This window comes from Bos indicus x Bos taurus, chromosome 10 (genome assembly GCF_003369695.1).
Source record: "Bos indicus x Bos taurus breed Angus x Brahman F1 hybrid chromosome 10, Bos_hybrid_MaternalHap_v2.0, whole genome shotgun sequence".
In the NCBI taxonomy this organism is placed as follows: Eukaryota; Metazoa; Chordata; class Mammalia; order Artiodactyla; family Bovidae; genus Bos; species Bos indicus x Bos taurus.
The window spans coordinates 13,247,287-14,400,719 of NC_040085.1; the positions used below are offsets into that span (position 1 = coordinate 13,247,287).

Here is a 1,153,433-nt window from a genome sequence, read left to right on the forward strand (position 1 = left end):
AATATTATCAGTTAAAAATCATTGATGCAAGCCTGAATCACTATAGACTGTGAAATTAACCTAACGACCTGTGAAAAGCTAAATGGATAATGTTAAAGCTCAGTGAAAAGAGACGTTTAATAAAAGTAGCAAGGTCATCAACAATGAGAAAACCATAGTCAGTTTGGGGTAATACTGATGAAATACTGAAAATGCTTCCCCCAAATTGTGAAATTCTAACCATCTGCAAATGTTCACACAGGGTAGGAATTTGACAACATTGCTAAAGATTTGCTGGCAGCCAGATTTCTTAGCAAAGGACACAATCAAAGTCTGGGGTCATTTTCATTGATGAATAGCACATTTAGTCACATTTCATGACTCATTCATTAGGTTGTGTGTGTATGGCGTAGTCGTTCAATAGTGTTCAACTCTGTGGCTCCATGGACTGTAATCTGCCAGGCTACTCTGTCCTTGGAAACTTCTAGGCGAGAATCTTGGAGTGGGTTGTCATTTCCTACTCCAGGGGATCTTTCTCAACCCAGGGACTGAACCCACATCTCATGACTGGCAGGAGAATTCTTCACCCCTGCGCCACCTGGGGAGCCAAGGGTTACTAGGAAGTAACCCTTAGTTGCCTCAAAATACGAGAGACTATAGAAGCGTGAGCCACTTAGCTCTCAGAATTGAAGAGAGAACTTGTACTTTTGGGTCGTGGGATCCATTTGGGAGCCTCTGGGGCCTGGGAGGGATCCTCAGGACACTCGAGGAAACTGCCTTCAACGAGTCGTTCTCACCTACTGGAGGCCTTTTCTTCTGCAAGTATCTCTTCTCAGTGTTATAAAAATTTTCTCTGTACTAGATTACTTTGCTTAGCACACAAATTGGCTGTAATGACTCCCATCTTAAAACTTGCTTCCAGCATTTATTGTTTGTAGATTTTTTATAATGGCCATTCTGACTGGTGGGAGATGATACTTCATTGTAGTCTTGATTTGCATTTCTCTAATAATAAGCAGTGATAAGTATCTTTTCATGTGCCTTTTGGCCCCTCTGTGTGTCTTCTTTGGAGAAACATCTATTTAGGTCTTCTGCTATTTGTTGATTGAGTTGCTTGCTTTTTTGATATTTAGCTGCATGAGCTGCTTACATATTTTGGAGATTAATCCTTTATCAGTTACTTTGGTTGCAAATATTTTTTCCCATTCTAAGGGTTGTCTTTTCATCTTGTTTATGGTTTCCTTTGCCGTACAGCAGCTTTTAAATTTAATTAGCTCCAATTTTGATACAACCACTATGGCAGTTTCTTAAAAACTAAAAATAAAGCTTCCATATGACCAGCAATCCCACTACTGGGCATATACCCTGAGAAAACCATAATTCAGAAAGACACGTGTACCAGAATGTTCATTTCAGCACTATTTACAGTAGCCAGGATATTGAAACAACCTAAATTTCCATTGACAGAGGAATGGATAAAGATAAAGAAGAAGATGTATATGATGGATTATTCAGTTCAGTTCAGTCGCTCAGTCGTGTCTGACTTTTTGCGACCCCATGAATCGCAGAACGCCAGGCCTCCCTGTCCATCACCAACTCCCGGAGTTCACTCAGACTCACGTCCATCAAGTTGGTGATGCCATCCAGCCATCTCATCCTCTGTTGTCCCCTTCTCCTCCTGCCCCCAATCCCTCCCAGCATCAGAGTCTTTTCCAATGAGTCAACTCTTCGCATGAGGTGGCCAAAGTACTGGATTTTCAGCTTTAGCATCATTCCTTCCAAAGAAATCCCAGGACTGATCTCCTTCAGAATGGACTAGTTGGATCTCCTTGCAGTCCAAGGGACTCTCAAGAGTCTTCTCCAACACCTCAGTTCAAAAGCATCAATTCTTCGGAGCTCAGCCTTCTTCACAGTCCAACCCTCACATCCATACATGACCACAGGAAAAATCATAGCCTTGACTAGACGGACCTTTGTTGGCAAAGTAATGTCTCTGCTTTTCAATATGCTATCTAGGTTGGTCATAACTTTCCTTCCAAGGAGTAAGCGTCTTTTAATTTCATGGCTGCAGTCACCATCTGCAGTGATTTTGGAGCCCCAAAAAATAAAGTCTGACACTGTTTCCACTGTTTTCCCATCTATTTCCCATGAAGTGATGGGGCCGGATGCCATGATCTTCGTTTTCTGAATGTTGAGCTTTAAGCCAACTTTTTCACTCTCTACTTTCACCTTCATCAAGAGGCTTTTTAGTTCCTCTTCACTTTCTGCCATAAGGGTGGTGTCATCTGCATATCTGAGGTTATTGATATTTCTCCCGGCAATGTTGATTCCAGCTTGTGTTTCTTCCAGTCCAGCGTTTTTCATGATGTACTCTGCATATAAGTTAAATAAGCAGGGTGACAATATACAACCTTGACATACTCCTTTTCCTATTTGGAACCAGTCTGTTGTTCCATGTCCAGTTCTAACTGTTGCTTCCTGACCTGCATACAGATTTCTCAAGAGGCAGGTCAGATGGTCTGGTATTCCCATCTCCTCCAGAATTTTCCACAGTTTATTGTGATCCACATAGTCAAAGGCTTTGTCATAGTCAAATGGAATATTACTCAGTCATAAAAAGGAACAAAGTTGGGTAATTTGTACTGATGTGGATGAACCTAAAGTTTATCATAAGAGTGAAGGAAGTCAGAAAGAGAAAAATAAATACCATATATTAATGCTTATATATGGAATCTAGAGAAATGGAACAGCTTTGCAGGGTAGGAATAGAGATGTAGATGTAAAGAATGAACATATGGATATGGCGGTGAGGGGGAAAGGAGAGTGTGGGACAAACCGAGAGAGCAACACTGACGTGTATACACGTGTAAAAGAGAAACCAGGGGGAAGCTGCTTTATGCACAAGGAGCTCAGCTCAGTGCCCTGTGATGCCATAGAGGGTGGGATGGGGGTGGACGGCAGGAAGGGGATATATGCATATGTAGAGCTGATTTACATTGCTGTACAGCAGAAACTAAGTAAAGCAACGTAGTAAAGCAATTATACTCCAATTAAAAAAAAAAAAAGCTTACTTCTTTGAGTTCATACCCCTTCTGGCTCTTCCCACCGTTCTCTCCTCCCTATAGCAACAAAACTCCTGAAGAGATGTAGTGTCCCCATTGTCCCACTAAGTCAACTTTAGACAAGGTTGCAACTGATTTCCACAATGGATGCACCTATTATTCTTGTTAGTGTCAACAGTAGGGTGACCAGCTCATTCCTATATGCCTGAGACTTTCTCAGTTTTTAAAATGGAATATCATGCATTCTAGGAACCACCTCAGTCCTGGGCAAATCCAGATAGTAAGTCATTCCTGATAGCCTCCATGTTACTGAATCCACTGATGAAATCCTTTTCTTACTTGACTTTTCAGCAAACGTTTCAAAAAACACCTTTGTAGAGCTATATCTTAATATGCAATAATTTCATGTACTTAAAGTGTATAAATTTGTAAGGTTTGATATATATGTACGCCCTTGAGACCACAGCAATCAAGATAATGAACACATCCATTCACCACCAAAAGTTTCTTCATGTCAGTTTGCAATCCCTCTTTCTGACACCTGCCCCTACTCCAGTCTACATGTGTGTTAGTTATCTATTGCTGTGTAAGGAATAACCCCTCAATGTGTCAGCTTAAAACAATAAACATTTATCATCTCTCATTTTCTGTGGGTCAGGAATCTGGGCACAACTTACCTGGGTGCTTCTGCCTCAAGGGCTCTCCCAAGGTTGTTATCAAGATATTGACCAGGGCTGTGACCTCCTCTCACAGCGTGACGAGGGGAAGAGCTGCATTTAAGCTCATTCATATGTATGTTGGCAGGATTCAATTTCTAACAAGCTCCATTTCCATTCCAGCTCCATTCCATTTCCCATCAGCCTGTCCTTATTGCAGCTTACAACATGGCAGCTGTTTTCATCAGAGAGAAAAAGAAAGAAATCGTCATCTCTTTATAACCTAATCTTAGAAGTGAAGTCTCATCATTTTTGCCATATTCTGTTCATCAGAGTAGATAGGTCCAGCCCACTCTCAAGAAAAAGGAATTACACAAGGGAAGTGGCAATTTTAAGAGTCATTTTAGAGACTGCTTATCGTATGAGACAATCACTGATTGATCATTGATAATATAGAACCAATCTATATTGTTAATATAGATTGGTTCCAAATTGGGAAAGGAGTACATCAAGGCTGTATATTGTCACCTTGCTTCTTTAACTTATAAGCAGAATACATCATGTGAAATGCCAGACTGGATGAATCACAAACTGGAATCAAGATTGCCAGGAGAAATATCAATAACCTCAGATATGCAGATGACACCACCCTTATGGCAGAAAGTGAAAAGGAACTGAAGAGCCTTTTGATGAAAGTGAAAGAGGAGAGTGAAAAAGCTGGCTTAAAACTCAACATTGAAAAAAATGAAGATCACGGCATCTGGTCTGATCACTTCATCGCAAATAGATGGGGAAACAATGGAAACAGTGACAGACTTTATTTTCTTGGGCTCCAAAATCACTGCAGAATGGTGATCATGACTGCAGCCATGAAACTAAGAGACACTTGCTACTTGGAAGAAAAGCTATGACCAACCTAGACAGCATACTAAAAAGTAGAGATATTACTTTTCCGACAAAGGTCCATCTAGTGAAAGCTAAGGTTTTTCCAGTAGTCATGTATAGATATGAGAGTTGGACCATAAAGAAAGCTGAGCACTGAAGAATTGACGCTTTTCAACTGTGGTATTGGAGAAGACTCTTGAGAGTCGGTTGGACTGCAAGGAGATCAAACCAGTCAATCCTAAAGGAAATCAGTCCTGAATATTCACTGGAAGGAATGATGCTGAAGCTGAAGCTCCAGTACTTTGGCCACCTGATGCAAAGAACTGACTCATTGGAAAAGACCCTGATGCTGGGAAAGATTGAGGGCAGGAGGAGAAGGGGACGACAGAGGGTGAAATTGTTGGATGGTACCACCAACTCGATGGACATGAGTTTGAGCAAGCTCCAGGAGTTGGTGATGGACAGGGAAGCCTGGTGTGCTGCAGTCCATGGGGTCTCAAAGAGCTGGACATGACTGAGCAATGGAACTGACTGAATATAGATTCGTTTGCGCGTTCTAGAGTTTTATGTAAATGGAATCATTCAGTATGGAGCCTTTTTCTGTCTATATTGTTTCCGTCAGTGCAATTATTTTGAGATTCACTTGTGTTGTTGCATCTATCAACATTTCATTCTTTTTATTGCTGAGTAGTGTTCCCTTGTATGGTTACACTACCATTTGTTTAATCTATTCATCTGTTGATGGACCTTTGAGTCATTTACAGTTTTTGCCTTTTACAAATATTCTTTGAACATTCATCTATGAGTTTTTGTTAGGATATGTGCTTATATTCTCTTGGGTAAATATTCAGAAGTGGAAAGGCTGAAACATGTGGCAAGTCTATATTTATCTTTTTAAAAAGCTGACAAACTATTTCCCAAAGTAGTTGCACAATTTGATAATCCCACTGGCAGTGTTCCAGTTTCTCTGCATCCTTGCCAATACTTGGTATGGTCAGTATTTTTAATTTTAGTCATTTTAATGTCTCATTGTGGTTTTAGTTTGCATTTCCCTAATGATTAATTGGGCTTCCCTAGTGGCTCAGCAGTAAAGAATCTGCGTGCCAATGCAGGAGATGTGGATTTGATCCCTGGCTCAGGAAGATCCTCTGGAGAAGGAAATTGCAACTCACTCCAGCATTCTTGCCTGGGAAATCTGATGGAGAGAGGAGCCTGGCAGGCTACAATCCATGGGGTTGCAAAAGAGCTGGACACGACTTAGCAACTAAAAACAACAAAAATAGCAAATGATTAATTATGTTGAAAATTTTCATGTGCTTATCTACTATCCATATGTATTCCTTTTTAAAAAATTTTTTTGCCCATTTTTAATTCGGTTGTTTGTTTTCTTATTTAGTTTTGTAAGTACTTTGTATATTCTGTGTGCATGTTCTTTAAAAGAATTGTTTTATAGATATTTTCTTCCAGTCTGTGATTTATCTTTTATTCTCTTAATAGTATTTTTATTGCAATGGTGAATGGGACTGTTTCTTAAATTTCTTTTTCTGGTTTTTCACTGTTAGTGTATAAGAATGCAAGCGATTTCTGTGTATTAACTTTGAATCCTGTGTGTGAGTGCCTGCATGCTCAGTCGCTCAGTCATGTCTGACTCTTTGTGACCCCGTGGACTGTAGCCTGCCAGGCTCCTTTGTCCATGGACTTTTTCAGGCAAGAATACTGGGGCAGTTTGCCATTTCCTTCTCCAGGGGATCTTCCCGACCCAGGGATTGAACCTGAGTCTCCTGTGTCTCCTGCGTTGGCAGGTAGATTCTTTACCAGCTAAACCACTGGGAAAACCCTGTGACCGTACACAAAATTCATTGATTAGCTCTAGTAATTTTCTGGTGGCATCTTTAGGGTTTTCTATGTATTATATCATGTCATCTGCCAACAGTGAGAGTTTTACTTTTTCTTTTCTAATCTGGATTCCTTTTCTTTCTTTTTCTTCTCTGATTGCTGTGGCTAGGACTTTCAAAACTGTATTGAATAGTAGTGGTGAGAGTGGGCACCCCTGTACTGTTCCTGATTTTAGAGGAAATGCTATCAGTTTTTCACTATTGACAACAATGCTTGTTGTGGGTTTGTTGTATATGGCCTTTATTATGTTGAGGCAGTTTCCTTTTATGCCCATTTTATGAAGAATTTTTATCAAAGATGGTTGTTGAATTTTGTTGAAAGCTTTCTCTTCATCTGTTGAAATGATCATATCTTTCAATTTGCTAATACGGTGCATCACATTGATTGATCTGTGTATACTGAAGAATCCTTGCATCCCTGGGATAAACCCCACTTGATTATGGTGTTTGATGCATTCTTATACACTAACAGTGAAAAATCAGAAAGAGAAATTAAGGAAAAAATTCCATTCACCATTGCAACAAAAAGTATAAAATACCCAGGAATAAATCTACCTTAGCTCCAACACTTTAGCCACCTGATGCAAAGAGCCAATTCATTGGAAAAGACCCTGATGCTGGGAAAGATTGAGGGGAGGAGGAGAATGGGGCAACAGAAGATGAGACGGTTGGATAGCATTACTGACTCAACGGACATGAGTTTGAGCAAGCTCCCAGAGACAATGAAGTTCAGAGAAGCCTGGCACACTGCAGTCCAGAGTCAGATATGACTTAGCGACTGAACAACAACAGAGAAACAAAAGACCTGTATGCAGAAAACAATAAGACACTGATGAAAGAAGTCAAGGAAGACACAAACAGATATACCATGCTTTGGGATCTGAAGTATCAATATTGTGACAATGACTACATTATCCGAGGCATTCTACAGATTCAATGCAATCCTTATCAAATTACCAATGGCATTTTTCATAGAACTAGAACAAAAAATTTTATAATTTGTATGGAAACACAAAAGACTCCGAATAACCAAAATAATCTTGAGAAAGGAAAGTGGAGCAGGAGGAATCAACCTTCCTGGCTTCAGGCTTCAAACTATCCTACAAAGCTACAGTAATCAGGACAGTTTAATAGTAGCAGAAAAATAGAAATATAGATCAATGGAACAAGATAGAAAGATAAATCTGTGCATCTATGGGCACCTTATATTTGACAAAAGAGGCAAGAACATATAATGGAGGAAAGACAGCCCCTTCAATAAGTGGTGCTGGGAAAACTGGACAGCTACATGCAAAATAATGAAATTCTCTAACACCGTACACAAAAATAAACTCAAAATGGATTAAAGACCTAAATGTAAGGCCAGAAACTATAAAGCTCTCAGAGGAAAACATAGGCAGAACACTGTTTGACATAAATTGCAGCAAGAACCCCTCTGACCCATCTCCTAGAATAATGGAAATAAAAACAAAAACAAACAAGTAGGAATTAATTAAATTTAAAAGCTTTTTCACAGCAAAGGAAAATGTAAACCAGATGAAAAGACAACACTCAGAATGGGAGAAAATAAAGCAAGTGACAAAGGATTAATCTCCAAAATATACGAATAGCTCATGCAGCTCAATATTAGACAACCCAATCAAAAAAATGGGCAGAAGACCTAAACACATTTCTCCAAAGAAGATATACAGATGGCCAAGAGACACATGAAAAGATGCTCAGTATTGCTCATTATTAAATAAATGCAAATCAAAACTATAATGAGGTACTACCCCCACCAGTCAGAATGGCCATCATAAAAAAATCTACAAACAATAAATGCTGGAGAGGATGTGGAGAAAAAGGATCCCTCTTGCATTGTTGGTGGGGATATAAATTGATACAGCCACTGTGGAAAACACTATGGAGATTACTTAGAAACTAGGAATAAAACTAACATGACCCAGCAATGCCACTGTTCGGCATATACCCTGAGAAAGTCATAATTCAAAAAGATGTGTGAGCCCCAATACTCACTGCAGCACTATTTACAATAGCCAGGACATGGAAGCAACCTAGATGTTCATCAACAGACAAATGGATAAAGACGTTGTGGTGCATATATACAATGGAATATTAGTCATAAAAAGGAATGCATGTGAATCAATTGTGAAGTGGATGAACCTAGGGCTTGCTATACAGAGTGAAATAAGTCAAAAGGAGAAAAACAAATATGGTATATTAATGCATATATATGGAATCTGGGCTTCCCTGGTGGCTCACACGGTAAAGCGTCTGCCTGCAGTGCAGGAGACCTCGGTTCGATCCCTGGGTTGGGAAGATCCCCTGGAGAAGGAAATGGCAACCTACTCCAGTACTCTTGCCTGGAAAATTCCATGGACTGAGGAACCTGGTAGGCTACAGTCCATGGGATTGCAAAGAGCTGGACACAACTGAGCGGCTTCCCTTTCAGTTTATGGAATCTAGAAAAATGGTACTAAGGAACCTATTTGCAGGGCAGGAATAGAGATGCAGATGGAGAGAAGGGACTTGTAGACACAGCAAGGGAAGGAGAGGGTGGGACAAGCTGAGAAAGTAGCATCGACATGTACACGACCATGTGTGAGATAAATAGTGGGAAGCTGCTATATAACACAGGGAGCACAGCCTGGCATTCGGTGATGACCCATAAGGGTGAGACTGAGGGGGCTGGGAGGGCGGCTGGAGAGGGAGGGATACACACACACACACACACACACACACATATACATACAGAGAGAGTTATCACTGTTTTGCACTGTTGTACGGTAGAAACCAACACATTGTAATCATCCTTCAATTAAAAGAATAAAATAATTAAAATAGTATTTTTAAAAGAGCAGAAAGTTTTAATCTTTAAAAAGTTTATCAATTTTTCTTTTATAGATTGTATTAAGAAATCTGTTTCACCTAAGATCATAAAGATTTTATCCTATGTTTTCTTCTAAAAGTTTTACAGTTTTACAGACGCACAGACACAGAGAACAAACTTGTGGTTGTCAAGGGAGAGGGAGGGCAGGGAAGAACTGGGAGTTTGGGATTTGTTGTTGCTGTTTAGTGGCTAAGTCATGTTTGACTCTTTTGTGAGCCCATGAACAACAACATATGGAGCTGAGTATTTAAGCCAGCTTGGAAAGAACTTCAATCCTTTTACTTGATGGTGTAGGTAAAACAGACAAATTTGATGGCCGGGGTGTGTGTGTGCTTAGTCATGTCCGACTCTGCAACCTAATGGACTGTAGCCTGTCAGGCTCCTCTGTCCGTAGGATTTCCCAGGTAAGAATACTGGAGTGGGTTGCAAATTCCTCCTCCAGGGGATCTTCCTGACCCCAGGGATCGAACCCCCATCTCCTGCACTGCAGGGGGATTCTTTGTCATTGAGCCACCAGGGAAGCCAGTTTGGGGATAGCAGATGTAAACAATTACCACAGGATGGATAAACAAAAAGGTCCTACTGTATAGCACTGGGAACTGTATATTCAGTATCCTGTGATGAACCATAACAGAAAAAGAATATGAAAAAGAATATATATATGTATAAGTGAACTGCTTTGCTGTGCAGCAGAAATTGACACAACATTGTAAATCAGCTCACTTCAATAAGATTGAAAAAATAAAAGTTTTATAGTTTTAGTGTTTACATTTGGATCCATGATTCATTTGAGTTAATATTTGTTAATACTGCAAGGTATGAATCAAAGTTCATTTTCTTGCATATAGAGAGCCAGTTGTTCCTGCATTGTTGAAAAGAATATCTTTTCTCCATTAAAGATATAACAGCCTTTGCACTGTTGCTGAAAATCAATTGTCCCCGTGTGGATCTATTTCTAGATTCTATTTTCTTTTTTTATTGATTTGCCTGTCTTTGCAGCAATACTTATCTTGATAACTGTAGCTTTAGAGTAAGTTTTTAAATTAGGCAGTTAGTCCTCCCACTTTTTCCTTCTTTTATAACTTTATTTTGTTTCCTTTAGGTCTTCAGTATTTCAGTATGAATTTCAGAACCAGCGTATCAATTTCTACAAAAAAGCCTGCTGGTATTTTGGTTAGGATTGCTTTAAATCTGTATATTAATTCGGGGAGAAATAACATCTTATTAAGTTTTCCTACCCTTGAACACAACATATTTCGCCATTTATTTAGTTTACTTTTTTTTGGCTGCCTTGGGTCTTAGGTATGGCACACAGAATCTTTTGTTGTAGATGGATTCTGCAGCTAGTAGATCTTAGTTCCCCAACCAGGGATCAAACCATGTCCCCTGAATTGAGTCTTAACCACTGGACCGCCAGGGAAGTCTCTCTCTATTTATCTAGGTCTTTAACTTTTCTCAGTAATGTTTCATAGTTTTCAGTGTTTGGACCTTTCACATCTTTTGTCAGATTTGTCCCTAAGTAGTATTTGTGTATGCTATTGTAATTGATATTTTTAAAATGTCAACTTATGACTGTTCATTGCTAAAAACTAGAAATATAATTGATTTTTGTATATTGATCTTGTATCCTGTAATAGTGCAACATTAATTCTAGCAGCTTTTGGGGGGTAAATTTCATTAGATTTGATATATAGGTGATTTAGTTCAGTTCAGTTCAGTTGCTCAGTTGTGTCCAACTCTTTGCAACCCCATGGACTGTAGCACACCAGGCCTCCCTGTCCATCACCAATTCCCGGAGTTTACCCAAACTCATGTCCATTGAGTTGGTGATGCCATTCAACCATCTCATCCTCTGTTGTCCCCTTCTTCTCCAGCCTTCAATCTTTCCCAACATCAGGGTCTTTTCAAATGAGTTGGCTCTTCGCATCAGGTGGCCAAAGTATTGGAGTTTCAGCTTCAGCATCAGTCCTTCCAGTGAACACCCAGGACTGATCTCCTTTAGGATGGACTGGTTGGATCTCCTTGCAGTCCAACGGACTCTCAAGAGTCTTCTCCAACACCACAGTTCAAAAGCATCAATTCTAGGGTGCTCAGCTTTCTTTATAGTCCAACTCTCACATTCATACATGACTACTAGCCTTGACTAGACGGACCTTTGTTGACAAAGTAATGTCTCTGCTTTTTAATATGCTGTCTAGGTTGGTCATAACTTTCCTTCCAAGGAGTAAACGTCTTTTAATTTCATGGCTGCAATCACCATCTGCAGTGATTTTGGAGCCCAGAAAAATGAAGTCAGCCACTGTTTCCCCATCTATTTGCCATGAAGTGATGGGACTGGATGCCATGATCTTCGTTTTCTGAATGTTGAGCTTTAAGCCCACTTTTTTACTCTCCTCTTTCATTTTCATCAAAAGGCTCTTTAGTTCTTCTTCACTTTCTACCATAAGGGTGGTGTCATCTGCATATCTGAGGTTATTGATATTTCTCCCGGCAATCTCGATTCCAGCTTGTGTTTCTTCCAGTCCAGCGTTTCTCATGATGTACTCTGCATATAAGTTAAATAAGCAGGGTGACAATATACAGCCTTGACGTACTCCTTTTCCTATTTGGAACCAGTCTGTTGTTCCATGTCCAGTTCTAACTGTTGCTTCCTGACCTGCATACAGGTCTCAAGATCACAATTACATGATATTAGTTGTAGGTTTCTCATAGATTTTCTTTATCAAGCTAAAGATCTCTCTTCTATTCCTATTTTGTTGAAACATCTGTTTTTTAAGTCATACAGGGATATTGGATTTTGTCAAATGCTTTTTATGCATCTATTGAGATGATCATATGGTTTTTCTTTTTTGTTAATATGACTCATATGGCCTTAGAAAACAGGACAGTATGAGAAATGGAAAGAATAGGTCTGTATCACATAGACTAAAAAGTAGAAATCCTCAGCAAAACGGTAGCAAACAGAATCCCACAATGGGTAAAAAAGGTAATGCATTATTATCAAATTGGGTTTATCCCAGGAAAGCAAGTTTGATGTAATATTTGAAATATTTTTAATGGGCAGAGATTCATTTTTGTTTTACTTGTTTCATCTTAATTTTAATTTTTAGAGGTTGATTTTAAAATAACATTTTCCTTATAATTATGGAATACATTTATATAAGTCCAAAGTCAAATCTACAAAACAAGGTGTATTTAAAGAAGTCCAGTTTCTATTATATCCTTGACTCCTGTACAAGCTTTCTCCCTCTTTTTTAGGTAATCATTTTTGATAAAAAAAAAATATGATTTATGTTTACATTAAAAATATAGTTTTCTCACTCTTTTAGATAAATGGTAGCATACTATACACTTTTTTTTTTTAAACCATCTTACCTTATTGAAATGTATCTTGAAAACCTCTCTTTACTAGTGCATAGAAATGATTTCTATTCTTTGTTATGGCTGCATACAATTCCATGATATAGATTTACGATGTTCTATTCCACAACTCCTATTGTTGGAAGAGTCAGGGGGCTTTTGTACTTGCAACTAGATCTGTAATGAATAGCCTTGCACACACATTATTGTCTTTTTACCATTTTATCTTTGGGATGTACTCCCAGTGGGATTGCTAGGTTGAAGAGTGAATGCCTAGATAATTTTGCCAAATTCCTTCCCACAGGGATTGTCTGACTTTGCATTCCCACCACCAAATTATGAACATGTCTATTTCCCAGAGCTTCACTGATGGAGTAGTTGTCAAAATTTTGAATTTGGGCCCTTCTAATAGATGAGGATGAAATCCCAGTTTACATTTTTCTTGTGATGAGCAAGGTTGAGCATCTTTTCTTACAGTGAAGAGCCATTCATCTGCATTTCTTTTCTGTTAATGGCCTGTTCATATCTCTTGCTTATTTTTCTAAATTGTTGCTCATTTCTCTATTTTAGAAACTCGATTAAATATTAGAGATGTTAACTCTTTGTAGAGGCTTCCCTGATGGTAAAGAATTTGCCTGCAATGCAGGAGAGGCAGGAGATACAGGTTCAAGTCGGGAAGATCCCCTGTAGGAGGAAATGGTAACCGACTCCAATATTTTTGCCTGGAAAATCCCATTGACAGAGAAGCCAGGTGGTTGCAAAAAGTCAGACATGACTGAGCGACTAAGCATGCATGCTCTTTGTAATATAAATTGACAATGTTTTCTCCCACTGTGTTGGTTCAGACAATTTTCCTAACAGAACAAGGAGCCCAAAGGTAGGTGGTTGTCATCGTTGGCTCAGTGGCCCAACAGCGTCAAAGCCAGCCTCTCTGAGATTCTCTAGGTGTTTCTCTTAGGGACACATTATGACTGTGTTAAAGCAGGTAGGACCAGGAAAGGATGGCTCCAGAGACATCTGTCCTTTTTATTAGGAAGGTGAAAGCTTTCTCAGAAGCCCTCAACCAATTTGCATTCATATTTAATTGGCCAGAACTAGGTTCAAAGAATCCACCTGCAATGCAGGAGACCCTGGTTCATTTCCTGGGTCAGCTGGTGGACAAGGGACAGGCTACCCACTCCAGTATTCTTGGGCTTCCCTGGTGGCTCAGCTGGTTAAGAATATTTCTGCAGTGCTGGAGACCTGGGTTCAATCCCTGGGTTAGGAAGATCCCCTGGAGAAGGAAACAGGTACCCACTCCAGTATTCTGGCCTGGAGAATTCCACAGACTGTATAGTCCATGGGGTTGCAAAAAGTCAGACATGACTGAGTGACTTTCAGGTTCAGAGAAAGCTGGGAGAGAAAGGACTTCATTTTTCCAGCCTCTAGAGTGGAGGTGGGCAAGGAGAAGGGAATGCATGTTGAATTACCCACCCATATACCATGTACAGGAATGGGGAAGTTCAGCTCAGTTGGAGGGCTCATCCTTTCTCCTGTTCTGTGACATGTCTGAGAACCCAAGGTGAACCAGTAGCTGGCCTCACAGCTCCAAAAGGGAATTCAGTCTTGGATCCATCAGTAGAGATTGAATGTCTGCAGCAAGGAAGATGGGATAACATTAGAGACCCACGTCTCACCCGAGGACTGAAGAAACACTGCTAAGTGGGAGCATGTCCAGAGGAGAGCAACTAGGTCAGGAGGGTGAGGGCCCCAGAAATCTTGCCCCATCAAGAATAAGTGGAAGAGGGACTTCCCTGGTGGTCCAGTGGCTAAGATTCCATGCTCCCACTGCAGGGGGCGTGGGTTCGATTGCTAGTCAGGGAACTAGATCCCACACACTGCAACTAAAAGATTCCATGTGCTGCAACTAAGGCCTGGTGCAGCCAAATAAATGGATATTTTAACAAAAGAATAAGTGGAAATGTTACATGTTACAGTAGAGAAGATATGGAAGGCAGCAAGATATATTTTGCTGAAAACCATAAGGACTGGCCTGTGGAAAAAATGAAATTTGGTCTATGTTAACAATTTGTGCATGTGTGAGGGAGGCAGTTTTCGATTAATTTTCCTGATGGGTTTGGGATCAAGAAAATTTGGGATGGGTTTCTTCATGAGTAGTGAACTTCCTCTCCACTGTGTAATCAGTCTTGCTGCTCTCATGGTTCCGTCCTTCGGTGCTCTTATGCTTTACCTCCACCACCACGTCAATGACTCTCCAACCTAGTCTCCAGCGATCTCCAACCTAGAGGTCTCTAGTCCCATCCTCTCCCCTCTGTCCCAAGGCTCCAGACTCCTGTCTTCGCTCCACAGTGAAGCTCTTGCTTAAAGTGTGGGATCAGTCAAGGTCTCACCAGGAAATAGAAACCACTGGGATATTGAAAATGAAAGACATCAATGAAAGAAATTTGTTGAACAACAGGTGATAGAAGGGCCAAGAAGTAAACAGAAGACAGTGAGACAACTCAAAGATCAACAGCAGCAGGAAGAAAAGAAAGGGGGGACGTGTCTATGTGTAGCTGATTCACTTTGCTGTACAGCAGAAAATAGCACAGCACTGCAAAGCAACTCTATTACAATAAAAATTAAAAACAAGACAAAAATAGTAGCAGCAAGAGCTCTCACCCGGGGCTGAAAGGTGCTCAGTAGACATTTAAACCAAATGGGCTTGTTTGTCATGTACTAGAGGACTGAAAAGACACAGCAATTGCTAGAGATGCAATTAAGGCAGACAGAGAAATAGCCCGGCTACCCCAACCCTGACTCTATTTCCTGCCAGTGCTCCCCACACCTTCAGAAGCCAGGGAACACATGAGCCTGGGAAGCGCAGTCCCCGAGAGCAGGAGGAAGGTGAAGCAAAATGGGCAGAGGACAGGTACACAAGTGAAGGAAAGGTATAATAAATAGTCTCTTACGTTTCTCTTCTTTCCTCCCTCTGTTCTCCAGGCCTGAGACTACAGGGGGAGCTGGGAAAGCTGGACAAAGTAAGTGTGTGGGCAGGAGTCCCCAGCTGGTGTCCAGTGTTTCAAAAAGCACAACATCTTCTGGGGATAATGGAAGATGCCTCCCAGGAAGGGCAGTACATGGGTTGGGTTTTGGAGGATGAATAGAAGCTCTTTAGGTGGATGAGGTGGGAAAATCCATTCCAAGAAAAGGTTAATTTAAGACTGTATACTAAAGCCCAGAAGTGGGGGAAAAACCATGGTGTGTCTTAGGAACTGAAATGACTCAGTGTGGCTGGAGCCCTGGGTGTGAAGATATCAGATTTATTAAATAAATAAATAAAATAACCCGTTAACAGATTTTACATGGGGTGAGGAAGATGGAGGGTCTGAGGATACTTTTAGGTTTCTGCTTAAGGCCTGGAGAGGGTTGGTTGTGTCATTAAGCTTAACAATGAGAGGGACTCCCTGAGTTGTGGTTCTGTGGTGGTTGTGAAGGTGGGGGTGGGGATAATTAATTACACTTTAGACATGTCAGGTTTGCGATTCCCATGGAATATCAAGGTTGAGATGTCTGGGAAGGGTATGAGCTGGAATCTTGGGGAACAGGTCTAGTCTGAAAATGTCAATTTGGAAATGTTTGGAGGTTTAATCCTTAGGAGTCTATGTGATCATCCAAGGGAACTGTGATGAGGAAGACAGCATTATGGCAGAAGGCAGATCCCTGGGAAAGGCCATCCTTTAAGGGGTGACAGGGGAAATAAAGGCAGGAAACATCCTGAGAAGGAATAGTCAGTGAAGTTGGAAGAGACTCAAGAGAATGGTATGTTACAGCTGGGACCACAACTAATACAAGGATTAAGTGAATCTACTGTGTTTGGCAATGAGAAATTCATAGGCTATGCTGGTGAGACCTGTGTCTGGGACAGGGTTGGTGTGGAAACCAGCCTATACTGGAGAAAAGAGATGGGGAAACAGGGCCAGGCAGAATAGTCTGGTTTTCAGAGAAGGCTGGCTGTGAAGGATGGAAAGTGTCAGGATAACTTGAGGAGACCTGGGTCCACGGATGACCAGAGATGCTGTGGTCCAGTGGTTAAGACGTTGCCTTTCAATGCAGAGGACATCAGGGTTCAGTCCCTTGTCAGTGAGCTAAGATCCTGTATACATTGTGGCCAAAAAAAAAAACACAAAATATAAAACAGAAGTAATATTGTAACAAATTCAATAAAGACTTTAAAAAAATAAATGAAATATGGAAGAGCCTTGAAGGAGACAGGAAAATGTGGTAATTGATTAAAGGAGGCCCTCAAGGGGATAGATTGGTGTGAGGGCAATGACAGATGTACATGTGTTTGGGGCAGAAGAAACAGTAGGCCTTCCTCTGACATTGAGAGCAGGAGAGTGCAAGCATCTGGAGCAACGTATATGAATTACGTGCACAGCTTGTCCTTAAGAAAGTCACAGTCTAATAGGGAGAGGGGACATGGTGTCTTTTGGCTTTAAGATACAGAAACTCACTCAGAAGTTGAAGGTTAGTGTGAAACCATAGGAAAAAAATATATGCTGGCTCCTGCCCCCAGTTCCTGGCACAGAGCTCCTAAAACCCTTGGAATGTGCTGGGTGGTAGGACAGTCTTTGTTCTAATGTGGCAATGCTTGGTGGGCTCCTGGGTGAGATCTGTTCACCAGAAAGAGCAAGTCATGATTAGAAGCTTGGAACTTTCAACTCTACCCTCGTCCTCCATGAAGGGGAAGGAGAAAGAGATTGGAGATTTTGTTAATGACTGATCATGTCTACTTTATGAAGCCTCCACAAAGATCCTCAGAATGTGGGTTGGAGGAGCTTCCAGCCGTGTGAACATATCAGTGTGTTAGGAGGGTGATGCACCCTGGAGTCATGGGGACAGATGCCCATGTGCTTGGGACTCTTCTGAATTTCACCCTATTAATCTCTTCATGTGGTTCTTCATCTATATCCTTTATCGTATCAGTTACAATAAATTGGTAAACATAAGTAGGGCTTCCCTAAGTTCTGTGAGCTTTTCTAGCAAATGACTGAACCCAAAGACAGATTATGGGAAGCCCTGGTTTATAGCTGGTTGGTCAGAAGCACAGATGACAACCTAGATTTGTAATTGGAGTTTGAGGTGGAGACAGGCGCAGTTTTGTGGAACTAAGCCCTCAATCTGTGGGGTCTGAGCTAACTCTGATTAGTGTCACACTGCACTGAATTGTAAGTCACCCAGCTGGTGTCACAAAGAATTGCTGCTTGGTGTGGAAAACTCCCACACGTCTGGTGTCATTCGTGTGGTGAGTGTGGTTGTGTGAAAACAGTAAAAGAGAAACACGGGAGGAGAAGGATCCAGTTTATCACAAAGATACAAAGGATGACCGAGTGGACCCAGCTATGAAGTTTTATTTTTAAATAGCTTTACTGAGATATATTTCCTATGTCATAAAATTTACCTATTTTAAGTTCAGTGGGTTTTAAAATATGTGTGTGTGTGTGTGTGTGTGTGTGTGTGTGTGTGTGTGTGTGTGTGTGCTGAGAATGTTCTAAAATTAAATTGCAGTGGTAGTTGCATTTTAGAGCATTCTCAACACCCTCAAAAGAATTCTGGATGTATTAGCAGTCATGCTTCATTCCACCTCCTTCCCCCACAACACCTCCAGACAACCACACATCTCCCCTCTGTCTCTGCCTATTCTGGGAATTTCACATAAATGCAGTGAAACACTATGTAATATTTTATGTCCAGCTTCTTTCACTGGGCATAGCACGTTCAAGTTTCATCCATGACAGAGCATGTAAATGCTTCATTCTATCACTGAATAATATTCCATTGTATAGATATACCACATTTAATTTATATACTCATCAGTTGACAGGCATTTGGGTTGTTTCCACTTTTTCCTTACTGTAATTCATGCTGCTGTGAACACTGGTGTACATGTTTTCATGTGGCTATGTTTCATTTCTCTTGGGTACATACCTAGGAGTGGAAATGCTGAATCATACAGAAGTTCTAGGTTTAACATTTTGGGAAACTGTCATAATGTTTTCCAAAGTGGCGCCGCCATTTACATTTCCACCAGCAATGTATAAAGGTTCTAGATCCTCTACATCCTCTATGATGTTGGTGACTGACTTTCAGACACCTACTAGCCATCCTAGTGGCTGTGACATGGTATCTTGTTGTGGTTTTGATTTGCATTTCTCTAATGATTAATGATGCTCAGAATTTTTCATGTGCTTATTGGCACACAAACTGTCTTCCCCCAAATCAATTTGTTGAAGTCTCAACCCCCAATGTGATGGTATTTGGAGATAGGATATCTAGGAGTTAGGTCATGAGGGTAGGGTCCTCAAGATGGGTTTCAGTTCAGTTCAGTCGCTCAGTCGTGTCCGACTCTTTGTGATCCCATGAATCGCAGCACGCCAGGCCTTCCTGTCCATCACCAACTCCCGGAGTTCACTCAGACTCATGTCCATCGAGTCAGTGATGCCATCCAGCCATCTCATCCTCTGTCGTCCCCTTCTCCTCCTGCCCCCAATCCCTCCCAGCATCAGAGTCTTTTCCAGTGAGTCAACTCTTTGCATGAGGTGGCCAAAGTACTGGAGTTTCAGCTTTAGCATCATTCCTTCCAAAGAAATCCCAGGGCTGATCTCCTTCAGAATGGACTGGTTGGATCTCCTTGCAGTCCAAGGGACTCTCAAGAGTCTTCTCCAACACCACAGTTCAAAAGCATCAATTCTTCGGCGCTCAGCCTTCTTCACAGTCCAACTCTCACATCCATACATGACCACAGGAAAAACCATAGCCTTGACTAGACGAACTTTTGTTGGCAAAGTAATGTCTCTGCTTTTGAATATGCTATCTAGGTTGGTCATAACTTTCCTTCCAAGGAGTAAGCGTCTTTTAATTTCATGGCTGCAGTCACCATCTGCAGTGATTTTGGAGCCCCAAAAAATAAAGTCTGACACTGTTCCACTGTTTCCCCATCTATTTGCCATGAAGTGATGGGACCAGATGCCATGATCTTCGTTTTCTGAATGTTGAGCTTGAAGCCAACTTTTTCACTCTCCACTTTCACTTTCATCAAGAGGCTTTTTAGTTCCTCTTCACTTTCTGCCATAAGGGTGGTATCATCTGCATATCTGAGGTTATTGATATTTCTCCCAGCAATCTTGATTCCAGCTTGTGTTTCTTCCAGTCCAGCATTTCTCATGATGTACTCTGCATATAAGTTAAATAAGCAGGGTGACAATATACAACCTTGACATACTCCTTTTCCTATTTGGAACCAGTCTGTTGTTCCATGTCCAGTTCTAACTGTTGCTTCCTGACCTGCATACAGATTTCTCAAGAGGCAGATCAGGTGGTCTGGTATTCCCATCTCTTTCAGAATTTTCCATAGTTTATTGTGATCCACACAGTCAAAGGCTTTGGCATAGTCAATAAAGCAGAAATAGATGTTTTTCTGAAACTCTCTTGCTTTTTCGATGATCCAGGGGATGTTGGCAATTTGATCTCTGGTTCCTCTTCCTTTTCTAAAACCAGCTTGAACATCAGGAAGTTCACGGTTCACATATTGCTGAAGCCTGGCTTAGAGAATTTTGAGCATTACTCTTCAAGATGGGTTTAGTGTTCCATATAAGAAGAGACTCCAGAGAATTTGCTCACTTAAAGAAATTAGCTATCTGCAAGCCAATAAGCAAGCTGTTGTGTGTGTGTGCTAAGTTGCTTCAATCGTGTCCTACTCTTTGTGATCTTATGGACTGTAGCCCACCAGGCTCCTCTGTCCATGGGATTCTCCAGGAAAGAATACTGGAGTGGGCTGCCATGCCCTCCTTCAGGACATCTTCTCGACCTAGGGATCAAACCTGTGTCTCTTATGTCCCCTGCATTGGCAAGTGGGGTTCTTTACCACTAGTGCCACCTAGGAAGCCCCAAGAAAGCTCTTACCAGGAACCGAGCTGTGAGAAGTAAGTCCATTGTTTAAACAGTCTATGATATTTTGTAGTAGCAGCCCAAGCAGACTATGTATTTAAGAAACCATTGTCTAACCTGAGGTTAAGAAAGACTCCCATTTTCTTCTAAGAGTTTTTATAGTTTTAGCTCGCACATGTAGCATGCTTATTCATTTTGAGAATTTAATTGCCTCTGCATGGATAAGGAATCCACCTGGTCTCATAATATGTGGCCAAGGAGGTTAAGTCCTACAGCACATGGAATTGCTTTTTGGGGGATATGGGCAGAGATGGGACACTAGGAAGAGGATTCTCTGAGAAGCAGCCTCTGAGGCAAGGATTTGAGGGCAAGGGATTTGCTAAGAAAGTGTTCCAAGGAGAAATCAGTAAGGGAGCGGAGGAAGCAGTATCAGAAAGGGAAGAATCAGTGAAAGAAAGAATTTCAGTTGAAGTCAAAACCTCTGCCTGACCCCTGGGGAGCTCTAGGATATACATTGCATCTGAGAGTTTGCATCAACTCAGGCAAGAAAGGTGGACTTTCTAACCCTGTACCAGCAAGTTATGGCTGGGAGGTGGGGAGGGGTGCGGAGTTAACTCCCAGGCACTCCCAGACCTGTAACTCTGAATATGTGGATATGTTTGCAGCAGCTCCAGGAGCTCAAGGGCAAGCCTCAGAAGAAGGTCACAGCTGCAAACAATTAGTATCAAAGTACACAGAAGCTTGCGGTGGGGGTAAGGGGGTTGGTGGTGGCGGGCAGTGAACACTGCAAAAGGGAATCTGAGGGGGATCTAGGCGAGCGGTTGAAGGTGTCCTCCAAAGGGCGCTCAGGAATGGCACTATATGGCACAAAATAGCAAGACTACATGACATCAGAGAGATACAGATAAAGTGCTGGAGGAGGTCTACGGGAAGAGAGGTTTTTTCTTCTTTGTTGTGTAATGAAAAATCAATCATGGTGACTGTCAGAGATGTAGAAGTGCCCTTAGGATGCTGCAAGAGTCTCACGGAGGTAGATAAAACCCTTCTGCTGAGACAGTACCAGAACTCTTTTTCTGATCACTAAGTGAGTTCTCATTCCCCTGGGGACTTCTTACCAGGCATTGTTATCGCCTGGCTCTGGGGCTGCACTCCCACACCAGGGAGACTGAGCCTGCTGCCTGCTGGGGATGTTGGGGATAGACCCCCGAGATTCCTGGTGTCTGACTCGGCCCAACCCCAGGTCTTCTGAGCAGCAATCCTTATCATCTTTTACCTTTCCAAATGGTATCCCCTCCTCACCATGCTTCAAAGAACAGGGGTCTCTATTCTATCTCTTTAAGAAGCTCATTTCTAAATATGATCTGGTATATTGTGAGTAGATGCAGTGATACAGTTAATGAGTCTCTAATGTGGACAATTATAACCCTGGCTTGGTTCTCGCCCACTCACGTGCACAGACTGATTTAGTAACACACACCCACTCACAATTATACTCTTGTCCCTGGGAAAATACCATACCCAGGCCTCACAGGAGCAGAGCAGAACTGGGCACATGGATGCACACACAGCAGACAAGTGCCCACAGGCCCTCACACCCTCTTAGAAAAGTCTACTGTGGTACATGTATTTGGGATGTCTTCTCCGATAGCACTCCTTCCTGGAAAGGACCTGCTGTCCTACCTGTTGAAGAGGTGGGCCAATGTAGCAAGTGGTCCTGCCCCCCTCCCACCGTGTGTGTGCCTGCTAAGTCGCTTCAGTTATGTCCAAATTTCCTGCCAAAGGCTGAGTGTCTGAAATGCTGCAGTGCCGTGCATGCCCAGTCATGTCTGACTCTTTGTAACCCCATGAACTGCAGACAGCCAGGCTCCTCTGTCCATGGGATTCTCCAGGCAAGAATACTGGAGTGGGTAGCCATTCCCTTCTCCAGGGGATCTTCCTGACCCAGGAATTGAACCCGGGCCTCTTGCATTGCAAGCAGATTCTTTACTGTCTGAGCCACCAGGGAAGCCCCTGCCTGCAACCAGCTATGGCTAATGGGGTCAGTCACTTACTCTTGGTTCCATAAGTAGAAATGCTTTTAGAAATTCTTTGGTAGCGAGAAACAGAAATCCACTTAGAATATTCTAGGAATCAAAGGAATCGACAAAACACAAGGACAGGAAAGACAAAAGGGCCTTATGAGGGACTGGAACTGAAAAACAAAGCCACTGTCAACCGAAGCAGCTGCTTTCTCGTCTATATTTTTCTCTCTGGGGCAATGAAGGTCTTTTCACTGCTCATCTGCTTCCCTTGCTGTCTTGCTGAAGTACCTGCATTCAAATCACGTGGAGCATTTGTTAAAAATTCAGAGCCCTGTATCCCTGGGGATGCAGCCAAGTAAACCACATTTTAAACAAACGTCCTGCGTGATCCTTCAGCATGCAAAGTTTGAGAATCCCTGTGCTCAGGTGCTATGTCATTCAGATACTGACACATGTCTTTGAGACATGTCTTCCTGGGTGTACCAACACCAAAGAACTAACTCACATGGTTCTTTAAAATATTTGGCTGCACTAGGTCTTAGTCATAGCATGCAGAATCTTCCATCTTTGTTGCAGCATGTGGGATCTCTAGTTGTGGCATGCAATCTCTTAGTTGTAGCATGTGGGATCTAGTTCCCTGACTGGGGATCAAACCCAGGCCTCCTGCTTTGGAAGCGCAGAGTCTTAGCCACTGGACCGCTAGGGAAGTCTTCTAACTCACACGTTTGTGTCCCAGTCCCAAATTTCTGGGAGCGATAAGCCAACTAATGTCTCATGGGTCAGAGGTCCTAGTCCAGTGGGCTGTGGCTGTCAGTGATGGGGTGGTCTCGTCCAATCAGAAGATGCAAACTCTGACAAGGTAGGGAAACTGACCAACGTCTCTGTTACAGTGAGATGTTTCCAGCTTTTTAGAATAAATTCCCTTTTACTTAAGTTGGGTTAGGTGGGATTTCTGTAGTAAATGACTCCTTAGCCACAAGTCTCAGAAACACATAGGCGTACATGCTCACTTGCACATGCACCCATCTGTACATATCAGCTCACGAGTACACACTCATCATCTGGGTGCTATGGGAGAAGTCTGTTCTGGTAATGATCTCTTTGCAGCCCCATAAGACTATAGAAAAGGTGGGGGTATCTTTATTAATTATATATGTTACATTCAACGTAGTATAGTATTTAATTTAAATAACTGCAGGATGTGGCTCTGATACTTTGATTCACTTGTCAGAACAAATGGCTTCTCTCCCTTCCTGGCCTGCTGCGTTGATCTATCATGATGAAAGCCCAGCCAGGTCTGCCCCTTTCATAGGATTTTTGTCCTAGAAAATGATGAAATGCTTCCCTGACTGAGATAAAACAGGCGTTACAGCCTCTGTGCCAGCTTTGAGAGGGATATGCCAGGGAAATAGATCTATTTTATCTTTTCAAAACAACAGGTTGGGGAGATGATGCTTAGAACAGGATGCTTCTGAGTCACAGCCTGAGAGGCTGATTGCAGGAGGCAGGTGTTCCGTGCAGAGGGCCCCACAAGCGTGGTAATGCTGGGCACTGCCAGTCTCCTCCCCCCAGGTCATCCATGTCTCCTGATCTTGGCCACACCTTCCTTTTTGCTGGGCACTGTCCATCTCTGTGGGTTCTCAGCAGTCAAAAGAGAAACCATTTTATCCTGCAAGTTCTTTGGAGGTGAAAGTTTGGTGCACTGCTGACAGTTCTAGACAACCCCTTAACTCCACAATACTACAAAACCCCCTACAAAACTAGAACCTGACAAAATGGTCTAGGAATTCCTACTTTGACAAACACTTCGCTGGTGGCTCAGATGGTAAAGTGTCTGCCTGCAATGCTGGAGACCCAGGTTTGATCCCTGGGTTGGGAAGATACCCTGGAGAAGGAAATGACAACCCTCTCCAGTACTCTTGCCTGGAAAATTCCATGGATGGAGGAGCCTAGTAGGCTGCAGTCCATGGGGGTCACAAAAGGTTGGACATGACTGACCGACTTCACTTTCACTTTCCAGAGTTCAGGTGGCCAGAGGACTCATGTGTGTGTGTGTTAGTTGCTCAGTTATAGCCAACTCTTTGCAACCCCATGGACTGTACTCTGCCAGGCTCCTCTGTCCATGGAATTCTCCAGGCAAGAATACTGGAGTGGGCTGCCATGCCCTCCTCCAGGGGATCTTCCTGACCCAGGGATCAAACCCTCATCTCCTGTGTCTAATGCATTGAAGACAGATTCTTTACCCGCTGAGTCAGCAGGGAAGCCCAGAGGGCTCATTAAAGTGAAAGTATTTAGTCTCTCAGTCGTGTCTGACTCTCTGTGATCCCATGGGCTATAGCCCGCCAGGCTCCTCTGTCCATGGAATTCTTTGGACAAGAATACTGGAGTGGGTTGCCATTTCCTTCTCCAGGGGATCTTCCTGACTCAGGGATTGAAACTGTGTCTCCTGCATTGCAGGCAGATTCTTTACCATCTGAGCCACCAGGGAAGGCCCAGAGGGCTCATGCCAGGGTCTAATTGGAACAAGGAATCTCAGGATCCTTCCTTTGCTAGGAGCTCCCAAAACAATGCATGTGTTCAAGTCCGGGCCAGCTGGCTGAGCACATCCCTGGAATTGCCTCTCTTCCCTTCCTGAAAGACAAGAGACTTGGCACTGAATGTAGGTCAAGTTTGTGTCCAAGATTCTTTTCTCTCTTTTCCCAAGACAAAGTCTAAGAAGTAGCTGGGCTGGGAGTGGTTTGGGGGAGGGAGGAGGGACTCTAACATTTGTTCAGTGTCTCCCATGTGTTAGGGACAGTGCCCGGTTCATCAATGCCATGGCATTTGGTCCTCACCAGTCTTGGGAACTAGGGGGCCTTAGCTCTATTTTATGGGTGAGGCAATTGAAACTCCAAGTGGTCACTTGCTAAGGTCACACAGAGGCAGAGCCAGGATTTTAAGTTCCTTTGTTTGGTTCCAGGGAACGTCCCTTTTCTACTGCACCTGCATAGGAGGCAAGGGACCCCCTTGTCTTATTCCCCCAAATCCCAAGGGTTCACAGTGGTAGAGGAAGGGCCCAGGCAGGGCTTCTGCCAGTGAGCTTCCACGGGGCCCAGCCCCTTGGTTGTTCTCTCTCCTGTTTCTTCATTCTCTTCTTTTGCCAACCAAATACCCCCCAAGCAATCGGATGTTAAAACAAACACACAACAATGGCCAACAGTGACACCTCTTTGACTTTCCTCCAGTTCTAGCCACCATTTTTTTATCCCTATAGACTGATGCAGTCCCCTTCTTAGCTGCACTTCTTTGAAAAATTATCCTCATATCACATTCCCATTTCCTCACTATCCTGTCTTCATCCTTCATCACATTCCGGTCTGTCTTCCTCCCTCTGTTCTTCACTGAAATTGTCCCACCACGGCTACTAATTACTTTCTTGTTGCTAAGCTCATTAGACCCTTCCCATTCTCAAGATACTGGACTTGGCAGCACCGATCTTTTGACCTCTTGGTCGGCCCACTTTTTCTTTTTTTCCATAACGACATAGTCTCTGGAATTTCCTCCAACCTCTTGACTACTGCTTCTTCATCTCCTTTCCAGCCTCTTTCTCCTCCATCCAAATTTCAAATATCTAAGTTTTTCAGGGCCTGACTTCAGCCCCTTCCCTTCTCAAGCTCTGATTTCATTGCCATCCATGGCTTAAATACCTCTGGATGCTGTATGTGCGTGCTAAGTTGCTTCAGTTCTGTTCGACTCTTTGCGACCCTATGGACTGTAGTCCGCCAGGATCCTCTTTCCATGAGATTCTCCAGGCAAACATACTGGAGTGGGTTGCCATACCCTCCTGCAAGGGATTTTCCCCACCCAGGTATCAAACCTGCATCTCTTATATCTTCTGCTTTGGCAGGCAGGTTCTTTACCACTAACACCACCCGGGAAGCCCCTCTGGATGCTAATGAGGCCTGTATTTATTTCATCAGTCTAGATGACCCTTCTGAGCTCCAGATCCATGGATCCAATCATCTGTGCAAGAGTTCAGCAAATATTTCTGTGTGTAACAGGCCAGGCAGTAACTATTTTAGGCTTTGTGGGCTAAATGGTGTCTGTTCCAACTACTCAACTCTGCCATTATACTGCAAACTCAACCATGGACAATGTGACAATGAATAGGCATGGTGGCTGTGTTCCAGTCAAATTTTGTTTATGGATCCTGAAATTAGAATTTTATATAATTCTCATGTGTTAGGAAATATTATTCTTCTTTCAATTTTTCTCAACCATTTAAAAATTAAAATTTAACATAATTTTCACATGTCAGGAAATAATTATTTTCTTTTGGATTTTTTTCCAGTTATTTTAAACTGTAAAAACCAGATGGCAAGACAGATGTGTTTCCCAGGCTGAGACTGGTCACATCCAGGGCTATGTGTTGGTTTCCTTAGATGACTTGTAGATGCCTTTATACCAGAATATCCACAGTGTAATTCTGGAGCTTCCAGATCTCAGTATCCCCGGCTCGGTAAAGGACACTTGGTAAGAAATCTGAGAGTCATCTCCGATGGATTCTTTTCACTCGCTCCTCTCTGCTTACAACATTCAGTCACCAATGGAAGCACTTCCTGTTCTTCCTTCTAAATATAGGCAGCAGGATAATATTGTGAAATATCTACCATGGTTCTCAATTTGGGGGTTTGCATTCATCCACTCTCTCATCTCCTTCAAGTCTTTCCTCAAATGACATCTTTTCCACATGGAAATGATGGATGATCTTTCTCCATTCCTGATACCTTTACCCTGACTTTTTCCTCCCTCTTAGCACGTTTCACTTGAGAATGTATTAATATTCTGAAATTTATTAGGTATTACTGGTTTTAACATTTTTATTGGGTTTTTAATAGATTATTTTGATGTGGACCATTTTACAGTATTTATTGAATTTATTACAATATTGTTTCTGTTTTTTTAATTTATTTTTAATCGAAGGATAATTGCTTTATAATATTGTTTGTTTCTGTAATACATCAACATAAATCAGCCATAGTTATACATATGTCCCCTCCCTCTTGAACCTCCTTTCTACCTCCCACCGCATCCCACCCCCTAGGTTGTCACAGAGCCCAGGTTTGAAGTCCATAAGTCATACAGCAAATTCCCACTGGCTATCTATTTTACATATGATAATGTATATGTTTCCATGTACTTTCTCCCACCCTCTCCAGCCCACTGTGTCCACAAGTCTCCTTCCCATTGAATTTCTGTTTTGTGTTTTGGTTTTTTGGCCACAAGGCATGTGGGATCTTAGTTCCCCATACCTCCTGTGTTAGAAGGCAAAGTCTTAACCACTGGACCATCAGGGAAATCCCCATATTATTGCTATTGTTTCTAGCCTGACTCTCCTGGTTAGAACATCCCCTCTCCAAGGGTAGGGATTTTTGTCTGTTTTTGTTCTCTGCTGCATCCCAAGCACTTAGAACAGTGCACATAGAAGGGGCCCAACTCACATGTGTTGAATCAATGAATGATGCTGAGCCTTAGGTTTCTTCATGGGGAGGACAGGATTAGTGGAGACAAAAGAAATCATTGCTATTCATAAATGGGACTCTTTAAAGCAGTGGTTCCTGACCCCGGCTGCACACTAAAGTCATCTGGGAGCTTTAAGAATCCTGTCGCCCAGGCTAAGCCCCAGACCAATTAAATCAGAAGTTCCCGGAATGGAAACTTTTCAGGTTCCTACAAAGTGCAGCCAAGGTTAAGAACCATTGCTTTAAAATGATGGAAATTATAACAGTCATAAAAGCAAGATTTTCATTTGTTAAAGTCAGACTTTGTGGTGAAGGGAAAAAAGCATTCGTGGGCTCTGAAGATCCTGAGCTCAGAGGACTGGACGTTTGAACAGGGAAGAAAGAAGAGTAATTCACAGAAGAAGATAAAAGTTCAGGCTGGGGCAAGAGATGAGGACCAGAAACACGGTGGGGCTGGTACATCAGTCCCCATCATGATTCAGGCCGCAGATGGGGTTGGGGATGTAAAGATGGAGGGGACTTTGTCTCATTTCTTCTAAGATATAAATGGCGGAACAATTTGTCAGAGTGAACCTGAATTAACCTCTCATTATACCCTACCCACGGAGAAGGCAATGACACCCCACTCAAGTACTCTTGCCTGGAAAATCCCATGGATGGAGGAGCCTGGTAGGCTGCAGTCCATGGGATCACTAAGAGTCGGACACGACTGAGCGAATTCACCTTCACCTTCACTTTTCACTTTCATGCATTGGAGAAGGAAATTGCAACCCGCTCCAGTGTTCTTGCCTGGAGAATCCCAGGGACGGGAGAGCCCAGTGGGCTGCCGTGTATGGGGTCACACAGAGTCGAACACGACTGAAGTGACTTAGCAGCAGCAGCAGCATACCCTACCTGGGGACTCTTTCACTTCCAGTGGTTCCATTTTCCAAGAAAATGTTCCTGGACCCTGGAGAGGGGCCAGGCAGATTGCTTTCTATGGGGAGCTCCCATGGCTGCCAGGGGCCTATTGTGTCATGGGGTAAGGGGAGCCCAGAGCAGAGGCAGTGGGAAGGCCAGCACAGTATAGAGATGGGTCAGTCTCAGGGAACCTACAGAGCCAGTGGGTCAGAAGAGTGCAGATCACTGTACTTTTAATCTTGGAAAATAGATCTCATGTCACACCATCAGTGGACCCTTGCAGCATTGTCATGGGGGCCGAGGCAAGGCTGACACCCAGACAGTCACCTCTGCAGGGTTTAGCAAGGACCGGAGGACAACGTGCATACGAGGAGCTCTTCCCCGACTCCATAATGCCTTCCAAACCATGCTAGCTCTCACTTGTGTTTTTCCTTCATGTCACTTTCACATTTGTCATCCCAAGGTTAGTGAACAATTGTTCGATGATCATTTGCTATTTGAATGAAAGAGCCTATGAAGGCAGGAACCACAGCTGTGTCCCCAGAAACTAACAGTGCCAGGCCCACAGGAGTGGATATTTACTGAATGAATGAAGACATGAATGAATGGGAGTCGCACCCTTAGTGCTGGGCTGAGGCCTTGGGGCAGGATTCCAGACACTGGGAAGGCTTGCATAGCCACCAAGGTGCTTCTGGGAAGAGGAAAGTCCTCGTGGGGTGCCTAGAGGACAGGGACCATGTAGGCTTTTGCTCAGTTCTGCCGATTTGCACGGGTCTGGGCTTGTCTCTGCGCGACCAGGCAGTGTGTGAGATTTGCAGCCTCAGACACAGGTGCGTAGAGTCGAGCCTCACGTCGCACCACATCCTGCCTCACTACCTCCTCCACACTTGGCTCCCTTGACACCCAAAAGGCTCTTGTCCTGACCAGGGCACTCCCAGTTTCCTTCCCACCACTGTTCTGTCCTTCCCACTGGCTGCCAAACTTCCCCCACCCCCCTCCTACCAGGCCCCCGCCTTCCTGTCTCTGGACCCATAAAAAGTCACTTTGGCCTCAATCAATAGACTATCTCTTTAACAAGGGAGATGCTGGTTTGCAGAATGGAGTCTCTCCGCTGGGCCGAGGGAGAGCTAGTTTCTGAAGACAGCTCTGCTTTGCAGGATAATGCATTAGGCCACATCAGCAGATTTTTGCTTTTTATGAGGACATATACGATTCCACAAAGAAATCTTTCAGAGAGGGTGTGGGGAGGGTGGAAGAGTGGGGAGAGAAGTGAGGAGGCATAATTCTGGAGGTTCAGAGAGAGTACTGCTCAGATTCTGTCCTTTGCCGCCTTCCTGTCCCTTCCTTAGGGTCTTTAAGTGTAAGGGCAGTGCTATTTCCTCCCGCCATCCACTTACACAGCGTAAACACTCAAATCCGTCTAGGAACAGAACACACACACTTGGCACAACATGCTCCTGGCTTACACTCAGCGCTGGTATACATAGATGATGCAGTTCCTTTACCTGCAAGGTCCCCCTCGCCATCCCCACCTCTTCTCATCACCCAGCTAACGCCTGGGCTTCTCACAGGCGAGCTCACTGTTCAATCCACCCTTCCTTGGGGAGCCCCCTGGCCTGGTCCCCTGGTGAAGCCTTCTCATGGCACCCTGTGAGGCCATCTCCCACTGCCCTCCACCTTTTGGGGTCATTTGCTGTGGTAGATTTTGACACCACTTTGTGTGTTTCTTTAGTTAATATGTGCCTCACCTTCCAGACTGTAATCTTCAAGTGACAGTCACCATTTTGTTCTATCCTCCCCACTCAGCAGCTCCTCATTAAATATAATAATTGCTGAATGAATCAGTGGATGTGGTAGGCAGCTTCCAGAACAGACCCCAGTGATCTCACTTCCAGGAGGTCGTGTCCCTGTGCAGTCCCCTCCCCTGAGTGTGGGCTGGACTGAGTGACACTCTAATGAGTAGAATATGGCAGGAGTGTTGGATGTCACTTCTGAGCTTAGGTTATACAAGATCACGAGTCCATCCCCCGCCTCTCTCTCTCTTCTGTTTTCACTCTTGCTGTCTCTCTCGTTGACTTACTTGCTCTGAAGACGTTAGCTGCCACATTGTGAGCTGCCCTATGGAGAGTTCTATGTGGCAAGGACTTGAGGGTGGCTTCTAGGTCACAACTAGTGACCTACCAACAGCCAGGAGAGCTGGGCTTTGAGGTGACTGCAGACCCGTCTGACACCCTGATTGCAGTTTTATGAGATGCTCAAACCAGCTGTGCCCCAATTCCTGACCTACAGAAACCATGAGATGATGAATGTTGTTCACTGAAGCCACTAAGTTTCAGAGTCATTTGTTACACAGCTGTGGATAATCAATACAAAAATAGATGATTGATAAACACCATAACCACTAGCCCATCCTATACTGAAGTATGCCCTCCTCATAGCCTCTTCTGCACACTCAAACATTCCACATCAGTCAGTTCAGTCACTCAGTCGTGTCCGACTCTTTGCAACCCCATGAACTGCAGCATGCCAAGCTTCCCTGTCCATCACCAACTCCCAGAGTTTACTCAAACTCATGTCCTTTGAGTCGGTGATGCCATCCAACCATCTCATCCTCTGTCGTCCCCTTCTCCTCGTGCCCTCAATCTTTCCCAGCATCAGGGTCTTTTCAAATGAATCAGCTCTTCACATCAGGTGGCCAAAGTACTGGGGTTTCAAGCTTCAGCATCAGTCCTTCCAATGAACACCCAGGACTAATCTCCTTTAGGATAGACTGGTTGGATCTCCTTGCAGTCCAAGGGACTCTCAAGAGTCTTCTCCAACACCACAGTTCAAAAGCATCAATTCTTTGGTGCTCAGCTTTCTTTATAGTCCAACTCTCACATCCATACATGACAACTGGAAAAACCATAGCCTTGACTAGACAGACCTTTGTTTACAAAGTAATGTCTTTGTTTTTTAATATGCTGTCTAGGTTGGTCATAACTTTCCTTCCAAAGAGTAAACATCTTTTAATTTCATGGCTGCAATCATCCTCTGCAGTGATTTTGGAGCCCAGAAAAATAAAGTCAGCCACTCTTTCCACTGTTTCCCCATCTATTTGCCATAAAGTGATGGGACCGGATGCCATGATCTTAGTTTTCTGAATGTTGAGCTTTAAACCAACTTTTTCACTCTCCTCTTTCACTTTCATCAAGAGGCTTTTGAGTTCCTCTTCAGTTTCTGCCATAAGGGTGGTGTCATCTGCATATCTGAGGTTATTGATATTTCTTCTGGCACTCTTGATTCCAGCTTGTGCTTCTTCCAGTCCAGAGTTTCTCATGATGTACTCTGCATATAAGTTAAATAAGCAGGGTGACCATATACAGCCTTGACGTACTCCTTTTCCTATTTGGAACCAGTCTGTTGTTCCATGTCCAGTTCTGACTGTTGCTTCCTGACCTGCATATAGGTTTCTCAAGAGGCAGGTCAGGTGGTCTGGTATTCCCATCTCTTCCAGAATTTTCCACAGTTTATCGTGATCCACACAGTCAAAGGCTTTGGCATAGTCAATAAAGCAGAAATAGATGTTTTTCTGGAACTCTGTTGCTTTTTCGATGATCCAGTAGAGGTTGACAATTTGATCTCTGATTCCTCTGCCTTTTCTAAAACCAGCTTGAACATCTGGAAGTTCACGGTTCACGTATTGCTGAAGCCTGGCTTGGAGAATTTTGAGCATTACTTTACTAGCGTGTGAGATGAGTGCAATTGTGTAGTAGTTCCACATGAGTCTGCCCTTTGCCATACAGCAGCAATGTTTTCACACACACACACACACCTGAGCCCTGAAAGGCACGCTCCCTTCTCTCTTTCCCTGCCTTCCAGCCCTACTCAGGTGGACATGCTCCACCAGCCCCACTGCATCAGGCCAGGGGGCCGGGCAGACATGGAAGCCACCCCATGGTCCTGCCACCGAGCCCCTCATTCCATGAACCTCCTGCCTAGCTCTGCATCACTGCTGAGGCCAGAGTCACCAATTACCCAGCAGTCTTGTGAGAGGGGTTTTGTGGGAGGTACAGGCCCGCTTCCACCAGGGCGCAGTAGCGAGGAATGAGCCTTCTCCCGCTGTCGCCTGCAGCCCTGGCCTGGCCAGCATTGTTGTTGTTCAGCCACTCAGTTGTGTCTGACTCTTTGTGACCCCAGGGACTGCAGCACGCTAGGCTTCCCTGTCCTTCACCATCTCCCGGAGTTTGCTCAAACTCATGTCCATTGAGTCGGTGATGTCATTCAACCATGTCATCCTCTGTCACCCTCTGTGAACCATTCTCAGCCTGGAGCCCTGTACTCAGACAGCTGTAGGCAGCCAACTGCACACACTCCCACCTGGGCTGGACAGACTGGGCAGAAGGAAAGGCAAGTCCCCTTTCTTCTTGCTTGCTCTGTCCTAGCTTCCCTGAGGCCCAGGAAGAGAGACTGTCCTAGCCCAGGACTCACAAGACCCTTCTCTGGAAGTCGCTTCTCTAAGTCAAATCACCATCTGAAATTGTCAGTGGCACAAGCTCAGGGGACTGACTTTTAGAGACCTCAAATCTATGCAGATTTGTTGGTAATAGTGTGAGTATTCTTGGTTGGTTGGCAAGAAGAGGTCCAGAAAACCTGCATTTCCTGCTCCTCTCTCCTTACCATCCTACCTTTGGCTCAGAGGCACCTGCCTTGCTCTGGGTCTAATGAGGTTACTCAGAGTCCAGTGCTGATGTCTCTGGGAAGGATAGTCAAGGAAAATCTGCAGGCATTTGCTTCTTACTATCTCAGACCATATTCTCCCCTTAGCCTTGCTTTCTTTGGGTAAAATATGGGGGCGATTGGAGCTCTTCCATCAGGAGAATGAGCAGCAGAGGCCGAATGAAGAACTGAATCATCTGGATGGACTGGCCGTCAGGGCCCTCAGGGACAGCTGGAGCCACTCTGCTTAGCTTAGTCCTCAGACTGTAGGCAAGGCCAGCTGGTACTCTTGGGTCGTGCTCCCTGTAGGCAGGGCCAGCGAGCAGCCGGCTCTGTGGAGCCTGAGGCTTCAGGCCCAGAGCAGGGGTTGTGGGGCAGGTTCCTGGTCTGGGAGGCTCTTACTGGCACCAGCAGTCCTCAGCCCTGACTGGAGAGGGAAGCTGATGTGGCTGGAGTCTTGGTTGAAAAGCATAGTAGAGATGCCTTTAGCGTTATTAGTGGTTAGTTCTCGCATTGGCCTCAGTCCATCTGCGCAGAGGCCTGCACTCTGCACCCTGTGCATGCCCGTGTCTGTGTGTGCTCTGCGATGGCCATCAAAATGGGAACCTTCACCTGGCAAGTCCTCATGGGTAAAGGAACTGGAAGTTTTCCCTGATGCAAACCTATCTATCTAATCGATGGCCAAGTAGCCCTGCATATCAAAGAACTCATAATCTAGTTAAGGGGACCAAAATCGCAAATGGATGGTGGGGGTGGGTGGTGGTCTCTGGTTCGTATCAGCAGGGCTGCATGAGTGTCTGCCCAAACACACCTTCCCCACCTTTGCTCCAGCCTCCGACTTCCAGGTCCCCGACCTGCCACTTTGAGCCTCTCTCTCAGCCTCTTCCTGTTTTCCCTTCCCTTCCCTCCTCATCCAGCTTTCCATGGGCTTCTCCTCTGCTGTCCCTCAGTCCTGTAAAACCCCAACCCTGTCTGGGCTTAACCACATGCCTTCTTCACGCCTGTGCTGACACTGCTTGAGAGCATCTCCGAAGCCTACCACAGCCACATGCCCCAGGGTCACGGCACACTCACAGTCCGCAGTCACCTGGGTCCTCTGCACGTAAGGTCATCTCTTCAGGTTTCTTCAGGGGCTTTGTTTCCTCTTCTCCACACGGGCCATTCCAGTCTTTCTCCTCAAACTTCCAACTCAATCATTCCCCAGCCTGTTACATCTCAGCCCCCTGCTACCATCAACAATAAACTTGCTGCTATTTCACCGATAAAATTACCCCAATTTTGCTGTCAAATCTCAAACCTGTCTGAACTTCACCTATATCCTCTCTTACCCTCCTGTTACCCAGGAGGATTATGCTCTAGATTCTAGAGCCTCTCACCTTCCCCATCCCTCACTTATAGCTGCAATCTTCACTTTCCTGTTGATCTCTTTTCATCAATATTTAAAAATGTTCACTTCTTTATCTTTAAAGCAATCTGCATGGACACCATCATGTCCTCTCCAGCTGTTATCCCATCTCTTTCCTCCCTTTCACAAGCAAATTTCTTGAATGTTTTCTACACCCATTGGGCTACTTTTTTCCTTGCTTACCTTACCCCTCAACACTTGGTCATCAAAATTCTGCCCCCTCTTGTCCACTGAGCCTGTTTTCATTGATGCTCAGCATCGTTAATTATTAGAGAAATGCAAATCAAAATAACAAAGAGATATCACCTCATACCAATCAGTATGACTATCATCAAAAAATCTACAAACAATAAATGCTAGATAGGGTGTGGAGAAAAGGGAACACTCCTACACTGTTGGTGGGAATGTAAATTGATAAAACCACTATGCAGAACAGTATGGAGGTTCCTTAAAGAACTAAAAATAGAACTACCATACGACCCAGCAATCCTACTACTGGGCATATATCCTGAGAAAACCATAATTCTAAAAGACAGGTGTACCCCTGAAGCACAGGGGAAAAGGCTGGACTGGAGGAATAAATTATAGTATCTGCTGTACAACCAAGTAAATCAGCTATTTGTATACATATATCCCCTCTCTCTCATACCCCATCCCATCCCTCTAGGTAGTCACAGAACACCAACCTGAGCTCCCTCCTATATAGCAGCTTATATAGTTCATCACAGCACTATTTACAATAGCCAGGACATGGAAGCAACATAAATATCCATCAACAGAGGAATGGATAAAGATGAAAATATGGTACATAAATACAATGGTATATTACTCAGCCATAAAAAGGAGTGAAATTGGGTCATTTGTAGTGATGTATATGAACCTGGAGTCTGTCATACAGAGTGAAGTGAGTCAGAAAGACAAAATTAAACATTGTATTCATTAACACATATTTGTGGGATCTAGAAAAATGATACTGATGAACCTATTTGCAGCACAGGAATAGAGACACAGACAAGGAGAACAGACCTGTGGACTCAGAGCGGGAAGGGGAAGGTGGGATGGACAGAGAGAAGAGCAGTGACATATATACACCACCATGTGTGAAACAGAGAGCTAGTGGGGCTGCGACACAGGAGCAACTTGGCACTTGGTGGTGACCTGGAGGGGTGGGATGGGGATGGGAGGGAGGGATGGATGTATACAAACAGCTGATTTACTTTGTTGTACAACAGATACTATAAGTTATTCCTCCGGTCCAGACTTTTCCCTTGTGCTTCATTTTTAACCACCTGATAGATATCTCTACTTGGATATCTCAAACTTTACAAATCTTTGCATAGACATCCTAGGAAATATATCCTGAATCAAAATGCATATGATATACAGATGACCAAGAGGCACATGGAAGGATGCTCAACATTGCTAATTATTAGAGAAGAACAAGTCAAAACTACAATGAGGTATCACGTCACACCAGTCAGAATGATGGTTTAGTCACCAAGTTGTGCCCCACTCTTGTGACTCCATGAACTGTAGCCTGCCAGGCTCCTCTGCCCATGGGATTTCCCAGGCAAGACTCCTGGTTGCCATTTCCTTCTCCAGGGGATCTTCCCAACCCAGGGATCAAATCCATGTCTCCAGTCAGAATGACCATCATCAAAAAGTCTACAAACAGTAAGTGCTGGAGAAGGTAAAGAAAAGGGAAACTCCTTGCACTGTTGGTTGGAATGTAAATTGATAGCCTCTGTGGAAAACAGTGTGGAGGTTCCTTAGAAAACTAAAAATAGAACCACCATCAGTTCAGTTCAGTTCAGTTGTGTTCGACTCTTTGCAACCCCATGAGCTGCAGCATGCCAGGCCTCCCTGTCTATCACCAACTCCCGGAGTCCACCCAAACCCATGTCCATTGAGTCGGTGATGCCATCCAACCATCTCATCCTCTGTCGTCCCCTTCTCCTCCTGCCCTCAATCTTTCCCAGCATCAGGGTCTTTTCAAATGAGTCAGCTCTTCGCATCAGGTGGCCAAAGTATTGGAGTTTCAGCTTCAGCATCAGTCTTTCCAATGAATACCCAGGACTGATCTCCTTTAAGGACTGGTTGGATCTACTTGCAGTCCAAGGGACTCTCAAGAGTCTTCTCCAACACAGTTCAAAAGCATCAATTCTTCGGCGCTCAGGTTTCTTTCTAGTCCAACTCTCACCTCCATACACGACCACTGGAAAAACCATAGCCTTGACTAGACAGACCTTATGATCTAGTAATCCCACTACTGGGAAACCTTGAGAAAACCATAATTCAAGAACACATATGTATCCCAGTGTTCACTGCAGCACTATTTGCAATAGCCAGGACAAAGAAACAATCTAAATGTCCAATGACAGATGAATGGATAAGAATATGTGGTATATACATGCAATGGAATATTACTCAGCCATATAGAGGAATGAAATTGGGCCATTTGCTGAGATGTAGATGGACCTTACTTTACTCTGCCCATACAGAGGAAAGGAAGTCAGAAAGAGAAAAACAAATATCATATATTAATGCATACATGGAATCTAGAAAAATGGTACTGATGAGCCCATTTCCAGGGCAGTAATAGAGAATGGGCATGTGGACACAGAGGGAGAAGGGGAGGGTGGGGTGAATTGGGAGATTGGGATTGACATATATACACTACCGTGTGTAAAATAGGTGGCTAGTAGGAACCTCAGAGAAGGCAATGGCACCCCACTCCAGTACTCTTGCCTGGAAAATCCCATGGACAGAGGAGCCTGGTAGGCTGCAATCCACGGGGTCTCGAAGAGTCGGATACGGCTGAGCGACTTCACTTTCACTTTTTACTTTCATGCATTGGAGAAGGAAATGGCAACCCACTCCAGTGTTCTTGCCTGGAGAATCCCAGGGATGGGGGAGCCTGGTGGGCTGCCGTCTATGGGGTTGCACAGAGTCGGACATGACTGAAGCGACTTAGCAGCAGCAGCAGGAACCTGCTGTAAGGCACAGGAAACACAACTCGGTGCGCTGTGATGGGTGGGATGGGGGCTGGGGTGGGAAGGAGGTTCAGGAGGGAAGGGCTATATGTACACATATAGCCGATTCACTTCATTGTACAGAAGAAACTCACAGAACTTTGTAAAGCAATTGTATTCCAATAATTTAAAAAATGTATACGCTAAGGCTTTATTGGAGGTGTGAGACCATGGTAGCACAGGGTGATAGAAAAAAGGTAAACGAGACAGGGAAGGAAGGAAGCAAATATAAGGTGGTGTGTTACCAACTGTTGTGAATCTGACTGTGTACCTCAGAAAGACATGCTGAAGTCCTAATCTGCAGTCCATGTGAATATGACCTTATTTGGAAACAATTACAGACATAACTAATTAAGAGGAAGTTTTATTGGATTAAGGTGGGCCTTAAATCCAATCTGGGGGTCCTTGTTAGAAAAGGAAAGAACGCACAGAGACACTGGCACGAAAGGGAGAAGGCCTGTGAAGACAGAGGCAGAGACTGGAGTGATGCTGCCACAAACCATGGAACCCTGGGGGCACTGCCTGCAGGAAGAGGCAAGGAAGCATTCTCACCTAGAGCCTTTGGAGGTAGCACAGCCCCGTCAAACATTGACTTCTGACTTCTGGCCTCCAGAATGGTGAGAGAATACATTTCCGTTGTTTTAAGCCACCCAGCTGTGCTGCTTTGTTATGGCAGCCCTGGAAACTAATACATAAAACTAGACACAGCTTCAAAAAATGTGGCTTGGGGCTTTCCTGGTGGCTCAGTGGCAAAGAATCTGCCTGCCAATCCAGAAGACACAGGTTCAACCCCTGACCTGGGAAGCTCCTACACATGCAGAGCGACTAAACCAGTGCCCCACAACTACTGAGCCAGCGGTCAGCCTGCGGCCACAACCACTGAACCCATGTGCTGTATCTACTGAAGCCTGCCTGCTGGAGCCCATGCTCTACAACGAGAGAAGACACCACAGTGAGAAGCCAGCGCACCGCAACTAGAGAGGAGCCTGTGCAGCAATGAAGATCCAGCACAGCCAAAAAAAAAAAATGTTGTTTGAACATAGGAAGAAACATCCTAAGTGCCAATCGACAGATGAATGGATAAAGAAGATGTGGTATAAACACACACATATATATGTATATACCACATGATATATATATGTATATACCACATCTCAACTGTAAGGGCACCATGATCACAGTTAAGCTGCTGCATCCGTCCTGGGTTTGGTCTAATCTCTGAAGGTGAGACTTAGAAGAAAGGACAGGAAACTTCGAAATCTTTCCAGCAACCAAACTGTTTCCATAACACTTTGTGACCAGACTATGCTATGCTGTGACCAGACTACTGAAACTCAAATTCTGAGAACGGACTCCATCTTTTGCTCTGTCAGCCTCTGCCTAAGCCAATAAAGGATGACTCAGTTCAGATGTGAAAGGAATCTGGGCTGAAGGAAGTATGAGGAGGAGGTAGAATTCATTGACTACTTCAAACCATTACCCTGAAACAAATGTTCATAAGTGAAGTCTGTGCCAAGCAAGATGAATATAAATATTCTTAATGGCAAAGCAATGATTCTGCTCCAGCTGGAGTAGAACATAAGGAAAAGTTAGAGGAAGGTCTCCAGAAAGGATGATGAGGGTGCTTTGAAGACTGGATTTATTTTCATGAGACAGGGTAGAGCCTTCTAGACAAATGTCTGGCTAAGAAAAGTCAGAGAGGCCTAAGTGTGCACAGCACGTTGGAGTAAGTGATTAAATGCAGCAGGGAGTAGCAAGAGAATGGCTGGGAGGGAGTTTGGGGACAGAGTGAGAAGGTTCTTGAATGTATAACTTTCAAAGAACTGAGAAAATGGTGACGCTTTGGGAAGATCCCCTGGAGAAGGGATAGGCTACCCACTCCTATATTGCTGGGCTTCCCTTGTGGCTCAACTGGTAAAGAATTCGACTGCCATGCAGGAGACCTGGGTTCAAACCCTGGGTCTGGAAGATCCCCTGGAGAAGGGAATGGCTACCCACTCCAGTATTCTGGCCTGGAGAATTCCATGGACTACGTGGGGTTGCAAAGAGTCGGACACGACTGAGTGACTTTCACTTTGGCTTCTTGCAGACATCTCCCCCTGGTCTCAGGTGTCTGTGCCACCTCTTCACCTGCTGGATAAGTGGGCATACAGTGCTGGCCACCCTGGGGGAGTCGTGGGAGCTTGGGAAGATCCCCTGGAGCTAGTCGTGAGCCAGCTTGGGGATCGTGTGTACTCCAGGCAGTGGGGTTGTCCCTTGGCTCAGGGGCTCCTAGGATCCTGAGAGCTTGACCAAGATCTTGGTATCTCTCTGGAAATCCCTTCCCCCTCAGGCCCTTAGGCACATACCTGAAGAGACAGAGACGTGCTGTTAGCAGACCAGGCTGCAGCAACCCCTGACCTCCACCAGCCTGTGGGTGGGGAGACCAAGCTCCCCTGGGGGCTCTGCAGTTACCCACTGTGGGCCCATGGTGTTCCTCTGCTGTCTTGGTGCTCAGCGCTCTGTGTGTCCAGCCCAGAGATGTAAAGTAGGCTCCATTCTACATTTAGCCCCAGGGTAGGGATTCCTTTCTCTGCCCACCCCACCACTCCCTTGGAAACAAGTGATTAGAAACTTTCCACATTTATGGGGGTGGATTGAACTGACTGAAAGACATGATCCTCCTATAGTTAGGAAGAATGCTGAGGCTGGGGAAGTCCTCTGGGGGTACATCCTTCTCCATGCCTCCTTGCTTTCATCAATGAATGGTGGATTCCAGTCCACTGTCCCAGCCATGGCTGCTTCCAGATAACTGAGAGAACCCTACGGGCATGGGATCATTGCAGGCTTCCGTGAGGCGCTTGAGCTAATCAGAAGAATAGAAAGACCACCTGACCATCCATGGGGTCAGGGAATATTTTTCTGAATCCCCTTTACTCTTTGGGGATAGAAAGTAAAGTTGGTGGTCTTCTTCTGATTCTACTCTCATCTTGCCCACACCCTCATCTTCTAGGGTCTAGGGAGCCAATCCCTTCATGGGTGTAGATCTTCACACAACCTACTCCAGTCAGCTACAAGACCATACAGCCCAGGCAGGCTCCTGCCCAGTTCCCTGCACCCACTGGAACAGGTCTATGGAGAGAGAGATATTAGTTCTCTATTGCTGCTGTAACAGATTGCCATAAATCTAGCAGCTAAAAAGACACCTGCTTATTATTTCACAGTTCTCTAAGGCAGAAGTCTAATGCCTGTCTTACTGGGTCAAAATCAAGATTACTGCAGGTTATATTCCCTTCTAGAGGCTTAGAGGGAAGAATCCATTTCTTTGCTCACTCAGGCTGTTGGCAGAATTCAGCTCTTTACATTTGTAGGACTGAAGTCCCTGCTTTTTTGTAGGCTATCACTGGAGGACCATTCTCAGCTTCTAGAAGCTGACAGCATTCCTTGGCTGTGGTCTGCTTCCTCCATCCTCCATCTTTAACCAGCAATGATAAGTCAAATCCACTCATTAAATCCACCTTAAATTTCTCCTGCCTTTTTCCATTGTATGTCAGCCTGGAAATGTTCTCAGCTTTTAAGGGTGATTAGGTTGGGGACACCCTGGTAATCCAGAATAATCTTCCTGTCTGAAGATCTATAGCCTTAATCACACATGCATAGACACTTTTGCCATGTAATATAATATATTCACAAGTCCTGGGGATTAGAGTGTAGACATCTTTAGGGGTCGCTATAGTCAGAAACAACCGAGCGACTAACACACATGCACACACACCCAGCCTACCACAGTGCGGCCTGAGAGCCTTGTCTCTACACCCTCTTTTCCATTCGTCCTCACAAACTTTGGTCCCCTAATCTCAGGGTGGAGGAGAAGCACTTTTTAAGGGAAGAGTTCAGGGTTCTTGATTTTCAGGTTAAGGCTTCTCTTCTCTGAAGTTGTCTACATGACTTCTCCAAGGGGAGGCTGGCCTGCCAACTGGAATCTCACTTACGATGTGACCTTATTTGGAGAGAAGAAAAGAATGTGGGAGAACTGGGACCCTACCAGCCGTCCCTGATCCCTTCTTCCTTGCCCTGCCTCAGACCTTGGCCATTGCTCATTTACTGACAACATGGAAACAAACGTCGATATTACTTAGCTTTCTCTCAGCGGCCTTTAACTTTCAGCAGACTCTAGACTTCTTCTCCTTGCCAGGGAGCTCAGGCCAGAGAAGTAGGCTCTAACAAAGTATTTACATTCGTTTATCAAAGTTTTTCATATGTTAAAAACATGACTTGGGGAAGTGTTTGGAAATAGGAAGTTTTTCCACAAAAGGCTAGCTGAGAGCCAGGGGACCCTGCAGAGACTGCTCCGGGAGCTGCTTCTGGGCACCCTCCCATTGTGTCTGCTCAGCATCCAGGTCCCCTGACCCTGCCCTCTGGAAAGGCCCATTGGTCTCACTGGACAGATGGCAAACCTGTAGGATACAGATCTGTGGATATTCTTAAAGACCAAATCTTTAGCCACAGACAGCATCTATCCCCAGGAGAACTGGCATCTCCCATAGGGCTGACTTCTACTCCAGCTGCTGGAAGGCTTGGGTGAGTCTGGCTACTGGGTTGGCTTCTGCTCCTGGCCCTTGGGCTCTGAGCTCTTGGGCTGTCCCATCACCTCTCAGATTCTCAGTGATGTAAATACACTTTGTAATCAAGAGAAAGGAGAAGTGTCAAGGTGATACCTTACTGGGTACAGGGCTAGGAGAATAAGAACCTCGCGTTATAACAGTACCCTCAACATCTTCTTCACCACAAAGGCACCTGGTGATTGAAAAGCACTAATCAGTACTTTCAGATTTGTTTATTTCAGGACCCTAACCTTCATCTTTTGACCTTCCCAGCATCCACTGCCTTCTTCATCTAATTTGTCTGGGTTCTCATCCTGTTTATAGCTTCAGTATAAAATACGCCCCTAACACTTCATGATAGGAGTGGGTAGCCATTTCCTTCTCCAGGGGATCTTCCCAACTCTGTGATTGAACCCAGGTCTCCTGCATTGTAAGCAAATTCTTTACCATGTGAGTCACCAGGGAAGCTTGACTGAAAAATCACTAGATACATTTTGCCACAGTAAAAATGTTACTATATTAGTGATCCTCAAACTTTGGTGTGCTTGGGAGTTGCTTAATAGCAACCTAGTGGTGTCCTGAGCCACATCCTCCAAATTCTGATCCAGGCCTAGGGTGGGTCTGAATATCTCTATCTTTAACATCTCAGTTTTTAACAATTCCCTGAGTAACTGATTCAGCTCACTGTCTATGACCTGGATGATCAATCAGTGCTACAGCCTGACTGCCTTTTCTTGGGGTGGGTATTTTTAAGTTCTTTGTTAATTTTATTTCAGTCTCTTTCCCTCATAAGTTAAAAGTATCTTAGACTTGGGCCAGCTCCAATGCAGTATTTGGTACAGATCTGAGTATACTGGTAATTTTCAATTAATACTACCAGAGTTATTTTTGTTTGAAACTACCAGACCACCTGACTTGCCTCTTGAGAAACCTGTATGCAGGTCAGGAAGCAACAGTTAGAACTGGACATGGAACAACAGACTGATTCCAAATAGGAAAAGGAGTACGTCAAGGCTGTATGTTGTCACCCTGCTTATTTAACTTCTATGCAGAGTACATCATGAGAAATGCTGGGCTGGATGAAGCACAAGCTGAAATCAAGATTGCCGGGAGAAATATCAATAAGTTCAGATATGCAGATAACACCACCCTTATGGCAGAAAGTGAAGAACTAAAGAGCCTCTTGATGAAAGTGAAAGAGGAGAGTGAAAAAGTTGGCTTAAAGCTCAACATTCAGAAAACTAAGATCATGGCATCTGGTCCCATCACTTCATAGGAAATAGATGGGGAAACAGTGGAAACAGGCTGATTTTATTTTGGGAGGCTTCAAAATCACTGCAGCCTCCGATGGTGACTGCAGCCATGAAATTAAAAGGCGCTTACTCCTTGGAAGGAAAGTTATGACCAACCTAGGCAGCATATTGATAAGCAGAGACATTACTTTGCCAACAAAGGTCCATCTAGTCAAGGCTATGGTTTTTCCAGTGGTCATGTATGGAGGTGAGAGTTGGACTATAAAGAAACCTGAGAGCTGAAGAATTAATGCTTTTGAACTGTGTTGGAGAAGACTCTTGAGAGTCCCCTGGACTGCAAGGAGATCCAACCAGTCCATCCTAAAGGAGATCAGTCCTGAGTGTTCATTGGAAGGACTGATGCTGAAGTTGAAACTCCAATACTTTGGCCACCTGACGCGAAGAGTTGACTCATTTGAAGAGACCCTGATGCTGGGAAAGATTGAGGGCAGGAGGAGAAGGGGACAGCAGAGGATGAGGTGGTTGGATGGCATCACCGACTCAACGGACATGAGTTTGAGTAAACTCTGGGAGTTGGTGATGGACAGGGAAGCCTGGCATATTGCAGTCCATGGGGTCACAAAGAGTCGGACACGACTGAGCGACTTAAATTGAACTGAGACTTTCAACTCTGAGTCAGGTTGCTATTAAATACTCATTCAGTTTGAAAGGATAGATATATTTTTAAATTTGTTTTTGCATACGTGGCAAAAGCAAAAGTACTCTTGGTGTGATCTCAGTAGATGATGGTCAAAGTTCATTCATTCATTGGTTAAGTAGGGACATAAAGATGAATAATGACCAAACACTTTTATAAGTAAGTCCTATGTGCTACAAATCCTGTATGCTCTGACCCTTACGTGGACCCCAGCCTCTAAGAAAGTTATTTATTTATTATTTGTTTTGGGCAGCACTGGGCCTTCATTGCTGCTCCGTGGGCTTTCTTCAGCTGTGGCGAGGCTGCTCTCTGGTTGTGGTGCACGGGTTTCTCATTGCGGTGGCCTCTCTTGTGGAGCTCGGGCTCGAGGGCACGGGGGCTTTAGCAGTTGCAGCACACGGGCGCAGTAGTTGTGGCGCATGGGCTTAGTTGCCCTGCAGTATGCGGAATTTTCCTCGACCAGGGATCTAACCCGTGTCCCTTGCATTGGCAGACAGATTCTTAACCACCATTCCTAACCTTGCATTGGCAGACAGATTCCTTAATCTGGAAAATCCCCCAGACTCATTTTAAAAGCATGGGAAGTTCCAGACCTGCAGCAGCCACATTTAACTTCTTCCAGGTCCTTAAACTAGCTAAGCTTACTCTCACCACTGGATCTTGGCTTATGTTATTCCCTTTGCCTGGAATACCCTTACCTCTTCTCTCTAGCTAAATGCTACTATATTCTTCAGCCGTCAGCTCAAAGGACACCATATTCTCAGAGAAATTCCACTGTTTTCCCAGATCTGGGTTAAGCTGTGTTTTCACATTATAAGATGTCTCTGTTTGTGTGCTTCCCCTTAGCTGCTCGTATGTGCCTAATGCATAGCAGGCTCTCAGTAAATATTTGTTGAATGAATGGAAGCATGTAGGTATGAAAATCTTTGAATCCTTACGTTGTTTACAGCCTAAGCGGGAGAAACAGATGTGTTAAGTGATCATTATAATAGGTGCTACAGTAAAAGAACATACCAGATTTGTTGGAGAAAGGGAAACACAAAGATGGCTTGATCAGTATCTCTTGTGGAGCTGGGCCAGGGAGGACCTTATAAAGAAGGAGATTCTTGAGATGAATTTTGAAGGACAACCTGGAGTTTTCCAGGCATATAAGAGAACATTCTTGGCTAGAAAAGATGTGTGCATTGGCAAAGGGTTGAAGTGCAGTGATGTCGTGGGTGGCCTTGGCTAGTTTGCTATACTGGAGGGATAGAGTTTGGGCTCAGTGCCAGAACTTTGCCCAATGCCATTTGGGGGCAAATTCTACTCTGCAGGGGGTTGAATTGTGGTCCTCCAAAGATGTCCAAGTCCTAAGTCATCATACTTGTGAATGTGACCTTATTTGAGAAAAGGGTCTTTGTAGATGTAACTTAAGAAAGAGTTCTGGATGAGTTAAGGATGTAGAGGTGAGATCATCCTGGATTAACTGGGTGGACCTTAAATTCATTAACAGGTGTCCTTATAAGAAAAGAAGACACATACAGAAGAGGAGAAACCCAGCGGGGAGGCCACGTGAAGATGGAAGTAGAGGCTGAAGTTACACAGCCACCAGCCAGAGAATGTCAAGGATTATAATGATAGCCATCAGAAGCTAGAAGAAAAGCAGGGAACAAAAAATTCCCTTCAGAGCCTCCAGAAAGAACTAGCCCCGCTCAGTTCAGTTCAGTCAGTCAGGTCCGACTCTGCGACCCCGTGGACTGCAGCACGCCAGGCTTCCCTGTCCATCACCAACTCCTGGAGCTTGCTCAAACTCATGTCCATCAAATCAGAGATGCCATCCAACCATCTGACACCTTGATTTTTAACTTCCAGCCTCCAGAACTGTGAAAAACTGCATTCCTGTTGTTTTAGGTTGGTGATGAATTGTTATGGCAGCCACAGTTTACTTATGCATACCAGCAGGTGCCCAACCTAGATCCAGCATGGTTTTAAGACTGGCAGTGTGTGTTATTGGAATCCAGAGAGGAGCTCTAATGAGTGCTTGACTCCATGTCTGTCCCTTAGTTGCTTAACACTGAGAAAAGTATGGCCATAATAGATGTGAACTTGTAAACAGGCAACAAACTAGCTGCCCAAAGGAGGCAACCTTTTCAGAAAGGACAGAGCTGGCTAGGAAGAATTTTCTAAAGTCCTTTTGTCAATACTAGCTCCTTATTCCAACTACAGGGTGAAATCCTGGGTGTTTGGCATCACTCCCTTCATGAATTTGGAGAATTGCAAGTACCTTTATAAAGATAAGCATTTACTTGAATGGCTTCCAAGATCTTTTTATCAGGGAGAGAGCAGTGGGGTGTCATTGGTGATTTTGTAATGCCACAAGTTAAAGCAACATTTCTTTTGTTCACCAACCTTCTTGCCCAAAGCAAATTGAAGAAGCTCCTATGATTTACCTTTGTCCTCTCCCTTCTTGGAAACATCACATTTGTTTAATCCTTGTAATTAACTAGACATATGAGCTTTTTGTGTATGGGGGAGGGAGTGATAGGCAGAATAATAACTCCCCAAAGATGTCTTTGCCCTAATTCCTGGAACCTATGAATATGTTAGGTGATATGGAGGAAGAGAATTAAGGTTGCAAATAGAATTAAAGTTGCTCATCAGTTGACCTTAACACAGATTACGCTGGATTATCCAGGTGAGCCCAGTGTAATCACAAGGCTTATTGTAAGAGAAGGAGCATGCAGAAGAATCAGAGTCAGAGTGATGCAGTATGAGAAAGATGTTTCATTCGGCAAAATGGTGTCTTTGAAGATGCAAGGGGCAGGAGCCAAGGAATGTGGGTGACCTCTCAAAGTTGGAAAAGGCAGAAAAGTGCATGTGCCCCCTAGAGCCTTGGAAAGGAAAGCAGCCTTGCCAACACCTTGATTTCAGCCCAATGAGAGCCATTTCAGACTTCTGACCTCAGACTGCAAGGTAATACATTCTGTTGTTGGGACTTTCTGACGGTCCAGTGGCTAAGACTCTGCACTCCCAATGCAGGGGGCTGGGTTCAATCCCTGGTCAGGGAACTGGATCCCACATACCTCAATGAAGGTTGAAGACCACATGCCACAACTAAGACCCGGCACAGCCAAATACATAATGAATTTAAATAAATAAATTTTTTTTTGTTGTAAGTTACTAGGTTTGTGTTCGTTTGTTATGGCAGCCATAGGAAAATAGCATGGTAGAGTAGGGGGAGATTGGAGAGGGATAGATTGGAAGGAATTCCCTTCCCTGTTCCTGATGCAGTTACCCTATGGGGAATTGTTGAGGAAATACAGATCTGGGCTACTGTCAGCGACACAAAGAGAAGGTGATGTAGTGTTACAAGCCCTGACACGTGTCAAAAAGCCTGACAGGACCCCCTCACCAGCTTTCCTGGAGCGTGACTGTTCAGGGAAACACTGGCTGGAACTGCCCGCCCTGGCCGGGCACCACGGGAACCATGTGCGTGAATTGTTTCAGGATAGGAGATCTTGGTAAGGAATATGGAACTACCAAGCCACCACCAACTGGAAGAACTGGTCAAAAAGAGAGAAAGGTTAAAAGGAGAGAGGAGATGCCAGTCCACATGTCCTACCAACCTCCCAGAATCCTCTTTGCTGGCATCCATCTTGGCTGAGTGATGTGGCGCCACCAGGAAGGACCCTGAGTCAGGGTGATCGGCCAGAGTCAGCCCAGAAACTAACCCCATCACCACAAAACCCGAGGCTGCGAGCCATGTGGCAGAGCAGTCCTGGGTTCCCTTAGCCTCCTTCTCTCCACCCGGTGCCCCTTTCCAACAGTCTCTTGTTCGGTCAGCACTTGTGTCTCCTCTGGCAATTCATTTCTGAGTGTCAGACAAGAGCCCTTTCTTGGGCCCTGGAAGGGGTCTCCATTCCTGCAGCATGACTGTCTCAGACTCTCTGATTGCAGGAGAATCTGCATGGTGCCAGGCTGGGAATGGCTGCATCCTGACCATCTGCAAAGTGTAGGGACACGTGGGATCCTCCTCTCACAAGTCCAGAGCCAGATCCGGAAGAGGCGTGGCCTTGCCAGCCACTCTGACCTAATGCAGCCTTTGGCCCTCTGTGGTGTCTGATTCCTCTGGCAACCCCCCGAGGCTTCACCGTGTCTGCGGCTCTCCCTTGTGGTCCTTCCAAGGCCCTCCCAGGCCTAATGAGACATCCTGGGGCACCTGTCATGACCGGCCTATGTGCCCCCTACCCCTCCCCCTGCCCTGGGAGGATTTGAAGAAGCGGCTGAACCTGCAGATATTCCAGGCATGCCTGCATGCGTCACTTTTCCCGACAGCTTTCGCCTTCATCTTCTCAAATGTCTCTCCGAGCACTGGCTCCCAGCCTTCTGGCTAGGAATTCATGAGATCAATGCTGCCAGAAGTGAAACTTGTCAGGGATGGCCTTGCCTGCCTGGCCTCAGAGCATCTAACCAGAAACAGGAGGCGAAGGGCTGGTGGGGCCAGGGAGCTCCGAGTCTGCATGGCCCAACAGAGCCAGGAGGGCTAGAACCACTGTGATTGGACTCGGGTTAGCACCTTCTCATTGTTGGTGGAAACCCAGGTCTTCCTGTGGGTCTGTTCTGGAAGTTCCCCATGATCTGGTGAAGTGTGTGGGCTCTGAATCCCAAGCCTTATTCTTCCACTCACTGGCTTTGTGAACTTGAACTTGCACAACTGTTAAGCTTTTCTGAGCTTCAGTTTCCCCATGTATGTAAATGCAAAAGAGCAAGCTAACAGGTGGTAATGAAGAGCAAGCACTAGTGGTAGTGAAGCTCCCTGGCAGCGCAAGAGATGTAAGAGACATGGGTTTGATCCCTGTGTAGGGAAGATCCTCTGGAGGAGGGCATGGTAACCCACTCCAGTCTTCTTGCCTGGAGAATCCCGTGGACAGAGGAGCCTGGGGGCTATGGTCCATAGGATCGCAAAGAGTCAGACACAGCTGAAGCGTCTTAGCACACTCACAAGTGGACAATAAGCATTAGCAGTAATCATAAAAACAATTGCTACTATTTCTGATACCATCAGTTGAATCCTTCATCTTCAAGAGTCATGAATCCCAAAGTATTCTCAAGTACCCTTCCTCAAACATCCTGGGCCCTCCATTCCTAGTTCTCTTTGTCTGTTTGACAATTTTATTGAAGTATAATTGACTTAAAGTGTATAATATGATATATTTTGACAAATGTGCGTATTCAGGAAACCATCACTACAATCAAGATGATGAAAATATTCACTGTGCCCTAAAGTTCTCCTTGGTAATTCTTCTCCACAATTACTGATTTGTTTTCTATCCCTATAGATTAGTTTGTATTTGTAGCATTTTATGTAAATAGAATCATACAGTATTTCCTTTTTTTTTTTTTGGGTGTGGCTTACTTCACTTTGTGACCCCATGCGTGATTCTTTCGAGATTCATCCATGTTGTTGTATATACCAAGGTTTATTGTTTTTTATGTTGCTGAGAACTGTCCTATTATTGCACAAGATATATTGTATTTGTTGGGCCATTCACCTGTTGATGGACATTTGGATTGTTTTCAGTTTTTGGATAGTTTGAATAAAGTTGCTAGGAATAACATTCATGTGTAAGTCTTTGTATGAACATATGCTTTTACTTATTTTGGTTAGATATATAGGAGTGAAATGGCTAGGTCACACGGTAGGTATAAATTTAATGTTTTGAGAAACTGCCAGACTTTTTTCCAAAGTGGTTGCGTGATTTACATTCCAACTAGCAGTGCACGAGACTTCCGATTGTTTTACTTCCTAACTCTTGGTTTGATCTAATTTTAGACATTCCAACGAGATATAGTGGTTTTAATTAGAATTTCCTAGATAATTAATGATTAATGATGTTAAGCATGTTTTCTTGCATCATTCGTATGTCTTCTTTAGCAAAATGTATCTTCAAATCTTTTGCCTATCTTAATAATTACACATACATTACAGAGTTTTGACAGTTCTTTGTATACTGTAGACATAAAGCCTTTCTGATATGCTTCTTTGAAAATATTGTCTCTGAGCCTGTGATTTTTTTCTCTCTCTTAACAATGTCTATCAAAGAACAGAAGTTCTTAGTTTTGATGTCCAGTTCATCAATTTCATCTTTTATGGATTATACTCTATTTTGAGTTCATTCTTTTAGATAGTGTGAGATTGGGATGAAGTGGATTTTGTTTTGTTTTGTCCTTTTACACATGGATATTCAATAGTTTGAGCATCATCCATTTAAAAGACTATCATTTCCACACTAAATTGCCTTTGCACCTTTCTTGAAAATCAATTGATCATATATAGGGGTATTTTGGACTCTATTTTACTTCACTGATCTATTTGTCTCTATACCAATACCATACTTTCTTTTTTTTTTTTTGATAACTGTAGATTTAGAAGTCTTGAAATCTGGTAGTGTAAGTTCTCCAACTTTGTTCTTTTTCAAAGTTTTTTAGCTATTCTAGGTCCTTTGACTCACATGGATTTTAAAATAAGCATAACAATTTCTACAAAAAATCCTTCTGGGATTCTGATTGAGACTGTGTTGAATCTATAGATCCACTTGGAGACAACTGATATCTTAGCAATATTAAGCTATCTAAGCTATGAATACAGTTACACATTTATTTAGGTTACATTTAAAAAATTTTTTACTTATTTTTTTAAAATTAATTTTTGTTAAAGTATAATTGCTTTACAATGTTGTGTTGGTTTCTGTCATACAGCAAAGTGATTCAGTTATATGTATATACATATATCTATTCTTTTTTAAGTACTTTGCCCATTTAGGTTATTACAGAGTATCGAGCAGAATTCCCTGTGCTATACAGTAGGTCCTTGTTGGTTGTTTATTTTAAATATAGCAGCGTGCACATGTCAATCCCAATCTCCCAATTCATCCATCCCTTTCCCCCTTGGTATCTATATGTCTGTTCTCTACATCTGTGTGTGTATTTATTTAGGTTAGCTTTAATTTATTTCATCAGAATTTTGTAACTTTAAATGCACAGAGTATACTTAAAAATCAGATGTATTTCACTTTACATTTTTTGATGTTATTAGGAATGGATGGAGAAGGAAATGGCAACCCACTCCAGTGTTCTTGCCTGGAGAATCCCAGGGACAGCGGGGCCTGGTGGGCTGCTGTCTATGGGGTTGCACAGAGTCGGACACGACTGAAGTGACTTAGCATAGCATAGCAGGAATGGTACATTTACATTTACATTTACAGACTTTTACATTTCAATTTCTGATTCTTCATTTCTATTAAAAATAAATACATTGAAGGCATCCAGATTGGAAAGGAAGAAGAAAAGCTGTCACTATTTGCAGATGACATGATATTATATATGGGAAACCCTATAGACTCCACTAAATAACTGTTGGAACTAGTAAATGAATTAAGTAATGTTACAGGGTACAGAATCAATATACAAAAATCTGTTGTATTTCATACACTAAAAGCAAACTATCAGAAAGAGAAATTAAGAAAACAATCCTGTTTACAATTCCATCAAGAAGAATAAAATAATTAGGAGTAAATTTAGCCAAGAAGGTGAAAAACCAGTATGCTAAAAACTATAAGATATTAATGAAAGTGAAGAAGACATGAATAAATGGAAAGATATTACCTGCTCATGGACTGGAAGAATTAATATTGTTAAAATGTCCATACTATCCAAAGCAATCCATAGGTTCAATGAAATCCATATCAAAATTCCAGTGGCATTTTTTTACAGAAATAAAATGAATAATCCTAAAACTTGTATGGAACCATGAAAGACCCTGAATAGCCAAAACAATCTGGAGAAATAAAAAAGAAGCTGGAAGCATCATGCTCCTTGATTTCAAACTGTATTACAAAGCTATAGTAATCAAAATAGTATGGTACTGGCATAAAAACAGATGTGTAGATAGTGCAACAGAAAAGAGAGTCCCCAGATAACCCTCTACATATATGGTCAGTTAATTTATGCAAAGGAATAAAAAATATACAATGAAGAAAGGACAGTCTTTTCAATAAATGGTGTTGGGAAAACTGGACAGTTCAGTTCAGTCACTCAGTCGTGTCCGACTCTTTGCAACCCCATGAATCACAGCACGCCAGCCCTCCCTGTCCATCACCAACTCCCGGAGTTCACTCAGACTCACGTCCATCGAGTCAGTGATACCATCCAGCCATCTCATCCTCTGTCGTCCCCTTCTCCTCCTGCCCCCAATCCGTCCCAGCATCAGAGTCTTTTCCAATGAGTCAACTCTTCACATGAGGTGGCTAAAGTACTGGAGTTTCAGCTTTAGCATCATTCCTTCCAAAGAAATCCCAGGGCTGATCTCCTTCAGAATGGACTGGTTGGATCTCCTTGAAGTCCAAGGGACTCTCAAGAGTCTTCTTCAACACCACAGTTCAAAAGCATCAATTCTTCGGCGCTCAGCCTTCTTCACAGTCCAACTCTCACATCCATACATGACCACAGGAAAAACCATAGCCTTGACTAGACGAACCTTTGTTGGCAAAGTAATGTCTCTGCCTTTGAATATGCTATCTAGGTTGGTCATAACTTTCCTTCCAAGGAGTAAGCGTCTTTTAATTTCATGGCTGCAGTCACCATCTGCAGTGATTTTGGAGCCCCCAAAAAATAAAGTCTGACACTGTTTCCACTGTTTCCCCATCTATTTCCCATGAAGTGATGGGACCAGATGCCATGATCTTCGTTTTCTGAATGTTGAGCTTTAAGCCAACTTTTTCACTCTCCTCTTTCACTTTCATCAAGAGGCTTTTGGACACCCACATGCAAAAGAATAACAATGAACCACTATCTTATGCCATAGACAAAAATGAACTCAAAATGGATTAAAGACTAGAATGTAACACCTGAAACTATAAAACTCTTAAAAGAAAACATAGGCAATAAGTTCCTTGTCGTAGATCTTGGCAGTGATTTTTTTAATCTGACACCAAAAACAACAACAACAAAAACACAAGTGGAACTATATAAAACTAAAAATCTTCTACATAGCAAAAGAAACCATCAATAGAATGCAAAGGCAATATACTGAGAAAATACTTGCAAATCATATGTCTGATAAAGGCCTACTACCTAAAATATATAAAAACCTAAACAACTCAATAGCAAACAAAACAAACAAAACAATCCAACTGAAACATGGGCAGAATATCTGAACAGACTGCTTGCAAAAGAAGACCCACAGATGGCCAACAGGTACATAAAAAGATGCTCATCATCAGGGGCACACAAATCAAAACACAATGAGCTATCACCTCACACTTTTCAGAATACTATTATTGAAAGGTAAGAAATGGCAAGTATTGGCAGGGATGTGAAGAAAACATAACTTTTGTGCACTGTAAGTGGAAATATAAATTGGTATAGCCATTATGGAAAACAGTATGGCGATTCCTTAAAAAATTAAAAATAGAACTACCATATGATCCAGCAATTCCACATCTGGTTATTTAGCTAAAGAAAATAAAAACACCAACTCAAAAAGATATGTGTACCCCCGTGTTCATTACAGTATTATTTATAATATCCAGATACAGAAACAACTTTAAGAATCCATCTTGATGAAAATGTGGTTTATATTCATAATGGAATATTATCCAACTATAAAAAAGATGGAGTATTACTTAGCCATTAAAAAGAATACATTTGAATCAGTTCTAATGAGATGGATGAAACTGGAACCTATTATACAGAGTGAAGTAAGCCAGAAAGAAAAACACCAATACAGTATACTAACGCATATATATGGAATTTAGAAAGATGGTAACAAAAACCCTGTGTACAAGACAGCAAAAGAGACACTGATGTATAGATCAGTTATGGACTCTGTGGGAGAGGGAGAGGGTGGGGAGATTTGGGAGAATGGCCTTGAAACATGTATAATATCATGTATGAAACAAGTTGCCAGTCCACTTTCAATGCACGATACTGGATGCCTGGGGCTGGTGCACTGGGACGACCCAGAGGGAGGGTATGGGGAGGGAGGAGGGAGGAGGGTTCAGGATGGGGAACACAGGTATACCTGTGGCGGATTCATTTCGATATTTGGCAAAACTAATACAATATTGTAAAGTTTAAAAATAAAATAAAATTAAAAAAAATAAATAAAAAAGAATGCCGTTTGTGACAACATGGAAGGACTTTGAGGACATTAGGCTCAGTAAAACAATTCAGACAAAGAAAGACGAATACTATATGATCTCACCTTTATCTGGAATCTAAAAAAAAAGGAAACATAGCACAGACTGGTGGTTGCCAGAGCAATGAGTGTGCAGTGGGTGAAGGGTATCAAAAAGTAGGAAGTTTTAGTTATAAAGTAAAGAAGCCATAGGGACGTAATGTATAGCATGGTGACTATAGTTAATAATGCTGTATTGCATATTTGAAAGTTGCTAAGAGATTAAGAGATTAGATCTTAAAGCTCATCACAAGAAAAAAAACGTTTTCAGTGTGCATGGTGACAGACATTAAGTAGGCTTATTGTGGTGATCATTTCTCAATGTGTATATAAACTTCAAATCATTATGCTGTACATCTGAACTAATGTTATATGTCAATTATACCTTAATAAAAAAGAGATTTTGTTTATTGATTTTTGTCCTATAACATTGTTAATTAATTTGTTTGTTCTAGTTACTTTGATAGTTTGCATTGAATTTTCTATATAGATGACTTGCAGATGTCTGTAGAGTTCTACATTTTTCTTTTCAATCTATTCTTTTCTTTCTTTTTATTGCCTTATTTCACTGGAGAGAATCTCCAGTAGAACTTTGAATACAAATGATAAGAACTGATATTTTAGCTTTTTCTGATTTTAGGAGGAAAGCATTCAGTCTTTCACCAATTAAATATGAGGTCACCTGAGGTTTTTATTGATAGTCCCTATTGAGAAACTGTTCTTCTATTCCCAGTTTTCTGAAAGTTTTTTTTTAAATTATTATCAGATATGGATATCAGGTTTTGCCAAATTTTTTTTATACATCTACAGAAATGACCATATTTCATTTCATGATTTTTAAATGTTCAGCTAATATTACATTATTGGAATAAAGCCCACTGCACTGTGATACACTTTTTGTATATTTTAATTACTATTTCCTATAATTTTGTCTTTTGTCAGTGATTATTAGGGATGTAGATTGGTAGTTCTCTTTTCTTCTGTCTTTTTCCGATTTGGATATCAGTGTAACTTCCTCATAGAATGAGTTAGAAAGTATTCCCTCCTTTTTAATATTCTGGAAGAGTTTGCATAGGATTGGTATAATTTCCTTTTGCTAAAGTTTGATACAATGCACCAGTGGAGCGATCTAGACCTAGAATTTGTTTTGTGTGTGTGGGGGGGATGTTTTTTAACTACAAATTGAATTTAATAGTTATTGGGCTACCCTGATTAATAGTCCCATATTCTTTTTAAAAATTATTTATTTTTTATTGAAGGATAATTGCTTTACAGATTTTTGCTGTTTTCTGTCAAATCTCAACATGGTTCAGCCATAGGTATACATATATCCCCTCCCTTTTGAACCTCCCTCCCGTCTCCCTCCCCATCCCACCCCTTTAGGTTGATACAGAGCCCCTGTTTGAGTTTCCTGAGCCATACAGCAAATTCCCATTGGCTATCTATTTTACATGTGGTAATGTAAGTTTCCATGTTACTCTTTCCATACATCTCACCCTCTCCTCCCCTTTCCTCATGTCCATATTCTCTCTGTCTGTTTCTCCACTGTTGCTCTGTAAATAAATTCTTCAATATCATTTTTCTACATTCCGTATATATGTGTTAGAATACGATATTTATCTTTCTCTTCCTGACTCACTTCACTCTGTATAATAGGTTCTAGGATCATCCACCTCATTAGAACTGACTCAAATGCGTTCCTTTTTATGGCTGAGTAATATTCCAGCATGTATATGTACCACAGCTTCTTTATTCATTCATCTGTGGAAGGACATCTAGGTTGCTTCCATGTTCTAGCTATTGTAAATAGTGCTGCAATGAACAATGGGATACATGTGTCTCTTTCAGTTTTGGTTTCCTCAAGGATATGCCTAGGAGTGGGATTGCTGTGTCATATGGTGGTTTTATTCTTAGGTTTTTAAGGAATCACCATACCGTTTTCCATAGTGGCTCTATAAATTTACACTCCCACCAACAGTGCAAGAGCATTCCCTTTTCTCCACACCCTCTCCAGCACATTTATTATTTGTAGACTTTTTGATGAGGGCCATTCTGACTGGTGTGAGGTGATATCTCATTGTAATTTTGATTTGCATTTCTCTAATTGCACTCATCTCACACGCTAGTAAAGTAATGCTCAAAATTCTCCAAGCCAGGCTTCAGCAATACGTGAACTGTGAACTTCCACATGTTCAAGCTGGTTTTAGAAAAGGCAGAGGAACCAGAGACCAAATTGCCAACATCCTCTGGATCATCAAAAAAGCAAGAGAGTTCCAGAAAAACATCTATTTCTGCTTTATGGACTATGCCAAAGCCTTTGACTGTGTGGATCACAATAAACTGTGGGAAATTCTTCAAGAGATGGGAATACCAGACCACCTGACCTGCCTCTTGAGAAATCTGTATGCAGGTCAGGAAGCAACAGTTAGAATGGGACATGGAACAACAGACTGATTCCAAATAGGAAAAGGAGTACGTCGAGGCTGTATATTGTCACCCTGCTTATTTAACTTATATGCAGAGTACATCATGAGAAACGCTGGGCTGGAAGAAGCACAAGCTGGAATCAAGATTGCCAGGAGAAATATCAATAACCTCAGATATGTAGATGACACCACCCTTATGGCAGAAAGTGAAGAGGAACTAAAAAGCCTCTTGATGAAGGTGAAAGAGGAGAGTGAAAAAGTTGGCTTAAAACTCAACATTCAGAAAATGAAGATCATAGCATCTGGTCCCATCACTTCATGGGAAATAGATGGGGAAACAGTGGAAACAGTGTCAGACTGTTTTTTTGGGCTCCAAAATCACTGCAGATGGTGACTGCAGCCATGAAATTAAAAGACGCTTGCTCCTTGGAAGGAAAGTTACGACCAACCTAGATAGCATATTCAAAAGCAGAGACATTACTTTGCCAACAAAGGTCCGTCTAGTCAAAGCTATGGTTTTTCCTGTGGTCATGTATGGATATGAGAGTTGGACTGTAAAGAAGGCTGAGCGCCGAAGAATTGATGCTTTTGAACTGTGGTGTTGGAGAAGACTCTTGAGAGTCCCTTGGACTGCAAAGAGATCCAGCCAGTCCGTTCTGAAGGAGATCAGTCCTGGGATTTCTTTGGAAGGAATGATGCTAAAGCTGAAACTCCAGTACTTTAGCCACCTCATGCGAAGAGTTGACTCATTGGAAAAGACTCTGATGCTGGGAGGGATTGGGGGCAGGAGGAGAAGGGGACGACAAGGATGAGATGGCTAGATGGCATCACTGACTCAATGGATGTGAGTCTGAGTGAACTCCGGGAGTTGGTGATGGACAGGGAGGGCTGGCGTGCTGTGATTCATGGGGTCGCAAAGAGTCGGACACGACTGAGCAACTGAACTGAACTGAATAATGAGTGATGTTAAGCATCTTTTCATGTGTTTGTTTGCCATCTGTATGTCTTCTTTGGAGAGATGTCTGTTTAGGTCTTTTCCCCACTTTTTGATTGGGTTGTTTGTTTTTCTGGTATTGAGTTGTATGAGCTGCTTGTATATTTTGGAAATTAATCCTTGTCAGTTGTTTCATTTGCTATTATTTTCTCCCATTCTGAGGGCTGTCTTTTCACCTTGCTTATAGTTTCCTTTTCTGTGCAAAAGCTGTAAAGTGTAATCAGGTCCCACTTGTTTATTTTTGTTTTTATTTCCATTACTCTAGGAGGTGGGTCATAGAGCATCTTGCTTCGATTTATATCATCGAGTGTTCTGCCTATGTTTTCCTCTAAGAGTTTTTTATAGTTTCTGGCCTTAAATTTAGGTCTTTGATCCATTTTGAGTTTATCTTTGTGTATGGTGTTAGGAAGTGTTCTAATTTCATTCTCTTACATGTAGCTGTCCAGTTTTCCCAGCACCATTTATTGAAGAGGCTGTCTTTGCCCCATTGTATATTCTTGCCTCTTTTGCCAAAAATAAGGTACCCATAGGTGCATGGGTTTATTTCTGGTCTTTCTATCTTGTTCCATTAGTCTATATTTCTGTTTTTGTGCCAGTACCATACTGTTTTGATGACTGTAGCTTTGCAATATAATCTGAAGTCAGGAATGTTGATTCCTCCAGCTCCATTCTTCTTTCTCAAGGCTGCTTTGGCTATTCGGGGTCTTTTGTGTTTCCATATGAATTGTGAAATTACTTTGTTCTAGTTCTGTGAAAAATGCCATTGCTATTGATAGGGATCACATTAAATCTGTAGATTGTGTTTGGTAGTGTAGTCATTTTCACAATGTTGAGTCTTCCTACCCAGAAACATGGAATATCTCTCTATCTGTTTATGTCATCTTTGATTTCTTTCATTAATGTCTTATAATTTTCTGTGTACAGTTCTTTTGTCTCCTTAGGTAGGTTTATCCCTAGATATTTAATTCTTTTTGTTGCAATGGTGAATGGGATTGATTCCTTAATTTATCTTTTTTTCATTGTTGGTATACAGAAATGCAAATGATTTCTGTGTATTGATTTTTTTATCCTGCAACTTTGCTAAATTCGTTAATTAGCTCTAGTAATTTTCTGATACTATCTGTAGGGTTTTCTATGTACAGTATCATGTTATCTGCAAACAATAAGAGCTTTACTTCTTTTATGATCTGTATTCCTTTTATTTCTTTTCCTTCTCTGATTGCTGTAGCTAGGACTTCCAGAACTACTTTGAATAATAGTGATGAAAGTGGACACCCTTGTCTTGTTTCTGATCTTAGGGGAAATGCTTTCAGTTTTTCACCATTGAGAATAATGTTTGTTGTAGGCTTATATATGGCCTTTACTATGTTGAGGTAGGTTCCTTCTACGCCCATTTTTTGAAGAGTTTTAATCATAAATGGCTGCTGAATTTTGTCAAAGGCTTTTTCTGCATCTATTGAGATGATCTTATGGTTTTTATCTTTCAATTTGTTAATATGGTGTATAACATTGATTGATTTGCATGTATTGAAGAATCCTTGCATCCCTGGAATAAACCCAACTTGATCAGGGTGTTTGAGCTTTTTGATATGTTGCTGAATTCTGTTAGCAAATATTTTGTTGAGGATTTTTGCATCTATGTTCATCAGTATATTAGCCTGTAGTTTTCTTTTTTGTGTGTTGTCTTCATCTGGTTTTGGTATCAGGGTGATGGTGACCTTGTAGAAAGTTTGGAAATGTTCCTTCCTTTGTAATATTTTGAAAGAGTTTTAGAAGGATAGGCATTAGCTCTTCTCTAAATGTTTGATAGAATTCTCCTGTGAAGCCATCTGGTCCTGTGCTTTTGCTTCTTTGGGAGATTTTTGATCACAGCTTCCATTTCAGGGCTTGTAATTGGGTTGTTCATAATTTCTATTTCTTCCTGGTTCAGTCTTGGAAGATTGAACTTTTCTGAGAATCTGTCCATTTCTTCCAGGTTATCTATTTTATTGGAGAAGGCAATGGCAACCCACTCCAGTACTCTTGCCTGGAAAATCCCACAGACAGAGAAGCCTGGTAGGCTGCAGTCCATGGAGTCGCTAAGAGTCGGGCATGACTGAAGCGACTTAGCAGCAGCAGCAGCATCTATTTTATTGCCATATAGTTGTTCACAATAGTCTCTTATAATCCTTTGTATTTCTGCATTGTCTGTTGTAACCTCTCCTTTTTCATTTCTAATTTTGTTGATTTGATTCTTCTCTCTTTTTTTCTTGATAAGTCTGGCTAAAGGTTTGTTAATTTTGTTTATCTTCTCAAAGAATCAGCTTTTAGTTTTGTTAATCTTTGCTACTGTTTCTTTCATTTCTTTTTCATTTATTTCTGCTTGGATCTTTATGATTTCTTTCCTTCTACTAATTTTGGGAGTTTTTTGTTCTACTTTTTCCAGTTGTTTTAGATGTAAAGTTAGGTTGTCTATTCAATGTTTTTCTTGTTTTTTGAGGTAGGATTGTACAGCTATAAACTTCCTTCTTAGAACTGCTTTTGCTGCATCCCATAGGTTTTGAGTTGTCATGTTTTCATTGTCATTTGTTTCTAGAAATTTTTTGATTTCCCTTTTGATTTCTTCAGTAACCTGTTGGTTATTTAGAAACGTGTTGTTTTATCTCCATGTGTTTGTGTTTCTTACCATTTTTTTCTTGTAATTGATATCTAGTCTCAGAGCATTGTAGTTGAAGAAGATGCTTGATACAGTTTCAATTTTCTTAAATTTACTGAGGTATGATTTGTGACCCAAGATGTGATCTATCCTGGAGAATGTTCCATGTGCACTTGAGAAGGTGTATTCTTCTATGTTTGAATGGAATGTCCTGAAGATGTCAATGAGATCCACTTCATCTAATGTATCATTTAAGACTTGTGTTTCCTTATTAATTTTCTGTTTTGATGATCTGTCCATTGGTGTGAGTGGGGTGTTAAAGTCTCCTACTATTATTGTGTTACTGTCAATTTCTCCTTTTATGTCTGTTAGTGTTTGTCTTATGTATTGAGGTGCTCCTATGTTGGGTGCATGCTGCTGCTGCTAAGTCACTTCAGTCGTGTCTGACTCTGTGCGACCCCATAGACAGCAGCCCACCAGGCTCCCCCGTCCCTGGGATTATCCAGGCAAGAACACTGGAGTGGGTTGCCATTTCCTTCTCCAATGCAGGAAAGTGAAAAGTGAAAGTGAAGTCGCTCAGTCGTGTCTGACTCTTAGTGACCCCATGGACTGCAGCCTTCCAGGCTCCTCCATCCATGGGATTTTCCAGGCAAGAGTACTGGAGTGGGGTGCCATTGCCTTCTCCATGCATAGATACTTACAATTGTTTTGTCTTCCTCTTGGATTGATTCCTTGATCATTATGTATTGTCCTTCTTTATCTCCTCTAATCTTCTTTATTTTAAGGTCTATTTTGTCTAATATGAGGATTGCTACTCCAGCTTTCTTTGATTCCCATTTGCTTGGAATATATTTTTCCATCTTCTCACTTTCAGTCTATATGTGTCTTAAGGTCTGAAGTGGATTTCTTGTAGACAGCATATATATGGGTCTTGTTTTTGTATCCATTCAACCAGTCTGTGTCTTTTGGTTGAAGCATTTAATCCATTTGCATTTAAAGTAATTATATATATATGCTACTGCTAAGTCACTTCAGTCGTGTCCAACTCTGTGCGACCCCATAGATGGCAGCCCACCAGGCTCCCCCGTCCCTGGGATTCTCCAGGCAAGAACACTGGAGTGGGTTGCCATTTCCTTCTCCAATGCAGGAAAGTGAAAAGTGAAAGTGAAGTCGCTCAGTCGTGTCTGACTCTTAGCGACCCCATGGACTGCAGCCTACCAGGCTCGTCCGCCCATGGGATTTTCCAGGCAAGAGTACTGGAGTGGGGTGCCATTGCCTTCTCCATATATATATATATATATATATATACATATATATACATATATATATATGTGTATATATGTATATGTATATATGTATATGTATATATGTATACATATATATGTTCCTATTACCATTTTCTTAATTGTTTGGGGTTGATTTTGTAGATCTTTTTTCTTCTATTGTATTTCTTGACTAAATAAGTCCCTTTAACATTTGTTGTAAAGCTGGTTTGGTGGTACTGAATTGTCTTAAGTTTTGTTTATCTGAAAAGCTTTTTATTTCTTCATCAATTTTGAAGGAGATCCTTGCTGGGTACAGTAATCTTGGTTGTAGATTTTTCCCTTTCAGTACTTTATATATATCCTGCCATTCCCTTCTGGCCTGCAGAGTTTCTGCTGAACGATCAGCTGTTAAGCAGATGGGATTTCCCTTGTATGTTACTTGTTGCTTCTCCCTTGCTGCTTTTAATATTCTTTCTTTGTGTTTAGTCTTTGTTAGTTTGATTAGTTTGTGTCTTGGTGTGTTTCTCCTTGAGTTTATCCTGTATGGGACTCTTTGTGCCTCTTGGACTTCATTGGCTATTTCCTTTTCCATGTTGGGGAAATTTTCAACTATAATCTCTTCAAAATTTTTCTCAAACAATTTCTTTTTCTCTTCTTCCGGGATCCCTATAATTTGAATGTTGGTGTATTTGATATGGTCCCAGAGGTCACTGAGACTGTCCTCAGCTCTTTTCATTCTTTTTACTTTATTCTTCTCTTCAGAAGTTATTCCCACCATTTTATCTTGCAGCTCACTGATTCATTCTTCTGCTTCAGATATTCTGCTATTGATTCCTTCTAGAGTATTTTTAACTTCAGTAATTGTGTTGTGTGTCTCTGTATGTTTGTTCTTTAATTCTTCTAGGTCTTTGTTAATTGATTCTTGCATTTTCTCCATTTTGTTTTCAAGGTTTTTGATCATCTTTACTATCATTATTCTGAATTCTTTTTCTGGTAGTTTACCTATTTCCTCTTCATTTATTTGGACTTCTGTGTTTCTAGTTTGTCCCTTCCTTTGTGCAGTATTTCTCTGCCTTGTCATTATTATTTTTTTAAATTATTGTGTTTGAGGTCTCCTTTCCCTGAAGAATTCAAGAAAGTTGAATTCTTTCCTTGAAGAGGTTGAATTCTTTCTTCCTTCTGGTTTCTGCCCTCCTAAGATTGGTCCAGTGGTTTATGTGAGCTTCACATAGGGTGAGATTTATGCTGAGTTTTTGTTTGTTTATTTTCCTGTAATGGGCAAGGCTGAGTGAGTTGGTAACCCTGTCTGCTGATGATTTGGTTTGTACTTTTGTTTTGTTTGTTGTTTATATGAAGCATCCTGCACAGGGTGCTCCTGGGGGTTGGGTGATGCCGGGTCATGTACTCAAGTGGTTTTGTTTGTGTGAGTTCTCACTGCTTGATACTCCCTATGGTTAGTTCTCTATTAGTCTAGAGTCTTGGAGTCAGTGCTCCTACTCCAAAGGCTCAGGGCCTGATCTCTGATCAGGAACAAAGATTCCACAAGTGGTTTGTTAAGGAATTAAGTAAGATTAAAACAAATACCCCAAAATGAGAAACCAAAGATGAACCCCAGACAAATGGCAGTTACAAAATCAGGCAAATAATAATTAAAATAATGGAATATACACATATACACCCATGAGCAAAGTAAAAACAGTCCAACAAACATAAAGAACAGTAGATTGACCTGGTGAACAAAGGAAATCAAAAATTATATTTACCAGTTAAGAACAAAACTAACTTAAGCAAAAACTGGAAAACAAAACTAAAGCAAGGTGCCAAGTGGGGAATAAAGCAATGAAAGCAAATCTAGCAAATATGTTGAGAGGAAAGGAAAGAAAGAAAAGAAAGAAAGAACATGCAAAGTTAAATAGAGGTAGATTAAGAAGATTTATGTACATTAAAGATTAACTTCAAGGGGAAAAGAACAATAGGAAAGGCAAACAAAGGAATAAATGTAGAAAAATACAATAGGTTTAAAAAAATTAAAAGTATAAAAAAGAAAAGAAAAAGACAGAAGAAGAAAGGAAAAAGGGGAAAAAAAGGGAAACTCACAGAACTGCAGAAGCCTAATATAGAGGCAGAGGTTTATAGCAACAATAGAAAGTGTGACTGAATACACACATATACATAGACACCTATAATCAAAATCAGAACAGACCAACAAACGTAAAGTACAATAGATTGATCCAGTGAGCAAAGGAAACCAAAAATTATATCTACCAGAACAAAACTAATTAAAGCACAAACTGGAAAACAAAACTAAAGCAAGGTGCCTACTGGGGAATAAAGCGATGAAAATAAAACTAACAAGTATCTTGAAAGAAGAGAAAGAAAAGAAAGGAAGAATAGACATGCAAAGTTAAATAGAGGTAGATAAATAAGATTTATGTACATTAAAGATTAACTGTAAGGGGAAAAGAACAGTAGGAAAAGCAAACAAAGGAATAAATGTAGAAAATATAATAATAGGTTTAAAAAATTAAAAATTAAAAAAAGAGAAAAGAAAAGGAAAAAAAAAAGAGGAAAACTTCACAGAACTGCAAAAGCCCAAAGTAGAGGCAGAGGTTTATGGCAACAATAAAAAAATGTGACTGAGGAAAAAAAAAAAAGCTCAAAAGCTTAATTGGATTTCTTAGTGCCAATGAAATTGACAACTGGAACAGAGAGGGGAAAACATGAAAAGGAAAAAGAAAAAAAATCCAATAGAATTTACAGAACAAGTAAAAAAAAATAAGAATAATAAATGTTTTTCTTGAGTCACTGCTATCACTGTCCTTTCCCGTGCCGGGAGTCACAGTCCACCTCACCTCCCTAGGATGCCCTCCAACACTGTGCTGGTCTCTGGACCTGCTGTGGAGGCAGCTCAGATTCTAAACTGGTCCTACTCCTGTGTGTTCTTGCCTCCAATGTCCGCAGCTATCAGAGCGAGTGCATTTTCTTTAGTGGGCACCCTCAATGGCCTTTTATATATTTCATCGACACAGAGTCTGCTTAGTTGATCAGGTGGATTTAATCTGCAGTTAGTATAGCTGATGGGAAGGTTTTGGGTCTTCTTTCTTAGCCACACTACCCCTGAGTTTCAATTGTGGTTTTATTTCCACCTCTGCATGTGGGTCGTCCACTGGGGTTTAGCTCCTGAGGCTTGGGTTTGCCCCTGTGAGGGCCAGGTGTGGAGGTGGTGCAGCTGCTTGGGTCGCAGGGTTTCTGGCAGCACCAGGTACTCAGGGTGGTTGGTGGCTAGGGCAGCAGGAAATATAGTGCCCTAGAAGGGTATGGCAGCCAGTGTTGACCAATACGCTCCCAGTGTTTTTGCGTGGAGAACCCCCTCTCTGACAGAGAAGGCTGGCAGACCACAGTACAGGGTCGCAAATAGTCAGACACGACCGAAGTGACCCTGTGTGCATAGACCCAACACTTTTTTATGCCTGTGGCAGCTCTGCCCCAGTGAGAGTTGAGAGCGAAGGTGGCGCAGCGGCTTGGCTTGCTGGGACCCTGGCAGCGCCAAGTGTGCAGGGGCATGGACTGCCTCTACCACAGGTGTTATGGCCCTATCAGAGTCTTTTTTTTTGAAGCTCTTGTAGCTGGCAATCAGAAGGCCTCTTTGGCCAGTCTTTTTCCTTAGCTCCACCTGTTCAGGCACTTAGAGGGTTCCCTTTCCTGGGTTCCTTCCCATATTCTTTTAATATCTTGAGAATCTGTAGTGATGTCTCTCTCGATAATGGCAATGTGTTTACTCTGTTTTCTTTTTATTAATCAGTCTGACTTGGGTGTTTTTAATTTTATTGATCTTTTCAATAAATACTGAGCTTTTGGTTTCACTAATTTTTCTGTATCGTTTTTTTCTGTTACCAATTTAATTGACTTCTGCATTTTTGGGGTTCATTGTGTGCTTCTTTTTCTAGTTACTTAAAGTGGAAGATCAGATCATTGAGTTGAGAACCTTTTTTATATAGGTGGTTAGTATTATAAATTTCCCTGTAAGTATTGCTTTTAATTGTGCCCCACAAAATCTGATATGTTGTGTTTTCATTTTCATTCAGTTAAAAGTTTTTCTAATTTCCTTTGATTTATTCTTTGACCTGGGGCCTATTTAGAAGTATGCTATTTAAAAATATTTGGAGATTTTCCCAGAGATGTTTCTGTTACTGATGTATAATTCAATTCCATTGCAATCAGGGAATATCTTTACATGAATTGACTTCTTTTAAAGTGACTGAAACTTGGTATATGGCCCAGAATATGGTCCATCTTGCTACATATCTTATGTGTACTTGAAAATAATGTCCATGCTGCTGTTGTTGTGTAGAATGGTCTATAAAAATCAATTATACCAATTTTTTGACAGTGTTTTAAGTTTTCTGTGTTTTAAGGTTACTTTTTTACTCATTCTGTCAATTATTGAGACAAAGGTGTTGAAATCTCTAATTATAATTGTGGACTTGTCTATCATTGTAATTCTATTATTTTTTGCTTCGTATATTTTGAAGTTCTGTTATTAGCTGCATAAACATTTAGAATTATTATGTCTTGAGTAATTGATCCCTTTATCAATACGATACTGTATTATTATCCTTGGATATATTTGTTGCTCTGAAATCTACTTTTTACCATAACTACCTGTTTTTTTTTAACTTTATTTTACATTGGAGTATAGCCAATTAATAATGTGTGATAGTTTCAGGTGGACAGCAAAGGTACTCAATCGTATGTATACATGTATCCATTCTCCCCTGAAATCCCCTCTCATCCAGGCTAACACATATCACTGAGCAGAGTTCCCTGTATTATATACAGTAGGATCTTGTTGGTTATCCATTTTAAATATAGCAGTGTGTACATGTTAATCTCAAACTCCCTAACTATCCCTTCCCCCTGTTTTTCCCCTCTGGCAACTGCAAGTTCATTCTCTGTCTGTGAGTCTGTTTCTGTTTTGTAAATAATTTCACCTGTATCATTTTTTTTTAGAGTCTGCATATAAGGGATATCATATGATATTTCTTCTTCTCTGACTTATTTTACTCAGAGTGACTATCTCTAGATCCATCCATGTTGCTGCAAATGGCATTATCTCATCTTTTTTAATGGTCAATATATACAATGGTCCATTGTATATATGTACTACAGCTTCTTGATCCACTCCTCTGTTGACAGACATTGTAGGTTGCTTCCTCATCTTGGCTATTGTAAACAGGGCTACAATGAATATTGGGGTGCATGTTTCCTTTCAAATCATGTTTTTCTCTGGGTATATGCCAAGAAGCAGGATTGCTGGATCATATGAAAGCTTTCGGAGAAGGCAATGGCACCCCACTCCAGTACTCTTGCCTGGAAAATCCCATGGACTGAGGAGCCTGGAAGGCTGCAGTCTATGGGGTCGCTGAGGGTCGGACACAACTGAGCGACTTAGCTTTCACTTTTATGCATTGGAGAAGGAAATGGCAACCCACTCCTGTGTTCTTGCCTGGAGAATCCCAGGGACGGGGAGCCTGGTGGCTGCTGTCTATGGGGTCACACAGAGTCAGACATGACTGAAGCGACTTAGCAGCATGGTAGCTTTATTTTTAGTTTTTTAAGGAACCTCCATACTGTTCTCCACACTGGCTATACCAATTTACATTTCTACCAAGTGTGTAGAAGGGTTCTCTTCTCTTCACAACCTCTCCAGCATTTATTGTTTGTGGATTTCTTGATGATGGCCATTTAGACTGGTATGAGGGAGATATCTCACCTGGGTTTTTTTGATGAGTGTTAGCATATGCAGTGGGTTGAATAGTGTCCCCCACCAAATTCATGTCTACTTGGAATCTCAAAATGTGGATCTTATTTGGAAATAGGCTCTTTGCAGCTGCAATTGAGGATCAAGATGTGATCATACTGGATTAGGGTGGGCCAGTGAGAATGTCCTTGTGAGATAGGAAAGGACACACAGAGACAAAGGGGAGGCCAGGTGAAGACGGAGGCAGATATTGGAGTGATGCTGCAATAAACCAAGGAACACTGAAGTCACCAGAAACTGGAAGAGACAAAGAATTCTTCACCAGAGCCTCCAGAGGGATCATGGCCCGGCCAACACCTTGATTTCATACTTCAGCTTCCAGAACTGTGAGAGATACACGTTTCTGTGGTTTTCAGTCACCAAGTTTGTGACAGTTTTTTACAGCAGCCCCAGGAATCTAATGCAATATGGTATATATTTTTACCATCCCTTGGCTTCAAAACTATCTGTGTTTTTTTGTTTAAAGTGGATTCCTTATTCCTATAGTTGGACTTTGCTTTATTTACCCAATCTTAAAATATTTTTTCTGGGGGAGTTTAGACCATATACCTTAATTCGATTTAAAGAATTGGGAGGGGGTTTGGGTTTAAATCTAAACTTTTTGCTATTTGCTTTCTGTATTCTTTTCCTGACTTTTTTAGAATTAATTGTTTAGTGCTCGCTTCGGCAGCACATATACTAAAATTGGAACATACAGAGAAGATTAGCATGGCCCCTGCACAAGGATGACACGCAAATTCGTGAAGCGTTCCATATTTTTAGATGGTCACTACCTAATGATCAAAGGATCAATCCAAGAAGAAGATATAACAATTATAAATATGTATGCACCCAACACGGGAGCACCGCAATATGTAAGACAAATGCTAACAAGTATGAAAGGAGAAATAAACAATAACACAATAATTGTGGGAGACTTTAATACCCCACTCACACCTATGGATAGATCAACTAAACAGAAAATTAACAAGGAAACAGAAATGTTAAACGATACAATAGACCAGTTAGACCTAATTGATATCTATAGGACATTTCATCCCAAAACAATGAATTACACCTTTTTCTCAAGTGCACATGGAACCTTCTCCAGGATAGATCACATCCTGGGCCATAAAGCTAGCCTTGGTAAATTCAAAAAAATAGAAATCATTCCAAGCATCTTTTCTGACCACAATGCAGTAAGATTAGATCTCAATTACAGGAGAAAAACTATTAAAAATTCCAACATATGGAGGCTGAACAACACCTTGCTGAATAACCAACAAATCACAGAAGAAATCAAAAAAGAAATCAAAATTTGCATAGAAACTAATGAAAATGAAAACACAACAACTCAAAACCTGTGGGACACTTTAAAAGCAGTCCTAAGGGGAAAGTTCATAGCAATACAGGCATACCTAAAGAAACAAGAAAAAAGTCAAATAAATAACCTAACCCTACACCTAAAGCAACCAGAAAAGGAAGAAATGAAGAACCCCAGGGTTAGTAGAAGGAAAGAAATCTTAAAGATTAGGGCAGAAATAAATGCAAAAGAAACAAAAGAGACCATAGCAAAAATCAACAAAGCCAAAAGCTGGTTCTTTGAAAGGATAAATAAAATTGACAAACCATTAGCCAGACTCATCAAGAAACAAAGGGAGAAAAATCAAATCAATAAAATTAGAAATGAAAATGGAGAGATCACAACAGACAACACAGAAATACAAAGGATCATAAGAGACTACTATCAACAATTATATGCCAATAAAATGGACAACGTGGAAGAAATGGACAAATTCTTAGAAAAGTACAACTTTCCAAAACTGGACCAGGAAGAAATAGAAAATCTTAACAGACCCATCACAAGCATGGAAATTGAAACTGTAATCAAAAATCTTCCAGCAAACAAAAGCCCAGGTCCAGACGGCTTCACAGCTGAATTCTACCAAAAATTTAGAGAAGAGCTAACACCTATCCTGCTCAAACTCTTCCAGAAAATTGCAGAGGAAGGTAAACTTCCAAACTCATTCTATGAGGCCACCATCACCCTAATACCAAAACCTGACAAAGATCCCACAAAAAAGAAAACTACAGGCCAATATCACTGATGAACATAGATGCAAAAATCCTTAACAAAATTCTAGCAATCAGAATCCAACAACACATTAAAAAGATCATACACCATGACCAAGTGGGCTTTATCCCAGGGATGCAAGGATTCTTCAATATCCGCAAATCAATCAATGTTATACACCACGTTAACAAATTGAAAAACAAAAATCATGATTATCTCAATAGATGCAGAGAAAGCCTTTGACAAAATTCAATATCCATTTATGATAAGAACTCTCCAGAAAGCAGGAATAGAAGGAACATACCTCAACATAATAAAAGCTATATATGACAAACCCACAGCAAACATTATCCTCAATGGTGAAAAATTGAAAGCATTTCCTCTAAAGTCAGGAACAAGACAAGGGTGCCCACTTTCACCATTACTATTCAACATAGTTTTGGAAGTTTTGGCCACAGCAATCAGAGCAGAAAAAGAAATAAAAGGAATCCAAATTGGAAAAGAAGAAGTAAAACTCTCACTGTTTGCAGATGACATGATCCTTTACATAGAAAACCCTAAAGACTCCACCAGAAAATTACTAGAACTAATCAATGATTATAGTAAAGTTGCAGGATATAAAATCAACACACAAAAATCCCTTGCATTCCTATACACTAATAATGAGAAAACTGAAAGAGAAATTAAGGAAACAATTCCATTCACCATTGCAACAGAAAGAATAAAATACTTAGGAATATATCTACCTAAAGAAACTAAAGACCTATATATAGAAAGCTATAAAACACTGGTGAAAGAAATCAAAGAGGACACTAATAGATGGAGAAATATACCATGTTCATGGATTGGAAGAATCAATATAGTGAAAATGAGTATACTACCCAAAGCAATTTATAGATTCAATGCAATCCCTATCAAGCTACCAATGGTATTCTTCACAGAGCTAGAACAAATAATTTCACAATTTGTATGGAAATACAAAAAACCTCGAATAGCCAAAGCTATCTTGAGAAAGAAGAATGGAACTGGAGGAATCAACCTACCTGACTTCAGGCTCTATTACAAAGCCACAGTTATCAAGACAGTATGGTACTGGCACAAAGGCAGAAATATTGATCAATGGAACAAAATAGAAAGCCCAGAGATAAATCCATGCACCTATGGACACCTTATCTTTGACAAAGGAGGCAAGAATATACAATGGATTAAAGACAATCTCTTTAACAAGTGGTGCTGGGAAAACTGGTCAACCACTTGTAAAAGAATGAAACTAGAACACTTTCTAACACCTTACACAAAAATAAACTCAAAATGGATTAAAGATCTAAACGTAAGACCAGAAACTATAAAACTCCTAGAGGAGAACATAGGCAAAACACTCTCCGACATACATCACAGCAAGATCCTCTATGACCCACCTCCCAGAATATTGGAAATAAAAGCAAAAATAAACAAATGGGACCTAATTAAACTTAAAAGCTTCTGCACAACAAAGGAAACTATTAGCAAGGTGAAAAGGCAGCCTTCAGAATGGGAGAAAATAATAGCAAATGAAGTAACGGACAAACAACTAATCTCAAAAATATACAAGCAACTCCTACAGCTCAACTCCAGAAAAATAAATGACCCAATCAAAAAATGGGCCAAAGAACTAAATAGACATTTCTCCAAAGAAGACATACAGATGGCTAACAAACACATGAAAAGATGCTCAACATCACTCATTATCAGAGAAATGCAAATCAAAACCACTATGAGGTACCATTTCACGCCAGTCAGAATGGCTGCCATCCGAAAGTCTACAAGCAATAAATGCTGGAGAGGGTGTGGAGAAAAGGGAACCCTCTTACACTGTTGGTGGGAATGCAAACTAGTACAGCCACTATGGAGAACAGTGTGGAGATTCCTTAAAAAACTGGAAATAAAACTGCTTTATGATCCAGCAATCCCACTGCTGGGCATACACACTGAGGAAACCAGAAGGGAAAGAGACACGTGTACCCCAGTGTTCATCGCAGCACTGTTTATAATAGCCAGGACATGGAAGCAACCTAGATGCCCATCAGCAGATGAATGGATAAGAAAGCAGTGGTACATATAAGCAATGGAGTATTACTCAGCCATTAAAAAGAATACATTTGAATCAGTTCTAATGAGATGGATGAAAGTGGAACCTATTATACAGAGTGAAGTAAGCCAGAAAGAAAAACACCAATACAGTATACTAACGCATATATACGGAATTTAGAAAGATGGTAACAATAACCCTGTGTACGAGACTGCAAAAGAGACACCGATGTATAGATCAGTCTTATGGACTCTGTGGGAGAGGGAGAGGGTGGGGAGATTTGGGAGAATAGCATTGAAACATGTATAATATCATGTATGAAACGAGTCACCAGTCCAGGTTCGATGCACGGTACTGGATGCTTGGGACTGGTGCACTGGGACGACCCAGAGGGAGGGTAGGGGAGGGAGGAGGGAGGAGGGTTCAGGATGGGGAACGCGGGTATACCTGTGGCGGATTCATTTCGATATTTGGCAAAACTAATACAATATTGTAAAGTTAAAAATAAAATAAAATTAAAAACAAACAAACAAATTTAGATGCTCCATTAAAGATAAGAAAAAAAAAGAATTAATTGTTTATTTTTATTATTTCATTTTATGTCCTTTGGAGGGTTACAATTGCTTTAAGCAATTGGTTGTGATAGTTCTTTCATTTGAAGTTCATTGAGGTTTTTGGATATGTGAATATGTAGTTTACCATCATCTGGAAAATTTACAACCATTGTCTCTTCAGCCTTTTTTTTTTTTAAACTTTCTCCTCCTTTGGGGATTTCAATTAAGCATGTATTTGGCTTATTGAAGTTGTCCTGCAGCTCACTGATGCTCTGTTTCTTTATTTTTTTCAGTCTTTCCCCCTCTATTCTGGATAGTTTTTGTTGCTGTGTCATCAAGTTCACTATTCTTTCCTCTGTGCTATCTAATTCCCTCCAGCTTATTTTCCATCTCAATATGACAACTTTTTTTTTATCTCTAGACATATGATTGGGATTGTTTTTTAAATATCTTTTATGTCTCTTCTAAATATGCTCAATCTTCCCCTCAGCCTCTTGAACATATGGAGTGCAGTTATAATAACTTTTAATATCCTTGTCTATTAATTCCATCGTCTGTGTCATTTCCGGGTCAGTTTCAATTGGTTGGTTTTCTCCTCACTACATGCCTTATTCGCCTACTATTTTTCAATCCTAATTTTTTATTAGACATCAAGCATTGTGAATTTTACCTTATTGGGTGCTGGATATTTTTTTTTTCTTCCTATATGATTCTTCAGCTTTATTCTGGGGTGCAGCTAAATTACTTAGAAACCATTTGATGTTTTTGTTTGTTTTTCAGATCTTGCTTTTAAGTCTTTTTCAACTGAACCAGACCAGAATTTTTTCTACGGTTAATTCTGCCTCACAAATTAGGCAAATCCCTTCCTGGTACTTTTCCCAATGTCCCATGAATTCTGAGGTTTTTCCAATCCAGCTGTTGAAAACAAGAACCATTTCTAGCCTTGTGTGAGGGCTAGGAATATTAGAATATTTGCTTCTAATCTTTCTTTCCATGATCTTGGATTGTTTCTTCATATATATGCACTGATGAGAACTTAGCTAGAGACTCAAGGAGGACTTTTTCTGCCGATCTCCAGGGCTCTCATCCCATTTGCAGCCCCCTCTTTCTCAGTTGTTGGCCTTTGAATTCTAGGCTCCTTGCCAACCCGCCGCCATCTCCTCAGCTCAGGAGACTTCTGGGTCCTTCCTGGGCTCCTCCTTCCCACAGTGTGGGCTGGATTCTCTCTAGGCAGTTAGCTGAGGTAATCACAGGACTCACCTCATTTATTTCTGACCTCCCAAGGATCACTGTCCTTTTCTTTCTCATATCTAGTGTCTTGAATACTGTTGTTTCATGTATTTTGTCTGGGTTTTTCTTAGTTGTTTTAGGCCAGAAAGTAGTTGGCAGCAGAATTTAAACCTTTGCCTCACTCTTCTTTTTTTTTTTCAAAAAGATTTATTTATTTATTGGCTGTGCCAGGTCTTGGTTGTGGTATATGGAATCTAGTTCCTTGACTAGGGTTTGAACCTGAGCCTCCTGGACTAGGAGCTCAGAATCTTAGCCACAAGACCACCAGAGAAGTGCCCCCTTGCCTCACTCTTTATCCATCCTCTGTTCCTTTGTATGTCCCTTCAAGTCCTGCTATTGCCAGAAACGTCATCTATGTAGACCCTTTAGATCAGCAGGAGGCAGTGTGGCAGCGATGAGGGACATGCGGTTGAAACCAGACATACTAGGCTCAGATCTCAGCTCTTCCAGTTCCCTGTGTAATGTTAACCAACTTATTTCACTCCTGTGAGCCTCACTTTCCTTATTTGAAAAAGTGGGGAAAAAGTGAGACCTAGTTGCAGAAGCATTGTGAGAATTAAGTAAGGTGATGCATAGAAAGTGACTAGCACCAGGTAATGGGCTCAGTAATATAATTCAATGACTGTATGACTGAATGAATACAAGTTTTTAAAAATTGCTCCAATTTCTTCATTGTCTGCTCTAGCTCTCTTCCTAGGGACAGTCCTACCGTTACTCTAGAGCTCCCAGAAAGGGTGACCAGCTCTAAATTTCTTCTACCAACAGAGGGGAGCACTCATGTGGAGAACTTCCAATAGCACATACTAGAAATCTCAGACATTTGGCTGCATGAAGCATTATAATGATCTTTTCTTTGCGGCAGATTGACTTTACTAATTAGGTTGGACTTGAGCCAATGTTAAATACAGTTTGCATGTACAGAACACAAACCAATTGGCAGAACTGGGGGGACTCAGAAACACTTTAGGTATCAGGACAAGCCGGCTATGATTAAAGCTTTGCTTCAGATAATTCTTTCTCTCTCCCCCAGCCTCCATTTTTCTGAGCTCTTCAAATATTAGGGCTATTAACCCTTTATCATAGCTGCTGCGAACACATCCTTCTCATTTGTTATTCAATCCTGTTTTTAAATTCAAATCTGATGTAACAGAATTTAACTTTTTTATGCATTTAAACTATGGATCTTTCCTTCTGTAGTGTCTTCTACCACTTTTAGGCCTTAGAAAATCCCCAACCAGAGGTCAGATATGCATTCATCTTTATTTTCTTACAGTTTTTAACATTTCTTATTCTATCTAGAATTTATCTTGATTTGGATGTGTGGCATAAGGTGCGAAGGCGTTGTATTTGAGATAATTAATGCTAGCTGCTACAACTGTTAAACTCTGAAATCTCAAAGCCTTAACACAACAAAGCCTTACTTTTCACTGACGTCAAGCCCAGTGATGGTCAGGTAGCACTCTCGAGCATGTGCCTCCAAGTGGTGACTCAGGAACCCAGGCTGCTTCAGCCTGCAATTCTACCATCTCAGTCTTTTGCTTCTAGTTCTCAGACCCCATAGAATTTCAGGTAAGAACTAAGCGCTGTTGCCTGAAGACCTAATTCATTTTTCAAATAGCCAACCAATTACCTGGTGGCATTTACTGATCATGTATGAACTTGTTATGTATACAGTGGTCTAAACTACTTATTTTGTTCTATTGGGCACTATACTAGATTTTTTTCCAAACTACCTTATGTTTTAGCATCCTCTCAAGTGAGTTCCTCCCTCGTTGTTTTCCATTTTCAAAGTTTTCTTGGCTGTTACCGGATAGATGATATTACAGGTTACATATTATCTCAGCTCTGTGAACATATCAGATGTATTAGTGCACATCAGAGACTGCACCTACCCACTGGGGTTCAATGAACAGCTCGGGTAGAGGATGTCTGCTATATTCTAAATGTTTGCGTCTCTCCTAGACCCTTATGTTGAAGTCCTAATGTGATGGTGTTTGGAAGTGGGGCTTTGTCATGAGAGAGGAACCCATGATGCGTTAGTGTCCATGTAAGAGGAGGAAGGGAGTTAGCCCTCTCTCTGCCATATAAGGATACAGAGAGAAAGTGGCTGTGCCTACAAGCCAGGAATTGGGCCCTCACCAGACACAGGATCTGCCTTGAGCTTGGATTTCCCAGCCTCCAGAACTGTGAGAAATAAATGCTTATTGTTTTAGCCACCCAATCTCGCATGTTTCTGTTACAGCAGCCCAAACGGACTAATACAATGTCCAAATCCTTGTCTCCATCTTTAAACCCTTCTCCAAACTCCAGACCTACATTTCTATGTTCCTGATATATACTTGGAAATACCTGGAAATTTGGCTAGCTCCTCAGGGAAGAGCTAGGTCATGCTGAAGCCGATGGCTGATTTTCTTTATTAGTCAGAGGTAGAGGTAAGTTGGGAAAAGGAAAAGAACTGATGCTTCAAAATATTCCCTCATCTTCACACAAAACCTGGAGGAATAATCCAAGGGTCTCTTTACTTGGGAGGGCCTGCTCCTCCTTGGGAAACCTTGAGAAAACCATTTCATGAGTCTACACTCTCCTCACTGTGGCTGAGGTTGAGAGTCAGGAGGAGAGGAAGTTCAGCAAGGGCTCAAGGGATGGTGTGGACGTTAGCCCTAGTTGCCAGCAAGAGGGCCTTCAGGATGAGTGGGGCCTTCAGGATGCTTTTTCACCATCCTCAATGAAGAATGGATGTCACTAAAACCGTAATAACAGCAATTGCTCTCAAGACTTCCCTGGTGGTCCAGTGCTTAAGAATGTGCCTTGCAATGCAAGGGACACAGGTTTGATCTCTGGTCGGGGAACTAAGATTCCACATGCCACAAAGTGAGCCCGTGTGCTGCAAAGAGAGAGTCTGTGCACCTGAAAGAAAGCTTGTGCATGATGCAGGAAGATCCTGTGTGCTGCAACTAAGACCTGATGCAGCCAAATAAAAAATAATAGTGATTGCTCTCAGTTTTTGAGCATCTGCTATGAACTGGGTATTTTGAGCAAACTCTGGGAGATAGTGGAGGACAGAGGAGCCTGGCAGGCTATAGTCCATAGGGTTGCAAAGGGTTGGACATGACATAGCAACTGAACAACAACAATGGATTTTTGACCATTAACTCATTTGACTTTCATATCTCCCTGACAAGCTAACCAGTGTGACCATGGTAAAGAGATGAGGAAAGTCAGGTTCAAAAATTCGAGTAGCTTACCCAAGGCCACAAAGATAATAACAAGCCGAGTTGGGAGTTATACTAAGTCAGTTGGCTCAGAAGGCAGTGTTCCATCTATTCAACTGTGCTGTATCTGCCATCTTTCAAAATAGTAGGGAGACCTGGAATATTTAAAAACTGGTAAGCAGAATTGAAAATTGTCTTGAAAATTTGGTATGGTTGTGTGAGAGGGGGGATGTTCCATCTTACTAGTGTGGTGGAGGGAGAACTTAATTCTTCATGCTGAAAAATAGAGATGTGTTTGGTGAAGAGGGAACCAATTGGCTAGAATAACGAAAATGGAGTTTCTGGATGTTAGACAATTGCTTATATTTGCCTTTTGCCTTGATGGATAGACCAGCTATTAAGGAAGAGGGCCAGTACCTCTAATATAAAATAGAGAGGAACTGGTTAATAAGTCTTAATGAGCCTTGAGCTGAACTTGGGCTAGGAGAGAGTTGGATTATGGATGACGGTAGAGACCAGCCAGGCTTCTATGTGACTGAAGGCCACAGAAGTGAAAATGTCTAATTCATGTTGAAGGAAATCTTCTGTGTTCTGAGGAGACCCCTCTCCTATGGCAATCAACCTTCAGAGTGCTAGGGTTTTAAATACAGAAAAGCAGTTGTCCTAACTGGCCTGTGATAACCCTGACACAGGATAACCACACTCTTTTAGCCTAAAGTTTCTGAGTCTGTGATGGGTTATTCCAACCAGTTTGGATCAGGAAGCAGAAAAAAACCCTTATACCTAGAGCAAATTGCAAGAGAAATGCTTGGGAGAGAGAGTAGAGTGGGTTTAGCTATGGCTATGCTTCCCTGGTGGCTCAGACGGTTAAGCATCTCTACAATATGGGAGACCTGGGTTCGATCCCTGGGTCAGGAAGATCCCCTGGAGAAGGAAATGGCAATCCACTCCAGTACTATTGCCTGGAAACATCCCATGGACAGAGGAGCCTGGTAGGCTACAGTCCATGGGGTCGCAAAGAGTCGGACACGACTGAGTGACTTCACCTTCACTTTCACTTTTCATGCTCCCTCTAATGCCCTGTGACAACCTAAGTCACCCACGTAGTTAAAAAGTGTCTCAGACAAATGGAAAACTCTAGCATGTTGGGATTTGCTGGGCATCATACTTTTCTGCAGTGTTTAGGGCACAAGAAACAATTATGCATTTTGCCTGGTGTGCCTCTTCCCTTAATGACTACATCCATGTGTATTTTAGAACTTCAGTCTTCTGTTTCTTATTCATTTACACTTTACACTTCAAAAGACTGTTTTGTAAGAGCTACTCAATGCACAAGAAGTCTCATGAGTTTTTCCTTCTAAATGAGCCAGCAACTTTCCAAGAATCAGGAAGCAGCAAGTTGCCAAGAATAAATAAATGATCTCCAGAAGGTTCAAGTTTGGTTTAAAACTCTGTAAGGTTTTAAGTAGGTTCTATATCTGGCTTAACTCCATGTCCTCATTCTAAGACATAAACCACAGGAAGGAAGGCTATTCCTGGCATGCAACTCTTCCCCAAGCATTGAATTTAATGATCATTCCCAATAATGACTAATTAGAAAATTCTAGCAAAACAGTCATAAGGCAATGATGTAAGGAGGAATGGGGGTATGGTGGAATAGCTCTTGTTTGGAAGTTATGTAGCCACAGGCTTGGTTCTGCTACAAAATTTGTTAGACAAAGTAAATCTTGTCTATCTGTGCCTCAGTTGCCTCATTTATTGAAATGAAGAAGCAACAGAGCTGGTCTTGAAGATTCTATGATGTAAATTCATAACGATCCTTTGTCCAGCCCATGGAAGCAAGTAGTTTGGGGTTTCAGTGGTTGATAAAGATTGGAATCAGGTGATTGTGTCCATGTCCAAGTATGAAGGTTTAAAAAAAGTGAAAGTGATAGACCTGTCAAAAGAAAATGTGTGTAGGGAGAGAACAAGTAATGGGGGATGTCTCAGTCAGTTAGGCTGCTATAGCAAGATACCAGGGACTGGATAGCTTTAACAACAAACATTTATTTCTCACAGTTCTGGAGGCTGGCAGCCCAAGATCCAGATGCCAGCATGGTCGGGTGCTGGTGAGGGCAGGGCCTGCTTGTTGCTTCATAGAGAGCTATGTTCTCGCTGTATCCTCACATGGTTAAGAGCGAGCTCAGATCTCTTCCTTCATTCCCTTTGAAGGGTACCGATGCCATCATGTAAAACAGAGGTGTGTGTGCTTAGTCGCTTCAGTGGCATCTGACTCTTTGAGACCCTAATCATAACCTGCCAAGCTCCTCTGTCCATGGGATTTCCCAGGCAAGAATACTGGAGTGGGTTGCCATTTGCTTCTCCAGGGGATCTTCCCTACACAGGGATCAAACTCTTGTCTCTTACGTCTCCTGCATTGGCAGGTGGGTTCTTTACCACTAGTGCCACCCACCCCTATCACCTCATTAAAACTCAGTTACCTCCCAAAGGGTCTATCTCCAAACACTACTGGGGATTAGGGGCTTAACATATGAATTTGCTGGGGAAGGGGAGCACACAAATATGCGGTCCGTAGGCAGGGGTGTAACAGATATTGGTATCTCCCCAGATCCCTTGTACCAGGCTGGCGCACCAACCTCTAGCTGCTGTGGGTGTTGACTGCTAACAGTTCATATCTGCACGCTTGCCTGGAGGTGTGCCCTTGGCTGCTAGAAAGCTGGAGAAATGGGAGGTTACAAGTCTCACCCCCTTAGGAAGCATCTTGGCCAATGACTGACTGGAACAGTCTAGAAGCCCAGCTCCCTTGCCTCTGGGCACTTGATGATCCAGGACTCTCCAGGGATCAGCTGTAGTTAGATTTCCCCTGACCTCATTATGAAGCTTCTTCTCCTGCTTCTCTCATTCATCTACAGGTTTCTCCTGAGAGTACTCCCTCAATGCCTCACTTGCCCAAGAATCCATCTCTCAGGCACTGCTTCTAGGGGCCTGACTGACAATGCAGGGAAGAAGGAAAATGAGCTGTGTAACTCATTAGTGTTCTAAGAATCATGGGCTTGCATGGGCCCGGGCCTGGCCTGGACCAGGTTGTGGTGGAGAGATCAGGGGTGCAGGGCACTAGAGAGCTCTGGAAAACAGAGTTCTGTGGTCAGGGTAGGAGTTTTATGCAGCCAACCAGCAGCCATTTGCAGAGAATTATTACTGTGATGACTCTGGGCTTGTCTGCAGCTTCACTCAGGTCAATTCAGTTCATGCTGTAACTCGACCAAGCCAGGCCTTGCATGTGCTGAGGGTTCAGCAGTAGGCTGAGAAAGGGAGGGAATGGGCATCATAGCAGGGAATGGTCAACATCTGTTCTGCCCAGGAGACACGTGAATTCAGGACTAGGAGATTTGACAAGGAGGAAAGATAACTCTCGGCTGAAGATCAGAGAAGACTTTCTGATGGAGATGGCATTTATTCCAGACCCTGAAGGATGCATCTGATTTAAAAATGTGGACATGTAGGGCAGAGCTTTCTAGGTGGAAAAAGAGTCTTATCTAAATGAACAAGCTCTTTTTCTCTATGAAACTATACCGAAGTAAAATTTCAACCTTGGGCATGATTCACAGGTCTGAGACTCCATATGGGGAATTGAAACTAAGGTCCCGTGAGACTGAGAGCCCCGGGATCTGTTTTCCTCCTGGAGAAAGCTATATGTCCCTTGTGAGCGTGCTCAAATACTTCCCAGGATGCACTCCCTTTCCTATGGTTCCATGTGATGGTGTATATCATGGTAGGGGACTTATCTGGGGAAGTCTACAGACTTCAGCTCCCTAGGGGAAGCCAGGGCGATGCTAAGTGGAGGGGAGAGATTGTGAAAGCTCACTAAAGATAAGGACCCAGACTGAGTGAGGGCAGGAGAGAATACTACATGCCCGAAGCAGGGAATTCTCAGGGGAGATGAGAAAGCTAAGACGAGACGGCAGCTGGTGGTAGGCATCAGCAGATGGTCTGCCTCGCTGCTGGAGATGGAACAGCAATCGCAGACAAAGACGCCGCCCCGGAGAGAGGAGGACCGCTGCACTGGCCCTTCTGCAGGAGTCCTTGGCCAAGCTGGGGAGAGAAGCCTCTCACCTTCTGCCAGAAAGTGGGATAAAGAAAGGATAAAGGCACTGTCTAGCTTTCATCTCTAGGAGGGTCAGGAAGCAAAGAGATGGATGGAGACTGCTGAGAACTGGAAATGCTTTATGTCAAGGTCAAGAAAGGAGCCTGGTGCACTACAACCCTTCTGGATTGTCTTCCCAGAGAGGTGGGAATGGAAATGAATAAACAGGGACCAGTCTGAGCCACCAAACAGAGGGGACTTGGGGGAGATTATGTCAAAAGGGCTGAACAGTCATGGAGCCTTATGTTAGCATTTTTATCAAAGTATGAAATCACATCCCTGGGACTTGAGATACTATTCTGACTTTATGATATTACAGAATTTTCACATAGCAAATCCTTTTCTTTGTGATTTCTCTTACAATTCAAACATTTATAAAATCACCCCATTCAAGAGGTTTGACTTCATAGTCTCCAAGTTTTGCACAGTTTGAAAAATTGATTCTTTAAAATCCCTGGAATTAATTTTAGTGCATAGAGCAAAGTGTGAGGACATCATTTTAAAAAAATCTGTAACTCTCTCACTGATGAAAAAAGAAAATTGGTGTCTTGTTATTATAGCAGTAATTAGGAAAATAGAGAAGGATTGAAATAAGGAAAAAAAACATATTTTTACCACCCAGAAGTACTCATTTCTGGTACATTCCCTTTAATTTTTTTGTTGTCTGTAGTTTTACTGATTGTAATCATATGATACATGCAAAATTATATAGGCTGATTTTTAAAACTGTAACTATTTTGATAAAATAAATGTAATGTATGCTTGCTCATTAGAGAAATTCTGGAAAATGCATAAGTTTATGAAGCAGAAAATGAAATTCAGTTTTGTGCATTTCCTTACAGTGTAATTTTTATAACATACTTTCATGTTTTTTAAATCATTGAGACCATACAATCCATACTGAACTTTAAGCATTGTGAGCACATATTTGCAGGCTCTAGAGAGAAGATACTTTGAAGAAGGGCATGGAAACATATCCACATACATATCTAATCTATGTCTTATCTGTATTTGTGTGTGGAACCTGTGACCCATTAGTCTTTCATCCCTACTCAGGTTGCTCAATGTAAATTTTTTCAACTGCATTAGTAATATTTTCTTTCTTGAGGCAGATAGTTTCTATTGTATTATTTTTTTAATTAAAATTCAGGGGACATCAAGATGTATTTAGTTCCTTTGTAACATTTTATTTGGCAATGATTTCAAATTTATAAAAATAGAAAAAGAAGCATTCATATACCCTGATTTACTTCTTGTTAACATTTTAAACCTATTTGCTTTATCATATGCCCTCTCTCCCCAAAATTTTTTCCTGTACCATCTGATGGTAAGCTATATACCTCACAGTCCTTTAACCCTAAATACTTTGGTGTTTCCTAAGAACAAAAATATTCTCTTAGGACTTCCCTGGTGGTACAGTGGATAGGAATCCGCCTGTCAATGAAGGGGACATGGGTTCGATCCCTGCTCCAGGAAGACCCCACGTGCCACAGAGCAACGAAAGCCAATGTGCCCCAACTACTGAGCTCACTCTCAAGAGCTCTCAAGCTGAGACTGCTACTGAGCCCGTGTGCTGCAATTACTGAAGTCCATGCACCTAGAGCCTGTGCTCCGCAGCAAGAGAAGCTGCCACAATGAGAAACCCATTCACTGCCGTGAAGAGCAGCCCCTGCTCACCGCAACAAGAGAAAGCCTGCATGCAGCAATGAAGACCCAGTGCAACCATAAACAAACAAATACATACAGACATACATACACACATAATTTAAAATATATTCTCTTACGTAATTACAGTAATCAACTTCATATACTTACAATTTGCATTGCTACAATACTTATCTAATCTATTGTCCAGAATCTAATTTTGTCAGTTGGTCTAATAATCTCTTTATTGCATTTTCTTCTCCAGCACAGAACCTACTCTAGGGCCAAGTACTGCTTTTTGTTGTCAAATCTCTTTAGCCTCTTTTAATCTAGAACATTTCCAGAGCCTCTTTGATTCTTAGGACATTGACATTTGTTAAGAACATAGTCCTGCCTATCTTTTTAACTAGAATATCCCTCATTTATACAAATGCTCATTTTGATTAAATTATGAGTATGGTTTCATGATCAGAATACTGTGTTGAAGATGTGGTATTCTTTCAGAGTATCATATTTAGAATTATACAGTGGTCGCCTGTCTCTCCTGTGCTTAGCTGCTCAGTCGTGTTCAACTCTTTTGTGACCCCATGGACTGTAGCCCACCAGGTTCCTCTGTCCATGGGATTTTTTTCGGCCAAGAATACTGGAGTGGATTGCCATTTCCTCTTCCAGGGGATCTTCCCAACCCAGGGATTGAACCCACATCTTCTGTGCCTCCTGTATTGCAGGTGGATTCTTAACTTGCTGAGCCATCAGGGAAGCCCCCTGTCCCTCCTAACTATTGTTAATTGTAATTACTCTACCAAGGTGTTGCCCTATTTACCCCATTATAGAATTAGTTCTTCCCCTCACACTTGCAACTTTTAAGAAGCCTGTAGATAGATACTTTAACATCAAAACTTCCCCTAGAATTAGCATCCACTGATGATTCTTTCCTGATTCAATCTTTAAAATGATGATTACAAAATGAAGATTTTTCTAACCCTAGAATCCCTGCACTTTCACCAGCTGGCTCTTGACATTCTTTAGGAGACCTCCTTGGCATTCAAGAGACTTCTCCCATCCCTATATATTTAATTATTATTTGTTCTTTATCAGTTTTCAGTATAGGCTCACAAACTCTTATTTTTTTTCCCTATGGTTTATAACACATTATTGCACTTACGTATTTTGGGCAGACTAAGATGTGGCTAGTGGAAACCCCTCCAAGGTGGCTTCTGTGTCCTTGTGATGTGTCCCAGCATCCTTCAAGTACTTCCTCACTTTCTGGAGTAACACGATGTTCTAGGCTCATCTTGTGCCCACCCTGTCCTAATCTTGGAATCAGCCATTTCTCCAAGGAGCTAGGTATTGTGCACTTAGTTTTAAGAGTTTTGCATGATTTATTACGAAAATTATAAACTCATCACTCCTTCCTTAATTTCTGGCTTCCCAGAGGCAAGTACCTTCAGCTCTTTAACTGATTCTATTTATCTTTGAATTGCTAAATAACGTGTCTGCTGTTCTAAATTTTTCACAAGCCTGGATATTTCCCATCTCCTTGTGCTCTCAATCCCCTTATGTCATAAATTTGGTTACCTCATATTCAAAGTTTATATTATTATGATGTAAGTACTATTCATGGGTGAACTATGAATGTCCAATGATTAAGATTACTTTTCCCTTCCTGCATAAGGTTTTGTTTTCCCTGGAATCAATTGTCTTTACTTTTTCCATTTGCTTAGTTTCTTTGTGCATCATTATTGCTGATTCAACCCTAAGTCCTCTGCCAGTTCTCTAAATCTGCTCATGAGAGCTCCAGATGCATCAGAAGTACATTCAGTTTCACTTTCTAGAAGTACCTGTCCCTGGAACCTTCTGACCTGCTCCAGTTAGGCCTTGTTGTGATACAGATGTGATCTTGGTTTCCTTTACCATTATCTTGGGAAGTTCCTCCATCCCTTTCTGGATCTCTTTGTCCCTGATTTCCATCTCTTTCTATATTTTTATTTAGTTTGAACGTGATGTACCTAGATTGAGTTTTTTATTCTCCAGCATTTATCTTGCTTATTGTTCTCTGAGCTTCTTGGATCTGTGGTTTACAGACATTAATTTGGAGAGATTCTCTGTTGTTACTTTCCAACATTTCTTCGGTTCCTTTCTCTCTTTCTTCTCCCTCTGGTATCCCTACTACATATATGTCATGCCTTTTGGAGTTATCCCATAGTCCTTGGATATTCTGTTCTGTTTTTTCCCCTTGTCTTTTTTCTCTTTGCTTTTCCATTTTGGAGCATTCCATTGATATATCTTCTAGCTCAGAAATTCTTTCCTCAGTTGTGGCCAATCTACTAATGAACCTGTCAAGGGCTAGAGTGGACTGGATTTGAGTATTTACAGTCTCCCACATGGGATGGGGGAGAAGGCAATGGCACCCCACTCCAGTACTCTTGCCTGGAAAATCCCATGGATGGAGGAGCCTGGTAGGCTGCAGTTCATGGGGTCACTAAGAGTTGGACACGACTGAGCGACTTCACTTTCACTTCTCACTTTCATGCGTTGGAGGAGGAAATGGCAACCCACTCCAGTGTTCTTGCCTGGAGAATCCCAGGGACGGGGGAGCCTGGTGAGCTGCCATCTATGGGGTCGCACAGAGTCGGACACGACTGAAGTGACTTAGCAGCAGCACATGGGATGGGAGGCTAGAGCTGACTGGAGGAGATTTCCCCTCCTGTAGATCACTTAGGCATTAGGGAAATCCCAGATGTAATTCTTATCTTTGCTCATCTGTACGTAAGATATTTTCCCCTCTCCTTTCCTGATCAAGGGAAAAGAGAAACCAGTACAGCTGTGACTGCAAGCCATTAGTTTTTATAAACATGTGTCTGCAGGGCCAGGGTCCTTCGTTCAACAAATGTTTCCTGTGTGCCGTCTCTGTGCCACACACGCTGACTGGCATTAGCTATCTCTGTTGATGCTTAGAGATGCTGTTTACAGCATCTTTGGGGACATGAGGCATTCCAGAGGGCAGTCTCTGAGGAAGTGGCTTGGCCTCTCTGAGCTCCCAGGAGTCTTTGGCATCCACTTTTAGGGGAGAGAACGGCTGGGAGGGGCACGCGAGGCTTTCTTGGAGACTAAGAAGCCACGAGGCTGCAACTCCACAGGAGCTGGGAGAATTGTACAAACTCAAATGAATTAGAAGTGTAAATGGAGCGGTTCGACTTGGCTTGCACAGTACAATAAAGATCTGCAAACACTCAGCTTCGTATTGAATTCGAAGCAGGGTGATTAATTCATTATTCACTTCCCAGCCTGCAAGGGAAACTGTGTATACCCGGGGGCCAGCGTGGATGAGCACAGTCATAAATCACGCCATTACAAGCCTTGCAATGAGAAAATCAGCTGGCTGGAGGGGAACGCTCTGCAGGCAGCAACAGTGGCCGGAGAACCAGGCTGTCGAGGCGGGTTGGCCAGCTCCCTGGAGACACACCAGTTGGCCAGTCATTCGGCCTTGCAGCCAAGATGGCCAGCCTCTCGGCCACCCGGCTTGGCGCTTCCTGACCAGACCACAAGCAAACAAACTCCACTCCACCCAAGAGTGCTTCTGTGACCTGAGGTAACCTCTTCTGAAACTGGGCAGAATACTAGGAATAGTGTTAGGATCTGTCCGAAAGCCTTCTATGGTCCATTTGGGATAAACCACCTCCTGCTCACCTCTCTGGGCTGTTCTGGGTCCCAGGTCCTTCTGGTTCAGCCAGAGGACCAAGCTGGTCAGCATCTCCCAGCTGGGAGCCCCGGATGCCCCCAGCTGCTAATCATGAGTCACAGCCTTTGCCCAACAATCTCTGCTGCCTTCAGGGCACAGCCCTTTGAGAGACCAGAGTTTCATCAAGAGTTGAAAGGTGCCACAGGCACAGAGCATCCCTGTCAGGTGGGTTTAGCCACTACTGAAATACAACACGGTCCATCAAGTAGACAATTTCTTGCAAGCAAGACACCCTTAGGTTCCTCAACTGTTTCTCGTACTTCAAGATTTCCAGACCCCGCATGTCCTGACATTTTGTCATAGACTATCTCCCTTTATTCCCCTTTATTTATTACTGTGCTGTGCTTAGTCGCTTCAGTTATGTCTGACTCTTTGCAACCCCATGGACAGTAGCCCACCAGGCTATTCTGTTCATGGGATTCTCCAGGCAAGAATACTGGAGTGAATTGCCATTTCCTTCTCCAGGAGATCTTCCTGGCCCAGGGATCAAACCCGCATCTCTTATATCTCCTGCATTGGCAGGTGGGTTCTTTACCACTAATGCCACTGGGAAGCTGTATTTATTATTATTTCACTTTAAATCTCCAAACCCCCAAGTGGGATGTAGCACCTCCCATGTGTTCTTATCATGAAAATAACAATAATTAAGACTCACTATGTTTTTTTTTTTTTGAAAAATATTGATTTATTTAGTACTTTTGGCTATGCTGGGTCTCTGTTGCTATGTGTGAGCTTTCTCTAGTTGCAGGGAGCAGGGCTACTCTTTGTAGTGGTACATGGGCTTCTCATTGCAGTGACTTCCCTTGCTGCGGAGCACAGGCTCTAGGGCATGTGGGCTTTAGTAGTTACAGTGCCCAGGCTTAGTTACCCAGCAGCACGTATGATCTTCCTGGACCAGGGATCAAACCTATGTCCCTTGTCTTGGCAGGTGGGCTCCCAACCCCTGGACTGCCAGGGAAGTCCAGTGTGTCTTTTTTTTTTTTTTTTAAATTATTTAGTTTGTTTTTAAATTTTTTGGCTGTGGCATTCAGCATGCAGAATCTTAGTTCCCCCATCAGGGATCAAACCTACACTCCCTGCAGTGGAAGCGCCCAGTCTTAACCACTGGACTGCTAGGGAAGTTCCAAGGCTTACTATGTCTTAATGCTTTATATGTATCATCTCACTTAACTCTCAGTGACCTGGTGGTGTAGTTATTGAATCTAGTTTACAGATAAGGCCTGTAAACTAGAGGTAAAATGGCAACTCTTGGTCAGTCTGACTCCAGAGATTGTGCTTCTAACCTTGCTGATGTGCCTGCTCACTCACCCGAGTCTGGTGAGTTTATTAGTTAAGACACTAGAGACATCTGTTTCAAGGCCTGCCAAATTTGGGGGCTTTCCTCCTCAGAGCCAAGTTGAGCTTTGAGAGCCTGGCCAAAATCCTTTCATTTCTACCAGAAGTACCATCAAAACACAAATAATAATAAAATAATGAATGTGTTATCCACACTGCTTTCTCCTTCTAGAAAAGGGAGAAGGGGTCCTTATTTCTCACATTCATCTCTCCAGGCCAGATATTATGGCTCAGGATGCAATCTGTTTACACCTTCCTTGTACCTTATCTCGTACACAAAAGAGCATGATTCTCCCTATCTGTTTATGGCACAAAAGAGCAAGTAAACAGGATTCCTTAACAAAAGGGTCTCTAACCAAGGGATTCCTGGATAATGCTCATTCTCCTCAGGACTCCCAGGCAGCTATCTTAACAAAAAAGAGCACCGGGACTCTGCCTGCCTTGCTTAAGAACACTAGGTATAATCTATTAATACCCTCCCTTCCCCTAAGAAGGGAAACAATGTTACATGGCTAGAACCAGGGACCCAGGCTCCAGTTGGGGATTTGACTAGCGTTGCCCATTGTGACACTGCCATGCATTAACAAAGCTTCCAGTGGATGTTTACTGAGGGATATTCTGATTATACTTACAAGTGGGCTGTATTTGATATTAGGGTTGATGGAGGGTTGGGCTGCTGCTTATATAAGGTTCTCTCATCCTAGGAGAAGTTGGGTGACCTGGAACGGGCATCCAGGTGGGGCCTACAGGGCCTGCTCTCCAACCACACCTAGCCAACCTGAGAGATGGTACAAGGAGTTCAACCCCTACATTACTCTGGCAACCTCAAGGCAGTTAGAATTGCTCAAAGCCTGCCCAGTGTGCTGGCCTTGCTCCAAACACACAGGAATATGGAAGCAAAACACCAGCTGGTGCCCGTCAACCATCCATTAGGATCAGCATGGGAGGTGGGTGGCTAAGAGCTGTCTATTTTGGGCAAGGGCATGAAGACTGAGGACAGTTTATAGAAAATTGTTTGTGGCTCAATCCCAGAAGCAAGGATCCACAATTACCTGAACTCAGGATGTTGTGTGCTGATGTGTGTGTTCAGATCCATTACCCAGCATGACTTTCCCAATTAGACGTTATGAAAACTAAGCTGTCATGTAGTTGAAAACGCTGAAAGATGGAGTGCACATCTACTATTCAAATGAAGCGAGCTCACTAAACAGGTGCCAACCTGAAGGTGTGCTTGTTTGCATTCAGAATTAAAATTGCACCCAAAAAAGCACGTAAAAACTTAACAAAACTTCAAACCAGAGGTAAAAATATTCAAACTCAGTGTGCGTTTGAGTGTAATCTTACATATCAAATATAAAGAAATGTAAGCAATAATTTAGTGAGGTGTTACTTTATACATAGTAAAATGCACAAGGATTAAGAGTAGACCTTGATGACTTTTTGTATGTGTGTGACCTTTTGCATATGTGGCCACTTCCCAGATCAAGGCATAGAGTTCTTTTTTACCCCCAGAAAATTCACTTATGCTCCTTCCCAGTCAATCCTACTCCCTGATAATAACCACACCAATTCTTCCACCATATTTTAACTTTGCCTCTTCTTGAACTTCATATGAATGGAATCATACCCATGCATTTCTGGCTTCTTGTGTTCAATATGTTTTTGAGATTAATCCATGTTGTTGCATGATCAGTGGTTAATTCTTTTTTTTCTTTGCTGAGTAGTAATTCATAGTATCTATGTAACTGGGTTTGTTTTTTCTTCTGTGAATGGATTCTTGTGTTATTTCCAATGTTTGGTTATTACAAATAAAACAGGAATGAACTTTTTTGCTTATATGTGTTGTACAGGTCTTTTCGTGTGAAAAGATGCTGGCTTCCTCTAGAGTCTATACCTAGGTGTAGAACACTAACAGAATCTGCCAAGTGATACATGATAAGTTTAAAGATAACTTATAGAAATGTGAAATAAAACTAGTAGAAGTTCTAGACTTCCTGGTGGTTCAGTGGTTAAGAATCCGCCTGCCAATGCAGGGAACATGATCCCTGGTACAGGAAGATGACATGCTGCAGAGCAACTCAACCTGCAAATACTGGAGCCTGCACCCCTGGAGCCCATGCTCCACAGTGAAGCCACTGCAATGAGAAGCCTCTGCACTGCAACAAGGGAGTAGCCCCAGCTCACTGCAACTAGAGAAAGCTCTCGTGGCAATGAAGACTCAGAGCAGCCAAAAATACACAATTTTTTTTTTAAGTAGAAATGCTTTAAGGTTTGCTTGCAAATTCATAATGTATTTAAACATAGTATAATAGCAGGAATCATCCAACATTTAAAATGCTTTATAGAGATAGAGTGACTTTATTCTTAGGAGCCACAAATGTGCTCTTAAGATACACATTTTCAATATCTGGAACTTGAAGCAAATCAACTTTAGGCAAATTGGTCTCAGGCAAATTGGCCCAAAGGCCCAATGGAGAGTCTTGTTAAGACAAGTCTTCCCCATTCTGTACTGGTGTAATTGAACTTATAAACAATGCAGAATTGACATTCATCCCTGTGAGATTTCACTCCAGCGGGAAGGACACATGTATTTATGAGCAGGGATATATGGGATTAGGATGTTGGAACAAGTAGACACTTGGTAGAAGGAGGGAAAGGAATTTCTTGCCCTGTTCACAGAGCTCTGGGGGACTTATAATGGGCCACAAGCTGGCAGGGTGCCCAGAGAGCTGAAACGTGGCTGAGCCAGGGCAGGGGCCTGAGCTGGGAAGGTCTTGATGGAGCTCAAGTGCAGCAGTGGGGTTTGCTTGGCAATGTCAGGACTCATTTGCGGGCAGGAACTGGGGTGTCATTAAGTTAATGAGGAGAATAAGGTAGAGGCTGACCCTGGGCACAGTGGCATAGAGAAGTAGGTAACCAACAGAGCCCCCAGCATGAGCAGGCTGTGCAAGTTAGAATTTGTCCAAGAAGGTGAAAAAACTGAGCTTAAATCAGCCCTCAGCAGGTTTTGCCCTGGTTGCTGCTATTTCAACCTTCATTTCCCAAATGTGTCAGCGGATATGACTGCAAATTTTAAAAATTTATAGTCTTTCATGTGTGTTCACTATCTCTTTTGCCTTAGTGTCTTCCACGCTTTTGATAAAATTGGCTTCTATGTCATCTTCCAAGTTATTAATAAAAATATTAACCTGGACAGAGCCAGAACAAAGCCCATTGGAATGCTGCCAGAGACCCCCCCCCTCCCCGCAGTCCAGGGTGACATGGATTCATTCATCAACACACTTGGAGAACAATTGTTCAACCGACTATAAATCTACCTCTCAGTCCCCGCTGACAGGTCTCCACTTTTGCACGAGAGAATCAGGAGGGATTCACTAAAAGTCCTCACAGAAATAAGACACTGAGCCTATTACACCCTCCCGACCCACTAATCTAATAATTCATATGAAAAGAGAAATGAGGTTAGGCTTGTTCTTAGTGACTCTGCACTAGTTCCTGGCAAACACTTGCTTTTGAAAGTGCTCTGGGAACCACCTGTTTAATAATCGCATCAAGATTTTTGTTGGTGCTGGTGGTACTCATCAACCAGGTTGTAAACTTCATCTATCACCCCATTTAAAAATCAGGACGTTTTCATTCTTTTGGCTATGCTCTCAATTTTCTAGGACATTGAAAAGATTTTACAGGTGACTATTGTGGCCATCTGGGAGCTCATTTGTCTGGACAGTTGACTTAAACTCACTTAAGCAAGCTGGGTAGTGTATTTGGCCTAAGTGAACTTCCAGGGTATAAGGGGAAAGCAACTTTATGTTGTCTCCATCTGTCCCTTAAAATTAATCCAGTGGGGGATATCCTTCTGCTGTTTGTGGTTGAAAATTCATCAGTTGCATGACTTTTCTGATTACCATGATAATGAAAGCTCAATAATCATTTTAAGTCACAAAGTACAGTCTCCATTTTGATGCAGAAATATAATCCTATGTAAGGAGCAGAACCTTGCCTGGAGAATCCCAGGGAAGGGGGAGCCTGGTGGGCTGCTGTCTATGGGGTTGCACAGAGTCGGACACAACTGAAGTGACTTAGCAGCAGCAGCAGCAAGGAGCAGAACTGTGAGCTTTGTCTCAAACTGAATCTTCCTCATAAGCCTGGGCCTGCTGCAGGCAGAAAGGTTACAGCTGGTCACACTATGTGTTAGGCATCTTCTTTTTTTTTAATAATTAAAAAAAAAGAATTTTTGGCTGTGCTGGGTCATCATTGCTTTGTGGGCTTACTCTAGTTGCAGCAAGATGGGGCTACTCTCTGTTGTGATGCACAGGCTTCTCATTGTGGTCGCTCTTCTTGTTGTGGAGCACAGGCTCTAGGAATGCAGGCTTCAGTAATTGTGTCTCAGGGGCTCTAGAGCGAGGACTCAGTAGCTGTGGTGCACAGGCTTAGTCGCTCTGAGAATCTTCCCAGACCAGGGATAGAACCTGTGTCCCCTGCATTGGCAGACTCCTATCCACTGTACCACCAGGGGAGTCCCAGGCATCTACTTTTTTTTTTTACCCTTTCCTCCTACCTGAGTGTGCAAACCTGGAATTCTGACTCCTCTGGGGTGGGGTGGTGCTGAGAAGTCTTGAGAGCAGGGAAGCTATTCTTTGGTACTTTTGTAAACTAGCTTTTCACTCCCTGTGCCTGGCAAGTGTTTCAAGCCTTCTCATTCTTTAGATTTTTCAGTCAGGAATCAGAGCTCCCATTTCCTGTGTCCCATCCTCAGCCTTGCTCTCTAACTGCTCTCCTTTGAAACCTTCCTCTCTCTCTTGCTTGATAAAGGGAAAGTACCCATAGCACACAAACCATTCTCTCCAAAGACCTCTTCCTCCCAAATCCTCTCCCATCTCCACCCCGCTGACCCTCAATGCTCTCAGTGTGGTTTTAAGGGGTTCAAGAGAAATTCAGCCAGTTCAAAGGCACTTATGCAGTATTTGAACAGTGGCCTCCCATGGAATGTAACTTTTCTCTTCCTGTTGCAGCCAAAGGGGAGGTGGAGTCCAATTTGTATATTTGGTTAGAGTGGTTTCCTGCTATCTGTGCTCTCATCTTGGCCTTCAGTTTCCTCCAGTCTGGTTTGATGGCATTTCTTCTTGATAGGGAGACAGATGAAAATACAAGTTAAGAACCTGTATGTTCTTTCTGAAATCTCCCCTTGTTATCTTCCTCAAGCACAGAGATTTTCTTCCTTTTTAAAACGTTTGCTTTTAAAAACCACAACTATCAAGTCATTCGATTAATTTATAATGAATAATAGAACAGAATATAGATCCAAATACATTCTTTTACTACTTCCTATTGGTCCAATTAAAACAGAAGAGGGGATTGGGGAGATCAGGGGAAAGAATTCACTTACTATGTGCTCATCACTTTATATTCACCTTATTAAATAATCAAAATGGCCATAGGAGGTAAATATTATTATCCCCATTATATAAATAAAGAAACTCAGGTATAGCAAAATGAAGTAACTTGTCTAAACTCTATAACCACCTGGGTATATGTGTTTCCTATTATATTTCTGAATTCCACATTACCGTCATAAGATAAACTACTGTGCTTGGTAAAATAACAAGTATATCCAATTATTTTTTTACCAAAAAATGACAAAAAAAAGCTGTCTCCCTGGTGAGGGATATGAAGAAGAAAATAATAATCACCAGCTATGAATATCTAAAGAGTTGATATATTTCTTTTTAATATTTTACTTAGGAATATGCATGTAGTCATTTTATAAAATTAAAATAATATGTTATACACAACTCTGAATCCTAATTCTTAAACTCATTATACTATGAACATTTTTCATTGCCATACAATTATTTGAAAATCATTTTTAATGGTTTCATGCTCATCCAATATATGGGTACACCAGTATTTAATCTTCCCTTTTTGTCAAACACCGAGGTTGTTTCCATTTTTTACCACTTTGGATAATACTGTAATGCACACCATTGTGCATAAATCTGTGTTTGAATTTCTGACAATTAGTAGAAGAGGAGTTGCTGGATCAAAGTGTACAGAATTCTTAAAGGCTCCTGATACAACTTGCAATATTGCTTTCTAGAAAGGTTTGTAACAGATGGGTTTATCTTAATGGACAATGTCACCATCAAACTCCATTAGTCTAAAAGACCCATTTCCACACTAGGGCCAGTCAACAAAACCAGGACACTTGTGCAGGCTGGTTAGATCATTCCCTTCTCTGGACAATATCAGGAACACAGAACACAAATGTTTTTGGCCACAGTAATTGGAAAAGACTGATGCTGGGAGGGATTGGGGGCAGGAGGAGAAGGGGACGACAGAGGATGAGATGGCTGGATGGCATCACTGACTCGATGGACGTGAGTCTGAGTGAACTCCGGGAGTTGGTGATGGACAGGGAGGCCTGGTGTGCTGCGATTCATGGGGTCGCAAAGAGTCGGACACGACTGAGCGACTGATCTGATCTGATCTGATCTGAATCACTGTCTACAAATCAGGAATCCATTTGGAGGGAGTGGGAGCAGAGAGTACATTTGCATATCTGCATATTTGTAGTCAGGGCTCTCCTTGGAAGGCTGTACATTCCTCTGATCCAGCCTGCATTAGGTTCATGGCCCTTATAGCACAGCCCTGCCTTAGCTGGGTGGACCAGAAAGCCACAGGCAGGGCAGTTCTGTTTGCTTCCAGTCACATTCTGGCCACACCTTCCTGCACATAATTCCAGGGCTCCTCTATGGAACCAGAGCCTTGCCCAAGAATCCCCAGCAACACATCTTGATAAACACATCTTAAGGTGGGTTTGTTTTGCATCTATCACAAGTTTAATTGTCCAGTTTCGCTTTCAAGTGATGACTTTCATCTAGAACTTATTCTAAACCCTGCCTGTTTCCTACCCCAGGACCACACTTTTTAAGACAGAAAAGCAACATGCAGCAGCAATACTAAAGATACATTTAAATGACAATATTTTAATAACTTTTTCCTCTAATTTCAAAAGCAGCACGTTTAAGCAGAAAATGTAGAAAATCCAGGAAACTAAGATGGAACAGATGCAGCGTGACCAGCGTGGACTGTGTTCTGCCCAGCAGATGGGGTGCACACAGGTCTCAGCAGACATCTGTGAGGGGTCAGCAGGGGTGATACGGAGCTCAGCAGATGTCAGTGGACATACAACAAAGACTTAGAATGGCTAAGAATTCTCCCACTTAATGCTGTATAAGCCCAGGAACTTACTACCAATGCCAGGAAAAAGGGGAGGGAGAAACGTCTGAAATGATGGGGGAGAAAATAGTAAGAGCAGGAGAATGGTGCCAAATACAGAATGAGGTTTGTTTGTAAGAAAACAAAAAAGCCCAGACTCTGACTTGTATTCTCGTTCTCACTCCCTGTGGCTTCTGATCTCTGACTTCAGCTGTACCAACCACCAGCCTCTGTTGGTACCTCAGCTGGGTTCTGTCCCAGTACCTGAGAGGGTTGGAGGGAAAGATGTAGCACGTTTTGGGCTCCCCATGGGAGTTAGCCTTGCAAGTCACCATGGAAACTGGAATACTGTGATCATGCTGCGCTTAGAGGGAATGTGTTCCAGTGAAGGCTAGAAAAGCCACTCTTAGAAAGGTTGTCAATGGTCCTCTGCCTCTGAGGATGTCTTTCCCTATTTCTTCTTCATTGGAACTGGGGGAGCTAAATCTCTGAAAGCAGCAGGTGGATATAAAAAAAGACAACAAAATAAAATAAACAGCTCTCAGTAGGGCCATGAACACACCAGGAGGAAAGGAATTTGGTTTCCCTGGGCCATGATGCTGGTCCTGCCTCTTTGTCCCACAAGGGCTCTCTCTCTGAGCCAACTGGCACAGTTGCCTTTCTCTTGGGGGGAGCTTATTTTTGCACTCTGCACCCTTGGCAACATTTCAGGGGAGGCCCAGGGTAGGGCAACATCCTGTCAAGATTATACAGCATCAGAGAGAACCACAGAGGCAGGCTTTGGAGTCCCTGGAGACCTCTGACAACAGGGCACATGTGCCAGGATTGTCACTGCAGTGATGTCTATAGTTACAAGTTGGAAACATCCAAAATGCTGATCCATAGGAAAGCACTTAAACAAATTAAGGTACATTCATACAAGGAACTCTATGCCATCATTAAACTGGAGTGGGTAGCCTTTCCCTTCTCCAGAGGATCATCTCAACCCAGGGATCAAAACCAGGTCTCTTGCATTGCAGGTGGATTCTTTACCAGCTGAGCCACAAGGGAAGCCCAAGAATACTGGAGTGGGTAGCCTATCCCTTCTCTAGCAGACCTTCCTGACCCAGGAATAGAACCAGGGTCTCCTGTATTGCAGGTGGGTTCTTTACCAACTGAGCTATCAGGGAAGCCTTAGAAAATATACAGACATATAAATTAAAAGGGAACATGAATATGTTTACATGTTCAGTGTAAAAAGGATAAAGACAGTATGTACAGTCAGTCAGTAAGTTCAGTCGTGTCTGATCTTTGCAACCCCATGGACTGCAGCACACCATGCTTCCCTGTCCATCACCAACTCCTGGAGCTTACTCAAACTCATGTCCATAGAGTCAGTGGTGCCATCCAAGCATCTCATCCTCTGTCATCCCCTTCTCCTCCTGCCTTCAATATTTCCCAGCATCAGGGTCTTTTCCAGTGAATCAATTATTCACATCAGGTGGCCAAAGAATTGGAGTTTCAGCTTCATCATCAATCCTTCCAATGAATATTCAGGAATGATTTCCTTTAGGATGGACTGATTGGATCTCCTTGAAGTTCAAGGGACTCTCAAGAGTCTTCTCCAACACCACATAGTTCAAAAGCATCAATTCTTCAGTGCTCAGCTTTCTTTATAGTCCAACTCTCACATCCATACATGACTACTGGAAAAACAATAGCCTTGACTAGATGGACCTTTGTTGGCAAAGTAATATGTCTGCTTTTTAATATGCTGTCTAGGTTGGTCATAGCTTCTCTTCCAAGCAGCAAGCATCTTTTAATTTCATGCCTGCAGTCACCATCTGCAGTCATTTTGGAGCCCAACAAAGTAAAGTCTCTCACTGTTTCCATTGTTTCCCCATCTATTTACCATGAAGTGATGGGACCAGATGCCATGATTTTAGTTTTCTGAATGTTGAGTTTTAAGCTTACTTTTTCACTCTCCTCTTTCACTATCATCAAGAGGCTCTTTCGTCCTTCTTCACTTTCTGCCATAAGGGTGGTGTCATCTGCATATCTGAGGTTATTGATACTTCTGGCAATCTTGATTCCAGCTTGTGCTTCATCCAGCCCAGCATTTCTCATGATGTACTCTGCATATAAGTTAAATAAGCAGGGAGACAATATACAACCTTGACGTACTCCTTTCCTGATTTGGAACCAGTCTGTTGTTCCATGTCCAGTTCTAACTGTTGCTTCTTAACCTGCATACAGATTTCTCAGGAGGCAGGTCAGATGGTCTGGTATTCCCATCTCTTGAAGAATTTTCCACAGTTGTTGTGATCCACACAGTCAAAGGCTGTGGCATAGTCAATAAAGCAGAAGTATATGTTTTTCTGGAAATCTCTTGCTTTTTTGATGATCCAGCAGATGTTGGCAATTTGATCTCTGGTTCCTCTGACTTTTCTAAATCCAGCTTGAACATCTGGAAGTTCACAGTTCATATACTATTGAAGTCTGGCTTGGAGAATTTTGAGCATTACTTTACTAGTGTGTGAGATGAGTGCAACTGTGCGGTAGTTTGAACATTTTTTGACATTGCCTTTCTTTGAGATTGGAATGAAAACTGACCTTTTCCAGTCCTGTGGCCACTGCTGAATTTTCCAAATTTGCTGGCATATTGAGTGCAGCACTTTCACAGCATCATCTTTCAGAATTTGAAATAGCTCAACTGAAATTCCATCAACTCCATTAGCTTTGTTTGTAGGGATGCTTCCTAAGGCCCACTTCTCATTCCAGAATATCTGGCTCTAGGTGAGTGATCACACCATCTTGATTATCTGGTTATGAAGATCTTTTTTGTATAGTTCTTCTGTGTATTCTTGCCACCTCTTTTTAATATCTTCTGCTTCTGTTAGGTTTGTACAATTTCTGCCCTTAATTGTGCCCATCTTTGCATGATATGTTCCCTTGGTATCTCTAATTTTCTTGAAGGGATCTCTAGTCTTTCCCATTCTATTGTTTTCCTCTATTTCTTTGCATTGATCACTGAGGAAGGCTTTCTTATCTCTCCTTGCTATTCTTTGGAACTCTGCATTCAAATGGGTATATTTTTACTTTTCTCCTTTGCCTTTTGCATCTTTTCTTTCCCTAGCTATTTGTAAGCCCTCCTCAGACAAACATATTGCCTTTTTGCATTTCTTTTTCTTGGGGATGTTCTTGATCACTGCCTCCTGTACAATGTCATGAACCTCCATCCATAGTTCTTCAGGCACTCTGTCTATCAAATCTAATCCCTTGAATCTATTTGTCACTTCCACTGTATAATTGTAAGGGATTTGATTTAGGTTATACCTGAATGGTCTAGTGGTTTTCCCTACTTTCTTCAATTTAAGCCTGAATTTTACAATAAGGAGTTCATGATCTGAGCAACAGTCAGCTACCAGTCTTGTTTTTGCTGACTGTATAGAGCTTCTCCATAGTCAGCTGCAAAGAATATAATCAACATGATTTCGGTATTGGCCATTGGTGATGTCCGTGTGTAGAGTCTTCTCTTGTGTTGCTGGAAGAGGGTATTTGCTATTACCAGTGTGTTCTTGCCTTGGGAACCTCAAGAACAGTATGAAAAGGCAAAAAGATAGGACACTTAAAGATGAACTCCCCAGGTCTGTAGGTGCCCAATATGCTACTAGAGATCAGTGGAGAAATAAGTCCAGAAAGAATGGAGAGATGGAACCAAAGCAAAAACAACACCCAGCTGTGGATGTGACAAGTGATGGAAGTAAAGTCCAATGCTGTAAAAAGCAATATTGCATAGGAACCTGGAATGTTAGGTTCATGAATCAAGGCAAATTGGAAGTAGTCAAGCAGGAGATGGCAAGAGTGAACATTGACATTTTAGGAACCAGCAAACCAAAATGGACTGGAATGGGTGAATTTAACTCAGATGACCATTTTAATTCAGACAGTATGTACAGCATGATCTTATTTGTATATGTTATACATAGAAAATCTCTAGAGGGATAGCAGCCATTTCCTTTCCTTTTTATATTTTTCTACATGTTTAAAATGATTATGATATATGTGCTTTGCATTAATTTAAAATAACATAACATTTGTTGATGCAAATGTTGCTAAAACCTGTTGTGATGGCCATGGAGGTATGCCACTTGGATCCCCTGTAAGAAAGAACTTGACATCCCTTTGAGGAGAGCAGTGAACTGACAGCCTCTGGCTCTGGGGCCTTGAGGAGCCACTGGAGCGTTTGCGCTAAGCTTTACGCGCAGTTCCGGGGCAGCCCTGGCAATGGCCTAGCATGGAGGGTGTGCTAATGCTCATGCTTGCTACCTCACATTGAAGTTCTGTTGTGTGCACTTGGTGCTGCTTATTGGGCTGACAGGTTTCTCAGCTGCCCCAAAGTCTGAGACTCTTCCACCCAGCCATCCCCTTTCCCTCTCCTTCCATGAGTATTAGACTTGCACGGCAATCGAAAGCCTTCCTTGCCTCCTCTTTCTCCCTCTTTACTCTTTTAAAGTTTTATTTCTTTATCTTTGGCTGCCCTGGGTCTTTTTGCTGCGTGCAGTCTTTCTCTAGCTGTGACAAGCAGGTCCTACTCTTCACTGAGATGTGCTGACTTCTCATTGTGGTGGTTTCTTTCGTTGCAGAGCAAGAGCTCTAGAGCATGGGCTCAGTAGTTACGGTACACAGGCTTAGTTGCTCAGTGGCACATGGGATCTTCCTGGACCAGGGATTGAACCTGTGTCCCCTGCATTGGCAGGCAGAGTCTTAACCACTAAACTGCCAGGGAAGTCTTCCCCCTTTATTCTTTACAGGTGTCACTCCAATCATCTCTTGCATGTCTACCTCTATTTGTGTCTGCTTCCTGGGACCATGTGTTCCTGAATATATAAGAAAGCTTGGTTTTACATGATTTACTTAGAAATACCATCTCCCCACTCACTGTAGGGAATCATTATCCCAGATGACCTCCAAGTGGTCTCACAAACAAAATGAAATGCCTTTTTTTAAAACCAGGATTTTCTTCTGATTGTTATTCCATGCAATTGACTCCCGTTAAGCCCACTTCTCAATCCCCCTGGTGCTGATTCAGAAAGGCTGGCAGTGGCCAAGTCAATGTCTGTGACCTATGTTACTTCTAGAATGAGAAAAACCAGCTAACAAAAATGAAGATCTGAAAACCACAGACCTTTGTGTGCCTCAAGGCAATACACAAAGTAACTACAGAAAAATGTAACCATGCCAATAGGCACATGAAAAGATACTCAGCATCTCTAATTACCAGAGAAATGCAAATCAAAACTACAATGAGATACCACTTCACACAGATCAGAATGACCATCATTAAATATTCTACAGCTAACAAATATTGGAGAGAATATGTAGAAAAGGGGATCCTCCTACACTGTTGGTGGGAATGTAAATTGATACAGCAGCTATGAAAAACAGTATGGAGGTTCCTCAGAAAACTGAAAGTAGAATTACCATATAATCCAGCAATTCTACTCCTGGGCATATACCCTGACAAAACTCTAATTCAAAAAGACACATGCACTGCCATATTCATAGCAGCACTGTTTACAATAGCCTAGACATGGAAACCAGAGAAGGCAATGGCACCCCACTCCAGTACTCTTGCCTGGAAAATCCCATGGGCAGAGGATCCTGGTGGGCTACAGTCCATGGGGGTCATGAAGAGTCAGACACGACTGAGCGACTTCACTTTCACTTTTCACTTTTATGCATTGGAGAAGGAAATGGCAACCCACTCCAGTGTTCTTACCTGGAGAATCCCAGGGACGGGGGAGCCTGGTGGACTGCCGTCTATGGGGTCGCAGAGTCGGACACGACTGAAGCGACTTAGCAGCAGCAGCAGCAGACATGGAAACAACCTAAATGCCCATCAACAGATGAATGGATAAAGCAGATGTGGTGTATATATACACACACACATATACACAGTGAATATTACCCGACTGTAACAAAGAATGAAATAATGCCATTTGCAGCAATATGGATACAACCAGACATTATCATACTAAGTAAGGTAAGTCAGAAAGAGAAAGACAAATACCATATGATGTCACTCATATGTGGAATCTAAAATATGACTCAAATGAACCCCTCTATGAAACAGAAACAGACTCACAGACATAAACAGACTTGTGGTTGCTAAGAGGGAGGGGAGGCTGGGAAAGGGATGGAGTCAGAGGTTGGGGTTAGCAAAGCTATTGTATATAGGGTGGATAAACAACAAGGTCCCACTGCATAGCACAGAGAGCTGTATTCATTATCCTAGGACAAACCATCATAGAAAAGAATATTTAAAAAGAACGTAGATATATATATATATATATATATATATATATAGTTATTCAGTTGCTCAGTCATGTCTGACTCTTTGCAACCCCATGGACTGCAGTACACCAGGCTTCTCTGTCCTTCACCATCTCCTGGAGTTTTCTCAAACTCATGTCCATTGAGTCGGTAATAACTGAGTCACTTTGCTGTACAGCAGAAGTTAACACAACATTCTAAATCAACTATACTTAAAAAAAAAAAAATCCAAAAAAACGTTGCCACAGCTGCTAAGACTTTGCACTTGCGCTTTGCCACCTTCCAGCCCGATCAGTTCTTCCCAGATAAGAGAGTTGCTGACATGGTGATCTGCTCCTCTCAGCACACAAGGCTCAAGTTCCCCTTGGCACCCCACAAAGCATGCCAGGCTCTTGGGAGCCCACACCAGACACACAGCACTTCTTGGGAGGTCATGCAGAGCTGGTAGAAGGCAGCCTTCTCACTTGTCCTCAGAACTCTGGCCTGAGGCTCAGAGAGTCAGCGCAACAGGAAAAACTGAGAAACAGAAGCAAAAACGAAACAGGGCAATCAGCATATTTGAAGGGGGTGAACAAGGGTGGAAACTCCAGACACAGTGGAAGTTGTAACCAAGTGTAACTGTGAGGTGAAGAGCACCCAGGATGCTCCTACGGTCCCAAGAGGCTGCCAATGCAGAGGGGACCTTCTGCTGGGGGGAGAGAAGTGTTTGCCTCCCCTGGGTCAGTGCTGGGTGCCCGGTGGCAAAAATGGTGTGGTCACAGGACCTGCTGGGTGCGTGACTTGGGGACATGGCCCTGGATGGACAGCCTTCAGACCATTTCTCCAGTCCTCACAGAGAGTCTGTGAACTTTCTAACAGATGGCTTAAATAAGCCAGAATTGGTTTCTGCAGCTTGCTGAGCACCCCGGCTGATGTGGATATGTGACACATAGTATTTTTGTATATGCTAAGTTAGCACGGAGAAAACCACATTAACAATGAAGGTGAATGACCTGGTTTGAACACAGGTTTCCCGAGACAGTGGAGAGGTGAAGATAGGAAGGAGAGGAAAGGAAGGAAGCAAGGAATACAGGACAAGGGAGAAAAAGTAAGGCTGCCGGAAGGAAAGGCTCAGCTTATATGCTGATGGGATCTCACATAGCATCCACATAGTCAGTATATTCACATACCAGCCCTACCCCAGATCCACCAAAAAGGAATTTCCCAGGATTACACCATACTTGAGTATTCTTCAGAGCTTCTCAGGAGATGCTAATGGGGAGACAGACTTGCTAAGTGTTTATTCAATCGTGTGATCCTGGACCACTTACATCAGAATCAGCCAGAAGTTTATTTAAAAATTCATGTTCCTGGACTGCACTGCCGACCTCCTGAGTCTGAGTCTCCAGTGGCAGGGGATATTTTCCACCCAAAGTAGGGAAGTCAGTAGCCTGTGGCCACAAGATCAAATCCCTGGATCCTAGAGCAAACACAGGACTCCATGGCAATAGGCCGGGTAGGCTACTGTGGGCCCCTTCTTCTCAAAGATCTGCTACAAAAGTCTTTAATGGGGCTTCCCTGCTGATCCAGTGGTTAAGAATCTGCCTGCCAATGCAGGGGACACAGGTTTGATCCCTGCTCTGGGAAGATCCCACATGCCTCTGGGTGACTAAGCCTGTTTTTCACAACTACTGAATCTATACTTTAGAGCCCATGAGCCACAACCGTTGAGCCTACATGCCACAACTCCTGAAGCCCATGAGCCTAGAGCCTGTATTCCATGACAAGAGAGTAACCCTTGCTTTCTGCAACTAGAGAAAAGCCCTCATGCAGCAAGGAAGAATTAGCACAGCCAACAAATAAATAAATAAATAATTTTTAAGATGAAATAAAATCTTTAATGACTATTTCACCCAGCAGCTCCACTTCTTGAAACCTATCCTAAGGAAATATTCACACAGCGTGGAAGGATATACGAGGAAGAAGGTTCATCACAACCCTTGTTTGGAAACAACCCAGATATGAAGTAACTGGAGAGTAGTTGAACAATTATGACACATTCATACAATGGAAGGCTATGTTGCTGTTAAAATTGTGAGACAGATCTCTATGTACAGAAATGGAAATCTGTCCATGATACGTTGTTTTAAGTGGGGAAAAACTCAGATGGCAAAAGAGCAGGAATATCTCACATGCAACAAATGGCATTCACAGGAGTGGCATAGCTGTATGTCATGCATAATCTTGGGGACACTTGTTTTTCACCCAAGGAAACAGATCTATTTTTCACCCACAAAAACAACGCTATTATGGAGAATCTACAATCCACTGTATTTCTTACACACACTTCAATCCATTCTATTTCTTATACATACTTCTGATGGCAAACGAAACCATCAGCAAGACAAATAGGCAACCTACAGAATGGGAGAAAATATTTGCATATCACATATTTGTTAATGCGTTAATGTCCAAAATCTATAAAATAACTTATTCAACTCCATAGCAAGAAACAATCTGATTTTAAAAATGGGCAGAGGAACAGATCTTACAAAAACAGGCAATGGGCCAGATTTGACTCACTGGCCAGAGTTTGCTGACCCCAGATCTGCTGCAGTAAGAAGGAAGGAACATAACTATAGACATCAATATAAATTAATTACACATAATTTTGAGTGAAAAGTCTAGACACAAAATAGTATATACTGGCTGATTCCATTTATGTAAAGCTAAAAAGTAGGCACAGTTAATCTATGATGTTCAAGTCAAGATCAAGACTATCGTTGGGGTAGTTGGTAGTGACTGCACAAGAGGGCTTCTGGGGAGCTAATAAAACATTCTGCTTCTTGGTCTGGATGTTGGTTACACAAGGATGTGCAGTTAGTGAAAATTCACAGATTATACTTTTGATCTGTGCACGTTTTAGTATATAAGCTCCTTGAATAAAAGCTTTATTTTAAAAAGTGGGCAGAGGAACTGAATAGATATTTTTGCCAAAGAAGACACACGAGTGGTCAACAAGTACATGAAAAAAGCACTCAACATCACTCATCATCAGAGTAATGCAAATCAAAACCACACTGATTTTCATTCTCTAATAATAGTGAAGTGGAGCATCTTTTCATGTATTTGTAGGCCATCTGTATGTCTTCTTTGGAGAAATGTCTGTTTAGGTCTTCTGCCCATTTTTTGATTGGGTTGTGGTTTTTGATATTGAGCTGCATGAGCTGTTTGTATATGTTAGAGATTAATCCCTTGTCTGCTAAGTTGCTTCAGTAGTGTCCGACTCTGTGTGACCCCAAAGATGGCAGCCCACTAGGCTCCTCTGTCCCTGGGATTCTCCAGGTAAGAACACTGGAGTGGGTTGCCATTTCCTTCTCCAATGCATGAAAGTGAAAAGTAAAAGTGAAGTCGCTAAGTCGTGCCCGACTCTTAGCGACCCTATGGACTGCAGCCCACCAAGCTCTTCCGTCCATGGGATTGTCAGTTGCTTCATTTGCAAATATTTTCTCCCATTCTGAGGGTAGTCTTTTTTGTCCTGTTTATGGTTTTCTTTGCTGTGCAAAAGCTTTTAAGTTTAATTAGGTCCCATTTGTTTATTTTTGTTTTCATTTTCATTACTCTAAGAGGTAGGTCAAAAAAGATCCTGCTGCAATTTATGTCAAAGTGTGTTCTATGTTTTCCTCTAAGAGTTTTTTAGTATCCAGCTTTATATTTAGGTCTTTAAATCCATTTTGAGTTCATTTTTGTGTATGTTGTTAGGGAGTATTCTAACTTCTTCCTTTTACATATAGCCATCCAGTTTTCCCAGCACCACTTATGAAAGAGACTGTCTTTTCTCCACTGTATATTCTTGCCTCCTTTGTCGTAGCTTAGGTGACTATAGATGCGTAGGTTTCTCTCTGGGCTTTCTAAACTTTTCCTTAAAAAACTAAAAATTGAGCTACCTGACCCAGCAGTTCTATTCCTGAGTGTATACCTGGAGAAAACCATAATTCAAAAAGATACTTGCACCCCAGTGTTCACCACAGCACTGGTTACAATAGCCAGGACATGGAACCAACATAAATGTCTATCAACAGAGGAATGAATAAGGAAGATATGGCACATATACACAATGGAATAGTACTCAGCCATAAAAAAGGACTGGAATGGTGTCACTTGCAGAGACGTGGATGGACCTAGAGACTGTTGTTTAGAGAGAAGTCAGAAAAAGAAAAACAAATACCATATAATATTGCTTATAATTAGAATCTAGAAAAATGCTACAGATGAACTTATTTGCAAAGGAGAAATAGAGACACAGATGTAGAGAACAAATAGGGAAGGAAGGGGTGGGATAAATTGGGAAATTGGGATTGACATATATACAATACTATGTATAAGGCCATGGCACCCCACTCCAGTACTCTTGCCTGGAAAAATCTCATGGACGGAGGAGCCTGGTGGGCTGCAGTCCACGGGGTCGCTAGGAGTCAGACATGACTGAGTGACTTCACTTTCACTTTTCACTTTTATTCACTGGAGAAGGAAATGGCAACCCACTCCAGTGTTCTTGCCTGGAGAGTCCCAGGGACAGGGGAGCCTGGTGGGCTGCTGTCTATGAGGTCGCCCAGAGTCGGACATGACTGAAGCAACTTAGCAGCAGCAGCATGTATAAAATAAATCACTGACAACCTACTGTATAGCACAGGGGACTCTACTCAGTGCTCTGTGGTGACCTAAACAGGAAGGGAATCCAAAGAAGAGAGGATATATGTATACATATAACTGATTCAGTTTTCAGTGTAATAGAAACTAATACAACATTGTAAAGCAATTACTAGAGATACCAAGGGAACATTTCATGCAAAGATGGGCTCGATAAAGGACAGAAATGGTATGGACCTACAGAAGCAGAAGATATTAAGAAGAGGTGGCAAGAATACACAGAAGAACTGTACAAAAAAGATTTTCACGACCCAGATAATCACGATGGTGTGATCACTCACCTAGAGCCAGACATCCTGGAATGTGAAGTCAAGTGGGCCTTAGAAAGCATCACTGTGAACAAAGCTAGTGGAGGTGATGGAATTCCAGTTGAGCTATTTCAAATCCTGAAAGATGATGCTGTGAAAGTGCTGCACTCAGTATGCCAGCACATTTGGAAAACTCAGCAGTGGGCACAGGACTGGAAAAGGTCAGTTTTCATTCCAATCCCAAACAAAGGCAATGCCAAAGAATGCTCAAACTACCACACAATTGCACTCATCTCACATGCTAGTAAAATAATGCTCAAAATTCTCCAAGCCAGGCTTCAGCAATACATGAACCATGAACTTTCAGATGTTCCAGCTGGTTTTAGAAAAGGCAGAGGAACCAGAGATCAAATTGCCAACATCCGCTGGATCATGGAAAAAGCAAGAGAGTTCCAGAAAAACATCTATTTCTGCTTGATTGACTATGCCAAAGCCTTTGACTATGTGGATCACAATAAACTCTGGAAAATTCTGAAAGAGATGGGAATACCAGATCACCTGACCTGCCTTTTGAGAAATTTGTATGGAGGTCAGGAAGCAACAGTCAGAACTGGACATGGAACAACAGACTGGTTCCAAGGTTGTATATTGTCACCCTGCTTATTTAACTTATATGCAGAGTACATCATGAGAAACGCTGGGCTGGAGGAAGCACAAGCTGGAATCAAGATTGCCAGGAGAAATATCAAGAACCTCAGATATGCAGATGATACGACCCTTATGGCAGAAAGCGAAGAACAAAAGAGCCTCTTGATGAAAGTGAAAGAGGAGAGTGAAAAAGTTGGCTTAAAGCTCAACGTTCAGAAAACTAAGATCATGGCATTCGGTCCCATCACTTCATGGCAAATAGATGGGGAAACAGTGGAAACAGTGGCTGACTTTGTTTTTCTGGGCTCCAAAATCACTGCAGATGGTGATCGCAGCCATGAAATTAAAAGACACTTGCTCCTTGGAAGGAAAGTTATAACCTAGACAGCATATTAAAAAGCAGAGACATTACTTTGTCCACAAAGGTCCGTCTAGTCAAGGCTATGGTTTTTCCAGTAGTCATGTATGGAAGCAAGAGTTGGACTCTAAAGAAACCTGAGCCACAAAGAATTGATGCTTTTGAACTGTGGTATTAGAGAAGACTCTTGAGAGTCCCTTGAACTGCAAGGAGATCCAACCAGTCCATCCTAAAGGAGATCAGTCCTGGGTGTTCATTGGAAAGACTGATTTTGAAGCTGCAACTCCAATACTTTGGCCACCTGATGCGAAGAGTTGACTCGTTTGAAAATACCCTGATGCTGGGAAAGATCGAGGGCAGGAGGAGAAGGGGACGACAGAGGATGAGATGGTTGGATGGCATCACCAACTCAATGGACATGGGTTTGGGTGGACTCTGGGAGTTGGTGATGGACAGGGAGGCCTGGCGTGCTACGGTTCATGGGGTCGCAAAGAGTTGGATGTGACTGAGTGACTGAACTGAAAGCAATTATGTGAGTGCTCAGTTACTCAGTCATGTCTGATTCTTTGCAGTCCCATGGACTATATATAGCCCACCAGGCTCCTCTGTCCATGGAATTTTCCAGGCAAGAATACTGGAGTGGATTGCCATTTCCTACTCCAGAGGATCTTCCCGACCCAGGAATCAAACCCATGTCTCTTGCCTCTCTTGCAGTGGCAGGCGGGTTTTTTTTTACCACTGGGAAAGCAACTATACTCCTATAAAATTTTAAAAAAACACACACTGAGGTATCACCTCACACCCAGTAACACCCAGGCCATGTCACTTGGCCTCAAAACTTTTGTGACATTGTTTTATACTTTGAGTATGTATGTCTTTTAGGAGTATATTTGTCTTTATGATATATTTTATTTGGTCTCTTTTGTATTGGTGGGGGATATATCTTTTGAATTTAAGCAAGTTTGCATTTTTGTTCTAATGGTTTTAGAATTACCTAATAGTAATTTTTAGAATTTTTAGAATAGATTAGACTATACTCTTAATCTCTTCTTTTGCAGGCTCTTGCCCATTGCTTCCCCTCCCCCAGGAACAATATTAAAATTACCCAGTAACTTCCTCTTTCTCCTCCACACCTCAAAATCTAATTCGAAGTGATATTCTTTTATTCTCAGTTAAAACCTGAGGCAGTTTGCAAGCTCATTGAACTTTGTATATGTTTCCTCTAGTCTCCTCCCATGTTTGATACTGTACATTCTTTACAGCATCAGAACGCAAAGCCATTCATACTACTGTCTATTCTTAAGAACCTTCCTTTAGTCTTAATTCTACAGGAAAATACATCATTAATGCTCACCACCAGTCTTTATGCTGGCACTTCTCTAGTCGTTTTGGGTTTTTTAAAACCCATTCTCTAGTAGATTCCTCAGGAAGGACTCATAGGACAATATCCTGAATTTTGTGCATGTTCATAAAAGTGCCTGTGCTTTTATATTTGAAGGTCATCTTCCTTGCTATAAAATTCTTATTTCACAGTTCCTTTCCTTAAGTAATTTCAATATGTGGCTTCATTGTCCTCTGGCATACAGCATTGGGTCCAAAGTCTGGTGGCAATTTGATTCTCTTTCCCTAAGTGACTTGGTCTTTTTTGCCTTAAAAAAAAAAAAATGAAAAGACAACCTACAGAATGGGAGAAAATATTTGCAAATGATGTGACTGACAAGGGATTTATCTCTAAAATATACCAACAGTTCATACATTTTAAGTTCAAACAAACAAATGCAATAAAAATGGGCAGAAGATCTAAATAGACATTTCTCCAAAGAAGATCTGTAGATGGCCAAAAGGCACGTGTAAAGATGCTCAACATTGCTAATTATTAGAGAAACACAGTGAGGTATCACCTCACACTGGTCAGAATGGCCATCATCAAAAGATCTACAAATAATAAACACTGGAGAGAGTATAGATAAAATGGAACTCTCCTACACTCTTGGTGGGAATGTAACTGGTACAGCCACTATGGAGTGGAGTATGGAGGGTCGTTAAAAAACTAAAAATAGGGCTACCGTAAGATTCAGCAATCCTCCTCCTGGGCGCATATCCAGAGAAAACCACAATTCAAAAAGATACATGCATCCTAATGTTCACATCAGCACAATTAATAAAGGCCAAGATGTGGAAACAACCTAAATATCCATCAACAGATGAACAGATCAAGAAGATGTGGTATACGACGGAATGTTAGCCATGAAAAAGAATGAAATAACGCCACTTACAGCAACATGCATGGACCTAGAGATTATAATACCGTGATGTAAGCCAAAGACAAACATCATTTGATACTGCTAATACATGGAATCTAAAAAAAATGACATAAATAAATTCATATACAAAACAGAAATAGGTCTACAGACATAAAAACAAACTTAAGGTTATTAAAGGGGATAAAGTAGGGAAGAGATAAATTAGGAATTTGGGAACTACGCTCAATATTTTATAATAACTTATAGCAGAAAAGAATTTTAATATATATATATATATAAACAGAATCACTTTGCTGTATACCTGAATCAATTATACTTCAATACATTATTTTTCTTTGAAGTTCACTAGAATGTTGGCTGTTGTAGGCTGATTTTCCCAGATGTAAGATGGACCTTTCATTACAAAGTTTTAATTCCACTTTATTTCAGAAAATTTTTTCTTAATTTAAATATCTTTGCATTTGTTTTGCTCTGCTGCTTTGGTTTTTCATCTTCAGGATTTCTATTCTACATGAATCAGATATTCATTTTACGAAATGTGTGTGTGCACACACCATTTTGTCTTGAATCGTTTTTCACTTTCTTCATTTCTTTTTCATTTAAAAACTTTTGCTCCTTTGCAACTAGTTTTCATTTATGTTTAGATTTTGTGCAAAACGTGGCCACAAAAAGGCACAAGAAAATATTCTAAGGTGAGGAAATTGTTCTATATCTTGACTGTATTGGTGGTTACAAGACTGTATATAATTACCCAAAGTCATCCAATGGTATGATTATAATGGATGAAGGTATGAAAATCATAAAGCTGGGGAAAATGGACAAAAATTCTTTGATACTCCTCCCAACAAGGGACAAAGTCTGTGTTCCCCCTTTTTAAATTTGTGTGGGTCTGTGACAGTCTTCATTGATAGAACACAGTGGAAAAGATGCTATGGGCCTCCAAGGCTAGGTCAGAAGAGGCCCAGCTTGTCTGCCTTGGTCTTCGGGACGCTTGCTCTTGGAAACCTGAGCTGCTATGTGTAAAGCCCAACTACCCCGAGAACTCGATGCAGAACAGGCCACCTGTCAGTACTCCGGTCGCCAGGCCTAGAGAACCCACCCTCCAGCCAGCCAAGCCCAAGTGTCAGAGGTGAAATTGAAGAAGCCGTTTTGGAAGCAGACCTTCAACTCCCTGCTGACTCAGCCCACAGCCATTCGAGTCAGCCCAGCGAAGGCCAACTCTATGTGCCCTATACAATGATTGTCTTCTCACACTACCTTTGGGGAATGTGTCCCTTCCATTTTAATCTTCATTTACGAAATCCTTTTGTATTTCTTATTCTTTTCTGAGTTCTGTCTCTTTTCAGATCTTTCTTTTCTCAATTACCTCCTCTCTGAGTGTTTCTCAGCTTATTAAAGTCTAATTGTATTTGGGCTATTCTTTCATAGCATCATTTTTCTTAATTTATTTTAGTTCATTTCATACATTAGTTTATAAGGTGTATCTGTTTCGTGCGGATGTCTTTCTCACATGTCTTCATCCTCTGCAGAGGTAGTAGTATGCTTCTTGTTTTCTTTTCTCTTAGGCTGACTCTATGTGGGATTTGCTCACCATCATTTTCTATTGCTCATTTTAATGAGAGAAATTTTAGGAGGGAAAGGTAGACCAGGATAACTTTCCTAGATTCATGACTCGAAGTTCTCCTTCATTGTTTTCACAACATGATTAAATCTCGTGAAAGTCAATCAATCAGTCTGTCTCTCCAAGGATTTTCTGAGCTGTGTCTCCACTGCTCTGTGCTCACCTTTATATGAATCCTCTCTCTCTCTTTTGTCCCCAGAATGTTCAATTTAAATTCTACTTCCAGCAGGTATCCTAGAAAAAAGTTTGGTTTACCAGTTAAAAATATTCAGAAAGCCAGGACTCTTCCGGCACCTTCCATGGGACCCTCTCGCACTCACATGGAAATTGGAGACTTTGAACTTTTCCCAGGTTTTGGCTGTTGTTCTCAGGGTGCGCCACCAAGGTTGCCAAGGCAATCTGTGGCTACTGAATCATTTCCTTGTCTCACCTTCCTCACACATAATTGCCAGAATCACACAGTCTGGAGCTTTAAGCAACTTGTACCCACCTACTTGTATTTTGGAATTTGTTATCTCGTCACCTAGTTCGGTTTTAGATCAGTGGTTCACAAACTCGAGAATCAGCATTCTCAGACACCTAGGGGGCTTACTGAAGCACAGATGCAGAAATCTAGTGTGGCCTCTGAGATCTGCATTTTTCTGACAGATTCTCAGGTGATACAGATACTTCTGGTTTGGAGGTCCCACTTTTAGAACCACTGTTACTGGTATTTGTGGACTTTTTTTATTTTTTTGCTATCTTTACTGTTTGGTCTCTTCTTATAGAAGAAACTGATGAGTTCAAAAATTTTGCTGTTGCCACTTTGGGAAACAATCTGACAGTTCTTCAAAATGTTAAACATAGGGGTACCATATAACCCAGCAGTTTTACTCCTGGGTATATGCCCAAGAGAAATGAAAACAGATGTCCACACAAAAACTTGTATGAATGTTTACAGCAACATTATTCACAATATCCAAAAGGTGGAAACAACCCAAATGCCCATCAGTAGGTGAGTAGAAAAAGAAAATGTACTATGTACATAGAATATTATTCAACTTAAAAAATAATTTCATTTATTTATTTATTTATGGCTGTTGTAGGTCTTCGTTGCTGTGCGCAGCCTTTTTCCTAGTTGCAGAGGTTGTGGTGTGCGGGCTTCTCGTTGCGATGTTTTCTCTTGTTGTGGAGCACAGACTATAGGCACATGGGCTTCAGGAGTTGCGGCATATGGGCTCAGTAGTTGAGGCTCCCAGGCTTAGCTGCTCCAGAACATGTGGGATCTTCCTGGACCAGAAATCAAACCCACATCTCCTGTATTGCAAGGTGGATACTTCACTACTGTGCCACCAAGGAAGCCCCTGTATAACTTTTAAAAGGAAGGAAATTCTGAACCATGTTACAATGTGAGTGAACTTTGGAGACATCATGCTAAGCCAAACACATATACTATGATATGTGAACTATATCTCAATAAAGCTGTTACTAAAAGAGCCAACTATGTTGCCACCTCTGCTATCTTCCCAGAATCCTCTTATCTTTAAAAAATATTTAATTATTCACAGATGTTGGTACTTCTATTCATTGTAACAAGTTTCACATAAAACTTGCAAACAAGCATGACACGGCCATCTATGGAGCCCACTGTTATTGAAACTGGTGGCTGAGGGCACCCCGGGAAGGCTTTGTGACCCCCGGAGTGTTGCTCCCTGGAGAAGCGGGAGCGACGGAACGTGAGGTTTGCCCTATGTCTGGCTGCAGAACAAAGCCTCTAGGCTCTGGGAACCCTGGCCCCTCCCTGCCTCTTTCATGAAAGGGAGCAGACACCTTCATCGCTGGCTATTCTCTTCTCCATGTGGACTCCTTCCCACCCCTTCCCTTGCTTCCAAGGGCTGTCAGGGTCATTCTCCCTCTCCCCAAACCCCCCACCCCCTACCCTGCCAAGACTCATTCTGTTTTCCATCTTGTCAGACAACAAAGACACTGGAGGAATTTATTTTTACCTCCAGCCAGCTAATGAGACAATTCAATAGAGAGCAGCTCCAGCTTGCTAGAGCCTCCTCAGCCCTTTGATTGCCTCTTCTGTGTTCCAATTCCCAGCATTTACTCTCCATATAAATTTTCCACGGTGAATAGACACCATTCTTCCTGGAAACCCATTTGTTCCCCTGGCTATTTCATTTCAATCTCTTGCTTTGCTTTTTATTATTATTGTTAAACTGTAATTAATTCTCCTATCAGCTTCTCTTTAGTGTACAATGTCTAATGGAGCATGAAGTGTCTTCACTCACCCCAGTTATACACCTATACTTGAGAAAAAGTAAGTCTCTGACATTTAAAAGACACGCAAGCTGCTAAATTCTTGTGTTTCTGAGCTGGGAGTCAGGGAGGGAGGGAGGTTTGTGCAGGCAGAGTAGAAATGGTTTTACAGGCAAGAGACCATGAGTTTCAATTTAGCTGAGATACTTCTGATCTGTAGCAGACAGACCCCTGAAGGGTTAAGAGTCATGGCGGAAGACGAAGAAAAAAACCAAGATGCTCTTTAAAGTGTGGCCCCTGTCTTGTTGCTCAAATTTGGAACCACTGTCCTCCTTCCATTTCCAGAGGAACTTTGCTGTGTTATGTACCCTCTGTTTCTTGCAGAACCCCCCCTGAGTCAGCTCTTTGAAAGGTTTACCACAATTGTGGACCATTCTGTGATGGTGTATGTAGTGACCTGAATAGTGGCCCCCGGATACACCTGCATCTGATCCCCAAAACTTGCAAATGTGGGGACTTCCCTGGTGGTCCAGTGGTTAAGAATCTGCCTACCAATGCAGGGGAGGTGGGTTCGATCCCTGGTCAAGGAACTAAGATCCCACATGCCATGGAGCAACTAAGCCTGAGTGTTGCAACTACTGAGCTCTTCGACTGGAGAGAGAAGTCCATGCACTGCCAAGAAAGATTCTGCATGCCGCAGCTAAGATCTGCCATGGTCAAAAATCAATAAATAAAAATAAAATATTTAAAAATTCTAACTCATTTGTTAAAAACAAAAACAACTTGCGAATGTGACCTTATTTGGAAAAAGCATCTTTTCAATGTTTTTAAGGATCTTGAGATGAGGAGATCCCCTGGATTATCTAGGTGAGCCCTAACTCCAATGACAAGTCTCCTTATAATTGACACCCAGAGGGGAGAGGCAGACAGAAGGGGCTGTGATGTGGAGACAGAGGAGGAGACTCGAGTGATGCGACTACAAGCTAAGGATGGCTGGGTAGCCACCCGAAGAAGCTAGGAGAGGCAAGGAGTGGATTTTCTTCCAGAGCTTCCAGAGGGAGTGTGGTCCTGATGACACCTTGATTTTGGACTTCTCACTTCCAGAATTGTGAGACAGTAAATTACTGTGGTTTTTAAGCCACCTAGTTTGTGGTAATTCATTACAGCAGCCCTGCTGCTGCTAAGTCGCTTCAGTCGTGTCCGACTCTGTGCGACCCCATGGACGGCAGCCCACCAGGCCTCCCGTCCCTGGGATTCTCCAGGCAAGAACACTGGAGTGGGTTGCCATTTCCTTCTCCTTTGCGTGAAAGTGAAAAGTGAAAGGGAAGTCGCTCACTCGTGTCTGACTCTAGCGACCCCATGGACTGCAGCCCACCAGGCTCCTCCGTCCATGGGAGTTTCCAGGCAAAAGTACTGGAGTGGGGTGCCATTGCCTTCTCCGTATAGCAGCCCTAGGAAATGAAAATCACATTCACAGTTTGCCAACTCACAATGAGTAGAAAACGCAGAAGAGAAAGGGCTTTCCAGGTTGCTCAGTGGTAAAGAATCCACCTGCCAATGCAGGAAATGCAAGAGACTCGAGTTTGATCCCTGGGTCAGGCAGATCCCCTGGAGGAGGAAATGGCAACCCACTCCAGTATCCTTGCCTGGAAAATCCCATGGACAGAGGAACCTGGTGGGCTACAGTCCATGGGGTTGCAAGGGGTCGAAAATGACTAAGCATGCATACAAATATATATGTATATGGCCTCGAAGCATGTGGGATCTTAGTGCCCTGACCAAGGATGGAAACTGTACCCCCTGCATTGGAAGGCAGAGTCTTAACCCCTGAACCACCAGGGAAATCCTTAAATTTCTTTTAGTGGCTGGAAAGAACACATTGATGAGTGGTTAGGGAAGCATCCTAGAATCACAGGTCTGCGTGGGATCTTTCTGAGAAATCACATAGTTTGCGAGCAGATGCCCTGCCTCTGTCTCAGAAAGGCACCTGTCCCAGCCGACGGGTCCCCCCCACCTTTCTTAAGATCTGGCTCTTATTTGTTTGTTCCTTTATTCAAAAATGCTTGCTTTTTCATATGTATAAATTCAATTGATGATACCTTACAGGCACTTGTTTTTCTTCTCACTCTATTGGTTCAGGCAACTTCTGGTCATTCTCCCTATAAGATTCTCCTTGGTTCATTTGCTTCCTACTGCCAACCTCTCATGTAATACCCCAGTCATTCACTTGTCCCGTCCCCAGGACTGAAGCGCAGATAATCGGGGCTCATATTTTCATCTCTTGGTAGAAACAGGGCAGCCATAGCATCTGGCATACAGTAGGTTCTTAAAATGATCTGTTACTAAAAAAGGCCAAGTTTCCAGATATTCTAGGCACCTAAAGTATCACTTTGTTACACTTTGATTTTTATCTTGTGGAAAAATGTTTGAAAATTTATATTGGATTTGCTCCTATTTCTATTACTTTAAAGAATCTTCTCTTGCATCTTACAGAGTAAGTTATTATTCTAAATGACTAGTTATGTGTCTGCTTGACTTGTAGTTGTGTGTGTGTTGCCTCTGTGTGTGTACATCTGTGTGTGCATACGTGTGTGTATGTTTACACACAAAATTCCTCTGGTAACAGAAAATGTGTTCTTCCTCTTCCCATAACTCAAAGTCCATTGAAAGAATTTAACTTAAATTAGCTCTCCTGACCCAAGTAAATAAATAAAATGTCAACAGGGTAAATTATGGCCTAAAAACATTATTTCTTATTTTCAAAAAGTGAAAAGGTGAGTGTAATTGAGTTTGCTGCTCGAATCACAGCCCTCACTCTTGGAAACACCCTAAAATAACACTTTCCATCTCAGTTCTGTAGCCCAAACACAGAGGCAGCCAGGTCCCTCTTCTCCACCGATGAAAGGTTTTCATTTCTGGCAGGACGCACCGTAAACCAAGGCCCACAGCAGTGAAACGAGAGGTGGTGTGGAATTTACAAAGCTCCGAGGAGCAATCTGCATCCATTTGTGGTGATTAATATCTCCTTCCTGTGGATTGAATGCCAGCCTTCAATTAGAAACAGAAACAGAACCCTGCCTTTTACAGAGCAGCCCCCATCCCCCAGGAGTCCCTGGAAGTGACTGCCCCTGGAAAGGAAGGCCTGGTAAAATGGGAAGCGAAGAAGAGCTGCCGGTGCCCCCCCATTAGCAGTGGGCACTAATGCCTGATCATCTCAGGCCGTCTCTATTGGGCACTGACAACATGGCAGCCTCACAAGTGACCTCAAGAAGGTGATGTCTTTTTTTTTAATATATTTGTTTGGCTAGGTTGGGTCTTGGTTACAGCACACAGGATCTTTGCTGCTTCATGTGCCATCTGTTGTTGAGGCGCACGAACTCTAGCTGTGGCCCATGGACTTAGTTGCTCCATGGCATACGCAATCTTAGTTCCCCCACCAGGGGTACAACCCACATCCCCTGCATTGCAAGGCAGAATCTTAACCACTGGACAACCAGGGAAGTCTGAAGAAGACGATGATTTAAGGAAGGAAAAAGACTCTGAATTTCTTTAGTTTTCTGTGACTATTTTTATTAAGGGGGGAAAAAAAAATCCCTGGAGTCTGTGAGAAACTTCCCCCAGCCTCCTCCCTTCACTGAATTCAGGAACTCATCAGTTGGGCCCATTTGGGGTTCTACTTTCAGTCAGGCTGAGGCTGACATTACCAACTTCAAGGCTAGTTAAGGGGAGAACAGGACCATTGTGAATGCCAGTTTTGAAAATTTTCGAGTGCTTGTTGTGGGTATGTGAATAATAACACAAGCTCTGATTCGTTATGACAGCCTTTCCTTGTTCCCCCAACTTTTCCTCACCTTTGGAGTTAATAAGTGTTCTTGGACCTCTAGAAAATGAGTCGATATGACTCTTAAAACAGGCCTGTATCCAACCAGAACTCAGTGGTGAGAGCTGGTTCCTGCACTTATGCATCAGGTAGACATAAATAAGTTGCCCCAGCCCCTCTATATTCATCCTCCACTTTCTTACCCACATAGTATGTGCCAGGCTCTGGGGTTACAAGAGGGAATAAGACAGGTAAATCTCTTGCTCCCATAGGGCTTGTCTGCTGGTTAGGGAGATATGCACTGAACACGTCCATTAATCAGTTCAGATGATTCTAAGTAACATGAAAAAGAATAAAACAGGCTAATGTAATATTGAATAGCTAGTAGGAAGTGAGGTGAGTGTTTTTTACGTTGATCAGGAGAGGCCTGAGAAAGTGATACTTGGGCTTGAGACCCCCAGGACAATGTGTATAGAACCTCCGCATAAGGCAGAGCTGGTCTGGGAGGTCATGGGTCAGGCATAAAACAAGAGAGTGGGTCTGTTGCCAGGAAGCCAAGCAGAAGAGGAAAGCAGAGAGGCAGCATTTTCCTCCTGCCTCCCCACCACCCCCAGGTCCCTCAGCCACAGACACCAGGATCACTGTCACCCTCAGGGCAGCCAGCATCCTGCTGTGGAGCCAGGCCTGCCCTGGGCATTCAGACCCCCAGCCCTGGCAGCCAGTGCGTCCACCGGCCACGCTTACAACTTTGGGCTTATAGGAAGGCCCTAAGGTCCTTGCAGGAAGAGCAGCTGCGCTGACCACACACAGCCTCGGCACTGAGCTGTTCTTTACACACCTGTCCCTGAACCCAGCGAGGGAGGAAGTTACAACCTGGCAAACTGTTCACACACAGACAATCACAATCCAGGGTGCTAAGTGTCGATGAAGTGAGGGCTTAGGAGGGAGGTGGCAGCCAGGGAAGGGGTGAAGGAGGCCCGCAGGGAAGCTGGATCCCTCCTGTTCATCTTTAGCCCATCCCAGCAATCACCTTGGCTCTGCTTGACTGCGACCCTGGGCCAGCACCAAGTGAGCTGGCTCTGGTGAGCGCACCACCAAATCTGACCTGCTCAGGAGGCCTGTTCCCTGCCCACCACCCCAGGGCTGCTCTCCATGAGGTGTTCTCACCCTGTGTTCCCCAAGCCCAAGAGAGAAAGCTGGGGAGTCCCCCTTGGGGCAGGAGCAAGTCTTGGGTCCTCCACACCTAAGAAATCCAGGCTTCCTAGCCTGCCCGGTCATGCCTTGATCTTCAGTTCCTATTTCCTGCCCAGTGTCCTGCTGGGATCTACATTCAGCAGTAAGCTCAGCCCCCAGGTTGGATCTCAATAACCCCTGAGAAAATGTCCCCTAGTCTTTGCAAGCTGGGCTGGGCAGAGGGAACCGGGATGCCTCAGCCCTGCAGGCCTCAGGATCACAACCTGTCCACTTGAACCACTGTGCTGACCACAGGGCCTGAACATGAAGAGAAACTTTGCAGTCAGGAGCAGGGCGAACCTCCTCCCCGCGAGTCATCATCCTGGAGGAAGTTGGGAACTGCTGACCTGGGACCCGAGTATTAGTCCATGCAGGGTGCCTTGGCCAGGCTCTGGGTCTCCAAGGTCAATAGCAGTGACACTCTTCAACCCAAAGAGCTCCTGGGCTTGTTTCCAGGGTTGTGGAGAAGGGAGAGATGGAGCGCCTGTCCCTCACTCCAGAGTCAAGCTAGAGGCGCCAGATCTGAGTTTGAGGAAGCTCACTGGGTCTCAGCATTAAAACCCCCACATGAGGGGCAGCAAGTTCTGACACTGCTGTTCTCTGCCTCCCTTCAGTTCGGACTACAGGTGTGGGACGTCTCCCTTCCTCACAGAAGTTCAAGGTGCCTACTGAGCGTAATTTACTGTCTTCTTATCAATGGGCACGTGGGTAGTTTCCTAACTAAATGTTGCTATTTCTGAATGCTGCTGGCACAAAAACGTCTCAAACATGCATAGATACCAATGGAAAAGCAACTTGGAAAGCAACTTATCAATTTACAAGTAAATTTCACACACAAATAAAAATTATGTATATTTCTCTGTGTATGTATGCACACAGAAGGGAGCCTGGCAGGTACCTCCTGGTACTAACAGTGGTCATCTCTGGTGTGGGGGAGAGGGGAGGTAGGATTGTAGGAGGAAATGGGAAGTGCTAAGGAAAAGTATGGCTTGAATTTCTTTTCTTTTTATATAGCAAAGAAGTGTTCAGGTTCTCCAATAAATTTTCAAAAACTGAAAGTTTGAAAACATCTCCCTGTTCTCTATGTTGCTGGGGGTGCCAGCCTAGGATTACAGGCTGGGGTGAACAGATCTATTGGTTAGACTAGCCCATAACAAGCTTGTTGATTACAAATGGAATAGTCTAAACGGACAAAAATGAAAACCAAACGGTTAGATTACTCTGAAGAGGTCACCAGTTTTGTCTCAGTGATCAGGCAGAGAGAAACTCCAAGGCCCTCGAATGGGAGAAAGATCTAGAAAGGAGACAGAAAGAAAGAAGGCCCAAGGAACGGCAGTTGCTGGGGCTCCAGGAAAAGGATGGCTGCTGAGACATTCCTGTGACATCCCTGTGGTGGGGATGGTCCAGGCCTGTAACATCCCATTGGTTGGGACTTCCCTGGTGGTCCAGTGGCTAAGACTTGGAGCTCCTAATGCAGGATGCCTGGGGTTCGATTGCCGGTCAGGGATCTAGGTCCCACATGCTGCAACAAAAAATCCCGCATGCCACAATGAAGACAGAAGATCCCACGTGCCACCACAAAGACCTGGCACAGCCAAATAAATAAATATTTTTTAAAAGATCCCATTGGTTTTAAATTCCACTGTTAGTTGTTCCCTGCTCTGTATGATCCCATAGCTATCATCAAACCTTTAGGAAAAAAGTCTGTCACAGGTAAAACCTTATGTCAGTAGAGCTTTAGAAAATCAAAGAGAACATAAAATAGTTACTCAAAGACAGGCAACAAGAAAAGATCAGGAATTCAGAGGGATCAGGAATTTGAATTGGAGTTGGTAGACCAAGAGAATGTGAAAGCTTTGGGGATTCCTTGGAAATCCTGGGAAGAGTGGTAGAATTTGCTGTGGCACATGGGATGGGGGCTTGAGCAAGTTTAATTGGCCACCGGAGTAATGGAGAGTCCAAACAAATGAAGATCTTGAGGCCATGTGAGTTCATATAAGTAAAAACATGACCATTGATTTTTAAAAATCAGAAACCTATAAAGAAGTCAAAATTGCCAGCATAGCATTTCCATCCATTTGGTGTAATACATTCACTCATTAAAAAGTAAACTCGTGCACTGCCCCCTCCGACTTTCCCCTCTGCGATTGCATCTGATGGTCCGGCTTTTAGAGTAACGCAGTACACGGAGTCAGAAGCCCAGAGATCCATAAACCATCCAGACATCTAATAGTGCTTTCAAAGGGGCCCTGAACACTGGAGGGCAAGTGGCCAGTAATGGCTGAGCAGGGTGGAGAGGGGGAGGAGAGAGGGCTCAGGGGCTTCAGGGGAAAGTGAAGTAACCAGTGAAAGGAGAATTTTACAGCGGCTATAAAAACAAGCCCCATGCTCACACAGCTAGATTCTGAGTTGGCCAAATAAACTCAGGCCTCTCACTGTTCGAGTTGCCAGCCTTGGCTTCAGTTCTGGCAGCTACTGTCTTAGAGACCCAGTACAGAGCGCTTTGAGAGAGAAAGAGGCACCAGCATCTCATTGTGGAGCCTGTGCAAGGATGGCTCTCAGAAGGGCTCCCTGTTACCAGGAGTTACAGGCAGCAGGCAGTCCTCCTGGTCAATAGGCTCCTGGCAGGTGATTATTACTATTCAGCACCAGCCTTGGGTTCCTGGGAACCAAACAATGGTTTAGGCTTCTGAGTGCAGGCTACGCTTTGCAGACTTGGAAGGGAATGTCTGTCTTCGCAAAATGCTATGATTTAGGGTTGCAGACCCCGCAGCCCATTCCCATAGGAACTCCAAATGGAAATGCTCACCCATCAGTACTCCTGAGACTCCCCCTCCACTACTCTCAACCTGTCGCTGGTGACAAATGGAAATTTCCTGCCTCGGCTTTGCACTGGAGAGGTCAGAGCACACTTGCCGGCTTCACTGAAACTCCCAGTTTACATGTCCTGGGAGAGGAAGGCCAGACCCAGGCTGATAAATGTTCAACCACCAGCTCTCTAGGGGACAAAAGGCCTGACTTGTAGCATTTGCTGATTTCCATGGAGTAAATACTCCCACCAGCTACCAAATCATTTCTCTGGACAGAGTCAGGAAGAGGAGTTCAGCAGCATCCCATGCTCTATAATGAAAATAACCCCTACAAAAAAGAGATTTGTAAAATGCAGTCAGAGGAGGAGGAAGTAATGTATTCTGAGTACTTATTATTTTGTCCTTGATATAATGTATTTAATTGTAACCAGATATCATTTAAGTTTTAATAATCACTGTGTTGAACAATTGGCTTGCAAAATTTCTGAAAACTTATTAATAGCAAGTGACTCTCACAAGCTGGTGTGTGAGCCTACTCTTAGCACACCACTGGCTGGGCCCTGGGGCATCCTTGCTGTGGATCAAATTTCCTTCTGTAAATTTCCTCTATGCTTCTATCTTTGTTCTTCTCTCCTCCTCCTTGCTCTGGGCCTCTTCCCCCCACTTTGCACTATTTCTCGAGCATGGAGCCCCTGTGCTAAACACATTACGTGTATGATCAGGGAGGCCCTCTGTGGGGGAGACTTTCATTTGTGCTCTCCCTTTGGCACCAGGAGAACGATACTGCTCTGCCTCCCAGAAGTTGGAGCCAAATGGCCAGGTCTGGCCACTCATTGGTTGTAAATGGAAGTGACACGTGTCACTTCTAGACCAAATCATTTAACTGATGGTAGGAGACTTCCATTTGCCTGGAGAATCCCAGGGATGGGAGAGCCTGGTGGGCTGCCATCTATGGGGTCGCACAGAGTTGGACATGACTGAAGCAACTTAGCAGCAGCAGCAGGAGACTTCCAAGACTCTCTTTCCTGCTGCAGCGGTATTGGAGAAGGCCTTGTGTTAAAATGGCAAGACCCAAACCTGGAAGGGGCTCAGGTGACTGAGTCACCACATGGAGGATGGGTGCCCTAAAAAAGCATGTGGACCCATGGTGGATTTGCAAGAAGAAGAAACAAACATTTGTGCATTAAGCCACAGAGCCTTTGGTGTTGCTTATTAACCTAGCATAGCCTGGGGCTTCTCTGATGGTCCAGGGCTTAAGACGATGTATTACCAGTACAGGAGGCCCAGGTTAGATCCCTGGTCAGGGAACTAGATCCCACATGCTTCACCTAAGACATAGCTCAGCCAAAAACAGAAAACAATAAAAAACACAAAAATAAAACTAGCAAAACCTAGTCTATCCTACCTAGTAACCCTCCTTATAGTTAATGGTCAGCAGTGTACCTCTTTCAAGATTTCTGTCCCTTAGCAAAATCTTTGTTTAGGAATTTGTGCTATTAAGTGTTGGGAGTCTGTTTTTCTTAGGGGATTGGACAGTCCAGTTAGTTTGAGCTTTATTTAGTTAGAATGTAAACAAACCAAAAAACATGGTGATTTAATAAGATAGAAGTTTCAGATGCTTATTTCTCTTACACATAAAAGTCTATACATCAGCAATATAGGTCGATGAGGTACCTCCTGAATATGGGGCTTCCTGTCTGGGTCCAAGGCACATAACCCATCTGTTACTCTTTCCCACCCAAAACAGAAGATAAGAGGGGCTGGAAAAGAGAAACCCAATCTTTTAAGCTAAGTGGCCCACATCAATTCTTGTCATAACTCATGGATATATCTAGCTGCAGGGAGGCTGGGAGAGAAAATCTCTAGCTGGGCAGCCACATGTCCTGCTAACACTTGGTGGGGCATTTCTGTTGCTAAAAGCGAGAAAGGGTACACGGAGAGAAACCCAGTCTCTGCCATGATCTGTTGTGTTGTCCTGGCAGGCAAGGAGCTCTCGCTATCATAGAGAAGCTGCTTCAGGCAGAGAAACCGTTCCCAAGCACAGTACAATAAGTTCCCTATATATGACCAAGTTCCATTTCAAGAGTGCATTCATAAATCCAGTTTGTTTTTAGATCCAACAAAGTTAGCCTATGTACCCAGCTAACACAATCAGCTATATAGTACCGTATTGTAATAGGTTTATAATACTTTTCACACAAATAATACACAAAAAAAACACCACAAAAAGAAAACATTTTAAATCTTGCAGTACAGTACCTTGAAAAGTACAATAGTAGAGTACAACAGCTGGCATACGGAGGCTGGCATCGAGTGAACAGGCAGGAAGAGTCACTGAGTAGAGGAGAGAGGTAGGAGATGGTAGAGGTGAAGCTTCGTCAGCAATAGGAAATGGAGGGCCAGCCACCATCTCACTCACACCTGATGCTGGTGGAATGTGTGTGTGCATCTTTGAAAGTTTGCAATTTGAAGGTTTGTATGTAAGGAACTTACTGTAACTGGTCCCCTCTGGCTTCTACCATCAAATAGGCCATTTGGGGTGTAGATGATCCCACTTCTCCAGTATAATGTCTCCAACCCCAAAATGGCCAAGGGTCTCAAAGCCATAGTGCCATCCATTCTTCCCCCAGCCTTGGCCAGGGTGAAAGTCTCCAGCGAGGCTGCCTGACATGAAGGTCATACCTAGGGGGTAAGAAGCACTTGACAGACTGTCTACAAGGAGATAGCCAAGGAGTGATGGGCTATGTGGGCTCTGGAGTCAGAATCCCTTGGGGAAAGTATTTCATCGTTACTATCCAGGCTTTGTCATCTGTAAACTGGGACTATCCTGGTACCAAGTTCATAGGGTTGTTGGGATTATTAAAGGAGATAATGATGCAAATGTGCTAAGCGTAGTGCTTTAACGCCCGTTAGCTGTGACTGCTGCCCCCACGGTAGGGAGTGACTGGTTCTTTCACACCGAGCTGCTTCTGCAAGCTGCAGGTCTCCATCAGAAGGGGGAGAAGCAGCAGGCTCCAGAATGCCCGGTATCCTAACCTTAGAATCACTCTCTCCCGTTTCTCATTTACGATTCACACCGAGCAGCCTGCTGGCCCATTTTTGCTCTCATGGTAGCTTTGTTTCAGGGTTCTTCTTGCTCTTTTCTGGCACCGGGCCTTGATCAGGGGACCAGCTTGGATCTCAGAGAGGAGTTGGCTATGAGTTCATTCCTCCCAGAAGGGTTTCTGAGTGCTTTATGCAAAATGATTCTTCTGTTTCCCAAACTTCTCCTGCTCAGGGCATCCTTGAGCTTTGCCACATCAAATTAAAGTCCTGTTACAACTTTTCTCCAGGGCTGGCCTGACAATTTGTATAACAAAGAGGAAGTGAGATGATCCCTGCTCCCACCCAGACTAAGATGCGGCTGGCAACTTTTCTGAAAAATAAACCAAAACATAACAACAAGCCATAACACTTTGGTAAGATACCTGGTTGGACCAGTCATTACGTAAGTTCAGTTCAGTTCAGTTCAGTCGCTCAGTCGTGTCCGACTCTTTGAGACCCCATGAATTGCAGCACACCAGGCCTCCCTATCCATCACCAACTCCTGGAGTTCACCCAAACTCATGTCCATTGAGTTTGGTGATGCTATGCAGCCATCTTATCCTCTGTCATCCCCTTCTCCTCCTGCCCCCAATCCCTCCCAGCATCAGAGTCTTTTCCAATGAGTCAACTCTTCGCATGAGGTAGCCAAAGTACTGGAGTTTCGGCTTCAGCATCATTCCCTCCAAAGAAATCCCAGGGCTGATCTCCTTCAGAATGGACTGGTTGGATCTCCTTGCAGTCCAAGGGACTCTCAAGAGTCTTCTCCAACACCACAGTTCAAAAGATCAATTCTTCGGTGCTCAGCTTTCTTCACAGTCCAACTCTCACATCCATACATGACTACTGGAAAAACCATAGCCTTGACTAGACGGACCTTTGTTGGCAAAGTAATGTCTCTGCTTTTCAATATGCTATCTAGGTTGGTCATAACTTTTCTTCCAAGGAATAAGCGTCTTTTAATTTCATGGCTGCAGTCACCATCTGCAGTGATTTGGGAGCCCAAAAAAATAAAGTCTGACACTGCTTTGCTAGAACTTACTAATTATTAATTAGCTTCCCTTGTGCCTCAGCTGGTAAAGAATCTGCCCGAAATGCAGGAGACCTGAGTTGGGAAGATACCCTGGAGAAGAGAAAGGCTACTCACTTCAGTATTCCAGCCTGGAGAATCCCATGGACTATATATATAGTCCATGGGGTCACAAAGAGCCGGACACGACTAAGCAACTTTCACTTTTATTAATTAGTGATGCTTGCTTCTAAAATTTGAAAAGATGGATGACTTCTTTCAAATCACATAAAATGCACAGTTACAGGGTATCGCTCTTTGATTGTTCTGTTAAACAGTTATTTAAATTGGAGTATAGTTGCTTTACAATGTTGTGTTAGCTTCTGCTGTAGAACAATGTGAATTAGCTGTAAGTATACACATGTCCCCTCCCTCTTGAGCCTCCCTCCTCACACACATCCCATCCCATCGCTCTAGGTTATCACAGAGCACCAAGCTGAGCTCTCTGTGCTATACAGAAGCTTCCCAGTAGCTATCTATTTCACACATGTGTGAAATGTTCAGTCGTGTCTGACTCTGCGACCCCATGACTGTAGTGTATATAAGTCAGTGCTACTCTCTCGGTTCGTCTCCTCTCTTTCCTTCCCTGTGTCTACAAGTCGGTTCTCTTACCTAAGTTTTATCTCATGTGACTCCTGATAGCAAACCTGTGAGGTTGGCATCCTAGAGCCAAATCTATTAAGTCCAAAATATCACCTTGTTCGGTCATTAACCTATTTAGGCAAAACTAATAGAAGGGAAAGAAGACAACTTTACATCCATCAGAGCTTATTTTTAAGATTTTTGAGAAACATTCTTGGATAGGATTCTTATAGATGCAACTGACAGACTCAAATCCAATTGGGTTAAACAAAATCTGCAGCTTCATGACTCAGTAATGGTGAAACCCAAGGGAATCTTCAGACAGAGCTGGATCCAGCTGCTTAGATGCTGTCAGTAGTGCTGTGCGTCCTTTCCTTTCTCTTTGGCTGTACTTCCTGGCTTGTGGGATCTTAGTTCCCCGACCAGGAATGGATCCAGGGCCCCCTGTAGCAGAAGCCTGGAGTCTTAACCACTTGGACTGCCAGGGAAGTCTCACCTTTTTTTTTTTTTTAACCTCTGTTCTCCCTGTGTTGGCCTCCTTTCCAGGCCCACCCTCTCTTCAGGCTACTGACTTCCAGCTCAGGAGAAAGAGAGTCTCTTTCCTGATAGCTTCAGAGAAAGTCCAAGGTCAGCAGCCCATTGGCTCGAGTCTTGATGAACCCATCTGGGCCTTGTACCCACCCCAGAAGCTGGAGGGGATTGGGAGAGAGTGGGCAGAAATAGGAAGGATGGTTCCCCAAAGGAAAGTTGCTATGCAATTACTAGAAGGTTATAGCAAAATCCACAGATAACCCTGTAGCACCTATAAAAGTTGGAATGAGAAGAGGTTATATTTTGACTCCCTGCAATAAAGTGAATTTCTCTCAATATCTCTAATTCAGAGATTCTCACTCCTGGTTGTACACTGGGCTTAAAAATCCTGATGCTTGGGACACACCCTAGATGAGAGAAATCAGAAGCTCTGGGGGTGGGATCCAGGCATCAATTTTTCAAACTTACCATGTGATTACACTATGCAGCCAGGATTGAAAGCTAGGGCTCCAATGTCCTGGTCTCATTATTAAAACCTATGCTTTATGAATACATTGATCACACCAAGTTCCAGCCAGCAGTTCTGAGTGCTGTGAGCTGTGTAATTGAGGGGGTTGCTGAGTTGTGAGCTGTGTAATTGAGGGGTGCATCTGAGCCTCTTCTCTCCCAAATGCTGAGCCAAAGGACAGGCTACCTGGGTCCCCAGAGAAGTCTTTGGACATTCACAATTCAACTCAGTGCCAAGAGTGCTTGGCTCAGGGAAGAAGCCAACACTCCAGAGGACCAGGGACCTGGTCATCACTCTCTCAGCACAGCTGTAGCCGTGATAGGGCAACCTTCCCTCTGAGGGCCCGAGGAGACCTAATGCTGCCCCCAGGGTAAAGTGCTGGCAGGACGCCAAGTGGAGGAAGCTACAGAGACCTCTGAGGGAGAGGGGAATACCCTGCTCAGAGCAATCTGGGATTTATTTGAGGAAGAGAATCCAGTTGCTTGCCCCACTGAGACAATGAGTCTCCAAGAGGGACTGAGCTGGCAAACACAGGCTCAGTCTTCCAGCATCCGTCCACGCTGGCAGACAAGTACTGGAAGGATAGCAGGGAGACTCACTGCGCCTGTCAGAGTCTCCCTGGGAGGGGTGGCAGGACTCATCTGCGAACTTGGCAAGTGCCCCTGTTCTCTGGACCGATTCCCCTGCTCTGCAACCAAGGGGCTAGATGATGTGAGAACATCCATGGGGTCCCTTCCCAGAAGCTGTTGCAGGGTTTACTTCGATGCTTGATAAATGGTTTCCTTTCCAGAGGCTGCATGTCTGTGCTCTGCTGGGACATTTGTCTAGAAGGGGAGAGTCTCAAGGGGCCCCTGGCCTGCCCTTTCCACTCCATTCCAAAGCCACTGCCCTGGTCTGACAGTCAGCTAGTCCCAGTTCCCTCCCTTGGCTGAGCCCCCCAGATGATCCAGGGAGCTGTCAGAGTAGGTCCACCTCAAGGACTCTGGGTTCTGAGCAGGGCAGGGATCACCTCTGCTACCAGCCCTAGGCTGGTCCCAACATGTGGGACCTCATGGCCTCTCTCCTGAGCTACAGATTTCTCTGGCCCCAAAGGACTGACCGAGGTGGAGGATGCATCTGGAGTGTCCTTGGCTCCTGCAAAGACTGATCGTCCTAAGCTCAGACCTCCTGCATAACCAGCCCACCTGACCAGTCCCTCCCTGAGTTTCCTATTCTTTACCCTAACCAGAAACCTTGTGTTCTTATCTGGAATCCTGGTCTTGTAGCTCCAGAACATGACCTCAGGGTCTTTCTCATCCCGACCGCTTGTACCTGAGTCACTGAAGCAGTCTCTTAACCTATTTCTTTGAGGCTCGCTCCCCTCTCACTCAGCACCATACTAGTAACAGGGTCTTCTTCCTGAAAGGGCCCTCACTGCTTGTGGCCAGCCGACCCTTCTGCTCAAGAACCTCTAATGGGTCATGAATACGTCTGCACTCAGTACAAATTCTCTGCCCACCTTTCAGGGCCTTGAACCACTCTGTGGAGGCAGCCTCTTTCTGGGCTGGCCCTGGGCACTACCCCCCAACTCCACCCACCACCCTCCCCACCACTCCCCACCCCACCACCTTCTGCTCAGCCCGGCTGCCTCCACCCAGGGCGTCTGTCCAGGCAGCAGTCTTTTCTCCTTGCATCATCACTTAGCCTCTGTGTGCTCCCCTAGCTCAGAATATCCTCCATTAAAAAAAAAAGAAGGCATTTGTTTTTAGGACATATTTAAGGTTAACCTTAAAAATGTATTCCAATATACATTAGGTATTAGAAAAATACAGTTTGATTCCACTTACACAAGGCACCTAGAGTAGTCAAATTCATAGACTCAAAAAGTGCACTGGTAGATGCCAGGGGCCAGGAGTTGGGAGTGTGGTGGAGAGGGGGAATGAGGACTTCGTGTTTAATGGGAACAGAGTTTCAGGTGAGCAAGGGGGAAAATTTACAAGACGGATGATGGTGAGAGTTGCATGACAATGTGAATGTACTTAGTGCCACTGAACTGTACAGTTAAATATGGTTAAGGTGGTACGTTTTATACTACATGTCTTTTCAATTCAGTTCAGTTATTCAGTCGTGTCCAACTCTTTGCAACCCGTGGACTGCAACACGCCAGGCTTCCCTGTCTGTCACCAACTCCTGGGGCTTGCTCAAACTCATGTCCAGTGAGTCGGTGATGCCATCCAACCATCTCATCCTCTGTTGTCCCCTTCTCCTCCTGCCTTCAATCTTTTCCAGTGTCAGGATCTTTTCCAATGAGTCAGTTCTTGCAACAGGTGGCCAAAGTATTGGAGTTTCAGCTTCAGCATCAATCCTTCCAATGAATGTTCAGGACTGATTTCCTTTAGGATTGACTGGTTTGATCTCCCTGCAGTCCAAGGGACTCTCAAGAGTTTTCTCCAACACCACAGCTCAAAAGCATCAATTTTTCAGTGCTCAGCTTTCTTTATAATTCAACTCTCACATCCATACATGACTGCTGGAAAAACCATAGCTTTGTCTAGGTGGACCTTTGTTGGCAAAGTAATGTCTCTGCTTTTTAATATGCTGTCTATATTGGTCATAGCTTTTCTTCCAAAGAGCAAGCATCTTTTAATTTCATGGCTGAAGTCACCATCTGCAGTGATTTTGGAGCCCAACAAAGTAAAGTCTCTCACTGTTTCCATTGTTTCCCCATCTATTTCCCATGAACCATGAAGTGATGGGACCAGATGCCATGATCTTAGTTTTCTGAATGTTGAATTTTAAGCCAACTTTTTCACTCTCCACTTTCACTTTCATCAAGAGGCTCTTCAGTTCCTCTTCACTTTCTGCCATAAGGGTGGTGTCATCTGCATATCTGAGGTTATTGATATTTCTCTCGGCAATCTTGATTCCAGCTTGTGCTTCTTCCAGCCCAGCGTTTCTCATGATGTACTCTGCATATAAGTTAAATAAGCAGGGTGACAACATACAGCCTTGACGTACTCCTTCCCCCATTTGGAACCAGTCTGTTGTTCCGTGTCCAGTTCTAACTGTTGCTTCTTGACCTGCATACAGGTTTCTCAGGAGGCAGGTAAGGTGGTCTGGCATTCCCATGTCTTGAAGAATTTTCCACAGTTGTTGTGATCTACACAGTCAAAGGCTTTGGCATAGTCGATTAAGCAGAAGTAGATGTTTTTCTGGAATTCTCTTGCTTTTTCTATGATCCAACAGATGTTGGCAACTTGATCTCTGGGTCCTCTGCTTTTTCTAAATCCAGCTTGAACATCTGGAAGTCCACATTTCACATACTGTTGAAGCCTGACTCACGTATGGTTGAGCATTACTTTGCTAGCGTGTGAGATGAGTGCAATTGTGTGGTAGTTTGAACATTTTTTGGCATTGCCCTTCTTTGGGATTGGAATGAAAACTGACCTTTTCCAGTCCCCTGGCCACTGCTGAATTTTCCAAATCTGCTGGCATACTGAGCGCAGCACTTTAACAGCATCACCTTAGGATTTGAAATAGCTAATCTGAAATTCTGTCTCCTCCACTAGCTTTGTTTGTAGTGATGCCTCCTAAGGCCCACTTGACTTCACACTCCAGGATGTCTGGCTCTCAGTGAATGACCACACCATCGTGGTTATCTGGGTCGTGAAGATCTTTTTTTGTACAGTTCTTCTGTGTATTCTTGCCACCTCTTCTTAATATCTTCTGCTTCTGTTAGGTCCCTACCATTTCTGTCCTTTATTGTGCCAATCTTTGCATGAAATGTCCCCTTGGTATCTCTAATTTTCTTGAAGAGATCTCTAGTCTTTCCCATTCTGTTGTTTTCCTCTATTTCCTCTGTGTGTCTTTTACTACAATAAAAAAAATCCCACCACCCACTTTAGGTTCCTGCTCTGTTCTCATTACTTCTTAAAGTCTGTTCCAACTATTCTAGCACATACTGGGCTCCTCATCCTTTCATTTCTTTTCTAAATCACAGTTAGCCATCATTTTGGTTGCACTTGGCTGATCCTGAGCTCTGTGGAAACCATGGCTTGTACTTGTTTGTGTCTCGCCGGGCTGTCTGGCACCAGGCCTTGTGCTTCGCACAGTGGGACACACTCACAGTTGCCCACCCAGCAGCAGCTTTCCTGCTGGCAGCCAGCTTGCCCACTGGACGCTGTCAAGAAGGGATCCCAGGGCCATGTCTTCTAGTTCGCAGGAAGGGAACTGAACCAGTCCTCACCACTGGAGCCAGAAGAGAATTCTGATGTGTGGGTGGGTTGGGGGTGTAATTTGGGGGAGGTGACTGGGAAAGATTCCTTCTTGTGTGAGGCAGGAAATTCTTTTCCTTCTCAATCCGTGGCAATCAGAGTGATACCAATAGATAGCCTCAATACCAGTCTTTCCCAGACTTGAGCCGGGATCACTGAACCAGAGCATCCCCCAGGGCCTTAAGTCAGTGAGACCTCAGGAACAAGCTCAGAAAGAAGCAGAGAAATCCACAGGGCTTTTGTTTGTTTCATTTCTGAGCAATTCGTCAAGTCACTGACCAGCAATTAATGCTTCAGAAGAAGGTAAAGGTCTCTGATAATGGGCCTACCCACTCGTGTAATCCTAGAAAATATGCCTTCCTGACCCCTTCAGGCAATCAGCTCATACCATGAAATATGAAATCCATGCATGCATAACTGTGAACGTTATTAAGGATCATAAAACCATCCAACTCCTTCAAAAATCTCAGCCTTATTTCTAACACAATTACCCCCTGCTGCAGACTGGTTATTCATGATGAAAAGATACATTTCCTTTCCTTTGTTAAAATATACCAGTCATTAACTCTACTGAACGATTCTATTATGGACAAGTTGAAGCTTTTCCAGGCAGGGAGATGTCCCTGCCCACCGAACCCTCCCTGACTAGATCTGGAGATATCCAGATGTTACCCTTTGATAACCTAGAAGAGTTCTCTCTGTTCATTCCATTAATACCCATCTATGTAAGTTGGGCTTCCCAGATGGCCCTAGTGGGAAAAAAAAAAAAAAGCAAACAAAAAACCCGCCTACCAGTACAGGAGATTTAAGAGATGCAGGCTTGATCCATGGGTCAGGAAGATCCCCTAGAGAAGGGCATGGCAACCCATTCCGATATTCTTGCCTGGAGAATCCCATGGACAGAGGAGCCTGGCGGGCTATAGTCCATGGGGTCGCAAAGAGTTGGACATGACTGAAGCAACTTAGCATTAGCATTATGAGTGTAATTATGAGCATAATGAGTGTATCTGGGCCGAGCAGGATCTGGGAGCTGTGTGCTCCTGGGGAGTAGAGTGAGGTAACACATAAACCCTCACCCCCAGCTCAGTACCTACCTGAGTGTACTGATCAACACATAGGGAACTGGTTTGGTGAACTATGGAATATCAGCATAGGGTGTCTGACAAACTCTGCGTGTCCCAGCACTGGGGGAGCTCCCTCTTCTTTACCCCTCACGTTCCTATTTCAAATTGGAACGGGCAAGTTCCCACAAAATGACCCTGGTCCCCTTCTCTGCTGCTGATTGGACCAAGGTCAGCACCTGATCAGAACTGGACTAAGCAAGGCTTCTTCACAAGTATTTGATACAAGAGCTGAGAGAGGATCAATTTCTCACTTGAATTTCTGGGCGTGAAAATTCAGGAGTCAATGGCCATGTCCCCTGCAAAAGCTGATGTACGAAAGCAGAGGAAACTGGAGAAGCAGAGGGGGAAATAGGCCAGTCAGAGGGAGGGGGCTTCCTGGCTTCCCTACTCTCTAGTCCAGGCTTGGTGAATAACCTAGTCCTGAGGTCTAGCTGCATCTCTGCCTTTAGTTCCAGGAAACATCCCTGATCCTCATAATAAATGTCTCTCATTAAAAAAATTTATACTTACTTGAGCAGGTTTCTGTGACTTTCAATCAAAAGACTTCTAACAGATGTTATCAGATGCTAACAGATTTATAACAAAATATAACATTGGATATTATGCAACCATTAAAAGTTTTCTTATAAATAATTTTCAGTGTCAATGGAGAATGCTTATGGTATAATGGTAGTAATTAAAAAAGCAGCCTGTGAAATTACATAAACAGTGTGATCCTAATAATGTAAAGCAATAGGGGAATAAAGATCATTAAAACATTACTTGTGACTACTTCGAAGTAGTGGGAATACAGGTGAGTTTTATTTTCTTCACTGTGTCTTTTTTCCTCTATGCATTTTACTTCTCATAAAAAATATTATTAATTTTGTCATAAAAGGTTTATTTGTTTAAGAGTAAAAAGACCTAAGGACCCTTACCTGCCGCCCCCTACTCTGCTGACAAAACCTGCCATGAGAAAACCAGCTTGAGGCCAATGTACTTACTAATAAAATATAAAAATATCTAGAGAACTTGTAATGTGTCTCTTGGCATGAGGGGTCAAAAAGCCTGCTAGGAGAGAACTCACTCAGCACAGAAGTCAAGGTGACCCATTCATGGAGCATTGGTTTTCAGGGATGAGAGAAAATCTCCCTGCCCCAGCCAGTCTCCTGTGGCTCAGGTCACAGCAAGAGAGTGTGAATAAAATGGAGAAAGGTGGCTTTTGCTGCACACTCAGAGAGACAGTGGAGAAGGCAATGGCACCCCACTCCAGTACTCTTGCCTGGAAAATCCCATGGACGGAGGAGCCTGGTGGGCTGCAGTCCATGGGGTTGCTAGGAGTCAGACACGACTGAGTGACTTCCCTTTCACTTTTCACTTTCATGCACTGGAGAAGGAAATGGCAACCCACTCCAGTGTTCTTGCCTGGAGAATCCCAGGGATGGGGGAGCCTGGTGGGCTGCCGTCCATGGGGTCGCACAGATTCGGACATGACTGAAGCGACTTAGCAGCAGCAGCAGCAAAGAGACAGAGGGGTATAAGTAGTCCTCTCTTGGAGATCCTCTGCATGTGACATATCGAGGGGTAGAAGCACTCTATCCCCGCTTCACCTAGGCCACTGTGCAACTTTGACACCTTGGGGCCTGGGGCGTTGGCAGTGGTGCCGATGATGGTGGCAGCAACAGATGCTGAGATGGCAGGAGCAGCAGCACACAGGCATGCACACCAGCTGCAGCAGTGCCGGCAGCAGCAGGGCCGCTTCCAGTTAGTGCAGCAGGGTCACGGAGCCCACTGTGTCCATAGTGACGACGACAAGGCCAGTAACGCCCAGTGGGTGTGGCGAGCCCAGTGACACAAGGATGGGAATGAATCAATCAAAACAGGAGTAAAGGTCAAAATGTTAGTAGCTGGATGGACAGTAAAATGGAAGTCTGAGAGAAGCAGACACAGAGAACAGACTTGCAGACATAGGTGGGAAAGGAGAGGGTGGGATGAACTGGGAGAACAGCATTCAAACATATCCATTACCATATGTAAAATTAGATAGCCAGTGAGAATTTGCTGTATGACGCAAGGAGCTCAAATCTTGTGCTCTGTGATAACCTAGAGGAGTGGGATGGGGTGGGAGGTGGGAAGGAGGTTCAAGAGTGAGGGGACATATGTATACCTATGGCTGATTCATGTCGATATATGGCAGAAACCAACACAATATTTAAAGCAATTATCCTCCAAGTAAAAATAAATAAATATAAATTTTTAAAAAAGGCAGTCCCAGAGGTAAGTTGGTGCAGTCATTGTGGAAAACAGCATGGAGATTCCCTAGAAAACTAAAAATAGAACTATCATATGATCCAGCAATCCCACTCCTGGGCATATGTCTGGACAAAACTCTAATTCAAAATGATACATGCACCTCTGTGCTCACAGCAGCAGTATTCGCAATAGTCAAGATGGAGAAACAACCTAGATGTCCATCACCAGATGAATGGATAAACAAGGTGTGGCACATGTATACAATGGAATACTACTCAGCCATAAAAAGAACAACGCCTCCTGCAGAAACATGGATGCAACTAGAGATTGTCATACTAAGTAAGGTAAGTCAGAAAGAGAAAGGCAAATACCACGTGATACCACTTACACATGACATCTACAATATGATGCAAATGAACCCACCTGTGAGACAGACAGACTCACGAACACAGAGAACAGGCTGTGGGTTGCCGAGGGGTAGGGGATTGGAGGGCAGATGGAGTAAGAGGTCGGGGTTAGCAGATGCAGGGTTTTAGATACGAAACGGATAAGCAGCAAAGTCCTATTTAGTACAGTACAGAGAACTATGCTCAATATCCCATGATGAACCATAATGGGAGAGAATATTAAAAAAGAATGTACGTATATATATGTATGTATGTATAACTGAGCTCTTTCAAATCTTGAAAGATGATGCTGTGAAAGTGCTGCCCTCAATATGCCAGCAAATTTGGAAAACTCAGCAGTGGCCACAGGACTGGAAAAGATCAGTTTTCATTCCAATCCCAAAGAAAGGCAATGCCAAAGAATACTCAAACTACCGCACAATTGCACTCATCTCACATGCTAGTAAAGTAATGCTCAAAATTCTCCAAGCCAGGCTTCAGCAATACGTGAACCGTGAACTTCCTGATATTCAAGCTGGTTTTAGAAAAGGCAGAGGAACCAGAGATCAAATTGCCAACATCCGCTGGATCATGGAAAAAGCAAGAGAGTTCCAGAAAAACATCTATTTCTGCTTTACTGACTCTGCCAAAGCCTTTGACTGTGTGGATCACAATAAACTGTGGGAAATTCTTCAAGAGATGGGAATACCAGACCACCTGATCTGCCTCTTGAGAAACCTATATGCAGGTCAGGAAGCAACAGTTAGAACTGGACATGGAACAACAGACTGGCTCCAAATAGGAAAAGGAGTACGTCAAGGCTGTATATTGTCACCCTGCTTATTTAACTTATATGCAGAGTACATCATGAGAAACTCTGGACTGGAAGAAACACAAGCTGGAATCAAGATTGCCGGGAGAAATATCAATAACATCAGATATGCAGATGACACCACCCTTATGGCAGAAAGTGAAGAGGAACTAAAAAGCCTCTTGATGAAAGTGAAAGAGGAGAGTGAAAAAGTTGGCTTAAAGCTCAGCATTCAGAAAATGAAGATCATGGCATCTATCCGGTCCCATCACTTCATGGGAAATAGATGGGAAAACAGTGGAAACAGTGTCAGACTTTATTTTGGGGGGCTCCAAAATCACTGCAGATGGTGACTGCAGCTATGAAATCAAAAGACGCTTACTCCTTGGAAGGAAAGTTATGACCAACTTAGATAGCATATTGAAAAGCAGAGACATCACTTTGCCAACAAAGGTTTGTCTAGTCAAGGCTATGGTTTTTCCAGTGGTCATGCATGGACGTGAGAGTTGGACTGTGAAAACGGCTGAGCACTGAAGAATTAATGCTTTTAAACTGTGGTGTTGGAGAAGACTCTTGAGAGTCCCTTGGACTGCAAGGAGATCCAACCAGTCCATTCTGAAGGAGATCAGCCCTGGGTGTTCTTTGGAAGGAATGATGCTAAAGCTGAAACTCCAGTACTTTGGCCACCTCATGCGAAGAGTTGACTCATTGGAAAAGACCCTGATGCTGGGAGGGATTGGGGGCAGGAGGAGAAGGGGACGACAGAGGATGAGATGGCTGGATGGCTTCACTGACTCGATGGACGTGAGTCTGAGTGAACTCCGGGAGTTGGTGATGGACAGGGAGGCCTGGCGTGCTGCGATTCATGGTGTCACAAAGAGTCAGACACGACTGAGAGACTGAACTGAACTGAACTGATAACTGAAACACTTTGCTGTATAGCTGTAATTAACACATTATAAATCAACTACACTCAATTAAAAAAATAAATAAAAGGGTCACAGAAAACCTCAGTATACTGCTAATGCCTTATTAACCAGAATTTTGCCACATGTTCACCCCTGCTAATAAGCATGTTGTAAAAACAAGTTCTCAGCTTTTTTGTTCTTAATCTAGAAGCAAGAAAGAAAGAGGAGAAATAGTGATGAGTATTGACTAAAACCTCAGTTTAAGTATTGATTAAAAGCAGTATCAAATTAAATATAGGCAGATATTATAGAGGGGAAAACCTGTAAGAATTCTGCATTTAGATTGTAGTTTTATAACACATAGCCTTATATCAAAAAACAGTGAATGGGTGTTCATTGATGTGTTTTAAATGGAAATAAAATGCTAAACATATGCCTATGTCATTCTTTGGGATTCCCCACAGTAACTGACATTTTCCAGGTTGCCAATCATAGGTGAGTTGACTCACCACATTTTTTTCTTCCTTTATTTTGAAAGTAGCTTTATTCTGTTAGAGTCATGCTTTTTATAAATGTTGAAGCAATACAGAAATACACAAAGAATAAAATAAAACTCAGCTTAAGGTAAGCACCCTTCCAGACTACTAGCGCAGTTATTAAAATATTTTACAAGTGGAACCATGCTGTTCTGTTATCCACGTTTTTGCATTCAATTACATGTGTCATAGGCAAATTTCTAGGTCATCAAATAAAGAGCTACATTGTCATTTTTATATTATCAAGATGGAAGTACTATAATTTCTTTAACCAATGATTTAACCCTATTGATAACTTAACTATCCTTTTTTTTTTTTAAAAAAACTATTGTTAAAAAAGAAACCAAGATGGACATTCTTGTCTGTAGATCATTGTAGGCTTTGGTAATTATTGTCTTGGGAAAAGTTACAAGAAGTGAGATTCCTGGGTCAAAGGTACACTCATTGAAAAGGTTGCTTCCTCCCATCCCGCTGTATTCTGGATAGGCTGGGCCAATTTATGTCACCACCAACAGAGCATGAAAGGAGTGAGCATCTGCCTCTCGCCAGTCCAAGGTTTTGTCATTCTTCTGTTCCTAGAGTAAAATTTCAGAAGAATCGCTTCATTCATCTTTTGTCTACTGTAGTCTTTTATTGTAGGTGCTTTTTTGCATAGGTTCCATGCTGAGTTTTTTTCTGCTTGCTTATCTTTAATTGACGGCAGTTCTATTAGGATTTGCTTAAAAAATAGTATGAGTGAAATCTCTTTGACTCCATTCCCTGGTGGTTTGGTTACTGTTCGCATCTTCTTTTTAGAATTTGAATTGAAAGGCAGGCTAGAATCTAATCGGGATTTTCCTCTCCTAATTATTAATTTGCCAGAAAGATTTGGTGAAAGGATGGAACCTTGATTTCCCTCCTGAATTGACACCACTCCTGTCACCTGGACAACTTGATCGAGTTGGGGCTGTTTGAGTTTCTAGAAAAACTGGCTACTTAGGTGAGAAGTTGGGAAAGTAATGCCCAGTGGTTCATCAGAAGTATCTTCTCCTCTTTAATAAGGAGAGCAGGACAGCTGAGACAAAGAATACAGGTAAAAACCCAGCTCACCAACATCCTCTGGCTAATTGGATACAATCTGAGAAAGGTCACCTTCTAGATCACCTCTGTCCAGGGGCCTCTCATGAAGGTTTAGCTTAGCCTTGGCTGATCCCATAGCTCAGAGCTCACATAAATTCTCTCTGATCTGGTCTCCAGGAGCACTCCAAGACTTCTCAGCTGATAGGGTCTAGAACCACACCCTTAAAGAGAAGACACTACTTTTGATCACTGCAATTCTCTCCTTTTAGGGCCCAGAGAATGCTGTCCCTGGCTGTACTAGACATTCCTATTCCCTGCCATTCTTTCTGCTTGGAAGGCCTCAGGGCAACTGTGGGGTCATCTATCATCAGGTGAATGGACCCAGGACTGCCATAGCAAGACACAGGTAGCAGCCATGACAACAGTGGATGAGAAAGAGGCAGAGTTCACTGCTCAGAACAGAGCCCCAAGAGGCTGGTACAGCATCCCAGTGAGAATCAGTTTGTGTTTTAGGAAACCTATCCATGAGCTCTTGAAGAAAGTACAGATGGCCGAGTGCACTTCAATACCAATGTCATGGACTGACTCTGTAGTATCTTCCAGTTTTGTATTGGTTTTCTATTGCTGCCATGACAAATTACCACAAATTCAGGGGCTTCAAACAATACCCATTCATAATCTCCCAGTTTCTAGGTTTGGAGCTTAATATGGGTTTCAATAGGCTAAAATCAAGGTTTCAGCAGGGCTGTGCTCTTTAAGAGGCTCTAGGGGAGGATCATTTTCAGGCCTGTGCAGGTTATTAGTAGAATCCAGTTGTGAGTGGTTGTAGGAATGAGAGCCATTGGCTAGAGGCCATTCTTAGTTTTTAGAAGCCACTGAGTACTCTTGCCTGGAAAATCCCATGGATGGAGGAGCCTGGAAGGCTGCAGTCCATGGGGTCGCTGAGGGTCAGACACGACTGAGCGACTTCACTTTCACTTTCCACTTTCATGCTTTGAAGAAAGGAATGGCAACCCACTCCAGTGTTCTTGCCTGGAGAATCCCAGGGACGGGGGAGCCTGGTGGGCTGCCGTCTATGGGGTCGCACAGAGTCAGACATGACTGAAGACTTAGCAGCATATCCCTTGGCTCATGGCCCCCTTCATTTTCAAAGCCAGTAACAGAAGTTCAAATCCTTCTCAAAAGCCTTATCTTTTCTACCATCTTTTTCTCTCTCTTCAGCTGGGAAAGATTCTATTTTAGGGGCTTATATGATTACATTGAGCCCACCTGGATAATTTAGGATAATCATCCCATTTTAAGATACATAACCTTAATCAAATCTTAATTAATTAAAAATGGTAGTAACCTTAATTACACAAAAAGTCCCTTTTGCCACATAGCATATTCACAGATTCCAGGGATAAGGTATAGAGGGGGCCATTGGCCTACTATGACTTTTTTGGCCAGGATTCATCCAGGAGTAAAAGGGGCCTCAGAGATTAGTCCAAGGAAGACTTGCATGACTCTTGCCCTTCCATCCTCCTCTGCATACATATCCACCTCCCTGGGACCAGTTGATCCAGGCTTCACAGCTGAACACCTTGCCAGACTCATGCCACAATGCATCATGCTCTAGGAGAAGCTGAACACCTGGCACAGCCTCCTGCCCCTGGAGAGTTGAGGGCAAGGCTGGTACTCTCACCCCAGGCCCCAAGCTGCCCAATCTGTCTGCTTACTGCTGTTTTTCTGAAGCTGGGCCAATATGCCTGGGAGGATCTCAAGGATTTTAGGCTTTGATCCAATGTGCCCATAAACAGAAGGCTCTATCTTACCTTCACCCTTAAAAGTTTGGGCTAAGGTTTCAGTGAAATTATAAATATTATAATGGTATTATAGACAGGGACCCAACAAAACTAAAATACCATACTGACAATCAACCTGCCTCTTTGGATCCCTTATAAGGAAGAATAGCAGGGTGAATGCTAGAAAGTGCCATTTAATTAGCCTTGTTGGTACTCCCCTGGTGGTCCGGTGGCTAAGACTCCATGCTCCCAATGTAGGGGGTCCAGGTTCACTCCTCGGTCAGGGAACTAGATTTCACATGTTGCAACAAAGATCAAAAATCTCACGTGCTGCAACTAAGACCCAGCACAGCCAAATAAATAAAAATAAAATATTTAAAAAATAATAATTAACCTTATTAGTGGCGGACACACAGATGAAGAAGCAGACATGAAGATGAAGGTGCAAGGATGTTTGTATGAGATGCCTGAGGTCTATGCAAGATCTCCTATTTCTCCTCTTCTTGAATTTAAATCTAGAGGGAGCAAATGCAGGTACACAGGCCAAAGAGTGAGGGAGCCCGATCTGATTTGCTCATTTACCTATTCAGGGAGAGAGAGCTGTGGCCAGGTTTATCCTGAGTCTGCCCACCACATAGGGAAGCACAGCACAATTGGCCCCAAAGACCAAGACTTTCCTAGGACCAAGGCAGGAAGAAAAAGAGAGAAAGTGGAACCCGGGTGGGTGCCTTTAAAGAACAGTGAACCTGCTGAAACACACACACACACACACACACACACACACACACACACAAAACCCTGCTCGGCAGTAAAATGCGGCCCAGCGAATATTCTGGACTCTGACCTGTCAGGGAGCAGCTGTTCCTGCTTTGGGCCAGGTGGGGAGCCAGGAAAGAGCTAGAAGCTGTGCTGGTGTGTGAGGAATGCACGGTGGGCCATTCATTCAGGCCCACCTTCATTTAATTCTGCTCTCAACCCAGTGGCTGCCCTCAGATTTCTGGGGATGGAGGGTATGGGTGCTTACCAACTCACATGTTTGTGAGCTCAATTTCTTTTGCCTTTTAATTTATTTTTGGCTGCACTGGATCTTTGTTGCTGTGTGAGGGCTTTCTCTAGTTGTGGTGAGCAGGGGCTGCTCTCTAGGTGCAGTGCTCAGGCTTCTCGCTGTGGTGGCTTCCCTTGTTGGGGAGTAAGGGTTCTAGGTGTGTGGGCTCTGCAATTGCTTGTGAGCCCAATTTCTTTGAAAATCAGGTGTCCAGCCACTGTGAGCTCAAGCTGGCCATGCTTACCAGTGGAGGGACATACCACCTAGAGCAAGCCACTCAGCCAGAGATCTGCAATGGTGCAGCCACTTTGAGACCTCCTGTCCTGTAACTGCTGGCATGAGCTCTCCCTGAAGTGTCAAGGACATCCTAAATTCCTAAAATTCAAAGACCAAATCTGGTGCCAAATTTTTGTGCTGAGAAATTTCTAGCTTGGGTTTGGGGAACACGGGTGGTTTCCTGGGTTCAACAAATAATCAAGATTCTCTCCAGGAAGTCATCACTGATACCCAGGTCAGAGGTAGGTGTCCTACCTGCTGCTTCTCTGCCTGCCTCATGCTGCACTGAAATCACCTTTTATTGATCTGACTTCCTGAATACACAGTTTCTTGATGCCAGAGATTGTGCTATTTCTCCCTTATTTCTCTAGACTGGTGTAGGATGCAGCACAGTAGGAACTCAGCTACAAGCCATTGGTGAGTACTAAATGACTGAAATACTCATCCTACCCCACGCATTAAAGAAACTAAGATCAGGGTATCTGGTCTCACCACTTCATGACAAATAGAAGGGGGAAAAGTGGAAGTAGTGACATATTTTATTTTCTTGGGCTCCAAAATCATTGTGGATGTGACAGCAGCCATGAAATTAAAAGATGCTTGCTCCCTGGAAGAAAAACTATTACAAAACTAAACAGCCTATTAAACGGCAGAGACATCACTTTGCCGACAAAGGTCCGAATAGTCAAAGCTATGGTTTTTCCAGTAGTAATGTACAGAAGTGAGAGAGTTGGATCATAAAGAAGGCTGAGCTCTGAAGAATTGATGCTTTGAAATTGTGCTGGGCAAGACTCTTGAGGGTTCCCTGGACTGCAAGGAGATCAAACCAGTCAATCCTAAAGGAAATCAACCCTGAATATTCATTGGAAGGACTGATACTGAAGCTCCAATATTTTGGCCACCTGATGCAAAGAGCCAACTCACTGGAAAAGACTGCGATGCTAGGAAAGATTGAAGGCAAAAGGAGAAGTGGGTACTAGAGGATGAGATGGCTAGATAGCATCACTGACTCAATGAACATGACTTGGAGCAAATTCCAAAAGATAGTGAAGGACAAGGGAGCCTGGTAATTTCCTTCCTAGCTTGGGTTTGGGAAACACAGGTGGCTTGTAACCCCTGGTCCATGGGGTCGAAAAGAATTGGATATGACTTAGTGACTGAACAACAATCCCACCCTGGGAAGGATGGCTCCCACCACCATCTGTATAGCTCTTGCTAACCTCAGGCTTTCCAAGGTTGTCATTTTTCAGGACAACCTTTGTCATGGCCTGTACAAAGTCTCCTGCAAGATCTTCCTGCCTCAGACAGTCTGACACAGTCATAATCAATATTGGGTGCTCCATATTGGAACTCCCTAGGACCTACTCAACCAAAGGAGGACCGCTTATTTTAATTTCTTAAAATTGTTGAAGATACCAGAACTATGGAACAGATGATTGATCTTAGAAGTTGGAATGCTTGAATCTGTGGGATATAGAAAAATGGTACAGATGAACCTGTTTGCAAGGCAGAAATAGAGACATAGACATCGAGAACAAATGGATGGACACCAAGGAGGGGGAGGTAGGATGAACTGAGAGATTGGGATTGACATATAGACCCTAATATGTATAAAACTGATAGCTAGTGAGATCCTGCTGTATCGCACAGGGAAATTTACTCAGTGCTCTGTGGTGACCTAAGTGGGAAAGAAATCCAAAAAAGAGGAGATATATGTGTAGGGGATTCACTTTGCTGTACGGCAGAAATGAACACAGCACTGTAGAGCAACTACACCCCAACTAACACACAAAAAAAGTTGGAATGCTTGACCAGCCTGCTGATCGGTTCTCCTCCTGGTAGTTTGCCGCCATCCCACTTCTTATCTTTTTTGCACTGCTCTGCTAATGCCAACCACTCAGTCCTTTTATCCAACAAAAATAAGGATGGGGTCAGGAGACGTAAGAGACACTGGTTTGATCCCTGGGTCAGGAAGCTCTCCTGAAGGAAGGCATGGCACCCCACTTCAGTACTCTTACCCAGAGAATCCCATGGACAGAGGAGCCTGGTGGGCTGCAGTCCACAGCATCGCACAGAGTCGGACATGACTGGATGCCAACGACTCGGTAACACGGAGTCGGACACGACTGAAGCGACTTAGCATGCACGCATGCACACAGGTACTTTTTTGAAGCTTCTACTTTAAAACAGAGAGGAAAGAGCATGTATAGATTCCCCGGAAAGGGCCCAGCCTGACATCTTAAGCAGTGGATCTCACCCACCTCACTGTTTCATAGCCTATGATTAACTCCCCCCTCATCCCCACCACCTCTCTGCTCCACCGCAGGCAAGTACCCTGTGCCTACACTCGCACCCTCTGCCCACACTTTCCTTGGCTTCAGACCTGTTGTATTTGCTCCTGATCTTGCTCTTGACTCTTTGCTATGCCCTTCTGGCACTGATCTTGTTCCAATGACTGGGCTAGACACTTGTGTGGACACTGCAGACCATTCCTATTCCCTAACCTTCAGCTACCATTCAAGACTGGTTCCACACTCTCCCCAGAACTGCTCTCCAGTCCCACCCTAAGCTGGTCATATAGATGGAAGAGCGAATGACTAGTGACTAGGAGGAATATGACCCAGGCAGGAGACAAATTCCCAGGAATATCGGAAACAATGCTGGGGTGAGTGGAGACTGACAGAAAATACAGAAGGCTTTCTACTTTTTAATATGCCTTCCTTACCCTCCAAACTGTGTATCATTTCATCATCTGCTCAAATCAGAAGCCTTACATCTTCCTTATTTGTTTTTTTTTCTTATTTTTTCCATACACTGACAAGACATTTGGAGTAAGGGAGAAGGAATAATAGGTTACTGGAGGCTTGTGAGCAAACCATGACATGATCAGAGCTGCTCTGTGCTAAGAAACCATCATGGCAGCAGAGAATGGAGGAAACTGGTGACCAGTCTGGAGGTATTGGTCTGGGCCATGTGAAGGATCCAGACTTGAAGTAGGTACAAAAATATGGTGATGGTAGTGCTGAAACAGCAGAGAAGGCAACGGCACCCCACTCCAGCACTCTTGCCCGGAAAATCCCATGGATGGAGGAGCCTGGTGGGCTGCAGTCCATGGGGTTGCTAAGAGTTGGACATGACTGAGCGACTTCACTTTCACTTCTCACTTTCATGCATTGGAGAAGGAAATGGCAACCCACTCCAGTGTTCTTGCCTGGAGAATCCCAGGGACGGGGGAGCCTGGTGGGCTGCCGTCTATGGGGTCGCACAGAGTTGGACATGACTGAGCGACTTAGCAGGAGCAGCAGCAGCAGCAGCAGTGCTGAAACAAAATACAGTTAACCTCTGAACAATGCAATGGTTGCTGCAGTTGAAAATCCACATATAGTTTATAGTTGACTCCCCATCTCCATATCCGTGGTTTCAACCAACCTAGGATTGTGTAGTACTATAGTATCTGTTATTGAAATAAATCCATGTATAAATGGGCCCGCACAGTTTAAGCTCATGTTGTTCAGGATCATCTGTATTATGGAAGTAGAATTACAGGATATAAGAAAGGATTATATCAGTCATGTCTGACTCTTTGTGACCTCATGAACTGTAGCCCTCCAGGCTCCTCTGTCCACGGGATTCTCCAGGCAAGAATACTGAGTGGGTTGCCATTTCCTTCTCCAGGGGATCTTCCTGACCCAGGGATGGAACCCGGGTCTTCTGCATTGCAGACAGTTTCTTTACTGTCTGAGCCACCATGGAAGCCCATGAAAGGATAGCTATCAAATTTGGGTTGAAGGGAAAAAAATCAATGAAAACACCAAAGTGAACAGTCTAGGTGACTGTAACCATGATGGTGCTTTAATAAAAATACTGAACACAGGAAAACCTGTTCCTAGGATATCATTTTGAGTTCCCTCTGTGATATGTTGAGTCGGTGGTTTGGTAGGATACTTAGATAGAGCTGTCCAGTAAGCAGTTGGTTCTATGGCACATCAGTTTGGGAGCAGTGAGGATTGGAGTTGCAGCTAGAAGTCATCTGCATAAAAAGGACAGTTGAAAACAAACAGAGAAAGCAAACCGAAAGGGAAAAATACCCAGACTGGGCCCTTTGCCTGGAATGCTCTTTCTCACACATCTGGTGCTACAGTTAGCTATTGTTAGGTAACATATGACCTCAAACTTAGTGGCTTAAAGCAACAATGGTCGCTTTATTGTTAACTTTTAGAGTTCTGTGGATTTAGTTCAGTCCTCGGTCAGGATGTCTCAAGTATCATTGACCCTGAACAATGTAGGTTTGAACTGCACGGGTGCACTTTCATGAGGATTTTTCTTTCAATAGTAAACTCTACATGATTCATGTTTGGTTGAACTGCAGATATGGAGAAACCTTAAATTTGGAGGAATAATTATAGGTTATAGGCAGATTTTTAACTCTATTCTCCTAACCCCCATGTTGTTCAAGGGTCAACTATAGCTGTCATCAGACCGTGGCTGGGGATGAACTGCTGCTGCTGCTGCTAAGTTGCTTCAGTAGTGTCCGACTCTGTGCGACCCCATAGACGGCAGCCCACCAGGTTCCCCCGTCCCTGGGATTCTCCAGGCAAGAACACTGGAGTGGGTTGCCATTTCCTTCTCCAGGGGATGAACTAGTCATCCCTAATAATGAAGGAGGCTCCTCTCCATGTGTCTAAAGCTCAGGCTGGGAAAAATCCCATAGGCAGGGATTGAAACAGTTGGGGATCCTCAGACATGTCTCTCTCCCCTTCTTCCCTCTCTGTCTTCTCTCCAGCATGGTAGCTTAGGTGTCCAGGGTAGCCAGACTTCTCACATGGTGGCTCCAGAAGGGTTGGTGTCTCAGGAGAGACAGAGCCAGGAGGAGGGCACATCATCTTTTATGACCTAATTTCAGAAGTCATGCAGCATTGCTTTTGCTAGTGTCTTTTCAAAAAATTTATTTATTTTTAATTGGAGGATAATTGCTTTAAGATATTGTGCTGGTTTCTGCCATATGTCAACATGAATCAGTCATAAGTATACATATGTCCCCTCTTTCTTGAACCCCCTTTCCATTTTTGCTAGATTCTGCTTCTCAAAGCAATCATAAAGGCCCATTCAGGTTTTCAGGGACTGGAAGTCCACCTCTTGATGAAAAGGTTCGACAAGAGCAGAATAGTTTTTTTCAGTCATTTCAGTCATTCAGTCTGCCTTCTCTTTCAAAATCCAGCATAAGAAGCCTCCCTGGATCCTCATGGGTGGTGTAACACACCCTCCAGTAGCCTTCCAGCATCTTATACCCCTAAAACAACATTTGGCATCATAGGCATTTTTAATCTAGTTTTATTTGTAGGCATATGTAAATTGTAAGACTCTATAAGCCCAGACCCATGTCCTGTCCTTTTTGGTGAAGCACAAAGTAGCAAGTAGATATGGCTTACTGACTTAAATTTCAAGACAAAAGGAGAGGACAGAACACAGATCTTTGGGGAAAAACCTGTATTTGAAACTTCAAAACAAGATCAATATCCCACCAACAACCAAACAGTTCAAAAACAAAACCTGTCTTTAAATATTGCCAACTGTCCCCTGGTGGGCAAAATTGCTCCTGCTTCAGAACCATCAGTTCAGTTCAATCGCTCAGTGTGTCCGACTTTTTGCGACCCCATGAATTGAAGCACCCCAGGCCTCCCTGTCCATCACCAACTCCCGGAGTTCACCCAGACTCACATCCATCGAGTCAGTGATGCCATCCAGCCATCTCATCCTCTGTCAGCCCCTTCTCCTCCTGCCCCCAATCCCTCCCAGCATCAGAGTCTTTTCCAATGAGTCAACTCTTCGCGTGAGGTGGCCAAAGTACTGGAGTTTCAGCTTTAGCATCATTCCTTCCAAAGAAATCCCAGGGCTGATCTCCTTCAGAATAGACTGGTTGGATCTCTTTGCAGTCCAAGGGACTCTCAAGAGTCTTCTCCAACACCACAGTTTAAAAGCATCAATTCTTCAGTGCTCAGCCTTCTTCACAGTCCAACTCTCACATCCATACATGACCACAGGAAAAACCATAGCCTTGACTAGATGAACCTTTGTTGGCAAAGTAATATCTCTGCTTTTCAATATGCTATCTAGGTTGGTCATAACTTTCCTTCCAAGGAGTAAGCATCTTTTAATTTCATGGCTGCAGTAACCATCTGCAGTGATTTTGGAGCCCCCCAAAATAAAGTCTGACACTGTTTCCACTGTTTCCCCATCTATTTCCCATGAAGTGATGGGACCGGATGCCATGATCTTTGTTTTCTGAATGTTGAGCTTTAAGCCAACTTTTTCACTCTCCTCTTTCACTTTCATCAAGAGGCTTTTTAGTTCCTCTTCACTTTCTGCCATAAGGGTGGTGTCATCTGCATATCTGAGGTTATTGATATTTCTCCCGGCAATCTCGATTCCAGCTTGTGTTTCTTCCAGTCCAGCGTTTCTCATGATGTACTCTGCATATAAGTTAAATAAGCAGGGTGACAATATACAGCCTTGACGTACTCCTTTTCCTATTTGGAACCAGTCTGTTGTTCCATGTCCAGTTCTAACTGTTGCTTCCTGACCTGCACACAAATTTCTCAAGAGGCAGATCAGGTGGTCTGGTATTCCCATCTCTTGAAGAATTTCCCACAGTTTATTGTGATCCACACAGTCGAAGGCTTTGGCATAGTCAATAAAGCAGAAATAGATGTTTTTCTGGAACTTTCTTGCTTTTTCCATGATCCAGCGGATGTTGGCAATTTGATCTCTGGTTTTCTGTCTTTTCTAAAACCAGCTTGAACATCAGGAAGTTCATGGTTCACATATTGCTGAAGCCTGGCTTGGAGAATTTTGAGCATTACTTTACTAGCATGTGAGATGAGTGCAATTGTGCGGTAGTTTGAGCATTCTTTGGCATTGCCTTTCTTTGGGATTGGAATGAAAACTGACCTTTTCCAGTCCTGTGGCCACTGCTGAGTCTTCAGAACCATAGATGTACACAATTAAGGATTTAAAAATAATCTCTCTTAAGTAGTTTGGTGACCCTACTCATAGGCTAATTGCATTTATTCATTTATCAAATAGTGATTTCTAAATTTATATATAGATAGATATGTAAATATTATATTTTGGTGCTTGCTGAGTGCTAATTTAGAGAATATTTCACAGTATGAACAAATCTGAAATATCTGTAGAATTATCAAAATTAATATACATGTGGTTTCCATATTTTAAAAATTAATGTTGAGAAAAAGGAAACAGTCACGGAAATGTGTATCAAATTATATACATAAAGTTCTATCAGTTCAGTTCAGTTCAGTTGCTCAGTCGTGTCCGACTCTTTGCAACCCCATGAATTGCAGCACGCCAGCATAGCAAGTTCTATATTTTTACATCATAATAGCAGAATGAGGATTAAATCTGTAAGAATATAACCACAAAAGATAGGCCTTTCCAGTCATGGTTTGCAATGTTAGAGCTATACATTTGTTTAGGGGTTTCATTTTTATGTACAATTTACCAATGAAAAAGTCTTTGAGGAAAGTGTTTTCCAAAGCAAACTGGAATAGTCTTTGCAAAAATATTGTGGGCATTTTCCCTATGTATGAAAACTGTTGCTGAATAAACCTAAACATGTCTATGATAATTAGCAGCCTTGGAAAATCCTCCACAATTAATACTTTGTAAGTAATAGTTCTGAATAGTTCCTTATTTTTATAACAGGGAACTTTGGAATAGTTAAACCTTGTAATAAATCATAACCATAAAATAGAACCAAAGCTTGAAAGGATTTTTTGTTCTGCCCAGAAACTTATTGTATTACAAGGCATAGCTTCACCCATGATCAAATCGTCTTAGAACAATACAGAGTTATCAAGTCTGTTAAACTGGGAGAGCATTAAAACAATATATTTGTAAAATTGCCTATGTGAGTGGATGCTAAGTTGCTTCAGTTGTGTCTGACTCTTTGGGATCCCATGAACTGTAGCCCTCCACGCTCCTCTGCCCATGGGATTCTCCAGGCAAGAATACTGGAGTGGATTGCCATTCCCTTCTCCAGGAGATCTTCCCAACCCAGGAATCAAACCTGGGTCTCTTACATCTCCTGCATTGACATGCAGCTTCTTCACTAGTAGCATCAACTGGGAAGCCCATAAAATGGCCTAGTAGCATCAAATGAAGAGTACGTTCCTGACAGAAAGGTAAGTTGGCTAAGCCTTCTGGAGGGTAAAGGACTTTTAAGAGAGCCTTCCTTTTGATGCAAAAATTTCACCCTAGAAATTCATTCTAAGGAAAAAATTCTTGTAGGGCAAAATCTATATTTGAGGATGTTCAACAAAATATATTTTATGTTAGTAAAATACTGGAAAGTACCTACAAGGTCAGAGGTTTGTTAAATAGATAATGACTAATTCACCTGGTAAAACATTATGTAGCCATTAAAAAATTAATGTTGTTTTAATGTTTTTGAAAGTTATTCACAAGCAAAAGAGCCTGCATATAATATGATGTTTTCCATAAATAAAACAGAATAAAATCTGCATAAATTATAGGCACTAGTATGATCTCAATTGGGTTTTAAAAAGTTATACGTGTATAGAGAAAAGGCTAAAAGCCAATTCCACAAAATGTTAACAGTAGTTATGTCTGAGTGATAGAATTACAGGTAGTTTAATTTTTTTCTCTATTCCCTTCGGCCTTTTATATTTTTACAATAAACATGTAATCACAGGAAGGAAATGTACTTAAAAAAAAACAACACAGCAGTTGCTTCTGTGACTAGCTAGGTGATTAACAAAATGGAGAAGGGAGAAAGGTTTTTCTGGACAAGAAATTAAATAATTTATGATGAAGGTCTTGGTATAGAATAACTCACAGTTTAAAAAAAAACTAACATGCAAGAAAGCAGCCTGGACACACACAGAAGTGCTATCTCTGAGGTGTGAAATTTCACACATGCCAAAGCTGTGCAGCCGCACTGAATATTTCCTTTAATGGCACATGGGAACTTGGAGTCCTCCGGCTGTAACTCAGACAAACTAACGGGTGGTCAGAGTGCTGAGCTGTGACTTTCTGGTTCTGCCTCGGACTTCCTGGGTAACAAGGAACAAGTCCATTCATCTCTGGAGCTCTTCAAGTCCCTCTTGGATATAGAAATCCAGTAAGATCAATAGAGCTCTTAAAGGCATATGTGGAAAAAACAAGCCACAGATAAGATGGCTTTAGACGGGGGATACTACACATCTGTCTCTTATTGAGCTGCCAAAGACTCCTTGGTGAGGGGGCGGGTGTTTTCCCCCACTGTCCCTTTTCATAGTCTTCATTGTAACATGGCTATCAGTACCCTGGGAATGGCTGCGGTTTTTGCCGGGAACCACCATACCTCCTCTGATAGCAGGAGCCTCTATTGTAGAAACTAGTTACCATAATCCCATACATTTGTCTGCCCCGGGCCATGCATCATGTGGGGGTGACAAACTCGTAAAACCTGACTTCCCTGTGGACACCGAGTGCTAGCCCTAAGGGCATATATGGTCAGCATTCAGGTCATTTCCAACTTGCAAATGAGCCAGGATCCTAAACCTTGTTTGTAAAGTGAGTGTTCCTCACTCCTGAGGAACCTGGAGTACCAGAGAAACCATGTTATAAATATAGCATAGTTCCTGGCACATAGTAGATACTGAATAAATATTTGATGACCAGTGACAGCCAAGTGAAGGTCAAGGTCCAGTTGTAGCTCTTAGAAGCATAACATAGCCAAAAGCCACGTATGTTTTGAATATAGGAAGCAGTTTTGCTTAATGCCAGCAATTAAAGTAACCAAAGACCATCCCAAGCATTAAATAATTGAATAATTAGTCTTAAATATATTTATCTTAATGTGTTTAGGAGAAAGCAGTCTCAACTAGAGGAAGGTGAAAATGTACAGTCCAGCAGAGACTAAGGAGGAATCAAGGTAGTTTCAAGAGTTGAGAGATGAGAAGCTTGGTCAGTCACTCAGTCATCTCTGACTTTTTGCAACTCCATGTACGCAGACTCCTCCGTCCAAGGGATTATCCCTGCAGGAATACTGAAGGGGGTTGCCACTTCCTCCTCCAGAGAGATGAAAAGCACTGCGTTTTTATTCTTTTACTTTCTGTATTCTTTCTATAAATGAAGCAGCAATTCTCTTTTGATTGACAGCCAAGATCAGGATCATTTTACAAGAATTACAAGAGAAAAGAGGCGGAAGTAGAGAAAGGGAGGCAGCGTTGATCCACACTCCAACATTACAAAGTCAGAGGGACTTCTGATACACACCTGGGAGAACAGCCAGGACCAGCACACGAATCTAAGACTTAGGATCTGGTTCAACCACTCACCGGCTCTGTGCCTGGGATTAGTGACATCCCTCTCTGAGCTTCAATTGCTGAAGCATGTTAGTCACGGCTGTGCCCGACTCTTCATGACCCCATGGACTGTAGCCCACCAGGCTCCTCTGTCCATGGAATTCTCCAGACAAGAATACTGGAGTGGGTAGCCATTCCCTTCTCTTCCCAACCCAGGGATTGAACCCGGGTCTCCTGCATTGCAGGAAAGTTCTTTAGCATCTGAGCCACTCACACAAAACACTATGAAGTTACTGAAGCATAAGTGTACCAATTCACAGGGCTATTGAGAGGATTATACGAGGCCCAGCACAGAAGCACTCTTCCACTGGCACATAACAAATGCTAAATAATGTACATTTTTATTATTATCATTATTGGGTATTCCTGACCTTTCCTCTGAACTTTAAGTTTCATGATAGTGAGACCCATTTGTCCATCTTGCAGCCATGAAATTTAAAGATGTTTACTCCTTGGAAGGAAACCTATGACAAACCTAGACAGCATATTAAAAAGCAGAGACAATACTTTGCTGACAAATGTCTGTATAGTCAAAGGTATGGTTTTTCCAATAGTCATGTACAAATGTGAGAGTAGGACCATAAAGAAGGCTGAACCCTGAAGAATTGATGCTTTGAAACTGTGGTGCTGGAGAAGATTTTTGAGTGTCCCTTGGACTGCAAGGAGATCAAATCAGCCAATCCTAAAGGAAATCAATCCTGAATATTCATTAGAAGGACTGGTGCTGAAGTTGAAGTTCCAATATTTTGGCCACCTGTTGCGAAAAGCCTACTCACTGGAAAAGACCCTGATTCTGGAAAAGAGCGAAGGCAAAAGGAGAAGGGGTTAGCAGAGGTTGAGATGGTTAGATAGCATCATGGACTCAAGGGACATGAATTTGAGCAAACTCCGAGAGATGGTGAAGGACAGGGAAGCCTGTTGTGCTGCAGTCCATGGGGTCACAAAGAGTCAGACACAACTTAGCAACTGAACAACAACACCCAACATGTAGCAAACCTGGCATATGGCAAGGTTTTGTTTTGTTTTTTTTTTTCTATTTTTTGGCTGCACCACTTGGCATGCAGGATCGCAGTTCCCGGGCCAGCGATCGAACCCATGCCTCTTGTATGGAAGGGTACTGCCTCAACCACTGGACTCCCAGTCCCAGCAAGGGTTTAACAAATATTTGCAGGGGAGAATTTGTTCTCACTGTTTCATATAGTCAGTGGCAAAATTATTTGATTTTGCTTATCTTTTTTCTCAAGTATTTTGTAATACATTGTAAAAGTCATAACACGTCATTCTTAATTATTATATATAGCATACTTCTCTGAAAAGGATATTTTTCTCCACAACCATGATATCATCATCATACCCGACAAAAATTAACAATGACTCCTAAAAATCACAGAATACCTAGTCTGTATTCATATTTCTTCCTTATTCATAAAAAGACCCTTTAAAACTGATCTGCTCACTCTAGGGCCAAACAGAGGATCAAAATTGCACACCCCGTTCCTTTTTTCTATGCCACTGACTTATTGAAGATGTTAGAATATCTGATCTTCTGGATTTGCTTCATTGAAGATGACACCTAACGTGTTCCTGCCTTCCCTGTTTTTCTCCTGAGAAGGAAGTTAAATCTAAAGTCCTGATGTGATTCAGGTTACAGATTTTTATCCAGAAAACCCCGTAGAAGATGATGTATACTTAGCACTGCATCCCACCAGGGGGCATATACAATTGACCCTTGAACAACATGTGTTTCAATTGTGTGCATCCATTTATATGCAAGCTTTTTTTTTTTCCAGTAAACATATCGGAAAAAATTTTTTGAGATCTATGACAGCTTGAAAAAACTCTCAGATGTACTATGTGGCCTAGAGATATTACAAAATAAAGAAAAAGATAGGTCATGAGTGCATGAAGTATAGATAGATATACATATAATGTACAAAATGTGTATTAATTGTTTCTGTTATTGGTACAAAAGACTGTAAGTTTTGGGGGAATCAAAAGCTATATGTGGATTGCTCACTCCACTGGGGGTTGGCACCCCTCAGGGTCAACTGGAATGTCTGGTTGACCGAATGTTAGTGATGCCGAGATCAGTCACTGGGCTAAGGTGGTGATGACTTGATTCCTTCATTGAAAAGTAAGGGATTTCCCCTCTTGGAACTAGCAAGTAAACATAAGGGTGATAACTGATAACTTATAGATATGTAATTCACTATCAAATTTTCTCTGGATGGTTTGAACACTCTCTGATGATCCTTGTCTGAATCCATTATCCCAATAGGGTTGCAAAATGGGAACTTTCAGAGTTTTCCTTCTCAACTGTGGCTATTTCGATATTCTGAAATACAGTTCCTAATGGAAGTTCAATTTCAGTTCAGTCACTTAGTCGTGCCCATCTCTTTGCGACTCCACAGGCTGCAGCACGCCAGGTTTCCCTGCCCATCACCAACTCCTGGAGATTCCTAATGGAAGAACAGGATATATATATATATATATATATATATATATATATATATATAAATAAAATGCTTTCCTTTAATAGCCAATTTTCAAAAAAAGAGTTGTTGGTAAATAATAAATTTTAAAATACTGAGAGTTAAGGCAAAGCACATCAGGGCTTATTATCTGGCCCCAGTCATTGTCTTATTATGAGCCTGGGAAGGGTTTGCGGGGCTGGGGAATGTGGTGGTTACCCAGACTCTTCTTGGGTGGAAATCTCATTTCTGACCTCCAGTCCTCAGGTTCTTTCTCCAGTTGGTTGATCGTATATTTGAGATTGTTGTTTTTTAGTCACTAAGTAGTGTTTGGCTCTTTTTTGACCTGATTCTTCTTCAACCGCATGGATTATAGCCCTCCAGACGTCTCTGTCCATGGGATTTCTCAGGCAAGAATACTGGTGTGTGTTGCCACTTCCTTTTCCAGGGGATATTCCCCACCCAGGGATCAAACCCAAGTCTTTTGCATTGATAGGCAGATTCTTTACCATGGAGCCACCACAGAAGCCCCATATCTAAGATAATACATGGCTGTTGTGTTCCAACTGGTCTTGGTTATATAATTTGTGAATTTGGTACTAATATCCCCTCTATAATTGGAAGTATCTAATAATGTTATTTTTCTAACACTTCCCTCAGAGGTGTATTCCATAAGCTGATAGAATTTGGAGATGTCCCTGATCTTACTGAAAACTTTATTTTATGCCTTCCAATGATAACTCTTAAATCTGAAATGTCAAATCAGAGTAAAGTAATTCTCGTTCCCTGCCTGCACATGTGACTGCATCCATTATTAGCATAAAACCTTGACTTGCCACCCAGCCAAGCAACACAAGCCACACTGAGCTCTTAAACATGGGCTCATAAATCTAGCTCTGCTCAGCGCTTCTCCATCCAGACCCTCTCGTTGCCCTCAGATTCCATGGCTCCAGATTCGCTCTCCTAGAACCGAGCTCAGCGCTGCCGTATTGGGGTGACGAGGTGCCCCTTCCTGAAATCAGATGCAGAACATTCTACCCTCCCTCTGACCCCTTTGCCACCACGCTGCAACATAAGCTCCCATCTAATTGCTGCTCTGCCTCTCTCAGCAGAACTTGACCTCTTTCTGAGCTCCTCTCTTAAAGCAACTGTCTGTGTTTTTCATTATGTTTGCCAAGATGTATTAGCTTGAACTTTTCCCGGATGAGGTTCGTTTTGCTACTTTTTCTTCAAACCTCTGAGGCAGCAGATTCAAGAATGCAGACTTCTGAGGGGAACTTGATCGTCTCAGAGCCTTCAGCCAAGACAGCTAGGTCCATCAGACTTTCCCACTGGTGCTGTGTGAGAACTGCTCCTTTAAGAAGTGGACAAATTTGGGTTCCAACTCCAAACCTCAGTTGGAAGTTCAAGCCACAATTGGAACACTCATGTCCTGCCCAGAAAGCTGCCCTAACCTTGAGCTGACGTTCTCCTACAAATCCATCCCACGCAAACACAAACATCTCCTTTTAAACATTGAAGTCTCAGAGCCTCCACCCTGAAAAGGAAGTGGAAAGCCAAGTTCTGGGCTCCCTCGGCTTCCCTAGTCTGACCAGTCAGCTGACCAGAAGCAGCGGCAGGGGACAGTGTGGGTTTGCCCAACACAATGCCAGTGAGAATTCCTTCATGATCACTGAGAAGACGTCATCTTTGTGTCTCAGCTAACCCTTCCCTTAAAAATAAAAGTGCTCCTGAGACTGAGAGAGGAGAGAGGAAATGCAGTGATAAGAATACTAATCAGCATAGAGTTTTCCAGAATTTGCTTTGCTAGCACATTAAAAAAAGAAAAGAAAAATTCATCCATATAAAAAGCGCTGGAAACCTTTTTCCGGCAGCCTGGGGGCTTTTGCCGGGGACAGATTTTTCTCCTTCATCTCAGTTTTTTCCAGGCCCTTTTCTTGTATGTTCTCCTTTTTTCTTACTTCCTTTCTTCTTTCGTCTTTTAACAGAGTCCTCTCTGTCTGGGAAGCAATCCGGGGGGGTGTTGGAGGGGCTTGCGCTGAGCCAACCCTGGAAGCAGATGTGGCTGGTTCCCTGCTGTTGGGGCATGAGACCATTTAGAGTTGCAGTAGGAAGACCCCATTTCTCAGCTAGTGGGGTCCTAGTAAGGTCCTACCCAGACATCCCTGCTGCTTTCCCTAGCACCTTCTTTGCTATTTCATTCCTATTTCCTTCTTCTACTGGGTTTCCCTCCAGTGCAACCTTTTCCTTCGGTGGCAAGATGACTGAAGGAATCAGCGGGTTAGAGGCTGCCTCCTCACACTCCCTTCCTACACATGATTTTGACAAGACTGATCTGTGCAGCTCAGCAAAGCCCAAGAATGGCCTTCTCCCTGACCCCACAGTCTGGATGCATGATCCCAATATCTTTGTAAATAATATAGTATAATCTCAAGAGGCTTGCTACTGTAGAGAGAGGAATAAATAAATCAATATGTAAATAAACACACAAGTCGGGGGGGTGGGGGATGATGTACTAGGACTTTGCAAAACTGTGATAAAGCATTTTAGAAGATGGATGTTGCTGCATTGCTGTTGAGCTGATTGAAGGGCTAGGATTCCAGCTGTGGGCTGTAGGAGAGAAAGTAAGCCGTGACTAAAATTCCCTCATTGATTGATTTGGTTTAAATATATTCCAGGAGCTACTCTAATTGCTGGTTCAGTCTCAGGCTTTGATTTTCCTCCTCTCAATTCCCTGCATTCCAAGTACTTTTTATCAAGGGGCCCTGGCTGCCCTCAGTCCTATCCAGAATTTTTCTGGATTCACAATCCACAGTTCTGAGGTCACAGTGCCTGAAATTCTGCTCTCTGCCAAAGGGACAACCATACAGTCCTTACTTGGGAGAAGCATGCTGGTAATTTCTAGAGGAAAAGGTAGTTAATTCTCAACTTGAAGTGGAAGTAAAGATGGCAGGCTCTTACCGTTCACAACAGACCCAGCGTCACTTTGCTACTGGGATGGAGAAGCCTGGCGGGCTGCAGTCCATGGGGTCACAAAGAGTCAGACACAACTGAACATGAACACACAAGCCAGTGGAAGGTGAGAGGAGAGCTTCCAATCGTGCGGGTCCTCTCACACCACCCAGCCAGCGCAGAAGGCTGCAGAGGTTGACCTCTGGAGTCTCACACCATGAGCCTCTTGCCAATTCAGAATCCCTGGCCGCACTTAGGCTGCCCTTCTCTTCTGCTTGACCCCCTGCATTACCTTTTTTTTTTAAATTTATTTGGTTGAACTGAGTCTTAGTTGTGGGATATTAGCTTCATGCCTGACCAGGGATGGATCTTAGTTCCCCAACCAGGGATTGAAACTGTGCCCCCTGTTGCAGGGCAGATTCTTAGTCACTGAGCCACCAGGGAAGCCCCTCTGCACTACTATCTAATTCTTCTTTCCTTCCTTCTCCCTCTCCTCCCTCCTTCCTCCTCCCCTTCTCTTTCTAGAAAATCTCAAATATATACATAATTAGAGAGAATAGTGAAATGATCCCCCAAATGCCATAAATCCACCACCCAGCTCCAACAGTTATCAACTCATGGCCAGTCTTGTTTCAGTTGTATGCCTGCTTACTCTTACTACCCACTCATTTTACTGGGATGATTTTTGAAGCAAATTTCAGAAATCATTTAATCTGTAAGTAGTTTAGCATATGTCTCCAATGAGAAAGGCCTTTCTGGATGTAATCTCATTATTACACAAAACAATAAAATTTCTAATGTCTCCAAATATCCAGTGTCAAAGTTTCCCCAATGTCTTATTTTTATATTTGTTCAAGTCAGAATCCAAATAAGATCCCTATATTGCAATTAGTTTATGTGGCTTAAAGGTCTGTTTTTCATATAGCTTCTCTTTTTCTTTCTTAAATTTTATTGACGAAATTCAACCATCTGAATTGTAGGCATTTCCACAGCCTGGATTTTGCTGATTGCATCCCTGTGGTACTGTTGACCATGTTCCTCTGTCCATTATATTTTCTTTAAATTGGTGAAGAGCTTCACTGAGTTCAGATTTGATTTAAAAAAAAAAAAAAACAACAAGAATACTTTATAAATCATGTTGTGTTCTCCCATATCAGGGAGCACATAATTCTGTTTGTATTTTTTGTGAGTGATATTAACAGCCATTAAGTGTCATTGTCTGATCTACTTTTCATCAATTTCATCACGGGCTGCAAAATGGTGACATTCTAATTCTATTATTCTGTTTTCATTTATTTGCTAAAATACTTCTACAAAGATAAATTCTTTTCATCAACCATCTGGTTGCCCTTAGCTCAACATTGCTTGGAAACTTTAGTCTACACAGCCAGAACGTGAAGGTTCTGTGGCCAGTATCCTCTAGACCTTGGGGCAGACACAACAGGAAGAAAATAATGTTTTTTCCATGGGTCATCTATGTCTATTTTTTCAAAGATATTTCACAATCCATTTCCAGGCAAGAGATTGGCCCTGCTTCAGTATCTGTAACTTCTGCATTTACCAATAGGAAAATATGGATTAGTTTCAATAATTCAGAAAAAAAATCTTCTCCACTCAGTTTTTCCAGCCTAAAGCTCATCCTCTCCAGAGTTCAGAGGTGGAGCCCACACAGGGTATAGTGTGGCCCATTGTAAATGATAGAACCATGAACTCACCCTTCCAGGGCTGTCCTGTTGGCTGCATGGTAAGGAAGATATATCCTCAGATTTGAACATACTCAGTATTAGCTCTGGTGGAGAATGAAATGGCAACCCACTCCAGTATTCTTGCCTGGAGAAACAGGGACAGAGGAGCCTGGTGGGCTGCCGTCTATGGGGCTGCACAGAGTCAGACACAACTGAAGCGACTTAGCAGCAGCAGCAGTATTAACTCTTAGGGGGAAGCAAGCATAAACTCCTCCATGTAGAGAGGCCTTCACCATCTGAGGACAAGGGTGAGGTCAAGGTCCAGATGTTTACCTGTGCCACCCATAAGTCTTGCCCCTGACCATGCTGGCTCCAATCTTGGAGCCCCTACTACTCTGTGCTCTGGGAAGACAGTATTTCCACCCAGGTTTCTTTGTAACTGTGGAGACTTGTAAGCTGCAACTAGGTCATTTTGCATCAGATCATACCAACAGAGTCTTGCCTGCACACACTTGCCTGTTGGGGGAACCTTGAGGTGGGTCTTCCTGCACAAGCGGTCAGCAGCACACTCAAGGGCTCTTAGATTCCCAAGAGAGCCACTCAAGCAGATACCGTTCAGGACCCAGGGCCCTCCATCAGGGCCAGGCCAGTTGGCTGCACCACTTGGACTATAGTCACTGGGTTGAAATGCTACTAGGTGCTGGGTACTTGTCATCCAGCTCTGGCTGGGACCAAGGTTGCCTCACCAGGGGTTTGAGGAGAGGTGGTGGCAGGAGTACAGAGGACTTTCTATTCTTAGTCCTAAGCAGTCAGCTGCAGAGAAAATTCAATGAGGAGGTAGAGCTGAACACTGCCTGCCCTGGCTAGCATAGTGAATCTTGGTGCTTGGGGACCCAGTTGGGTGGGCCCTGTGTCCATCTAGAAGAGACTGGAAAGAGAAATCAATCTCCTCTGCTTGAGTTTTTCCCCTACCACCTCAAGTTCCTCTCTGAGCCAGAGAATGTTTAGACTTTTCACCAAAATGCAAGGAGATTTTTAGATAAAATCCATCCATTCCAGGGGCTTCCCTAGTAGCTCCGTGGTAAAGACTCTGCCTGCCAATGCAAGAGACACAGTTTCAATTCCTAATCTGGGAAGATCCCACATGCCACAGAGCAACTAAGCCCTTGCACCCTAGAGCCAGTGCTCCACAAGAAGAGAAGCCATTGCGATGAGAAGCCACTAGAGAGTAGCCCCCTCTTGGCACAACTCAAGAATGCCTTTTCAGGAATGAAGACCGTGCACAGCAAAAAAATAAATACAATTAAAATAAAATAATTTTTAAAAAATCCATTCATTCCAAATTTGGGATCTGGACTCTGGTTTAAAAGGACCCATAAACCACCCAGTGCAAGCTGGTCCCAGTCCAGGTGGATGCATCTTCTGGTATCCACAATTGTGGTAGGGAGTGGGACAGAAGCCTCTCATGTATAAAATGCTTTGCGTATTACCTGTGGAGTTTGAGGTGAGTGATAGGGACACGGGATATGAAGGGGAGGGATACAGGAGAGGTCAATATTGTCACTCACCCCATGTTCATGTTTTTATTTCCTGCTAACAATGAGATGCAGCTGGAATCAATTCCCTCAGCCCTGCCAACTTCACTCCAGTGTCTTGGTATCAACAGACCATGTAAATATCCTCATAGACCACCTGGATAAGAACCACGCAAGCTTGCAACCTCTGAGCTGTATTGGGACAAACCTTGCCAAGTACAAGCATGGGTTTTCAAAGCCTCATATCCAGGTGTGTAGGAACTCAGAGGCACAGCAGATTTTTGCCACATCTTGGGGCTTTTTTTGCAGAGGGGAGCTCTGGATAAACCAGGCCTGTCAGGAGTGGACATGGTAATGATATGGGGCTGCTATTTGCTACTACTTAACACCAGCTTTTGGATCACCTCAGATCATTCCTAGGATTCACAAAGATGGCCTTGTGGGGAGCAAAGCCTCATTCATAGTCGCATTCATAACAGGAACCTACAGAAAACACTAAGTATAGCAGTCATGAGTGCTATTCAGCAAATACTCTTGGTTCTCTGCCTTCTGGACACATGGCATGGTTGCTCTTCCTGATATTGCATTTCAGTGTGACCATCTGACTAGCTTTGACCAGTGAATTGTGAGCTGAAGTGATGTGTCACTTCTAAGCCCAGGTATTTAATTGCTGGGCAAGATACTCCTTTCCCACTATGATCTCTTTCTGTGTCCTTCTACCTTGACAATTGGTGATGTTTGCAAAGGTGGCTGCCCTGTCCACTTGGGTGTCAGAGTAAGGAGCACAGAGCACAGTCCTGCTGGTCCACAATGGATGTATAGCATTACTTAGTAAACCTCGGTTGTCATAGGCTGTCAAGATTTGGAGATAATTTGTTATCATAACATAACCTAGACTACTCTGACTGATACTCAGATAAGATATGCTTATAGGCAAACTAGCTGTCTAAGGTGGCCTTGAGATAACCTCTTACAGCTTTCTTGAAGTTCTAGGGTCTGATGTAAGCTCCTACATGATATCTTGGCTGGGAGTGATTATCCATTTAATGACATAGCCATGGACTTCCTGGCCTGCCTTCTTCCAAATACCCAGAAGAGCGCCCTGAACTTCTGAGTGTAGGGCATCACGAAAGATACAAGGCCTCTCTGTAGGGCATGAGACAAATGATAAACCCAGGAAGCCCAAGGTATGGTAGGCAGAATAATGTCCCCCAAAAGATGTCCATATCCTGACCCCCAGGACCTGTTAATGTGTTACCTTACATGGCAAAAGGGACTTTACAGATACGAGGAAATAAGGATCTCAAGATGGGGAGAATATCCTGGATTATCTGAATGGACCCAATGTAACCACAAGTGTCCTTAAAAGTGAAAGACGCAGGCAAGAGTGTTAGAGTCAGAGAGAGATTTGAAGATGCTATGCTACTAGTTTTGAAGATGGAGAAAGGGGAGGATGTGCCAAGGAAGGCAGGTGGCTTCTAGATGCTGGAAAAAGCAAGGAAACAGATTCTCCCCGGAGCCTTCAGAAGGAAGAGAGTCCTGCCAACACTTTGATTTCAGCCCAGTGAGACCCATTTCAGACATCTGACCTTCAGAATTGTCAAAGAATATATTTGGGTAGTTTTAGGCAACTGAGTTTGTAGTCATTTGTTATAGCAGCAGTAAGACACTAATACGTAAGGGGAAATGCACTACTGCTCCTGAGCCTTCTCCAGAGCCATCACCCAAACCTGCCACAGCCACAGCACAACCTGAATTCGATGCAGAACCTAGAGCCCCGGCAACCATATAATGACTAAGTGCCTGTCAGCAGGCCTTAATTCCTATAGTGATTATGCTAGACATTCTCTGAGACCCTCCAAGTGTGAATCTTCTGCCCACTGCCCATCACTGGAACCAGTAAACTGCATCTTCCTTATTCACCGTGGTACGTCAAGCCCATGGAGTAGACACCGGTATATATTAGGTAAATGGAAAAATAAATAAGTGAATGAATGCCATGAAGAGTTATCTGATTATATGGGTAGTTCTTGATTATTTATTGAAAATCCCCAGCAAGAAACACATCAAGCTGAGTTACTCACAGTAAAAAATTCAAACAAAACAGCAAACGAATACAAAAAAGAATGTAATGCTTTGCCCACTCACAGCTTTGTCAGGTGCAAACACAATCTGCGTGATTCTCCTTAGTTGGCTGATTCCTTTCATTCCTTCTGCTGTGCGTGTTTTATCTGTGTGTGTGCTGGCAGAGGGGTTTTCTGACAGTGCAACAGATCCATCCTCCCCTGGACACCTGCTTCCTCCAGCTGATTAAAATTTCACTCATTTTTTTACAGAAGTAGCACGGTTTTGTAAGTAAGGATATTCAGTGGGACTAAAAAGAAGCAAACTATCGCATATTTTAGTGATCCGAATACAATTTCATCTGTTCTTATTTATTCTGACCCTGCTATTGAATAATAATTATGAAAGAATTAGAGTTTGTGCCGCCACCAAACAACGTTTTGCAGAGAGCTAGACAGGTACAATGCGATCCTAACAAAACAAGCATATCTCACTTAACATCAGTAATATATTCCTGAAAAAACAGAAGTTCTGTCCCCAAACACTGACCACTATTTTAAAGGGTGATAATCTGTTCTGTCCTGGTGACTCAGATGGTAAAGAATCTGCCTGTGATGTGGGAGACCTGGGTTCAATCCCTGGGTTGGGAAGATCCCCAGAAGAAGAAAATGGCAGCCAACCCCAGTACTCTTGCCTGGAGAATCCCAGGGACGGAGGAGCCTGGCAGGCTATATAGTCCATGAGGTCAAAAAGAGTCAGACATGACCGAGAGACTAACACTTTCACTTTCACAATCCATTCTGTAACAATCCAAAACTCTAAGATAATTTCCTAAAATATAATTGAAACACAGAAAAATGCCTACGTATGTACCAACTATCATCTTTGTTTGTTAAATGTTTAAGACACCATCCTTTGATCATCGAAATTACAAAGTCCAAATCAAAATGGATCTAACACAGAAATGAAAAATTTAAACCTATAAAACTGCCAAAAGAAAATATTTATGACTTTGAATTAGGTAAAGATTTCTCAAATGTGACACACAAAGAAGCACAGTCTGTAAAAGAGAAAAGACTGCTAAGCTGGGCATCATCAAAATTGAGAACTGCTCTTCCAAAGACATTGTTGAGAATGGAAAGACTAGCCACAGACAGGGAAAGAATATTTTCAAGTTACACATCGGATAAAGAACTTGACTCAGCAATCTGTAAAGAGCTTTCAGAACTCAATATTGGACAATATAAATAATCCTGCTTTAAATGGGCAAAAGATTTGGACAGAGACATCACTGGAAGGTATGTGGATAATAAGAAGAGCATATGCTAAGATACTTTATCCTCATTAGTCTTTAGAGAAATGCACTATACACCTATTAGAACAGCTAACATTAAAAAACAAAAAAAGCTGTCAGTACCAAGTGCTGATGAGGGATTCTCATTCACTGTTGGTGGAAATGTTTTTACATTTCCAAGGTAGCATAGTCACTTTGGAAGACAGTTCAGTGGTATCTTATAAAGAGAAACAAACAATAGTCACATACAGTAATAAACACATCGCATTCTCTCTTTTAGATATTTATCCAAAAGAAATGAAGGTGTATGGTTCATATAAAAACCCGTATGTGAATTTATAGCATTTGGTCATAAAAATCAAAATCTGGAAACAACTCAGTGTGCCTCAGTTGGAGAAGGGATAAATGGACTGGCCTATTCATGCAGTGGAAGGTTATTAGCCATAAGAAGGAACAAACTATGATACACTCATCAATACAAATGAATCTCAAATGCATTATGCTAAGTGAAAGATGCCAGACTCAAAAGGCCACCTACTGTATGATTCCATTTAGATGTCATTCTGAAAAGGCAAAGCGATAAGGTCAGAAAGAAGATCAGAGGTTGCCCAGAGTGGCAGGGGTGGGGGAGGAGCTGACCACAAAGGGGCACAGAGGGAAATTTGTGTAATGAGAGAAATATTCTGGATCTCAATGGTGGCGAGGTTTGTCAAACTGCAGAACTGTGCACTTTTTTTAAAGTGCATATTTTACTGTATATAAATTATACCTTAAGAAACAGCAGCAACAAAGCTAGCAAAGGTGGGTTGCTTTGTATACAGTAGCACATGTCATTCCCATGACCCTGTGGATGGACGTGATTCTGATAATCTACCATTTGCATTTGGAGAGGAAGTTAAGACTTCGCTGAATGTTGTTTCGTTAAAATACTGAATTGAGGTTTTGGTCTGTAAATACCTTTTTTGCCCCCTCTATAAGGATCAGCCAAAAATATATTGACAAATACATGTGTTCAATAAGATTTGGGTATTAAAAACCCAAGGGGTTTTACTGGGCAAACAAACTGAAGAGACATTCTGCAGAGTGTGCGAGTCTCAGGATACCGCTGAACTCTGTTTTTATATTCTGGCTGAAGGCCTATACCAGCACTGTTAAACCGACATATATACAACAAATCCTGTTGAATAAAAAATCCTCTGTATTTAGCATATCCTTTTCAGTTGCTGTCTGTTAAGCTGGCAAAATATAGAGAACTCCAAAGAAGCTGAATAATTGAAAGAACAAAGATAATCTAATACTGATTAATACTAATATTGATTTCTAGATCTAGTAACTAAAGAATACACAGTGTTTTCATGTCCATGGAATATTTACAAAACTTGATCTCTTGGTCTGTGAGGCATCCTAAAATGTATAAATAAAACATATTCTCTGATTACAATTCAGTGCCACTATAAATAGATAACGGGAGAATAACCAAAAACTTCTTGGAACCAAAATGCAAATACAGAATGTTTGGTAAATATTAATATTGTGAACCCGACATTTTGAAACTTTTAGGATGTAGCCAAAGCTGTACTTGGAAGGAAATGTATAGACTTAAACAACTCGCCGAATTAGAAAAAATGAAAATGAACCAAGTAATCGATTGAATATGTCTGGCACATATTAAGCAACAAATAAGCATTTAGTGAGTGAAGAAACACTCATTAAAAACGACAAAATAAACTTAGGGCAAATAGGATAAAAGAAACATGTTAAAACCTTAATTATTAGTTTGAAAAAAAATAAGTCAGATAGCCGGATGGGGCGGGAGAGGGCAACAAAATAGATTATCCATAAAGCAGTCAATCCAAGAAGAAAGAGAGATTTACTCGGTGGTCCAGTGGTTAAGAATCTGCCTTCCAGTGCAGGGGACGTGGGTTTGAACCATAGTCAAGAAACTGAGATCCCACATGCCGTGAACTAAACCACGTGCCGCAGCTAGAGAGCCCACGTGCCGCAGCTCAGGAAGCCCGTGCGCCGTTCACGCGTACTGAGCCCATACACTCTAGAAGCTGTGCTCCACAACTAGAGAAGACCCACACGCCCGCACACCACAACGAATATCCAACAAAGCCAAAAAAAAAAAAAATCATGAAGAAAGAGAGCACAAGCATAACCCTACACAATTTAGAATAAGGAAGGAGATAAAACCAAAAATACAGATGAAATTTTAAAGAATTTAAAGGATACTTTCTATACTATGCTATACATTTAATAATCTAAATGAAATGAGAGGTTTTCTAAGAAAATATAGGTTAGTAAAAGTATGCAAGAAGTATAGAACCAGGAGACATTATTAAGGCAAAGGTAAAAATAAAAAGCATGAAACTTGAAACCAGACACTCCTCATTCCAGATCTGCACTCTGCTCTATGGGAGCTGTGTAACCATATCAAATTACGTCACCTCTCTCATCCTCAGTTTCCCTATCTGTAAAATGATACAAGCAATAGAACTTACCCCATAGAAATATTTTGTGGGGATTTTAAAAGATGTATGTAAACAGCTTGCCTGATGCACTGCTGTGATTATTAAAATTTGAAAGCACCGTGGAAGACATTAAGAACTTTGGCAAAGAGCCAGCCCTCATCAGAACACTGCAAACAATTTCACTGCTTTAACTGCTAGTTAAGCTGTTTCAGAACTTAGCAAAAGTGGAAAGGCATCTCATTTCTTTTTAAGAGACTAGTACATCCTGACATCCAAACTTGACAAAGATAGTACATGAGAGCAAAGTACAGACCAACCCTCTTAGGAATACCAATATAAAATTTCCAAATAAAATCTTAGAACTTAGCCTCAGTGGTATTTATAGATAGCATGTGAGTCAAATTAATATTGCTACATTATGTTTTTGATCATAAAGTTTCCCATTGCTGCTGTAACAAATCACCACAAACTTGGTGACTTAAAAACACTCAAATTTATTCTCTTATAGTTTTGGAGGCAAGAAGTTTGGATTGGTTTCACTGGATCAAAACCAAGATATCTATAGGACTGTGCTTCTTTCAGAGACTCTGGGAGAAAATTCCTTTTCTTGCCTTCCCAACTTCTAGAGCTACATTCCTTGCCTTTCTGAGCTTCTCATTTCTGCCCATATTCCTTGGCTCATGACCCCTTTCTCCATCTTCAAAATCTGAAGTATTTATCTTCCAATCTCTCGCTCCATGCCAAAAGTCATCACACTGCCTTTTCTCTCTGTGTAAACATTCTCCCCTTCTGCCTTCTTCCTCGCATAAGAGCTATATTAAGGCCAACAGGAATAATCTAGGATAATCTTCCCATTTCAAGATTCTTAATCACATCTGCAAAGATTTTTTTCTACATAAATTAGGATGTGGATGTCTTTGAAGGGATCATTTTTTTTTCCCCAGCCTACCACAGTTTTCCCTTTGGCCCTAAAGATTCATGCCTGTGACATGAGAGAAATACAACCACCCCATCCCAACAGCCCCCAAATTTCAACCTACTAGAGCATCAGCTAGAGTTCAAAATCTCATTGGCTCATAAGTCTGAAATCTCTCCATCTATATCACATATAGGGGAGATTAAGTATCTATCATTCTACCTGGGGTAAAATTCTTCACTATTTGTGCACTTATGAAACTAAAAAAGAAGTTCTCTGTTCCCCAAATAAAATGGTGGTTCAGACATAGTATAATAGTTGTAGATATTCCCATTCCAAAGGGAGAAAAATGGAAAGAATAAAGGGTTACTGCTTCCGAGCAATTTCTAAAGCCAGCTGGGAAAATTCATTAGGTTTCAAGGCCTGGGAGCATCCCTCCCTGGTATAAGAGGCTGCCCTCTGAGCCTAGGGCTCTGGCTGCTATGTCTTGATTCTGGGCCCAAGGCCCAAGGAGTTATTCTTCCTTTTCCTTGTTTGCAGCTAAATAGTTTTCCTGCTTGTAGATTGTGAGAGTCTGATCATCTTCCTTTATTTCATCCTCTCCCTGTCCCTTTTAGCACGAGTCAGCAGTGTTTCTGCTGGCTTACCATGTTTGGTAAGTCCGCATGTATTTCACTGAGACTCATGGCATCTGATGGGATGGTCCTCTACAGATCAGCCCTGGCTCATCCCACATCGCTTCCTGGCTTCTGTTGACTGAGTGGCTCTGTGAAGTGGCTACCTTCAATGCTTCAGCACTAGCAAAAGATCATCTAGCCACAGCCTTGGCTTTCTCTCCAGAGCACAATTTCCTTACAGTGAATCTCTTAATATTAGCATTATTTGCAACCTGGTTAGGCTGTGAATTTCTCAGATCATTAAGTCCTGGTTCCCTTTTGCTTAACATTTCTTAATTTGTGTCTTTCCTCTCACATTTTACAGAAGCAATAAGAAGAAACCAGGTTGCATCTTTGACACTTTGCTTGGAAAGCTCTTCAGCTAACTATTCAAGTCTATTGCTTGCAAGTTCTGATTTCCACATCACTGGAGGACACAATTCAGCTAGGCTCCCTGCCACAGTATAAGAAGGATCTCCTTTCCAAGTTCCAATAACACATTCTTCATTTCCTTCTGAACTGTCACCAGCAGTGCCTTTAACATTCATATTTCTGCCAATATTCTATTTATGATAATATGTGTGTACTCAAAGATGATAACAGGCTTTCTCTACCATGCTCCTTACTTCCTCCTGAGCCCTTACTGGCAGAGGCTTTAACATCCATATTTCTACCAACAGTCTGTTCAAGGCAATCTTGGCTTTTCCTATCATGTGCCCCCAAATTCTACCAGTCTCTCCCCTTTTTCCCAATTCCAAAGTCACTTTCACATTTTTAGGAGCAGTTAACCTTTGAACAACATGGGTTTTAACTGCACAGATCCACTTATATACATTTTTTCACTAACTATATACTACGCTGCTGCTAAGTCGCTTCAGTCGTGTCCGACTCTGTGCGACCCCATAGACGGTAGCCTACCAGGCTCCCCCGTCCCTGGGATTCTCAAGGCAAGAACACTGGAGTGGGTTGCCATTTCCTTCTCCAATGCGTGAAAGTGAAGAGTGAAAGTTAAGTCGCTCAGTCATGTCCGACTCTTAGCGACCCCATGGACTGCAGCCTACCAGGCTCCTGCGTCCATGGGATTTTCCAGGCAAGAGTACTGGAGTGAGGTGCCATTGCCTTCTCCGAACTACATATTATAGTACTACATAATCTGAGGTAGTTTGAATCCATGATGCAAAACTATGGATATAAATTCCAGATACAGAGGCCTCAGTCATGTCCGACTCTTTGCGACTCCATGGACTGTAACCCGCCACACTCCTCTGTCCATGGGGAATCTCCAGGCAGGAATACTGGAGTGGGTTGCCATCCCCTCCTCCAGAGGATCTTCCCAACCCAGGGACTGAACCCAGGTCTCCTGCATTGCAGGCAGGTTCTTTACCATCTGAGCCACCAGGGAAGCCCAACTAAAAATTATGCCGAGGTTTTCGACTGCAGAGAGTTAGTGTCCCTAACCCCTCATTGTCAAGGGTCAACTATATTTGTTACAGCAGCTCTCTACTTCCAGGTATTAAAATCTGTATCAGTTGAGGATCTGCCAGAGAAAAAGAACCAGTTAAAAAATTATACAATATATATACATATATATACATGCACATAGATATAAAATATGTGTGAGTATATATGTAGGAGGTGGGTGGAGATGGAGAGGGGTCTCCCTGGGCAAGTCTGAAATCCACATGGTAGTCCATTAGGACAGGCAGGCTGGAACTCTCAGATATGAGCTGACACTGCAGGTCCCAGGTGGAATTTCTTCTTCAGAGAAGCCTCAGCACTGCTCTTCAAATTTTTTGACTGATTGAATCAGGCCCACCCATATGGAGGATAGTCTCCTTTACTTAAAAAAAACTGATTATAGAAATTAATCACACCTGTAAAACACTTTCACAGTAACGCCTATATTAGTGTTTGATTAACTGGGAGCTATAGCTTAGCCAAATCGGCACATAAAATTGACCATCACACATTAATTATAAAGAGACAATCCAAAATATTTGTTGTTGTTTAGTCACTAAGTCATGTCCAATTCTTTTGCAACACCATGGACTGTAGCCCACCAGGCTCCTCTGTCCATGGGCTTTTCCAGGCAAGAATCCTGGAGTGGGTTGCCATTTCCTTCTCCAGAGGATCTTCCTGACTCAGGGATCAAACCTGTGTCTCCTGCATTGGCAGGAAGATTCTTTACCACTGAACCAATGGGAAGCCCAATGCAAAATATTTAGACAACCCCCAAATATAAAATAATAAAACAAAAAAGCTACCAGGAGATCTACCAGCCAGAGATACCACTGCCAACCTCTCAGTGAATATCCTCCCAGACTTTATTCTTTGCAAATTCAAATACACACACACTTTAAAATAAATCATCATAAAAATTCTGTTAATTTTTACAAGAGAAAATAACTACATATTTACCTTTTATTTTAGAAGTAATACATATTTACTATGCAACATTAAGATGTAAAACAAAGTAAATATTACTGAGAGTCCCATCACTCAGAGATAAATCACCATGAACATTCAGGTATATTTAAACTTTTTTTCAGAGATATCTGGACAGATTATATATGTATATTGTTATGTACATTTAATTTTAATAGATATATGCATTTTATTCTAAAGATATACTAGAATGTATTCTTTTCCTGGTGTTTCTTGCATTATTCAGAACTCTCTCTCTTGCAGATGACCAAAGTCCAATTCAAACTAGCTTGTAAGAAGCAAAGAAAGTGGGACTTCCCTGGCCCAGTGGCTAAGATTCAGTGCTCCCAAGTAGGGGGCCTGGGTACAATCCCTGGTGAAGGAACTAGTTTCTACATGCTGCAACAAAGAATGAAGATCTTGTGAGCCATGACTAGAACCTGGAGAAGCCAAATAAACATGTAAAAATAAATACTAAAAAAAAGAAGCAAAGGAATGTATTGGTGTAGCTGAAAGGTTAAGGCACAGCTGGAACAAGCAGTCAAATGATGCCTGACTTCTGTCTCTCCAGCTCTTGGTAGGCTCTCTCCATATGCTGTGCACGATGACTACCAGCTGCTCTAGACTCGCTTTTTATAGGCTTAACAATCTGATGCAGAGACTGCTATTAGGTTACCTAGTATCCTAACAGAACCCTAATTTATTTGGGGACTCAATTTACTCAGGTGAAAACTACATTTCTGAAACTCCCTTGCAGGTAGGTTTCAGTTCTAACCAAAAAATAAAAGTCATAGGATGGGGCTACAGGCAAAGCTTTTTAAAGGGTGTTGATCCAGTTAACATGTATTATTCACAATAGACAAAAGATGGAAGAAACCCAAATGACCCTTAATGAATGGATGGATAAACAAAATGTGGTCTACACATCCAACAGAATATTATTCAGCCTTGTAAAGGAAGGAAATTCTGAAACATGCCATGATATAAATGAACTTTGAACATTATGCTAAATGATATAAGCCAGTCACAAAAGGACAAATACTGTATGATTCCACTTACACAAAGTGCTTAGGGTAATCAAATTCATAAAGATTTGAAGTAGAATGTTAATTTCCAGGGCCCGAGGGAAGGGGGGAAATGAAGAGTTAGTGTTTAATGGGTACAGAGTTTTAGTTTTGTAAGATGAAAAGAGTTCTGGAGACGGATGTTTTCTGTAACAGCTATACGATTTTACACTCCCAATAGCATTGCCATGAACATTTAGTTAGGTTGTCTTTAATTTCTTCCAAAAATGTTTTGCAATTATCCTTCAATTAAAAATAAAAGTTTTTAAATGTAAAAAAATGTTTTGCATGAAACATGTATAATATCATGTATGAAATGAGTTGCCAGTCCAGGTTCGATGCACGGTACTGGATGCTTGGGGCTGGTGCACTGGGACGACCCAGAGGGAGGGTAGGGGAGGGAGGAGGGAGGAGGGAGGAGGGTTCAGGATGGGGAATACGGGTATACTTGTGGCGGATTCATTTCGATATTTCGCAAAACTAATACAATATTGTAAAGTTTAAAAATAAAATCAAATTAAAAAAATGTTTTGCAGCTTTCAGAATATAAGTCTTGTACTTCTATTAAGCTTATTCTTATTATTTCATTCTTTTTGATGCTATTATAAATGGAGTTGCTTTTTAAATTTTATCTTAATATTTTCATTGTTAGTGTATAGAAATACAGTTGACTATTGTATATAGATCAGTGCAAAGAAATAGAGGGAAACAACAGAATGGGAAAGACTAGAGATCTCTTCAAGAAAATTAGAGATACCAAGGGAACATTTCATGCAAAGATGGGCTCGATAAAGGACAGAAATGGTATGGACCTAACAGAAGCAGAAGATATTAAGAAGAGGTGGCAAGAATACACAGAAGAACTGTACAAAAAAGATTTTCACGACCCAGATAATCACGATGGTGTGATCACTCACCTAGAGCCAGACATCCTGGAATGTGAAGTCAAGTGGGCCTTAGAAAGCATCACTACGAACAAAGCTAGTGGAGGTGATGGAATTCCAGTTGAGCTATTTCAAATCCTAAAAGACGATTCTGTGAAAGTGCTGCACTCAATATGCCAGCAAATTTGGAAAACTCAGCAGTGGGCACAGGACTGGAAAAGGTCAGTTTTCATTCCAATCCCAAACAAAGGCAATGCCAAAGAATGCTTAAACTACCACACAATTGCACTCATCTCACATACTAGTAAAGTAATGCTCAAAATTCTCCAAGCTAGGCTTCAGCAGTACATGAACCGTGAACTTCCTGATGTTCAAGCTGGTTTTAGAAAAGGCAGAGGAACCAGAGATCAAATTGCCAACATCCGCTGGATCATCAAAAAAGCAAGAGAGTTCCAGAAAAACATCTATTTCTGCTTTATTGACTATGCCAAAGCCTTTGACTGTGTGGATCACAATAAACTGTGGAAGATTCTGAAAGAGATGGGAATACCAGACCACCTGACCTGCCTCTTGAGAAATCTGTATGCAGGTCAGGAAGCAACAGTTAGAACTGGACATGGAACAACAGACTGGTTCCAAATAGGAAAAGGAGTACATCAAGGCTGTATATTGTCACCCTGCTTATTTAACTTATATGCAAAGTACATCATAAGAAACGCTGGACTGGAAGAAACACAAGCTGGAATTGAGATTGCCGGGAGAAATATCAATAACCTCAGATATGCAGATGATACCACCCTTATGGCAGAAAGTGAAGAGGAACTAAAAAGCCTCTTGATGAAAGTGAAAGTGGAGAGTGAAAAAGTTGGCTTAAAGCTCAACATTCAGAAAACGAAGATCATGGCATCTGGTCCCATCACTTCATGGGAAATAAATGGGGAAACAGTGGAAACAGTGTCAGACTTTATTTTGGGGGCTCCAAAATCACTGCAGATGGTGACTGCAGCCATGAAATTAAAAGACGCTTACTCCTTGGAAGGAAAGTTATGACCAACCTAGATAGCATATTGAAAAGCAGAGATATTACTTTGCCAACAAAGGTTCATCTAGTCAAGGCTATGGTTTTTCCTGTGGTCATGTATGGATGTGAGAGTTGGACTGGAAAAGGTCAGTTTTCATTCCAATCCCAAAGAAAGGCTATGCCAAAGAATGCTCAAACTAGCACACAATTGCACTCATCTCACATGCTAGTAAAATAATGCTCAAAATTCTTCAAGCCATGTATGGATGTGAGAGTTGTAAAGAAGGCTGAGCACTGAAGAATTGATGCTTTTCAACTGTGGTGTTGGAGAAGACTCTTGAGAGTCCCTTGGACTGCAAGGAGATCCAACCAGTCCATTCTGAAGGAGATCAGCCCTGGATTTCTTTGGAAGGAATGATGCTAAAGCTGAAACTCCAGTACTTTGGCCACCTCATGCAAAGAGTTGACTCACTGGAAAAGACTCTGATGCTGGGAGGGATTAGGGGCAGGAGGAGAAGGGGACGACAGAGGATGAGATGGCTGGATGGCATCACTGACTTGATGGACACGAGTCTGAGTGAACTCCGGGAGTTGGTGATGGACAGGGAGACCTGGCGTGCTGCAATTCATGGGGTCGCAAAGAGTCGGACACGACTGAACAACTGCACTGAACTGAACTGATTGTATATAGACACTATGTCCTGTAACTTTGCTCAACTTGTTTATTACTTCTAGCAGTTTTTAGTGGATTCCTTAGGATTTTCTAGTTATAAGAACATGTCATCTTAAAGACAATTATATTTCTTCCTTTTCAATACAGATATATTTTATTTCTTTTTATTACCTAACTGCCCTGGCTAGAATCTCCAGCACAATGTCTATAAGAGCAGACATCCTTATTTTATTCTTGATCTTGGGGGAAAACATTGTTTTTCACCATTAAATATGATTATTAGCTATGTTTTTTGTTTGTTTTGGAGATGTACTTAAAAGGCTGAAGAAGTTCACTTCTGTGGTAGGCAGAGTAGTGACTCCTCAAAGATGCCCACATCCCTGGAATTTGTTAATATGATAGGTTACATGGCAAAGGGGAATTACGTTAGCAGATGCAATTAATGTTTGTTACTAATCAGCTGGCTTTAAAATAGGGCCAGTCACTGGGATTATCCAGGTGGGCCCAATGTTATCACAAAGGAATGCAGGCAGTTTCTAGAAGTGGAAAATGGAAGGAACTGGATTCTTTCCTGGAGCCTCCAGATGGAACACAGCTCTGCTGACACCTTAAATTTTAATCTCAGAATCCCACAAGGCTTCCCAGGTGGCTCAGTGGTAAAGAATCTGCCTTCAATGTAGGAGACCCCGGTTCAATTCCTGGGTCAGGAAGATCCACTGGAGAAGGGAAAGGCTACCCACTCCAGTATTCTGGCCTGGAGAATTCCATGGCCTGTATAGTCCATAGCATCACAAAGAGTTGGAAACGACTGAGTGACTTTCACTTTCATCCCACAGGCTTCCCAGGTGGCTCAGTAGTAAAGAATCAGCCTGCCAAGCAGGAGACCCAGGTTCCATCCCTGGCTTGGGAAGATCCTCTGGAGAAGGAAATGGCAACCCACTCCAGTATTCTTGCCTGGAAAATCCCATGGACAGAAGAGCCTGGTGGACTACAGTCCTCGGGATTGTAGAAGAGTCGAACACGACTGAGCACAATCATGAGCATCCCACAAGTATCAGACTTCTGACTTCAGGACACTAAGACAATGAATGTCCATTGTTTAAGCCAGAAATTTGTGGCAATTTGTTGCAGCAGCAATACAAAAGGAAAACACCTTCTGTTTCTACTTTGAGTATTCTTGGTGGCTCAGATGGTTAAGAATCTGCCTGTAATGCGGGAGGCCTGGGCTTGATTCTCGGATCAAGAAGATCCCCTGGAGAAGGAAATGGCAACTCACTCCAGTATTCTTGCCTGGAGAATCCCATGGACAGAGGAGCCTGGCGGGCTACAGTCCATGGGGGTCACAAAGAGTCAGACACGACTGAGAGACTGACACTTTCACATCACAAAGAGTGGTTAGTTTTTTTAAAAGCCTCACACCTTAGGAATTCCAAGGAACAAAGAAAATCTTAAAATCATCCACTCAAAAAATAACACATTTGCTACCATGAGAACTGAACTAGATTGATGCTGGACTTTTCATCTGTGATACTAAATACTGAGAGATGACAAGGTTCACAGACTTCTGAGGGTGAAGGATTAGGTCTGAAGAATCTGTGGGAAACCACTGGCTGTTCATGTGTAAGGACAGAGGGAAACATGCTCAGACATGGAAAGGTTTGGGAAGGATGCCACTCTTGTATCCTTTCAAAATTTTTTCTCAAAGAAGAATTTCATCCAAATGGAAAATAGGAATAAAGGGATCAAAGGATGAAGGAGTAAGAGAAACTGGAAGAAGAGTGAAATCTAAATGCTGATACTCTCATAAATTACAATGCAAACTTAAAAAAAAAAAGTTTCTTTAAGAAGAACATGTAATGTCACAGTCAGTAGTACTCTGGAATTCTTAAACTTACAAAGTAGGAGGTGAGGAAAGAATTGATAGCTGCCAACAGTCATTTCTGACTGAGCAGGGAACTCTGAGAGAAACATAGGCTCAAACATTTTTATTACAAATTGTAAGGTAAAGGTAGCCACATTAAAAGGTAGCCGTCTTTTAATTTCATGGCTGCAATCACCATCTGCACTGATTTTGGAGCCCAAAAAAATAAAGTCTGACACTGTTTCCATTGTTTCCCCATCTATTTCCCATGAAGTGATGGGACCAGATGCCATGATCTTAGTTTTCTGAATGTTGATCCTTAAGCCAACTTTTTCACTCTCCACTTTCACTTTCATTAAGAGGCTTTTTAGTTCCTCTTCACTTTCTGCCATAAGGGTGGTGCCATCTGCTTATCTGAGGTTATTTCCCTATTAAAAGATAAAGATTGAGGTTGGGATCACTTTTAAAGGTGAAATGAGACTACATTCTAGAGCTCGGCCTAAAACAAAATGACATAACCAGTGTATGTATTCCAGGTTAAATATGTATTCCTGGACAAATGTATTCCAGGTCAAGATAAACAACAAAAATCTGGATCCCCAAAGTAAATTTAGACAAAGAAGAATTTGTGGCAAAAAGAACAAGGCATCGTGAGAGCGGATAGCATCGGTTAGATAACCTAACACCTACTGCCAACCCCTTCATCTTTTCCTCCCTTAAGGGAGGAAAGCTAAATATTCACTTCACCTTTCCAACACCCTCCATATATCTCTGGGTGACTATTTGAATAGGGTTGCCAGATTAAACAAATAAAAACACAGGATGCCGAGTTCAATTTGTATTTCAGATAAACCATGAATAATTTTTACTGTAAGTATGTCTGAGCCAATATCTGGGACATTCTTAAGATAAAAAATTATTTGCTGCTTATCTGAAATTCAGATTGAGCTGGGAATCCTGTATTTTATTTGGCAAACCTACATGTAACTGCTTCCCTTGTGGCTCAGCTGGTAAAGAATCCACTGCATGTGTGACACCTGAGTTCAATCCCCGGGTTGGGAAGATCCCCTGGAGAAGGGAAAGGCTACCCACTCCACTATTCTGGCCTGGAGAATTCCATGGACTGTATAGTCATGGGGTTGCAAAGAGGCGGACACAACTGATCAACTTTCACTTTCAGATGTAACTAGCCCTGGCCAATGAGACTTGAGTGGAAGTGGTTAAGTATAGTAATGCAACTCAAATTGATCTGCAGATTCAGTGGAATCCCTATCAAATCCCAACTGCCCCTTTTCCCCTGGAAATTGACAAACTGATTCTAAAGACTTTATGTAGAAAACTAAGAGACCCAGAATTACAAAATAATTTTGAAAAAGAAGAATAAAGTTGGAAGATTCACAATTACCAATTTCAAAACTTATTACAAAGCTATAGTAACCAAGAGGATGTGATACTGGTATGAGAGTTGGGGGATAGATATATAGATCAATAAAACACAGTTGAGAATCCAGAAATAAATTCTTACATTTATAGTCAGCTGATTCTCCAAAAGTGTTCCAAGCAGTTGAATGGGGGAAAGAATCATCTCTATAACAAATGGCAACAACTAGAGAACCATGTGTGAAATAATGAACTTGAACTCCTACTTCATACCATATACACAAATATCATGTCAAAATGAATAATAGACCTAAATAAAGAGCTGAAACTATAAAACTCATAGAAGAAAATAAAGGAGTATATTTTTGTGATCTTGGGTTAAACAACATCTTCTTAGGTATGATAAGAAAAGCACAAATGACCTAAATAAATAAATTGGACTTAAGCAAGCTTAAATTTTTGTGCTTCAAAGGACATTATTAAGAAGATTAAAAGACAACACACCGAATGGGAGAAGATATTTGCAAATTATATATCTGAGAAGGGTCTAGGACCTAGAATATATAAAGAACTCTTACAACTCAACAAGACAAACAACCCGATCTAAAAAATAGGCAAAAAATTTGAATAAACATTTCTCTAAGGAAAATACATAAGTGGCCAATAAGCACACGAAAATATACTGAAAATCATTAGCCAACAAGGAAATGCAAATCAAAACCACAATGAGATGCCATTTCATACCCACCAAGATGGTTAAAATCAAAAGACAGGCAATAACAAGTGTTCATGAGGATGTGGAGAAATTGAAATGCTCATCTATTGCTGATGGAATTGTGTCAGTAAAATTAAAAAGCAGTTTGGTGATTCTTCAAAATATTAAACACAGAGCTACCCTATGATGAAGAAATTTCACTCCCAAGTATATGCCCATGAGAAATGAAAACATATATCCACACACAAACTTGTACACAAATGTTCACAGCAGCATTATTCATAAAAGCCCCAAAGTGGAAACAATCCAGATTCTTAGGCATAGATTACTAAAATATGGTATGTCTATACAATGGAATATTACTCAGCCATAAAATGAAATGAAATACTGAAGCATGTGACATGGACGGACCTTGAAAACATGCTATGTGAAAGAAGCCAGGCACAGAAGACCAATGTTGTATGATTCCGTTTATGTAAGATGTCCAGAATAGGCATAATAGAAAGTAGATTAGTGGTTGTCTAAGGCTGGGGGGTGGGACAGTGTGAGGTGGAGAATGAGAAAAGACTTCTAACAAGTATGGGTTACCATTTGGAGGTTATGAAGATGTTCTGTAATTAATAGTTGCCTAACAGTATTCTTGCCTGGGAAATCCCATGGACAGAGGAGCCTGGTGGGATACAGTCCAGTTCAGTTCAGTTCAGTCACTCATTCGTGTCCGACTCTTTGCGACCCCATGGACTGCAGCACGCCAGGCCTCCCTGTCCATCACCAACTCCCAGAGTTTACTCAAACCCATGTCCATTGAGTCGGTGATACCATTCAACCACCTCATCCTCTGTCGTCCCCTTCTCCTTCATGGAGTCACAAAAGAGTCGGACACAACTTAGTGATTAAACAGCAGTGAATGTACTAAAAACCATTGAATTGTACTTTAAATGAGTGATTGTAAGCTGTTTTTTATACCACAGCAAAGCCCCCACAAAAATAGAGCCAGCCTCTTATTTGGTGCCTTTTTTCTGGCTGTGCCAGGCCGTGGCATGCAGGATCTTAGATTCCCCCATCAGGGATTGAACCTGCGCCCCCTACCGTGAAAGCAGGGAGTCTTAACCACTGGACCACCAGGGAAGTCCCTGATGTCCTTTTTGATCTGAAGGCGATCGTCTATTAAGTGTTTGATAATTTCATCTGCACTTGTTCATTTATCCACTTCTGGAGCTTCTGTTTCACATAGTATATGTTCAAGACCACAGCATGATCAACTCAGACGCCATCACTCACAGTGGTGAAAGGTGTACTAGCAGCTCACCTTCCATCCCACCCCACACCTGCACCCCACTGTCCCACTCCATTCCTGCCGCCCCAACAGAGTTTTGCAACATTATGGCCATTTCTGTGCCCCTTACTGTTTGAGGGTTCTCAAAATTTCCCTCTCAAGGTTCTGGGAGAATCCCTTAAGCCTGTCTTCTGACTGAGTGGTTCCAAAATCTGTTAGGGCATTAAAATGACCTCCAGAAGCTTCTTAAAGATATGGATTCCCAGCCCCCAGCTGATGATTCTGATTCTACAAGTCTAGGGCAAGGTCCAGAGACTTTTTTAAAATTAAAGTGCACTGGAAGATTGGTGACTTTAATTCAGCTAGCTGGACATTTAGAAACCACTTTTTATAACTAATTCCTCACTGTAATATCCACTCTGCCATTTTACTGCTCTACTGAGCATTTTATTTTAACAATGTTTTTCATCTTAAGAACTTTTCGTTGTTCTCAGATTGCTCCTTTTTAGTGAGAGTTTTTTTTTTTCTATTTTAGCACTGCAATGTCCTCTCAAGCCTCACTGAGAATACTAATTAGAGTGTCTTTTTTTTTAATTTTCTTTTTTCTGTATTAATTTCTGTGCATGCCCAGAGTACTCACATTTTAAGAGACTTTTCCTCTGCCTTGGTTGCTAGTGTCAGGACTGTGAACGCTCAGTGTGGCCGGCACCCTGTTTACAACTCAGCAGGAAGAAGACTCGAGTTAAAATGAAGATGATGTGATTCAATGTGTGCTCAGTCATGTCCAACTCTTCGCAACCCCATGGACTGTAGCTCACCAGACTTCTCTGTCCATGGAATTTTCCAGGCAAGAATACTGGAGTGGGTCGTCATTTCCTTCTCCAAGGGATCTTCCCCACCCAAGGAGCGAATCATCTTCTCTTGTGTCTCCTGCAATGGCAGGCAGATTCTTTACCACTGCACCACTTGGAAAGCCATGTCCCCAGCATTGCTGGAAATTTCCATCAACAATCACACAATAAATACTCATCCAGGGTCTTCTTCAGCAGTGGTCCTCCATCTTGACTGCATGTCAGAATCACCTGGAAGGGTTTGATAAATCCTGATACCTGGGCTGTACCCAGAGTAATGAAACAAACCAGAACTCTCCTAAGCTGGGTTTAATCTAAAAGCTGCCCAGGTGATTCTAATGTGTACTTAAGGTTGCAAACTGTTATTATAATTGAAATCAACATGTTTCAAAACTTCCTGGGATGTGAATCACATAGGGATCTTAGTAAAAGGTGAATCCTGATTCATGAAGTATGGCATGGTACTTCAGATTCTGCATTTCTAACAAGCTTTCAAGCTAATGCTACTGGTTTCTAGGAACCATATTCTGAATATTAAGGGTCTAAGGCAGTGAGTCACACAGTGTGATGTCTAGACCAGCAGCAGCAGGATCACTGGGAACCTGTTAGAAATTCAGGTTCTCTGTGAATTTCTCCTGAATCAGAAACTCCGGGGTGGGGGGAGGCAGGTACCCAGCATCTGTGTTTTAACAACCCCTCCTGGTGAATCTGATGTTTGCTCAAGTTTGAAAACCTATAGCAGTGATCCCCAACCTTTTTGGCACAGAGGACTTGTTCTGTGGAAGACAGTTTTCCACAGACAGGAGTTGGGGGGAGGGATGGTTTGGGAATGATTCAAGTGATTACATTTATTGTGTACTTTATTTCTATTATGCACTTTATTTCTACTGGGCTTCCCTGGTGGCTCAGATGGTAAAGAATCTGCCTGCAATGCAAGAGACCTGGGTTGGATCCCTGGGTCAGGAAGATCCCCTGGAGAAGGGACTGGCTACCCACTCCAGTATTCTTGTATGGAGAATTCCATGGACAGAGGAGCCTGGCGGGCTATAGTCCACGGGGGGTTGCAAAGAGTAGGACGTGACTGAGCGACTAATATTTTCACTTTGTTTCTATTATTATTATCAGCTCCACCTCAGATCATCAGGCATTAGATCCCAGAGACTGGGGATCCCTGACCTATAATATCCTTCATGCATGAACCTCTGACCACCTTAGTCAGAATCACCTGGCTTTGTAACATGGAGATTCGAGGACACCACCCCAGCCCACCTAATCAGGTTCTCAGAGGGTGAAGCCTCAATTCTGTGTTTCACAAGTTCCCAGGTGAGGCTAATGCATATTAACTTTAAGAACTACCATGCCTCATCCTTGCTAGGCTTCTGAAGATATTTCAATGTCCCAACACTGAAGCAGTTTGGGTTATTTTAATGCCCCAGGCTATTTCTACCCAGTTAATTACCTGTGTAGAAGCTTGACATGATTAATTCAGGTGGATACCATCTTGGAAGTCCCACGGAACCCTATAATTATGTGTGAAATACACATTTAATTTAAACACAGGGGCAAAGATTACGCTGATCATGCTCAGGGGCCTAAGGGTGTGAAGAGCAGATTTTGAACAGAGCATGGGAGCTATTCCTTCCTAAGCTTATGCCATACCATCTGGTGCTGGTAGAATTCTCAAGATTTGGGCTCCCCGATTCCCAAGTCAGTCTTTACAGAGTCCAATTAAGTCTTAATGCCACTAGTGGGCTTTAAACTCAGGAAAAAGACAGCCAAGTCCCGCAGATAACTAAATCTCTCCCAGCAGAGATCTAAATGTAATTATTTGGATAACTTGACCACAAAATATGTCAAATGTAATTTTATTTTCCCAAAATGTATTTTGGGGGCCTGAGTGGTCAATATCTTCTTGGTCTCTTGTTTTGGCTCTGGCATTAACTTGGTCACTGTTTGTTTTTGCAAAGAATACATTTTGGTGTGCTATCCTGTGATGTGTTAAACAAATGGAGAGATTTGGGTTCAGAATTCTTTTTTTCCTCTGTACCGGCCAAGCATTTCAAATGATTTGGCTTTGATTTCAATGTTCCTTAGGAGAGTTGATTTTTTTTTGGTAATGCCTTAGGCCAGAAAAGAAAAAAAAAAGAAAGAAGTCCAAAGTGCCAAAGGAACAGCCAAAGCAACTCCATAACTGCTACCCCACCCCTGGGCAGAAAAAGTAAAATCCAAATAACACAAAAGAGCTCAACAAGCCATCCCCTAACTGATAACAGCTCTCCAGGGAGAGTTTCCTACCACGGCTTTCTCTCCACCCCTGGGTCCTGGTTGAGGCTGGAAAGGGGCCAGCCCTCGGCACCTCCTTGCTTTTGATTGCTGTTTATCCCCCAAAACATGATTGTCTATAATTATGTATAATCTCTCCCTTGTTTACTCTTTTCCACCGAACCTTGAATGCAGTTCAATCTCTTTGCTCTGCCCGGGCCCAGCGAAGAAAGATTTCCTGTATTTTCAAACTTTTTTAAAAAAACAAATAAAGGCATTAGGTCTTCCTTTTCCTTTGTCCCCTTCATCTCCAAAACCTGACATTCTGGCCATATCTGAATTGATTCCTAAAACATCAGTCGAGTGCTAAGCGCCTTGAAGGAGTTAGAAGTGAAACCAATGTGGACCTGGCTCCCAAGGATTTATCAAGAATTGGTTTCTTTTGTATAAAGTGTGTGGTAACATAGAGCACATAATGAGAAAATAACGGGATGAAATACATTACTCATCTTTTCTTAACCAACAACATATCAACATGTCAATATTTTCCCCCTTTCGGTCACTTGCTGGTTTAATTCTTGACCCCAAATTAATCATGAATAGCCGAGTTTATCAGTGGAATGGGCCTGCTGCTGCTAAGTTGCTTCAGTCGTGTCCGACTCTGTGCGACCCCATAGACAGCAGCTCACCAGGCTCCCCCATCCCTGGGATTCTCCAGGCAAGAACACTGGAGTGGGTTGCCATTTCCTTCTCCAATGCATGAAAGTGAAAAGTGAAAGTGAAGTCGCTCAGTCGTATCCGCCTCTTAGCGACCCCATGGACTACAGCCCACCAGGCTCCTCCGTCCATGGGATTTTCCAGGCAAGAGTGCTGGAGTGGGGTGCCATTGCCTTCTCCGGAATGGGCCTAGGCATATCCTATTCGGCTTACTCCATTTCAGGCCTCCTGTACTGCCCTGTCATAAAGAAAGTGAAATAGTGTTCTCTACATACAAAGCAGATCCCTAAGACCAGCACAGGCGTGTGGATGCATGGCACATGAATATGAATCATACTTCTGTGTGGGCATATAGGACCCCATGCTCGGACAGATCTTTTGCTTGTTTTTTTTTGTGTGTGGGTTGTTTTTGCTTTTTTTAATTGTATTGGAGTATGGTTTCTTTACAATGTGGTGTTATTTTCCACTGTGAAGTGAATCAGCCATACGTAGACATACATCCCCTCTTTTTTGGATTTCTTTCCCATTTAGGCTGCCACAGAGCACTGAGTAGGGTTCCCTGTGGTATACAGTAGGCTCTCATTAGTTATCTATTTTACACATAGCAGCGAATATAATGCCCTGCTGTCACCTCTGTGACATTCTTAATACTTTGGGGCAGGAATTTTTATTTTTGCATTGTGTCCCACAAATGAGATATCTTTCCCTACAGCTACCCCAGAACTCATCTTCTAAGGCCTTCTCATCCAACTTTGAGAAAAACCGAATGGAAATTCATCCAGAATCTGATGGCACAGAGGGAGTGAGGAAAGAGGAAAGTTTGTGTGTGTTCATGTGCTAATGACTTCTGTGGCACCCTTCCAGCCCGTGTTTAGATTTCTTAAACATGCCTATTCATCTTGTCAAGTTTCAGCCTAGCTCTTCTGAAATAGAACTGCTCGCAGAAATATCCTGGCAATAGGCTGTTTGGGTCCTGCCACCTTTCCTGGGCTTCCTGCTCACAGAGGGTGCTGTTAAGGGGACATCTGTCTCCTATTGAAGGAAGCTGCTAATTCCCAGGATTGAGCTGGGAGGACAGACGGAGTGTAAATAACACTTCCAGGGGTGGGGGACACAGGAGTGGTGGAGGGTGTTTGATAAACCATGTCTAAAGGGAAAGGAGGCGGAGCCTATTGGCTAAATCACCAGAGAATTACATCAAGGGAAACCTGGGTCCACTCCCAAAAGCCCTAATGTATAGGTTCCAAAAGGAGAGAAGGGAAGGTTATTCCCCAAGCTGTGATGAGGTTCAGCCCCATCTCTTGAAAGGGCTGTGGGGGAGGAAGAGGCCCCCGGGGCTGTCTACAAGGCCCAGCGGTAAATGAGAAAAGTGCAGTTGTCTTATAAGGTTTGCTTTGTATTTGGAGAGGCAAATATTGGCAAAGGAATCTATTTCTTTAAAAAAAAAAAAAAAGAGCAAAATCTTGAAAGCCAAAACTTTAGAAAGATTGGAAGAAAATACGACAGAATGTGACAGCACTTGATTTTGGATGGTAGGATGATGATTGAGAGTCCCCCCCTCCCCCCGATTTCATTTACTTTTGGCTTTTTCAAAAATGATATAGAGACAACTTTATCATTTTCACATTATAAAAAAGTAAGTTTATTTAACAACTATTTAAAAATGAAAGGGTTGGAATTTTTAAACAGAGTGACATAGACCCACATTTAAGCAAGCCTGGTTCATCTGCTGAAGTGGAGAGCTTTTCTCCTGTCAGTTTCCAGCAAGAAGCCTTAATGAAGAAGGTAGAAAATCATTGACTTACGCATCTCACTTCAATATTTTTAAATCTTTGGGGATATTTGTATGCAAACGGGAACGTGAGCTCACGGCTGGCAGAATTCATTTGTTCCTCCTGAACATTCCCACCTGAATCTTCAAGTCATCCCTCTGCAGTTTCCAGAGCGGAGAGAATCCAAGTCGTACAAAGCTGGCTGGGGCCAGGGGCTGTTGAGGGGCACAGTTATCCTACAGAGAAACTGGGTGCTCGTTTGTCCACAGGTGAAAACGGCTTGAGGACTATTGCTGTGAATTGCCTGGCAAGTGTAAATATCGATGTTTGCAGGAAAGTCTTTCAACCTTTTTTTTTTTATTTTCCAAGAAGTTTTGGTGGCTCTTTCAAGTACCAATTATAAATTTCCAAACCCCAGACATTTGGGTGCCAGTCTGAAACAGGGACTGTTCATGCTAAGACTTGTAGTAAATTGCAACAGTTTGGAAAGTGGGCGGTTTGTTTCCCAGAGTTCAAGCAGGGACTGTAGCTGCCAGTGACATCTCTTCAGGATGCTTCTACCCAGCACTCTTAGCTATTTCAAGATGGGAAATAGTTTCCATAGGCTCCTGAAAGGGCTGGCTGGAGGAGTGACCGGCAGTAGACAGAACTCCCTGGCCTGCAGGCTCTAGGCTCATCAATAAAAAAGTAACTGCTTAATGCAGCTTCCAGCTATGAGAGGAATATAAATGAACACTGTGTTCTTCCAAAGGCTTCTAATCTGAGGCACCCGGGGATGATACATATGTATGCGTTAAATTTATCTATAAAGAGTCAGGACTTGTGGATATCCCTTTATGGCTTACAAGTCAAAATGTGTGCAGTAGTGGAAGTTAACTTCACAGAATATGGCCTTGTTTCAGGCAAAAGGTCACTGGGCTGTCACGGAGAAATTCAGTGAGAAAAAAAAGAAAAAAGGAGCACAACCCCTCGGGATGGCAGCATATTAACTTGGGTAAACACCAGCGTGTGGTGTGTCTTACACATGTATATACATGTATGTTTATACCTCAGCCAGATGAATAGCACCACAAAACTGCTATTTAAATGATTAAGTGTATTTGAGATTTTATTGATTCTAGAAGAGGTAGCACATGAAAGGAGGGCTGGGCAGGCAGAAAGCAGTCTGTAGGTTGCAGTATATGGGGTTGTGATACTTTTATAAGTGACTGGAAAGTCCTGGGCCTGGGGAGAAATGCCTGAATTAGCTGCCACCATCTGTGGACTCTGGAGAAGGAAATGGCCACCCACTCCAGTATTCTTGCCTGGAGAATTCCATGGACAGAGGAACCTGGCCGGCTATAGTCCATGGGGTCGCAAAGAGTCAGACACAACTGAACATCTGTGGACCAGATCCAGTATGGCGGTTGACTTATCTGAATGTAGAGACGTCAAAGGTCTAAAGGCAAATACGGCCATATACTCTGGAAACTCAAGCGTTGGCATCAAGACCCACAATCCTGTAAAGAGATGAAGTCAGAAATCTCTTCTACCTCAAAGGACTTCCCTGGTGATCTAGCGGTTAAGAATCCACCTGCCAATGCAGGGGACATGGGTTTGATCCCTGGTCCAGGAAGAGTCCATATGCCACAAGGTAACTAGGCCCCTGCGCCACAACTGCTGAAACCCATGCACCTAAGCTGGTGCTCCAGACACGAGAAACCACTGCAGTGAGAAGCCTGCACACTGAAACCAAGAGTAGCCCCCCTCCCTCCCTTGCTCGCCACAACTGGAGAGCACCTGTGCACAGCAACGAAGACCCAATACAGCCAAAAATTAAGTAAATAAATAAAAGTTTTTAAAAAGATCTTCTACCTCAAGATAAAGCCTCTAAATCGAAGAGAAGGCACAGGGTTTTCCTAACTCATCAGTGTTCCCTGAAGCAGCAAGCAAGTCAGAGAGAGGGGATGGAAGTGTCTCACCTGTAATGTTAAGCACCAAAGGGCGACTTGAATTTTGAAGTAAGGTGGTACCACTCGCACTGGGACTCGACAGAACCAGAGCAAGTTCCTCAAGAGAAAAAGCTCTAAAAACCAAAACCTTGAGAGAGTATGATCATCTTTTTGATAGGTATCTGTAAGAGCTGTAACACTGACTACGTGAGGCCTTGGTCAGGGCAGGGAGAGATCAAGGACCAGCAGTAAAAACTTCAAGAGAAGGTGGGACTCAGGGAGCTCTGGCAACTGAAAGGAGGCTTCAGAGCTTCCTCTCTTGGTGGAAGCTGGGGCTGAGGATACCAGGAGAAAGTAAAAGTGTTAGTCACTCAGCCATGTCTGACTCTTTGCAACCTCATGGACTGTAGCAGCCCTCCAGGCTCCTCTGTCCATGGAGTTCTTCAGGCAAGAATACTGGAATGGGTAACCATTCGCTTTTCCAGGGGATCTTCCTTAACCCAGGGATCAAACCCAGCTCTCCTGCCTTGCAGGTGGATTCTTTACCATCTGAGTCAGCAGAGGAGCCCCATACCAGGAAAAACAAGAGCTATTTGAAAACAAGTGACAATGACTTGAAGAGCTTGTTGCTAAATATGAACTTGAAAGTTATAGAACCAAAAGCGTGGATATTGGCATCGAAGATCCCTGACTTCATTCTTACTACCTTTGAGAGCTTGGTGTCATTAACCAGTTTGAAGGTAGGTATGTTGTGGCACTACTAATGAAGAACCCGCCTGCCAATGGGTGAGAGGTGAGAGGCATGTGTTCAATCTCTCGGCCAGGAAGATCCCCTGGAGGAGGACACGGCAACCTACTCCAGTATTCTTGCCTGGAGAATCCCATGGACAGAGAAGTCTGGTGGCTGTGGTCCCTATGGACAGACTGAGGCAGAGTCGGACCTGACTGAAGCGACTTAGCACAGTACACGTGCTCACCACTATACCACCAACGCTGCACTGGTTAGCCAGTTTGAGCCTCAGTTTCCTTGTCTTTAAAACGTGTGTTATAAAACCTATCTTACAGAGTTGTTGGGAGGACTTCATAACAAAATACTGGCAAGCAGTAGGCACTCAAACACTATTCCCTTCTCCTTCCTTCCCTCCTCTATTTAAACTTCTTGATTCAGGTCACTTATTCTTTTTGTAAAAATTGAAGTATAGTTGATTTACAATATTACGTTAGTATCAGGTGTACAACAGAGTGATTCACAATTTTTAAATATACCCCATTTATAGTTATTATATAAAATTCTGGCTATATTCCCTATGCTGTACAGTATGTCCTTGCAGCTTATTTATTTTATCCGTAGTAGCTTGTACCTCTAATCCCCTCCCCCTATATGGCCTCTTCCCTGTCCCCTCTCTCCACAGGTAACCACTAGTTTGTTCTCTTCATATGTGAATCTGCTTCTTTTTTTGTCTTATTTAGTGGTTTTCTTTTATTTTTTATATTCTACATGTGATGACATACAATATTTGTCTTTGTCTGACTTATTTTACTAAGCATGATACTCTCCAGGTCTATTCATGTTGTTGCAAATTCCAAAATTTTATTCTTTTTATGGCTGGATAATATTCCATTGTGTATATGTACCACATCTTCTTTATCCATTCATCTGTCAATAGACACTGTCTTCTTCCTGTTTGGGCTACTGCAAATAATGCTGCTATAAACATTGGGGTGCATGTATCTTTTTGAATTAGTGCTTTTTTCATACACCCAAGAGTGGAATTGCTAGAGCATATAGTAGTTCTATTTATAGTCTGAAGAAACTTCATACTGTTTTCCATAGAGGCTGCACCAATTCACATTCCTACCAACAGTACACTATGGTTCCATTTTCTCTCCATTCTTGCCAACATGTTATCTGTTAATTTTTTGATGATAGCCATTCTGACAGGTGTGAAGCAATATCTCATAGTGGTTTTGATTTGCATTTCATTTGGTGATTAGTGATTCCCAGGTGGTGCTAGTGATGAAGAACTCCACCTGCCAACGCCGGAGATTTAAGAGACGGGTTCGATCCCTGGGTTGGGAAAATCCCCTAGGGCATGGCAACCCACTCCAGTATTCTTGCCTGGAGAATCCTAAAGGCAGAGGAGCCTGGCGGACCACAGTCCGTAGGGTCACAAAGAGTCAGACATGACTGAAACGACTTAGCATGCACACTGTGATTAGTGATGTTGAGCGTCTTTTCATGTGCCTGTTGGCCATCTGTATGTCTTCTTTGGAAAATGTCTATTCAGCTTCTTCTGTCCACAGGTCACTTACCCTTCTCCTTCGGTTATTCCTTTTCTCAATTTCAACTTCCTTTATTGTTTTTCAAAGAATGATGGAGGCTGATGGTATATACCAACCTTCCTTGTCTCTGGCCATGTCTCCAGGTCTGAGACCTTCCCCCTTGTTGTCAGATAGGCTAGCCATGCAGAGAATTCCAAGATACAGAGCTGACAGTAGAGGCCCCCCCAGGTTGATATTGACCTGTGTCTTGATTCTAGAATAGTCTGGAGAACTGCATTTCTCTTGGAGTAGGCTACTTATAACTTTAAATTGGGTTCTTATCATTCTTTGCCCTAATAATACTCAGTTATAAGCCTCTTTCAAAATTCTTAAGAAATTGTCCTGCTCAGCTGCCACTGCCTGCGATCTTGGACCAAATACAACTGACCTTGTTCTAATTTGCACGGCTGATAACTTTGGGACCAGTTGACCGTTTTGCAGATAGACCAAAACTAGGTCAGCCTCTGTTTTCCAAGGCACAAATCAGCACACAGTGTTGAGGAAAACAGCCAACAAACATAAATATATAGACAAGTTTTTTTATACTTTTTATTAGATAATACATTCTCATGGTTAAAAATCAAAACAGTATAAAACGTTATGGGGTGAGTGTAAGGTTTTTCTCCCATTCCCCATAAGCCTGTTTGCCATTCCCCTGTCCCAAGAGACACTTTATATTTCACATTTCCCTCCATTTCTTTATACCAATGCAAATATATTTTTTTCTTTTTTTCCTTTCTTACATAAAAGATAACAAACTATATACCTTCTTTTGTGCCTTTTTTTTTTTTTGCAATGTGACCTGTTTATTTTGACAAAACAATATAGAAAGAGGTTCCTATGCATTTTTCCTTTCATTTTGCAAACACACAGCATTCTACTGTGTTGTTGGCCTGGTTTAATCAGATCCCATATGATTGACACTTGGGTTATTTCCAGTCTGCCAAGACAAACAATGCTGCCATGACTTAACTTAGGCATCTGTCGTTTTGCACATGTGCAGGTGGATCTGTAGGATGAGTTCCCAGAAAGAGACTTCTTGGGTTAGAAGGTCAGTGCATTTGTGTTTCAATAGATGTTGTCATATTGCCCTCCACAAGGTTGTAGCACTGTGTACATCCACCAAAGGTATACAGAGGAAAATGCTTGTTTTCCCAAATAACTTTGCCTACAGAGTATGTTGTCAAATGTTTGGATTTTTGCTAATTAGAGAAGTGAAAAATGGTATCTCAACATCATTTCAAATGGCATCTCGTTGTATTTCATTTGTTATATGTTAGGATGAGAATCTTTTTCATATGTTTAAAAATCATTTAAGCTTTTTTTTTCTGTCAACAGTCCATATCCTTTACCTAATTTTCTATTGAGTAATTAGTCTTGATCTTATCAGTTTTTAGACCTCTTTGTATAAACTAGCCCTTTTTCTGATATGTGTTAATTTTTTTCCATTTTTGTCTTTTGACTTTTTTATATAATTGACTTTATCATAGTTTTCATGTATGACTTTTGAATCACTGTAAGAAAGGTTTTTCCTACCCCAGTGTTATAGAAGAATTTTTCCATGTTTTCATCTAGTGTGCATATTATTTTATGTTTATACTGAAACATGTTTGATCAGTATGAAGTTTTTCCTAGTATACAGTGTGAGGTAGGGATCCAATTTTACCATTCTCCAGATGATTGCACACTTTCCGCAATACCATTTATTTATAAATCCATTTTTCTTATACTTTTTAAAGGTATTCCCTTTATCATCTATAAGATAAATGTATTTGGTTCTATTTCTGGATTTTCTATTGTGCTCCATACAACCCTGGAGATATGTCAAGGGATGATTAAGAGCAAGAGGTTTGGAATCAAACTGCCTGGATTAAAATCGAAAGGTATAGTTAGGGAGTTTGAGACAGACATGTGAACACTGCTGTATTTAAAATGGATAACCAACAAGGACCTACTGTATAGCACATGGAATTCTGCTCAATGTTATGTGGCAGCCTGGATGGGAAGGGAGTTTGGAGGAGAATGGATACATGTAAACGTATGGCTGAACCTTTTCGCTGTTCACCCGAAACTTACAACTTTGTTAGTTGGTTGTACCCCAATACAAAATATAAATTTTTTTAAAAACCAAGTACATCATGCTGTGTGAGTGACCTAGGACAATTTACTATCTCAAGCTGTAAACTGGCATTAAGTGTGCTTTGCACTGTGCCTGGCACATGGGCACACTCAATGCCAACAATAAGGATAAGAATGTTGGTATGGTTCCCACCCGTTGCAGCGGGTGATGGGTATTATCTGAGAAGCTGCTGGAGGGGATGCCTAATCCTTACCCTCTTTGCTGGGTCCTCTGTGAGAATGCTGCTGTTTGTACCTCAAGTCTTCTCCTTTTTTTCCTGAAGTTGCCAAAGAAGGCCCACACCAGAAGAGTTCCTTACTGCATGGCAGCTACCCAGTGATCTTTGGGTGTTCCAAGCCCCTGTGAAAATGGTTCCTTCTTCCAGTCCCTCTCTCCACAGACCTCAAGACTGAGACCCTGGGAGAGGAGCCAGGGAACAAGTTTCTAGCAGACATCAGCTCTCTCTTCATAAGCTCCAAGCTTTATGCTCCATATTAAACCTTCATATAAATCAGCTCCTTCTTCTGGATCTATTCTTTGGTTCATCAGACATTCCTGGGTAGGTCTGAATCCCACTGCAGGCTAAGGACAAGTCTTTCTCTCTTACACACACACACAGACCCCCTAATAAATACATATTAAACAGAGACCAGTAGAACTAAGAAGGTAAAGGAATGAGTCCTAAGGGATTGGGAGAGAGGCCACCTGTGATTCCCAAAAGCACTGAGATGGCAGAATGCAAATATGAGTCAGGAATCCACACTTCAGGCAACCAACTATCTACTGTTGTTCAAGATCTCTCACTGTACAGACCACAATTAGATTTTGTGGAGAACAAAAGAAAGTGAAATCCCATATTTTTATTTTTTTAATCTCAGAGGGGTCTCCAGATTAACATATGTGCAAGAACCACACAGACATCCAACAATCAAGAGACAAAAGTGTCTGATAGCACTATCCCAAGGTACACATGAGGTAACCTGAGGTCACAGTTCCTTCAGTAGTGGTTAGAAATCCATTTTGAGCAGGCAACATTACTTTTCAGTTGATAGTAATGGCAAAAGTATACTCTGAAAGTCCAAAAATATCAATGTCGTTAAAAAACAAACAGCTAAATTAACTTTATATATAGAAGTGCACAGTTAAGGTCTCCTGTGAATCACTGATCAATTTGGGCTGAGTCAATGAAAACAGAGCTATTTAACAGACCAAGCACATAAAATGCAGGTAAACATTTATTTTGTTTGTTAATCCCTTGGGCTCTGTCTCACGGACTCTCCCCAGATGTAGCCACTCAGCAACTTAAAGCACACAACCCAGTCGCTGAGAATTCAGAGTTCAAATGTCCATATTAAGTGTTTGAGAGCAGGATTTTCTTGAGTAAGTGATTTTCTTCTTGTCAGGAATCTCTCATGATACATGAGCTTTATTATATAATGTGGGTGAAAATACCAACCATTGTGGGCCTCCCAGGTAGGGCAGTGGTAAAAAACTCGCCTGTCAATGCAGGAGACACAAGAGACGCTGGTTTGATCCCTGAGTCATGAAGATTCCCCTGGAGGAGGAAATGCAACCCACTCTAGTAGTCTCGCCCGGAAAATTCCATGGACAGAGGAGTCTGTTGGGCTGCAGTCCATGGAGTCACAGAGAGACAGAACTGAACAACTGAGCATGCATGCACCAACCATTGTTAATAGCAGCATCTGGTATTAGTTGAGTCCTTGCTGCGGGCTAAGCATTGTGTTACCGTGCTGAATGTTTGACCTGGGTTTTTGTTTAACCCTAACAACAGCTCTGTGATGCAAGCATTATCCATTTCAATAATGAGGAAATTGAGGCCAAGACAGTTTAAGTGTCTTTCCCAGTCTCTTAGAGCTGCTCAGTGGCAGAGCTTGAACTCAGGTCTCCCAAAGTCCATACTGTTAACTTCTTCATTAATACATACAGAGCTAAATACAGAAGGTCAGAGTTAAATACATCTGACCTTCAAGTACAAGGACTAATTGAATAAGCATGCTAACAGCACCTGGAGGCATCAGTTACCCCGCAGGATCAGGGCAGGTGGTTGGACCCTATTCTGTTTCAGCTCACGTGGGTGATCTCATTGCCCAACATTCTCTTCACCTAAAAATATCAGGCAGTCCACACCCTGGAGCCCCACAGCTGCTCACAGCAGATGTCCTAGAACTAGAAAGTGCTTCATAAAGTATTCAAAAAGGTTTTTTGACCAGGGTGATGGTGATGGTAGTGAGAAGAAAGGGAAGGAAGTGAAAGCAAGAAAGGCCAAGAGACACATGGGGAAGGCCCTGTGAACAAGGCAGGGGACCCACAACATTTGCTCTCCTAACTGAAGTGGAGCCAAGCACCAAGGCCCCTCCTTCAGTGGTCAGTCCAGGCCAGCTCAGCCAACCACCTTTACCTCTCCTGGCCTTGATGGATCTTTCCTGAGTTCCAAGGGATAGCTCAGGGTAACTGGATAACTGACCAATCATTCAAACCACTCCACTAATCTATTATACTTCTACCATACACCAGGCATTGTTATAGATTCTGGGGCTAGTGCAACGAACAAATAACGCACCCCCCACCCCCCAAAAAAAATCCCTGAGTAGGTTTCATGGCTCATTCTAGAGGGGAAGGAGCTGAAGAAATCAGACTACTGCTGCTAAGTCGCTTCAGTCGTGTCTGACTCTGTGCGACCCCATAGACGGCAGCCCGCCAGGCTCCCCTGTCCCTGGGATTCTTCAGGCAAGAACACTGGAGTGGGTTGCCATTTCCTTCTCCAATGCATGCAAGTGAAAAGTGAAAGGGAAGTCGCTCAGTCGTGTCCGACTCTTAGCGACCCCATGGACTACAGCCTACCAGGCTCCTCCATCCATGGAATTTTCCAGGCAAGAGTACTGGAGTGGGGTGCCATTGCCTTCTCTGGAAGAAATCAGACAAACTATAATAAAAAGTATAGGACTTCCCTGGTGGTCCAGTGGTTAATAATCCGCCTGCCAATGAGACATGGGTATGATCTCTGCTGAATGCCGAAGAATTGACGCTTTTGAACTGTGGTGTTGGAGAAGTCTCTTGAGAGTCCCTTGGACTGGAAGAAGATCCAACCAGTCCATCCTAAAGGAAATCAGTCCTGAATACTCATTGGAAGGACTGAAGCTGAAGCTGAAAAGCCAATACTTTGGCCACCTGATGCAAAGAACTGACCCATTTGAAAAGACCCTGATGCTGGGAAAGATTGAAGGCTGGAGGAGAAGGGGATGACAGAGGATGAGATGGCTAGATGACATCACTGACTCAATGGACATGAGTTTGAGTAAGCTCCGGGAGTTGGTGATGGACAGGGAAGCCTGGCAAGCTGCAGTCCATGGGGTTGCAAAGAGTTGGACACAACTGAACTGAACTGAACTGGGAACTAAGATCCCACATGCTACAGAGCAACTGAGCACACACCCTAGAGCCTGTGCTCTGCAACAAGAGAAGCCACAGCAATGAGATGCCCGAGCACTGCAACTGGAGAGTAGCCCCCACTCTCCACAACAAGAGAAAGCCCAGCACAGTAACAAAGACCCAGCACGGTCAAAAATAAATAAATAAATTTTTTTAATTAAAAAATAAAAATATCATAGGTCAGCTGGTGATAAGGACTATATAGATATGGGACGTGCAGGGGAGGGGAAGGTGGGAATGAGGGAATTCCTATCTCACTGAGGGTGAGGCCATCAGGGAAAGCCTCCTTTGGTAGGTGACGGTGGCTATTGTTCAGTGGCTAAGTTGTGTCTGACTCTTTGTGACCCCATGGACTGCAACACACTAGGCTTCCCTGTCCTTCACTATCTCCCAGAGAGTTCAAACTCATGTTCGTTGAGTTAATGATGCTATCCAACCATCTCATCCTCTGTTGCCCCCTTCTCCTGCCCTCAAACTTTCCTAGCATCAAGTCTTTTTCCAAAGAATCAGCTCTTCACATCAAGTGGCCAAAGCATTGGAACTTCAGTTTCAGCATCAGTCCTTCCAATGACTATTCAGGGTTGATTTCTTTTAGGATCCTAGGGACTCTCTCAAGAATCTTCCTCATCACCACAATTCAAAAGCATCAATTCTTGGGCACTCAGCCTTCTTTATGGTCCTGCTGTCATATCCATACATGACTACTGGAAAAACCATAGCTTTGACAAGATGGACCTTTGTCAGCAAAGTGATGTCTTTGCTTTTTAACATGCTGTCTAGGTTTGTCATAGCTTTTCTTCCAAGGAGCAAGTGTCTTCTAATTTCATGGCTGCAGTCACCATCTGCAGTGATTTTGGAGCCCAAGAGAAAATTTGTCACTGCCTTTGGTAGGTAACTCCTGTGAACCATGCTCTTTTCAGGCAAGAGGGTTCCAGCCAGAGGGAACAGCTAGGGCAGAGCCCCAGAGGTAAGGACAGGTCTCACTTATTTTATGAGTGACAGGGAGGTCAGTGTGTTTGGAACACAGTGAGACAAGGGGGAAGGTGAAAGGAAATAAAGTAAGTGGGAGCCAGGTCACTTAGGGCCTTGTAGAACAGAGTAAAGACTTTGCCTTTTTTTGCTCTGAGTCAATAAAAGGCAATTAAAGAGCTTTGAGCAGGGGGGTTGACACCATTTGGGGTTTAAAAGAGACTCCTCTGGCTGTTCTCATGAGGGCATGGGAGACCAGCTTTGGGTATTGCAATAATTCAGATGAAAGGTGAGGATGGCCTGGACCAGGGTAGCAACTAGAGAGATGATGTAAAGTGATCAGGTTTGGGCTGTATTTTGGAGGTACAACAGAATTTGCTGAAGGAATGAATGTGAGCTATGTGAAAATGGAAGAGCGTCAAGAAAAACTCCAAGGTTTTTGGTTCAAACAATTGGAAGAATGGACTTCCTATTTACTGAGGTTAGAGAATGCCGGAAGAACATATCTGGAGATAAATAAAGAATTTGGTTTTTAAAACCTAAGTTTAAGATGCTTGTTAAATATCCAGTGAAGATGTTCGGTAGGTAACTTGGCATCAGTGAAGTCTCTGGGTCTTGTGAGAGTTACCTGGGCCCTTCTGTGTGCAGGTTTTCCAGAAAAACCCTTGTTTTCATTCATTCTCACTATCACAGTGTATTGATTAATTTTACTGCTATGTCAATGGTACAAAAAGATTCATTAGTGTTGTATTTCATTATGGTGACAATATTTTCTGTTTAACATTTTTTTTGCTTTGAATTCAACTTTATCTGATAATAATATCTTAATCTCTTCTGTTTCTGTTTGTTCACATTCTCATCTTTGTATTTTCCATTTTGCACTCAGTATGTTGTAAAAGTGTCTCAAATAACCCATATACTGTCATTTTAAAAATAAAACCCTAGGACTTCCCTGGCAATCCAGGGGTTAAGAATCCACCTTCCAAACACAGGGGACATGGGTTTGATCCCTGGTTCGAGAAAAAAAAACCTCATGTGCTGTGGGGTAACTAAAATCCCATATGCAGCTAGGCCCACGAGCCATCACTAGAGAAGCCTGGGCACCTCTCCAAAAAATCCCACATGCTGCAACTCGGACCTGATGCAGCCAAATAAATATTTGGAAAAAAAAAAAAAACAAGTTTATGAGTCTTTTACTTTTAATGGGTTATTTTATCTCGTCTATATTCATTGCTGTTGAATCAGAACAGAGTCTGACTAAGATTTCCACTGGTTTGTGATAACTTAACTTCAAAGTATTTAGTCTCATTCCAGAATATGGGTTTACTGATCCTCCCATTGTTTCAATTATGTCTGTTCAGGTATTGCAATACATACATTTCTGGTTAGGAGGCCACTTCTCTACCACAGTAAAGGTCCTGAGACCCAGAGCTGGCAAAACCTGGCAAGTAGCTTCTTGTTCAGAATGCTTAACTGAGCTCATTTTCATCTGGGTTCATAATACATTCCAGAAATCACCAATTAAATCTGATCGGAGGGAAGGGACACAAGAAGGTTTCTCAAAGCAGAGGGCATTTGAACTAAAGCATGAAAGATAAGGAAGATATACAAGTGAAAGTGTATTTCATAGAAAGAGAAAAACACAAATACAGGCATGCTCCTGGAATCTCTCTGACTAGGCCAAAGTGGCTGGAAAGTGGGGTGATTAGTAAAGGGATGTAAAGCTATCACAGAACTGAATGATGGAAAAGTAAAGCCAGACAGTGAAGTCCCTGAACACCATGCTAAGGAGACTAGACTCCTGTAAGTAAGAAATAAGGAGCCATGAAAGGTGTAAGAGGGGGAAAGTGAATATTCCTGACTATTTGCGGAAGATAATATTATGCAGGCAAGAGACTGAAGATGAGGAGATAGTGGGGAGGTTGTTAAAAACATCTGGGCCTGGGATGGTTCATGAATGATTGGCATACTGGCTCTCCTCCCACATCCACAGTAGATGTCACTCAACCATCGTGATTTTTTCCCCTGTGTATCTGGATGATGCCTCAGAATCCTTTTCAATACAGCACCCAGAAGCTTCTCTTGTGGTCCAGTGGTTAAGAATCCGCCTTGCAGTACAGGAGACCTGGGTTCAACCTCTGGTCATGGGACTAAGATCCCACATGCTGCAGAGCAACTAAGCCTCGGAACCCCAACTCCTGAGCCTGCGTGCTCCGGAGCTTGCGTAACACAACCAGAGAGCCTGAACACCACAGTGAGAGATCCGGCATGATGCAACAAAGACCCCACCTGCCACAACCAAGACCTGAGGCAGCCAAACAAAGAAAGAAATATTTTAAAAGCACAGCACCCCCGTCCGTATGAAATGGCACAGGAATTAAATATATCTCCTATCATTGGTTTAGACAAGAGGTGTTGAGAGTCTGAGCTTGGGCAGATCTGAGATACGATGTGTTAATAATATAAAAAATAATCAAAAGAGATGGATAAGGAAGAAAAAGGTGTTTAGGATGGGTGGCTCATCTTTAGCCTTGCAGAAATTCTCTTATAAAGTGTGTTATGAAAACATTTCCCCCAGAGGCTTTGTTTCTGTGTGTATCTGTTCACTCAGTCATGTCTTACCCTTTGCGACCCCATGCACTGTAGCCCGCCAGGCTCCTTTGGAGTCCGTGGAATTTACCAGGCAAGAATACTGGAGTGGGTTGCCTTTTCCTTCTTCAGGGGATCTTCCTGACTCAGGAAGTGAATCCGCATCTCTTGCATCTCCTGCATTGGCGGGCAGATTCTTTACCATTAGTGCCTCCTGAAATGCTTTTTTTTAATTCTATGCTGTGACTGTATTGGACTGTGCTGATGCAAAGAGGAGATTTGTGTTCAGTAGTAAATATGCAGATCAACAAACTAGCAACTTGTTTTGAAATTCATTGGTATGAAAATGCAATGTGAAAAAAAACATTAAATTATTTTTATATCTTTTCCAGTTGGTAATTGATTCTCTTATTGAGTGTTTTATGTTAAGTGCTTTATGACATGGAGTATTAAGGCTATTGCATAAAAATAAAATGGACTATACAAGGTAGACCTCATAGACATAACCCAAACTCAACTCCATTTGTCATTGTCTTAAATTATCTTTGGCTATTACAATTTTTTTTCTGTCTTTTGCAGCACTTCATTGATTTTTTTCTTCCATCTCCTCTCAGTGACCTTTATTACACAGTCCCTTCTCGTGCTAGTCCCTCCTACTCCATTTCATCTTTTCAATTTCTCCCTGATAAGATACCTTATCTTGCTGGTTCTGTTTCAGATGGAGACTGAATTATATAGATTCCCCAGAGAGCCTGCATCGAACCAAGGAAGTGACTGATATTTCTACAATAACACATCTGAGTTTGTAAAAACGTTTTTCCACCCTATTACTGAAAATTGGCTATTAATTAATTTATTAACTTAACAAATAATTATCTGGCACGTACTGTATTCTAGGGAGCATGCTAGGCACCAGAAATACAAATGTCAATCTGCAAGCTCAGTGTCACAATTTTTATGCTATTGACACTTATAATGGATTTAAAAATTTATTTGTGCTCCAACTTCGACTTGCAAAGAGCATGTTGTTCCTTCAGGCGTTCTATAACAGATCTTTGATGAGATCTCACCTCCTGGAAAGCCAGCAAAAACTCTTAAGTTTTAGTCCACTTTTATAACCTGGTATAGTGGTACAGTCATTTAAATGATTTTTTGTTCCCTTTTCTTTTTTTTTTTAATTTTATTTTTAAACTTTACAATATTGTATTAGTTTTGCCAAATATCAAAATGAATCCGCCACAGGTATACCCGCATTCCCCATCCTAAACCCTCCTCCCTCCTCCCTCCCCTACCCTCCCTCTGGGTCGTCCCAGTGCACCAGCCCCAAGCATCCAGTACCGTGCATCGAACCTGGACTGGCGGCTCGTTTCATACATGATATTATACATGTTTCAATGCTATTCTCCCAAATCTCCCCATCCTCTCCCTCTCCCACAGAATCCATAAGACTGATCTATACATCGGTGTCTCTTTTGCAGTCTCGTACACAGGGTTATTGTTACCATCTTTCTAAATTCCATATATATGCGTTAGTATACTGTATTGGTGTTTTTCTTTCTGGCTTACTTCACTCTGTATAATAGGTTCCAGTTTCATCCATCTCATTAGAACTGATTCAAATGTATTCTTTTTAATGGCTGAGTAATACTCCATTGTGTATATGTACCACTGCTTTCTTATCCATTCATCTGCTGATGGGCATCTAGGTTGCTTCCATGTCCTGGCTATTATAAACAGTGCTGCAATGAACATTGGGGTACACGTGTCTCTTTCCCTTCTCGTTTCCTCAGTGTGTATGCCCAGCAGTGGGATTGCTGGATCATAAGGCAGTTCTATTTCCAGTTTTTTAAGGAATCTCCACACTGTTCTCCATAGTGGCTGTACTAGTTTGCATTCCCACCAACAGTGTAAGAGGGTTCCCTTTTCTCCACACCCTCTCCAGCATTTATTGCTTGTAGACTTCTGGATGGCAGCCATTCTGACTGGCGTGAAATGGTACCTCATAGTGGTTTTGATTTGCATTTCTCTGATAATGAGTGATGTTGAGCATCTTTTCATATGTTTGTTAGCCATCTGTATGTCTTCTTTGGAGAAATGTCTATTTAGTTCTTTGGCCCATTTTTTGATTGGGTCATTTATTTTTCTGGAGTTGAGCTGTAGGAGTTGCTTGTATATTTTTGAGATTAGTTGTTTGTCAGTTGCTTCATTTGCTATTATTTTCTCCCATTCTAAAGGCTGCCTTTTCACCTTGCTAATAGTTTCCTTTGTTGTGCAGAAGCTTTTAAGTTTAATTAGGTCCCATTTGTTTATTTTTGCTTTTATTTCCAATATTCTGGGAGGTGGGTCATAGAGGATCCTGCTGTGATGTATGTCCGAGAGTGTTTTGCCTATGTTCTCCTCTAGGAGTTTTATAGTTTCTGGTCTTACGTTTAGATCTTTAATCCATTTTGAGTTTATTTTTGTGTAAGGTGTTAGAAAGTGTTCTAGTTTCATTCTTTTACAAGTGGTTGACCAGTTTTCCCAGCACCACTTGTTAAAGAGATTGTCTTTAATCCATTGTATATTCTTGCCTCCTTTGTCAAAGATAAGGTGTCCATAGGTGCATGGATTTATCTCTGGGCTTTCTATTTTGTTCCATTGATCAATATTTCTGTCTTTTTGCCAGTACCATACTGTCTTGATAACTGTGGCTTTGTAATAGAGCCTGAAGTCAGGTAGGTTGATTCCTCCAGTTCCATTCTTCTTTCTCAAGATAGCTTTGGCTATTCGAGGTTTTTTGTATTTCCATACAAATTGTGAAATTATTTGTTCTAGCTCTGTGAAGAATACCGTTGGTAGCTTGATAGGGATTGCATTGAATCTATAAATTGCTTTGGATAGTATACTCATTTTCACTATATTGATTCTTCCAATCCATGAACATGGTATATTTCTCCATCTATTAGTGTCCTCTTTGATTTCTTTCACCAGTGTTTTATAGTTTTCTATATATAGGTCTTTAGTTTCTTTAGGTAGATATATTCCTAAGTATTTTATTCTTTCTGTTGCAATGGTGAATGGAATTGTTTCCTTAATTTCTCTTTCAGTTTTCTCATTATTAGTGTATAGGAATGCAAGGGATTTTTGTGTGTTGATTTTATATCCTGCAACTTTACTATAATCATTGATTAGTTCTAGTAATTTTCTGGTGGAGTCTTTAGGGTTTTCTATGTAAAGGATCATGTCATCTGCAAACAGTGAGAATTTTACTTCTTCTTTTCCAATTTGGATTTCTTTTATTTCTTTTTCTGCTCTGATTGCTGTGGCCAAAACTTCCAAAACTATGTTGAATTGTAATGGTGAAAGTGGGCACCCTTGTCTTGTTCCTGACTTTAGAGGAAATGCTTTCAATTTTTCACCATTGAGGATAATGTTTGCTGTGGGTTTGTCATATATAGCTTTTATTATGTTGAGGTATGTTCCTTCTATTCCTGCTTTCTGGAGAGTTCTTATCATAAATGGATATTGAATTTTGTCAAAGGCTTTCTCTGCATCTATTGAGATAATCATATGGTTTTTGTTTTTCAATTTGTTAATGTGGTGTATAACATTGATTGATTTGTGGATATTGAAGAATCCTTGCATCCCTGGGATAAAGCCCACTTGGTCATGGTGTATGATCTTTTTAATGTGTTGTTGGATTCTGATTGCTAGAATTTTGTTAAGGATTTTTTCATCTATGTTCATCAGTGATATTGGCCTGTAGTTTTCTTTTTTTGTGGGATCTTTGTCAGGTTTTGGTATTAGGGTGATGGTGGCCTCATAGAATGAGTTTGGAAGTTTACCTTCCTCTGCAATTTTCTGGAAGAGTTTGAGCAGGATAGGTGTTAGCTCTTCTCTAAATTTTTGGTAGAATTCAGCTGTGAAGCCGTCTGGACCTGGGCTTTTGTTTGCTGGAAGATTTTTGATTACAGTTTCAATTTCTGTGCTTGTGATGGGTCTGTTAAGATTTTCTATTTCTTCCTGGTCCAGTTTTGGAAAGTTGTACTTTTCTAAAAATTTGTCCATTTCTTCCACGTTGTCCATTTTATTGGCATATAATTGTTGATAGTAGTCTCTTATGATCCTTTGTATTTCTGTGTTGTCTGTTGTGATCTCTCCATTTTCATTTCTAATTTTATTGATTTGATTTTTCTCCCTTTGTTTCTTGATGAGTCTGGCTAATGGTTTGTCAATTTTATTTATCCTTTCAAAGAACCAGCTTTTGGCTTTGTTGATTTTTGCTATGGTCTCTTTTGTTTCTTTTGCATTTATTTCTGCCCTAATTTTTAAGATTTCTTTCCTTCTACTAACCCTGGGGTTCTTCATTTCTTCCTTTTCTAGTTGCTTTAGGTGTAGGGTTAGGTTATTTATTTGACTTTTTTCTTGTTTCTTGAGGTATGCCTCTATTGCTATGAACTTTCCCCTTAGGACTGCTTTTAAAGTGTCCCACAGGTTTTGAGTTGTTGTGCAACTCATTAGTTTCTATGCAAATTTTGACGGTGGAGAACACTTAGGGAACTGATTACTGGCTGGATCTGTCTCCCTCCTTTTCATTCCCCCATTTATCCTCCTGGCCACCTATGCCACCTTCTTCCTTCTTCTCTTCTCTGTATAACTCTGTGAACAACTCTGAGTGGTCCAGTTGTGGAGTGCACATAAGGAAGAGATTACTGAATAGCCCACTCTCTCCTCTATTGACTCCACCTCATCTCATTCGGGTCACCTCTAACTCCCTCCTCACTCTTCTCTTCTCCATATAATGCTGTAAACCTCTCTGGGCGAAACAAGTTTCAGGGCAAGACATACCAAGCAAATTCTCCAGCAGCAAGGAACACAGCCCTGAGCTCCAAGATACAGGCAGCCCAAAGTCACCCCAAAACCATAGACATCCCATAACTCATTACTGGACATTTCATTGCACTCCAGAGAGAAGAAATACAGCTCCACTCACCAGAACACCGACACAAGCTTCCCTAACCAAGAAACCTTGACAAGCCACCTGTACAAACCCACACAGAGCGAGGAAACGCCACAATAAAGAGAACTCCACAAACTGCCAGAAGACACCCCAAACTCAGCAATTTAAACAAGATGAAGAGACAGAGGAATACCCAGCAGATAAAGGAACAGGAAAAAAGCCCACCAAACCAAACTAAAGAGGAAGAGATAGGGAATCTACCTGATAAAGAATTCCAAATAATGATAGTGAAATTGATCCAAAATCTTGAAATCAAAATGGAATCACAGATAAATAGCTTGGAGACTAAGATCGAGAAGATGCAAGAAAGGTTTAACAAGGACCTAGAAGAAATAAAAGAGAGTCAATATAAAATGAATAATGCAATAAATGAAATTAAAAACACTCTGGAGGCAACAAATAGTAGAATAACAGAGGCAGAAGATAGGATTAGTGGATTAGAAGATAGAATGGTAGAAATAAATGAATCAGAGAGGATAAAAGAAAAACGAATTAAAAGAAATGAGGACAATCTCAGAGACCTCCAGGACAATATTAAACGCTACAACATTCGAATCATAGGGGTCCCAGAAGAAGAAGACAAAAAGAAAGACCATGAGAAAATACTTGAGGAGATAATAGTTGAAAACTTCCCTAAAATGGGGAAGGAAATTATCACCCAAGTCCAAGAAACCCAGAGAGTCCCAAACAGGATAAACCCAAGGTGAAACACCCCAAGACACATATTAATCAAATTAACAAAGATCAAACACAAAGAACAAATATTAAAAGCAGCAAGGGAAAAACAACAAATAACACACAAGGGAATTCCCATTAGGATAACAGCTGATCTTTCAATAGAAACTCTTCAAGCCAGGAGGGAATGGCAAGACATACTTAAAGTGATGAAAGAAAATAACCTACAGCCCAGATTATTGTACCCAGCAAGGATCTCATTCAAATATGAAGGAGAAATCAAAAGCTTCTCAGACAAGCAAAAGTTGAGAGAATTCAGCACCACCAAACCAGCTCTCCAACAAATACTAAAGGATATTCTCTAGACAGGAAACACAAAAACAGTGTATAAACTCGAACCCAAAACAATAAAGTAAATGGCAACGGGATCATACTTATCAGTAATTACCTTAAACGTAAATGGGTTGAATGCCCCAACCAAAAGACAAAGACTGGCTGAATGGATACAAAAACAAGACCCCTACATATGTTGTCTACAAGAGACCCACCTCAAAACAGGGGACACATACAGACTGAAAGTGAAGGGCTGGAAAAAGATTTTCCATGCAAATAGGGACCAAAAGAAAGCAGGAGTAGCAATACTTATATCAGATAAAATAGACTTTAAAACAAAGGCTGTGAAAAGAGACAAAGATGGTCACTACCTAATGATCAAAGGATCAATCCAAGAAGAAGATATAACAATTATAAATATATATGCACCCAACACGGGAGCGCCACAATATGTAAGACAAATGCTAACAAGTATGAAAGGAGAAATTAACAATAACACAATAATAGTGGGAGACTTTAATACCCCACTCACACCTATGGATAGATCAACTAAACAGAAAATTAACAAGGAAACAGAAATGTTAAACGATACAATAGACCAGTTAGACCTAATTGATATCTATAGGACATTTCATCCCAAAACAATGAATTACACCTTTTTCTCAAGCGCACATGGAACCTTCTCCAGGATAGATCACATCCTGGGCCATAAATCTAGCCTTGGTAAATTCAAAAAAATAGAAATCATTCCAAGCATCTTTTCTGACCACAATGCAGTAAGATTAGATCTCAATTACAGGAGAAAAACTATTAAAAATTCCAACATATGGAGGCTGAACAACACCCTGCTGAATAACCAACAAATCACAGAAGAAATCAAAAAGAAATTAAATGATGTTTTTAAGAAAGTTCTCAATCCCTTTAGGTAAAAATGCTCTGCCTCTCAGATATCCAGCTGTTTTTGCTGCTCCTCTGAAAGATGGCGCCTAGGTGGGTGAGAAAGGGGTATGGCTCAGTGCCCTTGGCAGCAGGAAAGAAGGTCTTAGTTCTGGATTATGCTCCTATGTGGCTCACCATGTTCTCACTGGCCTCTGTGGCAATAGTGTCTCTTTCTGACTCACCTCTGTTTGCTCGGTGAGTCTCCTCTGCCGTTGCCTGTGGTTTGGTCTTTCAGCCTGACCAAGCCACAGTGAAGTTCCCTGGCCAATTGGCTCCTCAGCTCTTGTGAGCATCACAGACCCCTCTGAGGTTCTGCCTTGTCTTCTACCCAAACCCTGGACAGGTCTGACTCAGCTCCTCACTATCACAGACCCTCTTGCAGGCCCACCAGCCTTCGACTCAGCTGTGTCTCGGACATGCAGCCCCACTCAGGGGCATATGGAAACTTCTAGGTCTTACCCAAGTCACACCAAACCCAGCGGCCACTCAGAAAAACCAAACTCCTTCTGCAAATCATGCTGTCCCATCAAATCGTACTCCAAGGTGACCCACCCCCCACAAAACTGGGGCAGCGCAACCTTTGAGATGAGCTCCTTCCAGAGTGCCAAACCCAAAACAAAGAGCGGCCTCCCCCTAAGATTCTCCATAACCTGACTAACCCTCCTCCCTACTCTGCGCTGATGCTTTCATGAAGAGTTCTGGGCACGTTCTCATTCTCCTGCTTTTCTCCGCTTTCTTAGTTCAGTCTCCTAGGCCAGAGGAAGGGATGTTTCTCTTCCTTCCTCTTCCTGTTTGCCCAGGACTCCTTCTCAGTTACCTTGGCCAAAAGAGGTGGGCGCCCTCTTCCTCCCTACTTTTCCTCCTCCTCCTTGACTCAGCCTTATGGCTAATCCTTAATAGTCAGTGAGGAGGGCAGGAGAGAGAGAGGCTTAAAAATAATTTAACCTAAATCGAGAGGTATTTTGAAAATACTGTCATACATTGAAAAAGAACTAGGATTTTTTTAACTGTCTAAAGATTGGGTCATAAAAATTTAGCTCTGAAATTCTGGAACAAAGAAGGCTTTTTGTGATTTCCTTGTGTTTCAAATCCTTCTCCTGCATTTCTATTGCTGCATGGTCTGATGGTGTATAAAAGTATTATCTGAATTTAAATATTATAATGTTTCAATTATAATCCCAGGCTATAATAGGAAAGTGGAATAGAAATCTTGGAGTCAGAAGGAACATGGATCATCTAATTATTTGTTCCTCCAAGTAGGAATCCTGGCCTGTATCTTGAGCCTCTGACTTAACATAATAAAACTCTAAGTACTAAGGAAATGCAACGACTCGGCAGGTAGCCTCTCTCAGAGCTAAATAACGCCCACTGTGAGAAAATCCTGCCTCACATCGTCGAATCAAATTTGTCCCCTTGAGACTTCCAGGCATTATTCCTGGTTCTGCCTCCTGGAGCTACAGAGGCAAATGGTAACATCTTTTCTCCATAGTGCTACTTAAAATATTCTAATTCTAAAATATTCTGCCCCTTTCTCAATCTATTCTTCTACCATCCATGGTGCGGGGGTGTTTGTTTTCTTTCATTTTAATTTCTGCCACCTGGATACTCTTTCTCAGGCACATTGCACTCTCTCAGTTGTGTCTCTCTTGAAATGAGAGGCCTGGATGTGAACACGATGCCTCCATTGTGGTCCTGAGTTCAGAATGATCTGGGTCACAGGTTTCTTGTGCCAGAGCCTATTAACAGAGATTAATAAATGTTTACTTTCCACTCTCTATCCGTGAGACCCATGCTTCACTGAAAAATTCCAGCTACACCAGCTGTCATGTAACCTACCTCCTTTGCCCCATGGTTCCCTGCCTCGCTCTATAGTTTATAGAAAATCAGGTGCAGGACTTGCCCAGACTCATAAAGTTAATAGAGGCAGAGTTATAAGAGCAAATGTTAAAATAATAAAGTTAGGGCTGCTGCACTTCATAGCAAAGAAATAACAATTTGGGGGTGGAGAGGCTAAGAAAAAAATTAAAATTTTTATCTTCTCCTTTTTCTTTGTTGTCCCAAGAACTCATTTGCCCTCCTACCTGCCCTCAGCTCAAAAAAATCTCTTTTCACAATTGTTAGGCACTATGTGGAGAAGGCAATGGCACCCCACTCCAGTACTCTTGCCTGGGAAATCCCATGGACGGAGGAGCCTGGTAGGCTGCAGTCCAAGAAACGACTGAGCGAATTCACTTTCACTTTTCACTTTCATGCATTGGAGAAGGAAATGGCAACCCACTCCAGTGTTCTTGCCTGGAGAATCCCAGGGACGGGGGAGCCTGGTGGGCTTCCATCTATGGGGTCACACAGAGTCGGACACGACTGAAGCGACTTAGCAGCAGCAGCAGCAGGCACTATGCAGGACATCTTAGAAAATAAACTTACTAATGTCCCACTGGGAAAAACGTGTCAATGCAGTACTATACTTTCTTACAAGGAGACATCATTATGGTTAGTATGAATCATTTTGAAATGGATAGATTTATCAACCTGCCCCCATCAATACAATATTAAGATAGTCACCCTTAATATGCACATCTGTAAACAGTTAATTCAATACTAATGAAATATTAACCTGTGACTATTGCATTAATACATATAAAGTGGGAAGTATCTTGGATTACTACTCTGCATCTTAAGTGAAATATCCTAAGTGAATGCAAAGATGGTGATATAATATTCCCACAAGAACTGCAAATTTTGCATTTCCTGAATTGGGTAGGTTTTAAGTTACATCATTTACTGTGAAAAAAAGATATATAGATGGCTTCTGGGTTAGCATGGCAGCAGAGTGCTCTTCCTAATACAGTCGCCCCGCCTTCCCATTAGATGCCAGGAGGACAGACCACAGGAAAAAACTAGCGACAGCCCTGTAAACTGTAAATAAAGCAGGGTCACAGGCCTGCGGTGGGACAGACAAGAAGAAGGGTTAAGAAGCATATTATTTGATTTGCATCCTGCGTGCTCTACCCTCTGAAGGAGAAAGGGGCAGATGGCCCTAGAGAAAGAAGGAATTATTTAGTCTTACTTCATTATCTAAACATAATTCAGGTGCAGACCAGACAACCCAGAAAAACAAATTGCCATTTCCTAACCATGCTGGAGTCTGAAAGAGCTGGGCTCAGCCTCCTCTCATTCTACCAGCATTAGCATTGCTCTCCAGGTATTTGTAGGCTGTGACTCCCAGCAAGTTACAGGAAATAGTAGGAGGCAAGTGGAGAAGCCCTGCATCCTGGATAGAGTCACCTCCGCAGTGTGAGCAGGAGTGGAAACAGGAAGGCTGCCGGAGTTCCATGGCCCTCACTCTGACACTGGTTAGAGAAATGCTGCCAACCGCATCTGACTTCTTGTTTAGAATATTTACAGGTTGAAATAGAAGGCAGGTTGATTGGTGTATATTTCTGGGTTCGGCAGAAAGGTACCCATGAATGTCAACTGGGAGCTCTTTATCAACTCAGTCTATGGGTTTTGAAAAGAAGGGGTCAAGCAAATTTCTGATATCTTGTCAGTTGGAAAACCCTGAGTTTGAATCTATTTGCTTCATTCATTGATGACTAAACAGAAAAAAAATAATAATAACATGAGCTTTATGAAAAGATTTATGTTCTTGCCATTGACAAAGAAATAAAGATTTAAGGATTACTTTTCTAAGTCGAAAGGCATTAGCATAATGGTTTAAATAAAAATTGTGAATTATAAATTACCACAGATATTCAAGCAAATGGAACATTCCTTACAGGATGTGAAGAAAAGGCAATTTCTGGTTCAAAACTGGTACACTTTTAGGGGAATGACAAGATCAAACAGAAGCAGTGGGAGGAGATGTCTGGGGTGGTGTCAGAGAGAAGGCCTTTGGCAATGAAAAAGTCAGTGACTGGGAGACTGAGATTTTGGGTGGCTGTTCCTCTGGAGACCTTGGGTCACCCAACATGATTGAGTATGGTGGGATAGAAAGATAGCTTGTGAATCAAGGACAATGCCACCAGTGAACTAAGGGGAGATACTAAGAGGGCAGTCAATGTGGGCATCAAGGTGAGGAGAGGTGGTAGGGCTGAAAGTGGGCTTCTTAGTTTCAAAACAGAGTAGGAAGACAATGTTCTAGAATCAGCCTTTTGGAACAAGGGGGACAAGAAGTCGATTTCTGAGGCTGAAGAACATGAAGCATACAAAAACAAGCAGCCTCTTTTCAAGAGGAGAGCAAAGAAAGTGATGTCTCTGGGAGAAAGTCTGGTACTAATGAAGACCGAAAAGGAAGAAAATGTTTGATGAAAATACTGAAGATATAAAGGAATTTGGTGCTTAAGGAATGCGAGCATGATTCCTTAAACAGGAAAAGAGATGGGGTTTGGGAAGCAGGGAAAAACCAGAGTTTGAGTAAGGGAGAAGTGCTGAGCTGTGTAGAAATGAATGATCTGGTAGAAAACTTATCATAGGAGAGAGTAAGAAGAAAGTTTAGCCCAAGACCACAGCTTTGACTGATGGAGACAGTGAGTGATGGCTCAGTGTAGGGCTTCTCACCTGAGTTTATTTTCCACTGTGGCCTATCATGGCTTCAAATATGAAGAGGAGTAGGTATAAATAGTGAACAATGAGTGTCACGGTGTTGGTTAATGTACTTTGGTTTACAAGTCACCTTGATTTCCAAGGTGGCTCAGATGGTAAAGAATTCGCCTGCAATGCAGGAGACCTGGGTTCAGTCCCTGGGTTGGGAAGTTTCCCTGGAGAAGGGAATGGCAAACCACTCCAATAATCTTGTCTGGAGAATTCCATGGACAGAGGAGCCTGGTGGGATATAGTCCATGGGATCGCAAAGAGTAGGACATGACTGAGTGATAAACACAAGTACACAAGGACAAGTCACAGGACCCAAATTAAATTAACTTAAGCAATTTTTTAAAATGTGTTTATTTGGCTGCATCAGGTCTTAGTTGCAGCATGTGGGATCTTTGTTGGGTCATACAGGATCTTTCATTGTGGCTCATGGACTCTCTAGTTGTGGCACCCGGGCTCAATAGCTGTGGCGAGCGGGCTTAGTTGGTCCGAGGCGTGTGGGATCTTAGTTTCCCAACCGGGAATTGAACCCACATCACCTGCATTGCAAGGCAGATTCTTAACCACTGGGCCACCAGGGAAGTCCCAGCTTAAGCAAATTTGACTGATGTAACGAGATCACAAGAAGAGCAAAGGATCAGCTGGGCCTGACCTGAAATCCAGATCTCTGCTTTTCTCTGCTTGCTGTCTTTCTTGACTCAAACCAGTTCCAGAAACTTGTGTGTCTGGCCCACATTGTGTGCTGGGCCCACAGCGTGTGCTAGGTCACTCAGTTATGTCCGACTCTTTGCGACCCCATGGACTCTAGCCCGCCAAGTTCTCTGTCCATGGAATTTTCCAGGTAAGAATACTGAGTGGGCTGCCATTTCCTCCTCCAGGGGATCTTCCTGTGCCAGGGATGGAACCTGCATCTCCTGTATTGGCAGGCAGATTCTTTACCCCTGAGCCACCTGGGTCTCAGAACTTGTGCCAGCAACTCCCAAAGTTCACATTAGATTTACCACTTTAGAGGCTAGAGTGCTTCAAGTTCAAAAATACCAGGCAAGAGGCTTTATTGGCTCAGTTGTCACTCGTCCATTCCTATCTGGTAAGCAATAGTGTGAGCCAAAAAGGGAGATGCAGTAGTTATTCTCTCTAGTTTGCAATAGAACATGGGGGAAACCATGTACCAGCATCAGCCAGAGGAAGCAGCAGCAGTGCCTGGCTAAGTGGACTTTAGTGGACTTGAGTGGACTTGAGCTCTCTCAAGGGAAGGGGAGCAGACCAAAGGAGAAGACAAAAATAACAGAGCCTCATGCAATGGACCTACATACTCTTTAGGTGCATGAGAGATACTCCAGGTAAATCCAGAAATAGTTGCTAATTGGGAAGCAACTTTGTAGTTAGTTCCTGAGTTGCAGTTGGGACAAATTAGAAAAATACAGTTTATCATCATCAAAGTGACCTATATAAATCACAAACTGGAATGGCATCAGAGAACATATCTACAAAAGGAAAGAGTGAACAAATGAATGATTGTTGACATACACTTGTTTGATGTAAAAGACAATTTATAGGTAAGGAAAGAACACTTTCACTAAGCACCTCTCTCTTGTCATTTCCCAAACGTTTTTCAAATCTAAACCTTTCCTTTCATAGGTACAGAAGGGTGCCTGAAAATCAGCCAGTTTATTTAAGAGCAGAGTCTACCAAAGATATGAGCTGTGTATTCTGAATCCCTCAGCAGGTTATCTTTTTAAATAAGAAACACACTCCATGTTTCACTGAATCGAAAATACCATTGTTTGTAAGACTTGCCATTGTTTTATGCTCTGCCAAGAAATAATAAAGACTGCTGATTAAACTCTGATATCATGCTGTTTTATCACTTGAAATTTTTTGTGCTTGTTGAAAGAATTCTTTTAAACTTATTTAAACATAGGTTTTTCACCCTACATTACTCTTGTGTGTACATAAAAAGGAAAAATCTAAGCAAAATAAATTGGCCACAGTGTTCTTAAAACTTTGCACACGCAGAAGTTGGCTCTGGTAAGTTACTTCTTGAATTAGTGTTTTTTAAGAGTGTTCCTTTCTCCTTTCTCTCTCTCTCTCTCTCTCTCTCTCACACACACACAGAGTATCATCCTCACTGATGCAACATTTCTTTCAGAATTCTTCATTAGTATCTCTTAGATTTTCTTCCAAGCCCCTCACCTAATTTTGCTGTGCAGGGGCAGGCAATGACAGCCTCTTCACCAACTGCTTTCTGGAAGATAGAAATGTTTAAGACACATCCTGATTTCAGAGTTGTTAAAATGTGTAAGAGTGTTTTAGAACAACTGAAACATAGTATTTATAACGGGTTATTGCAGTAAGCCATGAGTTATAAGGGGAAGTGCCATGCTAATGTCAAGGGCAAAATTTCTGGTGACATTTAGATTCAAGACAAAGCAGTAGTAACATCATTTTAGTTGGTACAATATTTCCAATATCCTGCTGCCAAGTCTGTGACTTCTCTCCCATATTCTGATAAGACTAACCTTAGTGGTGATGTCAGGTCAATTATTTTTGAATAAAGCTCGTGTGATCTAAATCCTCAGAAAGGCAAGTCATGCTCTACATACCTTGCTTTGCTTCACATAATAATATGTTCTGCAGACCTTCTCATATAAGTGCTTATAATGAATTCATTCTTTGTAATATCTCCATAGCATCCCATTGTATGGATGAACCATAATTTATTTTACTAGTCACTGCCTGAGAACACCCGCTAACTTCTAGTCTTTTTATTGTGATAAATAATGCTGCAGTGGGCATCATTGAAAACATAAGAAATCATTAATAGAGATTGCGCCTTTTTTTTTTTTTTTAATTTTTGGCTCCACTGCTCAGCGTTCAGGATTTTAATTCCCTGATCAGGGATTGAAGGTGCACCTTCTGCACTGGAAGCTGGAATCTTAACCACTGGACCTCCAGGGAAGCACCCAAGGTTAAATTCTTTTAATTAATTTATTTTTAATTGATTGATGATTGCTTTACAATATTTGATTTCTGTCATGAGTTAGCCATAGGTGTACGTATGTCCCCTCCCTCTTGAACGTCCCTCCCACCTCCCACCCTTTGCCACCCCTCTAGGTTGTCACAGAGCTCCAGTCCAAGGTTGCCTTTTAAGAACAGGCCCATAGGTTTGGAATAAGAAGGAGATTTCTAAAAAAAAAAACAAAAAACAAACGAGATTTCTTTTTCATTGTATACACTTTTGATTATTTTATTTTCACAAGATGTTTTTTATTTTAAAATTTAAGAGTAAACATTAAAAAAAGGTTTCCCTGGTTTTGTTTTGCCAGGTGGTTGACATTCTTGCCTTGGTTTTAGAATAAATGTTGGGTTTAGGTCTCCTCACTGATGCTTCTTTGACCTGGGAAGCCTCTGGTTCTCTATTGCTTGGTTCTCTCTTGGCCTTGTTGGACTTTTCCAAAAGACAAATAGTTTCTGCAAATCCAGCTGAATGATCTCTCCCAACCCCAAGTTGGAAAAAGGCACTCTTTCTTCAAGAGACCCCCAGACTGTTTTTGCTACCAATATTGCCATTTTTTCTGCAATTCCAGACAGGAGAGGTGCAACCTCTGGCCTCCACTCCTCTGTCAGGCTTCTGCTGTCTGGTTTGTGAAGGATGTACCCTTCCTTTACTTCTCTTTTCAGTCTTGAAAATTAACATTCATATATCACAAATGACAATATCGTTTTTGCCCTGAAAGCTTTTCTCTATGGCCTCAATTTTTAGAAGTAATTGCCAGTCCTTTGCAAGGCCTGGAAATATTGTGGTTTGATACCTTTTCTAACAATGAGTGTGTATTAGGAAGTGGTTAAAGAATCTGTTCTTCTGTAGGTATGGTGTATTCTAAAGCATTTTTAAAAATAAAAGTTTCTATTAACAATTTCAAAATTCCATGATTTTGAAATGGGATCTAAACCTCCTATTTTTTATTTTCTTTTTGGTATTCCTGCCTTAGAGTACTTGACTTTGTTTCAGACCAAAAACACTGAACTTCCAGAGATTGTATTATGATTTTTTAAAAATATATATTTCATAAATAAGGGGGTAAGAGACAAATCTTCCAATATAATATACATAGAAACTCTCTCCTCTCATTCCCAACCATCCAGGATTAGCTGGATTTAGTGAATCACTTGCAAAGAATAAAGTATGAAAATGAAAAAACTTGGCAAACACCACCTTGTTTAAATGTTCAAGGTCGGCGTCATCAGTGATGTCATGCAGACATCAGGTACCCTCTGATATGGTGTGATGAGAAGGGCGAATGACCTCAGTGGTATTCTTTCCAAAAAAAGAGCCATAATTTCCGTCTGATCGTAACCTCAGTCTGATCATCATACATCAGAACAAACCCAAAATGAGGAACATTCTACAAAATACCTGACCAGTATTTTTCAAAAATATCAAGGGCACGAAAGACAGGGAAAGTCTAAGGAACTGTAACAGATTAAGAGACTAAGGAGACATGACAATTCAATGCAATGTGAAACCAAAAACTGGATTCCAGAGCAGAAAGAAGACATTAATGGAAAACCTGGTGAAATCTGGGTAGAGTTAGACTATAGTTAATAGTAATGTCCCAAAGTTAGTTTCTCAATTTGACAAATGTACCTTAGTAATATGAGATAATATTAGGGGACACTGAAAATAGCTGAGGGCTATACGGGGACTCTCTGTACTATCTTTGCAACTTTTCTATAAATCTGAAAGTATTCCAAAATGTAAAATTTATATTAAAATTTTATATTTGCTTTGTCTCTTTTCTATATTGTGAACCAGTGAAGTTAGGACTTTGTTTAGCCTGATTGCTTTTTATTCAGAGCCTTCTGTGATATGATGAAGAATCTGCTCTTGTGGCTACAACACAGAGTTCTTATTTTTCCTTTCAGGGTTGTAGGGTAAGGGAGTTAGAGAATTGGATTTGGAAAAAGAACAAGACTGGCACTTTATAGGAACAGATCACCTTTAATGAGGAGAGAAGGGGTAGCAGTCAGATTAGTGAGCTGCTGCACTAACCCAAGAAAAGAGTATGTATATATAGGAATATATGTAGAAATCTACTGTCTTAAGGGGGCCTGTTCTTTTCCAAGGTTGTTCAGAGTAGTTATCTCTTAAATGGCTGGGGCAAGGAATTCTGAAGATCAGCCAGAGGCTGGACTGGCTGGGAGCTGGGCAAATCAACCTTAATGTCTATTTTTTCCCTTCAGGTGAGAGAGTTCTTTGTTTTGCATAGAATGGCGGGGAGGACCCCGAGGGGAGTTTTAACTCCAGGCTATTTTGAGCTGTGTAACTTTCCTTCAAGTGTGATAATCAGAAACACTGGTGAAAAGATGACATCAACAGCCAGGGCAAGTGTGAAGGAGTGTGTGTTTCCTGGAAGACCACTGTATTTGGTCTTCCTGGCACCTAGGGTACCACCATCACTGCAGGTGCTGTTGAAGGGGTGACTCTGAGATCTCCAGCTGCTGTCATCTTTCCCAATGTAAGGGAGACAGCAGGAGCATCTTCCTCAATGGCATTCTTAGATTCCATCTTTAATAGCAGTGTCTTTTAGAACAATTATGCTAGTTGTTTGAACACCATTAAAATGACAAAGAAACTGTAACCACAGAGAATCAATAACTTCTTTCAAAGAGTTTCAATCCACATAAGAGTCAGGGAAACACAAATAAATATTATCACTGGGCCAAACTTCCTGACCCACAGGTTAAAGACTTGCCTACATCTCCACCTAAGGGAGATTTTGCCTGGTTTCTGAGTAGATGAGAAGACTCCTCTTCCCTCCACCCTGCAAAGAATGAAGGAGCTTGAATGAAGGAGTTGTTTTCTTCCTAAATTCATATGTTGAAACCCCAACCCCTCATGTGACTATACTGGAGATGGGGCCCTTCAAGAGATGATTTTTGTTAGAGATCATAAGGGTGCAGCCCTGATCTGATAGAACTAGTGTCCTTATAAGAACAGAAAGAGAACCAGAGCTCTCTCCACCATGTGACGACACAGTGAGAAGGCAGCTGTCTGTAAGCCAGGAAGAGAGGCCTCACCAGAACCCAACCCAGCCAGACCTTGATCTGGGACTTCCCAGCTCCACAACCATGAGCAATAAGTTTTGTTGGTCAAACCATCCAATCTGTGGTATTTTGTTATGGAAGCCTGAGAACACTGGTATAGAGCTTTTTCTCCATTATGCTTTTCCTCTTCTTCCCTGATAGCTCTGTTGGTAGAGAATCTGCCTGCAATGCAGGAGACCCCGGTTTCACTCTTGGTTGGGAGGATCCCTTGGAGAAGGGAAAGGCTTCCCACTCCAGTACTCCAGCCTGGAGAATTCCATGGACTGTATAGTCCATGGGGTCACAAAGAGTCAGACACAACTGAATGACTTTCATTTTCACTTTTCTTTTCACCAAAAGGGAAGAATATTGCAGGCAAAACTCAGAATAAGGTAGTTATAAACAAAGAGACTTCTAGCACTTTTATCCAACAGTGACTACTGAGGAAAGGACAAGAATGGTAGAGAATACATCACCTTTCCTGGGCTCAACTCAAACTCCTAGGCACAAGGCAAAGCTTAGCGGCAGGAACACTATTTTATTACTGCTGCTGCTGCCACTACTGCTATTACTTCTGCTACTATTGCTACTGCTACTACTGCTACTATTGCTGCTACTACTACTACTACTTCAGTTCAGTTCAGTTCAGTTCAGTTGCTCAGTCTTGTCTGACTCTTTGAGACCCCATGGACTGCAGCACACCAGGCTTCCCTGTCCATCATCAACTCCTGGAGTTTACTCAAACTCATGTCCATTGAGTCGGTGATGCCATCCAACCATCTCATCCTCTGTTGTCCCCTTCTCCTCCCACCTTCAATCCTTCCCAGCATCAGAGTCTGTTCAAATGAGTCAGCTCTTCACATCAGGTGGCCAAAGTATTAGAGTTTCAGTTCAGCATCAGGCCTTCCAGTGAATATCCAGGACTGATTTCCTTTAGGGTGGACTGGTTGGATCTCCTTGCAGTCCAAGGGACTCTCAAGAGTTTTCTGCAACACCTCAGTTCAAAAGCATCAATTCTTCGGCTCTCAGCTTTCTTTGTAGTCCAACTTTCACATCCATACATGACCACTGGAAAAACCATAGCTTTGGTTAGATGGACTTTTGTTGGCTACTACTACTGCAGCTGCTATTACTATTGCTACTACTGCTGCTGCTGCTACCACTACTATTACTCCTTCTACTATTTCTGATACTACTACTGCTGCTGCTCCTATTACTACTGCTACTATTGCTGCTACTACAGCTGCTGCTGCTACTGCTACTAGTAGTGTAGCACTACTACTACAACAACAATAATAATAATGAAGACTTGTCTCTGGAATTTTCCCCACTTTTTTTTAACCCTACTAATCTAATGACCTGGTGGGTCTTCTTGGGTCCTTTAAAAGCATCTAAAAGTGAACTATTACAGTTTCCCTCTGCTTTCTCCTCCTGTAGAGGTCTCTGAAAGCTCTTGGGGGGAACTGCATGAGGTAATGGATGCAAAAGTGCTTTGTAAAATACAAAGCATTCCCCCCGTGCAAGCTATTATTGGAAGAAGCAGAAGGATGAATTTAAATCGCAAGATCCCCTGAAATACTGTGAAAGGTGGCCCCGTTTAGATCGTCGTCCTCCTCGTGAATTTACAGACCATTTAGCAATTTCTCCAAGTGCTCACACCCGTTCCCTCGGTGACATCCTTGCCCTGTGCTGGGGAGAGCCGTCTCTCCCAAGTCTGGCCTGTTGGACAGCAGCAGCGCCTGCAGAGGAAGGGGCTCGGTTGCTAGGAGACCAGCAAAAGTGGGCAGCCAGCTCCCAAGCAGGTTAGAATTCGGCAAAGGATTTTAAAAGCCTATTTCTGTCTGCTTCTGCTAGAATTGAAATTCTTTTCAGGGTCCGGCCACCAGTGATACAATCTGCTTACACTACTGGTATTGAGAGGCCCTTGAAAGGAAATTATTTGGTCATATCTTGTGTCTCCCTCCCACAGTGCCTAGAAAGGCAGGCACTTTAAATAAAAGGGGGATGGAGGCTGGGGTTGGGGAGGGGGAGGCAAGAGTTGATGTAGTCCACAGCAAAAGCAGAGAAGTGACGGTAAGAATTAACCCAAGCACATCAGATCGTGACCCTTAGACCTGAAAGGAAATAATTGTGCTCGAGCTAAGTTAAATTACAGTGCACCTTCCATTGCTTCTAAGTACATGCAGGCCAGAGGCAAGATAGCACTGAAAGCGTTTTTCAAGTCCATGAGGGGCGTGTCAAGCAGGTCCTTTTTTATGGAGTTTATCTTCACAGAAACAGGCTGACATGTGCTTCAGGGCTAATTGGGAGAGGTTGACACTGTATTTAAGTTTTCCCTTTGAGAATTATGAAAAGACTGTGATTTTCAAATAAGAGTTGTTTGTTTGGTTTGATTTTCCCAAAGTGTCCAGCACACCCAAGAAATCAAGTGCTTTTTCGAACCCTGGGAGCCTTCAACAAGATATAGGGGTGCTTACAACTGTCTAGAACAGAGTATTGAACTCAGGAGGAATCAACTGGAAAAACAGTGGAATAATAAGTGCATTTAGAGTCACTTATGGGCTGAAGCTTCACCGTCTTTGTTGCTGGAGCATTGAGAGCAGAGTGGCAGTGCTGATTCATCAGCAAGAAAGAAGCTCCAGGTCATATGAAAATAAACCATCTCTGAAGAGGTTCCAGTGCCCTCCGCAGACATGCTTTATTCGGTTAAAGCGTAATGTCTAATGACAAAACACAAGAACAATTTCGGCATTTACTGGGACATGCTGGCTTCCAGCCTGCTTTTACAGGCAGTTGGGGTCGGGTAGAGGGACTCCAGCAGGGCACAGTAATTGGGCGAGAAAAGAAAGATTCAGGAAAATCGAGCACATGCATAGGACAGTGCCTGTTTAATGGAGGTGAAGATGAGGGCAGATCTGAAATCTGAGAACAGTGTGCATCAAAAAAGACTGCAAACCCCTTACTGGCTAATAGTAGGAGGTGTGAGAAACACAAGGGTCATCAGACGTGGACACTGCAGCAAGGTGGGGAGGTGAAATACCATGCTACTGTGCAATAAATGAGGAATAGCTGGACCTCGTGTATATTTCTACATCAAACTCACTGAATGAAAGGGCTAAGCACTAGACCAGTTCCCCCTAATGACACCATTGCAAAAAGTGAGTACTTTGTATATGGAGACTCTTTGGATGAGCAGGACGATCATGGGCTTTGAGGTCACACAGACCCAAGTTCATATCCGGTTCTGCCATCTACTACTGTGGAACCTTGGACGAGATATTTAATCTTTTTAAAATTAATTTTTATTGAGGTATAGCTTCTTTACAATGTTGTGTGATTTTCAACCATTCAGCAAAATGAATCAGCCATGCATACATATATCCCCTTGCTTTTGTACTTTCTACCCACTCAGGTCACCACAGCACATTATGTACAGTATGTTCTCATTAGTTATCTGTTTTGTATATAGTACTAATAGAGTGTATGTGTCAATCGAAGATATTTAATCTTCTCAGTTTTCCCATCTTTACCACAAGGGAGATGCTGCCTTCCTCCAGTGCAACAGTTTTTGGTGAAAGCCCAGTTGCCCCTGTCTTATGATTCTCTGTGTTCCCACTGCAGGTTCAAACACCTGGGAGAAAGGGTCCGACTAGGGATTGTGAGGGAAGGGGGAGGTCCCCTTCATCTGTAGCTTTCCTGGAATCACATGTTGGAAGGAGGGACATTTGTCCAAAAGGAAAGAGGCCTGGCAGACAAAAACATAGTCCAAACTTAAATAAGGTAAAAGGAATCTTTGAACACTTTAGTTCAAAGGCCAGGTGATAAGGTACTTCTTCAGAAGTTTATAATAAAGTGGTGTTAGCTTCATAACTACAAAGAAACATCACTCTGGGATTTGGATTGCTCTGACAGCATTGGCCACATCTAACAGGAGATCCAGGGATTTGTCAGTAGGCAGTTCTCCAGGTTTTCTCATAGATAGCCTGAAGACCTGAATACCTTCATCACCCCTAGGTCCCGAAGGGCAAGCTTAATGCATTATGCTGGGCAGTGGAATCCACAGAGTCAAGTGTTTCTGGGAGATGCTTTCTCCCGCTTCCTCCATGAATGAACATGATTCTGCACACCTGGTTGCTCCCCTCAAAGATTCAGCTTTGGGAACACTGGGTCCCCTCACCAGATGGATGAGTAAGAGCAGGTATCAGCGCTCAGCAAATGCTGCATTTAGGCCTGGTGAACAGGTGGAACTTCAGCTCACTGATTGTTGTTTTTTCCATTCAAATAGCACTAGAACTTAGCAGAAGCAGCTGAGTTTAGGCCAGAAGGGACCCTCGGGCTGGGTCTGCAGTAAGGCTCTAATTGAAAACCAAAGAAGGGGGCAGTCCCTCAACTTTCTGCTCCCTGGGGGGCAGTCTGTATGTCCTGAGTCATCCTGGCATGAGAAGAGGAGAAGGGTAAGATGGCCCCCAGGAGGAAGGCAGCTGCCTGCCCAGGTGTGGGTTACTATGGCAGAAGTCCAGGTCTTTTCTGGCTCAAGCGTCTCAATTTAGGCATGACCTAGCCACCTGGTCCATGGCTGGAGGTGCTTCTGGGAAGAGTCTCATTTGTTCCTCAATCTCCCCCCTCTCCAGCATGGGCCTGAATAGCTCTTGCCATGCCTAAGGGGGCAGACTGCCAAATAAACTATTTGTGCTTATGTGTCTAGCTGCTCATGAGGATGACTCACTTCTTACCCTCCCCGCAGCAGGTAAAAACCCAAAAAGCCCCCTGTGATGGTTAATTTTATATGTCAACTTGACTGGCCATGGAGTGCCCAGTGTTAATATTAATTCTGAGTGTGTCTGTGAGGGTGTTTCTGAATGGGATTAGCCTTTGAATCAATGAACTCGGTAATAACCCTCTCCAATGTGGGTGGGCATCATCCAATTCATTGAATGAAAAGCAGAGGAAGGAGGAATTTGTTCTCTCTTTTTCCTGCCTCACTGCTTGAGCTGAGACATCTCATCTCATCTTCTCCTGCCTATGCACTAGGATTTACATCATTGGCTCCCTTGGTTTGCAGGCCTTTTGACTTAGACTGTGTTACACCACTCACGTTCCCAGGTCTCCAGCTTGAAGATGACAGAGCATGGCACTTCTCAGCCTCTGTAATCTTATATGCCAATTTCTTATTTTAGATGTGAGTATATACGTTCTGTTCCTCCGGAGAACCCTGACTAATAGAGCCATTCTCTCAATTACCCTGAGAATTGCAAAGTATATAGGGTGATAAATCTTTCAGCCATGTCAGAAGCTTCAGCACTATGTTCCCCCAAAGCCAAAACCTTGACCCTGACCAACCAAGTCCATCACACCTTTGTGTCCAAGGTATTATGTGCAGGTCTGTGTCCACATCCTAAAAGGATCAGAAGGGGCTGCCTCAGGGGAGCAGACTGGTGGAGGAGTACTGGAGGCCAAGTCAAGTGTGACCCGGAAAGCAAGACCAGAGAGATTTGAAAGCAATAGTGAGGAAGTTGTACAAAGGTTAGAAGCCAAGAGAACTAAGTGATTTGTGGGAAGCGCTAGTGAAAGATGAATCTAGGGGTAGTAACCAAGAAACTAGAGAGAGAGGCATTTTTCCAGAGGAGGGGTGTGTGTGTTTGTGTAGAAGAGTCAAACCAGGTACAGAAACTGGCTTGAGGCTGGTGAGGGCCTAGGTGAGGTCGGGTGGGGAGGACACAATCCTGGGTTTCGGATCCCAGAGGCTGAGGCCTGGGCTGGTGGGGAGGGAGGAGGAAGCACCTGATGTGCTGCCAGCAGCTGGCAGCCTCATGGATTCTCAGCCTGTGCTACCGGAGTCTCAGAACACCTGCCACACCTGAAGTTACCTTTCAAGGCAAGTGGCCCAAACCGGTTCTTTCCTGTGGCAATTGCTATTGCTTATGCCATGTTTTGAGTGAAACCAATTCATTACCCTCACTGTAACTGGCTTCACCAGACACTAATGCCAAGCCAAAGGCACCCTCCCATGAGCTGGACATGGTAACTGCCTCCAATGTAGTGTGGCATAAAATCTGTCCAGAGAGAGCACTTTATATGGGAAGGTGCAAACCCACCTGTTAGAGGCTATGTTCCTCCCCCAAATCTGTATGTTGAAGCCTTAACCCCCAGGGCCTTAGAATGTGGCTGCACTTGGAGACAGATCCTTTAAAGAGGTGATTACATTAAAATGAGGCCCTGGGACTTCCCTGGTGGTCCAGTGGCTAATTTTCTGCACTCCCAGTGCAGGGACCTGAGTTCAATCCCTGGTCAGGGAACCAAATCCCACATGCCACAACTAAAAAAGATCCCATGTGCCGCAACTAAGACCCAGTGCAGCCAAATAAACTCTTTTTTTAAGTAATGAGGGAAGAAAATGAGGTCATTAGAGTGGGCCTTAATCCAATCTGACTCGTGTTCTTCTAAGGAGAGAAAATTAGGATACGCACAGACACCATGGGCGTGCACAGAGGATGAAAGAGCATGTGAGGACAGCAAAAGGCAGCTGTCTGCAAGCCAGGAAGGGAGGCTTCAGAAGAAACCAGGCCTGCGGACACCTCTATCTTCAACTGCCAGTCTCCAGAACGCTGTGGAAACACATTCCTGCTGTGAAAGCCATCCAGTCTGGGGTAATTTGTTATGGCAGCCCTGATAGGTTAATATAAATACCCAACTCACTTCTCCCTTTGGGAGAAACTAAGAGCAAGGTGTGGGCCAGTCACGGTGCAACTGAGAGCACTGGAGCAGAGACAATCCAGCCAAGAAGACACTTATGATCCCACATTCTGAACTTTGCTGGCAGTCAATCCTCACCCACAAGGATCTTTTGCTTGAAACATTATGGAGCCCAGTTAATGCACAGGAAGCTGTTGAAGGGCAGGACCAAGAATGCAGGTGATGGGCTTAGTGTGAGCACTGAGGCTGGGTGGAGCTTGGTGGTGCAGAGTTGGGCTGGGCCAGAAAGAAGCTCACAAAGTCCCAGGCCCTGACCTGGAACAGGAAGTACTCTAGAAAAGAAAATCAAGAGATGGTAAAAGACTGAAAATGTATGTTCATGTTTATAAGAAACAGTAGTTGTGAATGAGGCTCTAACTAGACTTACAGACTGCTGCTGCTGCTGCTCAGGCGCATCAGTTGCGTCCAACTCTGTGTGATCCTATGGGCTGCAGCCTGCCAGGCTCCTCTGTCCATGGGATTCTCTAGGAAAGATTTCCAGAGTGGATTGCCATGCCCTCCTCCAGGGGATCTTCCCGACCCAGGAATCAAATTCAGGTCTCCTGCGTTGCAGGCAGATACTTTACACTGAGCCACCAGGAAAGCCCAGACTTACAGACTGAGTAAGTAGTTGTATCCCAAATTAGCTCTGAGCCAGCGTCAGGGTCCAGAGAGAGTGGATGTTAGAATCTTGTGGCCCTGGGAGAGTTGCTGGGGGTGGAAATTGTATATCCAATGGAACTGGATCACTCCTGGTATGGACAGGATTTTCCCAGGTGTGGTTGTAGATTTTGATTCCTGAGGCTGAATGGGACCTATTTGCTTCCCCTGTCTTCTCACAGAAAAAAGTGAGATTTCTTGGACTTCCTTGGTGGTCCAGTGGTTAAAAATCCACCTGCCAATGTAGGGAACACAGGTTTGGTCCCTGGCCCAGGAAGATCCCACATGCTACGGGGCAACTAAGCCCGTGCGCCACGGCTACTGAGCTCTTGCTCACAACAAGAGAAGCCACTGCAGTGAGAAGCCTGAACACAGCAAGGAAGAGTAGCCCCTGCTCACTGCATCTAGAGAAAGCCCTCATGCAGCTGTGAAAATCCAAAAAAAAAAAAATTAATTAATTAAAAATTTTTAATTAGATTTCTTTTAATAATTGACTCATAATACAGTTAAGCCAGCTCTTGTGTATACTTTATTTTCCCCTCTTTCTTACAATATTGTTTATAAGCATATTTTAAAACTGTGTGGGGGCACAGCGTTATTTTGCTACTCCACAAAACTGGATTTTTCTGGAGAGATGGGAATCCAGGGAAAGGGAGATAAACTCCCTTAAAGTTGCCCTTTCAAATGAATTCTGGCAACTGTATAAAGAAGTTTAAGAGCGTGCTGAGCATGGTGGATGGTCAGGCAGGGTGCAGAAGAGGCTGCTGCGTCCTGCAGGAGCCTATGCGTGGTCTACGGTTGTGCTTTATCTGCTTTGCTTTGCTTGCTTTGCTCCATGGGAGGAGGGGCCAGTGGAGGAAAGGCAGAAGGTATGGGGAAGGGCTCGCTGGACTGGACACGTGGAATCAAGACCACCTGCACTGCTTGCCATGTAGTTTGTCCCTCCCCTTCTCTCATCCCTTGAGGGGCATGCTGGTGCTCAGGGGTGGGGAGCAGCAAAAGAGTGAAGCTGGTTTGGGGACTTCCCTGCTGGTTCTCTGGCTAAGACTCCACACTCCCAATGCCAGGGGCCCGGGGTTCCATCCCTGGTCAGTGAACTAGATCCCACGTGCTGCAACTAAGAGTTCACATGTCTAGATTACCATATGTAAAACAGATAGCCGGTGGGAAATTGCTGTATGAAGCAGGGAGCTCAAGCTGGTGCTCTGTGACAACCTAGAGAGGTGGGACAGGGTGGGAGGGAAAGGTTCAAGAGGGAGGAGACATATGTATACCTATGGCTGATTCATGTTATGTGTGGCAGAAAACAACACAATTTTGTAAAGCAATTATCCTCCAATTAAAAATAAGTTTAAAAGAAAGAGAGTCCACATGTCACAACTAAAGATCCCAAGTGCTGCAACTAAGACCCAGTGTAGATAAATACATGTTTTTAAAAAGTGAAGCTGGTTTGTAATGGACTACAAGAATCTTTAGTTTTATTGGGGCCCCAGAAGGGCACAGAACTCCAGCCAACAGCTAAATTTACTTTTGTTCAGCCCACCCAGCAATCCTATAGACCAGAGGCATCAAGTAGGCAATAGGCCTTACCCAAGTTGGGCGGTGGTGGGCCAGCACCGGAGGACCCTTCAGGGCATGGCGAGAGAGAACCTGGCGGGAACAGAGTCCTCCGCGGACTTGAGGGGTGTGTGACCTTGAATTTCTTGACAAATTTCCTAAGATCATCTCCGGAGGGCCTTCCCTGGGGAGGAACACAGATATGATCCTCCTGGTTTGCGGCAATTCCCAAAGGGTTGTTTGTAGGAAGAAAACAATTTTAGATATGGAATTAGGCTTCATAGCAGAATAGAAATATACAATAAGGAAGCATTAACTCTCAATTCGGATTAGTCTAGTCATTTCCTCTGCTTACAGATAGATAGGTAGGTCGACAGGATGATCTCCTGAGAATTCTCTCAGATCTCTGATACTGTATTTCCTCTGGGTTAGGTAATATTCCAGTTGTACTAGAATTTATGACAAAGGAAATGAGTGACAAGTACCTTTTTATTATGTCTTCTGCATAAACACCCACATTTTGTATGCAGGCTGTATCATAAATCTGCTTGCCTACACATTTATTTCACACTCCAATGCAACACTGTGACCATGCATTTTGAAAACTACCTAAATAAAGATAGTGTTTAAGGCTTGCATGTATTTCTGTGTAGCCATGGAAGCATGACCTCTTTGAAAACACCCATTCCTTTGGCAGCGATTCATTTAAGGGGCTCCCAATGGGCTGCACATGTGTCAGGGGTAGGTGGAAGGCTGAGCGTGGGGCTGTTTGAATCAGAGTTTGTTGGAGGAGTGTTGGGAAGCTGCAGTGCCCTGGGAGCAGTATCAAACTCCAGAAGGCAGCCGGGAACACATCACACGCGGGCACCAGAGCCAGGTGACTCAGAGCCCATCTGCCCAAATGCTGTCCCAGCTGCGCTGTCACCTGTAGGAGAAGCAGATTTTGTGTCTGAGGGACATGGCTGAAAGTACCCTGTCCATTTGTCCTGAACTTCCAAAGAGCATATAAAACACACAGGAAACTAGAAAGAGGCGACAGGCACAAAAATTGGCAAGCTTTCAAAAACAGCAAAACAGAAGGTCTTGTGTAAAGGAAGGGAGTGGAAGAAATCCACTACAAAGAAATCAGGAGTTAGGTAAGAAGAGTCAGGTGTAAGGACTTCCTTGGTGGTCCAGTGGCTGAGACTTTGTATTCCCAATGCAGGGGAACGGATTCAATCGCTGGTCAGGGATCTAGATCCCATATGCCACTACTAAAGATTCATATGCCTTAACGAAGATTGAAGATCCCATGTGATGCAACTAAGATCCAGTGCAGCTAAATAAATAAACTAAAAAAAAAAGAGAGAGAAAAGAGTCAGGTGTGTACAAATCCATAGGGCAGAGAAGAAAGACAAAGTGATTCCAGGCAGGATGATATAGAACCAAGGGCCCTATAATTGTAGCAAAAGGGCTTATCTTCTATTCATCAATTTTTGGCTCTTTCATCTTGGGAAAGTTGTTTGATCTCTTCTCCTCACCAGCTTTTTGGCTGTAAAAAGAAGAGAGGGAAGGGGAAAAAGCAACCAACCCTAAGCACTTGCCATGAGCAAACACTTTACATACACACCTCACTTAAGGTCAACCTCACGAGAGGCATATGATTATTCCCATTTTACAGATGAGGACTCGGAGCCTTAAAGGAAAAGGCAACTTTTCCAAGGAAGCTTATAGAGATTAAATGAACTCCCTGAGTTCCCATGGCTAGTATGATGCTCCTGAGAATTTGAACCCTGATTACCCAGCCGAGCTCTCACCCCTGTAAAACAACCCCCTCTCCCTATATCAAACAAAATGAGGGTTTAAAGAGCATGGTGTATGTGAAGGCTTTCTGACAATTGTGAAAAGCTCAGCAGATGTAAGGAATTCTTATTATTTAAAGTCAAATCTCTCCAGACAAGCCCACAGTGAGATAGTGGAAAAATGTGGTTCAAAGAAATTCTCTCACTTGCCAAGTCAATGACACTCCTTCCCAGATCACACCAACGGTAATAAAGTGAGTTAATGACTGAATCAAGCTTTTAATGGTGGGTTGGGCTAGATGACCTCTAAGGTCCTGCCAAGTCAGTATTTCTGAGAGTCAGGAATTTTATCAAAGCAATACGCATGGAGCTCTGTGCTGAATCTGACCTCCGAGAAAACTGAGAAGTCAGCAAAATGTTTCCCTTTTTGTCTCTATTTTCATTTCTTTGTTCTTTCCCCTCACTTTCAAGCCTCTTGCCAGGCAGTCATCACTCTCAAGGCTATCTGTAGGTTTTCTGTGCCACAGAGGAAAGGGATTTGATAAATGAATTCAGACGGAGGCAGGGAAAGGTCACATTTGACTCTTCGCTCCTGGACTGTGGGCTGTGTGATCTGGCAGTTTGTCATTTAACCTGTCTGGACCCCAGATTCCTCATCAGTAAGCTGAGAAAACCTACTCTTAGGGGTTGTCATAGGAATTAACCAATGTGACATGTGAAGTGCCTGGAACGCAGCTTGAACCCTTTCAGTGTTAGTTGCCTTCAGTCTTCCGGATGTGGTGACCTCCAAGAGGTATCTGCATATTTTAAAAAAATGATACCTAGAGAAGGCAATTCAGCACAGTCCCAAGTGGATTTCTCTTTTTTTCCTGCAGGGAGACATCTGGGTAGAAGAGATAAGTTGGGGTAGAGAGAGGGGAGTATGGGTGGATGGGACTTCCCTGGTTTCTTCCAATTGATTCCATAACACATGCCATTTTGCAGCATTGTACTTGTAATGCAAACCTACCTGCAACGATGTGAGAATAATTCCTTATTTGATTTGATTACATTTCAATGACCAAAACTACTTTTTCTTATACTGCTGCTGCTGCTACTGCTGCTAAGTCACTTCAGTCGGGTCCAACTCTGTGCGACCCTATAGACAGCAGCCCACCAGGCTCCCCCATCCCTGGGATTCTCCAGGCAAGAACACTGGAGTGGCTTGCCATTTCCTTCTCCAATGCAGGAAAGTGAAAAGTGAAAGTGAAGTTCACCCAGTCGTGTCCAACTCTTAGCGACCCCATGGACTGCAGCCTACCAGACTCCTCCATCCATGGGATTTTCCAGGCAAGAGTACTGGAGTGGGTTGCCATTGTCTTCTCCTTTTCTCACACGAGAGATGTTTAAAGAATGGTTGTTGCATGTGGACAATCAGGTAAACCTGAAAAAAAAAGTTGGTCATTTACATAAAAAAATTCTTCCATGGGGGACTTCCTTGGTGGCTCAGTGGTTAAGAATCCATTTTGCAATGCAGGGGACACAGGTTCGATCCCTGGTCAGAGAACTAAGATCCTACACGGCATGGGGCAGCAAAGCCTGCGAGCTGCAACGACTGAGCCCACACACCTCAAGTAGAGAGCCAACGTGCCACTGACTACAGACTACAGACCAAACTATTAATGCAAACTACAGAGCCCATGTGCTCTGGAGCCCGTGTGCAACTAAGACCTGATACAGCTAAAAATTAATAAATAAATATTAAAAAGAAATCCTTCTAGGGATGCAGAAGTTTTTGATCCAGGAATGGACCATCCATGGTTTAAACAAATTATCGAAGTGTTTAAAAACACTTAATCTGGGCAGAGGAGAAGTCTGGAGATGCATACTTCTCAGCCCTTCCTTCCAGGAGGGTACCAAGCAAAAAGAAATTTACAGTCTGACTGTGGCAGCCTGGATTTCTTTGGATTCGAGTCATCTTTTATGTCCTCTATTTACTTTTAGTGAGCTAGTGCTGTTAAAGAAACTGAGACTTTCTTCTCACAGCTGTAAAGTACAGGGATTCGCCTGTATTTTGTTTGCTGCTGTATTTCCGGTGTCTGTAACAGGGCCAGGCAATAAACATTTGTGAAACAAATGAATTGTGAAGGTGATACTTACAAGAAGCCATTCCTCAAATCCACAATAGAGTTGAATTTTAGCAGCCAGTTGGTTAACACGTTCTTAGGAATACAGTCAATGTGGCAGGATTTCTTTGTTTTTTCCCTAGGCTTAGGGATACTTCATTGTTATGGCTGAGAACTTATATCTGTGACACTGAGCCTTCTATTACAGCCTGGGCCTTTTTGCTAATATACAATAAATAATTTCTTGGAAGCATCTGCCCTTTATGGGTAATTGGAGAAATGTTTACTTTGGTGATAGAATGAGAAAGATGTGACCTTTTAACTTTTATTCAACTGGTACGTGAGGGGAAAAGGGGGAAAAATTATAAACTGGAGGAGATAACATTCTGGCAAGCTCTCAGAAAAATGAAAAACCAGTACAGTTTAATATAGTCCCAAAGCTTTGTAGGTTCCAATTCTTTTTGGCAAAATGCTCCTTAGCTCAAAGGAGAGGAAATTATTAAAAGAATTCATGAGGTTCTCTTAGATATCAAATAGCACTTTCAAAATATATCATTAAATGAAAAGGAATGAAAATCATGATTAAATATCCTTTGAAATCCATCTGTATTTTAAAGATTAGGAGACAGATTCCAGGGAGACCACATTCTGTATTCTGTTGAAAACCAAACATTTGATAACAATTCCACAGAAAATAATTCTAAATAGTTGATAGTTGATCGAACACATACTTTTGTTATCTGTATATCTTCCTAACATACATGGTTTGTTTTGGAAAATGACCGAGCAAGTTGCTGTACCTTTTTTTTTTTAGCAGTATATTTTAAATTAAAAAAAAGAGGTTTGCCATTCAACAATAATAATTTAGGCTTCTAGGTTTTTTTTCCTACAAAAGTGCCAAACCTGCATTTGGAATGGAACTTGGAGGGAAGAGGGAATGATGTAGAAGTTGATTTAAGTAATTTATTTGCCTATTTCAAATGTTTGTATTTATCCTTTGGTAGCATTATATATATATATATAATTATATATATTATATACATAACATTTTAGAAATGGTTCTTTTATCTCATAAGTATTCAGAAGTATGTGTTTTCTTTAAAAAAATTTTTTTTTGGTTTTAACTAGATAGGAAGTGAAAATACCAGATTGTCTGGTTCAGTACCAGACACCAGGCAAACCTACTATAACTTTGCAAGTTCATGTAGCTCTTTCCCTGGGAACTTTGCTGTGTTTCGTGCCACCTTCGTGACTAGAGTGGGTGGTGGGAGATGCCCACCAGGCAGGTCCCCAGGTAGGGGGTCTTCCCACACCTGTGGTGAGGCAGGGCCACCAAAGATAAAAGCGGGAGCCTCCAGGCAGTATCAAACCTGACAGTGACATGCAGAAAATAGTGAAAAGTGAAAGTCACTCAGTCATGTCCAACTCTTTGGGACCCCATGGACAGCAGCCTGCCAGGCTCCTCAGTCCATGGAATTCTTCAGGCAAGGATACTGGAGTGGGTTCCCTTCTCCAGGGGATCTTCCTAACCCAGGGATCAAACCCAGGACCTCCACATTGCAGGCAGATTTGCCACCAGGGAAGCCCTTGACATGCAGAGGCAAGGCTCTAATTTTGAGGGTAAGTGTTCCAAAGGCAGACCCAGGCCCAAATGGACGGCTGTCAAAACCAGCTAGGTGGTCATAAGCGTTAAATTCAACGAACAGTGGACAGAGCAGAGACCGGGAAGAATTCCAGAGCTGCACTCTGATCAGTCATCTCCAACTTATGGTCAGTCTCTGCGGCTACTAGTATCCTGATCCTCAGAGTGAAGGGTGTTAGTGGCAGATGAACACATTTGTAAATTATCTGTGTGCTATGTCGGGGTCTCATTTAAGGACAGGGATTTGGTATTACCTAGTTCACCTCCCTCAGCAAGTGGTCCAGGCAGGATGGAAGCAGTGGGGTGTCTTGTTCTAGGGAGATGGGTGGACCTGGTTGAAGAAGGATATACAAAACAGGTCAGCAAAGCAAGGAAGGGCTAAGATGAGTCTTGATTGCCAAGGGGCAGAGACCAAAGGAGGTCAAAGAGACAGAAGACGACAGTGGGGAGTAGTGGGTTAAATAAGCAAAGTGGCAAGTAGCCTCAGTAAAATTTGGAGACTGGGTTGGAGCTGGTACAAGGAGGTGAAAAAGATTATATATACAAGATTACTTCTTGGGAAGACTATTGGTGGTGTTCAATGTCTCCTGGAGTGAAGGTGAAACCTCCCAGGGGGTAAGTTTACATAATAATAAATGGTTACTAACTTGCCTTCTAAAGTGAGTGAGAGGTCCAATAACTGCAAAGCTTTTACTGAGAGAACTATGCAAATCTGGGGACAGAGCTGAATTTAGAGCTGAATGGATGAAGGAGTAGACAGAAACACAGTGCACCCACGGATGATGGTGTCTGGGGGGCATTTCTGGGTGGTATGAACATTAACTCTCTTGTCTATTCCTTCTCTCTCCCCAGTGAAATCTTCAGGAAAGTCTACATTAATTGCTGATTTTTCTTCTGCCAGTAGATGAAACACGGTGAGTGGTGGGGTGGGCAGGGGCATAAGAGTCTGCCTTAGCTGTATCAAAGCAGGTGTAGTAGAAACAGAACTTACACAGTGAGACAGCCGCCAAAGCAGCTAGCCCTTTAAACCCTTTTCCTTGGATGAGGTTGGAATAGAGTTTCTACCTACTTGTCTAGGAGAAGGTTCAAATGTTCTCTAGCATAAGGTGGAAAATGAGGTCTCACAACTTTTCTGGACTGTATTCATTCAGATAGATAAATAGATAGCTGAGGGTCATTGGAAACTTTGCAGCTTTTCCATGAGTGTGTTCAGGCTCCTTGTCTTGGTTCGCTGGAGACATTTTTGGGTGTTGGTGAGCTGAATGTAGAGTTGAAAATGAGGTGAACACAGCTGGAGAGGGACAACTAATACTGAAAAAGAAAGTGCATTGAGCGACTTCATTACTTCAAAAGGCTCACAGTAGGCTCCTTCAGTTATTGGCTTGGGGAGTCCAAATATGTTGGGTTTTGCTGTAATGAGAGCATAATCCTTTCTGGAGAAAGTGAAAAACATGGTGAAAATAACTTCCAGACTGAGGTGGAGTAAGTAAAACGCCAGTCCTTATTAAGATGTAGACGATCCAATGTTAGTGAAGTGGCTTTTTTGTGCCAATACGTTGTGTTTTAGCCATCAGGAAAAGAACACATGTATCCCTCCCCCCACCGCCTTCTCCTCAGTCCATGCAAAACAAATTGGAGTGAAACAACACCATCTGCTCATTTCACACTCTGAAGAAGCACGTCAACTCCTTCTCAAGGTTAGGAAGTCCAAACTCAAAAAGACACTCTCCAGTTATGCAGCAAAAAATGCTTCCTGAAAGCAGTAACTCCATAAACTTAGAAGAGTCGAGTATTTCCTGAAACTCGACATTGCAAGGGCCAACCTAATAAGGGCTTTCTTACAGGGACATCACAGAGGCTTTAACAGCAAAAAGTCCTGTTTCCCTAGCAAATTGCATTTCCATGATTCAGGGCCTCTGATTTAGATGAAAAGAATAACTATAGATACTGCTAATCTACATAATCCCCACAGTTCTTGAATCCCAGCACTGAGAGGAAGAGAATGAAATAAAAGGTTAATTCTCACTCCATCGAAGCGTCCTATTTTGTTTCAGATATTTTTCTTTGCTGTAGCAACCACCTTTAAAAAAAAAAAAATCACTTAAAAAAATCAAAATCCCTAATTCAACTTCATTATTCAATTCAGAGATGATGCTTTGAATTAGAGAGAAAACAGCCATTTGATTCTAGCTCTATTGACTTTAGTCAGCTAAGCTCTGTGCTCAGAAGTAAAGATAAGGGAGGATTCTTCCTGGTTCATAGGAACACCTCCAGAGATTAGAGAGAGGGCAGGCCTTTGGCTTTGGCAACAAATCTTAAGCCCCACACAGTTCTAACTGGTTGCCCATTAAATAATGCTGCTCCCAGGAGGATCCCTGGAACAACAGTGACTGGACTTGTCTTGGAGACAAGACACTTGCAATACACAATCTAGGAAGAATCAAGTCCCTTGCTACCGATAGTATACCTCACTGATATGTATGTTGGTAAGTTATGATCTCCTGGGAGAAACAGGAGATTAATGTAAGAGGATAAACTGTGTCATGCTAAGTACCAAATGAGTCTACATTACATAAAATTTTACTTCTTTTTATTCATAAAGCTGTTGTACCAGAGTTTTGAGATTTGGTGAACAAGGTCACATTAACTTGAATTCATTCATCCATTCAACCATCTGTCAGTATGTCCATCTGCCCAACAAACACTACCCCAGTGCCTACTGTGCCAGCTCTCAGAATTAATGAGACAAACAAGGTGTGGTCCCTGCCTGAGTGGGAGAGCCAGACCTGCAAGTTATAATATGGCAAATAGTGTAATCACAGAAGGGTGCTCGAGATGGTAACTAAAAAGAAGGGAGCCGATGACTGTGTGATGGCGGGATTGTAAGAATATGGGGTTTGGAGCAAGGAGAGCTTCCTTCATGAGTTAAAATATGAAAGAAGACTTGGAATTTACCAGGCATACACACTCTAACCAGAGGGCACAGCTTGAGCAAAGGCATGGAGGCATGAAAAATATGGGATAAGGACTTCCCTGTGGTCCAGTGGTTAAGAATCCCCCTGCCATTGCAGGGCACAGAGGTTCTATCCCTGGTCTGGAAAGATCCCACATGTTACAGGGCAACTAAGCCCAAGTACCACAACCACTGAGCCTGCATTCTAGGGCCCATCCTCTGCAACTAGAGAAGCCACCTTAATGAGAAGCCCCGGTACTGCAACTAGAGACAAGCCTGTGGACAGCAACGAAGACCCAGTGCAGCCAAAAATAAATAAATGGTAAATTTAAAAATAATAAAGCTACAGTCCTATTTCAGCCTTTGTATTTCTAGACCAAGAAATGTCAATATTAGCCAGCCCAGTGTTTTTAATATCTTGGATCTTATAGAAACTGATAACATGTTTACAGAAGCTGGGGTTGAACATACTGCTGAATCTGTTTGTGATCACTCAGCCAGGACTGAGGGAATTAGCAGTTCAACTTCACCTGTGACCTCGGCTGCACTCAGCGTCTACCTGTATTGGAACCAGATGGAGTAAAAGCAAACAAGTTCCACCAGAGCCAAGCAGGACGCTAAGTTTTGGCCTCCCGATTCCTGTTACACCTTCTTTCTCCTCTAATCCAGCCACACTACCTCCTGGAGCCTGTGCTTTAGGAGAATTACTCTGAAATGGGCAAATGGTTCACAATGGCCAATCAAGGAAGCTGCGGATATTCAGGGCTGACCCCCTGGAAGAAAATCATGTTTCCTCATGAAATATCTTTCAGTATCAAAATCAGAGGAAGAAAACTAAACCACGTGGTTTGTGGGTTATTATCTACGTTGATATGGTCCACATTATGGCTCATAGCTGTTGAAGTATCTCTGGAATCTGGTACATGTAGATAGAAGGAATTTGGGTAATCTATGAAAGTAAGCTAATGAGGGGTAAAGCGAGGCACACAAAAAGTCCAATTCTTTTGATTTATGGCTTTAATTATTCTACTTACCGTGTTTACCCTTTCTTTCTCTTAGAGCTGTGTGTGGGTGAAAAGGGATTGTGCAATAATGCTATTTTTAAAAAATTTTATTTTTATTTATTTGGCAGCACCGGTCTTAGTTACAGCACATGGGATCTTTAGTTGTGGCATGTGAACTCTAAGTTAAGGCATGTGGGATTTAGTTCCCTGATCAGGGATTGAACCCAGGCCCCCTGTACTGCAAGCATTGCGTCTTAGCCACTACACGAGGGAAGTCCAAATAATACTACTTTTAATTTGCTATTTGGTCTATGGATAATCCATTTAAAGTAAAATCTCAGGATCTTTGAGGTTATTATAGGGTTCTAAGCATTGACGACGATATCAGCACGTGGCAATCCTCAGAAAAATATCTTCCTTCCTTGTACCGTCACACACTTCTGGGGGGTTTCTTTTATCGCGTTATATTATATTACAGCATTTCCTTCTTGCTGTTAACTCTACAATCCAATTATTAAAGGAATCCTCTGATGTTTTTCCCTTAATGTTTGCTTCACTATGATTAAAAGAGCTAAACTGAACCTTTTGAAGATATCTGTCAAGCGGACAGAAATAGTAAAAGTTATTTGTCCTCACCCCATTTTTGTCTTCGGAGCACCATATCTAGAACTGAGAAAGGAATGTAAGCTGTTGGTAACCTAATACTTCTTATTTGTCTTGCTGAGACTGCCAACACAGTAGCCAAACTACTGTAATAATTTCTAGAAGGCATTTGTGCCATTGACACTTGGCTTATTATGAACTACACCAAACCCCTCAAATCATTTCATAGGAGTGAAAGCGGCTGTCGGGTGATAAGAGCTCTCAGTTGTTACTGACTTGGGCTAGGTTTGCATTCTACTCACAATTTTCCACCTTGTATTTCCACTTGTGTTTGAATCAGGGCAAAGTTACATTTGGACTGTTAAAATTCATTCTATATTTCTTTTAATAGATAGAAATCAAGGGCAGCCTTAGAAATGCCTAGTTGTCAATACATCCAGCTAAGTCAGAAGTAAATGTCATGTCTTCTGAAGGGTGCATTTTCTCAAGGAAGCACTATTCAGGCATATTTGTTACCTCAATTAGTCTGATTTAGTGGTTTAGTCGGTGAGCTACAGCCTCTGGCACTGAGTAAAGAAATTTGATTTCTAAGCTGCTAGTAAGGGACTAAGAACCGTCCAAAACGATGACTCCGTGTCCTGAAAGCAAGTACAGATCTTGACATCCTTGGTGGCGTAACTGTCAGGGAAACGTGGTAGGCTTTGATTACGTTTCATCTACTGATTCATTTCAGCGTCTCTCAGTGTCACATGCCTGAAGAGTCTGACTTTGACCATCAATTCCCTAAGAATGTTGGGAGGGCACAGGATGGATGTTCCTTTCAGAAAGCCAGTTCCCTGAAGTGATTCTTTTTCTTCTCTAACTACCTTTAGCTGGCAAAAGGTACAAGCTGACAGCCCTCAAGACAGCACCACAGGGCATGTTTTAGAAAGGGAACAGGTTATTCTCAAAGGCTATCAGTCTGGTCTCTTTTCCCCTTAGCTTCATTGAGAGGCCATGAAATTAATTGCTGCTCAGATATGGGCTCTGGAAAAGCACTCACATAATGACCAGACCACCCACGACCTTAATCCAGTGGAGAATTGATGGCATAAGAGATCGGGTGAAAGGGACTAAGATAACCTAAAGCAATGTATTGTATTCTTCCCTCTCTTAGGTTCCTGATGAACTGATCTGGCTAACAGAACATTAAAAATAATTATTAATCACCTTGAGAAATTAGAAAGCTATCTCACTTGCATTCCTTCCTGAACAGTAAATCTCAGTGGGTTACAAAGATATATATTATATTAGCTGGGAATCTTTTGATTGCAAGTGACAGAAAACCAAATTAGCCTGAGCAAAGAGGAGAACTTTTTGGACCAAGACCAAAGCGTTTCACAAAACCCAAAGTATGGTTGAACCAGTCTAGTGCAGAGATGCAGCTATAACTCAGAAACACCAGAAACTGAGGATTCAGACAACACTCAAGTGTCCTATTTATTGTTGCTGAAATCCTGTATGTCAGCTTAATTCTCCCTTGCCAGACACGAGTTTTCTCCACATGCTGAAAAACATGGCCTTAGTTTTTGTTTTAGAATTTTAGGCTTTAAATCACCAGAAACTGGACTCATTCTTTCAGGATTCAAATCAAAGAGTCCCTTTGATTTGGGACTCCAAGCTTCCCTGTTGGCTCAGAGGTTAAAGCGTCTGCCTGCAATGTGGGAGACCTGGGTTCGATCCCTGGGTCTGGAAGATCCCCTGGAGAAGGAAATGGCAACTCACTTGCCTGGAGAATCCCATGGGCAGAGGAGCCTGGTGGGCTACAGTCCACAGGGTCACATAGAGTCGGATGCGACTGAGCAACTTCACTTTCACTTTAAGTCAGATACACATACATAAACCAATCAATTATGGCTAGTGCGTTAGGGTACCATGACTGGACAGTTTCAGGTCAGGTGTCTATATCAAGCCCAATCAACTGTGGCCAGGAAATAGGATCACCCTGAACTAACATGGTAGCACCAAGTGCTTGGAAGAGAATGGGTGAGTGACAAGCACTCCCACAGGTGTCCACTACATAAAGCTAGAGCAAGAAGGAAAACATTTAAACATACTAGCAAAGCAAGGCAATCTTAGGCACAAATAAACATAAAGAAAGTAAAATTCAAAGCCAAAACCATTCAGTAAAGAGACTAATTTTATTTTGATAAGAGGTATATTTCAAAATAAAAACACAATAGGAATAAATCCTAAAATATCAAGTAATATCAAGAACACAGAGTAAAACCTATTAGAAATAAAAGGGAAAATAAATTGTATATGTATAAAACCAAAGAGATTCCATCAAAAAGCTATTTGAAATGTTAAAAAGAGTTCAATAAAATGGTAGGATTAGATAAATACACAAAAATCAATAGACAGCCTTGTAACAGCAATAATGTGTTAAAAATGTGATGAAAAAGGAAACATCATTTCTAATGGCATCAAAAATGCAAAAATGGTAGGGAGCAGACTGGGATGAATATTTGATCCTTAGAATAAAATTTATTTAGAAGAATAAATCATAGAAAATGACAAAGAATATATATTAATGGTAAGCATAATGAAGGAGAATTAGCCCTGCCAAATATTAGAATGCCTTAACTTGAATAATTAAAACACTGTGGTTTTAATACAAAATAGATAAGTGAACAAGATAAATAACCTTGAAACAGATCCTGATGTACTTAAAATATTAATACCATATATGATAAGTATAATTGCAGAAATCAATGTATGAGGACAATGTAGTCAGCAAAGAGCATTGGGACAAATGGTGGTTATGGAAAGAGAAAGCCGCACACTACTAAAACTGAGTCAATCAAGGACTTCCGTGGTGGTCCAGTGGTTAAGAATCTTTCTGCCAATGCAGGGGACACCAGTTCGATCCCTGGTCCAGGAAGATTTCACAGGCTGAGGGCCAACTAAACCACAGGCCACAACTACTGAGCCTGTATGTGCTTTACAACAAGAGAAGCTACCACAAGAAGAAGCCCAAACACTGCAACTAGAGAGCAGCCCTCACTCACCGCGACTGGAGAGAGCCCTTATGCAGCAACTATGACCCAATGCAGCCAAAAAGTAAGTGATTTTAAGAGTCAAACAAGAATTTGGAAATTTGCAGCAAATGTGGTAAAAATTAATTTTGTGCTCTTTAAAAACTCATTCAGATTAATAATAAATACAAATAAGTAAAGATTACAAAATAGTGTCAAAACACAATGATCCCACTGCAAAGCTGGAAGTACAGATTGCTATAACCTTTGGAATGTAATTAAGAGTACATATGTATCAAGAACATGAAAAATATTCACACTTCTTGACTCTGTAAATCTTTCACTGGTAAATTATCCTGACAAAATAATTTTAAAGAGTAGAAAGTCCTGTGAACCAATCTACTCACTGAAGCATTGGGGGCTTCCCTGGTAGCTCAGACGGTAAAGCATCTGTCTACAATGCAGGAGACCCAGGTTCAATCCCTGGGTCGGAAAGATCCCCTGGAGAAAGAAGTGACAACCCATTCCAGTACTCTTGCCTGGAAAATCCCATGGACCGATGAGCCTGGTAGGCTACAGTCCAAGGGGTTGCAAAGAGTCGGACACGACTGAGCAACTTCACTTTACTTCATACTCTATAAAATAGGAGTTCTGTCATCTTCCAGCCCCCTTTCCTTGTTTTATTTTTATGGCATTTATTATCATATGATGATTGTATATTGCCAGTCTTTCCCCACTGGAATGTAACCCCAGGAGAATTTGCCTACTTTGTTCCCTACTATATTTCTAGGCTCTAGAACCCTACCCAGCACATATATTAGGAAGTTGACAAATATTTGTAGAATGAAACAAATCCAAATGTCCAACAATAAGAAATGGTTTGCATAATCATGATTCACTTACTTAATATTGTGAAGCTATTCTATACATTTTTAAGAATAATAATTTATTACATGCGGAAGTATTTATGATGAAATAGAAAGTTTAAGAAATAATAAATTTATGATGAAATAATAAGGATAGGGGACTTCCCTGCTGATCCAGTGGTTACCAGTGGTTAACACTCTGCTTCCACTGCTGGGGGCATGGGTTTGATCCCTGGTTGGGGAACTAAGATCCTATATGCCTTATGGTGCAGCCAAAAAAATTAAAATTAAAAAAAAAAGAGAGAAAGCAGGATATTCAGTTCAGTCGCTTAGTCATGTCCAACTTTTTGTGACTCCCATGGACTGTAGCACACCAGACTTCCCTGTCCATCACCAACTCCCATAACCTGCTCAAACTCATGTCCATCGAGTTGATGATGCCATCCAACCATCACACCCTCTGTCGTCCCCTTCTCCTCCTGCCTTCAAATCTTTTCCAGCGTCAGGGTGTTTTCCAATGAGTCAGTTCTTCACATCAGGTGGTCAAAGTACTGGAGCTTCAGCTTCAGCATCAGTCCTTCCAATGAATATTCAGGACGGATTTCCCTTAGGATTGATGGGTTTGATCTCCTTGCTGTCCAAGGGACTCTCAAGAGTCTTTTCTAACACAATTAAAAAGCATCATCGGTGCTCAGCTTTCTTTATAGTCCAACTCTCACATCCATACGTGACTACTGGAAAAACCATAGCTTTGACTAGATGGACCTTTGTCGGTAATGTAACGTCTCTGCTTTTTAAAATGCTGTCTAGGTTGGTCATAGCTTTTCTTCCAAAGAGCAAGCATCTTTCAATTTCATGACTGCAGTCACCATCTGTAGTGATTTTAGAGCCCAAGAAAAGAAAGTCTGTCACTGTTTCCATTGTTTCCCCATCTATTTGCCATGAAGTGATGGGACCGGATGCCATGATCTTGGTGTTTTGAATGTTGAGTTTTAAGCCAGCTTTTTCACTCTCCTCTTTCACTTTCATTGAGAGACTCTTTAGTTCCTCTTCACTTTTTCTGCCAAAATGTGGTGTCATCTGCATAGCTGAAGTTGATAATTCTCCCTGCAATCTTTATTCCAGCTGTGTTTCATCCAGCCTGGTATTTCGCATGATGTACTCTGCTTATAAGTTAAATAAGCAGGGTGACAATATACAGCTTTGATGTACTCCTTTCCCGATTTGGAACCAGCCCATTGTTCCATGTCCGGTTCTAACTGTTGCTCAAGGAGACAGGTATATAGGTTTCCCAAGGAGACAGGTATGATGGTTTGGTATTCCCATGTCTTGAAGAATTTTCCATCTTCTTGTGATCCACACAATCAAAGGCTTTGGCGTAGTCAATAAAGCAGAAGTAGATGTTTTTCTGGAACTCTCTTGCTTTTTATATGATGCAAAGGATGTTGGCAATTTGATCTCTGATTCCTCTGTCATTTCTAAATCCAGCTTGAACATCTGGAAGTTCTTTGTTCACATACTGTTGAAGCCTGGCTTGGAGAATTTTGAGCATTACTTTGCTAGCATGTGAGATGAGTGCAATTGTGCAGTAGTTTGAGTATTCTTTGGCATTGCCTTTCTTTGGGATTGGAATGAAAACTGACCTTTTCCAGTCCTATGGCTACTGCTGAGTCTTCCAAGTTTGCTGGCATATTGAGTGCAGCACTTTCACAGCATCATCTTTTAGGATTTGAAGTAGTTTAGCTGCAATTCCATCACTTCCACTAGCTTTGGTGTGTGTGTGCATGTGTGTAATGATTATGAATTTTTCTACACTAGTTTCCTACAAAGTTAGTACACACAAAAATTTCAAAGTTCCCTTTTCTATATACATTATAATTACAAATATAGAGAAAGAAACTTGTGGAGAGAAATAAAAATGGAAGGAGGTACAGCTAAACACAGGTGATTTTCATCTTCAATTTACTTTGGGGCATTTTCCAGGTGTTCCAAAAATGCATTTCTTTAATATTGGAAAATCTGATAAATACAACACCAAATGGGACAGTTTTGTAAAAATCACCAATGATAAGAGGATATGATTTCAAATTAAAACAATGATAAGCAGGAAAAAGAGAGGAGAAAAAACAAAAGTGCTAAAACTAGGAAATTACAAGCAAATGCTTTGATTTGCTGCTGCTGCTGCTTAGTCACTTCAGTCATGTTCGACTCTGTGCAACCCTATGGACTGCAGCCTGCCAGGCTCCTCTGTCCATGGGATTCTCTAGGCAAGAGTACGAGAGTGGGTTGCCATGCCCTACTCCAGCAGATCTTCCTAACCCAGGAGTTGAACCCAGGTCTTCTGCATTGCAGGCAGATTCTTTACTGCTGAGCCACCAGGAAAGCCCATGATTTGATTTATTTTTGTATAATTATATAAGTTTAGGCTTAGCATATGAAAATCTATAAATCTGATTATTTTTTGAGTCACGACTTGCTTCTGTTATCTAATTTGATCACCACCCTTAAGTTCCTCCTCTGTAGAAATTCCGAAATCACTGAGTGACTTCTCAAAAATGCAAATTCCTGGGGCCCACCTGGGAGTCTCTAATTCAAGAGGATTGGCATGAGGTCTGGGAATCTGTGTTTTAATATTTATTTATTTATTAACTTGGTCTTAGTTGTGAGTGGGATCCTCAATCTTCATTGCAGAATGTGGATCTTTACCTGGGGCATGTGAGATCCAGTTCCCTGATCAGGGATGGAACCTGAGCCCCCTGCATTCAGAACACGGAGTCTTAGCCACTGGAAGTCCTCTGTGTATGTTTTAAACACAGTCCCTAGGTGCTCTGTGTTTGGAAATCTCTGGGTTAAGCGACAGGAAGACTTTCCCTCCTAGGAGGAGCACCCTGTGGCTCTGGGGTAGAGAAACCCCTCCTACATTCGCCCTTGGGTCACCACCATTCCTGCAGTGTTGCCCCTGCTGGTGCAGTTCTTGGCCGTCCAGCTGAGGGCATGTGTGAGGGATCTAGAACCCTCACTGGAGGAGCCAACAGACTGGCCCTCCTCTGGTCCTTGGACCTCTATGTACTGACCCAAACACCATAGGCTGTGCCAGGCTGGGCAGGGCTCCTTACCTTCCACAGATGTCAACGTGATATATGGGCTTAGTGTTCCCACTGAGTCAGAACCCCTCACCCAATGTCATTGTCCTGCCTGCCCATTTTAAAACATTCTGTACATCCTCCCCAATGATGCAAGCTCTCAATGCTGACCCCTCTTCCCAACCATTTCCTCTGTTCCCCTGGAAGTCCTACTGGACAGGAAACAAATGCCTCCATTTCCCAAGTCTCTGAACATGCACTCCCTCTATCTCCTGCTTTATTTGAAAGCTGGCTCTTTCCTGAGGCCACTTCTGTGGACCCTGTTTGTTCAGGGTGATCTCAAGTGACCAGGAGCAGGTATTAATATTCACCTGGGCCCCCACTGTCATTTCTCAATATTTTGCTTATATTTTGGGGCAAAAATGAAAAATCCCAAGCAAAACAAAAATTCTGTTCAATTTTGAGAAACATGGCATCCAGGCAACCTGTTCAGTGTCTTTTTTCGTTTCTTTGTTGATTATCTAATGTTGGACATCTGAGTCACTTCTCAGATATCTTAAGTCTAAAGTGGCTTGCACTACACTGCCTCTGCCTGCTCCCTTTCTTCTCCCTCTCCACCACCTTCAACACCTAGGAAGAGATTGCATGGCAATGCGCATGGTAGGAAAAGTCCAAAACAAAAATAGCATTCCTGTTGATTCTTTCTATAGCAAAACCTGGAAAGAGGCAAGTCTCTTTTTGTTTTCCATTAGTAGTGAGGTTGTGGGGGTAGCAGTTGTGGGGTGCCTTTTGTGTGGGAGTTTCTCAGCTCAGGATGGGCCAGGAAGGGCTGAGAAAAAGGGACCAAAACACAAGTGGCCCTTATAAAGGACATAAGCTAATGGAATAAATAAGCTTCTTGTGGTTTTAATGTTGTCTAGTCAGCTTCCTCGGAGAAGGCAATGGCACCCCTCTCCAGTACTCTTGCCTGGAAAATCCCATGGATGGAGGGGCCTGGTGGGCTGCAGTCCATGGGGTCGCTAAGAGTCAGACACGACTAAGCGACTTCACTTTCACTTTTCACTTTCCTGCATTGGAGAAGGAAATGGCAACCCACTCCAGTGTTCTTGCCTGGAGAATCCCAGGGACGGGGGAGCCCGATGGGCTGCCGTCTATGGGGTCGCACAGAGTTGGACACGACTGAAGCGACTTAGCAGCAGCAGCAACAGCAATCAGCTTCCTAGGGTTGGAGAACTGTCTGTATATGTGCTGGGGGAGGCGTTATAACTTGGAATAAGGAGCCTGATAATCTCTGCCTGAGTCACTGCTTACTTCTGTTATCTAATTACATCACCACCTCTGGTAATCTCTTTTATTTTTTGTCACTTCAAATCCTTTGTGCAAAGCAGCTTGGGGTGTGTGTGCGTGTGTCTGTGTGTGTGTGTGTGTGGGGGGGGGGTTATATGAGATATGAAAGCTCAGTGGTGGGAAACCAGATAGAGTTGAGTTCAGAGCAGTAAGAGGGGAACTCCCAACATTTCCAAAACACACAAGTAGTCCACACAAGGGAAAGCACTGAAGACTACTACCTAAAAGTTTTATGGTTTCCTTAACTCTACTGAAACAGTGAACTTCTAGTCTTGAATACATAGTCTTCTCTTTTGTGCTCCTGACCCCTTACTCACACATGGCACCTTTACTCCTTGGTTTTCCTGAGTGCTCCAATTCTTTGACACTATCGTTTTATCTTAGTCATTCTGTCCATTCTGGATTTATTTCCTTCCCTATATAGACTAAATGATTTATCACCTCAATAAATTAACTTTTCAGAATCCTCGAGTGCCTCAGTTCCTTGTCCTTTTACTTCTTCACCTACATCTAGAAACTCTAGGTCAGGGGAACTATCTACCATCTCTTTTCCTACCATGCATTGCCTGATGGAGAAGAATTACCAATGTATCATTACTAATTTCAGCTGAATCCATCTATAGCTCTTTCCCAAAGCCCTTCTGTGATGCAAACCTTTACTACCCTCCTTAAATACCCTACCACATCCCCTCTTTTCTTGTACTGATGGCCATGTTGCCTACATCATGCAGAATATCAAGATGCTCTAGGGTAGCATCTCACAATGTATCCTCTCACAATCCTATTTGCCTATACCCATCAGCCTTGGTGTTTCAGATGGTAAAGGATCTGCCTGCACTGCAGAAGACCCAGGTTCGATCCCTGGGTCGGGAAGATCCACTGGAGAAGGGCATGGCAACCCACTCCAGTATTCCTGCCTGTGAATTCCATGGACAGAGGAGCCTGGTGGGCTTCAGTCCATGGGGTCACAAAGAGTCAGATATGACTGATTAATACACACACACATCTTTGCCTCCTTTTCTGGCTCTTCCCATCCAGGCAAAACCCTTGACTTATATCTAAATTCCCTCCGATAATTTAAAAATCTTTGTATCCACATCAAATATGTATTCCTTAGACAAATGATTACTAAACACCAGGTACCAGGCCGGACAATTGAGATACAATAACAAACAGAACACAGCCGCAATGCCTATTGAATTGTTTGGCACCTCTTCTCTATGAATTGCACATTCCTCCTTTATTTATTTGGTTACAGTGGGAGCTGTCATATTATTCCCTGGATGGTTTGCAGTGGGCATCTAAATCAAGGCTGGCAATCAGTCCTTTCACTGGGAAATTTGCAACTGGGACTGACAGAATCACAAGGAAACAGAGTAACTAGGAAGCTGATAAGAGTGGGCATTTTCTGTGATATGGACCAAGACACGCAGAAAGCCATTCTGCAACAAGAGTGAAGCTGAGGCAGACTCAGAGAAACGTACAGAGACAAGACATTTTCCAAAAGAGGTTTTCTGAATTCTTTAAGGTGTTCTAGCCTCTGGTTCTATTCCTGAAGTCAGGTTTCATCTTTGTTCTAAGATTCCAGGGTTCTTCCATTAAAATTTCTTTCTGCTTATGATAGTATTTTGTTTAGGTTTTTGTTACTTGCAATCAAAAAGCAAGAGTCTATCATTCTTACTGAAAAGCTGGACTGCCTTGTTTCGTGAGTGCTGTCTGTTGGGACCCATTCATGTGTCTTTGAGGATAAAATTTTATAGGACTGCTGGGCAGCAAATGTCAGAATACTGCCTCTTACTTTCAGTCTTCATTAAGGTGTCACAAGAATGGAACATGCTCAAATACAGCTGAAAGCTGCCTGGAAACCACAAGGCCAGGGTGTAACTCTGTTCTGTCAAGTCCTTTTCGCCTGTTGCCAGTTGCCTGAGACGACTGAGGTCAGATAATCATGGGCTTTACTGAATTACAGCTGCCAAATTATCTACTACGCTGTTGCTACAGCTATCAATTATCCCCTTTCTCTCTTGAATCTTCAACACGTCCCTCTATATTTGCTTCTCTTATCAGCATTTAAGTCCACTCCCCTCTCAACAAAGTCCATTCGAGACTTCCCAACTCTTTCTTCCTTCTTCTTCCTTGAAAAAGCTGTTCAGACTCAGTGACAAGCCTTAGCCCTCAGGTGGCCTTACTCTCTGCTATAAATGCACTTACTAAGGTTGTAATGACTACCTTATCACCAGATTCAACGGATGTTTTTCAGGTCTTACCTTACCTGACCTTTCAGGAGAACAGGACAGTACTGATCACTCCTATAGTCCTGAAACACTTTCTTTCCTTGGCTTCTGTGGTACCATATGCCTCTAGTTTTCTTTCACAAGTCTGCTTGTTTCTTTGCAAGTTCCTCTTTCTGTTCTATGCTTTAAACATACTGGTGTTCCTTGGCTTTTCACCTAGTCCTCAACCTTCCTTTCAGTCCTCAACTTTCCTGGGACAATTGAAGTGCTTTCTTGTCATTACCATATATGCCTGAGTATAAGACAAACACCCTCCCTCTTTCAGCATACAATAATCTCTCAGAAAAGAGGGAGTCACTTTATATTCATTCTGACCCTTAAAATGTCCTTGAACAACAAAATGCTCTTTGGGGGAATACTCATTAGTACACAATGATCTCATTCAATGTTCATCTAGAAGCCACCTGACGCAATTGGTAAGAAAGGAAACAAGGAAATTTAACACAGATTTAGAAATTATTTCTAAAAAATTCCTTCATGTTTGCAAATATTGGATGTCCTTGTAAACAAGTCTTTGAAAGATGATATAGAAGAGGATATGCTAGTGAATATGATTACAGAACGAATGACATAATGTGATTAGATATAGTGGTCTTGAATAAAATCCCCAGTGACAGTATCATCTATAGGGTCAAAAACTTAGATGGAAGGGGAGATGAGTGTCTTTTAAAACTACGTCAGAGGGACCTCCCTGGTGGCACAGTGGATAAGAATCTGCCTGCCAATGCAGGGGACATGGGTTCCATCCCTGGTCCGGGAAGATTCCACATGCCACGAGCAACTAAGCTGATGCACCACAACTACTGAGCCTGTGCTCTAGAGCCTGGGAGCTGCGGCGACTGAGCCTGTGTGCTGCAACTACTGAAGCCCAGGCACCCTAGCACCCATGTCCTGCCAGAAGAAAAGTCCCCACAACGAGAAGCCCGTGCACTGCAACGAAGAGTAGCCCTCAATAGCTGCAACTAGAGAAAGCCCAAGCAAAGCAATGAAGTCCCAGCGCAGCCAAAAAAACTGAATGAATAAATAATTTAAAAAATCTGCCTGCACCTGAAAAAAAAGTACTTTTTTTTTTTTAAAGCGATATCAGAGATTCAAAATGTGACCTTGGTGATCATAAATCTGTATCAGGCATTTCAATAAAATTAATTTTAAAATTACATTTTATAGAAATAAAATGTTTTATTTTAAAAATTACATTTTACATTTTACTTTAATATGTAATTTAAAATAAGTATAATTCAATTAATACACTGAGCATTATAAGCAGATTCTTATTATTTCACCTATGTCTCTAAAAATTTATACATTCAAGTTGACCACAATTTTATTAAGTGGATGGATTTTAATTGGGAAAATGGGGCCTCACCTTGTATTCAGAAGCACTTTACACTTGGATATATATGGCCACCTCTCTGTGGCCCAGGTCTCCCTGTGAAACTCTAGAGGTAAATAACAAACAGTTCACTGTTTCTATCCAAATGTCACATAGACACTTTAAACTTGTCCAAAGTTAAACTCACACTGTCTCCCATTACTCCTCTTCCTTGATCCCTTCTCAGTGAATGTCACCACCTTCATTCAGTGGCCCAAGCTGAAATCTGTCATCCATGTCTCCTCTCCCCCACACACCCTTGTGGTTTCTGTCTCTTAAATCTCTCTCTTATCTGTTGCTTCTCTTAATTCCCTCTGCTTTACTCCAGGCCACTGGTATTTCCTTCCCAGACTACTGTTAACAAAAATCTGAACTGGTTTTCTTGGTCTTGTCTCTTTTTAACTTGCACTCCATGAAGCAGCCTGAGTTATCTTTCTAAAATGCAAATCTGATGTCAATTCCCACTGCACGGGGAGTCAAGTCCTACCCTCCTTCTTCTATATTCGCCTCAGTTTAGAGACTCCTGGTGCTCCTCTAATTCTTCATCCCTCCTCCCTTCTCCTCCCCCGCCCCCACACACAATTTAGTCAGATTAGATGCACTTACTATGTTTTCCCACACCTCTTATCTTTCCTTACCATAACACTCTTCACACTTCTTTGTTGTAATTGTTTATCTTTCCTGCTAGGCTGGGAACCTTGTCTATCTGGCTCACCGTTGCGTTCTCCTAACACCTGGAAGGACCTGAGACATAGGCATTGTAGACATTAAAATGAAAGGACCAATAATTTTATTATTCCAGCACATCTGGCAAATAAGAGGTCCTCAATAATAGTTGTTGAATTCATAGTCTGTCATTGAACTAAAGATATGTGATTAAAGAAATGTGTAAGAAGCAAAATTAATACTATGAAGCCTTTGTCCTTAAGGAGCACATATTCTTCTGAACTGGGTTTAATCAGAGACGGTTCCCTAGAACAGGTGGCTTTTGGAACAGAAAGGAAATAGAAATTCTTACCTAGTGGAGTGTAAAGTGCAAATGTAAAAATGTCAACATCTACGCAGAAGAAAAACCATGTTCTTAAGAGATGAGTAACTCCTAGTTAAAAAGTGCTGTGACTAGGAAATGTTCTATACTGGGACCTACTTGTCAGGGAGCTAGCTTTCTTTCCTACCTTGGATACTGGTTTTCAGCCAGGAAATCAGCTGCAGCACCTAATTACTGCCAACAATTAAACACTGAACTATATTGCCTCTCTAAAGTTGAAAAGTAATCCTATAGAGAATAAGATTCTAAGTTTTATATTCATAGGCTTTATTAATTTTTCATTTAATTTTTCTATCAACGTACACTTAAATTTCACAAGAATATTTTCTCTAATTATTTTTGGCCTGTACTTTGATAACTTATACTAACACAATGGCCAGTCTGTTTTCTTTGCTGTAAAAGTCTTTGTGCACTATTCCTTGAACATGGGCCTCACGTTCTAACTTTACTTAGATGAAAAAAAAAAGTGTTAATTTCATGAATGGTTTAATATCACTTCATAGGTTAATATAGTTTAGACTACATAAAATATGATGACTAGTCGTTTAAATGCGGATTGAGATATTAGTTGAAAATCTTGTTTGGAGAATGAAAATGATAAGATGCCTAAGAAAATCTTTTCTGAGATGCCTTACTAAAGAAAAGAGAGATTAATTACCCCAAGTGATGATTTTTAAAGGGAACCTCTACAAAGTCATTTACACTGAAACAAGGTGAAGGATCTGAATTCAAGTGTGTCTGGTTTACTTTACAATCTTACTCTTGAATAGTTACAAAATTTGTAACTTTTAATCTGGGGCTCCATTTATTAGTAATTAGAGTGGGTTTTGTTAAAACTGTGATTTAAGCACAAGCCAGCAATACACAATTCAGTCACCCTATTTTACACAAAGTGCTTTAAAGTTTTGATTTAACCCTGATACACACAGTGGACTGATCAATTAACTAGACAGTTCACAAAGGTCATACATGAAAATCAATCTGATTAGTCACAAATCATATATTTTTCGAACTTGGGAGATAAATGCAAATTTTGTTTTAGAACCCACATCACGCATTTTATACTTACAACGAAAATTTCCCAGACTTAGAAATAATGTCTGAATATTAACATTTGCCAGGCAATTTATAGTTTCCAAAGAGCTTTCTCATTAATTATCTCAGAAAACTGAATCATGATGTGATTATTAAAGGTTAATTAAGCAAATAGTTGGGAAGTAATTGGGAAGTAATGTATTTCTAATTTAACAGGTCAATCAGGAGTATTTAGGAAATATTTTTGCTGGTTAACAAGTCTAACCAAAACAAAAAGATATTTAGATTGTTTCCCTAGTGGAAAACAATAAGCCTGTGTTAGCTCTTTTAAGAGTCAATTGTTTCGAAGGGTTTCTGATTCCACTGTTTTGATGATTTGAGAGGTTTTACGAGGATTCTGAGCTTATCCCTCCCAATGTTACCACAAACCTTACACCGCTTTCTGTCACTTCAGAATAAAAGAACTGAAGAAAGTAATTACGAGATGGCACAGAGGGCTACGGAAGTCAGAGAACTAGCCATCTACTTGTGGAAAGCAACACATTTTGATTACTGAGTATACAGTATACAGAATAATTGTTAACTCATATTAACAATCAAACATGACTCTCCAAGTGCATAACCACACAACATGGTTTTTTCTCAAAATATTTTCCATGGGTGCAACCTGTACGATTTTCAGTATTCTCAGCAGCCGTGTAAGGATAAACTGCTTTCTCCTAAGTTTGGGTGGCCTGGTTCTACCTCACGATTACTAAGTGGTTTACAATCACAACCTCCAGCTCCCGGTTCACCAGCGAAGAGATGTGATTTCCTGGTACGAAAACGCGAGGTGGCCCGCAAACGCAGAGGTAAAAGGTCTCAGTTACAGCCCGCGGATCGGCCCAAAGCGGGTCATGGGGTTCCGCCCAGGCCCCCGCACCGGCTGGTGGAGCGGACACCGGCACCTTTGTTTGCGCTCCGCTTCCCTGGACCCCGGCCGAGAGCCGCGGGTGGGGGCGCGGGCCCCGCGGACCTGGCACTGTCCCGGGGAAGCTCGCGGCGAGGGCGGCCCGGCCGGGAAGCTGGAGGTCAGCGGCGGCGCGGTGGGCCCCCTCCCACGGGAGCCGCGCCAGGTCCCAGCAAGAGCCGGGCGGGATCGCTATTGTTTTTGGCTGGCACATAAATCCCCGCGCCGACCCTCTGCGCACCCAGGTTTCCTCCCGGAGGCCATTTGGTTTCCTCTGAGGCCCTATATAGAGGCCCCGGGCCCAGGCTGAAAGAGGTGCGCACCCGCTCCGGCCTCCCGGACAAGCCCGGGCTCGGAGCGCCTCTCATCCTCTGGTCTCCGCAGCCAGAGGCGTCTGGGGGAGGTGAGGCGGGCGGCGAGGAGAGAAGGGGTGTGTTTCTCCCGGGTGCGAGGAGGCCAAGAGGAGGCGGAGGAGGAGGATCCGCTTCTCCGGGGTTTCCCTGACGCCAGCAGCAGCTCTCGGCGCGCGCTCCCCGCGCCCGTCCGCGGCTCCGGGGAGAAGGGGGAGGGGAATGGGTCCGTCGCCGCGGCCGCGAGGCGGCAGCCGGGATTGCAGCGGGGGCGGGCCGCGCGCGGAGCCGAGAGGGTACGGGCGAGGGAGACGCGCGCTTGCGCGTGCGCGGGGGTGCGCGCCCGGGGTCCCCGCCCCCCACCCCCCACCCCTGCCGCCCGCGGTCTCCGCCCCCCTCGCGCTGGTGTGTGTGGAGCCGGAGTCGGCGGCGGGTGGCGGCGCCTGGAACCTAGAGACGGACCCAGCCCCCCCGCCCCCCAGCCCCGGAATGTACTGACTCCCCCCTCTCCGCTCTCCTCCCCTCTCCGCCTCCCTGCAGGAGGGAGGCGCCCCCGAGTCTCCCCTCCCGCGAGAGGGGCCGCGCGGGCCGGGCCGGGTCGGGCTGGAGCAGCGGCGGCGGCCGCCGCGGGAGCCAAGCCTGCAGCGAGGGACCGGCTGAGGCGCGCGGGAGGGAAGGAGGCGAGGGCTCCGCGGTGCTGCCGCCGCCGCTGCCGCTTGCCGGGAAGAGATGGCGGCGGAGCCGGGAGCCTGGCGACTCCTCAGCACTTCCTTCTGGCTCTGCTGCCTGCTGCTGCTCGGGCGCCGGGCGCCAGGCGTCGCGGCCGCCAGGAGCGGCTCCCCGCCGCAGTCCTCAGGTAAGCGGCGGCCGCGGGGCGCCGACCCGGGAGGCTCGGGGTGGGGGCGGGGGCGCGGTACCGGCACCGGCGGCGGCTGCGGTGTTTTTGTTTAGGATCCAGGAGGAAACGTGCAGGAACTTCTCTGTCTCGTCTCGGGTTGCGGAGGAGAAAGGGGATCGCGCAGGGTGGAGAGTGAAGTGGGCAGGCTGGGGCGCCGCCAGGAGAGAGGCGGCGGTGGGGGCGCATCGGGGGCTCCTGGGTCTAGTTGTGCGCTTTGTACCCGGAGGCAGGTTCACCCCTCGCCTCCCTCCCCTCCCCCAAGGCTCATCCCACTTGTAAGAGTGGGACATTCTTGTGCTCACACAAGCACCAGTAGAGGCCACTACACACCTCATTAAATAAACAATCGTATGGCCAATTCATTAATTTCAGGAAAGGGGGGGCCTGAACTCTGCATTCCCTGGCCAGGGATTTCCCAGCTGAAGTCCCAGGGAAGCGCTGGTTGATCTCCAGGGACTCCTCGTGCGGGATTTGTAGCCCCGAGGCAGCGGAAGAGCGAGGGTGTCCGAGGGACACGACTGACCCTCCGTAACTGGTGGTGTTGACTTAACGATGAGAGCGCCTTGGAGAACAGCTCCAAGTGATTATATCTGTTAGTGTTTCCGTTATGAAAATACCTCGTCTTTCCTGGGGATTACAGCAATATTTATAGCCTGTTATCGGGCTGTTAACCTAGGGAATTGTCTAAGTATCGGATGTTAAGTACTTGCACGTTGTTTTCAAGTGGCAATATTTAAATATATTTATCCACAAAAGCTATTTTCAGGCTTTGTAGATCATAGATTATTGAAATCACCTGCATTCCTATTTATTTAAGGGGACCAATGAACAAAACGCCAAACTGCCCCTAAGGACCTTACTGTATAATTGAGGAGCGGGACACACTCACCAGAAGGGCAAATTAGCATGCATGTAATCTGTTTCAATTGTTTGACCAAGGCGGTGTATCATAAAACGACAACTTTCACCTAGTTACATGAGATCTGAAATTTTTATATTTGAAAGTCATTTTATCAGGCACAGTGGCAGCTTCTATTCAACTAAACTATTATTTTTCCCTGGTTTATATTTAAAATCACACTGCAATGTAACTTGTCTGATAAAAGCTTTCTTTTTTGATTTCCTCAGAGTATATGTAGCACATAGGTTTCACCAGTGTTAAAAAGTTTTAAACCCAAAGTACTATCAAATCAGCTACAGAAACAATCGGTTTTTAGTATCAAGCTTACACTTGTACATTCAACCTGGAATACACATGTTGGTCCTGAAACGTAAGTACCTGATCCACCCCTTTCTATTCTTGTGGATAAGCAAGAAAAATATAGCTATCATAGAAGACTTATTTAATTTTACATGTAAAATTTTATATATAGTTCATCATGTTTGTGGTAGGTAATTGGTGGAGTTTCTGTTTAAAATTTTGTCAGTAATTTTGTAAGTAAAGTGCTAGTAATTTTAGATTAATAAAAACAAGAAGTCTCTTAGGAAGTCATGGCAACTATTTCACCATTAATTCATTTGATGGACTTTTATTTTGTGCTGTTAAGAGGTGAGAAGTATGACTGAAACGTGCACTTTGCCTTCATGGGGTTTGCAGTCCTGTGTAGGAAAGACAGCCATTTAAATACTAATTATATAGTAATTAAGTTGTTCTGATAAGCACTACTGAGAAGACTAGGTTTTGAGAAAGCTTAGACTGCAGGGACCTAACCTAGACTGGGTGTCAGCATGTCAGCAGTGAGATCTGAGTAGGAGCAGAGGTGGGGAGATGCACAGATAATTAGTGGGATAGTTGGGTCTAAAGCGTGAATCTTCTGATTCTCTGCAGAGTGCTTTCCACAATCCATCCAGCCTCACTGCAAAAGGAAAAGGAGTAACTGCAGCTAGGAAGGGTTGGTCAGTTCAGTCGCAGGCTGCAAAGACATTAAGGGAATTGAAAAGGGAGTCAGCAGTGACTGAACAAGCTGTTTCAGTAAATCATATGTCTTTTGTCAGTGGCTTAAATTTTTTATTTCCATTAAGGGGTAGACTTAGACACCTTTCTGTATGGGACTATAGCAAATAGGTGGTGGGATATGGAGATACTTGATAGTAAAAGAACAATAGAGTGTGGGGCTGCAGGATAAATGGGGTGTTTTTCCAACATTGGGTAGACAAGAGGTGGTAGAGGAAAGAGGGGAGGACTGGTGAGAGAAAATGGTCAGCAGTGGAAGAGGGTTGGAAGTGATTCGGTACACGGTCTTCGGGAAGGAAGGAGAAGCAGATTACTGAAAAGATGTGCAGGGACCAAGAGAAAGAGGACAGGACAGAGCTGCCTGTGCAGTGCGCGTCTTCTCTGATGAGAGTGATGAGGAATGGTGCACAGGTGGAATTAGGGTGCCAGGATGGAGACTGGTCGGAAAACAATGTGAGAGCTCATTTGAAATCTGAAGTTCCAGTTTCAAGAGACTCGATCAGCTGTCTGCACTTTCAGTGGCAACTTTTTGTATCCCAAGAGCAGAATTAGTGAGAAGTTTTAATCCAGTATTGATTACTTCTGAGTTACATGAAATGTAGAAATTGTTTTTTTTAAAGCTTTTATTAAAATAATCAAATATTCAATTTTCTGATCAAATTGCAGAAGAATATTTGATAAAATGTCATAATGATGCTGAGGCTAGCCTTGACCTAGACTTCAGAGGTGTACTATAGAGGCCATGTAGCTATACTTCTCATTTAAGGAAAGACTCCTCTTGTTAACGTCCTGCGTAGGTGACTGTCAGCCTGAGTCATTAATTTGGTGATGTGATTCATTACCTCACAAGGTAGTCTGTTGCTGTTTCAAATAATTTCTGTTAGTTATTTAAACTAACAGAGCATGAACTTTGTTTTATGCAGTACATTTAACTTTAATTTTCACCCTCCCCATCTTTCTTGAATTTTTTTCTCTTTTCTTGACTTTTTTTGGTGTCACCCTATCACTTGATTTATCTCGTACTCCTGTAATCAATTATTCATTTGTTTCAGGTTTTTCTTTCATCCTCTCATTAAATATTGGCGTCTAAGTTAAAGTTTGCTTTTTGCAGTACATTTAACTTTAATTTTCACCCTCCCCACCCTTCTTGAATTTTTTTCTCTTCTGTTGCCATTTTTTCGGTGTCACCCTATCTCTTGATTCATCTGGTACTCCTGTAATCAGTTCTTCGTTTGTTTTCAGGTTTTTCTTTCATCTTCTCATTACATATTGGTGTCTAAGTTCGATCTTATTCTGTACATTTTACTTGTCTTCAGTTGCTGATTTAAGCTAATGACTCTCCTGGTCCCCTCTTCATGTATCACTCTCTAGCTTCACTGAAGAGGTACCGTACGTTACACAAGACCAAACGTGAACTTATCTTTGCTCCTCTTCTCTCATCCCCTCTCCCCAGACAGTAACAACCCAATTTCTGGTCTGGGACTCTTACACTGATTGATTGATTACATGGACTTGTCTTCCTTTGTTACCTGCCTTGGACATCACTGTTCATTACTCAACGAAGTTGAGATTTAGAAGTCACCCTGGACTCTTGCTGCTCCCTCTTTCCCCTAGCCAGTCTGTGTGTGCGTTCTCAGTCGTATCTAACTCTTTGCCAGCCCATGGACTGTGGCCTGCCAGGCTCCTCTGTCTATGGAATTCTCCAGGCAAGATGGGTTGCTGGAATGGGTTGCCATTTCCTCCTACAGGGGATCTTCCCAACCCAGGGACTGAACACTAGTCTCCTGTGTCTCTTGCATTGGCAGGCGGATTCTTTACCACTGTGCCCCTGGGAAGCAACCCCAACTATAGCCAATAGTTCTTGATTTTTACCTCCTAAATATTTCTTGAATCATCACCACCTCACCGAGAGTAACAACAGTGGCTCTGTAATTAATCTCTTTATCTCCACAGTTAGCCTCTAGAAATCTGTCGTCCTGCCCAAATGAGCTTTCTTGTATGGTTTTCTGAGCATGCCACTCTGCTACTTATAGTCTCATAGTAGTGTTCCATAGCTTGCATGTTAAAGTATCAACTTCTCGGCATGGAAATGGTGAGGCATTTGTGACTTTTACCACAGGCTCCCGCACTCCCAGTTTAAAGCCTCATTTCTTCTAACGTGTACCTGGTGGTCCACCTCTCCAGGTTAACTTCAGGCCTCCAGGCCTTTGTTCATGCTGTTCTTTCTTCCTGGTAATGCCACTTCCCATCTTATCTACTTTTGAAACTCATACTCATTTGTTCAGTGAATTTTTCTCTACTCTCCTGTACCCCCAAAGAGACTTAGAGTCACTTTCTGTGTCCCCATAGCTCTTTGAGTCCTTTTCATGTAGTGTTACTTATTTCTTATCTTCTCTACTAGTCTGAACCTCTTGAGGGTTTGGATTTTCTTACCTGGTATAAAACAAGCATCTGGCACAGAATTGATTACCATTAATTGTTTATTTATTGAATACTGAATCTCTTTTATTTTTAACTCCTGGGCCTTATAGCACAAATCTGATTCCTTTCTATGATGGTCCTTCACATGTCTGATGACAAAAATTTTGTGTGTGGGTATGTGTTGCTTTCTCTTTCTTCTTTCTAAATTAATCATCCTAATTCCTTCAGCCACTCTTCATATTACTTAGTTTTTCACCTTTTGTGAGTTTGGTCATCTTTTTCTGGATATGCTGCAGTTTTAGTGTTTAGTAGTTTACTCATCTTTGGAAAGATCAGTGATCATACTAATTGATCTGTAAATAGAAGCTAATGCCCTGCTTTGCCTGCATAATAGAATGAAGGATAAGAGGGTTTGTAGATTTGCAGGGTGAGTGCTCAAAGGAGATTAGAAATGTGACTGCTTTTAGTAAACCATATGAAAATTAATATGTGAATGGTGAAAAAAGACTTACCATATAGAGGCTGAGAATTTGAACATGACTCATCTGTTGGGGGCTATAGGCAGGCAAGAATAATACCTTGCTTATCTGAGTTGTCAGAAGAATACGGTGTCTTGATAAAATTGCTGATAAACTGCTAAGTACAGTGTCTGTGTAGAAAGAATGGTTTTAATGCTTTCTATGAACTTAAAAGCGTAGTATAATTCTATTAAATTTTTTGAAAGTGTAGTTTTTTTTCCAGCATTGATAATTGTTGGTTTCTTTATTACTTCTTGCTAATATAAAATATAGGGATAATATTAATCTCATTATGTGGAAGCTCTGTTTATCTATTTAGTAGTCTTTCTTGCCAGACCCTTCATTTTTTTTTTTACTGACTTGTGTGTGATTGGGAGATGTTTACCAGGCAATTGGTGGTGTTTTGACTTCTGGGTAAAATTACATCAACAATAAGAAAGTAGTCAGGGGAAATGACTATAGTTAAGATCTTATCGATCAGAGAGCTAATGAGGTGAGAAAAAAATCTTATGTTTATGACTTTTTCAAAATTGACTTTTATCATGGGACACAAGCAGTGAAAGATGATATTAAAATATAGCCCCAATTTTGGGATTTGTTCAGAATCAAATGAGTTTTTTGACTGAAAATTTTTGGAAATAGAGACAAAACATTTCATATAGACCCCCTGGTATAATTTTGGTATTTTTCTTTCTAGTCACTGTCTATATGGCACATAATTTTTATGTTGTAATAGTGGTATATGTACAACCTTTTATGTACATTATGCCATTTTTCTTTGTTGCCACACTATCTTTAAATCAATTAAAAATTTTAAAAATGCTTAAATACATGTTTGTTTGAAGGAAAAGAAAAAGTACCTAAAGTAAATCTTCCACCAACAAATTCCTTTTTTTAACCCATAAATAACCACTTCTAATACTTTTCCTTCTGTATTTATATATGTGTATGGTTTTATTTTTTACACATAAGCAAGATCATGCTGCTGCTGCTGCTGCTAAGTCACTTCAGTCGTGTCCAACTCTGTGCGACCCTATAGACGGCAGCCCACCAAGCTCCCCCGTCCCTGGGATTCTCCAGGCAAGAACACTGGAGTGGGTTGCCATTTCCTTCTCCAATGCATGAAAGTGAAAAGTGAAAGTGAAGTCGCTCAGTCGTGTCCGACTCCTAGCGACCCCATGGACTGCAGCCCACCAGGCCCCTCTGTCCATGGGATTTTCCAGGCAAGAGTACTGGAGTGGGGTGCCATTGCCCACTCCAGTACATGCTACTTACTGTTTTTCAATTTGTTTTTGGTTAACAGTGTGTTGGCAATCTTTTCATGCCACTACCTACAGATTTTCCTATAATATTTAAAATGTCTGTATAATATTCCAGTGAATCAGTTCAATATTAATAGTGGCCAATAAAAGTACTATTTATTGAGTACTCACTGAGCTATAAGTGCTGTGCCGTGCTCTAATACATGTGTTAAATCCAGTATACAACCTGGTGAGGAAGATTGTAGTATCTCCCCATTCTATAGTTGAGGTAACTGAGTCTGAAATATTAAGTGAATTGTCATAGGACTCACAGCTGTCATGTGGAAAAGTTGGCATTCAGATCCAGTTCTTTACAGGTCCAAAGACTGATCAGTATACTGATCTTTAGTATACTGCATAGTGCTGCTAATGATTATTCTCCTTTTATGGATGTTGATGTTGTTTTCAATATTTTGCTCTAATAGAAAATGCTGTAATGAACATACAGTCTTTCTCTCTATATTTTGGATTCCCTCATATGGGATTATTGGTGAAAAGGTAATTTTTGTGTGTATGTGGGAATCAGGGTTCCATTACTTTTGAAAGAGTAATGAGATCATTAAGAATAATATCATTGACCTGTACTTTTATGATTCTTCAAGACATTTTCATCTTTAATTGTGAACTTAAGGCCAATATTTTAAAATGCAGGTCCCACAGCTTCTCTGTTTCGACTCAAAACTGAAGAGATTAATTAATTACTTAATTAATAAGTAATTTCAAAGGTCACTTCTATCTCCAAGTTTCTATAACTCTGAAGTCTATAAAACTAAGTGGTAGGTTTACCTCAGCTAAATGATTTCTATTCTGTTCATGTGTTTGAGCACTGATCAGTTCTGTTCTTTGATTCAAGAATTACCTTTTGTCATTCTTGAAAGCCCAAGTTACTGTACATCTTTTTTTCCCCCTAATGTGAAGTTGGATATGATTGGGAGAATCTTTTAAGTTGCCTGTTAATGCTCATATATGATTTTACTTCATGTGTGTAAAGATAACTTTAGGGCTGATTTCAAGAAATAAAGTTTCAATGTTAAGCAATTGTAACATGTTTTAAGTTGCAGTATTACTTGAAATATTAGATAATTTTAGGCTTATAAGGGATGTAAACTAAACTGGCAAGGTTACTGATGTAGCTGAAAGGATCAGATTTTGATTCTCCCTTTGACTTGCTTTTGTAAAGAAAGGGGAGAGAGAGAGATAGTGGTTTTTATGTCTTATTTCACTAAAATCAGTACTTGGGTTCTTTTTAAGGAGTTACCAGTTGGACAGTTGGAGATGCACATTGTGTCTTTGCTTTTCCTATTAAAAAGAATCATGAGAAACAACCTCTTTTTTTGAAAAAAACATTTTATTGAAGTATAGTTGATTTACAATGCTGTTATTAAAAAGTGATTCATTTATATATATATACTTTTTCATATTCTTTTCCATTATAGTTTATTATAGGATATTGAATACAAATCCCTGTGCTATAGAGTAGGACCTGTTCATCCATTTCATGTATGATATGATAAGTCACTTCAGTCGTGCCCGACTCTGTGTGACCCCATAGACGTCCCTGGGATTCTCGTCCCTGGGATTCTCTAGGCAAGAATACTGGAATCGGTTGCCATTTCCTTCTCCAGTGCATGCGTGCTAAGTCGCTTCAGTCATGTCCGACTCTGTGCGACCCTATGGACAGCAGCCCACCAGACTCCTCTGTCCACGGGATTCTCCAGGCAAGAATACTGGAGTGGGTTGCCATTTCCTATGTATAGTAGCTTGTTAATCCCCAACTCCTAGTTTATCCTTCCCCATCCCCTTACCCCTTTGATAACAACCATAGTTTGTTTTCTATGTCTGTCGGTCTGTTTCTGTTTTGTAAATAGTTTCATTTGTGTCATATTTAAATTCTGCATGTAAGTGACGTATATGCTATTTGTTTTTCTGATTGACTACACTTAGTATGATAATCTCTAGGTCCATTCATGTTGTTGCTGCTGCTAAGTCGCTTCAGTCGTACCGACTCTGTGCGAGCCCATAGACGTCAGCCCATCAGGCTCCGCCGTCCCTGGGGTTCTCCAGGCAAGAACACTGAAGTGGGCTGCCATTTCCTTCTCCAATGCATGAAAGTGAAAAGTGAAAGTGAAGTCGCTCAGTCATGTCTGACTCAGCGACCCCATGGACTGCAGCCTACCAGGCTCCTCCGTCCATGGGATTTTCCAGGCAAGAGTACTGGAGCGGGTTGCCATTGCCTTCTCCACCTGTTGTTGCAAATGACATTAAAAAATAACTTCCTTTAAACTCGTTTTATGGCAGGAATTTTTCAATTTAATTTTGTAGTCAGTTGGATAGTTGTTGTATAGCCAAAACTAAAAATCGAGGTAGTTTTGACTAGTTGCAAACATGTTATCTTGGAGGTATAATTATGCCAAAGCCATGCACTGTAGAGTTACTAAGATTCATTGGACATGTTTTCTATCCTTAGGAAACCTTGGTCTAATAGCAGAGATAATAACTTAATTTGGAGAGAGAAGGTATAATTACTGCTGTAGGTGGAAAAACAAATTCTGGAATTATTGTGTTTCTATTAATCAAAATAATACTACTGCTTTTCTCATAGTTTTGGTTCGGTGTGTTTAGAGTAGTCCCAACTTAGTTTTAACAAGTCAGTAGACTAGAACTCTCAAAGGGAGTTATTTTTCATGTCCTCTGGGTGAAATGATTACTGGAATGTTTGAATACATGAGAATGCTAATAACGGAACCATCTAGGGGTACAGCTACTTCCATGTCTTCGGGAAATCCGGAGATTGATCGTACAGGTTTTCAGGATTTATTTATTACTGGTCAGTAATAGCCAATAAAGCTTACAGAGGAGCCCTAAGCAGAGTGAATTTTTAAAATGATAACCGCATGGAAGCTGAATACAGAATATTTGTTTTTCAGCTGCAAAGTGAGTGAGTAAAAAAATTACCAAGATACATCTTTATGTTAAGGTCTAATTAAGATGATAACACTATCTTATACAAATTCAGGGAATACAATAACAAATTACAAGTTTTATTCATAATTTTTTATTCGTAGCATGACTTTTCATGTAAAAACTAAAATTTGAGGATCTTTTTGGTTAATTCTTGAAAGCTTTTGGTTTGAAGGATGTTGTTAGTTGTTTCAAAGTTACACAGTGTTGTATATCCAGGAGATTGTGTGTATTGTGGTGATTAGTGAAGTGAAAGTGAAAGTCGCTCAGTCGTGTCTGACTCTAGGCCAGAATACTGGAATGGGTAGCCTTTCCCTTCTCCAGGAGATCTTCCCAACCCAGGATTGAACCCAGGTCTCCCGTACTGCAGGTGGATTGTTTACCAGCTGAGCCTCAAGGGAAACCCCCTTTATTAATAACACCCCAACTACACAGAAGTCAACTGTCTTGAACCCTCACTTCCAAAACACAGCTGAAGACTAGAGGATAAAAGAAATAATCAAAATCTGTATATCAAAGTAAATAAGTTTCTCAGAGTCCCTGAAGTCTTTGTTTAGAGCCTGTTTATCTTTAATTCACATGTAGTTCTAACAAACTATGTTATCTGATTTCTGAGTCCATGGTTGATCAGAACTGGTTGGAAGACTTATTTTGGAAACGACCTTTAACAACAGCAATTGGTCACCTTTGTAACGAAGAAGATGTAAAATAAGTATAAGAACACAAAGATGTTCTCTTAAACAGAAGCGGTTGTCTCAGCCAGATTGAGGAGTTTCTTTTCCTTTCCATCACTGCTAATGGATATTTCCTGCCCTTGGCCATTTATTTCTTTTGCCCCTCGTTCTATAGATACAGTCACTGTCTGGGAAGAAATATCTTCCCTCAGAAATCTCTGGAGTCCCATCTCATTTCAGAGTATTAGCATGAGTCCAGGTCGGCTCTGGAGGTGGGAGAAAAGGAAATGTGAATAGAAAGGGAGGTGAGGTGACAGGGCAGGGTTCCTTCTCTGCTGGTCCCTGCCCCTCAAGCCGTAGAAGTTCTCTATTAGCAACATTTTAAACCCTGATGGCTCAAATATTCATATGAATTTAAATTTGGGGAGTGACATTAATTGTTGATTTGATTTTAAGAAAATAAAAAATATTTTAAAAATTTCAAACAATATGTAAAATACAGTGAGATCATACATTTCAACCCACTCCCCAGAGATAATCACTTTTAATAGTTATGGACTTTGTGTTTTATGTATACAATAAATCTTTAAAATATATAATATATACATATACAAGTGGGATTGTGCTGTGCGTTCTGTTTTCCAGCTTGTTTTGGGACATCTTTCCATTGTGAGTACATATAATTTATCACAGCTATTTTGATAGTCACATGGTATTTTATAGATATATCATAATTTATTTAACCAACTCCATTTAATGTTCTCAAATTATTTATTGCAGTCATATGCAGGGAACCCACTTTAACAAATGTCTTTGTGCACATGTCTGAATATACTATAGAACAAGTTTGTAAATGTTGGAATTGTAGGATAAAACTGCGTGTGTTAAAATTTTTGCTAGTTATTTCCAAGTTTTTCAAAATGCTGATTTTTCTCTATCAACAGCCTGTTTATCCACACACTTGCCAAAATAATATTTTCAGACCTCAGGCTGTGTCAGTCTGATAGATGAATAAAGTATATTTATTTAAATTTTATAGTTTAAAATGATTAATGGAGTTGAGCATCTTTCAGATTTTTATTAATGGTTTATATTATTTCTGAGAATTGTCTGACTTTTGTTCATATTCCTTTAGTTAGTTAGTTAAAGTCGCTCAGTTGTGTCCAACTCTTTGTGACCCCATGGACTGTAGCCCACCAGGCTCCTCCATCCATGGGATTCTCCAGGCAAGAATACTGGAGTGGGTTGCCATTTCCTTCTCCAGGGGATCTTCCCAACTCAGGGATTAAACCCAGGTCTCCCGCATTGCAGGCAGATGCTTTAACCTCTGAGCCACCTATCCTTTCTCAAATTGATGGTTCACTTATAAATATAAATTAGATAATATACTTAAGAATAGGAACAATTTAAAACTACTGTCAAAACTCCCATGGCTACTTGTGGTTTTTCACAAAATGAGAAGCATACAGAGTAGTTGAGTCAGTCTGCTTACCTGGCTTCTGCTAGCCACTGCTATTTGCTTGATGTGTATTCAAAACTTTCAAACAGTTCTATTTTGAAGGAAAAAAATCTTAATCATTGATTTGAGTGAAAAATAGGAGTTGAAAATGATATTACCTCTTTTAAGACAGGATGACTACTTTTAGTTTAGAATAAGTTCAATTAATCAAATATTTGAAGGCTGGTTTGTCTCAAGATACCAAGGTGGTTTAAAGTGGAAAATGGATTAAGGATGCAACAGGAAAGACAAGGGACAGGATCTGATTTCCATTTTTGAATACCCTGAGACGGAGATGCCAGCATAACGTCTCTGTAAAGGTATTACAGAATTGGGAGGTCTGGCTAGAAATGTAGGTTCAAGAATTGTCTAATAGAGGTGATACTTCAAGCCATGGTGGTGGTGGTTTAGTTGCTAAGTGGTGTCAAACTCTTGCGACCTCACGTACTGTAGCCTGCCAGGCTCCTCTGTCCATGGGATTCTCTAGGCAAGAATACTGGAGTGGGCTGCCATTTCCTTCTCCAGGGGATCTTCCTGACTCAGGGATCAAACCTGGGTCTCCTGCATTGCAGGCAGGTTCTTTACCCACTGAGCTACAGAAACTAAATCATTTCCTTGAGGAAGGAAGAAGAAAACCTAGGGCAAAGACGTCAAAGTATAGCCTTCATTGGGTGTCCAAAGGAAGGAAGTAGTGCTGTGTCTGCAGAACAAGGTAAGTACCTAGAATCAGAGCTATGCAAAATGATAAAATTCATTTAGCTCCTGGATGTCTTATTTAGAAACATTTGTGTGAATAAATGGGATAGTGATAAAGTCATCTTTGTTATTTTCCCTTACCTCTACGTGCATGTCGTGGCCCTAGGTTAGAGTGCTAGGCAGGGAGAGGGGAGGCTTACAAAGAATTCTGAGCAATTCTTTACTATAAATAACATGTAATAACTTACCACTCTACTGAACTGAGGTAGGCAGTAAATGAGTTGTGTGTTCATGCTTAGAACAGAACCTGGTTTATCTTAATTACTCATTAAACATAAACTCTTGTTTTTTATTATTTTTATAAACTGAATTGGAGAGGCTAGCTAAAGATACATATAATTTGGTTTATATTATCTGATGACTATGTATTACTAGATTGTTAAATGAGTGAATTTATGTAGGGAAGGATAAGAATTTGTTTCATTTGGAGTATCTGGTTAATAAGTTTCTTGGAGGAGGTAAGACTTGAGCTGGTTTTGAAGGCATGAGTAAGCTTTTTATATGGGCAGGCTCTTCTGGCAAGGAGAGTATAAGGAAGAGCAGTATGAGTTGAGGCAGAATGTTCTTGATCAGTAAACTGTTTCTTGAAAAAGCTCACTTCTGTTACTCTGAAGTTTATCATTTGTTATGAAACGGAGGGGTGATTATTAGATGATGAAATCATAGGCCAGATAATCTTTTAAAGATTCTGATGCTAGAAAGGAAGCTGGAGGTAGTGCTTGTTCCAGTTTTTAATGCCTGAAAATTGACCTTATCATGACATATTTGTTACCTAAAATCTGCTAGGCATTGTGAGTATCTTTTCTGAAACATTTGATTTCTCTGGATTTTATTCAAAACTCCAGAAATAAGCTTCAGGATGATGTGTATTGGGAAGTACTAAGGAATTAAATTTTTGCTACTTTATGAAGAGATCCTGTTGATGGGTGGGGTTGTGTTCCCTCCCTGCTATTTGACCTGAGGCCAAACTGTGGTGGAGTTAATGAACATAATGAGTTGGACCTCCTTCGAAAGGTCCAAGCATGGATTGCTGCGCTCAGTGCCCCCAGCCCTGCAGCAGGCCCTTGCCTCCACCAGAGACTCCTGGACACTCACGGGCAAGTCTGGATCAGTCTCTTGTGGGGTCACTGCTCCTTTATCCTGGGTCCTGGTGCACACAAAGTTTTGTTTGTGCCTCCAAGAGTCTGTTTCCCCAGTCCTGTGTAAGTTCTGGTGGCTCTGTGGTGGGGTTAATGGCAACCTCCTCCCAGAGGGCTTATGCCATACCTAGGTCTACTGCGCCCAGAGCTCTTGCCCTTGCAGCAGTCCCCTGCTGACCCGTACCCCACAGAAGACACTCAAACACAGCTCTGTCTCAGTCTCTGTGGGGTCTCTGGTGGACCCAAGGTTTGTTTGAGCCCTCTGAGCATCTCTGGCAGGTATGGGGTTTGATTCTAAATGTGATTTCACGATTTTGCCCCTCCTACCATTTTGCTGGGGCTTCTCCTTTGCCCTTCGACTTGGGGTATCTCCTCAAAGTCACTCCAGTGCTGTTATCTTCATTAACTCCACCATAGTTTGGCCTCAGGTCAAATAACAGGGTGGGAACACAGCCCCACCCATCAACAAAAAGTTGGATTAAAGATTTACTGATAGCCATGCCCATCAGAACAAGACCCAGTTCCCCCTCAGTCAGTCTTTCCCATAAGGAAGCTTTCATAAGCCTCTTATCCATCTCCATCAGAGGGCAGACAGAATGAAAATCACAATCACAGAAAACTAACCGGTCTGATCACATGGACCACAGCCTCGTCTCACTCAGTGAAACTATGAGCCAGGCAGTGTAGGGCCACCCAAGACGGATGGGTCATGGTAGAGAGTTCTGACAAAACATGGTCCACTGGAGAAGGGAATGGCAAACCACTTCAATATTCTTGCCTTGAGAACCCCATGAACAGTATGTAAAGGCAAAAAGATAGGACACTGAAAGAGAAACTCCCCAGGTCAGTAGGTGCCCAATATGCTACTGGAGATCAGTGGAGAAATAACTCCAGAAAGAATGAAGAGATGGAACCAAAGCAAAAACAACACCCAGTTATGGATGTGACTGGTGATGGAAGTAAAGTTTGATGTTGTAAAAGAGCAATATTGCATAGGTATCTGGAATGTTAGGTCCATGAATCAAGGCAAATGGGAAGTGGTCAAACAGGAGATGGCAAGAATGCACATTGACATTTTAGGAATCAGTGAACTAAAATGGACTGGTGTGGGTGAATTTAACTCAGATGACCATGATTAATCTACTACTGTGGGCAAGAATCCCTTAGAAGAGATGGAATAGCCATCATAGACAACAAAAGAGTCTGAAAGGCAGTCCTTAGATGCAATCTCAAAAACAACAGAATGATCTCTGTTTGTTTCCAAGGCAAACCATTCAATATCACAGTAATCCAAGTCTGTGTCCTGATCAGTAATGCTGAAGAAGCTGAAGTTGAATGGTTCTATGAAGACCTACAGGCCTTCTAGAACTAACTCCCAAAAAAGATGTCTTTTTATACATTGTAGGGGATTGGAGTGCAAAAGTAGGAAGTCAAGAAATACATGGAGTAATAGGCAAATTGGGCCTTGGAGTACAGAATGAAGCAGGGCAAAGGCTAATAGAGTTTTGTCAAGAGAACGCACTGGTCATAGCAAACACCCTCTTCCAACAACACAAGACAAGACTCTACACATGGACATCACCAGATGGTCAGTACTGAAATCAGATTGATTATATTCTTTGCAGCCAAAGATAGAGAAGCTCTATACAGTCCGCAAAAACAAGACCAGGAGCTGACTGGCTCAGATCATGGACTCCTTACTGCCAAATTAAGACTTAAATTGAAGAAAGAGGGAATACCAATAGACCATTCAGGTATGATGTAAATCAAATCTCTTATGATTATACAGTGGAAGTGACAAATAGATTCAAGGGATTAGATCTGATAGACAGAGTGCCTGAAGAACTATGAATAGAGGTTCATGACATTGTACAGGAGGCAGTGATCAAGAACATCCCCAAGAAAAAGAAATGCAAAAAGGCACATTGGTTGTCTGAGGAGGCCTTACAAATAGCTGTGAAAAGAAGAGAAGCGAAAGTCAAAGGAGAAAAGGAAAAATACACCCATTTGAATGCAGAGTTCCAAAGAATAGCAAGGAGAGATAAGAAAGCCTTCCTTAGTGATCAGTACAAAGAAATAGAGGAAAGCAATAGATTAGGAAAGACTAGAGATCTCTTGAAGAAAATTAGAAATAACAAGGGAGCATATTATGCAAAGATGGGCACAATAAAGGACCGAAGTGGAATGGACCTAACAGAAGCAGAAGATATTAAGAAGATGTGGCAAGAATAAACAGAAGAACTATACAAAAAAGATCTTCATGACCCAGATAATCACAATGGTGTGATCACTCATGTAGAGCCAGACATCCTGGAATGTGAAGTCAAGTGGGCCTTAGGAAGCATGACTGTGAACAAAGCTAGTGGAGGTGATGGAATTCCAGTTGAGCTGTTTCAAATTCTAAAAGATGATGCTGTGAAAGTGCTGCACTAAATATGCCAGCAAACTTGGAACACTCATCAGTGGCCACAGGACCAGAAAAGGTCAGTTTTCATTCCAATCCCAAAGAAAGGCAATGCCAAAGAATGCTCAAGCTACTGCACAATTGCACTCATCTCACACGCTAGCAAAGTAATGCTCAAAATTCTCCAAGCCAGGTTTCAACAGTACATGAACCATGAACTTCCAGATGTTCAAGCTGGATTTAGAAATGGCGGAGGAACCAGAGATCAAATTGTCAACATCTGTTGGATCATTGAAAAACCAAGAGAGTTCCAGAAAAACATCTACTTCTGCTTTATTCACTATGCCAAAGCTTTTCACTGTGTGGATCACAACAAACTGGAAAATTCTGAAAGAGATGGGTATACCAGACCACCTTATCTGCCTCCCAAGAAATCTGTATGCAGGTCAAGAAGCAACAGTTAGAACTAGACATGGAACAACGGTCTGGTTCCAAATCAGGAAAGGAGTACGTCAAGGCTGTATATTGTCACCCTGCTTATTTAACTTATATGCAGAATACATCATGAGAAGTGCTGGGCTGGATGAAGCACAAGCTGGAATCAAGATTGCCAGGAGAAATATTGATAACCTCAGATATGCAGATGACATCACCCTTATGGCAGAAAGTGAAGAACTAAAGAGCCTCTTGTGAAAGTGAAAGAGGAGAGTGGAAAAGTTGGCTTAAAACTCAATATTCAGAAAACGAAGATCATGGCATCTGGTCCCATCACTTCATGGCAAATAATTGGGGAGACAGTGGAAACAGTGACAGACTTTATTTTTTGAGCTCCAAAATGACTGCAGATGGTGACTGCCGGCATGAAATTAAAAGACTTTTGCTCCTTGGAAGAAAAGTTATGACTAACCTAGACAGCATATTAAAAAAAAAAACAAAAAAAAACGCATTAGTTTGCCAACAAAGTTCATCTAGTCAAAGTTATGGTTTTTCCAGTAGTCATGTATTGATGTGAGAGTTGGACTATAAAGAAAGCTGAGCATCAAAGATTTGATGCTTTTGAACTGTTGTGTTGAAGACTCTTGAGAGTTCCTTGCACTGCAAGGAGATCCAACCAGTCCATTCTAAAGGAAATCCGTCCTGAATATTCTTTGGCAGGACTTATGCTGAAGTGAAACTCTAATACTTTGGCTACCTGATGCAGAGAACTGACTCATTTGAAAAGACCCTGATGCTGGGAAGGATTGAAGGCTGGAGGAGAAGGGGATGACAGAGGATGAGATGGTTGGATGGCATCACCGACTTAATGGACATAAATTTGAGTAAACTCTGGGAGTTGGTGATGGAGAGGGAAGCCTGGTGTGCTGCAGTCCATGGGGTCGCAAAGAGTTGGACACGCCTGAGTGACTGAACTGAACTGAAGAGATCCTTATTTTTTAAAAAAATTGTGGAAGCTTTGTGGAATAGTGTACTTCAGAGTAGGTGTATTTATGTAAGAGATTTTGCAGTTTCAGAATCAGTCTTATCTATCAGCCATTAAAATTTGTGGGTACAAATATCAGATACTGCGGTAATGACTCGATACGTAGTTCCACTTTAAGAGTGTTTCAAATTTGCCTCTGCATATGCATAATATTTTTCCTTTGATATAAAGTTCTCATGTTACAGTCTTTTTCTTCAGAATTCACTGGACAGCCCCTTGGCCGCTCCAGTTCAATATTCTATATAATAGTAATGTCTACTAGGTACCTTCATACCCTCATCTTTTTTAAAAACCTCTGTATACTTGTAGAATTGTGTGTGTGTGTGAACTTTGAGATTTAGAAATTTCACCAGAATATGATTAGATGGAAGTTTATTCATTAATTTTTTTTCCTTTTTAGAAAGTAGTTACATGGAGTTGCATTTTGGTTAGGCATTAGATTTAAATTCAGCCGGTAATACGAAGACTGCATATTATTATTTTCCCATTTAACATTCCTTACGAAGCCCTACATTGTGCTTAGTCACTCAGTCGTGTCTGACTCTTGTGACGCCATAGATTGTAGCCTGGCAGGCTCCTCTGTCCATGGGATTCTTTAGGCAAGAATACTGGAGTGGGTTGCCATTTCCTTCTCCAGGGGAACCCTACTTTGGAGGCTGATATTTCATCTCTCAATAAGTTGGGCTTAGATAGCTTCTCTTCTTAGCATTGAAACAAAATTTTTTTGTTGTTGATCACTAAATAAAGAGGAAGATTTGCCTTGTTCGAAACCATTTTTTAAACTCTATAATTAAAAGTGTAATGAGATATTCATACTAAGAGTGGCACACTGGAGCTGTGCTCAAGTAGGAGAACAAGTTCGCATCTCATGTTGCGTGCTTATATGGAACGGCAGGTAGAAGGGCTTGTTCTGTTTAAAGTATTCCCTATTCTTTCATGTATGGTTGAACTCATTTAACTTAAAATGTGTGTAGTTTTTATTGTTGTTCTGAACATGTTTATCTTTTTCAAGGTAGGAAAATTTCTTCTGTTACTTTACTACCTATACTCTGTTAACTCTTTCTGGAATTCCAGATAGGTATATTTGCTCTTTCTCTTTTCTCTATGATGCTTTATTTCTCTTTGTTTGGTGTGTTAATTTTTGCTTTATGGTTTTGAGACTGTGTTATTATATACATACAGATTTAGATTGTTATCTTTCTGGTGATTAAAGTCTACTTTTTCTGATATTAATATAGTAGTATCAGCTGTCTTTTGATTAGTGTTGAAAAATTTTCACCCTTTTATTTTCAGCCTGTTTTGTAGTCTTATATTTATGTTTTATATGTAGTAAATTGTTAGGTTTTCTTTTTTATTTACACTGATAGTTTTTGCCTTTTTTCTAGGGCTCTTTGTCTATCTACATGTAATGTAATGGCTGATATACTTGGCTTTAAATCTCCCATTTTATTTATTTTTTCTTTACCTGTTCTGTGTTCTCTTTTCTCTTTTTTTTCCTTGCTTCTTTTTGGTTGCAGTTTTTTCTTTTAGTTTACCAGTTGCATATTCTTTTACTCTTCATCTTGTGCTTCTTAAATATACCCTTGACTCATTACTTTTACCATTTATTGGGTAATACAAGGCCTTTCGGAGAAGGCAATGGCACCCCACTCCAGTACTCTTGCCTGGAAAATCCCAGGGACGGGGGAGCCTGGTGGGCTGCTGTCTCTGGGGTCGCACAGAGTTGGACACGACTGCTGCAGCAGCAGCAGCGCAAGGCCTTTAGAACACCTATTTTTCCTTTTCTTTTAATTTTTATGTTGCCATTGTTACATATTTTAGTTATGTTTATATTTGATATCCACAAGACATTATTCTTTTATGTCATTACTGGTTTAGATTTACTCATGTTGTTTTTATTTATCAGTTACTCTTTCTTTCTACATCTCTGAGCTTCTATCTGGAATTATTTCCTTCTGCCTGAAGAATATTCTTTAGTGTTTAGGTCTGCTGGACATGAATTCATCCAGCTTTTGTCTGTTTGAAAACCTTTGTTTCATGTTCAGCTTTAATATTTTTTTGGTGGGGGATGGTGGATGTATAATTCTATGTGGACGGTTTTTTCTTTCAGCCCTTTAAGAATGTCATTTCACTGTGCACTGAACTCTATTTCTGATGAGAAATCAGCCGTAAGTCTTATTTTTCCTCTTGTGGAGAATGTGCTTCCCTCCTTCTTTGCCCCTTTGGCTGCCAGTTTTAAAATTTGCTTTCTATCTGTGACTTTCAGAAATCTGACTGCGATGAGCCTCATTGTCAGTTTCTTTGTATTTTTCATCCTTTCAGAGTTTCTTGTATCTGTGGAATGATTACTTTAATCACTTCTGTAAAGTTCTTGGCCATTATCTCTTCAAATATTTCTTCCCCACTGTAGTCTAGTCTAGTTTGGCTTTTTTGAGTCCTCATCATTCTGATGGGTTGAGAACAACTATGGTTTTTGTAGCTGGTCTGTCCTATTTTGGCTGTTGGGTAAGAGCAAGTCTCTTACGACTTTCTACATTCTAAACAGAGACAGCTCTCTATTTATTGATTTCTTAATTTCATTTATTGCATTTTTCAAATCTAGACTGTCTATTTTGTCTTATAGTTTCTAGGGCCCTGCTGAAATTCTCCATATTTTATTGTTATTCCTTTAATCCACCCTGTCACATGTGTTCCCATGAGGATTTGCTTTTGTATTTGTTATTTCTTCTGGTTTAGGGATTTTTGCGTGTTTTTATGTGCTTGTTTATTGTGATTGAGTGTCAGGGATTGTGTATGAAAAATCTGAATGCTACTATCTTCTCCCAGAAAGGATGTACCTTTGCTTCTCTTCTGGTATGTGGTTATATGAAGTCACTAACAATCTCAGATCACTGTAATCCACTCAGGGATTGAGATGATTTAAAATTGGGCTTCAGAATTTATGAGCTGAAATATTTTGGGTTTACCTTTATTTCTTGTATGTGGCCCTTTGAGGTCCTAATTGACAGTTTAAGGAGTTGACCCTCCTCCTCGGCAGTCCCTCACTCCAGTTTGTCCCCTCAGGGCTTACGTCTGTCAAAAGCTTCACTCATCCTCTCCGTCTCTTCAGCAGTGGTGGCCTTTAGAATCCACAGATACCTCTAGGTAAAAAAAATACAGCGTCAAATACCTCGTTTTCTGGATCTTGGTCCCATAATTCCTCATGACCTTGATTGCCCTCACACAGATCTTTTGTATTTTGTCTAGCTTTTTATTTCTTTTTAGTGGAAGAGTTGATACGAATCATCTACGTTGTCATTCCTGGAAGCTGGGGTATTGCAATACCCGTTTCATCATCATTCTTATTAGTGTTCTATGAGAAAATTTCACACTTGTCTCATTTTTCATCATGTGCAGTTTGCATTTATTGCCCCTGTTATATTTTGCTTCAGTTGATAGAACAATTACTCCTTTAGTTCCTAGGTCTCTTGACAAGTTGCTCAGTTGTGTCTGACTCTTTGCGACCCTCTGGACTGTAGCCCTGCCAGGCTCCTCTGTCTGTGGGATTTTCCAGGCAAGAGTACTGGAGTGGGTGTCTGTGTCTCCTCAGTATTGCTGGTTGATATGGACTTTTATACTTCTATGGGCTTATGTTCTAATGCTTCAGGTCTAGATGAAAGAAGAGAAAATTTCAGTAATTTTATGTTGCTAGATCATTGGTTTGGTGGTTTGCAGGGATTAAGGGCAAGGTATAGTTAGTCTGTTGTGAAATCGGGAGGTTTATTGCTACAGTGTTTGTTTTCAGTGCTGGAATTAAAAAATTTGCAATTTAAATGCTGGCAGTTGGTTGTGGAGATAGCAGTAGCAGCCTCTTCTCTTTCTACCCCTTGTCTCAAAACTTTGTTTAGCACATGATCTGCAGTGTGAGTGCTTTGCCAAATGCTTTGCCAGGCTTCTTTCTTGGAGGCAACCCTAGGCCCACATATGGTTGGCACTCTTCTGTGATTTTCACTGGGCTACAGATTTTTCTCCCAGGTGTTTTTAAAAAATGTAATCCTTTGATTATTTCAGTGTATATCGGTGGTGGAGTGTTGGGTAGGCATTGATTACATTTATGAGCCCAGTTTTGCCATCTTGAACTGATAATCTACACTGTGTATGTTTTCTCTTTTTCAGTTGGGTTTAGTTTGGTATCTGACGCAATTAAAAAAGAATAGTTCTTATTATTTTCTTTTTACTTTTACGTACATATAGATTATAATGAAATTTCTGAACGACTCTAATAGGCCAATTAACTCTTGCCTGATAGGAACTCTTATGCATGCATGCTAAGTTGCTTTAGTTGTATCTGACTCTGCGACCGTACGGACTCTTGCCTGCCAGGCTCCTTTGTCCGTGGGATTCTCTAGGCAAGAATACTGGAATCGGTTGCCCTGTCCTCCTCCAGGCGATCTTCCCGACTCAGGGATGGCACCTGTGCCTACTACATCTTCTTCTTTGGCAGGTGAGTTCTTTATCACCTAGCACCACTTGGGAAGCCCAGGAACTCTTATAGAATGGAGTATTTTTTATTCCACAGACATTTTTTGCAAATGTTGGGTATATTTCCAGGGCTGTGCCAGGTTTTGGGATTATAGATTTGAGCAAGTCTCTCGATCCTGTGTATCTGTTCTTGAGGTTGAAAGACTTTTCTTTGGGAGGATGAAAACAACAGTGTTCTTAAAATGTTGACTTTTTTTTTTTTTTACCTGTTGTTAATTATTCATGTGTATAAAGTATTGATAATAGTTCTTTATGTAGAAAATATTCCAGTTAAAGCCTTATTTATAATTTTGGTTGTGTTACTCATTTTCCCCCATATATAGTAAATTTCAGTTTGTCGTCGACCAGGTGACCATATCAAATGATAAGGGTTCATGTTTTACATATGATTGCATATGTATTATGAAAAGTAGGATGGCATGACTTCTTTTTTTAATAAGGAATTCAGAGTCCAGTAAGATGGGTAGGACATGAAACAGAAAAGTAGAAGTATTATATATTCATTATACAACCTTTTACTTACAGGAAGAAAAATTAGGAATCCACTTTAGCCTTAAATCTAGAGTTTGCCAGTCTGAGAATCATTCTTTGAAAATGTTTTGAATGATTAGGTATAGTAGCAGGAATTAGGAAAGTAGATAGCTGAGGCCACAGGGTGGATTGGAAAAGAACATGGCCCGCTTCATTATGCTGTTTCAGAAGAACAAGGTTTTATCTGTCACAGACATTAAATACACTGTAAGGAAAGTTGGCCATCTTCACTTTATATCCAGTAAGAATGGTACAATTTAGGAGATGCTGTTTAAATTGAGTCTTCCTGAGTAATGTTTTGTTATGATGTAAGTTGTTTTCCTCATATGTTGTTCTTAGGTTAAATACATTATTTTATGTATGTTATGTTATGGACTTGATACAACAAAGTATACTTGATGCCAGATCTTCTGTTTTTAATGCAGTGGCTTTCACACTTAAGTGTTACAACATCTGGAAGTAGTGGTGTGCTTTGTGAGATATTGAGAAGTATTAATACTTTTAATTACATGAAACAAATGAAGTATTATTCTACAAACTGTAAATATGACATGTAAGTGCAGTTCAGGAGTTCAGTGGAATAAATATTTTTTAAAATAAAATTTATGTTGTATATTTATTTACTTTTGGCTGTGCTGGGTCTTCGTTGCTGTGTGAGAGCTTTCTCCCGTTGCAGCAAGCCGGGGCTGCTCTCTAGCTGTGTGCAGGCTTCTCGGTGTGCTGGCCTCTCTCGGTGAGGAGCACAGGCTTTGGGGCTCATGGGCTTCTGTAGTCGCAGCACGTAGGTTCAGAAATCACTGCACACAGGCCTGCTCGCGGTGTGGCCTGTGAAATCTTCCTGGATTAGGTATTGAACCTTTCCCCTGCACTGACAGGTAGATTCTCAATCACTGGACCACCAGGGAAGCCTTGAGGAAATGTTTAATGAATATTTGTTGTGCACTGTAACACAAGATAATTTCATGATGAAAATGAGTTATGGAAGAGGTAGAAAAAAGCAGAAGTAAGATTCTTCCATGCCTCCCCAATGACATCAGTGGTTTACAGTATCTTTTAAGATTAGTTGAGGTCTTCATAGGGTCTGGTTGCTTTAGCCAAGGACAACATGCTTAAGTAATTTTTGAAGTATAGTCTCTATTTTTCAGAGCATTATTGTACACATACTAACATAGAATCTGTACTCCAGAGTCCTGGAAATTTGCATTTTGAGAAACAGCAAGATTTCTTATTCAGAAGCTTGAGAAATATTTTCTAAGTGTTGACTGAAAGTCTTATGTATATAAACTTGAAAAATTCTTTCTCCAAAACAGTGAATTTCAGACTGATTCATTCAGTAAACCTTTATTGAGTACATGCTGTATACTAAACTTTACGTTGGAAGTGTTGAGGATGATTCAGACTTACACCTTGCTTTAGTCAAGTTCACTTTAATGGGAATGAGATAGGAAAGGTGATCTGTGCATGGCCTAACTTTAAAGAATTTGAAATTCCACTAAAAGGTATTTAAATGACCATTATAATACATGCAACAAAAACGCCTGTAGTGTGTATCCGTGTGTGGTGGTGCTGGTGTTGCCTCACAGTTAGGCTGTGTGATAGTCTGCACAGTCTACACTGATTTCTTGGATTAGGATGATGGAAATGGAGAAGAGCTTATGGAGTAGGAAGACATTTAAGTGATAAAATAGATTTTGGTGGTAGGTTGGACTTTGTGATGAGAAATACGTCCAAGATGACTCCTACGGTTCTTTAGGATTTGTATAGTAGGATGGATGGTGTTACCTTTTGAGGGGAAAGAAGGAAGTTTAGGGGGAACAAGAAGAACCTGAGTTTAATTTTGGACATAATGAATTTTATATGCCTTAGAGTTGTCCAGGGGGGCAGTTTGTTACTGTCCAGAGTGCAGTGAAAGATGTGGACTGTAGGTTTGTGAACCATCTGTTTAGAGTATGGTCAAGTGAAGAGGGTGGGCTGTTAGAGGGCAGAGAAGTGAGTGGAGGAGTAGGAGGAAAACCAGGAGAGGCTTGTATCAGAGACATCAAGAAAGGAGCATCAGACTTGCTGACAGATTAAGTATGGTGAGACGCGAAGGATATCTTTTGCATTAGGCTACCCATGAGTCATTGGTGACGTTACCTAAGAGTTTTAAGTGGAATTTGAAAGCAGGTTGAGGGACAAGTGGGAAGGGAGAAAACGAAGACTGAGAAGTTCCAGAAATTTAGCTGTGATGACTGAATGTAGTGGTTGAGGTCTAATAAGAATGGTATGTGTGTTTAATGGGCGAGACTCTTGAGCATGTTTAAAAGGCATTAGAAGACTGTTTGAGAGGGGATAGTTGGAGAAGGCGATGGCACCCCTCTCCAGTACTCTTGCTTGGAAAATCCCATGGACCGAGGAGCCTGGTAGGCTGCAGTCCATGGGGTCGCGAAGAGTCGGACACGACTGAGTGACTTCACTTTCACTTTTCACTTTCATGCGTTGGAGAAGGAAATGGCGACCCACTCCAGTGTTCTTGCCTGGAGAATCCCAGGGATGGGGGAGCCTGATGGACTGCCGTCTATGGGGTCTCACAGAGTCGGACACGACTGAAGTGACTTAGCAGCAGCAGCAGTTTGAATATACAAGAAAAATGAAATAATCAATAATATATTTCCTGGGAAGGTTGGGAGAATATGGAGTTGGTTCTCAGCCCAAGTAGAAAGATTTACAGTAGGTCACAGAGAGAGGGGCTTCCCCAGTGGCTCAGCGGTAAAGAATATGCCTGCAATGCAGGAGATGCGGGTTTGATCCTTGGGTCAGGAAGATGCCCTGGAGGAGAAAATGGCAACCCACTGCAGTATTCTTCCCTGGGAAATCCCATGGACAGAGGATCCTGGCGCGCTGCAGTCCATAGCGTCACAAGAGTTGGACATGACTGAGTGACTAAACAGCAGCAACAGGGGAGGAGAGAGAAGGTACTCTTCAGCGGGAGGGAAGGAGTGCAGAACATGTGGTCATTCTTCATGTGGAAGTGAGGTCTTCTGCTGTGCCTGTAGAGTTGAAAAGCAAGAACCAGTTTTCAGGAGAGTTGGGGAATGAGTTGATCACAGAGTTACTATTATCAATACTTTTAAAAGGTACTAATACAAGAATATACCGTACTAGATAAACCATGAATTTGAATTCTGTGGGAATAGCGTGGTTTTCTGTGCCTTTTCCCCCTCACGGGCCAGAGGCCCATGAGGCGGCACCTTCGGGGTAGTAGGTTCTCGTAAATATTTACCCTAAACGAGGCTCTTTAAAAGAAAAATGCATCAACATCTTGACTGTCTTAAATTTTGTAGACTAATGATAGAATTAATAAGTGAAGGAGGCCTCTTCTCTGTGTTTAATTCACCATTTCATCAAATCTCTCCCTGCAGCCTACTAATAAGCTTTTCTCTTTAATTAACTATCTGATTTACAGCAGATTTTGCTCATTTGAGGACTCAATCCATGTCTAAACAGATAGAGGTAACAACAGCTCAGGCATAGTGAAGATACATTGTAAATAGATTTGAAATTTGACCTCAGGGCAATTCACTTGGACACATCCATCTCTAAAAACCTGTGGTGTGTAAAAATGGGGACTTTTGTAACCTGTTCCCCCCCGCCCCCACCCTGTTTAGAGGCTAATTATGTAGTTTATTTGTCTCAAGATTAGGCAGCCTCCTTGTTTCTCCCTTTCTAACCTATCCCTGGCTTTGGGCATTTTGTTCCTCATGGGTAAGGTAAGGAGAAGAAAAGCATAGAAAGGAGATAAATTAATGACTAAAATGAAACTCTTGCTGGCTAGTTTCTTGCTGCTGCTTTCTTATTTCTGTAGTACATTGGAATCTGTCAGATGTGTTATAATATTTAGTGTAATAAAATTGGTTTTCAGTGTGTGTTGTTTAGATGATAGAGATAATGAACAGTTCCAGGCAGATAGAATTATTTCCTTATGTTTCCATATAGGCATATGGCTTTTAATGGATGGGGAGTAGCCCTTTTCTCTGTGTCTGTCTTCACACCCCTCCCCACTGTAACTGTCATCTTAACCCATAGCCCCTGGCATGCCCAGCCTCCTCCTCCTCCCTGCTTCCATTGATTGCTGTGCAAGAGTATGAAATGGTGTCATTTCGTGACCTGAGCAGAGTGTGACCTAGGTCAGGCAGGGTGCAGAGGCCAAATGGAATTCTGATTATGATCCCTAGACCATGCCCCGTCTAAGTAGTGGCCTTAATTTTTATCTCTGTATCCTCAGGGCCTAATCCAGTATCTGGCATATATGATGTCTCCAGAAATGTTTTATTTTTGAATGAAAGACTGTTTCAGAATTAAAGTATAGGAGACATTATTTATCTTCCTGATTTTATAGATGAAAAACATGAGGCTTAGATTCAGTAGTAATTGTTTATATTCCTCTGATGGAGCTAATTATATTTTAAACCCTACAAAAAGGTAAGTGAATATAATATATAACCGCGCCCTTCCAGGAACCCCAAGTTAAGTAGGATGTCAGTAAGCCAGTTATCTAGCAGCTTTCCTCTGTGTGTGTGTGTGTTAGGTGGGATAGTGGGATAGTGTTTGATGGTAGTGGTTTTTGTTTTCATTTTTTTTTCTGGTGCCGGTATTTTTGGGATACTATGATACGGTGGGTGCAGAGTTGCAGAAGATATAGCTGTTGCCCTAAAGGAACTTGTCTAATGTATCATGAGACAACATAAGAATCAGTATGTCTTAAAGCGATATATGATTAAATGCCAGGTAAGTGGTATACCTTTATATAAGACAGCTTTATAAAATGAAAAGAATGCTAATGATCCGTCAGTAGGAGGACATGCATTTTCAGTTGCTTTTCTAGAAGTGAAAACAAATTTGAATTGGGAGAATTCTGTGTCTGGAAGTACATGTTGTTGATTCTTACCTCCTTGATGGAGATGATGGATGGGTGTTGCTCGATGTAAACTGTCCGTGTGGAGATTAGGCTGGTTGATGGAGTCTTTTGTGTCATATGATGCTTTGTCACCAGCTGAGGAATTCAAACCCACTCATTTCAGTTGAACAGTGCTGGCCTATTGTAAAATTGTTTTATCCGCATGTGTGTGCATGTGTGAAAAAACTCATGAATTTTTTTTTTCCCCGCTGAAAGAGGATCTTCAACTGCTTCACCCCTTCCTTTCTCTCTGGTCCACTTGATTAGCTGGAACATTACATGAGCTTTAACTGACACTATGACTCTTTCTCTTGTAAATTGTAGCTTATTTTTCCTCTGCTGAATTTCCTTTCTTGCTAAATTTAGCAAAATATTCTCCACATATAACATAACTTTCTCATATTTTCACTATTTAGGGAAGAGTTGAGTGTGGAAAGAGAGGGTAGAAATTTGGGAGGGAAATGGTGAAATGTTGACTTCAGTGAATTTATCAGAAGTACCTGGAACATAGGTGCAGTTCTGGTCTCGCTTCTGGCTTCTTTTGGTTTGTCATGGCATAACTTCACCTGCAGACAGTCATGATGAGTATTTTCCTTTTTATCAATAGCAATATGGGGATCCTGTGACATATAGAGATACAAGAAGCTATGAAGATAATGACATTTAGTGTATACTATTTACTCTCAAGTGTTTGTAATCTAGTTGAGATGTACTGCCTTCAAAAGGTTTGTGGTCTGGTTGAGGGGTAAAGGACCTGAAAAAGTTAAATCACTGTGGCATATATCTTGTCCTTTGTGCCAGATGAATGCTCATTACTGTTTCCGCAGGGTCTAGAAAAGTGCCAGGTAGTTGATTTTCAGTAAGCATTGATCGATTGGGATCTTCCCTGTAGCTCAGACGATAAAGAGTCTGCCTGCAATGCAAGAGACCTGGGTTTGATTCTTGGGTTGGGAAGATCCCCTGGAGAAGGAAATGGCAACCCACTCTGGCCTGGAGAATCCCATGGACAGAGGAACCTGGCTACAGTCCATGGGGTCGCAGAAGTGTCGGACATGATTGAGTGGCTAACACTACTATTGTTACTACTATTGATCGATGGATAAATAGAAGGTACTGATAGTAAACATGCGAGAGCCTCTGAAGGCCGTGGCAGGTGGAGAAGGCCCGAGATCTTGACCAGTGCAAAGGGTAAGTAACTTTTTTCTGTCTGATTTTGTGTTTCTGATTGTTCCTGACCTCAGCACTCCCACTCCTCCCACCTCTTGCTTCTTCCTTCTGATAACTGATGACTTCTTCTGAAGCAAACCTGATTCTCTCACTTTGGTTTTGCCATTGCTTTGTTTATCTCCTTAACTCTTCCTTTCTTCTTCTCTTCCAAAGTCTTGGCTGTTTATCTCTTTGGATTTACAGGGGTCATGTTTTGGTTTATAAGGTGACTGTGTTTCCTTAGGTCCTAGTTCCCTCTTCCCCTGAGGGGGAGGTGAGGCATTATCTGGGAAAGACCTGAGTTATCAGAGAAAGTTTCGAAACATCTATCATTAAGAGGAAAATCCTGTAGGATAGGTGACACATATAGCAGTTTTTGAGCCACATTTTCAGGCTGTTGTAACTACATTTTAATTGGCTGCATTTTTTTAAACACAAATTAAACTAGTTATGTTCTCCACCCTCCTCAGTTTTGGCAGTATAAAGGCCTGTTTCACAGAGAAGAACACGTAAACAAGTAAGTACAAGGAAGCTTGTGTGGATGAGGTTGTGCGCTATAGCTCAGTGACTCTCTGATTTAAGATGTAGCTCTTGGCACGTTCAGATAGTTTGTGTTCTCTGAGGGAGAAGTCCAGTCTATTTAACTCTGTTTAGTAAAGACTTAATTATGATTCTCCAATGGGAAACAGACTCTTAGACTCATTTATTCATTCAACAAACATTTGCATTGAGTAGCTAACACACGTGAGGCGCCGTGCTAGGTATTGGGAGATGGAAGAAATGTTATCAGTCTAATATAGGGCATGGCATGCATAAAAATAGTCATAATGCTGTGTAGAAAGTGATGGATGCTATAAAAAGGGTTCAGAGTGCTTTGGGAGTTCTAAAGATGGAGTGATTACTTCTAGAAGGTTACTCAGTTACCCTGAGTGACTCAGGGTACAGTTTATAGGGATGGTAGAATTTGAACTGGATGGGGAAGGGCTGTGTTGGAGCACAGGCTGTTGGCCTGTTGTTGAATAGAGGATGTGGAGATGGGAAGGGGGACAGGAAATACAATGAGCAAACATCTGTGAGTAGGAAAGCATTTGTGTATAGGCACTGCAGATGGTGACTGCAGCCATGAAATTAAAAGACGCTTACTCCTTGGAAGGAAAGTTATGACCAACCTAGATAGCATATTCAAAAGCAGAGACATTACTTTGCCAACAAAGGTCCATCTAGTCAAGGCTATGGTTTTTCCAGTGGTCATGTATGGATGTGAGAGTTGGACTGTGAAGAAGGCTGAGCGCTGAAGAATTGATGCTTTTGAACTGTGGTGTTGGAGAAGACTCTTGAGAATCCCTTGGACTGCAAGGAGATCCAACCAGTCCATTCTGAAGGAGATCAGCCCTGGGATTTCTTTGGAAGGAATGATGCTAAAGCTGAAACTCCAATACTTTGGCCACCTCATGTGAAGAGTTGACTCATTGGAAAAGACTCTGATGCTGGGAGGGATTGAGGGCAGGAGGAGAAGGGGACGACAGAGGATGAGATGGCTGGATGGCATCACCGACTTGATGGACGTGAGTCTGAGTGAACTCCGGGAGTTGGTGATGGACAGGGAGGCCTGACATGCTACGATTTGTGGGGTCGCAGAGAGTTGGACACCTCTGAGCGACTGAACTGAACTGAACTGACAGAAAATACTTTGCAACTTAGAGTGTTAATGTGAAGCAAAAGATAGGGATGGATGCTTGATCTGGCAATGGAGTGTGCTGTGAATTGAAGGAATAGGTTGTGAGTCTAGGCTGTTTAACAAAAATTGGTGTTTCTTGGACCATTGTTGCTCTAGTCAAGTTATTGGTTTTATTGTGGGGGAAAAGTATTCCCTACTAAAATAAGTTATAGAATTCCTTGGAAAAATTGATACTGATATGTTAGAATGACTTTTGTGATACACTGTATTCAGTTTTGTTTCTGTGTTAAAAATAGTGGCTGTTCCAGTGTTCTATAGATTTTATCATTTGAATTTGTTGCAGTTTTTCATGATGATGTCTTCAAGGATGATTGAAGAGCAGCAGTGTAGGTGATTGGGCTGACCTCACTCCCCTCTCCTCATTCCACAGAAGGTTCTGTGTAATTTAGATAATGGTAGTGCTTGCTACCTTCCTACTCTGTAAGAAGTCCAGTGCACAGTAAAACGTTCTTAGAAAGTTTTAGGGGCCCTGTGGAGTAGGGCATAGTGTAGGCAATCTTTGGCTACACAGCTATAGGAGGTGCCCTGTGCTTCTGCTGTGGAACATACAGTTGGTTATATTTTCCTTGTGTCTTTCTGCAGATCTCTTCTTATGCCTATTCACTAGCAGCGCTGGGTGTTTCTAAGGTTTGGGGAACTTTGGACAAGTTGGTTAACCTCTCTGTGCCTCAGTTTTCTTGTGAAAGGCTCTATATGGTGGAGACTTAAGAAGTATGTTCCACCTAACAAGTCATTTACTCTGTGGTTTTATTCCTAGTAAGTGACAAGCAGGAATTTGAATTTAGGCAAGACTGTTAACCAGCTGGCTATACTGCAAAATAATGAACAGTGTAGATTTCCCTCCTGCAATGCAGGCTTTTCCCCTGTTTGGCATGCACTCATTCCCATTCCCTTTGTTTAGTCGTACCTACTTCTGCTGAGAAAGGAAAGAAGTTCTTTTTAAATTGTTTGGGAATATATATGGTGCAGATAAGGCCCATTACAGTATTGGAGTCTTATTGTTACTGGTTATTTACTGACCCAAATCCTTTGCTCCAAAGAGCAGAGGTTTTGCTGTAAAAAGTTTGGTATGTATTGTATCATATGCTGTTATGATAGGGTCCCGAATTTGTGACCCTAGGAATACAAATTTTGTATTAAAAGTATCCTCATGTTAAGACATACACGGTAATTTTTAGAAATCATTTCCCCTGAAACCAGAGTTAGTAAAAAGTGCCAATAATTTTTCTTGTTGATGGGTGAAATTACCCAATCTTAGTCTTGACCTTTTTTTTTTAATTTTAATTTTTATTGAGGTATAATTGAAATGTAGATATAGTTGAAAGGTAGATGTAGATTTTAAGTGTACTATTCAGTTAGCTTGAATATATGTAGTTTTAATTTTTTTGCATTTTTTCAATTGGTTTGTGAAAATATATTCTGATTTAAATAGTCTCTCTTTGTTTTCTATGTATGTTACGAAATTCATATGTATTTTCAACTCATATCTTTTCTACGCAGGCATATGTCAAACAGTAATCTGGTAGTTGAGGTGATCTTTTGTATGAACTTTGATATACTTGAATAGTTTCCCTTCAAAAACAGACTGTTAGTGTTGGATCTACACAGAGTGAATAAATTTCCTGGGAGGAAACGATAATAAAATATTCAGGAAGTTATTAGGAAATGAGAACTTGTGTTCTTGTTCACTTAGATAAGCTGCTGAAACCTTTGTGTATATTAGAACAGTTTGTATTAGAGGAAGAAATGAGAGGTTTGGCAACTTTCTTCTTATAGCGTTAGGGGCTGTGGACTCTAGAATGATGGAGTGTATGGTGCAAGGTTGAAAGAAAACTTTCCCAAAGCAAAGTTGTTTGAGAATTGTTTTGTCTCTACTTGAGCGTTTCTGTCAAGGAAGAAAAGTGAGAGCTTTCTGAAGCTGGGTTCTGTAAACAAGAGCCCATGGTGGGAATTGTTCCCTATGCTCCCTTCCTCTATTCTAACAGTTTTTCTTCCTCTGCTTTGTTCTCTTGTCATCATTAGACTGTTTGGCTCTGTCCTTAATTGTAGCCATTTTGTTCCAAAGTAACTAAGAACACTCACTCTCTAAGCAGTATTTTTCCTTTTATTGACTGGAATTAATGTATCAGCTGTTGTATTTAGCGAACTGTATTTAGGGGCTTGTTTTTCCTTAGCATGTGTTCATGGCAGGGCGATTCACCCTTAAGTTTTATGAGTTCTGGATCCCCTCACTTTCAGGGACCCCTTTTAGGGTCTGGAGAGTCTCTGACAACGTGTTCAGTGCTTATATATATATTTTTGTAAAGTCTGCAAAATTGAGACTTTCTTCCCTATTCTTTTTCTTACAGAAGACCCCCATATTATATATTTTTCAAACCCTGCAAAGTTCAGATCAGCCCTAGTTCATCAGGCAGCTTGAGTATTGATTTCTAATTGTGGCTGAGGTAGATTTGAAGGAGGATACCAGGAAGGATAAATATTAGTGAGGAAGCTGAGCTATTTCCTGAAATTTGCAGTGGCCAGGGGTTTATTTCTGAGTGTCGGGAGCTATCTGCTTCTGCAAACATGGGTCAGGAGGAGGCAGGAGGAGTTGAATTCGGGCTGGAGGAGAGGTGGAAGGGACAGTGTGCCTGGGTGGTGACCAGGTGAGGATGTTCTCCTTAGAAAATAAGCATTTGCAAGAAGTGCTTCTAATAGCATCTTGTAACTGAGAATCCATTCCAAGATAACATACTTCATCTTGAAATCTAATGTATTTTTAGAATTTAAGAATCACTTTTTTGAAAAATTTTGAGAAGTCAATTTCTTAGTTAACTGATACACTTGAGATTAGTCTTTATTGATGCGAATGTTTCTGAAAACACTGAAATGTCACTGGTTTTTCTTTTTTTGGGTTGCTATAGATTGAGTTTTGATAGCTTCTTGGTTTTGGTAGGTGTTCTTCTCTTTGTCCTTTCTTCTTTACTCTTCATTTCTTTTTCCACAATTTCTTTTCATCTCTTGCTTTCCTTATGTTTGGATTCAAAGCTCTTTCTTACACTTCCGAGGATTTTGAATGACTGGACTGTGGGTAACCACATTTTAAAATTGTATTTTAGTATTCTGCTTTCTTTAAAGATAATTGTGTGCTCTGCATAGCCTGGAGACAAATTTACAGTTAAATAGAATGTAATGTTCTAAGGAGCAATTGTATCTAGCCTGTGGTTAACTGACTCAGGTTCAGATATGCTTAAAATTATTTCACTTTTCCGGGACTTCCCTGGCAGTTCATTGGTTAAGACTTTGCCTTCCAATGCAGGGAGCATGGGTTCAATCCTTGGTTGGGAAGCTAAGATCCCACATATGTCGCAGCAAAAAACCAAAGTGTAAAACGGAAGTAATTTTGTAATGAATTCAGTAAAGACTTTACAAATTGCCCACATTAAAAAAATCTTTTAAAAAAGTTATAAAAAAAATTTCACTGTTCCGAAAATTAATTGGACTAACTTTTCAGGACCGATAAGAGCATTTCTAGAAAGTTGTATGGATCTGCCACCTGGTGGTGAAGTATTACAGCAAGCCCTAAATATTTGATAAGCGTTAAGATTTAAAGTCTACTTAAGCTCTTTAGATATGACGTTTTCCTCTCCTAATTTTTTTGACTGAGAAAATGTTACTTAAACAGGACAGAATAGGGAAATTTCAATTAATGTATTTCTGTTGTCTACATTGTATAGAACTCTTCCTGGCTAATGAAATTTATATATTACTGAATTGAATAGTTACTCCAATCAATATGAGAATGTACTCCCCTTAAATTGAAAAAGATGAGCTTTTTGAGAAGTTTGTTAATTATTTTAAAATTTTAATATGAATAGTCATTGACTCAGAAAAAGAAATCATAGGACAATTTTTTGGAGAGAGAAATAAAGCATACTGTTTATTCACTTTGAAAAACAGCTGCAAGCATTTTAAAGCTTTTTTTTTTTTAGCAAATAGATTAGCAGTATTTTATGGCCCTCAATTAGATTATTAACACAAACATTTATTTATTATATACTGGGAACTGTGTTAAGTATAGAAGAAAAAGCAGTGAATAAAAACCCAAATGTTTTTTAACCCTGTGGAGTTTATAATCTAGCAAGGGAGACATACTTACAGCATACTTATAATTTAGTTTCATTCAGTGTGGCCTGATTGTTTTCCAGAATGTTTGTGCTAGTTTATACTCCCACCAGCAATACACGTGAATTGCCATCTCCTTTATCCTTGCCAGTATTTGATAGGACTTACCTTTCTAGCCTGTTGTTTTGTCACAGGTATAATGTTATTTCAGTGTCGGTTAAATTTGCATTTTTCTGATTACTGACGAGTTTTGCGATGATTGCAGCCTTGTAGCTGTCAGCTTCTGAAACTTTCTTATTTGCATCCCGTATTCATTTTTATGTCAGGTGTTTCGTCCGTCGTGTTGATCAGCAGTTCTTTGTACATTCCTGATACCTGATGAGTGTTTTGCAGTGATTGCAGCCTTTCAACTCTCTGCTTCTGTAACTTTCCTGTTTACATTCTGTATTCATTTTTGTGTCAGGTTATTAGTTTTTAGTGTTAATTTGCAGTTCTTTGTACATTCCTGATACCATTTTTGTTGATTCTAGACGTTACAAATCATTTTTTTCTGTCCTCTGTTTACTTTGCCTGTGGTGTCCTTTGAATAGAAATCATTAATTTTAATGTTAAATCTATTGATTTTTTTAAAAAAAGATCACTTTACTCTGTGCATTTTTGTGTTAGTGACTCTTGGTCTCCTACATTCTCTGCTTCTTTAATAGTATTAGATTCCATACTTAGATAACATATCTATTGAGTACCTGTGATATTCTAGACAATGAGTATAGAATTGTCAACTTGATATACTAAGTACTTAGCTGAAGCATGAAGCTTAAAGAAGTGCATCAGAGCAACCAGGTGGATGGTGGTATTATTTACTGATTTAGGAAACATAGGTGATGAGAAAGTTTGGGGCAAAAGCTAGGGGTTGAGTAAAGATAATTAGTTAAATTTTTAAATTAACATAAAATTAACTGTGCATGTACATGTAGTTATAGGAATTTTATCAGTATATGGTGGATTCTTTATTTACCTGATGAAGGGCAACCAGATTGTCTTCAGTTTGTAGGGTTTGTAATAAAACAGTTTGTAATAAAACTCTTATTAGCATCTATGTATGGGTTTTTGTGTCAACATGTTTTCATTTCTCTAGAGTAAATATCCCAGAGTGAGATTGCTGGGCCATGCAGTAGGTGTTTAACTTTATAAGAAGCTGCCAACTTCTTCTCCAAAGTGGTTGTACTTTTTTCTACTCCCTTCAACAGTATGTGAGAGTTCTCATTGGTATCCTTACCAGTATTTGTTATTGTCAGTTTTTGTTTTGTTTATTGCCATTCTAGGGGTATCTTGAAGTTTAAATTTGCATTTCTCTAATGACTAATGTTGCTGAGCTATCTACATGGCCCAGTGATTGGGATATTTACTCTAGAGAAATGAAAACATGTCGACACAAAAACCCATACATAAATGCTAATGACTGTTTTATTCATAAACCCTATAAACTGAAGACAATCTGGTTGGCCTTCATCAGTTGAATAAAGGACTCCCATGGACAGAGGAGTCTGGCAGGCTATAGTCTGTGGGGTCGCAAGAGTCAGACACGACTTAGTGACTGAACTACCACTACTAGTGTTGTTGAGCATCTTTTTCTGTGCTTACTTGCCATTATTGGTGAAATATTCATTTAAGCCTTTTGCCCAGATTAGGTTGTTTTCTGATGGTTGAGTATTCAGTTTTTAGTTCTTTATATAATATATACACAATTTCCTCTGTTACTGGTTGCAAACATTTTCTCCCAGCCTGTCTTTTCACACTCTCAATCTTTCACAGAGCAAAAAAGTTTTAAATTTTAATGATGTTTGAATTATTAGTTTTAAAAAATAAAATCCCTTTATCCTCTTTATTTACTTTTGGCTGTGCTGTGTCTTCGTGGCTGCATGTGGACTTTCTGTTGTTGCGGTGCATGGGCTTTTCATAGCGGTGGCTTCTCTCGTTGCTGAGCACAGGCCCTAGGGTGCTTGGGTTTCAGTAGTTCAGTGCATGGGCTCAGTAGTTGGGGTTCCCAGGCTCTAGAGCACAGGCTAAATAGTTGGTGGCGAATGGACTTAGTTGTTCCACAGCATGTGGGATCTTCCCAGAGCAGGGATCACACTCACGTCTCCTGCATTAGCAGCAGGATTCCTTACTACTGAGCCACCAAGCAAGCCCTATCAGTTTTTTTTTTTTTCCTTTGTGAATTATGATTTTAGTATTAGGTCTAAGAATTTGTCCAACTTAGGTTTATAAAAATTTTTCTCTTCTGATTTCTTTTAGGAATTTTATAGTTTACATTTAGTATTTAGATTTATAATTCATGTTGAGTTATTTTTCATGTAAAGTCACGGTTTTTGCTCCTTTTTTTTGGCATATGGATGTTAAGTTGTTCCAACTATATTTGCTAAAAAGATTGTCCATTCTCCATTGAATTGTATTTTCATCTGTTTTGGAAATCAGTTACCATAATTGTGTGAGTTATACTGGATTCTCTTTTGGGTTCTAGTGATCTGTATGACTGTCTTTCTGCTAATAGCACAATGTCTTTATTACTGTATCTTGGTCGTTGTTGTTCAGTCTCTAAGTTGTGTCCAACTCTTTGCAACCCCATGGACTGCTGCACGCCAGGCTTCCCTGCCCTTCACTATCTCCAGGAGTTTGCTCAGACTCATGTGCATTGAGTTGGTGAAACCATCCTCTGTTTCATCCTCTGTTTCATCCATTTCATCCTCTGTTGCCCCCTTCTCCTCTCGCCCTCAGTCTTTCCCAGCTTCCAATGAGTCAGCTGTTCGCATTAGGTGGCCAGAGTATTGGAGCTTCAGTGTCACTCCTTCCAGTGAATATTCAGGGTTGATGTCCTTAGCTTTGTAGTAAGTGTTATAGTGACTTGAATTCTCCAACTTTGTTTCTCATTTTTAAAATTCTTTACTTTGCTTGCTTTTCTACATACATTTGAGTCATCTTTTCTTTATCTACAAAAAAGCTAGTTGGAATTACGATTAGAATTGTGTTAAATCCATAGAACAATCTGAGGAAGAATTGACATCTTAACTGTGTGAGACTTTCAGTCCAGAAACAAAATGTCTTTTCATTTATTTAGGTTACCTTTGATTTCTTTCATCAGCATTTTGTAGTTCTCAGATACTTAAGTATTTCTTGTGTGGGGAACTATTGTGAATGGTTTTGTTTTCTAATTTTGATTTCTGATTGTTGATTACCAGTATATAGAAATATGATTGATTTTTTTGGTATGTTGACCTTTTATTAACTTTTCTTGCCTTGTTACACTTGGTAGGATTTCCAGTAAAGTGTGATATAGTAATGATTTAAGTGTAGACATCCTTAACTTGTTCCTGATCTTAGGAGGAAAGCAGTTCAGTTCTTCACCATTAGTGATGTTAGCTTTAGGACTTTTGTGGATGTCATTTATCAAGTTAAGTTTCTGTCCTAGTTTGCTGAGACTTCTTTTATCATGAGTAAGATTTGAATTTTGTCAAGGATTTTTCTGCACCTTGGTGAGATCATTCAGTTTTCCTTTTTGGTTTGGTAGATTACATTTAGTGTGGTGGATTACATTGTTTAATTTCTGATTATAAAAATATATGTTTAGTTGCTAGCACACAATTTCCATAATATTACTCTCTATTGATTTTATCATTGAGTTTATTTTACACAGTATACCTTTAATAAAATTGTTTTTGAAAACATGTTCTTTAAATTTTTTGTAGGAAATGCTTATGTCATTTGTGTCAAATAGATATTTTGATTTACACAGTTAGGGAAACATATTCCTTTGGTATAAAAATAGGTAAAACACCCAAAAATAGTAGTCAGGAACCTGTTTGTTGGTGTATTTTAGCAAGTGAAGTGAAGTCGCTCAGTCATGTCCCACTCTTTGCGACCCCATGGACTGTAGCCTACCAGGCTCCTCTGTCCATGGGATTTTCTGGGCAGTAGTACTGGAGTGGATTGCCATTTCCTTCTCCAGGGGATCTTCCCAACCCAGGGACTGAACCCGGTCTCCTGCATTGTAGACAGATGCTTTACCATCTGAGCTACCAGGGAAGTTTGGGCAACATTACATATAAACAGTTACCATAAGTCCTGGTTTGCTTGGGGAAGTTTTTACCTGTTGCTCCAGGTATAATTATTTTTGCCGTCCTCTCTTACTCTCAGAAATGTCCTGGTTTGGATAATACTGCTGCTACTGCTAAGTCGCTTCAGTCGTGTCCGACTCTGTGCGACCCCATAGACGGAAGCCCACCAGGCTCCCCTGTCGCTGGGATTCTCCAGGCAAGAACACTGGAGTGGGTTGCCATTTCCTTCTCCAATGCATGAAAGTGAAAAGTGAAAGGGAAGTCGCTCAGTCGTGTCCGACTCTTAGCGACCCCATGGACTACAGCCTACCAGGCTCCTCCATCCATGGGATTTTCCAGGCAAGAGTACTGGAGTGGGGTGCCATTGCCTTCTCCAATTTGGATAATAAATTTATATAAATCACTCTGTATTGGACCTTTTCAGAATATAAACTTACCAAAATCTCTGAACCAAGTTTAACCAACTAGGGAACTTTCAGATTGGTATTTAGGAAATTATGTGTGCTCAGGAAAAACAGCATTTTTTTACATCTGGTAATCCTTTGTCAAATATGGTTTTCCAGTGGCAGTTTTGAAAAGAACTGATTTTGTATTTGTGTACCAACATTTTAAAATTCACCATTTCAATGTATGTTCAGTTTTATTCAGTTCCCTTTAACAGAGTAACAGGACAACAATTATTGCTTCCTCCCACTGTAGACTACGTTTTCAGGTCTTTGAGATAGTGTGAAGAACAGAATTTTTTTTTTCCATGTCTTGGTATGTATAGATAGAAGCCTGAACTCAAAAAATAAACTTTATCCATGCTTAATTTGTGACGAGTGTTCTGCCAAGATTCACAAAATGAAAAATGAATTCAAATGCAAAGAATACTCTATTTCAGGGCAACTAGAGAAGAAATACAACCTGCAAAGCACGAAACTGTGGGAAGCAGAAAGTTTATTTTATGCATACTATGTTCTGGGTACTATTCTACATTCAGGGGATGAGCACTAAATAAGATAAACAGTTTGTGTCCTTATGGAGCATATAGTTTAGTGGGGAAGACAGAGTGTTTAAACATACATTTTACTAAAAATAGGCATTGGTTATCCTGAACTTGAAGGCTTCCCTGGCAGCTCAGTCAGTAAAGAATCTGCCTGCAATGTGGGAGACTCAGTTTTGATTCCTGGGTTGGAAAGATCCTCTGGAGAAGGGAATGGCAACCCATTCCAGTATTCTCACCTAGAGAATTCCATGGTTAGAGGAGCCTGGCAGGCTACAGTCCATAGGGTGGCAAAGGGTCAGATACGACTGAGCAACTAACACACATACACAGTTCTGAACTTTAAAACTGCAGTATCATGGTGCGATGTGTTAGGAATCCACTATTTCCTATATAAATTTACACAATTTACATAGAATCAGTTCAGTTCAGTCACTCAGTTGTGTCCGACTCTTTGCGACCCCATGAATCGTAGCACGCCAGGCCTCCCTGTCCATCACCAACTCCCAGAGTTCACTGAGATTCACGTCCATCGAGTCAGTGATGTCATTCAGCCATCTCATCCTCTGTCGTCCCCTTCTCCTCCTGCCCCTAATCCCTCCCAGCATCAGAGTCTTTTCCAATGAGTCAACTCTTCGCATGAGGTGGCCAAAGAACTGGAGTTTCAGCTTTAGCATCATTCCTTTCAAAGAAATCCCAGGGCTGATCTCCTTCAGAATGGACTGGTTGGATCTCCTTGCAGTCCAAGGGACTCTCAAGAGTCTTCTCCAACACCACAGTTCAAAAGCATCAATCCTTCGGCGCTCAGCCTTCTTCACAGTCCAACTCTCACATCCATACATGACCACTGGAAGAACCATAGCCTTCACTAGACGGACCTTTGTTGTCAAAGTAATGTCTCTGCTTTTCAGTATGCTATCTAGGTTGGTCATAACTTTCCTTCCAAGGAGTAAGCATCTTTTAATTTCACGGCTGCAGTCACCATCTGCAGTGATTTTGGAGCCCCCCAAAATAAAGTCTGACACTGTTTCCACTGTTAGCCCATCTATTTCCCATGAAGTGATGGGACCGGATACCATAATCTCAGTTTTCTGAATGTTGAGCTTTAAACCAACTTTTTCACTCTCCACTTTCACTTTCATCAAGAGGCTTTTTAGTTCCTTTTCAGTTTCTGCCATAAGGATGGTGTCATCTGCATATCTGAGGTTATTGATATTTCTCCCGGCAATCTTGATTCCAGCTTGTGCTTCTTCCAGCCCAGCGTTTCTCATGATGTACTCTGCATATAAGTTAAATAAGCAGGGTGACAATATACAGCCTTGACATACTCCTTTTCCTATTTGGAACCAGTCTGTTGTTCCATGTCCAGTTCTAACTGTTGCTTCCTGACCTGCATATAGGTTTCTCAAGAGGCAGGTCAGGTGGTCTGGTATTCCCATCTCTTGAAGAATTTCCCACAGTTTCTTATGATCCACACAGTCAAAGGCTTTGGCATAGTCAATAAAGCAGAAATAGATGTTTTTCTGGAACTCTCTTGCCTTTTCAGTGGTCCAGCGGATGTTGGCAATTTGGTCTCTGGTTCCTCTGCCTTTTCTAAAACCAGCTTGAACAACTGGAAGTTCATGGTTCACGAATTGCTGAAGCCTGTCTTGGAGAATTTTGAGCATTACTTTACTAGCATGTGAGATGAGTACAATTGTGCGGTAGTTTGAGCATTCTTTGACATTGCCTTTCTTTGGGATTGGAATAAAAACTGACCTTTTCCAGTCCTGTGCCCACTGCTGAGTTTTCCAAATTTGCTGGCATATTGAGTGCAGCACTTTCACAGCATCATCTTTCAGGATTTGAAAGAGCTCAACTGGAATTCCATCACCTCCACTAGCTTTGTTCATAGTGATGCTTTCTAAAGCCCACTTGACTTCACATTCCAGGATGTCTGGCTCTAGGTCAGTGATCACACCATTGTGATTATCTGGGTCGTGAAGATCTTTTTTGTACAGTTCTTCTGTGTATTCTTGCCACCTCTTCTAAATATCTTCTGCTTCTGTTAGGTCCATACCATTTCTGTCCTTTATCGAGCCCATCTTTGCATGAAATGTTCCCTTGGTATCTCTAATTTTCTTGAAGAGATCTCTAGTCTTTCCCATTCTGTTGTTTCCCTCTATTTCTTTGCATTGATCGCTGAGGAAGGCTTTCTTATCTCTCCTTGCTATTCTCTGGAACTCTGCATTCATATGCTTATATCTTTCCTTTTCTCCTTTGCTTTTTGCTTCTCTTCTTTTCACAGCTATTTGTAGGGCCTCCCCAGACAGCCATTTTGCTTTTTTGCATTTCTTTTCCATGGGGATGGTCTTGATCCCTGTCTCCTGTACAATGTCACGAACCTCCGTCCATAGTTCATCAGGCACTCTATCTATCAGATCTAGGCCCTTAAATCTATTTCTCACTTCTAGTGTATAATCATAAGGGATTTGACTTAGGTCATACCTGAATGGTCTAGTGGATTTCCCTACTTTCTTCAATTTAAGTCTGAATTTGGCAATAAGGAATTCATGATCTGAGCCACAGTCAGCTCCCGGTCTTATTTTTGCTGACTGTATAGAGCTTCTCCATTTTTGGCTGCAAAGAACATAATCAGTCTGATTTCAGTGTTGACCATCTGGTGATGTCCATGTGTAGAGTCTTGTCTTGTGTTGTTGGAAGAGGGTGTTTGCTATGACCAGTGCATTTTCTTGGCAAAACTCTATTAGTCTTTGCCCTGCTTCATTCCGTATTCCAAGGCCAGATTTGCCACATAGAATAGATGTGCCCAGATCTTGCTTGGAATTTAATCAAGCTAGGTGCATCTTTTCTGTTGTTCTTGTGTACACATTTTATGTGAGTTTTTATGCAGGCTTAAATTTAATCAAAATCTCAGTAAGATTTTATATATATATATAAAATATAGTAAGGACAATGATGTAGTAAGAACTTTTCTTATCAATGACAAATTTAGAAAATGTTCGGTTCTAAGTCTAGTTTAATATACACTTTATTCTGGGCCTGCACGAAAGTGAGTTAATCTGGATGCATAAGGCATCCAGTTTAGATTTATGTGAGGTCAAAGTTGTCTCAATATCATTTAAAAGCTTGAATTATGACTTTAAAGAAATTAGGAGAAGGGGGAAGGAGGGACAAGCAATAAGAGGGTAGTAAGAGTGTTATAGCCAAAGGGCATAAGCCCAGATCAGTCAAAATCAATGAGGAGATAGAAACCACGCCAGTAATTTCGGCAAGGAAATGTTAATAAAAATAATTGTTACTCAGGTCAAAGGCAGGAGTAACTGCCTTTGTAGTAATAACTCCTTTACTACTAACAGGAGTAAAAGAGAAGTATTTAAGGTGTATAGAGGTAGGTACATCTCTTTAGCACCCTTGTCTTGGCTGAGCCTGGTATTGGGTCACTGACAGAGGAAGCATGTTATCTGAAGAATCCAGTTCCAGTAGGTAAAAGTAGGGCAATGAAGGTGGATTTAAAGCTGAGAGGCAATAAGTTAATAACTGGCTCAAGCATCAGAGGAGAAGAGATTTTACACAAAACCTCTCATTATTATCATTTCTGAGAGGATACTGTAGTATTCTATCAAATTCCTCTTTTTGTAAACAACTCTTCAGTCTAGTCTGAAATTTTCGTAGTTCACCTGTCCTAACTGAAACCTGACTTCCCATGGACAGTCCTGGTCATTTCTCTATATCCCGAGGACCAAAGAACAGCAAGTGACTTCAGCACTGTCCTGACATCATTCTACCGATATTTCCAAAGCATTAATCCAAATTTCAGCTATCACGAAGCCAGAAAATTTGCATAAAGTTACCAAAGGACAAGAACATAGGAAAAGAAAAGAGGACTGATCTTTGTGAAATCCTTTCATTTAGAGAATCATAGAAGGTGGCAGGGAAGTCGAGATAAAAGAAAGAACTTTGAAAGTGCACTGTGACAGGAGAGAGCCCGAAGGATGAGGGGCTGACGTGGCCAACATGAAACTCCTGAAGGCTCTAGAAGCTAAAGGCCTTGATTTTTGATAAAACAGAGATTGTTGGTTCCTGGAAAGAATTTCAGTACAGCCAATGAGTGCATAAGCCAGGTTGTAAAATGTTAAGGAATGAAAAGTGAGGAAGATGAAGGCAGGAGTACAGACTGCTGTTTCAGGAAGTTTGACAGTGGAAGGGAAAGAGTGAGAGAAGAGAGTATCTCAGGGCCTTGATAAGCATAAGGGAAAGGTAAAGAAGACTTTTTTTTTTTTTTTCATCTGACAAACGGGGCATTTTTTGGGATCAAGGCAAAGATCTAGTAGAAAGAGATTGAACAGGAACAAGGGAGCAAGAGCGTTGTTCCAAATGATGCAATAAGATATAGATGAAAATGTGAGGGAAAAAAATGATACCAGGGAGAAAAATGGGAGCAAAGGAATTATGCCTCTTTTAGGGTTAAACTGGGATTCCTTGGTGGCTCAGACTGTAAAGAGTCTCCCTGCAATGTGGGAGAGCTGGATTCAATCCCTGGGTTGGGAAGATCCCCTGGAGAAGGAAATGGCAAACCCACTCCAGTACTCTTGCCTGGAAAATCCCATGGATGGAGGAGTCTGGCAGGCTACAGTCCATGGGGTCACAAAGAGTTGAACGTGACTGAGTGACTTCACTTTCACTTTAGTTAAACCATATGAGATTGCTGATACCTGACCAGTTTTTACCTAAAAAGTTTGTAATTTTGAATGGTTTCGCTTGATGTTAGTGACAGAATGTAAAAGATGGGAATAAAGAAATTCTGAAGTACAAAGATATGTCTAATTTATATAAAAGCGATTACATTTTCTCAAATAGGATGCAGAGTCACTTAATATAATGGGCTCAGTTCATGAAACAGGGAAAAGGGTTTGGATATATACTGTGTGGAATGGTAGGCTGGGGAGTCCAAGACATCGATAAATCAAGAGGCATGGTCTTAACAAAAAAGAGAGGCACTAGGAATGGAGAGGGTGGGCACACTGGAGAGAGATCATTCCCAGTTAATCCGGGATGGAATTGGGTGAGATACAAGAGTGAAAAAATGTTTCTTCCCAAGAAGATTTGGAAAGGAGGGAGAGGTGTTAGGTTTTACCTTGTTGGGCTTGAGTCGACATGAAGAAATTCAAATTTGTGTACTGTTGTTTCAACTGAAGGTTGAAATTTGGAAAATGAGTAAAATGAGAAAATAAATACAGAGAAAAGATCATTTTATTATTATTATTTTTTGGTTAATAATTCAACAGTGTTCTAGATTTTCAAACCACTTATCTTACTACATCTGTTTCTTTTTTTGAGATATAATTGACATAGCTTTGTATTAGTTTTAGGAGTATGACATATTTGATATATGTATGTATTATAAAATGATTACCAGAATAAGTTTACTTAATGTATACATACTTACATTTATTTTCATTGGATGAGAATTTTTAAGCTTTGCTGTCTTTGCAGCTTTCAAATATACAGCACTATATTGATAACTATAGTCATTGGGCTACACTGGTGGCTCAGTGGCAAAGAATCTGCCTGCCAGTACAAGAGATCCCTGGGTCAGGAAGATTCCCTGCAGAAGGAAATGGCTACTCACTGCAGTATTCTTGCCTGGGAAATCCCATGGACAGAGGAGCCTGGCGGACTATACAGTCCTTGGCATCACAAAGAATGAGACCATGTGTTAGCAACTAAACAGCAGCAGCAGCAATTACAGTCATTATGCTATTTGTTACCCATGACCTGTTTATCTAATAACTGGAAGTTTGTACCTTTTGACCACCTTCATCATTTCACCTCCTCTCCACCCTTGTTTCTGTTAACCAGCAGCCTGTTCTCTGATTCTATGAGTTCAGTTTTTTTTTCAAATTCCATGTATAGGTGAAATCCTACAGTATTTTTCTGTCTGACTAATTTCACTTAGCATAATGCCCTCAAGTCCATCCTTGCAAGTGGCAGGATTTCCTTCTTTTTCATGACCAAATACTGTTACGTTGTATGTCTATCCCACATTTTCTTTATCCATTTATCCATCATGGAACACTTGGATCGTTTCTGTGACTTGGCCTTTGTAAACAGTGCTGAAGTGAAAATGGGGATACAGATATCTTTTTGAGATAGTGCTTTCATTTCCTTCATTTCAGTCCAGAAGGAGAATTACTGGGGCATATGGTAGTTCCATTTTTAATTGTTTGAGGAAACTTTGTACTATTTCCCATAGTTTGTTGTACCAGTTTACATTTCCACTAGCAGTGCACAAAGGGTTTTTTCCCACAGCCTCTCTCCAACACTTGTTTGTCTTTTTGATAATCACCATTGTAACAAGTGTGAGCTGATCTCATGGTGGTTTTGATTTGCTTTTCCCTGTTGATTACTGATGTTGAGCACCTTTTCATGTACTTGTTGGTTATCTGTATGTCTTTTTTTGGAAAACTGTCTATTCAAATCCTCTGCCCATTTTTTAACTGGATTTGTTTTGTTTCTGTTGTTTGTTTGCTGTTGAATTGTATGAGTTATTTGTATATTTTATGTATTAATCCCTTACCAGATTTATGATTTGCAAATATTTTCTCCTATTCCATGGGTTGCCCTTTTATTCTGTTGTACAGAGCTTTTTAGTTTAATGTAGTCCCACTTCCATATTTTTGCCTTTGCTTTTGGTGTCATTATTTAATTTTCTCCATATGTATTAAAATATTTTTTATTCAAGGTATAGTTGATTTACAATGTTATATTAGTTCCATGTGTATAGCAGTGATTCAAAAGTTTTATAAATTATGCTCCATTTAAAATTAATATAAAATATTTATGTTCCCTGTACTATACTATATATCCTCATAGCTTATTTTATACATAGTAGTTTGTACTTCTTAATCCCCTACCCCTATCTTGCTCCTCCTCTCTTCCCTCTCCTCCCTGGTCACCACTAGTTCATTTATCTGTGAGTCTATTTCTGTTTTGTTATACTTTCTTTTATTTTTTATAGTCCACATAAAATTCTAACAGACAGTATTTGTTTTTCTCTCTCTGACTTGACTTTACTGAGTATAACACCCTCCAGGTCCATCCATGTTCTTGTGTCATTGTTTCTTGATTATAGTTATGAAACTAAATTTTGTTGCGTTACAAGCAAATTTCTTTTGTCCCTTCCTACCCTGTTAAGTAGGAAATTTTGCCTTTTTAAGACTGGGCATATTTATATGAAGTAAAAGAAGTGGGAGTACAGATTAGAATTAATTTGCTCAGTTCAGTTCAGCTGCTCAGTCATGTCTGACTCTTTGCAACCCCATGGACTGCAGCATGCCAGGCCTCCCTGTCCATCTCCAACTGCTGGGGTTTACCCAAACTCATGTCCATTGAGTCAGTGATGCCCTCCAACCATCTCATCCTCTGTCATCCCCTTCTCCTCCCACGTTCAGTCTTTCCCAGCATCAAGGTCTTTTCCATTGAGTCAGCTCTTTGCATCAGGTGGCCAAAGTATTGGAGTTTTAGCTTCAAATCAGTCCTTCCAATGAACACCCAGGACTGATCTTCTTCAGGATGGACTGTTCAGATCTCCTTGCTGTCCAAGGGACTCTCACGAGTCTTCTCCAACACCACAGTTCAAAAGCATCAATTCTTGGCACTTAGCTTTCTTTATAGTCCTGCTCTCACATTCATACATGGCTACTGGAAAAACCATAGCCTTGACTAGACAGACCTTTGTTGGCAAAGTTCTGCTTTTTAATATGCTGTCTAGGTTGGTCATAGTTTTTCTTCCAAGGAGCAAGCGTCTTTTAATTTCATGGCTGCAGTCACCATCTGCAGTGATTTTGGAACCCCCCAAAATAAAGTCTGTCACTGTTTCCCCATCTATTTGCCATAAAGTGATGGAACCAAATGCCATGATCTTTGTTTTCTGAATGTTGAGTTTTAAGCCAACTTTTTCACTTTCCTCTTTCACTTCCATCAAAATATGGTATAGTATCAACTAATGGACCAGTCACTTGACTTTTTAGACACCTATGTCACCATACAAAGAATGAGATCTTATATAGATGTTAATTATAAATTGATACATCATTTTTGTAGGTGATATTTATCAAATTTTAAGATAGATATTTTTGACTTAGTAATTCTGCTTCTAGAAATCTCTTCTACAGATATCTCTTACATGTGCAAAGAGTTGTAGGTACAAGGATGCTCATCAAGGCATTGTTCATAGCAGCAAAAAAATTCTCCTATGCTACTATTGCTACTAGCAAAAAATTGGAGATGGCTTAAATGCTAACCAGTAGGTATAACTCTCCTGTGAAAGGTGGCCCTATGTCCCAGTGAGCTTGGGATGAGTCTTATTTATACCTGCAGTACCAGCATAATTTTAAGAGTGCTCTCTTTCCCTCTCAATAGTATCCTAATTTGGAAGGTAATTTAGATGTTACACATGCACACTAGTAGCATGGATTACTATGCATCTGTTCAAGAATGAACTATATGCATTGACATGGAGCAATATTCAAGATATATTATAAATGAGTTGCAAAATAATATGTACTGTCACTTTGAGCTTTTAAAGTAAAATCCCTAAACTCTGTGTGTGTGTGTGTGTGTGTGTGAATGAAAGAGACTGAGAGGATTATTAAAAAGATGTGGAAGAAGTCACACTAATTTGTTAAAAAGTAACCTCTAGAGAGAGATGGTGACCCCATGAATGGGCGTATGTTGATTGATTTTTTTTTTAAATAAAAGCAACAAAACAGAAGGAACTGTTGATTGCCAGCAGATTCTATAATTTTTAACTAGAAATCATTAAGAAAGTATTAACATAAAAATTATAACTATTAGTTCAGTCGCTCAGTCGTGTCTGACTCTTTGCGACCCCATGAATTGCAGCACGCCAGGCCTCCCAGGGACAGAGGAGCCTAGTGGGCTGCCGTCTGTGGGGTCGCACAGAGTCGGACATGACTGAAGCGACTTAGCAGCAGCAGCAGCAGCAGCAGGCCTCGCTGTCCATCACCAACTCCCGGAGTTCACGCAAACTCATGTCCATCCAGTCAGTGATGCCATCCAACCATCTCATCCTTTGTCGTCCTCTTCTCCTCCTGCCCCCAATCCCTCCCAGCATCAGAGTCTTTTCAAATGAGTCAACTCTTCGCATGAGGTGGCCAAAATATTGGAGTTTCAGCTTCAGCATCAGTCCTTCCAGTGAACACCCAGGACTGATCTCTTTTAGGATGGACTGGTTGGATCTCCTTGCAGTCCAAGGGACTCTCAAGAGTCTTCTCCAACACCACACTTCAAAAGCATCAATTCTTCAGCGCTCAGCTTTCTTCACAGTCCAACTCTCTCATCCATACGTGACCACTGGGAAAACCATAGCCTTGACTAGATGGACCTTTGTTGGCAAAGTAATGTCTCTGCTTTTCAATATGTTATCTAGGTTGGTCATAACTTTCCTTCCAAGGAGTAAGCGTCTTTTAATTTCATGGCTGCAGTCACCATCTGCAGTGATTTTGGAGCCCCTAAAAATAAAGTCAGCCACTGTTTCCACTGTTTCCCCATCTATCTGCCATGAAGTGATGGGATCAGATGCCATGATCTTCATTTTCTGAATGTTGAGCTTTAAGCCAACTTTTTCACTCTCCTCTTTCACTTTCATCAAGAGGCTTTTTAGTTCCTCTTCACTTTCTGCCATAAGGGTGGTGTCATCGACATATCTGAGGTTACTGATATTTCTCCCTGCAATCTTGATTCCAGCTTGTGCTGCTTCTAGCCCAGCTTTTCTCATGATGTACTCTACATATAAGTGTCATATTTTAAAAATGTAGTGATGGAAATCATAAATTTATCACTATAATTCCACCTTTACAAATAAATAACGTTTTCATATTACTTCCTTCCTATTCCTTGTCTCTGTATATACATAGTTTTAGATAGTTGTTGTCAGAGCTCAGAGTTAATTTCATATTTTTTAAAGGCACACTCTGTAGTATGTTTTTTGTTACAGTCTAGTACTTGGCATTTGTGAATGCTTAGCTACATATTGTGCTAAATGTTCTCCATGTATTACATGATTTACCCCTCTCAACTGCATTATGAGGCTATGACCCCTTTATTTCCATTTTATAGATGAGTAAACAGAGACTAGATAATTTGCCTAAGGTCACATAATTAGCAAATGATAGAAATGGGATCTGAATTCATATAGCTTGACTCTTGAACACATACTGTTACCCACTACTCTTGTTCCCTCCCTTCATCATTTTTTTTTAGTAACTTTATAATATCAATGTGCTATAATTTATTTAGCCATTCTAGTTATATAGCTGGTTAATAGGCCTTAAAATTTGATCCTCAGAAGTTTTAAATTAAACAATCTGGTGCCTCCTCTTCGGAAACCTTTATGGGTATGGGTATGTATACATGCAGTTATGGTTTAGTATTATTTGACCTTTCCTTATTCATTACATTCCTGAAAAGATATGAGGTGAAAATTTGTTAATATAACTACTTTTTTTTTTTTTATTAGTTTCACTATTCTAAAGAATTAGTTCTCTGGAAAACAGTACTTTTTTCTCTCAAATAATAAAAGTATTTAATAAAAATCAGCAGTGAACTCAGCACTGTGTTTGGTGCCTTCACAGATTCTACTTTTGTGTTTTATTATATTCTTTCACATGACACCTGTAAGAAAAGTTATTAAGTAAACAACTTAAAATGATTTGTGGTTACTCAATAATAGCGTGTAAAGTTGAACTGTCTGTTCCCATGGAGAGATTATATGGTTAATTCTCACATCTTTTGTTTGCCTTTAGAATATACATTTATGCCTGTGTTGAAATAGGGTAAAATTACAGGATTCCTATAGAGAAGTCAGATTTATAATGTAGGAGGGGTTAGATAGCTTTCTGACTCTATTCCCTGGATCTAGGTTAGTTACTGCTCTTTTATCTTTGGGTGATAATAGAGCATCAATTTAGTAGAGAACTCCTTAAGTGCTAGCTAGGTAAGTGTCAGCTGCTGTCTTTGGTCTGAGGGAGATAATTAAGAGCTTTATTCTAAAGCTCACCTGTTGGAGTTCTAGATACTTGTTAACAATGTGCTTTGTTCTTATTTTATCTAACAAGTAATTTAGAGTCCTCTTTGTTGAATTATGTCATTTGTCAGTATTTTTGATGGCACTTCTGCTAATCTTTCTAAAAAATTTTGCATTCAATATAGCATTTATTTGATGACAGTTTCATTGGAAATGTTCATTAGTCCCTTGATCTTGAATGGTTACAGTATGTAGCTTGTGTACCTGTTCTTTTTAAGTTATCTTGTGTTTGTATTTTATGTTAGTCATAAAAATTTTCACACATGAAACAAAAAAGGTGAAAATAATAGTTATGTTATATAATACCCACTTAATTATATTTCCAGTTGTTTTGAGTGATATAATTATTACTTTTTAATAAACTTTATTTTTAAAATTAGTTTTAGATTTACAGGATTATTGCAGACATAGTACAGAGTTGTCATACTCCACACAGTTTCCCCGATTATGAACATCTTATATTAGAATGAAACATTTATTACAATTAGTGAGCCTATATTGATACATTATTGTTAAAGTCCGTACTTTATTCAGATTTCTTTAGTTTTTACCTAATGTCTTTTTTTTCTGTTCCAGAATCTTAGCAAGCATACTATACTACATTTAGTTGTCGTGTTTTCTTAGTCCCTCTTGACTGTGAGGATTTCTCAGACTTTTTTTTTTTTTATCACATTGGTACTTTTGCGATCAGGTACTGATCAGGTATTTTACAGTGTTCCTGATAGGATTTTCTGGTGTTTTTCTCATGAGTTGACTGGGTTTATGGTTTTTAATAGGAAGACCTTAGAGGTAAACTGCTAACTGTTGTCATCATATCACTTCCAGGGTATATAATACGACCTGGGTTTCCCTGGTGCCTCCGACAGTAAAGAATCTGCCTGCAGTGCAGGAGACCTGGGTTCCATTCCTGGGTTGGGAAGATCCCCTGGAGAAGGGAATGGCTACCCATTCCAATATTCTTGCCTGGAGAATTCTATGGACAGAGGAGCCTGGCAGGCTGCAGTTCATGGAGTGCCAAAGAGTCGGACAATACTGAGCGACTTTCACTTTCACTTTTTGTAATATAGCTTATCACTGTTGATGTCTACCTTGATCACCTGCCTAAGATAGTTAATGTTAAATTTCTCCACTGTAAAGTTAGCACCATCTCCTCATCCTCCACTTCCTGTTGCAATACCATACTCTTTTGGGAAGAAGATCTGTACACAGCCTATTGTTAAAGATAGGTGATTATGCTCCTCCTCCTTCAGAGTAGAGTATCTCTTTAAATTATTTGAAATTCTTGTACATGGGAGGTATTTCTTCTCTACTGTTACATGTATTCAACCATTTATTTGTATCAGTATGATTCATGGATATTTGTTTTATACTTTGGGTTGGCCTTGGAGTAAAAAATGAAGCGGAGCAAAGGCTAACAGAGTTTTGGCAAGAGAACACACTGGTCATAGCGAAGATCTTCTTCCAACAACACAAGAGATGACTCTACACGTGGACATCACCAGATGGTCAATACCAAAATTAGATTGATTATATTCTTTGCAGCTGATGATGGAGAAGCTCTATACAGTCAGCAAAAACAAAACTGGGAGTTGACTGTGGCTCAGATCATAAACTCCTTATTGCAAAATTCAGATGTCGATTGAAGAAAGTAGGGAAAAGCAGTAGACCATTCAGGTATGACCTAAAACAAATCCTTTATGATTATACAGTGGAAATGACAAAGAGATTCAAGGAATTGAATCTGATAGAGTGCCTGAAGAACTATGGACAAAGGTTCGTGACGTTGTACAGGAGGTGGTGATCAAAATTGTTCCACATAAAAGAAAGGCAACAAGGCAAAATGGTTGTCTGGGGAGGCCATACAAATAGCTGAGAAAAAGAAGCAAAAGGTAAATGAGAATAGGAAAGATATACACATCTGAATGCAGAGTTCTAAAGAATGGCAAGGAGAAATAAGAAAGCCTTTCTTATGCAAAGAAATAGAGGAAAACAACAGAACGGGAAAGACTAGAGATCTCATCAAGAAAATTAGAGATACCAAGGGAATATATCATGCAAAGATGGGTACAATAAAGGACAGAAATGGTATGAACCTAACAGAAGCAGAAGATATTAAGAAGAGGTGGCAAGAATACACAGAAGAGCTGTACAAAAAAGATCTTAACGACACGTATAACCACAATGGTGTGATCACTCACCTAAAGCAAGACGTCTTGGAGTGTGAAGTCAAGTGGGCCTTAGGAAGCATCACTACAAACAAAGGTAGTAGAGGGGATAGAATTCCAGCTGAGCTATTTCAAATCCTAAAAGATGATGCTGTGAAAGTGCTGTACTCAATATACCAGGAAATTTGGGAAACTCATAAGTGGCCAAAGGACTGGAAAAGTTCAGTTTTCATTCCAATCCCAAAGAAGCACAATGCCAGAGAATGTTCAAACTACTGCACAGTTGTACTCATCTCACATGCTAGCAAAGTAATGCCCAAAGTTCTCCAAGCTAGGCTTCATCAGTACATGAATTGAGAACTTCCAGATGTTTAAGCTGGATTTAGAAAAGGCAGAGGAACTAGAGATCACATTGCCAACATCCGTTGGATCATAGAGAAAGCTAGAAAATTCCAGAAAAACATGTACTTTTGCTTCATTGACTACATTAAAGCCTTTGACTGTGTAGATCACAACAAACTATAGAAAATTCTTTTAAAAAATGGGAATACCAGACCACCTCACCTGCCTCCTGAGAAACCTGAATGCAGGTCAAGAAGCAACAGTTAGAACTGGTCATGGAACAATGAACTGGTTCCAAATCAGGAAAGGAGTACATCAAGGCTGTATATGTCACCCTGCTTATTTAACTTATATGCAGAGTACATCATGCGAAATGCCAGACTGGATGAAGCCCAAGCTGGAATCAAGATTGCCGGGAGAAATACAGTAGCCTCAGATACACAGATGATACCACCCTTATAGCAGAAAGTTAAGAGGAACTAAAGAGCTTCTTGATGAAGGTGAAAGAGGAGAGTGAAAAAGCTGGCTTAATACTCAACATTCAAAAAACAAAGATCTTGGCATCTGCTCCCATCATTTCATGGCAAATAGATGGAGAAATATGGAAACAGTGACAGACTTTATTTTGGGGGGCTCCCAAATCACTGCAGATGGTGACTGTAGCCACGAAATTAAGAAAAGTTTGCTCCTTGGAAGAAAAGCTGTGACCAACCTAGACTCCATATTAAAAAGCAGAGACATCACTTTGCCAGCAAAGGTCCATATAGTCAAAGCTATGGTTTTTCTGGTAGCTATGTATGGATGTGAGAGTTGGACCATAAAGAAGGCTTAGCATTGAAGAATTGATACTTTTGTATTGTGGTGTTGGAGAAGACTCTTGAGAGTCCCTTGGACTACAAGGAGATCAAACCAGTCAATCCTAAAGGAAACGAGCCCTAAATATTCATTGGAAGGACTGATGCTGAAGACGAACCTCCAATACTTTGGCCACCTGATGCAAAGAGCAAGCTAATCGGAAAAGACCCTGATGTTGGGAAAAATTGAAGGCAGGAGGAGAAAGGGATGACACAGGGCAAGATGGTTGGATGGCTTCACCGACTCAATGGACATGAGTTTCAGCAAGCTCCGGAGGATGAAGAAGGACAGGGAAGCCTGGCGTCCTGCAGTCCTTGGGGTTGCAAAGAGTCAGACATGACTGAGTAACTGAACAACAACAAATAATACCACTGCATTTTGCTGCTCAAAGTGTTCTAGCTTTGGAAGACCTTTCATTTGTTCATTTGTCCCTTTGATATAGTGCCATATTGGCTTTGTTTTGCTTTTTTTTCCTTTTGTACTTTCCATCACTACAAGATGTTCCAGACTTTTCTGCCCTGTTCCTAGAATTAGCCATTTCTCCACTGAGCCCTGATTGCTTTCATAATATAATGTTTTAATAACAGTTTATTGAGATATAATTGGCATATCAATTACCTGTTTAAAATGTAAAGTTCAGTGACTTTTTCAGATATTCACAGAAATGTGTAGTTTTAACAATCAATTTTAGAGCATTTTATCCCTGCAAAATGAAGTAGGAAATGGCAACCCACTCCAGTATTCTTGCCTCAAAAATTCATGGACAGAGGAGCCTCAGTTCAGTTCAGTCGCTCAGTTGTGTCCAACTCTTTATGACACCATGAATCGCAGCACGCCAGGCCTCCCTGTCCATCACCAACTCCCGGAGTTCACTCAAACTCATGTCCATCGAGTCGGTGATTCCATCCAGCCATCTCATCCTCTGTTGTCCCCTTCTCCTCCTGCCCCCAATCCCTCCCAGCATCAGAGTCTTTTCCAGTGAGTCAGCTCTTCGCATGAGGTGGCCAAAGTATTGGAGTTTCAGCTTCAGCATTAGTCCTTCCAATGAATACCCAGGACTTATCTCCTTTAGGATGACTGGTCAGATCTCCTTGCAGTCCAAGGGACTCTCAAGAATCTTCTCCAACACCACAGTTCAAAAGCATCAATTCTTCAGCGCTCAGCTTTCTTCACAGTCCAACTCTCATATCCATATATGATCACTGGAAAAACCATAGCCTTGACTAGATGGACCTTTGTTGGCTGAGTAATATATCTGCTTTTCAGTATGCTATCTAGGTTGGTCATAACTTTCCTTCCAAGGAGTAAGCGTCTTTTAGTTTCATGGCTGCAATCACCATCTGCAGTGATTTTGGAGCCCCTAAAAATAAAGTCAGCCACTGTTTCCCCATCTATTTGCCATGAAGTGATGGGACCAGATGCCATGATCTTCGTTTTCTGAATGTTGAGCTTTAAGCCAACTCTTTCACTCTCCTCTTTCACTTTGATCAAGAGGCTTTTTAGTTCCTCTTCACTTTCTGCCATAAGGGTGGTGTCATCTGCATATCTGAAGTTATTGGTATTTCTCCTGGCAATCTTGATTCCAGCTTGTGCTTCTTCCAGCCCAGCGTTTCTCATGATGTACTGTGCATATAAGTTAAATAAGCAGGGTGACAATATACAGCCTTGACGTACTCCTTTTCCTATTTGGAACCAGTCTGTTGTTCCATGTCCAGTTCTAACTGTTGCTTCCTGACCTGCATATAGGTTTCTCAAGAGGCAGGTCAGGTAGTCTGGTATTCCCATTTCTTTCAGAATTTTCCACAGTTTCTTGTGATCCACACAGTCAATGGCTTTGGGATAGTCAATAAAGCAGAAATAGATGTTTTTTCTGGAACTCTGTTCCTTTTTCGACGATCCAGCGGATGTTGGCAATTTGGTCTCTGGTTCCTCTGCCTTTTCTAAAACCAGCTTGAACATCTGGAAGTTCACAGTTCACGTATTGCTGAAGCCTGTCTTGGAGAATTTTGAGCATTACTTTACTAGCGTGTGAGATGAGTGCAATTTTGTGGTAGTTCGAGCATTCTTTGGCATTGCCTTTCTTTGGGATTAGAATGAAAACTGACCTTTTCCAGTCCTGTGGCCACTGCTGAGTTTTCCAAATTTGCTGGCATATTGAGTGCAGCACTTTCACAGCATCATCTTTCAGGATTTGAAAGAGCTCAACTGGAATTCCATCACCTCCACTAGCTTTGTTCGTAGTGATGCTTTCTAAGGCCCACTTGACTTCACATTCCAGGATGTCCGGCTCTAGGTGAGTGATCACACCATCGTGATTATCTTGGTCGTGAAGATCTTTTTTGTACAGTTCTTCTGTGTATCCTTCCACTTCTTCTTAATACCTTCTGCTTCTGTTAGGTCCATACCATTTCTGTCCTTTATCTAGCCCATCTTTGCATGAAATGTTTCCTTGGTATCTAATTTTCTTGAAGAGATTTCTAGTCTTTCCCATTCTGTTGTTTTCCTCTATTTCTTTGCATTGATCGCTGAGGAAGGCTTTCTTATCTCTCCTTGGAACTTTTTGGAACTTTGCATTCAGATGCTTATATCTTTCCTTTTCCCCTTTGCTTTTTGCTTCTCTTCTTTTCACAGCTATTTGTAAGACCTCCCCAGACAGCCATTTTGCTTTTTTGCATTTCTTTTCCATGGGGATGGTCTTGATCCCTGTCTCCTCTACAGTGTCGCAAACCTCCATCCATAGTTCATCAGGCACTCTGCCTATCAGATCTAGGCCCTTAAATCTATTTCTCACTTCCACTATATAATCATAAGGGATTTCACTTAGGTCATACCTGAATGGTCTAGTGGTTTCCCCCACTTTCTTCAGTTTAAGTCTGAATTTGGCAATAAGGAATTCATGATCTGAGCCACAGTCAGCTCCTGGTCTTGTTTTTGCTGACTGTATAGAGCTTCTCCATCTTTGGCTGCAAAGAATATATATAATCAATCTGATTTCAGTATTGACCATCTGGTGATGTCCATGTGTAGAGTCTTGTCTTGTGTTGTTGGAAGAGGGTGTTTGCTATGACCAGTGCATTCTCTTGGCAAAGCTCTATTAGCCTTTGCCTTGCTTCCTTCCATACTCCAAGGCCAAATTTGCCTGTTACTCCATGTGTTTATTGATTTCCTACTTTGGCATTCCAGTCCCCTATAATGAAAAAGACATCTTTTTTGGGTGTTAGTTTTAAAAGATCTTGTAGGTCTTCATAGAACCATTCAACTTCAGCTTCTTGAGCATTACTGGTTGGGGCATAGGCTTGGATTACCGTGATATTGAATGATTTGCCTTGGAAACGAACAGAGATCATTCTGTCGTTTTTGAAATTGCATGCAAATGCTGCATTTCAGACTCTTTTGTTGACCATGATGGCTATTCCATTTCTTCTAAGGGATTCCTGCCCACAGTAGTAGATATAATGGTCATCTGAGTTAAATTCACCCATTCCAGTCCATTTTAGTTTGCTGATTCCTAGAATGTCAACATTCACTCTGCCATCTTCTGTTTGACCACTTCCAATTTGCCTTGATTCATGGACCTGATAGTCCAGGTTCCTATGTAATATTGCTGTTTACAGCATCGGACCTTGCTTCTATCACCAGTCACATCCACAGCTGGGTATTGTTTTTGCTTTGGCTCCATCCCTTCATTCTTTCTGGAGTTATTTCTCCACTGATCTCCAGTAGCATATTGGGCAGCTACTGACCTGGGGAGTTCCCCTTTCAGTGTCCTATCCTTTTGCCTTTTCATACTGTTCATGGGGTTCTCACGGCAAGAATGCTGAAGTGGCTTGCCATTCCCTTCTCCAGTGGACCACATTCTGTCAGACCTCTCCTCCATGACCCACCCATCTTGGGTGGCCCCAGAGGGCATGGCTTAGTTTCATTGAATTAGACAAGGCTGTGGTCCTAGTGTGATTAGATTGGCTAGTTTTCTGTGATTATGGTTTCAGTGTGTCTGCCCTCTGATGCCCTCTCGCAACACCTACGGTCTTACTTGGGTTTCTCTTACCTTGGACTCGGGTATCTCTTCACGGCTGCTCCCAGGTATTACAATAAAGATGCATAGTTCCGAGCGGACAGGGGGCTTAGAGGGAGGGCAGTGCGGCCCAGACAACCTGGCCTGGACACCTCAGCTCCTGTTTCCATGCAACCGAACCTGAGCTTGTGCCCCCACCTCTGAGGGCCTGGCAGAGTACAAAAGAATCAGACGTAACTAAGCACGCACGCACGCACGCACACACACACACACACACACACACACACACACACACACACGTACGTCCCCATGAAAAGAAACACTGTACCCTGTTAGCACTGGCAGAGTACAAAAGAATCAGACGTAACTAAGCACACACGCACACACACGCACGCACGCACGCACGCACACACACACACACACACACGTCCCCATGAAAAGAAACACTGTACCCTGTTAGCACTCACTTTGCATTTCCTGTTTCTCCCCCCAACTCCCCACCAGGATAACACTCTGTTTCTGGATTTATCTGTTGTGGACATTTCATGTAAATGACATTGTACAGTATGTAGCTTTTTGCACACTACTTTTACTTAGCATAATGTTTTCAAGGTTTATCTATGTTGTAGCTTCTATCAGTACTTCATTTACTTTTACTGTTGAATAATAATCAGTTATACTGATAGATCACATTGTGTTTATCCATTCATTGTTTGATGGATATTGGGTTGTTTTCATGTTTCTACTTTTTGGCTGTTATGAATAATGCTGTGTACATTTGTGTACAAAAATTTTTTGAAGTTTTTTTGTTTGGATCTGAATCAAGATCTACACTATTGGTTTGTATGCATTTTAAGTTTCCTTTAAGCTAAAAGTATCCCCCTATACCTTCCTTTATTCCTTGTAATTTATTTGTTGAAGTAACTGGGTCATTTGTCACCAAGAATTTTCTCTCAATGGGGATGATGTTGATTGCAACCCCATGGGGTCTATTACCACATTACCCTGTCCTTTTATTTTTTCTTAATTTGTCATTGGATCTAGAGCTTGATTCAGGGTTTTGCTGTTGTTTTGCTGAGACTACCACATAGGTGGTGGTGGTGTATGCTTTCATCAAGAGGCATATCGTGTGTGTTTCCCTGTTGCTGTCAGCCGCCAGAGTTCAACATACTGTGGCCATGAGTCACGTCTGGTTTGTGGCCTCTTTTTGTACGTCAGTTCAGTTCAGTCACTCAGTCGTGTCCTACTCTTTGCAACCCCATGAATCGCAGCACGCCAGGCCTCCTGGTGCATCGCCAACTCCCGGGGTTCACTCAGATTCACATCCATCGAGTCAGTGATGCCATCCAGCCATCTCATCCTCTGTCGTCCCCTTCTTCTCCTGCCCCCAATCCCTCCTAGCATCAGAGTCTTTTCCAGTGAGTCAGCTCTTCGAATGAGGTGGCCAAAGAACTGGAGTTTCAGCTTTAGCATCACTCCTTCCAAAGAACACCCAGGACTGATCTCCTTTAGGATGGACTGGTTGGATCTCCTTGCAGTCCAATGGACTCTCAAGAGTCTTCTCCAGCACCACAGTTCAAAAGCATCAACTCTTCGGCACTCAGCTTTCTTCACAGTCCAACTCTCACATCTCACATTCTCACTGGAAAAACCATAGCCTTGACTAGACAGACCTTTGTTGGCAAAGTAATGTCTCTGCTTTTGAATATGCTGTCTAGGTTGGTCATAACTTTCCTTCCAAGGAGTAAGCGTCTTTTAATTTCGTGGTTGCCATCACCATCTGCAGTGATTTTGGAGCCCCCAAAAATAAAGTCTGACACTGTTTCCACTGTTTCCCCATCTATTTCCCATGAAGTGATGGGACCGGATGCCATGGTCTTCGTTTTCTGAATGTTGAGCTTTAAGCCAGCCTTTTCACTCTCCTCTTTCACTTTGATCAAGAGGCTTTTTAGTTCTTCACTTTCTGCCATAAGGGTGGTGTCATCTGCATATCTAAGGTTATTTATATTTCTCCCGGCAATCTTGATTCCAGCTTGTGCTTCTTCCAGCCCAGCGTTTCTCATGATGTACTCTGCATATAAGTTAAATAAGCAGGGTGACAATATACAGCCTTGACGTACTCCTTTTCCTATCTGGAACCAGTCTGTTGTTCCATGTCCAGTTCTAACTGTTGCTTCCTGACCTGCATATAGGTTTCTCAAGAGGCAGGTCAGGTGGTCTGGTATTCCCATCTCTTGAAGAATTTCCCACAGTTTCTTATGATCCACACAGTCAAAGGCTTTGGCATAGTCAATAAAGCTGGAATAGATGTTTTTCTGGAACTCTCTTGCCTTTTTGATTATCCATCGGATGTTGGCAATTTGATCTCTGCTTCCTCTGCCTTTCCTAAAACCAGCTTGAACATCTGGAACATCTGGAAGTTTTTTTACATAGTATTAGCCAAAGTTGGGTTTTATATTTTTAAAGCATTAAAAAAATGAAGAACAAAGAAAGAATATGTGACCGAAACTGTATGTAGCCTGCAAATCCTAACGTACTGTCTCACCCTTTTCACAAAAAAGTTTGCTGACTCCCGGGTCAATGGTGTTTATTTCCCAGAGTGGTTAATTTATTAGGGTTTGCAAAATTGTGATATCATCTCATTATTTAATTATTAGGTGGACTGCCTCCATAAACAGAAACTTATTTGGTGAATTTGATTCCCATCAGAACAATTTGATCAGGAAAAACACTAAATTACATGCCACTTTTTAAAAATAATGGTTTGATTCTGTAATGTTCTCCAAAGTTGACCAATTAGTGCTTTTGTTTGTTGGTATTATAAAGTAATATGCTTAGTCCTTCAGTCATGTCCAACTCTGTGACCCCATGGACTGTTCCCCACCAGGCTTCTCAGTCCATGGGATTCTCCAGGCAAGAATACCGGAGTGGGTACCCATTTCCTTCTCCAAGGGATCTTCCCAACCCAGGGATTGAACCCAGGTCTCCTGGGTTGCAGGCAGATTCTTTACCATCTGAGCCATTGGTACCCAGCATATCTTAGTGTTTCAACTTTTTATGTAATTATAGTGACTGATGCTTAAGTGTCCCATGTTTGGCCAGTCTTGAGTCTTTGGGGATGATCAATCGCTTTTGTGTTTTCTGGTGTGACTAGATGTTGCAGATTCATCTCATGTGCCAGTTGCAAACCTGGAATTAACCAGTTTTTTTTTTTAAATGTTTTGTGTGAAAAAATGGAATTTAGAGGCCACATCTGTGTGTGGAAAGTATTTATTGCTACTGAGCTGAGCATTGTCACCAGTCCTTTTCATGTGAAGTGTTATTAGGAAATAACATATTTTTTAAATAAATAAAATACAAATTCATGTTGCACACAAAACAGAGGAGTACATGGCTTTTACTTAATCTTACTGATTTTACATCTGTATTGCTTCCACACTGAGATGAGAATCTTGTTTTTTGTAACTCAGTGAATTTACTCATTTGCTTTATTCCAACACACACACACACAGACACCACCCACCCCCCAACTCTCCAGCCCCGTTCCCAGTCTCAGTATCAATAGCAACTGCAATAAAATGGTTACTAAAACAGTTTAAATTGTGTCCTAAATTCTTGACTAGTTTCTTTTTGTGTGGTTAAAAGGATAACTGGATATTTAGGTTTGTTTCGTTTCTGATTTTAATTTTTAGAGACTTTGAAATTTTATTTTTTTGTTTTTTAACTGTGTAAAATATTTACATGGTCCTAATGTCAAATCTCGGAGAAGGCAATGGCACCCCACTCCAGTACTCTTGCCTGGAGAATCCCATGGGCAGAGGAGCCTGGTGGGCTGCAGTCCATGGGGTCGCTGAGGGTTGGACACGACTGAGCGACTTCACTTTCACTTTTCACTTTCATGCATTGGAGAAGGAAATGGCAACCCACTCCAGTGTTCTTGCCTGGAGAATCCCAGGGACGGGGAAGCCTGGTGGGCTGCTGTCTATGGGGTCACACACAGTCGGACACGACTGAAGTGACTTAGCAGCAGCAATGTCAAATCTATGAAGAAGATCTATTCAGTGACATCCAACTTCAGTTCCAGTCTCCTGTAATCATATTTTTTCCTTCTTAGCTGCATTAAAAACTATGTGGATATGTATTAGTATCTCACCTTTCTTAGATAAATATATCTACTTTCTTCAACCTTGCTTTTTCACTTAATTTATCCTAGAGATCACTCCATGGTAGAATATATTCTGTCATTTTACCTATTCACCACTGCATAGTATCCCACCGTGTCCGTGTACCACGGTTTGTTCAGTGTGTCCATTGCTGGTATCAGGATTGTTTCCATGCTGTTACTGCAGGTAGTGCTGCAGTGATGAGTCTTGCTTGTACCTGTTTTCGTATTTTGGCCGGTCTGTGGAAGGAGTAGATTCAGAGACAGGGGATTGCTGAATCAAAGGGTGCTAGATATTGCAAACCCCCTTCTCTAGTGGCCATGCCATTTTGCATTCCCATCAGCCTGTCTCATTGCCTATAGAGTATGTTGAAAACATTTGGGGTTTTGCCATTATGATAGGTGAGAAGTTGTATCTGAGTGTAGTTTTAATTTGCATCCTTATTATGAATGAGGTCAAGTATCTTTTAAAATGATAAAAGGACCATTTCAGTCTAATTCTACATCTGTGTGAAAACGGCATGTAATTATAGTAGTATAGAAAGTCATATTTTACTTCCACAAATGTATTTACAACTACTTGGTTATTATATACATGCATATATGTGGCTTCACTGTGTGTATTTTGGGGCTCATTCTTATCTTTCTGATACTTATCTTTCTGATACTGTTGGCATCTCTCTTAGATTTTAGAAGTCTTCTCTTTTTCCTCCCTTTGGTTATTTCAATCATAAATATGTCACCAAGAGATTAATAGACCAGTGAATGAAATATGAATTTGTCTATGACAACATTACAGCTTACTAATGCAGGCTTGAGTCAACAAGTCTAAACTCAGTTTATTTTTCATCAGTAAATAATACAGTTGAACAGAAAGATTCTAGAACCTCGTCTACAGACCTTGTAAGACTATCACATGAGTTTTCTGAAACATCTGCTTATTTTGCAACAAGAGCTTTACATGCATCAAGTTCTTTGCAGAAAATAGTTTTGATATTGTAAGACTCATTATTAAGGATTTGTAGTCTTAGGTTATTCTTTTTTGTATATATTTAAGTTGTTAGATTATCCTGTGGGATTTCATAAATATTGCTTTTGTTAGTAAAGCTGCTGACAGCAAAAGCTTTCAATAAATTATTCATAATCTGTTTGTTTTCTGTGTTCAAGAATTAATGCATCTTTATGCAGGAATTTTTTTAGCTGAACTTGATAACAATTTGTAGACATATGGTGTACAGTACACTTGAATACAAATTGTAATGCTTGTTTTCAGTACGAGAAAAGTAGTCTATTAGTGATCCTTAGAGCAACATCAACTCTCCAGAACATAGCTGATTACTGAAGAATAATAGAAAAAAGCTTTAAAAAATGTGAAGTAATTAAATGTCAGAGAAATTTCTGTTCTTTAAAGATGTGGGCCACTGGATTTTATCTGTTTTGTTTACTTCCACTTGTGTACTTACTATTCTCTTTGGTTCATTGAGAACTTTAGGCCTTGTTTTACCATCTTCCTCTCCATTCCAAGTTCTGGATAACTTGTGTGTCTACTTTGCTTATTATCTTTTTAATACCATCTTCAGTACTTTCAGTACTTTAACTTTCTCATCTCCAATGACTTCTCTTTTATGCCACTTCAAATATCAGCTTCCATAACTGCATCCTACCCTTGTCACCACTCAGCAGTGCTGAAATACTGAAATTATATAACAGTCTCAGTATAGTCTCCTGTCTGTCCAGGTTTCTCACATTAAACTGGCACCATTTTTGCCCATATCCGGTCACTCCTGTTTATTTCCTTTCCTATCTTTAGATTCCATTGACAACCAGTTGCTGACACCTTCAACTCTCCTATTTCATTGTCACTTTCTACTCATGTGCCTAGAAAGAAATCAGTTTTAAATGTCTAAACTTTTTCTTCCCTTTATTCTCCACAAAGTCATGTTCTTTTATTTGAACCTCTTTAAATACAGTTACCAACCTTAACTGGGCTCTCAGTGCAGCTGAGTAATCCAGTCTCCCCTCTCTTTGTGCCCTCTTCCTGACTGAAGCTACTTCAGGTGTTCACCACTACGTGCAGATGCCTTCTTCACATCTCCAGCCTACTCACACCATCAACAGTTGTTCTCTCCTTATGCTTAAGAGACTGTATGAGCAATTAACAATGACTCCTATAACTTTAAAGTCTTTCCTACCCAGAGTATCAGTTAAGGTGTTTTATTCCGAGCATTACAGATTTTAACTAACTTGAGCAAAGAAGAAAGTTTATTAGAATGATGTTGGACAGCTTAAAGGATCAATGGAAAAACTAAAGAACCAAAGTGTCTACTATATCATTTAGATAAAAAAGGTTATTTTTCTATAAATTATCATTCTTCTCAGTTATATAATTAATTCTGTTTGAATTTTCTTGAGACCTCATGCCTAAGGATATATATGTCGCATGTTGTACAGTGTCTGATATGCTGTAATTGCCTGGACAATCAACAATCCAGTGGACTGCTTTGCTCTCAATGTTTTAACATTGCAAAAGCATCTAGGAGTAAGGACTTTTTTTTTTTTGATAAGGACATTTTTGTATATAACAGTACCATTAATCACATCTAAGAGCACATGTATACCTGTGATGGATTCATTTTGATGTTTGGCAAAACTAATACAATTACGTAAAGTTTAAAAATAAAATAAAATTTAAAAAAAATTAAAATGAATATTATCTAATATACTAAAAAGTTTAATTCACTATTCCGTATATGCTATTTGTAAACCAGGACTCAGTAAAAGTTCACTCATTGTATTTTTGTCTCTTTAGTCATTTTTCATACCACCCTTAATACTGAATTTGATCCCTCAGTTAAGGTGGTGATCATTATGTTCGTTATGAAAGTACTTTTCGTTCCTTATAGTTAATGAGTAATTTGTGGATGACACTCTGAAATTGTGTGACTATCCTTTTTTCCAGAAACCTTCACCTAGTAGTTTGAGCAATAATCAATAATGAATTAATTATTACTACAATTTTAGATTAAGTTTCTAAAAAATTTTGTTTTTAAATAGGAGTTTCTGAGTAAGTGTTAAAGAGAAGATGTTGATAGTTTAAATTCCATAATTTTTACTATTTGGATATGGTAGACTGGTTGTTTGTATTTTACAGCCAGAAAGAGCTTTGCTTTGATTCCTCACATCTACTGTCACAATTCATAATCTTTTACTCTTTGCAGAAACAGTGCAACTTTTTTTTAAGAAAGAACTTTCTTGTTTGCTAAAAAGAATATTAATGAACAGTAGCATAGTCCATTGCAGTACTGACCAGTAGAAATGCAGTGTAAGCCATGTACATAATTAAAAATTTTAATGTGCCAATTTCCATGTACCATACCACATTAGAAAACCAAAAAGAAACAAGTGAAATTAATTTTAAGATATTTTATTTCAATATATCCAAAATATTTAAACATGTAATCAGTACAAAGTTATTTTGCGTTCTTTGTGTGTGTGTGTGCACAATAAGTCTTCTAATATTGGTGTGTATTTTATGTATTTAGAATGTCACATTTCACATTCCCAATAGCCGCATGTCACTAAGTGACTACTGGGCAGTGCCAATATCCAACTGGATATTAGTTTAGTGGTTATGATCTTGGCCACAGGAAAGCCAGACTAACTTGATTCAAATTTTGCTTTCTTCATAGGTAGCTTCTAAAAGTGTTAGTCGCTTGTTTCCAGGTGGCTCAGTGATAAAGAATCCACTTGCCAGTGCAGGAGACGGGTTCAATCCCTGGGTTGGGACGATCCCCTGGAGAAGGAAATGGCAACCCACCCCAGTATTCTTGCCTGAGAAACCCTTATGGACAGAGGAGCCCGGTGGGCCACAGTCCATGGGATCGCAAAAGAGTCGAACATGACTGAGCAACTAATTAACAAACAGAATAGGTAGCTTCATGACTTTGGACATTATTCATTCTCTTTGTGGCTCGGTTTTCTCTTTGTAAATGAGAATGATAATTACTAATACTCGTTTTGGAGAATTGAAAGAATACAAACAAAGCATTAGAGTAATGGCTGGTACATAGTAAATATTCAGTAAATGTTAACTATTATTATTGTACCTTTAGACTTGGTCCTGTAATTACCATTTTTTTCATAGAAGTATCATTATATTTTTTAGAAATAGGACTAGATCTTGGATCCCTTGACTTCACTTCTGTATCAGGATGTTTGTTGCCCCCAGTCTCCTTTACCTCCTGTGTGGTGACTTCAGTAAGATGAACTAGATTTTCCAGGACACTTCTGCTTTCTAGTGTTTACTCCTCTAGTTACTATAATTCATTGAAATGAGTGGGGAAATCCAACTCTGCAAATCGCAATGAGTTAATAAAAGACTTATTGTTGTGATTTTTAAAAAACCCACAAAAGATTGACAGCTATAGTAACACTGGGTTGATGTATTTCTCTTTGTAAAATCCTAAAATTCCCCTCTATTACAAAAGCCTGTGTAGTTGTAGCAATGAGATAAAATGTTAACATATGGAGTGGAGGTGATCTTGAATATTCATGATAGTTGTATCCAGTTCAGAGTTATTTAGAATGTGTTTTAGATTATCCATTTTTGCATTAGATCAGAGTAACTGTAGATGATTGCACGGGCAGTAGTTAATGAAATTTTACAAAGGACACATCATTTTTAAAAAATGTTGACAATGTACTGTGATAAAACATTTTGCAGTCAGAATACTAGTAAGTTTTTAAATACTAGTCATGGTAGAAAAGTGTGAAACATTTAACGAAGTAGTATAGAATTACAGTGTATTGATAAAACAGTGTCACCATTCACATCTTTGGGTTACACCTCAATGTTAATATTTGCATTATATTATTATCATTGAGCTTATATTTTCTTGTATAATATACAAAAATGGAACTAAAAAATTCTTGTTTCGGAAATTCAGAAGACCTTGCATCAGGTTTTGGGTGAGATATATTACTCTCAGGACAATCTTCTGGCCACAAATAACAAAAGTTGCTTATAAGATGTTTGGAGAAGGCAGTGGCACCCCACTCCAGTGCTCTTGCCTGGAAAATCCCATGGATGGAGGAGCCTGGTAGGGTGCAGTCCATGGGGTCGCCAAGAGTCGGACATGACTGAGCAACTTCACTGTCACTTTTCAGTTTCATTCATTGGAGAAGGAAATGACAACCCACTCCAGTGTTCTTGCCTGGAGAATCCCAGGGACGGGGGAGCCTGGTGGGCTGCCGTCTATGGGGTCTCACAGTCGGACACGACTGCAGCGACTTACCAGACTTAACAGCATAAGATGTTTAGATAACTATCTAAACATGAAGATTTATATAGTTAATAGAAGTTCTGCTGCTGCTGCTGCTGCTAAGTCGCTTCAGTCGTGTCCAACTCTGTGTGACCCCATAGATACCAGTCCGTCAGGCTCCCCCGTCCCCGGGATTCTCCAGGCAAAAATACTGAAGTGGGTATAGAAGTTCTACTTAGTGTAAAAATTTTTATATCTTTCTCATCTAGTAGAATGAAAAATTCAGATTTTCCCTTAATTTTCAGCTGAAATACAAGTATTGCTAATATTGTTGGCCTGTTAGCTATTATTAATGTACCTTTCCTAAGAATTAGAGGATTTTCAGGTAATTGTTCAAAGCATTGGTGATATTGTTTGCAGGTTATCAGATAGTCTTCTTGCTGATCACATAGAAAGTTATGAAATATTAATGTTCTTTATTTATGACACTTTGAAAAGTGATAATAAAACATTTTACAAAGGACAGATTTGAAATCATCTGAATATCAAATTTTCAAGAATGAAGCTGATCTTAAACAGTGGAAATCTGATGTTATGCAAAGCCACTAAGGATCACTAATACTTAATTTCATCTTGGCCCACCCACCCTTCAAACCTGTAGAATTCTGAAAAGTACACAAAACACGAAACAAACCAAGGTACAAAGGGCAAGAAGCATTGACAAACCAGAGGTCATTTTAATCCTCTTCTGTAGTCTAGCCTTCTAGACTAGTGGTTGTGTTGGCTATAAATAGTGTAAATATGGTAGAAGTTATGATGTAGATGACTAGGTTTAGTAATATTATAGTGGGTTGTATAGTAGGATTGCTGTTACTCAGCCTATGTGGGCAATTGATGAGTAGGCTATAATTTCTCATAGTTGGGTTTGGTTTAGTCTTCCTCAGCCTCCGATCATAATTGATAAAATTGATAGAATAAGGATTAGGTTTAGGTTGATGGATGGAGAAATTTGGTAGAGTACGGATATAGGTGCTAATTTTTGTCATGTAAGCAGGATTAGGCCAGATGACAGGGAGATGCCTTGTGTTACTTCTGGGACTTAGACGTGGAATGGGGCTATTCCTAGTTTTATGGTGAGAGCTATTGTTATAAGTATAGATGCTGTTGGGTTGAATAATTTTATTACGGTCCATTGGCCTGAGAACATTAAATTAATGATAACGGCTATTATTAGTAATATTGAAGCTGTAGATTGGGTTAGGAAATATTTGGTCGATGCCTTGGATAGGCCTTAAAAACAAAGTTAATTGCTGAGAAGAGCACATACAGGGCGGGGTAAAAGACTTTTTCAGAGAGAGTCGTCAGGGAAGGCCTCTGTAGAAGTGACAGTTGGGTTGAAACATGAAGAATGAGAAGGAGCTAGACCTGTGATATGAGTGGTTGTGGAGCAAGTGTTCAGGCAGAGGGAAGAGCAAGTGCAAAGACTTTAGTACGGGAAAGAAAATGGCTTGTTCAGGAAACTAAATTATGTGGCCAGAGTTTACTGAGTTAGAGTGTGATATAAGATTAGGTTGCAGAGAGGCAGGAAGCAGATCCTGTAGACTTTTTGAATGCCTTGGTAATGAATTTGGATTTTATATTAGCTGTAATAGGGAGCTGTTGAAAGATTAGGCAGAGAAGAAAGATGACCAAATTTGAGTTTTAAGATCTCTTCATGTTATTTTATACATAATTATCAAAATGTAATTAAAAATAAAAAATAAAGTCCATATTTTATGCATTACAATTTCTAAAATGCGACTGGTAAACACAGAGTTTGTAAATGTTAGCAGTTTGGGGGAAAATAGTGTAGGCTTTTGGACTATGAATAGTTACTGTTAATTGAGGACCTGTTACCTGCCAAGCAGAACGTCCCTCATAGCTCAGTTAGTTAAAGAATCCGCCTGCAATGCAGGAGACTCCAGTTCGATTCCTGAGGCAGGAAGATCTGCTGGAGAAGGGATAGGCTACCCACTCCAGTATTTTTGGGCTTCCCTTGTGGCTCAGCTGGTAAAGAATCCAGTAAAGAATCTGCCCGCAATGTGGGAGACCTGGGTTCAGTCCCTTGGTTGGGAAGATTCCCCGGAGAAGGGAAAGACTACCCACTCCGGTATTGTGGTCTGGAGAATTCCATAGACTGTATAGTCCATGGGGCCGCAAAGGGTCAGACATGACTGAGCGACTTTCACTTCACTTCACTTACCTGCCAAGCAGTGAGGTGGGTGCTTTTACACATCTTCACAGAAATCTCCTTAAAAGGAAGCCATTATTTTATAGGGGAGAAAATTGTTTTCTAGGGGAATCAGTCCTGAATAATCATTGGAAGGACTGATGCTGAAGCGCCAATACTTTGGCTACCAGATGTGAAGAACTGACTCATTGGAAAAGACCCTGATGCTGGGAAAGATTGTAGGCAGGAGGAGAAGGGGATGACAGAGGAGATGGTTGGATGGCATCACCAACTCGATGGACATGAGTTTGAGCAGGCTTCAGGAGTTGATGACGGACAGGGAATCCTGGTGCACTGCAGTCTATGGGGTTGCAAAGAGTCGGACACAACTGAGCAACTGACCTGGACTGAGGGGAGAAGCAATTATTTTATAAGGGAGAAAGTTTTGAATACAGAAAGAAATTAACTAGCCCCGTCAGAGCTAGGATTTGCTACCATGTCTACCTGACTGCATTTTACTGAAGTTTTTTCCCACTTGGCTGTTTTTGCTAGGGGAAGGAGAAAGGAAGAACATTGAAGACTGAAGAAAAGGAAAGTGCTCTTACTATAATAAATTTTTATTGAATAAATTCACATATTTTTCATTTTGAAGTGTGATTGGAAAGGTAGATGCTATAAATTAGAACCATCAAATTGAATTTCTGTATTAGGACATTATGAACTTGAAAAAGAATTTCTGATCCAGGTTTGATTATAAGTGGACATTTGTTTTTTTAAATGATATATCTGTGCCGTAAAAGTTTTTCAAAACATGTGTTTATGAGTTAAAATCATCCATGTAATATTAACAGCTAGCCACTTATCTAACTTGAAATTCCCAGGAAAGGAGTTCTGCATGCTTAATAGATTCAGTTTTTGGAGGAGTTAGCTGTACAGGGCAGAGAGGGGACATTGATTGTTGTATAGGAAAACAAGATAGAAAACATTTGTTAATGCTTGAGTGTTGCCTGTTCTTAATAGATAACATTGATGTATTTGGTTGAGCCCTTAGAATGTTGAATTACTTGAACTGACTTTTAAATGTTTTAATTATAAATTGAGAACCAGAAACAAGAGAACCTGAACTCTCAGGAACAAGAGTTCAGGTTCCTGAATGGTGATAGTGAACTCTGAGAGCTCAGTATGGATGAAATATGGGATTAAAGACTGACTAGATGGAATAGGATGATCAAAAGTAATGTTAAAGAGTAAAAGAAATATGAAGTCCATCGACATTAGTGTCTTAGCTTAGAGTGAAGAGATAATTTTCCTAGGATGAGTAACACTGTACAGAGCACTTATATTTGTAGGTGTATAAAAAAGTTTGCTTATCCTTCTGTTCCATATTCCTGCTGCTATCAATAACTTTGAACCTCTTTAGGCAGTAAGACAGCTAGATATCTTTTTATTTCTGCCAGTATTCGTATCCTATGTGTCTGTGTGTGTTTTTTTTTTACTCTGGGTCCAGTACAATTTAAAAATAATTATTGGCTGCATAATTAAAGTATGCAGTGAGTGTTATGATTTGTTGATATTTGGGGGTAGGGGCATTTCAGCTGAAATGAGTTTCTTGTGGATATTTTCCTTTCATAAGATGGAATTCCATCAAGAAGTGTGAAATATTCTATCAAAAAGTGAGGAATAGTCTATCAAGAAGTGAGAGCTATTCCATTAAGAAGTGAGAAATTTGCAGAGACTTGGGAGCATAGAAGAGATCAGATAGGATCATTAAACCTATTTCAGAATAATTTGTATGGTGACTCTGGTTATAGTAAACTAAAATTAAACAAACAAGTGGATAGGGAATCAGAACCCTGGTGAGAAGTATAGGACGGTTTTTATACAAAGTCAGCTGAGAAGTGGGTGTCTGATAACACTTCTACTGTGACAAAGGAAGAGTGGTTAAATACAGTGGTGATGGATCTTTTGAAAAATAATCCTCTGTCCTCAACAAAGGATTAATCACCACCAACAACAGAAAATTTATTATTAAAAGGATGACAAGGATGCGTAAGCAATTGTTCATATTTTTTAAAGTAAATAATACAGAAATCCATGAAGTTAAAACCCTTCTCCCTATATGCTCTCCATCAGCAGCTCAATCCCACTACTCTCCCCGAGAGAAAACTCTGTTGACTGTTTAGTGTTTATTCTTCCAGACTTGTTCCTCTATATTTACATTTAAATATATGCACATGCACATATATACTCCTGTGTAGAAGGCAATGGCACCCCACTCCAGTACTCTTGCCTGGAAAATCCCATGGATGGAGAAGCCTGGTAGGCTGCAGTCCATGGGGTCGCTGAGGGTCGGACACGACTGAGCGACTTCACTTTCACTTTTCACTTTCATGCACTGGAGAAGGAAATGGCAACCCACTCCAGCATTCTTGCCTAGAGAATCCCAGGGACGGGGGAGCCTGGTGGGCTGCCATCCCTGGGGTCGCACAGAGTTGGACACAACTGAAGTGACTTAGCAGTAGCAGCACATATATTTTAATATAAGTGGGATCATCCTGTACACATTTTAAAACTTAAATTTTTTTATTTAGCAAATATATGCATTTTGATAATCATTAAGTCTCAGTATATGAATATACCCTAGACTTTTCATATTGTTCCCTTCTGGGCACACTATATATAGAGAGATGAAAGTAGCTTTATTTCTGCTTAAAGAAATAACGAAACCACAAAAGTAGTAGCACAAAACAAACCTAAATTTTTAAAAATAATCTTAGGAGAAAGAAAACCTTTTAAAATATAACAGGTTTACTTTTAGGTAGTTAAAATGTATTAACTAAAAATCAAAGTAGAAAAAAGAACATTTACAAAACATGGTTATCTATGCCCAAAGATTGCTTTTAGTCACTAGGATGAATAATCCATTAGAAAAATGGACAGAGTGTCTGTATAGTGACTTTATGAAAGAAATACAGCCAGTTAACATAGAAGAAATACCTTATTACCAAAGAATCATCTCAATTTTCTCTTTTACATTCTGTAGAAAATTTCACTTTTTGAATACTAGAATTTTAAATATTTCTAAATCTCATTATAGGGTTTATAATAAAACTTCTACTAAATATTCATATCATCTAGCAAGGCTGGGTTATTTCCAGTAGCAGGGTCTTTTTTCCTAAATGGGTCAAATTTTTATTTCCTAATAAAAAATAGGTTTTATTTATTAGATATGAATATGAATTTATTGGATATTCATAGTAAAATGACTGTATTTTTGTATCATACCTAAAGGAGAAGCCACTTGAAAATAATTTTTGGACATGTTATATCTTCTTACAGAAATAAAGGAGAAAAGTTTTGTTTACCTTTGTTCTTTTTCTTTATTATTTCTATAGGATCCAGCATTCGGACATTCACTCCATTTTACTTTTTGGTGGAACCAGTGGATACACTCTCAGTTAGAGGCTCTTCTGTTATACTAAACTGTTCAGCATATTCTGAGCCATCTCCAAAAATTGAATGGAAAAAAGATGGAACTCTTTTAAACTTAGTGTCAGATGATCGACGCCAGCTTCTCCCAGATGGGTCTTTGTTTATCAGCAGTGTGGTGCATTCCAAACACAATAAACCTGATGAAGGTTATTATCAGTGTGTAGCCACTGTTGAGAGTCTTGGAACTATTGTCAGCAGAACGGCCAAGCTCACAGTAGCAGGTAAGTTTCGTTGAATAATTTATTTGTATTTTCAAGTTTTCATAAAGAGTGAATCTTGATAAAAGTGGTATTATCCTAGAGTTTTCATTAAACTGGTTACAGCAAATACACTCATTTAACAAGTATCAATTGAGCATATAATGTGTATAGGATTATGCTTGGATTTGCTCACTCTGTAGGGAGAAAACTGGAGCACTTTTTCACTTTCTAATGGTTTCAAGGTGTTATCAGAAGTACTGAACCAGCTCTTTTAATCTTTTTAACCTGGAAATGACAAAAGTTGTGTAGGAAAGTTGAGCCACTTTGATTACGAACTTTTATCCTACCCCGCATAACCATTTAGTGTGATTCTGTAAAGCTTGTAGTATAGCCAGAGACTTTGTTCTTTATGCCTTAACCAGGGAAATGATATTTAATTGGATTTTTAAAAATCTGTAGGATGTATATATGTGTGTTTGTGTGTGTATACATGTGTGTGTGTATACACATATATAAACACACATATATATACACACATATAAACGTGTGTGTGTGTGTATAGGATTCCCAGGTGACTCAGTGGTAAAGAATCCTCCTGCTAATGCAGGAGATGTAGGTTAGATTCCTGGGTCAGGAAGATCGCCTGGAGTAGGAAGTGGCAACCTACTGCAGTATTCTTGCCTGTAAAATTCCATGGGCAGAAGAACCTGGCATCTACAGTCCTGTAGTCCATGGGGTCGCAGAGAATTAGACATGACTATGGGTGTTCATTGGAAGGACTGATGTTGAAGCTGAAACTCCAATACTTTGGCCACCTGATGCGGAGAGCTGACTCATTTGAAAAGACCCTGATGCTGGGAAAGATTGAGGGCAGGAGGAGGAGGGGACGACAAAGGATGAGATGGCTGGATGGCATCACCAACACAATGGACATGGGTTTGGGTGGACTCTGGGAGTTGGTGATGGACAGGGAGGCCTGACGTGCTGTGGTTCATGGGGTCACAAAGAGTCGGACACGACTGAGCAACTGAACTGAAGCATGCACGCATGCACGCATGTATGCCTATATGTGTGTGTATGAATGAAGAGTAGAAAAGTTGTAAAGAGAAAAAGGTCACTCTCTTTTAGAGCATTCCTATTTGAAGAATGTTGGAAAGTGCAATAGCAATTAAAGATCTAGAAGAGTAAGCTATGTTTCCTAAAGAGTTGTAGTGGACAAACAATCAGATCATTGTTTCTACACTTGAGAATCGGATGAAGTAAGTTCTTGTAAAGGGTCACATTGTACAAAAATTGTTTTATCTTTGGCTTATATTCTCACCTTGGTGAAATGTGAACATGTGAAAAAAGAGTATGTCTGAGACAGTAGTTTCCTATCTTATTCCCATTCCAGAGTCCCCCATCCCCTGCTCACTCCAGGTTGTATTAATATTTGCTCATTCACTCAGTATATGATGGCTCTTTTCTTCTTTGGAGCCAAATACTCAAAGTTGAATTTGAGTGTGATGTATAGCCACTGTAGTTATTTCATAATCACAGATTGAGGATTGGGGGGAAAAAAAGAATCAGGCCTCTTGACAATTTGCCTTTTCCTTTTTTTCTTCTTTCTTTTAAAAATCTTTTTTTGCCAGGCTCTTTCCAGTTGTTGAAAAATAAGTTAGCATTATGACTGACTGACTCTATAACTCACGTTCTTGAACTGGGCTTTTAATCTTGACTCATTCCTCTCAGCTGTCCCCCACATCCAGTCACCAAATCCACTGAATTCTGCTTCCTAATTTCTCGGTATTTGATTCACAGGCTCCTTCCTGAGGCTACTCCTGGTCATCCCTCAGCACAGCCTAGTAACTACCTGACATCTTGTTTTTTCCCTTGTCTTACCCATCTCCACTCTGTGGTCAGAGGACTCTTTCTCACCCTTCAGTGACTCTAATGTAAACTGCATCAAGTTAATGGCTGGACTCTTTAACAGGCTTCTTGAGTCCTTTCATGAGCTGGCCTCCACTTCTCCAACTTGATTTCTTAGCACTCTGCCCCCACCATCACCACCCTCCCCTCGTTTAGGCTCTAGCATATTCACTTCCCTTTCATTCTCTGCCTCTGGCCTTTGCTTATGGCTTCCTCACTGCCTATTAATCCTATCCTCTACCTTTTCTTATCTTTCTTCTCCTCTGGTTCATTCTTCCTTTTAGCTTTCATATCCTTTCAGTTCAGTTCAGTTCAGTCACTCAGTTGTGTCCAACTCTTTGTGACCCCATGAATCACAGCACACCAGGCGTCCCTGTCTATCACCATCTCCCGGAGTTCACTTAAATTCATGTCCATCGAGTCGGTGATGCCATCCAGTCATCTCATCCTCTGTCGTCCCCTTTTCCTCCTGCCTCCAATCCCTCCCAGCATCAGAGTCTTTTCCAATGAGTCAACTCTTTGCATGAGATGGCCAAAGTATTGGAGTTTCAGCTTTAGCATCATTACTTCCAAAGAAATCCCGGGGTTGATCTCCTTCAGAATGGACTGATTGGATCTCCTTGCAGTCCAAGGGACTCTCAAGAGTCTTCTCCAACACCACAGTTCAAAAGCATCAATTCTTCGGCACTCAGCTTTCTTCACAGTCCAACTCTCACATCCATACATGACCACTGGAAAAACCATAGCCTTGACTAGACAGACCTTTGTTGTCGAAGTAATGTCTCTGCTTTCGAATATGCTATCTAGGTTGGTCATAACTTTCCTTCCAAGGAGTAAGAGTCTTTTAATTTCATGACTGCAGTCACCATCTGCAGTGATTTTGGAGCCCCCCAAAATAAAGTCTGACACTGTTTCCACTGTTTCCCCATCTATTTCCCATGAAGTGATGGGACCGGATGCCATGATCTTCATTTTCTGAATGTTGAGCTTGAAGCCAACTTGTTCACTCTCCACTTTCACTTTCATCAAGAGGCTTTTTAGTTCCTCTTCACTTCTGCCATAAGGGTGGTGTCATCTGCATATCTGAGGTTATTGATATTTCTCCTGGCAATCTTGATTCCAGCTTGTGCTGCTTCCAGCCCAGCATTTCTCATGATGTACTCTGCATATAAGTTAAATAAGTAGGGTGACAATATACAGCCTTGACGTACTCCTTTTCCTATTTGGAAACAGTCTGTTGTTCCATGTCCAGTTCTAACTGTTGATTCCTGACCTACATACACATTTCTCAAGAGGCAGGTCAGGTGGTCTGGTATTCCCATCTCTAGGAAGCATTTTTGACTCAATATTTAAGTAAACAGGTTATTTTAATACAAAACCAAAATTCTTTTGCTGCAAACAGGATTCTGTAGGAGAGTTTAATATGCTTTTGGTCTGGATATCAGGAGGAAATAATATCTAAGCTAAGAGATGAATAGAAGTTCTTTTTAATAGTTGCATAGTATCCCTTATGTTTGTATATATTGTGCTTTATCTAAACATTCCCTTTTTGTCGAATACTGTAACATAGTGAACAAATTTTGTTAGTCTTTATTTCTGTAGTATAGACTGTTAGAATTTGTAATTCTACTAATAGCTGGATCATAGGGTATACTTTGTGTGTATATGTCATTTAAAAAGATAGCACTGAACTGTTGGCAGTTTCTCAGAGTGTTAACCATAGAATTACCATATGACTGAGCAGTTCTACTCCTAGGCATTAAGAGACATGAAAAGATATGTCCACATAGTTTGTACATGAATATTCATAGCAGCATTTTTTGTAATAGCCAGAAAGTAGAAACAGCTTACATGTCTATCAAGTGATGAATGGATAACTACAATATAGTTTATTCATATATGGAATATTATTCAGCAATAATGAGGAATGAAGTGCTGAGATATATATATATATATATATGTTCAGTTGCTCAGTTGTGTCCGACTCTTTGCGACCCCATGAACCATAGCACGCCAGGCCTCCCTGTCTATCACCAACTTGCGGAGTTCACCCAAACCCATGTCCATTGAGTCAGTGATGCCATCTAACCATCTCATCCTCTGTCGTCCCCTTTTCCTCCTGCCTTCAATCTTTCCCAGCATCAGGGTCTTTTCAAATGAGTCAGCTCTTCACATCAGGTGGCCAAATATTGGAGTTTCAGCTTCAACATCCGTCCTTCCAATGAACACCCAGGATGGACTCTCCTTTAGGATGGACTGGTTGGATCTCCTTGCAGTCCAAGGGACTCTCAAGAGTCTTATCCAACACAACAGTTCAGAAGCATCAATTCTTTGGTGCTCAGCTTTCTTTATAGTCCAACTCTCATATCCATACATGACTACTGGAAAAACCATAGCCTTGACTACATGGACCTTTGTTGACAAAGTAATGTCTCTACTTTTTAATATGCTGTCCAGGTTGGTCCTAACTTTCCTTCCAAGGAGCAAGCATCTTTTAATTTCATGGCTGCAATCACCATCTGCAGTGATTTTGGAGCCCAAAAAAATAAAGTCAGTCACTGTATATAGTAACATGAATAAACCTTAAAAGCAGTGTGATAAGTGAAATAAGTCACTCACAGAAGACCACATATCATATGACTTTATATATATGAAATGTCCAGAATAGGCAAATATATAGAACCAAACAAAAGGTAGATTGGTGGTTTTCTAGGACTGGAGATGGGAGGAATAAGGGCATGGAGTGGGTGGGAAAGGGGTGAGTGTAAGAAATGGGAATGCCTGCAAGCGAATACAAAGTTTCTTCGGGGATGATGAAAGTGTTTGAAAATTAGATTATAGTGATAGTTGCAAAACTGGGCATATACTAAAAACAATTGAATTGTGTACTTTAAATGGTACCTTTTAAGGTATATAAATTGTAGCTCAATTAAACTTTTTTAAAATGTTGCCAAAAAAAAAAAAAAAGGATGCTGCTGCATTGCCATTTTGAAAGATTATTGATTAGAGTTCTTTGTTTGCAAGGAATAGAAACTGGCCAAGTCAAATAAAGAAGAGGAACTTTTGAAAACCTACTAAGTTGATAGCTCATAGAATTAAATGTGAGAGGTCATTTTCCCTGGGCTGTCTCATCTCTGCACACCAGAAATTTTTCTTTGACTGTCTGTGCAGTACTCTAGCTGTGGGTATTTTGTGCCCGAAGGTGGGATGACTGGGTAGTCTAAATACAGACACTGTTAATCCCATCGTGTCAACCTCATATCTCACTCCCACTCTCCTTCTGCAGTTCTCCAGAGGCAGTAGGACAAACTGGTCTCCCACTTGTGAGCACAGGAAGCCGCAGCATTTTCTGCTTCGATATGTCAGTTACGAGTTTCTCCATCTGCTTTCCCTATCCAGAAACTTTTTGAAATCTCTTGTCTGCCAACTCCACATATGTTGTTGTGGGTTTGTATTTTTAAAAATTACTCATTTTCATGAGAGCACAGGAGGGAGAATATTTTGACTTTTTAAAAATAGAACTGGTTCTTGGTTTTATTTGATTCCCTTTTCCTGTTTTATTAGTTTCTGTGTTTATCTTTGTTAATTCTTCAAATTTTCTAATTTCTGAAAAGTAGATATTTGGCTAATTATGTCTATTTTTTTCCTTCAAAAGTCCTCTTAAAATAAAAAGATAAAAAATTGTAGCAGGGTTAGACACTTTTAAGAGTATTATTTCCATATGGAGTAATTGACCATCATAGAACTGGAAAACCTGAAATTATGTTTCTGATAATTTAATTTGTTTCTTTAAGGAAATGTTTCTTTAAAGAAACATTTTGTTGCAGTCTGAGCATGTTAAAGTCACTTAATTTTTTTTTAATTTTTATACAATTTTTTTTCCCCTTGGCAAAAACAAGATTATTGAAGAAAGAATGGAAAGAACACCTTAAGGAAGAGGTGGACCAAGCCAAGAGAGGCTCTGGCCTCATTTTTATATAATTTTTAGAGGTTACTTTCCCTGATAGCTTAGTTGGTAAAGAACCCGCCTGCAGTGCAGGAGAACCCAGTTCAATTCCTGCATCAGGAAGATCTGCTGGAGAAGGGATAGGCTACCCATGCCTGTATTCTTGGGCTCCCCTTGTGGCTCAGCTGTTAAAGAATCCACCTACAATGCTGGAGACCTGGGTTCGATCCCTGGGTTGGGAAGATCCCCTGGGGAAGGGAAAGGCTACCCTCTCCAGTATTCTGGCCTGGAGAATTCTATGGGCTGTATAGTCCATGGAGTCGCAAAGAGTCAGATCAACTGAGTGACTTGCACTTTCACTTCCATTTACAGTCATTATAAAAATGATTGTCTGTATTCCCCGTGTGGTGCGGTACATCCTGGAGCCTGTCTTACACTCAGTAATTTGTACCTCCCCCTCCGTTGTATCACACCCCATATTTGCCTCCCATAACCACTAATTTGTTCTCTATATCTGTTCCTAACCGTTACATTCTGTGGCATCTGCAGAGTATTTATGACTATTTTTTTGGTTAATATTTTATTTTGAAATAATTACTAATTTGTGGAATTGTTGCAAGAACAAAACCAAGAAATCTCATATATTCTAAACTCTTATTACCCAATTGTTAACATGTTACCAAATTTGCCTTATCATCTAATATCTGCATACCCACATAAAATTTTTTCTGACTCATTCAGGGTGATTTGCAAATGTTACCCCAGCCTGAATTCTTTTGTTTATATTTCCTAAAAACAAGAACCTTAGTAAACATCCATTGATATTAGGAAATTAACCTTAATAAAAAATACTATCATTTAATTGATAGGTACAATTCAGATTTCACTGGTTATCTCAGTAATGTTCTTAATAGCAGAAAAAGCAAAAGCGAAAACTCTGCCCCAGCATCCCTCTTCCTTTCCAGTCCTGGATTACAAGTTTAGTACTTAGTCGTTCTCTCTTTAGATTTTGACAATCTCATATCATTATTCAGTTCATCCTTGTCTCTTTTGAATTTTCTAGTTTTCCTCCATGAATGGATTCAGGTTTTGCATTTTGGGGAGGAATGTCACAGAAGTGATGCTGTATTCTTAGTGCATCATATCAGAAAGCATGTGGTGTTTTGTTCCATTACTGGTAGTGTTAGCTTCTGTTACTTGGTTAAGATTGTCTGTACTATGTCTCTCTACTCAAAAGTTAATAAATATTTTGTACTTTTAAGTATTTGGAGAAGATATAATTTGATACTCTATCAACATCCCTATTCCTCTTCCAACTCTCACTTAGTAGTTTTAGCATCCATTCTTCATTCTTTGCTGCATTAATCATCATTATCCCAGAGTTAGCCAGAGGGAACTCCTTTTGTCTGACTTCTGTGTCCTTTGGCTATGTCCGTTTTAGTCTTTGGGTACTTCCTTACTTTCTGTCACAATGTGTTCCAGACTTATATTTCCATACTGTAGTCCTAGAATCAGCCATTTATCCAAGAAGCATTAGTTCCTTTAGGTGGAGAATAGTATTTTAGAAATCATGATCAGGTCACCATATATATTCATTGTTACTGGAGTAAGATTGATTCTGGGCTCTTTCTGGACAGAGCTAGGATGTGTGTGTGTGCGTACATATTTGTAATAACTATAGGTGAAATGTATATATATAGATATTTGTACCTTGTTTTTTCAACCATGAGGAATCTGACTCCAGTAATTCCTAGTACATTATTCACTTATCTGTATCCCTGTATGTAGCCAATTTCCTGACCCATGGACCTTCTTTTTAAACCTGGTTCCACTATACTTGTGGCCAAACAGGCTAACTTGCTCCTGGTTTCATGACTAAAGTAATATTTAACTACATTTTATTTTTTTTCCTTTTCTTCATTGTCCAGGTCTTCCAAGATTTGCCAGCCAACCAGAGCCTTCTTCAGTTTACGTTGGGAACAGTGCGGTTCTGAATTGTGAAGTTAATGCAGATTTGGTCCCATTTGTGAGATGGGAACAGAACAAACAGCCTCTTCTTCTGGATGATAGAGTTATCAAACTTCCAAGCGGAATGCTAGTTATCAGCAACGCAACTGAAGGAGATGGGGGACTCTATCGATGCATGGTTGAAAGTGGAGGGCCACCAAAGTATAGTGAGGAAGCTGAATTAAAAGTTCTTCCAGGTATTAATTCATTATCAGGATTGATGGTTTTATATTTGTTAATGGGTAAAAATTGTCCTGTTAGAATTTTTTTAAATAAACATGGTTACAGGTGTGGTATGACATATTAATGCCAGCGTAAAGAGTTTCAGTTTCTTGCAGGGAGAGAGAAGAAGAAAACATACCGGAAAGATCGTCTCTAGTGAATAGATTGGTCAGTAAATATTTACGAAGCAATAAAGTACAGTCAGTATCTTTGGCATTCTTCTTGGCTAAACAAACATTAGCTCTGTGTCTTTTGTCAAAGCTCTGTCTTTTTCTGTCTCCTCCAGTAATATACTTTTTACAGTTCTCATACCTCCTTGTGATAGTTAAGTCTTTTTAGTTATAAGAATCACAGACTTACTAAGGCTAGTTCATATAAGGGATGGGCAGAATAGTAACTGTTAATATAGCAGCTCTAGAGATACTGGTGAGTCAGAGGTCTTCATAATGCTCCCTCGTTTTATGTCAACTTAGCTCTTCTCTCTGTCTTTCCTTCTTTTTCTGGGATCTCATTCTTGCTGCCCTTACTGGCTTTCCTCATAATCTGTTTTGTGTGTCTTTTCTCAAATGTGTAACTTCTGCTTTCTCATGCCATCCTCTCATTTGTGGCTCATCATAGTCCCTGTAACTTCTTGGTGTTTCATGACCTTTTACCTTCTGTTCCAACTGCTGTATTTCATATTTCTTATATTTCAAATCTGAGTTTATGAATATAATTGGACCATTCCTACCTTGTTTGGACAGTTTATATATATATATATATACATATATATATATAAATATATAATGATTGTGTACAGTTTTTTTTAGCCCATGGATTGGCTTGCAAAGGGAGGCCAACATTATGAGCAACCACTCTTGAGAGTATTCCTGATGGCCCTTGAACCGATTTTTTATTTAATGCAGTTTCTTTCTTTGTCATCATCATTCTTGTCCTTATTGTTCCTCAGTGTATTTTCAGCTCAGCAGCCACAGTTCTCTTTTAAGATGTTTATTAGATCATGTCACATGTTTGCTCAAAGCCTCCTAATAGTTTCCCATCTCAGAGTAAATGTTAAAAGCCCTTGGACTGTAAGGTTTTGTATAATCCTAATGCCACTTCCCTCCCCATCTATCTTCTTACATCTCATACCCATCTCTCCCTCACTGTGTGACTGTTGGCATCTGACATTTTTAGAACACTGCAAACATGCTCTTGCTTTAGGGTCTTTCTGCTTATCGTTTTCTCTGCCTGGATCCTCTTCCCTCAGATAGCTCTGCTTGACTCACTGTCTTACCTCTCTGCTCAGATATCATTTATCAGTGAAGCCTTCCTTGACCACTGTTCAAGACAACAGTCTTCCATTTCTGCCCCAGTGCTTTCTCCCCCTGCATTTCACTTGAGAATATATCACCATCTGACACACTATATCTTTTATTTGTTGTCTCTCTCCCCTTATTAGTATGTAAGCTCAACTAGGGCAGAGAATTTTGTCTGCTACTGAGAATGGTAATTGGCACACAGAAGCCAATAAATATACAGATTTGTTTGTTTCAATAAAAACTTGAAAGTGAAAGTGAAGTCACTCAGTTGTGTCCGACTCTTTGCAACCCTATGGACTGTAGACTACCAGGCTCCTCCGTCCATGGGACTTTCCAGGCAAGAGTACTGGAGTGGGTTGCCATTTCCTTCTCTAGAGGATCTTCCTGACCCAGGGATTGAATCCCGGTCTCCCGCATTATAAGCAGATGCTTTACTGTCTGAGCCACCAGGGAAGTCCTAGTTCAAGGTAGGAAAAGAAAGAACTAGTGCTCTATAGCAATGTCTTCCAACCTACTTTCTGACTTGCTTTTATATAGAAGAGGTCTTATTTCATGGCAGACAGAGGTGATATTTTTTCTCTGAATCTGTGTTATCAATCACAAATCCTCCAAACCAGGTTGAGGTAAATAAGATTCTTGGTGTCAAAAGATGAACCACCATGAAATATCTGAAACAAAAAATACAGATTGTTTTGTTTACCTAAGGGAGAGCTATGTTTGTAAAGCATAGTCATCTTGAATAATGCAGACTGCTAATATCCTGTGAAATTTTTTGAAAAGCATTGTTCTTGGTTAGGAGACTGGGTCAGGAAGATCCTGTGGAGAAGGAAATGGCAACCAACTCCAATATTCTTGCCTGGAGGATCCCATAGGCAGAGGATCCTGGCAGGCTACAGTCCATGGGGCCACAAGAGTCAGACATGACTTAGCGACTAAACCAACAGTCTCCTATAAAATTTTTTGAAAGACATTGTTCTTAGTGTGTTGGTTAGGAGACTGGGATGGGTTGATGTCAGTAATAGAAACATGTTTTATCATTGGTTACAGAGATGAGAACAATGTCAGCCTTAGAAGCAAGGGATTCCACCACTGAATGGCTAATAACTTTTAGAGGCATTGGATAAACTCATTGGTTGGCTTTCAAAGCATGTTCACTGAAGAGTTGTGCTGAACTATTAGACAGTGTTTTGTTACCATGACTACAGAACTGTCATTGATTAGTTACACAAGTTTAAAGCCAGCTCTGGTGGTTGTCAAAATGGTTATAGAACATGTTTTCCTAAGAGTTTGGAGCAAAGAATCTCATCTCTGCCTGAGAACAGTCTTTCTTTTCAAGGTTCGATGCACGATACTGGATGCTTGGGGCTAGTGCACTGGGACGACCCAGAGGGATGGTATGGGGAGGGAGGAGGGAGGAGGGTTCAGGATGGGGAACACATGTATACCTGTGGCGGATTCATTTCGATATTTGGCAAAACTAATACAATTATGTAAAGTTTAAAAATAAAAAAAAAAAAAAAAAAACTTAACAGTAGAAAGATGGTACTGATGAACCTGTTTTCAGGGCAGCAGTGGAGACTCAGACATGGATAACAGACTTATGGACACAGTGGGGGAAGGAGAGGGTGGGATGAATTCAGACAGTAGCGTGAAAACATATTCATGCAGTTCAGTTCAGTCGCTCAGTTGTGTCCGAATCTTTGCGACCCCATGAATCGCAGCACGCCAGGCCTCCCTGTCCATCACCAACTCCCACATTACCATATGTAAAACAACCAGTGGGAAATTGCTTTCTGATGCTGGGCGCTTAGGCTGGTGCTCTGTGATACCTAGAAGGGTGGGAGTTGGGAGGAAGATTCAAGAGGCTGGGGACATGTGTATACCTATGGCTTATTCATGTTAATGTGTGGCAGAAACCAACACAATATTGTGAAAAATTATCTTCCAATTTAAAAAAAAACTAGAACTATCACCCCATCTAACAGATAACCCTATCTTCTACCCCAGGAGTATGATCTTTTCATATGCCTGTAAGAGGGTGACTCTCTAAAGTGTGAATACACATATAGTGGTAGCTTGATAGTTGCACCATTGTAGAAATTAAAGGAGTGACTGTCTCAGTGAGCAAGTTAAATAGATGAAGCTCAAAGATTTTTAGAGGTAGCATATAGGTATAGGGAAGGAAAAGAAAGGAAACCTCTTACAATATCTCTGTGAGTGATGAGGATACTAAGGTCCTGAGCTTGCTCAGTCTTTTTCATATTTGTACCACTTATGAAGTATTTTCCTTATGTTATCTTTTAAAATGAAGGGGGTTCAAGTCAGATTTCACTTAGGTAACTAGTAAGGACACTGAAAGCAGGAGCTATGACTTAAACATGTTTAAGCCTCCCAGAGAGCCTTGGACAAAGTTGTGTACACGGGAATTATTAAGAAATGCTTGCTAATTTAAATGGAATTTTCCTGTCATTTTTGCTTAAACTATTTCGTTGTATAAAGCCACACAGACTCTTAAACATTTTCTTTTGTTTTAATTTTGTTTTCAGATCCTGGTGCCACATCAAACTTGGTATTTTTGAAACAACCTTCTTCCTTAATCAGAGTCATTGGTCAGAGTGCAGTGTTGCCATGTGTTGCTTCAGGACTTCCTACTCCAAGCATTAGATGGGTGAAAAACCAGGAGACAGTTGACACAGAAAGGTAACATTGTCTGCCTAAAAGCCTTTTTCAGCCTTGGCTTGTGACTTGGTCTAATCTTATTTGAGACTATTGATTAATTTTAAAAAGGTTATCTCTTTTATTTTTATTTAAACACATCATGACGCTTATTTATCATTCTTGAAATATGTTTATATGCTATATATGATTAGGATGTTTAAAGAATGCTTTTAAGATATTAAGGGATAATTATTCCATTGGTTCTTCTTAGCTTAAGGCCCTAGGATTTCCTTCCTTAAATTGTTGCAAGAGTTTCTAATGCTGACTACCTGAGATGTCTAACTTACTCTCATATGCATTTCGTCGATGATAGTTTTTTCCTTTACTTAAACAGTAAAAGAAAATGTATTCCTCATTTTTTTGTTTTTGACTTTTAGGGTCATACCAGCTTCCTTCTGTGACCTCAGATTTTTCATCTTACACATAAGCCTTTTCTGTTGACATCGACCATCACCCTATTTTCCCTCCCAAACACTGTCATTACTTCCTTTTGTTGTTGTTCAGTTGCTAAGTCACGTCTGACTCTGCAACCCCATGAACTGCGGCATGCCAGGCTCCCTGTCCTTCACTGTCTCCTGGAGTTTGCTTAGATTGTGTCCATTGAGTTGGTGATGCTATCTAACCCTCTCATCCTCTCCTGCCCCCGTCTCCTTTTTTCTTCAATCTTTCCCAGCATCAGGGTTTTTTTTTCCCAGTAAGTCGGCTCTTCGTATCATGGGGCCAGAGTATTAGAGCTTCAGCATCAGTCCTTCCACTGAACATTCAGGGTTGATTTCCTTTAGCATTGAGTGTTTTGATCTCCTTGCTGTCCAAAGAACTCTCAAGAAGCTTCTCCAGCACCACAATTCAAAAGCATCAATTCTTCGACTCTCTGCCTTCTCTATGGTCCAACTCTCACATTTGTACATGATTACTGGAAAAACCATAGCTTTTGACTATATGGACCTTCATCAGCAAAGTGATGTCTCTGCTTTTTAATATGCTATCTAGAGTTGTCATGGATAAATGTCTTCCAGGAAGCAAGTGTCTTCTAATTTCATGGCTACAGTCACCATCAGCAGTGATTTTGGAGTCCAAGGAAATAAAATCTGTCACTACTGCTACTTTTTCCCCTTCTATTTGCCATGATCAGGCCAGCTTTTTCACTCTCCTCTTTCACCTTCTTCAAGACGCTCTTTAGTTCCTCTTCACTTTCTCCCATTAGGTGGTGTCCTCTGCATATCTGAGGTTGTTGATATTTCTCCTGGCAGTCTTGATGCCAGCTTGTGATTCATCCAGCCTGCCATTTCACATGATGTACTCTGCACAGAAGTTGCATAAGGAGGGTGACAATATGCAACCTTAACATACTCTTTTCCCAATTTTGAACCAGTTCATTGTTCCATGTCCAGTTCTAACTATTGCTTCTTGACCTGCATACAGGTTTATCTGAAGATAGGTATGGTGATATTCCCATCTCTTTAAGAATTTTTCACAGTTTCTTGTGGTCCACACAGTCATAGGCTTTAGCATAGTCAGTGAAGCAGAAGTAGATGTTTTTCTGGAATTCCCTTGCTTCCTCTATGATCCAACGAATGTTGGCAATTTGATCTCTGGTTCCTCTGCCTTTTCTAAATCCAGGTTGTATATCTGGAAGTTCTCAGTTCATATATTGCTGAAGCCTAGATTGAAGGATTTAGAGCATAACCTTGCTAGCACGTAAAATAAGCACAATTGTAGGGTAGTTTGAACATTCTTTGGCATTGCCTTTCTTTGGGATTGGAGTGAAAACTGACCTTTTCCAGTCCTGCGGCCACTGCTGAGTTTTCCAAATTTGCTGATCTATTGAGTGCAGTACTTTAGATTTTAGATAGCTCAGCTGGAATTCCATCACTTGCACTAACTGTGTTCATACTAATGCTTCCTAAGGCCCACTTGACTTCACATTCCAGGATGTCTGGCTCCGGGTGAGTCGCCACACCATCATGTTTATTCAAGTCGTTAAGATCTTTTTTGTACAGTTCTGTGTATTCTTGCCATTTCTTCTTAATCTCTTCTGCTTTTGTTAGATCCTTACCATTTCTGTCCTTTATTGTACACATCGTTGCATGAAATAGTCCCTTGATATCTCCACTTTTCTTGCAGAGATCTCTAGTCTTTCTCATTCTGTTGTTTTCCTCTATTTCTGTGCATAGTTCATTGAAGAAGGCCTTATCTCTACTTGCTATGCTCTGGAACTCTGCATTCAGTTGGATACATCTTTTCTTTTTTCCTTGCCTTTCGCTTCTTTTCTTTTCTCAGCTATTTGTAAAGTCTCCTCAGACAGCCACTTTGCCTTCTTGCATTTTTTTTTCCCCTTTGGGATAATTTTGGTCACCGCCTCCTGTACAGTGTTATGAACTTCCATCCATAGTTCTTCTGGCACTCTGTCTACTAGATCTAATCCCTCGAATCTATTCTTCACCTCTGCTGTATAATCATAAGGGATTTGATTTAGGTCATACCTGAATGGCCTAGTGGTCTTCCCAACCTTCTTCAATATAAGTCTGAATTTTGCAATAAGGAGCTCATGATTTGAGCCACAGTCAGTCCAGTCTTGTGTTTGCTGACTGTATAGAGCTTCTCCATCTTTGGCTACAAAGAATATAATCAATCTGAATTTTGGTACTATCTGGTGATACCAACGTGTAGAGTCGTCTGTTGTGTTGTTGGATGAGGGTGTTTGCCATGACCAGTGTGTACTCTTGACACAACTCTGTTAGCCTTTGCTCTGCTTCATTTTGTACTCCAGAACCAAACATGCCTGTTATTCCATGTATCTCTTGACTTTCTACTTCTGCATTCCAATCCCCTGTGATGAAAAGGACATCTTTTTTGGTGTTAGTTCTAGAAGGTCTTAGATCTAGTAGATCTTCACAGAACTGGCCAATTTCAGCTTCTTCAGCATTAGTGGTTGGGGCATAGGCTTTGGTTACTGTGATGTTGAATGATTTCCCTTGGAAATGAGCTGAAATCATTCTATCATTTTTGAGATTTCAAGCAAGTCCCAGGTGGTGCTAGTGGTAAAGAAACCATCTGCCAATGCAGGAGACATAAGAGACATAGGTTCTATCCCTGAGTCAGGAAGATCCCTTGGAGAAGGAAATGGCAAACCACTCTAGTATTCTTGCCTGGAGAATTCCATGGACAGAGGAGCCTGGTGGATTATGGTTCATAGTGTCACAAAGAGTTGGACACAACTGAAGTGAATTCCCATGCACGCACTGCATTTTGGACTGTTTTGTTGACTATGAGAGCCACTCCATTTCTTCTAAGGAACTCTTGCCTAGAGTAGTAGATATAATAGTCTTCTGAATTAAGTTTACCCATTCCTATCCATGTTAGTTCACTGATTTCTAAGATGTTGATGTTCACTCTTAACATGTCCTCCTTGATCATGTCCAGTTTACCTAGATTTATGGACCTAACATTCCAAATTCCTATGTAATATTGTTCCTTACAGCATCGTACTTTACTTTCACCACCAGACACATCCACAACTGAGTGTCGTTCCCACTTTGGCCCAGCTGCTTCATTCTTTCTGGAGCTATTAGTAATTGCCCTTTGCTCTTCCCCAGTAGCATAGTGGATACCTTCTGACCTAGGGGCTTGTCTTCTGGTGTCATGTCATGTTGCCTTTTCATACTGTTGATGGGGTTCCTTATCATCCTGTTCATGGGCTTCTTGTGGCAAGAATACTGGAGTGGTTTGTTATTCCCCTCTCCAGTGGACCATGTTTTGTCAGAACTCTTCAATATGATCTGTCCTTCTTGTGTGACTCTGCATGGCATGGCTCATAGCTTCATTGAGTTATGCAAGCCCCTTCACCCCAAGAATGCTGTGATCCATGAAGGGCCATTTACTTCCTTAGGTAATAGATTTTTTTTTTCAGTTGTATTCTGGTAAGAGAACTGGGTGGTGGTGATGGAGGTGGTGGTAGTTCCATATGATTTATTTCCATAACAAAGTCATCTTGTGCATTGTAGAATGTACAGTAACATCCCTGGCCTCTGCCCATGAGATGCAGTAGCACTCCCAAGTTGTGACAACCAAAAATGTTTCTAGATATTGCCAGATACCTCTCAGGAGACAAAATTATCCCCAGTTGAGGACCATTTTCCCGGAGCAGTGCTGTGCAATGGGAACATGATGAAAGCCACAAAAATAATTAAAAATTTTCTGGAACACATGGCACTACTAAATACAATAATTTATACAATGTACTGGTTAAAGTGAAATTTAGTTCTACCAAAACAATAAAGTTTGTGTTTAGTCCTGCTTCATATCCTACATTTACATTTCCTCAGTCGGTCTAGCCACATTTCAAGTGTCAGGAGCCACATGTGGCTGGTGGCTGTTGTTTGGATAGAGCAAGTTTAGAGCTTCCCAGTTGACTAATTTAGCGTAAGCAGGTAATCTTAATTTGTGTAGTTCAGTAAACAAGATACGGAAAGGAGTATCTGTCTAGTCAGCTTGGTGATCAACCTTTACTGATCAGTGGGGATGCTAGAATGCAATCAGATTGTTCCTCACATGTTCCATTAGCCAAACTGATAGCACCATCTTCAGTGTCACCTGATTTCTTACTGAACACCTGTCCAGTCACCAACTTCTGCCTATATTTTACTCCCTTTTCCCCCACTCTTTTTTCCAGCTAAATATTATACAAAGAATTCCTAAGACTTTAAGGGAATTTTTTTAAACCTACACTAACTGAAAACATGAGGAACCTTAAGATAGGGTATATACTGGCACAAAGACAGAAATATAGATCAATGGAACAAAATAGAAAGCCAAGAGATAAATCCATGCACCTATGGACACCTTATCTTTGACAAAGGAGGCAAGAATATGCAATGGATTAAAGACCATCTCTTTAACAAGTGGTGCTGGGAAAACTGGTCAACCACTTGTAAAAGAATGAAACTAGAACACTTTCTAACATCATACACAAAAATAAACTCAAAATGGATTAAAGATCTAAACTTAAACCAGAAACTATAAAACTCCTAGAGGAGAACATAGGCAAAACACTCGCCGACATAAATCACAGCAGGATCCTCTATGACCCACCTCCCAGAATATTGGAAATAAAAGCAAAAATAAACAAATGGGACCTAATTAAACTTAAAAGCTTCTGCACAACAAAGGAAAGTCTAAGCAAGATGAAAAGACAGCCTTCAGAATGGGAGAAAATAATAGCAAATGAAGCAACTGACAAACAACTAATCTCAAAAATATACAAGAAACTCCTACAGCTCAACTCCAGAAAAATAAATGACCCAGTCAAAAAATGGGCCAAAGAACTAAACAGACATTTCTCCAAAGAAGACATACAGGTGACTAACAAACACATGAAAAGATGCTCAACATCACTCATTATCAGAGAAATGCAAATCAAAACCACAATGAGGTACCATTTCACACCAGTCAGAATGGCTGCAATCCAAAAGTCTACAAGCAATAAATGCTGGAGAGGGTGTGGAGAAAAGGGAACTCTCTTACACTGTTGGTGGGAATGCAAACTAGTACAGCCACTATGGAGAACAGTGTGGAGATTCCTTAAAAAACTGGAAATAGAACTGCCTTATGACCCAGCAATCCCACTGCTGGGCATACACACTGAGGAAACCAGAATTGAAAGAGACACGTGTACCCCAATGTTCATCGCAGCACTGTTTATAATAGCCAGGACATGGTAGCAACCTAGATGTCCATCAGCAGATGAATGGATAAGAAAGCAGTGGTACATATACACAATGGAGTATTACTCAGCCATTAAAAAGAATACATTTGAATCAGTTCTACGGAGGTGGATGAAACTGGAGCCTATTATACAGAGTGAAGTAAGCCAGAAAGAAAAACACCAATACAGTATACTAACGCATATATATGGAATTTAGGAAGATGGTAACAATAACCCTGTATACAAGACAGCAGAAGAGACACTGATGTATAGAACAGTCTTTTGGACTCTGTGGGAGAGGGAGAGGGTGGGATGATTTGGGAGAATGGCATTGAAATATGTATATCATATATGAAACGAATCGCCAGTCCAAGTTCGATGCATGATACTGGTTGCTTGGGGCTGGTGCAATGGGACAACCCAGAGGGATGGTACGGGGAGGGAGGAGGGAGGGGGGGTTCGGGATGGGGAACACGTGTATACCCGTGGCGGATTCATGTTGATGTATGGCAAAACCAATACAGTATTGTAAAGTAATTAACCTCCAATTAAAATAAATTTATATTAAAAAAAAGGGTATGTAAATGTTAAGCTCTTAGAGTAGAAATTTTAATTGGCTACATGTTAGAACAAAGTATCAGGAATAGGACAGCTGAGATAGGTTATTTTTAAAGCTTTTATATTTTATCTTCGTAGAAGTACATTCTGAAGACAATAAGAGTTTGATTTCTTATATAAGAAATAAAAGTGAGAATTTCCATGATTCTCATTTGTTTATTCAATAATTATTCAACAAATATTTATTAAATGCTCTTTATGTTCGGCCCTATTCAAGGTACAGGAAATAGAGTAGTGAACCAAGTAGATTTTTGCTCTTAGTTCATATTCTAGTGGACAAGAGTCAGGCAATAATCATATGAACATAAAATTTCAGTTTATAATAAGTGCTGTGAAGAAAATTAAGACAAATTTAGTAATTTCCTAGTTACATTACTTTGAATTTTAAGGATAAATAGAAGATTGAGTAGACTTTCCCATCTTGAGTTCTGTAGGCTTCTCAATGCTTCAGTTATGTGGTAGAAAAGTCTGAGAAGCATTGCTTTGCCATACCACTGTCTCAGGAAGCTTCAGAAGAATATAAGAGCAAGACAGTGCTGGTGTTCTTCACACTGGTGTTTCCAGACCCAGGCACAGTACTTGGCATATAATTGGGTAGGAAGAGGGCGACCAATGTATTTTGGTTGAATTTCTGAATGTAGTATAGGAAAATGTAAGTAGGTGAATGGAACACCGTGCTTCAGGTTAGATGCAAGTGATTATTCAAAGTATCCTTGTTTCTGCCAGTCTTATGAGATATGTAGATGGATCTTAGTTAATAAATTATGTAGACCTCAAATTAGAAAGAAATTTAGAAATTGAAAGAAAAATGTGACTAGAAATCTAGATAGTAACCAGGCTGGCTCTAGTGAAAAGGAAAAACCAAACAAATTATTAGACATCCTTCTCAATTATTCATCTTAAGAACTAGTTAAGAATATTTCAAAACATGTCCATGACTTTTATAAGTGTGTTAAGAATTGATATATTTGGTTAATCTTTTGATCACATTTGTTTGGATCCAAACCAAACATAGCTATTGAAGTGGGGGTGGTGGTAGAAATGTATCCCATTCATTGAGTAGTTTTATTTGAAAGGGAGAGAATTCAGAAAATACAAATGCTGAAGTGCACGGTGACTGACAGCAAAATGTAATTTAGTAATTAAATAATGTTATGTTTTAGTGGAATGATAGATTAGAACTCAGCTGCAAAAGAAACAGGTTATAGTTATAAAATGCTTAATGTTAGATTACAATTGACAGTAGTAGAAAAATTAGATTGTTTAAAGGACAAGTGGAAGACTTCCATTTCTGGGAAGATTGAGTAGTATTTTCCACTGATCTTCCTGTTGCATACAACTGAAAACTCTGGACATTACAGGTAGAACACATGTAAGACTCTGAAAGGTGGAGAGAGGAAGGGACCTTAGACCTAAGAAACAACATGATGTTTTAAGTTCCATGGGTTTTGTTTTTACCTTGTATATCCCAGCTTGAGCTGAAGAAGCTGGTAACCTGCAAACACCACTAGGCACAAACAAAAATGCACCACCAAAGTGTGTTTTCTCCAGGCAAAGGACCAGAGAGGGGCAGCAAGATAAAAACTACTTCAACTACTCTAATCAGTCCTACTCCAGCCAAATACCACATAAAGAACTGTGACCCCGTCCTCTCCAATGCCAGCAAAGGCCTAGTGGGATGCCGAGACTTCTGCCTTCACCAGGTTGTGATGAACCATCCTCCTTGCTCTATGGTGTCAGAGGCTAAGTAGAGAGCCAGGACTTTCATCCCAACCAAGCAGTATTGAGGCCCCCACCCCTGCTGTGTCAGTGGAGGCGCCTGGGGAGCCTGGACTTTTATCCCACCTGGCAATAGAGACACTCTTTTCCAGCTTCCCTTCTCCACCAGGGTGGTATCGAAGGAGGCCTGTGGGGAGTCAGGACTTGCAGTACCTTGTAATGTCGAACCCTCTCTCTTCATGGTGTTACTGGACGCCACGTGGGGAACAGTAATGAGGCACTCTTACTGCACCCAGCCAGAGAGCAGGCTCAGTGGCAGCGTAATGAGGAGCCAGGACTCTCAGTCCTGCTAAGGCATGATGTGGAGTCCCCCTTCCCTCTCAGGTGTCAGTCAAGACTGAGAGTGGAACCTGGACTTCATGAGGTAGCACCTCCCCTTTCCACTGGGTGTCAGAAGCAGCCACCTGCAAGCAAAAGGTTTAGTAAGATCCAGAATCTTATAACATAATGCCTCAAATATCCAGATGTCAATGGAAAATTGCTCATCAAACCAAGAATGAGGAAAATCTCAAATGAGAAAAGACAATTTATGCTAAAACTGAGATTACAGGTCTTTGAATTATGTAAGAAAGATTTTTAAAGCAGTTATCATTAAAATGCTTCAACAAGGAATTATGAATACATTTGAAATAAACAAAAAACAGAATATCTCAAGAGATAAATAGTCTCTTCTAAGGAATAGAAGATTTAAAGAAGAACTAAACAGGAAATTTTGAACTAAGACAATAAAAACTACAACAAAAAAAACCCCAGCTCATTAGATGGGCTAACAAGAGACTGGATGGGATAAAGGAAAGAATTAGTAGACTGGAAAAAAAAGGAGACGACACAAGATGATCGATATTAGGACTGAGCCGGGGTTGCCACTACAGACCCAGCAAACATCGAAAGGATAATAGGAGAATACTATAAACAACTACTAGTCATGTAGTCCAGTAGTCATGTATGGATGTGAGATTGGACCACAAAGCAGGCAGAATGCCGAAGAGTTGATGCTTTTGATCTGTGATGCTGGAGAAGACTCTTGACAGTCTCTTGGACAACAAGGAGATTAAACCAGTCCATCCTAAAGGAAATCAACCCTGAATACTTATTGGAAGGACTGATGCTGAAGCTGCAATACTTTGGCCGCCTGATGCCAGGATCTTTTAGAAAAGATCCTGATGCTGGGAAAGATTGATGGCAGAAGGAGAAGAGGGTGACAGAGGATAAGACGGTTGTATGGCATCACTAATTTAATGGACATGAACTTGGGCAAATTTCAGGAGGTGGTGAAGGACATGGAGGCCTGGCGTGCTGCAGTCCATGGGGTCGCAAAGAGTCAGACACGGCTTGGTGACTGAACAACGACATAAACAATTGTACATCACATAAGTTTGATTGAGACAAACCATTTCCTCTAAAACGCAAACTACCATATCTAACTCAATATAAAATAAGTAGTCCTCTTAACTCTTAAGGAGATTAAATTTGTAATTTTTAAACTCTCCCCAAAAGTCTGCAAGTCCACATAGCTTCACTGGAGAATTCTATCAGTGTTTAAAGAGTTAGAACCAATTCTACACAGTCTTTCTGGAAAATGGAAAGAATTGGAGCTAATATTATCTAGTGAGAATTTTATTATGCCTCACATTTTGGGTGCATGTAAATTCTGTGTTATCTTACCTGGGAAACACTGAACAGAGGAACCTGGAGGGCTACAGTCCACGAGGTCACGAAAGAATGGGACATGACTTAGCAACTTAACAATAAAATTAAAAACTTTTGCTCTGTGAAAGACCATGTTAAGAGGATGAAAAGATAAAGCTACAGATTTTTTGTGGGGACAAAATATTTGCCAACCATGTATCAAACAAAGGAGGAGTATCTAAAATGTGTAAAGGTATCTCAAAAACAAAACAAAACAAAACAAAACTCAGTATTTAAAAAGTATATAATTCAGTTAGAATGTAGACAGAAGAGTTAGTTCAGTTCAGTCACTCAGTGGTGTCTGACTCTTTGCGACCCTGTGGACTGCAGCATGCCAGACTTTCCTGTCCATCACCAACTCCCGGAGCTTACTCAAACTCATGTCCTTTGAGTTGGTGATACCATCCAACCATCTCATCCTCTGTCATCTTAGATAGATGGTTCACCAAACAAGATGTACAGATGGTAGATAAGCACAGGAAAAATTGCTTAATATCATTAGCCATTAGGAAGTGCAAATTAAAACCACAACTTATCACTGCATACTTCAAGAGTGACAGTGCCAAATGTTGTCAGGTATGTGGAGAAACGAGATCACTCTGGCATTGCTGGTAGGAATGTGAAGTGGTGCAGCCACTCAGAAGAGCTGTTTGACAGTTTCTGAAGAAATTTGTTGCAACTGCCATATCACCTAACATTTACATTCTTGGGCATTTATCCCATCGAAACGAACTTACGTTCAGACAGAAACCTGCACGTGTATATTTATAGCAGCTTTATTCATAATACCCCCAAACTAGGAACAACTCAGCTGTCTTTCATTGAGTGAAGGATTAAATAAACAATGTCTATTCATACTCTGAAATTACTGTTCAGCAATAAAAGGAATAAACTTTTGACAATTGCAACAACCTGGATGAATCTCCAGAGAATTATGCTGAGTGAAAAAAGCCAATCCCCAGAGGTTGCATACCATGTGACTATCTATGTAACATTCTTCATGAAATGCAAAAATTATTGAAGTGGAGAACAGGTTAGTGGTTGCCAGGGGTTAATGAGGAGGTGGGCGAGGGAGGGAGGTGGATATGGCTATAAAAGAGCAGCAGGAGGGATCTTTGTGATGGTGGGAATATCAGTCTCCTAGTTACAGTTCCACAAGATCTTACTGTTGAGGAAAACTAAGTAAAGGGTCCGTGAGATCTCTCCGTATCATTCCTTGGACCTGCATGTGAATCTACAGGTATCTCTCAAAAGTTTAAAGAAAAAAAGCAAATGAGTGTGTATGTAAGATTAGCTTTCTCCTACCCTTCCTCAACTGCTGTTTTAGAGGAAGAGGTGTCTAAGAAGTTCTTTTGTGCTCTGGATATTATTTTCCATTCTCTCCAGTACTTTTGTAAATCCTCTTTTCAGATGTTTTCCTCTCCGATGGTTACCTGTCTTTTGTCTTTAAAAAAGCTCACCTCTCTCTCACTCAAATAACAACACAGAAAAACCTACATTAAACAAGTCATTTTCCTTCTGCATTCCCCATCACACTTCAGAGTCTTTTTTGACTTGTGTTTCTTCCTCAGCTTTTCTGTCCAGTCCGTCTGTCATTTTACCTCCTAAACATCTCTGAAATTCATGCCTGTTGCTAACACCTTATTCCAAGGTGCTGTTGACTGTCACATCATTTACTTCAGTAGCCTCCTTTTAACCCCACGTATACTCTGGCCTCATTCCAAATGCCCTTGCCATAGCAGTCTTTTCAAAGCCCAAGTCTTAACTACATCATTGTCAACTTCCCACCCACTTTTAAAGATGTTTAATGGACTTCCATTTTTTTCAAGTTAAGGATTCAGATTCTTTTTTTTTTTTTTTTTTTTAGTATTCAGATTCTTAAAATGGCTTTCAGAGCCTTGTGTGGTCTGGCTCCATCCTCATATTTTTGCTTTTTTAATTCTTATATCTGGCCACATTGGTGGTTTTTGGATCCCCACACTGTGATCCTTTCTTTCACAATCCTTTGCATGTGCTAGACTTTCTTTTTGAAATCTTTTCCTCCCCTTCATCATTAGTTAGTTCCTATTCATTCTTCAGATCTCAGCTCAAAGGTTATTTTTATCAGTGAAATTTCTTTCTGATTTTCTGACAGATTCTTCTGGTATACCATTGTGTCGTGAAAGTCGCTCAGTAGTGTCCAACTCTTTGTGACCCCATGGACTATAGCCCATCAGGCTCCTCTGTCCATGGAATTCTCCAGGCAGGAATACTGGAGTGGGTCACCATTTCCTTCTCCAGGGTAACTACCCGACCCAGGGATCAAACCCAGGTCTCCTGCATTACAGGCAGATCCTTTACTGTCTGAGCCACCAGGGAAGCCCATAACTCTACGTTGTGTAGAGTTACCATTTTTTATGTCCGTCTTTCCCTCTAAATTGCATGACAGCACTGATTTTGTTTTTGCTTGCTTCAGTATACCAGCTGTTACCTGACATACATAGGGACACCAGTAAATAATGAATGAATGAATGAATAAATCCCTTTCTTTAACTTCATCATCCAACTTTTCAAAAGAGTGGCCATTATTTCATGCCTTCTCTTTACCCCTGTTGTTACTGCCGTGATTCATCCTTTTCTCTTTAATTCCATTACAATGACTTTACAACTTCCACTTGTTCCTTCACTAAATCTGACCATGTTATTAATCTGCTCAAAAGCCTTTCCCTTTGGCCAAAGACATAGGTCTTAGCACACCATGTTCTCCTCAACTGGTTACTCAGAGACACATATGTAATACACTCCTTATGTCTAGCAGTGCTCAGTTTGGGTCCGTTGACCATGAATACTTCTCCACTTACTGTTTCTGTTGACTGCATCTTTGAATTTTGGAGCTTGATTTCCTTTGTACTGTAAGCCACCATATGTTACATGAACAACTTAAATCATTTCTGAGAAGCTGTTGGACATTCTTCCTCCCAGACTTCTTTTAAGGAAAGTAAAATCAGCTGCGTTAAGAAAGACTGACTTCCACTGTTCTTGTACTCATGGCAAATATGAGGCATAGCAAGTACCAGGAATGTTTCTTAGTATAATTATTAGATATAAATTACTATACCTCAGTTTCAAAAGTACTAACTAGTGTTTCAAATTATGTTCCACTCAGCTGGGTATCATATGTGTGTAGGGCTGATTTCCCCTTTATGAATATTGTTTTCCATTTGTGAAACATAGTAGTGAATTTGACCAGTAAAATATGCTATGCTATGCTAAGTCACTTCAGTCGTGTCTGACTCTGTGTGACCCCACAGACGGGAGCCTAGCAGGCTCCCCCGTCCCTGGAATTCTCCAGGCAAGAACACTGGAGTGGGTTGCCATTTCCTCCTCCAATGCATGAAAGTGAGAAGTGAAAGCGAAGTCGCCTAGTTGTGTCCAACTCTTAGCGACCCCATGGACTGCAGCCCACCAGGCTCCTCCGTCCATGGGATAGTCCAGGCAAGAGTACTGGAATGGGGTGCCATTGCCTTCTCCAAGTAAAATATAGGATATTAGTTTTTGTAAATTTGTCTTGTTTTGTGAGATACCCAAACCTTGTTTTATCTCTGTTTCTTTTATCCTAGTCACTCTTTCTTGCTTTCTTCCGTTATATGTTGTGTAGCTTCTCTATCACATGAAGTTGTAATTAGAGGGTGTAATTAATAGTTCACATTGGAAGGCCACTTGATAAATTTAGTCATAATCTTTCAGAGTATTTCTTAGAGAAGTCACCACATCTGATTCTGGTTTTCCCGTTGTGGTACAGAAACTTAATCTTGCCTGTTGGATTCAGGAAGACTAATTACTCAAATTCACAATGTACTAAAACTTAAGCCAGTACAGTGCTTTACTTACAATGAGAATTGTTTTAAGCATGGCCCAGACTGAATAGTGATTTCCTCTGATTTTTCTTCCCCATCAGGAATTCATATGAAAAGCCAAATTGTAATCAGAACTATTTTGTTGAGCATAAATACAGACAGGAACTATAACAGTATTAAGATCTATGAGAAAAATCTGCCTGTGAAAGCCAGTTAGTTACAAAACCTTAAAAGTAAAATTGTAACTCTCCAAAATCTTCAAATTTAACTAAACTTACTAACTTTATAAAATTTTCATCAGAATATTGATTTGTGATTTCTTCCTTGATGTTACAGAATGATTCAGCTTTCCTTTTAAATATTCTTTTTGAGAGAGAGAGAAAGGGAGGGAGGGAGTGGGACAGGAAATGAGATTTTCTTGTGGTAGCTATTTCACTTTCCAGGGATTACTTCAAATAATGTGTATATAACATACTACACTGTTACAGATAGAAAAATTCCTTTATAAAAATACTTTACCTGTACAAAAATTTAAAAAATATATATTCTCTTTAAATAGACTTAAGTCATGTAGAGTTGGGTCAGTAATGTTTAGCATCCTTGCTGATAATGATGTGATGGTGGCTAGTTTGTGCCCAGTTGCCACACCCAGGAAATTGCTGTCAACCATTCTTCTCTCTCCCTTCCCTTCCTCTTTTCCTTCCTTTCCTAGACAAGCTATCATTGGAAACTTTCAGTAGGCTCTGTGACCCCGTGACTTACTGTTTCTAATCTGACATGTTGCCCTCTCTGTTAGTCATTTGAGTGTGGCATCACTGTGCTGGTGTGACTCACAGTGTGAAACCAGACTTCAGAATGACACAATTTGGAAAAAAAAAAAACTAGGTGGAGTGGGTAAGCAGGGATGGATTGTGGGGAGTGGAATTGGTCACAACAGTGGTATCCCTTTGGGAATAATTAGTGTCAGAGATAATTTATTGTAACATTTTGATTTGTATTTATGATACTTATGCATGTAAAATATGAGCAAAGTAAATTGGACTAAATTAAATTCTGCTATTTTACATTGGTCTCAGTCCTTCTGTAGCTGTATAAATAATATAAGTGTTTTGTCTGTTTTATTTCGAGAGTTTTTCAGGTATCATATTTCTCGTTCTGAAACATATCAATATTTCTAATGCAGCTCTGGAAGGTTGGTATTGCTGGCAGGTGGTAGTCTGGAGATCGATGATGTCACCGAGGATGATGCTGGGACTTATTTTTGTATAGCTGATAATGGAAATGAGACCATTGAAGCTCAAGCAGAGCTTACAGTACAAGGTACGCAAATATTTCTTGTATAAATTTTAAAAATACTGTTGTACTTTATGGTTTTGCTAATTGTTAAACATTAATGTAGAAGAAGCAAATACAGCATAATAGTTAAAAGTCTAAGCTTTAAACCAGGCTGCTTGGGCTCAAATGCTGGGTCTTGTATTTCCTAGCTGTAGAACTATCGGAGATTTACTGCTCTATAATAAGAGTTGTTTTCAGGATCAGAAGAGTAACACTTATAAAACTCCCAGAATGGTGACTAGAACATGGTATAAGCTCAAAATTAGTTGTTGTTATCTGTAGTATAAGGAAGAGAAGGGTGCAGTCTGGGGCATCTAGAAGATTACTTTTCTTGTCTCAGAATGCTTTATCTTTCTCTGACCAAGAACCACATATCCTAAGCATTGGTGTTCCCACCTTTCAGGTGAATAGATCATCCAGTAAGGAGTCTGCTGTGGTTTTGAATGTAACACGTTTGATTTTATGATTTTTTTTTTCTTTTCAACTAATGCTGACCATCAGAGCATCTCCCTTATAGGTTCTGTGATTCGGAAGTCAAAGAAAATGACCATGGCATATACACATAACCTCACCATCTTCCTTGCTCTTCCTCCATCTGGAAATGTACTGTCAGAGGAACATTTGCTCTCCTATGATTTGTCTGCACATATTTTTTTCAAATAAAAATCTTGAAGACCTCTGTTACTATTAGGGAAATCCAACACTGCTTGGATTCATGGAAGTATACGTTAGCTCATGACATTCAAGTTGTCTCCAAGTGTATTATATTTGATAGAATGCTCCCTGCTGTGTGGTTTAGGGTAGTTTCATGGTTTATATAAAAGTCTTTCTCTTGGTACATTTTGTGGGTTTCAGAGTGGGAAGTAGTCACATTCCTACTCTGATTGATAGGAATTGAGGAGCACACTGGGGCTCTATGCTGGCAGAGGCATAGAATGTTTATATTCTCTACTGCCATCTGTGGGTGGACTTATAACCTCTGAAAACCAAAAGAGCAATTCTTAGAGTTCATGTAACTATTACCTCACTTGAGCTCAGCCGTTGCTCTGGCTAGATGGAAAGTAGGTTTAGACCAATCGTAGAATGACCACTTTATTTCTTTGCCTCTATATGGATGGTACTGGACAAATAAAATATTAGTGAACTCCATCTTATTTGGAACTCCATCTCATTTACTCTACAGACTATAAAGTTAGTAGAAGAAAGTATAGGAGGATAACTTTGTCACCCAGGAGCAGGAAAAGATTATTTTAAATAAAATTTTGGATGCAGAAATCATGAGGCAAGACATTGATGGCTTGGATCATGTCAGATAAAGCATATTTTAAACATTCAGATGATGAAGAAGAAATGAGGAGCAAAGGATGGGTTAAATATTTGGGTAAATCTAAGGGGATGTTGACTATGTAGAATGATAATGTTAAATGGGATTTAAAATAGAATACACACACATGTAAGTCGGGAGTAAGGATGTGGAGTTAGTCTTCTAAGATTCTTAAAATGTCCAGGAAGTGGTAAAAGTACTATGTTATATTAGAGGTTTGATATTTGGCAAAACTAATACAATTATGTAAAGTTTAAAAATAAAATAAAATTTAAAAAAAAAAGAAAAAAAAAAATAAGGCAGGGATGTGTCCTGCAATCTTTGTGGGAGGCTTTGAAAGAACAATAGAAAAATCTAACTATAACAAGATAATAGAAGAAGAAAGTAGAAATAAAAAGTTCTCCAAAAAAAGATAAGAAAGGAAAGGAAAAGGAACATAGAATAAGGTGGACTAAGAGAAAGCAAACAGTGAAATGGTAGACTTTTCATATTATTAAGAGTTAATATAGAAGGAAAATAAAACGATTCTAAATATGTATTGTTGTTGTTCAGTTGTTCCGTCATGTCTGACTCTTTGTGACCCCACGGACTGCAGCATGCCCAGCTTCTCTGTCCTTCACTATCTCCCAGAGTTTGTTAAAACTCGTGTTCATTGAGTCAATGATGCCATCCAACCATCTCATCCTTTGTCACCCCCTTCTCCTCCTGACCTCAATCTCACTGCATCAAGGTCTTTTTCCAGTGAGTTGGCTCTTTGCATTAGGTTGCCAAAATATTACAGCTTCAACTTCTGCATCAGTCCTTCCAATGAATATTCAGGGTTGATTTTCTTTAGGATGGACTGATTTGCTAGTCTTCTCTAGCACCACAGTTCAAAAGCATCAATTCTTTGGCACTCACCCTTTTTTATGATCCAACTCTGACATCCCATACACGACTACTGGAAAAACCATAGCTTTGACTAGACGGACCTTTGCTGGCAAAGTGATGTCTCTGCTTTTTAATATATGCTGTCCAGGTTTGTCACAGCTTTTCTTCCAAGCAGCAAGTGTCTTTTCATTTCATGGCTGCAGTCACCATCAGCATTATTTTGGAGCCCAAGAAAATAAAATCTGTCATTGTGTCCACTTTTTCCCCATCTATTTGCTATGAAGTGATGAGACCAGATGCCATGATCTTAATTTTTTAAATGTTGAGTCAGCTTTTTCACTGTCCTGTTTCACCTTCATCAAGAGGCTCTTTAGTTTCTCTTCACTTTCTGCCATTAGGGTCGTGTCCAGGCAAGAATACTGGAGTGGGTTGCCATTTCCTTCTCCATGGTATCTTCCCGACCCAGGGATTGAAACCAGGTCTCCTGCATTGCAGGCAACTCTTTACTGTTTGAGTCACCAGGGAAGCCCAAATATATATTACCTCATAACATAATCTCAAAATAGGAAAGGCAGAAACTAATAGAACTACAAGAAGTAGACTAAACAAACCCACAGTCCTAAGTGGTAGATTTTAATACACTTCAGTAGTAGATAGGATATGTAGAACAAAGCAAGTAAATACAAACAAAATAAAAACTTCAAACCGTCATAATACAAAACTGAACAACACAATTAACAAAGTTGACTTAATTGACATTTTTTAAATATTGCACCAAACAAATGAATAAACTATTTTTATAAGTGCCTATGAAACTGTTATTAAAATATGCCATATACTGATCATAGAACAAATCTTAACAAATTTAAGAAAATGGAAATTCTATGGATTTGACCTCCGTGGAATTAAGATTGAAATTAATTACAGAACTAGGGGCTTCCCTGGTGGCTCAGACAGTAAAGAATTTGCCTGCAATGCAGGAGACCTGGTTTTGAGCCCTAGGTCAATAAGATCCCCTGGAGGAGGGCATGGCAACCCACTCCAGTATTCTTGCCAGGAGAACCCCATGGACTGGCAGGCTACCAACCATAGGGTTGCAAAGTGTCGGACACAACTGAAGCGACTAAGTATGCAGCACGCAGGGGATGCTTAGAGGAAATGTACAGTCTTGTGTGTGTTCAGTTGTGTTCTGTTCTTTACGACCTCATGGACTGTAGTTGGCCAGGCTCTCTGTCCATGGAATTTTCCAGGCAAGAATACTAGAACAGGTTGCCATTTTCTACTCCAGGGGGTCTTCCAGACCCAGAGATCCAACCCGCGTCTCTTGTGTCTCCTGCTTTGGCAGGCAGATTCTTTTACTACTGAGCCACCTATGAAGCTCTTACTTAGTACATATATTAGAAGGGAAGAAAGGCTGAAAGTTTAGTAATTTAAATATTCATCTCAATGAATGGATAAAAAAGATATGATATGTATATGTATTAATATATATGTGTATATGTGTACACACTCAGCCATAAAAGTATGAAATAATACCATTTGCAGCAACACGGATGAACCTAGAGGTTATCGTACTAATGGTAAAATGGTGAAATCAATCAGTCAGAGAAAGACAAATATCATATATCACTTATATGTGGAAGCTAAAATGATAAAAATGAACTTACAAAAGACTCAACAGATATAGAAAACAAACTTATGGTTACAAAAGGAGAAAAGAGGGGTGAATGATAAATCAGGAGTTTGGGATTAGCAGATACAAATGTACTATACATAAAACAACAGGGTCCTATGGTATAACACAGGGAACTATATTCAATATCTTGTAATAAACCATAAGGGAAGAGAATATGAAAAGTGTATATATATATAACTGAATCACTTTGCTGTACACCAGAAACTAATACAACATTGTAAATCAGCTATATTTTAATAGAATGCATGCATAAATAAATATCTAACTCAAAAAAAGCTAAAAGAGAAAAGAATAGCAAATATAACCCAAAGAAAACAGAAAAAAGAAAGTAATCATAAGAACAAAAATTAATGCAATAGAAAGCAGACGTTCAAAATAAGGTGTTTCCACAAAGGCAAAAGTTGGTGCATGTAGAGAATAACAACTTTGATAAACTGTGAGAAGACTTATATATAAATTGACAAGATCTTTATTTAGACCAAGAGTCAGCAAACTACACGCTATGGACCAGATCTGCTAACTCCTTATTTTTTGCATAGCCTGTGAACTAAAAATAGTTTATATGGTTTTAATGGTTGAAAAATATCAGAAGAATAATATTTAATGATACCTAAAATTTTATGAAATTCAGATTATACTGTCCATAAATAAAATTTTATTGGCACAAAGTAACACTCATGTATTGACTATGGGTGCTTTCATGCTATAGCAGAGGATTTGAGTAGGCCCACGGAGCCAAAGATTCTCACTGGTCCTTTTCAGAAAAACCTTCGACTTCTGATAAACTCTATAAAGAACTATAGATTAATAGGTAAACAAAGACAGATAAACCAGTAGAAAATGGGCAAGACTTGAACCTCACAGATCTCCATGCCTTGCATGCTCAGTCACTCAGTCCTGTGGACTCTTTGTGACCCCATGTGCTGTAGCCCCTGGCTCCTCTGTCCACAGAATTTTCCAGGCAAGAATACTGGATTAGGTTTCCCACTCCAGGGGATCTTCCCACCAAGGTCTCTTGCATTAGCAGTTTAATTCTTTACCACTGAGCCACCTGGGAAGCCCTCACCAGGTGGCTACTAAACATTTGAAAAAGAGGTTGTTGGTTTTGGTTTTCAGAGGAATGCAAACAAAAATTAAAAGACGCTTACTCCTTGGAAGAAAAGTTATGACCAACCTAGGTAGCATATTGAAAAGCAGAGACATTACTTTGCCAACAAAGGTTCGTCTAGTCAAGGCTATGGTTTTTCCTGTGGTCATGTATGGATGTGAGAGTTGGACTGTGAAGAAGGCTGAGCGCTGAAGAATTGATGCTTTTGAACTGTGGTGTTGGAGAAGACTCTGAGAGTCCCTTGGACTGCAAGGAGATCCAACCAGTCCATTCTGAAGGAGATCAGCCCTGGGCGTTCTTTGGAAGGAATGATGCTAAAGCTGAAACTCCAGTACTTTGGCCACCTCATGCAAAGAGTTGACTCATTGGCAAAGACTCTGATGCTGGGAGGGATTGGGGAAAAGGGGATGACAGAGGATGAGATGGCTGGATGGCATCACTGACTCGATGGACGTGAGTTTGAGTGAACTCCGGGAGGCCTGGCGTGCTGTGCACACTTCATGGGGTCACAAAGAGTCGGACATGACTGAGTGACTGAACTGAACTGACTGAACAATACTGGGTATTGGCTAGGATGAGGAACAGTTGGGATGCTAATATACTGCTGTTAGGACAGTACCTTGATTTAATCACTTTAGCTCTAATGCTATTTGGCAGACTCTACTTAAAACTGCAGACAGACTTGTTTCAGGATACAGTGGTTGCATTCCTAGGAGTATACTCATCATAAGTATATAAATATATGCATCTAAAAACATGGACAGTGTTGTTCACATCAACTTTATTCACAGTGAATCAAAACCAGAAACAACACTAGAATAGGAAAATAGTGCTCTAATCATATGATGGCATGTTGCCAGCAATGAAAATTGGGAGTCTGGTGCTCAGCAGATGGATAAATCTACAAATATCATTGAAAGAAGAAAAAACCAGGCATGAAATAATGCATACTTTATGATTCCATTTTTATAAAGTTCGAAAATAGGTAGAACTTATCTGTCATTTTAGAAGTGAAAATAGTGATTATTTTTGGACAGGGGTAGGGTAGTGACTCTTGTACAGTGGAATTTCTAGTGTGTTAATATTCTGTTTTTTAATGTAGGTGGTAGTTACAGTAATTCAGGCTGTAATGTTAATGTATGTCACATGAGATCTTTTTTGTTGTTTACAGATAAAAAGTCACGTACAAAAATTTTTTGGAAAATTTAATTTTGAATCTTGTCCCATAGCTGAAAATATTTGTTTCTTTTTCTGATGGGAAAGCAATTATGCGAAATGGTTTTGGGTTATATATATATAAATATTTATTTATATAGTTAATTTTGTATTTATAGTCATACCTGTCTGATTTCTGTTGTTTTTTAAAAGGTTATAGCTACAGGAAATGCCATAGTGAGTGTTAATGCAGAAAGGGTTATAAGTTCAGTCTTCATCTGTTAAATATTTCAAATTTATTGTTTTATCGTTAACTCCTGGGATTTCTACACATGCTGTGACGTGAATTAGCCCACCGTGTATTTCCTGTCATCTTAGATTGTTGATAACACTTAAAATGGGTCATGAGTTTTTTTTTTTTTTAAACAGGAATTTTTCCTTTTCCCTTAAAACACTCTTTATAGTCTATGATACACATCTTCCCTCCCCACAAAAGAAGAAAATTTTCCATATGTATTTTTGTGAGGTAAATTGATATATTCTAAATTGATTAAAAAAATTTAGAATTCCACAGTCTTTCTCTGAAGTCATATGGTAACATCATCTACTTTTCCTGCCCTTCTACTCTCTGATCTCTGTCCACATTAAGACACTCATCGCCCCTCTTCTCCTAGTCATCTTCATGATCTCATTCCCCTTTACTTCATGATAATTTACAATAGTCTGCCCTCATTTATTAGAACTCTGGGTTCTCTTGGCTTAGGGTAAAAGCAAACTGCTTATGGCGTATGTACAGAACACAAGCCGACCCTTCATGTGTTAGCGGAGAGAGATCACAGAGAAGCAGTTAAGAGCAGTCTCTGGACCCAGCATACCTGGGTTCCAGTCTTACATCTATCACTTCTTAGCTATGTGAACTTGCGAAGTTATTTAACTTACCTGTGTCTTAGTTTCTTTTATCAGTTAAATGAGTTGTTATAAGGCTTAAAGAAACTTCTGGCACTCTTCCACCAGAACCTGGGGTGGAAATGGAACTCGTCTTTATCAAACTGTGTTTAGTGTCCTGGACATACTACGTGATTGGATGGGGCTCTATTCCCCTGTATCCTCTCATGACCATGTGCTCAGTCACTCAGTCATGTCCGACTCTTTGTGACCCCATGGACTGTAGCCTGCCAGGTTCATCTGTCCATGGAATTGTTTGGGCAAGAATACTGGAGTGGGTTGACATTTCCTTCTCCAAAGGATCTTCCTGGAACCCACATCTCCTGCATTGCAGGCAGATTGTTTACCACTGGAGCCACTTGGGAAGCCCCGTAGCCTCTCACCCTCAGCTAAAATTTCCAAATTTCCAGATAGTTCTTTTCCTGATTTTTCTTTGAAGCTTTTCATAATCATCTTCTCACCCTCAGGTAATTATTATATCTCTTAAAATAACTTTCTTTTTACCAGTAGTGTCTCTCACTGATTTGTTTATGTGCCTTTCCCCACTACTACTAGACTGAGGTTCTTATCAACAAGGACTGGTCATAATAATTTTTTGTCATTGTGCTAAGTCGCTTCAGTTGTGGCTGACTCTTTGCAACCCCATGGACTGTAGCCCTCCAGGCTCCTCTGTCCATGGGATTTTCCAGGTAAGAATTTTGGAATGGTTTGCCATTTCCTCCTCCAGGGGACTTCCCAACCCAGGGATTGAACCGAGTCTCTTAAGTCTCCTGCATTGGAAGCAGGTTCTTTACCACTAGCACCACCTGGGAAGCCATTGTCATTGCAGATTATCAGCAATTAATTATTGAATAAGTGAATAAAACTCTGTGTTGAAATTTTGAAATGTGACAGCTAGAATAATTTCATGTTTGTGGTTACTTTATTTTCATGTTTTCCTTTACAGCTTGCTTTTAATAGATTTCTGAGTGAGTGTGAGTGCTGGTCGCTCAATCATGTCTGACTCTTCGCAATCCCATAGACTATAGCCTGCCAGACACCTCTGTCCATGGAATTCTCCAGGCAAGAATACTGGAGTGGGTTGCCATTTGCTTCTCCAAATAGATTTTAGTTTTTTTTTTTTTAGCCTTGCCACACCGTATGTAGAATCTTAGTTCCCGAACTCGGGATCGAACTTGAGCCCCCTGCAGTGTCTTAACCACTGGACCACCAAGGAAGTCCCAACTTCTAATATTTTTAAAGCAAGTGGAATTATTTTCTTTAATTATTTTTTATTTTTTAATTGAAGTATGTTTGATTTACAATGTTGTGTTTCTGGGGTACAGCAAAGTGATTCAGTTATACATACGTAATCTATATATTCTTTTCCATAATAAGTTATATATTAAATATAATTCCCCATGCTGTACAGTAGGACTTGTTTATCTATTTTACATATATTGGTTTGTATTCGCTAATCCCATCTCCTAATTATCCTCCCCCCATCTTTTCCCTTTGGTAACCGTAAGTTTGTTTGCTGTGTGTGTAAGTCTGTTTTGTAAATGAGTTCATTTGTATCATATTTTAGCTTCCACATGTAAGTGGTATCATATGATATTTAGCTAATTTACTTCATTTAGGATCACAGTATCTGGGTCCATCCATGTTGCTGCAAATGGCATTATTTCATTCGTTTTTTGTGGCTGAGTAGTATTCCATTGTATGTATGTATAAATGCACACAAACGCACATCACATCTTCTTTATCCATTTGTCTGTTGATGGATAGTTAGGTTCCTTTCATGTCTTGGCTATTGTAAATAATACTGCTATGAACATTGGGGCATATATATCTCTTGGAATTATGATTTTGTCCAGATATATGCGCAAGAGGGAGATAGCTGGATCATATGGTAGTTCTAGTATTTGGAGGAATGTCCATGCTGTTTTCCTTAGTGGCTGCATCATCCCACCAACAGAATAAGAGAGTTCCCTTTTCTGCACACCCTTTCCAGCATTTATTGTTTGTAGACTTTAATGACAGCCATTCTGACCAGTGTGAGCTGATAGATACTTCATTGTAGTTTTAATTTACATTTCTCTAATAATTAGTGATGTTGAGCACCTTTTCATGTGCCTGTTAGCCATCTGTATGTCTTTGGAGAAATGTCTATTTAGGTCTTTTGCCCATTTATTTATTGGATTGTTTGCTTTTTGTTGTTGAGTGGTATGAGCTATTTGTTTATTTTGGAAAATAAATATTTTTCAGTCACATAACAGAGTATTTCTCCCATTCTGTAGGTTGTCTTTTCATTTTGTTTATGGTTTCCCTTGCTATGCAAAAACTTTTAAGTTTGCTTAGATCCCATTTGCTTATTTTTGCTTTTACTTCAGTTGCCTTTGGAGACTAACCTAAGAAAACACTGGTATGATCTATGTCAGTGAGCGTTTTGCCTGTGTTTTCTTCAAGGAGTTTTCTAGTGTCATGTCTTATATTTAAGTTGTTAAGCCATTCTGAGTTTATTTTTGTGTATGGCATGAGGGAATGAAAAGCAACTGGGATTTTAAAAAAACACTGAAAAGTTATTCTGGAAGGAGATGAATTATTGCCCTCATTTATATAATTGAAGTTATAATTACCATCTTCATAAACACATATGTTTATAAACAGTACTTTATCTTTTAAGTTCCCATTCTTGACCTTTTAAGGCCTTCAATAAGTCAACATAAAATAAAAACCATTAATAGAGGAACTTTCTTCCAAATGGCTGCTTAAAAATTCTCATAATCCATATTTTCATCTTGTTCAAGACTGTGTACATTGAATCCCTCCATTTTAATTACAACCTCATGAAATGCTCCACACCTTTGGCTTGATAACACTGTCTGTATCCTATTTCTCCTTTTATTTCTCTGTTTCTTCTCTTTTTCTTTCATGAGCATCATTTCTTTGTCTTGCTCATTAAAATATTAGTATTTTATTAGTTATTAATATTAGTTCCACAAAGTTTTAACTTCAGCTTATTACTCTTCATGCTCATGGTTTTAGATATAACTTACATAACAATAACTTCCAAATTCCTAGACCAGACCCTCTGCTGAGTTTCAGACTTTTATAATTAGGTGCCTACAGTTACCTCCAACTTCACATGTCCAAAATTGAACTTAACATTTTCCCCTAAATATCCCCTAAATATCTGCCCACCTATTCTCTTGTGGTAGAAACCTGGGAAGCATTCTTGATCATTCTGATCTTTTTTATTTATTCCCATATCCAGTTCTTTAGGGGTTTTTCTCCTTGCTTTTACTCCCAAGTTTAAGTTCAGTTAATCTGTTTCCTAGGTCCCCTGGAGAAGGGAATGGCAGCCCACTCCAGTATTCTTGCCTGGAGAATCCCTTGGACAGAGGAGCCTCGAGGGCTCCATGGGGTCGCAAAGAGTCCGACACTACTGAGCAGCTAACTACTACCACTACTACTACTTGATAACTGCAGTAGTATGGTAACTTGTCTCTCTTGTTCTAACCTGTTCCCTCTTCAATTCCATTCTTCACAGTGGCTAAAGTGATCAAAATCCTTTCATTAAAAATTTGGAAAAATAATTTCAGCAGATACAAGCAGCAGTTATAAATCTACAGGAACCAGGTGAATGTGCGTAATCATTCAGTCCTGTCTGACTCTTTGTGACCCCCATGTACTGTAGCCCACCAGGCTCCTCTGACCATGGAATTTTCCAGATAAGAATACTGGAGCAGGTTGCCATTTCCTACTCCAGGGGATCTTCCTGACCTAGGGATTGAACCCCCATCTCTTGTGTTTCCAGCATTGGCAGGAGGATTCTTTACCACTGTGCTACCTGGAAAAAGGGGATAGATAAAATAGTCTGTTTACAAAAATGGGTTGAAAATTATCCATTGACCTGAAAAGAGTTCACTCTTGATAGTAGAAGCATAAGTGCAGGTTAATGTAGCCCCTTTTTGGGCAAAATTACAGTGAAATGGGGATTCTCATACATTGCTGGTAAGTGTGAAAGTTTTTGAAAGTGTTAGTTGCCCAGTCGTCTCCGACTCTGCAACCCCATGGACTGTGGCCCTCCAGGCTCCTCTGTCCATGGAATTTTGGGAGATATTCCCGACCCAGGGATTGAACCCAGGTCTCCTGCATTGCAGGCAGATTCTTTACCATCAGAGTCAACAGGGAACCCCACATTGCTGGTAGTAGCAGTGCAAATTTAACCTTTTTTGGAGGGCAGTTTGATGATATAATCAAAACCCTTAAAACTTAGACCTACTTTGACAAGCAGTTTTTCCTCTAATAATTTGCTTTAATGAAATAATCCTTGATGTGTATAAAGATTTAGGCATAAAAGTTGTGATGATATATATTAGTTGGAATTAAAGAAAAATTCCAAACCACCTAAAGGGCCAGTACTACATGATTGATTAAATAAATAATGGTCTACTCACATATCGCTTCCCAGGTGACTCAGTGGTAAAGAAAAGGCCTGGAATGCAGGAGATGTGGGGTCGATCCCTGGGTTGGGAAGATCTCCTGGAGAAGGAAAGGACAACCCACTCCAGTATTCTTTCCTGGGAAATCCCATGGACAGAGGAGCCTGGCAGGCTGCAATTTATGGAGTTGCAAAAGAGTCGGACACAACTTAGCAACTAAACTAAATGTGTCAGAATACTGTGCATCCAGCAAAAATCATATTTTAGAAGAACTATTAAATGACAAGATGCTTTGACTATTAAAGAAAAATAAATTTCCAAAATAATATGTAAGAGATATGATTTATGTCATAAAATTATCATATTCTTTGACTTTCTTTAAAAAATTACTTCAAATGAATTAGCAAGAAACCTTAAGTTTCTTCCCCTAAGGTCTCGTCCCTGTAATTTTCAGAATGCTAGATATTTACATGTCTTAAAGGGAGTCATTTTTCTTATAAAAGCCCAGCTGAGCGAGAACTAGAGCTTAAGTCTGAGCAGTATTGTTATTGCTTCTCAAGGTATTTTAATTTCAAGGACAACAGCTAGCTGCTTAAACCCCATATGGTTGTTTTGTAGTACTGTCCCTTCTGTGTTGAATCTTTCTCTTTTCACACTCTTGCCTGGCTTTCTTCTGAAATCTCTTGATACTCTGGGCCCTGCTCACTCCCATCCTTCTTATCCATTCTCTTCCCACTACCTTCTGTTGGGTACTCTACGTTTCCACATATGCCTTATACATATCTTTCTTGCTTTACCTGTCACATTTAAATTTCTTTTCATTTTGTGTATCTTTCTCTCCTTCCAGACTTGAGTTCCTTGAGGACAGGACTAGGTTTTGTCAACTGTTAGATCCTTGGCACCTTACATAGTGCGTGATATTACATATTTGACAACTAATGGATAAGACGTTGGGACATTTTTACAGTTTGCTGTCTGTATCCAGACTGTTTCACTATTTCACTTTATAAACTTACATTTTTGATGTTATCTCTATAAATTAAGAATGCTTTACAGTTGTTTTATAATCCTACATTGGGAACTAAATCACTTTGAATTGATTTTCAGTTCTTATTTTTTTATCATATCAGTGGTCATGTTAACTTTCAGATAAAGCTCATATTTTACAAGCTTGAAATAATTTTCTACTAGTTATGTAAATTTATTCTGAACTATGGTAGCCTCATTTCCATGGTAACTAATCACCTTCAGGAGAGAACCTGAAGGTATTTTAGAAAAGACAAAGAATATCCAGTGAACTAAAATGAAATGTGATGTACGGTTAGAACCTAGATTTATGTGGAATACAGATGCACGATTTTTGACCATGGAAATGTTACAGAATAGAAGAGCCACCAATAAGCCTAAAGATTTTGTTTACTTGCTGTTCATGCATTAGTCAAAATACAGCATGAGAAGAACTCACCTCTTATGTGATTTTATGTTAACAAATGACCCTAATCAGGACGAAGCTTTGTAGAATTAATAAGCCAGAATTGCGGTATGGAAATGGATCCCTGGTTTCTATAAAACCACTAAGAGCACCTCATGGAAGGAATATGGTATGATGAAGAGAGAGAAGTTTTTGGAGGCATGTCCATGTGATCTTGGCAAATTAATCAGTTTACTTCATCTTCATTTTTCTAACTTATAAAATGAGAACAGACTTCTTTGTTGTGATGGTGTAAAGAAGATGCCTAATATAGCACCTGACTCATTACAGGCATTTAATAAATGTGCCTCAGCTAATGTCCTTGGGCCCTCTTCCCTTGATCCTACTTCCTTTGGTTCTTTTTTGCCTACTTACCTAGATCCTGCTTCTTCCTTGGGACATGGAGATTGACATCTCAGATGACTTTCTGTTTTAGTTTTGTCCCATGCCACCAACTGTCACATGACCTTGGCCCCATGTTTTGTGGTCTGTGAGCCAGGCCAGTCATACTCACTCTTGTGCCCAGTCTAGCTATGTGTGCTGGACTTTGCTTGTCTAGATGAGAAGATTGAACAAAATATTAGTAAGTATTCTTCAGTCTTTACTTAAAGAACATAAGAATTGCAATATTAGGGCAAATTCATGTGCCTTCCAGCATAGAAATAAGTGAAGAGGTTTGACTGTCATCTTTGGCCTTACTTCCTCTTAGGTTGGTGCATAAGTAACTGTGATTTTGCATTGTTGAACTTTGCCATTTGATATTGGACTGTATTCCTAAATAAATGTGGTTATGTTGTACATCATTTTAATGAGCATTTCTGTCTGTTTTTTTGATAGTGACTTGTTCAGTTCAGTTCAGTTGCTCAGTCGTGTCCAACTCTTTGTGACCCCATGATCCGCAGCATGCCAGGCCTCCCTGTCCATCACCATCTCCCAGAGTCCACCCATACCCGTGTCCATTGAGTCGGTGACACCATCCAACCACCTTATCCTCTGTCGTCCCCTTCTCCTCCTGCCCTCAATCTTTCCCAGCATCAGGGTCTTTTCAAATGAGTCAGTTCTTTGCATCAGGTGGCCAAAGTATTGGAGTTTCAGCTTCAACATCAGTCCTTCCAATGAACACTCAGGACTGATCTCCTTTAGGATGGACTGGTTGGATCTCCTTGCAGTCCAATGGACTCTCAAGAGTCTTCTCCAACACCACAGTTCAAAAGCATCAATTCTTCAGCACTCAGCTTTCTTCACAGTCCAACTCTCACATCCATACATGACTACTGGAAAAACCATAGCCTTGACTAGACGGACCTTTGTTGGCAAAGTAATGTCTCTGCTTTTGAATATGCTATCTAGGTTGGTCATAACTTTCCTTCCAAGGAGTAAGCGTCTTTTAATTTCATGGCTGCAGTCACCATCTGCAGTGATTTTGGAGCCCCAAAAAATAAAGTCTGACACTGTTTCCACTGTTTCCCCATCTGTTTCCCATGAAGTGATGGGACCGGATGCCATGATCTTTGTTTTCTGAATGTTGAGCTTTAAGCCAACCTTTTCACTCTCCACTTTCACTGTCATCAAGAGGCTTTTTAGTTCCTCTTCACTTTCTGCCATAAGGGTGGTGTCATCTGCATATCTGAGGTTATTGATATTTCTTCTGGCAATCTTGATTCCAGCTTGTGCTTCTTCCAGCCCAGCGTTTCTCATGATGTACTCTGCATATAAGTTAAATAAGCAGGGTGACCGTATACAGCCTTGACGTACTCCTTTTCCTGTTTGGAACCAGTCTGTTATTCTGTATCCAGTTCTAACTGTTGCTTCCTCACCTGCATACAGGTTTCTCAAGAGGCAGGTCAGGTTATCTGGTATTCCCATCTCTTTCAGAATTTTCCACAGTTTATTGTGACTTATTACTTGCTGTTTATTTTATATTTATTTTAGACTAGGGAAATGATGTTAAACAAAAAGCAAATTCAAGCGATTTTCTTATTTGAGTTCAAAATGGGTTGTAAAGCAATGAAGACAACTCGCAAGATCAACAACACATTTGGACTAACGAATGTACAATGCAGTGGTGGTTCAAAAAGTTTTGAAAAGAAGATGAGAGCCTTGAAGATGAGAAGTGGGGTGGCCGACCATCGGAAGTTGGCAATGACCAATTAAAAGCTTATCGAAGCTGATCCTCTTACAACTACACGAGAAGTTGCCGAAGAACTCAACGTTGACTATTCTACAGTCATTCAGCATTTGACGCGAATTGGAAAGGTGAAAAAGCTCCATAAGTGGGTGCCTCATGAGTTGACTGAAAATAAAAAACATTGTCATTTTGAATGTCAGCTTTTCTTTTTCTATGCAAAAACACAAACCGTTTCTCCATCACATTGTGATATACAACACAAAATGGATCTTATACGACAGCTGGTGATGACCAGCTCAGTGGCTGGACTGAGAAGAAGCTCCAAAACACTTCCCAAAGCCAAACTTGGACCAAAAAAAGGTCATGGTCCCTGTTTGGTGGCATGCTGCCCATCTGATTCACTCCAGCTTTCTGAATCCCGGCGAAACCATTACATCTGAGAAGTATGCTCAGCAGATAGATGAGACGCACTGAAAACTGCAACAGGATAAGCCCAATTCTTCTGCACGATAATACCTGACTGCACTTCGGACAACCAGCACTTCAAAAGTTGAACGAATTGGTCTATGAAGTTTTGCTTCATGCAGCATATTCACCTCATCTCTAGCCAACCACTTCTTCGAGCATCACGACAACGTTTTGCAGGGAAAATGCTTCCACAACCAGCAGCAGAAAATGCTTCCAAGAGTTCTTTGAACCATGAAGCACAGATTTTTATGCTACAATAATAAACCTATGTCTTATGGGCAAAAATGTGTTGATTGTAATGGTTCCTGTTTTGATTAAAAAGATGTGTTTGAGCCTAGTTATAATGATTTAAAATTCACCATCTGAAACCGCAATCATGTTTGCACCAACCTAATAAATTATATGTCTTGACCTCAGAATTTTAAGCTTAGCCCACTCTGGGTCTCTTATTCATTGATTTTAGCTATCTTGTCTTGAATCTGATATATATTCCATCTTTCTGAGGGAATGTGTTCTATATAGTATTTACTATCTTTTATTGAACAATATTTAACTTATATGCAGAGTACATCATGCAAAAACGCTGGGCTGGAAAAAGCACAAGCTGGAATCAAGATTGCTGGGAGAAATATCAATAACCTCAGATATGCAGATGACACCACCCTTATGGCAGAAAGTGAAGAGGAACTAAACAGCCTCTTGATGAAAGTGAAAGTGGAGAGTAAAAAAGTTGGCTTCAAGCTCAACATTCAGAAAACGAAGATCATGGCATCTGGTCCCATCACTTCATGGGAAATAGATGGGGAAACAGTGGAAACAGTGTCAGACTTTATTTTTTGGGGCTCCAAAATCACTGCAGATGGTGACTGCAGCCATGAAATTAAAAGATGCTTACTCCTTGGAAGAAAAGTTATGACCAACCTAGATAGCATATTCAAAAGCAGAGACATTACTTTGCCAACAAAGGTTCATCTAGTCAAGGCTATGGTTTTTCCAGTGGTGATATATGGATGTGAGAGTTGGACTGTGCAGAAGGCTGAGCGCCGAAGAATTGATGCTTTTGAACTGTGGTGTTGGAGAAGACTCTTGAGAGTCCGTTGGACTGCAAGGAGATCCAACCAGTCCATTCTGAAGATCAGCCCTGGGATTTCTTTGGAAGGAATGATGCTAAAGCTGAAACTCCAGTACTTTGGCCACCTCATGTGAAGAGTTGACTCATTGGAAAAGACTCTGATGCTGGGAGGGATTGGGGGCAGGAGGAGAAGGGAACGACAGAGGATGAGATGGCTAGATGGCATCACTGACTCGATGGACGTGAGTCTGAGTGAACTCCGGGAGTTGGTGATGACAGGGAGGCCCGGAGTGCTGCACTTCATGGGGTCGCAAAGAGTCGGACAGGACTGAGCGACTGAACTGATTGAACAATATTTCTTTCTTTTACTTTAAGGGGTGTCATCAAATTTACCAAATTTGTTGAAGAGATCCGTGCTAGGAATAGTGTTAGTAGTTTTAATCATATTGTCAGTTTCTCATATTAAATATATTACACATCTTAAACTTTCCATTCTCTTCTTTAATTTTAGTTATATTCCACTTTCTTCATAAAAGAAATGATAGCCAGAATTGGGAACAGCAGGAAAAGTTGAGCAGTTTTATCGTTATCTTACTAAAAATTGAACTAAGAAGCTCCATAATGGGAAGAAAAAAAAAATCTCCTAGTGAGAATATCTAGAAAATATTCAGTATTTCTTCTTCATTGCAGATTTCTTCCCCATTTACACGGTCCCACCCTCTACCATTAAGTGTTTATTGATGACACTTTCAGGTAAACCCAGTTTATACACAGGAATGAGATTTTGCCCCAACAGGAGCATCTTATCACAGTACAGTTACCCTCAACTTATCTGAACTATAACTGCTTTGAATAGTTATCTACATTTTAGGATAATTGCTGAAAAGCTAAATGAATCTAAATCTATTTTGCTTTTCCCCAATCTTCACTGTAATGATAATCAACATTTTACTGGTCCTTTTGGTCCAGAAAGATTTCTTAGACTGAGATCACATCAGAGATTTTCAAAATTCTTTGGAGGTTGGGGCAAGGAACTACAGTAAAATCTCACTTTGAAAGCCAGAAACTTAAAACAGGTAAACATGGAACTGCTCTGCCGTAGGGCTTCCCAGGTGGTGCTAGTGGTAAAGAATCCACCTGCCAATGCAAGTAGAGAGAGCCTCTGCAGGAGGGCATGGCCTCCCGCTTGAGTGTTCTTGCCTGAGAATCCCATGGACAGAGGAGTCTGGCAGGCTGCAGTCCATGGGGTTGCAAAGAGCTGTACATGAATAAAGTGACAGCAAGCATGCGCTCTACTGTAAGTTAGGCAGGGTGGGGGTGGAGTTTTCCTCGCCCCACCCCTCCACTGCTTTTTAGATTTTCTTTCTTGTCTGTGATTACAAATACAGAATTTCAGTAACTATATTAAAAGTAGTATCAAAGATATTTTTCAAGCAATATTTATTCAGAATCTACTGTAAATTAGGCAGTAGGCAGAATCCAATATCACTGGAGATAGAATCAAATAGGGTGAAGTCCTCTTCCTCAAGGATACAGTAGGCAACACCAGAGTAATTAAGCATTTCTCCTCTACAATGACAAAAGCTGCAATGTAATGTGTCAGATGTCTTTGAGATTCATTCTTATTCAGTTGATCTCAGTGATTCCTATTAAGAAAGTAGAAGGAAAAAAATGACATATTTTTAATAGATAAATTTCTTCCCCGAATTCTTGACATCATATTGTAAGTCAGAAAAGGATAATGAGTCCAGGCTCTTTTTTCAGTTGTTCTTTGCCATTTGCCATAACATGGGTGGACCTCAAGGACATTATACTAAATGAAATGTTCAGTTCTATTGCTCAGTCCTGTCTGACTCTTTGAGACCCCATGAATCACAGCATGCCACAGGCCTCCCTGTCCCATCACCAACACTCGGAGTTCACTCAAACTCAGGTCCATCGAGTCGGTGATGCCATCCAGCCATCTCATCCTCTGTCGTCCCTTTCTCCTCCTGCCCCCAGTCCCTTCCAGCATCAGAGTCTTTTCCAATGAGTCAACTCTTCGCATGAGGTGGCCAAAGTATTGGAGTTTCAGCTTTAGTATCCATCCTTCCAATGAACACCCAGGACTGATCTTTAGGATGGACTTGTTGGATCTCCTTGCAGTCCAAGGGACTCTCAAGAGTCTTATCCAACAACACAGTTCAAAAGCATCAATTCTTCGGTGCTCAGCTTTCTTCACAGTCCAACTCTCGCATCCAATCATGACCACTGGAAAAACATAGCCTTGACTAGATGAACCTTTGTTGGCAAAGTAATATCTCTGCTTTTCAATATGCTATCTAGGTTGGTCATAACTTTCCTTCCAAGGAGTAATCGTCTTTTAATTTCACGGCTGCAGTCACCATCTGCAGTGATTTTGGAGCCCCAAAAAATAAAGTCTGACACTGTTTCCCCATCTATTTCCCATGAAGTGATGGGACCAAATGCCATGATCTTCGTTTTCTGAATGTTGAGCTTTAAGCCAACCTTTTCACTCTCCACTTTCACTTTCATCAAGAGGCTTTTTAATTCCTCTTCACTTTCTGCCATAAGGGTGGTGTCATCTGCATATCTGAGATTATTGATATTTCTCCCGGCAATCTTGCTTCCAGCTTGTGCTTCTTCCAGCCCAGCATTTCTCATGATGTAGCCTGCATATAAGTTAAATAAGCAGCGTGATAATATACAGCCTTGACGTACTCCTTTCCTATCTGGAACCAGTCTGTTGTTCCATGTCCAGTTCTAACTGTTGCTTCCTGACCTGCATATAGGTTTCTCAAGAGGCAGGTCAGGTGATCTGGTATTCCCATCTCTTTCAGAATTTTCCACAGTTTATTGTGATCCACACAGTCAAAGGCTTTGGCATAGTCAATAAAGCAGAAATAAATGTTTTTCTGGAACTCTCTTGCTTTTTCCATGATCCAGCGGATGTTGGCAGTTTGATCTCTGGTTCCTCTGCCTTTTCTAAAACCAGCTTGAACATCTGGAAGTTCATGGTTCACGTATTGCTGAAGCCTGACTTGGAGAATTTTGAGCATTACTTTACTAGCGTGTGAGATGAGTGTAATTGTGCAGTAGTTTGAGCATTCTTTGGCATTGCCTTTCTTTGGGATTGGAATGAAAACTGACGTTTTCCAGTCCTGTGGCCACTGCTGAAATGTTAGAGAAAGACAAATACCATTTGATCTCACTGATAGATGGGATCTTAAAGACAAAGACAACAGAAAACATTGGTGATCATTGGCAGTGGAGGGTGGGTGAAATGGATGAAGGAGATCAGAAGGTACAACCTTCCTGTTATAAAATAAACAAGCCCTGGGAATATAGTATGTGTAACATGGTGACTGTAGTAAGCAGTACTGGGTTATATATTTGAAAGTTGCTCACAGAGTGAATCTTAACATTTCTCATAAGAAAGATATTTGTGTTGACATTTTTTTATGTTAACTAGACTTAATTGTGTTCTTTTTGCAGTATTAATATATTGAATCATTACATTGTACATCTGAAAGTAGTATAACGTTATATGTGAATTATTTCTCAGTAAAAGTTTAAGAAAGGAATATTTGTGTGAAAGATAAAATTCAGTAGTGATCACAGGACTAAATTATTTTCTTCTATAGTTTTGAAGAAACAAAATGGACAGAATTTGGCATGTGAACTTTGGAATACTGAGAAACGACTAGGGTCAGTTAGGTGTTCTGTGTCATTGTCAAAACCAGATCATTTGGGAAGATGCTGATCTTTACCATCCATTTCTGCTTCTGTCTTATATGGTAATATTCTTTTTTCTCAACTATTTTTCAAATGGTAGTACTTCCTTGATTTTAAACCCTTAATCATAGTAATTTTCTAGTAATAAGAATGATGGAGTGCTGAAGAGTTATTTTTTTCCTAAGGAAAAAAAAATCTTTTCTGTTTTTTTCCAACATTTCTCTGTGTTGGGAAAATCTCATAATAAAATGTTGAAAGATTTTACAGCAAACACCCACCACCTAAGAGTCTGCAATTGACATTTTATTGTAATTGCTCGTATCACATGTATATCGCTATATCTAGTCGTCTCAACTTTTTGATACATTTCAGAGTAAGTGGTAGACATCCATGAATACTTCAGTGTTCATATCATTAGCTAGACATAATATTTTGTTTGTGGGATTTTAATTCTTTTCCGGTAAAGATTTATATACAGTGAAATGCACAGATCTTAAGTGCGTTGTGAATGTGTTTGTTGGACTACACCATGCAGGTCTGTATGGTCTTGCCCAGCTTCAGGACTGAAAAAAGAGCCCAGAGTCAGCATTTCCCTGGTGATTAATAATGTTGAATACTTTACCATCTACTTATTGGTCATTCCTGTATCTTTTTGAGGTTATTTTCTAGATTTTCTAAACATAGATTTCCTTATAAAGAGAATGTTAGGCAATTATCTGTTTATTGGTTCCTGAAAGAAATGGGCAATAGAAAAATTAAAATATTAATATAATTTTAGGCCTTCCGTTGTCATGTCTTTAGGAATAATTGAATCTTAGTTCTCCATCACTTCTACTTTTATTATTTTGGGATTTGAAATTTTTCTCAGGATACCTATTTTAATTTCTCTTGAAGAAGCAAAGGAGTAATGTTAAATGTGCTATGAAATGTCAGTAATTTACAAATTGATCCCAAATATATTTGCCTCCATATATTGTTCTTTGATAATATCGGTACCTGTAATAAATTAGGCTTCATCTAATTGTGGTACAAGTATTTTTAAAATCTGATTATAAAATCTAGTCATTGCATTGACAGTGGTAAAACACGTTTTTGGCAAAACCCCTTTATTTTGGCATTTTATGCTTGTAGGTAAATTATTTATGATTCATTGGCCATGATGTCCAGTCAAAGAGAACTAGAGAATCTAGATCAAATCACTAGTGTGTTAAAATGAGAAAATAATATGTAAGCAAACTGTCACATTGGCCAGAGTTGTCATCCTCAGCCCTTTGTAGTGGGAGCATAATAATTGATTTTCAGTGATTGTGTAGCAGAATTATAGCTTACATATATATGCTTTACATTTTGAGACTTTAAAGAGATTTAATAGCTGACACTCCGTAGATTTTAGTTCCGTTTTCTCTTGTAAAACCCTTAAGAGATGTTGTTACTAATCTACTGATTGATAAAGCTTCTGAAAGCCCCCAAAGTATATTTCCACTTAAACCTTTTCCTTGGTATGCTGAAAATAGTTGGCCAATGCATTTTTAAAAATTGCAGTAGTGTGGACAGTGAAATTATGAGCCATTTTGATTTGCCAAGAAATTTTATTATAGTAGAATAGTCTCAGGTAACTTTTATTTTCTTCACAAAGTGTAATCTGTATACTTTATCACATTTATGTTACACGGATCTACCTGGAAAATTTTTTTTTTTATTTTATTTTGTTTTTAAACTTTACATAATTGTATTAGTTTTGCCAAATATCAAAATGAATCCACCACAGGTATACATGTGTTCCCCATCCTGAACCCTCCTCCCTCCTTCCTCCCCATACCATCCTTCTGGGTCGTCCCAATGCACTAGCCCCAAGCATCCAGTATCATGCATCGAACCTGGACTGGCATCTCGTTTCATACATGATATTTTACATGTTTCACTGCCATTCTCCCAAATCTTCCCACCCTCTCCCTCTCCCACAGAGTCCAAAAGACTGTTCTATACATCAGTGTCTCTTTTGCTGTCTCGTCCACAGGGTTATTGTTACCATCTTTCTAAATTCCATGTGTATGCGTTAGTATACTGTATTGGTGTTTTTCCTTCTGGCTTACTTCACTCTGTATAATAGGCTCCAGTTTCATCCACCTCATTAGAACTGATTCAAATGTATTCTTTTTAATGGCTGAGTACTGGAAAATTCTTTAAATTATCTTTTGAATTAACAAAGAAGCTATTTTCACATATATATTTCTTATATCCTTATAAGGAAAAATAATTCCCTAAGATCACAAAACACATTTGAAGGCAAAACTTAGAACTTCTGATTCCTAGACTAGTACTCCTGAATCAGTGTTTACCAGGTCATTAGAGTCTTTATTCTCTCTCAGTGGTTTTAAAACATTTTTAACTACTGTAAATAGTAAGAAATACATTTTAAGCTGTAGCCTAATATACATATATATGTCTGTCTCTGAAATAAGCTTTACAAAGCAATATATACCCATACTGTGTGAGATAAACATTGTTTTTTAATCCATGCCATCCTGTCTTTTCCTATTTCATGTTTTAAAAAATTGATTTCAAGAAACACTACAAGGGTGTGGGAGTAATCTGCCCTGATGGAGTATCTAATCACTGATATTGTTGAGAATTGCTGGTACATACTGATGTTTTTTTTCATCAGTGTGTAACTTATTTAGTTATCTTTTTATGGTAATTTCTAAGACTACTATTGCTAGAGTTAAAGATATTAATGTTTAAATTTTGAAGTTATTGTTTTTACCTTCTGTGGACAATGTACTTCATCAGTGCCTGCACCAGAATTGGCTGTGCCCACTGGGCTGCCCTTGGTATACCAGTGGGGGAACAGTTTGGAAAAGAAGTATTCTGCTTTGTACTGAACTGCTGGAGCATGTATTGAGCAGCACATTCGGAGACTTATTAAACTTCTACTCAGAGCTAACATGCTCATTTTCAGCTGTTGTGTGGAATTTTCAAACATACATACTGTAATTTGCATTTGGAAAAAGTATATAGAGATTTTTCTCTGCTAGGCCAATTTGGAGAATTTTCATGAGTGGTAAGGAGTGAAAAATAAATATGCCAGTAACAGTTTGATAAATAAAGAACATTTTTAAGAACAAGCTTTTCATCTTTGGAGATGCGGAATTAGTTCAGAAGAAGCTTAATGATTATTTAATCATTTTGATTGAATTATAGTTAAGGGAACTATATTCATTCAAGATTTTCATAATGAGATTACAAAATTATTTCTCCAGACTGTAGATTGATACTGCATAAATAATTTTATTGCTTTTTTACATTATAAGAATAAGTGATATTTTATATTCCCTCCACAAAAGCAAAAGGAATCTGGAAAGAAGAAAAATTAAAGTCACCTCTAATCTCATCACCCATAAATATCATTGCTGTTAACTTTTTAGTTTATATATTTCAAGCTATTTCATGAACAAATTCATGAGTTTTTCAAATGAAGTTATGCCATTTATTCTAGTTTTGTTTCTGTGGCTTCACTGGGTATCGTGCTCATATCTTGGTATCCCTCCTACCTGCCCGTCACACTCCTTATTTCCAAGTAGCCACAGATGTGCTTTCTGTCACTGTAGGTTAGTTTGAGTTTTCTGGAGTTTTATATACATGCAGTTACACAAGTGTTACATATGTTCTTTTTTTGTCTTCATTCAACCTATGTGAGGCTCAGCCACACTATTGCATGTAGTTCCTTTTTTTTTTTTTGCTGAGTAGTATTCTAGTGTATAAATGTTGTTCATTTATCTTTGATGGACGTTTTGGTTGTTTCCACATTTTGTCTACTTAAAGCTACTATAAACATTCTTGTAATTTATCATTTAATTTTAAGGTGTATTTTATCATACAGAAAATTTTCATTTCTATGTATCAACTATGTTGAGATTTCTCCTCTTGGAATTAGATCTTGCTTAGGCTGCAGATTTCCCCCTCTCCTCAACTGAAAATATTCTTTCCTGTGTTCTTCTAATACTTTTGTAGTTTATTTTTACTTTTTAATCTTTGGTTCATCTAGAGTTTTTTAAATATATAGTAACAAGTAGAGATCAGACATTTTCCCAAATGGATTGTTGACCAACACTATTCTTGCCCTACAGTTATTTGAAATATCATCACTGGGACTTCCCTGGTGGTTTAGTGGTTAAGACTCCATGCTTCCACTACAGGGGGCACAGCTTCAATCCCTGTTCAAGGAACTAAGATCTACATGCAGTGTGGTATGGCCAAAATAAATAAATAACAAATTTTAAAAAAAGAAATATCACCCCTATATAATCTCAATTTCTAAAATTATATGGTCTTATTTCTAGACTCCATTTTGTCAGTCAATTTGTCTGTTCCTACATCAATACTGTTTGAGTTAGTTTTGATATTTTTTTTAAGAATTCCTCATTGTTTTTAATTTAAAAATTTGGTCAGAAAATTTTTGAATTGAAATATAGTTGATTTATGTTAGTTTCAGGGTATACAACAAGGTGATTCAGTCATGTATACATTTTTTCAGATTATTTTCCATTGTAAGTTACAAGATATTGAATATAGTCCCCTGTGCTATCCAGTAAATCCTTGTTGTTTATCTTTTTTGCATGCAGTAGTTTCTGTCTGTTAATCCCAAACTTCTAATTTATCCCGCCCCCTCCCTTTCCCCTTTGGTAACTGTAAGTTTGTTTTCTATGTCTGTGAGTCTGTTTGTGTTTTATGTATAAAGCTTCCCACATTTTTAAAAAAAGACCAGGAGATCAGCATGTCAAGTTATCTTTCAAATTTTCTTGGAATAGTAAATGACATTTCATTGAATTTATAGACTAACTTCAAAATATTTTTACAAAATCAAATCTGGCCAGCCAGGTATATATATGTCTCTCCACTTTTATTATTTTTAGCTAAATGTTTTAAATAGGTGATATATGCACAAGATAAAATATATATATAATGAAATATAACTCTGTCCCAACCCCCTCCACAGAAGCAACCACTGCCATTAATTTCTTTTATATCTTTCTAGAGATATTCTGCTGTCCGTGGGGTCGCAAAGAGTCAGACACGACTGAGTGACTGAACTGACTGACTAAGAGAGATTCTTTGCCTAGTCAAGCAAAAATTTTATGTGTAAAAATCACGTTAAGTATAATCAGTGGTCAGAGATTATTGTCATTAAAGCAGATTCAGCTTTTGTGGGGCTTGGAGTGAAAATTATTTTGGAAGCCTTGTGTAAGAAAATGAATAGTCATTTACAATGAGAAGATTAAACAGAACAAATTATAGTTTAAAAAAAAAATAAATGCTGTAAACCGCACAAAATTCCAGAAAAATAGCACTACTTTTTGACTATTACACTTATGTCATATTTATTTTGGCTGCATTTTATTTGTCTCTTCTTAACAGTGATTTTTTTTTTAAGGTCATTTTCTATGAGAATAGAAAGTTAAGTAGGGTTTTTTTGCTCCAGTGTTTAGGATGTGTAACATGAATATGACTCTGAACCTTTGTGTCTTTGTTGGGTCATGTTAGTATACTGGGCAGAAGGAGTATTCTGGAATCCATTCTATACTGAGACGACTTATGTTTACATGGATGTTTTGGCAAATCACATAAATACATCATCCCACTAAGCCAGCCAAAGGTGTATGTAGTTCAGTTTCCTCTTGGCTTCCCTTGAGTTCAAAGGTGCTATCAGCCACTCCACCATTACCCAACATGTGTAGTTTTGTTCAGTTGCTCAGTCGTATTCAACTCTTTGCAACCCCGTGGACTGCAGCACACTAGGCTTCCCCGTCCTTCACTATCTCCCGGAGCTTGCTCAAACTCAGGTCCATTGAGTCGGGATGCCATCCAGCCATCTCATCCTCTGTCATCCCCTTCTCCTTCCGCTTTCAATCTTTCCCAGCATCAGGGTCTTTTCCAAGGAGTCAGCTCTTGACATCACGTGGCCAAAGTATTAGAGCTTCAGCATCAGCATCAGTCCTTCCAGTGAATATTCAGGGTTGATTTCTCCTAGAATTAGCTGGTTCGATCTCCTTGCTGTCCAAGGGACTCTCAAGAGTCTTCTCCAACACCACAGTTCAAAAGCATCAGTTCTTCAGCGCTCAGCCTTCTTTGTGGTCCAGCTCTCACATCCATATGTGACTACTGGAAAAACCATAGCCTTGATTAGATGGACCTTAGTTGGCGAAGTAATGTCTCTGCTTTTTAACATGCTGTCTAGGTTGGTCATAGCTTTTCTTCCAAGGAACAAGTGTCTTTTAATTTCATGGCTGCAGTCACCATCTGCAGTGATTTGGGAGCCCAAGAAAATAAAGTATCTTACTGTTTCTACTGTTTCCCCCATCTACTTGTCATGAAGTGATGGGACCAGATGCCATGATCTTAAGTTTTTTGAATGTTGAGTTTTAAGCCAGCTTTTTCACTCTCCTTTTTTACCTTCATCAAGAGGCTCTTTAGTTCCTCTTCATTTCTGCCATAAGGGTGGTGTCATCTGCATGTCTGAGGTTATTGGTATTTCTCCTGGCAATCTTGTTTCTAGCTTGTGCTACATACAGTCCAGCATTTTGCATGATGTACTCTGCATATAACTTAAATAAGCAAGGTGACAATATACAGCCTCGGTACTCCTTTCCCAATTTGGAACCAGTCTGTTTTTCCATGTCCAGTTCTAATTGTTGCTTCTTGACCTGCATACAGGTGTCTCAGGAGGTAGGTGAGGTGGTCTGGTATTCCCATCTCTTTAGAATTTTCCACAGTTTGCTGTGATCCATACAGTCAAAGGCTTTAACGTAGTCACAGATGAAGAAGTAGATGTTTTTCTGGAATTCTTTTGCTTTTTTGTGATCCATTGGATGTTGGCAATTTGATCTCTGGTTCTAAATCCAGCTTGAGCATCTCGAAGTTCTCAGTTCATGTACTGTTGAAGCCTGGCTTGGAGAATTTTGAGCGTTAGTTTGCTAGCATGTGAATGTCTGCATTTGTGCAGTAGTTTAAACATTCTTTGGCATTGCTGTTTTTTGGGACTGAACTGAAAACTGACCTTTTCCAGTCCTGTGGTAACTACTGAGTTTTCCAAATTTGCTGGCATATTAAATGCAGCACTTTCATAGCATCATCTTTTAGGATTTGAAATAGGTCAGCTTTAATTCCATCACCTCCACTAACTTTGTTCGTAGTGATGCTTCCTAAGGCCCACTTGACTTTCACTCCAAGATGTTTGACTCTAGGTGAGTGATCACACCATCGTGGTTATCTGGGTCATGAAGATCTTTTTTGTGTAGTTTTTCTCTGTATTCTTGCCACCTCTTTCTAGTATCTTCTGCTTCTATTAGGTCCATACCATTTCAGTAGCGTCTTAATGGTTTGTAGTTAAAATAGCTTACTAGTTAATGGTTCCAATCTTTTACTGCTAAAAACAGCAAGCAGAGAATACCCTCATGTCTATGTAAATATGTGAGTCTGTCTGTTAGATGTATCTCCCAAGGTGAAATGCTGGATTTTAAAGAGTATAAGCAGCTTATATTTTGCTTTACTATACTTTCTCTCTATGCTTTGTATCAGTTTGTATTAATTCCAAGATATATGAGAGAATGTCCATTTCTTCTACTCATATCAACCTAAGAGGTAAAAAAATAGTATCTTGACATTTTTATTTGCTTATTTTTATACAAATGAGGTTTAACATCTTTTCATATATTTAGAAATTGTGTATTTCTTTATTATACACTGTCCATTCATATCCTTTTCTCATTTTTTAACAAGACTGAGAGCGTTTTACTTTAATTTATTAGAACTTTTATATGTTAAAGAAATTAGACCTTTGTGTGCCCTCTCCCCCATCTTTTAATTTATGATAGTTACTAATGACGCACGATTTTATGTAGCACAGTATGTTTACCTTTTATGGTTTCTTGGTTTGTGTCACACTTAGTCCTTCTTCCAAGATTATTTTTAAAAATCTCATGTTTTCTTTCTAGTCTGTTTATGGGTCTGTTTGTTTTTAACCATTAAATCTTAGATATGGGCTTTATTTTGGTATAAGAAATAAGGCCTGAACCCAGCATTATTCTTTTCTGAATAGCTACATCATTTCTAGGGTTATTTACTGAGTTAGGCATCTTTTCCTCCTGATTTAATGCATCACTTTTATCATGAGAATTTCATATATGCCTGGGTCTTTATTGGTGGCTCCATTCGTTTGCACTTTCTTTTATGTCCTTTAGTAAAATTTTATAGTTATCTTCTTATAGGTTTTTTACTTTCCTCATTAGGTGCATACCTATTTAATTGTTTTTGTCATTATTGTGAATTATATTTTTAAATTTATACATATATCTTATTGTATATGAGTGACATAGAAAAGGATGTTAAGCATTTATACTGCTAGGTGAAAATTTTATATTAATTCTAATAGCTTTTCAGTTTACTGTTTTGGATTTAATTTTTCCCTTTTTAAATTTTCTAAGAAATACAGTACCACTGTTAAAGAGTCAAACCGTGTTAACAACATAAATCTTCATTGTCCCATCCTCATTCCCACCCTCTTCCTCAGAAATAACCTCCATCATCAGTTTAGTGTATATACCTCTCAACTGCCTTTAAAAAGCATTTGCAGATGTGTACATCTAGAAATATATAGTTTTTGTGAATAAATAGGACCATCCCATCCATATGTGTTGCTCTACAAACTGCTTTTTGACATTGCTTTTGACAGTCCTTAGATTATTCCATGTTTATACATGTCAGACTGCTCAGTGTTTAAATGCTCAAAGCAGTGCTTATTTATTAAACTTTTAACATACAGTTAAAATGTTAGAGATTTTGTAAGAATGCTGATAGAGAATCAGAGGGTTTAGGGTGGAGGACACAAATCCTGTGTTGCTAACAAGCTCCCAGATGATGCCAATGCTGTCGTTGGTCCTACATTTTGAATGGGAAGGCTATAACATATCCTTCAGCCAGGTGTACCGTAGTTTAGTTATTATCTGGTTGATTAAAACATTGAAGTTTCCCCTTGACCACAAATAGTATAACAGTACACACTGGAAGTTTTCCATGAAAGGTTACTTGAATATTCTAGTAGTCATTGCCATGGTGTACTTGTTTGGGGGAACAGATTTTTCCAACCTCCCCCCGCTTATCTATATTTTTCTTTTTTTAAATTGTACTAACTAGGCCTTCTAGTAGAATGTTAATTACTCTTACTGATAATGGTTCTTTGATGGGAACATAAAACTTGTATAGCCAGTGGTAATATTTATAAAATTTTTATATATGAAATCACCTTGACTAGCTATTCCTGCTAGGATTCTGTTCTCCTGAAGATCTTACACATGTGTACAAAGATCTGTATACAGAGATGTATATTATCTGTAATGACAGATACCACAAAAAAGACAAATAAGTGAGTCCACTTATATGAGGTACTTAGAGTAGTCAAATCATAGAGATGGAAATTAGAATGGTGGTTGCCAGGGACTTGTGGGAGGCCGCAGAGTGGGGTGTTACTGTTTAATAGGTATAGCGTTTTCAGTTTTACAAAATGAAGAGTTCTGGAGATGGATTGTGGTAATCGTTGCCTCAACTTATGAATGTGCTTAATACCACTGATTTGTGCACTTAAAAATGATTAGGATAGTAAATTTCATATTTTGCTTATTTTACCCTTTTTTTTTAAATTTGAGGGGGAAAGTATGTGGTAACAAGTCACTCTGCTTGTTTCCCAGTTATCCTCCTATGAGATAGCCACTAGACCAGTTTTCTGTGTATCCTTCTATGCATCACTGGTAGTTACATCTCTTCCCTTTGAATTCACATCTGTATAACACTTGGTCTTCTTCTCTTAAAATGTCATACCTTTTTCTTAACAGTTTGTTAAACACGTTTTTATTATCTCACTCACAGCATACAGTGAAATGTCTTTGTAGCTTAGTAGTTGCTCATTTAAATACCTGTTTAATAATTGAGCAAAGAAATGAATTTTATGGTCCTGGAAGGCACAAGAATTGGGGAGTTTCTGTGTATATAGAAAGGTGGTGATGTGTACAGTGTTCTCCTTTAGTGACCTCTCATGTGAGGTTCTCACACCTCAGCACGGTAGAGTAATCTGGGAAAACTTGTTAAGATGATGATTCTGTAGCTGTTTGGAATTCTCAAGCATGTGTGGTGAAACCCAACAACCAACACTTTTCTAAGATCTTTGCATTTCTCTGCACGTAGTCTATGATTTTCTCTTGGAGAAACATTGTCCTCAGTCATTTGTGCACTTCTACAGTGCTGAAAGGAGAGAGCTTACAGATTGAGTTTAGCTATTTTGGGAGCATGTCTAATGTATGTATAATACAAAGTGAAAATAATCAACCTTGAGGCCTCCATGCCTTCTCTGTGTAAACATGGCACAGTTAATGGTCCTCATGATAATAGAGGGGCATCATTCAAAAAATGCGGTTCAGTCTTGTCAGGGAAGAGGAACCTATATTTAATAAAGATTTTTGTGACTTCTTCACACATAAAAAATCATGTTTATAGGTGTTTGTCCAATTTAAGAGCTTTAAGAACCCTAAGACTCCAAGTTTGAGAAACATTGCACTAGGAATAAATTCTACAATCATATAAGCCAGTTTATAAACATAAATGTGAGCACTGAAGTTATATGATTATAAAGATTTTATATTATCATAAACATTTAAAAGCACATTTTAAAATGTATGCAGAAAATTCACAGCAAAGATAGATTTATTAATTTCTATTGGCGAAGCAGTGGTATAAAATATTAAATCCTTGAGAAACTTGAGAATGCTTGAAAAATTCTTGTTCTCAACATGTAATTTTCTGATAGTGCTGACTAGTAGGATTTTTACAATTCAGGTAACCATTGATGTCAACAACTATTGAACAACAGCACTGAACACCTGTTATGGTTTAGGCCACTGAGGTTTCAGTAGTAAATAGGGCAGTGATGGCCTAGGAATGAGAAAGAAAGGGCAGGGTGTGGGATGCTGTGGATTAGGAAAAGCTTCTTTAAGGGATTGGGGTTTTTTTTTTTTTTTTTTTATTTTATTTTTAAACTTTACAGTATTGTGTTTTGCCAAATATCGAAATGAATCCACCACAGGTATACATGTGTTCCCCATCCTGAATCCTCCTCCCTCCTCCCTCCCCATATCTGAAGGATGAGTACCTGTTAGCTAAGTTGAGAAGTAGGGTTAAGGAAATGCAATGCACTTGGGTGTGGAGGTGCAGGGAGAGGATAGAAATATAATTTCAAGGTCATGTGACAACTCTGTCTTTCTGTTGCTTCATAACTGGTTTCACCTGTTTCACCTGGAGATTAAGGGAAACATTTACCTTCCTTGGAACAAGAAGCTTTCTCAAGAAGTATTAAGGGTTCCAATGTATTTTTGTTCCATTAGTTGAGCCAGTACTTATAGCATATTTATGATTAGACTGTCAGACAACATCCATGAAGGAATTTCAGGTTGTTAAAAATGCTTGGGCTTTATTTTGTTGGGTTTTCTTTAAGGACTTACATGTAATCTTGTGAATTATTGAAAAGAAACTTAAAAACAGCAAGTGTGAAGCTTAACATAAAATGGGCAAAATTGCTTTGTTTCTCTATTTAAAGTACTTTTTTAAGAATTTCAGTGCTTAAATGTTTCAAATCAAACAATAGAAACTCCAACATTTCAGAGCTAATGTAAACGAAAACTGGTATATCTTCTAAATAGCAGCATAGTCAAGTAACCTTGAAACATTGGTGTTGGTGTATTGTTTTTGAATTGAGTGGCAATTTCCAGCATTGTATAACACTGATGTGATTCACTGATGTTCCCAGTAAGGGAATTTTGCAAGTATAATATGTTTTAGTATTAGGTTCTACTTGTGCATTTAGCAATTAAAATTATTTGTGTAATGATTATGGCATTAGAAGGGATAGGGAACTGTCAAAGAGAATTTGAAGGTTAATTATCTTGTTGGTAACGAAATGCATAATCTTCCATTGGGATGCTTATTTTCTTATGGTAATTGACTCATTTGCTCTCTGGTTATCAATTTAACTTCCCAGCCACAAACATCTGCTCTTACATTGTGTTTAATTGGGGTGAATTCTATCTACAGAGAAGTTAAGATCCAAAGAACATTTTAAAGGTATTATTTTATGATTCATGAAAGGGAAAAGTAAATGATGAATGGAACATTGTGATGATTTTTTTCTAATAGTCTTTGAAAGTCTGCTTACTAAAAATGCATACTAAAATTATAATTGGATTTTCTTTTGAAGAGAATGTTGCTATTTTTCAGAATTATGTACTCTGCCTTAAGGGGAGTCTCAGTCCTTTAGATGGAAAAGGCAATGGCACCCCACTCCAGTACTCTTGCCTGGAAAATCCCATGGATGGAGGAGCCTGGCGGGCTACAGTCCATGGTGTTGCTAAGAGTCAGACACGACTGAGCGACTTCACTTTTACTTTTCACTTTCATGCATTGGAGAAGGAAATGGCAACCCACTCCAGTGTTCTTGCCTGGAGAATCCCAGGGACGGGGGAGCCTGGTGGGCTGCCATCTATGCGGTCGCACAGAGTCGGACATGACTGAAGCGACTTAGCAGCAGTAGCAGCAGTCCTTTAGACTTAAGGAATATGTCAGTTCCTCAGAAACAAGGTACCATAGGGGTTAAAGACTGAAGGCTTCAAACGTGGGAAAGATCATTTCGTGTGTATTTATTTAATCCAATAAAGAGGGATGGGTACAAATTGTATGTGACTATTTGCTTACAATTTTTTAAGTGGAAGGGTAAATCATTTTTTAAAATGTTCATGGTTACCTATAGGTGAAGAGAGGGAAGAGCGTAGAGAAAATAGGGTAGAAGCAAGACCTCTTGGAATATACCTTTTTTTTTTTTTTCCTGTCATATCCAATCATCTTTTATTTTATTTTATTTTATTTTATTTTTTAATTTTATTTTATTTTTAAACTTTACGTAATTGTATTAGTTTTGCCAAATATCAAAATGAATCCATCACAGGTATACATGTGCTCCCCCTCCTGAACCCTCCTCCCTCCTCCCTCCCCATACCATCCCTCCAGGTCGTCCCAGTGCACCAGCCCCAAGCATCCAGTATCGTGCATTGAACCTGGACTAGCATCTCGTTTCGTACATGATATTCTACATGTTTCAATGCCATTCTCCCAAATCATCCCACCCTCTCCCTCTCCCACAGAGTCCATAAGACTGTTCCATACATCAGCGTCACTTTTGCTGTCTCGTCCACAGGGTTATTGTTACCATCTTTCTAAATTCCATGTGTATGCGTTAGTATACTGTATTGGTGTTTTTCCTTCTGGCTTACTTCACTCTGTATAATAGGCTCCAGTTTTATCCACCTCATTAGAACTGATTCAAATGTATTCTTTTTAATGGCTGAGTAATACTCCATTGTATATGTACCACAGCTTTCTTATCCATTCATCTGCTGATGGACATCTAGGTTGCTTCCATGTCCTGGCTATTATAAACAGTGCTGCGATGAACATTGGGGTACACGTGTCTCTTTCCCTTCTGGTTTCTTCAGTGTGTATGCCCAGCAGTGGGATTGCTGGATCATAAGGCAGTTCTATTTCCAGATTTTTAAGGAATCTCCACACTGTTCTCCATCGTGGCTGTACTAGTTTGCATTCCCACCAACAGTGTAAGAGGGTTCCCTTTTCTCCACACCCTCTCCAACATTTATTATTTGTAGACTTTTGGATCGCAGCCATTCTGACTGGTGTGAAATGGTACCTCATAGTGGTCTTGATTTGCATTTCTCTGATAATGAGTGATGTTGAGCATCTTTTCATGTGTTTGTTAGCCATCTGTATGTCTTCTTTGGAGAAATGTCTATTTAGTTCTTTGGCCCATTTTTTGATTGGGTCATTTATTTTTCTGGAGTTGAGCTGTAGGAGTTGCTTGTATATTTTTGAGATTAGTTGTTTGTCCGTTGCTTCATTTGCTATTATTTTCTCCCATTCTGAAGGCTGTCTTTTCACCTTGCTGATAGTTTCCTTTGATGTGCAGAAGCTTTTAAGGTTAATTAGGTCCCATTTGTTTATTTTTGCTTTTATTTCCGATATTCTGGGAGGTGGGTCATAGAAGATCCTGCTGTTATGTATGTCAGAGAGTGTTTTGCCTATGTTCTCCTCTAGCAGTTTTATAGTTTCTGGTCTTACGTTTAGATCTTTAATCCATTTTGAGTTTATTTTTGTGTATGGTGTTAGAAAGTGTTCTAGTTTCATTCTTTTACAAGTGGTTGACCAGTTTTCCCAGCACCACTTGTTAAAGAGATGGTCTTTAATCCATTGTATATTCTTGCCTCCTTTGTCAAAGATAAGGTGTCCATATGTGCGTGGATTTATCTCTGGGCTTTCTATTTTGTTCCATTGATCTATATTTCTGTCTTTGTGCCAGTACCATACTGTCTTGATAACTGTGGCTTTGTAGTAGAGCCTGAAGTCAGGTAGGTTGATTCCTCCAGTTCCATTCTTCTTTCTCAAGATTGCTTTGGCTATTCGAGGTTTTTTGTATTTCCATACAAATTGTGAAATTATTTGTTCTAGCTCTGTGAAGAATACTGTTGGTAGCTTGATAGGGATTGCATTGAATCTACAGATTGCTTTGGGTAGTATACTCATTTTCACTATATTGATTCTTCCAATCCATGAGCATGGTATATTTCTCCATCTATTAGTGTCCTCTTTGATTTCTTTCACCAGTGTTTTATAGTTTTCTATATATAGGTCTTTAGTTTCTTTAGGTAGATATATTCCTAAGTATTTTATTCTTTCCGTTGCAATGGTGAATGGAATTGTTTCCTTAATTTCTCTTTCTGTTTTCTCATTATTAGTGTATAGGAATGCAAGGGATTTCTGTGTGTTGATTTTATATCCTGCAACTTTACTATAGTCATTGATTAGTTCTAGTAATTTTCTGGTGGAGTCTTTAGGGTTTTCTATGTAGAGGATCATGTCATCTGCAAATAGTGAGAGTTTTACTTCTTCTTTTCCAATTTGGATTCCTTTTATTTCTTTTTCTGCTCTGATTGCTGTGGCCAAAACTTCCAAAACTATGTTGAATAGTAATGGTGAAAGTGGGCATAGCAAAAATCAACAAAACCAAAAGCTGGTTCTTTGAAAGGATAAATAAAATTGACAAACCATTAGCCAGACTCATCAAGAAACAAAGGGAGAAAAATCAAATCAATAAAATTAGAAATGAAAATGGAGAGATCACAACAGACAACACAGAAATACAAAGGACCATAAGAGACTACTATCAACAATTATATGCCAATAAAATGGACAACGTGGAAGAAATGGACAAATTCTTAGAAAAATACAACTTTCCAAAACTCAACCAGGAAGAAATAGAAAATCTTAACAGACCCATCACAAGCACGGAAATTGAAACTGTAATCAAAAATCTTCCAGCAAACAAAAGCCCAGGTCCAGATGGCTTCACAGCTGAATTCTACCAAAAATTTAGAGAAGAGCTAATACCTATCCTGCTCAAACTCTTCCAGAAAATTGCAGAGGAAGGTAAACTTCCAAACTCATTCTATGAGGCCACCATCACCCTAATACCAAAACCTGACAAAGATCCCACAAAAAAAGAAAACTACAGGCCAATATCACTGATGAACATAGATGCAAAAATCCTTAACAAAATTCTAGCAACCAGAATCCAACAACACATTAAAAAGATCATACACCATGACCAAGTGGGCTTTATCCCAGGGATGCAAGGATTCTTCAATATCCGCAAATCAATCAATGTAATACACCACATTAACAAATTGAAAAATAAAAACCATATGATTATCTCAATAGATGCAGAGAAAGCCTTTGACAAAATTCAACACCCATTTATGATAAAAACTCTCCAGAAAGCAGGAATAGAAGGAACATACCTCAACATAATAAAGCTATATATGACAAACCTACAGCAAACATTATCCTCAATGGTGAAAAATTGAAAGCATTTCCTCTAAAGTCAGGAACAAGACAAGGGTGCCCACTTTCACCATTACTATTCAACATAGTTTTGGAAGTTTTGGAATATACCTTTTTTTAAAAAATTTATTTAAAATTGCCAGAAAGGAGAAGCAAAATGAAACAAATGACTCTAAATGTGTAACTACTTGGTAGTATAGCCACACAGAGAGTTAAAATTCCAAGTGAAATTCCATTTCAAATAAATGTCACATAGTAATTGGACAATAAACACCTAGTAGAATATGCACAAGGCCGAACTCCCAAAATCCTCAACTTTTTTCTCTTGATGGAAATGTGGGTACTGTTATTCTGAGTCTACTAGGTGTAAGATAAAGCGTATAAGGAATTAAGTTGGCATCACTGAGAACAGAAATTTTTTGCTTGAGAGAAAGGAAATAGAGATGTAAAATGAATAGGTTCCAGTTAAAACCTATAGTCCCAAACTTAATTGGAGATACTAAAATGAAATCATAATTTTATATTTAAAAAGTACAGATTTCCTGGCTTTATCCACAGTAGGGCCTAAAATCAGTGACCAGAAGATACTAAAGACCACTTGGGTCATGTCAAAAAGGACTCAGGAAATTCCAGTGGATCTAGGCTTCTTTTGGTCAAAGATGGGATAGTATGAAAATGAAAAGAGGGTTAACTTTAGTGGATTGAAACAAACCAAATATATTTTAATCCACGAACTCATAATAATACTTTTAAAAAGCCTTCACTGATCACATTTGGGATGTGATATTAGAGAACCAAATCATTGTTTTGAAAATTGGTAAGCCCAAGAAAAGAATCAAGCATTATCCTGTTCTTTCTATAAGCGTTATACTTAAGGGTAACAAAATAGTTGATGAGGAGAATCATAGAAAGGAAGATTCCACATTGTACAGGGGTTGAGTTGCTGCAAATTCAGCCCAATTTCTTTGTAGAAGATAGAATGAGTAATACTGTTTTGCAACTCCTTTTGTGATTATCAAAGGCTTTTAACATCACGAGAGACGCAGTCACACATTATGAACCCTCCTGATGGAAGGACAGGGCACTGCCTGTGAAGTGGTCTCTTACAAAGAAGAATGGATTTGGAGCTGAAAGACCATGAATTGATAACTGGCATGATGTGAAAAGCTCTTATGAATAGATAAGAAAATTGTGAATACTCTAACTGAAAAAATAGCAGAGTACATGTGTAGATAATTCATAGAAGGATAAATATAGGTGACTAACCAATGTTTAGAGGTCAACCCTAAATATTCACTGAAAGGACTGATGCTGAAGCTGAATTTTGGTCATCTTATGCGAACACTTGGTCATCTGATGCGAGAAGTTGGCTTAAAACTCAACATTCAAAAAACTAAGATCATAGCATCCAGTCCCGTCACTTCATGGCCAATAGATGGGGAAACAATGAGAGACTTTAGTTTGGGGCTCCAAAATCATTGCAGATGGTGACTGCAGCCATGAAATTAAAAGACACTTGCTCCTTAGAAGAAAAGGTATGACCAACCTAGACAGCATGTTAAAAAGCAGAGACATTACTTTGCCAACAAAGGTCTGTCTAGTCAAAGCTGTGGTTTTTCCAGCAGTCATGTATGGATGTGAGAGTTGGACTATAAAGAAAGCTGAGTGCCAAAGAATTGATGCTTTTGAACTGTTGTGTTGGATAAGACTCTTGAGAGTCCCTTGGACTGCAAGGAGATCAAACCAGTCAATCGTAAAGGAAATCATTCCTGAAAATTCATTGGAAGGACTGATGCTGAAGCTGAAACTCCAATACTTTGGTCACCTGATGTGAAAAACTGACTCCTTGGAAAAGACCCTGATGCTGGTAAAGATTGAAGGCAGGAGGAGAAGAGGATGACAGAGGATGAGATGGTTGGATGGCATCACCGACTTGATGGACATGAGTTTGAGCAAGCTCCAGGAGTTGGTGATGGACAGGTAAGCCTGATGTGCTGCCGTCCATGGGGTTGTAAAGTGTCGGACATGACTGAGCAACTGAACTGAACTGATGCAAACAGACAACTGATTGGAAAAGTCCCTGATGCTGGGAGTTATTGAGGGCAGAAGGAGAAGAGGGTGTCAGAGGATGAGATGGCTGGACAGCATCACCAATGCAATAAAAATGAACTTGGGCAAATTCCGGGAGGTGTTGAGAGACTGGGAGGCCTGGTGTGCTGCAGTCCATGGGGTCACAAACAGTCAGACACAACTGGATTACTGAACAACAATAACCAATGTTTGAAAAGAGTTAAATTCACTATTAATAAGTTTCCCTGACTTCATCTAGTTGTGCAGACTTTATTTTCTTGATTGTGTTATTATGTTACTTCTTAATATTATATACATTCTTATCTTCCTTGGCTTCTACTGCTTACTTGGGATTCTGCCTGCTCTCTATACTCTTACTCTTCATTTACTCAAATTATAAAGTTAGTCTGGACTTCTTCCCAGGACCTGAACCCATCTAGTCAGTGCTATAGATTAAAAAAGTGAAAAAAGAGGAAAGAAGATCAGAAAGAAAGAAAGAAAGCTGTCTCTGCTGCCGCTAAGTCGCTTCAGTCGTGTCCAACTCTGTGTGATCCTGTAGACGGCAGCCCACCAGGCTCCCCCGTCCCTGGGATTCTCTAGGCAAGAACACTGGAGTGGGTTGCCATTTCCTTCTCCAATGCATGAAAGTGAAAAGTGAAAGTGAAGTCGCTCAGTCTTGCCTGACTCTTAGTGACCCCATGGACTGCAGCCTACCAGGCTCCTCCATCCATGGGATTTTCCAGGCAAGAGTACTGGAGTGGGGTGCCATTGCCTTCTCCGAAAACTGTCTCTAGTTCCAGGCAACATGGCCTATGTAGATAATCCCAGAATTATCTATAAAAAGTTGCTGAAACTAATGAATATGTTAGGCATAACCATGGGATAAAAGGTCAATATGCATAAATCAGTTTCATCTCTCAATACTAAGTGAACAATTAGAAACTAAAAAAAAAAAGTACATGCCACTTATAGTAACATCAAAGTTTTTGAAGTACTTAGGGGTACACGTAACAAAGTGTGAACAAAATTTGTATATTGAAATATATAAAGCATTGATGAGAGAAACCAAAGCTCTAAATAATAGAGTGAGAAACCATGTTCATAGAAGGAACACTCAGCGTTGTTAAGGTGTTAAATTGCTGCAGATTCAGCCCAATCACAATCAGAATTCCAGCAGGCTGAGCACATTTTAGCCCAGCTGTTTTTTTGTTTTTGTTTTTTTTTTAATGCCTCTCTTGTCATTATTTGATATAGGGAATTCCTTGTCATTTGGAACTTCAAACAGAAGTTTATAAGTTCCACTTGTCATGTATGTTGTAGGAATAGGAAATTACGGCATTATGTGGGAAGCTGGACTAGATGTACTTTTACCCTTTAAATTCAAAATCTTCTTGAATCTTGTTATTTTTAAGCCAATAATTTACAACTTTGGGTTAAGGGGAAAGGGAGATACTGGAATTGCCAAGCTTTTCCAGATATATCTAACTCGTCCCCAAAGATTCTGTCTCTACCTCCCATCCTTAAAAAGCATTTCATGTAATGAAGAGTGTTACTAATGGAAGTGTGTGTGTTGCAGTGAGTGAACTATTTAAGGCCTCTAATGTGACATTAGAGAAAAACATCTACTTCTGCTTTATTGACTATACCAAAGCCTTTGACTGTGTGGATCACAACAAACTGTGGAAAATTCTTAAAGAGATGGGAATACCAGACCACCTGACCTGCCTCCTGAGAAATCTGTATGCAGGTCAAGAAGCAACAGTTAGAACCAGACATGGAATAGCAGACTGGTTCCAAATTGGGAGATGAGTACATCAAGGCTGTATATTGTTACCCTGCTTATTTAACATATATGCAGAGTACATCCGGAGAAGGCAATGGCACCCCACTCCAGTACTCTTGCCTGGAGAATCCCATGGGCGGAGGAGCCTGGTGGGCTGCAGTCCATGGGGTCGCTAGGAGTCAGACACGACTGAGCGACTTCCCTTTCACTTTTCACTTTCATGCATTGGAGAAGGAAATGGCAACCCACTCCAGTGTTCCTGCCTGGAGAATCCCAGGGACGGGAGAGCCTGGTAGGCTGCCGTCTATGGAGTTGCACAGAGTCGGACACGACTGAAGTGACTTAGCAGCAGCAGCAGCAGCAGAGTACATCATGCGAGATGTCAGGCTGGATGAAGCACAAGCTGGAATCAAGATTGCTGGGAGAAATATCAATAACCTCGGATATGCAGATGACAGCAGTATGGCAGAAAGTGAAGAAGAACTAAGGAGCCTCTTGATGAAAGTGAAAGAGGAGAGTGTAAAATCTGGGTTAAAACTCAGCATTCAGAAACTAAGATCATAGAATCTGGTCCCATCACTTCATGGCAAATAGATGAGGAAACAATGGAAACAGTGAGAGACTTTATTTTGGGGACTCCAAAATCACTGCAGATGGTGACTGCAGCCATGAAATTAAAAGATACTTGCTTCTTGGAAGAAAAGTTTTGACCAACCAAGACAGCATATTAAAAAGCAGAGACATTACTTTGCCAACAAAGGTCTGTCAGTCAAAGCTGTGGTTTTTCCAGCAGTCATATATGGATGTGAGAGTTGGACTGTGAAGAAAGCTGAGTGCTGAAGAATTGATGCTTTTGAACTGTTGTGTTGGATAAGACTCTTGAGAGTCCCTTGGACTGCAAGGAGATCAAACCAGTCAATCGTAAAGGAAATCAGTCCTGAATATTCATTGGAATGACTGATGCTGAAGCTGAAACTCCAATACTTTGGCCACCTGATGTGAAGAACTGATTGCTTGGAAAAGACCCTGATTCTGGGAAAGATTGAAAGCAGGAGGATAAAGGAACAACAGAGGATGAGATGGTTGGGTGGCATCACCGACTCGATGGAAATGAGTTTGAGTAAGCTCTGGGAGCTGTTGATGGACAGGGAGGCCTGGCATACTGCAGTTCATGGGGTTGCAAAGAGTTGGACACGACTGAACAACTGAAGTGAACTGAATGTGACATTTGTATTTCTTTGGAGGGTGGGTTACTCATCAATCTTGACTGAAAAGGAAGATAATGTCGGTTTTATCAACTCTTTTTGAATTGTAATCGTGGCTCTTCCAAAATGGTTTAAATCTTAGGGAAATAGACTTTCATATTCATTTTTAAAGACAGCTTAGAACTTTCCAATTTTTCAGTACAGTCAACTTAGTAAATATTTCTCAACAGAGAAACTCAGAATTATCATTATAATTATTCTGCCAGTTAAGTAGACCAGAATATCAATTTTTAAACATATGTTCCTAACATATGTTTAAAAATATATGTTACGTTTTTCTAAAAAATGTGAAAGTCTCAAATAATTAAAAACTTTCTGAATTCTGTGACTTTTTAATTGTTTGAAATACAAATAGCTATTTTTACTTTTATTAATATCTTAATTTCCTTTCTATTTTAAAGCCCAACCTGAATTCCTGAAGCAGCCTACTAATATATATGCTCATGAATCTATGGATATTGTGTTTGAATGTGAAGTCACTGGAAAGCCAACTCCAACTGTGAAGTGGGTCAAGAATGGGGATATGGTTATCCCAAGTGATTACTTTAAGATTGTAGTAAGTATCTTTCAAAGAAACTTAGCTCTGAAACCTTTAAGTCCCTTTAAATGTAGTCACCAAGAGATCTGTTATCCATAGTACATGAACTGGTGTATTAGGATGAACATAGAAAAATTCACTTAGAATATAATCTTTTCATTGGCTGATGAGAAGGCTAGCCCAGAAATGTTTTGGTAGCTCATATACGATCACAGAGGAAACCAGTGTTCAAACTCAGCCTGAAATTCACGTTCCCTGATCAACAGTCTTGTCCTCCTACTCAGACATACTAGCATTTTTAAATACAGCCTGCACCACTTTCTGGGTAATGATTATCCTGTGTGTGTATTCGCATGCCCCCGTCGTCTTCATAGCTCTGTAGTCAAGGAGCAGAAATCTGTCCTTGTTATACTGATGCTCAAGCCCTTCAAAATAAGAATACCCAGTGTTGGGCAGTTGTTGTGAAAATAGACATAAAGATTCTTTTAAAAAGTAAAGCAAAAGTAATTAATTAGCCTTAATCTATTAAGAAGACTCAGCCATTTCTGCTTTTTACTTCATAGATATATAGTAAATGCTAGTAAAGAACACCTGCAATCCGGGAGACCTGGGTTCAATCCTTGGGTTGGGAAGATCCCCTGGAGAAGGGACCAGCTACCCAATCCAATATTCTGGCCTGGAGAATTCCATGGACTGTATAGTCCTGGGATCACAAAAAGTTGGACACAACTGAGCGACTCTCACTTTCACTTTAGTAAATGTTATCCACTGTTACTATTATTATCATCTAATATCCTTATAATAGCATTATCTAGGTTTTAAAAAAGTGATATATCTTAAGATGCATATATGACATTCATAGACATAATCAGAAGTAATTATAGTTGTTGAAGACTTAATGTCTAATTACAAATTTCTCACATAAGTAATTCATTCTTCATAGGAATACAGTTTTCTATTTTTAAAATGCATAATGTTATATGTTACAAAAAAGTAATTCACAAGTATTTAATCCTAATTAAAAAGCAGCATGTTACAGTTAACTTAGCATTTTACTCTCTATCATTATTTTCATCCTATTATAAAAAATCTTAAACTTATGTTGTATTATATCAATAGCAATAATGATAGTTGACATTCATATCGTACTTGATAGTTTAGGAAAAACTTTTATATAGGGGGGTTCTAATCTGCTATAACAATAGATATTAGAAATAATTTTAAGAAAGTGCCTTGAATTCACAAATTCAGACTTTCACTATGGTGACTTAGTATTTCATGCCAGATATTCCCACCAAGCAAAAGTATAAGTTTGCATGCATTGCAGACATGCCTTCCTATAAGGATTGAATTCTTAATTGTTGATGATAGTGCTTCCTTTGCTAGTTAAGTCAGTACCTTGTCATTAAAACTGAGTCAACATGTTCATAGGTAAATAATATTCATTATATGAATCATATAATTGTACTTGTTTTTTTTCTCTCCAGAAAGAGCATATCCTTGAGATTTGAACTAATGTTCATCAGTTGAATCATAAAATTTTGTTTTTTTCTTCCTCAGAAGGAACATAATCTTCAAGTTTTGGGTCTGGTGAAATCAGATGAAGGGTTCTATCAATGCATTGCTGAAAATGATGTTGGAAATGCACAAGCTGGAGCCCAGCTGATAATCCTTGAACATGGTAAGAGGGACTGAAATAGTAAGCTGAGAAAGACTGTGTGTGACGAGCTCATACCTATCAGAGGACCTATCACTCCAGGATACCTAGTGATTAATAAACTGTTTATAAAGGCTAATATATGGCATAACTAAGAGAGAAAAAATAGCCATCTAAATTATCTTTTTTTAAGTGACTGAGAAACACAGTTTTGGATACTGTTGCAGAGAAATTGGTATTAAGAAAGGAAAAACTGAACATTTATAGTCTTAGACAATAAATGGATACTCTTCCGATTTAATCTTATTTAATCTTACAAATATATTTCTAATCTGTTAAAGTAGAAAAACTTTAATGTTTATTTTGCAGTGAATTTTTCTTTAATTTTTCCAAAGTAAAAATTAACTTGCCTTTTCTGATTTTCACACACCCAAAAAATACTTACTAAAAATTCAGACAACATTGAGAAGTAAAAAGGGGAGAAAAAACTCATTTTTTATCAGTCAGGGTCAGTTCTAAGGAAACCGCAAAGTAATTTCACTTAAAACCAAATTAAAAAATTGAATATTGTTTGGTAAAAATCTATTAACTATAACAGGGGATTGAAGTACCAAGGAATTGGCTAGTAAGAAGTAAAAAGAATTCTAGTGAATATAAAAGAATGGCAGACATAGGAGCAGCCACAACCCATAGGTCTGAGAATGTTCAGGAAGAGGCCTCTCTCCGGACTGATCCAGACCATGTTGGAGAGGATGTGGCCATGGTTTAATGGGTGATGGAGAAGCAGCCATGCTCCCATCCCACAGAAGCTTGCTAAAAACCTGCTGTCTAGTGTGCTGAGGAAAAGTTGTTCACAAGGAGATGTCTCAGTGAAGGCATTCTGCCTTAAAAAAAAAAAGAATACACCAGCAGAGTTGGGGTACTGAAGGAAGCTACTCACCAGCACTCTGTACTGATAAGGTTTTAACACATGGCAGCTGGCAAAAGGAGAAATAATGTAAAGGGCTCAGCTTCATTTTTGCAGAGCAGGCAATGAAGTATGAATGTGGAGCTTAAATAGTAAATTGATTACAGGCACATGCTTTAATCCCTGCCATCTAGGAGTACTGGGTATAAGCATGCATAGATGTGTATATGGTTTTATAACCTGTTTTCTTGCAACAGCATGCTTTGGACATGTTTCCATATCATTGAATATACATCTGCATAAACATTTTTCATTGTTGAATAGTATGTATGCACTTTGTTTTATATAAGTGATTCCCTATTGGTTAATATTTAAATTGTTTCCTGTTTTTTATTATGATGAACAAGGCTATGCTGAACTTCCTTATATGATTATTTTCTCATACTAAATTATTAAAAGTTGAATTGTTGGATGACACTTTTATGTGAAATTGATAAGGGTAGCTGTTGGGTATACTATTTGTTTTAGCAGGAAAAGTGTTTTTCATTTTGTGCATTTCTCAAGAATGCATAAGGAAGAGCTGCTTTAGACATCTGATTTGATATCTGAGTCAAATTTAAGTTCAGGTTCCATTGTGGTCAGGAAAGCTCATTGGCAAAGATGGCATCCACTCTGGCTTTTCACTCAAATAGCATATAGGATTTTTATATACTGGTTTGAGATGGGGACAACAGAGGATGAGATGGTTGGATGGCATCACCAACTCAATAGACATGAGTTTGAGCAAGCTCCCGGAGTTGGTGATGAACAGGGAAGCCTGGCATGCTGCAGCCCATGGAGTCGCAAAAAGTCAGACATGATTGAGCAGCTGAACTGAACTGACCTGTGTTTTATCCTTTTTGAAACAAGCTTTCAAAAACAGACATTTTGTGAGCTACTGAAAATTTTTAGTGACCTTGTCAGGTATGCATTAAGGATGCATGGATTCCAAGAAGGAGAGTAAATGTCTTGTTATTATTTTTGGTATTTTAATTTGCGAGATAAATATTTCTGCAGAAAACTAAAAGAAATTATAACAATTTATAAAATCTTATCTCTGCCTTTCTGAAGTTTTTGATATTGTAAGGGATGTGAGAGATGTGCATGACTTGAATACCCAGTCCATAATAATTCAAATAAGGCAGCATACAGTTTAGGAGAGAGGAATTCTATGTGAACAGGGAAGTTTTTCATGCAATGTGTTCCCTTTGTAATAGACTTCAAATGATAGGACCAGATGTTAAAAAGAGGACCTGGCTCAGTATGGAAACAGAATAATTAGAGTATCTGTTCCTATGGAAAGGTGGCGTGTTGAGGCAGAACAGGATCAGATTAATCATGGCCTTAGTTACAAGCAATCAAAGCAATTCTGTAGTAAGGGAGTCTAATAACAAAGTCAGATTTAATTAGAAGACAGTGGCTGAAGAAATATTGTTATAAGACCATGAGGAAATAATAAGTACTTGTACTAGAGAAATAGAATCCTAAAAAGAGATGGTAGTATCTAATTCAGACTTTATCAACTGATTGGGTGTAAAACATTATTATAGAGGAATCAGATATACTTCTAAGGTTTTATTTGGATGATGGAAAAAATGATGATGCCTTTACAAAAATAGAAGAAGAAATTTAATTGAAGTGGAAGGAAACTTCTACTCAAGCTGTAAAGAATGTACATAGAACATACCTCCCTCACCTATGATCAAAAGCTGGATCATCTACAAAACCATAATTTCTGTGAGCCCATCAGAGAGCTGAGCTTGCAAAACAACCAAGTAACCTAAATGGCAAAGAATTAGACAACCCTCCTCTCCCCAAGAATGGGTCATGAATTGTTTGACCTTTGGTAGAACACGAGAGAAAGAGATGGCTGCCATAGAAATGCATAAGAAGAAATTAACTAAAATTTTAACAGAATTTTGAAGACTAAGTATGGCCTAGTTTGGAATCACTGGGGGCCTCAGATAAAAGGGGAGTTCACACTTGCTTGCAAATATATTTCCCTGGGGCTTCAGAGGATGTTCAGTGTTAAGACTGGGGACAAGGTAGAGACTCGAAAAAAGTCGTTTTGGTGGAGTAAAGGTGAAGGAGGTGCTCTGTGGATGCTGGGAGAGGTACGAAGCCCCTCCCGTTTACTCAGACTCCCTTCAGCCTCCAACAAGTAGGGGAGGGGCAGAAAAACTTACTTCATAAATCACTGGCAGGACATTAGAAGCAAAGCTACTCTGCTTCTTGGGGGAGGACCATCTGGTCTCTAGGACACAGGCAAAGACCCACTGCTGCTGTGGAAGGGTAGAAGAGAAAACTCTTTACCTCTGAAAGAAGTGCATAAAACTGCCATGGGCCCTGTGATCCTACACCAATAGCTAAGAGAGGTCTTTACTAGGAAGAATAGGGAACTACCACTAAAGACCAACACAAATACAAAGCAGATTCTGGCTGCCATGAAAGAAGAGGCACCAGTGCTATCTAATACTGAGGCTGTATTGTGTGCTCAGTTGCTGAGTTGTCTCTGACTCTCTGCAACCCCACGGACTCTCTCTAGCCCACCAGGCTCCTCTGTCCATGGGATTCTCCAGGCAAGAATACTGGAGTGGGTTGCCATGCCCTCCTCCAGGGAATCTTCCCAACCCAGGGATTGAACCCACGTCTTCTGCTTGTCAGGTGGATTCTTTACCATTTTGCCACCTGGGAAGCACCCATATTATACTTGATCTTAGCTAAAATTGTATTAGGACAACTGAAAATCCCACCTTCCCCAACCATGACCTTATCACCAAGTAACAAATATATACTGGTCAGGAGCTCATTCTTATTTCTGCCTTAAACCACCACTATTTTCTGTGTCTTATTTTATCTACTTAAAGATAGGATTTATCCCCTTACTGGTTTTTCCTTCTTACCAATTCCAGTTACTTAAGTTATTTCTAATAGAACCTGCATCTATCCTGCTGATTTTTAAAACACTTCTCTCTAATCTCAAGCTTATGTATATCATTTAAAAAATATGATAGTCTAACTAAAAGAATCTGGGAAAGGGAACTTATATAGAAAAAATAACACTTCACAATTCTTGAATGTATGAAAAAGTGAAATATGAAATCAGTGTAGGTTGAAAGGATCATACATTATATGGAATAAACAATTTGTTAGTGATTTGGAAAGAATTAAACTATATATTTACCTTATATCAATGAAGAGTTGATTTAAGAGTTAAAATTTAAATCCATAAAAATGTTGAAAGATGATAGAAGAGTCTCACCATTTACAGTACACCAGGATTTATTAATTCATTCACCATTTAATAAGCATTTAGATTATTTCCAATCTATCATAATTTAATTTATAAAAGAAATGAAGGAACACAGATGAAAAATTTGGTGTCTCAGGATATAAAAATGTAAATGCTTTATATGTAAAGTATGAGAAATACTTTAACTAACTAAAGAGGACAAGCTAGGGAAGAATATAAGAATTACAGAAATTTGTTTGGATGGTATCACCGACTCAATGGACATGGGTCTGGGTGACTCCGGGAGTTGGTGATGGACAGGGAGGCCTGGCGTGCTGCAGTTTATGGGGTCGCAAAGAGTTGGACATGACTGAGTGACTGAACTGAACTGAGTGTTGTGAATGTAACAGGAATGCACACAAATGGATAGGATAAAGTGACTGGCATAAGCATATAATTCACGATATGGCAAAGATAAAGATAGTTTCTAAACATGACAAATGTTTCACCTTACTTAAAGATATAAAATTAAATCACTTTTGGTGATATGCCATTTTTACCTAATAAAGATTTTATATGTTTTAATGAACATTCACTATAATGTTCATTTATTATGACTGGTTAGGGTGATTATGTTTATGTCTTTCACCCTCAGTGAAAATGTAAACTGTTACATCATTTATTAAATCCATTTGGACAATTATCTTAAACATTACTGACTCAACCCATTAATTGTTATTTTAGGATTTTTCCCTAAGGAAGGAATCAGAGATTAGGACAAAAACTATTAATATCATCACTGGTAATTAAAAGAGAAAAAAGGTAGGGATACAGAGAGAAGAGTTAGGAAATGACTTGCATATCCCCAAATAGAGGAAATAGTTAAAATAAGTATAGTACAAACTTATGATGGCAAAGTTATTTGGCCATTAAAAACCATGCCTTTGAACAGTCTTTACTGGTACCAGGGAAATCTTGGTCAAGTGGTAAAGTACAAAATAATATGTATCAAATAATCCAAATTTAGTTGAAAAGATTAATATGTTACACACTGAGACATTCCCACACCAAAATGTTAACGGGTTATCTTTGGGTAGTGATATTTTCTCAGTTTTCTAAAATAGCTCTATATTACTTTTATAATTAGTAAGTTTTTTTTAATTAATAAGCAAAGCCATCTTTTAGTCAGTGCTACAGTTTAGAAAAGATACCAAATACATAATTTTGAGAACTTTACCAAAAACATCATGGATAGCAGTTAAGAGTTACAAATAACACCCTTCACAAGAGAGCTGGGCTGTGTATCAGGAAGTAAACAGAGCAAATTCTGATAAACCTCATTGATATCCTTTGATTTAGTGGAACAAGGACCAGAGACTCAAGTAGCCTGCGGGAGAAGGGTAGAGTCTGACCCACTTGGAACTTTTTCCTTTGTGTTCATAGCATTGTAAATCTCCATGAGCATATATAGCATTTCCCAAATCTATTTGGCCATGGGTTTTTTTTTTTTAAGTAGACCCATGAATATCTTAAAAGGTGCAATTTGGGAATCGTCGATGTAGAGGTATTCAAAGGAGGATGGACAAGATTAAAGTTGGCAAATAGTGGCCCACGGGCCATATCCAGCCAGCCTCCTGGTTTTGTGTATAAAGTTTTATTGGACACAGCCACAGATGTTTGTTCACAGATTGTCTCTGTCCAGTCTGTAAAAAATTTTGACTCTATAATGACAGAAGTGAGTAGTTTAGTCTGAGACTATATGTCCCACAAGCCTAAAACATTAACTCTCTGGCTCTTTATAAAAAAAAATTTGCCAGGCACTCTACTCTGGTACATATCTTTTAGCCCTGATAGTTTGTGAGAGTCAGTGAAAGTCTGTGTCACTTACATTTTTTTTTAATTTAAAGAAGTTTGGGTAGGTGGGGAAAAGCAGAAGAGGGGCAGGAGGTTGAGGATAAAAGGACAAGAGAAAAAGTCAGACTTGGTATGTGGATAACTAGAAGAAGCACAATGGTGACTAACTCCAAGGAGGACCTGTGATGGAGATCTACGAACTACAGAGTCAGGTAGCACATCTTCATTGCTACCTCTGAGACACTTGAGCACTAGAAACACCACGGGGTAAATTATGGAAAGTGGAAAGAAACTTGTTGTGATGGTGCTTATCTTCCTATACCTTGTTTAAAAGTAACGTGAAAGTATTTGAGCATCTTTGACACAAAGTCTTATTTTTGTAAAAGGAATTTTCCGATTCTCCTTGGAAGTGTGTAGCTGTAAATCCTGACCATCAAGATGTTGGCTAGTGTTTGGATTCAGGAAGGTACTTTCAAGCACCCACAGTTGGGCTGTGATATAACTGATAGCATGATTTTTAAGTAAATTATCACCTATGAACATTAAATGAAATTTCATAATTATAGTTAAAATATATGAAACATCTGTGCAACAACACTAGGAAACGGTTTCTAATCAAATTGGGAAGTATTATTTGAGAATGAGTATGTCTCAGACATACTTCCTTTCCACCCCTGCAGCTTTATTGAGACATAATTAACATATAAAACATTGTGTAAGTTTAAGGTGAACACTGTGTGTACAATGTGATGGTTTGATGTATGTGTGTGTGTGTGTGTGTATAGATGTATATGTATGTATATTGCAAAATGTTTACCACAGTAAGGTTAGTTAACACATCCTTTTGTTGTTATGGTGCAAACATTAAAGTTCAATATTCATACTAACTTTCAAGTATCCACTACAGATTGTTAACTATAGCCAACATGTTGTACATTACATCCCTAGAACTTACAACTCTTAAACTAGTTTATACTCTTGGACTTCTCCCCATTTCCCCGTCTCCCAACATCTCCCCATTTCTTCCATCCCTCAACCCCTGGCAACCACCATACCATTCTCTTGTTTCTCTGAGTTTCATGTCAAACATACTTCCTTAATATTAAACATTTAAAATGTAATTTTTAATGTTTACACATGCATTTTTGGAACAGTAATTCTTGATTTTAGAAGATTATGGCTTTAAAGCTATTTAACACGGCAGTATTATTTGCTGCTAGTTCAAATTATTGCATTTTATGCTAATATACTTTGTTTTATAATCATGTTTGAATTTTTTTAAGTATTAGCATATAAATTATTGCAAGTATGAGTAGTAAGAAATAAGGTAAAATGTGTTTTTGTCTGTTAACTTTTTATTACCCTTTCTTCCTGTCAGTTGGAATTTAAAAATAGATTCTAAAACTATCATGTAAGGCTAAAATATAAAAACACAAATGTAATTTTTCTCTGTACATTCATTCATGTCAAGTCTGATAATTGGCAGGTTTTTCGTTCCAGTAAGGGAAAGAGGATTGATGAAAAGGGAGTAATGTGAACTTGTTTTTAGTAAAGGAAATTCATACTTTACCAACTCATTAAATGACTTCTAGGATATTATGGCCATGGGAGATAAGGATACATATACTGAATTTTACTTTTTTTTTTTAACAGAAGCATTTGTAAAAAATTCCATTTTGTATCTGAGGTAAATATTGAGTAGTAGAAGTTCTGGAATAAGTGACTAATGACCTGGCAGGATTAAAAGTTGGCTAGATAGCAGGAAATTGTTAGTCATTAGTGGAATATTTTAAATCTGATGCACTAGAATGTATAATAGTTGGTGTTGATTTTAATTAAAACATAAATTCCAGTTAGTTTTTTGCTTTTTTGTACTAGTAATTATGGGCTTCCCTAGTGGCTCAGTGGTTAAGATTCTGCCTGCCAATGCAGGAGACATGGGTTTGATCCACGGGTCAGGAAAATCCCCTGGAGAAGGAAATGGCAACCCACTCCAATATTAGTGGCCTGGGAAATCCCATGGACAGAGGAGCCTGGAGGGCTGCTGTCCATGGGATCACAAAAGAGTTGGACACAACTTAGTGACTAAACAACAGCAACAACTAGTAATTATAACTATAAGAAAAGTCTAAACTCAAGATAGTTGTGTTGAAATTTGACTTCTTAACATGAATTCCATGTCTAGGAGCTTTCAAATATTGAAAATGCATCTAATGTCAATCCCTGGGTTCTAGTTTTTATCTGGCATTAACTTGCTGAGTGATTGGATCAGGTACTGAAATTCTGTGATTTTTAAATTTTATATGTAATTAAGGAATTAAATGATCTGAGGTCCTGCATCACTCAAATAATCTATTAAATGTAGTTTTAGAAATAGATGCATTAAATATAAGGTGCTTTTCAAGATACCCTTTCTGTCTAGGTATTAAAATAGATAGATACATTATTTGTAGAAAGATTAAGGCATTCCCAGTTAATAATTTTATGTTACCTGCTACAGTGTGTATAATGAAACAAACCTGGAGCTCAAAATCTGAATGCTTCATGTCTTAGCCCTACTAAGGTGAGGTAATCTCTGAGTATCAGTTTTCTTATCTTTATAGATAAGAAATAATAATAATAGTATGAACAATAATCAATAGTATAAGCAATAACCTTTCCACAGTACACCTCTCAGGGGCAAATGGAACAATATATGTTAAGTATTTTGTACATTGTAAGTACTCTGCTGCTGCTAAGTCTTCAGTCGAGTCCGGCTCTGTGCGACCCCATAGACGGCAGCCCACCAGGCTGCCCCGTCCCTGGGATTCTCCAGGCAAGAACACTGGAGTGGGTTGCCATTTCCTTCTCCAGTGCATGAAAGTGAAAAGTGAAAGTGAAGTCGCTCAGTCGTGTCCTACCCTCGTCAGCCCCATGGACTGCAGCCTTCCAGGCTCCTCCGTCCATGGGATTTTCCAGGCAAGAGTACTGGAGTGGGGTGCCATTGCCTTCTCAGGTAAGTACTCTAAGGTAGTAGTAATTTGAAAGAGTATGCAAAGGCAAAACTACTGAATGTGAATTCAGTTGTTACTAAAGCAAATCAAAGTGCACATAAAAGGCTAACTTCATGAAGCAAATTTTGAGGATTTTTAAAGAGACAACAAAAATCCATTCAATATTCAGTTAAATCATTAAAATCTGTAAAATAGGAGAAAAGATCTGTGTGACCAGATTGCAAGGTATTTGAAATAAAACTAAGCTTGGCATGAAAGTAGATGAACATAATATATGTTCATGGTCAAAACTTAGAATGCATAATTGACTGAAATAAAAGTAAATGGACTTTTCTTTTCATCCTTCCCCAGGCTCACTTTCTAGAGATAGCCCTCGTTAACAGACATCGTATATGTGTTTATTCATTCAGTAAATATTTGTTGAACAGAATTCTGTGATATAAAATTCTGTATGCATTGCACTACATGGTGGGGATTAAATAATCAACAAGCAGATATGATTCTTTGCCCTCATAGTGCTTCTGTTGTATTAACGGAGACAGACCTTAAGCAAATAAATAAACAAAATTAATTCAGTCTTGTGTGTACTTAAGGAAAATAAAAAGAATGCTCTGATTAAGAGTTATTGAAGGTATATTGAGAGTTCCTTTAAATAGGATACACAGAGAGGCCTTTCTGATGGGCTGTGCAAGTTGGGACCTGAGCATTATAGTAATCTTCTCTCTCTCTATATATATGTATATATGTGTGTGTATGTATATGTATATAGATACACATTCATGTAAAAGCTTTATATCTATTTATTTGCAGATATGAAATCATGTTTTGTGATTTTACCAAATAGTATTTTATGTACATGTCAGTACTTAAAGGTTTACCTTTTTTGTTTTAACTTCTCTATTCTCATCAGACTTGAGTATGAGGAGGCTAGTGTTTTGCATTCTTGATGACAATATAAATTTTTTTGAAATGTAATTTAATAATAATTTAGAATTCACATACCCTTTCATCATATAATCCTCTTTATAATTTGTCTTGGGGAAATAGTTACTAAATATTTAAAGATATTTGTGTTAGACTAGCATAAATCTGGAAACAGTTCAATCATGCAGCCAATAAGGAGGCTGATTATTAACAAATACATGAATATAATGTAATACCAGATACCTGTTAATAATGTAGATCTATATAAGGTAAATGAGGTAGATATGGGGAAATACTCAAGTTATATTACCAATAAAGCAAGTTGCAGAAAAGATTTGTGGAAGTGATAGGAGAGAAGGCTTTGGATTTATGTATGCTTGTATGTGTGGTGGTAGTGGTTTAGTTGCTAAGTCATGTGTGACTCTTACAACCCTGTGGACAGTAGCCGGCCAGGCTCCTCTGTCCAGGAGATTTCCCAGGCAAGAATACTGCGTTGACATTTCCTTCTCCAGGGGATCATCCCTACCCAGGAATTGAACCCACATCTCCTGCATGCAGTGGGATTCTTTACCGCTGAGCCACCAGGGAAGCCCCAATAGATAGGTAATGGTGGTGGTGTAAGAAAGTTTTAAAAATCTACACAAGAATCTGTTAACTGTGATTATATATGAGGAGTAGGACTGGAAAAACCTAAACATGAGGCGAGAACAATGTACTGTTGTAAGTTTTTGAAAAGCCAAGTAAAAACTATTAGAAATTAAGCTTGGAGTATTGCAATCAGGTCTATACATAGTGATTTTGACTATTTTTAAGTAAAAAAAAAAGTGCTTAGTGTTCAGGGTAGTTTAAAACTTTCTGAGTTTTTATTTCTTGAAAGAAAATGCTGTGTGAGAAAAACGTAGGTTTTTAACAGTTATTTGGCAACTACCTCCAAGTAGCTTATCTTCTTATCTCCAAATATAACATCTTCTATTACAGCATTTTTCCCTTGGAAGGTGAATCATGTCATATAAATACTAAGACAGTCAGTGTAATTCATTAAAATATTGAAAGCAATTTTGTTTTGGTAAGCCAGGTATTTTATTGAATACACATACTGTGTAAATCAAAATTCATAGTTACTAATGCTACTATGTAGTCCATCAGAAAAAGAATGTACACTCATGGAGAGCTGAGCTGGGGTGGACCTTGGAGACCTGAGTATCCAGTCTAGCTGAGCTGGAGTTTCAGTTAAGTGACTCACCTTGTGTCACAGAGCTAGCTGGCATCAAAGTTAGGACTGATAACTAGGTTTTCAGTTTCAAATTCACTTTTATCTTTTAACAAAGCTTAATGTTTTAAGACACGGATCATTTACATTCTTTTAATTTCAAGTTTGTCTTTTAATTCTGCAGTCTATTGCGGTTACGGTTATCGACAGGGTTGGTCAGGTTTATCATTTTGCAAGGATGGCCATGAATCTAGTTTGCCAGAGACATTCTAGTTTATGTCTGTTATCCCAGCATAATCATCAAAAGTGCCTTTTGTTCACTCTCAAAGTTATCTGAGTATGGACGATATATTCTCTAATCATTCCAATATTTCTAGCGTATTGAATCTAAAAGGTTCTGAACAGTTACTAGGGTAGAGGCTTGTAATTCTGAATGGGAATAAGTGCCATCTGCTGGATTTGACAAACAAGGAAGGCTTCTTGGAGACTATGGCATTTAAACTTAGCATAGAAGGATGAATGGAATTTTAAATTGGTCACGTTACACAAAGTGGAAAAAAAGGATGACATTTCAGGTGTATAAGTAAGAAGGCTCAAACTGCATTTGAACAGTAGAAAGCAGCGTAGTTTAGCATTCTCAGAAATATAAGATTGTACATCGTAGAAGATGTGTACAAGCCAGATTATTTAATACCAAATTAAAAGGTTGGGATCTTTTGATTAGCTGTTATACCCTAGCAGTTTTCAAAAGTACATGATGAAACAATAGCACTTTAAGAGGATTTGGATATTAGAAATACGTTGAATGAGTTTAGAGAAGAAAATAATGGTATCTGTGATACCGATTAGGAGAATTTTCTACCAAATCAGATATCATGTTTGAGACCCTCAACTAGGTGCTGACAGTGGAAAAAGAAATTCTTCTTATCCCTCCGTGGCTCATATATGGGAAATGCTTATTAAATGGCAGGTAGATATTTCTACAAGGAAAATAGGACATGATTTGTGATTTTTTTTTTTTTTAATATTTAAGGGAGCTGAAAAGATTGAAGTTTTGCACTGAATACAGGTAGAGAGAGTCTCTGTATAAATCCAAGGTTATGAGCTTAGTTTACTTAGGAAGTTTGTCAGCATTTCTGTTGAGTTGTTCTAGACTCTTTGCTACCCTATGGACTGTAGCCCGCCAGGCTCCTCTGTCCATGGGATTCTCCAGGCAAGAATACTGGAGTCGATTGGATTGCCATGCCCTCCTTCAAGGGAGCTTCCTAAGCTAGGGATCCAGCCAGTATCTCCTGCTTCACCTGCATTGCAGATGGATTCTTTACCCACTGAGCCACCTGGGAAGCCCTTAGATAGCTCTGGGGGGATAGAAATAGAATTAAAGTATGATTAGTTTGTTTAACATTTAAACAAACATGACATTTCATCTGTGTCAAAAATCATGAATTTAAGACCAGGACTTGTGAGGTCCAGGTAATAACTTAGTGCCTTAATTATAATTTTTAGCATTTAACAGTTAAATAGAAGCTTTGCAGGTGACCTTCCTGGACACAGAAATGGATTTAGAGATTATCAGAGAGTAGATTTGAATTTCAATTGATGCTATTATTTTGTTATAAAGAAAGAATCCATTATGCAGTGCTAAAACACCAGAAGGAAGATAGTATGTTTGAATATCTTTTAATTGGTAGCTATATTTAAAAGATGCTAAATTATACAATAATGTCATAGTTGGCAGAATATCATTTGGGTCTAAAAGACATCACTGACAATCTGGCTGCTTGATTTCATATAATTTCAGTGATGGATCAGAGTATATTTCATTTCAGATTTTAGTGTTGTTGAGAATATCTCCCTGTTGATGCATCCTTAAGAGAGAATTAGACATAAAAAGTATAGTCTAATTTGATATGCATTTTGAGAAATGTTTTTCTATAATGTTAGCATTTTAAATGTTACTACTGCCTCATAACTACTATAATGTCCTAATATTTTAGCTGTATGCATATTAAAAAAAAAAAAAACTGTTCACCACCAGCATTACTCTCCGAAATTCCTCTTACAGTTATAGAAATAAAGAATGTGAAAGACATCTTAGCTGGCTTCTAGTTTGATGACAATTTTCTCCTAATATTTAGAGCTCCTCTTCAGTTTACACTCCTTTACAAATTTTAGTAGTTGTAGTTTCTTGACAGTTTCTTGCAGTTTCTTGTTAAAGATTCGGATTAGGTACTTCTTGCACTCTGTTAACATTTCATACAATCTGAGGAAATAAAAACTGTCAAGAGTTTGGACTTTTGAATTTTTAAAAATGCTATGCTGTCTTGGGAAATTGTGATTAGATGTTAATGTAAATCATTAAGCACACTGGAACGAAGTCAGTTTTCCCTTTTTGTTTAGTCTAAATTGGTAATGAACAGAAATACCTTACACGTTTTGTCTTCCCTTTCCTCTTGGGTTTTGGAATCTTATTTAGGAAACAGCGTTTTGATTTAGGATGAAAGGAGAGAAGGCTATCTTTTTTCTGGGCTCACTGCTGTGATTGGTGCGTCATTAGCGGCTGGCACACCTTTTTTAATGAGTGCTTTTGATGTCAGGAAAATGTCAGATGATTTCCTTAAAATTGAAAAATCTCTCCCACACACAAGAATGGGAGGAGTGTTTAGTGTTCATTTTGTTTTATAACTTCCTTCAATTGTTTATATAAGTCATTTGTTTAAACCAGCAGTTCACTGCCAGGGCTGCTTAACAGAACATACACCTACTAAAACTTCCAACAGAGTGCCTTCCTCTGGTATCAGGTTAGTTCTGCTCTGCCTTTGGGACTTAGTTCCTCAGAGGAGGAGCTTTGAAGTCAGTGGAAGCATTCACATGCAGCTCTATTCCCTTTCTTTGAAACTGAACACTCAAAATAAGTAGCCTTAGCCAACCATTTTTTTGAGTATATGTTCACATTTGCATTGTGCCCCGAACCAGTCTCTTAGCTATTCAGCAGCTGTGCCAGTGGACATTTCAGGTATTTGGGTAGTTTTTAATTATTTCCTTTTGGAGCGTGTTACTCTTCTCTCACAACCAGGAAGACAAGTACTGAATTAATACAACTTCATTTGGGCTTCAGACTGTTGGGAACTCCTTTTAGGGTTTTCTATTCTGTTCCCTTCACCTTCCCTGTATAGCAATTCTATTACATCTACTGTTCCCTTACTGTTAGCAGATGACTGCATTTCTCAATTCACTGGAATTTGAGATTTCTTTTCTGATATAATTCATGGTTGGTTTTTTGGTGACAGTTCTATGGGTGTTACGTTTACTGGATGTTATGGTTTATAAATATTAGATTAAATCTATTAAGTATGCTTGTAAAATTCTTTAGAGCCTCACCTAATTTTTGTCTACTAAATCTGCCAATTTCTAAGAAAAGTGTGATTATGGATTTGTTCAACTCTAGAGAAGGCAATGGCACCCCACTCCAGTACTCTTGCCTGGAAAATCCCATGGACGGAGAAGCCTGGTAGGCTGCAGTCCATGGGGTCTCGAAGAGTCGGATACGACTGAGCGACTTCACATTCACTTTTCACTTTCCTGCATTGGAGAAGGAAATGGCAACCCACTCCCGTGTTGTTGCCTGGAGAATCCCAGGGACGGGGGAGCCTGGTGGGCTTCTGTCTATGGGGTCGCACAGAGTCAGACATGACTGAAGCGACTTAGCAGCAGCAGCAGCAGTGTTTCTATTATTGCATTATATATTTAGGAACTATGTTGTTAATACATTAGGAATCATGGCTTCGCTTCCTGGTGGATTACTATGTTTCATGCAGTGTAAGACACCATGGGTTATAAGATGCATCCAGACTTCAGAGACATTAAAATGTAAAAAAAAAAAAAACTTAGAATTTAGAAAGCATCTTAGAATTTAAAAATTAGGGTATTTATTTTATCAGCAGGAAATGTTCATTTTGCCCTATTTCTTATTACCTTCAATTATGTTTTGTCCACTGTTGACTTTACTATGCCTGCTTTCTTCCTACGGAGAAGGCGATGGCACCCCACTCCAGTACTCTTGCCTGGAAAATCCCATGGACGGAGGAGCCTGATAGGCTGCAGTCCATGGGGTCGCGAAGAGTTGGACACGACTGAGCAACTTCACTTTCACTTTTCACTTTCATGCATTGGAGAAGGAAATGGCAACCCACTCCAGTGTTCTTGCCTGGAGAATCCCAGGGACCAGGGAGCCTAATGGGCTGCCGTCTATGGGGTTGCACAGAGTCGGACACAACTGAAGCGACTAAGCAGCAGCAGCTTTCTTCTTAACAGCATTGCCTGATAAGTATATTTTCTAGCTTTTCATTTTCATACTTTTGTTCTTATTTATCTTATAGTGAAGTGAAGTGAAATTTACTCAGTTGTATCCAACTCCCCCATGGAATTCTCTAGGTCAGAATACTGGAGTCTGTAGCCTTGCCCTTTCCCAGGGGATCTTCCCCACCCAGGGATCAAACCCACGTCTCCTGCATTGCAGGCGGATTCTTTACCAGCTGAGCCCCAAGGGAAGCCCCCCCCCTTTTTTTTAATTTTATGGTTACTGACTATAGACCTAGCTTTACACTTATTGTCTTTATGTCCTTATAAGTCCTGCCAATCCACCTTAACTTGTTTCTGTTTATCAAATAGTTATCCTTGAAATTTGACATACATATCCACCTGTATTTTCTCCCAGCAGCACTTAGGGTTAATCATGATCTCTTTCCCCTCACCAGATAATTACAAAACTTAACCATGCTTTCACTGCTTTCTTGGTCACATATTGTACCTTCCTCCCAAATACATTCTTTGGATTACAATTTCTGCTTTCTTGGAATTGTCATTTTTAATTTATTTTGCTATGCCATCATACATTTTTTAGAAAGGATGTGTGAAAAATAAATTTTCAAAACTACATATTTGAAAATACATTATTTGTTCTCTTTTAAGGTTTCATTGTCTTTTGGAATAGTGTTGAAAATCTTTTTCATCTTTAGATAATAGTCACTTGTTTTATTTTCTATAAGCTTCTGGAATTTTTATCTTTATCCTTTGAATTCTGCAATTGTAAGATGTGGATTTCTTCCTCCACTCCCAATTCATACTATCCAGTGTTGAGTGATCCCTTTAGAACAGACATCTGTTTAGGTTCAGAAAATTTTTATGACTTTATGTATTTGACATTTATTGCTTTTGCTGCTTATTCTGTTAAGTCCTCTTAAACTTTTGCTTTACATGCAGCTTCTTGTCCTTAAGCGGTTTTTTTTTTTTTTTTTTTTTTTTTTTCTGGAAAAATCCTTAGAATTATTTTCTAGCCCACTAATTTTATCTTTGAATCCAGTTTGGTTTTCTGCCTACATGTTAGTAAGCTTTTTATTTTAGATATTAGTTTTAGATTTATAGAAAAGTTATGAAGATACTGTAAGGAGTTGCCCTATATCCCATGCAATTTCCCCTATTGTTAATGTCTTACATTAGTAAGAGTCAGTTGTTGCAAGTAATTAAACAACACTGATACTTTGTCTTGTTAACTGAAGATGATACTTTATTCGTAGTTGCTTAATCTTTATCTAATGTCCTTTTTCTGTTCCGGTGTCTGTCCAGAATACCACATTACATTTAGTCAGCATATCTCATTAGACTTCTCTTGGCTGTGACAGTTCCTCAGCTTTTACTTGTTTTTGATAACAAGTTTTGAGGAGCAGTGGTCAAGTATTTTGTAGAATGTCCTTCAATTAGGATTTGTCTATTATTTTTCTTGTCCTTATACTGGGAATATGTGTTTTGGGGAGGAGGATCGAAGAAATACATTTGTGTTCTCATCGCATCATGTCAAGGTATATACTGTCAGCATGGCTGACCGCTGGGTGTGGACGCTGCTCACCTGCGGAGGTAGCGTTTGTCAGGTCTGTCACTGGGAAGTGACACCTTTTCCCCTTCTCCATACTGTACATTTAGGAAGGAAGCCCCAGTGCACAGCCTGCACTCACGGAGTAGTGAGCTGTGCTGCATCTCCTCATAGGCAGAGTACATAAGCTGCTTGCAGTTCTTCTGCACAGAAGATTTGTCTATTCTCCCCTACTTATTTAATTTGCTAATATTTTTTCAAGGATTTTTGCATCTGTGTTCATGAGGTATACTGGCCTAGAGTTTTCTGGCAGTATCTATGTGGTGTTGATATTAGGATAATGCTTACTCTATAGGATGCTTAGAAGTTTTCTGTTTTCTCAAAGAAACTGTAGAGAATTGGTATTGTTTATCCTTTGGCTGGTAGAATTCACCAGTGAAATCATCTGGGACTTGTGCTTTCTTTATAGAAGGTTTTTAAGTATTGACTTAGTTTCTTTAATAGATACGGGGCTTTTGAGGTTGTACGTTTCTTATTGTGTGTGTCTTCATAATTTATATTTTTCAAGAAATGTATTTCATTAAGTTATCAAATTATATGGGCATAGAGTTTGAAGTACAGACAACCTTTACGGTGGTACAGAAGCAATACACATTGAGTAGTAACTGTACTTCGAATTGTGAGTGTTGGCATGTCACACGATATCTTTATGGTACTGGGCAGCAGCAAGCCAGAGCTCCCAGTCAGTCATATAGTCTCAAGGGTAAACAACCAATAACGTTTACAAGCGTTCTGCTATCCATATAGCCGTTCTGGTTTTCAGTTTTGTTATTGTTGTCATTGTCATTGCTGTTCAGCTGCTAAGTCGTGTCTGACCCTTTATGACCCCATGATGCATGTAATTTCTTCCCTACTAAACTGAAAGGTCACTGCGAAAAGGATTTGTGCCTTCCATCATTTTTGTCATTTATCTTTATGATTCCCAGCATTGCCTAACATGTACCATTTTGGTAAGTATTATTAATAAATAATTTATATTTATTCTGCTTCATTTTGTCTTTAATTTAAAAGTGGATCCTTCTAAATCAACTCCTTCATCATGTTGACTTATAAATATTTGTGTGGATTTTATTTAAATATGAGTAGAGGTCTTGAGCACATCTGTTTTAATCCTGCTGTTGGGATTAATATTTATGAATATTTGGGAAATAACAAATAGTTTTAGAGTTGATTAGAGGCTCCTCATTATACTGGTATGGATAAAGGTATCTGAATTTGCATAAATATTCCAAGGAGATTCAAGATATTTGGAAGTTATTTGCATGTGAAATAAGCATTTTGATTTCTGCTTCTAGAAGTTAAATAACATGAATCATAATATGGAAGATGATTCATAGATCAAAAATAGGCATCAAATAAATCATTGTTCTGTCACAGTAAACCTACAAGGAGAATAGTATGTATCTGTCAAGTCTTAAAATCTATGTCACAATTTCACAAAGCAGTTTGATTATATAAAGTATCTTTTTAATAGTATGTTAACAGTCAGATTTGTGCCATTTCAAACAAGTGATACATTAAGCGTAGAATCCTTGAGATTTATTGGAAAGACCATTTTTTTCTGTTTCAGAAAATTATAGAATTTTAGAGTTACAAATTTTACCTGTACAATTATTGTCTTCACAGTCATCCACCCTTAGTATTTTCCAGTGATAGGACATTCTTTCTCACAAGACATCCATCCCATTCTACTGTTGAATGGAACTTTATGGTTTAAGAAATTATTACTTGCTTTAAACTAAAATCTGCTCCTATTTTCTAAAGCTTCTGTGTTCCCAATGTTGCCTATAACTTCTGGTATTGTGGCCAATGCAGAAGTTAAGCAGTTATAAAAATAACTTAAGTTTTTTTAACAGTAACTCCCATGTCGGGCATCCAGCAGAATGGGATAGGGCATAGGTAGTAGGGCTACAGCTGCTCTTTATACGAGTCTCCTGAAAGCAGATGTTTATAAATCAGACTGTGACATTGCTAAGCCTAAGCCATCACCATTGTGTAGCATTACTCCTCCGCTTTAGTTTTCTTTAATTCAGTATCATTCCATTTTAAATTTGGAAATAGTGATGAATCCTCTTAGTTTGAGAAAGCAAAAAGACATCTTTTTCTTACGCATCTCTCTAACGAGCTTCCATGAAATATGCCTACTCTGTTGAGAGATACCATTGGGAAAACAACCAGTGTACAGCCTTGAACTCATTGCAACTGCCACATGTTTTTCATTGGCTCCTTTATATGACAGATTACTCTCAAGAGCAAATAATTTGCAGCTCTTTTCACATTGTGTAAGTGTTTTTATTTTTAATGAAATGTTGTGATTAATAGCCTTAGTGTAACTGCTGTTTCCCCATTGAGTGTAAATGCCTCATATGAATGTCTTTAATCTGAAGGAACAGTTGTTTTATTGGACTCTTGTTGTTTTTCTGTGCTTCTCAAGATTTTTTGATTGCTTTGTTTGAGGTATCTACAGTGAGGGAAAATGAACCTCTCTATTTGAATTGTGAAGTAGGACCCAGTAGAGAAATTTTAAGGGTGAACCCTGAGATACTTGAACATTCATGTATACATTTTTATGGTAATTTCAGAATGGGACAAGTACTTATGGCAATTTTGATTGGCTTTCCAACAGCAGTTATAAAAATAACTTACCTCTTTGGCCCACTGGTTTTATGGTGACATTACCTTATAGATAGTATCTGAAATGCCAGGATAATTTCACTAAGTCTTTTATTTTATTTCTTTTGGCAAACCAGACTTAAAGTTTTTATTTATTCAATCACTGAACAAATATTTATTGAATGTGTAGTAGATATTAGTTCCTGCAAAGGAAACAAATGAATACAACAATTAATGTAAAAGTACATAAATGTTTCTTATAATGATAAGAGCTTAGAAATATTTTTAATACAATGCTTTTTATTATAGCAGTACTTCTTTGAAAGAGATATTTATTGTAAAAACTTAAAGTACTTGGAAGTTATACTTCTGGCCATGCCAGGGTAGCTAGTATTGGACTGGCTTTCCTCATGTAAGCAGCAAGAAAATTGGACTAATTATATGAAATAAATGTTTCTAGACATCTGAAAATATGCAGGACAATAATCTCTAAGAGATGACACCCAGCTTTCTTCCTGGAAGCACTTCCAGGCTGGAGTGCAGTCTCAGAGAGCTAAGGAGACAGAGATCAGAGTTTAGGGCTAGAATGATAGTGGACTTTGTGGGGCAGGCTGCTGGAGAGAAGAGAGATGTGCAAAGAAGCTCAGGAAAGCTGTACAGGGTCCCCATGAGTCTTCTACTAAACACTAAGCTGCACAAAACAGACCAAATTCTCCATGGTCCAGGCAAAGAACGCCTCTGAGGAAAAAATAGTGACTAGGAATAAAACTACCATATGACTCCAGCAATCCCACTACTGGGCACATACCCTGAGAAAACCGTAACTGAAAAAGATACGTGTACCCTGATGTTCATTGCAGCACTACTTATAGTAGCCAGGATGTGGAAACAAGCTAGATGTCCACTGACAGGTGAATGGATAAAGAAATTGTGGTACATATAAACAATGGAGTGTTACTCAGCCATAAAAAAGAACACATTTGAATCAGCTGTAGTGAGGTGGATGAACTAGAGCCTGTTATACAGAGTCAAGTAAGTAGGAAAGTGACAAATATCATATATTAATGTATATATCTGGAATCTAGAAAATGATACTGATGAATCTATTTGCAGGGCCAGGAGTAGAGACTCAGACATAGAGAACAGACTTTGGACACAGTGGGGGCAAGAGAGAGTGGGTTGAATTGAGAGAGTAGCACTGAAATATATACTTTACCATATGTAAAATAAATAGCTAATGGGAAGTTGCTTTATAACAGGGAGCTCAACCTGGTGCTCTGTGACAACCTAGAAGGGTGGGAAGGGGTAAGAGGTGAAAGGGAGGTTCAGGAGAGAGGGAACATATGTATACCTATGGCTGATTCATCTTGATATATGTCAGAAACTAACAAAAGTTTGTAAAGCAATTATCCTCCAATTAAAAATAATAATTTTTTTAAAAAAGAATAGCTACTGGAAAGCTGAAAAGTTACTAGAGTATACACAGAGGTGAGAAATGTTCACATTCTATTCAACCAGAGTAGAGAGAGACCTCATAAAACATTCCAGGCACTCAGCAGATACTATAAAAAGGCTGTATTTTGAGAATAAGGCAAATACAGCTCTAAATTCAAGGCCTCTGTAGAACCATACTAAAAGCTTAAAACACACCTTGATAGAACAAGTTGGGTTAACTGCCTGCCAGAACAAAATTCAACACTCTACTTAAAAAAATGACCAAATTTAAACAAGCAGCAGGTAGCGTACACAGTATCTGACATAGAATCAAAATTACTACACATGCCATAAAGAAAATGTGAACCACAATTTGGAGAAAAGTCAATTGGTAGAAAACAAACCCAGAAATGGAAAACATGGTGAAATTAGCAGACAAGGAATTTAAAGCAGCTATTATAAATGTATTCAGATATAAAGGAAAACAGGAACATCATGAGGGAACAAATGGTAGTTCAGTAAAGAAATGGAAATGTGTAAAAGAACTAAATGAAAATTCTGTGGAAAAATATGACATCTGCACTAACCCTTGGAGGAGCAGAAGTTTGCCAGAATTAAGGAAAACCAATGATGCTTACAAGTATAAATTTATCTTTTCGACTGTCTTGTTGAACTATGCCTAAAGGCTGACATAAGTTAATACCAATATAATCACTATTAACGTAAACTCTACACAGATTTCATCCTGCCAATTCAGGAGACACAGGTCTGACCCTGTTTTCCATTAAACTTTTTGTGCAAATATCCTGTTTCTCAGGATAAAAAAACGATAAAGTTTTTTGAGGGTAAAGTTTTTTAACTGCTGAGCTTTAGTATAGAATAATTAGGTAGCCATGTGTTCTGTAACTGTTGCTGAGAACTCACCAGGTAGCAGTATTTGTAAGTCTTCTCTGCTTCAGTTTATCCAGAGAATGATCTGGATAAATCTTCAGATCTTCACTTCACATCTTCACTTCAATCTCCTGCAGAGTGATAGTAAGCCTGCCTGGTTGCCAACCTACTGGAACTTGTTGAGCCAGGGAGATAGGCAGTTCCAAACTTTTTAGTATGTGGTCTTAATCCTTCTGATGGTCTCCTGTGAGCCCAGAGCCTCTTTGGTTTGGTTTCTCCTGAATGTAAAGCTCCATTTTTATGGGTGAGTTGGAGATTTTATAGCTCCTAAGGCCTCTGCCCCCTATATCACCACTGTCTTCTGAAGTGCTGCTAGTTCCTCAAAGTCAGTTGGTTTGAGTCTTATCAATCTGTCCCTCTGGAGGCACTTAGATTGACTTTGCTCCATTAATTAATTTACTTCTCTCTCCATTTTTGGTTTTGTTTTGTTTTTCGTATATTTTGGGTTCAGATTGCACATATCTCTGAGTTTTATCCAAAGTGGAGTTTGTGTGTGTATTTCTTGTCCTATTTGCTGCTGTTGTTTTTTAATAAAGTGGTAGACACAAAGATGTATTCAACTCTCTGTCCTTAAACTGAAGCCAAAATAACCATCTTCTGTCAACTTTCAAATTTACAAACCTTTGGCTCGGCATTTTCACTTATAGGAATTTATGTTACAGAAATGTTTATACATGTGCACAAAGATATGTGTATAGGAAAGTTTACAAAAACATTATCTATAGGAGCCTTAAATAATTAACCAACATAAATGCAAACAGTATAAAGAAATGAATAAAATTGTGATATATTTGTATCTTCCAATTTTATTTTATTTTTAAACTTTACATAATTGTATTAGTTTTGCCAAATATCAAAATGAATCTGAAAATGTGAAATAGATTATCTACTGAAGTAGTTGAACCATGACTGGAGGTTTTCAGACAGGGGCTCTTGTAAAGGCTCTCGCTGCTCAATAGTATCTCAGGTATCACTTGGGTTTCATTTAGTTCAGGATTGCCCAACCGAGATCTCTGTTTGTGGAAAAAGAGATTTCATGGTCGAATAAGAAATGCTAGGTTAACAAACTGAACATGTTTCTTTGCTACAAAATTGCTGAGTCTTTAACATGTGATAAGCATGACCAAATATGATTATTTTCTTTTTCTGTGGCATACTTGTTAACACTCCCCCAACTCTGGAACTGTACTTTCGTTCACATTGCTGTTATGTTTGGAGCAATAAGCACCATGTAAATCTGACTCAGTTCTGTTCAGTGTTCACTGAATTCTGAATAATGCTGCTATGAATGTTCCTGGGAAATACAAATTAAGTTATTCCTTTACATATGGAAATGCAGGGCTGGCAAAACAGACATTTTCCCCAATACGTTCTTAACTTTGGAAGGAGGTTCAGAAGATTTTTAAAGAAGTTCTAAACCTAATCTATTTTCAGAGAAAGATTATGCAAAAGGAACAAATTTTTAAAACAAATTTTTACAAAGTGGAATTTCCAAAGAAAACTTAAACGTGCCTGCTGCAGATAGTTCGCTTGGCTGGTATAAGTGGGTGTCAGATTAAAATAACTGCATCCACTTAACTGAGAGCAACATGCCCAGCACTGAATTTAATGATCTCTACCTAGAAACAGTTAAGTGCATAGACCTATAGGCAAAGCTCATAATTATAATCTACTAAAAGTGATACTTTGTCAAGGTCTAGTGTGTCATTAAACTGGAACCAATAACCATAGTGGAACTGGGTTTTCTTCCTCTTAATATGGTGTATTACATTCATTTCTGTATATTAAACTAGTCTTCAGTTCCTGTGATAAATTCTACTTGATTGTGACTTATAAACCTCTTACTTCAGTTCAGTTCAGTTTAGTCGCTCAGTCGTGTCCGACTCTTTGCAACCCCATGAATTGCAGCACGCCAGGCCTCCCTGTCCATCACCAACTCCCTGAGTTCACCCAAACTCACGTCCGTCGAGTCAGTGATGCCATCCAGCCATCTCATCCTCTGTTGTCCCCTTCTCCTCCTGCCTCCAATCCCTCCCAGCATCAGAGTCTTTTCCAATGAGTCAGCTCTTTGAATGAGGTGGCCAAAGTATTGGAGTTTCAGCTTTAGCATCAGTCCTTCCAGTGAACATGCAGGACTGGTCTCCTTTAGGATGGACTGGTTGGATCTCCTTGCAGTCCAAGGGACTCTCAGAGTCTTCTCCAACACCACAGCTCAAAAGCATCAATTCTTCGGCGCTCAGCTTTCTTCACAGTCCAACTCTCACATCCATACATGACCACTGGAAAAACCACACCCTTGACTAGACAGACCTTTGTTGGCAAAGTAATGTCTGTGCTTTTGAATATGCTATCTAGGTTGGTCATAGCTTTCCTTCCAAGGAATGAACGTCTTTCAATTTCATGGCTGCAATCACCATCTGCAGTGATTTTGGAGCCCAGAAAAAACCTCTTGCTATGTTCCCAAAAATGGGTTGCTAATATTTTGTATCTGTGACAATGGGGGATGTTGCTCTGTAGTTTTCTTTTCATGTGGTATCTTTGTCTGGCTTTTATATCAGAGTAATACTAACTTCACAGAATGAGTTGAAAGTGCTTCTATTTCTGAAAGAGTGGTGAAGGATTAGTACCAAGTCTTCTTTTAAATATTTGATAGCATTCACCAGCAAAATCATCTGGACTTGGGCTTTTCTCTGTGGGAAGATTATTATTTACTAACTAAGTTTATTACATAACTCTATCCAGATTTGTGTTTCCTCTTGAGTAGCTTTGATAATTACTGTCTTTCTGGAAACTTTTGTACTTTTGTACTTCCTTTAAGTTGTCTAATTTATTGACATAAATTTGTTCACAATCTCTCTCTCTAGTCCCTCAGTTGTGTCCGACTCTGTGACCCCATGGACTGTAGCCCACCAGGCACCTCTGCCTATAGAATTCTCCAGGCAAGAATACAGGAGTGGGGAGCCGTTCCCTTCTCCAGGGGATCTTCCCGACCCAGAAATTGAACCTGGGTCTCCTGCATTGCAGGCAGATTCTTTACTATCTGAGCCACCAGGGAAGCCACATATTCCCTTGTGATTTTTAGTACCTGTATGGTTGGTAGCCTTATTCCCTCTTTGATTTTTTATTTTGGTAACTTACATCACCGAAGAAAGCTGGGTCATGGTGAAGAATTCTGACACAACATGGTCCACTGGAGAAGAGAATGACAAACTGCTTCAGCATTCTTGTCTTGAGAACCTCATCAACAGTACAAAGGGGCAAAAAGATGCGACACTGAAAGATGAACCCCACCCAGGTTGGTAGGTGTCCAGTATGCTACTAGAGAAGAGCAGAGAAATAGCTCTCAGAAGGAATGAAGAGGCTGGGCATCCATGGCGCTGCCCAGTTGTGGATGTGTCTGGTGGTAAAATTAAAGTACAGTGCTGTAAAGAATAATATTACATAGGAACCTAGAACGTTAGGTCCATTAATCAGTGTAAATCAGAAGTGGTGAAACAGGAGATGGCAAGAGTGAAAATTGACATTTTAGGAATCAGTGAACAAGAATTAAGGGATTAGATCTGGTAGACAGAGTGCCTGAAGAACTATGGACAGAGGTTCATAACATTGTACAGGAGGCAGTGATCAAAATCATCCCCAAGAAAAAGAAATGCAATAAGGCAAAATGGTTGTCTGAAGAGGCCTTACAAATAGCTGAGAAAAGAAGAGACGCTAAAGGCAAAGGAGAAAAGGAAAGATATACCCATTTGAATGCACAGTTCCAAAGAGTAGCAAAGAGAGATAAAAAAGCCTTCCTCAGAGATCAATGCAAAGAAATAGAGGAAAATAATACAATGGGAAAGACTAGAGGTCTCTTCAAGAACATTAGAGATACCAAGGGTACATTTCATGTAAAGATGGGCACAATAAAGGACAGAAATGGCATGGACCTAACAGAAGCAGAAGATACTAAGAAGAGGTGGCAAGAATACACAGAAGAACTATGCAAACCCGGACAACCATGATGGTGTGGTCACTCACCTAGAGCCAAACATCCTGGAGTGTAAGGCAAGTGGGTCTTAAGAAGCATTACTACAAAGTTGGTGGAGATAATGGCATTTCAGCATCCTGGAGTGTAAGGCAAGTGGGTCTTAAGAAGTATTACTACAAAGTTAGTGGAGATGATGGCATTTCATCTGAGCTGTTTCAAATTCTAAAAGATTATGCTCTTAAAGTGATGCACTCAGAATGCCAACAAATTTGGAAAACTCAGAAGTGGCCACAGGACTGGAAAAGATCAGTCTTCATTCCAATCCCAAAGAAGCGCGATGCCAAAGAATGTTCAAACTATCGCACAGTTGCACTCATTTCACATGCTAGTAAGGCAGTGCTCAAAATCCTTCAAGCTAAGCTTCAACAGTACGTGAATTGAGAACTTCCAGATGTACAAGCTGGATTTAGAAAAGGCAGAGAAACCAGAGATCAAACCGCCAACATCCGTTGGATTATCATTTAAAAAGCAAGGAAATTACAGAAAAACATCTGCTTCATTAACTATGCCAAAGCCTTTGACTGTGTGGATCACAACAGACTGTGGAATTTTCTTTTTTTGGAATTTTCTTAGAGTTGGAAATACCAGACCACCTTACCTGCCTCCTGAGAAGCCTGTATGCAGGTCTGTAAGCAACAGTTAAAATCAGACATGGAATAACAAACTGATGCAAAATTGAGAAAGGAGTATATCAAGGCTATATATTATCACCCTACTTATTTAACTTATATGCAGAGTATATCATGCGAAATGCTGAGCTGGATGAATCACAAGCTGGTATCAAGATTACTGGGAGAAATATCAATAACCTCAGATATGCAGATGACACCACCCTTTGGCAGAAACTGAAGAGGAACTAAAGAGCCTCTTGATGAAGGTGAAAGAGGAGAGTGAAAAACATGGCTTAAAACTCAGCATTCAAAAAACTAAGATCATGGCATCTGGTCTTATCACTTCATGGCAGATAGATGGGGAAAAAATGGAAACAGTGACAGACTTATTTTCTTGGGCTCCAAAATCACTATGGACAGTGACTAGCAGCCATGAAATTAAAAGATGCTTGCTCTTGAAAGAAAAGCTGTGACAAACCTAGACAGTGTATTAAAAAGCAGAGGTATCACTTTGCCAACAAAAAGTCTGTATAGTCAAGTCAAAGCTATAGTTTTCCCAGTAGTCATGTACAGATGTGAAAGCTGGAGCATAAAGAAGGCTGAGCACTGAAGAATTGATGCTTTTGAACTGTGGTGTTGGAGAAGACTCTTGAGAGTCCCTTGGACAGCAGGGAGAACAGACCAGTCCATCCTAAAGGAAATCAGTCCTGAATATTCATTGGAAGGACTGATGCTGAAGCTGAAGCTCCAGTACTTTGGCCACCTGATAGGAAGAGCCAACTCATTGGAGAAGACCTTGGTGCCGGGAAAGATCTAAGGCAGGAGGAGAAGGGAGCGACAGAGGATGAGATGGCTGGATGGAATCACTGACTCGAGGGACATGAGTTTGAGCAAGCTCCGGGAGTTGGTGATGGATAGGGAAGCTTGGCATGCTGCAGTCTATGGGGTTGCAAAGAGTTGGACACAACTGAGCAACTGAACGACAACAACAACATCTTCCCTTAATTTATTAACCTTGTGTTTTTTTAAGAATGTGGATAAAATTAAATTTTTTCATTTGTGTTGAGGTATAATTGACAAATTGGCTCCCCTGAGAGCTCAGTTGGTAAAGAATCCGCCTGCAGTGAAGGAGACCTGATTTGATTCCTGAATTGAGAAGATCTGCTGGAGAAGGGATAGGCTACCCACTCCAGTATTCTGGCCTGGAGAATTCCATGAACAGTCAATGGGGTCGCTAAGAGTCGGACACGACTGAGTGACTTTCACTTCACTTCAGTTGACAAATAAATGATAATATATTTGAAGTGTGCAATATAATTATTTGATACATATACACTGTGAAAACATTCCAACAGTTAAATTAGTTAACACATCCTTTAACTCATATGGTTACCTTTTTGTATGTAAAAATGCTTAAGATCTATACTCTTCAGTAAGGTGAAAGCTTAGATAATTCACATAGACTTTTCTTCTGATAAAGACATCTTAATTTCCCTCTAAGCACTGCTTTAATTGCATGTCTCCATTTTTAATATGTTGTATTTTCATTTCATTCAGTTTAAAATTTTTTATTAATTTTTTATTATTTGTTAAATTTTTTATTTCTTGTGGTTTCTTCTTTGACTCATGGATTGCTTCATTTCCAAATATTTGAGATTTTCCCAGATTTCTTTGGATTCATATATTTGGGGGCTTTGTTGTTGTATATGCATTTGTAGTTGTTATTTTCAAAAAAAGAAATATGTAAATCAGTGATAATAGTGGGAGATTTCAATATCTTGCTCTCAAAAACTGATAACAATTAGAAAAAGTTAAAAAGAATATAGAGAACTTAAAGGATCCTCTCAGTCATCTTGGCCTAGCTAACATAGACTTTCCACCCAATGACTGCAGATACAGATTCTTTTTGAGCATATATGGGACAATTGTTAGGATAATCCACGTGTTGGGACACAAAACAAGTTTCAGTGTCTTTTTAAAGACTGAAGCCATAAAAGGCACAACAGAATTAAATTAGATATCCACAGCAGGTCTATTCTTTGTCTAGAGCTTGCTTTCCCTTGCTATAAAAGTGGTAAATCTCAGAAACTCAGTGATTTTTCTCTTATAACACCTAGTGCATATGCAGCCATTTGTCCTGGGCCTTTGTATTACCTTCATGGGATTTGCAGGCGGGGGGGGGGGAGGGGACTGACAAAAAGAAGCAGGAGCCCCTGACCACTGCCATTACCCTGAATGGCATGACCACAGCTAAAAACTCCTATTAAACCCAGAGGTCTCTTAAGCTAAAAACTATGGTTGGTTTTAACACTCCACTACTTCCTATTCCTAGGAAGGGTGATTTAGCCCTTTTAAATGTATTCTCCATATATAATACAGAGATACAGCAATAGTACCTATTTCATAGAGTTGTAAAGACTACATGAGTCCACATAAAGAATCCTGATAGCTTGGATGGTAAAGAATCCACCTGCAATGTAGGAGACCCGGATGCGATCTCTGGGTCAGGAATACCCTCTGGAGAAGGAAATGGCAACCCACTCCAGTATTCTTGCCTGGAGAATTCCATGGACAGAGGCGCTTGGAGGGATATAGTCCATGGGGTGACAAAGAGTCAGACACGACTGAGTGACTTTCATACAAAGAGCCAGAGTGCCATGTAGGAAGTGCTCAATAAATGGTAGCTGTAGGGAGACTTTACATTGGTCTTCCTCTGTCCCTTCCCTTGGAGTATTTATTCTCACCGGCATATTCATTTAGACTGCCTCAGTTTAAAAGATTCCCTCATTTTCAGGAGGTGGTTTTCCTACTATTTCATTGAAATGAGGTCCAGAATTTTCGTATTTTCCTGTCTGCCTCTCTTCTAACTTCCCCATTAAGGTTATGACACATTTCTAGTGAATTCCTTCATTTGAAAATTGTGAGATTAAAATTAAAATTGTGAGATTAAATGTGTACTGCAAGGTGAAGGATATTTTAGATGTATATTAGGAATGGGCTTCTAAAATCAGAAGTGTCCTGCAACAGAAGGGACATACAGACAAGCATTTGAACAGCAGAGCTCTGATTTGCCACTGCTTCATCTGTCCCATTGAGTCCCTGAAGTCTGCTAGCAGTTGTAATCTGTTACTTGGTAGTGAGGACTGTACCAAACAGATGGAACAATGTATTTTGTGTAAGCACAAAACAATACATATTGTGTTTGTGTGGCTTTGGGATTTGTGATTCATGATACTATACTGTTGTAATTAAATGAATTGATAAGATGGCAAATGAACTAACTGAGTGAATTGAGGAAGGTTATCAAACTTCCCTGGGTATTGCCAACCACAGAGAGCAGACTTTAATGTTAGATTTCACTTGAAGATGTGACTTTTGAACTCCTGCAGAGCTAGAGGCATACACAGCTCTGCAGTGAGGTCACGATAGTCTGGGGCCCAAGGTAAGTGTAACTAGGCTCAGCCATACTACACACATTGTTCAATATTTGATAAAGTGGGAAAAAATACTGAGGTTCTTATCACGTATAAGACTTACACATGCAAAATTTGACAGATGTTGCATGCTGCCTTCAGAACTAAAGAAAATGCCTTGGGCACTGATGTGCTTCTGTGAGATGTCCTGTCCTCAGCTGTCACCTCCCTTTCCCTCACCCACAGCCATCATAGTGACCAGAAAGCCTGCTTGCTCTGCGGTGGTGTGTCTTGACTAGTGCCCATTAGTTTTCAGTAGTTACCCTTGGCCTGCATGTTAGCCTTCAGTTTAATGGCCTTTTTTATGTTCATTCATTTTATTTTATTTCCCATCGTGGTTTTGTTTATTTCTTTTTTGTTTTTTGTTTTTTCTGTTCTCTTTTTTAAAACCGTCGTGGTTTGCCCTTCATATTCCCCAATATTTGCACATGACAAGATGTTGCCATCCCAACATTACCTCCCACTTCACTGACCAGTGCCACTACTGACCATCTAGCACCAGCCACAGCTGGACCACTGCCTTCAGCCCCACGGGATGTCGTGGCCTCCCTGGTCTCTACCCGCTTCATCAAACTGACGTGGCGGACACCTGCATCCGATCCTCATGGGGACAACCTTACCTACTCTGTCTTCTACACCAAGGAGGGGATTGCTAGGTAAGTGCCTGTATGTCTGGAGCCAGTTGGCTGCATTTTGTCCTCCCAAGACCATTTGTGCCCACCCTGACTCTCTGCTGTGCAGAATCTGTACCAGCTTTCAGTCCAGAAAATGTGGTCACAGAGATACGTTGTTTGTAGTCGTAGGTCATGAAAAGTAAATCCCTAAACAGAGAAGGTCCTGGTGTTCTTTCCTGCCTTTCTGGGATGACTGGGGAGAGGGTAAATAAAGGTATTTAAGTAGAAATATTAAAATGTAACCAAGAATACCCTTTTTAATATGATTCAGTCAAGTACAACCTATAGGCTATGTCTTACTTAGAACTTTCAGATTCTAGAAATTAAGGGTGTTACATCTGCCTGCACCCTTAAGCAGGTGTGGGCTGTTGAGCTCAAGGGGTCTGCTTGATGACATGAGGTTACTAAGTGACCCATTTTCCTAAAACAGTATTTTCATTACATTCCTCTCCATCCCCACTTCTTTCAGGAACTCACATTGCCTCTCCATTGCTTTTGGAGATTTTCCAGAATCACCAGGCTACTTCACTGCACAGTCTACCTGTATTTTATCTATCCAACCTTATTTTCCTTTAACCCTAGTTAACTCACTTTCTAATGAAACCAGTCTAATTCCTGTCACTCTGCAGCCTTTTTTCCCCCCATTTTCTCTTTGGTCACGTTCCCCCTTTCCCGTTTCTCAACTACCACTATAAAATTCAGTTAATCTTTCTTGGCTCAGATTAAGCCCAGTGGAGCCCTCATTAATCTCCCTGTACTTTTTCAGCACATGTAGCTTTTCTCTTCTATGTATATTTGTGCCACTGATATTGGCACTTAGTTATGATAACACATCTGATACTGCCATAGTTGTTACTCTTCTGTTATTTTATGTGTGTTTATGTTGTTTTCCCAGGCAGTCATAGGCTCTTTGGGAGGTCCCACGCCACATGCTGACTGTGTATTCTTAACATTGCTGAGTAGAACCCTTCATTGTGCTGTTACTTCACACCAAAATAAGAAAGCTGAAATACCTGTTTGGGTTAGGGCTCTGGTCCATGCAGTTAAGCTTGTATTTCTACTAGGGTGCTTACATTTGATATATATTGTATTTAATACCAAACTGGCAAGTTCAGAAGGTACAGGAACCTTAGTCAAGTCAGTGCCCCTTGGGTTAAGACTCTGGAGATGCCTAAGTGAGTGACATAATCTGAGTCAGAAGGATCGCGCTGCTCACAGGGTGATGGAGTGTTCATCTGAACACTGCGGTGGATGTTTTGCAGTTAACAGCGATAAGGAAACATCCTGCTGGTCACAGAAAGGCAAGGCATGACTGCCAAACAGCACCTGTCTTGAAATGTTTCCAGTAGACTTTCAAATCCCATTGCAAAGTCCGTGGGGTTTCACAGAAGGACAGAAGCTTTTAGTAATTCCTCAGAAGCAATCTTACATACATCACAGGGTCTTTGCTTCTAGTAGAAGGCCTTCTTGTTCCTTCTACCAGGATTGCATTTCCTTCGCAAACAACTGTCTGGCTTCTTGTCCACCATCCTCAGAAGGTCTCTTCTCGGGTCTTCCGTGACTACCCACCCAACACAGCTTCTTGGTCACTGTCACACACTGGGGCACTTGGTGGCTTGTTCCCAAGCCAGTTGTTAAGTTTTCAAGAAATTTTGCAAACCCAGTGATGACCTGGTAGCTCGAAGTTGGGCGTGGGGGAGTATTTACAGCGACAAGTGCTACAAAGCAGAGCCAGTTGTTAAACATGTTCCGGAACATCACTGTAACATACCACCATGTCTTGTTTTTTAGCTTTTGTGGGTGTTTTTTTTTTCCAGAACACTTAACACTCAGAAATGTTCTCTTTTTATTAACACATTCGTTGCATTTGTCTTGTTCAGTAGAGTATCACCATCAGCTAGAACAGAGCCTGGCTTATCAGTAGCACTTAATAAATATTTGTTGAGTGAGTAATTTCAGACAGTGGAGAAATAATAATTATTCAAAAAATAATGTTGATAGTTAACCCCCATTTAGTAGAAGGAATACAAGTTATATCTTTGTGTATAACAATGTTATAAATGTATCAAAACATATTTTTTAAGACTTGTTAAGTATATTAGAAAAAAGTATAGAAATCATTTTTATCAATTAGCCAGAGCAGGAGGACAAGGCAAGTAGCAATATACATAAAGGAAGAGGATCCAATTTGTGTGTATATTGTTGAAAAGATGGAAAAGTAAGAAAGCTCTGGCCTAGAGTTTTTGGTCAGAATTAGTAAGAGATTATAATAAAGTGTAAGGAAGTTTGGAGCCAAGTGTTAAAATGCAAGTAAGAATCTGGACATGATCAATTAAGAAGGGACCATTTCAGACTCCTGAGCAAGTGTGCACATGGTTTATTAAACAGCTTTTATTAGCAGTCCTTGGCAGGTTCTACACAAGATTAGAGAAGAAGAGTGGTGGAGTCAGGGAGACAAATCAGCAGTAGTTAGGTTGATCTAAACATGTGGGGCTTCCTCCGTGGTGGGAAGTCAGTAAAGAATCTGCCTACAATGCATGAAACCCAGATTCAATCCCTGGGTTGAGAAGATCCCCTGGAAAAGGGAATAGCAACCAACTCTAGTATTATTGCCTGGAGAATTCCACGGACAGAGGAGCCTGGTGGGTTACAGTCCATGGGGTCGTGAAGAATTAGACATAACTGAGCAACTAAACACACACACAAGCATATGGTAGGCCTGGATGGAGATGAGAGCAGTGATTTGCAACAGTAAATCTGGGGAATATTTCAATGGAAGATTCTTGGAGATTGTAGTAATAATTTTTGCTATTTCATTAAGATCATGATTTCTGAATAGAAGCAGTGAAGGAATAGAAATAACACCAAGTCAGAGACTAGATTCTATTAATTGTTTTATAAACAAAATTTATTTAATCTTTATAAGTTTACATTTTTTCATCTAAAAATTGAAGGTAATGTATTATTTTCATAGACAACCTTTCGATGTGAGGGTATATGCCACTGCCTGCATTTACAAATTCCCCTACTTCTTGCATCTGATAATTCAACCACCAGGGGGCACTGTGTGCCTTGGTAATGAGCTGTATGATTCTGTTGGGTACTCTGCTGCTAAGTCGCTTCAGTCGTGTCCGACTCTTAGCAACCCCATGGACTGCAGCCCACCAGGCTCCTCCGTCCATGGGATTTTCCAGGCAAGAGTACTGGAGTGGGTGTCATTGCCTTCTCCGATTGGGTACTCTAGCTTCCTGAAGTTTCAAAGGGCCCTTCCTCTGCCATTTTACCTGTGAAATATTCACTTTTGTTTTCAATGCCTTTAAACAGCAGTATTTTCTATTAGCCACTAAGCGGAAGTACAGAGTAAGTTATTTCAGAAATTAATAGCATTTAGAATTGGGCTTCCCTCATGACTTAGCTGGTAAAGAATCCGCCTGCAACACGGAAGACCTGGGTTGGATCCCTGGGTTGGGAAGATCCCCTGGAGAAAGGAAGGGCTACCCACTCCAGTATTCTGCCCTGGAGAATTCCATGGACTGTGTAGTCCTTGGGGTTGCAAAGAGTTGGACAAGATGGAGCAACTTTCACTTTCAGAATTGGATAAGGGCTTCCCAGGTGGTGCTAGTGGTAAGGCACTGGCCTGCCAGTGCAGGAGACGTAAGAGACGCAGGTTCAATCCCTGGGTCGGGAAGATCCCCTACAGGAGGGCACGGCAACCCACTCCAGTATTCTTGCCTAGAGAATTCCCACGGGCAGAGGAGCCTGGTAGGCCACAGTCCGTAGGGTGCATAGAGTCCGACATGACTGAATCAACTTAGCACACAGCCTTACAAATCTGTTAGTCTGCTCCAGGATCATCAAACTATGTAACATGGGCCAAATCAAACTTGTTTTTATGGCCCAAGACCTAAGAATAAGTTTTACATTTTTCAAGTGGTTACACTTTAATGGGTTATATAAATAACTACAGTTGACCCTTGAACAACATGGGTTTGAATTGTACTTGTTCACTTACATGTGGATTTTTCTCAGTAAATTTGTAGTATAGTACTACAGGATCCACAGTTGGTTGAATCCCCAGATACAGAACTGTGGATAGTGAGGGCCAGCTGTAAAGTTATACTTAGATTTTTAACTGTGGAGATGGTCAGTAATATTTTTCATTTTGTGTCTTGGCCTATAGATACTTACTATCAAGCCCTTTAAGAAAAAATTCACCACCCTGGGCTCATTCTTTCATTTAATACATGAAGAAACTGAAGCCCAGAAAGAATTAGTGACTTTGCAAGCCAGCAGTGTTGCCAGAACTAGAATTGGAGCTCCTAAGTTCTGACCCAGCACTGTCTTGGTACAAATGTACTTTTTTCTTTCTCTTTTGACTCTTAGCTAAGACATTCTAACCTAACTCCCATTGTAACCTCACACATTTATGAAAATTGTCCTTCATAACTCACCCCAAATCTTCCCTGAAGTCAGTTTTATTTCCAGACAGACTTGGTTCTGTGACCTCAGATCAGTCTACTGTTAGAAGTTTTTTTGAGTGTTAGATGTTTGATCTTAGGGAATCATATCAACTATTGATTTTTTCTTATCATAATGCTTCTGTAGAAATTTGTTCTAGGTTTTTTTCCCCTTTTACATTGTTGTTGGTTAGCTGCTAAGTCGTTCGTATTCGACGCTTTTGTGATCTCGTGGACTGTAGTCCGTCAGGCTCCTCTGTCCATGGAATTTCCCAGACAAGAATACTGGAGTGGGTTGGCATTTCCTTCTTCAGAAGATCTTCCCAACCCAGGGATCAAACCCTCATTTCCTGCATTGATAGGTGAATTCTTTACCACTGAGCCACCGGGGAAGCCCCCATTTTACATAGGAACAAACAAAAAGATAAAGATGATATCATTACTATATAAAATTTACACATTAGAAGGCAAATTTCCATTCATTCATTCCACATACATGTGATGCTGCTTTGGTGTATGAACCTTCTGCTAGTGCTTCTGGAGTATGTGAACGTGGATGAAACACTCTCACTTCAATTTAAAGTAAAATAGTGCCCCTTTCACTGTCTTTCTCGGAAAGGTCTTGTTTAAACTTTGATGCGCAGTGAGCAAAACAAACTAATCTGTGCTCTGGCACTGAGCTTTTAGTTTAGTGAAGTGTCACATACCATACTTTGTCTTAGACAGCAGTCATTTGTGATTGGATTGAATGCCAGAAACCTCACATCATAGGAAATCAATTGATACTCTCCTAAATCTTATGATTGAGAGGTTTAGCTGAAGAGAAAATATCAATAGATATCTCAAGAGTCTCTGAGCAGTAACTTTTGTTACCATGATATTTTCCAATGGACCTGACTGTAGACAAGCAGCCTCTATAAGTATGATGTGGGTGGGTACTGTTTGTTTTAATTAACATAAGGTAGTTTAAAGAACCATAGAAAACTATTGAAAAACACTTGAGTCTCTGAAATGCAGATATTCACGTACAATCAGACAAATTGGCATATGGTTGTGTAGAACTTAACAAATTTTAATCTGTTTGTTTAACCATTTATTTAAACAAATTTCAGGGAAAATTATCAATATTTTAAAGTAAGAATTTAATTCAATAGATTTTTAGGCAATTTCAAATAATTTCTCCCACAAAGTAGTTTTGGGCCCTTTTATTACTCTCTCAAGATAGACACAGATCTTTCCTCACATAATCAGTAATTCTTAAAAAAAAAAAAAAAAAGCTATTTGTCTAAAACAAGTATTTTCTTTCACAGTATCCATTGAAAGCAAATACAGTCTTTGTTATAGTAAGCATAGTACACTGAGCATAATTATTGTAGACACACAGACCCCAAAAATAGAGCCTGGAAGCCACCTGTTTTAAAGAACCTGATAACTACTTTTATGTTTTCATCTCATAACACCAGACCACTAGCCATTTGCACCATTTGTGATAAGATTTGCTAAATATTTTAGATCAGTTTGAAAATAATTTTTTAAAAAGTAAGAAATAGATTGTAAAAATCAGAGTAGTTATTAGCTTATCTTATAGATTAGATTCATTTAAATTTTTAATGTTTTGTTCCCAGTTTTAAGTGATAATCTCTAATTTTCCTTTTATTAAGAGTTTAGTATCCAAAAGATACGTAACATTCTTTGATATTTTCTGTGAAAATCGGATCATACCTATAATCACCTTCTGTTTGTCTCCCTAAACATAACCCCTTAAAACTCAGTGATTCTAGTGTACAAAATTTGTGACTAGTTACCCTATTTGAGATGGCACTGAGAAGACTCTTGAAGTTGTGATTATGACCAGCGATACCAGTGATGTTTAAGCAAGAACATCAGTGACTTCTCAGACATCTGTGACATTGGTCTTAACCAGTGTCCATATTCCATGCACCATTCCACCCCCAAAACTTTCCTTTTTTGAGAGTTAATTTGACTTAAATTTATTAAGATTTTGATGCAGTGTGGTGTCTATAGATATTGCAATGAAAATGAAACTGCACATTCTATAAATTTCCATAATCAATGTTATTTCTTTCCAAATCCCTGTTTATCCAAAGGGAACGTGTTGAGAATACCAGTCGCCCAGGAGAAATGCAGGTGACCATTCAAAACCTAATGCCAGCAACAGTGTACATCTTTAGAGTTATGGCTCAAAATAAGCATGGCCCTGGAGAGAGTTCAGCTCCACTGCGGGTAGAAACACAGCCTGAGGGTAAGTCTCCCACCTGTCTGTCAGCCCCACCTGAAGCAAGGCCTGTATGAAGGGCTATCTTATGTATAGCCTGGCGTACCATAGGTGTGCAGGAGATAACAGTACCTCACTTTTAGGGATCTTAGTGAATTAGTTACAGGAGATCAAGTTAACTGCATCACACAGCAGCACATAGTATACGACAGTATAATTCTGCTGGAAGACACCCAGATTTTACCGATTCTTTGGACCCAGTTCAGATGCCGTTCTAAAATCTTCCTCTGATCTTATCTAATATTGTTTTCTACAGTCCTGAGGTACATTATGTATTATTTAAGTTACAAGATGTATTATTGTACATCTTCCTTGAATTATGGTTATGAATATATTTCATTAATTTTATGGCAAAGACAGAGTATTTATTGCCCTTTCATTTCCCACCATGTCCAATGCAGTACCTCACACAGGAAGTAGGTGTTTAATAGTAATTGTCAGTGGAATTGCCCTGGTCTTTATACACACCATACTCTTCAAAATCTCTTCAAGGCTTTACCTTGGACCTGTTGTCTTTTGTGCCAAATAATGTTACTTCCAGTTACATTTCTTAAGATGTTTCCAACTGAAATTAGTGTCAAGGGGGTTTACTTTATAAATGTCTTCTATGTCTTAAGGTTTGGTTTTTCAAACTATAGGTCAGAAATTATGAGAAGCAGTCAAATTTAGAATTAATGCTTTTCTCATGAGGCTTTCTTCTACACTTGTACCTTCTTTTAACACAAGCCATTGTTTTTCTTGGGCGCCTTCTCCAGTTTTCTTTTCCTATTAACTGCACTAGTGTTTCTGTGTTAACAAATTTGCAGCAACAAAAATTCTACTGCAGCTGAGGGGCATGGGCGATAAATTTGAGGAAGCTGCTGACTAGGGTACTAAACAGATTAAATGTATTTACCACTGAAACTATGGAAATAATTCAAGGACTCTGCCTGATGGGTGGAATAAGTAAAGTCAAGAAGCTGTGGAATTTCGCTTTCTAATGCTGCAGTAAGTCGTTCACCCATCAAACAGTTACTGAGGACTTCCTCTACCAGGCCCTGCACAAGCTATCGGAGATGCAGGGGACAGGACAGGAATCCTCCCCTTAAAGAATGAGCAGTCAAGATAGGAGGCCATTCATCATCTCTGTAATAGAGCATTAAAGGTCAGGAATCAAACCCAGGCAACAAGGAGAGGACCCAAAGAGAGCTGGGTGGGGGGTGGGGTGTTGACTTAAGGAAAGAATGTGTTCTCGCTACAGGGAAAGGATGTTGAGTTTCACAATTACTGCGTTCGGATAAGAGCAGGGACAATCTGTTAGATTTCGGACTCAATTTTCCTTCATTAATTCTCACATACAGGCATCATTCATGAGAGATAATGAAATACAGAACAAGGAACGGTTACTGTAAAGTTAGGTAAATCAAATCTGGTTCCTAGGAAAACATGAAACCCCAGGCTGGCCTTAAAGCATTTGGCTTAGAGCAAACATTCTTGGGGAAGGAAACCGCTTGACCCAATCCCAAAACTAGGATTAGCAGTATACACGCAGGGTGAGTCATGATGAAAATGAAAGAGACCACTGAATTCGATTCAGTGCAAGGGTTCCATCCTGGGGCCGTACATGAAAATATTTGTGTGTCTGTACATATTCACGTTTGCTTTTGGAAAGAACCTGTGGTTTTCTTGATCACTTCAGAACCTAAAGTCAGACTACTGAGAATTACAGAACTAAAAAGGGGCACTGTCAAGTTAGAGATGAAAGAAGAGATTTATTGAGTGCCTGTCATGTGCCAGGCACTGTGCTAGGCAGCAAGATGTAAGGATGAGTAAGACTTCTGTTCATACAATAGTCTGGTACCAGACAAGGACTGGTAAATGGGCAGTATTGTGATCATTTATTCAAGGGAGTTTGATTAAAAGAAAGTAGCTAAGAGTATAGATATGAGAGTGGGACCATGAAGAAAGCTGAGAGCCGAAGAATTGATGCTTTTGAATTATGGTGTTGGAGAAGACTCTTGAGAGTCCCTTGAACTGCAAGGAGATCAAACCAGTCAGAAGTAAAGGAAATCAGTCCTGAATATTCATTGGAAGAACTGATGCTGAAGCTGAAGCTCCAATACTTTGGCCACCTGATGCAAAGAACTGACTCATTAGAAAAGACCCTAATGCTGAGAAAGATTGAAGGCAGGAGGAGAAGGGGACGACAGAGGATGAGATGGTAGGATGGCAGCACCAACTCAATGGACATGAGTTTGAGTAAGCTCTGGAAGTTGGTGATGGACAGGGAAGCCTAGCGTGCTGCAGTCTGTGGCGTCACAAAGAGTTTTACGTGACTGAACGACTGAACTGAAGAATATAGATGGAAGGAGCAACAGCTTCTGGGGAGACTGTTTTGGGGATGCAGAGTGACTATTAACATGTTTTGGCAAAAGAGGAGTCAGTGGAAAGAGATTTCATCTGGATGTGTTCAGGCGGGGGTGGGGAGAGCCAAAGTGTTAGAGTCAGCCCTTGGAAAATATTTTACATTTTTAGCTTTTCAAGCCAACTTAAATTTTTTCACATGTTTTAATGCCACTGTACAGACAAAAGAATTTATTAGTGCCTTTTTTAGGATCATATTTGCCTAACTTTAACCAGTGAATATACTGAAAGTGATTTCAAGGGAATTTGTTCTGCTTTCCTTCCCTTTTAAAAAGTTAGAGGAAAGTTTTCCATAGCAGCAGAAGTGTGACAAATCCCACCTGTCAGGCTGTGCAAAATATGCTCTTAACATTAAGTGAATAACATGATTCATGACTAAATAAAGCAAACAACTGTCAGAATAACCATATTCAGGTTTCTCTACTTTGGTAGCTAAACTAATCTTAAGCTGTCATGCTGTTATTTAAGAAAGCCAGTTTGTTTTACATTTTGTTAGTTTCCGCGCCCCCCCCCCCCCTTTCCTTAAGTCTAATGGATGTCTGTTACAAAAACGCTGGCACCAGAGAAATGATTTTCAGATGCAGAGTGTCCACCAGAGTGTAGACACAGGCAGCTGCCCAGGATTTGTATATAAATTGGGACTGGAACCTGACAGTCAGACGAAAAGAATATAGTAAAAAAGGATGTGAACTGGGCAGACGATCGGTCAGTCACTCACTCGTGGGGTCTTCTAGTCACATCTTCCTTCAGAAGGTCTTGTCATAATTCCCTACCTGATCTTCCTGAGTCCACATTTTAGAACCAGGAAGGGCTTGGTTCGCAGCTCCACCACTCACCAATTTTTCCATCATTTGAGAATGGTTCTTAACTTCTCAGCCTCATCCATAAGTAGGGATGATAATAGTATCTGTCTCATTTGGGTTTGTGTGAAGATTACGTAAATATAATTTAAATGTAAAACATTTAAATGTAAAGCACTTAATGCTGGACTGATAGCAAACATTCAATAAATGGTAGCTCTTTTTAAAATGAGTGTTTATCTAGTCTTATTCCCTTGCTGTTTTTCTTCTGTGCATGTGTTCATATGTTCATTCTAAAGGCAAATCTGGTCATGTCTTGTTATATTCCCGCTCGTAATTTTTCAGTAATTATCTAACACCTACAAGAAATAATCCAGACTCAGAGCAGGGCCTTATCTGGCTCTTGTTATCCTTTATAGCATTCTGTATCCTATATCTATTCCCTGTTTCAGCCTGAACCATGTAACACTGTCTTCTCACCTGTCACCCCCATTGACCAGAGTACTATCTCCCTTGATGTCTCAGAAAACTGTTAATTCTTTCTGCTCCCTAAAAGTCTACTTCAGTCCTTCCCTTTCCTAACGACCCTGCCCAGAGCAAAATTATGTACTATCTCCTTTCCATTTTCATTACAGTTGTTGCCTAATCTGCCAGCACTTTTATGATCTTCTTTGTAACTGTATGTCTGACTTCACTCTAAACTGGAGTTCTCTGTGGGCAGGGCCTCTGTCCACCATTCATTGTATCCCCATAGCCTGTCAAGAGAGGGCTCCTTTCTGTGATGTCTGCCTATATGTGCTGCAGTCCTGCTGCAAAATAGGATTTTATAAACCACAAGAATTCTTCAGTGTTCACTTTTTTCTTTGAATAAATTGGAGATATTTCACAGATAATTTTTGGTTTTGCAGTCATAAAGAGGGAAATCGTTTAATTATATATTATCCTGAAACCTCTTGAATCAAATCACTTGTTTTCTTAGTTTAACTGTTTTTATCGTTTTGAAAACATAGCCAGGGTGCCGTTATTGCTGAGAGTGGTCTTGAGGGGTACAATAAATTTTATTTATATCTTGCCATCTTGAAATCTTCCTTCTAGTTCAGCTCCCTGGCCCAGCACCTAACATCCGAGCCTGTGCAACTTCACCGACTTCTATCACTGTCACCTGGGAAACACCGTTGTCTGGAAATGGGGAAATTCAGAATTACAAACTGTACTACATGGAAAAGGGGACTGATAAAGAACAGGTATAATATGAAGCCCTTTTTTAATGCATTGATTGGAGTAGTAGATTTGAAGTATATTTCAAAAACTCAATACCTGCTTGTCTAGAAATCTGAGGAAAAAATATGCATAAGAAATGATGAGTTGATAAATTCTGTTTCTTAGTACCAAGGTTCATTCTGCAGTTTTTGCCATCAACGGTCACTAAACATTATTAAGAAGTATTTCTCAGCAAATTGCCAGTGTTTATGATAAATTTGCTTTGACTATTGAAATAACGTTCTATAAGAGGGACAAAAATCTGCATTATGTCAAATATAGAATTTGTATAGTTAATTATTTGCTTCATTTCTTTTGGCTTATATATATATATGCACATACATATATATGTTTTATTTTACTCAAGGATGTTGATGTTTCGAGTCACTCCCACACCATTAACGGATTGAAAAAATACACGGAGTATAGTTTCCGAGTGGTGGCCTACAATAAACATGGTCCTGGAGTCTCCACACAAGATGTTGCTGTTCGAACTTTTTCAGATGGTGAGTTTGCTTCCTCTGGAACAGAATACCGAGCTTGGGGGCCCTGGTGGCATAGTAACAAGATCAGGGCTTCAATATCAAGAAGATTTGGTTCACATACCAGTTCTGGTAGTGTGACTTCAGTCAAGTCACTTTACATGTCTGAGCATGGTTCCTTACATGTGAAATTTAGATAATACCAGCTTCATTGGGTGGCTATAAAAATCCATTGAGAGGTCATAGGACATGTAGTACCTGGTACTTGGATAGCTCCTTGGTATTTTATTTTTAGTAGATTTTTTTGTATAAGTGAGTATTATTGCTTGTTCATAGAACAGATCATCCAAGGCTATTGGAGGGCTGCCCTTACTCTACATAGCAATTATATTTCCATGCCAAATAGGTCTTTTAACTCCTCAATATTTTGTGACAGTTTATATCTCACTGTTATTTGCTTAGACCCATGACCTAAAGCAGTGGTTTTCAAAGTACAGCTTACCAGTGAAACTGAGTAGGTCAAGACCCACATTTTTTTAAAAGATATTTTTAGAGTAGAACAGAAAATAACAGTTCATTGCACTTAATGTATATATTGTATCCTGAAACTCAGCTAAATCCAAATATTTCAAAAATGTCTTTTTCTTAAAAATGTGTGTACGTGTTATAGCCTTTACACTGAATGTCTAAACAAGTTTTAAGAGCTGTAGTTTGACTCTTTTAAACAAGGGGTGAGACATCACATCACCATCAAAGGAGCAGACTGGCATCATGTAATGTGCTGCATCAAGAAAGACGTAGCTTCGTCTGTCTCACCTGTGCTGTGTCCCTGCCAAAAACGTTCTAAGTGTGATCGTGATGGAACAGCTAGACATACATCCAAATTGGTGGGCATTCTGCAAAAAAATAGACTAGCTTGAATTCTTAGAAAATATTAGTCTCATGAAAGAAACGAAAAAGGGGAGTCATTATAGGATTAAAGAAAAGTAAAGACATATAGAATAAAATAAAATATGTATAATCTTTGATTCCTGAATCTGGGAATAAAACCAGTATAAAGACACTCTTGGTACAATTACTTAATAATTAGGTGGGTATAGTATCAGTCAGTATTAAAACTTAGATACGTTTGTAGGTATATTAGATAGTAGTTTTGTGCTGATTAGATTTTAATGTGATCATTGTATTATAATTTTGTTGGAGAATGTTTTCTTAGGAGATACATACTGTAGTATTTAGGGGTGAAGTATCATAATGACTGTAACTGTCTCTCAGCTCTCCAGAAACAATATGTAGATAGATAAATATGTATAAATATAATGAGAGAAATAAAGCAGATGCAGCAGAATATTAACAAGTGGTAAATGCAGGAAAAGAGTGTATGGTGTTCATTGTATTCTTCTTGCCACTCTTTGCACTTGACATTTTTCAGGATAAAAAGTTAATGTGGACTGTATTTTGGTTAGCCTGTGTTTAACATAGGCTTTTAAATCTACCCATGAGCCACTTCTAAGTGCATCAAGTGGGTTGGCATGCTGACTGCAGTGCCTGTTGCAGGAACTGAATATGTCTCAGCGTGGTTGGTTAAGGGCAGCACTTCAGAGGAAGAGAAATCTTGGTTCTTACACCAGTTGAAACAAATACCTTGAGCAAGTTAACTCCCCTGAGCTGCAGCTGTAGTTTGTCATCTGTAAAGTGAGATAATAATAGAAACTCCTTTGTAGGATTGTTGTGAGGATTAAACTACCTGCCATGTAGGAGCATGAAGCAGATCTTAGCCGTGATGGTGGTGGTGATGATGAAAGAGAAGAAGACAGCAACAACAATTATGTTGGTGCCTCTGCAGCTGAGTCAGAGGTTCTTAAAAAGGAGATGACTGAAACCATCCACGGACTTTTTTCAGAACACAAATGGAGAAGTCCTTCTCCAGACCCTCTGAATCTCTGGGTTGAGAGATCTCTATCCTCTCTATCCTCCAGAAGACTACACCACAGTGGGCACTGAGTTATGTGTCTGGTCACCAGGTATCAGAATGGAAGGGAGAAATTTCCATGTATGGATTAGGAGAGAAAAGCTAAAGTCAGCATTTTGTGGTTGGAGAAGAAACTAATTAGGTTTGCTTAAATTTTTTTTCTTTCTATAGTTACTACAAAAGAAGACACTAGAGGGCATATGTACACTAAACTTTGAAATACCCTGTCTTATGTTCTAATATGTGAGAAACTAGTTATACAGCTGTTTTGTAACTAATAGTCCCAAACCTCTCACATCTGAATGAGTATTTCCTGCTATATAGTTGCCTTCAGAAGCCAAATGGTTACTTAACTGGACTTCCATTGTTTAACAACTCTTGGCTCTCCTCGAAACTGCCTTCAAAACCAGTTTAGGAACCCCACAAGAAAGCCAAGGTCGTTGATTTGTGTACATCACACTTTGGACTTGTAATGATACCCAGCCGATTCACTTCCCATAGTCATTAGGCTCATTTCCAGAAATTGTACCCCAAAATAAAGATAGCTATTCCCAGGAATATTCAGAAGAATACATTAAAGGTTCAGAATATAATTGGGCTCTAGAAAAGTTTAGAGTCATCATCATAATCCTTGAAATAAGGTATCTGACTTCCCAAAGGTATATCCTGACTTGGGTATGGATGTGTGTATATGTGAATGTGTCTCATTTTAAATGACTTATATATGGCCACACCTTATCCAAATACTGCTGTCAACATGAGGACACTGGCTCCTGGGTTAGCCTTTCAGGTTGCGTATCTGTGTTTGAGATGCTCATTTGTATAAGGTCTGGCCAAGAACAGTCACATGATGTAATTGAAATTAAAAATTTTTTTTTCATTTCCTTTCTGTTTTTTTTTTGGTCTGTGCAGTTCCCAGTGCTGCTCCTCAGAATCTGTCTTTAGAAGTAAGAAATTCAAAGGTAAAACTTTATCTTGCTGTTGTTCATTTTTACTGGTAGCCTGTTAGGCCTCAGGAGGGCTTATAAAGAGGGAGATTCTCTATCAAAACAATCATAATCAAGCAGAGAAAGAAAGTGACATAGATATTACACTTGCCAGTTTAAAGCTGGACTTAGACGCCAACTTTGGTTTATTATGTTTAATTTTACTGCCTTTCTCTAATGCCAAAATTACTTTAGCCTTTCTGCAAGTATACTGCTGTTACTATGTAAACCGTGGTGTTATAGACCTTCAACATCCAGAACCTTGGTGATGCAGTTTATGATACTGGAGCCATTTAGTCCTGTGAGGTGAACCCAGAGTGAGTCAAAGGCAGACATCTGTCCTATGGTTGCACTGCTGTAGCCAGCTCTCCTGGGCAAGTTCACTGTGCCCTGAAGACCACGTGTGCCTCTCAGATGCCCAGAGCCCCTCCTGGGCTGCATAGACAACTGAGACAGGCAGTCCTTTCAAAAAGTAATCTGGGACTCCTTTTCTTTTAAGAAACAATCAGCTGATAATTAACAGTCCCCTCTTTGAAAAGTTTTAGACAGAAACTATCTAATTTCACTCTTCTTACAGTAGAGGTAGAAGAGAACCTAACACTGATTTACTTCCTCATCCACATGCCTCTGGCCTCATGGTTTCCTTTGGAAACTTTCCTGAGACTTTTGCCCGGTATCTTCACTAGCAAAATAGATCAGGTGCCAGAGTGCACTCCCCACAAATACAGTCTCCCCATTCCATCTTTGAGGGTTTTAAAATTTTAAACTATCTTTGAGTGATTATCAAATAGCTTAGTAATAAAACTCTGAACACTCTGTTGCCTTTGTATTCCTTCTCTTACACAGTGAATTCAGGGTAGTAATACGTAAAACAGGACCAAGATTTGATATATTGTCTTTCCCTCTAATCTTGTGTTTCCTAGAGTATTGTGATTCACTGGCAGCCACCTCCTCCAGCCGCACAAAATGGAGAGATCACTGGCTACAAGGTTCGCTACCGAAAGGCTTCCCGAAAGAGTGATGTCACTGAGACCTTGGTGTCTGGGACACAGCTGTCACAGCTGATTGAAGGTAAGCTGCTTTGCATGTAGGCAAAAGCTCAAAGATAGTCTCTCTCTCAAACTTTGAATTAACGCTAGTCTAATGACTGCTCCAGGCTGTTGACTTACACAAATCAAAAATGGTTTAAAAGAATTTGTAATAGTTCAGTCAACTTCTGACCTGATAAAAATTGTAAAATATACTCTTACAGATTTTGCCTGTTCTGTGGTGAAATTATTTTAATGTATTATCCACGTAAACAAAGCTACATAAGCAAAGAATCTTACTCAGTCTAGGTGGTAGCAGAGGCCTACAAAATGATTTCTTCTAACACTGACACCACTTGGGTATCTGTGACCTGAAACAGTTGTGAATGGCCACAGCCATGCAAGGAGAACGTTTGTCCTCAAGGGTATCTTTCCATTTTCTTATTTCCTCACTTGAACCCCGCAGCTCTAAGCTGCAGGAGATAAATACGACTGCAGGAATGTTGCTGAGAAATCTCACCAAAGGAGCATTACTGCAGAACTGGTCATGGATGTTTTTAAAAGTCAGTCTGATTATACTCCAGACCCAGGTGAATAACATTTCCCAAAGATGAGGCTTTTATTTTGAATATTTAATAGTAGGTACTTATTATATACCAGTTGCGGTTCTTGTTTCTAATAAATAAAAATAGATACAGTCCTTGCCCCTGAGGAGACTATTCATTTTCTCAATGAAACATTTGATGTATAAGCAAAATACCACTTTCTTAATAAAAAGAGCCTTTTGTTTATCAAGAAAAGTCTTGCATTTTAAAATTATATTTAGATTCATTCATTTAATAGACTTTATTGAACTTTTATATAATGATGAGCAAAAGGTGTATGTGCACTTAGTCTCTCAGTCGTGTCTGATTCTTTGTGGCCCCGTGGACTGTAGCCTGTCAGGCTCCTTTGCCCATGGAGTTTTCCAGGGAAGAGTACTGGAGTAGGGTGCCATTTCCTACTCCAAGGGATCTTCCCAACCCAGATATCGAACCTGAGAAAGGAAGGTTGTTATTCTCTTGAGCATTAACTTGAAGCTGATAAGGGGAATAGTATGGGGTCCCAAGATCTTGTATTGAACAACAAATTACAGGATTTTAAGGTTTAGCCAGTAATTGTTGTTTCTTTTGTACTACTTACAGCATTTAACACATTCTGCTGTATCTTTATAATATGGATCGAGTGCCTTGGTTTTAACCTGCGAGCTTTGTAGGTCATCTTGAGGGAGAGGAGTTTAGCCTCTGTACTTACTCTCACTTTACCTACTCGTGTGCACTCTCTCCCACTTGCCCTCACTCTTACATTCCAATTCCTCAGAGGAGAGGGAATGATAACCTGATTGGTTGAATTCTTCTAGAACCTGTTTGTTAATAGTCCAGACTGTTATCTGTTAACAGTTACAGATGCCTGTGTGGCCCACTCTGGCACTTTCTGTTCAGTGTGTGCAGGAAGGAGAGAGGGGTAAACTGACTAGGGCCCAGCTATTCTGTTTCTCTTCCTGTCTTGCTGCTTGCTTGCTTGCTTGTGGACCAACACCAATCAGGATGGGCGTACAGAGAACAGGCCCACCTCTCCTCATACCATGTGACAGAATTAGCTGAGCCAGGGCTCGTCCTGCATCCTGGCCAACCTCTCTCTCAGTAGCTCTCCCTTAGGAATTTTTGTACTAGTTTCTGGCCAGTGATCCTGTTATTTGAATAATGGGAGGTGTAGGATAATTTTTCATAACCTTTATAAGACCTTTCACAATATCTGGTATCAAAATGTATGAATGTGAACTGTACACTCAAAAATGGCTTAGATGATAAATTTTATATTATATGTATTTTAACACAAAAAGAAAAAAGTTGACTGTTACTCCACTTTGTAGACTTTTACATGTATATCTTTGTTACCTTTGATACATTCTTATATCGTGTACTTCATTAGCTAATAGTAAATATGAAAGATTGCACTGTAAAAAGGCTTTATTCCTCTTTTACTTATTGTAATACTTATGAGCAAGTAGGTTGTTGAGAAATAGATTTCTAGGCCATATTTGATGCTTAAAATGTTTCTTTTGTGGTTATGGGGTGACCCAGAGAACAGAGGTAAAGTGGTAGGAGTTACACCTCTGCATTATTTTCTGGTCTTGGTTCTGAGACCAACTGACTTTGTTCCTTTGTTGTAACTCTCATTCCTTTGGGCTGTTTTTGGTCTTAGCCTCCTTAGTAACAAAATAAAGTGAAAAAGTGAAAGTATTAGTTGCTCAGTCGTGTGAGACTCTTTGTGACCCCATGGACTGTAGCCCGCCACCTCCTCTGTCCATGGAATTCTCTAGGCAAGAAGGGGATCTTCGCTACCCAGGGATTAAACCCAGGTCTCCTGGATTGCAGGCAGATTCTTTACCATCTGATCCACCAAGAAGCCCATTTTGCCACGCTCTCCTCCAGGGGATCTTCCCGACCTGGGGATGGAACACGCATCTCTTATGTCTCTGCATTGGCTGGCGGGTTGTTTACCGCTAGCACCTCCTGGAAAGCCCTCATTTCTAAGGTGCCTTCAAGCTCTTTTCAAAGGTCTAAAGTCTCCTGGGAGCTTGCTTTATTTTGTTTTGCTCTTGGATTCTTGGGCTTCCTATCTAGAGATAGGAGCTCCTCTGTGGTATATTTATGTATTGCTTGTTCTGTATTAACTTTAACTGAAATGTTACCAGGAAGAGGTGGTGGTGGTGGTGGTAGTTCAGTCACTAAGTCATGTCTGACTCTTGTGACCCCATGGACTGTAGCCAACAGGTTCCTCTGTCCCTGGGATTTTCCAAGAAAGAATACTGGAGTGGGTAGCCGTTCCCTTCTCCAGGGGGTCTTCCTGACCCAGGGATCGACCCTGGGTCTCCTGCATAGCAGGCAGGTTCTTTACCGACTAAGCCACCAGGGTAGTAGCTTTGTACTAAGATGGTAAGTGAGATACTGGCTTTAATGGGAGGTTTTAATCTTTTGTTTTTCCAAAACTCTTGTTTCATCTGTTTTTTTTAAATTGTTCGCATCGCAGGTCTTGATCGGGGAACTGAATATAATTTCCGAGTGGCTGCTCTAACAGTCAATGGTACAGGCCCAGCTACTGACTGGCTGTCAGCTGAAACTTTTGAAAGTGACTTAGATGGTAAGAGCAACAATCAGCAGGATTGGAACAGTCTGGGTACTAACTGAAGTCAAATGAGTCAAACTATAAAGGCATAGATTTTGGGGTGTATGTGGCTAAAACCTATGAATTTTTGTGGATTATACTGCTGTCGTTCCTGTAATATAGCAAGTCTCCTGAAATGTATTTTTTATAGTGGCCTTTTGAGAACTGTCCCTGTAAGTAGAACCAGAACAAGTAAAAATGTGCAGGTGCTTTAAGTCTGGCTTTTTTACCAAGGCCATTAAGTAGGCAGATGATCTAAAATTTAAGGCTGCACCCTGTAGACTGGCCTTTGTTTTAGTTACGTTTCCCTTTTCCCTTAGTCCTAGAAACCTCGCCGTTTTTCTCACCAGTTTATTCAGTGACTCCATATGAGTGTGTGTATGTTGCCTTTATCAGAGACAAGTGCTCCGCTTAAAAGGCAAAAGACCTGAGTACTTAATGTAATTCTTTGTTTACTGATTTTTAAATAGAGGTAGGAATTTATGCCTTGAGATAATGTGTGTGAACGATACTGCAAATTGCCACCTTTTAAAGCCTCTTAGTCTCCCACCATTTAAATCAGTTTATGGTTCTGAGTTTCGTATTTTCTGACTTACTGTATTAGTTTGGGGAGTAAATAACTGATATCATCACTGTCATGTGAAACGTGATCACCTGTTGACAGCAGGCTTCTATTTAGTGTGCTGTTCCTTTCTCATTCCACCTGATGGAGTGTGGTAATCAGCTGTGGGACCAAGAGGAGTGGGCAGCAGTGGAAAGACAGTTTATTTTTCTCCATTGGGAAGGCTCTTGGACCTCTTTGTCTTTCCTTCCAAATTATAATAATCCTGCAGTGTCTTGTGTTTCAGGTTGAGTTAGGCTGCAGTTAAACTGTGGCCGTACTTCACTATACATGCAGATTCTCTTTGAGAATTCTTGGCCATAATGGAAAAAAAAACTTAGCCCCAGATGATTTGGCAGAAGCCTAAACTTGCCCCAAGGACAATGAAATATTACAAAGGAAGGTGCATCTGAATCTCATCTTGCTCTCCTCTCCTTCGCAGAAACTCGTGTTCCAGAAGTGCCTAGTTCTCTTCACGTCCGCCCACTGGTCACTAGCATCGTAGTAAGCTGGACGCCTCCAGAGAATCAAAACATTGTGGTCAGAGGTTATGCCATTGGTTATGGCATTGGCAGCCCTCATGCCCAGACCATAAAGGTAGACTATAAACAACGCTATTACACCATCGAAAATCTGGGTATGTATGCTAAGTAAAGGAAGTAACTGCGGGTGTGATTTGTTTCTAACTTTTTATTGTATATTTTATTTTTATAGAAAGCTTTCAAAAATAGTACAATTTTTATTCTTCACCCAGGTTCCCCAGAGGTTAACGTTTTATCACACGTGCTTTATCTGCTGTGTACCCAATGTGTGTGCTCAGTCGTGTCTGAATCTTTGCAACCCCATGGACTGTAGCCCACTGTAGCTCCTCTGTCCATGGGGTTTTCCAGGAAAGAACACTTCGAGTGGGTTGCCATTTCCTTCTCCAGGGGATCTTCCTGACCCTGGAATTGAACCCGTGTCTCCTGCCTTGCAGGCATACTCTTACCACTGAGCCACTGGGGAAACGCGTTTTGTCTGCTATTTGTACCTGATTTTGTTTTATCTCTCTCAGAACCATTTGAGAGTAATGATGCCCCTCCACCCACTAATGCTTTAATGTCCCTTTCCTTAAAATGAGGGCATTTTCTAATATAATCACAGTGCAGTTATCAAAATCAGCAAATTAACTGTGAGACACTATCTATAGACTTCATTTATATTTTGCTAGTTGTCTCATCAGTGTCCTTTGTAATGAAAGAAAAACACTGTTTTCTGGTGCAGGATCTCATGTATCTACTTAGTGTGTTTCATTAGTTTTCTTTCATATGGAACAGTTCCTTTATTTTCTCTTTTATGACTATGACATTTTTGAAAAGTACATTTATGCCTTATAGAATGACCCTTAGACCTATGTACTATTTCATCATTATATTCAGCTTACACATTTTTGGAAGGAATAGCATAGATGTGTGTATTCTTGTCAGTACACCATATCAGGAGGCAGATGAGAGCCTAATGCTAGTGACATTAACTTTAACCACTTGGTTAAAATGATATCTTCAACATTTCTCTTCTATAATGTTATTTTTTTTTTCCTTCATAACTCAAAAGTACCTTGTAGGGAAATACCTTGAGTCTTTGTAAATATCTGGTTTCTTGTCAAACTTTTACTCAGTAGTTTTATCATCTTCAGTATCATTATTATGGTGTTTCTCAAGTGGTGATTTTCTAATTCCATTATTTCTTCTGCATTTATTAGCATTCTTTGATAAAGAAGAGCTTTGCTTCTCTTCCATATTGAAGGAATGGCCAATGGGAATCTCTCTATAACTAGTTTCTCTGTCCTTTTGACATCTCCTGTCTTTATTTGAGCACTTTCTTCCTTTTTGATTCAGTAAGATGTTTCAGGCTTATCTGGTATTTTCCTAGCTTTTGCCCTTGAATCAGCCATTGCTCCTTGTTTCTTTTATAGCAAATGATATTTGGAAACCAGTATTTGAGCACTATTCATGCTCATTGTTACTAGGGTAGAAAGCCTGAGAAATCTATTAAAAAATACTACTAAAACTATAACTGAGTTTAAAAGGGCACAAGGTATAAAGTCAATATGCAGAAAGAGTTGTATTTCTACATACTAACAGTAAGCTATTTATGTGTGTGTGTGTATGTGTATGTATAGGAAATCTGTACACTGAAGAGTGGAAAATGATTGCTGAGAAAAATTAAGACTTAAATAAATGGAGATACCATGTTTATGGATTAGAGGACAGTATATTATTATGACAGTCCTCTCTAATGCAATCTCAAGTAAAATCCCAGTAGACTTTTTTCCTGGACATTCATAAACTTATTCTAAAGTTTACATGAAAAAAGTGAAGGAGCAGACATTTTTTAAAAAAGAATAAAGTTTAGAAGACCCATACTATGTGATTTCAGGACATATTATAAAGCTGCAATAACTGAGACATTGTGGTAATGTTGGTGTAAAGGTTAGGTGTTACAGATCAATGGAACAGAATAGAGTTCAGAGATAGATACATGCTCAATTGATTTTTGACAAAAATACTGACATAATTCAGTGGAAAAGAAGATAGTCTTCTCAGCAAAAGGTGCGTGAGTAATTGGATAATTCTGTGAGAAGGAAAAGGAGCCTTCATTGACTCTTACAGCATACACAGAAACAGACCTAAACAAATAACTAAAACTTCTGGTTGTTGTTGTTCAGTCGCTTGGTTGTGTCTGACTCTTTGCGACCCCATGGACTGCAGCACACCAGGCTTCCCTGTCCTTCACCATCTCCCAGAGCTTACTCAAACTCATGTCCATTGAGTCGGGATACCGTCCAACCATCTTGTCATCTGTCATCCCCTTCTCCTCCTGCCCTCAATCTTTCCCAGCATTAGGGTCTTTTCCAGTGAGTCAGTTTTTCGCATCAGGTGGCCAGAGTATTGGAGCTTCAGCTTCAGCATCAGTCCTTCCAATAAATATTCAGGGTTGATTTCCTTTAGGATTGGCTGGTTTGATCTTCTTGTTGTCCAAGGGACTCAAGAGTCTTCTTCAACACCACAGTTTGAAAGCATCAGTTCTTCAGTGCTCTGCCTTCTTTGTGGTCCAACTCTCACATGCACACATGACAACTGGAAAACCCATAGCTTTGACTATACAGACCTTTGTCAGCAAAGTTATATCTCTGTTTTTTAATATGCTGTCTAGTAGAATACAGAAAAAAAATCTATGTGACTTTGGGGTACACAGGGATCTCTTAGGATACAAAGAAGTACAAATTAAAAAAATGAAAAATGAATAAATTGGGCTTCATCAAAATTTAAAACTTCTACTTGGAAAGAGACCTGTGAGATGAAAAGGTAAACCACAGACCAAGAGAAAACACTCATCATTCAAGTATCTGACAAAGAATTTGAGTCTGGAATATGTTCTAAAAATTTCTTTAAAAACTCAGAAGATAATAGTCCAATAAAAAGGTAGGAAAAAGATTTGGATGGACAGTATACCAAAGAAGATGATATATGAGTGGACAGTAAGCACATGAAAAGATTCTCAACTTCATTAATTATCAGAGAAATGCAGATAAAGCCACAATAAAATATCACTACACAACCTCTAAAACTGCCAAAATTTAATAGACTGATAATACCAGATATCAGCAAGGATGCAGAACTGGAACTCATACTTGCTGGTAGACACGTATGAAGGTACAACTGCTCTAGAAAACAGATTGGAGGTTTCTGAAAAAGTTGACTATACAATCCAACATTCCCACTCATAGTTACTTAACCAAGAGAAATAAAGATGCATATCTTCACAAAGATTTCTACACAGATGTTCATAATTGATTTATAATAATCTAAAGGGGGTAAACAAGTTAAGTGATGAATTGTACTATATCCATACAATGGAATACTGCTGCTGCTGCTGCTAAGTCGCTTCAGTCGTGTCCGACTCTGTGCGACTCCATAGACAGCAGCCCACTAGGCTCCCCTGTCCCTGGGATTCTCCAGGCAAGAACACTGGAGTGGGTTGCCATTTCCTCCTCCAATGCATGAAAGTGAAAAGTGAAAGTGAAGTCGCTCAGTCGTGTCTGACTCTTAGCAACCCCATGGACTGCAGCCTACCAGGCTCCTCCGTCCATGGGATTTTCCAGGCAAGAGTACTGGAGTGGGTTGCCATTGCCTTCTCTGACAACGGAATACTAGTCAGCAATTAAAAGAAATGGGTTACAGGTACACTCAACGACATAACAAATCTCACAAACATTATGCAGAGCAAAAGAAGCAAAACACAAGAGAGTACGTACTGTGTTAATACATTTTCATGAAATTGCAGCATGTGTGGCCCTTATAGTGACACAGCAAGATGAGTGGGTGACTAGAAAGCAAGGAGGTGGGATTGACTGCAGTTGACTGGCAATAGGAGGACTCTTCAGAGTGTTGGGAATACGTGGTCGTGATTTGTTTTTGTTGTTTAGTGCTAAGTAGTAGACTCTTAAACAAGTATATGTATTTGTCAAAGCCAAAAAGGTACATATAAATGGGTATATTGTGTTATATATAAATTATTACCTCAAAGGTGAGTTACAAAGCCAACATTTTGAGAAACAGTAATATTTTATAATAGAAAATGAACTGATTTAGATAGGCATATTTTTCCAAATTAGATATCATTATTGAGATCTTTCTTTGAAAGGCTTGCCTTTTAATTTAGAATCTTCCCTGACCAACCTTTTTTATTCAAATTTATTTGTAAATATCTTTCCTAAGGACAGTTTTAAGTGTCTGATAAATTACTTAGGGCTTCCCTTGTGACTTAGACAGTAAAGAATCCACTTGCAACGTGGGAGACCTGGGTTTGATCCCTGGGTTGGGATGATCCCCTGGAGAAGGAAGTAGCTAGCTACCCACTCCAGTATTCTTGCTGGGAGAATCCCCATGAACAGAGGAGTCTGGTGGGCTATAATCCATGGGGTCACAAAGAGTTGGACACAGCTGAGCGACTAGGCACAAGAACAAGCGATAAATTACTTAGGGTCATCTTTTCTGGTAGAAGATAAGCAGCAATTTAATGCTTTAGTCAAAAACAGAGTAGCCTTTTTCCTTTCAAGAAGAAACAGCACAGCTAACCTGGGAAGTGTTCCCCACATGAACAGTCTTATAAGGCAGTTGTAGGAGAGCAAAGGAATAGGCTAGGATAAAAATACTTCTGTGGTCATCCACTCCTACTGTTTCCTTTACAAAACTACTGAAATGAAAATCCTCTTTCAGTCTAACAGGAGAAGGAAAGTAAAACACAGGAAACAGAAGCGTTGAAGTGGAGTGTGTTCAGAGGAGGAGGAGGTGGTAAGGCACAGTGGAGCAGGCAGGGAAGAAGCCTGACTTGTACTTGAAAGACTGAGGGAGAATAGTGATTGGAAACAAGAGCTGAGAAGGAGCCCTGCCTGTGCTGAAGGCAGTAGACATACTTTAGTAGTAAAGAAGGTGCACACTGAGAAGCAGCAAAAAAAATTGATGTGGCATAAAGTAAAATAAACTTGCAGTATTTATCAGATAGATTTAAGATACATATAATGTTGAACAAAAGAAAAGTCAGTGGAGTGGAGAAATACACATAAGAATGCATTTATTAATCAAACTAGAGCTCTCTCTGAGCTTCAAATCTATATAAACATCTGCTTGCTGGGTATCTGTACTGGAATATGATAAATCATGATAGAATATCTTATAGTCTATCATAATTTAATCAAAATTAAAGTTAGTATCTTCTGCAGACTTTCACTCAATCAGCAAATACCCCAGACACTGTGCTAGAAATAGAGCACAATAGAAATAGAGAATCAAGCAGATGTGATTCCAATGATTAGAGATAATATAATTTTTAAATAATTTAAATTTTTAGAATGCTGAGGAGGAGAATTGAGATGCTACAGGCTATGTATTTAAAGAGGTCATCCAGTCTGGGATGGCCCCTTTCAGATGCACGGGCAGTGTCTGAGTAAATAAGAGTGTTGTATGTCTGCAGCATAGGGGACAGATTACACAGGTTACAATCTGCTGCACAGGTTACAACCCAGTCGTAGGAGAGCGTACACCACTCGGTGGACTCAGAGCTGGCCAATAAAGAGTGAGCACAGGGAATGAGGCAGGGTGGTGGGAGGCATGTAGGTAGCATCAGCAGGACTTGATCACTTATGTAAGGAAGGAGGGAGAGAGAGGTCTTAACGACTCCCATGTTTTTGGCTTGAACAACAGCATGCATAGTCATGCCATTTATGAACTCGAGGGAAAACTGGAGCAGATCTGAAGGGGCGGAGCAAGGGGAGAGAAAGAGAGATTTGAGACATCCAAGAGATGGAGATGCCCAATAGACAGTTGAACAGGTCTGGTGCTCAGAAGAAAAGTCAGGACTAATTTGCATTGGATCACACATGTATGCTAATCCAACCAAGGAAATGAATGGAAGCACATGGGCAGAGAGTGAAGAGTAGGACTAGAAGGGGGCCTAGAATCAAGTCTGGAAAATGTGTATTGTGATTCTTCTGTCCCCAGTCTCAATGAATGGCATCACCTTCTACCACGTTGTCCATATCAGCACCTTTTCCTGCCAGTCAAGTACTAACTCTTATTTATTCCATTTGTTGTCAGTTCTTTCTCACACTGGAAGACCAGGTACCTTTATATATTGCTCAATGGTATCTAGAAAATGGGCCAACAAGCAGCTTTTGAAGAAATGAAGGCCACTTGAGGTGTGGCCACCTTGAAAAACTGCCCAGCTTTACCAGAAGTGAGTGGTGTGGGTCAACTCCCCACCCTACAACGCTTCAGTGGAACCCCAGTCTTCATTTTGAGACTAGACTCTTGAAGTACCTGTACTAAACCTTGCCTGGATCAGGAATGTGATAAAGCGGAGTCTTCCAGATTTGCCTTAGCCAATAGGAGAATAAATGCTATTCCAACTATATAATATCCCTCTTTTTCACCAAATCTAACTAGCAGCATTTTACATGATCATCATCTTACCCAGTTGAAAGCCTGGGCCATGTCTTCTCCAACCAAGAAGTCTGCATGAAAGCTAGATGAGGTTGGCATCCCAGAGAGTTAAGGACCGTCAACGGTTAACTGGTTTAACAGTTTCTCTCCTACTTCTCTAGCTTGGCTGTTCCAATCGCTGCCTCCTTCTGAGAAGGAATGGGGTTTGTTTAAGTCCAAGCTGCACCTGTGGGATTCCAACACATGGAAATCCTACGTATTCTTTTTAATCCAGACTCTTCTCTATACAGTAACATCACTAAACCACTGATGACTTGAAGCCAAGAGAAGATTCAGGAACAGTCTCCCTTGCTTCTGGGACTACAGGAAGTTGATCCCAGCCAGTTTTTCTATAACCTGTATGCTCCCATTTCCATTCCTCCCCACCCCTCAGAATAATCCCACATAAAAAAATTTTAAAGTATGACCTGGTTTTTTTTTGAGACTTCCCTGGTGGCTCAGATGGTAAGAGCATCTGCCTACAATGCGGGATACCCAGGTTCAATCCCTGGGTCGGGAAGATCCTCTGGAGAAGGAAATGGCAACCCACTCCAGTATTCTTGCCTGGAAAATCCCATGGACAGAGGAGCCTGGTAGGCTACGGTCCATGGGGTCGCCAAGAGTCAGACACGACTGAGCGACTTCACTTGACTCGGCTTTTATTACAATTAAGATTATACACAGTCATCTGTGAATGTTTAAAATTCTGTAGTGAGAGTTTTTTACATGTCTCCACTTGTTTCTTTCCTTCAGATCCCAGCTCTCACTATGTGATTACCCTGAAAGCATTTAACAACGTAGGTGAAGGCATTCCCTTGTACGAGAGTGCTGTGACCAGACCTCACACAGGTAAGGTATCCTGTCCATCCCTGGTTGTCCGCGTATTTTCCTGCAGCTTAAGTAGAATGTTAGCATGAGGCCTGCCCCGTGGGTGTCAGTGGAAGGAAAAGGATATGGCAGTTTAGGGTGAGGCCTCATAGGAGGGTAAATGGGCTTTCAACACGGAAAGTTCTGTTAAATCCTGCTTTGCTTTTTAGAAAATATTAATCCTGTCATGTAAACACATCTATGTAATTGTATAGCACATGTTTTTAATATGTTGGGATCTAGAAAGCGTAGTCATGAGAGAGTTAAAAGTGATTTTTCATCTTTTAGTCATGTGAGTTATAACTAAAAGGAGAAAAAAGTTAAAGGATCTCCATATCTCTGAGAAAATATATAGGTTATTAATGGAATAAATGTATTAGATTGATAAATCCAACATTTTCTTTATTAGTACTTGAATTAGTTGGGAAAGTATTTTTCTATGTGCTTTTTATAAGATTTATTTATATAGACAGCATAAAGCTATATGTACCATCCATTTGATAAACTGTAAATTTATTACCAAAGAGACCAAATATTTATTACTTTTCTTTGTAATTTATCTATTAAAATATCTTTAAAAGAATGATGTAAAATTTCTGTAGATATGTAAAACATGATGTAGATCTAGATCTGAATGAGAAAATTTACTGAAGTGAATATATTAGAATTGTAAATTTTTCTAAATGGTACTGGAAATCAAAGAATGTATCGCTTTCAGTAATATTCTTTTGTTTCTCAAAACAAAATTGTGACTCTGTATTGCCTGCTGTGTATTCTGGATGCTTTGCATACAGTACGGATTTGGCATTATTCATTTTAAAAAGATAATCTCTGTCGCCTGTTTTTATGCTTTTACTTACCAAGATCAATACCATTACTGCATATTTGATAGTTCTGTCTTCTGCTCCTGCGTGCTTACAATTTATAAGTTCTTTTAAAAATAGCTTTGGTATGTCAGAAAAGAAAAAACATAAGATGAAAGAGAATATTTAAATAAAGGGTTTGCTACTTTCTTAAATCAGTCTGTAATAGGGAAAAAACAAATTTGGAATTATTTTCTCTTATGTGATTTAAAAATATAGCGTGGCTAGAAGTACACAAGAGGAAACGTTCATAAGTCATGTTACCTAGCTGTCTTTTCTAAGAGTTGTTACAATAAGAAAAAATCTCGCAGTCTTAGTGACTTTTGCACCTGAAGGTGCATTTTCTTTGGCTAATTGGTATGTGTCCTGATCTTTGAACAAAGCCCTTGATTATTATGTGTGCTGTTCTGTTATTTTCAGTGTTCATTGGGTAGGAAATACACAGATGGAGATTATTGCTTTAGCTTGGCAATTATTCATAAATAAGGCCCCTGCTGTCTCAGATTTTAGGTTATAGGAAGGACTAGTCACCATAGCTAAATGGGATACCCATTTTAAGACCTTCACTTAAAATAAATCAGTGTGTGTGTACTTAAGTACCTGACCGAGAGCTGGGAAAGCGCGTTGGATGCTTCCCTATTACCGCGCATCGTGGTGCCTTTGGGCTTGTTCCGGCCTTGTTTTGACGGTGCTGCTTAGAGAATATGTCTGTTGCATATGGTTCAGGACAGCACATGAGTATAGACTTTTCCTTCTATCAAAAAGTGCTCTGATTTCTTAAGTTCATAAAGCTGTGTCACTTAAATCCTTAATAGCTGGGGCATTTCCCCAAAACTGATTGGGATTAATCAGTGGGTTGTTTTCTGAGTCTACTGGGAAAAGTATAAAATACTCCCGCATGTTATCAGCTTACCTTTCCTTCATGAAGAGTAATGCCCTTGGATTCCCTTTGCTTTACTTGAATGTAAGCCATGTTGTGGTACTGCTTTTAGACCCTGGGCATCAGCAGATCTGAATTGGACCCTGTGTGGGTTTCAGATACACCCAGTTCCAAGACCAGGCTGAGTTTCCACTGGCTGATATTCAAATTCAGATTTTAGAGGAGAGGCCCTTACATGTCCAGTGTGATAAGCAACATCCCCAAAAATTCAACCACATTCACTGAAATACCAAAATAGATCATGAGCTTTGTGTTACTTATTTAGGAAAAATACCCTTGATTTTAGAAGCAGTTTTCTTCTTTTAGTGATCCTTTTTGGATCCAAGGTAGAATTTTCAAGTTATTTAAAGAAAAAATTTTAAGACAAAGAAAAGTCAAGTTTGAATGATGTGTGCTGTGCTTAGTCACTCGGTCGTGTCCGACTCTTTTCGACCCCGTGGACTGTAGCCCACTAGGCTCCTTTGTCAGTGGGAATTCTCCAGGCAAGCATACTGGAGTGGGTGTCATGCCCTCCTCCAGGGGATCCTGCCAACCCAGGGATCGAACCCAGGTCTCCCACATTGCAGGCAGATTCTTTACCGTCTGAGCCACTGGGGAACACTGGATTACCAAACTTTATTTACCTATTCAATATACACGCAGTTTACAGTAGTAGAAAATAGTTAAGTACTATTTCTCTAGGTGCTTTCCTGCAAGTGTTTCCTGAAAAAACACAAGTGGAAATATTATTTTAAATGAATGATGGTTATATATTAACTCTGGATTCTCTTTCTCTTTCTCCATTTCTCACCTTTCATTCCATTATATTACCTTGCATTTCCCTTTTGTTTTTGTTTATGTTAAAATGCCACTTCCATTTTTAATTACTTTTTACCCCAGACACTTCTGAAGTTGATTTGTTTGTTATTAATGCTCCATACACTCCAGTGCCAGATCCCACTCCCATGATGCCACCAGTGGGAGTTCAGGCTTCCATTCTGAGCCATGACACCATAAGGATCACCTGGGCGGACAACTCCCTGCCCAAACACCAGAAGATCACAGACTCCCGATACTACACAGTCCGATGGAAAACCAACATCCCAGCAAACACCAAGTACAAGGTACTGGCACATTCACTCTGGGTAAGAAGAGCTAATTATTCATACTTTCTGATTCTGAAGCTCTTGATTCATATGTTTCCAGAATGCCAATGCAACGACTTTGAGTTATTTGGTGACTGGTTTAAAACCAAATACACTCTATGAATTCTCTGTGATGGTGACCAAAGGTCGAAGATCAAGCACATGGAGCATGACAGCCCACGGGACTACTTTTGAATTAGGTATGTGTTGTCAGAACTTTGTCACATGGCATTTCTTCTCTTCACTAGATGTGAAAGCCAGGAAAGTCCGTGCTAATGTTGTACCACATCCGAAGTCATGAGGCGCCTCATCACCTCTCCTAACTACCCAAGGAAAGAACTAAGTGTGTGAATTGACATATTTACAGAACACAGTGAGAGCAACTACAGCTGGAGTTCAGTATTTGCTTTCCCAGCTGAAGAATTTTGGTTTTTTCATCATTGTTCAAGAACATTAGCAAATAGCAGAAAGAAATAATGCAGAATGTACTAGAGTTTAGGAATCATGAGACATGAGTTCAATTCCAAGGTCAGCCACCTACTGACTATATAAGCAAGTCATCCAGCCTCTCTGAAGCTGTTTCTTCCATCTATAAAAGAGGGGTAATTGCTGTCTTTTCTACTTGATAGGGTAAAACAAATTACCCAATAAATAAAGCAAATGGTAAGTAATAAAGCACTGTGTAGATGTAAGGAATTACGGTTTTTAACCTTGCCTTCTGGAAAATTGAGATGGAAAAGATGAAGTAGCCTGCCCTTTACCAATACCATGCTTGCTAGAGCCTCAGCACTTTACCAGAGCGCTCCTAAACTTCCCTGGAAGCTTTCTTGCAAACTGGTTAGTGTCTTATCAAGTCTCCTACTGGAGTATTCTTAGGGTTTTTGTCTGTAAGTAAACATGAAAGAAAAAATACAGCTAAGTAAATAAAGGGGAAAGCAAGCCATCTAATTTGAAAGTTTTGCTTGCTTTTTGCTCACTTGGAGGCCTGCCCTTCTGCCCCTTATACTTCCCTGGCATGGGGATATGTGTAACCATTGGGAGGCTCTGTCTATTCCACCTTCCTATTTCTTTCTCTCCTTTATGTGAATAATGAAAAAAACGGAGCTATAAAGTCTCTCCAGACTGGGTTTGGCCCTGATGTCTTATCTTTGGCACAGTTGGTTGAATTTCCTACAGAGAAAAAAAAAAGGGATAGATTCGGAGAGAAAGAAATGCAGTGCACAAAAATGTAAACAGAACTTGAGTTTGCTTTCTTTGCCAGTTTTAAAAATACCTTTGTGCTTTCATTCCAGCCCATTAGGTAATAAATGATATTCCATTAGGAGTTTACATTTCACTGGGCTTGGCTTCCTTCCATTTCATACCAGGAGATTTCTAGTATTTTAGGAAAAGAGTAAATGTAAGGATATACTTAATATGCTGATTTCCCAACTAGTATTAATACATTAAAAGTTTTCAGCCATAATATGGAAACATAAGAGGCTTCTGCAATGCAGGAAATGTGGGTTTGATCTCTGGGTCAGAAGATCCCCTGGAGGAAGAAATGGCTACCCACTTCAGTATTCTTGCCTGAGAATATCCCATGGACAGAGGAGCCTGGTGGGGCTACAGTCCATGGGGTCGCAAGGTCCAGACACGACCTAGAAACTTCACCACCACTACCATGGAAACCCAGACTCACTGTCGTTTTTGTTTAATTGGCTTTTCTGTTCCATAAACAGCTTTACATTTCAGAGCAATAACCTTTAATGGTTGACTATCTTTTCGGTGCAAATTTAACATAATAAAACATTAATTTGTAAATCATTTATTCTTTAGGGGAATGGTGGTTTTCAAATATCATATTTGGTTTGGAAAGCCAACTATATATAGGTATAGACAAAGTTACTTTACACTTAAAAATTTTCTAACAAAATAATCCAAATTAGGGGAGAAAACGTAGTCTTGGGCACATTACATGACTTTTCTCATTTTCTGTCTCCTGATCTACCAAGCAGGGACTGCAGGTGGCTTTTAATTTTACCTAACCATCCTGCCTGACCTCCCCGTCTGGGATGCCTGTCCTTTGTCCTCTCAATATGGTATTTCCTCTTTGGTACTTTGCATATTCTTCTTTTTCTTGGGGCTGTTTATAGACAGACAGTGAGTTCTTTGAAGCCAAGAGGCTGTACCCTTTATTGTGCCTTCTAAATGGAGACGGTTGAGGAAATGGTGAATTCAGTTGAAATGAACAGGAATTACTAAAAGTGTTATTCTTTTGTAGTTCCTACTTCTCCGCCCAAGGATGTGACAGTTGTGAGTAAAGAGGGGAAACCTAGGACCATAATTGTAAATTGGCAGCCTCCCTCTGAAGCCAATGGCAAGATTACAGGTAAGAGGCCAGAGATGCCTGTGAGTGTGTGGCTGTTCCCTGTTCCTGCATTCTAGGAGAATGCCTTGTTCTTGGGAGGAATGGGGGTCTCAAGACTTGACCTGACCATTTTTTGGGGTGCTATGTGACATGATGGTCCTGGAAATTGAAGCAAGGGGTGCTGTTTAGTGACATAAAAAGGAGTCACCAGCTGGTTGTTCTGACCCATATTTCATGAAACTCCAATGGTGTGGGTTGCACTAGACGGTCTTTGGTTATGGTAGAACATACAGACTTATTTATTGTCCTCAAGAGAGCTATTCTTCTCTGTCTTTGACTACATGACCAGGGTCTTGGGGTTGAAGACGCTGCCTAATTCTACAGGGTGATACCCAATAAATATAAATTCACCTCTTTTACCCCAAAGCTCAAAAATATCCGTTAGGCTTATAGTTTCTTTTTTCATCCAGAATTGCTGCTACTTCAGCTTCCTGTGCTCTTACAACTCAAGTTAAAAGTCTGAGTTGGCCTGGACCTCTGACAGGAACTTGAATTTTCCCTTGGACTTCCAGAGTAGAAGGCACTATGCCTTCCTCATCTTTATCAGGGAGAAAAACCTGCCTCTGATCCAGATAATGTATGCTGTGGAGCCAGAGTTCGCCTCCTGAAGTTCCTTTGTATGAAAAGGTGGCCTAAGGTGACTGCAGCCGTGAAATTAAAAGATGCTTGCTCCTTGGAAGAAAAGCTGTAATAAACCTAGACAGTACATTAAAAAGCAGAGTGACCTTTGTCATTTTGCTGACAAAGGTCCATATAGTCATAGCTGTGGTTTTTCCAGTAGTCATATATGGATGTTAAGAGTTGGACCATAAAGAAGGCTGAATGTCGAAGAATTCGTGCTTTTGAACAGTGGTGCTAGAGAAGACTCTTGAGAGTCCCTTGGATGCAACTAGATCAAACCATCCAGTCCTAAAGGAAATCAACCCTGAATATTCATTGGAAGGACAGATGCTGAAGCTGAAGCTCCAAAACTTTGGCCACCTGATGTGAAGAGCCGACTCACTGGAAAAGACCCTGATGCTGGGAAACATTGAGGACAGGAGGAGAAGGAGGTGACTGAGAATGAGATGGTTGGGTGGCATCACCAACTCAATAGACATGAGTTTGAGCAAACTGAGGGAGACAGTGAAGGACAGGGGAGCCTGGTGTGCTGTAGTTCATGGGGGTCGCAAAGAGTCGGACACAACTGAGCAACTGAACAACAAAGGAAACTGAGAAGCATCTCTTAGCATTGTCTGACAACAAGGGAGCGGCAGACCACTTCAGTATGCTTGCCTTGAGAACCCCATGGATAGTATGAGAAGGCAGAAAGATAGGACACTGAAGGATGAACTCCCCAGGTTGGTAGGTGCCCATGATGCTACTGGAGATCAGTGGAGAAATAACTCCAGAAAGAATGAAGGGATGGAGCCAAAGCAAAAACATCACCCAGTTGTGGATGTGACTGGTGATGGAAGTAAAGTCTGATGCTGTAAAGAGCAATATTGCATAGGAACCTGGAATGTTAGGTCCATGAATCAAGGCAAATGGGAAGTGGTCAAACAGGAGATGGAAAGAGTGAACGTCGACATTTTAGGAATCAGTGAACTGAAATGGACTGGTATGGGTGAATTTAACTCAGATGACCATCATATCTACTACTGTGGGCAAGAATCCCTTAGAAGAAATGGAGTAGCCGTCATAGTCAACAAAAGAGTCCAAAATGTAGTACTTGGATGCAATCTCAAAAACGACAGAATGATCTCTGTTCATTTCCAAGGCAAACCATTCAATATCACAGTAATCCAAGTCTATGCCCCAACCAGTAATGCTGAAGAAGCTGAATATTTCTATGAAGACCTACAAGACCTTCTAGAACTAACACCCAAAAAAGATGTCCTTTTCATCCTTTTCAGTATAGGGGACTGGAATGCAAAAGTAGGAAGTGAAGAAATACCTGGAGTAACAGGCAGATTTGGCCTTGGAGTACAGAATGAAGCAGGGCAAAGGCTAACAGAGTTTTGCCAAGAGAACGCACTAGCTATAGCAAACACCCTCTTCCAACAACACAAGAGAAGACTCTACACATGGACAACACCAGATGGTCAATACCAAAATCAGATTGATTATATTCTTTGCAGCCAAAGATGGAGACGCTCTATACAGTCAGCAAAAACAAGACCGGGAGCTGACTGTGGCTCAGATCATGAGTTCCTTATTGCCAAATTCAGACTTAAATTGAAGAAAGTAGGGAAAACCACTAGACCATTCAGGTATGACCTAAATCGAATCCCTTACAGTTATACAGTGGAAGTGAGAAATAGATTTAAGGGACTAGATCTGATAGACAGACTGCCTGAAGAACTATGGACAGAGGTTCGTGACATTGTACAGGAGAGATCAAGACCATCCCCAAGAAAAAGAAAGGCAAAATCATTGTCTGAGGGGGCCTTACAAATAGCTGAGAAAAGAAGAGAGGTGAAAAGCAAAGGAGAAAAGGAAAGATATTCCCATCTGAATGCAGAGTTCCAAAGAATAGCAAGAAGAGATAAGAAGGCCTTCTTCAGTGATCAATGCAAAGAAATAGAGGAAAACAACAGAATGGGAAAGACTAGAGATCTCTTCAAGAAAATCAGAGATACCAAGGGAACATTTCATGCAAAGATGGGCTCGATAAAGGACAGAAATGACATGGACCTAACAGAAGCAGAAGATATTAAGAAGAGGTGGCAAGAATACACAGAAGAACTATACAAAAAAGATCTTCACAACCCAGATAATCAAGATGACATGATCACTCACCTAGAGCCAGACATCCTGGAATGCAAAGTCAAGTGGGCCTTAGGAAGCATCACTATGAACAAAGCTAGTGGAGGTGATGGAATTCCAGTTGAGCTATTTCAAATCCTAAAAGACGATTCTGTGAAAGTGCTGCACTCAATATGCCAGCAAATTTGGAAAACTCAGCAGTGGCTACAGGACTGGAAAAGGTCAGTTTTCATTCCAATCTCAAAGAAAGGTAATGCCAAAGAATGTTCAAACAACTGCACAATTACACTCATCTCACACACTAGTAAAGTAATGCTCAAAATTCTCCAAGCCAGGCTTCAACAGCATGTGAACCGTGAACTTCCAGATATTCAAGCTGGTTTTAGAAAAGGCAGAGAAACCAGAGATCAAATTGCCAACATCTGTTGGATCATCAAAAAAGCAAGAGAGTTCCAGAAAAACATCTACTTCTGCTTTATTCACTATGCCAAAGCCCTTGACTGTTTGGATCACAACAAACTGTGGAAAATTCTTCAAGAGATGGGAACATCAGACCACCTGACCTGCCTCTTGAGAAATCTGTATGCAGGTCAGGAAGCAACAGTTAGAACTGGACATGGAACAACAGACTGGTTCCAAAGGAGTCAAGGCTGTGTATTGTCACCCTGCTTATTTAACTTCTATCCGAGTACATCATGAGAAACGCTGGGCTGGATGAAGCACAAGCTGGAATCATTGCCGGGAGAAATATCAATAACCTCAGATATGCAGATGACACTACCCTTGTGGCAGAAAGCAAAGAACTAAAGAGCCCCTTGATGAAAGTGAAAGAGGAGAGTGAAAAAGTTGGCTTAAAACTCAACATTCAGAAAATGAAGATCATGGCATCTGGTCCCATCACTTCATGGGAAATAGATGGGGAAACAGAGGAAACAGTGACAGACTTTATTTTGGGGGGCTCCAAAATCACTGCAGATGGTGACTGCAGCCATGAAATTAAAAGACGCTTACTCCTTGGAAGAAAAGTTATGACCACCCTAGACAACATATTAAAAAGCAGAGGCATTACTTTGCCAACAAAGGTCCATCTAGTCAAAGCTATGGTTTTTCCAGTAGTCATGTATGGATGTGAGAGTTGGACTATAAAGAAAGCTGAGCACTGAAGAATTGATGCTTTTGAACTGTGGTGTTGGAGAAGACTCTTGAGAGTCTGTTGGGCTTCAAGGAGATCCAACCAGTCCATCCTAAAGGAAATCAGTCCTGAATATTCATTAGAGGGACTGATGCTAAAGACGAAACTCCAATACTTTGGCCACCTGATGTGAAGAACTGACCTATTTGAAAAGACCCTGATGCTGGGAAAGATTGAAGGCAGTAGGAGAAGGGGACGACAGAGGATGAGGTGGCTGGATGGCATCACCGACTCTGTGGACATGAGTTTGAGTAAGCTCTGGGAGTTGGTGATGGACAGGGAGGCCCGGCGTGCTGCAGTCCATGGGGTCACAAAGGGTTTTACACAACGGAGCGACTGAACTGAACTGAGCATTCAGCTTTCTTTAGGAATCCCTTTCCTTAAATCCCCAGTCGTTATGTCATTTTTAATTTAGGTTTTATAATTTGCCTCTTCCTTAAAGGAATTAAGTGTGACTTGACATGGATTACATTACATTTTGTGTTTAAAAACCAGAAATGATGCTGTCAGTGCCTTTTTGTACTGTGTACGCTCGTGGGTGTAGTTCTTCCTTCCTCAACTGTGGATATAGAGCGCCCTCTGGTGGATGCGATCAGGTGATGTTTCACTGTGACTTCACCTACCTCACGTTTGGGAGAATCTAGCAAAGGTGGCTGCCCATCTCCTCGGAGTTTTTCTCCTGGGAGATCACATTGGTGACAGTTCAAATAGCACTGTCAGGCCATTACTGATGGTAATGGCCATTAAGTTTTTTCAAAACTGCATTAACTTAACTGAAGTAGACCGTTGAAGTACAGAATGTTGGAATGTTGATTAGTATGGTTTCCTTATATAATTTCCTAGCTTTTGAGAGTAGTTAACCCTATATTTTTACCTTAACTACTTTTATTACTTCAGCTGCTGATACAGATAATAATTTATAGTCTGGCACTGTTGAAATTGTGGTTTTCTCTGTATTATATTTAGTGTAGCATTTAAAATACTTGTTACTATTGTTAATCTGTAACTAGTTCTCTATTTGTGTATGCTGTGACATATATCTTTTATAGACTTACTGATCGCAAAAGAAAGAGCAGGAATAAGGTTTCTTTTTCCATTAATCCCTTTGGATAGGTTACATCATATATTACAGCACGGATGTGAATGCAGAGATACATGACTGGGTTATCGAGCCTGTTGTGGGAAACAGGCTGACTCACCAGATACAGGAATTAACACTTGACACACCATACTACTTCAAAATCCAAGCCCGGAACTCAAAGGGCATGGGGCCCATGTCTGAAGCTGTCCAGTTCAGAACACCCAAAGGTAAAGGCCCCCAAACAGAGTGTTCCATTGTGTGTCTCTTGAGTGGGATTATGCGTGTACATGTCACTTTAGCATGTAGAGACTGTGGATGATACAGAAAATCCTGATGATGTGCTTACAAGCTACCGTGTGGGCATTTATCTGAAAATGATCCTACCCCCTGACCACCAGATCAGTGCTCCCTAGGTTACTGACCTAAACCTATCATTGACAGGGGAACTTTGACTCCGGGCTGCTCGAGGCAGATGAACTGCAGTGATCTAAGCCAGTCAGATCAGATGGGATTCTCTTGGTTCCTAGATAGAGTAGTAGCATGTTATTGTGATGGATGATTCTCTTTCAACACATGCAGGCTCTTAACGGTGAAAGGCTTGTTCACTGACCTTTGTAGAGAGAAAGAGACAAAAGGGGCCCTTTAAAGAAAACTCTAGATAAGAAAGTGACAGTAAAATATTGAACCAGGTGAGCTTAGGAAATAACAGTAAGTTGGGGACTGAGTCTGTGGAAATATGGAAAACATACATGGATTTCTTTTCTGTTAGCACGAAAAAGAAGACTCAAGGTGCTTGGAAGTTTGCGGGGTTTTAATTTTTTTCCTTTAAAAATTCTGCCTGTCCCATCTTCAAAGCTTGTGATCCTTGCTCTTGTCTTTTTCTTCCCCTGTGCTTGGCCTGTTAGCGGACTCCTCTGATAAAATGGCTAATGATCAAGGTAAATGAGTAGCTGGCCTCTCTTTCCTTTCCTCTCTTTTGTGACCTATTATTAGCTTTTTGTTGTTTTTGTTTTTTCCTAAAAATCAGTACCAGTACTGTGTGTTAAAAATCACGTATTTATTGGCCAAAGTAGAGTTGAGTCCATGTTTGTGGCACCTGGGGTATCTGAAAAGCTGGAGAATCTACTTAGGAGCTAAACAGACTGGCAGGAAAAAAAAAAACTGGGTTGGACTTCTACAGATGTGAGGAGATAATCCTTAAATGTGGGTCAGATTATCCTTTGTGCTAAGATACTAAAATTCTGTGATACAGATAGGGATTTGGGCCATAATGAGAACAAGTACACCAATTTGTCATATTTGTAGCATCTAGAGTTTTATTGATGTCTCTAAATGAAAAGTTTAATCAAATTCAATTGAATACCCTTTTTTCCTCCCTCAACAGAGAATATACAAATGTATCCTACTGAATTGTATGATTATCTTTCACAAAATTACTGCTCTCCATTCTCTTGTTGCAAGCTTAATTCAGGGCTCTTTTTCCATTTCTTCTCTTAAATATATTTGCTTATTTTATAAGAGGATAGAGACAGTGTACAATGGAAGTTTAGGAAGTACGGGCCTCAGTGTCACCATTCTGGAATTATCTGTCAGCATAGTCTCCTCACTGCAGTTGCTGTGGTGAGAGAGAACTATACTTTGTGATTTTCATCTCTGGAAAGTCGGCTAAAGTTGGTTATCTGTTTTCTGTAGCAGGAGCAGTTAAAGTAAATTGGTTTCTTTTATTCTTTAAGAGTAGTTTTTAGAAATACAAAGTCTTTGGATCTTGGTTAATGGCAAGGAAGATTCAGAGTTTGAGGTTTCAAACTTTAGGGCTTTGGAAATGTGTTTGCATTCAATGAGTCTTTTGTTGTGTGTTGGGAAAACTGCAAACATGCCTGTGTGTGTGTGTGTGTGTGTGTGTGTGTGTGTGTGTGTGTGTGTGTGTGTGAGGTTTCAAGTTTCAGGGTTTGGGAAATGTGTTTGCATTCAATGAGTCTTTTGTTGTATGTTGGGAAAACTGCAAACATGCCCGTGTGTGTGTGTGTGTGTGTGTGTGTGTGTGTGTAAAGCACCCTGATCATGGTAGAACCTTAACCTTAAGCACGAGACTAGAACAGTAACAACACTGAATGTGTACAGAGTATATATGTGCTCATTTTCTTCCCTCACTTCACCCCATAAGCCAGGCTGCAGTTCTCAGCTACACCACCCCTTTGGTATTTAAAATTCTTTGCCCATATTTATTTTGGTATTTGGCTAATCCTTGGATTTCTTGTTCATAAGTTAAATATAAAAGGAAAACATTAAGAAATATAGGCGTTAAACCAATTGGTTTATTGGCAAAAGTGTTCATTGGTAACTATTTATATAACGTGTTACTCTGAGTAGTTTGACTTAAATATGGGCCACCTGACGAAGAAGTACCTCAACTATGAAGAGCCTTACACGGGCTGTGTCATCTCTGCCAGCTTATCATAGTGAAAAGAAAAATGGAATCGTGACATGTGGTGTGTGTCATTGGGGAGGAATGGTGACAGTAGAAGTGAAGTAAAGTCATAGGTGTGGACAGTGGAAAAGGTTTGAGGACTGTGAGTTTAAAATTCTGGAATATGCCCCATAGATACCCAGGAACTTCTGTTGCCTTTGGGGACACTGAGCTTCTGGAAACATAGAAAGTAGGTTTGTTTTTGTTTTCATTTCTAGATTCATTCTGTTAAATGAACTACGCATAGGAACCTTCAGACTTTAATTCCTTCCATTTCCTCCATGTCTGATAATTTAATAGAGGTACTTGATATTAGCTGTAATGTTTTACAGCAACACATCTTGTTTATGCATTTCTAGTCTAGCTTTATTTGTAGAAATAACTCTAATTTATAAGCATTTTCCGAAGCTTCATGCTCTCTGCGGAGTGTAAGATGAGATTCTTCCCTTAAGATTTATTTAGTAGTTAATATTTATAAAACATTTAGGTGTGTCAGGCAGGATTCAAAATATTTTATGGGATTAAATTTCTATTTAATCCTCACAACCCTTTCGTGCAGCAGGTGCCATTATCATCACTGCTTTACAATGAGGAAACCAAGGCCCCAGAATAGTAGCTAAATAACTGGCCAGAAGTCCAGTGGTTAGTGCCTGATGGTGCTGGTTTGCCAGCACAGGCAGTCTGTTGAGCTGGATGAGCCAAGGATCAGCCTTACCTTGCAGTTCCTGCAGACCTCTTCAAGAGAAGTCTGAGGCTGCCTTCCAGCCCCAGGGGTCTTCTGAGGCCTGCATATGAGTGAAGTTGCTCAGACGTGTCCAACTCTTTGTAACCCCGTGAACTGTAGCCTACCAGGTTCCTCCATCCGTGGGATTTTCCAGGCAAAAGTATTGGAGCAGGTTGCCATTTCCTTCTCCAGGAGATCTTCCCAAACCAGGGATTGAACCCAGGTCTCCCGCATTGTAGGCAGATGCTTTACCATCTGAGCCACCAGGGAAGTCCAGCATATGAGGTGGCCCCAAGCTCAAGGTCAGCAGCCTCACTTCTTATGTTCCATGATGATGGAGTAGGAGACAGTGTCTTTGTGAGCAACCAGAGGGGAGACTTTTATTTTTTATCTTTGGGTATTTAGGTTGACTGAGCAGAAACTGAGAACCTAATCTGAACCTCTGCTTGCCTTCCTGCTCCCACTTAAGGTAACTTTATATTTAGAAAGGCAGCTTCCTATTTGGAGAAAAGAATCCAAACACTACTGACACCTGCTCAGCCAGATCAAGCCAGTCCCTTGGAAGAACCCATTTCTTTAACGGTCCCCTTGGTTCCTTTTCCACCAGAAGCTGCTTTGGCCGTACGTGCTCTGAGCAGTTTTTCAGCAACTGTTTCTTGGCCTAGAGAAACCTTAACAGCAAGGGGCAGCCTTGTAACACCCTGGACACGGCCATGGAACAGGAGTGTCAGCCTTTCAGATGCCTCAGTGCATAGTTTGTTTTGCATAAATAGGCTGTATTTTCCCCTGTCGTGTGTACGTGCTACTTCTTTTCTTATGGACAGCGTAGACTGAAAATTTTTTTTTTTTTTTTTTTTAGAAAACACTCACTAGCTGTGAAGTAGACTTGTCACACCAATGGAGTGGGTTGTTACTGACATGATTTCTTCTTCTTCAGCCTCGGGGTCTGCAGGGAAAGGAAGCCGACTGCCAGACCTGGGATCCGACTACAAACCTCCAATGAGCGGTAAAGCCCTTCCTCTGGCTTTATTTGGCTTCCTGTGGGCACAATGCAGTTCTGCTTGAAATCTTGAAATGTTTCTTGTAGCTCCTGTCTTGTGAATTGTAGCCTATTACCTATTTCTTTTTATTCGACAGAGCTGGCTTTAGGCATTTTCTGACAAATATTTGCCGAATTACTGTAAACCCATTTATTATAGATTCACAAATAAAATTGTTTCAATTTGCGTATACAACTTAAAATGATTCTAAACAAACAGTCTTGTCATTGCCCACTGCCTCTTTTCAAAACAATTAGAACCTTACTTTCAAAAATAAACCCTCTGGTGGAATTAGCTATCATCTAAAATGAGCCTGAGAGGTGCTTTGGAATCATTCATTTCTCTCCACTCTGCTTACTGTGGTGTTCTTAGTTTGGGAATTCTGAAAAATTATTCCCTCTCTCCTAGCCATCCTAAGAGCTTAAATGGTGGCACCTGCTTCTCTGTACAGCGTCACCATATGTAAGTTACTTTTGCACGTGAAATCATATTTTATTGTCATAACATTGTGAGGGAGGGAGAACAGGTATCATTATTCCCAGGTTTTACATTAAGAGACTCGGGAGAAGTAATGTGCCCGGACCTACCCACTTATTATAGGAGCCCTAGAACCAAAACCCAGGGCTTCCGACTTCATATTGTGCCTTTTCTGCTGTCGCTCGCAGCCTTCTAGATCAGACGTGGGGATCCAGGATGGTAAAATGTCCACATGAACCTTACTGTTTCATGAGAAACACGTGGAAGAGAAGGGAAAAAGAGTTTCTAGTCCTCCAGAAACTCCTGGTCTAATTATAGAAATAAAATGGTCTCTTAATCTCCAGCTATCAATTTAAATAAAAAGTATTGCCCAGACTTGAGTGAAATCGGCCACTTCTTTGGAGAGCCAGACAGACTTTCTTGCTTCAAGAAATTTTTAGGCTGTGATTTCTAGGACTTTATGAGTTTCTCCTCCTGGAATGCATATGTTACATTTATGTGCTGTCCACAAGACTGTGAGAAAAGCAGTTACTTCTCTGTCTTTTCTTTTGCTTATGTATTCATTCATTTATTCACACGTATTTCTAAAGGTTCAGGTGCTGTAACAGACTGTAGAAGCAGGGGGAGTATGTAACAAGCTATTTGACAGAGAGAAGAGAAAGCTTTCTGGAAGAGATCTCTGACCCAGATTTTAAAAGGCACAGAGAAAATTATTGAATATCTAGGAGGGGGTCAAACATTTCTAGGATGCAGTGCAGTAAGAACATGTGTGAAGTGTGGCAATTTAAAACAGCCTGCTTGGGACTTCCTTGGCGGTCCAGTGGTTAAGACTGCACCTTCCAATTCAGGGATGCAGTTTTGATTCCTGGTCGGGGAACTAAGATCCCACATTCCTCACAACCAAAAAAAAAAAAAAACACAACAACAAAGCATGAAACAGAAGCAGTATTGTAACAAGTTCAATAAAGACTTTAAAAATGGTCCAAATTAAAAAAAAAAAAAAAAGTTTAAAACAGCCTGCTTTCTCCAGGAACCACACTGCTTAGAAACAGGATAGGCTCAGGTTAGAGAAGGTAGGTTAAAACCAACTTGTCAAAAGCTCAGGTGCTGATGCTAAGAAATGTGAGCTTCCTCATGTGAGTAACAAATGTAAGATGTCTGATACTACTGGTGAACTATGACGTCCCACTTATTGAGTATCTATTGTTACCCTGATGACAGTAGAGAACGAGTTGGGTGCCAAGAGTACAAAGTCAAAACAGAGTGGTTAGGAGACTGTCGCAATAGTCCAGTCCAGTCCAGTTCAGTTCACTTGCTCACTCATGTCCGACTCTTTGCGACCCCATGAATCGCAGCACGCCAGGCCTCCCTGTCCATCACCAACTCCCGGAGTTCACTCAGACTCACATCCATCCAGTCGGTGATGCCATCCAGCCATCTCGTCCTCTGTCAGCCCCTTCTCCTCCTGCCCCCAATCCTTCCCAGCATCAGAGTCTTTTCCAATGAGTCAATACTTCGCATCAGGTGGCCAAAATATTGGCGTTTCAGCTTCAGCATCAGTCCCTCCAATGAACACCCAGGACTGATCTCCTTTAGAATGGACTGGTTGGATCTCCTTGAAGCCCAACGGACTCTCAAGAGTCTTCTCCAACACCACAGTTCAAAAGCATCAATTCTTCAGTGCTCAGCTTTCTTCACAGTCCAACTCTCACATCCATACATGACCACTGGAAAAAGTGAGGCTTAATAAATATCCCTAGTAGGAGGGTCTAGGGTCCCATTTGCAGCTCACTCTTACTCTAGTTTAGAAGACAGCCTTTGGCCAACTCAGAAGGTAGAGGCCCTTTGCAGTTAAATGAGAATTTATCTCTGGGGAATGCAGGAAAGAACTGCTTCCCGAAGCCCAGATTCCCTGCCTTTGATTCACAGCGCCTGCTCTACCGCTTGCCCCACCCAATAGCTCAGTACTGCTGTTTATAATGGTTTTATGGAAAGCCCTCATTTGGTCTCATTGTACTGGCCCCCAGTTCCATAGTCTTTCCCAAATATAAAAATGTTATTTTATTGAAGGTCATTATATCCATTTTAAGTTGTCTGTCTGCTGATCTCCTTCTCCAAAATGGATAGAAGTGATTCAACCAAATGTAGAAGAATAAGCTCTTAAGCTTTCAAAATTAGCCCAGCTTTAGCACTGTGCTTGGATGTAGCCTATAAAATCATAGAATAAGAAGCAGAAGGTCAGCTAATCCACTGTTATGGGAGTCCCACAGTAAATGTAGTTTGAGTTAGATCATGAGTTTATAAACCAGGTTGTATATGAAAATCACTTTAGGAGCCTTCCTAAGAACATCAGTTCCCAGGCCACACCTTCCTGGTAGAAATTTCCACAGCATTCCAGACATGTAGGATGACTCTTCTTAAGTACTTCTAGTGACTGAACACTCATTACTTAGCAAATCTAAGCTCATCCCATTATGGTACAGCTTTGATTATTAGGGCAATAAGAGAGAGTAGCTGGAAGAAAAGATGGCAGACATCCATGGTGGTTAAATCTGTGTTGTAGGATTTTCCATATTTTATAATATGAACATGCATAACTTTTGTAACAAGGTGAGAAGCAAAGTACAGTGTTTCAGAAAATGGAAGAGCAAGACTGAGAATAGAGCAGGATTACAAATGGCCTCGTAAAAAAAAAAGCTGAACCACACCCAATGAGCACAGAGGAACGGTAATAGGAAGAAGATCTGTTTCCTCAGGGTCCTAAATGATCTCGCCTCTGCACATCTCTCCAGCCTCATATTCATCTTTTTTTTCTGCTCACGTCCTTCCCTCCAACTTTGCATATCTCTCTTTGTTTCAGCAACACTAGCTGCCTTTCTCTCCCTTGAACATGCAAGCTCATTCCTGTCTCAGGAGCCTTCCACTAGCTGTTCCCCCTTCTCTGAAAAGTTCTTCCTCTGGGTCTTTGTATGGTAGGATCATTCAAATCTCAGCCCAAATGCCATTTCCTCAGAGAAGCTTTTCCCAACCACTTAATCTACAGTCATTCTGTACCATATCCCCTTTTATATTTTCATGGCACTTAACTACAAACTAATGATTTGTGTATTGTCTGCCCCCATTCCTGTCCCAGCATTCACATCTTTGTTGCTCACTGTTGCATCCTTGGTTCCTAGAACATGCCTGGCACATGGTAACCACTCGGTAAATATTTGTCAAATTAGTGCATATGTACAGACCTTTGTTTTCCTGAAACTGAATAAGAAAATTAACTCTGCACAGAATGTGTATTTATAAAAATAGACTTTATGATTCAAGTTGACCGCATCCCAATGCTCTATGTTGGTGGGGGGGGGGAACTTTTGTTTTCTATGAGTATGCATATTTTAAAGGTTTTCAAAGTCAGAAAACTTAAGTGATTTACAAATGGTGCTTTATAAGATGAGCTTATATATAAGACACCAAGGGACAGACTCCCTTACTGGTCCAAGCTTAGAGTTCAGTACAATCTGAGAAACTTTTATGGATCACTGACTTTGTGCCAGGTACACCCAGGGCAGAAACTCAGCTCTCTAGATTTCATCATCTGGAGGAGATGGCCATATTCATAAGGCATTTTTATAGAATGCACAGTAATGACTACTTTCATACAGAAGCTCACAGAAGTTATCTATACTCACGTGAAGGTTCTGCAGCCTGATCGTATGCGTCTTTAGAATTCTGGAACACTCACAAGCGTACGGTCTTTCCCTTCCCAGGCAGTAACAGCCCTCATGGAAGCCCCACCTCTCCTCTGGACAGTAACATGCTGCTGGTCATCATCGTTTCCGTTGGTGTCATCACCATCGTGGTGGTCGTGATCATTGCTGTTTTCTGCACCCGGCGGACTACCTCTCACCAGAAAAAGTAAGGAGCCCCAGATGTAGCCCATACATTTTTTGTATGTATTCTTTTGCTTCTGTGTGACCTCTGTGTCTGGAGTTGTACACAGAGTTAAAATATAAAATACGTGAAAAGCAATGTTTTAAATATTTTTAAAGAAAATGCAGAATGATTCCTCTTGCTAAATATGTGTCCTTCTGGGTTCGGGAGGGGAAGAGGGGCACACTGAAGGTGGGTGAAGGGGGCTTTAGTGAAGGGACCATTTACAACGTCCAAGGTGAAGTTAGCATTAGGCAGCAGTGGTGACAGGCCCCTGTCATCCTTAGAAAGGTGAGAGCTTTTTCTGAAGAAAACAGAGCTGTTTCCAGAGCTCTGAAGCAGCAGGAGAGGACTTGCAACAGGAACCACGTATGGTGGTAGGAATGTAACGACTGCCACCCTCTAGCCCAGCAGGGATGGGGCAGAAGAGGAAATAACCTCCCGCCCTCCAGTCTCTTGTCTGTGCCTTCTACTGGCCACACTGAACTGGAAGCCAGGGCAGAGTTACCAAGCAGATATAGTTCATTTAACTCAGCCTCTGAAGTCACAAGAGCCAAGTGTACAGAATCAGTCTAGGAGAGGAAAGTAGATGATGTCCAGCCTTGTTGGGAGCCCCTTTGGAGGACTGACTGTCTCTGGGCACTCACCGAACCAGATACACAGGAGTCTGTGGAATTTCATGGCACAAATGCCAGCTGAGATGGAAGGACACCATAGACCTCTAGTTCTAAGTTTAAGAGTATTTTTAAAGAAGTGCTCCCAAAGGCTCAGCTGGTAAAGAATCCGCCTGCAGTACAGGAGACCTGGGTTTGATCCCTGGGTTAGGAAGATTCCCTGGAGAAGGGAAAGGCTACCCACTCTAGTATTCTGGCCTGGAGAATTCCATGGACTGTATAAGTCCATGGGGTCGCAAAGAGTCAGACATGACTGAGCGACTTTCACTCACCAAAAGTAGCAGTTGAGGTTGGGACCACAGGAGGCAGAGCTGGTTGGGGGTGTGATGGGGAGATGTATTGATTGAATGAATGAGAAAGGATTATTTATAATCACTGTATCATATTAGCAGAGAGGTAAGGTGGCTGCTAGCCCTGAACTCACCTGGGATTTTGAGGCTTGTGGCTAATTGTTTAGAGCAGATAGCAAGGTGATCACCATTATGTGGTGGTTGATAATAGCCTTCACTCCTGAAACTGAGGGAATCCTTGACCCTAGGTCACATTCTATTCATATCTCTGGCCAGCAAGACAGTGCCATTTAAAAAAAGAAGATTCTTGAGTTACCCCTAATAGCAAAAACACAATATGAGTAATAGAACAACTTTAGCTGCAGTATCCTAAAAGATCATAAGATGGAGGTATTGCTCCATAAAGAAAGAAATTCTTGTCTATGTGATTATCCTCAGAACTCTGCCCAAGGCAAGGATGCATGTATTTAATAACCATAAATCTGTTTGTTTTCAGTATAGAGGTCAAGTACAAGCTACATTCTAACTGCTGCTAGTAATGACTTTGTTATTGTTTATAGGTTATGTGATGGTTTTAATCTTTCTTTTGCCCAAGTAAAATAGCTTTCAGCAGCTTACATTGTATCACTGCCTCTTGATCACTGCCTCCTACGGCTTCCCCTGCCTTTGATTGTAGAAAACCGTTTCTCCCTAAAACCTCTAAAATCATATTTTTCTATGCTAGAACTTTTCTACAAGCTTCTTTTTCAGCATTTCCCATTTATCTATCTTTATGAACTTGATTTTACATCTAGTTTTAATCAAAGACCTTGAGATCTTTATTTAAAAGAATCTGAATAAACAAAATGACAGAATTCCTTCTTATTTGGGGGAATCTAAAATCCAAAGTAAATAAAAAATAAAGTCCTAAAATACTTAAGTCTTCAGATTAAGAGGCAGGAAAATGAGTTTGTCATAGGTTCTGGACTCTGTATTTGAATCTGCAGGTCCTACAGTTCGGGTCCCTTTGTTTAAAAGAGTTGCATCAAGTCTTTATGGAGTTTTCCCCTCCTCCTCCCCGAGTGACCTACTTTCCAAGTGTTCCATTGACTGTGGAAAAATGTGAGCTTTTCTTAGTACTTTTCGTCTTCTCTCACATCTGAGGCACCTCCCATTTCAATTGTAGCTGTGTATAGACTCTCACAGCCTCAAAGCCGACAGAGCGTTTAGAGTCTAGCCCCTCAGAGTTTCTTCGCAGGTCGCTCTAGAGCCCCCTCACTCAACAGACGAGAACTTCCTACCTCAGTGTACCACCGTTAGGTCTAAAGCCCTTCCATGTCGGCAGCAGTCATTTTCTCCCCCTCCTCCCATCTGAAACCTGCTCTCCACTTACCTGACATATCCCAGTGCCTCCTGCTTTCAAAGACCTTGTCCTTGTGGTTGTCCTTCTGTCAGTACAACTGACCTCTCACTCTCCGTTGGCTCCGTCCCTCTCACATTCAAGTGTGCTCAGACTTCTTCCATCCTAAGAAAGAATTATAGCCTTTCCTCTACTTGCTGCCCACTCATGCTTCAGTCCTTTCTAATCCGAATTCTGCTCCCACTGCTTCACCAAAATTGCTTTTGCTAAGGTTACTACTGACCTCTGTGTTGCGAAAGCCAAAGGGAATTTTTCAGTCCTCATCTTACTCTCTTAACACTTAACACAGTCAACTACTCCTTCCTTCTTAAAACACTCTCTTCTCGTATTGCATGATTGTGTGTTCTTTTTCACAGCTTCTCCAGTCTACTCTGCCATCAGATAGACGTTCCTCAGGGCCTGGTCCTGGAGTTACCTGCTCCTGTGGCTTCATTTACTTCTGAATTTCAACTACTACCATATTTCTATCTCTAGCCAAGACTTCTCTCTTCTGAATCTCAGGCTTGCTTCAGTCTCAGACCCAATTGCCTGTTTTATGTTTTATATTTAATGTCTCAGATGGACACTTAGTATGTTCAAAACAATTTATAATTCTTTCTGTCAAACCTACTTCTCCCCAGTGTTAGTAAATGGCTTAAGCCAGAGACCTTGGCAATATCCTTTATTCCTCTTGTGTCTTTATTTCTGTCTTCTCCCACATCCATTTTTTTCAGCAAGGCTTGTCATTTCTGGGTCCTTAATAACCATCAGACCTCCCTTTCCCCTCCATTCTCCCTGCCCCAGGCCACTGTCAACCAGGCTGCCATTGTTGCAGCTGCATCCTAACGGCCCCCTTGCTTTGTCCCCTACTCCTCAAATCCATTCTTCACATCCCAGTTGGTTTAAACTTTTAACTCAAAACTGATCTCCTTACTCTCCTGCTTAAAACCATTTAGGGATTTCTCTTTACTCACAGAGGCAAGTTCAGACTCTGGTCTTGGCTCTAAAATTCCTTAATGATCTGACCCCAGCCCATCTTGCCAGCATCATTTCACATCGTTCTCCTCAGGGTAAAACTTCTTGCCTGTTTTTCTTATTTGTTTGTAGTTTCTGATTTTGCCTGAAGCATCTCTCAGAAGGACTGTTTTAAACCTTAAAGCTTTTTTGACCAATAATATTCACAAGTTACTTTTTAAAATCCTCTTAATTTCGTACCTAGGAAACGAGCTGCTTGCAAATCAGTGAATGGCTCCCACAAGTATAAAGGGAACTCCAAAGATGTCAAACCCCCAGACCTCTGGATCCATCACGAGAGACTGGAGCTCAAACCCATTGATAAGTCTCCAGACCCAAACCCCATCATGACTGATACACCAATTCCTCGTAATTCTCAAGATATCACACCAGTTGACAATTCCATGGACAGCAACATCCATCAAAGGCGGAATTCATATAGAGGTACAGGTTTTTTTCATTTAAACCATTTTCCATTTTGTAAAGTTGCCTTAATTTGGTAATTTGTATGAGACGTTAGGTTTAGAGAAACGTGTGTTGCAGCAGCAACTTCTGATGCAGAATAGCTGGCCTATTGAGAGAGAGAGGTTCTGTACGCAGACGAAACAGCCTTCTAGCTCTCTCAGGTCTCTCATCACACTTCATCAGCTCAAGATTTGAGACAGCCTAGCACATGTCTGCGCATTTCCATCCCTTCACTTGGAGCCCAGCTCTCATTGTCGTGTCTGGCATATTCTTGGTCTCCCTGCTCTTCCTCACAGACCTGCACTGAAACATGATAGGCAGCATCGTGTCAACTTTATTGACTCAGCAGGGGTTCCTGTAATGTGATGATGCTCATTTTCCTCTTTATTTCACTTCCTGCGAAAACACCTTGTCCCTACTCTGTGTCTGTGAGTCCTGAATCTCCTTCACTTGAAATGTTTTACTGCTGAGGCTGCTCACTGGCCTAGATGCATGTTTGTAACCAACCTCCATATTTGATGTCTAGGGCATGAATCAGAGGACAGCATGTCTACACTGGCAGGAAGGCGGGGAATGAGACCAAAAATGATGATGCCCTTTGACTCCCAGCCACCCCAGCGTAAGTTAAAAGCGTCTCTTTTCCCAAGTGCTGCCAATTATCCAGTCATATTGGGGAACAGCTACAAATGATCTCTTTGACTTCACTTGATCCTAATGCAAAAATTGATCTACCAAAGCTTTGGCACCTTGAGAGAAGAAGAATCAAACGTTTGCCATATTTTGTGATTAGTGTTTATTCTTACTAGTAGCTTCTTTAATTTCAGTGTAAATAAACTGCAAGGCCAACTTCCACAAGTCTCCCAGGCATTAGGGAAGTAACCAGTCTCTTTAAAAGTAGGTCAAGTCTCTTCAGGAGAGATGGGGCGTCATCACTCTAGGCTGGGGCTAAGGATGGCCAGATGTCACAGTGTTCCTTAGGCTTTCTGATACATGATCAGTGTTGATAGGCATTGCAGAATATTTTTTAATCAATAGACTGTATATTTTAGAGGAGTTTGAGGTAGATAGCATGGAGTTTCTGTTTTTATAGCAATATTTTTCAACCTTGCTTGACCTGTGCCTCACTTTGATAAGCATAAAAGTTGCCCAGCCTCCTGCAGTATTTGAAACTCAAGTATATAATCATGATTAAAAACCAAAATGCAATGGGACAAACCAATTACGTTTTCCACTAGTGTTTCTTCTCCCTTGTTACTGTTTTCAAGATGAGGAAGCCTTTCAGATGAACTGGCACATTGGGGCTTCCAGCTGAGGGTCCTCTGAGCCATTCTAAAGAGATAAGCAGCCACCTGCCTACCAATACCAAATCCAAGTGTAAGAAACTATTTAATCTTGAAATTTGCTCTGGGCTGCACAGTAGGTCAGCAAACATTAATACTGTCAGTCATTGTGCTAGTTGCTCAGTCGTGTCCAACTCTTTGCAGCCGCACAGACTGTAGCCCGCCAAGCTTCTCTGTCCGTGGGATTCTCCAGGCAAGGATACTGGAGTGCATTGCCATTCCCTTCTCCAGAGGATCTTCCTGACCCAGGGATCGAACCCTGGTCTCCTGCATTGCAGGCAGATTCTTCACCATTTGAGTGTCAGACCTAGATTTAAATCCTGAAAAATCACTTTTCAGTTTAACCTAAATGAGCTTTGGGATTTTTTTATTCATTTCTTAAAAGATGTCCCATTTCAGGACTGTCGGCCATGTCTGTCCACAAGTGACAGAGATTTTAAATAATCACAGATATCCTACACACAGAAGATGGCGCTGTAAACTTGGAAACCAGTGGGATCCCTGAGAACGTCCTGTCTGCACACACGCTGTCGCTCGCGCAAGAGTCTAAAAATCAGCCTTGGAAGACTAAAGACTCATTTACTAATAGTTCATTTCTGCACAAAGTACCTTTTGCTTAGGGTCCATGATAAGAAGAGGGGCCTGTACTTGGATGTGTGCAAGGAAAACAGGTTTTCCTCTCCTCAGACATTCCCTGGACAAGGTCCCCAGGTTTAGCAATGTCCAAAAAGAGTGAGAGTGTTAGTCACTCAGTCGTGTGCGACTCTGCAACCCCATGGACTGGAGTCTCCCAGGCTTCTCTGTCCGTGGGATTTTCTAGGCAAGAATACTGGAGTGGGTTGCCATTTCTTTCTCCAGGGGATCTTCCCAACCCAGGAATTGAACCTGGGTCACCCACATTGAAGGCAGATTCTTCACCATCTGAGCCACCAGGGGAACCTCCAAAAAGAGTAGATTAGTTCATTCTAGTTACTTATGATTTATAAGAAGATGGTAGCTTAACTAGTTGTTTTATATAAGGCTTTAGTTCTTGCCTGAACTAGCTTATTTTTAAAACTTGTAAAATTTGACTACCCTATTCCTAGAGTTGTTACTTTTAAATATGTTACAGAGAAAAGATAAGCTGTACTAGTTGACAGCATTCCTGGTTTTTGTTTTTGTTTTTTTTTCCTTTTCTTTTTTTGGTGATGGGAAGGAGTACGTATAAATATACAGTGTTATTTCATTTGTGCCCCAGCAGCTGAGTGAGTGGATTCTTTAATTCAAGAATCTGATACCAAGTGCCCAGATATACTTGGGATCGGGCTTGAGATATGCTTTTCCCCACATGGCTTCAGTCCTTTTTTACAAGCCAGGATTCCCTGGAGGCTGCATCCCCCATCCACCTACCGTGGCTATAAATGTCTGAGCACTGCTGGGGATGGCTTAGTGGTGGTGGGATGAGGTTCCATCAAAGGCCTTGCACAGAAGCAGTGGATTCTGATTCAACTAATAGCTGATGCTTGCCAACTATATTCCGGACAGGCACTGTCACATTCTTTTATTTATTTTTTGGTTTACTAAATTTGGAAAAACTGACAAAGCCTTAACAAAAATCAGCTTTGTTTTACTTTTGTGAGAGTCTCTATACCTAAAACACTTTCAAGTTGCACTTCCTAGGTAAAACGTCAGGCGTCTTTCCCCCCACCCTGGCCTTAATTGTGAAAAACACTGATTCTGAAACACCCCACTTCTGAAAACTTACTGTCTTCCCATGGAGGAGATGCTGACTGCCCAGCTACCCTGAGACCTCTCCTCAGCCAGCTTTACCACATTGTATCTTATTCCAGGGGCCCGCCTTCACTTTCTGGTCCCTGAGAGCAAGGAAAGCCCCTGATTAGTTTCCCAGGCCTTGAGGAGGGGAGAGGGTGGCCCTGCTCCAGGGTCCCTGGCTGGCTGTGCCACCTGCTTGCTTGAACGTGGTGAGGAGAATGCTGCAGAACAAAGGCCCTTTATTGTATTGCCTGGGATTTTCCTCACCTAAGTAATGTTGAGTGCCCCCCCCCTGCTGCCAAAGATCAGGGAGACTCTTGGTGACCTGACATTTTAATAGAATCCAAGGGCTAACTGAGTTTTATCACAAAGTTTGTGAAGTCCTTGCTAAAGGGAAGGGGAGGGTGGGTGGGAAAGATCCCACTTGTTTCTGATCAACCCTACCTGTTTGCCTATTTCGAGAATCTAGAACTGGTTATCTTGATGGCGGGCTAGAGTTCATGGAGTTGCAAGAGTCAGACATGACTTAGCAATTACACCACCACCATCTTGATGTTAAACTTAGTGTTTCCACAGCTACTCTAAGGGAGTACCTAAGAAAAGTTTGTACCTCGGCTGTGCTTCTGATTTTGTTTTTCCATCTCTGGGATCGATAAGGAAGCTCATTAAAGAAGCACTTTGTATTCTTAGAAAGTTGTATGTGGAATATCTGTGTGAAAATGTGGATTCATTTGCTAAATGCAGCAAATTGAATTCCTTAGCCAGTGTGGGAAGGAAAGAGAGAATTTAGAAAAAAATCCATTTATATTTTAAAATGTGAGTAGATATGGCTAAGGTCGCAGACTGGAAGCAGGAAGAGATGGTGCCCTAGGCCTGTATTTCATGCTTCTACTACTAGATTGGACCTTAACAGTTCATTTCCATTTGCATTCCTTTTAAGATATGAAAACTGATTAAACAGCCACTTATTCATTCAGCCTAAATACCTATTTCATGCTTCACTCAGCAAGTAAGAAAAGACAGAATGAATTAGGAATATACTCTAAGGAAAAGGGACTTCTATCTTTATAAGCAGGAGAAAAAAAATTATAGATACCAAAACCATCATTTGTTGGCTTATGGGTTTATACTTTGTGACATATTCAAGTAGGTATTTTTAATAACTCATGTAATCCATGTTTACTGTAGAAGAATTGGAAAATAAAGATAAACCAAAAGAAATTAAAAAAAAAATCTTCACCACTCTTCCCTACAAGATAATGTGTTAACATTTTAGTAAAAATTATCAGGCTTTTTTCTTTCTGTGTATATATAGAGACATATGCATAAGAGTGTGTTGATTTTTTTTTAAAGACAAATGTAAAACCCACGGCTAATGGCCCAAACCCGTGGCTAATTGCCTAAGCTGCCACCGCAAAACCAGGGAATGGTGGTACTGCAGGGGCAGGGGGTGCGGGGTCACTGCTCTTGACTGTGACGTGTGTGTGTCCGTGCAAGCATGCTAAGCATTTCTCTGTCTTGTGTTCATTCACAGCTGTGATTAGTGCCCATCCCATCCATTCCCTCGATAACCCTCACCATCATTTCCACTCCAGCAGCCTCGCTTCTCCAGCTCGCAGTCATCTCTACCACCCGGGCAGCCCATGGCCCATTGGCACATCCATGTCCCTTTCAGACAGGGCCAATTCCACAGGTGAGAGATGAGGATGGAGCGCCAGGTTGAAAGCATTCTGAAAGAGTCGGCAAGCTGCAAGGGGGAGGACCTGCCCCACTTAGAAGGATTTGGAGTTTTTGTCAGTGTTATCTGTCTATCATAACATTTCTGTTACTGACTCAAGTTTTTTTGTATAAAATTCACTTCATGTTTCTCCCAGAGTTTTAAGTACTCAGGGCAAGGTGTTGTTTTAGTAAGAAACATAATTGTAATCACACAGCCATGTCTTGTTCCATCAACTTGCATCTTAATTCCATCCTATTTTCAGTTTGTTTAATCCTTCACTTTGAAAGGAAAATGTAATCTGGATGATTTTTAAACACTAGAGGTTGCCTTTGCCTAATGGTGGGAGAATTCTTAGGGCAACCGTAAGGTACTTCTAATGTGAGCTCTTAATTACATATATCTGCCGGGAATCAAAGTAAGAGCAACAACCTGGGGGCAGCAGGGCCAGCTGCCACGGTGGAGTTATGCAGATTGTAAACCTCATATTGCCTAGTGGAGTGAAATTAAAAAGGGCTCCCAAGCATAGATTATCTCTGAAAATAGATGGGACATTAGCCTAACAATCTGCAGTGTATGTAAAGATACACCGTTCTAGACCACCGTGTCTCAGTTTGAAAATCTTAAGAAACAGCTTTATCAGTTTTAAGGTGCTAAAAAAAACGTCTCATATATACAGTTTACTCTTTTTCCATCATTTGAAACTTGAAACTTGTCTTTTAATAGTTACAGATGTTAGTAGTAGAGCTGAGTTTTGGTAGTTCTAGAAAATAAGGGAGTTTCATGTGAATCCCATTTTTTAAAAGAACTTCAAAACTTCATGCTTAGAAGCTTGGGTTGACAGTAACATCCCTTCCTCCTTTAAGTTTTGGTCAGTTATAAACATACGCAAAACATCAGATGGAGATCCAAGCTTACTAAGACATGCCTGATAACTCCCAAAGTTACCTGCTCCCAAACTCTTACTTTGTTTGGAGAATGCTGCTTGAACTCATGTCTGAAATTGGCCTTTCCCTCCCTCCAGTCCAGGTGTGGGTTCCTGCCTTTAGGGAAAGACAGCCTGAGGGAGGCTGTATGGAGAACCAGACTCTGCCTCGCAGACATAATCTCAGAACAGACCAGAAACAGCCCTCCAGGCCTGCTCTTAGAAAGAGGTTTTTGTGCCCTGACTATATTTCTCCATTTTTAAGGCAGAAAAATCTCCCCCACTGGGATATGAGCATACCTAAGTGCATGGCAGGGTCTTCCCAGTCAGGTCAGCCCCCTGCCTCCTCCCTCCTGGACGAGAAGGAGGTTGAAGTTTGGGCAGGAAGCATAGAGCTCCCACCCACCCCTCACCCAAAGGGTCAGTGTTGATACAAGTTTGGTTCTGTATGTATTTAGGCAGAAAGCAAAAAGAGGAGAAAGTAATGATTTCCTCCACTAAACGGTTCCTTGTTTTAATAACCAGAGGGGTTAAAAGCAGGTAAAACTAACAGAGCCTCTGAAGATGGATTTGAAATGTAGAGCAGGTGTCTAGAGTGACCAGAGCTCTGCTACTATCATATTTCCCTGTGTCTCTAGACCCCAGTGTTGCAGAGCCCATCGTGGGTCAGGCCGTCCTTGCCTAGAGGGTGTTTTCTGTCTTTTCCTTGGACGTTTACTGTTGTCACTACCACCTGATGCAGAAAACACACTGTCCATGTGCCCAGGTACCCAGCCGCTGTGCACTTGGTGTCTTAGACAACTCGGAGAGATCAGTCAGGAGGTAGAAATTCTAGTTACAGCGTTGTTTCCCTTGTGAGCCGGGGGTGTTGCGCAATTTCAGGGCGCACCCTGCACAGAGAATACAGTGTACCATGCCCTCTGGGGTTGCACTGCACTCTGCTCCGCGTAAGCAGGCCTCTTCTCCTTTTTCACCTTTCCTGCCATCTCTGGCCCTCGGAAGCTTATACGTCTAAGTAAGGCAGTCGAGGCAGCTGTGGTAGAGCTGTCCTAACATATCTGCCAGTACATGGTCAGGGCTAGAGCCTCGTGCTTTCTCTCTCCTCATCCTTGTTACCCTCACTAATCAGCTTCTACCCAGCCCAGGATCACACAGAGCAGGACCAGCAGCTCCCCAGGTGAGGTGACAGCTGACCTGAGCAGGCAAGAGAAATGAGACCTTCAGCACAGCCCTGGAAAGGACAAGAAGTGACCTAGGCCTGGGAGGTTAAGATAGCCAGGCTTTCACCACTCGGGGAGGGTGTATGAGTCCCTTATTGCTGGAACCCAAGGCCAGATCTTTGAGTAGCACTCTTGACCACCATGGCCCATCTCCCGAGAGCCCAAGGGAACAGATTCATGGCTGCCTCAGCAACAAAGGCTGGGAGAGGTTGGATTTCAGCAGGTTGTTCATGGATTACTACTTAAAAGGGTTAATTTTCCTTGATAAGGTTGAGGACTCTAGGAGTCAAAGGAGGTCTTCCTTCAGGTTACCTGGTGTCCTCCAGGCCCCTCCTCAGGGTGCGGATGGTGGTCTGCACCAGCTCACACTGTGTGAAAAGCCTTCCTCATGTGGTCGCCCTGGGAACTGGTGCTGCTTCTGCCCGTGCAGCATCGGGGCCGTGTGGACTGGGCTTGGAAGAGCAGGTAGTGTTCAGTGGATGGAGCCTGGGCTTGGGACTCGGGCCAGGATTCGGAATTCCGCCCATCAGGTCTGTGTCCTTGGGCCATGCTTAGGCTCCCAGCGTCTGATGTGTTACTATGAGGATTGAATGAGCTAATGAATAATAAAGCACTTAGTGTGGTGCCTAGCTCAGAGTAAGCACCTGGTAATCTACAAAGAAAAAAGTCTTATCAGTCATTCAAGCCCCGTGTTCAGCACTTTTTATTCATCTTCTTAATTAATCCTCAGTAAATTATGTGTTATTGTTCCTATTTTTGTAGGTGAAGAAACAGATTTGGTTACCGCCAAGTTCACTCAGCTCATAGGAAGAGATTAGGATTCAGGTCTATCTGACTCCAGAGCCAGTGCTTTTTGTACCCCAGCATGCTGCCTTCCAGAACAGCTCTGACGCCTCTTCACTTATTTTGAGATTTTTGTCATGTTTTTCCCGAGCTGCCCCTTCTTCAGGCTATTGTGCCCCTGTTTTTTCCTCTGGACGCCCAAACACCTCGTGGCATTATCTTAAAGCCGTCGGCAGACCTTTGGACTTTTTGGCTGTCCAGGCCTCACCTGAGCTATGGGGCTCTGGCTCTGGGGAGGCTGCGCAGTTGCCAGCGCGCATGCGGGGCCTGTGGCACGGCCTCTCCTGCAGGGACCACCAGGCCTCGGGGCAGAGCTGCTCCTTGTCAGGCACCCAGGAGGCCTTGGTGATGTGTTGTCTGAGAAAGGCTAGTCTCAGAGGCTGTCAGTCAGTGAATAAAATTTTAAATTTTCTTGTTTACATCTTAACAGACAACATATCAGGAACCTTTATGTGTGTTCCATAGTGAGTACTGAGAAGAGCTTTAAATCTGTAAAATTGTGACCACTTAGCTGTATGGGTGAAAAAAGTCCAGCATCTGGTGGACAGATTCTGGGGGGACTCTGAAATTAGACCATTCTTACTTAGCCTTGGCAGTGGTGCCAATCTGTGTTCCCTTGAACTAGCATTGACCCGAAGTGCTTATTGAGCCAGTTTCAGGGGCCCTCAGAGGTAGGTAGCCAGAACCCCAGAATGTGCATACGTTCAGTGGTAAAATAAATGCTAACATTTAGACTTTCCTGCTGTAGAATCTGTTCGAAACACCCCCAGCACTGACACCATGCCAGCCTCCTCGTCTCAAACATGCTGTACCGATCATCAGGATCCTGAAGGTGCTACCAGCTCTTCTTACTTGGCCAGCTCCCAAGAGGAAGATTCGGGCCAGAGTCTCCCTACAGCCCACGTTCGCCCTTCCCACCCACTGAAGAGCTTTGCTGTGCCGGCAATCCCACCCACCGGGCCTCCCACCTACGATCCAGCGTTGCCAAGCACACCGTTACTCTCCCAGCAAGGTGAGCAAGGAGAGCAGCATCGGAGGGGCCCCGTGGCTCTGGCTCAAGACACCGGTCGCCACGTCTTTGCAGAATAACAAAGCTCATGTCCTCCAAGCCTGTCCTTATCCTCTCGGAGAGGATATGGGCTCCTCCTTTGGGAGCATACATAAACAAGAGAATAATTCAGCAGGAAGCAAAGGCTGACTTTCTGAAGTATGTTTTGTGTGCAGGACCCTTGGTGGTAGAATCCAGTGGCATGAGTATGAACAACCGATCTGGGCCTCCCAGAACTGCCTGCCTCCGTAGGATTCCTGCCAGCTAGAGAAGGATTAGGGAGTTCAAGACTTGGAAGCAAGGAAAAAACCAAGGTTGCAGGAATAACCCTGCAGAAGGCTTGTTAACTCTTTGAGTTCACACAGCTCAACAAAGGTCCTCTCGCCTCAAAGGCATGCTTTCTGCCTCCTACTCTTTGACACAAATTTCTCTCTTATGATGATTTGTTTCAGAATAAGTCGCTCGTTGTCAAGCTTTTGGTCTCAGGACCCTTTTTAACTCTTAAAAGCTACTGAAGCTGCAAAGGAACTTTTTCTTCACACGAGTTATACCTGTCATTATTCACTATGTTAGGAATCAAAACATTTTAAAACTATTGTATTCATATAAAAATAGCAATAAATCTGTCACGTTGAGGTAAATAACATATTTTCATGAGAAATAACTTTCAAAATAAAAATATAGTGAGAAGAGTAGCAGCCTTACATTTTTGCAGATCTCTTTAGTTTCTAGCTTCATAGAAGACAGCCGGATTGTCATCACCTGCTTCTGCATTTAAACCAAGCAGTGTGTGGTTTTGGTCAAAGAAAGTCTGGCCTCACAGACATGTAGCTGGAAAGGAAAGATTATTTATATAAACTTTTCAGACTGCTGTGGGTATTCTTCTTTGACACTACAGCAAAACTCAGCAAACTGTGATTTTTTTTATTGATTTCTTTGTCATGTGGAATCCAAAACCATATAATTATTTGTACTCTGTCCCCTAAATCCGTCTAGCCTGCACTTTGAATGCATGGTACTGAACACCACATGTCAGTCATTTGGAAAGTACTGATTCACTAAGTTATACAGACCCTCCACATCTTGATACATTTTGTTAAACAGTATCTAAAAGTCATTCATTAATATCATCAAGGTCTAAATATTGGGAAGCCCTCAAGATCATGGTAGCAGATACAAGTTTTTCAAAATTCTGATTTTTCACTTTAAACTTAAATTTTATCATTGGAAATAAATGCTGTCCATTGTCTTCCCTACGGACTTCTTTCACTTTCTAGAAAATGTCTGCCAAATGCTCAAGTCTAAATAACCTGTTTGTGCGTTGGTCTTTCTTTGAACTATTAATAACATTGGTGTTTCGTAATGAAAGCAACAGTTCAGCTCACAACTCAATTACCAGTGCCTTTATTGCAGACAGCCATCATGCTTTGGTGTGCAGTAGTATTTTACCCGTATTTCCATTTTAGAATATTTAAAAGATGGGTAATCAATTTCATAACATAACTTTTTCTGCGTTAATTACACTGGCTCTTTTTTAAACTTGTCACGTGTGTGTGTTCATGAATGACTTTACAACATGGTGCCAATACCTTCATTTGTGCTAAGGCTCCAGCAGTTTTTCCCACTATTGCTTTTGTACCATCAGTGGAAGGGCAAAATGTGTCTGGGTATCATTATGAAAGGAGTTTTGCCCTCCCAGACATTTTGCGAGGGGCCCTGGAACCTCTGCACTGTGAGAACCACTGGTCCAAGAGGTGAGTTTTTAAAGCCAAGCGGAACATCTTCTCTGGCTCTTGGATGCCCTGCTCTCTCCCTCCTTCCATCCTGTTTCAGTCCCTTTTCAGAGCAGGAGCTCTGTGCTGGGTGTGTGTGCATCCCTCACCCTGAGCAGCATCTGGACCTCAGATACCTTTGTGAGGACCAGGGGAGCAGGCTCAGACACACCCCTGATGGTGCCCTTTCCCCCTGCAGCTCTGAATCATCACATCCACGCCGTGAAGACGGCCTCCATCGGGACTTTAGGAAGGAGCCGGCCTCCTATGCCAGTGGTGGTTCCCAGTGCCCCTGAAGTGCAGGAGACCACAAGGATGCTGGAAGACTCCGAGAGTGTGAGTTCCCGTGTTGGCCCAGAGTGTGGGGCAGGCTCGCTCATTCCACAGGCGAGCACTCATCTGCTCCCCTGAGCCTGGGCTGTGCCGCAGGCTCGATCTGCTTGGATTAGCTTATCACACCTGCCTCCCTTTCAATTCTGGCCTGTCTCTCTGATCCTCTTGTCTTGGTTTGAACTGTCCACATGTTCTTTTACCCCCCAGCCCCTGTTTATGATCTTTCCTGAGCAGGATGCTATAGAGGAAGTTGCCTGAGTGGTTGCTCTCAAAACAACATCAACAGAGTCTCTCCTTGATCTTTCACTCCCGCATTCCAATAAATATGCCCTACCTCTGCATTTCCTGGTACAGGACTCTCTCAGGAGGAGAGCTTGGGGCGCAGAGATCAAGGGGTTGTACCAACTGTGTTGGCTCCAACAGAGACTAGAAGGGGCAAGCGGTGGGGCCTGTGAGGTCCTTGTGACCCTGGCAGCACAAGTTGGAGGAAAGGTATTTTGCGATGGAAAGAAATGCATGCTTGCAGGCTTGGGCGCATCCTGCAGCCTCTGACTCTGCCGGGCTGGTAGGGGCGTGGGCAGTCCAGGCTGTCCAGCAGTTTTCTCACTCATCCCTCGACACTGTGACCTCTTTCTGTGGGCCCTGCTTCTGGACGGCTATTTGGATCGTGCCCAGTAACACTGTTCTCTTTTCCGTAGAGCTATGAACCAGATGAGCTGACCAAAGAGATGGCCCACCTGGAAGGACTGATGAAGGACCTAAACGCCATCACGACAGCATGACCACCTTGACCGGGACGTGACTCCCGGCCCGAGTCCAGAAGTCTTGGGACTTAGCCTTGAAATCAAGGAGTTGTACAGAGCACCAGAGGACAGCACTTGAGAACACAGAGTCAGCAGGCCGCCCGGCCAGTGCCCCGGCGTGGGGCTGGCTCCAGGCCTGGCCACCTGCCTTCTCCCAGTCAGCCTGGAAGACGCCCGTGTTGAGGCAGCTTCCCTTTGCCTGCCGATACCCTGCAGGACTGGGCACCATGGGCCAGAATGTTGTGTCCAGGGAAGAGGCAAGAAGTGCAACCTATGTTTCACTTGGTGGACAGGCCGTGTCTTCATGCTGCGACAGCATCGCCTTTATGGAGTGTAGACATTGGCATTTCTGTACAATTTTATTTGTGTTCTATTTTATTTTACCTTCAAAAGAAAAACACTATCAAAACCAAGGAAGTCCGTGGTGTTCTCCACAAGTGGTTGACATTTGACTACTTGTTTGAATTATGTATGGAAAGTCATTGACAGTGTGGGTTCTTCCAGGGGTTGGTTTGGTTTTTTTTGTTGTTGTTTTTGTTTTTATTTTTGATTCTGAGTCATTGCATCCTCTACCAGCTGTTAATCCATCACTTTGAAGGGGGGAGGAAATACTGCATTGCTGTTTGTAAGCTTTTTTATTATTTTTTTATAATTATTAAAGGCCTGACTTTCTCCTCTCATCACTGTGAGATTACAGATCTATCTGAATGAAATGTAACATTGAAAAGACTTGTTTGTTGGTTTCTGTGCAGTTTCAGTATTGGGGTGGGGGCGGGCTGGGAGGGTTGGGAATTGGAAATGGAGGGGCTGCTGAGATCCTGTGAATGTTTCAGTCATTGTACTTTCTTCCAGAAGCCTGCAGAGAACGGAAGCATCTTCTTTATTGTCCTGGCATGTCCATCTCTATTGTCACTAAGTTGCAACTGGAGTTTCATTTGGATCTAGTAAAAAAAAAAGTTCTTCTGTGCAATAGGTGGGTTCAAGGATGTAGCTGCCCTGGTGTCTTGGTAATATCCTGATAATAACATCCACGCTGAGGAGTCAGACATCATATTACAGGAGTGATGGAGTTCAGGGCACAAGCCTGGCACATTCCTAGGAAATCAGAGAAGAGGATGGACCCCCTGTCCTGCTGTTAACCCTCTGATGTTGGGGAAGTCGGATGTTAAGGTGGGGATTTTGTTCCCACACAAGACTCCTTGCTTCTCCCTAGTTCCTGTCCTCGGTCAGTCCAGCCCTCGTTTCTACGTCTCAGAGCCCCTGTGGAGACGGCGTTAGCAAGAATGAAGCAGCACCAGTGAGGCTCGCAGTTCTTTCTGAACACTGTCCCATAAGTAGCAGGGGACCAGGAGAGCGCTCCCCCCCGCACCCTCCAAGCAGCTCAGCTAAGCCCCTGATTCCAAGAAGGCAGCAGGAGGTCTCTGAGGGGCTCTGGGAGGCCAGCCATACAAGAAACCTTTGGCTTTTACAGGTGGTTCTCGTGTGCTTCTTTAAAAGGAAAGAAGCTGAGTTTTTTTAATATATATTAAGAATATACTAAGAAAAAATACAGGACTGACCCTCAGGCATCTTCCCTGACTCCCCAGCAAATCCTAGAAGAGAGTGTGTAAGGCTGAGGGAGCTGTGTAAGGCAGATGGAGATGTAGCCAAGAACTAGCATCTTACTGGCTGGGACCAGCAGGGGGCGCTCAGCCTGCAGCAGGCAGGAGCCCCGCTTGCCTTTCTGTGCTGGTCATTTCCCCCATTTAGGTCTCATGGCACACTGGCTCTTCTAGGAGATAAACTCTCTGTTTCTTATTTGGGGGCAGTGAAAAGAGCAGTGCGGGACCTCCTGCTGCCCTGCTAGCTGGTCATGGAGGATAGTGCCAGGCAGGATTCTGGAAATGCAGTGCACTTCAGCTGATCCTGAGAAGAGCACTCTGGACACCAGGAGCTCGAGATTCCCCAGAAACTGTCTTACCTTTTGCCCAAAGACACATGCTCGGTATTCGGGGCATTCCCTCCCATGAACCCTGATACTTCTGTTACCTCAGGGCCTTGGTACCTGCATACTGCCACAGAACTGGGGCGGGGGGAGGGACCTATTTTTAAATAACTGTTCAAAGTTGGGGGACTTTTTTAAAAGTAAGAAATAGGAAAGCTATTCTGTATTGCACCTTTTCACAATTTAATACATTTTCTTACATTTTCCTGTGATTTTTGAAATTAAACCATTGTGTGTCTTGTCATGTCCTAGTTGAGCTGCTGGCCAGCAGCTTCCTTCAGGAAGATCTGGAACGAACGTGTCTGTTGCCTTGTTGCCTGCTGGAGGGGGGCCTGGAGGGCTGCTGGGAACTAGTTTCTGTACACTCTTGTTTGGCCTTTTCTGTAGTTGATGCTGTAAACTCTATGGCTTTTTGAAAAACAGTTTCATGTTTTTATTTAGTATTGGAAATCCAATACACTTTTTTTAATTCAATCAAACTGTGGTCTGGACAAAGAGTTATTTTCCTTTTTCCTTAGGGAAACAGAACTTGCGGGGGTGGGGAATCCCATTTCCCAGCCTCAAGCAGACACCATTGCCCTCGTCACCGTAAAGGCAGGAGTGCCAGAGGCACACAGGGTGGTGCAGCGGGGGAAGCAAGGTGGTGATCCAGGGGTCCACCAGCCCCGGAGATGAGTCCTGTTCCCACCCCCGATATTCCCCTGCAGGGACTGAGAGTCTGAGGGATTGAAGGCCACACCTGTCAGAAAGAGACAGGTGACCCCAGCAGGAAAACACAGCCGTTCCTAAATGGTGTGTAGGCCATGTCCCTGATGTGGCAATGTCTGGGGAAGCAGCTTGGTTTGTGTTGGTGCACAGACTGGACCCACACCCAGCCTGGGCCTTCCTGACCCCACCCACACCTCACACCAGTGTGTGATGGCTGAGCCCTAGAGCAGGTGTCTGCAAGGAGCCCTGCCTGTCCTGGATGCCTCACAAGCTGACTATGTTCACTGCATCTTAGCTTGGGCTGCTATTACAAAAATACCATAGACTTGGGAGGCTTACACACCAAACATTTATTTTCTCACAGTTCTGGAGGTTTGGAAGTTCAGTATCAAGGAATGGGCAGACGGGGTGTCTGGTGAGGACCCGCCTCCTGGTTCGCATCTTCTCACTGTGTCTCACCTGGCAGAAGGGAGAGAGAGCTCTCCGGGGTCTCTTTTATTACTATAAGGGCACTAATCCCATCCTGGGCACCCACCCTCACAGCCTTATCACCTTCACATGTTGGGGATTAGGATTTCAACATGTGAATTTGGGGAGACACACATTCAGTCTGTAGCACTGAAAGTTTTCTCACAGGGTGAGTGTCTGGGCTCAGGTGAGCACAGCAGCCACAGGCCCTGCCCTGCCTGGATGTGGAGGAGGGCGAGGGCTGGATATGGAGCCCAGCATCCCTATTCACTGCCCCTTTGGGTCTGGGACTCCATCTGCTCTGCAGCCGAGTGATCAGTAGGAAACCCGGATCCCATCACTCCCGTTAGCCGTGGAGTCAGAGCTCCCAGTGCCAGAGCCTGTGCCCGTCTGCCACAGCCCCCCAGTCCAGATAGCCTTGTGCACCCAGCATCCGGCTGAGAGGAAGGCAGCCTGGGACACGCTTCTCAGTGTTTTCACACGGAACACCACTACCGCTTTGTTCGAACAGCCAGAGAAGCCGTCCCGGCCGTCCTCTGCATCCCTAGATGGAGCTCTTGGCACATTTCATAGTGGTTTATCTGTCTTCAGTCTTTTCCCACTTGACTCAGTGGGGACAGAAGTTCTCACTCTTCTCCAAAGGCCTAACGCCAGAGGCAGATTCTAACATAGCAGATGCTTGTTGCCCAGGTGGATGGACAGACAGGCTCAGGAACCCAAGGCCTGGAGTGTGTGAGAAGGCTTCCCACATATGCACCCCCTCCCATTCCCTCAGAGGGACCCTTGTAGGTCCCTAGTGTTACTGTTACTGGCCCTTTGGTATCCGGCAGTGAACTTCAGTGGTAACAAAGACCTGTCTGCCTGGCACGGTCATAAGAAATGAAGCTGATGCCACAATGATGGACTGGGTGCTGGGAACTAGGAAAAGGATATCCTCCAACTGGTTCTAAGACGAACACTGAACAGTGCTCTATATGAAGAAGAAATGCCCTCCTTTCCCAGTCCATCAGCTCCTCCTGAATTTAGCCACTTGCCGGTCAGGGGTGTGGAGCCATCAGGAAAGACGGTAACCGTGCTGAAAGTGTTAAGTCACTCAGTCGTGTCCAAGTCTTTGCGATCCCATGAACCGTAGCCCACCAGGCTCCTCTGTCCATGGGATTCTCCAAGCAAGAATACTGGAGTGGCTTGCCATGCCCTCCTTCAAGGGATCTTCCGGAGCCACAGAGCACACCTGGATCTCCTGCATTGCAGGTGAATTCTTTACCATCTGAGCCCCAGGGAAGCCTCAGCCATCAAATTGATGGGGAGAGGACATGGGCAGGGATGGACAAGCCAGGCCAGCCCTACCCCATACAAAGGATCTCGGTGCCTGACTCTTCACCTTGGGTCTCCACAGGTGAGGATGGGAAGGGGGAGACGTGGGAGAGAATAGTTCAAGGAAATAGTCCTTTACATTTTTCATAATCTTGTAAAAGTGTGTAATGTTGAAAAATGATACAACTACAATTACCCTCCAAGCACAGTGGATGATGTTCATCTCAAGACACTCTCTTACTTGACTGTGGATTAGAGAAATGAAAACATGGGCCTAGACTAAGCTCAAGATAGGAGCTCTTGCTGTGCTGTAGTGAGAAGAATTTGGAATTGCCTGAAATAATCGGGAGAGGGGAAGCAGCAGGTATATCAACAAGAAGATGAGAGAATGAGGGCCAGCGGGAGGATGACTGCAGTGGGAAGGGGCTTCTCTTGAGGCACTCCAAAGAAGGTTTAGAAATGAGATCTGAGAGGGAATTCAATGTCGTGTGCTCACTGCACCTCCGTGACCTGAACCCCATCAACTCCCCTCGTCTTACATAACATCTTCCATGTGCACAGGCCTTGCACAAATTATTGACTTTCCCCCTTCCAAGGAAGGAGCATCTGAGTCACCACGGTGAGAGACCACGAGTGTGGCATGGTGAGTGAGGGTGACCAAACATGGGATTGGCATGAGCCAGAAGTGACCAAGAGAGTTTAAAACCCGAAAGTTCGTGGAAATCAGGGGACACAGGAGAAGGCACGAGGCCTTTCCCAGGTCAAGAAATGAGAATCCCAGCCAGCCTTATCCAGGTTTGAAGAGGCAGACTGACCTCAGGAGGTGTCTGGGTTGCCACCATTCTGCATTTCCACACCCTCCAACTCAGTGGCCTGGAGCAAAGCCCCATCACCCGTCCTGGTACACACAGGTGCCTGCCTCTCGTTACTGTCCCTGCCTTTTGAGAATTCTGGGAGCCTTTCTAAACTCTCCCCTCAACATGCTAGCACGTGACTCACCAACCCCTACAGCTATCATAATGTCCCCAAACAGCTTCTTTGTCATCCACTGTGCAAACGCCTCCTCGACCCATCCCCCCACCTCAGCCTCACTGGCAGTCCAGCCTCCACAAAAGGATTTGATTTTTCTAACATCTGGCCTCCCTCCCCTGCTCAACATCATGCGGTGGCTCCCCTGTCACCTGCCCTGCAAAATAGAATCCGGTGTGGCCCTGCTGCCTCTTGGCTTTTGTTTGCCCCTTAGTCTGCTTTTGACCCAAATTTGGCCCTAGCAATACCGAGCAATTTGCACTTACAGAATAAACCCTGGTATCTGACCTCTGTACTGTTCCCTTTGCTCAAACTGTCTCCCTAACCCCTACCTACCCTCACTGCTGGCTTTCTCTGCCTCATAAATTTCTATTTATTTTTAAACACCCAGCCTAACCATTCAGTCCCCTGATGGTTCTTGTTCCTGGTCTCTGTCTCTTCCAATACACTGTGAACTCCTTCAGGAAAACAGGCTTGCGTTTGTATCCTCCCTTCCATCGCCTAGCACATTAGAGGTGTTCACTTGATGAACTTGCCTCGTGAGGAAGATGGACTTGCAGTCACTGTGGGCCAGTGCTGGGGTAATTGGACAAAATCCTAATTATGCTGGAGAGGATATATTCAGAAAGGTTTTGGAGCAGAGGTAAGGCTGAGCTGAGTTTAGGAATTAATGAGGCTTTCTGTCTGGAGGGAGGAGGCGGCCAATGCAGAGCTGGGAATCTAACCTGCTCCACATGGCCATGAGATACCTTGAGGATCCAGCCATCCTGCACGGCACTGGGACTTCTAGGACCGTATGGGGCTCCTGGCACTAGATAAAGTGCTGGGAGCCCTGGATATGGTGAACACGCAGAGCTAGTGCTCTGCTCCCCAAAGCCCTGAACACTGCAAGGGTGATGCTGGCCTGGTTGAGCTGGGTTTGGTGGAGTCAATCCTAGTGAGTTAAGAATAAGGGGAGTTTCTTCCATAAACTCAAACCCCGGGGTCTAACAGAGAATTCTGGGCAGCTTCCTGTAAGAGGACATAAAGAGCTGGGATCTATTCTTGAAGGCAAAATGATGGATCACGCTCAAGAAAACCAGCTGATGAGCATTCCAGACCAACACACAGGAGGGAAACTGGAACTGAAACCAAAGAGATCTCAGTGTGGGTAGGTAGTATGAGAAAAGGAATTTCATGGGCCAGTCAGAAAAGCCCTCCTCCCTGGAGAAGCTGGGAATCGTTCCTGGTTTCACGAGTGTTTCCTAATGAAAGCACTACGTGGCTTTTTGCAGGGCTCTGAAGGGCTCCAGTCCTTGATGTCTCTCTCAGCACAGAAAGAATTCAGTGAGAGGCGAAGTGATAGATAAGAAGTGATTTATTAGAACAGGGTCCTTGAGAGGCTTACAAGTGGGTGGGCAAGCATTATGGGCTAGAGTTTTGTAATCAAAGGAAAAGTGGGGAGATGGAAAAGACCATCTTCTTCCTTATTCTTGAGTAGACGCCTTGCTTCCATCATCATCTCCTCCTCCAGGTGAGACAGGGGAGTTTTCTTGTTCCTAAATGGTCAAACAAGAACTGTCATGGCACTACGGGAAAATTATTTCAGGTCTTAGTACAAGGAGGGTCTTTCACTTTGAAATGTCCCTCTCCCATAAATTATTGTTTTTTATGTGTGCAGAGAGCATGTCCTAAGGGTCATTAACTTGCTGAGCTCTCTGGGCAGGATGTGGGTCTCAGCCACCATTGTTTTATTGAGTTGGGGCGTGTCTCAGGCTTCTGTGGTATGGTTTTGCTGCTTAGCAGGCCTGCTTGGTTTTGTGGTCAAGCAAACCTGTTTTCTTGAGTGATCATTAACTTACAGGGATCTCCCAAATCCCCCTAACGTTCCCTGTCTAGCCACACTCCTAATGGGATTTCTGAGCTATTTGGTTCCGACTCTGTCCCTATTACAGGGACCAACTACAGGTGAGGCAGTGAGGATGGAATGAGTACGACCATCTCTGCTGGTGTGTTCACAGTCTGGAGGAGGACTCAGACATGGAACGGACAGAAGCTACCGTCCAGGATGAATAGTCCTAAGAGGCCTGACCATGTGATCTGGCAAGGCCAGGAAGGAGCTTCCAACCCGGACTACAGCATCTGCCAGATACCGAGGAAGTACCACTGAGGACGGTGAGAATGCTGGGGGATGCACTGGAGAGAGGAAATGGTGTTTCTTCCAGCACTGCTCATACTAGATCTGGAAACTGGCTAAATAACAACAGTGCTAAGTTGCTTCAGTCGTGTCCAGCCCTTTGCGACCCCATGGACTGTAGCCCACCAGGCTCCTCTGTCCGTGGGGTTCTCCAGGCAAGAATACTGCAGTGGGTTACCATTCCCTTCTCCAGGGCATCTTCCCGACCCAGGGATCGAATCCACATCTCTTAAGTCTCCTGCATTGGCAATGGGGTTCTTTACCACTAGCGCCATCTGTGAAGTCCAAATAACAACAGAGAAACTTGTGAATTATTTGTTCAAAAGAAAGTAAGCGATTTCCCTAACAGAGGACCCGAAACCTGAACACAAGTGTCAAGCAGAAAGAGGAACTGGTGCTTCCCTAAGGAAAAGCCAAATAAACAGGAATGTGGAAGCAGGGAGAGGAGCACTGGGAGCTGGGAGCCAAAGCCTGTCAGGAAAGGAGACCAAGAAAGTCTGACTGGCACCACTGTATTTTTAAAAAATAGGTGAAATTTCTCATCTCCCTTAAGAATTTGTTGAAGATTATTGTGTCAATATTCATAAGGGATATCAGTCTGTAGTTTTCTTCTTTTGTAATTTTTTTTAATCTGGTTTTGGTATCCGTGTAATACTGGCTTCCTAGAGTAAGGAAGGAGAAGGCAATGGCACCCCACTCCAGTACTCTTGCCTGGAAAATCCCATGGATGGAGGAGCCTGGTAGGCTGCAGTCCATGGGATCGCGAAGAGTCGGAGACAACTGAGCGACTTCACTTTCCACTTTTCACTTTCATGCATTGGAGAAGGAAATGGCAACCCACTCCAGTGTTCTTACCTGGAGAATCCCAGGGACAGGGAAGCCTGGTGGGCTGCCGTCTATGGGGTCGCACAGAGTCGGACACGACTGAAGCGACTTAGCAGCAGAGTAAGGAAAGTGCTCCCTCCTCTCTACTTTTTGGGAGTTTGTGAAGGATTGGTGTCCATGGTTCTAAACGTTTGGTGGAATTCACCAGTGAGGCCATCTGATCCTGGGCTTTTCATTATGAGAAGTGTTATTCCTATTTGCATCTCTCCACTTACGATAGGTCTATTCAGATTCCCTATTTCTTCTTCATTCACTTTTGGTAGTTTGTGTGTTTCTAAGAATTTGTCCATTTTACCTAGGTTATCTGACTTTTCAGCATACTATTGTTCATAGGGTTCCCTTATGTCCCTTTTCATTTCTTAAAAGTTGGTGGTATCATCCCATCTTTCATTCCTGTTAGTATTGGATTGGCCAGAAAGTTCATTTGGGTTTTTCCGTAAGATGTAATGGAAAAATCTAAATGAACTTTTTGGACAACCCAATATATCTGTCTCCGCGTCTGTCTCTCTCTTTCTCCTTTCTTTTTTGGCAGTAAATCTCTCTCTCTCTTTAAACTTTCAAGCAGCAGGTTTATTTTATTAGATAAAGAATTAACAGAGTTGGGACTTCCCTGGTGGTCCAGTGGTTAGGACTCTGTGCTTCCAATGCAAGGGGTTCAAGTTCGATCCCTGGTTGGGGAATTAGGACCCCCTATGCCTTGGTGCAACCAAAAAAAAAAAAAAAAAAAAGAATTAACAGAGTTAATTTGATGCCCCTCAAATGAGGTAATGCTGCAACGTTTGCATACGAAAACTTTCCTTCAAACACTTATTCAGATTTGTTATGGCTTGTCAGATCAAAGAAACTTAAATTTCAAGTTTGTTCACATAAATAAAAAATTTGTTACTTTGGGAAGTAATTTGTTAATTTGGGAAGTTTCAAAATGGCAGTGAAACTGAGCAGGATGCTATGGGGCCCTTCCCAGGACAGACACCTCTCCCTCCCATAGTTTTAACTCCTCTCTGAAGTGCCTGATTATGGTATCTGATGTACAATTCCTGAGTTGTTTCATAGATGTCAAAACCCCCACCAAATGGAAGAAATTAACTACTTGATGACCAAATACTCCATGTGCACCTCCTGGCACTGAAGGACTGGTGATGTTCACCCCGTGACACTGCCCTGTTACGTTACCATCAACCAGGCAGAGAACTGTCATGAGGCTGGATGGCATTACCAACTCGATGGACGTGAGTTTGAGTGAACTCCAGGAGATGGTAATGGACAGGGACGCCTGGCGTGCTGCGATTCATGGGGTCGCCAAGAGTCGGACACGACTGAGCAACTGAACTGAACTGAACTGATCACATACCCTGGGACACCAAACGCTTTGCTCAAAGCCATCAGGGAGTTTGGGCTTTTTGAGCACTGATGTCCTGGACTCCCTGTAAGGCACCTTACAATAAATGCTACACTTTCCTTCACCACAACCTGGTGTCTGTAGATTGGCTTTACTGTGCCCTGTGAGCAAGGGGATCCAGGTTTTGGTTCAGTAACAGCAGTTCTATCCCAGAGTCATAATTACCAGGGGAAAAAATGTTCTCTAAGTAAGAGTTCTGACAGCTCTGTAATACCACGTCCATCCTTTTATACAAAAGAATGTGCATTTTGCAAAGAGAGTTCGTATTTCTATGACATCATTTTTGAAAAATGTTCTCAATTGCCTTACTGTCTCCAACAGGGTCAGTGATCAAATTGTTAAAATTTGTTAGTTTTGTTCATCTTGTCAAAGAACCAACTTTTGATTTTGCCAATTTTCTGATTGTCTATTCTCGATTGCATTTATTTCTTCTTTGATGTTTATGACTTCCTTCCTGCCACCTGCTTTGTTTAGTTTGCTCTTTTCCTTAGTTTCTTATGTTATTGATCTAAGATCTTTAGAGAGCTGCTGCTGCTGCTGCTGCTAAGTTGCTTCATTCGTGTCCGACTCTGTGCGACCCCATGGACTGCAGCCCACCAGGCTCCTCCATACATGGGATTTTCCAGGCAAGAGTCCTGGAGTGGGGTGCCATTGCCTTCTCCGTTAGATAGCAGTAAGCTCCTATAAATTTCTCTCAGAATACTGCTTTTGCTATACCCCATAAGTTTTGGTATGTTGTGTTTTTGTTTCTATTCATCTTAATTTACTTTCTAATGTTTTCTTGTGCTTTCTTCTTTGATCCACTGGTTCAGTAAAAATGCATTAATTTCCATATATTTGCAACCAAAATTCCTTCTGTTATTGATTTCTAAAACCATTGTATGATGGTCAAAGAACACATGTCATACGATTACAATCCTTTTAAATTTCTTGAGACTTGTTTTGTGACTTAACACAGAGTCTATCTTGGAGAATATTTCATGTGCACTTGAAAAGAATATGAATTTTGCTGTTGTTAAGTAGAGGGTTCTAGATGCCCTGATTATATTGCTCAAATTTTCCACTTCCTTGCTGATCTTCTATCCTGTTCATCTATCCATTATTGAAAATGGGCATGACGTCTATAGCTATTACTGTTGCACTGTCTATCCCTTCCTTCCATTATGTCAAGTTTGCTTCATGAATTTTGGGGTTCTGCTGTTAGGTGCATATATGTTTAAATAGTTAATTGTTCCTGACAGATTGCTCCTTTTATCATTTTTTGATCCTTTTATCACTTTAAAGTAGACTTCATCTTTAGCAACAATTTTGTCTCAAAAAGAAGCCCATAAAATATATAATGCCTGTGTGCATTCTAAGTCACCTCAGTCGTGTCCAGCTATCTGAGACCCCATGGACTGTAGCCCACCAGGCTTCTCTGTCCATGGGATTCTCCAGGCAAGAATACTGGAGAGGGTTGCTATGTCCACCTCCAGGGGATCTTCCTGACCCAGGGATGGAACCCACGTCTCTTCCATCTCCTGCACTGACAGGCAGGTTCTTTACCACTAGCGCCACCTGCTGTTAAGTCGCTTCAGTCATGTCCGACTCTCTGTGACCCCATAGACGGCAGCCCACCAGGCTCCCCCGTCCCTAGGATTCTCCAGGCAAGAACACTGGAGTGGGTTGCCATTTTCTTCTCCAGCGCATGAAAGTGAAAAGTGAAAGTGAAGTCGCTCAGTCGTGTCCAACTCTTAGCGACCCCATGGACGGCAGCCCACCAGGCTCCTCCATCCATGGGATTTTCCAGGCAAGAGTACTGGAGTGGGGTACCGTTGCCTTCTCCGGCGCCACCTAGGAAGCCCAAAATATACATGTTAAATAATATAATATCAACAAGTAGTATTCTTTATTATTAATATTATATTGATGGCTATTAGTAATATATAAATTATATATTTATATATTAAAGCTATGTAATATAATTTTGAGAGAGGTATATCTCAAAATGATATCGTTTTTTAAAATCCATCCTGCCAATTTCTTCCTTTCAAGTACTTGATCTATTTACATTTTATGTTAATTACTGATAAGGTAGTATTTACACTTGCAGTTTTGTTATTTGTTTTCTATGTCTTCAATTTTTTTTTTTAATTTTTTTTTAACTTTACAATATTGTATTGGTTTTGCCATATATCAAAATGAATCCGCCACAGGTATACATGTGTTCCCCATCCTGAACCCTCCTCCCTCCTCCCTCCCTGTACCATCCCTCTGGGTCGTCCCAGTGCACCAGCCCCATGCACCCAGTATCGTGCATCGAACCTGGACTGGCGACTCATTTCATATATGATATTATACATGTTTCAATGCCATTCTCCCAAATCATCCCACCCTCTCCCTCTCCCACAGCGTCCAAAAGACTGTTCTATACATCAGTGTCTCTTTTGCTGTCTCGTATACAGGGTTATTGTTACCATCTTTCTAAATTCCATATATATGCATTAGTATACTGTATTTGGTGTTTTTCTTTCTGGCTTACTTCACTCTGTATAATAGGCTCCAGTTTCATCCACCTCATTAGAACTGATTCAAATTTATTCTTTTTAATGGCTGAGTAATATTCCATTGTGTATATGTACCACAGCTTTCTTATCCATTCATCTGCTGATGGACATCTAGGTTGCTTCCATGTCCTGGCTATTGTAAACAGTGCTGCGATGAACATTGGGGTACACGTGTCTCTTTCAATTCTGGTTTCCTCGGTGTGTATGCCCAGCAGTGGGATTGCTGGGTTTTTGTCCCTCTGTTACTTTGTTACTGTCCTTTGTGTTGTGTCCATTTTTCCGTGTACCATTTTAATGCCCTTGTCAAAAGGCACAAATTATAAAAGAAAAATTTGATGAGTTGAACATCCTCAAAGTTAAAAATATTTACTCTTTGAAAGACATGGTTGAGGAAATGGCAAGGTAAACCATAAACTGAGAGAAAATATTTGCAAAATATACATCTTATAAAGGACTTGTCTCCTGAATATATTATTTATAATTTAATAATAAGAAACAAATGACTCAAACAAATGAATAAAGATTTGAACACTTTATCAAAGAACCCATATAGATAGCAAATAAACACTCAAAAAGATGCTCAGCATCTTTAGTCATTATGGCGATGGAAATTTAAACCAGGAGTTAATATAACGCACTGTCTTGAATGGTAGAAATAAAAGACACGATCAAATATTGCAAAGATCTGCGGTACCTGGAACTCTGATTCAGTTGCTGGTGGGAATACAAAGGAGTATTCCAACCTCAGAAAATAATCTAGTGGTGTCTGATCAAGTTAAATCTATACTCACCAAATGACTCAACAGTGCCACTCAGGAAAAATGAAAATCCAGGCTCACATGAAGACTTGATCATGAATGTTCATAGGAGCTTTATTCTTAGTAGCCCAACTGGAAACAGCCCAATTGCTCACCAGTGGGTGAAGGAATAACAAATCCTGGCATATTCAGCCAGGGACACTTGCTCCACAGAACATAGAACAAAATGGACAGGCCTTAAAGGCTTTTGACTAAAGGAAAGAAATTAGACACAAGGGCTGACACACTTCGTGGTTCCATTTATATGAAATTCTACCTATATTTTGCCAGAAAGGCAAAACTTTAGTGATAGAAAGCAGATTGCCAGGAGCCAGGAGCAGGAGGCTGACTTCAGAGAGGTGGAGGAGGATCTGCAGGCATGAGCGAAATGTTGATTATCCTCATTATCAAGGTGGTTCTAGGACTGGGAAAATGTGTCAAAACTCAGTGAACTGTGCACTGAAAATTGGTGAATTTTGTTATCTATAAATCATATCTCAATTTAAAAAATAGATACAATTAGCAATAGCAACAAAAATTAAAGGTATTAGGAATAAAACTAGCCAAATGCACAAACCTTCATGAAGAAAACTGGAAAGCCATGTGAAGACTTGGCAGAGACAGTTAATGCCCAGTAAATACTCCACTTGCCCGCCCACATTGAGCAGCCTCCTTTGCCGTTACTTTGGGGCCAGGATGAGAAGGAGTGAGGTGTGTCACTGCCGGAGACTGCCGGAGAAGAGTCGTTCAGAATCCGTGGTCTCTTCCAGGTCTCTCTTCTCCTTCCACGTGATCTTGGAGACCATGGGTTCCAGCTGCTGTCAGTAAGGAGAGTGGCTGCCTGGCCTGCTGGGGACTTAACCTGAGCTGGAATAAATCTTCACTGTGTTAAACCATTGAAAGATTGGGGTTTTTCTGTTGGGGTCATTAGTGCTAACTGTCCTAATACAAAAGAAACAGTAAAGAAGACCCAAATGTGGGTCTCATTTATCCATAGAAATACAAATTTTAATAATAATGTTCATGTAATTTCAAAGCAGAAGTCCACTGAGTTCTTCATGCATCTTAACAAACTGTACAAAGTATATGATATCACAGAGACTAGAGTAGCCAAGACATTGTTTAAGAAGGAGGTGAGAGCACAGGCTCTACTAAGATCTACACACTTTATAAAGGTACAGTAACTAAGATGGTTGGAACAGGATGGACGAGCTAATGTTACTGAATAGAGAGCTTTGACATAAACCCAGATGTGACATATAAGTGACATTTAAATTAGTAGGAACAATTGGTTGTCTGTATAAGACAAAAATGAAATCAAACTGTGTCCTGACATCATACCCAAAGTCTGGGTCAGTTAGGTTAAGTAAATGTGAAAAGCAACACTTCACAGTTTAAAAATTAACACAGAATATATTTATAACAACAGAGTAAAATAGGTTTCTTAAACCAACAAAGAAGGCACTAAGGAAGTACTAGACTTTTTGAAAAAATATTGCTAATATTGATCTCATTAAAATGTAAAATTTCTGTTCACCAAAGAACACTGAGAAAAGAAAGAAAGAAAATATAAGCCATATACTGGAAGAAGATATTTATAACACATACAATGAACAAATATATGTATGTATGTAAAACTCTTATGACTCAACAAAAGACAATAGGAAATCAGGAAAAATACATGAAAAAATATTGCTCAGAAGAGGAAACAAATGGCAAATGAATATTCAAAAAAATGCCAACCTTACGGGTAATTAGGGACTTGCACACTAAAACACAATTGGATGTCACTAGATTGGGAAAAATAAGAAAGTCTGATGATTGCAATCATTAGCAAGAATGTGGATTAAGAGTAACTCATACCCTGCAGGTGGGAGTGTACATTGTTAGAACTAGTTAAAACCGCTTGGCATTATCTCGTAAAGTGAAGGTTAAGTCCCCCTATGACTCAGTTCTTCCTCTCCCAGATGCAGAGCCTAGAGATGCTTTGACATATCTGTATCAGGAGCCACAAATAAGAACATTTGTAGCAACAGTGTTGGTAATAGAGAGAACTGGAAATGACTGAAATATCTGTCTCCAGAAGAACACATATGTCTATGGTGACATATTCAGATACTGGAACGCTATACAGTGGTGAAGGTGAGTGAACTATGCTCGGGGCATCAACAAGATCTCAAAATTACAATACTGAATGGAAAAAAAAAAGCAAATTACTAAAGAATACATACAGCAGGGTGCCACTTATATAAAGTTCAAAATTTTACAGATACATTCAGTGGTGTATGTAAGTGGAAGCGGTATGGTCCACTCCTGGTGCAGGCAATGAAAAGGTGAGATATTTGTAAAGAAATTTTAAGCAATAATAAAAACAGACTCAATCTGCTGCTGCTTATCCTTATGCATCAGCGATTCTGAACAATATTATTGATGAAACCCTCCTCCCCACAAAGACAACTACTTCCAGTCCCCACACTTCCGTCTTGGTACACAACTGAGCACACTGTTTAGAGACATTTTATTTTTGCAGTAAAAAAAGTATCATGAGTAGCAATGGGATGACTAAAGTTCATCTGAGTGGTTTATCTTGGAGAGCGAGACAAGGATACAGTTGGGGACCAGCAGATGCTTCCAAAGGTATGCCTTACATTCTATTTTTAAAACCAAATGATTGGTGTATGGCTACTTATCACATTTTTAATATTAAGTATTTGTTATGGTTATATCTTCTGCTCTGTGTTATGAAATATTCCACCCTCGAGAGAAAATTGAAAATGCCACATCAGGGGGAGGGCCGGGATTGGAGAAGACTCACTCTGGATGCACTGCTGCTGCGGCTGCTGCTGCTAAGTTGCTTCAGTCGTGTCCGACTCTGTGCGACCCCATAGACGGCAGCCCACCAGGCTCCCCCGTCCCTGGGATTCTCCAGGCAAGAACACTGGAGTAGGTTGCCATTTCCTTCTCCAATGCATGAAAGTGAAACGTGAAAGTGAAGTCGTGTCCGACTCTTCGAGACCCCATGGACTGCAGCCTACCAGGCTCCTCCGTCCAGGGGATTTTCCAGGCAAGAGTACTGGAGTGGGGTGCCATTGCCTTCTCCACTGGATGCACTGGAAACTGCGAACTCAAGAAAGAATAAAAGGACCACGGTTGACCAGAAAACGATGAGGAGCCATGTTGGGGGGGGGGGTTGAATTGAGGGGAAAGCCATGAGTACGGGTGAGGCTTCCAGGAAGCAGGTGGGCAGAGAGAAGACGGTGGGGTCATGGCCAAGGGCCCAAAGCACTGAGCCTCAGGAGAAAGAAGAGCTCTTTCTTTGAACAGAAAGAGCAGTGAGAGGAAAGCAGGTCCTAAAAGCTGGGGTGGGCTGGGCAGCAGGACAAAACCTGCGGAGATCCGCCTTAGGTTTACCAGGGGGCCAGGGAGGACCTCGTCCACCGCATTCTGTGCAGAAGCGGCAGCACCAGATCGCTGTGGAGGAGGAAGTGACTCAGAGGAAGGGAAATGAGGGTGGGGCATCCAGACAGCTCTCAAGAAGTTTGGCTGACAGATGAGGAGCGGCAGCTGGGAAGAGACTCGGAGTCAAGGAGGGATTTTATTCAATTTTTAAAATGTTTGTTTAAAAAAACTCCCAGTCTGGTTTAACCCCACTAGGGCAGAGAGTGTCTTTGGGCAACTGGCAGCTGTAAGCCCGGCAGGTGTCCGCTGGAGTCGAAGCAGGGGGTTCAGTGGCATTTCGAGGAGGGGCCGGCTGACTGCCCTGGTGGGGAGAAGTGTATCATTACTGACTGTTCAGAATTGCTGCTAGCTGGAGATGGTGAAAGGTAAGAGAAAGCAAACCACATTTAGTCATTTATATGCGGTTTTAAAAATTTTCTACAGACTGTGCACCCCTACCTTTCTACAGACTGCTCCTGGCACTCAGCCCTTGGTACGTGCCACCAATGGGAGTGATCAGGTTTGAGTCTCCAGACCCCAGGTGCACACCCTGGCTCCTTCACATTCCAGCCAACTGGTCTAGGCAGGTTCCCTCTTTGAGCCCCTGGGCTTACTGTATTGAGGCCCTCCCTTAGGGTATTTTTGAGGATGGAATGAGAGAACAGGAAAGCACCAAGTGCCCAGCACACAGTGGGTGCTTACTAAGTGTCCTTTTGTAGTCAGGGAACAGAGAAGATAGTGATTGGTATTGCTCCAGCCCTCAGTGGAGGAGCAAGGCCCAGTGCAAGCCTGTGGTGGATCCTTGAGGGGCTGAGTGGAGGCAAGTAGCCTGGATCTACCCCTTGCAAGTTGGCTGGGTGTGTAGCTAATTCGTCCCACCCCCCAGTGGCTGGCTGTCTGCAAAGGCCTCCCCATAGCCCCAGATGCCAGGCCTGCATTTTGCCCTGCCCTCCTGGTGGGTCCCTGAGGACCCGTGGCCTCCTGGGCCGCAGGGGGCAGTTGTCATGGGGATGCAGGGCCTGCTGCAGCTGCCTGCTTAGCAACGGGACTCCCAGGCCAGTTACCATGGCAACAACATCTACTAGGCGATCACTGATGGGGATGGGAACGGATTCCCTGCCCTTTTCTGAGGACTTTCCCCTCTGGAGTGCGGGCAACACGGCAATCCTCCGCCACCACCATGTGGCCCTGGGGAATTTGCTTTCCAGACTCAGATCGCTGCCTCTCTCCTACACCACAAGGTACAACTCTGAGGGCCCTTGGGACCCTCTTCAGCAAGGGGTGGAGGAAGCAGCCCTGAGGGTCTTCTCAGAGGGTCTGGAGTCAGGCACCCCCTCCAGCACCCACAGTCGGGAGTGCCATGTCACACCTCCTTACAGTGAGGCCTCTCTGGTTCCCCAACTCCCGCAAGAACCCAGCAGCTGTGTTGCCTCCTTGGCTACTCTAACATGCAACCTTCTGCCCTGGCCATGACACCCTCCTCCCAGCCTGGTAACATTTTGTGACCCATCTGATCAGGCTGAGATGGCATCTCCCTCTTCAGGATCTCACTGGAGTTCATGTGCACACTATCCTTCTCCAGGCAGCACCAAGGAGGCCCAGGACAGCCCCCACAGCTGGGGTGGGAAGGACCTCAGTCAGGGTCTCATGCCTACACTAGCCAAGGACACACGATTTCTCTCTCACCAGCCCACCAACAGTGCACACTTCTGTCCATAGCCAGACCTCACACTCTCTCACAGCTCTGCTCCCCGCCCCCTGATCTTGGGGGCACAGTCTTGTGCGTACAAGCACACCTTGCTCTAGGGACAGTGTCCCACTGCCCTCCACGGCCAGGCTCCTGAGGCTTCAGAATCCACGCTGCACCCCCCATCCCTTGCCCCTAGAAGAAGGCAGCATCTGCTGGAATTTTTTTATTTAAATAAAATATACAACTCGGTGCATTTACCGTTTTCTGTTTTAAAAGTGGAAGATTTGAAAATTGCTTGTGAGAGATGGGGGATGGAAGGGTCCACTGACCAGACCTGGCTTTCCCACTCTCTGGAGTGGCTGGGCTGAGTCAGAGCTTTCATAAACTGCGTGTGTATCTGTGTCTCTGTATGTGTGTGGAGGGTGGTGAGACCAAGTCCTGGTGGCTAGGAGGGTCCTCACTACTCATGGCCCTGCACCCCCACTATCCCTATCCCCTCCCCACCCCCTGCCACCTCCAGGTCTAGGCCGAGTTTGGATCCAGTCCTGCCCTCCTTGTGGGGCATAGGCAGGTGCCAAACTTCTATGAGCAGCACTCATAGAAGGTGCTGCTATGTGCAGCTCTGAAAACTCAGGGGGCCTTCTTCTGCCCAGTAGAGACCAAGGCTAGGTGGCTCTTCTGAAGACCCCAGGATCCTTCCCCCTTTTCTTTCCTGGATTATTGCCTCACACCCCGTGACCCATCTATAGAGAAATTTTGTCCACATCCCAGGACAAAGCCTGATCTCGCCAACATTCTGGCTTAAGAATGTGGAGGAGTGTTTCAGATGGACAAGGCAACATCAGCCCCTCTTATTATTCAGGCCTTGGCAGCCGAACCTCTTCTCCCGCTTTAGGCAGTGGAGGTACCGCTAACCGTGGCTCTGAGCTGTTTGCACAATGGCCTCCACTTTGGACCTGCTTCTGGCTCCTGGTTGCCTTCAGAATCCAAGTCAGTTCCCTTAGCCTATCACACAAGGCTTCCTTCTGACCACAGCTTCTAGATCTCTTCCCAAACCCCCTGACTCCACAACTCCACATCCACCTCAGTCATTTCCCCACTGTGCACACCATCTGACTCCTTGCCCCCTCCTTCCCTCCCTCTAACTTTCCCACACCTGGAGGCCTGACTCAAGCCCACCCCTGGCCACACACCTTCCTTAGACCCTTAGAAAATTCCAGCTACCTCCTGTGTCCTGAGATTGTAAGTCCTGGAGCAGCAGCCAAAGCTCCTCGGGATCTCACCATAGCTCACTGGGGCAAGGTGCTGGGCACATGAGGAGCAGAAGAAACATGATTTATTGAGCACCTCCTATGCTATGTGCCAGGTGCTGGGCTGGGCATGTCACGTGTGCTACAGTTCTCATCTGGTCCTCATAGGTCCTTGTGAGGTGTACCACGAGTACTCCCATTTTACAGACGGTTAACAGAAAGCTCAGATGAGCTAAGAAAGCTCAGAAAGCTAAGAAGTGGTAGGTCTGGGATTGAAATCCAGGTCTGATTACCTCCAAAATGTGGTTTCTTCCCTCTATACCCTGAATGGGTGTCAAATTCAGCTCCTGTCAACACAATTTTCTAATGAAAGGAACATCAGCTTTAGCCTAAGATAGGCCTAGATTACAATCTCAGATCAGTCCCAGCTCTGCCACTTGTAATTATCCGATTCTGGAACAATGATTAATACTCGGTTTCCTCGTCTGTGAAATGGGAAGAATCAAAGTAGCTACACCTCCTTCAATTTGTAAAATTGAAGCAGTTAATATGTGTAAAGTGCTAAACCAGTGCTTGGCACAGAGCAGACTCAATAAATAGAAGCTTCCCTCCCCTCCCATTCTACAGATGGGAAAACTGAGGGCCGCAGAGGTGATGGGATGTGCTTGAGGCCCTGCAGGGTAGGAGAGGCACGGCCTGGAATTTTCCGCTTCCATGAGGGGAGGTCGGGCTGGGGCTGAATTTGAGACCAGAGATGGGGAGAGAGGAGGCCTGCCGAGAGGCCCTGGGGTCTTCTTCCCTGAGGACTGGAGAAGATACTTCCCCCAGGCCCTGTGGTGCCCAGCCTGCGGGCCAAAGCAGGTTACTGGATGGAAGGTGACCTGGGTGTCCTGGCAACATGGGGTTAAACTAGATTGCACACACATGTGCACATGTGTGAGTGGCTATCTACATGGCTCTACAGAGCGCTACATAGCTATACATATACACATCTTACATACATATACATATACATCTTGCTAAATTTGCAGTAGAAAAAAATGCAAGACTCTCAGGACCCTGACCCATTTGTCCCCAGGACTCAGGCAACTGAGGCTCCCTAGGAACAAACTCATGGGCAGCCCTTCCTGGAGGAACGGAGATGACTCCCAGCAGAGTGGGGCTCCAGGTTCACAGCTAAGGGCCTAGTGGTGGCTACTGCCCTAAAATGAATACAATGACCGGTCTGCGCTAGGAACCCCAAACATGGGTCATCCCCACCCCTGCCAAGCCCCAGAGACCCCACCTGCCTTCCTCTGGCTTTTATACTTGGGCCCTGCCTGCTCCCCTCCCCCCTCCCTCCCTCTAGTGCTGAGTATTAAAATAGTCTATAAAAGCAAGTGACCAAAAATCTATAGCTCTAAGAATACCTGGTTATTTTCTGCTGTCTTTTGTTTTTCTGGTGTGGATTTTTTTAATGATAATTATTATTATTGGTATATCTCCTAATCACAGTTAAACCTGAAGGAAAAAAGAAGGGAGAAAAAGAAAAAATAGAGGAGAGGAGGAGGGAGGGGACGCAGCTCATAGGTTGGACGGCAGTTTGGAGCGCACCGGCTCAGACCTGGCCCCAGGTTCCCTCTGGGGAGCAGCAGTCAGAGGGGGCCCCCCAGAAGAAGTGGCTCTTGCCCCAAATAAAGAAAGAGGGGGTGGCAAAGAACCTGAGGATGTCTTCCGAGGCAGAGTGACGTGCTGGCCAGGGACGGCACCATAGGGCCTCCCGGGGAGACCGAGGCCCCCGCTGCCCCCGCTGCCGCCCCCGCCTCTGGGAAAGAGCGGGAAGGCTGCCACCGACTCCCCAGAGGAGTGCGGGGAGGCTCTGCGGAGAGTCTGCGCCCCGTCCTGGGGGAGGGCCGGCTGAGAGGCTGAGATGAGCTTGAGGTCCTGGGTCAGGCGACCAGGGGTGAGGGGCGGCGTGCCCCGGCGCTGGGGGACCTGGGGCGGCGGGGGGCTGGATGCAGGGGGCAGGAGCAGGGATCCGTGGGAGCCAGAGGCCCGGGGCGGGGCACTTGGGAAAGTTCTTGGAGGGCCCGGGCTGTGGCCAGGAGGGCTGGGCCCTCCTCGGGGGGTGAAGGCGACAGGAGAAGCCCCCCCTGAGGCCCCTGCCACCAAGGACAGCCGCTCAGGCTGCCGCGGGGGTGTCTCTGGCGTACTCGGCGGGCCGGCGGCCAGCCCGGGGGACAGCTCCCCGGGAGGCTGGCCCAGCTGCCCGGGGCTGGACGACGGGGACCTGGCCGACGGCGGGGGCGGCAGGAAGGGCTCCGCGAGTCCCAGGCCTCCCCGGGCCCCCGGCAGCGGGGGCGGCGGCTGGCTGGCCTGCGGGGAGCGGGCGCCCGGCTGCAGCGGGGTGAGCAGGGGCGAGTCGGACGAGGACAGGGAGCCCCCCAGCGCCTTGTGGAAGTGGCCGAACCCGGCGGTGGCGGCGGCGGCGGCGGTGGAAGGCGTGGGCGCTGGGGAGGAGCCGCCGACCCCTGGCGGCGGGGAGGAGCTGGACGAGGGGAGGAGCGGGCTCAGACCGGCCGGCGCGGAGAATCCAGCCAGTTGTTGGATGTGAAAGGAGGAGGAAGACGGCGTGTCCACCTGGGACGGGCTGCTGGCGGGCGAGGCGGAGCCCAGCGCCGATGGGATCAGAGACTGCAGCCGCTTCAGGTGCCGGGGCGTCTGCCCGGCCCCGAGGCCGCCGAGCCCGGACCCCGGGGGAGGCCGGAAGATGGCAGCCGGCAGGCGCGGGTGGTGAGTGAGGGCGATGGCCACGGAGGTGGTGGCGGCGGCGGCCTGCAGCGGCGCCTGGATCAGCGGGGTCCAGATGACCGGCGTGGGGGTCGGCGTGGCGGAGGCGGCGGCCTGGACGCGATGCGCGCAGTGCGCCATCTCCCTGTCGTGCTGCACGATCTGCTGGATGATCTCGTTTTCCTGGTAGTTGAAGACGCCTGAGTTGAGGTCGTGCTGGACTTTGTGGAGGAGGATGGAGTTTTTCTTGCCTGGACCACCGAACAAGATCAGGCACTTAGGCCGGGGTGGGAGCAGACAGAAGCCTGTACCCCGCCCCCGCCCCCGCCCCGCCGCCACCTCCCTCCCGGCAGGCAGCTCACCGATGCGGTCCAGGCGGTCCAGCGCCACCGTCTCGAAGGCCCGCCGCATCATGGGGTACTCCTCCAGCACCTCATTGAAGTTGTCCACGCTCAGCGAGTAGAGGCGGCAGTAGGTGTCAGCCCTCACGCTAGCTGTGCGTCGGCCCCGCGTCAGCAGGCAGATTTCTGCCAGGATATCAGGAGTCAGTGGCCTCCCAGCAGATTCCACAGAACCCCACCACCACCCCGTCCCACCCTGACCTGGGCCCTGCGGTCTGGGACAGAAGCTTGACAGGCTCACAAGGCCCCGTCCCCAGGCTGTGACCCCTTCGGATGCCAGCCTGCAACCAAATGGGTACCAGACTAACTCCCATCGCTGGAACCACCCCTGTATGAGGAAAGGGCAACCCACTCCAGTTTTCTTGCCTGGGAAATCCCATCATGGACAGAGGAGCCTGTCAGGCTACAGTCCATGGGTTGAAAAGAGTCAGATAGCATGCGCCAGCCTCACAGACACCCACTCCCAGGCAGTGGCGTGAGGGTCTGTGATGTCATTCTTGGTGACTCCCCAACCCATTCCCCTGTCCCCCCAGGACCCCTTAGCTGCTTCACCTCCAAAATAAGAGCCATCTGCCAGCTTGGTCTCCTTGTTGCCCTTGGTGAGCACGCTGACCACCCCGTGCTGAATGAAGTACATCTTCTTGCCAATGGTGCCTTCGCGGATGATGTAGTCCCCAGGCTGGAAGACCTCGAAGCGCAGCTTGGTCAGCATGGAGGTCACAAAGTTGGGATCCGCGTTGGCAAACAGTGGCATGGAGGCCACCAGCTTTCTGCAGTTAAAGTTGATGATCTCCTGCTCCCAAGATGGGGTGAATTGAGAAAGGGAGGCGGAGGTGAGGGGAACCGCCCAGCAGGAAGGCCTGGTTCCCCTCCCGAGCCACCAAGCTCACCTCCCGCAGTGGCTCGCTCAGCTCGCCCAGGATGCTCTCCTCGTCGAACATCTTGCCCTGGTAGCGGTGCTCGTAGTAGTCATGGATGCGCTGGCGGGTGTCGGGCGGGAGCTTGTGGAAGGACATGTACTGCTCCACCTGCTTGTACTGAGTGCCAGGAGAGAGAGCGTGTCACCTCCTAGCCAGCCAGTCTGACTGCCCCAGCTGGCACCACGCTGTCTTGGCTGCTGGTGACTAGAGCCAGCATGGCTCCCGTGGGCCTTTTTGGCTGACCTTTGAGAGTGAGGGCCTCAGCGTGGATGTGGCCCTGACTCCCAGCCACTTGGGGTAGAGGAGGGGCACTAGAGCACCCAGTCTTCACCATGTTCAATACAATGATTCCTCTAAAGGTCAGTCTCCTCTATGTCACACTGTGGACCAGCGCGGCCTCGCTCACAGACTCTAGAAGGAGCTGTTTCCCAGCAGTTGTAACAAACTGGCAGAGGCAGCGGAATGGGCTGCATTAGAGGTTTGGAGGGGTTGGAGACTGAAGGCAGGATGCCTGACGCATCAGGTGGGGCATGTGTCCAACCATGGGCTCCGGTGAGGCTGAGTCTTTGCTTAAAGAGCAACTCCAGCTAGGCCTACCAGCTGGAGGGAGGGACTGGGTAGAGAAGGGATGTTAAGTAAAGGTTTAGGGACAAAAGATTGTGAACCTAAGTGCCCAGGACTTAACCAACTAAGAAACGCTCCTGCCCCTGGCCCCTCGGGGTGATGGGTGGGTGCCGCTCCAGCCACCCCTGGATTGTGGGTGGAGAGTGGGGATCCTCAGGTGCATAGCTGGGATAGGAGGCACAATTAGGCAAGAAACAGATGTTCCCACAGGGGGATGTAAGGGAAGTCCCTGTACCCCAGGAACCATCAGAAATAGGATGTACTAGCGCTTCAAAGAGGTGGGGACACAGTGCTGTGACAGAGCAATGACAAGAAGGAGGTGATGTTCCCTAAGGTTCTTCCAAGTGCCGTGACCCAGGCGGGAGCCAGCTGGGATGAAGGAGAAGGAGCTGATGACAGGGCAGCCGCTACCAGGCACCAAAGATGGCTCCCGGATTCTGGCCTGGGCGTCTGCACTACTGTATCCACTAAGAAGACAGGCATGAGGGGAGGTTGGAGTGGAGAAGGCTGGAGAATGTTCTCATCTTGGACGTGATGAGGGTGAGGTCCAAAGAGGCATCAAGTAGTGTGGGGCTTAAGAAGGAGCTGGGGGCTGATTATACTATTTGGGTCCCACTGCAGTGAGATGGACACAGAACATGGGGTGGGGTGGGAAGACAGCAGCCCCTAAGAAAACTGGAGAGAGAGAAGCAGAGATTTGGGCCCACGCCACCAGGCGCCCAGCGTGGGATGACTGAGAAGATGAGCCAGCCAAGGAGAGTGGGGAAACGAGCAGAGAGCACGCGGTTGTGCAAACAAGTACGAAGCCCAGCAGGGAGTCATAACTGTCAGGGGCCAAGCAAGACAAGGACCCCACAGGACCCGCTGGCTTTAGCAACACAGAGGGCACAGATGACCTCAGACTCAGCAGGCTGAGAGAAGGGCAGATTCAGCATCCGCAAACAATGCAAGTTGGGTTGGTTGCATGGTGCATTGGTTGGTTTTAGGAATTTGTCCATGAGAAAGAGGCAGAGAGCAGAAAAGATAGCAGCCGAAGCCGAATGATGGTGGATGGACAGACATTTTTAAGAAGGGAGAGATGGGGCAAGTGTCAGTGCTGGTGTGAGGGCCCTGGAGAGGAGGAGGCCTGAGGGGACTGTGGACACAGCACAGGGGGCCAGGTGGGAAAGGGGTCCTCAGGCAAGAGACACAGGCCCCCATTACAGCAGGAGGAAAGGGGGTACAGATAAAAGACATTAGAGGTGTTTTAAGGCTGGGAGCTGAGCGTCCCCTAAGAGGAGTCCCCCACTCTGTCGCCCACCCAGGGAGCCCCCATCAGAACGGGCTGGACCCATGGAAGCCCCGTGCCTGTCAGCCTGTGCTCCCTGTGGGAAGGAGCGATGGGCAGGTTCTCCTAAGAGAGCCCAGGGTGGACCCCGGCGTTCCGCCCTACCTTCTCCTGGTACTGGCGCCGGGAGGAGTCCAGGGACTGGATGAGGGCGGTGGCATGGCCGATGAACATGGCGTAGCAGGTGGCACCCACAATCATGCTGAGCATGGTGAGCCAGACGTCCGACATGCCCACCGGGGCCTGCCGGCCATACCCGATGCACAGCATATGGCTCATGGCCTTGAAGAGGGCGTAGGAGTACTGCTTTCCCCAGGAGTTGTTCTGTGGACAGATGCACAGGTGGGCAGATGGGGAAGGGGTAGGCCAAGGAGAGGCAGGCCCTTCTCTCCAGCACCTAGAAAAGCCACACCCCTCCCCCAGCCTAACTCCCAGTAGCTGGGGCCCAGGCTCCCAACCTTGCTGTCAGCTGAAAACCTTGGTTGAGGAGCGAGGAGGCTCGGCAGCCCGGGGTGACCAAATGAATCCCTCACCTAGGCCATTCTCTGGCAAGGCAGGGAGGGCAGGGCTCAGACCGGGAGTCCCAGCAAAGGAATGGGCTCAGCCTAGCCCCTGGCTGACGTCTCAGCCCCTGGGGCAGCCTGGAGTCTCCCCAGTAGCCAGGGCTCCCGGCTGGGCCACCCCGCTGTCCTGCACTTGCTGAAGCAGCTCCATCCCTCCCACCAAGCTACTGCCAAGTGAAGCCCATTTCCCCACTGACCTCAATTATAAAACCAGATATGCTTCCCCTGGGGGGACAAGCTCAGGCAGACTGAGCCAAAAACGCTGTCCTCATTTTGGGTGAGCAAAGTTAAAGAGCTGCCGAGCTAAGGTGCCTCCTGTGTGAACCCAGCCTGCATCCAGCCAGGGCTGCGCCGCTTGTTACCCTCCCCTACCCCAAAGGTGGATGGTCGGAAACCCACACAATGCTGGGGGCGGGAGGACAGAGAAAGGGAGCGAGGCTCCTGGCTATTTTTGTCTGCAAAGCCAGTCCCTGTCTCAAGGAAGGCTCACTGTGGGAACACTGGGCTTGGAAGGGCCACCTCCTAAATTTAGTGCCTGTGTGGGCCTGTCACCCACACACAGAGCAGAGTTAAGTGCCCCAAATGAGGGGGCCACCAGGTGGTGACACCCCACCTCCCCAGTGCTCTCTGCCCACAAGGCGGGTGCATTAGCATTGATGTGGAAATCAACCCTCACGCATGACCCCCAGACTCTTGCCCAGAGCCCTAAGCACTACAGAGGTAACCAAGATTGTTTCCAGCACCTGGAGGGAGGCACAGGAGCTGCCAAGTTCAAGGTCACTTTGACCATCCTGGATAGAGCTGAGCTAGTCTTGGGGTTCTCAGTTCAGACAAGGGTGGGAGGTCTGCAGGGCTGATGATCTTCAGGGGTGGAGGGGCCCTGGGCTCCCGGCCTGGGGGACAGGGTTGGGGGGGGCAGCCCCCACTTGCCTCCAACCAGGGCTTCCGGCCTTACTGCTGAGCCTCTGGGGACCCGGAAATTCGATCCATTTGGCCAATTCATTTACACTTAACTCAACAAAATGCTGAAAGATGCCTCAGGGTCTCTTTCACCTCTTTCAAAGCCAGTTTTCCCACCCCTGGGGTCCCTAGAGACCAAACCAAACTAACGGATTGAGAGGAGGAGGCGAGGGTTCCCAGAGCCAGAGAAAGGCTCACAGGTCCAGGGGATCCTCCATCCTGCCTGGAGCTCACCCTGTCCCTGGGAGGCTGGGGGACCCTGCCCCATGGCTCTTCTCACCCACCCACAGGGTTGGAGGGGGAGGGAGATCAGGCTCCATCTAACCGGCCTTCTCTGCTCAGGACCCCCACGCGTGACCAGAGTGTGCGTCTATGGGGCAGGGAAAGGAGGGGGGTGAGAAGGGGCAAGGAGGCAGAAAGGCAGCCCTGGGCTGCTGCTGGAGCAGAAAGCGGCAGCCACATGAGATCTGGGGTCTGTGTGGGCTGCCCACAGCGCCCCTCCCCGGCTTCTCTTTCCTAGGCTGTTAAAGGTTGTTCTGCCCCTGGGAGCAGACGTGTAAGAGGGCAGGAGCCGCCAGCCCGGCCTTCTCGCACCTGGTATAATCTGAGGGAGATCAGGTCTTAGTCTCCCTGGTGCTGTTGGGGCCCTGGGGAAGCTTGGTGGAGGCTCTAAGGTGGCAGCAGCAGCAGCAGGGAGGCGGGGGCGCCGCCCTAACCAGCACTCGGTGGAAGGTCCTGCATGCCACGACTCAAGGGCCCCACACGGGGTCTGCTCTGGCCGGGGCACTGTCCTCAGTCCCCCCCACAGCCGGGCCGGTGCTCACCACCATATTGTTGATGGACACCCAGCAGTCGTCGGGGAAGTCCTGCAGCATGGGCACCAGGAACTGCAGACAGCCGTCCCAGTGGCAGAGCAGCAGCATCATGCCAATGAGGTTGACGATGCGCACCACAGCACTCGCCAGGTCGTAGGTCATGTGAAAGATCTGCGGGCAGAGGGGAGAGAGTGGCCCACTGGGCAGTGGGTGGGGGGGCTGGCCTGGTCCCAGACCTGGCAGATCCCGCAGCTGTTTGCAGCCCCCCGCTGCTCTGCACACATGGGGCGGTGCGCCCAGCTTGGTGCATGCCTCAGCCGTGACGAGGAGAGAAGGCATCAGGCCAGACACTGGGAGAAGCAGCCTGCAGGCAGTGGGGCCCCAGAGGGATGCCATCTGGGATCCGCATGGATGCCGAGTACCTCCCATGGGGCGTCCAGCCGCCCAGGCCAGACACATGAAGGGAGGGCCTGCGGGGTCCATGAGACCCAAAGTGGGCAGAGAAACTGCTTCCTCAGCTTGCATGGGCTGTGAGGCCAACACGCAGAAGAGCCAGCCCGCCAGAGGCTTCCCAGGGGACCACCGTGCGTGGTCAGGCCAGGCGAATGGTATTTCCCTAAATCCGTCACTGGTCTCTCGATAGACCCCAGGGAAAGCGGGCTCTGCCTAAGGCAGCCACGGAACTGAGGGGGAGCCATATCGACACACAGGCTCCAAGTTCCCACAGTCCTTGATCCCAGACCCCACTCCTGCCCGCTTCCTAGCTGTGTGACCTTGAGAAAGTCCCTGAACCTCTCTGATCCTTTTTGCCTCATCTGGAAAATGCAATATAACTTCTTAACTTTGAGTGGGTTGTCAAAAAGATTAAATTATACATATAAAGTGCTTAGTACTAGGTATGGAAGTATTCAATAAATTGCAAACCATTATTAATTGATAAGTTGTTAATAATTAATCCTTCTGATGAGTTAATATGTATGAGAAGTAATACTTTCCTGTACAGTTTAATAAAATACAGCAGCTTCAACCCCAGCCCACGTCAGCCTCAACGCCAGCCCACCTAGCCCCCAGAGGGGCCCCAGGCCATCCCCAGGTGGATGGCCACCCATCCATCTCTATTCCTGTGGCTCCAAAGTGAGGGGCTGAAGTGTGGCTGGGCAGGCCCGAGGGGCACATTCCAGCACCCCTGCCCCATCCCCTCCTCCCAGAGCTGCCTCTTGGCCCAGTTTCAGCAGGGGTCATCCTGGAGACAGGATGGTGAGGGGACAGAGGTGGAAGGAAGTCTAGAGGGAAGCTTCTGGAAGTTCTGACCTTGCCTCTGGCCTGGGAGACTTTGGGGGTGCCCCACCCAGAGTTCTGGTCCCTCCATGTGACTCCCAGGTAGACAGCCTTCCTGGAGAGGGGCTTTGGGCAAAAACTGGAGACTTGTCAAATGCCACAGAGAGCTAGTTCAAGTCCATTTCAGATGGGGGAAACTGAGACCTCAAGAAACAGACTCTAGATATTTCAACCCCTGGCTAGTGGTCTTTTAGTAACAGCCCCGTAGCTGGTGGTAGGATATTCTGATACTTGAGACCTTAGTTTTGCTTTCTTTTTTTAAAAAAATTATTATTCTTTTCGGCTGTGGTGGGTCTTTGTTGCTGTGTGGGCTTTTCTCTCCAGTTGTGATGAGCGGGGGCTCCTCTCCAGTTGTGGCACTCGGGCTTCTTGCTGCAGTGGCTTCTCTTGTTGCGGAGCGCAGGCTCCAGGTGCACGGGCTTCAGTAGCTACAGTGCACAGGCTCAGTGGTTGTGGCTCCCAGGCTCTAGAGCACAGGCTCATAGAGTTGCGGTGCATGGCCTTAGTGGCTCCACAGCATGTGGTATCTTTCCAGACCAGGGATCAAACCTGTGTCTACTGCATTGGCAGGTGGATTCTTTACCACTGAGCTACCAGGGAAGCCTCTTAGTTTCCCCTTCTGAAATGTGGGCTTAGCCTGGGTCTTGGTCTGGAAAAACCGAAGATGAATACGTCTTGTCCATCACCCCCTGGGTTGTGCCCACCTGTGGCCCCCTTAGTAGCATGACTCTGGATGTACCAGCTGAAAAGACGAAACAGACCTTGGACAGTTTCATGAACCATGGCAGCTCTAGCTTGTCCCATCACCCCTTACATCCCTGGGACAGAGGGACAGTAACACTGTACCTGCCGGGAGGCACCCAGTCCCTCATTCATCATCTCTTTCAAACTCACAACAACACTTTGCTGAAGATGTTAACCCATTTACACCCAGGCTCAGAGAAGTAAAGGGACTTGCCCTCAGTCATGGTGGCAACAGAAGAGGCAGATTGGAACCCAGGGCTACCTGAAAATTCTTAGACTGGTCCAGGGCAGAAAGGGTGGTTTTCAGTAACTCCATTTTGTAAATAAAGTGAAAATGTTAGTTGCTCAGTTGTGTATGACTCTTTGTGACCCCATGGACTGTAGCCCCCCAGACTCCTCTGTCCATGGGATTTCCCCGGCAAGAATACTGGAGTGGGTTGCCATTCCATTCTCCAGCGGATATTCCTGAGTCAGGGGATTGAACTCAGGTCTCCTGCATTGTAAGAAGATTCTTAACCATCTGAGCCACCAGGGAAGCCCTACAATTCAAACCCAAAGTGACCAAGTGATGTGGCCCGATCCACACTGCAAGCTGGACCTCAGGTGTTTCATCCTGGAAGCCTGGCACACAGTGTAATACCATAGACAGAGCTGTGTGCCCAGCAGCCTAGCCCCAGTGGGACCCATATCCCAGCCCCAGGGTTGTCAGCATGCCGTTGCCTGACTAAGCTGACATATCCCTGTGTAAGGAGAGGTGGGTACTAGAGACCAGGCAGGGCAGGCAGCTCCTGAGGACCAGCGCCCCAGATGCAGCTCCAAGGGAATATTCCACTTATGTCTCTTCAGTACCTGCTTAGGTAAACTCAGTAGCTCCATGACCTTGGACTCACTAACCTTTCACAGTCTTGGTTGATAAGGGTGACACCAGCTCCCCTACTCTGGGGGGAGGGGGAAGGGGAGTGACATGGAACCACCTAGTCTCAGAGATGGCTAGCATCTGTTCTCACCACCCACCACCCCTCAACTACAATAAAGCTATATATCTGCCCTCACTTCTCAGGGTTGTTCAAGAAATTAAACTGGCTAAGAAAGTGCTCTGGGCCATACAGAAATACATAGGAGGTGGAGTGGGGAGAGAATCATTATTATTAAGTTCCTTCATTTCCGACTCTTATGAACTGAATATTTGTCTCTCCAAAATCCATACACTGAAGCCCTAAACCTCAATGTGATGGTATTAGGAAGTGGAGCCTTTGGGAGAGGATTTGGTCATAAGGGTGGGATCCCCATGAATGGAGTTAGTGCCTTTTTAAGAAGAGACATATGAAACAATATATGGCCACCTGAGGACACAGAAAGAGCATGGTTATCTATAAACCAGGAAGTGGGCCCTTACCACAACTTGACTACAACAGCATTCTAATATCCTTCCAGCCTCCAGAACTGTGAAAAATAAATATTTGTTGTCTAAGCCCATCAGCCTGTGGTATCTTGTTCTAATAGCCTGAACCATATACTGCACTGAAGAAAGCCTTGGACCAATTTTAGAAAACATCCCAGACTCTACAGCCTATGATAATGGCTCCTTCCTATGTCTTACTTTGGGTCTTAAAGACCAGATCAAGGTTGGCACATTTTAATGCAATGTCTTTCCTTTTTCTATCATCCTTGTTTTTCTTTTCTTTGTAACTAATTTTCTTCCAAGATCAGGTCCCTGTCTAATCTTGCCTTTATCAGGATCTCAGCAACGAGTATGCAGGACAAGTGGCAGGGTCTCCGGAACTGAGACATGCTTAAGTGACAAAGGCAAAGGTGAGGAAGACAGTGATGGGGATGATAGGGGCCAGAGGTGCCATGAGGGTGCACGGTGGCATTTGAAAAAGGCCCCACTCTGGGCTTCTCTGGTGGCTCAGACAGTAAAGAATCTGCCTGCAATGCAGGAGACCCAGGTTTGATCCCTGGGTTGCGAAGATCCCCTGGAGAAGGAATGGCTACCCACTCCAGTATTCTTGCCTGGAGAATCCCATGGACAAAGGAACCTGGCGGGCTGCAGTCCATGGGGTCGCAAAGAGTCAGACATGACTGAGCAGCTGAGCATGCACACACTTGGCTTTGCAGGAAGGAAAAAGGTGCTTTTCCCTTCACGTGGCACAGACTCACGTATCCTCATACAAGAGTGTGGTGGTGGTGGTGGTGGTGGCAGTGTGCCTCGTATTGGCTGAAGGGTGCAGGTGCTAGGTGGTCCAGCAGGGGTGGGTAGTGAGAGTTTTGGTGGTGTGAGGGGTACCGTGGATGGCTCTCACACACTAAGCTAGGGGCACCAACATGCAAAGTCTGAGCTTTCTGCAAAGAGCTGGGGGGGCACTTCCATTCAGTCTAAGAGGAGACCCCAGATAGTGGACACTCACCCCTCCCCCAACACTCCACAGCACCCAGGTGTGGTTCCTGAGAGCAAGGCTGAACGTTGCTGGGAGAGGTTGCTAAACACTCGTGTGTCCCCACTGTGAGCTGGGGCCACAGGCCACCTGCAAGTCAGCTGCACTGTGCAAATATTTGTCTTGCTCTTTATACCTCATTAAAACCCCCTTTTATGATGTTAGTTCTGACTCCAGGGATTGAGTGTCTTCATTTTGAGGGCCCCACAAGGCTTGCTAGGCAGGTGGCCTGGGCAATTCCCTCTCCAAGCCTAGCATGGCACTCAAGGGATGCTCCTACTCCTGCTCCCTTCTGCATCTTCTGGACCACAGGGCAGCATGTGTCTCCCACTGCCTCCCACAGTGGGCAAGTGCCTTCTCTGCTCTGAGCCTCAGTTTCCTCATGCCAGCTCCCAGGGCTGTCCTGGGGATCAGCTGGCACACAGGAGGTACTCAGCACATGGTAGTTCCTTTCCTTCCATCTTTTTCCCAGCCCTCAAAACAAAGAGCTGATTTCCTCAGTCCTGGGGAGAGACCAGAAACTGGAGTTTCTGCCAAGGCCTCTTCTTGGTTGAGTTCCCTCCTGAGACTCATTTCCTCCTAGGGAAGAGGGAAAACCTTCTCCCTGTGTCTCTGGAACAAGTGACCACATTAAGGACAGCAGTCCAGGGCCGGAGAGAGTAGATGGTGTGTGTGTGTGTGTGTTTCCTGGGTACCAAATAGAGGTGGCTGAGCTGAGCATCATGCTAGGTCCCTTCCTGGGGCTTGTAGAGAAGACCCACTCCCACCGCCCAGGACCATGCCTCTGGGTCATCCTGAACTCCCAATTCTGAGAGAGGTAGAAAAATTGAGCCCCAAAAGGAGAAGATATTTATCAGGGTTTACACGCCCCGGCCTGACCTTCTGCCTCCAGCCCCTCCCACCACTCCAAGATGCTGCCGAGGGAAAGAAGAGGCTTCTGGGATGGGTCACTGGGGTGCTGGGCCCTGCAGGGGAACATCTGAAGGGGGGTAACCATGGTTTCTAACAATAGCCTCTGTGCCTATAACAAGCTCTCACCTCAGAGGGAGGGAAGAGGCTTGGCTGGAAGAGGTTTGGGAGGAAGATGCTGACCTAGATCACCCAGGATGGAGGCAGAGGCTGGCATCCTCGGAGATAATCGCCCACGCCTGCCAAGCCCCTCCACCTGCCCTGACTCCTAAGAGCCACCCAGGATGGAGGCAGAGGCTGGCATCCTCGGAGACAATCGCCCATGCCTGCCAAGCCCCTCCACCTGCCCTGACTCCTAAGAGCCACCCAGGATGGAGGCAGAGGCTGGCATCCTCAGAGACAATCGCCTGCACCTGCCAAGCCCCTCCACCTGCCCTGACTCCTAAGAGCAGCTATACTAACATTCAGGACCTCTGGACGGGAGGTTGGCCTGCGCTGGGCTGGGCTGGGCTCGGGGAGGGTCTGAAGGCTGAGGGTCGGGACCCCAGCCTCTCAGAAGCTTTTCCTTCCCCACAGGAGGCCAGCTCCCCAGCCCCCATCCAGGGCCATGACTGTGTCCTCAGGACGACCAGCTAACGTGATCCTCGCCCAGGGAGGTTGGAGGGGGCCTGAGGCCCAGCCTCCGGGAACATCGGAGCACGTGTGACAGGTAGGGAAACTGAAGTCCAAAGAAGGGAAGAGATGCGTGTGAGTCACAGTCAGTGGAGGAGACAGAGCCGAGTCTTCCCTGTGAAATACCTCCTTCCTCAGCTCAGCCTGAGATTGGAGGCCTCAGAGGGTCTCCCTGCTGCTTCCTCCCAGCCAAAGTGAAACTGGGAACAGCCCCAGGACTTGGGTAGGCTACTGAGAATCTGGAATCAGGGCTCCCGGGGCCAGCTGGGAAACCCCAATCCAATCCCAGGGGTTTAGTGGGAGCCCTTGGCTAGACAGTGTGCCTGGCAGCCACCAACTCAAAGTAATTTCCTTCCCAGCTGGTCGGCAAGATAAGGGTGTGTGTGTGGATGGGGGGGGGGGGGGGGGCAGGGAGTCTTCCATCTGGCCTCCCAGGATCTCCCTTCCTGCCCATGAGAGCAGGTAATGTTGTCCAGTTCCAGCCCCGACCTGGGGCCTTTGTTCAGGGTGAGAGCCTGCCTGGCCAGTTTTGGGTAGCCCAGAGGGGAAACAGGCCATGGGCCCACCCTGCCCAGCCACTGGCAACTCAGCCAGCTCTCCCCAGAATACATGGTCCCCAGGGCCCAGGCATAGGTGAGGAGCAAGGTTCGCCCCCAGGGGTCTGGGGCCTGGAGACATGCACTGATGTCAGAGAAGGGAAAGAGCGACGCCTCTGCTTTGTTTTCCCCCATATTCCACAACATGTGGAATCTTAGTTCCCTGACCAGAGTCGAACCACACCCCCTGCATCTCTGCACTGGGAGTGTAGAATTTTAACTACTGGGCCGCCGGGGAAGTCCTGACTCCTTTGCTTTTAATCCGCAGACTAGCAGTAATTTCAAGACACACAGAGCTTCTGGGGTTTCTTGGGGACTGAGGGGCCCCAAATGGTTCTGAATTTCCACCTGGGACAGAAACCAAGAGATAAGCCCATCAGGGCATTCCAGGAGGTTCACCTCCATCTTCCCTCGGCAGCCACTCAGAGCTGCCCTGGCCACCACTACCCTGAGCCCCCCCAGGCACTGTCCCCTCTTAGCCCTGAGTTCAGACCCAGATGCTAACCCCTCTCTGCACCAAGTCCCCCAGGTTCCTCAAACCCAAACTTCCCAAAGAACTCACCCCACGCTCCTCCCCTCCACTGCCTGCCTCCCCAGTCTGAGCGGGGAGTCTCTCCCAACAGAGGGAGTGGTAATAGACCCAGCCAGCCTCCTTTCAGGCTGCCTGAGAACGTGGGAAGGGCAGGAAACCGGAGTCGGGAGACCTGGGTCAAAATCCTGCCACTGGGCAGCTGACCCCCTCACTCTCGGTTTCCTCTGACAAATATGGATAATAAATCCCGCCCTGCTGAGCTCGTCAGCAAGGTGTGAGGAACCAAAGAAACCATGGACAGAAAGTCTTTAAGAAAAATAAAGACCCTATAGAAGCAGGGGGGTTACAAGAAAATTGAGTGGGGAGGGGCGTCTATTAAACAGTTCTCTGCACCGGGCTTCACACCAAGGGTTTTGCAAACGTTGTCTCTTTTAATCCTCGCAACAATCCACTGAGGAAGGGATGACTTACTCCCACTTTGCAGATAAGAGACTGAGGCTTGGGGGTAAGGCTGCCTCTTAGTCAATCAGCCAGGATTTTAATTCAGGTCTAATTAATCCTAACCCCAAAGCCCACATGCATTTCACCACGCTCTGCAGGGATGTGGACCACACTGCTGGGAGTCAAAAGCGCTAACTGGACCTGATCCGGCTCTGCTAGAGGTCTGCTGTGTGACCTTGGACAAGCCATTGCTTCTTCTATCAGCAGAAATCATGCAAACTTTTCAGCCCAAAGAGAATTCCTGTCATGAAGGGATTCTGCCAGGCTGGTGTAGGCACTTCTGCAGCACAGGTGTTCATGACACCTCTGACCTCAATCTGCCAGTGCCCTGACTATCAGCCATGGGCACTGCTGCCCACAGCCCAGGCTGCTGCAGGGAGTGGGCAGGGGGCGGGGCTTGCTGTCCTGGGCATGGCACTTACGTCCAATCACACAGAGGTTCCAAAGAACAGGAGCCTAACAGTGAGCCATGGCAAGACATGGCCCTCTGCAGAAGCTTCCCCAGGTGGGGGCCCACGCTGGACCCTGAGCCTGGTACCTCCAGGCTGGCCTGCCTGCTGCTGCCAGCCTATCGCCCTCTCTTGCTCCCATAGATGGCTGCATTCAGCCCACAGATGAGTTAGGTTTGTTCGGGATGGTTTTGGCCACTTCGCTCTTTTACAATTTTTATTTAGTCTCTATAGCCAGTGCTCTGCCCAGGGCCCCTAGCAGCCCTTTACAGCTTGTGCTCACACGTCTCCAGAAACGCACCAGGCCTGCATTCCCTACAGCCAGCACTCAAAGCTCTTTATCAGAGGTCTGGCTCCAGGAAACCACTTTGCCTGCTAGCGCTGAGGGCTGTCAGTGCCCTGAACCTGTGACTGACTGGTGAAGGGATATAAAACGCCCACCTCCTTTGCCCTGATTGAGACAAGTCCAGGCGAGCTGCTGCTGCTGTGGTTGTTCAGTCACTAAGTCACGTCTGATTCTGGGACCCCACGGACTGCAGCATGCCAGGCTTCCCTGTCCTTCGTCATGTCCCAAAGTTTGCTCAAATGCATGTCCATCGAGTCGATGATGCCATCCAACCCCCTCATCCTCTGCCACCGCTTCTGCTGCCTGCAAGTTGAGGTCTTGAGGTGTGCTGTGTCCTGTCAGAGAGTGTCCCCTGAGACTTAGCTTGGTGTCAGCCTTGTTTGGCTTCCTTCTTTCCTCTCTATTCCTTTCCTTCCTTCCCCTGTCCCTCTTCTCCAATCTCTTACCAGATTTTCCTACCAGACTTTCTCCCCCCACACACACACTCAAATCACCTTATACAAATCCTCACCTGAAGGTCTGCACCAGAAGAGCCCAATCTAAGATAGTTGTCAACAAAATTTGCACCAAAATCCCCATTTCTGCTTCTTATGATAGATCTATAGATCTAGAAACCTGGGCCCATACCATTTGGCTGCAGTGGCCAGAGATGAGCAGAAGTGCCTGATACAGATGGAAGATATGCTCTCCAGTTTTCCCCAGTCCACCACACTCCCTATCATCCTTCAAATGGCCATTTTCATATGTTCTGCCAGACTTATGAGTTTTCAGACCCCACAATAAAGTGCAGTGATTAACAGTACAAGCTATGGAGTCTAGATTTACCAATTAATAATTCTGTGACATTATATAAATCCCTTCATAAATCCCTTATCTAAATCCCTTCATCTTTCTATATTTCCTCATGTGAAAAATGAGTACTTACATGTACCTATTTGGTACCTTCCATGCTTGAAACTTAAATGGGATACTGCCTGTAAAGTGATTTGTGTAGTATCTAGCACATGGTAAGAAGTCAAGAAATTACTAATATTTGTCCTCTTGGAGGAGATGTGCCTACTACAATCCGACAGCCCATATCCAACTATTTGCTGACCCATCACTCCCCTCGGGGTGGGGAGGTACCTCTCCCCTGAAGAGGTTTGGATCTGAACACTCACCTCTTCCCACTGGTGAATATATCGAATGAGGCGGGAGAGACGCAAGAGGCGCAGGAGGCTGAGGATCTTGGTGAACCGGACAATGCGCAGAGCCCGGGCAGTCTTGTAGACCTCCGAGTCGATGCGTGTCTCCACAATGAGGAAGATGTAGTCCACAGGGATGGAGGAGATGAAATCCACCACGAACCAGCTCTTTAGGTACTTCATCTTAATCCGCTGCGGGTCAAGGATGATCTCTGTGTTGTCCTCCACCACGATCCCTGTGCGGAAGTTGAGGACCAAGTCGATGAGGAAGAATGTGTCCGACACCACGTTGAAGACAATCCATGGTGTGGTGTTCTCATCCTTGAAGAAGGTGATGCCCACAGGAATGATGATCAGGTTTCCTACCATCAGCAGCAGCATGGTCAGGTCCCAGTAAAATCTGCCCAGAGACACACCGGTCAGTCATAGGAGGAGAGAGGGAATGAATGACAGACCCCAAAAGAAAGCTCAAAGAGAGCAAGGGTGGAGAGAGAAGTCTTGAGAGCTTCCAAAGTCCTGCAGGAGATAGGCGCATGGGTACCGGGGCAAGATGTAGTGACTGGCATAGCGAGAGGCTCTTCCTTAGTCATCCTTAGGGATGCTTTCTGCCTGCCTCTCCATGAACTCCCCAATGACAAGCCTCCTACTCCAATCCCTATACCCCAGTGAGAGGCTGAGAAGCAAACTAAATAATGACATCCAGAGAGAGGTGAGAGGCTGTTTTAGCAGCAGAAGTAGTTCACCCCACACCACCCCCAGGCTCAGGCCAGGCTGCTCCATCCTCCCTGATGGTCAACTGTGGCTTGAGACAGGCTGGCAGTCAGACATGCCACAGACCGTGACCAGAGAACAGGGGAGGATCAGACGCACAGTGGGAGTCTGGGAGACTGTGGGCGTGGGATCCAGTCCCAGCTCTGTCACTAACATTGTGTGACATCAGGCCGGTGCCCTCCCCATCTGGGCCTGAGTTTCCCCACTGTGCAATGAGGTCCGCACACTCAGTCCTATAATTTGGATCTGGCCTTCTCCCACACTGGCTCTCAGGGTTGGTGCTGGGGGGCAGGTCTCCTGTTAGTCTATTCCCTACAGTCAGAAAACCTCTGACCATGTCTCTCCCCTAGAGGTTTGGTTCTAACACAGTGGTCAGGAAAGTCAGTGATATCTTCAAATGCAGGCAGGGTTGTTTTTTTTTTTTTCTAATATACTTCAACAATTTCATTTTTTCCAACAAATAATTTATACTTAGCAAAGTAGATATTTTTCATGTTCAAGTACACATTTAAATAAACACAGATTGCACAATCAATACATTAATCACAATAAACTATTAGAAATATTTTCTCATTTTTTTTCTTAAAAAGTTTCCTTTAAACATTATTTGGTAGAAGGTACATACACTGTTTCAGTTAACTGGAAGTTTTTGTGATAAAAAACTTTTTTAAACTTTTATGAGAGTTGATGTTGTGTTCCTTTCAGGTGTACAGCAAAGTGATAGGCAGTGTTAACAGGGGATTTCAAGCACTACTCAATGCGATGGAATGAGACCAGGGGGCTTCCAGCATCACTTCTCCCAAGGCCTCAAAGCAACTGCTAATACTTCCCGGGGGAGGTGGGGAGGGACCCTCAGGGTGAAGCCTCTGAAAGGTTAAGCAATATGAGGAGGTAAAAACTAACTCACAGGTCTCCTACCTGGCCCAAAAAGGGCCCCTAGAGAGTATGAAGTGGAGAAGGCAATGGCACCCCACTCCAGTACTCTTGCCTGGAAAATCCCATGGGTGGAGGAGCCTGGTAGGCTGCAGGCCATGGGGTCGAGAAGAGTCAGACACGACTGAGTGACTTGACTTTCACTTTTCACTTTCATGCATTGGAGAAGGAAATGGCAACCCACTCCAGTGTTCTTGCCTGGAGAATCCCAGGGACAAGGGAGCCTGGTTAGCTGCCGTCTATGGGGTCGCACAGAGGTGGACACGACTGAAGCGACTTCACAGCAGCAGCAGCAGGGAGTATGAAGACAGCATAGGAAAGCGTAGACCCTGTGTCTAGAGGCGTGATATGCCCAAGCACCGGCCACTCCAGAGCTGCCCTAAAACAAAAGACTTGCACTGCAGAGCTTTTCTCTCTGCTAGTAATTTAGACAGTTACACAATGACAGATAAAGGTATTATGTTGGGCAGACATAGCCTATCTTCTCCCAAGAGAAATAACAGTTCAGCCATCTTTAATTCTCTACCGCAGGGAAGCCAGGAGGAAGAGAGTGGAGACAGCAGGACAAAACCAAAGTGTCCCTGCCTAATGAGGTCAAAGTTTGAAAAAAAATTACTCCACAGCAACTTGTTTTCTTTGTCAGACTCAAAATGATGCTATGAGTCAAGAAGAGGGCAGGGCCTGCTTCAGGGAAGGAGGGCGAGGCGGCTGTCCCATGTCACACAGCCCAGGCAAGTGCGGCTTCCCAAAAGACAGCTTCTGGCCGCTCCTTTGAAAGCCATGTTCTTCAGGGGCTCAAGATGAGACTTCAAGTCAGAGCTTCACTGGGCTAAGGCTTTTCATTCTAAGTCTGGTGCCAAGAGGTCAACTTTGTCTCCTTCCCTGCCCCTTAGCCCACCACCCTTTCATCAGCCCCACTCCCTTATGCCACCTGGGAAAACCCACCCCAGCCTTCACACCCACTCCACAGCACACGGAGCATCCTGCTAATGACTCGTGGGCCCTGCAAGAGTGGTTTCAGCTTCTATGCTGCTTTCAAGCTGTGTACATGCTTCATTCAGCCTCGTGAACTCATTCAAAAACAGCTGCTGACAACTCATTAGTGCCATACACAGGTATCCCCTTTCACACAGGCAGTGTGCAAACACCCCTATATACACATGGTCATTGTTCCTTTTACTTAATCTCTTGGGAAAAACAAAACAAAAAATTGTGACATAGAGGCCATGGAGGGCCCTGTGGCCCTCTGTACATAAAGCTAATAATATACCCAGACTGGAAGAGTTTCTAAAATTAACAGAGCGGGTGCAAGGCGGCTGGGAATGCTGACTCGGGTAGGCCTGCCACTCCAGCAGTTTCTACACTCTCCAAGCTCTAGTTCTCTCAATTACAGCCCAAATTTGAGGCAGTAATTAACAGGAGAATGTTTGCATTTAGTGATCTTCATAAAACCAAATTACACGAGGCAAAAACACCCATTTCCTTGCATTCTGACTAATTGTTTCAATCATGAGTTTCCAGATGCTAAGGGATATTTCTGGTGCCTGATCTGGGCTGGGGTCAGAATACTAGAGCACTTCTTCCCACACACCACTGTTCTGGAGCATCAAAGAGAAACTCAAAGGGCAGCATAATGTGGTAAGAAGAAAGAAGTACAGGCTCTTAGGCCAACCAACTTGAACTTGATTCCTGGTTCCATCATTTACTAGTATGTCATTTAATCTCTCTAAGCCTCAGTTTCCTCATCTGCTGCATGAGGATAATATTAACGAACTAGTGGAACTTTTTAAAGAGTGAAATGAATTGATATTTGTAAAATGCTCTGACCTATGCCTAGCCCATATTTTTAAATGAGTAAATAAGTAATTCAAGTCAACAGGAAAGAGGTGAGGAAGGTAAGTGAAATCTTCCAGGGAAGAGTCAAAGCAAAGCATCTGCTGGGGTGGTGAAAGGGAACTTATAATGGTTCAAGTAGCCAGTGGTGGAAGTCAGGGCCCAAAATATTCCCTGGACAACTGGATGGCAGAATCTATTTAACTCAGCAGAGAGATGCCCTGATCTCAGGGAGCTCATGGTCCAATCAGAGGACAAGGTTTAGACAGAAGACATGTTGGGCAATGATGTAAGAAACCATCTCAGGCAGCCCAGGCATCTGAAAAGGTGGGCTCCTGGGGGCCTAGACGGATGAGGTCATAAAGTGCTCCTGGAAGAGGTAATCGGAGTTGGGCTTTGGGAGCTGACCTTGGCCGTGTACACTATGTTCCTTACTCTTTGCCAGACGATTGCACAGATTTCTGAAGGCTGGGCCGGGTAAGAGCAAAAAAAAAAAAAAAAATTTTTTTTTGATGTTCAGCACCACGGACAGCTCCCGGTGTGCCTGCCAGCCCAACCTCACTGGTCCAGCCAGGGGAAGTTGGCAACAGCCTCCACACCTCTCTGGCCCCTCTTCTCCTCCAGTCTTAGTGATCAGAAGCATCTCAAGTGATTCCTTAATGTCCCTGGGCATTTTCATTGGGGACTCCTTGGTGACTGACAACACTCTATTCAAAAAGACCCCAAAACTTGTATATCAAGCACTTGCTAATATTTGGTGCTTTCAATGCATTACTTAATTTATTCCTCACACCAGGACTAATGTGGCTGCTATTATCTGTATTTTATAGATGATGACACTGAGACTCAAGAGAGCAGTATCTCCCCAAGTCCACACAGTTAGGAAGGAGCAGACCCCAAATTCAGAGAGGTCAGTGGAACTCCTGAGTCAGACCTCTTGCGAGTTTAGGCACCTCAGCAGAATGTGGGGAGGTGGACAAACCTTTCTGGCATCTTTGCATCACACTGGGGAGGTAAGCCTGCCACAGCAGGTACAGCCCCCACCCCAGAGACAAGAAGGTTGCAAACAGGTTTCAAGGGGACTCATCCTCCTGACACCAGGACTCCTGAGGTACTTCCTGGATGAGCAAACCAACACAACTTTTGAGTATTAAAAGCACCCCAGTCATCAGCAGCCAGTAGGGCAAGTTGTACCCAACCTGTAAAAAGGAAAACTGAGGTTCACAAAGGAAGGAATAGTAACATTCCAAAGCCTCAAGCTTTATGCCCAATGCTCCCCTGCCCACTCCCACTGGGTGTAGAATCATTCATGAATAAATCTCACAATCCAGACTCTATACATCCATGGTGGCGGGTGGCAGGCCCTGGCAGGGAGGCAATGGATAGCCAGACTCAGGCATGCTGGAGTTGGCACAAACCTGAATTAGAAGACTTGGTCTCCCCAAAGCCAGACGACCTTCCCCATCCCAGTGTTCTCTAAGTTAAGAGGAAGTCGGAGCCAGCAAGGGAGGGAATGGCCTGTGGGTCGGCTTTGGTGGAGTGGAGTGGTGGTCGGGGGCACATGCAGAAGGAAGGGGGTGGCACAAAGCCCAACAGCCCACTCCATTAATACCTGGAACAGTTCACAGTCTGAGAGGAAGGTTATGGCCTCAGGGGAGCTGAGGGAAGAGAAGACAGGAGGCTCCTGACCCTGAACTCAGAAACTCAAGGGCCAGACCAAGGGCCCTCTTCTTCCCTGGAGGCTGAAGAGGATGCGAAGGGTGATAAAACAGAGGCAGAAGTGGAAGTCCCAGAGCAGGGATGACCTCCTTTAGTTTCTTCTTGTCCACACCTGCCCACGCTTGCCTCTGAGCACATATGTTTTCTCACACACACACAGACACAAAAACATTTTTGTACACACGCTCTCATCTTTGTACCACTGTTCATAGGGAACAATGGGATGGGGAGGGTCATCTGGCAATTCTGCCTTTGTACACATATCCATTTTCACACATATATATTCTTGCACATCCATTTGCATACATTTTGACACAAATGGTAGCCACTGGGAATCCTGTCGGCTGCAAGGAAGAGAATGTTGGGTTTTTGCCTGCTAAGATCTTTTCCATCTTCAACATTCATCTGAAATGCTACCACTTCTGAGCCTTCTCAGCCTCTCACTGAAGCCCAGCCCAAGGTCTGGCCCTGGATCTCCTAGAATGCTGTGGGTTTCTTGAGTGCAGGGGCCTTGTTGCAGACATGCTTGTGCCCCTGCAGGGCTGGCAGCAGCAGGGGGAGGTATTCCCGTGCTTTCTCTCAGATAAGCAGCACACCCACAGCTCCATCTTGTACCCCTCCCCCTGCCCCCCACGCAGTTGGCTCAGACACCACTCCTAGCACCAGACTGCATTCCCGCCTGCCACCTGGAGGGCCTGCTGGCTCCTCCACCCAACAAGTCCAAGGCTGAGCTCAGCATCTTCCTCCTCAAAGCTGAAGGGCACAGTCAGCATTTCAATCACCTGGGCTGGAAACCTCACAGCCACCCTCAGCTGCTTTCTCTGTCCTCCCACCTGCCCCTGCAGGTCCCCCTAGCAGCAATCAAGTCTTGTCTGGCCCCTTCAATGACAGCTTCTGAATCTGTCCCCAAAGCTCTGTCCTAGATCAGTTCCTCACTACTCCTCATGCAGACTTTGTCCCTGCCACCCACCTCGTCCCCTGCCTCCTCTTTCTTTCCCTCCATGTCACATGCTCTCTGGGTTATCTAGCCAAACCACATTATGATTATGTCACTCCATGCTTGAACTCCACTCTGGAGACCCCAGTGGCTATAGAGGAAGGTTCAAGCTCCTTGATCCGCACCCATGACTCCTCTTCCTTCTTCTCCCTTCCACTTCGTTCACAGGAGCCAACGGGACACCCAACTTGTGGCCTCATGTCCGTCCACTTTGTGGTTCCTCCTCCTTCTGAGAACTGCCCCTATCTCTTGAACCCCCGTCTTTTGAAGTCCCTTCTCTCATCCAAAAGGAGGCAGTTCAACTGCCTCCTCCTCCATGAACTTCACCTGACTGTGCAGTGTGTCTGCGATAGCAGTCGTCACATTCTGCCCGTTTCACCAGGTACTACCTAACTCTCCTTCCAGCCCCGAAACAAAGAAGCCAGGCATCTTCATGTCTGAGAACTAGATGGGAGCTAAGAGCTTCCCCCTCCATTCTAGGCCCAGCACAGATAACTGCACAAGCTGACCATGAAGCTCATGAGAATTCAGGACAGCCATCAACAACTTACTGTTTGCCAGGTACTCATCTGAGACCCTTATATAGACTATCTCATCTAATCCTATGAAGTAGATACTATGAATACGCCCATTTTACAGTTGAGATAACTGAGGCTCAAGAAGTTGGGAAATTTGCTGTATATGGTAGATCGGGATTTCACACCCAAATAGCTTGACTCCAGAGTCCCACTTCTTATTGCTCTATACAAATATAAACCCAGTCGATAGTATTTTCCCTTTCCTAAACTCTGTGCCTCCTCCTATTCCCTCTCTCCCTCCCAAACCTGTCCCCTGTGCTCTCTTCCACAGTACCTTCACTCTCAACTTCTTCATCCTCTAACCCACCTGCTTTTTCCCTTACCTGAACTTTAGTTGTGTCCTAAGGACGTCACTCTCCCAAACCCCACAGACCTCAAGGTTAGGGTGGAGTGAGCAGCTTTGTCCACGCTAATGCCTCTTCCTGCCTGTGGTAGGAATGTCTACAAGATCTCTTGAGCATCCTGTCATTTGCTGGCCTTCTTTACAGCATCCACTCGCCACTCTTGGGGACCGTGGTGAGGCTGGCACCTGGTTCACAATCTTCTATTCCATTGCGAATCCTGCCTTCATCCTGGGTGACTTCTACTCCCCCTCATCAACCAGCAATAACACCCAGCCTCCCACTGGCTTGAAGTCCTGCCTCTAAAGTCTTCGCTCCAGTCCCTTCCAACAGCACATCCTGGACTGGGTCACTGTCTGCAGTTGGTCCATCTTTAATCTCAGATAAGCAGTGCTCTCTCCCACCCTAACCTCCTTTTCTGCCAGTTCTCTTATCCAATCATGCTAAGTCTGTTCTTTGGTGTCCCAGGAGCTTGCAGTCACTGGCCCTCTAATTATCCTGTGAGAACCCTCCTGCCTCCTCCCATTCCCCCCACACATAGTGGTTCTGCTCATCAACCTCTCTTGCCCCGTCCTCTGGCCCCGACTTCACTAGATCATAACTGTAACTCAGAGCCATCATCAGCTCTTCCCCTGTTTCCATGGAAGGGGATGGGCTGTACAGAAAACCTCACAACCTCAGACCAGTCCTACTAAATACCAAGTGCCTTAGTTCCTTGTGTCTCTATTTCCTCATCAGTGTTTCTGTACTCAGCAGGGTCCTCACCTCTGCCAGCCTATCCTCCAGGAGACCCTAACAGCCTTTCCCACCCATTTCCCACAGCGGCCTTTCCAAATTATCTCCTCTCTCCTCAAAGCTCTGAAACCACCACTTTCCCCCTCCCTCCCAGCAGATAACAGCACTTCTTCACAGAGGAAACAGAAGCCTGCAAAATGCCCCCTTCTTTTCCTGCCATCTGACTACTCCCTTGCTTGTCTCTCTCCCTCCCCGCTTTCCCCCTCCACCCCCCAGTCACAAGGAATCAGTTGATGACTCTACTATCTGCTCTCTCAACACTGTTCCCTTTTTCCTCCCCAGGAACATTACAGGTTATCCCCTCTCTCGCCCATATCTTCAGGCCCTTCTGATCAGCTTTTAAGATCTCGCACTTAATAAAATCACTCCCGAACCCCCACTATCTTATCTTTTCTCCCCTCAGAACCAAGCTTCCTGAAAGACGTGTGGCCGTCCCCACTCTCTCACTTCCACGTCCATTTCCCCAGCATGCCTCTCAATCCTGCAGCAACACTGCCGAGGCACACATCCTGCTGCCAAATCCCACAATTTCCGGTCCATTCCATCTTGACCCTCTGTATCATCTGACACTGTGCACCATTTCCGCTGAGACACTCTGCTCCACTGGCTCTTCTCTGTTCTCTCTGGTTCTCCTTTCCCTCCCATTGCAGGAGCTCCTCTTTCCCTCCGTGACCTTTAAATGTTTTTGTTTCTTGGGGCCCCCACCTCCTCTCCCTCTTTACACTCTCCTGGGGTGACCTCACCAACTCCCAAGGTCTCAAAATTATTCGGCTGGCTTCCAAACCATACCTCTCTGTCCTGAGCCCACAGCCATGTGCTCTCTTGCTGACTACACACCTACACCTGGATGTCCAATGGGAACTTCATTCTTGACAGAGCCAGATATAACTTAGCAGCTCCCTGCACAAACCTGTGCTCCCAGCATGTGATACTACCATTCATCCAGACACTTAGCCTGGAAACCTGGGAATTATCCTCGACTCTCCCATCTTGCTTACCTTCCAACACTCAATCATGTGGGATCCAGCACGGCTCATCAACCCACCACCTGGCCCACTTCAGCATCTTCTTACCTGGGCTCCTGCCTTTCCCAGGACCCCACAGACCTCAGGGTCTGCATCCTCTCCATGCTTTGCCAAACCCAAAGTCCTTCCAGGCGCCCAGCTAAAATCTAAGCTCCTTGCTGTCATTTGGGGGCACTTCCTGATCTGACTCAGCCTCCTCTAGCCCTGTCCTGGGTGTTCTGCTCCAGACACACTCAGCAGCTTTCCGTGTCCCAGGCACCCAGGACTTTTCTTCTCCTCTAGGCTTTCCTACATATTGTCCTCTGCCTGGAGATACCCTCCCTAGCCTTGCCCACTCCAGGCCACTTGGTTCAGAGGAGCTGTCATTTTTCCTGGGAGGTCTTCTTTTTCTCCCAGGAAATCTGGCGAGGTACCCCTTGGAAAGATTGAAGGCAGGAGGAGAAGGGGATGACAGAGAATGAGATGGTTGGATGGCATCACCAACTTGATGAACATGAGTTTGAGCAAGCTCTGAGAGTTGGTGATGGACAGGGAAGCCTGGCGTGCTGCAGTCCATGGGGTCGCAGAGTTGGACACCACTGAAGGACTGAACTGAACTGAGCAGTTTATCACACTAGGATGTAATTGTAGTCACTTGACTCTCTGAACTTAGTGCAGTTCCTTTTATGAGGTAGGTCCAAAAAAAAGCCTGGGAATGGGTGGATGAGTGAATAAATGAATGACTGAATGAGTCCCTTGGGAGCCAGAGACTGAGTGGCAGGAGGCCCGGCAGAAGCTACACAAAATGGGCAGCCCTCTGAGACCCTGACTCCTTCCCACGAAGCCTTCACAGGCCTCCTCCAAGAGCAGGGAGAACTTATCCCATGCAAACCGCTGCCCCCCCGCGCCAAGACCCGAAAACTCCCAACAACATCCACTAGCAAATGGCTCCCACCTAGTGAAGATGATGGCAGAAAAGTAACGGAGGAGGAGTGGGAGCTGGGGTGGGGGAAGGTAGATGAATAAGAGACGGGCCAGGAGAATGTGGGGTCGGGGTTCTAACACAGGGATGACAGGGGCTGGTGGGGGGTGACTGAGGCTAGAGATGTCAACCAAGGCCACGACTGTGTTTCCATCCTGACCAGCACAAGCCTGGCAAGGCAGAACACACCAAGCCCCCTCCTTTCAGGCATGCCCCTTCATTACAGACACGCCCCCTCCTTTCAGGCACGCCCCCTTGGTGGGGACTTGGCAGATTCTCCCATCTACCTGATAGGCTTGCACAGAGATCCAGAAGGTGGGGTGTGGGGGGGGGGGCACGGAAGAGGCAACTCCATTTCTTCCCTTGAATTCCCCTACGTCGCCCCCGCTTTGAAGACCCAGGATTAGTCTCGTCTCCCCACACCTGCTGTGTGCTAACCAAGAGCAGAAATGACACCTCTTCCTTTTCCCAGATGTAGCCACAATAGCGGCACCCAGAAGGAGAAGGGTGGGGGGAGTGAGGTCTCAGTAAAATTGTCTTATTGTTCAATAAATGCGTGTATTAAAGACTATTGCGGTGGGGAGAGAGGGTGACTGTCAAAAATTTTAAAAATGAAGTCACATGGCTATTTCTAAGTAGTGGATTATGGGTGATTTTTGTTTTCTATATTATAGCTTTCTTTATTTTCTAAATTCCCCATAATGGGCAAATATTACCTTTTAATCAGAAAAATAATCCCCCCCAAAATTAATCACGGACCAGTGACCCATGCGGTGAAGAGTCCGCTGATGTAAGACACACGGGTCCGCGGGGAACTCCTAGGCGCTGAGACAAAGGTGTTGTCTTAACGCAACGGCAGGAGGAGCAGATTTTCTGGAGGCGGTTAAGGATGAGGAGACAGAGGGAGGCCGTTTGAAGGGCAGGTGTAACCGGCAAAGGAGACCACGTGCCTGCCCACAACTCACACATACACACACGTACGCACGCCCCGCGCGGGAACGCACACACGTGGGACACCTTCCCTGCCTTCCCTCTCCCACAACCAATAACAACTGTTGGGAAGCAGGGACCAGCCCCTCCCCATCACAGGCTCTCCGAGGCAGAGCTGCGGCCCAGCCCCCCTCACCACGCTCCACCCACCCGAAGGGGACGCGGCGCAGGAGTCGGGTATTTTTTTGCCTCCCCGCCCCTCTCACACTGGAAAGCTCTGCCTCCCATCGCCCTCAACTCCGGCCTCTGAGAGGAATAAACGCCTCCCCAACCCCCCTCCTCTGGTCCACCGTCCCCTGACCCAGCCTGGGGTCTTCCCCTACAGCAGATGAATTGCTGTCTTCCAACCCCGCCTGGCCACTAGGGCTCTATTTTTAACCCACCTCAAACTCTCTGACTCAGAATCACAGGGCTCCCAGGTAGCTGCTCCCTCGGCCGCCTGAGGCTGCCTCCCAACCAATGCGATTCAGACAAGGGCATCCAGCTAACGCTGGGCTTATGGTGGGTTATCCAGATTCTGGAGTGTTTTTGGGAACTCGCTTTCCTGTGAGGATGCGCTGTTACCTGAAGAACATAATTTGGCTTTGTTTCTGTTTTTTTGAAGACCCAGACAAAATGGCATTTTACCCCTGCCTCTTCCCTGGTAACTCTTCCCTGGTCCTTCTCAGTCTTGGGCTGAGTTCCTAGTCCCTCAGCAAACAATGAGGGCTAGTTGCAGCCATTCCCCAAGGAGAAGGTGAGCTGTGTGAGGGCTGAAACTGCTAGAACCTTCCCTTCCCCTTCTGTGATCTTTTAATCACACTGCACAGTGCCTAAATTACCTGGGGAATTCGGATTCACTGGGTGTGGGGTGAGGGCCGACACCTGTATTGCTTACAGGATCCCAGGCAATGTTGAGGCCACTGGTCCAGGGGCCACACGTGGAGCAGCTAGGTCACAGCAGACAGTGCAGCAGAGACGCTCTCTAGTGTCCGGATACCTGGCGGTGTGGCCTTGGACAAATCCCTCAACCTCTCTGAGTCTGTTTTCTTATGTACAAAATGAGACCTTTAATCCCATCTCACAGGATTCCAAGATGATTCAATGAGATAACATTAATAATGTACTACACAGTGCAAGTAATCAGCATATGCTGGCTGCTACCATCATCATTATTATTCTTACAACCACTTAGATGCAGGTCCTGGCCTCAGGACTAAGGGGATCCAGAGGTGTGTGGAAAGGGAACATTTCAAAGTGTAAGACCCTCACTGTACTGAGACCTGAGATAATTTTTCCATAGTGCCATGACAGTCCTGGCTTGACCATATAGGGACAAGAAAATTCCCCCACACAACAGAGAGGAGGAACTGATGATGGAAGTGTGATGTCTACTCAAGAATGAGGAATAAGGTGGTTTTAGTCTCCTTTGATTATAAAACTGTAGCCCACTAAGTTCTTGGCATGGTACCCTCTCACCCACCCACTTGTAAGCCTCACAAGCATCCTATTCTAATAAATCACTTCTTATCTATCACTTGCCTCTTGCTGAAATCTTTCTGAGCTGAGACATAAAGGACTGGAGCTCCTCAGGGCCCCCCAGAATGCCACCTAGCGGTTTCAGTCCCTCTTCGAGAAGCCCTCAGTCTAGGGGGGAGCAGCATGGCTTGTTGGGCACAAAAACCCCAAAATGGATGGGACCTGAGAGTGCCCACTGGTCAGGAAGGCTGGCCTTGTGGTTGCAAGAAGGAGGTGTGTGCTATCCAGCAGAAGGAAGCTAGACCAGGGGCCAAGAGTCTTGGGTTCCACCCATTTCAGTCTCTTACTTGCTGTGTGCCCTTGAAGGAGTCCCTGCCTCCCACGATCCCTGCCTCAGTGTCCACAGTGGTACAATGAGAGGATGGAGCCAGACACTCTCTAAAGACATGCTGATTCCATGGATCTCTGCAGTGCAGAGGCTAGCCAAGGGCAGCTGGCCAGGGGGAAAGCTTGCTGAGAGAAAAGCACCCATCTCAGAAATCCATGACACTCCCTCCCTGAACTCAATCCTGACCCAAAGAAAGGATGGGGGCATGCTGAATGTCAGACTGAGTAGTCAGGACTCTTCTGGGGACATGGGGAGCCATGAAGGTGCAGAGGAAAGAGTTCCTCGGGGAAAGAATTGTTATTGCACCTTCTCAACGGCACAGCCAAGCCCAGCCCTGGCCATGAGGAGCACCCAAGACATCAACCCGTTGCTTCTCTGAAGGCCCCAGCCCTGTACTGGAGACTCTAAATCTGTGCACTCATCAGACACACAGTAGCATAAAAGCATGCACGTGCACGCGTGCACACACACACACACACACACACCAAACTATACAGCAGGGGTCACCTACTCTACAATGGCCCTGAACTGCCAGGATGCTGTGTTCCTTAAGGCTAGTGGTCCAACCTCTCTGAGCGTCACTAAGACCATTTGGGGGAAATTGTAGAGGGGGCCAGCAATGGAGAACTTCTTCAGCTGGCTTACAAGAAACAAAAAAGGCCCCAGCACAGCTCTTCCCACTTAGGAGAATGAAGTAAAAATAGAATATTGCTGTGGAGTCGCACGTGAGCACAAGCTCAAGGGAGATCAGGTAGGAGGGCTCACCGGCTTCTGCAGGAAGGCACACCTCATCAAGGAGGAGATGGGATGCACTCAGAGCAGAACTTCCTGAGGCCAAGCAGGTGGCAGACACGGTGAATAAGGGCACCGGCGGGGATGGGGGGAGGGCCGTGGCTAAACGTTGACTCTCTCTACGGACCCCTCTTCTTGTTAGGATGGGGTTCTCCCGGGAGTGCCTGGGCTCTGGGGACATGAGCTGGATGGGACTCTGCCTTCCCTCCAGGAAAACACAGTTTGACAAGGACACAGAGCAAGGGCCATGTTCCCTGGGGTCCCAATAGGCCCAGAGTTTTATGATTCTCTTTGCTCCTGCCGTGAGGAAGGAAAGGGAATGACTCCCTGGGGAGTAGAAGGTCATGAATGGCTTGGAGGTATTCACTACCAGGTTCTGGGAAGCACTGGAGGGCTGTGGTGAACACACTGCAGTGGGAGACTGGCAGACGGTTAGCGCAGAAAGGGCACTCGGGGTGCCCAGCTCACTTGGGTGCTTCCCAAACTTCTACCTGCCCAGGCCTCATGCATGGAGACCCAGGCATCCATAATTGCAGAAAGCTCCCAGGTGACTCTACAACCACCAGTTTCCGATTGGGGGTCATGCTAAAACCCAACCCCTCTCCAGCTCCATTTTCAGATGAGGAGAGCAAAGCCAAGGTGGTAAGGGCATGGCTCAGCCCACCCAGCTACATGGGGCACAGCCTGGTCTCACCTGGCCTCTTCTTCCAGCTGGCCCCCTCAGTTCTGTCCACAGAAGCCCTGGAGCAACACGGCAGGAAGATGATTCCCCAGAGCCTCTGGGACAGGATGGACATTGTCGCATTTCCTTCCCCTGCCAATTCCAAAGCCAATGGTCCTACTGCTCTGCCCTGCAGGACTCTTCCAGCCTTAGCTGTCCATGTGACCTGGTCTCCGTGGATCCTCCTATCTGAACTGAGACCATGTTGAAAGTTCCAGGAGGAGACAGCAGCCCCGGCCCCAGAGAAGAGGTGACTGGGAGGAAGGGGTGGGTGGGGGCCTCTGCCCAGAGAAAAGCCTGATCTCCACCCCCACAGGGGCTGTGATCTAATGGCTGGGGGGGTGGAAGGCAACAGACACAGCATAACCGAACAATGTGCTAGGGAGCCCCGGCCCTGATCCCCAGGATAGGGGCTGGTGGAGACGCCACAGAAAGAGGAACCCCACACACACTCCGGGAGCACAGGGGCCATGTAAATCCAAGATCACGCCTGGATGGGCCTCTCAGAGTCTCAGGAAACAGGGCAGGAGATTCTCATCAGCTCTACTTGTCAGCAGCGCGGTCCCTGCTTTGCCGGCTCAATTTGCACTAATGGGGTCAGGATTACGGGTTCAATACCTATTTGGCCAATTAGCTCTGCTCCCTTCTCAGCCTCAGACTGAGCTATGACGCTGGACTCTGAGAGAGGAAAGGACTTTGCTGAGGTCACCCGGCAGAACAGGATGAGGGTCAGGAAGGCAAACCCAGCGTGAGAGGGTGGACAGTTACAAGCCGGGGAAGCTTGGGATGAGAGGCCCAGGGTTCCGGGCTGGGCTGGCCCTGATGTTACATGAGGACAGGCCACAGCTGCAGAGTCCCTCCTCCTGGACCATATTTCTTCAAAAAGCTGCCAGTGGCATTTAGGAGCCTTGTGGGCTTGAGGGGGAGGGTCTTTCCTGTCCGTGGGGAAGGGGATATCGCCTAGTATCCTCTGACAAATCGTAGGTAGGAGAAGCCCATGGCTGGCTTTGGCGTCAAGTGGCCGGGGACTCAGGTTAATCATTGACAGGGGCTGCTCCAGCCTGTGATGGGGAACCGCAGGGTAATTACTTCTGGGCTCCAGGCCACACACTCAGTGACATTATTACAGTGGTAACATCTGCCTTCCGGGTCTAGGATGGCAGAAGAAAGCAGTCTTCTCAGAGGCTGTGCAGCTGGGACTGAGGCCTGGGAGAGCTGGCCTGGGCTGCAAGGACCCAGGGTCAGAGGCCAGAGAGACACAGACAAACTTACCTGCAAATGCACACACACACATACTCAGGCAGCATTGGGGGGCAAGACCCGGGGTCATGGGGTCAGAGTCCTCAAGGACTAAGCTTCAGGAGTGGAGGTCCAAAAGGGCAGGTTTGGAGTAATCTGCCCCCTTGTCTGACAATACCCAGTCAGGCGTCTCAAGGTCCCAGGCACTCGCCTCCAAGAAAGTGTGCATAATGGGTCTCTCTCTCCTTCAGATCCAGCTCAGCTCTGCTTCCTCCAGGAAGCCTTCCCCGACCATCAGTCCAAATTGGTCTATCTCTTATCTGCCCTCCTGCAAAGCCGACCAGGGTTATTTCAGCTAAGAGGAGCTGAAATACTACCCTCCTATTTGCCAGACGGGTAGAGATCCCCATTCTCCATGATGGGTGAAAACAATCTTGGACTGGAGCATCTGATCTCCCAGTGGGCACAACCTCCCTTCACTCACCCCTTTCCAAGCCCAGAAGACAAGGTATTAGCCAGTCCTGTGTTATGTATTAATTTCTGAAAGCCTCGTTTGTGCAGACATAACATATCCACCCACACGGGTAAATGCTTAGACAGACACAAAATCATCATCAGCCAATTATCAGGCCCCCGCAGCTGCCGAGAGCAGACCTGGAGGTCCCACGGCTTGCTCGGCTATTTGTGGGAGCCAGAGGTGGGGATGCAGTGGGAAATAGGGAGTGCCTCTACCAAGCCAGCACATCTCTCTGCCCAGCCCGAGCACTACTCTGCAGGAGCCACTAGCTGGCTGCCTGGCTGGGAAGATAGATACAGTTCCAAACAATGAGAGACCACAGCATGGCAGGAGTGGGCACGTGTGAGGTTTGGTGGCTCTGGCTTTGGCAGCGGTAGAACCTTTGAGTATTTATAATTCGTACTTTACCTCCCTGAGAAGACCACAGGCAGCTGGCTCAGATGCTAAGAGGTGTAGGAGCTCTGGGAGCTTAAAAGAAGGGGGGATTTTGGGGGTGGGGTTGGCAGGGCAGAGAATGGAATGGACAACCTGCCCACCCTGTCCCCAGCCCCAGTGTTTCAGGGAGGCACTGAGGTTGGCTCCAAGACTCTGTTCAAGGACTCCAATTCCTCACTTCAGACCAAGGCCTTATCTTGGTCCCAGGCTGAGCCCTGATCCTGGTCGCACACTGAGCCTTAAGCCACAGACTGACTCCACTCTTCACAGACCCCGTGACCATATATTTCTCTGGTGGAGAAGACACAGACACCACTGGCTACTTGTCCCCTTCCCCTTTGAACCCCAAACACATCAGTGGCATCCAGATGTAGTTCCAAAATCCCAAAGGTCTCCATGTCAGGCTGTGCAGGGGGAGCAGGTGGGCAAGTGTCCCAGTCCAGATCCCCAGGGGCAGCAGCCCCAGGGTGGGGGATTAGGATAGGCATGAGCTTAAATTAAGATGGATCCTGAACATACTCAACAGTCCAAAATTCAGGCATGAGGCTGGGGAGACAAAAAAAGCGTCCCAGTGATGAGACCATTCAGAACTCTTCCCTGGACCCCTCTCTGGCTGGGGGTGGGGTAGGCTGTGGAGCCCTAAGACCTCTGAGCCAAAACCCTTCTTGGGTTATGGTTTCATCTCTGACTTGGACTTACTCTATGACCTTGGGCCAGTCACTGTCCATCTCTGGCCCTCTGCTCCCTACCTATAACATAAAGGCTTTAGGCCAGGAGCTTGCTAAGCCCTGTCCAGATCTGGTACTCTGAGGCCTGTTCAATTTCCCATGCCAGCTGAGCTCCTCCACACAGATAATGTGTGCTCAGTATTATCTGCCATGTTTTCATCCTTAGGAGAATGTTTTCTTGAACTACTTTTGTAATTTAGCTTTTAAAAGCTAACATACACACACACACAGAAAAGAAGGGAGAGAGAAAAGGGACAAGTACAAGTTTTGAGTCCTAGAGAACAGGTTCAAATTCTATTAAAAATTCTGGTGCTTCAGAGCTGTGTGATTTCAAGCAAATCTTTTTTTTTTTCCCCCCATCAGAGCCTTCATTCCCATATCTGTAAGCTGCGGACAATAGAACCTATTTTTCGGGCCACGGTGAAGAATAAGTGAAACATGAGAAATGGAGCTCCTAGCACAGTCTGGCACGTGGCTGTGGTTCGTAAGTGGTGGTTATTGGTCTGTGAGTCCACCTGCCTTCGGTCTCTATTGGTTGGAGTCCAGAGTTGTAAACTCAGAAGCCCGCGGGGTCAGGCAGCGCGCACAAGTGATATGGCTGGGTGCAGGCCAGAGACCGCAGGACCGGAGGGGACTGTGGGCACCTGGAGACCAAAAGCCAGGTTAAGGCCTCTGCTGAGCGCCAGTTCCCTGCCGTGGGGTGGGAACGTGGGGCCGGCATTGCCAGTTTCCAATTTTTCAAGAGAAGCTGGGAAGCCAAATCTTTGTCTGACATCCTTCTGTTTTAAACATTGTCTCAGACTTGTTATGACACGCTGTGCTGGCCAAACAGAACACATCTGGGCACTGTATTTGGTCCACAGGATGCTGCTTAGCAACCTCTGGTGTAAGTACTGCTGTCTCATTTTGAGCAGCCTCGGTGACAGGGAGCTCACTACCTCACTGGGCAGACTCTCGCCCCGGCTCTGGGTAAGTGATGATGATACAGAGTGTCTCTGAGTGGCCGCCTAGGCTCCAGGATCACAGATTTCCACGGCCCTGGCAATGCTTTCTTGGTAAAGCCTGGCTGGCAGAGAACATCCTCTCTGAAGCCAAGGCAGTGCCCCTGGCCTCCCTGTGGCCCGCTCTGGCTGGGAAATGTGGATTCTTCAACATCCCCTGGGCCCAAGCAGGACCGCCTGGCCGGCCTCAGTAGCCCTTCTATTAATTAGCAGCTGGCAGCAGCAGCTCTGTGAGAGCCCTTGAGCCAAGGGGTATGTGTGCTGGAGCCGGCTGCCTCCTCAGTTACATGACAAGTCCCCCGGGGGACTGGGGCCAGACCTTCTGCTGTGGGTGAATTCCCCCATGGTGGCCAGTGTTGTGACAGGCACAAGGGCCACTCAGGCTGCGATGACACTTGTCAGCCCTGTCATCTAGATGTAGATGGATGCTTACCAGGCTGGGCAGTGGCAGCGAGAAGTGACAGGCAAGTCCAGCCCAGTGGGGCCGCTAGGCATGGTCTGGGGTGGGGGAAGGGGCATTAAGCTTGAGACCCCCCCTCCGAAGGTGCCAAGGCCACTGCTGTCACTGAATGTGTCTGTCCTCCTCCCAGCCAGCCACCATCAGCTTCCCCTCACACCAGCTCGCCTGCCTGGCACCTCTGGACTCCCTCACTGACAACATCTGTTCCTTCCCAGAAATCTCATTACAACACAGCAGTCACCATACTCCCCGCCCCTTCTCTAGCCGGCCACCCCTCCGGCCCTTTGAAGGGGCAAGAAGCTGTGAAAACAGTGGGACAGGACGGATTAATGAGGGCCCTCGGGCCACCTGGCCTCCTCCTGCTCGCCCCATCCCAACAGCCACTATCCGGGGCCAGCAGTGTCCAGGCAGTGATGCAGGAAGGGAGGGAGGCCGTGGATCTGACATCCCCAAGCCTGTGCCGACCTCTGTGGCTGAGGGCCACTCAACTCAGTTCACAGAACTCACCCTGCTGTGTGTCCTCAAGGCCAAGAGGAGGAGAGTCTCTGGTCTCAAGAAACTCAGTCAGGGAGCCCAGGTTATGCGTGGAACACACGCTCTGAACCTCAGTACTCTCAGCATGGTTCTAGGCGGGGTACCAGCAGCCTCGGTTCACCTGCGCACTTATCAGGATGCAGAAGCTCAGACCCATCCCAGACCTAAAGAGTCAGAATTTGCATTTTAACAGGCCCTTGGTGAGTAGGATGCCAGGATGGCATGAGAAGCGCTGCACTGTGACCGACACAGAGCTCTATGCAAATGCCATGTGATGGGCAAGGAGGGGGAGATGGATGAGGGTGGCCACACTGGGCTGAGAAGGCATCCCAGGAGACCCCAGGGCCCTCAGCCTGGGAGAAGAGGGCACATGGAAGGCAGGGGGCCCAGCATTGTGTGAGACAGCCCACTTGACTGCCCCAAAGCCTGGCGCTCACAGCAGCCAAGGGAACAAATGGGGCGGGGCCGGGCAGGAGAAAGGCCCCCGGCCTCATCTTGCAGCAGCTGGACAGGGAATTGAAGCCTTGCAATGGGGAGAACCCAGAGGGTCCTGGTCCCCCGGCCCCATTGGGTTTCTGTGCACCCGACATCCCGGGAGCACCTTGGCCCTGCGCTGGATGCTGGCCTTTGCAGCACATCCTCCACCTGCCCGAGTCTTAGCAGGTGGAGCACGTCCTCGTCACTGGAGAATCCTGCTGCCCACTGAGCCAGCTGACAGCACCACCCAGGCAGCTCACCTTGGAATTCCCCTCTGCACCAACGCCCTTCCCCCTCCCCTAGCGCCACAGCAGCCTGCAGTGTCTTTCCTGGCTTTCCACACTGATAGCAGAAGCACAGTCCTGGACAAGACCCCCCAGGAAGGCCCCAGAACGCCCCAGGCCCAGCATCCTGCTTCTGCCTGCTTCCTCCTCACTACTGACCTGAACAACCCTTCCCATGGTGAAAGGGAGAGAGACAGGCAGAGCACTGAGGAGGCAGACAAATCACTCGTCCCCCAGCAGGGCACCTTTCCTCCTAAAGCATCTCGTCTGCCCCGTTTTCATTTGCATGCTGCAGGCCACGGGCAGCCCAAGCCTCAGGTTACAGAGGGCCCCAGTGAAGGCTCTGGGAGGCCAGCCTCTGCCCCTCCCAGGCCAAGACTCTCTTTGGGGCTGGCCCAGAGTGAGGCTCACAACCTAGATGGTTTTCAACTTAGGAGGGGTCCACAGACCCCAGAAATTCAGAGTGTGCATATCAAGTGCGTCTGGATACGTGTGTCTTTCTGGATAGAAACTCTATAGTTTCCAGCAGGTTCTCAGTTCTCTGATGCAGATCCAGAACCACTGGCCTGAACCAAGGACAGAGGCCCATCTGGTCTGCTCAGATCTAAGGGAAGGAAGCAGTGTGGCCAGGGTGGCGGGGGTCACTTCCACATTTCTGTTCTCTCACAGTTCACCTTACCTCCACCGGGTGACCACAGCTGGACAATGGGTGTCTGGCTTGGCAGACACCAATTTTCTGGATGGGAAAACTGAGCTGCGGGGAAGGCTCATATCCCAAGCAGGCGCCCCTAGCAGACAAGACTAGGAAGTGACATGAGGTGGGCGGTGGCAGTTCCTGGGCCATGGAGCAGCACAGAAAGTCAGTTTTAGGCCAACCCGGGGACCTACCAGCCATTGGCCCAGTTTATGTGATTTTGGACCCAGCTGTTTCTGCCCCTGGCAGAAGGACCCTCCAGAGCCTGCTCTTTCCTTCCTTTCTTTATAGCTTCAGAAAGCTTAGGCGAGGAGATGGAATGGGCAGGGGGATGAGAAGAGTCAAGCTTCTGCCTGTCTCCACTCTCAAGGCCAAGCTGGAGTCTGGGGCATAGGAGTAGCCCTAGAACTGACGTCCTACATAGGGACTTCCCTCCAGTCCCCAAGGCCACACGCACAGCCCCAAGATATCTGCTCAGACACCTAGAGGTCACATACTCAGGACAACCCCCTGAGACTGACACTTGAAAGCCTGACTAGTTTCTGGGAACAAAACCAGGTACATCTTCACTGGGGCAAGGGGGGCTGTCTCCCCACTCCTTTCCTCTCCTCTTGGGAAAACAAGATCACACAGATACTATTTTTTATTTGTTCCAGTTTCCCACCACCAAGCTCAGCTTCCAAGACATGGTTCACGTGGAAGGAAGGACCCACCCAGGACCCAAGGGCCAACCAGCCTTGGGCAGGAGCCTGGGGAGCAAAGTCCTGAGGGGCTGCATGTTCTGGTCTCTTCCCTTACCAAACCCTAAATATGGGTTCAAAAGGCAAATGCGGAGTAGAAGGGGAGAGGAAGTGAGACAAGCGTGTAGAGACTGGAGGAGTCATGCGGGTAGCCAGGACACGGTATGTGTGCGTGTAGTGGGTGATGTGCAGAAGCAGAGGCAACCAAGAAAAGCCTGTTATCTACAGGCCCCAAGTTATGTAGGCCCTTCAGAGCGTAGCCAAGTCCAGCCCCTGGAAAAGGCACCCAACTTTTCTCCCCCAGGAAGAGGAGATGCCGGAAGCAGACTGTGACAGCAAGCCCTGAACTCCAAACCACAAACTCAATCTATCGTGGTTTGCTGGAGATTCTTTATTAAACCAATTCTGTTGGATCAATGCTTCCTGCCCGTCAAAATGATCAATAAATCCTCAACGGGCCTGAACAATGCTCATAGAAGCTCTTGTGAAGCCTGAGCTGGACACTGGGGATTGGCTCCACATAGAGGCCCAAGGCCAGTGGCTGAAACTCAAGGGACTGAGGCTTAGGGTGCTGGGTTGGCTGGGGCGGGTGGGGCAGGGTGGTGAGTGAGGCTGGGTTGAGTTGGTGGGTGTTCTCAGCCTGGAAGACTTGGCCATAGTCCTTGTCTCTTTGACCTTGTGAAGATGAGACCAGTGCTTTGGTCTAGAGGCATGATCACAACCCTTCCACACACACACACAGATAGTTTTTCTTGGATTTCTTCTCTTGCGCCGCACCTAGCATCAGGCTGCACACAGAAGGTGTATGCTTGCTGCTCCCAATTCCTGTAGCTTGTTGCACAAACCCAAATTCAAAGCCCAGTCTGACCCTTCTTTGGTTGCCCATTTATCAATCCCATTGCAGCCACACCTCCCTATCCCTACCACCCTCTTCTCCGCCATGTCCCAGGTGGCCTGTGGTTAGTAGGAGATTCTGCAGCAAGGGGACTGCAGACAGACATGCCAAGATAGGCAGAGTTCGATCAGGAAGGCAGGGGAGGTTGGATAGATGCAGTCAGCCCGGCCCCACCCCTTCAGCATCCCGGGTAAGGGGCAACTGGGAGGGTAAAAGTCAGCTCCCAGAAGGTGCTCCATTAATGCCTGTTGTAAGCAGAAGCTAGGCATACCTGGGGTTGGTCCCTAGCAGTCTCCCATCCCAGGCAATGAGGCTGGTGGTGAGAACTCTGAACAGAGGCTTTCAGACAACAAAGCCAGCAGGGAGCCAAGCAAGGGAAGGGAGGTTGATATTGACATGGCCTACCTGCCAGCACCACCAGGGAGTTCAGAGACAGGAGGAGCCCAGGATACCACCCCCCAAGCCCCACCTTAAGGGGGAATGCAGGAGACAACAGCACCTTCCCACACCTCCCCTAGCTCAGGCTGGGATCCTCAGGCTCCAGTACTGACCTGAGGGGAGGCCACACTTTAGGAAACTGGTATAGGGAAGCAGCCACAGTTCCTCATGGGAGGGTCTCCCATCAGCTCACAAATCAGCTCATTGAGGACTGTAGCTGTTTGTTTAGTCTGTCCTCTGGATGCCCATGCCCTCTGGGAACAGGAATCTTGGATATTAGAGTTAGGTAGAGCGATCCCTCAAAATAGGAAAAGGTAGGGGCCCTCCATTCACCACCTATTTTAAGCCGTTGAGTGTTGCCTGACTGGTCATTCCTAGCATAAGAAATCTCTCTCATTGGATGGAAAACGGCTTTGCTCTCATTACAAACCTAGCTTCCCTGGAGTTTGCAAAGAGGGCTCTGCGTTGGCAAAATGTTCATTTATATTGGCAGACGAGCAGGGAAGGCAGGGAAGAGAGCTAAATAGGGGGCAGGGCCCCGAGAGAGAGAGAGAGAGAGAGAGAGAGAGAGGGAGAGAGGGAGGGAGAGAGGGAGAGAATGAATTAAACCCACCTCAAAAGAGTGAACGTTTTCGACACTCACTTCAATGCTGTGCATCAGGAAAGCCCAGGGAGGCCCCAACATCTTGATGAGGGTAGGGGCATCGCTGATTCTAACTTCAGAGAAAATCATCAATCTCTCTTTTTGCACAGTACCCCCTCAGGCCCAGAGTGGCATCTACTCTGGTGATGAGGAGGGGGCGGGGTTCCTCTCCCTGACTGGTAGTTAGACTGTTTGGGGAACCATAGCTGACCCATGAAAGACCTAGCAGATGCTGGTGCTTGGACCACTGGGGTGAGAATGGGGCACGGGGCAACTGCTCATCAGTCAGGGCACCAGGCATCTTCACTGACCACGACAAGCAAGGTCATGCTGCCCTGCTCATCTGGATGCCAGCTGCCCAGGGTGCCTGTTCCTGGCCCACTACTTGGCATGGGGGGCTGGGCTCAGGGCTAAGGTGGGTGCAGAAGGCTTTTACCCTGGACCTGAGGCCCCAGTGACCTCAGTCTCCCTGGAGCTCCTCCCCAGTTGCAGCTTCCCAGGACAACAGAAGGCAGATAATAATGCCTGGGGTCAGCGCCCAAGGAGCTGGCCCAGCTGCCAAAAGGTCAGTCTCTGTCTTCCGGGCCCTGCTCTGCAGGCTGAAAGACCTGGAGCAGCCTTGGGGATGTCCACCCCGACTCTGCAGCCCAGAAGAGGGAGGCGGGATGTGGGGCTTAAGGTGGCAGAGCCTCATCGTGGCTGCGGGCAGGGCTAGGCCAGGCTCAGAACACCTTTTCAGCTTGCCTCTAATGCGGCCGAGACCGGGAAAGGATGAGGTTGGGAGGCTGGAGCACAGAGGAAAGTTCTCAGCGCGGTGCAAGAGGAGGTCTGGGGGTGTCTCGGAGCCTCGAGGCGCCCCAAGCTCCCAGCGCGAGGAAGGAAAGTTAACTCCGGCTGAGAGGCAGGGCCGAGAAGACAAGCATGCCTGCGACCGCTCAGAGAACCCATCGGACCGTCGCCGGGGCCCCTTACCTGAAGTCGCTGTAGGGGTGGATAATCCAAAACCCGGCCGACTTAACCCTCTCCTGCTCGCGTTCTACCGCCTTCTGGCTGCCGAACATTCTCAGGGAGAATTTGTTGACCCCGGGCTGGAGCATGGCCCCGAACTGGCGCTGCATAAAGCCGGCCTGGCCCAGGCGCACCTCGGCCTCAGGGAGGATCTGGTCTCCAGCGGCCGCGCCTCCCTCCACTTTGATCGCGGTGTCCACCGAGGTCTGCTCGCAGGAGGCGGGGACCGGCTGCGGCGGCTGCTGGGGCGGCGGCGGCGGCGGCGAGGCTGCAGGTTGCGCCGAGGCGCCGGAGCGCTCGGGTTCGGCCGCCAGGCCTGGGGGCGTCCTGTCCTCACCGGGGGACGCGTCGCCCTCGGCGATGAGCCGCCGCTCCTCCGCGGAGTCATGCAGGTGCCCGTGACTGCTGCCGCCCCCCGCTCCCGCGCCGCCGCCGCCCCGGCTGCCGAGCGATGCCAGGCTCCCGCGGAAGCGCCTGCAGTCGCCGTTCGTGCTGGACTTGCCCGCGCCGCGGGCTGACCCCTCGCCGTCTGCCGCCCCGTGGGCCGCGCCCCGGGGCTCCGTGCCGCCCGCGGCAGCCGAGGGTGAAGGCGAAGGCAGCGGCCGCAGCCGGATGCTCCTGCGGCTGGGGTCCTGGCGGCCCCCAGCCCCCTCCTCCTCGGCGTCCTCTTCCTCGTCCATGATCCACGCCTTGGCCCCCACCTGCTGCGGAAGGCTGTAGAGTCGCTTGCGCATGGACGGCGGCAGCTTGTCCATGGCTCCAGGGGCCGGGGCGCGAACCGGGCCGGGGGCAGGGGCGCGGGTGCGGTGCCGCGGACCGGCTCCAGCTCCTCCCGCCGGTCAGTCCGCCCGCAGGGACGCGTCCTTCGTCGCCGGCGCCAGCCGCCTCAGGCGCCCATGCTAGGCAGGCTGTGAGCAGCGGGGAGGCTCCCTGTCCGGCTTCGGGTCCCGGGGCTCTCCGCGCTGCGCCTCCTCCCGGGACCCGCTGAGCGCGGGGACCCCGCTCTCCCTCCCTCCCTCCCTCACTCCCGCGGTCAGGGGCGCGGCGCGCGGCCGGGCTCCAGGCGCCCCGCCCCCGCGGGGAACAATGGGCGCGGGTTGAAACGGCGCTGCAGCCGCGGCGCTCGGAAAACCGCTCCGGAGCGCAGAGCGCACGGCCAGCGCTCCTCTGGGGCGTGTGTCCCGCGGGCAGGCGGGCTGTCTGTCTGTTCCGCCGCCCGGGCTTTGTGGCCAGCTGCTGCTCGCGAGCTCGCCTCGCTTCCTCTGGCCGAGCCCGGCCAGCACGTCCCGGGGCTCCCGCTGCAGCCAAGCGGAGCCCAGCGGCCCGCCGGGCTTACATCAGCGGCCGCCTCCCCCGGAGCGCCCTCCGGCAGCCCTCGGCTCCCGCGCCCCGGAATATTCATGAAGCCGCCGCAGCTCGCGGGTTGCCATAGGAGCGGCTCCCGCAGCCCGGCCTGCCTACCTGGGCTTCTTAAAGGGGCAGTGGCGCGCGGGCCAGGGGCCGGGAGGGGGGCGGAGGCGGGCCCGGCGGGGGGAGCAGGGTGGACCCTTGCCGGACCTTAGGGGCTGAGGTGAGAGACGACCTTAATCCTCAGCCCTCGAGTATCTTTCCTTGGCCTAAGGCTGGGAGCGCGCCCAAGCCCAGGGCTCGGGCTTGGGTTGCTAATTCCCCACCCCAAAATAGGGGGGTGGGGCCGGGTTTCCCGGTCTCTCCTTCTCTGAGCTCCGGGCTCGCCTCTCCCCCGCGGTTATGCTTTTCAGCTGGGTCTCCGACCCTCCTCCGGGGAGGCGGGCCGTCTGTTTGCGGAGTCCCGGGCCTTCCCGCAGCGCGCCTGGAGAGGGGGTTTCCGGGAAATGCACTGCGTCGGGGCTGCTCCCGGGGTTTTCCTGTGACACGGGCGGGGGCGAATCCCCCGCTGGTCTTTCCCCTGCGGAACCTCGCGGCGACCCGGCCAGGAGGGCGTGGGGGAAACTCCAGGAGGCACAGGGCGCGAGGGTGCGACCCAAACCCTTCGAGGTAAGACTTCGAGGAAATGCGCCTGCAGCAGTCACGGATGCGGGGTCGGATCACGCACTCCGGGGTGCTTCCGATGCGGGTTTCCGAGACTAGCTGGCTGCAGCGGGGAGCCAGCAAGCGGGCTCTCCTGGGCGACCTGGCATTCCGGGACTAGCTGTGGACCTCCTTCTCCCTGGGTTCTCCTGCAAATTGTGGCACCCCAACGCTAGGGGAGTTCCTTCTCCACCCAGGCCCCCTACCCCTGAGCAGCTGCACAGCCCCACTCCCTTTGAGTCCGCTCCCCACCCCCACCCCCAGGCCCGCCGGCGATCCAGCTGTGCAGTCTCTCCCTGCTTATCTCTCTCCGTGCAGTCTCCGGGCTTATGGACAAATCCCACTAGCTCTGCCAGAGATACAGCGGTACTCCTCTCCAGCACTCTAAGAGACACCCTGACCCCCATCCTCACAAGCCGGGCTGGCCAGACCCTCCCCCCGGGGTTGGGGGCTGCCGAGATGGCCCAGGGGTTACTTAGACCCTGTCAGGGCCAACGCGCCAGATTAGCTCAGAGATGAGATGGGAAGGGGTTGGCTGGAGAAGGCTGGAGTTCGTGTTAATGCTGAAGTGGATTCTCAGCACTGACAGGGGGAAGACAAAAAGGTCCCCCAGCCCTGCCACCTCTCTAAAGAATAACAGCAAGGTTTTCTTCAAAGAATTTTTAATTCTCATTCTTAGCCCACTTGTGACCATCTCTCGCACCCCATTCAGAGCAGAAATTTTCTGCAATCTTGCAGAAGCTTTTCTGCTCTCCACCCACTGGACTACAGGACTTCCCAGGGGGAGAGGGAATGACTAGGGTGATGACATCACTGCTTGCTGGCATTTCTACTTTTGAGCGGTTCTGAGCTGACAGTTCTCTGCACAGATGCTGGGAGGCCTAATCCCTGAATGTCCTTGGGTCTCCTTGAGGAGGAGTGTTTTTATCCAGTGGTGAGCCCTGCCTGCCCTGGTGTGCCATTTAACTCACTTCTTTGGGTATCTGTGTCAGCCAGGAGTTAGGCTGCCTTACCCCAGCTTTAGGAAGTCAACCCAAACCAGCTCCCCAGTGACCCATGGCAGGGACATCTCCTCATCTAGGAATCCCCTTCCTGACCTCCCAAATCTTGGCCATGTCCCTGCTTTGGGGTCCCATGGCCCAGGAGCTCCCATCAGCCTGACTATTGATTACACAATGCAGTCCGTGTCCCCTTCAGGACTGAGCTCCCTAGGGGGAGGACAGGTCAGACTCATCTCAGGGAACTCAGCACCAATTCAGAGTGGTGGTGGTGGTGGAGGGGGCAGAGAACAGATCCATAATATCAACTCAACACATGAGTGAGGGACCCTGGAAGTTAGTTAATGTCACTGAAGGGGCTCTGTGTAGTACATGGTGGATTCAATCAGGGTTCTGCTTCCTGGCACACTGGTGTCACAGGCTGGCCAGGAGTCAGGGCCCCTTAATTCCTCCCCATCTAGCACCTCCCCTCCCCTCAATTTAATTAATACCACCCATTCAGGACTATCTAGGACCACCCTATGGCACCCCACTCCAGTACTCTTGCCTGGAAAATCCCATGGATGGAGGAGCCTGGTAGGCTGCAGTTCATGGGGTCGCTAAGAGTCAGATACATGGTCCGACTTTTCACTTTCATGCATTGGAGAAGGAAATGGCAACCCACTCCAGTGTTCTTGCCTGGAGAATCCCAGGGACAGGGAAGCCTGGTGGGCTGCCGTCTATGGGGTTGCACAGAGTTGGACACGACTGAAGTGACTTAGCAGCAGGACCACCCTTGGGTGAAGAAATGACTGTTTATTAAAGCAGGTTCATGGAAAACCCTTGTGAAGCCTGGTCTCCTGTCTGTGAAAACTGTTATAGAGGATAGCTGTGGCATGCCAGCAATCTGAGGGAATTAGGAGGGGAGACCCAGGTCTTGCCCTTGATGGGCTCAATGTTGGGGAGAATCTACATTCATGTTCAAGAAAGAGGAGAAAACGCAAGACAGAAAAGAAGTGTGTGCTAAATCATGCCTTGACCAATGAGATTTGAGGAGGGGTACTTCACTGAGGCTTGGGGGTAGCTAGGGAGCACTTCCTGGAGGAGGTGTCAGATTTGGTGAGAGACTATGTATCCAGCGCTTTACAGCTTACACTTCATTTATTAAACCATATGAAATTTTTGTGGGCCAAATATGGTCAAAACTTTCCAGTTTCACAAAGCTCAGCCTAACATTCGTACTCCCATTTGCAACCCAGAAAACTAAAGCACAGAGACTTAAGTGACTTGCTAAACATCCCACAGCAAGAATATGATGGAACTGGAGCCCCACCTAGGGCTCTACAGGTCAGCCTCTTCTCTGCTGACCAGGTGACTCACACAGATGGGGTGGGGGCAGGCCCAGGTACAGGAGGGAGAGGCAGTTCTGAGTCTAGTGTGGCTAAAGCAGAGAGCAAGTGAAGAATGGAGCCCCCACGTCTGTAGTCTCCCCCCTGCTTCACTCAGGTCTCACACACTCTCCTTTCCAGCACTGCCTAGAAAGCCTGACATCTGCTCTGCACTGATCTGGTAACATAATACACAAGATCTGGGGACCCCAGCAAGGGGAAGGCCCTACTCTGGACTGAAATAAGGAGGAGATCTGTGACTCTCCGCTGCAGTGGAGAACTGAGTACCTCTGGGAAACAGATGTGTACCCTGCCAGGCTGCAGGGGGCCTGGGTATTCCCGGAATGCAAATCCAGAAAAGATGTGGGTCCAAGAAAGCATGGGCTGGGGAGAATAGACTTCCTTCCCTGGGGGGAATGCTGAATATCAGAAGACCTGCTGGTGATAGGGTGGGGATATAGCTGACTATTACATACCAATCTCAGATCACTGCCACAGCAGTGGCAATCTGCATGGGCAGAGGGGAATGGAAAATTCCGGAAGTTTATTTGCTCACGGTCTGAGGGCATTGCTCTTGCTTAAAGGGGCAAGTCTGGGATAGGGCAGTGGCTCCCACACTGTGTAATGCCAAGGTTTTGGCCAGTTCTGCTTGAAATTTAACCAGAAAAAGAGAGAACAATGTAGGATTTTTAGGGTAAGGTTGCCAACGTCCTTTCTTAGAAAGCTGTCTTTATCCTACTGTTATATCCTTGTTGCATCTTCTGTGTTAAAATGCCCTTTTATGAAATCATAGTGCTGAGAGAGGGTATTTTTCATGTCCTTGGCTAAATAAAAAGTTGGCATAGGATTTTGTGTTTGTTCCCCGGAATCATTTTTGAAATGTTATTCGTCTGTGGATTCCAAAAGTCTGGGAGCCCCTGCTATAAACAATAGAGCGTGAGACCGGAAAACAGAAGCTGTGGAATGAAAGACTGTCATTTACTGCCCTGTACTCCTCAGTCTTCCTTGTGTGTAAGATGGGTTTAATGATCTGTACCACCTGGGACTTCCCTGGTGGTTCAGTGGTTAAGACTCTGCACTTCCACGGCAGAGGGCACAGGTTCAGTGTCTGGTCAGGGAATTACGATCCTGCATGCTGCATGGCATGGCCAAAAAGGAGGGAAAAAAATGATGTGACTCTCCTAAATTATTTTGAAGACTACATAAGAAAACAAATGCAGTGGGCATGGCTTCTCAAGTGTGGTCTGTTCTTAATAAACACTGAGTGATGGAATGTTGAATGAAACCTGTGTTAGCCAACAGAGGGGGAGACACTTGGCCTTTGGAATTCAATTTAGGTCATCTTAAAAATTGCTATTGGGATGAAAGGGATGTCTTGCTATACAGATTGCTTTTTCCGAATTCTCCATCCTTGATATATCCTGGCCAGGTGTCCAGAAGGCAGGCTTCCTTCTCTCTGGGGTAGGCACTTTTTTAAGTGGGATCAGAGGGAACTGACTCAGAGGTCACACCCTTGAGCCAGTGCTCGAGACCATGCCCCCAATACATGTACAACTTCATCTTTCTGTTTATCATAGATACCATTCTGCCTGTGCCCCTTCTGCTCTCCTCTGAAGCAGGTCTGCACTGTGGGCTGGATCAGAGATGTATCCACTTCCTACTGAGAGTCCTGATCTGGGGACTAGGCCCCCAAGAACCCATATATTCCTTCAGGTTTCCTATCTTCAGGCTTCCTGATAAAGAAATGGGAAGGGGTTGGGCGGGGGGATAGGACACACAGGGAGCTGGCCAATAGGTTGTACATGTATGGAGAGAACAAGTCAATCACTCAGTCTTGACCAAGCCCTTGGGTGTCCACCCCTGACCACAGCCACAACATGGATGGAGGCCAAGAAGGCAGAAAGATTCTCTAGCTTAGGCAGTTCCTAGTCTGGTTGAAGCAGAGAAAGGCTATCACCCCCAGAGGTTTGCAATCAAGGATCAGAGTAAGTGGTTCAGAAGCTCAGAGCAATGGTGCTCCTGAGCATGTATGGTCCAGGTAGGCTTCCTGGAGGAGGTGGAAAGTAAACCAAGTTTTCTAGTAGGATTTTCTACTGGTGTATTTCCCCTAAGAAAGGGGGAAATAGTATGTGGAGCAGCCTGGTAGGGGTGAGGCCTCTCTCAGTGGGGTAAACGAGGCAGGGCTAAAGATCTAGTTTAAGGGGTCACTACCTGTTATCCTAAGCTTGTCTTAGAAGAAAGTCTGCTGTCCCCATAGAAAAAGGGTATTAGTCCTTCCAATCCCCTCTTCCCAACAACCTCCCCCAGGAGCCCCCATGCCCACCCTTTCTCAGTGATGTTAAGGCACTAGTGAAAGATAGCCTCCTGCCAAGTTCAACTTCATATTGGCCTTGCCAACTGCTTTCTTCTCTACTCTGCCTGCTTTCTGTAGGATCTGGGAGTGTGGACTATTCAATTGTCCTCTTCTCCACCCCCGCCTCTGTGCAGGACACCACCTGGGAGTGCCCGGTGCCCAGCTGAGCCCAGAGGCCTTTCATCTGCAGGCCAGCCCCAGCTCCTTATCCTGCACTCCCAGCTGTTCCCCCAGTACTCTGCCAGAGCCCTGGCCGGGACACCAGGCCCCTCTGCTCCCAGGGAGGCAGAAGAAAGATGTGCTGACAGCTCAGCCAGGCCTGGACTGTGTCTCTGTGTCCTGCTGGGGCTCCAGGGCGTCTGGGCCACCTGGACTCAGAGCCAGGCTGGAAAGTGAGGCATTTGGGGTGGGGGGAGGCCCCCGAGGTGCCGGCGGAGCCGAGCTGCCAAGAAGTAAGTACTAGAGACTCCTCTGCCCTATGTCTGGAATTCACAATCTATCAGGGCTGAAGTGAGTTTAGACAGGAGCCATGGGGGTGGTTTCAGCAGCCCGGGCAGGAGGTGTCAGGGAGGGAAGGAAGAGACAGGATGGCCTGGGAGAGGGGGAAGAGTATGGGCAAATGGGGAAAGATGGAAGGGGTAGTGAGGAGAGCTGGGAAGGTGGCGCTCACCCGGGAACATGAGGTGGCCCAGGGAGTGGGCCCATCGCCCCCCACAAGCACTGGGCTCCCCACTGCCAAGCTCTGCTCGTGCCGTCCTCCCTGACATGCCCTCTATCCCCTCCCCATGCCTCTGCATGTTCTCCTCCCAATTTCACGTCACTCCTTTCATTTGTTCGGTCACCCGCCGGTTTATTTATCTAGCCCAATGTAGAGAACTTCCTACGTGATGCTAGAAGGTCCAGCGCCTGAACTCCAGGCACCTCAGCTGTGGAAGGAATAAGACAGATACAGAAACTCCCACCTGGAAGCCAGGGACGGGGGTCATGTGATGTGGACAAGTGGCTGGAGAGCAGAGGAAGGAGGGGGAAGGGCATAGAGGAGGGGAACAGGGCAGGCAGTCAGGTTTGAATTGGTCTCTGAAGAAGGCATGTGTGGTTTGGAAGAGTGGAGGCAGAGTGGTGGGCGCACCAGGCACTGGACCCAGTGCACTGGGCTGGGTCTGGAAGACCTCAGCCCTGGCGTCGGGGAGCAGTGAGCAGCCACGGTGGGTTCATTCTGGAGGCAAACGGAAGCGACTGGAACCAGTTCAAGACAAGCCAGGACTTTGGGTGTGACCTTCAAGTTGTGCCTGGGAGCCCAGCCGTGTGCTCAGCTCTGCAGTGAGGGAATGAGAAAAGAATCAGACACAGTCTTTGCTCTTGGAAGCTCATAGTGGGATTGCAGAGACTGAAGGAAAACCACAAAACCATTTAGTCATCTTCCCAGAGACAGAGTCATGGACCCCCCTCCCACCCCTGGGTGCGGGGAATGTGCCACAGCCAGGGCCAGGAGGCTGGTGGGGAGATCTGCTCTCCAGCTTCCTGCAAAGCACATCTTTTGTATGAGCCCCACGGCCCAACCTCCCTCCCACAAACCCTGCACATCAGGATAACCTGCTATTACATGAGCCTTCTGCTGGACGCCTTCCAGGGAGAGACAGTTCCGCTGTGTAATGAAAGCTGTGCCCCACAGACTACCCTGCAGGGTCTAGAGCGGAGTCAGAGTCAGGGAGAGGGTGATGGAGACTGTGACAGAGACTGATGGGGGCTATCATAGACACTGTGAGAAGACTACGACAGAGACTATGACAGCGGCTGTGACTGGGGTTGTGACAGAGGCTGTAATAGAGACTATGACAGCGGCCGTGACAGAGACTATGACAAAAGGTGTAATAGAGACTATGACGGGCTGTGACAGGGGCTATGACATAAAGTGTAATAGAGACTGACAGAGGTATGACACAAGATGTAATAGAGACAATGACAGGGCTGTGACAGAGACTATGACACAAGGTGTAGTAGAGACAATGACAGGGCTGTGACAGAGGCTATGACACAAGGGGTAATAGAGACTATGACAGGGCTGTGACAGAGGCTACGACACAAGGTGTAGTAGAGACTATGACAGGGCTGTGACAGAGACTATGACACAAGGTGTAATAGAGACTATGACAGGGCTGTGACAGAGGCTATGACACAAGATGTAATAGAGACAATGACAGGGCTGTGACAGAGGCTATGACACAAGGTGTAGAAGGGACAATGACAGGGCTGTGACAGAGGCTATGACACAAGGTGTAGTAGGGACAATGACAGGGCTGTGACAGAGACTACGACACAAGGCGTAGTAGAGACTATGACAGGGCTGTGACAGAGACTATGACACAAAGTGTAATAGAGACAATGACAGGGCTGTGACAGAGGCTATGACACAAGGTGTAATAGAGACTATGACAGGGCTGTGACAGAGACTATGACACAAGGTGTAGTAGAGACTATGACAGGGCTGTGACAGAGACTACGACACAAGGTGTAATAGAGACAATGACAGAGGCTGTGACAGAGGCTATGACACAAGGTGTAATAGAGATTATGAAGGGACTGTGACAGGGGCTATGACAGAAGCTGTGACAGAGACTGATGGGGCTGTGACAGAAACTATGACAAAGGCTGTAATAGAGACTGTGGCAGGGCTGTGACAGGAGCTGTGACAGAGACTATGACCAAGTCTATGATAGGAGTTGTGCCAGGACCTGTGATAGAGACTTTGTGACAGGGACTTTGATGGGCTGTGCAAGGGCTGTCACAGAGGCTGTGACAGAAGTTGGACAGGGATTGTAATGGGCTGTGTCAGAGGCTGTGACAGAGGCAGTAACAGAGGCCCTGACAAGGGACTGTAACAGGAGCTATGAGAGAGGCTGTGATAGAGATTGCGTCGGGGCTGTGATAGACACTGTAACGGAAACTATGACGGAGGCTGTGAGGCTGACAGGAACTATGACAGATGCTGTGGTAGAGGCTGTGACAGGACTGTGATGGAGACTGTGTCAAAGGCTGTGACACCGTGACAGATGTTGTGACAGGGTCTGACACAGGAACTGTGACAGGGACTGGGCCGGGGCTGAGACGGAAGTGTGACTAAGTCTGGAGCCACAGTCAGAGTTGGGACAACAGTTCCTGGAGCCCAGGCCCACACTCCCACGGCCGACGGCGCAGTTGGCGGTGACAGCAGCAACACTGCAAACACACAGGCCCAGCCAGGCCCGGGCGTCTGTGGAGCCGCCGACAGGCTGAAGCTGCCACAGGAAGAGCGCGAGAGGGAGGTGAGCCAGGCCGATTTCCACCAACTCTTCTGAGCATTCCTGTTCGTCCTTCCAGGGGCAAGTTTCTGGGTTGCAGTTTCCTTACTACGCCTGCCTTGGGGAGAGTCAGATCACAGGGTGAGACAGGGGATAATGTGGACTGACCGCTGGGCCCTGCGAGACTTCGAGTTAGTGCAAGGGGTCCCTGAATCTCCATGGCCTCTCCAGGCACAGCCTGCTGACTGAATAAGAAATGTGCCTTCCATGGATATGAACAACCATTTCTCCCGTGTGTGGGTGCTAGTGTGATGAGTAAAACAGAAATGTGTTTTAAAGCATAACTGAATTCATAGTCATGATAACTAACATTTAAGGAGTGCCAGGCGCTGCGCCAAATACTTAGCATGGATTAGCTTGTGTAATCCTTGCTAGATCCCTGCCAGGTAAGGTGAATTATCCCCATTTTACAGATGATTAAACTGAGGCTGGAGAGGATGACTGAGTTGCCCACATTCCCATGGATGGAGGAAGAGCCAGGGTTTGCAGGCAGTTACGTCTGACCCAGTCTCTTACCCTCGCCTACCACTGCCAGTGTTCTCCATTGCAGCTGTTCCCGTGTCAGATATATTTTGAGGTTTCAAAGTCAGAATTTTTTTTCAGTGAAAAAGAGGCCCCTGTACTCCAACTGGACCTACTGGGAAGCATTCCTCCAGTCCATGGGCATTTCGGGGACTCATCTCCTCTCTGCCACTCCTTGTGACGGTGGTTTAGTCGCTAAGTCATGTCCAACAATTGTGACTCCATGCACTGCAGACCATCAGGCTCCTCTGTCCCTGAGATTTCTCAGGCAAGAATACTGGAGTGGCTTGCCATTTTCTTCTCTAGGGGATCTTCCTGAACCAGGAATTGAACCCAGGTCTGCAGCATTGCAGGGGATTGGTGATGAGCAGGACATGATTTTCTGCTCAAGGAGAGCACAGAATAACGCTTCCCAGGCTGTGGTGGTCATTGCAGCTCTTGGTCAGGCTCTCACTGACCAACGTGGGTCATACATTTCTAGACAAGGAGTCACTGTCCTGTCTTGCTGTGCTAACTCTGCAGTCTGTTCTGATGGCCCCTTGTCTCAACACCCTTCTGGAGTCATGTTCAGAAGGGAATTCTCGGCCAGGTCCCTTGAGAATACAGATCTTTTCACAGAGACCACCCTACTCTGCTGTCCTTGAGGGATGGATCACAGACCGCCCCCAGCCCGAGGTCAGGGGTGGTGACATGGCTAGTCCCTTTTGCTTCTCCCGGACCACTGCATCTCTACCATCCATAACACTCTACCCGCCTGCTCCTCTGAAGCTTGCAAGCCGCAAGCTCTCATGGCTGTCACCAGGGTCATTCCCACCTGGCTTCCTACCCACCTGGAGAGGGCTCCACATGAACCATGGCCCTGACTCTGGATGTTCAGAGCCCTTCTCAATTTCAGTCACCCACTCCATGCTATCACTTAGCACTGCTCCACCTTCTGCAATCTGAAGTTCAGGCTCCCCGGTCTGACCTCAGCCTCCGCTCCTTCCACCTTCTCTGGATCTTCCCTTTACACCTGCTCTTTGATGGTACAGTGAGCTCTGTCCACATCCCACGTGAAGGAAGCCTCATCCCTTCCTTCCCCAGCTTTGACTTCAAGACCCACCAACCACCTCAGCCTTCACCTCCAGTGCCCTCTGCTCTCTTGTTCCAGCCTCACAATCTTTTTTGATTGTCAAATTGGAAACACCAGCCCTGGGTCAGTGCAGCCACCCACCTTCTCTGAGGTTCTGGGCTACAGCAGCCCTGCCAAGATGGCCAGGGAAAAAGCCCCACAGCCACCCAACTTTGTTCTTGCTCAAGTTCATTGTCTAGTTGCCTCAGTTCGATGCGCCTGGCAACCCCATTGTGTTTTCCTATCTGCCTTGTCTTCATCCATCAGTTACTAGTTCCCCACAGTGTTCAACCTCTTCCTGCAGGATCCTTCCCACCCACATTTAAACCTAAGCACATCTTTTCTTTCCAAAAAAGGTCCTCCCTGAACTCCACTGTCACTTTCTGTCCTGTCCCTAATCTTCTTAAAGGGTGATCTTCACTTGCCTTCCTTTCTCAACTGCCACTCATGCCAGGCAAGTTTGGCCTTGGAGTACAAAATTAAGCAGGGCAAAGGCTAACAGAGTTTGGTCAAGAGAATGTGCATTGGTCATAGCAAACATTCTTTTCCAACAACATAAGAGATGACTCTACACATGGACATCACCAAATGGTCAATACTGAAATCAGATTGATTATATTCTTTGTAGCCAAAGATGGAGAAGCTCTATACAGCCAGCAAAACCAAGACTTGGATCTGGCAGTAGCTCAGATCATGAGCTCCATATTGCAAAATTCAGGCATAAATTGAAGAAAGTAGGAAAAACCACTAGGCTATTCAGGTAGACCTAAGCCAAATCCCTTACGTCTATATAGTGGAGGTGATGAATAGATTCAGGGGATTAGATCTGGTAGACAGAATGCCTGAAGAGCTATGGACGGAGATTCATAACATTGTACAGGAGGCAGTGACCAAAATTATTCCAAAGAGAAATAAATGCAAGAAGGCAAAGTGGTTGTCTGAGGAAGCTTTACAAATTGCTGAGGGAAGAAGAGAAGCAAAAGGGAAGGGAGAAAGGGAAAGATATACCCATCTGAATGCAGAGTTCCGGAGAATAGCAAGAGACTAGAGGTCTCTTCAATAAAATTGGAGATATCAAGGAAGAATTTCATGCAAGGATGTGCACAATAAAGAACAGAAGTGGTAAGGACCTAAGAGAAGCAGAAGAGATTAAGAAGAGGTGGCAAGAATGCACAAAAGAACTATACGAAAAAGATCTTAATGACCTGGATAACCACAATGGTGTGGTCACTTACCTAGAGCCAGACATCCTGGAATATGAAGTCAAATGAGGCTTAAGAAGTATCACTACGAACAAGCCTAGTGGAAGTGATAGAATTCTAGCTGAGGTATTTCCAATCCTAAAAAGTGCTGTTAGAGTGTTGCACTCAATATGCCAGAAAATTTGGAAACCTCAGCAGTGGCCACAGGGCTGGAAAAGGTCAGTTTTTATTCCAATCCCAAAGAAGAGCAATGCCAAAGAATGTTCGAACTACCATACAATTGTGCTCATTTCACATGCTAGCAAAGTAATGCTCAAAATCTTTCAAACTAGGCTTCAGCAGTTAACGAACCGAGAACTTCCACATGTACAAGCTGGGTTTCAAAGAGGCAGAGGAACCAGAGATCAAATTGCCAACATCCCCTGGATCATAGAGGAAGCAAAGGAATTTCAGATAAGCATCTACTTCTGCTTCATTGACTATACTAAAGCCTTTGACTGTGTGGATCATGAGAAACTGTGGAAAATTCTTAAAGAGATGGAAATACCAGACCACCTTACGTGTCTCCTGAAAAACCTGAATGCAGGCCAAAAAGTAACAGTTAGAACCTTACATGGAACAACTGACTGGTTCCAAACTGGGAAAGGAGTGTGTTGCTGCTGCTGCTAAGTCCCTTCAGTTGTGTCCGACTCTGTGCGACCCCATAGACGGCAGCCCACCAAGCTCCCCCATCCCTGGGATTCTCCAGACAAGAACACTGGAGTGGGTTGCCATTTCCTTCTCCAATGCATGAAAGTGAAAAGTGAAAGTGAAGTCGCTCAGTCAAGTCCGACCCTCAGCGACCCCATAGCCTGCAGCCTACCAGGCTCCTCCATCCATGGGATTTTCCAGGCAAGAGTCCTGGAGTGGGGTGCCATTGCCTTCTCCAAAGGAGTATGTTAAAGCTGTGTATTGTCACCCTGCTTATTTAACTTCTATGTGGACTGCATCATGAGAAATGCTGGGCTGGATGAAGCACAAGCTAGAATCAAGATTCCTGGGAGAAATATCAACAACCTCAGATAGACCGATGACACTACCCTAAAGGCAGAAAGTGAAGAGAAACTAAAGAGCCTCTTGATGAAGATGAAAGAGAAGAGTGAAAAAGCTGGCTTAAAACTCAACATTCAAAAACACTAAGATCATGGCATCTGGTCCCATCACTTCATGGCAAATAGAAGGGGAAAAAGTGGAAGCAGTGACAAATTTTATTTGCTTGTGCTCCAAAATCACTGCAACCTCGAAATTAAAAGGCGCTTGTTCCTTGGAAGGAAAGCTATGACAAACCTAGACGCATATGAAAAAGCAGAGACGTCTCTTGGCTGATAAAGGTCCATATAGTCAAAGCTATGGTTTTTCCAGCAGTCATGTACAGATGTGAGAGTTGGAGAACTGAAGAATTGATACTTTTGATTTGTGGTGCTGGAGAAGACTCTTGAGAGTCCCTTGGGCTGCAAGAAAATCAAACCAGTTAGTCCTAAAGGAAATCAACCCTGAGTATTCATTAGGAGGACTGATGCTGAAGCTCCAATATTTGGCCACCTGATATGAAGAGCTGACTCATTAGAAAAGACCCTGATGCTGGGAAAGATTGAGGGCAGGAGGAGAAGGGAGTGATAGAGGATGAGCTGGTTAGAAAACATCACCGACTCAATGGATGTGAAGTTTTGCAAACTCCAGGAGATAGTGAGGGACTGGGGAGCCTGACATGCTGCAGTCAACGGGGTCACAAAGAGTCAGAAAGGACTGAGCGACTCAACAACAGCAACTACTACTCTTTCCTTAGCCCACAGACTGGGCTTCACTACACATTGTGTCTTCAGCAAGGCCAAATCCACCTTTCATTCCTGTTCCTATGTGGCCCCTGAGCATCGTGTGATGCTGCTGACCACACGTCCTCCCCCATTCTCCTCTGTTGACTTCAGAAATACATATTCTTCTGATTTTCTTTCTATACCTCTGGCCAGTCCTTGATTTCCCTTGTGGGGGAAGAAGGCCTCTTTTTCTGGCTCTTCACCTGTTGGCGTTGTTCCTGAGTCTGTTGCCAGCCCTTTCTTCTCTTGTGTGATCTGTGTCCCTGGACCCTCACATCCAGGCCTTCCCATCCTTGCCTTCAGCCCAGGTTGCTCCCCTGGACTCCAGACCTGTTTGACCAATGGCCTCTTGGATGTCTCACAAGTACCCCTCCACCTGCTCTTCTCCAAAGACCCCCTGTTCTTCCCACTCAGTGAATGATGCCAACATCTTTCCAGGGGTAAAGCCAGAAACCTGGGCATCATTCCTAATGTCTTCCTCCACCTCCTACTTCCCACATCCAATCAATTCAAAAATCTTGCTATTTTTCTGTTAGAAGTATCTCTCAAATATATCTACTTCTTCCCATGCCCAATGACACAGCTTCAGATTATTTCTTTCCTAGGCTGTGGCAGCAGCCTCATAACTGTTCTCCCCGCATCCAGCCTTGTGTTATTAGAATCCATTATCCACAGTGCTGCCAGAGTGGTTTTCCAAAATGTAAAAATGGCCATGTTTACTGAAGACTCTTCAGTGACTTCCTCTGGAATTAGGATAAAACCCAAAGTCTCTAACTTGGTAAGCAAGCTGCTTTTTAGCCTGCTGCTGCTGCTGCTGCTGCTGCTAAGTCGCTTCAGTCGTGTCTGACTCTGTGCGACCCCATAGACGGCAGCCCACCAGGCTTCCCCGTCCCTGGGATTCTCCAGGCAAGAATACTGGAGTGGGTTGCCATTTCCTTCTCGAGTGCAGGAAAGTGAAAAGTGAAAGTGAAGTCTCTAAGTCGTGTCCAACCCTTAACGACCCCATGGACTGCAGCCCACCAGGCTCCTCCGTTCATGGGATTTTCCAGGCAAGAGTACCGGAGTGGGGTGCCAGCCTGGCTGACAGTAATTCCCCAGACTTCCCTCTCAGTAATGCCCTCCTTACCCTGGTACCCTCCACCCACGCACACTCATAGGCTTTCAGCTTGTGATGATGGGGACTCTGTTGTTAATGGCTGAGCTGGTGATTATGAAGATGTCAGTTGTTGATGATTATGGTGATAACTTTAAAACATTGCCCACCTCACTTTAAAGCAATTTTTGGAGGCAGACCCCATTCCATGTGCTCCCTTGCTCCTATCTCCTATTTGTTTATGGGTGCCTGTCTCAGGACCATCTCCCCTGGGGATTATTTTCAGAGTCTCTGGTCAGGACTGTTGTCCCATGTTGACTCTTAGATATCAGCCCTAACCTACATCCAATGTGCATCTCTTTCCAGCCTTGAGTTGGGCTCCGCATGTTGTTGAAGGAGCAGCAGTAACAATGATGGTAGAGGAGCAAGGTGGTAGATGTAAAGATGCGGCTGCTGTCAGGACTTGGTGGGGAGACAGACAAGACCTGCCAGGGGACTGCAGGAAAGGGCTCCAGCCAGCTGGTGCCCCAAGCCCTCTCTCTGCGGTGACTCTCTGTGATCAGCCTGCGGGGTGCTTTGTCCTCAGAGGCTTCACTCGGTAGCCCTGACTAGCTGACTACCCTCCATATACGTTCAGGACTGGTGGCCTAACCCACTTCACGGGGCACTTGGTTTGTCAGGCTAGGGATCTGATACTCCTGGTATTGACAACATTACCATTTCTTTGCATCTCTAAATATGCATGAAGGTGATTTTCCTAAAGTGGGGAAGGTGGTTGGGGTTAGGAAGAAAGGAGATGATGAAAAGGCATCTGCCCCTGTGATGGTCTGAATAACGGTCCCCAGAGATAATCACGTCCTAATCCCTGGAACCTTGTGAATGTTACCTTACATGATAAAACACATTTGGGAGATGTGATTAAGGATCTCGAATGTGGGGAGATTGTTTTTTATTTTCTGGGCAGGCCCTAAAAGCACCTCTTATAGTGTCCTTATATAAGAGAGAGGCAGAAGGGGATTGACGCAGAACAAAAAGACAACATGACCCCTGAAGTATGATCTATGCTGCTGGCTTTGACTGTGGAGGAAGGGCCCATGAACCAAGAAACACGGTGTGGCACTAGAAGTTGGAAAAGGCAAGGATTCTCCACTAGAGCCTCTGGAGGGAGTGTGGCCCTGCCAACGTCAGCCCAGGGAAACTGATTTCGGACTTCTGGCCTCCAGAGCTGTGGGAGACCAAAGACGTATTATTTCAAGCCAGCAGGTTTGTGGTCATTTGTTCCAGCGGTGATGGGAAACGAATGCAGTCCCTTTCACCCTCCCTCTCTGTCGCTGGACCCCTCCCCCACGTCTTCCTCTAAAGTTGGGCTAATCCCCTTGGTGTTAGCTGGGAGGCCAGATACTGGGTGGTAAAGGAAGCCCAGTGGACTCTGGCTCCAGGGAATGGTGGCTTTGGGAACTTGGGAAGGGAGATGCCTCCTCAGAGCGGTAATCACACACAGGTCACTGTCGGAATGGCTTTGCTGGCAGCAGGCACTGATCTAGGACAGGAGAGGAAGAATTCTGAAGAAGCCATATGGGGATTGTGGCTGCTGGGGTGATGCTTCAGCATATGTGGGCTCCCTTTTTGGAACTCCCAGAAATACTTGTGGCAGAGGAGGAAGAGGGCAGAGGTCCTGTAGGTGCCAGAAGAGAAACAGCAGGAACTCTGGGTGATGGATGTTAATGGAACTTTATTTATAGTCCCAGACGGGAGGGTTTGATAACATTTGTGTTCTGTCGCTCTTCCAACTGACTACACCCTCCCTGCCTTTATCCAAGGTAGCTGATTAAGCAAATAATGACTTGCAAACCCTTCTCATCCCTTTCCCCTTCTTTCTATTTAGTTTTCATCTTTTCTTTATAGAGTTGAAGAAATGCTTTCTATATTGGGGAGAATACTCCCTTTTTCTATCATTTATTGCTACAAATACTTATTCCCCCTCACCCTGTTTGTTATTTAACTTTTGTTATGGAGGGTTTGTCATGCAGAAATCTTCATTTTTATGAAGTGAAGCATATCAGACTTTGCTTTTATGATCTCTGACCTAGATAACATGCTTAAAGAGCTCCTCCCCACCTCAAGAAGTACTCACTTACATTTTCTTGTCTGTAAATGCATTTTCATATACACATATAATCCATCTTCCTCCATTAATTAGCAATGCCTCTTTTCTCATATACTGCATTTCTACACACATTTCTGGAGTCTATATATGCTCCATGATTTCCTTTCCTTGTGCTATTCCTATATCATTTCTTGCCCACCCCATTACTGTAATGTACTATTCTCTCTCTCTTTTTTTGTTTAAAAAAGGAATCTCTATCCCCTACTCCTCATCTCTTTTAGAATTCTCCTATTTCTTTTACCAGATTAACCATAAAATTATTTGATTATATTAAAAACCATGCTGGTACTTTGATTAGAACTGTGTTAAATTTATAAATTAATGTAGGAGGGATATATGTATATATATGTATCTTTATATCAAGGCAAGAGGAAGATCTGTCTCTATTTAAATCTTTTTTGTATCTGAGGAGCATCCTGCCATGGTTTCAGCCCTGGTGCAGCCCTTTCTCTCATTTTTGTTTCTTTTTGTTCATTTCTGTCAAGTTTGGGGAGGGTAGTTTTGTAAACCTGCATTTAAGCTACCATGATTCCAGAAGTCTTTAGATTTGCACTGAATTGAGGGCGAAGGCGGGGATGATGAGCTGAAGCTGTGGGTGTGGGTGAAATTCAGAAGGAGAGTAAATGTTAAATGAGAGCAACAGAAGCTTGCAAGGCTCCAGCATTTATGGGGAAAGTGAAAGCGGTGGATGTGAATGAGAGCAGGCATGTGGAAAGGAGAGGTGAGAAACCAGCAGAGAGGTGTCAAGTAAGTCAGAGGAAGGGAACATTTCAAGAATGGCACAGTCAGTAAAGGCCAGTGTTCTGGCAGATGGTGGAGAATGACTGCGGTGGAGCCGTGAGCTGTGTCGGTTGTAGTTGGTTACTGGTAAGGTAACCTTATCATTTAGTATTTAAACTGGAACACTTGGAGAAGACTCTTGAACAACAGGAATAAACCAGGATTATTCCTGGCAAACTGGAACACACGGTGACCCTGGTTGGTGGTGACCTCTGAGAAAGTGGTCTTAGTTGATGATAGCTAAGGTGCCCAGGTGCATGGGTTGAAGAGTCAAGACAGTAAGAGTAGATTCTCACTTCTTCTTTTCAGAGGTTTGGGTAATGACTTATACGCTATATGGAAAAGAATCTGAAAATGAATGAATACATGTATATGTATAACTGAGTCACTTTGCTGCACACCTGAAATTAACACAACATTGTAAATCAACTGTACTCCAATAAATTTTTTTTAAAGTTTGGCCAGAAAAGAGAGTTGGGTCATAGCTGCAAAGAAATTAAGATTGGAAGAGGGTTCATTTGCTTGTTGGTTTTGGAGTCTTGAGGAATTTGTCTGTCTGGGTAGGAAAAGAACTTAGTAAAGAGGGAGAGATTGAAGATGCAAGATATAGACATGATAAATAATAAAGAGAAGACATACAGGAGGGGATGGAAGGAATATTAACAGCCCATGCAAGACATGAGTTGGACTTGGAAGAGAAGACAGTTCTGTTATATGAGAGGCAAATAAAATAACGCATGACAAACCAGTGAAAAGTTGAGGTGCGGAGAGAGAATTTGAAGGAATTCATTTAACTTCTAAGAGTAGTGGCTGAGAAGGAGGCAAATTGATATCAGGCCAAAAGCCTCCAAGGTGGCACTATTAGTAAGAACCCGCCTGCCAGAGCAGGAGATGTAAGAGACTCGGGTTTGATCCCTGACTGGGGAAGATCCCCTAGAGAAGGGCATGACAACCCACTCCAGCATTCTTGCCTGGAGAGTCCCCATGGACAGAGGAACCTGGTGGGCTAGAGTCCATAGGGTTGCAAATAGCTGGACATGACTGAAGTGACTTAGCATGCGAGCATACATGCAAAAGCCTCCAAAAGGAAAGGACTGGAAACATCTAACTTCTTCCCTTTCGAGATCAACATGGTCAGACTCTCTCTACTAGATAAGGATTGTTCTGAATGAGGTCCACTGCTGGTGGGAATTGATAGGCTGTCCAAACTCAGAGCCAAGTGCTAAGTTGTCAGGGTTCTGGCTTGTGTGTGTATAGAGCTGGAAGCCCCTCCCTCCTAGGCGCTTTGGCACACAGAGTGCCTACCTCCATTGGAGAATTACCTTAGAGATCTCTTAGAAATCTGGACAGTGAGGATGTCACTGCATTGGTGGACAAAGATGCTGAGACTGTACAGGACCACGTTATACAGGGACAGGTTGGGAGTAGCAACAGAAGTCACGCAATCAGAGGCTCCAGTGCTCTTATCACCTGGCCTTGGATGTACCACCCTTTCAAGGAATTTGCTTGAGCAATTCAGGGTGGAGGATGAACTCAAGAGAGATACTGTATTTCTTTTTACTTCAGATGGGCTTAAGTGGTTAATGAAAAATGCTTATGAAATGTTCATCTAATTTATACCCCAACTTGATAAAGCAGGTTCATGTAATAGAATGGTATGCAGCCATTCAAAATGATATTAGGAAAAAAAATGTATTTGATAAAATGAAAAAATATTCAGGATGTGTTCATTGAGAAACTAGTATAAACACGACAATCTGATTTTTGAGAAGAATATGTAATAGGTCTAACTATGGACAGATGTAAGACTGTAGGAATATATACCAGGTAGCAGTGTGTATTTCTGGGTGTGGAATCAAGGGTGATTTTTCTTTGTATTTACCTTTATTTTCTAAATTTCCTATGATGTGCTTGTATTGCGGTTTTGTTTTTTTTTTTTGGTAAGTTAAATACCACGGTTATTTTGTGAAAAAATTGCCGAGCAGCAATAGGGCCCCACCTGAGCCTGAGGGAGGAATCTGTTGAGGGGCTGGTGGATGCTGTTGGATGCACTCTCTCCAGCTGCCCTCAGCAGCTCCTCTTTCCAAAGGGGAAACAACCTGGCTAAATTTAGCACTGTACCCAGCCCAGTGCTGCTGGGTGCCACCCATGGGACACGTCCTAGAGGAGCTGTCCCACATTGCCCATCTGGGGCTCCACAGACAGCCCACCATCCTTGAGCCAGCATCTTCAATCCAGATGCCATAAATGAAATTTTCTCCCTCCTCCCACCCCTGCAGATGACTATGCTTAGCCCAAGACCAAAGAGAGAGGAGGTTTTAGGAAGGCTGAAATATCCAAGGGATTGCTGGAAGGAATAGACTGCTGTTTGCTGTGGCTGTGACTCTGATTACGTGAATGCTGTGTTTGCCCCATTGTACGAAGCTATGGTTGTACTGACGGACTGGACAGAGGAGCAAGAACTCTGTTACAGTCAGATAGCTTCCACAGCTATGTGGGAAAGAGTCACATGGGCAGACCAGAACCCAGCACTCAGAGGAAACACCCTTTCAGTTCTAGCCAGAGTCCTTGGCGGGTCCTATTCAGCATCCATCCTTGAGTTGGATGGTGAGCATGCTTATTCTGCCTTGGGGTGTTGGCCATCCTCCACAGATCAATGACTGTGACTCAGGAAAAGCCTTTGGGCCCTTGCTGGGTTCAGAGGCTTTCTTCCAGGTCAGCCTCATTGGAGGCACTTCCTACCTCTATCTGGCTGGTGTGTGTCAGGGCATAGTTGATGGGTATGAGTGGGACTCTACTGGGCCATATGGAAAGGCCTGCGGGTTACCTGGCCCCCTGTTCTTTCCAGACTTCTGAGCTTTAGAACACAATCAGATGTCATCACATGTCCCTTAGGAAGCCTGTGAAGCAGCCACAGACCTCTGCTTGGTGCAACAGGGTTTGTCTCCCAGGAAAAGCACCTTTGCTGAATAATAGGAGGAGTGAAATGGGCAAGTGATGAGGGAGGGGCCTCCCCTGACCCACTCCGTGTGTGTGTGTGTGTGTGTGTGTGTGTGTGTGCACGCACGTGCTCATTCACGTCCAACTCTCTGCAATCCCATGGACTGTAGCCTACCGGTCTCCTCTGTCCATGGGATTTCCCAGGCAAGAATACTGGAATGGGGTGCCATTTCCTACTTCAGGGGGTCTTCCTGACCCAAGGATCGAACCCAAGTCTCTTGCATCTCCTGCGTTGGCAGGCAGATTCTTTAATCTGTGACACCTGGGAAGACCAAGCCACCTCCATGCCAATGTGAAATTCTTTGTCATCTTTGTTACCGCTAGCTCTCTCTGGTCTTCCCACAAAGGCAGCGAAGGAAATGGGCGATGCATCCCTGACTCACGACAAGCATTCCATAAATATTTGTTGAATAAATAAATGAGTATGGTAGTGAATTAATCAATTACCTAATTTTGTGGGCACAGAGGCCTTACGTGGATGGCCAAGGAGATGTATTCTTTTTAGGATGGGAACAGTATATAAAAATACCTATGCTTTTTGGCCAGAATTAAAAAGAGAGACTCAGATAAGGTTTGTGACTGTGATTCAAAACTTTCCTGTATTAGTCATTTGTATGTATTAATCATGGTACTTTAAATAATCTTTCCTTGGCAGTAGAACCACAGATTATCACATCCAATCACGTCTAAGTCTCAGATAAGAAAACTGAGGTCCAGAAAGAGAAGAGAATGTCCAAAGCCACCAGGCTGATGGAATGAAGTGTGATTCAGGCCTTTTGGCTCCCACCCTGCAGGGTTCTTCCCACCCTCAATGCCTGTGGGATTAGAGTCTTCTGCTCCGGGAAGGCAGTTTCTCTTATGAATAAATGTTGGTTGAACCCTTACCAGATGTTGCATACCTACTGTGTGTCAAGCAAGTCACTAGATGCTAGTGATGTGATATAACAGTAACTAGATAGTGCCTTGATAAGAGAAGAGACAGGCAGTTATGATAAGGAATTTGTACCCAGCAAGGGGAGCATAGACATGGGGTGATTGTTTGGGTTGGGGAGCTTGGGGTGGGGAGCAGACAGTCCTGTTAGATGGAGCCTGTTTAGGGCCACCTCCTTAGCAATCCAGCATCACTCTGTCTCCATCTTCTCTGAGAAGCCTGGCTCCACGAGCCCAGGCACCCTGATAAGAGTCACAGCTTGGAGTCTAAGGGGACAGATAAGTGGGGCAAGCTGCTCAGATGGCGGGTGCCTCAGGCAGGGGTGTCAGGCTCCTGAAAAGGAAAGGACCTGCTGTCCTGTTTGAGGGGGTGTGGCGGGGGAGGTGTGGACCCCACAGTGGAGGCCTGAGCTCCATGGCCCTCTCAGCAGCCTCTTCCCACAGGCAGTCAAACTGGGTTATGCTCTTCAACCTCTAGTTTGTTTTGTTTCGAAGCCAAAACTTCTCTGCTACTGCTGCTGCTAAGTCACTTCAGTCGTGTCCGACTCTGTGCGACCCCATAGACAGCAGCCCACCAGGCTCCCCCGTCCCTGGGATAAGCTTCTCTAGGAGGTCCTAGATGTCTCCTCATCTTTCTGCTCTCCTTTTTCACCTCCATCCTCCTATTTTCTGCCTCTCCCTCTCTCTTATCAACTTACCTGCTCCTGCCTTATCAGCTCATCCTGAGTTGTTCCCTCCAGCCTTCTCAGCCTTCTTCGTTTGGATCACTCCTGAAACTCATTCTCTTCTGGGGAGGTTTGGAGGCAGAGGCAGAGATGGAAAAAGAGGAACACCCATGATCCTCCTCCTCTTCCCAGCCCTAACAGGAGGGCTAACCAAGGCAGGGGCCTTTGTGTCAGCTGCGTCCCCACAGGACAAGGAAGACATATTCACACTAAGTCATGGTTTGTTGTTGTTGAGTCATTAAGTCGTGTCCGACTCTTTGCAACCCCAAGAACTGTAGCCCACCAGGCTCCTCCGTCCATGGGATTTCCCAGGCAAGAGTACTGGATTGGGTTGCCATTTCCTTCTCCAAGGGATCTTCCTGACCCCTCCTGTATTGGCAGGCGGATTCTTTACCACAGAGCCACCAGGGAAGGTCATGGATTAGAGGTTAATAAAGAACATTTATAGGGACTTCCCTGGTGGTCCAGTGGTTAAGACTGCACTTCCATTGCAGGAGGTGTGGGTTCAATCCCTGTCTTGGAGTGCAGTCAAATATGTATATATACATTTATATTTATAAAGGGAAACCAACAAGGGACATTGAGAAACAGCATGAAGCAGCTTCCGCCCCTGGCCGGAAGGGGCAAATGGAAGGAGCAGCTACTGAGCCTGGAGTGAGGATGTGTCCAAAGAGGGCCACTTGACAGGAGCTGTGGCCCCTCACAGAGCCCACCCACAGTGGCCTGGCAGGGAGGATGCCCTGGAACAAATGCCCTAACCTGCCCTCTGGTCTTCTGTGGTCCCCTCCAGTGAACAAATCCAACCAGAGGCCAGAGTGCAAGGAGATCCCCTGATGCAGTCCCACGAGGTCAGCTTCTCAGACATGCCACAGTAGGGTGGAAAAGTGCAGAGAGTGGGTCTGCAGGGACCAACTGAAGGTCTCCGGTTCATCTGACTATGTGCAGGGCGCACAGTGCCACGTGGGTCATCTCATTTAATGGCCATGACAGTGCTCTGAGCTATGCATTATCCCCATTTTAGAGAGAAGGAATCTGAAGGTCAGAGAAATTAAGGAACTTACCCTAATCCTCAGCTAGAATATAGATTTGAACCAAGGCAGCTTGGCACCTAGATTGTTGTTCTGTCTATGTCTGTGCTCAGAATCTGTTGAAACCAGACAGATAGAATTTTCTGCAGTGATGGGAATATTCTATAACCACACTACCCAATGTAGTAGCCAGTAGCCACATATGGCTCTTAAGCATGTGAAATGTGGCTATGTGACTAAGTGAGAACCTGAGTTTTAAATTTCATTTCACTTTAATTCATTTTTGTTTACATGGCCACGTGTGGCTACCATGTTGGACCAAACCTTACTCTGTGGACCTTTGGCTGTTGGATCCTGAAGGGAAGAATTGCTCCCCATGTCACTATGCAGCTCATAAAATTTGGGGGAGGGTGGATTGATTGTCAAAGTCATGGTGCTGCAGGTTGGGGTAGATGTGGACCAAGAAAAGATGAGGAGGCATTCAGCTGCCCTTCCCCATCTCAAGCTGAAGAAACTCATCAGATACATCCCTCCACCTTCACTTGGACCGGAACACTCTTGGAGACAAGACAACTGTGGGTCAGCAAGACACTGGGAGGCAGGGTACTAAGGAAAGGGGACAGAGACATCTGGTCACCTTCCTCAGGTAGACACGCTGGCTGTGGTCGGTCGCTATTCTGAGATTTTACTGCTACTGCCACTTGGCCTGAGGCAGGCCCCTGAGCCCTTTTCATGCTTCTTGATCAGGACTTCTTAACTAGGCTTCTAGGGTCTCACACATTGGGAGACTCACCAGGGGAGTCTCCTGAAATTGTGTTCAAAGATTCAGACTTGCACATGTATCTTTGTCTCTAGGAGAAGGCCCACAGGTTCATTGGATTCCCAAAGGCATCTGAGACACACAGATAGGTGTGGAGCCCCTCATCCAGATCTTTGCAGGGAGACGTGCCCCCTGCTGGCCGGCCACTTCCCTCGAGGCCCGCCCTCCCCTCTGTGTTTCTTCCACTCCTGTGGCTCCACTGGCAGCCTGTCCCCAGAGCCAGCTGGGGCCGTGTGCCTCTCTGCTCACCTGGACACAGTGCTGCGCCTCTATCGACTGCCCTATTTAGGAGCTGCTGAGCTGACTGCAGAAACCAGGTCTGCATCCGCCCCCTCCAGAGGTGGCCAGGCTTTGAGGTGGGGTGTGAGCAAAAGTCCTCTGAATCTCTGGGCTTATAGGAAGAAGCCTGAGTCCTAGAGTCAAAAAAAGAATTGCACTTCACCCTGGATCTGCGCCTCCTTGACTGACAAGTTGATGAACCTCCCCCAAAACTCTGTTTCCTCATCTATAAAATGGGGGGAATAATGCCTTCCTACAGGGGGCATTGTGAGAATTAGCTGAGGTAATGGTTCCATAGCGCCAGGCACTCGATAAATGTTAGCTGTTATCTGGCACAACTGGATCCAGAAATTTTCTCCACAGTATTCCTGGCAAGAGGCTGTCCAGCTCTGCCCAGGGAGCTGCCGAGTCCTGCGGCAGCCCAGGGCCCATTTGGACAGCTCTGACTGTGAGAAAGTCCTTACGTCAGTCAGGAACTCTTTGAGTTGAAGTGACAGAAATTCAACTCAAATGGCTCACCAAAAAAGGGAATTATTGTTTTAAGAAATTGGGAAGGATAGGAATGGAGGTGACCTCAAGGGCTCTAGAGAGCCGAATAATGTTGTCAGGACGTTCCTTCTCTCCCTTTGCAGCTCTTGACTCTGTTTTTCTGTGTAACTAGGGAGAAGGCAGTCAACAGCTCTCAGCATATATCATCACGTCTTTGTGAACCAGAAGACAGCTTCTTTCTCCCAGTGACCACACATCGACTCATAGGGAATGATTAACACAGACCAGCCTTGAGTCACATATCAACCTCCAATCACTGTGAGCAGTGTGTGTGCTGGTTGCTCAGTCATGGCCAACTCTTTGGGACCCCACGGACTGTAGCCCACCAGGTTTCTTTGTCCATGGAATTCTCCAGGCAAGAATACTGGAGTAGGTAGCCATTTCTTTCTCCAGGGGTTCTTCCAAACTCAAGGACTGAACCTGGGTCTCCTGTATAGCAGACAGATTCTTTACCATCTGAGCCACCAGGGAAGCCCCTGTGGGCAGGGCCATGGACAGTTATGATTGGACAGGCCCTATCATGTGACTGAAGGATGGGAGACAGTGTACTCTGTGTGGTAGCCATGTTGGAACCATGTGGAATGTGGGAGGAGAGGGTCCCCAAAGGGAGGAATGCTGTTTCTAGAAACCTGGGAAAATCAGTGGATGCTCACTACTCTTCCTTACATCAGGCTTGATCTGTGTCCTTCTGAGAGCCTTCTGTTCAGCACCAGCCTTAGCTCTGTCCTCTTGTCCTGCATAAGACAAGGCTGTTCACTCTGCAGAACCAGTTCCTCAGAGACATGAAGGGTCATTATGGCCTGCCCAATCTTCTTTTCTCCAAGCATAGTTGTTCTAGCTCCTCCATCTCTCTGAGTACAATGGGTTTCCAACCCCCTTCCTCCTCCACTCCTGGGCAGAAGGCAACAGTCTGGTAGAATGGGGGCCAGGCTTGAGAAGTAGCTTTTGGAATACTGGTGAAAATAATGAGGACTTTACTATCGCTTTGTGCAGGTCACTAGCATGATGTTTTCTTTAGCCGCACAAGGGGAGGAAGGACAATGAAGACAGAGAAAGTGAGTGAGCAGAGGGAGGAGGGTGAACAGGAGAAAAGAGAGGAGAGGAGAGAGGAAGGAAGACAGAGGAAGGAGAAGGAAAGGAGCGGGGCAGGGGTGTGGGGGGTGGTGATGGGGAGGAAGCTTCAGCACTCTAGCAGCTCTCAGGCTGGAAAGGACCATCAATTCCTGTCAAAGGCACCCAGCCTGTACGGCACAGACTGGACATGCAGAAGGCTGGGAGGCATTCCCCTGACAATTCAGAGGAGGCTTCCTGGAAGAGGGAGCCTTGAAGAAAGAAAAACTTCCAAGCCCGAGCCTGGCTCTGGGAACCACCTCTGATGGCCCAGCTAGAGAGAAGGGGGCAGGTGGCAGGAGGGGAAAGGGCTTCCTTCTCATTGCCCTCTCCCCGCCGCCTGTTGTTCTCCCATTCCCAATTGGGCTGCTCTGCAGAGGTCACCCCTAGGCTAATGAGAAATCTTCCTGAAGTTTAAAACCAATTAAGCAACAAACGTCTTCTGATTAGTTATTTCTCTTGATGTGAATTTTAATGAAGCATCTTCTTTCCCCTCCCTCCCTCCCAAGCACCCTGGGGGTTAACCAGCCTTTGGTCTGCCTTGAAGAGCCCTCAGCGGTGTCTGGAAAGGCTAAAGAGGAAGGAAGAGGGGCTAGGATGGGATCCAAACAGTTTTTCACAGCACAGCATGCTCCTCCGACAGTCAGCCCGCCATTCCCCTAACATCTCAGAGCTCCACTGTGTCCTAAGGCCGGGGCTGCTCTCAGAGGGGAAGGGGCAACGGGTGTGAGGGGGGCACCGAGAGACAGTGGAATAGAGAGATGGTAAGATACAGCCTTGAACGTCTGCAGCTCACTCTAGTCAGAGACTGAGCACAACATGTGAAAAGCTAGCCCAGGACAAAAGCTAGAAGCACCCTGTGAAAGGCGTGTGACAAGGTGGGGAGCACCAAGCTGTGGAGTGGCACAGAGGTGGGGCTGGGGCTGCAGGAGAGGGCAGAGTGGTGCAGTGGGCAGAACTCAGTTCCATGGGGACATGCTGAGCATCTCTGAACAAGGGAACCTCCCATTCTGGTTGCTTATCCTTCTGGAAATGTAGAGATGTGGAGATGCTGGCTATTGCTTGGCTTTCCCTTGGGGACTCCTGTGACCTTCCCATGAGAAAACCCAATGGAAAGTTTAGTGTAAGCCAAAAGGATACTGGGGTAGGGTAGTGAGGATGTGGGAGATGGCGGGGCATTTCTTCTTTTCTGCCCTGAACCCTTAGCAGGAGGACCCCCAGGACAGCATCTGTTGGACCCTATTCAGTTACACACAGGCAGCAAACTGAGGCCCAAATACGCAGTTCTGTCTTCAGTGCGCAGGAGAGCTGGCTGCAGAGTCTCAGGGTCTAGCTCTCTCCATCCAAAAATGGGTATCCTCTAGGACAGTCATCCCCAATCTTTTTGGCACCAGGGATCAGTTTTGTGGAAGACAATTTTTCCATGGACCAGGGAGAGGAGGATGGTTTCAGGATGAGTTAAGCACATTACACGTATTGTACACTTTCTTTCTATCATTATTACATCAGCTCCACCTCAGGTCATCAGGCATTAGATCCCAGAGGTTGGGGACCCCTGCTCTAGGATCCTCCCCTAGAACCTAAAGCCCCTGCGGGTAGCTGAGACCCAGAGGGGTGCTCAGGAGCCTTGCTGAGCCTACCTGTTCAGCCCCACACTCCTGACCACTCCTTCGAGCCGAGCAGAAAAGCTCTTTCTTAAAGGGTGAATTAAGTCCATGGTGTCTGCTGAAGGAAGGAAAGGGGGAAGAACCTCCTGGGAGCTGCTGACAAAAGAAATAAAGATGGATTTTTGTGCGGATTCCTCTTCCCTATCTCCCTTTTCCTCTCACTTCTCAGAGTACCTCTCTCTCCTCTTCCTTTCCTCTCTGCCTCTCTCTCTCCCATCCTTTCTTTGTTCCCCAGCCACGTTGGCTTTGAGGGACGACTGGATGAGGAGTTCTAAGGGATGTGAGCAGGCCCTGGACTCCCAGGGAAAGTCTAGTGAATCTCACAGCGATTCCCTGAAAGTCAGCCCTGCTGCCCAGGTCAGAGGAAAGGCATCATTTCTGGCTCAGGTATTGGAGTGATGACAAACTTAGAGTGGCCACCTTTAAGCCCAGCCCCTTTGGCTTCCATCTTGGGTACCAGGAGCCAGCCTAGCCCAGAAGTTTGGCTTCCGACCAGGGCTCTGCAGCCTGGAACTGGGGCCGGCTGTTCCAGGTCTGAGATTTCTCTGGACTTGGCCCTGTGTCACCACTGAGCACCTGAGCCTCTCTGGTTGGCTTCACTGCCCCAGCTTTCTGGAACATGCTGGCTCTGTCCTCCTCATGCAAGTAGTGATGGATGAGGGGATGGATTGGTCAGGTCTCTGGTGGCAAGGGAACCCAGGTCATACCGCCTTGGGCACAAAAGAGATTTTGCTGGTAGATGGGCTGGTCCCAGGTTGTCCCTCATGAAAAGCTGGCTGGAGTCATATATGGGATACTGGCAAAACATTCCAACCCGAAGAAGCATTGAACAGTCAACCTAGAGGGAGCAGGAATACCACTGGGCCTCAGGAACACTGAGCTCAAGTCTTGAATGCTGCCAGGAATCGGGGGCCTTACATCTGCATTCCTGTCTCTGCTCCGATCTGACTATAGATCAACTTCCTACACCTCCTGAGCTTCATCCCTAACAGCCTTACCTCCTTGAAAGAGATGAGGTCTTTATCTCAGTACCAGTTCAAAAAGTCCCAGAAAAGACATCAGACTGTCTCTGGAGCTCTCAGCTATGGCCAGTGGACCAAGTAACAAAATGGCAGCTCCCACGGGAACCCTATGGTGGAAAGGGAGAAGGAGCAATTTACTAGAAGAGGTGGGGCTCTGCCCAGACACTGAGAGGAGGAATGGAGAGTAGGTACCTACTTCACCTGCCCTGTCACTAGCGGGCCTTTGGAATATATTTGCAGTTCCTACTATAGAAGTTTTGTGAATATTACTGTCACCAGCTCTGGTTTGTTAGGGCCACAGACAAGCTGGATGTATTCCCTTCCCTCCTTTACAACTCCTAACTTGTCAACCTGCCTCATGGACTGCTCTCACCTGTCACCCCACATGTTGGCCCTGGTGCCCCACACCTGCCATCTTGCCCTGGCATCCTCTCGTCTTAGTCAGCTTTACTTGAAAGTGAAAGTCGTTGCTCAGTAGTTGCTTAGTTGCTTAGTTGTGTCTGACTCTTTGCGACCCCACGGACTTTGTGACCCCACGGACTTTGTGACCCCATGGTCCATGAAATTCTCCAGGCAGGAATACTGAAGTGAGCTGCCAGTCCCTTCTCCAGGGGATCTTCCCAACCAAGGGATAGAAACTGGGTCTTCTGCATTGTAGGCAGATTCTTTACCAACTGAGCCACCAGCAGTTGGGATAAAATTCGAAGATAAAAGCCTGGGATTTGAAGTTTGCTATACGTGAGTTTCAGAGATGGCAATGGCACCCCACTCCAGTACTCTTGCCTGGAAAATCCCATGGATGGAGGAGCCTGGTAGGTTGCAGTCCATGGGGTCGCTAAGAGTCGGACATGACTGAACGACTTCCCTTTCACTTTTAACTTTCATGCATTGGAGAAGGAAATGGCAACCCACTCCAGTGTTCTTGCCTGGAGAATCCCAGGGACGGGGGAGCCTGGTGGGCTTCTGTCTATGGGGTTGCACAGAGTCAGACACGACTGAAGCGACTTAGCAGCAGCAGCAGACCTGAGTTTGAATTAAGTGTCACCATTTACTACCTGTTGGATTTTTTTTTTTGGCAGTGCCGCATGGCTTGTGGGATCCTAGTTTTCTGACCAGGGAATGAACCTGGGTCCCTGTGGTAGAAAGGCAGAATACTAACCACTAGACCACCAGGGAATTCCCTACCTATTAGATCTTAATTTCCATGAGGTCCTGATTTCTCACCTTTAAAATGAAGAAGATAATAGTACCTAATCAACGGGGTTATGGTACAGGTTATAAGAGGTAGTGGATGTAGGCTCTGGGAACCAAGTAGGCACTTCATAAGTGGTAGCCTGAAGAAAAGCCATGCCAAGGTGTAGAGTCTTCTCAGCTCATTTTTTAAGCAGCAAGACCACTGTACCAGAGTAGGAGCAATTTGTGGCTGGTGGTAAGGCTGGCAGAATTATCTTCCAGTTCCAGGCTCCTGGAAGCAGGCTAGGGGAGGGAACTTCGATCCACTTCCCTAACTGAGTCCACACACATCCTTTCAGGCCAACCCTGGGGAGCCCCTTGTTTGCTGAGAGAAGGCCAAAGCCAAGCTGATAGCTCTCAGGCCTGCCAGCAGCCTCAGAGCTCTGAGGCCTGCCAGTGGCCTCACACCTCTGTCCAGAGTAAGCTTCAACTTCCAAATGTTTCAGGCCACAGTGGGTGAGCACGCCAAGTTGCTTCAGTCAGGTCCAACTCTTTGCAACCCTATGGACCGTAGCCTGCTACACTCCTCTGTCCATGGGATTCTCCAGGCAAGAATACTGGAGTGGGTTGCCATACCCTCCTCCAGAGGATCTTCCTGACCCGTGTCTCTTACATCTGCTTCAGGCCACAGAGAAAACCCTGAACACAGGGTCCCATGGGACCATGGTCTGCTTCTGTGTTCAAAGCAGCCTTGTCCATCAACACTGGCTGCCACTTCTGAGGAGCTGGCCCTGACCAGGTATGGGGTATTGGCAAAGCACATCACCCCCTCTTCTTTGGGGCAGCATCCTTGAGCTTCTGGATGGTAGGCATAGAAGTGACGGGTGGGTGGGGTACAGCTAGGAGGATCAAAGACATGAGCACACACAGGCACCCACACACTGCTGGCCCTGTGTGCAGAGGGAAACAGATGGCCAGGACCAGAGCCCTACCTGAAGCCTCCCAGATGCCTAATAATAGTAATTGAGCTGTATTTACAGGGCGCTCACCATGTACAAGGCTCTGGGATAACCTCTTCGCCTTCATGATTTCCGTGAATACTTTCCATGACCCCTAGAAGTGGGCATTAATATCTCTGTTTTACAGATGGAGGAATAGAGGCTCAAGGGTTGAGTAACTTGCCCAAGGTCATATGGAATGTGGCAGGGCCAGCTTTCAACCTCAGATCTTTCTGATTTCATAGCTCTGTTATCTTACTGCCCACTCTGTATTTCAACAGACACAGTTTTCCAAAGGAGAGATTCAGAGGGGTCAGAACATCCTTAGGTCAAATGCATGGTTCTTAGAGGGAGATCAATGGCACCCCACTCCAGTACTCTTGCCTGGAAAATCCCATGGATGGAGGAGCCTGGTAGGCTGCAGTCCATGGGGTCGGGAAGAGTCAGACACGACTGAATGACTTCACTTTCACTTTTCACTTTCATGCATTGGAGAAGGAAATGGCAACCCACTCCAGTGTTCTTGCCTGGAGAATCCCAGGGATGGGGGAGCCTGGTGGGCTGCCGTCTATGGGGTTGCAGAGAGTCGGACACGACTGATAGGACTTAGCAGCAGCAGCAGCAGCAGCTTCAAAATCCTTGGAGGAAGTTGCTGAAAATGCAAATTTTGGTGTCCCATCCCCTCCCTCCAGGCACCCACTTTCTCTGGGAATTGACTCAATGCAGTTGGGGGCCTGGGAATATGAATTTTAGCAAGCTGCCAACTCCCACAAAAATATCTTCCTGTCTCATTATAAAATAGTGATACTGCTCATTGTAAGATCTCTGAGTCCATGTGGGGCTCAGGACTCTGCGTTTGGAATACATGCTCCAGGAGAGACCTATGTTCACTAAAACTTTGAAAACACTTGTTCAGGGATTTGAACACGTGGCCTTTCTTACATCAGTCCCAGGGATCTCTACAGTTTGAAATTTGGGAGGAGGGTGCTCCTCAAGCTCCAGTAGACACGGTTGTTGCTGTTCTCCAGTCACTAAGTCGTGTCCGACTCTTTGTGACCCATGGACTATAGCCCACCAGGCTTCTCTGTCTTCCACTATCTCATGGAGTTTGCTCAGATTCATGTCTATTGAGTTGATGATGCTATCTCATCATCTCACCCTCCGCTGTCCCCTTCTCCTTTTGCCTTCAGTCTTGCCCAGCATCAGGGTCTTTTCCAATGAATAGGCACTGTAGACCCAGGAGTACAAGAGGAGCAGAGAGAGTAGTGAGCTCTGCTTAGAAAAGGCAGCCCAGCTGGGCTTCCCTGTCTATGAGGGGGAAGCAGTAGCAGCTTCTGCAGAAGCCCATCCTCCTCTGCTTCTCTTCCCAGGACCCTCTCCCTGGGAAGCCTGGGGCCATTCCGTGGATCCCTCCATACTGAGCTCCTCCCACACCATTCTGCTAGACTCACAAAGCAACTCTTCCAAGAATGTCCTCCCCTGGGTAATTGGACCCTCAGGCCATTGACATTTAAAGAAATGTTCTTGACCTTTTCAGCAGTTCCATAAAATCACAAAATAGAACTCTAAATATTACTGCAGACTCCTACTTGCCCAGACCCTGGCAAAGACTCATTTTCCAGGCCAACTAAAGAATAAGAGAAAATAGCAGAATTGCCTGGAAAAAAAAGGGGGGGCTCTTCTCAAAACATCTCCTATCTGGTAATCATCCCATTATGGACTGCTGTTATCTGCATCAGAAGCCTGTCCTCCCCTGCCACCAGCACCATCAACACGCTCCCCCCACCGTCAGCACGCATGAGCACCCTCAGTCTGTTCGCATCATCGCCGTAATTACAGCATTCCATAAAATACAGAGGACTGGTGCTCTTGAATCTCCACAGTGTGAAAAATCTGCTTGTCGTTTAGATATCTGATCCAGGACCTCTCCCCACTTCGCTTCTCCCCCCATTGATATGGAACCAGATGAAACAACAGATAGGGAAGGACCAACTATTGGCTTTAGAGGGAAACACAAGAGAGGACAGAACCTTGGGAGGAGAAAATGAATGTGTTAAAGACATTTTGAAAAAAATCAAGACGGTTTAAAAATAGATTAGATATTAGATCAGGAACATCACTTACATTTACACAGGTCAGACTAAGACCAGAAATATCAGTTATTTTTTTCATACGTTTCAAAAAAAAGTTTTGTCCTCTAAAAAGGAATCTGCAGTCTGCAGGTCAGATTCAGCTCTTGGCCTGCTTTTTTATGGCCCTTGGACTTCCCTGGTGGCTCAGCTGGTAAAGAATCCACCCGCAATTCCGGAGACCCAGGTTTGATCCCTGGGTTGGGAAGGTCCCCTGGAGAAGGGAAAGGCTACCCACTCCAGTATTCTGGCCTGGAGAATTCCCTGGACTGTATAGACCATGGGGTCACAAAGAGTTGGACACGACTGAGCCACTTTCACTTGAGTCCTTTTACATTTTTAAATAACAGCTCTGTTGAGATATAATTCACACACCATAAAGTTCACCTTCTTGGAGTGTACAGTTCAGTGGTTTTCAGTATAGTCACAGAAGTATACAATCATGACCACTATTTAATTACAGAATATTTTATCACCCCCAAAAGAAATCTGTATCTATTAACAGTCACTTCCCATCCCCCTATACCACCAGTCCCTGACAACCAGTTATCTACTTTCTGTCTCTATGAATTTACTTATTCTTGACATTTCATCTAAATGGAATCACACACTATGTGACCTGTTCTACCTGAATTCTTTTACTTAGCATAATGTTTTCAGCCCTGGGATTTCTTTGGAAGGAATGATGCTAAAGCTGAAACTCCAGTACTTTGGCCACCTCATGCGAAGAGTTGACTCATTGGAAAAGACTCTGATGCTGGGAGGGATTGGGGGCAGGAGGAGAAGGGGACAATAGAGGATGAGATGGCTGGATGGCATCACTGACTCAATGGACGTGAGTCTGAGTGAACTCCGGGAGTTGGTGATGGACAGGGAGGCCTGGCGTGCTGCAATCATGGGGTCGCAAAGAGTCGGACACGACTGAGCGACTGAACTGAAATGAACTGAATGTTTTTTTTTATTTGGAGGAAAATTGCTTTACAGTTTTGTGATGGTTTCTGCTGTATAACAAAGCAAATTAACTGTAATTATATATGTTTTATTATATACAGCTATATAATATATACATTAAATATAATATATAAACAGCTATATATATTAGCTGTAATTATATATACGTCACTTCCCTCTTGAGCCCCCCTCACCTCCCTGAGTGGGAGGAATGGAGAAAGTAGCATAGACTAGTATAGAAAGTAGCATACACTACCACGTGTAAAATAGATAACTGGTGAGAAGTTGCTGTATAACGTAGGGGGCCCAGCCTCGTCCTCTGTGATGATCTAGAATATAATGTCTTTAAGATTAATCCATGCTGTAGCATGTGCCATATAAGTAGTGCATATGAATAGTATTCCATTCTATGGATATAGATGTCATGTTTTCTGAAATCACTTCTGACACCGCATGTGTGGTTTTTTTCTCAGATACCAAATACATGTCACTTTCCCACACCAACAACAAACCATTCTTAGATACCAACTGCAGGTCCAAACTTCAATTCAGTTCTGATGCTAGCTATCTAGAGTTAGCACAGACCTCACAGTTTAAGGTCTCAGTCCCACAAGACCGCCCCCATGTTATACTACTTTATTTTTAAAGATTTGTTTATTTTTGGCTGCGCTGGTACTTCGTTGCTGCATTCGGGCTTTCTCTAGCTGCCGTGAGCAGGCCTCTCATTGTAGCGGCTTCTCTCGTTGTAGAGCACGGGCTCTAGGCGCTGCTGCTGGTGGACTTAGTTGCTCCTGAAGACTGCCTGCATTTTAGATGCCAACCACAAATGAAGTGCCCGGGTTACCAACACTTCTGACTACAAATTCAGGAGCTGACCTCCCTCAGGTTTGGCAAGTCACCAGAACAACTCATAGAAGTCAGGAAAATGCTTTACTTATAATGACTGGCTTATTATAAAGGCTGCAAATGAACAGCCAATTGGAAAAAATGCATAGAGCAAAGTATAGAGTATAGGCAGTGAGGCACAGAGCTTCCATGCCCTCTCTATGGGGCACCATCTTCCCAGCAGGTCATTGTATTCACCAACCCAGAAGCTCTCTGAATCTTCTGGCTCAACAATTTTTACACTGAGATCTCTAGCTTCTCTCCTCCCCAGCGGTCAGAGGATGGGGCTGAAAGTTTTCCCTCTCTAACCATGTGTTAGGACTCTTTGATGACTAACCCCATCTTGAAGCTATCTAGGGATTCCCACTTTGAGTCACCTCATTAGCATAAAATCATGCGTGGTCTGAAAGGTCTATAAAGAACAACAAACTTCTATCACTCAGGACATTCCAAGAGTTATAGGAGCTTGGTGCCAGGAACAGGGGACAAAGACCAAATGCATTTTTTATCATACCACAACATATCATGTTTTGATTATCCATTCATCAGCAGAGGGACTGCTTGGATTATTTCTGCCTTCTGACTATTATGAATAATGCTGCTGTAAATATTCACACACAAGTTTTTGTGGGAACATATGTTTTCCATTTTCTTAGGTACACATCAAGGAATAGAACTGCTGGGTCATGTTTCACTTTTTGAGGGACTGCCAGATTGTTTTCCAAAGAGTTTGTACCTTTTACATTCCAACCAGCAATGTGTGATGGTTCCAAATTCTCCACATCTGTGTCAACACGTATTATTGTCTTTCTTATTTTAGCTATCCCAGTGGCTATAAAGTGGTATCTCTTTGTGGTTGGCTTTTAAATTTTTAAAGGGTTGTAAAAGCTACAACCATAGTGGTTCAGTTGGTAAATAATCTGTCTACAATGTGGGAGAGCCGGGTTTGATCCCTGGGTCAGGAGGATCCCTTGGAGAAGGAAATGGCAACCCACTCCAGTATTCTTGCCTGGAGAATTCCATGGACAGAGGAACCCAGCCAGCTACAGTCCATGAGGTTGCAAAGAGTCAGACACAACTGATTGACTAACACTTTCACTTTCAAAAGCAAGCAACAAACAAAAGCAAAGACTATAGAACAGAAACTGTATGCTGTATTAGGCCATTTTTTATCTAGATTTTTACAGAAAAGGGTTCCACACCCTTCATATGAAATATTCTAAATTATCTATTGAATTTAAAAGGAAAAAGTAAAAATATCAGGAATTTAAATCTAAATTATTTAGCTAAACTTGAAATTTTATTTTAAATATTCTATCTTAAGTATTTTTATAAAATATTCATAATTTTATACAGCAGAAATTAAAAACAATATTGTACTATACTTTAATAAACATTTTTTTCAAAAAAATATTCATGAGAATTCCCTGGTGATCTAGTGCTTAGGACTCAGTGCTCTCACTGCTGGGGCCTGGGCTTGATCCCTGGTCCAGGGAACTAAGATCTCTCAAGCTGCAATGTACAGCCAAAAAAAAAAAAAAAAAATCACAATTTCAGCATTCCTTGTTTTTCTATTTGCTAAAGTTAAGAATCAGCATCATATTTCAGGGATATCACATCTAGACCTAACATAAAAATTTAAGAGTAATACAAATTATTTAATTTTGCAAAACGTTCCTCAGTCACCATGTACAATTATTGCAACTACTGTGCAAATTCATGAATGACTCCAGAACTGTGAACTAGAATATAAAGAGAAGCAAGAAAATGATCTCTTGGCACTACTAGGATGGATGTTCATTGTGTAAAATCTACCACATTCATGCTGTCTCAGAGGAAGGATTAATTAATTTGTCTTTACTTAAGTGCTTCTGCTGCTAAAATCCTGTGGGCTTTCAGCAGTGGACGCATCTCCAACCTTAAGAGCAGTAGAGTTTGGATGTCTACTGAGTATTCAAATGCGAACCTTTTACCTAGAGGTTCTAGGGCAAAAAGTGTGGATAAGTTATTCCCTGGGGCTTAAAATGTGTTAGTTATAAGCGTGGATGTTAGGGTTTTGGGTTACTTGTGCCAGACCACAGTGTCTACAGGGGTAGAGGTGCCCATGCATTCCTTAATGAATTTATGTTCTGTGTGTTTGAAATATGTGGAAACCTCTAAAGAATAGGGACTAGTTCAGATCTGAAAGTAATATTGTATTATTATATCAGAAGATATTGAGGTATTATTATTAATTTGGCTAGATGTGATAAGGATCTTATGGTAATTTTTAAAAGTCATCTGCTAACACAAGTATTTATGGATGAAATGAAATGATGTCTTGGATTTGCTGTATAATACTGCAGCAAAAAAAAAAATCAGGGAGATAGAGGAAATAAGATTGGCCAAGTATTAATATTAATCATTGTTGAAACTGGGTGATAATGTGAGGGTTCATTTTACCATTCACTCTACTTTTATATGTTTGAAATCTTTCCTGATACAAAGTTAAAATAAGGACAGGAGGATTGTGGGGGAGAGGGGAGGGTGCAGAGAGGTTCCTGCCTCCTGGGTCACACACTTCTCCCCAGAGTAGAGGAGGAAGGCAGCAAGGTCACCCAGGAAGGGGCCCAGATCCAAGTACCTTTCCTAACAACCAGCTTCATAAAAGCGGGATGATAGCACTTGAATCCAGTAAAGGACTGATTAATCCTTTCCAGTATTCCAGTGGTGCACGCCACCACCTGACTGATGGTATGGCGATTTTGATGTACGCTGTTCTAACCCTCCCTTCCACAACGAAGGTTCTATTTAGGATCAGGTTACACCAAGAAGGGGCTTCCCAGATGGCTCAGATGGTAAAGAACCTTCCTGCAATGCAGGAGACTTTGGTTTGATCCCTGAGTTGGGGAAGATCCCCTGGAGAAAGGAATGGCTACCTATTCCAGTTTTCTTGCCTGGAGAATTCCATGGACAGAGGATCCTGGCAGGCTATAGTCTATGGGGTCGCAGAGAGTCAGACATGACTGAGGGACTAGAACTTTCATTTTCTACACCAAGAAGACTGAGGATTAGGAGACCAAGCGTGCCTGGAGTGACAGATGACAGAAGAGTTCCTGAGAACTTAGGGATTGACCGCCTTGGTAGCTCTTTTCCATATAATTTTAAAAATTAGAGGACTCCTCTGGTGGTCCAGTGGTTGAGAATCCACTTTGCAATGTTGGGAACGCAGTTTTGATCCCTGGTCAGGAAACTAAGATGCTGTGCAGCAACTAAGCCTGAATACCACAACTAGAGAGTCTGCGCACTGCAACGAAAGATCCCACATGCCACAAGACCCGATGCAGCCAAAAAAAGAAAATAGGAGACAGTTCGGGAACCAAAGAAAGAACATAAAACAGTTTGAATTAACATCCATGCACCTACCACTCAGCGTGGCAAATCTTAACATTTTGCCTTCTTTACTTGATATCTTTTTAATAAATTGAAATAAAATATTAAGGATACAGCTGAAGCCATTATGAATTGTTTCCAATTCTCTTCTCTTCCCTTTCTCCTCCAAGGTAACCACTAGCTTGAATTTGGTGTCCATCATTCCTATGAACGTTTCACACCTAAACTATTTAGGTATGTATCTAGATGCAAATGATAATTAGCACTGGATTGCCTACTTTTAAATTTTATATAAATGGTATCACACTCAAATATCTTTTGGCAATTCGCTTTTTTTCCACTCACATTTTTACAAGATTTATCTGTGGATCCTGATTATATCACAATTTATTCAGTTATTCTTCTGTTGATGGGCATTTATGTCAACTCAAACATTTCTCTAACACAAACTATGCTAAAATGAAAGTTGTTGTACATGTTTTCTCATGTACCTGTATACAGCTGGAATTTTATATCGTTGGTAGTAAAAGAGTTGTTGATTTTTAGAGTGTACACATCTTATATTTAGTAACTTCTCTCCAAAGTAGATGTATGGGTCCATGTTGCATCAGACTTCTTAGTTTTTGCCCTTCTGTTGAGTTTGACATGGTATGCCATATTGTTTCAGTTTTGGGTCACTGATTATTTGCCTGGTTGTGCATCTTTCCCCATGTATTGGTAACTGAAACTTCCTATTCTGTGACTTCTCTGTTCAGTCAATTTTTCTCCATTGCATTATTCGTCCTTCATTGCATTGATTTGTAGAAGTTCTTCGTATATTCTATACATTGACCCTTGGTTGGTTTTATGTGTTGTGCAGATCTTCTCCCAGTCAATAACTTGACTTCTTAATCATCACAGCTCTTTTGTACAAAAGTTCCTATTTTACAATGTAGTTGAATTTATCTGATTTCCATTATTGTTAATGCTTTTTTCCCGCTCTAACTTCAGACACGCTTTTCTACTCCAAGGTCACATAGATACTCTTTTATATTTTCCTCTGAAAGTTTTGAGGTTTTGACTTTCAAAATTAGATCTTTAATCCATCTGGAATTTATTTTTGTGTGTGGTATGAGCTAGAGTTCTTTTATACGAATATGATCGATGTTTTCAACAGCACTCTCATTCAAAATTCTACTTCTATCATATATCAAACATCCATTTAGGCACAGACATGTTGATGGGCTCTCTATTATGTAGGGTTTTCAATTTGTTAATGTTTATTCCAATAATACACTCTCTTAACCACAATGTGTGCATGCCAAATCGCTATGGACTGTAGCCCACCAAGCTCCTCTCTCCATGGGATTCTCCAGACAAGAATACTGGAGTGGGTTGCCTGGCCCTGCTCCAGGGGATCCTCTTGAACCAGGGATCGAATTTGCATCTCCTGTGGCTCCTGCATTGCTGGCAGATTCTTTACCACTGAGTCATTGGGGAAGCCCCTTAACTACTATAGCTTTATACTGAATATTGATATATAGTTAGGGAGTTCTCCCCTTCAAATTTTTCTCGGCTTTTTTTTTTTATCCTTCAACATTCCATGTAAATGTTAGGATCAGATTGTTTAGTTTCACTAAAAACCTTATTGAAATTTTGCCTGAAAGTATATTGATTATAGATAGTAAATTTGAGATAACTGCCATCTTTATAATTTTTATTTTACCCAAATACAAATATATTAATAATAAATATTATTAATAAATTAATTAAACAAATATTATAATTATCCAAATATAAATATTATATATTTGTATATAAAAATATATACACACACTTATTTAGGTCTGTTTTAAAAATCTTTCCAATAATGTTTTATAATTTTCTCCATTAAAGGCCCTTAATGTTTTGATTAAGTTTATTCTTAATTACTAGTTTTTGTTTTGTTTTGCTCTTTTACTTATATTTTTAAACTATATTTTATAAATATTAATGCTACTGTATATGACTGGAATTGATACTTGAGTATTTTCATTTTCTTCTATTCTTAGTTCTAATAATTTAACTGCAGATTGTCTTAGATTTTTATATGAAAATGATTTTCAATGCAAATTTCTCTGCCAAATAATGATAGTTTTGCTTCTTTATTTTTAACACATTTTGACAGCTCTGTTAAAGGTATTTTTTTTTTCTTTCCAAGATTTTTTTTCTTTTGCACTGGCTAGAACCTCACAGTACCTTATTGAAAAGAAGTTGCATTGGTGGCCCTGCTTGTCTTATTCCTAACTTTAAAAGGAATGCTTTTTGTGCATTTGCTCTAGTTTTTTGATTAATATCCTTTATCAGGTTGATGATGCTCCCTCCTAGACTTATTGTGCTAAGAGGGTTTTGGTTTTGTTTCTGTTTTTTTTTTTTTTTTTTTTTTGTAAATCATGAATGAGTGTTGAATCAACTGCTTTTTCTGCATCTCTTAAGAGAGTCATATGAATTTTCTCCCCTAATGTGTTGATGGTTCTGAGTTTCAGAATTTTAGCATGGGCTTGTACGCATGCTAGATTCATCTGGCAAGGATGCAGGAGGATGGTGACCGCCGCTATTAGAACAGGGTACATTTCCTCTTTCTCCAGTTCCAGTTAGAATTCATGATAATATAGATCAGGCCTCACTGACTCAGGCAGTGTCCTCAGGCTTCACAGATGCCTCTCTGAAGAACCGTTTTTCCTCTCACTTAGATAATGGGAGAATTTCTCTGAGAAACACTCACATAAGCAGAAAACCCTTTTCCAGGGGTCCTTCTACAAGTGGAAGGCCCCACTCTGTCATGGGAGACATGCACCTTCAGAGCAGTAGGGCAGACTGAGTTGGAGGAAGGGCACAGGCGTGGTGGTCAGTAGGTAGATGGCTATAATGAGTGAGCCAATATTCCATAAAGACCAAAAGTGTAGGAGATTGTTGTTGTTCAGTGTCTAAGTCATGTCCGACTCTCCGCAACCCCGTGGACTGTAGCATACCGGGTTTCCCTGGGGAGGAGATGGGGAACAGAAAAATATGCAAGAGGAACCATGTTAACCACATGGGGCTAAAGACTGGACTCCAGATAAACCTTGGAATCCAAATATGGCCCAGTAGTGAGGGAGAAGGAGGCAAAGCATTGGGGCAACATGGTGAGCACGTTTTATATGTTAAAGGGTTGAGGTGCTTCAGAGGTTGCTTTGTTTTGGCCTGTGAAAATAAATATATGTGCAAATTCCTGCATCTGAAGGTCATGACTTTCAATTATATCTGTCATAAGGTCAGATAGTTGTGTTTCCTTTGATCATCTAGACCAGAACCTACTCCACGAAAGGCATTCTACCTTTCTAATATTTGTTAAATGGATGTTCATTGCCAGTTGAGTGAGACCTGTACACAAAGCGGTCGGCACAAGGCCTGGCACACAGTGATGTAGAAACCATCATGGCAACTCTGGGTGCTGGTTGGAGAGCTGCTAGGTGAGTAGAGACCCTGAATGACTTTCTAGCCAAGTCTCAGACCGAGAGTGTCTCCCTGACCAAGCGCAGGATGAGCGAGCGCAGGGAAAGGGCAGCTCCAGCCTCTCTCCCCTCCCCTCCCTGTGCACGCCCTCTGAAGTGCAGTGGAGCCAGACAAAAGGAAAGTGACAGGAGCCCAGCAATTCACAGAGGCTGCTCTCCTCGGTCTGGCTTCCCCCACCTCATCCTTATTTATTTCTGTTTCACTAAGAAAATGAGACGCATACGAGCATGTGGGCTGCTTTCTCCTTTCCCAGGAGCTGTCAGCTTGCCTGTCAGAACTTATTCTTGCAAAACCATCAGTGATTAGAAAATACCGTGGCTGATCCCCTTTCCTTGGTGCCTCCAACAGAACCGCAAGAAAACCTGGATCACAATTTTCCCTCCCTCCCCTCCTGTTACCCATCTCCTCTCCATGTCCCTGCTGGGGAAGATTGGCCTCTTAACTTCATTCTACCTTCTAGTTAGATTGATGAGAAAACTAAAAGCTGTGTTTCTTAGACTCCTTTGCAGCTAAGCTCCTGGATTCAAAGTAGCTATCACCAATAAATGCTCTCAAATTACATTTGGAAATAAGAAGTGACGGGGGCGGGGGGCTGGGGGGGACTTCTTTCTGCTATGGCAGCAGCCAGACTCTGGCTTCTTGTGTCCAGTGTCCATATTTGTGGGATTAAAGTCCAGTTGTGGTATCTGTAGAGGGAGCAGCAATAGAGGGTTGCTGATAACTTCAGTGATGTGTTCGTTTATTCAGCAGTCTGGTGGCAGAACCCTGACTTCCACACCACAAATCTCTTCCCCAGACATACCTAATTCCTTGTATTAAGTCTCCTTCTGGACAAAATACTTAGAGTGATTTCTGTTCATTACACTGAACAGACTGATGCATCTGTCCTCTGCTAGATCCCCTAAGAATAGGCAGACCTCAGAAATACTGCAGGTTCAGTTCCAGACTACTGCAATAAAGCAAATATGGCAATAAAGTGAGTCACAACAATTTTTTGGTTCCCCAGTGCACATAAAAGTTATGTTGACACTATTGTCTATAAAGTGTACAATAGTATTATGTTTTTAAAAAAATATACATACCTTAATCAAAAATACCTGGGTTTCCCTCATGGTCCAGTGGTTAGGAGTCTGCCTTTCAATGCAAGGGACCCCAGTTTGATCCCTGGTCAGGGAAGATCCCACATGCCATGGGGCAACTAAGCCTGTGCACCACAACTACTAAGCTTCTGTGCTGCAGTTGCTGAAGCCTATGTGTCTGGAGCCCATGCTCTGCGATACGAGAAGCCACCTCAATGAGAAGCCCATGCAACACAACCAGAGAAAGCCTATGTGTAGCCCTGAAGACTCAGCACAGCCAAAAACAAAACAAGTAAATAAACAGAAATTTTAAAAAATACTTTATTGCTAAACATGCTAACCATCATCTAGCCTTCCAAGTTGTAATCTTTTGCAATAGTAACTCAAAGATCACTTACCACATATCACCATAAAAAATATAATAATAGTGTAAAATTTTGAAATATTGTAAGAATTACCAAAATATGACCCTGAAGACACTAAGTGAGCAAATGCTGTTAGAAAAATGGTCCCAGTGGATTTCCTCAATGTAGAGTTACCACAAAACTTCAGTTTGTAAAAAATATAATAAAGCAAAGGCTAAAATAGGCATGTCAGTATGAAACATTTTGCCCAGGAGAGATCTCATTTCAGTTCAATTCAGTCTGTATTGACCTCCTCTCTGTGCTCAGTCCATTTTCTTGGCCCTTGTCTTTAGGAAGTATCTAGTCTGTCTAAAGCGGAGAAGGCAATGGCACCCCACTCCAGTACTCTTGCCTGGAAAATCCCATGGACGGAGGAGCCTGATGGGCTGCAGTCCATGGGAGCGCTAGGAGTCGGACACGACTGAGCGACTTCACTTTCACTTTTCACTTTCATGTGCTGGAGAAGGAAATGGCAACCCACTCCAGTGTTCTTGCCTGGAGAATCCCAGGGACAGAAGAGCCTGGTAGGCTGCTGTCTATGGGGTCGCACAGTCAGACACGACTGAAGTGACTTAGCAGTAGCAGCAGCAGTAGTCTGTCTAAAGAAGCAACAGGCTCACACACAGCGGTCTATAATAATAGCTGCTGAAGGTACTGTTGAGTTTTTCCATGCATTCTTCTTTATTTCTTATCACAACCTTGTCATGTAAGTGTATCAGGAATGCTTTTGGCCATAAGCATTAGAAAACCCTTCCACTTACTCAGACAAGTAAGGAGTTTATTTTTTCTCACATGAATGGGTTTTCAAGTTAGGAAACTCAGCACTGTCTGACTGGTTAAAGTCATTATGAAGAAGTAATTTTCTTCTGAAAAGTGAAAGTGTTAGTCACTCAGCTGTGTCGGACTCTTTAAGACCTCATGGACTGTAGCCCCCCAGGCTCCTCTGTCCATGAAATTTCCCAGGCAAGGATACTGGAGTGGGTAGCCATTTCCTCCCTCAGGGGATCTTCCTGACGGATTGAACCTGGGTCTCCTGCATAGCAGGCAGATTCTTTACTGTCTGAGCCACCAAGGAAGCTCAATTTTCTTCTATCTACCTGTTTTGCCACCATTAGTGTGTTTTTGTTTCTTGAATAGAATAGGATGGATGCTGCCCCTCCAGACATCCCATCCATGTTACAGACAGAGAGGAAGGGGATTGAGTGACACAAACTGTAACGGGTAAAAAGCAACAGCCTCCTCTTGGTCAGACATTGCCTTTTTTTCGGAAGGGAAGGCCTCCCTGGGGTCCTCTGCCTGCATCTCATCAGTAGAGCTATGTCATGTCATGGCCACCTCTATCTGAAAAAGAAACCAAAATGTAAGTAATTCACTGACGAGTCTCTATAGTAGAATAAGGCAGAAGATAACATGGTTGAAACGAATGCTGAATCAGGTGGCTGATGCAGGGCAGGTAGCTGCCAGGGCAGGTGTTGTCCAGATTTTCCAGATAAGGAAGCTAAGGCTGAAAGAAGTCACATGATAAGCCTGAGTGAACTAAGAGAATGTGGACCACAGACAATATGTCAGTCTGTGCTGCAGAGAATTTGTGTGTTGTGCAGAGGGAGGTGAAGGAGTACCCTTCATCAGTGTCTACCCCAGCCTCCTTGGTTCATTGTCCCTTGCGGTCATCCCCAGATCTTGGACAAGCACCGTGGACTTGTAGAATTCTTGAGGCCACTGCATCTCTCTTGAGAAACTGACTTTTCAGATGGTGGTGATGGAGCATTACCATGGGGGTGTATGCTGCCAGCAGACCGAGGCCACATGCCAGTAAATTTGTGTGGCACCAGCAGGGAGCATCAGGGCTAACAGAGAATTTTGCTCATGGTCGAGTTGGTGTAGAGATTGGTTACAGCATTTGGGATAACTTAGAAGAGAAATGGTGAAAAGGAGATGGCTTGAGGAGGTAGAGTTGGAAGAAGAGTCTTTGTCCCTGTTGAACTGGCTTGGGCTTGAGTGGATAGAGAGACCTGGGGTGAACGGTAGTGCTGGAGAGGAGCACTGAGATAGTTGTGAGGTCAGTAGCTATTGTGGATGGTCCACTACAAGACCTCAAGGAAGGTAACTATGAATTTTTGAGAGACTTAAGGCAGGCCTAAATAAAAAGAGCTATATGCCATAGTCACAGACTGGAAGCCAATATTGTAAAAGTAGAAATGCTCTCCCTAAACTGATCACTAGATTCAGTGCAATCCCCATTAAAATCACAAGATGCTTTTATGGAACATGGCAAGATGATTCTAAAATTTATGTGGAAATATAGAAAGTGAAGATTAACCAAGACATTCTTATAAAAGAACAAGATAAGGGAAATAGTTTGAGCAGATATCAAGATTTACTAAGAAGTTACAGCAATTAAGACAGTATGATCTTGGTGCCAAGATAGAAAATTGAGCCAGTGGAGTAGAATAGAGAACTCAGGAATAGCTTTTGCATGTAGAGATATGAATATATGAGAAAAATAATATTGCAGATTACTGGGGAAAACATGAGAAATGAGAAGTGATCATGTAGATAGGTATCCATGTGGTTAAAAATCTGACACTATTCCCATATCATCTATAAAAAATTTTTTTTTGATGAATTGGAACACTCTATATAGATTGGAGTCCTAAAAATTAAAGATAGAATAATAATGTATTTAAAAGATAATATGGGAGAATACCTTCATGACCTTAGAGAAGGAAAAATTTTCATAAGAGATACAAAATGTACCAATCATAAAAGAGAAAATTATTCTACATTAAAAACTTGTTTATCAAAAGCACTATTAAGAGGGTGAATAAACAAGACATAGAGTGGAGAGAGATATTTTCCAGACTTATAACTGGCATTATATAAAGAACACCTACAAATCAATAAGAAAAGACAACACAATTTTAAAATGGGAAAGTACTCGAACAGACGTGTTGTAAAAAGGAAGTCAAAATGGTGAATACACTTAAGGAAAGGAGTTCAGTCTTATTAGCAATCAAAAAATACAAATTAAAGCCACAGTGAGATTCTGTTACACATCCATTAGATGGGTTAAAGAAATTCTCAAGTCTGGCAGTGCTAGGTAATGGCTAGGGTGGGGAACGCTCTTACACTGTTTTTATTTATTTATTTTCACTGGGGTATGGTTGCTTTACAATGTTGTGTTAGTTTCTGCTATACAACGAAGTGAATGAGCTATATGTATACATACATCCCCTGCCTCTTGGATCACCTTCCCACCCTTCAGCCACCCTACCCATCCAGATCACCAGAGAGCACCAAGCTGAGCTCCCTGTGCCACACAGCAGCTTCCCACCAGCTGTCTGTTTCACATATGGCAGTGCACATGCCTCAGTCCCAATCTCCCAATTCATCCCCCATCACCATGTCCAAAAGTCTGTTCTCTATGTTTCTATTCCTGCCCTGCAAGTAGGTTCATCTGTAACCTTTTTCTAGATTCCACATAAGAGAGTATAATTCTGGTGTAACCACTTTGGAAACCTGGCATATTTGAATAACATTAAAGATTTGCTAACCCTGTGACTCAGAAGTTCCTAAATAAGAATGTACATGAGCAAGAATATTCGTAGCAGTGTTGCTTTCAAAAGTATCAAACTGGAAACAACCCACATGTCCATCAACAGTGAAATGGATAAACTGTATTATATATTCAATGCATACAATGGAATATTATACAGCAACAAAATGAACCCAGCTATTATACACAACAACATAGATGAATCTCATGAACACAATTTGACCAAAAAAGCCAGAAACAAAGGAATAAACACTACATGATTTCATCCATATGACATTTAAAAACCAGCAAAACTAAACTACCTCAATCTAGGCTTGCATACTTAGGTTCAGTTCAGTTCAGTCGCTGTCATGTCCGACTCTTTGCGACCCCATGAATCGCAGCACGCCAGGCCTCCCTGTCCATCACCAACTCCCAGAGTTCACTCAGACTCACATCCATTGAGTCAGTGATGCCATCCAGCCATCTCATCCTCTGTCGTCCCCTTCTCCTCCTGCCCCTAATCCCTCCCAGCATCAGAATCTTTTCCAGTGAGTCAACTCTGTGCATGAGGTGGCCAAAGTACTGGAGTATCAGCTTTGGCATCATCCCTTCCAAAGAAATCCCAGGGCTGATCTCCTTCAGAATGGATTGGTTGGATCTCCTTGCAGTCCAAGGGACTCTCAAGAGTCTTCTCCAACACCACAGTTCAAAAGCATCAATTCTTCGGTGCTCAGCTTTCTTCACAGTCCAACTCTCACATCCATACGTGACCACAGGAAAAACCATAGCCTTGACTAGATGGACCTTTGTTGGCAAAGTAATGTCTCTGCTTTTCAATATGCTATCTAGCTTGGTCATAACTTTCCTTCCAAGGAGTAAGCATCTTTTAATTTCATGGCTGCAATCACCATCTGCAGTGATTTTGGAGCCCCCCAAAATAAAGTCTGACACTGTTTCCACTGTTTCTCCATCTATTTCCCATGAAGTGATGGGACCAGATGCCATGATCTTTGTTTTCTGAATGTTGAGTTTTAAGCCAAATTTTTCACTCTCCACTTTCACTTTCATCAAGAGGCTTTTTAGTTCCTCTTCACTTTCTGCCATAAGGGTGGTGTCATCTGCATATCTGAGGTTATTGATATTTCTCCTGGCAATCTTGATTCCAGCTTGTGCTTCATCCAGCCCAGCGTTTCTCATGATGTACTCTGCATAGAAGTTAAATAAGCAGAGTGACAATACAGAGCCTTGACGTACTCTTTTTCCTATTTGGAACCAGTCTGTTGTTCCATGTCCAGTTCTAACTGTTGCTTCCTGACCTGCATATAGGTTTCTCAAGAGGCAGGTCAGGTGGTCTGGTATTCCCATCTCTTTCAGAATTTTCCACAGTTTATTGTGATTCACACAGTCAAAGGCTTTGGCGTAGTAGGATGTGATTATTGTACATATCATGATAGTGTACCCCTCTTGGGGAAAAAGGGGGGATAATTAGAAAGGGACATGTAAAGGTGCTCCAATGGTATTAGATATAGTTTCTCTTGACCTGTGTTGATTATCTGGGTGGTCACTACATGAAAATGATTAAAATCTACATTCATGTTTTATGTACTTCCCTGGGTATTACATTTCAGAATTATACTCAGAAAAGACTTTAAGAGACCTTCTGATTTAAGCCCATCCCCATTTTCTGGTGAGGCAACTGAATCTGAGATCTTTAAATGAGTCATCTAAGGCCATTAATTCGTAACCATCAGAACCAGGAATACCCTCTTGTCTTCAGGGTAAAGACTTTTCCGTCTACTTTACATTTGTCTCAACTCAAACATCAGTAGTTCGGTTCAGAAAGGGTTAGCCATACAGCTGAGAGAAGGGCATTTCTGGGTGACTTGGGTCATCACAAGGGCAGGTAAAAAAGCCTCATTCTTCTCCGAGGGTCCCAGCCCCATACTGATGGTCCAGGCAGTATTAAGCTGGGACTCCAGTATTAAGCTGGAAGCTTCACCCTGGTGTACGTAAGGATTCCGTTCAGTTCAATCATTCTGTTGTGTTCAACTGTTTGTGACCCCATGAACTGCATCACGCCAGGCTTCCCTATCCATCATCAACTCCCAGAGCTTGCTCAAACTCATCAAGTTAATGAAGTCATCCAACCATCTTATCCTCTGTTGTCCCCTTCTCCTCCTGCCTTCAGTCTTTCGCAAAAAAGACCCATCAAGGTCTTTTCCAATAAGTCAGTTTGCATCAGGTGGCCAAAGTATTGGAGCTTCAGCTTCAGCATCAGTCCTTCCAATGAATATTCAGGACTGATTTCCTTTAAGATTGACTGATTTGATCTCCTTGAAGTCCAAGGGACTCTCAAGAGTCTTCTCCAACATCACAGTTCAAAATCATCAATTCTTCAGCACTCAGCTTTCTTTATGGTCCAACTCTCACATCCATGACTACTGGAAAAACCATAGCTTTGACTATGCAGTCCTTCGTCAGTAAAGTAATGCCTCTGCTTTTTAAATATGCTGTCTAGGTTTGTCATAACTTTTCTTCCAAGGAGCAAATGCCTTTTAATTTCATGGCTGCAGTCACCATCCACAGTGATTTTGGAGCCCAAGAAAATAAAGTCTGTCACTGTTTTCCCATCTATTTGCCATGAAGTGATGGGACTGAATGCCATGATCTTAGTTTTCTGAATGTTGAGTTTTAAGCCAACTTGTTCACTCTCCTCTTTCATTTTCATCAAGAGGCTCTTCAGTTCCTCTTCACTTTCTGCTATAAGGGTGGTGTCACCTGTATATCTGAGGTTATTTCTCCCTGCAGTCTAGAGTCCAGCTTGTGCTTCATCTAGTCTGGCATTTTTCATGATGTACTCTGCATATAAGTTAAATAAGCAAGGTGACAATATACAGCCTTGACATACTCCTTTCCCTATTTGGAACCAGTCTGTTGTTCCATGTCTGGTTCTAATTGTTGCTTCTTTACCTGCATATGGATTTCTCAGGAGGCAGGTAAGGTGGTCTGGTATTCCCATCTCTTTAAGAATTTTCCACAGTTTGTTGTGATCCACGCAGTTGTATTTCCCTGCCCTGCTCCACATTCCCTGGTTGTCCCTTTTGGACCTAAAGGATCTGGCTGGTGTAATCAGCTCTTGTGAATTATATGTTTTACTACCTCTCAGTCAAGAAGAGAACAACCTAAGAGATGTACAGTATAAGCTCTGAGAGGACAAGAACCATATTAGACTTGTCCAAAAGGCACTATATTCCCAGCGTCCAGCACAGGGACTGGCACAAAGAAAGAGCTCCAGCAATACTGATTGGTCATTTGTTAAATGAGGGTTGGGTGGTCATTAATTGAATGGCCAGCCTAGGATAGCTGTTGGGCAAGAAGGAGCTGGGAGTGAAATGGGGAGCTGAATAAAGGTCCCATTCTTTGCCTAAGGCAGTCCATGATCAGTATATGGGCTTTGGAAGTAAGCCACCAGTGCTTGGGGGAGGGAGAGATTAATGTAGGTTATCTGGTTGAAGAAATCACATTGGAACTGTCTTGAAAGATAAACAGAAATTGATAATTGGCAAAAGAGAGTGGAAGATATTATAGCATTGGCAATGGCGGTGATGTGCAGAAACTCCAGCCAATTTTGGAAATGATGATTGGTTTGCCCTCAGCAATCATTCAGGTTGGAGAGTATCAATTCAGTGTGTCTCTCTGCCCTTTCTGACTTGGCATTCAGGAGAGTTTTGCCCCATGGCTCTCCCACATCACACCTTGCTTCATCTATAGGGTCCAGCCCAGCCCTTGTTGATTCCCATATACTCTGTACCTGGAACAATGGCTGCCACCATTCTCAGGGCTGGTCCTTGACGCTCAATAACTAGTTCGGTGGTTTGCCGAATCCGCCTTTGATCATCAAGTTCTCTGTCAGCAGTGTTTTTCCTTGTGACCATATGAATTCCAGATGACAATTCTCCCAGATGTCCTGGATTGTGTTTTTAACAAGTTGAAGTACACAGTTCCATCCTGGCTGTCTCTAAGGCCCCAATCCTTCTGCATTTGGTCCCCTGGCCCCCCATATTTTCAGCAACCAACATAATTAATGTACTGTCTAATTTGTTTTCCCAGAACTGTGATTATGCTCAAGGTATCTCAAAGCTTTTTACAGTAATTACTGGGAAAAGGCTCAGAGAGTGTGAACTGTGCATGCGGAGTGAGCTGTCACCTGGCCCTTGGACACTTAGATATTAAAAATCTCTCCAACTGTGTCTGCCTTCATTTGCATTTCCAAATTTTTAGGTTAGAGGGCCTTTCAGTTGATTGAATAATGGGTTAATGGCATCCTCGGTCTAATTAAATCGAGATTGTCTCTTTGTGAAAGTGCACACTTGATAGTCTCTATCTGGATCATTCTAATTGCATTCTGAGAGGGTGCCATGGGGGCTCTGAAGAAGTGACTGTCCTGTGTGAGGGTAGAAACTCTAAAAGGGAGAGGAGCAGGTCCAGGAACACTTAGAGGCTCTCTGCTGCTGCTGCTGCTGCTGCTGCGTCGCTTCAGTCGTGTCTGACTCTGTGCGACCCCACAGACGGCAGCCCACCAGGTTCCCCCATCCCTGGGACTCTCCAGGCAAGAACTGTGTATTCAGTGTTGCTATAATATAAGACTTGGGAGACCAGGGACATGCTCTGTCATGTTGAATCCCATATATTCTGTACCTTGAACAATGACTGCCACTGTTCCCAATGCTGGTTCTTGATGCTCGATAACTAGTTCTTTTTTCCATTTTTATTTATTTTTAATTTTTGGTTATGCTGCATGGCATGCTGGATATTAGCTCCCCTGCCAGGGATTGAACCTATGTCCCCTGCTGTGGAAGCATGGAGTTCCAACCATTGGACTGCCAGGGAAGTCCCATTGATAACTAGTTCTTAAATGAATGAATGAATGATTTGCAGCTGTGTTGTCATATTAACAATCCAGTGGGGTAGTCTAGGTAGTCACTTGGATATAGTTTAAATCCCGTATTTCAAGATATGATTTTCAGATCCAGAGCATGAGAAGGTTCTGGACATAGGAAAAACTAGGTTTGAACAGTTTCTATATCTCTCCAAATATTGAATACATGAATATGGTCCCAAAATGAGCATTCTGTTGTAACGGGGGAGGCGATCTCCTCAACAAACTCTTGCCTTGCTATTAGCCATCTCATGTCTATGCTAGTTATTCCATATGTCAAAATCTTTTATGTGAAATCCTCTCCTGATACCAATTCTAGCTATCTGAAAACATATTGTTCCCTCTAGCTGTTCATCTGTATACTTAACTCTAATCTGTTTTTCCCTTTAACCCTAATAATCCTTGACTGCAGAGAAAGACTCTTCTGTGGTGGGAAAAGTATTTTGGGTATGTCCACTACAAACACTTTGACAAGAAATATAACAACCCGTATTATTTTTTAATGTGTGGTCTAGCTTACAAGAAAGAAAAGTGAATCTTTCATTAGCCATCAGGGGAATTCAAACTAAAACCACAACGAGATACCATTTCACACCCACAAGGATGACTACTGAAAAAACAAATACAAAATAACAAGCGCTGGTGGGATGTAGAGAAATTGGAACCCTTATACATAACTGGTGAGAGTGTAAAATGGTGCAGCCTCTGTGGGAAAGTTTGGCAGTTTCCCCAAAAGTCAAACATAGCATTATTATATTACCCAGGAATTCCACCCAAGAGGATTAGAAAACATGTGTTCAAACAAAACCTTATGCACAGATGTTCATAACAGTATTATGCATAATAGTCAAAGTAGAAAGCACCTAAATGTCCATCAACTCAAATGGATAAACAAAGGATAATCATGCGATGAAATGCTAATACACTTTACCTCAGGTTGCTTTTTCCCTCCACAAAAGTCGATGACCAGATGTACCGCATAGCGTTCTGTCTATTAGGAGGTTTATGGCGTTGAGTAGAGCCATAATGGGTCAGCAGTATATCTTTGACTCATAGCAACAAATCATTCATGAATGAGAATCAGGTTTTAACATTTTTTTATATTAGCTGATCATATAGAACTCCCCATGAGGTCTTAGGTCTGAGCTGAGGGAGAGGTATTAGTACCACATAAGGAGGTGGCGTGGGGATTTGGAACACCTGATAGTGTAAATTATTTGAACTCTCCAGTTTTGTTTGAACTCAGTTCTCTCATACGATTGATTACTGCTGTGCCTCTCAAGCTTGTGACTCAGTGGAAGTGACGGGATCCCACCTTCATAAGTTACATCGTCATCTCGTGCCCCATGGTCATATACTCCGTTTCTGCCAGGGCTCAATGGCATGCCAGGAGTTGTTGCTTGAATGATGAACATCTCTCTGCTGCAGACAGCATAGCTTTGAGTAGTCCAGAACCTCAAGAATTCGTACTGCTACTGTCTCCCAATAGAACTTGCCCGAGATTCCATGCAGCACCTTTATCTGCCACAGATACTTCTAGCCCCATTGACTTCTGTGGGTTATATGAGCCCAGAGCCTTTTGTGACAGCCTGGACCTACTGAAGCACCCTGTCTGACTCTAGGCTCCACTCAAAATCCACAGTTTTCTGATTCATCTGATAAATGGGACTGAATGATATTCCCAACCATGGTATGTGTTATCTCTAAAATCCAAAGAGACCTACCAGGCACTGTGGCCCCTTTTCAATGCTGGGGGTATGAGGTGCAATAGTCTCTCCTTTATTTTGGAGGGGGGCATTCCAGCACACCCCAGACTATTGGACCCCCAAATACTTCACAGTGTGTTAGGCCCCCTGAATGTTTATAGGATTTATCTCCTACCTTCTGGCATTCCGGTGCCTTACTAAAGCTTCTAGAATACTTATCATTCCCACTTACCAGCTCTAAGTAATATGATTTCGTCAATAGAGTGGTCCAACCACCATGAGGTTCTGTGGAATGTGGAGATTATCAAGGTGCCTCTGGACTACAATGAGACAGACGGTAGGAGAAGCAATCTAGCTCTAGGGCAAGACTATGAATGTGTTCTTCTCTCTGTTGGAGGTTAATGCAAACTGCTGTTGATTTGCTTTTCTGATGGAGATTAAAAATAACACCTTCACCATTTCAGTAGATGCCTATCAAGTACCACAGGTTGTATTGATCTTCTCAGTAAAGATACCATATCTGGCATAACAGCTGGGATTGGGATTATGATTTGTTTAGACTTATGGTAAAAGCAATGAACCATCTTTGCCCTGATTCATTTGATTTTTAGGTCCTTCAGGGTGGCACTAATCTCTGCTCTTCCATGCTGGATGAAGTATTATTTCTGATTTACTATCATGCCCAGGGGCGGTGGTTTAAACCTTCCTTATTATAATGACTCTTGCCCCGCAGGCCAGGGAACAAGACGCTAAGTATATCCATCTCAATTATGCAATCAGAGACTGAGAAAATGGACTTGGGCCAGGACTCCAAGTAATGCCTGGCCTCCACATACTCCATCCCTAGACATGGGGACCAGAATGGCATTTTTTGGGTCCCCATGATAGCAGTGTCAACTAAAATCCTATGTCCAGCAGCCTTCAAATATCTGGATCTTCTCACTGCACCCAGTGTGCAATTACACTAGTGACTGTAGGTCCCTTTGGAGGAAGGATTGGGAGAGTATCTGCTACATACTCTTGATGCGGCACTGCAGGGTTCTTCTTCAACACAGCTCAGCCCCTTCAATCATGTGCTCTAAAATCTGGCTCAGGTTTGGAAAATAGGTGAGAAATCACGACTTTTTCATTGCAATCAACCTGCTGCTCACCCTCTACTGATTTATTTTGATCACAGTAGTTAAGCCACATCTTCATTGGCTGTCCACTTCCTGCCCTTAGAAACATCATTGTGTATTAGCCACTGCCCTGATCCCCATGGATCAAGGCCCTTGATTTCCAACTGACTTTGATGTTCATTATGGTTATTACACCCACATTGTCTCTGAAGTTAAGTGTTGCCTTGTGACCTCCCTATTCCAGAATTCTATCATCTCATTGACACTAGGGATGCCAGTTCTGCAGCAGCATCTCTTAGCATCAACACTGGCCTGTAGAAGACCGACAGCACTGAGCCCTCTCTCTAGCATGTTCCTCGTTGCCTTAATGAAGGAAGTGTCTTCTGGGTCTTCCCAGGGAACACAGTCAGCTGGAGAGCTCTCTGGCATTACATAAGAAGTCCATTCAAATGCTTACCTCTTTGAGGGTTTTGACCTCCTCCTTAACACTCTGCCAAGGCATCTCTACCTTATTTCCTGTAGACCATCATTGATTCCAAGCTTCAGGGAACCATTCCAGCAGCTTATTAGTGCCAGCTCCAGGCATCCTTGTCATATCAAAGACAAAGTAATGGAAGTGTCAGGGCTTCCCAGGTAGCACTAGTGGTAAGGAACCCACCTGCCAATACAAGAGACATAAAAGACATAGATGGGTTTGATCCCTAAATCAGGAAGATCCCCTGGAGGAGGGAATGGTAACCCACTCCAGTATTCTTGCCTGGAAAATCCCATGGACAGAGGAGCCTGGCAGGCTACAGTCCACAGGGTCACACAGAGCCAGACACAACTGAAGCAAATTAGCACAGCATGGCACAATGGAAGTGTCTCCATATCATTAAATCTTCTATTACCAGCCTCATATCAAATCTTTCTGTACAGTAATCTTGAGATCCATTTCCATATATATATTTTGTCATATATTTGTCACTATCTGAAGCTCTTTTGGGGAATAATCTCTTTTATTACACAAAAAAGACAATATTTACCCCCTAAAGCCATGCTGAAACCCAACCCCAGTTATCAATCTAGGGTTGGCAATGGAAAGCTACTCTCCTAAAAGTGTGGGGCACCTCTGCTGGTCCAGAGGATTCCAGGTTCTCAAAGGCATCTATCCAAATATGCCTATCCTATGTGTCAGGATCCTGATTTTATCTTACCAGGACCCTGATTTTAGCATAGATTTGTTAGGGCTATGAATTCATCTTCCTTCACAATCAGATCTTGGTCTGATTTTTAGCACAATCTGTCCCCTAGCTAAAGGTAATGAGAATCACTTTAAATATTGCCATGCAGGCTTGATGGACTTCACAATGTGTCTTGATTTGATAGTAGGCTGTCATGAGCTTGTTATTTATGTTCCTTCTAGATTTCTATGGCAGTTAACCAACCACCTCTGCTTTTAATTGCAAGAAATGGAAAACTCAAATTGAACTGGCTTGAAAAATAAAGGGATCTATGGGTTCATATAGCTGAAAAGGACAGAGGTGAGTGGAGCTTCAGGGCTTATTTGGTTCAGGGGTTCATTGATGCTGTTCCCCTTCAGAGTCTGGTTTCCTTCCCTCTTTCTGTTCTGCCTTCCAAGGCTGCAGCTTTATCCCAAGGCTGGCTCCCTTCATGGTGCCAAAGTGGTTGCAGAAGTTTGCATCTGCTTACCATAATGTGGTGTTGGAGAAGATTCTTGAGAGTCCCTTGGACTGCAAGGAGATCCAACCAGTCCATCCTAAAGGAAATCAGTCCTGGGTGTTCATTGGACTGATGATGAAGCTGAAACTCCAATACTTTGGCCACCTGATGCGAAGAGCTGACTCATTGGAAAAGACCCTGATGCTGGGAAAGATTGAGGGAAGGAGAAGAAGGGGACTATAGAGGATGAGATGGTTGGATGGCATCACTGACTCGATGGACATGGGTTTGAGTGAACTCTGGGAGTTGGTGAGGGACAGGGAGGCCTGGTGTGCTGTGATTCATGGGGTCGCAAAGAGTCGGACACGACTGAGTGACTGAACTGAACCGAACTGAACCATAATGTCCCAGGGAGATGATCCCTCTGCAGGCAGAGCTTTTAAAACAAGAGGAAGTTTCTTTCTCATATGGCCCAGATAGTTGACACTTGAGTCTCATTGGTCATATTGTGTCCCATCTCCATTTCTGAGTCATTATCCTGATTATCCCCAAATAATCAGGACCCACCCAAAGGAGATGGGCTACGGTCAGGAGCGGGAGAGGTCTGAAAAAAAAATCCTGGGTATTGCTAGAGTTGCTGGCTAGGCAGCTAACAGATAAAGATAGTTAAGTGTATTCCAGATTTTTACAAAGAAGTTGTATTTCTTTGGGAACTGAAGAAAACATAAATGTATAAATGCTCTTTGATATTCACAATAATACTGTTCTTTATGCAACAAAAAATATCAAACTCCTTTTACTAGCCTTCTTCATAGTAATGTATAGAATGAGGCCAGCATTCTAAAGTCAGACTTCACTTAATAATACAATGAGAGGTGATATTCAAAATATTCAATGAACAGCATGGCACAAATATAAATCAGTCTGAGTGGTCACCCAATCAGGGGATCATTGGCTCTTAACACTGCATCAGTGACCTCAGCAACAATTACAGTCATTATCACTTAGCAGTCACTGTCAACACAGAGTACCACAACCAACCATCTGGTCTACCTTCAGTCTCCAGTGCTGGGCACCCCACCATAGCCCAGGGATCCTTACTGACACCCAGCCTTTCACCGAACTTGGACAGAGGATCCCCACAGCCAGACACACACTTCAAGAGAGATCAGGACTGTTATTGTCAAACACAAAGGGAAGTATGAGCTGAAAAGAATGAAAAAACGCAGCAGAAGCCTTCCCGGTCCTCTGTTGCATTTAGTGAAGAAAGACAGCATCACAGTCAAGAAAAGCCAATGTCAAAATGAACCTGATCATTTGCAGCAGTGTCATCTTGGGTAAGCTACTCTGCTTTGCCAAGCTTCAATGTTCACATCTATAAGTAATACAAGAATTGCCTTGAAAATTGTTATGAACATTTCAGTTCAGTTCAGTCACTCAGTCGTGTCCAACTCTTTGCAGCCTCATGGACTGCAGCCTGCCAGGCTTCCCTGTCCATCACCAGCTCCCGGAGCTTGCTCAAACTCATGTCCATCAAGTTGGTGATGATCTAATGAACATTTAGAGGTAATATAAATAAAAATGATCCCCTGGAGAAGAAGGAAATGGCAATCCACTCCAGTATTCTTGCTGGGGAAATCCCATGGACAGAGGAGCCTGGCAGCCTCCGTGGGATGACAAAAGAATCAGACACGACTTAGCAACTAAACACACATGCACAAATAAAGTGTTTAGCTAAGTGCTAGACATTTTAGTTAATCACTGAGTTAATCGAACATAAGTATCTGTTATTACCATCTCGAAGAGACTGGTTGGAAAACTTCAGACAACTCAGTGATTAATTGTAGGATTAGTCCTCTGATTTCTAAAGTAAAGGAAACTCAGGCACAGACCTCTCCAGCATTTCACCCCCATTTTGGGCTTGAACCATCCACTCATCCACGCTGCCCCGTCTCTATAAATATAATGGGCTGACAGCCACTAGTGCTGGAAAGAACTCTTCCTGAACTGGAATTTCTGACAGCTAACTTCCACAAGCTGTTCATGAGTTATTTCAAGGGACATTTTGCTGTCAATCACTTACCCCTGAAGTGGACTGCACAGCCTGCTCTGCAACCAGGATCATAAGAGGGGCGGGAGCAACATTTGTTTCTTGGAAATTAGAACACTAGTTCATGACCCATAAAAGGAAGTTGAGAAAAGGACTGTGATGCTAAACAAGAAAAGGAAACTATTCTTATCAAGAACTCCATGTTAAGTATTAGGTTCCCTTGCAGAATCCTCATAAGAATCCTGGGAAGCAGGTAATAGATTCCTATCTTACAGGTCTGGAAACTGAGGCTCAAAAATGATAATTTGCCCCATCTGGTAAATGGGAGGTGATAAGTTTCAAGTCTGGGACTTTTGGGGGTACAAAGTTCTTCAAGTATTTCTCAGAGGTTGTGCTATGGGTACGGTTTCGTTTTGCACACTGTTCAGCAACTCTGTTCCCTGGGCATTAAAGGTCACCAGCATGACCAGGTCATTGTAACAATTAAAATTGCCTCCACACGTTTTCAAACCTCCCTTTGTGGAGGGGTGGGATGCCCCAGGCTGAGAACCATGCAGATAGATAGATTTATGGCAAGTTTATCTGTAATAGAACAGCATCAGATTTCAGAATGGGATCCTGACGGAGGGTCAGAGGAGAGAGGAGAGCTGCAGACTCCCACACCTCGTGTGGAAATACATTTGTGAATCTGAGTGTGTGTCTTCCTACCTGGAGCCAGTAATGCTCCTCTAGGCATAGTGTGTGCATGCAAACCAATGTGCACATGTGTGAAGCATGCCCTTGACTATGGAGTGTGAAGTCCTAGCCTCCCGGGCCCCTTACTCTCTTCCTCCACATTCAATCAGTCTCTTCTGTCCTATTGAGTCCCCCTCCTAAATACATTGCATACACATTCCTGCTACCCTACTCTTCATCAAGCCTGTTCATCTCTCATCTGGAACATTGCAATGGCCTTCCCTCTAGTTGTAGATACCGCCTGTTCACTCTTCATACTGCTGCCAGCTTGATCTTTCTAAAAGGCAAATCAAAAGACCACATCACACTCTAACTCAAAATTCCTCAGTCACCGCCACTGCCTTTGCAGTTTTAGAAGCAGACCCTGTATCTAAATGAAATCTTCAAACAGAAGTGCAATATATAAAACAGATAAATGCAGGACTGCTCTGTTGAATTATGTAGACTCCTTAGCAAGGCATACAAGGTCTTTCATGATCTGTTCCCTGCTTGCCTCTACAGCAACATCTTTTAATTCTCTAGAATGGGTGTGGTTTGGTAGCTAAGTCAAACCACCCACGTTCAAATTCTTTGCCACTTAATAGCTGTGCATTGTGTATTGTTTTACATCCCTGTCCCTACATTTCCTTACTGGTAAACGCGCTAATAGCACTTCATGGAGCTCTTTTAAGAATTAGAAGAGTATATTTGTGAAGCACTTAAAACAATCCTGGCACATAGTGAACACTCAGTAACCGTGAACTCTTATGACTTTCTTCTTTTAATTAAAAAAAATTTCATGCACTTATTTGGTGCAGTGGGTCTTATTTTCTGCCATTCAGGACCTTTTAGTTGTGGCACGTGGGGGATCTCCAGTTGCAGCATGAAGACTCTTAGTTGTGGCATGTGGGACCTAGTGCCCTGGCCATGGAGTAAACCCAGGGCCTCTGCATTGGAGCGTGGAGCCTTAGCTACTGGCCCACCGGGGAAGTCCCTGACCTTTCTTATATCTTACCCAGAGTTGCCCTAGATTCCAAGTTCCCTGGTGGCTCAGACAGTAAAGAACTTGCCCGCAATGGGGAGACCAGGGTTTGATCCCTGGATCAGAAGGAAATGACTACCCACTCCAGTATTCTTGCCTGGAGAATTCTATGGACAGAGGAGCCTGGTGGGCTAGGGGTCCCAAACAGTTGGACACGACTGAGTGACTAACACTTCCATTTTTCACAAGTTCCCTAAAATGTCTTGCTACCCTCTCTATTACTTTGTACACTGTATATGAGTGTGAGCAGTTGTGCAGGGCTTGACTATAAGACCTAGAGTCATGAGGCTACTAGTGGACTGATCTAGCATCCAAAAGCTCTCCAGGACTTGAGGGTACTCCAGGCACCAGAGGCTTTAACCAGGTGCCCTCTTATCTCTGAGCACAGGCTTCTACTCTGACTGGACAGCGCAGCCTCCATCCTAGGTGATAAATGTGAAAAAACAAACAAACAAACAAACAAACTACAGGGTACCACACAAACTTAGCACAGAGCACAGAGGAATGATGTTTTCAGGTCCAGGAAGGCAGGAGATCAAAGACATGTTCCTGGAGAAGCTAACACATGAGCAACAACACATGAAGCAAACGAAACAAACATGGGCTGAAATTTACCTTCTTTTGCATAAATCCCTAAATTTCTTTCATTCGCTAATAAGGTGAATACAGAATACTCTGTATTCTCTAAATTCTTAAGGAATTCAGACTGAATTCAGTTTCCAGTGCCTGCTAATTGTGCAAAGCCCTTTGTGCCCAGTTACTGCATTAGACCTTATCTACTTGTCAGGAGGTCATCTCTTGTGCAATCAGTGGCCACAATACTTCAGAGAATGGCTTTGCTTTTCTTCTCTGAGTCAGATCTATGGATGAGGCAGCACAGCTGGAAGGGAGGTTGTGATCAGGCTTCTTGCATTATATCCTACAATCTCCACGGAATGGACACCTTCCCACCTTTCTGCCTGGCAAACTTTCCATTCACCTATCAAGTTTGAACCCAAGAACCACATATTTCTTGGGCCCCTCTTCTCTGATTCTCCCAGACAGAATTGGGTGCTGGACCTGGGTACAACTCTCCATTGGAGGATTTGTCTTATCAACCTCTGTACTCCTGTCTGCCCTTTTTCCCCTCAGATACAATTCATATGTAACATTGTATTAGTTTTAAGTATGCATGACCATCTTTTCACAAGTATTCCTCTTGTGTCTCTACCACCTGGCACACAGTAGGCACTTAACTAAAAACTTTCTTAGTGAATGAAAGAAATTTAGGGATTTATGCAAAAGAAGGTAAATTTCAGCCCATGTTTGTTTCGTTCCCTTCATGAGTTGTTGCTCATGTGTTAGCTTCTCCAGGAACATGTCTTTGATCTGCCTTCCTGGACCTGAAAACATCATTCCTCTGTGCTCTGTGCTAAGTTTGTGTGGTACCCTGTAGTTGGTTTGTTTGTTTGTTTGTTTTTTCACATTTATCACCTAGGATGGAGACTTATTTCCTTGTATTTGTGTTTTTGCCTAGAAGGGAGCTCACTGAGGGCAAGAAGTGGGACTTATTCATCTATAGCTCCTGTGTACCCAAGATACACAGGAGTATTTTATGTACCCAAGCTACTTCCTAAAATAGAGCAGGTTATCAATACATGTGTTTTGAATGAATGAATGAATATAAGCTTCAAAGCTATTCCAAAATAGCAGAAAATTCCCAACCCACTAGCTTAGTCTTTGAAATGGGATCTTCTTGCTGCAGACCTCCTTTTTTTCGTTGTGTTTAGTTCAGAGTAAAACTACTTATTTTCTTTTCTCATAGTTTTCACAATGTCCCAGAACATATTTCAACTGACTAGAGGGGGTGAGGGGATGGAAAAATATTTGTTAATGTTCCATTGTAAATTACTGAGACCCACTGTAAACCTCTTCAGAGTGGTTGTTGTATGATTGCTTTGCCTACACAAGGTCGCAGCACTCACAATTGAACGATACATGGAATTCCTCTACTATCCCCAGTTTCTTCCTGCTTCCTCCCTCCTTTGCAAACTTTCTGCCATTTCTAGTCTGACACATGTGCATTATGCAAAATGCCAAGATGTTTTTGGAAAAAAAAAAAGCTTCTTCTCAATGATTATTAGCTCAAAAACACTGATTCCTCACACCATGCATGAAAACAAATTTCAGATGTATTAAACCTAAATGTTAAACCAAACTGTAAAACTGTGAGAAGGGAAAATAAGTAAATATCATTATGAGCTTCTAAAAAAAAAGGATTTCTTAAATAAGGCACAAAAATTATGAACAATAAAGGAAAAAATTGATTTGAATCCATTAAAAATAAAAACTAATTATCATAGACAAACTTAGAACACAACTAAAACACCAGTAAAAATATTCGCAATATATTTAACAGACAAAGGAAGAGTATCTAGAATATATGAAGAACTGCTATAAATTAATAACAAAAAGACACACTTAATATAAAATGGGCAAAGGAGCTGAACAAGGAATTTACATAAGAAGAAAACAAAATGGGCAGTGAGCTTATGAAGAGCTGCTTGATTTCACTAGTGATCAAGGAAATGGATATCTAAACAATAATGACTATTTGCAAAAATTAAAACAGACAATATCAATATTGAAGATGTGGGGAAATGTGAATTTTCAACAGTATGGACAATGGTTTAAATTAGTACAACTACATGAGAAAATAACTTAAGGATTGCTAATAAAATTGGAAATGCACACATGTGATTGAGCAATAATATTTTTAGGTTTACACCCTAGAGAATAAATTACACATGGTTACGTGGAAACACATAAAAGAATAAAGAAGGGGTTTTTTTTTTGTAATTATGATAAATTTGGGAATCTTTGATAGTTGTGTATGACTTTTTGCAATCTCATAGACTGCATAGTCCAAGGAATTCTCCAGGACAGAATTCTGGAGTGGGTAGCCATTCCCTTCTCCAGGGGATCTTCCCAATCCAGGGATCAAATCTCAGTCTCTGAATTACAGGCAGATTCCTTACCCTCTGAGTCATCAGGGAAGCACATCATCGTGTAGATTCACCCACAAAGCAGAGACCAGGAAAATGTCTTGCTTGCAAGTTTTTAATTTGTTGATTCATTAACATAGAACTCAAAGCCAACAATACTATAACTCATGTCTGAAGGATGCTTATCTGTGCTTAGTTGCTTGGCTGTGTCCGACTCTTTGCAACCCCATGGACTGTAGCCCGCCAGGCTCCTATGTCCATGTAAGAATACTGGAGTGGGTTGCCATGCTCTCCTCCAGGGGATCTTCCCAACCCAGGTCTCCTGCATTGCAGGCGGATTCTTTACTGTCTAAGCCACCAGGGAAGCCCCAACACACTTACTTTCTTCATAAGGCACATCTCTGCCTGAGCTCAGGAACACCAGCCAGCACTTCAGCGTTACGCTTGGGAATCATTTCAAACAGTGAAATCACCAACAAAAAGCATATAAATGTGAAAAACGTTACAGTAGGTAGACTACAAAAAGTACCCTAATTTATGATATGAGAGTTGAAACAAGAAGGCCGAGTGTTGCCTTGTTCCATCTTTGGTGGGACTTCAAGGATCTGATGACTCAGAATTTTCCCCTCAATGTGTAAGTCTATGAAGGACCATAAAGGGGAGGCAAATATTGATTGGGGGAGTTACAAGGAAAGTTTAATGAGTAGCCAAATTTGCAGATATAAAATCGGCAAATAAAAAGGATTGACTATATATGTAACAGTGGCTTTTCATGAAGTGAAGACATTTATGTAACAAGCACCCAAGTTAAGAAATGAAAGATTTCTAGCACCCCTTTGGGCTCTGTTTCAAGGATAACCACTCTCCTGACTTCTAACATCATAGATTAGTTTGTAGTATGTTTTTTTTCTTTCACATTATGTCAGTGTAAGCATGTATTGTATACTCTTGTGTCCAGCTTTTTTCAGTATTATATTATCTGTATTATTATATAGGCTTCCCTGGTGGCTTAGCTGGTAAAGAATCCGCCTGCAATGCAGGAGTAGGAGTTCCCTGCATTGGTTCGATCGCTGGGTTGGGAAGATCCCCTGGAGATGGGAAAGGCTACTCACTTCAGTATTCTGGCCTGGAGAATTCCATGGACTCTATAGTCCATGGGGTAGCAAAGAGTCGGACACAACTGAGCAACTTTCACTTTCAATACAACTTTAATTGTTATATATGATTTATAATATAATCTATGAATTATATTCACCCATGTTGTATTTATCATTTTAAAACATTTTTGTCAGTCTGTGTTATTTGATTAAATTTTTTCAGAAGTGAGTTTGTATTCTTATTGTTGCTTCTGTTGTCTTTCTTAGAATTAGATTTCCTCATGTGTTTTAGACTTTTGATTTTTAAGGTCATTTTAAGTGACCTTAAAACAGAGAAATTCTCTGCTTCTTCATCTTTCCTTTTTTTTTTTTAATTAAAAGATTTATTGAAGCACAGTTGATTTACAATGTTGTGTTACTTTCTGCCATTCAAAGTGAATCAGTTATATATCACTCTTTCCTTTACTTTCTAGAGGTGGAAGGGGTGTGCTTGTGCCTTCCTCTAACTCCCCAAGTCCCAGTCCAGAACCGATATAGGCACGTATCGGCACCCCTCTCCTGCTGCAACATGGGGCTATCCAATCTCAGAGCCTGCAGGAGACTTGGCTCAGTTTCTGGTTGTGATGTTGTGTCTGTTCTGCTGTCTCCTCAGGTTCCTATTGACCTGGAAACAGTTACACTAAGAGGCAGGGTGGCAGCCTTGCGAAGCCCCCCTCAAAAAAGGGGCACTGACTCCTACTCCTGGCTTCACGCAGGGAGCCTGACTCTGTTCCGGCCTTGCGTGAAGCTGTTTGGCTCCTGTTTCTCTGGATCCAGAGTTGGAGCCCAGCATGCCCTTGGCTTTCACCCTTGCTTGCTGTTGCAAATTTCTGGTCCCAGAGATGCTTCCCTTGCCTTTGATCCCAGTTATCTCTTTTTGGTTATCTTTTAATATTCAACCTGTCCTTGCTGTTTCTGGAGATGGAAGAAGTTGTAGAGCAGTAAACAACTGTATACTATGGCGCCTGGAAGTCCGTGTTGCTTTGCTTTACAAGGATAGCAAAGCCATTTTTATTCAGATCAATAAAGCACTGTTCAAGAGTCCCCATCGAGGTGGATATACCCCCAAATGTCCATCAACTGATAAATGGTAAACAAAATGTGGTATACTTATATAATGGAGTATTAGTCAACCGTTAAAGAGAATTTAGTACTGATGATACGTGCAATTACATGGACGGACCTTGAAAATATACTAAGTAAAAGAAGCCAAACATGAAAGGCTGTCTATTGTATAATGCTATTTATATGAAATATCCACAACAGGCAAATCCATAGAGACAGAAAGCAGACTGATGGCTTCCAGGAACTGGGGGAGCAGAAAAGGGGGAATGACTGATAGGAGGTATGGTGTTTCCTTTTGGGGTGATGAGAATATCCCAGAACTAGATAGTGGTGATGGTTTCACAACATTGTAAATGGACTAAATGCCAGTGAATTGCACACTTCATAATGGCTAAAATAATGAATTTTGTGTTATGTGAATTTTACCACAAGACGAAAAAAGAGTCTCTATTCTTTGGCACACCTTTCCTACTGCTCCCATTTGAATGCATCACTCCTTAATTGCACCAGCACGATACCTGGTCTGTCCCTTTAGTGCGTATCTTCCACATTACATTGCAAATTACCTGTGTCTATCCCTCTGTCAGACTATAAGCATTTTCAGTAGAAGAGCTGTGTCCAATTCAGATTTGTTTCTCTGTTACCTTGCTTAGTGTCTGACACAGAGAAAGCCCAACAAATGCTTGCTGAATCAATGAATGAACAAATTAGCTGAACTCAAACAAAAGCACTCAAAAAAAATAAAATCGCCCTTCCTCAGGGTCTCTCAGTTTATTGTTAGAATGCTCCCCTGGGGAAAGGATTTTCATTTGGAAACATATTGTGACACTCTCAAGGCTGAAGCCTTCGGTGTGAGAAAACAGTGCAAGGGGCCCTGACCGTTCCCTGGGGTCCCCTGAGAATGTTGACCTCCTGGCTTCTGCCAGCCCTAACCTACCATCTGCTGGAGGTGCAACTGCGATGGCTACAGAATATTCAAAATATTCTCAATAACGAAGCTCAGAAATGCTTCTGCTGAGTCATTCTCCAGCACAAAGCGTTTTCTTTATGAGGCTCTCATCTGTCCTCTGAGGCGTAAATTGCAAATATCGCAGCCTCACTCTTCAGAGGTGCGTTAAATGACTTTTCCTGGGTCAGGCAACAAATGATGGAATAAGTGATGCATCAAATTGGGAAAGACTTCAAGGGGGTCTTCCTGTCTATGCTCCTATATATGATTACATATTTGTAGGCTTTGGGGTTGTAAATTTCCTGAAAACACAGCTCTGAGACTGAGATTTTAAGGTACAAAAATTTCTTCCTCAACTTTAGCTTCACTGATATGTTTCTTCTTGTTCCAACTTGTGTGGAGACAAAGATAGGAAAGGGTTATAAACCACCTCCCCCACGTCAGTGCTTTATAGCCTCAAAATGACTTTTAAATTATCCCTTTCACTCTTCCATATTAAAATGTGCAATCTTTTTGTTAAAAATAATTGGGGACCTACCATGTGCCAGGAACTCTGGATTCCAACCTAAGTAAAATATAAACCCGCCCTTCAAAGTGGAAATTCATAGTCTTTCTTTAGGGTTTGCTTGAAGTTCCTCTTTCTGACTCTAATCCAACTTGGTAAAATGTGCCCCTAAATCTACCAGCAGGCAAACATTTTACTAGCTTATTATTATTCTCTGTGTGTTTAATAAATGGAAAGAGTCTGTGTTAATCTCTCTTCATGTTGTGCCAATGATCAGCAACCTGTGGACAGGTTGGGATTGTCTGTGCCCAGTCACGTTGAAATCCCTTCAATTACCTGAAATGGAGCAGTTAGTTTTTGCCTGTGAAAGAAACAGAGCAGAAACCTGAAAATAATTGCTTTTTACCAGTGTGTGTAGAGTTCCACGGAAGCATCCCCTTCTTACACAGCATCCCCAGGTCTGACATCATGGAGACACCTCACCTGGCTTGACTTATGCAAACAGGGCTCTTCTGGGAAACCCCACAGACACCAGCAGTGCCTGCAGTTTCCAGTCCCTGTGTGGTTCCTGGAGCTGTGGCTGAGGGACACAGCAGGCAGAGTAAAGATGTTTATTTCTCTGTCATCTAGGAGACTGAAGCCATCATTTTCTTTGCTGTCTCATCCTCCTAGCAAGAGGGGATACATGGGGTCCCTAGCCTGTTTTGAAAAAGACTCGCTAGGATTCTGAAACTAGCCCTGCAGCTTGCCTCCAATATGATGCTGACTACTCATGAGACAAGCATCTCTGTCATCGTGCTACCTACAAAATAGAGTTACACAGTAAAAGGATTTGGGATAAAAAAATAATGTTTAAAAAAGCTAGTAACAGTCTTCTAAGGGGATCAGAGTAGCTCATAGTTACCTGTCATGCACGAGTCCTGATCACAAATACTGTTGTTCTACTGCTGTTGGTCAGCAAGGTATTGAAGGGTCTGCTTTGGATGTGACTTCTCTCTCCTCTTAATGCCTTTTGTACCATCTTCTTATGTATGCCTAAATTATTGCTAAATATATGAAAGCAGGGAACTGTCTGCCTTGTTTGTCACTGTCTTAGTTTGGCTTCCCCGAGAAACAGATGCTGGGACCAAAATTTAAGTGCAAGCAATTTATTTGAGAGGAGATTACAGGAAACGCTAGTAGGAGAGGGAGGCAGGGAAGCCAAAAAAAGAATTATTACCAAGAAGTTATATCATGGGTAACTGGAACCTGATCCCACGGGTGAAGCCTGGGGAATGGGATATTACACAAATCTCAGAGTTGTCCCACCTGAGGAGTGAGGAAATTGGGGTATTTATATCCCAGTTTCCATCAGTCACTGGTTGAGGGCAGTTCCTGTATAACAGTAATTGTATGTCAATGCAAAAAAAGATGAACCTTAATTCTCACTTCAGTTCATGCAAACAATTTAATGCAAGGAGGATCATATGTCTAGATGTAAAAGACAGAACTATAAAGTTTTCAGATGAAAACATAGGAGAATATATGTACAACCTCAGAGTAGTCAGAGATTTCTTAGGCAGGACACAAAAAGCACTAAAAAAAAAACCCTTAAAAATTAATAAAATTGACTTCATTCAGAATTAAATACTTCTGCTCTTTGGAAAACATTGTTAAGAAAATGAAAGGACAAGTAATAGAATGGGAAGAGTATTTTCAATACATATATCTAACAACAAACTTGTATCTAGAATATATAAAGAACCCCCTACACATCGGTAATGGTAAAGATTTGAACACATACTTCATGAAATAAAATACACAGATGGCCAGTACGCTGTTTGAAATGGGGCTCAACATCATTCGGTATCAGGGAAATGTAAATTAAAACCACAGTGAGATGTTACTATAGGTCCACTAGAGTTGCTAAAACTGAAAGGACTTGACATGCAAATGTCAGCATGGATAACTAGAACTTTCATATTTTGCTGGTAGGAGTACAAAATGGTACAACCACTATGAAGAACTCTCTGGCAGTTTTTATGGGGTTAAACATATCTATTTCTAGAAACTAGAAATTCCATTCTTGGTGTTTAATGAAGATAAATGACAGCACATATCTACAAAAAAAGACTAATACAAAAAGTGTTTACAACAGCTGAAAAAGCCAAGCAAACAGATAACAATTCAAATGCCCATCAACAAGTGAGGAACAAATCGTGATATAATCATGCAACAGAATGCTATTCATCACTAAAAAGAAATGAGCTACTGGTTTATACAACATGGATGAAGCTAAAAGACAAAATTACACTGAACAAAAGAAGCAGATATAAAAATATATCCTGTGGTTTATATATATATATATATATATGGCTTCCCAGGTAGCTCAGTGGTAATACAGGAGGTCCAGGAGATGTGGATTCAGTCCCTGGGTTGGGAAGATCCCTTGGAGGAGGAAATGGCAACCCACTCCAGTATTCTTCCCTGGAAAATCCCATGGACAGAGGAACCTGGCAGACTGTAGTCCATGGGGTTGCAAAGAGTTGGACACAATGGAGAGACTGAGCATATACATAGATATATATGTATAAAGTCCAGAAATAAAAAAGCTTATCTACAGTGATTAAAGTCAGACCAGTGGAAAAAAATCAGACCAATGGTTGTCCCTGGGAGTTGGAGACTGACTGGAAGGAGGCGCTCCTAAGGGAACTTGGTGTTCCAAGTTCAGAAATGTTCTGCATCTTTTTTGGATGGTGCCTACATGAATGTATACAGGTGTTAAAACTTGCCTAATTGAATATATAAGATCTGTGTTTTTTATTGTATAAAATTATACCTTAATAAATATTACAGACATATCTTTAAAAAAGAAAACACAATGGCCATTAAAAACATGGATTAATTTGTGTTCTGTCTACCCCACCCCTTCAGCCTCTAGGTCGTAAGCTTCAGGTGGACAGAACATCTGTTTTATCTTCTGTATTCCCAGCACCTACTACTGTGTCTGGGATCTCGTGAATGCTCAAGTCACATTTGTTAATATCAGAGGTTTTTAAAAGCCTCTGTGCATTGAGCTGTGGCTTTGTATTGAGCTGTGGCTTTGTATCTCCCTCTGCAGACATGATCCATTCTTGGCAGATGCTGGTGGCCCCAGAAGCTCGAGCACAGGTGCTTTGTCTAGGAAGGGAGCTTGCAGGTGGGAGCCCAGCAGGGCCCTGGGTGTCCTTGGGCACTGACAGGGTCCCAACTGTGAGCACCATCTGCTCCTGTGAAGGGTGTCTGACAGCATCCGCAGCCAGGGACCTGGAAGGTGAGTGCCTCTGAGATCGAATATCAGGCTCCCATCCCCATCCTCCTGCCTATGGGGCTGCATGGAAAGTCACTTTAACCCCACAAACAGAAAGTACCCACACATGTACTGCTTTGTAATTTGCCAAGAATTTTCCCACAGATGATCTTACTTTATACTCCCTAAGACCCTGGAAGATTGGTATTGGCTAACTCTGTTTCACAGAGAGGTAAAGTGACATCCCAAGGTCACACAGCTGGCAAGTGGTAGAATTGGGATTCAAACCAAGTTTCTAACCATTTACTACTATATTAAATGCAGTACTGCTGTGTCATTTAAGGACCTTCAGAAGCCATTTCTTAAATCTGACCCCTTCAAGCTCTACTGGACTAATGGAAAGATAACTAACAAATACCCCTTATCTTGAATGCAAGTTATTCTACATGCCCCTCAAAGATGAGCCTGCCTGGACCACCACTGTGATAGTGTCACATCTCTATGTCAATTTTCCATACTCTTCACCATCTACCAAGTAAAATTCACTCTCCTTAGCTGCTGTTCAGTGCTCTTTTGCCTAACTCATCTTTGTGGCTTCATCTTCCTTAAAACCCCTTGCATTCTGGCTGGTTATGTCACTATCCTCATCTCTGCAACTTTGCTCTTCAACTCGCCCTCCACCTGGAATACCAGTTTCATCCATCTTCCCTTGGGATGCTTTTACTGACCTTTCAAGTTGGGACTGAAATGCCACTGCCATTCCAGATTGTAGAGTTTTACATTACCTGAATCCTTAAAGCACCTTTCACTTGGCATTAACGTCAGACATCATGTACCTCACTTTGTCTTCTTTATTAGATCCTAAGGTCCTAGAATGCTAGATTCATGCCTATTTCCATAACCCCTGTAGTTACTAACATAGCTATATACTGTAGACATTTAAAGGTGTTTTGTTGAGTGAATAAATGACCACTTCTCCAACCATGGCCTATGCATTTAATACCCTTTTAAATGCACGGTTTTAAAATTTTTCTGCATTTTAACTTTATGTATTGGATTAACACAGCTTCCATCTTCCATACACGATGCTTCCAATTTGACCCAGCCTGCTGCTAAGTCGTGTCAGTCGTGTCCGACTCCTTGCGACCCCATAGACGGCAGCCCACCAGGCTCCCCTGTCCCTGGGATTCTCCAGGCAAGAACACTGGAGCGGGTTGCCATTTCCTTCTCCAATGCATGAAAGTGAAAAGTGAAAGTGAAGTCGCTCAGTCGTGTCGGACTCTTAGCGACCCCATGGACTGTAGCCTACCAGGCTCCTCCGTCCATGGGATTTTCCAGGCAAGAGTACTGAAGTGGATCTCCAGTGCCTTCTCCGGACCCAGCCTGCATAGATACCCAAATTCTTCGCAAGTGGGATGGCCTCAAGGAGAGACTGCAGAGTCCACAGTTCTACACCAGCTGTACAAATTGCTTCTACTCTAAGGACGTTATTTTGCATCTCCATCTATTCCATGAGAGTAATAATCTCTGTTTTGCTTTAATTAACCACAAGGTTGTTGAGAGAACAAATAACAGATGTAGAAGTGCTTTGTTGATTATAAATCATTCAGACCTGTTACTGAGATGCACCTGCTATTTGAGCCTCCCCTTTCATCGTTGGCAACATCCCACCCATTTGCTCCTCTCTTTTTTAAAGAGAACTAGACTGTCTGGGGAGAAGGCAATGGCACCCCACTCCAGTACTCTTGCCTGGAAAATCTCATGGACGGAGGAGCCTGGTAGGCTGCAGTCCATGGGGTCGCTAAGAGTCGGACACGACTGAGCGACTTCACTTTCACTTTTCACTTTCATGCATTGGAGGAGGAAATGGCAACCCACCCCAGTGTTCTTGCCTGGAGAATCCCAGGGACGGGGGAGCCTGATGGCCTGCCGTCTATGGGGCCGCACAGAGTCGGACACGACTGAAGTGACTTAGCAGCAGCAGACCGTCTGGAGGAAATATGAATAGGGGCCGCAGTAAGATGGGTTTCCTGACTGGTGGGTGGAATTGGGGCTGTGTTTTGGTGGGGTTGAAGTGGGCAGGGCTGTTGTTATCTGAAAGGCTGCTGTGAAAAAGGAAACGACACTTGTCCACATAGTGCAGAGAGTCCCATTGTGTAGAAATCACAAGGCCAGTTATCAGAGCGGCAGAAGATGTCCTGGGCTGCCTGACGGAAGTTGAGGGCCGGAACTACTGAAAAGCCAACTACCATTTATAAGTGTCACAGTTCCACTTCAAGGTGGAAGTTACCAAAACCACTTTGCCCACCACCATGAGAAGATGCTCAAGGTCCAGAGCTACGCCCTTAACCAGAGGACAACCCCGACTCCCCATCCGCCCCACCCTCACACGAGTCTCTGGGGCTTGTCCATTGGCTTCCACTCTGGGGGAGGGTGGGCATTGGGTCACTTCGCTTTCTGATTGGTTAGCTGCAGCGATTGACAGGCGTGCTGCGGCCGCCCAAGCCAGGAAGAGAAACATGGCGGAGGCGGGAAAAGAGCACGCGGGTCTCGGGTTACCAGTAGGAGAGGCAGCACAGTGGCCTTTGCAGCGGTATGGCCGCTTCATGCCCTCAGGCACTGGGGAGCCGCCTGGGCCTGGCCAGGAAGCTGGGATGGCTTCTTCCCCGACTTGGAAGGTGAGGCCTGAGGGCGGGAAGGGTTGGGAGGCTCTCACCCGGCGCAGGGAAGGAAGGACGACTGCAGCCTGGTTCCTGAGGCAATGTGTCTCCTCCATTGGCAGGTGGATTCTTAACCACTGAGCCACCTAGGAAGCCCCTACCTTGTTTCAGTTCAGTTCAGTCGCTCAGTCGTGTCCGACTCTTTGCGACCCCATGAATCACAGCACGCCAGGCCTCCCTGTCCATCACCAACTTCCGGAGTTCACTCAGACTCATGTCCATTGAGTGGGTGATGCCATCCAACCATCTCATCCTCTGTCATCCCCTTCTCCTCCTGTCCCCAATCCCTCCCAGCATCAGGGTCTTTTCCAATGAGTCAACTCTTCATGTGAGGTGGCCAAAGTATTGGGAGTTTCAGCTTCAGCATCAGTCCCTCCAGGGAACACCCAGGACTGATCTCCTTCAGAATGGACTGGTTGGATCTCCTTGCAGTCCAAGGGACTCTCAAGAGTCTTCTCCAACACCACAGTTCAAAAGCATCAATTCTTCGGCGCTCAGCTTTCTTCATACCTTGTTTACCTTATCTTAAATTAGAGATAATAATGGTACCCACTGGGTAGTATGGTTGTGAGCTTTAAGTTAATATATATATAAATCACTCAAACAGTGTTTCATATAAAGTTATGTAAGTGTTTACTGATACTATCATGATTGTTTTATTTTGTCCTGGTGATACGTTTTAATGCCACGGGTTGCTGATCATTTACTTCCTTTTGGTCTGGTTTCACTGGTGGTTGTGGACCCTGAGGTCTTGGATTGTGCATGTGTATGTGTGTTGATATGATTTGGGCAGCAGTGGGTAGGAGAAAAGTAAAAGGAATGAAAATTTCAGGTAGAGGATACAACATGTGCAAAGGCCCTGCACCTGTACAACCTCAGAGAGTGTAATGTACAGACAAAAAGAACAAGTCTGATGCTTAGACAACAAGGGGTCAGATAACACGGGATGAGGTTGTCTAGATAGGTAGGCGGGTACCTTATGAACAATGTCCTAAAACCAATAGGGAGCCACTAAAGGGTTTTAAGTTGGAGCATTTTCATCTTTGAAAGATCACTCTGGTTGAAGAGTGGAGACAGAATTGGAGAGGCATACGAGTAGAGTTCAGAAGATTCCCCTGGAGAAGGGATAGGTTACCCATTCCAGTATTCTTGGGCTTCCCTCGTGGCTCAGATGGTGAAGAATCCGCCTGCAATCCAGGAGACCTGGGTTTGATCCCTGGGTTGGGAAGATCACCTGGAGGAGGACGTGGCAGCCCTCTCCAGAATTCCTGCCTGGAGAATCCCCATGGACAGAGGAGCCTGGCGGGGTCCATGGGGGTCTCCAAAGAGTCTGACATGACTTAGCAACTAAGTAACAACAACAGGTAGAGTCAGGAAGATCACTTAAAATGATTTTGCAGTGTAGTGGGCAATAGCTGATAATGACTTAGGATGGCAAGGGTGGGAGGATAGGGAGGGAGAATGGCAGTAGAGATGGGGAGACCAGGCATGTTAAAGCTATGTTTTGGAGGCCAAAATGATAGGACTTGGAGATTGACTGGATATGAGTGGTGAGAATAAAGAGCTCCTGGGTTTCTGGCAGGAGCAACTGGATTGGGAAACATTGGAGGAAGAACAGTGAAGGAAAGATCCAAGACTTCAGTTTCAGATGTATTGGGTTTAAATGCATTTATGCAGTATCCAAGTGGAGATGTTGAATGGAAGAACATCTGGGCTGGAGAGGTAAATGTGTCATCAACATGAAGGTGACATTTATAGTTAAGAGATGATACAAGATTTCAGGACCAAGCTTCAAGGTAGGTCAGGACAGGTAGAGGGGACCGAATCCCTAAAGCAGATTGCCAAGGGTCAGAGAGTTGGGAGATACCAGGAGAAGGCAGATCCATCAAAGCTACAAAAGATTATTATAAGAGGGAGAAAACAATTAACTTTGTTGAATGATGCTGCAGAGTGAAGAATAATGATGACTAAGGTGTGTCCATTGGATTTAGCAACATGAAGATCCTTAATGGTTTTTACCAAGAGAAGTTTCAGTAGAATGAAGGGGGTGGAAGCCAGATAGAGGTGGGCTGAAAAGTAACTGTAAGTGAGAAAATGTGACCAATGTGTGTGGACAATTCTTCGGAGAGATTTGGCTGTAAATATGAGTAGAGATGGGGCATAATGAATTGTTCACCAATTTCTAGACTATCAGAGCTAAGACCACTAAAAAAGGCATTAAATACTTAGTTGTATTCTGTAGAGCACATCCTGAGAAATTGTAGTAGTTGTTGTTCAGTCGCTAAGTCATGTCTGACTCTTCACAACCTCATGGACTGTAGCACTCCAGTTTCCTTTGTCCTCCACTTTCTCCCAGAGTTTGTTCAGATTCATGTCCATTGAGTGGGTGATGCCGTCTAACCATCTCATCCTCTGCCCCCCACCACCACCCTTTTCCTTTTGCCTTCAGTCTTTCCCAGCATCAGGGTCTTTTCTTCCAGCATATCTTTTTGCCTTTAATACTATGGGGTTCTCCAGGCAAGAATACTGGAATGGGTTGCCTTTTCCTTCTCCAGTGGACCATGTTTTGTCAGAACTCATTATGACCTGTTTGTCTTGGGTGGTCCTGCAGGGCATGGCTCATATCTTCATTGAGTTATGGAAGCCACTTTTCCATAACAAAGCTGTGATCCATGAAGGGGAAGTTGTAGTATAGCTTGCAAATGCAAAATTGAATGAATAGTGTTAAATCGAAGAATCACTTATCTATAATAGGATCTTGAAAGAATGGAAACGTTTGAGGACATAATTAATTGTTGAAATTGCCCAACAGGTTCCTTAGTACTGTCTCTTCACACCCTTATAATTCTTTCTCCTCAAGCATCTTTGTTGGGTGCACAGCCTCAGATGCAACTGGGTAACTGTTAGACTCCCATCTTGCAACCTGGAGGTCAGGGACATTAGACCATTCTAAGGAGTTATTACATTTCTTACCTCTTCTTTGCAAGGCTGTTCATAATTTCTTATAAGGAGCAGCACTTTTCAACAGTTTTCAGATGTTTGGCATAAAGCCACAGCTACAGTGACAAGAGATGAGGTTTGCTTTTGCAGTGCTTTTGAAAACTGAACATTTGTACTTTCCTTTGAATCTGTGCCGAACCATCCTACCTGCTGTGATCAGTTTCAGCCTAGGTCTGTCATTTTGGGAGGGAAAAACGAAAGAGAAAACAAGATTTGTTCTATTTTATGTGTTCTGTGACTATTGTGCAATAGTAATGATAAAAGATGAGCCATCTAAAGAACTGCACTAAGTCCCATGTGAATTTCTTATTTTAAAAATGTGGTACCTGCAGTAAGAAAAAAAAATGTGTGTTAGGTAAAGCATAAAAATATATTATTTTGGAGAATAGAGTCATTCTGGTCTTTTTTTCTCTAGGGGACTTTTTAAGTTCAACCTTGGTTGAATCTATTTTGAGTTTTTTCATTTTTTCCTAAAATTGTGGGGAGAATCTGATTTTCTGATACTGTTCTATGTAGTTGTTTAATGACAAAGAAGACTTTCATCACAATGGGCATGATGCTAAGGCAAAAATGTTGATTAAGAGAAAAAAATGAATAGTACAACAAATCTAGTACTTCTAAGACTTGGAGTCATGGTTGAGAGGTAAGGTCAAGTCTGAGACATCTTATGTATAGACTATGGGATGTATATGTATATTGATTTATTTGTCTGAATTGAATTATTCTTATGAAAAGTTACTATCTATAGATAAGTTAACCACAGTTTGGAAGCAGATAAACTTTTTTTAAATTGAAGGATAATTGCTTTACAGAATTTTGTTGTTTTCTGTCAAAACTCAACATGAATCAGCCATAGATATACATACATCCCCTCCCTTTTGAACCTCCCTCCCATCTCCCTCCCCATCCCACTCATCTAGGTTGATTCAGAGCCCCTGTTTATCTTTCCTGAGCCATACAGCAAATTCCTGTTGGCTATCTGTTTTCATATGGTAATGTAAGTTTCCATGTTATTCTTTCCATACATCTCACCCTCTTCTCCCCTCTCCCCATGTCCATATGTCTATTCTCCATTGCTACCCTGTAAATAAATTCTTCAGTACCGTTTTTCTAGATTACATATATGTGCATTAGAATATGATATTTATCTTTCTCTTTCTGACTCACTTCACTCTGTATAATAGGTTCTAGGTGCATCCACCTCATCAGAACTGACTCAAATGCATTCCTTTTTATGGCTGAGTAATATTCCGTTCTGAATATGTACCACAGCTTCTTTATCCATTCATCTGTCGATGGGCCTCTAGGTTGCTTCTATGTTCTAGCTATTGTAAACAGTGCTGTAGTGAACAATGGGACACATGTGTCTTTTTCAATCCTGGTTTCCTTAGGGTATATGCCTAGGGGAAGGATTGCTGGGTCATATGGTGGTTTTATTCCTGGTTTTTTAAGGAGTCTCTATACTGTCTTCCATAGTGGCTGTATCAATTTACATTCCCACCAACAGTGCAAGAGCGCAAATAAACTTTTTGTAATACTGCGAAAAAAGTGTGCAAAAAATCAACAATTTAGAGACTTACTTGGTGGACCAATGGCTAAGTCTCCACGCTCCCAAGGCAGGGAGCCCAGGTTCAAGCCACGGTCAGAGAACTAGCTCTCACATGCCGCAACTAAGAGTTCACATGCCAAAGATCGAAGGTTCTGCATGCCACAACTAAGACCCAGTGCAGTTAAATCAGTAAATATTTAAAAAATCAGCAGTTTAGGACTGTGGTACTCAGATGTCAGTGTGCATATCCATCATTTTGTAAATCCTGACTTAGTAGGTCTGGTGTGGGCAGTGAAATTCTGTAGTTCTAACAAACTTCCAGGTGATACGGGCTATTGTTTCAAGGACCATACTTTGCAGAGCAAGAGTTTAGAAGATCTTGACTGAAATGGCAACCCTATAGTAAAATTAATAAAAATGAATTTGTGGGGTTATGAGGTAAGGCAATAAGATTAATAATGAATATGCAAATGTTGTATTAATAGGGTTAATATTTAAACCATCTGTCATTTAAGTGGAATGAGCAAATGAAATACATCTTGAACTTGATTTTAATTCCTTACATCTGTTAGCCCAGGCTTTCTGAAAGAATTATCATAAATAATAACAGATTGGTCCTTTTTATGTATTTTATGGTTGAATGTAATTTGTCTACTAATTTGAGAATAATTTTGAAAGGTGATGTTAATTGCAAGTTGCTTTTAAATTAAAGTTATACCACATTTTCCACACTCCAAGGATTTCTCAGACATGCCCTAATTGGTTGAACCTGACGCCGTCTTATTTTTTTCCTTTCAAAAGGGGGGAAAATCCTTTAGTTTTTATAGAAGGAACTTAAAATAATTGCCCTACTTAGAAGTTAAGAAATAGAAAATGAAGTTTGTACTTAAAATGAACTTTTAAATGCAGATTCAACATGAGATATACTTTGGGTCCTCTTAACAGTATCCTTTTTTCTTTGTATTTCATGTGCCTACATATGACCTAGCATATGATAGGTGCTCAGTAAATATTTGTGTGTTGGCTTACTTTTCTTAAGGTAGTGTGAGAATTATGATGTGATGATGTAGTTGCTCAGTTGCACCTGACTCTTGTGACCCCGTGGACTGTAGCCTGCCTGGTTCCTCTGTCCATGGAATTTTTTAGGCAAGAATACCAGAGTGGGTTGCCATTTCCTTTTCTAGGGTATCTTCCTGACCCAGGATCGAACCTGGATCTCCTACATTGCTGGTGGTCTCCTGCATTGCAGGCAGATTCTTTACCGACTGATCCACCTGGGAAGGTATTTCTACTAGGATGTGATAGCTACTATTTATTGTTTATTTTGGTATATTTCTTACAGCAGTCCTATGAAGCAAATATTATTGTACCATTTTATAGATAAGGGAACTAAAATTCAGAGAGGTTCAGTGACTTCCCAGGAACACAGAGAACTTCAGAGAGAATTCATACCCTGGTTTTCATGCCTCTAAAACTTGTCCCTTTAACCACTATGCCGTTTGTCTTAGAACTGTTAATATTTCATATGGGAACTAGCAGTTCAGTAATATAGATGAGGAATTTTGAGATTAACACACAGGGTGAAAAATGATAAAAATGATTGTAACTTTTTTTTTAAGGAAAATTTAAGATTCAGTAAAACCCCAAGAAAATTATTTTTGAAAATAGTGAAGTAGTAGTTCTTCTTTGCCTACCTGGTCATTTTTGATTGGATGCCTGATGTGAATTTTGTCGTATTGGGTGCAGGATATTTTTGGATTCCTATAAATACTCTTGAGCTTTTTGCTGGGATAAGTTATTTGGAGGCAGTGTGATCCTTTCAAGTCTTGCTTTTAAGCTTTGTCAGGTGTGACCAGAGCAGCATTTGATCTGGAGGTCTTTTTTTTTCCCCCTCCTGAGGCGAAACTCTTCAACATACATGCTCTACCCAATGCCCTTACATTGTGAGGTTTCTCTCTCTGGCTGATAAGAACAGACCCTATTCCCTGCTCTGTGTGAGCACTCAGGATTGTTCCTGAAGTGCTTTCAGGTGGTTCTTTGCCCAGGCTCTGGGCATCTGCTCCCACACACGTATATGCTGAAAATTTGAGGAGGGGTCTCTCTCGGTGTGGCGCTCTACTCTCCGGAATCCCAGCTTGCAAACTCACCCTGACCTTCCTGGACTTGGACTCCGTCCCCTCCACTTAGGGACAGCTAGCAAAGCTCTGCCTGTGCTCCTTCTTGTAGTTTGGCCTGGTAACTTTCTCCAAGAAGTATTCTAGGTCAATGGTAAGACTCACTTCCTTTTTTCTGTTATTTCTCAGGAATCATGTCCTTTATTACTTGATATCCAGTGTCTTAAAAACTGGTGTTTCCTCTAATTCATGCAGCTTTGTAGTTGTTTCAGGCAGGAAGGCAGATGGTCCCTGTTATATACATTAGTTTGACCAGAAGTGCATGTCCATAGTGGGTCATTCGATTCAGCCCATTTTGTCATTTTCCAGTTCAGTTCATCAATTCAACAGAAATTACTGGATTATCTACCGGGTACTTGTCATTTACTTAGGCACTAGAGAAGCTATGGAACTATCCTTTGTGTTTCATCACTTGAGTGCAGGATTACGAGTAGGGTCTGGTCACTGAAGTGGTGTTTCTCAAGGTGCGGTGGGCAGACTGTTTTCACCAGTCCCTCGAGGTTCTGGTTGAAGATGCAGATTCATGGTTCCTGCACTAGGCCTAATGAATCAAAATCTCTGAGGATGGCTCTCTAAGTGATTCTTATGTACTGCGATCTGTCTTCATGCCCCACTTCTGAAGGAAAGGTGAAGGAGAGGGAATAGTTGATAAAGTAATACTGATATTGTTTAATGATTTATAATTTATGTAGTAATTTCATAAACCTCTTCCCACTAATTCTCACATTTAAGATCTCTATTTAAATCTTAGTACCCTTTTATACACAAGAAGCTGAGCTGGGCCAGGTTAAATAGCTTGCCAAAGGTTTACAAAGGAGTGGAGAACTGCTTCTAAAACTCTTGTCTTCTTTAAGCCGTTCTGCTGTACACTGCTGCTTCCTCCAGTGGTACCTCCTTTTATGAAGATGTAGAGGGGTCATCAAGAATTATTATTCTTTCATGTAGGTTGCTTTTTTAAAAAGTTGACAGATTATGTTGTTTTATTAATTAGTATTAAGATTGGCTGTGAATAACAGAAAATGCAAAATTAAATGGATTAAACAAAATGAAAGTTTATTATTTACATAACAGCACAGGGCTGGTATGATACTCCACAGTGTCAGGAAATGAGAATCCTTCTATTTTGTTCTCTGCCATGCATGGCTGTGGTCTCATAGTCCACAACAGAACTGATATTCTGTATGGCTTGGTGGAGGAAGGGATGAGGAAGTAGACAAAGGGTTCATACCTGCTGTCCCGTAAGGAAGTTTCTGGTTAGTTGCCGCATGACACTTTTGGCTGTAGCCAGAACTTAGACCTGTGGTTGTCTTAACTATATGAACAGCTGGCATATGTAGTCTGAATTCCATGAGATCATGTGTCCAGCTGAAAATCAGGGGCTCTCTTAGCGTATAAGGAAGAAAATGGTTATTGGAAAACAACTGGAAGTCTCAGCTAAGAAATGACAACTTATTCCTGGTTGGAACTCAAAAAGCATTTCTAATAACAGCAACAACAAGCAAAAAAACTTAATTTAGTACATAATTACTGTATGTCAGTACCTAGAAAGGTGATTGGCAGACACCTCCCAAATATTTATTGAATCAATGAATCAAGGTCAGATATCCTGGTAAATATCTGATCTTGCATTATATCATTTAATCTTCTGATGACCCTATAAGGTAGTTATTACTGTTTGTATTTTATAGATGGGGAAGTAAGTGTACTTGTAAGTTGCAGAACAAGGATTTGATCCTAAATCTTTCTATTCCAGATAGTGCCTTTTTAAAAAGTAGTAGTCATTAGTGTTGTTCACCAGATTATACTAAGATTGCATATCCCCAGTCTCTTTGACGTTGTGTGTCATGTGACTGGTTTTGACCAGTGAAAGGTGAGCAGATGAGCAGAAGGTGCCTATGGATGATTCCTCATCTTCTTTCTCTTTGCTACAGAATGGCAAGTATTGGCTGCCCTGCCAGGGGAAGTCCTCTAGTGAGAATGATAGGCAGTGTGAGGTAGGGCGGGAAGACAGGGAGGAGAAGGATGCATGGGTAGTGTGAGTGAGAAAGAAAGCCTTTTCTTTGGGGAGTTGTTAATTTCTACAGCACAATCTAGCCTACATCTGACTGATACAGAAATAATTTTTATAATTGTGGTTGTTTAATTGAATTGTATGTCACATACAGTGTACATTGTAGATTGCTTAGGCTTTTGTGGAAGGATTTTCTAACAGATGTTCTAACATTTTTTTTTTCCTTTTGACAAAATCATCACTTGTTCCAAAGTACCAGATTATAAATACATATTTCCAACTCTATTCTCCTTAAAAAACAAAAAGTTAATTTGATTGTGTAACAGACATAGTTTTCATAGAGGCTATGGCTTGTTTGCAAACATGATTTAAGGTAGAGTTTATCTAGACAAATATTTTGAAGAATGTTTTTCAGTTTAGTGATTGAAGAAGTCTCAGAAGTTATAGTTTAAAATAAGGTCCGAGAAAATAAAAATTCATTTATGTTTAGGATTTGTTCCCTGCCTGCTGTGTGCCAGATACTGTTCAGGGCTCTGTTTAGAGATGATTAAGGCATCACCATTGGAAGATCTAGCCAGTTAAGCTCAAGTACCTGCTTATTTGGAATATAGGGTGCTTTTTACCTAAAAATGACAATATGGCATCTGAGAAATAAAGTGTTTCTTTAACTCAGATTTAGAAAAACAGTTTGGATATTGGAACTGTTAGAGGTATGAATGAACCTTGTTAGTGAATAAATAGAAGATAGTGACTTCTAATTAGTGAATAAATGAAGATAGCAAGGCAGGTGCAGAGACCTAGGGTAGGTGTGCCAAAGGGAGATACTACTTTCTAGTATACGCTTTAGTCGTATCCAGCTCTTTGCAACCTTATGGACCATAGCCCACCTGTCTGTGGGATTCTCCAGGGAAGAATACTGGAATGGATTGCCATTCCCTCCTCCAGAGGATCTTCCCAACCCAGGGATGGGACCTGCATCTCTTTACCACTAGCGCAGGCAGGTTCTTTACCACTAGTGCCTCCTGGGAAACCCTACTTTCTGTATAATTGGTGATTTTTATAGTATTTATTAGTTTGGGAGATTTTCAAGGATTTCTAAATGTATTGGACAAATGTCCTATAACTATGTTTTATAGAAAAATCAATAACCAGAGGGACCTTGATTAGTAATCAGGACATAAAGATCTTATTCCTCTGTTGGAAGGTAGGTATTTTGAGTAAATATATTCCACTTATGGCTAGTAATCAAGGTGAACAAGTTAACTTCAATAGCTAGGTTTAAAAGCACTTGAAAATTTTACAATCGTTAATTTTATTGCATATATGTGGTAAAAAGAAGGGGAATCACATCTCTTGCTCTGATGCATGAGATTATATTTTTAGATTCTAAAGAAAAAACAAATTCCCCAGGTATATTTTTTTGGTTTGGGTGTTATGCTCTTAATAATTGTGTGTGTGTTTGTTACTGTTAATACTTTGCATTTCTGTGAAACATCAAAAGCAAAATACTGAATTTTACAGTTTGGTAATGAGTGTGTAGCAGGACCACTTTTATTAGCATAATATACCCTACAATTTGTTGAAATAATTTATGAGGCTCTTTAGCTTCCAAGAGTAAGGAGGCAACTAATAGTCTGCTTAACAATTTCACACATTTCCATACTTTATGATGCATAAATCAGCAGTTTGGGCCAGTGTATAGAGCTGTGACACTTTCTAAGGGGTCTTAAAAGCAGAAAGAAACTCAAGTTCATAATTTAGTTTGTCCCATCTGACAGGTAATGCTAGCCTTTCATGTAAATATAATTTAAGTACATTTGAAGTACTTTTCTATATTTTCATATATTTCTTTGAATCTTTTTGCTAGTTTTAGATTACATTTAGTACATTCTTGCACAAATACATGAATTTAAAATAGAAGACTCTCTGATCACTTCACCAATATATTAGTATAAGCTGTGCCTGAAAAGCCTGCTTGTGATAGGCACGCTCTGTATCTCAGTGTGTGCTACTGTGTTGATGGCAAAATGCTGCATAGCCAGAGGTCAGGTTGATGTAAGTCTTTCTTTCCCCAGTTTTATTGCGATACAATTGACATTTAATAGTGTATAAACACTTAAGATGTACAAAATGATGATTTGATATATGTATATATTGTGAAATGATTGCCACAGTAAGTTTAGTTAACCTCCATCACCTCACATAGTTACACGTTTTTCCCTTGTGATGAGAACTTTTAAAATCTGTCAGCAACTTTCAAATACACAAAACAGTATTGCTAGCTGTAGTCATGATGTTGTACATCTCTAGAACTTGTTTATCATATAACTGGAAGTTTGTACCTTTTGACCACCCCTACCCATGTTGCTCACCACCCTCTTTTTTTTTTCACCAGTCTGTCCTGTTGCTGTGAATTTGTTTTTTTCTTTTTTAATTCCACTGTGATATCATCTAGTATTTGTCTTTCTCTGACTCATTTCACTTAGCATAATACTCTCAAGGTTCATTCATGTTGTCACAAATGGAAGGGTTTGTTTCCTGTTTTTTAATGGCCTAATAATGTTCTACTGTGTGTGTGTGTGTATCCACACCATGTTTTTTTAATCCATTCATCTGTTGGTGGACGCTTAAATAATGCTGCAGTGAACCTGGGGGTAGATACCTCTTTGAAATAATGATTTTGTTTCTTTATGATGTATTCTACACAGAAATGGAATTGCTAGACCACGTGGTAGTTCTACTTTTAACTTTTTTTTTAGGAAGCTCAATACCGTTTTCCATGGTGGCTGCCCCAGTTTACACTCCCACCAGCAGTGCACAAGGGTTCCCTTTCTCTACATCCTACCAGCACTCGTTACCTCTTTGTCTTTTTGATGACAAATGGGAGGTGATATCTTATTGTGGTTTAGATTTTATTTCTCTGATGGTTAGTGATGTTGAGCACCTGTATCTGTTGGACTTGAACTAGTTCTTTAGAAAAATGTCTTTTCAGGTCCTTTTCCCATTTTAAAATTGGATTAGTTGCTTTTATGCTATTGATTGGTATGAACTCCTTGTATATTTTTTAATATTAACCCCATGTAAGATAGGTGGTATGCAAATGCTTTCATCCAGAGCTTGTCTTTTCATTTTGTTGGTCATTTTTTGATGTACAGAAGTTTGTTGGTTTGATGCAGTTTCAGTTGTTTATTTTTGCTTTTGTTGCTTGTGCTTTTTTTTAATATCCAAAAAAAAATCATTGCTGAGACCAATGTCAAGGAGCTTTTTCCCATTCTTTTCTTCTAGAAGTTTTATGGTATCAGGTCTTACATTGAAGTCTTTAACTCATTTTGAGTTAAATTTGTGAGTGATGTAAGATAGGGGTCTAGTTTCATTATTTTACATGTGAGTATCCAATTTTCCCAGTATCATTTATTGAAGAGACTGTCTTTTCTCCATTGAGTATTCTTGGCTCCCTTGTCAAATATTAGTTGATTTGTATATAAATGGGTTTATTTCTGGGTTCTCTATTGTGTTCCATTGGTTTATGTGTCTGGTTTTTTTTTTTTTTTTTTTTTGCCTGTACCATAATACTGTTTTGATGACCTAAATCTTAAGCCACTAGAAAGAGAAGATATGAATGTGATGTTCTGACACCTTAAAATGATCTTTTTCTGTGAAGACTTTGTCATTAAAAATAGCTTTTTAAAAAATTTTCTGTTGTGCTAATGTGAACATTCCAGCAAAATGCTAAATTATCACCCATTAAAAATATTTCCCAAGAGCCTTAAATAAGTAAATTTTTTCTCAGATTCCTGGATTGTATTAGGCATTATAATATTTGGAATTTCTAGGATGGGTTAGGATACTTCATGTAGTACCCTACTACATGTAAGCTGAATGCTTTTCTTACCCCTGCTTCTGCTTAATCAACAAAAAATCCTTACGTAAAACTTGTGATTATGCTTGAATTTCTTTAATAAAGGTAGATAGAAGAGTATAGTAGACTCACACATCCGTATTAACAGCTTCAATAGTTACCAACTCATGGTCAATCTGGCTTCATTGATATTCTTTCCATGTCCATCATGTTATTTTTTTTTAATATTTACTTATTTATTTGACTGTACCTGGTGTTAGTTGCAGCATATGGGATCTAGTTCCCTGACCAGAGATGGAAACTGGGCCCTCTGCACTGGGAGCACGAAGTCTTAGCCACTGGACCACCAGGGAGTCCCCATTATGTTATTTTGAAGCACATCTCAGCCATCTTAACATTTCATCAAATATTTTAGTTTGTATCTCTAAAAGATAGAAACTTAAAAAACCCCACAATAATAATACCATTTTTTACTCTTAAAAAAACACAAAACAGTTCCTTTATATTATCAAATAGTCAGTGCTCAAATTTCTAATAGTCTCATAAGTTTAATAATTCTTTTAAACAGGACCATACATGGTGATTGATTAGTATTTGTTTTAATCTTTGCGGTCTCTTCCCTATGTTTCCCTTATCTACCTCTCTTCCTTCCTTGAAATTTATTTGTTGAAGAAACTGAAGAGTTCTGAAGAGTTTCTGACTTTATGATTTTGTGACTGCATCTCTGGAGTGCAATTAATGTGATCCTTAGTTCTCTGTATTTCTTGTGAATTGATAGCTGAATCCAGAGGCTTGATAACATTCAGATTCAGTTTTTTTGTTCTGGGGGTTTTATGGCTAGACTACCGGTAGGCATACCTATTGGAAGTGTGTGATGCCTGTTTATGTCTCTGGAGTTGCAGCTGTTGCAGCACAATGTCTTTTTTGTTGTTCAGTCTCAGTCATGCCCACTCTTTGCGACCCCATGGACTGCAGCACACTAGGCTTCCCTGTCCTTTGCCATTTCCTGGAGCTTGCTCAAACTCATGTCCATTAAGTCAGTGACGCCATCCAACCATCTCGTCCTCTGTTGTCCCCTTCTCCTCCTGCCTTCAATCTTTCCCAGCATCAGGGTCTTTTCTGATGAATTGGCTCTTCACATCAGGTGGCCAGAGTATTGGAGCTTCAGCATCAGTCTTTCCAATGAATATTCAGGGTTGATTTTCTTTAGGATTGACTGGTTTGATCTTACTGTCCAAGGGACTCTCAAGAGTCTTCTCAAACACCACAGTTCAAAGGCATGAATTCTTGGGCATTCAACCTTCGTTATGGTTCAAATGTCACATCCATACCTGACTATTGGAAAAACCATAGCTTTGACTATAAGACCTTTGTCAGCAAAGTAATATCTCTGCTTTTTAATATGCTATCTAGGTTGGTCACGGCTTTTCTTTCAAGGAGCAAGTGTCTTTTAATTTCATGGCTGCAGTCACCATCTGCAGTGATTTTGGAGCCCAAGAAAATAGTCTGTCACTGTTTCCGTTTTTTCCCCATCTATTTGCTATGAAGTGATGGAACCAGATGCCATGATCTTCGTTTTCTCAATGTTGAGTTTTAAGCCAGCTTGTTCACTCTCCTCTCACTTTTATCAAGAGGCTGTTTAGTTCCTCTTCACTTTCTGCCATAAGGGTGGTGTCATCTTTGTATCTCTGGTTATTGATATTTCTCCCTGCAGTCTTGTTTTCAGCTTGTGCTTCCTCCAGCCCAGCGTTTCTCATGATGTACTCTGCATATAAGTTAAATAAGCAGGGTGACAGTATACAGCCCTGATGTACTGCTTTCCCAATTTGGAACCAGTCTGTTGTTCCATGTCCAGTTCTGGTGCTTCTTGACCTGCATATACATTTCTTAGGAGGCAGGTCAGGTGGTCTGGTATTCCCATCTCTTTCAGAATTTTCCACAGTTTGTTGTGATCCATACAGTCAAAGGCTGTAGCATAGTCAATGAAACAGAAGTAAGTAATTGTTCTGCTATCATTGCATTTACTCCATCTGTTTCTCTTCTTCTACTTTAGCTCCTGTTTTTAAGATTTGTTCTCCTGTGGCTGAGTCTTTGGTCCACATTATCTTGTCCATGTGATTTCTTCCTCTTTGTAGTTATGCTCTGTGTTTCTGAATATTTCTCCTACTTGATCGTTCAGACCATTAATTTGGTCTCACCAGTGTCCATCCAGTTCTTCAGTTAAGCTACTGAATTTTTATATTTGTAAAGCATGTTTTTGGCTCCAAGGCTCATTAAATGTTATTTATAATAATAATTATTTTTTGGCTCAAGTTGTTGTTGATCTCCTGTGGTTTTTTTTTTTTTTTTTTTAACTGCTAGGAGCCACATGTTCTGTGTTTTCTGTTTGTTCTTTGTCTCTTTAGCCTATTTGATATGTTGTTATTTTCCTTAACTTATGCCTCTTCTTACCTTTGGGGCTCAAGCCCAATATACCTTAAATGTTAAGTGTTGGAAAGTGCATGAGTCTCACCTTCTAGGTCTTCTGTAGAGGAGTACAAAGGACTCAGCTGAGTAAGTTGCCCAGCTCCACTATGACTCCTTAAGGCTGGGAGAGCACTCGGAATTTCAGAATACACAAGCTGATCTTCCTGGCGTAATCGACCGATGTCTATGGGTTAAGCTGTCTCCCAAGAACTGGGGCATCCCTGCCTTTGCCCTCTGGCTGCTTGCTTAGGCTTGGGTCTCCACTCTCAACAAGGGGGAAAACACACCAGCTCCTTTCATCTGGATTCTGAGACCTCAGCCCACCCTTATAGCCCACTTGGATGCCGATTTTAATAACTGCTCAAGGAAAGGTAATTGGTGTTTGGGTTGGGTTTGGGAAGGGAAGACTGCAGGAATGCAATCAAATTATTTTTTTCTTGAACCTCTTAGAAGTCTTAGATTAGACATTTTTAAGCTCAGCATACTCTAAATATCTTTTAGATGAAATATTGCAAATTGTATGAAAAATAGTAACTGTGGAATCCCCAGAAACCTTCAAGTCTTTGCTCAAGCTTCACCTCAGTGATGCCCACATTGACTACCCTATTTATATTGTAACATCCATGCCCTGTCTTTACAACCCCCCACCTCATACCCTGCTTTGTTTGTTCTCTAGTGCCTAGCGCTTTCTTATATACCGGATAATTTACTTATTATGTTCAGTGGTGTGTCTAGAACATCTGAAGCCCAAAGTGGATAATTTTTAACACTTTCCTAAATGATGAAATTATATTCACAAAAATTTCATAAATAAAATTTATTATTATGCAAACAGCAAAAATTCTTTGATTGAGATTCATTATGATAAGCATAGCAGTAAGATAACTAAGGAAAAGGAAATGCACACTATAGCACAAGGCAGGAAAAAAAAGCACAAATGCTTAGCCATTTGTTTTTATATCTGTTGAACAGCTAAATGTTTGAACTTTGCTTCTTTGGTTAGAGGCTGATATTTTATGTAATTAATTTCTTTGAGAAGTGATTTAAAAAGTAAAACTGAAAATCTCCACAGGTACAATTTAGGCAACTAATGATAAAATTGCTGATATGTTTTATTCTCTTTTTGTTATTTAGTTTGGAAACATTTAACAGTTTTAAAAGAATAGTATTTTAATATTAAAAGTATTATTCAAATTTAGTAAAATATTTTGAGTGTGAACTAAAATTTGCAGTTGCCAAACAAAAACATTCCATCTTGTTGCTTGCACTTTGGTTGTTTTAAAATTTTAAACACAAATATAAATGCCAGAGATGAAATGACAGCTTTCTAGTAACTCAAGTTCTGTTTCCTAGTCTTTATAATCCCTGTGCTGTCATTGTTTAGTTTGAATCTATGATTTAAATGTAGAAGAATGTTGTACCACAGGGTTGAAATGAAGTGCATCCTAAGAAAGCGTTTGAGACAAGAACTTTGCAGCAAGCTTGAAGTATATCAAAGCCTTGTGAGAGTCTCTTGAAGCAGATATATGTGGTTAAGTCTGCATATATGTGTGCCAACTTTATAATTGGGAGTTTTCCAGGTGAATGTCTATGTAGGAAACAAAGTTTATTAAAGAATAAATAATAAAAATCTGAAAACTTGAATCTTAGGGTTAAACTCAGCAGTATATATTATTTAAACTCAGCAGTTGTTTAGAACTTAGATCAACAAAAGATTTTTTTCGGGGAAGGGTATTTCATCAGTGACATTGATTAGAATTGCTAGCACTGGGTGGTAATAAAGAGCAGCTGCTTTTTAGTGAGTTCAGCTATTGTTTATAAATTCTCAACAAAGCATTCCCTTATTGCCTGCACCAGGGTGACTGCTCTCACCATCCCGCTCTTGGTATGCCACTGATTTATTGTTTACTGTTGTCTGTACCTTGTCTTGCATCTCATCCCGCATTAGATCCATGAGGGCAGCTAATGTTTTGTTCAGTGATGTAGCCCATCTAAAAAAATGCTTCTGAGCATCCGTTAGGTGCCCAGTAAATATTTGTTGAATGAGCAAATGAATCAATGAAGCGGTCAAGGACATTCCTTTCTATGTTTTTTTTCTTTCCCAAACACTTATAAGAGAGAGCAATACATAGTGGGTTCGTTGTTAATGTTAGCTGACTGACCTAAACACTTGGTTTATGGCCTCTTCTTTGGATCCTTGGGTTTCCACATGAATTCTAGAATCAGCTTGTTAATTTCTTCAAAAGAATTTAAAATTTTATTATTGCTGTAACAAATTGCCACAGACTTAGTGACTTAAAAAAAAAAAACAACCCAAACTTAGTTTGCTAATGCTTTGCTTATAGTTCTGGAGGTCAGAAGTCTAAAACAGGTCTTAAAAGGTTAAAATTAGGGTGTCAGCAGGGCCGCATTTCTTCTGGAGGCTTTAGGGGAGACTATTTCTTCCCTGTTCCAGCTTCTAGAGGCCACCTGAGTTCCTTGACTTCTACTATCCTTCCATCTTCAAAGCCAGCAGACAGGTTTCCTTCTCTGACTCTTGACTCTTCTGCCTCCTTCTTTCCCTTATAGGGACCGTTAGGATTCCATTGGGCCCATCTGGAAAATCCAGAATACTTTCTTGTCTCTAGATCCTTAACTTAATCACATCTGCAAAGTCCCCTTTGCCATGTAAGATAAGATATTTACAGATTCCAGAGATAATGTCAGGAAGCTTTGGTGGGGATTATTATTCTGCCTATGTCAGCATTTGACAGCATTTAACAATATTAAATTTTCCTACCTGTAAACAAAGTGTCTCTCTCCATATATTTACTGTATATTAAATTTCTGTCAGTTTTCAGCTTATAGATCTTTTACTCCTTTTGTAATATTTATATTAATACCTAACTAGTTCATATTTTTCATGCTGTTGTAAATTTTGATGTTTTAAAATCCCAGATTCCAGTTGTTCTTTACTAGTTTGTATATATTTAGTTTTCATTTATTGATCTTGTATCCTGCAGTTGTTCTAAAATTCATTTGTTAGTTCTAGGGAATTGGATTTTCTATATAAATGATCTTGTTATCTGTGAATTAAGATAGTAAAGACAGTTTTCATCTTTCTTTCTAGTCTGAGTGCTTTTTATTTCTTTTTCTTGCCTAATTTCAGTGGTTAGAACTTCCAGTATAGTGTCAAATAGAAGTGGTGATATTCTTGTCCCTTATCTTAGAGAGAAAGCTTTTAGTCCTTCACTGTTAAGCATGATGGTAACTGTAGTTTTTTCATAAATGCCCTTCATCAACTTGAGGAAGTTCCTTCTATTCCTGGTTTGCTGATTTTTTTTTTTTTAATTCACGAATGGATACTGAATATTGTCAAATGTCTTTTGTACATTCTTTCATTTATTGAGCAGTCATCCTATGATTTTTCTTTTTTAGTTTATTAACATGGTGAATTACATTCAGTTCAGAATACTTCCTAATTTCTCTCTTAATTTCTTATTTACCCATGGGTTGTTTAGAAGTTCAGTTCAGTCACTCAGTCGTATCCCACTCTTTGGGACCCCATGGACTGCAGCACACCAGGCTTCCCTGTCCATCACCAACTCTCGGAGCTTGCTCAAACTCATGTCCATCAAGTCAGTGATGCCATCCAACCATCTCATCCTCTGTTGTCCCCTTCTCCTCCTGCCTTCAATCCCAGTATCAGGGTCTTTTCCAATGAGTCAGTTCTTCACATCAGGTAGGCAAAGTATTGGAGTTTCAGCTTCAGCATCAGTGTTTCCAGTGAATATACAGAACTGATTTCCTTTAGGATGGACTGGTTGGATCTCCTTGCAGTCCAAGAGATTCTCAAGAGTCTTCACCAACACCACAGTTCAAAAGCATCAATTGTTCGGCGCTCAGCTTATAGTCCAACTTTATAGTATTTAGAAGTACATTGTCTAGTTCCAAAATATTTGGGAACCTTTTCAGAGATCTTTCTGTTTCTGATTTCTAACTTAATTTTTGCTCAGAGAACATACTTTAAAATTTACTAAGACTTGTCTTATGGCCCAGAGTTTGGTCTATGTTATAAATGCTCTGTGTTCACTTGAGAAGAAAATATATTTTGCTGATATTGAGTGGTGCGCTGCTGTGCTTAGTCACTGTCATGTCTGACTCTTTGTAACCCCATGGACTGTAGCCCGCCAGGCTCCTCTGCCCATGGAGATTCTCCAGGTAAGAATATTGGAGTGGGTTGCCATGCCCTCTTCAGGGGGATCATCCCAACCCAGGAATCAAACCCAGGTCTCCCACATTGCAGGCGGATTCTTTACTATTTGAGCCACCAAAGAAGTACAAGAATACTGGAGTGGGTAGCCTATCCCTTCTCCACGGGATCTTCCCGACCCAAGAATTGAACCAGGGTCTCTGGCATTGCAGGCAGATTCTTTATCAGCTGAGCTACCAGGCCAAGCCTATTGGTATTGAGTGGAGTGTTGTGTAAATGTCAGTCAGGTCATGTTGGTTGGTAGTGTTGTTCAAGTCTACAATATGCTTGCTAATTTTCTGTGTACTTGTCAGTTATTGAGAGTGGGTGTTGAAATCTGACTGTAATTGTGGATTTGTTTACTTTTCCTTACAGTTCTATCAATTATTGTTTCATGTATTTTTATGGTTTTTTACAAATATTTTGTTTTATTTTAATAAAGCTGGTACAGATGATGTCCATTTAAAACCTATGTATCCCAGGCCAAAAAGTATAAATAAAGTGTTCTGTTGTATATACTTCTGCATGAATAACTTTAACTGCTAATGAAAATTAGAACTTTTCTGGGATCTTTTGACAAGATTTTTCTTTCATCTTAAGATGCTTTCTTTCAGTGAAGCCATCTTTGGAGTTAGTCGTTATTCTCACCACCTCTGTCATCTTGATGCCAACCTGGTATTCCACTTCTTTGGGTCCAGACCCTCAGATGTTACCTTGGAGAAGGAAATGGTAACCCACATTTTTGCCTGGAAAATTCCATGGACGGAGGAGTCTGGTAGGCTACAGTCCATGGGGTCACAAAGAGTCGGACACGACTGAGCGACTTCACTTTCTTTCTTTCTCAGATGTTAAAGGTAGCTTCAAGTTAAGGAAAGGTCATTTTTCCACAGTTCAGTTCTCTGAAAGACTTCCATCTCCCACTGAAAGTCTTAGACTGGGAGTGAAGCAGTCACATGCTGCAGGACTGATTGGAAAGTCATTATATAACACTTGCAATAGTTGATCTTATTTATCACAAGCCTGCAAATCCACAGTTCTGGGAAAGGTGGCCTCTGTGCACACATACGGTTTTTAAAAGGGAGAGTGCAGTGTGAGGGGGGCTGAGCTTTGATCGGGCTTCCCCGGTGGTGCAGTGGTAAAGAATCCGCCTGCCAGTGCAGGAGACATTGGTTCTGTCCTTGGGTCAGGAATATCCCCTGAAGTGGGAAATGGCAAGCCATTCCAGTATTCTTGCCTGGAAAATTCCACGGACAGAGGAGCCTGGGGGGCTACGGTCCATGGAGTTGCAGAGTAGTTAGACATGACTGAGCATGCATGCATGAGGTTTGATCACCAGATCAACACAATGAAAACAAGCAATAACAAATAATAGGCACTAGAATTCAAATTACTAGATACCTTACAGAGAAGGGGTGCCAGTTTTCAATTCTGGTTTAAACACCACATTATAGAAGCACTATTTTAAAAAATAAAGGATTAAGGGAAAAAAAATAAAAAGAATATCTAAACCATTGAATGACCCCCTGTTTGTTCCTGATAAACTTAAATCACATCTTCTCCCTTCAATCCCAGGTCTTTTGGAGTATGATTATTACCAGTGCTCTGGCCTTCAAAGAGAAACCTGGTTGAATTATGTGAATTCCCTGTCTTTGACAGTTGCTTCTTTGAGTTTCTTGAGATATGTCATCATTTTTCACTTTGAAGTGAATCTCACTGCTATCCTGTCCAGTAACTTTGAGTTTAATATGTTCTCCTCTCTTCTTATCCCCCAAGTCCTCAATTGAAGATTTTGCCTTCTGGTCAGACATGATGATGGTGGCATCCCTTGCTGTCTCTGCACAGCAATGGCCTGTGTAGGCAGAACCTTGCCTGCTTCATGTATTTTTAAGTTCTTATTGGTGATGTAAATGTTTAGGATAATTATGTCTCTTGATTAATTGACTCATTATCATTATGAGATGATCTTTTTTATACCTTTTGATGATCTTGCCTGAAATTAATATAGCTATTCCTGCTTTCTTTTGACTAGTATTCAGTTCAGTTCAGTAGCTCAGTCGTGTCTGACTCTTTGCAACCCCATGAACTGCAGCACGCCAGGCCTCCCTGTCCATCACCAACTCCCGGAGCCTACCCAAACTCATGTCCATTGAGTTGGTGATGCCATCCAACCATCTCATCCTCTGTCGTCCCTTTCTCCTCCTGCCCTCAATCTTTCCCAGCATCAGGGTCTTTTCAAATGAGTGAGCTCTTCGCATCAGGTGGCCAAAGTATTGGAGTTTCAGCTTCAACATCAGTCCTTCCAGTGAACACCCAGGACTGATCTCCTTTAGGATGGACTGGTTGGATCTCCTTGCAGTCCAAGGGACTCTCAAGAGCCTTCCCCAACACCACAGTGTTAGCAGTGTGTATTTTTCTCACCCTTTTGTTTCTTATATGTTTATATTCATATATAGTTGTGCCTTGTCTTCTCATCCTGTTGTCAGATTGTCTTTTATTGAAATGTCTAAACCATTTACATTTAATGTGGTCATTGAGAGGGTTAGGTATAAGTAGTCTTGGTATTTTCTTTGTTTTTGTCCCACTTGTTCTTCCTTTTATATTCTTATTTTGGATTCGTTAAATATTGTTTTTAATCCCTTATATCCATCTACTTTTAAAGAAGATATGTAGATATAAATAAGTAAATACAAAAAAAAAAAAAACAGAATTGCTAAGAATTGGTGTGATTGGGCATAGTCATGGACAAGAATTGGACTTGTTCTGTTGACCAGTGCCAGCTGCAGGCATTGCAGTTTTCGGTGTATCTCATCAATTTGCTGAGCATACCTCTCAGATATTATGGTTTCGCCAGGATTCAGAATTCAGTCTGTAGTAGATCAGACTGGCAGCAGACCACCAAACAGTGACCCCAGTCTTTTGTGGTTCAAGTTTGGCTTTGGGAAATACTTTGGAACTTCTACTTAGTCCAGCCACTGAGCTGGTCATCGCCGGTTGTCATATAAAATCTACTTTTCATCACACATTACAATCCAATTGAGAAATGGGTCATTGTTATTGTGTAGAATAAGAGAAGATGACACTTCAAAATGATGATTATTTTGGTTTTCACTGCGCTCACGAGGCACCCACTTACCAAGCTTTTTCACCTTTCCAATTTGCTTCAAATGTCTAATGACTGGAGAATGGTTGACGTTGAGTTCTTCAGCAACTTCTTGTGTAGTTGTAAGAGGATCAGCTTCTATGATTCTCTCAATTGGTCACTGTCAACTTCTGATGGCCGGTCCCTGCACTCCTGATCTTCAAGGCTCTCATCTTTGCAAAACTTCTTGAACCACCACTGCACTGTACATTCTGTAGCAGTTCCTGGGCCAAATGCTTTGTTGATGTTGTAAGTTGTCCCCACTGCTTTATGAGCAATTTTGAGCGCAAATAAGAAAATCGCTTGAATTTACTTTTTGTCTAACATCATTTCCTTAGTTTTAAAATAAATATAAAATGAACAGTAAGTAATAAGTCTTTAGCAAAAAACATAGTGATAAATGTGCATTAAAATGATGTATAATATAATCACATTTACGAATGTATTGCAGTATCAAATGGTAAAGTTCAACTGTGCAAAACTGCAATTACTTTTGCACCAACCTAATACCCGATTTTGGAGAAGGCAATGGCACCCCACTCCAGTACTCTTGCCTGGAAAATCCCATGGACTGAGGAGCCTGGTGGGCTGCAGTCCATGGGGTTGCTAAGAGTTGGACAGGACTGAGTGACTTCACTTTCACTTTTCACTTTCATGCATTGGAGAAGGAAATGGCAACCCACTCCAGTGTTCTTGCCTGGAGAATCCCAGGGACGGGGGAGCCTGGTGGGCTGCCATCTATGGGGTCATACAGAGTCAGACATGACTGACATGACTTAGCAGCAGCAGCAGCAATACCTGATTTGGATAATGGGGCCGGGAGTTGTTGGCAGTTTTTGGTAGGATGGTCAGGAAAGATGTTACTTGGAAATATGATATTTAAGCAAAGGCCTGAAAAAGATCAAAGAATGAGTCATGTGGATCTAGGATGAGACAATTTCAGATAGAACAGTAATTGTAAAATCCCTGAGCTTTATAATCATTAATATGTCTAGCAGGTTCAAGAAGCAGCAAAGAGGCCAGTGCAGCCAGAGCAGCATGGCCAAAGTGACATGAGAGCAGTGAGGTAATGGAGGGCTAGATTGTGGAGCACCTTGCCTGAGTCTCTGAAAGAAATGGAAAGCTGCTATTGGGTTTTGAGCTAGAAATGACATGACCTGACTTAGGTTTTAAAAGGATCACTCTGGAAGATGGTACTTTAGGACATTAGTCCGCCATCTTCTTGGATCCCTGGCCTGCTGAATAAAGTCTGTATTCCTTGCCAAAAAAAAGGACCACTCTGGCTACTTTAATGAGAATAAAATGTGTTGGAAGGGGAGAGCAAGAATAGAAACTGGAAAGCCAGTTAGGAGGTTATTATAATAATCCAGCTAGAGATGATGCTAACTCAGACCAGACTTGTGAGAAGTGGTTAGATTCTGCATATTTTGAAGGACTTGTTCTTGGATGTGGGTATGCAAAAAGTACAGGATTCAAGAATGATTCCACAGTTTGACCTAACAAAATGGAAGTATAGAATTATATTCTGAGGTAGGAGGTGGGAAAACTGTGGGAGTCAGAAACCTACAGCAGTCTGGTCCATGGTAGATGTCTTGTGCCTGCAGCCTTGCAACCTCCCCTTTTGGCTACAAAGAGTGGGCCTTGGACCTGGAACACTTACTTAGCAAGAGATAGAGTCCTCACAGCCTGTGCTTCTAAGTTCTGCTTAAACGTCATATGGCAGCTGGCCAGCTGCACTAGCTGCACTGCTGTATCTGTCCCCTGGGGAGAGAAGGAGGAGTCGTTGTGCTACAGCCATGACGGGTACCGGCCAGCTGCCCTCCATGGCCGCCTAGAGGGATTTGCTGGCCATGGGGGAACCAGCCTCCAGTACTGAGCTTGATCAGATACTGTTTCCTCCACTGCTTGACTGTTGTTTTCCATTGTGACTCCAGTACCACGATACAGTGAGCAGAAGTGTTTGGCCTTCTACTTCTGGTGACAGGCAACAGATGCCACTTGCTTGACAATTTGTGAATATTGAATGAATGGGAAGATTTGGATGTCAAGTTAAGGGCTGTTAATTTTGAGATGACGGACTGTTAAGTACCAATTACGTGTAAAAGTTTGGAGACATCCCTGGTGATCCAGTGGTTAAGACTCTGTGATTCCTACTGCTTGGGGAGCTAAGATCCTACATGCCACATGGCACAGCCAAATAAAAAAGATGTAAAAGTTTGAAGGTCAGGGGAGAAAAAAATGATAAAATTATTTGGAAAGAATTGTCATCGCCATAAATGAGTGTTTCTGTCCAACAAGAAAGATATATAAAAATGTTCTAAACAGCCTTATTTGCAGTAGATTTACACTGGAAAACAATATTCATCAATAGAATAAAGAAAAATAAATTGTGATATAGTCATAGAATGGTATTTTACAGTAATGATAATGAACTCAGGTACATGCAAAATGGATGAAGCTAGACATAAAAGAATTCTCTATGATTCTATTCGTATAAATAAAATCAAACCATGGTGTTAGAAGTCAGGATAAATATTATCTTAGGGGGAGGAGGGAGAAGGTAGTGATTGGGAGATAGCACTAGAGTAATTTCTGGATGTATGTGTGTGTTAGTTGCTCAGTCATGTCCGACTGTTTGTGATCCCGTGGACTGTAGCCTGCAAGGCTCCTCCTTCCATGGGATTTTCCAGGGGATCTTCCCCACCCAGGGATCAAACCCACATCTCCTGCATTGCAGGCAGACTTTACCATCTGAGCCACCATCTCAACATGGTGTTTTCTTTATCATCCGTCATTGAACTGTTCATTTAAGTGTTGAGCACTTTTTGGGACATATGTTATAGTTCTTTAAAAAAAATGTTTAACTGTCATATTAGAATATTGCCTCCCAAAGAATTTGTTTCAGGCTCCAGTTTCAATAGCTATGCTTGATTGCTAGCTATCCTTGCCGTTTTAAGTGTTCATGAAAATTACAAGGTAGTCTGTTTAAACTATGATGGAAGAGCATTGTACAGATAACTGAATTCCTAATATTGGGAAAGAGGCTGAATAACAACCACTGAGGGAAATAGTGCAGGGTTTAGCATACCTTCTTTGGCATCCAGAATGTTACTCGATTTTTAATTTGGAATTTAAAGTGAATTAGAGAAAAGTCTGATTTTCCCCTTCAGTCTCTCCCATCAGGAAGTTTCCATAAGCCTCTTATCCTTATCCATCAGAGGGTATACAGAATTAAAATCACAATCATAGAAAACTAACCAAACTGACCACATGGATCACAGCCTTGTCTAATTCAATGAAACTATGAGCCATACCTGGTAAGGCCACCCAAGATGGACAGGTCATGGTAGAGAGTTCTGACAAAACGTGGTCCCCTGGAGAAGGAAATGGCAAACCACTTCAGTATTCTTGCCTTGAGAACCCATGAACAGCATGAAAAGGCAAAAAAATAGGACACTGAAAGATGAACTCCCCAGGTTGGTAGGTGCCCAATATACTACTGGAGATCGGTGGAGAAATAACTCCAGAAAGAATGAAGAGATGGAGCCAAAGCAAAAACAACACCCAGTTGTGGGTGTGACTGGTGATGGAAATAAAGTCCGATGCTATAAAGAACAATATTGCATAGGAACCTGGAATGTTAGGTCCATGAATCAAGGCAGATTGGAAGTGGTCAAACAGATGGGAAGAGGGAACATCGACGTTTTAGGAATCAGTGAACTAAAATGGACTGGAATGGATGAATTTAACTCAGATGACCATTATATCTACTACTGTGGGCAAGAATCCCTTAGAAGAAATGGAGTAGCCATCATAGTAAACAAAAGAGCCCAAAATGCAGTACTTGGATGCAATCTCAAAAGCGACAGAAGATCTCTGTTCATTTCCAAGGCAAACCATTCAGTTTCTCAGTAATCCAAGTCTATCCCCTGAACAGTAATGCTGAAGAAGCTGAAGATGAATGGTTCTATGAAGACCTACATGACCTTCTAGAACTAACACCCAAAAAGATGTTCTTTTCATTATTGGGGACTGGAATGCAAAAGTAGGAAGTCAAGAGATACCTGGAGTAATGGGCAGATTTGACCCTGGAATACAAAATGAAGCAGGGCAAAGGCTAACAGAGTTTTGCCAAGTGACATTACAAATTAAATCCCATCTCAAGAAAAACACCAGATTTTGAGGGGTTATAAAAATGGAGTATATGGCTTAAGAAATAGACTCTGTAGTCTGACAACAACTTGTAAGGTATTATTCCCATGTTACAGAAAGGAAATTCAGGCTCAGAGATAATGATTTATTAAAATGTAACTCAAAAGTGGTTGACTCAGGCTCCATATCTCTCAATTCCTGATTTAGTATTGTTGTTTTAAAATATTGGTTTTAGTTATATTTTTTAAAAAGTTTGGTTTTTAACTCCTGTACGAGGAGAAACTTGAAACTATAGGGGAATGATTACAGATTAAATGAGGGGAAGGGAACATTTAGTTTGGAAGATGAATGTAAGAAGATAGTTTGGTTTTAACTATCAAAACTAACTAACAGAAACATCTTAAATACGTTTTTCTCTTTCTTTTTCAAGGTTTTTGACTCCAGTGAAGAATCTGGGCATCTTGTTCTCACCATAGTTATATCGGGGCATTTCTTCATTTCCCAAGGACAGACACTGTTGGTAGGTTTTATGCATATAATATGCATATATGGATATATTTCTTTTAAGCTTTACATTAATTTTGTATCCTTAAGGTTCTTCAGTCTCATTGAAATTTATCAGGTTCAACAAATTAAGCATTTATTGAATGTTCTATAATAGAAATAAAAAGATAGTATTTCCTGCCATTAAAGGGATTTTTAGAGTTTTCTTGGGAGTCAAAATGGATCAGAGGGTTAAGATGAATCAGTATTATAAAGGATTCTTCATTGGGGAGATTGGGTTGAAGACAGGTTAGATTTATAGAGAAATGGATGGAGAGTTTTCCAGATAAAAAACATGTGCAGAGGAATTGTTGTTTAGTAACTGACTTGCTCTCAGTTGGTTGTTGATGTTTCAAGTTGTCTCTACTGCTTTACAACCCATTTTGAACTCAAATGAAAAATTTGCTCAAATTTGCTTTTTGTCTTATATCATTTCTATAGTCTAAAATAAATAGAAAAAAAAAAAACCCAAATAATAAGTCACTGAAAACTGAAAGTGAAAGTTGCTCAGTCGTGTCCAACTCTGCAACACCATGGCTGTAGCCCGCCAGACTCCTCTGTCCAGGGAATTCTCCAGGCAAGAATTCTTGCCTGGTAGCTCAGACAGTAAGGAATCTGCTTACAGTAAGGAATCTGCTTACAATGCGGAGACCCAGGTTCAATCCCTGGATCAGGAAGATTAAAGAAGGAAAAGGCCACCCACTCCAGCATTCTTGCCTGGAGAATTCCCTGGACAGAGGAGCCTGGCAGGCTACATTCTATGGAGTCACAAAGAGTCAGAAATGACCAAGTGACTGACACTTTCACTTCCACTTCAGTAAATCATTAGCAAAAAACTTAAAGCAAGAAATGCACATTAAAATGGTGTATAACATAACCACATTTACTTAAGAATGTATTCCAATATCAAACAGCAAAGTTCAACAGTGCAAAACTGCAGTTACTTTTACACCAACCTAATAATTCTCTGTGCTATACAATAAATCTTTGTTCTTTATCTGTTTTATATATTGTAGTTTTATCTGCTAATCCCAAACTCCTAATTTATCCTCTCATCTTTCCCATTTGGTAATCATGAGTTTGTTTTCTATGTCTGTGAGTCTGTTTGTAAGTAAGTTCGTTTATATCATATTTTAGATTCAACATATAAGTGATTTATGATATTTGATTTACTTCACTTAGTATAATAATTTCTAGATTACTCCATGTTGCTGCAGATGGCGTAATTTCACTCTTCTTATGGCTGAGTAATATTCTCTTATGTCTTGGCTGCTATGAACATGGGGTGCAAGTACCCATTAGTAGAATTGCTGGATCATATGGTAGTTCTATATTTTAGTTTTCTGAGGAACCTCCATACTGTTTTGCATGGTAGTTGCACCAACTTACATTCCCACCAGCAGTGTAGGAAGATACCCTTTACTCCACACTCTCTCTTGCATTTGTTATTTCTTGACTTTTTAATGATAGCCATTCTGACCAGGGTGAAGTGATACCTCATTGTAGTTTGGCTTTGGTGTTTCTCTAATAAGTAGTGATGCTGAGCATCTTTTTCAGGTGTCTGGCTATCTGTCTATCTTCTTTGGAGAAATGTCTGTTTTTAAATTGGGTCATTTGGTTTTTTGTTGTTGTTGAGTTATATTATCTGTTGGTATATTTTGGAGATTAAACCCTTGTTGGTCACATCATTTGAAAATATTTTCTCCCATTCCATAGGTTGTATTTTCATTTTTTAATGCATTGATTCGGTCCCACTTGTTTGTTTTTATTTTTATTGCCTTAGGAGACTGACCTAAGAAAACATTGCTACAATTTATGTCAAAGAATATTTTGCCTGTGTTCTCTTCTAGGACTTTTATAGTGTCATATCTGATATTTAAGTCTTTTAATGGCCTTTGTTTGAAAGTCTGTTTTTGTCTGATATGAATATCACTACCCCTGCTTTCCCGTCATTTCTGTTTGCATGAAATATATCTTTTTCTAATTCCTCACTTTCAATCTATGGGTTTATTTCACCCTAAAACGGGTCTCTGCTGCTGCTGCTGCTAAGTCACTTCAGTCGTGTCCGACTCTGTGTGACCCCATAGACGGCAGCCTACCAGGCTCCTCCATCCCTGGGATTCTCCAGGCAAGAACACTGGAGTGGGTTGCCATTTCCTTCTCCAATGCGTGAAAGTGAAAAGTGAAAGTGAAGTCGCTCAGTCGTGTCTGACTCTTCAGGACCCCATGGACTGCAGCCTACCAGGCTCCTCCATCCATGGGAGTTTCCAGGCAAGAGTACTGGAGTAGATCGCCATTGCCAGAAGCCAGTAGGCAACATATTGTAGGCTCTTATTTTATATCCAGCCTGCCACTCTGTATCTTTTATTGGAGCACTTAGTTCATTGAAATTTAAAGTAATTATTGATAGATATGTATTTATTAACATTTTAAATCTTGTTTTCCAAAAGCTCTAATTTTATAAAAATGCATAACATTAAAAATGTTTTTCATTCTGAATACACATAAACACAGATATATCATAGAAAACTTATGGAATAAAGAAATATATAAAGGAAAAATAAAAATCTCCTTGTTTGAAAGTTCATTTTTGTAAATTGAAGTACAGTTGATTTACAGTATCATGTTAGTGTCAGGTATATGACAAAGTGATTCAGTTATATATATATTTTTCAGATTATCTTCCCATTATAGGTTATTACAAGATATTGAATATAGTTCCCTGTGCTATACAGTAAATCCTTGTTGCTTTTCTGCTTTAAATATGCTAATGTGTATATGTTAATCCTAATTTATCCTTTTCTCCCCCTTCACCTTTGGTAACCATAAGTTTGTTTTCTGTGTCTGTTAGCCTGTGTCTGTTCTATGAATAAATTCATTTAATTGTCTTTCTCTATCTGACTTACTTCACTTGGTATGATAACTTCTATGTCTATTCACATTGCTGCAAATGGCAAAAATTCATTCTTTTTATGGGCCAAGTAATATCCATTGGGCACACCGGATCTTTATCCATTCATGTGTCGACGGACGTTTAGGTTGCTTCCATGTCTTGGCTGTTGTAAATAGTGTTGCTATGACTATTGGTGTACATACATCTTTTCAAATTAAAGTTTTCATTTTTTCTGGATATATGCCCAGGAGTGTGATTGCTGGATCATATGGTAACTATTTTTAGTTTTTTAAGGAATCTCTATACTGTTTTCTATAGTGGCTGTACCACTTTACATTCTCACCAACAGTGCAAGAGTATTCCCTTTTCTCCACATCCTCTACAGCATTTATTATTTGTAGAATAAAAGTTTATATTTGAATTGATATTTAGAAACAAAATGAGTAGAGAAACAAGATAGTAATTTCCAGTCAAGGAAATTGTATAAGAAAAGAAATGTAAGAAAAGGCTATTACATCATTTAGCTGTGATTGATATCTATATTGACATAATAAATTTGTATAGATATTTACTGACTATGTAGACATAATATATTCATTTAACAAATGTTTATTGAACAATTACTGTATGCTTGGCATTGTTCTAGGTGCTAGGGATACAGCATTGAACAGCAAAAACAAAAATCCCTGTCATGATGGAGTGTCATCGTTCTGGTGGGGACAAGCAGTAATAAATAGGTCAAATATATTTAAAAGATATGAATTTTTAGTGAATCTCTTACATGTTCTGTTATAATATGGCAGCATCCCACAGTTGTATGCTGTGACAATTCATCTCTCCACTCTAGTGGAAGATAGCTTTATCTTTGAATGTGATATGACCTGCAAAGGCATCTTTGTGTTCCTTGTTATTTTTAAAATTGTAGCACTACTTGGACAGTTGTGCTTTATAAGCCACTATTAGGGCTTATATCAGTTGCCAAGAGACAAGATTTCTTGTTTAACTTCGAAAGTAGGATATTCCAGATGGTGAACTGATGGATGTCTAGCACAAACTAATTCTCCTTGTCACTGTCATGGATCTTTGCTGGATGGTGACAGTAATGCAGTTTGACCTCCTCAGACATAGGGTCCCATCCTATTCTTGTCTCTGCTCCATTCTTTTGCACCAGTAGTAGTTGTTGTTACAAACTTTATATCATACATGGAATGATTTTTGCATGGCAGTGACAAGACCAAGTTTATAAAATTCTAAGACATCACTGTTGAGTTGTCTACCATTTGGTACATGTTGCACATATGTGTATAACTTGGTTAATATTTGTAAAAATCTTTCTTTAAACACTTTTTCAAAAGATACCTTTATTAAGTTATAATTTACATAAAATAAAATTAATTTTAACTGTTCAGTTTGATGTGTTTTGATGAACATATGTATTTGTATAACCACCACACAATCATAATATAGGACATTTCAATTAATATGAAAAGTTTCCTTGCGCTTCTTTGTAGTTCATTCTCTCTGCCCACCATTGGCACCTAGCAAAACCAATCATCTGCTTTCTGTCACTATAGATTTGCCTTTTCTAGAATTTCATATAAATAAAATCATACAATATGTAGTCCTTTTGTGTCCAGCTTCTTCCACTTAGTGTAATACTTTTGAGAGTCATCCATAGCGTTCATTCATTACTGAATAGTATTCTGTTATGTGGATAAGCCTAATTTGTTTATCCATTCAATTTTTGATAGACATTGGGTTGTCCCATTTTTTTACTGTTATGAATGATGCTGGTATAAACATTTGCATACAGCCTTTTGTTTCATTTTTCTTTAGTAAATTCCCAAGACAGGAACTGTTGCTGGATCATATGGTACATCTGTGTTTAACTTTATAAGAAACTGCAAAGCTGTTTTTCAGGGTTGCATTCCTACAAGCAGTGTATGAGGGTTCTGGTTATTCCATGTCCTCACTGACACTTGGTATTGTCAAGTTTAACTATGTAACTGTTCTTGTACATATGTAGTGGTATCTCATGATGGTTTTATTTTTAATTTCCTTAAAGGCTAATGATATTGACCATCTTTTTGTGTGTATTTACCATTTGTGTATTTTATTGAAGTGTCTTGTTTCTATCTTATTCCATGTTTAATTGCCTTTTCATATTTGAATAAGTTTTTATTTTTTCCTTTTTTCGCATTTCTTTTTTAAAATTTTTATATTGGAGATAGTTGATTAACAGTGTTGTGTTAGTTTCAGGTGTACAGCAAAGTTATTCAGTTATACATATATGTTATCTATTCTTTTTTCAGATTCTTTTCCCATTTTAGGTTGCTGTACAATATTGAGCAGCGTCCCCTGGGCCGTGCAGTAGGTCCTTGTTGGTTATCTGTTCTAAAGGCAGTAGTGAGGACAGGCCAATCCCAAACTCCCAGTCTGTCTGTCCCTGCCACAGTTGCCCCTGGTAACAGTAAGTTTGTTCCCAAGTCTGTGAGTATGTTTATGTTTTGTAAACAAGTTCACATGTATCATTTCTTTTACAGTCTGCATGTAAGTGATATCATATGGTATTTGTCTTTCTCTGTCTGACTTCGCTTAGCATGATTATTTCCAGGTCCACCGTCTATGTAGCTGCAAATAGTGTGATTTCTTCTTTTAGTGGCTGATTTTCATTCTTTTATTCCATTGTGCGTATGTGCCACATCCTCTTTATCTGTCAGTGGACATAGGGGTTGCTTCCCTGTCTTGGCTATTGTAATCTGTGCTGCAGTGAACATTATGGTGCATGTGATCCTTTCAAACCATGTTCTCTGGATATGTGTTCAGGAGTGGGATTGCTAGATCATTTGGTAGCTCAATTTTTAGTTTCCCGAGGAACCTCCATACTGCTCTCCATAGTGGATATACCAATATATGTTCTCACCAACAGTGTCAGAGGGTCCCCTTTTCTCCCCATCCTCTCCAGCATTTATTATTTGTAGATTTTTTGACAGTGGCCATTCTGACTGGTGTGAAGTGATATCTCATGGTAGTTTTGATTTTCATTTCTCAGTTCTTATTCTGATTATAGCTGTTTTATCAGAAATGTGTTCTGCAAATATTTCATCCAGTCTGTGGCTTACCTTTTCATTTCTTAACAGTGTCTCTTGATGAGCTAAAGCCTAAAATTTTAATCAAGTCCTGTTTTATTCTCTTTGTATGCTATGTAAGAAATTTCCATCTACTCTGAGATTGTAATGATATTTTCCTATGTTTTTTTTTCTGGAAATTTTATGATTTTAGCCCTTACATTTAGGCCAATAGCCCATTATGATTTTTTGTAACATTGCATAACATTAATGTTTATTATTATTTTGTATAGTATCCTTTCTTCTCTTCAATTAAAGCAATATGGTATTGAAAACATTACTGTTATGGAACATAATCATGGATCTTAGGGAACCTACTTCTGGAACCTTTGAATTAATTTTTAATATATAGTGAGGGATAAGGGTCTGGGTTAATTTTTTCACACATATATAACAATTGTCCCAGCATCATTTATTGCAGAGTCTATTTGTCATTGAAATTACCTTGGCACTTTTTTAAAAAATCAGTTTTCTGTGTATGTTTGGATCTATTTCTAGACTCTCTTTTCTCTTCCATTGACCTAAATGTCTGTTCTTACTCCAATAACATACTGTCTTGATTACTTTAGCTTTGTTGTAATTTTTGAAATTGGTAGTGTAATTCCTCCATGTTCTTTCTCTAAGTTGTTCTGTTATTTGCATTTCTGTTTAAATTTTAGAGTCAGCCTTCCTGCAAAAAAGCCTGCTGGGTTTTTGATTGGAATTCCTTTGAATCTATAAATCATCTTGGAGAGAATTGACATCTTAATAGAGTCTTCTGACCCATGAGCATGTTATAACTCTCCATTTATTTATATCTTCTATTTATTCCATTTATTCATAAACTCTTTCAGCAGTGAATTTATAGTTTTCACAATAGGTCTTATACATACTTAGCTAAATTTGTCCACAAATACTTATAGTTAGGTTAAAATAGAATTTTTAAAAATCTCAATATCTAATAATTTGTTGCTAATGAGTAAAAATATATTTGAATTTTTTCATGTTCACCTTATATCCTGTGGTCTTGCTGAATTCATTTATTCTTCAGCTTTTTTGTAGATGTTTTGTAGTTTTTTCTACATAGGTGATCTGTTGTCTAAATAGACAGTTTTACATTCCTCTTTTCACTCTACATACTCCGCCCACTCCCTGCTGTTTACCCCCAAGATTGCACTGGCTAGGATAGCCTTTATGATGTTGAATGGAAATAGTGAGAGTTGATACCCTTGTCTTGTTCCTGGTCTTGGGAGAAAAGCATTCAGTCTTCACCAGTAAGTATAGTGTTAGCCGTAGGGTTTTTGTCAGTAACCCTTTATGAGATTGGGGAAGTTACCTTCTATTTTAGGTTGCTGAGAGTTTTCAATCATGAATAGGCATTGAATTTTGCTGAATGATGTTTCTGTATCTATTGAGAAGTTTTTTTCCTGTTTTAGTTCTGTTGATGTTAAAAACTTTAAAAATATTCAGCTCTTACACATCAGTGTTTATTATAAAAATTTTATTTTTATATTATGTATATGTGTGTGATAAAAATAACACATTTTTAAAAACTTTGGAAAAGATCTTGATGCTCTGAAAGATTAAAGGCAAAAGGAGAAGAGGGCAGCAGAGGATGAGATGGTTAAATAGCATTACCGACTCAATGGACATGAATTATAGCAAACTCTGAGAGACAGTAAAGGACAGGGAAGCCTGGTGTGCTGCAGTCCATGGAGGGCGGGGTCACAGAGTCAGACACAACTTAGCAACTGAACCACAACATTTAATAAACATTTTGCCCCTAAATCAAAGGATAGTTTTGTATGTAGTGTAGTCAGTATTTTCTGGATTCCACAGGAACCAACACATAGAAGAGGAAACATTTTTAGATTATAGCACATTTCATTTGCAATTTTGGGTTGGTGTTACATTTACATGCCCTCTCCCTTCATACTAATCTGGATTGTGATATATTTTTAGAATTTTTCCCATAAAAGGTAGGGATAGGATAGCCATGGAAAGTTTTAGCCACTTCCTTTTTAGTATGAGAATCTAATTATTGGCATGGATTAAAATGCACTGTATTTATACTATCAAATTTTGTAGAAGCTGCACAACTCCTCCCCCCGAAAAAGTACAAACTCACTTTTTTCAGAAAGATTAATTGCTCAGGCCTGGTAACAGCTCCCTCTGTGATGTTATTTTATCGAAATCCAAACAGGCTTTGAGCTCTCTGCTTGGACCTGGGCAGCTATTTAGATTTGATTTCCCTTAAACTTCATAGTTCTTTGCCACCTACTGTGAGGTCCATGGGAACTTAATGCTTCAGATTAAACTGTAGCTTGGCACAGTAGTACCATAGGTTTCCATTTTGCCTGTTAAATTAGCACCTGCATCCATGTAAGAATATTGTTGCCAAAAGGCTCCATGCAGAACCACCACTAGGCCATTCTGTTGTTACTTATTTCAAAGGGTTGGTACAACCAAAAGGCTGGGAGACCTTGGCTCCATCTTCAGTCTACCGTGGCCCAAGTTCAACTGGATTCCCCTTTCTAGTCTTGGATTTTGAACAGATTCTCTCTTATATATTGTGGGCTTTTCAACTTTGTTTTTAATCCTGATAAAATACAAACACATGAAACTTACCATCTTCACCATTTTTAAGCACACATGAAGGACATTGACATTTTGTGCAGTCATTGCCAGTTCAGCATATCTCCAGAATTCATCTTGAAAAACTGAAACTCTACTCATTCAATAACTCCTTATCGCCCCTCTCCCAGCTTAGCCCTGGCAACAGACAGTCTACTTTCTGTCTCTGAATGTGACTGCTTTAGTTACCTCATGTAAGTAGAATCATACAGTGTTTGTCTTTCTGTGACTGGCTTGTGTCACTGAGTACAGGGTCCTCAAGAGTCATTTAGTTACAGTGTGTGTCAGAATTTCCTTCTTTTTTAAGGCTGAATAATCTTCCGTTGCATGTATACACCACGCGTTGTTTATCCATTCTTCTGTTGTGGACACCAGGTTTGTTTGCACCTCTTGCCTGCTGTGAGTAATGCTGCTATGAACATGGGTGTATAATGTCTCTTTGAGACTGATTTCAGTTCTTTTGGGTGTATACCCAGAAGAGTTAATGGAACATAGGGTAATTCTACTTTTTGAGGAACTACCATACTTTTTTCCCACAGTGGCTACCCTATTTTACACTCCCATCAACAGTGCACAAAGATTCCAGTATCTCTACATCCTCACTATGGTTGTTATTTTCTTGGTTTTTTAATTGTAGTATATAATTGACATATACTATTATTAGTTTCAGGCATACAGTGGTTCGATATTTGTGTACATTGCAAAATGATCACCATAGTTATCTAGTTAACATCCATCGCCTTCCATAGTTAACAAATTTTTTTTCTTATGATGAGAACTTGTAAGATCTGTTCTCTTATAGCAACGTCTGAATATGCACAGATCTTCCTTAATATGTGATTATGTCCTGATAAACCCATCATAAATTTAAAATATTCATTCAAAAATTGATTTAATCACTTAGCCTACTAAACATTATGGCTTAGCCTTGTTGATGTTCAGTCGCTCAGTCATTCCAACTCTTTGTGACCCCATGGACTGCAGCACACCAGTCTTCCCTGTCCTTCACCATCTCCTGAAGCTTGCTTAAACTCACGTCCATTGAGTCAGTGATGCCATCCAACCATCTTATCCTCTGTTGCCTCTTCTCCTGCTTTCAATCTTTCCCAGCATTGGTCTTACCCAGTGAATTGGCTCTTCGCGTCAGGTGGCCAAAGTATTGGAGCTTCAGCATCAGTCCTTCCAATAAATATTCAGGGTTTAGGAATGACTGGTTTGATCTCCTTGCTGTACAAGGGACTCTCAAGAGTCTTCTCCAACACACAGTTTGAAAGCATTGATTATTTGGCACTCAGCCTTCTTTACGGTCCTACTCTCACATCCATATACAACTGCTGGAAAAGCCATAATTTTGACTAGATGGACCTTTGTCAGCAAAGTAATGTCTCTGCTTTTTAATATGCTGTCTAGGTTTGTCATATTTTTTCTTCCAAGGAGTCATAGCTTTCTTCCAAGGAGCAAGCATCTTTTACTTTCAGTAGCTTAGCCTAGCCTGGAGAAGGCAATGGCACCCCACTCCAGTACTCCTGCCTGGAAGGCTGCAGTCCACGGGGTTGCTGAGGGTCGGACACGACTGAGCGACTTCGCTTTCACTTTTCACTTTCATGCATTGGAGAAGGAAATGGCAACCCACTCCAGTGTTCTTGCCTGGAGAATCCCAGGGACGGGGAAGCCTGCTGGGCTGCCATCTATGGGGTCGCACAGAGTCGGACACAACTGAAGCTGCAGCAGCAGCAGCAGCAGCCTAGCCTATCTTAAATGCACTCAGAACATTTACATTTGCCTACAGCTTGGGAAAATCATCTAACACAAAGCATATTTTGTAAAGTGTTGAATATCTCATGTAATTTATTGAATTCTGCACTGAAAGTGAAAAACAATGATTTTAAGTGTAGTGGTTGTTTATCCTCATGATCAAGTAGTATTTGGGGGAGCTACAGCTCACTGTTGCTGCCAGGGATCATGAGAGAGTACTGTACAGCATGTTGATAGCATGGAGGGAAAGATCAAAATTCAAAGTACAGATTCACTGGATTTATATTGCTTTTGTACCATCATAAAGTCAAATTGTTAAATTGAATCACCATAAGTTGGCAACTGTCTATATTATTAACTATAGTCACCTTGGTATACTTTACATCCCCAGGACTTCAGTTCAGTTTAGTCGCTCAGTTGTGTCCGACTCTTTGCGACCCCATGAACCGTAGCACACCAGGCCTCCCTGTCCATCACCAACTCCCAGAGTTTACTCAAACTCATGTCCATTGAGTTGGTGATGCCATCCAACTATCTTATCCTCTGTTGTCCCCTTCTCCTCCTGCCTTCAATCTTTCCCAGCATCAGGGTCTTTTCAGATGAGTCAGTTCTTTGCATCAGGTGGCCAAAGTATTGGAGTTTCAGCTTCACCATCAGTCAGCATCCCCAGGACTTACTTATTTTATAACTGGAAGTTTGAGTCTTTTGATCCCTTTCACCATTTCTCCCACTCCTGACCCCAACCCTGGCAATTGCTAATTTAGTCTCTATAGCTAAAAGCTTGTTTCTTTGTTTTTATTTTTAGATTCCATGTATAAGTAAGATCATACAGTATTTGTCTTGGTCTGAATTAATTCACTTAGTATGATGCCCTCAAGGTGCTTTCACGTTGGCAGATGACAAGATTTCATTTTTTTATGGACTGAATAATAGGCCGTTGTATATGTAAACCACATCTTCTTTATTCATTCATTGATGGAACTTGACGTTGTTTCCATATCTTGGCTGTTAAAATTAATGCTGCAGTGAACATGGGGTACATATATTTTTTTCAAGATAGGATTTTAATTTTCTTCAAATAAGTACTTTGTGGGATTGCTGAAGCATATGGTTCTATTTTTAACCTTTAATTTAAAAGTTCTATTTTTAGATTTTTGAGGAACTTCCATAGTGTTTTCCTCATCAGTTCACACTTCCACCAACAGTGCACAAAGGTTTCCTTTTCTCCACATCATTGCTAACACTTGTTATTTCTTGGCTTTTTCATTATAGACATTCTAACAGGTATGAGTTGATACCTCATTGTGGTTTTGGTTTGCATTTTCCTAATGACTAGTGATGTTGAGCATCTTTTAATATACCCATTGGCCATCTGTATGTCCTCTTGGGAAATATTTCTGTTCAGATCTCTGCTTATTTCTTAATTAGATTGTTTGGGGTTTTTTGCTATTGAGTTGTAGGAGTTCTTTATATGTTTGGGTATTAACCTTTATCAGATATATGATTTGCAAATGTTTTCTCCTATTTAGTATGTTACCTTTTCATTTTGTTGATGGTTTCCTTTGTTGTGAAGAAGCTTTTTAGTTTGATGATGTAGCCCTACTTGTTTATGTTTACTTTTGTTGCTTTTGCTTTTGATGTCAGATTCAAAAATTTATCACCAAGACCTTTGTCAAGGAGCTTACTATAAATATCTGTTTTCTTAGAGTTTTATGGTGTCAGGCCTTATATTCAAGTCTTTAATCCATTTTAAGTTATTCTTTGTTTATGGTGTAAAATAGTGGTCCAGTTTCATTCTTTTGCATGTGGCTGTCCAGTTTTCCCAACACCATTTATTAAAGGGACTGTCCTTTCCCCATTGTGTATTCTTGGCTCATTTGTGGTAAATTAGTTGATCATATATGCTGGGTTTGTTTCTGAGCTTACTATTCTGTTTCATTGATCTATGTATCTTTTTTTATGCCAATATCATATGTTTAATTATTATAACTTGGTAATATAGTTCAAAATCAGGGTGCATGGTGCCTCTAGCTTTGACCTTCTTTCTCAAGATTGCTTTAGCTATTCAGGGTATTTTGTGGTTCAATTAAAATTTGGAGATTGTTTTTTCTACTTACATAAAAAAATGCCACTAGAATTTTGATAGGGATTGCACTGAATATGTAGATTGCTTTGGGTACTATGGACATTTTAACACTTTTAGCTCTTTGAATCCATGAGTGTGGACTCTTTCCATTTATTTGTGTCTTCTTTTTCATTAATTAACTTACAGTTTTCAGTATACATGTCTTTAACCTCCTTAGTTAAATTTATTCCTAGGTATTTTATTCTTTTTGATGCAGTTGTAAATGAGTTTTGTAATTTCTCTTTCTGATAGTTTATTATTAGCATATAGAAATGCAGCAGATTTTTATACGCTGATATTGTATCCCCTAGCTTTATTGGATTAATTTATTAGTCCTAACAGCTTTTTGGTGGAGTCTTGAGGGTTTTCTGTACAATATCATGTCTCTGATATTATCTCTGCAAACAGAGATAATTTTACTTCTTCCTTTCCAAGATGGATGCCTTTTTCTTTTTGTTGCCTAACTCATCTGGCTAGGACTTCCACTACAATAAGTCCCCTACATATGAACCTTGAAGTTGTGAACTTGCAAAGATGCACATGTGTGTTCCATCAACATCAGGTAGGAGTGAAATTGCAGCTTGCCCCCCCATCTCGTAGTGCTGAGGATCCTTCAGCTCTACCATCTCCCACCTCCTCTCATTCCTCCAGTCAGTAACTCTTCTTGCCTGCTCACTTGATGCTGCCCCTGTGCCAGCTGTTGTACTGTACTGCTGTACTTTTCAATGTACTCTAAGATTAAAATTTTTTTTTAATTTTTGTGTTTTTTTATGTATTATTTCTGTGAAAAGTATTTTAAACCTATTACAGTGCAATACTATATAGCTGATTGTGTTAGTTGGGTATCTAGGCTAACTTTGTTGGACTTACAAACAAATTGGACTTACAAAGGTACTCTCAGAACAGAATGTGTTCATAAGTAGAGGACTTACTATACTATGTTGAATAAAAGTGGCTACAGAGCAGGCACCCTTGTGTTGTTCCTAACCTTAGATAAAAGCTGAAGCTTTTATCATTGAGTATGATGTTAGCTGTGGGTTTGTTATATTTGCCCTTTATTATGTTGAAGAATATTCTTTCTATACCCACTTTGTTGAGAGTTTTTTTTTAAGTCATAAATGGATGTTGAATTTTGTCAAATGCTTTTTCTGGATATATTGAGATGATCTATTGACTTTTATGCTTCATTTTAATGTGGTGTATCACATTGCTGTGCAGATGTTGAACCATCCTTGCATCCCTAAAATAAATCCCTCTTGATCGTGGTGTATGACCCTTTTAACGTATTACTGAATTAGGCATGCTGATGTTTTGTTGAGGATGTTTACATCTCCATTCATCGGGGATAGTAGCCTGTGATTTTCTTTTCTTGTGGCATCCTTGTCTGGTTTTGGCCGCAGGATAATGCTAGCGTCATAAAATGAGTCTGCAAACGTTGCCTTTTTGATTTTTGGAACCTCTTCTTCTATTTTCTGGAAGAGTTTGAGAAGGTTTGATATTAATTCTTTAAATGTTTGATAGAATTCACCAGTAAAGCCATCTGATCCTGATGGATTATTTTTTAAGAGGTTTTTTAAAAATATAAATTTATTTATTTTAATTGGAGGCTAATTACTTTACAATATTGTATTGGTTTTGCCATACATCAACATGAATCCACCACGGGTATACATGTGCTCCCCATCCTGAACCCCCCTCCCACCTCCCTCCCCATACCATCCCTCAGGGTCATCCCAGTGCACCAGCCCCAAGCATCCTGTATCATGCATTGAACCTGGACTGGTGATTCGTTTCACATATGATATTATACATGTTTCAATGCCATTCTCCAAAATCATCCCACCCTCACCCTCTCCCACAGAGTCCATAAGACTGTTCTATACATCTGTGTCTCTTTTGCTGTTCACAAACAGGGTTATCGTTACCATCTTTCTAAATTCCACATATATGTGTTAGTATACTAACGCATATGTATTGGTGTTCTTCTTTCTGGCTTACATCACTCTGTAAAATAGGCTCCAGTTTCATCCACCTCATTAGAACTGATTCAAATGTATTCTTTTTAATGGCTGAGTAATACTCCATTGTGTATATGTACCACAGCTTTCTTATCCATTCATCTGCTGATGGACATCTAGGTTGCTTCCATGTCCTGGCTATTATAGACCGTGCTGCAATGAACATTGGGGTACACATGTCTCTTTCCCTTCTGGTTTCTTTGGTGTGTATGCCCAGCAGTGGGATTGCTGGGTCGTATGGCAGTTCTATTTCCAGTTTTTTAAGGAATCTCCACACTGTTCTCCATAGTGGCTGTACTAGTTTGCATTCCCACCAACAGTGTAAGAGGGTTCCCTTTTCTCCACACCCTCTCCAGCACTTATTGCTTGTAGACTTTTGGATAGCAGCCATTCTGACTGGCGTGAAATGGTACCTATTTTTTCAGAGGTTTTTAATTACTGATCTAATCTCACTAGTAGCTGATTTGTTCAGATTTTCTATTTTTTCATGACTCAGTATTGGTAGCTTGTCTAGGAATTCTTGTCTAGGTTTCCAGTTTGTTGGCATATAATTGTTCATTACGTTGCTCAAATGTACTTCTTAATGATCCTTTGTATTTCTGTGGTGTCAGTTGTCTCTTCTTTCATTTTTCATTTTCTTTGAGTCTTCTTTTTCTTGTTGACTGTTGAGTCTAGCTACAGGTTTGTTGATTTTGTGTGTCTTTTCAAAGAACCAGCTCTTAGTTTCATTGATATTTTTCCTGTTGTCTTCTTAGTCTCTCCTTTTTCAGTTATTTTTAATAGTAGCCATTATAATGGGTGTAAGGTCATACCTCATTGCATTTCCTTAATAATTGATGATATTGAACATCTTTTCATTTGCTAGCTTGCAATTCATTTATCTTCTTGGGAGAAATGCTTATTCTGGTCTTTGCCTGTTTTCTGATTGGGTTTTTATTATTGTTGAACTAACTGTGGGATTAAGTTTTTAAAACTATGATACGTCTCCAAACATATACACACACACACATACAGTTAAGCTGGTGAATGCAGGTGTTTTTTATTTTTGTTTTTTGCTATGTTCCACATGATTTTCTTCTTCTTTCAGCTTGCATTAAGGGCAGGATGAGCCCTGTGAGCCTTTTTAAGGCTAGGGACATGGAGGTGTGGCTTTTCTGGGGCACAGAGTTCTGTACCGTGCTCATGCAGCCACCCTTAAGTATAAGATTGCTCTCTCCACCTGCTTCTTTGCTACCCTCTCAGTCCTGCTTGGCTCCTCCTGTCCAGGTGCTGGAGTTACTGATCATAGTGAACTTACCCTTCAGTGAGCTGCCATCTGTTTCCTTTCTCTCAAACCCCTTTTTTAAAATGTGGACTTCATAACTTCTTTTGGAATAGTTCTCTAAGTTTAAAAACATATTCTGGACTTCCCTGATGGTCCAGTGGCAAAGAATTTACCTGCCAATGGAGGGACATGGGTTCGATCCCTGGTCCAGGAAGGTCCCACATACCATGGGGCAGCTAAGCCCGTGCACAACTACTGAAGCCTGTGCACCCTGTTGCCCATGCCCCGCAACAAGAGAAGCCACTCCAGTGAAAAGCCTGTGCACCACCACCAGAGAGTAGTTTCCACTCGCCGCAACTAGAGAAAGCCCACGCGCAGCCCCGAAGACCCCGCACACCTGAACAGATAAATAATAAATAAATAAAAAATTTAAAAATCTATTCTGTTTACAATTATAAATCTATAAAGATCTGCCTTTTGTCAACATCTCCCTTCTCAACTCAAAAGTTGCAGAATCCAGAGTCTTAAGCTAAGGTTCTTCAGACCAGATCAGATCAGATCAGTCGCTCAGTCGTGTCCGACTCTTTGCGACCCCATGAATCGCAGCACGCCAGGCCTCCCTGTCCATCACCAACTCCCGGAGTTCACTCAGACTCACGTCCATCAAGTCAGTGATTCCATCCAGCCATCTCATCCTCTATTGTCCCCTTCTCCTCTTGCCCCCAATCCCTCCCAGCATCAGAGTCTTTTCCAATGAGTCAACTCTTCGTATGAGGTAGACAAAGTACTGGAGTTTCAGCTTTAGCATCATTCCTTCCAAAGAAATCCCAGGGCTGATCTCCTTCAGAATGGACTGGTTGGATCTCCTTGCAGTCCAAGGGACTCTCAAGAGTCTTCTCCAACACCACAGTTCAAAAGCAGCAATTCTTCGGCACTCAGCCTTCTTCACAGTCCAACTCTCACATCCATACATGACCACAGGAAAAACCATAGCCTTGACTAGACGAACCTTTGTTGGCAAAGTGATGTCTCTGCTTTTGAATATGCTATCTAGGTTGGTCATAACTTTCCTTCCAAGGAGTAAGCATCTTTTAATTTCATGGCTGCAGTCACCATCTGCAGTGATTTTGGAGCCCAGGAAAATAAAGTCTGACACTGTTTCCACTGTTTGCCCATCTATTTCCCATGAAGTGATGGGACCGGAGGCCATGATCTTTGTTTTCTGGATGTTGAGCTTTAAGCCAACTTTTTCACTCTCCTCTTTCACTTTCATCAAGAGGCTTTTTAGTTCCTCTTCACTTTCTGCCATAAGGGTGGTGTCATCTGCATATCTGAGGTTATTGATATTTCTCCCGGCAATCTTGATTCCAGCTTGTGTTTCTTCCAGTCCAGCGTTTCTCATGATGTACTCTGCATATAAGTTAAATAAACAGGGTGACAATATACAGCCTTAACGTATTCCTTTTCCAAGGTTCTTAAAGATAGCCAAAGTGAAAGTCACTCAGTCATGTCCAACTCTTTGCGGAGCCATGGACCATACAGTCCGTGGAATTCTCCAGGCCAGAATATTGGAGTGGGTAGCCTTTCCCTTCTCCAGGGGATCTTCCCAACCCAGGTATCGAATCCAGGTCTCCTACATTGCAGGCGGTTTCTTTACCAGCTGAGATACAAGGGAAGCCCAGGAATACTGGAGTGGGTAGCCTATCCCTTCTCCAGGGGATCTTCCCAACCAGGGAATTGAACTGGAGTCTCCTGCATTGCAGGCTGATTCTTTATCAACTGAGCTATCAGGGAAGCAAAGATAGCCAAATGGGGGAAATTATTCTCTAATACTTTAGCCTCTGTTTCTAGGCATTCCCTTTTATCTCAGTGGGTTCTGATCCAGCCCAAGTGTCTTCACCTAAACAAAATTATGTCTGTAACAAGAAGTTAAATGGCTTTGCTGCTGCTGCTGCTGCTGCTGCTAAGTCACTGCAGTCGTGTCCAACTCTGTGTGACCCCATAGACGGCAGCCCACCAGGCTCCGCCATCCTTGGGATTCTCCAGGCAGGAACGATGGAGTGGGTTGCCATTTCCTTCTCCAATGCATGAAAGTGAAAAGTGAAAAGGAAGTCACTCAGTTGTGTCCGACTCTTAGTGACCCCATGGACTGCAGCCCACCAGGCTCCTCCATCCATGGAATTTTCCAGGCGAGAGTACTGGAGTGGGGTGCCATTGCCTTCTCCAAGACAATTTTAATTTTATTTTCTTGGGAAATACAGGTCATCCTGGAAATGGGGTTCATAGTTTTTGGTTTGTCTCACTTTTCACATTCAGCTCAAATATTCTTCCTAAAGGAATAGATTGTTTACCAGTGAAAATGTTATATTCCTATTTAAATGAGCTCTGGAACTGTCAAACATTAATTTTAACTCAGTTAATTTTACAAAATATTTGTCCAATCTCTTTAACAAATGGTGCTGGGAAAACTGGCCAACCACTTGTAAAAGAATGAAACTAGAACACTTTCTAACACCATACACAAAAATAAACTCAAAATGAATTAAAGATCTAAATGTAAGACCAGAAACTATAAAGCTCCTAGAGGAAAACATAGACAAAACACTCTGACATAAATCACAACAGGATCCTCTATGACCCACCTCCCAGAATATTGGAAATAAAAGCAAAAATAAACAAATGGGGCCTAATTAAACTTGAAAGCTTTTGCACAACAAAGGAAACTATAAGCAAGGTGAAAAGACAGCCTTCAGAATGGGAGAAAATAATAGCAAACAAAGGAACTGACAAAGAATTAGTCTCAAAAGTATACAAGCAGCTCATGCAGCTCAATTCCAGAAAAATAAACAATCCAGTCAAAAAACGGGCCAAAGAACTAAACAGACATTTCTCCAGAGAAGACATACAGATGGCTAACAAACACATGAAAAGATGCTCAACATCACTCATTATCAGAGAAATGCAAATCAAAACCAAAATGATGTACCATCTCATGCCGATCAGAATGGCTGCTATCCAAAAGTCTACAAGCAATAAATGCTGGAGAGGGTGTGGAGAAAAGGGAACCTTCTTACACTTGGTGGGAATGCAAACTAGTACAGCCACTATGGAGAACAGTGTGGAGATTCCTTAAAAAACTGGAAATAGAACTGCCATATGACCCAGCAATCCCACTACTGGGCATACACACCAAGGAAATCAGAATTGAAAGAGACATATGTACCCCAGTGTTCATCACAGCACTGTTTACAATAGCCAGGACATGGAAGCAACCTAGATGTCCATCGGCAGATGAATGGATAAGAAAGCTGTGGTACATATACACAATGGAATATTACTCAGCTATTTAAAAGAATGGCATTTGAATCAGTTCTGACGAGGTGGGTGAAACTGGAGCCAATTATACAGAATGAAGTAAGTCAGAAAGAAGAACACCAAAACAGTATTCTATTGCATATATATGGAATTTAGAAAGATGGTAACGATGACCCTATATGCAAGATGGCAAAAGAGACACAGATGTAAAGAACAGACTTTTAGACTCTGTAGGAGAAGGCGAGGGTGGGATGATTTGAGAGAATAGCATTGAAACATGTATATTACCATATGGAAATAGATCACCAGTCCAGGTTCGATGCATGAGACAGGGTTCTCGGGGCCGGTGCACTGGGATGACCCTGAGGGATGCGATGGGGAGGGAGATGGGAGGGGGTTTCAGGATGGGGGACACATGTACACCCATGGCTGATTCATATCAATGTATGGCAGAAACCACTACAATACTGTAAAGTAATTAACCTCCAATGAAGATAAATAAATTAATTTTTAAAAATTTGTCCATATCACAGTCTCAATTTCAAAATTTCCTGAGAGGAAAAATTCGGCACAAACTTTTAAAATCAAGTAAATTCTTTAAATTAGAACCAGTCTTTGGTCACTTCTTCAGGAAGGGTCAAGGAAGACAAAGTCCTTCATAACTTTATTGTTACCTACTTCTCACATTTAAAACTACTGGCATCAATTAATACCAGTTTTTTTGTGTTTTATTTCTCCTGCAGAAAGAGTTGGGCTAGCAAGAGTTAATAAAGCATTTTGCTGCTCCGATTTTATACTTTCCCCCATTAAATAAATTTCAGCTCTTATGCATTCCTGGTCTGAAGAGTTGCTGACTACCCATCCCAGAGACATGTGAGAGCATCCCCCATCGAATCTCCTCCACCTCCCCTGGCTTTTCAGCTTCCTTTGGGGATCTGTATCATCTTCCCCACCTTAGTGAGGTACCAGGTGAATTAGGCCTTAGGCTATCTTGTCTTTCCTCTTTTCAATTATCCGTTGGGCTCAACTTTTCAGAGGTAAGGAGAACAGTCACAGTTCTCCTTACAGTAGTAAGGAGTCACTACTTACTACTGTGTCCACTCTGTGACTACTCCAGGGAAAAATTCATGTAAGTGCTCTCATCTCTCTTGTCTCCACCCATATTTTCTTCACTTGTCTTCCCAATATTCCTTCCAAACTTTTAAACGAGGGTGGTGGTATGTCCGTGCCAGTCCAGTCTCACTTATGATGCCAACTGATGTATTTCAGATGAATGGAGGGAGAAAACACATTCATACAGAGTGGAGTTACATTAATTTCCTTAATTAATTGGCAGAGGCAGTAGAATCTTATTAAAAGCAAGGTGACTACTCATGGCAGCAGTAGATACAGTGAATCTCAGCAGAGCTTTCCCTGACCCTGTTGTCTGATGACATCATTTTTGCCAGGCTCTAGAAAAACCTCTTTTTTCCTTAGCCATAGCCTTTTTATACTTGGGATTCATGTTGTTGATGTTTAGTCACTAAGTCATGATCAACTCTTTGCAACCCCATGGACTACAGCATTCCAGGCTCCTCTGTCCTCCACTATCTCTTGGATTTTGTTCAAATTCATGTCCATTGAGTCAGTGATGCAATCTAACCATCAGGTGGCCAAAGTATTGGAGCTTCAGCAACAGTCCTTCCAGTGAATATTCAGGGTTGATTTCCTTTAGGATTGACTGGTTTGATCTTCCTGCAGTCCAAGGGACTCTCAAGAGTCTTCTCTAACACCACAGTTTGAAAGCATCAGTTCTTTGGCGCTCAGCCTTCTTTATGGTCCAACTCTTACATCCGTACATGACTACTGGAAAAACCATAGCTTTGACTGTACAGACCTTTGTTGGCAAAGTGATGCCTCTGATTTTTAATAACCCTGTCTAGGTTCATCATAGCTCTCCTTCCAGTGAGCAAGCATCTTTTAATTTCGTGGCTGCAGTCACCATCTGCAGTGATTTTGGAGCCCAAGAAAATAAAACCTGTCACTCCTTCCGTTTTTTCACCTTCTATTTGCCATGAAGTGATGGGACCAGATGCCATGATCTTACTTTTTTGAATGTTGAGTTTTAAGCCAGCTTTTTCACTTTCTTCTTTCACCCTTATCAAAAGACTCTTTAGTTCCTCTTTGCTTTCTTCCATTAAAGAGGTATCATCTGCATATCTGAGGCTGTTAATATTTCTCCTGGCAGTCTTGATTCCAGCTTGTGATTCATCCAGCCCAGCATTTTGCGTGGTGTACTCTGCATATAAGTTACATAAGCAGGGTGACATCATACAGCCTTGACGTGCTCCTTTCCCGATTTGGAACCAGTCTGTTGTTTCATGTCCACTTCTAACTGTTGTTTCTTGACCTGTGTGCAGGTTTCTCAGGAAGACCGGAAAAGTGGTCTATCTAGTAGTACTCCCATCTGTTGAAAATTTTTCCAACAGATTTTGATGTTTGTTTTGATCCACACAAAGGCCTTACCGCAGTCAATGAAGCAGAGGTAGATATTTATGTGGAACTCTTGCTTTCTCCATGATCCAATGAATGTTGGCAGTTTAATTCCTCTGCCTCTTGGAAACCCAGCTTGTACATCTGGTAGTTCTTAGTTCACATACTGCTGAAGCCTAACTTGAAGGATTTTGAGTATAACCTTGGTAGCATGTGAAATGAGAACAATTGTATAGTAGTTCAAACATTCTTTGGCATTGCCCTTCTTTGGAATTGGAATGAAAACTGACCTTTTCCAGTCCTGTGGCCACTGCTGACTTTTCCAGTTTGCTGGCATATTGAGTGCAGCACTTTAATAGTATCATCTTTTAGGATTTTAAATAGCTCAACTGGAATTCCATTACCTCCAGTAGCTTTGTTCATAGTAACGCTTCCTAAGGCCTACTTGACTTCATACTCCATGATGTCTGACTCTAGCTGAGTGACCATACCATCATGGTTATCTAGATCATTAAGACATTTTTATATAGTTCTTCTGTGTATTCTTGCCACCTCTTCTTAATATCATCTGCTTCTGTTAGGTCCTTACCATTTCTGTCCTTTATTGTATCCATCCTTACATGAATTGTTTGCTTGATATTCCATTTTCTTGGAGAGACCACTAGTCTTTCCCATTCTGTTGTTTTCTGCTATTTCTTTGCAGTGTTCATTTAAGAACACTTCTTATCTCTTCTTGCTTTTCTCTGAAACTCTGCATCCAGTTGGGTATGTCTTTCCCTTTCTCCTTTGCCTTTCATTTTTCTTCCTCAGTTATTTGTAAAGCCTCCTCAGACAGTCATTTACCTTCTTGCATTTCTTTTTTTGGGGGATGGTTTTGGTCCCTGCCTCCTATACAGTGTTACAAACTTCTGTCCATCAGTTCAGTTCAGTCGCTCAGTTGTGTCCGACTCTTTGCGACCCCATGAATCACAGCACGCCAGGCCTCCCTGTCCATCACCATCTCCTGGAATTCACTCAAACTCACGTCCATGGAGTCAGTGATGCCATCCAGCTATCTCATCCTCTGTCGTCCCCTTCTCCTCCTGCCCCCAATCCCTCCCAGCATCAGAGTCTTTTCCAACGAGTCAACTCTTCGCATGAGGTGGCCAAAGTACTGGAGTTTCAGCTTTAGCATCATTCCTTCCAAAGAACACCCAGGGCTGATCTCCTTCAGAATGGACTGGTTGGATCTCCTTGCAGTCCAAGGGACTCTCAAGAGTCTTCTCCAACAACACAGTTCAAAAGCATCAATTCTTCGGCACTCAGCTTTCTTCACAGTCCAACTCTCACATCCATACATGACCACAGGAAAAACCATAGCCTTGACTAGACGGACCTTTGTTGGCAAAGTAATGTCTCTGCTTTTCAATATGCTATCTAGGTTGGTCATAACTTTTCTTCCAAGGAGCAAGCGTCTTTTAATTTCATGGCTGCGATCACCATCTGCAGTGATTTTGGAGCCCAAAAAAATAAAGTCTGACACTGTATCCACTGTTTCCCCATTTATTTCCCATAGTTATTCAGTAAAAAGAAGAGGTGGAGCTGACTGTGGCTCATCTCATGAGCTCCTTTCTACAAAATTCAGGCTTAAATTGAAAAAAGCAGGGATTCCTGTTACCATTCCAGAAAAATGTATCCATTAGCTTCTGACTAAAGGGATGTTTACAAGCATTGGGTTCACATCTAAATCATTTTCTGAAGTTGAAAGCTGTCAGTCCTCAGGTGTTTCTGTAAGTTTTTCAGCATCCTGGAAACCCAGTGTCCTTCATATTATTTATTGAGTTACTAGGGTTTTGTTGGTATTATTGTCATTATCTCTCTAGAGTAAGAATATTCTATCTTTAAATGTATGTTGAGATGTTTTTTCTTGATTTGTCATTGGCTTTTTTGAAAATGGGTTTTGTTGGAATATAGCTTATACACACTGAATGTACTGATTGAGTTCACTGAGTATTGATCAATGTATACAACAATATAAACCACCGTCAGAGTCATGATAGGAAACATTTCTTTCATTGCCATAAACTTTTTCATACCCTGTCACCCCTCGCCCCAGGCAACTGTTTTGTCTTTTTGCTCTGCTTTCTGTCACTACAGATTGGTTTTGCCTTTGCTAACAATTGCTGTAAACAGAACTATATAGTACGTACTCTTTTGTGTCTGGCTTCTTTTATACATCACAGTGTTTCCAAGTCTTGTCCACGCTGTTGTGTGTATCTTGTCCTCTCTTGTCACTGATTAGACTGTCATTTTATGTGCGGTATCACATTTGTTTATCCATTCACCTGTTGATGGATATTGGGTTATTTCTTGTTTGGGGCAATTATGAGTAAAGCTGCAGTGAACATTTATGTACTTGAAGTCTTTGTGTGGACATATGTTTTAATTTCCCTTGGGTAAAACCTGAGAATGAAATTGCTAGGTTGCGTGGTAAGTGAATATTTAACTTCGTAAGAAACTGCTCTACTCTTCCTCAAAGTGATTGCATGGTTTTGCTTTCCCAACAAGTCTGTTTGATAGTCCATGTTATTCTGTACTCTTGCTAGCAAGTACTTTGTATTTCAATTTTTATAGCTTTAGGTATTCTAGTGTCTGGGTAATGGTATGTCATTGTGGTTTAATTCTCATTTTCTGGATGACTAATGAAGCACATCTTTCATATGCTTGTTTGCCAGGTTAAGAAACAAACATTTTATTGAGGTATAGTTGACGTTGTAACATTCTATCAGTTTCAGGTATGCAATGTTGGTATGTATTGTCATACATACAATACATACATTGGTATGTATTGTCTAATAATCACCACAGTAAGTCTAGGTAACATCTCTCACTCTACATGGTTATAAAATTTTTTCCTAAGATAGCAACTCTTAGCAACTTTCACATTCTCAATACAGTATTGTTCAGCTGTAGTCATGTTGTATGTTACATGCCCATCACTTATTTATTTTATAACTGGAAATTTGTACCTAATAAACAGCATTTTGAGAAACCCCAAAACCTCTCTTATGTTCTCTTCCAGTCACTATTATAGACCACCACTTTCCCAAAAGCTAACCACCATTCTGACCTCTAACAGAACAGATTACTTTTGCCTGTTTTTGGACTTTGTATAAAGTGAATAATACAGGACTCTCCTCTGTCTGGGTTCTTTCACTCTTTATTATATATATGAGACTTGTCCTTATTATTGTTTGCATTTGTAGATTGTCTGTTCTCATTTTGGAATATATCACAATTTGCTTAGAAGTTGTATTGTTGATGATGTTTGAGTTACTTCCAATTTTTAGCTATTAGAAGTATACTGCTGTGAACATCTTAGTATATCTCTTTTGGTGAACACTTGTTGGAGAACACTCTTGAGAGTCCCTTGGACTGCAAAGAGACCCAACCAGTCCATCCTAAAGGAAATCAGTCCTCGGTGTTTATTGGAAGGACTGATGTTGAAGCTAAAACTTCAGTATTGATTTTGGCCACCTGATGCAAAGAGCTGACTCATTTGAAAAAACCCTGATATTGGGAAAGATTGAAGGCAGGAGGAGAAGGGGACGACAGAGGATGAGATGGTTAGATAGCGTCACTGCCTCAGTGAACATGAGTCTGGGTAAACTCCAAGAGTTGGTGATGGACAGGGAGGCCTGGCGTGCTGTGGTTCATGGGGTCGCAAAGAGTGGGACACGACTGAACGACTCAACTGACTGACTGACTGACTGTATATTTTTGTAGGATATATATGACCAGGAGCAAAATGGATGAGTTTGAAGCAAAATGGATGAGTTACAGAACACTTCTCAAACTTTAATGTTGATAATAATTACCTGGACTCTTAGTAAAATGCTGAATATGAATCAGCAGGGTTGGGGTATGGTCTGAGATTTTGGTATTTCTGACAAATTCCTAGGTGATGTGTTGCTACTAGTCCATGGATATCCTCAGAGGGAAAGTTCAGAGAGCATGCCTACATGAAGCCTTGGTAGATACTGCCAGAGAGCTTCCCAAGGTGACTGTGCCAGTTAACACTCCCACTAATAATGAATGAAAGCACTCCACGTTCTTGACAAAACTTGATATTTGTTTTTATTTTGGCAGTTTGAGTAGGTGTGTAGTGATGTCTCATTTTGGATTGAATTTGTATTTTTCTTATTACAAATGAAATTGTATGTTTTTTCTTACATTAATTGGTCATCTGGATATTATCTTTTGTCAAGTATCTGTTGAAATCCTCTCATTTTTCTATTAGGTTATCATTGATACAGTTCTTGCTTCTGTTATTATGTTTTTATTCCGCTTTTATGCTTTTTATGATTCTGTGATCACATTTTTCTTCTTATTATGACTTATTTCTTCCAACTCTCACTGATTTTTTCTTAGCCAAACTTTAGCTTGTTATTCCAATATCAGATCTTTCATCTCTTGTCTCAAAAAAGGACAGTTTTTAAGAATTTTGTTAAATTTCACACAGGCAGTTTTAATTAAAGCTTACTTCTGTTTCTCGATTTGTTTTCCCCCTCAGTGGGTGTTTCGCTAGCCACAGGCCGTGGTATGCTGTAGTCACTCATCCGCCTTCCTGCTACTTCTGCCCACTGTTTACGGGAGACATTCTTAAACTTCCTAGATGGCCATTTGGTGTGCTGCAGTACCCGTCCTGGGCAGTTGCTTCCAGTGCCCTTGGTTGGTAGTGGTAACCTGGATTCCAGCTGGAGGGATTCTTATTTTCTCCCTGTGGACCACCTTTTCCCTAGCTCTTGTCCTTCTTATTGGTGTTTTTGCCAGTATTGCTTCTGCTTTCTCTCTGAGTCACAGCACTTCTTTTCAGGAAGATAAGTCACTAGTTGACTCTTGACATTGTTCTTCCATCCAAATCTATCTAACATGTCTTACAGAAATTCTTCAACAGTTTCGTCATGTGAATGGCATCCATTCCTAGCTTCCAGTATTGATGTTCTCTCCTATTTTAGACTTGTTTTGGCATTTTAAATGTGCTGGGGTGAAAGTGTGAGTTAAATGCCCATATTCAAGAGGTTCTCATCCCTAGAAGCATAAAAGCTTTTAGGTTATTTTTCTAATTTTTTCCGACTAAAACAGTATTCTGCCAAAGTATGCCTTTTCTCCTTTGCATTTTTCTGCGAGATTTGGCTGTTCATGGTATTTCAGATGAGCTTATGTCTTAGTAGTTGGGTGATCTATTGTCAGTGGGCTAGAATATCCAAATACAAATCAAGAACATTTATGTAGATAAAAGTAATCCGCTTACTATAGTGGATCTGACAAATGAGGCACTCTAATTGGGTGATCTTTGACCTAAACCTGAGCTACTTTGTTATACTAAGTGTTTTGTGGAAAGTGAGTGTGTATCTCTAGCTTCACTGATACGGTAATGACTCTGATAGGGAATTTAAGGCCTTATCTAGCCTGCTGTGCTTTTAAAACTATAATTATACTTTTGTTCTGTAGCACATCGTTGTGGTCTTTCTATGTATTTTTTATCCTTTCTTCAGAGACTAATTACTGACAATTTAAAAAAGTGCTTCTATTTTATATTTAGTATGAAAATCCTAAGCGTACAAAGCCACTAATACTGACCATTTCTTCTTTTTCTCATCTTTTCTCTAAAGTGAGTCATAAGTTGGGAATAATACTTTTGAAAAACACTAGCTAGTCACAAAGTTATTTTGGCACTTAAAACCCGAGTGCCTTCCTCTCCTCCTTTTTTCATTTCCTAATATCTGAGTCAAATTTGCCAGATTTCATAGATTGTGTCTTTATTTTTAGAGCTCCCATTTAGTTTACAAGATTTGTAGTTTGGAAGGAAAAGTGCCTCTTGGGGGCTAAATTCTGGTCGATTTGTATTGCATAATGTTGAAAGTCTCCATTAATGTGTAGCTTGCAGGTATCTGTGGTATGTTTTACTATCAATGTCATAACTTCAAACAGAACATGGTAAATACCATGGTCTTAAATTTTCTTTTACAGTACAAAAAAAAAGTCTTTAAAAAGTTTTCTTCTTATCATTTTTGAATGTAACAAAATAATTCTTGTATGTCCCTGTTACCCTCCTATCAAATTACATAGCATGAGTTTGGTCATAGTTCTCAGCTAAGCTTTTGGATTTCCTTATCTTGTTAAGACATTATAGAATTTAGTCTTTCTGAAAACACATCTTTGGTATAAATTTTTTTTTCCCACATTGATCAAGTCTACACTAGTTTCAATAGAATCAACTTTACTTGGATTCCTTTAAAATAGCAAATCTTTTATTATTATTATTGGAGACCAGTTGTAATTTTTTAGATCACTAATGTTACCTTCCCTAGTAGCTGGGTTTCCCTGGTAGTTCAGCTGGTAAAGAATCTGCCTGCAGTGCAGGAGACCCTGGTTTGCTTCTTGGGTTGGGAAGATCCCCTGGAGGAGGGCATGGCAACCCACTGCAGTATTCTCGCCTGGAAAATCCTATGGACAGAGGAGTCTGGCAGGCTGCAGTCCATGGGGTCACAGAGAGTCGGACACAACTGAGTGACTAAACACAGCAATATTAGCAAAGAAACAATGAGCAGATTTTACTTTGACTGTTACTGTTAATACTTAAACTCTTCTTTTTAAACCTTTAAAGCAGTTTAATACTTGTGAATGTTTAATACTTTGGTGGAACTTGTTCAGTTCAGTTCAGTTCAGTCGCTCAGTCGTGTCTGACTCTTTGCGACCCCATGAATCACAGCACTCCAGGCCTCCCTGTCCATCACCAATTCCCGGAGTTCACTCAGACTCATGTCCATCAAGTCAGTGATGCCATCCAGCCATCTCATCCTCTGTCGTCCCCTTCTCCTCCTGCCCCCAATCCCTCCCAACATCAGAGTCTTTTCCAATGAGTCAACTCTTCGCATGAGGTGGCCAAAGTACTGGAGTTTCAGCTGTAGCATCATTCCTTCCAAAGAAATCCCAGGGCTGATCTCCTTCAGAATGGACTGGTTGGATCTCCTTGCAGTCCAAGGGACTCTCAAGAGTCTTCTCCAACACCACACTTCAAAGCATCAATTCTTTGGCGCTCAACCTTTTTCTACAGTCCAACTCTCACATCCACACATGACTACTGGAAAAACCATAGCCTTGACTAGACGGACCTTTGTTGGCAAAGTAATGTCTCTGCTTTTCAATATGCTATCTAGGTTGGTCATAACTTTCCTTCCAAGGAGTAAGCATCTTTTAATTTCATGGTGGGACTTGTTAAGGAGGCACAAATTTATATACTTGAAGCCAAGAAAATGCAGTTAGTTCCAAATGGTGAGGTTTAGATTATAAGCACCAGCACCATAATCTTAAAAAAAAATCTTTTTATTTGGAAATAATTTCAGACTTGCAAAAAAGTTGCAGAAATACTACATGAAATTCCTGTATACCTTTCACCCAGCTTCCCCTTAACATTTAACATGTGTTGTTTAGTCACTAAGTCACGTCCAACTCTTTTTCGACCACATGAACTGTAGCCCTCTGTCCATGGGAGTTGCTAGGCAAGTATACTGGAGTGGGTTGCCATTTCCTTCTCCAGGGGATTTTTATGACCCAGGAATTGAGCCTGCATCTCCTGCATTGCCAGGCAGATTCTTTACCTCTGAGTCACCTGGGAAGCCCACATTTAACACAGGACAGTGACCAAAAGCAGAAGTTGACCTTGACACAATACCATTAATTAACAGATCTCGTTCTTACTTCGCCAGCTGTCCCACCGTCCTTTCATTGGCCCAGGGTCTAACCCAAGATCCTACATTGCATTTAGTTGTCATGTCTCCTTGAGCTCCTCTAGTCTGGGACAGTCTTTGTCATTTATGACTTCTACTGGACAGTTATTTTGTTGAATGTCTGTGAAAGACAGAGATGTTTGGCCTTTCTCAGTTCATCATCCTAGACAGTACATGATGTTGATATGTCTCATTACCAGTGATGGGAACCTTGATTACTTGGTTAAGGTGGTATCTACCAGCTTTCTCCATTGTTATGTAATTGTAACATTATTGTTTCTCCCTTTAGAATTAATAAATGTCTTTTGGAGAGACATTCTGAGGTATCCAAGTTTCCTGTTTCTTATCGTACTTCTGTCCACTCATTTTAGCATCCTTCAGTGATTCTTGCTTGCAATGGTTATTCCTCGGTGTTTGTCAAATGGTAACTTTATGATTTTTTTCTACACTTAGTAGTTGAAATTCCCTTATTTTTAAAAAAGGTTTACCCTTATTTATTTATTCATTTGATTATATCAGTATGGACTCGTGGATATTCACTTTATTCTATAGATTGCTGTTTATTTTGTCACCCTTATGGCAGAAAGTGAAGACGAACTAAAAAGCCTCTTGATGAAAGTGAAAGAGGAGAGTGAAAAAGTTGGCTTAAAGCTCAACATTCAGAAAACGAAGATCATGGCATCTGGTCCCACCACTTCATGGGAAATAGATGGGGAAACAGTGTCAGACTTTATTTTTCTGGGCTCCCAAATCACTGCAGATGGTGACTGCAGCCATGAAATTAAAAGACGCTTACTCCTTAGAAGGAAAGTTATGACCAACCTAGACAGCATATTGAAAAGCAGAGTCATTACTTTGCCAACAAAGGTTCTTCTAGTCAAGGCTATGGTTTTTCCTGTGGTCATGTATGGATGTGAGAGTTGGACTGTGAAGAAAGCTGAGCGCCAAAGAATTGATGCTTTTGAAGTGTGGTGCTGGAGAAGACTCTTGAGAGTCCCTTGGACTGCAGGGAGATCCAACCAGTCCATTCTGAAGGAGATCAGCCCTGGGATTTCTTTGGAAGGAATGATGCTAAAGCTGAAACTCCAGTACTTTGGCCACCTCATGCGAAGAGTTGACTCATTGGAAAAGACTCTGATGTTGGGAGGGATTGGGGGCAGGAGGAGAAGGGGACGACAGAGGATGAGATGGCTGGATGGCATCACTGACTTGATGGACGTGAGTCTGAGTGAACTCCGGGAGTTGGTGATGGACAGGGAGGCCTGGAGTGCTGTGATTCATGGGGTCGCAAAGAGTCAGACATGACTGAGAGACTGAACTGGACTGAACTGAACACCATTTTATGAGTTAGACTATCAGGATTTTTAAATTTCCTCATGTACCGTAAAATTCAACTTTAGGCAAAATATCCAACTATTCTTACCTTCACTGCCTTCAGTCATAAAATGGAAATACTATCTGCTCTGCTGTATACAAAATAGTTTTCCAAACTATAAAATGTGATACAAATGGTAATAGTGTCAATTATTTTAAATGCCTATGGTTATTTAGAGATCAAAGGCTGTTTTCAGGGGCAGTCTTGAGAGTTAATTCTTTTAGACTGTTCACTGTTTTCTACAGGGAGCACCAAGAATGAAGGTGACCAGAAGAAAGCCAAAAATAAATCATAGAAATACAGAGCAGCATGTATTCTCACATTCTGCCATACAGTAAATACCTTCTCAGTTCCCTAGAATATTACACAATAGTAAGTGTATTTCTTTGACTATTAGTTTTGAAAACTCCCTTGTTTCATATAACAAAATATATCACCAGCTTAAACGTGGCTTATAAAAACAACATTAACTTGGTTTTTCCTGTACCTCAAACTGTTGCTTGGTTTGGAAATGTTATTTGTCTCTGAAGCACTTTATTAATGGACGCATGAAGCACACGGGGCCGTAAGGTGCTGTGCATGCTGCTGCTTTCGGCTTTTTCCCCCAATTTGTTGTGTGAGTCTTTTTAGATAGTGATGACAATTCTTTGTGCAGAAGTCCTTGATGTGACTTTCTCTTATTTAGTTTCTGAATCAATATATATGTCCAATGCCCGGGATCATTTATTCCTCCATCCTGTTTGCTCTAGGTGTTTGGAGGATCTACTGAATGCTAAATTTGTGGTTTAAGATTTTATTTTATTTATTTTTTTGTCTTGGGGATGAAGGTTTTATTTCCTCCTGTCAAAACAATCAGGCAAAAAATAGTAGACAAAACTGCTAAGTAGGTCAACTTGCCTGAGCATGGTGAGGTGGCAAATTGTAATGAGATTTCCTGACTTCAGCAGTTACTAGTGCTGGGAACAGAGGGTAGAAATAGCAGTATTTGGACTGCAAATAGTCAAGGAAGGATAAATGAGTTTCCACTTTGTTCAACATTTGTAACTGAGGAAACAGAAGATTTCACACCATGAAGTGTTTTTTTTTTCTATTTCATGTTAACAAATATGGCCAAATAAAGACATGGAACCAGAATGAAATGAAGAGATCACAGGAAATGATTATATTGATGGGCATTGGCTATTTCGGTTGCCATCTTCTGTGTTCTTGTGCAGGAGACTAGACTTGCCACCTTGTTGTATGTGTATGTTTATGAGAGCTAGAAAGAAGTACAGAGGCTGTCAAAGGTTGCTGTTTTGTGCCAGTTATTTGTAGGATGGATGTTTTATAAAATCCACGGAGACCTCAAAATCAGCAATAAATGCTATAAACTTCAAACTTTGTGGTTTAGCTTAGCTTTTGGTTTTAGCTTGGACTTTCATCTTTATTTTTTTGAAAATTGGTTTTTGGCTGTTTACGTGTTTGCATGGTGGCACTCAGCTGAGCTCCCCCCGTTGCAGTGCCATTCTAACCTGGTCTGCACAGTGAGGACATCAGGCTCTCTCGTGGAACACCTGCTCAGGTGTTGACACCACTAAGTCAGTTTACTCCGATTCCTTTCATTTAGTGGAACAGAAACCCCTTCGGAGGAGGAAGTACTGTGGAAAAATATTTTTTAATTGCTGCAAGGCCATGTGGAAAATTTTTAAATAGAAATGTTAAATATTCACACAGAAATTCAGTTTGTTGCTGTCAAATTCAGCCCTTCATGCTGAATCATTTGGCTTGATTGACAAAGAATCACCAGATAATTTTTCATAAATTATATTTAAAAACAAAATATCTTTAACACTTGTGTTCCCTTCATCTTTATTACCACTCTCTCAAGTTTAGGCCCTCATTATTGCTCTTCTTTTTTAATTAAAAGTTTATTTTGAAATAATTACAGATTTTAGGCCCTGCTTATCTTCTGCCGGGGTTATTTCAGTAGCCTTCCACTGATCACTTTTCATCTCTTATTTAGTGTCTGTACTGTTATCTGAGTAATCATTCTAAAACCCAAGTCTGATCAGATCATTCTCTTCCTTATGGTTGCTTCAGTGGCTTGCAGTTGCCTTAGGATAAAACCTTCTTGGGTAGAATGCAAGGACTTTAATGATCTGGACCCTGCCTGAATTTTCTGTCTTTAACTCTTGCACTTCCTCAAATTACCTTGTGATTCCATGGAAACTGTAGTTTTACTTGTCTTTTGCCTTTTAAATTTCTCTGCCTGACATGCTCTTGTTTGTCTCACTGATTAGCTCTTATTCATGCTTCAAGATATAAGTTAAACTTTTTATTCTGCTGCTGCTGCTAAGTTGCTTCAGTCGTGTCCGACTCTCTGCGACCCCATAGATGGCAGCCTACCAGGCTTTCCCGTCCCTGGGATTCTCCAGGCAAGAACACTGGAGTGGGTTGCCATTTCCTTCTCCAGTGCATGAAAGTGAAAAGTGAAAGTGAAGTCGCTCAGTCATGTCCGACTCCTAGCGACCCCATGGACTGCAGCCCACCAGGCTCCTCCGTCTGTGGGATTTTCCAGGCAAGAGTACTAGAGTGCGGTGCCATTGCCTTCTCCGAAAGTTTTTATTCTAGATATTGTCAAACATACACGAAAGTAAAGAGGACGGTATAATGAACACCCATGCATCCATCACCCAACTGCAGATGATTAACAGCAAATCCTTCAACTTTTTTTTCCAATCAGTCTTTATTGAAGTCTCCATGACCTCCTTAGGCAACATGAGCTGCTCCTGTCCTGTGTTCTCCTTGGTACCAAGGCCATTCTGCTCTTAGAAGCCTTCTAAGTTGATATAATTGTGCCATGCCATAATCAGTCCCTAAGTTGTCTTCATCTCTTTGCAACCCCATGGACTGTAGCCCACCAGGTTTCTCTGTCCATGGGATTCTCCAGGCAAGAATTCTGGAATGGGTTGCCATTCCCTTCTCCAAGGGATCTTCCCAACCCAGGGACTGAACTTGCGTCTCCTGCATCGCAGAAACCCCTTGTGTTTCCATATTATGGCTTAAAATGTAAAAAGCATAAAAATTTATCAGATCAGATCAGTTGCTCAGTCATGTCCGACTCTTTGCGACCCCAGGAATCGAAGCATGCCAGGCCTCCCTGTCCACACCATCTCCCAGAGTTCACTCAAACTCACGTCCATTGAGTCGGTGATGCCATCCAGCCATCTCATCCTCTGTCGTCCCCTTTTCCTCCTGCCCCCAATCCCTCCCAGCATCAGAGTCTTTTCCAATGAGTCAACTCTTCGCATGAGGTGGCCAAAGTAGTGGAGTTTCAGCTTTAGCTTCATTCCTTCCAAAGAAATCCCAGGGCTGATCTCCTTTAGGATGGACTGGTTGGACCTCCTTGCAGTCCAAGGGACTCTCTAGAGCCTTCTCCAACACCACAGTTCAAAAGCATCAATTCTTTGGTGCTCACCTTTTTTCACAGTCCAACTCTCGAATCCATATATGACCACAGGAAAAACCATAGCCTTGACTATTTGGACCTTTGTTGGTAAAGTAATGTCTCTGCATAAAAATTTATAGGAAGGTCCAAAATAAATGATGAAAGTTTATCCTCTGGGTCTTTCCAGTCTTATTGAGGAAGGACAGCATTGATTCATTTTTAAGAAAGCTGATTTCATGGTTTATTTTTCAAAATAAATGTTTCATTTAATGGAGAGCAGATGCAAAGATGCAGTGTAATCATTGGAGCGGTAAATACTTAAATATATACAATTCAGGAATAGAGTTTATTTTCTTGTGAAATGAGTTTTGTTAAGATCATATTCTGTAAATACCCTCAGGATCAAGAGAGTTCTGCTGTGAAAAGTATTGCACTAAGAGTGATGTTAGGGAGGAGAGAAGGTAATTTTGATTTATGCGGGCTGCATGCTTGTGTGCTCAGTCTCTTGAGCTGTGTCCGACTCTTTGCCACTCTATGGGCTCCTCTGTCCATGGGATTCTCCAGGCCAGGATACTGAGGTGGGTTGCATGCCCTCCTCCAGGGGATCTCCCCTACCCAGGGACTGAACCCACATGTCCTGTGTCTCTCACACTGCAGGTGGGTTCTTTACTCACTGAGCCACCTGGGAAGCCCATACAGACCGTTAACATTCTATATACTTTCTGGACTCCATGTCGTTATTAAGAAACAAATATTATGGAAAAAATGAAAATAAAATAACAAGCTGAAGACTAAATTTCCACAGTAACATTTTATCCCACTAATTAGGGTTCAGTTCAGTTCAGTTCAGTCGCTCAGTCGTGTCCGACTCTTTGCGACCCCATGAATCGTAGCACGCCAGGCCTCCCTGTCCATCACTGACTCCCGGAGTTCACCCAGACTCACGTCCATCGAGTCAGTGATGCCCTCCAGCCATCTCATCCTCTGTCGTCCCCTTCTCCTCCTGCCCCCAATCCCTCCCAGCATCAGGGTCTTTTCCAGTGAGTCAACTCTTCGCATGAGGTGGCCAAAGTACTGGAGTTTCAGCTATAGCATCATTCCTTCCAAAGAAATCCCAGGGCTGATCTCCTTCAGAATGGACTGGTTGGATCTCCTTGCAGTCCAAGGGACTCTCAAGAGTCTTCTCCAGCACCACACTTCAAAAGCATCAATTCTTCGGCACTCAGCCTAGATTCCACTTAAAGTTTTAGTACTGAAAATCTGTCAGAGAATTAAAAATATTGAAAATTTTGTGTTAATTTTGTGTTGATTTTGTGAAATTGTAGCCAGTTCTTTACATTACCATTCCCTCCCTCCCAAAACTATTTGCAGACTATTATTTGAAAAAGGATGATCCCTTCAAGGCATATGTTGGTAGTGAAGTTAAGTAATTTTGGTTTTTTTATTTACAAGTCATTACAGAAGATTTAAGGGTTATTTAAAGATACTTGAATATTAAAATAGTTCAAATAGAAAAATGTAGGGAAAAAATAAAACACCTTGCACCCAGCTTCAGCCAGTCTAATGTTTTTCTATATTTGCGTCAATTCTTACTGAAATCGATTACATTGACTAGAGAAATGCAAATTTAAACACCAGTGACATACCATTATATGTCTGTTAGAATGGCCAAGATCAAACAAAAACTACAATAGGAACTATTTGTAAAGATGCAGAGTAGATGGAGTTATCACACTTTGCTGTTGGGAATTCAAAATCATGCAAGGGCTTAGGCGAAGAGTTTGGCAGTTTCTTATAAAGTTAAATATATGCTTACCGTATGACCTAACTGAAGGCCCTTAGATATTTACTCAAGTGAAATGGAAACCTATTTTCACATGAAAATTGGTTCACAAGTGCTTACAGCAGCTTTATTTATCACCCTAAGCTGGAAAGAACACAAAGTCTCTCAGTCACTGAATGCATAAACAACACTGTGGTACATCCAGGTAGCCCTGTCCACACACAGTCCTCTGTGTGCTAATGCACACAGCAGCGTAGGTGAATCTCGAGCGCATTTGGCGAGTAAAAGCAGCCAGCGAAGGAGAGGGCCTACTGTGCCGTTCCCTCTACCTGACGTTTTGCCGTGGTTGTTTGTCAAGCTCATAGTACTGTAAATTTTAAAATGTAGATTTTGCTGTGTGTGAATTATAACTTAATAGTTATGACTTAATTTTCTCCCATCTTTTAACAGTATAACAAAAACATTTATAGAATAAAGTGCTATAATGCCTGGAATGCACTTCAGATTTGGCAGTTGAACTATAGATTAAATAAAATTGGCTATGAGTGAGTTGTTGTTGGATTGAAGGATGAGTGCATGAATTGTTTGTTTTACTGTTCTCTCTACTTTTATATGTGCTTGAAATGCCCTGTAATAATTTTTAGTGTTGCTTATCTGATAGATGTGGAATGGAATCTCATGTTTAAAATATTTATTTTCCTAGTTATAGTGAGCTTTAGCATTTTTTAGATTAGCAACTCAGGATTCCTCATCTGTGAATTGCCTTTTTTTTGTACCATGCCCATTTTCACATTAGCTTGTTTGTTTCTCACTCATCAATGTTAGACCTGTTCGTATTCTGGATAGTAGTCCTTCAACATGGACTCGTATATGGGTTGCAGATTGCTTTTCCCTGTGTGTCATTCAGTTCAGGTCCGTTGCTCAGTCGTGTCCAACTGTTTGCAACCCTTTGGACTGCAGCACACCAGGCTTCCCTGTCCATCACCAATTCCCAGAGCTTGCTCCAAACTCATATCCATCCATTGAGTCAGTGATGCCATCCAACCATCTCATCTTCTGTCATCCCCTTCTTCTCCTGCCTTCAATCTTTCCCAGCATCAGGGTCTTTTCTAAGGAGTCATTTCTTCACATCAGGTGGCCAAAGTATTGGAGTTTCAGCTTCAGCCTCAGTCCTTACAATGAATATTCAGGACTGATTTCCTTTAAGATTGACCAGTTTGATCTTGCAGTCCACAGGACTCTCAATAGTCTTCTCTAAAACCACAGTTCAAAAGCATCAATTCTTTGGCACTCAGCTTTTTTATAGTCCAACTCTTACATCCATGCATGACTACTGGAAAAACCATAGCTTTGACTAGACGACCTTTGTCGGCAAGGTAATGTCTCTGCTTTTCAATACATTGTCTAGGTTGGTCATAGCTTTTCTTCCAAGGAGCAAGCATCTTAATTTCATGGCTGCAGTCACCATGTGCAGTCATTTTGGAGCCCAAGAAAATAAAGTCTGTCACTGTTTCCATTGTTTCCTCATCTATTTGCCATGAAGTGATGGGACTGGATGCCATGATCTTCATTTTTTGAATGTTGGATTTTAAGCCAGCTTTTTCAGTCTCCTCTTTCACTTTCATCAAGAGAGCCTGTTCAGTTCTTCACTTTCTGGTGTCATCTGCATATCTGAGTTTGTTGATATTTCTCCCGGCAGTCTTGATTCCAGCTCGTGCTTCGTCCAGCCCGGCATTTTGCATGATGTACTCTGCATATAAGTTAAATAAGCAGGGTGACAATATACAGCCTTGATGTACTCCTTTCCCGATTTGGAACCAGTCCATTGTTCCATGTCCGGTTCTAACTGTTGCTTCTTGACCTGCATACAGACTTCTCAGAAGGCAGGTCAGGTGGTCTGGTATTCCCATCTCTTTAAGAATTTTCCACAGTTTGTTGTGATCCACAGTTTATTGTGATCCACACAGTCAAAGGCTTTGGCGTGGTCAATAAAACAGAAGTAGATGTTTTTCTTTGTAGCCGAAGATGGAGAAGCTGTATACAATCAGCAAAGACAAGACCCGGAGCTGACTATGGCTCAGATCATGAACTCCTTATTGCCAAATTCGGACTTAAATTGAAGAAAATAGGGAAAACCACTAGACCATTCATGTATGACCTAAATAAAATCCCTTACATTATACAATGAAAGTGACAAATACATTCAAGGGATTAGATCTGATTACAGAGTGCCTGAAAAACTATGGATGGAGGTTCATGACATTGTACAGGAGGCAGTGATGAAGGCCATCCCCAGGAAAAGTGTGCCACTGGTGTGTTTTGATTAGTTTATGGTGGCTTTACCTACACGTAAGTTTCTAGTTTTTACATAGGTGGATTTATCAATGTATTTGTGTTTTGTGCTATTATATCTTGCTTCAGAAATGCTTCTGCAGAAATATTTTCATATCCATTTGTTTTTCAGTCTTCCTGGAATTTCTCTTTGTGTATAGTGTGTTGTAGGAACACAGAGTTGTTTTTTTTTTTTTTTTTTCTTTCTATATGGATAACCAGTTGTCCTTATACTGTCCTTTTCTTACTGTCCATCCCTGGGCTGCCTGCTGACGTTGGTTACCTTCCTGGCTGTGGTCCTGCTTGGCAGGAAGAATCCTGCCTTACCTTCCCACTCACAACTAGCCGTTGTTTCCCCTCGCCTTGAGTGTCTTTAGATAGCTTGAGATTTATGCTCTTTAGCTTTGTTTCCCCTCAAAGTTTGGAAATTGGTCATTTAAAATTCTTCCTCAGAAATATATTTTTGGAGGAAGGCAGGGAGAGGAGCAGATTACTGCTTATTTTACACATTGGGCTGCCCTGGAATGATCTGTTTACATTGCTTTTTGTTATTTATTTAAGCATTAATTATACATATATGGTGCATAAAAAAAACTTATGGATTTTGTTAGAGAATATAAGCCTTTTATTGTATTCTATTTTAATTTGGACTAAGAAACCCTGGACCTTGGGCTGTCTAAATTTCTACAACAAAATTTCATTCTTTTCTGTAGCCAAACAGTCACATTGTGTTCCTCGGTCGTGCCACGTCCCTTACTCCTCTGTGCATTTGTGTCTGCTGTCCTCATTTTCTAGGATGACTCTTTGCCCCCTTCCCTGCTTCGTGTTCCCTCGCTCACTAGGATGTGAGTTCTCATTGTCATACTTATCCTTTAATTGCACTTACCTTGCACTGTTCCTACAATGTCGTAGGAGCCCCTGAGTGAATGATCCTACATTCACCGTTTGTGGTGTTCTTCATGTATCAAAGTTTTAAATTTCTCTATAATTTGATTTGGCATTTGGTCAGTTTGTTTACCAGTTAAATATGTATGTGTTATTGGTCAGGACCTACTATGTATACTTAACCTGTTTATCTCAAATTTGCTAGATCCACCAAGATTCTTATGAAAACAGTTTTTTTCTTCCTGTTGCTGTGTATATACATTATCTGACCATCTCTCTGGTGCAAGCTGGTTGGGATCCTTTTACAATTATTATTTTTTAACCAATGCCCTTTGTCCTAAATAGAGCCATTTCTTACCCAGTGTTCAGCTCTGGTTCTGTCTTAACTTGGTTATAGTTCATAGAAAAATTCTGATTATATCTTGCTTATTGTAGCTCTTTAACATTGTACTCCTTAATTTGAAAAGGCTTTCTTTTTATTTTTATTCCTACTGATGGAGCATTTGAGGAGGGCATGCCTGAGAAATGTGGTTTGTATAGAGAACATCCTTTCCAAACTGAAAAGAATTAATGCCTGACTGCTGTTTTTTTTCTTTTCATAAATAAATGTTTTTGCATTGATTTAGTCTTTTTATGCAGAAAACTTATAGTAGGCCCATAAATTAAAGTTAAGGAAAGCTTTGTTATTTCTTAGAAGCTAAAAGCTTTCCTGTTTGCATTTGGTCTTTTGTCACACACATTTTCTAATAATGGAAGATAGAGAACTGAGAAATAGGACTCTGAATTGTGACCCTTCTCTTTTTGAAAAAGCTTTGCCACATTGTCTTGTTTCTGTTTTTAATGTCACTTAGTATTATCTAAGCTGCACTGAAATAGCAAGAGGTGGTATACCTAGCTCAGGTGGCTCACTGCACTGTTGTAATTACTACTACTTGTGAAATCTAAAAGTTAAAAGTTTAAAAAGATGCCTGTGGTGTGGATACAACATGGCTTAAGTGCCACTAGGAATGATTTCAACGGAAGTGCTGTATTTAATACTTTAGGAACTAGATCAGAAATTAATATCAGCAGTGAATAATGTGGATATACTTGGTTATAGTTTAATTCAGCCATATTTATTTCTTTATCAAAACTAAATCCATTCATTTGTAGAATCATGGTTGTAGCAGTAAATCTTTGAGGGTATAAATGTAAATGAATGAAAGTGAAAGAAAGTGAAGTCGCTCAGTTATGTCTGAACTCTCTGCGACCTCATGGACCGTAGCCTACCAGGCTCCTCTGTCCATGGGGTTTTCCAGGCAACAGTGCTGGAGTGGGTTGCCATTTCCTTCTCCAGGGGATCTTCCCAACCCAGGGAATAACTAAAGGTGTTTTGTAAATCCTGTCTTACTTACATGCCTGAGAAACCAATGACTGTGTCAAACTTAGGTGCCCCTTAGGAGATCAAAAGCGATACAGGTCTAAGAGAAGGTACTTATATAAATTTCTGAAGTTAGAAACTTAGAAAGGATTTTCTAAATTACCAAGGAAAAGATCAAGAGATACTGACTGTATAAACGTGGAAAACTTTGGCACGTCCAGTGAAATCCATTGTTGTTGCCCAGTCTCCTAGTCGTGTCCAGCTCTATGCGACCTCATGGACTGCAGCACACCAGGCCTTCCTGTCCCTCACCATCTGCCAGAGTTTGCCCAAGTTCATGTCCTTGCATCGGTGATGTCATCCAGTCCTCTCATTCTCTGACATCCTCTTCTCCTCTTGCCCTCAATCTTTCTCAGCATCAGGGTCTTTTCCAATGAGTCTGCTCTTCACATCAGGTGACCAAAATATTGGAGCTTCAGCTTCAGCCTCAATCCTTCCAATGAGTATTCAGGGTTGATTTCCTTTAAGACTGACTGGTTAGATCTCCTTGTTCTCACAGCAAGTATACTGGGGTGGTTTGCCATTCACTTCTCTAGTGGATCACACTTTGTCAGACCTCTCTACTGTGACCTGTCCGTCTTGGGGTGGCCCTACAGGGCCATAGGTTCACTGAGTTATACGAGCCCCTTCGCCACGACAAGGCAGTGATCCATGAAGGGGATAAAATCCATAAGCAAATCAAAAAAAATTTAAAGTGGTGTAAGGAAGGCCACTCTAAATCAGATATAGAAACCCAGAATCTATAAAAAATTGATAAAGTTTTGCTGTATTAAAAAAATAAAAATTTTCTGCATGGATAAAATGGCCATAAAGTTTTTTTTTGTAAAAAAAAAAAAAAGAAGAAGAAGAAGAAAAATGACAAACTAAAAATAAAAAATTTTCAAGTTAAGACCAAGTGTTCATTTCTTGGATTATATAAAGAATGTGAACAGTTCAGTTAATAATAAATTATAATCCTGTTTGAAATGGGCAAAGGATATAAAAAGATTATCCACAGAAATGGAGACTATGTGTACACTTTAGATAAAATATATCATGTATGTGTATCTGCTTATTTATCTAGAGGCTTTATAAAAACTTGGTTTCAGTGGTTGCTCAGGGAGGGGAAGTGGGTGGCTGAGGACAGAGAAAAGAAGAGGACTTACTAATTTTTAATTTACCATTTTAAAAAATTGGTTTTAAATGAGTATTACCATAGATAAGCACAGTCCAATAGAAGTACTTCTGATGATGAAAATTCTTACTGTCCAGTGTGGTAATAGCCACATATGCCTTTGGAATCAGCTTTTGGAATGTGGTTAGTTTAACTGAGGAGCTGAGTTTTTAATCTCATTAAGTTTATTACTTTTAATTGAAGTATAGTTACTATAATTTAGGGGCTTCCCTGGTGGCTTAGAGGGTAAAGTGTCTGCCTGCAATGCAGGACACCTGGGTTCGATCCCTGGGTTGGGAGGATCCCCTGGAGAAGGAGATGGCACCCCACTCCAGTACTCTTGCCTGGAAAATCCCATAGATGGAGGAGCCTAGTAGACTACAGTCCATGGGGTCGCAGAGAGTCAGACACAACTGAATGACTTCACTTTCCTTTTCCTTTAGAGTTACTATATTATGATACAGGTATACAATATAGTGGTTCACAATTTTTAAAGGTTATACTCCATTTATAGCTATTAGAAAATATTGGCTCTGTTCTGTGTTGTACAGTGTATCTTTGTAGCTTACCTTATACTTGATAGTTTGTGACTCCCTGCCCTAAGCCGTGTGTAACCCCTCCTCCCCTCCCTACTGGGAACCGTTAGTTTGTTCTCCATATCTTAGAGTCTGCCTATTTGTTGTTATGTTCACCAGTTTCTTGTACTTTTTAGATCACACATGTAAGTGATATCATGCAGTATTTGTCTTTCTCTGACTTTATTTCACTTAGCATAATACCGTCCAAGTCCATCCTTTCCTTGTTGCTGCAGATGGCAGAATTTCATTCTTTTTTATGGCTGAGTAGTATATATTGTTGGAGAAGGAAATGGCAACCCACTCCAGTTTTCTTGCTTGGAGAATCCTGTGGATGGAGGAGCCTGTTGGGCTGCTGTCCATAGTGTCGCACAGAGTCGGACACGATTGAAACGACTTAGCACGCATGCATGCATTGGAGAAGGAAGTGGCAACCCACTCCAGTGTTCTTGCCTGGAGAATCCCAGGGACGGAGGAGCCTGGTGGGCTGCTGTCTGTGGGGTCGCACAGAGTCGGACACGACTGAAGCGACTTAGCAGCAGCAGCAGCAGCAGATATTGTAGTATATATGTTGCATATATACACCACATTCTCTTTATCCATTTGTCTTTTGATGGCTACTTAGATTGCTTCCATATCTTAGTGACTGTAAAGAATGCTGTTGTGAACATTGGGGAGCGTGTATCTTTTTGAATTCGTGTTGTTGGGTTTTTTTGAGATATGCACCCAGGAGTAGAATTGCTGGGTCTTATGGTAGTTCTTTTAGTATTTCGAGAAATCTCCATACTTTTTTTTACAGTTGCTGCACCAATTTACATTCCCGCCAAGTGTATGAGGGTTCCTTTTTCTCCACATCTCACCAACATCTGTTATGTATGTTCTTTTTGATGATACCTCTTCTGACAGGTGTGAGGTGATATCTCGTGGTAGTTTTGTGTTTCCCTGCTGGTTATTAATGCTGAGCCTCTTCTCACGTGCCAGTTGGCCATCTGCATTTCGAAGAGGATCTACTCTTTACTTGAAATGCTTTCTAACATTTTGGCTTTTTTCCATTATATATTACTCTATCTGTGTGTATACACGGAGAAGGCAATGGCACCCCACTCCAGTACACTTGCCTGGAAAATCCCATGGATGGAGGAGCCTGGTAGGCTGCAGTCCATGGGATCTCTAAGAGTCAGGCACGACAGAGTGACTTCACTTTCCCTTTTAACTTTCATGCATTTGAGAAGGAAATGGCAGCCCACTCCAGTGTTCTTGCCTGGAGAATCCCAGGGACGGGGGAGCCTGGTGGGCTGCCGTCTATGGGGTCGCACAGAGTAGGACACGACTGAAGCGACTTAGCAGTAGCAGTGTGTATACATATGCATATGTGTATTTTTTATGTTAAAATAGAGATACAGAAACATTTCCCAGGGAGACAAGGTTGCTACCAGGCTGAGTCCTAAGAAAAAGTAAATTAAGGTAGACCAACAAAACTTTGGAGAATATATTGATGAATGAAGTACCCCATGCAGTGGAAATGAGACAGCATTCTGGGCTGAAGCTTACTCAAAGAGATGTTGTGAAGGATTTGTATAAGCCCCCAAGGTGCTATAGTTTTCTGAGACCACACCTATGGATTCCACTGCTCCCAGCAGTTTTTTGGGGGCGGGGGTTGAGAGAACTTCACCAGAGCAGAGGTGTCTTCTATGTCTTTAGACCTTCGTCTTAAGAGATTTCAGGTTCTTAATAGTCCGTAAGATTTCTTGGCAGTTTATGATCTTCAAAAGTCTTCTGTTTATAAACTAGATATGTAGGTGTTTATATACTTCACCCTTCCCACTTATTCCTTTGCACACCATAGAAAAGAGCTGGGTTTTATTCTGAGATAGTGTTACCAAATTCGGCCTGTGTGCCTGACGCACCGTGAGGCCCATCAATACTAAACGTTAGAGTTTGGAACAGAGGAAGATTCCTACAAGGAGATGAGTGCTCATGCCCTAAGAACCCCAAAGTTACTGAAAGCTTTCAGCAAGCTCCTTTCAAAGCAAAAGGTGAGAGAGAGGCGTGATTGGTTGTTGCAGACTTCTTGAGGTCAGGTCATGGTCGGGTAACAATGTTCCTGTAAACCTCTACCAGATGAATGTTATTCTCTGTCCTGACGAGAAAGGGTAAAGTCCCAAGGCACAGCTTTCACCCTCCAAGGTCCTGGTCCTGACGAAGGGGAGGCAGAGCTCAGTTGGCAGCTCCTTCAGGTCCAGGTTCCCACATCCTGCCCAGCTGTCGTCCCTGAGGGAACCAGGCACCCAACCCAGACTGGCCCTCATTCTCCTCAGGCTGCACAAATGGGAGACCCCAGGTATTATAGATTGCAGCCCAGGCAGACGGCCACTGCTGGTAGGTCGCAGAGAGAGAGATGAGACGTTCACTGCTCCTCAGGGCCTATGCTATGCTAAGTCACTTCAGTCGTGTTCGACTCTGTGAGACCCCGTAGACGGCAGCCCACCAGGCTCCCCCGTCCCTGGGATTCTCCAGGCAAGAACACTGGAATAGGTTGCCATTTCCTTCTCCAATGCATGAAAGTGAAAAGTGAAAGTGAAGTCGCTCAGTCGTGTCTGACTCTTAGCGACCCCATGGACTGCAGCCTACCAGGCTCCTCCGTCCAGGGGATTTTCCAAGCAAGAGTACTGGAGTGGGGTGCCATTGCCTTCTCTGCCTCAGGGCCTGGGTCATGGCTAATGGAGGGCCTTAGTGAGGGCTCTGGAGGTCTGCAGGATATAGTCCCAGTCTGTTCCCTGGGCCCTCCAACTCACCTACTGGCCCACGGCTGGGTGAACAGTAGGGGCCTCCAGCAAAAGACCGGAATCTGCCTCTTACCTCACTCTCCACCTGATGACCACCACACCACTAAGCCTTGACTGAATCACTTCCCCCGTGGTCCCTCATTGACAGTTGCCAGTGGGCAGGGCCCACTGTGGCACTGACCAGTAGCTGAGCAGGACACTAACAGGTACTCATTGACAGTTGGTTGCTTGTGGGTGGGGCCCACTGTGTCGCTGACCAGTAGCCGAGCAGGACACTAACAGGCACTCATTGATGGTTGGTTGCTTGTGGGTGGGGCCCACTGTGGCGCTGACCAGTAGCCGAGCAGGACAGTAACAGGCACTCATTGACGATTGGTTGCTTGTGGGTGGGGCCCACTGTGGCGCTGACCAGTAGCCGAGCAGGACACCAGCAGGCACTCATTGACGATTGGTTGCTTGTGGGCCCTCTCTGGCGCTGACCAGTAGCCAAGCAGGACACTAACAGGTACTCATTGACGGTTGGTTGCTTGTGGGTGGGGCCCACCGAGGCACCGAGCAATGGCTGAGCAAACCTTGTTCCCTAGCAACAGGTGCAGAGTAATGAGGCACAGCAATGGCTGCCTGCTAAGGGCTGTTCTCATCCTGCTCTGTTACAGGAGGACATTTTTGAAGGATTTTAAACAGGGGAGTGACAGTTGTGATTTTTTAAGTGAAAATTATCTCACAGTTGTGCAGCAAAAAGGCTGGATGGGCAAGAAGATACTTTAGGAAGCTAGTTACAAATTAAGAAAATGGTGGCCCTTACTCAGATGATTGGAGTTGATTCAGTGGGTTGATTAAGGAGATATTAAAAGTAGAATCAGTAACTAGTGGCAGGTTGGAAATGGCAGTGGTAGAGAGGCGAGTGACGGGGAGCGTCTAGGTTTCTGGCTCAGCTGAAGCTGGCATCCTTCGTTCTGGTTAGGGGGCTCCAGAAGAGAGCCAGCCTGGCAGCGGGTGTTTGTGATTACTACAGCTCTGGTTCTGGACAGTCGGAATTTGAGGTGTCTTTGAGACACTCAAGCAGAGATGTCAGTTCCATAAACATTCTCTTTGCTGTTTAACAGTTAAAGGGGTTCTTTGAAGGTCATAGAGAGGTCTGCACTAGAGATAAGATTTGGGAATCACAGACTTTTAAATAGTAATTGAGGCTGTGGATGTGGTGAGAATATCCTGGGGAGGGGATAAAAAAAGATGAACAATGGAAAGAGGAGGTTGAGGAGATTAAGATAGCAAAGGAGGTGGCAGAGAAGGAGCTGTCAGGGATAGGAGGAAAGCTGGGAGAGTGTGGGGTCATAGAAGCCAAGGCAGTTGTGTTTCAAAAAGGAAGAGGGGGTCAGCTATGGTGAATACTGCCAAGACATTGAATAGGAGTAAGATTTTTAAAAATGAGTTAATTAGTGTGTTGTTAAACAAGAAGATGTGGAGTTTTGAAAATGGTGTGACAATTGGACAGGGAAATCTGGATAGATAATTGAACTCTTAAAAAGAAAATTATGTTTGCTTTAATCCATGTATTAATTAAATTCTTTGGGTTGCAAATAACAGAAACCCAACTCAATCTCCTTTAAACCAAATGACTTATTGCCCTGTGGAGCTCTCATGTCCAAGGATAGGAGTAGCCCCTGGGACCTTGAATCTAGGGGCTCCAACAGTATCATTAGCTGTGTAGATGCGTGTTTCTGTGTCTCTGTCTTTATCTCTCAGCTCTGCTTTCCTCTAAGGAAGGATTTCTCCTGGTGGTCCCTGGCAACGTAAGGCCTTTTTTTAACCCTTACAATTCCAATGGAAAGAGTATCCCTCCTTCCCAGTTTTGGCAACAACTTCAGGGTTTACTTGGATTTTTCTCATTTATATCACAGGCTTATCCATAAACTAATCACCTGGGTCAGAAGCAATTAGATATGCTGACAGGTGAGGCCTGAGTCACCTCTCACCCCTGGATCTGGGCCAGATAAGAAAGTCAGTCTTGTCTGAATCACATGGGTTATAAAGTGATTTCCCAAAGGAAGGTCAAGATCTGTTCCCTGAAGGAGGAAGAAGGTATGCTGGGCAGGTGGGAACAATAGACATCTACTTCAACTGTAAAATAAGCCTTTGGCTCAATATATTGGAATGACCGCTTCTGCAGTGTATTTTGTAGGCAACTTTTCGGCATAAAGGATGACTAGATCTCTCTGCTACTATAACTTATAGAAAGGGCCCCTGGGTCTGATTCTTATGGCTAGAGAAAGGTAATTATTTTTGCTCCATGTACTGCTGCCCGTTTGGGAAGCTGAATAATAACTAATCTTCAGCAAGTATTTGAGTAGATGCTTAATATCACCAGTCATTAGAGAAATGCAGATCAAAACCACGAGGACAATCACCTCACGTAAGTCAGGATGACCACTATAAAACAACAAACAGAAAATAATGTTTATGAGGATTTGGAGAAATTGGGACCCTGGTGCACTGTTAGTAGGGTTGTAAAATGGTGACTGCAACCATGAAATTAAAAGACGCTTGCTCCTTGAAGAAAAGCTATGACAAACCTAGACAGCATATTAAAAAGCAGAGACACTACTTTGCCGACAAAGGTCTGTATGTATATTCAAAGCTATGGTTTTTCCAGTAGTCGTTTCTGAATGTGAGAGTTGGACCATAAAGAAGGTTGAACGCCAAAGAATTCATGCCTTTGCACTATGGTTTTGGAGAAGACTCTTGAGAGTCCCCTTGGACTGCAAGGAGATCAAACCAGTCAATCCTAAAGGAAATCAGTCCTGAATATTCATTGGAAGGACTGATGCTGAAGCTGAACCTCTAATACTTTGGCCACCTAATTTGAAGAGCTGACTCATTAGAAAAGACCCTAATGCTGAGAAAGATTGAGGAGAAGGAGATGACAGAGGATGAAGTGGTTGGATGATATTACTGACTTGATGGAGTTGAGTTTGAGCAAGCTCTGGGAGATGGTGAAGGACAGGGAAGCCTGGCGTGCTGCAGCCCATGGTGTCGCCAAGAGTCGGACAGGACTGAACGACTGAACAGCAGCAACAGCAACAACCCGTGACCCAGCAGTTCCACTTCTGGGTACATATCTGAAAGAATTGAGAGCAGGGAGTCTCAGAGATATTTGTGCACCCCTGTTTTATCAGCATTATTTACAGTAGATAGGCAGAAGGTGGAAGCAACCCATGTATCCATCAACAAATGAATGGATAAACGAAAATGTGGTGTATCTGACAATGGAATAATATTCATCCTTAGAAAGGAAGGGAAGTCTGGCACATGCTACAACAGGAATGAATCTCAAACATTATGCTAAGTGAAACACGCCTGTCCCAATAAGACAAACACTATATGACTCCACTTCTGCGAGGTCCTCAGGGTAGTCAAATTTATGGAGACAGAAAGGGAAATGGTGGTTTTCCGGGGGAGGGGGAAAGGAGGAGCTATTGTTTAAAGGGTGCAGAATTTCAGTTTTGTAAGATGAGACGGTTCTGGGGATACATTGTACAACAGTGTGAGTGTGCTTGGTACCACTTGACCACACACTTAAAAGTGATTGTGATGGTTTTATGTATTTTTTATCACAATTTAAAAAAATTTAAAGACATATCGACTGTTTGAGCAAATTACATAGATTTCCTTAAGAAATCTTAAGGACATTTTGCAGTAAGGATTGGTGCACATAGCCAAAGCCATGGAAATGTTAGGGGATCGATTCATCAGCAGCTGCACGTGGCACGCCTCCACCACCACCTCGTTCCACTTTGTGCTGGATACACCTCTGAACCAGATGGTCGTTTCACTTTGCAATGGCTTTGGTAGATTTGTATGACCCACTTACTCTCATTTTCCTGGCCTTACATAGTTCAGTTGTGTTATGTGTTATCTGTAACTACCTTTTTGAAAAGAGTACTTCAAATCTAGTTCCTGGGAGTTTGTAATTCATCATTATATTTCTTTATAAGAAATCCATCCATGACTTCTTTTATGTCATTGGACATTTTTATTCATTCAGTGATAAATGCCTACTGAATATCACTCTTTTTAAATTTTTACTTTTATTGAGGCATAAACAGCATTAACATTTTATTAGTTTCAGGTATACGATGTACTGATTTGATGTTTGTATACACTGAGAAATGGTCACCACAAAAATCTGGTTAAGCATCTGTCATCTTACATAGTTAAATTATTTTTCTTCTGATGCGAACTTTCAAGATCTACTGTCTTAGCAACTTTCAAACATACTATAGAATATTGTTAACTATGGTTACCGTGGTATATGTTACATCTTCATGACTTGTTTCATAGCTGGAAATTTGTACCTTTTGACCTTCTTCAAGCATTTGATTGTTATTCTTGAGCTAAGAGATACAAGTGTGCATATGGGCCTTGCTGAAAGCTGCGTAGGACAGAGTGGTGTGTGCCGCAGCAACAGTGTGCTCAAGGTATAGGGACCCAGAGGGTCAGTATTTCTTTGGGGATGGGCCGAGGCATAAAGAAAGTCTTCTTAGCAGAGGTAAATGACTGGGATAAACTTTAAAAATTTCTTAACGTACAAAAAAAAATACTTAAGAAAAAGTAGACAAATCCAGTCTTGGTGGGAAATTTTAATATACTTCTCTTAATAGCAAATAGTAGAGCAGACAAAAGTCAGTAAGCACTAGAGTATAAACCAATGAACAGTCTTGCCTAATCAACATACATACAACACTGTACCCAAAATGATGGAGTGCACATTTTAAAGTATGTGTAATGTAAGTGCCAAAGTCAAGTATTTGTTATTCTAAGGAGTGCTTAGAGGACATTTTGTAGTCATTATAAAACTATATTGCTGTTCAGTCGCTCAGTTATGTCCGATTCTGTGACGCCATAGAATGCAGCACACCATGCTTCCCTGTCCTTCACTATCTCCTGGAGCTTGCTCAAACTCATGTCCATTGAGTCGATGATGTCATCCAACCATCTCACCCTCTGTCATCCCCTTCTCCTCCTGCTTTCAATCTTTCCCAGCCTCAGGGTCTTTTCCAATGAGTCGGCTTTTCGAATATTCAGGATTGATTTCCTTTAGGATTGACTGGTTTGATCTCCTTGCTGTCCAAGGGACTCTCAAGAGTCTTCTCTAGCACTACAGTTTGAAAGCATTAGTTCTTCAGCGCTCAGCCTTCTTTATGGCCCCACTCTCCATGATTAGTCAGCTAGTTCAGTTGCTCAGTCCTGTGCAACTCTGTGACCCCATGGACTGCAGCACGCCAGGCTTCCCTGTCCATCACCAACACCTGGAGCTTGCTCAGACTCATGTCCACTGATTCAGTGATGCCATCCAACCATCTTATCCTCTGCCATCCCTTTCTCCTACTGCCTTAAATCTTTCCCAGCATCAGTTCTTCACATCAGGTGACCAAAGTATGGGAGCTGCAGCTTCAGCATCAGTCCTTCCAATGAATATTCAGGACTTGTTTCCCTTAGGATTGACTTGTTTGATCTCCTTTCTGTCCAAAGGACTCTCAAGAGTCTTCTCCAGCACCACAGTTCAAAAACATCAATTCTTCGGCGCTCAACTTTCTATATAGTCCAACTCTCACATCCATACATGACTACTGGAGAAACCATAGCTTTGACTGTATGGACCTTTGTTGGCAAGGTAATATCTTTGCTTTTTTATTATGCTGTCTTGGTTGGTCATAGCTTTTCTTCCAAGGAGCAAGCATCTTTTAATTTCATGGCTGCAGTCACCATCTGCAGTCATTTTGGAGCCCAAGAAAATAAAGTCTGTCACTGTTTCCATTGTTTCCTCATCTATTTGCCATGAAGTGATGGAACCACATGCCATGATTTTTGTTTTTTGAATGTTGAGCTTTAAGCCAGCTTTTTCACTCTCCTCTTTCATTTCATCAAGAGGTTCTTTAGTTCTTCTTTGCTTTCTGCCATAAGGGTGCTGTCATCTGCATATCTCCTGCTGCTGCTGCTGTCGCTTCAGTCCTGTCCAACTCTGTGTGACCCCATAGATGGCAGCCCACCAGGCTCCCCCGTCCCTGGGATTCTCCAGGCAAGAACATTGGAGTAGGTTGCCATTTCCTTCTCCAGTGCATGAAAGTGAAAAGTGAAAGTGAAGTTGCTTAGTTGTGTCCGACTCTTCGCGACCCCCATGAACTGCAGCCCACCATGCTCCTCCATCCATGGGATTTTCCAGGCAAGAGTACTGGAGTGGGGTGCCATCACCTTCTCTGCTGCATATTTGAGGTTGTTGATATTTCTCCCAGAAATCTTGATTCCAGCTTGTGCTTCATCCAGCTCGGCATTTTGCATGATGTATTCTGCATATAAGTTAAATAAGCAGAGTGACAATATACAGCCTTGATGTGCTCCTTTCCCAGTTTGGAACCAGTCCATTGTTCCATGTCCGGTTCTAACTGTTGCTTCTTGACCTGCATACAAATTTCTTAGGAGGAAGGTCAGGTAGTCTGGTATTCCTATCTCAAGAATTTTCCACAGTTTGTTGTGATCCACACAGTCAAAGGCTTTGACACAGTCAAGACAGCAGAAATAGATATTTTTCTGGAACCCTCTTTCTTTTTCAATGATCCAGCAGGTGTTGGCAATTTGATCTCTGGTTCCTCTGCCTTTTCTAAATCCAGCTTGAACATCTGCAAGTTCACGGTTCACATATTGCTGAAGCCCAGTCTGAAGAATTTTGAGCATTATTACTAGTGTATGAGATGAGTGCAATTATGCGGTAGTTTGAACCTTCTTTGGCATTGCCTTTCTCTGGGATTGGAATGAAAACTGACATTTTCCAGTCCTGTGGCCATTGCTGAGTTTTCCAGATTTGCTGGCATATTGAGTGCAGCATTTTCACAGCATCATCTTTTAGGATTTGAAATAGCTCAACTGGAATTCCATCACCTCCACTAGCTTTGTTCATAGTGATGTTTCCTAAGGCCCACTTGACTTCACATTCCAGTATGTCTGGCTCTAGGTAAGTGATCACACCATCGTGGTTATCTGGGTCATGAAGATCTTTTTTGTATAGTTCTTCTGTGTATTCTTGCCACCTCTTCTTCATATCTTCTGCTTCTGTTAGTTCCATACCATTTCTGTCATTTATTGTACCCATCTTTGCATGAAATGTTCCCTTGGTATCTAATTTTCTTGAGGAGATCTCTAGTCTTTCCCATTCTATTGGTTTCCTCTATTTGTTTGCATTGATCACTGAGGATCACTGAGGATCACTTTCTTATCTCTTCTTGCTATTCTTTGGAACTCTGCATTCAAATGAGTATATCTTTCCTTTTCTCCTTTGCCTTTCACTTTTCTTCTTTTCTCAGCTATTTGTGAGGCCTCCTCAGACAACCATTTTGCCTTTTTGCATTTCTTTTTCTCGGGGATCGTCTTGATCACTGCTTCCTGTACAATGTCACAAACCTCTGTCCATAGTTCTTCAGGCACTTTGTTTATCTGATCTAATCTCCATGATAAGAAAAGATGAAAGACTGAAAATCAGTGATTTAAACTTAGAGCTTAAATTGATGGAAAAATAGCACATCAAATGTAAAGAAAACAGAAGGGAAGAAACAAAAAAGAAATCAATGAATCAGAAAGCAAATATAGAAAAATAACCAACAAAGCCAAAACTAAGTGCTTTGAAAAGATTAACAAAATTGATGAGCCATAACAAAGACTGATTTTTTAAAAACTAGAGAAAATGTAATATTAAGAATGAAAAGGGGGATACCACTTGAAGAGCATTAAACATTAAAGAAATTAAAAGACACTTTTAACATCTTTATATCATGCAGTTTGGTTGGTTGGATGAAATGTATAAATTTCTTGAAAAATACAACTTACCAAAACAGAATAGAATAGAAAAAAGAATAGAAAATTTAAGTAATACAATATTTATTAAGAAAACAAATTCCATTATTTAAGACCTTCCCATGAAGAAAACCTCAAGGTCCATAATTTGTCTGGCGAATTCTTTCAGACATTTAAGGAAGAACCAATATTAGTCTCGTACAAACTCTTGCAGACAACAGAAGAAGAAAGAAGTTCCTAATTTTTCTGATAAGAAAGATATCAGAAGAATAATTTACAGAAATATATTATAGGAGAATCTCTCTTACTGACCTTTTTGTGAATGTAAAAGTCTTTAATATAACAGCAAATTGAATACATAAAAAGGATAATATGTTACAACAAAGTGGAGTGGTTTTTTCTCTTTTTAAAATTAATTTATTTTAATTGGAGGCTAATTGCTTTACAATATTGTAGTGGTTTTTGCCAAACATCAACATGAATCAGCCACGGGCGCACATGTGTTCCCCATCCAGAACCCCTCGCCCACCTCCCCATCGCATCCCCCAGGGTCATCCCAGTGCACCAGGCAAAAGTAGGTTTTTTCAAGAATGCAAGGATAGCTTAATATTTTAAAAAATCAGTGTATTTCAGCACATTGACAGAAACTAGAAGAATTATGTGGACATTTTGGTAGATATAAACATTTTGACCTAACAGAAAAGGCCCCTTTCAAAGCCTCTGTCTTCCCAGCCTCCTCTCCTAGTGTTGCTGTCTATGCACACGTCCCTTCAGCCATACATGGAGCAGTTTGTACTTGCTGAATCCTAAGTTATTTCTTGCCTCTATCTTTGCTCGTGTTGTACTACCTCTTCTTAATCCAGTAATTTAGACTTATCCTTCAGAAGTCAGCCGAGGATCCTGGGAAGATGCTAGCGGCATAGACTCCCCTCCCCTTATATACAGTAAAAGGCCTTTGGATAACTTCTACCTCTACAGTCAGTATGTAGAACATTTTTATGACCCTTAAAAGGAGAAAACTTTTCTGTAAATATCCCCTACATCTAATCCTAGGTAATTACTGACCTATCTGCTTTCTGTAGAAAATACAGATTAAATTTGTATTTTCTAGAGTTTCACATAATCAGAATCGTATAATACGAACTCTTACGCGTCTGGCTTTTTTTACTTAGTATGTTTTTGAGATTCACCCATGTTATTGTAGCTCATTCTCTCTTATTGCATAGTTTTATTCCATCTTATGAATATTCTATAGATTATCCAATTAAGTGTTCTTGGACATTTGAGTTGTTTCTAATTTGAGGCTTTTATGAATAAAGCTATCATGAACATTACTGCACAAGTTTCCTTTTTTTTTTTTTTTTTTAGTGTATAAGGTTTTGTGTAGATATGTATTTTCTTTTTCCCTGGGAAAATTCCTAAGAGTGAAATTGCTGGATAGTATGGTAAGTATGTTTTATACTTTATAAGGAACTGCCAAATTGTTTTCCAAAGTAGTTGTGTACCAGTATAAACTGACCAGTAATGCATGAGTATTCCAGCTGCTTCTTATCCTAGGCAACACTTGGTATTGTTAATCTTTTTAATTTTAGCTTACCTGTTGGGTTTGTGATGGTATCTCATTGTGATTTTAATTGACATTTCTCTGATAATGAATGTTGAGTATATTTTAAGGTGTTTATTAGCCATTAATACCTCCTCTTTTGTATTGGGATGATCAAAAGGTAACACTTCATTTGTTATCTTTTTATCAGTTTTACCTTTTACCTATTGAGTTGTCAGAAGTTTTTTTTTTTTAATTAATTTTTTTGGAGTATAGTTGCTTTACAGTGTGTGTTAGTTTCTACTGTACAGCAGAATGAACCAACCGTAGGTATACATGCATCTGCTCCCTGCTGGACTTCCTTCCCATCCAGGCCCCCACAGAAGATTAGGTAGAGCTCCCTGTGCTAGACAGGCTGTTCTCACTGGTTATTTTATACAGAGTATCAGTAGTGCATACGTGTTAAGTCTCAATCTCCCAGTTCTTCCCACCCCCCTCCTCCCCCTTGATATCCATATATTTGTTCTCTACGTCTGTGTCTGTGTTTCTGCTTTGCAAATAAGATCATCTATACCATTTTTCTCGGAGAAGGCAGTGGCACCCCACTCCAGTACTCTTGTCTGGAAAATCCCATGGACAGAGGAGCCTGGTAGGCTGCAGTCCATGGGGCAGCTAAGAGTCGGACACGACTGAGCGACTTCACTTTCACTTTTCACTTTCATGCATTGGAAAAGGAAATGGCAACCCACTCCAATGTTCTTGCCTGGAGAATCCCAGGGACAGGAAGCCTGGTGGGCTGCTGTCTGTGGGGTCTCACAGAGTCGGACACGACTGAAGCGACTTAGCAGCAGCAGCAGCATACCATTTTTCTAGATTTGACATATATGTGTTAATATATATTTGTTTTTCTCTTTCTGGCTTACTTCACTCTGTATGACACTTTCTAGGTTCCTTCATGTCTCTACAAATAGCCCAGTTTCATACCATTTTATGGCTGAGTAATATCCCAGTGTCTGTATGTATCCTCTGCTGATGGACATGTAGGCTGCTTCCATGTCCTGGCTACTGTGAACAGTGCTGCTGTGAAAACTGGGGTGTAGGTGTCTTTTTGAATTATGGTTTTTCTCTGGATATTCTGTCAGAGGTTTTTAAAATATATATATTCTGAATTTCAAGACCTTTATTTGATGTATGTACTGTGAACATTTTCTCCCATACTATGGCTTACTTTTTGGCTTACTTTTTCATCTTCTTAATATTGTCTTTGGAAGAGCTAAAGATTTAAATTTTTCAGTTCAGTTTATGAAATGCTGCCTCATGGTTCATACTTTCTGTGTCCTATAAAAGAAATCTTTGCCTGTCATTTATTTATTAGGCCTGAATTTATTTTCAGTTAATTTTTTAAAATGGTGTGAGGTAAGGGTCAAGGGTTTTTTCCCCCATATGAATAATTTTGTTGTCCCAATACCACTTTTTTTTTTTTTTTTTTCCCAGAAGTGAGGTTCCTGGATCATATGGGAGTTCTATTTTTAATTTTTTGGTTTTTTTGAATTTATTTATTTTCATTTGTTTAAAAGACTGTACTTTCTTCATTGAACTAATGTAGTACTTTTATTGAAATCAATTGCCCGTGTATGTGAGGGTCTGTTTCTGGAGTCTGCTCTGTGACATGACATGCCTGTTCTTATGCCAAAGCCATACTGTCTTGGTTACCCTAATTTTGTACTGCTCTTGAAACTAGTTGTGTAAATCTTTCAATTCTGCCATTTTCCAGCTTATTCTAGGTCTTTTGCGTGTTCATGTGAATTTTAGAGTCAGATCTATAAATTTCTACAAGGTTTTACCTGGCATTTCCTCGAGTCTGTATGTCACCTTGGAGAGAGTTAAATCTTAACACTGTCATAATCTAGTCTAAGAAAAGGTATATCCCTCCCTTTGTTTAGGGCTGACTTCATTTGTTACCTTTTTATCAAGTATCACAGTCCTGCACTCCCTGCTTTCCATCGTCTGACCACAGTTGTTGCCAGTAGTTTGTCCAGCTTTCTAGTTGTTTATGACAGAAGTATAATTTTTGACTCTCATATTCCTTCTTGGCCAGAAATGGCATCATAGCTTTTGAATCTTCTCAAAGTGTTAGTCGCTTAGTTGTGTCCAACTCTTTGTGACCCCATGGACTGTGTAGCCCACCAGGCTCTTCTGTCCGTGGCGTTTTCCAGGCAAGAATACTAGAGTGGGTAGCCATTCCCTTCTCCAGGGGAATCTTCCCAACCCAGGGATCGAACCTAGGTCTCCTGCGTTGCAAGCAGATTATTTACCACCTGAACCACCATGGAAGCCCTGAATCTTCTCAGATCTCTCCATAAAAATGAATGAAATAGGAAGACAAAGCCAGTTACCATGCATGACATCTACAACACAACCAGAAGATGAGGCATTTCTTTGACCCTCAGAATATGAGTATATGAGGCTAAATCACAGACAGCTGAAGACCTGTGTGATTTCATCTTCCGTACAGGAAGAAACAAGGAATCAGCTGAGCTTCTGCTGCCTTGAGATTAGTAAAGGCTTTTCAGAATTCAGAAGTCAACTTGAGAAGGTTCTCACTAACCAAAGAGGATCAATAACTTCAATGGATTGAAACAGCAAATACATTTTAATTTGTGAGTTTCAAATGATAATTCAAAAAAAATACCTCATTGTCATCATTCGAGTGTACTAGGGAAGCGAAGTGAAGTCGCTCAGTCGCGTCCGACTCTTTGCGACCCCATGGCCTGCAGCCTACCAGGCTCCTCCATCCATGGGATTTTCCAGGCAAGAGTACTGGAGTGGGGTGCCATCGCCTTCTCCAGGGGATCTTCCCGACACAGGGTTTGAACCCAGGTCTCCCACGTTGTGGGTAGACGCTTTACTGTCTGAGTCACCAGGGAAGTACTAGGGAACCACCTCATTATTTTGAAAGCTGGCAAATATAAGAAAAAAATCAAGCATTTATCCTGTTTCCTATTTTTACCTAAAGAAACAAAGTAGTTGATGAAACACTTTCTCTTTATAGATGTATTTTAGCTCATAAATGAAGAATGAATGAGGGGCTTCCCTGGTGGTCCAGTGGTTAAGAATTTGCCTTGCAGTGGAGGGGAACACCGGTTTGACCCCTGGTCCTGAAGGATCCCACATGCCATGAGGCAGCTGAGCCTGTGTGCAACAACTCCTGAGCCTGTGCACCCTAGAGCCTATGTTCTGCACCAAGAGGAGCCACCGCAGTGAGAAGCCCGCACACTGCAACCAGAGAGTAGCCCCGCTCACTGCAACTAGCGAAAGCCTGCAGGTAGCCACCAAGACCCTGCACAGCCAAAACCAAAAATAAAGATATTTTAAAAAGAAAAGAAAAGAATGAAAAAACTAAAACATTGTTTTGCCACCACTGATGAAATCAGTGGGTCTTGGCAGAAATGATCAATGGCTGCTAACTTCACCAAAAAAGGCCAAGAAGACATTTCTGTGGAATCACTCATGACCACGTAGGAAGTAGGTACAAAATCTAAGGGAAAAATATCAAACCTGAACTGATCAAGCTTCTTGATCTGATTACCAGTCTATAAGAATTATGAGACAGAGGTATATACTAAAAAACAATAAGGATACAACTACAAAAGTTAGCAAGGATAACTCTCGAGTAGGGATCGGCAAAGTATGGCCCATGGGACAGACCTGCCTCACTGCCTGGTTTTTTTGTGTGTGTGTAAGACTTGTGAGATAACAGTTTTTACATTATGTAACTGGTTGGAAAAAAACAATAATATTGTGCAAGATGTGAAAATTATATGAAATTCAAATCCCAATGTCCACAAATAAAGTTTTGTTGAAACACCGTCATGCTCATCGGCTGTGGCTGTTCTCATGCTACAGAGGGCAGCCGTGGACGTAAATACTTGTAACAGAGACTACAGATTCCACAAAACCTAAAATATTTACTCACTGGCCCTTTACAGTAAGAAAAATAAAACAACCCAGCTGATCTCTCATTTAGAGGATTAATGACCCAGTTTCTTCAAAAAAAAGAAAAGTAAGGAGAAAAAAGAGATGAAAGAAAGAATCAGTAGTTTACCAGACTTACAAGACATATTAATCGTCATAGTATGTAGATCATAATTGGACCCCTATTCAAAAAAAATGAAGCAGTATAAAATAAAGTCAGAAACATGAATAGTGATAAAGACATTTGATGATATTGTGGAGTTGTGAAATAAGATTGACCATATTATGAAAATTGTGACTGGAAGATGGGTGCGTGGTGGTTCATTATACTGTTTTCTGTACTGTCATAAATGTTGGAAAATCTATTTTGCAAACTTAAAAATAAATTATTTCAAAATATAAGTCTCTTAAGAATCGCTTAAGGGGTTATCTCCACTGGACCTTATCATCTAAGGCCTCTTCTCTGTGCTTCTGCAGAAACATGAACTTGCCGCGTCTGTTTTGGCTGTTTCTGCTGAATGGTTCGTTGATTGATTTCCTCAAACTGTTGGTCCCTGGGGGTGGGGGCCATGTGTTATTTGACTTTGAATCGTAGAATCTGGTACGTAACTGGCACATTAGACCCTTAATAAATATTTTTGGGACAAATTGTGACTTTTCACGGCATATTGTGATTTCTAGATGTTAAACATTCTAAAATGTGGTCTTTGTTTTGTTGACATTATTCATTAATATTTATTTATCTTACACCTTCAAAACAGCCTGTATTTCAGCATAAAGCCAAATTGTTTAAATACCTCTTACAAAGCAGGAAAATATAACTCTAAATTGAGGCAGGTTATTGAATGGGTATGTTAGTTTCAACTGAGATAGGTGTTTATCTTCATGGTAAGTGTGGTGTAGTTCTTTCCAAGTAAGACAGTATTTCTTCTCCAAGTACAATATTGTGTATTTCTAAATGTAGTGAAAAAAGTCCATATTCAAATCTAAGATCAAAATCTATCCTTATACCAACTATAAATTATTTTTTGTTACTTTTTTGTTCTTTATTGGCTTAATAAATAGCTATTGGTTGTGATTATTGACATTTTAAGATTAAAAAATCCAATTATTTTGCTTGCTTGCTTTATTCTGCACATCACCTTCATATTTTGTAGCAGCTCCTTTATCATGGATATTTTCTTTCCTGCTTTCAGTGTAATTTGAACCTCACAAACCCTGAGCTCCAAGGAAAGTGAGTCAGAAAAACAATCATGATGGTTAAGTCAGAGTCTCCTTTTCAAATAAGTCACCTGGCACCTCAGTGCTTCACATTCATGGTACCTTTTGGTACCCTGGGCTTGGGCACTCGCTTGTATTGTGAATTGTCAAATGGTTAGTCATCAAGTTATTTTTGTAACCGTATTCTCCTGTGCTCTTTTCCTCTCAGTCAGGATATTTGTAGCAAATGTGAGGACTTTCTCTTGTTATTTCCATAAAAGTTAAATGCTGTATTTTCTTTCCAGCCCTTATAATCATATCTACCATGGAGTCGCTAAGAGTCAGACAGGACTGAGCAACTTCACTTTCACTTTTCACTTTCATGCATTGGAGAAGGAAATGGCAGCCCACTCCAGTGTTCTTGCCTGGAGAATCTCAGGGATGGGGGAGCCTGGTGGGCTGCCATCTATGGGGTCACACAGAGTTGGACACGACTGAAGCAACTTAGCACCAGCAGCAGCAGCAGCATGGTTTTAAAGCTAATTTACCTAGCTAAATGCCAGTGCCCACTGTGGTACCCTCTTGACTTGCTTGCTCAAACTAGTAGGTGAAGTCAGACCTGAGAGGTTTCTAAGTTCAGTTCAGTTCAGTCACTCAGTTGTGTCCGACTCTTTGCGACCCCATGAATCACAGCACTCCAGGCCTCCCTGTCCATCACCAACTCCCGGAGATCACTCAGACTCACGTCCATCAAGTCAGTGATGCCATCCAGCCATCTCATCCTCTGTCGTCCCCTTCTCCTCCTGCCCCCAATCCCTCCCAACATCAGAGTCTTTTCCAATGAGTCAACTCTTCGCATGAGGTGGCCAAAGTACTGGAGTTTCAGCTTGAGCATCATTCCTTCCAAAAAAATCCCAGGGCTGATCTCCTTCAGAATGGACTTGTTGGACCTCTTTGCAGTCCAAGGGACTCTCAAGAGTCTTCTCCAACACCACAGTTCAAAAGCATCAATTTTTCGGCACTCAGCCGTCTTCACAGTCCAACTCTCACATCCATACATGACCACTGGAAAAACCATAGCCTTGACTAGACGGACTTTTGTTGGCAAAGTAATATCTCTGTTTTTTAATATGCTGTCTAGGTTGGTCATAACTTTCCTTCCAAGGAGTAAGCGTATTTTAATTCCATGGCTGCAATCACCATCTGCATTGATTTTGGAGCCCATAAAAATAAAGTCAGCTACTGTTTCCGCTGTTTCCGCATCTATTTGCCATGAAGTGATGGGACCAGATGCCATGATCTTAGTTTTCTGAATGTTGAGCTTTAAGCCAACTTTTTGACTCTCCACTTTCACTTTCATCAAGAGGCTCTTTAGTTCTTCTTTGCTTTCTGCCATAAGGGTGGTGTCATCTGCATATCTGAGGTTATTGCCAGGAGAAATCCTGGCAATCTTGATTCCAGCTTGTGCTTCATCCAGCCCAGCGTTCTCATGATGTACCCTGCATATAAGTTAAATAAGCAGGGTGACAGACAATATACAGCCTTGACGTACTCCTTTTCCTGTTTGGAACCAGTCTGTTGTTCCATGTCCAGTTTTAATTGTTGCTTCCTGATTGCATATAGGTTTCTCAAGAGGCAGGTCAGGTGGTCTGGTATTCTCATTTCTTTCAGAATTTTCCACAGTTTATTGTGATCATTTTGGTTTATCTTTATAATACTTGTAACTCTTACTTATAATGACAGGGACCAAGGAGAACATGGATAACTAAAATCTGGAAATGAGGTTCCTAATTTATAATACGTGAAAGTCAAAGCCTGAGGCTCTCTTTATATAAAGTGTGGTGTAACCCCCACCTTGGAGTCGTGTGGTGTTCTGGCCACTGCACCTCAAGGAGACTGCAGAGCTGGACAGCATGAGGGGATGGGTCAAAGTATGATTGGAGGAAATAGGGGGTGTCAGCGATTGGCATTCTTTTATTATTCAACATATATGCAAGATACAAAGATGAATGTTCTTTGGAGTTTTTGATAAAAGGGGAACTAGAAGGGGAGGGACAGAATGACAGACAGGTACACAGACATTACCTTGCACAGCACCTCCTGACCGCTGATTTCAGTGCAGATTTTTAGCCCTTATTTTTATGCTATCCCTGGACATCACCTGACTGCTGACCATTCTTCACTAGAAAGTCTCACTCCTCTAAGCTTCCACACTCCTCTATCCTAGACTCAAGTTCTTGATATTGGCTTCTCTTCTTTTTGTCTTATAATAAATTTGGTATTTCCTAGAGTATTCCACTTCTCTTCCTTCCCATTATCAATTCCAAACCATTTTTCTACCCCAGCACTTGCAGGGCATTTGGCAGACTCATCAGTTAACAGTGGATTCCTTTGGCTGGTGGGGGGACAGCATCCCAGGCGAGCTCCCTGGGTGAGTGTGATGCATTCTCCCTTCCTTTTGGGCAGCCTCTGTGTCTCTGTTAAACCCTAGCACAGTGGCTGGCCGTAGCAGGAGCTCAGACACGGGGTGTGTTTCAGTAGCAGCAGGTGCCGTGTGCTGCGGGAGCACAGAGCAAGTCACTTACCTGAGAAGGTTAGAAGAGGTGGCACAGAGGAGCCGTCTCCTTCAAGGAGATTCCAAGAGGGGGATTTTCAGAGATAAGGAGATCAACTATTAAAATGTAGGAATGTATGAATGACAAGTGTCATTAGGTATACAGACTTCTTTTTACTAAATCCCAAAACATTAGAATGAAAAAGCTCTTTTTGAATCTTGAATAAGATGAAGTGTTTAAAAAAAAAAGCAAGATGTTCTGCATCATTGGACAGGTAATAAATTTGTGGATCTCATTCCCAAGAAATTACATTGGCATGAAATATTTTGTTGATTTTCATGAAATTTCATTCTTTCATTCACTAAAACTTGCTGAATCATCTTCTACGTGTTTTGTTGTTGTCACTGTTTAGTTACTAAGTCATGTCTGATTCTTTGCAACCCCATGGACTGTGACCCTCCAGGCTCCTCTGTCCATGGGATTCTCCAGGCAGGAATACTGGAGTGGGTTGCCATTTTCTTCTCCAGGGGATCTTCCCGACCCAGGGATTGAACACAAGTCTCCTGCCTTGGCAGGCATATTCTTTACCACTGAGCCACCAAGGTTGCCCATTGTATGAATAATAGTAAGTGGAACAAACGTAGCCCCTGCCTGTCTGGGCTAATAGTCTAGTGAAAAAATAGATGTCGAACAATCAACACACACACACACAAACTGATAAATGCTATGAAAGAAACAGTACGGTGCTATTGGAAAGCGTCCTAGGGTTGCCCAGCCGAGATTTGGGTTAGGGTGAAGTGAACAGTGGTTAGAGGTTAACTAGGTAAAAAGTCAGGGAGAGGAGGCAGAGGGAAGAGGTGTGTGAAGTTCTGTGGAAGGGTGGTTTGGCTAAGCGGAAGAGTAAGAGCCATAAAATGGCTCATCTCAAAGGTGTTGTCAGGGAGGAAGGCCATACCTGTTCTGGCACAGCCACTCCAGAGTCCTGGACTGAGGGGCTGCAGGAGCTAATCTAGTGACATTTGCTAAACATTGTGATAGTTCCCAAGGATTCAAGGGGTAATAAGACACATTCTAGAACCTGCCTTGCACTGCCTAGGGATTCCTCCTCATTCTTATCAGGGACAAAGAAATGTAACTAATTACAATATAGCATGGTAAGTACAAGATCCTGAGAGAGCATAGAATTCTGAGAGGTCAGCCAGCTTTGCCTTGTGGGGTTTGGTTGGGATAAAGTGGGGTTTTGAAAGACCAGTGAAAAAGGAAGGCCACTTCAGGAACAAGCTCTACAACAAAATCAGTGTGTGAGGAGCAGCCTGATGCAGCAGGGACAGTGTACGTTGGGAGGGTGGTGGGATGAGAAGGCTGTTTGGAGATTGGCTCTCCGAGACCTGGGCACTGACTGGTGTTGAGGGAGCAGTGAGGAAAGGAGCCCAGTGGGATGCCAGGTGATCACTCGGGGTGGTGACTGACTGGGATGTGTGATGCCATACGTGGAGGCAGCCGCATATGGGAATGGCAGTGTCTGTGGAGAAAACTCTCCCAGTCTGGCCGAGCTGACATGGAGGGATGTGTGAGCTAGCCAAGTGAAGTCTCTGGGGACCCACAGTGGACTAGAGGTAGGAAGTCAGAGGACTAGAAGTCAGGCCGGGGCCAGGGCCCGCTCATTTATTTTCTAATAAACTTTTTATTCTAGAATAGCTTTGGATTTGCAGAATAGTTGTAAAGATAGTACAGAGTTCCCATAGATGGATTTATTTAGGTCCTGCTTTCTTCTCTTCCTTGAGTTTATGCCATATTGGAATGGGAATTCTTGTTTACCCAAATATTCCCACATGCATGCATATGAGGCTTAATGTGGTTGAAAAATCAAAACAGTATAAAAAGATAAATAGTAAAAAATCTCACTTCAACCTCTGCCCCGGCCGTACTGTTCACTCTCACTCCCTACAGATAATGATTTGTATTAGTCTCTTGTGTACTCCTCCTTCCAGTTTGTAAAATGTTATTGTTATTGTTCAATCGCTAAGCTGTGACTGACTCTTTTGCGTTCCCGTGGATGGTAGCTCGCTAGCCTTCGCTGCCCCTGGAGTTTTCCAGGTAAGAATACTGCAGTAGGTTGCCACTTCCTTCTCCCTGACTCAGGGATCAGATCCAGACTCCTGCAGGCAGGCAGATTCTTTACCACTGAGTCACCAGGGAAGCCCTTTTAAAATGTAAATGCACGCAAATAATAAGAGTATACCTTGTATGTTCCCTCCTTTCCTTATACAAAGATATCACATCATGGACACTGTTCTGTAGCTTGCCTTCCAGCAGAACAGTGTACCTCACAGATCAACACATAAAGACCGGGAAGGGAGCTGTAAGCCATCTGTGGCTACTGAACACTTGAAATGTGACTGGTGCAACTGAAAAACAGAATTTTAACTTTTATTTAAAATTTAAGTTTAAAAATTAAAGCACTGTAAAATATTATCCCACTAAACTCTGTTGATTTGGTAGGACTGCATTTCACGTTAACCATTTAAAATACAGCATCTCAGCTGAGCTGTGGTATAAGTGTGAATCCCACTGTTGCTGCTGCTGCTACTGCTAAGTTGTTTCGGTCGTGTCCGACTCTGTGCGACCCCACTGGATTTCAGAGACTTAGTACCAAAAAAAGAGAGAACATAAACTATCTTAATAATGTTTTACAGTGTTTGATCATGTTTTGATATATTAGTCGCTCAGTCATGTCTGACTCTTTTATGACCCCATGAACTGTAGCCCACCAGGCTCCTCTGTCCGTGGGATTCTCCAAGCCAAGAGTACTGGAGTAGGTTGCCACTTCCTACTGTATTTTGATGTATTAAATTAAATACTAAAATTTTACCAGTTTATTTATGCCTTTAAAATGTAGCTAGTAGTTTAAAATTACATAAGTGGTTCAAATTATACTCCTACTGGACAGCACTGATGTAGGACATCATGTTTTTTACAGTTGTTTAGTATCTCATTGCATAGAGTGTCATACTTTTTTTAACCAGTCTGCTGTTGATGTATACTTGAGTTGTTTCCAATCTTTTACCATTAAAAATATGGAGATGCTTAACCCCATCCATGCATCACTTCGTATGTGCAAGTTGATCTGTGAAGGGAATCCTCAGTCCAGCAGAGGTTGCTGAGTTGAAGAGTAAAAGCATCCATAGTTCTGATAACACCATGTTGCCCTCCATAAGGCTGTACCAGTTTGCACTCCTCCTAGCAATGCGTGTGTGCACGTTTCCCACATACTTCCATTTTAAACAGCAGTTTCTACATGTTGGGGGTAATAATGAATATGTTTCTTTTTGCTGCTTCTGAGAGTTTTAAAAAGAAATCACAAACGGTTTGCCTGACTTGTTTTTTCATTAAAAAAAAAAAGACTCCTATTAATAATAGAATTCTTAGAATCAACATTTTAGAATGGTCTTTTTTTTTCTCCTTTAAAAAAAAAAAAAGTCAAGGAATTAACCCACAGTTTTCCTGAACAAAAAATTTCTTTGCAGGTTGTAGCTTTCATCATATTCAAATCTAGGAAGAGAGATTTGATGAGAGTTCAGAAAACTTTTTTATAAAGAGCTGTAGACCTCCCACGTCCCTCCAGCGCCCCCTCTGGCTGTGGTGGACCAACACCGTGAGGCAGATGCAGTTGCTCGATTCTGCACGCTGTCAGTTTATCCCGTCCCCGACTGAGTTGTTAGTACTAAACGCTAAGCACTTCTCGTGAGCGGCCACAGTCAACATTATTAGTAAGCTACCGAAAAGTCTATCTTTACACCGTTAGGATCCAGCAGTTGTCCCTCCCTTGAGATTTATGTGCCCTCCCTCTACTGCTCTCTCTGCCTTTTTTGTTTTTTTTCAGATTGAAATGAAGAACTAGACATTCAGCATCCCAAACCAAACTGCTTCCATTTTTCCATACATAGGAATCTGAAAATAAGATTCTCATGAAGAGAAATCTCACTGTATAGTTGGGGATGTGGCAGATAACTTAATGAGTTAGTATAATGGAAACCTTTGGCTTCCAGGAATTATAAACTTGTATTTTGCCAAATCCTAGAGGCGTAACATTGTATTTTATAGCAAATATCTTTAATGGTTTGTTGATTTTCAATATGAAAAGGTTAAGAAAAGCAATACAGGCTGAGACTGTTAATGTTGATCATGACTCAGGAAGAGGACTGAGATACTGGGACTCATTGGAAGGGCCATCCTTGGCAGTTGATATTGAGTCATTTCTATTGTGCTTAAGTTATAGAATAACTAGATAGATAACTTTCTAATACGAAGGAGCGGCATCACAGCTATTCTTTATGTCTCTTTTGCTTCTGTTGCTAATTTTGCTTAATTATTTTGTTTCAGGAGGGGTTTTCACTCATTGGTAGCAAGAACTGGTTGAAGATTGTAAGACGCATGGATTGTCTGTTGTTTGGAACAACCATAAAGGTAAGATTCTGTGTGGCCAACTGTTTTTAAGCAACTGTTCATACACTTCTCATCTGCTAAGTGAGTACCGGAGTGGGTGCAGGAGCTTCTCTTTGCAGGTGAAATGGTACTGGGAAGAACACATTTGTTTAAGAAAGGTTTGCATTCTGAGCAAAACATGAAACAAGGACTATCGAGAGGCAGAAGCATGGTTCATAAGGGGATGTTGCTGAAGAACCAGGGCTGTGATTGATCTGTCAATACCTGCCTGACAGAGCTCTGCGACCATTCTCCATCTCCCAGCACAAATTGGGAGAAGGTGGAGTTACATCATTGTTTGTCTTGCTATTTAGATTTCAAAGGGGGTGTGCTTTCAAATGCTTCACTGAATGTTTTTTCATTTTTCTCTCTTTAATACTAAATAATAAAATTCCTTTTTATTTGCTTACTTGGTTGTATTAAACATAAAGAATGATCCTTATGAAAGCAACATGAAAACTAATCACCTGTATTATTTTCTTTCAGAAATAACTGTAAAAACCAATCTGTTAATATTCACTGACTAGATAATAACTGAAGTTCAGGTAAAAGATCCTAATTTTTATTGGGCTCATAGACTGAGAGTTGAAAGAGGTCTTCAAGAGCACCAGCCACTCCAGAGGATCCCCAGAGAATTCAGAGGGTCCATGAACTGCATGGATTTTCACTGACCTTTAACTGAAATTTATAATTTCGTTCAACGATGCCTGTTGGCATCAGACCACATTTGCACCAGTAGAAATCAAATGTCTTCATATCACTTTTTAGCTGTTTCAGAAATCTTCAATGTCATTTATGCTCATCACACCCCAGTGTTATGGTGGTGGTTAGTCCTGCTGCTGGATCTTTTTATTGAGTATATTAATAAGGAAGCATATATCTTATTAGAGTATAAATTAGTGTTAATAGTGTGATACATTAAGTATACTTCAGTATAATTGGTTTCCTTTGAACTTATATATTTTATGTGATTAAAAACATTTTTCTGAGTAGGGGTCCTCTGGCTTCATCTGACGGCCAAAGGGGTCCGAAGCACGTACTCAAAACACGCAGGAGCCCGTTTTCATTTTACGTGAGGGGACTAAATGCAACATAGGCCAGTAGCCAACTAGCTGTCAGAAAACTGGACCCCGCGTTGGTCTCCTATCGATGGTGTCATGTTGAATGAATGTATGTGTCTTCTAAAAAGCTATATTATGCCACGTGTCTGATATTTGAGTTTTAATTTTTTTGTTATTAATTTTTAAAAAAATAACTGTAAAGGGGAAAATAATTTGACTGCTCAAAAATAATCATTATTAACATTTTAAAGTTTTTACTAGGCATATATATTGTATCAGTAAGAATAATGTTCAGATGCATGTGACCAAAAATCCAGGTGTAATGGCCCCACCCCACAAAATAAAGGGTTATTTTTTTCACTAAATAGAAAAGCCAGAAGCAGGCAGTTGCTGGCAGTTGGCTCAGCAGCTCTGCTGTGCCAGAGTCAACGCCTTTGCAGCTCCCTTGGCCTTGCCTTCACATTTTCAAAATGGCTACTAGAGCTGTCGTGTTTCATTCATGGGAAACCAGCTTCATCTCTTCCCTTTATAAGGAAAGCATAGACTTCCCTGTAAGGCGCTCTACCTCCCATGGTCCCTGAAAGATGTCTGCTTCTGTCTCAGGGACCAGAACAGCGTAATGTGGTCATCCCGATCTGCCAAGATTAGCCAATGAATGTTTGGCTTTTCCAGCCTCTGGTATGGATTGCCTCATGGCAGTGAACAGTGTCTGCCATATAGATAATTTATAATTTGGGGATTGTGGTATACAGAGGGCTTTGTATCCTGCTTTCCTCACTTAACATTGTATCTGGAACATTATACCAAGGCATTTCTTAGTCTTTGAAACATGATTTTCCGTGACTACCTAGTATTTGTATTGTTTGGGTGCACCATGAATCGGTTAACAAATTCCTTATTTTTCACTATTGTAAAAATGTTTTGATTTTCATTAGGATTTATTTACAGAGTTTTTGAGATAAAAGTACTAGAAGTATGAATGTGTATTTCGTAAATGTGCCCTCCAAATAGGTTGTTCCTGTTTCTACAGCACTGACATCTGTAAAAATGCCTATTTGTCCAAATCCTCTCCAACAGGGTGATATAATTTAAATTTAAAAACTAATTTCTAATTTGATAAGCAAAAATGAGCATCTTCCTTTAATTTTCATTTCTTTGTTAACTAGTGAGAATGAATATTTTTTTGTGTGTGTGTTAGCCAACCATCTGTATTCCTTCTGTGAATCACCGTCTACTGCTTTTGCCTCATTTTTCTCTTCAAAGTCTTTACTCTCTGTGTATAGAGATTACATGTTAAATGCATGTATTTTGTGTAGTTATATAATTTGAAAAGTGATTATTGATGTATATACCATATACTTTATATGTAGATTTTTAAATATTCAAGTTTAGGATCCTTTTGCCTGTTGTTATTGGAATGGTATTCTTTATCCAAAGATATTTCTAGCTGCCTAGTACTAGATTTTTTCTGAATTATTTTAAATTTAGCCTCCTTACTAAACTGCTATTAGCTCTGGTAATTTAATTTCTAGGAAAGTAATTTTATAATCTGCAAACAATGATAATTTTCTTCCCATACTTTTCTCACCTTACTGGATTATCTAGACCTTCCAGAACACTGTAATTTGACAGTTACACAGTCATCCTTGACATCTTGCTGACTTGAATGGGAACAAGTGTGTAGACATTAAGAACATTTCTGGCTGTTGACTGGATATTCTTTACCATGTTAGGGAGATACTCCTTCAACTATAGTTTATTTACTAAAACTTTTATCAGGATTACATATTAAATTTTAACTCCTATCAAAATCATTATTTGTTTCACTTTTTTTAATCCTTTGATATATTAATACTGAGCCAACACACTGTGATTTTTGCCTTATTTGGCAAAGGGTACACAACTTTTTTGTTTCTTGACTTGGATAACTTGTAGTTAAACAAGTATTGCAAAACAAACATTTTTCTGTAAATTGATAAATAGAAATATTTAGAAATAAAATGTTTGTTCCTTTAACAGAAATTTAACATAACTTAAATTCAAGGGGCAATAAAGATGATGTTTCTTTTCTCTTTGGCTGAAATAAGTAGATTGTAAAAGATCTGCCTACTTGTAACATGGGCTTCTTTTTTTTTCAGTAATTGTAATCAAAATGATCTTGGCTGATTGGCTAACAGTCGACATGTAATTCCTTATGTGAAAAGACTGATTCAAAGGAATAATGGTAAACCACTGTTGTGACTCACCTCCAATAACTCACTGAAGAATATTTTCATGGTTTTCTCTGGCCTCAGCCTTAAGTATCACCCCTTGGTTTCAAAGCAAAGGATCAAAGAAAATGTTGAAGTCCTTTTTCCGTACTCCCCCACCTCCAATTTCTACTTAGAGGAATTCACTGCTAGTGGTGGGATAAACTGCTCCAGTTGGGGTCCTAGTGATGATGGGGAACTTCTTACAGATCTGGGTGAATCTAAAACCAGCAGGAAGACATGGCCATGTTTGTGAGGATTCTCACATCTCCTCGGCTGTCTTCCTACGTGGTACCGACTGGGCCCATGTCTTCGTGTTGCTGATACCCTGTAACATTAGCTACAGAGCCTGCAGCTTAAGATCTCTGCATGGAGATGCCATTCACACTTGTGAGTCAGTATTTAATGGGCCCAATGCTTCCCAGAAGGTGAAGCCTCATTTTCTTGTGTGTACATGAAGATTAGTGTATAGAGACAAACACTAATCCTTAACGTTTGTTTCTTCAAGAAATTTTCTATTAGTTGTAAGAACTTGAAATTAAGTATTTTGAAGGAGAGTGGGAACACTTTAACATATAAGTCACCACTTTTGTTGTTGTTCTTCAGTCACTAAGTTGTGTCCAACTCTTTGTGACCCCATGGACGTCAGGCTTCCCTGTCCTTTACTATCTCCTGGAGTTTGCCCAAACTCATGTCCATTGAGTTGATGCCATCCAGCTATCTATCTCATCCTCTTTCACACCCTTTTCCTCATGCCCTCAATCTTTCCTAGCATTAGGGTCTTTTCCAGTGAGTTGGCTCTTTTCATCAGGTGGCCAAAGTATTGAGATTCAGCTTCAACATCAGCCCTTCAAATGAATATTCAGGGTTGATTTCCTCTAGGATTGATGGTTTGATCTGCTTGCTATCCAAGGGACTCATAAGAGTCTCCCCCAGCACCACAGTTCGAAAGCATCAATTTTTTGGTGCTCAGCATTCTTTATGGCCCAACTCTCACATCTGTACATGACTATTGGAAAAACCATAGCTTCAACTATGTGGGCCTGTGTCGGCAAAGTGATGTCTGATGTCTCTACTTTTTAATACACTGTCTAGTTCTGTCATAGCTTTTCCTCCAAGGAACAAGTATCTTTTAACTTCATGGCTGCAGTCACCATCTGCAGTGATTTTGGAACCCAAGAAAATTAAGTCTATCACTGTTTGCATTTTTTCTGCACCTGTTTGCTGTGAAGTGATGGGACTGGGTGCCATGATCCTCGTTTTTTGAATGTTGAGTTTCAAGCCAGCTTTTTTGCTCTCCTCTCTCACCTTCAAGTGGCTCTTTAGTTCCTCTTTGCTTTCTGCCATTAAGGTGGTGTCATCTGCATATCTGAGATTATTGATATTTCTCCTGGAAATCTTGATTCCAGCTTGTGATTCATTCAGCCCAGTATTTCACATGATGTACTCTGCATATAAGTTAAATAAGCAGGGTGATAATATACAGCCTTGGTGTACTCCTTTCCCTATTTTGAACCAGCTGTTCCATGTCTGGTTCTAACTGTTGCCTCTTGACCTGTGTACAGGTTTCTCAGGAGGCAGGTAACGTGGTCTGGTATTCCCAACTCTTTCAGAATTTTCCACAGTTTGATTCCACAGTCAACAGCTTTAGTGTAGTCAATGAAGCAGATGTTTTTCTGGAATTAGCTTGCTTTTTCTATGACGTAGTGGATGTTGGCAATTTGATCTCTGGTTCTTCTGCCTTTTCTACATCCAGCTTGTACATCTGGGAGTTCTTGGTTCAAATACTGCTGAAGCCAGACTTGAAGGATTTTGAGCATTACCTTGCTAGCATGGGAAATGAGCACAATTGTGCAGTGGTTTGAACATTCTTTGGCACAGCCCTTCTTATGATTGGAATGAAAACTGACCTTTTCCAGTCCTGTGGCCATTGCTCACTTTTCCAAATTTGCTAGCATATTGAATGCAGCAGTTTCACAGCATCATCTTTTGGTATTGGAAATACCTCAGCTGGAATTCCATCACTTCCATTAGCTTTATTCATAATAATGCTTCCTAAGCCCCACTTGACTTCACATTCCAGGAAGTCTGGCTCTAGGTGAATGACCACACCATCACGGTTATCTGGGTCATTAAGGCCTTTTTTTTGGTACAGTTCTGTGTGTTCTTGCCACCTCTCTTAATATCTTCTGCTTCTATTAGGTCCATACCATTTCTGTCCTTTATTGTGCCCATCTTTGCAGGAAATGTTCCCTTGGTAACTCTATAATTTTCTTGAAGGCACTTAAAATATAGTAATTTGGGGGATTCCCTGGCTTCCCAGTAGTTAGGACTCTGTGCTTTCACTGCTGAGGGCCCAGGTTTAATCCCTGGCTGGGAAACTAAAGATCTCACAAGCCATGTGGCACGGCCAGTAGTTTCCTTAGATGATAGACACCAGAGACAGTCTATTTGGGACAGTTCGTGGCTATTATATATGCATAAAAGACTTTCATTTCACAACAAAGAGCTCTTTCTGACTTTTAATTCTGGCATAAAAAGAAATCGCCTCAAGATTTTCAACCTAGGAGTCCTTTGGTTAACCAAGTGGCAGGTTTTCTGTCATGGTATTTTGATGCTGAGGATGTGGGATGAAGATGTAGCTCAATTTTAGATTTCTCCTGATGTGCCTTGGCTTTATCTTGGGTCCACATGTATTGAGGTGGTATTTCTGGTTTCAGATGATAAGCTCAAATTCTGTCTAAGAATTTTATAGAAGGAACATGGAGCAAATCATCAGTTAGGCTGTCAGACATACAACTTTCCCTGTCATTTCCTGGAACTACATTCCAAAGAAACACTAACTGTCCAAACTCATTGTTGTGTACACTCACATAGATAGGTAGATACCTCTAGACAAGTGGTCTGAGATTTTTGCCCTGCTTATATACTTAATAATTATCTGTTCCTTTATATAGTTTTCATCTAGTGATGAGGTGCAATTTTTTATGTGATTACTCTCAAAAGGTTAATTACAGAATCATCATGGAGATAGCTGATACAAAGGTGCTACATATAGATGTCCCATTTGTACAGTCTCAACTAGCGAGAGGTGGAAATAGCTAATTAATTGTAAACAAGAAAGCTCAGTTTCACGTAAGATTCATAGAATTACCAAAAACTGAATGTGGAGTTCTCTCATCAGTTCTTTCCCTTTCCTTCAGGGGGTTAGCTTTCGAAGACTCTTGATAATTTGGGGTTATTCATCCAAGAGAAAAATGACTAAGGAAATGAATAGGCAATACTCAAAAATATTCATATTTTTTCATTGTTGGAGGGGGCAATGATAATGGATTAACCTTTATACTCAGGGGAAGAAAGTTAATGAATTTAAAAATGAAGAGAACCCGAGAGAGGCAGAAAAGGGGCAGCAGTGTCTGTGGGCATGGCGCCTTACCACTACCTAGCCATGCCCAGTTTTCTGTATCCTAAAGATACGGCTTTGTTTGATGGTTTTATCTAGAAATTTAAATCATGTAAATTGTGAACAAGAAAATCAAGGATTTCTGCTTATAGAAACTTTCAGGATTTTGTTAACTACAGTTAGAAACATTTTCCAGTTAGCAATGTGATTTGTGTATTTAAAAAATACAAAATGCTATTACGATGTTAGCATCCGAATTTCTTTGCAGAAGAAATTGAATAAAGGTACACAATACACATCACCTATTTGGGGTGGCTTTTGGGTAAGCTGCGTCTTCTAAAACTAGACAAGATATCAGACTAGAAAAAAAGGCAGCTACTTCTGTTAAAATAAGAGGTTTATTGTTGTTATTGTTACAATTTAGTTCTATTTTTAAACTTACAGTAAAATAAATTTGATGTGGTTGCCACACTTAAAATTTTTAATTGCATCTCTCCCACATTTGCTGGTTTGCCAGGGGATATAAATCATACAGCTAATTAAAGGCAGCATGTGATTGATTTGTCTGTGTGATTTGTAGGTAAGTCTGGCCTCTTTAAGGATAAAAGGGCACTGCAAATTAATGAGATACACTGGCTGTCAGCATTTGCCTGTCCCCAGATCCCGTTTTGTTTTTCAGATTCACTGGCTTGTTTAATGTGGTATCTATCTGGCTAGCTCTTCTATATACTCAGGTTTGGAAAATTTTGTTCAGCCAGGACTGTTAGCTTCACTGATTCTCCACCTAAGCAATTAGACGGTATGCAATCTTTGTTCCAAAGTAAGATAAAACGTGGATCTTTTACTGCAGTCAGTATAGTGACCTTCCTAGTCTTTATGATGGGCTTTTCCATTTTTTGCTGATGTCAGTCCCTTGAAGGAAATGAATATATTATGAGGCACAGCTCCCAAAAGGGAAAAGAAAACTAATTATTGGCTTTTCTATGCCCACATCAACAATCTAGGGTAACTGCTCCCTTATTGACACGCCTTCCCCTGCAAACAAAGGGAAGACCCCACAGTAAATAAAAGTAAAGTGATATGACGAGGGTTGCTGAGGATAACTTTTGATTTGTCACACAGAACAAGAGTCGTATGTTCCGGGTACAGTTTAGTGGAGGCTCCAGAGAGCAGGCACTGGAACACTGCTACAGCTGCGTGCAGAACCTAGCCCAGTACATCACCGTCCAGGTACCCGACGGAATCAGCCAGGAGTTCAGGCCAAGTCCTGGCCAAGGGAAGGGCTGTGTGCAGAGCATCCCACCACAGCATGGCGTAAGTAGGCAAGTAGGTGGATGAGAAACCTGAGAAGGTAATGCTCTGGGGGGGCCAAAATCACAGTGGAATTTGCCGAGTCCACCACATTTGTAGCTTAAAGATATCTAATGTTGAGTGACTTACTTGTATTGACATATATATAATTATGGTGTTAGTTTCAGGTATACAATATAGTGATTTGATATTTTTATACATTACAAAATGATCACAACATCTAGTTACCATCTGTCACCACACAAAAGCATTACAGTATTATTGACTGTATTCCCTGTGCTGTACATTATATCCCTATGACTCTTTTTTTTTTTTAAGATTTATTTATTGTTGGCTGCACTGGGTCTTCATTGCCGTGCGGGCTTTTGTTTTCTCTGGTTGCAGGGAGTGGGGGCTGCTCTAGTTGCAGCGTGTGGGCCTCTCACTGCAGTAGCTTCTCTTGTTGCAGAGCACAGCCTCTAGGCGCGTGGGCTTCAGTAGTTGTGGCACATGGGCTTAGCTGCTCCACCGCATGTGGGACCCCAGTCCAGGGACCGAACCCATGTCCCTTGAATTGGCAGAGGGGGGTTCTTAACCACTGGACCACTGGGGAAGCCCATTCATTTGTAACTGGAAGTTCGTGCTCCATAATCTCATTCACCCGGTTTGCCTATCCCCCCAGGTCTGCAGCCATGTTTGTTCTCTGTGTTTATGAGTCATTTTATATTTGTTTTTAGATACTACACATTTTATTGTGTATATATTGGGTGGGCCAAAAAGTTCATGCAGGTTCTTCTGTAACATCATAGGGAAAAACCCAAACGAACTTTTTGGCCCACCCTATATATATACACACACACCTCATTTTGTATATATTCCAGTGTGTGTGTGTGTATACATATACACACACATACCTCATCTTTATCCGGTCATTTATTGACAGACACTTAGTTGTTTCTATAGCTTGGCCACTGTAAACAACGCTGCAGTAAACATAAGGGGGAAATATCTTTTTGAATTAGTTTTTGTTTTCTTTGGATAAATACCCAGAAGTGGAACTACTAGATCATATGATAATTGTTTTTAATTTTTAGAGAAAGCACCATACTGTTTTCCATAGTAGGTATCAATTTACATTGCCACCAGCAGTGCATAAGGGTCCCTTTTCTCCACATCCTCACCAATACTTACTTCTTGTCTTTCTGATGACAGCCATTCTGACAGTTGTGAGGTACTATTTTGTGGTTTGATTTGCAGTTCCTTGATGATGAGTGGTGCTGAGCATCTTTTCATTTGCCTCAGGAAAGGGCAACAAAAGCAAAAAATAAACAAAATGGGACTAAATCCAACTAAAAAGCTTTGCATAGTAAAGAAAATCATCAACAGAACAAAAAGACAACCTATTGAGTGGGAGAAGGTATTTGCAAATGATACATCCAGTAAAGAGTTAATACCCAAAATAACAAGAACTCATACAACTCAGTATCAAATAAAACAATCTGATTAAAAAATGGGCAGAGGACTTGAATAGACATTATTCCAAAGAAGACACTGAGTTATTTTTTAAATTCAAGGTTGATTCTCACTGTAGATACGTATAAGGCTAGAAATTAGATTAGCTGGGAGTCTCAGGTGTATCATGGGTGTTACTATAGTACCGTGGTTCTCAGAGTATGATCCATGGACCCTTCCCTGAGACCTTTTCAGGAATCCACAAAGGCCACATTATTTTTGCAATAACATTCACATATTATTTGTCCTTTTTCCTGTATTGATACTTGTTATTTAATGGAACAGAAACATTGTGAGCAAAGCTGCTGTCACCTTAGCATAGATCAAGGCAGTGTCATCTAGCCGTACCAATAGTCATGTTCTTTCTTCACTGTCACTGCAGTAAGAACCAACTAACAAAACCATCTGCGTTCTGCAGCACGATGGCTTTCTCCTAGGAAAGCACCTGTATGACAGCACCAGCTTCTCTTTATGGAACACCATTATTACTTAACAACAGACGAACTATGATTAGATTTGGGTGGCTGGTGGACATTTTCTCAAGTGAATGTAGTTACTTCAAGTAACTACAAGAAAAGTACTTCAGGAAAACAATTGATAGTATTTATTGACAATGATGAAATAACCTTTCCAAGTGAAAATTAGAATCTTGAAAAACTTGTACCTGCCACTTGAGCTTCACAGCTTCCTAACCCAGAAGACTTTCTTGATGGTACTGGTAACGAACATGATTTTTAAATAAGTACATCACAAAATCTTTCAACATGTGGAAGACCTGTGCTGCAGAACCATGCACGGATGAAGGATCCAAAGTGTGCGCTACATCACTGGATTCGGTTTGTTTTTGTACCTGTTAACTTCCCTCACCTGTTTCTCTATTTTACTGTTCCCATTCCCCTCTCCTCTAGCAACCATCTGTTTATTCTCTGTATCTATGAGTCTAGTTGTTTATCCATGCCTTTTAATGTCCATATAAGTGAAATCATACAGTACTTGTCTTTCTCTGATTTACTTCACTTAGCGTAATACCTTCTAAGTCCATCCATTTTGTCACAAGTGACAAGATCTTTTTTATGGCTGAATAATACCACATTCTCTTTATCCAGTTATCTATCAATAGACACTTAGGGTTAATCTGCTCCCACATCCTGGCTACTGTGAATATTGCTGCAGTGAACACAGGGGTGCATATATCTTTTTGAATGTTTTCATTTTCTTTGGAAAAGTACCCAGAAGTGCGATTACTGTATCATATGCTAGTCCTGTTTTTTTTTTTTTTTAATTTCTCTTCAATAAACAGTGTTGGGGAAAACTGGACTTTCTCATATCATATAAAATCATACAAAAATAAAATCAAAAGGGATTAAAGACTTAAATGTAAGACCTGAAACCACAAAACTCCTAGAAGAAAACATAGGCAGTACACTTTTTGACATCTTGGCAATATTTTTATGGATCTCCTCAAGCAAGGGAAATAAAAGCAAAACTAAAAAAAAAAAGTCACTGTTTTTTGTGATCACTGTTGCACAGCAAGGGAAGCTATTAACAAAATAAAAAAGGCTGCTTACTGAATGGGAGAAGATATTTGCAAATGGTATATCTGATAAAGGGTTACTATTCAAAATATTCAAAAGAACTCATACAAATCAACATTAAAAAAAAATTATAAAATGGACGGAGGGCCTTGAATAGACATTTTTCCAAAGACAAAACAGATAGCTAACAGACACATGAAAAGATGCTTAGCGTCACTTATCATCAGGGAAATGCAAATCAAAACCGCAATGAGATATCCTCACACCTATCAAAGTGGCTGTTGTCAAAGACAAGGCATGGAGAAAAGGGAACCCTTGGTGTGCTCTTGGTGGGAATGTAAACCGGCACAACTGCTATGGAAACCAGTCCAGAGATTCTGCAGACCAAAGAATCTTCTTTATTTTGTTGTTTTATAACAAGAGTATAAAAAGCTCATTGCTATGATTTAAGATTCTGTGTTGAAATTAGCCTTTAATCATTTGTTGAATTTTGATGTGAGACCAAAGAGTATCCACAATTAGCTGAAAAACATTTTTAAAAAATAACTTTTTCCATCTATATATCTGTATGAAGCCAGATTTTATGTATTTCAACCAAAGCAACATGTTGTCAGATTGAGAAATATGAGTCCAGCTAGATATTAAAAGAGAATTGCAAAAACTGTATTTTTGTTAGGAAAGTTATTTTCATTAAAATGTTTTTAATACTAACATATAATGGATTTATAATTTTAAATGAATATTTAAAACTTGTTTTAATTCCTAACATATAAATATCAAATAGATGTAACTCAAAAGCTGTCTGAGGGCCTCAGTAGTTTGTAGGAATGTAAAGAAGTCTTGTGATAAAACTTTTGAGAATAAGTTACAGAATTTCTCCTGCAGGTACATCTTCAAGCATTTCATTGGCAGAGTCCCACATGCTGCTAGCATAAGCTACCTCTGCTCTTAGGATGAAATTCCAGTTTCAGGCTGGGTTTTTTATTTTCTATTTTGAGCAATGACTTTCCAAACCTGGCTTTCCATTACTTCATCCTGTAAGTTCCCCTTAAACTAACTGGGCCAAGACAATTCATTTTTACTGTTTTATCACCAACTTTCTTTTCATAGCGTATCTGGGGCAAACAGATTTTATATTATTTATCATAAAATGTTTTTCTTTAAACAAGTACTGTATGGTTTCCCTTTGATTGTATTTAGTTTGCCATATTAATGTTTTAGAATTCTTCCCCTTTGTTCCTGCATGACTTTTTGTGAACATGTCTTAACACTAAAGCTGGTTTTCTTACAAACACTGGATCTAATTTAAAACATTTTGCCTCATCAGCTTCTATTAAGAATCCCCTCTCTAAAAATGGAATGATATGGCTTATTATAAGATACTTTGTTGCTTACGATCCTTTACCCCTTAAATAGATCGCCTTTCTTTGTAGGTGTCACTGACCAGCTATTAGACTGAGCTTATAGTACCCAGTGCACGCATGGGGTGCAACAGGAACCAAACAGGGTCCCCAAATTTGGGAACTAGGTCTAGAATGCGCTATAAAGGTAATGATATACATGACATACATATAGTAAAGATACACACACATCAGGGTAGAACCTAAATACTATTATCTAAATATGAAAAGAAAAACTGAGACAGTACCTTAAAGTAGGCCGTGGGTCGTTAACTACAGTGGCAGATGAAGGCCCTGGCTCTCTATTTAAGCTCATCCCAAACACCTAGGTAGAAATATCCCCAAAGTGGCTAGAAAATGTTCATGTCTCTTCTTGATTCTGTATTCAAGGCCTCCTTGGATCTGTAGTTTGGTGTTCTGGGTAGATGAGATGTAGAGTGCTGTGCTCTACACTATGTCCAAAGACCATAGGCTTTGGAATCCAAATGGATTTAGGTTTGAATCCTTGCCCTGTCAGTAGCTATGTGTTCTCATGCAAGTCACTTACCACGTGGTGAGACTGAAATTGTGTCTATAAAGCACCCTGGCAAATACTTAAGTAAGATGATTCATTATTACTGCCAGTCATGTTACCTTTTCAGATCTCTTTTGCTTTGCAGGTGAACAAATAAGCATACCAGTCAGTCTTTTATTCTCAAGGGTTAGCACTCACCAATCAGCAAGGCCATAGTGAGATGGAGTGTCTGAGGCTGCAGAGCAGGAGACGAAAACTCCTAAGGCTTGTCCTCAGCTACCGCTGTTCAAATTTGGTATCATGCTCCCTTTTTCAGAATCCAGCTCCAGAGGTGCAAGCTCTGGCCAAGCTTTAGTCATCTTGCTGGTCTCCTCATTCAGGTGTCTTTTTCCCAGTACTTGTATTACTTTTGTCTAAAATAGTTGTTCCTTTTTTTTTTTTTTTTTTTTTTTGCAAATTAGGGGTTTTTCCATATCTTTTTATTTCAAGTTCTTGATTCACTTCCTGTCTTGCCTCTGCCTTGTAATTTTGCTAATTGTGGCCTAACCAGGTGTTTCTTCAACCTGAGGGCTTCTGAGGCAATCCAGCCTATGACAGTTCCTAGCTCCTCCTCTGTTAGCACTAGAAGTCCAGGAGGTGGCAGCCAAGGGCTCGTTCCTGTGTGCATAGAACCTGCCATCTGTGTACACTTAGGTGGAGGACTGTCCAGCTGACTTCCACTGCTTCCATCACACTTGGCTGTAGATCAGTGTATGTGGCATATGAATTTTGCTTAGTCTTTCCTAGTTGTTTGAAAAACATGGTGTGAGCTGAACTGATGTCTCCTAGGAAAACCTTAGAGCTGGAAGAAATATCAGGCAGTGGAATCGGACTTTTCTGGATGAGGGAAAATGGGGTTTGCCTAAGGATTCCAGATTCAGTAAAGCTCCTTACCTTTTAGCTCATTTTTATTTAGTATTCCTGACTAGTTTTCTTTCCTTTGTTCTTTTCTTCCTCTCTGTCCCACCACCCCATTTTTGATGCCTCCAGATACACATTTCTTCTAACACCCACTGAAATTAGCAGGACATTTACTTTAGCAGTCAGAACATACTGCTGATACACACCCTCCAGGGAGGGCCTTGGATTCTCCGTGTGATACCACCAGCTCAACTGTCTGGAGATTATTAGTACTATAAGTACCACTGCTATCCAGAATACAACTAAGCCTGCAGACATGTGGCTAGGAACGAAGAGTGGTGGGGCTCTTGGAGAAGTTTTTGTTTTTAGGTAGAAGCAGCCTCTTATGCCTCCAGGCTTTCTCCTACACCTTGTTCATTCTGTTTGCCTAGAAAACATCCTGAGTTCTGCTCAAGAACAGCCCCTCCCGTAAGAAGTAGCTCGGGCTCTGGAGCATTCCTACCCCTCATGCTTATTAACACACACACCCTTCCTGTACTGCCCTCTACTGCAAGCCTGAAGTCTTATACTCCCCTCCATGCCAGCACTTCCTCAGTTGCATTCAAGTTGTTTTACTTGTTAGATTCTTACTGGGTTGTTGGTTCTTGCGGACCAGACCTCTCTCTACCTTATTTTCTGTGGCTCCCTTCCCTTTTTCCTCCCAATGTCTAGTGCACAGTAGACACAAACATTGTTGAATGAATATATCTAGGAATTTACTAACAGAAGAACTTATTCATAACCTCAGAATGTCTAAAATGAGATTTTTTTTTAAAGTTACAAGATATTGTTATCTTGCAACTATAGTGTTCCCCCTGCCCCCATTTTGCTTTTCTACAAGGAACATGTATATTACCCGAGTAATAATTTATAGAAGGTGACAAATCATGATCATCAGAAGCTGGGCAATGTCCACTGCCCTGCAGTACCAGCACACGGTCCTGGGCTGGGCCTTTTAAGACAGAAGTATGCCACGGCATCAGGCAGGAAAAGGCACTACCAGCCTGTGAGACCTAAGGAACACCAGGCACAGAGCAGGCGCCTCAAATTTTATCTCTGTATCTCTGCTGTGGCAAATCAGGTTAACAGCCAACCTTAAACCAGGACAGACTACACCAACAATGACTTTAGTACCTTTACTGATTTTCTTTCTTTTAACATTAATGCATGTGTTCCACTTTTTCAATGGCCTACGGAATTTATGACTATGTTCAGCCAGTCTCCTAATTGCACGTTGTTTCACTGCAGAACTCAGAGCAGCAGCAGTGGGTACCGGCTGGCACAAGCAGTCCAGGAGGAAGGACCTCAGTGGCCTGGTTAGCTCAGGTAGGGCCTATTTCCATATTCAGTTTTCATGTCAGGAAAAACAGTGATCCCGAAGAATTTTGTATCCCTCTGTTCAATCCACTGTTCTAGAACAGTAACTTAAAATGTTACTATAGAAGACGATAAAGACAGAGACAGGCCATTTCCACCTATCCTTGTTGTGAGATTAGACATGATGGCACATACTGAAGAACTGTCTTCCTGAGGAAATAAAAGACAGAAAGTGGTCTATAATGTTAGACTTTAAATGCATGAGATAAAGAATTTATTCACCACCTTCCTAAAAGAGGAATGAAGCTAAGAATTTCAGTTTAACTTTGGAAATGAAATTTGGAAACTCTTTTAAGACAAATATCAATACGAATTTTAAGTTGGATCAACCATAGTTTCTGTAGGGGCAGATCTTCAGTGTGAGGATCTCAGGTTAAGGATGTATGGAGCCCCAGGAAGACTCTGCTCTTACCACAGAACTGCTTTTGCACGTGGCCTCTCCACTTGAATTTTGCTGTTACCAAACACTCCTGCAGAACTATTCATTCAGGCTCAGGGTTCCTGAGGCTGGTCTCCTCCTCACTGCATTCCCTGCTGTGCTTTTACACAGCAGGTTCTCAGCCAACAGTTTAGGCTTTCCCTAAAATTCTGCATGGAATTCATCAATATCCAATTTTAATAAATTTCCTTTCTACTTTATCTATTAAACTGTGCTAACAGTGGTGTAAGAAGAAGATATGGGTGTTTTCTCCACCTGGCACACCACTCACGCAAAATAAATGGGCAATCACAGATTTTAAAACCTGAAAAGTAAGAAGACTAAATAAGAATTCATGTCTTTCAGTAAGTCAGCAACTATGACAGAAAAAATTTAGAAACCTCATTGTCCAGAAGCAGGACAGACTTCATAGTTCCCAGTCTGTAGCCTTGTATCTGCACCAGGATTATAGGTTAACTGAATCAGAGTGACTAAGCCACAGAAAAGCATGAGCAGAGCAGGGTGTGATATCCTTATTCGGGAAGTATCAGTTGCTATAAAAGATGAACCTCGACTGAGTTTATTTACATTATATAGAAGAACCATGTATAAAGAAAAAGCATCAGGCTAGAAGCTCAGATATGTTACTTGTTTGCTATAACCTTCTAAACAAGTCATTCTTTGAATATAAATTGGTAAAATTCTTTGAAAGCAATTTAGCAATGTAGATAAAATTTAATATCTTATTACCTATAATACCATTTCATCTACACAAATATACATACAAAGATGTTTTTCAGTAATTTTAATAGTAACAAAATAGGAAACAATTATTCACTAATGGGATACTGAGTGGTTAAAAAGTACCATAACCATAAATGAGATAAAATATAGTCAATAAAAAGTGATGTCTGTCTTAATCTGTTGACATTGGAAGATATTCATAGTACATTGTTTTTTAAAGGCTACAAAACAGCACACATGATTTGACTTTTGTAGTAAAGACATACACACAAAATAAGTTTGAAAGGAGATACACTACCATGTTAATAGTGGCTCTTGCTGGAGAACAGGGCTTCATATGACTTTCATTTCCTTCTTTCTACCTTTAGATAGTCTGAAAAGCTGGTTTGAATTTAGAAAAGTCAGTTTCTATTATAGATAGTTCCTTGAGAAATGTCAACTATATACATATACACCAAACCATGCAGTCCATGGAAAGGGTAGAAAACCTACCTACCTAGCAGAATTAACATGAGGAGTGAGTAAGAAGGCTAAGGCAAGGCTCAGAAGCAGGTGGACCACACACACAGCTGAAGCCGTCTTCGTTGCTTGGGTCGGTGCATCTTTTGCCTAATCTTCCAAACTGCCAAGCATGGTCAGGCTTTTTTTTGAACTCTCCTAATGTTTAAATATTGGCAGCTTAGTCAACTGACTTTAAAATACTACAGGTTACCAAAGAAGACAGAGATGACAAATAAGGATGTGAAAAACGTGCAGTTGTATATGACATCGTTTATATGACATTCCGGAAAAGCCAAAACTATATACAGTATGGAGGACTGATCATAGTTGCTAAGAGTTGAGGGTTTGACCTTAAGAGTAGATAGCAGTGAGGGAATTTCTGGGGGTGATGGAAATGTTCTGCCGTGATTGTAGCAATGGACACAGGCCTCTACTTGTCAAGCCTCATGGACAGAACCAGAGAAAGACAGCAAGCTGTGTCCTTGGGATAGTCAGTTTGTAACCTATTTATTACATTCAGAACCCAATTTCCATATGATGAACAGCTCACACCCATTCTTCCACCTATTAGGTGGGATGGATGAACTAAGTGGAGTTCATTCATTGATAAGACTTCTCAATCTACAAACTTAATCAGCACTGTACTCTTCATTAAAGCAGTCAGTATCTTTGCAAATCACTTTATTAGTATACTTGAAATACTTAAGGATACAAGTTTACCTCACTTTGTATGTATATTTAGAAACATTATGTAAAGGAACTTGCAAAGCTAATTAACACTAATTTTTGGTGTCTTATTTCCCAAATCTTACCTTAAGGCAGTTTTTCTGTGTTCTAGTACTCAGGCTGTTGCTTTCCCCTGTAATCTCTAATAAACTACTCTTTTGGAATCCCCACAGTCTCTCATGGCATCAGAGGAGCTGCCACTTGTTTATGAACGATCTGCATGGAATGCGGAAGGGTTAGGCCCCTTTCTACGCTTGTGCCTCATGGATCAGAACTTCCCGGCATTTGTGGAAGAAGTGGAAAAGGAACTAAAAAAGCTGACAGGGCTGAGTGGTTAACATTCTGTGTATCTACAGAAATTGGGAGTAATGGGGAAAAAAATGCTTCCTCCTAAGATTATAGAGAATAAAGAGTATTATTCCAACACCTTTTATCAGTTTTATTTTTAAAAACAGGTGAATCCACTTTTTACATCATTGCACTTCAGCAATTACACAAAACACAAGTACATGCATCTACCAATTACGCACCGCGTGAGACCCCTGCTGGGTGTGAAAATCTACACTCAATCAATGAAAAAATACAGTGTCAACCTCAAAGAATAACTAGTTGCATAGAATACCATGCTTTAACATTTCAAGATCATTGAAAACAAAAGGTAAATTATAAAAGTTTGCCTTAACTCAATGTACAATTAGGTTTTAACACATCAGTGCAAAAGGATTTAGGAATTTACATGATTTAACAAAAGAAAAAAAATAATCATTTTAAAAGCAATCATACATATATACTGTAATTCATTATATCCATTCAGTGAATTGTTCCAGCTTCTTATCAAAGTCATGTTAAGCCCTTAAAATTATAGATTTCAGTTTATATTACTCATCTTTATGTACCAGAACTGAACAGTTTCCTCATCTGACAACATACAATAAGGAATGAGTATCAGCAGCTTAAAAATGAAACAAGCATTTATTTTGGATTTCTCCCACCCCAAAAAATATAAATATATATATATATATTTATATACTGTATATATCTGTATGTTTTGCGGAACTTTACAAAAATGTATCACTAGATGGCAGCAGTGCATTTTAGAGCTTTGCCAATTTAACAGCTGCATTAAGTAAAAAATGGCGCATGCATGATCTGACCCTCAGGGGTCACCTTTTCACTTCTATTTAAATATTTTAACAAAAAAATAAAATAAAAGCAACATTCACAGCACATCAAGCCCAAAATAGTTTACACCTTCTACACTGAAGCATTGTTTAAAATGTACCTGGCTAGATCACCCTTACAGGAGAGGCTAAATAAGGCATGCTTTAGACAGTCGTCATGGTGCTGCTCACTTGAAAGGGGAAAGAACCAAAGAGGTCCAAGCAGAAAATTTAGCAGGTCATGTTGCCACCAGTTTCAGGAACCTAAAGATCTGTGAAGAAAGTAGAAATTAAAAGGGAACATGCACTATTACTTAATAGGACACCAAGCACCACATAAAGCTTTGGTTCAAACAGCATGCTCAGGGATGTGGTGTGAAATTCTGATCTCCATGTGCCTAAGCAGCAGGCACTCTGGCCCAGCTGGGCCTGGCCACCATTTCTGCCTTGCCCCCACAAGCAAAGTGGGACCAACTGGCCTCAGGAATAATCCACCTAAGAAGGTGACAATTTAACTTTTACCTCTTTTTAAAGAAGTAAAGTGGTAAGGTGATGCTTTGAAACATCATACACACTCTGAAAAGCATCTATGTTTTACAACTCAGCTGAAAATGTTCCTTTCCAGCTGCTTCACTGGACAGACAACTTGTTCCATCAGTATTGGAAGCTCTGAAATCAACTGAAAAATCTTGCAACATAAAACATAACATCAGCTATTGAAGACTTTGTGATAAAGTCAAAAGAGGCACATTCATTTGAATCTAACTTAAAACTTCTAAAGTTAGAAGTCCATACTTACATTATAAGTAGTATTTAATTTGTGTTTCTCTGGCGCAAGTTTTTATCTTTGTGATTGTTGGTAGAGTTGGTTTTCCTTTGGAGGAAAAATTGCATTACAAGAGTTAAACTCAAGCTCAGTAGCAACTTTTCAAAGTACAACACATGGAAATACAGGGACTCTTTCACTTACTGCCATCCCTGGTATAGTAAGAAATTTTACTGCACGATATTAATACAAAATTAATACACCCTGTGTAAAGTGCCTACAACCTTAATTGATCCTTTTGACTCCCAAGGCAGATAATACCCAGGTAACATGGGCTTTGATTTATAAACTATGACAAAAGCGAGTGATTAGTTTTTTCTCTACGTAACACCACTGTCTCGTCTCTTAATTATATACAGGCAGTGCTGTGCTCTCTGGCACTTAACTAATTTGGGCACACTTCTGCCTCTGACTTCTTAGTCCCCAGCTCTAGGGAAGAGTGCAAATCTTGGACTGATTTGAAATTTGTAGTTTTGTCTCTCTTGAATACCCACCATTTAACGGAGCCAGGCAGTTTATCCGTGCTATAGTCTAGCTTGAACAAAACCTGAAGCCTCAGATACAATGGTCATTTCCCCCACAGTATCAATTTAAACATATGGGGTGTGCAAAATTTTAAACATTTTTTTTGCATGGTATTCCACTTTATATTGCTACTAAGAACAAAAGTGTACAGCCTGTCCTGGGAATCAAAGGGCTATCAGTCAGCTCCATGTCCAGCTAAGAAGTCTACACTGCAACATTGCTTTCCACTCACTGTCTTCCCCTACAATGTTAGCTATGCCCTTTAATTAAACTGCAAATATAAAATAACCCAACCAGAAACTACTGAACCAAAGTCCAACAAAGTACTTACATTGGCCCAGCTGGTTCATCGTCTACACAGGTATCCAGGTTTTAATAATCCATTGAGAGACAGGAGAAGAAGGGAGAAAACTGTGAGACTCTGCATCAGGGTTAATAAAACAGCAAACAGCAAGTGGCAAACATGGCTATTCATAGCATTTATTCAAGGCCATTCCATCTGGAGGTGCAAAACACTCATGGAGTTGTTATTTCTAGATTCAGGTTTTTAATGGCAGGTACGTTGTTTCAATGGTTTTAGTTAACACTTTGAATGCTTGTCATGAAAAACTGCAACTGTAGCGGACAGATAGGCTGCAATATTATAATACTCATCTTGTCCCCAAGTTCCAGTGGTTCACTCTTAAATAGATGAGAAGACAAACCAACATTTCAGTTGTAAAATCCTGCTGTTTGTTTTCTTGTGGTGAATGCATGCATAGTTCTGACTCAATCCTGCAATGTAAGATGGATGTGTATGTGCCACACGTTTAGCCACACATCCTCTCTTCCCCACAGGACACTGTTCTTGCTGTTCTGTAATCTTTACGAGAGTCTGTAGTCTGGAGAATAAGATAGAGGAAGCCACAACAGTTCAACCTAATAGTGGGTCAGTCAGGCTGGGCTGTGCCAGCAGCAAGTGTATGCAGACCAGAAGATGTTCTGTGACAGACCAGAGAAAGCTGAGTAGTGCTGACATCCCTCTAGAAAAGACTTCAGACAGAAAAACAGGCTCATTCTTGTGCCCTGGCCAAAACCAGAACCTGAACCCAGATGAGCCATGAGTTATCTCTTTTTTTTTTTTTTTTTAATCAAAACACTTACATTTTCTGAGTTTAAGTGCCTTCTTAAATTGGTATTTTCTGATTCTGATTTACCAAGTTTTTCTTCCCTGTTTCAACTAAGGGCAACTTGGTCCCCTTTAGTAAGGGTTATACATGTGTGTGTGTATACGTGTATGTGTGTGTATATATATATATACACAGACACACAAGATTTTTTTAAAGGCCCATAAAGGTGGGGGAACAAGTTAAGTGCTCTTAGTTTCTTTTTATTTTACAAAAGTCCGGGAGACTAAATGATTCAGAACTGAAGGCTTCTAGAAAAACTCTCAGCAGGATTCCACAAGGGGGCTTGGTGCACATGAAGCAGTTATGGAGATTACAGTCTCAGTGTAGGCATCTGCAGGAGCACACGTCAGGAGTAATGTCTGTCAGAGGGAGACATTGCTCCACCTGTTCCTTCGAGGCAACGGAGAGGCAAAGCCACCGCCAGCACACACAGTGACTGGAGCAAAAAGGATTTCAAAAAAAAAAAAACAAAAAATAACAAAAAATAACAAAAACGGAAACAAAACTAACCACAAACCAATGACTTATCAGCCAAAACAATAGGCTAGTGACACACCAGTGTCCACAGGATTCTACTACTAAAAACAACACACTATTGAACAGTACAGAGAACGAACTAAGACTTAGACACCCAAGACAGCTGTGCGCTGTTATACGGTGAAGTTGTACAGAGATGCATCGGGCACTGAGACACACGAGCCTGGCCTGGATCCTCCCTCAGCGCAACCGCCCAATGCTCTCAGCGTCCCGGCCACGCCAGCTCAGCTACATGCTAGGAACGAAGCACTGCAGGGACTGGCAGGAGCAGACTTAGAAGTATTTTTAGTGCTCTGGCTGTGTACCCGAAAACACAGAATTCTAAAGCAAGATAGCTGATTCAAGAATACCACCAATCTACTCCCAATTTTAAGAGGAAAAAAAGCAGGGGAGAGGGAATCGCGATCGCCAAGCTCATCTTTTCAAAGCGTGACGCTGTCAGCACCAACCGAAGCACTTCACACCATGAGCTTTTCTTTCTTCAGTAATACGGATGTATGTACACCCTGGTGCCTGATTAATAACGTCATTTCCCAGCCCAACAAGCCGATTAACGTGCAAAGGGCTGCATGAAGGGGTTTTAGCAAGAGTGGCTCTGGTGTAGCTGCCACCATGCCTGCAAGTGGGAGCAGCTGCTGTTCACAACAGTGTCTACATCTCACAGCCCCTTCATCTCTCTCCCCAAATTCACTTTCACATTTACAAGGAACAAAGAGCCTCAAGTCTCCCATTTCCCTAACCTGAACCACTATCTGCAGTACCACTCTCTCTTTACAGGTCAAACAAAATAACAACTTGACCTCTAACAGGGAAATCGGAAGAGAGGGAAAGAACAGAACTACAGAAAAAAGGTACGAAAATTAAAGTAAATGAGGATTAAACAGCAAACTGAAATCCAAATTAGTTGTGAAAGTGAATGAAGTAAACTTGAAGAAAAGTGTTAACATTATGAACTGTGCATCGTATAGACTGAAGCGGAGATTAAACAAACTCCAAAAGCATGCATATCACTCACTTACCACCATGTTTTAAGGGTTTGATGCAATTGAGGGGGAAAAAAAAGAAGTCATAGTAACCGACAAGTATCAACATACCCCCAAACCCTCAGGCCAAAAGACAGCCACTTAAACAATGACTATTCTCTCCAGCTGGGTATTACAGCCACTGACTAGATGAGAGGAAGAGGGCTGGGGGATAATGGAAACAAGATGCTTCTGGAATCCATCTTATGAGTGAAGTTCCTGGTGGGGCTGTTGCACACACTGATTCTGCTGAGTGCTGTCTACCCAATCGAATGCACTAGAACCCTCACTCCCTTTCCCCTACATTGCCCCAGAATCTGGAAGGGTGCTCTGCGATGCCTAGTAAATAGCAGCTTGCTTGATATACCACCATCTCAAAAAAGATGGCTTTAATGTCAAAATGAGTTGATTGGTCAAGGCTGCTTTTTCACTGCCTCATCTCACTGAGGATGAGTTTTTATGGTTTCTAAAACCACTTAAATTTTGCCAGATCTCAGCAGAGTAGCACAAAATCCAAGGAAGATTAACAATTACTTCCAATTTGCTTCCTTGTTCAGTCTTATTATATTTTCTTCATAAGGTAACTTGTGACTGGCTCAGATGACCCCTGGTTAAGAGACAACATGTGTTTTGCATATCATTTTTAAAATTCGTATTTCTTTCCCAACATTCCTGGCCTTTGTAAAACTTCATATGCTATCAATGTTTTGATCATCTAACTGATTTTGGCACATTAGACTAGCTCTTAATTCTGAAGTGTCTGAGTTTGGATACATCACAGCCACTAAAAATGGTTCCCACAAAACTGCAAATATTTTTTGTACCAGTAACTTAAAGGAAAAGTGCCTATACTTGCTTATAAAGGTTATCTCCCTAATGGTGAATGTAGAAAACTCTTTTTGATGCCAGCACTTTTCTTAAATCAGCTTCTGTTTTCATTAAAGGTCAGTAAAATGTGCAGTAGAACTGAAGGCCCCAACAACTGAGCAGGCTCACTCCCCATCTCCTCAGGGTACTGGGGAGAGAGCTGAAAGCACACTCTCATCACCCTCTGGGTTCAGTCAGCAGGGAACCAACCCACAAGGTGTGCTCAAACATGTGTCCAGCAGTAAGGTGGATGGAAGACTAGAGGGATGCTAGTTGTATTTAGTCTTTTTAGAGAAATATCATCTAACATTTTCAAAGAATGTAGTCAGGAGGTGTGTAAACAAAAAACAAAGCCCTCACCTGGCTCCATGACTCATCTGTTACTAAAAATATTGACAGTAAAAGGTGACAAGCAGATAATCTACGTACAAGACAACCTACTGGGGCACTAATCCTCAAAGACACTATAATAGGGACCTAGGAGATTTAGATATAAGTTTCACTTAAAAAATGTCCCAAAAATGCTCTACTTTTTCTAGTAGACAAAAAGTCATGGGCCTTTTTCTTTACCTAGAAAGCAGCTAAACCTTAACCCTAAGTATTTTCTAAAGCAGTATTTGCTTTTCTAGTGAAACATAGCCTGAACTATGTAAGTTGAAATTCGTGTGTTTTTATACTTTTGTATTATTCCCTTAGTGCTTTTCTAATATAGTGCTGAGTTACTAAAAACTCACAAACTGCCCAAATATGAATACTATGACCTTTATATAAACTTTTTTCACATAAAAAAGGCTGAGTTAGAAATACATTATTGCTGTATCTTGATAACAGTATACCCATTGGCAGAGAAAAAGCATGTCAGGCCTCTTAAAAAAAAAAAAAAAAATTTTTTTTCACAATGGTATAAATACACAGAGCTATGAACGGTCATTTGATAGGTAAAAAATTTATCACCTCTAAAATCCCAAATCTGTATCAGGTATAATGTACCTCTTCATTCATTCCCAAAAGGAGTGTATGCATATATCTGTATGTAAATCTGAGGCAGGGAAGATGGGAGGAAAGCACATGAGGTGAGTTTGCTCTTGTGAATTGCACAGAGTTGAGGGGAAACTGGCTAAAGAAGAAAAAGACACAGCATAAGGAAAAGTCATGGAGGAACTTTTTTAAAAAAATTACTTCCAGAAGAAAAGAAAAAAGGGGAGGGCAGGAATAGGGAGGAGTCTGAGAAAAAGAGGGAGGAAGACAAAGGAGAAAACTATGGGATGGAAATGCTCAAGCAAGGGCAAGGGACATGACAGAGAACGGAGCCTGGACCGTGCTGGCTATCAGGAGGGGAATGGAGAGAAGGCAAACACTGCAATAATCCCAGTATCCCAGATTTTTCACACCAATTCAACAACAACAAAGTTAAAAGCTGCTTGCATTACAGCATTTTTCTAAGACACTAGAGCAAGAAGGTTTTACTTTGCACTTACCCTGCAGTCATCTCTTACATAGGATTCATTCACTCTCCATAATAATTATCTTAAAAGAAGTATTTTCCCCTTAGGAAGCTGTTCATGAGTTTTGCTGGCCACAGATGTCTCTTATCAGAAACTCATCCCCATTTGTGTTCAACAGCCATAGAGCTCTTACAAAAAAGATAGCTGCTGCCTTGGGCAGGTGCTTGCAGCTGTCAGAATTAATGCTAACCATTCTCAGGTTAGCACTGAGGTCTTCCATACATGCTGGGACAGCAACCTGCTAAGTGAAATGGCTTCCTGCAAAAATGACTCGAATCTCTGACAGGGACAGGCTAAGCCAATGTGTCACTCTGCCAATAGAGGGGCAGCCAGCCTTGTCTTAAAAGTCAAAAAATCAAGTTTTTAAGCTATTTTTACCTTTTTCTACGGACTTTTTGCATCTCAACCTTTCCAAAACAGAAGCCAAGAAAGGTGATATTTAACAAAGCAAAACCATTCAGAGGGAATGAAAAGGCTCTTTTCAGGAGTAAGACAAAACCACTCCTAGTAAGCCAACAGTGGAAACACACTGACAGCCAACTCGTTCCCTTTACTCTCAGATCTAAACATAGGTACTCTGCTTTGGAAGTCCTAATTTGTAATAAGAAAGAGAAATTTCGAGAAACAAGCATTACTCATACACGATAAGCCTAAGAAAGCAGTTGTACTTCACAGAATAGCAGTTCTGTGGACCCAAGAGAAGGAAAGTAAAAAATCCCAGGAAACTCTTAGTTACACAGAAACAAGCCCAGGAATTTACAAAGGCCCGTCTGCTTCCAGCTGAGTCCATCCCATTCCTCCATCTAGTTCATTGCTAAATGTACACTTGGATGGAAATCCAAATACACTGTTAGTTTCAACAAAACACCTTGTCACCAACCTCACTACAATCCTCCCTCTACCGAGTGCAAGCAAAGAGACTGAGGAGCTGCTGAGCAAAGAGGAAAAGGAGAGGTGGCTGCTGCTCTCAGACATGTCCTTCCAGAGAACCTGAAGCCACTGGCATGCCTTCAGGGCTGCACTCTTTCTAAGGGAGCACCAGACCTCCCTTAGCACTCTCCACTAACACACATGGCAGGCAGTGCATCCTGCTGGCCAGCCACAAGAACACAGACAGCTCTCTAGGGCAGGGCACAGCACTCCAGTACACAGCATGGGCCCAAAAGAGCCAGACTGGGGTTGACATCCTCCCCGTCACCCAAAGCTGGCCTCCACTGAGCCTAGGGGCACACTCTTTCAGTCCAATCAGTGACAGGCAAGTGGTGATCATGGTTGGCTGGTCAATTATTTGTTTTTGCTGGTGATGTTATAGGGCTGGAGGATGGAGCTGCGGAGCTAGTTAGGAATCTGAAGTACTATGGGTCCAAGTCTTAATCAGTAGTCTCCCCCACCAATTACAATCACAGAGTTAGAAATGGAATATCCATAACAAAAAACATAAAAACTTCCATAACCTTTTCTGACTCTAAGTATGTCTATCAATCTAAGACTCTCGTTCTTTCCAATGCCTAACAATTGGCTGTAGTTCTGCTGCTATTGTTCACTCCCTTCTCTGACCGTGGGCCAGCCCGAGAGTGCCACCTTGGGCAAGGACGCCAGGCAGTACTGCTTAGCTATTTGTTTAACTGGGGGTGGTGATGCGTCAGATGCTCTCCACCATTCTTTGTGAGACAGACAAAAATGCCAAATGGCAGGGGCCTGCTTCACCAGGAACCTTGAAAACCTTCTGAAGGGGCCAACCAAGGGAACCAAAGGGTGACCTGTTCCCATGGCTTTTCCCAAGAACAGTTTGACTGGACTGGTGCAGTTACCTATAGGGGCTATACCAGGCAACCATGTGACAACCAATCAGATACCTTAAATCTGCCTGAAAAGGCCAGGTGGCCTGCGATCTTGGGGTGGCTTCTAGGCTTGACTTGGATTCTCCTCAAGCTCAATCTGCCTGATGATCTGTATTGGAGGAGGACAGAGCTGAACAAAGAGACTGACAACTGCCCATTCCCCACAAGGGGCCTGAAGGGCAGAAGGGACTGGGGTTCAAGAACACCCACATAGAAGGACAGAGCTAGTAATTATAGCTCAAAGTGGCTAATCTTAGGGGTAGGGAATGAGGAACCAGTATAAGAATTTTTCCTTCTCTCCTTTTGGGACTAAATCCCAACATCCTTATAGTCCTCTTTGGGTGCTTGGAAACCACCCCCAAGGACCAGCCCCAACATTACAGCTATTTTGTAGGGATGCTCTTACCGTCAGGAACTTCATCTGGCCTCTTCCTCTTTTCATATACAACAATGATCACCACAAGGATGATGATTTCTGCCAGAATTCCCAAGAAAGGCCAGAGTGGGGCCAGGTGGCTCCGTACCCTGAGGATGGTGACAACGGAGACAGAGCCAATGGAGTTGGTAGCATTACATTCATACTCGCCAGGGTCTTCTGTGATCTGGAGGTTAGTGATGCTCAGCTCAGTGTAATTTTCCCTGTTGATGATGATGAAGCGGCCAGAGGTATTGACAATATCCTAGTCAGGAGCAGAAAAAGTGAGAACACACAAAGATCAGAGTAGGTGAATTAGTGCCCACCACAGGGTGAGACTATTCTCCATCCTTAGCAAAACACTGAACGGGATCAGGGAGCAGTGTCTAGGGTCATTTTTGTCCAAGGAACTTTGAATACTTGATCACTGACTTCCCTTCAATCTCAACAACAACCAATCAGTAAGCTTCTAGCAGAATCAGGACTTCTCCAATTTTAATGGCGTGAAGGGACATCCTTCCCTGCAGACCCAGAAAACATGACTTAATCTAGGATGTTGTTCCAAACACCAGATAAGAACTCCATAACTAGAAAGAGGATGGAGAAAGGGTGTGAGCTCCATGGTCAGGTATGTATCCGGTAACATCAGGCCTATTTGATTACTTCAGATTCAGCACATCTACTTCACACTTGGTGAATTCTGGAAAGTTTCCCTAAACTTCCTCTAGAAACAATGCTAAGAACTTGCTACTAGTCAGAATGGAGGAAATTCATAACTTCCACTTCCTTTCAGAATTACAAGGTTAAAAGAAAGTTTAGTCAAGAGATATTTACGAATATATGCTACATGTTTTATATCTAACATAAGAGGAAGGTGAGAAAGGGAGAGCATGACATAAAAATGACCTCCAGAGGGAACCAGACCTCCAAAGGGATGGTGCCAGGAACATGTAAGAAGTGCCAACAGAGGGTATGTATAGAGCCACACTGCAGAGTGAGTGGACACTGCTGGAAAGAGTCAAGGGAAGTTGGAGAAGAGCTAACATTTAAACTAGATTGTGGGAGAGGAGAGCTGACCAAGCTAGACAGGAATGCTCCAGGCATGTGTGGGAAGGCAGGGGTGAGAGCATGACCAGGGGCTTGGGTGGAGCTGGAACAGGTTTGCAGCACTGATCTCATGGCATACTAGCAGGGGAAAAATCTGACTCTTGTGTCAGTTCACATGAGGCAACTAAAGGGTAACCAGAAACAGTAGAGAAGAAAGGTAAATATAATCCCCAGAATGATGTCTAGCTATAGCATAAATCATGTCTACATTTAAGTATGGGTTTTGCTAAAATGAGAAATTAATAGCCTTCAAAATTAAGAGTTATTCTGTGAAACGTCAACCCTAGGATTTGAAAAGTTGCCAACTCCTCTAACACCTGCTCTACTCATTCACTAATTCCACATTTCTCACTTATGATCTTTGGTCCACAAGCCTTCAAAGGGTTTTTAAAATTTTATTTTCAACTGGAGGATAGTTACTTTACAATATTGTGATGGTTTCTGCCATACATCAACATGAATCAGTCATTGGTATACACATGTCCCCTCCCTCTAAACCATCCTCCCACCTCCCTCTGGATCCTACCCCCTCTAGGTTTCACAGAGCACCAGCCTTTGGATTTCCTGCATCATACAGCAAATTAACACTGGCTATCTATTTCACGTAATGTATATATTTCAATACTACTCTCTCAAGTCATCCCACCCTCTCCCTCCCTCTCTGTGACCATAAGTCTGTTCTTTATGTCTGTGTTTCCACTGCTGTCCTGCAAACAGGATCATCAGGATCATCTTTCTAGACTCCATATATGTGTTAATATATGATATTTGTCTTTCTGACTGACTTCACTCTGTGTAATAGGCTCTAGGTTCATCCACCTCATTAGAACTGATTCAAATGTGTTCCTTTATCCATTATCTGTTGATGGACATCTAGGCTGCTTCCATGTCTTAGCTATTGTAAATAGTGCTGCAGTGAATACTGGAGTACATGTGTCTTTTTCAATTAGTTTCCTGAGGGTACATGCCCAGTAGTGGGATTGCTGTGTCATATGATAGTTTTATTCCTAGTTTTTTAAGGAATCTCCATACTGTTTTCCATAGTGGCTGTATCAGTTTGCATCCCCATGAACAATGCAAGAGGGTTCTCTTTTCTCCACACCCTCTCCAGCCAGCATTTACTGCTTGTAGACTTTTTTGATGATGGTCATTCTGACCAGTGTGAGATGATACCTCAATGTAGTTTTGATTTGCATTTCTTTAGTAATAAGCAAGGTTGAGCACCTTTTCATGTGTTCTTTAGCTATCTTTATGTCTTCTTTGGAGAAATGTCTGTTTAGTTCTTCTGCCCACTTTTTGACTGGGTTGTTTTTCTGACACTGAGCTGCGTAAGTTGCCGTGTATATTCTGGAGATTAATTTATTAATCTTTATTAGTTGTTTCATTTCCTATTTTCTCCCATTCTGAGAGCTGTCTTTTCACCTTGCTTATAATTTCAAAGGGTATTTTTAAAGTATTATCATATGGAAGAAACTTTTGTGGTTCCACCACCAATTTACCTTGGTTAATATTTATAATCTTTCTAAAGAACCTGGATTACATGATCTCTAGGGTCCCTTCTGATTCTGAGACTGACAATCAAAGAGGATGCCTGAAAAGTAGAGTTCTAGGCATACAAAGCCTGGAGAGGAAGGTATGACATCCCATCTGAGAGAACAGGAGATTGGTCAAGCATTAATCAAGAGTCTGAAGTTTTGACTCTCCCAATACCATCAGGAGTCATCCCACAGATTGGAAAAGATGTTTCCTCTGACCTTTTCTGGAGCAGATACTGTCAGATTTCCAATGTCTAAGGCTGCCTTACATTGTCTCAATTCCTAATCAGTAATTTAATATGTTTTGGGAATATATAATACTATTAACTGCTCTTACTGCCTTGCCTTTCCCAAAAATCAAGAAAAATACATTAAGACCACAAGAACAATATTTTCTCTAGGATAAATGGACTAGAATAATAGTAAAATTTTAAGACTGGGGTTAGCTCTTCTTGGTGTCTTATCTTGAAGGCAAAGAGCCAAGCCTTTTACCAGACAGCTTTAATAAATTCATATGTCGGGATTCCATGCTAAGCAGAGACTATCAGTGCCCTTCAAATTCATGATATAACCATGACCCCAGAAAGGGTGACCCAAGCCATGACAGCTAGTATGGCAGGTTGCAGAAACTTGTCCAGATGTCTGGAGCACCCCAGGAGAAACTCCAGCAACCACAGACACCCACATACAGAGGACCAGGGCTGCCTCCTACTCACCACGAGCATACCATTCTCCTTCTTGTGCCATGTCCACTCTGGGTGGGGGTAGCCAACTGACTTGCAGTACATCATGGCATCCTGCCCTTCATTCTTGTTCTCACTCCGTTTATGGCCAGTGATGTCAGGAGCAGCTGTGAGAAAGTGTTGAATGCAGTTACCATGGGAGCCTATGCTGAACAGGATACAAAGCCCCAACTACTGGCTCAGAGCCCTGCTTCTTAGTCACTCTTTAGACCCACCCTCATATTCAGCTTTGATAACATGCATTTCAGGTCAGAACAGAGCAATGGAACCAATCCCATGCCCTAACCTCCCACCCACCAAAGTAGGTACCAGGATTACTATGTGTGAAGCTCTACTAATAATATGGGTGGTTCTACAACCTACTGGAAGACAACACAGGTGCCACTACATAAATTAAGCCATCCTTTAAAGAAATGCAAACAGAAGTTATTATCTTCTCTGCCAGTCATGGTTTTTTCTCACAACACCTGCATGAGCAGTAATTATGTATTATATCAAATGCTATACATTATGTTAAGGCAATGAGAGAGCCTTGAAATCAAACACCTAAAATCAAGTCCTACTGTAAGGTATATAAAAGCAACGAATGATGAATGCTTAGAGAAACTACCCAAGAATATCAATAGCCAAGGCTCTCCCAGAAAAGAGGAAATCTAGCAAACTAGTCTTCACAAGAGAAGAAAGAAATGAACAAGAAAGTCAACCAGTGTCTCATGAGGTTGTTTTAACGACTTAAGAATCTGATTTATACACCTGATTTGCAGTTATCTCAATGAACCAAATCTTGGGGAAATTTCTAGACATGCTGGAAGCTGTTGGTCTCTGCTTTTCATGATCATTTAGGAAGAAATAAACAGCATATGTGGTTTAAATATTAGATAAAGTTCAAGGACCCAAGAAGCCTGAGATGAGAGCTAATTCTTTGAATTTGGCCTTCTTTGATCTTAACTATAAATTTCCACCCTACCACATCAGTTCTACTAATCTGAAAGCAATAAAACTCAAAGTAGGCCAGACATCACTTTGTTGGCCAAAATGGGAAAGAGAATCAATAGGCCTGGTCCAAATTCCAGTTTTGTGAGTTATTTATTCTACGCTTGAATTTTATACCCATTATCAGATGGAGTTATTTCTAGCCCCTGCCTACATTCAGTGTCTTGCATAGACAGATAGATGTCATTTTGAGACTGTAAAAGCCTGTATAATTATACCACGGGCTGAATCCCAGGTTTTCCTTCTGATTGGCTTGGTTTTTCTTGGCTTAAAAATAATCCAATGTCCTGCTCCTCTCAGACTGTGCTTCCTAGACCACCTCCTGAGGCACCTGGATAGGAAAAGAACGAGCAAGGCCCCAAGCCACCTCTACAACCTGCCAAATGAAAGCCCGGTCATTACCACTCAGTGTGAGGTGTTTTCCAGACAGGATATTATAAAGGAAATGTCTTTTTGTTTTCCCAGGCACAATTCCTCACTACAGAAGGGAATGAGTCAGGCGGGCTCAAGTTCTCAACATCCCAAATCTCTCCCACAGTGAATCAGTCACCTCTCAGGCCTAATGTTTAACCTGATCACTCTTCCTCAGAGCTTTCTGCAGTCAGTAAATATTAAGAACCTCTTAAGCACTCCAAGGATCAAGCTCCACAGCATACTAACACACCATCATGGGGCAGCAGGGAGACACAATAAGCAGAAGAGCTACCACACTGTACCTCTAGTATGTTTCATTCATTGGACAAACATTTGTTGAGCACCAATTATATGCCAGATTTGTCACAGAGTGGCAAGGGAAGGCCTTTCTGATGAAGTGAATTTTAGCAGAGTCATGAAAAAAATAAAGGAGTAAGCCACATGTATCTGCAGGAAGAACACTCCAAGTAGAGGGAAAAGCAAAAGCTTTGGGGCAGAAGTGTGCTTGTTACGTGTAACAAACAGCATGGAGGAATTTGGCTGAAACAATAACCAAGGGGATGATGGTAAGAGATTAAATCAGAGAATAGAGCCTAGATTGGATAGGACTTTGTAGGACAATGAAATTACTTTGGCATTTACTCTAAGTCAGCTGGGAAGCCACTGGTGAATACTAAGTGTAGGTATGAAATTATCTGTGTGTTTTAACAAGCTCCCTCTGGCTACTATGTGGACAACAATTGTAGAGAGAGGATAGTGGAAATAAGATCAATTAGGAGGTTCTGAAAGCAATCCAGAAAGGGGGAGGGGGAGGTTTGGATGAGGGTAGCAGCAGTAAAAGGGAGGAATTCTGGATATTTTATAGGTTAATACATTTGTTAACGGACTGAATGTAGAAAGTGAGAGAAAAAGGAGCCAAGCATGACCCCAGTGTTTCTGGTCTGAGTAACTTCAAGAATGGAACTGCCAGTTACTGAGATGAGGAAGACTGCAGAAGAATTAGCATGGGTATTTTTTTGTTGTTGGTTTGTTTTTATTTTGTTTTGCTTAGGGATAGAGCAATGATGGTAGTAAAAAAAACAGGAGTTCAAAGTTTAGGAAATGTTAAGTGTAGGACTTATTTAACATCCAAGTGAAGCTGTCAAGTAAGCAGCTGAATATCAAGTCCAGAGTTCAGGGAAATGGTTGAGATATAACTTTCAGAAATCAGCTTGCATGTGATTTTTTTTCCCACTTTCATTCTCCCTTGCCCCAGAGAGAATACTCAACTCTATTTACTCTGGCCCAATTAAGTGCTTCCCTGTTAGGTCAGTTGATAAAGAATCTGCCTGCAATGCAACAGACCACAGTTCGATTCCTGGGTCAGGAAGAGTCGCTGGAGAAAGGATAGGCTACCCACTCCAGTATTTTGGCCTGGAGAATTCCATGGACTCAATAGTCCATGGGGTCACAGAGTCGGACACGACTGAATGACTTTCACTTTCACTTACTTGACTAATTCCAATAGTGCTGTGAATTCAGCAACCTCAGATTTTGCCTTGGAGACTCATCCCCAAGATTATACATAAGAACCACTTAGAAGGCTAAAACCTGAGTTGGTTTATGGCTATACAGTCTAAAAAGCTACTACTCTTGAAGACCAAGACCTGGATTTTGGTCTTTCACTCCTGCCTTGGTGCTCAGGTTGAAAACACCACACCCTCCTTTCATTCATCTACTCCAGATTCTACAGAGGCTTCTATTTACGGATGGGAAGGTGCCTTAAAGGCTATCAGATGCAGAGACAATAGGAACTGAATTCGGGCCCCCCGCCCCCACCCTTTGTTGGCCTTGTTTACAGAGTAAAGCCTGCAAGTTTTCATGGTTAGATCTACTGCTGCTTTCTCAACTCAGCAAAGAATACTGAGTGAAGCTTAGGAATAATATCCCCTCTTCCTAATGTACTCAAAAGAAAAATGCCCTGATTATTCACCCTTGGATTGGTTGAAGTATCACTAGTGTACTACGCAGACAGGAAATTAACGCAGGTTACATCACTTTACTCTTATAAGGAATGAATGTAACAACTATCACTTCAGCCTTTGGGTCAATGAAGTAGGTCACTTCTCTCTGTTCTTTAGGGGAGCTGCTCAATCAGAAAGCCTGTTCTTGCCCCACCAGCTGAGCTAGATGGCAGACTAACAGCAAGTAAGGTAACTGAACTCTCAGAACACATGTCAGCAGTGGTCAAAGAAGGGGACTCTTAGGGCACACAGTCTACCTCTTAAATAGTTCACAAATTATTTGATATTCTTCCCTTCAAGAGGTGGAGCCTAATTTCCCTCCCCTTGAATGTGGGCTGGACTTAGTGACCTGATTCTAAAGAATAAAATATAGCATATGTTATACATACATATATTTATAAAATGTTTTTTAAATATGTATATATATATAAAAAGGTGTACAACTTTGGAAACTAGTTCACAAAATACAAAGTGGCTTTCTGTGCACACATATGCTGTTTCTCTCTTTCTCCTGGTCACACACTCTGGGGGAGGTTAGCTGCCATACTAGGAAGACACTCGAACAGGCCATGGAGAGGCCCACATAGTGAGGGATTAAGGCCTTCTGCACAGTCACTGAGGCAGTCATCTAGGAAACAGATCCTCCTGCCCCAGCCAACAATTTGAGAGACCCTGAGTCAGAACCACCCCACTAATCTGCTCCAGAATTCCTGACCCACATAAACTGTGAAGTAATAAGTATTTGTTGTTTTAAGCTACTGATTTTGGGGATAACTTATGCAGCCGTTGCTGCTGCTAAGTCGCTTATCGTGTCCGACTCCGTGTGACCTCATAGACGGCAGCCCACCAGGATCCACTGTCCCTGGGATTCTCCAGGCAAGAACACTGGAGTGGGCTGCCATGGGATTTTCAGGCAAGAGTACTAGAGTGGGGTGCCACTGCCTTCTCTGTATTATGCAGCAACAGATTAATATAATCACCCAATGATGCAGATATTACCCCATTTTTATAGATTAGAAAATTTAAGTTTGGTAAAGTTATTTAAGATCTAAAATTATACTGCTAATAAAAAGTAAAGCCAAAAAGTAAAGTAAAATAAAAAGTAAAAGTAAAGCCAAAATAAAAAGTAAAGCCAAAATCCAAATTCAGGGATGTCTGATTCCAGAGGCCATGTTCTTTGTTCTTTACCAAACAGAATGGGAAATAAACCAAACTAGAACAGAGTCCACAAACAATAAAAATATACAACATGTATTACTGGTAACTGCAAAGCAAACTGCTCAAATGTTATCTTTGCTTGCAGATGTATTAGAACACTCTAGACCCAAAGAGGGACTGACCTATTTGCTATAATTTAACTACTGTATAACGTAAAGCGTCTTGGACTTCAGAGAAATTTGGCTCTATTGAGGCTTTATTACTGAGTAACCCAAGGTGGGTCATTTAAAATCCTTTGAGTTTCAGTATTTACTTCTGTAAAATGAGAATAAAATACAATTCACAGAGGTCTTAGGAGGATTAATTTACATCTATCAATCTAGCACACTATTGGAGCCCAGTGTCAAAAATAAATATTTAAATTTCATTTTCAGCCAGGGAAAATTTAGGCTAAAGCAGGTGTTATGAGTCCTAAGAAATCAAAGAGATGCTGAATATTACGTCTTCTCCCTGTTTGCTGATATAAACAGGACTCTTGTTCATAGCTCTAATAAAGTTTACTCATGTCAGATACTGACAAATTATATTGAATAATGGCATATTTATATTGATTATGGTGCCTCGCCTTATATGGGCTTGCCATTTAATAAGGAACTACTTAAACGGGTCCTGTTGGTTTGCAGGTAGGTCTGAGGAGTTGAACAGAGCAAATACTGCTTACTTCACTTTACTTTTTCAGGAAGGCACAGATTAGGTAGCAAAGAAGTAATGAATCTTTAAAACAGATCACAGACCCACTTGGAAATTAACTCATGATCTGGCCTTTTTAGCTACACACTCTAAATCCCATGAATTACTGGATGGACCCTTCCAGATCCTGATGAATGGCAACACTGGGGTTCCAAGTCTTAAGTTACCTACCAATACCTGACCCAATCCCATTATCTGGGCCTTTGGCTGAGGACAAAGGCATGCTCCTCAGTACGTTCTGTTGCCTAAGCTGCAGGCACTTAAGAGAAAAACATCAGCTTCTCTGCTAGGCTGGTGGATGTACAGAGTGTCAACTTAGGCAATGGAGGTATTTTTAGTTGAAGCGAAGAACTGACTCGTCTGAAAAGACCCTGATGCTGGGAAAGATTGAAGGCAGGAGGAGAAGGGGATGACAGAGGATGAGATGGTTGGATGGCATCACCAACTTGATGGACATGAGTTTGAGTAAGCTCCGGGAGTTGATGATGAACAGGGAAGCCTGGCATGCTATAGTCCATGGGGTCGCAGAGTCGGACACAACCGAGTGACTGAACTGAACTGAAGGTTAAATAAAGTTAATACAACAGAGCTGAGATAGGGATCAAGGTATGGGGCCCCTTACCTGCACTGCTCATTTAGTGCTCATTTTCCAAAGCAAATTCATAATCTTGCAACTCATTTTCAGAGAACTCCATCCTTAAAAGATACTGTACAGTGTCTCATCATACAACACACTATACTGTAGAGATGGTCTCTCTGCTTCCTTCAGGCAACCTATCAAATCCCAGAGACACCTCAAATTTTCTATAGGCAAAAATAGAAGTTTGGCTGAAGGTAGACAGAGAGTTAAGATTTACTGCTAGCCAAGGGCCAAGCCCAAGAAGCAATACAAGATGGCCGAGATAGAAGCAAGAAAGATGTTGGCTTTTTGGCTCAATAATTATAGCAGAGTAGATTCATCACTGACTGTGAAGACTAGAGCAGTCTGGGACTAGTGCTGCCTTCTGCGGGTGAGGCTTTTCTTTTTCCTGCAGGTGAAACCACTGGGTAAGCAGGCACTGAAGTCTCCACTAAGACACTATAATCATCTGGAGTGCTTTTAATAAGCCTGATGCCTAGGCCACATTTCATAACTTTAAAATCAAGTTTGAGAACCGCTGCTCTAACACCTTTCCTGGCCTCAGTGTCTGAGAGGATTAGAGGGAGTGTCTGAGGCAGGGAGATGTATGTTTGGAAGTACAGGGGGCACTGGGGTGACAGTTGGACTGCAAGGTTAAGAACCTGACGGTCACTATTAGGAAAAGAAGCTTAGAAATCACTTCCTTCACTAACCCAGCTTCTCATCTGTGTCCATATAAGGAAACCACAGACCTTTAGAGCCTTATAGAACCTTCAAGATCATCTACCTCAGCCTACTTCATCATATACTTGGAGAGTCTGAGGCCCAAAAAAGGAATGTGACTAGTCAGGGTCATGGAAAGTTTTTAAAAGCAGGGTCAGGATTAGAACCCATTTCTTCTCCCAGTCAACACCTTTACATTGTTATTTAATATGCTCTGAACACAGCAGTGTGGCATAACGCTTAGGAACATGTGCTGTGGCATGAGAGTGCTTGGGTGAGGACGCTGGCTCCACTGGTTGACTCTGTCACATTGAGCAAGTCAATCAACGCCCTTGAGCCTCAATCTTCTCACCTGGAAAGTAGAGAGAATAATGGCATTTACCTCAGAGTGTTGTGAAGACTACAAGAGAGGAGCGGGACAAGTAATGTACTTGGCACAGTACCTAGCACACAGTAAGCAAGCAGTAACGTTAGCTGTTCTTAATCTTTTAACAATAAAGTAGGTCAGGGTAGCACCCTGAAGAGAGGAAAAGAACGAATAGGTATGGTTATTTGGGCTATGGTTGATGTCCAAAATGTTCAAGCAGCTCTGCTTTCAGAGACTTTTCAAGTCAGGGCAATTCTGAGACAACCAGCTTTGACATCAGCTTGAACTTAACCATGACACAACCTCAAAGCATCTTCACCTGTCAAACTAGCTGCCCATCAAACAAACAAATGAGCACAAAAACACTCTGCATGCTGTAAGTGCTGTACAAATGTGAGAGATGTATTATTACTCTTAATAATGATATTTGTCACCATCACCATACAGTCTGCCTCAGCCAGTTTGAACTTTGATATTATCAGTCATAAATCCATGAAACGGCATAAGAAGCAGGGAGTCAGGACAAGGTCACTCACAGAAACCCTAAGATTTAGTCATAAGATTCAAACAGAAAGAAAGCTAATGAGTAGGGACAAGAAAAACAAGATCAATCTTGGCTCTCATTGTCACCAAAAGATTGAACTCATTTAAAATGCCCAATGAGCAGCAAGACACAATGATGGGCTTAATAAGACACCAGACCCAAACCTTCTTGGTGCTGGGATGGACCTTTCACAAGAGGTGATGGCATGTCTGTTGCAGAGGATTTGAAGACCACCAAAATCTTTTTCCAAAAACAGCAATAAAACTCAAACTCCTTGTTTGTTGGATTAATCAAAATGATTAAAGGGTGCGGACAGGGTCTGGGAGTCATGACAGGTATTTTTTCAACTTTGTAAACTACACAGAAAATTTTAACTTGTTTTTGTAAGCACATTTTTTAATTTCAGAACAGAAAGTAAGATGAAAAGAGAGGGAATAAGCACTAGAAAAGCTGAAAATTTTCAGGGACAGAAAATCCAACATCTATTCATTCACAAATGTTGTATGACTAAGGAGTCTCTGGAAGACAGAAGACTCTGAGGAGTTGAAAGGCTCAAAAAGGAAGGAGAAGATCCCAAGACAGGCTGTTTATGGGACAGAGGTCATCCTATAAGGTCTAGTCATCACTGTTCCCTCTCCCCTTGGCCAGCCCTGCTCCATCTTCCTCCCCCAGCATCTGCTCGGGTCACCTGCCAAATACCTAAGAAATGTAATCCTCAACAGTAATAGTATCTTCTTGTTTACACTGTGCCTCATGCTTGTCCTTTGAAAAAAGAGAAAGAAAGAACAAACTCTACTTCAGCTGCAAGGCCTTCCCTACTACACATGTATATACAATCATCCCCAAAATTCCTTTCTCAACAGGGACCTACAGATTAAGGTAGAAAAGCACTGCCACCTCAGGTCTGTTTCCAAATATGTGTCCCTCCCTGTGGTTCCTTCAGCCTTTTCTTTTGTACATAACAAGTAACTCATGATTTGGTCATGTGACATACAATGCCTTGTCCCTGGCTAGTCTAAAGTCCTTAACTCCCCACAGGGCTGAGGCCAAACAACACCTTGGGAAGTTCTCAACTGCAGGGAAAGCCAGATGGGGAAGAGGGGTCTGAGTGTAGACTAAGTGCTAACAAAATATATACGTATGGGCTGAATTACATTGCCCTTAAATGCCAATTTAGTTAAAACCACAAATCAAGATTATGAATCTCCTTTTGGCAGAGGTCACTTACGTTTCCTGAAAATCCCCTGAATTTCTCTGTTCTTGAGTACCACCACCTCTTGCCTACTACTTAGTAGAGTTTTTATAAATCATTATAGCTATAAAAAGATAACTGTCACTTATCCCACCCTAGTGGAACTGAGAAAAAAAAAAAAAAAAAACACGAGTTTACATGAAAATGCTTTGGGAATAACACACACTGCTCTAAATTCAAGGCAATTTTCTACCCCAACCACAATCAGGAGCTAGTTTCAAATATGATCCTGGGTCTATGGAAAACCTTTTCAAACTTACACAAGAAAAGTTAAATGTTCAGGCTTTACCAGACCAAACTATCCCTAACCCGAAAGACATTAAGTGTTCAGCTGTTTTCCATCCAGGTGTCAGGGGAGAGTAGGAAGAGAGAATAACTAGAATTCCATATGAATTTTCTTAACAGACTAACGTATCTGCCCAAGCTAGTTACAGAATATGTTTTAGCATTATATAAAACAGAATTCTCTTAAGGTCTACTTCTTTAAAATTAGGATGTTAATACCACCCGCCCAATCCTCCTCACAGGACTATTGTACAGTACAAATGCAACAGAGCACAGTACATGCCTTCATTATGGTGAGATACTGTGTATGCTGTAACTTCCTCAGAAGACACTCCTGCCTGCAGCTTCAAGACCACTTCCCTGCCAAACAGAATGTGAGGAAAGATGCCTCTGGGGCATCTGAACCCCACCTTCTCAAGCAGCCACCCAACGGAAAAATAACCTCTCTCCACTCTTGAAAGTGCTGCATAGAAATCATTAACTCCTAATCAATATGATCAGAGTTAGTCAGGACTTGCAATTGTATGTAATTTATTCTTTAGGCTTGGAGAGCTTGATTAACTAGACACACCACTTTCCCTCCCTCACCTGTCCTGATTTGTTTCCTCTGCACTTGAACTTTGTGCCAAAGGCTCAGTCTGGAATGTTGCAGGGCCTTAACTCTCTTACGGAGGAGTCAAACATCTACCCATGTAGCTCATCTGGGTGGGGAAGGGCCCTCGGCTGGTTTAGAGAAAACGGTTTTCTCACACCTTCATCCTATGTTGAACAAATATGGCATTCTTTAAAAACAAAGATAAACCCAGATCTCTCAAAGAAAAGCCATGGAGTTAATCTAATCCAAGATTCTCTGGTCTGTGTGGGCTGTAACCATGCCACTGTGACTCAATCCCTGCAGGCATTTAGAATTCAATCTAGCCACTAGAGGCACTGCCCATCCTTACGTCAACAAGGACACAAGTCAGGGCAAGTGTCACCAAGACACTACTTTCATTTAGTAACACCATGTAATAGAAACTTTGACTGTGTCCAAGCTTTTTTTTTTGAGTCCAAATTTTTAGTCTTCCAAATATTTTAAGGAAAATCTGAATACCTGCTATAAATTAAGGAAAAGCTGAATACCTGCTACATATAGGTCATTCCCATTTCCTAAATTTATCTTTCCAGTTTCTAGAGATCACCCTATAGATTTAGACAACAAGTTTGGGTCCTTTCTAAGCAAAAATGAAAAGCCCTGGAAAATACCCTCATCTCTTCAGTCTGACCTCAAACAGTAGCCCTGCCTCTCCATGGTCATTTTATAAAATGGAAAAACGTGACGATGGGAGTCAAGACTTGGGTTCCATGCTATCATAGCATTGTCACAAACTGATGGTATGACACAGAACCAGTGTCACTTTTCTGGGTCTCAGTTGCTTCTTTGAAATAATACAAGAAAGTTGGGTTAAATGTTAGTTAGCTCTAACTCTTTTACAGTTCTACTGGCCTTCCGTGCAACTTCCAACTACAATCTCATCTTTAGATGCCATGCACCCAGAGGTTCTATTAAAATTCTAATGAATTATCTACAAATAGTTTATGTTCACCCTGCACACTGTACTTTGCCAAATCCTGCTGGCACACTGGAGATAACTACACAATATACTTAAAAGGCACTATTCTAAGAGCTTTACCTAAGAATGAACCATATGAAGCTGCCAACACTGAAGTATTTTTTGAACTACAAAAACAGCAACTTCAACTTATTTATTCCCTCTAACCAACCCATGTGCCATGTGGTAGGTTTTAAAAGAGAGGAAAACAGAAGCATAGAGAAGTTAAATAACTTGCCACAGTCATGCAGCTAGATGATGGGGTTTGGATTTAAACCCAGGCAGTTGAGCTCCTGAGCCTTCAGTCCTAACCATAACATTATATACTGCCTCCCATAATGAAAACAAGAAAGCTTGAAGACTGGAAGCCCAAGCCAAGATAGTGTCTCAGAAGGAGAGTGAGAGGCTCACGCCGCAGCCTCTGTTGGGTTGTACCTTTTACTTCAATGGTGGCATTTGCTTTAGGAGCACTGAGAAACTGATACACACAGTGGTATTCGCCTGAATCCTCAGCTCTCGGCTTATTGATCCTGCAGAGATGAGAAGAAAAATCAAGTGAGGAAGCTGGGAACAGTCAAAATACACAATAAAAGGAGAATGAAAGGGGCAACCAGGGACCCTGCTCTCCAAATTGTGCCCCTGCATGCAACTCACTTCCTCCTAACTATAAGCAAAAACCTCCCTCTGTGTATTAATGATTTACTCCTTACTAGGTGCCAGGAATACAGAGATGGTCCCTAACCTTAAGATATTTCAGTCTATTGGAGAAATACACTACAAAAAAAGTAATCAAAAGAGCTGTAAAAAAGTACTAAAATCTACACTTAGATACAAAAGATGGGCCCATCACCAAAAAGTTCTTGCTCACCTTGTGGTTCCAGTCAAATAAATACGAGCAGAAAGAAAGCATCTGTTTCTGCACTTTGCTGAAGAGTTTGTTTTAGAGTTTGTTTTCCTATCCTGTATTTTAGTAGCATGCTTTTCAGTAAGTCTAGTAACAGAATAGGATCAGTGGGGGGAAAAAATATGCCATCAGAGCATCAGCCACAGAGATGCAGCTCAACTCTTCTAGGTACAGCTAGAACTCCAGGGCTCTGCATGATCTGGCCCTTCCCTAGTGTCATCTCAGCCACTTTCTAGCCCTGGAGGTCTCTTTTCAGTTTTTCAATGTGCTGAACTTGTTCCTAGCTCAAAACTCTGACAAAAGATGCTCTGTTCTATAGAATGCTCATCCCATTTACTCTTCATCTCCCCAACTCCTCTTCCATCAGTCTCGGCTTACATGTCATTTCCTCTCACCCCCAATCTAAATGACATCCCTCTCCCTGACATTCTCTCATACTACACTGTAACCCTTCACAGCACTTATCACAATGTCTAATTATTTATGTGATTGCTTGATGAATGTCTGTTTTCTCAATAGACCAAGTTCTATGTGGACAGGCATTGTTAATTTGGTGCACAATTCTATACCCAGCACATAACGCAGTGCCTAGACTACAGTAGAAAAATGAATAAACACAAACAAGAGTGAACAACTACGCACAGATCCAGACCAAGTTGAGCAGAGTGAAAGGAAAGACTGTGAGAAGTGTGTGTGATGAGAACAATACTTCTTCTGAATTCTAAAGGGTGATCCTAAACAGGCTTTCTTGGTCCTGAAGGTCAGCTTCTTATCAGCTAACTGCACACTGGCCTACATACACCGCTGCCCCAAACATGTGCAAAAATGCTAGTGTGTAATTACAGACAACAGAGAAACATCAGCTTCCAGATGAGAATATAAATAATTGTTTTACTCCTACTCTTCTGCTTAACAGTTAAAACATGATACTTGTGATGACCATCTCCACTGCACTAGTTAATGTCTGAGAAAAACTCCTAACCTCAAAACACTGGCCAAACGCATTTATTCATCTTACCGTTCATCTCAAAAAAGAAACAAGAGACTATGGATGAGGAAAGACACACCCCACTCTCACAAGACTGTCTCAGCATACCCATGGCAGCATAAGATTCTAAGAGGAACCGTCAACAGTCTTCTCAAATTGATACAAATGACTATTCTTACATCAATATGCTCCCAACAAGAAAAGAGACACAAGTCAGTTGCTCTTAGTAATGTTCCCAGAGTTAGGAGGGGGAGGAGGAGAAGCAGCAGCAGCAGCATCTTCAGGGTTTAGATTTACTGTAGTAAGTTGAGAAGATGACTCCCAAACTAGGGGCCATGCCAGTGGGCTCAAAATCTCCCCACAACATTTCCTTCAACTAGCTTTTGGGAAGCAACTGAAGCAAATAAAAAATGTCCCCTGCAGGCTAAGCACAAGCACAGTTTGTGACAGGCTCCATGGCTGACTTATGAGATGGCCCAAAGGTCTCAACTGTTACTCTACAAAATGTGAGTTGTTACTCTACAGATTTCCCAAAACACTTGTGACAATGCAGAACACCCTGGAAAGCCTCAAATAGGCTGAGGGAAAAAGAAGAGGCATTCTATAAAATCAGGTTCAAACTTTATATAAAGTTACAGCTCAAAGCTTTAGGGGTAACATAGGGCAAGACCCAAGAGAAATATGATTGGATATCTGATATCTTTAAAGAGGTATTATAAAAAAAAACAAACTTGCAAAATTAATGGACAGATCAAGAACAGATGCCTTTTATTCCACCCAATATTGCTATTCAATTAACCTTTTCCAAACTATCAGGACATATCTCAGGCTATATTTCCAATTTTATATCAGAAGAAACTACAGTGGAAACAGATTAACTACCTTGTTACAAAATGGTATAGCACAACAGAAAAACAAACAAAAATCCCGAATGATCCAGATTCTAAAAGAGTCAGAAGACCTGGAACCTAGGCTTGGTTCTGCAACTTATTAGATACAGTATGTGGCCTTGCAAGGAGTCAAGTGTTATTACTCTTTGAGTCTCAGTTTTCTTACCTGAAAAAAGAGGAAGAGGATCCACAAATTAATGTGAGTCAATTATTTAACGGATATGAAATGATCTCAATTCTGCAAAATACTGCAGAACGTCCTTGCTATCACTGAATACAAAGGTTTTCCTGGTCTCACTCCAGTGCACTATTCAGTCGCACTGCATCATCCTGCCAAATAGGATTAGCTGATCCTTTTCAACTAGGAACAAACTATCCTGAAAGGTGAGGTGCCATGTGTTCTAGATATTTCAAAATGTACCAAATTCTCGGGTGCTGGATAACTTCAGCCAGCAAATATCCCCCTCTCACCAAAGGGTAATTACAGGGTACCATCCTTTTCCAGATCACTCGCAAACAGTCGGACACGACTGAGAGACTGAACTGAACTGAATGAGCCCTATATCCACTGGGCCTGATCAGGTTATGGTCATAATAAGCACTCCTAAAAGCTAACTCACCAGAAAATCTACTCAGTGGGAAGAATACTTATGGTGATCTTGCTCTAAGAATCCTAGATCAGATTTCAATCTGATTCTTCAAACCACTGGATTAAGTCAAGAGACCTGCATTCTAATTGTGGCTTTTTTACTGACTAGCATTACTACCCCAAGTTGCTGTTATCATAAGGAAGAAATATGGCTCTCAAACCTGGTTGCTCATTAGAAATTACTTGGAAATCCATGGAAATTCTAGCCTCACCCCAGATATACTCTGTATTAGACTCTCTAGAGGAGGACCATGTGTATCATGGCTCTCCCACATAGCTTAATTACAGGTTATGAATGTAAAGTAAATTCAACCATGTACCATCTCATCTTCCCAGGAGCTGCTAGCCCCTCTCACCTGTATTCCATGTTGCTGGCATTCTTACGAGTGGCAGTCAGTTCTACCCCATTCTTTGTCCAGTAGCTGTATGTAAGGGTGTGAGAGTTGGAGGTGAGGTTACACTGCAGGGTAACAGAGGGCGCAGGGCTTTCTCGAATAATGACTTCTTCACTGGTGACAATCCTTGGTTCTGTAATAAGAGTGCACAATGATAGGAAGCCATAGTTCCATTCTCCGCAGCCCTGGCCTGAGAGTAGGATGGGATAGGTTGGGGAGACTAGAAGAGGGAGGGCAGACAGGACCACATAAGGAATTTCACTTTACCACTTTGGAGGAAGTCAATAAAGGAAAAACAATGATTATAAGCAAATGATCACTAGCGCAGACAACAGCCTGAAGACCAGCTGGCCTAGACGTGAAAAGAATGGGAGTATTATGGATGCTTGTACTGGCAACAATTCACTTACGCGTTTGAATACCATCATTTTTTGAGATAAGAACCACCAACCAATTCGACTTCAATTAGAAAATCAGGCTCCACCTTGCAATTCTGAAGACAAAGGCAGTATCATTTAGATAACTAATAAACTTCCTATGGAGTCACTAGGCCTTGAAACAGTAATAGTTATAGTTAGGCAATACATGTATGGCTTTCCCACATTTAAATCTGATAAATCTATGGCAAACCAGCCATGGCCATTAATTATGCAGAAAAAGACAATATAGATCTTAAAGACAAATTTCCTACTGAAAGTCTATTGCATTTTCCAAATTTTGCCGAGAGAAAATTCCTAAGGAACCAGCAGTTCTTCTCTCCAGCCCATATACTCCAAAGACAAAATATTTTCAGAATTGCACTTTAAAATATTTTTCATTCTAAGATAATCATAACTAGAATATAGTATATGCTGGTATTATGGGCTCCTAGAATTTTAGAGCTGAAAGGCTCTTAGGGTTCAATGAATCCCAGTCTTTAAGAGCTAAAAAGGTAAAATGACTTGTGCAAGGCCATAATTATTGTTAGTGACAAAGCTGGGCCTAGAAAACACACCTGATCAAATTCTTTATCCCTCCCCCTCCAAGCCAAAAGTACCCCCATAACACTTTCCACCCTAGAGAAAGTTATATACTTCATCCTCGGGTTCTACCTAGGCTTACATAACCTGGGATCACTCATTTAGTATCTACAAAAATAACCTGTGTCAAATGTTATAATACACTGAGCAGAAATATTTTAAGGCACACTGTATCAATACCATTCCTGAAAGGTTCATCTTTACAGCACTTTGAATTCCATCACTATATTAAAGTCAAGAAGTCTGTGGTCTTTTCTTGTTACTATTTTTAATCCTTTCCCATGGTTAGCTCTTTTTCTACTTTAGGTCAATCATTCTCAAGTACAGTTAAAATCTTTTCCAATCCACAATCAGAGATATTTGCACTTTAACTTTTTCCCCAATTATTTCCTAGAAATCCTTGACTAACTTTTCATTTTCCTGCACCTGGCTACTTCCTGTCTACAACTCTCTAGCAGCTCCCTGACACCATTTTATACACGTATAGTGCTGACTCTATAATTCTTAAAGACAAAACTCTCTCTCTTCACTTGAGCCAAGCTTTGTTCATTGTGCAGGAAGGGGGAGAGGACGGAGAAGTCATGGGACACTTGAAAAGTGTAATGCCCAAGCACCTCCTAATCAGTGTAACATTTCTGACTGTAGAGCTCATATTGTCAAAGAAACTTGTGATAAATAAAGCAAATCCTCAAGTTTGCTCAAGTAAATTGGTTCTCATTATTTTACAACTTTGGCAAAAGGATAGTGGTTATCTTCCAATCAGCACTGGTCCTTATCGGTAACACCAAACAGGGTCTCTATGTACAGATAATGGAGGCATAGCAGCCACTAAGACAGAAGCAGATGCATGTAAACACATTAGCGCAGTGGTGTCCCATGGTTTCCAAAACACACTGGACAGAAGCCAAATCCCTGGGCCTTAAGTCGAGCAGAACAGCTGCAAACCCTGCAATGGAAGGCGCACATACACCATCAGCAGAAAGCATCACAATTCCAGGAAAATCAAAACCAAGCAAAAACAAAAGAGATAAAGAGAACCAGTACTCCACAGAAATTAAAAAATATAAAGGCAACATTAAAACCCAAACACACTTTTAGTTTTTTGCTGAATTTTTACTATCCAATTTTATTTTCTGTCCCATTTGGGACTCATCTTCTGGTTCTTCCTCTCAGACTGCACTGAGAAAGGGTAAACTTTGAGGCCAAGAGCTTCAAGATGTTTAAATTATAAGGAGGCCAAAGTAAATGCTACTCTTACCTGTGGTGATGCAAATGACCACGCAGCTCAGGGAGATTAAGAAGTTGATGAAAGCAACCTGGTGAACTTTCTGCCAAGAATTCTCAAAAGGCAAAGGAAAGCACATTTTCCCTTAGGTGTTAAAGATTCAGGAGAGAGTCAGCAGGGAGCAAGTCGATAATTTTAATAGGTTTAAATATGATTCTGCACCATAGGAGGGTTGTGGGGTGGCATAACCTCCCTCCTATAATTGCTATATATGGAAACCGGTACTAGACCAAGTTCTTTGGTCACAGTGCCACAACTGCATTCTGCACCAGGATGAAGGTGGGGCTTTTATTTCCGATCAAACATTGGTGGTTGAGCATTACTCATGACAGTCCAAGAGAGATGAACATTTAGGAGAAGCTCAAAATTCTTACCTGCCACTTATTCCTATTTAGAAGCACTGGTTCAGAGACCCTTACCCTAGTCATCATTCATATGTAGAACATGCTACAGACAGAGAGAGAACCTACAAACTGGGCACACTTCTACTGCCAGGAGGTCATCCTTAGAAAATCTCAACTTGCCCTTGGAGACAAATGTCATTGAGGATGCTGAATCATAAAACAGTCCAATTAGAGTGGAATTCAGGGTGTTTAAAAAGTGAAGACGATTAGCTCTCTGAATCAGTTAACTAGGATTAACTGATTTATAGGGAAGTCTGGGGAGAATCTAAACTAGCCAGGGTTTGGTTCAATCACATGCAGATACCCTTAAGTTAGGAAACTTATTTCTAAGTAAACTGGGAGACTGCTATATACTCTCCAGAATGAGAGGCAGGTACCCCAAAGACTCATCTTCTTTCAGCCCCAAGGTATGACCTTTTAACTATGAGTCCACCTGAGTCAGGCTCCTACAAGTACAAGTACCAAATGCCCAGCCCAGTCCATGCCTACAAACTTCTGCAGACCTTTGTGGCCATTTGGGTAACTCTGTTTTTACAAGGAAAGGAGCATGGGGGCAGGAGAAGGAGGCGTGCAAGGGGAAAAAAAATTATTAAATAAAAGAAAAATCACTGGGTTAATGTTCCCCATTTTCACATAGACAAAGTTTTCTTTTTCCCTTTCCAGAAGCAGGTTCTCTGATTCAACAGGGCCAACTGCAGCAGCCTCTTCTACCTCTCCTCGAAGTCCTCTTCATAGGCATCTCCTGAGCTGCTATAAAGAACAGACAACTAACTTGCTATTTTCCACAGAAGGAGATTCAAGACCCATTTCAGATGACCTCCTGTGTTATTGCCAATATCCTCATAAATGTATTTTACTGTTTTTATTTAATCTAAGTCAGTCAGTTCTTTAAACCAGAATTGGCTCTAGGGGCTCTGAGTCCCTGAAAAGAAGGTGAAAAACCCAGAGGATCTTTCCTCAATTACAATCAGGACAGATGTGGGTTAAAACTCTTCCTGGCCAGAAGCACTGGCTCTGTGGTAGCTTCTCCCTCCCTCTCCTCCCTACCACACAAGCAGTAAACTATTCAGAAAGAGATGGCCACAAAAGCTCCTGTGTCTGATGTCTCACTTGTACCTGCTACTACAGGATGAAGAGAAGGGTTCTGAGTCAACTGCTCCGCTCACTCTTACCACTCAGAGGAACACGGTTAGAATTTAGTTTCCTCTTTTTCTTTTTTCAAGACATAAGAAAAGGCCAGTATGAATGGCTTCCAAACTACTTCTGGGGTTGCCAGCCTCTGGGATGATAGGGTGGCACTGACTACTGTGCCAATAGTCAGTCATCAAACTGTCAACAGATCCAACTCTGACTTTGAAACAGTATGATGGGATTTAAAAGAAAAATACTTTGCAGCTTAGTGTCACCTGGTTCCTAACAGCAAGACATATGGAGGAAATCTAAGGCCACTGCTCTTTAGAGAACAGGAGACTAGATGGGCAGGACCATGAGGAATATACTGCTGCAGTGGGGGGCTGTTATCAGAGAAGCACATGCCACTGTTTTAGAAAAGAAAAAGAGCTAGAACTATGGAAATATCCAAGCTTACATGCTACCCAACAACCAAAACACATCACCACACCACACCCATGGCAACATTCCCATCATAGACAGGATGACACCAAGTCACAGTGAGGGAAGAGGCTGGGCAGACACAAACTTAAAACCATAGAGGTGAAGGCAGCTACTCAGAGAGCTTCAAACAGATGCACAGAGAAATAAAAAATAGTTAGATTGGGGAGAGAAATAAAAATAGAAAGGCACCACATAATAAATCAGCAAAGGATAGCAGGAACCCTACTACAAAATTCAGGGGGAGGGAAGGAAGCGATCCGACACTGCCCTGGTGCGACTGCCTGGCTTCGTGAGTTTCGAGGGTTTGTGTTGTTGTTGTTAGCCTCCCCAGTTCGCCCTCCCCACCTCTTCCCAATGCAGGTGATTTTGGACAATCACAGATTTTCCCAAGTTCTTTGTTCCTGAGGAGAGAGACACAGAGAAGGGTTGGGGGTAAGGGAGGTAAAGAGGACAGCAAAGATACAAAAGAAAAAAAAGTTGCCACAGATATTTTCATACACTACAACCAGAAGGGTCGTGGGTTTGAAAAAACGAAGACAAGGGGTGGGGTGAGTGATCATACTGGGGAAGAGGGGAAGGAAGCAGAGGGAAGGGTCAGCGGGCCACCTCTAGTGACTACAGTACCACTACTGTAGGGTGCTGGACTCACTCTGAAGCACGCTTATGGTAGCCTGGGCTCGAATCCATGTTATGGAAGGGTTTTGCCTCAAGTCATTCCTCTTGGGGTCGTTGCTGGCCCTGCACTCGTAAGTCCCAGAGTCCTCCAAGGTGAGCCGGGTTATTCTCAGCACACTCACGCCGTTTGCCCCGTAGGCGGTGTTTACGGTGACACGGCGCTTCCGAGCACCGTCCCACAGCTGTCTGAAAGACTCTGCCCGGTTGACTTCTGCGTACCACCACTGGATCTCTGGCGTGGGGCTCCCGACCACGTCACAGTACAGCTCAAAGGCGTCCCCAGTGAGCTTAGTTTCTGACATGGGCGACTTGACAAACCCAGCTAGAGGGAGGGGGAGCAGGAATGCAGTGACAGGCCAATCAGAAAAAAAGAAGAATCAACAGGTGTTAATAGTAATTTAAAGAAAAGAAAAGAAAAAAAGCAAATGAGTTGCAAAGAACAAAAAGAATTCATTTTTAAACTATAAAGAGACAGTAAATAGCATTTCATACAAGCCTTTAGAAGAAGAACCACCCTGAGAAGCTTATGAAGCAAAGGCAGGCTAATTACAAGCTGGGGCAGCCCAGGTGCTGGCCAGGCAGAAGCAAGCCCACTGGAAAGCATTTTAGCAATGGGCCCAGCCAGTAGGAATGAGAAAGCCTCAGGTCTCAGGGAAGTCTCTTTCCATAGAACACAAACCATTACCTTTTCAAACTCAGGCAAGTGATGAAAGATAACTGGAAGTTGGCAATAGGTTTATATGCCAAGTCAGGGTCTCTCTTTTGGATGGGTGAACACTTGGTTAGAAATGCAATGTCTTTTATGGGTCACAACAAGAAGCGTTAATGACCTATTGACACCTTCTTTTGGGAGTCAGAGTCCAAATCTCACCTGAAAGGCTAGCAAATTTCTCACTCATGCAGGATCCTATCCTGAATTCAGGTTAGACTTTCCCCGCATCCTCTTCTTCCGTGGGCCCACGGCAAACAAATAACCCCGTTGTTTGTGAAGCAGCCTCTATCTGAAAGCAAATCCTCTGGTACAGGAGAGCAAGACAGTCTGTATTTCAGAGTGAGAATTACTATCAGGGTCAGCTCAGGAGTGGAACCAACAGTAACTCAACTTATTGCCAGTGTCTGGAGGGACTATTCCCTCCACAATCCCATAAATTTATAAACCAGAAAAATCTCCTGAAAAGTCAGTCTTAAAAATAATCATGACACAAAAACCGAACCAGAACAACAACAACAAAAATCCATGGCATCTGACAGGCTCTCTTCACATTCTTTAGCTGCCTGGTTCCTAGAGGCCAGCTCAAAATGAAAACTGTACAGTGATGTATTAAACTAAACTCTACGGTGAAGGCTAGGCCTCACCAACATTGCCAGGCATTGCACAGGAACTAAAAGTTGATGTCTGCTTTCACTTGCCCATAATTTGAGGTTACACTTGCATAAGATAAGGTGAGAATGGCAAAGAGAGAGCCAAAAAAAAAAAAAAAATCCAGACTTATTGGAACAACTTGGAATGGAGTCCATATCACAGTGCAAGCATACTCTCTCTCACCCATTTACTCCATCAAGGGTCCATTCAGCATTTCTACCAATTCAAGCTAAAAGGTACTAATAATTCAGTATCTAAAGTACAGGCAAGAAGCTAAAAGAGGGTACTCTGATTCGCCGGGCAATTTCTCTTAGGCCCAAGCCAGATCCTCTGCAATGAGCAGAGTAAAGCCAGTATCTACTAACATCAGGTTAAGAACATTTCAGAGGAGAAGTATGAATTAAATAGAACAGTTTCCCTATAGACAAAAAGCCAAGGATATAATGGGATTGCTGAACATGGAGGTTGCTAAGTGGAAATTTTTCTGTTTATATCCACAGCATATTTGCCTTTGGAGATAAACTGTACACAATGGACCTCAGAACCCTATGGGAAATACTACACTTACTCAACTAGAGGTCAAGAACTCCAAATTCATACTAGTCTTTGAACTGATACAAGATTCAGAATCTGGGAAGGATAGGAAAGCAGTCATTAATAGCCTCAGATTAACTGTTCTGCCTTCAAAATGACATGCCTAAACTACCTTTTGAGACCGGATATCAGTTCCTTGAAAGGAACTAGTTATGAGGTGCCAAGAAGCCAAAAATATATCATTCTCAAGTGCAGGGGAAGTTTCAGAATTCCGGAAAGAAGACACCAAGCCACTGCATGAAAGGCTGAGCTCACTTCCACATAAAAGGGTACCCAAGGGGACTTCCCTGGTGGTCCAGTGGCTAAGACTCTGAGCTCCCAGTGCAGGGGGCCCAGGTTCGATCCCTGGTCAGGGAGCTAGATCCCACATGCTACAACTAAGACCAAGAGCAGCCAAATAAATAAATAAAATTAAAAAAAAAAAAAGGGTACCCAAGGAGCTATGCTTTAGCTTTCACACTACCTTTTCATTCATTTTACTACTGGCTCAATCACTAAAGAAAACTGTTTATCAGTAAATCCCTAGAAAGCAGAAAAAAGTATTATTCTCCTTTAATCATACTCTTGATCATTAAGTGGAATTCACAAATGCTCTTATTCTCACATTCTCTGTGAACTGGGGGAGTTTATGTCCACTTGAATGATGTGATAATGTACCTAATTATGCTCTAGAAATATGTTGTTAGTGGATTTCTCCTGTCTTTTTTCTCCCTTCTTCTGAATTGCACTTCAAAACAAGCTTAGATCTAAGCCTATTCAATTTATTGACCATGCTATGTAGAAGGAATACCTGCAAGTATGTCCAGAACCACCAAGAACCCATCCAATTTCAAAATAATCATAAATCCCAAGACACCACAATTCAAAGACAGTGGAGAAACAGTCTGAACACAATTCTCCACTGCCCAGAACGAAGAAAGTCACTCAAACCAACACTGCAACTTCTGGACAAGACTTACTTCTAAGGAAGTGCTGATCTGATTTAGTTTTCTACTTGTATACAGGGAAGGGGACCAAGTCGATAATGTTCCTTGATTATTGACTAGTAAATTATATTATATATATTCAGGGCTTCCCTGGTGGCTCAGCGACAGAGAATCTGCCTGCAATGCAGGAGACACGGGTTTGATCCCTGGGTCAGAAAGATCCCCTGGAGAAGTGAGTGGCAACCCACTCCAGTACTGGAAAATCCCAGGGACAGAGGAGCCTGAAGGGCTACAGTACATGTGGTTGCAAGAGAGTCAGCTAAACAAAAACAATGATATATATTTAAGCAAACTTATCTAAAAGCAAAAGTAAAAATCCCTTAAAACAATGACAACAGACATCTATCTGTGCTCTTTGAGGCTATTATTTTTTATTATTATTAGACATGTATATCATTAGATAACATTTTTTAAGTATGTGTTATGTGTTAGACAATGTGCTAAGCACTTTTATATTATCTCATTTAATCTTCACAACATAGCACAGATGCAATTATAATCCCCTTAGAAGATGTGGAAACCAAAGCCCAAAAAAGCTAAGTACTTTTCCCATAGTTACAAGCTAATAGTGAAAGAGTAGACTGGAATTCAGGTGTGTCCAAAGCCAAAGTATGGTCTCTTAACACCACAACTGCAGTCAATGTGTCTCCCTGAGCCAGAAAAGTTATAGATATTTTGGTCACCACTTAAATATAATTAATTAATTCTGGGTATGAAAAGTCAAGACTCCTCCACTGGAATGTGCAGCACACTATGATGACTACCTCCTTAAAATTATAATCCTATTAAAGAATGGAGACAGAACAGCACAAGGATCAAAGAAATCCTGAAGCAATTATGTGAACGTGAGTGAGTGGGGGACAGCGGGGGGCGGGGGAGGGAGGTACGGGACGACGGTGAGAAGGGGTAGGGAAGAGTGAGAAAACAAAAGATGGTTCAGAAGCAAGACTTCCCCCACAGTTCTGATGATTCTACCACTCTGCTCTTAAGAAGCCTAGCTTCATAGGAAGGAGCTTAAAAGACATTAAAGGCATTTCTCTAGTGTTGTAGTTAGTGGCCAAAATACTAAAAGGCAGCACCTGAAATTTTATGAAACAGCTTACAAAGTCCTTTCACACATATCACATTTCATTTTCTTCACATAAATTCACAAGGTTCATAGGTCAAGTGCAGAGATAGGTTCATGATTTGATCAAGATCACTTAGGTAGCTAATCCTGAGTGGAGTGAGGATCAAAACAGAGGTCCTCAGCTTTTAGTGTACCGTTCTTTCCAAAAAAAAACACACTGCCTCTAAATAAAACAAGTAGGGAATTCCTTGATAGCTGAACACTCATCAAAAATCATGAAAACAAATCTATTTCTCCTCCTAGCAGTAGGGAAAAACAAAACAAAACAAAACAAAACCAATGCTCTCTCTATACAGTACTGTGGAATCACGGCAAGGCAAAGTTATTAGCAACCATCTACCTCATTATCCATCCAAAATTAGCTCCAATTCAGGAGAAGAGAAGAACCAGCTCTCAGCAGCAGCAGGAGGCAAGGCAGCTCACAGCGTGACTCACTGCCCTGCCTTTCATTACCAATGGCTTTCAAACAAATACATGCCCTCAACATGAGAGCACACACTGCTCAAAGTCAGGAGACCAGGAAAAGCATCTGTTTGATTTCCAGGTCAAAGCTCATCCAATATTTTGGAAAAAGCCTAATTTCAGAAAAACAACCTCTGGCCCCCTCTCCACCACCATCTCCAGCCACTGTAATAGGTAACTAGGCTCAGAACTCAAACAGGTTTGACAAAGTACTAATATCAGTTCCTTCAGTTCAATAATGATAAAGAGGGAAGCCAAAGAGTGGTCACTAGCTTTGTGGGAGGGAGGAACTAGAAGCTGAGGGTGGAGGAGGGTGGCAGGCATAGTATTAAAAAATGAAGACAGTAAAACCAGGAAAAGCCTAAAGTAAAACTGTAACTGGGGATGGGACGAGAAGATGACAGCTGGGGCTAGCAGCCGGAGAAAAGGAGGAGCTCTCTGGCAGGGAAAACTGAATGTGTAGATATGTAGCAGAGGGTGAGAAGAAGAAGGGAACACAGAGGAACAAGTTGAGCCCAATCCCAAGAAAACTGCTTTTACATATGCCCTAAGGAAGCAAAAATGCTATCCTAGCCCCATACATGAGGGACCATCAGTGATTTTTTTACAGCCAATATTCTCATTTTCCTCCAGGGCTATCAGTGAACAGACAGTAAGACCCACTTATATTCCTCTCTCAGCTGACTACTGCCAAGGCCGGGCCTTTAAATTTAGCCTGTTTTTGTCACCTTTTTCTTAAAAAAAAAAAAAAACCAGCTGTTCCCTTCAAGCCCCTCTCCACTACTAATTCCCTGTGGGTGGCTCATGCTGTTCTTTCCTTCGTGCCTCATAATAAAGAGGAAATGACAGCCAAGGACACAAGAGAGCTGCTCTCACCTTCCCCCATTCACTCATACCATGCACCCCAAAAAGCAGACAGACTCTGAGCAAGACAGACTGGTATCTAGCTTTGGTTATAGGTATCGTATTTCAAATCTAAGTGACTCTTAACTGCAATAAGCCTGCCTGTTCTTACTGCTTATTTTAATCCTTCACACTATCCCTCAACACCAAAGATAGGTCCTAAGTCCACAGGCACTCATTCTGTGTGTTAAAACCAAGTGTAAGGCAGGCCTGAGGCCCTGAGAGTGGATGAAAATGGGATAACCTCATTCTCCACAGCAGGAAGGAGGTATACGGGTCTCATTTCATGGACCAGTCTGATCTGCAGGTGAGAGACAGCAACAATTACAAAGCATTTTCCAAAGTCACACCTATTCCTTTCACAGCTACCTCTATCAGGGAGTCATGACAAAGGCTTAGAAAGTAAGATCTTCTCCATTCACCAGCTTCTAATCCAGGGCCATCCTTTATTCTGAAATTATAGCATCCAAATGGCTAAAACAATCTGTTTTGGCATATTTTAGTCAGCCTTCTGTTTTGAGAAATAGGAGACTATGCAGTTTAGTGGATAAAAGTAGCAAACTCTAAATCTGGATTACTTGGAAGTGTTGTCACCACTTGTATGACCTTAGGCAAATGACCTAACCTCTGAGGTTCTCCCTAATCTGTAGGCTGGACTAATAGTAGCAACCTCAAAGAGTTATTGTGAGGATTACTTGAAATTGACATACAGCTTAAAACAGTACCTGGCACCTAGTAAGCACTCAATAATGTTAGCCATTATTCTATGTCTCCATAGAAATTATGCTGAACAAGCCATATGCAGCAGCCTTCAGCACTGTTCCAACAACAGTCTGGGAAGTAGAAATTTTCTCTTAAAGGAGCTCCAACTTAGAATCCAACTTCATCAATAAACCGCAAAAAATTAATTTTAACCTTAAAAATAAGAACCAGAATGGAAATATTAATTGCAGAAGGCAATGAAAAAGTTGGGTATTCTTCATTCCTTCCTATCCTCGGAGCAAACTAAAAATAAGGGGAGTGGTAACAGAAGTGTGGACTCAGGGAATTAGCAGTTATGACACAGTTACAAGTCATTCAATCTAAGATAATGTGAACAATATGGAAAGCCCAAAAGTAATGAGAATAAAAAGAGGCAGTACAAGATTCTCCTTTAAAAAAACAAAAAGTAAATTAGCCTACTAATTATAAATTAAGCTGCTTGGCAACGATATATGGAAAGATACTGGATATCAGGCAGACCAAACTGTAAATTCACAAAAATGTCAAATAAAATGGTAGTTACAGGATTTTGATCATATCAGGTTTTTTTTTCTAAGAAGAGTCAGCTTTTGAGTCAGTACCTCCACAACTTAAATTCTCTTAACTTTGAGCAGTTTCTTCAAGTGGGAATGATGCCACTTAAGGTAGTTGTAAAAGACATGTGACATATATGGAAGAGATCTGTAGGTTCTACAAATGTTAAGTTACTTTAGGATAGACAAGAAATAGGCATTCAATATGACTGATGTTCATTCAACACAAATTTTCATTCAGTCCTGCTGTCAATTCCCTGTCATAAGCTAAACAAGCATGACCTATCAAGGTCCATGGGACTAAAACTCAGTGACACACACACACACAGGAAGGCATAGAATGATTAAAAGGGACTTTCCTAGGGGCTCAGCAGTAAAGAATCTGCCTGCAATGCAGGAGACGTGGGTTACATCCCTCAGTCAGAAAGATATCCTAGAGAAAGGAAATGGCAAGCTACTCCAGTATTCTTGCCTGGGAAATCCCATGGACAGAGGAGTCTGGAGGGCCACAGTCCATGGGGTCGCAGGGAATCAGACATTACTTAGCGACTAAACAACAATGATTAAAAAAAAAAAAGTCACAGGCTTGTCTCTTACCAGAAAATACACACAAAAATTTGCATATAATATAGGGAGAGATGTCCCAGACACCAGGTTGCACACTGAGTTTTGACTGTATTTTGCTACTGGATGTGTGGAGAGATAAGGGTCTCTCTATTTAAATTGAGAGCTCACCTTATAAGGATATATGCCATGGTTTACAACATCTGGGTTGGTTTCTTCAACTTCTTCAAACTCAGTCTCCTCATCTGAAAAATGGGGATAATAATTCCTACCTTCTTCATAAGGTCATGATGAGGTTCATATGAACAATGTAAGTAAAGTTACTTTGTAACCTATAGAGCTAAAAATGTAATAATAATATAAGATGGCTCTTTTATGCAAGCATTCTACTCTGTAATTTAAAGGCTGACCTAAATCATTTCTGGATATTACTGAAGCACCTCAAAAACATTGTGGGTTGAAAAAGTTGGGGGGACAGAATTCAGACTCACCCAGGGGGAATGGGAGTTGCTCATTACACTTTTTCTGAATTTTTCAATTTTCCAAATGAAAAAAGTATGAAAACCAATGACCCAGAGAATTTCAACATGTTTTAAATAGAAAGGGGCATTAAATAAAGTAAGACTGCAGCATTAAATTTTTAAAAATTAGAATACTAGTTTAAAAAAAAAGAGGGTCTTATAAAAACAGAACTTGACACCAAATCTAAGAAATAAGAAGGACTGGAAATTTTTGACAGCAGAGAGAACAATCAGCTCAGAACTCACCCCTCCTGCATTTCTTCATGCATATCTAACATGCTCCAGCAAGGGGCTCAGTAACACTCACCTATGTCCCAGAATATCCTCAAATGGGCAATAAGAAATTGAAAACTCTGCTTATAGGCTATCTATCATAAAATTTTAGCCACTGAGTCTAATGCCTTTACTAACAATGTAGTAAACAGCTTCATTGTTATAGACAGTCCTTGAGACTAACAACACTTCTTCCTCACATCAGGGAGGAAAGAGGCATTTTAACTTAATCTTGAGCAAAGAAAGTGAAGTTAAATATAGATAAGGACCCATTTGGACTGTGACATCAAAATGACCATAACCTTAGTTTTCAACTAAGGATGTGTCCAAGGGGGAAAAATTCAGTAGCCACAAACTGCTGTCAAGCTCATCTTTTCAGGAACTGCAGAAAATCTACTTTTTAACTCTACAAACAGTACTCAAACTGTTAATACACAAAGGAAAAAAGCTAGTTTTGCTAGCCATTAAAAACCACAGATGTTTCATCCAAAGGAAACAGACAATGCATACAAACCAGCAGTATCTCAAAAAACATTCTTAATGAAAGGTCTGGTTTCAAACAATGAAACCCTTACTTACATATTTAAGCAAACACTAACAAAAGCTCTTATCCCAAGAGATGGTGAAAACTACCTGTGGGCCAGTAGAAACACACCCAAATGGAACTTTGAAGCCAGAAACAATGTTTTTGGAGAAGAGACACAGAAACAGAGTATTTGAAGAGTATGCCTCAACTGACCCTTCATTTAGGATTTATTAACGACAAAATGAAAACAATATTCTGGAAAGGTCGAATACTGCAGTTAAATAAACCGTTCTCAAAAGCAAGGAGGGAGTGGAGGGGAATTCCCTGACAGTCTAGTGGTTAGGACTCCATGCTTTCACTGCTAAGATTTCAATATCTGGTCAAGGAACTAAGATCCCACAAGACTTGTAGCCACTGCCAAAAACAAAAACAAACTAGTAAAACTAAGAGAAAAATACATTATGTGATCCTTACTTATACCACAAAAAGCCATGGGCAATTAGTAATCTCCACTAATTACTTTCTTTGCAAATTTCTGTATTAGACAAGTGAAATTTGCAGACAAAGTAATTAAGTAAAGATAACACAATTTATTTTTCTTTTAGTTTACTAGTTTTTTCTTCCCAGGTGGCACAGTGGTAAAAGTATCTGCCTGTCAATGCAGGAGACACCGGTTCAATCCCTGGGTGGGGAAGATCCCCTGGAGAAGAAAATGCCACTCCAGTATTCTTGCCTAGGAAATCCCATGGACAGAGGAGCCTGGTGGGTTACAGTCCAGGAGGTCTTAAAAGAGTGAGACACGACTGAGGATGCATAGCACCATCACAGATTCAATATAATTTTTGATAATGAGCTCACTTTCTTGTCCCTGACAACGTATCCAACAACCGGGATTTAAATATTAAAAATAACACAATTCGGCACATTCTTCCAGAGGATAATACTATTTATCTCATTCTTTCATCCTCATATAGCCCATGAGAATGACAGCAAACACAAGTAGTTGGAGCTGATAGTGTGAATTTAATCTAAAAGATATTTTGACTGAAGAGGTAAAAAGTCCCTCTCTTACCTTCTTTTAAATAGCCATTCCCAGAAGCCAGAATCAAACACTTTGCACACAGGAAAATTCAATCTTTGAATCACATCCCAAGATGTTAGGTAATACAGTCAGTTACAGTCTTCCCAGATGATGAATTACTTCCAAAGTATAGACAGTTTATAGTGGAAATCACACTGGGAACTTTGTTATTATATATTAAAGGCAACACTTTCTTTAGATGGCAATATCCTAGAGCAGTGATTTTTTAAACTATCATGCCATCAGAATTACCTGTTAAAACACAGATTGCTGTGCCCCATCCCTGGAAATTCTGATTCAGTAGATCTGGAAAGGGGCTTAGGAACAGGCATTTGTAACAAGTTCTCAGATGATGCTGGTATTGCTGATTCGCAGACCACACATCAACAACTACTGTCTTAGAGAGTCTGAAACTGCTAGATTTTTAGCTTTTTCAGATATAAGAAAATAGGGGCAAAGGAACCACACAGATGTTTCTGAAACCATATAAAGACTCTCCTAGTGATGAGTCTGATTCATAACCAAAAGAAGGAATGTGAAAAGGTGCCACTCACTGTGACTTCATAATAATGACTTTTATCTAATATTTGTTCAACTTATCTGTAAGCTGAGAGAAAGTTACTGAGGGCTTACTTAGCAAGGACTGTACACAGGGACAACTAAAATAAACCTTGTTCCTAAAGGGACTCAATTTTGTAAAACATGAGACAGAAAAACAATTACAATACAATTGGCAATGGCCACTTTTATAAAAGACATATGAAAGACAACAAAATCATAAAAGAAGTTACTAATTTTACTGAGGGGAGAGGGCTGATATATGCATAGAAACCTCAGGCATAAAATCTGAATGTAGCCTTGTCAGCTGGGGGACATGGCCTTGCTCTAGCCAAAAGGAAATAGTTTTGAATACAGTATTGAGAAGTGGCAGAAATAATTAGTTCTAAACAAAGCTAAAAAAAATTCAAGATTTTTTGAGTGATTTTACATGCCAAGCACTTGTCAAATGTTCATGCTACTCATAAAAATAAGATATCTATAGCCTCAAGACCCCACAATTTAGGGAAAGTGACAAGCATCCTACAGGCTAAGAGCTTGGACTTCTTTCAACAGAATAAGTGATATGACAGATCTGACTGGTGGCTGTATGCCGAATGGATCCAAACTGGGAAAGGAGTTAGGAAACTCATTCACTAATCCAAATGAAAAATGAGTCTGAACTAGTTTAGAGAAGCTGTAGAAATGGTGAGAAGATGATGGATGTAAGATATGTTTACAGGATAGAATTAACTGAAACTACTGACTGTGGTGTGGAGAGTGATACTATAAATGGAATAAAGGAAGGCAAGCTGAGAGTTGGCTTTGGAGGCACATACAGGATGGGCTATGCTGGTGAGATGTTCAGATATTATAATAAAAAACATATACATGCATCTGGTATTCAGGAGAGAATCAGAGGCTAGAAATACACACTTGGGAATTAGCAGCTTAGGAGGAAGTTGAGCCATGGAAAGAGATAAGATCACTCAGAGGATGAAAAAGGAACTGAGGATGGAACTTTCTACAGAACAGTTCTTTCCAATGATTCACCACTTAATGTAATGTACTTTTACTAGGATAAAATACACCAAAATAGGAATTAATCCCTTCCTGTTATCTGGACAATACTTCATAACCTCACGTAAATAATTTATTATTCTGCTTTGGAAGATTAACAAGAAGGGTCTTTTCATGGTTCTGCTGTCAGGGACTCAGATTCTGACACAGTATCCATGCCAGAAGCTCCCACAGCAGCATTAGACTTTACTTGAGTAGACTATGTAATGCTATTAGCCTTAACAAAGAATCCTTAACCTTTCATAAAAATAGCACCTATCTGGTTCCAAAGATTATCTTGGGATATGTTTTTCTTCTGAAAAAGCTAACACTTAATCCCAACCGAATTTTTTCAACTTTTAAAAAAGGAAAACGTACAGAATCTCAGCCTAAAGCCCAAGACTAAACCAACTCTCACCCTGCACTCTGCAGCAGAGACTGAAATGAAACAAAGCCAATATGCCACAGACCAAGTGATTCCAGAGGAAAAGAAAAAACCGAGAATTATAGTTCCTATTTAACGCTGTGATAAAAGTTCATTAAGTTTGTGATGTTTATGTCCTTTTTCCTGCCTTCTAGTCCTCCTCAATGTTTAATTATTAACCAGATATGATTTTGGAAAATAAGGACTGTAACACACAAGCAAGAGTTTCTTTACTTCAACAATGGCACAGAATGGGAAATTTCCTTCCCCACTCTGGGCCCCAGTGGTCCCTAAATTTAAAAATTTGAGGATACTCAATAGAACTACACTGAGTTTTATTTTCACATTTTTTTACAAGGATTTATGAAAACAGACAAATTTTACTCCTTTAACTATGGACCATATTAACAATATGTTGAAACTGCAACTTTCCCATTACTTAAATTGTGACGGTGGCAAAATTTATATGAGTCCAAGCATCACCGACTCGATGGACTGAGTTTGAGTGAACTCCAGGAGTTGGTGACGGACAGGGAGGCCTGGTGTGCTGCAGTTCATGGGGTCGCAAAGAGTCGGACACGACTGAGCGACTGAACTGAACTGAAGCAATGTTTACGTTCTTTTTCCTGCCATCTGGTCCGCTTCAATATTTCTGCAACTATTAACCAGATATGATTTTGGAAAATAAGGACAGCAACACAGGCAAGCGATCAAGAGATTCTCCACTTCAACAATGGCACAGAATGTCTCTAATTTTGTATCCCCACAATACCTTGCTGTACATATTACACTCAATAATATTTGTTAAATGAATGGTGAGAAACGCAATTCTCACTCATCAAGAATTAACCTTAAAATTCTTTCATTAAATTTCAACCTATTAACAACTTAAAATGTACTAGTAATTACGTTAATGAACAGTAAAATAAATGAAACCGTCTTTCTTAGATTAGCAGAGTTTTTCATATCAGAGCCATTTTTCTGAGTATCAACAGAATTATAAATTCTAGGAGACCAGGCTATGGCATATTTGAATTTATCAGAGTCCCTACAAGTTTCTTATTAGAAAAAAAAAAAAAATCCCTATGTCAGTTTGTTTTTTTGCTATACATCCATTAATCCTCATTTTTTGTTGTTGTTCAGTTGCTAAGTCGTGTCTAACTCTTTATGACCCCATTAACTATAGCACACCAGGCTTCTCTGTCCTTCACTATCCCCCTGAGTTTACTCAAACTCATGTCCATTGAGTCAATCTTTGAGTTACATCCCAACATGTTAGGTAATATAGTCAGTTACAATCAAAGATCTTTTAATCCTAGTAGGCAAGGAAATAAAAATTGAGTGTAAAAGATTTCTGATTTGAGATTTTACTTTACAGTTAGACTGCAACTTTCGTATTCTTTTTCAAATTAGGTAATGATGCTGCCTATCATCAATTCTAAAAAGGAAGTTCTTCTTCTAGAATCAAAAACAGCCTAGAAATCTCCTTCTTTGAAATGATAACCTTTAAGAAAAACATCTGTGGGGAAGGGGCAGGGAGTAGGACATTTTCTAACTATTCTTTTTTCTGTTTTAAGAACACTCAAAATAGATTACTAAACGCATAACTGAACATCTCTGAAACCAAATTATTATACCAGGAGCTAAGCTTTACTGATGTTCACATATGTCAGGCACCGGGCAAAGTATATCATACAATTTAATTCACTACCCCTTAAGATTGTACTGTCATTCTACAGATGTGCAGAGGCAGGATGCATACTCTGGCAGTTACAATTCCAGAGTTCAAAACACTATATTAAACTATCATTAATAGAAATGTTTTGTTTACTATGAACAATTAGAACTAACATCCTACATACATTATTTAATTCAAAAACATTTTATCTTAGAATGACCATCACATGGTATGTTCTACTTCTTTCTCATCGACATTACCAGTTCAGGCTTTTATCACTACACAGCCATCTCCAATTATGTTATCTCTGTGGAAATTGTGTGGGCCTGTGAGCTTAAAAAGTATTTGACATCCTGTGACTTATTGTTTTAAGCTGGCACTCCTAAATAGTAAACTGGAACTTAGTGGTAGACCTCCAGTTCTTACTGGCAGATCTTCAAGGTGGTTGCTACCCCTAAGATTTTCTTCCCACTAAGGGATGAAAAGGAATAGCACTTTCAATCCTTTTCCAAGCAGAGTCTCAACAGCACACCTCTGTATTCTCCTATTTGAATTTGGATTTCAAAACTCAGGACAAATGACAGGTAGCTCTTTCTCACAAAGCAGCTTACAAACCTTGCAATAAAAATTATTTTACCAAGTACACTTTGCATAGGATGATTATGCTGTGCTGTCTAATAATAAGACTGTCTTAAAAGGATCATCCTTTCTTTTGGTCTTATTTCAACTGTGGACACATGTATTAGTAAAAATATTTCAATCGTCTACTTTGCAAAGTATCCACAGATACCAAGAATGCCCAAGCAGACTGTAAATCAAAGGTAAGAAACATCCTTGTGCAAAAACTTCAGAAGTAGGTCTACAAAGGGGTCATATATTTCAATAATTTTAAAAGCCAGCTCCTCGGGCCCTAAGGATTCTTTGGAACAGTTAGTGGATTCCTTCTCCCCCAAACAGCTCTACATTTATCTAATTAAAACTTAAGATTCTACTTTTTAAAGAAAAAAACTTGCTACTGTTTGAAAATTCCTAAAGCTAATTCTCACCCCAATCTAACACTTAGATATCATAGTCCAAAGAGGCTTAGAATGTAGCTGAAAACCCTTACTAGAATCCAAAATTCTTGATTCCTGTTCACAAATGTTCTATATACTAAAATCTGCTCCCTCCTCAATTCCTCTGGAAATCCCAATGTTCAGTCAACAACCCCAAACTATTCTCTCATAATTACTTAATTATACTCTTATCATTTTGTTTCAGGTCTTCATTATCTCATAACTCCACAATTAGGTACTACCTCCACCTCCACAATGAGGGGAAGGATCAGGTTATATTACTAACCTACTGCCCCAAACACAGGCAGTATGCTTCTCTTGAAAAGGGATAGCAAAACTGTATACAGTACACTTCCATTAAAAATTAGCAGAGTTGTCCCAGGAATTATTTACATGCCAAATAGTAAATGTATAAACTTTTAAGATTTCCACCAAAAAAAAATGACTGAGTATAAAAATACAGCAATATATTCTTCTTTTTCCATTTAATGAAGCTTTTCCTTGTTTGGAATGAGAAAGGTCCTCTCAGTGAGCCAATTTCTTATCAAGAATTCAGTCATCATCAACATAATTCCCTTCAGTGACAATAACAACAGATGTATCCTAGAGGCTCCATACACTAATATAAATGAAAGGATCTGTCACTCCAATTACTATACTTAAAAAATGAAGGCTATAAATATCAAAATGAATTATAACATAATTAATACAGGGGCTTCCCAGGTGGTTCAGTGGTGAAGAATTTGCCTGCAATGCAGGAGACCGGGGCTGGATCCCTGGGTCAGAAAGATCCCCTGGAAGAGTGCATGGCAATCCACTCCAGTATTCTTGCCTGGGAAATCCCATGGACAGAAGAGCCTGGTGGGCTACAGTCCATGGGGTCGCAAAGAGATGGACACAATTTAGTGACTAAACAGTGACAACAAAGCACTACAGCCTATAAATGTTCAAGTCTTTATAGGACAAGCTTTGAAAAGAAACACAACCAACTACTAACAGCGCTTATCCTGAGGAATGGGCATCAAGGGTGAAAGGGAGAACTTTAATATTTTACCTATAATACCTAAGCATTATTTGAAATTATGTTAAGCAAGTCCTTTCCTAATTTTCCAGTAACTTTCCTTTTTCAAAATTTTAAGTTAAATAATTCCATGTCAAAAAGTTATTTAATCACTATTCAAGGTAGGAAGAGTCAGCCTCTCTGCCTCTAATACTGCCTCCTGTAGTTAGCTATATTTATTCTTTGAATCTTCAACCTGATGAAAACTTCATTACCTTTTAGGCAGAGATAGCTCACAAGCTTATATATCTGGTTACTGTAGGTTCACCTGGTACTACTAGGCCTGTCAGGTTTTTCCAATGGTGTATTTTGAGAGTTTAAGACGATACACTTCTTGAGCTTTTTCAGAGGCAATGGCTAGTACTGCAGAATGGTAAGGTGACACTCTTAAGACACTACTGAAAACATGTTCCACTCAAATCCTTTCCCATTCTGACTTTAAACAGCTGGTAAAATATACGTACCTGTTACTGAAATACAAATGCCAGCAAGCTCATACTTCTGTCTATTTCTGAGCAATTTTCATTTACTTCTCTGTATACTCTAATTTTTTTTTCCTTTAATGCACATCAAAATTTACCTTTTCATCCTACAGCTGTAAAATCTGATTACCCCTAACACTACCCCCAACCCATAATTGAATTTTAATGTCTACCTGCCACTGAGTAGCAAATTATATGCTCCATGGGCAGACATTTCAGAATGTTTCATGTGCACTCCACAGTTAAGAGGCAGTCTTGCAGGGAAGCACTAAAATTTACCAGCCCACAGCAAGTACCTCACAGGTTACAATCAATATTCATTAACAGCTGCCTGTCTGAAGTTCCTTCTGCCTTGATGTCCCCAGTTCCTTCAGGAATTAATTTCCTTTGTAACTGGCCTCAAAGACTACCTAAACTGTTTCTGAAAAATATGGACTTTATACAACCCTGTGGGGATTAAAAAAGCATGTTAGAAAAATCTCAGTAAACATCTACTAGGAAAAGCAAAAATACCCAGAAGTCAGTATGCAAACGTATCAGTTCAAAATATCAGTCAGGTAAACAAAATTTTGTGTATTACAAGTATAACAGAATTTGCTACCCCTCTGTCTCAAAGGGATTCAAATAAAACAGGACAAAGAGTTTAAAAGTGCCAAATGTTTATCTAGAAACAACTGAAAATACCAGAAAGGACAGGACCAAGTAGAGGTGGGTAGAAAACACTAAAGTTAAGATGTGTGTACTAGTTGCTCTGTCCTGTCTGACTCTTTGAAACCCTATGGACTGTAGCCTGCCAGGCTCCTCTGTCCATGGAATTCTCCAGGCAAGCATACTGGAGTGGGTTGCCAAGCAGGGAGAGGGGGACTTATAAAAAATAATACATACTTATCATTATAACATAAGGCTCAAAATAATATTGTGGAGGAAAACAAAGATGAACAACAGAAGTAAGAAAAACAGGAACAAGGAAATAAAGCATAAGTGTTGCTTTAATCATTTAGGTTACTGTGTTAATTACTGAAGAAAAATAAAAGTTTAAAAAATTTCTGCTGCTAAAGTATGAAAACAAGATATACAACAAGATGTATATGCCTCTAAAGGTTTTTTACACGAACCAAGAAAATGTAGAGCTTTCAAGACATTTACTGGGCAAATGAAAGAAAATCATAAATCAGTTTCCTAGTAAAAATCATGTTGCTAAATTTCTAGCTCAAGCAACAAATATAAAAGTATGTCACTTCTATGGCATAATCTAATTTTGAAGGTGCAATAAGGTACTGCAATACTATCAAAATTACCTGCTCCAACATTACTTCAAAAACAAATATCATGCTAAATAAAGATCATTGCTCTGCTAAGATTGAAAGCTAACTTGAAAGACTAAGGAGGCTAATCTACTGAAATAGTTTGGAATCTGCATGTTTATAGTGTTATAAGCATCAGGCTCCAAACAGCTTAAAATCATCAGGCTCCAAATACCTTAAGTGGTAGGTAAGTTGTGTATTAACCTAAAAATTTCATTTTAATTACTTCCCTGTTTCTATTGAAAGTAAGAAGTCTAATATCCCCCATATTAGAGATTTCAAATTTCTTAACCATTTCACTGTAAGTATAGCTAGCTTTCAAACAGGTTAAAAAGTAAAGCAAGATTCCATTATATATACATTAATATTTATTTGTTTTTCTCTTTCTGACTTACTTCACTCTATGTAACAGGCTCTGTAACATCCAACTCACTAGAGCTGACTCAAATGTGTTCCTTTTTATGGCTGAGTAATATTCCATTATATATATTACTACAACTTCTTTATCCATTCATTTGTCGATGGACATCTAGTCGACGTCCTAGTGGACACAGCAGGGGAAGGAGAGGGTGGGACAAATTGAGAGAGTGTCATTGAAACATATACACTATCACATGTAAGTGAAGTGAAAGTCGCTCAGTTGTGTCCAACTCTTTGTGGCCCCATGGACTATACAGTTCATGGAATTCTCCAGGCCAGAATATTGGAATATTCCAGTACTGGAATAGCCCTTCCCTTCTCCAGGAGCCCTTCCCAACCCAGGGATCGAACCCAGGTCTCCTGCATTGCAGGCAGATTCTTAACCAGCTGAGCCACCAGGGAAGCCCAATCATATGTAAAATAGATAGCTAATGGGAAGTTGCTGTATAACACAGGGAGCTCAACCTGATACTCTGTGACAATCTAGAAAGGGGAGGTTGGGTGGCGGGGTAGGAGGGAGGCTCAAGAGGGAAGGGACATATGTATACTATGGCTGATTCACACTGTTGTATGGCAGAAACCAACAATGTAAAGCAATTATCTTTCAATTAAAAATAAAATTTAAAAAAGTAAACCAAGATAACTGAAGGCTATTAGTGACAATAAATCTTATCAAGCACATTCTGTGTCAGCTACCATGCTAGTTGATTTATGCATGCCTTTCATTCTAACCTGTGAGATGTTTATTATTCCAAATAAACAGATGAGGAAACAGAGTAAGAGACTTAGCAAAAATCAAGACTCCAATCCAATCTCTTAGGCTTCAAAATCTGTAACATAATTCTTTGGTGAAGAGGACACAAAACAGGGGGCCACTGACAGTCTTATTTGACCAGCACAGTATTTTTTTTAAAGAAACTTATTTTGTATTGGGGTATAGCCGATTAACAACGCTGTAATAGTTTTAGGTGAACTGCAAAGCCACTAAGCCATACATATGCTGTTGTTCAGTCACTAAGTTTTGCCCGACTGTTTGCAACCCCATGGACTGCAGCAAGCCAGGTGTCCCTGTTCCTCACCATCTCCCGGACTTTACCAGAGTTCATGTTCATACATATGTATGTATCCATTCTCCCCTAAACTCCCCTCCCATCCAGGTTGCCACATAACATTGAGCAGAGTTCCATGTTCTACACTGTAGGACCCGCACAGTACTTTTTAAAAGTCCAGTATTCAGTCAAAGCATCTATCATATTCTCCACTTTAGCAAATAGTACTTGCCTAGCTCCTATGGTAAACAAGTTTGCATCCCTGCTTTAATACATGTCAACAAAGACAATAAAAACAAGGCAACAGCTGCTCTCCTTGCCTTTCCATTCCTAGAAGAGGTGTGGTTTTGACCAGAGGTTGTCTCAGGAACTAGGCACTATAACCCATTATCAGAGGATACTTAAGTGCAGGCACAAAATGGAAATGTTCTCAACTGAAGCTGCTCTGACTTTTACAAAGCATGTAAAGTTTTAAGTGTACTTTTGGTTAACACAATAATTTGGATATCATTAACAGCCTGGGACCAGGGATCTTCGATATCCCACAAAGTGTCTTGTACAACAAAGAACTGTCCCTCTTTCTACACAACTTTCAAATGTTACTCAAGATGAACACAGTCTGGGCCTAGAATCTAACTCTTTTCTAAATACACCACAAAGTATTCTTGCATGGTTTTCATTATTAATTTTCGGGGAATGAAGTTACTATGTAAAGTGAGGATGGCTGCTCTATGCTTAGTCACTCAGTCATGTCCAACTTTTTGCAACCACAAGGACTGTAGCCTGCCAGGTTCCTCTGTCCATGGAAAATTTCCAGGCCAGAATATAAGAGTGAGTTGCCATTTCCTACTCCAGGGGATCTTCCTGACTCAAAGATCAAACCTGTGTCTCTTGCATCTACTGCACTGGCAGGATTCTTAACCACTGCACCACCTGGGAAGTTTATCAAGGATTATAAGAAATTCAATATCGACCTTCCCTAGTAGAGGGGGATAATTCAGTGAAAAGGCTAGTCTGGTAACCATCATCTAAAAACACATATTTTATGGTATGATAAGAGTCATAACCAAGCCTGAAATAATCTGGCCCTTTTCACTAGAACTTTATTTTCCTCTTCACTTTGCTATGAAACTACAAGAGTTGTAGTTAGCATATTAAAAGTAAACAACTTAAAAGTACCAGCCTTATAATTCAAAACTATCCCTACATGACTCGCTACAGTACAGCAGTTTATAAAGCATTTTCCATATATTACTATCTCATCTCATAAAACCCCTACAGATTAAGTATTACACTAATTTTAAAAAGAGAAACCACAGGAACTTAAACAGAAGTAGAATCCAGAGCTACTGCCAAATTGAGCACCTTTTTCCATTCAACTACACTGTCCCAGAAGGCGATCTAATAGGTTTTATTTACATTTCACGTTTATAACAGTGACAGATTATCAATTTACTTACCTAGTACTATGGTCTCCAACTCAGTTTAGGTATCAAATTTAAAATATACTAATGTTCAGATTATCAATTTACTTACCCAGTACTATGGTTTCCAACTCAGTTTAGGCATCAAATTTAAAATATACTAATGTTCTAGTTTCATAAAACCATGAATTATTTTTAATACTTTGTTAAACTACCTTAAATATATTTCAAATAAATATGTATAAGAATAGTTATGATGATCTTTATACTACTTAATACTTAATACCATTAACCCTGGAGTACACTGTTCAATTCTTACCATTCTTACAGCCACCTCATCCAAGTCCACAACAAAAGGACAGGAAGTAGATCTCTTATACTGAATGATACACAGCAACACACCTCCAATCAAAAGACTTTATAATAAAGCTCATGAAACCATGATTTTTTTTCTTAGTACTGAAATTAAACTATGAAGAAATTACATCCCACATACACTTTCCCTGATTCTCTAAATCAGGTGGTTATAATTAAGCAAGTTAAAAATTATTCTGAACCCACTAAGAAGAAAAGGGTGTGGGCAGTCATATCTTCATTCATTTCTTTTCTTCTTCCAAGACAAGAAAGCAAATATGTTCCAAGACCCTAAGGAAAAACTGGAAGGGACAATCCTTGAACCAAGAGCCCCATCTTTATCATATACCCTCAAACAATAGTGTCCTAAATTTTAAAATACTCTAGCTAAGGAGGGGCTTCCCTGGGAGCTCAGCTGGTAAAGAATCTGCCAGCTGATTCTTGAATAGTTAATAGCAAAGTGAAGAGGAAAATAAAGTTCTAGTGAAAAGGGCCAGATTATTTTAGGTTTGGTTATGACTCTATCATATCATAAAATATGCGTTTTTAGATGATTGTTAGCAGACTAGCCTTTTCACTGAATTATCCCCCTCTACTAGGGAAGGTCGATGATTGAATTTCTTGAATGCAGGAGACCCCAGTTCCATTCCTGAGTCAGGAAGATCTGTGGGAGAAGGGATAGACTACCCACTCCAGTAATCTTGGGCTTCCCTGGTGGCTCAGCTGGTAAAGAATCCACCTGCAATGATGGAGAGCTGGGTTTGACCCCTGGGTTGGGAAGATCCCTGGAGAAGGGAAAGGCTACCCACTCCAGTATTCTGGCCTGGAGAATTTCATGGACTACATGTATAGTCCATGGGGCCACAAAGAGTCAGACACTACTGAGTGACTTTCACTTTTCCCTTAGGTAAGAGAAAAGGGGAACTGCAGGGGGAAAAAAAAAGCCTGAGACCCTAACTTCACCTTAAAATAGCTTTAATTCTTAAAAGAATAAATTAAAAACTGTCAAATATAAGATAGCAGAATTGAAAAAATATATATATAAATGTGATGTAACAGTGGCTCAGAGGTTAAAGCATCTGCCTGGAATGCAGGAGACCCGGGTTCAATCCCTGGGTCGGGAAGATCCCCTGGAGAAGGAAATGGCAACCCACTCCAGTACTCTTGCCTGGAGAATCCCATGGAGGGAGGAGCCTGGTAGGCTACAGTCCATAAGGTCGCAAAGAGTCGGACACAACTGAGCGACTTCACTTTCACTTTTCAAACTACATTTACTCATACAGAATTTGCAATGTAACATGATTTTGCTCATATTAAATCTACCTTTTAAAGGTTTCTTTGAATACACAATACAGGTCTTTCCTGTCGATCAACTGGTAAAGAATCTGCCTGCAATGCAGGAGACCCAGGTTTGATCTCTGGGTCGAGAAGATCCTCTGGAGAAGGGAAGAGCAATCTACTCCAGGATCATTGCCTGGAGAATTCCATGGACAGAGGAGCCTGGGGATCTTTACAGTCTGTGGAACTCCAAAGAGTTGGACACGACTGAGTGACTATACAAAAACTATCAAATTACAAGACTCTATTAAGTTCTAAATGGAAGGTAAAAATAGCAAAAAAGACATTCTTCTAGGATTACCAGAGGTGCCAAATAAAAATTCCTAATTATTTTTCTGAAATTCAAATATAACTGGGCATCCCACATTTTGATCTAGCAACCCTACACTCTTTCAGATAATAAAAATGAGCTCCCATCTCCACCAAAGTATTGCAGCACCATCTCCACTCATAAAACAGGCTCAGGTTTCTATCACAGAAGTATTTTGACTGATAAAGCCTTAAGAATTAATCTGAAGTGCTCATTTCCTGATAAGCCTTTCTTAACAGCTAAAATGGACCTAATTTCTAAGAGCCAAAGGTTAAACTTTTACTAGGCTCCACTCAGTCTAATGAATGAACTCTTAAGAAGCTTATGTTTCTATGTGTTAAACAGACATTGGGAAAATTTCAGTGTCCATTTTTTATAACTAAAAGAAGTTGCTTATGAAGGTTATAATAAACAGAATTCTGTTTAAAGTATTACCAGCAGGTCTTAAAAGCTACTTTAATGGATTTCAAAATTAATCTATTTTTCTTGAATCATAATCACAGAAATTTAGAGCTAGAAACAAACTAATTTTTGACCCTTAAAAACTTCTAGAAAGGGAATTTCCTGGCAGGCCAGGGGTTAAGACTCTGCATTTTCACCACAGAAGGCCTGGGTTCAATTCCAGGTGGAGGAGACAGTACCCCAAGACAAATGGCATAGCCATAAAAAAAAAAAAAAAAACCTTTCTGCAAAATCCATCTCATTGCCTATTCATTCCCATAGAGGTTTTTTACTCCTACTGAGCTCCTAAACAAGTACTAGATATAATAAAAAGAGATATTCTATTTTATGAGGTCCTTATCAACCCATTCTTTGCCCTACTTACAATGGCTCTGATCATGAGTGAGTGCAAATAACTCTATTCTGCTAGTTGCATTTAAATCATCTTCTTAATACTAAACCTATGCTTTTTCTTCCCAGTGGTCTAAGCCACTGCTCTTTGATACAGCCCATCCATCTTTGGAGACTACCTAATTCCCTTACTTCATTTACACTGCTACCCTGAAGGTATTAATAGATAATCACATCCCCCTAGTGCTCCCTTTTCCTAAATTTAGCTCCTTCAGGTTTTTCTCCTGTCTTATGTTACCATCAGCGTATAACTATCTGCATCTTTTCCTAAATGTGGTTGGAATGTGTTGATAATTATTTGGACTTCAATCCTAGTAAGAAAATAGAAACCATAATTTTGATACGTGATCACTATCTTATTTGTCTAAGAGTAATTCAATGACATTTCACTGCACGTTACTTGAAACCTCTTTATACTTGCTCTTTTCCAGGTAGCAGCCCTTTCTGGTTTGCATTAAAGCCATTTATTTCATCTTTCTTGATGAATTATTTGAGATTCAGGATTAATATAATTTCAATGCTGGAGCTGCTTAGCTATTTTTTTCCACATGGTCCACAATAGCTTCCAACCTGTTAAACTTATAAAATTGAAAAACCCTAATTTAAATTTCACATTTTCATTCAATCTATGGATTGAAAATTACTTCAAAAGTAGTTGCCAACACAGGACAAGACATCTTGCCTTTTTCTCCTTCAAGAAGCAGTGATATCTAAAGACAAGAAAATAAACTTGCTACTCTAGTATCTTACACATGAAAAGCAAATAATTCTTCATTGATGGTTCTGCTTCCCTCTCCCTTCCTTCCCTTGGCCAGTGTTCAAGTTACTCTGTACTCACCAGAAATGTGCCTCAAACAACAGCATCAGAGTAAGCATTCAGCTCAGAATAAACAGCAGCGTTCCAGTCTTGTACTCAACCAATAACTCAAAGGCAGGGCTAGGGAATAATGACTATTAGCTCTAATTTAAAAGAAAGGACAACTAAACATACTGGAAAACTTGTGCTTTGATTATGATATTCAAATTATTATAGCCTTCCCTTTTTCGGAAATTCAAATGGGATGGAAGAATCAATATTATATAAGTAATGGGTAATGTATTGTTAAACAATGCTGTATTCTCTTTACTAATAATGACTAATAACAGTACATGTTGATATTACAGAGAAATGCCTTGTGAAAATCCTTATTATGCTTATAAAAATCATATTGCTCCATAGTACATGGTATATGTAAATAAAACAAAACTACTCCATACGTGACAATGCTCTGTCTTTCAAACATCAATCTCATAGCCTGTTAATGAATTATGAAATCGATTTAGAATGTAACAATAATTTCCTTTAAATATATTACAGAGTAAGGAAAGATATTGTTTCACAAAACATTACATATTTCTACATATACTTAGTCACAAATAAAACCTATTTATCTGGGTCAAAAGTTTGAAAGTCTTTTGCTAAAGAGCTTTTATATTTTTAAAGTCATTACAGCATCGTTGTATACAAACCAAATTATTTCTACATTATGAATAAAAGCTAATCCTTAGCTACATTTCAACACCTAGAAAATTTTAATTTGTAATGTTAATTTTTCAGGTTATTTTTAAATTAATAAGCAGCAAGGATGTGGCTGATAACTGACACTAGATGATGATTATAAGGACGTTTATTAACATTATTCATTCTACTTTTTAAAGTTTGAAATTCTGACAAAAATGTACAAAAGAAAAAACAGGAAATGGACCTAACCAATTTATAGTAAAATAATGAATAAATTCATAATCTGAGACTTTGACACTCTGTTTCTAAGGAATATCAATCTACAAACTTCCTCAGACTTAATTCAAGTAATGCTTGGGTTTACCCGTTCAACTATAATGAACAGGTTTAAAGGTCTTTAAAAAATGCATAAGGACAGGAGAAATTAATTCAAAAATAGCAAAGCTCCTCAAATGATAACATAAAAATACAATTAGTTAAGTGTGCTTCACTGTCTTTTCATTGCCTCTTCAGTAGCCAACTGCCCTTCAACCAACAGAGAAAACACAAAATATCTACCTACCAGGGAGTGATTTTCATTTCTTAATTGTTTCATTCACACTGGCAATTTTCCCAGCAAGTTTAATATGCGATCTCTATAACATACACCATTCTGCCTTCCCTGAAACATAAACTACAAGTGTCATCTGAAACAGGTTTACAGGCAGTTGGATTTCAAAACAGTGGATGCCTCAAAGGCAGTTTTCCTTAATTTCAAAAAAGTAAGTTTCTAAACTTCATTTAAACAAAGCATTCTCTCTCTAGGCCTTCTAAACTGTAAGCTTAATAGAACTGTGTGATTTTAGAACCAGAAGGGAATTTATACATCACCTAGTCTAGTGGTTTACAAATACTATTATTAGCAAAAGAAGAATCAATAACATAATTTATATATGCAAGCACACTCCTTTTTTAAAAAATGTACCTACTGCATATGAAACATTTTGCCCTGTTAGTATTCTATCAGAAAGGACTTGACACTGTTTTGTATTTTATATTTAATCACCTCTAGAATATGAGTATACATTTGAAATTGATTAAAATTATTGGTACAATTTAGAACTTAATGTTTTCTAATAATAGTCTTACATAATATATAGAATCCTGACACCTTCAGAGTGACTTCAAATCATCTCATTCTGTTTCGCTGTCTAGTTAATTTGAAGCAATACTTAGGTGTAACAATGATATAAATCAAGACAAAGCAAAGAGAAGCAAAGCACATCCAAACTGACATACTTCTGCAAAACACCATTACCATACTGTAAGGTTTCAGTATGTGGAAAGGAGGTTAGTCTTAAAACATTCCATAACTGTTTTCAGAAATGCAAAAGAAAAAGGAACTTAATACAGCTTTAATGAAAAGGTAAGACTGGGTTTTTTAATTTGAAACACAACAGAAACAAGAAACAAAACAAAAAACCAGGGGATGTCTGAGGGACATCAAATAAATCTACAACTAACTTCCTGTATGCAAATAATCTACTTAGGGGAACTCTACACATTTAGTAAACCCCGTTTCCACATAGACCAATTAAAAGTTCTCAATGATAAGAAAAAAATAACCTCAAGTTAATTAGGTTTGACTAATAAACATCTGTATTTGCATATATACAAAAACACACAATAAAAACTTAGGCCTACTTTCAACTTTACACAGTAAACCTGAATTGTACAAATCTTGACTCTTGAATAAACTCTTGAATAAACTCTTGAAAAACATAAAATTTACTTGTGTATTCAACTTTTTTAATGTACACATCAATATCTCTGGAATAATGCTTTTACATAGGATCACTACAATATTTTACTTTAAATTCAGTGAGAAGTTTACTTTTCTATATATAAGCTTATAGAATGCAATAGTTTATTTTCAACTAGTTTTACTGGAGAGGTTTCCTGCCTTTACAAAGCTAATCCTTTTCAACTAAAATTAGGAATTCAGGGGAAAAAAAATCCATCAAAACCTCACAATTTAAAAATGCATTATCTAAGGTGCTTAAAATTAAGCTCCATATCATCAATGGCATTTATAAGAATTCATGTAAAATGACAGTGTTTTGTTTAAAGAGGCACACTGAAAGCAAGGCCAACTGTTCTCAGGAGATGATTTTTCATCATTACATATTTTAATTTTGATGTACGGATTTACTCCAGAGGACCCTGGTCTCTTCTAACAGATTCTATTTATCCAGATGCTCGTCAAAGGAAGATTCATTTCTCATTCTTGCTTCCTGTTTCTTCCGTGTACTAGAACTATAGCCTTTCTTCTGTCTTTTCTCTCAGAACTTCATTCTCTACCTCTGATCCTGTCCAGAATGTGCTCACTGTAAAGAGACTGCCTCAGACACTTTTTCATAGAATTCTCTTTTCCAAAATTTCTTTGCAAAATTTTATTCAAGCTTTCATTGAACACCTCCTGTGTGATATCCCAATCATTCCTTATTTTTCTACGTGCTTAATTTGTACAGATATGAACACCTTATCTTCTTCCCAAATTGTCTTGTAAAAACAAAAACAACTTTACATAGACCCAGCAAAAATTTCAGATTTTAAATATGAAATATCTTAACTTTGAAAAAACAGCTCAAACTAAATAAATGAAAAACAATGTCCAAACTGCCAGAGCACTTTTATACTCATATCTGGTTATCTTTGCAGACCCGTTAAATATTTATTTTTATTCTAAAAATATGAATAAAGACAACACAATGACATTTTGCCTTTTACTAATGTCTAAATGTATACTCCACAAGAGAAAATGTTTCCCATCAAAATTGTATTAATGAGAAAAATCAAGGAATTACTTTACGACAAAGCAGTCTAATTTTTCATGAGGATTTGCAAACTCACACAAAACCAGACCTGTAATGAATTTCAATCTTAATTTACACCAAATGTTTGGACTGTGGAGCACATTTACATGTAAAGGCTTTTATTTTATTGTCTTCTGTTGTTTTGAACCATGGTATACTAACAGGGTAAGCTCTGTTATGTCAGGCAACACAAAAACCTAACCGCATCTCTTTTCTAATTTGAATCCAGGAACCCTTAAAAGCAAAGACTAACAGCCCAGAAACAGAGCCTGATGTTGTAACATGGCCTTTCCACCCTGGTCCCCTGACCAATTTCTCGTGCCTGGAAGCTTCATTACATCAGTAGTGACACTGTCGTCATTTGCATGAGGGTCTGGAGGCTTATGATCTCCTTAGGAAATGCTAATGAATTTCAAGGCAAACAATTTCTTCTGGTCATTTAAAATCTTTTTTTGGACTAATTATGTTAAGATTTGTTGCTTGATATCTGGCATGTCATTTGTGCCACAGCTGCCATAGATACCATGTCTTCCACTGCTCATTTTAGTTCACCCAAAGGAGAGATGCACAATCAACAGCAAATGTCTAAAAACATACTCAAGGAGAGAAAACTGCCAAACCACTGAAGCAAACAGCACTTGACAGAAAAGAAAAAGATTCATGAATCATCTCATGCAAATACTGGCATTTTTACACAATGTTCACAACTATCTAGTATCATCCAAGCAAAATGGTTTCTTAAAATTTAGATCATTAATAATAAAATTCATTAGATTCATTTTCTTCCACTAAGCAGTGTTATCTATTTTTATATTTTCAATATGAATATATTACATTTTCACACTTCACATGCACTCATCACTTAACACCTTCAACACTTCACTGTAGTCCAGGCACTACATTCTATTTCTCTTATTCACAAGATACTTAGTTCACTGAAACAAAACAAAAACATGAAATCTCCCAGACAATGAAATGGAAATATGAACTTCCTCACCAGAATCTACAAATGCAGACGCAACACAGCTGGTCACTTTTCTAAAAAAAAGTTACATAAGCAAAAAGCACAAATCTGGAGCCTTCAAATGCCCTATTTAACTTTATTCAAGATGACACTGAGCAGCATTAACAAAGCTCAATATACACACAAAGAAAAATAAGTAATTAATAGTGGTACTTCTAAAGGATAATAATAGTAAATAACTAACATTTACTCACTATAGTAAGCAAACAGTACATATAGTACTGTTATGCTACACTTAGTACATATAGTACTGTTATGCTACATATAGTAATGTAGCATATGTTACATATAGTAACATATGTTACATATAGTAACAAGTGCTACATATAGTAAAAATTTACTCCCCAAAACTAATTATATGCCAGGCAGAAATCTAAGTGCTTTAAGACTGTTTCATTTAATTCTCACATCATCCCTAGGGGACTGCATTATTATAAACCCCATTTTACAGATGATAAAACTGAGACCTGGAAGTAGTAAGCATATTACTCAAGGTCACTCAGTCCAAGAGATGGTCTATCAGGATCCAAAGTCTGTGCTCTTGACCATCATATATTACTGTCTGGTTTACACTAAACTCAATTTTAATTTCAGTCTAAAGCTTTCAAAGTCTTACCAGGAAGTTTATTTTTTAGGTCAGGTTTCTTCCTTTAAAATGACACCTTAAATAAGCATTTTACTTGAAACTACGATCCTACAAGTCTATGTATCTGGATGGGAAACGAATTCTATCTGAATGAAAAGCCCTGAATCTCTCTGGTAATGGATCACAGCTAGAGGAGACCTTAAGGGTCTTCTAATTCAAATTCTTCACTTTAGGAATAATGCAACAGACCTTTTGAAAAGCATCTATACTCAATCTAAACTACCACATACTTAAACCAGAAATACTTCAAGGTTTTGGGAGGTTTCTTTTTTAAAGTCATCATTTTAAATAGATAATCCAACTTTTCAAGATCATCTAGAACACAGTATCCACTTCTGAAACACTATAAGAAAATACAAACCCCAAGACATGAGGTCAGACTACTGAAGAGCTATTACCAATAGAAAACTTTAATCTTACCGACATGCTATAAAAAGGCATCCTTGCCTATATGGACTCAAACTCAAAAAACAGCCTTTTTTTCTTGAATTAAATTTACTTCATTTGGGTCAACTACGAGCTCACCTTCACTTCACGAGTCACGTGACTGAATTCAAGCTCATTTCAAGGAAAAGGCTGCACTACGCTGTATTTAGAACACATATCACTGAGAATAGCCAGATGAGTCTTCATAGGCCTATGCAAAAGCCTTGCTTTAGTTGCTAAGAAACTACAATTTCACTGTATTATAAATTTTCTAAGAAGCTGTGTGCCAGCACAAAGATTAAACATGTTAAGATCAAAAATCTCTCACCTATTGTGCCTAATGAAACCTTTTCTCACAAGAATAGCTGAAATTATTGGTAACACAGACTAAAAACTGATAAGACAAATCAGACTAACTCTACCTTGCCTTCCACAGTGGCCTCATGCTTTGAAGTGTAAAATACCCAATATGCTTCACATATCCAATGCTAGAAATAGAAAAATGTTTCCTTCCTGACCCCTGCAGTGATATTTGAAGCCATGAAGCATACATAAGATTTTATTTATATGATTTGGTATAACAAACACTTACATTTAACTGGTGCTTTTTCGACCTTGACTGATACATTTTCATTGTAATCTTCAGCATTTTAAGCATGCATTCTCCTTAGAATGCTTAACTCCATTAGCTTTATCACTGATTTTTTTAATGAAAGCCATTTTAATTTCAGCTATTCCAACAAGAGTAATTTTAAACTATTCTAGCATAACAAAGAAACACCAAAGAATTAGCAAAAAGAATTTACAGTTCACTCTCCAGTAAAGTCACGAATAAGTTCAACCTCACAATTTTTTTCCTAGAAAAATATTTTTGAAATCTCTTAAAGGCTGTCTCCACAAGAGCAGAAACTGGTTCACAATACTTCTAATCTCATCTCTAAAAGATCGATTCAGCAGCTGAATTTTAACACATATCTTTAACAATCAGAATCTTTTTTTGTCTAGATCCCCCATCACCATGCTTCCCCACCATGTCTCCATCTTCTCGAAAGGATTTCAGTTCAAAACCCAGTTCAGTTATCTTCAGTTCAATCATCTCCTTTCCACTGTACCCTGAACACATCCCAAGGACTACTTTTATGTTCCTCAGAAATAATGTCTGTTCTGTTTTTGAAACTTTTCGATCTTAAAAACACACTTCCCTCCATCTCCCTCTCTCCAGCGCCGGCCCTCAATCCCACCACTGCAGTTTCAGCAGTGTGAAAGGCCCAACCAATATCATACAGCACTTGCCAAAACTCAGCTCCTCCCTCCCCTATTATATCCTCCACACTGCAAACCAACATTACACCCCCGGCTTCCTGCATTTTACTCCCTTCCCTTATTTTCTGTCTTCCCCCACTTCCATTTCTATAGCCAGGCACCCTTATTTCTCTAACAAATAATTCCCCCTACCTCAGTTTCAACCCTTTCTCCCCATCCTCTGCTCGTTTTTCCTCTCCTTATTTAGAAACTCCTTTTTGCTCTCCCAACCACTACCCTAGAATGCCCAACACTCCACCCTCCTTAGCAAACCCAGCCCTCTTCCCCCACTTCGTTTAGAGCTTCTGCTGCTCCTCTTTCCAGATCCCCTACTGCAGTCAACCCACTACCTCGGCTTTCCACCCACCTTCCCTCCACCTCCACAGCCAAGGCTCCCTGATTCCTTACCCTCTCCTTAGGACTCTAGTACTCTGCTCAGTATTCTTCAGGACTCCCTTCCCCCAACTTTTTTTTTTTTTTTTTAAGGATGTCACCAGTCTTACAGAGCCCCAGAAGAACCTTGGACGACCCCAGCGCACGGGACCCCCGTTCATCTGTGGAGCCTGACACCACTCTCCGTCGGTCTTGTGCAGCCTTCTTTAAACGCTGCACCCCTTCCTCATCCGCCCCCGCTACTCCAGCTCAAGTCGGCTTCTTCGGGGACCCCTCCCCGACTCGGAGCGACGAGCCCCAAGCTGTGGAGCCTCTAAATCAGCAACACCTCAAGCTCTTGTCGGACGCCCCCACCTCTCGGACAGGCGCCTCCGGTTCTCACACCCGCGCGCCTCTTCGAACTCGAGACCGGCATTTGGTCCTGTCGGGCCCGCAGCACCTCAGACTCCGACCAGCCCCCTTCCCCGGACTCCGCCACCTCCTCCGGCCCCGAAATGCCCTCTCCGGCCGCCACCATCCCTCAGCCCCCGCCCGGCCGGCCCCCGGCGCCCCGCTTACCGTTCTGAGCGGCGCCTGGCCCTGGGAGGAGGGAGCCAGAAACCAGCAACAGCGAGAGGGCCAGGGCACTGGGGAGCGACGAGCCCGACATCCTCCCTGCAGAAGACGGAACAGCGAATGGGCCGGGGCCGGAGCCGGGGCCGGGGAAGGGAGGGGAGGGAGGGAGGGGGCGGGCGAGTGAGCGAGGGAGAGAGCGAGGGAGGCAGCCGTGGCAGGGCTCCGTCCTTCCCCGTCCTCCTCCTACCGCCGCAGCGCCCAAGCCTCGCGAGACCTTCGCTCCGGGCCGTGGGCGGCTGAGGAGCGACAGCATCAAGGCTCGCGAGAAGAGGCAGGCTCAATCGATCCTCCCGCCCCTCAGACTCCGCGTCCCCGCCCCTGCAGACGCTGATTGGCCTAGCGCGAGGTGGGTCACGTGCCAAGGGCGCTTCTGGCCACGTGACGGTTCGAGGCGGGGCTCCTCCGGCTGTCTTGGCCCTGGGGAACCGAGAAGTCTGTGTTCTGCTGATTCCTGTGTGAAGTCGGATCTCCCATAAATAAGAGGAAGCTTTGAGAATATATTTCCTACGCCCATCCTGCCTTTCATTAGTTGGAGCTCTTGGCTGCAAAATTTAATGCACCACCGGCTCTTTTAAGCCTTACTCTTATTGTTCCCTATCAAACTCTTATTATTTCTTCCTTCTGGACTTTAACCTTAGACCTATTCCTGGCATCTAGCTCTAACCTCCCACTTTAAGTCCCTGTATTAACCTTCTAGGCTAAATGGTGCACTCCCCGTGTCTGGTATTACCTTGTGCTCTACTGCTTCTACATCTCCCTCTGCGTGAAATGTCCTCCTTTTCTTCGCCCTTCTATTCCCCCGCCTCCATTTTGGCCTTATTTTAACTACCTAGAATCTCAGGCCTGAAAATCAACTAGACTAATTGCTCGTTAGACAGTTTGGGCACTAAATTCTACAAGGAAGTCAACATGTATTAACTATACGAAAAATCTTAAGAAGTATTTTTGTGCAGCAAACATTTATTGAGTACTTACTGTGTGCCGGCTTTTCACATTTGATGTGAAACGTACGTGGAAAAGTGGTCTCTACTATCACGAAGTTCACAACCCAGCTTATTAGAAGAGCGAGGAAGACTGCACAGCAAAACGACCCATTGGAAAGGAGCCAGCTGGGAGCTCTGGCAGTGTCACTACTGTTTGCATGGAAGTTTGGGGAATGCCCTTTTCAAGGGAATTTTTGGTACAACCTGGGAGAAGACAATGGCACCCCACTCCAGTACTCTTGCCTGGAAAATCCCATGGACGGAGGAGCCTAGTAGGCTGCAGTCCATGGGGTCACGAAGAGTTGGACACGAACGACTGAGCGACTTCACTTTCACTTTTCACTTTCATGCAGTGGAGAAGGAAATGGCAACCCACTCCAGTACTCTAGCCTGGAGAATCCCAGGGGCCAGGGAGCTTGGTGGGCTGCTGTCTCTGGGGTCGCACAGAGTCGGACACGACTGAAGCGACATAGCATGCATGCATGCATTGGTATAGCCTGAGCATCATCAGTCCTTGGTTGGAAAAGGAGTTTATGGGTCTTAGCTCATCCCTGACTCAGAGCAGACATCCGGGAGAATGTCTGTGGAATGAAACTAAGAGGGGCCAAGTAAGCAGTCCTGGTCACCTGACTCAATTTGAAGTGAAAACTTGAAAAATCTGGAAGAAGGAGCATTCACCATGACCTTCACTCAAGCCAAAGTGGTCTCAAGCTTTCAGTGTGAACCAGACACCTGGTGGTTACAGCCTGAGCTTTCTAGCAAGCTACAACTATGGCGTATTGTTGACTGAAATGAAGCATTATCCTTTAAGACCTCAGGTGAGTGAGTGATAAAAAGCTTGGCATGTGTCTTTGGACAAAGGCCATTGTGCAGACAGCTCTGGATGGAAGGCTACAGGGCTCCTGGTGAGACAAGGATTTTCAGCTGATGGGAGTTTTGATGGGATGCAACCATCCTGCCTCATCATCAAAATCTGTATCTTATGGGGAGACTTTCAACAAGGAATCCTTACAGAACAATGGTGCTCGTTTAGTAGGTTAGGAAATTGAGACTGAGAGAGGCATAAATTACCCAGGATCTGAATGGTTTTGGTAATCATTACTACCAAAAAAATCTGGTTTGCCTCCTTCTAGGAACACAGCTGGAGAAGGCAATGGCAACCCACTCCAGTACTCTTGCCTGGAAAATCCCATGGAAGGAGGAGCCTGGTAGGCTGCAGTCCATGGGGTCGCGAACAGTTGGACATGACTGAGCGACTTCACTTTCACTTTTCACTTTCATGCGTTGGAGAAGGAAATGGCAACCCACTCCAGTATTCGTGCCTAGAGAATCCCAGGGACGGGGAAGCCTGGTGGGCTGCTGTCTCTGGGGTCGCACAGAGTTGGACACGACTGAAGTGACTTAGCAGCAGCAGGAACACAGCAGGGGTGCCTTTCCTTTCCCTCTTGAAGGGGGGAATGGCATGTGACTTGCTTCCAGCAGGCCAGTGAAAAGTGACATGCATCATTTTTAAGCAGAAGGATTTCTTTTCAGTTGAAGACACCAGAGCATACTCTCTTCCCTGCATGGAGATCAGTGATCATGATCACTGGCATGTGTCAAAATGAAGCTTATGTCAGCCTGGGTTCCTAAGTTAGCATGAAAAGCCCAGACCTCCTGCCAAACTGGTAGTTTCTATTGACTTAAGCTACTGAGATTCAGAGGTGTTTTCTCTTGCATAACTTGACTATTCTGGTAAGGGAAAACAAGTCCACCCCACTACTACCACCACCATCTACTAACTGTGGCTTGGACAAGTGACCTGTCCCTCTGGATCCTATTTATCTGTCAAATGATGTTAATGATAGTATTGATACATAATTAACTCATGATTTAAGAGCAGTAAATGACTAAATTTATGTACAATTTTTAGATCGGTTTCTGGTTCATGTAAACACTCAAATGTTGGTGATAATGATAAATAATATTGCTACTACTGCTGCTGCTACAATTTTAACTCCAGTCCTGTGCTCTTCCCACTGTGTCATGCTTCTTACAAAAAGTGATTCAGGAAGAAAATTTTTAAGTATGGTGTTACCATCAACTCTAAAAACCTGCAGTTATGAGGAATCTTTTTACCTAGAAGAAAATGTCATCAAATCCCAAGATAGTAGCTGTACTTTCAGACCTCCTTTTAGGGGAAAAAAAAATCTTATAACTCAGTACCTTTTTTAAAGGAATCTAGGACTGATGCTGAAGCTGAAGCTCCAATACTTTGGCTACCTGATGCGAAGAGCCGACTCATTAGAAAAGACTCTGATTTGGGGAAAGATGGAGGACAGGAGGAGAAGAGGGCGAGAGAGGATGAGATGTTGGATGGCATCATTGACTCTATGGACATGAGTCTGAACAAATTCCGAGAGATAGTGAAGGACAGGGAACCCTGGTGTGCTGAAGTCCGTGGGGTTACAAAGAATTGGACATAGCTGAGCGACTGAACAACAAGGAATTTAACTCTTTCCTCTTTTTTAAGGTTTATATTACACATAAACACATACACAGGTATGTGCAGCTATGTGGGAGGAAGGCTGAACTCCTTGTAATATCTCATAAGAGACTTAGAGGTCCTCAGGGCTCAGGCTAAAACACATTTTCCTGGCCTCCAGGGACTGCTTGAAGTGAAGTGAAGTGAAAGTCGCTCAGTCGTGTCCATCTCTTCGTGACCCCATGGGCCACAGTCCATGGAATTCTCCAGGCCAAAAATACTGGAGTGGCTAGCCTTTCCCTTCTCCAGGGGATCTTCCCAACCCAGGGACTGCTTGGAGATCTGGTTTTCTAGTATTGATAGTGCCTCTTAGTGGCAAGATAGAGCATTCCCAATTGAAAGGCTTTCCTGGTTTGGTTGGTTGGTTGGTTGGTTGGTTGATTTGTTTTTGGTGTGGTTCATTGTCTTTGGAAGGATGCAAGTGTTAATAGAGTTTGACATTGAACTTCCCTATGGTTTCCCTACTCCTTTCTCTGCAAAGATTTGCTCTTTCCATTCAGATATACCACCATGCCCATCTTGATTGCTGTCATCTTCTGACCCACCAAAGTAATTTTCCCCTTGCTCCTTCCAACTCTTAGCACCATCATTGAACTCTGGGTGAGTTCAGTATTCACGTTTATGATCTAGTCAATACCTTGGTCTCTTATCTCCAAAAACCTTCTCAACTGAGCCACCACTTCCAGGGTTACACCCTCAACATTTTAATCATCCATAAAAGGCTCCATCTTCGGAATATGAAAATATATGATTTGGGAGAATGGCATTGAAACATGTATAATATCATATAAGAAACGAATCGCCAGTCCAGGTTCGATGCAGGATACAGGAAGCTTGGGGCTGGTGCACTGGGATGACCCAGAGGGATGGTATGGGGAGGGAGGTGAGAGGGGGGTTCAGGATTGGGAACACATGTACACCTGTGGCGGATTCATGTTGATGTATGGCAAAACCAATATGATATTGTAAAGTAAAAATAAATAAATAAAAATTTTTAAAAATTAAAAAAAAATAAGAAAATATAATAGATCTCACTTTCCATATACTCTCCTATCCTTTCAGTTCCATGTTCTAGGACCTCATTTGCTGTCATTCTTCAATCTCATTGAAACCACTAATCCATTAATCCCACAAATTCTTGTTGTCCATTCTTCACTTCCCTTCTGGTCCATTTTAGAGCCCAAGATTAATCATTATAATTGTTTCCTTACTCACCTTAATCTCCAACATTCTTTCTTAGAAAAACCACAACCTGGCTAAGCACTACACTCTGAGATGAGGTTTCACACCATGTGCTTGAGCAGCTGAATGTTGCCTGAGAAAAAATCATACAGAGAATGACATCATTTTAAATTCATGGTCTCAAATCTCAAGCGCATATTCAACACCACCCAGAAATCCTACTCTTTCATTTGAAGTAAGCATGAATTTGCAACTGCAATGGTCACATGCAAGAAATGCTCATTTCTTTCACTTCTTTGAATGAAATTTAATCCATTCTGAGCACCTTTCTGCCAAGAAGACAAGTAATTCAATTTTGGTCATAATGAGCCTCTCTCTCTACTTCCCAGAATAATAGGAAATTCCTGGGGTTGTATGCAGTCTAGGACATTACTGAGTTTTTTGGTGTGACCTTTTTTTTTTTTAGGTTCACTCTGGTCACTCACTGCTGGTGTCTGCATGGCCCAGACCCACATGATCCCTTGAGAGTGAATGGTTTGATACTTCCCATCACTCCCCTCACCAGCCTCACCCTACACCCCACTCCTTTTCTGTTCTTTATGATTGCTCTGCTCCCTTGGCGCCTTTGTACAGTCTGTTCTCTTTGCCTAGAATGTTCAACCCCCATCCTCTTTACCTGGTCTACTTCTCATCCTTCAGATGTCAGCTTCAAATCATCCCTCCTTAATATGAAAAATTAAAACCATAATGAGATACCACTTCACAAACATATTCAAATTTAATAATTTTCTAAAAACTGACAGTACCAAATGTTGGTGGGGATGTAAAGCAACTGGAACTCCCATATATATACTGCTGGTATTCATACAGAAATAGCAGAACTACTTTGGAGAACTATTTGGCAGCTTCTCATAAAGTATATATATCTAATCTATGACCAGGAATTCTATTCTTGTATCCCTACTGCCTAAAAGAAATGAAAACATATTCTCACAAAGTAATTTAAACAGGAATGTTCATAGCAGCTTCATTCATAATACCCAAAACAAGAAACAATCCAAATATTCATCAACAGGGTGACTGGATAAACAAACTATGGTATATTCATACAATGGAGTACTATTCACCAATTAAAAAAGAATGAACCACATGCAATAAAAAGAATTTAAAAAATGAAATAATAAAAAAGACTAATAAAAGAATAATAATAATAAAAGAATGATACATGCAATTATATGGATGAATTCATAAGTGTAATACTGAGAGAAATGAGACAAAAAAAGGTATATACTGTATAATTCTACTTATATAAAATTCTGCAGTAGGCAAAACTAATGTATATTAATAGAAATTGAATCAGTGTCAGTGTTTTCCTGGGAGACTGACTGGAAAGGATCATGTGGGAATTTTCTATTGATGGAAACTTTCTATGTCTTGAAGTGGGTGATGATTTCACTGGGTGTGCATTTGTCAAAATTCATTGAAATTATACGTCAGTCAAAAACGTGCAAAACAAAACTGTCCATTGTTAAGGAAGACTTTTCTGGGCTCCATAACTCAATTAAACCTTGGTATACTATACACGCATTGCTCCACCTGCCTCTTTTTGATATCACTTATCACAGTTAGGATTTTACATTTATTTGTGTGGTTATTTGACTCACACCTGTCTCAGTTTCTAGACTTCCAGGAGAAGGAAACCATGACCAACTTATTCACTACTGAATCTCCACTGCCTAACACAGTGTTTGCCATTCGTGGGGTATTTAGTGACTAGCTCATGAGTAAATAGATGAGTCACATAGCTGGACCCAGACTCTGAGACTCCTCTCTCTCAGTCCAGTGCTCCTTCTGCTCTGCCATTCCAAAGAGACTCCAGCAGTTGCCAAGGATGACCAGCTCTCAGTGCTTCCTTTCTCTGTACCATTAAAAATTTATCAAACCTTGTGAGATGAGCTAACATATCTCCATATCCAATCATCCCATCTAGAACATGAGCTCATTTTAAAACCCTTTTAAAGTTTTTCACAGCTTTCAAGGCATTTCCACATTCGATATCCCATCATTTTACTTGGTCACCAAAACTCCATTTCATAAGCAAGATGACTAAGGCTCAGAAAGGAGAACAACTTATTCAATATCCTCAGTTGGGAGGTAATAAAACCAAATAGAATTTGAACCCAGATCTTTTGGACTGACTCCAAAGGGAAAATGCTGAGGGTGGCTGTCATCGTCTTGAAGAAGTCAGTCTCCTAAGATGACCCTCTTCAGATTCATGAATCTTATCTGAGGATGAAGTAATCTCCTTGGGCAAGGTCTGCTGAGGTTGGCATAAGATTGGCTCATCTCCTGGCCTGGAATTTGGGCTGCTCATCATTTCTTCAGAAGGCACTTTGGGTACCACCTCTACTCTGATGACCAGTGCTAGGACAGGACAGGGCAACTTAACAGCAACTTAATAGCTTGTGTTAAAGATGGGCTTTAGGGGTCAATATATAAGCCCCTTTTAATCCCTGCTCAAGTATGGACACAACTAAAACAGACATAGGAGTCTGTGTCCCCCTTTATTTTATATATATAAATGAGTCAGACACGATGGAGCACACACACGCACATATATGTATATATATAATTATATATATGTATTTAAAATCTCTGGGCTGTACAATACAATATTATATATTATATATACATATATGCAAATAGATAGATAAATATCCAGGTCCCTATCTTCAGAGATTTCAACTTAATTGATCTGGAGTGAGGCCCAGCATGTGCAGGCATGCAATGTGCTCTAATGTGCTATAATGCCTGCTTCTCAAACTTTGATATACATTAGGTCATCTGGGAACCCTAAGAAAATCCCAGTCCTTAGACTGCACCAATTAATTCAGAATCTCTGGAGGGGCAATCCAAGCATCAGTTTTAAGAATCCACAGATGATGCCAATATGCAACTAAAATTAAGAACAAGTGTTCAAATGCAATCTTGGGGAGAAAATATCTAAGTATGTAGCAGAATGACAAAGAAGACTTAAAACACAGATTTCTGGGCCCCACTGTCTTGAGGCGGTCATAGCTGGCTTCTTAAATTAAGAAATGCAGATTATGACCTGAGGAGGCACTAACCACCCAAATAGGGGCAGCAGGCAGCACCCTCAGTATCTGGGGTCCACTTTGAGGAAGTGAAAATCCTGGATAGTTTTGACTGAAAGCACAGTTTCAATATATTCACACAAATGAAGTCAAGGTACAAGATTTAGTACTGAACAAGTTCCAGAAACAGCGATTGGGGGAAATGATGAATGGGAGGAAGGGCACTTCTCTGTCTAAGGACATGAGGGAGCAGGAGAGAGCAGGGTAACAAGCACTTACTCCTTACAAGGTGGTTGGGGCAGAAGTCACTAACTTTTCATGGCCTCAACTCTAAGTGGTTATTTTACAAGGTGCCCCAGGAAAAGCAAAGTGGGAACTCATGGTGGGGATCCTAAACTCTAGTCCTCATCTTAATGTTCTAAGTGTGAGAACAGTTGTTATATTGTAAAACGCTTAGGTAACAGTTTAGCTGTTTTCTCATCACACTCACCCTCAGAGGTTCAGAGTCAGTAGGCCTGGGGGCATGGGGCACTGACAATTTGCATTTCCAACAAACTCTCAGGTGATGATGGTGCTCTAGGTTTGGAGACCACACGTTGAGACTGGCCTCCACAAGACAAAGTGGACTTCCTTGGTGGCCCAGTGGTAAGAATTTGCCTTGCGACACAGGGGACATGGATTTGATCCCTCATCCTGGAAGATCCCACATCCAGTGGAACAACTAAGCCCATGCGCTAGAACCCATGGGCCACAAGTATTGAGCCAGAGCACTGAGAGCCCATGCTCTGCAACAAGAGAAGCCACGGCAATGAGAAGCCCATGCCCCGTAACTAGAGAATAGCCCCCACTTGCCACAACTAGAGAAAGCCCACATGCAGCAACAAAGACCCAGTGGAGCCAAAAAATAAATAAATACACAAAAAAGTTTTTAAACATTTTTTAAAGGAGGATTATTAGGTTCTGGTTTTAAAGGGGATAGAGTCTGCAACACTAGAGCTAGCATCAGAATGCCCAAGTTGCTTCTAGGGCCCTGATCTTCCCACTGTTGGGAATGAATTGGGAAACACATGTCCAGTGTCTCCATGTTAATAATTGTAGTGGTAACAGCGTGTCTCCTTGGTATTGTCCCTTTCTTCTGAGAAATGCTCTGATCCACATGGCTTTAATCAGACCACTTCTTTCTTGCAAGACCCTTTTCCCCTGTTTTGTTCAAGGGAGCTCTCCAGACTCCAGCAAGGCCACTCAGAAGCCCTGGGAAATTTTTGGATTAAAATTTAAGAAGCACAGTATCTCACTTATATCCTCAGTGATATGAACAATGAGATGTGAGACTTGAGGTGTCAGTGGCTAGAAGTCCTGTCATGTGTAAGAAACCAGTCTGCAGAAAGAGGATCAAGCTGACAAACAAAAAATAAGGATGTTCCCTTTCCACTGTGAGTTCATGGAGGGGCATTATTTACTGTTTTATTCCCCAGTATCTAGAATAGTAAATATGGGCTTCCGTGGTGACTCAGATGGTAAAGAATCTGCCTACAATGTAGGAGACCCAAGTTGGACCCCTGGCTTGGGAAGTTCCCCTGAAGAAGGCAATGGCTACCCACTACAGTATTCTTACCTGGAGAATTCCATGGATGGAGTAGCCTGGTGGGCTACAGTCCATGGTGTTGCAAAGAGTCAGACACGACTTAGCAACTAATTAAACAGTATACCAGCATAGTAAATGGCACAAAGAAGCATGTCATTAAATGTTATAAACAGTTTTATTAAGGTATAATTAACAGACAACAAATTGCACATATTTAAAGTACACCATATGATAAGTTTTGGCATATTTATACACCAGTGAAATCCCTATAATTTGTCACCCCCAGAAGTTTCCATGTGCCTCTTTATAGTCCCTCCTCCCACCTCTCCCCACCTACCCCAGATAACCACTGATCTCTCTGTCACTGTAAGTTTGCTTCTTTTAGAGTTTGATATAAGTGGAACCATATGATATGTATTATTTTTTGACAGCTGCATAATTATTTCAAGGTTCACCCATATTGTTATATGTCGGTAGTTTTCTTTCTTTTTATTTTTGTCCGCACTGGGTTTTCGTTGATGTGCAGACTTTTCTCTCGTTGCAGCGAGTGGGGGCTGCTCTCTAGTTGCAGTGCAGGCTTCTCATTCCAGGGGCTTCTCCTTTTGCAGAGCATACGCTCTAGGACCCTGGCTTCAGTAGTCTTGGTGCATGGACTCTAGAGCACAGGCTCCGTAGTTGTGGCACACAGGCTTAGCTGCTCCGCATCATGTGGGACCTTCCCTGACCAGGGATTGAACCTATGTCTCCTGCAAGTGGATTCTTTAGCACTGAGCCACCAGGGAAGCCCGATACTTCCTTCTTTATTGTGAGTAGTATTTCACAGTATAGATCGATCACAATTGGTTTATCCATTCACCTGTTGATGAACTATTGGGTTGTTACCAGGTAATGCCTATTGCAAATAAAGCTGCATGAACATTTATGCAACACTCTGTTTGGACATATGCTTTCATTTCTCTTGGGTAAATGCCTAGGTGTGGAATGATTGGATCATATGGCAGGTGTATGATTAATTTTTAAGAAACTGCCAAACTGCTGTCCAAAGTTGATTATACCACTATGTTCCCAGTGGCATTTGAGACTTCTGGTTCTTTTATACTAACACTTCACAAGGTCAGTCTCTTATGTTTTAGTCATTCTAATAGGTATGTGGTAAACCATGTGGCTTTAGTTTGCATTTCCCTCATGACTAATGACATTGAACATCTTTCGATGTACTTATTGACAACTCATTTATCTTCTTTAGTGAAATGTTTACTAACATCTTTTGTCCATTTTTAATTGAGTTTTCTTATTATTGAGTGCTAAGAATTCTCTATATATTCTAAACATAAAATCAGATGTACGTTTTACAAACATTTTCTTCCATTTTTTACCCTGCTTTTCATTTTCATAATAGTGCCTTTTGAAGAGCAAAAGTTTTTAATTTTGATTAAATCGATTTATCAACTTATTCTTTTAATTTTTATTTTTTCATGCCCTATCTAAGAAATCTTTGCCCAACCCAAAGACATAAAGATTTTCTCCTGTGTTTTTTTCTGGAAGCCTTACGTTTTGGCTCTTGCATTTATGTCTATGATCCATTCAGAATTAATTTTTGTATATAGTAGGAGGTAAGGATCAAGATTTCTTTTTTTTTAAGGCAGTTGTTGAAAATACTATCCTATCCCCATTGAGTTGCCTTGGCATCTTTGTTGTGAATCAGTTGTCCATATATGTGTTGTCTATTTCTGGTTTCTATCATGTTCCACTGATCTATGTGTGTAGCCTTCTACCAAACCATGTCTTGACGCCTGTAAATTTATTCCAAGCCTTAAAATTAGATAGAGAAAATCCTTTGGGAATAATAAATATGTAAATATTAAAAAGTTTTTTCGTATTTTTAAATATCTTTAAAATATAACTATTTAAAGCAAAATAATAATGTATTATGGGGTTTATTACTTATGTAGAAGTGAAATGTATGACAACAGTAATATAAAGGGCTTGGATGGGGAAAAGAGGAGTATAGTGATTTAAGGTTTTAACACTTTAAATGTGAAGTGATATAATATTGTTTGGAGGAAATCTGTGATCAACTAAAACTTTTGTGGTGCAACTACTAAAAAATAAAAGCAATAGAGTTAATAAACAATAGTGAGAATAAAATAGAATCTTAAAATATACTCAATTAATTCAAAAGAAGGCAGGAAAGAAGGAAAATTAACAAAGGAAAAAATGGGTCAAAGAGAAAACAAATAGTAATATGATAGATTAAAACCCATTCAAATTAGTAGTTATATTAAAGGTATGTACTCCAATTAGAAGACAGAGATTGTCAGATTAAATAAAATAAAAAACAAGACCCACTTACATGCTATCTATAAGAAAGCCACTTCAAATATAAAGACACAGGTAAGTTTAAAGTAAAAGAATTTAAAAAGCATCCTATGCAGATAAGAATTAAAGGAAAATTAGAATGGCTATATTAATATCAGACAAAATAGATTTCAGAAGGATAAATAATACTAAGGAGTAATAGAAACATTGCATAATAATAATAGAGTTGTCATCCAGAGCACATAATCTGAGATGGTATGTACATGCAAATAGAGCTTTGTAATACATGAAATAAAATCTGATAAAACTGAAGGATGAAAGACAAGTCCAAGATTATAGTTAGAGATTTCAACACTTCTCTTTCAGTGATTGATAGAACAAGTAGATAGAAAAATCTATAAGCATATAGAAAATTTGTATAACACTATCCACCTACTGGACCTAATGGTTTTCATATGACACTTTACCTAAAAGAGCAGAATATGCATTTTTTCCAAGTACACATCACTAAGATGGCCTATGTTTGAGGCTATAAAACACATCTCAACAAATTTACAAGTGTTGGAATCATACAAAGTATGGTGGTGGTGGTGATTTAGTCACTAAGTTGTGCCCGATTCTTGCGACCCCATGGTCTGTAGCCCACTAGGCTCCTCTGTACATGGGATTTTCCAGGCAAAAATATTGGAGTCAGTTGCCATTTCCTTCTCCAGGGGATATTTCCAACCCAGAGATCAAACCTCTGTCTCCTGCATTGCAGGTGGATTCTTTAGTAACTGAGCCATCAAGCCATAAAGGAATATATTACAAGTGGATGATATAAAGATATCTGGAAAATTCTCCAAATAATTGGAAATTGAACACTATACTTCTAAAATAACACAAGAAGAAATTATAATGGAAGTTTAAAATATATTTGAGTGGTCTATTACATTTTTAAAAGGCTTAAAAATAAGAAAAAGTATTTATTATATTTATACTGACGTATTTACCATTTCTAGAACTCTTCATTCTTATGTGAAAATCCAAATTTCCATCTGGTATCATTTTTTTTCTGCCTAATACACTTTAACATTTGTTACAGTGGTGATTTGCTGGTGATGAATTTTCCAGGCTTTTGTTTGTCTCTTTTGGAAGGTATTTTTGTCAGGTACAAAATTCCAAATTGACAGGTTTTTTTTTTTTCAATCCATGAAAGATGTCATTGCATATGTTCTAGTTTGCAATGTTTCTGATGAGAAATCTGTAATTCTTGCTATTGTTCCTCTAAACATATGTGTCTTTTTGTTTCTGGATGCTCTTAAAATTTTCTCTTTGTCACTGTTTCTTCAGCAATTCAATTATATTGTGCCTTGCTGTTTGTGGGTTTGTTTCTTTATACTTGGAGTTCATTGAGCTTCTTAGCTTTGTAGGTTTATAGCTTTCATCAAATTTGGAAAATAAGCCATTATTTCTTCTAATAAATTTCTTTCTCCCTTCCCTCTGCAACTCAGATTATACCTACTTTAGATCACTTAATAGTGTCTTATAGGATTACTAGGCTCAGTTCATTTTCTCCCCAGTCTTTTCTTTTCTCTGTGTGCTTAATTCTGGATAGCTTTTGTTCTTTTGTCTTCACATTTGCTGATCTCTTTTTTCTTCAGTATTAAATCTGCTCTTAATCCAATCTTAGACAGATTTCATTTCAGATCATTGTGTTTTTCATCTGCAGAAGCTCCACTTGGCTCTTTATATATTTTTCATTTGTCTCCTCGTTATTTTTGTATTTTACTTTACATATTGAACATATTTATAAGATTTACAATAGCTATTTTAAGGTCCTTGTCTGCTAATTCCATCATCTCTGTCTTTTCTGAGTTTGTTTCTATCGATCATTTTTTCTCCTGGCTTTGTGTCATTATTTTCCTGCTAATTTGCATGCCTGGTCATTTTCCTTACATGTGCTACATGATAACTTGTTTTACATTGCATTTTGTTGTATTCTTTTAAAGCATGTTGGGCTCTGTTTAAATTGGTAACTAGTGACAACCTACTGTATAGTACTAGGAACCTTACTCAGTGCTCTATAATAACCTAAATGGGAAAGAAATCTGAAAAAGAGGATTATATATGTATAGCTGACTCACTTTTCTGTACAAGAGAAACTAACACAACATAGTAAAGCAACTGTAATCCAAAAAAATTTTTTTTAATTATTGTGGATCAATTTGATCATTTTGAGGCTTGCTTTTCTGAGTTGTCATAGCATCAGAGCAGTTGATGATTATTCCCCAGGTTTATTAAAACCCTCTGTTAAAGTGTTCTTCTTCTGAGGATGCCTCTCATTTTACAGTCTTTTCACTCTGGCTGGTGAGAGCAAAAACTAGTCCCAGCCATGTGTGAGCTCCAGGAACTATTCAGCATATTGTTTTCCAGTGGTTCTTTCCCCAACCTTCTGATTTCATCCCAGTCATGTGCAGCTTAGACTCAGCCAGAGACTAGTCTCGAGTATCCTTCTGCTGATGGTAGAGCAGCAGTCCCCAACATTTTTGGTACCAGGGACAGGTTTTATGGACTGGTGTTCAGGCAGTAATGCAAGTGATGGGGAGCAATGGAGAGCAGCATATGAAGCTTCACTACCTCAACCACCACTCACCTTCTGCTATGCAGCCCAGTTCCTAACAGGCCTCAGACCAGTACTGGTCTGCAGACTGAGGTTTAGGGTTCCCTGCTCTAGAGCTTTCTGTTTGCATAACTTTCTCCTTTCCAGTATCAGTTCAGTTCAGTTCAGTCGCTCAGTCGTGTCCGACTCTTTGCGACCCCATGAATCGCAGCACGCCAGGCCTCCCTGTCCATCACCAACTCCTGGAGTTCACCCAGACTCACGTCCATTGAGTCAGTGATGCCATCCAGCCATCTCATCCTCTGTCGTCCCCTTCTCCTCCTGCCCCCAATCCCTCCCAGCATCAGAGTCTTTTCCAATGAGTCAACTCTTCGCATGAGGTGGACGAAGTATTGGAGTTTCAGCTTTAGCATCAGTCCTTCCAGTGAACACCCAGGACTGATCTCCTTTAAAATGGACTGGTTGGATCTCCTTGCAGTCCAAGGGACTCTCAAGAGTCTTCTCCAACACCACAGTTCAAAAGCATCAATTCTTCAGTGCTCAGCCTTCTTCACAGTCCAACTCTCACATCTATACATGACTACTGGAAAAACCATAGCCTTGACTAGACGAACCTTTGTTGGCAAAGTAATGTCTCTGCTTTTGAATATGCTATCTAGGTTGGTCATAACTTTCCGTCAAAGGAGTAAGCGTCTTTTAATTTCATGGCTGCAGTCACCATCTGCAGTGATTTGGGAGCCCAGAAAAATAAAGTCTGACACTGTTTCCACTGTTTCCCCATCTATTTCCCATGAAGTGATGCCATGTCCCGGATGCCATGACCTTCATTTTCTGAATGTTGAGCTTGAAGCCAACTTTTTCACTCTCCACTTTCACTTTCATCAAAAGGTTTTTTAGTTCCTCTTCACTTTCTGCCACATGGGTGGTGTCATCTGCATATCTGAGGTTATTGATATTTCTCCCAGCAATCTTGATTCCAGCTTGTGCTTCTTCCAGTCCAGCGTTTCTCATGATGTCCTCTGCATATAAGTTAAATAAGCAGGGTGACAATATACAGCCTTGACATACTCCTTTTCCTATTTGGAACCAGTCTGTTGTTCCATGTCCAGTTCTAACTGTTGCTTCCTGACCTGCATACAAATTTCTCAAGAGGCAGATCTAGTGGTCTGGTATTCCCATCTCTTTCAGAATTTTCCACAGTTTATTGTGATCCACACAGTCAAAGGCTTTGGCATAGTCAATAAAGCAGAAATAGATGTTAGATGTTTTTCTGGAACTCTCTTGCTTTTTCAATGATCCAGTGGATGTTGCAATTTGATCTCTGGTTCCTCTGCCTTTTCTAAATCCAGCTTGAACACCAGGAAGTTCACAGTTCACATATTGCTGAAGCCTGGCTTGGAGAATTTTGAGCATTACTTTACTAGCGTGTGAGATGAGTGCAATTGTGCGGTAGTTTGAACATTCTTTGGCATTGCCTTTCTTTGGGATTGGAATGAAAACTGACCTTTTCCAGTCCTGTGGCCACTGCTGAGTTTTCCAAATTTGCTGGCATATTGAGTGCAGCACTTTCACAGCATCATCTTTCAGGATTTGGAATAGCTCAACTGGAATTCCATCACCTCCACTAGCTTTGTTTGTAGTGATGCTTTCTAAGGCCCACTTGACTCCACATTCCAGGATGTCTGGCTCTAGGTCAGTGATCACACCATCGTGATTATCTGGGTTGTGAAGATCTTTTTTGTACAGTTCTTCTGTGTATTCTTGCCATCTCTTCTTAATATCTTCTGCTTCTGTTAGGTCCATACCATTTCTGTCCTTTATCGAGCCCATCTTTGCATGAAATGTTCCTTTGGTATCTTTGATTTTCTTGAAGAGATCTCTAGTCTTTCCCATTCTGTTGTTTTCCTCTATTTCTTTGCATTGATCGCTGAAGAAGGCTTTCTTATCTCTTCTTGCTATTCTTTGGAACTCTGCATTCAGATGTTTATATCTTTCCTTTTCTCCTTTGCTTTTTGCTTCTCTTCTTTTCACAGCTATTTGTAAGGCCTCCCCAGACAGCCATTTTGCTTATTTGCATTTCTTTTCCATGGGGATGGTCTTGATCCCTGTCTCCTGTACAATGTCACGAACCTCATTCCATAGTTCATCAGGCACTCTATCAGATTAGGCCCTTAAATCTATTTCTCACTTCCACTGTATAATCATAAGGGATTTGATTTAGGTCATACCTGAATAGTCTAGTGGTTTTCCCTACTTTCTTCGATTTCAGTCTGAATTTGGCAATAAGGAGTTCATGGTCTGAGCCACAGTCAGCTCCTGGTCTTGTTTTTGCTGACTGTATAGAGCTTCTCCATCTTTGGCTGCAAAGAATATAATCAATCTGATTTCGGCGTTGACCATCTGGTGATGTCCACGTATAGGGTCTTCTCTTGTGTTGTTGGAAGAGGGTGTTTGTTATGACCAGTGCATTTTCTTGGCAAAACTCTATTAGTCTTTGCCCTGCTTCATTCCATATTCCAAGGCCAAATTTGCCTGTTACTCCAGGTGTTTCTTGACTTCCTACTTTTGCATTCCAGTCCCCTATAATGAAAAGGACATCTTTTTTGGGTGTTAGTTCTAAAAGGTCTTGTAGGTCTTCACAGAACCGTTCAACTTTAGCTTCTTCAGCGTTACTGGTTGGGGCATAGACTTGAGGCGAAGGGCGATGGCCAGGAGGAGCAACTCCACGTCCAAGGAACCGTGGCTGCGTGGGCGCAGGAGGGCCTAGAGGAGCTATCCCACACTGAAGGTCAGGAAGGGCGGCGGTGAGGAGATAACCCTTGTCCAAGGTAAGGAGCAATGGCTGCGCTTTGCTGGAGCAGCCGTGAAGAGATACCCCACACCCAAGGTAAGAGAAACCCAAGTAAGACGGTAGGTGTTGCAAGAGGGCATCAGAGGGCAAACACACTGAAACTATACTCACAGAAAACTAGTCAATCTAATCACACTAGGACCACAGCCTTGTCTAACTCAATGAAACTAAGCCATGCCCGTGGGGCAACCCAAGATGGGCGGGTCATGGTGGAGAGATCTGATAGAATGTGGTCCACTGGAGAAGGGAATGGCAAACTACTTCATTATTCTTGCCTTGAGAACCCCATGAACAGTATGAAAAGGCAAAATGATAGGATACTGAAAGAGAAACTCCCCAGGTCAGTAGGTGCCCAATATGCTACTGGAGATCAGTGGAGAAATAACTCCAGAAAGAATGGAGGGATAGAGTCAAAGCAAAAAGAATACCCAGTTGTGGATGTGACTGGTGATAGAAGCAAGGTCCGATGCTGTAAAGAGCAATATTGCATAGGAACGTGGAATGTCAGGTCCATGAATCAAGGCAAATTGGAAGTGGTCAAACAAGAGATGGCAAGAGTGAATGTCGACATTCTAGGAATCAGCGAACTGAAATGGACTAGAATGGGTGAATTTAATTCAGATGACCATTATATCTACTACTGCGGGCAGGAATCCCTCAGAAGAAATGGAGTAGCCATCATGGTCAACAAAAGAGTCCGAAATGCAGTACTTGGATGCAATCTCAAAAACGACAGAATGATCTCTGTTCGTTTCCAAGGCAAACCGTTCAATACTTTCCAGTATAGTATCCCACAAATTCTAGCCATGACAGCCTTTCCAAATTCAAATTTCTGTTTCTTCAACTTGGCAATACCAATTCTGGTTGAGTTCTCCCTTCCTGCACTGAGAAAACTTCATCAGGGCAGTAAGCTGGGAAAATTTTAGGACTCAACAATGTTTGCTTCCCTTCTCTCAGTCCCATGCTGTGTGTTCAACTTACATTTCCTTCTTTACAAGATCAGTGATACAAACCATAAAGAAGGCTGAGCACTGAAGAATTGACGCTTTCAAATTGTGGTGCCAAAGAAGACTCTTGAGAGTCCCTTGGACTGCAAGGAGATCAAACAAGTCAATTCTAAAGGAAATCAACCCTGAATATTCATTGAAAGGACTGATGCTGAAGTTGAAGCTCCAATACTTTGGCCACCTGATACAAAGAGCCTGATACATCAGAGTCATTGGTAAAGACCCTGATGCCAGGAAAGATTGAAGACAAAGGAGAAGGGAGCGGTAGACAGCATCACCAACTCAATGGGCATGAATTTGAGCAAACTCCAGGATATAGCAAAGGACAAGGAAGACTGGCATGCTGCAGTCAATGGGGTCACAAAGAGTCAGACACAATTTAGCTACTAAATAACAATGACCCAGCAATCCCACTACTGGGCATATACCCTGAGAAAACCACAATTCAAAAAGATACATGTACCCCAAATGTTCATTGCAGCATTATTTACAATAGCCAGGATATGGAAGCAACCCAGATGTCCATTGACAGATGAATGGATAAAGAAGTTTGGGTACATGTATACAATGGAATATTACTCATCCATAAAAAAGAACGAATTTGAGTCAGTTGTAGTGAGGTGGATGAACTTAGAGCCTGTTATACAGAGTGAAGTAAGTCAGAAAGAGAAAAATATTGTATATTAATGCATATATAGGGAATCTAGAAAAATAGGACTGATGAATGTATTTGCAGGCATGGAATGGAGACACAGATATAGAGAATGGACTTGTGTACACAGCAGGGGAAGGAGAGGATGGGACAAACTGAGAAAGTAGCATTAACATATATACACTATCATGTGTGAAATAGATAGCTAGTGGGAAGATGGTGTATAACACAGAGAGCCCACCCTGGTGCTCTGTGACAACCTAGAGGGATGGGATGTGGGGTGGTGAGAGAGGCTTCAGAAGGAGGGGATATATATAATTATGACGGTTGCACATTGTTGTATGGTGAAACCAACACAACATTGTAAAGCAATTTTCCTCTATTAAAAAAAAGAAAAGAAATGTTGGTTAATTAAATATTAGCAGGTGAAAAAAATGATAATCTCTTTCATTTTGCTAGTGATTGTCTCAGAAATGTGAGTCAGTTTTGGGTAATGAGACATAAGGATAAATTAATGAAAGGCTTCTGGTAAAGATTTTCTTATGCCTAAGAGGAAAGAAACACAGGAAAACATCTAAAATTGTGACAGTCATCTTGCTATCAGCTTGAGACTAAGAGATGGCAGAACACAGATATGGAAAGAACCTGGGCTCCAGATGGTATCATGGAGTTAATAAATCAACTAATTCTGGAACCCCCTACACCCGGACTTTCTGTTTCCTTATTGCTTAAGCCCATTTCTGTTTCTTATAAATGAAATAATGTTTTATATGGAAAACTACATTGGATGCTTGCTCAATTTTTATCTTTTTTAATGCATGTCAGTAATATTGTTTTGTTCTTCTATTGCCACCTTTTCATAGCCACATATCCTTACTTTATAGATGCAGTTTGCTTGACTATCTTCGAGAACAGTAATTTAATTTTTTTTTAAGTTCTGTTTCCTAAATTAACTTTGTTTTCTCTAGGGTTGAATGTCCTATTTGTTCATCTTGGTTCTTCTCCTCCATGCTGTTGGTTTTCCTAATGTCTAATGATTCTTAATTATCTATTTATATTTTTAATTATAATTTTTAATTATTATATTTTTAAGCCAAAAAGTTGGCTTAAAACTCAACATTCAGAAAACGAAGATCATGGCATCTGGTCCCATCACTTCATGGCAAATAGATGGGGAAACAGTGGAAACAGTGTCAGACTTTATTTTTTTGGACTCCAAAATCACTGCAGATGGTGACTGCAGCCATGAAATTAAAAGACACTTACTCCTTGGAAGGAAAGTTATGACCAACCTAGATAGCATATTCAAAGGCAGAGACATTACTTTGCCAACAAAGGTCCATCTAGTCAAGGCTATGGTTTTTCCTGTGGTCATGTATGGATGTGAGAGTTGGACTGTGAAGAAGGCTGAGCGCCGAAGGATTGATGCTTTTGAACTGTGGTGTTGGAGAAGACTCTTGAGAGTCCCTTGGACTGCAAGGAGATCCAACCAGTCCATTCTGAAGGAGATCAGCCCTGGGATTTCTTTGGAAGGAATGATGCTAAAGCTGAAACTCCAGTACTTTGGCCACCTCATGCGAAGAGTTGACTCATTGGAAAAGACTCTGATGCTGGGAGGGATTGGGGGCAGGAGGAGAAGGGGATGACAGAGGATGAGATGGCTGTTTGGCATCACTGACTCAATGGACGTGAGTCTGAGTGAACTCTGGGAGTTGGTGATGGACAGGGAGGCCTGGCATGCTGCGATTCATGGGGTCGCAAAGATTTGGACACGACTGAGCGACTGAACTGAACTGAATGATTCTTGATTATCTATTTATATTTTTAATGCAAGACTAGGTTGATATATAGCTTATAGTCATTCTCTTAATAATTGAAACTATATTTCCACAACTGCTATCTCTCCTTCACTGCAGAATTGATGAAAGGCTCTAGGTAAGAAACAGTCAGAAAAGTTCATTAAGTGGCTAAAAAAGGGAAGACTTTACTCAAGGTGAGTGCTTTATTTTAATCATGAGTGGACTGCATTTTAAATTTTCTTTCTTCTTTCCTCCTTAAATGTTGTGAATTTAAAGACTTGTCTTCCACGTAATCTGATTCTCTGATCCCAAGACCCGACTGGGAGTCCCCCTCAGGCAGATTTTCCAATTTGATTAGAGAGTGGTAATCACGGCTTTATCCTGAGGCCAAACACTGCAGCCGGCTGCTCTATATATAGAGGAGATGATGACTGGCTGAGTTTTCCAGGGCAGACCTTTAATTAGTTACCCATGGTCCACTCATGCTCCCTGTCCTTGTTAACTCTCTGAAGCTCTTTAAGAAAAAAAAATCTCTAACTTATGTCTTAAATCACTGCTATATTTGCTTAGCATGTGATTTGCTCTGCTGTGCTTTCTCCATCGATTGGATGCCATCTTCATTAATTGAGCTTTGCTTTTGTGGGCCTTTGGTGTATGGGACTGAATTAATCCTCAATTCACAGTAACCAGTTATCATCAGTCTACAATATTCCATCATCATCATCTATTGGTACTACTATTACTATTATTTATTTTGGTCTTCATGCAATATTCCAACTTTTTTTCTTTTTTAATTTTTTGGTCATGCCAGGCAGCATTCAGGACCTTAGTTCCTCTGCCAGGGGTCAAACCCACACCCCCTGCGGTGGAAGAATAGAGTCTTAACCACTGGAACACCAGGGAAGTCCCATCAACCCCTATTCTTGTTTATACGAAGAATTTATTTTTACTTCATGTATTTTTAGGGCTTCCCTGATGGCTCAGAGAGTAAAGAAACCACCTGCAATGCAGGAGACCCAGAAGACATGGGTTCGATCCCTGGGTCAGGAAGATTCCCCTGGAGGAGGAAAATGGCAATCCACTCCAGAATTCTTACCTGAAAAATTCCACAGACAGAGGAGCCTGGCAGGCTACAATCCAAAGGGTCTCAACGAGTCAGACACGAATGAATGACTAAGCATTTATGTATTTTTAACTTACATAAATGGTACTAAAAAGATTTGTTTCTTTTTTCAGTCAACACTGTTAAATATATACCCACCATATTCTATAAATACACAATTAATGCTTTAGAGTGCAATCTGGTAGTCCATCATAATCCTCCACTCCATTTGTTTATTTATTTTTCCATGTCGAATACCTAGGTTACCTCCAACTCTCTACTTCCACAAACACTTCATAGGGATTCTTATTTCCCCATATATTTCAATATTTGCTATTTTTATACTTTCTAATTTTTGCCCATCTGAGGGACATGAAGTAGTATTTCATTGCTATTTTGTTTCTTGAGCATCTCTTCCCATCTACAAGGTTAGCCATTTGGATTTTCCCATCTGCAAATTGCCTGTTAGTCAGGATATCTTAGATTATGGTACTCAAAAAAATTTTTTGGCTTAAAAAAAGAAATGTTTATTTTCTATTTTTGCTACATGTCCATAGTGATTGTCAGAGGAGCTCTAGTCCTTAGCCACTCAGGGACCAGGGGTGTTGAAGCAGCCATAATCTTGGACACTGCCAGTCCTTATCCCAGAGGAAAAGAGGACACGATGAATCATGCATTGGCTCTGGAGCTTCCACCCGGAAATGAACAAATCATTTCCACTCACATTTCTTGGCCATGACTAGTTACATGACCACATTTAACCTCAAGAATATGGGAAAGTACAATCCTACTGTCCAGAAGGAGGACTGAAAATATTTGGTAACCAAGCATCATCTGTCCTTCTAGTCAAAAAATATTCAGTTGTGTTTTTTTTCCCCTTTATAAGATACACCCCTCCCTACCTAAGGGAATTGTCTAAACATTGTTAAGTAGGGAAATTTTTTCCTTCTACTCTTTTAGGTTCTCACTGGGGCCCCTGTAACAAAAGACGAATTAACAAGAGAAAAACAAACAGAAGGTTACTCCCATGAATATTTCATATGTATACCTGGGAGTAACTCAAGGTAGAGTAACTCAGGGAGGGGGCTTAGAACCTCAACTTATATAGTATCTTCAACAAAGAACAATAAATTCATAGAAAAATGACAGAACAAAGGCAATAATTTCTTAGGCTTCCCAGGGCAAACTGCAGAAAGGTAAATATACAGGGAATTAATGGTAGGCAGAGGCTAGTAGTAAATTTATTATGAGATTCCTCTGGTGTTTCCTGACTGATAGGGTCTAAAGTTACCTCTGGGAATTAATTTTTGTTCTTATTCATAAAGAAGGGAGAGGGAACACCGCTGAAAATTTATATCCTGCTTTAAGGCAAGTAGGAAGAGGGCAGGGAACTGTTTTTGTATTTGCTTCTTCTCCACTGACTTCAGCTCAATTCAGTCCTTTTGCCAAAGTGGCATGTATTGGGGTAACATATTTTGGTTTACTGTATATTCCATACAGTCATACCCACCTTCTTCTATTCATATGTTCCTTGGGGGATGCATATGTTCCTTGCTTTGACCCAGGTTTCCTTCCATGGGGGTAGTTACCTTGTCCTTTATTCTTTGCAACCCCTGGTTCTACCTTCTGGAAGAGTCTTTCCTCTCCAACATCTTTGGCCTTATCTGATATAAGCATCAGCACGTTTCCTGTCCATTGATGGTTGCAGGCCCTAGGGTCATTTTAAGGTTCAAAGGGTCACAGACTTTTTAAAGTTTACACTTAAATTTTTTTGGCAATACAATGCTCTGTAAAACACAGTAGCCTTGTTATTTACTTGATTCCAGTCAGTTCCATATGACAGAGCTCATCCACAGTTATTTTCTAAATGTACTTAGATTTGCTACATTCTTTCTTTCTCATCCAGTTCCCCACCCCTTCCCTCTCACTTAATTGCAAATAAGGTATTCAGCTTTTGTGGAAGAGCTGCACATTTAGACTCTTTCCTGGGAGCTCTTTTGTCCAATCAAAAGGAATTACTGGATACCTCACCTTTAGTTGGACCTCAAATTGAGACATCTTCATCCATTCAAAAGTTTTTATCACTGGATGAAATGGCCATAAACTTGACTTGATCCTTGACCAAAAGCTGAGGTGTTTTTTTTTTAATTGTTTATCTGGTTGTGCAGTATTCAGGATCTAGTTTCCTGACCAGGGATCAAACCTGGGCCCCCTGCATTGGAAGCTCAGAGTCCTAGCCATTGGACTGCCAGGAAAGTCCCAATGCTGAGTTGTTAGTTGGCTTTTAACCTTTCAAGTCCTTCTCATTTTCCTTTTACTTGTTAGGGTTGAGAAACAGTTATCACTTCCAACTGCACAAGAGCCCAGTTTTCTGGCCCCCTCTCAATTTCCTTCCATTCCTGCTTGGAAACATGTCAATTATATTCTGAGATGATTTCAAACACAGTCAACAGAAGCTAATGCTTGCTGCTATCTTCTTTTCCCCTCAGGTTAAAAGTGTATACAGTGTAAGAACCTGCCTTCCAAGTTATTGCAGGTGGCAGTTTTACCCAATAGTTTGCCACAAAATAACACGAACTGCTGTCTTCAAACGGGTGCTCACAGTGTCCTCACCATCTGTTAACCAGTTTCTAAGTCATTGCACAAATTTTAGCTAATATTGTTCGGTAGGACCCCACTTCTGTATCAGTCAGGATAAACTAAATTGCGCTAATATGACAGACAACCATGAAATCTAACAGTTCAAAGCTACAAAGAGTATTTCTGGATCACTACGAGTCAGCAGGAGTCTCCACTTATCAGAGCCGCTCAGAAACCCGGGCTAATGGAATCACCACCATCACGAATATTGCCTGTCAGGACACCAAAGGGGGGAAAAAGTGGTAAACTGCACAACGGCTCTGCTTCTGCAGAACCATTTAAGGACTTTCAGTTTCTGCTTAGAAGTGACACTTGTCACTTCCAAAGAAATTTTACCGAGAACTAAGCAAGTTACATGTCACCCCTAACTTCATGGAGACAGGAAAGTGTAATCGTACCACAAACCCAGGAGGAAAGTGAGAAATATTTGGTGACAAACTTCACCAGACTTATCTCTGAGAAGTCATTTCCTCCTTTGCATCTGTTCTTCATCCTCCAACTTTTTTCACATAACTATTGCTTCAATAATTAGAAAGGTTTTTTTTGTTTTTTTTAAGGGCCCATTGGTTCAGGAAGAGATGAAGGTTTTTGTAAAAGTTGACAGGAATGTATTGGGACTGATACACATATACTACTATATATAAAACATAGATAACTAATAAAAATACTTTGGTCGTCTGATGCAAAGAACTGACTCATTGGAAAAGACCCTGACGCTGGGAAAGATTGAAGGCAGGAGAAGGGGACAACAGAGGATGAGATGGTTGGATGGCATCACCAACTTGATGGACATGAGTTTGAGCAGGCTCTGGGAGTTATGATGGACAGGGAAGCCTGGCGTGCTGCAGTCCATGGGGTCTCAAAGAGTCAGACACGACTGAGCGACTGAACTGATTGAACTGCATAAGAGCCCACTGTATAACACAGGGAACTCAATACTCTGTAATGACATGTATGGGAAAAGTGTCTAAATAGAGTAGATGTATGTATGTGTATCAGAGAAAGCAATGGCACCCCACTCCAGTACTCTTGCCTGGAAAATCCCATGGACGGAGGGGCCTGGTGGGCTGCACTCCATGGGGTCGCTAAGAGTCGGGCACCACTGAGTGACTTCATTTTCACTTTTCACTTTTCACTTTTCACTTTTCTGCATTGGAGAAGGAAACGGCAGCCCGCTCCAGTGTTCTTGCCTGGAGAATCCCAGGGACGGGGGAGCCTAGTGGGCTGCCGTCTATGGGGTCGCACAGAGTTGGACACGACTGAAGCAACTTAGCAGCAGCAGCAGCAGAAGCACATATGTGTATAACTGAATCACTTTGCTGTATAGCAGAAACTAACACAAAAATGTAAGTCAACTATACCCCAATAAAAATTAATAAAAATAAACAACAAAAAAAGAAAAATATTTGGTGAATGGAACTAATGACTACCAATCTCATATACTTTGTCCATTTTTATTCTGGTTCCTATTATTTTCTTGTTACTTGTTAGAGGTCCGTAGGGTCTAGAAGATATTGCTGCCTCATCGGTTTTAAATGTTGAAAAGATCTTCTCTCCACCACTCAACTGTTAAGTTTGTCAATGGTGTCCTTCACTGAGCAGAAATCTTTTATGCTAATGTAGATAAGTCATCAATTTTTTCCAGATTAAATTTTCTGCATTGGAGATCTTGTTTAAGAAATCATTTCCCATCCCAAGGTCACAAGATGTGATACATATACTTTCCACACTTAGATTTTATATATATCTAAATAATTCATTTTTAAAGGTATAGAGATCTTTTATCATAATCCACAAAATGAGTCAATATTCTCAAAATTCATTATTTTTTCACTGATTTCTGATTCCATCTTTGTTATATTTAAAATTTATTGACATCTGTTTCTGTTCCATTGAACTATTTATTTGCTTCCACTCCAGTTCTACAATGGTACTATGCTGCTGGTAAGTCACTTCAGTCGTGTCCGACTCTGTGCGACCCCATAGATGGCAGCCCACCAGGCTCCCCTGTCCCTGGGATTCTCCAGGTAAGAACACTGGAGTGGGTTGCCATTTCCTTCTCCACAATGGTACTATAGTTTTGTATAATATGTAAATACACATTAGGGATAATTCGTGCATTTCCTCAAAGTTTTTAGTTATCTATGATCTTCTATTCTTTCCTATACATTTCAGAATCAATTTGTTAAGTTTCTAGATTATTTCTGATAGAAATTCTACTCAAAGTATTGATTAATTTGAAGGATAATTTACATATTTGTGGTGTTAAAATATCCCACTCTTTAACATGGTATATCTTTCCAAACATCCTGGTCTTCATTTATGTCTTTCATTAGAGATTTAAAGCTTTTCTTGTACATTCTTTGAAAGATTAATTTCTATAAATATTATATAGTGTTTATTGCTATTGTGAATGTTATCTGAGTTTGTATTACATAGTCAGGTTGTTAACAAATGATATAGAAAAATGCTGCTGCTGCTACTGCTAAGTCACTTCAGTCGTGTTTGACTCTGTGCGACCCCATAGACGGAAGCCCACCAGCTCCTCCGTCCCGGGACTCTCCAGGCAAGAACACTGGAGTGGGTTGCCATTTCCTTCTCCAATGCAGGAAAGTGAAAAGTGAAAGTGAAGTCACTCAGTTGTGCCCGACTCATAGCGACCCCATGGACCGCAGCCCACCAGGCTCCTCCGTCCATGGGATTTTCCAGGCAAGAGTACTGGAGTGGGTTGCCATTGAGGAATGCTACTGACTTTAAAATTTTGTTACTGTTGCAACTGGGTTTACTAATATAAACAATTATCGGATATTCTATTGAGTTTTCTATGCATATGATCACATTTATCCTTTGAAAATAATTATATTTGTTCTCTTCTCCAAACCTTAAATCTCTTTCTTCACTTTTTAATTTGTATTAATCTAAAAAGATCTTCACGACCCAGATAATCACGATGGTGTGATCACTGACCTAGAGCCAGACATCCTGGAATGTGGAGTCAAGTGGGCCTTAGAAAGCATCACTACAAACAAAGCTAGTGGAGGTGATGGAATTCCAGTTGAGCTATTCCAAATCCTGAAAGATGATGCTGTGAAAGTGCTGCACTCAATATGCCAGCAAATTTGGAAAACTCAGCAGTGGCCACAGGACTGGAAAAGGTCAGTTTTCATTCCAATCCCAAAGAAAGGCAATGCCAAAGAATGCTCAAACTATTGCACAATTGCACTCATCTCACACGCTAGTAAAGCAATGCTCAAAATTCTCCAAGCCAGGCTTCAGCAATATGTGAACCGTGAACTTCCTGATGTTCAAGCTGGTTTCAGAAAAGGCAGAGGAACCAGAGATCAAATTGCCAACAACTGCTGGGTCATGGAAAAAGCAAGAGAGTTCCAGAAAAACATCTATTTCTGCTTTATTGACTATGCCAAATCTTTTGACTGTGTGGATCACAATAAACTGTGGAAAATTCTGAAAGAGATGGCAATACCAGACCACCTGACCTGCCTCTTGAGAAATCTGTATGCAGGTCAGGAAGCAACAGTTAGAACTGGACATGGAACAACAGACTGGTTCCAAATAGGAAAAGGAGTACGTCAAGGCTGTATATTGTCACCCTGCTTATTTAACTTATATGCAGAGTACATCATGAGAAACACTGGACTGGAAGAAACACAAGCTGGAATCAAGATTGCCGGGAGAAATATCAATAACCTCAGATATGCAGATGACACCACCCTTATGGCAGAAAGTGAAGAGGAACTAAAAAAGCCTCTTGATGAAAGTGAAAGTGGAGAGTGGAAAAGTTGGCTTAAAGCTCAACATTCAGAAAACGAAGATCATGGCATCCGGTCCCATCACTTCATGGGAAATAGATGGGGAGACAGTGGAAACAGTGTCAGACTTTATTTTTCTGGGCTCCCAAATCACTGCAGATGGTGACTTCAGCCATGAAATTAAAAGAGCTTACTCCTTGGAAGGAAAGTTATGACCAACCTAGATAGCATATTGAAAAGCAGAGACATTACTTTGCCAACAAAGGTTCGTCTAGTCAAGGCTATGGTTTTTCCAGTAGTCATGTATAGATGTGAGAGTTGGACTGTGAAGAAGGCTGAGCACCGAAGAATTGATGCTTTTGAACTGTGGTGTTGGAGAAGACTCTTGAGAGTCCCTTGGACTGCAAGGAGATCCAACCAGTCGATTCTGAAGGAGATCAGCCCTGGGATTTCTTTGGAAGGAATGATGCTAAAGCTGAAACTCCAGTACTTTGGCCACCTCATGCGAAGAGTTGACTCATTGGAAAAGACTCTGATGCTGGGAGGGATTGGGGGGCAGGAGGAGAAGGGGATGACAGAGGATGAGATGGCTGGATGGCATCACTGACTCGATGGATGTGAGTCTGGGTGAACTCCGAGAGTTGGTGATGGACAGGGTGGCCTGGCGTGCTGCGATTCATGGGGTTGCAAAGAGTCGCACACGACTGAGCGACTGAACTGAATGGAACTGATTCTAATGCTAAGGTTGAACAGAGGTGGGGATATTATTCATCCTTGGCTTGTTCATAATTTTAAATGCCTTCAATAAGCATGTTTTTTGAGGTGTAAATTATATTTAGTGAATATCATAGATCTTCAGTGGACTCTTTAATCAGTTTTGTTGGAAACAGACATTTGTTCACCTCAGAGTGTCCCCTTGTGCTCCTTCACAATCTCTCTCCTCTCCAGAAGCAACTATTCCAATTTTTATAATTATGGCAATTGTGTCTTTTCTAGAATTTCATGTGAATGGAATAATAATAGAATGTATTTTTATGCACCTGGCTTCTTTCAATCAGAATAATATTTTTGAGATTCATCTGTGTTATCACTTATATCCTTTTTAGTGTTTAATAGTATTTCATAGTATGACTATACCACAGTTTGTTTATTCTCCTTTCGATGGGCATCTGGGTTATTTTCAGTTTGGGACTATTAAGAATAAAACTGCCATGAACATTCTTATACTAGACTTTTTGTGGACACAGCCTTTTTTATTTTTCTAGGAGTAGAATTGTTAGTCATAAGGCAGTTGCATCCTTAACTTTTTAGGAAACCATCCGTTTTCTAGTGTTATTGCTACATTTTAGACTTCCAGCAGCAATATGTGAGAGACCTAGTTGATCCACATCTTATACAACATTTAGTATTGTAAACGATCGTAAATCTATTTCATTTCACCCATTATATCAGGTATGTATGATTTCCCTTATTGTAGTGGTGCCTAATTGCTTTAATTAGCATTTCCATGATGACTAATGCTTTTGAGCACTTTTTAAATCTAAGTTGACTAGCTGTATTTCCCTATCTTTGGTGAAATGTTTTGAATTTTTTACCCATTTAAAAAAATTGTGTTGCTGCTTTTATTTTTATCATTGTGTTGTAAGAATTTTTTGCATACTGTGGATAAAAAAGCCCTTCAAAAAGCCCTTCATCATATAGATGTATTGTGAATATTATTCCCAATTTGCCTTGCCTATTTGTTCTTTAATTTTTGTTGTCCACCACCCCCCCAGCTTTTTTTTTTTGAGACTGTCAAGATATTTAAATATTTCATTATACAAAGTTGTACCCAAAATTGTGCTTCATTTTTTCACTATATACTTTAACTTAAGGAAATCTGTAAAAACAGTACATTTCAGAAATCCTGAAAAATTCCAGAGGCTTCAGCAATATGTGAACCGTGAACTTCCTGATGTTCAAGCTGGTTTTAGAAAAGGCAGAGGAACCAGAGATCAAATTGCCAACATCCGCTGGATCATGGAAAAAGCAAGAGAGTTCCAGAAAAACATCTATTTCTGCTTTATTGACTATGCCAAAGCCTTTGACTGTGTGGATCACAATAAACTGTGGAAAATTCTGAAAGAGATGGCAATACCAGACCACCTGACCTGCCTCTTGAGAAGTTTGTATGCAGGTCAGGAAGCAACAGTTAGAACTGAACACGGGACAACAGACTGGTTCCAAATGGGAAAAGGGGTTCGTCAAGGCTGTATATTTTCACCCTGTTTATTTAACTTCTATGCAGAGTACATCATGAGAAACACTGGACTGGAAGAAACACAAGCTGGAATCAAGATTGCTGGGAGAAATATCAATAACCTCAGATATGCAGATGACACCATCCTTATGGCAGAAAGTGAAGAGGAACTAAAAAGCCTCTTGATGAAAGTGAAAGTGGAGAGTGAAAAAGTTGGCTTAAAGCTCAACATTCAGAAAATGAAGATCATGGCATCCGGTCCATTCACTTCATGGGAAATAGATGGGGAAACAGTGGAAACAGTGTCAGACTTTATTTTTTGGGGCTCCAAAATCACTACAGATGGTGACTGCAGCCATGAAATTAAAAGACGGTTACTCCTTGGAAGGAAAGTTATGACCAACCTAGATAGCATATTGAAAAGCAGAGACATTACTTTGCCAACAAAGGTTCGTCTAGTCAAGGCTATGGTTTTTTCCTGTGGTTATGTATGGATGTGAGAGTTGGACTGTGAAGAAAGTTGAGCGCCAATGAATTGATGCTTTTGAACTGTGGTGTTGGAGAAGACTCTTGAGAGTCTCTTGGACTGCAAGGAGATCCAACCAGTCCATTCTGAAGGAGATCAGCCCTGGGATTTCTTTGGAAGGAATGATGCTAAAGCTGAAACTCCAGTACTTTGGCCACCTCATGTGAAGAGTTGACTCATTGGAAAAGACTCTGATGCTGGGAGGGATTGGGGGCAGGAGGAGAAGGGGATGACAGAGGATGAGATGGCTGGATGGCATCACTGACTCGATGAACGTGAGTCTGAGTGAACTCCGGGAGTTGGTGATGGACAGGGAGGCCTGGCGTGCTGCGATTCATGGGGTCGCAAAGAGTTGGACACGACTGAGCGACTGATCTGATCTGATCTGATTGTCTGACAGAAAAGACTAATCAAATAAGAAAAATTTTTTTCACAATCCTTGGAAAAGCCCACTTCTATAATAACCCATAGATCAACACAACTTTCAGCCCATATCCATTGTGGTTTTGGACAATCTTGTAATTAACTTCCAGGATGTTGATATTGGGCCCAGCAGTGAGGAGGAGGGGTTGTATATTTAAAGTCTTCAAGTAACAAACTTATTCTCTGTCTGCATCAATCAGCACAGGCAGAGAATCCAGACTAAATGGAACTCAAGGGTTGTCTAGAATGAGACCCATACAGGGTTGCGTTTTTTCCTTACTGTATACATCCCAGCCTTGGATCCATTCACTTCCAAGCTAGCACTGTATCTTTGGGCTACTCCTGAAGCCTCAAAATTTTTCATTCAATTCAACTGACACCTGTCTCTTGAACACTTTCATCTGTTGCCACTGATAATTCCCTCTTGCATCATTTAAAGTAAATCTAAGGTTTCATTGATGGCTCAGTGGTAAAGAATCTGCCTGCCAATGCAGGAGACAAGGGTTTGATCCCTGATCCCACATGCCGCATATGAGATAGGTAACTAATAAGAACCTGTTATATAGCACAGAGAACTCTACTCAATACTCTGTAATGGCCTATACGGGAAAAGAATCTTTAAAAAAAAAAAAAGTGGACATATATATAACGGATTCACTTTGCTGTACACCTGAAACTAACAGAACCTTGTAAATCAAGTATACTCCAACAAAAAGTTTAAAAGTATTAAAGGAAAGCCAGCATCATATAAACAGCATACACTTAAGGAGCTGAATGCTTAACATACAGAGTCACTGGTATATTAAAGGTCTATTTCAAGATGCTTCTCTTGTATGCTTCATTTGTTTTTTTAGCAAGCAAAGCCCTATAAAGGATGGCTTCATCTATTCCTCATAGTCAGATTCATCTTCATCTTGACTAATCTAGAAGTAACAAAGTTCATAAGTCTGCTTCTCAGATGCAACCACATGAAGCCATTGTTCTTTTGAAGGTATTTCTTGGTAAAGTATTATAAATACCTTTTAGAGAACTGTTTCTGAGAAACAACTGTGATTTTATTCTTGAAGGATTCAAAGTGAGTAACATTCCCAAGATCTCTAATCTTTCCATTCACTTTAACCTTCTCCTATAGAAACCGTTCAAAATTTCCAGAGTCAAAAGTTCTATCTTTTGACTCTGTGAGTAAGGTTCAAATCAAATCTCCAGGTTGACTTTCTTGGGCTTCTTGTCTTTCTTCAGTACCATCTTGGAGACTGGCCTCTTGATCTCCCCTTGGCTTTTTTCCCTTAATATTTATTTTATCTTATTTGGCTGGATCAGGGTTTAGTTGCAGCATGAAGGGTCTTCAATCTTCATTGTGGCATGTGGACTCTTAGTTTTGGCATGTGGGACCTAGTTCCCTGTCCAGGGAATCGAACTCAGGCCCCTGCATTGGGAGCTTGGAGTCCTAGTCACTGGACCACCACGGAAGTCCCTTGCCTATTTTCTTGATGGTGCTTTCTGATGAATAGAAATTTTTAATTTTGATGAAATCCAATTAACCAATCCTTTATGGTTTATACTTTCTGGATCCTCCCTAAGAATTCCCTGCCTACCCAGGGGTCACAAAAATATTCCCCTAGCACTTCTAGTAGCTTTATTATTTTAGCTCTTATGTTTCAGCCTATAATCGGACTCAAATTGGGTTTTGTGTATAGTGTGAGGTAGGGATTGAGGTCCTTTACTTCTCATATGGATATCCAAATTTTCTAGCACCATTTATTAAGGATATTTTCCTTTCCCCATTGAATTTGCTTTGTTATTTTAATAAAAAATCATTTGTTTGTATATATGTGGATCTATATCTGGACTCTCTTATTTGATTCCATTAGTTTATTTGACCATCCATTCTCCAGTAGCATATTATTTTGGCCGCAGTTTGGGTTTGTCTTTTTTCCTTTTTTTTGTCTGAAACATGTCATTACTTTGATTTCATATTTTTTAAAGTTTTACTGGAGTATAGTTGATTTACAATGTTGTGTTAGTTTTGGGTGTAGAGCAAAGTGAATCAGTTATACATATATCCATTCATTTTAAGATTCTTTTCCCATATACGCCATTACAAAGTTTTGAGTAGAGTTCCCTGTGTTATACAGTAGGATCTCATTAATTATCTATTTTATATATAACAGTGTATATATGTCAAGCCCAGCCTCCCAACTTACCCTCCCTGCTTTCATAATTTAAAAGGTATTTCTGTTGGAGATAGAATTACATTTGCAGGGTGTTTTTTTTTTTTCTTTCAGCACCTTAAGAAAGGTCATTCAATTTCTGCAGTTTCCAAAATCTTGATGCAAAATGATCAAATCTTACTGTTGCTCCTTTGAAAGTACATCAGTTCAGTTCAGTTCAGTCGCTCAGTCATGTCCAACTCTTTGAGACCCCATGAATCGCAGCATGCCAGGCCTCGCTGTCCATCACCAACTCCCGGAGTTTACTCAAACTTGTGTCCATCGAGTCCGTGATGCCATCCAGCCATCTCATCCTCTGTCGTCCCCTTCTCCTCCTGCCCCCAATCCCTCCCAGCATCAGAGTCTTTTCCAATGAGTCAACTCTTCGCATGAGGTGGACGAAGTATTGGAGTTTCAGCTTTAGCATCAGTCCTTCCAGTGAACACCCAGGACTGATCTCCTTTAAAATGGACTGGTTGGATCTCCTTGCAGTCCAAGGGACTCTCAAGAGTCTTCTCCAACACCACAGTTCAAAAGCATCAATTCTTCAGCGCTCAGCTTTCTTCACAGTCCAACTCTCACATCCATACATAACCACTGGAAAAACCATAGCTTTGACTAGACAGACCTTTGTTGGCAAAGTAATGTCTCTGCTTTTGAATATGCTATCTAGGTTGGTCATAACTTTTCTTCCAAGGAGTAAGTGTCTTTTAATTTCATGGCTGCAATCACCATCTGCAGTGATTTTGGAGCCCCCCAAAATAAGTCTGACACTGTTTCCACTATTTCCCCATCTATTTGCCATGAAGTGATGGGACCAGATGCCATGATCTTCGTTTTCTGAATGTTGAGCTTTAAGCCAACTTTTTCACTCTCCACTTTCACTTTCATCAAGAGGCTTTTTAGTTCCTCTTCACTTTCTGCCATAAGGATGGTGTCATCTGCATATCTGAGGTTATTGATATTTCTCCCAGCAATCTTGATTCCAGCTTGTGCTTCTTCCAGCCCAGCATTTCTCATGATGTACTCTGCATATAAGTTAAATAAGCAGGGTGACAATATACAGCCTTGACGTACTCCTTTTCCTATTTGGAACCAGTCTGTTGTTCCATGTCCAGTTCTAACTGTTGCTTCCTGACCTGCATACAAATTTCTCAAGAGGCAGGTCAGGTGGTCTGGTATTCCCATCTCTTTCAGAATTTTCCACAGTTTATTGTGATCCACACAGTCAAAGGCTTTGGCATAGTCAATAAAGCAGAAATAGATGTTTTTCTGGAACTCTCTTGCTTTTTCCATGATCCAGCAGATGTTGGCAATTTGATCTCTGGTTCCTCTGCCTTTTCTAAAACCAGCTTGAACATCAGGAAGTTCACGGTTCACGTATTGCTGAAGCCTGGCTTGAAGAATTTTGAGCATTGCTTTACTAGCGTGTGAGATGAGTGCATAATGCGTCTTTATTCTCTGGCTACTTTTTAGTTAGCTACTGGTTTACTTAGCTACTTGGCTACTTACTTATTCTCTGGCTACTGGTTACTTAGCTTTGGTTTTCAGCCATTTAACTAAGTATTTAGGCATTATTTTCTTTGTATCTGTCCTACTTGGGTTTTACCAAGTATCTTGAATCTATACATTGATATCTTTGATCAGTTTTGGAAAGTTCTTGATCTTTCTCTCTTCCAACTTTGCTTCTAACTCATTCTCTCCATCCTCTCTGCTTGGATTCCAGTTTCACTATGTGTAAACCTTTGATTGTGTCTTGCATGTCTCTTCTTTCCATTGTTTTTTTTCTGTGGGCTTCAGTTTGGATAATTTATATTGACCTTTGGGTTTACCAATTCTGTTTGTTGCTTTTAAATCCATCAGTGAGTTTGTAATTTCAGAAATTATACTTTGCAGCTCCAGAAAAAGTCCATTTGATATTTTTACAGATTACAATTCTCTGCTAAAGTATTCTTTTTAACAATTTTGTCATACTTTCCATTTTCCCCTTCAACATATTTGAAACAGTTCTTTAAAAATGCCTTGTCTGAGGCAATTGAAATACATGCAAAAATAAATAAATGGGACCTAATCAAACTTACAAGATTTTGTACAACAAAGGAAACCATAAACAAAATGAAAAGATGACCTACAGACTGGGAGAAAATATTTGCTAATGATGAAATCAATAAATGCTTAATTTCCAAAACATACAAGCAGCTCATACATTTCAATAACAAACAAAAAACCCAAGCAAAAAATGGGCAGCAACTTCCCTGGTGGTCCAGTGGCTGGGACTCTGTATCCCAATGTCTGTCAAGATGGTGGCAGCAGTGACCTTCCTCTGGCTGCTGGACCAGGGCAGGCTGGTGGCATGGAGCCTGCCCAGGGGGCACCAGGTGCTTCAGTGTGCAGTCCTCACTAGCTGGTGAGGAGGTCACACACACTGGCCAGTTTTATGACCATAACGACTATAGGCAACTCCCATTTGTAGGTTGTCAGAAGGAAGTGAATGAAAGCTCTACCACTGACCTGATAGCAGAGCAGCCTGTGAGTGAAGTCAGAAGGCAAGTGGTATCTTGTGACAGGAATGAAGAGATCCAAGGCCAGCCACGGTGTACATAAACTCGGACAAAGAAACAAAGGAGGCAACATGTAGCTACTGTGGACTGCAGTTCAGACAGCACCATCACTAGGGGGATGCACAGGCGTACTTCAGTGATGGAGTGAATCAGGAGACCCTTAGTGCTGTATGCATTGATTCACTAGTGTGGAATAAAGGGTGTTGTCCTCAAAGAAAAAAATAATAAAAATCTTGTGTAACTGGAAAATATGGGTCAACTGTGGGTCTTCTTTTTTTTTCTCCTGAGCACATATGATCCCATTTTCCTGCCTTTTCACGTGCCTTATAATTCTTTATTGTACACTAGAGATCTGCCAGGTGGCACTAGTGGTAAAGAACCCACCTGCCAATGCAGAAGACCTAAAAGACGAGGGTTCGATTCCTAGATGGGGAAGATCCCCTGGAGGAGGGCATGGCAACCCACTCCAGTATTCTTGCCTGAAGAATCCCATGGACAGAGGAGCCTGGTGGGATACAGTCCATACAGTTGCAAAGAGTTGGACAGGACGGTAGCAACTTAACACGCATGCAGAGATCTTACATATATGAACTAAGACTGAAGAATTTTCCCTAGATAGGTTTTACCCTTTCTATCTTATGTAGATAAGATATGGTGCCAATCACAACAATGTGATTAAAAAATAAACTAGATTGAGGTTGGGTTCTAGTTCTTTTTGACTCAGTCTCCCTCTGGTTTGATTGAAAGCTAGTCACGTCTTCATTTCCATAGCCATAAAACACCGTGGGGAATTCGTTTATGCGTTTAAGAAATTTGATTAGCCTCCAAATCAATACAGCTTCAAAATTTGGCAAATATCGAGACCAGCTGTGTGTTTGACACAACCACCGCCTTCCTCTAACGACTTTGTCTCCTAAGCACTGTGAATCTGTGGGGAAACTTCACTTTCTTATTCTACACCCTTCCTGCTACACACACTTCCCCCAGCCTCCTGTGTCACTCATTGAAAAGTGAAAATGTTAGTCGCTCGGTCATGTCTGACTCTTTGCGACCCCATGGACTGTAGTCCGAAAAGCTCCTCTGTCCCTGGAATGCTCCAGGCAAGAATACTGGAGTGGACAGCCATTCCCTTCTCCAGGGGATCTTCCTGACCCAGGGATCTAGCCCAGGTCTCCTGCAGCAAATGTTCTGTGAAAGAAGACTGGCTATGCTGCAAAGGTGCTTTTCAATCAAAGGCCCCATATTTTTAATTAAGGAAAATAATTTGACATTGTGTCTTAAAATACTTTATCTTGTTTCTTTTTCTGAGACTCCAGTTGAATGCATGTCATCCACTCCACTTATGTCATCCATACCTCTTAACTTCTCTGTATCCTTTGTGATATATTTTATGTTGACTTTTGTCCTCTGCCTAATCTTCCAACACTCTCATCTGTTCTTTGCCCAAATACATTCTGCTGCTTTCCCCAGTTATTGCTTTCAATGATTACGCTTGTCATTCCTAGTTATTTTTTTAATAATTGCTCCTCTTGCTTTATATTTACAATGCTTCTCTTACGCCTTGAAAGGATATATGTATTGTTCTTAATGCAAATTCTTCTTCACTTCTGTGATAGTCATGGTTTGTTGGTTGTTTTTGGCTCAGAGCTCATGTTTCCTTGGAAGTGTCAGCTCTCTCAGCCAATAATGTGTACTTTGGAAGGAGGAGTGAGATTAAAGACCAGAGTCCTACTTTGACGCCTCCTCCTGAAGTTCTGAGGGGAGCGCCTCAGGGTGCAGAGCCTCTGAGCATCTGTTTCCTGTTTGTCCACGACTATAGAGCCCTGCCTTTCAAAAGAACGTGTTTGAACTCTGCCCTAGTCACTCCTCTTTCCTAAGAGCTGCCTCTCTGTGTAGTCATTTTTCCCAATCAAGGTGTGGGGGAAGAAGGAGAGACTGCTCAGTGGCTGCCTGCCAGCCTTTGTTGAATCTATTTCTCACCCCCCGTTGTTGTTTAGGCACTAGTTCAGTTCAGTTCAGTCGCTCAGTCATGTCCGACTCTTTGCGACCCCATGAATCCCAGCACGCCAGGCCTCCCTGTCCATCACCAACTCCCGGAGTTCACTCAGACTCACGTTCATCGAGTCAGTGATGCCATCCAGCCATCTCATCCTCTGTCGTCCCCTTCTCCTCCTGCTCCCAATCCCTCCCAGCATCAGAGTCTTTTCCAATGAGTCAACTCTTCGCATGAGGTGGCCAAAGTACTGGAGTTTCAGCTTTAGCATCATTCCTTCCAAAGAAATCCCAGGGCTGATCTCCTTCAGAATGGACTGGTTGGATCTCCTTGCAGTCCAAGGGACTCTCAAGAGTCTTCTCCAACACCACAGTTCAAAAGCATCAATTCTTTGGCACTCAGCTTTCTTCACAGTCCAACTCTCACATCCATACATGACTACAGGAAAAACCATAGCTTTGACTAGACGGACCTTTGTTGGCAAAGTAATGTCTCTGCTTTTGAATATGCTATCTAGGTTGGTCATAACTTTTCTTCCAAGGAGCAAGCGTCTTTTAATTTCATGACTGCCATCACCATCTGCCATGATTTTGGAGCCCAATAAAATAAAGTCTGACACTGTTACCACTGTTTCCCCATCTATTTCCCATGAAGTGATGGGACCGGATGCCATGATCTTCGTTTTCTGAATGTTGAGCTTGAAGCCAACTTTTCCACTCTCCACTTTCACTTTCAACAAGAGGCTTTTTAGTTCCTCTTCACTTTCTGCCATAAGGATGGTATCATCTGCATATCTGAGGTTATTGATATTTCTCCCAGCAATCTTGATTCCAGCTTGTGCTTCATCCAGCCCAGCGTTTCTCATGATGTACTCTGCATATAAGGTAAATAAGCAGGGTGACAATATACAGCCTTGACATATTCCTTTTCCTATTTGGAACCAGTCTGTTGTTCCATGTCCAGTTCTAACTGTTGCTTCCTGACCTGCATACAGGTTTCTCAAGAGGCAGGTCAGGTGGTCTGGTATTGCCATCTCTTTCAGAATTTTCCACAGTTTATTGTGATCCACACAGTCAAAGGCTTTGGCATAGTCAATAAAGCAGAAATAGATGTTTTTCTGGAACTCTCTTGTTTTTTCCATGATCCAGTGGATGTTGGCAATTTGATCTCTGGTTCCTCTGCCTTTTCTAAAATCAGCTTGAACACCAGGAAGTTCACAGTTCACATATTGCTGAAGCCTGGCTTGGAGAATTTTGAGCTTTACTAGCGTGTGAGATGAGTGCAATTGTGCGGTAGTTTGAGCATTCTTTGGCATTGCCTTTCTTTGGGATTGGAATGAAAACTGACCTTTTCCAGTCCTGTGGCCACTGCTGAGTTTTCCAAATTTGCTGGCATATTGAGTGCAGCACTTTCACAGCATCATCTTTCAGGATTTGAAATAGCTCAACTGGAATTCCATCACCTCCACTAGCTTTGTTTGTAGTGATGCTTTCGAAGGCCCACTTGACTTCACATTCCAGGATGTCTGGCTCTAGGTCAGTGATCACACCATCGTGATTATCTGGGTCGTGAAGATCCTTTTTGTATAGTTCTTCTGTGTATTCTTGCCATCTCTTCTTAATATCTTCTGCTTCTGTTAGGTCCATACCATTTCTGTCCTTTATCGAGCCCATCTTTGCATGAAATGTTTCCTTGGTATCTCTAATTTTCTTGAAGAGATCCCTAGTCTTTCCCATTCTGTTGTTTTCCTCTATTTCTTTGCACTGATCGCTGAGGAAGGCTTTCTTATCTCTTCTTGCTTTGTGTCCAACTCTTTGGAACCCCATTGACTGTAGCCTGCCAGGCTCCTCTGTCCATGGGATTTTCTAAGCAAGAATATTGGAGTGGGATGCCATTCCCTTCTCCAGGGGATCTTCCTGACCCAGAGATGGAAACTCCATCCCCTGCGTAGCTGCCAAGGAAGCCCATTTCTCACCCTAACTGGCTTCAAAACTGCCTTTGAGGTTACCTTGCCATTTGCAGCTGGTGTTATATTGGTGTGTTCTGCCCATAGAAGTGGAAAGGAAGATTATTGTGGAGGAGAGAAAATCCACTAGAAAGTCTTCCCCTAGATTCTCATCCATCCATGATATTGACTTTCTCCACCTATAATTTGCATATCCACACAGACTGGGACCTGTCTGACTTCTGTTTCTCCAAGTTTGATTCTGGGATATATCACTCCTCTTTCATTATACAGTGTCTTCAAGGCTGAATTCAGGGGAGGAAATCCTCAGTTTACTTAATTCAGCATCAAGATGGAACTCTGAAACCCCCTGCTTTCCATTATCTAGAAATTTCCCAATATTTCTGGTCTGCCAGTGGCTCTTCATCTTATTTTCTATTTCTATTGTGTATTGGTTACTTTAAAAATTGATTGTATATCTGCTCTGTCATTTCAAATGCAAGGCCATATTCTGAAAGTCCTCCTCCTCTTATTTTGAAGGATCTCCTACTTGTTAAGAAGCTGGGGTCTCATCTTCCCTCTCCCTAGCTTTCCCATCTCTAACATGGGAGCAAATGGACTAAGCGGTATTTGCGGGCCTTCCCCTTCTCTTGCGCTATGACTTCAAGGATCATGCCTGGCTATTGTTTGGCTTGTTTCCTTCTTTACATTCCGCATTAGTTTAGAAATGTGGGTGGGGGCACCACATTCTCCCTGATCTCACTCTGGTCATGAGAAGTCAAAATGGAGAGCCGAGAAACGAAGGCAGTTTCCTCTTAGAAGAAAAGCGTAAACCATCTACAAAAACAATTCCAAAATGAACCACCAAGCTAGATGAACAGAGGACTATCCTGAGAAATGTGAAACTGGTGGCAGGGAGATAATTTAAGGATTTATTATTCCCAAAGCAAAACCAGACTTCCAAATTACCTTTTATCTTTTTTTCCAAAAGCCCCACTGAGAGCCCCCAGGAGCTGCTAATAACTAATGTGAGATCATAACTCCCTAGGAGATAGATGTCTCTGTGTGACCTGTGATGTCACAAAACAGGGTGGTAACTTGAACGACCTCCAAGTATCTTGCCTATCAAATATACAGTAAGGGCAGAAACCATGAATATTGGGAAGAGCTAAAATCCATTCTGGGAAGGTTTGGGGGAGTTGGGAAGAGCGCACTGTCTCTTAGATCTAATTTTGACTTGTATTTGATTATTCAACCTGTAGTCCCTGCCCATAAAGATGTGAGTCTGACAGTTCAAAAAGTGAGAGCTCTGGGGTGGTGGTGTGGGCCTTGAGGTCCAAGAATGAGGCACAGGCAGGCTTCACTCTTTGCCATCCATGATTTTAGGCATCATAAGGCCACAAACTATTGACCAAGGACCTCAGCTCAACCTTCATATACATATGGGGAAACTGAGGCTAAGAGAGGTCAGGGACTTGCCTGATGTCACAAAGAGAGTCAGTAGCTGACTTAGAACTCAAGGCCTCTTACTCCCCTTCAGGAGTCCGATACCTGTACCTAGGTGCGTTAGGTAAGTTCCTGAAGTTTCTAAGACCCCACTGAGTTTGAGGGAGACCCTGAGTCAGGCCTAGAACAAGGGCTAATTAAACATGTATCATTATTACTACATGGATGCTGTGCTGGGCTGCAGGAATCCTCATTCATGACTGAAGAGCTTGTTCCCAACACTCATAGCATTTCTGCAGGAAGATAGCTCTCTGTTGTAAGTCTTCTTTGGGATTGTTTCTGCCGAAGAGAGTAACCTGGATCAGGCCATTCCCCCTTCCCAGGAGACCCACATCCAATGGTTGAACAGTGCTTGGGTACAAAAGACCAGCCCTGGCCCTAACACAAGACAATGCTAAAGAGGTCATCCCAGCTTCAGAGTGCCCCATGGGGCTGGCTGAGGCCATTTTTGAGCCTGTATTGTGGCCCAACATCTCTCTCTGCCCAGTTCTTTTTTTCTTCAGGTGTTGAGCACAAGAGCATCCCTAATGAACTTCCTGGGTGCTAATCTCCATATTAGAGTCTGCTTCCCAGGAACCTGTCCTTTCACACTTGGGTTGAATTACAATTATACAGAAGCCAGACCTTGAGAAGGAGCTGAGGTCAGGTGGCTTCAGTCATGTCAGGGGAGCAGCTGAAACAAGATGGGTCAGGAGGTAAGGCACAGACTCTGAATCTGGAGATCTGGAGTCCTGCCTCCCCACAGCAGCCATCTGCCCTGCTGTAATCTTGCCTGCAAACCCCTAAATATACAAGCGGTGGGGGACAGTATATGTGATTATTACTGTTCCAAACTTTCATCTTTTGCCCCTATTTAAAAACCATTCTGGACTTCCTGGTGGCCCAGTGATTAGGAATCTGCCTGCCAATGCAGGGAACATGGGTTCGATCCCTGGTCCAGGAAGATTCCACATGCTGCAGGGTAGCAACTGAGCCCAAGTGTGCCACAACTGTTGAGCTGATGCACCTACAGCTTATGCTCCACAACAAGAGAGCCACCACAGTGAGAAGCCCAGACACAACAACGAAGAATAGCCCCCCTCCCTGAAACTAGAGAAAGCCTAGTCAAAGACTCAGAAACCCTGGGTCAGACTCAGCTTTTACCCTGGAGAATTCTGAGCAGAGGAATGACTTAATTTGCCTGTGTTTAAAAGGATTACTCTGGACACTTCCCTGACCTCCACAGCCCCAGTCCACACTGCTTTCCCCTCTTCTCTCCTCCCACTTCCTCCTCCAGCTCCAAGTATTGAGGAGTATCCTTGTGGACCTGGGGCGGGGGTTGGGGGGGCAGTGGTGTGCGTGGGATCTTTCCACTTATCACCAGAAGGGGGCGCAGGGTAGCAAATGCTATGTCAACCATGGAGAGAAAACCTTGGGGTTGGGGGAAAGCAGGGAATTTGGAGGCAAACTTAGTTCCTTCTTAGGGCTTCCCTGGTAGCTCAGTTGGTAAAGAATCTGCCTGCAATTCAGGAGACCAGGATTTTATTCCTGGATAGGGAGAATTCCCCTGAAGGAGGAAATGGCAACCCACTCCAGTCTTCTTGCCTGGAGAATCCCATGGGCAAAGCAACCCGGCAGGCTACAGTCCATGGGGTTGCAAGAGTCTGACACGACTTAACAACCACCATCATTAGTTCCTTCTTGGCTTTGCAGACCATTTGTTTGTGGCGATAGCTTCAATAGTCCTGCCTGCTACAGGGCTAAGGGGGAAATTCTCCTGATGCTCTCAGAAGTGGCTGGCTGCAGGTGAGCCTGAGGTGGATTTTTTTGGAGGAAAAAGAGACAGAGACCCTGAACAGATGACCCACTCTTCCCCCACCCCCACCACCACATGGCCAGTCCCTGGCAGGGCTGGGAGGTGAGCCTTAGTGTCCTGGCTTCCAGACTATTGTACTGTCTACACCCCAGTCCTGCCAGCCAGGGTTAAGGCATTTGCTCCACAGTTCAATTGTTCTTTCAGCTACAAGATGTAGGGCGGGTACAGGAGGAGAAGGGGCAAGGAACCTGGAGGTGAATAAGCCTGGGTCCCTGCCCCGAGGGAGCTCTCAAATGCTTATGGAGATAAAGCATGAGACAAGCAGAGGACACTGTGCGCAAGGCCCGTCAGATCCAATCAGGGTTGAAGTTGGCACCTGTATCCTGAGGGGGACTTATGGGAGGAAGTAACCGACTTGTTCAGTTTGAGAGAACCTTTTCTGATAGACTTCCTTTCCCTGAGGGGAGGGAGTACTTAGGGTGGAGGGTGTGGAGTGATGGAGAGGAACACATTTTGACAGCAATGCTGACCCCATCAGAATGATGAAGGGCTGCTGGGGAAACTTCTAGGGTGAGGGGAGGAACTTGTTGGCTGGTGTCATTCCTCAGAGGTATCACCCCTCTCCCTGAATGGACAGTCCTTGCTGCTGCTAAAGCTCCCTATTGAAAACCTGAGGCTGATCGCCATTTGTCTGTGGAGGTGTCGGGTTTCCTCGAAAAGTCTGGTTGTAGATTTCTTTAGAAGTTGTGTTTGTGATTATCTCATCTTGGGAAATGAAGAAAGGAGAAGAGATGCCAAATACGTTATTGTGCTGAAAGTCCTGTTTTAAGAAAACAAATGCAAGATTGAATGCATTAGCCACTGCCAGCCACAAACGTGGAGAAAGCAGTTAAGCCAATGAGGAGCAATACCCCATATTTGATGTGGGAATCTTGGGTGAGGTGGGAGGAAAGCCTGGTTTCCAGTCAGCGGTGTGAGTGGGGAGGGAGGGCCCTGTGCGAGGACTGAGCCTTGGTCACTGGCTGGAGCTGTTGCAGCTCACATAGTTTTCTCAGTTGTTTTCTCCAGGAGCAGGGACCCAAGTGGAGACCTAGCAGTTGCCAAGACGTGGTCCAAGAGCGGTCATTTCCATCACACACTGTATTTCTCCCAAAGAGAGGGCCACTGGGACTGAGAGAAGGCAGGGAGGGAAAGGGGGCCAACTGTGACCCAGAAATTACAGATGGACATCAAGAACTGGCAGGTTAAGAATGACCCATCAGGGTGACTTTCCTGGTGGTCCAGTGAGGAAGACTCTGTTCCCAGTGCAGGGAGTACGGGCTCCATCCACGGTCAGGGAACTAGATCCCACACACCAAAACTAGGAACCTCACATGCCGCATCCAAGATCCCATGTTGCCACAACTGAGATCCAGTGCAGTCAAAATAAATAAACAGGACTTCCCTGGTGGTACAAGGGATGGGAATCTGCTTGCCAATGCAGGGGACACAGTTTCCATTCCTGATCTGGGAAGATTCCATATGCCACAGAGCAATGAGGCCCACAAGCCACAACTACTGAAGCCTGTGTACCTAGAGTCTATGCTCTGCAACTGGAGAGGCACCACAATGAGAAAACCTGTGCATGGCAAACGTAGAGCAGCCCCTGCTCACTGCAACTAGAGAAAGCAACGAAGACCCACCACAACCAAAAATGAAATAAATAAAAACAATTTTTTTAAGGAAGGACTCATCAAGGAGGATTGAATGAATCGTTCTCATCACTGGGGCAGTGACACTTTTCCTTGTGTCCCCACCAGGAATGGGACTATGATAAGATGTCCTGAAGATGCCCAGGCACACTGTTTCAAGCCCAACTAAGACCAAACAGCAATGTTAATACCTAAGGTTTAACACCTGGATTGAGGTAAGGACTTCTGGATTTCAAGAGGTTTATCCACTGTCTTCCTTCCAAGGATCTCCACTGCTGACTTTGGACGCTGGGCCCTTTGTTCTCTGCGCCTTATTCTTCTAGCTGGAAGTCTTCCTCTTCCTATTCTGTGCTGTCTTCTCTGAATGTCATAGGTCAAACCTAACAGTGGGGCCAGGGTGAGGGCACCGTATATGAGGCACCTATGATGCAACTTGAAGGAGGTGCTGGCTCTCAGGGTCGTGCAAGTGCTACGTGATTTGAAGTTATTAGAACAAAACAACTCCCAATGTGATGACAGATTTCCCCTGGCATTACGGTGCAGTTTTTAATGTTCTTGTTTTGTTCTTTAATTCTGGCCCAAACCTCCTGTTGGGAGGACAACCCTGACCCTCCAGCAGCAGGACACAGAATCTGAGATAGATTCCTAGGACTGAGAGCACTGTAAGCCTGGGCTACAGAGAAGGAAGAGGGAGCTGAATGGCTCCACCCATGACAGATAATGAAGAAGGGACGGTGGGTTGGGTGAAGGCAGATGGTTATACAAGCCTGGTTAGGGTATGTTTGTTAGTGTGTGTGTGAGTGTGTGTGTGTTGGGGGAGAAGTGTTCCTGGATGATCCTCCAGCGAGGATCGGTTCCTCTCTTTTTTCAGGCTGCTCCTGTTACTTTGCTGGCCAGAAGCTTCCAGCTGGAAGTATTTGAATCTAGACACCCGAAAAGTGAAAGTGTTAGTAGCTCAGTTATGTCTGACTCTTTGCGACCCCATGGATTATAGCCCACCAGAGCTATATGCCACTCTGTCCATGGCATTCTCCAGGCAAGAATACTGGAGAGGGTTGTCATTCCCTTCTCCAGGGGATTTTCCCAACCCAAGGATCTAACCCAGGTCTCCTGCATTGCCAGCAGATTCTTTACCATCTGAGTCACCAGTGAAGCCCAGACACCTGAAGTCTACTCTAATACCCAAGTGCCAGAAATAAGAAACTTTCTAGCAGGAACCTGCAGTGGTCACTATGTACCATGTTCAACCCCATACTGGATCTGCTCATTCAGGGAAATGGAGCTGACTTAGTCTGGGCTGGCTGGCCTGCTCCAGATGGCAGCCCTGGGAACCCTAAATGAGTGGGTGGGGTGGGTTGGGAGATGTGGCCTCTGCCAAGATATCAAGGACTTGAGGCCTGAAAACACAGACAATTCGGGGGGTGATGTGCAACAATCAGCCGGAGTGCGGAAGGCCAATGCCAAGACACTGGTGTCACAGGGAACCTCAGGGAAAAAATGCTAAATGGGGCCTTAAAACCCCCACTTCAAAGCCAGGTTAAGGAATCCAATTGCTGGATTTAAGAGTATTCAAACAGATGAGGGAGACATCTGTCCTTTTGTATGTCAAAGGAGGCAAAAGGAAGTTGTCTTTCAATTTCACCATGAACTCAGAATTTCTGTCCTGGGGAGGCTAATAAGAGGGTCAGAACACCCCCTCCCTTTGCCAAAATGGTGGTCTGATGTTCTTTACAGGTATCCTGGGGAGGACAAGATTATGGAAGGTCATCATTTCTCTGTTACTGAGCATGGCCCCACCTATCAGAATAAGTCCCAGTTTCCCCCTCGGTCAGTCTCTCCCATCAGGAAGCTTCCATAAGCCTCTTATCCTTATCCATCAGAGGGCAGACAGAATGAAAACCACAATCACAGAAAACTAACCAAACTGATCAACTCAGTGAAACTACGAGCCATGCTGTGTAGGGCCACCCAAGATGTACGGGTCATGGTGAAGAGTTCTGACAAAACGTGGTCCATTGGAGAAAGGAATGGCAAATCACTTCAGTATTCTTGCCCTGAGAACCCCATGAACAGCATGAAAAGGCAAAAAAATAGCACACTGAAAGATGGACTCCCTAGGTCGGGAGGTGCCCAGTATACTACGGGAGATCAGTGGAGAAATAATTTCAGGAAGAATGAAGAGACGGAACCAAAGCAAAAATAACACCCAGTTGTGGATGTGACTGCTGATGGAAGTAAAGTCTGACACTGTAAAGAGCAATATTGCATAGGAACCTGGAATGTTAGGTCCACGAATCAAGGCAAATTGGAAGTGGTCAAACAGGAGATGGCAAGAGTGAATGTCGACATTCTAGGAATCAGTGAACTAAAATGAACTGAAGTGGATGAATTTAACTCAGACGACCATTATATCTACTACTGTGGGCAAGAATCCCTTAGAAGAAATGGAGTAGCCATCATAGTAAACAAGAGTCCGAAATGCAGTACTTGGATGCAATCTCAAAAACGACGGAATGATCTCTGTTTGTCTCCAAAGCAAGCCATTCAATATCACAGTAATCCAAGTCTATGCCCCGACCAGTGATGCTGAAGAAGCTGAATTTGAACGGTTCTATGAAGACTTACAAGACCTTTTAAAACTAATACCCAAAAAAAGATGTCCTTTTCATTATAGGGGACTGGAATGCAAAAGTAGGAAGTCAAGAGATACCTGGAGTAACAGGTAAATTTGGCCTTGGAGTACAAAACGAAGCAGGTCAAAGGCTAAAAGAGTTTTGCCAAGAGAACGCACTGGTCACAGGAAACACCCTCTTCCAACAACACAAGAGAAGACTCTACACATGGACACCACCAGATGGTCAATACCGAAATCAGATTAATTATATTCTTTGCAGCCAAAGATGGAGAAGCTCTATACAGTCAGCAAAAACAAGACCAGGAACTGACTGTGGCTCAAATCATGAACTCCTTATTGCAAAATTCAGACTTAAATTGAAGTAAGTAGGGAAAACCACTGGACCATGACCTAAATCAAATCCCTTATAATTATACAGTGGAAGTGACAAATAGATTAGATCTGATAGACAGAGTGCCTGAAGAACTATGGACAGAGGTTTCTGACATTGTGCAGGAGGCAGTGATGAAGACCATCCCCAAGAAAAAGAAATGCAAAAAGTCACAATGGTTGTCTGAGGATGCCTTACAAACAGATGAGAAAAGAAGAGAAATGAAAGGCAAAGGAGAAAAGGAAAGATATACCCATTTGAATGCAGAGTTCCAAAGAATAGCAAGAAGAGATAAGAAAGCCTTCCTCAGTGATCAATGCAAAGAAATAGAGGAAAACAATAGAATGGGAAAGACTAGAGATCTCTTCAAGAAAATTAGAGATACCAAGGGAACATTTCATGCAAAGATGGGTACAATAAAGGACAGAAATGGTATGGACCTAACAAAAGCAGAAGATATTAAGAAGAGGTGGCAAGAATACACAGAAGAACTATACAAAAAAGATCATGACCCAGATAACCACGATGGTGTGATCACTTACCCAGAGCCAGACATCCTGGAATGCGAAGTCAAGTGGGCCTTAGGAAGCATCACTATGAACAAAGCTAATGGAGGTGATGGAATTCCAGTTGAGCTATTTCAAATCCTAAAAGATGATGCTGTGAAAGTGCTGCACTCAATATGCCAGCAAATTTGGAAAACTCAGCAATGGCCACAGGACTGGAAAAGGTCAGTTTTCATTCCAATTCCTAAGAAAGGCAATACCAAAGAATGTTAAAACTACCGCACAGTTGCACTCATCTCACACACTAGTAAAGTAATGCTCAAAATTCTTCAAGCTAGGCTTCAACAGTACGTGAACCATGAACTTGCAGATGTTCAAGCTGGATTTAGAAAAAGCAGAGGAACCAGAGTTCAAATTGCCAACATCTGTTGGATCATTGAAAAAGAAAGAGGGTTCCAGAAAAATATCTACTTCTGTTTTCTCGACTATATCAAAGCCTTTGACTGTGTGGATCACAACAAACTGTGGAAAATTCTTCAAGAGATGGGAATACCAGATCACCTGACCTGCCTCCTGAGAAATCTGTATGCAGGTCAAGAAGCAACAGTTAGAACTGGACATGGAAAATAGACTGGTTCCAAATCAAGAAAGGAGTACATCAAGGCTGTATATTGTCACCCTGCTTATTTAACTTATATGCAGAGTACATCATGAGACATGCCAGGCTGGATGAAGCACAAGCTGGAATCAAGATTGCCAAGGGAAATATCAATAACCTCAGATTTGCAGATGACACCACCTTTATGGCAGAAAGCAAAGAAGAACTAAAGAGCCTCTCGATTAAAGTGAAAGAGGAGAGTGAAAAAGTTGGCTTAAAGCTCAACATTCAGAAAACTAAGATCATGGCATTCGATCCCATCACTTCATGGCAAATAGATGGGGAAACAATGGAAACAGTGACAGACAATTTTTTTTTTTTACTCCAAAATCACTGCAGATGGTGATTGCAGCCATGAAATTAAAAGACGCTTGCTCCTTGGAAGAAAGGTTATGAACAACCTAGATAGCATATTGAAAAGCAGAGACATTACTTTGCCAACAAAGGTCCGTCTAGTCAAAGCTATGGTTTTTCCAGTGGTCATGTATGGATGTGAGAGTTGGACTGTGAAGAAGGCTGAGCGCCAATGAATTGATGCTTTTGAACTGTGGTGTTGGAGAAGACTCTTGAGAGTCCCTTGGACTGCAAGGAGATCCAACCAGTCCATTCTAAAGGAGATCAGCCCTGGGTGTTCTTTGGAAGGAATGATGCTAAAGCTGAAACTCCAATACTTTGGCCACCTCATGCGAAGAGTTGACTCATTGGAAAAGACTCTGATGCTGGGAGGGATTGGGGGCAGGAGGAGAAGGGGAAGACAGAGGACGAGATGGCTGGATGGCATCATTGACTCCATGGACGTGAGTCTGAGTGAACTCTGGGAGTTGGTGATGGACAGGGAGGCCTGGCATGCTGTGATTCATGGGGTCGCAAAGAGTCGGACACGACTGAGTGACTGAACTGAACTGAAATGCCTCATATAAGCAGACTTATACAATATTTGTCTTTCTGTGGCTGGCCTTTTTCACTTAGCACAATATCCTCAAGGTTCATCCATGTTGTATCATATGTCAGAATTTCCTTCCTTTTTAAGGCTGAATAATACTCCATTATACACATTACCAGGCTCTCCTGGTAGCTCAGCTGGTAAAGAATCCACCTGCAATGCAGGAGACCTTGGTCGATCCCTGGTCGATCCCTGGTTGGGATGATCCCCTGGATGAAGGGAATGGCTACCCACTCCAGTGTTCTGGCCTGGAGAATTCCATGGACAGAGGAGCCTGCCAGGCTACAGTCTATGGGGTCCCAAAGAGTTGAACACAACTCTTTGTGATTTTCACTTTAGTGTAATTTAGTGAAAGAGCAACTTCCACTAAATATACATTAGCACATTTTATTTATCTATTCATCTACCAAAGGACACTTGCATTGCTTCCCCCCTTTGGCTATTGTGAATAATGTCACTATGAACATGGGGATGCAAATATCTCTGAGACCCTAATTTCAATTCTTTATGAATATATACCCAGAATTAAAACTGTTGGATTCTATGGTAATTCTATCTTTAGTGTTTTGAGGAACCACCATGCTGTCTTCCATAGTACCAGCCCTTTAACAAAGGGCTTTCCCTGAAGCTCCAACCAGTGAGTTTCACTTCCATCTCATTGGCCATCTTAGATCATGTGACCACCTCTAGCTGCAAGGGAGTCTGAGAAAGGATGTATTTTTAATTCGGCACAGAACAAAACATTCCCTGACCTGAGGAGATTCCTGTGTGCTGGGATGGTCCAGGTGTTTATGTCCAGGAGCCAAATGTCGAGTCACAGCTGAGCCTGTCCTAGAGACACTCCACCTATCCCCCGCCCACAGTGTTTGCCCTTTCTGGGGGAAATCAACATCCTCTTAAGGCACTGCGGCAGGAATGTCAGCCAGTACTTGTTTCTGTCCCTCCTGAGCTGTTCTCTCAAGCAACAATTAAAGTCTTCCCATGGCACCCCACTCCAGTACTCTTGCCTGGAAAATCCCACGGATGGAGGAGCCTGGTGGGCTCCAGTCCATGGGGTCGCTAAGAGTCGGGCACGACTGAGCGACTTCACTTTCACTTTGCACTTTCATGCTCCTTTCATGCATTGGAGAAGGAAATGGCAACCCACTCCAGTGTTCTTGCCTGGAGAATCCCAGGGACAGAGGAGCCTAGTGGGCTGCCATCTATGGGATCGCACAGAGTCGGACACGACTGAAGTGACTTAGCAGTAGCAGCACCAACCCCTACCAAGTGTAAACTGCCCTGTGCTGCTCCTTCACTGTCTATCACAGCTATGTCATGCCTTCCCTGCCAGACTATAAGTCCTCTGGGACAGGACCTGTGTTACCACCTTGGGGCACAAAGTGCAGGGCTGACTCCTGGTGGAGGGACGGAGAGCGAATTCCTCTAGACCAGTTCTAAGTCCTGCTGCAGGGCTCCTGGATCTCGCAGCTCAGGGGCACCTCTCCATGGGATGCTTCTCCTCTAGATTTTGGGGCCTAGGAAGGGCTACTCATCTTGAGAACCATGAAGTCAGGCCCAGGCTATATAGGGCCTGACAGAGCAGGGAGGAGCAGGGAGGGGAGGCTGATGACCTTCAAGCACTCTGGACCAGATGGCCTGGCCTTGATCCCCCAATCTCTGCCCCATCCCTAGGAGCAGTCACACAGACCCCAACACAGACACAGCCACTATCAAACTTACTTTCAGATCACATGTGCACTTAGATGCAGAGTTACAGATGTTCACAAATACACACACCCATGCATCACTCTCACACACACACACACACTACAATTAAGTTTGAATTCAGCATTTAAATTCAAGGGGGGCAAATCTTAGTTCCTCCACTTAATGGTTGGATATCCTTAAGTAAGTTACCTCTCTCCTTGTACCTTAATTTCCATATTTGTGAACATGAGGATAATATTAATAATAGCATTTACCTCACTGAGTGGTGGGCTTTCCTGGTGGCTCAGATGGTAAAGATCTACCTGCACTGCTGGAGACCTGGGTTCGATTCCTGGGTTGGGAAGATCCCTTGGAGGAGGGCATGACAACCCACTCCATTATTCTTGCCTGGAGAATCCCATGGACAGAGGAGTCTGGCGGGTCACAGTCCCTGGGGTCACAAAGAGTTGGACATGACTGAGCAACTAAGCATAGCACTGAGTTGTGCCGATGAAATTAGATAAAGTGGCAAAGTGCTTAAAACAGTGGCTGACAGAGGTGCATATGTATTCATACACATTTCCTAAGCCCTCTCCCATTTAGTTGCTGCCACTTGGTGGTGGACCTAGCTGTAATACAACGTAGGAGTCCTTTTATCTCTCTGAGGCTCAATTTTCCCACCTGTAAAACAGGGATAATATTATCTTCCTGGTCCAGTTGCTTTGAGGATCTCAACAGGCCCATCATGGAAAACTCCTAGCCTCGTCTCTGGCCCACAGAAGTCTGCGGCACCTTAGCTATTACCGTCTGTAACTGATGGAGAACGGGTCAGAGAACAGGTGCAGGGGCGGGATGTGCCAAGGCAAAGGCCTGACCCCCATCACCCTGCAGGCTGGAGGTCCAAGCCTGACCCAGCCCCGTCTCCTCCCAGGCTGGAGTTGAGTCCTGGAAAGACAGAGCCCCAGATCAGGGTAGGGGGTGGTCAGAGCTATCCCACCTTTGGGAGCCTGGGGTGGCCACTAGCCTGGCATGGGGCTGGGGGCAGGGCCAGCCTGGTGGCTGTGGGTGGAAGGAAAAAAGGAAAACCAGCTCAGTGGAAATTACCCTGTGGTTGGCTCAGGCGCCCACGACACACTGTATTTATAGAGAGCTCACTGCCGCTGTTAATGCCTCACAGTCGAATTAACCCTTTCCAGCCCGCCGTACCAGCCTGGTGCCAGAGAAGAACACTGGACTGGGGAGTCAGACAGCCAGATCCGAGCTCTGGCTCTGCTGCCAGCGGCCTGGAGCAGGACCCCGGGTGGCCGATGACCATCCAGCTATCCCCCTAGCAGAAAATAAACTCCGGATCTTGGGAGGGTGGGTCACGGTGGGGGATGGGCGGGGATCAACTAGCACCCCTTTACCAGCGCGCCCGCGTGGGTCTGGACCCGGGGCAGGGGCGGGTCCCGGCCGGTGCCCTGCCCAGCGGGCGGGCTCCGGCCTCGGCCCTAAACCGCGGCCGCGGGGCCAATCCGGCCTCTGGGGCTCACCCGGGCCGCCTTTCCGGGCCCGCGGCTTCCTCCAGCCCGCCCCGCCCCTCGGACTCCCGAGGCCGCCCCCGGCCCCCATTCGGGCCCGGCCTCGCGGCGGCGGCGGCGGCAACTCGGCAGCGCTCCGCCGCGTCCCCGAGTCCCGGGAGTCGGCGCGGCGCGGTGAGTGCTTGCGTGGCGGGCCCGGCGCTGGTCGGGGCGGCCTTTGTCTGAGGCCGACCCCGGCCCCGGGCCGCCGGGCAGCGGGCCTGCTGCAGGACGGCTGGAGCGGGCGGTGAGCCTCCTCCCTCGCGCGGCGCCCCCGCCCCAGCCCTCTCCCCCTGTCGGGGCTGGCCGCGGCGCCGGTAGCACGTTGGACCCCGGATCTGGGGCCTGGAGGCGGCTGAGGCTGCCAGAATCCAATCCCGCCCCCAGCCCTGCCTCCCCTTCCCCTGGCCGGCGGGGCCTGAGCACTGTGGGAGCTGCCCTCACCCGGGAATCCGCTCGAGGAGGAGGCTGGGCGGGTGATTGTGACCGCGGAGGCCCTGGGTGTGCAGGGGAACAGAGGCAGATCTGTCATTGTGTTGATGATTCTGGAAAGCTTCAATATCTGGAAAGCCGCTATCTGGAGCTAGGAGTGAAGCGGAGTCTCCCCGGGGCCCTGCAGAGGAAAACACCATGACTTGATCACCAGCTCTGAGGAGGGGGAGCTGCCAGGGAGAGGAGGGCCAAGGGTTGGATAGGGGAGGGGGGCCCCATTCTGCTTGGCCCAGAGAAATGGAGTGGGCGACTGGAGACTTCCATGGGTAGCAGTGGGCATGAGGGAGACAGATTCAGAGAAGGACAGACAGGGACCGCTGGCCTGGGTGAAGGAATGAATAGGTGTGTGGGTAGTGGACAGAACATAGGGAGCAGGGATGGGACATTTGGGGGCTTGGGAAATCTCAGGGAGATGATGGGTGGGGTGAGATGGAGAGGAGGTGGAAGATGTGGTGGAGGGAAGGTGGGGACCCAGGGTGGAGGCCCAAGTCCTCTGTTGCTGCTTAGCTAGCGAATTGGCAGGTTCGGGGGCCTAAGGCAGTGAACTGCCAGAAAAGGAGATTTATTTCTAAGCCAAACCTAGCCTAATGAGAAATGCGTGATGGATGACTCAGATATGGGATCTATCATTGAGGAAAACATTAAGCAAATAGGAAAGCAAAACCCATTGGAGAGTTGAGAGGGTTTGTTTGACTTAATTGAGAAAAACTACTTAGGTTCAAATTGGATGTAGATAATTATAAATGAGTCTGATTTCATCATTAAATGAAGGCCCTAGGTCTTTTTCTTACATGCCTGTCTTTGGCAATTTGCTTCTATATTAGAAAGTAATGAAGCTGTTCTGTTTTTAAGAGAGTTCTTTATTTAGTTCAGCCTCTTCTGTGACTCCCTCTTGCCTCCCAGAAGTTCCTAGGAAATCTTGAGGCTGTGCAGCCTTCCTGGGGGTCTGCACACAGGTGGGTGCTTTTGGAGACTGAGGGAAACTGAAGTCTAAACTTGAAATTGAACTCTAAACATGTCCAGTTGGTTGGTCTGATCTGAGTGGCAGAGCTCTGAGGCTGTGGGTATGAGTGGTGGCTTATATTTCCAGCTCTTTTGGAAATGGGAATAATTTGGGTGAGTGTATTTTTCTAATATTTAGAGTTCCTGAGATTAAAAGTGAATACTTATGTTAATCATTGATCATGGAAATCTTTCTCCCCTGTATTATGCACATCAGAGTCTGACCTCCTGATGTCAGTGACATTTTCCTTCATGACTTCAGATCAGCGCTGTGAACATCCATTTCTGCACTAAGGGGACTCTCAGGGGAGTGAGATTTGCATTAAGTGGCTTCAGAGATGTTTGTATTGGTCCCATGACTGATCTTGGAGTTCTTTTCTCTCTTCAGTGACATCACTGGTGGTTTCTCCTGCTTGCTCTTAGTGAGCTTTCCAACGTATTCCAGACTCCTGTGTTGCAAGAAATTGGACCATCCAGCTTGTTAGAGATAGGAATGTTAGCAACTCTTTGCAACCCCATGGACCGCAGCCCGCCAGGCTCCTCTGTCCATGGGATTTTCCAGGCAAGCGTACTAGAATGGTTTGCCGTTTCCTTCTTCAGGGAATCTTCCTGACCCAGAGATCGAAACTGGGTCTCCTGCACTATAGGCAGATTCTTTACCAACTGAGCTACCAGGAAAGCCCGAGAGATGGGAAGCCTACATTAAAACAGGACTGAGGATGAGAAGGGGTTTTGGGAATTGAGGACCGTTTTTCCTCCCTATCCTTGGCCCTCTGCACCCAGGCACCTGATGGAAGCAGGTTGACTGGCTGACTGAGATACTCAGATACCTGATAGCTGGGTCATAAGCTGGAATGTTTGTGGAAAGGACAGTTATAGAAGTGTTGTCCCTTCTGTGGAGGCTGTGTCCTTACTCTGTTGAAGTTGATTTTTGAACTGTCCTGTGGGAATTCCTCTATCCTTAAACTTTAACCTGCTCTGGAGTCATCAGTCTTCATTCTTTGGTGTAGGATTTGGGCTTGATACTGAGATGAGCAATACTGTTCAGGATCAGAGACTGAGTATGATCATAGAGCCAGAAGTGAGATGCCACAGCACTCAGAAAGTATTGTAGAACAAGTGTCTGGCCTGTTGCTTGGCACTTCTTGGTTGGGTTTGTGCCATGTGAGGAAAAATGACCCAAGTCCAAGTGGCCCCTGAGATGAACACCACATAGGGCTTGAGCAGTGGCCCTGAGTCATGGGGTCAGGGGAGGAGGAGGAAGGGCAGGCAGGATGATGTCACTGCCCATGAGCTTATCCTCTGAGTGGGTGGCCACTTCCACTCCTGTCCATTTCCCACACCCCTAGGGCAGGAATGACAGGGAGGTCCACTGGCAAAAGAAGGAAGGCAAAGTCAGGGCCTAAAAGAGGACAAGAGCGTGGGAACTGGTGATCTGTGAGAAATTTCCTTTGGTCTCATTGGTCAGAATGGATCACACATCTGTACATATAGCCTAACAGAGGAGGCTCAGTGCAGAGGATCCAGGAGGCCTTCTCCCCATGCTCATGGCAATAATAACAAAAGTAGTCATGATCCTTACCACTGTTGGCGTGCTTTAAATCCTTTCTGTATGTCCTCTTATTTTATCCTTACAGCAGCTCTGTGGTGTAGGCATTGCTCCCCCTCTCTTTTAACGATATGGAATCAAATCTCAAAGAGGTTAAGTCATTTATACTTGATCATGTGTCTAGCCAGCCTTCGGAGTCAGAGTTTGAACCTAGGCTTGTCTGCTGTACCTGAGCCTAAGCTGTATGGTGAGGCAGGCAAGAGAGCCTGATGATGATGTTTAACAGGTGAGGAATTGAAGCCCAGGGGCACCTGTAAGCTGGCTTTTAGTCACCTCTGATGTGACTGATGATTGAGCATGGGCCCCTCGGCAGTCTGAACCCTGTTTCCTAGGCTCAGACTCCCCTCTGTATGGTGGGCATGGAAGTGGGCCCTGGACAGGTGAACTCCCAAGAGGCCTTCCAGCGCTGAGGCTAGGTGGAGCCTGCTACACTCTTGAAGAGGAACCCCTGGAGATCCAGAGAGGTTGGTGCTTAGGTGGAGAGGGGTCTGCAGCATTTTTCTGCCAGGGCAAACCTCTTTCAGAGTAGAAACCTGAAGAATGTCAGGACAGGGAGTGTTTAGGTAGAACATATCTGGAGTAAGTGGGCCCTTCCATGAGTGAAGTCTAGACAGGTTTCTGGGAGGGATGAAATTTCCAGACACATCTGGGTGGGCACTCAGCAGGACTCAGCAGAGGTTGACTGAATGCAGATGTGTGTGGCACGGGCCTGCCAGGACATGACCTGGGATCCGCCCTGCAACTTGGTCTTATGTTCTCTCATGCCTTCCCGTCCTCTCTCCACTCTCCTCCTTCAACTCCTTTCTTCCGGCCAGACCTCTTCTGAGCTAAGTACAGCCATCACTTTTTTTCAAGGTTCCGTGTTTCTGATGGTGTGTGTGTCTGTGTGTGTCTGTGTGTGTGTGTGTCTGTAGCCTCTGCACACACTTCCAGTTCACGCTGCCTTGTCAAGTGGCTGTTGAACTCTGGAAGACGCAAACTCATTTTGTGGTGGCTCCTTAGCCAGAAGAGGGTGTGAGAAGCAGGCCAGCTGTTGTGGCAAAAGCCACCATATTCTTGAACCCACTGAGCCGTCTTCCTTCTCTCTGGTCTCGCCTCCTCCGGGTCTCAGGCCTTGACTTCAGTGTGGAGAGGGTGCCCCGATGGGGATGGTCTGGCTTGGGGAAGCTGGGGGCTCTGCTCCGTCCTGTTTTTCCTCTTCCTTGTTCTTCCTAAATCCATAAAGGAAGCAGATCACCGATGCCAAGAAAACCTTGGCCCCACTCTGCTGGGCTGGCGCTGATGACACACTGCTGTTTTGACTCACACAGAAATCACTTTGAGAGGAAGAATTGATTTCTTCTCTTGGGCAGGATCACGGGGCTGGGGAGCAGTGCCCAGCGGATAGCCTTGAACACCAAAGGCCCAAACTAACTCATTATCAGGAAAAAGGAAGGGCATCAGGGCTCCTAGGCAACTCTGGAGATCCCCTAAACTCTTTGCGCAGGCTCCCACCTGTTGTGGAACACCTATACTATTAATATTAGGTCAGGTTTTTTTGGCTAATTTTTCTCAGTGGAGTCCCATAATCATCTTATGAAGGCAGAGTTTAGATTCCTGTTTCACACATGAGCCAGCCGAGGCTCAGAGAGGATGTTTTCCCGAAGTCACATGTCTAGGAAGTGGCAGAGTCTGGATTTGAAGCTGTGTCTCCAACTCCAGAGACATCTTCTAAAACGCCAGGGCTCACTTTGTCCATGAGGCTTCTTGTGCTACACCAGCCCAGCAGGTGATGGTGGTCATAGCACAGGAAGGGGGCCAGGACCTTCCTTTGAGGGTTAGTAAGATGAAGAGCAAGTGAGTGATAGAGCCTGGTCTAAAGCCCAAGTAAACATAAATCTGCGATGTTGCTGTTTTTCTTTTTCATTTGTTAATGAACAAAAGAATTACATGCTTGTTGTCAAAGCAGCAGAAGTGTATCAAAGTAGCTAGAAGGTGGAAGTAGATGCTTACCTTCATTCCCATGCTCCAGGGTTGGGCTCACTATCACGTTTCCAGGCCCTTTTTCTATACAAACATCCATCCATCCATCTCTCTCTCTATTTATCTAAACACACAGGCATTCATTCATTCATTCATTGAGCAGTGCTTTGAACACTCATTATGTGCCAAACCTTAGCTAAAATTAAGGATCCAATAGGATAAAGGATCTAATAAATAAAGCAGACATGGTTCCTGCTCAGGGAGCTCTCAGTGTGACACAAGGTAAACAGCAGTGCATAACAGGGACATCCATAGAGTGGCAGACCCCCAGCCCAGCTTTCCTACCAAGGTGAACCTCAAGATGTCATCCAGGAAGAAGGAACTGTGCTTGCAGAGACCCTGTGAGGTAGGGAACAGGGTCTCGTCATAAGAGCTCTGATGAGGGGTGAACGGGAGGAGGTGAGGCTGGGGAGGTGGGCAGGGCTGAACTAGGCAAGACCTTGTAGGCTGATTAGATATTTAAAGTGATGATGTGATGCACTTTTGTTTTTATAGCTGTTTTTCTGGTTGCTGTGTAGAAGTCTAGATGGGAGTATAGAGCTGGGTGGGGGGGACAAGAGAGAAAGTGGAAAGACTGGTGAGGAGCCTTTTGTAGTCATGCAGGCAAGAGATGGGAGAAGGCAATGGCACCCCACTCCAGTACTCTTGCCTGGAGAATCCCATGAACGGAGGAGCCTGGTGGGCTGCAGTCCATGGGGTCGCTAAGGGTTGGACACGACTGAGCGACTTCGCTTTCACTTTTCACTTTCATGTGTTGGAGACGGAAATGGCAACCCACTCCAGTGTTCTTGCCTGGAGAATCCCAGGGACGGGGAAGCCTGGTGGGCTGCCATCACTGGGGTCGCACAGAGTTGGACACGACTGAAGTGACTTAGCAGCAGCAGCAGCAGGCAAGAGATGATGGCAGTTTGGCAGACCAGAGAGAGAAGCCGAGGTAGAGGGCAATAGAGAGAGTAAAAATACATTGGGTTGACAAGCTTTTTCTCTAAAAGATCAGAAAGTAAATTGTTTAGGCTTTGTGATTATTACAACTACTCAGTTCTACTGCTGTGATGGAAAAGCAGTCACAGCTAATGTGTAAATGAATGGAGGGTGGCTGTGTGTCAATGAAACTTGATTTACAGACACTGAAATTTGAATTTCATATGATTTTCGCGTGTTATGAAGAATTCTTCTTTTAATTTTCTAACCATGTAAAAAGGTAAACCCTGTCTTAACTGGTGAACTGAACAAAAGCAGGTGGTGAGTGGAATTTGGGGCTGAGGCTGTAGTCTGTAGATCCCTGAGATACATTTGGGTGTTGGGGTTGGCTGTTCTTGGTGATGAACTATAAGGGTAAGAGAAATCAGGGTTCTGACTTGATCAGAGGCGGTGGAGGAGGATGCCTTTACCAAGTGGGAAGTGCTGGGGAGGAACGGGTTTAGGGGAGGAATCAAGAGATTGAAGAGGGACATGTTAAGAGAGAGGTGCCTGTGAGTCTTTGGAACAGAGGTGTTTTGGCTTAAGTTTGGAGCTCAGATGAGACGTGTGGACTTGGAGAAGTAAATTTGGGAGTTATCAGCATATAAATGATATTTAAAGTCACAGGAGTGGATGAAATCATCTAGGAAAAAAAAATAGTAGAGAGAATTTAGGGGAGGGTCTATGAGCAAGCCCCCGGGGGTTCAGTGCCAGAGAAGGAAGGACCTGCCCTGAAATACAGGAGATGGAGAGAGAGGTAGGTGACTAGACCTGGGACCATGGGACCATGCATTAATGCTGAAATTAGGTCACATAACTCCCAATATATAATATACTTTATTCAATGACCCGCATGGACTTATTTCCATGTTAGTACAGGTTCTTTTGAAAGGCTGTATGCTATTCCATTATACAGATGTGCCATAATTAATGTACCCATTCCCAGTTGTTTTCCATTTTTGCTGCTGATGTGTTTCAGAATGGAGCTAGTGTTTCTGTAAACCAGTCCATACTGACTACCCCTGGGGCAAATCTGCTGCTTTGTTTGGTATCGTCTAGAAACTAAGAAGAATAATTGGCCAAAAAAATCATGTGATTCCTGAAAATTGTATTCGATTCAATTCCGAGTGTCCATAAATACACTTCTATTGGAACACAGCTCTGCTCATTCATTTATACACTGCCCCTGGCTGCTTTCCTGTGGTAAAGGCAGAGCTGAGCCATTGTGACAGATATGGGAAGACCTGCAAAGCCTAAAATTTTCACTGTCTGGACCATCACAGAAGAAATTTGCTGACCCCTGCCTGACTCGATTCTACATCCAGAACCAGCAGTAGGTCCACACACAGGCGGAGCAGGGTATTTTGAGCATCTCCAGGACACAATCTAGAAAATAAAAAACTCTCTGATGCCCGAAATTCTACCATTAGCTCTTATTTTGAGTAAACCATTGCCCTTTTAAAATGTCATCCTTTACAATTCAAACATCCTCAGCAAGGTTAACATTACATATGGATCAATTAATCAAAGGTTGGCCCACCTATGGCAACAATGTTACTTCTCTACTCAAAACCCTTTCTCATCATGTACAAAATCCAAACATGACCTCCTGTCCTGACCACCGGGGGAGCATCAGGTCAGTGTTCAGGGTTCACTTTAGTGGGTTACCGTGTCTCTAAGGTACCACCAGGTGATCCTCACTGTATCTTAAAACAGTACTCTCTACTGAACTGCAGTGATTTCTATGTATTTCCCTATTGGAACTCAGGCTCCTGGAGACAGACATAACTTAGTCCTCTCTCTGCCCCCAGTGCCTGCCTACCAGGCACTCCATGAATAGTTCAGTGAATAACTAAATACACAAACAAATGTATAGTCAAGGACTCTTTCAGTTATAGATAATAGAAACCTAGCTCAAACTGACTTAAGAGCAAAAAAAGATTACTCATGTATCTGGGCAGTGTAGGTGTGCAGCTTGCTTTAGGCATAGGGACTTAAATGTTGTGTTCAGGGCTCTGTATCCCTCCTGTGTTCACCTTTGCCTCTGTGTATTTGTTTAGATCAATTCTTTAGATTGTTGCTAGTTGACAGATTCATTGCCAACAGCCCCAGACCACATCCTCCTTAGCAACCTCAGCAAGAAAGAGTGCTTTCTGAAAGTGCCAGCAGCAAAGCCCTGGGAATTCTCTGATTGGGTATGGCTTGGCTCACAGGCTCATTTCCAAGCCTGTCACTGAGTGGGGGCAGGGCAGGGGTTCTCCAAGGAGCCAGATCTGGTCCTCAGCTGAGGCCTGAGGCTGGGAGTCAGCCCTACCAGTACCATATGGAGTGGGTTCCCTGCAGGAAATTGGAGCCCTGTTATCAGAATGATCCAGTCTAGAATGAAAGAGGGGCACTCTAGAATAAAGGATGTGGAGCAAAGTGTCTAGTGAAGGCAGAGAAGGTCTGCCCAGTATCTATTTTGCTTCTGTATCAAGGACAGGAAGAGAAGCTATTAGGAAGGAACCAGAGTTCAGGCCAGGAGGGGAGGTGATAATCTGCTTTAATGGGTTTGTCTTCTGGCTCCTGAGATTGCCTGTCCTGGTGCTGAGTGAACCTGGAGATGAGATCTCAGAGAAGCTATCAGGGATATTTCAGGACAACTGGGAAAGACAGCAGGGATTGGATGGGAGTGGGGAAGGTGTGGGTTGCAGCATTTCAGTTTCCCACTGTGTACAGAATCAATCCAGGACCCCTAACCCACCATAAAGAAGGCTGAGCGCCCAAGAATTGACGCTTTTGAACTGTGGTGTTGGAGAAGACTCTTGAGAGTCCCTTGGACTGCAAGGAGATCCAACTAGTCAATCCTAAAGAAAATCAACCCTGAATATTCATTGGAAGGAATGATGCTAAAGCTGAAGCTCCAATACTTTGGCCACCTGATGAGAAGAGCTGATTCATTAGAAAAGACCCTGATGCTGGGAAAGATTGAGGGCAGGAGGAGAAGGGGACGACAGAGGATGAGATAGTTGGATTTTGCAATAAATGGCAACCCACTCCATTGTTCTTGCCTGGAGAATCCCAGGGATGGCAGAGCCTGGTGGGCTGCTGTCTGTGGGGTCTCACAGAGTTGGACATGACTGAAGTGACTTAGCAGCAGCAGCAGCAAGCTTCCAAAATGGGTCCCCAGCCCACTCACTGGTCTTTTCACCCCTCTTCCTTCCTTCAGAGATTGAGGGCAGGAGAAGAAGAGGGTGACAGAGGATGAGATAGTTGGATGGCATTATCAATTCAACGGACATGAGTTTGAGCAAACTCTGGAAGATAGTGAAGGGCAGGGAAGCCTGGAGTGCTGCAGTCCATGACTGAACAACAACGGACCCCTAGCCACCTCCCTTGCCTCATCTCCTGACAGCCTCTCCTCAGAGTCCCATCTTCCCAGAGTCTACGGGGGGTCCCTGCCCTTCCAAGACTTTGCTGGTGCTGCCCCCTCCCCCAGATAGCTGAAATGTTTCCTCCTTTATGAGGTCTCCACTAAGCCTCCCCATTCCTCCATGAACTGCTTGACCCTCCATTCCCATAATACCTGCTATAAACCTGCATCTGTTTGTTGTATAAATGGATAAATGACCGCTCAAAGACCTGCTGCTGCTAAGTCACTTCAGTCGTGTCTAACTCTGTGTGACCCCATAGACGGCAGCCCACCAGGCTCCCCCTGTCCCTGGGACTCTCCAGGCAAGAACACTGGAGTGGGTTGCCATTTCCTTCTCCAATGCATGAAAGTGAAAAGTGAAAGTGAAGTCACTCAGTCGTGTCCTACTCTCAGCGACCCCATGGACTGCAGCCTAGCAGGCTCCTCCATCCATGAGATTTTCCAGGCAAGAGTACTGGAGTGGGTCGCCAGTGCCTTCTCCGGCTCAAAGACCTAAGGTGGGCAAATAACCAGATTTATGGGGAATAAAGTAGATTACAGGAAGAATAGATTGGTGACTTAATCTTGACAAAACCCTGGAACTAATTATCAATTGAGCACTTGAGGAAGAGTCCACCTTCTTCAGTTGAGACTTTTTTTTTTTCTGGTTTTTCTCCATGTGATTGGTCCCCCACCAGAAGCAGTGGTACTTTGGGGGTGAGATAAATGGGAAGCTGGGTGAGCGGCAGCACAAATAGGAAGACTTGGGACCCCAAAACCTTGAATAGTGGACAGACATTCAGGGGCAGACCCTAGTGCTACAGGGCTCTCCTGATTCTGTCCTCTCCCAGAGGACCTTGATGACACAAGAAATAAAGTAAGGAGAAGAGGGTAACCTTTTTAGGTAACATCCATTTGTTCTTTTCTTCATCCACCAAAAAATTATTGAGCACCCCTGTACACCAGGTACTGTCAAAACAGTAATTCAAAAGATGATGGCACGATTACAAAACACTGTCTGCACTTAATGCCACCAAATTGTACACTTAAAAATTATTAAAATGGGAATTCTCTATAGGTCCAGTGGTTAGGACTATGCGCTTTCACTGCTAAGGTCCCAGGTTCAATCCCTGGTTGGGGAACTAATCCTATGAGTTGAGGGGTGTGGCAAAAAAAAAAAAAAGCAAAATGGTAAACTTCATGTTATGTGTATTTTGTCATAATTTTTAAAAAAAGATCATGGCAGTTGGATACTTAGCTTAACTGGATGAAATGTAATAGTAACAAATGAAACATCCTATAAATCTCCACCCTTTCCCTAAATCTTTCAGAGGAGGATGGCAGAGACATGGACCCACAGCAATGTGCGCAAATGACTCTGGTCACTGGCCACAGATTTGACAGTCTATTATTTTGGGTTATTTTAGTGAAAAAAGTGGCTGGCTGCCCAATATGACCTCTACCAGGGAGAGGAAGACCCAAGACTTGCAGGGCTGTTATAAGGGAGGGGGCAGACATGTTCTCTGTGGTTCAAGGGGTCAAATGAGGAATTATACAGGCTGACAGATTTTATCTCAATAAAAGGTAGAGCTTTACATCAATGAGAGCTACTCAAAAAGTGGTGGGCTTCTCTGGGAGGTAGGGGGTACCGTCTCCAGGGGGGAGTTGTGGGAGTGGCCAGATAAAGCTTCCCTGTTCTGTTCTTAACTTCGGCAGCTTCTTCAGAATTTGTTCGGGGGGCCTCTTCTCATTCTATTATCTATTCAGTGATCCCAACTTTGGCTTCCAAGAGTAGCTCCCACATCCTGTTCTGAGCTCCAGCTCTGTGTGTCTAGAAATCCATCACACATTTTCTCATGGATGATCCATCCATGGCTCAGGCCCAGTTGGAATTCTTCTCCCCCATCATTTCCAGGTCTCTCCATCTTCTGTGTGTGACACACACACTCATTGGTTGAAACCTTCAGTCCATCCTTGGCTCTTGCAACCCCTACCATACATACAATCACCAAGACAAGTCATGACTACCCTTGAAATATCTCCTAAGCTGGGTCCAGGGATCATTAAGTGACTCTAATGAGATAGTGTTCAGTTCACATTTTGAAACACCTCTTTTAGATGTGGTTTCCTTTTGCTGTTCTGAGCAGTAGCAATTTTCATAGGGTGGGAAGCGGGAGAAGAGAAGGCGGGAGAGGAAGGAAGGGATGGGTCCCTAAATTAGTCACTTTGGATGCTGTGAGAAAGACCCGAAATAACAGTGACGCTCAAAGAGATGCTTATTCTGACCCGGGGGACAATCCGGGTATGTCCAGGGCTGATGCTGCAGCCCCGCAGGGGCCTTCTGTCTTGCTGCTCTGCAGTCCCCAGGGTGTTGCCTTTGGCAGTGTGGTCCTCGATGGCTCACCACATCTGTGTTCTAGACAGTGGGAAGGGGGAGGAGAAGAGAGCGGGCATTCGCCTCTTTAAAGGCACGACCCAGAAGTTATACATCAGTTCCTTCTACATCCTATTAGCCAGAAAATGGTCACATGGCCATTCCCTGCTGCAAGGCAGGCTGGTATCTGTAGTCTTTAGCTAAGTGGCCCTGTGCCTAACAAAATATAAATATTCTACAGAAGGGGAGGAAACTAGATGTAAAGGGAACGCTAGTGGTTTCTGCCACAGTCATTTTATACATTTCAGTGTGACCTACATGGCAGCTAACTGGCTAGACCTTAAGGATATAGTACATGAAGGCTTAACATACAAATGAAGTTCCATCAGCATCCAGTAAAGCTCTTCTTTCAGGCTTCCCTGGTGGCTCAGACTGTAAAGAAACTGCCTGCAATGCAGGATACCCAGGTTTGATCCCTGGGTCAGGAAGATCCCCTGGAGAAGGGAATGACAACCCATTCTACTATTCTTGCCTGGAGAATTCCATGGACAGTGGAACCTAGTGGGCTGCAGTTCATGGGGTCCCAAAGAGTTGGACATGACTGAGAGACTTTCACTTATTTTCAAAGCCCTTTTTTCATAGATGGCCACACTGATCTCAGAGAGGGGAAGTCACCTATAAAGATTGCCCAGCAAAGTGCCAGGACTGGAACTAGAACCAAACTTTGGGCTCACTATTTACTATTTCAAAGAGATCTGGCTGAGAGGCAGAAAAGCGGTACCAGGAAGCCAGGATTCTTGGGGCTAGGGAGAGACCACCTTTCCTAGCCTGTCTACCTGGGGACAGGCTAGGACAGGCCAAATTCAGACTTAAATTGAAGAAAGTAGGGAAAACCACTAGACCATTCAGGTATGACCTAAATCAAATCCCTAATGATTATGCAGTAAAAGTGAGAAATAGATTTAAGGGACTAGATCTGATAGACAGAGTGCCTGATGAACTATGGACAGAGGTTCATGACACTGTACAGGAGACAGGAAGCAAGACCATCCCCAAGAAAAACAAATGCAAAAAAGCAAAATGGCTGTCTGTGGAGCCCTTTTAAATAGCTATGAAAAGAAGAGAAGCAAAAAGCAAAGGAGAAAAGGAAAGTTATACCCATTTGAATGCAGGGTTCCAAAGGATAGCAAAGAAAGAAAAGAAAACCTTCCTCAGCGATCAGTGCAAAGGAATAGAGGAAAACAATAGAAGGAGAAAGACTAGCGATCTCTTCAAGAAAATTAGTGCTACCAAGGGAACATTTCATGCAAAGATGGGCTCGATAAAGGACAGAAATGGTATGGACCTAATACAGAAGCAGAAGATATTAAGAAGACGTAGCAAGAATACACAGAAGAACTATATAAAAAAGATCTTCACGACCCAGATAATCATGATGATGTGATCACTGACCTAGAGCCAGACATCCTGGAATGTGAAGTCAAGTGGGCCTTCGAAAGCATCACTACAAACAAAGCTAGTGGAGGTGATGGAATTCCAGTTGAGCTATTTCAAATCCTAAAAGATGATGCTGTGAAAGTGCTGCACTCAATATGCCAGCAAATTTGGAAAACTCAGCAATGGCCACAGGACTGGAAAAGGTCAGTTTTCATTCCAATCCCAAAGAAAGGCAATGCCAAAGAATGCTCAGTTCCAAATAGGAAAAGGAGTATGTCAAGGCTGTATATTGTCACCCTGCTTATTTACCTTATATGCAGAGTACATCATGAGAAACGCTGGGCTGGATGAAGCACAAGCTGGAATCAAGATTGCTGAGAGAAATATCAATAACCTCAGATATGCAGATGATACCACCCTTATGGCAGAAAGTGAAGAAGAACTAAAGAGCCTCTTGATGAAGTGAAAGAGGAGAGTGAAAAAGTTGGCTTAAAGCTCAACATTCAGAAAACAAAGATCATGGCATCTGGTCCCATCACTTCATGGAAAATAGGTGAACAAACAGTGGAAACAGTGGCAGACTTTATTTTGGGGGGCTCTCAAATCACTGCAGATGGTGACTGCAGCCATGAAATTAAAAGACGCTTGCTGCTTGGAAGAAAAGTTTTGACCAACCTAGATAGCATATTCGGAGAAGGCGATGGCACCCCACTCCAATACTCTTGCCTGGAAAATCCCATGGATGGAGGAGCCTGGTGGGCTGCAGTCCATGGGGTCGCGAAGAGTCGGACATGACTGAGCGACTTCACTTCCACTTTTTACTTTAATGCATTGGAGAAGGAAATGGCAACCCACTCCAGTGTTCTTGCCTGGAGAATCCCAGGGACGGGGGAGCCTGGTGGGCTGCCGTCTGTGGGGTCACACAGAGTTGGACACGACTGAAGCGACTTAGCAGTAGTAACTAAACGATGACAAGAACAACCTTCAGTTGCAGGTAAGAGAAATTTAGCTCAAACTAGCTTGAGGGGGTAAAAAAAAAGATTGGCTCAAGTATCTGGGCAGTCTAGGTATGCAGCTTGCTTCAGGCAGAGCTGGATCCAGGGACTTAACCGCTGTTTTCAAAAGCTACGCTTCTATCCAGTGCTGGTTAGCAAAGATGTACACTAGTTCTGTGACTTGATCCTTCTTGCCTTCTGGGAGACGTGTTGTCCAAGCAGCCCCTGCAGGGATTGGGAAAAGGCAGGAGGGTTAAGAGAAAATGGGGTGCTGCTGGTGGTTATGGTAGGGGCGAGGAGTTCCCCTCAGACATCCCCAGATCCAGGGCATCGTAGTATAGAGCCCACCTCAGCCCTTGATTTTTGGTTTTGGCTTTATGGAGGTCATCTCTGGGGAGATTCCTTGTGGCTCCACCTCTTCTGGGGGTGGATTCACTTACTGAACCTCAGGCCTTGGGTGGCCCGGGCCCCTCCCTCCTTCTTCTCTGTGAAAGCCAAGGCACCCTGTGCTCTTTCCTGCCAGGGCTCCTTGGAATTCCCACATTTGGCTGGGACAGGGCTCGATGAGGATGGAGGAAGTGGAGGAGGGAAAACTGGCTGGTGATTCACTGGGAGGGGTGGCACATGCTGACTCCAGGGCCATCCTGCCTGGGGGTGAGAATTCCCCTTTGTAGAAAAGGTGGGCAGGGCGGTGTGAATGCAGCCTGAGGCCTGTGCGTCTCCATGACGCTCTGTGTGCTGGGCAGCCTGTCTGTCCCAGTGGTCACAGGTCATGCTTCTGTTGCCTAGCAATACCCTCTCTGAGATGTGTTCCCCTCTCCTGCGCTCAGCTCTAGGAGCCCAGCTACTGGGGAGGGAGCCTCTCCCTGTCCTCGGTTCTGGGCTGTCAAGGCTTCTCCCCAGGGAACACATGAGACAGGAACTTCCCTGAGTCCAGAGTCTAGGAAAGGAGTTGAAGAGAGCAAATCCAACCCCTGGAAAGATTGAAGGCAGGAGGAGAAGGGGAGGACAGAGGATGAGATGGTTGGATGGCATCACTGACTCGAGACAGGGAAGCCTGGTGTGCTCTAGTCCATGGAGTCACAAAGAGTCGGACATGACTGAGAGACTGAACTGATTGACCACCCCCACTACCCCCAGGGAATCCTCACCTTCCCTCAGGAGGGAAGGACAGCTCGGCCCTTGGGGAACCTGATTAGATTGGGAGACCGCCTGGTGTGCTCTAGTCCATGGAGTCACAAAGAGTCGGACATGACTGAGAGACTGAACTGATTGACCACCCCCACTACCCCCAGGGAATCCTCACCTTCCCTCAGGAGGGAAGGACAGCTCGGCCCTTGGGGAACCTGATTAGATTGGGAGACCGCCCCATATTCACGGAGGTGGCAGCCAGACCAAGCAACCCTGGCAAGTAAACCCAGCAGCAGCAGCAGGAATTAGCTTGATGAATGGAGGAAATAGTCATCAGAAAAGGCTTAAGAGCCAGGCAGAGTGGTGTGCGTTTATTCCGGTGGTAAATGGGGAACCATGTGAGGGCCTTGTAGAGGAAAGATGTGAGCAGATTCCTGCATCAGGTCCTAAGAGGAGACACGCAGAGTGCGGGGTGGGCAGGGGCAGAGTGGAGAGTCACGGGAGGATCACAGGAGTGCTGGCCGCCAAGGTCAGGATGGGAGATGGTAGGCATGGGCAGCAGTGGGAAGAGTGAGGGAGACCCAGGAAGGACAGGCCTTGGTTCTGTCTTGGGGTAAATGAGAGCTCCTTAATCCTTAGTCTCTGTGATTCCTTCAGCAGACGGGCAGACATGGCCAGCCACTGCCTGCCAGCATTTCCCTTCAGTCTGTGGTGGCCCTTGTAGGCATGATGTGGTGCCTGCCAAGGGTGCCTTTATGAATGGACCTCGAAGGCTGCTGACTCAGCAGGCGGCAAGGCTTTGAGGCCGCCAGGTTTGGACCGGAACTGTCTGGGAAGGAAGTGGCTGCTCAGGGCTTCCCCACTGTGGACAGCTGGGAGGTGGGGCGGCGGCGCAGGATGCACCCGGCTTGGCTAAGGGACTCCCTCAGCTCAACTGCTGGGTGTGGGGGAAGGGGGAGAGGCGGGAGGTGCTTGGCTGGGATTGGGAGGGTTGCGACTGTGCAACTGAAACTGCTCAAAACTCGACTATTGATGCCATTCGCTCCCTGGAAGGGGAGAGAGGTGTGGCAGGAGGTGGAGAATGCAAACCCTTCTCAACTTTGTGCAAAACATGAAGTCCCCTCACTTATCTGGGCTTTAATTTTTTTTCCTCTTGCAAAATGGGACCAAGTCAGGCAGCCTGGCTCCCTGGGTGGTCTGAGCAATGTGAAACCTTTTCTATTTTTGTCAAATTGTATTGAATAGTATAAATCAACCCTGTTGACACATGGCTTAGTCAGGATGTGACCATCAGGCAGCAGCTGTGAGACCTGGGGAAAAGGCAGACAGCATTGGGGGTGGGGTGGGAGGAAGCCAGGGACTGGGAGCAGGGTCCTGGGAGGTTGCAGAAATACCCCACTCAATCCTGATTCCAGTATGGGGGCGGGGGTCAGTCTCAGAACAGGCCACTTCCGCTTCTCATTTGTCTTGGGCCCTCAGTATATGCATGTTAAACTAGCCCATGTCCTCTCCCTTGAGCCCCATACTCATTCACCGGGGGCCTTCAGAAGTCTCTCCAGGAAGTTCCTGCACAAACACCTTTCACTGCACACAGCCTACACTAAACCCTTCCCTGTTCTCTGTGTGAATGCTCCGCCTGCTCCCTAGGCTCAGACCACGGCCACCCCGACTGCTCCCCCTCTCGCTCCCCTGTCCTTCATGCTGCCGCTTTCCCCCAGACCTGCTTTGTCTCTTCTGTCCAACTCTTCTCATCTATCCTGCAGATGCTGTCAGTGTAATCTTTATGAAACACAGCTCTGACCATATCCTTTCTTTTATTCCAGAACCTTCTGTGGCTCCCAGCTGCCTTCAGGATAAGCTTCTGACCTCTTGTTATGTTGTTCAGTGGCTAAGTTGTGTCCAACTCTTTGCGACCCCATGGACTGCCGCACGCCAGGCTTTCTTGTCTTTCACTATCTTCTGGAGTTTGCTCAAACTCATGTCCACTGAGTCAGTGATGCCATCCAACTATCTCATCCTCTGTCATCCCCTTCTCCTCCTGCCCTCAATCTTTCCCAGTGTCAGGGTCTTTTCTAGTGAGTCAGCTCTTCACATCAGGTGGCCAAAGTATTGGAGCTTGAGCATCAGTCCTTCCAATGAATATTCAGGACTAATTTCCTTTAGGATTGACTGGTTTGATGTCCTTGCAGTCCACGGGACTCTCAAGAGTCTTCTCCAGCACCATAATTCAAAAGCATCAATTCTTCGGTGGTCTGCCTTCTTTATGGTCCAACTCTCACGTCCATACATCACCACTGGAAAAACCATAGCTTTGACTATACGGACCTTTGTCAGCAAAATAATGTCTTAGCTGATCTCTAAGCCTTATTCTCCCCTACCAGCTGAGCCAAACTGATCTGTGTACATACTTGCGTTGCCCCGAGCCGGCCAGGCTTGCCTATTCTTGGCCTTGCCTCTCCTATCTTTTGTTTGCATATCAGTATCTTAGAAGGGGTGGATCCTAACTGCCTGCTGCCCTGCCTCCCCTGATCCAGCCTCCCCAGTGACTCAATTCCCTCCTGCCAGCATCTCTCAAAATATCCCTCAGATGGGAGCCCTGTAGGGTGTGGGAAGGAGGACCTCCGAGTGGGCTGTTGCAGCCTTCCACCAGGCTGGTCCAGGGGAGATGAGGTGAGAGAGAGGGCTTGGTAAGGACCTTTTGAGACAGAAGCTTCACTTCCTCTTCCTCACCGGCAGGGGCAGCCTTCCATCACGGAGAGTCCAGCTGTCAGCTGCCTCGCGAGAAGATGCTGTGTGGACCGAGCAGCACGGGTGTGAGTGTGGCCCCCGCCCTGGGAGTGCTGTGGTTCTGCCTCACAGGTGAGGGGAGCAGTTTGGAGCCTTGAGTTGCCTTGAGGCCTCTCTGTCTGGCAGGGCTGGGAAGCTTTTGGCTAACTGCCTCCAAATCTCCTCTGTGCCCTGTCCACCTCATTCCTACCTTGGGATCCACCTTACTTGACATTTCTTAGCCTCTGTTTTCTCTTCTGTAAAATGGTAACGTGAGCACTAAATGTGATAAGGCTGTTTCTCAAACACACATGTGCTCCCTCCTGAGGGCCTTTGCACATTCTGTTGCATCTGCCTAAAACTTTCTCCCTCCACATGTCTGCATGACTCGATCCCATATTTCATTCAAGCCATTGCCCAAATGTCACCTTGCCCAGGCTACTGTGTATAGAATAACACCTCTTCCCTCCCTTTCGCTGGCCTTACTTTATGCTTCTTCCCAACACTAATCTCCACCTGACATATTATATGTTTACTTGCTTATTGCCTGCTTCGCTCAAAGAGTAGAATGTATCCCCAGGGCCAGGATTAATGCCAGCCACATAGCAGGTGCTCAATAACCATGTTGAATAAAGGATATAAGTCTTCCCACACAGTTCTTGGCACAGAGTTGGCTTTCAATAATGGCACCTACTTTAATGACAACACCATCATATTTCAAATCCTAATCTGCTCAGAGGGAGACGTCCTCCCTCAAGGGGGAAGACAAAGCTGAATGTCTGGTGCCATCTGGTGGTCAAAAGAAGGAAGCACCGCTTTACCCAGCGGTACATTGATTTCTCTAGAGAAAGGGCTTTGGGTGACTCCTCAGGTTTCATCCCCCAAATGCCCCCATACAAGGGGCACCCTGTTGGTCTCCAACTGGAGATCTGGCCTGTGGTGCCTGGCAGCCTGGCAGGAGATCCAGTGAAAGCTTAAGGCCTTTAGAGATCATCACACACTGCAAAGATGTTGATGATGGGTGTGTGTGTGTGTTAATTGCTCAGCTGTGTCTGACTCTGCGACCCCATGGACTGTAGCCCGCCAGGCACCTCTGTCCATGGAATTCTCCAGGCAAGAAAACTGGAATAGGTTGCCATTTCCTCCTCCAGGGGATCTTTCTGACCCAGGGATCAAACCTGGGTCTGCTGCATTGCAGGCAGATTCTTTACTGTCTGAGCCACCAGGGAAGCCCAAAGACAATGATACCACCTCCCTATATGTAATTCACAATGAAAATACTAACTATAAAATGCTGTTTTTCAAAATGTGAGAAAACTTTAATGAGTGCTATATTCAGCTAGCTTTGTTTCAAGACTGGTCTCCACACTTTCTGAGTGTGCCTGCTTTGCTGATGCCCAGAGCACACACTTATCATAACCATTGCCCAAGAATGGCAGTGCCAGGCTAGGAGGCACATATCACCAAAAGAAAAGCTATCAGGAACCCCTACCTAACTTCCCAGGGCTCTAAAAGAAGAGCTGGACTGGAGGCAGAGGTGACTGGGTGGGAGGCTGCAGAGTAAACCCACAGGAAAGAGGGCAGGGGTGGGAACAGGGCAACCTGCCCTAGGGGGCTTTTCTCTGACTATATCAGACTCTTTTTTCATTCCCTTTCAATCTCAGCTTAGTATCTCTTTATGGAGAATGTGGTTCACCACCATATTTAAATGCATGGGTAATCTTTCTTTCTTGCATAAAAACTAATTATGTTTGTTGAGGAAAAGAAAAAGAACTTGTGATTCTCATCCAGAGAAAACCACTAATAGCATTTTGGTGCATATTATTGTTTAGATTTTCTTTTCATAATTTATAAAAATAGTGTATACTTGGGAAATGCAGCCAGCACAGACAGGTGATGCACCTGCCAGATTTTTTTAAAAACTACGTCTTTACTTTCTATCCATTGGCTTCTTTCTTCCTTCATACTCATGCTACCAAGATCACATGCTACCAAGAATTTGTGTGCTAGTTTGTCTCTATCTCCCACTAAAATTTAAGCTCTTCAGAGGTGTGACCTTGGTGGTGTTCTCTGTGGCATTCCTAACTCTTACCCTTGGCGTAGTATGTATTTACTATATTCATGTTGGCTGAACTAGAACCACAAGTAATAAACTCTCCTCAATTCAGTTCAGTTCAGTCGCTCAGTCATGTCCGACTCTTTGCGACCCCATGAATCCCAGCACGCCAGGCCTCCCTGTCCATCACCAACTCCCGGAGTTCACTCAGACTCACGTCCATCGAGTCAGTGATGCCATCCAGCCATCTCATCCTCTGTCGTCCCCTTCTCCTCCTGCCCCCAGTCCCTCCCAGCATCAGAGTCTTTTCCAATGAGTCAACTCTTTGCATGAGGTAGCCAAAAACCTGGAGTTTCAGCTTTAGCATCATTCCTTCCAAAGAACACCCAGGGCTGATCTCCTTTAGAATGAACTGGTTGGATCTCCTTGCAGTCCAAGGGACTCTCAAGAGTCTTCTCCAACACCACAGTTCAAAAGCATCTCTCCTCAGCCCTTAAAAAAGCAGTGGACAGGGCCTGAAGTTAACTTGGAAGGGGAGGGGAACTAGGGAGGTCACAAGTGTCTCACCCTCTTCTCACCGTCCCACCTCACCAACCCCACCCTCAGGGGCCGCGGTGGAAGTTCAGGTTCCGGAAGACCCCGTGGTGGCCCTCGTGGGCACCGACGCCACCCTACGCTGCTCCTTCTCGACCGAGCCCGGCTTCAGCCTGGCACAGCTCAACCTCATCTGGCAGCTGACAGACACCAAACAGCTGGTGCACAGCTTCGCCGAGGGCCGCGACCAGGGCAGCGCCTATGCCAACCGCACAGCGCTCTTCCCAGACCTGCTGGCTCAGGGCAATGCGTCCCTGAGGCTACAGCGCGTGCGCGTGGCTGATGAGGGCAGCTTTACCTGCTTCGTGAGAATCCGGGACTTCGGCAGCGCCACGGTCAGCCTGCAGGTGGCAGGTGAGAGCCGCGGAAGGGGGCGCCCTCCCCTTGGCACGCCCCTCCTACTTCCTGCAGCCCTTTACCCACTGCCCCAGTGCTGACCCTTGTCTTCACAGCCCCGGGCGCTCTTTCCCTCCACTGTGTCCCACTGCCCTTGCCTTACCTGACCTCTGCCCTCTACCTCTGCTCCCCTCCAGCCCCCTACTCAAAACCCAGCATGACCCTGGAGCCCAACAAGGACCTGAGGCCTGGGGACACGGTGACCATCACGTGCTCCAGCTACCGGGGCTACCCCAAGGCCGAAGTGTTGTGGCAGGATGGGCAGGGTGCGCCCTTGACCGGCAACGTGACCACGTCGCAGATGGCCAACGAACAGGGCTTGTTCGACGTGCACAGTGTGCTGAGGGTGGTGCTGGGCGCTAATGGTACCTACAGCTGCCTGGTGCGCAACCCCGTGCTGCAGCAGGACGCCCACGGCTCGGTCACCATCACGCCCCATAGAAGCCCCACAGGTTTTTCTTTTGTTTTCTTAAATGTCCCTTGGGGTGGGGGACAGGGGCGGGGAGTTGGTCCAATCTCCAGTGGTCATAGTATCTGAATCTAGCTCCTTACCTTCAGTCTCCCAGAACAGTGAGACACCGAATAATAATAACAGAAACAGGTTGCATAGAGGGAAAGCTTACTGTGGCAGGAGTAGGTGAGGGTGATGATCACAGGTCCTCTCAGCTCTCTGGGTCTCCTGACTCCAGGGCTCTGGAAACCGGTGGAAAGAGTGGAGAAGCATTCAGATCTCAGAAGAGAGTCGGAAGATAGGAGAGGGAAATGGGTCCTTGCGGAGAGGAGAGTTTTGCTAGAGCTGCAGGCTGCCCCAGGCCAGGTCCCCCAGGGAGATGGACCTTGTCAGGCCAAGGCCAAGCTGTTGTGATTCTTGTCAGACGATTAGGGACACGTCTGGAAGTGCTGAGACTCAATCTGTTTTTAGGTCTGGGGAGAAAATGGGAAGATGGCATGGGACCTGGGGGTCGATGGAGGAGATATGGGAGGCAGTGTGGTGGTAGCCAAGTGTCCCCACCCCTCCTCACTGCCGTGCCGCTCCAACCTCGCCCTCAGGTGCAGTGGAAGTCCAGGTTCCGGAAGACCCCGTGGTGGCCCTCGTGGGCACCGACGCCACCCTACGCTGCTCCTTCTCGACCGAGCCCGGCTTCAGCCTGGCACAGCTCAACCTCATCTGGCAGCTGACAGACACCAAACAGCTGGTGCACAGCTTCGCCGAGGGCCGCGACCAGGGCAGCGCCTATGCCAACCGCACAGCGCTCTTCCCAGACCTGCTGGCTCAGGGCAACGCGTCCCTGAGGCTACAGCGCGTGCGCGTGGCTGATGAGGGGAGCTTCACCTGCTTCGTGAGCATCCGGGACTTCGGCAGCGCCGCGGTCAGCCTGCAGGTGGCAGGTGAGAGCCGCGGAAGGGGGCGCCCTCCCCTTGGCACGCCCCTCCTACTTCCTGCAGCCCTTTACCCACTGCCCCAGTGCTGACCCTTGTCTTCACAGCCCCGGGCGCTCTTTCCCTCCACTGTGTCCCACTGCCCTTGCCTTACCTGACCTCTGCCCTCTACCCTCTGCTCCCCTCCAGCCCCCTACTCAAAACCCAGCATGACCCTGGAGCCCAACAAGGACCTGAGGCCTGGGGACACGGTGACCATCACGTGCTCCAGCTACCGGGGCTACCCCGAGGCCGAAGTGTTGTGGCAGGATGGGCAGGGTGCGCCCTTGACCGGCAACGTGACCACGTCGCAGATGGCCAACGAACAGGGCTTGTTCGACGTGCACAGTGTGCTGAGGGTGGTGCTGGGCGCTAATGGTACCTACAGCTGCCTGGTGCGCAACCCCGTGCTGCAGCAGGACGCCCACGGCTCGGTCACCATCACAGGTAGGGGCCGACGAGCAGCTGGGGAAGGATAGAAGGAACCATCGCTTTTTATATAGACTCTGAGCCAGAATTCAGATAGGCTTGGGTGGTCAGGAAACTTAAGAATTTTTTTTTTTTTTTTTACATTTCACGTGTCTCAAATTCTCCCCCAAGCAGTCCTTAAGGGACTTGCTATATTGCGCAATAAGAATCATTTGTAGTATTTGCCCTCCTAACACTTTTCACTTTATGCATTGGTGAAGGAAATGGCAACCCACTCCAGTGTTCTTGCCTGGAGAATCGCAGGGATGGGGAAGCCTGGTGGGCTGCCGTCTATGGGGTCGCACAGAGTTGGACACGACTGAAGCGACTTAGCAGCAGCAGCAGCAGCAAGAGTGTCTTAGTTGGTACTTGGGGACTGAATACCTGTCTGGAATCTGGAGGTGTTCCAGGAGGGAGTTCTGGAGCAGCCACAAGGCATAGCTCTGTCTGGAGTGCTTTCCTACGGGAACCTCTCCAAGTGCTGAGAAGGTGTTGCTATGTCACCGTCTGTTGCTGGGCGCCATCTAACTGTGAGCCCCTGAGAGACAGCTGGGCCTCTCCAGGTGGTCAGACCCCTCACTCCATCAATGTCAGTTCTCCATGGAATTAAACTGGACCCAGCCAGCCTTTGGACTTCCCGGGTAGCTCAACTGGTAAAGAATCCACCTGCAAGGCAGGAGACCTGGGTTCGATTCCTGGGTTGAGAAGATCCCTTGGAGGAGGGCATGGCAACCGACTCCAGTATTCCCTCCTGGAGAACCCCCATGGACAGAGGTGCCTGACATGCTACAGTCCCTGGGGTTGCAACTAACCACAGCACACAGCACAGGCAGCCTTTGGAATGGCTGGGCTCTCTCTGCTGCCCCCATGTGGTCAAACACCAGATCAACGCTGCCCCTTGGGCAATTCCCTCAATCTACAGTTTTGGGCTCCTAGCCCACACTTCCCTTCCTTTAGTGCCCACCTCAGTGTGTACCCCTTGTGCCTGGAGGTGTGAAGAGGGCTCAGACCTACACTCAGGCCAGGGGGAGGCAGTCTTCATCCTTATTTGGATCTCATTCTGGCTCCTCTGTACCTCCCCTTCGGACAGCTAACCTTTCCTAGGGACCCCCCTGCATTCTCTGGGATCAGAACAGCAGGTTCTGTCCATCTGGTTCTCCTGTTTCTTTCCCATGACTTCCACCTGACCTGCGGCCCACAGAAGACCTGATCCCCCTGATAACCAGTTTCTGCGCAAGCCTCAGGCTTCACTGACTCACTCCTGTCTTCCTGCGCCCCATTTGCAAGGACCTTGCGTGGCCTTCACTTCTGCAAGTGTCCATCGCATTTGCCTTCTAGGAATTGAGGCTCATTCCTCCTCCTCTTTCACGGTTTTTCTTCTGGCAAGGCTTTGTCCCTTTGCCCACCCCCTCCCCAAGATTGACTTCACCCTCTTTCTGGAGACCCTAGGCCTGTACTTTCTGTGGGGTAGTTACTGCTCTGGGCTGTTGGATGTCCCATGGGGTCTCCTTGACCTTTTAGATACGTCAGCATATGGTCTGATGTAGCCACAGGAGAGAATCAGAAATATTAGCTACAGCAGGATTGACAGAGAATGTGAAGTTTTCAGAGGAGTAGGGAGTGATCAGAATGGGCTGCAGTTTCAGAAGTCTCTAGGGACAGGTGGGGTTGAGGGGACCTTGAAGGATTGGTGATCTTCACGATAATTTGCACACTGAACTGAATTAGCTATTCGCCATCCTGTGTAGAAAGGACTTGTGAGTATGCGATTATACTCATATACCTGAAGATGCAGGTCTGAAACCCCACTCTGTCCTTGACTGGCAGAATGAGGACAAGCCTGACCTGTACTGAGGGCATCAACACCAGCCTAGGGGTGGGCATAGTGGGAACCCCTCTGCCTGGGTATTTCTGTGGCTCTGCTCCTTGCTTTTCTGCAAAAGCCCCACCCTGGGATCCCCAGGGGTTTCTTCCATGTGCTTCCTGGTACTATCCTCCTTTCCTGCTGCTGCTCAGTGGGGACATTTCTCCACCTGAGAGAAAAACATTAAAAATTATAGTAGCTGGCATTTAAAGTGCGTTCATTTCACAAATGAGGAAGCTGAAGGCCAGAGAGAAGAGAGAACTTTCCCAAGGCCACAGCCTAGCACGGTGGCTCTGACTCTTTGGGGATTAGCCACCTCTCTGAAAACTGGATACATGATAAATGCAGTCATTTGCATTTAAGTTTTGAGGGCTTGTGGCCCTGCTGTACTCATCCATGGGGGTCTGTGGACCTTGGCTCCAGCATCCTGCAGTGAGCAGATGAACCAGAATCCAACTTTTAGCCTCTCAGCCTAATTTCCTCTCCTCCCCACCACCCAGCCTCCTGTTTTTCTGAGAGCAGGTCTGCCCTACTTTGGAGCCCTTGGCCTGTATTTCGCTTTGGGCAGCTTTGTGCCTTGGAAAACGTTCTGGGACTCTGACTTTGAGTCCTCCGGCCTGGTCCCTCTGCACCTGCTGGAGGTTAGTTGCATGTGCTGTATGTGGAGGGGGCTTTGTGGAGCAAGCCCTGGATGTGGAGTCTGAAGATGCAGGTCTGAGCCCCTCTCTGTCCTTGGCTGGTGGGATGAAGGCAAGTCAGACCTGTGCTCCAGGTACCAACACCAGCCCAGGGCTGGACAGGGCAGTAGCCCCACCTCCTGGGTGTTTCTGTGGTCTGCTCCATGCTTTCCTGCAGGAGCCTCCCCTACTCTGGATTCCCAGGGGTCCCTTCCATGCGCTTCATGGATTGGCTGTCAGCTGCTGTCTTTCTCTTCTGCTCCTGTTCCCCAGGGTGATGGGTCCCTTTGCTGCTGATATCCAGAGCAGCAGTGTAACCAGCCATGCCTGTTGGAAGTGACCCTGGCTGCAAATCCCCATGTCAGTGTTAAGGCCTCCACTGCCCGAGGGTTGATGGCACTGCTCTTTGCTCTGATGGCATCTTCTGCAGGAGCTTTTGTTAGATTTGTTGTCCCCAAGGCCTCTGCCCAGGACCCCACGTGGATCCTGGGGCTGGGCTGGAGGATAGTGCACTCAGCACAGCTGTGGGTCCTTACCCAGCCAAGGGCAGCTCAGCTCCTCCCTCTGCCCTGAGACTGCCAACAGGAGGGCCCTCAGCGTTTCACAGCACTATTCCCCTGGCAAGTCTCCTTCTCAGGGGTAAACCTGTACTTGGGTGCCCTCCGTGTCCACCCTCATCTTTATGCGGGAATCTGCACCCATTTTCTGTCAAAGCCTGGATGTATATGTATTTTAGGTTTTGTGGGCCACATACCATCTCTGTTGCTGCTGCTGCTGTCTTTCCTTTATTTGGTAACCCTTTACAAATGTAAAACTATTATTAGCTCTTGGGTTGTACAAAAACAGGCCACGGGCCAGATTTGGCCCATGGACTGTGGTTTGCCAACTCCTGATCTGTAAGATGGAGAATATCACCAGGTGGGGCTGGGGAAGAAAGGGGGGCTTCCTGAGGAGGAATCATAAGCCAGGTGGAGAGTGAGGGAGCACTTTTCAGGTAGAGGAAACCGAGAGCAGTGGTGCAGGGGCTGGGAGCAGTCGGTCGTCTCTACGGAGAATGGAATTACAAAGAAGCTTGAAGCACTATTTCCATGTCAGTAGGGAGCCATAGAAGGTTCTTGAGCATCTTGGGCCACAGATTCTTCAAACCTCCCAGGTTGAGGCCTGCCCATGACAATCCCAGCTGTGTCAGGCTTTGGAGGGTTTGTGGATGTGGGGGGAAGGGGCACAGGAGCTTATGTAAGCTCAGTTCATGGTGTGGGGGCCCCCTGAAGGTAGGAGCCTCCTGTTCACACTCTGGAGCCGGGGGGTTGTCCTCAGGACCACTGAGGGTCAGGCATGACAGTCTCTCCCCATTCTCCCCACCTCCCCTCCCAGGACAGCCCATGACATTCCCCCCCGAGGCCCTGTGGGTGACCGTGGGGCTCTCCATCTGCCTTGTCGCACTGCTGGTGGCCCTGGCCTTCGTGTGCTGGAGAAAGATCAAACAGAGCTGCGAGGAGGAGAATGCAGGTAAGTGAGAGAGGCGGTGTGCATGTGTCTCCGGGTATGTTGGTGTGTCTATGATATCAACAGGAGTGTCACTTTCCAGTGACAGAATGAATGTGTGTGCAAATGCAGCTACATTGTGTGTGTATATGTGTGATCTGGAGGCTGAACAGATCTCGTGTGTTTAAAGACGTGTGAGCCTGCCCGTGAGTGTGCAAACATGCAGGGTGAGTGTGCAGAAATGCACGGTGGATGTGAGTGTGACTAGGAGCAAGTAGTGGATGTGTAACAGAGGGATGAATGTGTCTGTGTGTGACCGTGAGAGCGTAAGTCACGTGAGTGTATCTGTGAGTGAGAGCACGTGGAGATCGAGCCATGCAGGCGTGAGTTCTTTGTGGGTTTGTGTGTCACCATGAGAGGCTGTGTCATCCTTAGAGTGGACAGTGTCTGAAGCAGCCGCTGTTTGCTGGGGTCAGTGTGGGTTGACTTGGTGATTGGTAGGTGGTAAGTCGACATTGATAGGTAGGTGGTTTGACCCTGGTAGGGAAGTCGACTCTGGTGAGTGGTGGGTGGGTGAGTGAGTGGATAGTCCTTGGCCAGGTGAGTGGTGGGCTCCTGCCTGGGGTCCCTCTTATCCTGGCACAGGCCAGGCCTGCTCAGCCCCATCCGCCTGCCTCCTGCACTCCCAGGAGCAGGTCAGTGATGAAGGTGGGTAGGGCTGAGGAAGTTTCTGTTCCCAGGAGCCGAGGACCACGATGGGGATGGAGAAGGATCCAAGACGGGTAAGTCTGAACCCAGAGGGACTCTGTTGGCTGAGGACATGCAGGGATGGGGCAGGGACCCCAAGGTCTGGAGGGGCCCCATTTACTTGAAGGTTTGAATGAAATGTGTCCTGTGGACTGAGGCCTCCCAGCCTCGGTGAGTCTGGTCTTTGCTCAGAAGTAGACCGGGAGGCAGGTCTCCCAGCTGCTGCCTCGTTTCTCCTGTCTACCTTTACCACCTCCCAGGGCCACTCCACCCTGAAGGACCTGGCTCGGCAAGCAGGGCAGGCTGGGTTCCAGACCCAGCTTATATAAGCTGAGTGGCCTTGAGCAAGTCACTTTGCCTCTCTGGGCCTCAGTTTCCTCCTAGCTGCTCCTTTCATGGGTGGTGTGAGTTAAATTAAATGAGATCATGTATATGAAGGGCCTGATATTGTGCCGGGGGCCTGCAAGGGCTCCGTGGTTTTCAGTCCTGTTATTAGCACTGTGTTTTCAGCCTGACACAGTTCCACTCTGCTAAGAGGCTGAATAACTTTGGTCAGCGTTTTGTTCTTCTGGGCTTCAGTTTCCCATATGTAAAAACTGGCCTCCTGGCCTTCCCTGATGGCAGCAGAGGGCCGTTTTGAACCTCTCTCGAGTGACTTTGCGAAGGGCCCAGCACTTTGGGGACACAAGCCTGGAGCCTGGAGAGGAGGCGCCAAGGCCCTGGTGCCCCTTGGCCACTGGAGGCCTCACTGCCTTCCCTCCCCAGGGCCCATGTATTGGGGGAGCAGGTTCTTGCTGAGCCCTCTGTGATGGTGCCAGTTGACACGGGTTACCCCCCAATCCCTGAAGAAGGAAGGGCAGAAGATTGACCTCTGGGGACTGTTGTAAACTGTGCCAATTCATTCTCTGCCTTTGGTGTCCGGGTGTGGCAGGTATAGACACAGCCTGGGATCAGGCCTCATTTTTCTTGTTCAGAGGCAGGTGCAGTTGGCAGAAGGGAGGGAGTGGGGAGAAGAGGGGGGCTTAGAGACACGCTTAGTCTCAGTTCTGCAAGATCTTGGGCCTAGCTGGCGACACCTGCAGCCTCCCTTAGCCCCTCTCTTAACCCTATTTGTAGAGCAGGCTCAGGGTACTCTCACATCCCTCACTCACAGGAGGGCTGGGAAATTGTTCCCATTATAGAGGTTCAGAAAACAGGCCTGGGGGAGGAGTGACAAGTCATAGAGCAGAACGGGAACCTGGGGCAGCAGCTGAGACCCCTTTTCTAGTGCTGTGATGTTTCCCGCGCCCTCTCAACTTCTCCCTCCTGCCTCCTCCTCCCAGGCCTTCCCAGTCTTCTAGACTTTATTTCTTCCTTACCACCACTTTCCACAGTTCCCCCTTCACTGTGTTCTTCCTTTTTTGCAGCCCTGCGGCCCCTGAAACACTCTGAAAACAAAGAAGGTAAAGACGTGGTGTTTGTGCATCTGTGTGTGTGCCCTTGTGTGTAGGAGGCTGGGGGCTGGTCATTGGTGATGGGGTTGCTGCTGCCCCGAGGCTCCCTCCCCTAGAAGGACAGCCTCGACTCCTCCCTGTTGAAATGGCAGCAGGCGGAGAAATCAAGGTCCCCACTGCTCTTAACAGGATGCAAATATGATAGAGGCTTAACCGGGACAGGAGTCGAGATTGTCTTAAGGCCACTGGTACCCTGGAACCAGCTTCCTCCTACCTGGCTTCTGCCTTCTTCTACTCAAAGCTTACATTGCCAGGTCCAGGTGGCTGCTCCAGCTCCCACACCCCCTCCAGAACGAAGAGGGAAAGAGGAGAGGGAGGGGACATTTTTTTCTAGGGCTTGACTAGAAATAGCTCCTGTCACTCCTGTTTATATCCATTTGTCAGAACCTAGTCACGTGACTGCAACTCAAGTGAGGCTAGGAAATGGGGTTTTCAGCTGGACAGGCACGTTCCTGGTACACAGTCAGTGGTTAATAATTGTTAGTGATGGTTATTGGTCAGATTATCATAACATCAGCAGTTACATTAGGAAGTGGTTGGTTGGAGGTTAGTTTAGTTTGAGATTCTTCTTTATTAAAAGTGACCAGGAGCTACACCTCTGTGTGTGTGTTTATAAATATATGTATATCTCTCTGTGTGTCTGTGTATTTTGAATAAGCTATTTCTCAATGCAGACTTATCACTAAATATGAGTGGCTTCCACTTAAAGGTCAAAAGTTTTGGGACCTTAATTTTTGGCCAAAGGTTATGGAGCCTTAAGTAACTTTCAGGTTGGCTTGCTGTCCCTGTCAGGAAATAAACTCTCCATTCAGATCATGGCGGAGAGTGAGGCCATGGGTGTGAATGTATGGAGTGGAGAAGATGAATCGGGACAGACAGGGTGGGGGGCAGCATGGGGAAGGGAAGAGTGTGCCAGACCAAGAGAAGGGAAGGGTGCAAGGTGGCTGGATCCAGGGGGATTGAGAGAAGCCGGCGAGGACTGGGCAGTCTCCTCCTGGCACCCTCATAGTCAGTCTGATGCCCGGCTGCTGTGTGTGTCTATCTGAGCCTTGAGGGCAGTGCTTGCTGTGGGGGTTGCCAGTCAGACTGTCAGCCCCCTCACACATACTCCCCCCACCCCCCGAGTATGTGACCACATCCCTGGGGATCCGACATTCCCGCATTTAACGCTCCCCCCTCTTTTTTCCTTCCCGTCATGAAATGTAGATGATGGACCAGAAATAGTCTGACCGCGAGGCTCAGGGAGCTGCTGCCCCTGCCCTGGGGCTCCCACCTCTGGCTGCACTGGAGCCTCAGTATGAGCTCTGGGCTGGGGGCTTCCCTGCCTCCAACAGATGGCGTCCACTCGAGCGGATCTCCTCATTCTGCAAAGGACACGATACACAGACCACCCTGCAGCCTTACTTCTCTGATGGACACGATTCCCGAGTCATCCTGCTGCCTTATTTCTCCAGTGACACGATACCTAAATCATCTCGCCGCTTATTCCTCACGGACGCAATGCACAGACCTCCCTGCCGCCATATTTCCCCAATGGATATGCTACACGGACCATCTGGCTGCCATTTTTCTCCAAAGATGTGGTACACAGTCTCCCCTCGCCTTGTCTCCGATGGTCCAGATACACTAGCTATCACTTCTCAGCCTTCTCCCCCATCTGTCCGTAACTCTGTCTCCTCAGCAGAGGCCACTGCAGCCTTAGTATTTCCTCCAGACTAGAGGCGTCGCCTCGTGCTCTGGCCCCAAAGTCAGCCTCTTCCCTCCTCCATTAAGTGAATACAGGGCCCCTCCCCCAGGCATGCATTCAAGCAGGTGCACGTGCTGGAACACGTGAGGACCTCCCCCGGCCCTGCCTCTTCCGGGGCGCCCCGGGCTGTGCCCTGTGAGCCCCACCCTCCACCCGCCCTCCCCACGGGAAGGACGTGCTGGTCACACCAGGTCTGTGGGCGGCTGCATGGGCCCCCTTGTGATCTGCTGCTGTCCCTCTGCTTTTCCTTTCATTGATCCATTCAAGTAACGTTCACTGAGCATCTCTGGGCGTCAGCACTGTGTTAGGTACTGGGGACCCTGCGTGAGAAGACAAGCCCCTCCCTAAGGAGCGCGCCCTTCAGCCGAGAAACCCGTGAGGCAAGAGGGACTCGTGAGGGGCTCCTGCCATGCTTCCTGCTGAACCCCTCTTCTGGACCACAGTTCCCAGGATACCTCACTCCCATCCCACCCGGAATCCTTGCTCAGAGACCTGGAAAGAGAGACAGAGCCTCTTGCCACAACTGGAGCATCTGATGGTTTCCAAAGTGTCTTTCCAGGCATGCACAGCGGGGACAGGCAGCCCAGACCCGACCGACCTGGGGAGCTGAGAGCTGCAGCGCAGGGGAAGCCTGAGGGCAGGGACAGCCCCTCCCCCACCATGGTGCTATTCCGGAGCTGGGCAGACAATTTCTGGCATGTCTCCGGCCAGTCCCCAGCCTCCAGTGGAGTAAACTTCTGAGGACCTGATGTCCTCCTGTTGACATCCCTCCCTTCACCAGGAATGAAAGATGTGGGGGTTTCTAATTTAAATGTGGGACTCTGAGAAATTTTGTTAACCGGGGGTGCATTTTGGGAAAAATAAATGCCTTTGTAGAAAGCTTTTTCTCTGTAAATTGTGTGGCAGCAGGGCTCGACTGGAAGAATTCCCTCCTGGACGTTTGAGGCCCAGAGTAGGGGTGCTTGGATCTCCTTAACTCTCACCGTCCTTAAGTCCCTGGGTTTCCATGGCCCTTTTTCTAACTTCATTTACCCACTTGATAAGGATGCTGGCTGTCCAGAAAGCCAAGTCCTTTGGTCACTGTATGGGGCTCCACCCACTCTTAGAAGTGTCGCCTAATATCTTTATCTCAGAAGATTCAGACTCTAGGCTTGTTTAAGGCCTAATGCCCCCATTTTATGGATGGGGAAACTAAGACCCAGGAAGAAGTTAACGTAGAAAAGGAACTCTACGTGCTCTTTTTGGCTGACACAGTGGAATGGGCACCAGGCCTGAGTCAGAGGTCTAGGTCCAAGACCTCATTTAGCCCTTCCCTGTGATCCTGAGCTGGGCATTTCACTTCTCTGGGCTTTAGATTTTTTATTTTTTTGGCCACGCTGTGCAGCATACAGGATCTTAATTTCTCAATTAGGGATTGAACCTTTGCCCCCTGCATTTGGAGTCTTAACCATTAGACCACCAGGGAAGTCCCAGGGCCTTAGTTTTCTTATATGAAAAATGGGCTTGAGATTTTTCATCACCTTCCAGTTTTGAAGACTAAGAAGAAGAGGTGAACATGGCAAGCAAACCATTTCCAGAGAACCAGGTTCAAGGATGTGGGAGCCTGCAAAGTGCACTGGGCTCCTTTACCCTTGGGGGCCAGGGTCTCAGAACTGGCCCACCAGTCAGTCCCCAAACTCTGCGGGCCCTAGGGCAGCAGGAAGAGCTCGGGCTGGAGGTCAAGACACTTGACTTTTGTTTTTAATTTTTTTTCTTGTTTTCCCTTTTGACTTTTGTTCCTGGCTCTGCTGCTGACTTGTGACCTGGTCCTTCATCCCTCTGAACCTTCATTTCCTTATCTGTTAAGAAGGGGTGAAGGGACTTCCCTGGTGGTCCAGTGGTTAAGATGCTGTGCTTTGAATGCAGGGGTCATGAGTTCAAACCCTGGTCAAGGAACTAAAATCCCACATGCCACGTGGCCAAATAAATAAAAATTTTAAAAACAGCAAAATATGTTTAAAAAGAAGGGGTGATGATACCTTTGGAAAGGTATGTGGAATTCTTTCCAAAGGGTGCTTCTTCTAAAGTCGATGGCCCTAGGAGTGAGTCCAGTCACCTTACTAGAAGGCCCCCCCGACTGGTGCTGTGGGTAGGTTTTAGATTCAAAAACCTTTCCCGAGGCTCTGTCTCTTGCCCCTTGTCTCCCCCTACACCCTGGAGCGTGACCTCACCTCACCAGGCGTCAACCACACCAGTACAATAGTAGTTCATGTTTTGTAGGATTGCTGTGAGGGTTGGACAACATAGGAAGAAGACACTACAAACTATAAAGTGCTGGGCACACATGATGGCTTATCTTTCCCTCCCTGCAGTCGGGTTGCACACACTTGCTCCCTCGGTGATTTTGTAGATGGAGCACAGCGACCCAGGGCAAGTTGTCTAAACCTCAGTTTGCCCATCAGTAAAACAGGCCCAGAAACTGGTGCGTTTTTTCTTTCGGACAGGGCTGGGAGATGGCTCAAACACGATGCTGAATCAGATGCTTAAGGGAGGGACCCAGCAGGTGTGGGACTTCCCTAGGGGCTGCAGGGTGAGGAAGGTGGCCATTCACTCCCCCCAGTAGCTGGTGCCCCCAGAGAGCAGTATTTTTAGCTGCTCTTCCTGGGCAAAGCTCCAACTCCTGCATTTTAATGGAGAAATAATTCTCACAGTGCGACAAGCTGTAGCCTGCAGGTGTCACATCCATATTAAAGAGGGGACAGAGCAGGGTTCATTTTCTTGGCTTGAGGTGTGACCGGAATTCACCTCCAGGACCATTTGTAACCAAGGCCATGAAGACCCATTAGTGGCACTGACCGTTCAGGAGGAGGAGCCTGGATGTTGGGCTACAAACAGAATGGCTGACGGGCCGAGTCACCCTGCCTTTCTCTCCCTGCTCTCTTCCTCTTCAGAGCGTTCTCTCACAAGCACGGACAGTGCCTTCCATGGTGTCTGTTCAGGCAGAGGCACTTGACCTGGCTTATCCCAGGAGGCGGTTGCCTAGTGGGATGCTGGTATGTGTGGACCAAGGAACAGTTGTTGAGTCACTAAGTCGTATCTGACTCTTCACCACTGCGTGGACTCACCCACCAGGCTGCTATGTCCATGGAATTTCCCAGGCAGGAATACTGGAGTGGGTTGCCATTTCCTTCTCCAGGGAATCTTCCCAATGAGCAGAGACCCTGGCAGATTATTTTTTATTAGTAGTAAAAAAAATTTTTTTGGCCACATGGCATGTGGGATCTTAGTTCCCTGACTAAGACTTGAACCTGCACCCCCTGCAGTGGAAGCACAGACTCTTAATTACTGGACCATTAGGGAAGTCCCAGATCCTGCAAATTCTGAGCGGGGCAATAGCGAAAGATCTTAATGCAAAGCCCAAGTCTTAAACTGAGACAGGAAGCCAAAGATAGCCCTGAATAGCCCTGAACCCAGGCCTCCAAGTGCAGGACACTCACATGACCCGGAGTGGAGCCACCATGAAGTGAGCGGCCGGAACGTGGAGGAGGTATGAGGGACAGAGGATTCAAACACCACAAATGCAAATAATACAGAAATGTAGAAACTGGTTGTCTTCACCTCCAATCCCCTCACTCGGAGGAAAGTACTACTAACAGTTTGTTATCTTTCCAGACTTTTCCCCAGGCTTACTCATTTATAAAAATGAAATCACGAATTCTGTTCTACAGCTTTTTTCCCCCCTATTTGATTTACCATTTTCTCAGATCAGTTCTCTTAACTTTTTATGTTGAGTTGTCTCATACACCTAGTGTGTAAAAAAGATGCTAGTCCTCAGTGTATGGCTCTGTGAATTTTTAAAGAAGTGTTTACATCACCATGTAAATATCACCCAGATCCAGATACAGAACACTTTCAGCATCCAGAAAGTTCCCTCCTGACCCTGCCTAGTCAATGGCCCCACCCAGAGAGACTGCTCTGGCTGTTTTCACCATCGATTTGTTTTGCTTGTTCTTGAACTTAACATAAATGGATCCTACCTCATATACTATTTTGTGCCTAGCTTTTTGCAGAGACCTCCTTCATTCTTTCTAAATGGCTACATAGTATCTCCTAGCACTGCTATTCTAGAATAGACTTTGGCAGGTTCTACAGTTTGGAGACAAATACTGCAGCCTTGCGCTCCAGCTGCTACAGTATGGAGCCTCATACTCATCACAGGCCCATAGGCTGTAGATATTAAATGTTGGTAGAGTTACCTCTTGTTTGGGCTTCCTTTACAGCCAGTCCTCATGGCAGGAAGAACGTGCTAGTGAAGAGCACTTAGGGCCACTGGCAAAACAATTCTATACAGGGCAGCAAGGGTGCCAGGAATTGCCACCCCAGCCAGGCACTCAGACTCACAGTGGAGCCTGACCCAGCAGCGGATGAGGCATGTGGACCTCTTTTCCTCCCCCACCCACCCTGCACTGCCTTACCCTTCAACACCTAACTTGTAGGGGCCCCGCCTCAATTCCCCAGGTGCTAGGGATCTTCATGGTTCTAGGACCCCAGTCTTAGAGGTGAGTGTGTCTGCCTCTTGATGGATGGGTGGGCCTTGGGCTGAAAGGCGCATCCTGCATGCACACCTGACCACAATGGATGGGGCCACATTCATCAGCATCTCACTTAGATGCAGGTGCCTCAGGGCACATTCAATTTTCTGCACTTGTTTCTGAGGGTGTTCGTGACCTGCCATTTGGCTCCACCAGTTCCAGGTAATTACAGTGACACTATCTCAGCACTAATGAGGTGGTGCCTGTTAGAGCACAGGGAACGCTGGGCCTCACGGGGCACACACATCCCAGCCCTCAGAAGCAGAGGGTTTGACCTTTGTCCCCAGCCTTTCTGCAGCACCTGAGCAGTAAAATCGCCCCCTCCCCTCAACCTCCCTCAGCTGATATGATTTCCTCACCCCCACTGCCCTCCTCTGGACCTGTGTCCTCATTATCCCTTCCGGATGGAGGCCCATGAATCAAGATGTTTTGGCCCCTAATAGATAATCCTGGGCACCACGCTCCTGCTCCACATCACAGCAGTCTACTGGTTCTTAACTCTGGCTGCACCTTAGAGTCACTTAAGGAAGTTTTAATAATAGCAGTTCCCCTGGCCCCATCCCTAGAAGTTCTGACGCAGCTAGATGAGATCACTGCTAAATAGCTGATGTGTGTACCCCAGGGGCTTGAGCCTACCTTACAAGTTAATGCAAAACAGGATTCAGAGAGACAGCCCAGAGCAGAGGCTTCCGAGACCAGGGGAAAGAGACAAGCCAGCTGTTCTCAATGAGACTGAATCAGACCTAAGGGTGTTTGTTTTCTCACTAAAGGAAGAACAGAAAATACAGGTGCAAGGAAGGTTAAGGGGAGGGATCTTGTTTAGTGTGAAGAGGAGGGCCTGTTCCTTCTGTTGTGGGGCCCAGAGGAGAGCAGGAACCCTAAGTTCCCACTCTTGGTCAGACCAGGCACCCAGGCTCTGGGGAAGTGAGAAAAGAGGGGGCTCCAGGGATGACAGTGCAGCCTTCAGCCTGAGGACAGGAGACAGGGGGCTCCCTCCTTTTCCTCCGACTGCCTCCCCTTCTCCCTCTCTTTCCCTTGTTGCCCCCAGGCCTCCAGATGTGCACAGTCATGCGGCTGGTCCTGGTTCCCTCCCTCCCTCCAGCACCACGAAGGGAAGGACCATCTGTCCTGCTCACTGCAGCCCAGCGGGCTGTGCGCGTGTGCCAGGCTCAAGAAAGCAGCTTTCACGCTCTTCCTGCTTCCTTTCCTCCCTGCCTCAAACTTGCTTCTGCCCCAGGATATTCTGTGGCCTCTACTGTTCTGCAGACCTGCTGCAGCCAAAGTGGCCAGAGGATAGCATCTTTCCTCTACCACTGCTTTCCACTACCCTCCTGAGTGGTCTCTGGCCTCTAGCCCTCCCTTGGTCTCAAAGCTTAGCTATCTGGAGTCTACCTGACTAGTCCCATAATTCAGGCTGTCAGGCTCCTGGGGTGCTAGTCTGCACCCTATCTCATTTCCTTCCTGCCTCTTGTGTTTCAGTGTGCATGCTCAGTCTTCAGTCGTGTCCGAACTCTTTGCAACCCCATGGTCTGTAACCTGCCAGGCTCCTCTGTCCATGGGATTCTCCAGGCAAGAATACTAGAGTGGGTTGCCATTTCCTACTTCCGGGGATCTTTCCAACCCAGGGATCGAACCCATGTCTCCTAAGACTCCTGCATTGGCAGGTGATTTCTCTGCCGCTGCGCAACCTGGGAAGCCCCCTTGTGTTTCAATATCCTCTCCTAAACAGTGCCTGCAGAATGTGACCCTCACTCTCAGGGCACTGGGGGAAGGGACCAACATGTATCTTTGCTGGCCACTGAACTGACATTTAGCCTTATTTGCTAAGATAATTTGTTGCTAATGAATGAACATGCTACTTCTTATTTCTATAGCTTTCATAATGGCTTGAAGTCTATATGGTGGGCACATCAGCAAACGTTCTGAGAACCCGAAGCTGGCCAAGTTGCAGAGGGAGCTTAGCCTCCATGGTTGACCATGTCAAGGGCTTGTGACATGGGAAGCATGGCCAGGGTGCTGATTTCCTTGGTCTCTCCATCCAGGCTGCCCTTCTGAGTGTCCACCCACCTAATGCAGCCGGGAGGATAGGGGTCAGCCCTGCAAAAGAATGTGGGCTTCCCTGGTGGTTCGGCAGTAAAAGAATCCGCCTGCCAACGCAGGAGACTTGGGTTCAATTCCTGGATCAGGAAGATCCCATAGAGAAGGAAATGGCAACCCACTCCAGTATTCTTGCCTGGCAAATCTCATGAACAGAAGGAGCCTGGTAAGCTCCAGTCCATGGGGTCAAAAAGAGTCAAACATGACTTAATGATTCAACACCACCACCACCGCAAGAGAAGGTGCGCCAGGGACTCCAGACGTGGGACATTTGTGGAGTGGGCTTGATAGTGCTAGGAGAGGAGTCCATTTTGCTCTGTCTGGAGGATGGGTGATGAGGGAGAAGGGGCCACAGATGACTGACAGGGTGGGGGGAGTTGGATGGGCCATATTCAATCCTGTTTATAAGCCTTTGCTCAAGCTCTTGCCTCACTGAATCTGCCCCCTCTTTTCTCTGCCTGTGTAAATCCTACGCACTCCCTGCTGTGAATCCCCTGGATCCCTGACTGCACCTCAAATGTTTCACAGCCATAATAAAGCCCTGGCTCCTTTGCTGCTCTCTGGAAATTCATCTCCTTCTCCCCAGAGTAGTTCTGGATTTGCCCTGCCCAGCCTGGGGCACAGAGCAGCCCCTGTCCTCCACTAAGTACCCAAACCACATTCATCCAGTCTCTGAATGCAATTCACACTGAGGCTGAAGTTGACTTCTACACTATGCCCAGAAAAAAAAAAAAAAAAAAGGATTTCCCAGCAAAGGAATAATGTAAATGAGGCTGTCAAAGGGTGCCTAACCTATTTAAAGGAATAATCTATTTTAAAAATCTCTTAGAAGCCCCTATTTACCCAGAAACAATTGATACGGTAATTGCAAGTCTTTCTCCTTTTTATTTACCGTGGAAGGTTCCCCGCGCTCCGTTCACCCACCCCCACATTCTATGTGGGGAATGCTACCTTCTAACCCTTGGGGTGCTGGATACTCTGTGCCCTTGCAGGTCACTTCTGCAAAATGGGGTCAAGAACAGTCCCCCCTTCTCTGGTTGACTGAGATGAAGAGAGATTGCTCAAAGGACGGAGGTTCCAAGGGGCACCTCACCTGCACTTAAGCTGAGTGAATGGATAAGTCTGAACAGATGGCCTCAGGCTCAGCCTGCGCAAACAAGAGAGATGTGAACCAGCAGAGAGGGGATAGGCCATCAGACAGGGTGTGGCGGGGGTGGAGGGATGCAGGAGGATGGAGGTGGCGGTGGGGAGGATTGCTCTTGTCTCAGTTGAAGATGGCAGAAGAGGAGCTCCAGGCTCGAGGGGAGGCAGCCATGGCCCCCAGGGTACCAGCATTGCAGATCAATGTAATCCCTTGGCCTGCAGATCGAATCTGCTTTCTCAGGGTTTAATTGACTTGTTGGCTTTGGCTTGGGGAAGAGAAAGAGGCTCTTTCCCAAGGGGAGGAGCTGTATCAGAGGCAGTCGTGGTGTCTCCAGCCCTGCCCCACCCCCACAGAGAGAAGAAGGGAAAGAAGACACCATTCTTACCACCTCTTCAGGATCCTGAGCTGGGCCCTCCCTGCCCAATGGAGCGGGGCAAGACAAGGCTGAGATGCCTGGGCTGAGGGGCTCCTGGGGTTGGTTGTTTGGCCCTGTGCACCTGCTCTGGCTCTGCTGCTCCTAGTCTGATGTGGTCCTGGATGGGTATGTGCATGGGGAGAGGGGAGTAAATGAGGGAGTGGGGAGGGGAGAGGAGAGTGAAGGACAGCAGCCACAAATCTGGGTACATCAGCCGGCCCAGGAAGGGACCTCCCAGCTCTTTCCCGTGCACCACTGGGTCAGAAAGTGAAAGTGAAAATCACTCAGTCTTGTCCGACTCTTTGTGACCCAGGCAATTCTCCAGGCCAGAATACTGGAGCGGGTAGCCTTTCCTTTCTCCAGGGGATCTTCCCAACTGGGGGATCAAACCCAGGTCTCCGGCATTGCAGGTGGATTCTTTACCAACTGAGCCACAAGGGAAGCCTGAGTCAGAGGAGGGGAACAATTGGCCAGCAGCTGGGAACAGCACTCAGAGGAAGACCTAGGAGGCCCCTGCACCAGCTCAGGGCTGGGTCCGCAGGACTCTGTTATATTACCTCCTGGGGTTGGTTCAATCTGAGGACAGGTACATGGCTTCAGAGTAGCTGCCTCCCCAAGGCGGGGGAGGGCAACCCAACAAAGTGGGCTTCTCCTCTTTGCAGCCCCCACAGGGCCAGGCCCTCCGAGGAGGTAGATGTTTCATTGATGGTGGTGGCAGAGGCAGCTGAGACCTCACGAGGCATCTCTTCTCTCAGTCTCCACAGCCTCTTCTCTGTTCCTGTGGTTTTCCTAATAAACACCTTTGAAATATTTATGAAGGCAACTTCAATGAAGCAACACAACATTACTTTAAAATGATTTTCTTCTTCTAATAGGTAGCTTTGGCATGAGTGCTGATTGCCGAGCTCCTAAGGGCAAAGCCAGCAGGGTGAAGCCCCGGGTAGGCACTGGGGACTTTCCTGAATGAGCTTAGCAGTGGTGGACCCGTCACACTCTTGAGGGGGCCAGGCTGGGTGGCAGGTGAGCAGGTAGGATGGTTTGACAGAGCTCGGGGACTGGACTCCGGAGGAAGGGATTGACTGGCTGAGGCTCTGGGGGAACTGCTAGGAGAAGAGCCTGAAACTGGAAGTTTCTGTGGAACCATGAGCAGTACCTCCAAGCTTTGCTCCTGAGAGGTTGAGGAAACCCAGAGGCTGGGAGCTAGAACTCTGGGGTCCATGCCCCACTTTGTTGATAGGAAGGTCTTTGCTCTAGAAGGAGGTGGTAGATGCCAGGGAATAGGTGGGGAGGGGCCTGAGATGCCTCGACTTCTTAAGAGTTGGTGGCTGAGCTCAGAAACTACCCAGCAGCGCTGGGAAGAAAGGCTATGACAGCAATATCTTGTGTGCACAGGATGGAGTGGCATTCAGAATCTGCAGCAGGACTCAGATTTATCTGTCTGGACTTTGAAAGTCCGAGGAATCCCCACCCTCCCTCCTTCCTGTACAGACCCCTGCTTTGCCCTCTCATGTCAGCTAGGATGGCACTTTGTCCAGCCTCCTCCTGGAGCAGGTAGAGGGGAAATGGATGCTTCTTTCCATGCCCCTGCCCCTCCCCAGGCTGCAAGGAAAACCCCTGTCTATATCTATCTGGAATGCAGATGGAGGGAGGCCCTGATAGCAAAATCCAGGGAGGAGGATTCTATCCTCATCCAGCTGATCCCCAGAAAAGTCTCTTTCTAACAAGAACTGTTTTCATCACCATTGCCTAAAGCCTGGAGCTGCTCTAATTACGTGTCAGGCTGGAATCTGACAGGAAGCATTTTAATTATTAATTTGAAGTGTGCCGAGCATCGGGATGGAGGAGGGCTGGATCCTTCAGCTCACTCATGCCCAGCCCTGTCTGCTGGGACCTCATTAGTGACATCCCAGGCCTCCCAGGCCTCCTCCTCAGTCGGAGCCTCTTTCCTGCCATGGTGTAGGATCTGCGTCTCCCACTCCTCTGTCTTCCCTAACCCCCTACTTTGCACAGTGCTTTCTTGTTTTCCTTATTTCCCTGAACCCTTCCATAGAGTCTACTGTTCCCCATGTACAGACGGGAAAGACTGAGGCCTGGGGAGGGCATGGGGTCCGTGTGATGCCACAGCATACGATAGCCACGGGCAGAATGGAGCCTCCGCATTTTCTAGTTTGGGCTTTTTAGTTCTTGCCTGCCAGTGGAGGTGGCCTTCTGCCGGGCTCTCTTTCCCTATTGTCCCATTTTCATATGCATGTCATCTAAGGTGGCATGAAGAGTCTTCTTTGTTGTGTTCCATGCACCTGACACTTGTTTCCTTGCTCCATTGATACCCAGGCATGGGCATGCCCTTCTGGATACTGGGCCAGACTGCTGGTGGGGGCAGGGCCTCCCGTAGGCCCAGGGCATCACCTGGCCTGTTCCCTTTTCTGCCTTGTCAAGGGAAATGCAGCTTCTGCTCATCGGTTGCTTTCTAGATTTGACCCTCTACATTTTCCTAAGGATCAGGGCCTGTCCTTTCTGTCATGTGCCATTTTTCTGCATTTCTGGATTAAGGGCCATGAAGCCCCAGACTGGACAGCAGCCCTGGACCTGGAGAATGTACTGTTTCATGTGTATCCAGATGCTGACGTGCTTCTGTATCTGAAAATACCCTTCTTTTTTTTTGAGTTGCAGGAGTTTTGTAAGGTTGAGACAGCATTCCTATCCCAGGCTTCCCTTCTTGTGTTGCTAGCTTCCCAGACAGCACGGCCCCACCGTGGCTTCTCAGGTCACGCCTGCCTCAGCCCACATCCAAGGCTTAATGTTTATGAAGTTGATCTCAGCTGGTGACCTTTGGTTCATTTGCAGACTTCCTTTTCATTTGATCCCATGGAGGGGTCGTGGTCTACTAGGGAGATTTGATTTAGGAGAACTTGTGGGGTCTAGAGTAGAGAGAAGGAACTTTGGAGGAATTGGGGAAGTCTTTCCAAAGATAAACAGAGACTTGAAGGATAATTGGTATTTTAGTCATAGTTGGGTAAAGGAAACAGAAGCTACTGTATTTTAAGCAGAAAAGGATTGAACACAGGGTACTTACTGGGTGTTTCCAAATCACTGGAAGAGCTGAAGGAGGAGGCATAAGGTTGGGTCCCCAGAAATGACTTCTCAGAATACTATAGAACTGACCAGCCAGGAGCCTGCTGCCTTGACCACTTTAGAAAGGCATTATGGTAGGCTGAACAATGCCCCCTGCTCCCCTCAGTATCCCCATACTAATTTCTAGATTGAATACTACCTTATAATGGTAAAGCAGACTTTGCAGATCTCATCAAAGTGGGTATAGAGGGAACATATCTAAACATAATAAAAGCCATTTACAACAAACCCACAACCAACATGATGCTCAATAGTGAAAACCTGAAAGCCTTCCTATTAAATTCAGGAACAAGACAAGGATGCCCACCCTCACCACTTCTATTGCACATAGTATTGGAAGTCCTAGCCAGAGCAATCAGACAAGATAAAAAAATAAAAGGTATCCAAATCATAAGGAAGAGGTAAAACTGTCACTGCTTGCAGAAGACATAATACTCTATACAGAAAACAAGTCTGCACACAAAACTATTAGAATAAATGAATTCAGCAAGGCAGCTGGATATAAAGTTGATATACAGAAATCTTTTGCATTTCTTTACACTAATAATGAAATACTGGAAAGAGAAAGAAAGAAAACAATTTCATTTAAAATTGCATTAAAAATACCTAGGAATAAACTTTTTTTTTTTTTGGAATAAACTTAAACAAGGAGGTAAAAGACCTATGTTTTGAAAACTATTAAACATTGATAAAAGAAACTGAAGATGACTCAAAGAAATGGAAAGATATCCATTAGTTCTTGGATTTGAAGAATTAATATTTGTTAAAATGGCCATACTGCCCAAAGCAATTTACCAATTTAATGCAATCCCTATCAAAATACCCATGACATTTTTTAGAGAATTAGAACAAATATCCCTAAAATATATACTGGAAATCACAAAAGGCCCAGAATTGCCAAAGCAGTCCTGAAGAAAAAAGAACAAAGTTAGAGGAATAACCCTTCTAGACTTCAGACTACACTACAAAGCAACAGTAATTAAAACAGCATGGTTTTGGCACAAAACCAGACATATAGTTCAGTGGAACAGAATAGAGAGCCCAGAAATAAACACATGCATCTGTGGTCAATTAATCTATGAAAGGAGGCAAGAATATAAATGGAGAAAAGGGAGTGTCTTCAACAAGTGGTGATGGGAAAGCTGGACAGCCTCATGTAAATCAACAAAGGTAAAACACTCCCCCACACCATATACCAAAATAAACTCAAAGTGGTTTAAAGACCTAAATATAAGCCATAAAAAGAATGAAAGATTGCAATTTGCAGTAACCTGGATGGGCCTAGAGAATATCATACTTAGTGAAGTAAATCAGAGAAAGACAAATGATATGTCACATCATTTATATGTGAAATCTAAAAATAAAATAAGTGAAAGTGAATCTATATACCAGAGAAGGCGATGGCACCCCACTCCAGTACTCTTGCCTGGAAAATCACATGGACAGAGGAGCCTGGAAGGCTGCCGTCCATGGGGTCGCTAAGAGTTGGACACGACTGAGCAACTTCCCTTTCACTTTTCACTTTCATGCATTGTAGAAGGAAATGGCAACCCACTCCAGTGTTCTTGCCTGGAGAATCCCAGGGATAGGGGAGCCTGGTGGGCTGCCGTCTATGGGGTTGCACAGAGTTGGACACGACTGAAGCGACTCAGCAGCAGCAGCAGCAGAATCTATATACAAAACAGAAACAGACTCACAGACATAGGAAACAAATTTATGGTTACCAAAGTGGAGAGGGAAGAAGGGAGGGACAGATTAGGAGTATGGGATTAACAAATACAAACAACTATGCGTGAAATAGATAACTGCAACAAAGATTCATTGTACTGCACAGGGAATTATATTCACTATCTTGTAATACCCTATAATTAAAATCAATCTGAAAAACAACCCTGAATCACTGTGCTGTACACCTGAAGCTAACAATATTATAAATCAACTATTTCCCTTCTCCAGGGGATCTTCCCAACCCAAGGACTGAACTGGGGTCTCCTGCATTGCAGGCAGATTCTTTACCAACTGAGCTATCAGGGAAGCCCATAAATCAACTATACTTCACTTAAAAAAAAAAAAGTCTTGAGATGGGGAGATTATCCTTGATTATCCAGGTGGTCCCAACATAACCACTAGGGAGGTTATACTAATATAAGAGGGAGGCAGGAGAGCAGAGTCAAAAAAAAAGAAAGAAAGGGGAAGAAATGGGATGACAGAAGTACGAGCTGGTTTGCGTGTGGAGGAAAGGGCCATGACCTAAGGAATGCAGGTATCCTATAGAAACTGGAAAAGGCAAGGATTCTCCACTAGAGCATCAGGTGGAACACAGGCCTGCTGACCTTGATTTTTTTGTCCAGTGCGTTTTTGGACTTCTGACTTCCAGTGTTAAGAGAACAAAGCTGTGTCGTTTAATTTCTCTTAGTCCGTGGCACTTGGTTATGGCAGCAAAAAGCACATGGGTGTCGGGAGGGATTACTGGGAGCACTGGGCTCAGGACCTACTGCCGTAGCCGAGCCAGGGAGCCAGGATGGTGCTGCTGCCTCCCCTCACCCCGAGTTGGAAGACTCAACCCTGAAATGCGGCTGCATTTCCACGACCAGGCTTGCCGGCCCCAGACAGTCCAAAGCAGCCATAGAGAACCTCCAGACCCGCCAAGGTGCCTCTAATTGCTGTACCCCTGTGCTCACACACAGCCTCTGCTGTAAGGGGGCCAAGGAGGCGTCCTTTTCAGTTTTCCAATCACAGCAGTCTAACAAGGCCACTAGGAAGAGGTAGGAATGGGAGGCCAAGTGTTAGCCAGACACAAACACAACAGGGAATAATGAATGATTCCCTGTGGCTCAGCTGGTAAGGAATCTGCCCGCAATGCAGGAGACCTGGGTTCAATCCCTGGGTTGGGAAGATCCCCTGGAGAAGGGAAAGGCTACCCACTCCAGTATCGGACAGGACTGAGCCACTTTCACTTTCACTTTCAAAATGAGTCACGTTCAGGATTTCTCTGGCAGTCTGGTGGTTAAGACTCAGTGCTTCTAATGCAGGGTGGGGGACAGATTTAATCCCAGGTTGGGAAACTAAGATTCCAAATGCTGTGCCATGCAGCGAAGAAATACATAAATAAAAATGGGTCCTATGGGTGAAAATCTATCGGTGGGCACACCTTGAAAGACACCCCAGCCCTTGCATGGGTGCCATATCCGTCCTCTGTGCTCCGATGAGGCTAAGCTATTTGCCCCTCCTCCCACAGTCAGCAAGTGATAAAGCAGGGATCCAACCCAGCTTTGCTCAGTTCTAGAGCTGGAGCTTCTAGACCTTACACAATACCGAGGGGAAGCAAGGTCAGTCCCAACATGGGAAACTGCCTTGAGAACTCAGAGGCAAGAGGGAAGCAGGCACTTCAGAGACTTTGAGCAGCTCATCTGCCTTGAACACAAGCTACCTGGAGGGAGTGGCAAGGAGGACAGGGACCAACAGACACCAAGCTAGGAAGGTCTTAAATGTCCTGCTTTGTTTTTGCTGTTGGTGGTTTGTTTGTTTGTTTGTTTGTTTTTGGCAGGGGTGGGGGTTCATGAAGCATGTGAGATCTTAGTTTCCCAGCCAGAGATGGAACCAGTGCCCCCTCCAGTGGAAATGCGGAGTCTTAACCATTGGACTGCCAGGGAATTCCCTTAAATGTCCTTTGTGATCCTAAAGGCCATTAGGGAACCACTGAAGTGTTCTCTCTTTCTTTCATAGGAGGTTTTAAGGCAGGAGAATGGCAAGTTGTTTTGCATTTTTTATGTGAAGGATGGTTTACATTCGACATCAGGAAGCTGAGTCAGGGGAGCAAACTGAGCCCCAACCCTAGCCACACACAGAGCCCCTCCCCTGCTTCTCCCTGAGCTCTAATTCTTAATGTAGACTGAGCCTGTCCAGCCGCTGAACCCTTATCTCATCCAGCCATCCTAGGAAGGCCACTGATCACAGGGGCAATCAGGTGAAAGAGTGATTCACTCATCACAGCTGTTCTCTATCACTGAGTCCACAGCCCAGAGCTCACATCTTTAAAAAGCAGAGGAGTGTCAGCTTCCTAGTGAAGGATGACTGGATAATGCTTGCCTTGCACCTGTGAACAGAGGAGCACCAGGAGGGGTAGAGGGCAGGGAGGAGAGGAAGTTGTCCCAGAACATTAAACTCTCCTTTCCATAACGAAGAGCACTCTCATTACAAACCTGGAGCTTCCTGGCATCGAGATGGGGGTGATGGAGCACGTAATAATAACCTGGAGCTGGGTGTGCTCTGCTGGGCCTCCAGGAGAGCGCTCTGACTCCAGGCCCTCCCCCAGTTGCATCCCAGCAGGGTCTTAGTTAGGAGAGAAATAAAGAGACCTGGAAAGCAAGGCTAGCCAAGTCCATCCCTCACTGATATCCACTGCACATTCAGAATATACAGACCTGATGGGGGAAAAAGCACTTGACTAAGCAAAAATTCACTTAACTGCTATCTTACAACGTCCCATCCAACACTCGAATGACAGCAATTACCTGGTAAATGAGTGGTCTCTGTGACTGGCACTCCAGTGGGTTGTTGATGAAATAGCTAGAAGGGCTATTTGATTTGAAGATTCCTTTATTAAAAAGAATGAATTCATCCCTTGGTCTTGCAATGATGCCTCTAAATTAAAAAACAAAGAAAGCAAAACAAAACTGAGTGGATGTGTCCATGCTTCAAGCAGGTGGGCACCTTGAAGAAGAACAGGGTCAGGCAAGGTGCCCTGCTTGCCCCTTTGTTCCTCCAAGACCCAGAATGACACTCCCTCCTAGGAAGACATAGGGACTATGGCCTCCCGCTGTGAATCTGGAGAGGAGTTTATGTCCTGAGGGCAAAGGAGAGCTACTGAGAGTCTGAACATGTTCATTCAACATATATTCACTGGGGACCTGGAGACCGATGGGGACCTGGAGACAGAGTGAAATCGGAAAGAGAAACACCTGCAGCTTTCTAGACATGCTCTCAGCCTCTGAACTGAGCACAGGAAAGCCAGAGGCAAGGGCCTGGGCGGGGCCTTTCTTTCAGGGACACAGGACCCCAAGGGAGACCCAGATGCTGAGTGGGCAAGACTAGACTCCGCATCTAGGGGGCTACCTGAATGGCTTTTCCTCTTGCCTACACCAGGCCTGGAGTGAAATCCATCCTGAGAGGGCGGCACCTCATCCTCAGGCACCAGGGACACTGCAAGGGCCGCACCCACGAAAGCGGGGTTACCCTGAGCAGCCTGGGCCTTGCCAGGCTGGCCTCTTCCCTCACGGGCCTGGCTTCTCTCCTAGGGACCTTCTGCCCTCTCCCTTTGGTACCTCTGCGATGACAGGCTGCCCTCAACCATCCTCACCCCAAACTCTGGGCTCATCACTTCCGGGACTTATCTTCTTTTGTTGATTTTCTTGAGTTTAACTCTCCGCACTTGCCCTGGGTCTCTGGGGCAAATGTGCCACCCCCAACACTGTCCCGGGAGGGAGTGGTCAGCCTTGGAGGCAAAGGGTTTTGCCCCCTCTCTGTTCTCCAGGGTCCCCAGTGAACTCTTTTCCTTCCCCACCTCTCCAAAGTGGATGTAACTGTCACTACCTCCTCTGGGAAACCCTCCACAGTCTACTACTTGGCTCATGGAAAATTCTCCAACCCTACAGAGGTCTCCTGGAAAGGCCCTACCACTGGCCACATTGAAATGATGCAAAAGTCAGGGCCTCCAGGCCTCTTGCCACACTTCCTCTACAGGCTGTGACTTGGAGCAACCCTTGCCCTGTCCTGCTTTCTTGGGGGTAGAGGCTGGGTCAGGTAGAGTGAAGAGCAGGTGAGCTGGCATCTGTGGTCATTTGAGATGGTGTTGGCAGCAGCAGTGGCAAGGGAAGGATGCCCTGCTGGGTCTGCACCGCTGACTGTTGTCCGCTATAGGACGCTCCCACCTTCCGCAGGGCTGGGGAGGGAGCAGCTTGCGCAGGGGACTGAGAGCCGCAGGCAGGTGTGTGAGCTTGAGCGTTCCTGGCAGGGAGTCAGATCTGATCAGGCACCGTGCCTAGGTGTGGACAGCAATGGGCCTGAGGTCACCCACCTTGGTCTCGGCTGACATGACTGCAGATAGCCGAGTGGGAGAGCTGGGTGGTGGCAGCAGCTTTGCCAACTTCTGGAGTCAGTGTTCAGGGCAGGCAGGTGGGCAGAGTCGGGTCTCTTCAGGATCTTGGCTAACTCACCTGTAATGGGGCCAATGAGGTCCTTGCATCCCTCACCCCAGAGAGGAAAGAGAGGTTCAGGGAGAATGGGTTCAGGATGGGTGTTTAATCTACTTGTGAGATACAATGGGACTTTAGCATATCTGTTTTGCGTTGTTGTTGTTTTTCAGTCACTAAGTCACGTCCAACTCTTTGAGGCCCCATGGACTGCAGCACACCAGGCTTCCCTGTCCTTCACTGTCTCTCAGAGTCTGCTCAAACTCATGTCCATTGAGTTGGTGATGCCATCCAACCATCTCATCCTCTGTTGCCCCCTTCTTTTCCTGCCCTCAATCTTTCCCAGCATCAGGAGAAGATGAGTTGACTCTTACCATCAGGTGGCCAAAGTATCGGAGCTTCAGCTTCAGCATCAGTCCTTCCAATGAATATTCCGAGTTGATTTCCTTTAGGATTGACTGGTTTGATCTCCTTGCTGCCCAAGGGACTCTCAAGAGGCTTCTTCAGCACAATTTGAAAGCATCAATTCTTTGGCACTCAGACTTCTTTATGGTCCAACTCTCACATCTGTACATGACTACTGGAAAAACCATAGCTTTGACTATATGGACCTTTGTTGGCAAAGTGATGTATATGCTTTTTAATACTATATCTAGATTTGTCATAGCTTTCCTTCCAAGAAGCAAGCATCTTTTAATTTCATGGCTGTAGTCACCGTCCACAGTAATTTTGGAGCCCAAGAAAATAAAATCTGTTACTGTTTCCACTTTTTCCCCATCTATTTGCCATGAAGTGATGGGACCAGATGCCATGATCTTAATTTTATGAACATTAAATTTTAAGTCAGCTTTTTCACTATTTTACTTACTGTTGTGCTAATCATGTGATGTTCTCACCAATTCATTACAGTGGCTCCCTATCATGATAGTCTCTACTAGATAACACATTTTCTCGCTCCCTGATTTCTCTTCTCCCAGTCTCAGACTAGGCAGGGAAACCTGATGCCTCCCTCCTGCAGTCAAGAGGATGGAATGGCTCTGAGGGGGTCGTGGGACTCTCAAGCCCCTTGCTGCATGTGTTCTCATCTTTTCTATTGTGAGACAGTGTGTACACGCACACTCTGCTTCAGCAAGGCCTTTCTCTGCTGTCTCCTGATGACCACCCCACTCATCTTTGTAAAGTTTCACCAGACCTCCTTACCTGCCTCCTGAGAAATCTGTATGCAAGTCAAGAAGCAACAGTTAGAACTGGACATGGAACAACAGACTGGTTCCAAAGCAGGAAAGGAGTGTGTCAAGGCTGTATATTGTCAGCCTGCTTATTTAACTTATATGCAGAGTACATCATGAGAAATGCTGCTCTGGATAAACACAAGTTGGAATCAAGATTGCTGGGAGAAATATCAATAACCTCAGATATGCAGATGACACCACCCTTATGGCAGAAAGTGAAGAAAAATCAAAGAGCCTCTTGATGAAAGTGAAAGAGGAGAGTGAAAAAGTTGGCTTAAAGCTCAACATTCAGAAAATGAAGATCAGGGCATCCAGTCCCATCACTTCAAATAGATGGGGAAACAATGGAAACAGTGAGAGACTTTGCTTTTGGGGGCTCCAAAATCACTGCAGATGGTGACTGCAGCCATGAAATTAAAAGATGGTTGCTCCTTGGAAGAAAAGCTATGACCAACCTAGACAGCATATTAAGAAGCAGAGACATTACTTTACCGACAAAGGCCCATCTAGTCAAAGCTATGGTTTTTCCAGTGGTCATGTATGGATGTGAGAGCTGGACTATAAAGAAAGCTGAGCACTGAAGAACTGATGCTTTTGAATTGAGGTATTAGAGAAAACTCTTGAGAGTCCCTTGGACTGCAAGGTGATTCAACCAGTCAATCCTAAAGGAAATCAGTCCTGAATATTCATTGGAAGGACTGACGCTGAAGCTGAAACTCCAATGCTTTGGCCACCTGATGGGAAGAACTGACTTATTGGAAAAGACCTTGATGCTAGGAAAGATTGAAGGCGGGAGGAGAAGGGGACGACAGAGGATGAGATGGTTGGATGGCATCACCGACTCAATGGACATGAGTTTAAGTACGCTCTGGGAGGTGGTGTTGAACAGGGAGGCCTGGTGTGCTGCAGTCCATGGGGTTGCAAAGAGTCAGACACAACTGAGCCACTGACCTGAACTGAACATGCCCCAGAAGTCTCTCATTCCCACTTCCAAATGACCAAGTTCTACTCCATTGCAGATGAATTTCATTTCAAATCCTCCTCCACCCAGAAGCGTTTCCTAGATATTCTGGCCCTTAACTAATGCCAGTTCAGCCCATACCAGGAAGGGGCTGGACATTTTCTGGGCTGAGGGCAGCCTAGTCTTCCTGACTCTGCTGGAGACATGAGAAGGAGAAGAGGACATTTGGACCTGGGGCTGTTTTCTGTTGGTCCCTAGTCCAGGCCCCAGACCCACAGGGAACCAAGAGTATGTTCTAGATGTCTTGCTCCCAGAAGCTTAACGACTGAGTTTAAGAAAGTAGGACCCAATCCTTGGTGAGCACTGGTTAGTTTTGCCCAGGCAAATCCATACTTTGACAACATTTCTATTTGCAGGGATTCCAGTTATCCTGAAGCTGGGAGTATGGGGAGCATGGGGAAGTCTAGATCCAGATCCTATTTCTGCATTTAGGAGCTGGCTGTTTGGGAATGAATACTACACCTCTCTGGGTCTCAGTTTTCTCATTTGTAAAATGCCAATTGTCTCCGTTACTTGGAGGGTTGCTGTAAAGTAGGTAATTTATGTAAAGTGACTAATGCATCAGATAATAGGTATCCCATAAATAGTAGCTCTTACATAGTGTAAATAATAACAGCAATGGTAAATCCCCAGCTCCACCAACTTCCTACTGTGCATCTTCGAACAAATTCCTTGTTTGTTCATCAGCTCCCTCACCTGTAAAATAAGGATCATGGTCCATCCATTTATTTAATAAATAATTATCAAATAACTTCTTATGTGCCAGGCACAACTAAATCTGTCATTTAGTGTGCGTTAAGACATGCAGCACAGTGCCCAGCATATACTACGTGGTCGGTAAATGTCAGTTTTCTTCCGCAAGCTGCAGCTGGAGGATGGGACATAGGTGTGGGGGGCGGGGGGAGAGGGGAGATTGAAACATAGAAGGGAAACTCAGGAGGGGCACAGGTAGAAGGCTGCGCCTGCCCTGAACCCCCAGCTTCCTCCTTGCCTTTTCTTCCTTCAGTTGACAGGGCCTCACGTTGTCTCTAAGGGCGCAGGATGGTGCTGGGTCTCTGAATAGTTTGCCCCACTTTCCGTCCATTGGTTTCATCAGACCGCTTCTGTAGACCAGATCATCTATCCCTTGCCTGGAAAACAGTGTCTGATTCTTAGACACGCGGGTACTGCCATGTGCCCGCCACATGAAAGTGGCGTCAGATGGAGGACCCCTGCCCCCACAAGGACAGAGCTGTCTCCTAACTAAGCTGGTCTCCTGCTTCATGCTCCTTTCCCAGGGATCACAGGCTGGACCCACCGCCTATGGGCTTCTCAGCACTGAAACCCCACATCCTTCCATTTTGACTGCCCAGCCCTCATCAGACCAGACCCTCACAGAGAGTTGTATGTGTGTGTGAGCACCAGTAACATGAGACCTAGCATGGAGGAAGTCTGAAATAAAAGCTGATTGCATGAATGCACAGCAAATCCCCTCTGCTAATGGTGCTCATTCATTCATTCAACAAACATTTATTGAACCCATAATCCATTGGGTGCCAGGCTCTGTGTCGAGGGCTGTGACATTCAGGTTAACAGTAACCAAGTTCTCCAAAGACTGAATGGCATTCACAAGCTTCCTGCTCCCAACGCTCTCACTCACACATACCCACCTGGGTCCGAGAGCTCCAGGCCCCTCCCTCACTCCCAGAGACCAGAGCGCTGGCTCCACCATGGATTTTGACAGCAGTAGATGTTTTAGTGCCGAGTCACTGACTTTGGGGTCGAATCCTGGCGCCATAACCCATGCTGGGCCCTTAGGCAAATTATTTAACTTCTCAGAGCCTCAGTTTCCTCATCTGGCAAACAGGCATAAGTAAAAATGCTTATCTCATATTTGCCGTGAGGATTTAACAAAACAAACAATGCGTAGAGCAACACTCAGTGCACAATGCATGCTCGATGAACGTGGACTATTATCACGACTCTACACTGTATGGCAAGTGTCTGCCCCTCTCTGCCTCCTCCATAGCATGGCTCAGCACAAGTCCAAGCACACAGGAGGTGGTAAGTGGGATCAGATCTCTTGCTAACAGGGAGATCTGATGGGACATTCTGGGTAAGGAAACCCAGAAACTAGCAAAGGGACTTCCCTGGTGGTCCAGTGGCTAAGACTCCCCACTCAAAATACAGGAAGCCAGGGTTCAATCCCTGGTCAGGGAACTAGATCCCACGTGCTGCAACTAAAGATCCCACGTGGGCTTCCCTGGTGGCTCAGTGGTAAAGAATCCACCTACAATGCAGGAGACACAGGAGATGGCTGGTTCGATCCCTGGGTCGGGAAGATCCCCTGGAGAGGGAAATGGTGACCAGTACTCTTGCCTGGCGAATCCCATGGACAGAGGAGCCTGATGGGCTGAAGTCCGTGGGGTCACAAAGAGTCAGAAGCAGCTGAGCACACACATGTCACAACAGACCTGGTGCAGACAAATAAAATAAAAAAATAAAAGAAAAAAGAAACCAGCAAAGGCGTGGAGGTGGGGAAGAACAGGGAGGGACTGTGCCCGGAGGAGCGTGAGGGTTGAGGGGGAGGTCTTAGGGGTGCTGTGACTGCTCAAGGACGGGGAGCTTACTACTCAGAAGCAGCAAGTTCTGTGGCTCAACAACCTGACTGTTACAGCTCTTTCCCTAGGTGGCCACGTTCTCCATTTCAAGTCCTAAGAAAGTCATGGGGATCCCACTCCACTGGCAGCAAGGTCCAGACTGGATGTGGCATAGTTATGAAGGAAGTTAAGTCATTTGGGGGGTCTTCTAGAACAAATACCCATTCCCCCCACCTTTTCTAGGACACCCTCATACCTCTGCCCTATTTGAGGCAAGTAGCCAGGTGATGGACCAAGGAACGGGTCTGGCTAACTGAGGGCTATTAACAGGGACCACATGCAATCACAGAAAGCCAGAGTGAGGGTGGGGAAGGGGCTCCCAGGCAAGGTCAATGCCTTACTCGGGACTCTCAGAGACCCCTGGCTCTGGGTCTCAGTTTCTTCCTTGGAGAAATGGTTTATTTTCCTTGACTGTTGTAAAAACGAGAGACTGTAAGTCTGAAACCAATCTTGCCATTAGAGAGGAAAATCAAGTGTTGGAGGTAGCACTGGATGTCTTTCTTCAGAGCTAGGTGCGTCCACATCTGGGGTGAGGTGGGCTGCTCTGGATTGCCCCCTCCTCACTGTCAGGGCAGAACCCAGCTGGCCCTGGGCGCTTGGCGTTCATTCTCTGAACCAGGGTTCCATCACTGATCAGCCCCAACTGCCTGAGCATTTCCTGGGTCTGATAAATGAGTTTAGACCCCAGGTTTTCAGGCCTGGGCCAGGAAGAGCTAGCCACCACCCACCCACCTCCAACCCCCCCTGCCCGGATTGCCACCCTGGAGGCTGCACCTTGGCTAGATCCTTAGGGCTCTGACCTTAACCCTGTATGGAGATTCCCATACTGCAAAGCAGGCAACCTAGGCCTGGCCCGTCTGGTCCTGATCGCATCCTCAGCACCTGTTCCACGCTGGCCTGCACAATCTCTATCTTCCCCACTGCTGGGACTGCACAAGCACAGTAGGTGCTGCTAGGTTGCTCGTCAGGCCCCCCACAAGAGGAGCAGAGACCCCTCCTGACAGGTGGGTTGTGAATCTGTCTTAATTAAAATGTGCAGGAGAGAGGTCCCCAAGGAGTGGTGTCCTTACCCCCCTGCTCTGAACAAGGGGCAGCGAATCAAGGTACCGTGGGGGACAGTGAAGCAGTGACCCAGGGATAGCTTCCAGTCGATGGAAGTGGCTTCTCTGCCCACTCCAGTCAGGGCTCCCCACCTGGAAACTACTGGAATCTGGGTGGGGGCTGCACTGACCACAGTGCATGTCCTGTACCCTGGCATTTACCAACTGCTTTCACATCCCCCATCTTGTCAAAGCCCCGTAGCCCCCGATGAGGTAGGTGAGGACTATCAGACCTATTTTATAGATGAGGCAGATAAGGTCAGAGAGGCAAATGGATTTGCTCAAGGTCACACTGCTGCTAGATGACAGAGCCGGGTATCACCTACATGCTGATGGTGGGGAGGGTGGCACAGGCTCTGTGACTTTGGGCCAGTTACTTAACCTCTCTGAACCTCAGTCTTCTCATGTGAAAAATGGGGATAGTGATAGTTCTACCTTGTCAGATTACTGTGAAGATTAAATGAAATAATGCTGTAAAATGACCTCAGCATAGTCGTGGCCTGGGGGCCTACTCCATAAATGTGAGCAATGATTGTGATTATTATCCCAAGGGTACTCAGATGCTGTCCCTGTGTAGGCTACACCCCAGGTAAAGCCCTGTTACCTCCAGGCTCCCACCTTGTCTCTGTTGGTGTCGCACAAGACCTGCTAAGCTGGGCTCAGGGTCCAGATGTGGAGAAGCAGGGACAGAGGAGGGCTGCAGGACTTCTCTCCAAGCTGCCTGCCTGGGGAAGGGGGCCAGGAGTCTGTCTCTGGCTCTGGTTCACAGCCCCACGGCAGTGGCTGCCCGCTTTCTCACGTGGACCTCAGGTCTGCTCAGGTCCAAGCAGGGACTGGCTGAGGCTCTCCTTGAGTCTTTCATCTCTAAAGGTCAAGGCTGCGCATGGGAGCTGAAAGGATTGGGAGTGGTCCAGGTTCTCAAAACAGACCTCTGCCCAGCCCAGCCTGGCCCTCCAGGGTCTGCAGGTTTCTGAGCATGGAGGCCCAATCATGCTAGTGTCTTTTTCCTTCCCTGTGTGCTGGGCAACCCTGAGATGGGAGAGGGGGCGGGATTGGATGCACTCAGGTAAGGGAAGGAGAAGCAAAAGTCAACCTCGGGGTAAAAGGCATAAAAGGCACGGGCGTGTGACTGACCGGGCCCAGCCGGAGTGACACCACCCCCAGACCCTCGGTCCTGCAGTCTCTTCCGAATCACTGACCATGAGCCCTGGCCTCGGACCTGCAGCTTGGGAGCTCTTCTCTTGCTCACGAATCCCCTTCAGGGCAAGGCCCAGACTGTTAGCCAGCCTCCACCACTGTGCTCTGCAGGGGTGGGGGTGGGGGTCCCAGGTCAGACTTCCCCTTCCTCATTTCTACACATTTGGATGCCCCCTTCAGGGGTCCTGCCGTGAGAAGGAAGGGAGGATGGTTCTGGCCACGCTTCCTGGGAACTAAGAGGTAAGCAGGCATCTTGTGTCCAAGATGAGCTTTGTGAAAGCCTTGGGGCCTGTGGGCTGGATCCTTAGCATTTTAAAATTTTATTATGACTGCATTTGTTTAAATATATATATATATTTATAGCTCTATGTGCCCACCGCCCCCCAGCCCCTCCCCAGCCCTAGTTTTTCCCCTTGGCTTTCTGTCTGGTGGCCGTGTAGGGCAGCACCGTCTGCGTGCTCTTGTCCGACACCGTTTGGGTACTGCTATTCCGTGTGACCCTGCGGGTCTGCTCAGGGACCGAGGTGGGGCCTGAGCGGCGTCCAGTCAGAGGAGAGCGCCTGGGCTTGTAGGGAGCCGGGGAGGGCTTGAGGGGGCCAGCAGGGGCCTCTGTGTGGGCAGGCTCCGGGGACAGGCCCCCCTCCTCCTCTGCGGCCTCCTCCTCGCCGTCCCCCTCCTCGTCGTCACAGCACAGAGCGTGGTAGAGCACTTTGTCGCTGAACCGCACCCTTTCCCGCGTCCCCGGGGTCCGCTGGGGCAGCTGGCCCTTCACAGGGCCGGCGCTGAAGGCCTCCTCACTGGAGGAGTCCGGGGTCTCCACCCGGGGCCCGTTGGGGACGGGCAGGCCACCGTTCATGAGCCGGTAGTCTGGGCCGGCCCCCGGCCGGGTCGACTCGGGGCCGTCCACGGAGTCTGAGGGCGTGGAGATGTCCAGGAAGGAGCAGAACTCCCAGCTGTCCGAGAGGATGTCGGCCGTCATAAAGTCCAGGTGGCCAAGGTCAAAGGGGCCGCCCACGCCTGCCTTGTCGCTGCTGGAGGTGCTGCTCACAGTGGCTGTGGTCCAGTCATCTGGCTCCAGTTCAAAGTCGAAGTCCGAGGTTAGTTTATCGATTTGGCTCACCACCTGGCCGGGCAAGGGGAGAGGAGTGAGCGGCCAGCATCACCAAGGTGCGAGTGTGCCCTGTCCCAGCCTTGGCTAATGACCCTACAGGACACAGGTGGACTTGAGTTCACAGGTTTGCTCGCCCTGTTGAGGGCCAAAGCTGGACCAAGGTTAACACAGCTGGTTCGGGCCATCCGCCTTTTTCCACTCCTCAGTGCCTCTGGGAGAGGGAGGGTGCCTTCCAGCCCTGCACCCCATCCATTCACACACATCCCCTCCTGCCCCAAAGCCAGCTGCTGTTCTGGGGGGCAGCCCTAGTTCTCAGAGTTGGATCTTCCTTTGATTGGGGACCATTTGAAACAGGGCTGAGAGATTCCAGCAAGTCCATTCAGTGGCAGGATGAGCAGCCCACCCACCCTCGGAGAGGAAATTAAATGTGAAAACCGCAAGAAGGCTGCCCAGGCTTTCTGAAACATCCTGGACTGGCCTCTGCAGCAGGTCAGAAACTGGCCCCATGGGTCTCCATCACCCCACCCCTACATAGATAGCCCCAGAGCCTCCTCTCTCCTCCCTTTCCCCACTGCTTGATGAGTGGAGATCAATCCTGGCTTGTGGGGGAAGGAATAAAGCAAGCATTATTTGGTAAGCAATAAGAAAATCATCCATCCTGGGCCCAGAGCTGCTTGTTAAATGCACTCGGGCTGCAGAGGTCAGTGCACCCCCCAGGTCCTGCCCCGTACAGGTAGCCCTGCCTCAGGATGGCCCCTCGCCGAGGCCAGGTCAGCACAGACACCGGTGATGAAGACAGTGAGGGGGGAAGGGAGACCAGGCAGAGACACAGGGAGAGGACAGAGCAAGGGGAGGAGAGGAGATGCAGGCCGGAATCCAAGCCAGCAAAACAACAACAAAAGCAAAGCCAAAGGACCAGAGACCCGGGGACAAAGACAGACACAACGAGTCATCAGGCCCCGGAGGCAGCTCCCAGCCCTCTCAGAGCTCTCTCCCTGGGGTCGGAGTGGTCAGTCAGTTCATTAACTAAAAAAGTCCCTAATTCAACAAACCTTTACTGAAGACAAATGCTGTCCAGGGATGTGCTAGGAGTTCGGCAAGGAGCAGGGTTGGTGAGTGCTCCAAAGTACAAGAGAAAAGCCAGGGGGAAGATGGCCAGCCAGGAGCCCGGCTCAGTGGGGTGTCCGCTCAGTGGGGTGTCCGCCTCGTCAGGAGTCAGGGGCTCTGACGCCAGAGACCTGCTCAGTCATTTTCCCTCTCTAGGTCTCAGTTTCTCAATCTGTGAACGGGGAGTTGGGTGGCTTATCTATCTCCAAGTTTCCTTCCATCTGTAAGGTTCTAGGACTCTGTGCTTAGAGGACTTGAGACACTCTTTGGGGGAGTCAGTGCCTAGGGATGCCCACTTTCCACAGCCCCAGACTAGGGGTGGAAGGAACTCTTGGCAGAGGCCTGTGGAAAAGCTGGGGGCAAAAAGACACCCAAGTTCCTGATTTGGACATCAAATGCTCTATGTGTCTTTGAGTAACTCACATAACCTCTCTGGACTTCAGCTTCAGTCACACCAAGGGGGTATGAGAATCCCGGCCCTGCCAACCTCATTAGAACTTCCTGGGGAGCAGTGAGAAGCCACTGCTCCCAATGCCCTAGGGCTCTCTGGGGGCACTGGTGATAAAAGTGACATGATCTCCCAGCTCTGAGCACCTACTACGTGTCAGGCTTTCCACCCACGAGATCATCATGGCCTGGATGTATAGATGACGGGCCCAAGAGACCAGTCACTGGAGACCTGAGATTCCTACCCCCACCAGCCCTGCAACACTGCACACGGCTGAAGTGCTGCCATGATTTCTGGGCCTGGACAGCCAATGCGTATAAACTCCATCCTCCAGTCTGGTCACCCCTTCTTATGCCCTCCACTGCCCAGAATGACTCCTGTACCTCAGAGAAGCTAGCATCCCCCTGAAACCTTTGTGTAAACCAAGCCCCATCTGAGAGCTAGTGGGAGCCCTGGCCTTGAGTAGGGGCTCTCAAACCCAAAGGTAAGGGCTCTCAAACCCAAATGCACAGAAGTAGGGGATGTATATATACACATAACTGGTTCATTTTGTCATACAGCAGAAAATGACACAACCTTGTAAGGCAATTATACTCTAATGAAAACAGACAAAAAACCCAGACGTGCATCAGCCAACTCCCAGTGTTCTATTCAGGAGGTCCTGGTGGGGCTCGAGAGGTGCATATCTGACAAGCTTCGAGATGGTTCTCCTGCTGCTGTTGGTTCAGGAACAGACTTGGAGGACTACTGGTGTGGTGGACTGGACTTCCCAGGTGGCACAGTGGTAAAGAACCCGCCTACCAATGCAGGAGTGGCAGGAGATGGCAGGTTCGATCCCTGGGTTAGGGAGATCCCCTGGAGTAGGAAATGGCAACTCACGCTAGCATTCTAGCCTGGAGAATCCCATGGACAGAGGAGCCTGGTGGGCTACAGTCCATGGGCTCCCAAAGAGTCAGATACAACTGAACATGCATGCAATAGGCCTAGCAGACTGGGGATTTAAGCTGGTGAAAAATAGCAGCCCAGGCACTGCCACCCTCAGGAAAGGCCCTGTGCCTCTGGGACAGCCACACCCTCTAATTAGATTCCCCTGATCAAGCACTGCTGCTGAGAGTCTGCTGCTACCTGAGGTTGCGAGGATGACGGTAGGAATCTGGAGTCAAATGACTCGGCTGTGAGCTCACAGGGTTGGCCGAGGCCAAGCCGGGCCCCGAAGCTGGGTTCCTAATCCCCTGTGAGGAAGATGCAGGGTCCACAGAGCAAGAGCCCTAGAACCCTCAGATCAGGACCGTCTCCATGCCCAAGAAGCCCTTGCCAGCCCCCTGCTCAGGAGGCCTTCAGGTTGGGGCCCTTCCCCTTCTCTTTCAGAATGCCCTTCTCTGCTTCCATTCTGGGAGAGTGGAGGGAAAGAAGGGAAGGAGGGCTGGGCTCAGGTCCCAAGCCTGCCTCATCTTGGCTAAGAGGTTTGAGCGGCAAGTGATTTCCCTCTCCATATCCCATTTCCTCCCCTGTAAAACAGGATGACACGCCTCTATTCACCAGATATTAGAGATGCAATAGATAGGAATGTGCTTTAAACTGCAGAGTCTGCACAGACACTTAAGAACCTGGGCTCTGAAGCCAGACGCAGGGTCCAACCTCACCACTTACAGGCTGGGTGACCTTAGCTCAGTTACTCAGCTTCTCTGGGCCTAAATGTCTTCATCCAAGGAGAATTCTAGTAGTACCTACTTGATAAGGCTCTGGTAAGGAGTTAATGACTTGATGCACAGAGAGTGCAAAGAACAACATAGACCCCCAATATCCACTGTGCACCTGTGGGTGCTAACATACGGCCAGGCCCCTGGCATCTGGTCCGAGAGCAAACTCGAGTCAGCTCTTTACCAAAGGAATGCCACTGTAACAGGGACACTTCCAGTGCCTGTGGCAGAATAATGGGATATTATTAGACCTTTCAAACTGCAGCACACGGGTGGCCCCTATGTTCCCTCAAGTAAAGCTGTCTACAGACAGTATAGGAGAAGAGATACTACAGGTCAAATAGCTGAGCCTCACAGGCAAATCTTGGTCTGCTCCACGGTGAGACATGTCACACTCACCAGATGAATGACATCAGTGAGGGTCGGAAGGGAGCGACACGCCGTGGGGACCCAGATGGTCTGCAGGGGGCCCGGGTCAGTCCACAACCCCTGCTGCCCATCCCCGGGGCCTCATTTCACGGGGCCAGTGTGGAAGGCAGGAATGGGGGCAGGTCCCAGGCTAACCGCCTCTCTGCTTTGGCTGTCTTGAAATCTATGATTTCTCTCTGAGATTTAATAATCATTTTGCCTACATGTAATGTGGGATTGTCTTGGAGTGCAGGGAAATAATTATATACACAGAAGGAAAGAAAGGGGAAGAGAGAGAATGGAAAGAGAAATAGAAATCACAGAACCACAGACCCTTGAAGCCAAGAGGGCCTGGAGCCACCACTGAGACCACCTTTCTCATTGTGCTTGCTGATGAGAAACTGAGACCCAGAGACCAGGAGTCAAGCTGAGACTGGAGGTGGATGGGAGTTCAGAACAGGAATCACCTGCTCTATGGAGGGCAAGAGTAAACACTAGATAGGAAGGGCAGGGTTAAGGGCTGTGACAAAACCTGCTGGGTCCTAAACCCTGTCCCTAAGGGTGTCCACAACCCATGTTCTGATCATGGCCTCAGCTACCCCCCTGAACATGGCACCCATCCAGTCTCCCCACTGACAGCGACCTCCAGTCCAGCTCCCTTTCCATCCACAGACCTTCCTAGTCAGCCACCAGGACTACATCACTCATCTGCTTCCAGCTCTTCCTGGCTCCCCAAACTCCTGAACCTCCCAAACACAATCCAACACCAAATCTGATCACAGGTCCTGTTTTCTCCAGCAAGCAGCCTCCAACCCTGCCAGGCCCACCAGCCCGACTCACTCCACAGAACTCACTTGTGCCTCTGTGCCTCACCTGGCATGTCTCCTTTCTTTCCTACTCATTCCCTCTCACTTCCATAAGGAAGTCTTCCCTGATCCCCAGTTGAAGACAGGTTCCCTGTGAAAGGATCTCAAAGCACCCCGCACCTCTCCTGATTTTCCAATAGTTCTTGCTGCTACCATTTTATGTGTACATGTGACTGATGTCTGTGACCTCACTAGACAGGAAGCCCCATGAGAGGCAGGACTAGATCTGTCTTGCCCACCACTGCAGCCCCAGTTTAGTACAGGGATTGGCACATTTTTTACAGACACAGCTTTTGACTAGTGCATGAGTTCAGAGAGAGGACTTAATAAAAACCACTTGGGGCTTCTTTTATGAGAAAAAGTTCCACAGTCTTAGACATCCCAACATTGCCTGCCCTAGCCCGCCTCCACCGCTGGTTGAGACCCCTCTCCATGGAAAGCATGAATGTGTTCCCTAAGGCCTCAGGTTGAGGACCCAGGGAGCCCTGGGACCCGTTTATCCCCTCACCGCTCACCTCTGGTCTCTTCAACTCTCTTGACAAGCTGCTACTCCTTCCTACCCTCCCAGGTCCCTGGGCAGCTGGTTATATAACTGGGGATTCTGCATTATTTATGATCACTGATTATTTTTTAATTCTTGATTATGTTACTTATTGTCTTCCTGGGGGGCTGTGGAGTTGGGGAAAAGGGGTGGGGAGCGAGTTGACCGTGATACATGATTCTCAACCTGCAATTTGGCCTAACTGGCTAAGGAGCTTTGTGAATCTGTCCGGAGGAGGAGAGCTCGAAGGGAAAAGGGAGGAAAGGAAGGTGAGAAAAAAAAAACAATAAGAAAAAATCCACACAATTCTTGCTGAGCTGCGGGTGATGGAACTGACCCACTTTGGCACAGCTCTGTGGTCCCCAGCCTCTCCTGCTCCAGCTGCCTCCTGGCTGGGCCACATTTATCTCATGCCTGCACAGCCCTTGGCTTCCCTGCCACCTCATATGCAGCGCCTTGCCCAGGGGACTGCACAATCACCGCCGGGCTTGTTCCCCTTCAACACTGGATGGGGGATCCTCCACCACCACCCCTGGCTGTGAAGGGTTTGTGCCCACCCCTCCATCCTCCTGAGGTGTTCGGGCCAAAGTGGGCAACTGTGCCCTTAAGCTACGTCCTACCCAAGAGTCAGTGATGATGTGAGAGACACTAGTGATCAACACAATAAGTACCCTTGAACCCCGATATGCTGGGTGACATCTTGGGGAGGGGAGAACTGAGGAGGAGGAGGAGGCCAGGGACCTCTTCAAGGTAAGCTCAGCACCCAGGAGGCCAAAGGCAAGGCCCTTACCCCTGGCCTTTGGGGTTCCCAGTTGGCAGGGATCAGGGAGAGCAGGGGCTTCCCTGGTGGCTCATCTGGTAAAGAATCCACCTGCAAAGCTGGAGACTTGGGTTTGATCCCTGGGTTGGGAAGATCCCCTGGAGGAGGGCATGGCAACCCACTCCAGTAGTCTGGCCTGGAGATCCCCATGGACAGAGGAGCTTTGTGGGGTACAGTCCATGAGGTCGCAGAGTTGGACACAACTGAGTGACTAAGCACAGCACAGGGAGAGAGAGCAGTGGGAAGGCAGACCCCCACCCAGAAATATAACCAGGAGATTCCTGGAGAGCAGGCGGGATTCTCCCTGAGAACAAAATCCATATTCCATACCGTGGCCTGCAAGGCTCTGTGTAACCTGACTCCCTGTTTGACCTACCTTTCTGCTTTTCTCCTCCTAGTTCACTCCACTTCAGCTGCACTGCCTTCCTTGCTAATCCTGAAAACACCAAGCCCATTTCTTCCCCAGGACCTTTGCACAGGCTGTTCCCACTGCCTGGAAAGCTCATCCCCTAGATACCACCCTCACTTCCTTTGGCTCTCAGTTCAACAGCCATCTTATGGGAAACACTCTTCCTATCCCCATCACTGTCACTCTCTATCCCCTTTCCCTTGCTGCACAAGGGTGGGACTGCCCACTGTTGGAGGTAATAAAGGTGCCAGCCAGGAGGTCAGGGTCCTGACTTTGACCTCTGATGATAGCTAAGAAGCAGATGCGATTCTAAAAGCCATACATGGAATAAGGAGCAGGCCAGTGCTTGAATATTTCATTAGTAATATCTAACAAATACGGAGTAAGTTTTGTGCCCATCGTTCTGCTAAGTACTTTATATGTAATACACATTTAATTCTCATCACAACCCTGAGGCTGAGGAGTGGGATGGGGAGTGTAAAATTCATTATCCTCATTTACATGGAAAATGGAAGCACAGCAAGGTAAAGTAACTCTCCCAAGTTTACACAGCTGGGTAGGGGGCAGAGTTGGATCTGAACCAGAGACATGTGGTTACAGAGCCATGATCTTGGCCCTGAGGCTGTGCTCTATCTCTAAAGTAAGATCCATAGAATTTTGAGGAGCTTAGAGAACCTGCTGGGACTGGCCTGGCACTCTGGAGTTTTGGGGAACCTAGGGGAGCTGAGGCTAATTAAAGATTGACCATCACATCTCTCTGCAGCACAATTTTAGCTTTCAAAGCATTTACATTCCTCACCTCACTCAGTCCATTAAACTACTCTTCCCATTCATGGGACAGAACTTGTTCCTCATCACCTGTGAGGCCAATGGGAGAGCTGCAGAAGGGTTTGGCAGGGTAGGGGAGGTATAGTACGGGAAACTCCAAACCCTTTAGGGAAATGAGTAGGTGTTGGCCCCCTTTCATGTGTGCATGCTAAGTCACTTCAATCATGTCTGACTCTTTGTGACCCTAGGGACCCGAGCCCCTAGGCTCCTCTGTCCTTGGGATTCTCCAGGCAAGAATACTGGAGTGGGTTGCCATGCCTTCCTCCAGGAGATCTTCCTGACCCAGGGATTGAACCCATGTCTCAATGTCTACCTGCATTGGCAGGTGGGTTCTTTATCACTAGTGCCATCTGGGAAGCACGTTGGCCCCCTTACCCCATGCCAAACCCCGATGAAGTGCTAAGATAACACTGAGATGCAAATGATCATCATCCCCATCTCAGAGATGAGCAAACTGAGGCTCAGGGGCCTGGGGAAGGAGGGCTTTAGTGTCCCTCATCTTTCGATGAACTTCAGGCTGTATGCTCAAGAAGGGGAGGAGAGTCTGCCATGAAGGGTGGTGTCCAGGGCTGGTGAAGAGAGCAGCAGAGAGAGGATGACAGAGGTTGATACAACTGAGCCCTTTCTCTCTGCTGGCCTTGCTCCTTAGTCCAGCATCTCCTGCTACTCTCAGCAGTCTTGCTTGTGAATCTTGTCTTCATATCTAAGTACTTTCCCCCTCTGACATGAGAACCCCATTGGTGAGCTCTGAGCTGGTACTGCCTGGGGAGTAGGGTGTGATAAGGTGAGGAAGCCAGTGTCTGCCACTGTCTTGACCTTGGGCCCACCCACACCCTCAAGGGAAAATGCCACACCGAGCTTCCAAGGAGAGGCTGACAGATCATGGGTTCCAGGGAGCAGGGGGACTGCAACACTTTACTCCAAACCTCACCCGAACCCAGTAACCCCATTCCTGACAAATCCCATCCTAGAGGAAGTCGGCTATGGCATCTCTTCCTCTGTCTGGGCCTCTCAGAGCCTCGCCTGCCTTCCACTTCCTCTGCTCATCACCCCATGTCCAGACCCTGCCTGGGGGATGGGGGAGCTCTGAGGCTTGGCCCCTCTCCCAGCTGGGTGCCATTGGCAGCGGGCAGGCAATGGCATACGGGGTAGACTCTGGTTGCCATAGCAACCTGCCAAAGTCTTGGGTGGAGGCACATGGCCTACAGGGTGTATGGGGGGTGGGGACTCATCTCTCCCCATCCTAGCTCAGGCCTCTGGGCTGCAAAGCCTGGGAATCTGGAGCTCTGTTGTTTGAGACATGGGAGCGGGTGAGTGTGTGTGCTGGTAAGGAACACATAAAAGATCCGCAAATGAACTGTCGCACTTCTAAGCTCCCTGCCTCATCCCTAAAGGGTACACCTCAGAGCATCACAGCATGAGCATAAGGTGTCCCCTCTAGAAGGCCCCTGTCAAAATGCAAAGACAATCATTAGTCCACCTGCTGAAGCCCCAGCATAGGCATCAGAAACTTGAGTTCTAGGCTTAGTTCTGCCACTGGTAGGCTATGTGACCTTACACAAGCCCCTGTCCCTCTCTGGCCTCAGTTTCTTCAACAGCAAACAAACAGGGCTAGTCTGGATGACCTGTGAGATGCCTTCAAACTGTGGATGGCTACGTAGCAGGGGAAGATGAAGGTAGGTGCCTGGAAGATGCTCAGTTGGGAGGAGGCTCTACGCATATCAAAGCTGCCTCCTGGCTTCGAGTCAATCCTGGCTCTTTCTCAGCAGGCTTGCTGGGGCATAGGTCCCATGCTCCTCCTGCCGAGGACAGAGACTTTGGATAGTTTCCATGACCCTGATGGGACCACAGAGCATCTGAAAGTTGGTGGGGGGGCAAGTCAAAGTGGGAACTGCAGTCCTCTGGACCACTGAGGTTGGGAGAGCAGGGATTGCTCAGGGGCACCTGGTCTTTGATCTCCAGACTTATTCCTCAAAGATGTTTGGCTTAGATTGTGGCCAGCCCAGTCCATGGGAAGAAGCACCACCACTTCTCTCTGTCTGCAGCAATAGCCATTCCTATCTCCTGAGAAAGGATGCTCCATTAGGCTGACCCCAGGTAGAGGGGTTGCCCTGCTCAACCTCTGCTTCTGTCCCAGCATCTCTACAATCCCCTCTGCTCTGAACACGACTCCCTTCAGACACCCTCTGCTCCTCGGTTCTCAGGCCAGGCTGAAATGCCACTTTGACAGTCGGGAGTGGGTCTGCCACCATCACCTCCTCTTCCAAACCCTCTGAGAACCCCCATCTTCCCCACACAGCTGGCTGGGGAGAGCTCAAGCCCATAACTCCAGTTCAGTCACTCTCCCTGCCATTTCTGCAGGGACCCTGGTTACAAGGAGTTGAAATTTGCCTAAAGCCCACCTGGCTGGTGTAATGGCACCCAGCGGGCAAATTCAGGCCAGCGGCTCAGAACGCTGGTCATGCATTTCGGGCTCGAACACAGCCCAGGGGGCAGGGCTGAGGACATGTGAATCTCATTACCCTGGCGATGTGGGAAGTGGTAATTAAACCAGCTCCGCTTAGAAAGGCAGAGAGGGATACACATACCAGGATCTCTCGGTGACTTTTCAGCCTTGGCGGAAAAAAAAAAACCAAACCATTTGGAACCATGGGACACGGATGCGTCCTTCAGAGGAGCTCCCTGCCCCTGGAAACATACACAGGAACGATGATATCCACTAGCAGCTCCTAGACCCGCTTCGGGGCACAGAAGGCAAAGCCGGCTTTCATTTTTCCAGGTTCAGGGTTCTAAGCATCTGTGTGATCTCCAGGGAATGCTCAGAGCTGGGACTTGAGTGGTAGGGACTATCTCAGTAAAGCCACCCACGCTCTCCCAGTGCCCTCTATAAGCCAGTCAGCGTCTGGGAGGCAGATGGTGGGGTCAAAGGTCAGCTGGGTCCCAGAAGACTGTCTTCTACTAAGAGGCTGTGGTGGGATTCCATCTTTTATTGGCCACCATGGCAGCTCTGAGCCATGGACCCACAACATGCTGCCTAAGCAGTCCCTGGATCAAGGAGGCCCCTCCAGCCGTGGGGTACAGTGACATCTTTAGCAAAGCAGATGTGGGGAAAGGAGAACAAGAAGGAAGTGCCAAGCAGAGTGACACAGGTGCATACAGCTTTGCTCGTGCACGTGTGCATGCACACACACACACACACACACACACACACATGTGAGTATGTTTTGGTGCCAGGCCCAGGATACCTGGCCTAAGGGCTGCCCAGCCCATCACTCACCTCCCTTAGCTCCTTGGCCACCTCCTTGAGCTCTCGCAGGATATCCTCCAGCTGCCCGATGACCATCTTCATGCGCTGTCGAATCCGCTCCCGCTCGCCACCACTGCTGGGGTCGTCACTGGGCTGCCCGAGGTCCGGGGTGCCCCGAATGTTCATCCTTCACCACGTGGCCGCAGGCCTGCCCATGCTCCCCCCAGCCAAGCACACGCTGCGTCTTCCTCCGCGGAGCCCCCCTCAGCCGGGCAGAGCTCCACATCTTAACGGCCCCCCAGCCCACCCTGGCCCTGGACGGCCCTCACCCAGCCCCAGCCCCCTGCCACCACCCCACTCCTCCACCTCTGGGTGGAGAATGGGACACCCAGAAGGAGACAGGCTGACTGAGGGGGTCAAGGTGAGGACACAGGAGGGCAGGGGGAGGGGCCGTGGGTCTCAGGAGTGGCTTCCAGGACTTGAAGTGCCTGTGGGTATGCTGAGCTGGACACAGAGGCAGGGGGATGACTCTGCAGGGACTAAGGGTAAAAGGTGCCCTTGGGATGGACAGAAGGCAGCAGTAATCCCCTCACAACTCCTAGGCAATTGCAAAGGCCGAGGTGTCAAGATGCAACAGACACCTGCAGAGGGATGGTGGCCAGGGCCTTCCAGATGTGAAGGGGGCTCCAGATGTGGGTGGCTCTGGGAAGGGAGCCGGCTTGGAGGAGGGCAGCCCCCTGCAGAGAGAGCGAGCCTGGCGTCAGCCTTCCCAGGCTGCAGCACCAGCCGGCAATGCAATGCCGCTGCCTCCCTCCTCACCCGAGCCTGCACCCTTCCTCGCTGAGGATTGGAGTTTTTTTGTTTGTTTGCTTGTTTTTTCCCTTTGTGGGGAGGGATGGTGGAGGCAGGTGCTCTAGCGCACAGCTCCTCCTCTAGAGGGGAAAGAGGGAGCCCCTGCTTTAAAAGCATAAGTCCTCAGCCTGCCATGGGGCACCCTGCCCTGGCTCCCGCCACCCCCACCCAGGCCTGGCCCCGCTGGTTCACTGGAGGGCCCCTCCAGTCTTCCTTGCTCTCTCCTAGTGCCCCGGGGGTGCTCTCGTTCCCAGCTGGACCTTCCCTTCCCCAGCCCCGCCTTCCGTCAGAACCCCCACTCCGCTCTCGGACTCACCAAGGGTGGGGGCACCGACCTTCCTTCCGAGCAGCGTCGGGGGCCAAGTCCCAAGACGAGGTTGGGGGCCCCCAAGGCTCCCTAGGGAGGGCTTCTCTCTCTGGACCCTTCGGCCCCTGGCCTCAAGGAGGTCCTCAGAGCCGCCACCGGAGACATCTGGGCGGTGGGAGGGGGCGGGGCCTCCACGCTCCAAGGAAGGGGGCCGGAAAAATCTCCGTCAACCCCCGCCGGGCTCCGGTGGGGGGGAATGAGCAAGGTTCCTGCGGGTCCGGGGCTCCGAGGCCACAGGTGACTCGGGCACAGGGCGACCGAGGCGACGCCGGGCCGGTCCCAGCGCGCGAGCCAAAGTCGGAGGGATCGGAGGGATCGGAGGGCGCCGGGATCCCCTCAGCCCACGCCCGGTATTCCCCGGGCTCGGCACCGTCCGGGATCCGCTCTGTCCAGTCCAGATCGGCCGGCTCCGGGTTCCACCGTGGTCTCTGCCCTGCCGAGAGTGAGCTGGCACCCGTGGGCGCCCGGGACACGCTCAGTCCGGACCCAGAACGACCGCGCTCCGGCACCTGCGGCGTCCGGAGCTGCCGCGAGGGTCCGCTCAGCCCAGCCCCGCGGTCCTCCCGGGGCGACAACGCTCTCGCGGCTCAGTCCAAGTCCACGGTCGGAACGGTCCGGAATCGCCGGGTCCCGGGGGGAGGGGCGATGTTGGCCGTGGGGACCCGGTCTCCTCCGGGCCGGGCCGAGAGTGCGCGGGGCAGGGAACCCGGCCGGGCTGGGTCTGGCGGCCCGGGCGCGGGCGGGAGGGGCGCCGGGCGGAGGGGAGGAGGCGAGAAGAGCGAGAGGAGGAAGCGAGGCGAGGGGACCCTAGGGGAGGGGGCGCGCGGCGAGCCTGGCGGGCCGGGGCGCACAGGGCTTGCAGCCTCCGCTCCGCCGCCTCCCGCCCGCTGGCTCTCGGCTCGCCGCCTGGCCAGCCCCCGGGCGCCGGGTTTGCCGGTGGGGCCACCGGGCGCCGGGTCTGGCTGGGCCTCCCTCGGCCGCCTCGCCCCGCCCTGCCCCGCCGGGCTCCGCGGGCCTGGGCCCGCTCCCCGAGCGCCGCGCCGCCCGCGCCCCGGCCGCCCCCGGCCCGGCCCGCCGCCCCCCGCCGGACTGGCCGCCCGGGCGGGCGCTGGCTCCCTCAAAGGCCGCCCGGCTGGCTCGGCTCCGCTTGCCTCGGCGCTGTAAGGGAAGGGGCCGGCCCGGCGCGCCGGGAGGGAGCTTTTAAAGCGACACACACGCCTCCCAGCGCCGAGCACCGAGCGCGCGAGCCGGGGGGTCTCGCCACCCGGGGGACGAGGAAGCGTCCAGCGCTGACGGGGCTGGAGGCGGACTCTCCCGAGCGCACTCCTGTTGACCCCGGGGTGCGGAGGGGCAGCGGCTAGGGGCTTACTCAGTTCCTACCTTTCCGTAAGCCCCCATTACCCCTGCCCCCACTGCGGTGCGCTCCGGGCTTCCCTTTCGGCTAAATTTCCCGCATCAGACCTTCCTCCTTCTCCCTGTCATACCTCAAACTACTCCCAGACATGGCCTTAAATTAGATTAATTAAGAAAATGCAATACCGACGACATTTGCTGAGCACCTACTGTATGCCGCCAGGCTGTGTCTGGGCTGGATGGAGTTGGAGATTCCGTAGATGGATGAAAGAGATACATTAGACACGGGTCATTTGTTCAGTTCCTTATCCATTCACTCAACATTTATTCAGCACCTTCTGTGTACCAGACCCCACGCTAGACTCTGGGGTCACAGGAAGGAAAAGCAGCATTTCAGGAAGCTCACAGCTTGTGGGGACATTCCTGAGTAAACTCACAGGTGGTAAATGCAGAGCAAAGGCAAATTCTAGAAGCAACGATAAGGGGGGGTGGGAGCAACCCAGCCCAGCGGCTGGCAGGCTGTCCCTGAGGCAACCCCTGAGCTGAATCTCAAAGGAGAAGTAGGAGTTACCCAGGTGACTGTCAGTGTGGAGGAGGTGGGGGGGAGCCTTCCAGGCAGGGAGGAGGGTGAGAGCAGAGGCTCAAAAGCAGAAGTGAGGGGAGGCGGAGTTTGAACCAACTGTGGCCTTTTAGAGATATTTTGACAGCTCTGTGGAAAGTGGATTAGAGGAAGACCAGATCCTGAGAGACTCAGTCAGAGGCCATGGTTTGAAGCTTGGATTTTATACTGAGGTAGAGGGAAGACTCATTGGAAAAGTCCCTGATGCTGGGAAAGATTGAGGGCAGAAGTAGAGGATGTCAGAGGATGAGATGGCTGGATGGCATCACCAGTGCAATGGACATGAACTTGGGCAAACTTCAGGAGATGGTGAGGGACAGGTAGGCCTGGCGTGCTGCAGTCCATGGGGTCGCAAAGAGTCAGACGTGGCTGGGCAACTGAACAACAATAAAGTGGGAAGCTGTGGTCTTAGTGAGGAAACTGGTCCTGCTCACCTCTCAGGAGATCCCTCCAGGGCGTTGTGGATGGTGGATCTGAGAGCGAGGCCCCTGACAGGAGACCAACAGTTAGGAGGCTGAGAGAGGAGGGCGTCTACACAGCGGTAGGAATGGAGAGGTGGCAATGCTTCAAGAAATCACTCAGGAGAGTATGGGAGGACTTGGAAGATGGTTGAACTTGGAGAGGGAGTGGTGGTCAAGGATGCCTCTGCTAATAGCTTGAGAGACTAGGTAGATTGTTGTGCCACGCACTGAGTTAGAAGAACAGATCTGGGGTGAAGATGAGGAGTCTGATTTGGGACGGGTGGAGACACCCTGAAGACAGTTGAGTATATGGTCCATGCCTGGGCTTGAAAGGGTGTTTTTTTTGTTTTTGTTTTTTTAACTGCCCCAGGTCTTAGTTGCAGCACGTGGGATCCTTGATCTTCGTTGTGGCATGCAGTATCTTTAGTTTCAGCATGAGAACTCTTGGTTGTGGCATGTGGGATCTAGTTCCCTGACCAGGGATCGAACCCAGGCCCCCTGCATTGAGAGTGTACAAGCTTAGCCACTGAACCACCAGGGAAGTCCTGTTTGTTGTTGGTTGTTTGTTGGGTTTTTTTTTTTTTTTTTTTGGTGGGGAGAAGGTGGGAGGAAGCAGATTGTCAGGCACTGAGGGCTGAGTGGGTGGTGAGAAATAGGAGTTAGTAAATATGGGTGACATTGTCAAAAGTTCAGATGACAAGGGAGTAGACGTCTTGAACTAGAGGCAGATGAGGGGTCAAAGGAGGCAGAGCTGAGTGGTGGTTTGAGGCTGGCCCACAGGGGGCTTGAATTCCAGGGACATTGATGTGTTGTGAGTACTAACGGTTTCACTTGTTCTCCTAGTTCTCTCAGAGGTGTGTTCAGAGGGGTCCCTTGGAGCCCCTGGGTTCTCCAGAAGCTGTAGAAGTGTGAATCCAGCTGCCTGGGGTAGGGGAAATATTCTCCTGGGAAGGTGGGTCCAGAGGGCTCACCAATCACTTTGTTTAAAAATTGTGGTAAAATACACATAACATAAAATGCACCATCTTAATCTTTAAGTGTACAGTTCAGTGGCATTAAGTGCACTCACACTGTTATCCAGTCGTCACCACCATCCATCTCCAGAGCTCTCTTCATCTCACAAAATCAAAACCAAAATTCTGTACCCAGTAACTACCTCTCCATCCCCCTCTCCCCAGCGCCTGGCACCTACTGCTATTCTGCTGTCTGTCTCTTTGAGTTTGAGTGCTTTAGATGTCTCATGTAAGTGGAAGTGTACAGCCCCACCAGTCACTTTCATGACAGCTATGATGCAAAGGGATAGGCAAAGTAAAAAATGGGCTGAGCCTGAGACAATAAAGTGAGTTTCTTATCTTGGGTCCATTATTGGAACCATCTGCCCACATCACGGATGGGGTAGGTGTACTTGAACTTGGGTGTGTAAGGAGAGAGTGAACTCAGTTTGAAAGGATAGGATGCAATTACTTAATACCTAATTGATCTTGGGTCACATTAGTAGCCTGGAGGAGGGCATGGCCATCTACTCCAGTATTCTAGGCTGAAGAATCCCATGGACAGAGTCTGGTGGGCCACAGTCCATTGGATCGCAAAGAGTTGGACACAACTGAAGCGACTGAGCACGCATGCACGCGCATTAGTAGAAGTGTGGTGTTTGGAAGAAGGAAGGTGAGATTTCTTGTCCTCTTTGTGGGTTAAACTATGTCTAGGACCCGGATTCACTGGGTATGTCCACAGGAGGGCAACCAGGATGGAGAATGTATGTGTGGGGAGTGGGGAGAAGAAGAGTTCTTCTTCTCCGGGAAGAAGAGTTAGGCTGGTCAGGGAAGGCTGGAGGAGTCTCAGGAGCAGAGGTCTCTGGGTGTAAATCTTCAAAGGACTGCCACAGGGAGAGGTGATGCTCAGGCTCACCTTCCCTAGTATTTGGAGACTGACCCATCCTCTCTCCCCCTCAGCCTCCCTGGCCATCTGCCCAGATACCCCAGCCTTCAGATCTCTGCTTAGATCCACTCCCACCCCCACCTCCAGACAGCCTTCCCTAGTCCTTCAGTCAATAGGGAGAAGCAGAAGTACTCTTTTGGCCCTTTACCAAATGTTTCCCAGGGTATTCACTTAATGTGCTAGCTGTGTGACCTTTGGAGAGTCACTTAACCTCTCTGAACAGGGATAAGGAGCCCATAAACATTTTTTTTTCTTTTCCCGTTTTGGCTGTCTTGCCAAAAGTAGGGGGGAGGAAGGGTCATTTTCTACTGTCTCTTTGACTCAGAAAAATAGAGATGATAATAGTACCTACTTTTCAGGGTCATTGTGAGCACACGGAAGCACTTGGCCCAATGCCTGGGACCTAGTAGGCACTCCGTAGATTGTAGCTGCTATCAGCCCTTATTAATGGCTTTGTGTCCATAAGCCTATTTCCTTGTGAGGCTGTGAACTCCCAGACACTGTCTGCCCTTGTCTTTCACATGGACCAGTGGAGTGGAGTGGAGTTGACAGCTAGTGACTTTTACTTTGGCCTGTTTTCCATCATCCCACTTCAGGTATCCCTTTCCTTTGGGAAATTCCTCCCTGTTGCCACATAGTCCTGGTGAGATGTCTGTTAAAGTGCCCACTATTCCCACCCATCCCCACCCCATTGCCAGCAGGTAGGTGTGTGATCCAGACTCCACCAATCATAGAACTCTATTTTCCAGCACCAGTAATTGGTTCAAGGAGTGGGCACATTCCCAAGCAGGGCCAATCAGACTCTTTCCCTGGGATTGATATGTGGCTGCCAGGAGGAGGAAGCTTTCTTTCTCTTGAGGCACAAGGTTAGATGCTATAGTCCCAAGGCTGTGAACAAGTCATCTTTCCCACTAAATATAGGATCCAAGCAATGCAACAGAGGGAAGGGGAATTTAGAGAGCATGCTAGTAGCATTGCTGAGGGTCCCAACTTGGGCTCTCATGGCCTTGGTTCTTGCAGTCCTTCTTTCAGACCTGTCTCCATCTAAAAGAGCCAGTATGCTCCTTTATCATTCCAGCTCATTTTGTTGGGTTCTAGTCTCATGAATCCGAGGGATGGGGTAGCCTGGTGGGCTTCCATCTATGGGGTCGCACAGAGTCGGACACAACTGAAGTGACTTAGCAGCAGCAGTCTCATGAAACCAATAGGACCTTGACAAACTCAGGGAATACTAAATGGATAGATGATTGACTAAATGACTGGATTCCCAGTTGAGATGGGATGTCCAAAGTTCCTGAAGCTAGAGAGTTGGGAGCTGCTCCCCTGTGGCTATGGAAGGGAGGGAGGGTGTTTGGAACGACACAGAATCAGGAAGGCTTGGGTTTGTGTCCCAGCTTTGCCATTCACCAGCTATGTGATCTTAAGCAAGTTATTGCCCTTTCTGGACTTGAAGTTCCTTATCTGTGAAGTAGACAAAATGATAGACTGCACAGGATTGCCTTGAGGATGGAATGAGAAAAGGAACAAGAAGCAACAAACTTAGTGCCCAAAGTGAGGGCGGGGAGACAGGACCTAGAAAACAAGTAGCTGTTTTTGTTAGCGTGCAATCCATGGTGGTGGATTGTTCAGGAAGATCTCTTGGAGTAGGAAATGGCAATCCACTCCAGTATTCTTGCCTGGGAAATCCCATGGACAGAGGAGCCTGGTGGGCTATAGCCCATGGGGTCGCAAAGAGTGGAATTTGACTGAGCAACTGAGCATGAATGCATGAGATTGGCATGCAGATCAGGAGGGAATGAAGATTCGATCTGCAAACTGGATTCTCAGAAGGAGTGAGTCCTGGCACCAGGGAGGCTGTGACAGGGCCAGAGTGAGTGTGTTCCGATGGTGAGAGAGAGAGAGAATGGAGCAGCCAGCACTTAGGCAGTGGAGTTGGAAGGATCTGGCTCATCAGCTAGCTTTTCCACTATCTATGTGACTCACTAAATCTTCCAAGCCTCAGTTTCCCTTCTCTGTAAATCCCTTCCTGAGAGTCATCCTGAGGACTAAATAAAGCAGTCCATGTAACATATTCAGCACAGGGCTTAATAGTGTTCAATGATGTAGACCATTTTTTATAAGTCTTTATTGAATTTGTTATTTTATATATATATATATATATATATATATATTTTATGTTTTGGTTTCTTTGGGCATGAGGCATGTGGGATTTAGTTCCCTACCAGGGATCAAACCTGCACCCCCTGCGTTGGAAGGCGAAGTCTTAACCACTTGAATGCCAGGGAAGTCCCAAGCTATTATATGAATACTTATGGCTTCGGGAAATTTTTTGAACATAAAGGTGGGGTGAGTGGCTAACTCTACAGACAAACTTTTCATGTAGAATGTCCCCAAGTCAAGGAGAGTCTGTATCTGAGTCTCCCAGGAAAGGCCATTTCAACTAGGTGTCCTCTGTCCTTCTGTGACTGGACGGTGGTGGGGCTCACGTTGGGGAAGCAGTGTCTGGGGATTTCTATCTTGGTCCTGCCCACTGTAATCTCCTCAGCTCAGGCAAGGTTCTCAAAAGAGATTTCTACACTGGCTACTTCCTCTTCCTCACTCCTCACCACCCTCAAACCTTGTAACCAGGTTGAGTCAGCACCGCATGGCTGAAATCACCCTCACAAAGCAAGACTCTGATCTTGCTGAGATTAGTGGACACTTTTCCTCTGCTTGCTAGGCGATGGCTTTGTGGTACTCAGCCCTGCCAAGGCTCATCCTACTTCCAGGCACCCTCTCCTCTGTGGCATCATGTCTCATTTCTCGTGATTCTCTTCCTGCCTCTCTGAGGCTTGCTTCTCATGCGGCTCAGTGTCTCCTCCCTCTGGTCCCTTAAGTGTGAGTGATCCGTGGGCTCCTCAGGCTCTCTTCTCACTCATGCACCTTCCCCAAGGGAGCTCTTTCACACTCCTCAACAGTTCTTGCCTTTCAGTTTGCTATTTCCAGACGAGACCTTTCCAAACCTTCAGACCATGTTGCCAACTGCCTACTGGACATCTCCATGAGGCAGTCCTGCATGTGCCTCAAACTCAACGTGCTTATAGTAGAACCTATTGTTTCTCCCCCCAAATGTGTCCCCTTTTATCTTCCCCATCTCAGAGAATGACACAACCCTCCATGCAAGCCAGAGAGTTGAGATCACCTTAAGACTCTGACTCTCCCTCTGAGTCCTGTGGATTCTACCCTCTTGACTTCATGTAGACAGGTTTCTTTGTCTCTCTACTGATGACCAGGCCCTTTCTGGTACCCACGGTTAACTAATGGATCTGCCAACCCTTAGACTTACCCTCAGAGTTCACTGTTGATGGTATCGGCTTTCAGATCTACCTGTTCATGACCCTCCATGGATCCCCCATCCCTGCAAGGCAAGTCCAGTCTCCTTAGTTTTGCATTCACATCTTTTCATAAGCTTACCCTTGTCTGTCTCTCCAAGCTCCTCTCTCTCACCTCTTGTTCCTGATGTCTTGGCCAGGCTGAGCAACTTGCAGCTTCTGCCTTACTACCTCTTCTACTTCCTGTCCTCTTTGCCTGGAATGCTTCCCTTCTCACCCTTCTCCTCCAGGCCAACTGCCAGACCCTCCTGAAATATTCTTTAGTGTGTGATGTCCCTCCTCTTCGCCACCATAGAGTCCCCATTCAAGTGCAAGTTTAGCACCTGCCACATCACGTTGTCACCGTGAGCCTGACTCTCTCCCGTCAGACCACGAGCCGCTGGAGAGCAGACACCTTCATGCCCTCAAAGTCCAGCAGAGTCTGCTATAGTCAGTTCTCAAGGTATGTTTTTTTAAATTTAAATCTCAAAAGTACTTAGTTGTTTTATATTTTTATTAAACAAAATTTTAATATTTTAAGGTGACCCGAGATGGGAAAAGTTGGAGAGAAGGGGTATGGCACATAGTTCAGGAGTCGCCCCAACACACAACCTGAGCCTTCACTCCCCTCCGATGAACCTCTAACACTCAATATTGCTTTCCTCAAGAAAGACCTGTAAGTCAAACCCCGATGTATGACTTAGACCAATCACGTATCCTCCCTGTGCCTCTGCTTCCTCTTCTAAAAATGGGATGTTGGAGTATTCCAGGAAGATGATATTTTGCAGAGTGCTTTCACACAAAGAACCCTCAATCAGTCTGCCAACAGCATGGGAGAACGGTGGTGTTAGCAGCCCTCCTGCCTTCTGGGAGTTCTTGTTGCTGTTGTTGTTCAGTCACTTAATCGTGTCTGACTCTGTGCGACCCCATGGACTGCAATCCAGGCTTCCCTGTCCTTCACCATCTCCAGGAGTTTGTGCAAGGTCATGTCCGCTGAGTCAACGATGCCATCCAACCATCTCATCCTCTGTCACTTCCTTCTCTTCCTGCCCTCAATCTTTCACAGCATCAGGCTCTTTACCAATGAGTTGGCTCTTCACATCAGGTGGGGATTCTTATGCTGGCCTTTATCCTTTACTGTCCACTCTCTGGTCAGATAACTCTCTTTCCCTGCCTCCCTCCCTCCTTCCCTCCCTCTCCCTCTCTCTTCCTCTCTCTCCTGCTTCCTTTACATTAGTATTTGAACCTGCTCTCTAAACTCGAAAATCTTAAAAGACCCCGCTTCCTTCTCCACGTGCTGTCTCATCTTTCCGCTTTCTACAAGCAGAGTGGCCCCAAGAGTCATTCCCATTCCTGCCTGTCCTCCTGCAGCTCTCAGTCATTCTTCCTCCCTTTGCAGTCAGGGGTCCGCCTCCACTGTTCCCCTAACAAAACTTTAAATGCTGAGGTCACCAGTGACCTCCAAGATGCTCAATCCACAATCCTGATCTCACTTGCCCTCCCACTGCATTTGGTTCAGTCACAACCTCTTTTGTCAACCACCTCTGTTCCCTGGGCTGCAGGGACACTGTGCCTTCCTGGATCTCTGCTGACTGCGTTTTCACCACTGTCCCTCAGCTTGCTTTGACTGCTTTCCACCCTGCCCGTCTTTGAATGCTGGAGTTGCTCAGTGCTCAGTTCTGTGTCCTTGTCATTCTCACCCCTCTCTCTTCCTGCTGTGTTGTATGCCCCTCTGAGGTTGCAGTTACCACATGTCAGTTACCACATCTCATTCTGAATAAGCATCTCCAGCCCAATTCTAAGTTCCAGACTTGCAGATCCTCCTGACTCCTGGGCCATTGGTTGGTCATCAGATTCAAAACCAAGCTCAGGATGCTTCCTAAACAGTTCTTCCCCGTGTGTCCACTGTCTTGGCTGCTCTTACAGAAACTCTGGGACTATTCCTTCATACCTTCTCCTCCCTCTCCACGTTAAGCCCACCTTTGCTCATTCTGCCTCTTGAATATTTTCTATCTGCATGTTCTCTGCTGCTACCCTCCTTGTCTGAAACACCATCATCTTTCCATCAGACAATGAAATCTACCTTCTACCATGTGCTGCTCTCTGGTCCTCTCTAAAGTATTCGCTGCACAGCAGCTGAAAGGATTTTTAAAAACTTTGAGTCTGGCATATCATTCTCCTGCTTAAAATCCCTCACATATTTCACATTGTCCCGAAGTCCAAATTCTCCCCACATTGGCAAGTCCCTGGGTGGTCCGACTTTACTTCTCAGCTGCCCTCTCTCCTCACCTCTCCTCTGTCCTTCAGTTATCCAGACCTCCTTTCAGTGCCTCTGGACTTGCACATGTGCTGTTATGTTCCCTGTGCCCCAGAGGCATTAGCCCCTCTTCACCCAGCTTACTCCTGCTCACCCTTAAGGCCCTTCCCAGAACCTTCCTTCAAACTAGCCTGTGCCCCTGTTTTTTTTAAATTATGTCATACCTGCATTCCCTATTAGAATGTAAATCCCTGTTACTGACTACAATATAAGTGCTCAGCAAATACTGACAATTGAGGAAGTTCGGGGTGGCTAAGCAACTTGCTTAAGGTCACACAGCTTATCAGTAGTCTCATCTTAAACCTTTTTAAACTAGTTTTGGTGCCTCTGCCAGGGGACCCAACACACACACACACACACATACACACCCACACATTCCTTTTATCAGAGCAGTAGATGACACATTATCCTAGCTGTTTGGGCAATGGCCCCTCTCCCTGCTAAGCCTCTGAAGCAGAGGCCATGCTGTCTTACGTGTTCCTATACCCCTACCTTCTCGCTCAGCATCTGACATTTGGCTGGGTTGGAGTACTGTGTACACCTTGTTGGTTTCACTCTCTGTTGATGAGTTCCCCAGATTCTTTTCTAGCTCTGCCTTTCTGCCAAGAACCAGTTTCATTCTTTAGCTCAGCTATGGATTGAGCCTCCTTTTTATTTTCATCCCAAATTGAAGAAGAATAAAAGTTTAAAAGAAATTTTACTAAAAAAAAAAAAAAAGAATAAATAAGCCAATAATTGAGGGAAGCACAAAAATAAATAAGACAAAAAGTATAAAATACAAGAGCCTGGAAATAGTTGAGGCAGAGGTTTGGCCCCATAGAGTCTGTGAACTGAGCTGTCCCAGATCACTGGCCCCCACACAATTCTCCCTTTGGGGCCTTGGGTCAATTCTTCACCCACCCATATCCCCTCCCTGGTCTGGACCCAAGCCTGGTTAAGAGGTTGCTTTCCTGAGCAGACTCAGACTGTGTATCCACACTCTGGCTGATAAATCTGGGAAAACACATTTAAGGGAATTGGGATCCCAACAATGACAGGGAACAAAGACCCAGACAGAGTTAGGAGAAGGGGACCGTGGGGTTCCGTGTTCATGCCACAGACCCAGATGTTGACCATGCTGGCTGAGCCACTCTGCGATTTCTCCCAGAGAGCCAGGCAACCTTGGCTCGGCTGCTGACCCCGTTCTGGATGTGCAAGGAGAGTAGAAGGGGCTTGGTGCTAGGCTGCTGGGGTATGAGGGCTGTGGGGGCAAAGCTGAGGCTCAACCCAGAGGAAAGGCGGGGCCAACCAGGCTGGGGCGGGACAGAACAGCAGCTTCTTGTCAAACACACAATTTAATTCTAAGGCTGTATTCCTTGTGCCTGGGAGATTTTCAGTTTGCAATAGTGTCATTTACAGATGGATCTGCAGTGGCGAATTACAAGTTTGTAAGCAACAGCTTCTCTGACGCCTCAAAGGAAAAAAAAAAAGCGCCTTAGCCCTGTGCAAATTATAAATTCATAACTAACAGTGTTATCCAACTGAATGCAAAACAAATTCATTACCAGCTACATTATTCCATTGAATACCAAGTGAATAAACTGCACAGGGTTTTGTGAGGTTCAGGGATGTGTCAGGAGATGAGGACAGAACAGCCTCTCCCCACTTTCCTCTTTGTGTGCTCATGGGTCCACCTCAAGCTAACCCTCAGTGTAGGTGGAAGTGGATGGATATACACTGTTTGGATAGAAAGAAGGCTGGAGATGATCATGGTGGTGGTGGTGAAGGTGATGGTGGTGGTGCTGGTGGTGGTGTACCACCCTACTAGTGTGTGTGTGCGTCTTTTGTATGATTGTTAGAACTGCTGTGGTGTTATCTTAAGATATTAAGATACTGGGGTTCCCTGTATCTTAATATCTTAAGATATCCCTGGTGGCTCAGATGATAAAGAATCTGCTTGCAATGCAGGAAATCTGGGTTTGATCCCTGGGTCAGGAAGATCCCCTGGAGAAGGGAATGGCAACCCACTCCAGTATTTTTTTTCCCTGGAGAATTCCATGGACAGAGGAGCCTGACAGGAGTACCGTTCACAGGATCACAAAGAGCTGGACACAACTGAGTGACTAACACTATCTTAAGATATATTATCTTGTAAAAGTTCATATATCTAAGTCCTTGTGAATGTCAGGACATCCCCCCAAAGCAGAGATCATTCCTATTGTTAACCCTGCAGGAAATGAAGGTCCTCTAAGCAGAGACAAGAATGAGAACACAGGTCTAAAGCACTGGAGTGGGGCTTCCCTGTGTCTCCCCAGGGAGAGAATCTTGGGACCAAGACTCAAAGTGCTGAGACATCTAGATGTGTGCTTCTAAGTGGGGGGTTCTCAAGACCATGCCCACAGTGTGAAGGAAACTTGGGGTCTCTGGTGGGCGGGCTTAGGCTGTGCTTTTTAACCTGGGTTAGCTAGTTTCATCTGACTCTGTGGTGTATTCCCAATGGGTGGTTTCTGAAACTCCCCCCCCCTTTTTTTAACTGTAGAAAAGCAGAAAATGCAAATAAAACTAAAAACTACATATACCACTCATAATTTACTTTGGGTAAAGTAAATTAGCCATACAAAAGATGCATACACACATGTAGTGTGCTACACCCCCACCACCATCATCACTATATCACTTTGGGGTAGGTCAGACCTGATCTACCCTTCTGCGGACTCGGCCCCTTCTCCAATTCCATTCAGAAACTCTGAGCACTTAGAAGACTTGACTAAATATTCGGTGTTGGGGAGAAGAAGAAATGGCCCATACTGCAGACCAAAGGCAAAGGGCAGGCATCTAGCTCTTAAAGCCTTCCTCCACTCCCCCACATCACAGGGAGTTTCCTGGCATGAGTCCACCAGCTTGGCTTTTCTCCTTCAGGCTGGCTTCCCTGTTTCTCTCTCTTCCTCCCGAATCAAGGCACCTCTCTCTGTCATCTTCCTCAGGAGCAAAAGGAATTCCTCTCCTTGTCTCACTCTGAGCAGGTTGCTGTCATCATTTGTCAGAACAGTTGCCCCAAGTATTTTTTCCCAAACAGTTTCCTGTCTAAGAATAATTTTGGTGCCAGCTTTTAAGATAAAATATTTTCACCTTGTTTCATGAACACATTTATATTTTTAGGAATGAGGGTTATTCTACAAATGCTGGTGTGAAACCTGCTTGTGTTCATTAACGATATAGAGTCAGCATACTTTTACGTCAACAAATAGATCTACATTTTCTGTTTTAATGGCTGCATATTAGTCTATATGGTTTCTTTAAACCATCTCTTTTTCTGCTTTGCATTTAGGCTGTTTCCAATTTTTGCTATTATAACACCCACACATCATCCGTGCACATTTATCTACTTATTTTCTTAGGATAGATTCTTAGAAGTAAAATTTCTGAAAATGCACTTTCCAAAGGCTTTTTCATATTGTTAAACTACTTTTCAGAAAGTTTGTGCCAATTTATACCCTCATCAGCAGCTTGTATTATTGTCCTACTTACTATAAATGAAATAGTTTGTTTCCGTTATGCCCTGAAGTATTAAAGAAAGGGCCCCTGTGAAGGCTTTGGTGGCAACAATGGCAACGGGTGAGAGGTTCCTCGAAGGATAAAGCCTCTCCCAGGGAGCAAGATGGGGTTATGGGATCCAGCTGCCCCTCCCTATATGGATTCTTCTAGGGCCTCCACTGAAGGATTTGACATTGATTGACTGATGTTTTTTTGAAGACTGACATCATTTCCCTTCAAATGATGGTGATGGTGATGAGTACAGTGGTAGTGATGGCAATGATGAGTGGTCATGTGGCGAGGACAGGTTGGTGACAGAGAACACTGGTGGTGATGGAGAGCACTATGGTGATGATGGAGATGGGGGTGGTGGTGTTGACAGTGGGATGGCAGGGGGCCGTGGTAACAGTTGGTGGTGATGATTTAGGACGATGCTGAGAATGGCAATGGTGGGAATGCTGGCGAGTACAGCACTGATGAAGGAGATGGTGACGGCGGCGATGACAGTGGGGCAGTGCTGGTGGTTGTGAGGTGTGAGGATGGCACTAAGAGGCAGCATGGATGATAGAAGGGGCAGTGGTGGTGGTCTGGTGGTGCTGAGGGTGGGTGTTGGTGGGGAAGTGAGCCCAGTGGTGCTGGTGGTGGCAAGGGCCGTGATGGTGGAGCATTGGACAAGTTTTTGATGATAGTACTGGGTGCTATGGAAATATGAAGGTTAAAATGGATGAGGAATGTAATATAGGATTAAATGGGTATGGAGAGAGAGACAGATTATCTTCAGGATGAGAAAAAAATGTGAATAAAGGAAGCACCATGAATCTAGGGCCTAGAACAGCAGGGAGGCCCATTGCAGGGCCAGAGAGCAAATCAGCGGTGGTGGGTGCTGCCAAGAGTCTTGAAAGTGGCAGGAGGACTCCGGACTCCAGGACAGCAGCCCAGAGAGATGTTTCTGAATCCTGAGAGAAAGATGAGCAGGAGCTGAGTAGCAGGCAGGACAGAGTGTGCCTGCAGAGTAGAGTGTGAGGAGAGGAGGGGTCAGCCCCACTCCTAGCCTCAAAGGCGAGCAGCAGGCAGAGTAGGCTCTCCCCAGTGCAAGCAGTCATCTGAGGGCCACTGGCAGCGTGGAGGAAGATGGTGTGAAGGGTGTGTGGCGCACAATCCAACCTCAGAACCCACGGACCCCGACCCACTCTGCTCCTGTGTCAGCCCCAACCGGCAATCCCGCTCTCGCCTTGATAGAGAGAAGGGCCCAGAACAGTGGTCCAGAACTCTGCTCCCTCTCTATTCCCCAGCAGCAGTTCCTCAAGCCTGCTAGATGAGAATTTACTCAGTAGCACTGCCTGTGAAGAGCCATTTCTCACTTCTCCTGGTGTAGCATGAAGCCCACTGGGCATGTGCTCAAGGCTGCTGCATTCTCTCTTCCCTGGTAAGGGAAAAAGTGAAAAACTTCAGGGAGGCAGAAGACTTATGTCTGAGCAGCCAGCACCCTGGGCCTCAGGGGTTAATCTATGCCTGAGGATGGGGCTGGGCCTCCCCTCCTACCCTCCGTCATCTTCCTCACTACTGCACAAAAGCCACTGGAACCCAGTGGGCACTCGCTTTGGGAGAGGGAGAGATTTTTTTCTCCCTATTTAATGATGCTGGTGACCTCACAAGGTTTCCATGGTGACAAGACCAAGGAACCAGGGGGACTTGGTGAATTAAGACAAACAAACCCACCCCCAAGTCACCTCCGGGACTTGGAGGGGAGGGGCCTGGATATAATCCATGAGTTTACAGAAGTGGGAAGGACGGGGTTTGGGGCATGCAATTCTTCAATAGCTCAATCAACTCTTTGCAACCCCATGAATTGCAGCACACCAGGTTTCCCTATCCATACCAGGCTTCCCTACCATCTCCCAGGGCTTGCTCAAACTCATGTCTATTAAGTGAGTGATGCCATCCAACCATCTCATCCTCTGTCATCCCCTTCTCCTCCTGCCTTCAGTCTTTTCTAGCATCAGGGTCTTTCCAATGTGTCGGCTCTTGGCACCAGGTGGCCAAAGTATTGGAGTTCCAGCTTTAGCATCAGTCATTCCAGTGAATATTTAGAGTTGATTTCCTTCAGGATTGACTGGTTTGGCCTCCTTGCTGTCCAAGGGACTTTGAAGAGTTTTCTCCAGCACCGCAATTCAAAAGCATCAGTTCTTCGGTCTTCAGCCTTTTTTATTGTCCAGCTCTCACATCTATACATGACTACTGGAAAAACCGTATCTTTGACTAGATGAACCTTTGTAGGTAAAGTAATGTCTCTGCTTTTTGATATGCTGTCTAGGTTTGTCATTGCTTTTCTTCTAAGGAGCAAGCATCTTTTTAATTTCATGGCTGCAGTCACTGTCCACAGTTATTTTGGAGTCCAAGAAAATAAAGGGGCACGAAGATTCTTTTTCAGGCTCTTTTTGGACCCTGAAAAAGAAATCTGTGTTCCTCTTTCCTTTCTGTGTCGCAACCCTTGTCCTGCCTGAAAAGCTCCCTTCACTGGAGGGCATGGTGCTGAGTGTGGGCCCTCATAGGGAGACCTAAATGGTCACAGAGCACCCACAGGGAGATGTTCTGATCCTAAGGGTAGGAAACTCCTAACCCTAGGCACCAAGGCAGGTGAGGAGACGGAGGTAGGTGAGCAATAGAACAGAAGGATGAGTTTGCAAGGAGAAGGAGATTATCATCTGGTGAGGAATCAGGGCCTTATCAGCCTTGTAAAGCTTGGTGCTCTAAGGATCAGCCAGGGTCCAGCGCCTGAGAACATGGGCTGTGGAATCCATGCGACCAGGGTTTCAATCCAGGTGTAAATAACACCTGTGGCCTATGGTTGTATATTTCATGGGACACATTGGTGAAGCATGTGGGCTTGCCTTGTGGCTCAGATGGTAAAGAGTCTACCTGCAATGCAGGAGACCCAGGTTTGATCCCTGGGTTGGGGAGACACCCTGGAGAAGGGAATGGCTACCCACTCAAGTATTCTTGCCTAGAGAATTCTAGGGACAGGCTACAGTCCATGGGGTTGCAAAGAGTCAGACATGCCTGGACAATTAACACTTTCACGTTCACTTTCATGGGTAAAGCCTGTAGTGGGTGCTTGAAAAGTGTGCATTTCCTCACTCCTGCCCTTCCCTCCCCCACACCACGGGGCCACTGCAGCTTCCTGAAGGGATTTGAAGCGCCACACTGCCCCTCATTGATTTCCTGCTTTCAGGCACTGAATAATTTGATCCTCACATCCTTAGTGGCTTAAAGACCACTGTACATTGTCCCAGGGCCTAAAATCCGACCATGGAAGCACCACTGCTTTGCACCAAACCTCTTTTTACATAGTAACATCTCACTGGGGATGTAACTGTTCCATCTCTGGGCAAGAGCAGTAGCGCTGGGAGGTGGGAGCAGTGATTCTTTTTCAGTGCAGGTAGAGCCTGCGAGTGAGGACAGAAGAGAAAGGGAGTAAGGGCAGAAAAGTAAGGCGGTGGGGACAAAAGAGTTTATTACCCAGAAATCTGGCCAGCTGTCATGCTATTGGCTGAGGGGTTTCCCTCATGGTGAGTGATGCAAAATCCAGAGATTATTCAGCATCTGAGAAAAGCCACACACGCATATCATGAGATACTCACACCACGGAAAAGGAGGAGAAATCAACAAGTTTTACCTTCTGAAGATGGCCCCTGGGAGCAAAGTAGCCAGTCCCCTCGCACCAGCAGTCCTGGTTGGTGGCTGCCTCGAGGTGAATCATGCCACCCCAGGCAAGGCAGTGCCACGAGGCTGGGAATCTGGATGCAGAGAGCTGGGAGTGAATCCCCGACATTGGAGTGGAGCTTGGACATTGGCTGGGTCTCTCTCTTTGCCACAGACAGGTTTTCCTGAGAAATCTGCTTTAATGAATTCAGAGGAGCAATTTGCAATCAGCCCATCAAATATTCAGAAACACTCTTTCAGCTAGAGTCTCACTTGCTGGGAATCTGTGCCCTGTAGTGGATGAAAATTCTCCATCAGGGACTGCAGCTTCCTATTCCATATCCAGTGCAGCCTGGAGCCACCAGGCTCACTGACCCATTGGGAACTGCCAGGTCTCATTGTCCAAGGGCTGCTGAAAACCAGGCCCAAGGGCTGGGCAGCTCTCAGCTCAAGCCTAACTGTTGCTTTCCCTCCTCCTCCTTCCCCAGCCTCTGCAGCGCCACCCTGTGTGCCCCCTTCCCTTCCACCCCACCAGGGCCCTTTGAGTGCCCTTGGGCTGCTTCCTCACTCCATTTTCTTAGGACATGGGAAGTTACAAAAGAACTCGTGTTGGGGACTTTTCTTTTCTTTTACATTTTCTAACCGGATTTTGCTAGCTGTATTTATTTTGATTCTGGCCATCTTACTGACCTCTCTCATAGTCTCTTATTAGTTTTTCAGTTTATTCTCTTGAGTTTCCTGGATAAACAATCATATCATGAACAAATAATGATAGCAATTTCCCCTCCTTCCTAAACGTTATGCTTTTTATTTTTTAAGTACTATTCCTTTGGCTAGAACTTCCAGAACAATATAAACTAATTGTGGTAATAACAGGCATTCTTGTCCCACTCTGACTTAAATATGAATACCTCTTGCTGGTATTTTATTGCTAAGAATCATGTTGACTGTTGGTTGCAGATGAATATTTTTTATTATGTCAAGGAGATGTTCTTTTATTTTTATTATAAGGCTTTTCATCAGAACGGATGCTCAGTTTTATCAAATGCATTTTCGGTGTCTATTAACATTGTCACATAACTTATCCCCTTCTCATAATTGACATGATTAATTATGTGGACTGATTTTCTGATATGTAATCATCTTTGCCCCCTTGTATTTCTAACTTAGCCATCTGTAGAATGGGGAGGAGATCCACTGCCTGAAAGAAAGCTGGTTGAACAGCAGATCTGTGCTGCGAATCCTCCTACAGTGCAAGAGATGCAGATGCCAGTTCGATCCCTGGCTCAGGAAGATCCCTTGGAGGAGGGCATGGCAACCCACTCCAGTCTTCTTGCCTGGAGAATACCATGGACAGAGAAGCCTGGCGGGCGACAGTCCATGGGGTTACAAAGAGTCGGTCGGACACGACTGAAGCGACTGAGCATGCGTGCCCTGAATCCCATGGCCGTGAGCCTGCTCAGGCTTTGGTCCCCCACACCGGTCATCAGTCAGACCAGATGACTCCTTTCAGCAGCTCCTCGTTGCCTTCAGCTGAAAACCAAGATCTCTAGGTACATTGCTCAGGCCTTTTCCAATTAGCCTTTGTCCCTCTCCCACCACCCCTCTATAACCCCACCTTCTCCCCACTAATCACATGGAAATCCTGGCAGATGGCAAACCCGTGTGCCCTTCTGGGCCTCTGGGCCTTCTCACATGTTGTTCCCTTGCCTGAAGTGCCCTTTCCACCTTCCTTCCCCAGGCCAGACCCATCCACTCCCTCCAGGGAGGCGCCCTGCCCCAGAGGGCTGGGTTAGGAGCTCCACCCCTAGCGCCACAGTCCCCAGCTCACTGGCTCTTTGGTGCTTACCAGGTTGGGCTTCCCTGGTGGCTCAGAAGTTAAAGCGTCTGCCTGGAATGTGGGAGACCGGGTTCGATCCCTGGGTCGGGAAGATCCCCTGGAGAAGGAAATGGCAATCTCCACTCCAGTACTCTTGCCTGGAGAATCCCATGGAGGGAGGAGCCTAGTAGGCTACAGTCCATGGGGTCACAAAGAGTCGGACACGACTGAGCGACTTCACTTTCTTTCAGGTGGAAGGTATTTTCTCTGTGCACCACTATCTCCAGCAGCTCCAGGAATACAAAGACCCTCCTGCTCCACCCAGGGTCCCACTTCCCAGACCCGAGCCCCACTACGTGTTACTCCATCAGCCCTAGAGTGAGCACACCTGGGCACACACTCAATATGCTCACACTCAGGAACGCACACCACTTGAGTCCCCCCACCCGACCTGTGAGTCCCGGGCTCGCTATCCCGGCTCCGACAGCAGTGAACATTGAGAGGCCCTGGTTGCCAGCCTCACAGGCGGCAGCAGCTCCCTGGAGCCTCTTTAGAAAATGCAGTCAGCCTCGTTTCCTCCTCATAAACAACAACTTAGCGGAGCGTCAGGGCCCCAGGGGAGACTGCCCCCACCCAAAGCTGCTGCCATTGGAGATGCAGGCAGGGGAAGCCAAGTAGGCCCAGGAGGGACCAGATGACTGGGGATAGATGGGCAGGAGGGCCTTTGATGGGCTGTGCTCCCCTGGGTTTCCTCGCAGCCTAGATGCTGGCACATAATCTGGGCCTCTGCAAAAGCGCTTCCTCTATCTATCCACTGGGCCTCAGGCTCGTCCTCCTGGGGCCTTCTCTGCCCATTCTGCAGAGCAGGGGTCCCCAGCCTCCAGTATCTAATGCTGGGTGATCTGAGGTGGAGCTGGTGTAACAATAATAGAAAGAAAGTGCACAATAAATGTAATGCTCTGGGATCATCCGGAAACCATGACTCACCCTTGTCCACAAAAAATTGTCTTCCATGAGATCAGTCCCTGGTGCCAAAAAGGTTGAGGCCCTCTGCTGTAGAGGATCCATTTTCAACTCTCCCCCTTCCCTCAGTCATCAGGTGGCCAGCTGGAGTTTTTACCCCTTGGGACAAACTGATATCAAGTGGAGAACTGTTTGGCTACTAAGCCCTGGGTGGGGTGGGGGCAGCCCAGACCTGACTCCTCTCTTGCACCCAACTTCCTCCAACCCCTCTCCCCAGCAATCCTGAGTTATACAACAGAGTCCTGGATGAGAATCTGATGAAAAGTCAGGTGATGTGGCTTAAAGGATGTCAGGTCCGGTGGTGGCAGACAGGGTTCCAATTCCGACTCCACCGTTTGCTAGCTGTGTGATCTTGGGCATGTTGCTTAATCTCTCTGTGCCTCAGTTTCTTCAACTGAGGCACAGAGTGCCCACCTCCAGGGCTATGGTGTAGATTAAATGAAATGAAACCGACTGACTGGAAAGCACTCATGCAGTGTCTGACACACGGTACTTGCTCCATTAATGTTGGCTGATGTTATATTGAGTTGGTCAAAAAGTCTGTTCAGGTTTTTTTAAGATATCCTGGGAATTCCTGAATAAAAGTTTTTGGCCAACTCAATACATTAGAGGTCTGAGCAGGCTGGGGTGTAGCTGTGACCTCGTAGGCTGAGACCTCACTCACTGGTGGATAGAGAAACTAGGTCCCAGAGAGGTGTAAGATGTTAGGTTGCTGAAGCCCCTTTCAGCCTGGACTTGTGTCTATTGAGGAGCTCTCTGCAAGGAATATTGGGTTTCTCAGGTGGCTCACTGGGAAAGAATTCACCTTGCCAATGAGGAAGATGCAGATTCGATGTCTGGTCAGGAAGATCTCCCCTGGAGGAGGAAATGACAACCCAGTCCAGTATTCTTGCCTGGGAAATCCCATGGAAAGAGGAGCCTGGTAGACTAAAGTCCATGGGGTTACAAAGAATCGGACACGACTGAGCGACTGAGCACCCACACTTGCTGCAAGGAGTAATAATTTCAATCACAAAGACTTTGATGCCTGCAGTCTTGGGTCTCAGCCTCGGTGCTATGAACATCCTGTGCTAAGCTTAGTTGCTCAGTCGTGTTCGACTCTTTGTGACTGCATGGACTGTAGCCTGCCAGGTTCCTCTGTCTGTGGGACTCTCCAGTCAAGAATACTGGAGTGGGCGGCCATGCCCTCCTGCAGGAGATCTTCCCAATCCAGGGCTCGAACCCACGTCTCCCGCATTGCAGGCGGATTCTTTACCATCCAAGCCACCAGGGAAGCCCACATGAACATCCTGGCAGGCTCTTAATTATATTAAAAAAATTAACAAGTTTATTTACATTGTGCTTACTGAGTGCCCAACAGAATTATGAGCCCTTTATGTCTATTAACTTTATATATATGATACCAATATTCTTATTAACTTTAATTTTTCCAACCAACATGAGGTAGTACTATTATTATCCCCTTTTCATAGATGAGGGAGCTGACAGTTCATGACTTGCCCAAGGTCACCAGCTAGCAAGCAGGAAGGCTAACTTTCTGCCAGCAGGGGTGTCATGGACGAGGAGACTTTGGGCTCCAAGGTGGACTCATTGAGAGTACCTGGAATGTCTTCCCCTACAGCTGAAGCTGGGCTGGTGGAGGCATTCCTGGCCGACTTGGCTGCCTGTGACTGGGTTCAGTCAGAGCCTCAGCATTGACCTACAGACGCCCATCACTGGACACCACATCTTGGGCCACAGCAGGTATTTCCCTGGAGACAGGACAGTGGCAACTTGCAACAGGAGAGCTCTTTATTATTCAGAATAACCACACTATTTAATTTACTATTAATAATAGCTCTTGAGTCAACCTTCTTTTGAAGAGACTTGAGAACTCAAAGGATGGCCCTTCTCTTTCCTCTCTTCCTCCCTCCCTCCCTCCCTCAGAAAACTGCAGACACCGTCACGAATGAATGAGTTGTTTGGGGGGTTAAAGTAGGAGGAATCGGGGCCCCTACCGAACCCAGTTACCCTTCCTCCCTGCACAGCCTTGCTCTGTTTTTCCTCTGTGGGTCCCCAGAGGCCCCTACGCCCCGTGCTGTCAGACCCCTGAGTATGGATGGCATCCATCCTCCTAGGCTGAAACAGAGGGCAGAGGCTGGGAGCTATGTCCCAGCTGGAGCCAAACCAAGGCTGGGCTCCGCAATCCTTGACCCCCTTGCCTGAGAGCAGGAGTGAGTTTATGGGGTCTGTAGCTGCGATCCCTTGGGACCCCATCCTCTGCCCTCTTTGTTCAGTGGTGGTGGGGGGGCATGCAGTGTAAGGAGTAGCACATCCAGAGAGGAACAGAGCCAAAGAAGAGACCTGAACCCTTGCCAGGGGACTATTTGGCTTGGAGTTCAGAAGACTCCGGGGATCTGAGAACTGCCTTCAAAGAACGGGAGGGATTTGGTTTCTCAACCACAATCTTTAGCGAGGCCCTTCTCTGCCAGGCACTGGGAACATGTGGCCCAGTTTCTATGGAGCTGCCAGAGCAGCAGAGGTGATGGACGGGAACATAACTCACACCACCGTAAGGCTTCAGGGGCAGAACCATCAGGTCCAGATGGAAGTTGTAGGAAGCGAGGGCTTGATTTGTCTGAATCAAAGCTGCTGCTGCTGCTAAGTCGCTTCAGTCGTGTCCGACTCTGTACGACCCCATAGATGGCAGCCCACCAGGCTCCCCCATCCCTGAGATTCTTCAGACAAGAACACTGGAGTGGGTTGCCATTTCCTTCTCCAATGCGTGAAAGTGAAAAGTGAAAGTGAAGTCGCTCAGTCGTGTCCGACTCTTAGCGACCCCATGGACTGCAGCCTACCAGGCTCCTCTGTCCATGAGATTTTCCAGACAAGAGTACTGGAGTGGGGTGCAACTGCCTTCTCCGGAATCAAAGCTAGGTGGGTTGATTTCCTGGTTCCCAGAGGTGATGGTGCAAAGACTTTCCTCCCGAGTTGTTTGGCCCTTGGGTGTTTATTCAAGACGGCGCACAGGCCCCTGGGCACCCATCATCCCTGACTCTGCTTCCCGTATTTGAGCCCCTGTGTGATCTCAAGTGTGTCAAGTGGCCCCCTGGGGCTGACCTCCCAGAAGGCAGAGGGCTTTTTCTCCCTTTCTTCTAACTGACCAACTGCCCAGAACGGGAGGAGCAGGGCTATCCCTACAGGCTGTGGGATGAAGGACTCAGATCTGCATGTCAGCATCCTGTCCCCTACCCCCATCCCAGGGAGGTAGTCCATAGCCTCCTCTCCTCTTCCTGTCTACCCCTCTACTTGGACTGAGTCCTAGATTCCCTTAGGGGATTGCAGAGTGCTTTTTAACAGACACTGCTGTGGGGTAGTTTCAGACCAGTTGTCATGACACTTGCAGTTTCTTAATCTGCTAGAGCCTGGTTTCACATACCTGCACACACACACACTCCTGAAAACACACCCTCACACGCGTGCCGGATCTCATTGTGAGGGCCCCACTCTTTATTCAAGGAGCAGTTTCGGGTGTCTGAATGGAGGCTTGAAGACTCCGTCTTTGCAATTAACATGCTGCAGCAGTATTATTAGCCTCTGATAGGCAGGTCTGCCGTTGCCAGAAACTATAAATATGTGGGGCCAATGACTCAGCAAATCTGTTGCTATTTTTCTTGCAGGTCCGTGTGGATCTGTGTCTGTGTACACCATGGCCCCATCTCCCAGCAGCTCCCATGGCTTGTATCCATGGAAACGCAGTCCTCCCCACTCTAGCACTCTGGCTGATAAACACTGGGAGTCTCCCCAGCCCCCCACCCACCTTGGAGGAAAAGCGTGGACCACAAGGGCTCCCACCGAGCAAGAGGATGCAATTGACAGAGGAGGTGCTACTTTCTCAGTTGCTTTCAAAGTCAAGGCAGGGCCAAGCGTCCAAGCCCTTCCCCTGCTGGTCTGTGGTCAAGGCTTTGTCGTCTGTTTAAGGCGAGTGGCCTGGTGGGAAGACCCCTTACTGTGAGGTGGGCCCTCATGGTAGTGGGGTGGCAGGATGGTTCCTGAGAGCTGTGGGCAGTGTGGCAAGGGCGGCAGGGAGGAGCTGCTGTCCTTGGCAGTGGGGAGCACCAGCCTATGGAAGAAGGGGGAAGGGGCAGCGATGCTGAGAGCAGGGAAGGATCAAATTTGGTGTAAAACCTGGGGGACTTGTCTCATGACCTTGACCCTCTCAAAAGAAGTTGTGGGTCGGAGGAAAGAGTGCGGGCTTTGGAATTCTGCCCCTCCCCCTCCCTCCTTTCCTTCCACAAAGATCCACATTTGCTCACTCTGTGCCAGGCCTTGTGCTGAGATGAATCAAAACCCAGACCCTTCTCCTTGCGGGCTCACGGTCTTGGGGGAGAAGACAGATTCAGCATCAGGTCATTGAGCTGAGGGGTCCTGAGTGTCAGAATGGAGAGGCGGGGCACAGGAGGATGGGCAGAGCTTTCACCGCTCACCCCTGGGGCCAGGAGAGCCTTCCTTTGGGAGCTGCAGCTTGCGGTGATGCCAGGAGGATGAGGCCGAGTTGGGGAGGTGCTGTTAGGAAGCAGAGAGGACATTCTGTGCAGATGGGCACCCCTGGCCAGTGGGTTGGTGAGACTCACACATGGAGCTCTGACTGTAACTCCTGTTAGTAGCCTCCCTTTGAGAAAGCGACCTAAGCTCTCTGGCCCCTAAAGTGGGAAACCGCAACACCTACCTCATTGTGCTGGACGAGAACTAAAGAAAGCATCTGGCCCCAATCTAGTGAACGCTGATTGTACTAAGATACCAGAACCATCCACGGGCCAGTTACTTTCTTCCTTTCAGGGTCTGTTTCCTGGTGTCAGATGAAGATGCTGGGCTAGATAATGTCCAGAGACCCAACAGCTCTGATTTTCCCTGTCCGCATTTTCCCCGTTTTCCAAAAAGGGAGAACAAATTTGCCACCAGGTCTCAGAAACAAAAGAAAGGGCCATGGAATCATTCAATGGACATGGATAAGGACCTCCCTGGTGGTCCAATGGTTAAGAATCCACCTTCCAATGCAGGGGACTTAGGTTCGATCCCTGGTCAGGGAACTGAGACCCTACATGCCATGGGGCAGCTAAGCCAGCACGTTGCAACTCAAGAACCCAGGTGTTCTGGAGCCCCGAGCATTGCAACTAGAAAAAAGCCCATGCACTGCAATGGAGGATCCTACATGACGCAACTAAGACCCGACACTGCCAAAAATAGGTAAGTAAACAAATACTTTTTAAAAAGGACATGGACAGTTATTGAATAAGCACAGCTTGTTTCTCCTCTTGCTTAGGGAAAGCAGGGCTAGGCTGATGTCACAGCGGCCACTCCTGTGGGCTCCAGGGAAGCAGGAGCCCCACCCTTTCCCCCAGAACATCCAGAGTGACTGGAACGACCCCAGGGACCCACAGCTGCAGAGCAGCAAAGTCAGTCCCAACCTCCCCTCTCTGTTGCTCACCCCACATTTCTGTCTTTACTCTGTGGGGAAACAAGAGGACTGGAGGTCTAGAACCTGAGTTCTAAGGACTGTCTGGTCCACTTCTGGCCTCCAGACCCCGTAGCTCCTTTTCTTTAAGCCCCAGGGAGGCTGGGGAGCCGAGATGCTTAATTTGTTGTCCTGGAGCAAAGTCACACTGACCCTGGGAGGTGAGAAGGATACTGTGGCCCAGAGAATTTGGGGAATAGCCCAAGGCACCCCAGGTGCGGGTGGCAGAGCTGGGGTATCAATTCAGGTCAGCGGCACTCCAGGGCCCGGGCTCTCTCCCTGCTCTGCACTCCGCCCTCAGGAACTCCGGTGAACCTCCTCAAATCCTTCGGGAAGCAGAGAAGATATAAATAGCACGTGGGATTGGGGAGTGAAAACAGCAAGTTGCAGAACCATACACACAGGATTGCAGCTGTGTGCAAAACAGCCTCAGAATGACATGTGCCAATGTGTATACATGTATTTGAGAGGAAATGCACAGAAGTAGGCCTGGGAGGAGACCTCTGCTGCTGCTTGAACCGTGTTCATCTCTGGGTAAGGGAGGGGAGATGGGGCACGGGGGCCTGTTCCTTCATCATCCAATATATTTCTGAAGTGGTTCAGTTTCTAATACAGTGTCTCTGTGTATTGCTTGAATGCTCCTGCTCTGGTGACCCGTCTCCTCATGCCAGGAGCGGTGTGGTATGAGGACTGGGGCAGGGGGTGACCTGCGGGGGAGGCTGTGGTTAGTAGGCATGAGCCTGACAGCCCAGATGGGCTAGTTCATGGGAACTTTTCAAACAGACATGGCAGCACAGGGGACTCCCCATTTATAGACAGGACCCTGAAGTTCAGAGTCAGCTTAGTCCAAGTTCAGAGAGCTCCACGGCTGTGAGTTGGTTGGTTAGCAAGGCTCAGAAAATCATGAGCTTTGTCTTCAGACAGACCTGGCTTAGACTTTACACAGTCCGCCCTAGAGTCTCTGAGCCTCAGCTTTCCTGTCTGTAAAATGGGGTTGATACACCTACCTCTAAGAGTTTTTGTGAATTGAATGAGATCAAGTTTGCTAAGTGGCTGTCACCCAACAGGTTCTCTTCATGGTGGTTCCCCAACTCTCTTCTCTCTTTCTTTGTCAAAGGGAAATGCTGTTCTGGTCTCAGCATGGCACAGAGAAGATCCAAGCCTTGATCTGGATCCTGGTTTGGCCATGTAGAAACAAGTATCATACACTGAACATGTGCTGGGTGTCCCAGACCATGCCAAGGGCTGTACATACAGCTCCTTTAATCCTAAGCCTGCTCTCTACCTCTGAGATAGGCATAATTTACAGATGTGGGAATTGAGGTATCAAGGTTAGGCTGGCCTTGTACAGTGAACTTGGAAAGAATTCCCTCCTTTCCTATTATTCAGAAGATTTTGTATAATAAGGTTTATTTGCTTTTCTTAAATATTAGGTAGAATTCACCAGGAAAATCATCTGGGCTTAGGGTTTTTTCTGTAAGAAGAGTTTTTGAAGACAAATTCAATGTCTTTGACAATTTTAGAAGCATTTCTAGTTTCTATTTCTTCTCATATTAGTTTTAATAAATTCCCTTTTCCTTAAGAAGATAATAACAATTCCTACCAGGCAGGATTTTTGGGCATATTGACTGAGTTACTTACTCCCTGTGTATAGTAACTGAGCAGCATGCCCACCTAGGCCTGGAACACATTAGGTTTCCTGATATTGCACTTTGGCATCCTGTTCTCCACCACTCCCTCCATCAGAGCCTAAGAGGACCAGGATGGGGGCCAGTGCCTCCCCGTTGGATGTGGGACCTGAAATCTTCTAAAACGCCAGAGAGAGTTGAATGAGGGCAGGAAGGCTCTGAGAGACTGGCACTTGAGGCTGGAGGGGCTGTCCAAGGCCTCGGACCACCCCCACCCCCCACCCCAGGGAGCCAGGGGAAGCAGAGCCCCCAGGACCTCCACATCCATGGGCCCAGCAGCTCTGGTTTGGAAATGCTGAGTGCCTGATGGTGCTCGAGTACTCAGGTAATACATATAGGGAGAGAGAGAGGGAACCAGGAGACGGGGGAGGGGTGCAGAAAGTTTTTGGTCCAGAGGAGTGAGAGGCGAGTTTTAAGGCCTTCCCTGTCCAGTAAGCTTTCAGGGCCAGATGGTTACAATCGCAAACCCCTGCCTCTGCCTCTTCCCTGATCCCTAACTTCTAAATCTGAATCCTAGAAGAGTGATTATAATTGCAGGCCTTGCAAGATACCCCATGACCACCCCTCCAGCTCCAGAACCTAGGCAAGGTGGGACCCTGCAACATATCGCCCTTGACGCTTTACCCTCCACTCTCCTTCCCCACTGAACTGCAGGGCTGAGTGTGTGTGTGGTGGGGGGCGGGGGCAGAATACTCAGAATGAGAACAGACTTTGCTCTCTTGGCTCCAGGTTTCCATCCCCTCCCTGCTCTGTGAAGCTGTAAGCAGCTGGGCTTATTGCTGGAAGTACCCATCCCTGAATCCAGCCCTCTGGGGACTGTTCCCAGGGATCCCCTATGCAAGGATGTTCTAGGCCTTGTGACAGCTCGGCACAGCAGAGCTGCTCCATGTGGCATCAAGATGATAAAGAGAGCTCTGTTCAGTAAGCCCTGAACAGAGGAACGAGCAAAAGAACCATGGCTCCCTGGATGGCTGGAACCCCTACTATATGTTCTTGGCATATGAGGGTAAAAAGACACCTGGTCTGCTGAGGGAGGCCAACATGTACAAGTAGCATCACATCTTTGGGTGATAGATGCAGTGCTGAGAGTGGATCAGGGTATCACGGGGGCACAAAGGAAAACATCTAATTCATCTGGGGATGCAGTAAAGGTGCGGTGGGGGTGCATTGGAAGAGGGAGCAAGGGTTGGGTTTAGGAAGATAAATAGGAGCTATCAGGAGGTTGACAGAGCTGGGACAGAGTGCAGGGAGTAGGAAATGCATGTACAATTATACAGGGGAGTAAGAGATGACATGGTCCCTGATCTCAGTCCATTCTTGGAGTTACTGACACTCAACACTCAGTTTTATTTCCAGGTCAGTTCCTGCTCCAGGAGGGTCCTGGACTCAAAGTGCAGTGGAAGTGCAGGGTCCTGACCTCCCCAGCAAATACTAAGCTCAGAGGAAAGAGATCCCTTTCTACCTGGACTCAGCATTTCTCAATTGGAGGGTACGATAGCAATTAAGGATGTGCTCAGTCGTGTCCACCTCTTTGCAACCCCCTGGACTGTAGCCCAGCAGGCTCCTCCGTCCATGGGATTCTCCAGGCAAGAATATTGGAGTAGATTGCCATTTCCTTCTCCAGGGGATCTTCCCAACCTAGGGATCGAACCTGTGTCTCTTGCATCTCCTGCATTGGCAGGAGGATTCTGTACTACAAGCGCCACCTGGGAAGCCAACAATTAAGGATGGCTGGAAGTAAAAGAAAACCTAATAGTGTCCTAACACATAAGGCAGGCAGGAGGGTGTTTGTTCCATATAACTCGTGGTTCAGGGGTGGACAGTCCAGGGCCAGTGTGAAAGCTCCACTAGGCTGTGCGGGCCCCAGGCTCCTTCCATCATCCCCTCCACCCATCCTTAGTGTGAAAGCCTTTGTCTTAGAGATTTTGCCTCAAAATAGCAAGATGGCTATAGCAGTGCCAGACCTCTGTCCACCTTTCTGGCAGAAAAAAAAGATGAAAAGGTTAGGATAAACAATAAGGTCCTACGAGGTCCAAAACCCCACTTCACCTGACCAGTTATGAAGTGGCTTCTTTGGAGGTTGGAGAAGGTGTGCAGATCAGCAGGGGGGTAGAGTTACCCATGAACTGGTTGTGGCACGAGGGGCGGACCACTGCTCTCAGCAATGTCAGCCCCCCCACAGTGCCAGAGGGCCCCGGCCACTTCCCTACCCAAGAGCTCTTCTTCCCACCAGTGATCTGACACATCCTTACCCCTCAGAGCCCTGAGCCCAGGAGGCTACTTCCAGTGTTACAGCACAGCCAGGTCCTCCAGGTTCTCGGCATGGCTCCCTCACCCAACCATGAGAGCGGAGATTCGCACTGGGTCTGGCAAGAAAGGCCCAGGACTGGGCATCTGAAGGCCTGTGTGACCTTGGGGAAGTCAGGCAACCTCTCTGGGCCTTTAGTGACACCTTGTGGCAGCATCTTCTTGAAACCAGAGTAACTGAGTGAAAAAAAAAGAAACATATTTTCCTCCCACCATTCTTATCCTCCATGCCCAGGCCTATCTCACCACTTTCAAAACATCTGATCCAGCCCTTCTCATCCATGATAAAACGAACTGCCTTCTCCAGGGGAGCCATTGGAGCTCAGTCCTTTCATCTGGAGCTACGCATCCCAGAGCTCAGTGCTGTGTGGTACCTTCATCAGGTCTGGACAAGGGGATGGGGGACACAGGCTGCTCACATGAAGTCAGAAAATCTCCCCATTTTCCAGAAATAAAAAGTGAGTCCGTAGCCAAGTGAGACCTTGCCTGAGATGCCAGCCTCAGCCTTCCATTTGCTTTCTCTTTTCTGATGGCCGAAGAGGGTCTCACTCAGCATAGAAGTTGCTGTGTGTGTTATCACACACCCAAGGAACTTCCTCCTGGGGCTCCTCTAATAACATAGTTTCAACCTGTGTGAAGCAGGACCCCTTGTGTTCAGCCTTTGAGATGAGTCCCCAGCCCAGCTGGTTATCGGGCTCAGAGCCTTCTTGGCTTCCTTTCTGGCCTCTGGAGGCGGACGCCCTCCGCTGTGCTCTCCCACCATCCAAACCTGTTCCTACCTAGAGATCTTCTGGTGAGAAGGGATCTAATAAAATCACTCCTAGAGGCAGCTGTTCATGACTAATAAGGGTGCCCGAAGGGGATTGACAGGTTGAGAAGGGCCTTCTAGGCCCAGAGCCAAGCGCTAATGGTGGAGTTTCAAACCAGGTCTCTGTGGCCCAAAGCTTTTTCTCTTCCAGCCTGGCAGTCTGACCTGCTGGCACAAGGAGGCGGATTTGGGCAGGAGAGAAAAGCTGTCCTGAGCAGTCCACATGGGCACCCAGTCACCTGGGGATTGCAAAGTGGGAGGGGGAGCGGTGGGTTGAGTAACTGGTAGACATGGCTTGGGGACTTGTCTGGTGACTTATTTGGGGCTTGCAATGGCCCAGCTTCTCATCATCAAGATTAAGGGTAATTGAGTAGCTATTCTGGGCAAGGCACTTACTACTCAAAAATTGGAGGTTAGCCTGAAACCCTCCTATTAAATGTGCACATCCCCAAGGTTTGAAAATCCCTCACAAGGCAGTGAGCATATCCAGGCCCTCCTCTGTCTGGAAAAAACCTGTGGCAACCCAGACCAGGTCTGTTATGACACAAATGTTATGTCGCTTAATTTTCTCCAGCCCCCTGAGGTGAACATCATCATTATCTCATCCCACAGGTAAGGAGACGGAGGCTCAGAGAGGTGTGGTTGATTCCAATTGTGCCAGGTCAAGTGTCAGGGCAGCTGGCTCCCCAAGTTCGTGGCACAGCCCCCGCCACCTTAGCCCTGGTCAGAGTACCCTGTGTTGGGCTCTAGGAACCACCTCCCTTGTTGGAGGACAGCCATCAAGAATGCGCGAATTCCTGGGAAAGCCCAGAAATGCGGGCTTTGAGGTCAGGGGTCAGACCACACTCTTGGCACTGCTATGTACTAGCCTGTTCTCTCTACCTGACACTGTTCCTAAGGCCTATTCCTGTTATCGGTAATTTTCTGCTCCTAAACATTTGGTGGTTCCCTGTCACCCTTCCCTCCGCTCACCCTCCCCATGTCACTAGGCTCAGCCTGACCAGCCCCTCCACCATCTCAGCACGTGTGCTGATGCCCTCCCCTCCAAGCTCATCTTGGCCTTCCTGTCATCTTCCCATCCTTCAGAGGCCCCTCCACCAGGAAGAATTCCTCTGTGATTGGGGCAAGTTATTTAACCTCTCCAAGCTTCAGATTGTACCTTTGGGAAAAAAATGAGGGAATGACAAGGATCTGCTTCAGAAAGGGTGTGGTGCAGCTTTCACCAAATAGGATCCCACCTCCCCAGGGCCCAGCACCATGCCCGGCCCAAGCAGAGCGAGCAGCGCCAGCCCATTCATCTATCGTTCTATGGTTGGGAATCTGGTTCCCCCTCTCCAGCTCCCGGAGCATCCTTGGTCCCTGTCTTGTGCTCTGCTGAGTCAGAAGAGTGACTTGGGGGCATCTCCCTCTCCTCCTGGTTCCCTTCACCGCCTTGTCCTGAACTCCAAGGCCAAGGCCAATGTAGCTTGGCTCCTTTGGTCATCAGAACACCGTGGGAGTGGGCCTTCCTCCTCAGCCCTGGGCAGCAAACCCGCAGCAAACCCACATCAAACCCGCATCAAACCCGCCTCCTGGATGTGTGTGTGTGTGTGTGTGTGTGTGTGTGTGTGCGTGTGTGATGGGGTGGAAGCAGGGCCTGCACTGGGCTCCTGCCCCCTCCCCGGCCCTGGTGAGAGTGCTCATTATCTCCCTTCCATACAAGCTAGCCTTGGGGTGAAGCCAGCCCTCAGCCTTTGATGGGAGGAAGACTTAATTACCTTCTTAGGCAGAGGATAATGAGCAGACGAAAAGCCTGGCAAGGCTGTATCTCCCTAGTCCCTCCCCATCCTGCCTCAGCCCCCAGCCTGTCCCCACCCCCACCGTCAGCTTCTTTGGACACAAGTGAAGACCTTGTACCCCAGTCTGCAGTAGGATCTGGGAAGTCATGGTCCCTGTGGGATGCCCAGGTCACAGGGACTACCTGGTACCTGGAATTCCCCAATAGCATTTCCTGTGGGGTCACAACAGGTGCCCTACCCAATACGGAAGGAGTGGCCAGGATCTCCTTGATCCTGGACCCTTTGGATGAGGAAGTGACAAAGCCAGACATGAGGGCTTCTGGTTCATGTGATTAAGTCCTGGAACAGGAAGCAAGAGACAGGTTTCTCGGGGGAGAGTCTGGGCGGGTCATGGGCATGCCTTCAGTGGGGACTGCAGCTTTCTGCTGTCCAGTGGTCCCAGCACTCATTGTGCACTTGGCTCGCAGCAGGCAAGGAGGCGGTGAAGGAAGGGGAACAGAAAGTGTCAAGGGCGTCTGGACAAGAATGACAAGAAGACAGGGAGAGGGAGTTGGGCTTATGAGTAGAGCGCATCCTTGCAGGGAGACTCAGCATCCTGGATTCTTTCTTGTGAGTGGCACTGGCTGCCATACCTTGAACTGGGGCCACTCTTCTGCCCTCCCCTGGGACATGTCACCAAGCTCAGCCCATAGGAGAGACCTAACGAGGCTCTGAGCTCCAGTGCTGCACACAAGGTTGGGAGGGTGCTGATGAGCTGGAGACCAGCTGGTCCTCCCCCTCCAGAACAGGATGGGTAGAGGGATAACGTCTTCCTGGGACAGTGTCTGCCCCCAGCCCTTGGTGCCGCTCCGTCCCAGAGAGGCAGCTGGAGGATCGGGGCTTGGGGCTGATTGGGTGCAGGGTTCTGTGATTGGCTGGTTTGATGGTCCTGGGCAAGTCACTTCTACTCTTGAGCCTTAGCAGCCTCATCAATAAAATGGGGATTGTAACAGTATCCCATGCAGTCGTTATGAGGATTAAAAAGATAATGTATGTGAACTGCTTAACTTAATGCCTGGCAAGGGGCAAATGCTCACAACTGTTAGCTATTATTATGATTGTTATTATTAATCCTACTGGCAGTGTTTCTCAACTTTAAAAAATTCCAGGCTTCCTTGTGATAAGCATGCAACCTCAAACCCTTCTTGTTGATGGTACAGGATAGAAAACGTCAAAGAAATAAAAGATTGAAGCCAAAAACAAATTAAAGCACTCATTATATGAAATACGCTTTTACAAACTAAAATTCACCCCCACCCTACACATACACACACACACACACACACAGACACACACACAACCCAGGCTCACTTTGGGGGTGGGGGAAGTAAGAATAGCTCAGGCTGGATTTGTGAGACCCTCAGGCCAAGCTGAGAGAGGGCCGGCAAGGGCTTTGGAAAGGAAGGTGGCAGAAAGCCTGGAGCCCAGGGCGGCTCCCCTCTGACGGGCGCCTCTCTCCCTTTGCCCGCCCTGCTGTGGCCTCTGGATCCCAGCCCAGCTTCCCAACTCAGATAGTGATGTTTTGAGGGAACAGAGGGAACGCTCTGGAATGCAAATACCTTTGAACCCTCAGATCACAGCCGGCGCCCATTCTCATGCTAATATGAGAGAGTTTGGAAATAGCTTGAAGGGGAAATTGCCCACAGTAGAAACCCACCGCAAACCTGGGCCCTGGGCACAGGGCCAGGGTCTCCACGGTCCTTTCCAGACTGGTCCCCTAGTATCCAGTCCCCTGGCAGCTGGGTAGGTCCTACAGCTCAGGGCCCAGGAGTGGAACAGTGCCCCTTCCCAATCTCCCCAGGCAAATAAATAACAATTCATTTAAGGATAACACCCGCCTTCACTCTGTCTTCCTGTGCCCGAGATGCTTCCCACCTCCCACCTCCCCCCTCCCCAAGTTGTCACCTGTAACCCTCACCTGCAGCCCATGGACATGAGCTCACAGAAAGCAGCACTTTGCCGCAGATCTGGCAACTGGGGTGTGCGTGGGTGCTTACTCAGCCGTGTCCCACTCTCTGCGACCCCATGGACTGTGGCCCACCAAGCTCCTCTGTCCATAGGATCTCCCAGGCAAGAATACTGGAGTGAGTTGTCATTTCCTTCTCCAGGGATCTTCCTGACTCAGGGATTGAATCCTCATTTCTTGCATCTCCTGCATTAGAAGGCAGATGCTTTACCACTGAGCCACCTGAGAAATTCTGGCAACTCTGGTGCCAGGATCCAAATCCAGGTATCTGTACCCCAGGATTCTAGCACCAAGGCCCTTTGCCTCCCTACAGGGTTCCCAGGGCTGTGAGCCACAAGGTGGCATCAGGGAGGTCTGGTAGGTGATAGATGTGAGGGTTGGCACAGCCCGAGATCCAGGCCCTAGGATGGACCAGAGATGATGGCTCAGGTCCAGGAGGAGCCTCCCCTAGTTCTGAATCAGATCCCAGACCAGTTCATGCTGGGATAGGAGAGCAGATAGAGCTGGGCTGGAACTCTTAAAGGGATCGTTGTAGATTTTAGAAAGGTGATCTGCTGACTGTTTATGGGGTGTGCTGTGAGCAGGCCCTAGACCTAAACAATCCTTGTCTCCTTCTCAGCTTGCTAAACTCTTACTTTTCCTTCAAAGCCCAATTCAAACACCACCTCCCCACTGAAGCCCTCCCTGATTCCCCCTAGCTAACTCTCTCCTCTGTGTTCCCATTTTCTCAAACCTCTGAGGCATCACTTAAGTTTAGCTCTGCCTCCTCCCCTGGCCTGGGATGTCCTCAAGGGAAGGATCCATAGCCAATTCATCTCCATGACTCCAACACCCCGCACAGGGTCAGGCATGCAGCATGCCTCCAGAAATGTTTATAGAATGAATGAGTGAGTGTGCCGGATGTTTCCAGTTGAGGAAGGCTGTCATCGTCATTCTTGTAGGGTCTTCAGCGAAAGGAAGCAGGAAGGCATTGCCCAGAATAGCGGATCTCTCTGTGCCCGGCACATCTTCTCTGCTCGTTTCCGATTTGAGCCACAGCTGCAGCACATGCTTTGGGTGCGCTCCGGCTGGCTCCCTGCCGGCACTGTCCCCACTACAGCACACTCTGGAGAGGTTCACTTTCTGCCTCAGGGCCTTGTGCAATGCCAGGGAAAAGCCTGCCTGCCCTGCGAACAAACACAGGCTGAAAGTGCGGAGGAGCCTAGCCTGCCCTGAAGGCCTCAGCCTAGGGAGATTGGAGCCAGTGTGTAGCTGCTCCAGAGCCCCGCCTTTCAGGCGGACAGTTCTGGGGACAGGCTGTGCACTTCTCAGGCGTGGAGGCAGAATGGTGGCTTCTCTCCACCGTGGGGGCCTTGAGGATGCTCCTCGTGTGGCCTGTCCCTCTTTCCCGTTGGCTCTCCAGGTTCTGGTTTTAGATTCTATTTTGGAGAAAGCTCTTCTCCAGACAGTGAGCCACATGGTAGAAACGTCTTGCCTGTGGACTCCCTCTCTCACTGGGATCTGACCCTGTTTCCTGGGGCTTCCTGTCCAACTAAATCCCATCTTGGCTTCTAAGGGTTCTCTGGGGGTGTGTGAGGGGGTCTCCATAGAGGAGAGTTACTCAGGGAATGATTTCCTTAAATTAGACTCCATGGTCCCCAAGGGAGGGAGGGAACGGGGTCTGGTAATGCTGGGGTGGGGTGGGGGTAGGGAATTTGTTGGGCGTTTGATGGAAAAGTCATTTTGCCTAATTGTATTGCACACATTAAACCAACAACTGCAAGAGCAAAGGCAGGAGGTGGGGGCAGACAGAGTGGGAAAAAGGCTGGAATGAGTTAGCAGGCGGGGTGGTCTGAGACTTCAGTGGGAATAGGGTTTTGGGGTTTCGGGATCCCTTGGCCAGGCAAGGACACCCTACCCCACCTCCTGCCAACCAGGGTATAGAGAAGGTGGTAGACAGAGGGCAGGAAATAAGACCAGGCAAGTACCAGGTGCTTTCCTGGATCCCGCTCATTATAAGCTGCTCTACATGCACTGCCAGATGTAACCCTTGCAGCAAATCTGTAAGATGGGCACTATTGGAATCCTAACTTTCCATGATGGAACTATACAGAGAGGCAAGTGATTTGTCCAGGGTCACACAAGAGTTTGAATGACCCCATACACCAACAGCTGGGGATGAGCTGATCTCTGTAGTAAAGGGGCAGAGGGGAATAGAGGCCAGACCCATATGGAGCATGAGGGATGGAGAAGGCTTTTTGATGATCTGTGATGTTGACATAGACCATATCCACGCAGCAAGCCAGTCACCAGGAATGAACACATCACTTACTCCAACATTGAGGCCTGCAAAGTTGTAAAGATAGAAAATGACCTTGTGAAAGGAGAAGCCCTGAGCTCTTGGTGCTTGTGGGAGGGGGATGGAGAGCTGGAGGAAGGTCAGTTCAGTTCAGTTGCTCAGTTGTGTCCGACCCTTTGAGACCCCATGAACTGCAGCACGCCAAGCTTCCCTGTCCATTACCAACTCCCGGAGCTTGCTCAAACTCATGTCCATCAAGTCGGTGATGCCATCCAACCATCTCATCCTCTGTCATCCCCTTCTCCTCCCGCCTTCAATCTTTCCCAGCATCAGGGTCTTTTCCAAGGAGTCAGTTCTTCGCATCAGGAGGCCAAAGTATTGGCATTTTAGCTTCAACATCAGTCCTTCCAATGAATATTCAGGACTGATTTCCTTTAGGATGGACTGGTTTGATCTCCTTGCAGTCCAAGGGACTCTCAAGAGTCTTCTTCAACACCATGGTTCAAAAGCATCAATTCTTCAGTGCTCAACTTTCTTTATAGTCCAGCTCTCACATCCATACATGACTACTAGAAAAACCATAGCTTTGACTAGATGGACCTTTGTCGGCAAAGTAGTCTCTGCTTTTTAATACGCTGTCTAGGTTGGTCATAGTTTTTCTTCCAAGGAGCAAGTGTCTTTTAATTTCATGGTTGCAACCACCATCTGCAATGATTTTGGAGCACAAGAAAATAAAGTCTCTCATTGTTTCCATTGTTTCCCCATCTATTTGCATGAAGTGATGGAACTGGATGCCATGATCTTCGTTTTTGGAATATTGAGTTTTAAGCCAACTTTTCCACTCTCCTCTTTCACTTTCATCAAGAGGTTCTTTAGTTCTTCACTTTCTGCCATAAGGGTGGTGTCATCTGCGTATCTGAGGTTATTGATATTTCTCCCGGCAATCTTGATTCCAGCTTGTGCTTTATCCAGCCTGGCATTTCGCATGATGTACTCTGCATATAAGTTAAATAAGTAGGGTGACAATATACAGCCTTGACATACTCCTTTCCCAATTTGGAACCAGTCTTTGTTCCATGTCCAGTTCTAACTGTTGCTTCTTGACCTGCAAGAAGGAGGAAGATCAGAGATATCAAAAAGGCTTCCTGGAGAAGTGGGGTGGGACCTTGACTGGGCTATTTGCCCTCTCCGGACCCAAGATGCCTCATCTGGAAAACAAAAAGTGGCATCCTTCCCCTGCTCCCTCCTTCCACTGGGAGGATCTAGAAGTATTGGAGGGTATGCTGGAGAGTGATTAAGATTCTGTTTGGAAGCTTCAGGCAAGCACAAAGCCTGAAAATGCACTCGGTTTATCCGGGAGACGTGAAGGCAATTCCTTGTGGGGAGCACAGGAGACCACCTCTCTCTGCTCAAGCTGCCCAATGTTCCTGGGGAGGGGCCCTTGGGACCCTTCTCTCTCTGATCAATAGGCTAGGCTCTTGGTTGGCTGGACTCAGTTGGACAGACGCAGTCCCCCTCCCCACCCATGTCCCCGCTGTGCCAGTCACTGCCATCCCAGAAGCCTCCAGCCTGGTTATCCTTCCTGCCAGCCGCCTGCCTGGTATGTCTCCCAGGGCCTGACTTCCAAGATTCAGAACCTGATGGCAAGAAGAACCCCATATGAATCCTGAGTCGCCAGCCAAACTCCCAACGTCCCATCATCATCTTACAGGGCATGAACATCCTAACGTCTTCCTGAGACTCTCGAAAGTCCACTCACAAGGTTGGACTCTCACAAGTCCATTGGCAATGATCTGCTCAGAAAATGATGGTGTTGGCTGCTATTCTGCTATTCTGCTATTCTGAATGTGGACATCCATCAGGGCTCAGAGGGTGACCAGGTGTGGGGTGCAGTGTGACCATGGTTCATTGTGTGAACATGTTCAGAGTTCAGCCTGGGGCTGCTATCATAAGCTAATGTTTCTAGGACTTAATTTCCTTAGAGCAAGGTTCCAGTGGGATGGGGGAGGGGAGGTCTGGGACTGCCTGCTGGGAGCGGTGTAAGGTCATCCTTAAGAGAGGGTGCTGTGGATCAGATAGGCTGGGTCTAAATCCTGGCTCACCACTTGCCAACTTTCACCTGGGCAACCTTGAGTTGCTCACCTGTAAATGAGAAGGACTTCATAGACTGGAAAGGCAGAATGAGATGAAAAGCTGCTGGCTCTGAGCCTGGCACACTGTGTCAGGAAATGTTAGCCTCTGTGATACACGTGTCTGGACATATATGCCCACATCGTTGTACAGGAGGCTCCTGGGTTCACCACTTTATGGCTGGCCCTAGCACTGTCCTCCTGATTCGGAGTAGGGTCAGAGAGTCAAAGGACCAGCCTGACTGCTCAGCCCTGGTCAAGAGAGCCACTAAGTCCTGGGGATCTTAGTTAGTGAGAGGCAGGCTTGGGGTAGGGAAGTTTTTAGGGTAGGAGTCTTACTCCTTTGATGACCTCGATTTTTCTCTGAGGCCTCAGGAACTCTGCTGTGCTGTGGCCCTGTGCTCTCTGGGGGGCCGATCAGCCCTACAGCCCTGACCCCTTCAGTTGCCACACCTGAGCTGAGGACCCCAGACAGTTAGCTGGGTTCCCTCCCCCATGCCCTCTTCCACCTGTAGCCTGGGCTGCACAGTCCTCTTTCTCGCTTTTCCAGCAGCCCCCTGGCTCACTTCTCAGTCCCTCCATCACATGACTCCAGGATGCATTCATACTTTATGGCTTTCTCTTTCATCCCCTCTCCTCCATTTGGCTGTTTTCTAAGAGACCAGAACTCCAGTCACTGGCCAGCCCTTCCTGCTCTAGCCAACAAAACTAATTTGAGCTCTCCATTTTCCAAGAGGAGAAAAGGGTTGAAATCTAATGGGGGTGATGAGAATGGCACAGGTGGGTTGGCAAGAGAGGGCTATGAAAAGCAGAAATGGGCTGAGTCTGGGGGGCTCCTCTGGACCGGAGTCACTGATTTTGGATGGCTTAGGGATGATCTTGTTAGAAACAAGAGATATACTCAGTAATCCCAGATTGCCTCTTCCTGTCCCAGGATCCCAGTCTAATTTGAAAAGTGTCATGGATTCCCAGGAAGACCACTGGGGACAATCCCAGCCTTGCATCTTCCAGGCTGAGTAGCCTTGAGCAAGTTACTTAACCTCTCTGTGCGCCAGTTTCCTTATTTGTAAAAATGGGCTGCTGGGAAGAGTAAATGACATTGGGCACAGGACCTAGAACACAGCACGTTTTGCATAATTATTAGCTATTATTATCTGCATTGCATGTCCATGCAGTCTCTTCAGTCATGTCTGACTCTTTGAGACCCTATGGACTATAGCCCACCAGGTTCCTCTGTCCATGGGATTCTCCAGACAAGAATACTGGAATGGGTTGCCATTCCATCGAACCCATATCTCTTATATCTCTTTTATTGGCAGGTGGGTTCTTTACCTCTAGTGCCACCTGGCATTTCTGACAGCTCACCCCTATCAGAAAAAAAAATTGAAGGATGTCACGAGTATATATAGATATTGATTCATTTGTAAATTATATGCATGTATTTCTGGGCTCATGTATTCTATTTGTTATAAAATGGATATAAAATAGTAATTTTTACAGGATCAGATAAAAAAATCAAACAAAAATAGAGGTTCTGTAACCTTCTTCCTACACCCTCGTGAATCCTTTTGTGCCCCCACCAGGGGCAGGAAAGTACTTTGGAGACCACTTCACGTACTAGGGCCTGTTTCAATTGCAGTGATCTGGGCAGGAGCCCCTTCAGAAAAGCTTCTGCCAGGGCTGATGTGAGAGAAGATGCTCCGGGGCCCCCACGTGGGAGCCAGGGAGTGCTAATGTGGGTGATTAAATCATTCGCAATAATCCATTTGGAACAGCAGCCGTGTCTAACATGGGGCGTGATGACTGCTCCACAAATAGAAAGGTGGCCAGGGAGGCTGTTGGTGGGACATATTCCAAGGACATGGGGTAGACACAGGCAGGCTCACCCTTGCTATGGTGTCTTCTTGCTGCCGTTAACCTGCCAGGCTCTCTGCCTGCTCCTGCAGTGGATCAGTCTGGCCCTTTCGTGCCCAAATGCAAGGCCTTCTCCTGCCTGTGAATCAGCTCTACTCTTCCAGGACACCCTCACTGATACCCCTTTTCTCCTTAATCACTCCCTGGAACAAGTCCTCTAGGTTTGAATCATCCTCCTTCCTTCCCTCTCCTCCCCTTTCCTTCCCTTTCTTTCCTCTAATAACAGCTGTGCACTCAGCCTGGCTGTTCTGTATATGCCATGTACAGTAAACCTGTTGTTTCTGCTCTCCCACTATCAGTTCCCCTCTTCTTCTGGAAATCATAACCATCTTTTCCTTTTGTTAAACATCCGTTCTTTTCATTTTAGTCTGAGATGTGGGTAGGGTTTACCTCATCCCTGTCCTTATAAGAATGAGCACATCACTCAGGCTGAGCCAATTAGAGTCACGATGGTGGTCACATGATCCATCCTAGGCCAATGAGATCCTGCTCTGGGACTCCTGCCGGAACCATTGAGAAAACAGTGACCTCCACTGCAAATGCTGAGTTGATAAATTGGAAACTAGACCATTTGGGTTTTTTTTTTTTAATAAAATATATCCTGACAATTTTGATCAAAACACTTACTACCTCCTGTGATTGTTGTAGTATTTTCCCAACTGATCTCCCTGTTCCTCCTCTTGCCCTCTCCAGCCTCCTCTCCACACTGCAGCAGGCTCAACACCCTGTGTCCTCACTGTGGCCTTTAAGGCCCTCGATGACCTGCCTTCCCTTACCAACCTGATCTCCCCTCCTGTTCCTTTCCTTTTCCCCTCATTCTGTTACAGCCACACTGACCTCTTTGCTGCTTCTCAACAAATGCTGGGCATACACATCCCCATCTCTGGGCCTTTGCACTTATGTTTCTTCTGCTTCTTATAGCCCTTAGGCTTAGATGACTCTGAAGACTTACTCTGTGACTGCTTTTCCATCTCATCGCAAATGGCACAGCTCCTGGGCAACTGCCCTTCTCCCTCCTGCATTCTTCCATATTTCCTTAGTCTGCTTTATTTCTCTATAGCACTTGTATTGAATTGCTCAATTGTTTGCTGTCTTTGCAAGCTAGAATGTATGCTCCATAAGGGCAGGTTTCTGCTTTATACACTGAGGTATGCCCAGGCCCAGAACTGAGCCTGAAACACAGCAGGTGCCCAGTAAACACTGGTTGAATGACTGTGCTTCTATTACTGTCCCGTGAGGCTGAACCCTGTCTCTCCTTGGACTAAACCTTCAGAAGAGGGGCTTAGGGCTCCTGCTCCTCCATTTCTCCCGTGTTCTACCTATCAAGTTATGACTGGTCCCTATCCATCCTGCACTCTCCTTCAAAATCCCTATATCACATTTATAATTACTTGTGTCATGGGGGATGGGGTGGGGAGAGTCTGTCTTCCTCATCACCTAGCCCCTGCTTAATACATCTTAGGTGCTCAAAACAAGTTTGTTAATAAGTCTCCAAACAGCCCTGGTCAAGGCAGTCCCTCCAAGGTATCCAAGTCCGTTTTGAAAAAGCAGGCAGTTGGTTTGCTCACTAATTACCAGCCTCACTATGGACATCCTCAGAAGATACTTCTTTCCTAATTAAAACAGCAGGGTGATTGCAGGCTCTGGGCAGTATCCTGCACCTCTCCTGGCAGGAGCTAGAGGCAGGCAAAGGTGTTTCATTAGAAAATAATTGAGGAAGGGGGGCAGTTGTGCTGCCCACTACCTCCTAGAAGAGTAATTTGGAGGCCTGCAATTTAGATGCAAAATGAAACAGCAAATTCAAGAATAAAATAATTAAGTCCCTGATCTGTTTCCCGATGTCAGGGCCCAGGCCTCACCTGGCCAGTCTTCCTCCCACTCTCTCCTGCATGGCTATAAACTCAGCTAAGAGGAAGCTCTGCCCAGTGCCTGCTCAGGTAAACTTTGACTTCCTACTCTCTGCAGACAGGAAGGTGGTGACTCAGGGCTGGCCCTGGGACTATGTGGAGTCGCTTTACTTCCAGAAAGACACAACATCTTGGCCCACACCAGCCTCAAGGTCTTGGGACTTCTTTGGCATGTTTGGGTTGCTGAATGTGACGTGGCCCACTTATTGCATTCCAGTACCTGTTCTCTCCATTTTTTCTTAGTAACAGAACCTCAGTTTTATTCCCAGTAGCAATATATCTAGCTGAAAGACTATATTTCCCAGGCTTCCTTACACCTGGAAGTCACCAATGATATATAAGCAGTAGTATGGATGTTTGGGAATATTCCTTAAGGGGAAGATAGACAGATGACATGTGCTCTTTTACACTATCTTCCTGATTTCTGCTCCTTGCCTGGGATGTAGAAGTGATGGTTGGAGCTCAAGTAGCCATTTTGGACCCTTGAGGATGAATGTCGTCTGCTAAGGATAGTGCGTCAAAAGATAGAAGGAACACAGATCCTTAATCACCATGGACCTACAATAACACCTTGGACTGCTTAAATCCAGACTTCTCATTTGACAGACTGAACCTCTAATTTGCTTAAGCCACTGTTTCTGTTATTAGCAGCTGAATGCAAATCCTAACTAATGCACTGACTCCTTTGAAAGTTTGATAAATGGATCCTACTCCACAAACACATATATCTGCAAGAAGGCATGGATGCATATGTGTACATACACACACATACAATTTTAGTGGGGGAGACGCAGTCACAAACATTCTCTAAGCAAGGAGTTCAACCATCTCCTCAGTCCACCACCCCAGGTTTTAGTCACTATGGCTCATGGGGACTTGGGAGTATAAACGCATGATCTGACATCTATAATTTGCTTTATTAACAGCCTTTTTGCTTTTAATGCTGTTAGATCAAATTTCTGTATCATGGAATAGAAGAGAACCCAGGACCTGCCCTTTCCAAGACCTGGGGGAAAATAGACTCACACAGCCTGGTTTATTACCAGTATAAAAGTGAAAGTAAAAGAGTCACTCAGTCCTGTCTCTTTGAGACCCCATGGACTGTAGCCCACCAGGCTCCTCTGTCCACGAAATTCTCCAGGCAAGAATACTGGAGTGGGTTGCCATTCCCTTCTCCAGGGGTTCTTCCCCACTCAGGAATCGAACCCAGGTCTCCTGCACTGCTAACAGATTCTTTACCATCTGAGCCACAAGGGAAGTCCTATATCATCAGTGTAGAGGGGATAAAATCTAGGTCCTTGGAGCCAGGAGGTGCTCTGGGACTCAGAGGAGACAGTGGCCTGAAGGAACTAGAAGGGATTTCCTGGAAGAAGAAGGAACCCTGGGCCTGGAAGGGCCACCTGCAGGCAGCAAGACTTGAGAAGGAGAGACGGAGAGGGGACAGAGGCCACCTGAAGGCAGAGGCTACGAAAACAATGCTAAAGAGACCTCAACCTCTGTGTCCACAGGGAACCGAGCAGAAGGCCATTCCGTTCTCCAGGGGATCTTCCCGAGCCAGGGATCAAACTCGGGTCTCCTGCATTGCAGGCAGATTCTTTATGCCATCTGATTCCTCTAAAAAGCCCTCCTCCTCTCACCTGTCCTTCCCTCCTCCACACCGCCCCCCACCCCCCAGCCAGGTGGAGGTCAGAGAGACACAAACAACCCATGGTTTCCAATTAATTTTTAATTGCAACTTGAAATTCTTAATTGCAGCTGAAATGCTATCACTGGTGAAAGCGTGATGGTGGGGGTGGAGGCGGGGGTGACCCAGTTAAAGATGCTCAGCCCCTGCTGCACTGGCCACTGGGTACTGAGCCAGCAGAGGAGGGGGCCAGAGGGCAGGTTAAGCCTGGCAGGATGGTGTGGCAGTGTGGTACCCTGGCGCCCTGGACTGCCCCTTTGGTGGCTAGAGGCAGGTGCTTTGGCCTGTCCTCAGTGGAGGGCTACCTGAAAGTCCCCTTTATCAATATCTCATTATGGCCATCGAGGGCCCTAACAGGAAAGAGCTGCAGGCTCCATCAGGCCAGTTAGAGGCCTTTACTGGAGCAGCGCCCAGCAGCAGAAACTCTCTGGGGTGGAAGGCCTTCAAGGGCTCCATAGGAGACCAAGACTGTTTCCAGGGAGACCCAGACCCTGCAGAGGTGGTGGAGGTGACTGATTAGAGACTAGAGCCCAACATGTACTCGGCGGGGTGGGTGGATGCAGGGCAGCTTGGAAGTGGGCTGAGCAGTTGTCCTGGTTTACCTGAAACTGAGGGGTTTCCTGGAATGTGGGGGTTTTGGTGCTAAAACAAGGAAAGCCTCAGGCAAACTATGATGAGTGGTCATTCTAGGTGGACACAATTAGTGCCTTTGACAGCACTGGTTCTGGGGAGTGAGTAGCTGCCCTGTGGCTCCTTCTGGGCGGTGGGACCTCCTAACTATAGGAGGGAGGGGCCACCCTTTCTCCCACCCTGGCCCCTTGACCCGTAGTGGCCAACACCGTGACCCACAGGGGCTGTCAGTGCCACTAGTACCCTGGGCATTTCACCCACTGCCTACACTTCATCCACCCGGAGCAGGAGACAGACGCAAGCTATGGACCTGCTGCTTCACAAACAGCCTGGCATTTATCAGGAGGAAGGCATGTGCCTGGGCTGAGCCTCAGTTTCCCCATCTGCCTTCCCCCTTGCCCAGGAGTAGCCAGGGCCAGGTAGGGGTGTGGCTGGGCAGAGGAGCTCCAGGCCAGTTGGAGGCGAGGGAAGTACTGCCTGGGCCTCAAAGCCTGTCAAGAGAAAAGGGCTCTCAGATTGCGGGAGAGACCCCCACCCCACCCAGATGGTGATGGGGGCAGGATGTCCAAGATGGAGCTGGCTGTGACGCGTGCCTGCTGCCCCCTCCCAACCTGCATTTGCAAACTCTTCGGAGAAGGCAGTTGGTTCTCCACGGGAGCTATTACCTGAGACCTGACAGCTAATGACAACAGAAAGCCTGCAACTTGGCTTCCCTCCCTGGGTTTGCCTGGAAGCCTGCGTGGGGCTGCCGGGCAGGAGCGGGGGCTGGGCAGGAAGGGGTCTGCCGCTGGCTGCATTAGGGCCTGGGGAGGAGCTGGGCGAGGGGTAGCAGCTGGAGTAGGGGCGGGGACTAGAGGGGTGAGGGTATTGAGAAGCATGGGCTTTTTTGGAGAATTGGGGGAGGGTCTGGCAAGCAAGCTCTGCTTGCTAACTCCTCCTTCCCTTCGTTCACTCATTCATTCAACAGAAGCTTACTGAGCAGCTACCACGTGCAGGCCCCATTCTGGGTGCTGGGGGAATCTCAGGAAAGAAACAGACCAAAGTCAGAATACCTGTCCTTGGAGCAGGTGACAGTCTCCCCGAGAGTGTGGTTCCCAGACCCCCTTGGCCAGGCTTCTTCCCCGGCAGTGCCCCTAACTTCTCCATCTCTGGTTCAGGTCTGCAGTAAGGCAGAAGCTGGGGCTTTGAAGCCTGAGGAGGGCGACAGGGCCTGTCTGTCCGTGGATGTCATGCTTTCCATGCATATCCACCCGATATAGCCAAAGCTGCTTCAACCTCAGCAGTAGCCCTGACCCCCAGAGCTTACCAGGCATTCCAACTATCTAGGAACCCCTCTGGGATGCCTCAAGCACCCTACTCCATACAGTCAAAACTTACCTGTCCTGGTCCCTCCCCTTCAGGTGGCCCCTGGGAGTCCATGGGGCTCAAGGGCTTGATGAAACAATCAAGTGCACATTCACGACGGAGTCCTCAACCATGCACGCTGCCCTTTTCTGTGCCTCCAAAGCCCTGCCCTTGAAGAGCCCAGAGACAGGTTAGGGGAGGGCTGGGGTCCTCAAATGCATGTGGTACCATTTGAGCACTGCGCCCAAGTAACAGAGACCCCCTACGATGTGCCAAGTGTGATATTGGCATTTTATGTAGATGACCTACTTATGCTCATGAGAACTCTATGGCGTAGGTTTTGTCCTATCCCCATTTAACAGATGAAGGCACTGAGGTGTAGGGAGGTTCCCTGACTTGTCCATGATCCTTCGGTTAGGGGCGGGGAGCTTGCACACAAGCCCAGGGATCTCACTGCGGAGCCCACGCTCCTATGGCCCACATCGTACTCTCCTGAGAGGCAGGTCGTGCCCTGCTCTCAACAGGGCAAGGTGGGGAAGAGAGCACATGAGCTCCTCAGTGCTTGCAGGGCAGGGTTCCTGTGGGTGGGGTACTTGGCAAAGGCTCCTAGGGGAGAGAGGATCCTCCTCAAGGGCACACCCTGAGCAGACCCATGCCTGGGGCCTGCTCCCAGGCAGGGCCCCACAGAGCCTCTGCTCTCTCTTAAAGGCTGAACGAAAGAACACGACGTGGATCTACCATTGGCCCTTCCAGGGTGTGTAGTTCGCTCAGAGATGAAGAGCAAGGGCATTACCAGGAAGGGGAACAGCATAAGCTAAGGCCTGCAGGTGAGGGTGACTGCTGGGGCCTTCCTAGAGAGGAAGAGAAGGCCTGACTTGGTGCGGAGGGGTGCTCAAGACCCGCAGGCCAGGATCAAGTTGAACTGGTTAGGCTGAGGCCAAGGGAAACGCTGGCAGTCAGGCCACTGAGCCAGCCGAGTAGCAACCTTTGCTTTGGCCTGACTTGAGTCCATAGACCTGAGAATCTGGGAATAGCTGGGCTAACAGAGCCTTTCCAGATTAGGTGGCCCAACACATCTTGTGCTCCTGGGAAATAGGAGGCCCAGGGAGGGAAGGGCAGCTTGCAGGCCTCCCTACCTCCTTTTGCTGGTGTGTGGCGGTCCCAGGGGAACAGCAGGCAGGAAACACTGTCTGAGGTTTCCAACCATCCAGGAGGAAGCCTGAAAAGATAAATCCTTGGCAGAGAGGCATAAACTAAGGCCTAGAAAGGACAGAGGCAGACCTCCTGGCCCCTGACTGCCTGCTTTGGCCCCTTGCAGGCCAGACTCTTTTTTTCAGTCCACATCTTGGCTCAGCAGCCCTGGCACCAGGGATGACCTCCCTGTTCCTTTCTGTCTCTCCAAATGTCCCTTGGATTGGCTGGACCTTTATCTGTGGTTGGACGCAGCCCCAGGCTCTACTTTCTCCAAGAATTCTCCCAAGATCGCCACCACCTGCCAACTTCTCACTTCCTTGAGTGGCTTTTAGCCTGAGTCTGTTCTACTGAAAGGAATGGGACGGTGTGAAATCAGGATTTCTTCCTCTGTCCTTCCACAGGCCTGTGTTCCTCCCCTGCTATGCCCTGAACTCCCTGAGGTGATGAGTTTATCATAGGCTGATCTTCTTCCTCCCCTATCCCCTCAGAGCAGTCATGCTGGAGAGGAGAAGGCCATCAAGCCCTGGTCTGCAGGAAAAGCCAAAGCAGGGCCCCTCGCCTCCATCCCATCCTGCCTGCCCTCGTCACCTGCATGGCAGAGAGATGGCCTCTGCTCCTGCAGTGGGACCACTAGGCTTTAGGCATGAGATTAGGTGATGTTAACCTCCACTTCACTCACTCCCCAGACCAGCCCCCTCCCCAGCCCTTCATGGATCACTTCAGGGTCAGACAGGCATATGTGGCTATTAGCCCAGAGTCTGTAACAGAACCCTACTGGGGCTCATCCAGTTTCTCTCACATGCCTCCAGTGATAGGCTGCTCACTACTTGTAGCATCACTCCATATCTCGCCTGGGCTGGTCAGCATCTATGTCTCTTTAAGTCAGCAATGCCCGGTGCCAGAGATTCTGACACCAGGTCCAAAGCGGAGCAGAATAAAGGCTGGACAACTCATTGTGGGCACATAGAAACAGGACAAGCCTTTGCTCTCCACCCTGGCTGTTGAGTCTTTTGTCTGGGTAGCATCGCATCACCCATCTGCCCTCCCTCCCTCCTTGCTCTGTGTGATTTTCTTCTCCTTCTCCCCCCACTTCCTTGTATCTAAGGATTGCATGAGTCACTTCACTTTGAGCTGCCAGATGTCGAATGCAGTTGGGCTGAGTGGAAGCCAATTTTTTCCCTTTACTCAAAGACAGTCCAGGGCTGATGGAAGCCCCCAACATCGTCATCCTGGATTTTTTACATCCTGGATTTTTTACAAGGGTTGGCATGGTTGTGCAAGCTAGCGCTACATCTCCAGGGTTCTGACCAGTGCCTCCTCCATTGCCAGCTTGGATTCTCCTGCTGGCCCGGGGCAGGGGGCCAGGCCAGCCTGTGCTGTCTAGGGCACACTCAGGGCCAGCGCCCTCCCCCAGCCCCTCAGGCACAGCTGATCTGAGAGGAGTCAGGGCCCGGGCCCCACCCCTGCTCCCACCAGGGAGTTTTCAGCAAGAGCCTCCTATGCACCAGCTCCGTGCTGGTGCTGTGGGGGAGACAGGAAGAAATAAAGCAGGCCCTCGCCTTCAAGGAATTGGCAGTCTGTTTAGGGAGACAAAATTCATACAAACAGTGGTTCATGTTTTTCAGTCTGGGTTGTGCCTCTTTCTTCCACACGATCTCATTTAATTCTCACAGCTCTTCAGCGTGGTGGTATTATCCTCACTTGACAGACAGGAAGAACGGGGCTGGGGAGGTTAAGTGACTCATCCAAGGTCACACGGGTGGTGCTGGTGGTGGTGGAGCTGAACCTCAGCCTCTTCCATCCATTGGGCCCCCGTCCTCACTATGTGGTCAGGTTGGAGGGGACACAGGGACAAGTTGCCAGACAAGAGGCCCACTGTCCTCTTTCCCACAGCTGAGACTGAGCTCTGCTCCTTTTCTTTGGGTTTTTTTTCATATTTATTTATTTAGTTTTGGCTGCTGTCGGGTCTCAGCTGCGATACTCGGGATCTTCCTGGCAGTGCACACTCTCTAGCTGTGGTGTGCGAAGTCCAGAGTGCATGGGTTCTGGACTTCGTGGCACGCAGGCTCTCTAGCTGTGGTGCCCAGGCTTTGTTGCCCCGTGGCATGTGGAATCTTAGTTCCCTGATCAGGAACTGAACCTGCCTCCCCTGCATTGGAGGGCAGATTCTTAACCCCTGGGCCACCAGAGAAGTTCCTGTCTTGAGCAATTCTAGAGGTGCTTGGCAGGCCAGAGAGATTGTATGTTGGGGAGTATGGAAGTGGGAGTTACAGAGGCCTTCTTAGTTTGAGTTCCCTTGAAAGCAAAATTTGAGGCCAGGACTTGGGTGCCTGTGGTGTATTTGGGAGGGAATGTCAGGAAGCAGGAGGGAGGGGTTGGGGTGATAGATCGGAAAGGCAGGAAAGATGATATATAGGAGCATTAGCAGAGAAGCCAAGGTACAGACTGGGCTGTGCTCCCTAAGACCTCTCAAACTGTTTGCCCACTGATGGAAGGCTGGAACACTTATCTACTGGCTCCCATCCCCCATGGGTTGGGGGGGGGTGCCCCAGATGGGTGTTCACTCCTCTGCCCGCCTGGATCACACTTGCTCATGAGCCCACCAGGCTCTTAGGGCACCAGAAAGAAAGTGAAAGATCGGCAGCAAATCCTTGAGGTGGACACTGAGCTGGCTTAGAACTGTCCCTTCCTCTGGCCAAGCCAGAATTGGCCTCTGCTACAGGGGGTTAGGTGAGTTCAGTGTGTGTGTGTGCTAAGCCACTTAGTCATGTCTGACTTTGTGACCCCATGGACTGTAGCTCACCAGGCTCCTCTGTCCATGGGATTCTCCAGGCAACAATACTGGAGTGGGTTGCATGCCTTTAGAACCACAAAATTCTGGACACTACTTCTGCCATAGAAACCCCAGCTCAGTGATCCAGAGGGTGGGCTCTATGGAGCAGTTCCCGGCAGGTGCCCAGCCGGGTGCCCTGGAGTGCAGTGGAGAGTGAAGAAGAGAAGTCAGAGGAGGAGGGGAAGGACAAGACGTCTACACACTCTTGATTCATTTTGCTTGTGGTCAGCCTCAGTTACCTACATACCCTTCTTTCTCAAGAGTGAGGAGCAGGTCTGAGCTGTCTGTCCTCGGCTCCCAGCATAGAGGAGCTGCCCAGGGAAGCTGCACTGAAAGAATTGGTATGGTAATGACCCAGATGATGCTCTTGGCTGCCAAAGGTTGACTCTGGGCCCCTGGACTCAGCTCAGGTGGCACTGGACCTCCAGTGGAGTGAGACGTAGAGGGAGAGCCACCCCTTCCTAACTGACTAGGGCCTCTGGCTCATAAAACCCTGGGTTCTCTCTTCCTACCACCCTTCCTCTTCCACTTGATTACTTATCTCTAGAATGAAGTGGTTTCAAGTTGCCAAGTGTTTGGGGGAAAATATCCCGTGTAAGACACATTCCCTCTATAAACTTGTATTGTGTTTTTGATTATCTCCCATAAAGGAAGAAATGTATCTTCCAGTTTGTGTTTATGACTGTGTAGCCAAAAAAAAAAAAAATCAATTCTCTCACTTTCCATTTTTTTTCTACCAAACTTCCCCCAGCGGGCTTTCTGCTGGGCCAACAGGCTACTGCCCAGGGCTCAAGGCTGGCGGTTCCTGTGCTTCATGCAGGCAGCTGGGAGGAGACCCAGCCTCAGGCTGGCTGCCGGCCTGCCCTAGACTGGCACAGGAGGGTTCTCATCTCGGCCTGCCTCCCAAGTCAAGTCAGCTCCGGAAGGCAGGAGTTGGCTAGAGAATCTGGCAGGCCATCCAGGCAGAGGGGAGGCTGGCGGGCAGGGCAACAGAGGTTGTCCCTGCCTGCACCAGCACTCTCTCCCAGGCTCAGTGCAGCCTCCAATGGGGGCAGCAAGGTCTTCTCCCCTCCAGCCTCAAGTGCTTCCACCTCCTATGAGAAGCCCTCCAGATTGCATAGGATAAATGGAACTCCTCGATCTGTTAGCTGACTTGTTGGAGCCTCCATCTAGCTTGTCTTCTGTCTGCTGTGGGGTTGTTTCGAGTCATGGTCACCCGGTAGTTTAGAGCAAAGTTCCCCCATCAGAACGTTCTGGTTTGAATCCTAGTTCTTCCTTTCCTCGCTGTCTCACCTTGAGCAAGTGACTTACCCTTTCAGAGTCTCAATTTCCCCAACTGTCAAATCCTATTTTAAGGATTCAAACAGACCACCTGATTGAAAACTGAACCCCCTTCCCTGCTTTATTTTTCTCCACTGTGCCTACCACCATCCTATACTTCATTCTGTTTAAGGCTTGTCTGGCCTCACTCGAATGGAAGCTCCAGGGGTTCCTGTTTCTTCACTGCCATGTGCCGGGCTCAGAGACGAGGCGCCATGGAGCTGGGCGGGAGGACAGGCCTGAGAGAGAAGGATGAACACGCAGCCCTGAGTCTGTGCACAGGGAAGGTTGGCTCTGTCCTCTAGCCTTTCTGGAGTCTCCGATGGGGCAATCTGATGCGACCCCATGGACTACAGCAGGCCAGGCTTCCCTGTCCTTCACTGTCTCCTGGAGTTTGCTCAAACTCATGTCCATTGAATTGATGCACATGACTTGATGCTCTGGTTCTACGAGGTGGAGCAGGGAGGCAGAGGCTTGTATGATTGGCAGACATGGCTTGATTTGCAGAAAGTGACCTTGGGCCAAACTCAACCTCCTTCAGTCTCACTTTTGAGGTCTATAGTATGGGTGTAAGTGGAGATTGTGAGCAGAAAGGGGGGTCTCTGGTGGGCTGCACCCTCCCTGGCAGCCCCTTGACTTGCCAGAAGGCCTGGAAATCACCCTTCACACACCTCTATCTTTCTTCAACCTCCTTCTCACCCTTTACTTTGTCTGCTTCTCATGGCACATCTGTGAGAAAGCCCCCAGGAGTTATCATGCTCATTGAAAAACATTTTTTTTCCAAGCAGCCTGTGGAATCCCAGTTCCCCAACCAGGGATCAAACCTGCATTCCCTGCACTCGGAGCACATAGTCTTAACCACTGGACAGCCAGGGAAGTCCCTCTTCTTAAAAAAAAAAAAATGCTCATTTTAAAGATGAAAAAACTGAGGCCAGTAGGCAAAACCATGCCCCAGGGTCCCCCAGAGCCTGAGGCCAGACAGACCAGGTCTCCTGCCTGCCAGGCCCGCCCCAGCACAAGCTCTGAGGGTCTCGAGGGCTGCAGCGGGGTCCTGGGGTCTGCCCTGCTGCCAGCCTCCTTCCTGGCCCCGCTGGGGGACTGCCGTCTCTTCTCCTTCTGCTTTTAATTGCTTGGAAACAGAGCTGACGGCAGTGGGAACAGCTCAGCCGCTGCTGGTCTCATGACTGGAGGCTTTTGTTTGTTCACAGAATCATATTTTTACACTCTGGCTTCTGCTAATTTATGCCGCAGACAGAGCTATCCCTTGCTGAAGATGGGGTTTGGGGGAGCAGGGAGTCAATTCCCAGGTTTATTTAGTCATCTTGGAGCCTATTAGAAGCTAAGCACAGAATAAATTAACAACAAAAAAAGTAATAATAGTCGGGCTCAGTGTTTATTTCCTGGCGGTTCCCTCCTCCAGTGGGCTAGGCGTGTTCCCTTTGCACATCCTCAGTGTGTCCACAGAGGGAAGCTTCGCTGGGAAAATGAAATGACTCCTCATTTAAGATGGAGCAATCAGCCTGTGCTGTTGCTGCTCAGCACTTATGGAGGTTCATCCCAGCTCAGCTCCAAGGGGCGAGCCCTCCAACACACACACACACACACGCACACACACACACACGCACACACACACACAGAAACCATAGCCCAGTACATCTCTGAGTGTGACTTGAATTTCAGAGTTTCAATATCCCGTGGGTGTTGGGGCTCAACTGGAGCAATCAGGGAGGGCTTCCTAGAGGGAAGGACCTGAATGTCTGAGAATGGGAAGGGGGAAATCTGAGTCTGACCCCTAATGGGCCCCAAACAGGGATGGATACAGCACTGCTTTGAAGAAGTTGTTGCTGTTCAGTCGCTCAGTCATGTCCGACTCTTTGCAACCCCATGGACTGCAGCACACCAGGCTTCCCTGTCCTTCAGTATCTCCTGGTGTTTGCTCAAACTCATGTCCATTGGGTTGATGATGCCATCCAATTATCTCATCCTCTGTTGCCCTCTTTTCCTCCTGCCCTCAATCTTTGAAAGAAGGAAGCAGGGGAAAAGATGAGTGAGTGGGCTGGAGACCCATTTTGGAAACTTAAACGATTGCAAAATCCTCTTGAGATGGACTCTGTTCCTCAAGTAAGGTTTAGGGCAAAAACACTTTGCACCCATTATAAATAAACCAAGGGCTGGAGCTCAGAGGGTGTGGGAGGAGACCCCCTAGCTCCAGAAAGCCCTGGTAACAAGAGACAAGAGTCTCTTAATTAGTGAATGAGCCAGAAAGGGCCTGAGTAAGGCATATTAAGATCAAGCTCAGGAATACAAGGTCAGAAGAATACAGAAAGGGGCAGAGAAAGGGGAGGGAACCAGCCCTGTTCTCAGTGCTGGCACGTGCAAGGCCTTAGCACATGCTTGTCCTTGGCTCCACCATTACCTCTTGTGGCAAAAGTGGCTGCCTAGTCACCCTCCACGCCCACCAGGGCTACTTTTCCTGGGTGCCTGAACCCAGAAATCTGTAGATTTCATCCATACATGCACCCATCCTCCCACCCAACAGCCTCCCAGGCATCATTCCCTCATCCTACTCATCCATCCACCCATCCACCTACACCCAGCTACCCATTCTAGCCAGTTACCTACACAATGGAGAACCAGACAGTGAGTACAGCAGAGGCTCCTCACCAGCAACCTGGGTGGCACCCTGGAGACTTCTTCAGTGGCATTTCCGAGGGCCTAACTGCAAGCCTTGGAGCCACAGGAATCTGCTTTGGTGAGCTGGGTGCTAAGGAGATTCATCTCTCTGTGACAGACTTACATTTACCAAGCTCACAGGGACTGATATTTATATACACACCCTGATGCCAACTTATTAATTTATAATAAGAAATGCTACTCAAGTGGAGCGGATGTTTGCCTTGGCAGAACCGAGTTTCTCCCAGCAGGAAAGTAACGGGAGAAGTCAGATTATCATAAAAAAAATTCTGGGTTGGTAATTCACAGTGAGAAATCAAATTTTTGAGGGGCCTGTGTATTCATGAACTCCCAGATCTGTCTTCTGTCTCTGAAAGCAAGTTAGAAGGTGATCAGAAGTTCCCTCGGTGAATCTGAATTAAAGAGTTGGGGGGTTGGCTGTGTGACTTGCTGTTTAACAACTTGAGGTTTCTTCCCCACCCTGGCACCTGATCTGTCTCAGGCACCTTTTACCCCAGGGGTCAGCAAACTACGGCCCTCAGGCCAAACATCACCTGTTTTCTATGTCCCAAGAGCGAAGAATGAATTTTACATTTCTAGCTCTAACAAACCTAGACAGCATATTAAAAAACAGAGACATCACTTTGCCAACAAATATCTGTCTAGTCAAAGCTATGGGTTTTTCCAGTAGTCACATATGGATGTGAGAGTTGGACCATAAAGAACGCTGGGTACCAAAGAATTGATGCTTTTGAACTGTGGTGCTGGAGAAGACTCTTAAGTGTCCCCTGGACTGCAAGGAGATCAAACCAGTCAGTCCTAAAGGAAATCAACCCTGAATACTCGTTAGAAGGACTGATGCTGAAGCCGAAGCGCTAATACTTTGGCCACCTGATGCCAAGAACCGACTCATTGGCAAAGACCCTGATGCTGGGAAAGATTGAAGGCAGGAGGAGAAGGGGATGACAGAGGATGAGATGGTTTGGATGGTCTCATCAGCTCAATGGACATGAATTTGAGCAAACTCCAGGAGATAGTGAAGGACAGGGAAGCCTGGCATGTTGTAGTCCATGGGGTCACAAAGAGTTGGACATGAGTGAGCAACTGAACAACAATAAAAGATGAATGATATTTTGTGAAATGTGAAAATCATATGAAATTCAAATTTCAACACCCTACAAATGAAGTTCTAATGAAACACGGGCCATTCCTTCATTACCTATGACCTATGGCTACTTCTGCGCTACAGCCACAGAGTTGAGTAGTTGCCACCAAGACTGTGTAACCTGCAAAGCCCAAACTATTTATTATATGATCACTAATAGAAGAAGTTCTGGACCTGTGCTCTAGACCAATCCCTCACCTTTCTATGGGCCTTTGTCTTTTTACTGAGCTGCTGTCACTCTCCTGTTGACCTGAGACTGTTTAGAGACCTTCTGGATCATGGGAGCTGCCAAGCTGACCAATCATGAACTTTTAGGTAATCTCTTAGCTCCCATGCACGCACAAGCATGTCATAACCCCCTTGTAAGGATATCAGCCTAGCCCCCAGTGGGCTCATCAGCACCTCCATGCTGGGATAATACAAAACAGTTGTTTTCATCTTTCTGTTCACCAGCTCTCTGTTCTCCCATTCACCCCCCAGTCTCCCTCCCATCATGCCTTCATTGACCAAGCAGGTCTCGTTTGCCCACCCACGGTGGCGCCTACCTTTCCATCTCTTGAGCATCCAACCATCCATCGACTTAGCCTCTGGCCCAGTCATGCAGGTGTGATTGTGTGCATGTGTGTGCCTATGCATGGATGTGTGTGTGTGCACACGAATGCGCATGTGTGTGTGTATAGTGGGTGACTTCACAATTCAACAAACTCCCAGTTATGTTTGAGGCTTTAATCAGAGGCAAAAGGCTGGTGAGAAAGTCACATTCCTACAGGTCAGGGTTCAGGTACCCTGAGCTGGGTTGACTGTCTCCAGCGAGAATTTCCTCTGATTGAGAACAAATAGCACAACTTCGACCCTGTGGCCCTCCCTCTGCTTCAAGGCTGTGAAGTGTTGTCTGGAGTTCTTAAGAGGCAGCTGTGGGAGAAAGAGGGGAAAAAAGAAAAGAGGAGGCGAGGGAGGGGAGAGGAAACAGACAGAACAAGAAGGAGGGCGGGCGGGGGGAGGAGAGAGAGCTTGCCCTGTGGGAAGCGCTCAGATGCCGTGGCTCAGGGCCCCTTGATTCATTCTTCCCAGGCTCCTTTGTCCTGGACACGGGTGGTGTGGGCGGGCTCATCTGGGAGTGCCCAGGGGCTGTATGGGCACAGCTGGGTGCTCAGGCAGCCAGCGTCCTGGGCACTGCCTCCCCTTACTGCCCAGCTGGCGACTTGGGTTTCTGCCTCCTTCTGCTGGCCTGGGGAGGATCTGTACAGGATTCAGCCTGAGTTTCGGGGACACTCAGGATGACAGACCCTCAGAACAGGAGTAAAGAGGTGCTTTCTGCAGTCAGCACAGTCCCAGTGACAGCTCCAATCTGGCTCGGCGGGTACGTGTTGGCCTCGGGCACCAGAGGCTGGGTAGTGCAGACCACACAGAGTGGGAAACCCAGATTCTGAGGCTTCAGCTCTGGGCTCTGTTCCCCGGCTCCAAACTGCCAGGAGGAAACACACCTGTCTCTCAGCCCAGCTTGCAGAGGCCACGGGCAGAAGACTGTAATCAAATAAACAAAGCAGAGAGAAAAATCTTTAAAACAAGATGTTGACCCAAACACACAATAACTGCCTTTCCTGCTACTGGCAGAGACCTTTAAAGCTGGGGGCATCTGCCTCTGCACTGTATGGACCGAGAAGCCAAGGCTTCAGGTGACAACAGCTAAGTGGCGTGGCCGGCCTGGACCTCGACTCTAGAACTTCTGCCTGCAGGGAGGCGGCATCACGTAACAGTGATGGCCTTGGGCTCTGAGGTCGGAAAGGCATGGTTTCAAAGCCCACCTCCTCTCCCAGACGGCGAGGCTCAATGTCCTGTATAAAAGGCTATGCTGGGAAGAGAACTGAGCTCACAGGCTCTTCGTAAAGTGCCTGGCGCATAGTAGGTGGCCAGTATGTTAACTTTTAGAAAGTGGCTACTGGGAATAGAGATGCGGAGGTACAGAACAGACTTGTGGATACGGGGAGTGAGGGAAGTAGGGGCGGGGTGAGCTGAGAGAGGAGCACTGACATGCGCACTGCCCTGTGTGCATCAGAGCTGCTGGGAAGCTACTGTCCAGCACAGGGAGCTCAGCCCTGCGCTCTATGATGACCAGAGGAGTGCGATTGGGGGTCGGTGGGAGGGAGGCTTAAGAGGGAGGAGATATATGTATACACATAGCTGATTCATTGTTGTACAGCAGAAAATAACACAACACTGTAAAGCAATTATACTCCAATCAAAAAATAAAGTCAAATAAAAATAAAAAGTAGCTACTGTGCTGGGGTTAGAGAATTGAACAAAATCCTCTCTACAAGGAAACCCCAGTTTGATGGGGAAGATGATAGACTCTTGATTCAGAGGAACCAGTGCAGTTCAAGATGTGGGCACTGTGGGCAAGGGGATCAGATGGCTTCCCAGACGTAGCAGATACACTGATCCCCAAAGAGCTCCTGTCTATCAGGTGGGCAAGGGCAGAGGAAAAGATGCCAAACAAAGGGCACAGCCGGGCAAAGACAGAGAAGGATGAGGTCCTCTCTGGAGTAAGGTTGCTTCCTGAGGGTTTTCCCTGCTAATGAAATGTCCCCAGTGGGTCTCCCACTGCCCAGGGCTCCTCATCACTCTCTTTCCAGCGTGAGCTCTGGGAAAGTAACTGTCTAAGTATTTGCTGAAGCCAAACACCCATTTTGCTTCAGCAAATTTTCTGATGGAAAAAAATAATTCTGTAATGAGGTCCCAAGTTAAACAGACTTGGCGTTGGCGTTTGGAATTATGTGGCTCCACTCTTCACCAGGAGGAATAGAAATAGGATAGGAGGATAAAGGTGATTAGCCCAGATACGTGTATCAGGAGGCTCCTTCCCCTTCCAGGAAGCCTCCCCAGCTTTCACCCTCATAGGCATCATATAGACACTCTCCCAACCAGCTATTTCACACTCATCTCTGAGCACTCATCTCCAAGCTCAAGTACACACACACCTCAGAGCACGTGAGACTCACAGACTGTTGCCACAAGCCTTTGCTTCTACTCACGCTCACACACACACACACACGTGCAGGACAGCTCAGGGTGTTTCTCCAAGCCGTTGCTGCATCTCATAACATTTCAGATGCTGACAACCAGAAGATTGGAGGGCTCTAGGCCAAGAGCAACCCCAGCCTGCTAGTTGCCACTGTCTGTATCCCCTCAGGGTGGGAGGGCAGGTGGATGCCCCTCCCCACACTGGGCCATTCACTGAGCCCAGAGGAACAGGTAGGGCACCACTCTGATCCTGACTCACTCAGAGAGTCAGGTGGGGGACTTCCCTGGTGCTCCAGTGGTTAAGAATCCACCTGGCAATGCAGGGGACATGGGTTCAATCCCTGGTCTGGGACCAGGGATTCCACAATGAGAAGCCCTTGCAGCACGGTGAAGAGTAGCCCCTGCTCGCCGCAACTAGAGAACGCAGCAACGAAGATCCAGCGCAGACAAAAATAAGATAAATAAATAAAAATGAAAAGCATGAAGTGGGGCACTCAGGTCCTCTCTGTCGCTGGAGCCCAGAAGAGGCCCCATGGGAGGCGGCGGAGTCCAGTGTATCTGGCTCAGAAGGGCCCAAAGACTAAATAATGTCACTGTCGGGTTCTTGCAGATGTGATTGGGTCTGACGGTCCTTGACTAATCTGTATTTGTCTTCCTAAAACCTCTGTCATGCTGCCCTCTGCCTGCCCAGCCGCCCACAGCCTTTGGCACTCTCTCAGCCGAGGCAGACTCATGGAAGGGCAGGGGCAAAGACCTAGTTTCAGAGCCAGGGCAAGGCCTCGCATTCAGATGCAGGGATCCAGACAGGCTCCAGTTTCCAGAATTAAATTTGGAAAGTCTGGACTCTGTCTCTCTCCGTCTTCCTGCCTCTCCTGTCTCTCTGTCTTAGAGAATTTCACCAGTGGTGTACATCTCCCCTGCTCTGGGGCCAGAAAGGAGGGCTATCAACCACTGGGCAGGTGCTGACTCGTATTCACAACCTGTCACCTCCCAGAGCAGGCCGTGCCCCATCTGCTAAGATGCGCTGGCTATTTTTATGGGTGAAGGTGTGATGTCACAGGTACAGGGGCTTCCTGGCTCCCAGGGAGATGACACCATGCTTGCTTAGCTCTAATGGGTTCCATCCACACGGATCTCCAGGGTTGCTAACAGCCGCTTCTTCCCACTGCTGGCCTGTCCTGTGGGGGAGGGGAGTCCAAGCATTTCCTGACACCCCAGTGTGCCTAGATCTGCTAGGGTGCTCCGGGGACGGAGTGCACCACAAGAGGGAACCTGGACCAATCGGGAAGACGAGTCTTCCCCACAGATGCTCCACTCTGAGTGCTGCAGGGATTCTGAGATGAGGAGTGTCCATAATGGTTCCGTGGTCAGCAGAGCCTTAGGATGGGGAGGATTTGGACAAGAGGAAGGGACATCCTAGGTGGGGGACCGTGCGAACTTAGGTGCCAGGATAACAGCTAACACTTCCTAACAGTTGACTGCGTGTCAGGCTTTGCTCTAAGTGGTTTCGCATGGCTGAATCTATTTAACCCTCACGGCGAATAAGGCACAGAGAAGTTAAACAACTTGCCCAAAGTCACACAGCTAGTGAGGGGCAAGGTTGGGATTTGAATCCAGACAGTCTAGTTCTGGAGACCATGCTCATAACCACTCTGCTGTGTGTGAAGTTACCTGAGTGGAGGGAGGGTTTGGGCGGCAGGAGTTGGGGAGGTCAGGGTGTCGGAGAGGAGCTGTTGAGGGACTTAAATGCCAAAGAGAGGTTTGAGAGGTGACCTGAGAGGTGACAGGGAACTAAGAGACGAGATAGCCTCTGCGTGTCCTCTTTCCCACCAATGTCACCCCCTGCTTCTGACTCCTGCCAGCTCAGAGGGGCAGGAAATGTTGTAGTTGATCTAAGACCCTCATTGCTTTGTCTGCCCAGCCCTCTCCCTGCTTCTCAGGGAGCTATCCATGACAGAATCGCCCCCCTCCACACACACACACACAACAGAACTCCCACCTTTAACACCACTTCCCACCCAAAGGGCTGGGTACATGACCAAAATCTGGCCAGTCAGCGTTCTCTCCTGGGATCTGAAAATTTACAGCCTGAGAAAGAGAGCTCCTTCTTTCTTCCAGGAGCTCTCTGCAGAGGGAACCCTGGAGCAGCCTGTGGGCCAGGGTCCAGCTGTGGAGAAGTCTAGCCTGGGAAAAGGAGGCCAGTATCCTTGACCAGCAGAGAGCAGCAGCCAAGAAGAGGACCTGAGGTGTAGGAGCCTCATGTCCAGCCTCCCCCAGGCAGCCAGCTCCCCGGCCTTCCCCAACATTTGATTTTGTGATCCAGTGACATCTCTGTTGTGCCTAACTGGCTCAGACTGGGTTTCCATCATTTGTCACCAGGAGGGCCCTAAACAGATATTGTCTCTGAGACTCTGGAGGAGAGGGGAACGTTGAAGTCTCCATGCAGGACTTGGGGACCACTGCAACTTCTCTGGTGGTCCAGTGGCTAAGCCTCTGCCTTCCAGCACAGGGGTATGGATTCAATCCCTGGCCAGGGAACTAAGGTCCTACATACTACAACCAAAAATTAAAAAAAAAGAACTGAAGGGGCCCTGATGGGCACTCCTTCGCCTCTCCCAAGATGGGGGCCCACTAGGCATGCTCTGCTCCAAGTCTGGCCTGAGCGATGCTGGGGTCAGGGAAGAACTGTCTCAGCCTTACAGGGAGAGACAGACCTGTGGACAGTGAGCACCCGACCCAGCAGAACGGAGACCATACTGTGTAGACACACCACCTCTAATCATGGAAGCTGGAGCCAAGCCCCCATGCCCTGCCCCAAGCTATCTACATGCAAACTTTTAAGGAAGGAGGATAAGACTAGACCCGAGGCCCAGAGTCTACTGGCCTGGACTGCTTGCCAGGAGGCTATACCTGTCCCTGCCCCAAGAAGGAGCCTGGCCCATCTCTGAGTGTATGTGTCAGTCTGGGTGGGCATAGCAGAGTTTCCTGGTCTTCCCCTGGTGTTAGGCCTGACTCCAGGTTGGTTAGGGAGGTTTTTGAAAAAATAGCAGCAGCACAGCAAAACCTCAGCACAGAATCATGGTAACAGATGTTCCTTTCTGCCCGGGCTTCCAGCAGGTCGCCCTCTGGTCCCTGTACCCCAGGTGTCTGTGCTATATCGATGGCCGCCTGCTCCAAGCCAAGGGGGCTGACTGTTCAGCTGTGCCCTCACTTTTGGCTGTGTGCTTTGTACTGTCTGCTCTGGCGCCGGTTGCTGGGCTGGTTTTCTTGGGTATATGTCTCCTGCTCCCCAAGACAATGGTCTTTCTGAGATAGATGCTGAACACACGTGACAGGTGCTTCTGGGCTTGAGGCTCTTTTCCTAGGTCAGCTGCTCTCCTGAGTCCTCTCTTCCCGTCTAAGCTGAAAACTTGTCTCTCCCCATAAAAATAGTTACAAAACAGTGTTTCCAAAATCCTGGAGCATTTGAGTCTGGCGATCTATCATGGGGATTTGGATCTCCCACTTCCTGTGCTGGGGATCCAGCAGGGGGACATCAGGGAGGGGTGGGGGAGTCAGGCCCAGGGAGAGGGGCCTTTGGGTGGCTGGGCAGCAGAGCATCACAGAGAGGAAGCAGTGTGATTCCCGGCCACGTTGCATCTCACGCTGTGGATCCTGGCTAGAGCTGGGATGCCAGGAGAACAAACTGTGGCAACATGCTCCACTTGGCTTTTGGACTTACAGTGTAACCCAAAGGGCAACTGGCAAATTATAGATAGCTCTTTCTGGCTGCCCAGGCTTGGCTCCAGCCCTCATGTGTGTGTGTGTGTGTGTGTGTGTGTGTGTGTGTGTGTGTACGTGGCTGGGTCCCATGTGTGCTTCTGAGCACATGTGTGCATGCAGTGTGCATACATACACCAGTGATCACACTGGTCACATCTTCTGCTCATGGGAGTCTTCCCTGGTCGCTGAGATGGTAAAGAATCCACCTCCAATGCAGGAGACTGGGGTTCAGTCCCTGGGGTGGGAGCCCCTGGAGAAGGAAATGGCAATCCACTCCGGTATTCTTGCCCGGAGAATTCCATGGACAGAGGAGCCTGGTGGGCTACAGTCCTTGAGATAGAAAAGACTTGGACATGACTGAGTGCCTAACACTTGCCCTTCACTCTTTTCACTTTTCTGCTCATGGCAAAGGCTGGTCTTCAGCAAAGGTGAGCTGTTTGAGGACTTTGCAGCTGGACCCCACTACTCCCTCTGGCCCTCGCTCCACCTCTCATTCCGTTCTTAGCCACCTCTCTGTCCTTCCCTTCTGCACTGTTTCCCCACCAGAGCCTTTCTTGACTGACAGGAACCCAGGTCTGATATCTGTCATGGGGTTTATAACTGCAGTCTTTTCCTTAAGGCCCTATGCATCAGATCTGACACTTCTCACAATCTCTAGAAGCTACTTTTTAGTAAGAAAAATATTGGACTATCTGCACCTTTTATCGATCAGATAGGCTTCCAACTCTGGGCTGTGCTGTTCCAGGTTTTCCCCAACCTGGCCCCAATCTCACTTTTCTGTTTCACCAGAACTTTCTAGAAACTTCTCCCCAGACAGGGAATAAAAGGTGGGAGGAAGTGGCTTGGGGCCATGGGAGGACAGAGAGTTGCTTTTCTTGGGTTCCAGTTCTATCTCTGCCAATAATTACTTTTGTAATCTTGGGCAAGTCCTTGCATTTCTTTAGACTTTGGTCTTCTCTGTAAATTGGGTGCATTAAATAATATCAAACGCTCAGCCTGGGGGACCATCAGAACCTCCAAGGATGACTTTTCAGGTTGGTAAACAACTTAGTTAGTTCACTGTGACTCTGATTGTATTAGCAAATCATTGTATTAACTTTGTGTGGCTGCCATAACAAATTACCACAAGCTGGGTGGCTTAAAACAACATAGATTTGTTCTCTGAAATCTTTTACGTTGAGCTGAAATCAAAGATTCTGCAGAGCTGCAGTCCCTCCAGGGGCTCCAGGGGAGCATCCATTCCTTGCTCTTCCACATTCTGGGAGCTGTGGCTTTCATCGGCCTCTGGCCACGTCCCTCCAAATCTCCCTTTGTCTCCCTCTTCTAAGGACACCAGGGATAGCATTCAGAGTCCACCCAGATACTCCAAAATACACTCTCCCCATCTCTAGACCCTTAACCTCATCACATCTACAAAGACCCCTTTTCCAAATAAGGTGACATTTCCGGGCCCCAGGGATCAGAACCTGATATCTTCGGGGGCTATTACTCAGCCTGCTACAACCACAGCATCGAATCCATTTAGAAATGTCACCTATCACTAAAGGCAAGTGTGAGGTTTTGTTTTTGATATTTATTTATTTATACTTATTTTTGGCTGCACTGGGTCTTCCGTGCTACGTGGGCTTTATCTGGTTGCGGCAAGCAGAGGCTGCTCTCTCTAGTGGCAGTGCGTGGGCACCTCATTGCAGTGGTTTCTCTCGTGGAGCATGGGCTCTAGGACACGCAGGCTCAGTAGTTGTGGCACACGGGCTCAGTTGCCCCGCGGCACATGGGATCTTTCCAGACCAGGGATTGAACCAGTACCCCCTGGATTGCAAGGCAGATTCCTAACCACTGGACCATAAGGGAAGCCCAAGTATGAGCTTTTTATATTTGTCAGAGGGAGGCTGGAGTTGAAGAGGCTTCAGAAAAGTGGACAGAGTGACCTGCAAGGGTCCTCCCATTCCTATTGCTGTGCTATTCTAATTACCGTGTGCTGAAGGAAACACAAATTAATTTAATCTCAACCAAATCAAGCACAATCAAGGAGTGAAATCCATTGCCACCCAACAAACCCAGTCTCAGGCATCTGGTTTTGAGGTGCTCCATGGATAAATGATTGTCTAGATCTCTGAGGGTCTTTGGTTCAGCTGGGCCACTCCCGTTGCAGGGCTTAGATGCCCCTGGCTCCTGGTTCCACGGTGGGCCCCAGGCTTGGGTTAGATGGAACCCAGGCTGTGCTGGCAGACTGGCTGCATAGGCCATGGTCTCAGGCCTTCTGAACACCCATAGACTCCACGCTCCTGCCCCAGTGCTCCCAGGCGGTCCAGGCTCTGCCCTCTGCCCACCCTCACCACTGGAAGATGCATACCTCCCAAACCTTCCAGATCAGCCTGTAGAAGCCCTGGGCCTCTCAGCTCCCATTAGAGCCTACTACAGTGGACCCCTACTCCACACAACCCTGCCTGCAGCCTCATAGCACCAGGAGCACCAGCGGGGGTGGGGGTGGCATCAGACTCATATGGGCCCCATTCCAGCCTCTGACATTTGCCAGCCACGTTGGCTTGGGCAAGTGATTTCACCTCTCTGAGTTTGGTTTTGTCATCTAGGAAATGGAGACCATACTGTCAGGGTCATTGTGGAGGGCAGTGAGGCTGTGCCCAGGAAATAGTGGCCGTGCAGCTCCTGGGGATTCTTACAGCAGGTACTTGTTAGCAGCAAAAGTTGATGTAGTCATGTCAGGAGACAGAGGCCTCCAGAGAGGCTGGGTTGGTTCTGTGCAGCTGAAATTACAAAGAAGCAGAAGCCATAAGGGAACAGACAGCTAGTTGGAGGCAGGACAGAAGGAAGCAGGCAGGGGTCAATCCCAACGCCATGTGGGCTCTGCAGGACCCCGGAGGCCTGTCCCTCTCCTCTCTCACCCCTCCTTCCCCCTCCTCCAAATCCGCAGTGCCAGCCTCACTGACTCCCATTCCAGGCTCCCCCCATCCCTGGCCTCTGCACACGCTGTGCTCCCTCTCCACCTGGCCAATCCTACTTTCCATTCAGGTCTTGGCTTAAATGCCACTTTATCAAGGAAGCTGTCTCACAAGGACAGTTTCCACTGGCATGCGCTCATCAACACAGGTCACTGGCTCGTGAACACCGGACCACATGCCTTTGTCTGTCCCATGAGCAGCAGCCAGGTAGCGGGGTGAGGGGAGAGCAAAACAAAAGAGTCTCTGCTTCAGGGGTTGCAGCAGGGAGGCCTTTCTTGAAGAGGCTCTGAGTGGGCAGGCACCACGAGGCATGTCTGGATGCACATGAAGGAGACAAAGAGAGAAAACAGTTAATAACCTCAGGTCCCTGGTGATCAATATATCCACAACCCCCTCTGCCAGGGGAGATGCTGAGATCAGGAGGAGAGTGACTTGCCTACGGCCACTCAGCGCATCACAGCAGGGCTGCCCTTCTGACCTCAGTGGAGGGCTCCTTCCAGTGCCCCGGGCTGTGGAGGAACAAGCTGGGCTAATGAGAACAGGGTTCAAAGTGGGACCCCAGGGCTGTGGGTCTGGAAGTCAGGGAAGGGGCAGCTGAGCCTGAGTGAGGGCAAGCTTGCACCCTGGGCTGCCCTCTCAACACGCCGCCTCCCCCCTGGCTGAGCCAGCCACCGGGAGCAGCTCTTTGGAGGCCAGACTTTTAACATCTGGCATTAAAGGATGGCTGAGGTTCTTAGCCAAGGGCATCTTAAACACTTTTTTCCGCATCTTTTTTCTTTTCTTTGGTTTCCCTGTTAAATGAAAAGGAAATATCTCAGAGCTGATCCGTCTCTGAGTCACTGCAGGTCCTAGCAGTAGAAGCCAGGGGGGACCTAGAATAGAGGAGGGTGTGAGGGCTGCCCTGAGGGGAGGTGCAGGACCCCAGGATCTGCTTGGGGATGTTGCCAGTGTGTTTTGAGGGGTTTTTGAAGTGCCCTCCCCACTTTGACTCCAAAGAACCCCCATCCTGCACCCTGCCCTGATCAGCTTTACTACACAGGCCCCTGAGACGGGTCACATCTTCAGTCCTTTCCTATGTTTAAAGTAAGGACATTCTCTTCATGGAGTGAGGGTGTGGCTTCTGCTGCTGGGGTCAGGGACTCTGTGGGTGAGCAGAGGGCTGGGAGAGACTTGGAACCTTCCCTGCTTGGGGTTGTGAGGAGGTGTGTGTCACATGGCCCTTGAGCCATGAGGTTAGTGTCCAGCTCACACCTTGCAGCCCACCCTGGAGGCTGTGGGATGACGCCCTCCTGTATCTTGGGTCTAGGGTTGAGCTGGTAAATGAGAAATTGGCCAAAATAGAGAGTTTTTGTTTTAATTTTTTTATTTTGTAATGGGATATAGCCGATTATAGAGTAGGAAATGGCAACCCACTCCAGTATTCTTGCCTGGAGAATCCCATGGACAGAGGAGTCTGGCAGGCTACAGTCTATAGGGTTGAAAAGAGTCAGACATGACTGCTTAGTGATCAGACTGAGCACATAGCTGATCAACAATGTTGTGACAGTTTCAGGTGGACAGCAAATGGGTTCAGCTGTACATATGCATGTATCCATTCTCCCAGGAGTTTCAATACATATTCTATTTCTGGCCATTTTGACAGATGTCATGTTGCCCCGCCCCAGCACAGCTCTTGCCTCAGCTTCCCGCCCCCCTGCCCAGGACGCAGGGGTTTGGGCAGTTGCCCTGAGAAGGCAGTGTGGAGCAGCTTATGAGAGAAGGAGGAGGGTCAGCAGAGGCAGGGAGTCACAGGGACTACCCCAGGCAGGGAGAAATGCCTGAGGATGGATGAGGAGGTGGGGACGCCCTCAAGTGTATGGAGCCCCGGCTGGGCCTTCATTCTAGGGGAGCAGGAAGCTCCCCTAAACTCCATTCTAGAGGAGCAAGAAACTCCCCCAGCCCAAGGCAGCCTAGCCACGCAGGACCTTGAGTGATGGGCCAAGAACTCAGGCTTTACCACTGCAGGCAAGGAGAGGGATCACCCTGGGGCCTTCTGGAGCTGGTGGGGGTATGACTATGTGCTCCCAGTTCCCCACACGCTCATGCCCTGCTTCTCTCTCCAAAGCTGAGAGCCTGGTTCCCCTCTGGGGCCTGCAGTCTCTCCTCTCCCCAGGGAGGGCTCAGGCTGCAGCTCTTTCAGGGTGCTGCCTAGAAAAGGGACTCAGAGTCAGGCTGGGCAGGATGAGGTGAAGAAGCAGGTTCCTGGGCTGGGGTCTGGACTCAAAGCGAACTCCTGCACCTGCTGATCTTCGGTGAGTAAATCAGGTCCCCCTCCCGCAGGCCCCAGGTCCCTGTTCTGACACCCAGCAGGATGGACACTCTCCCTGGGCTGCACCAGCCTGGCTCTGGCATGGAGGGGCGATGTACACAGCTGGTCCCCCTGCAGTTTCTCTCAAGCATGGGCTCCTGTCCTGCAGCAGGCCCCGGTGGACCCCACCATGATTTCTGCGCAGTTCTCTGCCTCCAGCTCTCTTTCCATTTTCCTCTCTCTCTCTCTTGATATCTGCTTCCTTCTTTCATCTCTTTTCTGGACCTTGAAATTCCTATTATCTTGCTGTCAATCTCTCCCACCCCCTCCTTTTTCATTTCTTTTTCTACTCTCTCCCTCAACTTCAACTGTTCCCACCCAGTTAGCTCCACAGCTAACTCCACAAGTAATTCTTTACTTTGCTCAGAAAATAGCTCTCCTAGCCCGTCCCCTTGCGTCCATTCTCAAGGTTGCCACCCTAGGTCAGGTGCCCATGGCCCTAGTATAAATCTACTCCAAAAATCTTCAAGTGGCTCCTTTCTTCCTTGACACCACTGCCAAAATATTTTCTCTGAATTCCATATCCCTCCTGTCTTCTTCGCTAGCACAGTTTCCTGGTTCTTCAAGTGTAAACCATTCCATCTGTTACTCCTTACTTCTGTGCTAAGTCCCCCTGGCAAGACTAGGAGGAAAGAAGAGCGGGGCACACAGCCTGTCAGAGGTCAGGGTGCATACAGATGACGGGTCTTGGGGCTTGAGCCAAGCTAGGGGAAGGGGCTTTTCCCCAGGCTGTGGGAGGAGGCAATGCTGGAACCAGGGGCAGAACTGAAGCTGGGAGGAATCGGGAAATAACCCAGTGAACTGCTAAGGCAGCATGGCTAAAGGAGGTGCAAGGATACTGTGGTCGTAACCAGGAGAATCTGGCAGAACAGAATTTCTGAATCTCCAGGTATCCTCCAGGGTTGGCAATGAGAACCAGGAAGGTCTCCGATCCACCAGGTACTTTGCTGGGTCGAGTAGGAGTAGGAGCCCAGAGGGCTGAAGATGCAATTGGGGGTGGGTGTGATCAGACCCTGGAGGAGAAGAGGGGAGACATAGAGGTTGAGTCTGGAGTGGGGAGGGCCCAAGAGAGAATGCTCTGGGAGGCAAGTCAAGTAGGGATTCTGGAGAAAGGTCCTGATGTTCCTGAAGTGTGTGATATAGATGCACTTTATTTGCCCTATAAACTCTTTAGTAAACACTGCATCTCTCACTAATGCTCAGGTATGAGTGCATTCCGTGGGGGAGCCTGGAGAGGGTGGGGTTTCTTGCCTAGACCATCCTGCTGAGGACAGAGGTAGGCACTGAAAGGGCAAAGCCAAGAGGAAAAAGGGCCCTGAGATGGCAAGTCCTGGGAATTCCCAGCAGCCTTCCAGATCGGACTCCTCTTGAGATTGAGAAGTATGAGAACAAAGTAGTGTGTAGTCTGCCAGTCCTGGCAGAAATGACCGACTTCGCCCTAGAGGAGGTGTATATATGTGTGTGCAGGAGGTAAGTGGCATGGGAGCTGAGAAAATGTGACTGGGATCCCAGGCCTACAGAGATGTGACATGACCACAAGTCATTGTAAGGACTCCCCCCAGCCTCCCACGTACCTGGAGAAAATGCTGCCGGACCATCTGTGCCAGCACAGCTCTGGCTGCTGACAGGGACTCTGCCAAACCACCCACGGCACTGCAAGGGCACAGAGGTTCAGCTGAAGCTCGTGGGATGCTTTGGCAGACCCACAGACTGCTTTCCTCTCCTCGAGGCAACAGCACCAGGATCAATCCACCAGGATCTCATAGGCACTTGTGGTTTTATCACAGGCAGAAGGCCATGGAAGAGGAAAAAAGTCACTGACAATCAAAAGAAGGTATTGTTTAATTATTAGTAGAAGGATGCCATTGCATTTCACCCTCCTAACTGGGGAACAGGACAAATGAGTTGCTGATGCCTTAACTTAGACCTCACTTGAGAGACATGCTCCTGGGAGAGGCAGCTGGACTCTCCATCCCTGATCCAAGACCCTATGTGGTCCCTGAGGCAGCACAATGTCATGTATCAATGAGGAGGGTCCAAACATCAAGTCTAGTAATCTTTTTGATGTTTTCTACAGGTTTCCAGAACTTTAATAGGGCTTTGCAATGTATGAGTTTCATAGTCCATAAGGCCTAGCCTGGCTTTGCAGGGGAGCTTCCCCGGGTGATGCTAGTGGTAAGAACCCACCTGCCAATGCAGGAGACTGACGTAAGAGATGCAGGTTCGATCCCTGGGTCAGGAAGATCCCCTGGAGGAGGAAATGACAACCCACTCCAGTATCTTGCCTGGAGAATCCCATGGACAGAGGAGCCTGGCGAGCCACAGTCCATGGGTCACAAAGAGTCAGACACGACTGAAATGACTTAGCATAAAGCACGGCTTTGCAGAGCTGTACTAGACGTGCTCAACCTTTGGCCAAAGAAACATCAGAATGTTCTCATCAGACAATGATCATCTGTGACCATGATGATGTCACCAACTAGACTTGGGTTGGTGTCCCCCAGCTTCAGAACATGCCCTAGGTTCTGCTGGAGCATACTTCTGGTGGGGGACAGCTCTAGACGAAGTCAATACTCATATGTACCTCAATGCTGAGAGGAGGCAGGAGGCTGGATCAGGTGACCCTAGGAGACCTCTTCCTTATACACCTTGTTTCTATCATCAAAGAGATTTCTGCCGATGTTGGCCATCAGGCGTGAAAATTCAAACTGAAGTCGCACTAAGAAACAGAGACCTACATTTGCTGAGCACTCACTGTGTTTTGTTCTTTGTGCTGGACACTGGGATCCAACAGATAACAGAACAGTCATGGTCATTGTGTTGAGCAGAACCATATGAAGCTGACCATTTTGTAAGTCAAAATGGTCAAACACTGAATGTTTCATATTGCAATTTAATACTTGGAACATTTGGGACTTCCCTGGGAGTCCAGTGGTTAAAATTCCATGCTCCCAATGCAGGGGGCACAGGTTCAATTCCTGACTGGGGAAGATCCCACTTGCCACATGGCATGGCAAGAAAAAATACTTGGGACACTCCAGTGCAGTTGGGTGATACAGAGGCAAACACCACATGGAGTGACAAGCTTTGATGGGAATAAGCACAGGGAGTTATGAAAATCCCAAAGAGAGGAGTGAGCCTGAGTTGGGGCACCAAGAAGTCTTCCCAGAGGAAGGCATTAGTATGAGCTGAAGGGTGGGTAGGGACAGTCAGGCAATGATGGTGGTCGGAGAGAAGATAAGGGAAATTTGTAGGGAGTAAAACAGTCTACACATAAAGGCTCAGAGATGCAAGAGAACATGACATATTTGAGGCTCTGACATGGCCAATGCACTGAATTAAAAAAACGGGTCTGGTTTAAGATGAAGCTTGAGAGGTAAGCAGGCAGAATAATAGAAGGCCTCTTAAGCCATGTTAAGGAAGTTGGATTGGACTTCATGTTGAAGTTAATGAGGAGCCACTGGAAGTTCTGAACAAGAGAGTGATGTGCTAAGACTCATGCTTTAGAAAGGTCTTTCTAGTTTCCAGAGTGGAGGCAGTAGATAAAAGAGGAAGACACTGGAGTTTGGGGAACAGGAGGCTCTCCTAATAGGATGAGAGATGGTGGTCGGTTGGATGTGGGCACAGATGGTCGACATGGAGAGAAAGAACAAGAATGATTGAGTCGGGGGAAGCCTGGATGTATTTTAATATTTGACGATTGGAGGGACAAGCCAACCCAGAATAGAAGCCATGATTCATCTTCCAGCAGAGCTCCATAGTGGAGCCAGCAACATTTTCGCTTGCATTCTAGTCTGCTGTCAGAGAGGAAGACATCTAAGAGACCTGGATGGATTGGGCTGGAGCTGGCAAGGAAGCCCATGCCATTAATAGGATGGCTCTGGGCTTAACATAATTTAGTCTTCTAAGAAACAGGATATCACCTTGTCTTCTTTGGCCTTGGCCTGTGACCGCATGCCTTGCCTGTTCTCATCTGAGCCTCCTTCTCGTCTATCAGTCTCTGAAGCGATATAAGTCTCTTTCCCAGCTGAATAAGCCCAACCACACCTTACACTTCTGCTGACTCAGTTTGGGCCCCACATCACTTGATCTGGCTCACCCTATGAGGAAGTCCTGGGCTTCCCCATGGTCAGCCTAATGTCATACCCCTACCCCCAACTCAGCCATTTCCTCTAAGGTTTGGAATATCCATTAGATCTGAACGTCTTTTGTTCAAAGACAGCTGATGCCTGGTGCAGCCAAGAGGGGCTGAGTCATAATTAGTGGCTGTTTTACTCTGGGAGTAAGTTGAGCCATCCACTTCAGACAAACCCATCCCAGACACAAGCTCCAAGATAAACTCTCAGGGCCTAAGCCTGGCTCTGTACTCCCAAATGGATGGGCCTTAACTCCTGGCTCTTCTCAAGCACGTACCCCAGGAGCCACAAGTTCCTTCTTCCACTCTTGGTCCAAGTCAGAGTAAATATTTCCCTAAAAATGTGCTATCCCTCCGCAGCGAGTAGGAGAGGCATGTGAGTGAAGGAGGAAATTCTTCAGGTCTGCGGGATGTAGGGAGACAAGGACTGTACTTCTAACAGCCAGCTTCCCCACAGTTGCAGCTCTGCCTCCAAAGATTAATTAAAGATGAGCATAGGCCTGGGGAGCATATGGCTTGTCAGTTTCACTTCCAAATGAAGCTCTGAAAAGAAGGTGAAAGGAAGCTGTGGTTAGAGGGAGAGGATCTGGGAGGAGGTAGGAACAAGTGAGCACACAGCATTCCTGGGTCGTCTCCTCGCGAGCCGTGATTGCCAGTGAGAATGCCTTTGGTTGAAGATAAGAGAAAGCTCTGGCCCAACTGGTTCAAACAATAAGGAATTTTAATATCTCACAAAACAAGGCTCCGAAGGCGGGGTGGACTCCAGGGGCTCCAGGACCAGTTTTTCCTGTGCTTTTCCACTATTGGCTTCACTCTATTCTGGGAGATCAGTTCTTCCTAAATGTTCCCTTTAATTTTTTTTTTTAAAAATCAATGTGAGCTCATTATCCATACCTCCCATCAGTCTTTCTCTTACATCTCATTGGCCAGAATTGTTCAAACATCCTTTCCTAAGACAACAATTGGCAAGGCATAAATGGGACCACTATGACTACTTTAATGAAACCCACCACCTTCTAGAGAAGGCGGTTGCCTCTGAACACAGCCTGAGCTCTGTTAGTGGAAGAAATGCTTGGAAGGTGGGATGGATATTGGGTAAGTGAGCAGCAATGCCTGGTAGTAAGGTTGAAACTAGTTTGACTCCCTGCATCACTTGGAAAGAAAAGATTTTTTTTTTTAAAGGATAAGAAAGAAAAGGATGAGAGTTATGGCAGGTCAGAGGCTGAGCTGGACACTTGGACTGAGTATTTCTGCTGCTCACAGCACTTTTCTGCCCACTGTCTCATTTGATAATCATAATGACCCTGTGAGCCAGGCAGGGAAGCAATTATTATCTCTATATGACAGGTGAGGAAGAGGAGACATCATGAGCTAAAGTGACTTTCCAAGATCACTTTGAGCCACCCCTTTCATTCATACCTAGACCTACTAGCATGAAATGGTGGCTTATTTTTAGGTCATTTGGGAAAAAGATTCTTTCTCCTTGATTATACAGTCCCAGGGGTCAGCAGGTGGAGGCAAGCACCGAGATTCTCAGGACATGTCTCAGGATATCAGGTCATTTCTTTTGCTCCTCCACCTCATGGTAAGAGTTGCAAAGATGTCCTTCTGGGCCCTTGATCACAGGCTTTTTCTATCTGTATGAAAACAAGGGGCTTTCCAAACCAACCCTGCCCGCCAGGGAGTGGCACTGTCCTTGGTACTGTTGACCTTAACGCCTTTTCTTTCCAGCTTCAAGGCTGAACTTTTACACCAATATCTAGAGGACTTAAGGGAATTACAGTCCACCCTAGCATCACTCCTGCTACTCCACTGAGGAATTCTTCTATGGCAGGCAAGGTAGGGATAAATAGAAAATGACTTGTGAGTTATAAACACATGCTTTTACATGGCTCTGTTTACAGCACTAAACAGTCTATATTCTTTAGTCTGAAGGTCTAACTATGCAAGGTCTAACTAAGGTCTAACATAGCAAATTATGACGCACAACCAAATCTGTGAGTCATATAAATAAAATTTTATTGGGACACAGCTATGCCCATTTGTTTGTTTATTGTCTATGGTTGCTTTTGCTCTGCAACAGCAGAGTTGAGTAGCTGCAACAGATTTTATGACCCACAAAACCTAAATATTTCCTAACTAGACCTTTATAGGACATAAGGTGCCAATCCCTGCTCTAGATTATTCTCTTGGGGAAAACTTTTGTTCTGAGCACAATCTTGTATTACTGGTAATTCCATTTATGCCTACTTCTCCCCCTAACTCAGGATGGGGTCTTTTCTTAGCTCCCTCCATTCCTGGATAAACAGACTTCCCTACCTATCTGAGTCCTAGGTCTATCTCATTTCTTTAAATTCCCACTACTCTCCTCAAATACTAACTCAGTGGTGTTCTCTGGCTTTTTCCTACAGGTCTTTCCCAAACTTATCCATTTTAGGCACACAGCCTTATGCTTATCTTCCCTGAGCCAAGAAATTCATTGATCGAGCAACCAACATCCTTCGTAATGAGATCTCTATGTTCTCAGTCCTTCCCTGCATTTTCTGTGGGAGGTCCAAGAATATATTAATCCATTGTCTAGCAAGTCCAGACAATACCAGCAGTTGACCTGGTATTCACCCCTAGGAAACTTACATTTCCTTTTTAATCTTTCTCAGTGTGTTAGAAATTTTCAAGTTGCAAATAACAGATGCCTAATGGTCCAATTTTTTTTAAATGGTCAAATTTTTAAAAAATTCTCTGAAAAATCCAGAAATACAACTCACTGCTTCCAGCAGTCAGGTGATGACACCAGAACTTAGCCGCACCTCATCTCTTGGCTCCGTAGCCCTCAAAACTGGCTTCATTCAGGCCCGCCTTTACCACATGGTGGGCAGAGGGCTGCAAATAGCTTCAGTTTCTCATATCCTCTCAACATCCTTAGCAGAAGAGCTATCCCCTTCATCCTAACAAAACAGCCCAGAACTGAGTCTCAGTGGCTTGGATGGGGTCACACGATCAACTCTAAGCCAACCACTGGCCCGGGGAGTAGAATATTGTGACTGGCCAGCTGTGGGCTATGTGGTGGGGTGGATGTTGGGTAGGTAGCCCCACTGGATGGATACTTAGATAGACTTAGGTAGATGAGTAAGGACTACAAATAAACCTCTCACCCCACCTGCTGGGTTATTATTATTTCTCCCATATGGATTTCCATTTTCTCTTTCTCCGATGTCTTTTCAAGAGGCTATAGTAAAGTCTGAGTCTCTCCCAGCTTATGTAACTGAAGCCTGCACTTCTTAGGCTTTAGGCTACCACATGGTCTCCCTCTCGCCTGCCTCACCACTCTCTTTTATCTTATAATCTCCAGCAGTGTTGAGCTCTCACCAGAAATTCCCCTAATGTCCCAGGTCTTCACTGTGTCTTTGCACACTCTGTTCCCTCTGCCTTTCTCATTTTGTCTTCATGACACACTTCTGACTCACTGCCCAGATCAAAAATTCTCTTCTCTGGTAAGTCTGCTCGCCACCCCAGGGCAGAAGAAAGCATTCCCTCCTCTCTGCTCCAACATCCACTCTCCCTCTGATCCTGCACTTATCCCACAAGGTTTATTTCTCTTTGTTTACTCTTGCTCTTTTCCTTTAGATTATGGGCTCTTTGAGGGCAGGGACATTTTCAAGAACTGTATGTTGAATGAAAACATCTTCCCAATACGTTGGCCTTTGTGTGACTTCTCCAACTCCAGCCTTATAGCAATTCCAGTCCCTCTAAAAAATAGAATTAATGGGTGACTACAAGCTTAAAGGGGACTGGTCAATTAGACACATTTCTGATTAATTCAGTAGTGAATTAATTCAGTAGTGAATTCACTTAGTGAATACTTCAAGTGCCAAGTCCTGCACTAAGCAATGGAACCATGGAGTTGATTCAGGCATGTTCCCAACCTCAAGCAGTTCAATGTATGATAGAGAGATGAAAATGTCTAGACTGCTTGTCTTTTCATCATTCATCACCCTGCCTCCAATACCTAGCCTCATATCTGACACATAATCGATGCTTAATAAACAGTTGCCTAAAAAATAAATGAATAAATGAGCAAGAGATGAAAGGAATGCTATGGAAGGTATAGATAAGGTTCTCTCAGAGTATGGGATAAGAACATAGAGCCAGGGAGGTATCATTTTAATCATCTCTTGTTTACTGAGGGTGCCAGGCATTGTGCCAATTGCTAGGAAAACAGGAAGAAAGGGCATTCATCCCCTATTCTCTAAGATCCCACAGCCAAGAGGATGAAGCCAGATGTGAAAATCAATGCTTACAAGATAGTGTGAGAATTACGGAGCAGAGATATGCTGAATGTGGTGGGGAGTGCAACAACGGGAAGCCGAGGAACTCATTGATCGAGCAGCCAATGTCCTTCATAATGAGATCTCTATGTTCTCAGCCCTTCCCTGCATTTTCCGTGGGAGGCCCAAGGATATACTAATCCATTTGCTCAAGGAGATTATAATCAATATGGAGAGGGACAGAAACCACTCATAGGGCACTGCTGCTGCTGCTACTGCTGTTAAGTCGCTTCAGTCGTGTCCGACTCTGTGCGACCCCATAGACGGCAGCCCACCAGGCTCCCCCGTCCCTGTTATTCTCCAGGCAAGAACACTGGAGTGGGTTGCCATTTCCTTCTCCAATGCATGAAAGTGAAAAGTGAAAGTGAAGTCGCTCAGTCGTGTCCGACTCTTAGCAACCCCATGGACTGCAGCCTACCAGGCTCCTCCATCCATGGGATTTTCCAGGCAAGAGTACTGGAGTGGGGTGCCATTGCCTTCTCTGCATAGGGCACTAGATAGGATCAAATATTGGAAAGTGCCTGGTTATGTGCTAAATGCAAAACAAAGAAGGTCATAGAAGAGAGAACTCAGGCTCACAGTGGGCCCAGGTGGTTGGGAAGGGCTTCCTGGAGGAGGAACATTCTGGAAGGGAACAGTCCATTCTGAAGGAGATCAGCCCTGGGATTTCTTTGGAAGGAATGATGCTAAAGCTGAAACTCCAGTACTTTGGCCACCTCATGTGAAGAGTTGACTCATTGGAAAAGACTCTGATGCTGGGAGGGATTGAGGGCAGGAGGAGAAGGGACAACAGAGGATGAGATGGCTGGATGGCATCACTGACTTGATGGACGTGAGTCTGAGTGAACTCCAGGAGTTGGTGATGGACAGGGAGTCCTGGCGTGCTGCGATTCATGGGGTCGCAAAGAGTTGGACACGACTGAGCAACTAATCTGATCTAATCTGAGTTTACTCTGTAGGCAGCAAAGAGTCACTGAAGCATATTGAATTGGGGAGGGGCATCATTAGATAGGGCTTTCCTGGTGGCTCAACAGTAAAGAAGCCACCCACCAGTGCAGGAGATGCGGCAGGAGCCTATGGTTCAATTCCCGGATTGGGAAGATCCCCTGGAGAAGAAAATGGCAACCTATTCCATTATTCTTGCCTGGAAAATCCCATGGACAGAGGAGCCTGGCGGGCTACAGTCCATGGGGTCACAAAGAGTGAACACGACTTAGCAACTGAGCACGCATGCAAGCACCCTTGGATAGAGACTTTGGAATAATCACTCTGGGATGGAATATAGAAAATGGGGGAGGGGGAGGGGGATGCAAGGTCAGATAGAGGGGCCAGCTGTGTCACAGCACCGGTGATAGATCATAACGGCCTCAACCACATCCCGCAGGTGAGATACCCTGGCTCCCAGCAGTTGATTTGCCATCACAAACAGCAACTTTCCCTCAGCAAATGAGCAAGTGGAGGTTTCTTGGGAGTTCCAGTTCGCTCATTCATTCAACAACAGTTATTGTTCTAGGTATAGGTCTAGGCCATGGGGCTAGAAATGTGAACAAAATACCAAAAACCCCTGCCTTCATGAAGCAGCCATCCTATAGTCATCTGCATTGCTTCAGATTGCTCCCAGGGAGAGAATAGAGCTGGCCGAGAGTTGCCTTTTAGGGTGGTACAGCTGGGCGGCTCTTTCTCAAACAGTCAGCTCCTCCTCACAACTCGTTCCCACAGCCCCCTTGGCTAATAAGCCATGGGTTTCTTCCATTTTATCCCATTTAATCCTGATCCCCAGCAGAGCCTAATGAGGTGGATGGTGGTGCCCATTATGCAATGATAATGTGTGGGCAAGGACTCCCTGGGATGCCAGCGGCAATGGCTTCCCTTAGAGGATACTGAGGCAGGGGGCAGATGTGGGAAGAAGTGGCTGTGCATCAGGCAGGGAGGGGGAGGCTTCCTCAATGCCTGAGTTGGTCCATGGATGCCTGGGGAAGGTTGCACATCACACCGAAAGCAGTACTGAGAGCCAAGAATGTTAATCAGACTCCGACATCAGGATCTAAGATGATAACTGTGATGCTGAAAACACACAAAATAACCAGGCAGCCTTTGTAATTAACTTCCACTCCCTTTCAGCAGTCATTTGGAGTTAATGGTTTCTTAATTCAGTGCTCATTTGGTGACTTTAATTTCCAATTAATTTTGCCAATTTTCCTCCAAGGTGTTCCTGGTGTGATAGAAATTCCTGCATGGTTAAGAACCCACCACAGGGACCCAGGGGTGGGGGGAGGCACTGAGACCAAGCTATCACCAGAAGAGCTGGATCCTGCATGAGTGCCAGGAGTCAGAACCTCCTGAGCTTAGAGGTCCTTTGGAGAGCACTCTGCTGGGAGGATGCTGGTGGGATCTGATAAAGTGGTACAGGAGTTAGGGAATGCACTTGAATTTCTCTAGCTCTTGGTGAGAGTTTTGATTTCTTGCTGGGGATAGAGTAGGAGAGGAAGTCCAGCCTACGAGAGGTGCTGGAATGGAAGAGTCAGGACCAAGGACAGCTTCCTCCTTTCTGCTGAGCGAAGGTGAATTTGCGAGGTCCTAGTGCAAATGGTACCCCACTCCAGTACTTTTGTCTAGAAAATCCCATGGATGGAGGAGCCAGGTGGGCTGCAGTCCATGGGGTCGCTAGAGTCAGACACGATTGAGTGACTTCACTTTCACTTTTCACTTTCATGCGTTGGAGAAGGAAATGGCAACCCACTCCAGTGTTCTTGCCTGGAGAATCCCAGGGATGGAGAAGCCTGGTGGGCTGCCGTCTATGGGGTCGCACAGAGTCGGACATGACTGAAGCGACTTAGCAGCAGCAGCAGCAGCAGCAGCAGCAGCAGCAGCAGTGCAATGGCAACCCACTCCAGTGCGCTTGCCTGGAAAATCCCATGGACAGAGGAGCCTGGTAGTCTTCAGTCCATGGGGTCGATGAGTTGGACACGACTGAGTGACTTCACTTTCCCTTTTCACTTTCACGAATTGGAGAAGGAAATGGCAACCCACTCCAGTGTTCTTGCCTGGTGAATCCCAGGGACAGGGGAGCCTGGAGGGCTGCCGTCTATGGGGTTATGCAGAGTCGGACATGTCTGAAGCGACTTAGCTGCAGCAGCAGCAGCAGTGCTCTAAGCTAGCTAGCACCACTGGTGCCCTGCCCAGATCCTTTTTGCTGGGCCCATGCATCCACTGCCCAGCTGCTGCAAATGTCAGCTGCCAATGGCTCTCAGGCTCCTTCTTCTCTAGAATTGCTTTTGGCAAATAGCATTACCTCTCTTGGAAACTTCCACTCACACTGCACTCAGAGGATCCTATAGACAAGAACTGAATTGTATAGGCAAAAAGCTGCATCCTTTTTCCTTACCATGTGCCCCCCTCACCTCAGGTTGAGACTCCTTCTATGAAGCAGGTGCTATTTCACAGTGGGGTAGCCAGACCCCAGCTAAGACCACATCCTTACTTAAATCTTCCCCATGTTCTTCTGTCTTCCTTCCCTCTCTGCCTCCCTCCCATTCTCCTGCCAGAACCCCTCAATAAATCCTATGCACCTGAATCTCTGTCTTGGGCTCCATTTCCAGGAAACCTAAATTACAACAGTTTAGGTTGTTACATTAAACTCTTGTCGAGCTCTCACAGTATGCCAGACACAGCTCTAAGTCCCTTAAAAAGAGGAATTCACTTCATCCTCAGTTCAGTTCAGTTGCTCAGTCATGTCCAACTCTTTGCAACCCCATGAATCACAGCACGCCAGGCCTCCCTGTCCATCACCAACTCCCAGAGTTTATGCAAACTCATGTCAATCAAGTCAGTGATGCCATCCAACCATCTCATCCTCTGTTGGCCCCTTCTCCGCCTGCCCCCAATCCCTCCCAGCATCAGAGTCTTTTCCAATGAGTCAGCTCTTCACATAAGGTGGCCAAGTATTGGAGTTTCAGCTTCAGCATCAGTCCTTCCAATGAACACCCAGGACTGATCTTCTTTAGAATGGACTGGTTGGATCTCCTTGCAGTCCAAGGGACTCTCAAGAGTCTTCTCCAACACCACAGTTCAAAAGCATCAATTCTTCAGCGCTCAGCTTTCTTCACAGTCCAACTCTCACATCCATACATGACCACTGGAAAAACCATAGCCTCGACTAGATAGACCTTTGTTGGCAAAGTAATGTCTCTGCTTTTGAATATGCTATCTAGGTTGGTCATAACTTTCCTTCCAAGGAGTAAGCGCCTTTTAATTTCATGGCTGAAATCACCATCTGCAGTGATTTTGGAGCCCAGAAAAATAAAGTCTGACACTGTTTCCACTGTTTCCCCATCTATTTGCCCTGAAGTGATGGGACCGGATGCCATGATCTTCGTTTTCTGAATGTTGAGCTTTAAGCCAACTTTTTCACTCTCCTCTTTCACTTTCATCAAGAGGCTTTTGAGTTCCTCTTCACTTTCTGCTATAAGGGTGGTGTCATCTGCATATGTGAGGTTATTGATATTTCTCCCAGCAATCTTGATTCCAGCTTGTGCTTCTTCCAGCCCAGCGTTTCTCATGATGTCCTCTGCATATAAGGTAAATAAGCAGGGTGACAACATACAGCCTTGATGTACTCCTTTTCCTATTTGGAACCAGTCTATTGTTCCATGTCCAGTTCTCACTGTTGCTTCCTGACCTGCATACAGGTTTCTCAAGAGGCAGGTCAGGTGGCCTGGTATTCCCATCTCTTGAAGAATTTTCCATAGTTTATTGTGATCCACACAGTCAAAGGCTTTGGCATAGTCAATAAAGCAGAAATAGATGTTTTTCTGGAACTCTCTTGCTTTTTCAATGATCCAGCGGATGTTGGCAATTTGATCTCTGGTTCCTCTGCCTTTTCTAAAACCAGCTTGAACATCTGGAAGTTCACAGTTCACGTACTGCTGAAGCCTGGCTTAGAGAATTTTGAGCATTACTTTACTAGTGTGTGAGATGAGTGCAATTGTGCAGTAGTTTGAGCATTCTTTGGCATTGCCTTTCTTAGGAATTGGAATGAAAACTGACTTTTTCCAGTCCTGTGGCCACTGCTGAGTTTTCCAAATTTGCTGGCATATTGAGTGCAGCACTTTCACAGCATCATCTTTCAGGATTTGAAAGAGCTCATCTGGAATTCCATCACCTCCACTAGCTTTGTTCATAATGATGCTTTCTAAGGTCCACTTGACTTCACATTCCAGGATGTCTGGCTCTAGGTCAGTGATCACACCATCATGATTATCTGGGTCGTGAAGATCTTTTTTGTACAGTTCTTCTGTGTATTCTTGCCACTTCTTCTTAATATCTTCTGCTTCTGTTAGGTCCATATGATTTCTGTCCTTTATTGGCCCATCTTTGCATGAAATGTCCCCTGGTATCTCTAATTTCCTTCAAGAGATCTCTAGTCTTTCCCATTCTGTTGTTTTCCTCTATTTCTTTGCATTGATCGCTGAGGAAGGCTTTCTTATCTCTCCTTGCTATTCTTTGGAACTCTGTATTCAAATGGGAATATCTTTCCTTTTCTCTTTTGCTTTTCACTTCTCTTCTTTTCACAGCTATTTGTAAGGCTTCCTCAGACAGCCATTTTGCTTTTTTGCATTTCTTTTCCATGGGGATGGTCTTGATCCCTGTCTCCTGTACAATGTCACGAACCTCCGTCCATAGTTCATCAAGCACTTGTGTCTATCAGATCTAGTCTCTTAAATCTATTTCTCACTCCCACTGTATAATCATAAGGGATTTGATTTAGGTCATACTTGCATGGTTTTCCCTATTTTCTTCAATTTATGTCTGAATTTTGCAATAAGGAATTTATGATCTAAGCCACAGTCAGCTCCTGGTCTTGTTTTTGCTGACTGTATTGCCTTGCTGGAGCAGCTGAGAAGAGACCCCATGTTCAAGGTAAGAGAAACACAAGTAAGATGGTAGGTGTTGCGAGAGGGCATCAGAGGTCAGACACACTGAAACCATAATCACAGAAAACTAGCCAATCTGATCACATGGATCACAGCCTTGTCTAACTCAGTGAAACTAGGCCATGCCGTGTGGGGCCACCCAAGATGGATGGATCATGGTGGAGCGGTCTGACAGAATGTGGTCCACTGGAGAAGGGAATGGCAAACCACTTCAGTATTCTTGCCTTGAGAACCCCATGAACAGTGTGAAAAGGCAAAATGATAGGATACTGAGAGGACCTCCCCAGGTCAGTAGGTGCCCAATATGCTACTGGAGATCAGTGGAGAAATAATTCCAGAAAGAATGAAGGGAAGGAGCCAAAGCAAAAACAATACCCAGTTGTAGATGTGACTGGTGATAGAAGCAAGGTCCGATGCTGTAAAGAGCAATATTGCATAGGAACCTGGAATGTCAGGTTCATGAATCAAGGTAAATTGGAAGTGGTCAAACAGGAGATGGCAAGAGTGAACGTCGACATTCTAGGAATCAGTGAACTAAAATGGACTGGAATGGGTGAATTTAACTCAGATGACCATTATATCTACTACTGTGGGCAAAAATCTCTTAGAAGAATCTCTTAGGAGAGGCCATCATGGTCAACAAAAGAATCCAAAATGCAGTACTTGGATGCAATCTCAAAAACAACAGAATGATCGCTGTTTGTTTCCAAGGCAAACCATTCAATATCACAGTAATCCAAGCCTATGCCCCAACCAGTAACGCTGAAGAAGCTGAAGTTGAACAGTTCTATGAAGACCTACAAGACCTTTCAGAACTAACACCCAAAAAAGATGTCCTTTTCATTATAGGGGACTGGAATGCAAAAATAGGAAGTCAAGAAACACCTGGAGTAACAGGCAAATTTGGCCTTGGAGTACAGAATGAAGCAGGGCAAAGGCCAATAGAGTTTTGCCAAGAGAATGCACTGGTCATAGCAAACACCCTCTTCCAACAACGCAAGAGAAGACTCTACACATGGACATCACCAGATGGTCAACACTTCATCCTCAGCAACCCTATAAGGTAGGTATTGTTGGTATCCCTAGTTTGAGATAAGAAAACTGAGACACAGGGAGGTTGAGATTCTTGCCCAAGTCAATCTAAGCAATAGGTTCAAAACAGGAACATGAACTCAGTCAATCTGGTTCCAGACTCTGTGCCCTTAACCACTAAGTTGCCCAATATGTAATCAGTAAGCCCAGCAACTACTCTAAAGGCATGGGGGATGTGATTCAAGAGCCTGAACCATGCAGAGGGGTGAGGAGTAGCTTTCCTAAGGTCCTTTGGCAGGAGGATGGGGGAAAGCGGAGGACTGGCCTCATGGTGTCAGGGGTCTCTTTGTGGCAAACCCTCCTCCACCCCTCCAGGGATGGTACCAAAGACTGATAACATGACTCAGTGGAGCAAGTGAAAGTCAGACATCCCAGATTCTAATGCCGTGTCCCTGACTCCCTTCGTGACTTGAGGCCAGTAATTTTCCACCACTGGACCCCTTTCTTACCTCTACCATGTGAATGGGCCGTTAGTTACAAAGCCTTGAAGAGCCTTACATCTAACATTTTGGCTTTAGCCAGTGGATATGTGAAGCATCCCTGGGAATCCCCCCATCAGAAGGTGAGACCAGATGTCCATGAGAAGCAGAGGAGATACATTTCATGACTTGGAGGTATCAATGGTCCTGTCTCCAAGGAACTGGGGGGAGAGTCCCACAGGGTCACAAAAGAACCTAAACTGCTCAAGACAATTTAGGGAATTAGAGCATTTATTGGGTGCTAATATTATGCCAGGGACTTTGCACGTGTAATTCTTGGCTCCCCAACCTAGGAGCACAATAGAGGCAGAAAGAAAAAAGTGAAAGTGTTAATCGCTCAGTCACGTCCAACTGAGCCCACCAGGGACTCAGGGACTATAGCCCGCCAGGCTCCTCTGTCCATGGGATTTCCCAGGCAAGAAGACTGGAGTGGGTTGCCATTTCCTCCTCCAGGGGATCTTCCTGACCCAGGGATGGAACCTGGGTCTCCTGCATTGTAGGCAGACTCTTTACCATCTGAGCCACCAGGGAAGCCCATAATGAAGGCACAGTCACCACAACTGCCTGACTTGACATCCAAGGACCAGCCCCATGTACAGATGCCCCCCAACACATAAAGTGATATCTGGAGTCTCCATGGGGTATGTCCATTGTACTCGGATGAGTATTTTCTCTCATCAGTTGGGAGTAGGCCATGTCCCTGCTCTCCTGCCAGAGACCCTCTCAGTGATGCCCACTTCCTGTAGAGCCACAGGAGATGACCCCACGGCTGCCTCCACGGCCAATCCCTTTTATGAGAAAGGCACATGTGGCTGTGCTCCCAATGCTGCTAGTCCTCAAGAGGCCAAGAGGCATGATATTCTCTGATGTTCCTCAAAGAAAGAGGTGAGACCCCCCCACTCCCTGTACCTTGAGGCAGCTCAGGGGCAGGGTGAAGGCTGCGAGAGAAAGGGAACAGGAGCAGCATAATTATTTGTCCTTTCCTTCTCCTTCACCTTCAACCCCACCCCACCCTGCTTCCTCCTTCTCCAGACCTTAATGAGGCCATATCCAAGGGCAGCAGGGAGGGGCCAGGGCAAGGGTCCGTCTGTCATCATGCCCTCTGTGTGTCCCCAAACCCATCCAGGCTCCTGCAAGGCAACAACCCTCACCAAAGTCCCTGGCATCAGCTGCAGCCAGATCAAAGCCTCTGTCCGGACTGGGACCCAAAGCCTGCCGGAGGGAGCCAGACCTGTCATGGCTGTCACCATACCAGATGGCAATCTCCTAGTCAGCGGAGCAGGAAAGGCCAACCAGTCAGGACTGGTCTTTTACTTTTTTTCATGCCGTGAGTAAAAAAATGATAGCTGTGTGGAGAAGGACACCAACTTTACTCTTGGAGCCAGGGCCACGGGTGGCATGTTGTGCAAACTCAGGCCTGCCTTCTTGACTGTTCGAGTCAGCCCTGACAGAATTTCCCTGGCTGTGTTCACAGCTTCCTGTCTTCCCTCCTCCATTATATACAAGCACAGCTCTGCTGATGTTCAAAAGCCTCCAGAGGCCTTCACAAACCAACGGGAGGAAATCTGAAGCATCCCATGGCATCCAAGGGCTGCCACACTCCAGCTCTCTAAACAATCTTCATTCATTTCACAGATGCCAGAGAACCTGGAAACCCATTCGTTCCCAAACTCACCCCTCTCTTCCAAGTTTCAGGGCCTTTTCACATGACATTTCTTCTGCTTGGAGTGCTCTATCCTCCCCTGTCCCACCTGTGGAAATCCATTTCTTCCCTAGGAAGCCTGTGAATAGAAGGAGGGCCCTGGCCATGCGGCCTAAGACCACAGTATCATCCCTTCTCCCAGCACCCAAGCTTCCCCCACCCGACTCCCTTGGCCCCTGTCTCCCCAGACCCTGCTGAACACAGTAGAATTATAGTTGTAGGGTTGGAAGGGGCCCAAGAACTCCAAGTCCCAATGTTTCTCATATTTTGGGTGCATCAAATCCCCTGGAAGGCTGTTAAAACACGGGTCCCTAGGTGTTTTTGAGTCAGGAGATCTGGAGTGGAATCCAAGAATCTGTGTTTCTAACCAGCTACCAGGTGATGCCAACGCTGCTGGTCCAAGGAGCACACTGTGAGAACTGCTGACCTAGATTTTGACTCAGAAATTAACCTTGTATCTCTGGTTCTCCTGAAGGATCCAAGGCCGGCACACTTCCGCTTCCAAGAGAGAGAGAGAGAGGCAGGGCTTCCAGGCACCTGCCACTCAGAACCCTGGGGAAGGTCTCAGGTATCATTATTATAATGAAGTCAATGACAAGAACATAATATTCTCTGCAGGGAAAATAATCACAGTGATCCATAAAGTAGCATACTGTAACAATATCAATAGTGGCAATAATAATAGTAATAACATGATTATAATATAATGTCATCTGCCCTAATGTGCTAACTCCAGATTGATCTGAGCAATATAAAAGAATTACTGACATCCACAAATGCTCGCAAAGCCTAGCTTAGGCGTATTTGGGGCTGTTTGGATGATGGCAATGGTGATGATGACTATAATAACACGCCACATTTGTACACAGCTTTAGCATTTCTAAAGCACTTCCACTAGTTTTATTTTAGTGGCAACCCTGGGAAGGAGACTGGCAGGCAAGCTTCTCTGGTTTATAGATGAGGCTCACATTCACACGTCCTTTAAGCTCCCATTCGGCAAATGTGGGTTGAACACCTGTTTTGTGCAAGTCAGCACTGAGCAAGGACTGGGGTAGGGTTGCAGATAAAATACAGGATGCCCAATTAAACTTGAATTTCAGGTAAACAAGGAGTCATTTTGTAGTGTAGCTATACCCCCCATGTTGTAATGGACGTATTTCTAGGAAAAATTATTCATCGTTCATCTGAAATTCAAATTTTACTGGGCATCCTGTATTTTTATTTGCTAAGTCTGGCAACCCTACTGGGGAAGGAAGGAAAGGATAAAAAGAATAAGAAATCTTTCTTACCCTTAGAACAAGCTCACCATCTGGTTGGAGATGAAAGACCCCGGACAGATGACCCAATCCTTGTAATCACTTGAATGTGCATAGGAATCACCTGGGGATGTTGCGAAACTGCTTGTTCTGACTCAGGAGGTTCAAGGCGGGGCCTGAAAGTCTTCATTTCCAACAAGCTTCCAAGAGATGCCAACTCCACTGGTCCCGGACCACATTCTGAGTAGGGAGGGTATAGAGGGAAGCTTAGAGGCTGTGGGAGCCTAGAGGAGGTGCTCGGTCCATCTTTGGGGATGAAGGAAAAGTTTTTTGGAGGAGGTGGTACCTGGTGGGTCTTGTCTGGTAAGACTCAGGGGTGGAAGGTTGAGAAGACTTTTAAAGTCCCTGTGATAGAAGAAAGTACTACATGTTTGGGAAGGGCAGGGGTTGTATGTGGATTGAGGATAGGTAAGGCAACACGGGGCTCTGAGAATCCAGAGGAGGATCAGACAAGGCCCCTGCCAACTCAGACCCACATGCCATGTTACGGGAGAGGCAGAGCCATGGACAGACCAGTACAATCCACTGGGGCCGGTGTCTAGTTGGAGATAAGCACTGGAGGAGCAGGAGTCCAGAGAGGGGTCAACTCACTCCACCTGGGGCTTATGGGATGAATGAATTTAATGTAACCCTAGCACAGAGCAAAAGGCCAGGCCCTTAGGAAGCCCAGCTGACACAGTATCCCACGCCCTGAACTGTCTCCATTCATCTCACTTCATCTCCATACCTTGGTCAGAACATCAGTGGCAGAGAAACTGGCTATGTCAGTGGATTTGGATTGATGAATGGGGTTCAGGAATCTTATGTGGTCTTGGGGAGCTTTAAAGTTAATAAACTGGGGTAGTAGCACCCTTGAGGCCTGTCCTGTGTTCTCAGATTTATCATAGTACCCAAGACAGATGGCTAGTGTTCCTCCACATCCATTTGCTCCCCTTTCCTATGGTAATATTAATAGATAGACTGTGTTTTCGCTGGGTACGTGGCCTCTCAGAGCAAAGTCTACCCTTCTCATCCTCCCTGGATGTCGTGGACATAATCTGAGAGTCAGAATCAGTCTGGGTGCAGAACAGGAAACTATTCTAGGTTTTCCAAGTAAAATGAGATTTAATAAAGGGGTCCTGTGCTGTGCTCAATCATGTCCTACTCTTTGAGACCCCAGAGACGGTAGCCCACCAGACTCCTCTATCCATGGGATTCTCCAGGCAAGAATACTGGAGTGGATTGGCATTTCCTACTCCAGGGGATCTTCTCAACCCAAGGATCAAACCCACGTCCCTTGTGTCTCCTGCATTGGCAGGTGGATTCTTAACTACTGTACCATCTGGGAAAGCCCTGATAAAGGGGTAGGCACTTACAAAGTCACTGGCAGGGCTGAAAGTATGGAGGTTGTGGGATGCTGCTAGGACTTCTGATCACATCATGGCAGCTACAAACCAGGGGTCAGGATGCTCCAGGAAACGGCTCCAAAGTCACAGCCACCAACAGACACAAGGTGACCAGACAATGCACTGAAGATCCAGCTACTGTCAAAACTCCCATGAGCCAGTGGCTACAGACCATCCATGTCTATCGCCTAAGGAAGAATGGCCGCAGCCCTCTTTTTGCCTTCCAAATTGCATGTGGGTGGAGCACATGGGCTGGAACTCATAACCTGAGTCCTAGTCTCATAGGACTGTGAGAAACTCAGTAAGGAGGTTTCCAGGCGCTGTGATAAAGTGAAAGCGTGGTGGAGGGGGTGGGGTGGGGAGCTGAACGCTAACAGTATTCACCCTCACCCTTCCTGGCAGCTGAGATAAGAACAGGAGGGTGAAGGTGACATCCCAGGGTGGCGGAGAATCACAACAGGGGTCACCGAGATGCCAGAGGGGCGGGGACTTTGCATGAATGAGACAGAAACTTCTGCCTTGCTTCAGTCTCCGTTTCAGCAGCCAAGCCTGTGTCCTGACACAGCATCGTGACGTGTGAAATGAGGTCTCAGAGGTATCGCTTCCAGAATGTGTGGTGTTGACACTACTGGAGGAGCAATTCAAACCTGGTCATTATGAGTGTGGCAATAAATATGCCATCAGCAGAGAAAGAAGTGTTCAGAGCTGTGGATGGCTGCTGCCAAACATGGGCCATTGTGGCTACACAGAGGGAAGTTGTGGAGTGCTTGGAGGGGATGGGGTGTTGTGGAAGACTTCTTGGAGGAGGCAGAGCTGGAGATAGGGAGGAAGAAAAAGGCTTTCCAATGGAGGCCACTTTATTCTCCCTTTCCCGGGGCTGTACAAGCGGCAAGCTGTCATGGGGCAGGGGGAGAGAGGTGTGGTGCCGTGGTGCCTATGGCTCACCAGGCGGGGCTGACCTTCAACCTGCAGCAGAATGGAGACCAGATGGCAACCCAGGTGTGCAGGGTGAGGGGCTAAGGCTGGCTGCAAAGACAGAGCCCTGTGTCTCTGAGATATTTAGACTCTGAAGACAGGACAGGATGGGGATGGATGCACTCAAGCAATGGGCTCCAGGTCATGAACTGATGCTGGGTTCTGACTCGCCCCCTCCCCACCCTGCGGCTCCTCCTCAGGAAGGCACACAGCATTCACTCTTCAAACAGGGGTCCTTTTAGTGGGCCTGCAGCCTGGGGAACAAGGACAGTCAGATGAACCTTCGTGCCAAGCACTGGGGCAATGCCACAGCCAACCAGTCATTCTCTCTTCACCCACCTGTGGGAAGAGTATGTATTTAGAGGCAGGATACACCCAGCTGGCCTAGGTCAGGGCTCATTTAGAGACCAGGCCAGGACGTCCAGCACAGAGGCATAGTCCAGGGCCAGGATCAGAAATCAGCCTGGCACAGGGACCAATCAGGGAACTAGGGTGGGGCTTGGCCTGGAGCCAAGGTCACAGCTTAGCTTGTGACTAGGACCACTGGCAGGGCTCAGTCTGGAACTGGAGTATGGACTTAGTCTTTTTGTTTTTTTAATATTTATTTATCTGGCTGCATCGGGTCCCAGTTGTGGCAGGCAGGATCTCTGGTTGAGGTGTGCTAACTCTTAGTTGCAGCTTGCGGGATCTAGTTCCTTGACCCCCGGGTAGAACCCAGGCCCCCTGCACTGGGTGTTCACAGTCTCAGTCACAGACCACCAGGGAAGCCCCTGGACTTAGTTTGTGATGGGGAAAGAGTGTTGAACTAACTAACCCCTGTGTATGAGCTCAACTTCATCAGCTTCCTAGATAATAAACCATAATTAAAGGCTATCAGGGTATAAGTGTAATATCTTCATTTACATCATTCTTAACTTTCAAACGGAGAAGGCAATGGCACCCCACTCCAGTACTCTTGCCTGGAAAATCCCATGGATGGAGGAGCCTGGTAGGCTGCAGTCCATGGGGTCGCCAAGAGTCGGACATGACTGAGCGACTTCACTTTCACTTTTCACTTTCATGAATTGGAGAAGGCAATGGCACCCCACTCCAGTACTCTTGCCTGGAGAATCCCAGGAACGGGGGAGCCTGGTGGGCTGCTGTCTGTGGGGTCGCACAGAGTCGGACACGACTGAAGCGACTTAGCAGCAGTAGCAGCAGTAACTTTCAAAACCCTCTCATTACTCTTCCCCAAAACTTGTAGTACAGACCCTTTGTCCCTCTGGTAGAAGAGGGCAGACAGGTACAGGGTAAGATGAGCTGCCTCGCCTCTCACAACAAGTTCAGAAAGAGACAGAACCAGGCAAGAGGCCAGCTGAGCAGGTGCCCAGCCCAGGGCAGTCTGGTGCCCTCACAGCTTCCTGCAGTGCTTTGGAGACAAGCCCCAGGTCACCCTGAAACCCACGGGCATGCGGCAGGCAGGCAGTCAGGCAGCTGGCTGGAGGAGTTGGCAGCAGGGACGTCCTGGATCAGAGCCTTGGGCCACAGCCAAGGCTGTTTAGTTGAGGTGGAGGGTAAGGGTGGCGACTTATTCATCCTCCTCTGCAGCGAGCCCCAGGGCAGGTGCCAGCAATTTGCCAGTCCTGAGTGACAGCTGGGAACCGCTGAGTGGCCGGGAAAGGTAGGGACCACCCCCGCCCGGGTCCTCATGGCCACGCTCAGCCGCTGAATGAAATAAGAAATGACGGTAAAGTGACAAAATCCAAAATGTAATTAAGACAGATGGAATCAACTGGCGGGGATGATAAAAGCCGTTCCCCAGGCTCTGAGATTTAAAGCGAGGTCACGGGATGATTCCATCTTGGCCACACAGCCAGCGAAGAGGTGGCAAGGGCGGGAGCTTGAGGATAGGAGCCAAGCTCTGTGGAGGACAGTGAGCAAGCTGGGCTGCGGCTGCAGCGAGAGAGATGTGGGTCGGATACAAGGATGAACTTCCTGGAGAAGCGGGTGGCTAAACTTTGGCATAAATGTGACATCATCTTCTTTCCCCAAGGACATGTACTTCACTCCTGGACTGACTTGGACACAGAGGCCTGGACGAACTGACCTCTCCAAGATCTGTAGGAATAAGAACAGCTTGATTGTCGAGTGAGGAGTCTGCACAGATGACATTTGGGAAGAGGACACACGGAAGGGGGCTCAGTGTACGGCAAGTCCCAGAGCCCTTCTGCAGGCCAGAAATGGGAGGGTGGGCACTCAGCCAGGCCCCATGGAGGAGGATGTCACTGTGCTTGGGTCTGACAGCTCTGAGTGACCCCTTTTTCTCTTTTGGCGTTGCCCCTCGTTAGACTAGGAACACAGCGGGTGTGAATTCCACTCCTGAACCCAGAGGAAGCAGCAGGTCTCCTCCTGCGCGTTCCAGAGGCTCTGATGGACAGAAGCCCAGGGACCCTGGGAGGAGAGGGAGTTTAGGCCCTCGTGGAGGGCCAGGTGTCTGGGATCCAGGGGGAGATTCACGCTAGGAACAAGGGCTCAGCCCTGATATCTGGGGCAGGCTTGCTCTGCCAGCCACTACTGAGAGAGCCGGCTCAGCCTTTGCTTTGTGGGACTGCACAGGCCAGCTTTATTGGCCCGCATTCTCCCTGCATCCTCTGCCAGTGCTCTCTGCAGGGCAACAGGCTGGCAGGAAAGGCAGCTTCTTTATGCTTGGTGACCTCCCAGGCTGGTGGGAGAGAAGAGACTTGTCCTCCAATTCAAGGCAGTCATTGAGCTCCCATCTGTTGAACATCTACTCCCTGCAAGGCCCAGGTGGGCAGGGCGAGAGAAGCTTAAGAGGTTCAAGGTTTGTTAGGAATGGAAACCTATTCCTAGTAATTAGATATAAGTCACTTGTCACTTAGGTAGTAACCCAAAGTGATAGGTGGTTCACATGGTGAATGGATGCTCAGGAGCTGGGGGAGGAGGAATTCTGTGCAGGCCAGAGTCCTCAGTGCTGGCTTCTTGGATGAGGAAGGGCATGAACCTGACCTTTGCAGGACGAGAAAGAATGACTTGAAACATTAGAGGATCGGAATGCATCCTGGCTGGCTCAGTGCCTACGTAAATGCATAGAGATGAGAAAGAATATTCAGAGAGTTCATTTGAACTTCAGCACAGAACTAAGGTCCAGGGTGGGGTGCACAGAACTCCTAGGAGATCCCAGCAGGTCCAAGGCCACTATGGGATCAAATGTTTCTCTGTGAGTAGCGCTTGTGCCCAGGGGTGCATTCATTTCCCCAAATGGATGAATCCGTCTCCACGTCAGTTTGAGATCCAATCAGCCAAGGATTCGGGCCTCTTACTCTTGTGTCTACACAACAGGTTCCCCAATCCTGACCTATTCCCCAAGTGACAGAAAATGAAACCACAGAGACTGGAATAAATGTCCCCCTTCTGCTGTGCCAGTAGTGAAGGATCAAAGTCAACCGCCCCCCACCATGGCCACACAGTGGTGAGATACTGGCGGGAGAGGAGGCCAGCGCCCCATGTATTCTCCTTCCACCAGGAGCTGGACTGTGCGCTCCACTGGCCCCAAGGCCGGCCAGCAGTCCTCCGTTACCAAAGAGGATGTAATGGAGACAGGTTGGTACTGCCATCCCTGAACCATCTTTTATTATAGGACACGTCCTTGTTATAGATACTGAGCATAAAACAGGGCCGGCATCATCCAAGAGATTGGAGAGACACAGGAGGAGCGCTCCATCATTTCAAGTACACCATCCATCCATCCGTCAGAGGCCCAGCATTTATGCCTGCAGCTAGAACACTGAAATACCAGGTCAGGATTTATTGGGGGGAGGGCGGGTGTTAAGTCATAATTTATGCCATTCTCTCTCCTTCTTAGGGACAGTCTTTCTGAAACATCTCTGTCTCCCTGGCTAGCCATTCCTAATGACCCAAGACGTGTGTACCACGTCTTTCAGGGGTGTTTTCTCCATTATCTCCCCCAAACTTACCTTGGGGCAGTCCCTGCCTCTGATCTGAGGATACAGGTCCTCAGATCAGAGTACAAACTGAATGATGACAAGAAGATAAGGTCCCTTTGCCTGCTGGATCCCCTGGGGATGTCAGCATTTCAGGGAAACCCCACCGCTTCACCCCGATGACTCCAAAGGAACAATGGCAACTCTAGGTCCAAGCTGTGTGGCCTTGGAGAGTTCACTCTCTACACTCTTACCTTCTCTGGAAAATGAAGGGGCCTGATTGGATGAACTCTAAAGCTTCCCCCCACCAGCCCCCCACCAAAAACTGGGTAAGCATGTGTCCTGGAGACCTCAGCTCATGAACTGGTTAGATAGCATCACTGACTCAATGGACATGAATTTGAGCAAACTCTGGGAGATAGTGGAGGACACAGGAGCCTCGTGTGCTGCAGTCTATGGGGGTCACAAAGAGTCAGACACGACTTAGGGGCTGAATGACAACAACTAGCAAAAGGTAGGCCTCCCAGCATTCTGGAGAGAAGTTAAAGTCAAGGACTGTCACAGGGGCTGTGAAGATAATGCTTTGTCATCCCTCATCTTGGGAGGATCCCAAAGGGAGCTGTTCTTTACAGGAGGGAAGTACAGGGGCTTCAGTGCTGGTTTCTGCCCCCCTTTCCCTCTCATCTCTTATTCTCTCTCTGACTCTTGTCTCTCTTTTCATCCTCATCTGATTTATGCCTGCCTTGAACTTTGCCATCCTGCTTCCAACAAACTGCTTATTTCAAACCACCTTTTGCCAGACCACAAAGAGCCCCAGTGTTGACCCAGATGCAAACCAAAGCCTCAGTCTCCAAATTCTGATTGGTCTTATTGACATTTAATGGCCTCAGAGGAGCCTGTCTTAGCAAGAAACCCCCTCGGACAGGCAAAATTGTTGGAGAAACATTCTTGAACATGGACGGTGAACATCGAACATTCTTAGAAGCTAGGAACCATGCTCACTCTAATTTCCTCATTCCACTGTGTTCTTTCTAGGTTCAGCTGGTTCTGTCCAGAACCATGAGCTCCAGGGCCCTTTCAGGGAAGGCTGACTTGGGATGGAGTTGTGTGAGATAAGGATTCACACAGAGGAAACGTTATAGCTCCAAACACACGTCTTAACAGAACAGGTAAGTAACACGGTTGTGAAACAGCACTGTCTTTTGATCAGATATACAGATTAAAAAAATTTTTTTTGAATCTGAAATATCTTCACCTAGCCTGGAAAGGAAATACATTAAAGCTATACAGTGAAAGGTTCCCTTTCATTCCCATCTAAGATCCAACCAGTTCCTATGCCCCCACCTCCAAACTGCTACTAATTTCTTATGAAGTCTTCCAGACTTTCCTTATGTCTGTTATAAACATAACCAAATATATATTTACATTTCTCCCCTATTTTCCACCAAAGTTAGTATCCTATATCGTATAGTATCCTATATAGTATTGTATCCTATACTAACTTTCACCAAAGTTAGTATACTATATCCTATATAGTATCCTATCCTATTCTGCTCCTTTCTTATTTCACCTAATGAAATATCTCGATCTTTTTATTTCTTAGAAAGTTCCTTCATTCATTTTCACAGCTATACAGTATTCCTGTATAGCTGACTTTATGTAATCCAAAAATCTTTCTACATCCAAAAACATTTTGAAGTGGCTTGAAGGAGACCATGCTGCTTCCCTGGTGGCTCAGGGGTAAAGTTTCTCCCTGCAATGCAGGAGACCTGGGTTCAGTCCCTGGGTTGGGAAGATCCCCTGAAGAAGGGAATGGCTACCCACTCCAGTATTCTTGCCTGGAGAATCTCACGGACAGAGGAACCTGGTGGGCTACAGTCCATGGGGTCACAAAGAGTCAGACACGACTGAGCAGCTAAGCATGCACACACGAAGGAGAACGTACCCTTACTGGAGGATGTTTGAGAAAAAAGATCAATATGACTCATAGCAGAGAGTCTTCAGTTTACATAAGGATGGACTTGGGATGCAGAAGACATGCTTCCCCACCCCCACACCTCACCCAGATGCTTATCCAGTAGGTCTGAGATCGGACCAGTAAGCTGCACTTTAGCAAGTTGATTCTATTCCAGGCATCTACAGCCCTTTCTTTGAGAAGCTCTGGTGAATGGGAAAGGAACCAAGAACTACATCCTCTGCTGAAAATATTGAGGTTGTTGCAATTAATCATTAAATTTAGCTCCAAGGTTCCTGGCAGCTCAGACCAAAGTGGAACCAAAAGGATATAGTGTTCTCCCTGCCAGAACAAAAGGCCGGTTTTTCAGGAGACATAAACGCATCTCTGGCACTAAATTCTAAGCAAAATTTATCATGGGAGCCATCACTGAGGGGACATTGAGCTGTACAACAAGCAGCATCTTCCCCAACAGCCACAGAAAATGCAGGCACATTCTTCAGAGTTCCTCTGCAGAAGTCATGGCCTGGCCCCAAGCTCCAGACAGTCCAGCTCAGGACACTGTTTCTGCAGGAAGCTCAGCCAATGCTGGCCAGAGGGGAGAAAACACAGGCCACCTGAGAGTGAACGTCCAGAACATTCATGCCATGGTCAGAAAGTGTGAATGGAGAAGCTCAGTGCGACTGAGGAGAGAAAACCAGAAGACGTACTCCCTGGGCTTCTGAACCCAAGGCAAAGCGAGACCTCCGTCCTCCGTCCCTAGGCCGTGACCAGTATGAAGAAAGAGGCCTCTCACCTTACCCTAAGAAGCTCCTGGAACAATATGGTGGGAGGGAGGAGTGGATGGACAGCTATTTCCCCCTTTTCCCCACCTGTAGCTTTGAGCATTTCTCAAGTCTTCAGCAAACAGTGTCACTTTCTCGTTAAGCATACAACTCAGGAATGGAGACATGGTGAACGCTCAGTAAATGTTGGCACTGATGATATAGGTAGGGGGGAGGGGCAGGAACCAATGTGTTCCCCATCCTGCTGTCCTTGGTATATCTTGAAAATCCCCGGTGTTTTATAGATTCCAAGGGGACAAATCAAAGTAAGTATGTCCAATATCCTAAATATGATCCCTTAACCCCAACTTCTGTCTACTCAAACTTGTTGTTATTCCCAGTTGTACTGACACTTTGTGACGCCATGGACTGCAGTACGCCAGGCCTCCACGTCTCCCACCATCTCCTGAAGTTTGCCCAAGTTCACGTCCATTGCATTGGTCATGCCATCCAACCATCTCATCTTCTGACGCCCTCTTCTCCTTCTGCCCCCAATCTTTCCCAGCTTCATGGAATTTTCCAATGAGTCAACTGTTCGCATCAGGTGACCAGAATACTGGAATTTCAGCTTCAGCATCAGTCCTTCCAATGAGTATTCAGGGCTGATTTCCTTTAAGATTGACTGCCTTCTCAAACTTAGGCAGACCAAAATATAAAGCCATTTTCTCCTCTTGGCTCACCCTCACTCCAAACTGGACAATGACCTCGGCATCATGATTGTCACCAGGATGCCCAGAGACTTGAGGCTGTGGCTGAGTGGGAATAGATGAGGACACATCCCTAGGGGGTATTTATCAGATGAAGCTGTGATCTGGGCAGATTTCATTCCTGTCCCCGTGAGATGGCAGAGAACTAAAGAATTACAGTGAGGACTGCTAGTTCTTTACCAAATTCATTCTCCTCCTTCCATAATGATAAAGTTGTAGTTGGCCATGTGGTTGTCAGCTAGGGACTACATTTCCCAACCTCTGTCCAACCAAGTGTAATTGTCAGACCAATTTCTCACGAATAGTGAATGCGGTATACACCATTTCCAGGCCTGGGCCATGGAACCTTAGCATGTGCTCCATTATCCTCCCATCCCACAAGCCCATACTCAAGACATGGCTTTGACTCAGCTACAACGAAGCAGGTAAGTACAGTGCCCTAAAAAGTGGTTCTTAATATTTTAGAGTACCTTAGTTATCTAGGAGGCTTCCCTAGTGGCTCAGTGGTAAAGGATCCACCTGCCAATGCAGGAGACTCGGGTTCAATCCCTGGATAGAGAAGATCCCCTGAAGAAGGAAATGGCAACCCACTCTAGTATTCTTATATGGAAAATTCTATGGACAGACAAGCCTGGTGGGCTACAGTCACCAGGGTCACAAAGAGTCAGATACAAGTGAGCATGCATGCATACAATCACGATGGTCCTTAAAAGCAGAAGCAGGAGGCAAACAAGTCAATGTCAGAGTGCTGTACTAGAAAGACACAACCAGCATTTCTGGCTTTGAAGATTTGAGGAAGGGGCCATGAGCCAAAGAAGGAGGACAGATGCTAGATGCTGGGAAAGGCAAGGAAATAGATTCTCCCCTAGAGTCTCCAGAAGGGAACACAGTCCGGTCAACACTTTGACTTTAACCAGTGAAACCTGCGCCAGACATCTGACCTCCAAAACTGTAAGAGAATTAACTGTGTTGTTTAGGCCGCCAGGTTTGTGGTACTTTACGTGGCAGCCCTAGGAATCGAACAGGCTTGGGAACTGTTCTCTGAGTAAGGCTGATCTGGCCCCGGAGCCGGGAGCTCCTTGAGGGGGTTTGTCTCCTCTACCTCCCCCATGCACCTGGCTTGGGGCGGGTCCTGGGAAGGACGCACAGTGAAGTCATGTGCATACGGCTGCACGGCCTTTCCTGCTTTCTGAAACAAAAGACGAAGACCATGTTGTGCCACTGTTTGGGACACCTCATCACTGACTCCTACAACTGAGCCCTGACTGTCCAGAGACAGGACTTCATTTTGGGCCTAACCTGAGCCTTCATTCTACTGATCACTTTAGAAAAAAACCTTGACCCCTAGAGACGAGACTGTGTTAGTATGACTGACACAAACTAGCCCTGCCCCCACGGCCCAGCCTTTCACGTCCATCAAGGCCACTGGGGACTTTGAGGAAGTCTTTTTTTTTTTTTAATAAATTTCTAGATTTTTTTTTAAGTTTTCTTTCAATTTAAAAAAATTGGTTTTTTTTGGTCATACCACATGGCATGAGTGTAATCTTAGTTCCCTGACAAGAGATAGAACCCACACCCTCTGTATTGGAAACAGGGATTCTTAACCACTAGACTCACTGCCAGGGAGGTCCCTGGGGAAGTCTTTGAGGAAGACTGCTGCTCTGTTAGAATATGCTCCAAGCTGGGGGTGGGGAGAGGCGGGAAAAAGTGAGGATAAGATCCAGGCTCCCTCTGGAGGCCCATCTTAAGCTTTTGGACCTGGGAAGGGCATCTGGCCTCTGGAGAAGGAAGCAAGTTTGACAAGGGACTCTGGGCATATGGAGGGCTCTGCTGAGTAAGGGGTTGTGTGGTGGAAAAAAGCAAATATCTACAGGTAGGGAGGACTTAACAGAATCCTCACTGACTCTCCAGCCTCTGTTCCCAAAAGGAGCCCATCACCTCGCTGACACTCCACTCAAGAAGCTGCCCTGAGCCTGAAGTGGGCCGCGAGCCCTCCCAAGTGCTCTCTTCTGGGAAGACCTCGGTGATCTCCCAGCTCTCCTTGGTGTTCATGCACTGACCCCCTTCAGCCTGCACCCCCTTGCTGCATCTCCTTGCTCCCTGAGTCACACTCTTGTCTGCCCACCCAAACATGAGCCTCCTGAGGACAAAGCCCTATTTCTTCCTGAAAGCAGGCACTCATGTCTAAGCAGGAAGAACTGGAAATAAAGGATGACATTAGCTGGCAGTTGTAAAAAAGGTAAAACCACTGTAGTTGATACCTTTGCTGGCAGACTGGAAAGTTGGTGGGAACACTAACCCTGAGCCAAGTGCAAGAACAGAAACTAGGAGCCCTGGGATTCAGACTCAGCCTTGCCAGGGTCTCCCAGTGTGACATTAGGCACGTCCCTTTACCATCACCTGCACAGGCTTGGCTTCCTTATCTTTAGAACAGAATTATAAATCCATTCATGTTTAGCCATGGGAGATGATTTATGAGAAGGACCTTAAAAGCGTCGGGAATTCTTTTCAGCCCTGAAATTGAAACAGGCAAAAGGAATGGACCCTGCACAACTGAGCCAGAATGAGAATTACGTCAAGCTAAGGACATATTAATTAAATCCAATAATCCTCTACCAAAGTGGACTCCTGGGGCCAAAACGGAGGGATGGGATGTTGGAACCAAGGAGAGAGGGACCAGTAGAGATGTGCTGTCTTATCCATCTGGTCAAACAGCCCTGGAGACAATAACTATCTGGAATGGCCCCTCAGAGTTCCATGTTTGGGACCAGCAGGCCAGGTCTTGATCAGACAGGGAAGAACCCAGCCTGTCAATCATTTACACTTTAGTGTGAATTCTATAGCCACTTTACCCTCCGTAAGGGGTTAATCTGTCAGCCTGAACCCTCCAGAAAAATGCAAGATTCTGTCCCAGGTATCACAGTGAAAAGAATCAGTCATGGAGCCTTCAACTACACAGCCACGGCTCTCTCAGCTCGGTTCAGTCACCCCTGAATCGCAGAAATGTGCAAATGGTCCTTCTTGCCCTTCTCACAAGCGTAAGCAGTGAATGGCCATGCCCAGGAAGTAGAAAGATCCCATACTTGGCGGTGTCAAGCCTTGGACCAGTTCCTTGAACACGAATCAGCCTTCTGAAGTGTGCATTGCTGCTGCTAAGTTGCTTCAGTCGTGTCCGACTCTGTGTGACCCCATAGACGGCAGCCCACCAGGCTCCCCCGTCCCTGGGATTCTCCAGGCAAGAACACTGGAGTGGGTTGCCATTTCCTTCTCCAATGCATGAAAGTGAAAAGTGAAAGTGAAGTCGCTCAGTCCTGTCGGGCTCTTCTCGACCCCATAGACTGCAGCCTACCAGGCTCCTCCGTCCATGGGATTTTAATGATATACAAGTTCCCTCATAAGCTTGGATTCCAAGATTCTGTGTCAAGGACACATACACAGATGCTCTAAGGCCCTGTTGCCTTTTCCTCAGAGGGGCGGTTTTACAATCCTCCTTGGAGCCCCTGACCTATTTGCATAGGGTTACTTCGTGGGAGGACACGGGGGCTGCAGGCCTGGCGCTTGAGGCTCACTCTCTAGGCACCCTGAAAAAGACCCTGGAGCAGCCAACTCCCAGGTAACCGGTTTGCACAGCATTCTGCTAGCCCTGAGAGGAGTTCAGGGGCAGAGGGAGGGCCAGCCTGGACTTGCCACTTTCCCATGCCCAAACCCCTCAAACTGCAAGGGGTGCATTTTCCTTCCTTTGGAAACAGAAGGGACTGGCAGCTTCTCCACCATTCTGGCATTGTTTGAATGGGAATTCATGCCAGAAAGGGCCGAGGTGGAATGAAGGAAGGAGCTAACATTTAGAGAGAGAGTGAAAGACAGGGAAGCCTGGCGTGCTGCAGTCCATGGGGTCACAAAGAGTCAGACATGACTTAGCAACTGAACAACATTTAGAGAGTTCCTGCTGCTGCTGCTAAGTCACTTCAGTCGTGTCCGACTCTTTGCGACCCCATAGATGGCAGCCCACCAGGCTCGGCTGTCCCTGGGACTCTCCAGGCAAGAACACTGGAGTGGGTTGCCATTTCCTTCTCCAACGCATGAAAGTGAAAAGTGAAAGTGAAGTCGCTCAGTCATGTCCGATTCTTCTCGACCCCATGGACTGCAGCCTACCAGGCTCCTCCACCCATGGGATTTTCCAGGCAAGAGAACTGGAGTGGGGTGCCACTGCCTTCTCCTAGAGAGTTCCTACCCTGTGCTCAAAACTGAGGGAGCACTTTATAAGCATTCATTCATTCTTTCGATCATTAAGTCATTCAGCAGTTACTTCAGCAAATACATAGTAAGCGTCCACCACACCTCAGGCCTGGTCCTGCCTCTAAGGAGTCCACAGAATAGCAAAAGATATGAAGGTTATGTCATTACCTCTCACAAAATCCCTATGATGAAGGTACTATTCTTCCCATTTTACAGATGAGGAAACTGACAAGCAGAGAGGTTGAGTAGCTGGCCCAAGTTCACACAATGTCTAGGTGGCACATCTGGGAAACAGCTTTGGGTTTTGATTCTTTACTGCGACCCCCTCCTACAGTGTGTCTGTCCTCACATGTAAAGTGAGCGTGCAGCTCCCTATTTGCAGCATTCCAACAAAGATTAGATCAGAGGCACGGGACATTCAGCTCTGTCATGACGTGGACGTGCAGTAAGTGGTTCATGGCACAGGGGCTCTTGTGGCTCCAAGCCCTGCTTTCTTCCTCATATGTTTGTCGGAGACAGGCTGCCACAAAGCTGTACTTAACAGGGGCGCTGGAAGGAAGGAGGCAATTAAAGGCTTGGGAAAGCCCGGGTTCTGTGAGAAGCAGATATTTATCAGTCTGTCACCAGGTAATAATTGAGCACCAGTTGTGTATCCTCAGGATCTGAGAAGGAAATGAAAGTCCAAGAAGATAAACTCCCCACCTTCAGGGAACTCTCAGCATGGTTATGGAGGTAAAGCAGACACATGAAACCACAGAGGTCAGAGGCCTGGCTATGAGTTCACAGCATAAGTACTATAGGAACCCAGAGGTGGGCATGGGTAATCAGAAAGCTTCCTGGAGAAGAAAAGACTCGAGCTCAGCCCTCAAAGGATCTAGATGGGTGAAGAAGAGGGGCTGATAAGAGGGTATTAAGCAAGCTCAGCCATTGGGCATGATGTATTTTTTTAATTTTTAAATGACTGTAGGCTTCAAGAAGTTGCAAAAATAGCATAAAATGTCCTTAAGTACCTGTCACTCAGCTACCCCAATGGTATGGGGGAACATAGGGACAATTATAGTGATTTCAAAACCAAGAAATTGATGTTAGCACAATACAATTAACTAGACTATAGACCCTACCCAGATTTTACTAGTTTTTGCCTGGATTCACTTTTTGAATATGTGTAGTTGTTGTTGTGTGTTATTTAGCTGCTCAGTCGTGTCTGACTCTGCAACTCCATGGACTGCAGCACACCAGGCTTCCCTGTCCTTCACTATCTCCTGGAATTTGCTCAAACTCATGTCCATTGACTCAGTGATGCCATCCAACCATCTCATCCTCTCTCACCCCCTTCTCCTCCTGCCTTCAATCTTTCTCAGTATCAGGGCCTTTTCCAATGAGTCAGCTCTTCATATCAGGTAGCCAAAGTATTGGAGTTTCAGCTTCAGCATTAGTCCTTCCAATGAATATCTAGAGCTGAATATTTAGGATTGACTGGTTTTATCTCCTTGCAGTCTAAGGGACTCTCAAGAGTCTTCTCCAGCACCACAGTTTGAAAGCATCAATTCTTCATTCTATAAGTTTATTGCATGTATAAATCTGTATAACCAGCACTACAATCAAGATACAAAATGGTTCTATTACCAAAGAGAAGCTCCCTTGAGGGCACAACTTAAATGGCCCCCATTATACCCTGCTCATAGGCACCAAGGACGTGACAGGCCCTGTGCTCTGCTCGCTGATTGGACAGTCTACTTATCCTGTCCGGCTCTGCCCAGTGAAGGAAGTTAAGGCCTGGGTATCCAGGGGCAGATCTCCTGGTCTTGGCTGCAGCCCCCATACACAAACCCTCTGTGAAGAGGCTCATCTTGCTACTTTCTGGCAGAAGGAGAAACTGAAACTCTGCAGACTTGGTCCTCCCCAGGTGAGGCTGGGGCAAGCTCCCTGTTATTCAGCACCACGGATAGATCCAGGGTGCCTGAGAAAGCAAAGGTTTATGAAGATAAAAGAAAGGACTGGGTGCGTCTCTGGGTCACCTCTTACTGGAGATGGACCAGCCCTGGATGAATACTGACTCCCTTCCCTCAAGGTCGAAGAGCAGGGAAGTGAGAGGACATTTCGGGAGCGTGGATCTCTGCTGGCCTGACTCCTCTCTGTTATTCAAGACTCATCCTAAGTCTCTTGTTCTGAGAATCTCTCCTTGACTTTCCCACCTTGCTGGCTCCCTTCTCTGAATTAATTTACCCCAAGATCTGGCAGAACCACGCAAGGCAGCCTGGGAGCACACCGTGTGCTGCTCTCTGCCTGCTCCCACACATGAAGCGGCATCCCTACCCAGAATGTGCTGCCTTGAGACAGGACCAACTTGTTCTTCACTTGTCTCTTCTGTTCTCTCCTTATCCTCCTACTCATTGCAGATCCACACAGGGCTAGGCACTCAGGTTCTTTCTGTATGACCCATTAGCCAGAGAATGACTTTGTCCTCAGCTTTTTCCTTTCACAGTCCCATCCTGGGCACCTTTTCTATCTGGCATTGTTGGTACAGAGAGTAGAGGGGAAATATTCAGACTTTAAGCTGCCTGCCAGAACTCCTCAGTCCAGTTTCCTTCTCTTTCTCCCATAGGCTGTAGGACCCCTCCCCCTATGAAATCCTCATCCATGGTCTTTATTATGCCTGGATCTTGTCTCCAGTCACCTCTCCCATTGGCATCAGTGAGAAACCTTGCCATGGAGGCTGTGCTGCCCCACCCAGATGGCCCTTACAGGACTCACTCTCACAGTTGATGGGAGGTGCTTGTCTGACAGCTCTCATCTCTCCACTCTCTATGGGAATTGTCTCTGAAGAAAGTGTCCTTGTCCAAGATCACATTCCCTTCCCAAGGCAGTCAACACCCAATTACTGGTCAATGACACAGTATAAAGGCCCAGCTCCTTCACCCCAACTCAAGACAACTCTGAAGGATCATTCCAACATCAGAGCTCCTGCAGAATCAGCTGAGACTATCACTGAGACTGCCTTGCAGCTCAGCCTCTCCCTCTGCCCAATCCTGCTCCCTTTCCTCCCCCACAAACATTGGCCCTGGGGCCATTCTCCAATAAATTTTCTGCATATTAATCATTTCAGAGTATGCTTCCAGGTGAACACAAACTAAAATCTTGGCCCCATGGGATTAGGCTTCCTATTGATACCCCTGCACCATCTGACAACTCAGACCCAGGCCCATCAAGGCACAGTAGAGCCACCTTGCATACCAATTTTTCCCCAATTTCCTAAAGACTGCTCACTCCACTTTCAATGACAGCCCTCAGTCTTGCTTCTAGCAGTAGGCCTTCCCTGATGTTCTCTGGGTCACCTGCCATAGTCAAATGGGCTTTGAATGCAAGAAGATTGGGGTTTGGGTCTCAGCTACCCCACTGACCAGCTAGGTGAACCTGGGCTCATTATCTAATCTTTTCAAGTCAGTATTCCCATGTCATAAGCAGAAATTATAATAAAAGCATCACAGGCCTGTTAAGAGGGTTAAATGATGCAGCATAAGGAAACCTGTTTAGCAAAGTGGCTGGCATATAAAAATGTGCTCAACAAATATGAATTTCCTTTCCTTCTTCTTTTGGGTCTGGGACACTTTCCATATAACTGCCTATTAACAAATTTTTGTTAACCCAATACTGAGCATCACAAGCACGGGGTGGCACAGGTCTACAGGAAAAGTTTCAAATTTTCCATGTGCCAGAGCAGGGGAGTAGGTGACGGTCAATCAACTCAACTCTCCTTATATGCTAGCCTTGATTTTCATGGTGCTGGAAAATTCTTGGCATCCAACGAAAATTCTTCACAGCACAAGGAATAGCAGGCATTTTCATTTTGCCCTAAGGGGAAATGGAATCTAGCCAGACCTCCTTTTATACCTGGCTGGAACAGGGGCTGTTTCCTTAAGACGCAGGACCAGCCCTTTTTCCCAAGCAGCAGGGAAATGGGTTGGAGCGAGGGTGGTACCTGAGAGTATGGCTGCTGGGGCCACACTGCTGGGTGCTGGCTGAGAGCAGGTGAGCAGACAAATCAGCCTGTTAAGATCGTTTTGTGAAAGTGCAACTTGTACTGAAATAATAGCACCAAGAATCCAATTTTCCAGCCACTGTCTCTTCCCAAATGCAAGGAGCCTCTGCTCCCCTCTACTGTCTCCCTGCTCCCTCAGCCCAATCCCTCTCCCCCCTCCTCAGGTGAGCAGAAGAGGCCCTGACCTCCCCAGGCTGAGCCACCTTCTCAGAGCAGCATCCTTGCATGAGCTGAGTGTGCATAACAGGAGCTGGAGGGGGCGTAGGAAGCCTGGGGCAGTAAGCCACGGACCCCAGGCACATCCCAGCTCCAGCTGGGCCCTTTCTGTCAACCTTGGCCCGGCACATGCCGTCCTCAGTGACACTGCGCTGGGCTCAGAGAATGCTGAATTCAGCCCCAATTAAGGGGCCGTCTCAGGGCAGGCTGCCGGCACCAGCAGCTGCTATTTTGGGACTTGGTGAAGACACAATCTTCTCTCTCTCTCCTTCTCCGTCTCTGCTCTGTTTTATTTCTCCTCTCTCTCCTCTCTCCATTTCCATTATCTCTCTAGGTTTTTCTACCTGGCTCTGTATGTCTTTCCCTCTCTTGGCTTCTCTGTCTGTCGGTCTCCCCCTCTCTGTGACTGTATCTCACTCTACGATTCTTATCAAACCAACTTGACAAACACTCCCACTGCTACTGCACCAGGCCCTGTGCTCTGGGGAGAAAATGAGGCACAGTCTCCTGCTCTGGAGGAGCCCTGGGTGTGCTCTGCCTTTTTACGGTTCTCCCCACCCCCTCTGCATCTTAACCAGAGGTTAAGACACTCCCTCCACCCAGGAACTCCAGGTCTTCGGAGGGCCACCTCCTGGTCCTTGTGCAGTTTCTGTATCCCAGGACCTCTCCCCTTATAGGCTTCTAATTCCAGCAGCAAAACCCCTGGCATTGCTCAGGTGGGTCTGTGGCAGAAAGTGCTCCAGGATGCCCAAGAGGTGCAAGGCCATGCTGCCCCACTATCCTGGGCCTGAGCAGACCGGGCCCAGGGCCTGCAATGTAGGATTGCTTGATCTCCCTGGCCAGACCAGTAGGACATGACCTTGTCAATCAAGAGACCAAGTATTCATAGATCAAAGTCTCTTCCTTCCAGGGGAGAAGGTCCCCTAAAAGGCCCCTGATCAGTACCACACTGGGTTTATGAGGATGTCTTATCTCTATCCTCTCTGCCTTTCAAAATGCTAGGCCCAGCTCACTTCTCTCCTCCTGATCACCCAGCCCATGCCACCATCTCCTGCCCCAGCCTCAAAAGCCTGACCTGGTCCCAGGTCTCCAACCCTGGGACCTGCTGGCTGGATTTATCCTGATCTGTGTCCTTTGATGCAGGGTGTAGGGCAGGAACATTTAACAGGATACACCTGTGAACTCTCCAAGGTCCTTCCCCTCAAAGATTTCTCCCTTCTGGGGCTTCCCCATGTACTAGGAATCAAGGGTGTGTGATAACTTCTTATGCACATTATTGAATTAATGAATTAAAAAAATTACCACCTATGATGTGCCAAGGGATTCACAGACCAGTCTCTGAGGGGTGTGTGATAACTTCTTATGCACATTATTGAATTAATGAATTAAAAAAATTACCACCTATGATGTGCCAAGGGATTCACAGACCAGTCTCTGAGGTTTATTAGCATCATTCTAGAGCTGCAGGAACTGAAGCCCAAAGAAGTTTCCCGAAGTTAAATGATAGGAACCCAGGCTTCCTGATTCTGCAGCCTGAGCTTAATCCAAAGCCCAGCTCCTGCTGATAAATAAAAGAAGGAAAGAAAAGACTTCAGCAGAGCATGGTTCTTCCCCAGGGAATTCTTAATTTGAGATCCAGGGGCCTCACTGCCCTGAGCAGTCTGGGCCATCTGCACACTGAGCCAGTCTCAGGCTCTGGCAGAGTGGAGAAATCTTTGCTCTGGGCCAGCGGGGCACAGTTAGTGATAAGTTCGACAAGTTCTCAAAGGGAGCCCAGGGGCCAGAGGACACCGTGGGGGAGGAAGGGGTGCTCCTTGAGCCAATGTCAGCCAAAGGTAAGGGGAGAAGGCACCAAAGACTCCCCTGGGGGCTGAGACTTCCACTTCTGTTGGAAAACAGGAGGTTGGCCATCCAGGGCTGTCTTCGAAAGCTCCCCATAGAGTGGACATGGAACCTGGGTCCTCCTTGGTGATCAGTCAGTCCCCTCAGGCCTGTGGCATGAATGAGGTGTCTGGAGCAGGTCTGGGAAGTTGCTTTGGCACCTCCTTTCTTTGGTGGCTTTTTCAAGACCCCTCTGCTCTCGGTCAGCAGTGCTGTCATGTCAGGATGTGCCTAATGAAGAAGCAGGGGTGGGGGAGACGGGCTGTGCCAAGCTGCTCCTGAGCAAGGCCGGGGCCCCTGGGTGGGTGCTGTGCAGAGTCAGGGCCTGAAACCTATCAGCAGTCCAGGCCCAGCCCAGGAGGCTAGAGCCCTGACCTCTGGGGGTCCCGAGCCACCCTAGCCTAGGTCCAATGACTTCTAACCAGCGGGCAGTCTCTGGAGCTGTAGGGGGTCCCAGCCCCTGAATTCTGGGCCCGAAATGACTCAGGCCACCAAGCCCAGCAGATTCTAAACCACCGCCTCTTCTTTGGTTCTACTACCTCTGCTCGGATCAGACATTCCTCACGTGACCCCTGGACTGCTGTCTATATGCTCATTCAGCCTCTGTTCTGCCCCATCCACTGCAGGGCCAGCTTTCCAGCTCAGCTTCATGACCACCATCATCCTGCACCAACACCCACGGTACAGTGACAGGGTCCCTGTAACCTCTCCAGGCCCATCCACAAGCTCCCCAACATACCTCCCTGGGTTCAGCTTCACACAACCACGGCCATTCCCCAAACACACCCACCTGATCCCTCCTGCTCTCTCCCATGCTATGCCCTCTGCACAGGACAGATTCTCCCAGATCTGCCTAGAACTACTGGTCCACTTCTAGTCCTCAACTCTGCTTCTAGATGCCACTGAAGCTCTACCTTCTTCAGGAAGCCTTTCCTAGCCACCAGGATAGGCCCAGTAATGCCCCTGGTCTCTCTTTGTGCCCCATGGTCTTGTGTCTTGGTCCTTGCTGGGTTGTCACTGCTGGAAGGAGTGTCTCCTTCAGAGAACTGGGCATCCTGGAGGGCAGGGGGTATCTCTGATTCACCTCTGTGCTCCACAGCCCAGCATGGTAGGATGATTAAAAAAAAACCAGCAGGCAGCCACTCACTAGATCCAGTCATCTCACTGAGGTGACAACACAACACACACACACACACACATACACACACACACACACACACACACCCCTACCTGAGCCCTCAGAGGACCAAGAAGTTGAGGGCTAAGCCATCATGGAGTGTTCCCCTGAGAAGGCAGGATTTGAACTAGGTCCTGGAGGCTCGCTCTGCTCCTGTGCAAGGATACAAGTGTGGATACTTGCACCAAGCAAGGCTGGACGGAAAATGACTGTGGAGGAGCACATTCATGGTCCCAGTGCTTCACCCGCCCGTGTCCATGCCTTTTACTGTGTGATTCTGCATTGCTCTTCCCTATCCTCCCCTGCCCCTGAGAACAGCCATGACTTGCCTGGGCCTATGGGATGCCAGCAGGCTTGAAATGTGCTTTGACATCAGAGCCTGCCTTCCTGCGCTCTGCCATCACCATGAGAACACACCCCCACTAGCCTACTGGAGGATGAGAAACGTGGAGCAGAGCCAGGTCATCATAGTCACCCCAGCCAAGGCTAGTATAGGGCAGTCAGTGGCCAGCCAACCTCCAGAGATGTGAGCGAGCCCAACTGAGACCTGAAGAACCACTCAGCAGAGCCCAGCCTCAATTGCTGACCCACAGAATAGTAAGTTAAATGCTTATTATTTCAAAACACTGAATTCCAAGGGTTTGTTACACAGCATTATTGAGACTATACAGTGACTAAGGCTAAGGAGATCAGCCTAGGAAGATGTGAGTTTATCCATAATAGTGCCCACAGTGGGCTGGTTATTAGGGAGTCTGAGTAGAGTCCTCCTTTCCTTTGGCATTTCCCACTGCCCTCACATTTCCGGCCACCTTGGGCTTTGTGAGGCCTCACACATGGACTAAATCTCTGCACAACCTATTCCCTCTTCCTAGAGTGCCTGTTCTGTCTTGTCCTCTTTGTATCCTGTTTTTCCTTCGAGGTCAGGTCATACTCTAGAGACCTTTGTGGATACACAGCCTCCTAGCCACCTTAAGCCTTTTAGGAACAACTCAAGGTGTAAGTGAGTAAAATTCCCTACTTTTTCTCTCTGCCCCTCCCCACATCCCACTGTAGTCTGCCTTAGCTTTACTGTGGCACAGTCATTAACTCATGGAGCTCTGCTAGTTTCTGAATAGTAAGTAGGTCCTGCCCGGCCACAGAGGGAGCAGGCCTCCAGGACTCCTAGATCTCACAGAGGCTCATCAGAGTTTCTGATACTAAGAAGCATCTGGGAAGGGGGCAACAAATAGAGATGAATACACTTTCCAGCTTTTGATTTTCAAACAACGTGACATGATGCATTGTAAAGAAAAAAAAAAAAAACAAACTGAAATCCAAAGACCTATTTTCAAATGGGCAGAAGACCTAAAAAGACATTTCTCCAAAGAAGACAAAAACATAGACAAAGAGGCACATGAAAAGGTGCTCGTCACTGCTCATTGTTAGAGAAATGCAAATCGAACAACCAGGCACCACCTCACACTGGTCAGAATGGCCATCATTAAAAAGTCTACAAATAATAATTGCTGGAAAGGGTGTGGAGAAAAGTGAACCTTCTTACACTGTTGGTGAGGATGTAAACTGGTGCAGCCACTATGGAAAACAGTATACAGGTTCCTAAAAAAAAACTAAAAACAGAGTTGCCATAGGATCCAGCAATCCTACTCCTGTGCATATATCAAGACAGAACCATACTTCAAAAAGATGCACGCATCTCCACGTTCACAGCAGCACTGCTCACAATAGCCGAGACACGGAAGCAGCCTAAATGCCCATCAACAGATGAACAGATAGAGGTGTGGTATAAATATACATACAATGGAATATTACCTGACCATTAAAAAAGAATGAAATAAGGCCATTTGCAGCAACATGGACAGACCCAGAGATTGTCAGCCTAAACGAAGCAAGTCAGAAAGAGAAAGACAAATACCATATAAGATCACTTATATGTGGAATCTAAAATACGACACAAATGAATATACCTGTGAAAAAAACCAGACCCAGATAGAGAGAACAGACTGTGGTTGCCAAGTGGGGGGAGACTGGAGGAGGGACGTGTTGGGAGTTTGCGACTAGCAAATGTAAACTATTCTATACAGAATGAACCACAAGGTGCTACTATACAGCACAAGGAACTATATTCAATATCTTGGGATAAACCGTAACAGAAAGAATATAAAAAAGAATATATGCGTGTGTGTGTGTAACTGAGTCACTTTGTTGTATAACAGAAATTAAACACAACATTGCAAATCAACTATACTTCAATAAAAGTAAAAAACAAAACCAAAAAAAAACCCCAAAGATCTATCTTCAGTGCTTACCTTGCTCCTCAGCAAGGAGATCAAACCAATCGGTCTTTTTTTTTTTTTTTTTTTTTGCCCTCATAGAAAAACTTTATTGGAAAGCAGGGAAAACTACCAAGATATGAATGAAGACAAAAAATAAAAAAAGTTCAGACATAAAGTGTACGACCTTGGTGTAAGTGGAAATGGAACCGTTTGGTGGTTTGTAGTTAGTGACCTATATTTTCACTTTGTGGCACTGCTGCTGCTACAGCTAAACCGCTTCAGTCGTGTCTGACTCTGTGCGACCCCATAGACGGCAGCCCACCAGGCTCCTCTGTCCCTGGGATTCTCCAGGCAAGAATACTGGAGTGGGTTGCTATTACCTTCTCCAAGGCATGCATGCTAAGTCGCTTCCGTTGTGTCCGATTCTTTGCGACACTATGGACAGCAGCCCACCAGGCTCCTCTGTCCACAGGATTCTCTAGGCAAGAATACTGGAGTGGGTTGCCATTGCCTTCTCCACCAATCGGTCTTAAGAGAGATCAACCCTGAATATTCACTGGAAGGACTGATGCTGAAGCTGAAGCTCCGGTATTTTGGTCATCTGATGCAAACAGATGACTCATTGGAAAAGTCCCTGATCCTGGGAAAGATCGAGGGCAGAAGGAGAAGAGGGCATCAGAGGATGAGATGGCCAGACAGCATCACTGACACAATGAACATGAACTTGGGCAAACTCCAGGAGATGGTGAGGGACAGGGAGGCCTGGCACACAGCAGTTCATGGGGTCGCAAAAAGTTGAACACGACTGGGCGACTGAACAACCTTGTTCTGTGACACCTGGCCAAGCCCTGACCTCTCCGAGCCTCAGATTCCCCATATGGATAATGAGGGGTTGTGCTGAGCCTTCTCCACACTCCCTGCCAATGCTGAGCATCTATGACATTCGCCCATGTGTCTAGTCCTCTAGCTGCTAGCTCTGGTCTGGTTCCTTCCACCACTCCTCACTGGCCCTAAGTTCAGCATCAGATCTTCCTGCCTGCCGGCAGCCCTAGCCAAACCTTTGGAAGGTGGCTACTGAGTTGGCCTGGCTTTTTTTGACTGCCAGCAGCCTCCACTTCCTGAGCCTGCCAGTGAGCTTGGTGTTGGGAGTCATCTCTCCTGCAAGCTCTGCTGGGCAAGTCCGGGTCCCTGCCCGTCTGACAGGGGAGTCCTGGCCTGTCTTTCGGAAATACACACAGGGACACGTACACACACACACACACACACACACATACGTGCGAGCTCCTCTCCTGGCAGCTTCTGCTGGGCCAGTGGGAAGGAATGCTGACATGCTGTGCTAGAGTCAGGTGAAAAGAAGAGAAAGGAAGAAAATGAACCAGGGCAAAATTATCCAGAAAGAGGAAGACCCTTCTAGGCCAGCTTATTGAAAACAAGGATGAGAGATTTCAGACAGCAAATCTTCCTGGGATACAGTGCAGGAAGGGAGGAGGCAGGGGCCTCTGAGCTAGATCGCAGCCTCTAGCTGAGATCATTGCTTTCTCCAACCTCACCTCCAGCTCATTCTAGAGACACTCAGATCTGTGCCCCTCAGGATACCAGGAAGGAGCCTGGGATGGGAATTCACAGGGTCACTGTGTCCAGGACTGGGACAGCAGGGTGGAGGGACGCCAGGCCTATACTCACATCCACCCTGCCCCCATGGCTTTCAGATACTGTGATGGGGGCTGATGCGATGCAGAGTCCCCAGCTTTGCTTCTCTGCTCCACCTCCTTCCTGGTCTGCCCCCTCTCCAGCAGAGAAGGCTTGAAGGAAGCACAGAAAGGCTGCAGGCAGGCGCTCACTCACTTCTGTGCCACCTCCCACCTCACCTCATGCAAGTCAGAGACAGAGATTAAGAGGCTGAAAGTAAAACCAAACCTGAGGTTCTAGCCAGGGCAACTGCCTTAGCACCTCTGCACCCTGGGAAGATCCAGCTTTTCTTTTCTATATCTGAATGTCTCTTTTGCAGGCAGAGGTCATCAAACTCACTCTATCAAATGGCTGCAGGGATGAAAAAGACCTTCTGAATCCATGAGGCCCTACATATATGGGAGATGTTTCATTATTAAGACCAGAGATTGGTCCCCAGGGAGCTTTGGGTCTCACTGTGGGGGCTTAAGACCCTCTTTGCAGCCTATACTTTGAGGAACACAGCCAAGAGCTGGCCCCAGCCCCCCACCCAACCAGTCAACAGCCTCAGAGCCCCTCTGGGCCCACCCCAGAGTAGGGCTGTCAGGGAGGAAGAGAAGGTGTTCTGGGCATTCCCTTCTGAAGCTCCCACATAGGGTGTTGATGAGGTGACAGAGCCTCCTAAAGAACAGGGAGAGGCCAGGGCAGGACAGAATATGAGCAGGAGACAAAGAGTGGGGCTCATACTCTCCAGGAAGGGACAGGGTGGCATGGGCTAGATGAGCCAAGAGGGCTTCCTGGCAGAAGGGAAGGGCATGAGTTGATCTTGAAGGACATGGCTGCTGCTGCAGTGAGCCTGGGCATGGCTGATTGAGGTTGCAAGACTCAAAGGCAGGCACACAAAACTCCTTGGGAGGCCACCCATGGCAGCGCTAAGGAACAGACCCCCAGACACAGGAGTGCAGCTGCAGAGGAGCCAGCAGTGGCTGCAGGGAGATTCGAGCAGAGGCAGGATGGCACTGGTGCCCAGGAGTTCCCCTTCTGCCTTTTCTGTGAAGGAGTGAGCACTGGACTGATGAATGAATGACCCAGAACACAGGCCTGCAGGTGGCTGCCTGCTTCTTCTCTTGGGCCTGATCATAACGGAAGCTGACTATCAGCCCTCGGAAGCACAACTTCCAGTCGTAGTGAGCAGGGGCCAGGGAATCCTGCTTTGCCCACAGATCTCCTAGGTCTGGCAGGGCAAACCAGCCCCTCAGAACTAAGCTCTCCACATCCATAGGCCATTTGAGCTATGTGGGTCCAGTGGCCCCAAAATGGGGATTATAATACCCAATCTAGAGAGTGGAAATCTGAGTCCCAGGGAGAAGAAGGGGTTTGACCTGTATCGAGGTCCAGGACTAGGACCTGACCTTCTGCTCCTCAGCTGAGTCAGCGTAGACAAAATAACCAGATAAGCTGGGTCAGTGTAGACAAGATAGCCAGATAACTTGGGTCAGTGCAGATAACTGGATTACCAGGAGCAGAAGAATCCATTTTGGAATCAAATTCACACTGCGGAGATATACGGTAAGCCCTGTATATGTGCTCATGCTAGGCACTGAGCTGGACACTGCACAGGGCCTCATTTAAGACTCAGATCTACCCACTGGGATCATGATCCTCACCTCCATGGGTAGGGGAAGGAACGGAGGCTTGTTTTTTTAGAGCCTGGGGATCTTTTCCAAACCACCTAGGGGGACGGGCAAAGCCTGGGTCTGAATATGGGTCTCTCTGCAAAGCTCTGCATCTTTCAACCACTATCTGGCAACACCAGACAGCTGCCTTCACTGTCAGGAGCTCTGGGCCAAGGAGGGAACAGCCATGCAGGTAGGACAGGACTGAGTCCTCCTGCCAACCAGCATGTCAGTTTGGTTTTCTCATTGCCTCTCCCAGTGCCAGGGCCTGGCACCTCTGGAAACTGGTTCAGAGCACAGCACCAGCAGCGGTAATAGCTTTACTATTATTTTTGCTTCTACTCCAACTGCTACACTTTCTATGCTGAGCACTCTACATACACATACACACACAAGCACTTTACATACACCATCTTATTGGATCTTAAAACAAACCTTAGAGGTAGGTTCTTTTTATTTCCATCTTGCAGATAAGAAAACTGAGTCTACAAGGAGTAAAGTAACATGCCAGTTAATCTTTCAAAGTTGTTCAGTCCACACTACCCCAAGATTTCAGGTAAAAAGAAAGACATTTTACCAACAGTGAGAGTGCTCTGAAAGTGACATGGTCATCTCTGGAGGAGGTGATCCCCCATCACTGATTTTTAGTGTATGTGCAGAGTGACTGTGTGGGTCACAACAAACTGTGGAAAATTCTTCAAGAGATGGGAATACCAGACCATCTGACCTACCTCCTGAGAAATCTGTATGCAGGTCAAGAAGCAACAGTTAGAACTGGACGTGGAACAACAGACTGGTTCCAAATCAGGAAAGGAGTATGTCAAGGCTGTATATTGTCAGCCTGCTTATTTAACTTCTATGCAGAGTACATCATGAGAAACGCTGGACTGGATGAAACACAAGCTGGAATCAAGATTGCTGGGAGAAATATCAATAACCTCAGATATGCAGATGACACCACCCTTATGGAAGAAAGTTAAGAGGAACTAAAGAGCCTCTTGATGAAAGTGAAAGTGGAGAGTGAAAAAGTTGGCTTAAAGCTCAACATTCAGAAAACGAAGATCATGGCATCTGGTCCCATCACTTCATGGCAAATAGATGGGGAAACAATGGAAACAGTTACAGACTTTATTTTTGGGGGGCTCCAAAATCACTGCAGATGGTGACTGCAGTCATGAAATTAAAAGACCCTTGCTCCTTGTAAGAAAAGTTATGACCAACCTGGACAGCATATTAAAAAGCAGAGATATTACTTTGCCAACAAAGGTCTGTCTAGTCAAGGCTATGGTTTTTCCAGTGGTCATGTATGGAAGTGAGAGTTGGACTGTGAAGAAAGCTGAGTGCTGAAGAACTGATGTTTTTGAACTGTGGTGTTGGAGAAGACTCTTGAGAGTCCCTTGGACTGCAAGGAGATGAAACCAGTCAATCCACAAGGAAATCAGTCCTGAATATTCATTGGAAGGACTGATGCTGAAGCTGAAACTCCAATACTTTGGCCACCTGATGCTAAGAACTGACTCCTTGGAAAAGACCTTGATGCTGGGAAAGATTGAAGGCGGGAGGAGAAGGGGACAACAGAGGCTGAGGTGACTGGATGGCATCACCAACTTGATGAACGTGAGTTTGAGTAAGCTCCAGGAGTAGCTGATGGACAGGGAGGCCTGGCGTGCTGTCGTCCATGGGGTTGCAAAGAGTCGAACACGACTGAGCTACTGAACTGAACTGAACCGAGAGGGGATGTTGTGCACACAAAAATACTATTTATAGTTGCCTTTTTAAAATTAATATTCAATTTACTAAGGACACACATTTGAAAGCAAAGCTTTTCTTCAGGATTAAGTTCCACTTACTGATCTTATTCTATTTATAAATGTAATATAATCAGCACAAGACCTTCACTTTTTCTTCAATTAAAGTTTGATTAACTCAAGTTGGAAAAACTAAACTCTTAAACAATCAGTGCCATTTACAACTTAATTAAATTTGCTTAAACAATTTCAACTACATAGGAACATTTAATATATTTGATTTTCCTAAGTAACTTAAATGTCTAATTGAACAAGTATCTGGTACTCATAAAATTGTTGTGAGTCTGACAAATTAAATTTATAAATACAGTGACTTTCACATTCTTTTAAATTTTGCAGTACTTTTGCAAAATTCGCTAGAGTCTCCCATACCTTTCAATGTAAAACTACATGTCTACAGGCTTCTGTTACAGCTAAGATAGAATAAGCATACTTCTTTTTCCCCCTCCCATTGATTATAAATAAAAACCCTGGAAAAGGTACATACAACACTGCCTAAGGACTCTGAAAAATAAATAATAGAAGGTGGATTGGAGAGGGAAATAAACACTCAAAGAATGACCAATACGGAAGTAAGTTTCTTAAGTATTTTTTCCTCCACTATTTACCAGCTTAGACTCTAGAAAGCATGAACCCCAGACTGTGCAGTGGGCACAAACAGAAAGAACTCCAGAAAAACCCTCTTTCTTCTTACCAGAGGATTGGGGAGAGGGACCCTGCTGGATGGCAAGTGGGGTGGGGTGTGCGGAATCTCCACTTTTTCTCATTTACTGTCCAGAGTGTGATATGAGGAAAGCCCTGGTCTTGAGGGTATACCCTGCAGTGTTGGTGGCGCAGGACTAAAAGTCTGAGAGGAAACCCTTCTCTCTAGCTGGAGACACTGAGTAAAGGGGCTCTTGTGGGGAGTAGGGGGGAAATTCTGTTAACTTTTTCTCTCTCTTATCTTGCTTTACTCAGAAAGTGAACACAGTCAGGGGAAGTGTGTGGCAACATGAAGAGGCTAAAAGCCCAGGTTTCTAGCCCAAGGATCAGGAAAAGGGCTTCTAGGAGCCATAGAGGGTGAGGTCAATCATGGAGAGCTGGAAAAGAAGCTCTCTTAAATCTGTGTATAAAGTCTTGAACTCACTCTTGAGTTGTGCATTCACAGAACTGAGCCAAAGCAGAAGGCAGGTCAGGACTTGGGGTCTAAAATAAATAGGATTGATTGTACAATATTATATCACATTCAAAATGCCCCAAGTAACTCCACATACAAGGAACTAGGAAAATCTTAGCTACTTTCAAAGGAAAAGATAATTAGCAGATGTTGGCCTCAAGATGATCCAGATGATGGAATTATCACATGAAGACTGTTACATCAGATCAGATCAGATCAGATCAGTCGCTCAGTCGTGTCCGACTCTTTGCGACCCCATGAATTGCAGCACACCAGGCTTCCCTGTCCATCACAAACTCCCAGAGTTCACTCAGACTCACGGCCATCGAGTCAGTGATGCCATCCAGCCATCTCATCCTCTGTCGTCCCCTTCTCCTCTTGCCCCCAATCCCTCCCAGAATCAGAGTCTTTTCCAATGAGTCAACTCTTCGCATGAGGTGGCCAAAGTACTGGAATTTCAGCTTTAGCATCATTCCTTCCAAAGAAATCCCAGGGCTGATCTCCTTCAGAATGGACTGGTTGGATCTCCTTGCAGTCCAAGGGACTCTCAAGAGTCTTCTCCAACACCACAGTTCAAAAGCATCAATTCTTCAGCGCTCAGCCTTCTTCACAGTCCAACTCTCACATCCATACATGACCACAGGAAAAACCATAGCCTTGACAAGACAAACCTTTGTTGGCAAAGTAATGTCTCTGCTTTTGAATATGCTATTTAGGTTGGTCATAACTTTTCTTCCAAGGAGTAAGCGTCTTTTAATTTACATCACATAGCATATATCATGTAAAGCAGCTGTTACAACTATAGTTCATGAAGTGAGGAGGAATAATCTTGAAATGAATGGAAAGACAGAAATTCTTAGAAGGAAATGAAACCTATAAGAAAGATCCAAAAGAAAACTTTATAACTGAAGATTCAATAACTGAAATAAAAAATTCACTCCATGAGCTCAATGGCAAAATGGAGATGAAGAAGAAAGAGTCAATGAACTTGAAGATAGATTAGTATAAGTTATCTAATCTGAAAAACAGAAAAAAATTGGAAAAAAAATAGAGTTTTGGGGATTTATAGGATAAGAGCAAAATCTCTAACATTCCTATCTTTAGTGTCTCAGACAGATTGGAGCAAAGGCTTGGTGCAGAAAAATATTGAAATTATCATTGAACATTTTCCAAATTTGGTGAAAAGACATAAAAGTATAGATTTAAACAGCTCTGCTGCTGCTAAGTCACTTCAGTCGTGTCCGACTCTGTGCGACCCCATAGACGGCAGCCCACCAGGCTCCCCCATCCCTGGGATTCTCCAGGCAAGAACACTGGAGTGGGTTGCCATTTCCTTCTCCAATGCATGAAAGTGAAAAGTGAAAGTGAAGTCGCTCAGTCGTATCCAACTCTTAGCGACCCCATGGACTGCAGCCTACCAGGCTCCTCCGTCCATAGGATTTTCCAGGCAAGAGTACTGGAGTAGGGTACCATTGCCTTCCCCGTTAAACAGCTCAGCAAACCCCAAAAGAAAGACAAATTCAAAGAAAACCTGATTCAAATACATCTTAATCAAACTGCTAAAAAAACAAAGAAAAAGAAAATATTTTTGAAAACGCCAGAGGAAAGCAATACATTACACTAAAGGAACATAATTAAAATGACTACAGATTTCTTATCAGAAGACACGGAGACCAGAAGACAGTGGAACCCCATCTCTAAAGTGCTGAAACAAAAGAACTGTCAACCCGGAATTCTATATTCAGTGAAAATGTTTTTCAAAGGCAAAATAAAGACATTTTTAGTTGAAGGAAAACCAAGAAGATTAATTGCCAGCATGCCAGCTCTAAATGAAATGTAAGAGGAAGTTCTTTAAGAGAAAGAGAAATGAAGGAATTCCCTGGCAGTCCAGTGGTTAGAACTCAGCACTTCACTGCAGTGACCCAGGTCCAGTCCCTGGTGAGGAACACAAGCCAGATGGTAAGGCCCTCTCCCAAAATAAAGAAAGATAGAAATGATACCAGAAGAAAACTTGGAACTTAAGGAATAAAAGAAAAGAAACAAAAATGAGAACATCTGGAAAATCCCCCAAACACTAGAAATTAAGCAACACACTGCTTGCTAAATACTACACAGGTCAAAATCTCGGAGTTTGAGGAGCCGGCAAGCTAGTTCTTAACCACAGGCCATGTGGCTCTCAAAGTTCTTCAGAACCTTGAAGGCTAGGCTAAGGAATTTGGAATTGGCACTGTATTTAATAGATAAGCATTTAAGGATTTTCACACATAAGGCTCATATTTGCAGATAGAGGCAGTTGGATATAGATTGGGGGATGGTGGGGCTGGGGAAGGAAAAATCTGTGTTCTGTCCTGCAAAAGAGGCAAAGTAAAAGTAAAGAATCTGGATGTTTCCAGATGCCTGAAATAAGACATTTTAGAAATAGGCTTATCCCTCCTTTTTCACAGAGGTTATTTTCACAGTCTTTCTGGAGTCTACACATGCTAAGTGAACTGGCTCCAGAGGCAGGAACGTGGCTCTGCCACCAGCCAGGGGACTTTCTGAGGACAAGGGCCATATAACTCCATAATAATGGGGTTAACTAGCCTGTAGCTCTGGACAAGTCACTTAACCTCTCTATGCCTCAATTTGTCCTCTGTACAATGAGGCTAATATCAGTTCCCATAGACTGGGTCATGACCTTGGGCTGAGCTGCCTGGAGAAAATGGACGCCTGGCTCCTGGTAACTGCTGTGGGATTCTAGCTGGAGGACGTCTCTCTAGTATGCAGGGAGACTTGGAGTAAGGCCTCAGCATGAGGAGAAGGAGTGGGACTTCTGCTCCAATGGCCTGAAGCAGGGGAGGGGAGGGCACGCGAAACATCCTCTGCAGAGACTTTGATCAACAGTCATGACAGGGACAGCTTCCATCCTCTTTGAAGCAGCAGAAAGATCAATCCTCCTTCTTATCTCAGCTTCTTTGTGCGGTGGCACCACGTGCTTCTGCAGCCGCTGCTACTCCAGGAGAGACCAGAGTAGCAGGTGATGCCTGACCCAGGCCTGCTGCCTCCCCTCAATTCCTTATCCACCCCCCGGGATGAGAGGAACCTGGCACTTTCTGGCCTTCACCTGGCCCGACCTCAGAGGGGAGGAGAAGGAAAAAGAACGCCTACACCCCAGAAAGTGAGAGCTTCTTCGACTCCTTCATTAAACTTTCATCAGGGTCCCTCCTCATCTGTACGTCCCCCTTCTTTTGTTCAAAGCCTGGCTTTAAAACATCACATTTTGCTGAGATCTAAAGATACCAAGACAGGCGGCAGGAGACTGGATTCTACTTACAAGTCTGCCTTTGATTTGCTGTGTGACCTTGAGCAAGTTACTTCCCCACTCTGGAGCTTAATTTCTCTATCTATGAAGCAGAGTTGCTGTAAGTGTTTTTTCAGCTTTCAGTTTACAACTCTGGGATCAAGACCAGCCTGTGCCCAGGCCAGGGTTCCATTCAGGTTCAGATGGTAGAATCGTCTTTCTCAGATCCTGTCACAGAAGAACTGCCCTCATAACTCTGATTGCCTCCAAGTCCTTGGCCAAATGTTTTTCTGTATAATCCCATCACTGGAAAGATAAGCCCATGGGTTCTGCCCATGAAGGGGAGGAACAATTCCTATAACAGCTGTCCCCAGCTGCTTGAGGACTACAGAAGGCAGAGAAGTCTGCAGGCTGTGTCCCTGGAATGCTGAAGGAAGAAGAGAAGGGGGCACAGGACAGGGGAGGAGTAGGTGGTGGGAGTAGGAACCTCTTAGGACCTTCTGCTTCCGCATGTGGCATGCTTATAATCCCACCAGACTGGTGAGTTAGGTTAAGGGCTGGTAAGCCTCTTCTACCCTGAATGTCAGCTTACCCCACACAGGTACAGCCCCTCCCCAGCTGGGCAAGTGAAACAGTTGCACACACAGAAGAATTAAGATTCTCTACTCATGTTCTTCCCCACCCCCTGCCCCCCAGTTCAGTTCAGTTCAGTCGCTCAGTCGTGTCCGACTCTTTACGACCCAATGAATCGCAGCATGCCAGGCCTCCCTGTCCATCACCATCTCCCAAAGTTCACCCAAACTCACGTCCATCAAGTCGGTGATGCCATCCAGCCATCTCACCCTCTGTCGTACCCTTTTCCTCCTGCCCCCAATCCCTCCCAGCATCAGAGTCTTTTCCAATGAGTCAACTCTTGGCATGAGGTGGCCAAAGCCAAAGTACTGGAATTTCAGCTTTAGCATCATTCCTTCCAAAGAACACCCAGGGCTGAACTCCTTTAGAATGGACTGGTTGGATCTCCTTGCAGTCCAAGGGACTCTCAAGAGTCTTCTCCAACACTACAGTTCAAAAGCATCAATTCTTCGGCACTCAGCTTTCTTCACAGTCCAACTCTCACATCCATACATGCTGCTGCTGCTGCTGCTAAGTCACCTCATTCGAGTCTGACTCTTCGTGACCCCATGGACTGCAGCCCACCAGGCTCCTCCGTCCATGGGATTTTCCAGGCAAGAGTACTGGAGTGGGGTGCCATCGCCTTCTCGGCTCACATCCATACATGACCACTGGAAAAACCATAGCCTTGACTAGACGAACCTTTGTTGGCAAAGTAATGTCTCTGCTTTTTAATATGCTATCTAGGTTGGTCATAGCTTTTCTTCCAAGGAGTAAGCGCCTTTTAATTTCATGGCTGAAAAAACCATCTGCAGTGATTTTGGAGCCCAGAAAAATAAAGTCTGACACTGTTTCCACAGTTTCCCCATTTTTTCCCATGAAGTGATGGGACCGGATGCCATGATCTTCGTTTTCTGAATGTTGAGCTTTAAGCCAACTTTTTCACTCTCCTCTTTCACTTTCATCAAGAGGCTTTTTAGTTCCTCTTCACTTTCTGCCATAGGGGTGGTATCATCTGCATATCTGAGGTTATTGATATTTCTCCCAGCAGAGCAGGCCCCAAAGACAGGACCAAGGCTGCAGGGGTCCTGGTCCTCCAAGCAGGACCCACGAACTGACATGGCTTAGGCACCAGCCAGACACCTCCTTCTGAGAATCCCAGTAATAGGTTTCCTGTGTCTGGTCCCTAGAACAATCACGGACCTACTCATGAGGTCAGGGCCAGTGCTCTCAGTCTCCCAGGGTCTGGAGGATAGAACTGTTCCAGAAAAGGGAAAAAATAGGTGGGAAAGGAATACTTTCGACCTCCCTGCTTTGTGAGGTGCTGATGTGTGTCAGGATCTCCTCTCTGCCTCCAGTACTTGGTCTTCAGCAACCTCCTCCACCTTCCGGGGCCCCAGCATGGCATGCCCCCTCCCATCACTCTGGACACCTGGGGTTGTCCTATTTCGCCCTCCAGGAAGTCCCCAGAGTCAGCCCTTGGCCTACCACCCCTCACTGGCCTCTGCAGCTCGGGCTGTCTCTGGAATGGGAACCACCTGTGATCTGCTGCCCGGATTGGTTAGGCCCAGCTGTGGCAGCCCTGCCACCTGCCCATTGTGTGTACCTGAGGGTGGGTGTGTGTTTGTGTGCACACGCATACACACTCTTGCATGTACTCTGTAGTACACACTGTATGAAAGTATAAAAAACATGTAAAATGAGATTTTATCAAATTTGACCCACATGCATACCTTCCTGAAAGTCCTAATTTTGTATGTATCCATGATAACATGGTTCTTTCCCACCTTACTTTTCTAGTCTTTCTAATCTCTAGTAGCAAAACCTCCTGTACATGATGTTGAATTTGAAGCCATGGGTAACTCGACCTATATTACTAAAGGATCAGCATGAAAAAGACTAAGATGGAGTGAAACTGGAGAACTCCCAATTTAGAATTTCTTTTCCTTTCATGGCCTTGCAGCTAAAGCCCTCTACATTTCTTTTCACGAGAGCCCTGGCATCACTGAACTTCAGGCCCCCGTCCTACCACAGCCAACCTGGTTACCACAGAAGACCCCTAAAACCAACACGGTTTCCCTTCAGTCTCTTCTCCATTTCACGTGTAGACCAAAGAACATCGGTAATCGTGGCTGATAAACACAAGAGCAGTACCACTGCTAGACCTGAGAAGTCACCTGGGGAGGCTCATTAATTCAACAAACCGGCTTCTGGTTTCAATTTGGCTTTTAATTGGGGAGGGAACTTGATCTTCTAAAGGAGCTCTGTTTCTATAAAACCGATAAAAAGTCTGTTTTCCCACCTCCCTTTCAGAAACACACGTGCTCACGGCAGGCTTTACCATCCCATCATCTGCAGGACACACTTTAGATGGCAAGTTTGGCGTAGAGGTGAGGCGCCCTGGATTGACATCATGCTGTGTTTGTTTTAGGAAATGTGTGGATGTGTGTATTGAGGGGGCAGAGTATATATGTGTGTTTGCACACACTTTGATGGGGCTGTTTGGGTGTGACTACGTGGAGAATGATACTAAAGCCTGTGGTCCTGCAGTTTAGGGGCGCTTGTATATTCCTGAATTTGAGGGGTGTTATATGAACTCCTTATTGCCAAATTCAGACTTAAATTGAAGAAAGTAGGGAAAACCACTAGACCATTCAGGTATGACCTAAATCAAATACCTTATGATTATACAGTGGAAGTGAGAAATAGATTTAAGGACCTAGATCTGATAGATAGAGTGCCTGATGAACTATGGAATGAGGTCCGTGACATGGTACAGGAGACAGGGATCAAGACCATCCCCATGGAAAAGAAATGCAAAACAGCAAAATGGCTGTCTGGGGAGGCCTTACAAATAGCTGTGAAAAGAAGAGAAGCGAAAAGCAAAGGAGAAAAGGAAAGATATAAACATCTGAATGCAGAGTTCCAAAGAATAGCAAGAAGAGATAAGAAAGCCTTCTTCAGCGATCAATGCAAAGAAATAGAGGAAAACAACAGAATGGGAAAGACTAGGGATCTCTTCAAGAAAATCAGAGATACCAAAGGAACATTTCATGCAAAGATGGGCTCAATAAAGGACAGAAATGGTATGGACCTAACAGAAGCAGAAGATATTAAGAAGAGATGGCAAGAATACACAGAAGAACTGTACAAAAAAGATCTTCACGACCCAGATAATCACGATGGTGTGATCACTGACCTAGAGCCAGACATCCTGGAATGTAAAGTCAAGTAGAAAGCATCACTACAAACAAAGCTAGTGGAGGTGATAGAATTCCAGTCGAGCTATTCCAAATCCTTAAAGATGATGCTGTGAAAGTGCTGCACTCAATATGCCAGCAAATTTGAAAACTCAGCAGTGGCCACAGGACTGGAAAAGGTCAGTTTTCAATCCAATCCCAAAGAAAGGCAATGCCAAAGAATGCTCAAACTACCGCACAATTGCACTCATCTCACATGCTAGTAAAGTAATGCTCAAAATTCTCCAAGCCAGGCTTCAGCAATATGTGAACCGTGAACTTCCTGATGTTCAAGCTGGTTTTAGAAAAGGCAGAGGAACCAGAGATCAAATTGCCAACATCCGCTGGATCATTGAAAAAGCAAGAGAGTTGCAGAAAAACGTCTATTTCTGCTTTATTGACTATGCCAAAGCCTTTGACTGTGTGGATCACAATAAACTGTGGAAAATTCTTAAAGAGATGGGAATACCAGACCACCTGATCTGCCTCTTGAGAAAGCTGTATGCAGGTCAGGAAGCAACAGTTAGAACTGGACATGGAACAACAGACTGGTTCCAAATAGGAAAAGGTGTACATCAAGGCTGTATATTGTCACCCTGTTTATTTAACTTATATGCAGAGTACATCATGAGAAACGCTGGACTGGAAGAAACACAAGCTGGAATCAAGATTGCTGGGAGAAATATCAATAACCTCAGATATGCAGATGATACCACCCTTACAGCAGAAAGTGAAAGAAGAACTAAAAAGCCTCTTAATGAAAGTGAAAGTGGAGAGTGAAAAAGTTGGCTTAAAGCTCAACATTCAGAAAACGAAGATCATGGCATCCGGTCCCATCACTTCATGGGAAATAGATGGGGAAACAGTGGAAACAATGTCAGACTTTATTTTTCTGGGCTCCAAAATCACTGCAGATGGTGACTGCAGCCATGAAATTAAAAGATGCTTATTCCTTGGAAGGAAAGTTATGACCAACCTAGATAGCATATTCAAAAGCAGAGACTTTACTTTGCCAACAAAGGTTCGTCTAGTCAAGGCTATGGTTTTTCCAGTGGTCATGTATGGATGTGAGAGTTGGACTGTGAAGAAGGCTGAGCGCTGAAGAATTGATGCTTTTGAACTGTGGTGTTGGAGAAGGCTCTCGAGAGTCCCTTGGACTGCAAGGAGATCCAACCAGTCCATTCTGAAGGAGATCAGCCCTGGGATTTCTTTGGAAGGAATGATGCTAAAGCTGAAACTCCAGTACTTTGGGCACCTCATGCGAAGAGTTGACTCATTGGAAAAGACTCCGATGCTGGGAGGGATTGGGGGCAAGAGGAGAAGGGGACGACAGAGGATGAGATGGCTGGATGGCATCACTGACTCGATGGCCATGAGTCTGAGTGAACTCCGGGAGTTTGTGATGGACAGGGAGGCCTGGCGTGCTGCGATTCATGGGGTCGCAAAGAGTCGGACACGACTGAGCAACTGATCTGATCTGATCTGATCTGATGAATGATTTTGGAGCTCTCATGTAGAATGAGTGACAGGGGTGTGAACCCACCGAGGGGTGAGTGTGTGGCTATAGAGCACTGACGTAGGGATCTGTCTGCCCTGAGGGTAACGTGGGCTGGGCACCTGTAGACCTTCGAGCATCATGGTCACGTTTTTTCCTGGAGAAGCCTCCTGCAAACCCTAGCCTTGCTGCATCTTCTTGCACCAGAGGGCAAGCTGGGCCTCTGACCAAACAGCCTGTCTGAGGTCAATAGTCAGCAGCAAGCTCAGTGCTCCTAGCTGTCCCTGTGGTTCTTAATGCCTGGCCCAGGTGGCCATACTAGGTAGGGGCTGACTGAGGCTGAGGTATATCAAGTAGCTACTGTTTCCCCCTTTTTCAGGTGAGGGAACTGAGCCTGGGAAATTAAATAACTTTCTCTGGGGACCCAGGAGAGAGTTTCTTGGGAGGTTCAAGGTTAGCCTAGATGTGTCCTGGAAGAAATAATAACACAAACAACTGCTCAGTCTATGCTGGACACTGTGCTAAGCACCATACAGACATTATTTAAACCTCACAGTAGTATATCAAGTAGCTACTGTTTCTCCATTTTACAGGTGAGGAAACTGAGCCTGAGAAATTAAATAACTTGCCCTGGGTCACACAGTAAAGAGGTTGTAAGACTCGGATCTGAACCTAAGACTGTTTGACTCTAAAATTTGTGCTCGTCTCTCCCTATTCCCACTTACAGAGTGTCCCAGAAAGAGGGGAGAATGGGGCTCACTTCTTCACAAAGCCATGGATAAACCTTAATTTCACAGAAGGAGTTTTGTACCCATGGATTTAAGATCCATGACTCTTGATGAGAAGAATAGGAGGGAGTGGGCAGGGGAAATCAAAAGCAGAGACATCACTTTGTTGACAAAGGCCCATATAGTCAAAGCTATGGTTTTTCCAGTTAGTCATGTACAGATGTGAGAGTTGGACCATTAAGAAGGCTGAGTGCCAAAAATTTGATGCTTTCAAATTGTGCTGGAGAAGACTCTTGAGAGTCCCTTGGACTGCAAGGAAATCAAACCAGTCAATCCTAAAGGAAATCAGTCTTGAATATTCATTGGAAGGACTGTTGCTGAAGCTCCAATATTTGGCCACCTGATACGAAGAACTGACTCATTGGAAAAGACACTGATGCTGAAAAAGACTGAGGGCAGAAGGAGAAGGAGGCGACTGAGGATGAGATGGTTGGATGGCATCACCAACTCAATGGACATGAGTTTGAGCAAACTCTGGGAGATGGTGAAGGACAGGGAAAGCATGGCATGCTGCAGTTCATGGGGTTGCAAAGAGTCGGACACGACAGAGCGACTGAACACCACCACCACCACCTAGAGAAGGCCCCTGGAACTACTGGAGAGAACTCCCTCTCAGCTCTGACAGGTGATGGAGCTTGACGTACAGATCTCAGTCCACACTGCTGTCCCTGGAGCCCTGTGTGTACAAGGTTCCCGCTGCTGGTTTTTATGCCTGCTTTGCATCACCCGAGGGGTAACGATGCTGGGAAGGGACTCAGGTCAAGTGGTCAGAGACACCACTAGACACACAGTGGCTCTTGCCTGCGCTGGGAGACGCTGCCCATTCCTTTTTTTCTTGGATTTCAGTTGCAGGGGAAATGCATTATTTTTTCATTAAAAATTCATTTTGGAACAGATAGCCTTCAGAGATGTAATTAGCCATGTTATTTCTCTCCATTAGCTGTCCCTGGAGTTTGCTGGAATTCCTTGTCCTTTTTCCTCTCCATTTCACTCTTTTCCATCCTCTTTACATGTAGGTTGTAACACTGCTCCACTATCTCCCCCAACACTGCACACTCTGAATTTGGGTGGAATAACTATTTTAAAGCCTGGATGAGGAGTTAGAACAAGCTCCCTCCTCCCGCCTGGGTTCTGGGATCATAGTCCCCTGAGCCAGCAAGGGGTTCATAGATGCCCACTTCTGCTCATAGGATGAGGGGGTCAGCTTGACATGACACAGAGCTGGCCTGGCTGGTAGCCAGTCTAAGCAGAGTGTGGAGGTTCCTGGCTCCCCACTGACTAGCTGGTCGATCCCAAGCAAGTAGATTCTGTTGCCCTCACCAGGCGGTCAAGGTTGGCAATGACATATACAAAGTCCCTCCCCTGATGTACGTAGCGGGTGCCCTCTAAAAGGAAGTCGTGGTCAGGATGTCCAGGGACAAGACAGGGGCTTCTGGGGACTGAATGAGCAGTAGACAGTGCAGCATGAAAGAGGCAGCCTCTCACTGAGAATCGAGGTCCCGTGCTTGGAGGGCAAGAGTCAGGAAGAACCATGATGAGGACCCCCTAAGGAGCAAGACCACCTTCAGAGCAGAGGCGAGCTTGTGGGGACAGCTGCCCAGGGCTGAAAGCACCTCTTCTTTGCTGACTGTGGTGGTTTCTACCTAGAGTTGCTCCTATGAGTTATTCCTGGCGTGCATGACAGCTGGATTGAAGGTGACAAGCGCTGTCATCCTCAACTAACTAAGGGGAAGGATAGAGCAAGGGAGGGCTCCCCAAGATGATGAGGTTGGCCCCCAGTGCAGCAAATAACCCAGGACACCCCAACTGGCTCCAGGGACTTCAGGTGGCTGGGCAGGCTATTGCTCTGGGGAATTCCAACACCACACGCTCAGAAGACAGCTGTCTCCACCCCCAACCCCCAGCCCTCTGTTCCCCTCCCGCTAGTGACACATGAGGTGCAGCTGTCTCCAGCATTGTCAGAAATACTGCACTCCATGGGGGCGAGGGCAGAAAACCTGCTGCCGAAAACCTAAACTTATCCCGGTTCCCCACAAGGAGGGGCAAAGAGAAAAGCGCCGCTTTAGCATAAAAGGTTGTTGGCACTTCGCGGTGAAATCAAATCCGAATGCATGTGATTTATACCAAGAGGTAGCATGGCCCAGACTAGACAGTCACGGGTAGGCGTCCTTTGAAGGAGGCTACCTGATAACTGTTCCAGGGACCTGGCGCATCTCATTTCACAGAGTCGTGTCATGTCGCATTGACATGAAGGGAACTGGAGGGAACTTGGTTTCTAATACAGGCCTCACCCCGCTTTCATAGCAACCATGGTCCTCGGGTTCCTGGAAAAAGGCAGAGAAACAGGAACTGTCGGGCTCACAAGCTCTTTGAACTTTTTCACTGATGTTCTTGCAAGCCTGGTGGAAGCCGGCGGCATCTTGACTCAAGTCTAGTTCATAGAGATTTTCACAGACGTTTCCTGGGCATTGGTAATACTAATGTTGATGCTGAGGTTTCTGACTACGCCCACGCCCTGGGCTCTTGGACCCTACTCAGCTCTCAACACAGGCTGCTTCATACCCTCCTGTTCCATGAGGTGCTATCATTCCCTGCCCCAGGACATACGATGCTGAGACTCAGAAAGGTTAAGAGATGGTGTCAAGCAAATGACACCTGTTACCACCTCTGGGGTGGGGAGGGGGCAGTCCCACTGCATGGAGGAGAGCAAAGAGCACAGAATGCCTGCCAGCAGCAGCCCAGAATGTCAACCTGCTCCGTGGTCTGCATGTGTGTCAGGGTTCCAAGAAAGACACGACTCCCACAGGCACTGGAGGGAAGAGTGCTTTACTCACGCAGAGAGGCGACAGAGCAGGATCAGCTTCAGTAGCTGGCATCGGTCCCCCGGGGCCCCAAAAAGACCCCTTTCCCTCCCTGCCAGGTGGAGATACAGCAGCAGGATTGGCCAGGTGCCATATGATGCACACACTCAAGCAGAACAAAGGAGTACACACTAAATCTAAAACAGGGAAAGCTACCCCACACGAGGTGGTCAGTCCAGCATAGCCTGCAAGGGCTCCCTATCTCTTGGCAAGGGAGCGCCCCAGGCCTAAGGCCCACTCTTACATGCTGAGCAGGGGTGGAAAGACAGCACAAATGAAATGGTCTTTCCCAACAAGTGGGGCCAAGTTCACATCGGGGCTGGGCGGCAGGGTCAGGGTCTGAACCTGGGCTTTTCTGGCATCAAAGCCCACGAGCCTTCTCATTGTACCAACACTGTATATCACTCTGCCAGGCACCTCTCACCAGTTCCATACAGGGAACTGAGGCATGTTTCAGTATCATTGGGTTTCCCTTGCCTGCTTCTTCTATTTAAGAAGTTCAGAAAAACTGTACCACAGATCAGCACTGCGTGTGTGCCTGCTAAGTCACTTCAGTCGTGTCCGACTCTTTGAGATCCTGTGAACTGTAGCCTGCCAGGCTCCTCCATCCATGGGATTCTCCATGCAAGAATACTGGAGAGGGTTGCCATGCCCTCCTCCAGGGAATCTTCCCAATTCAGGGATCAAACCCAGATCGGCATTACAAACAGCAAATAAATATGCAGTGTGGAACAGGCATAGATTTATAGGCTCTGGTGGGGGTGGGGGTAAGTTATAACAAACAGATTCCCATAGCCAGTCTCTCTTCCGCGTCTGCCTCCCCACCACTGTCCCGGCAGCCCCTGGACAATCAGAGTCCTCAGAGCAAAGATGGACTGGGAGGTTTTCTCCCTCCCAGGATTTCTCTAATAACAAATGCTCTATCTCACCAACCTTTACCCACACTCTAATACCAAGAATAATATTTTAAAACCTGGGATTCTTGTGCCCTGAAGAATCCCCACATACAGGAATTTAAAGCAGAAAAGTGGGCCCCCATCAGGGACGTGGGGAGTGTAACGCAGGAGAATCTACAGAATTTGGAAAGTGAAAGTCACTCAGTTGCATCCAGCTCTTTGCAACCCCATATAGTCCATGGAATTCTCCAGGCCAGAATACTGGAGTGGGTAGCTGTTCCTTCTCCAGGGGATCTTCCTGACCTAGGGGTCAAACCCAGGTCTCCCACATTGCAGGCGGATTCTTTACCAGCTGAGCTGGTAAATGCAAATAAATGGACATGGGAAGGACCATTCAGCCCTAGAGAAAATGAGATTGACACATGTAAATCCCTTATAAGAATCAGAAAGAGGGGAAAACGGGATCAAAATCCTCACTTCAGCACAGGGTCCTCTTTGAATATTAAGTCTCCATGCAGTTGCTATGAGGCTTTTGTGATATGACCAAACTATACTGGCTAATTGGGGAAGGGTTATTAACTGCAATTTGCAGATAAGGAGCCAGAGGTGAAAGGAAGTTCAGTAGATGATCTATGCCCGTCATGTTCATTTTAGAAGCCACATCGGATTTAGCACTCAGATTTTCCAGCTCCCTGCCTGATTCTCAGTTTCTCGAGGCAAAAATCATAGTTAATTCTCAGTTGTCGACGTCGTTGATGTGGAGGAACAGAGGCATAGATAATCCCAAATGGTGAATAATGCCCTCGCCATGCCTCCCGCTCTGGACATTTGCTTCGAAAGGCGCAGAAGGAAGGTATCCTGCTGTTAGAGGCTGCCCTGTCCTTATACCACCCCTCCCCTACTCAAAGCTGCCCCACCTCCTGCTCCTTGAAGACCTAGGGGCAACAGATCAAGAGGAAGAGGCTGTCACGCTTTCCTAGGTTGGGATGGAGTAGTGGAGAGAGGCAGAGAATAAAGCGTTTTGATTTAAAAGGCCTCCTACAGTGCCGCAAGCGAGCAGAACAGTAACAGTAAATGAGACAGTGAACTGTGTCCACTGAAGACTTCCATATGGATGCTGATTCATTATGCTAATAAGGACGTGCAAGCCAGAGGCTGACTGTATTCTGATTTCATGGCTGGGGGATCCATGGCTCAGAAGGGGGGGGAGCATCCAAATTTGAGGTCAGAGTCCACACTCCAGCTCTAAGCTCCTGATTACAATTTGGTTGGTCTAATTACTTACTCCTAATGACTAAGGATGCTTTAGAGCCAGGTGGCTTTAACGGTTGAGACCTGAGTGGGAATGCAAGCAATGCTTAAGGTTGGAGAAGTGATGCTGGAGCCAAGAGAAGCCAGCTCCTCAGGTTCATTCAGCAAATACTGAGCACCCACCAAGTGCCAGGAGGTGGGGCTGGCACTGGGAGGGGAAACACAAGGATCAGACACTGACCTTGGCCAAAAGGAACTCAGGGACGGAGTGGGGATGGGGCACGTACAGAAACCTCTGTAATATATACAGAGAGGAAAGTAAGAGGAGATCTAAGGGCTTCATTTACTCTTCTCTTCAATTAAATTATTTGTTCAGTCACTTGGGCACTGTCTTTAGTGCTCTAGATATAAAGATAAATGAAACTGATCTCTACCCCTTGAAGCTACCATCCAAATACCTAATCTGAGTCACCCAGGGAGTTTTTCAAAATACAGTTCCCCGTGTCCCCAGCCCAGACATTCTGATTCTGAATCTCTGAAAGTTATACTCAAGAGACCTAAATCTCCTATTCTAGGTGCTTTCCAGGTTTCTGTACTAGTCTGGTGAGATAACAAATGAAGCGGGCCCAGAAGAGGGAGAGCCAGAGATGGAAAGACTGCCTGGTTTGCCTCTTCCAGGAAGCCCTCCCTGATCAGCCCAGCACACTGGTCTACATGTCCTCTGATCCCAGCCCCCATTACACATCCTGTGAGCACTACAATTTTTCTGGGTGACTGGGAGGTTTAGTCCCCTTGGTTCTTGGGTGTATCTTACCTCTAAAGTTGGGTGCTCCCATGTTCCAAGGCCATTGTGACGAGCATTCCAGGGGCTTTATGACATATTGGCTGGCTCTGTTCGAGTATGGGAGGTCAGCAGAGGCCCAGTTCCTCCTGGGAAAGCAACGCATCCCCCCAAAGGAAGACCACCTTCCCCTGCTTAATTAAAGCATCACTTAGGGCTCCAAGTAAACTCCAGTCAGAAGCTGCTTGAAGACAGCCAGCAGGGGCCATGACCACCCTCTCTCCCGAAAACAGTCTCTCTGCCAGGCAGTCGGCCTCCTTCATCCTGGTAGGTGTTCTTCATCAGCTCCAAGTCCCTCCCTCCCCAGTCTCTGGTTTGCATTAGGGCTATTTTCCCCTGTTAGGGTTATTTTCCCCTGTTGGGTGGGAAGGACTGGAACCCTGAGCTGGCCTAGAAGGTGGAGCAGGGTAGGTCAAACCTTGGTCTCACCGTCATCACTGACAACAGGACTGAAAAACACAAGTCCTTCCTTTACCCTGCTATCTAAGCCGGTGTTACTTTTCTCCCATAAGTGACATTCTAACTTTAACGAGTTCCTGGTTTGCAAATTGTCTTAAAGATGCTGAATTTTCCTTGGTGTTTTTGCCAACAATTTTGGTATGCTGCCACCAGGTGGCAGTAATGCTTTTGTTAGCGGGTGGTTTCCACGTCCAATTAATAAGAGAAGCTATTCATTAGAATTCAGCCTCAGTCAGAATTTTCCACACTGTATATTTTTCAAAATCATGGTGACTAATTATAATGACCTTAACCAATCTCAAGTCTCATTAATCATTGTGATTTAGAGAGTGATACATAGAAAAGCAGAAATGCAAAATGGGTACCTCTCTCCCTGAGTTTTAAATGTTACTGCTTTATTGCAAGTTATCACCAGGCCTTGATTTGAATTTTCTTTATATCTCTCTTCATTTCTCTAAATTTAGAGAAGGATAATAATAAAATAACAAACTGTCATATGGCATTTAGTATGTACAATGACTGTTGTAAATGATTTCTTTACAGTCTCATCATAACTCTGTGAGGTGGGTGAAGCTATTATATTCACTTTATAAATGAGAACATTGAGCCCGCGGGGCTAAGCAACTTCCTACAGACCCACTGCTAGTAAATGGCAGCTGTGCTGTGCTCAGTTGCTTCAGTCATGTCCAACTCTTTGTGACCCCATGGACCACAGCCCACCGGGCTCCTCTGTCCATGGGATGCATCCAGGAAGAATACTGGAGTGGGTTGCCATGCCCTCCTCCAGGGATCTTCTTGAACCAGGGATCGAATCTGCATCTCTTATGCCTCCCGCATTGGCAGGCAGGTTCTTTACCACTAGCGCCACCTGGGAAGCCCAGTCAGTGGCAGATTGGGTATTTAAACCAAGCTGTGGAGTCCGTCTCCTAATCAGTGATTCTCCAAGTGTGGTGACTGAGTCTACAGCATCAGCATCAACTTTGGTCTAATAAGGAATGCAGATTCTTGAGTCCCAGATCTTTTGAACCCAAAACTCTGGGCAAGGGGCCCATCAATCTATAGCTTCACCTCGGGGTCATTCTGATGTGCACCTAACTTCTTTGCATCACACGAATCTCTAGTTGCTCTGCGGCATATGGGATCTTAATTCCCAACCAGGGATCGAACCTGCATCCCCTGCATTGCAAGGCGGAATCTTAACCACTGGACCACCAGGGAAGTCCCTAAGCCATTTTTTAAAGATAACTATACTACTCTGATGATACACACTCCACACCTGGGTTGATAAATATCACCCAGATAACTCTCTCAAGTCACACACATCCCTCCCTCAAACTGTCTACTCTTAATATGCCTGCCCTCCTTGAGACACTCCCTCTTTCCTTGGTAGGAATCTCTGAGACGATTATGGTTACTGTTGGGAGTATGTCTTGTCCACAGTTGAACTCAGGCTTTATTGGGGGCTCTGTTGCTACGTGGGATGTGAGAGTTGGACCATAAGAAGGCTGAGCACCAAAGAATCAATGCTTTCAAACTGTGGTGCTAGAGAAGACTCTTGAGAGTCCCTTGGATTGCAAGGGAGCTCAAACCAGTCAATCCTAAAGGAAATCAACCCTGAATATTCATTGGAAGGACTGTTGCTGAAGCTGAAGCTCCAATACTTTCGCCACCTGATTCGAAGAGCCAACTCATTAGAAAAGACATGGATGCTGGGAAAGATTGGCGGCTAGAGGAGAAGAGGGCAGCAGAGGATGAGATGATTAGATGCATCAGCAACTCAATGGACATGAATCTGAGCAAACCCCAGGAGATAGTAAAGGACAGAGGAGCCTTGCATGCTGCAGACCATGGGGTCGCAAAGAGTCGGACACGACTTAAAGACTAAACAACAACTGTTGCTATGAGGATTCAGAGCAACTTGGCATCAAAAAACCCATCAAGAAAATTTTTCTTATCCTCCAGTGGCTTTCTTATTTCACTAAAAAATACTGGAGAAAATCCTTAACCTAATGATGAAGTGGGGGAAAGAGGCTGGAAAGATGTATGCCTGCAGCAAGGGCCACTGACAGCTGTTAGAGAGGTTGAACCATTTAAGGCTCCCACCTCTGGCCCCCTTCTCCAGGGGAAGCATGGCCCACCGTTCCCCAGGTTTGCCGGTAGGGAGTTTCACCTTGCTGAGGTACACCACAAAGGCGGGAAGAGATTTCCATACCTGCTTTGCCTAGCAGTACTCTTCCTAGGGGAGTAGGAAAGGTGTTATTGCAGAGCTGGTAGCACCACACGGTCTACCAGACTCTCCTCCTGGGTGACCAGGTCCTTGTACCCAGATTGTGGGCAGGGTGTTAACAGGTTGGTGGAGCAAGGAATAGAGGAATATAGGAGGATGAAGGTGGATTTGAGTGGCCATTGAGGTCACCGTCTCCATTATTTTGAAGAACCCCAGATACAGATTCTGTTTTCTGGCATAGACAGGCGATGTTGATGTACTAGTGAAGAGAGGGAGGGGACTTCCTGTGGAAATTCCTATCGCCACCCACCTTGCCTCTGCCCCCTACCCCCGCACCAACCTGCAGGCCTCTGCAGGTGGTCAGGCTTTTTGAGCTTGTCCTTGGCTTGCTAGCAAATGTCTTACAAGTTCTTGTGGGTGCCCCGTAGTTTGCTTGGGTCCTGGGACATACAGGGAAGAGGCTGGGCAGAGAGAAGCAGAGTTTACTGGAAGAAGTCAGTGGCTTTTTAAAAACAAATTCAGCCAAGGCAAAGTAGGCAGATGGCCAACTGTTGCAGGTAGAGGTTTAGTGATGCAAATTCTCCGAGCGCTCAGCAGATGCCTTCTTTTGATGTTTCTAATTATCTCTGCCTTATTATGTCGATGCCCTATCTTTTACTATAGTGTTCTGTGCATATTGCTTTGATTAGTTTGCCACTATCATTATGTTTAACCCTTTTTTCATGTCTTCGTTCATCATTTATTTTTTAATCTTTCTATGGCATTTAATTTTAATGTATACCTTTTGTTAACAGCTCTCATGCATGCTTAGTCCCTCAATCATATCCAACTCTTTGCGACCCCATGGACTGTAGCCCACCAGGCTCCTCTGTTCATGGGATTTTCCAGGCAAGAATCCTGGAGTGGGTTGCCATTTCCTCCTCCAGGGGATCTTCCAAACCCAGGAATCAAACCTGTGTCTCCTCAGACTCCCATATTGGCAAGCTGATTCTTTACTACTGAGTCACCTGGAAAACCTAACAGCTCGAGTAGGGTGTATATCTTTTATTTCAACTGAAAATCCTTGCCTTTTACACTCCCTGGTGGCATGGCATTGGAGTTAAGCACCCTGACTCTTGCACCAAACAACTCTGGGTTCAATCTCAGCTCTGATACTTACTGTGTGACTTCAGATACACTAATTAACCCTCTAGACCTCTGGTTCCCTAACACGTAAGGCCGTGTAACAACCTCACCTGCCTCATGGGTGGTTGTGAAGATTAAACAGTTGTAAATATAAAGTGCTTAAAATAAAACCAGTGCTTTTAAAGTGTTTGCAACTATTAAGGAAACTTAAGCATTTGTTTCCATAATTAATTTCTTTGGGTTTCAATCATTTTTATGCTTTATGCATTTATTCATTCCTTGCTGTTTCCTGCATTGTTTATTTTTTAAAGTGAATTAGAAGGAAAATGCCCTATTCTGATAAATCTCTAATTTTAAAAAGTCAAAAATAAAATTATTTCTTCTGACACTATCTTTCAATCTAATAAAAAATTGAATTTGTAGTTAAAAATCTTCCTGCAAAGAACACTCCAGACCTAGCTGGCTTCACTGGTGAGTTACACCAAATACTGAAGAAAGAAATAATACCAATTCTATACAAACTATTCTAAAAAAATTGAAAAGCAGGAATAGGTTCCTACTTATTCCATGAGGCCAACATTGCCCTGATATCAAAATCAAAAATATTACAAGAAAACAAAATTATAGACCAAGCTCTCTCATGAACAATGATGCAAAAATCCTAAATAAAACTGTAGCAAATAATATCCGATGATGTCTAAAAAGGATAATACATCACCACGAGGGTTTATCCAAGGAATGACAACATTCAGAATAATTCAATGTAATTTACCTTATTAACATGCTAAAAAATGAAAAATCGTATGATCATCTCCATTGATGAAGAACATCCATCCCTGATAAAACACTCACAAAACTAGGAACAGAAGGGAGCTTCCCAGCCTGATAAAGGGCATCTACAAAAAGCCTACAGTTAACATCACACCGAACCATAAAAGCCCAAATGCCTTCCCTCTAAGATTAGGAACAAAGCTAAGATGTCTGTTCTCACCACTTTTATTTGACATTGCCCTTGAAGTTCTAGTCAGTGCATAAGACATGAGAAAGAAATAAAAGACATCCAGCTTGGAAAAGAAGAAGTGAAACTGCCTTTATTCATGGATAACATGCCCATCTATGTCAGGGTTGGCAAACTTTTTCTGTAAGGGTCAAAGTAGTAAGTACTTTAGTCTGTGTGTGCCATACATCTCTGTTGTAACTACTAAACTCTGCCATTGTAGCATAAAAGCAGCTTCAGACAACAAATGAGTGAACAGGCATGACTGTGTGCCAATAAAACTTTATTTGAAAAAAAAATGGATTGAAGGCCAGATTTGGCCCATGGGTTATAGTTTGCTGATTGCTGGCCTATATAACAAATCCTATTGACCCACCAAAAAAGCTACTAAGACTAATAAGTGAGGTTAGCAAGGTTGTAGGATACAAGATCAAAACATAAAAATCCGCTATATCTGTAAATACTAGCAATGAGGAGTTAGAAGTTGAAAGTTTAAAAATGACACCTTTTACAACAGCATCCAAAATATGAAATGTTTGTGAATAAATCTGATAAAATAAATGAATAACCTAAACATACCAAAATCTCACCAGAACATTGCTGAGAGAAATTAAAGAAGACCTAAATAAATGGAGAAATATACTATGTTTTATGGGTCAGAAGATTCAGTAGCATTATCAATTCTCCACAAATTGATCTATAGGTTCAATGCAATCCTCATCAAAATCACAGCTCCCTTTTTTTTTTTTTGTTAGAAATTGACCAACTGACTAAAATTCATAAGGAAATGTATTCCTAAAGTTCAGTCATTCCCTTCTATAATGAAAGATCCCAGGACACAGCCCTGCTCTTCCTATTCCCTTCTACTTCCTGCCAGGTGTTGCAGTTTCTGAGTACAGGTTGTGAGAACATGACTGCTGTCAGAGGACAGAAGCCTGGCTCTGATCAGCTCAGACGACAATGTCTATACAACTGGGACGTGGCATCAGGGCAGACCCTGCTTCCCAAGGTTAGGCCAAAGCGAAGATTTTCTGTACCTTCTTGGGCCCATATATCCTATTTTGGTTTAGAAGATGGAGCATGTATGAGTAATTAAAGTATATTGCTCGATCCATCTCTACCAAACAGAGTTAGCAGAAATTACCCCAAATTTGGGCCTGTGGGCTCTAATTCTTAATTTCCAGTGCTGTTTTTGTTTCTAACACCTTTCTACACCTGTGGTCCCAGCATGCCCTGGGAGTTTGTTAGAAATGTGTCATCTTGGCTTCCACCCCAGACATTTTGAGTCAGAATCAGAATTTTAAGATCTTCAGGTGACTTGTATGCAAATTTAAGTTTGAGTCACACCTATGCATATTCAGGTATCTATCAATGGGAAGTTGGGAATATATATATCAGACATGTCTAGTCACCTGCCAAGCTCTGTCCATCAGCATACTTTCAAGACTGAGATGTGACATTTCAAGATATTCTCTTCAATGCAAGACTCCTCTAGGCATCTTCCCCTATTCCAATAGGAATTCAACTCCTAATTATTGTCTTATGAGCATTTTAAATTATTTTGCACGCACTGCACTCACCTTTCCCCAACACACACACACACACACACACACACCACTTATGTAAGCAGAAACCATTCCTTATGATGTACCATTTTACTCTTCTAGAAAAGGTAAAATGTATCTCATAGATGTGTTCAATTAGTACTTATTTTATTTTTCCATTATCAAGGCAAGTATACATTATAGTTATAGAAAAGCTTGAAAATACAAGAAAAAGGGAAATTTATAATCCTATCATTCAAAGATAATCATTGTTTTGTTTTTAGGTGGTTTTTTTCAGGGTTTTTTTTTTCAGTCTTTTTTCAAACAGGATTTTTATAGTGGTTAATTCACTTCAAGAGTATATAAGGTGTGGTTTTTACAATATGTAACATGTATATGGAGTATGTACACAGACAGAATGCAGACTGAATGCATTCTGAATGCTTTGCTTTCTGCTTTTTTCCATTAACATTTTGTATTTTGTATTTTCCCAGATTATTCATTCCTTGTATCGATTTAAATGCCTCACAATATTCCATTGAGCATATAAACCATAGTTTACTTAACTATTCCCTTATTGCACAACATTTAGAGAGTGCTTGCCTTTTTCATTCTAGTAAGTAGTGTGCAATGAAAATTATTGTGCATACAGCATTTTTCTATATGTTTTCAGTAATTTCCTGGGGTTAAATTTTCAGAAGTGAGTCCGAGGCTGTGAATTTTGATTCATGTTGCAAAATCCAGAGTATATCACTTAAAACTCACTCTTAAAGAAAAGCCAAAGGTTCCTAACCGAGGGCTGACGTGGTTGTCCTTGCCAGGTGAAGAGAAAACCACCCATTGACAAGACGGAATGGGATGGCTTCTTTGACGAGAACGGTCACTTGGCCAAGTCACGAGACTTCATTTGTGTTAATATCCTGGAAAGGGTACAGTCCTAAGCTACCCTCGGTCTCACCCTGGACTGGGGGCGTGGGTGGGCAACAGGGCGGGCATGGCATTGGAGGGGGCTCTTTCAGGCATTCAGGGGGCTCACAACCTCTCACCTCTGCCCCCACCCAGGGCCTGCACCCCACGGTGAGGACAGAAGCCTGGAAGTTCCTCACGGGCTACTACTCATGGCAGAGCTCCCAGGACGAGCGGCTCACAGTGGACAGCACGAGGAGGTAGACCGTTTCAGATCCTTTCAAGAGGGAGGCGACAGTGCAGGTGGGAGGGGGCACCCACCCCAGCCTGCTAGGGTCAGGCTGCTTCCTTCAGATGGACTTCTCTTTTCAAGAGGCAAAACCCCCATGGCTCTCCTGACTCAGGACCCCCACACAGGGGGCACAGGCACCTCCCCCACCCCCACCCTGGACCCTGCATGCTCCACCTGCTCAGGATTACCAGTCCACACCCTGCCAACTTGAGCTCGACCCTAGCACCTCCTCACGCTGCCCTGCCACCCTGCCCAGCCCAGCCATCCCTAGGCCTGTGCAGCCTTCTTGAGCTAGGGAATATCCACATGCTCAGGGGCCAGCTAGAGACCACTCCAGGACAGTTGGGGGATCTAGGGCCACCTGGATAATTCAGCTCAAGATCCTTAATTAAGTATACCTGCAAAGACCCCTTTCCAAAAGAAAGTCATATTCACAAGTTCCAGGTGTTAGGGCATGGACCTATCTTTGGAGGTCACCATTCCGCCCACCACACACCTAAGCTCATTCCAATGATGGGCACAAAACTCTGCCTCATCCAGTCCTTCCAATCCTGAGGCACAGGCGCTAGTGTTAGCCCCACTCTACAGACAAGGAAACGGAGGCTTAGGGAGGGCCAGTGATATCCCCCAGTCATGATATCCCCTAATGGCAGACATCCAGTTCTTAAACTATGGATCCAGGATTCAGGTGCAGGGGTCAGACTACAGAGCCACCTCCCCTGCACTCCAGGTGCCCCCCAGAGGATGGTTAGGGTTGGGCAAGTTGGGGGGATGGGAGGCAGCACAGGGAGCGCGCACCACCTGGGTCAGGGCACTGCTCGGAGTTCCCCCGACTGGCCTGGAGGGAAGGATGCCTCCTTCAGCCTCAGGTCTGTCCTCACAGGAAGAACTACGAGGCCTTATGCCAGATGTACCAGAAGATTCAGCCCCTTCTGGAAAACCTGCACCGGAACTTCATAGAGACTCGGAACAGCATCAGTGAGCCGAGGAGGGTGGGCGGGGCCCGGCAGAGGGGAGGTTTGGAAGCCTTCCTCCCTGGCTCCTCCTACATCATGTCTGTGCCTGGTTCCTGGGTGCTGCCTTGACACATGCTGCGGATTTTGCCGGCTCAATCTTGGTTACCCTACCAGCCTGGCTCCACCGGCTGCCCCAAGCGGCCCAGTGTGTGTCCCTGGGCGTATGCTCTTTCTCTGGTTGTTTACATCTCTTCCCCTCTTGGCCTTGAACTAGGTTGGATTTGAACTGCAGGAAGGAGGGACATTCCTGGCAAAGGGTACAGACTGGTCAAAGATTTGGAGGCAGGAAAAACTCCAGGCAGCTCAGGTTGTGGTGAAGGGTAAAGCTTGGTGGTCTGATGTATCTTTTTTCATTTCATTTTTGGTTGCTGCGCATGGGCTTTCTCTTGTTGCACTGCATGGGCTTCTCATTCCAGTGGCTTCATCTTGTCCTGGAGCATGGGCTCTAGGGCATCTGGACTCAGTACTCGTGGCACTTGGGCTCAGTTGCTCTGCAGCATGTAGGATCTTAGGTCCCGGCCAGGGGTAGAACCTGTGTGCCCTGAATTGGCAGGAGAATTCTCAACCACTGAACCACCAAGGAAGTCCCCGATGTAAATTTTTTCATAGCCCCCTTCCCAGGATGTCCTGGGTCCTACCCTCTTGGATTGGGGGTAATAAACTCACCCATGGACATTCTGCTAGATGTGATCTGGTGACGCCCACCTGTCCCTTGCCCCCAACCTAGCATACGACATTAAAAAACTCTATGACAAAGACCCCCTGGGCAATGTCCTCCTCGATAAGAAGAGGCTGGAGAAGATCCTGCTCCTGAGTTATGTCTGCAACACTCAAGCAGGTGTGCCACAGGGTGGGGCCTCCCTTCAGCTCCCCCTTCTCAACTCCTTCCTGGGACAGTGCCCTGCCCCAGCCCAGGCTCCGCCGTAACCCCCCACCATTCCCCGCCCCGGCCCCTCCTCACTGGCCCCCCATCCACTCCAGAGTACCAGCAGGGCTTCCATGAGATGGTGATGATTTTCCAGCTGATGGTAGAACATGACCATGAGACCTTCTGGCTTTTCCAGTTCTTCCTACAGAAAACGGTGAGAGCTGGGCCTGGCTTAGGGACCTCCGAGTTCCTCAAATGACCCCTTGAGGTTAGGCAGGCACTGGCAGCCCCAGTCATTTCCTCCAGCCCTGAAACAGCCCTCTGAGTCCCAGAGGAGCTTCTCCCAGAAAAAGGCAATGCCAGCCCCCGTGGGGTTTGTTCCGGGTTGTGGGGGTGGAAGCATTGGAACTGAGAAACGAGGATAGCGATGCACTGGGTCCAGCTCTTGTCAGACCTTGAAAGGTTTGGAAAGGCCCAGTGAGGGCACCTTTCCCCGGCATTTGTCCTGCCCCAAACACGGCTCTGCTCCTGCAAATCCTCCAGGGCTCCCTACAGGCTCCATAGTAGAATCCCCAAACCTCAGCCAAACACTCCAGGCCTCGTCTTCACTGTTGTCTCTCACCGCTACTTTTACTTGACCTGCACCCAGGCCCTCCAGGGACTCGATATTCCCACACTGTGAGGTTGAGAGCTTTAAAGGTGCTGCTCCCTGTTACTCCCTTTCCTCATGATCTGTGAGAGGCTGCCCAGAACCCACCCTCATCCCCTTCTCCATCCCTGAAACAACATGCCACTGCTCTTTTCTTGTCCTGATTGGTTCAGACCCATGGTATGTGTCTGGAAGAATATCTGAGTTCACTGCATTGTGAGCCATACCTGGTCCATCTCTACATCCCCACTACACACACACATCACACAGGCAAGATGTGTGTTTATAAACACCCATGCTCCAACACCCAGACACATACAGAGACTCAGGCCAGGCCCAGCCAGACATACACAGGGCCTCCAGCATTGGGAAGTTGATGGAGCAAGGCTGACTCATCTAGTGCTTTCAAGGGGGTCCCTCCTGCCCACTCATCTCTCCCAGGAGCACAGCTGTGTCATCAACATCGGGGTAGGGAAGAACCTCGACATGCTCAACACCCTGATCAACTTCCTGGATCCCGTGTTCGCTGAGCACTTAAGTGAGTGGCTCCCTCTGCTACCATACACCTCCCTCAACCCCAGGGAAGGCGTGGGAGGGGGCGGGGACCCAGTCCAGGGCAGCAGCTCCCAAGCATGGGGGAGGAAGTGAGATCATTTGGTCTTTTCTTCCTGCCCCGGGAGGAGGGTTCATCTGGATGGGGTTAGGATCTGGACAGTTGAAAATCCACCCCGAATAGTCTCCAAGGGCAGATGGAAATGTGACAGCCTGGGTTTTTTTTAATTTCCCGTGTGCTTCCGTGCTCAGTTGTTCGCCCATGTGTGTTTCCGCTTTATCTCCCATCCCCTGACCATGGCCTCTGGGCTTCTCTCCCCACAGAAGGGAAGGGTGCGGGGGCTGTGCCATCCCTCTTCCCCTGGTTCTGCCTCTGCTTTCAACGTGCCTTCAAGACCTTTGACGACGTCTGGAGGCTCTGGGAGGTGAGGTGCCTGCTGCTCTGGGGCAGAGGAACAGGGAGGCCCTTGTCCTTGCTTCCCTTTACTGCCAGCTTTGGACGGGTTCAATCTCTGGATTGGGAAGATCCTCTGGAGAAGGGATAGGCTACCCACTCCAGTATTCCTGGGCTTCTCTGGTGGCTTGGCTCGTAAAGAATCCCCCTGCAATGCAGAAGACATGGGTTCGATCCCTGGGTTAAGAAGATCCCCTGGAGAAGGGAAAGGCTACCCACTCCAGTATTTTGGCCTGGAGAATTCCATGGGTCCATTGGGTTGCAAAAAGTCAGACACAACTGAGCAACTTTCACTTCACTTCACTTCACTTCATTTTGGATACAGTTCATTGAGATTTATTGGGCCAGTGGCCCTGCTCCTGCCCTGTTGAGAGATGTGAGAACATCAGTTGATCCCTCTGTTCTTATCCCTCCACTGCACCTTCTCAGGGCAGTGCAGGCAGGAGGGTCCTCGAGGCTCGTGCAGCAGAAGGCTGGTCTGTATTCAGCTTCCCTGCCACCCTGCCAGCCCAAGGGCCCTCACTCTGCCCTCACTTTCCCAGCTGCCTCTTCCTTGGCCTTCCCTTCCACCTGAGTGCCCACACCTTCTGAGCCCTGACTCCTGGAGAAGGAGGGGCCCCCCAAGGACAGGTCACACCTACACTTCTTTGACCCCAGTCTCCAGGGCAAGATGCACTCCCCGGGGAACACACCCACCGCCCTATCCTATGGCCATTGCTGCCTGCAGGATTGGGCCCACTGCTCAGCCTGGCATTCAGCGCCCCACAGGTCAACTCCCCCCACCTCACTCCTCACTCCTGGCCTGTTGATCTCTGTGCTCAACCATCAGGCCTTTAGTGACACCCCTGACACAACTGTTGTTTTGCCAAAGCACCACTCAAAGCTACAGAGTTAACCAGTCATTCTTGGAGTTCTCTCCCCCTGTCTCTCTTCTTTCCTGCTCCCTCCCTTCCTCCTTCCCTTCCTTCTCTCTTTCTCTGTCTCTCCTCTCTAGCTGATGAATCCCTAAAGCCTTTTTCCTTGAGTCCCCCAACAGCAAACACAATGCCTAGAACCCCAGAGGTTGAATGAATGAATGAGAGTCAATGAATGAGCACACGGGCAGCAAGGCCCAGGCATGGCTGACGGGTCACGTGGTTGGTGGGAACCGCACCATCCGAAGGGCATCTGCGGTCTCAGACCACAGGCCAGACTGAGGTTCACTGGCCCCTGCAGGTGCTGCTCACAGGGAAACCCTGCAGGAACTTCCAGGTGCTGGTGGCCTACAGCATGCTGCAGATGGTGCGCCAGCAGGTGCTACAGGAGAGCATGACGGGCGACGATATCCTCCTGGTGAGAGCGTCCTCCGGCAAAGCCCAGTCCAGCCCCACCGGCTCCCGGAGACCCCTGACACAGACTCAGAGGCCCTGGCTGCCCCTGGGCAATACTGGGGAGACTGACATACTCCAAACACTGTGCCAAGTGCTCGTATAGACCAGCTCATGTAAACCTCCAGACAGGCCTGACACAGAAGCGTGATAACCATCATCATCGCCAGTACCCCTGTTTAGCATCGGCGGTGGGGAGCTAAGACCCTGAACGGTTCTTAACCTTGAGGCTGGACTGACTGACAGTTAACTCTTAGGCCCTAGGGTCCTCCTGTGACAAAAGACCTAGAGTTTTCCAACAATTCTGAAAAGCAGCTGAAGTCTGTGATCCAAAACATCTTAGATGGCACCCCCATCATAAAACGAGTCCTCCCAGAATCCCATGAAACACTCGGGGAAACCCTGGGGACCCTCTAGTGCCAAGAATGAAAACTGCATTCCCCATCTCTCCAATATATAAAATTCCAATGGTAAAATTCAGGCACTGTGCCAAGCTAGTTGAGAAGAGATTGGGTGGCCCCAAGTGACTGCCATGAGCAGCGGCCTCGTCCCCTTGAAGCAGCGGGTCACTGCCTGTGCCAGCCTGTGCCCAGGGAGACCTGCTTCCACCCACCTTCTTCCGGCACAGGCCTGCAACAACCTCATTGACCTCGATGCCGACGAGCTGATCTCCGCTGCCTGCATAGTTTACGCTGAGCTCATCCAGAAGGATGTAAGTCACTTTGATTATTTGTCTTCCTTCCCTTCTTCCTCCAAGAGGCCTTCCCCGATCGCCCAAGCCCCCTCCATGGCAGGTGTATTCAACTTCAGAGACATAGCTTGTGCTATATTCTCCACCACCAACCCACGGGGGTTGCTCTGCACAGACTTCTCACTGTTCGCATGCATAACTCGTGCTTCACAGAGCAGACTGGGCTTCCTGAGAACGCAGCCCTCATCCCTCATTCCCTGCATCCATCCGGGCAGATCTGGGCACAGGGCTGGGCACCCAGGGGCTCAGGGAAACGTTGCTGAATGAACTGAAGAATGAGAGCGACAGACCGATGTCTGTCCACCGCTACCTGTGAGAACCCTCCTCTCCCCCAGGTTCCTCAGTCGTTAAAGGATTTCTTTCTCTGAGACTGCTCACAATGGACAGACGCCCTCCATGGACAGGATGAGGTGGTACTTCAGCTGTGAGGTCAGGATGAAGTCCAAGGGGGCATTCCGGTGAGGGTGTAGGTAATACAGCTGTGATAACAACAGCCTTCTGGAGTCATGGTTTGTGGTGAGCAGTGTTTTTCCTGGGGTGGGGAGTGAGGGTAGAGACAGGATTGTCTAATGAGAAGAGAGACGGGAGGGCTAGAGAAAGGGCACACACTGGGAAGCGATGGTGCTGGTCAGCGACTCCTCAGGGGCTGTGGGTTTTCCAAGGCTGCAGTGGTCCACCAGGCAACAAAGGGTTGCGGGCATAACTGACTCTGAGTGGGCTGCCTCCTGTGGAAGAGATGGACATGTCCAACATGCTTGCTCAATCCCTGGTCTGGAGAGGGGCAAGAGCCCAGGGCTTCCCACCCCATAGCTCTTCTATACTCCCCACACATGAATCATACATGACTGTTTTTCCAGAACCTCCCCAGCAGCCTGTGGAAGGACACAGCACAAATCTCTGGCTAGCAAGAGGCTCCTTCCTTGGTTTCAAAGCCCCTCACAATTACATCTTGTTTCTCAGCCTGAAATGCCGCCTCAAACTAAACTCCCCTTTTCAGCCTTAATCTCTCCAGATAGTGGCATCTCTTCCCTGACTCAGGCAGAGCAGTCTCTCCCTGAGGGCAGAAGCTCCTGCCACCTGCTCTCCCCAAAGTGTGCGCCTGCCCCAAGCCCCCCACCCAGCCTGCCCATGCTCTGAGGGTCACCCTGAGGGCAGACCCATAGCTGCTTGGCAAGTGTGTGCACCTACTGTGTGAGTGTACATATGTACGCATACACACGAGCCCTGCCCAGCGGCTACACTTTTTCAGAGGGGGCTGATTGATGGGTGGGAGGGATCTGTGGTTTTGCTGTGGACCTGGCTCTTGTGGGTGAGGCACAACTGTCATTGTCATGCTCCTGCTCCCACCTGTCACTCTCAGTGACCATCACTGGAAAGGCACTGTGTCCCCAACTAGTGGCTGGTCTTCTTCCCCTCAGGTGACAATCTCCCATCCATGGCTGGCTCTGAGTCTCTTGTCTGCTATGTCTCTGATGGAGGGGGTTACTCGGAAGAGTGGGATCCTGCTTCCCCCGCACCCCAGGGTCTTTTCTGCAAGGTTAATAAGCCAGCATTTGCTGGGCAAGAGGGTACATGGGTAAATTCATATACTGTGCACTTCCTCAAGCTTCTGTCCCCAAGACAATTTATCTAAATAAGGATCCTGTGTGGAATAAAGTTCTCTAAGAACAAAACTGTTTTCCACTTCAACAAAGAACCAGAATAAAAGATGAGCTAACTGTGGCCTTGGGAAGAGTCCATAAAAATATCACGTGTGCATCTTCTAATGCTTCTTTTGGCCTAGTGGCATTAATTGGCTTATGATTTTTGCTTGGGACATCAATGACAAACATCTACTCCACAACTAAGCAATTCAAGTACTTGCCTTCTAGGCCAGTGGTTTTCAAACCTGATTTTAAAATTACTGGAGCTCCATTATTACAAAATCTGCACTAAGAGTTCTGTGGTTGAAATTTGGTTGGGAAGTCCAGAAGCCTGCCTGCCTGTGATCGCTCTCTCAGACCCCTTTTTGAAGCTCATCATTTCCTCCAAGTTACCTCCAAGGAGGCTCTGACTTACTGGGAGCATGTCTGAACACCACTGTCTGTCTTCAAGATGAGCTGGATTGAGTCTTGATGCTGAACTGATCCAGGTTCAGATAAATTCCAAGTGATACAGTGATGGCAATGAAGATCTTCGAAGACTGAACATCTCTCAGCTCACCTGCTGTGCTCCTGGCTGGTGGCCTGCGAATTAAGATCTTCCCACACTGTTACCGTGTGCATCACGGAGCCAGCACAGGCTTCTCCTCTCTTAGTTTATCACTTTTATCACTGCATGTTTTTTTTCCCTCCAGTAAAGTCCAGTCCTGAGGTAGAACTATGGGGAGCATTCAGATCCAAGAGACTAAGTTCCCTTCAGTGTAGAGATTGTGTGGGTCTAAATAATTTGCTAATTCAACAGACATTTATGGAGTCCGTACTGCGAGGCACTGTCCAGGCACTGAGGATTCCACCATGGGGAAAGGAAGGACACAATCCCTGTTTCCATGGCAGTCGCAGTTGAGTGGGAACCAGACAGTTGCCTTGAAGAATATATAACTGCATATTCCTTTTGTGCTCTGAAGGAAGAAAATGGTTCTAGGAGAGAAGATGGCAATGGGTGGTGGTGCCAGTGGTGCCAATGACAACGGCGGTGATTCAGGCATGATGGTGATGAGGAGGACAGTGGGTGGGAGGAGCTGCAATGTTGGTAACGATGGTGGTGCATGGCTGTAGGCACGATGTCAATAAGGACCGCAGTGGTAATGTCCATGACGGTGGTGGTGGTGGTAGAGTTGATGTCAAAACTGGTGTAGTAGTGGAGGCACAGGTGGCAATATAAGTTTGGGTGATGATGGTGGGGAGGTTGGTGATAATGGTGGTTGTTAGCAATATTGCTGTTATCAGTGGTGGGGGGGTGGGGGTGGCAGAAAGTGTGATTAATTGATGACAGTGGAGGTGGCTGCAGGGAGGATTTGATTCTGGCAGTGGTAGAGATGAAGATGTCAGGGGTGGTGATGGTAGTGCTGGCTTTCATTCAGTCAACAAAAACGATCTACAATGGCCATTTCTGTATTGATACTGGTGATGGGGTTGGTGGTAATGGCAGTCATGGTGGAGATGAAAACAGGGACAAATTCATTCTGGAAAGACTAGTGTCTACATACTTCCAGTGAGCAAGACCTAAATATAATGTTTTAAAAGAGCGACAGTGGTCATGAGCACAGAGATAAAGTAAATAGAAGCACCCCGGCCCTATCCAAGCTTCCTAAAACTTGGTCCTGAGCCTCAGGTGAAAGCGTGGACTGGCTATATCCATTCTATGATCTCATCCCACCCCTCCTCCTTTCCCTCTTGTTCTAAGCCTCTTGCCTGGAGGTTATTCATTTTCCCTTCTCCAGCAAACCTGAGTGACCCTAAGCCCACTCTTTGTTCCTGGAACCAGGAAAATGGTTCTCTATCCAGCTAAGGCTTCACAGAGGTGGCATGTGTAAACTCAAGTTCGCTGGGCCCCAGAGTCTGTATTTTTGACTCAGAGAGGGATAAAGGAAATGGGTGGTGGCCAGCAGAGCCCAGTCCTGTGCTGAAGCCCAGACCTTTGCCTGGGGGGTAAGGGCCTTACCTGCTGCGGAGGGGAAGGACATAGCTGGTGGGTGGGGCCTCCGCTACCCAGGACTCAATTGCACTGATGTGACCGGGCTTGAAGATGTAACACTGGCTTCTCGAGGGGACATAGGGAGGAAGAAAGAGAATGAACAGGAATTTAAGGAAAGAAAAAGAGAAGTGTTAGAACACTGGGGGAGGCAGTGAAATAGGAGGGAATGTAAGGTTTCTTTTTCAACTAGCGATCATCCTAGTGACCATCAACAGACACATTAGTCTTGGCAGAGCATGGCAAAGTGACAAATGGCACTTGTGTGCTGAGTCTTAAGGCTGATGCTTCTCGCGGATGTGTTTCCCAGGCCTCTGCCCCATCCCAGCCACAATACACATGTGTGCACAGACACACATGCACACACACACACACTCTACACACCCACACTGCGGCCCCGGGGTATCCCTGGTGGTTTTCTTGTTCAACCTGATCGAGATATAACTAAGTTGGAAATGTCTTTTTCCTCCACCTTTCAGAAGAAGGATGTTCAGGTCCATTTAGACTAAAGGAACTCTCTACTCCTCTTCCCTACTGCACTTGCCACCTCCCCTCCACGCACACACACGTACACACTGCAATCCATCACCAAGTTCCGCCAGCTTTACACCTACTTAGACCAGTTGCTCAGTTCTGTCACTGCTGGAGAGGGAATATGGCTTGACCATGCCCAGACCCTCCTCCCTCTGGGTGGACTCGGGCCAGGGTCTGCAGGAACAAAGCTCGTGAACTGCGGGACCTGAGCTGCATCCTGGTAGGTGGCAGGGGCTGCTCCAGCTCTGGTGCTCCTGCTACTGTCACCACCAACCCCAATTAGAAGCCTCAGGCCCCACAAGGTGGAGCTGAAGTCCCCACCCCAAAGGGTAAGGGCACAAGTCTTCCCTAATCCCACTTTCCCACTAACCGCTTAGGGGCCTGAAACCCAGGGGAGAGGGGACTGTGGCCATAAGGAGTGGCTGGAGCTCCGGGAGGTCAGGAAGGAGACCACAATAATCCCAACAGCACTTACTGAGCAACTGCTCTGTCCCAAGCCCAGCTCAGGTGGTAACGAATCTGCCTGCAATGCAGGAGACCTGGGTTTGATCCCTGGGTCAGGAAGATTCCCTGGAGAAGGGAATGGCTATCCACTCCAGGACTCTGGCCTGGAGAATTCCATGAGAAGCGTGGTGGGCTACAGTCCATGGGGTTGCAAAGAGTCACACTCCACTGAGCGACTGACACTTTCACTTTTCTTTCAAGCCCCATGCTACATCACAGGCTTCCTCTCCCATAATCCTCAAATTCAGAAGACAGATGCCAGCATCACACTTTTTTTTTACTGGTGAGGAGCCCAAGGCACTGGACTGCACAGCCAGTGATGGCAAAGTCAGAATGTGAGCACTGACAGCAAACCCCGTAGCCCACACTGCTAGCCTCGGTCCCCGAGTTCACACCTTCACCTACCCGTAGTCTCTCTCGAGGTCTGCCATCTCGCCGGAGGCACACACCTGCCTGGTGTTCTGTCTGTTCCTCTGTGGGCAGACCTCCATCTCACAGGCCCCTGGCAACTGAGGACCCACAGGTGGGCCGGGATGTGGGGGGGTGTGCAGAGGCCCCATTCTACTTCCCTAGTCCTGCCCTGTGCAGGACAGGCCTGTTAGGAGCCTAGCAAGTTTGGGGAAGACCAAATGACAGCCATGTCTACTACAACTTGGTTTGAAATAATGCTCAGGCTGCTCCGGACATTCCTTCTCTAGAATGGGTCTGGGGGCCGGGAATGGGGACGTGGGGTGGGAGAGGAGAGGGGGCTGGGCTGGGGCTCTGGGGCTACAGGGAGACCACTGCACAGGGCTGAGGGTAAGGAGCCAAGAGGGGCTACCAGGCCTCTCTGCCGGGTGGGGAAACAGTGACAACCAAGCCTGAGTGGGTGGGATGAGCTGGATGCATGAGTCTGGGAGAGGAGTGGGGAGGAGAGCTGCACAGAAGAAGCCCCCAACTCCATCCTGACCCCTGCAGACCCCTCTCTGGACCAGCCACAGGCAGAGTGATGAGATTGAGGGAGCCAAGACTGGGCAAGGCCAAGGTGGAGACAGGAGTTTGCAGCCCCTGCCAAGTACTATCCTGCCACATGAGGGCCATCAGCCACGTGGTCAGGGGGAGGCGGGGGAAGGGATTTATTTCTGAGGCCTCCAACAGAAGCACTAGCATCCAAATGGTCCTGCCAGACCCTGCGGCTAAGTAAGCCTATAATGAGAGAAAGATTAGCAGCAACTGGAAATGAGGGAGGTGGGTCTTGGGAGGCTGTCGGGGGCAGGGGGCAGGGTGGGAGGATAGAGCCAGAAGCAGTAGCTTTTAATCTTGGCTGCACATTAAAGTTACCAGGGAGCTTTTATTAATAACCCATACCCAGGGCCCACTGATGAAATCAGAATCTCAGGGGGCAGTGCCAGGGCACTAGTGTTTTTAAAAAGCTCCTCAGTTAACTCCAGTATGCAGTCAGGAGAACCCCTGCGCTCAGAGAAGACAGTAGATGGAGTGAGCTTAGAGGCTTAATGCCTTCCACACAGGATGGGGGAGGGACATTCCCAAGGTCACACAGTGAAGGGATCATAGCGGGGGAGGACAGGAGTGGCTGTGTAGGCCACTATTCTGAACTGATACTAAGAACCAGAGCTCGTCTCTGCAGCCAAACCCCCCACCATCGGTTCCACCCTGGACACACCAAAGGCTCCAGCTGCCCTCTCCCCACTGGCTCTTAACTGGACCTTCCCAACTCCCCCACCCTCAGAACCCTGCATCTGAATGACTCTAGAATTAGGCATTTCAAGTTCTTTTCTGAACCAGCACATAAAAGAACGGAGGGGGGGAGGTGATAATAATAATAAAAAAATAAAAGAACGGGGAATTAATAAGTGCCCGCATCTCAAAGGCCTGAGCCTCACCTGCAGTGATATGCAAATGGCACCTAAACACCCACAGTGCTGTGCTCAGAAGCTGAGAGCAAATAGGATGCAAATATATGCAATCATTATGCAAACAAGGGCAGTCCCAGATTAATGGCCTTGATCCCTCATCCAAACAGCAGCTGTCTCTTTAGGTATAGCCATGGCTGACACAAAGGGCTGAGCTGTCTCCTGTCAGAGGCATCCTGAGGAAGGGTCAAGAGGAAGGATTGTTCTGACACCCACTTGCTGGCGGTCTTCTCTGAGAAATCTGGGAGCCAGTGTCTGTCAGGCAGGAGGCTATTCCCTGCCAGGGTTCCTTACCCAGGTCCCCTGGTGCAATGCCGGTCATTCTCTCTGAGGCAAAGAGTAGTGTTGGCAGGGGTGGTGGAGGTGGTGGAGGTGATGGGAGAGATGATGGTGGAAGTGGCAGAGCTGGGGATGGCTGAGAAGATGACACAGGGGGCGGGGAGGGTGAAGCTCCTGGAACGGTGACGATGACAGATGGTGGCCATGGCGCTGGTGACGGTAAAAGTGACGGAGGTGACGGTGAAAGTGACGGAGGTGACGGTAAATGTGACGGAGGTGACGGTAAATGTGATGGTAAATGTGATGGAGGTGACGGTGAAAGTGACGGAGGTGACGGTAAATGTGACGGAGGTGGCGGTAAAAGTGACGGAGGTGACGGTAAAAGTGACGGAGGTGACGGTAAATGTGATGGTAAATGTGATGGAGGTGACGGTGAAAGTGACGGAGGTGACGGTAAATGTGACGGAGGTGGCGGTGGCGGTGGCGCTGGTCATGGCAGCTACGGGGGTGATGTAGGATGTGATGCTATGGATGACGTGGGGATGCTAGAGGTCACGTTGACAATGGTGGTGGCGGAAAGGATGGTGACAAGGAGGGGAGACTGATAGAAGTCAGGAGGAGGAGGACAGTGCGATGCTGCCGGCAACGGCAGGTGATGGCAGTGCGTGCAGAGGCTGGGGGTACAGGTAAGAGGCAGGGGGAGAGGTGGCGTGGTGAAGGTCACTGTCACGAGCAGCATGGGGTGAGAGCAACGCCCAAGTGGCACAGAAGTGGCGAGGCAGAACTGGGGAAGATGAGTTCTCAAAACTCTTAAGTTCAGTAGAGGAGGATGTTAGCCTGTCAGAACAAAAGCAGGAGGAAGGCGGGAAGGAATCTTTAGAAGACACACAAGATCTGCTGTGATGGGGAGAGAAGGGGCGAGGCTCCCAAGCACAGACCCAGAAAAAACTCAGCGACAACTCCTGACTTCTCTCTCCTCAGCAAAGGCACAGCTTCATTACTCAGTCCCACTCACCGACAGTAGCAGGCCTGAGGGCTGCAAGCGACCAGTGAGGTGACCCATAGCTGGGCCTCAGTTTCTCCCTCTGTGAAATGGGAGGAAGTATGAAAACCAAATCAATGGGTAAGTTTTTCTCTCTTCCACAGGGACCCTGTAGCTGACCACAGAGTGTGTACAGCAGAATGAAGCTGCCTTGGTGAGGGGAAGGGAAGCAGTGGGGACTTATCACACACAGCTGGGGTTGGGAGACTGACACGTTCTTCTCAGGAGAACTCAGAAACGGCCTGGTGTTACTCCTACCCCAGGGCCCATGTCCCCTCCACTTCTCCATCAGCCTCCCCTCATTTAGGCCACCACAATGACAGTCACCAAAGCTGTCTGCCCTATTTCCCTCCTGGGAGGCCACACCCTAAGCAGGTTGCAGGGTAAACTGGTTTAGTCCGTGAACTCTAGAGTCAGACTCCAGATAACTATTGTGTGGCCCTCTGGACAACACACATAACTTCTTTGCATCTCTGTTTTCTCACCTATAAATTAGCAATAAAAAGACATACTTTACAGACTGTAAGACAAATGACTATAAATGTGTTTAGTCCAAAGAACTGGTAGCTATTGGGCAGATACTGCAGGCTTCAGGTGCACCATGATCATTTATGCCCAGCAGTGGCCACAAACTGGAAAAGGTCAATCCTCAGCCCAATTCCCAAGAAGGACAGTACCAAAGAATGTTTAAACCACTGGACAATTGCACTCATCTCCCATGCTAGTAAGGTCACGCTCAAAATCCTGATGCTGGGCTGCAGCATTATGTGAACTGAGAACTTCCAGATGTCCAAGCTGGGTTTAGAAAAGGCAGAAGAACCAAGGTCAAATTGCCAACATTCGCTGGATCACAGAAAAAGTGGGAGAATGCCAGAAAAACATCTACATCTGTTTCACTGACTATGCTAAAGCCTCTGACTGTGTGGATCATAAACTGTGGAAAATTCTTAAAGATATGGGAATTCTAGACCACCTTACCTGCCTCCTGAGAAAGCTGGATGTGAGTCAAGCAGCAACAGTTAGAACCTTGTATGGAACAAATGACTGGTTCAGGACTGATAAAGGAATATGACTAGGCTGTTTATTGTCACCCTGTTTATTTAACTTATATGCCAAGCACATCATGAGCAATGTCGAGCTGGATGAGTTACAAGCTAGAAAATCAACATTACCAGGAGAAATATCAACCTCAGATATGCAGATGATACCACTCTAACGGCAGAAAGCAAAGAGGAACTAAAGAACCTCTTGATGGGGGTGAAACAGGAGAGTGAAAAAGCTGGCTTAAAGCTATTAAAAAAAAAAAAAAAACACGATCATGGCATCCAGCCCCATTGCTTCATGGCACATAGAAGGGGAAAAGGTGGAAGCAGTGACATATCCTCTACTTGAGCTCTGAAACCACTGAGGATGGCGACTGCAGCCATGAAATTAGATGACTGCTTCTTGGCAGGAAAGCTATGACAAACCTAGGCAGTGTGTTAAAAAGCAAAGACGTCACTTTGCTGATAAAGGTCCATTTAATCAAGGCTATGGTCTTTCCAGTAGTCAAGTATGGTTGTAAGAGGTGGATTATAAAGAAGGCAGAGCACCAAAGAACAGATGATTTTGAACTGTGGTGCTAGAGAAGACTTAAGAGTCCCTTGGTCAGCAAGGAAATCAAACCAGTCACTCTTAAAGGAAATCAACCCTGAATACTTAGTGGAAGGACTGATGCTGAAGCTGAAGCTCCAATACTTCCGCCACCTGATTCGAAGAGCTGACTCACTGGAAAAGACCCTGATACTGGGGAAGACTGAGGACAGGAGGATAAGGGGCCGACATAGGATGAGATGGTTGGATGGCATTACAATGGACCTGAACTTGGGCAAACTCCAGGAGATGGTGGGGGACAGGGAGGCCTGGCATGCTGCAGTCCACGGGGTCGAGAAGAGTCGGACATGACTTGGCGACTGAACAAAAACAACAATGATCCTTTATTCTTCAACCCAAGAAGCAGTAGCCACAGGAGGAAAGGCCTTTTCAAGACTGTGTCTTCCTACAGCTGCAAGGTATGGGCTCTAGAACCAGCCACCACCTCCTTGCTGTGGAACCTGCGCCTGCAGGTTAGTCCTGCAGAGGGCGCACCTCCTCCACAAACCAGGCCTCCACTGGAAGGCCAGGCTGCCCCAGGGAAAAGGCACCTTGCCTGCCCATGGAGTCACTCTGCAATCCCTGTGCTCTGGCTGGGGTGGAGGGATGGCAGGGGAAGAATCCTAGCCTTCTGGGCCAGAGACACTCTGGGGGACTGGAAGAGGGTGGGGGAAGGAATCTGGTGTTGGTGTTGGTTCTCAGAGGTCCTGAGCCTTTCACTCTGGCTGCAGATTTGCTGGGAACTGGCAACTAGCTTAGGACAGAGGAGCCATCAGGGTCCCCCTGAAAGCATCTCTTGACAGCTCCAGAGCCCTGTGGGTGGATGCAGTGAGCACCACAGCCTCCTTCACACCCAGTTCTTGGCTGGGAATCCTCTCCTCCCCACCCCTAGTCCCCCCACACACTGTGGTTCAGAGTGATTTGCTGTGAGTGGTGGTCATTTACACAGGGTGGCCCGAGGGAAGCAGGGTCTGGATGAGTCACCTCTCAGAATGGTAACAAGAGCCTCCTGGAAAGGATCTGTCTGCTTCCTCCCCAGACTCACAGATCTTCGTCTGCACACACCACGCACTCAGACACCCAGGATGCTGCCATTCCCACCAGCAGAGGCTTGGCTCTGAGATGCACCCAGAGCAGGAAGCAGTTGCACCAGTCATGCCCTCCTGCCCCAGAGCAGCACTGGGGCCAGCACCTGGCAGCTGCGATGGTCTAGGCTCCATGTGTTGCCTGTTTCCTCTAACCTGTACCTAAACATCACCTGCTTCACAGTGTGAACAGCCATCCAAGGCCCTCCCCTATGTTTTCTACACCAAGGCCAGCAGAAATACAACGTGACACACAAGTGTATTTTCTAATATTTTCACAGCCACATTAAAACTGTAAAAAAAAAAAAAGTGAAAAGATTTATCTAACCCAATATATCCATAATATTATTAGGGACTAGTATAGTACACTTTCAGCACATCTTAACTGGGATGAGCCACATTTCAAGTGCTCAGTAGCCACACGTGGCCAGTGAGTGGAGCATATGGGGGGGGCAGCATGTTTAGTCACTGGCCCCTGTCACCTTCTGGGCTCTAGAAGTGTGCCATCTGGCTTACAGGCTGGGGTCTCCTGGGGATCCTACCACAGTAGGGGCCAAGGGGCCCCGGGAACTGCAAGTTCTCCACCTTTGATCCTCCCATACAAGGGGTCCTGGGCGCCTCTGGGGGACCTGGAGCCCACTCACAGCTAGCAGGGCCTGAAAGGTTGCAGTTGTGAGCCATGTGCTACGCCGGGATTCATGACCTCCAGAGGAGAGGATTTCGATCCGGGGCCAGAGATGAGGCTTGACTACTCGAAGCTTTTTGTGTAGCAAAGTTTTATTAAAGTATGATATAGAGATAGAGATAGAGAAAGCTTCTGACATAGACATCAAAAGAGGGCAAAAAGAATGCCCACTTGCTAGTTTTTAGCAAGGCTGTTTTCCGTTTATGTCTGTTAGCGAGCTGCTAATCAGATAAGAGGGACACCTGAAGGCTGCGGGAGTCTCACCAGGCCCCTCTCCCATGCACTTTTGAGACAGAACGGCACCACGTGTGTTATCCCCGGCCATACAACAATTGACATGAATACTGGTTTGTTGAGCCATTATCAAACCAAGGTTTGAGGAAAGTAAAAAAGTTAGCCTTAGGTGGAACCGATTTGAAGGCAGATTCCAAAGCAAATACATCGTTTCGTTAACATAACTTAAGAAAAACATTTCCATAAGAAAAACTGCATGGTTAGCTCAAAGTTTGAGAAAAGTTCAGGAGGAACCAGGTGTCAACAGAGAAGGGGAAAAGTCTGCCTCTTGTAGTTTATTTCCTCCCGTTGCTCCCTAACCAAGGCTGCTAGCACCCTCAGGCCCCAGAGTCCCGCCCGGGGAGCCCCCATCACACAGGAAGCTGCCGTCTGGTGCAGGCCCCACAGAGCACCTGCTTCACATCCAGTCCTCAAGACACTTGAGGCACCGAGCTGCACCCCAGAGCTGCTTTACCTGGCCTACAGCACCCCCTGAAATCAGTGGTCCTCTGCCCGGGATGAGGGGGCTCTGTATCGCCCATAGCGGAAGTTGCTATTTAGAGAGTGAAAAAGAGTGGGTGAGGATACAGATGCAGGAGGCAAAGGTCTGAAGGTGAGACCTGGGGACAGGAAGTGGTAGGTTGAAGGGAAATTAAAATTAGGACAGTGTGTGTGTGTGTGTGTGTGTGTGTGATCATGTGCGCTGAGAGAAAGCAGCTGTGTGTGTGTGTGTGTGTGATCATGTGCAATGAATGCTCGACATGTTTCTGAGCCAGGGAAGGAAGGAATGTAGTGAAGTCTGGGTTTGAGGCATGTTAATCTGGAGCCCATACAGAAAGGACTGGGAAGGGAGAGATGAATAAGGAAGTAACTTCTCTGGAGCAAGCAAAAACATAGACTGTGACTGACTGTGGTTGCTCTAGGGAGTTCAGTCTGGAATGGGGCCCTCCATGCACAGGTCTGCAGAGAGCAGTGAGCTGAAGGCTTTGAGAACCCCTCTGCATGTATCTGGGAGGCTGGGCAGTTCCCAGGGAGGGATCCCAGTGGCTTCTGGAACTGCACCTGTAAACCCCCTGCATCTGGGGTTTACTTTTTACTCCCCTTCTCCATCTGGATTCCAGGGTCTGAGGGCTGAGCTGCAAGCCCTGGGCTCCTGCAAAGCCAACACATTCCAAGCCCACGGCGAACTTCTGTGTAGCCTTTGTAAGAGTTTTAAAAGGCTGTCCCCTCTGGGCAGATGCATCCTCTTGGCAGATGGTGCCTTTGAGCCAAGCAAGAGGTGCCAGCGTGGGCTGGATTTCAAACCCCCACTTCTTCCTTGGCAAAGCCCCAGCACATACACCATATGATCATTCACAGCAGTCCTGCATAATTCCCAGCATTAAGAGAAACTACAAAGGTGACAAGTCAATCTTGAAAACCACAAGCAGCCAGAGATAGATCTTCCCCCACCCCACCCCTCCTCATTCCTCCGCCTCTTCTGGATCAGGGGCCGAGAGCTACCAGGGGCCTGGATGAGGGGGAGCACGGGGTGGGGGCAAGCTGGCTGGGCCCAGGGAGTCAGAGAAGCAGGGTCACAGGCCCAGGCACAAGGTCTACTGTGCCTTGTCTCCTTGAAAGTCAGACAAAAACAACCCTCGGAGGGAGTCACAGCGGAGACTAGAATTCGTTTTCAAAACACTGAGGCCAAAAGAGGTTAAGCGACCTGCTCAAGGTGACACAGCTAATAAGAAAACGGTGGATGGTGATGTTAGGTAGGTAGACTAGGGAAAAGGAGTCCAAAATGGTGGTGGCTAAAAGACAAGGAAGGGAAAAGCCTGCGAAAATAGAACAAAGGAAGGTCCGAGGACCGGAGTGAGGACCTCAGGTAAAACAAACAACACTCCTGGCTGGCCCGATTTACATAGGATAGGCCCAGGGAGAGAAAAACATATAAAAAGAGGAGCCAAAGCTAGCTCTCTCTCCCCGTCCCCCGTGCATTGGGGCGCTCTTCTCTTCGCGTCTTTGGATCGACGTGCCCTCATGTCTTGAACATGGATTTTCCTGCTATCTTCTAAGCAAAATAGAGCTGTAACACTGAGCTGTAACACTGATTTGTCTAAGAGCTATAACATGGTCCGTTCGAGACCTGAGAGCTATAATACGGTCTGTCCAAGACCCAAGAGCTGTGACACGCTGAGGGGGCTTTAATGTCCATCACTCCAAATCTCTGTTGTGACGAGACAAAGAACTGAGGAGCATATACTCGCCTGACAGCGAGAGGCAAAGTCACAGGGCAGTGAAGGAACCAGGCAGACCTAGGGTACATCCTGACCCTGACCTTGAGCATTCATTTCACCTTTCTGAATATCACTTTGCTCATCCATAAAATGGGGATAACAGCTAATGCTCCTCCTAGAATTAAAGTCAACAGTCATGTATAGTACGTAGTGACAGTTCTAGAAACTGAGACCAAAAGCCTCCATTTCTTGCTCAGAGAGAGATGTGGACACACCATGGAGCTCCCCAAATAGACGAGGAAGCTCAGGATATTACAAAGTTGTCCAAGTACCAGGCCTGGTGACCCTAGGAAGAAGGCTCAGAGAGGTGTGCCTTGCACAGCTGAGGAGCCCTGCAGGGTCAGGGTGAGCGTGGCCTGTTGGGGGCTCACAGTCCCTCCCCAGGAGCTGCTCTCATCCAAGGCCACATCCCCTGCCCAGGGAAGCGCCATCCAAGAACTGTTCCGTGAGGATCATGGGCCGGCTCTCTGGCCTCTTCCAGGGCTGCTCTGCAGGGCCGTGAGTCCAGAAAAAATAAGCTCTTCTTGGACAGAGAGTGTGGAAAAAGCTGTTAATGGCACACTGATCAACTAGTTTACCCAGAAAAAACAAGATCAACCAGTGTAGATTTGATTCAGAGATGCAGAAAAAGCCATTGCTCCGGATATCAGATGCTGGGGTTTGATAAGAGGAGGGAAAATGTTACATCTAGAGTAGAATTAGCTCAGATAAAAGAGGATTTCCCCATGTCATGGAAAAGAACAACCCAGGACCTACCCAGGACAAACCCTAACAATCAGAGTCCAGAGCAGCCAGTTACTCTGGGTTCTACCAAAAAGGCAGGGACAGAAGTCAGGAGGCTAGGAACTTCCTGGCGGTCCAGTGGTTAAGACCCTGTACGTCTACCTCAAGGGCCACTGGTTTGATCCCTGGTCAGGGAACTAAGATACTGCAGGCTATGAGGCACAGCCACAAAATAAATAAAACTTTTTTAAAAACTGCTTGTTTCTGACTATGTGCCAAGATCCAGCACCGTGTATGTAGTAAGGGTGGGGGAAATGTGTGTTAGTATGGGGGTTCTAAGGCAGGGTTTGTTTTTCCTGGGAAGACCCTGGACTTTTCCTCTTCTCACGTGATTGAACATCTCATCTCAGTCCACCAGGCCAATGGATCTCTGGCCAGCTTACATGGTTTGCAGCTGGAGCTATTAATTACTAAGTATATGTCTTTTATTAAATGATGGACAGCTTCTGTCCTTATTCAACCTTTACAGTGCTTTCAGTTTATTTGGAAGTTTCTGTAGTTTGGGGAATTTGTTTCTGTTACATGGCTTTAGGGCTATTCAAAACCACGGCTCCCCAGAAGAGGAGTTCGGGTTCATTTCAGGTTCATTTTTCTCATCAATAACTGTGCCATTAGGAAGGGTAGACAGGACGATAAGATCTTTGCTAGTTTTCATAATGGTTTTCCCGATGAAAATCTTCTCTGATTTTCATCTCACACATGAGCTTATCTTTGCTGGGGCTACTGGCTCTGAAAAGCACACCACACCAAATGAATGTTTCCATCACGAACTCCACCTCTGGACTGTGGAACAACCACATCAACCTGTTCTTTGTGCCTTTATCCTCAGAGGGTGTATCTGTCAGGTGTGTCTGTTCAACAGCACAGTTGCACAGAATAATTTAGGACAAGTTTAATGGAGGCTCTACTTGCAAAGGGAGCAGAGTTACAGGAAAGCAATAGTAGGTGGCGACACACCCTAGAGTTGGCAAGAGTGAGAAGCCACCACCGCCCTTGGGCATGAGGGCACTTGGGGGAGGGGTGGTTCCTGGACTTCAGAAGGAAAGTTGAAGCTCTGCCTCCACTAGCTCCAGCTGTGGCTGCAGCACAGGAGCCGTGGGCTCTGGTAGAAGAAGGATTCACAACAGGTGGTCTGGCACAAAGAGGCTGAGTGGAAAATTCCACCATCTCACTCTTCCCTTGCCCCCCAGTTCCTGTCAGTGCCCCCACTTGCCAATCCAAACTGAAAACCAAAGGCCAAGGAGGACTTTAGAAGCAGGGCAAAAAATGGGTCCCAGAGCAAGGTGGAGGGTGGATCTGAGGAGCTGAGTGGAGAATAGAGCTTTTTCCTGTCTGCGCCCAGTTCCTAAGAGAAACTTCCATTAAGTCCTTTGGCCTGTTTCCGTCTCTCATGTTTTTGGTTGACAGTCCTAAAGCCACATCCCTTCCAGGAATCGCATCATAAATAAATTACTTGTGCTCAAATCTTTGTATCACTGTCTGTTTCTTGGAAAACCCAATCTAAGATATCCCTCGAAATCAAGATTTATTAAATCTACTGTAATTAGTACAATATGATGTTGATGCAGAGAATCAGAGCAATGAAACAGAGTCCAGCAAAAAAGACACATTTATTCATGGATATTTGGTTTAGGCAAAGGAGGAAGTGCAGGACAGTGGGAAAGGACACTCATTTCGGTGCATATTGCTGGGCCAAGTGACTATCTATTGAGAAAAATGAAATTTGACCCTCATCTCACACACACACAAAAATCAATACCAGGTGTTCCACACATTAAAGGTAAAATAATGAAACTTTTAGACAACATGACAGGAGTATCTCTATTACCCTGGGGTTTAGAAAGATTTCTTCAAGGCACACAAAAATCACTAAACTTAAAGCAAGTTTCCCAACCATGCACTACTGACATTTGGAATGGGATAAGTTTTTGTTGTAGGGAATGTCCTGTGCATTATAGGATGTTTCACAGCATCCCTGGTCTCTACTTATTGATACCAAAAGCTCCACCATCACAGCCCCAGTCAAGACAACCAAAAATGTCTCCAAGACACTGCCAAATGGTTCCCGGAGGAACTGCTGCCATCTGGGGAGGGAGACAGAACACCCAGGTAAAACTGAATCTCAGCTCCAACAACAACAACAAAAATAGTGTGTGTCCCAAAAATTTCCTAGGCGATAAATGTTTTCACTACTTATCTAATATTCAGATTTAACTAGGGGCCCTGTATTTTACCTGAAACTCACTGCCAGTTGAGAACTACTGTCTTAAAGGGGAAATGATTTGATAAATCAGATTATAAGAAAGACTTCCACTCATCAAAAGAGACCTTTAAGAGAGTAAACAGGCAAGCTACCCCACGGAGGAAGATCTATACACCACATATGTCAACAAAGGGCTCATGTGCAGAATTTCTAGATAATGCCCATCAATCAATAAGAAAAAATCAAACAACCCTAAAGAAACACTGACAAGAGACTTGGAACAGGACGTTCACAAATCAGATATCCAAAAGGCCACTGAGCATGTGAAAGGCACCCAATCTTATCAGTAATCAGGAAAATACAAGTTAAAACTACAATCGCTACCACTACACAATCACCAGAATGGCTTAGAAAGACTGATAATACAAGTCTAGGCAAGGAGAGCCACAGGAACTCTTCTAGTGATGAAAGGAGTGTAAACTGAGTCAACCACTTTGACAGCCTCAGTCCGGAAACTGAAAACTTGCATATCCCCTCACCTAACAATTTCACTCCTAGGAATGTGCCCTAAAGAAATATCTGCATCATAAAGCATAAACAAGCACGCTCAAAACAACAGCGTATTTGGAAGCAGCCCAAAAGTCCATCCACAGTAGGAGGAAAAAATACAATTGTGGAATGGTCTTTTTAGAAAAGGCAAAGGAACCAGAGATCAAATTGCCAACATCCTCTGGATCATCGAAAAAGCAAGAGAGTTCAAGAAAAACATCTATTTCTGCTTTACTGACTATGCCAAAGCCTTTGACTGTGTGCATCACAATAAACTGTGAAAAATTCTGAAAGAGATGGGAATACCAGACCACCTGATCTGCCTCTTGAGAAACCTGTATGCAGGTCAGGAAGCAACAGTTAGAACTGGACATGGAACAACAGACTGGTTCCAAATAGGGAAAGGAGTACGTCAAGGCTGTATATTGTCACCCTGCTTATTTAACTTATATGCAGAGTACATCCTGAGAAACTCTGGGCTGAAAGAAGCACAAGCTGGAATCAAGATTGCCGGGAGAAATACCAATAACCTCAGATATGCAGATGACACCACCCTTATGGCACAAAGTGAAGAGGAACTAAAAAGCCTCTTGATGAAAGTGAAAGAGGAGAGTGAAAAAGTTGGCTTAAAGCTCAACATTCAGAAAACTAAGATCATCGCATCTGGTCCCATCACTTCATGGCAAATAGATGGGGAAACAGTGGAAACAGCGTCAGACTTTATTTTTTGGGCTCCAAAATCACTGCAGATGGTGATTGCAGCCATGATATTAAAAGACACTCACTCCTTGAAAGGAAAGTTATGACGAACCTAGATAGCACATTGAAAAGCAGAGACATTACTTTGCCCACAAAGGTCCGTCTAGTCAAAGCTATGGTTTTTCCAGTGGTCATGTATGGATGTGAGAGTTGCGCCGAAGGATTGATGCTTTTGAACTGTGGTGTTGGAGAAGACTCTTGAGAGTCCCTTGGACTGCAAGGAGATCCAACCAGTCCATTCTAAAGGAGATCAGCCCTGGGTGTTCTTTGGAAGGAATGATGCTAAAGCTGAAATTCCAGTACTTTGGCCACCTCATGCGAAGAGTTGACTCATTGGAAAAGACTCTGATGCTGGGAGGGATTGGGGGCAGGAGGAGAAGGGGATGACAGAGGATGAGATGGCTGGATGGCATCACCGACTAGATGGACGTGAGTTTGGGTGAACTCCGGGAGTTTGTGATGGACAAGGAGGCCTGGTGTGCTGCGATTCATGGGGTCGCAAAGAGTTGGACACGACTGAGCGACTGAACTGAACTGAACTGAATATCACATGAGATACTATCAATAAAAATTAACCACTGGTATGCACAATAACCTGGACGAATCTCAAAAACATAATGTTGAGGGGAGGAAAAGAGGCAGATTTAAAAGAAGACCTATTGTCAGTCCATCTCTATAAAACTCAGAAACTAACAAAACTAATCTATGGTATTAAAAGTCAAAATAGACAGCTACCTTTGGTGAAGATCAACGAGGCAGGACTCAAGACCGTGACTGAGGTTGGAGAATACGGGACCTCCTGCAGGGGGGTAGGGGGGTTGGTGTGGATGTGCTCGTCCTGACTGGGGTGGTGGTTACATGGATGTGTTCACATTGAGTTATGGCAGTGTTAGACTGTAATTAAAGGTTTAGGAGGGTTTTTTGTTAAGTCGGTTTTGAGTCCAAGTTTTTTGGTTGCCTTATTTCTAGTTACCATCTAATTCTTACTATTCAGTGACTTCTCTTTTTCCCCAACCAGCCAATTTCACCATATTTTTAAAAGGGGTATTTTTACCTATAGCAGCCTTTTTGACTAGGCTGGTTAATCACCAAGGAAAATTTAAGTACCTGAAAACAGTAACCCAGAAATTTATTTCTTAATTTGTAGGGTTCTTATGGGTTGTTGCCTTTTGATATTGTATCTTTCAACTTTTCACTAACAAATCTTCCTATGGTATCTGTTACCTCCCTTCTCCGACTTAACTGAGTGTAAACACCATTACCTGGTATGGTTTATATTGCAATCTATTTCTAAAACCTAAAATCTTGTGTAAAAACATCACCTCTAATTTCCACCCTAAAAAGGCATTTTCCATCCTTTGTTTCCTCAAATAGTCCAGTCTGTATTAAATTAACAGCTTCTCTTATCTCACTTCGCACTCTCCGGTCTGGTTAGGGGGCCCACAATAGAGAGTGGTCCGCTTTTTCACATTCCCATTTCCCTCTTCCATCCATCCTGAATCATAAAAGTATACTTTGCCCCTCACTACCTCACCAACTCATTCCAGAGTTCCTAAAAAGGATGCCAAATAGTTCTAGCAAGCCAATGAATACATAAAGTTTTATTCATCTGGCAATGATATGTCTTCTAAAGAAACTTCTAAGACTATATTGTGTCACACAATCAGCAGACATTACAAGCAAGTGTGATTTTGAGAATCACATGAGAATGTTATTTCCTCCCAAACATTTAGTAAGTTTTCACTTCAAGATCATCTACCCCTACCTCACATACAGGGCCACTACACTCCTATATGCCTATCCATGTCCTTTACTCTGGAATTTTGTCCCGGTAAATCAGATAAGCGCTCTTATGCTGTTCATTTGCCACAGAGGGTTTCAAACCTCCGTTTTTAATTCGTGACCCACCCCGCAGCCCGGGCGGAGAGGCGGGGCGTTTCCTCAGGATTTGAGCTCTTGCTGCGGCTCCGCTCCGAGGCTCAGGACTTGCTCCCGCTTCGCCATGTTCCTTTCCTGGGTGGCCGGGCAACTCTGGCCCGGACACCAATGAAAGGCCGCCTGCGGAGGGAGGCGTGAATGCTGCATCTTTAAATACAGAAAGTGGGCTGCCTGCTGGAGTGTGCGGACTAGAGTGGCGGAGGGAGAGGACGAGGCCGTGGTGCCCAGCGAGAGCATGGCACGCGACCAAGCACACAGCTAGCGGGCCGGCTGGGCTCAAGCGCGCGCTCCGCGGCTGGTAGCTGAGCTCGCGGAACACCTGCCATGCAATGCGCAGGCGCGGCTCTGGCCGCAGAGGTGGGGCTGCCAGGGCGAGGGGGTGGGTTTTTGCTGGGGTTTGGGATGCCTAGAATTAAGGACCATCGCCCCGAAGATTATTTATTTAGGACCATGGGGGGCAGTAGGACCCATGAAGGAACTGTGGTGCTGGAGAAGACGCCTCAGAGTCCATTGGCCAGCAAGGAGATCAAACCAGTCAATCTTAAGGTAAATCAACCCTGAATACTCCCCTTGGAAGGACTGATGCTGAAGCTGAAACTTAAGTATTTTGGTCATCTTATACGAACAGCTAACTCACTGGAAAAGTCCCTGATGCTGCGAAAGATTGAGGGCAGAAGACGAAGGGGGCATCAGAGGATGAGATGGCTGGATGGCATCACCAATGCAACGGACATGAACTTGGGCAAACTCTGGGAGATGGTGAGGGACAGAGAGGCCTGGTGTGCTGAAATCCATGGGGTCGCAAAGAGTCAGACACGACTTGGTGACTGAACAACAACAATGGTGGTCAAGCTTTGTTTTAAGTGCTTTGCTACTGCTGTTAAGTCGCTTCAGTCGTGTCCGACTTTGTGCGACCCCATAGACGGCAGCCCACCAGGCTCCTCCGTCCCTGGGATTCTCCAGGCAAGAACACTGGAGTGGGTTGCCATTTCCTTCTCCAATGCATGAAAGTGAAAAGTGAAAGTGAAGTCGCTCAGTCGTGTCGGACTCTTCTCGACCCCATGGGCTGCAGCCCACCAGGCTCCCCTGTCCATGGGATTTTCCAGGCAAAAGTACTGGAGTGGGTCGCCATTGCCTTCTCCGATAATTAAATAGAATGGATTTCCACTTTCTTTTGCTTATGTGGTGCCAAGCACTTAGAGACTGAATAATGCTGAAAGTACTATTCTTCTTATAAACATAATGTTTATGGGTGAATGACGTGTGCTGGGCACTATGATGTAGCAGTTCAGTTCAGTTCAGTCACTCAGTAGTGTCCGACTCTGTGACCCCATGGACTGCAGCACTCCAGGCTTCCTTGTCCATCACCAATTCCCGGAGCTTACTCAAACTCATGTCCATTGAGTTGGTGAGGCCATCCAACCATCTCATCCTTCATCGTCCCCTTCTCCCGCCTTCAATCTTTCCCAGCATCAGGGTCTTTTCAAATGAGTTAGTTGTTCACATCAGGTGGCCAAAGTATTGGAGTTTCAGCTTTAGCATCAGTCCTTCCAATGAACACCCAGGACTGATTTCCTTTAGGATGGACTGGTTGGATCTCCTTGCAGTCCAAGGGACTCTCAAGAGTCTTCTCCAACACCACAGTTCAAAAGCATCAGTTCTTCAGCACTCAGCTTTCCTTATAGTCCAACTCTCACATCCTGGAAAAACCATAGCCTTGACTAGACAGACCTTTGTTGGCAAAGTAATGTCTCTGCTTTTTAATATGCTGTCTAGGTTGGTCATAACTTTCCTTCCAAGGAGCAAGCATCTTTTAATTTCATGGCTGCAGTCACCTTCTGCAGTGACTTTGGAGCCCCCCAAAATAAAGTCTGACACTGTTTTCATTGTTTCCCCATCTATTTGCCATGAAAGTGATGGGACCAGATGCCATGATCCTAGTTTTCTGAATGTTAAGCTTTAAGCCAACTTTTTCACTCTCCTCTTTCACTTCATCAAGAGGTTCTTTAGTTCTTCTTTGCTTTGCCATAAGGGTGGTGTCATCTGCATATCTGAGGTTATTGATATTTCTCCCAGCAATCGTGATTTCAGCTTGTGTTTCATCCAGCAAAATTTAGTAAATCACAAGAGAAATAAAAAGATTCATGATCCAGCAATGAAATAGGAGGACCATATCTCTCACCTGGCTTGGCTTTTTCTGCCTTTGTCTATTTGCTGTACTATCGGTCAGGGAGAAACAAAACCAGGAAAAGTCTCCTGATGGCCGTTTCACAGCCCAGAGCCAGAACCCTGGAAACAATCTGCAGCCTGTAGCCTGTGGAGCCCTCTACCAAGGTCACAGATGTGGAGCTCTATACCAAGGTCATTTCCAGAACTGACCAAGCCCCATAGCATGAGTTGCCCCTAATCTTAACCGGCCAGCTACCTGACTCCATAGTTGATAAAAATATGCACCCTATAGCACCCTAACCAATGACCTAATGCCACCAATGGAGCAGGAATTTTCTGTTTTGAGGCTATAAAAATTTGCTATTAACCCTTAAAAGGCTCAGTTCTCCCTTGACCGGGAGCGCTCTTCAAATGTCCTGTCCCACTCTGATAAACTCTATTCGTTTCTCATTCTTCCTCGTGTCTGGAAATTCTTTTCCAACCTGCGCTCAGATCACAACATAGCCCTTCCTTTGAATGGCTGCTGCTGCTACTGCTGCTAAGTCGCTTCAGTCGTGTCCGACTCTATGCAACCCCATAGACGGCGGCCCACCAGGCTCCCCCGTCCCTGGGATTCTCCAGGCAAGAACACTGGAGTGGGTTGCCATTTCCTTCTCCAATGCATGAAAGTGAAAAGTGAAAGTGAAGTCACTCAGTTATGTCCGACTCTTAGCGACCCCATGGACTTCAGCCTACCAGGCTCCTCTGTCCATGGGATTTTCCAGGCAGGAGTACTGGAGTGGGGTGCCATTGCCTTCTCCGTTTGAATGGCTAGGAAGTGTAATTTCTGGGTTACTGAGACCTCTGGTGGTGCAACAAGAGCTACTCATGCTAAACATTTCCCTTCAGCCTGACCAAAGGTCAATCCCTCACACACACACACACACACACACACACACACACACACACACACACTCCAGTACTCAAACACACAGGAGCATCTGGAAAGAAAAAGACAGATCTCAAGGGCACTTGGTCTTCATGGTAGATCCAGAGCAAGAGCAGAAAGACATGGGGCTGATGCCAGAGGTGAGAAAGTATCAACTCCAGAGTAAGGCCCCACTGGGAACGGATGTCTGGATAGTGGTCTAGCTGGAGAGGGTGGCATCTAGAAATCTTCATGGAGGGAAGAGAAGAGGAGGTATGGCCCTGGGAGAAGAGTTGGCATCTGCACAGAGGTTAAGGCTCAGAGGACATTGTTTCTATCACCACAAACTCTGGGGTCTGAGACTGTGTTAAAAAGGTAGACCAGAGGGGTTCTAGGGTCCTCTATCTGTTGGGTCTCCATGTAAGGATTTTGGTTGATTGGTTCTATCATATTTTAATCAGAAACTACCTGAAATGATGGTGTGAACAGCATTTAGCAAGTCACATCCAAGAGCCTGAGAGAAAGTGCAAATTAAAAAAAAAAAAAGTGATGATGTGAATAGAATTTAACAAGTCACATCCCAGAGCCTGAGAGAAGTTGCCCAAACAAAATGAAGAGGGCATTCACACACATTAGAGCTTGCACGGGGGAAGGTGCAGAGTCACCAGCAAACACCCCATCCCTTTAGTCCCTGCTAAAGGAAGGATACCTCCCTGAGTCCTGGCTTCCTGTCCTGCCCCACAGTGATGGCCTGACCACCCAGAGGGACTGTGCTCAGCTCCTTTTGCTGTTTCAGGAAGCAACTATAAGGGAAACAGTTTCATTTCAATGAATGAAGTCCTTATGATTACAACAGACTCAGGAGGGACCCCTGTCTTCCTGAAGGGCACCAGCTGCACCTGCCCTTCCACCCAGATGTGCAGATGGAAATTTCTCATGTCTTGTTATCTGGCTCAGATTTGAACGTTTTAACTGCCAATGCGTCAGACGGACTGTGAGATCTGCGAACCGTTTAATCTAACTACATCAGTTGTCAAAGCACAGGCTGAAGAGGAAGGAGAAGCTGACCCACCAATCCCCAGAACCCCAAACAAAAACACCTTTAAGGCATTAAGAGCCTGCTCTCTATCAGCCTCCCAGGGGAGGAGTGGTGGCTGGGATCAGAGTGCTGTCCCACTCTGTATGTAAACCTCCTCTTACAAAGGGCATAAAGCTCTGGAAGAGATTCCCACCTCACCTCCATGAGGCTATGGATGGACCTCCACTCTCCTGAATCTGTGGTCTAAAGGTACCTGACTACCAAACACTCCTCCGCTTCTCCCCATAGCTCCTCACCCTTGCCCCTTCCCAGGCACTGTCTGGCAACCAAGCCTTTGGGTTACAAAGATAGTCTGGCAACCCAGAAGGTAGCCTCAGTCCCAAAACACACTTTGTTTTTGGTCTCTAGAGATTTATTTTCTAGCTAACTCAACAATGCATTAAAGTGAAGATGAGTTCAAGTCTATCCAGCACATTCAGGAACTCTGTAACGGAAATTTATGCCACACAGTGTTCCTCCCACATATTTTTAAAAACTCATTCAGCTTTTCAGTGTGTGGAACAGTTTGGAAAGGAAAAAAACATGCAAAAACAGAGATCTATTCAAGAAACTATTGCAGAAAATAGATCAAAGAGGATAATATTAATAACTTGAAGATGAGTAATGGTGGCACAGATAGAAATAGATGGATCTAGAAGATATTTAGTAAGTAAAGTCAACAGATCTCTTCAAGAAAATTAGAGATACCAAGGGAACATTTCATGCAAAGATGAGCTCAATAAAGGACAGAAACGGTATGGACTTAACACAAGCAGAAGATATTAAAAAGAGGTGGCAAGAATACACAGAAGAACTGTACAAAAAAGAGCTTCACGACCCAGATAATCACGATGGTGTGATCACTCACCTACAGCCAGACATCCTGGAATGTGAAGTCAAGTGGGCCTTAGGAAGCATCAATATAAACAAAGCTAGTGGAGGTGATGGAATTCCAGTTGAGCTATTTCAAATCCTGGAAGATGATGCTGTGAAAGTGCTGCACTCAATATGCCAGCAAATTTGGAAAACTCAGCAGTGGTCACAGGACTGGAAAAAGTCAGTTTTCATTCCAATCCCTAAGAAAGGCAATGCCAAAGAATGCTCAAACTAACGCACAAATGCATTCATCTCACACGCTAGTAAAGTAATGCTCAAAATTCTCCAAGCCAGGCTTCAGCAATACATGAACTATGAACTTCCAGATGTTCAAGCTGGTTTTACAAAAAGCAGAGGAACCAGAGATCAAATTGCCAACATCCGATGGATCATCGAAAAAGCAAGAGAGTTCCAGAAAAACATGTACTTCTGTTTTATTGACTATGCCAAAGCCTTAGACTGTGTGGATCACAACAATCTGTGGAAAATTCTTCAAGAAATGGGAATACCAGACCACCTGACCTGCTTCTTGAGAAATCTGTATGCCGGTCAGGAAGCAACAGTTTGAACTGGACATGGAACAACAGACTGGTTCCAAATAGGAAAAGGAGTACGTCAAGGCTGTATATTGTCACCCTGCTTATTTAACTTAAGGTTAACTTAAAGGTCCATCTAGTCAAGACTATGGTTTCACCAGTAGTCATGTATGGATGTGAGAGTTGGACTATAAAGAAAGCTGAGCACTGAAGAATTGATGCTTTTGAACTGTGGTGTTGGAGAAGATTCTTGAGAGTCCCTAGCACTGCAAGGAGATCCAACCAGTCCATCCTAAAGGAAATCAGTCCTGGGTGTTCATTGGAAGGACTGATGCTAAAGCTGAAACTCCAATACTTTGGCCACCTGATGCGAAGAGCTAACTCATCTGAAAAGACCCTGAGGCTGGGAAAGATTGAGGGCAAGAGAAGGGGACGACAGAGGATGAGATGGTTGGGTGGCATCATCAACTCAATGGACATGAGTTTGAGTCGACTCCAGGAGTTGGTGATGCTTAGGGCTGCAGTCCATGGGGTTGCAAAGAATCGGACATGAAAAGCAGAGACATTACTTTGTCAACAAAGGTCCGTCTAGTTAAGGCTATGGTTTTTCCAGTGGTCATGTATGGATGTGAGAGTTGGACTATAAAGACAGCTGAGCACAGAAGAATTGATGCTTTTGAAGTGTGGTGTTAGAGAAGACTCTTGAGAGTCCCTTGGACTGCAAGGAGATCCAACCAGTCCATCCTAAAGGAGATCAGTCCTGGGTGTTCATTGGAAGGACTGATGTTGAAGCTGAAACTCCAATACTTTGGCCACCTGATGCGAAGTGCTGACTCACTGGAAAAGACCCTGATGCTGGGAAAGATTGGCAGGAGGAGAACTGGATGACAGAGGGTGAGATGGTTGGATGGCATCACCAACTCAATGGACATGGGTTTAGGTGGACTCCGGGAGTTGGTGATGGACAGGGAGGCCTGGCGTGCTGCGGTTCATGGGGTTGCAAAGAGTTGGACACGACTGAGCGACTGAATTGAATTGAGGGACTGAACTGAACTGAAGTGAGAGTTGGACACGACTGAGCGACTGAATTGAATTGAGGGACTGAACTGAACTGAAAGTCAACAGAGTTTTAGATATCCAAAAAGAGATATCTAATGGGAAGTTTTTATAGAATTCAGGAGCTCTCAGGCTCTCCTATAGTTCGCAGGTGATTTGGGAAGTCTTATTTTTAAAAATTGGTAACTGAGTTCCCCGAGATACATACCTGGGAGAAAGTGCAGAACGGGAAGAGATGAAGATCCTAGGACCCAGCTTCGAGGAATATCAACATTTTAAGACATGGAAGTAGAACAAGCAACAGAGACTGAACAAAGATAAGCAAAAGACCCAAACGAGAGTGAGACTTTTGTTGAGGCTGAGAAACAAGCATTTCCAAAGGGAGGGACGAGTCAGCAAGTGTCCAGCGATGCAGAGGTCAAGAAAAACGAAAACTAGGCATTAGTTTTGGTGACACATTGGAAATTGGTGATCTTGGCGAGAGAGGCAGAGAATGATAAAGGCAAAGCCAGCGGATGCGAAGTAGAAGTAGAAAACGGACCCCGCTCTTTAAAGAAGTTTGATTATAAAGACATTAGCAGAGGAAGAACAGTGCAGGAGAAGGATTATTTTAAGTAGAAGAGAACTTGAGGACGTTTAAATGCCGACAGCAAGGAGCTGGAACAGGCAGAAGAAAAGGTAAAATAATAGGCTGGGTAGAAAGAAATCCATTCTACCGCTGGACAGATTCTCTTGGACTACTGATCCGTCTAACCGAATAGACATCCAGAATTCGGCGGTTAGAGTAGCTTCGGGCTTTAGGTCAAAGGTTTTTTCTACGCTAAAATCTTCCCTCCTTCACCTCCTCTCCTCTTTGGCTTGTCCCCTCAGTCTACTCCCCGGCCCCGCCTCCTTGCCTGGTCCCAGCCACGCCTTGTAATGAAAAATACCACCTTCTCTACGAATTCTTCCGGGTCGCCAGGCAGGGCCACTCCCAGCCTCAGTCCGGCCCGCCCCACAGCTGGAGCGCGCCTCCCGGAAAAACGCATGCGCAAAAGGCTATAGCGGCGTCCTAGAGAAGATACACTCTAAATCTTGCGCAGGCGCGTTAGGTCGTGGTCGCGATGCGGGTTCTTGTGGGTGAGGGAGGGCGGGAAGGGGGTGGGCGCGGGAGGGGGCAGGTTTATAAAAAGAAGATACAGCCAGAAATTGAGGGCTTAGGAGACTGTTTCTGAGAGAGGGTACCGTCTCATGCACAGGCTACTTGGCCTTTGCTTCCAAGCCCTAGGGGCCGAATCTCCCTAAACCCTGTGTTTCACCCTGCAAGCATCGCGGGGAGGGGGCAAGAAGGAGGGGAGAAGTCTGAAGTCAGATGGGAGGGAACCAGAGAAGGGGGCTACATGCGAGGACGGAAGGCCCCCCCGGGCGGATAAACACCTCGTATTTTCTGATCAGGTGGCGGGACGGGCTTCATTGGGACAGCCCTAACCCAGCTGCTGAAGGCCAGGGGCCACGAAGTGACGTTGATCTCCCGAAAGCCAGGGCCAGATCGGATCACGTGGGTATGTCCATATTCTGGAGGCATGGAAAGAAGGCTTAGTTGGGTGGCTCCTAGCGAGGCCTCGAGGCCACTGTGTGCTTTCTCCCACAGGATGATCTCACGACGTCGGGGTTGCCCCGCTGCGATGCTGCAGTCAACCTGGCGGGAGAGAACATCCTCAACCCTCTCCGCAGGTCAGCCGGGCCCTGAAGCTGACATTCTTCAGAGCAGAGGGCCGATTCTGATGGGAACCTGTGAGCTGTGGAGATTGGGGCTGGCAGATGGAGAACTCAACCCATATTCCGAACTTCTCGTTCCCTCACCCTCTCTCCTCCACACTCACTTACCCTTCTTCCCAGTCGGTGGACCTTACTCCCCATTCAGGATGCCCCCAAGTACCTGTGCCTTTTCCCTCTACAGGAGAGGTGGACCGTTTCTCTAAGCCGCAATGAGGGCTTTACTAGGCGTGGATATAGATGGGCCCCAGGGAAAGAGGGAAGGAAGGGTATGTGCGTATATTTAGTGGTATTTTATTCCCCTCTGTGTTACTCCTATGACTGAGCATGCATGCACGCATGTTTCTCCTGCAGGTGGAATGCAGCCTTTCAAAAAGAAGTTCTCAGCAGCCGCCTGGAGACCACCCAAACGCTGGCTAGAGCCATAGCCAAGGCCCCACAACCCCCCCAGGCCTGGGTCTTAGTCACAGGTGTAGGTATGCCCCCCACGTCACCAGCCTTTAGACTAGCCAGGGAAAGGAGGGAGTACAGTGAGGGGTAGCTCAGGCTCCAGAGTGCTGGTCTTTTCCAGGCACAGGAACTACCTAGGCCCTCATTCCACGCACATTTTTTCTGACTTTTGTGTACTTTCACTGAGAAATGGGGACCTCAGAGAAAGTGAGAGGAGTGGCACTGCTCCCAGTGCCTGAGAAAGCTCCACCTACTCCCAGGCCCCTTATTTCTCACAGCACAGAGCTTTAGGAACAGAATTGTCAGTTTTTGTATTTTGCCTTTGGGACCAAATTTTATATATATATATATACACGTACATACACACACGTTTAGTTGCTTAGTTGTGTCCCACTCTTTGTAACCCAACAGACTGTAGCCTCCCAGGTTCCTCTATCCATGGGATTCTCCAGGCAAGAATACTGGAGTGGCCATTTCCTTCTCCAGGGCATCTTCCCGATCCAGGGATTGAACCCACGTCTCTTGCATTACAGGCAGATTCTTCACCAGTGAGCCACCAGGGTAGATATATATATCTACACACACACGCACGCATACACTATATACACTACACATACACACTAGTCACTATTCTAAGTGCTTTGCCCATATTCCATATAATCTTCACAAGAAATCTATGTGATAGGTATTATTCCTATTTTAAAGATGTAAAAATTCTGCACAGACAGGTTATGTAATTTGCCTAAAGTGACAAATAATTTTGGAGCTGAGATTAAAACTCAGACAGCCTGGCACCGAAGTCTGTTCTTAGCTTCTGCACTCTAGCAGTCTCAGCTTAGCCCTCTAATGAAAGATAAGAATGACTCCAAGGCAGGAACGGGTCAGCTCATGGAGAAGTTGTAGGGGAAACTATCCACGGCTCTGACTACCCATGGAGAGACTCCCAAGGTGCCAAGGAGGGCGAGGTAAGGGAAGCCTTGACTGCAAAGGGCCAGATGGGACAAAGGACACCCAGGGCAGACCAGTGCTGTTCCTCCGGCAGCTTACTACCAGCCCAGCCTGACTGCGGAGTACGACGAGGACAGCCCAGGAGGGGATTTCGACTTTTTCTCCAACCTTGTAACCAAATGGGAAGCTGCAGCCAGGCTTCCTGGAGATTCTACACGCCAAGTGGTGGTGCGCTCCGGTGAGAACAAGGGGTCTGGGTATCAGACAGGGTTGGAATGTCTTCTCTGGACCACGAGGGGGTGGGGTTAAGGGAAGCTGAGCTCACAGGAGATGCCACTTCTGGCTGACCTGCAGGTGGGTGGACAGGACAGCTCAAAGAGAGCCACAGCCCTCACCTGCCACAGAGCAGAGTCAGTATAGGTAAAGAGTGATGAAGGCAAAGTGGAGAGGAACAGTGGGGGTGCCTGGAGGTTGAGGGACCTCCCTGTACCATCCTTCTTGCCTGCTCTAGGGGTTGTGCTGGGTCGTGGAGGCGGTGCCATTGGTCATATGCTGTTGCCTTTCCGCCTGGGCCTGGGGGGCCCCATTGGCTCAGGCCACCAGTTCTTCCCCTGGATTCACATCAGAGACCTGGCAGGAATCCTGGCCCATGCCCTTGAAACAAGCCATGTCCAGGGGATCCTGAACGGAGTGGCTCCCGCCTCCTCCACTACCAATGCTGAGTTTGCCCGGGCCTTGGGCACAGCCCTGGGCCGCCCAGCCTTCATCCCTCTCCCCAGTGCTGTGGTACAAGCTGTCTTTGGACGAGAACGTGCCGTCATGCTGCTGGAGGGCCAGAAGGTGGTCCCACGGCGGACACTGGCTGCTGGCTACCAGTATTCTTTCCCAGAGCTGGGGGCTGCCTTGAAGGAAGTCATAGCCTAAACAGGGAGGCTCAAGGCAGGGCCTGAGGCCTGTTCCTCAGCAGGGGCTTGCTGGTGAGAGACTGCATAAGCTCGGGTTCTCCTCTAGTGACTGAAAACCATCCGGTTCTTAAGCCCCCTTTCTTGCTCACTGTCCCACTGCTCCATCTAATTTAACTGAGAGGTTTCCGCTATTTCAGGGTTACAGTCACATCAAGTTGGGACCTTAACTTCTTCAACTCATAGATATATATCTCAGTTTGGTCTCCTTGCATGTCCTGTTCCTGCCCCATTTCTCCTTCTTGGTATTCAGAGAATGTTTTGCAGTTTAGGCAATAAAGACAAATTAATTGACTGGCTTCAGCTCATCTCTTTGTTCTAGATTCTCCTGAAATTTATTTCAAAGAATGTCATCCGAGATGACCCTTTCCTTTACGTGGAGTTTTGAAAATGGTAACAGGCAACATCTCCCTTCTTGGTCCCTTGACTGCCAAAAGAGCTGGCAACAAATTTGAGGCACAAGGTTATAACAAAGGCAGAGGCGAGAAGACAAGAAGAACGGTGATCCATTTCCGGTGGGCTGTGTGGTCACCCTGCAGACTTACTTGTTCACACAATGCTGTTAGGGTACCAGCAGAGGAAGAAACAGGCCAGAGTCTAGGACAGCCTCTGGTCTGTCACTGGACAGCAGTGAACTGATAAACAATCACACTCTGGCCCGTTCATCAAGCTGCAGCAGGACAAAGCTGTGCAAAGCTTAGGACTGTCGGTAGCCAAGGACCTGCCTCTCATCTCAGGCCACTTCAGTCAACCAGAGTCCCTAGCACAAAAGGGCAGATGTTACCTCAAGCCCACTGCACATCCACCAGCACTGAAAGTGAAAAGTACAAGGAACCTGTCAAAAACTACAAACTTGAACATTTTGGGGGAAAAACGTCCCAAGTATTCATTGAAGACCATCTCCCTCTATCAACCCTGATTTCTGCCATAGTTTGACTAGAAGTAATTCCCCCAGCTCCCAATTCAGACCATGTTAACCAATTTCTTTTCTTCTGAGGGGACTGTGGGTTATCTTTGAATCATTGTCACAGCCCCAACTAGTCTCTCCCCAGTACGACTGCCCCCAGCCCTGCTCAGTGTGGTGTACCTCAGCCATGGGCAGGGGTGGCAACACTGGGACTCAAGGACCTCCTCCATCATCAGCCTCCACATGCTAGCTGCTGGTATGAGGATCTCAGGTGATTTCAACTCCCTTTATCACTCAGGCAGCAAAAGTCAGAGCCTAAACAGAGGGCCTCGTCTAGGGACTTGCTGCAGGGCTCAGACAGCACTGAACCCAGAGGCACCTGTCCTACTTCTTTACCTGGTCTTGGACTCTAGGAAGTTGCCTGGCTCTGTACTGTTCCTGAGGGAATGACTGGCCTCAAAGGTAGAAGTAACAGAAGCATATTTAGGACTGCACTAAAGGAAGGGCTGACTAGTACTGTCTATAGATGAACGTACTGCCTCGGAGCTCGTCGATTCCCTGGCACGGGAGGACTTCAGATACAATGACATGTAGGAACCAAGGTGGACAGAGAAAGTCCTGAGGTGACAGCAGTTGGTCCGACTCTGATTCTTCCATTTTTTGTTTTCCAGATTAGTTCCTCTAGGTACAAGCTCTATAAACCCTTCCCATCCGCATACACGCACACACAGAGCAGAAGTGGGATTCACTTTATGCGACATAGCTGTTCTGTAGAGAAAATGCTGGGGTCAGGTCACATGATCGTTGTCCTCACAGAACATGGCTTCATCAGTTTGGTGACTGCTCAGCGCTCGAGCAAGTACGTTAACCAGAGACTGGGACTAGCCGACACATTCGTTCATCTGTAAACAAACACCTGGATGCAACAGGAGAGCTGCCGTTGAGAGGAACAAACCCTGAGAGTTTACTGGTAATGCAGTCACCCTAATTACCTGTTCTGTAAATGTGGATTGGGGGGGGGAGGGTTGCCCAAAAGGGACGCAGCCATTACAGGGCACATTATACTGAGGATGCAGTGTTAAAATCCAGGGCACAGGCCCTGGGGACAGAGGACCCTCAGCTCTCTGAAAGTGAGGTTCTGGTTAAGAAGCCTGTGCAACCACAGACAGACACACCTGAGACTTGGTCCAAGTACCTTTCGTCCAAAGGGTTTTTCCTCCACGTTCTCATCTCTCCTCCCAACAGGCATTTTTACCCCCGACTTGTAGGCAAAAGTAAAGACCAAGATCAGTCAAGGTGACAGGCAGGCACAGCTGAGACCAGAAGCCAAGTCTCCCTCTGCCTTCTCCACCAGCTCGCTGCTGCCCCACTGTGACCCAGACCCCGGAACACTAGCCTTTCCAGGGGCCAGCATTCCCTTTGGTGCGCCCAGGAGCCCAGCCAGGCCTGGGAAGCGTCCCTGTCCTCTGGCCTTCAGAGCAGCAGCCACGAGGAGGAAAGGCTTAGCTTCCCGGCCACCTGTTCTCCGTTCCCCTCCCACCTACCCTAGCCTCTACCCCCAGCTCGGCGTGGAGGAGGGGCCAGCAGTCCCAGTCTCCGGAACCCACCCCTTGCAGCAGCCCCCACTCCCTACAGAAACCCTGCGAAAGGCAAGGTTGAGAAGTTAAGGCTGAGAAGAACCTCCTGAGAGCTGGTCGAGGTCCTGACTCAAGATGAGATCAGGTCACGTCATGGACCTGTCCCCAAAGTGCTCCACACCAGAGCATTCCTCACATACGAATGCTCTTCCTCAGAACTTCCCTGACACAAAGCACCAACTCAGGGGGAGACTGGGGCAGGGTGTGAGCAGCAGAGGGACCCTCACAGGATGAGCTGAACTGGGTGAGACGAGCTGAGCATGGGGGCAGCCACTCAGCCAGGTGAGGCTCAGAAGTTGAGACTAAGCAGGGCCTCAGAGAGCTGGTTGATGTCCCGGCAGTACGGCTCACGCTGCAGGATGAAGTCCACCTTGTGATCCTGGCCCCAAAACACCTCCAGCAGTTGGCGCCGGAGCCGCTCTGTCTCCCGCGTCTTCCGAATGCCGCCATTGCCTTTTTCCTCTTCTTTTCTCCCCTGCTGCTGATTACTGTGTTCTGTGACGCCCCTGGCGGACTGCTGAGGCTTAGAAGACCCCGGGGCCCTGGGAAGAAGCAGAGAGCAGAAAGCTGATAAGCATCCTAGAGTGAGCCTGAAGTTCTAGAAACTGACCACCGAGTGGCAGTATCAACTCACTTCTGAAGGGAAAATGGATGGTTCCTTTGGAACCGGATGGTGAATCCAGCTTTAGTCTAATAATTACTTTCTGTCCAGCAGAGGGCGTACTGAATGCAACCAGCTATGAGTAAAAGCAACCATTTACCAAATACAACACACTGATGAGGGAAAACAGGAAGCAGGAGCTTCCTTCCCAGCCAGAAGGGTCTGCGTCAGGATTCCTTGGGCCAAAGCCCAGGCAACCTGAACTACTATAGAATATAGCTGGCCTGGACTGAGTCATTTTCCACCGACTCTCCAGGCCTGCTAGGCCCCTGCAGAGCAAGAACAGGGCTGCCTAGGAGCTTGCAGGGCCTTACCTGACTGGTTTCTTCAGGAACTCATCCAGGGTGGGGCCGTTTCGCCCCAGGGGGTCATCCGGCACCATGAAGAGGTTTCCCACAAAGGTGAAAGGCAGCAGGCTGGATGGGCACAGAGAATGTGTCATCACAGAGGAGCCCTTGCCCGCTACCCGGACAGCTAAGACCAACACCATCAGAAGCTGTTGGCTACCATCCTTCAAAGCAGTGTCAGCCCCTTCCCAGAGTCCTCACCCGGTGGCAGGGCACAGCTGGCTTAAGAGAAAGGTCTGAGTCTGTGCCCTGTTCTCAGGGGAGGGTTCCCTCACCGCTCTCTGATGATTGCCATCCACTTCTCAGACTCCTCTGCCAGGTCCCGGAACTGGTCGTTGGAGACAATGATCCCGTCAGTCTCTTCAGCCAGTTTCACCATGAACCTGTCTCGAAAACCACAGCAGCCATATTGGGATTCTCCAAGGTCCCAACCCCGGAGTGCGTTATCGACTCCTGTGACGCACTTCTAGTGATGGAGATCTGGCCCCTCACCTTGAACCAGCCACCAGATGACTGACTGGATATAGGCGCCATGGGTTAGAAAGGAAACAAAGATGAACCCTTTCATGGCCTCCCAAGAGCAACCCGTCCAGTCACCACAACCCTCCACAACACTTTGTGTCTTGTCTGTATGAGACAGAAAGACCTGGCTCTGGCTCTGGCTTCTTCCCTGCTGCCCCTTGAATCAGTCACAGATCCCTCATGCGCCTCCCCTGAGGCCTTCCACTCCGCTTCCTTCATTTCCAGTCCTGCCAGTACCTGCACTACTTGGACAATGCAACTGAGGTACCACTGCATAGCCTCCCGATAAGGGGGTCTCCTGCCCCCAGCCATTTACCACCCTCCAGCCTCTCCTCCCCTGAGAGAACATGCTCTTCCCCTACACAAAAGTCTTCCAAACTTGCCCTTTATCTACCAAATGTTTCTACATCCCAGGCTTGGCAGCTACGGCCTAGCAACCAGCTCCAAGCCACTCTTACTGCCTTATCTCTCCCCATCCTCCCTAATGCACTCATAGCTCCTGCCAAAAACTAATGATCAGATTTCACCCTGTTCTTCGAACATGCCCTGCGCTCTCCGACTTTCATGTTTCTCAAACTGTTCCCTTTATTTCCTCCATCTGGAAGGAAACCAGACCTCACTGATGAGAGGAATCATAAGGGGAACGTCAAAAAAACATGCCTGGGCCCCATTTTAATAATTCTGATTCCACAGGACTGGGGTAGAACTCATGAGATAAGTCCTTAACAGGTTTAGAAACCAAGAGATCCAGTGCATCCGATATCCTTGTCAATCAACAAAAACTCTCAAATCCTTCCCTTCCCACAAGACCCCAGCCAGAAGGGAGATCCCTTTCCTCTTGGTTCTATACTGTTTGATTTACAGTTTCTTTGGGCTTTTTGAAGTCATGAATCCAGTCTTCCCTGATTCCTGCCTCCTTTGGCAGGCCAGACACCTAGTACCACACAGGCAGTCAGTATCTGAAACCAGTGTGGTATAGCCTTGGTCGTTCAGTCGTGTCCAGCTCTTTGTGACCCCATGGACTGTAGCCCGCCACACTCCCTGTCAATGGGATTCTCCCATCACGAATACTAGAGTGGGTAGCCATTCTCTTCTCCAGGGGATCTTCCTGACCCAGGAATGGAACTCTTGACCCCTACATTTCAGGCGATTCTTTACTGTCTGAGCCACCAGGGAAGCCCTAGTGTGGTATAGAGGGGACCATTAATCAGGATTCAGAATGACAGATGTCTGGCTCTGAGCTTCTGTCTGGGAAACAAACAGGTGACATTATAAATATATATGGTATCATATAACAAAAGGTATTTTCAAATTAAGGATAATTGTACTATCATCTCATTAGATCATATGTTGTTCCACAGTATTCAATAGGTTTGTGCTACATGCCACTGTAACTAGGCAAAATACAAAATTTATATTGTGGCTCTGCCTATCAGGACCTACACAACTGTAGACACGTGCCTTCAAAATGTATTACAAGTGACAACCTTCAGTTTTAATTCTGTGTCAATACTGGCATGTAAAGAAGGTTCTGTATTCCAGATAACGTGTGAAATCTAGGCATAAAACAGAACTGCATTGGGAGAACATGAATTGTCTGTTTTGTAGAATACCATTTACCTGTTAGGGAGTAAAAGCTAAATATTTGAAAAAACAAAATATATAATCAGTACAGCTTGGGAACTCTTTTTTAATTTAAAACTGAGAATCCTAGAGAATAAAGAACTTATCACTGTAATTTTTTCAAATTGGTTAATTAGCTTTTAAAATCCACCCATGGGACTTCCCTGGTGGTCCAGTGGTTAAGAATACACCAGCCAATGCAGGGAATGAGGCTTCAGTCCCTGGTTGGGGGAACTAAGACCCCACATGACACAACAAAGATCCAATGCAGCCAAAGGCAGGGAGAAAAGCCTATTAAAAAATAATAAGTGAGATCCACCTGTCTCCCACAGTGTGTGCACCAGGGAGGAAATGTGTCTTGTGTTCCTCAATTAAACCATCTAGCAGCTTTACGTTCTCGTTCTTCCTTTGCCACGTCATAGCCTTTGCCAAGAGAATTAACTACTCCGACCCTCTGTCTCCATTTCTGTACAATGGAGATAAGACGCGCTGCCACACTTGACTGAGTCTGTGAAAAACTAAAGAATATCACTGTCCTCCAGCAGAGCACCTTGAGTGAGGAAAGCACATACCTTAGCTTCTTTTGATATTCACAAGGAGGACAATGAATGGAAGAGGAACTTGAGACAAAGAGGTTAATCCACTAAGAGAACCCACAATGACTATGCGACTTGAGGCTCAAATTCAGGCCTTCAAATTCTAAGACCATTGATCTTTCACTTATCTTTTTTTTAAATACCATGTTTTGTACAGCTGTATTATGCATGGAATCCATTCTTTGTATCATTATTTGGATCATTTACTCTGGTTTTCCCAGAAGGTTGGAGAATTTCTCTATGTGTTTGGACATCTAGGTTGTAAGAGGCATTTGTCAGCTAGCTATTCATATCACCAGCTTTCCCATGCTTCCATTAAACCAGTGTTTTCTAGATGGTAAGGCACTATTAATATAAACACGAAGCATCCTTTAGTTTGATCAGTGAAAAAGTGAAGGATGAAACAGAGTTGTTCACCATCCATCTCATCCTGTCTGCAGGGCCGGTTTACCTCCCCAATCATAGGGGCACATGGAGAAGTGGCCCTTTTTCCACGACTCAAGTCTTAGTGTGAAGGGGCCAGAGCTTCTGTCTCCCCCTCAGTCTCCCACCAGGCTCCCTGAATGTCAAGTCTGTGGACAAGAGAGAAGCAAGTACCTGTCGTCATAGGAGGAGATCCTCTTGCCATCTAAGACCCGGGAGGGTGTGAGGGAGAGCAGGCTGAGGGAATACAGCTTGTGCAGGAAGTGACCCTCTGGAGAAACAGAGGAGCACAATGGGGTTATCCCTGAGGTGAACACGGGGTCCATCCCCAGACACAAGAGACCAGGCCCAACTCACCTCTGACCTTGGAGTCCTTACTGAAACGCCACTGAGGCACAAAAACAGTTATGTCGCGGTGGCCTCGGTCCCAGAAGTACTGCACGGCAATGGCGATGCCCCGGCTGGAGAAGTAGTGCTGGAGGCCGTGCCTGCAGTGGGAAGGGGTCAGCACTCAAGGGCCCTGGAGTGGAGACCTGGCAGCCTGGCTGGACTGCCCTCTGCTTGGCACATGTCCCCAAGGTGAACACAACTGCCCATCTCTACCTCATCCCCTCCCTGGGACCCTCAGCCCCACCAGATACTCACACCATGGCCACGTTGCTGCCATCGATGACGATATGGCGGAGGTCTGGCTTGCCTGGCACGTTAGCAAGGCACAGGGTGAAAGGGTCTTGGAGAGCCTCCTGGAAACGCTGTGTGCCAGTCACCAAGTTGCCCCCCCGGGTGCCTCGTTTCCATGGAGACCCTCGGCCTCGAGCCACAACCAGCTGCTTGTCTGCTCGGTCTCCCCTGTCCCCTCGGTCTCCACAGTGCCACGGGGGTTCAGGAGCAGGTGGGGGGCTGGGCACTCTTGGAGGTGAGGCTTCCCCATTATGGAGCCGCTGGAGGAGGGAGGCTCCCCGGAGCTGAGATGCCCTCTGATAGGGGCCCTGGGTACTAGGGGGCTGGCCCTGGACCCCGAGCCTTCCTCTTTCCTGGGGCACTCCCTCCTTCCCCAGGGCCTTCCCTTTCGGAGGCCCTGCCTGCCCGGCCTCTCCTCCTCCCGAGGCCTCTCCTCCTCCCGACTGTGGCCTGAAGGCCACTTGTCTCTCCCAGGCCTCTTCCCCGGGCCACTCCTTCCACCCCAAATCCATCTCCCTGGCACCACCCTGCTTTGTTCCCTCCTTCTCCACGGCATGTCTCTCTCCCCTTGACTCTTGCCACCCTGTAGGTCCTGTGTCCAAAGACACTCCACCGTCACCCAGGGGAGTCCTGACTCCCTGCTGCTGAGCGCCCAACGGACCTGGGCCCCCCCAACCCCAGGACGGGAATGCTTGGGGCCCCTGCCCCCGGGATGCCTCCTGCACCAGGCTCAGCAGCTCCTCCTGGACGGCCTGGGGCAGCTGCAGCAGGGCCTCTGTGTGGGCATCCCCCCGGGCCTGCAGCAGGGCAGAGAACTCCCTCAGCACTCCAGCACACTGAGAGGCTCCAGGGGATGGCCCCAGACGAAAGTCCCAGCTCAGCCGCTCCACCAGCTCCTCCACTCGACTCTGGACCATGACGAAGGCCTCAGTCAGGCCACTGACCATCAGCGAGCCGGGCACTCCAGGCACCAAGTGGGCAGATGTGCTCCAAGTCAGGCAATCAAGGAAGAAGCCCTGGGCTCCCAGAAAGATGCAGTGCAGTTTGGGTGGGTAGTGGATTTCATTCTGTAGCTCTGGGCTACAGAGACCCTTCAGGTACTCCTGGGGGAAAAGGGAGGGTAGGGAGGTAGGAAGAAAAAGGAGATTGCTGGAGTCTTAAGTGGTCCGATAGCCCCTTCAGGCCCACTGCTGTCTCCTGAGCTCCAGGATGCCTGGGCAGAGAAATAGAGCCCTATAGATCCTGAAAAAGGTGGGGATTAAAAGAGGTTGGAGAAACTCACTCCTTTCCCTTTTCAGTTGACAACCTGTGGCTGAATTTCCATTTAGAACTCGACTCAACTTAAGATATTGTTGTTAAGTAATTGGTTAAAAGGCTGTCTCTTCTAAACATTTATGTGTATGTATGCTGCATATCTCCATCATAACGATCATCAACACTAACTTTTACAGAGCTCATGCGTTACGCCTTACGTGCTTTATCTCACTCACAGTAAGTTCAGTGAGGTGGATACTGTTATTATTCATACTTTAAAGATAAGGAAACTGAAACTAGGACTATAAGGATAGTATTCAGTGGCGGTGCCTTACTGGAAGCCCTGACTAACTCCAGAGGAAGCAGTGTGGGCTTCCACCACTCAGTGAATTCCTTGGTGGGGCCTGCTTGCCCAACCAGATTATCTCTGTTCTCCCTAAGAGTACAAACTGATTCAACCTGAATCACTTATTTCCAAACCCTGGCAGAACCTGGGTCATTACAGCGGAAATGAAACCAAAACTCTGTACAGAGAAGGTGCAAGTTCGTCAAAGCTCAGAGCCAGTGAGACAAGCAAGAAGTGAAGATCTTCCCCAGCCCCTCCTCTCTCCTGCCTCCTCGGGGGAGGGTCATCGTTTCCCCGGACGGGTCAAGGAGAGGCATTCACCTTGGCTCTGCTGGCGTTCTCTTTGGGGCCCTCCAGCTGCAGCCAGATGTGAGGGTTCTCAGGACAGTCCTTCGGAAGGACGCTCATCCCCACCCTGAAGATGCGCTCCACGCGGGGCAGCTGCTCCCGCACCTTGTCCTCGGCCTCCGCAGACACCGCAAAGCGGTCAGGGGACGGGGAGCCGGCCCCCCAGGTAGGCATGGCTGCTTGGCCGCCCGACCCTGGGAAGAGGGAAAGCAGCTCAGAGCCTTGATGTCCCCTCAGCCCAAATCTTGGTCTCCTAACCTAACCAGCTATCAACAGGTCGCACCTAGTTATGAAACCTGTAAACAACCCAGGAGGTAACCAGAACTTCAGTCCAGTTGGAATAGGGAGGGAATGTCAGATTATCTGGACACGGGGGCCTTCTCCCCGGAGACGAAGTCACGGATAAACAAGGCTGTCTATCTGGGATGGCCGTATGGCCTTTGGAAAATGACGACCACAGCCCTGAGCAGGAACGGGGAGGAGGATCCAGCTGGGTCTGGAGGCCAGAAGGAGTGGACAGGTGACGAAAGAGTCCCTCTCCTCCGGGTCTCTGCAACCTCCGGGTCCAAGACGGCCTCTTAGAGATGAATCCTCACCAGGGCTTGAACTGGGTTCTCCTCTGGGGTCCCTCGTCGGCCATTTCCAAGGTTCTGGCCACTCCCACCCCTCCCCCTCCCCCTGCTGCCCCCCTCGGTCGCGCCACGCGCCCCACGCTGGGCCGAGGGGCCGAGCCGGGCCCCGCCTACAGCCGCTGGCGGCTGCCGCCCCCCGCCTGCGCTCGGCACTGCGCCCTCTGGCTCCCGCAGCCCGGGCGCGGGGGAGAGCGCGCCTACCCGCCTCGCCGCCCGCTGCGGCCTCGGTCCCGCCGGCGCCGCTCGGTGCCCGCCGGCCCCAGCTTCGCCCGCGCCCCCGGCCCAGGGAAGAAGGGCGGGGGGCCCGAGTCGGGGCGGGCCTTTCCGATTCCTCACCCAACGGGGACCTCTCTTCCCCACATCACAAACAATTTTTTGAGTCACTTCCTGGCCGGGGGCGGAGTCAGCTGGGCCCCTCCCGGGGCTGGGCCAGCACCGAGCCCCGAAGCGCGCCCCCGCCCCCGCCAGCCGCCAGCTGCTCCCCGCCCCCGGCCCGAGCCCAGGCCGCGGCCCCGGCCCTGGCCCCAATCGGGGCCCCGCCCCCGGTCCCGCCCTCGGCCGGCCCGCCCCGCCCCGCCCACTCGCCCGCTCTGGCTCGGAGGCTGCCGGGTCAGGTCTCCTCGCTCTTCAGAGTTTTCAGTTGTTTCTCTGGAATGAGGAACCAGTTCAGGGAGAGATGGAGGTGAAGAGGGCCTTAAAGGGACTAATCCAGTCCCTTCGAATGATGATATAGAAGACCAAGAAAAGAAAAAGACTGGCCCAGGATCACAGGATAGTGACACCCTTGACCCAAGCACTTTCCACTAAAACAATTGTGGGGAAAATACAAGAACATTCCCTTTCTTCCAACAGTGGAAAAGATTCTGCTAAGAGGGCTGCTGACTTGTGAAGGATTTTTGAAGAGGGGAGGAGTGAAGAGGAAGGGGCTGTCACACATCTGCACACACTCACATACACATACGTGCACTCACAATCTCACACAGACACCCAGTGGTCCCAGTTCCAGCCTTCAGTGCTCTCCAGAGGGGCTGCCCTGGGGTTCTGGTTGTAGCCCTCCTGTCTGGCTGTCTCACTTCTCCTCTCCCTCCCAAAGCCCAGCTGCTGTCATTTTGTGCCCTGCCAAGGAGGAGGGAACTGCAGTGACAGCAGGAGTGAGAGGCAGGACAGAGTCGTGGGGCCTGGAGTGGGATGGAGAGAGAGACGCCAAGACCAGGTGACCAGGAAGGAGTCCCAGAGAGAGAGCTGAGAAGCAGGTTGAGGGGTGGTGAGAGCCTGGGGGAGAGGCGGGAAGAACCAAGGAGCAGAAAGAGAAGGTTTGTGGGTCACAGAGCCACTCAGCCATGCTGGGAACAAAGCGACACTGGCCGCCAGGTCCCTCACTCAGCCTGGGGTTGCCTTTGGCCCTCACACTTCTGGCCCTGAGGGCCGGGTGGGCCCAGGAGGGGACAGAGCCAGTCCTCCTGGAAGGCGAGTGCCTGGTGGTCTGTGAGCCTGGCAGAGCTGCCGCAGGAGGGCCAGGGGGAGCAGCCCTGGGAGAGGCGCCCCCTGGAAGAGTGGCATTTGCTGCAGTCCGCAGCCACCACCACGAGCCAGCAGGGGAGATCGGCAATGGCACCAGTGGAGCCATCTACTTCGACCAGGTAATCCCCCTACCCTGCAAAGACCTGGAGTCACTGTCCAAACCCACTCTGCTGCTAAGGAAATGGCCCTGCTGTGGGTCCCGCTGCCCGTCTCCTTTCCCTTCACTCCCACCATACCTTCCTTCCCTTTCTCATCATTTCTTTTAAATCTGTCCATTCTTCCTGTTTAGTCTACTTGCCACCCCTTCCTATCCTTACTCACTGCCCCTTCCCCCAATGCCGTGGCTTCTCGGAGCCCCAAGCATCCCCGAGCCCCACTCAGCAGGGTCTGCTTCCCACAGGTCCTAGTGAACGAGGGAGGTGGCTTTGACCGCACCTCTGGCTCCTTCGTGGCCCCTGTGCGGGGCGTCTACAGCTTCCGGTTCCATGTGGTGAAGGTGTACAACCGCCAGACTGTCCAGGTGACCTGAACCCTAGGCCCTGTCCCATCCCTGGCTCAGGAGGGGGAGGGAGGAGGGGAGCGCAGGGGACCCACAGGCAGACCTCCATTAAGCTACATCCTGGGGGGCCAGGAGCAAGGGTGGGGGAGGGCCTGCTTAGCAGAGATTGGGAAGGAGGCACAGAGTGCAATGCTGGCCACCTCTCAGTCATCCAGGAGGGCGCACTGAGCCCCAGCTTCCAGAGTGTCTCTCTGGGGCTGGAGAAAAGGAGGGAAGTGGGGTTCCTGGGACAAGGGCCAGGGAGAGGTGCTAACTGGATTCCCCTCCCCAGGTGAGCCTGATGCTGAACACATGGCCTGTCGTCTCGGCCTTTGCCAACGATCCAGATGTGACCCGGGAGGCGGCCACCAGCTCTGTGCTACTGCCCCTGGACCCTGGAGACCGGGTATCTCTGCGCCTGCGTCGAGGGAACCTGCTGGGTGGTTGGAAATATTCAAGCTTCTCTGGCTTCCTCATTTTCCCACTCTGAGGACTCAAGCCTTTCAAGGATGGAAACCTAGCCCCTGACCTTTGCCCTCTGCCCTCTGCCCCAGAAGTATTGTCTTTAAGGCAGGAGAGAGATGCCCTCTGGCTGCATTTTTATTCCACTTGCTTGCATGGGACCTTGTGCCAGACATCCAAGGTGAAGAGTAGAGCTCTGGTGTCTCAGGACCTGCCCTTCTTACTCCACCCCCACAATTGCCCCCCCCAGCCTCCCACTGCATCTCCTGCCTGCAGTCCTCGGATCAGGGCAGGGTTTGGCAGCTAGGGAGACCTGTGCTACTTTGCAGACTCTGCTCTTTCTGTCCCCCACCCCCCCACCCCTGCTTCCTGCTTGGTGCTATTTGGGAACAGGTGGTTCAGGTGAGCCTGACAGGCCCCTCCATGGGACCAGATGGACCAGCCTCAGCATACCCAGCAGGCTCCTTCCTGTGAGGAGTGCCAGCATCACAGATCTCAGCCATCGCAGTCAGAAGCTGAGCCAGCACTGTGTGGGCCAGGGCAGGAGGGAGGTTCAGCCACTAGCAGAAGTGTAGGGAGGGCGGCAGGGCAGCCGAGAGCCCGTGACGGCAACAGGAAGGGGGCATGCACCCAGGCTGAACACAGTGCACACTTTTCGTGTACAGGGGGCAGCCAGCAGACGGTGAACCCAGGCATCTATTTGCGGCAGATCCCAAATGGACTCTGGCCCTCACCTCTCCACCCAAGACATGGGGTGTGTATGTTTGCTTTGGCTGAGAGCAGGTATACAGAGCTTCTTTTGGCAGCTGGAGATAGAGGTAGGTCACACGCAGGCCACGGTAGGTCTGCAGGCATGGAACACATCAGTGACTGTGGCTGCCTCCTAGAACTGCTCCACCTTTATAGTCTGAAGTTCGATCACTTCAGGCTCTGACCACCACCTCCTTCCTCCCAGCTCTCTCATTGACCTTCACTGTACCTATTTCACACATCCCACAACCTCTCTTCTTTCTCCTGATTTATGGCATCTTATCCTCCTTCTCAGACTTCCTGTTACCTTGGATTCCATGGTGCATCCCTTCAACCACTCTCCTGCCAGTATGATAAACTTTGTCTCGCCTCTCTGTCCCATTGGCCCAGCATGGATGACTCTATCAGTAAAGTAATTAGAGAATGATGGTCAGTGAGATCATATAGGATCACTAAAGAGAGAAAATGCTGTTACAGCTAGGTTCAGGGATTACAGGATATAAGGAGATATGCTGCAGAGACAATAAATGTAAAATTGTATTTTAAAGTCAAATAAAAAAGGATTTGGTAGTGCTTGAGTTAAATAGGAAATACCAATGTGAATTTGTGGTTTTCAAAAGAAATTACTTTTTCAAACTTTATCGCTAAAGTAGCATAAAACAACATCAGGGAAAAATCTGATGTGCATTCTTAGCACCTGGATCTTTGCCTCAAATATTATTCACCTTTAAAGGGATTCAGGCTCCCTCAGAGAATAGTTCCATGCCATGAATAACTCTAGGCCTCAAACATATTGGTAAAGACAAAAAGCAAAGATTTTTTTTTTTTAATGTATAGGGTAGATCTATGAAGGCAAAGGAGCAAATTTTAATAGGCTTCCACAAATTGACTTTTGTGGCATTTGTGACAATTTGATAATCAAAAGGAAAATAATATAGTTAATTGGAACAAGGTGAATTTTTAAAATCCACAACTCTGTTGTGATTTTCAAAAAGAAAAAAAGCAACTATACAATGTACAAAAATGTAATTAATATACGGAGTGAAGAACTATGACCATAATAGGATATTTTTAGTTAATTTTGATAAGTAGAAGAATATAAATATAACAGATATTATATTTATTCATAAGGCACATTTATTTTTCTTATCTGCATAAGTAGGGATGGGTGGCTCAAGAGAGCTCGGAGTAATTCCAGAAAAAACTGGAACTGTACCAAAAATGAAAGAGATTGATTGGCACCATCTGGTCATATATTACAACTAGAAAGGAAGAAATTCCAGCAGTGTGTTACATGATGATGAATTAGTCAAACATCCAAAGGATAACTGCTCACTGCTCAAACATGATCCTTCATTTCTTGGGAAAGAAAGCCTGTATACTACCCTACTAATTATAGTCAGATTACAGTAACAATAAAACCCAAAATAATACTGGCTTAAATGAAATGGTAGATTATTTCTGTCTCACGTAGAAGAATCTGCAAATAAAGAGTCCAGGAATGGATGGTAGTTTTATGAGCATCACAGCCCAGTTTCCTTTCTTACTGTTCTACCACCTTTAGCATTTTACCTTCTGACCCAAGGTGGCTCCTTGAGCTCCAGCCATTACATCAGCCTTACAGTCCCCAGAAAGGGGGAAGGAAGGACACACCCATTTCCTTTCAAAGAAGCTTTCTGAGAGGTACATCCAACAATTCTGATTGCATCTCATTGGCTAGAATTTTGTCATATGTGTCCACATTGGGTAGGGGTGGGAAGGCTAGAAAATAAGTCCTTATTCCAGGCAGCCATGTCCAGCTAAATGTCAGGAGTTATATAATAAGAAAGAAGGGGAAATTGGATATTGAGGAAAACAACAATATTGGGGGAGTTTGTAAAAATGTAAAATGAGCTAAATAAATTTGTAAATGATGTCGGTTATTGTATTAGTTTTCTATTGCCCTGTAACAACTACCACAAAGTTAGTGTCTTAACACAACTTTGACTTATTATCTCACAGTTTCTATAGGTCAGAAGTCCAGCAAAGCATGACTGGATTCTCTGCTCGGGGTTTCATTAGGTCATGTAGGCAGGGCTGCCATCTTTACTGAACTGAAAGAATCCATTCCCAAGCTCATTTAGAATTCAGTTCCTTATAGTTGCAGGATTAAGTTTCCTACCCATCAATCTTTGGGCCAACAAGGTCAGGCCAAGTACTTCTCACAGTACCTCTCTGACCTACCCTTAGGTTATGTGTCTGACTTTAAAAATTCTCTAATTTTAATGGCTCATATGATTAGATTGGGCCCACACAGATAATCCAGGAAATCTCTCTATTTTAAGACCTTTAACTTTAATTACATAGAAAATGTCCCTTTACCATTAAACGCAGGAGGTTTGGGTATGGACATCTTTGGGACATTTGCATGTTATAATCATTAAAGATGAAATAATTTAAAGAGAAATTATCCAGTTACAATACACTAATTCGTGGGAAAAGTGTGGACTTGAAAAGTTCCAGTGATGTATAACATAAACACTGGCTCATATTTTCATCATCTTAGAAGTTCAGGTAGTTCCCAGGTCCCAACCAAGAATTCATAATTAATTATAATAATTAATAATTTGATTAACAATTCAAAACATCGTCTCACTGAGATAATATTCTTCTATTGGATATCTAAATTCAATAATTGGTCTGAATTGAGATAATGTCCTTCTCTTGGGTTTACAAATCCATTTTTATAATGAGTATAAGTGTAAAAAAGTTTATAATCCTTATAAGATACATGTGCTTTACCAAAATGTTTGAAACATGTAGAGAAGCTGACATAATGATGATTCTTCTGAAATGTGTAGGAAGATTTAAATTTGTGATCAATGTTTAGATAATTTGATTTGCAAAATGTGTAGATTTTGACTTGGTTATATAAATAGTGTTTAAATATATAGACAATTTTTTCATAAGTAGTTCTGTGAAGTAAATAAATTAGACAACAAATAAAGCACAGATGGTGGCTAGTGTTCCTCTCCAGGCACAAAAATCTCCTAGGACTTTAAGGAACCTAAGAATAGAATCCAACTGTCCACCTTCTCTACACCCACGCCCTCGCAGCTGATTGCTACAAAGAAAAGTCCTGCTGAAGGATATGCTGTGGTTTAAAATCCATGGTCTCTAGCTGCCCCTGGTCCTCTATCCTCCCAGCAGTTCTTCTGTGGTTTTCTTTGCCAGCTTCTTTTCTCATCCTCCCCAGAATCCAGCTGAAGACTTCTGTTCTCTCCTTAAACCTCTTACTCCTCCAACTCTGCCCCCACCACCCGCAGCAGACTCTTCACTCTGCTTCACTGAGAAAGCAGAAACCCCAGGAGACACCCTTCCACCAGCGTATCTGGAAACTCACCGTCCTCCTCATCTCTCCCTCCTATCTGGCTCAGTAGAAGTCTTGTCCTTCTCTCTGTCAAGGCGGCTATCTTCATCCACCAGTCGTGGATTCCGTTTCCTGCAAACATAGCCTTTTCTTTTCCTCTCCTCCCTCCTGTAGGTTCGATGTCTCCTTCCCCACTCTCTCCTTCTGTTTAGCTGTTAAATAGACTCAAGTCTCTTAGATCTAAAACAGAAAGAGATGGATGTGGAAACAGTGGCAGACACGTAGTTACCCTCAGCTTTATATGCTAGTGAGCGTCACCTCTCCTCCCCTTTAGAGCCATATATCTATGCACACAGGTTGCTCACACCCCTAAGTCAACTGTGGCCTCTGCTGCTCTATCTGAACTGCCCTCAGCCGGTCACACAGGACTCCCGCGTCACACAGGACTCCCGCGTCACTAAAGTCACTATCGTCTGGTCCTCTGTCACTCAGGCTCTCCCTAACATTTGACCCTGTTGGCCACCCGCTCCTTCTAGAAGCACTCCCTGCCCCCACTTCCCTGACTGTGCATGCTCTGGGCTCTCCCTCCAACTCTCTGCTGAGGCCTTTTTCAGGCTCCTGTACCCCGGCCCATCTCCTAAATGTCAGTTTCCCTTGAGATTCTGTCTTAGAATTCCTTTTGTCCTGACACACTCTTAAAAGCTCGAGTCTCCATCCGTGTGCTGACAACTTCCACCTTTTTTAATCTCTGTCCACAACCTCCCTCCTAAATCTCAGACTTGTACATGGCCCATCCCACCTTAAAGTAAACCTGCTAAAATTAGTCTTTCATTCCTAATCTGTTTCCTCCTTCATTCTCTGTGTCTAAAAATAGACCATCCCTGTTGCCCCAAGGAAACACCAGCCACAATCCTGCCTCCCTCTCCCACGACCCCCATCCAGTCACTCACATCCATCAGTTCTATCCATTGTTTCCCACCCATCCTGGCTCAAACTCCCGACATCACAGATAGAGTTCTATGAAAGCTTCCCAACTGGCCCCTTGGCCTTTGGTGAGTCTGTTCTTCATACTGGGGTTGCCATAGTGATCTAGTTAAAAGAGCTTCACTGCCTTAAAGCCCTTTAGGGGACTGTGGGGGAAGGGAGAGGGTCTAGGATTAAATCCATATTCCTTAATGAGATTTTTTAGGTCCTTTGCAATCCAGATACTGCAATCTCCTTTGATTCATTTTTCGCCGTCTACAGGAGTGTAGAAACTTACAAAATAGCACCATTTATTAGCCGAGGGAAAATGACACCCCTTATGTGTTGGGGGACATGTAGCTGGTATATTAAATTAAGGATATACAGATTATGATCTGCTAAATGAGGAGGCGCAAGCCACCACATGGGGTCAGCAAGTAACTCCCTCGGTTGCCCAGCTGGGGAAGTAAAAACTTGCAGTTGTTTTGATTGAAGGTACAGTACAATCCACAAAGGAAGTAAAATTGAAAGACTTATTACTTAGCCATCCCAGAAACCAGGAGCAGGGAAAGGGAGGCAGTGAGCAAGGAGAAGGGCAGTGCTCTGACCCAGTTCACATGTGAACAGGCTAGCAAGAGTATATTAACGTATACGGTGATTGGGGTGCAGGTCACTAACTTTATACAGGTTCAACACTCAATGGTCGTTTTCAAAGGTGCCCCAGGAAAAGCAAGTGGTAATTTGGGGCAGGAATCCTAAACTCAAGTCCTTATCCAAATGTCCAGACTCTGGGTCATTATACTGTAAAATGCCTAAACAGCAACTCGAAATAGCTTTTTTCTCATTATAGCTCAGAAAGCAAGGGCATGACATTTGAGTCACTTGATCAGGGCCAAGAGAATTGTTCTTGGACCCAACTGAAGTAGACCAGCTCTGTTTTAGTTTATGAATTGTCTTAATCTGGACCAAACTGAAATGGAGAAATCATAATGAAATGGAGAAATCATAGAATACATTAACAAAAGATGGAGAGGTCATAGATTAGTGGGGAGAAAGTAACTCTAGCAACAAAGTGAATATACTTGTGTGAGAAACAGTAAATGTGGTGAAGGTGGTGAGTATTGGAGCCTCTCACTTAGTAGCTGCACATGACCTTCAGCAAAGTATTCAACCTCCCCTTGCCTTATTATCTTCTTCTACAAAATAGAGAAAACATTGTATCTATCCCACAGGATTGGAAAGCACAGACCAAGTATCTAATATATGTAAGTTATTGTTACCATAGGAACTAAGAAACAAGTCAAAACTGGTGCATGTCCCAAGGACTCTTGGACAATCTTTTTAAAATGTGTAGGATTTTTGTATTGTTTTATTGTAGCCATTTACCTGTTATAATGCTTCTTTCTTTCAGATGTGTTCACTTCTACCCAGAAACACAGGATATCATAAAGAGTCCCTAGGAAAACACGGTATATCAAGGCTTAGGGGGGTGCCCAGCTCACCAGATAGTTATGTACTTAAAAAAAAAATTTATTGGAGTTTAGTTGATTTACAATGTTATGTTAGTAATTTAAGTACTTTTTAATGTGAGAATGAGATACAGTATAGAATGTTCTCTATATTTTGTTTATGTCTGGGACTGTCTGATGACTTTGTAATTTCTATGGTTGAGACTTGGGAAGCTCAGCTGCCAGTGCCCAAAATGAGAAAAGGAAACTGTGATGGTATAAAGGAGAGAAGCAGGGACTAGTGGTTTGCCATGCCCACAGTGCTCAACTGTGGAACCATCTTCTTTATTTGGCCCTCTAAAAATAGGGGGAATCTCAAATCAGATTCTTGTAAATTGTTCAACAGCGAAGAAGAGAAATCTCACCAACAGGAGGCTCATAAGCCAGTGTGTGTAAAACAGGAGTATTGCTTAAAGTTCTGTTGAGTAGAAAGTAGTGATTTTGCCAAGCCCCTCCTGGATCAACTTCCTCTTAGGAGGTATGAACCTTTCACTTACTGCCCTGTCCTAAGAGCACATGCATTATTTTCAGTGAAGGAGGTCAGGGAAGACAAGACCTCTCTGGATTATGTGTGAGCAGAGGCTTCAGGCTCCTGTGCTGTGGGCTCCTAAGCCATGCTCCTTCCCTTACCACTCTGCACTGTATTTGCTTGTTGAAATGCCTCCCTCACCTGGCATTGGGCTCCAAAGGGCCAGAGACCATGCCACTGCCACTACCTCCACCCACTCCACACTAGACAGGGCCTGGCACACAAGATATGCTCTATAAACACTAAGTGACCATAACCACGTGAGCCGGGGAGTTCCCAGGAAGGAAGGTTCCTTCCTGCCCCTCCATCCCCCGACCAGTGCTGAATGGACAAGTGAGAAGAGCAGCAAGAAGTAGACACCGGAAGTGCGGAAGCTTGGCCAGGGTTAGGAAGGTCTCTGAGCCTGAGGGGCAATAACAGCCAGCGTTCTAGGACAGGAAGAGAAATATGAGCTGTGTGATTGCCTTTGTCTGTTGTGGCTGCTATAACAAAAACAACAGAAATTCAGTTTTCACAGCTCTAGAAGCTGGACGTTCAAGATCAAGGGGCTGGCAAATCAGGTGTCTAATAAGAGCCCACTTCCTCACTTGCAGATGACCATCTGCTCATTGTATCCTCAAGTGGTGGAGAGAGGAGCTCCAATTTCTCTCTCTTCTTACAAGGACACTAATCTCATCTTGGGGACTCCACCCTCATTACTTTATCTAAACCTTATTACCTCCTCAAAGCCCCACACCTTAATACCATCCCACTAAGGGTTGAGATTTCAGCTTATAAATCTGAGGGGACAAAATAAATCTGCAAACATGCAGTCCATCCCAGTGATGAAGGCTTACTCCATCCCCTGCACCACAGGAGCCTCTTTGCATGGATTATTTCATAAGATCCTTGCACCATCCGAAATTTAGGAATTGTTAGCCTGCACTAGACAGATGGGGAGACCAAGACTTCAGGAGAGGACCACATAGGTCACAGCCATGGAGTCAGCATTCAAACCTAGTTCTATTGTGTTTCCGACACAGCCAAGTTGCTTTAGCATGGATGCCATTTTTACACCAGCCTTCATTCATCTTCATTCCCACCTGCTCAGTTGTGTCCGACTCTTGGTGACCCCATGGACTGTAGCCCACTAGGCTCCTCTGTCCGTGGAATTTTCCAGGCAAAAACACTGGAGTGGGTTGCCATTTCCTTCTCCAGGGGATCTTCTCCACCCAGGTCTCCTGCATTGCAAGTGGATTCTTTACCATCTGAGTCACCAGAAAGCCCATAATTGAGTCTAAAGTTAAACAAAAAACCTGGACATTAGCTCCATTTTGATCCATTTATTGACAAATCAAATGGAAAAAAAAAAAGGTCACAAACAGGTATAGTATTATAAATGTGGTTAACAGGGAATGGGTACAGCACTGGGAAGGGAGAATGAGGTTGAACAGACCATCAGAGGGAGGACGAGGAAGGGAAGAGGAGGGGGACATGCAGCGGGAGGAGGCGGGGGAAAGAGGTATCTGCTAAAAACCCCATGGCTCACCTTTCAGTGTCTCAGTTGTCACCCAATCGTTCTTTCCTGGACAGAATTAACAGCTAGAAATGGTTTAAGGGCAACACCTAAGTAGTTTGTCTACAAGATTTGGGAGATGGGGAGTTGGATGGAAGATGGGTACAGGATTTTAAGAGCTTCTCCCACTTGAACCCCCATCTACGGTGAACAGTGAGCTATGAAGCTTAATCCTGGTCCCAGCTCAGCCACCAACTCTGTGTGACTTTGGGCAAGTCACGTCCCCTTTCTGGGCCTTTTCCTTTGGCTGTAAAACAAGCAAAGTGGACTTGATGGCAAGTTCTACTCTGGCTCTAGCAATATCAAGTGTTTTGGCAACATGAGCTAGGCAAGGAGACCGGCTCAGCTTCAGAGAAATTAAACGACATAGAGGCTCAGCCAGAGTGACACAGTGCTGGCCTCCACCTCGAACCCTCTCTGTTGGCAGCAGCAGCAATTCAGAGGGTGAGTGAAGGCACACACACCTGTGGGAAACGCACTCTCCCAGTGACTGATCTTTGCAAGAGTGGCTGGGGGGTGCCAGGGGAGGGCCAGGATTGTCTCTACACAGAAGGCAAATCGAGGGGACTGGGGTGGGATGGGAGAACCCAGACAAAGCAGCCACACTCTGTAGGGTCTGGGGATGCAGCGCACAGGGGCAGTGGGAGGAGGCTGTGGGTTTCGGGGTGGGGCTGGAATGAAGAGCCACGCCAGCACCACACTGTGCCAGACTGCTCATTTCAGTGACCCCCCGCCAACCCGAAACAGAGGCCTGGGCCCCTTGGTCTAGTCAAAGCAGCTCTTCAGGTAGAGATGCCACACTTGGCATCGAGATCCTTGACTCCTGTGGGGTCTATGTCCTTAAAGCCAGGGTCAGGGAGTGTCTCCATTGGCTGGAGTCAAATGAGGTAGGCTGACTCGCTCCCCCTTGCCCTTCGGAGCCGACAGGCAGGACGAGCCCACCTGGCTGGCCACCCTCCCACCCCAGCTCTAAGCCTCGGGACCCAGGACTGCCAGTCCTTCCTTGGTCAATGGGCAGGCCTAGCCTGGCCTGAGAAAGCGGTCCATGAGACCGAGGATGGGTGCCTCTCCTTAGCCTGCGTGGATTTGTCTCAGCTGCTACGGCTTCAAGGGCAAAGGTTCCCCAAATGGACAGACAGGGGAGGAGCCCGTATCCGGGGTTTCTGTTTGACAAGGGAATGTGGTTTCAATTCTGAGGTCCAGAGCCACACCTTTTCATGGTAAGGACAGCCAGGAGTAAGATTCTGAGCTGTGCGTGTGTACGTGTACATTCTCACTCGGGGAGAGACACTGAACTCGGTCTACCTCGGGAAAGGAACTCTCTGCTCCCCAGGGTAGAATTGCCAGAGGCCCACATCTGACAGCCTTCAGCAGATTCTCCCAGTACCCCATACTGGGGATGTTTCATAGGGACGCTGGTCCCCAGTTCAAGGCAGTTCAGCAAAGCTTTGTGAAGTAACTTCTCTACAAAAGGCACAGTGAAGAGTCCCGGGGGTAGGGGTGGGGAGGCTGTGAGAGCATGCCTGGGGGCAGGGGGAGACCTAGCAGCAGCAGCCCAGGACCCTGGGAGGGGGCTCCCCCACCGCTCCAGCTCACTGCTCCAAGACCTTGAAGGACAGCGGGGTGACGCTCTTGGCAAAGGGCTTCATCAGACTGCTAGGATAGATGCACCCAAGCTTCTCCGGGGTGGGGAAGCCCCAGACCCTGTAGAGGGATGGGCTTAGCCGGTCCCCGATATAGAAGGGACCCACCCACTTGGCACTGCTGCCGTTCCTGGGGAGGGACAGCACGAGGACCTGGTCCCCCACGCTCCACTCCTTCTCCTGCCTCTCACGCTTGAAACGCCTATTCTCAGCCTTTTCGCTTGTCTTCTCGGCCAGCCTCCAGTGGAGCTCCAGCAGCTCCCTCATGAGCTGTAGCAGGAATAAATCCATCTTGAGCCCTTCAATGTTCGCACTGCTCATCTCCCACCACAGGGGCTCGGTCAGCCTCTCCTCGGCCCCTGTCAGGATATGGAAGGGCGAGGCCTGGCTGGAGGAGGCCCTGAAGGCCAGGTGCAGCAAGGGCAGGGAAGCTGCCCACTTCTTGCCATGCAAGAAGATGAACTCCTTGAGGGCCCTCTTGAATTCCCAGTAGGCCCCGGAGCTCGTCAGGCAGGGGAACTGGAGGTCCCTGCTCGGGGAGGCCACATGAACTCCGAGGGCCAGCCCACAGCTCACCAGGACATGGCGGGCAAACTGGGGGCCCTGGGCAGCCTCCAGCCTCACGGGAATGCCCCACCTGGCGAACACATGCTGAAGCAGCAGCTGGGCCACAGCCGTGTGCGTGTAAGGCTTCAGCGGGAAGGCCTCCACCCACCTGGTGTTGGGGTCGGCCACGATCAGCACATGCTTGTGGCCCTCCTCGCTGACGGTGACCGGGCCCACTACCTCAATCTGCAGGTTGGACCAGGGGGCGGTGGACCTGAGGGGCCACAGAGACTCAATGACCTTCACCTCACTGCCTAGGAGATTCCGGGGGATGCAGAACAAGCAGCTCCTGCAGTAATGTCTCACATGCTCCTGCATCCCTGGCCACCACCCCAGCAACCGCAGCTTCCTATAGGTCTCCTCGGGCCTCTGGTGGGCCCCCATGGGGCCATCGTGCACAGCGAAAATCAGGTCCCTCCGGAGCTGCCGTGGGACCACCCAGACCCTGGGCCTCTTGTCTCCCTTGAACATAAGCAGGCCGCTCTCCTTGTCGAGGCTGAGGGAGCTAAAGGCGGAACTGAAGGGTGAGGAGTTGGATACCTTCTGCCCGGCCTGCAGCTTAGCCATGGTATCAGCCAGGGTGCTGTCGCTCCGCTGCAATGCCAGCAAGTCAGGCCTCTTGCACACAGTACGGGGAGTCACTACGGGGGCCGGCACGTCGTTTGGCAAATTCCAACACTGATCGCCCCCCTGGGCACCCTCCTTGGCTAGGGTGTCCACCGTCACGGCAAACAGGGAGCCCCGGTAGGAGGTTCGATAGATGAACGGGAGGGATGAGAGGCCAGAGGTGAGGTCTATGATGTAGGAGAGCAGGCTTGGGTGAGGTAGTGGGGTCCCGTCGGAGGAGAGGAAGCCCCGAGCCCTCCAAAGGGGCAGGAGCTCCCAGAGGAGGCTGAAGATCCAGTTGCAGTGCGTGAGGAAAACCACGGGCATGTGGGACTGGCCAAAACGCTCCAGGCCACAGGCCACGGCTGCCAGGTGGGCATAGGTCGGGGTGTAAGGGGAGCAAGAGAAGGAGAGGGAGACAGGGGGGCTGGTGGGAGACAGCACATAGAGACCGAAGCCCGCACACCACTCATCCTCCCGGTAAAAGCAGTACCCCGACATGTGGATGCAGACAAAAGTGGACAGGTCGGAAAAAGGAGGCAGAACCTGGAAAAATCGAGGCATGGAAGCCGTGGGAGTCAGCAGCCGGTTCTTCCCCAGCAGGCCCTGCAGAAGGGTCAGTTCCAGCGCTCTCTTGCCCTTGTCCTGTACCAGGAGGGCCCATCTGATCAACCACGCTTTGGCAACCCTGCGGCCGTCCCACGCCTCAGGGTCCACAGAGGTCCGGGAGGCGTAGAAAAGGTCCAGGACCACGGGGGTGTCCCCAATGTAGCGGGAGAAATGCTTGAGGGCCCAGGCCACGGCGTAGGGGCTGTCTCCCCCTGACTGCGGGCCCTCGCTGTCCTCGTCGGGGAGGAGGGGTTTTGAGGTATAGGCTACAGGGTGCTTCCTCCCCGAGTGCTCCTGGTACACAACGGCCGTCAGGGCCACTTGGCTCACCGTCACCTCCAGGTGGAAGGGCAGCTGGGGGTTGGGGACCGACAGGCAGAGGGCGGACACCAGGGCTCGCTTCAGGGCCAGGAAGGCCTTCTCATGGTCCAGCTCCCACCGCCAGTCCGGCTTCTGCTTGAGCAGGCTGTGCAAGGGCGCCACAAGGGCTTCATAGTCGGGGATGACGTCCCGGTGGGAGTCCGTGAACCCCATAAAGAAGGAGAGGGCGGTGAAGTTGCTGGGGATGGTCAGCTGGGCCAGCTGCGCAAGGACCTGCTGGCAGGGAGCCTTTCCATCCCAGGGGATGCCCAGCGAGGGAGAGGCCACCGCCGGCTGGAGATCGATGTCCAGGGCCTCGTCCTGGGGGTCATGGAGGCTGAGGCACCGGAGGATTTCCTCTGAGAGGGAAGGGCACTCAGCCTTGAACACGGACATCAGCGAAGAGTCCAGGTCCTCCTCCTCCTCCTCAGCTGGCTTCTGCATCTCCTGCTCCTCTCTCTGCTCCTCGTCCTGTCTCTCCTCCTCCTCCTGCTCCTCCCTGACTTCTTCCACATTCTGCAGACTCTCCGGGGGGCCAGGGTCCGTGTCGTCCCTCAGCTCAGAGATGCTGGCCGAGCTGGGAGGAAGGGTCTTCCACACCTTCAGGAAGTTGCCAATGTCGGTGTCCAACCTACACCAAAATAGCAGAGCAGAAGGGTCTGATGGAGGAGGTGGGGGACAGCCTGCCCAAGAGGCCACCTGAGGCGAAACCCAATGGCTGAGTGCCCCTGAGGCCAGGTCAGCCTCCCACACAGCACGACCTGCCCAGATACTCCCTCCAGCCCCAGAATCACTAAACCGCAACGTCAGATATTCATCTGGGCTTTGAAGGCTTATTTAATCAAAACCTCATTGATCAAGTGACATTTCCAAGCAATTTTAAGCCAATGGTTTGATAAGAATTAGATGATTGGTCCTTCCAACCAGACTCTAGGGTAAGCAAGCCAGGGGAGCTCAAGAGAGGGAAGGAGGCCTGACAAGGGGCTTAGGAGGCACAGCACACAGGCCTCGGCCACAGCATTTTTCTTCAAAATGGGGAAATGGGACTGGGGGACCTGACCCAGGAAGCAGTGCCCTGCCCAGAAGGTGCCAACCACAGTCCCCTGCTGGGCCCAGGGAACTGGGAGGCTCAGCGTGGGTGGGAGCCAGAGGAACTGAGTTACTGCAAATCAGTTGTGCCGGCACCGGCACAGTGACCTGGGGAAAGTACTTGAGTCTCAGGTTCCTCATCTGTAAAATAAGGATAGTGGTCACACGTATCTAAGTCAAGCTGTGAGAGTCAAAGGGGGAAAGACACGTGGAAAAAATTCCTCTTGGTATATACTCCAGACATAGCTCCCCCTGCATGCAATGAAACAAGAATGAGGTGGTTCACCGCAGCACGGGTGCCCACAGCATAACACGGAAACTGTCAAATGGCCTCCCATCAGAGAGCCCGTAAACCTGTTGGGCATTCATGCAATGGAATAGGGAATGGACGTTAAAGCCAGCCACAGGAACTAACATGGCGCGCACCTGGGAAAAACAATCAAACGTGGGGACAGATGCCGGCTGTGGAAGGATACATACAGTACTCAAGCGTGCGTGCAAGATTGTAAACTGTAAAACCATACTGTAATTAGTTTATGGAAGCAGATGTGGGTGGAAGTACAAAGACCTAAAAAAGTCAAGTCACTCTGCTCACTATTAAGCACTAAACAAATGTTGGCTAGCACCAAGGGGAAGCTTCCGGTCAGTCCCAGGAGGAGCTGGGAGGTGGCAGGGGGTTGGGGAGGTCCAGCCCATTACCTGTTTGGCTTCTTCAGAAACTCATCCAGGGTGGGGCCATCACGGCCCAGGGGGTCATCGGGCACCATGAAGAGATTCCCCGCAAAGGTGAAGGGCAGCAGGCTGGGCCCAGGACAGAGGAAGAAAGGTCACTATGGAGCTCTTGACCACTCACACCCTGTTGGCAGCTGGAGCTGAGACCAATATATCCTCCCAGCAGGTGCTGGTGAGCACTGGTCCAAGGCCCCTCTCCCTGCCTCCAACCATCCCCTGCCAGGGGCTATCTGGCACCCACGGGGAAGGAACAGCCCAATCCCATGGAAGCTGCCTCACCGATCTTTGACCATCAGTTTCTTGGAATTATTCATCAGGACGTGGAGCTGCTCATTGGTAACGATGATGCCATCTGTCTCTTCCGCCAGCTTGACCATGAACCTGCAGGGAGAGGGGGGTCACTATAGACCCAGTACCCAGCCTCTCACCTCCCCAGTCCTCTGAGAAACTGAACTTGTAGCTTCCTGTTGAGAAGTGTAGGACAAAAACACTGCCCTTGATAGTCAGGGAGCCAGGGCTTGAGAGCCCATCCTTGTCTATGCAGCTAGCTGGAGAACCATGAGCCCCCGGAAAGGCAGCCTGAGATGCACATCCCCCAGCTGTCTATGCAAACAAAGACCCCTATTTTACACATAGGCACTCACATACACATGCTTAGACACACACACAGAAACCCACGCCTTATCCACATCCACACATACCTCTTTATTGCTTCGGTTTCCGTACCTGTCGATCAAACATAAGATACCTACCCTTGATCGCCGTGAAAATTAAATTGAATGAGACAATACGCTTAAGTGTCTAGCTCAGTGCCTGCTACACAGCAGATATTAATATCCAATACTCCATGATTATTCTTCACCAATTGACAACATTCATGTACATGCCAAGCCACATTTACATATATATGTATGCATCTATACACATGTAAAAACACCTACCTGAGTAAACATATCCATTTTTCCAAGGATCACTTCTCCTTGAAAGAGGGCTGTGACCAGGAAAGAAAGCAAAGGCTACCTACTTCTCAGCATTTGCGGCAGCAAGCAATTCTAGCAGCCTCGACCATGCAATCCCACAAGTGCCCAGCAGAGGGCCCTTCTGCTGAAAAGCCGTGTGTGCTAAGTCGCTTGTCTTGTCCGCTACTGTGCAACCCCATGGACTGGGGCCAGCCAGGCTCCTCTGTCCATGGGATCTCCCAGGCAAGAATACTGGGAGTGGATTGCCATGCTCTTCTCCAGGGGATCTTCCTGACCCAAGGACCAAACCCGTGTCTCTTAAGTCTCTTGTGTTGGCAGGCAGGTTCTTTACCAATAGCGCCACCTGGGAAGCCCCACAGAAAAGCTTTCTTCCCTCAAACCCAGGCCTGAATTAAAAGGCATTAGAATCTGTATGCAATGCAGGAGACCTGGGTTCCATCCCTGGGTTGGGAAGATTCCCCTGGAGAAGGGAATAGCTACCCACTCCAGAATTCTTGCCTGGAGAACCCCATGGACAGACCATGGGATCACACAGAGTCAGACACAACTGAGCAGCTAAGCTAACACTTGAGAGTCTTCCCTTGTGGCTCAGACGGTAAAGCGTCTCTCTACAATGCGGGAGACCTGGGTTCGATCTCTGGGTCGGGAAGATTCCCTGGAGAAGGAAATGGCAACCCACTCCAGTACTCTTGCCTGGAATATCCCATGGACGGAGGAGCTTGGTGCATGCTACTGTCCATGGGATCGTAAAGAGTCAGGCACAACTGAGTGACTTCACTTTCACTTTCACTTTAAAGACCTTATGCAGGATCTAAGCTGCATGCTTAGGGTCTATGCTATTGAAGGAAGGATGCTTGAGCTGCCCCACCCAAACCTGAAGGCTGAGTGGATACCATGTCTTAGGGAGGAACCGAACTTCTTTCTGCCTGGCATGGGAGGAGTCTAAGTGAAGCCAAGACCTGTGCCTGCTGGGCATCAACTCCAGCCCAGGGCCAGTGAGCTCGGAGGGCCTTCTCTGCCCCCAACAGAAGCAGCATCACAGGATCCCCTGTGCACATTGGACCTGCAGTCACGTGCTGCAGGATTGACAAATAGGGAGTCATTCGGCCTTTAGCTAGGAGGCAGGGGCAGTCTGACTCCATTTTCAGAGCCAGGGCTCCAGCCACACACACACCTCCTCCCAGAGCCAAGGCGGTAGGAGGAAAAGACTGTAGCAATTCCTTGAGAAAACCTCAGCTTCAACCCAAACTGGCACCCAAATCAGCTGCTGGGGGAAGCGGCTTGCTTGAAGCACCAGGAGTCACCTGGGCTAGTCCCATCCAAAGACAGTAGAGGGTTTCAGCCCAAAGCTGATGGGAGAGGAAAGCCTATTAACTCAGAGAAATGGGACTGCAAAGTCCCAAAATCAGGAACAGTCCCTGGGCTTGAACAGAACCATCTTGGAGCCCTTTCCTCTCTGTGTTCCTCCCTCTGCCTACAGAGGGCCAGTGCACCACACTTCCCTCTCTGACAAGACCCTCTGACATGTTTGCCTCCATCTCCCCAGAGCAGATGAAGCAAGACTCTGCCTCACACATCAGTGAAGTCCAAGCCCGGGGCCCCACAAGAGAAGGCCTGCAAAGCCACACACCTGTAGTCGTAGGTGGTGATCTTCTTGCCATTCTCGAGCTGGGAGGGGGTGATTGAAAGCATCTTGAGGGAATGTAGCTTTGTCAGAAAGTGGCTCTCTGGAAATGAAAGGCAGAAGACAGTGAGGGTCAGAGGAAGCGCCAAGAGGAAAGGCTATGATGGGAACAGAAAGGCAAGGAAAAAGAAGGCGTGGTGACACCGGAGGGGCTGGGGGGCAGGGCACAGCTCACCTCTCACCCTCCGGTTCTTCTTCAGCTGCCAGGTGGGTATAAACACGGTGACCTCTCGGTGTCCCCGGTTCCAGAAATACTGCACCGCCATGGCAATGCCCCGGCAGGAGAAGAAGTGCTGGAGACCGTGCCTGGAGGTGGGGTTGGGGTTAGGGGTACCAATGAGGGAGCAACTTTCTGCCCTAGGAATGGCCCTACCTCTGCACTCTCCTCAGAACCAGCCCAGGACAGCACAGGGCATCAGAAATGCCAGGGTATCAGCATCAGCACCAACCGTGCCCTCTCCCTTCCCTCCTTCTTCAAATAGTGAGCACCTACTGGGTCCACTCACCTGCTCGTGTGCGTGTGTGTGTAGGGGCCTCCAGGGCAAAAGGAAGAGGGCAACCTCTATAACCAAAGAGCTCAGTTTAGGGCTGGAAGCAAACATTTGCTGACCACGACCATGTGCTGGCAATGTTCTCAGCATAGATTCTACGACGCGGGCAAATGAAGACACCTTGCACGTATTCATGCTGACATATGCATATACAGCAGGAAGTGCTGTGCAGGGACCTGATCTCTACAGGTTGGCACGGTGAGGAAAATCCTCACTGAGATCAGTGCTGGGCCTTAAGGGTTGGGCTGAACATTTGAAAACTGGGGTTTACAGGCCCCCTGCTATGTGAGGCAGGCCGAAAGGGAAAGATTCTGGGCCTGGGCAGATCTGAACCCAAAGGCCGGCAGGGCCCCTTACTGGCTCTGGGAGCTTGGGCAAGACGCATCACTTCTCTGAGCCTGTTTCTGTCTCTATCAAGGGAGAACAGAAATCCACCTTGGAAGGCTGCTATGTCGATTCCGCAAGCACTGCCCAGCACACAGTAGCTGCTCAACACGTGCCTGTCCCTCCCCTTTCCCCCACTCGAACCCAATGGCACCCAAGGGTGCCCCCAGGGACGGCCTGTTTGAGCTCCCCGGCAGTCCCAGTCCACCCCAGGCCCAAGGCTACTCACACCATGGCCACGCTGCTGCCATCAATGACCACCCGCCGCAGCTCCGGGTTCCCGGGTTCTTCTGACAGGTCCAGCTCGAAGGGTGTATTCAGGGCCTCGTGGTACCTCTGGAAGCTGGTCACTGTGTTGCTTGCCTGTGGGTGGCGAGTTGGCTGCCTTGGGGTCCCCTCCCCAGCCCCCAGGAGCCCTTCCACCTGAGGCTGGCGCTTGCTACTGGGAGCCAAGGTGCCACTGCACTGTAGCCCCTGACTTCCAGGCTGCCCCTGGCCCTTCAGGAAGGAAGCACTGCCCCTTGACGGAGGCTGGCTCTCACTCAGGAGTTTGCTTGCATCCAGGGTGGACCCCGGACCTGCGGGCGCCTTCTGAGCCGCCGGCGTTTTCGGAGTTCTGGAAGTTTGGGGGGCGGCAGGGACTTTGGGAGCTGTAGGTCCAGTTTTAGGGGCAGGCCCAGTCTGGGCTCTGGATGTCTGGGGACCTGCAGGTGATGTTTTGGCTGCCTGCCTTTTCTGAGCTGTGGGAGTATGGGGAGCTGCAGGCGCTGGTTCACCCACAGCGGCCTTTTGCGCTGTGGGCACCACTTGAGCTTCTGGCTTTGTTGGAACTGAAGGCACTTCGGAGGCTGCACGTTCTTCGTGGGCTGCCGCCATCATCTGGGTTTCAGGCACTTTGGGGGCTGCAGGCAGCACTGGATTTGTGGGTGGGGTTTGAGCTGTGGGCACTGCAGCAGCCATGGGCACTTTGAGAGTTTCAGGCACTGTCTTAGAGTCAGGTCCCGATGGAGCTGTCAGCCCCCCTTGAGCAGCAGGCACCCCTTGCCCAGTGGGTGGTGCTGGAACGGGCCCCTCTTCTGGCCCCTTACAATCCCACTGCACACTTCCTTGATCCCCCAGCTCACTTCTGGCTTGGAGCTGGGGTGTAGAGGTCAAAGGTGGCCCTATCTGTGGAAGTCCTGGGATAGACTTATCCTTTACCCCTGAGCCTCCTGAGACCACCAGTAAACTCATGACTTTTTTGGGGGTCTCTGGCCTTGGGCAGTTCTGTAGGGCTGCCTCTCCTCCCGGCCCGCCGTCTGGTGTACAGTCTGGGCTTTCCACACTGGGCAGGGGAACCAGCTCCTTCTGTTTCCATCCCAGATTTAAGGGCAAAGGATTCTGCCCTGGCAGCTTGAACTGAATGGGGCCCAGTGGCCTCTGCCAGAAAGGGAAACTGAAGCACGCCTGGGACAGGAGCCAGGCCAGGTGAAGAGAGTGCAGTTCATTGATCCTCCAGAAGGTAGCAGCAATAGCCCCTGGCCACATGGGTGCAAAGGTTGGCCCTGGGGTCCAGGCCTTCCAGGGTGAGCACACACTCAGGGCTGACACTGGAGGCTGGAGGGGGAGCTTGTCTTCCCCTCTCCGGACTTGCCTCTGCTGGGACGAGGCTTGGGTGTGATCCACGGAGTCCTGGCTGCTGCTGGCTTGCACTGACCCTTCCTCGCGAGCACAGTCCACACCACCTTGGTTGTTGGAAGTGACCCTGGAGAAAACCCGAGTTTGTTGGAAAGGTGGGAAGGTGAGTTAGGTCCCAAACTCTTTCCCTGGGGTTGGGGCGCAGAAACAGGAGAGAAGACAAACTGATTCTCCAGAACTTACCGGACCAGCTGGTTTGCTGTCTCCTGCTGGGTGCTCAGGCCTGGGGTACCCGAGATTAGGGCCCCTGTGGCTCCCAGGCTGGTTAATCTCTTTGAATTTTCTGGGCTCCCCATCTCCACAAAGGGGCCAGGACCGTCTCCCACGGCCACCATGGTTGGACCTTCCTTTTGCTGGTGGGTTGGACAGATCAGGAGCTCAGAGTCTGAGCGGGAGTCGGAGGTGCCGATGCGGCTGAGCCACTGGATGATGTCCTCCTTGCCAGCGGCATCCCGCACCAGGCTCAGCAGCAGCTCCTGGACCGCCGGGGGCAGCTGCAGCAGGTCCCCGGCATACTGGTCACCACGGATCCAGACCAGGGCCCCAAAGGCCCGGGTCACCTCGGCCTCCCAGATGCCGCGGGGAGTGAGCAAAGGGGCCGGGCCCCAGCGCAGCCGCCCCACCAGCTCCTCCAGCCAGTTCTGGGTCATGACGAAAGACTCGGTCAGCCCGCCCACCATTAGGGAGCCCGGGGGGCCGGGCACCAGGTAGGCCAGGGTGCTCCAGCACAGGCAGTCCAGGAAGAGGCCCTGGGCCCCGAGGAAGGCGCAGTGCAGAGCTGCTGGGTAGCGGACCTCCTTCCATAGCTCCGGGTTGCACAGGCCCTTCAGATACTCCTGCAGCCAGTGGGGAGAACACGAAGGAAGCCAGCTGTTAGGGGCCCGTCACTGGTGCTCACTCCCCTCACTAAGCACGTGCACTCCCCCTGCTCACTAATAAGCCAAATGACCCATTCCCCCCACCCCAACTCCTGCCCGGGACCCAGCCCTCTCTCCCTGGTACTGCCTCCTCACACACTCATCTTTTTCCAGGGAGCTTTGACAAATGGGGGAGGGGAGTACCTGGGCTTGGAGTCAAGGGTTCTAGTTCTAGTTTCCAACCGGACCTCAATATGTTAGGGGTACTGTGAAAACTATCACCTTCTCAGGGGCTCAGTCTCCTCACCTGTAAAAAGCTGGATTAAATGAGACACTCCCAAGAGCCAGTCCTACCCTGGCATTCTAGAATTGTGAAATAGCTGAGGGGAGGGAGATGGCACATTACTGAGTACCCTCCAAGTTATTAACTCTCCCTTTGCCTAGGTTTCCTCATCTGTAAAATGGGGATAATGGTTTCCCCCTCATTAGGCTATCATGAAGTTTCAGTGCGTTAATACAAAGGAAGTGCTTAGCTTGAGCCTGGTACAATCTATTCCCATTTTTCAGGCTCAGAAAGGCCATATCGCTGACCCAGGGACACACAGTCAGCGGTGACTGGGTGAAGACCACAGCTGCCATCTGTCTGGGTCTGAAACCAGAGCTCTTTCCACCTCCTCGGGTTGACTACACAGTGACTACGGGGTAATCCTGTGAGATTCTGGTTAATCCCCCTGCAGAAGCTCTCTGGCACAACCTGTAACTGTAACCATGGTAACTCTGTTGCCCACCGGGGACAGAGGAGAAGATAAGTCCCTGGTCTGGTATCCAAGGGATCCCCACAGATATATACAATGGTTGAGCCGGAAGGGTGGCCTCTGGCTGTCTGGGCACCAGGCCCTCATGTTTCCAGGGCTCACACACTCCGTCTTTAGAGAGCATTGGGATGGAAGAGGTTCGGTTCTTCCACTCTCTGACTGAGTTCCCCCAGCATGACCCCACGGGCTCCAAGGAACCATGGGAATCCCCTCTTAATCGGCCAACCCTGATGACTGCATTCATCCTCAAGCGCCTCCTCACCCCTGTGTCAACGACAGTCATCCCTCTTCCTGCCTTCCCCTGACAGATCCATAAGGAACAAATGCTCCATTTTGGATCTCCAACAGCCATCCCAAAGACCACATGGGGTTACGGTATTCAGACTTGTAAGAGTTATTCCACCTGGTCAGACTCACCCTTGGGTAAGCAAGGTTGCTCAGGTCTGAGCTTACCTCTTCCACCTGGCCCAGGTCATGGGAAGATCCCACATGCCATGGATCAACTAAGCCCATGTGCCACACCTACTGAGCTGGTGGCCTAGAGACCAGGAACCGCAGCTACTGAAGCTGGCCCACCAGAGCCCGTGCGAACAAGAGACGAGAAGTGACTGTAACGAGGAGCCCACGCACTACAAACAGAGACTAGCCCCACCCACCGCAACCAGAGAACAGCCTGCGCACAGCACAGCCAATAAGGAAAGAAATACAATTTAAATATAGATTGGAAATGAGGTGACTTTCAAAATAATAAATCTGAACTGATATTTACTGAGTACTTGCTAGGTGCCAGGCTCTTTACATACATCAACTCGTTGATTCCTCTCTCAGACCTATATGGAAATTACTATCCTCCCCATTTCAGGTGAGCAAGAAAGGACACATGTCTGAGGTCATACAGACAGAGGCTGGGATACTCAGGCACTCTGACTCCAAAGTCTGAGGTCTTAACCACGATGCTGTCTATATACTCGTGTGTTCTCAGTCACTTAATCGTGTCCAACTCTTTGCGACCCCATGGACTGTAGCCCATTAGGCTCCTCTGTCCGTGGAATTTTCCAGGCAAGAGTACTAGAATGGTTTGTGATTTCCTGCTCCAGGGGACCTCCCTGACCCAGGGAGAGATCCCGAGTCTCTTGTATCTCTTGCACTGGCAGGCGGATTCTTTACCACGGAGCCACTAAAGAAGCGAATGGCGCGTTAGAGAAAAAACATAAGAAAAAAGGCGTTTACATCGAGAAAATTTCTGGAGAAAATTTCCTGCTTTAAGCCTACCCAGACCTTTACATCCAGAAAAATCAGGAGCAATTTTCCTGCTTTAAGCCTACCCAGACCTTTACATCCAGAAAATATCTGGAGCAATTTTCCTGCTTTAAGCCTCCCCAGACCTTTTTCTCCAAGAGAAGAAGTAGAGAAGAGGCAGGAACGAAGTACACACAGAAAAATGTTGTGTATTTGTTATTTGTTAAATATATTGCCCAGTGTCCTGTGAGTCATCGGTCAATGTGTAAGTTAAATAAAAATAATACCACCAGACAGCTTACTACTGCTGTATACTTTATCAGTCCTGACTTAGGATTCTTCTTTCTCATAAGTCAGTTACCATTCATTGTCTGCTTTCCAGAAGCACACCAAATTACACTGTAGAACACTCAAAAAGTTAAAAAAAAAAAAAAAATGGCAGCACCAAAAAACTCCAGAATTAGGACTGAAGGAGAATCCAAAAAACTCCAGAATTAGGAGTGAAGGAGAACATTTTTTAAAAAGTGGATTCAGGGGACTTCCCTGGTGGTCTAGTGGCTAAGACTCCATGCTCCCAATGCAGGGGGGCCAGGTTCAATCCCTGGTCAGGGAACTAGATCCCACGCGCTTCAAATAAGAGTTCACGTCCCACGACTAAAGACTAATCCCACAAGCTGCAACTAATAACCAGTGCAGCTAGTAAATTAAAAAAAAAAAATTAAATTAAAGGTGGACTAAGATGAAGTTGTTTGAAGAGCAGTTAGATCTGGGAGCCTACCTACTCCACTACACAAAGGCTGAGCAACTACCACCCTACCCCCTGAAGTTTGTTCTGCAGAAGCTGATCAGTGTACTTGAGAGTGTGGGTACCATACAAAATCATGCAGGAAGAGAGGAAGGCCGACAGTGAGGTCTACGGTGAGCAGTGAGTGCAGAGAAACTCAGTCTTCTCATTCAGAGATTCAGCCATAGTAACCAACAATGGATGAAGACAGATGCCCATACAAAAGGGTCTCTCTGGGGCATCTCAGAAGAGTGAGGGAAACTACAAACTTCCAGAGAGAAAAGAACACTTCACATCAAAGGACCAGGGACCAAGAATAGCTTCAGATGTCCCCAAAGCAAGAAGTCAATAGATTAATGCCTTCTCACTTCTGAAGGGAAATAATCTTCCATGTATAATTCGATACCAGCCAAACTGTCGATCAAGTGACCTTCAGATATGCAATGGAGATACTCAGATATGCAACCCCAAGAATCTACCTTCTCTAAAGCCTTTCTCAGGAAGCTACTGCAGAGCATTTTCCAGCAAATCAAGAAAAGAAAAACCAAGAAAAGAGACCCAACTCAGAAAAAAAGCAAAGACAATCTCCAGAATGATTGTGGAGAGAAATTTTAGAATGTATTCATCCATTCAAGAAATCATTACTGAGCATCTACTATGTATCAAGCATTGTTCTGGGAGGCATAGAGGGCATCTAGTTCAGGTTGAAGAGTGGAATTCCAGAAACAGGAAGGCTGATCTCAGTTATCAGCATGATCTTTAGCACAGCACCATCTTTCTAACTTAATGACGCTACTGACAGACGTGCTCCACCAACCCAAGACAAAGACACAGCGTTCAGGAAACAAGGCGTTTAACAAAGAAAAGGGCAAAAGGATGCCAAGAATGACAGCAAACAGGAGTCTCAGGATGACAGCCACGCAAGCCTGACCAGAAAGAAAGAAGGGCGCCCCCGGGAAAAAATCTGTAACAGGCCGCCTTGAATCAAAACCTTATCCTTGCAGAAAATTGTCGTGAGCAGCTACTGAAAGTTATATAAGACTTAGCAATGAGTTCAAAGGAAAACAAACAGGAAAGGTGTGAGCTCTTTACCTCAGAAAAATTGAAAAGTAAAATAGAAAACCTAATTACAGTATACTTCAGTGTTTAGATGTGAGTGATATTTGCATGGGCATAATGTTGCGAATAATAAATACAGATTTAACAGAAAATGAAATATAGTTATATTGGGAAGAAAAAAGGGATGGCAATATAAAGGAGCTAAATCCTCACCTATAATGAAAGTGAAAGTCGCTTAGTCGTGTCCAACTCTTTGGGATCCACGGACTATACAGTCCATGGAATTCTCCAGGCCAGAATACAGGAGTGGGTAGCCTTTCCCTTCTCCAGGGGATCTTCCCAACTCGGGGATCGAACCCAGGTCTATTGCATTGTAGGCAGATTTTTTTTACCAACTGAGCCACAAGGGAAGTCCAAGAATACTGGAATGGGTAGCCTATCCCTTCTCCAGGGGATCTTCCCCACCCAGGAATCGAACCAGGGTCTCTGCATTGCAGGCAGATTCTTTACCAACTGAGCTATCAAGGAAGCCCTCACCTATAATAAAAGGAAGTAAAAAGGTATCTAAAATTAATCCAAAGATACAGGATCTACATATTTTTTAGGAATGTGGAGATGCATAAATTCCAGAACAGATATTTTCTACAGGGAAGAGCACAGAAGAGGGAGTTGGCAGGACAAGGCAAGGAATCACTGCATTATACTATGGACTTTTAAAAAATTACTAGACTTTTTATTATTTTGATAAAGAAAAATTAAGTTTAAAATAAAGGAGGGATTCCCTGGCAGTTCAGTGGTTAAGAATCCTTGCTTCCATTACAGGAGGCACAGGTTTGATCCCTGGCCAGGGAACTAAGATCCTGCATGCTGCAAAGCCAAAAACGAAATAAAAATAAATGTAAATAAGCCTCTTTTTAAAATTGGAGTGTAACTGCTTTACAATGTCATTTCTGCTGTACAACAACATGAATCAGCCACACGTATGCAGGGTGGGAGGAACTGAGGGAGTATATTGACATATATACACTACCATGTGTAGAATAGATCGCTAGTGGGAAGTTACTGTACTGCACAGGGAGCTTAGCTCTGTGCTCTGTGATGACCCAGAAGGGTTGAATGGGAAGGACGTGGGAGGGAAGCTCGAGAGGAAGAGAGATAAATATATGCGCAAGCATCTCTTTTAAAAAATAAATTAAATCAAGTAATTAAAGGAAAAGGATCAGGTGCTCACAACACAATTATGTGTGCTGGTAAGTTGTAGGGAGCCAGTTGTGGGGAGGGCAGTCCTGATCTGTAGTATTTTCCAGTTTCCGTGGTGTAACTACTCCCATCCTGGCTGATTTCAAACTATGAACAGGACTCCACTGGCTCAAAAACTTCCAAAACTTTGCAACAATGGGTCAGCAGGAGCCAGTTTCAGCACACCCCTGGCCACTGCCAGCTTTCATGGTACCGCTCACAGTCAGTGTGGGGCAGGAACAGGCTGACTTGCACGTGAGAGCCAAGCCCAGAGTCAGCAGACCACACCCTGCTCCATGGCTCCCCGTCTCAATCTCGATCACCTCATTCCATCACCTCAAACGGTCACCTGTTCTCTCAGCACCCAACCCTTCTTCACACCGTTGTCAAGGAGGACAGAAAAGCTGAGCAGGGCTTGTCTCTGAGAGACTCTGATCACTAAGAACTCTCCTTTCTACTTGCTGATTTCACCTCAGAAAGGCCACGCCTCCCCAGGGCTTGTTTTTGCTGCCTAGGAAATGTGATTTCCAGCAATGCCTTCATTATTTTTTAAATCCCACCACAAGAAAACTACTTCAAGGTACTTTCGAGTTCTACAGAGATTTCCTAGAAAACCAGTGCATATAATAGAAAAACACACCTGAGCTCTTCTCCAAAGAAGCCCGTACCCTTCTTGACCCCTTCTTCCCTCACAGACAGGACATCCATCACCCCTTCTCCATCCCACAAGCTTCAGTCTCACTGAGCTCTCTCTGCCAGCTGGCTGTGTATATCAACTCACTATCAAGGTGCATGGTTCTGTGTCCTTACAGCTGGGATTGGGGTCAGCCACAGCACCTCTACATGGAAACTCCGAGACATCCTTCTTGTGTGCTCAGTCATGTCCAACTCTTTGTGACCCCATGGCCAGGTTCCTCTGTCCATGGAATTTTCCAGGCAAGAATACTTGGGTGGATTGCCATTTCCTCCTTCAGGGGATCTTCCCAACCCAGGGATTGAACCCATGTCTTCCGAATTGCAAGCAGATTCTTTACCACTGAGCCACCAATCAGCTGCTCAAGACATCCTTATACATGGGAAATTTTCCTGCATCACATTGCTGAACCTTAGAAAGCATTTCATCCAAGCCTCTCACTTCACAGACAAGGAGACAGACTCAGAGAGGGAAAAGAACTCATTCAAAGTTATATAGCTTGTTAACCACAACATTTACTGACATCTCTACCCTATAACTCTCCACATTTGCAAAAGTAAGCATGCATTACTTCAGCTGACTCTTAACAACTCTTTCATGAAGTGAGTATTACTACATTGTTTTATAGATGAGGAAATAAGCTCAAGAGAAGGTCAGTGATTTGACCCAGGTCAGCCAGTTAGAAGGTAGCAAACCCCAATCTCCAGCTCTTTCCACCACACCCATCTGTCCCAGCAGTTAACTTGGTGACAGCAAATTGAGCCCAGATCTCCTATTTCTAGAACAAAACCTCACCCTCCCCACGTTCCCTGCCCTCCTGCTCCAAAGCTCTACTCATCTCTTCTTTCTGCTCATTCTTTACAATAAGGGAGGGAGTTACCCAAACCCCTCATGCTGCTTCCATCTTAAACTGTGCTTTTCTCCAGAAGAAAACAGGTGGGAAAGAGCTGAAAGGATGGGGCGGGATGGGGGGGATTGGAGAAAGCCACTGGCTGCACTAGCAGGGCCTGGGGTGTGAGGGAAAGTCAGTGGCCCCAGGGACCCTGAGGCAGCAGTGGGAGCAGGAGTAGCTGAGCCTGGAGAAGCTGATGAAGGATGTAAGTAGGAGTCAGGGGAGCTAGACACCCCCAGTCTCACAAAAGGGTGAGCGGGTGTCTTTCAAATTAACAAAAAGATTAAGACCCCCAAAGAACCTGAAGGCTCCTCGGGCTAACCCGCCTATCCCAGCTACTGAAAAGTCTGCATCTCCAGGGCTCCTGCACATCTGCTATGTGGGCAGGCACCCCTCCCCTCCCCCAGCACCTCTGTCAGAACTGGACAAACTGCTGACGAAGCAGCTCAGCGGAGGGGCTGAGGCAGGAACTTTCTAGCCTGCCTGTCCACTGGCCAGCGTGTTCTGGGCCTCCCCCACCCATGGCCTTGACCAATTAGGATACTGGTAGAGACCTAGCTGGGGAAGGGGAGTGTGCTGGGGTGGGGTGGGGTGCATGGGGGAGAAGGGTGGCCTGGGACTGAGGGAGGCTGTAGTATTCCTACCAGGAAAAGATAAGATAAGGGAATCTGGGGGAAGAGGGAGACCTTGGCCATGACGGGGGATCAGAGGGAACCTGATAGGCCCAAGTGGAGGAGAAGCGGGTGAGAGAAGCTAGAACAAACGCGCGAGAGGCACACGGTGACCTGGCCTGCCCAGCATCCAGCCCCATACAGCAGGCCCTTTCATCTGAAGCCCACAGCCCTCCTCCCAGAGGATTCCCACCCATCTCCAAAGCCTGCTGCCTTCCAGAGCAGCTGCACCTCTGCCCCTGAGCCCCTGTAAGAGGCCGCCTAGGGCATCAAGAGTGTGGGGCGCTGAGCCCAGAGCCCCTGCCACCCCCACCTACCCTACCCTAAGTGTTCCAGGAGGCCCCTGACACTCTCCAGTCCCCAATACCTCATCTGTAAAATGCCAGCATTTCTCTAGCGAAGTCTCTAATGGCCCCTCCTGTCCCAGCACTCAGGCTCCGAGGCGCAGCCCAGGATTTAAGGAGACTTACATGAAGGCAGAAAGACCTGGGCCTTCCAGCCTCTGGGTGGAGAACAAAGAGATATGCTGCACAGACTACAGAAATACCAGACCTTAAGTTGCTCCCCCGATGGAGGAATAGGCTGTAAATGCGGGCCCTGGCCAGGGAGGGCTCCTGGGGGGACGCACAACGCAGAGCCTTTCTCAACACACTTGAGGGACTGAAGTGACACGCAAGAGAGGGGTGGGGCAGAAAAGAAAGAAGGAACCAGAGGGAAGGACCCAAGGCTGCAGAAGTGGAGAGGCAGGGAATGGCCCAGTACCTGCCCGCCATACTGCCCAGTCCAGGTCGGGGGGCCTCTGGGGACCCTTGCCTCCCGGGTTGGGGGGGGGGAGGGGGGAGGGAAGTGGGGCGAAGGGAGGGAGAAAGGTCTGGCTGGAAGTGATAAGAGGCCAGACGCTGTTTACCTTGGCTTTGCCCATGTTCTCCCTGGGTCCCTCGAGCTGCAGCCAGAAGTAGGGGGTGTCCGGGCGGCTCTGGAAAGCGTTCAGCTTGACCCTGAAGATGCGCTGCACTTGCTGCCGCTGCCGCTGCACCCGGGGCTTCGACTTGGTCTGCACCATGAACCATTCCTGCGCCGGAGGGTCGCCCCCGGACAGGAGCATGGCTGCCCCGCCCGCCCCTGGAAGAAGGGAGCCGACAGTGTCACCGGCGTCCCCGGGCCGGAGGCGCCTAGGCCACGCCCCCTCCTCCGGGCGGCGCGCCCCCGCCTCGGCCTGGGTCCCCCCGACACACACACCCCACCCCCGGCTCGCGCACCCACCCGCCGCGGCTCGGGCGCCCTTCCCCCGGAGCTCCGAGCCTTTCGGCGGCGGCTCCCGCGACAATCTCTTCCTGCCAGGGGTTGCAACGGGGGTGGGACCGATCGGGCTCCCGCCGCCCTTCCCTCCGCCCCCACCCTCCCCCGCTTCACCGCCGCGCCAGCCCCTCCAGGATGAACTTTAGCTGCGTCTGCCCGGGAGCTTAAAGGGGCGCGGAGGGAGGCGGCGGGGCGGGGGAAGGCGGGGAGGGACGGGCGGGGGCGGGGGTCCTGAAAACCTCTGCCTTCCACTCAAGTCTTGGGCCCAGAGCCAGAATCCGGGGGTCAAAGTTAATTTCCTTCCACATTCCCCTTTCCCCAGGGGAAGGGAGAGGAAGGAAGGGCACCCCGGTGGGGGAGAGGGGGCTTGGTTTCGGGCACCCGGCCTTTCTCTCCGTTCCTCCAGCCAGCCCTGCCTCCTCCTAGGCCTCCCAAGAGAACCGAGAGCCGCGCCCCTCCTTCCCTCGCAGGAAAGGGTTAAAGGAGAGCAGGGTGGGGAGCCTGGGAGGCTGGGGCCTGAGGAAAACTCCGGGCCGGAGACCGAGCAGGAAGGAGAGGGTAAAAGCACCGCCCCCGCGCCCCCCCCCCCACCCCTAAGTCTGGGGACAGCCTGGGGCTGGCAGGCAGCCCAGACCCTCCTGAAGCCCCCAGGGCTGGAGGGGCGGGGAGAGCGCCCGAGTTTTCGGGAGTTTTCAGACTTGCGCTGTTTATGAAAGCCTTTCTGAGCAAGTTTGAGCTAAGCCGAGAGGGGAAGCTTTAGGAAGAGAGTGAGGGTCTGGTTGCTGACAACCTCTGAGGGTTCCCTCAACCCCTGACCTGCCGCCAGTCAGCTGCTAGGCCTCGGTGGTCAGGAACCAGCCCTGGACTGGGGGGCTGCCGCCAACATCCTTCTCAGGAGGCATCAGGGGCACAAAGAACACCTTATGCAGCCCTGTGGCCTGAACAGAACCCGGCTCTGTGGAGGGCAGAGTTTGCATCCTGGGCCTCCGGGAACTTCCTTTTCCAACCCCAAACCCAGAGCCTCTGTCTGACAGGCATGAGTGTACCTATGGGGACAAAGGGCAGTGGACTTTAGGCCGGCCTTGGGACATCTGGGCTGCAGGGGCCATGGCACATTTCTGTGCAGGCAAAGAGCCAGGGGCACCCCACTGCAAGGAAGGGGCAGGGGAGAGGGGCGCACACCCAGTCCTCTGGTCTGGATTCAGCCCCTGCTGTACCACACCTCCACTCCTACTTACCCTAGGTTGGAATCCAGAAAAGGGGATCTATGTCATCTCTGGCTCCGAGGCCTTCTGCTCTGCCAGGTCTGCTGTCCCTGGGCTGCCCCTCCAGAGCGCCTTGCAGCAGAAGACCCTCCAGTGAAGCTGGAAGCTCCATCTTTCTCCATTCTTCCCACTTCTAACTGCTCTCCCTTTATCAGAAGAAGCGCCTGCTTCATTGTGCCTCAGTTTCTCCTCTGAAGCAAATGACAGCCGCATACCCATGCCCCACCCCTCCTTCCTTGAATAAACACTTATTTCTTGTTGCCCTCTTTCAACTGACTGTGAACTGCAGGCACAGTGACATCCTGAAGGAAAACTTTCAGGTTTAATCTTATGTTCAAAGGGGCCATGCAGAGGGTGGGACAAGATCAAACTTAGGCATCAGGTACTTGATAAGTGGGTAAAAAGAGGGTAATTTATTTGAACTCTTGCATCTCCATTTCCCATAAAATAAGGATAATGATACCTATTAAATATTCATTAGAAGCACTGATGCTGAAGCTAAAACTCCAATACTTTGGTCAGTCAGTTCAGTCGCTCAGTCATGTCCAACTCTGCGACCCCGTGAGTCACAGCACGCAGGCCTCCCTGTCCATCACCAACTCCGAGGGTTTACCCAAACTCATGTCCATTGAGTCGGTGATGCCATCCAGCCATCTCATCCTCTGTTGTCCCCTTCTTCTCCTGCCGCCAATCCCTCGCAGCATCAGGGTCTTTTCCAATGAATCAACTCTTCGCATGAGGTGGCCAAAGTATTGGAGTTTCAGTTTCAGCGACAGTCCTTCCAAAGAAATCCCAAGACTGATCTCCTTTAGAATGGACTGGTTGGATCTCCTTGCAGTCCAAGGGACTCTCAAGAGTCTTCTCCAACACCACAGCTCAAAAGCATCAATTCTTTGGGGCTCAGCTTTCTTCACAGTCCAACTCTCACATCCATACATGACCACTGGAAAAAACATAGCCTTGACTAGACAGACCTTTGTTGGTAAAGTAATGTCTCTGCTTTTGAATATGCTATCTAGGTTGGTCATAACTTTCCTTCCAAGGAGTAAGCATCTTTTAATTTCATGGCTGCAATCATCATCTGCAGTGATTTTGGAGCCCCCCAAAATAAAGTCTGACACTGTTCCACTGTTTCCCCGTCTATTTCCCATACTTTGGTCACCTGATGCAAAAAGCTGACTCATTGGAAAAGACCCTGATCCTGGTAAAGATGGAGGGCAGAAGGAGAAAGGGGCAGCAGAGAAAGAGATGGTTAGATAGCATCACTGACTTGGTGGACATGAGTTTGAGCAAATTCCAGGAGATAGTGAAGGACAGGAAAGCCTGGGTCACAAAGAGTTGGACACAGGTTAGCAACTGAGCAACAACAACCATGATACCTATGCCACGGATTGTAAATTAGATCACATGGGTACTGCACCTGGTACATGGCACTGTACCTGGCACCAAGTAGACACCCAGTTCATTTTCATTTTCCCTACCTTGATCTTGTCTCTTCTTCCACCTCACTTCTGGTCAGTACATCATAATACCTTCCCAGAGATCCCCTCCTTCCCAGCCTTTTTTTTGGCCACCTGCCCCGCACGGCATATGAGACTTTAGCTCCCCAGCCAAGGATTGAATCTGTGCCCCCTTCAGCGGAGTGCAAGTCTTAACCACTGAACTGCCGGGGAAGTCCCATACTATCCTTTTACAGCTCACTGCCACCACCCCTTCGCCTAGATCAGGCTCTCCCCATCCTTCCTGCAAAGCCATCCCCCACTCCTGTCTCTCCGCCTAGATGTAGCAGATTTACTTATATAGCCTGGTTCTAGTCCCAACACGATGTGCCTTTAGCAGGTAACCAAGTCCCTTGATCGCTCCAGTCCCCTCATCTAAATGCATTCATTGGGTCAAACACATTTACTCACTCAACAAATTCAACACATATTGATTGTCGTATGAGCCAGGCCCTGGGAGTATAGCATTGACTAAGAAAGATAGCTCCCTGCCCTCATGGTGAAGAAAGAAGAAAACAGCTGTGATTTCAGAGAATAAGAAATGCTCTGCTGAGAATAAGACAAGGTGTGATGGTGGAGAGTTCCCAAAGGGGTCCTCTCAGGTGAGATGATATTTCAGCTAGAGGGAGCTCAAGAGCACTGACACTGAGATGACAACTCATTAAGCTGGTCCCAATGTTTGACCTACATCTTTCTCCAACACAGGTACATTTAGTGGTTTCTTGCCTAAAATATTGGGTTAAACCTTGTTGCATTGGAAACCATCCTCCTCTAAGCCCAAATCTACCGTCTCAACCTTCTACACAAGGATCCCAGCTCAAGTGTAAGTAGAATTAGATCTGTCTAGGCATGTCTGAGAACAGGATAGCACGCCCCGCCAGGAGGCCTCAGAGGAGAAGGCTGTCTTGGTTAAAGCAGGGGCCTGCCCTGTGAGACTAGCAGAGTAATAGAATCTTTCTTATACCTCCAAGGCTCTAGTGGGAAAAGAGGCTTGTCTCTCAAATACCTCCCTGCCTAGCTCAGATCTACACCTAGCCCAGTTCCTGGGGACAGAGGGTGGGGAGCCCTGAGACCCAGTCAGCCTGCTTGGGACCTTTGTGAGGGAGTGACCAAGAGGGAAGACAGGGTTCTCTTTAACTTTGCCAGAGTGCCTGAGCGGCTTGCGTTCCTGGAAGGCTTCCTTCAGAGCAGAAATGACCTCCCCAAAATACATGGAAGATCAGCACTTAAGGTGGTTCCAAATGAGCAGGTGGAGACAAGAGCTGAGGAAACTGGGGTTAAGCAGGGGCTCCCCATGTTGGTCAGCATCTGGGTACGAAACACATGATCCCCTCAAAAGGGGAGGCTGAAGGAAGTTTTAAGAATGGGTCTTTTATGAGGATGTGGGCAGGATTAAGGAAAACCAGTAAGAGACTGGTAAGAAAACCAGTAGTACTCTAGGGCTTGTTTAGGAAAAGCAGTCAAATCCTGGAAGCCTGAAAGGGAGTAGGGGAACCAAACAACAGGCCAGAGCTGGAGCTGCCAAAGGCCACAAGATGTGATCTGTGGTCTTAGGGAAAGATGCAGAGCCACTGACAAGCTGGACTCGTGGAAGGGAGCTCCTTTCAACATCCTGCCAGTAGTCAAGCATTGGCCAAACTCCATAAAAAACCAAAGGTGGTGGGATCAAACCGGCCACTGACGTCAGCCTCCAGGACGTAGGGAAGGTTGGAGAACAGCAAGGAGGGAGACTGGGAGGGACAGAGAACAGTCAGCATACCCCGTCATCCCTTAGCAACCACAAGCTAATGAGGTCCCAGGGCACTGAATTTATACTAATCTTCCCCTCACCAGCACTCTCTTAGGAACAGGGAAGAATATCCTTGCACTCCTATTCAGAACTCAGGACTTGTGTACAAACCCCAGCTCTCTCACTGCATCAGTTTCTGAGGAGCTGCTGTTACAAATTACCCCAACTGGGAGGCTTGTTTTGCTGAAAGTTTTACTTTCTTTTTAGTTTTGAGGGATTCATTAGAAATGTTCATTACACACAATAAAAAATTTCAATATTTAATAGAGGATTATTCATTTTAATTTCAATATATAGTCATTAAAAGAAGAGAAATAGAAACAATAGAGAAAAGTAACAGCACATACATCACCAAATTATGTTGACCAACATCCAGACTTGAATAACGCTGGTAGGTCCCTCATTAACAGCAATCTGGAGTCCCAAATGGGAAAAGGTCACGAGACTTCTTAGACCCTGGGGGTTAGCCAGACCCTCAAGGGCTCAAGAAAATTCTGAGACCCACTCCCTTTCTTATCTAAAGTGCCGTCTGACTTGTGCTTGCTGGCAAGCATGGAATCCAGGCAGGTCAGAAGCAGGTCAGAGGCCTGATTTCCTGCTTCGGAAGCCTGAACAAGACTTCCTCCATTTTAATTTCCCTAACATGGCTTAAAACAACAGATGTGTAGTCTCTCAAAGTTCTGGAAGCTGAAAGTCCCGAAACAAAATATATAAGCTACTATATGTAACTGGTACATGAATAGACAAATTGTTCAATGGAACAGACTAAAAATCTAGAAAAGAAGAATCTAGACTACATCTCGGAATTTAGTATATAGCAAACATCTGCTGGATCATTGAAAAAGCAAGAGAGTTCCAGAAAAACATCTATTTCTGCTTTATTGACTATGCCAAAGCCTTTGACTGTATAGATCACAATAAACTGTGGAAAATTCTGAAAGAGATGGGAATACCAGAACACCTAACCTGCCTCTTGAGAAACCTATATGCAGCAACAGTTAGAACGGGACATGGAACAACAGACTGGTGCCAAATAGGAAAAGGAGAACATCAAGGCTGTATATTGTCACCCTGCTTATTTAACTTCTATGCAGAGGACATCATGAAAAACTCTGGGCTGGAAGAAGCACAAGCTGGAATCAAGATTGCTGGGAGAAATATCAATAACCTCAGATATGCAGATGACACCACCCTTATGGCAGAAAGTGAAGAGGAACAAAAAAGCCTCTTGATGAAAGTGAAAGAGGAGAGTGTAAAAGTTGGCTTAAAGCTCAACATTTAGAAAACTAAGATCATGGCATCTGGTCCCATCACTTCATGGGAAATAGATGGGGAAACAGTGGAAACAGTGTCAGACTTTATTTTTCTGGGCTCCAAAATCACTGCAGATGGTGACTGCAGCCATGAAATTAAAAGACGCTTACTCCTTGGAAGGAAAGTTATGACCAACCTAGATAGCATATTCAAAAGCAGAGACATTACTTTGCCAACAAAGGTCTGTCTAGTCAAGGCTATGTTTTTTCCAGTGGTCATGTATGGATGTGAGAGTTGGACTGTGAAGAAAGCTGAGCACTGAAGAATTGATGCTTTTGAACTGTGGTGTTGGAGAAGACTCTTGAGAGTCCCTTGGACTGCAAGGAGATCCAACCAGTCCATTCTGAAGGAGATCAGCCCTGGGATTTCTTTGGAAGGAATGATGCTAAAGCTGAAACTCCAGTACTTTGGCCACCTCATGAGAACAGTTGACTCATTGGAAAAGACTCTGATGCTGGGAGGGATTGGGGGCAGGAGGAAGGGGACGACAGAGGATGAGATAGCTGGATGGCATCACCGACTAGATGGACGTGAGTTTGAGTGAACTCCGGGAGTTGGTAATGGACAGGGAGGCCTGGCGTGCTGCAATTCATGGGGTTGCAAAGAGTTGGACACGACTGAGAAACTGAACTGAACTGAAAGACAGCCTCTGAGTCAGTGGAGATACCGTGGATTTTTTAATAAATAATCTTGAGACAATGAGATAGCCTTCTGAGATAAAACAAAACCACACTTCATACAACAAAACAAATTCCTGAAGAATCAAATATTTAAATATCAAAATGACATTGACTTCCCCAGTGGTCCACTGGTTAAGACTCTGCCTGTCAATGCAGGGAACATGGTTTAATCCCTAGTCCAGGAAGATTTCACACATCACGGGGTAACTAAGCCCATGGGCAACGACTGCTGAGGCCCGCATGCCTAGAGCCCACATACCACAACATGAGAAGCCACTGCAGTGACGAGCCAGAGCACTGCAACCAGAGAGTCACCCCTGCTTGCCACAGCTACAGAAAGCCCTCATGCAGCATCAAAGTGCCATGCAGCCAAAATAAAGAAACAAAACTTTAAAAATAATGTCATGAAAATATTACAACAAACTAAGGGAGAATTTTTGTTGTTGTTGTTGTTATATTTGGGAGAAGCATGACTTTCTAAGAATGACACCACAGCAGAAGCCATTAAAAATTGTTTAATGCATTCAGTTACATAAATATAGAATTTTTTCCCATAGGAAAGTAAATACCCTAATCAGAGTCAACAGACAACATGAAAAGCTGGAAAAACATATTTGCCAATTATGTCGCAGACCAAGACCTAGTTTCCTTGGTATTTAAACAGATCTTACAAATCAATAAGAAAAAGTCTAACTCAACAGAAAAATGAACAAAGGCCATAAAAAGTCCACAAAAGAGGAAATATAAATTGGTCCTTAAACATATTAAAAAGATGCTCCTCTTCACTCCAAATAAGAGAAGTGCAAATTAAAACCACAGCCAGACAGCATTTTTTTGTCTACTAAGTGGCAAGGATCAGCAATGCTTGTTAATACACGGGGTCAGCCACTTTTGCATCCTGCTGGTATGTCCTCACAGACTCCAAAGACAGCAATTGGTAATATCCATCAACTGACGGTGTTTTAACTGCATATATTCTGTGTCCCACCAACTGCACTCTAAGATAGTATTTTACAAATATATTCTCACATGTGCTTTAAAAACATATATGACCAAAGATATTCTTTGCAGCATCGTTTGTTATGGCAGATTGGAAAAAATCTAAATGTGGACTCACACAATGAAATATTAGCATTCAAAAAAAAGTGGAGAGTAGAATTAAGGTCAAAATGCAAAAGTAGGAGGTCAAGAGATACCTGGAGTAACATGCAAATTTGGCATTGGAATACAAAACGAAGCAGGTCAAAGGCTAACATGGTTTTGCCAAGAGAATGCACCGGTCATAGCAAACACCCTCTTCCAACAGCACAAGAGAAGACTCTACAAATTGACATCACCAGATGGTCGATACTGAAATCAGATTGATTATATTCTTTGCAGCCAAAGATAGAGAAGCTCTATACAGTCAGCAAAAACAAGACTGGGAGCTGACTGTGGCTCAGATCATGAACTCCTTATTGCAAATTCAGACTTAAATTGAAGAAAGTAGGGAAAACCACTAGACCATTCAGGTATGACTTAAATCAAATACCTTATGATTATACAGTGGAAGTGACAGATTCAAGGGAGTAGCTCCAATAGACAGAATGCCTGAAGAACTATGGATAGAGGTTCCTGACGTACAGGAGGCAGTGATCAAGACCATTCCCAAGAAAAAGAAATGCAAAAAGGCAAAATGGATGTTTGAGGAGACCTTACAAATAGCTGAGAAAAGAAAAGACGCAAAAGGCAAAGGAGAAAAGGAAAAATATACCCATTTGAATGCAGAGTTCCAAAGAATAGCAAGGAGAGATAAGAAAGCCTTCCTCAGTGATCAATGCAAAGAAATAGAGGAAAACAATAGAATGGGAAAGACTAGAGATCTCTTCAAGAAAATTAGAGATACCAAGGGAACATTTCATGCAAAGATGGGCTCAATAAAGGACAGAAATGGTATGGAACTAACAGAAGCAGAAGATATTAAGAAGAGGTGGCAAGAATACACAGAAGAACTATACAGAAAAGATCTTCATGACCCAGATAACCACGATGGTGTGATCACTGACCTAGAGCCAGACATCCTGGAATGTGAAATCAAGTGGGCCTTAGGAAGCATCACTACGAACAAAGCTAGTGGAGGTGATGGAATTCCAGTTGAGCTCTTTCAAATCCTGAAAGATGATGCTGTGAAAGTGCTGCACTCAATATGCCAGCAAATTTGGAAAACTCAGCAGCGGCCACAGGACTGGAAGAAGTCTGTTTTCATTCCAATCCCTAAGAAAGGCAATGCCAAAGAATGCTCAAACTACCACACAATTGCACTCATCTCACATGCTAGTAAAGTAATGCTCAAAATTCTCCAAGCCAGGCTTCAACAATATGTGAAAAGTGAACTTCCAGATGTTCAAACTGGATTTAGAAAAGGCAGAGGAACCAGAGTTCAAATTGCCAACATCCATTGGATCATCGAAAAAGCAAGAGAGTTCCAGAAAAACATGTATTTCTGTTTTATTGACGATGCCAAAGCCTTTGACTGTGTGGATCACAACAAACTGTGGAAAATTCTTCAAGAAATGGGAATACCAGGCCACCTGACCTGCCTCTGGAGAAATCTGTATGCAGGTCAAGAAGTAACAGAACTAGACGTGGAACAACAAACTGGTTCCAATTAGGAAAGGAGTACGTCAAGGCTGTATATTGTCACCCTGCTTATTTAACTTATATGCAGAATACATCATTAGAAATGCTGGGCTGGATGAAACACAAGCTGGAATCAAGATTGCTGGGAGAAATATCAATAACCTCAGATATGCAGATGATACCACCCTTATGGCAGAAAGTGAAGAGGAACTAAAAAGCCTCTTGATGAAAGTGAAAGAGGAGAATGAAAAAGTTGGCTTAAAACTCAACATTCAGAAAACTAAGATCATGGCATCTGTTCCCATCACTTCATGGCAAATAGATTAGGAAACAGTAGAAACAGTGGCAGACTTTATTTTGGGGGCTCCAAAATCACTGCAGATGGTGACTGCAGCCATGAAATTAAAAGACGCTTATTCCTTGGAAGGAAAGTTATGACCAACCTAGATAGCATATTCAAAAGCAGAGACATTACTTTGCCAACAAAGGTTCGTCTAGTCAAGGCTATGGTTTTTCCTGTGGTCATGTATGGATGTGAGAGTTGGACTATAAATAAAGCTGAGCACTGAAGAATTGATGCTTTTGAACCGTGGTGTTGGAGAAGACTCTTGAGAGTCTCTTGGACTGCAAGGAGATCCAACCAGTCCATCCTAAAGGAAATCAGTCCTGAATATCCATTGGAAGGCCTGATGCTGAAGCTAAAACCCCAATACTTTGGCCACCTGATGCGAAGAACTGACTCACTGGAAAAGACCCTGATGCTGAGAAAGATTGAAGGCAAGAGGAGCAGGGGACAACAGAGGATGAGACGGTTGGATGGCATCACCGACTCTATGGACATGGGTTTGAGTAAACCCCAGGAGTTGGTGATGGACAAGGAAGCCTGGCCTCCTGCAGCCCATGGGGTTGCAAAGAGTTGGACCCAACTGAGCGACTGAACTGAACTGAACTGAGAATTAAGGTCCTCTATTTGTCCTAATATGGAACTATGTCCAAGACATCTGAGGATGAACTTTATAAAGCCAAGTTCAAGGGAAGGAGGGCTGAGGGTACCTTCAGATGCTGGCTGCCCCAATCCATCCGCCAGTACCCACACCCAAAGTTTCATTCACTGTGTCCCCAAGGGAGCTGAGGCTTCTGGGCTCTTCCCTCACATAGGCCACTGCTAAGGCCCTGGGACAGGCCCTGGCCAGGTGTGCTCAGGTCTTGTATTTTTGTAAAATCTGCAAAAGATATTTAAACCCCAATTGATAAGACCGTTGTGTCTTTCCTTTCACACTCCCCTCTGTCACACCTGGTGACACCTTGTGTCAGGTGGCATCAGGGCAGCCAAGTGCGTTTGGGGTTCCTGGCCAGGCGGAAGGTGGGTTGGAGACACATTAATTACAGGTTGGTGGTATGGGTTTATATGGCCTAGAGTAACTTCCCCCACAGAACCAAGTTATTGCTTGGGGTCCCTGTGTCGAAATGGCTTCCAGAAATATTCCTGTTGCCCACTGTATCACCACATCCGGGCTGGTCACACCAAGTTGTAGGTCACATGAACTGCACAGCAGTCAGTAAGGATTTTTAAATACCGTGGTATTTTTCTGGATGTTACAGTGTTCGTGACATTTATGCTTTTCTTAACGTGTAATTTAGTTTGATTTTTCTATGCTTTATACCAAAAATAATAAACAAAATGCCAAATCCCTTGCTATCCTCTATCTTTGGGGGAAAAAAATTGTCTACTGTCTGAAATGTCCCTTCTATTGGCTTAGAAGTCTCAGGAGTCCAGCTAGCCTGATACTATCTGTTTGGACTCCCCCAAAAGGAAACTTTTATTGGTAGGAAACCCCTGTCCTCTATCTGATAATGGCCCTTTGTCTCTTCTACGGAGTTACCAAAGCCAAGTTTCTCATACCTAGAGCATTTGCTCCCTGTCTCTCCCCAGTTGTAAGACAAATTAACAAACTGTTTCCTGTGTTTCATTGCTGGCAAACATTCACGTAATACAGCCTTTCAGCGGGTGTTGGCATTTCTGTAGGACAGATTCCTAGAAATAGAATTGCTGTGTTAAAGGCTGTGCATGCTTAGGTTGTTCTCCAGAATTATGGTGCTCTCAGACCATGGAAAATTATATGGCCAATAAAAATAATGAGGGAGATGATTGACCAGTTCCCAAAGTTGGGGGAGCAGGGGACAGGCTGCAAAACAAGACATAGAACTTGATTTTAAAATGAGGGCAGTGGGGGTGGGTAGGCAGTGTTGGAAGAGAGTTCCACTTTCTGCTTGAGTCCTCTACATTTTAAAAATATTTTTTCATGAACAAGTATAGGCTCCCCAGGTGGCTCAGTGGTAAAGAATCTTCCTGCAATGTGGGAGTGTTGCAAGTCAAAGTGTTAGTTGCTCAGTCATGTCCAACTCTTTTCCACGCCTTAAACTGTCGCCCTCCAGGCTCCTCTGTCCCTGAAACTCTCCAGGCAAGAATACTGGAGTGGGCTGCCATTCCGTTCTCCAGGGGATCTTCCTGACCCAGGGATCAAACCCAAGTCTCCTGCATTGCAGGCAGATTCTTTACCATCTGAGCCACCAAGGAAGCCCTGGGTTTAATCCCTGGATTGGGAAGATGCCCTGGAGAAAGAAATGGCAACCCACTCCAGTATTCTTGCCTGGGAAATCCCACAGACAGAGGAGCCTGGTGGACTACATACAGTCCATGGGGTTGCAAAGAGTTAGACACGACTGAGCATGCACACACTGCCTTTAGAGTTTTTAATACTAACAGGAAGGAGGCATAGCTGATATTATACAAATACATCACTACTTAAAGAATAGATTCCATCTGTTATTGAGAATTTTCTCAGTGACATCTCTCTTGAACTCATTCCTGAAACAAAGACCAGCTTTAGGGTTTTAGGATTATTGTTTATCTTGGCTCAAGCTGGCAAAGAGAGTCTCTGTCCCCGACATCATTCCAGATAGGGCCATTTCTGCCTGCCTCAGTCCTGGCAGATTTCCAGCCCTCCCTAGAACAAGCCTGGGGCGGGGCTGACGAGGATCCGCTCCCTGGTTTCCCAGGGCCACCCGTGGACCCCTCCCACGTTTTCCTTGTATTTATGGCCATGAAACACTGGTGCACTTTGGGTAATTGTTGCAAAACACCAAGACCAGCAATATTTCAGAGCTCTGTGGGTGTGGGGCTGGGGCTTTGAGGCTGGGTGGAAGGATTTTTAGGGTGAGTAGCTATGGAGAGGCTGGAGGTCTGGTGGGGGAAACAGCACACTGGGTCCTGGGGCAAATGCGGACTTCCTGAAGGCCACTGATGGTGGGGAGCCCAGCTGCCCAAGCGGGGCTCCAGAGGTCAGAGGCCAGCACAAGTCAAACAAAGCAGGACAGGCTGTGGGGAGCTTTGGAGCAGGATCTCTAACAAGGCTATGACTAATTAAGGCTACTCCAAAGCTATGTCCACCTCCTGCTCCCTGGCCTCTCCCATCCAGCCTGTCATCAAGTCTGGTAGATGGATTTCTCTTCAACCAGTAAGTAGTGAGTGCCCGCTGTGTGCCAAACGGTGGTCTAAGTACGAGAGGTGCATCAGTGATCATGGTCCCTGCTCTCATGGAGCCTATCTCTAGCACTGAACAAAAAGGACGACTTAAGTATTTCATTGTAATTGTATTAAGTGTTATGAAAGAAAGGAATGCTGTAAGTCCTGCAATTTCTTTAAGACATTAACTTTATTTGCCTGTGTTTCCTAAACTGACCTCAGAAATTAACACTCCCCCTTATGTTGAACATAGAGACTTTATTTTTAGAGTAGTTTTAGGTTCTTAGCAAAGTTGAGTGGAAAGTGCTGTACGGAGTTCCCATATGCCTCCTCCACTCACATATGTGCCACTATCGACATCCCACATCTGTGTGGTGCTTTTGTAACAATAGATGAATCAACACGGACACTTCAGTGCCAACCAAGGTCCACAGTTTACATTAGGGCTGCATTAGGGCCGTATTTAAAATTGTATGTATACAATAATGTGAGAACACTGAGACTCAGAGCTGCAGGCGGTAGGGAGCCTACAACCTTTCTAAAAAGGAAGTGGCATGCTTACATTAGTGTTCTGCAAACAATTCATTCACTGCTTCTTCTTATCTGACCCATGAATGTGCCCTTATCTTCTGATATATATTTGGTTTAGATGCCACAGACACCATTTGCCCAGGCTGTGGAAGTGACCTTTACACTCGTCTGCCGGTCACCAGATGGTCCCACCACCTTCACCCCTGATTTGACTCGGAATCCAGATCTGCAGGTTACAGAAGAATGCCACTTTCTCTGTGGCATGAGTTTGCTCAGACATTTACAGTAACTCCTACCAACGGTTTTCCAATATTCTTATCCATGGAACCCATTTGGTGATGGCAGCAGAATATAATGATTAAAAGCATAGGCTCTGATATTTGTAGTCCAGAGATGACATCCTAGCTCTAAGAATCCCAAATTCGTCTTTAAAGAGACGATGATAATACTGCTTGTCAAGGAGATGGGAGATTATGGGGCTTTAAAGGAGATAAAACACATAAGGTACTCGCATGCATGCTGAGTCCCTTGAGTCGTGTCTGACTCTGTGACCCTGTGGGCTTGTGGCTCACCAGGCTCTTCTGTCCATGGGATTCTTCAGGCAAGAATACTGGAGTGGGTTCCCACACGCTTTTCCAGGGGCTCTTCCCCACCCAAGGACTGAACCTGTGTCTCTAACATCTTTTGCATTGGCAGGCAGTTTCTTTACCGCTAGGGCCACCTGGGAAGTCCAAAGTGCTTACTAGCATGTATAGTAAATATTTGACAATCATTAGCTCTTAGTGGTTTTGTTAATACTACTTCTCATAGTAAATCTTAAAGGAAGTCTAAAATATGAGATATAAAAATCAGTGCATATTATCTGAACATTATGATTCTACCCAGCTTACAGGACTAATCACTCAGCCCAATCTGATGTCCTTC

The 1,153,433-nt window shown here is 44.0% G+C and overlaps 11 protein-coding genes, 1 non-coding gene and 3 pseudogenes across 31 annotated transcripts; 8 read left to right on the forward strand and 7 right to left on the reverse strand.

Moving 5' to 3' along the window:
- Positions 1-68,757: 68,757 nt before the first annotated feature.
- Positions 68,758-68,863, forward strand: LOC113900575. Its single transcript, XR_003513205.1, has one exon. It is a non-coding gene; the product is annotated as a U6 spliceosomal RNA (small nuclear RNA).
- Positions 68,864-251,024: 182,161 nt separating this feature from the next.
- NEO1 (neogenin 1) lies at positions 251,025-490,535 on the forward strand. Of its 9 annotated transcripts, none has more exons than XM_027553159.1 (29): positions 251,027-251,387; positions 324,183-324,500; positions 332,262-332,537; positions 336,410-336,563; positions 351,391-351,527; positions 393,463-393,617; positions 395,160-395,280; positions 425,893-426,112; positions 432,696-432,850; positions 437,182-437,330; positions 437,714-437,852; positions 440,713-440,762; positions 441,710-441,857; positions 444,887-444,997; positions 446,065-446,259; positions 453,398-453,493; positions 456,194-456,417; positions 456,500-456,638; positions 458,702-458,809; positions 463,902-464,096; positions 464,775-464,807; positions 467,998-468,066; positions 472,336-472,483; positions 476,060-476,298; positions 476,846-476,938; positions 480,946-481,104; positions 484,865-485,128; positions 487,136-487,272; positions 487,968-490,535. In XM_027553159.1, exons 1-29 carry the CDS (start codon positions 251,261-251,263, stop codon positions 488,049-488,051), a joined length of 4,443 nt encoding a protein of 1,480 aa, XP_027408960.1. In that variant the 5' UTR covers positions 251,027-251,260; the 3' UTR covers positions 488,052-490,535. The 9 variants fall into 9 exon arrangements, with proteins under 9 accessions (XP_027408968.1, XP_027408960.1, XP_027408966.1 ...); XM_027553162.1 differs by having other exon boundaries at positions 251,028-251,387; positions 425,953-426,112; XM_027553161.1 differs by having other exon boundaries at positions 251,029-251,387; positions 456,242-456,417.
- Positions 490,536-507,015: 16,480 nt separating this feature from the next.
- HCN4 (hyperpolarization activated cyclic nucleotide gated potassium channel 4) lies at positions 507,016-551,214 on the reverse strand. Its single transcript, XM_027553168.1, has 8 exons — positions 550,201-551,214; positions 525,818-526,241; positions 516,145-516,306; positions 513,903-514,121; positions 511,817-511,963; positions 511,479-511,719; positions 510,888-511,052; positions 507,016-510,776 (listed from the first exon to the last, which is right to left on the reverse strand). The coding sequence occupies exons 1-8, from the start codon at positions 550,989-550,991 to the stop codon at positions 509,320-509,322; spliced, it is 3,606 nt and encodes a 1,201-aa protein (XP_027408969.1). The 5' UTR covers positions 550,992-551,214; the 3' UTR covers positions 507,016-509,319.
- A 674-nt stretch (positions 551,215-551,888) lies between these two features.
- On the forward strand, positions 551,889-736,011 carry REC114 (REC114 meiotic recombination protein). Of its 3 annotated transcripts, none has more exons than XM_027553172.1 (6): positions 551,889-552,252; positions 651,111-651,200; positions 717,815-717,898; positions 725,752-725,943; positions 733,068-733,145; positions 735,759-736,011. In XM_027553172.1, the coding sequence occupies exons 1-6, from the start codon at positions 551,986-551,988 to the stop codon at positions 735,921-735,923; spliced, it is 876 nt and encodes a 291-aa protein (XP_027408973.1). In that variant the 5' UTR covers positions 551,889-551,985; the 3' UTR covers positions 735,924-736,011. The 3 variants fall into 3 exon arrangements, with proteins under 3 accessions (XP_027408973.1, XP_027408974.1, XP_027408975.1); XM_027553174.1 differs by lacking the exon at positions 551,889-552,252 and adding an exon at positions 623,893-624,057; XM_027553173.1 differs by lacking the exon at positions 733,068-733,145.
- LOC113899840 lies at positions 644,893-645,197 on the reverse strand (annotated as a pseudogene).
- NPTN (neuroplastin) lies at positions 735,999-800,386 on the reverse strand. 3 transcript variants are annotated; one of them, XM_027553170.1, is made up of 9 exons: positions 800,109-800,386; positions 768,335-768,682; positions 763,325-763,496; positions 759,973-760,067; positions 748,811-748,944; positions 745,444-745,717; positions 738,428-738,437; positions 737,545-737,619; positions 735,999-737,017 (listed from the first exon to the last, which is right to left on the reverse strand). In XM_027553170.1, exons 1-8 carry the CDS (start codon positions 800,197-800,199, stop codon positions 737,559-737,561), a joined length of 1,185 nt encoding a protein of 394 aa, XP_027408971.1. In that variant the 5' UTR covers positions 800,200-800,386; the 3' UTR covers positions 735,999-737,017; positions 737,545-737,558. The 3 variants fall into 3 exon arrangements, with proteins under 3 accessions (XP_027408971.1, XP_027408970.1, XP_027408972.1); XM_027553169.1 differs by having other exon boundaries at positions 738,428-738,449; XM_027553171.1 differs by lacking the exon at positions 768,335-768,682 and having other exon boundaries at positions 736,004-737,017.
- Positions 800,387-832,340: 31,954 nt separating this feature from the next.
- On the reverse strand, positions 832,341-833,563 carry LOC113899302 (annotated as a pseudogene).
- Positions 833,564-835,974: 2,411 nt separating this feature from the next.
- On the forward strand, positions 835,975-836,382 carry LOC113899336 (annotated as a pseudogene).
- Positions 836,383-853,402: 17,020 nt separating this feature from the next.
- CD276 (CD276 molecule) lies at positions 853,403-885,529 on the forward strand. Of its 3 annotated transcripts, none has more exons than XM_027553175.1 (10): positions 853,403-853,660; positions 871,675-871,797; positions 874,367-874,708; positions 874,888-875,202; positions 875,801-876,139; positions 876,320-876,616; positions 880,553-880,687; positions 881,404-881,445; positions 882,817-882,852; positions 884,110-885,529. In XM_027553175.1, the coding sequence occupies exons 2-10, from the start codon at positions 871,725-871,727 to the stop codon at positions 884,130-884,132; spliced, it is 1,602 nt and encodes a 533-aa protein (XP_027408976.1). In that variant the 5' UTR covers positions 853,403-853,660; positions 871,675-871,724; the 3' UTR covers positions 884,133-885,529. The 3 variants fall into 3 exon arrangements, with proteins under 3 accessions (XP_027408976.1, XP_027408977.1, XP_027408978.1); XM_027553176.1 differs by lacking the exon at positions 853,403-853,660 and adding an exon at positions 853,683-853,772; XM_027553177.1 differs by lacking the exon at positions 853,403-853,660 and adding an exon at positions 855,661-857,092.
- A 24,194-nt stretch (positions 885,530-909,723) lies between these two features.
- On the reverse strand, positions 909,724-922,493 carry INSYN1 (inhibitory synaptic factor 1). 2 transcript variants are annotated; one of them, XM_027553178.1, is made up of 3 exons: positions 922,043-922,493; positions 920,905-921,611; positions 909,724-910,512 (listed from the first exon to the last, which is right to left on the reverse strand). In XM_027553178.1, exons 2-3 carry the CDS (start codon positions 921,058-921,060, stop codon positions 909,790-909,792), a joined length of 879 nt encoding a protein of 292 aa, XP_027408979.1. In that variant the 5' UTR covers positions 921,061-921,611; positions 922,043-922,493; the 3' UTR covers positions 909,724-909,789. The 2 variants fall into 2 exon arrangements, with proteins under 2 accessions (XP_027408979.1, XP_027408980.1); XM_027553179.1 differs by having other exon boundaries at positions 909,728-910,512; positions 922,062-922,493.
- Positions 922,494-1,060,751: 138,258 nt separating this feature from the next.
- On the forward strand, positions 1,060,752-1,067,290 carry TBC1D21 (TBC1 domain family member 21; the record flags this gene model as incomplete). Its single annotated transcript, XM_027552749.1, has 9 exons — positions 1,060,752-1,060,871; positions 1,061,005-1,061,108; positions 1,062,024-1,062,118; positions 1,062,884-1,062,994; positions 1,063,138-1,063,238; positions 1,064,115-1,064,211; positions 1,064,550-1,064,650; positions 1,065,895-1,066,011; positions 1,066,675-1,067,290. Coding segments are annotated over 9 exons (1,236 nt in total), but the record flags the coding sequence as incomplete, so codon positions are not given.
- A 27,271-nt stretch (positions 1,067,291-1,094,561) lies between these two features.
- On the forward strand, positions 1,094,562-1,097,967 carry SDR39U1 (short chain dehydrogenase/reductase family 39U member 1). 3 transcript variants are annotated; one of them, XM_027553182.1, is made up of 6 exons: positions 1,094,562-1,094,668; positions 1,094,984-1,095,090; positions 1,095,180-1,095,262; positions 1,095,659-1,095,780; positions 1,096,797-1,096,940; positions 1,097,214-1,097,967. In XM_027553182.1, the coding sequence occupies exons 1-6, from the start codon at positions 1,094,653-1,094,655 to the stop codon at positions 1,097,624-1,097,626; spliced, it is 885 nt and encodes a 294-aa protein (XP_027408983.1). In that variant the 5' UTR covers positions 1,094,562-1,094,652; the 3' UTR covers positions 1,097,627-1,097,967. The 3 variants fall into 3 exon arrangements, with proteins under 3 accessions (XP_027408983.1, XP_027408985.1, XP_027408984.1); XM_027553184.1 differs by lacking the exons at positions 1,094,562-1,094,668; positions 1,094,984-1,095,090; positions 1,095,659-1,095,780 and having other exon boundaries at positions 1,095,181-1,095,262; XM_027553183.1 differs by lacking the exons at positions 1,094,562-1,094,668; positions 1,094,984-1,095,090; positions 1,095,180-1,095,262; positions 1,095,659-1,095,780 and adding an exon at positions 1,095,787-1,096,719.
- A 9-nt stretch (positions 1,097,968-1,097,976) lies between these two features.
- On the reverse strand, positions 1,097,977-1,107,988 carry KHNYN (KH and NYN domain containing). Of its 2 annotated transcripts, none has more exons than XM_027553181.1 (8): positions 1,107,606-1,107,693; positions 1,106,983-1,107,203; positions 1,105,026-1,106,164; positions 1,104,738-1,104,868; positions 1,104,555-1,104,651; positions 1,101,492-1,101,599; positions 1,101,184-1,101,285; positions 1,097,977-1,100,750 (listed from the first exon to the last, which is right to left on the reverse strand). In XM_027553181.1, exons 2-8 carry the CDS (start codon positions 1,107,181-1,107,183, stop codon positions 1,100,498-1,100,500), a joined length of 2,031 nt encoding a protein of 676 aa, XP_027408982.1. In that variant the 5' UTR covers positions 1,107,184-1,107,203; positions 1,107,606-1,107,693; the 3' UTR covers positions 1,097,977-1,100,497. The 2 variants fall into 2 exon arrangements, with proteins under 2 accessions (XP_027408982.1, XP_027408981.1); XM_027553180.1 differs by lacking the exon at positions 1,107,606-1,107,693 and adding an exon at positions 1,107,843-1,107,988 and having other exon boundaries at positions 1,099,304-1,100,750.
- A 248-nt stretch (positions 1,107,989-1,108,236) lies between these two features.
- On the forward strand, positions 1,108,237-1,112,829 carry CBLN3 (cerebellin 3 precursor). Its single transcript, XM_027553185.1, has 3 exons — positions 1,108,237-1,109,281; positions 1,109,563-1,109,682; positions 1,109,993-1,112,829. The coding sequence occupies exons 1-3, from the start codon at positions 1,108,982-1,108,984 to the stop codon at positions 1,110,188-1,110,190; spliced, it is 618 nt and encodes a 205-aa protein (XP_027408986.1). The 5' UTR covers positions 1,108,237-1,108,981; the 3' UTR covers positions 1,110,191-1,112,829.
- A 5,739-nt stretch (positions 1,112,830-1,118,568) lies between these two features.
- On the reverse strand, positions 1,118,569-1,139,397 carry NYNRIN (NYN domain and retroviral integrase containing). Of its 2 annotated transcripts, XM_027553187.1 has the most exons (9): positions 1,139,251-1,139,397; positions 1,138,895-1,139,109; positions 1,129,921-1,130,573; positions 1,128,290-1,129,804; positions 1,127,301-1,127,431; positions 1,127,072-1,127,168; positions 1,124,741-1,124,842; positions 1,124,429-1,124,530; positions 1,118,569-1,123,271 (listed from the first exon to the last, which is right to left on the reverse strand). In XM_027553187.1, the coding sequence occupies exons 2-9, from the start codon at positions 1,139,090-1,139,092 to the stop codon at positions 1,120,409-1,120,411; spliced, it is 5,661 nt and encodes a 1,886-aa protein (XP_027408988.1). In that variant the 5' UTR covers positions 1,139,093-1,139,109; positions 1,139,251-1,139,397; the 3' UTR covers positions 1,118,569-1,120,408. The 2 variants fall into 2 exon arrangements, with proteins under 2 accessions (XP_027408988.1, XP_027408987.1); XM_027553186.1 differs by lacking the exons at positions 1,138,895-1,139,109; positions 1,139,251-1,139,397 and adding an exon at positions 1,138,458-1,138,793.
- Positions 1,139,398-1,153,433: the final 14,036 nt, after the last annotated feature.

Excerpts from the sequence above, each read along its gene's own strand:
- NEO1 (XM_027553159.1), top strand. The coding sequence starts at position 251,261 with ATGGCGGCGGAGCCGGGAGCCTGGCGACTCCTCAGCACTTCCTTCTGG. Across the intron at positions 456,418-456,499 it reads CAGCAAACACCAAGTACAAG|AATGCCAATGCAACGACTTT; the intron begins GTACTGGCACAT and ends ATATGTTTCCAG. Across the intron at positions 485,129-487,135 it reads ACCGTTACTCTCCCAGCAAG|CTCTGAATCATCACATCCAC; the intron begins GTGAGCAAGGAG and ends TTCCCCCTGCAG.
- HCN4 (XM_027553168.1), bottom strand. The coding sequence starts at position 550,991 with ATGGACAAGCTGCCGCCGTCCATGCGCAAGCGACTCTACAGCCTTCCG. Across the intron at positions 511,053-511,478 it reads AGATGGCTCTTATTTTGGAG|AAATCTGCCTGCTGACGCGG; the intron begins GTGAAGCAGCTA and ends ATATCCTGGCAG. Across the intron at positions 510,777-510,887 it reads GGACCGCCTGGACCGCATCG|GCAAGAAAAACTCCATCCTC; the intron begins GTGAGCTGCCTG and ends TCGGTGGTCCAG.
- REC114 (XM_027553172.1), top strand. The coding sequence starts at position 551,986 with ATGCTTTTCAGCTGGGTCTCCGACCCTCCTCCGGGGAGGCGGGCCGTC. Across the intron at positions 552,253-651,110 it reads TGCGACCCAAACCCTTCGAG|GTTTTTGACTCCAGTGAAGA; the intron begins GTAAGACTTCGA and ends TTCTTTTTCAAG. Across the intron at positions 651,201-717,814 it reads CCCAAGGACAGACACTGTTG|GAGGGGTTTTCACTCATTGG; the intron begins GTAGGTTTTATG and ends ATTTTGTTTCAG.
- NPTN (XM_027553169.1), bottom strand. The coding sequence starts at position 800,199 with ATGTCGGGCTCGTCGCTCCCCAGTGCCCTGGCCCTCTCGCTGTTGCTG. Across the intron at positions 760,068-763,324 it reads GCCAGCAACATGGAATACAG|GATCAATAAGCCGAGAGCTG; the intron begins GTGAGAGGGGCT and ends TCATCTCTGCAG. Across the intron at positions 745,718-748,810 it reads AGGAGAATGGTATGCTCGTG|GATATTGTCAATACCTCTGG; the intron begins GTGAGTAGGAGG and ends GCTCCTGACTAG.
- CD276 (XM_027553175.1), top strand. The coding sequence starts at position 871,725 with ATGCTGTGTGGACCGAGCAGCACGGGTGTGAGTGTGGCCCCCGCCCTG. Across the intron at positions 871,798-874,366 it reads GCTGTGGTTCTGCCTCACAG|GGGCCGCGGTGGAAGTTCAG; the intron begins GTGAGGGGAGCA and ends CCCCACCCTCAG. Across the intron at positions 880,688-881,403 it reads CTGCGAGGAGGAGAATGCAG|GAGCCGAGGACCACGATGGG; the intron begins GTAAGTGAGAGA and ends TTCTGTTCCCAG.
- INSYN1 (XM_027553178.1), bottom strand. The coding sequence starts at position 921,060 with ATGAACATTCGGGGCACCCCGGACCTCGGGCAGCCCAGTGACGACCCC. Across the intron at positions 910,513-920,904 it reads TGGCCAAGGAGCTAAGGGAG|GTGGTGAGCCAAATCGATAA; the intron begins GTGAGTGATGGG and ends TTGCCCGGCCAG.
- SDR39U1 (XM_027553182.1), top strand. Across the intron at positions 1,095,091-1,095,179 it reads GGCCAGATCGGATCACGTGG|GATGATCTCACGACGTCGGG; the intron begins GTATGTCCATAT and ends TTTCTCCCACAG. Across the intron at positions 1,095,263-1,095,658 it reads ATCCTCAACCCTCTCCGCAG|GTGGAATGCAGCCTTTCAAA; the intron begins GTCAGCCGGGCC and ends TTTCTCCTGCAG.
- KHNYN (XM_027553181.1), bottom strand. The coding sequence starts at position 1,107,183 with ATGCCTACCTGGGGGGCCGGCTCCCCGTCCCCTGACCGCTTTGCGGTG. Across the intron at positions 1,104,652-1,104,737 it reads TAAGGACTCCAAGGTCAGAG|AGGGTCACTTCCTGCACAAG; the intron begins GTGAGTTGGGCC and ends CTGTTTCTCCAG. Across the intron at positions 1,100,751-1,101,183 it reads TTCCTGAAGAAACCAGTCAG|GGCCCCGGGGTCTTCTAAGC; the intron begins GTAAGGCCCTGC and ends GCTTCTTCCCAG.
- CBLN3 (XM_027553185.1), top strand. The coding sequence starts at position 1,108,982 with ATGCTGGGAACAAAGCGACACTGGCCGCCAGGTCCCTCACTCAGCCTG. Across the intron at positions 1,109,282-1,109,562 it reads GAGCCATCTACTTCGACCAG|GTCCTAGTGAACGAGGGAGG; the intron begins GTAATCCCCCTA and ends TGCTTCCCACAG. Across the intron at positions 1,109,683-1,109,992 it reads ACAACCGCCAGACTGTCCAG|GTGAGCCTGATGCTGAACAC; the intron begins GTGACCTGAACC and ends TCCCCTCCCCAG.
- NYNRIN (XM_027553186.1), bottom strand. The coding sequence starts at position 1,138,760 with ATGGCGGGCAGGTACTGGGCCATTCCCTGCCTCTCCACTTCTGCAGCC. Across the intron at positions 1,130,574-1,138,457 it reads CCAGGTCTTTCTGCCTTCAT|GAGTATCTGAAGGGCCTGTG; the intron begins GTAAGTCTCCTT and ends CACTGGCTGCAG. Across the intron at positions 1,127,169-1,127,300 it reads GAAGAACCGGAGGGTGAGAG|AGAGCCACTTTCTGACAAAG; the intron begins GTGAGCTGTGCC and ends TTTCATTTCCAG.